The 1,153,433-nt window shown below is 44.6% G+C and overlaps 7 protein-coding genes across 13 annotated transcripts; 4 read left to right on the top strand and 3 right to left on the bottom strand.

Annotated features, from left to right (window-relative positions):
- Positions 1 to 666: 666 nt before the first annotated feature.
- On the top strand, positions 667 to 37,355 carry PSAP (prosaposin). Of its 2 annotated transcripts, none has more exons than XM_077821894.1 (14): positions 667 to 780; positions 16,328 to 16,461; positions 17,771 to 17,845; positions 18,134 to 18,259; positions 18,834 to 19,028; positions 20,341 to 20,484; positions 21,091 to 21,147; positions 25,346 to 25,462; positions 27,892 to 27,993; positions 28,286 to 28,469; positions 28,680 to 28,843; positions 32,521 to 32,601; positions 33,268 to 33,375; positions 34,078 to 37,355. In XM_077821894.1, the coding sequence occupies exons 1-14, from the start codon at positions 744 to 746 to the stop codon at positions 34,111 to 34,113; spliced, it is 1,560 nt and encodes a 519-aa protein (XP_077678020.1). In that variant the 5' UTR covers positions 667 to 743; the 3' UTR covers positions 34,114 to 37,355. The 2 variants fall into 2 exon arrangements, with proteins under 2 accessions (XP_077678020.1, XP_077678019.1); XM_077821893.1 differs by having other exon boundaries at positions 677 to 780; positions 16,325 to 16,461.
- Positions 37,356 to 40,519: 3,164 nt separating this feature from the next.
- Positions 40,520 to 86,828, top strand: LOC144268099 (prosaposin-like). 2 transcript variants are annotated; one of them, XM_077822692.1, is made up of 14 exons: positions 40,520 to 40,658; positions 62,178 to 62,311; positions 65,526 to 65,600; positions 67,182 to 67,307; positions 70,186 to 70,380; positions 71,736 to 71,879; positions 73,027 to 73,083; positions 76,684 to 76,800; positions 78,478 to 78,576; positions 79,007 to 79,190; positions 79,424 to 79,593; positions 81,371 to 81,451; positions 82,036 to 82,143; positions 83,926 to 86,828. In XM_077822692.1, exons 1-14 carry the CDS (start codon positions 40,598 to 40,600, stop codon positions 83,959 to 83,961), a joined length of 1,587 nt encoding a protein of 528 aa, XP_077678818.1. In that variant the 5' UTR covers positions 40,520 to 40,597; the 3' UTR covers positions 83,962 to 86,828. The 2 variants fall into 2 exon arrangements, with proteins under 2 accessions (XP_077678818.1, XP_077678819.1); XM_077822693.1 differs by having other exon boundaries at positions 78,481 to 78,576.
- A 5,714-nt stretch (positions 86,829 to 92,542) lies between these two features.
- Positions 92,543 to 590,732, bottom strand: CDH23 (cadherin related 23). Of its 2 annotated transcripts, XM_077821918.1 has the most exons (69): positions 590,645 to 590,732; positions 572,212 to 572,283; positions 558,367 to 558,444; positions 474,221 to 474,363; positions 467,053 to 467,100; positions 466,387 to 466,479; positions 391,341 to 391,535; positions 385,353 to 385,481; positions 376,544 to 376,622; positions 349,902 to 350,014; positions 346,787 to 346,975; positions 326,466 to 326,615; positions 324,023 to 324,181; positions 279,924 to 279,988; positions 278,091 to 278,328; positions 275,210 to 275,315; positions 274,194 to 274,321; positions 264,609 to 264,681; positions 262,149 to 262,265; positions 259,876 to 259,988; positions 255,989 to 256,096; positions 252,093 to 252,282; positions 248,282 to 248,427; positions 247,162 to 247,381; positions 241,424 to 241,576; positions 238,669 to 238,782; positions 236,997 to 237,145; positions 217,941 to 218,001; positions 216,778 to 216,926; positions 215,049 to 215,184; positions 214,003 to 214,391; positions 213,800 to 213,901; positions 211,839 to 211,841; positions 207,526 to 207,675; positions 205,948 to 206,076; positions 205,111 to 205,239; positions 202,893 to 203,120; positions 136,190 to 136,411; positions 135,974 to 136,093; positions 132,192 to 132,372; positions 130,048 to 130,181; positions 128,666 to 128,875; positions 125,887 to 125,994; positions 124,336 to 124,438; positions 122,911 to 123,036; positions 122,493 to 122,696; positions 120,975 to 121,433; positions 119,656 to 119,772; positions 117,050 to 117,274; positions 116,284 to 116,453; positions 115,381 to 115,518; positions 114,928 to 115,047; positions 113,226 to 113,403; positions 111,971 to 112,182; positions 110,256 to 110,450; positions 108,152 to 108,262; positions 107,406 to 107,535; positions 104,934 to 105,197; positions 104,062 to 104,223; positions 103,231 to 103,487; positions 101,882 to 101,979; positions 101,059 to 101,179; positions 100,537 to 100,616; positions 99,881 to 99,921; positions 99,367 to 99,427; positions 97,256 to 97,385; positions 96,511 to 96,633; positions 95,871 to 95,984; positions 92,543 to 93,668 (listed from the first exon to the last, which is right to left on the bottom strand). In XM_077821918.1, the coding sequence occupies exons 1-69, from the start codon at positions 590,730 to 590,732 to the stop codon at positions 93,345 to 93,347; spliced, it is 10,170 nt and encodes a 3,389-aa protein (XP_077678044.1). In that variant the 3' UTR covers positions 92,543 to 93,344. The 2 variants fall into 2 exon arrangements, with proteins under 2 accessions (XP_077678044.1, XP_077678045.1); XM_077821919.1 differs by lacking the exons at positions 95,871 to 95,984; positions 122,493 to 122,696; positions 122,911 to 123,036; ... (42 more) ...; positions 572,212 to 572,283; positions 590,645 to 590,732 and having other exon boundaries at positions 120,975 to 121,973.
- VSIR (V-set immunoregulatory receptor) lies at positions 146,490 to 197,374 on the top strand. 4 transcript variants are annotated; one of them, XM_077821921.1, is made up of 7 exons: positions 146,490 to 146,658; positions 160,849 to 161,304; positions 162,780 to 162,836; positions 167,770 to 167,877; positions 182,853 to 182,880; positions 190,280 to 190,467; positions 191,644 to 197,374. In XM_077821921.1, exons 1-7 carry the CDS (start codon positions 146,574 to 146,576, stop codon positions 191,679 to 191,681), a joined length of 960 nt encoding a protein of 319 aa, XP_077678047.1. In that variant the 5' UTR covers positions 146,490 to 146,573; the 3' UTR covers positions 191,682 to 197,374. The 4 variants fall into 4 exon arrangements, with proteins under 4 accessions (XP_077678047.1, XP_077678048.1, XP_077678046.1 ...); XM_077821922.1 differs by having other exon boundaries at positions 196,121 to 197,374; XM_077821920.1 differs by lacking the exon at positions 191,644 to 197,374 and adding an exon at positions 191,039 to 191,634.
- C7H10orf105 (chromosome 7 C10orf105 homolog) lies at positions 230,632 to 231,051 on the top strand. Its single transcript, XM_077821365.1, has one exon. The coding sequence runs from the start codon at positions 230,632 to 230,634 to the stop codon at positions 231,049 to 231,051; it is 420 nt and encodes a 139-aa protein (XP_077677491.1).
- A 41,889-nt stretch (positions 590,733 to 632,621) lies between the features above and the next one.
- On the bottom strand, positions 632,622 to 663,513 carry SLC29A3 (solute carrier family 29 member 3). Its single transcript, XM_077822558.1, has 6 exons — positions 663,395 to 663,513; positions 661,415 to 661,716; positions 645,663 to 645,745; positions 641,736 to 641,962; positions 639,811 to 639,973; positions 632,622 to 637,782 (listed from the first exon to the last, which is right to left on the bottom strand). Coding segments are annotated over exons 1-6 (1,455 nt in total). The 5' UTR covers positions 663,396 to 663,513; the 3' UTR covers positions 632,622 to 637,103.
- Positions 663,514 to 682,998: 19,485 nt separating this feature from the next.
- On the bottom strand, positions 682,999 to 830,206 carry UNC5B (unc-5 netrin receptor B). The gene is made up of 17 exons (XM_077821578.1): positions 830,116 to 830,206; positions 721,876 to 722,097; positions 711,899 to 712,042; positions 708,087 to 708,190; positions 704,582 to 704,762; positions 703,366 to 703,533; positions 702,489 to 702,653; positions 698,184 to 698,216; positions 695,894 to 696,094; positions 694,463 to 694,852; positions 693,552 to 693,639; positions 692,231 to 692,399; positions 691,614 to 691,847; positions 688,617 to 688,766; positions 687,199 to 687,363; positions 685,123 to 685,301; positions 682,999 to 683,164 (listed from the first exon to the last, which is right to left on the bottom strand). The coding sequence occupies exons 1-17, from the start codon at positions 830,204 to 830,206 to the stop codon at positions 682,999 to 683,001; spliced, it is 2,850 nt and encodes a 949-aa protein (XP_077677704.1).
- Positions 830,207 to 1,153,433: the final 323,227 nt, after the last annotated feature.

Raw genomic sequence — 1,153,433 nt, forward strand, 5'->3', positions numbered from 1 at the left:
TCTTGAGGTCTCCTTCCCCGCGGCAGGACCAAAGCGCCTGGTGGGGCAAAAGGGCCGCCGGGTGACGGCTCCGGGCTGCCCCCCCCTCAGAGGCGGGAGGGAGGCCGGGCTCCGCAGCCCTTAGGGGCTGATGCGGGAGGATGACAGGCCGGCACCCCCTCTCCCTTCGCGTGGGACTCGGCCCTGGCTAGCCCCGCCCGAGCTAGCCCCGCCGCACGCGTCACGCGGCCGTTGAACGCTCCCGCGCGGCTCCCTCCCGCCGCGCCGGCGGCCGCTGCTGGCTGCGGGGCCAGGCGCCACCGAGCAGGAGCCGTCCGGGGGTGGGTGCTCCCAGCCGGCCTCCTGCAGCCCCAGGGCACGTCCCTGCACAGAGATAACGGGCCAGCGCGGCCTGAGCCAACCGTCCCTGCCTATGCCCCTCGGCTTGCCCGTCACGTGGTGTCTGACCACCCCCCGCCAACAATCCCCGCACACTGCTCCCTCCCGCGCGCGCGCCTTCTCCCCGCCCCAGGCGAGATGATTCAGTGTCAGACGACCCGGACAAAAGGAGCATGCGCAATGGTGAAGACGCTGGGGGGGGGGGGTCCGCTGTGGAGTCATGAGCGCATGCGTAATGGTGGGAGGGGGGGGTCTCCCGAGCAGGGTGGGCAGAGCATGCGCAGTGGCCTCGGGCTGGCCTTATATAGGCTGCGATCAGCTGATCGGCTCCGCATTGCAGAAGGTGGAGTTCCGGTGGCGCAGTTATGCAGCTACTGCTTCTCCCGTGTTTGCTGGCCGCCGGTAAGCGGGGCCGGGCCGGGCCACTGTTGGGAGCCGCTCACGGGGCGGCGGTAGCTGCGGGTGGACTCTGGGTTGGGGTGTCCCCAGTTTCCTCGGTGCCCGGGCTGGCTGGGGCTCGCCCCTGCGGGTGGAGGGAGTGGGGCAGCCTTGCGGTTGGAGGAAGGGCGGGGAACGGCTCCAGCCCCGGGAGCTGCCCAGGGGCAGCGGGGCCGGTGTGTGTGTTTGTAGAGGGGGCTGAGCAGAGACACCCTGGCCTGGCGCCCGGGAGCGCTGGGCCAGGTCCCCTTCCCGCCGCGGTGCGAGTGGGTCGGGGGCGGGCTCAGAGGTGTGTGATCCAGGCCAAAGCCTGCGCTGTCCCTTGCACTCTCTGTGCAGTCGGTGCTACACAAAGAGATTAGGTAAATACCGTCCTCGGAGCTTCGTCAGATTCAGCAAATACGGCCTGGGTCGTGACCCCGTAAGTGCCAGAGACTGGAGCTAACTAATCAGACCTGCCGTGGAGTGAGAGCCGCGAGTAGGCACAGTCAGTGTCCCCCATCTAACACTAGACTCTTTAGCTCTATATCTTAAATGTTCAAAGGTTCTTTTGTTTACACAAATTTTTGGTATCAAATTTATGGGCACGTTCTTCAAAAGATAATGCCGACTCATTGCTATAAATGACACAGCATTGTAAAACTATGTTGACTGCCAAAACCCTGAAGAAAAGAAAAAAGCATAGAAGAGAATGTTGTAGGTGGAGGGTTGGGAGAAAATAAATCTTGCCTGGAGCCTTACTATTGTACTAATGACACTGCATTACTCACCATGGTGTAATTTAGTTTGATACTCAGTGCTATGGGTTTAGTATTTTACCAAGCAAGCAAGTGTTCTGTGCCCCAAATAGTCTGTATTTTTAATACAACAGAATATTGGGGGAGTTGACAGATAAGGTGATAGATGAAGAAAGGAATAAACACAGACTTTTGGGGGTGGTTTCTTGAGGCGTAGTGTTCATCACAGGTCCTTCATAAAGTCATATCTTAAATCTACCAAAAAAACTAATAGATCTTGAAAAATTAACCTGGTACCTAATTCAAAAACACATACTCTAAATAGGAGAGCACTGTCTAGGGACAAAGTGCAGATGAGGAGAGGCCAACCTCCACACCAATCTGAAGCAAATATTCACCAGCAACTACACACCACACCACAGAAACACTAACTCAGGAACCAATCCCTGTGGCAAACCTCGTTGCCTGCTCTGTCCCCCTATCTATTCAAGCGATACCATCACAGGACTCAACCACATCAGCCACACCATCAGAGGCTAATTCGCCTGCACGTCTACTAATATTATGTATGCCATCATGTGCCAGCAATGCCCCTCTGCCATGTACATTGGCCAAATAGGACAGTCCCTATGTAAAAGAATAAATGGACACAAATCGGACATCAGGAATGGTAACATAAATTGTAAGGAGAGTGATCACTTTAGATAAGCTATTACCAACAGGAGAGTGGGGTGGGGGGAGAGAATCTTTTGTAGTGACAAACACACACTTTTTCATGGTCTGTGTGTGTAAAAACATCTTCTGTATTTTCCACAGTATGCATCCGATGCAGTGAGCTGTAGCGTACGAAAGCTTATGCTCAAATAAATTGGTTAGTCCCTAAGGTGCCACAAGTACTCCTTTTCTTTTTGCGAATACAGACTAACATGGCTGTTCCTCTGAAACCATACAAAAGCCAGTAGGAGAACACTTCCATCTTCCTGGATATTCTAAACAGATTTAAAAGTAGCTATACTTGAACAAAACAAACTTCAGAAACAGACTTCAAAGAGAAACCACAGAACTAAAATTCATTTGCAAATTTCACACCATTAATTTGGGCTTGAATAGGGACTGGGAGTGGCTGACGCATTACAAAAGCAGCTTTGCCTCTCCTGGAATTGACACCTCCTCATCAATTATTGGGTGTGGACTAAATCCACCCTGATTGAATCGGCCCTGTCAGCACTGGTTTTCCACTTGTGAGGTAACTCCCTTCTCTTCATGTGTTAGTATAATAATGCCTGCATCTGTAACTTCTACCCCATGCATCCAGTGAAGTGAGTTCTAGCCCCCGAAAGCTTATGCCCAAATAAATCTGTTAGTCTTTAAAGTGACAGCGGACTCCTTGTTAGTCTAGCTAAAAAAACAGCACGGCTACCTCTGATACTTTACCTCCACACCAGTAACTGAAAAATAGGATTGTGCTAAGACTTCTAGCAGGATACTGTATCTCATCAGGGATTCTGTGCTACTGGCTGGAAGCAGATATACTTGAAGTTTGGAAATCCTACCAACTTTTTTCCCTTAACTGTAAAGGCAAAGAACCCTTCTTTATTCTTCCACTTGCCAGCCCAGACTTCTGCTAATGGCTGTGTCCATTACTCTGTTCCTCTGTCAGCCTCTTTACTGCAGATGATGAGGTGTTTCTAGTCTACCCTTCAATGGGTCTCTGTAGCTTAGGTTTTTTTGTTGTTTGTTTTTTTCCCCCCTCAGTGAGGAGCTCTGATGCCTTTGTCTGCTACTGTTCATAGCCTTGCTAAGTGTTGGGAAAGTGAAAATGACATTATTTTGTCAGTTTCATAGCTACTCACAGGGTTATGAATGGTCAAGTGAAAATTGACAATACTCAGCAAATCCTCACTCTGTAGCTCTGAACAGCAGCAGAAATATTGCAGTTGTCTGTAGACTAACTAGGGAGACACAGCATCACTCTGACTGGAAAAGTATTTTTGCAGTCAATAGCTAAAAACTCTTGTAAAGGTTCCTTCCCCACTCTGAACTCTAGGGTACAGATGTGGGGACCTGCGTGCAAGACCTCCTAAGCTTATTCTTACCAGCTTAGGTTAAAACTTTCCCAAAGTACAAACTTTGCCTTGTCGTCGAACCGTATGCTGCCACCACCAAGCGTTTTAAACAAAACAGGGAAAGAGCCCATGTGGAGACGTCTTCCCCCAAGCCCTACACCCCCTTTCCTAGGGAAGGCTTGATAAGAATCCTCACCAATTTGTACAGGTGAGCACAGACCCAAACCCTTGGATCTTAAGAACAATGAAAAATAAATCAGGTTCTTAGAAGAATTTTAATTAAAGAAAAGATAAAAGAATCACTTCTGTAAAATCAGGATGGTAAATACCTTACAGGGTAATCAGATTCAAAACATAGAGAATCCCTCTAGGCAAAACCTTAAGTTACAAAAAGACACACAAACAGGAATATACATTCCAGCACAGCTTATTTTACCAGCCATTAAACAAAAGGAAATCTAATGCATTTCTAGCTGGATTACTTACTAACTTAACAGTTTCTGAGACTGCATTCCTGATCTGTTCCCAGCAAAAGCATCGCACAGACAGACAACCCTTTGCCCCCCCCACTCCAGATTTGAAAGTATCTTGTCCCCTCATTGGTGGTTTTTTGTGTCAGGTGCCAGCGAGGTTATCTTAGCTTCTTAACCCTTTACAGGTGAACGGGTTTTGCCTCTGGCCAGGAGGGATTTTATAGCACTGTATAAACAAAGGTGGTTACCCTTCCCTTCATATTTATGACAACTCTCCTAAACTATAGTCTGCAGAAACTGATGGCATTGGTCCCCCCCCACATAGCCAAAAGCTTCTCCCTTGTAATTGAGCAAATGGATTTTTAACCCTTGAGTACAAAGGAGGTTAAGCCATAACTCAGTCACAAATTGTTCTTTAGGTGACTTTCTGGCTGTTTAGAAAGCCATAGAAATAACTGATTAGGAGACCGCAGCAAGTCATGCTGAAAAGATAGTGCACAGTTGGCCAGTGGTATGAGACAGCTTTTTTGTTTTAATATGTAACTATGTTCTGAGAAATGCTTTCAGAAAAGTTTCAGACTTTATGTACAGTATTTAGGTAAACTATGATAGTGAGGGTGAATTAGTCTGATTATAAAAGGGTGTGTGTGGCAGGTGAGGGGGCTGCTATAGGCTGGGAAGGGGCAGCTTGTTAGTTCCTGTTGCCATTTCTTGATACCTTGATGTCCTATGCCCAGGTTCTGGGTGTCCTTTCCCCCACCTCCATGTATGCTCCTGCCCTTCCCCTGGGTTGGGTGTCTGACTACAGTGGCTGGAACGTGGGGAGAGGAGAGCTATTTCAGCCTGCTCCCCAGTAGCCAGCCTGATGTCAAGCTCTGCTGGCCACTCCAGCTGTGTGTGTGTTACATAAAAACATTGCTGTGTCCTGTTCTCCTCTGAGCTATTGTGGGGCTGGAAAACGTTTTTTTTTCAGGGGGAGGAATGTAGATCAGCCTCCCATACTTCAATTGGGGTGGTGGGGGAGGTGTGCTGCAGTGGGCCCTGCCTGGTACTGCTGCCTCTGTGTGAAACAATTGAGGACAACAGAGGACTTTTGTTAGACCTGTTTGTTGTTCTGACACCATTCAGTGCACCGTGCTTGCTCGCATGAGTCTTGCTATGGTCACTAATTGACTTCTCCATGACAGAATCATGCAGATTCAAACGTTGCAGCATAGTTTGACTTCATGAGCTAGTTTTATTAAAGTCTAGCTTTGGTTGTCATGTCTCAAAGGAATTGTTTGGAAGCTCATTTTAGTGTGGCTGATGGCCTCAAATTTTTACGTTCCGTTATTCGTACCCATGCATTCATCACCTTTAATTTTAAAGAAGACACTATAGAAATCCAACAGGAATTTTAAGGCCTGCTTATATTACAAAGCAAGTACTCTTCTCAGGTACAGATGCCTTTTAAAATATACTTGCTAAATTGGGTGCCCCACTAATCATCTTGGTCTTTCATTGTGTAGCTCTGACAACTGCCGCTTTTCTTCCTCAATCCTTGAGCTATCCCTTTCTGCTGTGTTTTTTTGGATGCAGTTGGTAGGTATCAGTTGGTATGGAGTATATGAGATGGACTTATAACTGAAGAGTCAGAAGACTGAGACCAAGTCTACTCTATAGACCTATATTGGTATAATTATGTCGCATGGGGGTGTGAAAAATGCACCCTCCTGAGCAGTGTAGTTATACTGACCTAAACCCTCCTGTAGACAGCACTGTCGAGGGAGGGCTTCTCCAGTTGACAGAGGCACCATAGGAAGGTGGATTAACTTCGTCTGCATAGTAGTATCTTTATTAAAGTGCCATAGCAGTGTAGCTGCACCAGTGGAGCTGAAGAGCTATATGTGAAGACAAGCCCTGAAGAACTGGGCATGTGGGTGAGGCATAACAAATGCACGTTGCTTTGCCTATAAGACTTTTACTCAACAAGATAAAATGGCAGGTAATGTAGAGTGAAGAAGCTTTAAAACTGTTTAGACCAGGGTTGGGCAAACCTTTTGGCCTGAGGGCCATATCTGCACAGGCCATTGTATGGTGGGCCATGAATGCTCACAAAATTGGGGTTGCGGTGCAGCAGGGGGTGAGGGCGTCAGCTGGGGGAGCAGGCTATGGGATGGGGCCAGAAATGAGGAGTTCAGGGTGCGGGAGGGGGCTCTGAGCAAGGGGTTGGGGTGCCAGGGAGGGAGGAGGAGGCTCTGGGGGGGTGGGTATGGGATGCAGGAGGATGCTCTGGGCTGGGATCTAGGGGTTTGGAGCGGGAGGGGATCAGGGCTGGAGCAGGAAGGGGCTCATGGGTTCAGGCTCCAGGCAACGCTTGCCTCAAGCAGCTCTCAGAAACAGTAGCATGTCTTGCCTCCAGCTCCTATGCAGAGGCATGTCCGGGTGGCTTTGCATGCTGCCTGTCTGCAGGCACTGCCCCTGCAGCTCCTCTTGACTGCAGTTCCCAGGAGCAGTGCTTGGGGTGGTGTGGCATGTATACATAGGAGCCAGAGCGGAGACACGCTGCTGGTTCTGGGAGCCGCAGCACACACGTGTGGAGTGGCCTCCAACCCCGTTTCCTGGCTGTAGCATGGAAGCAGGGCAAGCCCCAGATCCCACTCCCCAGCAGGAGCTCAGGGGCCAGATTAAATTGGCTGATGGGCTGGATGTGGCCCACGGGCTGTGGTTTGCCCATCCCTGGTCTACACACTGTATTTCCTCTAGATTCTCACGTGATACACGGATTATCAAACAGCACAAGTGAATTCATTTGTGGGAGGAAGGAAAGGGCCAATAGTTGAAGACAACATAATGGGTCCTGAGCATTCTTTCCAATGTAATAATTAGGACCCTACCAAATGCATGGTCTATTTTGGTCAATTTCATGGTCCTAGGATTTTAAAAATTGTAAATTTTATGATTTCAGCTACTTAAATCTGAAATTTCGCATGTTGTGATTGTAGGGGTCCAACCCAAAAAGGACACGTGTGTGGGGGGGGTGTCACAAGGTTATTGTAGGGGGGATTGGGGTACAGCTACCCTTACTTCTGTTCTGCTGCTGGTGGCGGCCCAGCCTTCAGAGCTGGAGAGCGGTGGCTGCTGCCCAGGAGTCCAGCTCTGAAGGCAGAGCTGCCATCAGGAGCAGCGCAGCAATAAGGATGGTATGATATTGCCACCCTTACTTCTCCATTGCTGCCTGCAGAGCTGGGCCCTCAGTTAGCAGCTGCCACTCTCTAGCTGCCCGGTTCTGAAGGCAGCAGCAGAGAAGTAAGGGTGGCATGGGATGGTATGGGATGGTATTGCCACCCTTACTTCGCTGCTGCTGCTGGCAGGGCACTGCCTTCGGAGCTGAGTGCCTGGCCAATAGCCACCACTCTCAGCTGCCCAGCTCTGAAGGCAGCACAGAAGTAAGGGTGGGAATACTGCGATGCCCCCCCATAACCTTGTGACTCCCTGCAACCTTTTTGGGTAAGGATCCCCAATTTGAGAAACACTGATCTCTCCCCCCATGAGATCTGTATAGTATAGGGTAAATGCACATAAGACCAGATTTCATGGTCCATGACCTGTTTTTCATGGTTGTGAATTTGTTAGGGCCCTAGTAATAATCTGTTGGAGGATGTTGCTCTTAAGTCACACTTCAGGTACTTAGGCCTGGTATAAACAGGCTTTTGTACAGATTCCTCTATTTTGGTCAGGGTGTGACCTCTTTTACCAAAATAGTTGTACTGATACAATCCCGCCCCTTAGGCTAGATGCAGTTATCTTATTAAAAAGATACTCCCATAAGGGAAGGGGGAGTAAACTGTACTGGTACAAGCACCTTATACCAGGATAAGAGCATCTGTGCAGGGGGGGATGTACTCCATTCATACTGGCATAATTAACAATGGTACAACTTGTGTGTAGACAGGCCTTCAAAATGTCTTTTAAAATGGTAGGTCTAGGGCTAAAGAACTGTTCTTTCTGAGGGTAGCTCAGAAACATGAAATTAAACAATACGTGTTGAGTTCCTGGAGAGCAAAGTTGCCCTGCAACTTGTTGGCTGCTTATGTATAGTGAACAGTTGCCATTTGTACAGAACTACTTGACTCTCTAGGCTCTAATGCTTGGTTTATACAAAAGCCAGCTGAAGTTGTGTACATTAAATTAAAATAAGTTTTATAAACTTGTGCTGAGTACTCCTAAAGCACAAGGGGCGGGAGCATTAAGCAAACAACTGATTAGAAGCTTAACGAAAAGCTTGTCTTCCTCCATCAGGTAGCGTTGACCTCTTTGATATTATAGTTAGTAAGAACTCTCTAGGAACAGTGGAGTCTGGTCTGTGGTGGCTCAGATAATGAGGGTTTTTAGCATGTGTATGTTGAAAGTTCTTGCTTTACCCATTGGGATAGATGAACTGTTGCTACAGCCTGTCTTTGGTCCCATGGGCTGTTCCTGCTTCAGCAAATTTTATACTAGCTGTCTCACACCCACACACACATATCACCTGCAATAGAATCAGAGGGTATGATGGACAGGAATTCTGAAAAGGTCAATTTACAATTAGTTTCTCAGTCCATTCTGCTCCTTCCTGGTTAGGGAACAGTTAACACATTACTGTACAACTATCTTGCTTTTCTTCTAGAGACAAGGTGGGTGAGGTGATGTTTCTTTTAGTAACAAAAGTTGGGCCAATAAAAGATAAGTTTTCAGACTTACAGAGTTCTTCAGGTCTGGGAAACGTACCCAGGGCATGTCTACATGACAGTTAAGTCAACGTAAGTTAGTTCAACCTACAGCCATCACAAGTTAAATGTGTGGGAGGAATATTGTAGTGTAGATGCTCACACCGTTAGGTCAATGTAAGCTGCCTTATGTCAGCCTAGTTCTGTGGTGTAAACCAGGTCTATGAATGTCACTGCTCAGTACAAGGTGGAACAGATAAGGAGTTAACACACATTGCAGGAGACCATTCAGGGTGAAGCAGCAGTTAACACCTCTACTGTCTGAGGACCGATAGTTCTAATGATTCATAAATCTAGTGTCTTTATTAAGGCCCTGATATTTGGTGTCTGACTGACAGAGCTCTGAATTGAAGGTCCCAAGCTCATGTTTTGAAGGTGGTGTTTCCTTTGAGGCGGACTGAGGTGAGACATGGAGTGGTCACCTTGTGGAAAGCGTTTGCCCGTGGGTGATGGGGTGTGGTTTGCCTCATCATTTTACTGTGAGGGTTGATTCTTCCAGAACATTTTTGTAGTTTTTACTACACTGGTTTCTAAACAGATAGAAAGAGTTTCTAAACATTGCTAAATTGAAGCAGTTCTTATGTGTAGGTAAGGCCAAAGAGCAAAGCTTAACTTTCTGCATCAGATAGCAGCTTAAAGGTAACATCCTTTCAGTCCAGTATGAAGGGACACTTGAGTGTTTGTACTTTTTGCTCCTTTAACTTTTTTTAAATCTCTTTCTGATTTTGTTTTGCATTAGGAATTCTGGTCTCTGATACCCACATTTCTCTAGAAGATCATGCATAACTGGAGAACTAGCAGGCTTGGAGAACTACCAGCCTCAGATTTTGGGAGTCCATTTCTTCTCCTTTTTTTAAAAAAAAAAGTTTATCATTGTAAGTCTCTTGACGCTTTCAGAGTTAGGATGAAAACTCTCTTAAATGTGCACACAAATTTCCTTCCTCCTGTTATGGGCTACTTCACCCACCCTCTCCCCACCCCCATGGCATAACATTCTCTCATTCTCACTCCTTAGTCCACATTACTTGGTAGTCTCCAGCAATTTGCCCTAGTCTCATTCCTCTTCCTATAGGTATTTTCTCCCCCACCCCACTACTCCCCTCTCCAGTCTTTTCCTCTTCCCTTGGCATGCTGTACTCCTGACCCTGCTCCCAGGCCTCATGCTATTCTTCCCCTATGGCAGGTTTGAGTGGGTCTGCCTACCCTGTAGGGGGAAGCTGCTCTTGTGGTGGCAGTGTGAAAAGGGGAGCTGCACTACTGGGGTTCCATCTGCTCTCCCTTCTTTCTGTGCTCATAGCTGGAGTACATGCCTTGCTCTGTGGTTCTGGGAACACAGAGGTGGTGGATCCCTAGTGCTCAACTTGCCACACTAGGACTCTTAGTCTGCCGTTACTGGCCTAAAATCTCAGCTCTCCTGTGAATTGGTGACTAGTCTTGATGCAAGGGAAATACAAATGCTTTGTGTTCAAATATCTTTCTCCTGCAGCCTCTGCTTTTTGGGGAGGTGGAGTGGGGGAAGAAGGAGGCATGGCCAAAGTGCAGCATATTCTAGTTAGACATTTCAGCAGTCACTCCTGCTTGCTCTGTGTCCTGTAACCTTTCAAAACCGAATGGAGGACACTGACCCCTGAGATGCAGTCTGGTATGTTTTGAAGGATGGAAATATGAGTGCTAGGACATGGTGATCAGGTAATACAAAACAGTGCTCCTGGGCAACAAGGTGGAAGATGGTGGTTGGGTGGCAGAAGTTGGAGTGGTAATATTTCACTAACTCTCCTCTGTCTGGACCCAGGGGTGACGAATTATATGGGCCCGTGGTGCCCGGGCTCCAGGAATATTCAGGGCTGGGGCCCGGCTCCACCAGTGTTTTGGAGCCAGGTCTGCCGGCTGCTGCTGAAGGCTAGGCTACAGCACAAGAGCAGGCTGAGGCAGCTGGTTACTGCTGCACCAGAGGAGGGGAGGAGGTGCACACATGATTAGCAGCCCTCCCCTCTTCTTCTCCCCCCCCCCACTGCCCCCCAGCACCCACTGGGAGGTGATGCCAACGGGGCTTCCGGCAGGATACCTCTGGGTCTCACTCACCTAAGCAGCTGCTGGGGCTTCAATGAGTGTCTGACCCTGTGATCCAGGCCCGCAGTCACCGCTCCTGCCCCACGCTGGGCAAGGGGCAGCCCCATTCCCCATGAGGCTACGGTGAGGGGCAGCAGGGGAGGAAGCCACATGTGGTGGCAGCCCCCCCTTCTCTTGGCACCCACCACAGGAGAGGCTAGGGGGCTTTCTGGACCTGAGGGGGGCCTGAGGAGGAGCACATGCAGTGACAATAGTGCAGGGTGAGTGTGCTGCTGGAAGGAGGGGGGGCCCCTTCCCTGGAGCTTGCTGCAGCTGGTAGGGAGAGGGTTGGGGGGGAGGGGAAGAGTTCTCTCTGGCCCTAAACCCAAGGCAGCCTGTCTGTACCCCAAGCTCATCATCCCTGGCCCCCAGCCCAGAGCCTACACCCAAACACCCTCCCAAAGCCTACCCCCTGCACCTCTTCCAGAGTTCTAGATTCTTCCAGTCAGGCTGCAGTGTGTGGTACTAAAACTGAACTTGTTCTGGTAGATGACCTTTTGTCCATCAACAAAGGAAGTTCTTCCATACTTCTCCTGGCTGACCTCTAACACTTCGATAGTAGTTTTAGGAACCTGCAGGTGTAAATAGAAATACCCTGAAATGGCTCTGGACCTTAACCTTTGGGGTTTGATCCAAGATGATGTGTAGCTGTTCCTCAACTTCCAAAGACCTCAGTTGTGGAATCTCATAAGGCTTGAACTCCTTCCTGTCCACACCTACGGCTCCCTCTGTTCCATATCCTTCTATCTGAAGCAATTGAGAGAGCAGGGAACTGCCTTCTAAAAGCAGAGCTGAAATATGGCACCTAGGCCTCCTGTGCAGACAGAGGGGAGAAGAGCCAGTCCACACAAAATTAAATATAATACCTACTTATTGACCCAGTTCATAATCCCTCACAGCTTTGCTGTAAACCACTGGTTGTAAAAAGTAGCAGGTTGTAAAAAGTAGCAGATTGTAAAAGTTTCAGGTTGGGAAGGGGAACTGTTGTAGGAGCTCTTGTAAAGAGAAGAATGAAAGCTGTAAAAAAATAAAAAATAAATAAAATTAAAATCTAAAAGTGGATGACAGCAAAAATAATACACTGGATAACTAAAAGGTTAATTTCATTTGGTTTATCCAGCAAGTACTAAAAGCTGTGTGATTGTAACAGACAGCACTTGGTCCTCACTTCTCCACAGTCCTGTCCAGTGCTGGTAACAAACCTAGTGCTGTCACTGTGAGGATTCACTCCTCCTTTCATGTGAAAGATGATATTATGAGAGAATAGGGATTTGAGAGGAGCAGCTCTTTTCAGGACTATAAACTACAAACTTTAAATTTCTCCTGGTTATCATCCCCAATTAAATAAGTCTTAAAAGGAGCAGAGATCTTGCTGTTGGGGGTTTCCTTCTTGCATTTTATATAATAGTCAATTACAACACGAGACTTGCATAGAGGGAGAAAAATCCTGAAACTGGTAGCTGTAGAAACAGAAGTACAGTGGGGGAACTTGTAGCTCATCGAGCTAGCTGTAGCATTTACTTGATATACCCCCTCTTGTATTGCATTGCATTGCTCTGCTGCTGAATTCAGGAGTGAAGAGCAGATACTAAACCAAGCTCACCAGTAGCTTTAAAAGAAGTGAAAAGCTATGTGGGGATGCTTTGTTGTGACCTAGAGGCTCAATCTGAGTGTCCATACAGACTATTGTTAAAAGCACTGCAGCAAACTCATAATCTACACAACTTCCGAAAATGAGCTAAATATATTTTTGGGTACTTTACCAACCAGTTTCTGTGGTTTTTACAATCATATTCCCAAATTTTGGGCCTTTCCAAGCAAACAGGGAAACTTGCTAAAAAGGAAGTAGTGCTGTCAAATGCATAGGGATACAATAATAGAAAATATGGCTTTCAGTGTAAGTCTTCTGTTTTTACTTGCACCATAAAATTATTGGATGGTGTTCCTTAAATCTTATTACAGCTGGATCTTGCTTACTGTAAGAAGTACAAGAGACTGCATCACTGTTAGTGTTCTTTATATCAGCCTGGTAACCTGAAAAAAGCTGCTTATTCCCACTTTTTCTAATCAAAGGATGCTCATTACTTGCATGCCTTGCTGGCAAATAGAGCAATCCATGGCTGCTCCTGTTTTATGAATTCCCGTCCAATATAGAGCCAAGGAGCAGAAATTTATATTAATGGCATGCAGCTGAAAGCTGATGATTCATGTGTGGTTAACAAATGTTTGTTCTGTCAAAAGGTTGTAGTGGCTACATAAACAACTAGGCACAAAAAGAATAGGACTGACTCTTAACCATCCTGAAGAAAGAAGTTTGTGGAAAAGATTTGATGGACTTGTTTCTGAGTTATGCCTAAGTTCTTATCTAAACACAATTATCCTGGTTTAACAAAAGGTGGTTTTAAAAAAACAAACCTGTTAAACTAGTGCAAACCCCTCTGACTTATCTTTGGTTTAAAGCAGGCCTATTGCACTTTAGTTTAAAAATAAAAAAATAAAAATCAAAAGCCTGGTTTTAAATATAAAAATCTGCACAGAAGATTGCACTGACATAACACAATAGGTTTAATAGCCCCCTTAATCTAGCGCTCTTATTCACTGTATTGCCATCATCCCTATCTAGTTAAACTGATCCACTGCTACACTTGTGCTTTTTCAAAAAACTTCTGAATTCATTACTTCAAATGTTTCAGTAGTATGGGCCAGTAGACAGCCTTGTTTGTCACCCAGCTTCTGCCTGAACTGGGTTTTTCTTGCTATGAAAGGATCCTCAAATACAAGTTGTACTTCAGTTCCATAGGATTAGAGGAGGCTTTTCGCAACGTCTGTGGCTGAGACTTGGTAAATGCAATAAGGGTTAGGGCCAACTAAAGTTTAGGGAATCAGGATTGTGAGAAAAGAATAAGAACAGCCGTACTGGGTCAGACCAAAGGTCCATCAAGCCCAGTGTCTTGTCTTCCAACAGTGGCCAATGGCAGGTGTCCCAGAGGGAATGAACAGAACAGGTAATCGTCAAGTGATCCATCCCCTGTTGCCTATTCCCAGCTTCTGGCAAACAGAGGCTAATGACGCTGTCCCTACCCATCCTGGCTAATAGCCATTGATGGACCTATCGTCCATTAATGTATCTAGTAATAACTTTATAATATCTCAAAAGGTGATTCTGCCATTAAAATAACATGCCATCTAATAGTTCCTGAAGCTACTCTGAAGGGTGCTGGTCTCCTACCCATCTTCATACTACCCTCCTCATATTTTCCTCACAAAACCTACATCCATCAAAATGAAGAATTAATAAAATGCCTGTAACAGATATCACTTGTCTTGTCATGCTCCATAGCAGCAGTTGCTATGCTTTACCTTGTACTAAGACTGACTGACTTCCTCAAAAAACAAACAGCACAAGCAAGGAAGAGGGATGTCATAATTAACCATTCCCTTGCAATATATTCACATTCAGGAGCTGATGCCTCTACCAAAGCAGCTGCCAAATCAAAGGTATTACTAAACAAATGGGAGGGGGAAAAAAATGCCTCTGTAGATTATTATCCTATAAACTGCCTGAGGTGGTCTCCCAAGGAAACTTGTGCCTAGTAGGAGTATACTGCAGTTGAATGATTTTCTTTTTGTCAGTCAGTAAAGTTCAATTAAAATTTCATTAGACACATAAATTTGACACCATATGCTAAACCTCACTCATAATAAATGAATGCGGGAACATCTGACTGTTCATAAAATCATTACAAGAAAAACTAGTCAGGTCTGTGTCAAAGAAAAGGCTGGAGCTTTAGCAGAAGGTTGTATCTATTTGAGAGTATAGTTTGACTAGATGGGAGCAGTCTGGGGCCTGAGTTTTAATAGCCCATTATGCCAATTTGACTAAACGCAAATAGAAATTTGACAGGTAGCATTCTGCAAACAAATATACATGGGGGCTTTAGAAACAATGACTCCAGAGCAAAATGAGGACCACTTCCCTTACTAATCAGTGGGCAGAAAAGAACATTCAGCTTCTGATATCTCATCTTTAGACATCAGTAACTATCCACTAGCGAATCAAAAAGTAAATTCCAACCAAAAACATAATCCACTCTTATTATTCCAAATCTCAACAATATGAATCTCCTGACATGTGGAGCAAGCAGCTCCACAAGACTTTCTTACTGGTCTTAAAGATGCTCTGATCCAAATACTTTGCCTATAAGCAAGGGCCTGTGGATGGATTACATAGTGCTATGAAATTCTGCAGAATCATACTCTGAATATAAGCTTTTGTTTTTCCAAAAACTTGTATTTTAGATTTTATGGTTGTAAATGTAATCTTCCAGACAGTCATTGGTGTAATGTTATTTAAAATTGTTTTTCTGAGTCTGTAGACAGCCTCAAACTATAGCTGATAGTGTGAACTGTTCCCCATTCTACTCAAGGGAATGTCCATTCTGAAATTTAATGCAAACATTGCGTTAAAAAAAATCAGTTGCAATATCACAGCCCAAAAGGCTGTGGCTGCAAGAAAAGTCCACAAATTCTAGTCCCTGATGGCACTGTGGCAAGATTTGAGAAACGCTGACTTAGGCTATGTCTACACTAGAGACCTTACAGCAGCACTGTGGTACAGATGCAGCTGTGATTCTGGAACATCTCTCATGTAGCCACCATTTTATGAGGGTGGCAGAAGCTCTCCTACCGACCCAGCACTGTGCACTATATCCCTTATGCCGGCAAAACTGTTGTTTGGGCAGGAAATGGTATTTTCACGCTGCTGAGTGACCTAAGTTTTGCCATCTAAGTGGTAATGTAGCCATTGCCTTAGTACGAAACTAGCTTGTTTGCATTGGTGTCATGGTCTCCTGATGGGAAGACTATAATCTCACTGGTTAAGTATTGGGGCAGCTACCCAAATGTTAATACTGCCCCTAACTAGTTCAATGTTCAAAAGGATCATCGCTTTTCCATACCAGTTTTCCAAGTTTAATTCACTTTGAGGAAAAGTAGGGGAAATAAAGCAGCCCAGTCGGAGCATTGTAGTTCTTCAGAAATCCACACTTTAGAAAGCTGGTTCAAGAAGGGTTTAATTGATCTGATGGCATATTAAATATACAAAAATATGTATGCATTAGAACTTGGCATTTATTTTGTGTTGAAGGTATGGGTAGGGATTGGTAGTAGGTGGGAAGTGGGGGGTGATATCTGTGTATAAACCTGACTATAATCTGCATAAGTTCCTACCCTTACATTTTAGGGTAGGAATCGGTGTCTTGAATCTATTTTAAAAAGCAAATTGAACTTCTCTAGAAGTTCATGTGGAGTAACTATTTACTTAGGGTATGAGAGATCTTCAGATGTGCAATTTTGAAAAATTTACTTCTCTTCAGCAGCTGTGGCAAGCCCCCTCTTGTGGGAGAAAAACTGCGTGAAGGGTCCTGAGATATGGTGTCAGAATTTGCGGACTGCGTCACAATGTGGAGCTGTGAAACACTGTCAGCAAACTGTCTGGAACAAGCCTTCTGTGGTGAGTGTAATTGAGACTTGTTCCACTCTACTGTTCAGTTCATCGGTATTTTCATATGCTGCTTAACTGTTTCTAAAATTTGTCTGACTTGGAGGAGGAAGGTGCCATTTGAATCTCACTTTTTTCCAGATGTTCAGGCCATCCAAAATTCTTGCATCAAAGACTTGGTTACAGTGCATTAACTCAGATCTTAAAAAGAAATAGGATTGTCTTATGCAAGCTATGGAGGGAAAGGAAGACCACTCTAACTTCTGCCTATGTCAGTCCAATCACTGTTTTGTAAGGTAGCAGGATGGGGAAGAATAACCTAGAGACCATTCTGGGACAGAGACCAAATGAGCTATGTAAACTTAATTCCTTTTATGCTTCCAGGAGTGAATCTTATAAACTTAACGCCTGTTGTCTAACATCCAGTATGGCTACAGAGATCACCTTGAGCCACACTAAATTTAATGCTGTCACAATGGAAAAATAAGTAAAATTGTAATTGTATATATGTATAAAACTTACCAGGTACTGCATTTTCTGTGAAATCTTATATTGTGGCCATGGCCTTCATCTCCATAATGGCACAATCAGTATGCTTCCAAATCTGTATGCTTGAGAGAGTATGTCTTAATTGGTTAACACTTGTGTATAAATGCATCAGGAAATGTGTTGGGTACAAGACTGGCTAGTTTTTATTAGACCATCTGTTCCCTCCTCCTACCCACTTGTTTTACTCATTGCTACAGACAGGACCAAAAATTGATTGACTACCATGCCCCCAGAGGCAGCATATTAGGTTGATTAAAAAAAAAAATTTGTCCGTCTGATCCCCACTCTCACTAGTTTTGGCCTACAGTTTTTGTGTCCCCCTGATCTTATTTCTATTCTCCTTCCTCAACACAAAACATTAAAATCAAATGATGATGTTATGCTTTCCACCTGATTCCTAAACAGAGCAGTCAAAAACAATCTCACGAGACCGAATGTCTTGAAGGAGAAGGTGGAACAGGAAAGTCCCTCTAAGATGGGCATATCAAAAGCAAATTTTCACACAATCTTCTGTGAAAGAGAACATGTTGTATTAGTGATATTTCTTACTGCAGTAGATGTGCTATTCTGCTTTCTTCCACCCATGTATGTTTTTGTATCTGACATCAGTCTATCCTAGAAATTGGAACTTGACACATTTTGAAATGGCCTTAACTTTGGGATCAAACAGGAAGAGAATTGGACTGTTTTTGGAAGAGGAAATAAAGCACAAAAGGCTTGAAAAATGCAATGTGCAAGGAAAGCTTAGTATATTTTGTTTACTCTTCCTCAGAAAAGCATCCCATGTGACTTATGTAAAGACGTTGTAACAGTGGCTGGCAATCTCTTGAAGGACAATAGCACAGAGGTAAGCTTAAGGGCACTATGTGACTTCCTTTTAGTAGTGGTGATGCTCCAGGGAGGGGGAGTGATCTCCAAATGGGGCTTAATGCTTTTAAAAACTAATGTTGAAAGAAGTTAGTGCACTGAGTGTCAACGCTGGCATCTCTAAGACCTCTACCATCACACCCTACCCCACTTTGGAGTTCAAGTGTTTCCAGATAGTGTATAGTCATTCTCAGAGAATGAAGAACTGGCTCATCTCTCTGCTGCCACATGCATGAACATAGCCAATAACCCTCCTCTTATCTCATAGGGTGAGATCCGTTCTTATATCGAGAAGATATGTGAGTTCCTTCCTGACCAAGGCCTGGTATCTGAGTGCAAGGAGACCGTGGATGCCTACCTACCAACTGTCATGGACCTGATCAAAGAAGAGTTAGTAAGTTGCCTGTAAACAATTTTTGAAAACCTTAAATTGAAAAATTATGCCATGTCCCTGAGTGTTTTGTCCCTTGTAGGGTGAGTGGGTTTAATCCTTTAAGCAAATATGAATGAGATTTAGGGATTCCCTGAATGTGCAGACAGTTAAGTCATTACAATAAAAGAAAATAAATCTAAGTAGTGGTGTAGGTTCAGATCTTGTCTTTGAACCCCTGTTATCCAAAACTCCCTGTTAAATTTTGTTCTCAATATCTCAGAATTTCGCTGCTGCTGATGATATAAATGTTCTAAAATGTCTTTGATATAAATTGGGTTAATACAATAATAGAAATTAGAACTTTTCCGGCTGTATTCACTTGCCTAGACAATGTCGCATTATAATCCAATGGAAGAGTTTCCATTTCACAAAGGTGCAGATTAGGGATTACAAGGAAACAATTAACAGGTTTAAATCCTAAAACCACTTTCTTGCAGTGAATCTTAGCTCACTTTTGAGGTGCATGCAACCTGTGAGATTGAATATGGCATCAGACTGGTGCTTTGTCTTTCTAATTTTTTTCTCTCATATTCAGGATAATCCTGAAGTAGTGTGCAGTGCCCTCTGCTTGTGCCAATCCCTTCAGAAGCACCTTGCTGCAGTGAAACTTCAGAAATCACTCCAGTCCAACAAGATACCTGAACTGGACTTCTCAGAACTGGCATCTCCCTTCATGGCTAATGTGCCTCTTCTCCTTTACCCTCAAGACAAGCCCAAGCAAGAATCTCAGGTAAGGATGCAGAGTATCTCTAGGCACAGGAAAAGTGAATATGTTCCATTCAAGTATCAGTGGTCTTTAACAGTTTATTGATTTGGGTTAACGGCAACTTTAGGAGTTTGGAAACCAACATGCATTTAACTAAGTGGATGCCACACTACAAATAAATTCTGTTATACATATGAGGGTGAAATAGCCCTTTTGCTAGCTATGCAATATTTGTTATTATGTCTTCTGCATTGTTATAGTCCGAGGTAATGATACTGCCTATAATTAGGATTGCCTGACGCTTTCCATTATAGGATCCTGCTTTTTAGTTGCTTATAACTTTGCCGAACTTTAACTCTTTGGGATGAAACTCTTCTAGGCCAGGTGTCCGCCTCCAGCAGAATTGTTCTCTTTGAAAATTTCAACAAAAAAGGCCCAGCTGTTTCAGAAAATGGGATGAGGGGAAAAATGTTTTGCCCACTAAAAAAAAAACTACCAAACAAACCACTAAAAACTGAAAGTTTGGGGTTTGGGGTTTTTTTTTGAAGTTTTAGTACCTCTTCAGGTTTTCAAACAAAAGCTTGAAATTTGGCAGGGAAGTGCTTTTTTGCTATTAGTGAAAAAACACCTATACCTGGCCAAGTTATAAGCCCCTGAAAAATCTTAAGTTTGCAATGCTCAGTAGAAACTCATTAGAGTTTAGCAACCAAATTTGCTGAAGGTTCTGTCTGTACTGAGCATGCTGCAGCCTAGGGCTGGAGGGGCTGAGCAGGACTTTCCCTGCAACTGCTTCTCCAAGTGGCACTAGACCTGAAAGCAAGGAGATTACTTAGACCCCAGGAAAGAATCTCTCCCTGCTGATCTCTTGTGGAAGAGGAAGCAACCTCAGTCCAGTGCTGAGGCAACAAGAACTGGCTTGCAGGGAAGGAATGAGGTATGTTGTATAGGGAGTAGACCGAGACAAGTTGCTGCAGAGGACAGACTGGAAGGACCTGAGGCAGAATGGCCTGTGACTATCCAAACATTTCCCTCCAGAGCCAAGAGTGTCAGTATTCCTGTGCTGTCAGCAAATAGCTATAACACCTGCTGACAATGTGTATACCTCATCTCCCCTCAAATGGCTGGCACACACAGTGATGACTTACTATTCCTATTCCTGTCAGTTACTCCATTAGCTGAAGTGTATTAGTAGAATTTATGATTTTATAAAGTACTTTCTAGAAGAAGTGTTAAAGTTCTTATCATAGAAGTGGTAATTGATACCAGCAACACAAGTCTGGCAGATATTCCTGCATAACCAGCTTTAAGGTAGCATTTTCCTTTTCTCCCTTTTCAGGGGGCTGGGGATGTGTGCAAAGACTGTGTTCAGCTAGTCACTGATGTTCAGGAAGCTGTGAGGACCAACTCATCCTTTGTGAATTCCTTAATTGCTCATGCCAAGCAGGAGTGTGACCGCTTGGGACCTGCCGCAGCTGACCTGGTAACAAAATAATCTTGTTGGTTGATTAAGGAAATTGTCCATAGTGGAGACATGAAATGGCCTCTGTAAATGTCAGTTTTCAATGGGATTTATATTCGGTAGAAACAAGGTAGATAATGTTAGGTGCAGCTCTTGGATTTAATTTGCTGGCCCAGCACTTACAAACCATAAGCTTTCTGATGCAAAAAAGCTTTACTTCCTTCCTCCTCCCAAAATTAAATCCTCACTAAGGTAAGCATCTTAATGTTTTGAAAAGCCTGGAGGACTGTGGCAAGTAATCTCGGAGCTAATAGCAATTACCAGGTGAGGTAATGCTGCAATAGTAAATATATTTTTCTTTCTTTTAAATAACAAAATGGGGTGATGTACACAAGTCAAGAAATTTTGTTTGACTATGTCCAAAAGTGCCACATTGTGTGCTTACAGTTTCTTGAAAGACAACTGCTTACTTAACATGTGGCAAAATATGCTGGGGACAAATTAATTTTTGTGGGAAACATTGCTTTGGATTTTCCAAGATGTATGTAATCTCACCCTAATGTGGCATTACAGTTGCATGTATGGGTAAAGTGGTTTTGTTTACTAGCCTGTATTTCTCTCCCACAGTGCAAGGACTACATCTCCCAGTATTCAGACTTGGCTATTCAAATGATGATGCACATGGTAAGAGCATATGACCTCAAACCTCCTCTTGGTATAACTTCTGTTTTGTGTAGCTTCCTCTTACATTATTCTGGAGAATGTTAATACCCTAAGCCTGCTAAAGGTCATCAGGACTCCTCCAGATTCATTTTGAAGTGCATAAACCTCATAGCTGATGTCTTGAGATCCTTAATCAAGTCATATTCGTATACTTGGTGACTAAAGTCTGAATTCATTCTTTAGCTGTTTCCCCTATGTATCTGTCTCAGCCATTCTCAGGATACACAGACATCTTTGTTCTTGCAGACCTCAGAGTGCATGTAATAAGTGGCTTTTAAATCTTCCATTGTGTATACTCTTTTTTTCTTCTCTATGCCAAAAATGCTTCTTACAGATACCAGAGCTGGTCCTTCCCAGGGGCCTGACTCGATAACAAAACCTGGTGGTTGGAATGGATGTGGCACATCTACACAGTAGTAAGCATTGTGAGAAGAGTGGGGCTTCAGATAGCTGAAGTTCTAATGCATCTGAGATTGGGGTGTATGCAGTGGAGAAGAAATTTGTTGTTCCATTGATATGGGTATTGTGTACAAAAACACATTTTTGTTTGCAACAGCTTACATAGATAGCACTTTACAAAGAGTGGTAAGCCTTATTATCTCTGTTTTAAAAATAGAGGAACCGAGATACTGGGATGTGTCCAAAGTGATACGTTCACTGGCAAAGTAGATCTCTAAATGGAGCCCATGACTGACTTGAACACTTGGTCTAAGCAATAGACATGCTATCTCGCTTTAAAAAACCTTACTTAAATTGTGTTCAGCGTGTCTCAACAGTATATATCGTGGGCCTCTTATTTTGGAGTTTGTCAGTTAGAAGTGACTTTCAGGAGTTAAGGACACACACACTCTATGCAAGAAAGAAAATTAAAATGCTCATTCCAATTAGAGTTGGCTTCAAATTTTCAATTCAAAATTGGAACATGAATGCATTTAACATTCTGGTTTGCTCAGAGCAGTGTTTACATTTTGTCTAGATGTAGTGTTTCCCAGGGTGCTTTATAAATGTGATAGCTTGAAAAACTCTAATGTGCTACAAGCTATTCTGGAGTGAGCAATTAACTAAATGAAGGGTCGTCCTTGCACCGCCTACCTCATGCGTAGAGGTAGGGGTACTAGCAAGATTTTGTAAACCATATACGCTGCTCAACTGCTTTAATCAAACTGTTATGTCTTTCATTTCTTTTTTTTCTCTGTCTCCAATCTCTATCAACAGCAGGACCAGGTATGTGAGAAACTTGCCTATGGTGTTGCCTTGCTTTTCAGCTATAGGGCTGTAGTTCACCTCTTGCTAATTAGTTGTATATGTGGTGTGACTGCAGTCAGCTTTGACAGATACAAGGGATGTTTGGGGGTGGAGTGAAAAAGAGAAGGGGGAGAGATCGCCAATGAATGGGTCATGGTTCCTGCTTCTGATATCAGCTCTCCATTAAGATTCCAACCTAATGGTGGAACCACCAGTGGAGTGGATTGCTTTTCCTGGGGTAGAGGTGAAGATGCAGGAAAATCTTGATGCTGCCTCTAATCAGTTTCTGGTTTCACTCTTGAGTCTTTGAGCTCTAAGATGAAGTCAGCGCTGTGACTGGTTTTCTTCTACGATAACCTTTATAGGTCAGGGCAGTAGTTGAAGAGAGCCCCAGTATGTGCATTGGGAAGAAGATACGGGGGGCTTTCATATTTCCACTCCAGTGCCTTAGTTTCCTATTTAGAAAAGCCCTGGGGGAGACCTTGTGTCTGTCATGTTTCAACAAGAACATGTTGCATGTATGTGGTGATGCTGTAGCATTAATACCTTGAAACGCTGCTTATAGTGCATGAACCAGGGAACTCGACTAAAAGCAGTGCTGGGCTGACCTGAATCTGTGTAATCTGAAGTGGTGCTCTCTGTCTGAGGTATTGCTTCTACCTGTGCATGGAGGTCTTGTGGGCGAGGGGCACGATAAATAAAACTGTATGGCATTGAAGCAGTAAACCTCCCTTGTCTGAGGTTGTTTGACTTGTTAGAGGATAGAGATGGCAAAACACTTTATCTCCCTTTCTATGACTACTTGATAGTCAGACTGCCCATGTAGTGGGGAGAAGAGGGGCAGTCTGTGAGTGTGACCACATCTGCTTTTTCTGCTAGCCTATAGTGCTGACGAGAGTTTGCCAAAAACCTATTTGGAAACACAACCCTCTCACTTAGTATCCTATGCTGTTGTAAGTACTCTGTTTTCACTGTGTTGGCATGAGGCATCCTATTTGAACAATTGTTCCCTGTTTCACATGTCTGGCCTTAGTAGTACCACCAGTTTCAAAGGACTTCTAGTGACATCTGTGGGTGTCAAACAGGAAATTAGCTTATAAAAACGTCCCGTTCTAAAGGGGGAAAATATTTTGGGCATGTTTCTAAACGCTTTTATGGCATCATAAAGTGAGCTTACGGCTATGAGTGTTCGAGTGCTGCAGGTTGTAGGGTCCTGGGTTCTACTAAAGTTTAGATAGCACTTCCTCCGACCCTTCTCTAGTCCTCTCTTCTCCATACACAGAATGGAGCAAACAGTAGTAAACCTAACTTGGGAGAAGAGTGGAGCAGGAAGTGTCTTAGTTCAGAGAATAAACTAGTCTTGAATTTCAGCCCAGATCATTATGGACATCGGCCTAAGAGGCCCCTCCATCCTTCTTCCCCTCTCATCTCACTGCTCCCTCCCCCAACCCTTCACAAACTCTTCTTTCTGGATTCCAGGTATGTGGGAAATGCCCATGAAGGGTGTGGGTGGGAGAGAATGCAGTCCCTTTTACACAGTAAGCTCTCCAGTTCTGGTGTATATTGGTTCATTGCCTGTGGTGGGTAGAACTCCAGTCTTGCTGACTTGTTCTCCACCAGTGGTGGTCTGAGCACAAAGATCACAGAATCAGCTAAACTATGTTCATTCACTTGGTTACTGTCATGTAGGCGCAAGTTCTTAAGCAGGCAGCATCACTTTGAAATTTAATCAGTGTAAAGAAAAAATGTTGTCCTTTATTGCTTTGTGAAGAATCAACACAAATGGGATGTTGGTAAGAGTGTAAAATGCACAAAATAAACAGAAGAAATTCCCCCCTCTAATCTTTGGTGTAGGAATATTAAGTGTCCACTATAATACCTAATTAACGTTTAGGTAGGGGAGTTGTTGGTGTACCCATTTGAATACCTTTGCTGCCCTGTGCTGCAGCCAGATTGGAGCAGATTGCTGTAATCCATTCACCATCATAGGGATTGCTGAGCTGGAATAGTTGCACTGTTGCAAAGAGCTGTAGCAGAATGCCTCTTGTACCACAGGGAGGGGCTCAATACCAGAACCTACATTTGCAGAGCCATGTTTGCCAAGGATCAAGAGCTTTTGCTTCTATTTGGTTTGCTCCTTCCTCTTTATGATTTGATTAGTAACTTGGGTTTTAGAGTATAAATCTTGCAGATACTCAAAGCATTATGTACAAATAACTGGTTTCTGCCTCACTTTTTTGTGTTTTGCATTTCTTGATAAATTAGAGAAGCATGGGCTACGTTCCCTGCTACTGTAGGGATAGTATGTTATAACTGCATAAAAGTGATCTTGTTGGAAGCATCTCTTCATGCCAACACTTTATTTACAGAATTAATCACATAACACGGCATCTAGTGAAAGTAACAGATACTTTTTACAGAAAATAGTTGATTTTCCTGGATGTCAATCAATATTGAACTTCCCAGCATTTCTTGGATCTTGCACAAACTCTAGAGTCCAGATAAAATATGTTCTTCGCTCAAACCTTCATAAGATTAATGGGAAAATAACAGAATATCCTCTCTACTGTGGTCACATTGGCAACTGAAGATGATGCATGTCTTCTTAAGGGGTTGGTCATTTGAAAATGCCTAAGAACGAGCCCTAAATCACCAGTAGTTTCAGATTAAAAATTACTAAGCCTGATCAGTTTGTCCTGACTATAACAGTAATGGCCAAAACTTTCATTTCCTTCCACAGTACTTGAATTTTGAGAACAATCTTCTTGCACTTTTAAAGCTCCTTTTGTTGTATTACTGCTTTTTCAATTCTGGCCTATCTTTTTTCCCCCTTTTATGGAGTCTGAGGTTAAATAGAATCTGTGTGGAATCTCTTAAATTCTCTCTTTAGCTGATGTGTCTATCTCTCTCCCAGCAACCAAAGGATATCTGTGTCTTGGTTGGATTCTGTCCTTCCCTGAAATCTGTGCCCCTCCTGACTCTGGTGCCAGCAAAAGTGATGCATGAAGTGAAGATGGAGTCTGTGGAGGAGGTAAGATATGGCTTTCAACACCACCTGCTGCTTTTTTTGTAAAAGGACCAAGGCTACTTGAGCTAGATGATGAAGTAAAGCTATATAGATGAATGCAGACTTTCAGATTTCCATTTCAGTGCACAGAATAACGCACTAGCATATTAAAAACTATTCACCGTCACTGGTTAGTGTGTTTAGTTTAAGAAACTGCTTCCTTCTGGAGAGTTGCATTTTGGGGCAGGCACAAAACAAAGCTATGAGGAACCATTTTAATCTTCAGTCAAGTATGAATTGTAGTCCAGTACTAGACGATGGCCAGGACGTCTTTCAGTTGCTCATAGCTCAAATTTTTGAACAACCTTTTTTCAAGCATTATTAGAGGCACTAGGCCTTACTGAGGGCTAAAACTTTGATAAAATTGAAGTTTAGCCTATGTTTGGTGTTGGATGCTTTTGATGTTTTTACCTTTTTAAAAAGACCGTATTCATACATGTAACTCAATCAGCTCAGTTTATCTTTATTTTGTTCAAACTTTCTGAAAATCAGTTCCCCATCACCTTTTGTCTGAGGTGAAGGATGAGAAACTTTAGCCCAAAAGAGAAGTCTTTTCAGATAGTTACAATGCACTGGAAATAGGCAGTTTAAGAAGAATGTCTTTCACAGTAGACTCTCTGGTACAGGAAACTGGAGGATGCTTGTAGCTCAAATTGATTTGGTCCTGAAGATCCTAGTGAGCTTTGTAGCTTTTTAAAAATCAGTGCAGATAATAGAATCCAAGTAATTGGAATGGGGAAAAATCGCCTCAATCAATGGTTCGCAAACTGTGGGTCAGGACCGCATTTTAATGGGGTTGCCTGGACTGGCTTAGACTGCCTGAAGCCCCAGCCCCAGGCTGAAGCCTGAGGTCCTCAGCCCTGGTTGGCAGGGCTCAGGTTATAGCCCTCCTGCCCATGCCTGCGTCACCCCCCCCACACTGGAGCAGTGGGGCTCTGGCTTTGCCTCCCTCCCTGAAGGGCAGCAGGGCTTGGATCGGCTCAGGCTTTTCTCCCTCCCCCGGTAATGTAGTAATATTTTTGTTGTCAGAAGGGGGATCACAGTGCAACTAAGTTTGAGAACCCCTGCACTAGATAGACGTATATTCCCCTGCCTTTGCAAGTTTGTCCACTAACACTGGATGAAAAGTTTGTGAAAACTGGGCAAGAAGTGACCTTTCCAAGAGCCATTCCTTTCTTTTGAAGACCTTTTTGGGACTTACAAATAGACTTTACATTTCAGTTCACCCATGGCTCTTTGTCCATACTAGCTCCATCATATGCAACTCACTTTCCAGCAATTTACAGTGATAATTAGTGTTAACTTCCATTTGTAGTGATTTACTTTGTCAGCTCATGAGTCAACAGTACGCCCTTGTTGCCAAGAAGGCTAACAGCATTTTGGGCTGTATAAGTAGGGGCATTGCCAGCAGATCGAGGGACGTGATCCTTCCTCTCTATTCAACACTGGTGAGGCCTCATCTGGAGTACTGTGTCCAGTTTTGGGCCCCATGCTACAAGAAGGATGTGGAAAAATTGGAAAGCCTCCAGTGGAGGGCAGCAAAAACAATTAGGGGCTGAAACACATGACTTGTGAGGAGAGTCTGAGGGAACTGGGATTGTTTAGTCTGCAGAAGAGAATGAGGGGGGTTTGATAACCTCTTTCAGCTACCTGAAAGGGGGTTCCAAAGAGGATGGATCTAGACCAGGGGTAGGCAACCTATGGCACACATGCCAAAGGCAGCACACGAGCTGACTTTCAGTGGCACTCTCACTGCCTGGGTCCTTGCCATCAGTCCAGGGGGCTCTGCATTTTAACTTTAAATGAAGCTTGTTTAGTTTACATACAATAGTTTAGTTATATATTAGACTTCTAGAAAGAGACCTTCTAAAAATGTTACAATGTATTACTGGCACACGAAACCTTAAATTAGAGTGAATAAATGAAAACTCAGCACACCACTTCTGAAAGGTTGCTGACCCCGATCTAGACAGTTCTCAGTGGTAGCAGATGACAGAACAAGGAGCAATGGTCTCAAGTTGCAGTGGGGGAGGTTTAGGTTGGATATTAGGAAAAACTTTCACTAGGAGGGTGGTGAAGCACTGGAATATGTTACCTAGGGAGGTGGTGGAATCTCCTTCCTTTGAGGTTAAGGTCAGGCTTGACAAAGCCCTGGCTGGGATGATTTAGTTGGGGATTGGTCCTGCTTTGAGCAGGGCGTTGGACTAGATGACCTCCCGAGGTCCCTTCCAACCCTCATATTCTATGATTCTAAGTCTAATGTGGGAAGCAAGCTGTCATGCTGCACCTGAACAAATTTCGTATTTGGTGGGTGGTGATAGTCTTTTCTGGATCCATTTAACTTTAAAATATTGATACCATAATCATCTTTTATAAATATTGCCTTAACTCAGATGCAGAGAAACCTGGTGCAAGCGGAAACCATCTCTGTCTGCGATATATGTGAGACAATAGTGAAAGAGGTGACCAACCTGCTGGAGAACAACAGGACAGAGGTGTGGTTTTGGTCCAAAGGACAACTCTTGTACTGTGACGTTTTGAAATAGAACTTGCTGGAATGATGCAGCTCCTTGCTTGGAGCATGTACCACTGCTGTGTTAGGGGTGGAGGGAGAGCTGATATGTGGTAACTTTGTATTGCCCTAATAGTACTGTCTGGGTTCCTCATGCTCCTGGAACAGTGAGATCTGTCCCCCTCCTAAGTGGGATCAAGGGCATAAATGGGTACTAATGGGATTGATTCCATGCATTCTTCCTTCTCCCCATGTCTCCCACTCCCTCATTCCAGGAGGAAATAGTGTATGAAATGGAGAAGATCTGCTCTGTGTTCCCTCAAAGTATCAAAGACCAGTGTAAGGACTTTGTGGAAACCTATGGCAAAGCTGTCATTGATATGTTGTTGGAGGCAACTAGTCCCGAAACTGTATGCATCATGCTCAAATGCTGCACAAGCCGCAAGCCTTCTCATGAAGGTAAGCACTGGGTAACCAGTATTGAGTATAAAACACACACTTGTTTAATGTGTGATCAGATTCCCCTGTAGGGACTATTTACCTGGACTTTAATTGTTAGCCTCTTGGCTACTCTTCAGTCTAAGAACTGGACCAGCTGCAAGATAGAGGTTTTCAACATAATCACGCTAACAAAAAATGCTAATTGTCAGTCTCTCTATTTTTGATCAGTGAGAATTGCTCCGGAGCCGTTACAGGCTGGTGGCTTCTGTGACGCATGCAAGCTGGTTGTAGATTACTTAGAGAAGCATCTGGAGACGAATGCTACAGGAGCTGAAATTGAGGCTGTACTTGAAAAAGTCTGTCACTTCCTACCAAAATCTATCCAGGAGGAGGTAAAGTACCTCATGCGAGTAGGGTAAATAGACATAAGTGGTGATTTAGCCATTATGAGGCTAGAAGATCTGAGGGCTAAAATCTATACCCTGTCACCTATCAGAGTGCTTTTTCTCTACCCTGATCCTTTACCCTTCAATAGATTATCCTTTCTGAAACCTAGCTGGGACCAAATACTTGTGCCCTGAGCCTGGATATTAACATCCAAGTCTTCTTAGTGACTTCTTCTGTGCTTGAGATGCCTCCATCTGTGGCAGGTGATATTTGAAGTATTATGGAAGGGCTCATGGGCACTGAGTTTTGGCTTCAGTGGCAGGTCTTTTGAAACTAGCCACAGTACAACTGAGACTCTGGAGTGAGTGTGTGTGGTTCTAAATTGCCCCAAATTGGCAGCCTGATCCTTGTTGGGATTTCTCTGATGCTTGGTTCAAAGGATATAAGCTTCCTTTTTGTTCATAGTAAACTGCATGAGTGAGGAGGAAACTTGATCTCTGGCAGATCAGATGGCAGCACCTGCCTCTGCATGTGTGGCAGCCTGCCTTACAATCAGAGAGAGCAATACAAATTGGATAAATATATAAAACCAACTTGCCTAGCAAAACAGTAGAAAGACAGAATTCACACATTGACTAGTATGAAAATACTGTCCATTGTCATGCTAAAGCAATTATTGATCAGTCAATTGCAGTAAGTATAATGGTCACAGTGAAGGAATTTGTCCCTTTTTCTGGACCGTAAAGGAGCTGGGCGGTTGTCTGCTGTCCCATCCTGAACTGAGCGCAGTTTAAAAAGCCACCTTTTATATTGAGGCACAAGTTGCTGGATTGTTTCTCTATTAGGTTTCTTGGAAACTTGTAATGACTACAGTTTGTGATGCCCCATGTCTGAGGTGGAGGGGTTGGAACAGATCACATGTTAGACTGCTGCAGCCCTTTGGTACAGTTTAGGGGATTAACAAAGTTGTCTTGCTAACTCACAAGCCAGTATACTACAAAGGCAATGTGGTGGTACACAGCTGAAGATATTCTGGTAAACCTTGATTGGGTGGCTGAAGAGTGGTAATGGGCTATAAAAACAAGGAGTCCGATGGCACCTTAGACTAACAGATTTATTTGGCCATAAGCTTTTGTGGGTGTAAAAAACCCCACTTGCAATGCATAGACCCTGTATTGGATTTGGACTGGTAACCCAACTAAAAGCAGCTATAAGTTGGAGTCACTGGACAGCCTGTAAAGTGAGCTGGTAATCAGCCCATGTCACAATTGGCAATCTTGTTGGAATTCCTCAGCAGAAATCCTAGACTTAATGGTCATGGAGACTGACCGTCTTCTCGGTTTTAAAGATAAAACCCCCTTAGAAGGCTGAGGGGTATTGGTGCAGTGGAGTTTGCCCTGCTGCTGCCTGTGTTCAACCTGTTGAGTTTCCATTTCAGATACTGGCATAATCTCATCAATTTCACTAAACTTCGCTTTTAAAAATGTTGAGTGGACTTCTTTCCTCTCCATAGTGCTGTGATTGTCCTTTGTCTCCTCCACCCCTCTCAGTTCTTTCATGCTTGTGATTGTATTCTAAGCTACTGCTCTTGAGTTTTGGCTTCAGTGGCAGGTCTGATTTGGTGCTCCTTCGAAATAACAGACAGATATCTAATGGCAAACACTATGGATGGTAAAACTTATTGCCTCAGTGAATGCTGTTTGGAGGAGGGGAAGGAGTGTCTTGTAAATTTTTTTTCAATAAATCCCTTCACATATCACAATCTAAGATGACAAATGTTAGTGTAAAAAAAAAAAAAGAGAGAGGGTGGGGGAAGATTTTAAATTAAACCAAAAATAAAGGCCTGTTAATATAACACAAGGACTGTGTTAAAATCACAATTAATAAACAAAAATCAAGCAGAAATTAACACAGTAACATTGGTGTGTCAAATGAGGCCTGATTGGTAGGTAGAATGCCAAAAGGATGGGCTAATCTGCACATCACTCCACATCTGGGTCCTAAAGAAAAAGATTTTGGGAGGAAAACTTGGCTACAGGTGCAAGCATCACCATCCTGGTTGCCTCCGCCACTGTCTCCTGGACCCCCAGCATTTGTTGCTCCAATCCCAAGAGGTGTCCTGCCCAGACCAGGTCAAAGTGAGGGACCAGATCACGTTGCTGCCTCCACCAACTGTGGCTGACTCATGAATTCCACCTGGGATGTGACACTTTTGGCTTTGTCTCAGCTACGCTGTTTTTTATCGACAGGGCAGCTTTCGTTGGCAAAACAGTGGAGGTGTACATGCTGAAATGCCGATGTAACTCCCCTGTTATGCCAACATCCTAAAACGACCTCAGTGATAGGCATAGGGCTTATGTCTGTATAGTTAGGGCAACACAGTGCCTGTGTAGACACAATGTTCCCTACATTGGCTGTTAGCAGTGGAACTGACAAGAATGACAGCCCACTGTGAAACTGACAAAGCGGGGCAGCTAGAGTCCAGCAGCCCTCTGTTCCCAATGGGGAGCCCCAGGGTTGCTGGATCCCGCCCCTAGAGGGGGATGTTGGTTGTCTTGTCAATTTTGTGGCTCTGGAGGAGCAGCCAAGCTCCTGGTAAGGAGCTGCCAGCAGAGCTGAGACCAGGCTCCCACACTGCCCCTCTTGGGTCAGTTGAAGCACTCCTGGTGAGGATGCACACCACTGACCCATGGAGGGTAGAGTGCACATCAGCTACTGCAGTAATTAATGCGGTGGCTGTAAATAGGTCAACTTATCTTTGTAATGTAAATGTAACCTTTTGTGTCTTCCCATTGTCCCCATGTATCCTTTTCCTTCCCTGCCTTGTTTCTTCTGTTTCCTATCTCTCTCCTTTTTCCTTCTGTCTAATAAGTCTGGCTTTAGGCCTCTAAACAAAAAAGAAAATGCAATGCCCCAAACAGCCTGATGCTGGTATGAGTTTGTCAGGTCTCAGGGTGACTGATAAGACTGCTGTACGTGTGTCTTTCAGCAGTGAGGCTGAAGGTTAACATCAGAGATACAAGCTGCATTTTCTTTGTTCTTTTCTCTCCCCTTTTGGCTTCGTCTTAAAGGGAGTGGATTGGACTTTAGTCAAGATGGGCTGGAGCTGTTGCTAATTTCTTCCCCTTTCCTCAAAAGGACAGTTATTGCCATCTTGTTCGACTATCGTTTAGAGTACTAAGTGGAGACTTCCTTCTGTAAACTCTCTTCAGCTGAAGGGGAAAGGGAGCAACCAGCAATGTTAAATAAAAGCCTTACTTAATACTTTGCATTTCAAATGGTTTAACCATTTTTCCTTTTCTGTAACTTAAGTTATTTACCATGGTACTAAACAGGCTAAAGCAAGAGTTCTCAAACTGGGGGTTGAGGTTCTTACATTGCTGGGCGGGGGTTGTGAGCTGTCAGCCTCCACCCCAAACCCTGCTTTGCCCCAGCAGTTATAATGGTATTCTATGTAAAAAGTGCTTTTAATTGATAAGGGGTGGTCCTACTTAGAGGCTTGCTATGTGAAAGGGGTCACCAGTACAAAAGTTTGAGAACCATTGGGCTAAAGTCTCTATATCAAACCCCAAATCTTGTTTAACACAACTGAAGGTTACAGTGACAGGGTCTTAACACCTTTAGCCCACATATTCCATCTAAACTAATACAAAATGTCTCAATCACCTGTGTCTTGTTACAGTGTGTTCAGTTTGTGGACCAATATGAGCCGATGCTTCTGACAATCTTGACAGAGATAATGGACCCAACTTTTGTATGCACTGTAAGTAATGCATGCAGCAAACAAAATTTCTGTGTGGAATAAGCTCTTCAAGGCAGGGACTGGGCTGGAGCTTCGTGTGTATGTACACAGTGCCGAGCGTGCACAGGCTCCGCTCTAATACACATAATAAGGATACAATCAGCAGAGTGCACTGGGCCTTGCAAGACTAGTAGTCTGGTCTTTGGCAAGGCTGAAGAAGAGCAGGGGGTTTACAGTATCTCTTTCCTTTGCATAAGTGAAATGATCAGATCTGTATTTCCAAATCTTAAGTACAAGAATTTTGCCTTTAGTGACTGACTCAGACTCTCTCATGTGAGGTCTCCTGCTTCTGGTAGGATCTTGTATATTAAGTCAAGAGACCAGAAAAGGGCATAGAAGCTGAAATTGTCTGTCTGAGACCTGGTGTCCTCTCAAGGGGTGTCTCAAGTCCGTTCATTCAGCTACAGACTGAATTGTCAGTAGCAGTCTGGCACTGCAGGTGTGGAAGCTCCTAGCACTGCCTCTGCTTTGGCTACATCTTTCAACCCTTGTTGGCAACAGTCAGAGCTGTACAGGAGGGACTGAACCATGAGGGAGGAAGTGAGATCACTGAATGTAAATGGATGGAAGGAAGGAGATCACTGAATGTAAATCACTCACCTTTCTCTCCCCTCTTTCACTGCTCAGAAACTAGGAGTCTGTGTGTCGACTAAACAGCATCTCTTAGGGTCAGAAGAATGTGTGTGGGGCCCAGGCTACTGGTGTAAGAACATGGAGACTGCAGCTCAGTGCAATGTAAGTCATTAGGGATTTCCTCTTCAATAACCACTCTGAGGAGGTGCTGCAAAACTAATGCTCAAAGTTGAAGAGAAATACAACAGCTTTTGTTAGAACTCCTACAAATACTACATGCTGGCTTCTGTAATGTCCTTCAAATCTTAAATTCCAGTTTCAGAAAGCAAACAAGTGGGTCCCATTAGACAGGGGTGTCCTGGGATTAATTATAGGCTCTTTCTTACCTGTTGTTGACTTACAGCAGGAATGTTTCCATCACCTTAATTTCCCACCCCCAACCCTTCATATGGTACAAAACAAGCCTTGTATTTAGCCATGTATTCTTTTAGCCAAGGAGGATTTAACATGGCTCCTTAATGGATGGATTCAACTGGCAATAAAAACAGGCGGGAGGAATTGCAGTTAATTGGTGGGGAGTGTTTCCTCTGGCAGGGTGCAATCTCTAGGCCCTGATGAGAAAATGACAATTTCAGCTGCTGATTCAGACGCTTCTGATGTTTGAGTTCCTGTCCTCTCGTCTTTCCTTGTGAAGCCCCTCACAATGAATTTGATTCAATAAAAAGCCATCTTTGCCCACGGAGTCCTGGGTGTTGTGAAGAGGCCACAAGCTGTTCATGCAAGTGCACGTTGGTGGTGGTTTCACTTAAAGCTAGCAAGCTGTCTTTTGCCCTTCTACTATTCCTTTCTCTCTCTCTCTCCTAGGCTGTCGAGCACTGCAAACGTCACGTGTGGAACTAGAAGAAATCTTTAATTCTGAAAATGTGCAGGGTGTTTGTGTGTTTTAAATTGTGGGGTACGGTTGGCGGGAGAGCTGAATCTCCCTGCTCTCCTTGCCTTCTTAACTTCCCAATCCTGAAGTTCCTTTGTTGTCATTCTTTTATAGTAGTGCTGCAGAAGGTTCTGATCTGTAACATTGACATAACAGGCTATTTCTGATCATACAGTTTAGTTGATTTTACGCTAAAAATATGCATTATACTGTGGATTTTGACCAGTAGGGTGGAGTATTACAGTCCTGGAAGGAGTGGCATACAGTGAAAGTGAAATGAAGACACAACCTTCTTGTGTCAATTCTAAAAAGGATCGGGATCGTGTCTAAACTCAATGTTTTTGTAGTCACTGGTTGGGAAGACCTCCATATGCTCTCGAGTGCTCTGCATAAACATCTGGCAAGAATATTAAATTGTACAGTAATTGTAAAGAGTTAAATTTTTTCCTTGTGTAGTCTGCAGATGGAACAGTGTTAGGGTAAATAAGTCCACAAATCCCTTGGGCTGGAATTTTCAAAGCTTTATAGTATGTAAAGAATATGTGCCTAAGATATTTAGAGGGGTGTGTGTGTAAGGTCTTTGTGTGGGATGGGGCAGCTTTTGTGTTGAGCTCATGGCCAAGGTTTAAAGATGTGATCCAGTGTAAATAGATCGTTGATTTCAGTAGACTTGGGGCCTGATCCAAACAAGTTGTGGGAGTGGGATGGGTCACATAAAAGGCTTTATGAAGTGAAAAGTTAGAAATCCCAGAGCATGCCTGGGCAGTGGGTTCTCCTTGGACCTGGCCAGTGCTAAAGAGACTACCTGTGGGGAATTTCAAATATATCTTATGATCTGTTGGGGGAGGGTTAATGTGAGACAACAAAAGCAAAGCTGTGTGCTATAAAAGTGAGCTCTAGCTAAAAATGTGTGAGGGAAGAAAAAGAGGAGGGATTGAGGTTAGGTCTCCACACACAAATGCCCTATGGATGAGCAGTGCTCATGTTTGCTTCCTTGGATCCATGATGTGGGCCTTGGTGACCTAAGAAGCTCTCCTCATCTGCTGGGCAACCAGAGGTGTCTGCTCACCTCCATGAAGTCTGGAAATGGTAATGATCTGGGGCATTGTGGTGCCATCACTACCAAGAGGAGGACTTGCTGCCCTACTCAGCACATACGTGTCTGCCTCCTTTGTATCGCCTCCAAGCTGCCTGATGGTGAGGTGCTGGCCCCTGTGTGGGTGGAAAATCCAGACTCTTGGAGCATCCTGGCCAGTTCCTCTGGACCTCATTCTAGAGGATCCAGTCCAGAGGTGTCCCACACCACAGGCAATAGGCAAACATTTAAGGCACGGGTCATCCCACTCCCATTGAAAGACCCTAAACTAGTTTGCTGCTGCTGCTTTTCACCAGCCTCATAGCACCCATATCGAGGTACAAAATGGTCCCAGTAAGCTAAATCAGTGGATCTAGCACATTTTGGTCAAGGGAGTGTATGAAAGAGGACAGTGATTAATCTAAAGGGTGGGAACAGAGTGGCGCAAGGTGTCTTATTTCAGAAGGGCACTGATCTTGTTTTGAGGTTCACCCAGACAGCTGGTGTTAAGATGGTATGTTCTTCAGTGATCCAGGACTCCAGAACAGCCACCAGGCTCCCTCCTTTGCCCAGAGCTGCCACCCACTTTCATCCACCCCTCAATCTGTCAGCATCACCAGTGCTCCAGGAGAAACCCTGCAGGACACCCGTTAATATACAGAAGTGCTCTGCATGTGGAAGGCACACTGAAAATAATAGCTGCTTGTATTAGAGATCTGTTTCTGGCAGCTGTGGTAGCCTGCAAAGGGCGGGGGGAGGCGGGCACAGAAATCCTGTGTTGATGCTGAGCCTATGCAGCAGACCACATCCCTGTCTAGATTCATGCAACACCAAGCCTGGATAATCTCTTAGTACCATATTAGAGCAGTGGTTCTTTGTGGACCAAAGAAATGGGGTCCTTTCTATAGCTTGAGCATTAGAATAATGGAAAAGACATTTCAAGAATGTCAGGGTACATTAAACCCTAGCAAAATGTGGTAATACATTCCTTTATTTGTAACCTTTCATGAGCATTTTTTCGTATTCATTTCTTCAGAGCACATAAACCCAATGGCATACGCTCCCTTAGCACACAGTGAGGAACAAATAGTCACAGAACACCTCAGCCTTCTGTCTTTCTAGAGACTAGAAAACTGTCAAACCATTGGCAAAATCCCACTTACATGGACATCGACTGGCTCCCCAAACTGGCTTTGTACCACACAACTAATTACCAGCTTTGAGTGCATAGTTCCGAACAGAATTTGTTTAAAAAAAGGAGGAAAAAAGAAAGCACCTAAAATAAACGTTAAAAATCTCTGGAGAAGAGAATATGTACGGCTGAGCACATAACTCTCAAAGTAGGCATAGCTAGAACTTTGAAAATTCCAGTTTCCGCTTATTCAGAGAGTTGCCCGTGATTGTCTGCTTGTCTATCTGGGCACTCTTGGGGTGGGAGTGTGGAGTGGAGGGCAGTTCGAGCAGCACACTTCAGGAACAAGCAAACTAATGCTTTTGAGTTAACTTAAAACCACTCAGTTGCAGCTTTACTTTCTCTAGCTGTACGTCCTAGTTGACTGAGATCAGTGATTTTATGTATTTTTTGTTTGTATACAACTCTGGAAGTTCTTATTAAAAAAAAAAAGTTGTACAAATACTAAGCATTTGCAGTTTTTCTCCATGATTGCAGGTTTGTGCAGTGGCTTCTGTCTCATCGGGGGGGTTCCCTACCCAGAACTGGGGGAGAGATGTTTTCAGGAAATAGTGAGCTCTCCTTTAACGGTAGTATCTCTGCCCTAGAATTATAGGATGTGTGATACTGCAACCTTAACTCTTTTAAACTACATGGCATCCTTTTTATTGTGACGGGGGGATAACATGTTTTCTATAGGTGACAAGGTTTTAATTGTCTTGCTTTTTTTGGGAAGCAAATGATTAACATAGTTGCATTTGGTGCAAGGTGAATTGGGAGCTGTTCTGTGCAGTGTTTCAATACTGGTGTTAAGAACTTTTTACTTTTTCTTTCTCCTGTAGAACAATAGCATTGTCTTACTCTAGACTGGAGGAGAAAAACATGCAGTTGCTTTCTGTAGAACATTGTCTTGATTTTGCACTAAAGCTTCTGTAATTAACAATAAAGACTTCCTGAAAACCTAACATCTTTGTGCTTTTTTGCTTTCCTAGTACATAGTAGTTCCTGAAATCTTTTACTGGCTTTGGTCTGTTGATGATCCAAACATTGTGCATGTTCTTCTGCTGGAAGTTCCCAGGAGGGCCTGAATTTAGAGATCAGATCTTCACATATGCCCCTAAGGGTTAGATGTCTTGCTAGAGCTCCCTTAGCATGTACTCCCCTTCATGCAATAGCTTCTCACAAAACTGTTGGAACATAGAACAGCATTGACTTTTTGATGGGGTTTCCATGCTTGTCAGAAGAAGGATACATATCGACCTATTTGAGTGATCTCATGGTTTAGAGATCAAAGTTTTCTTGTGACCTTATGTGGAACACAAGGCCTGTGGAATGGGAATTTATGCACTGTGAGTGGAGGAATTCAGTGTGGCTGGACTCTGTTTCAAGTGATTACCTAATACCTTAGACCTTAAAGCCACTGAGGCTGGTTCTTTGGTAACTAAGCATCGTATACTTAGACAACAAAGGATTGAGAGCCATGCAAATTCCACATCTTCCCTGCTGGAGTACCATGTGGCAATACAAAGAAAGGTCACATGGCCATGGTAGCTTAACTATTCCAAGCATATCTACCATGCCAGTGAGCAATCAGACCTGGGGGCATGATGCTTCCTGTTGTGACCTGTGTAGCTGTGCTCTACATCACATCTCCCAGTAATAGAAGTATTTTCTAAGAGGGAGACCTGGCACAGTAACTGATGCGCACCAGTACAATTGCCAACTATCCAGTCACTGTCTTAATTCAGCTTGAGAGAGACAGGGCACTGAGGTAGGGAGAGGAAGGACAGAAACTGAGCCCAAATCTTGGGTGGGAGGTATTCAAAACTCATACCTGAATTGAAAGTGTTTACAGGGGTCAGCAGTGTTTCAGAAGTGGTGTGCCAAGTCTTCATTTATTCACTCTAATTTAAGGTTTCACATGCCAGTAATACATTTTAACATTTTTAGAAGGTCTCTCTCTACAAGTCTATATTTTGTTACTTTACATACAAACAAAATATAGACTTGTAGAGAGAGACCTTCTAAAAATGTTAAAATGTATTACTGGCATGTGAAACCTTAAATTAGAGTGAATAAATGAAGACTTGGCACACCACTTCTGAAACACTGCTGACCCCTGTAAACAAGGTTTTTAAATGGTTTAAGAAGCTGCATTTTAAAATTAAAATGCGATCTTATCAGTTTAGTGCAGTGGTTCTTAACCTGGGGTGCACGCACCCCCTGGGGGTCTGAGATGCCCTTTCTGGGGGGGTGAGACATGCAAGTTTTTTTTAGAAGGTAAATCATCAAAAATGCAAATTGAGCATGGGCACATAGGTTTGATGAAACCAAAAAAAACCCCACAAGTACAACTACTTTAACGATTACTGTAATATACAAAGCTTTAAGCTAATTGTAGTGTGATTTTTTGATAAGGGGTGAGAGAACCTATTTTGAGAACTCCAGATAGTCAGTGGGCAGAGCGGGGTTGGGTGTAGTGTATAAAATTGCTCCCCATAGGAATGTGCTGCTGCCAGTCCTGATGCCCTGAGTGGCATGGTCAGGGAACAGGGGTGATTGGATAGGCGTGGGAGTCCCAGGGGGCGGGTTGGGGGTGTGGATAGGGGTTAGGGCAGTTGGGACAGGGAGCAGGGGGGCTTGGATGGCGGAGGTGGGGTTCTGGGGGAGCAAATAGCGGTGGGGGATCCCAGGAGGGGGCAGTCAGGAGACAAGGAGCAGGGGGGGTTGGATGAGTGGAGGGTTCTGAGAGGGGGCAGGTAGGGGGTGGTCAGGGGATGAGGTGGGGGGAGGGGGTTGGATGGGTCAGGGGTTATGAGGGGGGTAGGAAGTGGACCAGCTGTTTGGGGAAGCACAGCCTTCCCTACCCTGGTGTACTGTGTTAAATTTCTCCCCGTAGACATGTGCTACTTAGTGCTGCCAGTCCTGGTGCGCTGCAAGTAGCTCATTCCTACGGGGGGGGGGGGCGGGGAGGATTTAATACACTACACCAGCAGACAGAACCCCAGACTGGGGCAGGCTGAGCAGCTGAGCCTGCTGCTGGTCTGGGGTTCTGTCCACCGGCTCCTGCCAGCCAGGGTCCCAGCCACCAGTCCCGTTCAACCCGCTGCTAGCCTGGGGTTCTGTTCATTTAGGCTAGTAGCAGGTTGAGCGGGGGCAGCAGCCGGTCCCCCGGCTGGCAGCAGTGTGCCAGTAAAAATCAGCAGCACACATGCTGCAGGTTGCCAACCCCCTGGTATAAATCATGTTCATGATCTCAAACTTTGAACCTATTCTCCAGGGACAAAAGTAGTGAGGAGTCCATATATGCTCCAGGATTCCAGGCACTGCAGTCGGCTGGCAGGAGTCCACTGTGTCACGTGGGCCAGTCAGCTCTTCCATACTGAGCAGGAGAAGCCTGTAGATTAGCAGGCTCAACCATTATTGCCAACACAGGTCCCCTCTCTGGGCTAGTGCACATTGTGTCACAGGACCCCAAAGCAACATTAAGGTGGTGCAATGCCATTGCTGTGGAGTGGGGGAGTCTGCTGGAGATACAAGGCAATATCCATCTACAAGCTTGACTTGCATTTCAAATGACTTCCCTCTCTGTTCTCCACCCTTGCTGTCTCTTACCTGGATGTGTCCTGGTCAGAGGGATGCTCTTAGTCTCAAACATTTGAACTGGGTTTTCATAGGTGGTGGGGGAGGGGAAATGTCTTTAGTCATCTGGGAAGTAGCAAGTTGGCTGCCTCTAAGCATAACATTTCACCACCAAGAATCTGCTTGCTCTATACCCAACAACAAAAATAGTATGGAAAGTGACATATCAATATGAGGGGAGGCTTGTGTGCTGCTGTGTTCAGTATGAAATAGCCAGTTGGTTTTAGCCACCACTCCTCCACACCCCCTTGCAGGAACCAAGACAGGAGTAGGACCGTCTCCTTCCACCTGCTGTGGAACAGGCCATTGTGCTGAGCAGCATCAGGTTGTTCTTCGGGTCTCCTGGGGACGTGCTCAGTGCTTGCTCCTTCCTCAGCATAATTTTGGTAATTATTACAATGATGTACAGGGCATTGGGTGTGGCGATGATCTTGTGGGTGTCAGCTCACTCCTCGCTGCCTGTCTCAGAGTTGCTCAGTGTTGGAGAGGCACAGCAGAGGGTAAAGCCCTGGAGAAGAGTTAGCTCTGATTCCAGCCACTGAAGGATTCTTAACCAAGAAACAGCATGGACCACATGTGGAAGGGCTGGGTGCTGCTAATCGCTCTCTACTTGGCTTCCTACCAAGGTAAGGTCAGGCTGGTTTTTCCTCTCCTTAAAAGAGAGCACCAAAACAACCTCCCCTCTTTTTGTATCTGCTGTTGTCAGCTCTTAGAAAAAGAGTGTTTTTCTCTCCCCCCCTCTCCCCCCCGCCAATAATGTGCTGAGATATTGAGGATGTGCAGTATTCTATAGCTTTTATTTGTGGGTTAACCCTTGCCCAGCTAGGAAGTGAGCACAGCACATTTGCCCTGCATTCTAGGGGAAGGATGTACTTGATTTGTTCCCATGCAGCAGAGCAGGGACAATTGCATCTGAGTTCATAGCAGACTTTCCCAGCCGTCTAGAGAGATGCTCGATTTGTACCTCATTCCTGCAGAGGTGGTGTGTACATAGTGTTTAGATGTCACTTCTGATAGATTCTGTGAGTGGGTAGAACACCATTCAGAGCTGCCTGTGCCTTGATCCATGAACGGTCTGCTCCCTAGTTTTTATTTAAAAAAACAAACTATGCTGAATGATCAGCTCTGAAGCTTTTCTGATCAGGTTCTGAATACTTGCATATAAGCTAATGCTGGTCATGGCGCCAAACTTCAGCGGGTCTTTGGGTGAGTTCTTGTTAGGGTTACTATCTCATGTAGCATCTCCAGAACTTCACTAGCTATAAAGAAATCTCACAACTGCAGCTTTGGATATTTGCTAGTCAAGTCATGCACTGAAAATTAAAGCTGTGATTACCAGTAAATAGATTTGGACTATGAGAACCCCAAGTCCAGCATACCCCTTGTAATACTAGAAAACTGATTGTGAGATGTTCAGATCAGATAAGTGTGATCCCTGTTGCAGCATTAGGGAGAGGCAAAGAAACACCAAATTCCCCAAGGGAAAATTGCATGCAGTTCCAAAGCTGGCAATCGGTTTTACTCTGTGTAGGTAGAAATACTTGTTTAAAATGGAGATGAAAATCCTTTCCCAGCCCACCTCCAACTACCTTGTTTCTGCCTGTCAGTTTGCCTGGTATCTGGGGTGTGCTGTTTGGGCGTGGTGATCTGCCAAAACACTGACCTTTAGAGCAGGACAAGTGCCAAGAGCACCTCCCCCTGGTTTGAGGAACCAGGACTAAAAATATCCAAAGCAGAGTGAGAAGCAGCTCGCTGGGAAATTCAGGAAAGTTTGTCAGCAGCTAGCGTGTCAGCACCTGCAAAGCCAACAGCCAGAGCTAGAGTGCTTTTCAACCTCCTGTGCTAGTCTGGCCAGTGAGGTGATGCAAGGCGGCAGGATGTGTAACGCACAACTATGCAGGATATGCCGAATCAGGAAGTGAGTTAAGCTAAACCAAATGAAGGCCATTCTAATTCTGAATGAGAGGATCTACACAGGTGTTTAATTCAGTTTAACTAATCCACTTTAAAATCACTCATTTTAGTTAGTTTTTGATTTTTTTGGTTGTCCATGTGTAGACGAGTTCCATAAGTTCACACAGGAAGATATTGCACAATAGCTATTGCACTTTGAATTTACACCCTATCTTACTCAAGAATTGTGTGTGTGGACAAGACTTAGTTGGCACCTTTACAAACTCATAGGTAGACTAAGTTATCTGCATGTGCAGCTCTTTCTGAGTGCCGACATAAAGAAGACTGGGGAGCTAGGCACTTGGTGCAGTGCAAATGCCAGACATGGAATTAAGGAAAGGGGGAGGTGTTTGATTCCCCTGGAACTCCTTGTGGATTTATCTGTGCTCTTGAGATCCCACCTTCGTATACTGGGTGAATGCCAGACTATGAGATAGTGGTAGGTCAAACAAGGTATTGGGTATACCTTATGTTTGGGATCTGGTGTCTCTGTTAAATCCTAAGCATCAGGTCCGTAACCCAAAGAAATCTGAGCTCACAGGTTTATTCGGTACTGTAGGGATTTGCACTTATCTGCCATTTAAGGTAAGATAGATAAAACCTTGAGTTCTCTGTAGTTTGAGGTCTGATAGCCTGATCAGCTGCGCCCTCCCACCTAGCTCTTGTAGCAGGGAGTCAGGCTTATTCCTGTTAAGTGGGAGAACCTAAACCTCCCATCTTTGCCCCCAACATCACCCCCATATGGGGCTATTTTGGGATCATTTTTACAACATGTAGTTGGGATGATGGGAAGCATGGCTCAAGGTGCACGGATTGATTTGGGATGGGTGTCTGTGGAGGGAGTTTATACAGAGCTATCTGTGGGGTGTGATCTGATTATCCATATGCATAGATTCTAAGGCCAGAGGGAACCACTGTGATCATCTAGTCTGACCTCCTGTGTGACACAGCCCATAGGACTCTTCCCCCCCATTGGCTGGGGGAGAGGGACAGAGATACCATCACTAGTTGCTGGGCAGAGTCAGCCACGGAGACAGCATCACTTTTTTCCACAATGAATATAAACAAGTCAAAATACCGAACACAACTATCTGATGCCCACCTTGCTGCAATCCTGAAGGTTTCAACTGCTCAGTCACTGAGGCAAAACATCAACAAACTGACAGAACCGAAGCATTGCCAGGTGCCGGGCAAACACTGAAAACTCTCTGGCAGGTGAAAAATGTGTATAAAGTTGTATGACAGTTTTATTTCTTAGACTTTATAAACATTTTCTTTTCTGAACACCATCTTCAGTGACATTATTGGCCCACTGGGAGGATTTGAGGACTGGTACTGGCCCTAACATAAACTGAGTTTGAGACCCCCGGTTTAGACTGTAAGCCACCCCTGGAACATCTCTTGGAAAAGCTAAATAGATTGAGCTCCTTGAGTCTATAAGGCTGAAGGTTCGTTTTGAGATTAGCTGAAGATTCCGAACTGCATAAACCACACCACCACTTACACGAGATTGCATCATACATGCCCACGATTTTGCAAGCTGAACAGACGCGTCCTTGCCTCAGGAACCTAGTATTATTTAGTCAAATACAACACCAAACACAAGATCAAAAGAGCAGCGTTAAGAGCAGTGTTGAGACCTCACTAATCAAAACTGCTCTCAAAGCACAATTGTATGGGTTGATGTAACTGCAGTGTTGTTCCAGGCACCCATGGTGCGTGGCGGAAGCGTAGACTCAGGTCAGGTCTGCACTACAGACTTCTGCCAGCATAGGTATGTGGGTCAGGGGTACGAAGAGGTATGATCCCCAACCGTCATAGCTGTGCGGGCAGACGTCCCTAGTGTAGATGCAGGTATACTAGCAAAACTGCACCTTTCCCAATGTAGCTTACTCTGCTCGTGAGCTGAGGTTTTGCTAGACCAGTACAAAGCATAGCTTTGCTGGCCTTGCCATGCCCACACTAGGAACGCTTTGCTGGTATGGACTACTGGCATTCCTACCCTGGTAAAGCAGTCCTGGTGCGGACACAGCCTTAGTCATGTCTGAATGCGGCTCTGAGCACCTGTCTTATTCAGGGAGCTGAATTTTGCCCTCACTGCTTTGACTGAAGAAAAAAGCTTTGGCTTTTGTCATCCCTCTGAAATGCTTTATTTCGGATCCCTTAGTTTGAGGGTGGTTGTGGATTGTATTAGTCACCTTCTCAAATCTTTCATAGCAAATACCTTTTTTTTTTTGGAAGGGCCAGATCCTTGGCTGATGTAAATTGACACAGCTCCATTGATTTACTGACAACAAAATGCAGACTCACTGCTAGGACTGATGCAGGATTGTAAAACTACTTTGGCTACCAAATGCTAAGGGCTTGTCTAAGTGACTCTAGAAAGCTACACTGCTTTAACTATTAATGTGGATGCAATTTATGCCTGCAGCAGGAGTGGCCGGAAGCTCCCTAAAAGTGGGGGTGTCAATGGTGCCTGAATTGTGGCCCTGCCCTTGTTGTGCTGCCTCTTTCCCCCCTCCTTCCCTCCCAGCCCAAGACCCCACCCTCCACTTGCTCCTCTCCGCCCCCTCCCTCCTGTCACTCATCTTTATGGCCTGTAAAAAGTTAGGGCCATGCTGCCCTTCGCCCCTCCCCACCCTCCTGATCCCATTCCGGTGCCCCTGGCCAGCATAAAGGTTCTAATACTGGTATAGCTGGTCCCATGTGAGAATAAGCTACACTAGTATGTCGTCTTCATACTGATCTAACTGCGTCCACACTAGGACTTGTACCAATATAACTATTTTTGGTTTTAAAAAAATTTTACTGGTGTGATTTTTTTTTTTTTATTACAGGGTAAGTCTTTCAAGTGCAGACCAGGCCTAAGTGTCATAGGTGTGGTGGAAGGGGAGGAAAAAAGTACTGATGAACCCACAGACTGGCGGGAGGACGATGTGTTTAGGGGGGGGAGGGGGACAATACAAATTCCTGGTGGCAGAGCATGTTCTCCCCAATAACGTTGCTGATGGATCATGTAGCCTGACAAACTGGGCTGTGCTCTGTTGTTGGTGTAAGACCAATTTGTCCATGTTGGCTAATACTGAGGAAGCAGGGTGTTGCTTAAGGCATCCCACTCAAATGCACAGTAATATCAGAGTAGGGGTATGCTCAATTTATTTGAAGTAGGGTAGGGAGGCTTGGTTTGCTCACCAATCACATGATTAAATCTGTAATAGCACACACCCAGTTGCTATTAACTACAGTTTCCACTGGATAAAATAAATTACCAGGTTGTTCATGGTGTTTGTCTCCATTGAAGAGACAGTGGTTAAGGCTACAGTGATTGCCTATCTCCAACAGGCAAGGAGGTGCCATGGGCCTGACTTTCAGAATTACTGAGTACCTACGACTCCACTGGACGTGAATGGCAGCTATGAATAGCTGGCAAATCTGAAAGTCAGTGCCCAGAAATCTGGGAATGACTAAGGAGGTTGGCTGTCTTCCTAAATCCTCCTTGGCATGTAGTGTTAAATACCAGGGGGATATGTTGTGAGGACAGTTAAACAAAGGAACAAACTGCCAGTGGAGACTAGAATCTCCACTATTAGAGGAAAGTTAGGCTTATGCTAGGCACCATGTATTAGGCCTGGTTAGGATAGGAACAGTGTATTAGATCTCCCCACAGTACATGGGGAGGAATACAATGATATGCTTGAAGTTTCTTCCAACCCAAACGATTCTGAGTGGGGGCAAGGGGAAGGAATGACTTCAAATTTTCTTCAGAGGAGTTTGGACAAATGGCCTAGTTAGTACTTGCTACTTCCTCATTTTGACTACAGACCATTGGCTTTATAACAAATCTATAGACAAGGCTTGGAAAATCCATTCACGAGTGGGAACTTTCCCTGGTGAGTGCAGGCCCTGAACTGAGGAATTGAAATTTCATTTAAAAAAAAAAAAGGCTTCTCGGCTTTATGGCTGCAAAGAGAACCTTCCCAATGGGAACTTCAGCATTATTTGTACTGGGGCCGCTAGGCAGCAGGGCCTCCTTGTGCTAGGTGCTATGCACCTAAATAATGGAAAAAATGGTTCCTGACCACAAGAGCCGTATCTCTTGTTTGTGTGTAATAAAGTTACATGGAGAGACAACAGGTGGATATGATAAAACAGGGAGCACACAGGAACAGGGAGAGGGTTATGAGTAGCGTTCTAAGCAGTGGACTCAGCACGCTTAGCTGCGTAACTGAGGCTATACTCTCTTCCGGTGCTAGACCTAGTCATAGGCAAGGGAGTCCCAACAAATAGAGGCGAGGGATAGAGCACTGGAGATTCCCCTCTGATAGCAGAAGGGGTAGAGTAGCAGAGACCTGTGAACTGCCAGGGGGCTCTAGGTAAGGAAGTAAGAGTAAAGGGTGTGCGAGAGAGAGATCAGTCCTTCCTTCCTGGCAGCTTGGAAGAGAAGGGAAATCAAATGTGTCACTCCCCAACAAGAGGGTGATGTGCTAGATGTTAGCTCTTTAGCAGGTGTCAGGATCATTACCCAGGCAGGAGGGTGGATTAATTAAATCAAAGCAATTTAAATCAGCAAGCAGGAAACATTGATTAAAATCAGCAGTTGTAATGGTGTTTTGAATTCATACATTCTCCTTATTTTCCTAAAGAAAGGTTGTTGATTCTTATTGTTGATTTGCAACTAAATATAATCTTTACACTAAATGTGGTGCTGCTTTTTAACCATGAGGATACACCATAGCTATATGCATTTACTTAAGCAATTATATAGTTTAACCTAATTTTTTGTTTTCTTATGTGAGAAAATGGTGAATGAGATTTCTTTTTTACTTGCAATTTCTGTCAAGCTCTATTTGGGTAGAAATTTAAATTGCTAAAATGCACAAAACCAGCGTTTTAATTTTTTATTAAAACTATCTTAAATGTGCTGGATACATAAGAAAAAAGTTTATCAAATAGTTCCCCAAAACCGGTTCAGCATTTAAAATGAACATTTACTAGACAAAAGGAATATTATCTGTAGTTAGTGAATTGAACTGATTATTTCTGGTCACTGTCCTTCAAGATTTTAGAACGAGCAGATCTCATCCTCCTTACCTAGTTTTTATTCCTAGACTGGAAGAGGAAAACAAGCTTTGCAGCTTTTTCAGCTCCCAGTTGGGGTCTTATCATTGAACCAAGTAGTCACTGAACTACTTAAAAAACTCAAACGAAGGAAGTATTCTCTCTGCACCTACAGAAGAGGCTACTGCTGTCCAAAGCTTGGTTAGCACTTCAACAAACTCTGATTCCAGGAGCTTAGCCAGTGACTTCCGCCAGTTCAGTGGTCTGACTAGCTTTAAAACTTGATGCCAAACGTTCTTCTCAGTATTAGTTTTTGCGTTTAAGTGATTTTAATGGATTGTAGTAAGTTTAGGCTTTAACACAGGTTGTCATTTTGAATTTAATTTTAAATATTTTTATTTTTTAAAAGTTTGTTTAATTTAAATAAAACCCATTTAAATAAAACATCCAATTTTGTTTTTTTAAATCATAGATTTTTATCCACCCTGCCTGGCAGGAATCCCAGCACCCTCATCCTTCCAGCAGCTGGAAGTGGGTTGAGGGGCAGGTTTCTCATCAAGGAAATGGCCCTGAATTTCTATGGCCTCGCCATAGGCTAGTATGTGATAGCTTGTTGCCAGGACAAGGCTTTGAAACTAGAACAAAAGCATCCATTTTAGAATGAGACTTGTATAGCTTCCCTACGTGTAAGAGGCAATACGTCCTTCCCTGTAATGTAGCAACACGGACAATTGCTTTATTGAGAGAGTGGGTGTACAGCATGAAATTCAAAGCCAAGGCTTCAAAAAAGGTATGACACCTACAAAACTGAGGGGTAACCCTGCTGAGGCCAAGGTAAAAGATGAGGAAAAGGCCCCATTAGTAATGCTGTGGTGAGAATCCCATCTCCACTATCTTCTCCATCTGCTGGAAGGTGAGGATACTGGCATTCCAGCAATGGTGCTGTCCTTATCCCCAGATCAGATTCAATCTTTCATATCCATCTCTGGCTACTAGATATCTGATCGAAGTAAGACTTCACCCTGCCTACTGTAAGGGACAAGGGGCTTTTAGTTCAGCAGCTACTCAGATCAACCTTGCTTTAGAGTCCATATGAGGTTGTATTTTTTGTGTGGATTCTGTATTGCAAGGCCATATACTTTAAAAATCAGCCTGATCACATGTTACCACTGTTGAGCATGTTGAAATTTCATTGCACCTTCACCACTCCCACCCATAATCAGTAAGAGTTTGCATGATTCGGGGCAACCAAGATCAAGGCAGAAGAGTTCTAATACATGAAATGCATATATTAAAGGTTTGCAAAATCAATCAAAATGATACATATTTGAATAGGGGTATATGGGGAGGGGGGGCTGGGGTACAGCATGGACCTCAATTTTCATTTGATAGTGACCACTATTTTTAATGTGAAATAATTCAACAAATCATAAGTATATGTATTCAACAAAGATATAATTTTGAACAAAATGCTTCATTCTGGAATCATTATAAATGATTACTAGTGTTTTTTTTTCCCATTCAAACTCAGTTGAGTGTCTTACTATATGAGTAGTACAGGTTACTGCTTGTCATTGCTGTTTTCATCTGCAAAGGCTACAGCTGATTTTTGTCACGTCATTGCAACACAACACACCTTAGCATGCACACAATATGGTACATGGCAGTTTGGCACTCTTACATTCACAGCTCACAGATTTACAAGGTGCATTGCAAGAGCACTTGATTAACTTCCAAATATCTGGAGGAGCAAGTATGACATTGTCTGGTAAAGTTTTTGGAAAGGGAGACTTGGAACTGTCATTGTATATCCATTCATACTGCAGTTGATCGACTGGGGGTGTGTCTGGATCCAAAGCACTTTTTCCACACATGCATCTGAAGATGTGCTCATTTTACATCTGCTAGAAGTGCTTCAGCTGGTGGTGGTAAGAACTGACCTTTGGTGTTGATGTGGCCCCTTTGCCATTTTTTGCTGGCTATGATTTCTGCTGTGCTTCTGACTTGGTGGAACAATTTTTAGTTGTTCGTCAATGCAGCCATGAATTTGGTTGCCTTTTCAGTGACATCAGGCATTGCTGCGTTGATGTCACCTGGCAGAGAGAGGCAGTTTCCAGCTAACAGAATCTTCAACACTGTGTCTTTGCGGAGGCCAAAATAGGCTACTGTATCCCAGCCTGAGAGTCCAGGGGCAGCTAACGGTCCTGGTACATGGTTCCTGTGCTGCTCTGCAGCAGCATGATGTCTATTACAATTCTCTCTCTCTCACTGAGGGTTCTATAATCGCTAAAGATGTTAAGCCGTGTTCAAGGTAATGGTGCAAGAGTAAGACGAATGTCAGTGCTGTCTGATAATACTGATACTCCGACTGGTTTCTATTTTGCAACCATCACCATTTACTGTACAAGGATGTTGGCTTGCTCATGCGAGGTGGCCATATCTTTTGATCACCACATCTCTAAGGTTTATTTCAGCTGGGGTGTTGTCTGTGTGTGGTCAGTGCATTAGTGTCTGTTGATAGGGAAACTTCCAGCCTTGAATGAGTGCTGGACAAATGACATCAATCGACTTTCTTTTCAGTAACTGTCAAGACAATTTTATACAGAGGCAGCTGTGTACATATCTTCAACTGATGCACTCTGCTTGCCATTGTAGCTCTGCTAGATATTGTGGCAGTCTTTGTGCTAAAGTCTTTGTACCTGTCTGACAAGGAATACATCACGTGCTGCTAACTTGTGTTCCGTGTAGACTCTGAAATTGGTCACAAAGTCCTTGATATCATTTGTTGGCTAGCGTACTACCCAAAGAACTGTGGAACCATCAATGACTGGGCAGATGACTTTCTGTGAAGTATCTCGAGTTGATACCTCTGTCTGTAGCTGTTGCCTTGGCAATCCGCATGTCACCAGAGTCAGTGAACACTGTGGCTGGTACAAGAGCCAACGTGTGGCAAAATATTTTTGATGTCAACTTATCAGACTACCAGTATTCTTGATGTCAACCAAAATATTCTTGATGTCAAGAGGCAGTGCTGTAGGAAGATGAAGTCAGAAATGACAGAACGCCATTGCTTGTTTGGTGGAATGGGACTCTTCTTGTCCCTGTCTTTTGAGGTGTCTCTCTACTTTTAAGGGAGATGTCAGTAGACCCGTTTTCTGTGACCTCGTATTGTGAGAGTGCTCTCTTTCTGCATCAAGTCATGCTTGGAGTTGCTCACATATACCATCACCAAAGTCCTTACATTTGATGATTGTCTTTCTTCTCACCGTACCGGTGTCAGTCATGTTTTGTGGATCAGGCTGGCAGTTGAAAATCCATTTGGAAAACCACTCTTCTATGTTTCGGAAAAAAAATCAATCACAAGATTTGAAAGCGCATCTCAGTACACACTAGATCATATTTTTGTAAAAATATATCACAAACAGATTCAACATGCCCGTATTATGCTAATCAAATTCTTGTCAAAGATAAACCAAACACACATACCAAGTGAGGCGTAAACAAGCTGCAAACTGCAAGCAGGTAGTGATAGCTGGCATGGAAAGTAAGCAATGAGAAGCATAAAAAGAAAATAAAAGGTAAAAACACTGTTGTCCATGTATGTGGTTTATAATCTGTTACTGTCTATAATTGTCCAATATTTGAAAATTAATTCTCATGAGTGAATATGTAAGAATTTGTCATAAGCATGCTCTGAGAGTATAAGAAAAATATACCGTGTGTCTTGGTTTGGGAGAGGTGGGAGGGGAAGATGAGAGGGGGTACTAGCAGGGTATACTGCTAATACAAACCTAACATATATACTTCCTAGCTAGGTATGTTCCCTAACAAAATATTAGCATAAAGCTTTCATTAAAATATAATTGAAATGCAATGAAATTGCTTTCACTGTCACTTCACTTAAAAATCTGAATGGGGTTGGTAATTGGCACATATTTCAAAATGTTCAGCAGTAACAAGGTGTCGTCGGGCAGTTTCTCTGAATTTATGGTCTTGACATTAAGAATCTACAAAGAAAATTCTGTGAACGCTAAAACAAGATATTGTTGAAAACTTGCATTTGGCCATTGGACTATTTCTCTCTCTGTTCTCATTGCCTCCCCCACCCTGAGGTTTCAGTTACTCCCCAGCCTCCATATTTTGGATCCTGCTCCACAGCGAAGTTTCCACAGTGTGTCTGCTATGTAGCTCAGAGCCTTCCCCTGGGCACTAGATTGACAAGGATCATGTCCGTATCCGTCGTGAGCCATCTTTCAGCCTCTTGCAGAATATTAACGAGAGCTGGTCAAACTTTTTTTTGCACAGGATTTTCGTAGAAACCTGCCTTTTCCAATACAACTCTTTGTGGGGAAAATTGCCAAGACTAGTGAAATGTGTTTTGGGAATTCTTCTATCATTTTTACTGCATTCATGCTCAATTTTTTGTTTACCAACAGCTGCATTTTCTCACAAAAATTGAGTTTCCAAGTAAAAGAGAAATTTTAAACAAATCAATCTCGGAAAATTTCATGGAAAATGGGTCCATTCCATAGCCTGTGAAATTGGAGCTTGTTGTTTCTAAAACTTTCGCGGAAAGGTTGTTCTGTATTTTGACTAGCTCTAACATTAACCTGTGTCTTTAACAAATGGAATAGAAGTAACCGCCCCTTCCTGCAGACACTTCCTACTAAGTTTACTCAGGGTTGCCCCCATGAGTAAGGCATTTCCAGGTCTAGGACCTCTGACAGGTAGGAAGCATAACAATCAGAGCAGCGTTTGAAGCATGAAGCCCTAAACCATTAGAAGCCATAGAACATACATAGTATGGGTGAAATAATAGCCCCTTTAAAGTCCATTGGAGTTTAATCACTGACCTCAGTGGAATCAGAATACCACCCTACAGTTCTTAAAAATGACTCACTCCCACAAAGGCAGACATGGATGCTCCATAGAAGTGTAACAAAAGCATGATCTAAGGCCAGATTCTGGCTGCTACTTTGCTAATGCAAAGATGGCTGGAAAAGTGCCCTAGCAGGGCAGGTTGAGGATTCCCCTGGTGTGCGGGAATCCCAGCTGCTATAAAGCCACCCCTCAGCTTCCTCCTGACCCCAACCGAAAGCAAAGGGGATGTGTCTGGAGAGTGCAGTGCTCTGGTGATACTCAGCTGGCTTAAGGGCCTGTAGAGTTGCTCTAAGTAACTCGGAGGCCAAACTGGCCCTGGTGACCAAGAGAGCACAAAGGTGGCTTAAACTGGCCTTTGCTCAACCCTCTTCCCCCAACTGTGGCTCTGACACGGCTAAGGGTCTGGCCCTCCATTTGTAAAAGTAACAGACCATTGGTACTAATACAGAGCTTGATGTATTATCTGTTGTGGAACTGTCAAATGGCACAGGTACTTCCAAACAAAATACAAGATGAGAGCCAGAGGCTAGGGGTCTATGACCAGAGTGAGTGGGTGAGGTTCTGTGGCCTGTGATGTGCAGGAAGTCAGACTAGATGATCATGGTGGTCCATTCTGGCCTTAAAGTCTGAGCCTATGACCATAGGACTAGACCTGGATTACTGTCTCCATCCCAGCTAGAAACCTTGGCTGTTCTAGGCAAAATGAGCCCCACTAAGAATACACAATGAGTAGGTGACTGAGTGCATTTTGAAAACATGGACTGCTTAGGTAACCCAGGGCAGACTTGTGATTAGGCTTTAAGGAGGACAACTTGATCATGGGACAGATTGCAGCACCCGGCTTGTAGGACTGGCTGGGCTGAAAACAAATGGACAACAATGATTAGCTGCTTTGCCCTTCGCTTGTATAACTCATGGAGAAAGAGATGAATAAGGGTGTCAACCTTGCAGATGAATTTTTGTAACCAGACTGAACAGTGGTATAGTTCACTGATCAGTCTGAGACCTCAATTAAAAAATAAATGGTGTCTTTCCCCTCTTCTCCCTCCTGCTGTTTACTTTTTCTTTTCGTCCAGGTGTTCTAAAATAGTTAACCTTTTTACTGTTACTGCCGATTTTCCACCCCAGCACTGGGACCCTGGCAGAAGGCTCAGTTGATTAGTCTTAAATACACCACTCTTAGGAAAAGTGTGTGGGAGGTTTTCTGTGGGAAACCTGAATTACTAATTCCAGCCTGGAGCCTTAATCCTACCATTGATGCTTCAGTATGAGCTATGGTGCAATTCATTTTGATTTAAAATCTACCAGAGGTTAGAGAATAAAAGTAGTGAAGAAACAATTTACAACATGGGTGCTAAAGTTAGGTGCTTACAGGCCTGGTAAATGGCTTGGTTTTTCAAAGGTGCTCACTGACTACAAATCTGACTGACTTCTATAGGGCTTGTGGGTGTTCAGCACCTCTTAAAGATCAAGTCACAAATGTAGATTCCTAAATCTGGATTCAGGGCACCTCACTTTTGGCATCCAAAGCCTGAACATTTTGGCTAGAATTTGTAGCTTGTGGTTTATTGTTAATATTATCAAACTATTTTAATTGTATTTACAGTAGTATCTTGAGGCTTCATCCCAGAACCCAGGTCTCATTGTGCTAGGCACTGTTAAAACTAATCCAAAGCCAATTTCCACAATGCAGCATTTTGAACATAAACACTGGGAAGTTTTTAAATTGCTATTGGGAGCTTTTTCTCCCTCCTGCTCCACTCTTGACTTTTTTTTTCTGTTTTTGGATTTGTCTTCTGATTTGTTTTTGAGAAGCTAAATAATACATTAAGAGCAGAAGAGAGCTATTTCTAAGGAAACTTTTATATCTTCTGTGTGTGTAAAAAATTATAGGCGGCATGAATATTTGAACTGTCCAGAGAGATTGAGGTGTTCTACTGGTTTTTGAATGTTATAATTCCTGATGTCAGATGTGTGCATTTAGTCTTTTATATAGAGACTGTCTGGTTTGGCCAATGTACATGGCAGAGGGGCATCGCTGGCACATAATGGCATACATCACATTGGTAGATGTGTACACGATAACAGACCGAAAAGTGGCAATTCTTCAACAAAAAACTTCAAAAACAGACTCCAACGTGAAACTGCAGAACTGAAATTAATTTGCAAACCGGACACCATCAAATTAGGCCTGAATAAAGACTGGGAGTGATTGGGTCGTTACAAAACCTAATTTCCCCCATACTAATTTCCCCCTACTGTTACTCACACCTTCTTGTCAACTGTTTGAAATGGGCCACTCTCATTACCACTACAGAAGTGATTCTTTTCCTCCCTTGGTATCCTGCTGTTAATTGAATTGTCTCGTTAGACTGACCTAACGCTTGTCAAGGCAACTAGCATCTTTTCATGTGCTGTGTATTTCTACCTGCTACTGTATTTTCCACTCCATGCATCGGATGAAGTGGGGCCACAAAAGCTTATGCCCTAATAAATTCGTTAGTCTCTAATGTGCCACAAGGACTCCTCATTTTTGCTGATACAGACTAACACAGCTACCCCTCTGAAACTCATTTTTGAGGGTTTCTGTCACTTTGCAGCCCTCAGACAACTACAGATAAATCCATGTTTGTATGGTGCCCCTTTGTAACTAGACCAGTGACTGCCTCTAAAAGCTCAGGGCGTATGCTCCCATCTAGGACAGCAAGGGAGTCTTGTTGCTAAACCTGTTTTTCTCCAGGTTGTAGCATGTCAGTATCAGTCAGAGCTCTAGGCTAACACATGAGTGTTGCTGAAGCCATTAATTGCAGTCTGCACCGTCCTGTCCTGGATAGATCCCTCTGGGCTTAGTTCATTGTTGCAACATCTGATAGGCAGTCCCTGACAGTCTGCCTACTCCTATGGGTGGTGTTGGGTGATGGCTTTTAAAAAATGTTGCATCTGCTGTTTACTTGGAAGATTATTTAATGGCCCTGGTGGTGGACTGTAAAGTAATCGGGCAGACTGTTTGAACTACACATACTGCAATCCTTGGGTGCACGCCAGCCATTTTAAAGAGAACCAAATAAAATTAGAGCAAGGCTTGAAATTCCTATTGCATGTCCCAGGGCAGGTCTGCAATGCAAATATCGATGCTCTTAAAATATTATCAGTAGGGTACCTAACGCAGTACATTTGTCCTCTACCTCATATACAGAATTACTCTTGCAGCTCTGCTGAGATTTTCTTCTGCTCTCTCTCCTGCCCCTGTTCTGCTTTATGAATGTCACTGGTAGGTTTCTCTTTGAAGTATCCAAAAAGCAGAACAGATTGAGAGGTGACAGAGCAGAGAGACCAGTGGAGGACACAGATGAAAATCACAGGAATGGAAGGGGAGCTATGGGGGATCATGGAAAAGAAGAGGGGCATTCAGGAGAGAAACGAACAGGAGGGGTTGCTGCTCCCTCAGTAAGAGACTGAGGGAGACTTACAGGAGTGAGCAAGAGATGAATGAAACTTAAACCAAGGCAGTGTCTGTAAATGAAAATCAGGTCCTAAAATGAATCACAGGTATTTCTGGCAAATTCTTGGCAACCCTGTGGGGGAGAGAGAGGAGGTGATGGCAAGGTATTAATGGCACTTTACTGTGGTTTTACTATGAGAAGTGGCCACATAAAAACACCACCATCTGACTCAACATATCTGCTATCAGCCCACCTAATGCAGAGTGATCTGGACTTTTCTCATCTTTGTGTGTCATCAACAGAATTATTTACTAAGTACCAGTTACAGGGCCAACCTGTGCAAACCAAATGCAGGCAATAGGTTTGCATAAGTGTAACTGAGGGTATTGCTTGGCCGGCAGATTCTTTTAGTAATGGTAATAGATAAAATGTGAGCGATGAGAAGAACACAGCTTGATTTTCAGAGCCCAGCATGAGTTGGCAAGACCAACAGAAACAATATATATTTACTATACATTGCACATATTTTATAAGGAAGCTACTGGGGGAGACATGGAGGCCTATGGAAGCATTCTTACAGCATTACTTTTAGCATGCTTTAATTTCAAGACCTATGGAAGGACATTGTCTTTATTTCACAGCATTTTTGTTTCCAATTATTGGTTGATCTGAGCCTCATCTTTCAGAGAGGTTTATGGGGATGGCATCAATAATAGGCAATTGACCACTTGATGCTGAAGTCTCAGGAGAGTAAACGTTTCCCAGGAACAGGCTGGTTGCTCTACACAGAGGCATGTGTTGTGTACACAGCACAGTTGATTCCCTGAGATCTTTGTGAGCAGGCTCACTGACTTGTGTAGCTTTTGATCTAGTTAGACAGTTAACTGTGTATGGTACACAACAGGGGATCTCCATAATGTCTTGGTGGAGAAATGACAGCTGTGAATTGTATGCTGAGAGCCCCTGAAAGCAAAAGGTGGAGGTCACTGAGTAAATAAGTAAACAAATAAGTAAATTTGTCACCCTATGCACTGGCTTGGCCGTCTGTCCCTGCTGTCACAATTACTAGGAACTCTGCTGGAGCCATGGTAATGGCCCACAGAGGCTCCAGGGAAAAGGTTCATTTCACAGGAGTTTTTGTTTTAAGATTTTTTTTTTTTCATATTTCACTCATGGGAACAACATAATTAAATCTCTTTTTCAAACTACACTGTAAACTAAAAACCACCTCTGGCCCCTTTGGTCAACTATTGCTGCATTAGACTTCACAGTAGCCTGGCATCACAAAAATGCCTATGGGCTATCACAACAGAGCCGGCTGGTGAGATTTGGTTGGGAATGTGACATGACCTTCTTAAAGGTTGGTTTACAATCATATGCTCAGTGCGTTCTGCCCCTTGCTGTCAGACGGAATTTAGCACACAGCTATACTTACTATTTATTTACTTGTAATGCGGTAGCACCTAGGGACCCAGCCAGAGACAGGGGCATCGTTGTGTTAGACGATGCACAAACACAGAGCAAAAAGTTAGTCCCTGTCCCAACGAGCTTACCAACTAACTAAAAGATACGAGGCACTGAGTGCATACAGCCAGGCAGATGTGGGGAGCCAAGGAAAACAATGAGACATTACTGAACAGCACGATGGGCAGTGGTCTCAGCACACCGGCTGCCTTAACCATTGTCAAGTCTTTTGTAGAGATCGCAGCAAAGGAAACAGCCTGGGACTAGCTCTGACCTGAATTCCCGAATCTCTCTTTCCCTGGCAACGTGGAGAGCTGGGTTCTGCAAAGAGTACTGGAGCTACTTTCCAAATGCTCTGTTACGTCTCTACTCTGAGTCTTCTTCTCAGTCAGTTGGTGCTGCTGTTTCAGGTGCTTGTGTTGCTGGTGCCAGTGGAATAACTAAGGAGGCAGGTTAAATGTTGCAGGCCAAATTTATCCTTCGTGGAAGCCCATTGGAGTCAGCAGAGTGAAACCAGGGATGAATTTGGCCTTATGAGGGTTACTTCCATGACCCTCTCTCTTCAAAATGGCATATGCAGTCCCTACATCAGATCAGCACAAGCAGCAATTAGAGGAAGCGTCATCAGGCCGTAAAGAGTAAGGCCCCGCTATGTCCGTTTCTGAAGATGGGAAGCAGTACCAATTTCACTGAGTCTTTGGGTTCAGATGCAGGGGCTGGCTGTGTGCCCAGCCTTCACTCCAGTTGCTACACAGGAGATTGGAAAACCCAGGTGGGGCAAATGACATAAACAGGCACAGGCCTGTAATCTCTTTGCCAGCATTGCCATTGTGAAAGGAAATGATTTACTACGGAGAATGAGTCACCAAAAAAATGCCTTCCGCTGAGCAAAACACAAGGGTATGGAAAAGAGCCGGGAGGCCGTTAAAGTTCCATGCAGTAGCACGTTGCAAGGGTCCTAACTAGGCTTGTGAGGTGACACCTTATTGAGGCAAAGGACCTGCTGAGTGTAGGGAGTAGAACTGATGCTTTTCCTGCTGCTGTGCAGATCAATATGGTTTTATTGTAGGCTATGTTAGCATGGTAATGGCTTAAACTGGGAAGGTGATCGCTGGAGATCAGAGATTTTAATAAATTAGAATAGATTCTGTGGAAAGAAGCAAAAATTGCTGCAGACATTAAAATTGTGGGATTGCCCGCCCCCCTCCCCACTACTTGCCTCCTGACTTTCCACTGCCTGGGATAGTAATGCACATTGGGTGGATTTAATTAAAGCTAGATGCGGGAAGTATGTTTTCTTCACACACAACCTTTTACGTGCTCACTGGATTGTAAACTCTGAGGGCAGGGTCTTTGTCTCCTTCCCATTCTGTACAGCACTGACCACCCCTGTCAGAGCAAATACAGTACAAGGGGTGAAATTCTGGCCCCAATGAAATCAATTCTTGGCCACTACGAAGTCAATGACAAAATTCGCATTGTCTTCAATGGGGCCGGGACTTCACGCCATGTTTTCAATTTCTGTCTTGTTTATGTGAATGTGGGTAGGACACAGAGGAATCCCTAGGGATGGTGCTAAACTGGCAGCAATTCCAATGGGGTGAACCAGTGACTGATGCCCATTATCGACATTAAACACGACTTGCTTCTTATAGTTCTCTGAACCCTGGACCTGGTTGTGTTGGCTTGTGATATCAATTTGTTTCCTCTCAGTTTCATTCTCTAAATCTTCCTTTTGTACCTAATTTTTTGTCTTTGTCCTAACTCGCATTTAACTTTCTCACTAGGCCCAAATGAATCGGGCTATTTCTAGGCAGAAGTTAACACTTACTTTGGCTTTTAAAGTAGATTCAGCATCCAGTCTCTGAGATAGGAAGCTAACCACCAAACATCACTGGTACTTGGGCAGACAAACTAGAGAGGGTGGAGTTGGTATAAGTATGAGACTGAAACCAGAAGTAACCAGCAGCACATTTGGTGTGACAGTCTAGGCCAATTGAAGTCACTGGGAGTTTTGCCCTTGATTTCAGTGGGGCCAGGATTTTTAACTTGGTTCTCCACAGTCCACTTAATCTCGCTTTAGACAGCGATGCCCTCTGAACAGATTATTCAGTGATGTGCAATGGGGTATCTTGTATGTCTACCATACCTGGACTGATCTGGGGAACGGGGACTCGTGCTACAGCCCCTGTCACAGTAGATCAAGAAGACTCTCCATTAGATACCTACAAAATCTGGTACCTAAGGATTTAAGTCATTGTCCTGCACTCCTAAAATAAAGGAATAAAACAATAACTAGACTGTCATTCACTCTAGCCTGGAAGATTTATAGCTTATCGTACCCTCCATTTTGGAAAAAACTCACAATTCTGTTCCTCCCATTATATCTAATAAAAACAGGAGTACTAGTTATAATAATACCTAGCTCATCTAGAACTCACCTGTATGAATTACTGCTCTGGTCAGGGCTCAGTAATGTGTCAATAGCTCTGACCCTCTTCGCTTTCCGCAAGGAAGGTGCGGTGTGGACCAAACCCTGGTAATTGAACTCTAGCGTATATTTGGGTCAAGTGGAATTTTCTTCTTGACTTGTTGTCACTGTTGTGTTTAACATGAAATTTGCTATGTGCCGGTCCCACTCTGGCTTTAGCAAACCTCACTTTGTATATTCTGGACTTCCTGTTCTTCGCCAACAGCATAGGTTGAGTTGTAATATTAAAACATGTCATGAATGTTGAGAGGGCCAAGGAAAACAAGATGTGACTAAGAGGAGGAACAAGCTAGTTGAGTAGTTTATTTGACAATTATTTATTATACCACCACAGAAGAGCCAAGAGGCAGGATGGGAGGTGTCTTCTGTCCTCCATCGCCTCCTCTCCTTGGAGTATGGGAGAGTCTGGGAAGCACAGTAGCAAATGTGCTTAAATTCTCCAATTTCCTGTCACTTCTGATTTTCCAGTTCCTGTTCTTTGCCTGTGGCAAAGCCTAGATCAAAGCCTATGCTACCGACTTAGTACAGCTCATCTACCGAGCACTTCCATTGTTCTATGCACATGTTCCATACAAATAAAGTATATTACAAGAACATTTTTAAGGTTGGAAAGGCAATCACTCAAGTTAGGAATTGCCAGATTTGTGGTTGCCTACACAACCTTAGTTCTGCCCCCTTGCGTATATGCATTATAAGAGAGTCTTCATGATCATATAGTGTTTTTATCTACAGGAACCCTGCCTAATTCAGTGCACAGGATGGACAGTGCTCAGAGAATGAGGTAGTTTAAATATTTTCTTTTATCCTCATTCAATGAATGGCCCCATGTGTTACTTACTAAACACCATCCACAGTATACACTGAATATGTAATTATTAATTTCTTCATGGGCTTTTCTGTGGTGTTTGATCACCGTTGTCCAGGAATACTTCACAAACATTAATGGATTTATCTTCACAACACTCCTGCGAGCTAGGAGTTGTTGTTCTCAATTTACAGATTGGGATCTGAGGCACAGTGAGATTAAGGTAAAAATTTGCAAAACTGGATGCAGTGATGTCTTCCTGTGTCTGCAGAAAGTCTGAACCAAGAGCTCCAAGAAGGCGATCACCCTGAAGCTTCAAGATGACTATTTAAATGAAAAATTATTTACGGTTTCACTGCTGATCACTTATCCAAAACTTCCAGCTCACAGACTTATTCCACTGTCCTGAACTGCTTCTCACTGCATCTTGGCTGCAAAAAGCTCCAACTGTTCCATCCTCTACCTAGCTGTAAAAATCTTCTGTCTCTCCCCAACAACTTCTGTAATGCAGTTATAAATTGCCAATACAAAAGTGTCTGGAGAGCATAAAGTATGCTGGATGCAATCAAATGAATAACTCAGGGACCGTGGCCTGGATCTCATTATTCATTTAATTAATTAAAAAACTCCTTTTTAAAATGAAACTTTAATAGATTTGCCATTGTGCTGCAGCAGAATGCGTAGGACCTAGAGATCCCACCACAGCATTTGGTACACACTTTTGGTATTTGTGTTAAAACTGGTTTGGTAATTCCTCAGCAGACTTAATGAGAGACACCCTAAAGGGGCCAATTGTTAATAAACATTCCTCACTAGCTTTTTGTGAATAACACATTAAGGTGCTAATTGTGAGTGAGAGGAGGTGGGTTTTTTTAACTAGAAGGGAAGGTAAGAAGTAAGTTTGACGCATCAAAGTGTGGGTTTTCCTTAGCCAGCAGGACTCCGAGGTTAAGATTCTGTGTACAGGGGAAACATCTTACTGCAGTAAATGAGGCCTTTGTTCTGGTTATGTCTTCCCGAGTCTGCAGAAAGTCTGAACCAAGAGCTCCGAGAGGGTGATCGCCCTGAAGCTTAAAGATGCCTATTTAAATGAAATTTTGTCACAGTTTCATTGCTGATCGCGTATGTGAAACTTCCTGCTAACATGCTTATCCAGAGTCTTGAACTGCTTCCCACAGCAAAACTTGATTTCAAGTCACCCTGAGGGAGTGGAAGTCGTGTCTGGTAGGGTTTGGTTGCTAATGGGCTTTGGCTAAACCCTAAAGAGGTTAAAGAGCAGTTTCTGAAGGCAAGTGCTCAAGTTTGTATCTTATACAATGGCTGAGTTTCACACACTGCTGTTCAGATGCTATCCACATGCAATGTGCACTCTTTGTCCTGTAATGAACTAGCCTGCATTGATTTAATTCTCCCCTTATGAGAATATTCTACATTGCACAGGAAAATATCAGGGAAACTTCCCTGAAGTTACTCTAGTACTCTAGTTAGCTAGTTCAGTGCTGAAATGCATACCAGCCAGGAATGTTAGCCCTTCAATAATAGTGAAAACACTTCAATATTCTTCCTTTTCAAGGCATACTTTGTGTGAAGGAAGGCAGTGGCAGGGAATTCTGGGAGACTGAGATCTAATGGAGGAATGTTGGGACTTAAGTTTCTGGAATCCTCTTCCTAAAGTTCATCTAATTTATCTCTTTGATGCTTCCAAATTCTTTTGGGTAGACTCTTACATGGTTTTTAGCATATTAGAACCAGGGGTTTCTTGTATGCTGGAGGTATAATTTAACATAGTAATTGGAGAAGGAAACAAATCAGTGTTTGGGGTGGGGGGTTAATAGGACTTACAGAGTTATGTGGGACAGCCTATGTAATACATGCTGAATTGGCCTATACTGCCGTCTAACACCTCCAGGGTAAAATGTAATACAGATGTCTTAGAATGGAGACTATGGGCAAGGCCTCCACATGGAACAATGTGTGGTAACTCCTCTTCAAAGGTTGAATATCCTCTTAATTATGCAGTTTGAAAATGGACACTCTCTCTCATTGGCAGCTGTGGCGAGCCCCGTCTCCTGGCAGAAAGAATGCACAGAGGGTCCTGAGAACTGGTGTCAGGATTTGCAGACGGCTTTGCGGTGTGGGGCTGTGGAGCACTGCCAGCAGACTGTTTGGAACAAGCTTCCCGCGGTGAGTGTGTAGTCTGAATAGGCTTGTTATCTTCTGCCATAGCCCTTGTATTCCCACGTGCAGCTCTCTGGAAAGTTCAGGCCCTACTTACAGGAATGAGCTGAAATCTGAATTGCACTTTTCTGTAACTGTTTGTGTCCTCCAAAAATTTTGTATCATGTCTTTCTTTGATACCAATAGGACTGCACGAAGTGAATGAACTAAAAGGAGAGAGTGACTGGCTGACTTCTCTCTCTTTCAGTCCCTTTGCCTTGCATGGTTCATACCCTTTCTACAACAGGCTGCCACCAATCTAACAGACAGCCCTATTTCTTTGACGTTTACAGGAATGAACATGTAACTCTCACACCTATCAGAAACAATGCATAATTCCAGAGGTCACATTAGGCCACTGTAAAACTTATGCTGGAGAATTTGTAGGCCTTTCAATAAAAATAAAAAGCTTGTGAGTATGTATAGATGCCTATGTATTTTCCCAAGAGTTCCCATGTATGGAACATTTCTGTAGAAACTGAAGATAATTGTTGGACTAGCCTAGATCTCTCTAACTACACAATTATCACTGTGTGTACTGGAAAAACTGCAACTTGCTATGGCCAATAAAACTTATTGGCTTCTGTGCACATAATGAGTGAGGGTCTGATTTTCTGTTGCTCCATCCTTGCGCTTGGGACAGGAACAGGGTGGATGGTTAAGGTGTCTTTTAAGCTACTTGTATGTCCTCCATATTGTGGGATGTTCAGGGCACTGCTCAGTCTCTGGTGTAAGCTAGAGTTAGCCTTGGGGCTGCTCTAAGTTACACTCTGCTTCCCATGGCCCCTTTTCTCTGCCTCCCAAAGATTATCTGAAAAGCAGTACACTCCAGTCATTCTCCCGGCCTGCACTGACATGCCCCCAAAGTTCCCCTACACTGGGGGCTGGGAACAGGGCTGGCAAAGAGTCGTTAGACCAGTTCTGTCAGTGGGGAGCCCCTGTCTGTCAGTCTCCTGACTCTTTTAAAGTCTCTTTCTGCTGCTAGAGTACTGTCGAGGCCTTGGTGTAAGTGGGAATTGGGCCCTGTGTACGTCAGCCGGTTAAAGAGGAAGGGGGACACCAGCTGGCTAAGCGTGGGGAAACAGGCAACAAGTGTAAAGGTCACTTTGAACTATAAAAACTGGTTTGCAAAGAGTGATGACCCTCCCACACCAGGTGTTCTCTTCCCTCAGCCTGGTGTGGGGAAAATCTGCTTTTCTATGACCTCATGACTCATCCCGACCTTGTGTTTAATTCCCTCCTTCCTCTTTTCATGCCTTATGTCACGTTGCACACCAATCACTCAGGCCAAGAGACAATTTCTTTTTCACTTCCTTCCTACCCCCCTCCCCCCACCAAATTCTCCCATAGACGCAGTTAGCACTGGCTGGAGCCCTTACCTGGTCATTGCTAGACTTGTTAACGTATTGGGCTGTATTTTGTGAAGGTGCAGGACTTTAGTAAAGGAAGTCTGATACCATTTTGGAGGGTTAGCATGCTTCTTTTGAGGTGCGCTTTCGTCCTTGGCTCTTTTTAAATAATGAGCCTTTTTGATTCAGAGTTTCTCTGTGTGTTGGGGTTTTTTGTTTAGTGCCAGAAGTGCAAGTAAGGTTGGTGTTTAAAGTCTGCCGGCAGGATCCCTGTTCTGACAGATTTCACAAGGCCCATCAGCGAGAGGCTCCCCCTTGCAGGTGTTAGCTGGTCCCGGGAAGTTATGTGGAGAGGGGTGGTGGTGGTGTGACACCTGGGTGGGGTCTGGGAGTGGTAGAAAGCTGGGAGCATTGGGATGGCAGATGAGATGAGATCCATTCTATAAAACTTAAGTTTTCTACATCTAAAATGTCTAGTTTCAGAGTAGCTGTATCTGCAAAAAGAAAAGGAGGACTTGTGGCACCTTAGAGATTAACCAATTTATTTGAGCATAAGCTTTCATGAGCTACAGCTCACTTCATCGGATGCAAGCAAGACATTACACAAAGTAAAACTATTTCCCCATGTTTATTTCCCCCCCGCCCCCCTACTGTTCCTCACATGTTCTTGTCAACTGCTGGAAATGGCCCACCTTGATTATCACTACAAAAGGTTTCCTGCCCCCCGCTCTCCTGCTGGTAATAGCTCACCTTACCTGATCACTCTTGTTACAGTGTGTATGGTAACACCCATTGTTTCATGTTCTCTGTGTATATAAAATCTCCCCACTGCGTTTTCCACTGCTTGCAACCGATGAAGTGAGCTGTAGCTCATGAAAGCTTATGCTCAAATAAATTTGTTAGTCTCTAAGGTGCCACAAGTACTCCTTTTCTTTTTGCTAAAATGTCTAGGAATTCAAAGTGTTTAACGGGATAAGACTCCATCATTCTGTCTCCTGCAGTCACCTAGGACCACTCCATGCCACTTGTTTTCTGCCTTTGTTTCATGCTCCCTCTCCTAGCCCCAACACCAGGTACCTTATACCCCCTTATATTTCCCCCCTTTCAGTCTTCTGTCCCATCTCCATGAAGCTCCTCTTCCCCGCCCATACCCCATTCTGAGATCGAGAAACATGGCTCCACATGCCACCCCTCTATCTCCAGTCCCCAATCTCCCTACTCTGTGCTTCCATCTCTTTACCCCACCCAATCTCCTGCCCCTTCTTATTTACCCTTTCTCCTCTCCCCATGCCCACCTCTGCCAGCAGCAGGTGAGTGTACTATAAAGGGTTTTATATTTATAAATTTTCATGTTATATAACATTCATCTCTGTTCAAAAACCAGTTCTTGTCATTTCTTCCCCCCTGCCCCCCACTGGACCCCTACTCCAAAGACCCCACTAACAGGCAAAGTAAACATGAGTTTGGAGATTGGAGGACAAAAAAGTGTTAAGAAAACTTTCTTGGAATAAATGATAACAGGAATTTTTGGAAGCACAGTAGCTTTAAAACTCCTTTTCTGTCCGTCCCCCTGTCCCATCCCCCCCACATACCCACAAAACAAACCTTCCCAGAAAAATTCTATCCTGGGATGAGATGGGGCATGTGAGATTTCAGGGGAATGGGGTTTTTTAGAAGTTTGGAGGAACAGAGGTTGAAACTTGGGCTTATAGGAAGCTAGTTTCCTCCTTCACTATATGATACAGAGACAAGAAAGGGAAAGGAAATTTTTCATTTATATACCAACATTTAGGTCCCTCTCAAGTAACTTTTTTCTCTTTTCTATCCCCTAGAAAAGCATCCCTTGCTCTATGTGTAAAATGGTGGTATCGATGGTTGGGAAGATCTTGCAGGACAATCGCACAGCTGTAAGTAGCTTGAAGAACCCAGCAACCTTTTGGGCTTTGGGCACCAGATGCCTTTACAACTATAGCGGTGACCCAGGGAGGGGCAAGGAAGGGGAGAATATCATGAGTGGCTTTTGTTATGAAAGACTGCGGAATTGGAATTAATTTGCAAACTGGACACCATTAAATATGGCTTGAATAAAGACTGGGAATGGATGTGTCATTACACAAAGTAAAACTATTTCCCCTTGTTTATTTCCACCCCCTACTGTTCCTCACATGTTCTCGTCAACTGCTGGAAATGGCCCATCTTGATTATCACTAGAAAAGGTTTTTTTTCTCTCCTGCTGGTAATAACTCACCTTAACTGACCACTCTCATTATAGTGTGTATGGTAATATCCATCGTTTCATGTTCTCTGTGTATATAAAATTGTCCTACTGTATTTTCCACTGCATGCATCCGATGAAGTGAGCTGTAGCCCATGAAAGCTTATGCTCAAATAAATTTATTAGTCTCTAAGGTGCCACAGGTACTCCTGTTCTTTCTGTTACCTGAGTTTCACAAAGGGAGGAAAAGGAAAGCAACTGTAAGATCTTCTGTCCGATGTAAGATCAGGATGTTCACAAAACCTGAGACTGACTTGGGGGTTGGAAGTAGATTAACACTACTATTACCTACCTGCTAGTCAGGAATTTCCCTGCAGACGTTGGTCGAGAGTGTCCTGTACTTTAAGGCCCCTTTACACTGTGCTGTCTCTGGCAGTGCAAATGGTTACACTGCAGTGCAAAGGTGCCTAAAAAGGGAATTGGTGTAAGTGAGAATCATGGGATACAGGGAGGGGTTGGGCTTCAGCATCTCTAGCAAAGGGGGTCTCTTTCCCTGTATCTCCCATGGAGAGATTCAGAGCTCCTACTTACTTCTGATATGCCACTGACTTGCTGTAAAACACTGGCATTTGAATGTTTTTGTGCTTTCCTCCCTTATCCTTTTGGGTAGGAAAGTGGGTTACCATGCAGTCTCTGAAGAAGCTGCAAAGATCTGGTGTGTGATATGGCAAGGGGATTCTGGAGCAGCTATGCATCTCTCTCCCCTCTTTCCCTTTGATGCAAGTGCCATTCCATCTGGTCAGCAGTCCATCCATGTAGTCAGGTTTTTTTAGCCTCCTTTCTTATCTCTATTTGGAATTTGGGTGTCTATGAAACAGAGAGAACAGATAGTGGATCTCCTGGATTGTATTTTATAAGCTAGAGAGCTTACTTCTTATGAAGCCTTTAAATCTATAGGAATTCTTTCTCACAATGACAGGTCTTGCAAGAAATCTTTCTCTTACCACAATGTAGTAGGTGCCAGCACTGGCATTCTTTCATCCTCCAGAAGATCTGGGACTGTCTATTTCTCCAGTCCCAAATTTAAAAACAAACATATTTCATCCATCCATACTCCAGTTCTGCTGAAAGTCTGTCTTCCCCCAGTGTGGAGCTTAAGAATTTGCCCAGATTTTCCATAGTCTCTCCTAAGAATGTGAAGAACTTACACATCTTTTTGTCATGGTGTATGTGAACACAACCCATAACACTCCCCTCTTCTCTTGTCTCCTAGGAAAGGATCCGTGCTTTCTTGGATAAGTCATGCCAGCACCTTCCTTTCCAAGACTGGTCAGTCAAATGCAAGAAGATGGTGGACACTGGCATGATAATGATCGTAGAGCTGAGCAAACAAGTATTGGTAATTGTTTGGGGGAAAAACAATGATACAGATTTATGATGTAAAACTACTAGTTAAGTTACAGCAAGATAAAGAAGTATGGGCTGGATGAATGGACTATAAGGTGGTTAGATAGTTGGCTAGATTGTCGGGCTCAACGGGTAGTGATCAATGGCTCCATGTCTAGCTGGCAGCCGGTATCAAGTGGATTGCCCCAAGGGTTGGTCCTTGGGCCGGTTTTGTTCAATATCTTCATAAATGATCTGGAGGATGGTGTGGATTGCACCCTCAGCAAGTTTGCAGATGACACTAAACTGGGAGGAGAGGTAGATACGCTGGAGGGTAGGGATAGGATACAGAGGGACCTAGACAAATTGGAGGATTGGGCCAAAAGAAATCTGATGAGGTTCAACAAGGACAAGTGCAGAGTCCTGCACTTAGGAAGGAAGAATCCCATGCACCGCTACAGACTAGGGACCGAATGGCTCGGCAGCAGTTCTGCAGAAAAGGACCTAGGGGTTACAGTGGACAAGAAGCTGGATATGAGTCAACAGTGTGCCCTTGTTGCCATAAAGGTCAATGGCATTTTGGGATGTATATGTAGGGGCATTGCCAGCAGATTGAGGGATGTGATCGTTCCCCTCTATTAGACATTGGTGAGGCCTCATCTGGAGTGCTGTGTCCAGTTTTGGGCCCCACGCTACAAGAAGGATGTGGAAAAATTGGAAAGAGTCCAGCGGAGGGCAACAAAAATGATTAGGGGACTGGAACACATGACTTATGAGGAGAGGCTGAGGGAACTGGGATTGTTTAGTCTGCGGAAGAGAAGAATGAGGTGGGATTTGATAGCTGCTTTCAACTACCTGAAAGGGGGTTCCAAAGAGGATGGATCTAGACTGTTGTCAGTGGTAGCTGATGACAGAACAAGGAGTAATGGTCTCAAGTTGCAGTGGGGGTGGTTTAGGGTGGATATTAGGAAAAACTTTTTCACTAGGAGAGTGGTGAGACACTGGAATGCGTTACCTAGGGAGGTGGTGGAATCTCCTTCCTTAGATATTTTTAAGGTCAGGCTTGACAAAGCCCTGGCTGGGATGATTTAGTTGGGGATTGGTCCTGCTTTGAGCAGGGGTTGGACTAGATGACCGCCTGAGGTCCCTTCCAACCCTGATATTCTATTCTAAGTTGACTTTCTGCATTTTTTGTCCCTTTTCAGACAATAATAATGTATAATACGGTAATAGGGTTCTGAAAGAGCATATAAGCAGATTCCAGACCAATACATTAATTTCTGTAATAAAAAACCAAAATCTTTAGATAGCTGATAAAACAAATTCTTCATTTACCTGCCAAGATTTGAATTCAGGGCCCTATTTGACCTGCAGCAATTGATGACACCATTAAAACCAAAATTAAGGAATGGAGCCTTAAAACAAAATAATTTCTGCTTTTTTTTAACACTAGAAATATGAGGAGTGTCAAGGCCTTCTCTGATTTTGCAGGAAGACATGTTGGAGGTCTCAGAAATGTAGATGCAGGACCAGCTCTAGGCACCAGCAAAGCAAGCACATGTTTGGGGTGCACAATTCCAGGGGCGGCATTCCGGCCACCTTTTTTTATTTTATTTTATTTTATTGCTTGGGCAGTTGCACTCTCAGAGCTTGGGGCGGCAAAAATCCTAGAGCCGGCCCTGTGTAGATGTAGAACTCTCTTGGACCTTAGCTGGGGGGTAGGGGGGTTTTGAGTTTTCCAAACTTCCTTCTCAAAGGGCTTCTCAGTCATTTAAGTTTTTTTAACACTCTGAAGAAACTCCCCCTCTCAGTTAGTCAGGTTTCATGTCCTCGTTACTTCTGATATCACGATGTTCTCCAGCTACCATGGAGACTTCCAGGGTAGACAACACCAGCATTTCTAATATTAAAAAACAAACTTCCTAGGCCTCTTCATACGTCATAATGAAGCAAAAAGGGGCACAAATGCCTCCTTTCCCTCCTTGCAGGTTCCCTTTATGTGTTAGTGAGGTCACTTACCATTAGAGCTGGTCAAAAAGTTTTGTGATGAAAAATTACCTTTCGTAGGAAATAGATATTTCTGATTCCTTCAAAATCCTTCATTTTTTTCTCCAGTGAAACAAAAATGTTTTAGTTTAATTTCAATTTGAAAATTTTCTTTTTTTATTTCCCAGCCTGCCCCGCCCCAAAAAACCCAAAACAAAAACCCCAGAAACAAAAAAATTCAATATGAAACATAACTAACATTTTCATTTTGTTTAGTTAAACAAAAAGCCACTAGAACGTTTAGTAAAGTTTCAGTTGAAATCAATTTTTTGGTTCAAAAATTTCCATAGAAAATACTTGCCAATTTTCTACCAGCCCACTGCAAGAGCAACACAGAGACCAGATATCCTGACTCAGGGTCTAGTGATAAGTCTTTAACTTAATTTTCCCTCTGTCTCCAATGTTTATTTTTGCACAACAATTTGATGCCTGCACCAGCCTTCTCTGTATGGTGTTTAAAATTTCATTTCCGTTCATCTTTAAAGCACTTAGCTTGGCTGGCTGCATATCTTCTAGTTGTTACTTTTTATACAGAAGAAAGCTAGAGGGTTGTATGGGACTGCATCAGCACTACAATGGAATAATGAAACAGGTTCCAGTGTACAAAAGTGGGGCGGGGGGAGGAGGATTGCCAGGGGAAAATAAACCTTTCCATTCTGTCAACAATTTCCTTGCTGGGTATCTTAGCAACTGTTGCTTTGTTCACTTCGCTGCTCTGAGGGCACTAAGTAGCTGGGACGGGTGCTGCTTTTTATTTGTATCTATCTCCTCCCCCAAGGTGTAACTTTGATTAGGACTGTGGATGTCAACAGAGCGATGACTTGGCCTGCCTTTGTTCTTTTTAGTCCAACCCTGATGTGGTATGCCGTGCCATCACCTTGTGCAAATCCATGGAGAATCATGAGGATGCTCTGAAGATTCAGAAGCCAGTGCAGTCCAATGAGATACCTGTGATGGACTTCCCTGAAATGATGTCTCCCTTCCTTGCTAATGTCCCTCTTCTCCTTTACCCCCAGGACAAACCCCAGCAAGAGAGCTTGGTGAGGATGCAATATGGGCAGATTACCTTCCTCAGTTAATCAGCTGCACACAAAGGAAGCATGCTGTGTTCTGTTCTGTTTCAGTGTCACAATGCTTCTCAGTAACACATACCAAACTGATTACACTTGGGAGCACAAACACATGGCTTTAGAATGCAAGACAGCAGGAAGCCCACTCAGGTTTCAAGTTGCCAATTGGACTTCAGAAATTTATTGGGCCAGTTCCTGAGCTGCTGTACATTGGCATAGTCTCACTGAAGGCAATGGAACCACACTGATTTACGTTGGCTGAAATACTGTTCCAGTTTCAGTTTAGAATGAACGGCAGCCCTTTGAATTAATGGGGTCTCTTCCCTTCCCTTTGTGGTGATCAGCGGTAGAGTATGGTAAACACATTTTAAAATGCATGTTAGTGGGTATTTAAAAATAAATAAAATCAACGACTAAGGTGTTGTCAATAATAGAGAAAATTAACATTGTTGGTCATACAATAATTTGGATTGTTTCTGAATTTTTCATCACATGTAAACAACAAGAATTATCTAAGAGTTTAGTGGAGCTAAGTGAGCAGCAGTGGCAAACAACCAATATTAAGACCTTGGCAATAAAATTCAAAGTGTCGTGTGTATGAGCGGATTACATCATTAAGTGAAACAGCTTTATATTTGGAAGAGTAATGTTCATTGGAGCGGGGATTGTCATTTACTATATGTTTATGCAGGGCCTAGCACAATAGTTGGTCTCTACGTGCTGCCATGATATCAATGTTAAACAGTAACCATGTACAGATTAGCAAGTAACAAGGGACAGCTTGATTAGATATGGGACCGTTCCTGGCTTATGCTAATGTGTTTTTATTCTTTCTCTTCCACGGCTAGAACTTGTACCCTGCTTTCTGTCTCTGACTTTTATTCCCTCCCAGTGTACAATTACACAGTACCTTTTACTAGCTCTTTTGTGTTGCACATACCCCTATTTTTTTATCGACGGGAGCGCGGCTCCCAGCAATAAAGCGCTGTCTATGCTGGCGCTTTTCATTTGTCACTCGGGGGTGTTTTTTTCACACCCCTGAACCACTAAAATTTTAGCGCTGAGCGTGGCAGTGTAGACACAGCCTTAATGCTCTGACAGGGTCTCTCTCTGTTTCCTGGACAAATGACTTAACCTCTCTGCCTGGCTTTCTTCACTTGTCAAATGGGATAATACCTGCCTCCTTGTAGTGCTGTGAAGATTAGCTACGTTAGAAAGAGTGTTGATGACGGAACTGCTGTGAATGCTTCCTCTGAGGACATAGCAGCACCACTAGTGTATGGCCATGTATTTTAATGTTTGGCTCTCCCCTTATCTTTCATCAGGAGGGAGGACACTTGTGTGGAGACTGTGTTCAACTGGTCGCTGACATTCAGGAAAAAGTGAGAACCGGGCCTTTCTTCACTGAGTCCTTAGTTGCTACCGCCAAGCAGCTGTGTGAACACCTGGGACCTAACATGGCTGATGGGGTAACAGAATTTTGATTTAACTAAGATAATTGAACTGCCTCCAGTGGTGGCCAGGGTGGTTCAGGGTACTGAACAGTTGTTTGCTTGGTAGAGGCTATAAGTGCTCTGCTGTGGAGTCTTTCTTCACAGTCTGCATCCATTCGCTTCCTGCTCTTCCATGTGGACAGAATGTTTGTGGCTGGATTTGTCCTTAATGAAAATGCTGAACAGTGTTCCTGATGAAACGTCTGTAAGACCTCTATCCTCTCCTCCTCCAAATTCTTCCTCCACCCACTTCTGCCAAGATCCTGACAAGAAGTTTACTAATTAACATTACCTAGGCTGAAGACGAACTGGGGAGAGACAAACATGATTGGTTTTAAAGAAATTGTGGATACGCTAACTGTGTGTTATCCTTCTCCACTGTCCTGCCTACTTGCTTATGTTCATAGATTGGGGCTCTCTGGGGTAGAGGCTGTGTCTTCGTGGGTGAGGTGCTTGCACAAGGTGCTACTGAAATACAAATAAATAATAATGCTGTTGAGAGTGTAGGTAACATGACACCATTTTATTTACTGAGCCAACTTATCAAACACAAGGCTTTGGGTTCTAAATGGTTAAGACTGGGCTCTTCAAAGGCATCTGGGGGAGCTAGTGCCCAACTCATTTGGTCCTTGGTAGGAGGTCAACACTGTCAGTTTTGGTCACCTGACTCCCGTAGGCTCTTAAAGGTCTTAATTTCCTCTTCCTTCTCTCTCCCCACTCCTAAAATATCATAATTTCTGTACATGGAAAGCATCCAAAATGCTGGATACCTTTTAGAGGGGAGTGGCAATTAATTCCAGAGCCAGGTGAGGTAACGTTAGGGATTTTTTAAAAAGCTAGGCCCAAAAATGCAAAATTATATGCAGAAGTCCAGCACTTCATTTCTGATTCCTCCCCCCCCGCTGACTGTGTGTCTTCCACACTGCACACTTCTGATAAGGTTTGAAAGGTAACACATAGAATAATTCAAAAAAATGTGCATTGAGGTCATGCTAACATCTGTGGGAACCATTGCTTTGAATTTTCCGACACTGGTGTAATCACCTTCCTAATGTGGCATTAACAGTGATGTGTGGCAAAAATGGTTTGTTGGTATTTACTGGGATGTTTGTCTCTCCCACAGTGCAAGAGCTATGTTTTTGAATATTCAGAGTTTGCCATCCAGTTTATGAAGCACATGGTAAGCTGAATATGATGTTAAATACATCTTCTTTCGATCTTTTCTATTCTTGGTGCTGGTTCTTCATCAGAGCTCGTTCGGGAAAAAGTTACCTTATTACCTTTAAGCCTTCAGAATGAACCTTGAGGAATCCTAAGGCAGTGTGAAAACTACATGGTTAATGTCCTACGGATCCTTTTAGGCCATGCAGGAATGATAGTGAATTTTGGAAAGAATAACAGCTGAAAGTTTTTTATTTAGGCTTTTTTAAAAAAAAGTCTAGTTTTGCCATGGTCTCAATTCTAGGTAGCTCTGTCACTCTGGGTGCAGAAGGCCCTGTCAGAGTTCCACCTAGTGGGGCTTTTAAATTTTCCCACTCTGTAGATTTCTTCTCCTTATTTTACACACTTTCGGCTCTCTAGGCAAACAGAGAGTTTCACACATATACCTGAGTAAGTCCCTCCCAATGGAACAAATGAAAAATGGAGCTGCTGTGGCACATCCCCAAAAATACTTCACAGCTGTGGAGGCTTTGAGGCAGCTGAAATTTGTGTGTGGGTTGGATTGAAAGCTATGGAGAAAAGAAGAGAAACGTGTCCATGGCAGTGATGGTGAGGCCCTGCCGTCTGCTGCGAGATGAAAATCATTGTTCAAAGTAGCACTTTGCACTTACACAGCACTTTTCATCCAAGGTCTCAAAGCGCTCCGGAAAGGTGGCTAAGCATTATTATACCCATGGTAGACTTGGGGAAACTGAGGCACAGTGGTTGACTTGCCCGGTGTCACTTTGAATCAGTGGGGAACAAAATCCCACTTTGACTTTCATTCCAGCTCTAACTGCTAGACAGCAATGCTGCCTTTAAAGTAAAGAATCTTATTTTTTTAAAGAATAATCCAGATTTTAAATTTACTTGAACATAACCTTTTCAAATTCGAAGGGATGTTATGAGGTCCTGTTTGGGATTTGTTCTTTCAGTGCCATTTGGGGATGTGGAAACATTATTTTATATAGTAACAAGAACATTCAAATATTTATATATTTGGTCTAATTAAATGTGGATTGTAGCTAGTACTTGGCGGTAATATTTTAAGGTGAGGAAAAGAACACACGGAAAATTTTGGGTTTGCCCTTGGCAGTACTCAACTTCTGACCTGAGTTAGTCTGACTGAGGGATGTCCCTGTTTTAATCGCAGGAAAATTGGCTGTTAGCGTGTTGGGCACTAATCTGGAATGGACAATGCCAATGAAACCATTGCTTTATGTTTCTAATAAAGATGACTGGGATCCAGGTGGACTGGTGGTGAGGGGGTGTCTTCCTTAGCAGGTTCCCATTTTATTTGTGGAATTTCTATAGATATTGTGACTGTTTGATTGGTTTCTTTTGAATTCTAATTGTTGTTTCATCATTTCTTTCAACAACCCTGCTTCTTCACCAGCAGAACAATAAGTTATTTATTAAACTTGCCGGCGGTGGTGCATTTCTTTTGCTTTTCATCTAAAAGATTCATAGAAATGTAGGATTGGAAGGGACCTGGAGAGGTCGTGAAGTGCATCCCCCTGTGCTGAGGCAGGACCAAATAAACCTATACCATCCCTGACAGGGTTTTGTCCAACCTATTCTAAAAACCTCCAATGAGGGGGATTCCACAACCCCCCTATTCCAGAGCTTAACTACCCCTTATAGTTAGAAAACTTTTCCTAATATCTAACCTAAATTGCTCTTGCTGCAAAATAAGCCCATTACTTCTTGTCCTACCTTCAGCGGACATGGAGAACAATTGGTCCCCATTCTGTTTATAACGCCTCTCAACATGTTTGAAGACTTATCAGGTCCCCCACAATCTTCTTTTCTCAACACTAAACATACCCAGTTTTTTAACCTTTCCTCACAGGTCAGGTTTTCTACACCTTTTATCATTTTTATTGCTGTCCTCTGGACTCTCACCAACTTGTCCACATCTTTCCGAAAGTGTGCCGCCAAGAATAGGACACAGTACTCCAAATGAGGCCTCAGCAGTGCTGAATAGAGGAGGACAGTTACCTCCTGTGACTTACATAGAACATTCCTGTTAATACACCCCAGAATGATATTACCTTTTTTCGCAACTGCATCACATTGTTGACTCAGACTCAATTTATGACCCACTATTAAACCCTAGATCCTCTCCAGCAGTACGACCACCTAGCCAGTTATTCCCCATTTTGTAGTTGTGCATTTGATTTTTCCTTCCTAAGTGTAGTTCAACTCTTGCTAATTAGTTGTAGGTGTGGTGTGGCTTGCAGTCAGCTTTGACAGATACAAGGGATGTTTGGAGGGTTAGGGAGAGATCTCCTATGAGTAGATCTTAGTTCCTGCTCCCAGCGTCTGCTCCCACTCCCAGCTCAGATGTCAGTTAAGATTTCAACCTAATGGTGAGGAGGTGAGCTGGGAAGCAGGTATGAAGGCCTTCCTATGATAAAGGTGAGGACATTGGAGCCAGCAGGGAGATTACTCTATCAGTTCCTTGCTTTAACTCTGAAGTTAAGAAGGGCCTAAACTATATCTGATTGAAATTTTCCAACTCACTCTCTCTCTTTTTTTTTTTTTTGGATGAAAAGTGCTGTTTTCCTGAAACTGAAATGTTTTGCAAATACGGTTCTACTTTGACTTTTCAGTGAAAAATATTTGAAATGAAATATGATTTTTTGTTTGGTTTGGAGTTGACATTTTTGTTTTATTTTCATGTTTGAAAGCTCTGACCAGCTCTCCTCTAGGGTAATCTTTATGGGTCAGAGCACTAAAATGGGTAGCATGAGAATCTGAACTGGGAATTAAAAATGGGGCCTTCAGGTTCCAGCTTTCCCAGTGCCTTTCTGTTTTATAACTAGTCATTTCCTGGGAGACCTTGGGCTTGTTCTGCTCTCACTTACAATGACTAAATGAGGAATAACTCCATGGAAATTAATGGGGTTACACTAGGGTAAAACCAGGGTGAGATTAGCATTATGCATCCTGTGTCTGTCATGGTGCAGTGTGAGATCATGTTGCAGGGACATGGTGCGGCTGTTGCAGAATTAGTTCTTGAAATGCTTATCCCAGTGTGACACCCAGGGAAAGACAGCGTCTGGCCATGTAGTCAGAAATTTGGCTACATCTTGGAGGCATTGCTTCTCTCTATGCACAGTCTTTGGAGTCTGGGTAATTTGTCTATTATTTATCTGAGGTTGCACAAGCTTCTCTATGTCAAGCATGTCTTATACTTTGAGAAATAAGGTATTAATTGGGAGGATGCAGCAGGGATTACACAGCTCTGCTGGCGCACTCGTGTGGGGTACTGAAAACAAGACATTTTACAAAGCTGCACGTAGTACCTAAGAGCTAGCCTTAAATCCAGACTATCTACAGATCCAGTGTCATCTTGACAATATATTACGAAGGAAATCTGATCAGACCGCTGGCCTGGTAACCTACCTTCAACCACCCAATTCCTCCAAGAATGTATAGAAACTACAGTTGCCAGGTGTATTGAAACCTTTATAACACTGGTTTGGGTTGTCTCCTCCCTCTTTAGGGAATTCTTCATAGAGAGGATATAACTGCATAGAGCTTGTCCTTACTTGATTTGTGTATCTCTCTCCAGCACCCAAAGGATATTTGTGGCAGAGTTGGATTCTGTCCTTCCCTGAAATCTGTGCCCCTCCAGTCTCTGGGTCCAGCTAAAGTGATGCATATGTCCAATATGAAGCAGCCTGTGGAGGTAAAATGAGTCTTTCAGCACCCTCTGTTGTTTTGCTGAAGAAAGAGCAAGGCTTGCATATTACCCACATGAGCTGGAGCAGGGGTTCTCAAGCTGGGGGGGGGGTCGTGACCCCTCAGGAGGTCGTGAGGTTATTATGTGGGGGCTCGCAATCTGTCAGCCTCCACCCCGAAATCCTGCTTTAACTTCAGCATTTGTAATAGTGTTAAATATAAAAAACGTTTGCGGTGTGAAAGGGGTCACCAATACAAAAAATTGAGAACCACTGAGCTGGAGGAAGGGTCAAAGTCAGGCAATAAATACAGACCTCCTTGTGTACTGAACAGCCTGAATCTCTGGTATAAAGTACCGATCTCACTATTCTGGGGTTAGATTGTGAAACGGCTTCCCTTCGTAGAGGTGGTATGAAATGCAGTACAGAACTAGGGCCTGGTCAGGATTAGCACTGATCAAAACTTTCAAATTTTACAAATTTTGATCTTTGATTTGTTTTGCCAAAATGTTTTCACTTAACCCCTCCCACACCCCTCCTTCCCCAGCTCTAGTCAGGACATCGCTTTCAGTTGCTTCAAACGTTATCTGTGATATACAATTCTATCTCCTCATCAGAGGAACTAGCCCTTAGTGAGGGCTAATCTCTTGTATGGTTGAAGTTTAGTCTGAGTTTTCAGTTGTTAGAATCCCAAAAGCGCCTTTTTTGAAATGTACAGTGTTCACATGCACATAACTCAGTCAGATCAGCTTATATTTTAGAATAATAGAAAAATAGGGCTGGAAGGAACCTTGAGAAGTCCTCTGGCCCAGCCCCCTGCAATGAGGCATGGCCAAGTAACCTAAACCATCCCTGACATCCCAATGACGGGGATTCCATAACCTCCCTTGGAAGACTCTTCCAGTACTTAACTATCCTTATAGCTAGAAAGTTTTCCCTAATATCTAAACTAAATCTCCCTTGAAGATTAAGCCCATTACTTCTTGTTCTACCCTCAGTCAACATGGAGAACAATTGATCACAGTTCTCTTTGTAACAGCCCTTAACATAATTGAAGATTGTTATCACGTCTCCTGAGCCTTCTCTTTTCTAGATTAAAAGTTCCCAGTTTTTTTAACCTTTCCTCATTGACCAGGTTTTCTAAAGCTTTTATCATTTTTGTTGCTGTCCTCTGGACTCTCGCCTATTTGTCCACATCTTTCCTGAACTGTGGGGCCCAAAACTGGACACAGTACTCCCCCTGAGACCTCACTAGAGCTGAGTAGAGTAGGACAATTACCTCCCATGTCTTAGAGATGACACTCCTGTTAACACACCCCAGTATGCTATTAGCCTTTTTCACAGCTGCATCACGTTGTTGAATCATTCAGTTTGTGATCAACTGTCATCCCCGGTCTGTTTCAGCTGTACCGCCTGCCCAGTTGTTTCCCACTTTGTAGTTGTACATTTGTACATGTAGTACTTTGCACTTATCTGTATTGAATTTCATCCCACTGATGCAAGACCAGTTCTCCAATTTATCTTTTGAGAGATTTCAGTGCAAAAGCAGTGTCTTTCAGATCACTGGGGAAAACACCACATGGACTTTAATAGGGATGAAAGCAATAGGGTTCTCTAGAAAAGACTGTATCCCCTACCCCATATGATTATTGTTTTACATGAACTTTCTGTTGTGCTGTAATAAGCAGGAAAACCTGGGACCGGAAAATAAAACTCCCCTGTGCGGTATATGTGAGATTGCAGTAAAGGCAGCAGAGAGCCTGCTGAGCAACAACATGACCGAGGTATGTGGCCTTTTGTTCAGTGATGCAGAACTTGCAGAGGCTAATTATGGGTGCAGCTCCCAGCTTAGAGTATGTCCTGCTGCTGCTGCTATGGGGGTGTAAGAAAGCTGGTATGTAGCCCTGGCAATAGCCCTAGCTGTGTCCTGTATTCTCATTTCCGTCGCTTAGGGGTTTTTAGGGGGAGAGGGAATTCTGTGAAAGGCTAAATGCTGCTTGCAAGCTCCTCCCAAGGCTTGGTGCAGGAGAGGCCTTGGCTTAGACACTTTTTAGGCTTAGTGGGTGAATCAACACAGTAAAACTTTTGTCTGCAGCAGAGGGAAGAATTGCACAGAAGATTGAGATCTATCTGCCCCCTACAGAGGTACTATAGAGGATAGATTGCATAGATTTATTCTCTCTTCTCCTGACACCTGCTGCTTTTGTTTTGCAGAAGCAAATAGTCCAAGAAATGGAGAAGGTCTGCTACATGCTACCTCATGGTGTCTTAGGGCAGTGTAAGGACTTTGTGGACTCCTATGGCAAGGCTGTCGTCGTCATGTTGTTGGAAGCGACTAATCCCGAAGTTGTATGCATCATGCTGAAATGCTGCCCCAAGAGTAGCCCTTCATACATTGGTAAGCACTGGGTGACCAGTATCCTGTCCAAAGCATGCTTGTTTACTTGTGAAGAGTCCAATCTCCGGATATATATGGCACTAGTGCAGTATTCATCTGAGGCCCCTTGCTGGGGTTGGAGGAAAGGAGCCTTTGACTGGTTCCTAGATCTGGGACTAGAGCACACTAAGCTGCTGAGAACTCTCACTAGAAAGGTGGATATCTAACATTCTGATGTTCTGTGTGTCTGCTAGAGAGAAGTGCTCTGGAGCCGTTACCGGTAAATGCTGGCGAGTTCTGCAATGTGTGTCAGATTGTTGTAACTTATATTGACAATGAGCTGGAGGAGAATGAGACACAGGCTGAAATTGGGACTCTGCTTGTGAAGGGCTGTCATTTACTGCCAAAACCCTTGACAGACAAGGTAACTGCAAGTAGCTATTGTGGGGATGGAAGATCTGATGTCCCCTACCCATCTGGCTAAAACATATGTCTTGTACCCCAGTGGCTCTTAACCTTTCCAGACTATTGTACCCCTTTCAGGAGTCTGATGTGTCTTGTGTATCCCTAAGGTTCACCTCACTTAAACCTGTTTGCAAAAAACTATGGGCATAAAAATACAGAAGTGTCACAGCACGCTGTGACTGTCTGAAAAATTGCTTCCTTTCTCATTTTTTGCCATATAATTATAAAATAAATCAATTGGAATATAAATTTTGTATTTACATTTCAGTGTATGGTATATAGAGCAGTATAAACTGGTCATTGTCTGCATGAAATTTTAGTGTGTACTGACTTGGCTCGTGCTTTTTATGTAGCCTGTTGTAAAACTAGGCAAATATCTCGATGAGTTGATGTACCCCCTGGAAGACCTTTGCATACCCTCAGGAGTACTTGTACCGCTGGCTGAGAACCACTGTTGTACCCCATCCACAGTGCCTGTCACCTATCTGCTGCTTCCCCCGTCTCTTAATGCTTTACACCTATATATTTTAGATTATCCTTTCTAAAATCCAACTGAGAACAAATTCACGTGCACTGAGGCTGGGCATTAATATCCGAGTCTTCGCAGTGGCTTCTGTGCTTGAAATGGCTGACTGCCTCCATCTCCAGCAGATGATAATTTGGAGAATCATGAAAAGGTTCATGGGCTGGTGACTCTGCTTTGAAACTGGCCACAGTGCAGCTGAGACTCTGGAATGTGTATTAGTTCTAAATCCCTGCTGGGATCTCTCTCCTCTTACTCAGCACCAAATAATATAGACTTTCTTTTTGTTCAAAATAAACTGCGTGGGTACAGAGCAAGTTGATCTCTGGCAGATCAGATGACAGCACCTGTCCCTAGATATGTGGCAGCCTGCCTCCCAATCAGAATCTGAGCACAATACAAAATGGACAAATGTATAAAGCCACCTAGTCCAGCATCACTGCAGAACTGTTCTAGAGATAGATGCCTCATGTGGTAACTCGGGTGTACCTCGTCATGCCCAGGAAATGCATCCTATACTGTCCTTTATTGTCATTGCACCGTATCTGAGCTGTTCAGTCATTGCAATAACAGTCAGAGGGACGTGTGGAGGAGGGTAAAAGGAGTTGGCACCAATCCTGAACTGTCAGTCTAAAAATCCAGCTTTATGTAGCAATATGAGTTTGTGGATCCTTTTGCTGTCTGGGTAAAAGCTGTCATGGCTGCCGTCTTGGTGCCGCACTTTTACATCTTGGGGGGAAAAGGTCATAACAGAACTACAGACTAGCTGCCGAAGAGCATTTGGTTGTCTCAGTACTTTGGCACTGGGCTGCTGAAAATAACTGACACATTTATAGCATGTGAGTGCAGGGCAGGGCCACCTTCTGGCCAGCTCCTGCACAGGAGTGCAAGTTTTGTGTTTCAACATAGGGTCATAAGAGCTCCCTCTCTTCCTCCCTTTCTCCTACCTGCCTCACTGCATACAGAGTGTGGGGTGAGGAAGGAAGGAAAGCAATAGCCTGTACAATCTTCCTGATCTGTAGTGATGCACTGCACACTTCTAAAGGGCTGAACGACTCTCCCTAAGCACTTCCTCCCCAATCGCAATGGAAACGTGTTCATCTATAAATCACAAGACAATCTGGGGTTCCTCTGTTTGAATCAGGGTACTTTGTCTTCATCTCGTCATGGTCTAGCAGAGCATTCAGTCTCATGCCATCTCTTCTTGTTACAGTGTGATGAGATTGTGCTGCAGTATGAACCAGAAGCCCTACGACTCCTGGTACAGATAATGGATCCTTCTTTTGTGTGCACTGTAAGTAGTTCCGCTAGCATATGCTATGGGGGAAGTATACTATAAGTTTAGCTGTCCAATTGCATGGACTCATGAAAGGGCAGCTGTTCATAGACTATTGTTTTTTTGCCAGGAAAGAAGAAATAGATTTACAGTATTTACCTTTTGCAAAGATTAAACATGCAAATCGTTATTCTCCTCCCTGCCCTGAGAGTCAATTGCAGGAAACGTAACGGCCATGTAATGCAGTGTGAAGTGCATGTCCCTGCTGCAAATGCAATCTTCAATATTAGATCAACAAATCTGCAGCCAGCATAGAAGCTGAAATTATCTAAAGTCTGAAATTTGGTGTCCTCTCAAGGGGCTTCTCACAAGTCTGTTCATTCAGCTACAGACCCAACTGGCTATAGCAGTCTAGCGCTATGGTGTTGGAAACTCCTGGCACTGCATCTGCTTTGTCTACACACTCGAACCCCCACTGGAAATAGTCATTACTGTGCAGGCGGCATTGAATCATGGCAGGGAAGAAGTGAGATCACTGATGCCCATGGTAAACAGGAAGACATAACTGCACCTTTCATTCTCTCTCTCCTTTCACTGCACAGAAAATAGGAGCTTGTGTATCATCCAAAGAGGATCTCATGGGTGAAGATCCATGTGTGTGGGGCCCAAGCTACTGGTGTAAGAACATGGAGACTGCAACTAAATGCAATGTAAGTCACCAGAGGTTCCCCCAGAGGGGAGAGTCTGAGATGCCGTTAAATTAATGGGCAACAAACTAAAGTACCAGTATTTTAAAAATATTGAACCTGATTCTCCTTTCACGTACACTGGCCTAAATGAGGAGTAACTCCATTGAATTAAATGGGTTATCATCATTGTAATGTTGGTGTAAATGAGAGGAGAATCAGGCCACATTTGTGAGAGAGAGCTACAAATGCCTGGTCTCTGGTTGTCGGGAAAGGGAGGTTTACCTGGTGGGAATAGACTAGAGGCTTGTCAGCTCTTGCTTACCGCTCAGGCCCTTTCAGTAATGTGCCACTACTGGAACACTTACTATTATGCTGGCCAAAGGATTAGTGACCATCCTGTGCTGGCAGTGGGATTGACCTAATGGGACTCTTCTGCTTCGAAAACCTGAGGCTTCACTGTCAATAATTCACTGGTGCAATTTTGAACAGTTGACTCAGAGCTGAGAGGCTCAGAAGGTGTAACCAGCTCACTTGAATGCTTTTTAACCCCTTGGGAATCTGAGATTATTTCGGAGAAATCCACAAATGCTAATACAGAGGAGTTAGGTTAAAGTTTTGACTATGGCACTAAAAATACATCCTAAAGGAATGAGATCATCTGGGAAGAAGGTTGGTCACATCCATAGATGAAATAGAAGGAGCTAGCTTAGCCCACATCTGGCTTGGCCATTTCCTCTGGAACTTGCACTCTTACCTGTCCAAAGTTACCATAGTACAAAGCATCTTCATGACCTGTGACAATTGTCTGGCTCTGCCCAGGAAAAAGCAAGGCTGGAGGTTTTATGGAGAACAAATATTTGCCCTGCCCCAACCAGGGTCAGGAGTACTGGGTGAGATAACATGGCAAGTTAATGCTGCAGATCCATGAGCCTCTCTTCTTCACTAGCTAGGTAGAAAATCTTTCAGTTGCTGAATACTTGTATGATCAAGTCTCTTTACTCTTTTCCCATGCTCCATCCTCATATTGGATGACTGTTTCAGTCACAGAATGGTTGCTGGTGCATATACAGATGCGTATACAGGCTGCTAATTTCAACACAGCTTCCTGTAGAAAACTCCACTGACTCACTAATACCAGCACAAAGGGTTAGCACAGCAACATAAGCACTTAGTGGCTGTTACCCAATAGTACAGAGGGGTGAGTTGCGTAAAGCAGAAGTTCAGCTTGGGAATAAACAATATCCAATTTTAGCTCGGTTAACATTTAACTGTGTTCGTATGGGAGAGGCCTTAATTTCCCACTCCCTGATCCCTTCGTCAGTAGTTCAGACTCCCTATTTAAGGTATAAATGGAGCCTTAGCTTGTTTGGCTATCTGTCCTTCCAGTTGATGGAGCCAGTTGATGAGCTGAAGGGATTGTTGTTAACTGATAAGAGATGCTCAGGTACCATGGTGACAAGAGCAGTGCAAGAACCAGAGCAGGTCAATGAGCTGTGAGTTGTTTCCTGTGGTGGGATGCACTCCTCCTTAGCCCGTGGCAATGGAGCGGTCAGAATCATACATCAAACCAGGGCTTTCCTGTATTTATGGCTTCCTTTGCCCCAGTCTTTCCTGGTGAAGCATCTCATACAGTGCTAATTAGGACCACTAAAGAAAACCAGGAGAGTTTGATTTAATATCAGTTTGCTCTGAAATCCTGAATGGTGCTGGTGCTCCAAGCTATTCATGCAAATTGACACTGGCTATGTTATTAATATGTCAATGCAGGCCTCTCTTTCACACCTCTCTTCCTCTTTCTCCTAGGCCGTTGAGCACTGCAAACGTCATATATGGTACTAGAAGAAACCTTTCCAGCTGAAAATATTTGCCATGGTTTTGATTAAACATCCTGAGATTTGTTTGGGTGGGGATGGGGGAGATGTCCAGGTCTGTTCAAGAACTGTCTCTCTCCTCTCCCTTCTGAAGGTCCTGTGCCTTCACGTTTGTTCACAGTGCTGCTGCCATTTAAGGAACTCCTCTGCAATGGTGACTCAACAAAAGCCTTAAAACTGTACCGTTCTTTGTGCATTTGGAGCAGAGGGGTTGTTGGGTGAGGAGTGGTGTAGCGTGGGGTTTGTTCCATTGTGAATTAACAGCCTTGTGTCTACTTGTAAAATAAATAAACCAGAATAGGCTGACTAAATTGAAATTCCATGGTTGGTTGGTTTTGACTTTACTGCAGTGTTCTTGAGCACTCTGCCCTTACTTGGGATAAGACAATAAAGGCTCAGATTCTTAAAGCCGTCTGAGAGATTTAGGGATTGCAAGTGAATGTGACCTGGGCCTCTCAATCCTTTGGGTTTATTTAAACATCCCATCCTAAATTTTACTGACTTGAAAGTGAAGAGTAAAACTACCTTTTTTTGAAATGTTTCTTGTATAATCCAAAGAAGGAAGGTTTGGGGTTTGACTCCACTTACAACTGGAAGTAAGTTTTTTAAGAGCCAGATCCCCATCTGGTGTAAATCAGTATCGCTCAACTGAAGTTAGTGGAGTGATGTTGATTTATACCAGCTGAGGATCTGGTCCTAAGTGCCTCATCATTGTAGCAAAGAAAAGAGCAATCTAAAAGCACAGCTTGTGTGGCAAGAGCTGCGGGAGCTGTCTCAATGTGGACATGTTTGTGTTTTGTTGGGGATGCTTTTGGGTAGACATCTTAGGAAACTAACTTGATTAAATTTAACTGTAATTCTTACCTTTCCATTACTTTCTCCAGTAGTACAGCCTCAATACTGGGGGGTTTTTAAGTTGAATGAGATACAAAACCATGACGTATAGCTTTTCTGTTGGAATTAGTACAGGATCTGAAAATACTTCATGTTCAAAAGCATAGAAAGATACAAAGCAGCTGCAGTTTTTCACTCCATGTGATGAAAGTTTGTGTAGTGGCTATCAAAGCATCTGCCTTATATGAGGTTTTTCCCTGTGCATCAGTGAGGAGAACATCCAGCTCTCCTTAGCTGTAGCATCTTTCCCTTAGCCTTACTGGCTGCATGACATTTATCCTGATAGCGCAGCCCCATGTCTATTAAACTAGATCCAAGCCCCAATCCTAGTGAGTTTTTAAAAGGTTCCTCCTTGTCAGGAATGATTGGCATAAAAAACTTGGGCAAGGATGCTCCTTAAAGTAATTCAGATTCTATTATGCAAGCTCAGTATAAATACCTATGTAGAGCTTATTTGTGAGAGGAGCCATTTTAATTCAGCAGGCAGAACTCTTGATCATCCCTTCTGCCCTGCTATAGATGTGAGGGGGAAACGGGCAGCTGCTTTCAATAGAACATGGTCTTAATGGTGCACAAAATCTTCTGTAATTAAAAATAAAGACTTCCTGTAAACCTGACATCTTTGTGCTCTTTCCCTTTGTACACAATAGTTCTTGAAGCCTCTCACTGGCTTTCATGTGTGGGTGATCCATCCATTATACACTTTCTGCTGCAAGTCCTCATTATTGCCTGAATTTAGATAAACTCTGAAGAGCTGAACATGTTATACAGGTGGCTTGAACATGAAGGGTGTGTTTTCTACTGCTTGGCAGCAAATCTGCATGAACATAGAGTAGCACTGACCCCACGGTGTTGCTCAGAAAAGGGTAGACTGTTGAATACATACAATTGGCCAGCAATTCAGTAAAGAAACTTTTCTAACTTATTTAGAGATCAAAACTAACTTTAACTGGCCCACTCAGCTATGGTACCAGTATGTTCAAGTCTGGCATTATGTTTCTCAACTTTCTAGAAAAACTGGTTTCATACCGAAAGCTAACTTGAATAGAAGTGATGGCGTCTTGGCAATTAGGAAACAAAAACTTATAACTAATTGCTATCAATCTTTGCAGACAACTTTCTTAACCAAGGCATGTCCATACATGGCATGCTGGGAAAATGTCCTGGATAGACAAATTATCCCAGAGGAATGGGGTTTGATCTGGAAAAGAGGACCAGCAACTGTTTCACTGGTGTCTCATAGCAGTCAGATTAAACATACAGTATATAAAGAGATACTGAATGGGAATAAATGTTGGAGAAACTGTGGTGAAAGAAGAAAAGGAGGACTTGTGGCACCTTAGAGACTAACACATTTATTGGAGCGTAAGCTTTCGTGAGCTACAGCTCACTTCATCGGATGAAAGAGGAGATTTTGTGCATATATGGTAGACATGTCCAGTCATTAGAAAGCATTGGGATGCAATTTGTAACCAAATACCATAAATTGTTGGATAGTTATTACAAAATGACCCTTTGGTAATCCTCCTAGGGGTTCCTTGAGGAAACTGTCACACAAAGTGAAATAAAGAATTAGTTCCTCACCTGATAGTATTCTTGGTTATTGGTACCCTCTTGCTGGAAAAAGGAAAAATAATCCAGCTGTAGAGGAATGTTTAAAAATATTGGAGGTTATTGCTATGGAAAAATTAATAGCAAAATGGACAAAGGACAAACAAATACATAGATACTTGGTTACCTTTTAGTCAATACTCAAAATACATTCACCTGGTCATTTTTTTTTTTTTGAATATTAACATTTGATTGACATGTCTGGTCTGTTAAATGTGTAATCTGAGATTTCACTCAATTTAATAAGATCACTAGAAGTGACACGCAACAGGTGTTGTGATGATGCTTACTCTGTTAAATGGTTACACCCTGTTACATAGAGAGATCTAATGATTATATTCCTGTATAATGGCTCTTTAAACAGAAGCCAAGTGTTGTAATGACTCTTGTTTCAGTTTTGATATTTACATGGCAAGGATTTGTAACCCTGTTAATACTTCATATATAAATAAATAAACAAACCAAAGAGTAGACCTAGCCTGTTTGGGTGGAATTGCACTGTTCAGCTCTAATAAGGAAGCTTGGGATTGCCCTGAAGAAATCCAAATAGTCTGGGTTTTCCCATTGCACTGCCTGTATGCTTGAACCATATTTGCTTGGAACTTCTAGTCATACCTGTCTAGGCTCTGGTGCAGGGGTCGGCACCCTTTCAGAAGTGGTGTGCCGAGTCTTCATTTATTGGCTTTAATTTAAGGCTTTGCGTGCCAGTAATACATTTTAACCTTTTTAGAAGGTCTCTCTCTATAAGTCTATATATTATATAACTAAACTATTGTCGTATGTAAAGTAAACAAGGTTTTCAAAATGTTTAAGAAGCTTCATTTAAAATTAAATTAAAATGCTGATCTTATGCCACCAGCCCGCTCAGCCCGCTGCTGGCCTGGGGTTCTGTTCACCGGCAGCGGGCTGAGCGGGGCCGGCAGCTGGGACCCCAGACCAACAGCGGGCTGAGCGGCTCAGCCTGCTGCCACTCAACCCGCTGCCAGTCTGGGGTTCTGTCCTCCAGCTCCTGCCAGCCAGGGTCCTGGCTGCCGGCCCTGCTCAGCCGGCTGCCGGTCTGGAATCCCAACCCTGCCCACATAGAGTGGGTACCTACCTTCTCCCTGGCTCTAGCCATTCTCTTCCTCTCTCGCTGCACTGAGATGAGGGCGGGAGTGTGCTGAGCACAGGGCTGGGGGTAAAGGAGCAGGCTGGGGGTTGGGGTGTAGGGTCTGGCCAGGAGCTAGAATGAGGGAGGGGGCTTAGGGTTGGGGCAGGAGGTTTGGGTGTGGAGCATTTTCCTGGGCAGCTCCCATTTGGTGCGAGGGGTGCAGGAGCTCCCGTTTGGTGCTCAGGCTGGGAGTGGGGATGTGGGGGGTGCAAGAGTCAGGGCATAGGGTGTGCAGGGGCTGGGATGTGAGGGAGGGTGCAGGGGTGAGGGCAGAGAGCTGGGTGTGTGTGAGGAGGAGTCAGGGAAGAGGGCTGGGGGTGTGGGTTGGGGTTGTAGGGGTGCTCCTAGCTCTGAGAGGCTCACAGCAGGGGGCTGGAGGGGATGTGCCCTGATTCCGCCCCCCTCCCCAAGGTCCCCAGAGCAGAGAGAGGTGCTGCGGTTCTGCTTTTCCCTCTCCCACCCCCATAGCAAGGGCTGTCAGCTGATCGGCTGCAGGGAGGGGCAGGAACCCAGCATGCTGGGGGAAGAGGTGGAGGGAGGGTGAATCTTGTCTACCCTGCAAGGAGTGGGCGGGGGGCGGAAAAGAGCAGTCCGGGCTGGGCAGGAATTTTAATGGCATGCTGCTGTCTGCCCGGGTCCGGCAGGCAGCAGCGTGCCATTAAAAATTGGCTCGTGTGCCGTGTTTGGCACAGGTGCCATAGATTGCCAACGCCTGCTCTAGTAGACTCTCCCTCACCCTGGCCTCCTATGGCAGGCAGAGATGAGGTTGGCAGATGAAATTCAGTGTTGATAAATGCAAAGTAATGCACATTGGAAAACATAATCCCCACTATACATACCAAACAATGGGATCTAAATTAGCTGTTACCACTGAAGAAAAAAGATCTTGGCGTCATCGTGAAAAGTTCTCTGAACAGTCAACAATCAGCCAGGGGGTGTTGTGAAGGCCATACTGGTTTCAAAAAAGAATTAAATACATTCATGGAGGACAGGTCCACCAATGGCTATTAGCCAAGATGGTCAAAGATGCAACCTCATTCTCTGGGGGTGGGGTGTGTGTCCCTAAACTGCTGACTGCCAGAAGCTGGGAGTGGATGACAGGGGATGGATGACTTGATAATTGTCCTGTTCTGCTCATTCCCTATGAGGCATCTAGCATTGGCCACTGTTAGAAGACAGAATATTGGGCTAGATGGACCACTGATCTGCCCCAGTATGACTATTCTGGTGAGGAGCATCTTGCCAATGTCCCTAATGCTAGTGTTCCAGGCCCTGACACAGCAAGACCTAGATATAGGTTTGCAACTTGAAAAAATCATTTTTCTTTTGTTTTGTTCCATTTCAAGGAGCTTCTGTGGGCCTGTCAGTGGTAGGGAAGGGGCTGTCACGCCTGCCTCATTACAGTGAAAACCTGCTGTTGGCCATTTTCTCTTGCAGCCTTTATTCTGCTGAAGCAGGTTATTCCCACTGAGTGGTAGACTCGCTCCCACATGAGGTCTGAGGTGCTGGGGTCCCAAGAGGTTTATATTCTGGGATGTTTTTTGGTGGAGAACTGGGGTTTTGGATTCATTTAAACTTTTTACAAAAATATCTGCTTCCCGCAGAACAATTCAATTTTTTGGTCAAAATATTTTGGCCAAAACCATGGCTGCTGCAGTTCCTTGAGAAGTATCGTTCAGTTGTCTTGTAGCCTCATTTTCCTCTATGGGGGGGGGCCCTGGATGGACTAATGCACCGGGGCGAGGGTCTCTCCTGATGAACTGCATCCCCTCACAAACAGAGGAAATCATGTTTGGTCATAGGGGATGTAGTCCAACAAGGGAGTCCTGCCTCCAGAAGAGACTAGGAGCACGGGGCACCACACCAGCCTTTCCAAATCAAATGTGGTTGCTTTTCAGCCTTAATATTTTTGAATTTTTGCTGAAAATTGACCTTGTCTGGGGGAGAGGGCCACCCCATTTTTTTGACACGTTCTATTTAAAATATGAATGACTTCAGCATCTTGGAGTTTGTAAAGGGCTTGGCTGTGGTTCACACACCCACCCCCATGGCCGAATCCTTCACCTTGGCACCCACGCCAGAAGTGTTGCTTAAACTGGCTAATAACAGGACATACCATATGCACCAATCACACATGTCACAAAGAAGACTCATCCATGTGCTTAGATTTAACCATAACAGTGGCTATGCCTCCCAGAGCTCACCTTAAACCTCTCCTATCTGGCTTTAGATAGGACTGACCACTCAAATCATGCTCTAGGACACAATTTTATTCCAGTACTTAACACAGTATTTTCAGCTTCCCACGTCTCACATTCAGCCCTCTGAACTTCTTTTCCTCTCTGACGTCCCGTGCCATCTCTTTTACTCTCTGATGCCCTGCTCTGTTTTACCCATGAGGTGTCTGCAGTGTTCACACCCAGCCTGCTGGAGAACATAACCTCATGTTTCAATATTACAGTGTCCATTTTTAAAAGGTCTCAAAGAACAATAAATGTGTCTCAGCCAGCCAGTGAACACTGAGGCTGGAGGCATGTGCATGCAGGAGGTTGCCAGTGCACCCCTGGATGGGTGAATCACATTTGAGGATGGGAGCCCTGGGGCCTTTAAATCATCCCTAGAGCTACCAGCTGCAGAGGCAGCTGGGAGCCCTGGGGCTCAGGGGCGATTTATAGGGCTCTGGCCGCTGCTACTGCAATGGAGCTCCAGGCCCTTTAAATCACCGCTGGAGCCCTGCTGCCGATACCCCGGGGCTCTGGCTGCTGTGGGGAGCCCCAGGGGTTTGGAGGGGTGCTCTAAGGGGCACGGGGCTCCCTGCAGCGGCTGGAGCCCCTGACCCTTTAAATCAGCGCTGGAGCCCTGCTGCCGCTACCCCAGGGCTCCAGCAGTAAGGCTCGGGGGGACGCTTTAAAGGGCCCGGAGGCTCCCTGCAGTGGCCGGAGCCCTGCCCCGCTACCTCGGGGCTCGGGGGGCCTGGGTCGCTCATCTTAGATGCAGTGTTTGTAAGCCAGTGAGATTGTTGCTCTCTTGCCCAAGTCATTTGATACAGATGTTACATGACTTACCCAATGTTCTTCAAAAGAAACCAAGCAGCACCTTCTAAACGGGGAGGGATAGCTCAGTGGTTTGAGCATTGGCCTGCTAAACCCAGGATTGTGCGTTCAATCCCTTAGGGATCTGAGGCAAAAATTGGGGATTGGTCCTGCTTTGAGCAGTGGGTTGGACTAGATGACCTCCTGAGGTCCCTTCCAACCCTGATATTCTATGAAAGACAAGGTCCACGCAGGACACAAAAAGCACAGTAGATGCGTGTTCTCCTGAGGGAAAACGCAGTCTCTGAGTGGTCAAAAGGATGGCTGGAAAATAGGACAATACCCTGGGGGGGGGGTGTCTAGGAGGAAGGCCTCTCGGCATGAACATAGAAGAGGCCCCACTGTGAGGCAAGGAGGAACCTATGAGGCCAGACAGACAGTGCTAGTGACAGCTCCTTAGCCTATGTGGACAGGAAAGCAAGGCTGATGGAGCGTCACTTAGCCCTGCGATGAAGCAGCTAATTGTCCCCAGGCTTGCAAACTCCCCTGGCCTTTTCTAAGGGTTTTGCTGTGTTCCTGTCCTCATGTCTCTTTCGTTCTTTATGCAGAGAAACAGAAAGAAAAAGCGCATGCTGCAGCCATGCTACCCAGGGTGAAAGATAGTGAACTCAGCCTCAATCTCTTTAGGGCTAACAACTCATCGCCTGCTTCCTGGGAGGAGGTGCTGTATTAGCAGAGAGGTTGGGGAAGAGGAGCGCCATATGACAATGCAGAATCCGTGTAACAGAGAGAGGGTGGGCAGCTGTGACCAATCCATGCCAATGGTCAGTCATATCAAATAGCCATTTTGTAAGGGACCCTACATCCTGAGGGGAGGTTTCAAGTTTCCTGCCTTCTTGTAACGAATGAATGTGACATTTGCTTTGTGCCAGGGATACCACACCCGTGGCGCTCAGATACTACAGTGAGGTGCACCTAAGGTGGATTCAGAACTTATCTGTGAGCTGATGCACTTTAACTCAAAAGTCAGGACCTTCAAGATCAGCCATTTCCAGTTGCTGCTGCCCAGCTGTAGATATGGGGGCCTGGAAGTAGAGAAGGAGATGCAGTTGCTTTCTACAGTGTTTTGATTTTGCACTAAAACTTCTCTAACAATAAAAACTTCCTGCAAGTGGGACAAGCTTTTTGTTCCCCTCCCCCCCAAGGCACACGCAGTAGCAGTTGAAGTTCTTTCTGGCTTGCATCTACTGTGATCACCATATTCTTCTGCTAGATGTCCCCATTATGGCCTGACTTCAGCTAAAGCTGAATCTTACCATGTGTCCTACACATTAATAATGTGTTCAGAGATTTTGAAGGTCAGAAAGGACCATTATGATAATCAAGTCTGACCTCCTGCATACCATGGGCCATAGAACTTCACCAGGTGATTTCCACATCAAACCCAATGTCATGCGACACAGCTGGCTCCAGTGTGTACCATGTGCATGCTATTGCTCAGCAGCATGCCTGCAGGACTGTGGAATAACACTGACTTCTTCAAAGGGATTACATTCCTTTGCTAGAAGTCGGTTAGAAAGGAGTCTCTTTTGGGTAGTATTGTTAGGGTTCTGTGGGGGTAGAGATTAAAGTATTCTTGCCACTTCCTGTAGGGTTGCAGATTGGGAAATGTGAGCAGAGGAACGGAGCGAGGCCACACACTATTCTGTGTTTAATCCACAACAAGAAATTCAGTCATAATAGTTCTTTGCTGATATACAGCAGTGTATACACAGATGAGTGAGCACTCAGAGGTATGTAAACTCAACACCTTCCCCAGTGAAGTGCCCCTTGGTAGTGAGAAAGAAATAACAATGGACAGGTTAACCAAATCCATATTGTATTTCTGGTTCATTTAACAGACCATTCCCAAAACTCTCAACAAGTTACTATTAGAAACGGAACAAACAAACAAACAAAAAAAATTACACACGAACACTCTACATTCAAAACCCAAGTTAATGTCAGTCTGTTTCCGGTTGACGTCATATACGATTTGGTAAGCCAGCAAAATGGAGAAATGTCTTCGGTTTGTTTTCTCTTCCTGTAAAGGTGATGACACGGATTAATGCCAAACAGATTCAGACTCCCTTTATAGGCTTCCTGGAATGCCACACCAGCCCCAGACCCTTCTTCTCCCACCCTGGTGTGATGTGCTCCTGTCCCATGCATAGTAGGAGGATGCAGCCATGGGCGAGTTGAGGAGCTAGAAAACATGCATGTCTTGAGTCTTTGTACCCACTGGGTGCAGGTCTTTTTGCAACCCTAAACATTTGTAGTTTGTGTCTTGATTCCACAGGGCTTCCCTTCTTCTGTTTTGAAACTTTTAATCTTTCATATTTTTAAAAAAAATAAAAAAATATGAATTTAATGATCAAATGATGTGCGTGTCTAGTAAAGCACAGTCCCGAGAGCCCTCCACCACGGTAAGGCTCCCCAAGGCTGCTGTATCAAAACAAAACAGTTGGCGATCTCTGTGGGATTAGTTTTGGGAACTACGGGGGCAGTGATTAGGCCACCAGGTTCTCTTTTACCCTCTTGCCCCGAGTCTGTGTTTTCTTTTTGCAGTGACGGTCTGCTTGGCCACACTTTCTTGGAATGCTAGACGAGAGACGACACTTCTAGTCATAACTCTGTGATCTCCAGTGGGCTCTCCATAATCACCTCCCTCATCTTGTGCATGGGGGTGGATTTGGCAGACTCGGTGCGAGCATTGCGGTCGTTATAGCTTCCACAGTCCGTGTTCAGTGTCTCCAGGGACCGAACCAGCACTTTCTGGTCATCCTCTGGCAGGCTGTTGAGATCAGAAGTTAGCAGAGTGCCCGTGCTGCCATGCACCACATGGATACCATCTGGGCCTTTGAGCTCAACAGGTTGCTTGTGCCGGAACCGAAGGCTCCCCTGGCTCGGGCTCTGCTCCTCCTCTTCATCCAGGTCATTCTGGATCAGCTGTAAGAAGCCCAAGCACAAATCAACAACATGGGTTCCAATACTTGTGTCCCTTTCCCTCCCCTGCCTCCCTTAGCATCATTGCCGGTTACCAGTTGTCTCCCCGAAGGCCCTAGACCACTTTTCCTGAAGCATGGGTCCGCAGGAGGAGCAGGTTCCACTAGCTATATTTGTAGGCAGTGTTTTCTTTGCTACGTCTTAAAGCTAAACTGGAATCTGAGGTAGATCTTACATGGTCTATGAGCATTAACACAAAATCTGTAGCTATGAACTCCTCCACTCCTCCTCAGTGGCACCCAGAGGCCTCAGCTGGGACCAGGGCTAAGTTGTGCTAGAGGCTGTACAGAAATATAGACTGAGACAGACCCTGCCCCCAAGGAGCTTGCAATCTAAATGATGAAGTATTTATTATTTGTATTACAGTAGGCTCATGGAATTGGTTTCTGAGCTGTGTTGGTCTTGGAGCAAAATACTGTGCAGTGGAGAGTGCAAATGGGGTGAGTTCAAGTGGGAGATTTCAACAGTAGATTTTCAGACACTTTTCCTTCTGACAGGCCTGAAAGAGACTCCACTGGTTTTTGAGTGCCAGGGCTGGGGGTTCTGGGGCAGACGGTGGGAGCGAAGGCCAACATAGGCAGGAGAGGCCAGGAGGAAGGAGGTTTTTGCACAATCTGGGGTTGGGTTGAAGGGAGCTGAGGAGACTTTGGGAATGGAGGAGGCTTAAGTGGGAGGGGTGGGTTTGCCAGCATGACTGAGGACAAGCGAGTGGGATTCTGAGGGAAGGTGAGTGGAGGGAATGGGGCTGTGTGTGAATGTGGGTTCAGAGTTGTGGGGAAAGAGATTAAAGGGAGCTAGGAAAGTAAGAACTGGCTCTGAGCTGGGGGTTTGTGGGGAGGGAGAGCAGGAGGCTAACTCCTGTTGTCTCCCACCCCGCCCTGTATAGTAAGGTCTCTCAGATTTTCATTCTGAAAGGGGGAAGGTGGTAGAAGAGGCGCCTCTTTTCCTCTCACCTCTCCATCAACCCCCATCTGCCAAACCCTTCCCCATAACCTCCACAGCCAGGTCTCAGCTTCTCCACTTTGAAAACCTGCTTAACCTACAATGGTGGGGGGCTGGTGAGGGGATAGAAAAAAGCAGGGGAGTGGGCTCTGCTCCCTGCAGCCCCACCATTAACAGAAGGCACTAGCTGCCACTGGCCGCGGTTTAGCTGTGAGCATACAGAAGGAAGGATGGATATTTGACAATATTCTACAGAACAAACACCAGGGAGGAGTAGAAATCTGGCCTGAGGGCAGAAGAAGAGGAGCTGAATGAGAGAGGTGGCAAGCCTGGAAGACAGGAGCATAGGGGGCACAGGAAATGAAATGGCCATGAATGGGGAGGAAAAACAAAAACCTGTGCTTTGGAGAGAGAGTTTGAGATTTTGGTTGGAAGTGCAGGAGGAGATGTGAGCCTGGACCCAGAGAGACACAGGCCTGGGAATCCCTCACAGAGACAGAGCTTGAAGCTGAGAAAGTAGAAGATGCTGCCACGAGAGAAGAGGACAAGATTCTGATTCACACCAACATGTGTGGGGCCAAGAGGAGGAGAGCCGCCAAATGAGATGCTGAATGAGCAGGCAGCAATGTCAGAGAACCAGGAGAACAGAGCGCTGTAGAAACGGAGAGGCTGATCAGCTAACTATTATTATTGGAATGATATATTCTAAAGGCTTGTTCCAAAGAGCAAATAGTCCAAGCAAACAGGATAAAGGGGAACCGGTTAATGGTGGGATGTCACATTAACCGGTGGATGAAAAGAAGGGTCAGTGTGGACATTTAGAGAGGAAAGAAAGACACTGTCTTGCTGTCAGACCCATCCTGGGGGAAACATACTCTGGTGAGTGGCATGCCATCAACTCCACTGTATTCCAGCACCATTCCATTCTGCACCTTGGTGATGACATGGGCAGGAATGTGGCTACGGCTGGAATCTCTCTTTGTGCCAAGTCAGAGTGTTTTTGTGAATATGGTCTCCAGTAAAAGGAGGAGGGAGCCCCCTCCCCTGCATCTGGTTAAACTGGCAGCCATGAGCTCACACAACTTTAGGGGGCAAAAGGGTCACCCAGCAGAGTTTAGAGCAGGTCAAAGGCATGGAAACAGACACTCCATTCCAGAGGGCACAGCAAGCATTTCCTCTCATGTCCATGCACACGCTTTCTACCTCGGTAACCGAGGACTGGTCCCCCTGACTGGTGGTGGCTTTATGCACCATCCTCTGGGCAAGCAGTTTTTTCAGCCGCATGTAGTCGTCCAAGACCACCTTCAAGAGAGAGCCCTGGATGGAGGGGGCAACAGGAGAGATTATACAGGGGCTCCTCCCCGCCAGCCCCAAACTCTGAAACAACCTCAGTGAGGAAGTCCAGGTGTGAACCTAACTCCATCCAAGAGGAACCAGGCAGGCACTTTCCCCTAAACAAAAAATGATCTCAAAAGAAACTATGTGCTTTATGTCAATCCAGTGCTATCACGTTTTAAACATGGGATTTGCCATAGTGCATTTGCTATGGCTGTCACAACAGTTAGATGCCAAGGCTGGTTTTCTGCTCAAAGACTGTGCTGTGTCTAGATGGGTGAATTTCAGAGCTGCGTTCCTGTTAGTTTCCCAATCGGTACATGCAGCAAAGACTAGTCTGCACTGGATTATGTCAGGGCAACGTTCCTCTCAGCTGCGGCGAATCTGGAGCTATTTGGAAACCTCACTGTCTCCTGCTCCTTTCACAAAGAAGGACAATGACTAAGATGGCATAGGACTGAAATGTGAAGGCTATTGGACAAAAATGGAGGAAGACAACACCACTCACCTTGATGGGTCCTTCCCGCATGATCTGACCTAGTTTGGCAATGTTGTCATATTCCTGGATGGCTGCTCGCAGGTAACGGTCATCATCAGGTTTGGCAGCAGAGGGCTCTCTTCCAAATGTTCCCTACAACGGACAGGAGTTTCTGAAAACAAAACCTCAGCAAAAATGGGCCAGAACCATAGGCGGTGGGTATCAAAGGCTGGGGAGTCTGTGCCTTCCCAAACAGCCCTGTGTGATCCTGCCCACGCTCCACCCTCAGGCCCCCTCCTGCTTCCCACTTGGTGCTCTGCAGGGCTGTGGGCCGGCTCTTTCCCCCAGAGCCGTGGGCTGGGGCCGGCCTATGGTCAGGGACTCCAGGTGGCTGGAGCCGTGCTCGCACCGCCCACCCGCCCTCCCTGCGCTCCGGGGCTGGGGGCCACGCTGCCCATTCTCCCTGTGCTCCGGGGCTGGGGGCCACGCTGCCCACTCTCCCTGCGCTCCGGGGCTGGGGGGCCACACCGCACACTCAGGGCCAGGGATGCTCGGGCGGCCTAGGGGTGTGTGTGCCCTCTGGGCTGTGGTGGGGGAAGAGGGGCAGGAAGGGCAGGGCCTCGGGCAGAAGGGGCGGGCTGGGGTAGCTCTATTAACTACAATGGAATTACTCCTGATTTGCACTGGTATTAGTGAGATGCGAACTCAGGCCATCTGAATCTGACTGAGCTGTCACTCCCCCGCCGAAAGTAAGAATAAGCTGGCAGTATCTCACATGAGTCCTGGCTGGGCTGTTCCATAGGTCTGTGATTTCACTCAGGTTCTCAGGCAGGTCATCTTCATGCTCTGCCTGCGCGGCTAGCTCCATATTCCTGCAGAAAGGATCTAGCCACACAGGGTTAGCCCTACACAGACACACAAAGGGCTGAGGTGAATGAAGGGAGACAGTGAGATGGGCCCCGCTATTGCTGCTTCTCTGAAAATAACACATTGCTTAACTCTAGGAGTTTTATGCACTGTAATCACTCCTCCCAAAAAACAGATTCTGACAAGGTCATACCTCCTCCTTCCATCATACACAAAATATGAATTCGCTTCAAGCCTCCATTTGCCTTCAAGCTGTAGTTAAATTAGGAGGCATTTCTGTACAATTAATTCTAAAAGCCTGGATTAGGCATTTAAACAACAACTTCAAGCAAAAACCACCTGGCCCAGACCCCTTCCTGTAAGAATCTATAGGTGATAAACTGTAGAATTGTAACATCTGCCTGCAAGTGATTTTCAAAGTTCCGTTGTGTCTGCCGTTCATCAGTAGGTGCCACAAGTCTGCACTGCTTTGGTGCTGAGGGTGCTGGATTAATACGAAGGATGACTTGCAAGAGAGGTCCAGGTCTAAGTAATGTTACGGTGTTTCCTGATACTACCAGGCTGTGGAATCCTAGCTTTCAGTGGCAAGTGAGATGATTTGTGTTGAAAGTGGTAGCACAGGGGTCGGCACCCTTTCAGAAGTGGTGTGCCGAGTCTTCATTTATTCACTCTAATTTAAGGTTTCGCGTGCCAGAAATACATTTGAACGTTTGCAGAAGGGCTCTCTCTATAAGTCTATATTATGTAACTAAACTATTGTCGTATGTAAAGTAAACAAGGTTTTAAAAATGTTTATGAAGCTTCATTTAAAATTAAATTAAAATGCAGATCTTATCAGTTTAGTGCAGTCGTTCTGAACCTGGGGTGCACGCACCCCTTTGAGATGCCATTTCTGGGGGTGCGAAACATGCGAGATTTTTTTAGAAGGTAAATCATCGAAAACACAAACTAAGCACAGGCACATAAGTACAACTACTTTGTTGCATCAGACCTATGTTTTTATTAACATTATACATTTTTTAACAATTTCTGTAATATACAATGTTTTTAAGTTTTCAAGTTTTTAAGCTAATTGTAGTGTAATTTTTGATACGGGGTGAGAGAACATATTTTGAGAATTCCAGACCATCAGCGGGCTGAGTGGGGCCAGGTGTAGTGTGTTAAATTGCTCCCCATAGGAGTATGCTACTTCCAGTGTACTACTTATGGCTGCCAGTCCCGGTGCTCTGAGCGGTATGGTCAGGGGACGGGGAACAGAGGTGGTTGGATAGGCGTGGGAGTCCCAGGGGGCCTGTCAGGGGTCGGGGGTGTGGACAGGGGTCAGGACAGTCAGGGGACTTGGATGGAGGGTGGGGTCCCGGGAGGGGGTGGTCGGGAGACAAGGAGCAGGGGGGGTTGGATGGGTGGAGGGTTCTGAGAGGGGCAGTCAGAGGGCAGGGGGTCCCAGGAAGGGGTGGTCAGGGGACAAGGTGTGTGTGTGCGTGGGGGGGGTTTGGATGAATCAGGGGTTATGAGGGGGGGCAGTCAGGGGGCAGAAACTGGGCCAGCTGTTTGTGGAGGCACAGCCTTCCCTACCATGGTGTAGTGCATTAAATTTCTCCCCGTAGGAATGTGCTACTTACAGTGTACTACTTACAGCTGCCAGTCCTGGTGCTCTGCAAGTAGCACATTCCTACAGGGGGGAAATTTAATACACTACACCTGCGGACAGAGCCCCAGACCAGCGGCAGGCTGAGCGGCTCAGCCCGTTGCCGGTCTGGGGTTCCGTCCGCCAGCTCCTCCCAGCCTGGGTCCCGGCCGCCAGCCTCGCTCAGCCTGCTGCCAGTCTGGGATTCCGTGCCAGTAAAAATCGGCTCGCGTGCTGCCTTTGGCATGCGTGCTGCAGGTTGCCGACCCCTGTGCTAGCAGAAGCCAGTGGTGGTACTAAAACACTTGTTCTGCCCATGGAATTCCAGAGATTCCTCCTGCTGTGTCATGTAGAGTGAACTGTGAAAAGCAAGAAAAGTATTGTGAACTCACCCATCAAAGGAATATTTATTTGTGTTTGGCATGTCCATGATGTCCATGAAGCCTCGGTTCCCTGTGGAAGGCAGCAGGTATAGATTAGACTGACATTTATATAGGCTAAGTAAAAGACAACAGCATGGCTGTGGGCACAAATCCACACTTCTCTTTTGACGGAGAGAAGGGAAAGCACCCTAGATCGTGAAGAAAACAACACCCAGCACCCTAGATCTTGAAGGAAACAACAATGCCAATGGGCGAGATATTATGGGGCTGATAACTCAAAGCTCTGGCAACTAAAAAAATTCTCCCAATGTCATATCTATCCATCTACTACCAATGAAGAGGCAAACTCATTTCTAATTTATTGCCCACTAGCAGCCCAAAGTCTCTTTCAATAGATTCCTGGGTTTCTCCCCACTGCCCAATATCTATGTTTCACACTATTTCCCGCATATTTATTAGCCTGCATGTCTTCAGGAAGAATCTCATATTGTTATATCAACAAAAAAAACCCAAAGTCTCTCACCTGTTGAGCCGGCCACGATAGCTTTCAATTTCCTTTTATGTCTGGGGAAAAAAAGGAAAAAAATTAAGTCAATTGAAAGAAAGAAAGAAAGAAAGAAAGAAAGAAAGAAATACTTAATGGAGAGAAGTGTGAGGAACAATCACGTGAAATGGGACAGTGCTTGCAAATCTCTTCCCATGTACAGTCATAGGTCGCTAGACAGCAAGGACATGGCCTATGGTTTCAGGACATTCTCAAAAGCAATCTATTAGCTCAGATGGTGCCTTCTTCTCTTGGCTGGAGCTCTAACATTTGTAGTCTCTCGCTTTAGGTATATTATTCCAGTCACTGCAGAAAGATCCTTTACATCAGGATTACTCAAAGGATTGTGCTTCTTGGGCTCCTAGGTAATATTTTCAGCAATATGTGAGCTACGAGCCTGAATTCCATTGAAAAACTAGGTGCATTTAAAATTGGTGCCCATCATTTCACCCTGCAGTACCCAGGATCTTAAATTAGCCATTCTGGCCTATCATTCCCAGGTTGCATGGGTTACTCATGATGTTCTGTCATTTCAGGTTATTGTTGTCATTTATTCTGCTCTATAATATCCAAACATTTAGGTTTATTCATATACTTGCATTGTCCTGCAGTCCCAGGTGCTTAGGGTTACTCACACTGTTCTGTAGTACCAGTTCATGAGGATGAAGAGCATGGCAGCCAGGAAGAGGAGAATAGCCAGGATGATAATTGCCATCTAGAAAAGATAAATTATTTATAACAGATGTGAGCAATTTTAAACCTGCAGATGGAGAGCAAACAAGCAGGATATTAATACAAGAAGAAATATTTCCAAGTTTTAGGCCCACTAGCAGCCCAAAGGAAGAAAGTACATACTGTAGAGAAGGGACAGTCCATCACCTGCTAGTGGATGCAGTAAAGCAACAACTCATCCCACTCCACTGGGTGACATAATTCCTGGAGAAATAATTCCTTCTGCCACATGTCAGCAGCTGTAAATACCACTTTCCTCTTTTTTTAAAAAAAGGCAATTTGGAGGCAATTTGCAAGTGCAAGAGGCACTTTCCTTCAGTGTCACCCAGTGGGTGGGCTGGACAGCCATACCAAGTGATTTGCAGGGACGTGAAATGGTGGATGGCACAGGCAGGCAAGGAATCAAGGATGCTCCTCTCCTTTACCTGCAGCGCTGAGAGGTCATCTGGGGCCCTGGCAGTGATGGCAGGCTGCACGTCCAACACGTTGTAATTCCTGAAGAGATTCCGCAGCTGCTCCTTATTATCATCAATCATCTGGATCACTCTAGGAAGAAAGAAAAGAGAGCGGAAGTTTGAATAGGGGCTCCTCTCATTTCCTGACCACCAGAAATACCCTTTAAGAGTTTATCCCAGGAGATCCTGAACCCTCCTCCATATAGTCCAGGGCACAATGGCATTGGGAGGCAGAAGTGCATGTTGCTTTGGGCAGCTTGGATGGTACCAGAAGAGTCTTTAAAAATGAGGTGATCAGCAAGTGCCTGGCTGTGTAGCAAGCTAACCAGATTTCAGGGCTAGCAGATGTTTCTTAAAAAGTCAATATTGGAGTCTGATGGCCACTTGTTCTGGTGCTGGCAACAAGCTTTGTTGGTGGAGCTGAAGCAGTTGGGGCAAAGTGGGGTATGTGCAGGTGTTATTTCACTGCCTTCACTGCTCTAGAGATGGGGACAGGATGCCTAAGTTGGAAACAATGCCAAATACGACTTCACCTTGTTTACACTGACCAGTCAGTCATGATCAGCCTTGTGTCACTAATGCATGTTTAAACACAGTAAGATTTCCTTGGGAGGACAAGCCCATCCATACAGAAAGATGCATTAGACCCAGTGTTACTGGCATCAACCTTCTGATGCATTGAAATGAAGCACACTGAGGTATAAAACTTCCTTATTGATTCCAAAAGCATGAATTCCCCTCCTCCTGCTTCCTTCCCTCTCCCATCTATGCATACAGAGAGGCAGTAGCTTACCGCTCCACATCCAGAATCCTATTGGTTTCTCTATTCACCACGTGAATCAGCAACTCTGTCTGGGCAGAGTTCACACGGCCCTTTTTGTCCACATGGAACTAAGAGAGAGAAACCAGATGCTCATGATATAGCCACAGGGAACATGTCACCTTCTAGGGCAACCACCCCAGGTTCTAGCACACCAAAGGACTTTGTGCATGCTATCTGTTCTTTCATGGCACAGTTAGTCAGGAATTCAGAGATGGGGCAAAACCCCAGTTCAGAACACATTCCAGAAAGGTTCTCACTAATAGGAGATTGTAAGCCAGGGCTTCTTGCAATGCCCCATTAGTCTTTTTAAAATTTTCATTTTGGGCCCACCTCTGCAGTTTGCTCGCCTACTGCTTTGACCATTCACCTCAGTCAGGAGGTCCTACACCATTAGCCAGCAAATTAAGGCCATTCTGGGTTTGAAATAAATGGCTGACACCCTCTTCCTTGATTCAGCTGTTATGCCTCCTTTCCTGCTCCACACAGAGACAAACTGCTGTCCCAGAAAGGGCCGCTGTCATTGCCCATGCATGCAGGGGCAGCACAGACATTTGGGTTGAGGAGGAAGCCAGGAGCTGTTGAGTTCTAATCCCAGATCTTCCACTGACTTCTTGTGTGAGCTTGGACTAATCACAACCCCTCTGCGTATCAGTTTCTCCATGTGTAAAATGGGGACAATATTACTTACGTCCCATACAGCTGTGCTAGGAGACTGAATTAGTCTGTAAGGCACTTTGAAGATGCCCATACTTTATGTAACTGCGAAGAATTATTCATATAATAGACCAGCAGAGAAGTGTGTGTGTGGGGGAGGGGAAACATGTAACCTCTCACATAAGCACTCCCCTCTTTCCAGAACAATGATAAGATGATATTTTTGTTGGCTCTATCCTACAGTGTTCCCACTGAGCTGATACATTCTAAAAAATCACAGTGATCAAATGTCCCCAGTCTGGCTATATCCCAACATGCTAACTTGTCTATACAGAGACATTAGATGCACATATTTTGTTCCTGTTTCAGGGGAGACCAGTTAAAAATAAAATAAGTAGGGGGGGTCTTGAACCATCCGTGGTAGATCAATCATTTTGTGGCTGGATTTCTGTTGTAAGTCATAAGAACAGCCACACTGGGTCAGACCAGTGGTCCATCTAGCCCAGTATCCTGTCTTTCGACACTGGCCAGATTCCTCAGAGGGAATGAACAGAACAGGGCAATTTCAAGTGACCCATCCCCTATCATCTAGTCCCAGATTCTGAGCCGTGTGAGCCATGTTATGGCACATCAGGGTGTGTGCATGGCCCAGGAGCTGTTATTACCTGCACATCATCTGAGTTGACAATGGCTCCTGTGATGTTGGACAACAGACTGATGAACTCTTCCTCAAACTGCCGCACCTTGTCTGGGATCTCGTTGATGATGATTTTCACCCGCTGGTCATCCCGCAAGATGTAGATTCCGACAACGGCAGTGTCATTATGCCCTGCTAGGTCTGAAGCCATGATGTCCACCACAAAATAGCCAGGGTTGTAGGCTGTGAAAAGGTCAAAGGTTCGCAGGATCCCATCCAAGTTACCTTTGGGGAGAGCCAGTTACAAGTCAAAAATTAGCCCAATAATTTTAGATGACCATCAGTAAATAAACAGACTCCCAGCTTCCTTTGTGCTGTTCAGGCTGGGTGGGGATTTATCCATAGCAGACAACCTGGCCCCTATCGTCATCTCTGGTGTGATCGTTATTCCTCTCCTCGTGCCTTGAAGGCTGTTGCCTCCTCACGCAAACCCACTCCTACTTCAAATGGCTCCCCAGCAAGGGACTGTTGAAGCCATAGCAGAAGAAATGAGAATAAAGGAAAAGGTGTTCCCTATCTGTGTGGTGGACAGCACTGCATACCCACTCTGAGCCACAGAAACAGTGCATCAATTTCAGCCACTGCTATGGGAGGATCACACATGGGACCAAAGAAATCTGAGAATGGAAGTCTGGCTGTAAACATATGGCACCCTTAAACTTTCCCACTCGGACTAGCTAACTGTAATTTCGGTCCCTGCCTATGGGTGGGAAGGAGGGGAATGAGAACCTTTGGATCTCTGTGCTGTCTAATGAGACATCTCTGCTAGAGACTCGTGTGGTGACACATGGGTACTTACCAATACTGAAGACACTGGCCACCTCCTCTGAGTCGTTGGAGTGCTGCTTGATGTAACGGATCCCCAGGATGTTGTACAAGACCAGGCTATTGTTCCCCACATCGGAGTCCAGTGCCACTACCTTGATCAGCTCTGAACCCACCTTGGCATCCGTCGCAACCCCTTTTGGGGGTGGCAAGAAAGGAAGAGAAGGAAATGGAGTAGGGTATGTACATTAATCTCGGGCCACACACCCCAGAGTGAGGAGGTACTGTAAGGAAGAGTTTCCCCTGAAAATGCCAATTGCCATTGTGACAAAGAGGGATCCTCCACCCCTGCCACCACCCAAAATAACCCCTCACCAAGAAGTTTCCTTAGCAGTCCTGTATGTCCCATATGGAAGAACGGACAATATGCCCATTTGACCCCGAGCCAATTCAGTTTGCCTAGCTTTGCCAGTAATCCTTCCCAAAGAGGGAGAGAAGCCAGGGCTATTATGGAGCTGTACAGCCTGACTCCTGTGTCAAATAGTCTTCATCAGCAAGTGAACCTCCCTGGGAAGCTTGCAGCTGACTGTGTAACTGCCTGCGGCTGTCTAGGGCGTTGCTGGTAGATTGTGATTGGCTGTGCAATATGGCAGTTCTTGGGAACGGAGCCTAGTTTGGTGGGTTAATCCAAGTCCCCTCCACTATCTCCTTGGAGAAGTTTGGTTTTCTCCTCTCGTATAGTTTTCCTTTCAATAGTCCCCATCCCAGGCCACGGTGATCTCAGCCCTCGTCAGCCCAGGATGCTCAGGACCTGGACTTGTATCCCTGAATGGCAGCCTCTGTATTTACCCCAGGAAAAACAGTCACCCAACCAGCTGGCCATCTTCTAGTAACACCACCCCTTACCTGCCGTGTAGTCTGACTTAGAGAAACGGGGAGGCTGATCATTAATATCATCCAGAAAGATCCGGACTTCCTGCAGAGTGGTGTCTGTCCTGGGGTCCAAGGCCTGGATTCTGGCTGCCCTGTGACCCCTAGGAGGTGTCCAGTTCCTGTTACTGGAGGCTTTGACAATGATGGAATAATAGGTCTCTGTCTCTCGATCCAGATCTCGTAGCACCTGCAGCTTCCCATCCTGGCTTAACTTGAAATTGTTCTCCCTGTTACCAGCTAGGAAGGGTAAATGAAATGCAAGTCAGTCTTACCTGTGCCCTAAAATTTCCCTTCTGGATCTGGAACATGGATGAGGAGAACAGATGGGCACAGAACTCCAGTTCAGACCCTAAACCTGGCCTTTCTCCTGATTGTCCTCCCTTCCCACAGGATTACCTTGGGTCTACTCCAGACAGGCCCAGAAATGGTGTCCAGGTCTCCTTGTCCTCACAGAAAAACATTTCAAAATAATATATCTAGTTCCATACATTTACAGATCTTTTACAAACACCAAGTAAGATACATTCCCTGCCCTGAACAGCTCACTGAGTCTGCTCATGAATCCTGATTCTGGTTCTGCTAACACCAGGGAATCATGGGCTCTATAACATCACCAGTTCTTGAGAAATCATGTGATATTTTAAACACATGACAGGCTATAAATAGAACACTCTGGATCCATTTCGGTATCTCCTTGAATTAGCCCCACTGATGCCATGACAATGGCTCCTCACAGTCCCCTTACCATGCGACCTCACATCCACTGGTAACTCCCCTCTTTGGATAGCCTTTTATGTATGAATAGTCCTCTGCATAAATACCTCTAAACCTGCTAGGAAAAAGCAGATGGGTGGGGTGAACAAGTCCCCCACGGGATGCACACATGAAGACCACACAACTGATATCACAGCTCTCACCTGGGATGTTCCTGAGTGGCATGGAGGGTACTGGGTAAGGGCTCACAAGCTGTGCAAGTATGTGTGTGTGTCTGTGTCTATTCCATGAATGCCAAGCCTACAAAGTGGATGTCTGTGTCTCTTTCTCCCACCTGACTTTCCCTGTCCCTTTCTTCTCCTTCCTCCCAGCTGAACTGGCCTTTCAGTTTAATTGTTTCATTTTCTTTAATTCAACTCATGAGCTGAGTTTCTCATCTTATGAAAGAGGTTTCAAAATTATCCACCAAGAAGTGTGCTCACCAGAATAGGCTGTCATTGTGTGAAACATCACTGAGTTCATGTAAGGACTGACATCTCCCTACCAAAGGTTTAAACAGCTGTCAATGCACACACACACGCCGGTTGCCTTATTATGGCACCCTGCTACAAGCAACTTTCCTGACATCCCTTTTTTTCAGCTCCTAATTAACCTGTGTAACAGCTGGATGGTGTTTCTCTGGCTTAGCGATGTAGCTTCATACTTCATGCCTGGTAAGATGTGTTGGGGTCCTTGATACGGAGTGTCACATTGCCAGATGGAATGTGATACTGCCGCTAGCAACCTGCTCTGTGTGACAGCTGCATTTTTCACAGGGTGAGGAGAGCAGGGACTGCCGCTACTGCATTTACAGAAGCAATATTGTGTTCATGCCAGGGTAAAGCAATACCTTATGGATTTTATTTTAGGACAATGGATGCCCTCTGCCTCTGCAATAGCTAAAATAACAGTACAGCCCCCTCAGGCAGGAGATGGGCTTGGAGGGGAGTCTGTGGGGGACATCTGAAGAGTTCTAGGTAGAAAAATGGACACATATGCTGTAAGTTTCTAAAGGCAGTGAGTTGACATGATTGCCCATTCACCTGGATTTTAAGCCATTTTAAGTCACCCCTGGAATAGCAGCAGAGTTGCAAGTTAAGATCAAGGAGTATCTTCAGGGCTGTATGATGGTCCAAGGGCTAGAAGAGCAGCTTTGCTCCCAGCCAAGATTGAGATGCAATAGCAGAGTTTAGGGGGCGCAAGGCTGGAATAGCCAGGGACTGATGAAGGTCAGGATTTAGGTGCTGGGACAGAGATGTGTTGAGGAAGCTTGTACAGCAGCTGTCATTATACCTGGCTCTAGGCATTGCTTTCTGTCCTGCACCTTCACCAACACTGAGGCCTGGTCTACACTAGAAAATTTGGTCGGTTTAACTATGTCGGTCGGGGTGTAAAAAATCCACACCCCTGAGCAGCCTTGTTAAACTGACCTAAGTCCCCGTGTAGGCAGTGCTAGGTCAACAGAACAATTTTTCCATTGACCTAGCTATCGCTTCTTGGGGAGATGAATTACCCACGCCGATGGGAGAACCCCTCCTATCGGTACAAGTAACATCTACGCTGAACTGCTGCAGTGGTGCAGCTATGCCACGATAGCATTTTATGTGTAGACACCCTTAATTCATCCAAAATTAAAGCAGCAGCACAAAACAAACAACCCCGCAGAGAAACTGAGAAGGGAAGCAACCCTACCTGCTATGAAGTAATAGACGACAGCATTGGATCCCTCATCTGCATCCATAGCACCAGTGACATTCCCCACAATGGTACCAGGGCGGGAATGTTCAGGAACAGACAGAGCTTGATACTGAGGGCTACCTCTCTGCCAGTGTGGGCCCAGGGAGAAGAGAAGGAGGGTTACAGGGAAAAGCAGTAGAGTAGTAAGAATAAACAACGATCACAAGGTTAAAGAGCTCACTCTGACCTCACGGATGGGAGACTTTTTCTCTCTTTGCTTTAAAATGCTAAAGGCACCACAGGGAAGGCTCAGGATTGGCAGCTGGATTGAGATGAGAATTTTTGTTTTTGTGGCTAATGTTCATTTTCACTTAGCACATTAACTGTCTGCTGTCTCACTAACTCCAGTGTGTCCTATGTCTACACAGGGATTAAAAACCCACGGCTGGCCTGAGTCAGCTGACTTGGGCTTGCGGGACTTGGGCTCCGGGGGTGAAAAACCGCTGTGTAGATGCTCAGGCTTGGGGTGGAGCCTGAGCTCTGGGACCGTTTGAAGTGGAGAGTCTTAGAGGTTGGGCTCCAGCCTGATCCTGAATGTCTACACAGCAATTTTTAGCTCTGCAGCCCGAGCCCAAGTCAGCTGACCCAGGCCAGCCGAGGCTGTGCTGCCTGTCTTTTATCCCTGGGTAGACGTACTCTGATAGTCCATATCCCTTCACCTAGAACTGTCCACTGCAAGGGGACAAGATAGCTCTGCTTACAGGTGGTCTCAGGAAGATGGGTTCGTTGTCATCAATGTCATCCAGTGCCACCTGGAGAGGCTGCATGGTCTCATATGCGGGCTGGCCCTGGTCACATGCCACGATGATCAGCTGCAGGAGAAACACACACGCAACTTTGGTCACACAACTTACCTTTTAAGACTCTGCAAAACACTAGCAAATGGGGGGGCCCTACTGCAAGCCAAGAGGTTAGTTGTTATGCTGTATGATTGAATATGAACATTTATATCATTGATATTGTCACTGTTAGACAATTGCAACAAATCTTGTACAAAGTATGTCATGTAAGGTGTCAATGGAAAAGTTATGGTTTGTGAAGTATGATTATCCTGTTTATATGTATCATTTTTGTATCTGAAGTTATGAATATTGGCTATGTAGTGGCATCATATATATGTGTTGTATTCCTGGGTAACACCCACCAGGTAAAATTTACATTAAGGCCAGAGAGTAATGTATTGATAGCCCATCAAAGACACTTGACCCTCACAATGGGCCATAGAAGAAACTCATTCTGCCCAGACAGATCTTCCTGTGGACGCCTCAGCAAGAGTACGGGCAATGGCTACACCCTGTGAGTCATCAAGCCCTGTAAGGACATGTGATATGGTCAGGTGACCCTGGACTCCATCTTGAGACAATAAATTTCCAGGCACATGGTAGAGGATATAAAAGATCTCTGAGACATCTCCATTTTGCCTCTTTCCTTCCCTGATTCTGTGGACTTGGGAAATTACCAGACAGACTTTACAAGCCAGCAATTTATTCCATCACTGCTACAAACCTGATGTAAGGACTTTGCAACTATTTGTATGTAGATGATCTGTGAGCCATTATTAACTCTCCTTCTTTTCTCTTTTATTATTAAACCTTTAGTTTTAGTTACTAAAAGGATTGACATCAGCGTGATTACTGAGTAAGATCTGAGTTATATATTGACCTGGTTAAGTGGCTGATCTCTTGGGATTAGAAGGACCCTATATTTGATGAAATTCATTTTCAGTAACTACTACTCATAGTCCAGTGTCTGCGTGGTGAAACAAGGGCTGGAATGCCTAAGGAGACTGCATCTTTGGCTTCTTGCTAACCAGTGTGGTGAGACAGAAGTTCACTTTTATTACTGGCTTTGTGTAACCCCATGATAGAATAGCCACCACTTTGGGATGCATCTGCCCTATTTCTCAGCACTTTGTCCTGAATTTGGCTTTCCCAGCTGTCACCCACTGAGGCATGGTGACAGTTAGGGATTGAGAAAAGGGTGAAGGCTGATAGAAGCGGTTTTTTTCTGGGTTAGGTATGAAAGATAACTGTGACCCTATGTCTTAGAGCAAACGGAGTGGAATCGGAGAATGTATTAATATCATGTTCCCCTCAGCCGTCAGGCTGGTAAATCTTTTGATACGTTTGATAAACTAGGGAGGTTTGTGCTCAGCAGCCTGGGGTGAGCTGAAGGCCTAAAATTACTACAAGTTGAAAAACATACAGCCCCAACATTTACACCCCATCCCCCAAGGACTGAGTTCAGCGTGAGTATCACCCTAAAGGTAGCTGGATTGCTCTGGGACAGATGATTTCTTTGGGAAAGTTGCAATGGCAAACAGCAGCTCATGACCACAGTTGGACAAGGATTGGGAGGAATACACCAAAGTGTAAGAGAAACAGTTAATCATCAGGACTTGCAGTTTCTAAGTTACTGCTTCCTGCTATTTTTATTATTTGAGAGGTGAGGTTTTAATCATGAAAGTGGGAAATGCAGGGACAGAGCCTAACACAGTGAGATCAGTCACTGTGCAGGACTCAGCCATACCACTCTGGGGCAAGGTTTCAGTCCTGACCTGCTAACAACCCCAGCTATTGTAGTCCTGTCTCCACCCACAGATCTGCCAGTGTACCCCGTCCTTTTCTGCTGCATGACCAGTCCTGAGCCTCCATACAACTCTCCCTCAATCATAATATGTTTCATTCCCTGTGATGCCAGGTCTGAGACAGAGAAGGACAAACTTGGTAACAGTTTTGTGATATGGACAAACAAGCATGTGGACTAAATCCAAGTCCCAGCCACCACTCCTTTTCCCAGACTTACACTGTACACTGCTTGTTTCTCTCGATCGAGCCTCCTTGCTGTCTGGATGAGTCCACTGGTGGAGTCGATGCTGAAGTACTCCCAGTCTTTATTCCCTGCTCCGGTTTTCAATAAGTTGTACTGTACAGCTCCATTGAGACCATCATCCTTGTCTGTGGCGTAGACTTCATACACATTGGACCGGAGAGGTATTTCCTATTCACACACACAAGCAGAATATCAATCCACATACAGGGGGAACACACACCAATTAATCTCCCAACTCCCCTCTCTACAGACTATGACAAGAAAAGTGACCTGCAAAGTACTTAATGGGAGCCCTGTCCGTTTCTGTAAGCACCCACAAACATTTCAAGAGTGTCCCTGCTATGTCCTGTAAGGTGATCCAGGACAAAATACTGACTTAAATCACACCAGTAAAATTCATGCACATCTCCACTGTACAGCTGCACTGCTGACAATGTCCCTAGGTCTCTTGTCTGTTTGCAATGCTGCTATCTGGTGGCCATGGCTGCTGTTACAGCTTCAGACATGCAGGAGTACATGGGACAGCTTCCAAAGGAACACAAACAAAGGCATCATTTTCTACACCTGAAAAACAGCCTCATTGCCTATCTGGGCTCTGTATGAGCTAAGCAGAGCTTCACATAGACAAGAAACTGTTTAAAATATCAGTGTTTCAGTCCCCAGATTGAAGACCTCATTTATAAATACACTTGGCACCGACTGATCAGTGGTTTCCTTATTTTGCTTGTCTCCTGAAGTTTCTGTTCCCTAAAGCTACCCTGAGAGTCCCCATTAATTTGCTCTCCTTGAACTCCTCGTGAGATACTGTGATAGGGACAGGTTCTAGCAGGCTACAGTGATGTATTTTCCCAATATTTCAAGTATAGGTCTTTAGAGAAAGGAGGACCCCATTCTTAGGGGAGGTATAGGCCAAAGGCACGTGTGGGTCATTAACAGTGGAGCCTCTCAAGATGGCTGAGTGTAGACTTCTTCTGACTAAAGGAAGAAGCCCCTTTGCTTAAGGGGAGTGCCAGCAGTTCATCAGGGGCAAGAATGAAGGTTTGGCAGTGCTCCGGTGCTTCTGGGTGCTCTTGCATGAGGCCACCCCCACAGCAGTGACTAACAGCCTGAGGTAGAGAAGGGCATCCTGGTGTTGACAAACAGGACTTTTCAGTCTCCTCTTTTCCTTAGGCTGGCAGCCATCATCTCCCTCTCTCACTCCTTTGTCTATTGTGCAAAACTGCAACTTTCAAAAGTACAATCCAGGAGTGCCACAGACACAGACATAGCCACCAATTCCAGGCTAAGAAGGACGGGGCAGGGCTTCCTTGAAAGCCTGTTTATGCTGTGCACTGATTAGCCTTTGGGGGTGTTGCTGAGTGAGGTGAGGGGATTCTCTCCAATTTTTTTTTCCAGTGCCTCATCTGGGCTAGAGAGCTACCTTGGCATTATGCCCAGTGCTAGCCAGACCAGGGAGTGAGATATCTGATCAAAGAGTCAGTCAAAACTAGGACCACAATAGCTAATGGATTGCTCCTTTGGAAATCTGGTTTGTCACATGACATTGCTGTCCAAGTTAGTGGGGACACAGTTGGCTTCTCCTGGTTTAGCATCTCCAGTACAAGCCCTTCTGTTGACACCTTAATGACACAGGGCAGTAATCACCAGTTCAGGCATCTACACCACTGCACCATATTAGCAGAGTTTACCTCTTTAATATGCAGGATGGTGCCATTGGGTGGCCGGACAAACACTGGTCGGTTATCATTGATGTCAATGACCTCCACCTGGAGCATGGTGGTTCCCCACAGAGGTGGCCTGCCTTTGTCTGTTGCTACCACTGTCAGGTTGAACCTTTCGTAAGACTGCAGGTGTCTTCGGGATGTGATGAGCCCGGAGTCTTTATCAATCTTGAAGGCCTCTGGGGACAGAAGAGACAAATCTATCACTCTGGGCCCTCTGCAGGAAAGAGAATATTATAAATTATTGTATGGTATAAATTAGAAACCAGGCTGGGAGAATGGAGCAGTCTAGCCAGCTAAGGGATTCTGGCAGACAGCTGAATACACCATAATTCACTGGTTGAAAATCATTGGATGAAGCACCCTCGGTCATATCAACACACTAAATCTGAATCACTGTAGGATTCAGGACCCTACAACCATGAGTATATTGTTTATGCGGCACAACACACTTCCCACTGTTATCCCTGTTCCAGGTACATATGCTCTGAAGTGCTGACATCCCAGTGGCATGCTGGAGTTTCAGAGAATCCCTTAAAGCCACAGAGAGGCTGTGGCTGATCTCACTGAATGATTTAAAGCTCACAGGTGTTCTCATGTTATTTTCAGTTCTTCCTCTATTCCACCTGCAGCCCTCTTGATATTGTGGCAAATTGGAGGTGAACTCACAGGTATCAGAAAAGTGGGGTTTTCCCTCCCTTTTCTATATACATATGTGGGCTCTGACCTTGTACCTACCACCCCTCAGTGTGACTTAATACTCTGTAATTCATGCACAGTCAGTATCCACCTCAAAAAACAACCTGCCCTCCACCCTTTCCTGGTTTTTATTTATGTAAGAGGATGTGTAGCGGGCCCATTCCAGGAGCAGGAACTCAGGAAACAGTTTACATTTGTGTAACTAGGAAGTCTGGGAAGTGGCAGCCTTGGGTGTGGTAGTCAAGAGAGAATCGGAGACTGAGCAGAAGTGGAAAGGTCTGCAGGGCTGCAATGCATGACCTAGAAGGCAACAGAATATTCTGTGGTGCAGCCATTGTGTGTGCATATGGCCCCACTGTTAACTTATTAGCATGTGAAATGGGAAAAATGATTTGGACTTTGTGTCCTCTTAGATCTCTCCAGTTTTAACTCTGTGTTTCTGTGTTTTCCATATCTCTCTGGAAACACCTTGTGTGTCTCTCCCATCCCCTAAATGCCTAGCTTTGCTAGTGGGGACGCATACCCACTCCAGGACCCTCAATGCTGTAGGTCACCACTCCGTTGTCACCCTCATCGAGGTCCATGGCTGTCATGGTGATCACAGACGTCCCTGCTGGCTCATTTTCATACATACTGGTGCTGAACTGTCGCTTGGCAAACTGGGGCCTGAAGTCATTGATGTCCAGAACTGTAATCAACACCTTAAGCAAAAGCAAACTGGTCATGTGGATAAAGGCAGAGGCGATCCTACAGGGGCCACAGAACCAGACGGCTGCAGTGATCCTATCAGACAATTGGCTCCACTTCCATAATACTTTTATCCCCCTTCTTGCTCTCTATTTAATTTTGGTAAACAAAATGCTGACTGACTCCAGCAATAACAATGGCCATTGCCATGTCTCCAAGCACCTCTAGGAACAATGACTACAGCAGCCCGCACCTAGCAGGAAGGGAAATAGCTGTTTCAACAGAAGCTCCCTGCTAGTTACCAGACAGCCCAGCCCCACATCAGGGACTTCTCCCCAAGCTGAGCAGCAGCCTCTCTACTCGCATTATGGAAACCCGGGCTTTGGCAATGGTGTAGGAGGCATGACAGACTTCTCCAGTGGTGGGGGTCAGGTGGTTATTGCTCAGGGACAACCAGGCGAGATAATTTTACTAGTTCATAGAAAAGCAGGGGGCCTTGTTAGGCGTCCCTGCCCAGAAAACTCAAAATCCATTGCTCCTTACAGGTTCTTCAGAAACTGCCTTGTCCCTATAACCAGCTGAAACTGCTGCACATAACACTGATTCGCAGGCAGACGTGAGCAGGAGAGGGTAAAGAAGCTAGATCCACATATTGTGGCAAGTGCTGTGGCACTGGCGTGAAAGGACAGAACGGAGAGCTCAGAGCCACTGAGTTTCTTTTCTACCAAGCCTGACTTCCACGAAGCTGTAGCATGTTCAGCCGTCCCTTCCATGATCCAGGTCAGGACTTAGAGATAGTCTGTGCAATGACTCTAGGCAGCTCTGGCTGTGTTCAGTTCTGGGAGCTAGAGATCCAGAAAGAACTACAGGGTCTGTCAGTGTCCAGTAGCCTCAAAAAAATAAATAAATCCTCTTTATATTCATTACAGCCGAGACCTGTATCTTACTACACTCACTACATAGCTCAGTGGGATCTGCACTCTGCATTCTCCTATCTCTTGGCCACACTGTATTTTCTGGGGTTGTTTAAAATAAAGAGTGCAGTAAACTTGCAAAGTCATATTGCTAGAGAATAGATGTGATATGATCACAGCTGCATCCATTAATCCCACAGTTGCACCGTTGGATTGTCTGGACACTGGCATGTAACCACTTCAAATACTACATTGTCCCCTTACAGCATAACATACCAATGACTCTGCCCCAAGGTAACACTAAGAGATCCCATCTTGAACTGCTGGCACGTTCTTGTGGGCGCTCCCTTTTTTATACTGGTTTTTTTCTCGGGCTTCTCTGCTATTTCCCTCATTCACTTGCTATCTGAATTTTCTTTTGCCACTTCCTTCTTGGACTCAGATGCTCTCTCTCTCTCTCTCTCTCTCTCTCTCTCTCACATACACATTACTGCTCTCTTTTCCTATACTCTGTACTCTGCAAAGGCCTTTCTACAGTCCGAAGAATGCTCACAAACCCATGGAGCTTTACACCTATGGCATAAAGATGCGTCTTAAACCCATCCCAGTGTTGTGGCGTGGTACCTGCACAGAGTTCTCTCGACGGTTACTAGAAATGTCCCCAGGGTTGTCCCTTGCTACAGCAGTCAGCGTGTAGTGATCCTTCTTCTCTCGGTCCAGGTCCGACAGGACATAGATATCACCCTGCAACACACAGACCTTCAGAAAGCGAGTGGCTGTTTGCATGCCATTTCTGTGGTAAACTGACTGCTGGCTAGTATCAGGTGATTAGTGTAACAGAAATAGGAGAAGGTCAGAAGGGAGGGGGAGAATCCCCTTCTTCAGGCTTGACTCCTCTTTCCCAAAAGGGGAGGGGGACTTTAAGAGTTCCTTCTCCTCCCCCACAATTTCCTACAACATATAATGAGATTTTGACCCCAGAGGGCATTCTGTCAGCAGCAGTCCCCTCCCATTTAAAGTGCTCCTGTCCCATATCCCTGTTGTTAGTGCAGTACAGCTCCATTCTTCACCTCTTACCGTGTTGGGGTTTATCCCAAACTTGCCCTCTCCATCTCCCAGGCTGTACTGGATGAGAGCAAAGCGCCCCGAGTCCGCATCAGTGGCCCTGACCCTCAGGATGACCATACCCAGTGGGACATCCTCAAAGACTGGCTTCTGCAAATGCAGAAAGAAAAGGAAGAGAGAGAGGGCAGGTGGTTGAGGGTTTGACCCACCCACCCACCACTAGAACCAACAAAGCATTCAGAAAAAACTGTGTCTGGAGGATGAGTGAGTGTTCTCTACTCTTTTTATGCAGGGGAGGTTTTGCTCTGGGGCATGAGGGTGGGGACTAAAACGCTTTCCAAATTTTAACCACCAGATTCTGCAAATGTAAAGCTTTCATTTAAAATTTTAAGCTTTCATTTAAATTCTATGAACATTTAACCCTTCTGGATGGGAACAATACCCCCAGAACTGAACTCAGTGCAGCACCTATTAATCCTGAGTCTGCAGAGAGAGAGCCTGAAATAATGGCTCTGAGATAGGTGGGAAATGGAATACACACCACACTGGGTGCTCACTCTGGAACCTAATGATGACAAGGTAAATACCAACATTATTATCACCTCACTACTTACCATTTTAGCAGAAGCATACAGTTAACATTCTTGCAATCGAATCTTAGCTAAACATTCAGGGCCTGGTTGTCATTTGCACCAAGACCCCTTAAGAAGTGTCAAATCAGCAGCTTTGCCCTTGGTTTTATTAGTGTTTTGATCTCCCGTGTATGGTTCTCATGGGATTTTAACTAGTAAGCACTGTGTAGTACACAATATTTTGGCCTGCACACATCAGCCTGCCACAATGGCCAGGTATGTGTCCCTCCCATCACGTCAGCCCCCAGCAACACACACATTCTGACTGTTAAATCCCATTCACCTGGTAAGACGTCTGGCTGAAGATGGGATTGTTGTCATTAATATCCACAATCTGGAGATACACTGGGATCTCAGCTGATCTCCGGGGAGAGCCGTTGTCTGAGGCCCGGACAGTGAAGTTCAGCCATTGCACCTCTTCATAGTCCACAGTGCTATTTGCAATGATCTTCCCTAGAGAGAGCAGACTCTGAAATGAGAACCCCTCTGAGCCCTTTCACCGCTGGCCTTGCAATACAAGACACAGGCCGATAACGGTCATCTCATTTCTATAATGTCCATTATGGAGGGAGGGAGAGGATGTTCTTATAGTTCTACATATGCATGGATCATGAAAACTTCCATAGGATGGGTTCCACTGCTTGAGACAATCACTTCCTCAACACCACTGGGATCAGGATCAACAAAGTTGATCAAGACTCTCTGAGCAGTGCTGGTGTGGGGGCCAGGGGTGGGGGAGAACAGGGAGAGTTGGTCTAAGAATGTGCTAGCTGTTCAATGCTGGTGCTGACAGCTGTAAGGAGACAGCCTTGGTGATCAGCATCATGCCTTCAGTGATCTCTTGGCATGTAAAATAAGGAACCGTTCAATGTGAGTAAGGATGGCTGTGATCTGGTCCTCTGTGAATCGGGCTGTGTAAGGATTGTACAAAGGTCACCAATAGATTAGTCCTCACCTCAGCGTCTGCATTCATGCCCTCCCCACTGTCCCTTTGATAGGATTTAGAGGTTCACAGGTGAGAACAGGAACTCCTAAATTCCCCCACCTACCTGCTTGGAGGTCTTCAAGTCGGGCATACCCTTCAGGTGAAAGGTTCAGCAACTCATAGGTGATGTGTCCATTGGCACCTTTGTCTGGGTCCACTGCAGACACAGAAATCAGGGTGGTCCCTGGCGTGGCCCCTTCCACAATCCTCTCAGTGAAATAGGTGGCCCCAAATGGACGGAATTGGGGAGTGTTGTCATTGACGTCCAGCACGTTCACTGTCAGCTTAGCTGTCAGGGCAGGGGAGGCGGAGATGGAGGGTGAGAGTAGATGGATGGGGACCACATGAAAAAGAGACAGGATGAAAGAGATGCAAGTGGAGAATGGGAGAGAGAGAAAGAAAGGAGGGAAGGTAAGTAAGAGGTGTGTCAGATCCTCAGCTGATGGAATTATGCAGCTCCACTAAAGTCAACAGAGCTCAGTTGATTTGAGGATCTGGCCGGAAAGTTTAAGTTTATTTTCATTCCTTCAAGGAGAGCTCTGGGCTTGTGCAGAAGCTGCTCTACCCACAGCCTGAAGCCCCTGCTTTGTCTAGTTTTGATGCCTAGCTCATTGCTGGGAGAAGGGAAGTGAAGTTCCACCAGCTGCTTCCAGAACTAAGATAGGCCTGACTTATTCAATGACCCTCCAGCAGACTTGAAAAATTCTAGTCATTCACATGTCCACAGGGCAAGTCATTTTCTCTGAAGGGAAAATAAAAGATGAGTAGTTTTTCCATCACCTTGATCCTGGTAAAGGCGCCTGGGCCTGGGCTGGTGAACTCTTGCAGGAGTTTTGCAAGGCTGCCACCACTTATAGCTTTTTCAAAGAGCTGTAGTCAGTTAGACAGAACACTGGAGTCTTTCCAGGCCCTCTCACCGCAATTCCAGGCCCCAGGTCAGAACAGCCAATGGGCCAGTCAACGTGGGCCGCCTGATATTTGGGCGGTGCTGCACCTGCGTTGGCTGGTGCCCAGCGAGCTGCCAGCTGCGCTGCTGGTGGCCAGTGAGCTGCTGGTACGGCCAGGTTTTCCACATGCCTGCCCGGTATGGTTGCCAACTGTCTAATTGTGCAAATCCAAAGACCCTTGCCCCGCCCCTGCCCAGCCCCTTCCCTGAGGCCATGCCCTGTTCTGCCCCTTCTCCGATACCCCACTCCTACTCACTCCAACCCCCCTCCCTCTCTTGCTCGCTCTCCCCCACCCTCACTCACTTTCACCAGGCTGGGGCAGGGGGTTGGGAGGGGGTGCAGGCTCTAGGAGGGAGTTTGGGTGTGGGAGGGGGGTGAGGGGTTGGGCTCTGGGAGGGAGTTTGGGTGAGGGGTACGGGCTCTGGGCTGGGATGCGATAGGGGGTGCAGGGTGCAGACTCTAGGCTGGGGTGCAGAAGGGAGTCAGGGGGTTGGCGCTTACCTCGGGTGGTTCCCGAAAGTGACTGGCACACCCCGCTGGCAGCAGCTCCTAGGTGGGGGGACAGGGGGGCTCCATGTGCTGCTGCCCACAGGCACTGCCCCTGCAGCTCCCATTGGCAACAGTTCCTGGCCAATGGGAGCTGCAGAGTCGGTACTTGGGGTGGGGGCAGTGCGTGGAGACCCCCCCCCCACCAGGGGCTGCAGGGACATGCCGTGCCGGCTGCTTCTGTGAGCAGCGCAGAGCCAGGGTGGGCAGGAAGCCTGCCTTAGCCCTGCTGTGCTGCCTGCAGTGGCCAGGGAACCCCGGACCCTTTAAAATCGCCTGGTCCACTGGGCAATTGCCCCCCTTCCCCCCCACCCCCCGTTGGTGAGCCTGACTCTTCCTACCTGACAGGTAGTAGGTTATCAAGGCATCCAAGAACTCAGGACCAGTGACCTCAGTAATGGGCATTACTAGCTGGGGTACATTATTTATACAAAATTAAATACCAGTTCAGTCCTACGCAAAATCTAAGAATGCCATGGTTAAGGCGGTGCTAGAATGGGGTAGGATACCCGGCTTGGTCAGTTATAAGCACATATCTTTCCAGTTGCAGACCTACCAGCAGCCTGTAGAAATAGAGACGCAGTGAAGCATACCCTCGGGTCACAATATACCCTCCTGCCTAACAGCACTTTTCTCTTAGTCACAAAACACCTACTGCTGTTACAGCACATATGAGCTTTCTTTCGGCCTGGGGCCTGCAATATAGCAGGGGGCTGTTTTGTTAGGGAAAAAAATAGATTTTAAAAATAAACCCACGGGGATCAGCAGGAGGAATAATGCAGCTATAAAGTGGAGGAAGCATCCCTGCTATTCCAGGTTTTGGTCCCCATCCTGCTCTCCATCAGATCATCTCCTTCATGCAGCATTCATTGCTTTTCTAGTTCTGGGTCCCTGCTTTGTCCTGACCTCCACACCCACTTTTACTCTATTCCTGGCATCCCCCTTAGCAGAGGCTGCAATCATGCCAAACTGCAGCATGGTTTGATAATGTGGAAATACAGCCATTGGGGGCCTTGCCTGAGAATTTATCACTTCCTGCAGGTGTAACCACCAACAGGGTTTGAAGCCAGATCCTTAGCCAAAAAATGCCACAGCCCCAACTGATCTGCGGCCCAAGCCTGACTCTCACACTGGAATGTGAGCTGTCTGGTCTTGTCTGCAGCAGGAGCTCTCTTACCATTTGGCACGCTGACGGAATGGTCAACAACGTCGCTGGCATTATCATGGACAGAGATGGTGACTTCATACGTTGCCACTTGCTCCCTGTTTAGGGAGGACTTAACCTTCACAGCTCCTGCAATGCAGAAAAGGAAAGAAAACCACCACTTACATGGATTGTAAACTCCACAGCTGCCCTGCCTGATTCCTCTAGGCAGAGGGGCACAGAGCACCAACCCCAGGAACACCTCTATTACCCCATAAGCCTCTCTGCCCCTGTGTGGTGGCCTCCTGCCTTTCCCTATGTCATTTATAGATTAAAAGGAAAAAAGTCAACAGGCAAAAATTCAGCTCTCAGCTAAAAGCACCCCCACACCACCCTGCCTCACGATGGAGCTAAGTAGACATCAATCTGCTTTAGCAACTGTCTGTGTTTGTGCTGGGGACAGGAAGTGAATTCTGAACTTTGGGGCCAGATCTTCAGCTGGTGTTAATTGTGTAGCTCCGCTGAAGCCATCAGAGCGACTGCTTCACACTGATGGGGATCTAGTCCTTTATTTCACTCAAAGTCCTCGTCATAGCCATGGGGGTGAGACGTGCAGGTCTCTTCAGCCTTTTTTCATGAGTCAGCTTTCCACACCTGAGCTTGCACTAAATCAGTCCTGTTGTTCCACAGCACAAGGCCCTGCATCACAAAGAGACCGGAGGCATGCGATCTGGGACTGCGGTCTCACTGGCAAGTGATATGTTCCTTATGCCCACCTCTCCATACACCAAAACATGGAGAGCAAGAGATCACTTACCCGAAAGATTCCCCCCACCCACCAGTGAGACGCTGCTGAGGGGGTGTCTGCATTCAGTCTGCGAAGGCTAAACAACAGCCAGCTGCATGTGTCAGGGCTGCTCCCTCATAGCGTGAGGCAGCCAAGCACCCAGCCAGTGATGAGAGTGAGCATGGTTATGACTGAGATGGAAGGGAGTCAATGGACGAAGTGGACAGAGGACTGATTGAGATTGACACAAAAACAGAGAGATCAAACCTGCCAGGCTGAGAGCCATAAGGAAAAGAAAAGGATTAGTTAGTTAGTTAGTTGGCAGTGTAGTGCTGTCAAAGTGCAGCTGAGAGAGCGGACAAGGAGAGTGAGGAAGACTTAAGAGAAAGGAAGAAACAGACAAAGAAGGGTGGCAAGAGCAAGAAAGGGCTAAAGAAAGACAAAGAGAGAGAAAGTATGACAAAGGGAGGGGAGGGAGAGAGACAGAGAGCAGACAGGGATGGGAAGAAGTAGAAGGGGGAAGAGAGAGGCCCAGCCATACAAAGAGTTTCTCTTGTTCTTGTACCTGTTTTAAAATCCACGGCAAATGCTCCTTGCTGGCCCAGCACTAGAGCATTGGTGTCATCCTTGGCCAGAATCTCAATGATGTAATATTCTAGACGGGGGTTGAGATCTCTGTCTATTGCTGTGACCTCAGCGATGATGGTGCCAGGCACTGCTGACTCGAGCACGCTGACCGTCTGGATCGGGTTGATGAACTCTGGCCGACAATCATTGACATCATCAACAAGGATGTTGACGGTGGAAGTGCCAGAGAGAGGGGGCATGCCTCGATCCACAGCCACCACTGTCAGCCTGTAGGTGTCCCTTTCTTCCCTATCTATGGTGATGTTGGCCACACGGATTACTCCGGAGTTGGCACTGATCAGGAACTTATCCTGAGCTCCACCCTCGATCCGGTAGCTCAACTGCTGGTTGAGGCCGCTGTCTGCATCTGTAGCCATTACCTGAAGGACAGAAAAACCTGGGGGGGAGGAAACCCATACTCTGACATTTGAGGCTTTTTCATTCCCCTAGGTCACTTTCAGCAAGTGAACCGCCAGGCTGGAACAGTCCAGGGGTTCATCTAATCCACCATCCTCTCGCTGTGAGTGGCCAATGTTGGAGGCTGCAAATGAAGCTCTAGTACCTCTATAACTAAACTAACTTTGTAACACTTTACAACACATGGAAATTTCCGCCTCCCCAAGCTATGCCCTAAGCATGGGGAGTGACAGCCCTTGCAAGCTCACAGATGAAAACCAACAGACAGCTGCAAGCAAAGCAAATAAAGGCATAGATAAAATCAAACTGGTGTCTGGCTTATTCATCAGGTGTCAGAGGAAAGTGCAGAGGGAAAATCACAGTTTTCTGGTGTAATACAAACAAGAGAAAAACCTGGACAACTTTGTAAAGATGATTGGCAAATTCTCTTTACTGAGTCCGACCCATGAAATTGAGAGAAAACTGAGCAACATACATGTACGTACACATTTGACATGCAGTACCAGAACTATCTGTACAAATCCACATTAGCCAGATGGCAACAGGAACATCATGTTCTCGGTGTCACTGGAAGTATGGAGAAGTGCCCTACTGTGCACAACCGCACTATGCCAATGGCGACATCGGTGGTCTGGACTGTGAAATCAGACTGTGCACAATGCAGACACATCACTCCTACATTATGAAAAGAGGAAACATGCAACCCTGTGAAAAAAATGAAATTGAGCTTCACTCCGGTAGGTTAGCTCCTTGATGGAGTTGTAGCCCATGATTATTCCTATGGACAGAAGAGACTTCTTCAGCCATCTGCTCCCTCACCTATAAGCTGTCATGCTACTGGCAGGGCACTGCAAACATAGCCCCCAAGTCCCCAAACTCCCTTTATGCAAAATCCCTTCTTCCTCACTAACTGAAACCCTGGATCCTCCCAGCCCTGATATCTTCTGTCCTTTTGTTTTCCCCATGGGTGGTTTCTCTATCCCAGTCCCCGTCTCCATCTCTGTCCCATTTCCTTCCCATACAGTGGTATCAGCCTGACCTGGGGGGCTGTTTTCCTGCAGTTGCACTGTCACCACCGCCGGGTTAAATGATGGCCTGTTGTCATTATCGTCCAGGATGGTCACAGTGAGCCTAGCAGTGCTGTTCAGCTTGCCAATATCCTCTGCCACCAGTGTGAGCTCAAGGCGTGGGTTCAGGAAGGCTTCCCTGTCAATCACTCTGCCAGGTTTTACCAAAATGACACCTGGAGGATAGTAAAAGTCAGCCAGTAAAAAAACAACCACCAAGAGGCAACTTCAAGAGAGGGTGCAGACTGGATTCAGGTGCAATCCAACAGCTTTCAAGCGCTAGAAACATCGGTGCCTTGGAAGGGACAATGCTACCCCATAGCTCTATATTTCAGGAAGAGCCTGTTTTGACAGGGCGCCTTATAACCAGGGTGAGCGTGGCTAGCTTACCTGTTCTGTTGTTGACAATGAAGAGGTTCATTGGCATCCCCAGCAGCTGGTACCTCACCAGTGCATTGATGCCCTGATCATTGTCCAAAGCTAGAACTGGACCATTGAGCACTGTGATGGGAGTTCCTGAATCAAACAAGAAGTGTTAGCAACTGGTGGCAAGACCTTCATGGACACCTCCTCTATTCCTCCCCCGCCCAGTGACCTGTGACTGATAGCAACAAATGAATGAGGCAAACAGAGTGAGGTGACATGAGACAGTGAAATAATGGCTGTTGCAGCCTTGGCAGACTGACTCAGGAAGCCCGTAGGGAGAATTCTAACGCCCTGCTAAAAACAAGCAAACAGAGCCATCAGACCCTTTGAACCGACCATGGTGACGTGAAAGGTACTTCCCAGCATGCTTTGCAGCAGAGTCTTGCTTTCCTGATTTGTCCCTGAACTCACCCTAATATGTATGTCTGTGTGTGAGCATGTGTGGCAGGGACATGGATCAGGGTGTGTGGGAGTTTGCTAGCTATTTTGGATGCACATTAGTCTCAAAGAGTATTTTTGCAAATGCACTGATCAGCCAAGTTGTTACCAGTGTCCGAGAGCCTTTAAGGAGTTTATGTTCCAAGCCAAACAAAGACACTTGTGATCTCAGAGTGGGAGTTATTTTAAGGGGAAAAAGGGGGAATATTACTCGTGACGGGGGGAGCTGAACAAAGTAGTTATCTGGTATAGAGTGCAGAAGCCAGACATTTTACTATACTACCTCTAAAAGCAAACAGTTCCAGCAGCGAGAGTTACCGAAGGCTATTCCCTACACTAACGAAACATATAGCTGCTCGACTTGTCCTGCTTTATGGCAGACAGAACTCACTTAGTCTGAAATAACAACAATAAAATGCTGCCATATTTCAGCAAAACATGACAATAGACAGTTGGGCAGTTCGGTTGTCCTAGAGCAATTAGCTTCAATTCAGAACACATGGCAGGCTTTGCACCACAGTCTATGACTTCAGGACATGGAGATCATCGGCTAGATAACAGAACAGCGCATTTGCGTAATGCCACCCAGATGTTTTATTTCTAAAGGGATTGTCTTGTTGTGGGACAAGCAGCTGGCTAGAGTGTTACTTTGGTCGAAAAAACATCCACTTGCATAAATTGAGCCAGCGTTCTCTCCATGTTTATCTTTATCACCCTGTACCAACATCCTAGCCCACATCAATACCCCCTCTGAATGATCTAAAACGTTTCATTGCTCAGTGACATTGTCAGGATTCAGTTAACGCTGTTCTATAGGACAGCCCATGGAGGAGGGACTTTCTTCTCCAGTGGCCATCCCCTTCATCTGGCTGGAGGTAACTGGGATGGGTTGGGAATCAAAGAAAATTCCTGCAAGTTTAGAATCATATATTAAAGGGAGGACAGACGCACCTGCTGGGGAGTTCTCCATCACCTCTGCCTGATAAGAGCTCTGAGTGAAAAGTGGCCGGTTATCATTTTCATCTGCTATTGAAATCACCAGCAGGTCAAAATCCTAAGGTGTATGAATAAAACAAAGAAAAGGGGATAGTGACTACGATACCTGCTCCTCAACTCACTTCCTGAATCAGTGTCTGACATGTACCACCTCATTCAGTTCAGCACCATGGAGAACTTAGGCCATGTGCAACCATGGAACTGCATTATCAGAACATAACATAGGATCTGTAATGCCTCTACCCGGATGCCTGGGCTTCATTCCCAATATCATATAGCAATATGAGGTCTGGGACAGCAGAGTAGGGGAATTACACATCCTTGGGTATCATTCTGTAAATGCAGTTCCAGGGCTGAACATGGCCAGGCTAGATGCTGCATTACTATTATACCATGCCATTTGGAATATAGGTTTTGCACCAGGGAATTTAGGCTTTCACCATGAAAGGGTTTAAACCATACACACAGAGTCTGTGGAATTAAAGAAAATATTGTCTCCCATGTCCTGTTTTATTTCAGGCAGTTAAAGAGTTAATAAAGGGGAAAGTGTGACTTCCCAGCAACCTCCTACCCACACTCAGCTCTGCAGGCAGCAAATGGATGCCATCTGCAATCCTATTAGACCACTCCATTTGGTCTAACTGCATTACTGCTGCCATACTGCAGTACTGCATAACATAGTCTACATACAATGCAAAGACACAGCCTTGCTACCTTCAGACAGATACTCTTATGTAACAATATATTCCTCCACTTAAACAATCAGAGCAGAATTATACATTGTGCCTCTTTAAGGGAGGCTGGGAGATTGTGAAGTCAATCAGGTGGAAGAAGTGCTGCTTCCAGAGATGGCAGCAGGCCACTTGCAGTTTCTACTCCTTCTATCTCTAGAAAGGAGAGGGGGCTGGCCCCCAGAAGCCTCCAGGTTCTCTACAGGAGAACCTGGACACACAGGCCATAGCATGTCTGTTCTGTTATAACACAATAGTGGGTCCAGTAAACCATGTTACTCAGCCACAATTGCAATACCCCCAGTATGTTACAACACAGAATCCTAGAACTACAGAGCCACACGCTAGTATATCATCTGCACCATGTTCCAGAATGATGCCCAGGAATTCATAGCACAGAAATGCTGCATTATCTCTTCTAGCAACATACCACCTTGTTCTCTCTTGTACTGCTGTATCTCACTGTATTTCAGAAAGGCCAGGTGAAGCGAGTTGTCGCTGGGAGACCATTACTAAAGTAAAGGCTGGGTAAAGATCTATTAAGAAAATTCTAACCTGCATGAAAACAACGTGGGAATGGTTTTCTGACCCGGGTGGGAACTGACAGAGAAATGCTTGGGCTTGGGTCATCCGCCTCTGGAATTCAGAAGTTAATTTGGGGGAGAAGGTTGCCCTAGAAGTGTTTTCAGTGAACAGTCCACCCCATCCCCTGATAACACAAGAAGCCGCCACCCCTGCTGCTTCAATGGAGAACCCCAGCATTGTCCATAATTACCCGCCTGGCATTGCGCGTGTTCTCAGGATTGTCCTTCACTGTGACAGTCAGCCTGTACTCAGCCACCTGCTCCCTGTCCAAGGGACGGCTTACATAGACGATGCCAGTCTGGTGAGAAAAAAGGAAGGAGAAAGTTCAAATAGAAATGGGCCTCCCCATGCCAAATGATGATAAGAACCAGCTACGGGTGAGGAGCAGAGAACCTGGAGCTCCACAGGCTCAGTACGTGGGCCACACTGAGTCTCTAAGTGACTTGCCGCATGGTCAGGCCACAGAGCAGTTAGTGGGACTCCCCAGAGGAATTCTGGCTGACTCAGCTGAAATTCCACAAGAGGAGTGCTGGAGCGGTGTCACCTTTTGAAAAGACACAATGCACCCTCCCCTCCATACCAGTCCAGCTGTGCTGACCAGTGTGCACAGAGGTTTGATGTATCATGACCTCAGCACTGCCCCTGTCAGGAGCAGGAATCTACTGCCAGCAGTGGTGCTAGACAGTCACACTGTCCTGCACCCTCTAGTGTGACTAGAGCTGGCCTATGCAGCAGCCAGAGATGGGGAAAACTGCTCTATGCTCTGTCTACCCCCTGTCGTGCACCCACACAAGCTGGAATCTGGCCCTTTGTAAATAACGCAGGTGCAAAAGTGGAACTGTTTGTGTGTGAATGGTAACAAGGCCAACATTTTCATGAAACACTCTACTTTTGGGTCCCAATAGAGCCTTATTTTCAGAGGTACTGAACACTGTCACTTGCACTGACTGAAGCTAGAATTGTGGATGCTCGTTGCCTTGGGAAAACCATGCCTTAAGACCAATAATTGAGGCACCCTGAATGATGAGCGGCTTGGAAAATTTGGCCCTTAATAGGGTTGCCAACATTGTATTTCAAAAATAAGGGACTTTCTTCTTAGCACCCCCGACCCACCCCTTCTCTCGAAATTATTAATTATTATTATTAATAATAATAAGTACTCACCTGCATTCATCAGGGGTATTTCTTGCTGCTTTTTGCAGCACTCAGCAACTCCTGATCTTGTTGTACAGAGATGAAGAAATAAGGGACTGTTGGCAACCCTAGCCGTAAATGACCATGCAAGGTTTGAATTTTCATGCAGTAAGTTTCTCTGTGGTCAGGCCTTGCCCTGATTGTGTGTGTTGCTACTGTTACCAGGGTGGGTACATGCTTTCTCTCCCCCCTTTGGGCATTTTCATACTGACAGTCTTTTGAGGAATTTTTCTGCAGGGAGGGTAGGGTATGGTCTCGACTCTAGAGTAGTGGTCCTCAACCAGGGGGACATGTACCTCTGAGGGTACACAGAAGTCTTCCAGGGGGTACATCCACTCATCCAGATATTTGCCTAGTTTTACAATAGGCACATAAAAAGCACTAGCTAAGTCAGTACAAACGAAGGCCACGTCTACACTTACAAGCTTTCAGCGGCACAGCTATACTGATACGGGAGAGACCGCTCCTATCAATATAATAAAAGCAGCTCAGTGAACGGCGGTTGCTATGTCAGCTGGAGAGTGTCTCCCGCTGACACGGCACGGCACACATGAGTGCTTATGCCGCTCAGGGGGGTGTTTTTTCACACCGGAGTGACAAAAGTTTTGCCGACATAAGTGCTAGTGTAGACATGGCCTGTTTATACTGTTCTATATACTATATCAGTGGTTCTCAAACCGTGATTTCATTTTAATGGGGTCGCCAGAGCCAGCTTTGGACTCGCTGGGGCCCAGGGCAGAAATCCAAAGCCCGAGCCTTGCTGCATAGGGCTGAAGCTGAAGTCTGAGTTTTTAGGTGAGGTGAAAATTGGGGTATGCAAGGCAAATCAGACTCCCGAGAGGGGTACAGTAATCTGGAAAGGTTGAGAATCACTGGTCTAGAGAAATAGTTTGTTTCCTATTTGGCAGGGCATTATTATGTGGTGTGCCCCTTAAATATTCTTGTTATAAATAATTAAGAGATGGAGGCCTGTGTCAGAGAGTTGTGTCTCTCTCCAGCCACAGCATGTGATGACTGGCATGCAGTGCACACTATGCGTGTAATCTGTAGCTTGTTAATGTTTAAAACATGCCACTTCTTGTGCAGTGCAAAGCAGGAAGCACAAGTTTGTTGTGCTCCAGTGCAAATTGGTGCAAATAATGTGCACAGTCCCCTGCACAGAGTGGAAGTCAGTCTCAAGCCCTTGCTCACTAACTCCCTTACTTAGAAGAGGTCAAGGTAAAAAAGAAACAGGTGTGAGCATTTCTGGGGAGAAACTAGAGGAAGTGCCATCATTGGCATGCAGATGAGTTCTTTAGCTATTCTCTCCCCTCCTAGGCCTCTCAGCTGCTACTGGGAAGGAGTATCTTCCTTGGTGTATGGGTAGTGTCACTCTCAGGAACATAGAACCTGGGTCTCTCACACACCCTGTCTTGCTAATCACTTTTTGCCTTGCACTCATACAGGCAACACTCAAACCCTGTGCTATGCAGAATCAAGCTCTGAATGAACTGCTGGTGTGTCATGCAGTTAACATGTAGGTCTGCATGATTTGGGTTGGTACATGTTTCTTTAGCCAATGCGTGGCAGTATCTGCATCTGTATTCTGTATGCAGTTATGTTTGTACCGCTGCCCGTAGGGCATATGTCACAGCATGTGGGAACACCTGTTACTGTATGTAGTGAATAAAGCCCTTTGCATAGTTCATGTTTGTACCCGTACACGTAGTGTGGGAAGGCCTATACACAGTCATGTGTGTTGCTATGTGTAGATTGAATGAGACCAGGAGACTTACAGTGCCATTGATGTAAAAGGTGTTTTCTGCATTGCCGGCTGTTATGTTAAAGGTCAGGAGAGCGTTCCGCCCACTGTCGGCATCGTGGGCAAGAATGCGGGTCACAAAACTGGAGATGGGGGTGTTCTCGCTGAGTGTGAGATTCATCGGCAGGTTGACAAGCACAGGATCATTATCGTTAATGTCCAAAACACACACTCCCACCATGACCTGAAATATGGAGAAGAGGATTCTGGGTAGCAAGGCAAACACCATCTGCATTTCAAAGTCTCCTCACTCTTTGAATTCCTGAATGGACTCTCATTCTTCTTCCATATCACATTCAAGCTTTGTGCTTCCTTCCACGTAGTCTCATATGCCAGAAATTTGCTACATGACCTGCCATGATCTCCTCCCTCACCAGCTTCAGGTCACTCCTTAACACACAAGGACAGTGAGAGAAAATGGAATACACAAATAAATAAAACAGAAATCAATCTCTAAATAAAAATCACAGAATTTACAAGGAATGTGCTAACCCTACCACTTAGTCATAGCGGTAGCACATCCCCTTAACCCTTTCGCTAGTTGGATTGCAAGCTCTTCGGATCAGCGACCTTGCCTCCATATTTATCTATTTTTGCCTAGTACATGGAGGGCATTCAATAAATAATGACAAATCTGCTTCTCCTCCATTTGAAAGCATCCATAACTCTGCCCCACCAACATCTCTGCTCTAATCTCCTTCAAAACTCTTCCATCTCAGACTCTGTCTGAGGTTCTCTCCTGATAGCTTCCTTCACCTCCTTCGCAGACTCCTGGACTGTAGCTGAGGACCCTGGGATTTGGCCTAATGACATATAACAGAAACAGCAGAGGACCAAAGGCTAAACCTAAATAGGAAGAGAGTAATCAAGTGGTGAACCCAGCTCTACAAATGTGGCCTCCTGAGTCCTGCTTGGGACAGGACATGTCTCTTGTGATGTGGGAGGAGCGGTCTCCTGCAATGCAATGACAAGACTGATGCCATAATTATGAAGCTACTGGCATGCCCCGAAACACAATCCTCAACAACCTCTAGTTCACTGACTAGTGGGCTTCCTGTGCCTGACTTCAGTACATGTCAGCACTTCATTAGGTGACGTAGGTTCAAGGAGGAAGAACCTCTTCAAGCTCCAATTTGAGGCCTAGTGGAGGAAAAGAAAGGGGTGGTGGTTCTTACATAACAGGAAAAGAATGGAAAAGGTGGGAGGGGGGAAAGGAGGGAGAGGAGAGAGGATCAGGGATTCCTTTTTGTTCTCTGGCCCCTCACTTTTCCTACTTGGTGTACAAAGCATGCTGGGAGTGAGATATGTCAGGGATGCCCAACTATTCCAGCCTCATGACCTGCCAACGAGACTCACTGTGGAGCTGAGAGGAGGTGTCCCTCTATCCTTGGCAGCAATGGTGAGATTATAGAATACAATGTTCTCTCGATCTAGCTCGGCGTCCTTCCGAACTCGCAGCTCCCCCTCCACCGGAGAGATCACAAATTCTCCTATAAGAGAGAGGGGGGGGGAGAAAAAGGGCGTTCAGGATATTTTCCAAAGGAGGTTTGCTAGCACCAAGCAGTGAGGAATGAGGCACTCACATCAAGACAAAAAGGCAAGGCCTTGCATTGGCTTCTCTAGTGGGAGTGGGTAGGGCTCTGGGGCATGTAGCTCCCTTGATTATCACCAGTCAGTTTAGGCTCTGGCCATGAAAGGATTTCAACCACACACAGTTGGGTTGGGTCTGTGAAATTAAAGAAAATATTGCCTCCCTTGTCCTATTTTATTTCAGCCAACTAAAGCGTCAATAAAGGGGAGAGGGTCACTTCCCAGCAACCTCCAATCCACACTGATCTCTGCAGGCAGCCAGCAGACACCATACTCTTTCCCCAAATGGTCACTTTGGGCAGTGGCTACTGCTGTGACTCTCCCCAGACAGTGAACCTGATTGTGGGAGTGGCTGGGCTGATGTGCTAGGTTCCCCCATCCAGGACTTGTGTAGATACTGGGGTGAGCAAGAGGTGTCAATACCAGTCTCCTGAGCCTTTCATGAATCAAAGCCATTTCTGTGACAATGACTTAGTTATTGTGTTCTGATCTATAGGACATTTCCCAAGAGATTAGCAAGTGGCACAATCACCTCTCAGGGCAAGCGTACTGTGCCCAGGCTATTTAGGGGACTCTGAAATGTGGGCCAGCTGGCACTCGGGCTGTCCTGCCTTCCAGAAACCTGACTTAAGTAACCATGAAAATGGTGGTGTAAATCTATTCCCTGATGTTTGTTAGTACATATTGCTGCACACACAGTCTGGCTTGATTAGGAGTCTGTGCTGAGCAACGGCCCAGGACTGGGATACCAGGGGTCCTGCAGTTCTGGTTTGAGGTGTATCGGCAGAACTGTGTATATCTGTGGGAAGCCTGCACAAAGGCAGCTTGCAGCAGGCCTGGCTGGAGCCAGGGCCACAGACTCTCATTTTCCCTCTTTTTGTTCCCTGGATTAAACCCAAACCCAAGTCCCCTATGAATAAGCAATAACAGGTTGAAATGGTTCCTTGCAGAGCGGATGCTTCTCGTAACAGGATTTCCTGATGTAGAAACTCCAATTTCTCAGAGAAACAAGTTGAGAAGACAGTTTTTGAAATGCTTCCTGAGCTTTCCTAAACCATTGCAGCCTTTTCCACTCTCTCCCCTGCTCTCTGAAAGGTCTGTGTTTGAAAAAAAAAAGTATATTTTGAATGAAAGTGCTAGTGTGGGGCTCTCTCTTTCCAGGGTAACGGGGTCATCTGAATGAGGAAGGGGAAGAAATCATGGATGCTTTCACCTATTGCACTTGGTCTGGTCTGGATCTCTAGGAAAAGTCATTCTCCTTTACACCCTCCCTTTGCCTGCATCTGTCCACTCAAAGCTGTGATCTGGACTTTTAGCCTGACCCCCTTTATTCAATGATCAGATTGTGCAGCTGGACTTTCTACTGGTCTTATACATGGAGTTGGGCCTGTATCCAAACATATAGGTGCAGGTTCAGTGGACAAGAGAGAGTGTATGTGCAGAGAGGTATTTGTCAGCAAACAGCTGTGTATACACAGGGAGCTGTGTGAGTGGACCCAGGGATATACACAAATGGGCGTGTGCAACAAGAAGTGTGTATATGCATTTAATTTACTTACAGGCATGTCTACAGCACTTATCAGTAGCTGAGCACTTCACACATAATAATGACGTCCCCCTCATAACACCCCTGGGAAGTAGGGAAATTCATTTATATACTGAGGCAAGGACACTTGAAGTGACCTGCCTAAGGAAGTCTGAGGCAGAGCCACGAATAAAATCCAGACAGTTTCTGAGTACCCGTCCTGCCCCTTACCCGCAAGAGCATCCTTCTTCCTCAACCTGTACTTACCTGCTTGTGCATATGTGGGCAAGAGCTAATGCAAAGGCATGTGTGTTCGATGGGTGTGGGAGTAATCCAAAGGAATCCCGGATATTAGCTTCTGCTTCTCCCCTCCATCCCAACTCACCAAGAGGGTCCCCTCCTATGATGCTGTACTCCACTTGTCCACTGGGCCCTGAGTCCCCATCATGGGCCAGGAAAGTCCACACCCTTGGGCCAGGCTGACCTTCTGTGATGTCAAAGGGTCCCTCGTAGGCTCTTGGAAAAGTTGGCTGGTTGTCATTGATATCATTCAGGTTCACCAACACCTGCAGTTAAGACAAGAATGTATACAGTGAAGGAGAAACCAGGGAGAACAGTGGAAGCAGAGCCCACCTTTTTTCCTCAGTCCCAGCCTGTGGTATCTAATATCCTGGGCAGAGGGTGTGAAGCAGGCACCGTGACAGAGGAGTCAGGGAACATTCTTCCACAGATTGTTTTCTTGGACTAAAGTGGTGGCACCTCCTTTGTCTTCTCACTTTATTAAAGGTCTCTGTATGTTTGTTTAAAACATTCCAGGTTGTCTAGGTCATATTCAGTCTGAAGCATAAGCAAAACACTTCTGGATTTGCTGTTTTCAGAACATACTGACCAAGGAGACAGCAAATTATCTTCCTCTCTTTCTGGTTTACTGAGCCATCCAAAATTCAGCAGAGTCACTAAGTTTAAAATTAACATGGTGGTTTGACCCTGAGCATGCTGGTCATATTATGGCTGTGTTCTTGGCCAAACTAAATATAGTACGAAGAAAACAAAGTTTGTATGCGTAGGCAAAGAATCTGCGGATCCCACAGATTTGTGATGTCCCTGAAGCTTTTGCTGTTTAGCAAAGTCCAAGTAAATCACTGCCCTGCTGTCTGATTGGCTCTGCAGCTTGACAGGCTGAGAGAAAAACAGCACCAGCCTCCTTCTGATCACTGACATGTTATTCTGGTACTTTAAAAACAGACACCACTACTCCACTGTAAATGTTGAAGCAAATTAAAGCAAAAATCAGATGATTTACATGTTTTCTGCAGCATATACAGATATAAAGATGGACAAACTGACTACCTGAGTTATGCTGAGAAATGGATGGGTAATGAGGAATCCTAGGCCTTACAGACAGACAGTAACAATCTCAAAAACTCCTCTGACCACAACAATCATCAGCTTGATGTGGAAGACCAGGTCCCCATATGAGTTTGCATACAGATGTCTTTTTAGTAACCCGTTGCTTTACTTCTCCTTTATGTATCATACACTCAAGAGTTGTTTCTAGCAGTGTGCAAACCTTAAAACCTCTGGAGTTTGGGTGCTTATCCAAAACAAACCGAAAGGCATGGATACTTTGCTGAAGCGTATCTCACTACATGAATCTCTTGGTGCTGTGCGTTTCTTTTTCCTGACTAGATGAATTATTTTTATTATTCTTATTTACTAATATTACAGCAGAGTCTATGGGCCTCAGCCAAGATCAGCCCCCATTGTGCTAAGTGGTATAGCAAGAGGGAGTTTCTGTCATGAAGAACTTACAGACAAGACTTGCAAAGGATTACAGAAAGGAAATATTATTATCCCTGTTGGATTTTTTTTTTTTTTAAACAGATGACCAACGCACAGAGAGATTAAGTGACTTGTCTATGCTCACTCAGGGAGCTTGTAGGCAGGGCTGGTAGAGGAGCCCAGATTTCCCTAGTCTCAGTCCAGTGCCTTCACCACAAGCCCACCCTTCTTCTTACAATCAGGTTTCTCGTGCGAAAGTTCAAGGTAACAAATTTGAGATTCACTTTCTACAAATATTTGGCAAAGAATACACTTAAAATTCACAGTTTGCACAAACCTTCTTGCCAGTAAATTATTCACCAGAATATTCACAGAAAGTGAACCCTATGGGCGAGGGAACATAGCTGAAGACAAGAGATTTACAAACTGCAGGCGAATATTTATACAAAGTCGTTCACAGTAGATACTCAGCCCTTATTAGATTGAAAGCCTAACAATGTTCTAGCACATTAACATAGTATTAGGGAAATGGAAGTCTGAGACTGGATGGCTGGGTTTTCCCATTGCTATTACTTATTATTGTGATTTATTACTTCCATTGTGGTAGCACTTAGGAGCCATAGACATGGATCAGGACTGTGCTAGGCACTGTACAAAGGCAAAGCAAAAAGATGGCCTCTGCCCCAAACAGCTTATAATTTAAGTACATACTGAAATATACATAAACAGATATTCCAATTGCACATGGTAAAAACAGCGATGAAGCCAGTTTAAGAATTATGGTTGAAGTTCGGAGGAGATGTGATACCATTCTGGACATGGAGAGATGTTGCCATTTGACTCCTTGAGTTTTGTTTTAAGTTGCAAAAGAAAGTTGGATGGACTATTCCAGTGGTTCTCAAACTATGGAGCAGGCATCCCAAGGGAGGAGTGGGAATGTGTTAAGGGAGGCATGAGCTTTGTGTTTTAATTTTTTTAATTAAAGAACTCTGGCTGTCAGCCCCGGGTGGCTGGGGATCATGCAGAAGGGCTGTGCATATCCGAGAGGCGAGGTTCAAGGGGACAGCTGGAGCCCCACCCCCAAGCTTGGGCTTTCCTCTCCCCTCCCAACAATCCTTCACCTGGAGGTGGTGGGGCTCCAGCTGTCAGCCCTCTGGTAGAAGTAAGGGTGGCAATGAGGCACTAAGTCTCCTGTGAAAAGCAATATTGACGAATATCACTTTTCACATCACCATCATTACTTCTGTGCTGCTGCTGGTGTGGTGCTGCCTTTAGAGCTGGGTGCCCAGCCAGCAGCCGCTGCTCTCTACTCTGCCTTCAGACCTGGGGACAGCATATGTACTTGTGGAGGCAGGGTACAAACGACTACAGACACAAAGAAGGGGGGTACAAACAAATAAGTTTGAGAACCACTGGTCTATTCAATTCCAGTAAAGAAACATTCTCACCATAAGTTGCCCCTTTATACCCTCACCTTGACAACCGTGTCCAGTGCCGGTCAATAAGGATATAGCACAAATGGAAATGATCCAGACAAAGGCAACAAATGATTGGAGGCCTGGACAGACTTTCCCATGGGGAGATTAGAAGAAATGGGAATGGTAGGTTTAGAAAGGAGATGAATAAAAAGGTGACTTGATAGAGGTATGTAAAGTAACAGATGATGTAGAAAAGCTCAGCCAGGCTCTGCTATTTCTCCTTCCCAAATACAAGAATAAGGGGACACCCAAAGAAAAGAAAAGGGGCAATTTAAAAAGGATCAAAGGAAATAGTTTTTTTTCTAAACACAACAACACACAAATAATCAGGTTAATTAGACATGTAAAAACATTCTTCCTTTCATTAAGGAAACACAGCAGCTGTTTAACAGGACACAACAATCCTGCACAACAGCTTAGACCAGGAAGTGATGGAGAATGAAGGTGTTAGTTGAAAAGTCTGGGGAAATTTTGACGGCTATAACCAGGGGCTACAAAGTAATATGGGTGGCGGATAATATTAGAAAATGTGGGGTGATCTGATGATGGAACAGAAATGGCTTATGTCTCAGCCCATTTATTCAGTGTGAATCTGCTGCTCCCTTTGGGGGGGGGATCATCGCAACGAACTCACCCCCTTCCTGTTCTCTTCCATATTTTGCAACAACATTTAGGATAATAGCGTGCAGCTGCCACACATTGTTGAGCAAGGATTACTCGACAAAATGACCTAATCACCCCAGATGTGTAGAACTATTTGCACTCCATAGAAGGGGGATATGAAACTTCTTAAAGGGGCACTACTGCACAGAATGTTGCAAGCCCCACCCCTCCAGCTTCCCACAACATCCCTCTCTCTAATGGTCTCGAGTAATTGTGGAACACTGCTCCCATAGCAGCTACATACAGTTGTAGTGGTTGTGAGACGGCGTGATGGGATTGGACACTGGTCTGTGGCAGTGACAACCAGGGTGTAGCGTCCATGGCTGATCTCATAGTCCAGCTCCTTCACAGTGCAGATCTGCCCCTGAAAAGACGCACAAGAGTGGTGGGTTGTCTAGTGTGAGTGAAACTAACCAAACAAATGGGAGAAATAAGGTAACGGCATGAAGTTGTTACTAACTGTGGTGCTGTTTATGTGAAAGGTGCCCACGATATTCCCCTCTGTGATGGCGTATGCAACTGTGCCATTGGGCCCTTCATCCCGATCCAATGCCTTGATGGTAATGAGGGTGGCGTTGAGGGTGGCGGGGCCCTCATCCAGCGTGACTTCATACTGCTGTTGCTGGAACACTGGAGCGTTATCATTCTCATCCAGGATAGTGACGCACACTGTGGTAGTGGCCTGCAGGCAAAGAACTAACACAATTAGTGTCATGTGCTAAAAGAAATGTACAAGTTCTGGCTGCAGCTCAATGATCTGGCTAGGGGTTGGTGGTGCAATGATCACAGGATGGAGACTTCTTCTAGAGATAATAATGGTACATGTGAATTATTGCCAACAAAAAACTATGCTTTTCATATCTGTTGCACTTTTCATCTGAGGATCTCAAAGCACTTTAGAAACAGTAGCTAAGTAAGTCTCACAATAGATAAGCATTTAACAAATCGGTAAACTGAGGCCAAAGAGGCTAAGTGACATGCCTGTTGTCGCACAGACCTTGCCTAGTTTGGTTTCTTCCCCTGTTTTACTATTGCTGGTAGCAACACTGGGAGTTGTACTGGAAACTGGATCCTGCCTAACCCTGCTCAGAACAGGCCTACAGGACACTGTGGTTAAAAAGGAGGCCCTGACTCTGCACCAGAGCTTCTATTGTTGTTACCAGGGATGGCAGCAACAATAGATAGAAAAAAAAAGTCTAATGTTGGCACTGCCAGAGCAAATCAGGGGAAGAGCTAGAAATAGGATGATGGATTTCCAGTCACATGTTCTAACCACTAAGCCATAGTCGTCCACTGTTTAAACAGAGTGTTTTTAGAACCCTTCCAACTTCTAATAACAGTGACCAAGTGTCTGGAAATTTTTATTGCATAGTCTTTGTGGTCAGTGAATCACTGCAAGTTCTTCCAGTCACATCTCAATGGTAGATGATAACTGAAGTGCACAAGGACTGTCAGGATAAGAACTGTAAATCCATCAGTCTTCTTAATTATGCCCTTTCTTCTTTTAACAGGAGAAACATTCGACAAATGACAAATGCACCGTAAGTCATGCAGAGATGAGTTTCTCTTATTCCATTGGCTGGTGATGGACAAAAACATTTCTCAGGTGGGACACTTGGCAGGGGGGCTGACTTTTCTCCTATGTCTCAATGGAATGCTCCTGTCCTCACCGGTCCCAGTTCTCTGAGCGAGAGGAGAAGGCTGGAGAGACATTTTTACTCTGTCTTGTCACCTGCCACAGGAAATCTCACTCTGTAAGAAAGGCATGAAAGCGGAACATGCCAATCTCACTCTGGCACAGGTCGATGAGAGGGTGGGCGCAGTGACATTAGCACCCCAGCTGTGCATGTGACACAGGAAGGAGTTAGGGTAAATTAAAATGGGATAGTTGTGGGTCCCTCTGACCAGATTTTAGTTGCAAAAAACACTTGACTTTGTACTAAATCTCTCTCTACTCAGAAGCCTCTTGTCCCTTAGGGAATAGTTTTCACAAGAGCTCTGCAAAAATTTTGCAATAAAACCTCAAACCACACAATAGTCAGGTGGTTTCCTCTTTCCATTACAGACTCAAAATTCGGGGCAAGTGAGTTGGAGAGTTTCTCTACTGGGTCACACACGTACTCCTTTTCTTTTTACACTTTGTTGGTTATGCACACCAAGCTGGCAGGCAGCGGGAGGGGCAGGAACACAGTCTCTACCCAATAGCCTGTTGCAGTTTTACAGGACACTGCCACTAAACCTACATTTTATTGTTAAGATATCTCAACCACTCCTCCTCTTCTCTTTGTTCTTTCAGCAGGTTCATAAACAACTTCCCCTTGACAGTGCCTGTCTGGTGCTGCAGGCAGAGGAGCTCTGTGACCAAGGGCTTGTCTACACTTACCAGAGGATCGATGCTGTGGCGATGGATGCATCGGTGATTGATTTAGTGGGTCTCGTGAAGACCCGCTAAATGGACCGCCAATCGCTCTTTCGTCGACTCCTGTACTCCACCTGATCGAGAAGAGTAAGGGGAGTCGATGGGAGACCATCTCCCATCGACGTCGCGTAGTGTGGACCCCGCGGTAAGTAGATCTAAGCTATATCGATTTGAGTTACGTTATTCACGTAACTCAAATTGCGTAGCTTAGATCAACTTTTCCCTTTAGTGTAGACAAGGCCCCAGCGAGTCATTACTCTCTTCCTCCAGTGACCCTAATGCTGCACAAACACTAACCTTAAGCCCCAACCCTACTGCCTGCCTTGGTCACCTCTCCTCTTGACAGTGCTCATTCGGTGCTGTAGCCAGGTAGGCACTGTTTAGATGAACCTAACCCGTTTTGACCAGGCATAGGTAAATGATCTTGCCTGAGGAAGCCATTGTGTGGAGGGAGCCACAGTGCAAATCTCCAGCCAATATTGCTTCTGATCAGAAGCAGCCCCTACTATTCCAGTCCTGACCCGCTACATATCCCCAACTTTCTCAAAGCACCTCGGCCCTGACCTGAACTGTCATTTGCTGACTCATTTCAACCAAATGGGGTTGAAGTATGCAAAGTAACTGGAAGGAGTGAGAGACAAGTAGCTCTGATGCCATAGTGTTCCTCTGCCTGGAGCCCCAAATAACAGTGTGTGGAAAGCAGGCTTTTCTGCTCTTCCGGTTTTCTGACTTGCCACCAAAATCAAAGGGATTCTTCCCACTGATGCCTAGACTGCATTCCCTGGCATTTTAGAGTTAAGTCATCCCTGATCTTCTAAAGTTATTGCATTACAGGCAGACAGACTAAGGGAGAAATGCCAAGGAATTAAGTGTTAGGCTCCACTTTGCTTGGCCAATTAGCTTCGCTAACCTTGTTTGATCCTTGGGCCCAGTTTATAGGTAACTACAGCTGATTACTTTAGTCATAATTTTGATATGAAACAAGTGGAACTCATCAATTTTGGCTATATTTTACTTTGAGATTTTGAGCTTGTTTGAACCTGTAATTCAAAATGAAACTCAGACAATAGATGAGGAAATTGCAAATTTAAGTGGATCAAAATCAAATGTTTTCTTGACACGCCGTGAAGCAAAAGCAGCGAGTGCAAAACTTTTGCTCAGACTGGGAACAAGGTGCAAGCCCTTTTTACTCTACAAAAATGGAATGGTGAGGGGTGAGGGGAAAAACAGCAGGGCCCCTTAGAGAGATCATTTTATCTTACTCCAAATACTTAAACAGAAAGAGGACATTAGGTTAAAAAAAAAGTGAAAATGTGACTTGCGTATGCAATGATGTGCAAAGAAGGCAGTTTCCCCAATCTCCACCTTGTAGGAACTGAAGCCATGGCCTGTAATAATATAGCTTTTATCTGATGGATAAGTCAACATGTGGAATACAAAAATTCTAATAAAAGAGAAGGATTTAGGATGCTCTGTCCTTTGAAGCAGAGATTTGCTCTGCCTGTGTAAGGCTCTTCACAAGGCTACCTCATGAACAGTCAAAAAAACAAACAAACAAACATTCCAAACATACCAACCAACCCAGCAGATCAGGATCCCAGGCAGAGCTGGGAGGATGGTGCTTCCTGTTATGAGTACTTTGCTACCACTGGGGGATGTGATATAGAAGTAGTTCTTTGAGGGGAGAATTAGGTTATAAAGTGCTGCGCACCAGCACACAGTGACTGTGCAGCTACTGTTTTCAGACAGCTAAAAAGAAACCTTACAGAACTCTTGGAGTGGGAAGGGGGAGAAAAGAAACTGACCCTCTCTGACCCTCACAACATCGACAAAACTCAAGTTATCTACACTGAAGGGGGGATTCTGTAAGTGGTTGGACAACAGAGATTTTTAAATGCAAATACTACACGTAATAGGACATGTGTTCTTGACACTACTGTTAAAAGTAGTGAAGGTTGGAGGAGGAGGAAGGGGAGGTTGATTAGTCAGGATTCATTTGCTGTTGTGTATATTTTCCCATTCCTGCTCGCCATCTCAAACCATGCATGAGTTAGGCTTGTTCTCAGTAGGGTACAAGATTTCTCTCCAGGCAAAAAACAAGGGACAGGATTCATTATATTCCCCCCCGCCCCCCCCGCCAGCATCTTGGCACAGTTTCATTCCAAATGCATTTAGAAGCTTGCCTGGCATGGGGGATGGTCTCTCCTTTACCACTCACCAGTTCACTGTGTCACACAGCCCAGTCATATCTCCTAAACTGAGCAGGGTGACACCTGCATTGCAACATCACCCACAATCGGCACTATGGGCCTGCTTTTGGAATAGTGCCATATGATGCATTACAGTGTGATGAGACAACATCAGTATTGCAATGCCGCACTCATAGAGTCTTTGCCCAATGTCTCCTGCCAGAGCCTCCATTGACTTTCACTGTCCAGCTCTCCTTGGGGCTGAATGAGCACTAACCCCTAGACCCTAAGGCCTGACCCATTGACTGCTGTTTGGGAGGCCTGGGTCATTGACTGCTTATTTGTGTAGGCCTCAGTTCCCCTCCCAGTCTGATGGAAATGGAGAAGTTGATAAAGTGGCTCTCCAAGAGCTAGCAACAGCAACAGGCAGTCCAACTCCAGCAGCAACAGCAGCTCCTCCAACAGCTGGGCAACCAACAGCAACAGCTGATTCGGGAATTGGGGGCCCAGCAATGAGATCAACAGCAGCAATGCCTGCAACAGATGGCTGCCATGCTCCTAGCTGTGAGACCAGGCCCCGTGGGACGGGCAATCCAGACAGCCCTCCCCGTTCTTGTGTGCCTGACCAAAATGGGGCCTGATGATGACCCGGATGCCTTTCTGGTCACATTTGAGTGGGTTGCCTCAGTGGCTCCCTGAACAGTGAGCCAGCCTCCTAGCACCGTATTTGACAAGCAACTGAAAAGCACAATCCTCGCCACCCTTGACATTACATCTGATACATTCTGGCAACAGTTCTGCAGAGAGACATACTCACTGGGGGCCAGACTGCAGATGGTCACGCAGCAGCTGAAGGACACCTGTTGGTGGTGGGTCTAGCCCGAGCAGCACACCAGGGTCAAGGTCACCAAACGGGTGGTCCTGGAGCAATCAATCACATCCTACTGCCACAAGGAAGGGCACTGGTCCTCTGCCTCCAGCTAGAGACCCTGAGCAAAGCAGTCATCTTAATGGAAAACTATGTGGCCACCGAAAGCCCAGTCTGCCCTTACTCTGAGAGCCCAACCCACAGACTTTGCAGCCAAAAGAGGAACAACCCCCAAATCAAGGAACCTCCAAAGCTGTTGGCTAAGACTGAGTGAGAGTCATACCAACAGACAGGATCCCAGGTATTAGCGGCGGTCACCTGGAGTGTCAAGGAGGGCCACAGGGTCCACTGACCTAGTAAGGGAAACCTGGATACCTGGAAGCCCCACCTTCTCGACTAGTTCCAGAGACTGGCCCAAGCGGTCAGAAATCAGCCCATATTTCACCTGCAGCTGCCTCGACCATCTCTGCTGAGGGTGCCCCGTGATGGACTGTGACTTCGGGCAAGTCTGGACCAGCGAGGCTTGTGCTTGGAAACAGCCCTCCAGCAAACTGATGATCCTTGTGGAAATCGAAGGGGGATGGGTCCCCATGCTCGTGGACTTGGGGTGCCAAGACTCATCCAACGAGACCTCCTCACCACCCCAAATCTGCAATGGGAAGTCATCTGCTTACAATATATCCATCAGGATGTGAAGCTGTACCCCAGTGCCTGGGCCATCATGACAGTGAACGGTGAGACCAGAACCATGACAGTAGGCCTGGCCTCGAGACTGGCCTACCTGGTCATCCTCGTCTGGAGCTGGACGGGATTTATGAAGGTTCTGTGCACTGTGAACCTCAAACCAGGCACACTGGAGCCCACATTCAAGGGGGACCTCCTCAAGGAAACATGGGAGACATCCAGTAATCCAGACACTGACATCGAGGGAGCCTGGGATGGTAAACTTGACATCCCTGACAAGAAGACAGGCCCTGTTCACCAGCATGGGGAGGATCCACCAAACCCGGGAGCTGACTTTGGCTGAGATCAGTGAGAAGACCCTAAGCTCAGTTGGGAGTATGAGCAACTGGCCAGCATAAATGGGAGGGTCATGGAGCCCCAATGAGAAATGCAGTACCCCTAGGTTGAGCTAAAAGGGACCTGCCTATACCGAGTGGACCACGACCCGCAGATGCAAGAGGCCCAGACCCAGCTGGTACTATCCTGATGCCACAGGCAAACTGTCTTGAAGCTCGCCCATGACATCCCCACTGCTGGGCATTTGGGCCACAAAAGGATGTCGGTCCAAATTTTGGCCTGTTTTTTTTGGCCAGGAATCCATTGGGAAGTCAAAGACTTTTGCAGCTCCTGCCCAGAGTGCCAGCTTGTCACTCCACAGGGAGCACTGAAGGCTCTGCTTCTCCCACTATCCATAGTGGGAGTTCCCTTTGAGAGGCTTGCCATGGAGGTGGTGGGAATCCGCGAGAGAAGCATGGTCGGTTTTAGGTTCATTCTGATGATCCTGGAGTATGCTACCTGCTTCCCTGAAGCAATCCCACTCTAACACCACAGCCCGGACCATTGCTGTGAAGATACTCAAGGTCTTTGCTTGAGTGGGCCTTCCTTGAGAAATCTTGACAGACCAGGGGATGAACTTCACATGAAAGCTGCTTAAATAAGTCTGCAACCTGTTGGGCATTGAGATGATTTGGATATCTGTTTATCACTCTCAGATGGATGGCTTATTCAAACACTCACTCAAACCCTCAAGGGCATGCTTTGGAGATTCTCCCCAAGGGAGCTCCACTACTGGGACCAGTTCATCCCCCCTCTGCTACTCGCAGTCCAGGGAGTTCCCCAATTGTTAACCAAGCGCTCTTCATTTGAGCTGCTTTATGGGAGGCAGCCATGGGGAATCCTGAACCTGGTTTGTGAGAAGTGGGAGAAGGCACCTTCCCTGTCGCAAGGTCTCCTGCAGTATGTCCTCTGACTGTGGGATCAACTTGAGAAGGTGTGAACCTTAGCACGCGAGAATCTCCACAATGCACAAAAGTCACAGGAGCAGGCTTATAACCAGGAAGCCTGGGGAAAGGGCCTTTGAACCCAGAGATAGGATTCTCCTGTTGCTTCCCTCTGAAGCATCAAAACTGCTTGCCTGAGAACAGGGGCCCTACAATGTTATCGCCCAAGTGGGGCCCGTTAACTACAAAATCTGGCAGCCAGACAAGAGAAAGAAACTAAAGATGTATCATTTGAAGCCCTGATGGGATCGAGAGGGGTCACTGATTGCTCAGTATAGCCCTGAGCCAGAGTTGGGCCCACAGGCCCCAGTCCTGACAGACTCTGAGGAACCTCAAATTGGTGACACCCTGATTCCCAAACAAAGGAAGCAAGTCAGGAGTCTATTCAAAGCATTCCCCAAGACCTTTATGGCTTGGCCAGGACAAACCACCCTTGTGCAGCACGTGATCCTGAGAACCCCGGGGGAGATCGTCCAAGAGAACACTTGGCCCCTGATGTGGTGAATGTGAGAGACGGTGGAGAAAGAGGTCTGAGCAATGATAGAACTGGGGGGTGATTACGGAGTCCCAGACTGAGTGGCATAGCTCCAGTGTTCTGGTCCCTCAGGTTCTTTAGAGACTTTAGGAGGGTGAATGCCATATCAAAGTTCGATACATACCCAATGCCCCAAGTCAATGAATTGCTTGACTAGCTCAGCAAATCTTGCTAGACCCTCACAAAAGGGTACTGGCACATTCCGCTGGCTCCAGCTTCCAAGGAGAAGAGAGCCTTTGCCAACCCAGTGAGACTATACTAATTTATCAGGATGCTCTTCTGGCTCCATGGGGCTCCCTCCACCTTCCAGCAGTTGATGGACCACATCTTATGGCTCCATGGCACCTCTGCCACCATCTACTTGGACAACATGGTCATGTATAGCAGTAACTTGGAGGACCATCTCAACAAGTGGAGGCCATCTTTCGAGCCTTACACATGCCGGACTCATGGTGAATCCCAGCAAATGCAAACTAGGCTGGGAGGAGGCCACCTATCTAGGATACATTCTGGAGCATGGTCAAGTCCACCCCTTGTGGGTAAAGTCCAGGCCCTTCAGACCTATCCACTGCTGCAACCAAGAAAGTTTCCTGGGGTTAGCAGGCTATTACTGCTACTTTGTCCCCAACTTCTCATTGATCCTGGCTCCTTTGACAGAACTTCTGAAGGACAACCCTGATGAGTTCGCTGGACAGCAGACTGCGCTCGAGCCTTCCAGACACTTATGGACCTCCTGTGCCAACAACCCATGCTGTTCAGCACTGACTTCTCTCAGGAGTTCATCCTTCAAACTAATGCCTCAGAAGTGTCTCTGGGAGCAGTCCTCCCCTAAGAAGTCAAGGGAGAATAGCACCCCGTGATTTACATCAGTTGGAAGCTGTTTCCACACAAGTGCAACTACTCCATTATTGAAAAGGAGGCCCTCACTATCAAGTGAGCCGCAGAAACCCTGCAATAGAGCCCCCTTTCCTCTAGTGACTGATCACTGCATACTGCAAAGAAGACCAAACCGTGGTTAATGAGGTGGCATCTGATCCTCTTACCATATGTCTTCTGAGTTCAACACTGAGCCAGTAAGGCACACAAACATGGATTTCCTTTCCCGGGTGGGAGAAGGTGAATCTCAGTTCCTCGGAGATGGACTTATGGGGGTGTGTGTGTGTATAATGAGGCAGAATGGCCTCATTCTCACACAGAGGGGGCTAACTCACCCTGTTGGGCTTAGCTAAACCCTCGCAGGAAGCATGGGGATGGGGACAGAAGTATAAGAGCAGGGCCCTGCAGTTCTGCTGGAGCCAGACGTCCTTCTCAGGGAGCCGAACCGCCAGCACAGCCCATGACCGGCTGTGACGCATGATGACTCCTTTGAGCCAGCTGCTGCCCCAAGAGATGGAGAGACCCAGAGAGGAAGTGGAGAGTGAGCTGCTTGGTGCAGAGACAAGGAACAAGGCCCCTGATGCGGCGGAACAGGCCCACCAGACGACGGTAAGAAGTAACACAGGGAAACGAGACATTGACTCAGCTGTGGTGCTTGGAAGCAAGGCAGGGACCCCACACTTCCGTGCCAACCCTGTGATGGGATAACCTGTCACTTCCAGGGCACTGGGGTGGGTTGCAGTGGAGCAGGGTGGCCTGGGTCTCCCTACCTCTGGCCCCCCACTCGGAGCTGGATGAGCACTAACCCTAGGCCCAAAGGCCTGAGCCATTGACTGCTCGAATACTCAATCCTTAAGCCTGAAGGACTGATCCACTGACTGTCTGCTCTGCGTGTCCCCCTCTCCCCTATCCATGTAAACTGAGCTACCACTTGCTCAGTGACTTGACTGCAAGCCCGGGTGCCTGATAGACCAACCTGGCACGATTCTCCACGGCTGCCAAAGGGGGCCGTCCCTAACCCTGAGACACAGGACCCTTACAGGATCATATAGTATCTCCTGAGGGGAAAAAAACATGATTATGCTAGGAAAGGGTCACGTACCAGGAAAAATGGTGGACTCTGGATTCTGATCCTGAATAAGCCCCTCACACAACTTGTGCTGCGATCAACCCAACTAGAAATTGCGTTTTTTAAAAAAGCACAAACGTCACTGAAACCTGGATAGTGCATCTGAGTTGTACTTTCTTGTGAGGAAAAGCATAATTTGAAGTGTCTAACTGGCTACCTCCAAATGTAACAAATCAGCCTCCTGCCACCCTAATCCACTTATTTTAAAACTAGTAACCTATAAATGGAAAACAGAATGAACTGCTGCATTTCACAATTGTGTGCGTGCGCATGTGGCCACCTAATCTCAGTGCATGTGTTTTGTGTGCCATGGAAGTAGACAGCTGAATTTAGCAGTCCCACCCAGTCACAGTCCTCTGTTGATTTCAGGAAACCTGCAGGGATTGGACCATTGTGTTGAGCAGCACAAAGTTTCTTTTCTTTCTCTCAGGTTTCAGAGTAGCAGCCGTGTTAGTCTGTATTCGCAAAAAGAAAAGGAGTACTTGTGGCACCTTAGAGACCAACCATTTTATTTGAGCATAAGCTTTTGTGAGCTACAGCTCACTTCATCAGATGCATCCGATGAAGTGAGCTGTAGCTCACGAAAGCTTATGCTCAAATAAACTGGTTAGTCTCTAAGGTGCTCCTTTTCTTTTTTCTTTCTCTAACCTCATGGGGGTGCTCTCAGCTCCTCTCTCTCAAATTACAGTAGGCATTATCTCAGTGAAATTTCCTGTGTATGCAACTCTCTTGCTCCTTCTGTCTCAGGGTTGCTCTGAGTACGCATGTAAGACACAGGAGAGAAAAATCCTGGAGAAGGGCTAGCTCCAATTTCAGTGAGTGAAGATGGATGTTTACCACAGTCATTCAACGGACAGTGTGTGGAAGGGCTGGGTGCTGCCAATCGCTCTCTACTTGGCTTTCTACCAAGGTAAAGTCAGGTTGGTTTTTCTCTCCCCAAAAAGGAGAGGAAAGGAAAACCTAATTTGCTATCCACTTTTTGTATTCACCCTCTTTTTGTTTGATCAGAAGTCAAAAGAATTTCAGCTTAGGTAGATATGTGTTATTTACTTTCTCACCTTCCTCCCTGTGTTAAGGTTCAAGGGAGATTTCTCAAAGACTCTTAAGGAAGGGGCTCTCTTCTGGGGATGGCTAAAGAGTGCTGTTTGTGTGGGAGTAAGAAGAGGACCTGCTGTGTTTTTTAAATTCTGCTTTCCTGCAATTATTGTCCTCCCTTTTCCTTCACTTTGAACTAATTTGTGCGTCAGAACAAAGCCAAGTCATAAACGAAACAGCAGCACTGGTCCCATAAAGGGATATTGAGAATGTGCAGAGATGCAGGGCTAGATTATTTTCTATTTGCTGCTTAACCCCAGCTCTTTTGGAGGTGTAAGCACAGCACATTTGTCCTGGGTTCTAGGTGAATAGAGTCTTTCATTATTAACAGAGTGGCAGATAGAGGCAGTTTGTTTGAGTTCAAAGAAGACCATCTTTGTAGTCTATAGAGATGCTCATCTTTGCTGTCAAGACTGTGCATGTGTTTGTGTGCACACACTCCGAAGCTGTCACTTCTGCCTGCTTCTCTGGGCATATAGGATACCAACCAGGATAGACTTTGCATTGATCTATTAACTGGGTGCTCCCCAGTTTTCAGAAACTGAGCTGTCGAGAGATCACTCTCGGGCTCTGAAGTTTTCCCTACTCCAATAGTCTTGAGTATTTCCAGATAAGTTGGTTACCAGCCAAGCTGCCAGCCTTCAGCTGGTGCTTTGGTGCCCTCAGCTGGCCTCGAATCAGGGTCACTTATCTCATGCGTGATGTCTCACGGCCTTTGCTGAATACAGAGAAGAGTTTTGTAATTGGGGCTTCTGATGTTGGCAAGTAAATGTTGCTCAGTGAAAATTAAAGACAGAACAGGTTAACAAATAAAGGGCTAGAAGCTGAAAGTGGGAAGGAGTGGGCTTCTATAAGGATGCCTGAAACTGCGGGGAAATGATTATGTGGGACATGATGCTCTGATCCTAACACACGCTCCCTGCTCTGTTGCTGCCAATGTAACCTAAGGAAAAATCCATCCTGACTCCAAATCTGGCAATCAGCTTAACACTGGGCAGCCACAAATATTTGTTTAATATAAAGAAGAAAAAAACCTCGTGTTCCCCCCGCAACACACACCTCATCTCCCATTTCCTGGTTACTGGCTAGCAGATTTACTGATGGCTGTGGTGTGTGAAGGGAGAAATCTGCCACAAAATAGGTCTTTTTAGTCAGACAATAATTGCTAAGAAAAACTCCTATGGTTTAGGATGATAAATAACTGTTGTTATTGTTGTTTCTGCATGCCACACACCAGAGCCCCCTTGCATCCCTCTCGTTCCCCGCTGTAAACTCTCTGTGCCACCCTCCCATCCCCCTCTATTTCAAGGGATCTCTGCACTGCCACCCCTTCTCTTATGCTAGGGACTCTGTGTGTCCCCCAATTCTCCTCTCCCTGCCATACCAGGGTCCCCAATTTTCCTTCCAGGAACTCTGTGTGTATTCTCTTCCCCCCACCCCCTTATTTCTTTTCTTTCTGTCTGGGAGATAAGTCATTCAGAGAGTAAACATTTTAAAACTGTATTGGAAAGAAGGGCAGAGCTGAGATGGGGTACTTTTATGCTGGGAGGTGTTAAAATCTGCCATCAGCTGGTTCTTTGATCTACAGACAAACTGAGAAATGACACTGAGTTGAGTGCAAGACTTTGCTTTGATCAGCCAAAAAAGTCAAAATCCAGAAACTTCATGCAGCTGGCTGGAAATTGATCAGATACTGGCACACATCAGTAAATGCAAGATCAGGCCACAGAGTTGCCATGCTTTTTAGCTCCGAACTATGCCAGTCAGACCAGTGGAGTGCTGGGATGTGGATGGGAGTGTAACACAGAACATGCAGGAGACTCGGATTCAGGAGTAGAGCTGGCAGATGTCAGAAAGGTGAGGAACACGATCTCTAGCCAACTTTCTAATTGCACAAAACTGAACACCCTTGCCCCTCCCCCCTGCCCCACCCTTTCCCTGATGCCCTGGCCTGACTCACTCCAGCCCCACTCCCTCCATCGCTTGCTCCCCCCAACCCTCACTCACTTTCATTGGGCTGGGGCAGGGGGTTGTGGTATGGGAGAGGGTGAGGGCTCCAGCAGTGGGTGCGGGCTCTGGGGTAGGGCCAGAAATTAGGGATTCAGGAGGGGGCTCCACATTGGGGCAGGGGGTTGTGGTGTGGGACGGGGTGCAGGCTCTGGCTGGGAGTGTGTGCTCTGGGATGGGCTGGGAATGATGGGTTTGGGGTACAGAGGGGGCTCTGGGATGTGGCCAAGGGGTTTAGAGTATGGGAGGGGACTCCGGGCTGGGGCAGGGGGTTGGGGAGCAGGAGAGGGTGCAGGGTGTGGGAGAAAATTTGAGTGCGAGGGGGATTCCGACCTGGGGCACAGGGTTGGGATGTGAGTGCGAGGTCTGGGAGGGAGTTTGGGTGTGGGAGGGGGTTCTGATCTGGGGCAGGGGGTTCAAGGTGCAGGGTTTGGGAGGGAGTTAGGGTGCGGGAGGGGGTTCTGACCTGGGGCAGGGGGTTCAGGGTGCGGGCTCCAGCTGGGCGGCACTTACCTCAGCCAACTCCCGGTTGGTGGCACAGCAGGGTTAAGGCAGGCTCCCTGCCTGCCCTGGCTCTCAGAAGCAGCCGGCATGTCCGGCCCCTTGGCTGGAGGCACGGCCAGGTGGCTCTGCACGGTACGCACTGCCCATGACCCACCCCCGCAGCTCCCATTGGCTGCAGTTCCTGGGGCTGCGGGTGAGGGCAGCATGCGGCACTTCCCTGATTTTCCCTGTGCCTAGGGCCTGGGCATGCTGGCTGCTTCCAGGGAGCTATGCAGGGCCAGGGCAGGCAGGGAGCCTGCCTTAGCCCTGCTGTGGCGACGACCGGACTTTAAATGGCCCGGTCAGTGGTGCTGACCGAAGCAGCCGGGGTCTCTTTTCAACCAGGTGTTCCGGTTGAAAACTGGATGCCTGGCAACCCCTAGTGCTGCAGGCAGAGGAATCTCTATAGATGAAATAAAACATTTTTGACTGGGCAAAGATAAAAGAATTTGCTGGAGCCAGCCAAGAATGGTGTGGAAATCTCCATCCTCACTCCAACTCAGCCAATATTGCTCCTGATTTGAAGCAGCCAAAAGCTAGTTCAGTCTTCAGGACCTGCGCTCTCCAACAGTCATGTCAAAGCACTTCAGTCCTGGCCTGCAGTTTCATTTGCTGACTCATTTCAACTAATGGGACTGAAACATGTAAATAACCTGGAAGGAGTGCTTAATGACAGACTGAGTTACCATTGAGGTCACAACGCAGCACCAAATGGGCACTGTGTGGAAATCAGACTTTTTCCGTGTTCCGGTTTCCTCATTGTTACCAAAAATCAATGGGCTTCTCCCCCAATGACACCTAGAATGTTCCCTGACATTTTGGAATTAATTGGACTTTTCCTTTAAAACTTTTCTCATTACAGACAGACAAGTGACACTGAGTTGAGTGTTAGACCTCACTTTGCTCAGCCAATAAGCTGAGCAGTCTGTACAGTGCCCAGCACGCTTGGGACCTGTTTCTGATTGGGGATTCTGGGTGTTAATACAGTACCAGTAATAATGTTACCCTGGTGAAAGAGGGATGGTTGCCCTTGTGCAAATTGCCAATTGCACCTTCCTCTGAACACATTTACATGGATAGTTAAGCAATCAAACAAAGATTTTCAAAGCTCAACAAAAATTAAAACTAGCCCTTGATTCCAACATAACATTTCTTACCTGTACCCCTAAGGCAGTGGTTCTCAACCTAATTACCATTGTGGGCTGCATATGTAGCTCTCTCCGTGTTATGTGGGCCACATCCATACAATATCTATATACTATCTGTATGGCCCTGAGGATGTCACATGGGCCACAGCTGTGTGCTGATTGGGCCACAGGTTGAAAACCACGGCTCTAAGGTGACCTTTCTGCTGTTCACACTCTGGGCATGGCCCTTCAGAGCACAGACATCCTATCTTGGGCTCAGGTGCTTGGGAGGCCCCTGCGAACACTGTTCTTTCAAAGGTGTGTCATGCCAACAGTCAGGCCTCCTGCAGTCCAGTATTAGTAGCGCCCTGCCAGGCATTCAGGCATTCTGCACAGAACAGATTAGTGGAAGGGCAGGTTGCAGAGCATTGGTTGGGACAGGAATGGACCTGGAGTGTCCACCGCTCTGTGGGTGAGAATAGGGGGAACCGAGAGAGATCACCCAACTGATGGTACCCTGTACTACTAAAGGGGGTGAAGATAGCACTACACAAGGGGCAGAGAGTGGGAGGGTCTCCAGGGTAGTGAAGCTCTGCTTATAGTGTCTTGTGTAGATTAAAATGCACTTTACTGTGGGCCTGGTCCAAAGCTCACTGAAATCAAGGAGAATATTTCAAATGTCTTCAGTGGGTTTTGGATTAAGCTCTAAGTGAGGAATTCACTTCTGTTAGCCATCTAGGATATTGGAGCTAAACATCAGGTCGCGTTTAAGGTAATATGCTAATTCAAGTTTATTATTATTTGTCTTTGGTAGTGCTCATGATGGGCTGGATGCTTTTCAGACAGATGAGAAGAGATAGTCCCTGTCCTGAGGGGATGCCAGTCTAAGGGCTTGTTTATAGAGCCCTGCAAATCTGCAGATATCTGTGGACCATATTTGCAGGTCGCATGTGGATACAAATTTTGTATCTGTGCAGGGCTTTACTTGTTTATACAAACAGGGCACAGCAAGCAGCAATCTACCCTGACCCAGCCTGCCACACAGTAAGTGAGTGCCCTTGTGGACTCTGCTGCCATGCACTAAAACTTCCATAGTGCACTTTATTTGACTCGTGTTTCAAAGTGGGATAGATTAAAGCACACGACAGAACTTTTAGTGCGTGGCAGCAGAATTCCCAAAGGCAGTCAGTGCACGGTATGCTAGAACAAGGCAGATTTACACCCTAGCTTGCTGTGCCTTAATTTCATACAGACAATCCATAAGAACAGACAGAGCTTAGAGGAAGATGGCCAGCGATGCAACCCTATGCTCTGGGTGTCCCTAAACCTCCAACTGCCAGAAGCTGGGACTGGACGACAAGGGATGGATCACTCAAAATTGGCCTGTTCTGTTCCTTCTCTCTGAAGCATCTAGCACTGGCCACTGTCAGAGACAGGATACTGGGCTCAGTGAACCACTGGTCTGACCCAGCCTGGCCATTCTTATATTCTAATGGAAAAGGAATCTCTGTCTAGAGCCAAGCAAAGAACATTTTTTTTTGGTTTGCTGGCAATTTAAAAATGTCCAAAAAATTTAAGGGTGGACAGAAAATGAAATTAATTGAAAAGTTTTAAACATGTAATTCAGATGAAATGGAACATTTTGTCTGCCTGAAATGAAATATTTTGTTTCATTTTAGAGCATTTTTAAATGTTTGACATTTAAAAAAATAAAATTACTGGAAATTTTGAAAGAAAAGCTAGTGTCAAACCAAAAAATTACAGGTTTGTTTCAAAAATTTCAAAATGAGACATTTAGATTTTGGGGGATCTTTTATAGGGTTTTTTACTTGAATAATTTGGTAAAGCCAACATGAAATTCACAAAACATTTTCATGTAACTGAATCTGCACTTTTTGCTGAAAAAATAGGGTTGGTCACAAAATTTTGCCCATCTCTTTTTCTGTCACACAAAGTCAATTAGATTCCATCTAGAGCTCACGTGATTTTCTTTGTGAAACCCCAAAAGGAGCAACACATGATTTCCAAATATGTCTTCACAGACTTGAACATCAGGTCACGTTTGCTAGGGCTCATTAACCTTTCAGCAGGCCAAGCCTGGGCAGCATTGTGAGTGCAGGCAACACTTCAGATAGAAACAAATGAGAAAGTGAGTGGTTTCGCATGCAGTTTCAGCAGAGTTTCACTCTGAATTTTTTCTTGGAACTTGAAACAAAGCAAAACTAAAAGACGAGGCCACCAGAGAGACAGCCCCTGGAAAATTCTATGCTAGGTCACAGAGAGCAGCTTTGTGGATTTGGTGTATTTCCACTGAAGAATTTAAACAGGATTCTAAGTTTTGGTTGCAGGGTTTCTTCTGAAATTGGATTGATGCAGTGAAGGAATATATGGGTAAGATTCTACAGGAGTGGTGAGTGAGGTTCTGTGGCCTGCAATGTGCAGGAGGTCAGACTAGGTGATCATGTTGGCCTCTTCTGGTCTTAAAGCCTATGAATCAATAGACAGATTGAAAGAATAGATCTAAAGTGACCATCTGCATTGTGAAAATGACTAATAGTTGACAATGGTGTCAACAATGGTTCCTCCCTGGCCCTTCCAACCAATTTTGAAAACCGTTTGGCTGCTAGTGTAAGTGGGTTAAGCCTATCAACACAATCTCACTTGCTGTAATGATTTGATCCAATCTACACGGGCAGCTGATCTGTATTCAACACAACTGAGAGGAGGCCAGGAGAGGCACTGTCAATACAAGATGCTTTTCCCAATGTAGATGTGTCCTAACAGAAGTATGAACTCCACACATTTATCTAACCGGGGTGAAAACTCTGAAGCCCAGTGATAACAAATTAAGACAGTCTTGCAACATTCATGAAAATGTACAGCCTGGGTACAAAATCTACCTGCCTACCCTTACTGTCATGATCAGGAGGCCCATAATAGTTTCCCCTCCCCCACTAACAGCAGAGAGAGAGCACCTCTCCTCTCCCTGGTGAGGCGAAGCACTGCTTCCTCACGGTTCCCCCTCCTCCTTGGCTGGTGGGCTAAGGGATCTCGATCCTCTTGTTAACATCTACTTCAACCACTGGTCATGGAGAAGATGATAATGAAAAAACTGATGTTTTACTCAATTGTTACAAAAATAAATAAATAAAATATTGTATTTAGCCGCCCTGGGAAAGTGAGTGAGCAGAATGTTGCTATGCCGATACTGGGAGAGAAGGGAATAACAAAAAACAAGGGGGACTGAAAAGGGAAGAGCTTTGAAAGATCTCTCAGAGGGCACAGAAATTCTCAGATAAATGAGGGGAGGAGCTTTCATTTGTTTAAACAAAATTCTAGATGAAATTTTATTTTAAGAAATTCAATGGTGATACAAAGTTAATTAAGTGACCTTAGTGTTTTCCTCTGCATTTTGCTTATTGTCTTAAAAGCATCCTGAAAATTTAGACCTCAATGGTGATGAGAAATCATGCCTTCCTTGATGTCTCCAGGATGCTTGCATCCAGGACCGGCTCTAGGCACCAGTAAAGCAAGCACATGCTTGGGGTGGCACAATTCCAGGTGCGGCATTCCAGCCATTTTTTTGCTTGGGCAGTTGTGCTCTGGGAACGGCCAATTTTTTGCTTGGGGAGGCAAAAAACCTAGAGCCGGCCCTGCCTGCATCATTCTCTGTTGCACGGGCTTACCACAGATTGCAGGATCATAGAACTAGATTTCACAACCAATGCCACAAAGCTGTGTGTTGGTTGGGCTGAGGCAAAACTGTTCGGACCGAAATGCTAGAGGTGAGGTGGGATGCACTGAGACACTCGTCTCTTCCAACTGTAGGCCAGATGCTCCTGAATACCCCCAACCAGCTACCAGAGACTCCAGCAGCCTCACTGTATTCCCAGGGCTAAACAGGCTCAATGTATTACCTGCACCCCTCCCTCTGAGAACAAGGGCTACTGTGAATTCTAGGCAGCAGCTCTGTCAGCTGTGCAGAAGGACCCCCACATTACTGTCTAAGCTAGCAGGATATTTCTCTCAGCTAGACACTACTCGCATACTACTCTACAAGCTGTTTTTTCCAGATTTGCATTGGGCTAGTTATCTGCTCAGAGAAGGGCTCCCTGAGGGCATACAAAAGCAAAGGTCATTTTGTGCCCTTACTTCTAAAACTAGGTCTGAGTAGGGGTTAGTGAAAGCCACAGATCCGCCTCGCTATGTTTGTGTCAGATCTACCACCTGCACTGATTCCGGTGGGAAAGTCCTGATTAGGATGGGGCAGCACAACACTCTGTCAGTCAGGCCCTCTGCGCCATGAAAACCTCCTGAAATCGCTGAGAAGCCAATGCCATGTCAAGATGTCACAACATGATTTGGTACCACATGACACTTTGATTAGGAAAAACTAGAACAATATAAAATTAACATGGCACACATTAGATGGATTAAAAACTGGCTAACTGATAGGTCTCAAAATGTAATTGCAAATGGAGAATTCTCATCAAGCAGGTGTGTTTCCAGAGGGGTTTGCAGGATTGATTCTTGACCCTACACTATTCAATATTTTTATCGATGACCTGGAAGAAAACATAAAACCATCACTGATAAGGTTTGCAGATGACACAAAAATTGGGAGAGCGGTAAATAATGAAAAAGATAGGTCACTGACTCAGAGCAATCTGGATCGCTTGGTAAACTGGGCGCAAGCCAACAATGTGTGTTTTAGTATGACTAAATGTAAATGTATACATCTAGTAACAAAGAATGCAGGCCATACTTACAGGATAGGGGATTCTATCTTGGGAAGCAGTGACTCTGAAAATGATTTGTGTGTGGGATAATCAGATGAACAAGAGATCCCAGTTTTATTTTGTGCCCCAAAGAACTAATGCAATCCTTGGATTCACAAACAGGGGAATCTCGAGTAGGGATAGATAGGTTATTTTAGCTCTAAACTTGCCACTGGTGCAACTGCTGTGGGAATATTATGTTCAGTTCTGGTGCCCACAGTTAAAGGAGAATGTTGACAAACTGGAGAGGGTTCAAAGAAGAGCCACAAGAATGATTAAATGATTAGAAGATTAGTGATGGACTCAAAGAGCTCAATATATTTAATTTAACAAAAAGAAGGTTAAGGGGTAACTTGATTAAAGACTATAAGAATCTACATGAGGAAACCTATTTAACTATGGGCTGTTCAGTCGAGCAGAAAAAGGTACAACAAGATCCAATGGCTGGAAGTTGAAGCTAGACAAATTCAGACTGGAAATAAGGCATACATTTTTAATGGTGAGAGTAATTAACTTTTGAAACAATTTACCAAGGGTTGTGGTGGATTCTACATCACTGACAATTTTTAAATCAAGATTGGATGTTTTTCTAAAATATATGTTCTAGGAATTATTTTGGAGAAGTTAAATGGCCTGTGTTATACAGGAGGTCAGACTAGATAATTACAATAGTCTTTTCTGGCCTTGGAATCTATGAAATCTATGTCAAGACAATTTAGTTCAGAAAGATGATGTCTGATAAGTGGCAGGCCACCAAGGTGGGACTAGTTTCTATTTGTAGATTTTTCTATTCACTCAGTCAACAAGAACAGTTGAAAAACAGTAAAATGATTTATCAAAAAAAGTTGAAATTTCCAAGTTATTTCCATGTTATAAAGTTAAAAATGGACCAATTTTCCATTTTGTGAAAATTGTGCATGATTTTATTTTACTGGCATTTTAATCAAGATCTTTATAGATTTGTTTACCAAAACCCCAGTTTTCAGTGAGAAAACACGGTTTTTAGTAAACAAAATAATAATAATAATTTTAAAATTATTTTAATTTAAAAAATTGATTTTAAACATTGACAAAATGGAACATTTTATAAAATTGATAAACTTTTTTGTGAAAAATTAATTTTAGAAAAGACAATTTTAAATAAAAACCCTTTTTGTACGAAAAAATTTGAGCAGTGGCTCCCTTGGTGTCTTTTCACTGTCTAATCTGTTCAGTGTGATGGATATGACTGTGGATGTATATATACTTTCAGGTGCTAGGCTGCGTCCTTTCTGTTTGCATGGGGCCTTTAACTCCAAATGAGGGGGAAAAGGCAGGAGAAGAGTCAGGGCAATGAGAAGCGCTTGCCTTGGATGGAGGCAAACAGGAATTGTTCCACCAGTCACTTAGGATTGTCTGAAATATTAAGGTACCAAATATACACTTATAGGGGGCTATAATAGAGACAAGGTAAGAGCTTGAAGGGGAGAGTGATTGGATGTTTGAATATACATGAACATTTGATGCCACATGGAAAAGAGAAGCGTGATAAAAGACTGTTTATCTGTACAGTGGGGATGACATTTGTTAATCAGTTGAATTGTAAAGGGAATTCACCTCATTAGCAAGGCCAGGCATCATTTTGGGGAGAGAACACCAATTCACAATAGAGTTTCCCAAAGACTACGCCTTGTGCTACTGGTACAAGGAGAATGCAAAGAATATCAGTGCTACCAGCTGCCATTTTCCCCTCCCCCAGTCTTATCTACAGAAGGCACACAACTATTAGATAGCTTTAAAGAACTCCCCTTTGAGCTTAGAAAACAGAAGGAAAACACATAAAGCCAAACACCGTGGGCGGAAAGTGAACCCCCCCTTAGAAGAGACTAGCTCCGCAGCCCCACCCTTTTTGCATGAGCCACACCCTCTGTGGCAGGAGCCCTGAGCCCCCACGCCACCCCACCCCACCCCGCCACCAGAGGACCCCTGGGCCAGCCAGCCAATCCCAGTCATGCTGGCAGGTTGGCCCAAGCAGCCCCAGCCCCAGCCCCAGCCCTAGGCTGGCAAGCCAGAGCAGCAGCCCTAGCCCCTGGTCGGCCTGACCAGCTTCAGCCCAGCGTCCTGTGGCAGCTCCTGCAGCCAGGGAAGGCCTATTATACCCACCACCCATGCCAAACACTTCACATATATGGTAACCTCTGCCCCGCATGACTGCTGGCATAGGATCGCTTACCAAATATGTGGGTTGTGTTTATTTTCCACTGTAGATGGGTTCCATGAAATCCTGTGGGTGAAGCAAGAGCTGTTTTAAGATGCAGAGTAGGCAAAAGTATGTACTTTCTTTTCCGTATTTAAAAATAAACAAACCAACCTCCCCCCCACACACACTACGTGGACTTCCCTACAAGTGTCAAAGTGGTTAGGCAGATCCTAGCAGTGCAGTGACTGTATAAGTAAAAACATCAACTTAAACATACTCAACAATAGCTCAGAACTAGCCTTGGACATTATAACTTTTCTTATTCGGTAAGGGAGCCTTGGGCAGGGCACTGGGGCAAACATCCACTCCTTAAAATAAAATGCCACAAGATCTGTAATGCCCACCTAGATTAACAGATAGGCAGACGAGATGTTGCCTCATCTACAGGATGGAACCTCAAACAGTGCAGCACCCCAGTAGTGCTGTAATGCAATGTCCATATGAGATATAAGCCCAGCTGCTGGACTCAACTTCCCAGTCCAGAGGTGAGAGCTACTCACACCAAAGATTGCAATTGTGATCACAGATTCATAGGGAGAAGGACGGAAAATCCTTGCTAGGCCGTCATCCAGCCCATTCCACATTCTGGCAATGCAGAGTGCTCTGTCACAGGGCTGACCCTTCTAGGTGGAGTGGCCATCTATTTCTCAGCCTCTAGGAACTGCTGTTCAGTGCAAACCCAATCATGATATTATGGCTGTATCCACTGTGTGCAAAGAGAGAAAGCCATGGCATGAGTCCCTCTGATGTGGGGCTTCAGTTTGATGGTCCAGCTTTAAAGGGGGAAAATTGGTGGGGATGTGCGAGACTCCTCTGATTTTCAGGGGACCTCATTAGGGAGGTAAGAAACACAAAGAATCCCACGGACACTTGTCAAAGGTGTTGCAAGTGCAGTTTCCTCCAAAAGATTCCTACCTTACCTTCCCCTCACTCCCTGGAGGCCCCTTTTGTACTCAGACCTCATGGAATCAGGATTAAGAACCACTCTTTGATGTTTGCACAAAAATATCCAAGGTGCCCAAGGTACTGAGATCGGCATGCAGAGACCAACCCAGGAATTTCACTGTATCAGAGCCCTTCTAACTTTATTTCCCCCATTCCCTGCATTGTCTGCTGAAATTTAGAAAAAATAGTATGAAAATAAAAGTAAATAATACACTTAAATGATTCAGATGCACCAGGAGGTTCCCAGTCCAACAATGTTCTAAATACAACAAGTAAAGGACAGAAACTGAAAGACTTTAAGGACATTTTTCACTTCCATTTGTCCAAAATCAACTCTGCTATTTGAGCTGGAGGTCTGTTATTGGCTAAGAAAGTCACATGACCCTGCATAGGTTAACATTAGTTCTGCATTAGAAATTAAATTCTTGTCAATGTAAGGACCTAGTCTAGAACATAATTCTCAAACTATTTGAACAAGGTTTGTCTGTCTTCTGGGGGACTAGGTAGTATGTAAACCAAGTGAACTTGAGCCTGTTTCAAACCTGAAATACTTTTGTGGTAGTTTGGAGCAATGTGTTTCGTTGGCTCCTGCGAAGTACATCAAATGAAAAACCTCAAATCAAATAAAGGTGGAACCAACAGAACAACAGGATGTAACTGCAGTGAGAGAACATCTTGTCCACACAACACCATCATAGTTGTAACAAATTAAACCCCAGAGACATCTCACCAAGTGGTCCCCCTTTATCTATAGTTTCAAAAATACAATAAAGAAATCCTCTCTTTTTCCTCTCTCCAGTTTTTGAAGGAGCTCCTGGGGATATTAGTGCTTCTGGGACAGTAGGCTGGCTAGAGGCTCAGTTAGGCAGAACCTAGGTGGGCACTGTTCCAGTCTTCCTCCAAACATTTGCACACGCACTGCAGTATTGACCTGCAGTACCCAGCCTCGCCATGTCAGTCCTGGTACCTCACAGATTTGCCAGTTTACCGCTACCTGACCGGTAGCACCCCAGATATTCCAGTCCTGGGTCCCCACCCAACTTTGCTCATATACCTTAATCCTGATTTGTATCACCTTGCAAGCCCCAGAAAGAAGCTCTGCTAATACACCTCAGTTTGGAGCTACAAACATTTCCTGCTGTTCCTTTGCTGGGCCTCTTCTGAGCACAATTTTCAGTAAACAATGATGAGGGATTTCCAAACTCTGCAGAGAACAACTTCTCCCATTACGGAATTTGAGTGTCAGCCAGTGCCACCTCTGCCTTTAGAGAAAATGGAAAACACAAGCAGTCTTGTGTAAACAGGGTGGGGTTAAAAACCAGGCTGATCTTTGGGTGGGGGTGGGGACATAAATTGTTGCTATTTCTTTTTTTTAACAGGCATTAACAGAGCCTTGGTTGAGGGGTAGAAGAAACTGAATATAATGCCAATGATGAGGATTTGTAACTGAATCATAGGCATTGTGAAATTTCCTCATTTGAGAACCATGTACTCCCCCTCTCATCATCCTTCCCTCACAAACACAGAGGCTGCTGATCCACTTTGATCTCTCGCAGCAAATTTTACAGTGCTAAGACATCACACAACTGCATCCCACAGCCCTAGTTTCAGTAAATGAGTGACCTGCATAACACTCTCTCTCTACCTCCCTCCCCCAAATGTATAAAGGATACATACACACACACAGAGAAATGTATAAAGCATATTAACTTGCCAGCATTAATATGGAGAAAAAATATCCTAAACAATCAGGCGGGGAACGGAGTAGAGTTAGCCAGCATTGAAGATACCTTAAAGTTTCAGCTCCTCTTGGTGAGATTTGTCCTGTGAGTTTTTTTTTTTAAAAGAACTTCTTTAATAGTTTGAACCAAAGAGCAGTAGTAGCTGCATGGAATGAAGGAGGCTATAATGTGGAATAGTTTGGTCACTCATATAAAGGGATTACAGCACAGTGGAACGACAAGATACACAGTGAGACCTCAGGACTAATTCTTAGGGGAAAGATGATTTTCAAACATTGGTGATGTCCTGTATAGCGTGTTTGCCTGACCAAAGGCAATGTTTTCCCAATCTAATGCACTTAAAACTAGTGGTTAGAGCACAGGACTGGGAATCAGGACTCCTAGATTCTAATCTCAGATCAACTGTAATGACACCCTGTGTAACCTTGTGTGAATTGCTTAACTAACCTCTGTGTGTTTCAGTTTACTCATCTGTAAAATGGTTATAATGCTTATCTACCACACAAGGCTGTGGCAGGTGTTTGTTTAATTCTATCTTCAAAGCAGCACAAAGAGTTGTTATTCTTAAACACCTTGCCATTTATCTTACATTTTAATTGCCTAGTGTTTCTTTTCTCCATGTAGAACAGACAACAGCTTTCATGATCACCACTCCTTACTCACTCTACGTCTGCCCAGAAGGACAGAATGTTACCTTGACATGCAAGCTCTCTGGGCCACTCTCTGCTCAGCATGACTTACTTTACAAAATTTGGTACTTCAGCAGCAACGGAGACCAAAGCTGCTCTGAGAAGCAGCATATCCGCAATGTAACCGAAAGGGACCTGCATCATGAGCCAGGGAAGCATCATGGGACACATAGCAATGTCACAGAAAGGTACTTCCATGGAGAACAAGCAAACCACCATGGGCTGGAGATGACCTCGGACCACCACGGGACATTTCATATCATCATGATGAATCTGACTCTGCAGGACAGTGGCAATTACTGCTGTTACGTGGTAGAGACTAAAAAGGAACATGGCAAACAGTATACCAAGCAAGTGGCTCATGGCTTCATGGAACTCCGCATACAGAAAGGTAGATGTAACTGGGAAACATGCGCAGAATGTGTGTGGGAGAGGCCTTTACAAAATAAAATAGCAGCTAAATTCCTGTGCAACTTCAACTCACACTGAAATCAGTAGAAAGACTCCCACTGACTTTAGTGGGAACTGGACTGGGCTCAAAGCCAATAGATAAAGATGGTGCTGTAGGTCAGAACTGAAGAGCACAGGCTCAGTTTATTTAGCATTCAGGGCTGGCAGGCCAGGGGGTGCTGTAATCAGAATCCAGGTGCATTTGCAAAACTATTTGGGGCCCAAGCCTGGAAGAGCAACAGATGTTAAAGGAAAAAAAGATCATAACTTTTAAAAAAAATAAGCAGCTGGAAAACACTTTCCCCCCATGCTTAGATAATAAAAACAAAATTACATAGTTACAATGATTTTCTTCAACCTCTTTCTGGAAAAAAAAGTTTACTTTCAGGCCAAAAATAACAGAAATACCAGACAGTTTCTGGATGCAAAATTTATTTTTAGTCCTGGACCAGTGACAGTTTGATTGTCCAATATCTTGCAAACATCAAGACCTAGAAATTAAAGCTGTATCTTATTGGACAGCTAGAAGGCCTAACATTCCAACGGTAGAAAGCATCGCCATCTTTAGAATTGCAATAATGGATTTATCATTTCTTTTTGGATTTAAGAAAAAAATAGTTAACTGTTTGCTTTAATTACTGTGATTCCTGGCAACTGAAATAATTTGGGTTTATAAGCACAATAGAAGTGAGAGTGGTGGAGCATAAAAAAAGCAAGTCTCAAACAGTGGTCCGTGGAATACTATGCTATAGGTATGCAGAGAACTGGCTGGGCCCATGGTGCGCATTCTCTTTATCACTTATGTAACTGCTTTCAGAGAAAACTAAATATCAGTATTACTTTTCCATGCAAACAATTACTGTCATTGCCGCAGGGATGTTACGCAAGTGCAAATGGGCGGTTAAGAGGTCTGGGTGGTCAAGAATGGGTGCAATGATCCATGTGATCACAACTGAGAGGGAAGCTGGCTGTCACTAGACAATCCCTCCATTAAGATGTGGGCCTCATGGCAAAATCATTTGAGAATCCCTGGTACAATTATTTTAACTGGCACTTGTACACATTGCTAGTGGCAAATGTGTAGTGCTAATGGCAAATGACACATTGGTACCTTTGCCACTAGCAATTTGTAATGTCATATGCCAAATGTGTGTCAATAAATCCTTTAGACCACATCTTCTCTTTGCACTGTAGGTGGATTAGATGGAGGGCAGGTCAGAAATAGCAGCCATAACTAATTGTCATTGCCATTTTTAAACCCTAGCTGATTTTCTTTATGTCAAAAAGAAAGACAATTGAAGCAAAGTTAAATGAAATTCCTTGTTTAAATTTTAAGTAGGATTTTCTATCTGACTAATTACTGGATGAGAACTGAATCCCAGGAGATTTAACCAATTCTTCTCTTTAATTCCACAGCCAGAGAAGCATTTCCAAACTGCACAGTTCATCCTGGTATCAGCAAACAGAAAGAAAGTAAGTGTTCTCTATGATGCCCTGCTTATTATTCTGTTCTATGTATTTTCCTAGGCACAGGTGTTCGTTTTACACATTTGCATTTCAGTCAAAACCTGGACAAAATAATTCGCCTGCAAGAAACAAACTCCAGTTATATTCCTGGGAGGTTTATTCCCTAGCTTCTACACAGTAATAGCTATTGGGACATTGTGTAATCTACAGGACAGTTGTGTCATAGGTTCCTGGAATCTCGTTAGGCCCAGACTCTCCATGCAGACTACAAATAATTCCCACTGAACTCAATGGAAATTACTCATAGCACATACCGAGAGAATTAGGGTTAAGAAACAAACCATGCTGTGCCAAATTCTCTGCTGGTGTAACTAAGTATAATTCCATTGACTACACCAATCTACACTAACTGAGCATTTTGCCCTGAGGCTTTATTGTGGCAGTATGCAATTGCTGGCTTTCACTTTATGATTTTACACACAGTGCTAACTAATCTCTCAAAGCTGTGTCCCAGCACACACATAAAACCTGGGATAAATTATTTGGGGGTGGTCTTGCCTGTTGTTGCAAAGTCCTGGTGAAGAATGTGGAGAGGGGTCTTCCCAGAACAACAGATAGGACAGCTGCGCTTTCCCCCTTCGCTGTGTTCCTGTCAGTATCCCATCATGTCTATTCTAACCCCTGGTCGGCATTCCCTAACCCCACACATGAAGCCATATCCAGCCATTTATTTTCACACAGAACTCCCTCATTTATTTCATGAAGATTTCTGTCTGTGGATCAATGGCAGGGTAAGGCCCCACATGGCTAGTTGAGTCGAATGTGAAAATGCTGTAGCTATTCTACTTGGTGGCCCTCCAGCTATTTTCTGTTTTGCCCCTTCCACCATATCAGTGTATTATGGAGTGTTTTTTAGATGCTCACTTATTCATGCGTAGTGGTTAGTATTTCTGCAGCACCAGAGATGTACATGGTGCTTTACAGAGAAATAAAATACAAAGGCCCTTTACTGAGGAGCTTATGATACAAAAGAGCTGGAACCATCTTGGGAGTAACTCATTGTGGTGACTTGTTAGACTGGTTTACCATAACCCAGTGATCTGTGATTGCTGGTCCAGATCCCAAACTGTGCAAGCCGTGAAAATAGGAAGTGAGCCATTAGAAAGAGGAATTCTGCAGCGTGCTACCCTGTGAACCATCCTATGCAGCGCAAACACACAAAAGGCCTGGATAGAGTAAATACGAGAGTCCAGTTCAGGGAAACACAGAACACCAGTCTGAGATTTAACTGCTACTGACACAAGCAGAGAATTGAGCAGTGAATTAATTTAGAGAGTCAAAGAGAAACCTTTTCCTGTGTGACACCATGAAAACTCTGTTACTATTCTGAGACTGAGTCATCTCCTTTTTGACACAGAAACTATTTTAATTTGAAAACATAAGTATCTAAAGAGGAAATCCAAATCTCACATGAGTGATCAGACCAATACCTCACATTAGTAAATAACTTATTTATGCACCTTAATGCCAATTTGAACCCTCAAATGTGGTGTCCTAAAAAGGATGTCCACATTCAAAAATGAAGCCTCTGTGTTAATACAGATGGCTTCCCCTTCTGGTACAAGTTACTTCTCCTTCCTGTTTTAGCCTCGTGCCCTAGAACATTGCGGAACTGGCTCTTATGCTAAAGGACACCATCAGACTTTGCAGCAGTATTTAACACTGGGCAAATTCCAATATCAAGCATCAAAAGGCTAATGGCAGCCAAGGGACTACCTGTTTGAATTTGACTTTAAAACCCCACTATCAGGCAGAATGTATTCAAGCACAGTCCAGCATCCTGCAGAGGGAAAAAGCATCAAGTTGGATGCACAGAGCAGTTCCAAGGAAAGCTTCACTTACTCCTTGTGCTTTTCAGACCTTTTTTTTCACGCTATCATGTCATTCTGAGGGTTGATCCACCAAGTGCCTTGCAATTACTTCAGTCACAGGCCTGATGCCTTCACCTGTCATCCTTTAGATTGAGAGATTGCAAATCAAAGTCTCTGCTACTTGTCCCTAGTGGCTGTGGAAATGGATATGAAATATCTCATGGCACTTTCCAGAAGAGATGGGGAATAAGCACCAATGTACCCTAGCCAACATTCTCTCTCTCAACAGGGATCTAATGTCCTGTGGGTTTGAGCTGTTGCTGGGCCCAAAATAGTTCATCTGTTTGTCCATGCAGTCACGGAACTCCAGGTATCTAACTTTTTTTTTTTTTTTTTGAAGATACCTTGAGACTGGAAGATGCTATGTAAAACTAAACTGTATTCTGCAGCACCACCCCCGCCCCCACCCAGAATTCTTAAATCTGCAAGATGATGCTAATTCTGAACCAGATGCTATAGAAAGAAATTGGGGAAATCACTGTCCTACTGAAAATCTGTTTATACTGAATTCAACGAATCATGCACCAGTAATACATTTGGCCGCATATTGATAATATCGCCTATCAAAATCCTGCTCTGACCCATTTTAAAATAAACCTGACTTCTCAGGAAGAGGAGTCAGGGAAGGGTCCCCAGTGACAATATGAGATCCTTTTTTCATTTTTTTGAAATTAATTAATTTCTAGTCCTCATGATTGTGGAGAAAGGTTTTCAAACCTGACCCGTAAAGGCTCAAGAACCAGAATGCTAATAAAAATAACTTCATTTTTTATTTTTAAGCCACACTCATGATCTTTGGGCCTGACTCATGGTTTTTGAATGCCGGGAGTCAGCAGTACTGTAAATTCATAGAATATATTATATAATATTCTATGAATTTGGAGTACTGCCAACTCCAGGCATTCAAAAACCATGAGTCAGGCTCAAAGATCATGAGCCAAATTCAGACCTAGAGAAAATGGAAGGAAATCTACTGATTTCAGTAGAACTTTTACCCTTGCACAAGAGCTGAATATGGTACATTTAGAATTAAATATATTCTGTATTATAAATAAGGATAACAATCAAGAAAGCTCAAAAATATACACCAACTTCATCAAAAATTTCCTGTCTGTCACACTGCACGAAATCGGTTCTAAATTTGCCAGAGCATTCATACCACTATATCACTCAGGTATATTTAGCCCAGATGCTGATGTTCACTTGCTCAATATGTTCCTCTTTGTTATAAGAGATGTTCTTAGCAAGAATGGTCTGCACAGCTTGAAAATGCATTGCTTTCTACATCTTGCAATACATTGTTTTCTGCAGCTAGCCTCCCACACTGTAGATCACTTGGAATATCTCCATCAGCATGATCCTCCTCCCTTCTTCTGAATCTCTGGGCATTCCAGAGATGCATCAAATCTGCTCTCACTTTTCTGCAGGTCCAATCAGACACTGACTGATTCTGAATCATATGCAACTTGCTGGGTCACTAGCCAGTCCTGAAAGGAATCTTTTGCTGAATTAACTCCAAACCCACATCCCAATCTAATTACTTAATATTTTTGCACAATCTCTGCCTATCAATTCTGCAGCTCACATATCTGTCCTGACTTACTCCCATTACATTTGCTGAACTTACAGTAAATTTCATTAAAAAATTACAAAGGCCAGAGATCAAATCTTTAACTTTCCACAGATAATCAAGAAAATTCCTTAGCTGGATCTGAGTTATAAAGTTCTTTCCAGTACATAGTCAGTTTACTTATTACTGCCCATAATTGTAACTATTGCTCGTGGTCCTGAACCTCTTCTCCATATTAAAAACAGCAGCAAGCTATATGACTGAAGAAATTTTTCCACCACAATATGTTGACATACTGTACATACAATTTCCTTCCTAATCCAGTTGAATGATAAAATTTTCCCTTTTTGTTCAGAGAGTTAAGTTATCCAAGAAGTTTTCTTCTCTAGGTACACAGGAAGACACCCATTTGTAGGCAAGTCTGAACCTGGCCTTTGACTTTGCAGGCACAGTTATTTGTCTGTAAGTAATTATACCACAATTGTGATCCCACATGCAAATACTAATATTTGTATGTCTACCTATCTGATTTGCAACTACAACTTTGTAAGTAGGTGTCTAATTAGTAATATCTGTGCTCAGAATTCATTGCTGGTGCAGTTATTTGTGGGCTCAGAATTCTGTCTGAAAAATGAAGTCCTCACTGAAAATGATAGCCCTAGGATGATCTGGCTAGTGAAGACAAAGAGTGACTAATTTTTATTAGCTGACTGGGGTATGATCCCATGCTCATTGAAGTCAATGGGAGTCTTTCCACAGGCGTCAGTGGACTTTGGATCAGGTGTCTTATCACTTGTTAAATAATTTTCTACTTGTATCTGTAGCACAGCTGGGACTGAACAAAACCCATGTATCTAAGCACTCCCAGGACTTGAAGAAGCTTGGTTGGGGAACCAAACTTCATGGCTTAGACCCAGCTCAATTCTATAGGCAGAAGAAATAATGCCACTCTCTACTCCTCCAAAGCAATGTCAAGCCTTCTGTTATGAGAAGCTTGATGGGTTACCCAGGTTTCAAGGGAGTAATGGTAGCATGCTTGCATAAGACTTCTGGGAGCATCAGTATTACAGAATGTTTCTGGGGTATCTAGAGAAAACCAGTAAATTCTGGAGGATTTCACAGACAGGAAACGGTAAGTTAAATCTTATTTCAGTGCTGAATTCCCTCATTGGCCTGTTTAATGGGTATTCAGTACAATGTTTTGCACATTGCTTGCTTTTCACTCTTGCTTTGCACTTCATGTATGAAGGGAGGCCTGAACCCACAGAACCTTTTCCTTTTTACTTCTGAATGCCTCAGCAGATGAGAGATTCCTGAGAATTAGAACTAGGAGTTTTTAATTGTTCATTGAGAAGAGGGCCTGACTTTAGGCTATGCAGTTTGAAACAGCTCTCACTGGCTCATGTATTTCACCTCTGGCTTCTTTGTTCTGTTTCAGACATCACAGCAGCTGCGCTGGCAACAGGGGCATGCATTGTGGGCATTCTCTGCTTGCCCCTCATCCTGATTCTCATTTACAAGCAGAGACAAGCAGTCAACAGCAGGCGTATGTATCAAAATGTTCCCATTCTCTCACTCCTTCCCTTTGTCACTTTTATTTCAATATCTCACTGACAGGATTAGCATTAACTGATGTTGGGATTATGTCTTCCTCGGTTCTCTCTCTTAGTTGGTTATTGCTAGATGAAGAGGACACTACACTCTGAAAGCCCTAATATCTGCACCAATGCAGAAATAAGTCTGCTCTGTCACTGAGCCTGTCAGGGGTTGAACTGAAGTTAGCCGAATGATCCCTGTCAATATTAAAGTGTGCTGTGTGGCTAAACACCCCCCTTCTCCCCCCAGTGAAAATGTATCCATTAGCCACCTGTGTGCATACACAACCAGGCCCTCTGAAGCCATTTTTGTATTGCCCATAGGAGGCATGCAGGGCTAGAACTGGCAAAGGCTCATTACCAACTCCACAGTGATGTACTGAGATGCTGACTGTGACACACTGAATCACTTGGGCATCAGGAAGATAATTCTGGTCACTCATCCTAGACCCCTATTTATCTCTGTTCCACACAGGCTTGTGTATTCTTACTGCTTCTTACTGTAATTTTACATCAGACTGTAAGCGGAAGCAAATTAAAAATGATGGGAAACCAATAAAACCTAGGGGAGGGGAACACATCCTCACATCTCCCAGTGGTTACATTTGTGCAAAAGAAATGCTAATTTGAAACTGTGGTTATGGAAAGCTGCACATACTATATATTAAAGAACTACAGCTCATCAGTTTCAGCTTCCTCCTTTACAGCTCTATGCTGTGGCCTTCATTATGTAACTTTGTTAAGCATCCTAAAGGCCAGCATTTCACATCTGGGTCTTAGCAAGCTAACAGATATGAGGTGGCGGCTGTCTAGCATGGAGAAAACAACTAGTTTATGTAAATCTCTTGGGGATTAGTGATGGGGTGGGGAACACAGATTGAGGGCAGGGCAGTTTAATAAAACTAAATATGCAACAGCATGTTTTAAAGTGTGCCTGGGTGTGGCGGGGTATTTTGATTACATGACACCAATTCTTGATCACATCAGATCTCTTACACTTTTGCATCAACATTTGCTGAAATATAGTGTTCATTTTCTTACCACCTAATTTGAGTTTCATTATGTGACAAAAATAGCTTTTCTATTCTGCTTTTCTTCTACTCAAGTGATTGAAAAAATTAGTTGCTACTATAACTTCCTTTTTAAAAAAACACTCCCTATATTCCACATTTCTATGGCAACAGAATCCTAGAGGAATGCTTCCTCCCTCCCGCCCCCTCCAGCCCTAGGAAAGCATGTAGCTCCAGGGAGGAGTTGGGACCAGGCAGGGCCTGGCTCAGACTCTTCCAGGGCTGTCACTCATTTTAATGAGCGAACAGAAAGAGACATCACCTTTTGTAGTGGTCCAGGCTTAAATTCAACCTGAAGGGCTGAAGCCCTGAGCCCCAAAAGGTGTGATAGGGGGATGGGGACTTTGAGAAATAGTTTATGAGAATTTAAACCCTGGTTGTGGTGACATTTCATCAGTCCTTGGCAAGCTGCGAAGCTGTATAGTTTCTCTGACTGAGCCAGTGGGTAACTATGTAGCTCTGACTACAATAAATTAGAGAAGTGATTTATGTTGCACAATCTGGTGAACTGTACTTAGTGAAATATAGCAGCGAGTTTCAACATCGATCTCCAGCTGAAAGGAAGGGCCTGTCTTGGTGCTTCTGTGCCACTACGTCAATAACCCTGGGTACAGGAGTTACTGCCTGCCACACGGAATACTGCCCTGTGCACAACTTGGGGTTGTTTTAAAGTGAATGGCAAAGCAAAAATGAACATTGAGTTAACAGAGACTGACTTGCTGAATGTCCCAGCTAACCAGGCTGTAGGGAGTGTTCGGTATAGAAGTAAGTTTTATCTATTTCAGTATCTTTTCTCCTGTTTCTGAAAGATCCTGAGTCACTGGACATATGCCCCAAAATGTGACATCAACAAATACCAGAAGTCTGACTGAAATCGATGCCAGCCATGGTTGTTATGATGTCACAGAACAATGCATTCGGGGATATAGTCATTGAATCAAGAAATATTATTAGGATTTGATAGGGGTGGGATGGGGAAGAAATGAATTTGAAAAGATTAGCTTAAATTCAGGGCTTTGGAGCGGAGCCCAGAGCTGGAGCACGGAGCAGTGGAGCTGCAGGTTTTTGCCTGGAATGGAGCGGAGCCGGAGCACAGAAAATCTTGACTGTTCCACTGCTCCAGTTGTTTTTTTAAATTTTCAATCCAAAATGAATGATATTTAGCAAGAAAGTCCTAAAGGTGCCAAAAAGCTTCAGATTGTATAACAATTGATATTAACGTCTACTTTACCACTTTACACAATATGTCACAGTTATTCTCACTTCGGCTGAAATCAAAATTTAATGTACAGATACAAAATTACAAAGTTTTTTGGAGATATGTTTTATTAAAGAATCAGATAATTCTCAGACATCCGGCAACACTGCAGACTGCTCCCACCCTTGTGCCAAGGTTAGGTGAGTACGTACTCGCGTAGATTAGTTAGATAGTTAGATTAGTATGTGTTGATACTTCTTTTGTAAGGGTTGATCAACGAGACGCACTGAGTGCTGCGATTACGGAAAAGTGTAACGCAAGATGGAACATTTAAGATATCACAAACAGGTATATTGCAAAAAAATAATGTTCTTGTTTATTGATATATTAAGATTTCACAAGAGATATTAACCACTTAAGCTCATTCCTCACATGGGCTCCTGTTACCGGTACATTTGTTCATTTGTACATGCTCCCGTATCACTCTGGCAGACTTATTTTATATGTCATCTGTTCAACGGTCTTTTGATAGTGTTGTTTGTAATTTTAAATTTACTGAAAAAGTTGCGTGCAGCAGGCATATAAATATACAGTAAACATTTTTGCATAAATTAGGCGTGATTTTTGTGATATATCCAGAGTGACTGGAAAATGTCCAACACAACTTTGGGGGTGAATCCTTAGGTCATTTTAAGAAAGAACGTTTCTGTGAACACGTGTCCTAAAATTCTTCCTAAGGGAGCTACAGTCCCTTCAAGGAGGTGATGAAAAGTTAATTTCTGATTAATATCTCAAAAACGCTTTAATATAAAGTAATGAAATTAGGTCTGTGTCTTAGTGTTAGTATGTGCTACCATATTACATTATCCAAAATTATTTAAACCATAGGCGTCCCAACCTGGCGGTTGGTCATTTTTATTTCATATTTCAAGAAAGGCTTGTCGTCGACTGCCCCTGGCTACGAGCAGCAATATTATGTTCCATAATAAGTTGATAATTTTGGCTTATTATGTTTAAAATTTATAGTTCCAAAGTTGAAAAATAAGTAATAAGTAAAATTGTTTGTATCGTTCTAAGCATCTAAGCAGATTAAAATTTTTAAACAGTTTTCTCGGAAACAGTTAATTATACAAATAAATTAAGAGTACCATTTTAATGTATATTTTAGCATTAAATCATATTCCAGGGTCGTATCTGTTAAATAGTCAAAGATTTAAAAAATATTAAATAAAATTGGCCCAGGCGCCCCAGTTCATGATGCCTGTAGTTTAAATAATTTTATTTGAATGATGTTGTATGATAAAACGTTGCAAATAAACTTTAACGGGAAAGCGGATTCAAATTGCAATCACAGTCCTTTTAGTAAAGAGAGCAAATTTTCGGAAATATGTTTTTCCTTCATCAGGCTGGAAACATTATACAAGACAGAACCTGTTATTTGCTCTATCTTGTATAATCTATTCAGGCTGATGAAGCAAAAACATATTTCCGAAAATTTGTTCTCTTTACTAAAAGGACTGTGCTTGCAATTTGAATCCCCTTTCCCGTTAAAGTTTATTTTCAACCTTGTAACGTGTAGCCTCATTACTTCCCAACAATTAATGTTGTAGAACAGCGATAGCACATACTAACACTACGGCACATACCAAATTTCATTGATATATCTATAGTAAAGTGTTTTTGAGATATTAATTAAAAACTTGGAAAATATTTCAAATATTTTTACCGCAAAATTTCAAAAGAAAAACTAATTTGTAATTTATAAATAAAAATTTATATTATGTATATTAAAATACTTCTTACTTCATTAAAACAGCAAGAAACATGTTAAAATATTAAAATATACTTTAATAATAATTTTGTGTAAAAAGAAAATGCGATCATTTTTGTCCAGAAAATCCAAAATAAATTCGAAGTACCTTAAGTGGTTAAGATATCACAAGCAGGTACATTATAAAAAAAATGTAATGCTTTTGTTCATTGCTGTTCGAAGATCATAACAAGAAACATTTGGACGCGGTAGCAGCACAAGAAGATTTGGCCATGGTTTCAACAAAAAAATCAAATCTGCTCCCCATGATTGATAGCCGATTTACGGAAAAGGATCTCAATGAATTTTGAATTTGAAAAGCCCAAATTTGGGCTTTTGGGAAAAGCAAAGAAGAAATTGGCAACGTGCAAGGTGGAAAAGGAAGTGAATGGCGAGCTCAAACCATGTAGCTTCAAGACAAGTGAAACAAGTGCCATGAAAAGTTTCAACCTTTGGCGGCATGTAAAAGATAACCATCCTGAAAACTATGCGGCTCTGGTTACAAAAAAGGACCAGGAAGATGAGGCGAAACAGAAATCTGACACGGCTAAACAACATTCATCTGGCTCTTTGAAAACTCCTGGAGAAAAGATTTTTTGCGGAGCTTCGTCTGAAAAGAAACCCAAAATTGAGCAAACAAAACTTGACTTATATTTGAAGTCCTCAAAGATTACAGTCACCATGGATGCCAATACTTTCTGTGAAGGGCTGATGGAAATGGTTTGCTTAAGTTCAACACCGCTCACTACCTTCAGGCTAAAGAACAAAGGATTCCAAAAATTGCAGGTGAAATGGGTCGGCAGCTTGGCATTTCAACAGGGCACGATGTGGTTCGTCATTTAGTTGTCAGCACAGCTGAGTCTGGTCGCGAAGAGCTCAAAGAAAGCTTTGGAGCAAAAACTGTGCTACCTGAAAATGGATGCGGCAACCCGTGGAAACAGAAATTTCCTTGCAATCAATGCTCAGTACTGCGAAGAAGGAAAAGATAAAGCTGTGGTAAAAACCTTGGACATAATTGACACTGAAGCGTCACAATTCTTCGTGCATGAAAAGTCAAGTAAAAGCTATTTTAGAAAAAATTGGGATCAGTGAAATGCTAGTGCTGAGCATCTGCGTTGACAATGCAGCAAACACGACGTGTGCCGTCAAAAATTTAAGCAAGGACAATGAAACCATTTCTACCTCTGAGAACAGGGATGTGGACAGAACTGAAGCTATTTTGCCTGATGAAGGAACTAAGGGAATGGATGAAATCGAACTCAACATGGATACTGCTGCGCAATGGGTTAATGATCCTAGCCTCATACTTCCAACATGGCTTCGTGAGGACGACTCAAAAGTCCAACTGATGAGGTGTGGTATTCCCACTCTTCAGTTGGCAATCTGGGATGGACTGAACAAAGAATATGCGAAGAAATTTCGAGCAAAAATTCGACAAGTCGTTGTCAAACTACGAACCCCAAGTATTTGAAGTGTTCCGCTTGATCTACATGGGATAACTCAATCATTGGATACTGTGACTTGCTGGGGTTCAACATTTGCAATGATTGATCGGCTTCTCGTTTTTCAATCTGACTGTGAACAAGTGGCTGCTGCTGGAACAAGAGAACTCAAGTTAACAAAAGCTGAATGGGACGAAGTGAAGAACCTGCGAGACCTCTTGGCAAAGCCAGATCAAACAACTGTGAATCTTCAAGCTGTCAATGTAACCCCGGGAGTTTTAATGAAGGAATGGCAAAAACTGTCAAAATTCTTGCAAGAAAATGGTGGACAAATTGCAGAAGGAATTCTATCCTCCATGCAGAAACACGAAGAGAAGCTTTTTGACAATATTAATTTCCTTGCTGGAATTTATGTTGACCCATGATATCAGATTCTTCTTACCTCAAAGGAAATACCAAAGGCAAAGGAAGGGCTCCTTGATATTGCTCAACGACTCGAAAAACAAAATCTATTGCTACATTTGAACTAGGTGAAAGAGGTTGAAGAAAATGAAACACAACAAAAGGAGTCATCAACAATCGAATATGCGGTTTCAGAAAGTTCACATCCTTCAGAAATAGCAGGCTGTTCTCAAACTTTCGTCTCCACTCTGAACTTGTTCGAGCGTCCATCCCTGAGACGTCTTCAACCATCACAGGTAAATGGAGATAATTCAAGCACCAATTCTTCAGGAGATGATGCCTTCGAAAAGGAATTGGATAAACAAGAAAGACACCGGCGAGTTTCTACGATTCATAATTGTAATGAAGCATTATTCGGGAGAAACTTTTGGGAAGATTGTGAGGCGATGGAGTCTATTGGTAGGCTAAAAGTTAAGTCTGTTTTTGAGGCCATTCACAGCTACCTACCCCACATTCAGGCTGCCTGTAGAATTGCTTTAAGCATGCCAACAACTCAAGCTAGTATAGAGCGACTATTTTCGGCTTTAAAGTTAATTTTAAATGATTTGCAGCAGGCTATGAAAGATTACTTGATTCCTGCAATAATTTTTTACAGAATGAATTATGAATGATTCTAGTTTGTATAATTGTTGCTGACATTTAAATTGTTTTAAAAGTCTGAATAAAAATAATGTTTTTTCAAAATTACAGTATGCACTTTTTTATTTAGTTAAAAATTAATTTGAGTCAGAGCGCGGAGTGGAGTTGGAGTGGGGAGCTGGAGCAGTCACTATTCATGCCGGAGCGGAGCTGGAGCGGAGCAATTCAAAAATTTGATTGCTCCAAATCCCTGCTTAAATTTATTTCTTTGCTGAATGCTCCCCCACAACTATGCTCCATTTGGGACTGAAATCTGAATTTAATTTGGGTCAACTTTTGCTTTGCAAGCCACCTTTAAGCAGAGGTCCAGGAGAAAGGGTATGAAGCAATGACAGAACAAACTGACTGGGGAAGGGGTCTTGTGATGGGTACAGCATAAACACCCCTCACAAAACAAGGTAGTATGAATGCTCATCCACAAATGTAGCATACAAAGGCAGAATGTAATGGACATGCATGTAGGCTAAAGAGGGGAAAACGTTTCATAACTGGTCACTAGACAAATGTTGCCCCCTTTCCTGTATGTGTATTGTCCACAAAACGCAGTGCAATCTCCCAATTACTCAACATTAGTGAACAGAATTCTCAGGGCCCGATAGCCCATTGCCCTTGTGTGGGTGCATGACAGGGGGAGGGCACCTGGATCCTTCCCACTCCCACACAATTACAGTCCCTGCCTTTGGCAGGAATCAGAAGGACTGCGTCTTCTGTGTGCTCCCAGGGAGATGCAGCATCCCAAAGGGAGCACGGGAAGGCAGAAAGGAGGCAGGGCCAGGAACGTGCACTCTCACTGAACTGCGAAAACTAGCTACTACCATCTTGAGGAAATTTGGGGCTGAAAGAATCTTAGCAATTAGAGGTTGTACAAAACAAATTAATAAGGAGAATGCTCTGCCTCCCAAATAACATATCAGCGTCTTACTCAGGGCAGGGGTAGGGGAATGTGAATCCACAACAGCAGCTTCCAAAGTCATGTCTGGAGGAACAGTTCAACAAGATAAATTCTCTAAAGTTCCCTTGGGTTTTGCAAATTCACTGTTCCTTCCATTCTTTGGACTTTCCTGAACCTGACTTGGAGTTAGGACTGTAAGCAAAAGCATGAACACCTTAATTAAGCTCAGAACAGAAGATATCTGCCAACAACCGGACACGGCAGTTGTTCATACAGCAAATATGTTTTCTTGGCATTCTCACTTAATGAATCATAGAATATCAGGGTTGGAAGGGACCTCAGGAGGTCATCTAGTCCAACCCCCTGCTCAAAACAGAACTAATCACCAATTTTTGGCCCAGATCCCTAAATGGACCCATCAAGGATTGAACTCACAATGCTGGGTTTAGCAGGCCAGTGCTCAAACCACTGAGCTATCCCTCCCCCGTAGCTATAGTTTTGAGGAATATTTGGAACTACAGTAAGTTAAGGAGGGCCTTACAGTTTTCTGTTTCCAAACTATGCAGATAGCCTATTTGGAAGGGAGGTATGTTGACACTGAGAGACATAATTGTCTTTGTCCATGTGGGTCTGTCCACGTCGAAGACTTACCACACTATTTATTGACTTGTAACCTATACTGCTACCTGAGAAACAAATGGTTATCTCTATTCCTGGCCCAGATGCCTTCTACAACATCACCTCAGATATGAGGATTCTTCCTATGTAGTGCAAGTGTTTCAATCATACATGCTGTTACTCTATTTGCCTGGTTGGCCATAAAAATAAGAAGGTATATCGATGAAAGGCTACTTTTGACCTCAATGAAGTAATGTACTCCAGTCCTAATATTAATTTAAATCTTACTTTTGTATATCGTTTTAGGGCTGGTGATTTTAAAGGTGTAATTGATTTTAAGGAAGTGTTAATCTTGTGTTTTTAAAATTTGTATCTTTTTTGGAGCTGCGCCAATTTAAAATTTTTATTATTCATTGTATTATAGCCAATGGCCTACAGCTAAGATGCTATATTAAAAAACTTCAGACTAGCACCATGCTAAAGGGAGATAGTTGCCTACAAGGTCCCTCTGTGCACCTATGAGTCTAGAACAGAAACATGCCTCCGCAACTGTCCTTTGAGAGAGTGTGGCTCTGCACAGTCCCCCATGCATGGCAGTTTTCCCCGAAATGGTAGAACTTAGCTCTTGTTCTCAAGTATGTTCTGTGAGAATTTGTTGTTCAAAATCCTTTTTGTTTTGAATTAATACATAGGGGCACCGATACCCGGGTGACAGGCCCTATGGGATTATATCAGGGTGGTAGCACCACTCTAGATAAGGGTGAGACTATTTACTGTCTGACAGATAATTTTTTTCAGTGGCCTAAAATCCACAGGCACACCCAGATTTCTTTGAAATTTGCTATGCTTCTTCAGGGTTTTGGGTAGAGTTAGTGTTCAAAGTTTGGGGTCATTTGGGCAAGGGGCTCCAGAGATACAGCTCTTCTTTAAAAAGAAAAAAAAAAGGCATCAAATATTTACAGTTATTACAGCTTGCACACACCTGGAGCTCAAACTATGGCTCTGATCCTCCCAAAATGATACCTCCTGTTCAGGTTTGATCTCAATTAGTGCCTGGGGCCCACTGCCCCACAAAATTATAAAAGTTATTCAAGGTAAAAGTTGGCTCAACAGTGTGGCTCGAGTCAAGCTGAAGAGCCAGAGAAAGTCATTTGTGCATATGCAGCAGGTCTGGTGCTCTGTTGGTGGCTGAAGGTGATGTGCTGTGGCCACTGAACCTGAACTGCATTCATGTACTGTAAGGATGAATCATGCCTTTGGCAGCATTCTGAGAATATTTTGTTTGACCCAAAACAATATTTGTCCCCCAACTTTTCAGTTTGCTAAAAATGTCAAAAAAAATCATTTTGGGTCAGCCTGAAACTATTTTTCAGTATGGTTGACAAATTGAAAAAAAATCTCATAGCTCTATACACAGGTGACCCACAATCACACCCCTTCACTAGCATCAATTTCTTAAAAAACCCAGAACAAAAATAACAGAAATTCACTGCCCAAAAGCTTCATTAATACAGACTTAAGTTTGACTGGCAATATCTTGTACCCTTCCAGAACATCAAATGTACCTATACTGAAACTCCAGAAATAAAAGAAAATATTTCATCCAACAAAGTTAAGGTGCATGCCATGGCTACCACACAACCTCAGTGCTGCTCTCCTGTAGCTAGCAATGCTGCCACAACAAACAGATAGAAAGAATGACTCAGGCAGCTCCTGCCAGTGAGTTTCATTGCGGGAACACTCGTGAGAAGAGAGCACAGAGGGGTGTGTACACAGAGCCAAAGCCAAATGTTCTAAAATCCAAATGAATCATTTGGAATTGTTATCACAGTATTTGCCCAGCTTTTTCCACCTCCACCACACTCTTACACAAAACACACTGAACATACATGATCGCATGCCTACAGGCATGAAAACATTTGCACACAGGCCTTCACACGTGCATGTGCAGCATATACATCTGTACTCATACATAGCCAGTTCACACATGCAGTAATTATGTACATACTTGTATGCACAATATCTACTGGAGTTGTATGAACTTGTGCATATATACAAGTGTCTGAACAAAGAGTTTTACTGGATGAGGCTCTCTGGAAACCTTTGTTAAAATCCTCCCCCTGCCCATTTAAAGGGAGGAGTGAGATGATTTCGCTGTCTGTGAATGAGTTCACTATCCCTGCCAGAGGTCACTAATTCCTGGGGGTTATAAAAGTACTTCTGAAGAGCAAGTATTTTGAAACTGGAATACACCAGACTGCACCAAGTCTCAAGTATTTTTTTTATTTTTTTTTTAATCTCAGAGATGATATCCCCCTGATATCTCATTAGGCCTTTAGTCCCACCTTTATTACCAATACATTGCTCAGGAGCAGAGTATGAATATTTATAGTATGTGCATTTAATATAAAGTGTGCTTGTCAAGAGGTATTGCATTTTCAGTGTGGTCATGAGAAAGTGTTTTGTGTTTTTTTTAAAATGGGAAAACAAATAGATTTCCCTGTCTGGCACCACTATTTTTTGCATGGCCATGCAACTAGGGGACATGAAGTTTACCGCAGGCTAAGGGCATAAATATTTTAGGGCCCCCCTTATTAAAATATTACCTGCATATGCACAGATAAATGCATGGCTGGCCTTAGGGAAAATGGCACTCTGGAAGAATTTATATTTTGGTGCCATTTCTTTGAGTTTGAGAACAGCAGTGTGGAGCACAGGGAGCAAGGATCAGCTCCTGGCCCCGGAGCTCGGCTGCACAGGGAGGAATTTCTGAGCCTGGGGGCTCCCCTGGTCATACACCCCCGGTCACCTAACAGGAGGAGAGCAGGTGCGCGGGCAAGGGCAGGGGGACCAGTGTCTGGCCCGCTGTCTCCCAGGAGCAAGCCCTGCTGCCTGCCCCTTCCCACCAGGCTGGCAACTGCAGGTAGCATCACCTGCCCCTTGCCCAGCTGGCCCTTGGCTCCAGCTCCTGGCCCGCCCGCACTCACCCCTGCCCCAGCAGCCCAGGCCTGCCAGCTTGTGGCACTTGGAAGGCAGTCCCTGGCCCTATCGCCCACCTGTAAAGTTGGCCGTGGATAAATACATTATATAGAGCATTATTTCTCAAACTGGGGTCTGCGAGAGTACTCCAGGGGGTCTGCAGGCCCTGCTGACCAACTCTTCCCCCTTCCTCCCAGCGCCTCCTGCATGCTGGGGAACAGTTGTTCAGTGGTGTGCAGGAGGCGCTGTGAGGGAGGGGGGGGAGCGGGAACGGGGCGTGCTTGGGGGAGAGGGTGGAAAGAGGTAGGAAAGAGGAGGAGCAGGGGTGGAGCAGTGGCAGGAAGAGGTGGGGTAGGGCTTTGGGGAAGGGGTGGAGTGTGGGTGGGGCCTGGGGCTGAGCAGAGGACTTGAGGGTCTGTGAAAAATTGTATATAAAAATGGGGGTCCTCGGGTTGCTACAGTTTGAAAACTGCTGGTATAGAGCATGCACCCAGGTACAAACAAGACTGCAGTAGCCCAGCTGCAACCTTGTTTCACACTGTGCTAACTTCAGAAACAGAAGGCCCCACTCTTCAGAACTAACAACACAGTAAACCACAAACATCAGGGCCTCTCATTTCCTTTGAGTTCAAGAGGTGGCAGTTGAACACTGGAGACTTTAAGATCTGAAGATATCAATGAACAAAACAAAAAAAAACAAAACAAAAAAACCCACGAATACTATAATGCAGAATATCCCTCCTCTTCTCCCCCTCCTAAGCTGGTTTTATGTCCTGTGGAGCTCCAAGCAATTTGAGACTCCAGATTACTGAGTGAGGGGAGGAAGATCAGGACATGAGTTGCCTTCCTCGGAGGGGCAGAATCTGCAAGGCTGGGCAGTGCTCCAAGCAGTTTGTTTATTTGTGCGTAAAGTATGTGCAAGCCCCATTCCACACACCTCCAACCCATTCTGTATGCAAAGATTTCCCCCCTCACCTCAGTGCAGAAAATCAGGATATTAAATTGGATCCTAGCAAATGTAATCTACTCCTTCATTCTTGGATCTGCATTTCAACTTGTCCCTTCCCATCACTCTCTTTATTCCAGGCTTTCATTGAGCAGAGTTTCCTTCTAGCCAGATTGATACTTAGCACAGCATCCTGTCTTTCTCAACAAGTGTGGCTCAAATTCTCTTACAAAGCTGCCACTAATCCCAGAGCCAGAAGAGGTCACACGACAGCAATGAGTACACTCCTCTATGCTAGGGCAAGGTGAGGGGGAGTGGTAGATGTTTCAGGTCACTCCTGAACATAGATCTTCCCATCAATGGCACTGCTGCAGAGTCATGCTATTGTTATAGCAGGTGGAAATACGGCGACAGCTGCACTTTAAATTAAGCCGCTGGAGTTGGGATTCTTGAGAGCTGGTGAAAACAATAGTTAATGTGATGAATCTTGCATCATGGAATTAGAGCACAAAACTTTCAGGGTTAATACTAGGAAATATGCCTGCCACAATCCAATCCTACAAGCCTGCAGAACGCTCACTGAATGGAAGATCAGGGACTGAAATGGAATGGGCAGGATGGGGCCCAGGAGTCAGCCCACTTAAACTGAGAGAGGGAAGAATGGATCGACAGATGGGAGAAAGGGAAGGATAAGAGCAATGAGAAATGAACAGGGAAGAGGCACAGAAAGCTAGACAAAAGGAGACATAGTAAGAGAGAGAAACTAAGAGGAGAAACTGAGAGAAATACTGATTGCTCTTATGACAAAGTGCTACAGCTGTGACACTGGATGTATAATGATATCCACTCCATTTTCATTGCACTAAGGAATTCCAGTCATGAAATCATCTGCAGCAGAGCCAAACATCACTCCTGCTCTATATTTATTGCGGACAATTAACCAGGTGTAAAGGTCATGCTAGTTTAAAACAGAGGAGCTCCTCTACTCACGTCTTTATGGAAAAGAGACCTTTTGTTGGGGCTTTGTCACAGGGATTGAAAGCAATGTCCAAAAGCAGCAGTACATTTGTGAGAAAAACCTTCTGAGGGAGTGAATGCTGCTTCAGAAGGCAGCTGTGTGTCAGCGAAGTGAACGTTCCCCTCAGTCCCAGGGGAGCTCTCTGCAGAGTCTGTACAGCTTGCCTTGCACACCTACATGGCCACACTGCACAGAGCCTATACAGATGTGACACGCAAGGGGCACAGAGTGTGAATTCTCCCATAAAACTGGCAGCGTAGGCCAAGCCTCTGCTCTGTTGATGTTACTATGATCTGGAGACTAAACAGTAGTAATAGTGATGTCACTAGTCCTAATATTCCTCCTATTAATAGGGATGGTGCTGAAATAATTGATGTTGAAGTCAACTTTATTAACACTAATACTGACATTACTAAAATCGGGTCAATCCTGTAGTCCAAGCTCAGACAAAATTCCTGTTGATGCCATGAGCCTGTTGAGAGCATGGCCAAATTGTGAGACTCTCTCACCAATAAGCCCTAATGGAAGAATACTGTAAGATGCAAGTGCCTTGAAAAGATGGCTCTAATTGGTACAGTTGAATGCCAGTGCCGCTGAATCAGAATTTGCTTTGACTTAGTTTTCCTAAGGAAATCAGCAGCTGTGTTGTGTTTGCACGGAGCATGAACTGCGTACCCCCACCCTAAGAAATATGAGCCTACTACAGAAATCAAATCCAAAACAAAACGCCAGAAAGCCCCCCCACTACCTAGAACGTCCACACAAGAATCATCAAGGGGGTCACTCTCCTTATCTGGATGCTTTCCATTACGACAACCTTGTTACACTGCCCACAGAAAGTGCTGTGTTCAAAGGTTAACACCAAAGAAACTCAGCTGTTTATACCTGTCTGTGCCTGGATAGCAGAGAGTTCATGCCTTCTGAAAAGGGCACCAGCAAGCTTTGGAGAAAGGGTTCATGCATTATGAGCCCCTCTTCTCCTCTGGAGTCCGCATGTTCAAAACACGAATGAGATCAGAAGCAGAATGAGAGCTTGGCGAGCTCAGGCTGCTCCATAGCAACTATGTGTTGCTTTTACAAGTTGACAGGGTTCCTCCACCTCATGACAATGCAGGGTTGAAATCCAAGAGAGCTCTGCAAGTCAGAGTCAAGGTCCATTAGTAAAGCTGTAGAAGGATGCAGGAGGAGCTGCAGGTCAGTGTTGTGTCAGTGGGATAAAAAGGCTGGTGCTATGACTGCTTCCACTTTTATTCATCTTTAAAACATTTTAATGAAGAAGGAAATGAAAGAGGAAACAGGAAACAGCTCCTGGCAAGCTCCAGAGCACTCGATTTGGTATCCATTTTCCAGATGAATTGGCAGTTTCCGTTCCCCTAGTCCAAACCACCAAATCACAGATTTATGAGAACAGTAAAAGTTGCGCAGGAAAACAAAAAACAAGCTAATTAGTGAAGAGGAAAGGAAAGGAACTTGAGGACTTAACCACTCATGTGCTGCACTTGGGAGCACCTCATTTCTATTGTATTGCATTGCCTAGTGCTTCAGTTTCAGCAATGCATTCTGGTCACCGTGGCTAGGGCTGGAATACGTCCCCACACATAATCCTTTCACTGCTGATGGAACATGCCCATGTCCTAGCCTTTTGTGTGTAACATAGAACTGTATATCTGACACCTTACATGAGAGCCCTGGGCAACTGTCTCAGCTACAAAGCAGCAAGAGTGCTCACCTTTAGAAGGAAACTATGCAGACAGATTTCTGAATTTGCAGCGTTAACATTTTTGCCGTGAAATCTGATAGCAACAGTTGTTTTTTATTACTATAATAAAAGCATTTTTTTGTCTTTTTGCAGGTGCTCATGAACTTGTAAGAATGGAGAGGTGAGGAAATCTTAAGTCTTTCCATTTTTCACTAGCCTGTTCATGCTCCCTTCCCTCCTTGTGACCCTGGAAATGGCCTGCTTTTCCTCTCCTTCCTCTGATAATGACCTAAACTCTAGGTTGGCAGATTGCTGGTGACACTGGGCTGTACTGACATCCTTAGCATAGTGGTAGGGATGATGGAGAATCCACATTTAGATAACTGCCCCACTACCACAAACTTCTCCTCCTTCTTCCCAAATGGAAACTACCTACTTCTTTTGTAACCCTGTCATGTGAGAGTCAGAATCTCCCTGCACCATGGAAGCTCCCAAATCCCCACTGCTAAGGCTTCAAGGTATGAGAATGAGATGTCAAGGACATGTGAGGCCTCCAGGCTCCAGTATGGTACAATGGCTTGGCTCCTGGACCAAACAAAAGGGAGAAAAGGAAGAGGACAGAGGGGGAGACACAGAATGTGAACAGCATTAGAAGTAGTGCTGACTCTCTCAATTTCATCGAGTCTCTGATGATTTTGGGGTGTTGTTTTTTCTTTTTAAACAAGTCTGCCAACTGACTTATTTTCCCTTGCTCAAAATGGCCACCATTTCCTATTGCTGAAGCCAGCAAGATGGCCACCATTTCCCTCCTGTCTATCTGCATGTGGCAGCTAGGCTGCCCTTCATAATATTGGCTTCCACCTCCCATTTAGGCTGACAAGACAGCAAGTGTCACAAATCGGGACAGGAGGTGGTGGTGGTCGTGGTGGGGGGTAATAGGTGCCTATGTGAGAAAAAGACCCCAAAATTGGGACTGTCCCTATAAAAATCGGGACATCTTGTCACCCTACTCCCATTGTTTCTTCCAGTGAGACTGAACTTAAGCCCTGCCCACAGGCAAAATGGCTACCACTCCCTAGTTCAGGGAGCTGGCCAGGACACAGGGAATATAAGGAGCAGAAAAGACCCTGTGAAAGGTGAATGGGGAAAGTGAGGAGGAGCAAGGTGCTGGGGGAGCAGTAAGCGGATTTAGGGGATGCAGGAGGATGCAAGGGGAAGGAGGGAAGCCTTGGAGGTGCAGAGGATAGTGATGGGCATGGGAATGGAGGGGATAGACTCGCAGCTCCCCAGCCTGGGGGCAGTGGTGGGGAAGAGGAGTCCCATCAAGCAGCCAGGGGAAGGCAGTGTTGCCAAGTCTTGTGGACTGATCTGGAGTCATAGGATTTTGGCACCTGCAGGAGGAGCTCTTGCAGTGACCCGAGAAGCCCACCCCCCTCCCCAATCCTTCAATTTTCAGGGCTGGGCATGTGGGCAGAGCTCTGTGCAAGAGCCTCAGGACTGGGGATACAGATCTGCTCCACCACTGGGACCTGCCTTCAGGTATGGCCTTATAGCAGAGTGAGGGACCTGGGGCAGTGGGAGGCAGGGAAGTAGTGCTGCTGGAAACCAGGCAGAGGAGAAACCTAGGGGCAGGGGAGGAGAGTAGTCAGGTACTGCTGAGTCCCAGCTGGAGAAGTCTGGGGCAGCAGGAGTCAGGGAAGCATTGCTGCTGGATCAGCAATAGGAATTTGATAGCAGTTCCCCTGTCTTAGGGGTGAGGAGCGAGTGAGGGGAGTACATCTGAGCAATGGGGATAGGAGTCCATTTGTGTGTTCATCAAAGGTTGACTTTTCAACCTGAAATAACAACACACACACACACACTGGCAGAGGAATTAAAAAGACAGACTATAAAATATTATTTGATTTTAAAAAAAATCATGGTTTTGGGTGCTCCGACTCGAGATTTTTTATTTCTTGTGTTTGGCAATACTGCATTAGGCTGTGGGAAGAAAGAAGGACAAGGACCTGGGGTCACAGTGACTAATCAGAGGCGTTGTTGACAACAGATATCAGTTGTGTCTTTCTCTTGATCTGTTAGTACAGACTAAGCCAAACTATATTCATCACCTATTATAGAAAGTGTGGTTGACGTCTTGATCTACAAGAGGAGTAAATACAGTATCCACCCCCACTACCTTTTATTTTAATGCTTGCTTCCTGGCTTTTCATTTTGAACTCTGGTAGCGTGCGGACGGCATTCTTCATCCCCACTCTCCTACATGCATAACTCTCCCACTACCCCTCATCTGGCCCTGTGACAGATTTCCTACTTTTTCATTTTAAAAGTCTCATCAACTTGGGCCAGACAAGCCTTGACTAAAAGGCTAAACCTGTTGCCTGCCCTATTGAGCTGTTTCAAGCAGTAGCTGAAACTGGCAGAATAAATCAGAAACTGAAATGAAAATGCAAATTAACCTTGGTTTTGTTTATTGACATTGATGGAACCTCAAAGGACATCTGGCCACTTTGGCCTTAAAATAAACAACACCTCTCATAGTGGAGGAAACATAAGGAAGAAACAGTTAAACAAAAATTAAACACATATGTAACCCACACACCTCCTGGGTGTGGTGTTCTGTCCTATCTAGTGGCACCAAGACAAGAGACAGAGAAAGAAAGAAAAAAGTCTGCTCTACAGCCCTGGCTAACAGCCAGTTGACTTTTAGCTCACGTGGTAGGGGCTCATGCACTAAGCTCCAGAATTCCCAGGTTCGATCCTGCCTGCTGACAATCGGGATCTGTTGGCGTTATACGTAGTTGGCCTGTAATCCTCTGCAGCTGTCTTGATTGTTAATAAGTGCTGAAATCCAGTCAGCTGATCACAGCACAAGACACTCAAGGGAGCTACATGCTTTCTTTCTTCCAAAGGGATAGCATCTCATGAGGAAGGAACTGAAAAGCAGCTTAGGGTTGAGGTTGATATTGGGGGTACTTTTAGCAATCATAAGTGTGATGAAAAGAGATGCAAATTGGAACTGATAAAATGTGACATTCCATTTGGTCAGTAACTGCAAGGGAGGGTTAAAATTACTATTTTCCTTCTCTACTGGTCTGCAAAAGAAAATTAATTTATTTACAAAATTTCTCCCCGTGTTTCAGTGCTTTATTACTCTGTATTTGTAGGGGCCCCCCTGCCTCTCTCTTTCAGGTATTATAAACTCCCCTCATTTATAATACCAGTAATTGCAAGAACTGCTCAGTTGCATTTCCTGGTTGTGGATGGTGTTCAGGTAGCTTGTGTTAGCACTTTATATTGCTAGAAAGAGGCACCTGAGCACTTATAAATATATTATACCTAATCTAGGGCCAACTAGAGCTTCGTGATTGTGATTAGGCTGCATGCTATGGTCATTTGGAACTTTTCATTATCAGTGGAATTAGAATTCATATCCTGGTGCTCCAAAGACTCCGGGTCCCACAACTTGAGCTAAAGAAAAATCTCCTTTACCTGTCAGCAGTGTGGGGTCCATGACACACACAAAATAGTGTTTAAATTCCAGCCAGCCGGGGTAGGCTATCTCAAGATGTACCTACACCGTAGCACTGCCTGCTAACTAGTGTGGCGCTACAGGCACTCCCTGCCTCAGTTTCCCTTCTCTAAAGGTCACAATTCCACACAGTCCAAAAAAGGGTAAGACAACATTCTCCTGCTGGGGTTCTACTTTATGAAATACAAATAAACTTGAAATAAAGTCTTTCCCATTGGTCTCAGGGGCATGCTCAGCCTGTATCTCTGGAAGGTCCTCTCCCTTAGGAGAGTTTCTTTCTCCATAGGCACCAGCAAACAGGGGGTCAGCAACCCTGTGACATACCTTCCCCCCAGCAAAGCCAACCTATACCGAAATGTGGGCTCAACAGTGGCTAATGTTTTGTCATGTTCTCAAGCCAGGGGAAACTTCCTGTTTAGGAGCAACTAGGAAACCTATTAAATCCTTGACAATATTTTTGTCCCCCTCTGTGAAATATGACATGATCAGGACTTGGGTCCCACTATGTTGTAAGCACCTCATGCGGTGATCATATTCCTTCATAGTTCTCGGCATGTCATAGTTCACCACATGCTGTACCCCCTGAAAACCTAGTTCCCCAGCTACTTCTGGTATGGTCAACACCACGAAGCTTTCACCACAGTTGAACTGACTTAAGGCTACTACTTGGTCTCTGGTCTACTACTAAGGAGCCTCCCTGGATACAAACACAAGCATAGCCATTGGGATTAAAAATAGCCCTATCCAAGCCCGTCTTCCTTTCAGGGCTTCCAGCCTCTAAGGACTGGACCCTTTTTCCTACCATTCTTAACAATCCACTCAGCAGCACGCATTTCTGATATTCCTGGACTTACAGTACCTTTTGAATGATGTTCTGAACCCTAGCACTATCTGGGTCTCCCTTTTTTCTTGGGGCGGACTCTTTTTTTTTAAGCAGGGGTTTGGCTGGGAGTTGGCCTTGCAGCTTCGTCATGCCATGACAGGGCAGTTCTTAGCTTCAGAAGGCTGCTGTACCTTCTTGCTCAATACATTTTCCTGTAGTAGTGGCCTCACGCCACAGGATTCCAGCTCTTTATCCTTAGTCAAGTTGGAGCTCAACCCCAGCTGGATCTTAAGCAGGTTCTGGAGCTTAGTCAACTGCCTCTGCAGCAGCAAACACTGCTGCTCGGTAGTCTTGTTTTCAACTTTGAGGCAGATCAGCTGCTGCTGCTCCCGCTTCACAGCTTGCACTATGATCCTTCCCCCCGAGGAGCACATCTGTTCCAGTGCCTCGCATTATTCAGCCATCTGCGCCTGCAGTTCGAGGATTCCTATCAGCAATAGCAACCTTCTCCTCCAGCTCACTCCAGTCCTTTACTAGAGAGGTCTGCTGTGTAGCTGAGAGGGCAACTGGCATTACTGAAGCTTCTATTGTGTTTTGGATCTCAGGGTTTGTGCCACAGAACACCCAATCCATTGTCAAACAGTTGACTGCTCCTCTTGGAAGGTCTTTCTGGAGGCCCTGCTTCTCAGTCAGGCCCTTTGTATCAACACAAGTCTCCCTAGAATTGATTTCTGAGCTCTGCGTCCTATTGCATGTCTCTATATGGGCTTCAGCACCCTGGTCCTGCACTCCTACACAATCCCCAGCCAGTTTTCCTTGCAAACCAGCTGCCAGGGTGTGTAAGGCTACTTCCTCAATGGCCAGTTCCTGGAGCTCACTAGGCAGTCTCCAGCTCATTTTCCATCTTAGTAACCTGCTGCTCCAAGGTATGCTTGCCGTTCTCTAGCTCCAGCTTCTGTTTCAAGTGTTCGCCCATTGCTCTGCTCAAAGAGAGGGTCGGTCTCACCTGTTTCTGTATTTCTATTTCAATATGTTTTCCACTTGTCTCTGTAGTACATAGAGCATTCCTTCTCCAAAACAAGCAGATCTTCCAACTCCTGTTGGTCTGTCTTTTAGGTTGAAGACCTCTTTTTCAAGGTTTTGATTTAGCTCGGCACCTTCACATATCTTCTCATCCTCCATCTGTTCCACCTGGGTATGGAGACTCAGTTTCTGGTGTTTGGCTTCCTGCAGTAACTCCTGCATTATACATAGTTGAGCTCCCAGGTCTGCCAGTTTATCCTCTGGCTTAAATTACTTGCTCTCCAATGGGTTTGGCTGTCCAGAGTCACTTTTCAAGATGACTTAGAACTCTGTCACTTCCTTCCGCGAGTGCCAAGTGTTTCCTTTGCCAGGGAGAGGAATATTCTCTCACTGGTCAGCCGTACCCATTTGCTCTGCTACGGTTGCTTTGCCCTTTCAAGCTCTGCTTCTATTGGCCTGGTTTGTTTCTACTGTATGATCAACCCCATCTGTAGCTTGAGAGTATTTCCCACCTCATTTCTTGAATTTGGGCTTCCTAACTCTTTGTACAGCCATCCAATTCCTGGTAGAAATCTACCAGCTGGACCTGTAGTTTATTGAATTGTTTAACGGTCACATCATGGCTCTTGTGCCTCCATTTCCCTGGCCTTCCTGATCATTTGAGTCAAATTCCATATTTTTTCCAGCCTGCTCAACCCCAGAATCCTGTCATCCTTTAGGGCAGCTGGTGGACCCCCCCTTGATTGGATCTCCTTCTGCTTCCTGAGTCTGCCCTGGTTCTTTTATTCAAGTTCCTCAAGCTCTAATACTCTGGGGCTAAGAGTCATGTAAGGGTATCTCCCCTAACTAATGGGTAACGGTGAAACCCACAGCCTCCCACCTTTAATTTTACATCCATTTGCCTATTTTTATAGGGTCTTGCTTCCTCAGAATTATAGTCCATCTACCCAAAGTAGACATTTTTAGCAGGGCAACACCATTCTATGTGCCTGTTCTCCTCACAGCCAAAACAGACTGACCCTGAGGCATTACTCTTCCTTGCCCCAACTGGGTCCCCACAGTCCTTTGTTCAGATGCCACAATAGTCCTGGTCCCAGCAGTTCCTGTCAGGGTATCTTTGATAGCCTGGCTCTCCCTGGTTCCTCTGGTGCTCAGAGCAACCACGCCAGCCTTATAATCATTGTTCATATAGGAGAAAACTCATCCTGCATGCCCCACTTCTTCACAGTCAAAACATATAGCTGGTCGAGCCTGTGCCTCCATCCCTTTTGGTGTTTAGGATGATTGACTCTTTCCCATCACAGAACCTCCTTGACAGGCCTCTGCAGCTGCTTGAGCACTCCCAAAAACTGGATCTGGAACTCCCACAGCTGTGGCAGCCCCTCTATATGCTGACATGGGAGGATCAAAATCTCACAGCCAAGGCAGGTGTTTACACCGTGCTGCTCCGTCATCCCTCATTGATGTGGGGGGGGGGGGGAAGGAAGGATGTCTCGGAATCCCACTCTGGTGCCTATTGTTGTAGGGCCTGCCCTGTAGCACCCCCTGCTGACCTAGTGCTGCAAGTACTCATTGCATCAGTCCTGGCCCCTTGTCTCTCTCTTTGGGCTCAGGGGTGTGTACACAGCCCTCCTCTTGGGACTTGTGGTCTCTGGAAGCTCCTGTCCATTCGGAGAATTTCTCTGAAAGCACCTCACTGGAACTGAGCCCTGATAGCCTTTTATCAGGCCCAGGTGCTCATTATTCAATTAAATTCCTATATGGACTTGTTTCCTTTAAATTTGATTATCATGGTAACCTGGACCCGGATTCCCCTTAAAGGGGCCAGTGATCCCATGACAAGGGTTACACCACTTCTCATTACAATGTTTTTATTGAGATCCTGCCTCCTTCAGAATCCATGTTTTCCACCAGCAAGATCCCATGCCTGTGCTTGTATCACATCAGAGTTGTTTGCTGTACAAAACAATGGCGGTATTACAGGGGAAAGACCAGGTGCTAGGAAGCAAGCCCTAGAAAAAAACGATAAAGGACAAACACAGGAGAGACCCACCAGCTTATGTTTAAGTCAGATACATAGGAACTTCCACACTAAGAACAATAAGTGCTACTGTTAGAATGGAAGAAAGTCTATAATTCTGGAGTTCTCCATGGGTGAGAGAGAAAGAGGGAGAGCGAGGACTGACACTGTATTTTCTCCTGCAGTAATGCTCAAGGCATTGAAAACCCTGTCTTTGAGGCTGTTTCATCCACAAATACAGAGTCCAGGCCCACGCCACAGATGACATACATTGCCAGCCGCCAGCAGTCAGAATCAGGCCGGCACCTTCTCTCAGAACCAAACACTCCGCTGTCTCCTCCAGGCACAGGGGATTGTTTCTTCCCAACACTGGGTAAGTGTCCATTTTACAAAATGATTTCCTTGGTTAACCCGGGCTAAAGCTGTCGTGACAGAGGCACCAAGCAGCCAGCCCTTGAAGAGGGACATTAGAAAGGAAAAAGAGGCAGAAAGGGAGGGGAGTGATCCCCTGTTAAATATTCAGTTTGAATCTAACCGCTCTCTTAACATGAAATGTACACTCTTGTGACTTTGGGGAGGGGAAAAAACACTGCATCTCTGCCGTAGTGTCTCATTTTATACCTACTGCGCCTAATTTTGGTCTCAGTTACACAAGCATAGACCTGGAGTGATTCCACTTAATCCAATGAAGTTATTCCAGGTTTACGCTGCTGTCAATGAAACCAATGAATTTGGCCCACTGACCTTTACTCATAGTTATTTGGTGTCTCAAGAGAAATTCTGATACAAAGCAAAAAATAATAAATCTTTGGCTTGGAGGTAGACAGGGGAACTTGACAAGATCTCAGGTTTTTGGGGAAAGAAACACAGCTGTGGCACAATTGGCTCTTTTTGTTTGTCCTGCAGCATGGGGTAATGATGAGGTTTGCTCTTCTTTCATACAGGGGGTTCTCACCAGCCAGTGAGTCTCTGCAGTGCTCGAGTTCCAGGTGTGGACTAGCAATGTCAAACTGGTGGACATACTCATCAGTCCATTATCCCTGCCCCCAGAGTATCCCCATATTAATCTCCCAGAGCCGGCCTGACATTTCACACCCTGTTACTACTAACATAGTAGATGCTGTTACACATAGGGAAAGCTAACTCAACTCAATACCTGCTAGAGAAAAAAAAATCCTGCTAGTTTCCCTAAGAAATGTTGCCTCTAGGAGATTTTAAATTGTGAGCCATGGAACATTAGGGACTGACCCAAAGCCCAGTGAAGTCAATGGAAGTCTTTCCATTAACTCCAACAATGTGCTTTGGGTCAGGTCCTTAGTTCCCTTTCCCTGCCACCTTTGCACCTGGTGACATTTGGCTGAATCATTCTGCTAAAGGTGCCTGCAAACGGCAATGTATACCCCCAGCAACTTGGATCTTGTAGAGAATTGTCTATAATGGGGGAAGAATTTTCTGTTAAGCACATAAAACCACACCTACAGAAGTGCCCAGTGAGCTCCACATCCATAAATAACCTCCAAAAATTAACAGACTTGTCTCTCCTTTTCAGAGCCTGTTCCTGATTCTCCAAATTCCATGAAAGTATAAAATTACTGAAGAACAACAACTTTCACTGAATTTGTTGTCAGCAATATGGAAGAAGCTTTGGCTATTGCTGAAGCAAAGGCTTTAAAGGCAAGGCCACTTTTGAGGGGGAAAAATGACAGACACTTTCTCTAGCATTCAGTGCTTCCCCTGGCACCTCAAATTCATCGCTGCGCTCATCTTCCTTAGAAAGGTTTCAGAGTAGCAGCCGTGTTAGTCTGTATTCGCAAAAAGAATAGGAGTACTTGTGGCACCTTAGAGACTAACAAATGTATTTGAGCATAAGTCTCTCGTTGGAGTCTGTTTTTGAAGTTTTTTTTGTTGAAGAATTGCAACTTTTACGTCTGTAAACGAGTGACCAAAGAGATTGAAGTGTTCTCCAACTGGTTTTTGAATGTTATAATTCTTGATGTCTGATTTGTGTCCATTTATTCTTTTATGTAGAGACTGTCCAGTTTGACCAATGTACATGGTAGAGGGGCACTGCTGGCACATGATGGTATATATCACATTGGTAGATGTGCAGGTGAACGAGCCTCTGATAGTGTGGCTGATGTGATTAGGCCCTATGATGGTGTCCCCTGAATAGATATGTGGACACCGTTGGCAATGGGCTTTGTTGCAAGGATAGGTTCCTGGGTTAGTGGTTCTGTTGTGTGGTTTCTGGTGAGTATTTGCTTCAGGTTGGGGGGCTGTCTGTAAGCAAGGACTGGCCTGTCTCCCAAGATCTGTGAGAGTGATGGGTCGTCCTTCAGGATAGGTTGTAGAACCTTGATGATGCGTTGGTTTTAGTTGGGGGCTGAAGGTTATGGCTGGTGGCGTTCTGTTATTTTCTTTGTTGGGCCTTTCCTGTAGTAGGTGACTTCTGGGTACTCCTCTGGCCCTGTCAATCTGTTTCTTCACTTCAGCAGGTGGGTATTGTAGTTGTAAGAATGCTTGATAGAGATCTTGTAGGTGTTTGTCTCTGTCTGAGGGGTTGGAGCAAATGCGGTTGTATCGTAGAGCTTGGCTGTACACAATGGATCGTGTGGTGTGGTCTGGATGAAAGCTGGAGGCATGTAGGTAGGAATAGCAGTCAGTAGGTTTCCGGTATAGGGTGGTGTTTATGTGACCATCGCTTATTAGCACCATAGCGTCCAGGAGGTGGATCTTTTGTGTGGACTGGTCCAGGCTGAGGTTGATGGTGGGATGGAAACTTCAAAAACAGAATTCAACAAGAGACTGCTGAATTAGAATTAATTTGCAAACTGGATATAATTAACTTAGGCTTGAATGGAAACTGGGAGTGGATGGGTCATTACACAAAGTAAAACTATTTCCCCATGTTTATTTCCCGCCCCCCCCATCCACCACTGTTCCTCAGACGTTCTTGTCAACTGCTGGAAATGGCCCACCTTGATTATCACTACAAAAGGTTTTTTTCCTCCTGCTCTCCTGCTGGTAATAGCTCACCTTAAGTGATCACTCTCTTATTACAGTGTGTATGATAACACCCATTGTTTCATGTTCTCTATGTATATAAATCTCCCTACTGTATTTTCCACTGAATGCATCCGATGAAGTGAGCTGTAGCTCATGAAAGCTTATGCTCAAATAAATTTGTTAGTCTCTAAGGTGCCACAAGTACTCCTTTTCTTCTTCCTTAGAAAGTTCCTTAAGAAAAAAAACAAGAAAGAAAGAAAAAAAGATCACCACAACTATTGAAACTCTTGCTATTTTTTCTTCACTGCACAAAGAAGCTTACAATTTAATGACCAATACATTGCTAAACTCACTGTTGGTGTGCAGTTCCCCACACCATGCTTACTTACAACACTGGCACCTAGAGCAGAAATAAGAAGATGACTTATTAAACTGGAGGGAGAGGCTGAACAAAAAAAGAAGCCTTACAAACTGAACTGGAGTGTGAGAACCACTCTCCACATTCTAGATGCCCCACCCCAATGGAAATTTCTGAAGAGGAAAACAAGTCCTTCTTCAATGGGTTTAGATTTTTGCTACCTACTTCCTTAGAGATGTATGTGTGTGTGTGTGATGCCATTGCATAGAAACTGTATGGTGTGTTTATAACTTGTGTCCCTGTCTGAAATGATGTATGACAGGAAGATTTGTAAGAAAAATGATATCAGCTGCCAGCTACAATATCTAAAGGATAAGAAGTCATTCAGAAATAAAAGACTGGTTTAAGTCATGGAGTTTGGATCTGGATTCAAATCGAGATCCAAACTGTTCCAAAGTTCAGGAGTGCGTGGGGAATCACTGCTCTGATTCAATCCTATTGTAGAGATGGACCTGAGCTGTGGAGTTTGGACCTAGATTCAGATTCCAACTTGCCTGAAGTACAAGTGGGTAGGAATCTGGTTTTCCAGTCTGAGCCCATCTCTATTAGAAATGTGGCAAACATCTCACAGACAGCCTGAGTCAGAGAGAGACCAACCACAGCAGTAAACATTTCAAGTGGTTTAACTTATTAGCATGGTTTAATCTGTGTTATGTTCCTCTGTTTTCATCTGGGACTATGTGAGGGACCACACCAAATACCCATAGGCAGAGTACCTCAGAAACTCTGCAAGCATTAAGTGTTTCGGAATTGTCTCCTGTGGGATTGCTAGGAGAACTAATTCACACTGTTCGATAATAGACTCCAGTTAGAGGCGCACACATGAGAACCAGCTTGAATTAAAGTAATGTGTGTTCAGCAGAGGTCTCATGGAGGGGGTCAGATGACTATTGGCAGGTCATAAAATCATTTTAAAAGCTGCAGTCATGATCGTGGTGATAACCATTTTCAGATTTGTTACTCTGAGTTCCTTAACATGGCTGAAAAAGGTGCAATGTGGAAAGGGCTAAGGAGATTTGAGAAACAGAGAGAACACTACGGAGAAAACGTTTTTTGTCCAAGGGTCACCTGCCCTGTTTGGCGTAGATGTACAATAGGAATGCATGAGTCTCAACGAAACCATAACATAACCTTTCTGTAAATGACCCAGCTTTGTGAGAGTTTCAGGTGTGGTATAGACTGGTCATGGAAAAAAATATACACTGCCAAGCATGAATGAAGACCTGAGTTTGAGTGCTGAGCCATGATGGCTCACAGATAAGGGACAGATCCTGATCCAATTCTCTCCCATCGTCCCTCTAATATTCCCTCAGATGGGACGGCATGTGAGTTATTCTATCACATGTTAATGATGCCAGCTTGGAACTATGCAACCAAAGAGTCACACCATCAGTAGATTGAGGCAGCAGGGGAGGTGGGGGCAGAAGGGAACGGAAAAGGGTCTCGTCCTACTGTGGGAATCACACCAACACTTTTTCAGTGTAGCCAAGAACTTTTGATGCTTTCATTCTGAGGCCAGTTTTTAAGCTGGATTAGAACCCATCCATCTCTATTAGAGAGTCATTCCAGCTGGCAGCTTCAGTCTCAGCCTGGGAGCAGAATATTTCATTTTCCTACTTTTTAAAAAAAATCATAGGCATTGATGAAAAATAATCAAGATTTTGATGCTTTAAAAAACAACCCCCAGCTGTAACATAAAAACATTAAAAAAAAAAAAAAAAAAAAAAAAAGAACCCTTTCCAGGTGATAGGTCTCATGGCAAAGGCTGATGGGAGGCGAAAAGGGGCCCATTTGGTACTTTGTAAAGTTTAGAAACTTCTTTCAACTGTGGAGAAAGACATGCAGCTTGGATCTGAGCTGCTCCCTATACCTTTCATACTATGAGGAAGGTGGAAAAGTAGAGTGGGAACCATCTCTAAAAAGCATATTTTACATTTTGTTGCCAAGAGATTCCCCTCAGCAGATTTCCTCAGTGTTCCCCAGTCCAGAGGAATGCCAGTGAGTCTCCATCTCCCACCTAGACGCTATCCTCCCTGCCACCTAGCACAGAGAAGCACGTCACAGGAGGGAAACTTTCTAGGAGTCTCTGCTCCCTGACACCCTCAGGTGCCATCTATAGGCTGGGCTGAAGATGACCAGAGGGAAAACTGAGTTCCAGTAAGATCATAACATGTAACTTACACAAACCACCACCAAAATACAGAACACAAATAGTGTTCCTGAAATGATTCCAAAATCAGCAACATGACTCCCACAGTGTCTGATGTCATGCCCAGCTGACTGCCATGTCAGAGTCGCACAGCTACGGCTTACCAGCAGATGTTAAAAATAAAAAAAATCTAAAAAGTCAGAGAGGAGAATATGCTCCTGGGTAGATTTCCAGCCTACTGACAAGTCTGGAAAAGTTTAGGCCTGAAAGCTACTTGTTGTGATGATTGTGTCATTATTGTGACTCATTGGTTGTCATCGTGTGTGGGCTGGCTTCAGGCCATTAGGAATCCAGCTACTGTGCCAGCTGTGTTTTATCTCACCTTATGTTAGATAACCATCCTGAGATGATCCCGACTAGCACCCCGTGTAACTGACTATCTTATCTATGCAGCCATCACAGCCCGGCAGTCATCATAACAACCTGGGATGAGCAAAACGACTCTTCAACACTCCAAACAGATGACAGGATAAAATCTTGCGGCAGAAACTGCTATCTAAGGGTTTGATTAATTTCAGGAAAAAAAATCTCAGATTATTTAAATAGACTGAAACTATAAGGCCTGTTACTAGTACATCATGGTACACCACAGCAGAAAGATGCTCCTGAACCACATTGTCTGTCTGTGTCCATCTGAGAAGCTGCAGCCTTTCAGAACTTCCACAGTCCTTCTCTTTGTTAACAGGGTGATACTTGATGGTACATGGCTAGGGGCAAAATCTGCTAATTCCTTTAGTGGGCTCGTTTTAGAGGTACCTCATGTAAAGATGCCCATTGAGAAAACCTGAAAATCTGTGTGAAAGCTGAAATCTTCTATTGATTAGCAAAATTCTCTGCATGATCATCACCAGTCTTGTGGATCCCACAGCATGGGGACATCAGCATGACAAGTGTTTAAATATCTGATTCGGGGATCTATTTGTTTAATGGGTCCATTTCTGTGTCAGCTGTTAACTGCTTCCCTGCTGAGCAGTGCACTGGATAATTCTGAGAAACAAGCCCTTGCATGGCTAGAGATTTAAAAAAAAAGCAAATGAGAAGCCTTGGGAGCATGGAGGCCTTGCACAAACCAGCTGCCACTGGTCCCAAAAGTTACAAAATAACCTCCTGGTTGCAGAAGGTATCCAGCTGTGTGCTTCCACCCACTGACTTGCTCCCACTCAAGTTTCTGTTCAAAGGCTTCACTAGCTATCTAAATTCCCAACTCTCCTCCCTGAGCACGTGGGAAGCATGCAAAGGCATGATAATGTCTCTGCCTTCAAAAGGAAGACATGAACCTGATGGAACAATGCACGACTAAAGAACTATGTATCAGATCTGGAAAAGTGGCTCTCGATACTGCTTTTTAGTTTTAATGTTGATATTCTATTTTAAAAAAACAAACAAAAAACCCCCCAACCATCTTCTCTCCATGGCCAGCATAAAATGCTCACATTGTGTGTCTCCTGAGACCACTGACAGCAGGGTGGCATGTTTAGAGATTGAAGGGGGGTGAAGCGAGTAAAACTAAGGGAATGGTATAGGAGATAATCAACTGCTTTGGACTATTTGTACATTTTGATTGCTGTGACATTTTCTCCAGATTTGTATGCATTTGTTTATAAAAATACTGATTGATGATACAATAAAGATTTATTGGAAATATTATTCTCTTATGTAACAGAAAGGAATCCACAAACAATAGCTCAAAATCTAGCCAGCTACAGGGAAGAAGGGGCTAATGACATCAAATATCAGTGGCTATGAAGATAATGGCAAGGTTATTAACAGCACTAGGATGATGCTATGTAAGCTGGGCAAGCAGAAGGAAGAATGGAGTGGGGAACCGCGAAGAGACAAGCTCCAAGTTGCCAGGGCACAGTGGCCTGCATGGCAAAACCAAAATTCTTTTGCTGGAATAGTTTTTCTTTATCATCTTAGATCATTTCCAGAAATGACAAATCTTTAGCCAGAACTGTTTTAGACTGTCCCCCACTTTCTGAATCTGTATGGGGTTCTGTTGCAGACTTGTGCTGGGGTGCTACAAACCATGTTATAACCAGGACAGCAGAGTAAGTGGAATAATCTCCTCTAATGGAACCACCCCTTTCCAAACCACACCTCAACTGACATCTGTTTTAACTTAAACATCCACTGCCCTGATTCTGCAACTACCGTGCTAAGAGTGTAGGGAGGAGAGCGGAAGAGAAGTGCTGCCATACTTCCTTTATTCTGTTTCCTCTTTTGTCTTTGAACATGTTTTTGCATTGTGGTTTTCCTGTTTTCAGCCTGCTAAGTCTTCTTTGTAGCCCTGACTAGTCTCCAGCCATTTTCCTTTCTGCGATCACTCAGACGAGGAGTGGAGACTTCAGAAAGGTGGCACCGACAGTATCCCCTTCTCTCTGTTGCACAGGGACATGGCCTCAGGACTGGCCTTATGGGTGGGCAACCATCCAGGGGGGCGCCATCCGAGTGCCACAAAATGGTGGGCTTGGGCTGCTGGAGCAGGGGTGAGTGCGGGTGAGCCCGGGGCTGGAGCTCCTGGCCAGTGGGAAGAGGGCAAGTGATGCTGCCTGGAGCTGCCAGCCTGTCAGGGAGTCTCAGGCAGCAGGGTTCACCCCTGCAGAGCCAGTGAGCGAGCCCCTAGGTCCCCCCTTCCCATGGGCATGGGTGGTGGCTGCATGCCCACTCTCCTCCTGCGAGGTGATCAGGGGTTGTATGATTGGGGGAGCCCGCAGGCTCAGAAACTCCTCCCTGTGCAGCCTCACCAGGCTCCGGAGCCAGGAGCTGGTCCTTGCACCCTGTGCCCCACACTGCTGTTATCAAACTCAAAGAAAGGACACCAAGTTTGTCCAGGGCACCATTTTCCCCTAAGGCCAGCCCTGCATGGCCGGCAATATCTCAATGCTCCACTAAGGAAGACTTCAGCACAATGGCAACAGCAATGTGCTCTTCCTGTGACTGGCAAAGGGCACAGCCCATTTTTGTAGTAAGGGAGACTAATGAAAGCGGCAACAGCCCTTTGAGCCCTTCCCGCGACTGTTGCTGGGGCACAGAGATCCTGTACTTCTAGCAAGGGGCATTGCATTAAGATGGCACCAGCACTGTGCCCCTCCATCTGAGTGGCAATGGAGCATAGTTACGAACACCTCACTTTCCCAATGTGGAAAATGACATCAGAGAAAGAGCTTCCCATTTGTCTCCCATGTCTCCCTAACCCTCCCATGGCAGGGGCTCTGTGTTACCCCTACTCCCTTCTATGGCACGGTATCAGTTCTCCCTCCCCCTCTGTAATTCCCTCTTTCCCAGCACCACTTTCCCCTGCTATGGGTCCCTGATCTCCCCCTCCCCCTGGTCCCTGTTTTCCCCTGCCCCCACTCCAGGTCCCTGCTTCCATGTCCACCAACCCACCCACTCCCCGCCCCTTGGTTCCTGCCTCCCTCATCACCACCACTGCCCTATACCTCCATTACATTACAGGTTTCTGCTTCGTCCCCCATCCACCTACTTGCCCCTCTGAGTCCCTGCTTTCCCCACACCAGGTTCCTGCTTCCACCAGCACCAACTACACTTTAACCATTGCTTGCACACATTCTACTTTCAGCACATTAGCAGCATAAGCAATGACCTGGGAAAACTGTGCAAACAAATACAGGCTGCTTCTCCACACAAATAAAAGGAGCAAGCAGATTATAGAGAACATGAACGAGGCATTAAGTTATTAATACCAGCGCTAAAGCACTAGATGTGATTTGATATCAAAGGTTGCTTTCAAGGCATTTTTAAAAAATGAAGCTGTTACTCGGCAATTTAAGAAAGTGGAAGCATGGGATAGGATAGAAGTTTGACTCACTGAGTTCTGCACTCCATGATTGTAAGGAAAATCCACTCAGAAAGGGGAGCAGGAAGTTGCTTACACAGTCCACCATCCCCATGGGAACAAACAATGCACTTGCAAATAGAAAGGGGGCAAATGAGAAATAAAGAAGGGGAAAAATTGGTCACATGCAACAGCTCTTACTGTCCAGTATGCCTTGCAGCGATGTTTGCTGTCACAGTCCTTGGCCTCTACAGGTATGTCTACATTGCATTGTAAACCTGGATGGTCAGTTTCAGTCCAACCCCCCGACCATCCACATACAAATCATCTGACTCGGATCCATCAGGTTTCTTTACTTTGTTGCTGAACACGTTTACTAGGTTCCAAGCCAAGATTCTAAACCAGATTCACTGGAGACTTGCTGCAAGTTGGTTTCTGAAACTGAAGCTACTGAAATGAAAAGTGAAAGAAGTACAGCTCCACTCATTATTTTATCTCCGACTTGACCAGGAAAGGGTGTAGGTTGGGCAGAGAATGAAAACTTGAGCAGGCAGATTCTTGGCCTCACAAGATCTTTTTATTTCTATTTTTTTACGCATTCAGAAGGTTAAATTAAGGCCACTGCTGTCCCATGCCCTAGGGTCATCAGTCAAAATCATCATCCAGTGCTATACAAAGAGACGGATGGCTGCTGTGATTATTCTCCTTGGGTATGTCCTGGGAAGCCCTTACTGTGTGAAATAATTTGTTGTCTCACTTGTCCTTAGCACATCCCCATAGCAACACTGTTTCTGCCAGAACTGTTTTGGTACCTCCATGCACAGCATTCCTCATTATAAATGCTTGTACCAGTGCATTCTGGGACTCCTGAAGCATCTATCCCACAGGGCTCAACATAGTCACTGTGCTTTGGCATGCAGTGCTTTAGGCATCCTGTCCCTTCTTCACAAAGTACAAATTCAGCTGAACTTAAGCTAACGACCTTCTTCCAGACATTGCAACCATTTGATACAGCCCTCATTAGCAGCTCAGATATTTTGATAATGGGTTTGATAGATAGACTGACTTGTCAAATGCCTGGGATCGATAGCTGGTATAAATGCAAGTCACTGTGCAAGTGTTGCAAATTCACAATGTTCATGCTTGTTACAACATTTCCTCCAAAAGTAGAACAGGCTTCTGCACCTCCAAGAGCTTCACAAATACCTGAGAGAGATGGTATGAGATAGCAGGAGATGGGGCCACAGAAAGAAAAAAGCTTGTCAGTTTTTCCTCTGTGGGTTTGAAGGTGTGATCCTGAGGAATAATTGTTTACTAAAAGTGTCTGAGTGAATGATTTCAGTATAAACAGCTAAAAACCAGCGTGATCAGCCAGAGGAAGAGATACCATGTGACAGAGCCCACTCTTAATGATCAGGTCCAGGGAAGGAGGGAAACAGAAAATATTTATAGTAAAATCATGTTTTTATTTCCGATTGACAAATATTAGTTTATCAATGTGTTTTAGTATGTCCATTTGATATTGTGGTCTAACAATCTGGGCTCATCTCATGTTTCTTCCACAAGGGGGAAGTATCAGATACATGTGCGTGCACACACGCATACAAACACACAACTGGGCACGCACCAATCAAAACTTCAGGAGCTGCAACTGGTAAAAGTGGCTTTGGGATTTAAAATTGGTCACCGGTAGTATATTTTCTTGATTCCCACAACCTGGCAGCCTCCCTTTTGCTAGAAACAAATGGAATTAGATTTTCTTACAAGCCACCAATGAGTACTCTTATATATGTGCTCTGGGAATGGACAGGTATGAGAAAGACATGCAAACATTCTGCAACAATCTGGACACTGGAATGTAAAAATATGACTTGGCATGTAGAATAACCACAGCTAGTGTGTGTTAATCCTTTAGAGAGTGCCTCCTGGGTAGGGGTTATGATAGCTTGGGAAACTTAATGTATATTCATTTGCATCAGGATGATTATTATTCCGCGTGCATTTTAACCACCATACAAGCACCTGGAGGTAGGGAAATACCCTGTACATCTAAACTGAAATAAATAAAATAACAGTTCTTAACTCTCTCCTGCTCTTGATTCTCACGTTGCTATAAAAATGGGACAGCAGCTGCAAACGGCTGTTGTTCCACTCCCACTGCCTATGGTGGTCTCCAGACTTGGTAACTTGCTTCCTACTACCAGGCAAAAATGAGACTTATGAACAAAATGGCATCAGGATAGCTCTGCTAATAGACCATGGCTGTCAGCTGCTGGGTTACTGATTCTGAATTATGTGTTGCAGTCTGTGAGGCAGACAAACTATATGTTTTTTAAGAGTCTCCAATGCCCACGCCTGTCCCTAGTGGTTCTGCACAGTGGAGACAAGCAAGACAAAAAGCTGTAGGTAGATAGAGCCCTGCATGTCTGACAGAACACAAACAGTGCTTGTGGAGCAGGATGACCCCTGTAGCGGCTGGCAAGTCAGGGACTTTGCTTGTGTTTTTAGTACTTACAAGGATGAGGTAAACTATTCAAGGCTTATTCTGGAACCATGCCAGAACAGATTTATAAAAGGTAAAAAGCAGCGACACCAGGGCATGCTGGGAGACTGAATAATGATGTTGCAGCTGTGTGCTGACAGTAGTCTTAGATTGGGTTTTGAAAGCTCCAAATGAGGAGTAACTTGCATGAGGACCCTGAACACACACACAGAACTGCTGCTCTCCCCGAGATGAGATGAGCTGAAACTCCCCACTGCAAATACAGTGCAGAAAGCATTTACCTTTGTCAAGAGGTTCATCATTGTGCTTCTCCAGAAAGGACACCCAGAGGGCTTTTGGGGTCTCTGAGTCAGACGGCTCACTTGGCAGATCCTGAGCTTGAATAGTAACGTCAACTCACACCCCCCCACACTCCACCCCTTCTCTAATAGTCATACATACAGGAAACAAAAGGTTGTTGTGACTCAGGCCTGCGTAGGAGGGAGACCTCATTTTGCTCCTGGCCTGAGTTCTAATATGCATATCATTACTGGTGAAGTGAATCTTTACTGAACGCTTTAACTCCCTGTATATTGACTGGGTAAATCACGGAAATGAAAATAACCACCATGAAGTGGGTGCGCTGTGGGCTATTAGGGATAGCCAGCTATTAGGTATGGAGGGACTATTTACACTTAAACTTGGATTTACCCACACTGATCAATATCCACAAAATAAGCTCCTGTTTTCAGACCTGAATACAGATATGCACTCTCTTACCCATACAGCTTCTCAGGGGTAACCTTGTGAACAAACAGCACTTCCCAATCAGTTCCAAGCGCATTTCCATACACAACTGTAAGAGCCCCTCCACCAGCACTTACGGAAAGGGATGGGTTTCCCTCATCCTCCACAGTGACAACCAGCCGGTAGAAATTCTGCTGCTCACGGTCTGGAGGAGACGGGCGGGTGGCGATTTCCCCAGTGACTCGGTCCATACGGAAGATGAGATCGTCATTCCCCTGGGTGATGTAGTAGGAAAGAACGCTGTTGAGCCCAACGTCCCTGTCAGTTGCCCGCACCTGAGCCACAGCACTGCCTCCACCAACATTCTGGAGATCCATGGGGGGAAAGAGAACGGAAAGAAAGAAAAGTCAGCTTCTGGCACAGACTCATCTGAACAAAAAGGTTCACAGCGAAACAGCTCTCAGCAGTGCCCTCCAACACAGTGAATGGGGGAAGGCTCCTCCAGCATTTTCATTATAAATCTCCAGGTACCTCAGCTGCACAGCTCTATGCTAGGTGAAAACTTGACCAACAGAGAGTCAGCTTGGGGGAAATTGGACAATGCTCTTAGAATTTTTCCATGGCACCTACCAGGCCTGGAGATCAAAGCTCTCTGGGGAAGATAGAGCATGAGCAGGTGAAGTACAGTCCTCCCAACACCACTCTGCCTATGTGCTTCAACCTCAACTTGCAAGGATTATCTCTAGGGCTGAAAGATTAGTTCAGTTACCAGATCAATCCAGGCCTGCTGCTGAGACATGCCAGCAAAGGTGATAATTACTTTACCGCCACTCATGATTGTGGTTTTCCCAGTGTAGACACCGTTATTTTAGGAAGTGAGACCAAGACTACCAGCTCATTTCTCACAGGCCTGAAGAGCTGTCAGATGGAAATAACATTTTGCCACTATCTGTTCAGGTGAGAGTTAAACCGCTGAGCTGGCAGGGAAAGCTTCGTACCTTGTTACAAATCCTCACCTTTGTACGATTCTAACTAAAAAGTAACTTTTAAAATGAAATTTCACACGGTGTCTTTTCATAACTTGTGCCACTTACAAAACAAACCAGCCTGTAAGGACAGTGCATAGAGGACTGCCTAGGCGCGTCCCACCAATCACACAGAATGGCTTCAGCTGGCTGGAATAGTGCTGAATGCATTTTGTTCTGGCCCACACTTGCACTGAAGCCATATGCAGCTGAACAGATGTTGAGCCTATGGTAAGCAATGGGTAACTCTTCTAGTGTAGCTCAAGCCAAACAAAAGGCAAAGCCAAGCAGCTGATTTCCCAGGGCCAGTGGTACAAATGATTCAGATACAAATTAAATAGAGAAGAGTGTTTGGATAAGCTATTATGTTTAATTCAAAGCTATCTATCATATACACCATGCAGATATAACAAGGTGTCACAGGCTACACACACATTATTTGTATTTTATTTTTCATAATCACATTGAGAGATCCCAGTTCAGGAAATAAAAGTTTCCTTTTTCCTGCTTGGTTGTGTTTTACTGCTTAATTACCAAACTTTCAGAGACTGTTTCCCAATAGCAATTCATATTCTGAGGAGGCAATTCTCTTTAATTACATGTGATTTTCTGGAAGTTTCATCAGCCCGTCATGTCATTCACTTTTTCCTGGCAGTTGTATGATGCTATTTAATGAGCAGAACAATGGGTTCAAAACATCCTCCAAACAATTTTGTTCCAAATGAAGTTATCCACGTCTCTTGTTCAGAGGAATCAGGAATTGGCATGCTGTTTTCTGGAGGAAATTGTTTGAAAACATGGTCCCTCTTGGCAGATCAGCACGGATCTCAGCATACACCAGGACGAGAGTCTGAGAGTCCGATTCCAGGCTATGGCCAAGCTCAGAGTTACATCTGAGAAGAGTGAAGAAGGCTGTGGGCCACCTTTTTGCCTCCTGGATTTGGCTAGGGACTGGACAAGTCCCTGTGGTAAGTTAGAGCCACCCCAAAGACTGCTCTGTAATTTATGCTGCCCCCAATGGCTCCCTGTGGAGCTGTCCATTAGCCCAGAACAAGAAGAATGCATTGTGCTGGGACCATGTCTCCTCTGATAAGTACCTATGCTGAGGATTGCAAGAGAGGTAGCAGAGCCATATAGCTGGCCCTATACTACTGAGGAATCCTACTGATATGGACAATATTCCCCAGTGAGAAGATCCACTGGCTTTACAGCCCCTAGGCTGGATTCCCAGGAAATCAGCATACAGCGCTGCAGCGGGTCCTATGTGCACGCATGTTTCATTTTGGGGGAAAATTGAGACTCTGTTATATAAGGCAGCAGAACTACTTACCTCATTAACACTAACATTGTATCCAAAGGGATTCCCAATGATTGGTGGGTTATCGTTGACATCCAGGATATTAACTCTTAGAGCGTGTTCTTTTCTCCGAGGCGGGACTCCGCTGTCAGATGCCTGGATCTGCAGTGAAGCATAATGGTTACATCTGGGCAGAAGCTTTTTTTTTTTTGGTCAAATCTCGTTGAAAAAAAAAAAGACACCTATAGTGCCACAAAGCCAAAAAAATATTCCATAAATAGAAAAGGAGTACTTGTGGCACCTTAGAGACTAACCAATTTATTTGAGCATAAGCTTTCGTGAGCTACAGCTCACTTCATCAGATGCATACTGTGGAAAGTATAGAAGATCTTTTTATACACACAAAGTATGAAGTGAGCTGTAGCTCACGAAAGCTCATGCTCAAATAAATTGGTTAGTCTCTAAGTTACCACAAGTACTCCTTTTCTTTTTGCGAATACAGACTAACACGGCTGTTATTCCATAAATAGGCACTGCCCAATAGGTCAGATCCAAAATTTAAGTTTTGCATTAAAAGAAAAAGCTTTAACAAAATCTAAGAGCAATAAAAACAGTGTAACCAATGAAAAAGAAACTGAATTTTTAAAATTATACGATTTTTAAGAACTCTTCTTCCATTCCACCAACAAACAAACCAACAAACCTTTACGGCTGTCTCTGTTCAGCATAAAAAACTTCACCCACTAAAGGCAACATTTGGAGTATCATCTAGATGGGTAATGAGTTTCTGCATCTTGACTGTTTGCCTTGCCCAGTGAATGGCACATATTGCAGAAAATGCAGCTAGGATGGTGGAAAACTCCAGGTTACCTTTAAGGTGTAGTGGTCCAGCAGTTCTCTATCCAATGGCCTTCCCACAAACAACTCTCCATAGGTATTGTTGGTGGTGCGGATCTCAAACACGGTGCCTATATTTCCTGATGTCAGAGAAAAGGTCACCTGCAAGAAGGAAATAAATAATGGGAAGTGTGGGGAAGTGAGGAGCAGTGAGGTTAGGGAAGGGAGAAGAAAAGGGAGAGAGAAACAGTCATTACAAAGTGACCAGTTCTTATTAAACCTGGCTCCTTCTTGCCCTTGTGCTGAAAATCCAACACAACAGTCTCTCTCAGAGTATTTCGTACATGCGCTGCTGGTTTCGGATGGAACCAGAAAAAGTTCAGAAAAATAGCTCTTAAAAACATTAACCAAACTTCTAACTCCAATCCAGGTTCCAGTTCAGATGCTGTGAGAGTTCTCAATTTGGGAAAGTTTTTATTCTATGTGAATTGATTTGCTCATCTCTATTCTGTTTGACCAGATGTTCCAGGTTTCTGCATAATTGAGGCTGTCACTGAGGCATACAGACACAGGACCAAATTGATATTATTAGGTAATGATAATAATAAATAAATTTATTTAGTTATTAGCAGTAGCATCCAGTGTGTGCTACATGCTTTCCAAACACTAAAGAAAGATGGTCACTCCTTGGAAGACCTCAGTCTCAAGAAAGGAACTCTCTGACTTCAATAGGCTTAGAATGTGGTAAATGTGAAGTAACATCTGAATTCAGCAGAGTTATTCTGGAAATATACTGTGAAGGATTAGGGCTGATTAATTTTGAGTAAGAAACTCACTGGAATCTCACAGCATCTAATTAATTCTTCCAGCAGATTAAAGGGGAAGAGGACAGAACTTCCTGTTTTAATCTGGCTAGAAATCCCCTGCTGTCCATTGTGAAGGTAGAAAAAACAACATCTTCCCCCCCACCCCCATTTTTAGGCCCACTGTTGCACATGGCAGCTGTCACAGCGTCTTGGCTCTGAAGGGAATGTTTAATATGTCCTTCCTCTGACACCATTCAGTCACCAAACCAGTCCCTACCGCTAGTATTTTTGGCACTATCCATCCCAAACAAAAGAGCAGCCCTATTGCCAAAGATTACGGTGTTCGTGTTCATAAGGATCAGAGTTCAAGACCCTGATCTTAGAGACCCAGAGCAGGGAGTAGCTGGAAAGGAGCTTGCTGAGGTTCTAGATAAATCTGGCTTGAGAAACACTAGTGGGGCCTTGTAGGATTGCCATAAGAAGGTTTTGCTCTTTGGGAATATGGGCAAGGTGTGCAGGAAGCAGACATGCTGAGGTATAAATTAGGAATTCCATCCTCCCCCTCTCTTCATGAAGCTTGTTCCACGGTTGGGCCTGAGTCAGTGTCAAAGCACATATCTGAATTCAGGAGTTCCTGTCTGTCAGTCATGTGCTCAGACCAACAGCTCACAGTGCCTCATAGCTTGAATGGACATATTCCCTCATAAATTGGAATGAGCAAAATCTGCCTCCTCCGTCCCACCCGCTCACCCATCTTCCTTTTTGTAGGTCCCAGTATAGTTTGTAGCTGCAAAAGCATTGGTACCTGCCCATTGCTTCCTGCATCTGGGTCTCTGGCCAAGACTACAGCAATTTGCCTCCCAATGGCACTGTCCTCTGCTACGTTCACCACGGAATCGGAGGTGATGTCAAACTGTGGGCTGTTGTCATTCTCATCCAGAACGGTGATGGTTACCTGTTGAAAGTGAGTGCAGAGATTAACAAGAGGCTTTATCAGGAGCATGGCTCTTGCTAATTTTCCTGAAGGCAACCGTGCTGGATGGGATAGTCTTTCAGGGGAAACTAAGATACATGTAGAGTATCTTAAAGATCATTTCAGTGTTGCCTTCCCATCCTGTTGTATTAAATCTCACCACTCAGGCCCAGGTGTGCTGACAATGTCAGAAGAACCAAAGATTTCAATGAAAGGCTTGGAAACCCAGGTCCTGCTGAGTGGCTGGGGACTCCCTTTTCACAATCTTTGGCATGCGGTTAGTGTTAAGTGCATTTGAGAGCTCCTGGAAGGGAGGGACAGGCGCACTGGTGACAGCAGGCCATATGCACGCCTTCCTCACTTGGTGCTGCTGATGGATCTCAGGCTTGACTCACTGAGGGGGCTGCTGCAGTTCAGGGACTCGCCTGAGAAGGGATGAACAACCGTGATCACGTCACTGTTATTGAGGAGTCTGGACACATGTCCACATCGCGAGGGATAAGGATGGGACCCAGGACGCTCACTTTATTTTTTGAGGCCAAGGTCTCAAGAGTTGAATGGCTGCTGCACTATCTCCTCCAAACTTAGTGAAGATGTCTAATTCAAACAGGAATTAATTGAGGGAAGTCCTATGGCCTGTGTTATACTGGAGGTCAAATTAGAGGATTACGCCGGTCCCTTCTGGCCTTATAACCTATAATGTAGGACTCTTCTGCACATGCACGTAAGGTAGACAAGGGAGGGGTGAAGGCTGGCGTGGGAGGGGAAGACAGTGTGGCACTTGAGGGGGTCCCCTCCACTCAGAGTTCTCAGTTTTAACTGGCTAATTAGAAATTGTATAGACCAGAGGTGGGCAAACTGCGGCCTGCGGGACCATCCTGAGCTCCCGGCCCGGGAGGCTAGCCCCCGGCCCTTCCCCCGCTGTCCCCCCTCCCCTGCAGCCTCACCTTGCTGTGCCGTCAGCGCTCTGGCCCGCTGCTCCTGCCAGGCAGCGCGGCGGCGTGTCTGGCTCCGGCATGGTAAGGGGGCAGGGAGTGGGGGGGTAGGGGGGTTAGATAAGGGGCAGGGGGTCCAGGGAGCAGTCAGGGGACCGGGAGCAGGAGGCGGTTGGATGGGGTGGAGGTTCTGGGTGGGGGGTGATCAGGGGATGGGGACCAGGTGGGGTTGGATAGACGTGGGAGTCCCAGGGGGCCTGTCAGGGGGCGGGGGTGTGGATAGGAGGTCTGAGTAGTTAGGGGACAGGGAACATGGGGTGTCGGTTAGGGGTGGGGGGTCCCAGGAGGGGGCGGTCAGGGGACAAGGAGCAGGGGGGGTTGGATGGGTCAGGGATTCTGAGGGGGGCAGTCAGGGGGTGGGACGTGGGAGGGGGCGGATAGGGGCAGTGGTGAGCTGGAGCCGGTTGTTAAATTTAAAAGCCCTTTTAGAACTGGTTGTCTTGCGAGGGGAGGAGGCAGAGCAAAGGTGAGGTGAGCTGGGGCTGGGCGCGGGGCTGGGAGCTGCCAGTGGGTGCTCTGCACCCACCAAATTTTCCCCGTGGGTGCTCCAGGCCCGGAGCACCCACGGAGTCAGTACCTAAGGCACCACTTTTGATGTGATTTGTGTGGGAAGCGGCTGCTACTCCTGCTTCCCCCCAGCTACGCTCCCCCGCCCCTAGGAGCCAGAGGGACCTGCCGGACGCTTCCTGTGAGCTGCCCCAGGTAAGCACCGCCAGGACTCCCCATCTCGACCCCCGGCAGGTCCCTCTGGCTCTTAGGAGCGGGGTGGGCACCCACTACGGTGGCCCACAAGACCCTCCTGCCCAGTCAGGGGACAGGGGAGGGGGGTGGATGGGGCAGGGGTCGGGACGTCAAGGAACGTGGGGGGTTGGATGGGGCAGGAGTCCCCGGGGGGGTGGGGTGGGCCACGACCCCCTCGTGGGGTGAGGAGGGAACCGCTTGTTAAGATTTTGGCAGCTCATCACTGGATAGGGGGCGGATAGGGGGCAGGGGCCAGGCGGTTTAGGGAGGCACAGCCTGCCCTACCCGGCCCTCCATACAATTTTGCAACCCCGATGTGGTCCTTGGGCCAAAAAGTTTGCCCACCCCTGGTACAGACCCATCCTGGCAGGGGATGCTCTGCTAGTATTGTGCAGGCCCAGGCCTTTGCTGTTAAACTCATGAGAATTCATAGGCCTTGTCTACACACAAGCTTGCACTGGCTTATTTTGATTTCATTTACATTGGGAAGGATTTGCTATAGATTAAATCGACATAAGCCATTTATAAACTGGCTTGAGTTTTCACACAGAAGTCTGCATACATTTAACTAAACTGCTGCAACCTGGGCAAGTTTTGGGTGTGAACAAGCCCAGAGTTTCTTCCTGGGATGATGGATACATTTCTTCCCAGTTAGAGGGGATGATACTCTGGTCCACACAGGATGGATCCAAAATTCTATGGACAGATGGGTTCCATGCCTAAGCTGCAATCTGTGTACCATTCAGCTGTGCCAGGTAAATGGCAATGCAGAGAGGCAGGAGGGATGGATACAGAGAAACCAAATACACAGAGCTCCAAAAATAAAATCAGTTTGATTCACCATTCATAATTATAGATACAGCACTAAGATGCAATAGTAGTAGCAACACCAGCAAGAAAGAAGTGTTAGATACAGATGTTGCTCAGCTGTGGTCAACGACTCAAAGAGGAGACAAGCGTCTGCCTCTTCTGTGACGAGCCAAAGGAAATGCTGTCATCATGTTCAAAATTAAAAACATATTCACTATATATAATGGGAGAGAAAGAGAGGAAGAACATTTTTGTTCTCGAGGCTCTATTTATGGGTGCTAACAGTCCCCAGGTGCAGAGCTCGTCAATGTGATCACGTCCTGGAGGAAACCTGTAGGGTTTTTTTTTGAGTTTGGGTGACTGCTATTGTTGTAGCTAAAAAAGAAGGCAGGAGAGGGGAAAACGCAGTCAGCTCAAGAAGAAAATCTGCAGCTGCTGAGACAAGCTGCCACTCACAGCAGCCAAACCTTTCGTTCTGGAATGAGTGCCACGACACAAGGGAGGATATGTTTCTTGGAAGCGGGCTTACCTTCTTTCCAGACCCTGTAGTAAACTTAGTCTACCTTCCTGGTACACCTACTTGGATGGCCACAGAGGGGCCAGATGCTCAGCTGGTAGAAATCAGGAGAGTTCCTGGACTTCAATGCAGCAATGCTGATTTATGCCAGCTGAGAATCCGGCCCCAGATGTCTTTTTTTAAAATACTCCATCAAAAAACCCAGATGAAGTGAACACGAAGGCTGTGTTGCTGAGTAGTCATGAGTCAGGAGACAGCAAAGTTGAGGCTGCAAGGGTGGGGGAAGAGTAAAGAGGGCTCAAAGAGCCTCCCCCACCTCTGCACAGAGGCCAGGATTGATTATAGTCCTTGAATTCCCAAAGCACAAGGACTGGGAAACCTTACTACCAGCAGCAGCACTAGAAACCTCACAGGAGTGGAGAAAAAAGGGCCAAAGCTCTAGCTCTCCTTCACCCCAGCCTTGGCTGGTGGAGCTGGGCAAGGGCACTGGGGAGTGCATGCTGTGCCCTGCTAAAGGATAGAGTAGATGCTACCACTCTGTGTGGTGCTCAGTTCTCCTGGAGCTGCCCTCTATTCAGGACCAGACACAAGTTTTGCACAGCTACCTATGCAGTGACTATCAGAGGGGAAGGCAGGCAGGAGGAAGGAAGGGAGGTATACAGAACTAGGAACAAACACTCTTACCTTCTGTTGGAGAGAAGCAGAATGGGAAAGAAAAAGAAAAAAATACAGTTAACAGATCTTTCCCTTCTCTTTTAAAAACATGGCATAAGTTAAGTGCTTTAGAAAGGGAAGGGAAGGGGAGGTTGGTGGAACCAGGACAGTGCAGGCAGGTGCTGTGCAAACTTCCCCTCCATAGCTTTGCAAGTGCACCTTAATCCACGTCCAGAGCACCCCATTGCTATTCCAGCTTGGAGCCTCTCCTGAGCAGGGACTGCCAGGCAGATTGCGCTGTGCGAGGTTCCTTTTTCTTGAGCAGCTTTGTGATGTGGAGGCAGGACCCCCGAGGGGAAAGGCAAACACTTCTATCAAAATTCAGATGATTTTATCGGTGTGAACCTCCCCTCCCCCGCCGCCAACACTTTCTGCAAGCTAATGCACATTCCATGGGTAATTCGCTTCACCCCACCCCGGCCACCTGCTCTAAAACCTCAATCTTTGGACTACAGAATTAACCCAGAAATTACCATGAGAGTGTCAAGAGAGAAAAGAAGCTGGCACCCTGACTGCTGGAGGCCAGTATCAATTGCCTGAGCACACATAATTTTTAAAGGCAACAGATGTACCAAAATTCAAGCTATTGGAGTCCTTTAAACCACAGCATACTATCCTCAAATGACATTCAGTGTCTGATTTAAATCAAAAAGAAGAAAATTAGGAGTTAAAATCTCTAGATCAGATCCTTAGCTGGTATAAATCAGTATAACTCCACTACCTTTACACTAAGGATCTGACCTGTAGTTCCAATCCTTAGTAGACCTTTTGTGTCAGGTGTTGTAGCATATATGACCTACAAGTTGCTCGAAGATCATAAATCTTTGTAACCCCAAGGACAATGGTGGTATTCAGGAAGGAGTGCCAACTACATAGTTATACTATCAAATATTTTAGACCCCAAATTTTACCTACCTGAAAACTGTTTTAATCTGGTGAGGAATCTCCTCCAAACTCTAAATATTTCCCTTTTGAAAAGCCCAGCACTCTGTTATGTAGAAATTAAAACACCACATCCCATGTTTATGTACAAGGCCCTATAAAACAGGGCTCTTGCACTCGCTAATTTTCTGGAGGGCTTGGCAAGAGTGCATTGCTTGGTTTGGGAGTGAGATCAAAATCATATGCCTAGGTCCCAACCAAGAGACCTCACGGAGGTTATTCAAGGAAACTTCAGGTTGACAATCACCTCACCATACACCACATGAGTTAGGAGTCCAGGAGATAGCACTGCAGAGAGTTGCCAGGAAGAGAGAGAGAGGAAGGTGTGTGCAAAGAGAAAAGGGAAAAAAAGAAGGTTGTGTGACCATCCTTATAGTTTGTGGGCATTCTGTTGATATGGGGGAAAGCTCTTGGAAGCGTGGTGAGCACTGTGCTGGCATGGTGGAGACCCCATTTATGGTGGTGTGGTGGGCATGATGCTGCCACGGCAGAGCCCCCAGTCTTAGTACTGTTAGAAGAGGGGCACGACCACAAAAATGATTCGTGTTTAGTAGAAAATGCACATCTGAAAGTACCTGGCTGGATGCAGACCAGGCACATTACAGTGGAGATTCACCTGGCCCTTGGGGAAGTGGAGAGGAAGAGAGGTGAGATTGTGAGTTGCAAAGCTACTAGAGTGCTAACTCCTCAGGGATCTGTAGTTGCAAGCCTCCAAGGAAGCCACTGCAGCCTGTCCTCCCAGCAGTGCCGCCCAGAGGATTCAGGGGGCCTGAGGCAAAGCAAATTCAGGGGCCCCTGCCATAAAAAAAGTTCGTTTTGCCACCCCAAGCGGTGAAGAGAAAAAGAAAAACCCAAGTCGTGCGGCCACAGAAAGGAGAGGACAGGAGGACCCGCCGCTGAATTGCTGCAGAAGACTGAAGCGGAGCGATTGAGTTGCTGCCGAAGTGCTGCCGACGAGGAAGAGAGGGACTTGGGATGATTTAACTGGGAATTGGTCCTGCTTCGAGCAGGGGGTTGGACTAGATGACCTTCAGGGGTCCCTTCCAACCCTGATATTCTATGATTCTATGACTGAAAGACCTACCACCAAATTGTTGCCAAAATTGCCCCCGCTCTGTCTGCGGGGCCTGGGGCAAATTGCCCCCACCCCCTCTGGGTGGCCTTGCCGAGCAGGGCAGCTGCACTCTGGGGAGATGGATAAAGATTAAGCGGGTCAGAAGTAAGAAACAAAAGGAAACCCTTCAAAAGGAGAGGTGGTGATGGCTGGCTGGGGTATTCCCTCCCAAACAAGAGAAATAAGATGATGTTCTCGTGTAGTCAGCTCTTGTTTGGCTTGTAGCAGGTCTAGGATAAAGGACTACTGAGAAAACAGCTAAAATCCACTCACCACAGTAGAGTCAACCTTTGGTCCCCCATCATCTGCCACTACTGTTAAAGTGTAGAAATCCCCCTTCTCTCGATCCACCTGGCCTTTGACTGTGATGACACCCTACCAGGGACAAACAACGACAAAGATCATGAATACCCATGTCGTGCTTACTGCTCAAGCACCTAAAGCCTTGGCCGGATCGGCCACTGTTAGCTACGTACAGTGATTCCATTGATCTTGAACAGGGACAGTGCCTGAGTATTGGTGTTAGGGTCAAACTTGTAGGTGATCTGGTTCAGGTTGTCAATGGAGCGTGCGAGGACGCGCAGCACCTCCGAGCCTGGGGGAATGTTCTCTGTGATCACTGCCTCATAGGTGAGGTTCGAGAACTGCACAGCCTCATCCATTTCATTCAACAGGCTGACATAGATGCTGCAGAAACCTTGGTTGTTGGGGGGTGCCTGATCTGTGGCAGACACATTCATCAGGTAACTGGTTTTTGTCTCATAGTCCAGGTAGTCGATGGTGGTGATGAGGCCAGTGCTCTCATCAATTTCAAACTTCCCCTCAGAGCCAGACAGGATTTTATAATTCACCAGACCTCCATTCCCTGGGGGAGGAACAAATGATCAGAGTTAGACTGGACTTCACAGAGAAGCAGACAAGGCCACAGGACCCCTAACTTTGCCCAGCAGGTCAACTTGCTGAAAGCCTGAGGGGTGCCCCTAATCTATTTAAAATGAAAGAGGTTACAGATATTCTTATATCTAATATGGAAGTGCAGCCTGAGTCCCAGAATGTAATGTTCCATCTTAATCTGAGTTAGCCGAAGCACTTTAAGCCAAGACAGGTTAACCCCACACACAGCACAGCTGGTTTTATCATTTCTTTCACTGTTTCAGTGACTTTCCCCTCTAAGCTGCCCAAAGGTACTAATGAGATGGTATGACAGACCTCCTCCCTTTCCTGAGAAGGCTTGGGACAAAGCAATGGCTAAATGTCCATCTATCAATGGACTGGCCTCTCTGCTGTCTGGAGTAAAAGAATCCCAAATCAGAGGAACTGGACTGGTCAGAAGCTGCAGGCTTTAGTCTCCCTAACCTCTCTCTTATTTCAGGCACTAATCTGCATCCTTCGCACTCCCACATCAAGAGTGGGGAAAGAGAGGCAAGAATCCACTCACACAACCAGAGACAGATGGTGTGATCCCACAAGAGGCTGGGGAGCCGTGGTGGCAGATTTTTGCAGCTCACCACAACCTCCTTACCTGTGTCTCGATCTGTTGCCCGGACAACTGCGACAGAAGTTCCAATCCCTGCCGTCTCTCGCAGCCCCAGACGGTTGTACTGCCGTTGGGTAAACACAGGCACCTCATCGTTTACATCTTCCACATACACTATCACCTGGGGGAATCCCCAAAACAAACCATTAGTGTACTGCACACTGCCTGGAATTTGTCCTGAAGAAAACAATGAGGAAGAGGCTTCCCTGGCAGAAGGAGCTGCTCTCTTGCATTTCAAGGACTGTGAGCCTCTCCACAGACCAGTACTATTAGAACATAGATACACAAGCACTCCCCGCTTCAGTGGGCACCACTCGGAGAAGTTACAAGTACAAATCGTGACATTCCCCCATGAGTCCATCTCACGTAATTCCAATAAAAAGAAATAAAATATAACTGGCAAGTTAATAATAGCAATAAAGTGGTTGCCCAATTTTGTGGGTTTTTTCGCCAACTCGTTGCCACATTTGTGAATTACGTGAGTTTACTTTATTTGCTGGGGAGATGGCAACCACTAGTTCAAACCCTGGTAGAATTGACTCGGCCCTGCCTCCTTCTGAGGTAGACACAATTTCAATTCTAGGCACTTTACTGTGTGAGAGTCAGCGGGACGAGATGTTAAAAAGTGAGATCCTGTTTGTGCCACATAGGCATTAATGATCCTGTGTTAAATTTTGTATGTGTTGCGGTCCACTCCAGTGTGTAGACCAAAATATACTTTCTCCACGAAAGGTGTGCTGCAGACTCGCTATCTGATAGCTTGTTCCTGGCCTCCTCTTCCACAGCTGAATGGTGGTGTTTGTATATAGGCCTCAATCCTATAATTGCATCCACATAGGCAGATTCCTGCATCCATGCAGAAGTCTGCTGAAGTCAGTGGGTCTGCATGCTACAGAGGTTCACCTACATGGATCCGACTGCAGGATTGGGGCTTGGATCATGAAGTTCTTTGGGATTCTTCAAGAAGAATGGAGTTGTACCAATAACGAATATTACTACTACTGAGGTCTGTTTTATTTAAATATGTCACTGGCCACACACCTGTATTTTCAGACAGATCAAGAGTACAGCTACCTTACAAAGCTACAATGTGAAAATAGAAAAAGGAAGCTAAGTAAGCAAGACTGTACATTCAAAAAGGAGGAGGGAAATTTCCATACCTGGACAAATATTGGGCAAATGTAACCATACAAGTAAACAGTTTTTCAATATCATTTTGTCTGTGTATGCATATTGTGTTCTGAAGTGATTATGCATCTTCTTTTTTCTAACTTGTAACTAAATAAATTCAGCATAACACGTTTCTAATCGCTTGAAAAAAATTCCCTTTGCTGAGGATTCTCTTGCCAATTTTCAGCCTAATTACGTTATAAAATGGCACAGAAAAATATCCTCCACCCAAAAGCAGTACCCATAGAATTTCCATCAGTCATTTCTGCAGCACTTTGCTGACATTTCCACCTCTGCTGACACTGCACCGCAATGAGTGGAAATTACCAACATTTGATGAAACCACTGTAATATTTTGCACTAAAAAACGTTTCACAAAGTTTTGTCTGGTTTTACCTTTACCCTCTTGTTACTCTAGGCCCAGGCATGAGCTCTTCATCAATTCTGCTGATCCCCCACACTCACCCAGTGCCAACCTTACTCTGATGTAGCTCCTCACTGGTTCTGCAGCACCCCTCCACCTTAACCTCAGTGATGTCCTTACCCTAACGGAGCTCTTCATTGATCCTTGTTCACTGTTGTAGGCTTCCACCTCAAGGACATGGGAGGAATTGTTCTCTCTGTCCAGGTGCCGTAAGCCCCGCATGACCAGCCCACTGCTGGGGTTGATCCGAAAGTGGTTGTAATTGTTTCCTATCAGTAAACAAACAAAACATAACAAAGTACATATCAATCAGTTCTCCAAGTGGAACAAACATCATGGGATCCCCACACACAGCAAAGTAGAATTGTGGAAAAATGACTCAGTGGTGATACTTGTGTAGTTAATTACTGGAATGTGCATACATCCCCACAGCATTTGTTCATTGCCCTTGATAACCAAGCTTCATCCATACTAAGCACAACTCAGAACAACTTTTAAAGCTGGTTTAACGAGAAGAATTTAATCCCCATCCACACTACAGAGAAACTGTACTAATGAAACCATTTTCAACAAAATGTGCTCAGGAGACTTCCTTTCCCTTTGCAGGACCCAATCAAGGCTCTAAAATGTGGTTGTGACAAGTTAAAAAAAATATGTTGTGTGGCTGCATAACACAGTTATTCCCTAAAACGGCTTGAGAGGTAGTAATGTGGAGCAGACTGTAATGGGTCAGTGTAAATGCAGGGTAATTATACTGGAGTAGTGCTTTTTGAGAGCTAACTACCACTAATTCATATATCAGGAAGTTTTACATCAACATGCAATTACTTATCCTTACTCCTTTGGATTCATATTTAAAACATATGTTGTTAGAATTTAGGTGCATTAATTTCATTATTATGCGGTCACCCATCTCAGTGATATAGGTAATAATGTCTATCTTATAGCTATTGCAGGTATCAAAAACCTAAACGACAATGCAATCAGAGTGTAATTGCAGTCTAACTACAGTTACCATAGCATAGTCCAAATTGTCAAGGACTTATCTCTTCCAACCATAAGTATTAAAATGGACGAGGAAGAGAATGATGAAGTTTAATACATAGGGAAAGAGGTGTTTCTGTAGCTGTAGGGCAGGCCAAAGAAGGCCAAAATGTGATGAAATAGTTACATCATGCAAGTTTGCCAGTGTGCTTATCTGGCCAAAAGGTGATAGCAAAACTTCAGTTAACCAAATCACACGGACACACAATTCCCTGTTGCAAACAGGCACCTAGACTTACCCCTGACAATCCTGTACCACACTCTCCCATTAACACCTTCATCCGCATCTGTGGCTTTCACCTTCAAAAAGAAAAAGGAAGCCAGTAAAGGCCAGTGATTTTCAGATTGTACCAGAAGCTCTCTCCTTCTCCTGCTCTTATGCAAGGCCAAAAGCAAAAGTCCTCAGATACACAGGATTGTCTTGTTTCCCCAAATCCTCTGGGTCACAGGGGCACATCTTTAAATGTCCCTGTTTCCCAATGGGTTCAGAATCAGAGGCGCCCGTCCCATCTGGAAATCTCAGCTCAACTATGGTTTAAGTTTTAAGTGTATGGATAGACTTTTCTGTTGCTCTGTACTGGCAGTGAGGAAGCATTGCTGGTCTGCTCTGCCTGTGGCAGAAAGTAAATATATGAAATTCAATAAGGACAAATGCAAAGTACTGCACTTAGGAAGGAACATTCAGCTGCACACATACAAAATGGGAAATGACTGCCTAAGAAGGAATACTGCAGAAAGGGATCTGGGCGTCCTAGTGGATCACAAGGTAAATGACTCAACAGTGTAACACTGTTGCAAAAAAAGCAATCATTCTGGGATGTATCCAGCAGGAGTGTGATAAGCAAGACACGAGAAGTAATTCTTCCTCTTTACTCCACGCTGATTAGGCCTCAACTGGAGTATTGTGTCCAGTTCTGGGCGCCACATTTTAGGAAAGATGTGGACAAATTGGAGAAAGTCCAGAGAAGAGCAACAGAAATGATTAAAGGTCTAGAAAACATGAGCTATAAGGGAAGATTGAAAAAATTGGGTTTGTTTAGTCTGGAAAAGAGAAAACAGAGGGGACATGATAAGTTTTCAAGTACGTAAAAGGTTGTTACAAGGAGGAGGGAGAAAAATTGTTCTTAACCTCTGAGGACAGGACAAGAAGCAGTGGGCTAAACTGCAGGTTTAGTTGAACCTTAGGAAAATCTTCCCAACTGTCAGGGTGGTTAAGTACTGGAATAAATTGAGAAGGGAGGTTGTGGAATCTCCATCATTGGAGATTTTTATGAGCAGGTTAGACAAACACCTGTCAGGGATGATCTAATACTTAGTCCTGCCATGAGTGCAGAAGACTGGACTAGATGACCCCTCGAGGTCCCTTCCAGCCCTAGGATATATATAATTAGCCTAAGCTAATTGGATACCCCAAGGTTCCACATGACTGATGTTCATTAACACATTTGTTAATTATCTGGAAAAGGGGGAAACATCTGTAGATAACACAAAGTAATTTAGGTTAGCTAAGACTAGGGAAGATACCAAAGAACTTCAGAGGGACCTAATAAAGCTTGCGGAACTGGCAGCATGACGACAGATGAAATTTATTCTTGACACATGCAAGGAAATGCACACTGGAAGAAATACTTTGAATTTCTCCAACACCTTGCTCTAATGATTTGGGAAAAAGACCTGCGTCTCACTACAGACAGCGCAATGAAAACCTCTGCTCGATGTGCAGCAGCTGCTGTCAAGGAACAGACAGAATGTTAGGATATACATAAACAATGGGATAGAAGAGAACACTGAAAATGTTATAATGACATAATATATGGCTATGGTATGCCATCACCTGCAGCACTGAGTTCAGTTCTGGTCAACCTATCTCTAAACAGATACAGCAGAAACAGAGAAGGCGCTCAGGTGGGTGACAAAAATGACAATCAGCATAGAATGACTTCCAGATGGAGAGAGACCGGGGCTGCTTAGTTTAGACTGGGGATGAATAAGAGGGGGAATGAATGAAGTATACAGCAGTGAATGGTATAGAAAAGGGAAAAATAGGAGCACTCACCTGACCTTTCCCATAATGCAAAATAAAGGTGACATTAAATTAACTTAAATGGCAGAAAATTTAAAACTGATAGAAAGAAATATTATTTATGCAATAGAGCCAGTAACCTTTGGACTCAAATCATAGAGCTATCATTAAAGCTTCATGTAGATGATGAGACCATCCACAGTTACATTAGGTAGGATATATTATATATATTATGCTATATGTTAAATAGTTTGCCCTAAACATTTATGGTTTAGGGCAAAAACACCCTAGTTGAGGGGATTGTGAAGAAATGTCCTTTCTTGGCAGGTTATTCCATAATTGTCCATTATGGGGTTTTTTTGCATCATGCTCTGAAGCATCTGGCTCTTGCCAGTATCGGAGACAAGTTACTGGACTGGATGTATCACGGGAGGATAATTCCTATGTCCTAGATGTATAGTATTGAATGAAATGTTGCCAAGCACTTAGGGAGACTTTACATAATGGGTCCACCTGGTGTTTCTATGGAACACTGCAGGGTTTCCCCTCCTCATGAGCACTTTCCAGGAACCCACCCCCAATCATCCTTCTTGCCCCGCCTCTGCCTGACCTGCAGAGCTGCTACAGCAAATCTGCCCACACCACAGCTATTAGCAGCCTTCAAGCAGGATACTGAGGGGGTGGAGTGCATGATTGTCTAATGCCCCAGATGAATCAAAATTTTCTAATTTCCTTTCAAGAAGAGAAACAAATGCCCCTCTTCTCCCAATATGCAGAGGAAAAACAAGTGTAAATTGTGGCTATTGCTTTGCAAAATGACTGAAGTGAAAAATATGCATGAATGCACAGGAATTTGGGGAACTTCTCAAACATTTTTCATGGGCTGTTTTGCCATGTAGGTATAAAGGTTTTATTCTGCCAAGACTGTATGTTTTGGCTGAAAATGTTACTGAATATTCTGGTTTAACAAAGCAGAAAGGGGATTTGCAACAAAAACTCCCACAACCTCAAATCATCCAGCATCCTTCCTGTGTCACACTCAGACCCATGTCTCCGCTTCAGCGCCTGTCCAGTCCATATCCCACAGACACGCACCTTATAGCACAACTCAAAGTGCCCCCATTCCCTCTCCTCCATGCTGAGAAAAATACGATTATTAGACATTTCTAGCTGCAAGCACAAAGCTAGTTTTTCTGCTGGCAAAGGGCTGGCCAATGCACTCTGCTGCCTTTTCAGCTCCCCTTGCATGGTCTAATTTTCAAAGCACAACTTAGCTTGGTCTGGGTCCATTTTTACTTACCCCTGAGCTCATTTGGTCTGAAAAGGGGACCTATTTCCTAGTGAAAAGTGTGTAAAATATAGCATATTTTGGGATGATCTGAAACTATTTTCAAATTAGTAAGGACATGGGGGAAAAGCTCACATTTCAAGCAGCTTTGACGTTCCTGCCAAGCAAACTATTTAACATGCCTGTGCCATCAGGCTTTGAGTCTGTGAGCTCATTTCTGGGACAGGATTGCATTGGCTCTCTGTTACCATGCCTGGATATTACAAACCAGATAAAATAGAGGGCACTATGGATCAGAGATCTATGTCCGCTGGCTGATAATTCTTAAGCATATCCAGAATGTCTATGTGGTGATATCAACTTGCCTTCTAAGATGCTGGAGCTCCCTTCTCAGAAAAGCTGACCAAAGGAGAGGAGTCAGAAGAGGCAGTGATGAGGAAAACCAGAGGAAAGGGAAGAAGAGAAAGATTCTTAGCAGAGTTTAATGCAGTTCCTTGGGCTGCCATGCAGTGGGTGTGTTTAACGAGAAAAAGATTTCAGTTTTACAGTGAAGACAAAAAGGAGGGATTTTCAGAGCCCATAGAAATTAAAGGGAATTGGGCATCCAGTTCTCCTAGGCCAAGGTGAAAATCCCACCCAGAAAGATTTCCTCATCCACCTTCTGCACAGGATGTTTTTTCACAGCTCATCCCAGGTTATTTGATAAAGCCACAAGGGCAGGTATGCCCTGCGGGGAGATGTGCAAAATGGGTCAGCAGGTGAAAAGAGAGAGCTTTGGCTCTACAGCGATTGGCTTCCATCTGCATTTGTTAAGCTATTTGTTTTCTTATAAACTTGTTCGGCTGCACTGCCCAGCTTCGCCCTCTGCTGGAACTTCTGGTGAAATTGCAATCAGGTGCTTGCAATGCCACTAAAATGACGGTGAAGCAACAAATCCAGCATTATGGACTTTAAGCAGAGGATTAAGGAGAATGGAAGGTGGGCACGGAGAAATATTTGGTTAAACAAAGAGTCAGATTCAAATATCCTTAGTCATGGTGAGTAGTAACTTACTCTTCAAATAGTCCCGTTGATTTCAACAAAAGCTACTTGTGCAGTAAGCTACTACTCCTGGGGAGTGAAGGTGGAACAATCTGGCCCAAATAAATTTGATACTTCTCAAAATGTAGGAAAGGCACAAACCAAAATCCACTTTTCTAATAGGATAGATTTTTAAAGTTTTCTACAGTATGAAAATCCTGCTTTAAAGCTGCTAAAGGCAACTTGCCAACAACTATTTGTGACTTTTTCTGCTTGTTTTCTACATGAGAAATTTAGATCTAGTCTTCCCTGTTCTCTCCTGAAAGATTCTCCTTCCTTGGAAGTTTTTAAGGTCAGGCTTGACAAAGCCCTGGCTGGGATGATTTAACTGGGAATTGGTCCTGCTTCGAGCAGGGGGTTGGACTAGATGACCTTCAGGGGTCCCTTCCAACCCTGATATTCTATGATTCTATGATTCTATGTTGCTGACTGGAGAAGCAGCAGGATTAGGACATCACAAGTAACAACAGACAAAGTTGACAGGTTTCAGAGTAACAGCCGTGTTAGTCTGTATTTGCAAAAAGAAAAGGAGTACTTGTGGCACCTTAGAGACAGGAAATGGCCCAACTTGATTATCATGCACATTGTGTAAAGAGTTGTCACTTTGGATGGGCTATCACCAGCAGGAGAGTGAATTTGTGTGGGGGGGTGGAGGGTGAGAAAACCTGGATTTGTGCTGGAAATGGCCCAACCTGATGATCACTTTAGATAAGCTATTACCAGCAGGACAGTGGGGTGGGAGGAGGTATTGTTTCATATTCTCTGTGTATATATAAAGTCTGCTACAGTTTCCACGGTATGCATCCGATTAAGTGAGACAAAGTTGAGCAGCTGAGAGGGGCAGGGCTATTTAGTTGGACGGCTTAAATGTTAAAACCCATTTAATTCAAAAGGGTGGAAACACTTGGGAGAAACGATCTCTTTTGAAAGATACAACATTCCTTCTTTTGCAGCCAGTTCTGTGGTGAGTGCTCCAGAACAAACTGACAAGACAAGATGAGATACTCCCGGTATTTCTAAAGTAGATAGCAGGGAAAAAAAAAACCTTTAAAAAAAATGCCTTTAAAAAAAACTGTCAGGGCTTCTTTGCATATCAAAAAGCAGAAAGAATACACAAAGAATTTCCCTTTTGCAGGTTACCTTTAAAAGAGGGACCAATAGATACAGGACAGAAGAGAAAGGCCAAAAACAGGTAGTAAAAGGAGAGAGAGTTAAGCAGGAGAAAGAAAAAGCAAAGAAAGATTAGGGAATTATTTTGAGGAAAGGAAAATAGAAGAATGAAAAGAGTAGAAGAGAAAGTGTGTTTGAGAGAGAAGAAGAGAGTGCAAAGGAAAGAGGCCTGCTTCCATTCCTCCCCCTCCCCCAGCTGCTGATCCCAAATTGGCTCCCAGAGTAACCTAACTGACATTCAGTGAATAGCATCTAGCCACCAGACTGTACCATTCAAACTTTCCACAGGGGAAGGTGAGAGCTGCTTGAAGAATTACAATTTAGTCTGATATCCCTTCCCTAAAGGGACTACATCCAAACCTCCAAAAACAATACAATCCTAAGGAATGACCAAACGAGTTTGTTGATTCTAAAGTGCGGAGCTCTGTAGGTTTGGCTGGTTCATTTAAGTTGTTTTGGCTTTGTCTGTTCCTGCTATTCCCATCCTAGCTGCCATCTCTCCCCGCATCCTACCTTACCCCCCTCTTCCCTCCCCCAAGAAGTAAGGGACTGGAAGACAACAGAGAGCTATGGAAGGGCAAGCAGTAAGAGGGAAAAGACAGGAGAAGGTAGACAGCCCTGTGCAGCTTGAGTATTAGTGAGAGTATTAGTACAAAGCCAGGGGACCAGCTGCAGCCTCATGGGATTGTCCTGAAAAGATAACAGCAGCTGTAGGAGCACACAAGGGGGAAAATGATCAATCAATGATCTGCGCTAACTCTGAAGAGCTATCCTGCAGCCTGCGTTTTGCAGCATTTCTTGACAGCTTCTAAGGGAAAGGTCAGTGCTCTCAGGTCCTTCTAATCCGGGCAGCCTATTCCCTCTTCCCATCTTTCAAGTTTGATTTCACAAAGATCTGGAGAAAAGCAAAAGGCTTTAAAGCAGCCAGGGCATGAGGATGTGAGATGGTCTCAGATGCTGCTAAAATAAGGTGATCACAGTCAAACCTGATCATTCATGATCACGGTCCCCGTCCAGGAGGGAAACAGCTCTGTGAATGTATCGCTTACTGGTCTGCAGGTAGGGTTTTGGGGCAGTGGGCTGAGGAGATTAGTCAAAGGGAAACATATTTTAAGTGATTGTTCTGCATTGATTAGGTACTAAAATACTGAGTTTTCTGAAACTTTGTATTTGGTAGTATAAAACTGAGCCACTGAATTTTACATCCTTCTCCAGATAGGTAAAAGGTGGCTTTTTGTTTGGGTTTTTTGCAGTTTCTTTTCCATATTAAGGAGAGCTGGGGACACTTTCCTAGCGTTCACCAATTTCAAGATACAATGAGAAGGGAAGAGGAAAGCCCTTTTCCATCCACACTGTGTCACAAGTGCACAAGCCACTGAAAACGACTTTCTTCTAGCAAAAGATCAGAAAAGGTGATGAGAACTTGTGAAAACGACTGCAAAAATGCACAAACCCACCCCAGACCTGCTATTTGGTGAGACCGAGGAGAGGAACTTTTTGTTCCATATTTTATGATGTTCCAAAACTATGACTTTTTCACTTTTGTTGCGAACATTTTACAAAATGAAACCCTTCACAACCTTCATCTGCGTGCTATAAAGATGTGATCTGAATCTGAATCATGGGCATATGCCAGTCACTTCATACTATATTTAATCAGATGGGGCAATGTTTTGTATGGTGACTGGCAGATTGTTTGCTCTTCAACAGGCCTTTTATTAATACTGCTGGATTTCACTAGCTAATTGTGCCTGCTGTGGGAGCAATCACAGGATGGCAACTCTGGTGTGCAGGCAGGGCTGGGAGGAAATGGAGTGGCTAGTATTTTTAAAAATACTGCTGGGCAAATACGTTGTTAACATATTTACAGAATAATTTATCCAATTAATTTCCATGAGATTTTACAAAAAAGAAATTAAATTCTAAATTATTTGCCACCTCTAGTTGTATATGTGGCTGGATTGAATTCCACTTTCAATTCCAATGAATACATGCCAATTTTATATATACCAGGCACAAGTTGCTCAGCAGTAGTACAAAACTAATTTCAAATTGCTAGCTGCAGCGCTGGCCTGAATCTATCTGTTACCCAGAGCAGCCATTTCCTCCTGCACAGAACAGTGAACTGATGAAGGCCGTTGACTTTGTGTGGTAGCAAAGTGTCCCGCTTAGTATGTGGTATATGGGGGAAGTTCTCCTTCCTGCTCTGAAAGCCATTAATATGGAAAGTCCTTCACTCTAGTGAGTACCACACAACAGTTCCCAGCACTAGCTTGCTTTGGGGTCCAGGCTCTGGAAACACCATCTCAGAGACAGAGAGAGAGAGAGAAGGGCATGCAGCTGGGGAAGGGATGAGAGAGGTACAAGCAACTAAGGCAGGAAGCGATGAGATATAGGAAGGATCTGCAGAAAGAGAGCAGGAATATTTCTTCCCATACCTGCGAGTCTGTTTTAGTTTACCTGTGGATTAGGATGAGCACTCAGCAGGCTTTGATGGGAGAAGGGAAATCAATACACCGTCTCAGGAAAATAACAGTGGACATTAAATTGAGAGTGGACATTAGAGTGGAGGAAACAGACATAATGGCAATACAGACTGTGCACAAAGTTGTCTGATTTATCAGAGAGATTCCATTCTTCAGTTCAGAGCTCAGGGGCCAAATGCACTCAATTACAGCAGTGTAAATTTGGAGCATCTCCATTCAAGTCAGTGGAGTTGCAAGAACACTAGTTGTAACCACGAGCAGATATGGCCTACAGCTGCTAGCACAAGTGACTTATGTTTGCAAATCCCTTCGGGTATTCTCAGCCTGAGGTACTGGATATTGGCTGTGCAGCACTCTATACTGTCAAGCACAAGAATTCAAAGCTCTTGAGACAGATCTCCACAAATGAAATTCGCTTAAAATCTAACACATTTTGGTTTTTTTTTCTTTGCCTTCTGGTTTTTGAACCTCTGTGCTGTACATGGGTTCATGTTTTCAAGCTTGGCTCTGCAACCGTGAAGGCTAGGAATTTTCTTTTTCTTCCTTCCTTCCTTTTGAAAGCTGAGATTCTCATGTAATGACTTGAATCCAGGGACTGGGTCCTTAAGAAAAAATACCAAATATTGCAAGATTTGAAACAGAATCACAAGAGCTGGCAAGACTAATCTCTGGTAGTGTTCACGTGAGCCAGAACCCTGTGAATCATGCTGAGAATACCACTCTGGAAATCAAAAGGATTCCCAACTGACTCAGTCAGTGGAAGGAGGACATGACTCAAAACCTCCCTCACCCCCGTGGATGGCTGGGAATGGAACTGCCACTGAGGCCATGTGAAAGGAGTGCTTTGGGTCACTCTCCGGTGAACACTGACAATAATGCTGGTGGTATCCCTGGGGGGCACTCAGCTACTTCTCCAGTGGAGTTGTGGTAGCACGGCAGGGATGCCAGGGTGAGGGGGTGTGACATCTGGAAAGTTTGCATTTTTTTAACATGAAAAATCTTTCCACTGAAGGTAGGCAGCTGGAAACCTCCAGAAGCACATCTGAACTTTGTGAAGAGGACTTCTGACCTTTCAACTTTGCCACGTGCTAAAGGAAATAATCTGATATTGTGTAGGTAATTCGGTTCATGTGGTTTTCTTGGAGCTCTCCAAGTGAAGTCTGAGCTGTTTTGGCCGCAGCAGGGCAGCTTTGGAAACTACAGGTAATGTGGTGGCTTTTCCCTACTTGTATTGAGGGCAGTTTCTCCATCTGAAATAATTGTGAATAAACGCCTTTCATGAGAACCACCAGAAGGTGCGGGAAGGGCAGAGGCTGAAACAAAAGCAAACACATATCTTACCAACCTGAAAAAAGAATTCCATTGATGGGGGAAGGGACCGCCTCAGATCTGACATGACATTTAGTAAGATAAATGGGCCTAAGAAGCGATCCAGGGGAATGAGATTCTGACAGTGTCACAGGGGGACTGCATTATAGCTGTGTACATTGAATCTTAAGTCTGGTCACTCTCCATATGTTCTTCATCATACTAAATAGACACCGTCAGCCACAAGTATTGTTAGGGAGGGACTGGTTGGTTAAGTCATTATTAACGCTGGAATATGATGTGATTGCTTAATGATTGAGAGAGAGAGAGTGTATGTATGTAAAATGCTGTTGTCTTTTTTATTATAATTAATAGATATGCCTTAAAACTTTATAGACATTTAAAAAATTGTGGATTTTTATATTTTCACGTGTTTAAAAATGTTAGGACTGCATATTGTGGCATTCTAGAGTATTTGTATAGCAAACATTTTGCAATCGTGATTTAATCTTTGTAGAAATATGCAGCAGAATATTTTTCCAACTCTCAGTGTCACTGGTGTCAGGATATAGTGTCGTTCACACGCAGAATGGATTTGCTATATTGGATGTAGGGATTAAGCTAAAAGCTGCAAGTAAGCATGACTTAGCATAGTTACTTTTCCTGCTTCTCTCATAGAAATGGGGAGTTAGACTGTGAGTTGGATAGCTCCTCCCCCGCCACCTTGATAACTGTCCACCATGTCTGTTTCAACAGTACAAGCCTCAAGCTTCTATAAAAACAGCCATTTAAATGTTAGCTTCATAGATAAACCATCAAGGATATATGTGGGAAATATCCTATATCGTTCTGTGCATGTTGCTTGATTCAGCTTTCATTTGGATAAATTCATTATATAGTTAAGTCTCTCCACTGACTTTTACACCTGGGAGTTGCCTCTTTATCAATGGCTACCAGCACTTCCACTGAAAACCACCAACTGCAGCCTAACTCTTAGCTGTGGGTCAGACATTGGCCCAGTTTTGCCTGCTTTGCACTGCTCTGGCAATGCAAAGCAACAATAATGCTGGCTTAGATGGCTGGTGAAGGATCCCACTAGCATGGGGGATTTCCTGAGTGATACCGAGCTGCTGTAGCTGCCCCTAGGCTAACTTCTTTACTGGTCCTCAGTGTAGGGGGCATGACTGGGGAAAATTTTTTTTTTTTATAAGCTGGCTAAGGTGTAAAAATTTTGAAGGAAACTAACTCATTAGCCTGATATGAAAAACAGGGTTCTAAAGATAAAGAGAGAAAAAGATAGTCTTGTGGCTAAGGCATTGAACGGGATCAAGAGATCTAGGTACAATTCCTTACTCTGCCACAGATTTCCTGTGTGACCTTGGACAACCACAGAATCTCTCTGTCCCTCAGTTCCCCATCTGTAAAATGGGGATAACAGTACTTCCTTTGTATGTCTTGCTTATTATAGGCAGGGGGGCAGCATTGCCTATTATTAAGTGTACCAGGCATTTTGCATTATAAGTTGCTGTTTTCACTTACTTATAACTTTGTCAAACTTCAACCATCTGGGCTGACATTTTCCATACTGGATGTCTGCCTCAGACTGAATTTGTTTGGAAAATTTCAGCCAAAATGGGTCAGCCATTTCTGGGAATGAGGCTATGGAAAAGTACATTGTTTTGCTCCTGTTAAATTCTTGAGACCTTTTCTTTGAAAAGCTCTAGCTCCCGTTTGGAGCAGGAACTTGAAATTTGGCAGGAGATGGCCTTTCTGTCAGGGATTGTGCCTTTGCCCTCCCTATGGAAATCTGTCTTGATTTGGCCATGTTATAAGCCTTTCAAAAAATCGCAGCAATAGCGATGAAACCCCCTGGCAAAGAGTTCCATCTCCCTCTTCTGCTCGTCCACACATTGAATGACAACCTACTATTGCTATCAGTTACTTCAGGTCCACATGGTTGATCCACCCCCACTGACAATGCATGTGGGTGTCATTTTGATGCCACATGATGGAATTTCTGTTTTTTCAGTTTGCGTTTTTTTTTTAAAAAAAACAAGGACATTATCTATAAAACTACATTAAAATAACATTACTAAGTTTGCAAAGTCTAGCACTCAAAATCAAGAAAATGCCAGAATTAAGGTTGCCTGTGTATATGCATTATTGAGAGTCTTAAATGACATGATCACAAACTATTTTTTTCCACAGCAACCCTGCCCCATTCAGTGCACAGGATAGACAGTCCTCACTTGATGAACTGCTTATTCAAGATTTTGTTTTCTCCTCCTTGTTCACCATGTGGCCTCATGTATTATTGACTGTGTTGGGGCTTCTCAGGGCTACTGTAATATAATTATAATAAACCAATTAATAATAATTTTAAAAATATTTACCCAGCCCTTATATTTCTTGAAAATCCAAGCAACTCAGTGATGAAAAGAAATACATCTGAATTTTAAAATGAGTGTTTGAGAATGAGTTCACATAGCTGCATGGTTGTACTAAATGCCTTTAGAATGGCCTTGGTAGCAACATTTTCTGGAGTTTCACTGAAAAAATCCCAAAATTATCCGAACCTCCCCCCAATTATATTTGGTGAAAAATTCTGGTGAATCAAAAAGACATTCTCTGTTTAAAAATGTTTTGATGGAAATGTTTCGACCAGCTCTAGTATTCCCTTACTTACACTTCGCTGCTGAGCTTTATACAATGGAGTTCCACTGGAATAGCCGCACTAGAGATGTGACACGCTAATTACCCAGGGCAATGCGGGAGGGGTGTGTTTTGCTCCACGTACCAATATGTGGCTATATATTCCCTTTAACAGATATTCCTGTCAGGGGGCTCTGTTGTTTTATATATCTGTATTTTAGTTCAGTGCACAGAAACTGTATTTAATAGATCTAAATTCCACCTTTTGTTGCACTGTCCCTACTGGTGTCTTGGAACAAACAGTTCCATAACCTTATGACACAGGCTTGCAGCCCTGTACTTCATTTCTAGAGAGTCCAAACTCTGGACTATCAGCCAGGGTCATTTAATTGACTAAAAATAAAAAGCCAGCTGCTTCTTAGAAGGTGTCTGAGTTACGAGTGAAATGAGAAGACGTGCACTTTGCCCACGTGATGATGGGCCTCATGGAAACTTCACCTACCCTCACTTTTACTGGGGCCAGTGGAAGCTTCCTGCATCGTGTTTTTAGGTGCATTTTAGTACTGATGAAAGGTGCTGGGCTGGCAGCCTGGCAAACTGAAGTCTTCTCTTTATCCAAGGAACACATATATGACATGAATCTCACACACTGGCGTACTGATGTGCCTCAGCCCAGTTCTGGAGGAACCATCCTCTAAGGATAAGAAGGTCATTCCACTTCTAATCCCAAGTCGTCGTAGTCCTCCTTGCTGACGTTACCCACGTCAGTGCCAACTGGCACCAGTCATGAGGGTGGTGTTGGTGATGTGCACACCTCTATGGCCTGAGGCCATCAGTCAATTTTACAACAGCTATGGAACCGCTTCTAGATGGTAATAGTTTAAATCACCTTATTTCTGTTCATGTTCTGCATTGCAGGAAAGATGAACACAGAGGATGTTGGGAATGAGACCTCTCCAACACCTAGTATCCTTGGATTCCTTGTAACCACCACCAAGTTGGTCCCACTAAGTCCCGTGCCCCCAGGGGAGAAGCCAGACCCTTTGCCTATTATCATCGCACTCATCTGCATCTTTCTCCTCCTGGCTACCTGTCTTATCTTTGTCACTCTCTGCAAACCAGCAGCACTCGACCAGGCCCGCTATGGGCCACATGAATGCATGCCCTACCACCCAGAGGATGCCAGTGAACCACAGCTAAGGTTCTGGAAGCGACTGGGCTCCCTAAGGCGTTCCATAAACAGCTTCAGGCGGACCCAGCCTGTCTCTCAGCACCATCGGACCTGCTCAAGAATGCCACCAGCCACCCAGGACTGGGACTTCATGGAGTCCACTAAAATGTGACAACTGTTTCTCCACCATTCTGCTGCAAACACCAACTCATCTCATTGCACAAACACCCCATTCACTGCTATCAATGAGATCTCAAATCATCCAATACCACTTTGCAGAGCACAGAGTCAGGGCAGAGACCTTGGGAGAGCAGAGTGGCAGCAATTCCCGTACCTATGGAAATCTCTCAAGGAGTCCCACAGCCCACAATGTGGGAGCATGAAGTTTGTAAAGACCAGCTGATGGAACCAGATTACACCAATGTGGTACTGTTTCTTGGGACCCTACAATCTGGAACTAACCAGCAGTGAGTGACATAAGACCAGCAACATCTGCTGGGGAAAGCATTTGACAGAAGGCATCACTAATTCTAAGGCTCCTTGCAAAGTGTCTCCCTGGGGTTAAGGTGTCTATTTCTCCAAGTTTTGGTAGTTTGAAGTTTTTCCTCCATCTCCTTTACTGTAAAGACCCAGGGGTGCACATGCTGATGTTAAAATATCTGCCCTCTGTTCATTAACAGAAGCATTAGGGTATGTCTACATGTAAACCACAACAGTGGCACAGCTGCACCTCTGCAGTTGCATTCCTATAAGGCTTCAGTGAAGACACTACATACAACAACAGGAGGGGTTCTCCCATTGGCATAGGTACTATGCCTCCCAGAGTGGCAGTAGCTAGGTCGATGGGAGAATTCTCCCATTGACCCAGTGCTGTCTAGAGTCAGGGTGGGTATATCGGCTTATATATCGGCTTAACTGTGTCACTCAGGGGTATGGATTTTTCACACCCCTGAGCAACATAGTTATAATGACCTAATTTCCTAGTGCAGACCAGGCCTTAGCCATTACAGCTCTTAGTTCATGGAGAATAGAAGCTCTCAAAGGTTTTGCCAAAGTCAGATAAAGACCCCAAACACAACTGTTTTACTTATGAAGAAGCACATGGTCCCTGTAAGTCAGGTGTGGGACTGTGGCTAAGTGGCCCTGTTCAGTTCACTGTATATACCTGAGCCAGTACAGGTGGAGGGAAGCAGACCCAGTGCAAGGCACTGTGTTGAATTTGCAAGGAGGTGATGGGAGGAAGTGCCTTGCAGGTGTTGCATTCAGACCAGATCTCCCTTCAAATATTCAGCAATAGCTGATTCAGCACTTGGGCTGCCACCATTTTAAAGTTTGTTCTCTGGGACAAACAGGTCATGGCCTGATGCTGAGCCACCGTGTCACATCCCCCCACCCATGCCACCCCACAATGCTGTGATACATCACTGCCACCTTGCGTAAAAACATAACATGCTGACATTGTGTCAGTCTGGATGTTTTCTAGGAACCAATAATGTCCTTCAATCCTCACTTGCAACACATGTGCCATTTTAAAACAAGGACATACAAGCTGGGCTCCAAATGGTGCTGTTTGAGCACACTTTGTGGTGGAGGGCCCCTGCGCCTTGTGAGGGAGAAGACAAAGAAGGGAAAAAAGTAGTGAGGATACTGGATCCCTCTCTAGGTCACAGAGAATAGGGAGTTCATTAACCCCTCTCCTCCCCCCATATTCACCAAATTCAAACATTTTCTTGAGGGCTCACTTATTTGCATCATCTGCATTAAGCACTAGCCTTTAATACTAGTAAGGAAAGTGAAATAAATGCTATTCTAAGCATTTCTGCTGGAAGCCTTGAGAATTTCTAACACGGGTGTCCCTGGGATCTTTTGTCTTTTAACCACTAACAATGCCCCTTTCTGGGACACACTGTGAAATGGAGCTTGAGGATGGGTGGAAGAGGATGTGAAATGGTGTTACTTCAGTTTTAATATGTGTCTTGAATATTGCAATTAAAATATTCAGGGTTGCTGTTTTCTGGTCTGAAAGGGGTAGGTCCAAATGACACCCATGGGAAGATTTCACAGATAGCTTAGAATATCAGGGTTAGAAGGGAACTCAGGAGGTCATGTAGTCCAACCCGCTGCTCAAAGCAGGACCAATCCCCAATTTTTGCCTCAGATCCCTAAATGGCCCCCTCAAGGATTGAACTCACAACCGTGAGTTTAGCGGGCCAATGGTCAAACCACTGAGCTATCCCTCCCCAGTTAGAAGGTGCTGCTTGGTTTCTTTTGAAGAATGTTGGGTAAGTCATGTAACATCTGTATCAAATGACTTGGGCAAGAGAGCAACAATCTCACTGGCTAACAAACACTGCGTCTAAGATGAGTGACCCAGGGTAAATCTATTACAGAAGTGTATTTCCTGAATTGACGTGTAGTCCTTTTAAGCAGATGTATTCCTTTATGTTTTCTATTGTATTTTACATTTTTGTGTCCTTACAAGCTTATTCTTTTAGCTGGTTTATTCTGGAACTGGGGCCTCATTATAATTCTGTAATGGTTTGGAGTTTGTGCATGGAAAATGTCTTCTCTCAGCTGGCCTATTCCTAAGCAGGTGTGTGCTAAATAAGCTCCACTGTACTCACTCTCTGTTCACCATGTAAAGTCTATGTACTCATCCTTGTGACACAATCTGTAGGTTGTTATACGTTTATATGTAATCATGGACTCCACAAATGTCTACTGAAAAACCACTTCAATAAATAAGCAGCAGGTTCAGGTAAACATGCTTGTGAATGCATTAAAAGGGCCTCTGGAGGGTTTCAACCACTGGCAAGTTGGCTGTGCAAGGATGAGCCCCTCATTTCTGCTGTAAAGGACATATGACTAGCACGGTAATCTACCTTCCCTTTCCCAAAGAAGTTCTCTAAAAAGGGCAGTATAAATAAACATAGCACGTTTGTATCTTAGGGACAGGTTTTCCAAAAAGCTCCACACCCGGCAGCTCCCATTTAGCTACTTAAATGAAGTGGCCATATTTTCAAAAGTGCTCAGTGCCTAGCAATGGAGAAGCGCTCTTTCCACCGAGCATCTTGAGAACAATGAGAACTGCTAGGTTCTCATTTAGCCCGAAGGGTTCATGACACACAATTTAAAACACGGGGAAACATTAAGAGAAAGGAGAATGCATCTTCTTTAACTTACTCAGCTGTGAACATTTATTTTAAACGAAACCCACAAAATTATTTGTTTCCTGGGTTTGTTTATATCATCACTCTGACATCATTTAAACCCAGTTTAATGTATTTCATTTCCTTTTGGTTTTGTTTCAGGGAAAACAAGCTTTCCTGGAAGGTCATTAAAGCCTGTTTTACAGGCAAATTCTCTGGGATTACCACCTTCTTTCCTTTCCAGACTTTCATGTGCATTTCATTTCAGGGAGTATTTTAGAAAACATTGTATTGTCTTCTGTAGGAAAGCCGTGACTACCAGGTTCAGTTTTGTTTCCTAGTTATTATTGCGTTGCTCCACAATATGTTATTATCAAAAGACAGGCAATCAGAACAGTTTCTGCATAAACACAGGGCAATTGTCAAACATGTATGTTCCTTCTGTTTAAAAACATCTTTTGATTTGCAAACATATTTTTGTTTCAAACTCATCAAAAGGGGCTAATCCACGTGATGAGACAGGGGCCTGGCAAGTTTGATAAGGAAAAACAAAGTAAAACACATTTTGAAGGTAAAGTATGGCCAGTCTATGCTCATCCAGATCAAATCCATCAAATGAATGAAAATAGGGTTAAGTTATGGGATTGCGCAGACTACATGAATTCCCGTAGGGGGTCTGAACAGCATCACTACATTACCCCGAAGCAGAAAGTTAATGCTGTGGCTGCTCCTCCAGAAGGGAGAGGGCTGGTTACAAAGATGGGGGAAAGTCCTTGGCACCCACCAAGATTCCTTTGTGCTTCCAGAGTGGCACAAAAGAAGCCTGTAGTCAGGTCTATGTGGGAAACTGAGGATTCCCCTTGTATGGGAGAATGCTCAGTGCTGAAAAACTTGCACAGGGAGCTTTATACCACTTGCTCCTCACTTCCTGGTGCAGAGGGTGTGGCCAGTGCAGCAGGGCAGAGATGGAGTACAATGTACTTCAGCAATCCTGGGCCAGCAGAACAGTCCCCAGTACCTGGAAGTTAGAGGCTGCTCTAACTTCACCGGGGCTGGTTTGCCTCCTAGCCAACCCTAAGATCAGGACAGGTGGAAAGAAAATGCATTACGAGAGAGCTTCATGGGGCTTGAGTGCAGCATCATAATTCTTGGCCTTTGCCTGGAAATGGGAGGTCGAAGAGGAGTCTGCAGGTGTATGTGAATACACACTTGAGAGAGGGACGTTTCCACCCTTACCCATAAGAACCTGGGTGTTACAGGTGTCCAAGTACAGACTGGTTACCAGCCCCATAACTAAGGGTGTCTTCATTATTCCCTCAAGGCAATCAGACATGCTTTGCAATCTCTTCCCTTTTGTCCACGGGGGGTAAAGGCTGGAGTCATCCATTTTTTACTGATTATATCTTTTAAAATAGTTTGCTTCTGGACGTGGAGCTGAATTGACAGCCTGGAGAGCAGGGTCCCATATGAATTCAGAGATCAGGCACAACATGGGCAGCAACAGAGCCCAGTACTTCTTCCACGCTGCCCTGGTAACATGACTTGGCACTGATCTAGAGGGATCAGCTCTCGGGTAAAAGAGCAACTTAGTCTCCAGGCCTATTCAACCCTCGGATTCTCTACCTATGTATTTAGATGTATATGCACAGAATAAAAAGGGAACCAACTGTTATGCTCTGAGCACACTGGCATAATTTAAAAACTACCCACACATCAGAAATAATACTGCAGCATAGCTGAGGCACAGCAAAGCCATTCAGCATAACCCAGACATAAAAAGCTAAAATTCAGACAAACAAGAGCACCATTTGTGGTGATTTTTTTTCTGTAGGGTTACATGTTCACTAGGAACTACTCAGACGGAACTCCTTTCACAGATGGCACCTTTAATAAGGGCCATTAGATGATAGTGACTTTCAGTTACTACCAACCTGGGTGGGATTCAACTAGTGACCAACAGGTGAAAGGCTCCACTATTTTTTTCCCCAGTGAATCAATTTGCCATCTCCTTCTCCTCCACGTGACAGGGACAAAGCCCTGTCACCTCACTGCCCCTTTTCCAGCACTAAGAGATGCATTAAAGGCATAAGAAGGCCTCACAGTGCATACTGCAAAGACTCCTTGGTGCCCGCTCCAGAAAACATTTGGTTTTGAAGTGAGGTTGGAAACCCTCAAAGGCTGAGTGAATACATGCATTCATTCCCCAGCTCATTCAGCCATTCAGCTCTACTGATGGCTAGTTCCAAAGGGGAAACAAAAATAAAAATGAGACTCCAAACCCTTCTCTCTCTCTCTCTCTTTGAAAATTTTATATCCTCTCAGCCTGTTAGCTCACTGGGAGGAGAGAAAAGACACTGCAGCCTCAGCCAGTGTTGCAATGAAAGCGGCTCTGTACTGTGGCACTAGTTGCCTGCTATTGAGGCCTGTCTCCTTTCCTATCTCACCATGGAAAATGTTACTTTACCCAAGCAGAATGGAAAATTTCAGAGTGCAGCTCTACTGCTGCTATGTCCATAGCCACATATACCAGCTGGGCGGGAAAGAGAAGAAAGGCCAAAGAAAGAGAAAAGAAGAGGCTTTCACAAGCAGAGTTTTTTTTCCCCCTCAAGAAGTGGGGTAAAGCAGTTTCCTGTTTTTCCTCTTCCAGGGTACCCTCCCATTCCCTGCCTTGCTCAGCATCCAAAAAATGAATGACTTCACTTGCCCAGCTTACTTTCTCCCAGCCTCTCTCTGGTGTTTTTAGTTCATCAAAGGAGAGGAAGGTCTGGCTAGTGAGTGTATAGTATGGAATAATCCTAGACTAGCAGGGAGATGGATCATAGCCAGAGGTGGAAAGACCTGTTAAGTTCTGTACATCTTTGTCTTTCCAGCTAACAGTCAGAACGTGGCAAGAGTGAAGGGAGGTGAGATTCTCTTTCACACAGTAACACTCTTCCTTTGGAGCCTGAGGGACAGGAGGGATACATGCCTGCACTATGCTGCTGGAGTCTGGGATGTTCTCAGGTACACTGGCCTCGTAACTGCTCTGAAGAAAGATAGGCCGATTGTCATTGACATCTAGTACAGTGATGTGCACAGTGGCTGTCCCAGTCCGCCTGTTCCCTGTGGGGCCATTGTCTGTGAAGAATAGAAAACACAAGGTGGTCCATCTCACCTCTTTCCTTCTCCCAGACAGGAAGCACGTACTTCTCTTGTTGGGTGTTCACTATTCGTTGAGGATTACATTTCTACAAGATGAAAAGGCCTTTCCTCTTCTTACACCAAGAGGTGGGCCACAAATGAGGGAGCTCCAGTTCTGCCACACCTTCCACAGGGAAACAGACTATGGCATCATAAAAAATGCATGCACACCTACATTCTACACGGAATGGCCAATTAATCATCCATTAAACTGAAACTGTGAAAAGAAGGAGGCCCACATTTTCTCTCTCTGCCCCCAAACTCTCTTTTCTTCTTCATCTTCTGTGCAATTTCAAAATCCATGCAATTATTTTTCCTTTTAAAGCAAATGTTCTTTTTCAATTAACCAAAAGAAAAACAGAAAAACAGCATCAGAGCCCAGCTCTGATGCAGCAGCATAAATCAATACGCATGACAATGCAGGAAACAAAATGATGGCATGAAAATGCAGTTTGGTTTCAAGACTCCAAGGTGTTACCATGAGCAATGAGAAATAAGAATTTAACATATTTTTAAAAACATACCTTAACACTTATCAGTTTTAAATACAGCAAACTGGGGGCCAGGAGACCTGGCAACTTAGAAAGACAGACACTCTGATAACTGCCTGAGGATCAGCGCTTATCCTTTGTTATTTCAGAAACGGTCACCAAATATCCAGCTGACTTGTATTACCAAATGCCAGCGTAACCCTGCATGGGGTTCTTTGGAGATGGAAGGAGACAGAGGAGTTCCCTCTGCTTCTATAGCTAAAAGAGGGCCAAAATCCATAAGAGGGAGATAATATTATCCACAGCTGCAAACACTGGGAACTGCTGGTCTCCCAATATTGTTCCACCCCCTATATCATCTGGTTTTCACATGCATTCCAACAGTTTTCTAGTCTATAGAAAATTCCTACCTTGCCATTTATCTCCCCTTCCAAAGGCCAAGGCTCCTATAACCTAACACAGCACTGTAAGCCCTTGGTGATAATGGCCAGAAAATAGTTGGCACTGAGTTCCTTTGATCATGCCAGCTGGCTCCACAGTGTTAATCTGGCAGTAAGTGAATCAGGTTTTGGCATGGCACTTTCAGACTGATCTTGTTTCACCATAATTCCATAGTGAATATTTTCATTACGGCGGGATATACAGTAACAAGAGACTGAACTGCTTCCTTACTAGAAGGAGGGCTTCCCCCCCCCGATCACAGTAGACCAGTGCAGGGAAAGCCCTGGACTGAATGAACACAAATAAAGAATCCCCCTGCCACCCAGTAAAGGCAGGTCCCTCCACACTGGGGCTGAGATATATTAACAGAAGTGGGACAGGAATCATTATTAGTAAAACACATCTACTGACATTGACTTACATGGTGCTTACAGACAGTTCTCTCTCTCTCTCCAATGCACCCCAAGGAAGGCTTGTATATAACCTAAATTGATTGTTTGAATAACAAAAACTGAGGGAAATCCTTACCTATAGCCTCCAGGACTAGGGTATATGATGCCATAGTTTCTCTGTCGAGATTCACTACTGTTCTGACCACACCATCTCTGAAGCCAACACTGAACTTACCATCCTGATTTCCACCTGCAGAAAAGCAAATGAAAATGTTTCAGAGACAGAGTGAGAAAACAGACACAAATTAAACAGTGACTGGAAACCTAACCAATATATTCTATTGGGAAAACACCACAGTAAAACCAAGGAGGGCTTTCTAGTTATGGCTCCATCTAATGGATGACAACACAATTATTACGCTGTTTGGCTCTTGAGAGCTGTTGGGAAGACATGTTTTTAAAATCATTATTGCACAACATTGTCTTGTATCTACTCTGACAGATCACATGAAGAAAGCAATCTCCAGGATACTGGATAAGGTAACGCAACTAAATTATGTCAACTGAAAGAAACATAGCACGTTTCCCACGACCCTCACGGCTGCCCAATGTAATGCAATTAGCTCAATCCCTCACACTACTCAGCGCAACACATTGCTACCCAAGTAACAAACCAAATGTCACAATGCTATGAGTTAATCAGTGCAAACCAACATAGCATGTCCTGATCTGCAACTCAGTCAGATACACCAGAACAACTCCATATCTGCCATATCTTTCAAAGAGGATGGGAATGTTTTATATGGTAAAGAATGAACAGGCCAATGACTGCAGAAGTAAATGGCTCCCTTTTCCCCATCCCTCCAACTACTGACCCAGGGCCTTTATTAGACAGGTTACAGCCCCAACACAGGTTTTGGGAAATGCTGTGCTAAGTAAAGAAAGCCCAAATGGACACTTTCTGCCTCTGAAGAAAAGTGGGTTATTTCATACAATTTTCATAGTGTCCTTTTGGAAATACATATGTATTTTTTTTTCTCGCTGGACCATAGGGACTGTGGGACAAAACACAGTGCAGCTATAGTAAGAAGAGTGATCATAATGTGATGTTACTGGTTTCTCTGTGTTTCCCTCTTCATGTCCAAGTCACATGTGCTCACTTTGCAAGTCAAAGTACTGGAAGGGATTTTTTTTTAACTGCAGGTGCAGAAAACTCAGCTTGGGATGTGAAGACCAAGTTGTGGAGTTTATTTTTGGCCTTTTTCTTCACTTTCAGTATTAGAGATTCTGCAACTAGAACTCAACTGACTATTTTGGTGATGAATCCAGTTTGCTCTCCCATCACACTGTTGGCTCTGCAGTATTAACAGAAACAAAAGCATGTTTGTTTCAGTAATGGGAGTGGATACAACCTCAGAGGGGGAGGGATATGGTATTTTATATAAGAAAGTGCTATTTTTACAGACATGCTTCCAACCATAAATGCACTTTAAATGAATTGTGCCTTATGACTTAGTCGCATATCTCACAGCTGCACTCAGCCAATCCTCTTGCTTTCATGATGTTGAGAGGCAAGATGTGGCAGGGGGAGACCTGGAAAGAGTTCTGGTTCTGATTTAAACCAAAAACATATGAGTGAGAATCAGAATGTATAAGAAGAATGCAGAGAAGTCATGCAGGTACAGCATTCTATCCCGGCTAAAGGATGGGACTACTTAACAGCTAAAGCGAATACAAATTTGGGGCATCATCCTCACTTTTGTACAGAAGAGGGCGATAATGCACAACATTTGGAACCTCTGGAGAGAGCAGAGCTTATGCGTGGAACATCATTCCAAAGCTTTTCAGAAGCATGAACAACAAACTTACTGTCTTGTATATCAAAACCACACAGCAAACTCCTCAGAGAGCACCATCTCCAATAACACCTACAAACACCACAAAAACATCGCCATCAAATAGACACGTGCCACCTCTGCAAACCAAAACATCCTTCTCCACCTCTCCCATACAGAACACATCAGCACATTCACATTCCCTCTAGCTCCTCTGTCCCCATGCCATTGCCAGCATTCCCACTACTCCATGGGGGTGGAGCCATCTTAATAAGGAGTTTCAAATGTCTATTTCCCCATCCCTGGGTGTCACTGGAAGTTGTGACCAGCTGCAGCTTGTGCCTCCCCTCCAGAGGGTTGGGTCTACTCAGTGCTAGGTATAGTTGGAGTTATGACCGGAGTATTCCAGAAAAATGGAAGTGGAAAGGGACCTGAATCTAACAGCTATATCAACCGTGCCCTACGAGATAGGAGGCGGCACATTTTCATGTCAAAAAGAACAGGAGGACTTGTGGCACCTTAGAGACTAACAAATTTATTAGAGGATAAGCTTTCATGGGCTACAGCTCACTTCATCGGATGCATAGAATGGAACATATAGTAAGAAGAAATATATATACACATACAGAGAACGTGAAAAGGTGGAGTAAGAGATGTCATCTTCCATGCCTGCCTGAATACAGCTCCCTTGGCAATGCTTCACCTGACCTTGCAAAGGAGACCAACAATTCCTGCTTCAAGCCCTCATGCTCATGTTGTGCAGACACACACAGCTGATTACGCTTTCAGGTTGATGAAGCATAGATAATTCTCAGCCTCAAACAGTTTTTCAGTCATTTGCAAAGCATCATAGGAAAATGTAAGCAAATCAGCCTTGCAAAGCAACAGCAGATGAAAAGCCCTTTTGGCTGTCTGATTTGCATATGTTTTACCCACAGTGCTTTGCATCGTGACTCTGGAACAGGTCTAAGGATGGATTGGTGTTCTCCACTGCACAAAGATTAATGGCACAGCCAAGATATATCAAAGATAAGAAAGCGTAGAAATATTTGGTACCAGTGATGAAGTAACTGAGCTCAGCATTCAGACCCACATCAGCATCAGTGCAGTTCAGACGGACCACTTTGAAGTCCCGGCGTATGTTCTCAGGTAGGGAGACATTGTAGACAGTTGGGAAGAAGGTGGGGTTCTCGTCATTCACATCCAGAACTGTAACAGACAGCGGAGGGTCAAGTATGCCCCTTGCCTATGCACCCAGTTAAATCTGCTGTTCTTAAAAGGCCACTGCCAACTACCAACCTCTCAAACTCATCCCTTCACTGGTGATTGTTCTGAACTTTCCATTTTTACAATTCCTTTATTGTTATTTATTATTTGTATTGAGGGGTTGCCTAGAGGTGCCACTCAGGATCAGGGCCCCATTGTGTTAGGTGCTGTACAAACACAGAATGAAAATACCATTCCTGCCCTGAAAGGCATACAAGAGTTTATAGTACAAGTAGTTTCTCAATCAGCACAGGACAGGAGATATTCTGAGGGACAGACATACAGAGACAGTCCCCATTGCTTCTCAGGGCAGGAGGGAAGAGAATCTGGGGCCTAGAGGTAGATGGCCTAGCCAGCTCCTGGTGCATGGCAGAGAGGATGCTGGGGCTATAGGTGCAGACAAAGATCCTGCCACACATTGGACTTAAGGAACTGTGGGGTTATTTCTTAATCATGTTTATCGTAGGCTCTAAGCACCACAACGTAATTAAATGTAACATCCATGTAGGGAGAAAAATGCCAAATAGACTCACCACCATAGAATTTAACTTCAAAAAGGGGAGCCACACAAAAATGAGGAGGCTAGTTAAATGGAAATGAGAAGGAAGAGTCACAAGGGTGAAATGTTTGCAGATTACATGGAGACTATTTAAAAACACCATAATAGAGGTTCACACTAAACCTATGCACCAGATTAAAATAAACAAGCAAAAATACATCAAACTGTAAGAGGACCAAAAAACTAAAAAAACTAAAAATGCCACCATGGCGAAACAGCAGAGTGAACCAGGCAGTTAGAGGTAAAAGGGCATCCTTTAAAAATTGGAAGTCAAATACTAATAAGGAAAATAGAAAGGAGCATAAACTCTGGCAAGTCAGAAGTATAATGAGGCAGGCCAAGAAAGAATTTGAAAAGCAACTATCTAAGGACACAACAACTAACAGCAATTTTGTTTTTAAGGTACATCCGCAGCAGAAAGGCTGCTGAACCGTCAGTGGGGCCACTGAATGCTCGAGGCGCCAAGCGAGCACTCAAAGAAGACAAGGTAATTGAAGAGAAGCTAAACTAATTCTTTGCATCGGTTTTCCCTGCAGAGGATATGGGGGAGATTCCCACAGGCAAGCCATTCTTTTCAGGTGACAAATCTGAGGAACTGTTCCATACTGAGGTGGCAACAGAAGTGGTTTTGGAACAAACTGATACATTAAACAGTAATAAGTCACTAGGACCAGATGGTATTCACCCAACAGTTTTCAAGGACCTCAGATATGAAACTGCAGAACTACTAAGTGTTGTATGTAACCTATCACTTAAATCAGCCTCTGTGCCAGATGGTTGGAGGGTAGCTAATGTAACACTTGTTTTTAAAAAAGGCTCCGTAGGTGATCTTGGCAATTTCAGCCTGTTAAGCCTAACTTTTGTCAACCAGACAAATTGGTTGAAACTATAGTAAAGATCAGAATTATCAGACATAGAGACAAACACAATATGCTGGGGAAGAGTCAACACTGCTTTTGTAAAGGGAAATCATGCCCCACGAATCTATTAGAATTCTTTGAAGGAGACCACAAATATGTGGACAAGAGTTATCCAGTGGATATAGCGTACTTGGACTTTTAGAAAGCCTTTAACAGGGTCTTGCACCAAAGGCTTCTAAGCCCTGGTCTACACTAGGACTTTAGGTCGAATTTAGCAGCGTTAAATCGATGTAAACCTGCACCCATCCACACGATGAAGCCCTTTATTTCGACTTAAAGGGCTCTTAAAATCGATTTCCTTACTCCACCACTGACAAGTGGATTAGTGCTTAAATAGGCTTTGCTGGGTCGAATTTGGGGTACTGTGGACACAATTCGACGGTATTGGCCTCCGGGAGCTATCCCAGAGTGCTCCATTGTGACTGCTCTGGACAGCACTCTCAACTCAGATGCACGATTGTTTGCCGTTGCTCTGACGCAGGGAGGGGCGACTGACGACACGGCTTACAGGGTTGGCTTACAGGGAGTTAAAATCAACAAAGGGGGTAGCTTTACATCAAGGAGCATTTCAGGCAGGACTTCGCGGAGGGTTCCAATAAGAAATGGTGGTGCACCTAAGTTATTGTTCTTATTGGAACAAGGAGGTTAGTCTGGCCTCTGATTGATACATGGCTAGATTTACCTCGCTGCACCTTCTCTGTGAGTGACTGCAGTGTGACCTAGAGGAATGAGTCCCCTAGACGGGGGGCTGGGGGGGTTTGCAAATGAGTACAAAACAAATCTGGTCTATTTCTTGTTTTGATACACTCCATCTATCTTTTACATCTTTGGCTGGCAGCAGACGGTGCAGAAGGACTGCATGCCATCCACATCTCATGGCTGCTCGGCAGAAGTTGGTACAATAGGATGGCTAGCCATCCTCATCTCTTGTCTGCCCGGCAGAAGATGATGCAATAGGACTGCTAGCAATCCGTATCGCCTGCCTGCTCACCATAAGATGGTTCAATAGGACTGACTGCAGGACTAAAGAGAATGACCTGATCAAGTCACTCCAAATTTAGTCCCTGCGCCCATGTCTGCCCAGGCACTCCTGATCGACTTCACAGAGGCGACCAGGACACCTCGGATATGACGATGACGGCTACCAGTCCTATCGCACCGTCTGCTGCCACAAGGCAATGGGTTGCTGCTACTGTGTAGCAATGCAGTACCGCTTCTGCCAGCACCCAGGAGACATACGGTGACAGTGAGCTGAGCGGGCTCCATGCTTGCCGTGGTATGGCGTCTGCACAGGTAACTCAGGAAAAAAGGCGCGAAACGATTGTCTGCCCTTGCTTTCACGGAGGGAGGGGAGAACGGGGGCCTGACGATATGTACCCAGAACCACCCGCAACAATGTTTTAGCCCCATCAGGCATTGGGATCTCAACCCAGAATTCCAATGGACAGCGGAGACTGCGGGAACTGTGGGATAGCTACTCAGAGTGCAACACTCCGGAAGTCGACTCTAGCCTCGGTACTGTGGAAGCACTCCGCCGAGTTAATGCACTTAATGCACTTAGAGCATTTTCTGTGGGGACACACACACTCGAATATATAAAACCGATTTCTAAAAAAACGACTTCTATAAATTCGACCTAATTTCATAGTGTAGACATACCCTAAGGAAACCAAGCAGTCATGGTGTAAGAGGGAAGGTCCTCTCATGGATCAGTAACTGGTTAAAAGGTAGGAAATAAAGGATATGAATAAATGGACAATTTTCACAGTGAAGAGAAGTAAAGAGCAGGGTTCCCAAGGATCTGTACTGGGATCAGTGCTGTTCAACATATTCATAAATGATCCGAAAAAAGCGGTGGAACAGTGAGGTGGCGGAATTTGTAGATGATACAAAATAACTCAAGATTGTTAAGTCCAGAGCAGATTGTGAAGAGCTAGAAAGGGATCTCACAAAACTGGGTCACTTGGTGACAAAATGGAAGATGAAATTCAATGGTGGTAAGTGGAAAATAGTGCACATTGGAAAACATAATCCTAATTATACATACTGTGACAGGGTCGGGCCAGATGGCTATAGGAGAGTAATAGAAGGCAGATATATTAGCCCCAGGCTAAGTAGGTCCCTTTTCCCTGGGTAAGGTAACAGGGAAGGTTCCAGAACAATCAGGAACCTTCTGGAGACAATTAAGACAGGCTGATTAGAACACCTGCAGCCAATCAAGAAGCTGCTAGAATCAATTAAGGAAGGCTAATCAGGGCACCTGGGTTTTAAAAAGGAGCTCACTTCAGTTTGTGGTGTGCGAGTGAGGAGCTGGGAGCAAGAGGCACTAGGAGCTGAGAGTGAGAATGCAGACTGTTGGAGGTCTGAGGCGTACAAGCATTATCAGACACCAGGAGGAAGGTCCTATGGTGAGGATAAAAAAGGTGTTGGGAGGAGGCCATGGGGAAGTAGCCCAGGGAGTTGTAGCTGTCGCACAGCTGTTCCAGGAGGCACTCTAGACAGCTGCATTCCACAGGGCCCTGGGCTGGAACCCAGAGTAGAGGGCGGGCCCAGGTTCCCCCCAGATCCTCTCAACTCCTGGTCAGACACAGGAGGCGTAGACCTGGACTGTGGGTTCAGAAAAACGGCCAAGCCGAGGGCTGCCGTGAAGCTCCAAGGCGAGCAAATCCTCCAATAAGCGCAAGACCTATCAAGGTAGAGCAGGAACTTTGTCACAATACAAAATAATGGGATCTAAATTAGCTGTTACCACTCAAGAAAGAGATCTTGGTGTCACTGTGGATGCTCCCTGCGAACATCCACTCAATGTGCAGCAGTCAAAAAAGCTAACAGAATGTTAGGAACTAGTAGGAAAGGGATAGATAATAAACATCATAATGCCACTATACAAATCCATGGTACAACCACACCTTAAATACTGCATGCAATTCTCAAAAAATATTAGAACTGACAAAGGTACAAAGATGGGCAATGAAAATGATTAGGAGTAGGAACAACTTCCATGTGAGAAGAGATTAAAAAGGTTGGGACAGTTCATTTCAGAGAAGAGAGGACTAAGGGGGGATATGATAGATGTCTATAAAATCATAAATGGTGTGAAGAAAGTGAATTGGGAAGTGTTATTTTCCCCCCTCATATAACATAAGAGCTAGGGGTCACCCAATGAAATTAATAGGCAGAAGGTTTAAAACATACACACAAAAGGAAGTAGTTCTTCACATAATGCACAGTCCACCTGTGGAACTCATTGCCATAGGATGTTGTGCAGGCCAAAAACATAACTGGGTTAAAAAAAGAATTAGATAAGTTCATGGAGGATATGTCCAGCAATGGCAATTAGTCAGGACGATCAGGGTTGCAATCTCATGCTCAGGGTATGTCTAAACCTCCAACTGCCAGAAGCTGGGACTGAATGACAGAGGATGGATCAGTCGATAATTGCCCTGTTCTGCTCATTCCTGCTGAAGCACCTGGCACTGGCCACTGTCAGAGACAGGATATGGGGCTAGATGGACTATTGGTCTGATCCAATATGGCTATTCTTAGGCTTATGTATGGCTATTAAGTAAACTTACATGAATTAAAACACTAGGTCAGCTCTGAGAACAAAAGGTCAGCTCTGAGAACCCAACCCCCAAGCAACACAGAAACTCAGTCCCCTTCAGGCAAAGATCCAGGTAAACAGACTGTCCTTGCAACACACCCTGAAAGGAACAGAAATGCCAGGGCAGTCAGAGCAATGGAGGAAACAAATCCACAAATCTAGGTTCTCCCCACCTCCACTGACAGTGCCATGCCTTCATTTTCTCAGTGCTCATGTCTGGGCACTGCTAGCATGAGCACCCCAGCTGATCTCACTTATGAGGAAGACATACTCCTAAACCGTGTAGGGACAGCAGTACGAGGATAGCCCCCTCCCGATGCATGGCAGTGGGGATTCTGGGACTAGGGGTATGAAAACAAGTCCTGCCCTGCCAGTCAGGTCTAGGAAAGAACGCCAAGTGTTGGCGTGAGTGTAACGGCCTTGGGATGCCCAGCCCTGCAGTCACCTCTGACAGTCAGGGTGCTGGTGGAACTCTTGGACGGCACTCCCGCATCACTTGCTACCACCCTGAGGTAATACTCGGAGATCCTCTCCCTGTCCAGCACTGCCGTGGAGTTGATGAGCCCACTGCTGCTGTTGATGAGGAAGTCCATTCGGGGCATGCCCACCTGCATGCGGTAGGTCACCTGCCCATTCAGACCCTCATCCAGGTCTATGGCCACCACCTAGTGAGGATGGAGGGGAAAAGCGAGCATGAGAAAGAAACCGACATCACACTTCTCATATTAGAGCCCTGAATGTGTTGCCTTGGTCAAAATAAAATAAAAATACATAAACTTTAGACCCAGAGAGCGAGAGAGTCCATTTCCCACAGTCTCCGAGTTAAACACAAAGGGTACTTTGACTGTCACATCTGCTAGTGGTTACAGTACATAGAACCCATGGTGTGTCACATCTGTGGGGAGAGGTTTCAGGAGTGGGAGTTCTGCTACTTAGTACTTACAGAGAGAGCTTAGCAAACATTACTTAACCCCTGCACAGCTCTTAGATGGCCAGTACTGACATTTCATTTCTGCAGGTGGAGAAATGAAGGTACAGAGACGGCAAGTGACCTGCCCCAAGCCACAGCAAGAGTCAATGACAGAGCCAGGACCTGAGCTCAGGAGTTCCCCATTTTTAGCCCTGTGCTTAAACAACTGTACACACACCTCTCTCACAGAGAAAGGGGCTAGTGAGAGACAGAGGTTGGGTGAGGAGAAAACAACCCCTTTATCACCATCACAATCGCAGGTAAATTAACCTGAGCCAGGTTCCTGGCATTTGGTTAGGTCCCTAATATTGCCTGTCTTATGGAGTCTGGGGCTCAGAAATGAACTATCATTTACTGTATCCCCATTTTATACAATGCTGGCTGCTGACTGTGGCCATATTTATCTGCGGGAGGGTACTGACTTCACAGAAGGCTCTCACCAAAATGTAGCGACGATAATCATACTAAACAGTTCCATAGGACTGGCACTTCCATAGCACTTTTACAAACGGTGGTGGTTAATACAGGTTAACATGGCTACACCACCACTGCAAAATACAGGTTGAAACAGAAATGATGAAAGCAGCAGATTCACCTGGAAGACGGAGGAACCTGCTGGAAGGCCTTCAGGGATCTCAGCAACGAAAGGCAGGTTCTGGAAGGTGGGATCATTGTCATTGAGGTCCAGCAAATTCACAAAAACCATGGCACTACCAGTAGCCCGTAAAGGCGGTCTCCCACCTGCAGGAAAGGCACAACTTCAATCGACAAGCAAGGTTAACGGCAGAAATCCTCCAGAACAAATGTCACTGACAGTTCTACAGGGTCACCTTTCTTTCTAGAAGGAGAGTGATGTAGGATGATTCTCCCCTGGCTGGATCTAGTAGAGATACCACTAGAACTAGAATTGGCAGGCCACGCATAAGACCGGCCATACTGCGTCAGACCAAAGGTCCATCAAGCCCAGTATCCTGTCCTCTGACAGTGGCCAATGGCAGGTGCCCGAAAGGGAATGAACAGACAGGTTATCATCAAATGATCCATGCCCTGTCACCCAATCCCAGCTTCTGGCAAACAGAGGCTAGGGACACCATTCCTGCCCATCCTGGCTAATAGCCATTGATGGACCTATCTTCCATGAATCTATCTAGCTCCCTTTTGAACCCCATTATAGTACTGGCCTTCACAACACCCTCTGGCAAGGAGCTCCAGAAGTTGACAGTACGCTGTGTGAAAAAATACTTTCTTGTGTTTGTTTTAAACCTGCTACCTATTAATTTCCTTAGGTGGCCCCTTGTTCTTGTATTATGAGAAGGAGTAAATAAAACTTCCTTATTTACTTTCTCTATACCACTCATGATTTTATAGACCTCTATCATATCCCCCCTTAGTTGCCTCTTTTCCAAGCTGAAAAGTCCCAGTCTTATTAATCTCTCCTCATATGGAAGCCGTTCTATACCCCTAATCATTTTTGTTGCCCTTTTCTGAACCTTTTCCAATTCCAATATATCTTTTTTGAGATGGGTGACCACATCTGCACGCAGTATTCAAGGTGTGGGAGTACCATGGATTTATATAGAGGCAATATGATATTTTCTGTCTTATTATTTATCCCTTTCTTAATGATTCCCAACATTCTGTTCACTTTTTTGGACTGCCGCTGCACATTGAGTGCATGATTTCAGAGAACTATCCACAATGACTCCAAGATCTCTTTCTTGAGTGGTAACAGCTAATTTAGACCCCATCATTGTATATGTATAGTTAGGATTATGTTTTCCAATGTGCATTACTTTGCATTTATCAACATTAAATTTCATCTGCCATTTTGTTGCCCAGTCACCCATTTTTGTGAGATCCTTTTGTAGCTCTTCACAGTCTGCCTGGGATTTAACTATCTTGAGTAGTTTTGTATCATCTACAAATTTTGCCACCTCACTGTTTACCCCTTTTTCCAGATCGTTTATGAATATGTTAAATAGGACTGGGCCTAGTACAAATCCCTGGGGGACACCACTATTTACCTCTCCCCATTCTGAAAACTGACCATTTACTCCTATCCTTTGTTTCCTATCTTTTAACCAGTTACCAATCCATGTGAGAACGTTCCCTCTAAAGCAAAATAAGCAGTCATGGGATAAGAGACTTTGGTGAGGGACTTTGTCAAAGGCTTTCTGAAAATCTAAATACACTATATCCACTGGATCTCCTTTGTCCACATGCTTGTTGACCCCCTCAAAGAATTCTAGTAGATTGGTGAGGCATGATTTTCCTTTACAAAAACCATGTTGACTCTTCCCCAACAAATTATGTTCATCTATGTGTCTGACAATTTTGTTCCTACCTATAGTTTCAACCAATTTGCCCGGTACTGAAGTGAGGCTTACTGGCCTGTAGTTGCCAGGGTCACCTCTGGAGCCATTTTTAAAAATTGACATCACATTAGCTATCCTCCATTCACTTGGTACAGAAGCTGATTTAAATGATAGGTTACAGATGACAGTTAGTAGTCCTCCAATTTCACATTTGAGTTCCTTCAGAACTCTTGGGTGAATACCATCAGGTCCTGGAGACTTATTACTGTTTAGTTTATCAATTTGTTCAAAAACCTCCTCTAATGACACTTCAATTTGGGACAGTTCCTCAGATCTGTTACCCAAAAAGAATGGTTCAAGTTTGGGAATCTCCCTCACTTCCTCAACAGTGAAGACTGATGCAAAGAATTTATTTAGTTTCTCCACAATGTCCTTATCTTTGAGAGCTCCTTTAGCATCTTGATCATCCAGACTTCAGATACTGGGTCTCCATGCTGGAAACTAATGTCAGAGCTAGTTGACAGTTTAAAATAATCCCCTGGGAACAGCAGACAACATGATGACAATATGTGTATGTGGTTGCAGAACAAAAAATGTCTATGTTCACATGCATCCGATGAAATGGGTATTCACCCATGAAAGCTTATGCTCCAATACCACTGTTAGTCTATAAGGTGCCACAGGACTCTTTGCCACTTTTATGTTCTTAAATGATCCCCATCATACAGCGCACCTGAAAAATGTGTGCTGGTGAAATTAACACTGTGCAGTAGTAATGCAAACATGGAAGGGACAGGATTAAGGCTTACATACAACCTTACTTTGTCATTTCCTGACTTTTGAGTACTTAGCTGTGCAACTAAAAAAACAACGGTCCTCATAGGATCTTCTTTTCAGAGAAAAAGATTTATTTATTTTTAATCACTCAGCAGCTCTTTTCCCCTAAATGATTATTTAGCTAGATATCACTGGAATGTCATGCCCCAAGTATCCTGCAAATCCTGCAGGAGGGAGCCTCCTCTCCTGCAGACCTTATGTGCTGTGGCATGCTTGACTTCAGAGCAGTCCCCTCTGCCCCAGGGATCTCACAAGCCTCACAGAAGAGACACCAGCCTGGGGCTGCAGCCCTCGTGATATAGAACACAGAAGCAGGGTTTCCCTCTTGCACATGACAGCAGCTCCACTTGAATGGCGTGCAGTAGCAGAGGTCCCCTCCTGCTGACCTCCTTCAGTCTGCAGAAGAGGAGCTCCTCTCATATCCTTCTTATGGGTGGGAGGAGGTTTGTAAAAGCCCTGCCGCAAACCCTTACAGAGAATGCCTGGGTTGGGGCAAAGGCTCTTAAAGTTTCCCTAACTTTTACTTTGTAGGACCCAGTTAAATTAACCACGTGTGCAAACATCACAGCCTTTGCCAGCTGCACACTCTACACGCTGAGTGAGCAAATCCTTCCGAAACACACTGTACATGCACAAAGTGCAATCTGGTCATAACTCAATGAAAGCAAACTCAGTTTTCACCATAACACTCAAAAGCACTTCTCCACAGGAAGGGTTAATTTTAGGCCAATTTCACCTCTCTCATCTAATTTGTCTGCACTATTAAACGAAATCACAAAAATTGCATTTTTTTTATATAATTGGGCAAGTATTTCCTCTCCCTCCCCATTCTTCTCCTCAGAAATGGCTCATCTATTTTGCTCAAAATAAAAAAAAACAAAAACAAAAAACCCTAAATTGCCTTTAAGCAGAGACCAGACTTGGAAAAAAATTTTAGCCTGCTATGAGAAAGTTTCAGAAAAGTACATGCAAGTGAAAACAGAAAGTTAGAATGGAAATGCTTATGTAACCTTAGCCACAGTGGTTGCTACCAGTCCTGCTATGTCAAAAACAATTATGCAACATGATAATTTAAGGGAATTCTATCATGCCACTCCAATAACTTACACTCTGCTTGATAACGGTACAAAGAGAAAAAACAGAATGCAAAAATAGACAGATCCTATATTTGGAGCAACAGGAGACACAAATGGCAAAGGCATACAGTAAGCAAAGAGAAGCAGCATGGCGCAGAATAACTGAGCTGGAGCTTACGGTCAGTGACGGAGACCACGATCTTCCTCATCAGTTCAGCTTCTTGGGGGTTTGGGTTCTCTCTATCCAACACGACCCCCGTGGTCCGGATCTTCCCCGTGGTGCTGTTGAGACTGTAGAATTTATTCGGTGGCCTGATGCTGTACACAAGGGAGCCATTCTCAGCCAGGTCAGGGTCAATAGCAACCACCTGAAGAGACCAAAGTGCAGATGTCAGTCTGCTAAATCGGGGAACCCTGTTCAGTGCAGCGCATCCACGCAGCCAACTCTTGGATCTGAGATGAAAAACTGAAAAGGAAATTAAAGGAAACCAAAAAGGAATAAAAAATTAAGTGCACTAAAGAGCTTGTGTTGCCCCATGATTTGAAAAATCACCCTCTTTAAGCATCATTCTCTTCTGTGTCATACATTTTCTGTTTTATTTTTCTCCCTTGGAGCTTTTAATTCTCAGGGATACTTACATAAAAATAAGAACTTTGTTACTTAGGACTTTACTGCTCCTGTGGCTTGTCCCTCACCTGAATTAGTATTATGTTGGTGATATAATTATAATTTTTCCAGCAACTAATTGTGATGTCAAATGCAAGATGACTTTCAGTGGGGAATAAGCAGCAGGAGCAGTGGCATGCTGAAGAAATACACATTGTGTTTCATACAAGACATCCCTACAGCTCAAAAATAATGGAAGAGAAATATGGAACCCTTATATGGCACCTTCCATCACAGCATTTTACTGAGACTAATCAACCTGCACAGTTTCCCTGTGAAGTAGACGAGGATTATTTGCCCAGCACTTAAGTGCAGCCTCTTTCTTGGGTGGAAGGTGGGTGCTGTAACAACAACCTCATACAACAATTTAGGAGAGTAAATAGAGAAGAATACAGCATCCAACTCAAACTGCAAGGGGAATTCAGACAGACAAATTACCCCCACAGAATTTGATATGGACACTAGGGTTAATTTACAAAAAGTTCCATCAGAGTTTTAATTGCCACAAGGGAGCAGGGCCTTGGTCTTACAGCTCATCTGTGTTGGGATATAGAAGCTGGAGCATTTGCCAACTGGCAACAGTTGATTTTTAGGAGCCAGTGGCCCAGCCCTGAAACCTCTAAACCCTGAATCTTTCTGCTCAACTCACCCCATTTTACACAGAAATCATCGCACAAATGGCAGATAACATTGCCTGGATACCACAGCAATAGCAATGGCAGAGATTTATTATTTGTATTGTGCCCCAAAACATGTTAGGTGCTTTACAATGGTGCACCTAGCACAATAAGGCCCTGATTGGGGCTCCTGAGTACCACTGTAATGCACCAAAATATGTATGCAAATAGTAATGAAGTGTACCTTAGTACTGTACTATACTATACAATGTAGGTAAAATGGGTGGGATTATTGGCAGAGTGGAAATTGCAACTCTGAACATCATAGCTTTTACCAGGCCTCAAGCTCCGCACAAACTGCTGCACCCAAATAGACCAATGGTCAACAAGTCCAGTACCCTGTCTCTGAGGATCACCATTGATGGAAGCTTCATAGTAACAAAGAGCACAAGAATATTTAGAGATGGAAGGAAGCCCATCCAGCCCCTGCCCAGTTAATGTCTGTCCACGTGATCTAAGTGTCTGTTCTAACTCCTTCAGGCGTGTACTTACAAGTGCAGAGATCCAGTGGCAGAGCAAAGGGTTACAAAGCAATATGCCATAGGAATCACCACCTCCGTTTGCCTTTATCAGCCACAATGCTTCATTTTAATTACACAGGAATAAATTATATTTGCTCAGCATAAATAATAATAATTTAACACATTATTAATCCCCTCTGCTTTCCCTTATCCTGCTGCCGACAGATTCTTCCCAATAGGAACAGATGCAGAAGGAGCCACAGCCATGTGTCCAAGTGAATCGTGCACTCAGAAAGCATAGCTTGCTCCCCCATGGGGAAGGGGAAGCAGATAGGCCAGCTAAGGTGATGCAGAGTTAATTTCTGCAAGGTGGGCTTGGAATGGAATCTATTCTCCCTCCCGCTCCAAGATTAATGTTTCACTACAGGATTTTTTCCCCAGTCTTTCCTGTTTGATGATTTTGTGGATTCTCTTCACTTTTCCCTCATTTATTTTCTGTTTCACGCTCATCATTTTTCTCCCAGTGTGATGGAAAATAATTCTCTCTCCTCCTTTCTTTTATTTTGCTGAAGAGATTTGAAAGACTTTAAATCAATGCCTTTCAGAGAGGTCCTTGAGGGAGATCACAGGCGAGGCTAGGAAAGCAGAAGTGAGCCAAAAACATTGTTTTAAAGACACACACACACACACACACAGAGGAAAGATTGCAACATGCGTGGGGTGGGAAGCATGGCTGCAGTTCAAGGACTGTGTTCTCCAAATGGACTTTCATGCCTTTATAATCATATCAGGGCCCAGATGCACAGTGGAGGACACAAAGTTCAAGTCCCATATTGCACATGGATCAGATTCCAGCCTCATGCTGTAGAGAGCCTGCACTATCTCTAAGGAAACTGCAGTGATTGGTGTAGTCTCAACATGTTAAACTCTGATCCTTCAAAGACTTAACTTTCTGCACTGTAACAACAGTCCTATTAGCTTTAATGAGATTACCTACTGAACATAAAGCTAAGCATGTGTATAAGTCTTGGCAAAATCAGGGCTTTAGATTGCTAAATTAATATTTACTAGAGGAAGCAGGTACATGGGATAACTCCAGGCTATATCCTCAGCTAGTGCAAATGGACAAATCCACCTAGGGCAGTGGAGTTACACTGATTTACACCAGCTAAGGACCCACTTTTCAATTTTCATTTTTTTAAAATGAGAAGTATCTGCCATGGTGCTGAGATCTTCATAATTTTAAACCGCGCTGGGGTCCCTGAATGGGAGCTGCCATTTCACTGGCACTTTCCAGCAAGAAAGCCAATCAGCTGATAGAGTCCCCTCTTCTGCAGTGGAATCTACTCACGCAGACCCTCTCGCCCACATGGAGTCCCACTGACGTCAAGTAGCTTGAGACAAAGCAACTGCTATTTAGTAGATAAATGAGTGAAATGGCTGGGGACTTCTGTTTTAAGGTCAATAATGATATTTATTAGAAAATGCTACAAAACATTGTGGAGACATTTAAACCATTGTTAAAACAAAACATTGTGGAGACATTTAAACCATTGTTAAATTAAACAAGAAAATCCCTTAATAGGCAGCAGAATTTGGCTTTAATCAGCCAGGAAAGCCTCTAGCCTTGTTCCTGTATTCATCTGCTAAACAGCAGTACAAACTTTCTCAGCAGACGTGCAAGATGGTGGCTGTTTCATTTATTATGGTTAATAACAATTTAACCTTATTGGTGATTTATCCAACCAGATGATGTGGTTATTGCATTTTTACAATCAATGTGCAGTTTTCCTTTCAACAAAGGCCTGTTAACTCCATGACTTTAAGCACCAGGATTTCCTTCCTGTATCCCACTTTCTGGCCATGTGAACACCACTGGATTAAAGGAACAGACTTCTTACAATACCTATTCTCTGCATTGTGCCAAACACAGTGAATGTGGCGAAAATGAATTTGGCACAGTGTGCCAAATCCTGCCTGGGAGAGTGCCAGGGCTGGCATGATGGAGGGGACCGGAGATGGCAAGTCAGGATGGAGAGATATATATACACAATGGTGCTGCAGGGCTCAGGGTTGGTATAGCAGGACTGAGGTACCCTGGCAGCTCTGTGAGGCAGAAGCATGCACAGATCTTTGTCTCCAGTTAAAGGCATCAGCCCTTCAATAGTACATATGCTAAAAGTCAGTCCAGACAGCACAAAGATTAAAACTAGTTTCTTTGTGCTTCTGGATTCAGAGGGTGCATTCTGTTGGCTGTCATGGCACATACCGTTGTGACATCGGAGTCTGGGGGGGTCATTTCCACCAGGTTAATGAAGTACGGATCATCCTTCCACATGGGATAGTTATCGTTAATGTCCAGCAAAGTGATGTTCACCTGCAAAATGATAAGTGTGAATATGGACTCTCCTATCCAGTAAGCAGCACGGTATGACTCTAGAGTAGCTGCAAATCTACCTCAGTGCTTCTGCATATTCATGTCAGATAGGGTTGGGCTTACAATGTCTGACCCTGGTCCCTTCACCTTTCCCTCTGAGCCAGTGTCACAAATGAGGTCATTTTAGCAAGACGGCTGTCCCTGTGGGTAGCTCCGAAATGATGAGTGTAATTAAAAGGATTTCTTCTTAAAGCCAATTCATTGTCTCTACCAGACGAGAAGGTGCTTCTCACCATGCACCGTTTCAGGAGCACTGTGCTGAGTGCCATGAGAGCTTCTCCATAAACACTGCTGTCTAGAGCCAAGTGAAACAGTCACAACAAGTACAGAAATTTGACCAATTCGGCCAATCTCTGATGTTTTCATTATTTGAACTTATTTGCTGAATAGTCTCAGTCTGTATGTTGGGTGGCATGTTCCATATCTGAAATCCGAAGAAAGTTGGTTTGTTTTGTATGGATATATAGGTCGAATGGCGTGGTTTCCTTTCCTTGACTGGACAAGCATAACACTTTGATTCAGGTTTAGAGTGAATCCTTGCACTGATGAATTCAGAGTGAGTTTTACATGAATATTCTTCTACATTCCCTTAAAAGTTGCTGTTTCCACAAACATTCCTATCTGTGAACTCGCTGAGTAGGACAGTGGTTTGGGCATTTTCCATACTGGGACCCCATGTTACAACAGAAGAAAACTGCAGAATTCCTAATGCCTAGTCATAAAGGGAGGGTTCTTGTGATCGTTGGGCTAAGAACCACACACAAGCAGACTCATGGAAAATGGACACTGAAGGCACAGAGAAAGGGAATTTGTTTGAACATGCAAACAAATATTTGCAGGACATTTTTTACACTCTTCCCCAAACTCTCACCTTTCCTGGGCTCTGGTCCACATACTCCCTGCTATGGCCCAGAACCAAACAAATCCTGGTCACCTTACATGAACGGCCCCAGTAAGTCAATGGCACTAATTCCACAAGTAAGGCCAACAGGATGTAAACCGAAACTGGACCTCCAGATGTTGCAGTTTGAGGGAGGCCAAGGGGAGCTGCCTGATTTCCCATGGCAGGCAGTGCAATGCAAGATAGCCAATGCTGGTAAGGGCTGTAGTTGGGGTGCCATTGTTCATTACAACTGCCCTATTGTAGCAAAGTTAGCCATTCTCCATTTGAAAAGTTTTGGCAGGGCTGAGAGCAGCTGCTTCCCTCATAAACTCTAATCAGAGACACTACAAGATGCAGTCTGAGCAATTTCCTTGATCTCTCACTACCCTGATAAATTATTTACAGAGTTTGAAATTCCCATTAATTTAGCAGCCTGGGGCTGCTGTTTATTGAACAGGGCATTTTACTGTATTTCTGAAAGTTCTCTTCCCAGTAAGGCACCTAACTCAGTCATTGTGGCAGGATGTAGGGATCACAGGGGAAGAATGTTAGGAAAGGGAGGAAAAAGCAAAGAACAAGACCATTAAGTGAAAGAAGCAAGAAGGGAATGAGCGAGGGATAGGCAACGGGTAAGAGAACATGGATGGTGGGTGCAGAGCAGGGAGCAACAGAGAAGCAGAAAAGGGTACAGAATACAAAGCAGGAAGAGAATGGCACTCTGAAGTGTTAACTTTTTTTTCCAATGTAAGAAAAGGAGGTGGCTGGGGGTGGGTCCACAGGGTCCAGATGGCTCATGGGATTGGCGGTGGGATGCAGAGCCTTTCACACGCTAGCTCTCCGGTTTAAATCCAGGCCAAGTCAAGAGCGATCAAAATAAAAAGTCTCAGAGGGGAAGAATAAATAAAAGGGGAGGAGGGACAACAAGAAAAGGCCTGCCCAGCGCTTGGGTTAGTGAAAGTACATCTATACGTTTATGTGCACGTTCTGCTTCCAGCTTCACCTTGGGGCTGTGTGGAAAGGCCCCATGTTTCTGCTAATCTGTGAGGGATGGAGGTGATGGCAGAAGGTTGCTGCTGAGGAAACCTGAATCAAAGTGCAGTTTAGCTTTGGGAGGGTGACTAGGCTAACTGGGCAGGCACAGAGCAAAACACTGTCAGGTAACCACTTCTATTGAATTTCAAGCCCTGGTTCATGGGGCACCTTTCTTTTTAAACACAAACCCTCCTAACATTTCCAGTACATTTTTCCTTAGTGCCAAATCCCACTCTTTTAGTCCTCACGCACACCAGAAAGCAAGCATACATACATATACACTGACTGTAAACCAGCTGTTGACTGTAACAGCTTTAAGAGTTTTAACCAGCTCTTACAAGCTCTCTCTATTATCATTCATGTGCAAGAGAATACACAGTGGGGATGCAGGAACCCTATCATGCCTGTCCCAGCATTCGGGGCTCAGACAGCTGTCCCCAGCTGCTGGTTGCTTCTACAATATCACTCCAAAGCTCAAAGAGATGCTAAGTCAAGATCAGGATTTTAAGATTAGCAAATAGTCTCCTAAAACAAACCAAAGCAAACCGTGCATGTGTCTATTTAGCTCAAAAGGAGACTGAGGGTCAGATCACGCAATTCAGAGAGATGCACATTTGTTCAGCCACACGCAGGTGGAACACGGGTGCCATCCAGTGGTAGGTCAGGAGAATCTCAAGTTTGTGGTCTCCAGGGCTATCCCAGGCACTGTTTTCTATTTAAGGCACAGAAGAGGTTTGTTAGGTGAAGCTCAGATGTGTATTCCCAATGGATATCCCGGAGGATTTGCACATGGGGCCTGCTGAGGGTATGCTGAATCACAAGCATAGGCTCTTTAGGGCTGTTTCATAACATCTGAGAAAGAAAAGACCTAGCAGATCAATTGCTCCATTACCTAGAGGCAGATGCAGGATTGTTCTCTACAGCACATTCTCTCTCTTTCATGTGCTTTCCAGTCCCATTTTAAGGCCCCAAGCTTACACTGCTTCCCTTGGGATATTAACCCACAGCTAAACTGTTCCCTTTCTCCCAGGTGCTGTTCTATTTCAAGACACTGGAGTGGCATGTCAACTTATTCCGGGGTGTGCATACATTCACTGTGTGGATTTCTGGGGGCGTGTAAAGGTGGGGCAGTAGCTGCTGGTCAGCTGGTGTGAATCCCAACACGTTCATTCTCTAGGGTTATCACAGGCAATGTTTGCTATTTAAAGGGCACTAGCATGGTTTGTTAGGGAACCCCAGGCATGTATGTCCTATGAAGATCCCAGGAGCACTGGGTTTTGGGCTCTTCTTTCCTATTCAAAAGGTGGTGCAGTGGCTGGTGAATCCTGGGTGCATATTCCAGCTAAATGCAATAGTCAAACTTTAATCAGACACCAACTTCCCACCAAGTTTTCAGGTTCTCTAATTACAGATACTTTTAGGAAATAGGTTAAGGTATTCCATTCCAGAAACTGTCTTTGCCTTTTAATGAATTTATTAGGAGACTGGTCCTCTCCCATGTAGCCTCAAAGAGGACACAGCAGCAGACACGCCAGCCACTCAGACTCAGCAGGACTGTAACCTGCCTGCCCTAGATTCAACAGGAAACATCAAGCTATCAAGGGGGTACTGTACCCAGCACCAGCAAGAACTACCTCAGAGAGCTCTCCCCTTTAGCACTGCAAAGACACTTCCAGCGACTCGCAAGTGGAAGAACAGATTCAAGAAGGACTGTCATCCTTATATTAGTACCGGCTGCTCATTACATCTCTTGTACTATCAGAGCAAGGAGCAGTTTTGCTGAGACAAAAGCATTTGAACTCACAGTGGCAATGCCTGTTTTCTGGTTGTGACCCACGCCACCATCCACGGCCCGGACAATGAGTATGTACTCTGATTTGGCCTCCCGGTCCAGCAAAGAGGTTGTGGTGATTTCACCTGCAGAAAGGGGAAATGGGAGAGACATAGGATAAAAGTGATTCCTGGGCACTTGCCCAGATGGGATAAAGAGAGTGGCATGAGCATTTGGAAATACTAAAGAACAAAAGTGTACATAAGCCTGAATATATGAGTAAAAAAGAGAGAGAGATCATTGTGAAGGGGTGAAAAGTTCCCATTTGGAAACGTGATCAGTTTCTTCCACAAATGAGCATACGCAGAGAGCTGAGAGACATGGACAGTGAAAGAGAAGCAATGTCAATTCCATGATTCTGTTTAAAACAGACACCTATAATTTTCTAGGGCAATCTTTGTAAATCCTCAGAGGGGTCCACTCCATCCCTTCCCCCGGTAAGGTAAGGGTACTTAAGAGGACTGGTATCCTCCCACTCTCGATACGTTTAAGTATTCCTAGTAAGGGCCATGTTTTAAGTTTTGTGTGAGGGCATTAGAGTACTCGGTCACTTCAGTGACACTAGATGAGTGACCTGTCTATATTTGTAATTAGCTATTGGAACTTGAGATTCCAGCCATGACCTAGGGACAATGAGTCATGGTGACACTAACGATCCCCTTGAAACAGCCATGGTGAGGACCAGATCAGTGATGTGGTTGTGTAGTAGCGTGTTCTGTGATGGAACACTCGTACAAACAGATCCACTCTGCAATGCACTTGTCCGTCTTTTTGCTGCGATTGCAGACTCAGGCTGTGCAAAGCTTGTGAAACAAAGTCTAGAAATAATCTGGACGAATTCAGGCTCTGCTTTGTTGCTCTCAAAGTTCAGATATATTAACCTAGATGACAGGTAATCTGTGACATCACTGTAATGTTACCTGGCTTGAGCTCAGTGACTTCACAGCCTTGTGAGGACATCACTGTCTCTTAACGAACATGTAGAAAAAATAACACAGGAATCTGACAGCTGATATTACCAAGGTAATAGCAGCTCACGGAAAGGAGCCAAGCCTTAGTTTGATTTGGACAGCATTTTCCACGCTGTGTCAGATCACAATGACATTATTTCTGTTATCTCTTCAACCATCTGTAATCGCCTTTCAATGCCAAGTTACCTTCCTGCCATTCACCTCTTCTTCTCCCTCTACTCCGCATTCCAGTTGTTGAAAGGAGCTCAGCACGGAGGACTGTGCTCCACTATGGAGGAGATTTTATGTGAGGGGCTGTCCAGAGCAGCAATAGAAGGAAGCAGGAGGAGAGGGAATATTAATCTAGATGAGAGAAATTTAAAAGGTTAAAAGGTCTTCTTAAAATATATTTGCTTCCAAAGTTTTGTGGCATCAATTAATTCACGGGCTGAAAAAATTAATCAGTAAAAAAGTTTTAAATATGAATGTGTCGCAATGATGGATCATTCTGCCTGTCCACAAAATTGCATCTAATTAAGTGCACCTTTACAGAGCAGGTTCAGCTCATTTGAAGCAGGAACATCTCTAGAAAGTGCATACATCTTGAAGGCACTGAGCAGTCAGACACAGTTCTGCAGTATCTTTCTGTTCCACCGTTTCTTAAATGCCCTTATGTACCAATATATGCTACAATGTACCTTGATTTGCAGTGAGGCTGTGAGTGAAAGGAGTTCTTGGGTTGCACTGGATACTCAGATTTTTCCAGAGAGCTTCCTCCCAGCATTGCTAGGTCAGCAACAGCTTAGAACAATGTGATGTGAGCTTCTTCATAATCATGGCCAGTTGTGCCATCTAAAACTAATCCCAAAGCAGCCCTGGGAAATAACCCCCTTTCCCTTCTCCTAGACTGGATAACAGAGTAGAATGTTGATTAGAGATCCCCTTGGACCAGGGCCCTTTGTTTGCTAGTCACTCTCCCACTTCCTTCTTGAAAATGGCTGTGGATTTGGGAACCCTGTACTATAGTGGCAGGATGGGTAATTGTGCCTGAAGTCCTGGGACCAGGGGCACTTTATACTCCCTTAGGCCGAGTTCCTCCTACAATAAACACAGTGGGGAACATGAGAAAGATCGTGGAGAGGGGGAGGAATGGAGGGAGGAAAATGACAAGAATAAAAGGATGGATGGAAGGAAGAAAGAAAGATGCGAGAGAGGTAGAAAAGGAGAGAATATGAAAGATGCTGGAAGGAGGAAGAGAGGTGAGGGGAAAGAGAAAGATCACATGGGCAAGCTCACCTGAGCGAGCGTTGATCCGGAAGTGAGAGGAACCTTCCAGGGAGTAGATAATTGACTCTTGACCATATTCTCTGGACCGGTCCAAATCAGTGGCATTTAAAAATAGCACTGTGGCTCCTTGGAAAACACCAGAAATGAGGAATCAAAGATGCATATTTGTTAGCAAACTGATGGACAAGGGCTGGGTCAGAAAGCACAGCACCCCCAAACCAGGAAGCACTTTCATATCTATTCCCAGCTGTTCTTTCAATAGGTCTATGGTTTTCTATCCTGCTAACTGGTCCATCCCTCCAAACTGACTGCTGTATTATCAGCAGCTCTAACACCCAATTCAAACTTGTCACTATGTCCAGGAATCCCAAAGTGAGAGACAATCACTTGGCAACTCTTAAAGAAAGTACACAGGCCCTCAGGGATTTTAAGTGCCATGTTAGTGGCATTTTAATGTTAATCCAGGGGAACGAGGCTGCATGAGCCAGCTCTGGTCGGATGTGTAATCACTACCACCACCAGCTCGGTCATGACCAGCGAGCAGTTCACGATGGATTTGCTACTTACATGCCCCAGGAAAGCTGACAAGGATAAACTCTTTAACAAAAAGGTATTTAATGTTGAAGGAATTTAAGTGCCACGGTGAGGACCTTTGGTTGCATAGCTAGGAGGAAGCTGGGAGGCTGTTTCTTTCACAAGTTTCTTTCTCAGTAAGACAAGGGTGTGAACTGTATGGGAAGGTGGAGAGTGGGGGAGCTTGAGCTCTAATTGGATAGAAAGTCATTTTTGCCTTTTACAGGTTTACTCTAGCTCTTCCGGTTTTCACCATATAAGCACAAATCACGTACATGTTTTACTTGATATTTACCAGCAGAGCTACGAACAGGGAGATGCTGCTTCCTAATGCAACTGCCTGGTGAGAGCAGAAGCCCTGTTACCCCCTGGGTACAGTACGCACGGACACACAGTGTGGAAAATTAGGATTGTACCAAGCACAGGTGCTTTGGGAGTTTGTCAGGCCTCATGCTACCATGCAGGCGGGAGCAATAATTCTGCATTCAATATTCACCAGTTATAAGGATGGAGGCCCACTAGCATGGCTGAGCATCCAAGAGGAAACATGTGTGGATAGACTGCCCCTACCCATGCATTGGCCAGCCTGGGAAGGCATTGGGAGAAATACAAGCAATGCTTTTTTCCAACAATGCAGCAATGTAGGTCAGTAAACATGTGCCCCCCTACCAGTGTTCCTGGAGGTATGATCACAGATTCTGCCCTAGGCAGGCAGAATGCCACCAGTTAGCACTGCTTGGATAGCACAGCTCCTCTCCCAACCCTTATGCCACTCTACCTATAGGCACCTTCATTGAACCCTGTATGGATGTAAGTACATAATCTATTTGCGAGTGGGATTTCAAAAGCACTCAGAGTTGCCTATATCTGCTTCCAGTGAACTCTATGGGAGTTTTACCATTGACTCCAGTGGGAGCAGAGTTAGGCCAACAGGGACTGTCTTTGAACAGTGCTAGCACAATGGGGAGCCTTGGTCCATGACTCCTAATCTAGGGCTCCTAGACACTACAGCAAAACAAATAATAAATACCACCACCACCACAGAGCGCTTTAGACACGCACAGGGTGGGATTTGCAATAGTTTTGTCTGAGTTATATGCAAGAGATGTATTTTAATTTTCAACTTAAAAAAGGGACCATCACACAAACTCTGGATGGCGAACAACGTTAACAAATATATGTAACCCACTGGTCAGCATGTGTTGTGTCTCCCCCTTTGTGCCTGGTCCAGAGGATGTGAGCATTACAGTTCCAGCTGCAGAGGCCGGCTCTTTAGCTCAAGCTGTTGAGATGCAAGCTTTCAGCTCTAGAGCTCACTGGTTCAATCCCCAGTGCTGGCTGAGATGGAGGCTGTCACATATACACTTGGTAATGTGCTCATAAGTGTCATCCATCATTGAGCTATACGCCATCCCAAATCTCACCCACTAGGCAAATGCCAGAGCAAAAAGATACTCTTCATGGCTCAGTGGAAGGCCTAACAGTTTGAATCTGTTGAATCAGCAGGGGAAACAAGACCCAGAACCAATGGCTTTTCCTCAGAATGCCCTTCCTTCAACTCCCCCCATCCCTGTCTGATGCTAAAACACCCAAGCGGGTTAAGCTGCTACAATGGTATGTGTGGAGAGAGGCAATGTGCATGACTGTGCACATCTCGTGTGTACAATGCATTATGTATGTATTGAAATCAGGAGGTCTGGGCATTAGGCAGTTAATTCTCTCTCTGTGCAGACTTGCTTCTCTTCGGATGCTGACACCCTCTGCCAGGTAGTTGGGCTCTTTTGGAATCTAATGCCACATCCCTATTGGCTGAGTAGGCGGCCATATAAAATATTACAAGACAGACACCACAAATGGGAAGCTACATAAAGAGAGTGGGAGCACACTTTTCCATACCTGCCATGATGTCCTCCATGACAGTAATGACATAGGATGGCCGGCTGAACGTGGGTGGATTATCATTTTCATCCTAAAGAAAAAATAAGAGATGTTGGAAGACACTGACTTGGAAAAAGACAACAGAATAATGACAAAACTCTGGTATGAGAAGACATGGAAATGTCTACCTCCTATTGACTTGCTGCCCCATTTGGACGAGAACAGTACAAAAAGGGGAGGATTGTCTTGTGGTTAAGGCACAAGTCTACAACCGGGAAGATCTGTTCGCAGACTTCCACTGCAACTCTGGTCAAGTTATGATACTTTGTCTTTCAGTGCCTTAGTTTTTTTAATCCATAGGATGGGGACAATAACATCTCTCTCCCTGGGGGTGTTGTGAAGGTTAATTAGCTACAATAGGAAAGTTGTTTGGAGATGAGAGTGCTATGTAAAGGGTAGGCATTATTACCTGCTAACACTGTCTAGGGGTCATGCAAACACTGGGAAAGGAAAGGCACCTTATTTTGTACATTTCTTTTCTACTCCATTTTCTGTACTACTCTCTTGAAAGCTTGAAAACAAAGGGCTCACCTCCTCTCTGTTTCCAAATTGTGGTCAGCACAAAAGGAGCGGGCAGGTATAAGGGAGCCACTTACAGCGCCCTGATTCTGTTTTGTTTGGGACTGTATGCCAGTCAAACAGAAAGCATCGACATGGCAAAACATAGCTCCATCAATGCTCCTTCCCTCTCCAGGTTCTTCGCATTATGAGTAGGGAGTGCACAGCTGGCAAAGGAGCCAGCTTTCCCAGCTTTATGCCTGCAGACAGCTTACCTCCCCCGAAGGGAATTTCTGCTTGCCACTTTGGCCTGATCTGGCCACTCTGACTCAATGGTTCAAAGTGGCTAGAGTGGAAATGAGACTCTGGCCAAAAGTGTCTTTCCCTACTAATTTTTTAAAATAAACACATCTGATAAACACCAATTCCCTCCACCCATAGGGACTGACTCCATGGGTGTTTGGGGACTGGAACATCCATGGGAACAAAATAGTGGTTGCTCAGCACCCATTGGTGGGCCCCGTGATCAGCTCCTCCTCTCCCTCCCAGTGCCTCAGCTGTTCAGCAGTGTGCAGGAGGCACGGGGGGAGGGGACGAGTGAGGGCAGGGCATGCTTGGGGAGGGGGCAGAACAGGGTGGGAAGACATGGGGCGAGGGCAGGAAGAGACGGGACCTTGCGGGGAGGTTGAGTGGAGGTGGGGCCTGGGGCAGAGCAGGGATCGAGCACTCCCAGGGAAATGAGAAAGCCAGCTCCTGTGCCTCCATCACTCACATCCTTCATCTATAGACATTTCAAATGGAGCAGAAGCCATAGTGGCTTCCTTTCGTTAGCTTCTCTGCATGTGCACAAGTACCAGTAAAGATGTTAACAGGAATGTCTATTAATTATCTGCCTCTGCAGAGCCACTATAATTCTAGAAAAGTGGTGGATTCTCTCTTTTGTTTTGCAACTGATCGAGCTTACAGTTTCTGGGAGGGATGGAGTGGGAAACTGATGTACAGAATCCCAAGGAGATTCCTTCTCTGATTTAAACATTTTCAGTTAATTAAGTCTGGTACTATAAACTGCTTTCTTTCTGGTATTCATCAGAGAATGTCTTGTGAGCATCTCCTCCTCCTCCAGCACACAGTTTTAGAAGGAAGCAAAACATTACAAGAGCCAAAACCAAATACAAGCAACATCTCCTCCTCCCTCTTCTTCCTCAGAGCTGCACACAGAGATTTTATCATTCAGGATCACACTGGCCAATGACACATGATCCCGGAAGTCACGGTATCTAAGGTGCCCATCCTGCTGATGTCTTTTTGAAATAAAATGGATGTGAGCAATATACATTTAATAACTACCAATATTTCTTGCAATGTATAGTTGTGTCATTCAATCCTGTATACATTTTGCAATGTATTTAAATTAAATTACCTTTCCCTCCACCTGAAATATGCACGCCGCTGAGTGACACAGTTAAGCTGACCTAACCCCCATTGTGGACTGTGCCCTGTTGACAGAAGAATTCTGCTGTGAGGCTGCAGCTGTGCGGATGTAGGGCTTCCAGCGTAGACAAGATTCGATACTGATGCGCATGAGCTCTGCTCAGTGCAGGGCCTACAGCAGAGGGGATGAGGGGAGGTGACTTTATACAGCTTTGGGAGGCAAGCCAGTCCTCGCTTACAGACAGACCCCCAACCTGAAGCAAATACTCACCAGCAACCACACACCACAGAACAAAAACACTAACCCAGGAACCTATTCTTGCAACAAAGCCAGATGCCAACTCTGTCCACATATCTATTCAAGGGACACCATCATAGGGCCTAATCACATCAGCCACACCATCAGGAGCTCATTCACCTGCACATCTACCAATGTGATATATGGCATCATGTGCCAGCAATGCCTCTCTGCCCTGTACATTGGCCAGACCAGACAGTCTCTAACCAAAAAAATAAATGGACACAAATCTGACATCAGGAATCATAACATTAAAAAACCGGTAGGAGAACACTTCAACCTCTCTGGCCACTCAGTAACAGACTTAAAGGTGGCAATTTTGCAACAGAAAAGCTTCAAAAACAGACTCCAACAAGAAATTGCTGAACTGGAATTAATCTGCAAACTAGATACCATTAACTTGGGCTTGAATAGAGACTGGGAGTGGCTGGGTCATTACAAAAATTGAATCTATTTCCCCATGTTAAGTATCCTCACACCTTCTTGTCAACTGTCTGAAATGGACCACCTTGATTATCACTACAAAAGTTTGTTTTATTTCTCCTGCTGATAATAGCTCATCTTAATTAACTAGCCTCTTAGAGTTGGTATGGCAATTTCCACCTTTTCATGTTCTCTGTATGTATATATGTAGCTTCTTACTATATGTTCCATTCTATGCATCTGATGAAGGGGGCTGTAGCCCACGAAAGCTTATGCTCAAATAAAGTTGTTAATCTTTAAGGTGCCACAAGTCCTGTTCTTTTACAGCCTTTGTGATTCCCTTATTCTGGGTCCAACCAGGGAGTGGTTCGATGGCAGTTGCAAGTTAGAGCCATCTCAGCCACCATAAAGGGGCCACTGGACAACAGTGAATTGGGTTCATGATTCACAAGCGATGACTTTGCCAGATGCAGTAAGAGGCAGCCAGCACAGTCTACTGACAGCTTTAAACTGACTAATTTTAAAAGATTTCCATTTCTCAGTGAGCCCCCTATACATAATGGAACCAAATTAAACACAAAATCCCTATAAACATTTTCATAAAGGAATTTCTGCTCATTTCTTGGTGGTTATGAGATGGGGGGGGGGGGCATTAAGCAAGAGAGAACCCAACTAGCTGACTCTGCAGGAGAAGCAGTGAAGCTTACTTCACACAAAGTGCTAGCAAATATACCTAATAAATAAACTCAAAAAAACAGGTTTTTTGCTCACTTTCTTCAACTGATTCTCACATCTGAAAAGCAGCTACTGCATTTGGCCAACTGGCCAAGAATGTGTGGAATAACAGGAAACTAACACTGAACACCAAGATACTGGGCTACCAGATGTATGTTTTCAGCATGTTGCTATATGGTGGCAAGATCTGGACCCCGTACAGCAGGCATGATGGAAGGCTAAACACCTTCAACACCTGCTGTTTTTGTTGTACTCTAAACTTCAAGTGGGAAACCAGAGTTCCCGACACTGAAGCATTTGAGAAAGCAAAATTGTCCAATTTAATCTATGCTCAAACACAGATGTCTCCATTGGCTCAGTCATCTGCATCAGATGTATGAAGGATCTTCTGTACAGAGAACCTGCAGATGCTCCATGGCCACCGGTACGACCTTGGTTCAGGTTCAAGGATGTTTGCAAAAGGGACTTGAAAACTGTCAACATCAACACCACAAGCTGGGAAGAAGCAACTAGTAACAGGCTACATTGACTCCCTGGTGCAGTGCAGCCCTCCAAAAGAGGCTGAAGAGAGGTGGCTGAGAGAAAGAAAAGCAGAGAGAGAGAAGAGGGAAGAACAGCAGGCCCCAAGTGCTAATAGTACACTAGTTTCATCCCTGACCCTGCACCATATGCCTACACTACTAGTGGCAAGGACTGTCACATGAGAACTGGACCTTTTAGCCACTTGTGATGCTGCAGCATGACATACAGTAAGTGAACAGCTTTTGCGCTTACACCATAGTCTTTCAAGACAGACGATTGCCACCACCATGTTCACCTATGATAATGTTAAGCGAGCCTATCTCTACTAGTAGATACAAAAAATATGATTTTCTTGTTGATGGTGTCCTTTTAAGCTTGTCTCTGCTGGGAGACAGAGACTACTGCTGTCCTGGTGAACTAAATTAACACTTGGTTTAAAATATTCCTAAAAATGGAAGGATCAGCTTAAAGGTGTTTTAAATGCCATTCAAATAATGTTAAACTGACCAAACCCAACAACAGAAAGGAGTTAAAGATGGAAACTGCCAGAAAATAAAATACCCCATTTGCTTGAGTCCCTATGTCAAGGATGAGCTTCCAGAGGCCTCTGATAGCCCTGTAGCCTTGACTGATGCTTTTGCCATTGAACTTGATATTTGAGGCCATTTCACATGCCAGTGATGCTCATCACACTCTAATTAAATTGCCATGCTCTGCTTTGCTGGCAACAGGTGATCTTTAATCAGCCTTTGCATCACTTCTGTGATGCTCAGTTTTGCACATTATCCTCCACACAGTGTATGAACCTAAATGTGGAAATCCCCTCCACTTTGTATCTCTGATCTATACTCTCATTCTTGGAGGGCATGGCTATTGGGAAACCGTATCAAACTTATTAGTGTTGTATTTAGTGTTTAATTATGGGAACTCAGGAACAAACTTGCATATTGTGAGGTGGCGGGAGGATGTCTGAGGATGGTGAAAACAAGTGAATAAATGAGAGATTATGGAATGAATTCCCACCAATTCTGGGAAAACTTATTCTGTCATTTTTCACTACTAGGTTTTTTTTCACTTTTCCCCAAATCGTCTAGTGCTGGCCACTGTTGGAGACAGGATACTGGCCTAGATAGCCACTGGTTTGAGCAGTATGGCAACACCTAAGCTCCTTCAAGAGAACTGATTCACCCAAACGGAGGAGTAAGAGCCTCACTTTCTGCCCACCACCAACCCTGCTCCCAGGCTCATTATATTTGACTCATTGGCTTCAGAGAAACTGATTTAAAGTGTTTCCCCACCACTCCACCTCCCTCGCCAAAGGCTCTAAAGCAAACTGTTTGTTTCAAAGCAAACAGCCAGTGCTAGTATCCTCTCTTAAGGGGAGACTTTGTCAATCACCAGCACCTCTTTTATTATATACTTCTATATAGTTACAGTTACTGGCTCACTGCGCAAAATAGCGTCTAGAATGTCAGTGACGGAAAGCTAGGCAGAAACTTATTAGTGGTGATATTTCCTGGGATCCTGGCATCATACTTGCTATTAGTTCTAATTCAGCGGCTCCCTCTACAAAAGCTTATTGTCCCCTAATGGGAAATCTACAAAGCGAGTTTGACTTCTTTATTAAAAACCAACAAGCAAAGGATGAAAAAAAATCACCTCCCTCCACACTCTCAGTCACTCTCTTGTTCTGTCTTTTTTAGCTTTAAGTGCCATTGTGAGCCACTTCATCATCATCATCTTTTTTTTTTTCTTTTTTTTTCTTTTTTTCAGTTGAGAGAAAATCCCTTTGGTTGCAAGTGGAGAAAATGACAGCTACTTAAAAATCACCAATGTACAAAATCAGCCAGAAGGAGATGACCTTTTCAAGTGTGGTCTTTAGACAGATGTGATTACACTGTCCATAGAACAGCCAGGGGAGGAAATGTTCAGCCACTACTAAATTCCCTTATTTCTCCCTCTTATTCCCCCCATAATATTATAAAAAGAGATGGGGGGAGGGGGAAGAGGGAAGAAGAAATCACTCAATTCTTATAGCAATGAGTTCTTCCATCTTCTGGTCCGTGCACTGATGCCACTTACAAGCAAGATCAGATCAGATCATAAGACTGAAGGGTTATCAAGTAAACAGACTCCATTGCTGATACCTTCCTTGAGCCTTTGTCAAATCACAATATGTTGCAAATGGACAATCTGATCCAATCCTGCGAAGCAACATTTATAAGCTAATTTCCCCATCAGCACACACATACCATCTCTGATAAGAACACCTGTATCAGGGTGCAGAAGGCAAAGGAAAGCATCTGGTACAATGCAGCAACCCAAACCTTATCCAGCCAGGACAGCTAGCATTTGAAAAAATAAACAACTGACTGTGACTGATTCAGTGACTGATAATTTCAGACACTGGAAGTGCTAATGTGCATTTGATATTCATGTCAGACTCTGTGCTGTTTGGTTTCAGGAACCTTTAGCTCTTTAAAAATGAGGAAAATGGGGGGAAGAAAAAGGAAAAGAGCCTCTATTAATCCTCTTGAACTTTGCAAAGATGGAAATGAATGAAGTCATTCTCCTGTCAGGCATCTGCTCTCTTCACCTCATTCTGATCCCCGTGTTCCACTGCTTTGCAAGCAACTCAGTGGAGGAATCTCCCAAGGCTTCCTGTCAGGTTACTTGGCATAAGAAGGAGAAAAGGATGACATCACTCTTACCAGTCAGCTCCTGGGGTATTACCAATATCAATTCCATATCAGGTGAATCCATCTATACTACACTCTGCTGAACTTACATCTTCTGTTCCTGTGTAACACCAAGTGCCCACAGCATGAGTTAAGAGAGTTACAGTAAGATCCAGGATGATGAGCTGATAACACCTTGGGGAGACCTAGCAGTTTCCATGAAGAAAAGTCAGATTCCCAAAGCAATCGTTATCAGGTTCTGAATACACATGACCTATAGAGACTATGCCAGGAATCTAGTGGGCGGAGAACAGACTCCGAGCAGGAACTATGGTCTAACCCTGAGTGATCACAGACTCTTTCTGTAGACTTGGGCTAGTTTACGTAAATGTTTAGTTTCTCTTTTTGTAAAATATACATAGTAATTCTTATTGTTCAGCTATTTGAAGACAGAAAGCACTTTATAACTGCTAAGTATTATCCTTACACCCCTAACTACCCCCGCCTATTGTGCTCCTCACCCTGCTATAAGCTCAAGCCCTTTACAATTAGATTTGCATGCCTAGTTTCCAATGGCTTTCATACAGTGAAAGGAGAGGAGAACAGGGGAATGGGGTCCTGATGATTGACTTCTGTTTGACTGTTTCCATGAGACCTCAGAGAGCAGCTATGTCTCTCGACTGAATCACCCTCTGTCGCTCAGACATAAAAAATGTTAGAGACAGCCTGAGTTTATCTAGCCACCAGATTTCAACTCTCTCCTCAAAACTACTACAATGTATTGGACCGTACCTTGTAGGCCCCTAAGGCTTGGGTTTGCAAAGCATCTAAGGGAGTTAGGTGCTCTACCTTTCAATGAACAGGATTCCTAACTCCTTTAGACCATTTGTAAATCCAGCCCTAAATTACTAATTTTATTTTTGTAAAGGAACTCTCTGCAAGAATTTTTTTCACTCTGCTTGCGGCTCACACCAAAATCAGTTTATGAGCTGCTTCAGCTAGCTCTGCAGAGAAGATTATGAACAAAAATTATTCCTGAGATGTGCATGTACATGTTAACATCACCGATGATGCCCGTACTCATACAAAGCTAATTCTCAATTAGAAACACACAGAGTGGGGTAAGGTGGGTTTTATTTTAAAAACACCCCTCATTTGAGAGGGAAAGGAATGCTATTTCTTTAGGTTGCTATTAAGAGGGAATTTCAAAATAATGGAGAGAAGAGTGTTTGTGCGTGCATATATATTTACGTTTGTACATATAAATACAACACATGTACCATATCGTTGCACACGATATATTACGTATATACCCACAGGTGCTGGGTGATCTCCCTCTATGATGCAAAGGCAACATCTGATGTTTACAACCGGAAACTGCAAAACAGGACTCCTGAGCGTTACTCTGGTTCTGCCACTTATATAGTCCATTGGCTTTGGCAGGTCACTTAACTTCTCTGTGTATTATTTCACATATCTAAAGCATGAGCAGAATGGTCCCTCTCTACCTCACAGGGCTTGTAAAGCCCTTTAAGATCCTTGGATGAAAGGTGCTATGTAAATGCAAAGCAGTATTTACTCCTGGAGGAATTCTGTGCCACTGCACACGTGCAGAATATATGTCCCCTGCAGATTTCTTTGCTTCCCCACAGAAAAATGACTTTCTGATGGGGAAGCAAAGGGAAGCCACATGTGACCCTTCCAGCAGTATTTTTTGTGTGCCCAGGGCAGCCGGCAGAGGTAAATCACTTTGGGGCAGGGGATGGGACTGGGGAAGACCCAGCTGGTAGCTCCTACTCTGCGCCAGGCTCAGCTGCTAGTCCCAGCTGGCCTGGGGAGGACAGGACTTCCTCTTCCCCTGCACGGCATCCGGGGCCATTTCAGACCCACCCCCAGATTTCTCCCCCAGATGTAAGAAGCTCTGCAAACTCTCCCACCCCTCACGCTTCCTGCACCCATCGCTCCTCAGCTGCAAGGGGAGGGATCACTGTACAGGGAGCTGCTCCCCTATCTGCCCAACCCCCATGCATCCAGACACCCTCATGCTCAGACATTCCTGCCGAGCCTCACCTCCCTTGCATCCAGAACCCGCCCGACAAGCCCCACTCACCCTGCACCTGGACCACCCCAATGAGCCAGCTGCACCTGGATCCCCATCCTACTGAGCTCCAAGCAGCTACACCTGATTCCCACTCCCCCAGCATCTGGACCCCACACTGAGTCCCTCACACCAAGACCTCCCTGCCAAACTCTATCCCCCCACCCCCGCTGAGCCCCACCACCTTCACCTGGACCCCCCCCTGCAGAGTCCCATTACTGTTGCACCCAGAACCTCCCAACAAGGCCCTGTGCATCCAGATCCACCCTGCATCCAGATCCCCCTCTGAGCCACCTGCACTCAGATTGCCCCACACAGAACCCTCTCAACCACACTTGGATCTCCCCACATTAAGCCCTTCCACACTTGGATCCTGCCTTGCTAAGCCTGCCTGCCCACACCTGATGCACCTGGCATGGAGGGCAGGGCCCTGGGGTGTTTCTGGGGCAGGTCATGTCCTTGCTCTGTGACAGGGTTGGATGCAGCCTCATCGCTGAGTCTGTGTCGCAGGGGGAAGCTGCACAGTGATCTCCCACCTCCGTGCAGCCAGTGGCCTGTGCTCCCCAATGCCATGCTGGAGCCTCCACATTTATTCGACAAATAAAATTTGAAGAATTTTTTCAGAATTTTAAAATATTGTGTACAGAATTTTTATTTTTTTGGTGCAGAATGCCCTCAGGAGTACATATTTTTTACTAAAGTAGAAAACCGGCTGGGGCACTGACATCAAGCATGCGGACATACTCATCTGGCAGTGCCTGTGCTACTAGCCATTAGTACGCCATGATGAGAACTTCCTGCTTGGGGTAGGACTTTGTGGGGAGGGGAAGAGTGCAATGGCAGGCACGGCTGGTACTTACAAACACCTCGATGGTGATGGGAACAGTGCTGTTAAGTGATGGGACACCGGCATCCTTGGCCATCACAGTCAGATAAATAACTCCATTGGAGACTTGCTCATAATCCAGAGGACGAGTCACACTTATCACTGAAATGGCATAAAGCATTGGAGCAAATGCAGCTGGCACAAGCCCGCTTAACAGCTAACACACGTACCCGAACGCACACATACGCATGCACGCACTGAACAGCAGCAGAACAAATCTGTCTGGTACACGCCTGGAACAACCCATTGAGATCTTATCTAGACTAGGAAAATCTGTGAGTTTTCATTCCTCACGGATATAACTCCACTTGTGCTACCACTGGCAGCAGGGGGTCACAGTGCTTACAATGAGAGAACCCACCATGGCTAGCGCTGGGGCAGTTGCTCCAGTGCAGATAACCACAAACGTTGCCATGGTCGATGCACCCTTAGTAATCCACAGAAGCATTTACTCTGAGTCAGCCTCAGTCACTCAATGGAGTTATAGCCAGCCACTCTTCAGAGCGAGCACCAGTTCCCACCCCTCCCAGTAAAGCAATTGCATTTCTTAGCAGAATTGCCTTGATTAAGGCCAAGATTTTCAAAAGTAACAAACGTTGGGGGGAGGTCTCAATTTTGAACACCCAAACTCAGACACCTTAAAGGGTCCTGATTTGCACCTTTTGGGGGAGGCAGGGACCCAAACTTTTCGGAAAATCAGCTCCCAGTAAAGTGGCCCGAGTTGGGAACCCAACACCTGAAGCACTCAAAATCACTAGTCACTTTTGAAAATGTTGGTTGATTCTTCTCCTGATCCCAGGAGTCAGGAGACCAGCGCCGAATGGCATTTCCACACACCATCTTCCGAATGCAGCCACTGCTGCAGGCTTTAGCCCACGCCCAAGCAGAAGTGTAATGTGGATAACCAAGCCACCACTCCCCCATGAGTGCCACTCGGCCCCTTGCCCCTCCACTCACGGAGCACCCTACCAGTGCCCCAACAGCGCTTACCTCCATACCCTTCAGAGACACTAATGTCAAACGAACGGCGGAAGGCTGACGCTTGCACGATGCTGTAAGTGATCTGGTTATTTGGAGAGGAATCTTCATCAGCTGCCTAGGTTGAAGCGGAAAAAAGCCCCAGTGTTACCATATAAACACAGACGCCATCTCTGAGAAATGCTGCAGCCTAATAAGCAGAGAAAAGAAGGCAAACAATTTTGGGGAAAAGATGGGAGGGAAAGAGGCTAGGGGGAAAATGAACAGTCGCGGGATGGGGGGAGGCAGTAGTGGTAAGGGAATGGATATCTGTAAATGGACGTTCCTACAGTTTATACCAGCCTTTGCCCTAGCCTAAATATGGTCATAACTAACTATCGACAGGGATCGGCAACGTTTGGCCTGCGGCGCGCCAGGGTAAGCCCCCTAGCGGGCCAGGCCTGTTTGTTTACCTGCCGTGTTCACAGGTTCCGCCAATCGCGGCTTCCACTGGCTGCAGTTCGCCGATGCAGGCCAATGGGGGCTGCAGGAAGCAGCAGACAGCACATCCCTCAGCCCACGCCGCTTCCCGCAGCCCCCATTGGCCTGCATTGGCGAACCGCGGCCAATGGGAGCCGCGATCGGCCGAACCTGCGGACGCAGCAGGTAAACAAACCGGCCCGGTCTGCCGGAGGGCTTACCCTGGCGGGCAGCGTGCCAAACATTGCCGATCTCTGCTCTAAGTGGTGAGTGTGGTGGTCTGTGGCAGGGTACCCCCTTTAGGCTACGTGGAAAGTGCATGCACGTGTCCAATTATTCCATCTTCACTCCAGCGGGTGCTGCAGGATGTCTTTCAGCAGGCTGGTGCTCACCTTCAGGCTGGGGTCTCTCATTCCTTCTCTGTGTCTGCAGTGATGCCATCAAACAGCCCCTAGTCAGCAAATGGGGTTAAACAAAAGAAAGGCAAAGAAAAACCTGCAGGCAGCTCCCTCCAGGAGTGGGACCTCTCTTACGTCAGAGGGGCCTGGGAATATCAATGTCCACTTCAGAGTTCTCTGGGCGTACAAGCCTCAGTTCTTTTCCCCTTCAGCTCAGGGGTTCTGCACCCTCCTTCTGCAAGGGCAGGGCTCCGCAGCTGTCAGTGCTCTCTCCAGGCCTGCCCAGTCTAAGTGGAGTTCCCTCTTTTTAACTCTTCCTTCAGTCCTGGCATGATTTGCAAGTGTGGCAAGACAGGGCCCCTCCAGCCCAAAGCAGCTTCTTAACCCCTTCCATGCTAGGGAGGAGTTTATATACTGCATCAGAGGATCCCTTACATTGTAAGGAACAGAAAGGCTTGATTTCCACTTGCTGGTTTCTTCTGGACTACCCTTTCATCCTCATGCTTATGCCAAATATCTTTTCCTCCTCTTACTTATGTGTGCCTTGGATATGGTGTTTTCCTTCCTTCTGGATTGCTTGCCAGAGTTTGTGAGGGCAAGACAGAAATATTCACTAATGATAGACACCACCTTACTCTGTGAATTGGTGAGCAGCAATAGCTGACAGGGTTTTGGAATCATCATCTCTCTTCACATCCCACCTCAGAGAGAAGAGTCACTGTGTCTTAAACGCCTGCTCTCCAGTCCCTCACACCTATAAAGAATAGAAACTTAGATCTAAAATATCTAAGAGATGACCACATTTCTCTTACAGTACTTACACAGCCTGAGTTTACTGAAGACAGATACCAGCTTGAAGAAAACTGCAAAAGGCCTAGTTTATTATTGTCATGCTCAAGGAGACAAGTGGGTTCCATCATCTCTTTTTTCAAACAGAAAAAGCTTACAATTTGATCAGCAACAAACTGCTCAACTCCCACAGGTAAACACTGATTTCATCAGGAAGGGATCTGATGATAATGAAGATGAGTTTGCATTCTGGAGAAAGCTTTGCTAGTGGGTATGGTACACTCCAGAGGTAGCTCTGGCAATGATACAGCTGGGATGGGAAATTCTTGTGACTCTCCTCCTCTTTGCTAAGCATGGCTTGTCTACAGTGGTGGAGCTTGTCCACCTGTGTACAGCTTGTCATGCCAATGATGAATTTTGAAATTGAATAAGCTTGTCTCGAATTTCAAACCTATCAAAATGGAAATTCCACTGCCTTCAGTAATTCTATATTTCCCTTTAACAGTACATTCTTGTCCTTCTATAGCCCTGCATTTCACAGGAACTCCTGAGCAATGATTATACAGACACTCATAATGGAAATTCATCTCTCCCAACCTCACACACTTTCTTCACTTTACTTAGCTGAATTCATTAGCATCTTTCCAATCCTGTCACAAAATCCAGAGCGCCTTCAGGGAAGTCCCAATCACTCAGTGTAATAAAGTCTGATACAGTAAATCCTGAACACATCCAAGGAAGCTGGGGGGGGGGGGAGGGGAGGAAAGGGACATGGTGAAAGTCTAGGCAGCTAGAGAAGCAGAGTCAGTTGCATTTCACAATAAGCAGTAATTAAAGCATTCAAAGGAGCAGATGGTCTGCAATTCCTTCTCCTTCTTCCCCCCACCCATATTCCTGACCAGTAATACTCCTGTTTAATTGCATCCATAAAGGGTTTAATTACAGTGGCTAGCTCTCTCCATGGGGCTTCACTGAGGTACAGTAGCATCACCCTGGCTTCAGACTGCTTTCAAACAGGAGGGGATGACAGAGCAGTGACAAGTAAAAGAGAAATTAAAAGAGTGAAGAGGAAAAAAAAAAAAGACTTAAAATGCACTTTATGCTGGTTCTCTCCTCTTCCCAGCCCATCTGAGACTAACCCTAGCTGGAGAAATCCTGCATCACGGGTCCCCCTAATAACACTGACCATTGTGGATCCGGAGAAAGGGAAGTATAGTAGAAAGTGAATTGGGGCTCCCATTTCTTACCCTGAGACGGACCACTTGAGTGACTGAAGGCTCATTTTCCCGGAGAGCCCCCAAATAGGATTCTTTCTGGAAGGTGGGGACATTATCGTTGACATCCAGAACGTTAATCCTCACTCGCCCTGTAGTCTCTTCCCCACCCCCGTCCCTGGCAATCACAGTCAGCGTGTAGCGCTGCATCGTTTCAAAGTCTAACCGGGCGATCAGCGTGATCATGCCTGTGTCTTTATCCAGGGAGAACCTGCAGAGCAAAAAAAGAGGGGAGCAGAGGAGTTACCAAGTCAAACCCTCATTTCAGCCAGACAGGAAACAGCAGCCTGAAACAACACCATAAGAAAGAGGCATAGAGGGAAACTGGAAAAGGTTTGATGCTGTGTGAATCATCTCATAGGTTCCTCCTGACTGTAACATTTCACAGTTCTATAGCCTCTTCCAACTGAGGATCTCATTGTACTTTTCAGACACTGATGCACCCTCAACCTCTGGGTGGTAGGTGTTATTTACCCCATTTTAAAGACAGAGCAAATGAGGCACCAGGAAAGTTAAAGCCAAACTCCTGAAGAAACTGAGGCACGAAGAGGTCAAAGACAAAATTTTCTAATTTTCTAGCCACCCAATATTTTCTAATTTCTAGCCACCCAAAATTTTCTAGCCACCCAAATCCACATTTAAACACTTAAATAAACAACCTGATTTTCAAAGGGGCTGAGCAGCTGCAGCTCCCATTTAAGTCAATGGAATCACACCCAGGATAAATTTTGCCCCTTTTAAGCCTTATTGTCAATACCCTATTCCTTCCATTGTAGCAAAGGACTCCTGGTCACTCACCCACAGCAGAAGCGAGTCCATGTGTAGCTCTAATACTATCATAGAAGTGTAGGTATTGGCCTCAAGTTACATATTTGTGCAGCTAGGTCCTGATTAAGCAAAGCAATTAAGCATGTTTCTGTTTAAGCACAGGTTTAAGTCCTGTTGCTTTAGCAAGCCATAAAAACCTTCATCTAGTAATTCCTGTACTGAACCCAATAACTTGTGGCTGAACAAGAGCCTACCTTTTAAAAAACACCCAACCCAGATTTAAAGACTCCAAGTGATGGGACGATCCCGCATATCCCTTGGTAAACTGTTCCAAAAGTTAACTATCCTCACTGTTAAAATTTGCACTTTATTTCCAGTTTGAATATGTCAAGCCATAGATGATATTACACCTTTCTCTGATATATTAAAGCTCAGTCTAGTATCAGAAAATTTCTCTCTGTGCAGGTACTTATAGACTGCTTGAGTCTTCCCTTTGATAAATTAAGTAGATTGAGTTCTGTAAATCTCTCACCTTAAGCTGTGCCTGCCAAACCTGAAACCATTCTTGTAGTTTTTTTCTGAACCCTCTCCAATTTTTCACTATCCTTTTTCCAAGTATGGACACCAAAACCAGATACAGATCTGGACTGTTATGAACTGGCAGAGATGGCTGGGCGTGGCTTGAACAGTATCTGCACTTAGTATAGGGCTGATCCCATTGAAGTCAATGGAAGTTTTGCTATTCAGCTCAATAGGAGTAGGATTCAGCCTTCTGGTATGATCCAGCCCAGTCTGTCCCTCAATTTATGAGCACCCAAATCACACAAGAAATTTAAATAGAAAACAAGCCATGTAAAAACTGGACTCGGCCTTCTATTAGGGTCAATTTGCCCTCCCTGAGACAGTTTATGGTAGCCTTTCTCTCAAGAGAGACTTCACAGATTAAAGTTACCAACATTCCAATTTTGTAAATTCATGGCAAGACTGAAAGGGGATTTTAAGGAAATGAAACTATCTGAGAAGGTTTGTCACACTTACCTGTCAGGATCATCACTGAAAAAATAGCTGACTTTCCCATAAGTGCCCACATCATTGTCAGTTGCCTAAAAAAGTTTAAGTACAAAGGGAATATTAATAAGAAAGATGTTTATGAGAATTTCAACTTAAAAAGTAAATTCTTGATTAGGAAAACATTAAAAAAATCTATAGGAATCTTAATTCAACCTCTCCTTCCTATGGCTGCTGCATTGGTCAGATGGTTCCTTTGACATCCTTCTAGGTTACCTATGTGCTCCCTGTTGTCTAGGATTTCTTGCAGAAAGGGTGGGGGTACAGGGTTGTTACACTTCCCTCAGGACTTCCTCTGAGGGGATAACTATTTAACTCTGTTTTTCTGATCCTCCAACCTGCCATGACTACGTACAGCATGAGCTGCACCCAAAATCCATTCAAAGTGAGTATACAAATCCAGTGCTGCTTTCTGCCCCTTCTCCTTACCAGTGAATTAATAGGCTAACACCAGTGCAGGTTTTGTTAGCTGACATTTTTCATCTGATAAATCTGGGACTCAGATGTTTTTGCTTTCCTGAAACGTATTCTGTGCATGTCCCTGATTCATAGTCTGCCCTAGACAACAACATTCCATCAAATCCTCTTTACACCACTTCCACAAAACTTTAGCAGTAGGAAACTTTTCATATACTCTAACTTACATACCAAGAGCAGCTGGCAGAGTAAACAGTACTCACAAAAATATACCTGAGAACAATGGGGCATAATAAAAGACACAGAAAATTGAAAAGAACATTAATACAATAATTATGAAAGACAAGCTGCTTGAATGGTCCATGATAAAATCCTGCAGAAAGAAAGCATTACAAAAATCCACACAATAATGAAAGGCAGTTACACTAACATGCGGTGGGGGTGGGTGATGATTCCAGAGAAAATTGCAAGGTCTGATTTGCCAAGGAAAGGAAATAAGACATAAAAGTGTGGCGTTTACAGAGGGGAGTCATAGTCCATGTAACTGGGGTCAAGCAATCCTCAATTAAAAGTAGGTAAAAGGGCATTCCCATAGATTGGGCCATTTACTGTTCTCATTTCTCATGTTCAATGGCAACACCCATTGATGCCAGTCTCAATTATGTGAAGATGCAGAAGTACTGAAACTGAGAGTGAGGCACATTTTTACTATTTACTCAGCGTTGACAATGTACTTGGGGCCTTACAAAACACAGACATGGAGCCAGATCCTGCCCCAAAGCTCTTACAGTCCAAAATACAGATACTCTAGGCAAGCCAGAGAAGGGAACAATTTAAAGCTTTGATTTTTATGCCAACTCACTTTACGTGGCCTTATAAGGACAAAAGTAGAGGGAAAATACCAACAGGCATGTTCCACAGCAGATCGCATCATTTTGTGTAATCTCATTTACATTTTCTATTCCCTGTTCAAATGTGACCTGGGAGATAGGTCAAACACATGAAAACTGGTTTTCACTCATCCTGGATCTTCACAACAGATCTGGCACTCAATGGCTTTTGGGACTAGTCCATTGTCACATTGTTTTATTTTTCCTTGATAGCAAGTGGAGTCACTGCGGTTTATCATTCAATACAAATATCTAGTAGAACATGCTGCAGTATGAAGGAAAGAAACAAAACCTATTCATTCATCTGAAATATGAAATCATATCCTGCTTTCCCACTCAGGCGCTCTTCTGATTCCTGCTGGAGGCCAGAGAAAGCTCCCATAGTTGTAACTTCCATGCTTACCCTCCACACTCCCTTAACAACCAATCTCTCTCTCCATGACTGAGGAGGATTAGACAGTCAATTTTCTCCCTTAAAGTTCTTGACAAGTCACCAGTGGTCAATGCTAGATACTCACCCCAGCCGACAGTTTTCATGGTGTTGGTTTTTTTAAATTAGAGGATCCAAAGTACCAGTTCTCAGATAAGTAAGAACCCAATTCTGAAAAGTATTTTCCTGGAAAAAAAGGATGGCTCCAATGGTTAGGGCCTGGGACTCTGGACATTCTACACGCAGGAATTCTGTGGCAGAGCAAGGAACCATGAGATGTTGGGCAAACCACTTAGTCTCTCACTGCCTCAGTTCCCCTTCTCTGAAAAGACACTATTAGCACTCACCTACCTCACTGGAGTGTTGTGAGGATAAATACATCAAAAGCACTGAGATACCATGATAATGGGAGCCAAGTAAGTATCAAAGGTGCACAGATAGAATCCTAACTGGATACTTAAGGTTCTCTTTTTGTAGTAGCAACAGACACGTAATAAGAAAACCTTTGCAAAAACTGTCCTACTTCAATACCCCCATGATCACTTTTTCTGCACTCTTATGTTCCTGAATTATCCAAACAACAGTAGACACCATTCACTGTCAATATTTCACCATAACAATAAAATGCAGACTCTGAAAGGGACAGCTTCATGGTCTATAGGTCAGGTTGGAAAACTCAATCTCGTTACAACAAAAGATTCGAATCATAGTAGGGTCAACTCAGCTCTTTCCCCTTCCAAGGTAGCTAACATGAGTGACATGCAATTCTTTGTGTGTGGGGCCCGTCAAGTGAAACCTTAACAATAAAAAACCCTCACCCTGGATATTAAAGATCCCAAAGTACTTTTAGTAAGAGGAGGGATATGCCCTGTTGCCCTTATTCCAAAGTCTCCCCTTTTCCACTGATGTGCCGAGTGCCCCCAGAGGGATCTGCACTGCAATCATGCTCATGCATATGGTAGCTCATAAATACATAAGAAGATATATGGGGACAAAATGTAAATTGTCACTGTGAAGTGCATGCACCAACTACCCAAAAAACATAGTTTTTAATTATCCTGGAATTCTGACTCATTCCTTGAGAGAGAGGGATACTGGCTGTATGAGAGACACACATGAACACAACCTCTTTTAGAGCCACACAGTGTTCTGAAAGGAAAATTATGCAATGTTGCAAATGCCTCTTTGTTTAGAAAGGTAAATTTTCTTTATGTAAGAAGCAGTTTGGTTAGGACACAAGGGGGAAAGAGGGGCTGAGCCGCTGTTACTGTACTTTTAGCTCCTAGCAGAATCTGAGGCCTTTCACCATCAGCAGCCCATCCATGTAAATCGTTTGGAGCTGTGACAGGTTTTGCAGGCTGACCATGGCAAAATAATAACAACCTTCCCAGCAAAATGTGTAAAACTCAAAGTGTCACTCTGGGTGAGCAAGGCAAGATTTGTGGATGTTTTAAAGTCTTTTCTCTAATGAATATATAAAATATGTATGAATGGCAGCAAAGGAAAAGGACCAGAAAATTTTATTTTAAAATGAGAAAAGTGGAATAAAAATCCCAAACTATCTTTTTTTTTAATGTCTTTTCTAAATTGAGCCCTTGTCTGGGTTTCTTTGGTTCCAGTGGAACAGGGAAAGGCAGGGGCAGAAACACATTTCATTTCATAATGCCATCAAAGGGCTGTATTTTAGGGCTGGCATGGAATAGAACCCTCTCCTGCAACCTTCATGATTTATATACCTTGATTATCCCTTGATAGAACAGATGTCCAAGAGTATCACAGAGGAGGAAACCCCTTTAACGGTGCTTAGCTTGCCTAACAGTTATGGGAGTGGGGAGGAAGAAAGGGGTATGAACAGAGAGAGAGAGAAGGAAGAGGAGGAGAAAGTGTGAAAACTATCTGGAGAGAAATCATATATTTCTCAAATGCCTTCCCAACTCAGGCAGTAAGTTCTTAATGCCTAATGCTAGTTGAGTGACACTCCAGCAGTGCACACCTTTAATACCTGCTAGTACATTTAGCTGAACAGCCTTCTGCCTACTAAATGCTGTAATGTTTGATTTATTTATTCTGTACATTATAATTTCATTAAGCAAACCACCCCCTGCCTTTAATTACCACGCAGTTGCCAGGGAGAATCCCACCAGGAGACTGATGATTCTGAAAGGGTCTCTCTCTCTCTCTCTCTCTCAATTCAGGCTGAAATCACTGAGGAGGCCTCTTACTACACACAGAGCCTGCCTCTAGAAAGAAGCGGGAAGCTTTCAATTGCACTCAGCAAATACTGCATGGGGAACTGGATGTCCTGGGGAACTGTGCGGTCCTGGCTGCTTTGTTTGCAGTTGGTGCTGCAGAATGTAGCATTTACACTGAAGCTGTGATGGAAAATGCCTCTGAAGTGCGTTCTTTGTTGCATTAAGTTCCACTTAGTTGAGGCAAGGGAACCAGACCCCTAAATGTAACAGGGGACGGTGTTGCAATCATTCTCCCCTTCCTTAGTCCAAGCACATGTCTCACTTCATCTTCCCCTCACAGTGGGGAGTAGCTGACACAAAACATTTATTTCTCTTACAAGGACAGCTCCCGCCACAATAAGCAAGGAGAGGTTCCTTACCAGACTACCTACATATTTTTCCCTCCTATGAATGAAAGTCCTAGAGGAGGAGTATGAAGGAACAAAAGGGAAACCTTTGCAGGAAATGTCTCTGGTTTTGTTCTAATTCACAGCACCCTTCTTGAAGAGCACATCACAGTGCTGCATCCATGTCCCTAATCATTCTGCATTAAAGAGGCACCCTCAATGCAGAGGATCAGAGCTTTGTCAGACAGGAAGGAGGACAAACGAAAGTAATTACTGCTTGACTCCCTGTTCCTTCTTTCCCTTTTCTTCATTCAACCTCCCATCCCTCTACAGTAACTCCTCACTTAACGTAGTTATGTTCCTGAAAAATGCTACTTTAAGCAAAACAATGTTAAGCGAATCCAATTTCCCCATAAGAATTAATGTAAACCGGGGGGTGGGGGGGTTAGGTTCCAAGAATTTTTTTTTGCCAGACAAAAGACATTATATACATATACAGTATACATTTTAAATAATTTTAAACAAACAATTTAATACTGTACTCACCAATGATGATTATGAAACTTGGTTGAGGCAGGGGCGTAGCAGGGTGGGGGCGTGGGAGCTTGCCCCGCTTCGCCCGCCCGGCGTTCCAGCCAGGGAGCGGGGTTGGGGGCCTGCTGGGCGGAGCAGGGCAAGCCAAACAACCTTATAACAGAACATTGCGGGACTTTACACGAGTATGTTCTCTAAGAGATCAGCAACCTAATAACTAAACAATGTTAACCAGGACGACTAAGTGAGGAGTTACTGCATTCAGTAGAACTGCTGTTTGGTCTGGCCAGGATTGCCCCGTAGGAAACCCACATACCTATCAATTTGTGACAGCTCAGCTCCCCCCAGCAAGCCTTCCAGGTGTTTATCCTCCTCTGCCAGCTGGAAGCTGAGAGGTTGCAATTTCCTGCTGGGGTAATCGTCCCGCATGGTCTTTCAGCCTCAGGCTTCAGTTTTTCTTGGCTCAGAACTTGGCTTTGAGAAAGGGTTCCCTAAAGTCTTAGACCAAATGCATTCCACCCCATTAGGGAGAAGGCTAATGAGCAGTCACACAAACAGCAGATTCCTCATTTTTGATCCAACCTCATCTTTGCACAGAGAGCTTTCAGGCTGCCCTGAGTTAATGTGGCCAATACATCTATCCACAGGTGTCCAGATGGCCCTTCAGCCAAATGGTTCTCAGAGCCCCAACTGTTCACTGAGAGGGAATGGATTTTTGGCTACACCTTTATACAGCACATTAGTACCCACTTTAGCAGACTGTTCACAAATGAAATAGCACAAGGTGACAAATTCTGTGCATTCCAGGTTCCCTTTATATACTATTAGTATTACTGTTTTAATCAAAGATCCCTTCTTCAGTTCTTGTTGCTCCTGTCTCTTGCTCTGTTCAGATTCATCTCCCGTCAGTCTCTCTAACAAATCCACCATGATTGCTAGCTATATTACACAAATGTGGCATGGGAAATGAACAGAACCTGGACCTTCTGCTCCAAAAACACAGGCTTCTGTAACTCCAGGGACGAGAAATTCTCCATGAATTATTATGTTGCTTTCAGTTTCAGAGTTTATTTAGGCCAAGCTTGTAAATGCCAGGCACACTTTGGTCGTTGCTGTTACAAAGTGTCTAATAAATAAATATTTTCAAAACTTAAAATAAGTTAAAAATAAAAGCTAAATTCATGCCTATGGTATCAATTCATGCCACTGAAAACAATGGAGTTTCACCAGCATACCATGTGCCTCAGTGGATCTATTTTTGCTAAATTGGATTAAATGGGAAGGTGATCCAGCCATATTTGTTGTGGGCCCACGGATGGTGAATTCAGGATGACTCAATGCAGACCTCAGAAATCTGCATGTTGTACAGTTACTGAAAACATCCTGTGTTATGGTGACTCTGTAACCACACAGCAGCCATCCGACTCAGAGAGAGATCATCTTTTATGTTAGGCCCTCAAGATCCCCGTTATCGCAGACACAGTTCCCTGTTTTGATAAACACTGCAATTCAGTTTGAGGCACCAGCTCTAGTTCCTGGGTCAGGAAAAATATCACTCTGCTGGTGTTAAGAAAAGGAAAAGAATAAATCTGAAATTGCACATGTTCAGCAGAAATCTTCATTATTTCTCCTCTCTTTCTGGGGTTAGGTTGGAGGATTTTTACTGCTGTTGAGCGTGAAGAAGTAATAGCACTAAGCTTACAGAGCAGGCAAATGTTGTGCAAGCTTCACACACATTGCTCGGATATTACACCTCAATTTTGACATGCATTACCCCCTATTATTTCAGTCCTGGGCTCCCACACAGCTCTGCCAGTGCACATCAATCTTTAGCACTCTAATAGTCCCGCCCTAGGCCTCTCCTGAGCAGAGACCGCCAATCATACTACACTTGTAGAGTGGATTCATGGGGCGCAGTTCTTATCTTACACTGATGTAAATCAGGAGTAACTTAATTGAAGTAAATGGAGTTACACTGGTGAAACTGAGATCAGAATCAGATCCCTTCTGGGGAAAACTGCACTTTATAATGCATGCGCACATCTATACATTTTTACCATGCATGTTCAAGTCTTCATTTTAAGTGGTAGAGACTGCTACAGTTAAGTTGCATGTTCTTTTCCATTTTAATTGCACCATCTTCCATTTGCTTATTACTTTCCCAAACTTCCACATATACACTGACCTAACCACATCAACCACACCATCCAGGGCTCGTTCACTTGCACATAGACCAATGTGATATATGCCATCATGTGTAAGCAGTGCCCCTCTGCCATGTACATTAGCCAAACCGGACAGCTCTTTGCAAAAAAATAAATGGACATAAATCTGACATCAGCAATCATAACATTCAAAAACCGCTAGGAGAACACTTCAATCTCTCTGGTCACTCAATAAACAGATCTCAAAGTGGCAATTCTTCAACAAAAAAAACTTCAAAAACAGACTCCAATGTGAAGCTGCAGAACTGGAATTAATTTGCAAACTAGATACCATCAGATTAGGGCTGAATAAAGACTGGGAGTGGTTGGGTCATTACAAAACATAAATTTAATTTCCCCAATACTAATTTCTGCCTACTGTTACTCACACTTTCTTGTCAACTGTCTGTAATGGGCCACTCTCATTACCACTACAAAAGTGATTTTTTCCTCCCTTGGTATCCTGCTGTTAATTGAATCGTCTTGTTAGACTGACCTAACACTTGCTAAAGCAACCCACAACCTTTCATGTATTTATACCTGCTCCTGTATCTTTTACTTCATACATCTGATGAAGTGGGTTCTACCCACAAAAGCTTATGCCCAATAAATTTGTTAGTCTCTAAGGTGCCAAAAGGACTCCTCGTTTTTTTTCTGCCCCCGCCCCCCAGCAAATTCAAATCTTGCTGTTAAATTTTTTGCTTTGTTTTGTTTTTAAGAGCTCTACAGCTGAAATGATGGGGTAGAAAGATTAAATTTGGGAAATAAAAGTCAGTGCTAAGCATGAATGCCTTGGGAGTGTTTCTTGTGACAACAGGGTTTAAATTCACCACATTAGGATACAGTGACAACTCACACTTTGCACATGTGAAGCACAATTAGAATGGGATTTTGTCACTCAACTTGTCAGGTGAACCAACCTAGACAGCAGTTTGTGTATGTATTGGGGGGGGGGGGGCGCTAATTTAGCTGCATAATGAAAAGGGTCCTTTTAAACACAGTTATATTAGGTACCAAAACGCTTTTAAGGATGGAATTTTCAAAAGCACCTAATAGGACCTGTGTTCCTGTTAGTTTCAGGTGCTTTAGAAAAATCACACTCTTAAAAACATTTTGGTATCAAACATTTTTTTGTTAATAATAAAACAGCTTGATGCAACTGAATCTTTGCACTCTGACATCTATAGGACAGATATTATCATTGCTATAACAACATCTATATTTTACTGTGAAAAGATCAGACCATTATTATTAAAAAGTCACCATATACACATAGGTACTGCTTGTCATTTTCAACAGACATGAGATTACACCAAAGCCTAGGATCTGAACACTCTTTGACCTTACAGGGTCTGAAAACCTGATCCACTCTAGTTTTCCATGTGCACGTCAATAGTATCATGCCCAGAGGTGAAAGTAAGCCGGTGCACCCCGGTACGGTGTACTGATAAGAGCCGGTGCGCCGTACTGGGACTGGCTTTCCCAGACAGCAATTTAAAGACCTGGGGTAATGGCAGCAGGGTTCTGGCAGGGATTTAAAGGGCCCAGGAGCTCCAGCTGCTGCTATCGCCCAGGCTCTTTAAATCCCCACCAGACCCCTGCTGCTGAAGCCCTGGGGTAGCGGTGGCAGCCCCAGGCCCTTTAAAACTCTGCCAGAGCCCCAAGGTAGCGGTGGCAGCCAGGAGCCCCCAGAGCTCCTCAGTGATTTAAATGGCCTGGGGCTCCAGCTGCGGTAGCAGCAGCTGGAGCCCTGGGCCCTTTAAATTGCCCCAAGCTGGTAGCTTGGGCGTGATTTAAAGGGCCCCAGGTTCCCAGCCACCACTACCGCAGCTGGAGCCCCAGGCCCTTTAAATCTTGGGGCCCGGGGATTTAAGGTCCTGCCTCGTCTGGTTAAGGCCACGCCTCTTCCAGTTGAGGCCACGCCCCCTGCTCAGGACTCCAGTGTACCGGTAAGTCCTCTAACTTACTTTCACCCCTGATCATGCCTATCCAGGAAAAGGATTTTCCCTATGTATGCCATGCCAAGGATTTTCAAAGGATATTCACTGTGGGTGCCCATCTTTTTCAAATACTTTTGCTCTCCAGTTGCAATGCTTGGTGTGTTCCCCTCATCCTGCCATGATCTTTAGATGTATTATATTCGTTAATGACTTGCTTTGTGGGGGACTCATCAGATGTGTGAGAGTCATCTTGGCAGCTGTTTAGGTGAGAAAATTACAGAACCAAGCTGAACAGCCCCGACATCCAGCCTGCCAATCAAGTGACACTGAAGTCTGATATGAGGGGGCATGAACTTTTAGATATTAATTTACAAGGTGTTCTTTATTTACAACTTGCTATGATAAAATCTTTCAAAAAATAAAGTATAGACCATTTCTTTTTCCCCAGAGCTTCCCCTCAGGAATTAGGAAATGGAACATTCCATAAACTCTTAAAAACAATGAAAGAGGAGGGTTTTTTTTTGCCTGTCGGAGCCCAGTGTTTAACCAACCATCACTTTGTTTCCTAAACCCCAAGTGCAGCGTAAAAGGACAGTAACAGTCAGATAAGAAGGCTTTTCAGAATGCTTGGATTGGCCGGTGATGAGGTAATGATTTATAACAGGCTTGACAATGCTACTGAGGGCTGGCATTACCAGCAAAACTAATTCCCTCATTTGGCCCTTTATAATTGCATTTGTAAGTGCTTATTTCAGTGATGGACAATGCTGGGGAAGTGTAATTTTCTTTTGCTGACAAAAAACCAACCAGGGGAAAAAAGAAGGTTAAAAGAAGGTTAGTGTAGTACAAGGTGAGAAGAGCTGCTCCACGGGGCCACGGCATGTTGAATGTGAACTTTGGCAGCCCCTAGAGATATCAAAACCATGCTCTGTGCAGAGCTTAATTCTGTGATTTCCCAGCATGTAAAACAAAACTACTAACAAATTGCACAGAAAGAGTCGTTGGCAATTTTCATGGCTGATTTCCTTCCTTCTGAAAAAAACCCTTCTCCTTCTCCAGCATTTTCCACACACTTGAGTGGCAGAAATGCAAGGCCAGGTAGTAGCTCTGATGCACCCAGCCTGCTGGCTCAGAAACAGCTTATGCTACATGTGCTAGCTACTCCAGGACAGTGCTAGCATGTTATTGCCATGCTAAAATACCAGCAAGCTGCTGAGGTAAACAACACTTGGCACTTTCAGTTGTAATTGTTTCTAATGGATACAATGAGCCCAATTCTCTTTTCCCTTAAACGAGTTTTCCAGAGTAACGTCAGTGGCATTACTTCTGATTTACACCAGTGTAAATGAGAGGAGAATCAGGCTCAGTGGATGTTCTGGTGATGACAGGCCCATGTCATGCGGTGTGCACACTCCTATCTCACACAGAGGCAACCAGGGAAATAATACAGGTTCCTGCACAAAATATTCAAATACAGGCGAGTTGCATCATACGCACATTTAACGTACGTGAATTCAACTACACGTGCTTGACAAAAAAAAAAAAAAAAACAACAAGATACCTGTAAATAGTGCAGGCGGTTCCACCCACCATTCCACTCAGTGAGAGGATGCTCCAGAGTGAGCGTGAGATGGGAGACGTGAATCTGCTGTTTCCTCAGTTGGTCTCAGTTCCCACGTGCCTCTCATAGTGTGAGCATCTTGCCGCGCTGAATATGATTCTAGTGTTTAAAGATACGTATTTTTTGTACAACATGGCCCCTAAACGCAAGCCAACTACTTCATCTGGTGCTCAACTGAAGAAATAGCGATCTGTTCCAATGCTGGAGGAAAAACTGGCTGTGTTAGGATTATTGAGAGACAGTATGTCAGTCTTCAACATGGTGCGTAAATATGGCCGCAAAGAATCTAGCATCCATGCCATCAAGATTTGAGAGAGAGAGAAATTCGTCAAGCCATGGCATCAAGTGCTCCAATAACTGCTAAGGTGACGAGCCAGGTGTGTGATAAGACTTTAGTGAAGACTGAAAAGGGATTCAATTTATGGCTGGAAGACATGAATTGTAAATGTGTGCCTATCGATGGCAACACGTTGCGAGAAAAGGCTCTTATCCTCTATGCGCTGTTCAAACCTCCCGCCAAAGAGGGACAGCCTTCTGTTGAGAAGGAATTCAAAGCCAGCCAAGGTTGGCTTCACAGTTTTAGGAACTGCTTCAACCTCAAAAACGTGCAGACTACTGATGAAGCTGCATCTGCCAATGAAGAGGCAGCAAAAGCCTACCCCAAACAATTAAACAAAATCATAGAAGAAAAGCGCTAACTTCTGGAACAAGTTTTTAATGCTGACGAGACTGGGCTCTTCTGGAAAAAAATGCCCAACCACACTTACACTTCGAAATCAGAAAGACAAGCCCCTGGCTTCAAAGCAGCTAAAGACCGTGGGACTGTGTTATTTTGTGGCAATGTGGCTGGGCATTTAATAAAGATGGGCTTGCTCTACAGGGCTGCAAATCCCTGTGCCCTAAAAGGCAAGAACAAAAATCTCCTGCCTGTGTTCTGGCAATCAAATAAAAAGGCTTGGGTGACAGCAGCATTATTTCTGGATTGGTTCCACAAGTGTTTCATTCCGGAGGTCAATCAGTACCTCGAAGAGAAAGGGCTTGACTTTAAAGTGTTGCTGATCATAGACAATGCTCCTGGCCACCCTGCGGCACTCCAGTTTGCGCATACCAATGTTGAAGTCGTCTTTCTCCCCTCAAATACCACCTCCATCCTCCAACCTCTCGACCAAGGCATGATTCGCTGTTTCAAGGCCACATACATGAGGCTTACGTTCTCATGGATACGTAGCGCTATGGATGCTGATCCCCAATCTTAATATGATGGAGTGTTGGAAGTCCTTCAACATTGCTGATGACATCACTTATATTAAACAGGCAATGGATGCAATCAAGCCGGAAACAGTCAATGCATGTTGGCGAACCTTATGGAAAGAATGTGTGAATGATTTAAAGGGTTTCCCAACCATTGACAAAGAAGTGAAATGCAAGTGAAACGCATTGTTCAGGTGGCCAGGCAAGTGGGTGGTGATGGCTTCGTCAACATCCTTGAGGAAGAAATTGAAGAATTAATTGAGAGCCATAGAGAAACACTGACTAACGAAGAGTTAAAGGAACTGATAAAATTGTCTATAGAAGATGAAAATGACGACGACGAACGGGAAGAGCCAGCAAATTGGAATTTTCATAAATTTGCTGAAGTGTTCCAAGCAGCAAAACACTTGAATGATTTAATTTCTGAATACGATCCCTCTATGGAATGAAGCCTCAAAATCACACGTAGTCTTATGGACGATTTGAGACCGTATCACGAAATGCTTGAGCGGCTCAAGAGACAACAGTGACAGTTGCTGATCACCATGTTTTTCAAGGAAAAACAACCAGCAGCAGATGAGCGTATGCAATCAACTTCTCGAGCTGAACCAGAGTCAACCACTTTGTCTATGACTCACTCTCCGTCACCCAAGCTCTCTGTCACCTCCATCTCCTGGATCGACATCAAGCCCTGATGACCCCCTGTAAATACCCCCCTGTAATTAAAAATACAGTACTGTAAAATTATAGTTTGCATATGTACTCTTTATTATATACTGTACATTGCTGTATACATTATACATATTACTGTACAGGGTTGTATACACAAAACAATGTACAGTATACTGTACTTTATGGGCGATTTAAGGGATTTTCAAGGGTAATTTTGACTATACGAGATTTTCACCTTACACGCTGACTTTAGAACCTAACCCCTGCATAAGATGCGACTCCACTGTAGGGTCTGCCCAGTGTCGCCTGCAAAGGTCAAACTGAAAACATGGGTCTATATCTGTACTTTTATGAGCTGTCACCGCTGCAGTCCATTTCTAGAGACCATTTATGTACAGTCAAACTCCAGAAGAGTGCCAGAAAGACAAGATCTAAAGAAGACAAAGGAGTAATTCCCTGAACCACACTGCAGTGAATTAATATGCTCATGAGACACTGTGCAGCTACACTGTGTTACATGTGTGTACTGTGAGTTATATTTGTGGATAGAGACTAGCATATTGTGGGTGCTACCATAACACAAACACATTTTACATGTATATGTGTATAAAGCATACATCTATACAAATATACACACAGAGGCACATCCCATTCTCTTCTGGGTAGTTTTATTTTAATATATAAATATCTCTTGCACTCTCCCACAGGCCACACACACAGTGATACATATATTCAAAAATACCTCCTCACACATTCACACCCCCCAGCCAATGTACAAACGTTCCCTTCTCAAACATACCTATCTTGCACACATGTGCGTTCTCGCAACACCTTACACCTATCACACATGCATATACTTTCCCCCCTCCATTCCTAGGCACCTATCACCCATACACACCAGCAGGAAGCTTGTGACGGGAATCAGCATGAGAGCAGCTGCTACTCTAGACCTGCTACAAGACAAAAGTGGAAGCCAAAGCTGTAGAGCAGTTCTGCTCTTGTGCACAAATCTGCAGAAAAAGGCATGTCGTACAATTTGTTCAGGAAACAATAGCAATGTTTGACATGTCATAAGGATTGATGGAGCAGAAATTTACATGGGAGAATGCATTTTTAAACAGCTCCACGGAGCCCTGGTGTTTTGCCGGTAATGGTTTCAACATTCATCATTCACTGAGCCCCACTGAGTAACTCCTTAAAGGACATAAGATTAACTCTACTCACAGCAGCTTCAGGGAGGCACAAAGAGAAGAGGAAGGAAGGAATTTAAAGATACAGAAGCATTTTCTACAAACAATGGGAGCAGAAGAATGTCTAGACTGTGAGAGCCCTTTAAAATACACCCTCTAAGCTCTGACAGTGCTTCTTGAATGCTTCCTCCACTGCCATGTTCACCCATCATCAATATGGGGGGACCCTCCCAATTAAAAGGTTAGACTAGCAGTCTTCTAATGAACACTTAACCCTTATGTGGTCACAATGTGCAGCACTGGATGTTTTCGAAGTACTGCCCAGATATCAATTCATCTTCGCTGCATCCCTGTGAGAGAGGGAATATTACCCCACACCCATTTTATAGCTCAGGAAAAAAGCTCAAGTAACGTACCCAAGGCCACAGAGTGGGGATTAAAACCCAGGAGTGCCCTATGTAGAATCCGCTAGACTACGCGGCCTTCTATTCGCTGCCCCTGACTGAATCTCCTGTGACCAACTCTCTAAAGACATATGCAGGATCTCTTATGGAACATCTATATCCTGAGGTTCCCCAATGCTCAGAAACATGCCTGTATGGGGAAGGGGAGGGGTGGAACACTGAACGTACCTCAGTATAAGAAACAAAAATGCAGACAGACACACGTATGCACAATCCTCTGCTGCAACCAGTGTAGTGTGCATCACTATGTCTACACCAGGGGTCGGCAACCTTTGAGAAGTGGCATGCCACGTCTTCGTTAATTAAAGGTTTCGGATGCCAGAAATAAATTTTACATTTACAGGGGCCCCCCAACGGAACCCCAGACTGGTAGCGGGCTAAGTGCTGCTGGTCTGAGGTTCCGTCTGCCGCCCATGCTGCCAGTCTGGGCTTCCGTCTGCTGGCCCCTGCCAGCCGGGGTCCCTGCCACCAGCCCCTCTCAGCCTGCTGCCGGCCCGGGGTTCTGTCCATCCAGGCCGGCAGCGGGATGAGCGGGGCCGGCGGCCAGGACCCCGGCTGGCAGCAGAGTGCCACTAAAAATCAGCTCACCTGCTGCCTTTGGCATGCGTGCCACAGGTTGCCGACCCCTGGTCTACACTGATTAAATACCTGCGGCTGGCCGTTGTCAGCTGACTGGGGCTCAGGTTTTGGGGCTCACACTGTAAAATTGCAATGTCGTCATTTGGGCTCACGTTGGAGCCTGGGTTCTGGGACCCTACCCCCTCGTAGGGGTTCAAGTCCCAGAGGGCACACTGTGCTTGTGAGTACCACTATGTTTGAGGCATACTGGGCAGATACTTCCTTGCAGCTTTGCTGAACCTCCTGTGATAACTTCATTGATCTAACAGATGATCTACCTGAACCAACCTGCCCCAAAGTGAGAGAATTCAGCCTCACTGCTCATTTGGTCTGGGCTCCCCATTTCTGCTGATAGATTTCACCTGTAACCTAGAGGGAAACCTTCCCCAGCTCACTTTTTCTGGAATGAGATGGAAACTCTTCCCTCCCCCAACCCAAGTTAAACATGGTTTGCCATGGAAATGGATCTTTGAGGTGATTGGCTAGCAAAAACACAGTGGAAGAATAATTAATTCCCTTTGACTTGGAGGAACATGCTATGGAGTGGATGTGAACCTGTAGGGTCCTGCTACAAGATGTTCTCATAATTAGAAATGAAAAAAGCCCTGAAGAGGTGGAAGGAGAAAATGTTATCTAGGAAAATAATGTTCCCATTCCTATTGAATCCCCATTACTGGGACTGGGGAGAAGGATAGCCACAAGCTGGAAGTGTGTGGGGTAGGGTAAGGAGTAGGAGAGGGCAAAGGTTGGACTAATGGGAGGAAATGGAAGAGGTGAGAGGAGAGGAAGGAAAGGAAGACAGAGAGGATGGGGAGAGTGAGAGAAGAAATGCCAGGGGATAGAAGTGGGAGGGAGTTGCTGCGGGTTTGCAATTTAATCCTAAAAACCATCTCACCAAATCTGGAACACAGCACATACTGTATAATGAAGCCATAAATAAAATCATCCCTTGGGGAGATTTAATTCAGCAAATCAAACGAAATTTAACCCCTCACATGCAGTTCCTTGACCAGGTCATTTAAAAAAAGAATGCATGTTTTTCTGAGAGGGAAGATGACCAGCCCACCCTTTCCCTTTGTGGCACAGACACTCTTGAGGGAAAGGGTCCAGTTTCAGATATTATTGTTATTAATAATTGCTGTCAAAGTGCTCAGTGCTGTACAAGAGACAGATATCACGTCAGTCTGCACCCTGGAGAGCTTGCAATCTAACAGAGAGACACGGAAGACAGGATGGACTGGGAGACCCAGAGGAATGAATTACCTTCATTCATTGCAGCTCTGTCCAATGGGAAAACCCCCTTCCCACCAACTGAATCTCTCATGTTTGAAAGTATGAGGAGTTTGGTGTCTCTCTTCTCTGTCACCGCATGGGGCATGATCATAGCTGACTCTAGCTTAAGGAAATGGGGAACTCTGAATGACAAAAGTCAAACCCCAATCCCTCCCTCGCACTTCTCCTCCACTGCCTGCTACCTGAGCATAACCCACACAGGCTTCACCCACTAGATGTAACAGTAGCCACCAGTCAATGGATATGGATCATGTAACCTAGTAGGGTATAGCCTTTTGTAGCCTACCACGTCGCCTGACACAGGCTGTTGTTATAGAAGAGCACAGTCCTTTGACATTGTGACTTGGCATCCTTAAACCAGCCCTCTCTTCATTTGCCTTTCAGAAACTGCTGGAAGAAAGATGACAGAAAAATACTGAGACTGGAGGAAAAGGTTTTGGGCATCTTTTTTGGTGGGTGAGGACCTCCCAACCCTTCCACTTCTGAAATCATCTTGGAGTCTCCCTTCACATTGACATTATCGGGTTATACACATCAGAAAATGTTGCACAGGAAAAACCACGTCTGAGAAATCACGTGAGGACTCTCACTTCTAATTGCAAAACACAGAGATTTGCCTGTCAGCATCGCTAGTGCCTGCTGGTTGACTCCAGATCAGTGTTCTGTCCAGCATGATGGGGACTCAGTCTGGGACTCTGAGTGCTACTGGAATACTCAAACAAACAAGCCAACTAATAATAAACGATACATCAAGAATGTCATAATAAGAAGGTTGAAATGATGATCACAGCTGCTAGGCAGATGTGAAGGAGGGGCTGGATTATCTGGGAAAAAGATGTCCCAAGAGGAATGAGGTGCATAAAGCCTTAGGTATATCACCGAGAAATGTTAAGGGTAAAATTTTCAAAAGGGCATGAGTTACTCAGGAGCCTATGTCCCATTGACAGTCAAAGAAAATCTACTCTTTTGTCACTGCCTTTGGGGAGGCTTGGTTCAAGCTTTGTCCAGGGAGCAAGAGAAAGAGAGAGAGTCTGCATGGAGGAGGAAAAGCCGGCACTGTCATACCTGGTGAACCCCTGCTGGACACAGACAACAAATTAATGACACTTGTGGCTTCTCCCATGCAGCCTTCATTGCAGGCATGACAAATGACCCTGGCAGGGGTGATCTTTACTCTGTGTGTGTGTGTGTCTTTATTCTCCTTCCTGCCTCTCCTCCTCATCATCGGTTGCATCCGATGAAGTGAGCTGTAGCTCATGAAAGCTTATGCTCAAATAAATTTGTTAGTCTCTAAGGTGCCACAAGTCCTCCTTTTCTTTTTGCAAATACAGACTAACACGACTGCTACTCTGAAACCTCCTAATCAATAGCAATTCTAAGCAATACATATTAACTAAAAATAACCCTTCCCCTGAAAGTCCACAGCTGCTGAGAGTATGGCCATGATATTTGTTTAAAAAAAGGGGGATTCTGTTCATGCCACAACTGGAGGCTACAAGGAGTAGGGCTAGGGAGAGAAAGGAATGAGACAGCAGCCACAACAACCCCAGCTGATGAGAGAATTCCATTCCATTTAGGTTTCAGAGTAACAGCCGTGTTAGTCTGTATTCACAAAAAGAAAAGGAGTACTTGTGGCACCTTAGAGACAAACCAATTTATTTGAGCATAAGCTTTCGTGAGCTACAGCTCCGATGAAGTGAGCTGTAGCTCACGAAAGCTTATGCTCAAATAAATTGGTTAGTCTCTAAGGTGCCACAAGTACTCCTTTCCATTTAAGATGTCACTCTGCAGGCCTGCCCAGGCAAAAGGAATGAAGCCTGACACTAGGGCTGTTAGATAAAGGAGTTCCCAGGTTTGTTTGTTATTGTTGGGGGGGGTTTAGTCTCTTTTTTATTTAAAAACCAGGAAATAAAAATTGATGGGGAGCAAATTGCTTTGGCCAGAAGCTCTCTGCTTAAAAGAGTTGTAGCAAGAAAGCAATTACCTAACGTCAAAAACCTGTCAAAGCATCAGTGTGACCTGCCAGCCGCCTGGTGATACTCTGTGGGGTGAGCAGCAGCGAAATGGGACCATGAAAAAGGAACGAGGTCTGTCTACGGTATGCCAAATTGCCTGCCTGGCTGAAAATACTCCAGTCCACCTCTCACAGAGTCTTAATCTTTAACATAGAATGTTGGGCCTTAGCCATGAAAAGGAGGCAGCAAAAGGAAGATTCCCCCTCGCCCCTTTTGTAGGCCTTTTTTAGGAAGTAATTTGAGCAAAGGCATTGTCTTATATTCACTCAGTTGTAGAACACACAGCTCTGTACCACAGCCACTTTGCTCTGTGCCTCAATACTGATCTGAGGAACCATTTCCAGAGATGAAAGAGTAGTTAACTCTCTTCAGACTGCAATCAGTACCAGTTCCAACAGGAGTTTCGTGGACATTTTTCCACTAGGAACTAGATTTGAGAGTCACACTGACTAATGAATGACCCATCATCAGGTAGTAATACCTTGCATTACTGATCAAAGCCAAATTCATGAAAGTGACTTAGAAATGAAAAGCTCTGAATTCCCATATGAGCTTGCCAAGCCATCCAATCCCACACCACTGGGAAACTTCAAAGCAATATTCGAGAGGTGAAACATTTTACGTGGCAACTTATGATCATTACTGACCAGACTCAGACCAACATCCTAGAGTTAAAAAGGTTACAGATGTCACCGTTTGTTCCCCAGACATCCATTTCCCTCATCTTGGCCACAGCTGAACCAGGATCTAGTGATGGTTAGTTCTTCTATGTACTGCTACCAGGCTCCAGCATCACCCAAACTTCATCACTGTTTCTAGAATGTTAGCGAACAAATAGCTCTTCCGTAAAATATCTGTCGGAAGTTGGTGTACTAGCAAATAGCTCTAGTGATATTCACTGAATATTGTACTCCCTGAAAAGCAGCATACATGCTGATTGTAACACAACTGGATATTTGGAAAGAGAGAGACTGAACAGTTAACCGGGAGAATAATCATTTGGATACAAAAACAGATCAATATCTGGTAGAAATTCCACTTAAACTATTATAAATTCCGCAAATGAAAACGACATCTTCCCCAGTATCACTTTCAGGAACCCCTCTCTTTCGGTGTCATCTAAAGAGTGGAACCTGGGCAGGAGATTATAATCAGGAGCTACCAGAGATGACCTGCTGATCAGAATTAGTGAGCTGGAGAAGTGTAAAGGTGATTGGTTGGGGGAGAGGGAGGAGGAGAGGAAAGAAGCAGGGAATCGAGGAGATGGAGGGCTGCTAAGAGCAGGACACTGTGAAAATTTAAAGTGGTGCTTGAGCAGCTTGAGAGTGCAGAGTCTGAAAGGATGTGGGGGGTTAAAAGTAAACTAACAACCCCAGAGACCTCTTGCTGAGACTGGCATGGGGAAAAAGGCCAATCAACCACCCTGGGAATTACAAAGCTTCTCTCACCTCCTCTCCCAGCTGTTAGAAAAAACAACAGCTTCTCTTGATTGTGTTTTATAACAGCAGTCCCCTCAACATCAGCCAGCCACTAGATCAGTTAGTACTGTTATCCATGCAGCAGCCGTCTCGATTTAGCATGGAGTAATTTACTGCAGTCAGGCTGTTAGCAGTTGGAGATTATGGTCTAAAATTTATTCAATAGTCGTGCTATATGAAGGCAGCCGTTTCGTAGAGAAGTAGACATTTACTATGGGGTTCCAGATACACTCATTCTCCCCCCCCTTTTATTTTATTCCCCAAGGTGACACCAATACAATTTAGACATTCGCCTCACCAGGTTTTATTGGAGCTCTGTGATTGGGCCAGGCACAAGTTCTCTGCTAATGAACCGTATTGATTTCATATTCTCTTGTTGTCCACCTAAATGGCAAGCAGCACATCTGATAGATTAAATAACCACACAATTGCCTGGCTGACATCTCAATCACTCTGCTGTTAGGTCGCTAATGAATTTTACAGCCCAGCAAAACGAAAGAAATTAAGGTCAAAGTCTGATGCAGGAAATATAAATCACCAACAATCTTTGAGATATTCACAAACGCTCATACATATAATTCTTCACTTGCCTCTCTCCCCTTTGCCGCCATTAGCAACTCCACCTTATCCAAAGAACAGAGCTGATAAAGCACTAAGAATCAGGAGTTTTGTCTTGGCCTGAGGAGTGGGAGGGGCAACCCATTTTGGAGCAGGAGTGAAATTACAACAAGATCCCACCTAGAGGAGCAGAGACCTAGAACCAGTCCTAATCTGAAGGTGGGTGTGAACAGGTCAGATCCCAGTGGGGAGGAATGGGACAGCATGGCCCAGTCTTTGTCCAAAAGGAATGAAGGTAATTCAGCCTGGTATCATCTACAACTAATAACCCCTCTTAATGTTAAGCAGCACGTAGGTATAATTTGTGACAGGAATTTTATCATTTAATGTTCTGCTGTCAGAGAAGCAGAAAAAGTGATATTATGGCCAGGGCTGCTTCACGCAAAGCTAGGGGTTCTTACAAAGCAATTCAATTTCCCTGCACAGACATAGATGAGGAAGCCCAAAAGTCAATGAGAAGCCACCCGCCAAGCCAACTGCATAGGGAGTGGAGAGAGGGGCAACAGGAAGTATGTTCAGAACTGGAGTGTGCATTTCTGGAGTTAGGGAGACAATGGATGGAAGTTTAATGATAAATAGGAAGGGGTGAGGAGGAACTTGTGATTTCATCCAGCTAAGGCACTGAGGTGACATCCCCCGATTCCCCAAGGGCCTGAAATTACTACCCACACAGAGGTATCAGTTGTACATGAGCAGCCTGAACTGCACACCAAGCAGCACTGGAGTATGCACAGTAAGGATCAACTTCACCATAGACATTTCAACCTCTCAGTGGTGGGGTGGGGGCATCAGCAGTTGTAGATTTGCCAGCACTGTCTGAGCTGGCCCCGACAGTGGGTCGGGTGTATGGAGCAGGCAAGGCCAGGCACAGCTCATTGCACTCGTGGAGATGGAGAAACGGCAGAAGCAGCAGAGGAGGCAGTATCAAACTCTCTGAGAGGAAGAGAAGGGAGGGAAGGAAACTGATTTCCTGTTGCCCCTCTCTCCCCCCAACACTTTTCAGCGTCACTCAGGTGTGGGGTCAGTTTCAGATTTGTTCCCATGATTGAGCACCTCCCCAAAAAGCAGCCTGAGCCTAGTTATTGGACATACCAACCTGGAACTGATAGGTGGATAATGTCCTTGAATCAATCTCAGAAGTATAATGTAGTTTAAGTAGGTGTAACTTCTACATCGAGGAGCTGGAAGAAGGTGCAAATTATAGTGCGTCTCCCCACCCCACCCCTTCTGCTTCTTCTGAGTTCCTCAGTGTGCACTAATTTAGATTCCCTTACACAACCACAAATTGTGTGTAAGCAGGTCTCAGAGAGTAGGTGAGCAAGCATGTGGGGGTTGGGGGTGGTGTCTAAGGCCTTGTCTACAGTACAGAGTTTTGTCAACAGAATTTATGTCGAAACTCAAAAAGTGCTATAATAAAAAATCAGTATTGCATGTTCACACTCACTCCCTCTGTCAGCAGAGCACGTCCACACTTGGGGCACTAGCATCGACAATGTGAGCAGTGCACTGTGGGTACCTATCCCACAGTCGAATTCGACACCTTCTGCCACTAGGTCTTGTGGGAAGGCAGAGCAAATCGCGGCACATCTTGGGACTGGGCTCAATGTCCCAATCTTTGTGCGAAGGGATGGATCCCGCACTGCTCTCCTATGCTCTGATAACTGTCATGAAGACATCACGGACGACAGTGCAGTTAATTGCAAAGTTCCTAACTGAAGAAGTCTCCCAGTTGCCTGACATGCTGCGTGATATGGATATAAGCAACTCTAGATGGCTTTTGGCATTCACTGAACAGCTGCATAGGGTAGATCGTTGTTTTTGGGCTTGGGAAACAAGCACTGAATGGTGGGAGCGTACGTCATGCAGGTGTGGGATGACGAGCAGTGGCTACAGAACCTTTTGTATGTGGAAAGCGACCTCCCTGGAACTGCGTGCGGAGCTTGCCCCAGCACTGTGGTGCAAGGACACCAGAACAAGAGCTGCCCTATTAGTAGAGAAGCATGTGGCAATCACTCTGTGGAAACTGGAGGCAATCACTCTGTGGAAGCTGGCAACTCCAGACTGCTATTGGTCAGTCGCAAATCAATTTAGAGTCGGGAATTCGACCATTGGGGCTGTGTTAATGCAAGTGTGCAGAGCAATAAATCGCATCCTGCTACGAAGGACCATGACTCTGGGAAATGTGCATGAAATAGTGGACAGCTTTGCAGAAATGGGTTTCTCTAACTGTGGAGGGGCAATATATGGCACACACATTCCAATTTTGGCACCAGACCACCTTTCAATGGAGTACATCAATAGGAAGGGGTGCTTCTCCATGGTGTTGCAGGCGCTTGTGGATCACCATGGGCATTTCACTGATATCAACGTGGGGTGGTCCAGGAAGGTGCATGACGCCTGCATCTTCAGGAACGCTGGCCTGTATAGAAAGCTATAAGTGGGGACTTTGTTTCCAAACCAGAAGATTACAGTGGGGGATGTTGAAATGCCCATAGTTATCCTGGGAGATCCGGCGTACCCCTTACAGCTGTGGCTCATGAAACCTTACAAGGGAAACCTGGACAGCAGTAAGGAGCAGTTCAACAACAGGCTGAGTAGGTGCCAGATGACAGTTGAATGTGTGTTTGGCAGATTAAAGGCACGCTGGCGATGCTTTTATGGCAGGTGAGACCTCAATGAGGATAATATTCCAATGGCCATAGCCGTGTGCTGTATGTTGCATAATCTTTGTGAAGCTAAGGGTGAAAGGTTTGTTTAGGGGTGGAGTGTTGAGGCAGACTGCTTGGTTGCTGATTTTGAACAGCCAGATACCAGGGCTATCAGAGGGGGGCAATTCAAATCAGGGAGGCTTTGAGGCAGCACTCTGAAAATGAGAGCCAGTAATGTCTATCTCTGTGATTGGTGCTGCAATGTTACATTACATGTAGTTTTCCTAGGAAGCAAGGGTGACATTTGGGGCCTTACATTCCAGTAAGCAAATGATTAAACTGCCTGCATAGGTATTGGTAGTGCCCGCTATCTCAATTTGTAGGAAACAAATAAAGATGAGTTACCATTCAAAACCTTTGCTTTTATTGCACAAGAAACAACACACACAAAGATGCTTGGTGGGAAAGGAGGTATCAGGGAAGGGCAGACTTTCACTGCTGTATGAGGGTCCAGCTATCATTCTGAAAGTTGTCCAAGGGGGTGGAGTGAAGGGGAAACTGAGAAGTCCCAGAGAGTGGAAAGGAATGTGCGGGTGGAATTTTTTTTTTTTGGGGGAGGGCATGGAAAAGAGTTCTGAATGTGCTGCAGGAGAGGACAGGCACAAATCTGCTCATACTGCAGCATTATTAAGGACTTCAGCATCTGCATTTGCTCCTCCATGACTTTAATCATCCGCTCAGTATTGTCCTTAATAAACTCTTGATTTTCTTTTCTGGCCTGCCTTTTGGCTTCCCTCCACTCCTTACATTCCCTTTTCTCTGATTGGAGAAGTGCAGTACCTCCCGGAACGTGTCTTCTTTGCTCTGTTTTGGGCGCTTTCTTATCTGGCAGAGATGCTTAGCCGGGGTACGTGTGGTGTTCCTGAAGGCCACATCTGCCGAAGCAGAAGGAACAATGCACTGATGCTAAATTCACACACAGCATTGAAACATTTCAGTAAAATACACCTTTTGTAACATAATCTCTTTCTCACTGACCCTTGGCAAGTGCACATCTCTGCGAACACCCAAAGCATGACGAGTGTTGGCTTGGGGGTGTGTGTGTGCTCTACATGGGGAAAAGAGCATTTTATAAGGGTTGCGGTGTAGCAGACTAGGGAAAAAATTTTAAAATTCTCCTGCACTTCTCCACAGGAGGGGGTCATTGTAGCAGATATCTCACTGCTGAGGATATACAGGGAACTGAGGGTACATCTACTACACGCTTGTGGCTTCTGCCCTGGTGCCTATGCTACTTGCCTGTGTGCCACTTTTGTCCCCACACAAGTGACTGCCGAATGACATGGGAAGTTTCATACAATGGCAGAAGGAACAAAGCAGCTCTGCCAAGGAACCTTTGGCAGAAGATTACCGAGTACCTCCAGGAAACTTTCCTAGAGATCTCACTGTGCATCAGCACCCTGTTCCACTGTACTGATTAGCTACACAGGGAAATGTCCAGCACACAGAAACACAGCCACTCTTGTACATTTCTATACCTTGAACCCACCTCCGCACTACACAAACCACAGCCACTTACCAGGCATCTCCTCTCCTGCTTCTTGCTCGCCGGACAGCAACTGCTGAGAATGGCTAGACGCCTCTGGAGTGGTGAAGAGATCCTGGCTGCCTGCCCCACCAGGCGACCCCACTGGGAGCTCCACATCATCTAACTCCACCTCTTCATCAATAACTTTGTCCTCCGGGTTAGATACCTCTTTCTGCCACCTCTAGGCCCACCAAAGTATCCACGAGGCTCTTGGTGGTGGTGGTGTGGTCACCACAGAGGATAGTGTCCAGCTCTTTATAGAACTGGCAGGTCTTAGGTGCAACACCAGAGTGATGGTTTGCCTCCCTCGCCTTATGGTATACCTGCCTTGCGTCCTTTATCTTCGCTCTGCACTGCAGCATGTCCTGATCATAGCCCTTTTTGCACAAGCCTTGAGAAATCTGCCCGTAAGCATCCCAATTCCTATGGCTCAAGTGCAGCTGGGACTGCACAGCCTCCTCTCCCCATATACTGAGCAGATCCAACAGCTCCACAGTGGTCCAAGTAGGAGAACGTTGCTGCGATAACCTGCCATGGTCACCTGGGAAGATGCAATGAGATCTCTCCACGCCAAGCAAACAGGAAATGGGATTTTAAAAATGTCTGTGGCTTCTAAGGGGGAGGGACAGATGGTGGTTTACCTGGCTGCAGGGCTGTGGAGTTCAAACAGCTGAACAGAGTGGTCACGATGGGCATTGTGGGATACCTCCTGGAGGCCAATTAAAGCGATGACATCAAGTGCGGTGTCTATACTGGCACTTTGTGGACAAAAATGTTGTGCAAAAAGCCTTAAGTCTCTTGTCAGGGTGGTATTATTTTGTTGCCAAAACAGGGCATTTTTGCTGCCAAAAGTCGCATTACAGTGTGTATGCATTCACTGTTTTGTCGACAAAAGCTGCCTTTTGTCAACAAGACTTTGTAGTGTAGACAAGGCCTAAGTTACAGCACCTTTGGCATCACTTCTGCATTTGTATGTGATCTATTCCTGGAGATCAGTTTCACAGGCAACTTTTTCACTTGAGGCCAATTAAGTCAGTCTTGCCCTACAACACACTTAAATCGGGCGCTGTGGAGGAATTCCAGATGGGATTTTTGGGCAGGGAAGGGTCTAAATCCCAGGGAAAGAGAGATAGGGTCCCTGAGTACTTTTAATCTTTGGAGGGAAAAACCTCCTTTCCCAAGTCCAGTGGGGCAGGTGGTTATTTGTGCTGGTACTTGACGCATCTCAATGTTGTTAACTGAACACAACATGCAGTAGCCTCAGGACTTCTCAGTGTGTTTATCTGAAGGAACTCATTTAAAACAAAGATACGATTTGCTTTTATACTAGTGGACAAGAGCAGCAGAATCCAGAAACAAAAAAATTGCGTCTGGTGGCAGCATGGATTACTGAATAAATCTGTTTCTCTCAAGGATATTAAATGTACTAACTGAACCCATAGAGATTTGGATGCAAGTTATGATTAGGCCTCCAATGTCAGGGCCGGCTCCAGGCACCAGTGTTCCAAGCAGGTGCTCGGGGAGGCAGTTAGCAAGGGGTGGCAGTGTTTCCGCGGTGGCAGCAATTCGGCAGCAGCCCCTCAATCCCGCCAGCCGCGGCGGCAAATCGGCGGCAGCTTCTCCCCTTTGCCGGCCGCGGCGGCAACTTTCTTCACTGCTTGCGGCGGCAAAAACTGTAGAGCCGGCCCTGTCCAATGTAAATGAGTTTTGTGGGATCAGCCTTCTCAGTAGTGAGCACCTGTCCACATCACAAATACACAGCACACCTGGCAGACTGCCTATGGGAGGTCTCATAGCAAAGAGTTGTTGCAGGTCAGAACTAAGATGCACTGGCAGAGTGAAGGGGAAATCCTGCAAAACACATGCCCTGCATTGTGCCTGCCTCTAAGGAGAGCTGCTGCCTGCCCTTTGAACCAATACAAACACAACATGAGTAATGACTGTACTGGTATTTTGGGGGCCATGTGTGTGTGTGTTGGGGATCATACAGTAGGCCTGGTGCAGGGCAAAGGGACAGATAAGTCTGGATGAGGAAAATCTATTGAAAGATTATTACTGCCATATAGGACTGTTACTTGTATTTGTGAAGCCTGGCTTTTGGAAACTTTTAGCCCACCAACAGCCTAAAACAGAGCAACACCTCTCCTTGAACAAGAGCTCCTTTCAACTCTCAGTCACTCCCAAACTACCAGCACAGCAAAAAATAATAATGGGGAGCAAACTCTAAATCACAATACTCAATGAGTGACTCCTGTTCACTTGTTTGTTTTTTAAAGGATATAATTTGGACAGGTACAAATGTGTGTTTGTTGGTTTGTTTCATTCCTTTTCCCTTCTCATTTTTTTTCTGCCTATGCACTGTGAAAATGTGTATTTATCCTGACAGCTCCATCAGGACACACGGCGGCTGCAAAGGCTGCAATAAGTGTCTCTCTCTTTAGCGCTTGGGCTGTCATGATTCCTATTCCATCCCATTTCGGTTTTACGGATTGATATTTAGATTAAAGAGATAAACACAACCAAAGAGCACTGGGCCCTGACAGACAGACGAGAACTTCAGATCCGTCAATCATCTTGCTACCTAGTAATTCCTCTTTTTCCCTCTCTCTGTCTCCCCCCTTTTGCTTTATTTACCAAGACGAATTGATAAGAATATTTTAAAAGAACAAGGGGTTTGACCAAATAACAATTAAAAGAAATTGCATTTAACTTTCCAGACAATTTGGAATCTCTTCTTTGATTATTTAACTATTTACTGTTTCACGTGTTTGCAGTTTCTCTCTCCTATCGCAGATAAAGAATTCAATTTTCTTTTAAATGGTGGGGAAATTGGAAGAGATTTTGTTCTGTTTAAGCACAGCTGGAGTCTCAGGACTCAGGGGGATTGAGAACAATGAGATCAATTAAGATGCCAGTGGAGAAGAGAGCTGGGGAGAAAGGATAGAAGAGGTGGTGGGAGGGGGAAGAACAGGGCTCAGAGGACATCTGAACAGAACAGCTCCTCCCGACCATTCCCACACCTCCATTTTTCCTGTTTGCAGCACAGGAGTCACGCTGCCCTATCCAAGAGGTTTCCAGGGGTTCACTCTGACAGGAGAAAAACATTTACAACCAGTTTACATACCTGAGCCTTCAGATGCTACCTGAAAGCTAGTCTAATATACCCATTCCACCCTATCTCTAGTCTGCAATCACACATCCTCATCCTTCTCCTCTCTATCCTATTACAGGTAATCCAGCCACCTTCCATAACATATCAGGATTTCTTTATCATCCCCCATTGGGCTCTAAATTATATGCTACGGTCCCTAATCACACACCCCCTCACCCCAGTCCTGGCTACCCCAGGCTTCGCACCTAAAACATCCACCCTCACCACTGATGGTTAGTCTCCTATCCCCTTACCAATCATGTTCTTCACATCCACACCCTCTACCAATTCCCACTGAATATGAATAAATTCCTTGTTTGCCTACAATAAAAAAAAAGGAACAAGACAAATTCCGTCTTCCAACTCTTAGGCATGATGTTTGGGTCACTATACAGCTGAAGGTGCCATCCCTTATACCTGATCTTTCATCACCATCACCATCTTACATGCCATCATGGTGTCAGGGAATGCTACGCAAATAGATACCATTACCTTTGTGGATAGGAGGGGTTGTACTACACTTCAGTCCTAAATATTAAGAAAGCCTCCTTGGCATGGCCGTTCCCAGAAATTCTGGGGCCCTATGCAGCCCCCCGGGGGGGAGGGGCAGGCCTCTGCAGGGTGGGAGCAGGGGGCTGGCCCCAGACCTCTGCGGGGAAGGAACGGGGGGGGGGGGTGGCGGGGCTGGCCCCAGGCCTCCACAGGAAGGGGGGCTGGCTTGGGGGGCAGAGGAAAATCACCCCCCAGCACTCACTGGCGGCACGGCTGGGGCTGGGTCGCTGCACTTCCCACCACCGGTGAGTGCAGGCCCAGCCCTGCTGCACCCCTCAGGGGAGTGGGAGTGGAGGTGGGGCTGGGGCAGAGAAGGGGCGGGGCAGGGCAGGGGCTGGAGCAGCACACAGCTGTGCAGGGCATCAGGAAATTGCCCCAAATTTCCTGATGCTCTGCGCAGCTGTGTACTTTGCGTATGGGTAAGGATGGCTCTGCTCCTAACTGGTAGGGAAGTCAGACAATAGGTTCTCTCCCATCCCAATTTCCATTCTTCCACACAAATGCCAAAAGAGTACTCATTTCCCTAAAGCAGAGACTCACGATTACAAAGCCTTTCTGCACTTTCCTTTGTTTTTCACCCACCCATTTACTGAGTGAGGTTTTTTTCCATCATACTACTGATTCTCTCTACTTTTTGTAACTTCTAGAGTTGAATATTCACCTGCAAACTCTAGGAAAGGCGAGCTAGCTATCCTCCCAGAGAATGACCCAGTCACTTCAGTAATCCTAGTGCTCAGGTACCCAGAGATTAAGAGTTTTGAAGCCGTGATGTACCCAAGAGGCAGAAATAACCTGGTTTTTAGGCAAAAAAAAAAATTGGTGAACACAAAAAAGGAGTGGAAGTTCCATAGCCTGGAAACAGAGTATGCCAAGCAACTTCCCAAAATGTACTCAATGCAGTGATCTTATCAACAGCACTGGATATGGGGGAGCCTCACTCCCTGATGGCTATGAGCAAGAGAGCCAAGTTTCATCTCAAGCTCAGTGCTGAGTCAACAGCAGCAGAGAGTAGCACACAAGCAGAAGTAGCAAGGAACAGCATCCGGCCCCCTGGTGACAAGATGCTGTGGAGGCACAAGCTGCGGTGAAAAAGGCTGAGGCTGTTCCTTGCTGGAGAGTCAAGCAGGCCCAAGCAAACAAAGAGACCATATCCCCAGGGTTGTCTCCCAAAGATAAAACAGAACTTCCCTGTCAAGGTTTTTCTATTCTAGCCCTTCTGAGTTGGCAGGTCTTGCCCTAAAGGGTTTGCTGAACAGTTCCTTTCTCCCCAAACAAGAATAATAATACATCAAACAAGAAAACCAAACGAGTTACATTCCCTTCTTTTGGGAGAAACCTCTAAGCTCTCTGCAAGTCTCTCCCTACTCTGAGCAGAGGGAGCTTCTTAAATACTCCGCCCTTTCCCAGCATGCTTTGCCAAACACTTAATTACAGTCCCAGCAGCCCTAGGAACTACAGCTCCCAGAAGGCCCTCAGCAGTGAAAAGAACTCCAGCCTACCACTCTGTGCATGAGAACTGTGGTCTCAGGCCCTGAAGAGAAACAGCTGTGTGGGATTTCTTCCCAAATTCCCACTGCCCTCCTGAAAACACTTCTCCCTCAGTGACATATTCTTCATTCCACAGTAATCTTCCACAAAATCATGGAATGGGGTAGTGCTGGCCCCTGAAGCTTTTCTTAAGGTCTCAAAGGACCAATACGCCACATTATTGTCCTGTGAGACAGGAGCAAACCTTGATGAGGGGAAAAAAAACCTAGGGAAGAACAGCACAGTGGAAAGGATCCAATGAAACCCTGTCTGTATGGTAACACCCATTGTTTCATGTTCTCTGTGTATATAAAACCTCCCCACTATATTTTCCACTGTATGCATCCGATGAAGTGAGCTGTAGCTCACAAAAGCTTATGCTCTAATAAATTTGTTAGTCTCTAAGGTGCCACAAGTACTCCTTTTCTTTCAATGAAACCCTAGCGACACCCCAGACCACAGGCTCAACTCAGAAGCAGCCAGACTACACCTAGCCCACCTGCTAAGACTTTTACCTGCAGAATGGTATTGTTATGTTTAGTACTTAGCATCCTATACTATTTCTACCTGCTATAACTCACAACTTCTTAAGATATAATCGCCAGCTCATACCAACCAGGGATTGTCCTTACATGCGTTTTTGGGAGTCACGTTGAACAAAGACAGTGGAGATGGATGTGATATCAGAAAGGGAGGTGTGATTCCCCATCCCTGAATGAAAGGAAGCTGGAGAGAACCAGTGTAGGCAAAGGGAGATTAAGGGTGGTGAACCTGATTAGCAAAGGCCTCAGGTTTGGAGTGCAGAGTGGGACTGGCAGTAGCCCTGGAAGTCTATGTTCCTGTGTTTGCTTGAGAACAGATGAAACCCTGGATCAGAATCTGGGATGACAGGAGATGGAGTAGCAGCAAAAACATAACAAGAAAAGTCCATTGTAACAAGCCCACTTGCAGGAATAGCTGACATCCAGTAGACATGTTCCCATTTGCTAAACTATGCCTTATTTACTTTTCAGTCACCAAGCTGAGATTGCTGGACAGAACAAATCCCTGGGGAAGGTATTTACAGGGGTTTAAGACTGTGCCTGCCCCCTGCAGACCCCAGCACCAAGCCACAGAAGCCCCTTATGCAGCTGTCAGGAAGTAAGAGCCGATAGCAGACTGACAGCTGATTGAGAAAGTGATTTGCATTTTAAATATGAGTTTATTGATGTCTGGTGCTCTCTTTCCCAGTGTGGGACAACTACATTATTACTTTTTTGTTGACTGGCTTTTATGGCTGGCTGGAAAGAACAGAAAAAAATTGGACTGGGATCAATTTCCTTGTCCCTGGTGGGAGGCCAACGGGAGATCGAAGAGGCAGAAGAAAAGTGATGGCCGAAATGGTAAAAGGGAGAGAGACTTTGTCAACTGAATTAAAGATGCCATAATGAGAGAAGCAATGAAAGGTTAATTAGCACATTTACTGCACTAGGATCTTTCTAACAAGGTGTCTCCCAACTATACGCAGATATTGGGAGAGGGTTATGTGTGTGTGTGGGGGGGGGGGGGGGGAATGAGAGATATGGGCAGCTGAGCAGTTGTGTTTTTCAAGTATGGGGGAACATACACGTATGAGAGAGCGAATAGGAGTGTGAACATGGAGAAAGTTGTATATGTAAACATGAGTCCAGGTACTGTGTAATCGCGTGTACATTCAGACACTGGTATGAGGGAGGGTGTAGCAGATTACATGCCTGTGTGCTGGAAGGATCTGGAGCACATTAAGGGAGGTGGGTCTAAGCAAGGAGTAAAATAACGAGATTGAGGTACCGCAAAGCTCTGCACTAGGACCAGAGCTGTTTAATGCAGTTATTAATTTGAGCAGTGAGGTAGCAAAAGTTTCAGGTAGCACAAAATTATTTAGGTTTCTCTGAATCAGAAGGACGGTGAGGAACTTTCAGAGGAAGATGGTGTGAATAAGCAGCATAATGGCCAAGGAAGTTCAATGTTGGCAAATTCAAGGCAATGTGAATTGAAGAGAATACCTTGAACTGTTCATACGCTTCACTGGCTTCTATTAACTGCAACGACTCAAGAAAGGATCTGGGCATCACTGGGGACAGCTCAATGAAAACCTCTGCTGGACGTGCAGTAGCTGTCAAAAACCAGTGAAATATTGGGACGCAGGAGGAATGGGTCAGAAAAGAATACTGAAAATATTAGAATGCCATTCTATGAATCAATAGATGCCCTCCCATGGAGCACTAAAGTTCCATTCTGGCCCCTGTGCTTCAAATGAGATAGAACTGAAATAGAATGGTTCCGGTGATAAGTGGAAGAATAATTGGATACATGGAAAACTTTTTCATGAAGAGAGATTTAAAAACTTGGCACTATTTGGAGAAGGATTGAATCTGAAGGGCTATGATGAAAGTATACAAAATAATGACTGGCGTAAAGAAGGTTTATCTGGCATTTCTGTTTATCCATTGTCGTAATACAAGAGCAAGGCAACAGTTAATTATACTGAAAGACAGTACATTTAAAACTGAAAAAAGGAATGACTTTTTTTGGTTAAACATAAAACATTATTCTAGATTCATAGGTTTTAAGACCAGAAGGGACCATTATGATCATTAAGTCTGACTTCCTGTTTAACACAGGCTACAGAATGTCTTTTATACATCAAGTCCAATAACTAAAACATCTCTGAGAATTAGCCTTTGGAATTCATTGCCACAAGATATCCTTGAGGCCAAGACATTAGCAGAATTCAAAAAATTACTGGTTATTTATATGGATAATAAGAACGCCCAGAGTTACATTACTGGAGCCTCATTGTAAAAAAATCCCTAAAAGTTTGGAAGGGTGAGCCCTCATGCTTCGGGACATAAACCAACCTCTAACTGAAAGGACTAAAACTAAACTTTCCCCAAGGACAGATCATTCCATAATTATTCTCTGTGAAGTGACTTGTATCTTCCTCTGAAGCATCTGGTTCTGGCCAGTGTCAGAGACAACTTAAATGATTGGATGAATTACTGGTCTGAATGCTGGTTTGATCTGGTATGGCAATTCCTATGTTTCTATACATTAGTTTTCTCTATAGGAATAGTCCAAAACACCGTAGTGTCTATTGTAAAATGTACGGTTTTGGGCCATGACTGTAAGACTCTTGTGTATTGTTTCAACAAGAGCAGTACCGAACTGAAGTGAAGGAGGAGGGGCACTGAAGCTCCTTATCTGTAACTGAAACATATCTTCTCACTTTTTTCCAGAGTAATTTCTCTCTACTTGTCATTATTTTTTGACTAAGAAGAAAATATGGGCTCAGTGGGGAATACACAGCAGAGTTCCTGGAGGCTTAAAGAGCAAGTCAGCTGACTTATTCTGGTATCAGCTGATTCAGGCATCCTAAAGCAACTGATCTGAGCCTAAACAGCCTAAAAATCGTAGCGAGAGATCCTGGAGTCAATGCTACCATATAAAATAATGCTTTCCTGTGGAATCATTTCTCTGCAGACTCTTTAAGGCTAGGCAAACTGAATGCATCTTGAGTTAAAAACAAAACTTCATTGGTTCATCTCAGTTTTAAATATTTCAGTTATCAGCATTTTTCAGATAGATTCAACTGTGCAGACCTTAAGGAGAGTCTTAAGACCACCTCCCTACCCATTAATTCTCATCTCCTATAGGCTTTCTTACATCCATTCCCCATCCCTGTAGGCTTTGCCAATGCCATTGCCAAACCCTAACAAGATGCTAATTAGGCCATTCTGTACATCCCTAATCTTAGCCCTGGTCTACACTGGCGGTGGGGGGGAGGGGGTCGATCTAAGTTATGCGACTTCAGCTACATAAATAATGTAGCTGACGTCAACGTACTTAGATCGACTTACTGTGGTGTCTTCACCGCGGTGAGTTGACTGCTAACACTCCCCCGTCGACTCCACCTGCGTCTCTTGCAGCGGTGGAGTACAGGAGTCGACAGGAGAGCGCTTGGGCATCAATTTATTACGTCTAGTCTAGATGCGATAAATCGACCCCCGCTGGATCGATCGCTGCCTGCCAATCTGGTGTGTAGTGTAGAGATACCCTTAGAGAGGAAATGCCTGATTGGCCCCAGCTCCTGACAACCCTGACTGACTGAATAATGACGTCCTACATGAGTGCACCAAAGACAGGTTTGTTGCGTGATTATTTTCTGCCCAAAGCTCTTCTCATTCATGAAACAAGAGGGACAGGATGGATGTAGTGAAACTGCACTTACCAGGACTGGAATTTTATCTGTGTTTCCACTTTCTCTGTTCCATGTATAAGAGCTACGGACCAGAGAGGAATGGCCTAGAGTTCTTGATCATACAAAAGGGACAACTGTGGCCTCAATGAGAGGGAAGAATAGGAAATCCATTAAAGTAGAAAAATAATCATCCAGAGGAAGGTTCGTACTCCTATTCACACCAGGGTACTAGTGCTGGGACAGGGCTCGTATACACAAACTCCTTACACCCCACTGTTCCTACCAGTGCAGCTCCAACAGGGGTAGCAACAGGGGTAGCACTAATACAGATTGGTGACTGGAACTCTAGCTACTGTCTCCTCTAGACGTGCTCTGTGACCAAATGGTGGTTAAAATGCTAGTGGGTGTGCTACACTAGCACTCCCATCATTGCTCCCATGTGCAGAGCTGAACCAGTGGGAGCAACAGAGGGAAATTGTCAGGACAAAGGCTACTGCAAACAACCTCAGTGACTGAAAGCAGTGGTACAGCAAGGCAAAGGTCTAAGCAGATGGATAGAAACTTGGAAGCATTCACATACCAGGAATCAGGCTCTCAGCGCAGCACTATCCATACAGCAGGGCACTAGTGGTACGATCCACAGTTTCTGAGCAGAATGGATTAAAACTGCCTAGTTTTTCTTCACACTAAAATTTGGTTCTGCAGCTTCAAGCTCAAAAAGATCAGCAATAGGAGTGAAAAAAACAAAAAGAAAAAGAAACTCTGAGGGGCACTGTACTCCTGCTATGCTGGAATAGTGATCTGGGCTGGTCTACGTGGAAAACTTACATCAGCATAGCTACATCGCTCCAGGGTGTAAAAAATCCACACCTCTCAGAGACGTAGCTATGCTGACGTAAATCCCAGTGTAGACAGTGGCACAGTTGCAATGCTGCAGGTGTGCCACGGTCATGTTTTAAGTGTGGACATACACTCGGACCCTCACACAATGGCAGGAGCAATTTATCAGTGTCCTTCGCTGAGACCTAGACAGCTCTGCCACTTAGCACAACATGACAGCACTGCAGTCTGATCAGATTGGCAATGGCTTGCTGGCTGTTGTTTGAACTCCTGGACTTTGCATCCGGCAGGACCAGTCTGACAGTCCCGCACTGTTACCACCCTCCTCTCCTCTTTCACATATTTTATTTTTGCTTACATGCAAGAGAATTGTCTGTAGGAATTGTCTAGACAGTGTGGGTTAACTGAAACAGAGATATGTCATTTTCTTCTATGACTTCCCCTCACCATATCCTCATCTTTGCCAGAAGCTCTAGTTCCCCCTTTCCCCACTGAAAAGGGCCTCCTTCAGATAATGCCATCTGGTGGCAAAACACTTCTCCTCCCCGCTTCCCCAAATCCTGGATGGATCAGAAAGGGATCTGTGCTTTACCATTAGATACCTCCAGACACTTTACTCCATAGCTTATCCTAAGCAGCCCTTTCACTGCACCTTCTGGAGGTAGCTTCTACAAAAGGCAGAGGGAGGAGCATTAAGGGGCAAGAGCTCAATTCTCATCTAATGCCCATGTTCACATGTCACTTCTCTTCCCATAGGGAGCCCATCAAGGGCTCTGGGATCTTACATTCCACACCACCAAGACTTGTCATTCTTCTCCTCTAAGGGCTGCTGTGCTCCATCATCTGCCGATTCTGATTCTCTCCCTTCTTCCATACACTGGGTGCCCTCTACTACATACAGTATATGATGGGGGAAATTTGCCATTTGTGCTATAACTTGTTTTCTGTAGGACTTGGACTGATATTTGATGGAGTTTTGGATTTTTGGACATTCAGTTTTACCTACCCCTCTTTCCTCTGTCTGTTGAGCTGTTCCTCTCTTCAGTGGATTTATTCTCCTGTCTGGTCTAAGGTCTATCTATGTGCCTCTCTTTGATGTTACAGCTGCTCATGTCTTGGGAATTTTTTCTAGCCTATCAATTCATCTCCTCCCACCCCCTCTAGTCTATCCATTCACAGACTCATAGCTGGGAAAGGCAGGGCTTGGAAGAGACTCCCCTGCCCTGCTTCTTGCTATACACACGCACAGCGGTAAAGACAACAGAAGACTGGGAATTGCTTTGAGGGTGGTCACAATAGCAGTACAGTACTCACACATGCCCTCTTCTGTATTGCTGGCTATGGGTCTTGTAGTTGTTCTGGGGATATTTCAATGATTTGGTCCCGGGACTATAGATAATACCCTGTTTGCAGCCTGAGGGACATAGACGCACATGCAACTTCTGGTCATTGTACAAGTCTATCTTATGATATTCACACAGCCTATACAGCTGGTTCTCACATGACATAGAGCAAGCAGAAACCAGTAGCTCAGTAGCTCAGTCTGTTTCCCCTTGTCCTTACCTCAGAGGAGGACTACAACTAGAGAGCTTTCTTCACTGCTTCTGCAGAACCCCCTATATGGAGCAAAACTGTTCCCAAGCTGGTGCTGTCTAGTGCCTGTAACCTGGTGCTCTCACTCATACACAGCAGAGTCACCAGGGTCACTCTCAGCCACTATTTTGCTACTCTGAAACCTATTTTAAAGTGCATGCTTCCATTCATCCCACCGGGATGGTTTCTCCCACTGCACGTTCCAGGAAGTCTCTCTACCCAGCATACAGACTTCTTTGTCTGTCTGCCCCTAAACTGTGCCCCTTTGTGAAAGGTGGTCCATGGGGACAACGAGTTAGACTGAAATGCAATGCTACATCCAGCGATGAAGGAGCAAAGCAAAGGGTGTGAGCAGAGTCGGCTGTCTAGCCCTAGGCTGGAGGGATTGGTAGGTTCTGCCCCAGCTACCAGCAGATATTGAAGTGTTTTTTTTCTGAAACAACTAGCCGTGAAACCTTTTAATAACATAACAGAAAAGGTCAGAGCAGGAATTTCACACTTCTTGAGCAAGCTGGTCTGGTATAACTTCATGCCCTCAAGAAGCAAGAGGTGCGGAGAACACATACAGTTCCCTAAATCAGTAGGGGTCCTTTCACACCCGGGACCAAGTGCTAGGAATTGTTTGGCCAATCTCCCACTTTGTTTTATGGCTGGTGTTTGTAAAGTATTTCAGGTGCTATGAAGGTGGTAAGGAGGGAAGATATACACCCAGAAATCATGTGCAAATGAGACAGGGCACATTGCTATTTCTGCACTGTTGACATTTTCACCTGTAAACTTATCCTCAGAGATAGGGCTGTTTGAGCAGAGCCTGGCAGGGGAGTTACCAAAACAAACAAACAAAAAAGCTAAATTTACTGTAACAAAGGAAATTAATTTTCTTTTCAAGCATGGAGACCTTTAAAAATAGATTTTTAAAAAGAATATATAGAGTTTAAAATGGAAAAACGATGGAGTGGGAAATGGATTTTGCTTTCTCTCTCTCATACACATGAACACGTTCATCATGCAGGCATCCTGAGTAACCATGCCAGGGCAGTCTCTGTTGTCACACTAACCTCTGAAACCTTGAGAGTCTTATTTTCAGAAGGGCTGAGCAGTTTAGTTGAAGTCAATAAGAGCTCTGGGTGCTCAGAACCTCTGAAGAAAACTGGTCTCCAAACTTTTAAGTTAGTGAGAAGGATGGACAGGAATAATTGCAGCCCTCAGTGGGGAGAGCAGAACACTTTGGCTTCCAATCTCATCTCTTACAACATAGCTCATCACAGCAAATTGTGCCCTTTGTTAAATATTTTAATGCAAAAGGGCTAAGGAGATTTTGAGTTTCTCTTTCAAGCAAAGCCTCCATTTTTGCAAGTGCAATCTGTTACTTGCAATAAATTTACACATGTATTGAATGGCCAAGAAGATGCAAGAACAAATGTGCAGATGAAAAATTACATGCTCAAAGTAGGTCTAGTTCAAAAATACATTATTATTGTAAATGGCTGAGGCTCAGTCTCCCAAGTTTGTAAGAGGCAGCATGGTCCAGGGGATAATTCCCTGATAATTCACTGGGCTCTCTTCCTCGCTCTGCCACTTTCTAGCCTTGGCCAACACACCTCACTTTTTTGTGCCTCAGTTTCCCCATTTGTATAATGAATATTGTGACGTTATCTGATTAAAATATAACCATGTTGATCTTTGTTGCAACCACTGTTATATATTTGCAACAAATCTTGTACAAAGGTTGTCAAGTGAGGTGTCTATGAAAAGATTATGATTTGCTGGTTATGATTATGCTATGTATATGCACGTAACATTTTTGTATTTGAAGTTATGAATATTGGCTCCATACCTGGATTTCAAATGTTTGCTCCTGGGCTAACATCCATGAGATAGTTAGCCAGCACATCTTGGAGGAACTATTCAAATTGAGTGGCCCATCAAAAGGGCACAACTCATAATGGACGATGCCCATCTACACTGAGTGGGCTGTCCTGTGCTGTCTGGAATATAGGTAATGGCTTCCTGCAATGACTGAGCGAAATTGGGCATGAACATGTGACTTCCCATGTGATGCCAAACTCCATCTTCTTGCTGTAATTTTCCATAGTAAGAACAAGGGGATGCTCTCCACATGGCAAATGCTATAAAAGGCCCTGGAAACTCCTCCATTTGGTATTCAATCCTGCTTCTTACCTCTGGAGGAACTTTGCTACAAACTGAAGCTCTGAACAAAGGACTGAAGGACCCATCCAAGCTGTGGATGTACTCCAGAGACTTTACTTAAGCCAGCAGTTTATTCCATCACTGCTACAAGCCTGAACCAAGAACTTTGCCATTACTGTGTGTAATTAATTCCTTTAACCAATTTTAACTCTCACCTTCCTTTCTTTTTATGAATAAACTTTTAGATTTTAGATACTAAAGGATTAGCATCAGTGAGATTTTTGGGTAAGATCTAAGTTATATATTGACCTGGGTGTGTGGCTGGCCCTTTGGTATCAGAAGAACATATTATTTCATGAGAGCGGTTGTAAAGAACCACTCATCTCTGAATCCAGTGTTTTTGGTGGTGGTGATATAAGAACTGCAATGCCTGAGAAAACTGCCTTTATGTCTTCTTGTTAGCCAGTGTGGTGAAACAGAAGTTTACTTTTGTTGCTGGTTTGGTATATCCCAGAGGGGATTAGCCACCAGTCTTGGGATGTATCTGCCCTCTTTCTCAGCAGTTTATCCTGAATTTGGCATTCTCAGTTGTGATCCCCACTGAAGCACAGTTACAAATATAAACAATACTTTGGTGTTCTATTAAAATAGCATCTAAACCCTCAACTAAAATCAGGGCCCCTTCATAGTGGGAACTGTACAAATACATAGTGAGAGATAATCCCTCACCCAATAGGTTTACAGTCTAAACAGACAAGACAAAGGGCAACAGGGGAAACTGGCACAGAGATGGAATGGCTTGGCCAAGGTTGCACAGCAAGCCAGTGGCAGAGTGTGGAATAGAATCCCTGGTTCCCAGTCCAGTGCCTTCTCCTTGGACCATACTTCTTCTCCAACTTTTTAAAAGCACTTTTAAACCTTTGGATGAAAATCACTATATATAATTATTATTATTGCCCTTCAAGCCAGGCACTGTTCATAAGATGGGCTGAATTCAGCCCTACTGTAAGAGGAAACAACTCTCTTGACTTAAGTGGGTTGCAACATGCTCCATCAGGGCTGAATTTGGCCCAATCTCTCTCCATGCTTAAATATAGCTCCATAAATGAATGGGTCTCTTGAAAGGAAATCTTTTTCATGCCCCGAGGGACATGCCTTCCAGCATGTTTCAGGTTCGTGTGCACACTGTGCTTCCAGGAAGCCTGTATTTTCCAGCTGTTCACATGCAGGCAAATCATTCCCTGAATTTATATGCTACGTGTATCATATGGACAGAATTAAACAGATGGATGGGAGAAGGAAGGGAAGTCTGAGAACGTGAAATAGAAAGAGTGCAGCACACGTGAACAAAATATTAGAAGACCGTACAACATTACATGGTGATTGGGGAGGAGATTGGGGGCTCTGCAAAAGCAGCTAGACTTTCACCAAGAGCCTTATGTGGAGACGTGTATTTGAACCTGCACATACTCTGTGCAGGGAAGGGATGGAGGAAAGCAGGGAGCGGGAATAAAAGGAGGCTCTGACTCTGCTGCTTGCACCTACTGGTGATTTATAAGGGTAACAGACAGTGTTACCCCGCTGTCAGGGACAGTAAGAGGTCAAACGCTGCAGCACCGAATGGCCATCTGTCATCACAAGTGAAGTCTCTTTCTTTTCTATTTTCAGATGTTCAAGCCTAGGGAGGAGTTACAGGGAAAGGGGGAATTGCGGTAGGGAACTTGTACATGTGTACATTTTGATTGGAAGGCTCAATTTTCTTACTGGCTCACTAGGGACTCCTCTTTTCCCTCCCCTACTCCCAAATAGCTAAATAACAGTGATGGGAGGTGTGTCAGGCTGGGGACTTGGGAAAGTGGGCTGAAAGCCCAGAATTTCAGGGCAGTTGGGAGTAAACACTTCCCCTCCTCAGGAAGTAGAGAAAAGTGGCTTTTAATCACTATTATATCATGCAGAAGATCAGAGATTTCCTGTTCCCCAGACCTCCCCTATTTTTGAGCCATCCATGTCTCTGCCTGGAACAAGCTTTAGGCACTGCAGTGCCAGCTGCCGTTCTGCCATCTCCAGAAAAAGGCTGACACACGTACGCTGGGGTCCTGGAGACTGCCCTCCATTATTCAAGGCAGGGAATATGCACTCACCAAACACAATGGATGCCGCAGTGAACAGAGGAACTGTTACTATGTTCACTCTTAGAAGCCCATACGTAGAGGACACACAGAGCTATTTGAATCAGGTGATCACCTCAGAATTTGGGAGGATAGGAGGAGAGACAAAGAATTCTTGTTCACATTGATTCTTTAACATGTGGCTTGCGTTCTGTATTAGGTTTGTATCCGTCTAGACGTCTGTTATTCCTCTGAAATGTATGAATGTTCTGCTCTCTGATGGGATGAGGGCTAATTTTGAAATCATCCCTTTCTGCTCCCTCGACACCCTGAACCAAATCTCCACTGAGCAGGGGGTTAGATGGCTCGGTGGTTTAAATTCCGGTGGCTGATCTACACTAGTGTTCCCGCTCTTGCTACCAGCTGCAGTAGTGGTAGTGCAAAGGTGGAGAACGTGAGGGGAAAATGCTAGTGTAGACAAGGCCTCTGTGACAAACGGCCAAGCCCTCTGAAACCACTGTCCTGGTGCTGGACTGTCTGTGACAGTGGGATAATGCCAATGGGACTATTACCCTCTGTGCAAGACCATCTATGATTGAAGATTAATCCTCCAGAAACCACTGCTCAGAGCTGCTGTATCTGGGATGGAAGGTAATCCCTTTGGAAACTCAGTCCCAGCATCTGACTATCTCTGCTATAGGGCTAATCCCCTGGAGACCAGTTTTTTCTACTCTCCAGAACATTTTTATAAGTGTTTTCCCTCTAGCTTTCCAAGTACAGGGGAGTTTAAGTTTAGAGAAATTACATCTTCAACGTAGCTGTCTAAAATGCACCCACAAAATCTGTGCACACATCCACTGCAAATACAGATGTGGTAAACCCAGGACAAACAGCTACAAAGGTGGGGTTAGTAATTAGTTCCAAGGTTAAAAGGCCCCTCCCTATCCACTGAGGAGAGATAACCACAGGGCAATAAGGTTCAGCTGGAAAAGGGGTTGCTAGGGAACCAATTAGGTTCAGCTGACTCCAACTACTTGAGACCTTTTTAACACTCCCCTCCCCTCACCCCAGCCTGGAAGGATGTGGGGAGAGTGTGGGGCAGGGAAGCTGCCAGTAGGCTGTTTGCAGCAAGACACCAAACCTTCCCAGTAGGGAGGCTGCACTCCCTCACCATAAGGGAAGGCAAACAAGCACAAGGGACTGACTGAGGAGAGGAGTAGCAGGACCCTGTGCCACCTATAAGGATTTGCCTTGCCCCAAATCTGAGTCTCCAGGGCTAAAAAGGACTGAGCCTGCTGAGGTGAACAAGGTATTTTACCGCATAGAATAGTGTCTCATTTGTGCAAAAGAGCATTTTTCAACACAGAATGGGGAATAATAGACATAAGTGGCCTTTTGCACATTTAATCCACTTTCTGCACTTTTGGGGGAGGTGTAAAGAATGTGCACTAAATTTAGATGGCTAGTTTTAAAAATTTGTCCTTAATAATCACCCACTTCAGGTACCCAGGAAACTCTTTGAAAAAACTTAGTTTATCATTACCAAAGGCAGCCCTCCTTGCGTGTTTCATTTTGTTTGTGGAGCGTGGGACAGTTGGTGGAACAATCATGTTAGGCGAAGAGTATTTCTGACACATACAGAGCGCTGCATCTCATATACAAGAAGTAGTAGTATTTTATGAGGGTTGTTAGAAGTTTGGGGATCAGCTGGGAGGACAATCTGGATTTCAACGTTAATTGCATACATTCTATGATTTATCATAGAAGATTCAACTCCTGGCATTTTGTGTTTGCTCCAAAATGCTGGCATAGCTGGAAGTTGGAAAAAAGATGCTGTAACAATCTCATTGTTTAGTGTCTGATGGCCTGACTAGCTAAACATCTGTTTGAAATATTAATAACTGTCAGATGGGAACTGCTCAGGGGCTCTGTACAGTTTCACACCATCTGTTTGTAGAGTAAACACACTTACACACCCCAAATCATTTTGTTGAAGCCTTCATTCTCCTATCTCTGTGCGTGTGTGTGTTGGGGGAGTATGTCTGTTCAGGGGCTGATGGGAGAGAACATGTATTGTGGAATGAGGGAGAACTCAACACATGTGAGAGAATGAATTCACATATATTTAACTAAAGCAGCACAGAAGCACTCACCAACCAGAAATACTTTAAGTTTCCAGTGAAGTTATTCTTCCTAAATGGCAATTAACATCTGTTTCAAATAATTTTTAAGATGGGGTTTGGTTTCTGGTTTGCCGATTTACTCTGTGCCATCAATAATTCCTTCCTAGAAGCTAGAAAATGCACTTTCTTGCTTTTCTAATTTTCTCATTGCCCATTTGGTGAAATGAAGCATAGAACCCAGTTTCCTGTCTTTCAGTTACTTTTCTGCTTGGGTACATCTGTCCTTTTGGCTGGGAGTCTGATTTCCAGCTTGAGGAGACATACTCGCACTAGCTCACATCAATCTAGTGCCCTAAAAATAGAAGGGAGCTGCGACAGTGCAAGGAGTGGGAAGGGCTAGCCAACCCAAGGATGTGCCCACCGCACATCCTAGGCATATATGTGGGTTGGCTAGCCCCACCCACTCCCCACACTGCTGTGGCTACACTCTTGTTTAGCACACTACATTGGTGGGAGCTAGTCCAAAAAGTCTCCTCAAGCTGGGAATCTCACCCCCGGCTCAAAACGTAGACATATCCTTTGTGCACCAGCACCAGCCAAGAGGTCATTCGGAACATGCCTTGCTCTGGCAATGATATTTGTTAGCTAATTCTGAAACCCAACAGGAGGGGCATACACATACCTTTTCTCTCAGTCTCTAGCTCCACCTGTTTTGTCTAGGTATCGCACCACAAACTGAGGAGCAGGAGCCAGACTCACCTCTACAACGACGCAGGTGTCCGGGTAGGGATGACGGAAGACATCTTGCACCTCTCCTGATTTAGCACAGGCTAGAATAGCTTGTTCTGCCACAAAGGCCCCTACAGGGTTTTGTAGGGCCATATAATTTCAGGTCTATCTCAGCCCTCCCTGCTCCCCCTCCAGGCTTTGATATGCCCACCCCTCATCTGGCCCACCTATCCCCACCCTTGCTCTACCAATAGCATGCCCCCAAACAACTCTTGTGCCTGGGGCTTCCGCAGAGCTGACAGGGCTGTTCCCTAGGGGCCCTTGTGCCTGCCCTGTGGCTCCTTTGTGACAGCCAGGCCTACTATGTTTAGGCAGTTTTTCAAACTGCCTTGTTGTGAATGTGGCACCCACATGGGGATAATCAATCCTCAGGAATAGTTAGATAAAAAGCATCCTGCACCCAGGATGTGACTAGTCCATGACCCATTTGTTCTGATGGTACAATGCACAGAGCTTTCATTTTCATTGGCGATGCATTCGGTGGGGTCAACGTATCACAGCTTTGAGGACAAGGTGTAATAAAATGCATATTGTAACTTCAGAAAATTCAAGGTTGTTTCTACTTACATGGACCCTCAAGACTGTGGTTCCCACTGTGACGTTCTCAAACAGGCTGACGTTGTACAGGACTTGGCTGAAAATGGGGCGGTTGTCATTCTCATTGATGAGGTTAATCTTCACACGAGCAAAGCCAACGTGGTCTGGCACGCTCTCGTTTGCGAACAGCTGAGCAGAGACAGGAGGCAAGCAACACAGTCGGCGGCTTCATTTGTGTCTTTTTTTTAAAAGCAAAAAAAGCATCAGTGATCTCCTCTGATGCTCTGTTACTACAGCAGCATGTCTCTGGTGGTAGGCCACGCAGCTAACTCAACACTGAACATGATGCTGGAGGGGGTTCAAGGCAAATTGCTCCCAACCATTCCAGGCAACCATGCCCGTTTACCAGACTGGAAGATCTTTGTTATACTAGTCAGTCAAATACGCTCCCCACGTTCTTTTGTGCACTTTAACTAGCAATTAGAGTGCACAACCCAACCCTCAGTCTTGCAATCCTGAGAATACACCAAGCTCCACTGCAGGTGAGACCAATGGTAAGGAGCTTAGGCTAACCAGTCACGTACCACAGAATACAGTAGTGGTATGCACACAAGTTGTGGCAAACATCTGTTCTATGAGCATGATAGCACCGCTACTGTCTCCTCCTCATCCTCTCCCTTTAAAGACACCCTGAGTGTGATATATCTAAGCTTCAAGCCCCAGGGTCATGGCATTAGGAGCTGCCACTATTTCACCATCTAACCAGTGAGCTGAATGGGATTGGAGCATTGGAGTTTCTGGTTTACACTTTGCACTGCTCAGTGAAGGCAGGTTTTTATTTATGCTTCTTTACTGGTGTATAAAAGCCCCTCTGCTAGGACTAATAGCAACAGGAGCTGCTGACATGATCAGGAAGCTGCTTTTCCTGCCAGAATTTATAACTGAACCAGACAGTGGGACGCAGCTCAAGCAGGCTGTTGGAAAGAATTTTGCTGGCTGATAGGTGCATTTAAAACAAAGTTTTATGCTCTATAAAGCTTTTATGGTCCCACAGTGCGAGGGTGGGGGGGGGGGGGGAAACACATGTTTTGTTTAAGCTCTAGTAGCTAAGGCTCTAAATTTTCAAAAGAGAGGGAAGACGCAGAGCAAATATATTTTTCTTCTTCCCTTTTTGGGGGGTGGCCGGGTAAATTTTAATGCTTTTGAATCCGACAGCTCTGACTAGAGGCAGGAGCAGATTGGGCAGGTATTATAAAAGCTTGCATACGCAACTCTACTAGGGCACTCCATCCCTGACTTTTGGCAGGTCTGACAGTCTAATCCTGGGCTGCCTCCACAGCCCGGCCACTCCATCTCTATGCTGCCAAACAGTATGGTAGGTTTGTGAGATCAACCAATGTCCACTACCAGCCAGAAAGACTGACACAATCAAAATCATATCACTTAAGTCAGGTGTCAGACTTGGCTCGCCAGAGGTGACAGGCAAGGCAGGGATGTCAAATATACAGCCTGTAGGCAGGATCTCATTCTCAGGACCTGTTTGTCTGGCCCACAGATTCCTCTACAAGATACAGAGTTGGCAGCCGCTGGATAATGCTGCTCAAAGAAGGCAGGAAGGCCCTGGAGACAGAGTGAGAGGTGGGAAATTATGCTTGCTTGGGGACACGCAATGGAGGCCCTCATCCCCCCCCTTCCTCCTCCTCACCCCACAGCAGCCCTTTGTAGAGCCCCCAGTGATCCATGCCGTGTGCTCAGAAGAGCTCCCTTCCCCACTCTGCTGTTAACCTCACAGGACCAGGTTCAGGGAAGCAGCTCCTTCTCCACTTCCCCTCCTCTTCCAGAGAACAAGACCCGTAGAAAGAATCCCCACAATGGAGGGTGGGAATCGCCAAGGGGGAAGAGAAAACAGAGATGGGGGAAGAAAAAGAGAAGGGAAAAGGGATAGCTCTCAAAGGGTGGAAGGGAAAAAAAGGAGAGCATGGACAGTCCCCAAGGGGAGAGAATTCCCCAAAGCAGGGGGCAGTAGGAGAAGTGAGAGGAAGGGGCTATCCAAAGGGAGGGATGCAATGAAAGGGGGTAAAGTTTGTGTGTGTGTGTGTGTGTGTGTGTGTGTGTGTGTGAGAGAGAGAGAGAGTGTGTGTGTGTGTGAGCGGGTGACAGACACACAAAAGAGTGATGGGGTGTGTGACTGGTCATGGGAGGATGCTCAGAGGGAGAAATAAGATGTCTTAAATGGTCTTTAAATGCAGTATTTAACTTTGCTGGATGAAGAAGCCTATTCTGCAATTGGACACAACTGCAAATTACACTCTTGCCAGTGAGCTTTGTACTCTAGGCTGATGGTTTCTCACTGAGTGAGTATGCCATTTTTGGGCTAATGCATTATCTTACTGCATAATGTAGCCCTGGGGTCCTCCCATCTCCAGCCTCTCTTCCCACTGCCCATTCACCTCATATTTGGGAGAGTTCTTACAGAAAATTCATAGCGAGGAATTGTCTCAAAGTCCAGCGGCACTGCAACTCGAATGCGGATGTCTGCCTTTCCCTGGATCGAGGTTGGAGAGATGATGAAGTGACTGGAGTTGTTTCCCACCAGGTAGACCTCAAAAACACTGTTGAGTCCCTAAGAACAACATTTCAAAATAACAAAGAGAGAAACATTAACAATGATAAATGCAAAATGTACCTAGGTCACCAGTTCAATGCAGGGATAAACAGCCCAGGCTAAATGCATGATAGGCTGAAAAATAATCCAGTGTTGGCAAATCCAACAATACATATGAATAAAAGATGAAGGGAAATGAAATCAAGAGACAGGTAGAGAGAAGAGACAGACAGACAAATAGGAAGAGTGGCATGGAGGAGCCTGCGAGACACAAGAGAGGAGAATGGAAAGACAGGCACATAGTTAATGGGAAGAATGGGAAGAAGTCACACAGCCAGAGACAGGTATGTCTACCTGGAAGAAACATACCATTTCCTCTCTATTTTCCTGTCTTTTTGTTTTGCATTTGTACAGCAATTAGCACAATGGGGTCCTGATCCATGGGGTCCTGATCCTGTCCCTTTGCTAATACACATTAAAATAATAAATAATAATAATAATTAATATTTCATCAGTCCCATTGTACATATGCAGGATGCAAAATGTATGTGGTTGGTATAATCCTGACCTTATTGCACAGTATATACACATGTAAGAAATGAAACTTGCCATATTTAAAGATACAGGATGATTCTGTACACACCACACATATTTTGCCTACATACACCATGTTATGGTAAGTATAGCAGATGTGCTTCTCCACATGTTTTATCTGTAGTTGGAGACTTGTGCTCCCTTCCAAGGAACACTACTGTTCTCCACGACTCAGCCTCTGCATGACCCGACCAGCCTTCATCATTTCAGCCTGGATCTGCATTACCAGTCCTACCCTTTACTGCCATGGTGGCAGGATGCCAGGGAAAATACAAGCCTGATGGCAAATAGACAGCACACATTAAAGTGTGCCACACGTATGCCGAGCCACGGACAGTGCATGTACAGTATGCCGTGCTCAGGATAAACCCATAGATGGCACACATCTAGAATACCACTCGTCTGCCAGGCCCACAGACACCACATGTCCAACATACTACACGCATGCAGAGATCATAAATGTCACATGTCCAGACTGCTGCCTACACATATCCAGTGCAGAGCCTGCATGCTGCACCTCAAAACACCACCAGCTACATCACTGAGGGGATCCTTTAACCTCCAGAAACGCAAATATTGATTCTAAACAGTTATTTCTATAGACAAAGCTTCACTTTCCTCAGGCACAGCTGAAACTGGGGACTCAAGGGCTCCCCTCTCCCCAAGCCTTCTTGGGAGGCAAGCAGGAGCCTTTTCCCAAATACTGACAGTGACACTTCAGGACCTTCCAACCAAGCAACAAGCTCCTTCCCTCGGTGCAACCCAGCAGAGCACATTACAATAAAGTTCAGAAACTGCCAGAGCCGAATTTCCAATTTTCCCCCGAATGGTCTTCGGGATGTTAGAAGGAGGGACCAATTAAATGCACGAAGGGGCACTAATAGCAAAAGCTGGCTGAGCGTGACTGCTGAAAGCAGGTGACATGCCAGAAAGTCCCCACTCTATTTTCCCCTCCCGCTACCAAAAAAATAAAAGATATTCCCATGAAGAAGGGGGGAGAGAGCTGAGTATTCCTAATACTTCTATTGTACCAGAGGCATGCATGCCACGCATGGCGCTTCATGGACAAATTAAGAAGACAAGCTCTCTGCCCCAAGGAGCCAACAAGCTAAATGAGACCAAAAACTATGACAGTTGATGGGGACTATACACAACAATAAAGAAAACATGAGGCAGTCTGCTCTTAGCAAAGCTCTGGTTAGAGGTTGTAGTACTGCACTTTCGAGTGCTCCTACTTTCACGTACACTAGAGATGCCCCATTGGAATTTTTTTAGAATACATTCTCAGGGAGAGGAGATGTGATTGTGCTGGAGTACAGATTAGTGAAGGATGGTGAGCTGGAAGATGTGAGGATGAGAGAGCCTTTTTCACTGGCTGGAACAACTGAATGCCACTGGACTTCCTTAGAATGAGGACGACGAGGTAAAGGCCCCCAAAACTGGGTTTGGCAGAACTGGATTATATGGAGGAAGTGGGGAGAAGTAGGAAAGTTCATGTATAACCCAAATGGAGGCCAGGCTTTTAGCAAGAACAAAGAAAAGTTATTAACAGATTCCTTGCTCCGAGGTCTTCTCACTTGAGTTGGAAGCTGCATCCAGAAAAGAGATAAAAGGGTTTAATGATGACTTGCAGACCTCGTATCAGAGTCAATTCTACTAATGCGGCTACGCCTACAGCATCTCTGCCCCTACATAAGGTGAAGACAACTGTGCAATTACGTTGGAGGGGAACGGATACTTCAGAATGAGAAAGGCTGCAGTGTAACCCAACAGGTGACCGACCCCTCCTTTTCTGTTGACCTAGGAATTTGAAAATGTTTTGAAAGCACATGGAGTTGGATCGTCGGGAGCTGCCCACTTCTGTGGCAGCTATGGTATGTATGGTGTCCGCTGTCAGTTCTCAGTAAAACACAAGCATCACTAGTCTCATTCGATGGGCTTATTGATTCTATTGAGTCCTAAGGAGGAATCTGCAATGTGCCTCCATATGATGAGCTTTATATTTCCTACTCTGGGGAGTTGAGGGGGAGGCAGGAAGGGAGATGAAGACAAGGAAGGGAGACCAAATCAGACACTAACTCTTGCAGCAAGAGTGACTAGCGTAAAACAAGATTTGCTTGGCTTCTGCGGTTACCTTTGCGCAGGCAGCTTACAAAGAATGTATGGGTATGTTGATACCTTTCTTTCAGCCTTCTAGATACATCATAAAGCAGCAAAAAGGGCACAAACTGAAAAAAACCAAACAATTCCTTTGCAGGTTACATTTAAATAAGAGTACTTTTCCTATTTCTATAGCTTCCTGACAAATGCCAAGGGGCTTTTTTTCTGCCCCTCCATGCAATTTTCAATCCTATCTTAATATAGGAATTTAGTGCTTAATACCCTTTGCTTGTTTGCCTTTAACCCCTTCAGCATCCCTGGCACAGAGGGCACATGCCCAGCAAACTCATACATCACATATGCCTCCTTGCATACCATTTGTCACATTCTAGCATCTCAACGAATAGACTGTGCAGCCTGCCAGGGGCAGACAAGGGATTAATTTCCATACTTACTGTGAAACAAACACATTAACAACCACCACCAACTTCTAAATTGTGCCAGTGTAGGTAAGTGAATGTCTGGAGGTGCTCCTGCAGACACTCATCCCCACATAGTGAACGCTGAGTATACACCTACCAACACAGCTAGGACATTCTAGACACACTGGTTCTGAACCCTGCCTTTCAGGACAGCTTTTTAGAGGAGGTGGTCGAGACAGGTGGAAGGTTAGTAACGAAGCAGTAAAAGTGGGCACCTGTTTAAGAAGATATATATATGTTATGTCAGTTTATATTCTCTGCATTAGAGCACATTCAGTCTTAAAACATGTGAGCCAAGGTCCTTTTTTCAGGTCAGAAAGGGATTACTAACCCAGAGCAACAGCCATGATTTGCCTACCCCAGCATGACGCAGAGAGCTAGATTTTGATATCCTGTCTTACACCTAGTGGCATCTTATTCCACAAGTGGTTCCCTTACCTTCAGTAGAGCTACATGTGGAGCTATGTACCATCCAGCACGGGCTAGGGTATCCGAATCGGGCTCTCAGATGTTTTTCGCAGTAACTCCTCATTTGCCCTGAGCACTTACATAAAGAGTTTATTTATTGGCAATTCTATAGTGCTTAGCAGCATAGCAACTGAGTACCTACAAACAAGCCATACCCGAGTCTGCAGTGTCCCAAGCTGGAGACTTGGAGAAATCAAGAGGATCCAGATCTGCATCCTCCAATTTTTCCTCTAAACTCTGCAGCTGTCCTTTAATGTGGAGGCCATGGCAGCCAGGACAGTGTCAAAGAAAGCCCTCTCCCCACACCTAGCTGGAGCCTCTCTCTGGTATCTTGTACCAGCATCCTTGTGTGCCAAGATGCCTTTCATCACTGTAAAATGCTGTGGATTTTCTTGGAACTGAAGAAGAGTGATTTTGTTGGGATGCGAGATAAAGTTGAACATCAAAAGGAATCCCAGCATGTGTGAAAAGGAGCTGGGTGGATTAGTTCCCCTCCAGCTGGGAAAGCAGATCAGTCTGTTGATATTTGCCATCCCTAATTACCAACCACTCCAATGCCTGAGCCTCCCCACATGAAGTCTTGAGGACTGAAATTCATTTGCCTTTTGGGAAAGTTGCTATAATTTTCAATTATTTATTTATTTAGTTATTTATTTTTTGTTTCTGCCCCCATGCTGCTTTCCTTGCTCCTAGTTACTGGAGCCTTTGAACCCCCTGCAGATGGCTGATAGTAAATCCAAAATATTCAAATTGTTATCAGCTGCCCACCAGAAGGGGAGGGCTTAGACTGGCACATAGCTGTCTCCTCCCAGTATACACATTACCCTACAGAAAAAGAGGGAGATTTGGGAGAAAGATTTTTCTCTGTTTTTTTAAAAAAAGACCTCTTCCTCCTTCCCTACCCCATCCTACATATGAAGCAAAGAAAGGACCTGCGAAACGTGGGGAGACGAGCAGAAATAAACACGGTCTCTTTGGACTGTGTAAAGATTCTCTCTCATAAAGGCAGGTTCACAAATGAATCAGCTCTGGCAGACAAACTTACTTATGCTTGATAAGATCAGTAAAGGATACATGGGTATTAGAAGCATCAATTGCTTGTGACCTGCGTACACTTGGGTTTAGCCCATGCCTCTGGCTGTAAAGGAATGCTGTTTACATTGGAGGCCCAACCTCTTTCTGCCATTTTCCCTTCTTTGTACTTGATCTGTTTTCAAAGACCAATGCTTTAGATTTTTTTTTCCACTCCTGCAAAGTAAATGCTTAAAGAAAAAAAGAAGTCGAGGTCAGCTCATAAACGACTGTAAAATAATGAACCAGCTTGCATAGCCCAGCACTTGTGTGTAACCCTATAATAATAAACCAGCCTGTGTACATTCTATGGAGGAAACAAATCATTCCAGAAAGAAACAGAGCTCAGAAATGAGCTTATTATTAACAATAAAAATCTAGAAAATGCAATTAGTATTTATTTTAATAATGCACTCAACCACTTTAGTATCTGTGGTAGGTTCTAATGCAAAATTAAGAATTACAATTAGTTTAAACTGTGAAGCACTCCACTCACTATACAGAGCACAGGGTTCTTGGGCTTTCTTGTCCTGCTCTAGGAAGACCATGACTTTCACATGCCGTGAACAAACAAGGAGGCAGGGCATCTGTCCCTGGACCACCTAATTCAAGATACCAACCATTCATAGAAGACAGAGGTCATTCTCAGTACTCCCTTCCCCCCACTAAAGAATGTTAAAAATTAAAAAAGGCAATAGGATAGGTACAAGCCAGGGAAGCAGCTACAAACAACTGCCTCATAGACTTTCCTCTTGCATAGACTTTTTCTGTCACAACCTGGTACCTGAACTCGCCACCTCCGATTGAAATCCATTGGGGTCAAGGAGCACAATGGGCATCCAAGGGCTGTTGCAGCAATTAGCATCCCCTTTACATAAATCCAGCTGTAGTAAGATCTTCCTATTTATTTAAGTAAAACGTACATAGCTTTAGTAGTGCATATTTATTAGTACAGTGGCTACCAAACTTTCTTGATTCACATACCACCCTCTTCAAAATTGTTGTGAAGGGAATGGAAGATTGTCAAGCTTAAGAACTACAGGTTGGGGACCCTGCATTAGTTCATTCTTTTGGTGAGGATTCATCTGAACATTATATTGTAGCCACCTTGTACTCTAGGGGCCTTTGCAATAGTTACAGTTATCAGTCTTGTATCTGTATCCAATAATAAACCACTCATTCCATCAAAAGAGTGAACTAGCTATCCTATGCCAATAACCAATGAAAAATCCCCCTCAGAAAGTCCGCTCCTCAAATTCCGGGGGGGGGGGGGGGCGGGGGGAGAAGAAGATGAGTTTTGCCATGTGGGCAGACAGTAAGAGAACAAGACTCTGGTGGACCAATGGGGCAAATGAGTTCCAGCGTCAGATACACCTTCATAGAGAACATCCACCAGCAGCCCCCTCCCTCTTACAGCAAGAGCGTCCAACTTGACTGCCTCTCTTGCAGTACGGCATGAAGGGAGACAACTCAAACCACTTAGGGCTCCACTAGGCCAGGGAACAATGAATGGGCCTTGTCACTCTGGAGGCCTTGCACTAAATCCAGAGGTGAGTCTAGCTGGCATACCGGGGGCTTACTCTTTCTTGTGCTCCCCTCAGTGTGTAAATTATGCCAACACAGCCTCCCTTAGACATGTATAGCGTGGGCACAAGTAAATCTAGAAGTCTAATTGAACACAAGGAGGTCTAAGCTACATGCTGTCTCTGAACGTGAGCCTTGGGTTCAAAATTCTGGGCCTAGATCACAAATGACCAGGAATGCAGTGGCCACCTCTAAGGGCTTGTCTACACTGCCATGGCAGCACTTTAACATGGCTTGTGGCACAGCGAGGGGAGAGAGCTCTCCCAGCGCTCTAAAAATCCACCTCCATGAGGGCCGTAGCTACCAGAATGGCTCCCAGCACTAGTGCACTGTCTATACAGGTGTTTTACAGTGCTGAAACTTGCAGCACTCAGGGGTGTGGTTTTTCACACCCCTGAATGAGAAAGCTGCAGCACTATAAAGTGCCAGTGTAGACAAGCCCTGAGTGTCTAAAATGTGAATGTGCTGGAGGGGAGTGAGGGTGTCTACATGTATCTGATGAAGTGAGCTGTAGCTCACGAAAGCTTATGCTCAAATAAATTTGTTAGTCTCTAAGGTGCCACAAGTACTCCTTTTCTTTTTATGTATCTGTATGGTGCTCATTACTTGCTTAACAACTTTCTACCTTCCAAATCTATTGTGCAGAGTGACAGAAAAATCAAACTATACAGTATTTCTGCTCTTCATCACTCCATTCTCTGCTTCATTTAATTAAAGCCCAATCAAACACCCAGAGTGACCACACACAGAGTTGAAAAATAAGAAGCCATCTTGCCTTGGAAGAGGAGGTGAGAGGGATCTTAGGCAAAAAAAGAATGGATTAGATGACCATTTTAGAGCACTTCATTGCATAAGCAGCATTTTATTCTCCAAAAACTACTGACTAGCTATTTTTTCCTTTTGTTCAATAACAAAGCAGAGGTGATTAGCTTATAGAAAGTCCCTGTTGTTCCTAAGAAAAAGAGAGGAAGGGATTCAGATCAGGCACTCCGGCTGTGACACATTGACATGTGCATGTGTGTATACAAGTGTACACAAGTGCTCTGTAGCAGAATAAGAGACTAGTTAATATAACTGTTACAACTATGAGTCATGGACAAATTTCTGCTCTAGACGGATCCTGGCTCTAGTATTCCACTCTCTCAGTGCATGGAACTTCCCCTGACAACAGGGCCTGTGCTCAAGAAGGCAGCACAGAAAGTCACTCGTGTTCCACCATTCCATTTTGATCTGAGAAGGGAATATTGCTCTGACCGTTTTTGTACAGATTGCCCTTGAACATTGAATGTGTTCAAAATTTGCTTGCTAACTTAATTCGGTCTTTAAAGCATGAGTAGGAGATAACCCTTGCGCTCCAATTGTTACCCATACCCTGCTTCAGTATCCCAGTGCATGTTGAACAAAGCCTATATGATATCTGATACTTCTCCAAAGGATTGGGAAATGATTTACAAACTGATTATTTGCTAGCAAAATGCAGCCACTTCTGGGTAAAATGCAGCAGACTAACAGCACATAGCAATTGCTACACAAGAATTTAATGTAAATAAAAAAATAATACAACCACCCTGTATCCAACTGAAATTACTGGGAAATTTAGGGAGGCAGACTAATCAACCACACCAAAATATGGCCAGGACACAGGAGCAGCACCCCGCTCTTGGGGAAAACAGCATGGGATCTTTAATTACCATAATCAGGACTCAGGTTTACATTTCCTTCAAAAGACGTACAAACACATACTGATTCAGTGTAACTCAAGTTCTTTCTACACTAACTAAGCTGTCACTTCAGCTCACAGGGTCGGAGCCCCAAGTCTTCGGAGCCCAAGGTCAGTTCATACTCCTCATCCTATCACAGCCTTATGATGGTGATGTGCATATCATAGGCACAAGACAATTGCAAGGAGGGCAGTCTCCAGCAAGAGGCAGAGGAGATGCCAAGGCTCGCAAACAAATTGTCTAGCTGTCTTTACGAGTTTGCTAAGGATATTTTGGTAAGGGAGAAAGAGGATTAGACCTCTGAACAAAATGTTTAAGAAAACAGCTGCCCCTCTGCGTGAGAATATCCCTCCCCCTCCTAATATTCAAATCCTTTGGCACTCCTTCAAGGTATATTTAGACCACAAAGGGTTAACACCGGAAATGTGACTGAATAGCTTACAGGAAGGGTTGCTGGCAACAATTTGGCCTATTCACTCAGTGTTCATCCAGTAGCAGATGGCAGTACAGCTACACCCGACCTGAGTGTCTTCTTGAACTAGCCTTCCCAACCAACGATGGTAGTGCATCCGCACTGAACTACAGACAGGGCATAGGTGAAGGCACTAAGAGTCAGGATTGAGAGGGAGAGATGGCGATGAGGAAGGGAGATGGTCTATTAACCTCTGTATAGCTGTGTGCCAGAGAGAGAGGGGGGCACAAGCTGGGAAAAGCTGTTAATCTATTTGTCTAATGTCTCTGACTTGGTAGGATGGGGGGTAAAGGGTAGGGTTGGTGGTGATGCAGTTCCAGAGGTGGTGAATTTTTCAGGGGACTGTATCATTTAGGTTCCTCTCTTCTTGCCATCACTACCACTCTCTTGTGCTTATGTGGCTTTTTGCATACACCTACATTTCTCTTGCTCTGCTGCCTTCATCTCTTTTTGCCCTGCATGTGTGTCTTTGCAAAACCCCTTCTCAGTCAGCATCACAGGAGGCAGAGAAGGGGCTCTGGAATATCATCACAACCCTTTCCTTTGACAGGACAGGACATTCCCTCTTCCCCCACAGAAAATGCCCATCCTCCAGCGTAGCACTTCACGGTTTGCTTTTTTAGTTTCCATAGGCATTCCTGTGGCACCCAGCATTGTATCACAGTGCCAGAGTGGGTGGCCAAAGCACATTTTGGTGCCTTTTCAATTCCCTGTCATACTGTAGTCTCCCACTTTCCCTCCACTCTCCCCCACTCCGTTCTTCTACCACCATATCCTATTCAATCAAGTATTTCCACACTCTCCTTCATTTCTCCTCAGCCTCGCTCTCCTATTTAGAGCTCCTCCCCGCCACTGCCCTCGTCTTCTCTTCCAGTTTTCCAACAAACATTACAAATGAAGTTCATTGCTTTCCCCTCAGCACCAGAAAGGCACTTTCACGTTTCTCCCTCCCAGTCACTGTCCTGACCACAGAGGCCAATGAGAAGGGATTGGAGACTCTCTCTCCAAAGGCTGGTCAGCCTGAGGTTTGGAAGAAAAACAGTCTGCACTGGCTGGTGCCTGTAGTCATCTGGCTGTTGTCAGAGACCAAAAGAATCTGCATTTATTCCCAGAGCCCAAAGTTCCCAAAAGGGAACATTCCCCACATCCGGCGTGCATTGGGCTTCACTCAGCCTTTCACTTCCTCTCCCCTCACTCTGAGTCCCTGTTAATCCTTCCAGCTGCTCAACACTCCCACACACCTTTTTCTGTAGCCTTTTGCCTGCTTCAAGTGCCTCTTTCCACACTCCTTGCCTTTCTTCCCTCCCTCCTTTCCTGCTTTCCCCCAGTTATCTGCTGAATTCCACACACGCTTGCACAGACGGGATCAATCTGAGACTGACTCGCCTTCAGTTTATCTCTGCTCCAAATGATTGATTCTCCCTCTTTAAGGGTAATTTGCTGGTGAATTCCATGTATTGCAAAAAACCCTATGAAATCTAATTCAATCCAATTGGCAGCTGGCACTTTTGGGAAGGAATACTGGAGAGCTGTCAATTTTCCTTTATAATTATGCACTATGTATATCATATTTATAGTGTGTGTCTGCCTATATGCATACATACAGTATATATAAGATTCATACATTACATGCATATATTCATATCCACATACACATAACACAACGGTGTCTGAAGCTACTTTATGCATTGTATATTTTTAGATTCCGATAGGTTTTTTTCAATCTTTTTAATAAGGAATATTTAAACATATCAAATCAACATACTTGCAGTGGTTCATGTGCTAGATACATTCTCTCTCTCCCCCTCTCTCTGCAGTCAACCATGATCAGTAAATAAAATCAAAGCCAGAATAGAAAAGTTTGTTTCTCTTCATACCTGATTCCACCTTCTGTTTAGGACATCCTCTGTTTTACTTAACGTACTTCTGCAGATACAAGGGTGATGAAGGCAGTTTAAGAATCTGGACAGAATAAAATTTGCTGGGAAGAAGGGTTTACAGCTACATGAGGGATGCTGCAAGTGTCAAACAGATTATTACGGGAGTTGGTAATGCAACTGGAACACTTTGATGGAGCAAAGTTAAGCCAATTTTTGAAAATCCCACCCTATCTGTTTAATAAGAATTTCAGTTACTTCAGTCAGCAAAATCTCCTCAGAAGTCCCCTGAGTTACCACTTCATAAGAAAAACAATAAGAAAAATGTGTAGTTCAAATAAATGTTGTACAAAATACATGGGGGAAATGGCTAGATATAAAGATTGGGTTATACCTGACAATTATTATACCCTCAAAGATTACATGCCTTTCTCCTTCTTTCCCTTCTCTCCTCACACTGGGTTCTGGCCAAATCTTGTTGTTTACATCCTCACTGCCAAAGCCATAATTCAGTTCCTCTCATCCAGACCACTGAGACTCCCTCATCTCTAGCTTCCCTAGTTGTGCATACTCCTTTCTTCAACCAAGCCAGCATTCAGCAGCTAAATAATCCCCTTTGCCCCCTTGGTCTGCTTGGGTCCCTTCCCCATCTCAAGCATTTTTACTTGCCTCCCTCTTTCTCCCCACATAAAAGTTTGAGCCCTTTGTCCACACTGTCTCATAGCTCAGCCCTGCCAATCTCTTTGCTCACCCTCTGCCCTTCTGTTTCCTCTGCCCACTCTTTCACACTGCTCCCTACACCTGGAACATCATCCCTCTTCCAATGTGCCAAACATCCTCACTCTTCTTCTTTCAGAGGGGTAGCCGTGTTCATCTGTATCAGCAAAAACAATGAGAATTCCTGGGGGCACCTTCCTCAAAACCAACTTCATCTTTCTTTCCAAAATTGACTCCCACCCCTTTGCTCTGTACTCGTCCCCCTTCTGTCTTACCTCAGTTTTAAAATATCAGAACTTTACATGCTACAAGCCTCTCTTTATTCCATGTATTGTAACCCTCATCTCTCTTTCCCTAACCCCCTCTTTTTTCTGTTATTGTCACATTTTAGGTTTGCCTAGTTTAGACAAAATTCTTTGAGGCAGTGATTTTACCTTTTTAATCTCTGTAAAGTTGTGGTGTCACACAAAATGATACTCTTTAATACTAACGATACAGTATTAAAAAGGTGCCTTCTTCCTTCTCATCTTCACCAGGGACTAGTGGCTGGCTGAATGACTCTATAAACTAACTGGAATCTGATCCACCCAGAATGATTCCTGGACTCAGAACTGAAACAAACCTTTCTGTAATAATAAATAATATTAGGCCTGAATCCCCTCTCATTCCCACAGGTTTTACTCTTTCGGTGAATCAATCCTGATCTACAGCAGTATGTGACAGGAGAAGCCAGCCGAAGGCGTATATTTGATGTATATATGATTACTCTTCTGTAAAGTGCATAGTACAGTGCTGGTGGGAATGACTTCCATTGTCCTTCAGAAGAGGCTCTCAATCAGCTTTAGAAAACATATTCAACTAGATCATTCCCCATTTTGCAGATGGAGAAACTGAGTCACAGACAGGTTAACTCATTTTCCCAAGTTCACATAGGTTTGACCCAAAGAAAACTGAAGTCAGTGAAAAGACTGCAATTAAATTTAATGTGCTTTGGATCTGGCCCTTAGTGAGCAAGTGGCAAAGTCAAGAACAAAATACAGGTCTCCTGATGCTTAGGCCTTTATTCTAACTGCTAGACCACACTGGAGGCTGCATAAATGATTTGATGGCTGAACTTGCACTATCAGTGGAAAAGCAAAAAGGGCCAATTGAATTAAGATAGCACAGAGGAGTGTTAACACACATGGAAACCCTTAGCTAATTACTCCTCCAGAAGAACAAGCAATCGTATGGGCAGAGGTTGAGCCATGCTCCTACAGGAATCTCACCAGATGCCAATCTCCTTCCCGCCTTTGCTTTGTGCAGTGAAAACAGGCCAACTCAATTAACACCACATGGCTGTACCCGGAATCCATGTCTGAGGTCATTCTCAATTCTCTAACAGATTTTCCTCTCTGACAGGTCTGAGAGTAGCAGCCGTGTTAGTCTGTATCTGCAAAAGGAAAAGGAGTACTTGTGGCACCTTAGAGACTAACAAATTTATTTGAGCATAATCTTTTGTGAGCTACAGCTCACTTCATCGGTTGAATGCAGTGGAAAATACAGTGGGGAGATTTTATATACACAGAGAACATGAAACAATGGGTGTTACCATACACACTGTAACAAGAATGATCAGGTAAGGTGAGCTATTACCAGCAGGAGAGCGGGGAACTTTTTGTAGTGATAATCAAGGTGGGCCACTTCCAGCAGTTGAACAGAACGTGTGAGGAACAGTGGGGGAGGGGGAGAATAAACATGGGGAAATAGTTTTACTTTGTGTAATGACACATCCAGTCTTTATTCAAGCCTAAGTTAATTGTATCCACTTTGCAAATTAATTCCAATTCAGCAGTCTTTCGTTGGAGTCTGTTTCTGAAGTATTTTTTGTTGAAGAATTGCCACTTTTAGGTCTGTAATCGAGTGACCAAAGAGATTGAAGTATTCTCTGACTGGTTTTTGAATGTTATAATTCTTGACGTCTGATTTGTGTCCATTTATTCTTTTACGTAGAGACAGATTGACAGAGCCAGAAGAGTACCCAGAAGTTACCTACTACAGGACAGGCCCAACAAAGAAAATAACAGAACGCCACTAGCCATCACCTTCAGCCTCCAACTAGATGATGCATTGGAGAGGTTTTAGTCACTATGACCCCCCAGATCTCTTTCTTCATACTGTTTCATAGGCAGCCATTTCCCATTTTGTATGTGTGCAACTGATTGTTCCTTCCTAAACAGAATACTTTGCATTTGTCCTTCTTGAGTTTCATCCTATTACTTCAGACCATTTTTCCAGTTTATCCAGATCATTTTAATCCTATCCTCCATGTGGAGTTGTGCACATGCAAAGAGGCCACTTGTGAAAATTTTGCTAAGGAACAAACTTTTTTCAAGCTAAACTGTGCCCGTTTTTTTGAGTGATAGTAGATGGATTTTCAATATGGCAAGGCGCTGATGTTTTAATGGAGGTGGTTTTGGATTCAAAACATCCAGATTTTCTCTTTGTTTGTGTTTTTGGTGCTAATGGAAACCTCAATTCAGCAAAGCACTTAAGCACGTGCTTAACTTTTATGCACATGCTTAAGTCCCTAACTTCAGCAGAACTTAGGCACACACTTAAGTGTTTTGTTGAATTAGAATCATAATCATTTTATCAACATTATGTGTGCAAAATCAGATGGAAGGAGTGGAACAAGCAAAATTCCATCAATTTTTTTAAAATGTCACACAGTTCTAGTTATGAAACACGACAACATATTAAAATCTTTCTTACTTATAATAGCACCTAAAACATTTTAAAAGGGGCAACCCCCACCCATAACCACCCCTTCTACAAGTGCTCAAAGGCCGCACACAAAGCAAGGGAGCCTACAAGCGGGAGTGTGGGACTGTGATTTGAATCAAGGGCTAATTGTGTTTGCAGACAGCAATGACCCAATTTGGTTTCAGTGACAGGGTTGGGGTTTGTTTTTAAAATGGAAGAAGGAAGGGGCTGACTAGGAGATAGGGAGCTCTTTCTTTCATCAGTCCTTTATATCCTTACTTCCATGTAGGGGGAGAAATAGCACTGGTTGTCCCTGTCTTTCTGTAGGATAGGGGAAGAGAGATGTAGAATAATAGACAATTCTCTCACCACTGGTCCAATATTAGTATAGTTGCACTGACATTAGCAATGGTGGGATGGATTCCTGGAGTTTTTATTATGATTCTGCCTAGCCTTGCTCAGAGTAAGTACCAGCGTGGCACCAAAAAAAAAATAAAAATGAGCCAATGTGATTTAGAGCTGCGTACACGGCCACGTCACAGATCAGAAGGTAATTCTCCCTCCCCTCTACATACTCTAGTGAGACTGCAACTTGATGACACATCTCTGGGCACCTCAGTGACAGAAAGATGCCAACAAACTGCAGGGAATTCCAAGACCCGGAACAAAAATCACAAAGGGGCTGGAGATGTGAGAAAAGAATGAAAAAATCCACCTATCTATAGTTTATTTAAACAACAATTAAGAGACTGGAATTATAACATGGGGTGGGTGATGGGGCATAATATAAGGGGTAGAATTGGTCTTTCTAAATCTGTTAAAAAATCTTGCCTTGATTTTGTCTGTCTCTGTCTATACTTATTTATTTAGACACTTTCCCCAGTGAGTTGAAGAATTCTCTTTTCATTTCCTTTGCTTCTCATACAAATGAAGCGTGTCATCTCCTGCATGAAGGTCACGATGCTACAATAGCTTCTGTCAGATGCACTCATTCACCTCTGTGCCTAAAGATCTCTTCCCCTCCTGCTCCCCCCATTCCCATTTGAAATCCCCATTGCTAATGATAACATCGGAGACAAGGGACAGTGGGGCTCTCTTAGGGCTTGCTGACACAATGAGTTGCTGGCAAGCTGGGGTGTGAATCTACCCCACATTAAATCGCTTAGCACTAATTGTCTGTGTGGACCCTGCTGACACACATTAACAGTTTGTTACTATGCTTTGATCTAGTCCTCCTTGAAATGGCTCTGGATGAAAGCACATTAACAAACTGTTAATGCACATCAGCAGGGTCCATCTGGACAGTTAGTGCGCAGCATGCTAGTGTGGAGTAGATTCATGGCCCTGCTTGCTATGAAGTAAACGTTTGTGTTGACAAGCCCTTAGTGGAAACTACTGTCCCTACCCTTGGTTATGGGGCATGTAGTTCAGTCATGTCTAGGAGCCATCTGACCAGCTAAAAGAAGGGTACTCCATTTCTCCATCAGACGCTCCCAAAGAGAACACATGTGGACATATTCAGGCAGTAAGGAGGCAAATACAGGAGAAGAAAAAAGGGAAATGGAAAGAAAGAAAGAAAGAAAGAAAGAAAGAAAGAAAGAAAGAAAGAAAGAAAGAAAGAAAGAAAGAAAGAAAGAAAGAAAGAAAGAAAGAAAGAAAGAAAGAAAGAAAGAAAGAAAGAAAGAAAGAAAGAAAAGACAGGAGAAAGTCATGATTTGGACCTTAATATTTTGCAAACAATTACATTTAGCTATCGTTATAGCTGTGACAGAATTGTCACAGGCCAAGAGACTGGGGGTAAAATCCTGACCCTTGAAAGCAATGGGAAATTTTCCATTGACTTCAACAGGGCCAGAATTTCACTCTGTAAGACAAAGCTAAGGCTCTGAATTCACAGACTTATGTGGGGGGAAATACTCAAAGTCAGCAGGTTTATTGGTACAGTACCTTGAAAATACTCATAGAATGTCAGGGTTGGAAGGGATTTCAGGCGGCCATCTAGTCCAATCCCATGCTTAAAGCAGGATCAATCCCTAACTAAATCATCCCAGCCAGGGCTTTGTCAAGCCTGACCTTAAAAACCTCTAAGGAAGGAGATTCCACCCCCCACACCACTCAGGTAACACATTCCTGTGTTTCACCACCCTCCTAGTGAAAAAGTTTTTCCTAAGATCCAACCTAAACCTCCCCCACTGCAACTTGAGACCATTACTCCTTGTTCTGTCATCAGCTACCACTGACAACAGTATAGATCCATCCTCTTTGGAACCCCCTTGCAGGTAGTTGAAAGCAGCTATCAAATCCCCCCTCATTCTTCTCCTCTGCAGACTAAACAATCCCAGTTCCCTCAGCCTCTCCTCATAAGTCATGTGTTCCAGGCCCCTAATCATTTTTGTTGCCCTCCGCTGGATGCTTTCCAATTTGTCCACATCCTTCTTGTAGTGTGGGGCCCAAAACTGGACACAGTACTCCAGATGAGGCCTCACCAATGTTGAATAGAAGGGAATGATCATGTTCCTCGATCTGCTGGCAATGCTCCTACTTATACATCCCAAAATGCCGTTAGCCTTCTTGGCAACAAGGGCACACTGTTGACCCATATCCAGCTTCTCGTCCACTGTAACCCCTAGGTCCTTTTCTGCAGAACTGCTGCCTAGCCATTCAGTCCCTAGTCTGTAGCAGTGCATGGGATTCTTCCATCCTAAGTGCAGGACTCTGCACTTGTCCTTGTTGAACCTCATCAGATTTCTTTTGGCTCAATCCTCTAATTTGTCTAGGTCCCTCTGTATCCTATCCCTACCCTCCAAGTATCTACCATTCCTCCCAGTTTAGTGTCATCTGCAAACTTGCTGAGGGTGCAATCCACACCATCCTCCAAATAATTAATGAAGATATTGAATAAAACCGGCCCCAGGACCGACCCTTGGGGCACTCCGCTTGATACCGGCTGCCAACTAGACATGGAGCCATTGATCACTACCCGTTGAGCCCGACAATCTAGCCAGCTTTCTATCCATTTTATAATCCATTCATCCAGCCCATACTTCTTTAACCTGCTGGCAAGAATACTGTGTTCATATAAATCAAAACTTTAAATATTCTACTTTTAATGCAAAAAAAAGGTTTGGGGGTTTGGGGGCTTTTTAGCAGAGTAAACGAACTGTTCATGAAAGAGTCTAAAATGAGTCTCATTCCCCAAGAAGGCTGTTCAGATGAGTAATCTTGCCATTTCAAATGCATGCCCATCATAGAAGCATAGAATCATAGATGAAAGCCTGTGTAATTTACCCTTTACAACACTGCAGTACTGCAGGTCACTTTATTGGATGTAAGGTGTTATAAACACAAAGAAACAAAGGTGTGATTTTTTGGTACAGAATGACATTATCCAACAGTAGATGCATGCACTGCTGGGCAGCAAGCGAGGAGACCTACTGAAACGCATGGGTGGCCTGTGCTGAGGCTTTAGGTCTCACTGTCACTGTCCCCCAGGGTGTGCTTGTCAAAGAGGTATTCTGCCATCCCATATTTGGGTGCCCCCATCTTGCGCAGGTTGGTCACATGCTCACCCAGTTCAAGCACCTATTTGCGGCTATGTTAGAAAGCATGACCTGACCTGAGTGTTCCACACAGTCTCCACACCGTTTAAAGCCATCTCACTTCCCAGACTGTTGTCCCAATAGATTTTTAGAGCACCAACTTCCTGGTTAATCTATCTAGTTGCTGCATATGTGCAGGTAAGCATGTGAGTGACTACTTTTGGAAAACGTGATGAGTGCAGAGACATATCATGCCATTTCTACACACAGAAACTCCACTGGTTTTATTAAAATCAGTGGTAAGAATCCCACCAGCTTCAATGGAAGAAGAGTTAGGCCTGGGCCAAATGATTTTGACAACTGCAACCAATCTGTTTGGGAGTTACAGAAGCTTAAAGAAAGTTCATTGCAAACCGCAAAATTAGTTTATTTTCTGCTCTCATTACTTAAATGGATGCATGAATCTCCCCCCCCCCCCTCCTTTTTTTTAAAATTAGTGAGGTTGAAAGACTGGAGTGAATTTTGGGACTCCTATAAACAGAGCTTTGAAGCAGAAACAATGACAGAGCCTTCACTCTATTGACACAAACAGCCTTACCATAATGTCCTTCAATTAAAGAGCTGCTGACACTTCATGGAACACCATGACAAATATTCAATTTGGAAACAATCCTGACTACCTGTCATCTTATTTGTAATTCTGTTCTTTGTTTGCTAAGGACATTTGCAAGAAAACATGCTCTTGTTAGCTGTTTAAGTTCTCACCTGCATGTCTCCCAGCTGAAGTCATAACTCTCTGTTTGCGATTTACGTCACATGTAGACTATTCTGATTAGTGCTTTGTCATAATTGTTTCACACATGAAAACAAATATTTTGGCAAGGTCTTGAAAGAACCTGTGAATTTCATGAAGGCTGGGGGGGAGGAGGGGGCAGGAGAGAATCTGCCATTTCTACCAGCAAACACAGTTTTTGAGATAAACAATGCTGGAGTTACATCCTCAGAACAAAAAAGTTTAAATCTCCATCCTTTTGCCACAAGTGACAATTTTCTATTTTTAGAGAGAGATTGTACATTTTAATCAGTCATCTAACTTCCCCCCTCCAATACTCTAATATAGTAAATGGATAAATGCTAGGAACAGAATAATTTCAAAGAAATAAAGATCCTATTTTCCTGAAAATCTTCTTACTGTGACCAAACAAAAAATGAGAAGAAAAATATAGATACCCTATGCTACAGCAGCAGGATTGTTTTTAGATATTTTAGAAATTTCTCCGTGTGGTGCCAGCAGTTTTTTTTTTTTTTTTAAAGGAGGCATTGTAGACTGTGGCATGGTTGTAGGGTAGGATAGTAAAGAAAAAAAAAATGAATTGCATGAGTCAAATATGAGGAGTAATTGAAGAGTGTAACCCTAGGGCTGGAAAACCTAATGGAATTCCTAAGTGAAATGGTTCAGTGCTATAATAAATAGAAGGTCCATTAACAGCAGCAAAGAACAAGCCACTGATGCTGCAGGCAAATGTTACGAGGGGTAACTGCAGCCACTGAAGAGTAGTAAGAAAATAAGTATCCCAATCCCCCTTGTTTTCAAACCATCAAGTAATCGTCATTTAGGATTAAAGGTTTAATAGGGTGGAGGATGGGGTACACAGATACCTGCTTGTAGCTGCTTCTGGAATCTCTGTTGTTAAAGTCTGTGGTCTCTCTCCTGGATAAAGCTGCTTACACAGGGCAGGTGGGATGCACGAAACGAAACAAGAGTCAGAGGGTCTGCACTGATTTCCTTCTATAACTATTCATTTGTTGAAGTTCTCTGGTTACTGATGAACTTTCTTTGCTCCATATTTATTTTAACTTCACCTCTTCTTTACAATGGGAACTGAAAGAGGTTTGATAAAGGGGTTGGAAGCTTGTCTGTTCATTATCATTTCTAGAAGAGCCCGTGTATTTTGGCTGAAATTCTAACTCTAAATTTTTAAGTAATATTCTGAGAATCACTACCTCTATCCATACACCTCCTACAACAGCACCTAGTGGGACTTCTCCCTTTTTCTTCCAACAGAGACTGTACTACTGTCAGAAGACTTGTTCCATATTACAGGGGTTAGACTCTTCCCTGCACCGATACAAAATAGGCCCTTTACTTGTCTATTTATTTAAAAAATAAAAAAAAAAGAGACCAGACTGACACATGGAGATGAGTACATATTGCCATAGGAAGCATATCTTCAACTTCCACAATTCTTGTTCATTTAAATGTTCATTGATCATACTGTATTAGTAGATCTTTTATGCACAGATAACTGTTCGGTAGGGTTCTGATGACTGAGTTGTGTCTCTCTCCCCCCATCGCAGTTTATGTCACCACCAGAATCCCTCCCTGGAATCTTCTCCATTTATAAGACAGGCTGGAGAAAGGAAGCTATCCGATTACCTGACAGGTGCTCTGAAGTACACAAGAACTGGTACGTGGCACAGCCATATTTGTTGGAACTCATCAGTCACATTATCCTTATTTTACAAAAGCAACAAGAGACCTCATGAAAGTGTCTGCACTTCAGGGATTGACGGGCTAGAGTGATGGCTGTAGAAGGTTCTGAACAATACCCAAGGCATACAGGTATCATGGGTATAACCATGCACATATTAGTGCCCACTTCTCTCTCCATGGTCCATGTATTATTCTAAGTAGAATGTGCAATATACAGAAACAGAAGGCATCAGAGGTACAAGACAGAGGATTCATGAAATCACCTGGAGTGCCCGGAGGGTGTATCTGCAGCAAGTGGCCATTGATATTTATTCTGATGTCTTACCTCGTCTTTATCCTGCACCTGGATGAAAAGGGGAAGGGCAAAGCCCACCTGGGCCAGCTCTGGGATTCCAACACTGTACTCAGAACTATTGAACTCGGGGGCATTGTCATTTAGGTCTATGACAAGGATGTTGAAAGTGGTGATCACTGTAGCGTTGGAGGGGGTGCGGTCATCATTCAACTCCGTACCCTGCAAGGGAAAATATCAGTGTGGCCTTTATTTCAAAGAACAAGCATAAGAGAAATGCAGAAGATTGCGGCCCATCATACAGAAATTGCATACAGGCAGTGCAGTTGACTGCTGTCATTGAGACAAAGTCAATGGCACAGTAATAGCCTTCCCTTGTCGTTTACATCATGGATGCAGCATGATTTGACCGAGGCTTTAAATGTGCATTTGTGGTGCAAGTTTAGTGTTCAAGGTGAAAGACTGATAACTGTGGCTTTAGTCCAGCACAACATAGTTAGGAGCTATGCAAGCTCCCTCACCTCTTAGGTCTGCCAAGGATGGGCACACTGAATTTTTACCCACACCACCTCTACTACTCCAGTACCTATCGCTCTGATTATACTCGTTACTACTGACCTACAAATCTGCCTGTCATCTGGACTGCCACCTTTAGAGATTTGCCTTGTGGGACCAAAACTGTTGTCTCTCATTATGATACCATGCACTGTAATGACACAAACTCATAATAGTATGATGCATACAGGGTTATAGCATTCTCCACTAGCATTAATGTCAAGACTGTTAACATCTTGCAAAATAGCCTGGCAGGACATGGGAGACACTCCTCAAAACCAGGGTTTTCCCAGGACATCTGAGGGAGGTGGTGACATCAGGTTTACTCCTGGGCCTTGCCTGAACTGAGATTAGCAGCAGTGAAAATCATGCTGTGATGTGATGGAGACAAACATCCACTAGAAAAATAGGACAAGACCAGCAAACTCATTTTACTTGGGACTTAAAATAGGTTTGGCTGCAAATTACTAGACATGAAGGGCCAATGCACTGGCACTCTATGAGATAAGTTCCCACCACACATCTTAACTTATACAGGGTTTTTTGGTGGGGGGGAAGAGGAGAGAAGGGAGGTGGGTGGCTGGAGGATGAACCTTATTGTCACAGAAACGAGGGTGGTGAAGGACATTTGAAAATAGAGTTCTTCCTCTTGTATTTTGTATAATCTAAAAAAACGGAAAGAAGACCACAAGGGGAGGAAAGAGCCCCCTGCAGCTCCATGGAACACTGGAGGGCAGGCAGATGGGGCTGCTAAAGATCACCCTGAGGCTGATTGTGGAGTTGGTAAAATTCAGCATTTCCACAGATTGGCATTTGGGCCTAATCTATTTTACTTACACACACACACACACACACACACTTTTGACCCGAAAAACAACCCTGCTCCCTCCCCACCGAGGATCAAGGGAAAGAAGCTGGATTCCAAGGGATGATAATAGTATATTGACCGTGTAGAACTTCACAGAAAGACCCTCACCACAGGTCAAGCCGAGTAATTACATGTCATTTTCTCTCCCTGACAAAGCGCTGCCCCTACCACAGCAAGGGGTATTGCCAGCAGATCGAGGGACATGATCGTTCCCCTCTATTCGACACTGGTGAGGCCTCATCTGGAGTACTGTGTCCAGTTTTGGGCCCCACACTACAAGAAGGATGTGGACAAATTGGAAAGAGTCCAGCGGAGGGCAACAAAAATGATTTGGGGACTGGAACACATGATTTATGAGGAGAGGCTGAGGGAACTGGGATTGTTTAGTCTGCAGAAGAGAAGAGTGAGGGGGGATTTGATAGCTGCTTTCAACTACCTGCAAGGGGGTTCCAAAGAGGATGGCTCTAGACTGTTCTCAGTGGTAGCAGATGACAGAACAAGGAGTAATGGTCTCAAGTTGCAGTGGGGGAGATTTAGGTTGGATCTTAGGAAAAACTTTTTCACTAGGAGAGTGGTGAAACACTGGAATGCGTTGCCTAGGGAGGTGGTGGAATCTCCTTCCTTAGAAGTTTCTAAGGTCAGGCTTGACAAAGCCCTGGCTGGGATGATTTAATTGGGGATCGTTCCTGCTTTGAGCAGGGGGTTGGACTAGATGACCTCCTGAGGTCCCTTCCAACCCTGATATTCTATAATGCTACTCTTCCAGTGCTGGCTGCCATCCTCCCAGTCAATGACTTCTCTAACATGCTGAATCTTTCCTCCAGCCCAGTGGAATCCACACTTCTAAATGTGTTTCCAACCCACCGGCTGGCTTGGTATTGATTTTGATTAAAGAGCGGAAATTGGAGTTGGGAGAGCGGTTCTCCGGTGGGGCCTCATGGTGTCGGAACATTATGCTTCGATGCATTTTCATGATGAAGCGACTTTTAGCCTTTTCTTTGTAATCCTTGTACCATGCAACACAGACAGAGATGCAGCTGAAGGATCTGCTGGACACCAAAAATACAGGTGCCCAGTGAGATTGGGGGCGGGGTGGAGGGGTGGGGGAAGACCCATTTTTTCATGTCAGCATCTGTTTCTGCCCTTCTAATTCTGTTGCATCTCACAGTCCCTACTAGCCCCACCAGTACGTTCCCCCTTCATTAATCCACAGGACACTGTTCATCCTGCTGCTCAAAGGGGTTCTGGCATGCAGCGTGTGTGTCTAGCCTCCTCCCACCCCGAGGAGTACCCCTGAGCCAGAACAGAGCAACACATACACTACAGAAGACAGAAACCACCAAAAGAGGAGTACCCCAGAGCAGAAGTTCAGAGAGCTTTGGAAGAGCTAACTGAGCTAGCAGCAGTCAGGGTGAATCACAAGAAATAGAACAGGTTAATTCTACAGCCCACTCCCCAATCTAGGGATAATGGGGTCTGTCCCTGATGCCAGACAGGGAGAGAGAGAGGGGTCCTGCCCTGGGAATAGCAGAGGTCTGCCCTGGTGTCAGATAGGGAAAGAATACTGCCAGTGTGCTTCTTCATTTGAAGTAAGTCAGTATTAAGCAGCACAGAGCAGCAACACATTCACAGATGATCCTCTGACTGAAGTGCCTTTCCTCTCCCTTCAGCTATGCTGATCCTTCCCCTTGTCTTCCCAAAGAGGTATTGCTCTCAGTGTCTCACCTTCACTGTGAGAATGAATCCAGTGCTGTAGAAAGGGTTTTCACGGTCCAGTGGCCCATTCAGGGTTAAAGCTCCACTGATGTAGTCCAGTGCAAAGATGCTGTTGGTGTTACCTGGCAATGAAAACAAACAGGATGAGCACAAGCAGCCCATATTGCTGAAGACACAGAAACTATGGACTTAACACAGAGGAAAGCCTGATGAGACCTTCCATGCATGACCAGATCATGCAAAAAGCGATTTTAGAATTCAGAACTGTAGTCTGGTTTAAGACCCCCAGCCGGGTAACAGATTATACTAGTATGTGCAGACTTAAAGCATTATAAATGCATTTTAAAATTAAATGGCTGTAAATCAGTTCCTCCTTCACTTACCTACCCAATACTGGGCTCAGAACTGTGCTTTCTTTGCAAGAGCTGATAGCATCACAAACACTTCAGGCAGTGTAGGAATTTCAAAGAGTTTCTACTAAAATGTAAACGCATTCATCGTTCTTATCTCCACATCTACTCTGTTACTGACTTGGGATCTCAGACAGCGTATACAGACCGCCACTTTGCAGTTTACCTCTTAGCAAGTGTTGAAGTCTGAGCACAAAGAGAGAGCAGCCGTAGTGGGGCAGCTACTCCCATCACATGAAGGTGGGAGGGAAATGGTTGGACAGGGCTGGGAGTAAGCAGAGCCTCTGCTCCATCCCCACCCTCATGCACCAGCTGCAGAGCTAAGGTGGTGCAGAATGGGAAGTATGCTGAGCTGGTGCAGGTTGGGTCCCTGCTTCCCCTTCGCTTCAGGGGAGAAACAACTGGGACCTGGCCTGCTCCTAGAACAGGAACACATTTCATGCTGCCTTTGACTTAAGGCTTGTGATATAGTATCTTCATGGTCTAGCCCCATGTGGTTTTAGGACAGAGCTAAAGCAGCACAACAAAAAGGCAAAATCCAGTTACTGAACTGAACAGGCTTTGGTTTAGACGGCTGCCTTCAGCATTCTCATTTCCTCCACACCCCCTCGACTGATCTCTGCCATTGCTGCTATGTCCCCTGGATGGCAGACTGCCCCTTCTAAGAGTCCCCACTGCCCTTTGGGAGTGGGCTGGACCCTCTCATTTGCTTCCATCTAGTTTGTAGATGCTCTTTATTCCATGCCTTTGGGTGCCTTTCTATGAGCTTGTAAATTTGATATCCCCGAAGGTTACATGTGTGACCAGCCACACGCGATGCCGTCCTCAATGCCTCACTATTTTGTTAGGTTTCAGAGTAACAGCCGTGTTAGTCTGTATTCGCAAAAAGAAAAGGAGTACTTGTGGCACCTTAGAGACTAACCAATTTATTTGAGCATGAGCTTTCGTGAGCTATAGCTCACTTCATCGGATGCATTTTGTGCTTCATCCAGAAGAGCCGGTCCTGCTCTCATGGCAACCTGGGTCAGTTTTCTCCTTCTTTAGAAACAGACACTGGCAGAAGGTTAACTCGGTATTGCTGAGTCGTACAGCCTATTTGCCAGCAGATATTAATAAGCTGAATCTCACGGGACTGGGGCTACCCTCATAATAATCTCATCTCCTTTACCTTTGTCAACTGAGACAAAGAAATCAGTTGTCACTTGGAGCCTTGGCAATCTGATGCTTGCCTTGTGTGATATCCAAGAAGGAGGCTATTGAATTAATGATCAGGGGCTTGCACATACATACACTCCTGCAAACACACACACACACACACACACACCCTTACACTCTACACCCTACACTCTCACAGTGTGTAAGAATTCCTGATCCCAAACACCAAGACAAAGGAGGAGGTGGGGGATTGTTACATTCCATCCAGCTGATGGGGGGCAGGGGAGAGAAGAGAGAAAGATACTGAGAAGTTGGGTGTCTTATGTTAAAAACTATTTGCCAATTTTCTGGAAATGCATTTCAAGAAAATTTGCCATTACAAAAGTATCCTTTCCTTAGCTCTTGACCAATTTGCTCTATTCTGATCCTGTACCTCTGCCTGCCTGACCTAGCCACTTTCATCATATTGATATTCCCTTACATTGGGTGATTAATGACCCATTTCTTGCTTCTAGTTACAGCTGTCTTCTCATGTGACTTGGTTGCCGTGTAGCTTTCAATCCTCTCAGACATTTTACCCTCCAGGAGCAAAGAGAAACCATGGTCTCCCCTCCTTGTCCTGGACAGAGTCCTAACTCTGTAATTGTACATTTCTCCTTTATAGCGGAGGGCTTATATTTTCCCCTCAGGCCTCCAATTACAGAGTGCCTCATGATTTTGTCCTTGGGTCCTCTTCTCTGTTCCATCTAAAATGGCCCATTGATTGCTTCAGTGACAGAGTTCACAGCTTAATGAACTGTTAAGGATCTACTTACCAATATTAAGTGATGTTCAGTAGCAAATCATAAAAGGTACCAATAGTTTCCACTTTGGACTTTACCTCGATGTGGTGGTCACCCAACTCTATAATCTTTCTTTTGGAGATTATTCTCAGACCTTTCTAACTAACACCTACTTGTCTGTCTTGATTGTCAGTTCCTGGCTACTGCATGGTTGATTAAATCCTCTTTCAGAATTGACAGAGAGAGAAAACACCCTTGCCCCACATCACTGATCCTATTTAAACTATGACCTACTTAACCCACTGACCTCCTATGTCAAGCCAGAACTTTGTTACCTAGGCTAGAAATGTTATAATTTTAGCCAAGAAAGATGTGGGAGGAGAAAAAGTTCAGGATCATGAAATATTACAGCACACGTTTCAAAACATTTCTAAATTTGTCCTTAGCACTGTTGAAATCCTTCTTCATGCCTTAAATCACTTCCTATCTAGAACTATTGAAGTAATGCACCACCTACCTTCCTCGATTTCTCTCTCTCTAATGTTTTGGGAGCCTTGGAAATCTTCAAATTTCTCCCTGCTCACCAGGATCAACCAATCATAATTATATAGATAGAAAAGACCTACATTATTAAGTCATCTTGTCCATGCCAGTGGCCCCCCTTATCATGGATTCCTATTCATCTCCAAATCTAGTCCAAAACTTTCCTCCTGATTTTCAAAAAGTCTTCACATACTTCATGCTACCTCTCCAATTTCATATCCACTAACTCCCTGCACTCACTATGCTTCTCCAGTCTGGGCTTCCTCCCCCATTCCCTCTTTAACAGCAGGGTAAGGAGGTCGAGTCAGGAGCGCTCATGTTTTCACTTTGTACTGCCCCCCAAGGAACATTTTGACCTTCTTCCCCAGACAGAGTCATTTCCTCTCTTTGAAATTATATTGTCAAGTTTTTTCTCTTCGAGTCAGACATAACTAAAGTCATTTTGTGATTCCACATTTGAAGAACAATGTATAAAAATATATTGTATTGTACTGCAACAAGTTTAACTGTCCTAAGATGCCAACCATTTCCTTCGCTGCATATTGCCCTGGTAAATTATATTTTGGGGCAGCCTTTGTACAGTCCTCCAACATTACATGCCATAAATATATATTTTAATAAAAAAAACACATTGTCCTGCCACTAACAAATCTGCCAACCGGTGCTATTGCCAACTTCAGCCTCAGACCAATATGTTCTAGTGGAAGTGGGTCGATGGGGCTTATTCTGAATTTGGCCAGAGCATGAAGGACCTAACAAAGCCCTACAGTTTGAGCACTGGACCCCTCATTCCAAGAGTCACCATGAATTCGGCTCACAACCAGAATCTGAGCAAATGTAAGGTAATTTTTAAGAAGAAAGGGAACAACTTAAGGACCCAAATGCTCTTCAGCTGTGCACATCAGAGGTTTTCCTTTAGCTCAGCCTCCCAAATATTGTTCACACTAAAGACATGCATCTGATGTATTTTTGGGAGCCTTTTTGCTTACACAGAGTTGGTTGGCTCGAAAAACAGCCTTTGAGTAGGAAAGACATGTTTCCAAATCTGTCATTCAAAGTCTTTTCATAATTTTCCCTACAAAGCCTCTTCAACCACCAATTCATTTGTCCTCTGACCAATGGTCCTCCATGAAGTACTGCACTATAGAACAATGCAAATTCCTGCTCAGTGCTTCTCTTTGGAAACTCTCTTGTTATCTTTATATTTTCAATTTCTTCATCTTTTTCATAGGGGGAAAATAGCCATCTTTGCTTTTCACTCCCCATTTGCTGTCACTCAGCCTTCCACTCTCTCCACCCCTTCTCGGTATAAAATCTCTCCTTCATCCTTTGTCCTCTTGTTATCTGTCAGTCTTTTGACCCAGTAAAAAGTCCCAGCCTGGGTTAACTGCAGTTTAGTGTGTGGCTGACTGTGCGTACTGCAACACAGGCTGATGGCTTTCAATTGGTTTGTCTGCTCCACTGCTCTAACAGCAATTACTTTCACTCCTCTTTCTCCTTTCCCTCTGTGTCTGGAAAGACAAAGAAACCATTCCAAACCACTAGGTCTCTGCATCAACCCACTCAGAGGCAGAGGGATTCCATGGATGCAACAGAGCCACACAATGTGGAGATGCTGAGGAGCATGGATGACAGTCTGGCATGTTGCTGCTCAGACTCCGATCACTAGCTGCTGGACATTCACCCGCAGATAAGTCTGTTACTCCAATGGCCTCTGAAGCAGATAACTACTATCCAATGTATTTGAGCATGAGCTTTCTTTTTGCGAATACAGACTAACACGGCTGTTACTCTGAAACCTGAATACTATCCAATGAAATCTTATGAGTTAGTAAGGGTTTTCTCTCTGTTACATAAAGCTGGCAAGTGACTCATATCTATAGTGCCATATTCAGACACAGTTGTAGATCTGGTGCCAGTGTTCTTTGCGTTGCTCTGTCCCACTATCTCAATCTAACAATGCCTGACAGAGACATCCGGAGCCTGTTTCTGAACTCTGATCCTGTCTGCTGCTCTCAGTGCTGCCTGCCTGTCCAAAGATCCCTGGTTCTTTTGGCCCTGCCTTGCTGCTCAGACCCGTGTTAGCTACCCATATTATGCTACCTGTACTGTCACGCCCTTCTGACCCTGGTATTGTCTGACTGATGCTGCTAGGGCTACTCATCCTATCCTGCCTCCCTGACCCTGTCTAATGGGTGTGCCAACACAATGAATTGCTGTTCCTCTGATGACTATATTGTTGAAGCAGCACTGTAATACCCAGACATGAGAGAGAACACAGTGGATACACAGAATCCCCTCTGGTGTATTTTAAACGGAGCAGATCTACCAAGTTTATTCTCAAAAAGAAAAGGAGGACTTGTGGCACCTTAGAGACTAACAAATGTATTTGAGCATAAGCTTTCATGAGCTACAGCTCACTTGTTAGTCTCTAAGGTGCCACAAGTACTCCTGTTCTTTTTGCGGATACAGACTAACACAGCTGCTACTCTGAAACCAGAGATTAGATAGCAGCTCTTTTTCCAAAAGTTCCTCATAGCTTTGGAACAGACTCTCTCGTAGCTTGTGGAAATGTGTTAATAGTGAACCTGCTGCCTGATAGTGATTCCTGAACCTATTTGCGAGGACTTAATTACCTGGTCGGAGTAGGGAAAAGCTAGCTCTGGCTGGTACATTAAATGGTACTGGAATTTTTGTTTAGAAGTGAGTGTGTTGTGTGACGGTTGTAGCACAAAATGTTAAGAGAAATATAGCAGAGAGGGCTGTGAAGAGAGGTTTTGAATGGTACAATTTCCCCCTGAAGGGAAGTCCACTTTGAACACTTTGCTGTCAAATATTCATATGATCATTCTGTATCAGGTTTCAGTTTTAGGTGCTGATATTCTCTGTCTGGGTCACAAAGGGTTTGTGTACTGCACTTTAAGATAGCAATAACACAGAGTGAAAAGCCTGCTCCATCTTACAGTCTCCAAGCAATAAACTTGGTTTCAGAGTAGCAGCTGTGTTAGTCTGTATCTGCAAAAAGAACAGGAGTGCTTGTGGCACCTTAGAGACCAACAAATTTATTAGAGCATAAGCTTTTGTGGGCTACAGCCCACTTCATCGGATGCATAGAATGGAACATATAGTAAGAAGAAATATATATACATACAGATAAGTTGGAAGTTGCCATACAATCTGAGACGCTAATTAGTTAAGATGAGCTATTATCAACAGGAGAAAAAAACTTTTGTAGTGATAATCAAGATGGTCCATTGAGACAGTTGACAAGAAGGTGTGAGGATACTTAACATGGGGAAATAGATTCAATATGTGTAATGACCCAGCCACTCCCAGTCTCTCTTCAAACCCAAGTTAATGGTATCTAGTTTGCATAGATTTCAGAGTAGCTGCCGTGTTAGTCTGTATCCGCAAAAAGAAAAGGAGTACTTGTGGCACCTTAGAGATGAACAAATTTATTTGAGCATAAGCTTTCATGAGCTACAGCTTATACTCAAATAAATTGGTTAGTCTCTAAGGTGCCACAAGTACTCCTTTTCTAATTTGCATATTAATTCAAGCTCAGCAGTTTCTCGTTGGAGTCTGTTTTTGAAGCTTTTCTGTTGCAAAATTGCCACCCTTAAATCTTTTACTGAGTGGCCAGAGAGGCTGAAGTGTTCTCCTACTGATTTTTGAATGTTATGATTTCTGTCCATTTATTCTTTTGCGTAGAGACTGTCCGGTTTGGCCAATGTACATGGCAGAGGGGCATTGCTGGCACATATCACATTTGTAGATGTGCAGGTGAATGAGCCCCTGATGGCGTGGCTAATGTGATTAGGTCCTATGATGGTGTCACTTGAATAAATATGTGGACAGAGTTGGCATCGGGCTTTGTTGCAAGGATAGGTTCCTGGGTTAGTGTTTTTGTTGTGTGGTGTGTGGTTGCTGGAGAGCATTTGCTTCAGGTTGGGGGGCTGTCTGTAAGCAAGGACTGGCCTGTCTCCCAAAATCTGAGAGAGTGAGGGATCATTTTTCAGGATAGGTTGTAAATCTTTGATGATGCGCTGGAGAAGTTTTAGTTGGGGGCTGAAGGTGACAGCTAGTGGCATTCTGTTATTTTCTTTGTTGGGCCTGTCCTGTAGTAGGTGACTTCTGAGTACTCTTCTGGCTCTGTCAATCTGTTTCTTCACTTCACCAGTGGGTACTGTAGGTTTAAGAATGCTTGATAGAGATCTTGTAGGTGTTTGTCTCTGTCTGAGGGATTGGAGCAAATGCGGTTGTATCTTAGAGCTTGGCTGTAGACAATGCATCTTGTGGTGTGTCCTGGATGGAAGCTGGATGCATGTAGGTAAGTATAGCGGTTAGTAGGTTTCCAGTAGAGGGTGGTGTTTATGTGACCATCGCTTATTAGTACAGTAGTGTCCAGGAAATGGACCACTTGTGTAGATTGGTCTCGGCTGAGGTTGATGGTGGGATGGAAATTGTTAAAATCATGGTGGAATTCCTCAAGGGCTTCTTTTCCATGGGTCCAGATGATGAAAATATCATCAATGTAGCGCAAGTAGAGTAGGGGTGTTAGGGTAAGAGAGCTAAGGGAGCGTTGTTCTAAGTCAGCTGGGTCTTTACACATACTGAATCTATTTCCCTAAAGTTAAGTATCCTCACACCTTCTTGTCAACTGTCTAAATGGGCCATCTTGATTATCACTACAAAAGTTTTCTCCTGCTAATAGCAGCTCATCTTAACTAATTACAGGTTTCAGAGTAGCAGCCCTGTTAGTCTGTATCCGTAAAAAGAAAAGGAGGACTTGTGGCACCTTTGAGACTAACAAATTTATTTGAGCATAAGCTTTCGTGAGCTACAGCTCACTTCATCAGATGCATTCAGTGGAAAATACCTGAATGCATCTGATGAAGTGAGCTGTAGCTTATGCTCAAATAAATTTGTTAGTCTCGAAGGTGCCACAAGTCTTCCTTTTCTCTTAACTAATTAGCCTCTCACTGTTTGTATGGCAACTTCCAACTTATCTGTATGTATATATTTCTTCTTACTATATGTTCCATTCTATGCATCCGATGAAGTGGGCTGTAGCCCATGAAAGCTTATGCTCTAATAAATTCGTTAGTCTCTAAGGTGCCACAAGTACTCCTGTTCTTTTTATCTAATCTCTGACACACCAGTTCTGCAAGAGGTCTTCAAACCCACACTCTGACTTGTGCTATGCCAGGGCCTTGTGCTCTCCCATGGCTCCACCTAGGAATGAATCAGGAGTGCTGGCCTCGGTCTAACTCTGGACTAAACAGAAACAGGAGGAAATGAAACCTGAGAAGGACCAAAAATCCCAGTACCATTAGCACTTTGAAACGAGCCAGGCAGCCACCCAGCTGCTTTCCCTGCAAAGTGCCTGGAGAGCTCATGACTGTAATAAGAAACCGCTCATTCTGCCTGTGAGCAGAGCATCTATCATAGGCAGGATCTCTTCCGGCTCAGTCAGACTGAGCAGGTAAATTTCAGGAACTGAAACGACTGAAAGGGATTCTTATACTCCTGGTGGGCAACAGAGATCCCCTCCTGGGAAGGGCGTCTCCCTTTCTTCCTCCCCTACACTGAAACACAAATGAAAACCCGCTGACCTGGAAGAGGTCCGGGGTGGAGCAGAGTACAGCCCTGGAGGGCAGACTGAATGGCTCTGAGGGGAGAGCAGAGCAGTGAGAGGAAACCTAGGAGATCCAGTTGAGGTAAGAGGCAAAGAGGAATCATAGCAGGAAAAGACAGGGTGGTCAAAGAGCTTGGAGCAAGAATTAAAATGGAGTGCAAGATTTAAAATATATATATACTTTAAAAAACAGAGGAAAAAGTGATGGTAAAATAGCTCAGGGTGGAAGGAAGAATCTGAAAAATAAAATGGTTACAGAAAATAATATATTGAAATTTGAAAAGGGTAAAATAGGCAAATAGAGACACTGAAAGACAGGGAAGAAAAGATGCACTAAGTTATAGAAGAAAAAGGGAAGTGTGTGAATACAAGAGACAGACATCCACCGTAAATAAAACCGTACTAAATCTCTCCATGGATTTCGTGGCAGTCTGAGGCATGACAACATTTAACAAGAGGGCCTTCAAAACCTAGGGTGATCCCTGCCCACTTTTCCAACGCCCAGACCACATGCTGACTTTGTAACATACACATTTTAGTTCGAGTGATCTTCACAAGAACCAGTTCAGCTCCCTGCTCTGGCACCGACTTCCTGTGTGATCTGGAGCAAGTCATTTATTCTCTCTCTGCATCGGTTCCCCATCTGTACAATGGGGAGGATAGTACTTCCCTATCTCACCAGGCAGATGTGAGGATAAATACATTAGAAGACTAAAAGGCACACAAATACAATGGTAATGGGAGCCATATAGTACCTTAGAGAGGCAAGGTGGGTGAGGTAATATCTTTTATTGGACCAACTTCTGTATAGCTTAAAAGCTTGTCTCTTTCACCAACAGAACTCTTCTTCAGGACTGTGTAGCTCAAAAGCTTGTCTCCCTCACCAATAGAAGTTGGTCCAATAAAAGATGTTACCTCACCCACCTTGTCTCTCTGATATCCTGGGACCAAACACAGCTACAACACATAATACCTTAGACAGATATACGTAATCAGCACCATTTCTGCTAAATCCTTCATGTACCATTTTGTTTTTCTTGGTCTATAAGGATATTTTCAGTAGGGTATTGAGATTTAAAAAGTCAGCAACAAGAACAAGGATTAGGTCAAACTGGCTAAAATACAAGTCACCTTTGGGAACTGTCAGTTATAAATCCTGTCCAACTCATGAGTTCCTTTCATCAGCTGGGGTGAAGAAAAGTGAGATGAAGGGAAAAGAGCAGAAAGGAAGCCAGATCAGGAGTAGCAGGGCTATATCACAATAGCAAAATTTCAGTTCTCTTCTAGTCTCATTGTGAAGAATGGGTCTTGGTGGAGATGCCATTTTGGAGAAACAAAGATATAAAGTGGGATTTTGTAGGACCATGATTCTTAATACCTTCTGCTGACTCTCTCAGTTTAAAGATGCTATTTAAAAGTACTGGACTGACTCCAGAAAAGGAAGAAAGATATTGAAATCTCCTCCCTGCCTCCTTTGCTATTGGTAACTCATTACTTTTCAAATTATGCACAAAGAGAAAGATTTGGCTACTCTCCATCTTTAATTAAGGACTGTCTCTCAGCCAGCATTGTCCAACCCTCTATGCCTAGGTGAACGCTCCAATAGTCCCCCTGTGAAGGGACGTTTGTGGCTGAGAGATGCATTGTCAGAATGGTGGGGACTTGCCGAGCCACTGAACTTGGCTGTGAATGACTTTCATGAGATGTGAAAGGGGAACCCATCACACTCCTTGTGCTGGATAATTTATTAATCAAAATGTGCTCCGTCAGGGCTCCTCTGCACTGAAATAGATGCTGTTGGACGTGGTTCATAGAGTCGGCAACAGATACAGTTATTATATAAATAGTCCATCAGCTGCTTTGACCACCTCGCTGGTTTTCACCTTGAGTTTTTGCCCCCATGCAATATGGAGACAAGTGTTTCAGGGCAGCTTCTCTTCTGTATTCATCAACACATCCATAACTGATCAGTAAGAGCATTCCTTGGTCTCTACCCCTACTCAGTTTTGAAGGGAACAAGACATTTCTGAAGGGTAGAGGATTACATCATGTTCTTTATTTCATAAACTACACCCTCAGGAACAGAGATTACAAGTTCATAATCTCCAGTTCTAGAAAAAAGGCATGTGTTCTCCCTGATCTAGAATCAGATTACTGCTTGTTTCTAGAAACACTGATTCCTGCCATGGCACTCAAATATAGATTGGGAATTCTGTAGAAACCCCACCCCCCCACACACACGTTTCTAGAACCAGGAATTTTGGTACCTTGTCTGAGAAAGAGTTAACTCACCTGTTTAGCACAACAGATCCATAATTTCTAATCTTGTGGTTTCTAAAAAGAATAACCCTTCCTTGCAACAAGCACATGTAAAATTTACCTTGTGCAGAGTCACGGGTACACACAAGGACCAATTCTACCATCTGATATACTGACACAATTCCCATTAAAGTTAATAGGAGATGCAATCATGTATTGGAGAGAAGGATAAAGTCCACACATTCTAAAGATATTGGATTTCTGAGCTAATCATAGTTGAGGCTATGGACATTTTAAACAAATTTCACAGCAGAGGTATGGAGGAAAAAACCTATAAGTCACAGAAAAATCACCAAATAATGTAGTTTTCACTACCTCAACATACACAAAAGACAAGTGGGGGTGCTGAAAGGTGAGTTCAGGGATGTGGAGGGAGAGTGAGCCCACCCCCACACTCACCCAGCAGCAGCAGCAGCTCCCCACTCTGGGCATTGCAACCTGGCACACAAGGTCACAGTGCCACTCAGATTGGGCCTGCCATCACTCCATAGATGGAGACAAAGGGCCAAGCCTGAGTGGCACTGTGACCCCATTCACAAGGTTGCAATTCCACTCAGTTTGGAATCCTAATCAAACACATTTTCCCAGCCATTTCCAAGGCAGTGGGAGCCCAATTTCATGGACTTTATTCAAATTTACAAATTTCCATGACCACTATAACCTCTGTGACAAAACTGTAGTCCCAACCCTTGTTTATCACTGTAAGGTGCTGGGTGTTCCATAACTCTCAAAAGGGCCTAGGGAGGGAGGGATAGTTCAGTGGTTTGAGTCTTGGCCTGCTTAACCCAGGGTTGTGAGTTCAATCCTTGAGGGGGCCATTTAGGGATCGGGGCAAAAATTGGGGATTGGTCCTGCTTTGAGCAGGGGGTTGGACTAGATGACCTCCTGAGGTCTCTTCCAACCCTGATATTCTATGATTCTATGACTCACCCAGGGTCTCTTTCCAGGCAGAGTTTTATTTTCCAAAATGCAGGAAAAAAACAACCCTCCTTAAGCTACAGCTCTCAGGGGATTTTCCCCTTTGCCTCTCTCAGTCCTTCCTGCTTCAGGGCCTGGTGCAGGTTCTTCCTTGCCTTTTTCACTAAACATCACATCCCAGGGTTTTATCCCTGGAGGCCCTTTTTCCTCAGTGGGTTCTCACTGTCTTGCCTCCCTGGGAACTCTCACGGCCTCTCCTAGGAAGCTCCTGTTGCCCTCTCCCCCCCTTTATTGACAGCCTGGCTCTTTATAGTCCCATGTGTTTCCCCGCTCTCTTAATTGGCAAAACTGAGAGCACCTGTTCTTGCACAGGAGCTACTTCATTTAAACAGGCCAGCCATCCTGTGGCAATCATATTCAAGGATTCTGAATCCCAAACCACAATATTCTTTTACAAGCACAGTTTAGAATTCAGCAGATGTCTAAAATTGAAAGTAAATAACCAGCACAGCTTTGGACCCTGGACCTGCTTTTTTGCCTTTTCCTGTAGTCACTTTTGCTTTATCTGGAGATAGGTTTGTGACATTTGTGGACAACTCTATAAAGAGGTATCCACTCTTCCTCCCCAACATGGGTACACATAACAGCATGATAAGTATGGTACAACCCCTCAAAGTGATACTTCTGGGAGAGACAACGACATAGCAGTCATGGATTGACTATGGTTGTGACATCATTGTTTTGAAACACCTTAATGGGTAGCATTTCATTAGATGCATAGTTCAATGTGGTAGGCTTATATGCACCTAAAAGATTTTAAGAATCAAGACCAATAGGTCTTTCTTCTCCATGATTCCATGAACTGAATGCAATGAAAACCTATTGCCGGAAAACTGTACTCATTTGCTCAACCCAGAAGCCTGAAAGTTCCCTGAGAAATCATCATCATGAATAAGCTTGCAGAATTCATGTACAAATAAAATATTACCTTTTACAATGGGCAGTTTGTGTCTTCTGCTGGTGGCAGTCACCATGATATGTGTGACACTAATATAAGGGATTATGAATGAGTACACCAGTGTGGTACAAGAAAGTATTAACCAGACTGAACCTGTTTCAACCACATTTTAACAGGAAGAAAAAAATTTAATGAGAAATATTCACACATTCATTGTGATACAACACAAGATTCCATTCAGTTCTGTTTCCCTCTCAGTACAACACTATTTTCTCTCATTCCCAAAGGATGACATAACTCATAAATGTTCATTTCACCCTTTTATTTAGCCTCCTGTTTAACTTGCAGAGGGCTTCATCCAAGTAAACAGGGAGCAGAAGGCAAATATAGTCCCAAAGAGAGTATGTTCCTTGTACATTTGGATTTTCATGCTTATTGCTCGACTGGAGTTTATAGAATGAATTTTCACAACCCCGCATACAAAAGAAACACACACATTAAACTGCTAAGGGGATTTTTATGCAGATTGTTTCTAAACTGGACTTCTGAGGTTCACAAAATATCCCTCATTCCCCTCCTCTGGCAGCAAACATACTCATACAGGGACTTATGGATGGGTTGCGCTTCCACATATCCAACAGCTGTTTCCTGCTGACATCAGAAGCCATACAGGGGGCCATCTGACTCAACATAACCCCCAAATGGCATTTCTACCTTTGTCATTGCTTCTTTGATACATTTTTAACATAAATAAATCCTCTTCCTTCCTACCTTTCTGGAAACTCTTCCAGTCAAGGCCTGAGTAAAAACATAAGAACTCTTCTATTTTTCCTAGTCCACTGAAACACAGACAGACATTGCAATTCCACTATGATGCAGTCTTCAATATTTTAAATTTTTTTCCTGCATGTGTATTGTTTTTAAAGAAAAACAATCTACTGAGGGATCTGACTTTTAAAATGTCAGATGGAATGATGATTATTTCTATTTGGGTCACTGTATAATTATTTGCATCTTGCCCACCCAGTACAATATAACTTCACACAATTTAGACTCAAAATTCTTTAGGGAAGGGGAAAAAACAAACACACACTTTAATGTAGCTCTCTGCCTTGGTTACTGAAAAAGTGCAGTCTCTCTCCAATCCAGATTGGTATTATTTCCCATTAAACTTGCAATCAACTGGCCCCATACGAACACCAAACCCCTGTCTAGATGCAGGCTTCAGCCCCACTTCTCCCTCCAAAAAAGCCTGCCAGCCTCTTTCACACACTTTTCAGTCATTTTCCAAACTGATGCTGACTTATAGTTTTAATTACTGAAGCCCATTTGCTGGAGAAGCACTTTGAAATGAAAGCAGCTATTATCGAAGCTGTATTTATTATGATTGTTCCTGGATTGACAGCAGGCCAAAGCAAGATGCCAAAGTAACAACACAGCCTGCTGGTTCACAGCACCAGAGAAACACCCAAGCTGCCTAGTAAACTAGAGCCAGAGCATCAGCCGCCACCTCACCATCACTCGCATTCCCTTGCTTTGGCAGTGTGGAAAAAAGGCCTTCAATCAATAATTTGGTCTGAGGTGTATTTCTAACCATCAGCAGGTCTTGCTACAAAAAGGTTCTGCTCTGATCACACAAATCACATAGAAAGTCCTCCCCCAGCGGGTAGAATTTGAGAAGACTTTAAACACACTGGTAGTTTGAAGTAATTTGTATATGGGGAAAAAGCCAGCACAATTTAGGCCAACCAGCAATGGATATATTAAACTAATCAGTCTTATTTCCAGGACATGCTGTCCCTTCTAAAGTCCAGTTTAGGGATGTGGGGGCAGATTTTTAAAGGTATTGAGACACCGAAAGATGCAGATGGGTGCCTCGTGGGATTTACCAAGGGAAGGCTAAACAACCTCCTAATTTGGGGATGTGAGATCTCATTTGGCCAAATGACTGACTTAAACAACTGGAAAATAAGGGGGCATGAGTTCCATTTGCCTTTGGAGACAGGTGCTCCAGGAGCTACTGCAGGATTTTAAAACTATTATTCTCCCATAGTACAAGCAGCAGGGGAAGCACTACTTTCAAGCAATATTCACACTGCTTCTGTATCAAAGGCTCCTATTTAGTTGGACAAACACAACATCACATTTTTTAATTCACATTTCCCTTGGAGTACAACAGCTTTAATTAAGAGGGGGTGGGGGGGAGGTATTTTTCCCCTCCCTCTTCAAAATTTAGCAAGTTTCACAAAAAATCATTTTAAAAAAAAAAGTGTTCTAGAGGTTTCACAAAACCTCTGAGCCCCTCCAGCTCCCTGCAGCCCCGGGCCTCGTTCTTCTACTGTCTTTTACAAAGGCTCTTCAAGTACAGGGAAAGGCATATTGATTGTCCTTGTGTAATCTCCCTGCTGTCCATCCATCACTGAACCTGAAATTTGTCAATCACATGGAGATTGACACTTTGACATCAGTGGTAGTCGCTGCTTTTCCAGAGCCTATGAATCCTTCTGTCTGATTTAACTCTTTGGTGTCCATGCTTATGGTACAAGTTAGTCCTATGTATGTGAATCAAGAATCCTGCATCTCTATACAATATTAAGGGGAAAGTTTTGTGCAGGTTTTTTTTATTTTAAGATCAACTTGAAAACAAAGTGAAAGGGTTTTTTTCCTAGGGAGGAGCAAAAGGGATAGATTAATTAGGAACAGACAGGGTTGGACTTACTTTCACCTGTGGAGACCTGGGTCAAAACTCAAGCCTTGAGTAACCTGTGAAAAGGGGTTTGATTTGGGTAATTGGAATCAGGCCCAACTGTAAGACTTTGACTCTGTTTAAAACCAAGTCTCAACTGGGCAGGTTCAATTTTTTTGGTTCCCAACATATCCTTCCTTTGCCCCTAAGGCCACCTCCCTCTGCCATCACACCACAGACCTGGATTTCCTCCACGCCACATAACAATCATCAGTGAGATGGGGTATAGAAGTCTTTATGCCTCTGCCCCTCCTTCTACTCTCTGATGTGGGGAGACAATTGGCTACTCCTTTGAGACTACCACACAGGGGGAGACTACTAGACAGGGGCACCATTCCAAGCTGTTTTCTGAGTGTGTGGTAGGTGTCCTCCCAATAGTCCAGCAGAGATTGGCACAGTCCCAATTCCTATTACAGCTCCCCCCCCTCCCCCATCTCTTCTATAATTTCTTAGCAATCACAGCTGGGTATCGCATCCAGCCAATCTGAGGAGGAGGGGTCAGGAGCACCTTACAACCCCCACTCCCAAAGACCTCATGAAGTTCTGGAGCAGTTATGTGATATCCCAGAAGATCTCAGGAGAAGAGGGAATGTATAAGGAGCTGGTAAATGGGATGATGTGAGGGAGGAACCCAAGCATGTAGAGAAGAGAGGGAAATATTCTTGTGAGATTTCTACCAGTTTGGATCTGATGCTCCAATCCAGATCCTGAATAGGGCTATGTCTCAGAGGGAGACCCAAATCCTGAATATTAACCTTTTGCAGGGAGTGTCTAGAGCCAAAACATTGTCACCTGGACCCATCCCTGATTTTAGCAAGCTGGGAGGCTGGCTAGCTGAAAGGCAGATGTTGGAGGGATGAGAGCTGGTTTACTGCATTCTTCTATGCACTATGAACATTAGTAGTCTGTGTTCTAAAATGGAGGGGCATGAAATAAATATGCAGAACACAAGCAAATTTAAAGGGAAAAAGGAGGTTATTATTTTAGCTTAATAATGTTACAAAGGAGGATGAAGAACAAAACATACCATATCACTACAGACCATAGACTGGATCCTCCCCTCAACTGTTCTACCAGCACAAAGCTGCCCTAAAGCCCACTTCACCAGCCAGCGGAGGATCTGCCCTGTATAAAAGGATTCTCAGGTAGCACGGAGCTGCCATACTGGCTTCTATGCTACCCTTCCCCCTACAGCCAATACAGGGGATGTGGCCGGGGGAAAGAGCGACTTGGCCGACTCATCCCTGCACCCCACGTCATCCCTGCACCCCAGATTGCTGTAACAACTATTTGGGGTCCCTGGTAACCAGTGTAAGCTAGAGCGGTCCACAGGCTGCTCTCACCTGTGATGGGGGACTGGCCCAGCACAGAACAGCCCCAGCGGAGCACCCACATCCTCCTCAGTTGCTCCAAGTCAGAACTCAGGATGCAGGCCCATGAATGAAACATCGAAACCAGAATGATTTGTTTATGCCCCTTGAAAAAGGGGAACATGATTGAGTTTTGCATACACCAAACCACAACTGTCCAAGTCTTTCTCCACTGGATATGGATTAGTCCCCAATTCTGTACGTTTTTCACTTTACCTGATTTCACAAAAAACTAGTGGCACTTTTATCAAATACACCATTTAGATATTACCCCCACAATTGCTGGAAGTTATTCTATACAGATGAAGGAACATGCTTTCCTAGTTCTGATTTACGGTGTTCAAGCATACACATGCTTGTGCCTCTGCACTTTTGCATTTACCATCCCACAGGCTTTTAGGGTAGCAGAATGGAACCATTTTGTAGTTCTCACCCCTTGTAAATACACATGGCAGGCCAGGGGACGTGGGGAAAAACCCCCATTTGAAACAGACACCCACTGACGGGTAAGTCATTGGATTTGGGTTTTACATATAGGGGGACTATTAAGTTTGCCCTATCATGGCTTGACTACCATCAAAGTTCCTTTGGTGTCTACTTAATTATGAAAATCCTGCTGTTAAAATGCCATTAAAATCACTGCATCTTAGGTAGATTCAGTAGCTGCTAGTATGAAAACATGTTGCTCTCCAATGACCTGTTCCTGCAAAGTAGTAAGCAACCTCAATTCCCACAGACTTCAAGAGGAGTTAAAGGTACTCCATATCTAACAAGGGGTGCTCAGCACCATACAATTGGTTCCCAGTTAAGGAACTGGTAGGTGAGGTTCTGTTCCGAAATGCAGCTCCTCTTTCCCTCAGCTTCAGTTCTCAGTGTTCTGTACAAGTACGTAAAGTCAGAGTTCCGTGAAACCACTTTTTTCAGAGAAATTTCACTATTTCCATAGCAAAAACCATTTTCTGAGGCAAGATGATAGTTCTCCACCTGCAAAATCTGCCTTTCCTTTTCCAGAAGGACACTGGGTGAAAATGAAAGTGTTTGGCTTTTTGTTAAAGTCCCAAACCCCAGGATTATTCTCCAGCTGTGTCAGTGCTGAGCGTTTCCTTATACAGCTCTGCTAACAGCCCCAGTTTCTCATTAGCAAACCCATAGACATTTTTCATCTCAACGTGTCACCTGAGTTACTGTGTCCTTCCAGGAGCTGCAGGTTAAGGGACTCCCCCCATTGGCGGAACAGCAAATGAGGAAGCTCAGAATTGAATGAGCAGAAACTCTAAACCAATCCCCAGGGTGCGGGAGGGGTAAGAGGGGTAAGTTCTATGGGTGAAAGCTGAGTCCAGTTACCGGGGCAGTGGGAGAGAGAAGCCAATGTGAAACATTAGGGAAAAAGTAGTCAGCTCATGGTAGGTACCGGGTAAAGATGTAGAACAGCCTGGAGTCAAACACCAAGAATATACGGCCAGATCCTCAGCTGGCATATCCTGAATCTCTCACCTTGCCCACTGCCTGCCTCAGGTTACCCAAACAATGAAAGCTCTGGTTCTCACACACTAGCAGCATTTCCCCTAATACATCGGTGGTCACTCTGTGCCTGAGCCATGGGGGGCAAGTAAAAAGCTTTCCCCAACTTGTATGGCCCTTGCACAGCCATGGACAGCAGCAGTCACTGCGTGCCTTGCAGTCTGGAACACTGGAGCTGCTTGCTCACACTTCCCCCAAGGGGGCAGGATGCTGTAAACAGCGTGAGGAGGGGAGGAACAATAGTTAAAATGGCACAAAGGGGTTCTGAGAGTTGTAAATGTAACAGCTAACGTCCAGCCAGCTTTAGTTTCTCTCTTTCTTGAGGCTAATGAGGCCCTGAACACCCAACACTAGTTTTGCTGTCTTCCCATCACCTGGTGCACGCTGGATGGTTCCAGGAAATCAATCTCCCTTAGCCCAGAGAGCTCCCCTAAATGAAAAGTCTTATCTAGAACATGTCATGTTATATAACAAGTCACTTGCTTTGCCTGGAAAATGAAAGATGATGAGGCAGAGTCCTCGGGACAGAGGCTATCTCCATAAATCTGCCACAAAAGGAGTCGTGGATTACTTTGCTGAATTAATGATCTGTCCTTCAAATGGAGCCCTGACCTCAACTGCTGAGCATCACCAACCTGCCAAGGCAGCTAGTGAACTTTGATGATTCTGTACAGCAGTGTGAGAGAAGGCTGCTTGTAGTCTGATTTTTGGATGGTGTTCAGTATTAACTAGCATGTACCCCCACAACCATCATTATTTTCACTACTGCTCCCTATTAGGGCCTCGCTCTTGTTCTTTCAGGCTCAGATGTTATTTATTTTCTCTTTCTTTTAGTATTGCTGTCCCGCTTTGTGAGGAATCAAGGAAGGTTTTGACTGAGTTGGAGTATGTTAATTGCTTGTTAGGTGAGAAATGAGTGGACTTAGATCAAGGACAGTCTTTTCCTAATTGAATTTCACTTACAGTATGCACAGGGATCCCTATTACCTTGAACAACGTTGGCTATAACCAAAATCATCAGTGAAGCTTACACTGCACAGGTGTAGCCCCACATGCAGAATTCAGAAATTCAAGGAAAAGAGCCTGCCTCCTTACCCCTCTCCAACATTTTTTTTCCCCATTATATTGCTTCTACAGACACAACCTCTCTAGGGAAACTTGTAGAAAAATTTCCCATCATTGCTATCAATAGTTCTGCTGCACTAATGGAAGCCCTAGTGTAGACAAGCCTCGAGTGGCTTCTGATATTACTATCTCCATACCGGTTTAGAGAAAGTTTTAAAATGTGGATTTTTCAATGAAATTACTCATTAAAATTCAAATTTCAAAAAAATTGTCAGAATAGTTAAATGTTTACATGGAGAGAAGCATATTAACTAACTCAGGAAAAACAAATTTAAAAAAGGATTTCTTCATTGAGGGAAGAAATCTTTAAGTTAGTATGTAGACAAGCCAGCCAGCTAGCTGAAAACAGTGGACTCCTCAGCTATGCCAACCAAAAAAAAAAAAAAAAAAAAAGCATACAGATGAGACCATTGGATTCTGTATGATTTCAGACTGCAATATCTTTGTAACCAAAACAGTATGTGATTATACCTTAAGACTTATTTTATATGGTTAATCGTGTAGTGTTATTGTTTTTCTGTCATGAGAACCTTGTGCTTGTAGATAGCTGCATAAATAAGACCGTCTGCAGTATATCCTGAAGACACAATCTAATGCACATCTAAGAGAGGTGGGGGGGCTGAAATGGACAATGTCAACATATGATTCAGAATTTTTTTTTAAATGTCCTTCCCAGTGATATTAACACCATAACTTATTAAAATGGAAAGAATGATAAACATCCAATTTACTTGTTGCTGTACTTTCACAGTGGACAATACAAAATAGACTAAATTAGTAGATAAGAGATAGTGTTGCCTAGACACTAGCACTGGCAAACTCTGGAGACCTGGGTTCTATTCCCAGCTCTGCCAGTGGTCTTCTGGTTGACCTGGGACAGGTCACTTCCCATCCCTTTGCCTTGGTTTCCCCATCTGTCAAGTAGAGATGGGGAGGTTTATCTTCCTTTGTAAAGCACCTTGAGATCTACTGATGAGATGTGCTGTATAAGAGCTAGCTAGCTAGCTCTTATTCTTATTCTTCATTTTCACTTTTGCTTACAGTCACTTGCTAATTCAATTAACTTCCTGATACCCATATGTTATACAGCTTTGCAAAATGGTCATGAAAATTTACCTGCCTAGGCACAAAATCTACTCATTGACTTTTACTATAATGATTAAGGATAATGACAAATTAATGATGTTTTATTTGACTGCCAGAAAACTATTCGCCTTGTGTGAGTAGAATTTTGCAAGGCTGCATTAACAGAACGTTTCAATGTTTGGAATATAACACATGAGAAGGTAATGTATTCCTTCAAAACAAACACACACACACGCGGCATGGAAATTTTAAAAGAGACTTGATTCAAAGAAGTCAGTCATTTCTGTTCATGCTTATTTTTATAACATTTAAATTTTGAGCCTAAATTGACCTGCCAGCATGAGTTTAATGAATCATGAATTTAAAGCACCTTTCTCTTAAGCAGAACAGACAGAGGGCTAGTCATCTGCAACAGGGATTTTGTAACTGACTCAAGGAAGCATCCTCTTAACAAGTTACAAGTAACTGTTCAGACTGGCCACGTCATCACTTTTCTGCCATTAAAAGTAAACGTGTGCACCCCCACATGCCATACTTCCTGACTAGATTTATATTAGTGCATCCTGCAGACATAATGGGGAACTACCCCTTAAACGTTTCAGCAGTGCCTCAAAGACATGACTGTAGAGCAGTACCAGCAACACAGCAGGCAATGCACTCTGGGGTGTCATAATCTGGCCAATCCCATTCCATAGGCACTGTTAGGATGTCCACAACTAGAGCATGCTGTGCTGGTAATATAGATTCCCGTGAGCTTAACCTTGGTCTCTGGCATGACTGAAACACTGTTAGCAGATGAGGTTACTAACCAAGCTTCAGTCATGATGTTGTTTGTGGACACAAAACCATGTCAATAATGGGTTACAATTCTGTTAAAAGCAGAAGCTGGGAACCTGGAGGTTTTATCCCAGAATACAGTTTACAGGAAACTTTTGGTGTAAGCCAAAGGCAGAGCGATGGACTCCGTGAGGGAGCAACATTCCTTTATCCCATCTCAGGACACAGATTACTGTGAGTCTTCACTGCTTTGTGTTTCAACCTGGTACACCTGATTCTGCTCTTGTGCTGGGGTAAATGAGGAGCAAAAATTAAAGTTATGCTATTTGAAACTGGCATAAATGAGATTAGAATTAGGCCCAATATGCTTCAGCTTACTCTCTCGCATACATTAGGCAGTCCATTCACTCAGTGCTCCATACCTACCTTTAAATTCAAATCCTTCTCTTTTTCTGGACACTGAAATCTGTCCATGAATGTGCTACTCCTCAGACCTCAGCAACACTACCATACTGGAAAGTAGTTAGGTTATCAGGAGGGATGACAGATGGACAGTTTCAAAATATTTTTAACTTCCTGTGTTTTTGGCTTTCCCAAAAAAATGCAAAACAGTTTAATCGCTTGTGGCTTTGAGGTGTTCTTAAGGATTGACTGTTTCCTATAATAGCCGCCCACCCCCTCACCCTACAAGGCTAGATTCAGGGGTAGCGATTAAGTTATTGGCATAGTCAAGCAAATCCAAGTGTCTTTGTGTATGTCTGACTGTGACTGTCAATTCACAACACTCTCCCCCTCCCCAGCAAAACACACATTTTTGGTTTATTCCCACTATATCTTGACTGGGTAAGGGTTGGACCAGCACAGACAAGACTGATGCTAGCCAGGTCATGGGACACATTCACAAAACAGGTTAATGGCTACTTTGTAAGAAAGGAACAAAAACAAAAAAAAGTATAAACATAGCATACGTTAAGCTGAAATTTGGGGGTTGTTTGCTTTTAAAAATCAGCCATGGGGTTTTAATAGAGTAGAGAGCCTGATATGAACATAAGCAAACTTAGCTGACCTGACCTGTAAAATGCATGCACGCTCATTTGTTTTGCAGATTTGGGCCAGCAGACAGAAAAATATTTAAAGTCTAGCCACAGTCTGTTTTGTATAGCAGTTGACAAGCTAAAAGAAAATACCTAAAAGTGAAGTGAAAAGAAAAATCACATTTCTTCGAAGCTAAAACTTAGACTTCCCATATAGATCTGCAATACTGTTCTTAGTTCCCTTTCGCACCAACTAGAGCAGTGATACTGAGACCTCAGTGGTTGAGGAGCCAAATTAGTGATTACCCAAAAGAGCCACAGTAGTGTGAATTCATTTTTCCATTTACTGTAGATTCATATTTAAACAGTATAACAGGGGAAATATTTAGTTTTTATATATTATATATAATATTATTCTTACAGCAAAATAACTAAGTATTATTTTATCAACAGCAATTGGCCAACAACATAGTAAAAGCATCCTAACTGGTTCATAACTTAGATTGGTTAACAATTAAATCAGTGTTTTAATATCATGTGGTATTGTTTTAAAAGGATCGTCCACTTGAGGGGGTGGGGGAATAAGCTATTAAGAATTCTTCTGTGACAAAAAAAATCAAAATTCAAAGTAAAGAATGGAGGTGAGAAAATCAGGCCACAACAAAGAACTTGAGATCACTTGGGAATCTGTAGGAGCAGAGGGAACAGGCCAAGTGGGGTTCATGGCTAAAATGTTCCAGTGTACAGCCTTTTGGCAAGAAGGGGACCTCTAGGCTGACAGCAATTACAGAATACTCCCCAACAGTCAGAGGGATTGAGAAAGGCCATGTTCACACCACAAATTTCCCTCAACCCTAAACATTTTTCAAGGCCAATCCAGGGCTGTGCTTCAGAGAACTTGATTTTAGAAGCACAAGGCAACCTGTGTTGCGAGAGAAATGTTGTTGGAAATTCTGCTCATGCATGAGGTAGCTGAGCTTAACAGGTTGCCGAAAGCAATGAAAACATGCAGTATCACATAAGGGCTGAATCTACACTCCATTTATCGGGAAATCTCCTACTGTTCCATTATTACCATTGAGACTCCTAATGTAGGCAGTAGCACTAATGTAGGCAGGGCATCAGGGATATTACTACTGCATAGTCTAATTCTCCTTAGATTAGGCCTACAGATCAAATGGGTAAAAATGCTTGTGATCATTGGCGCTTTGTTTTCACTTGTGTTCCCAGCATTGCCAACACTAGGGGGAAATTTTCCCTGAAAGTCTAGTGCATAGAAGGCCGAGGAGGAACCTGCCCCTTTCCCCGACATCTCCGGGCCTCATGCCGGCCACATAGGAACGGATGAAAGGGATAGGAGCAGCAAAGCCATCATTTAGGAACACAGGCAAAAGCTACAGTTTTGCAAGTGAGAAAACTAAGTGTCATTAATAATGACAATACACATTTATCCCAAGACAAATTCAACAGCCATGCCAACGCAGAAATGTAAAGGTGATAGCTATATACTGAGCAGCACTCAGAAAAGGACATTCCAGAGGATTAGCCTACAGAATGGATCTTGGGAGAGGAGTAATTGGATAAGAGCCTTTCACTTCTAGGTCATGGGTTTGAATGCAGCACAGGTCAGCAGTTGCAGAAAGTCTTTACCATCTGAAGGTTGCTTGATGGCCTCTGTGAAACGATTGTGGTCCATGTCTAGTTCCCAGTGAATCAGTGTCTACATCACAAAAAACCCACCACTGCAATTTGCTCTGATTGATATCCCTGTGTGACAGGTCAGCAATCGGTCACTTAATATATACTGTATGTATATCAGAAAAAAAAACGTTAAAGGGAATTATACAAATGTATAATCTCAGTATTTTTAAAGACAGATTGAGCTGGATTCAGACTAAAACTTCCAGCCAGGGACAATGGACGTGAAAGCCAGGATCAAGCCGCTCTGACACTTCAGGCTTATTGAGGTGCAGGCAATATCAAAGACATATCTGAAACACTAGGCTTTGAAAAAGAAAGCTCTGAAGTAACTGCAGAGTGAGATGTGGAGGAGAGGGTGGGAATAGTGAGCAGACACAGGGTACAATAGTCATTGCATGGAGGACACAGATTGTTACACTTCAAAGAGGAGACACCTGCTCAAATACTCCATTGCTGAAATGCCACTGTAATCTAGCGCTGCATACTTGATATGCCACTGGATTCTGTCCAAACCACCATTAGTAAAAAGGCATCACAAACTTTGAATGGCTGGGATCCCAGAGAACAAGAGAAAGGAAGGGCAACATGGGACACCTGAGATGCAAGGCCATGTCCCTAAAATAGAGGCCTGCAAAAGGGGTCAGTGTCAAGCTGAAGAGAAAGGATGTATGTATAGGAAATAGAAGATTATGCTTATTTCCTTGTAACTACCAGCATGGTATCTATCTTATCTCTATGTATCTTAGCCTTGAGCTAGTGGAATCCATGCAAAAAGGAGGAGAATTGCATTCAGGTTTTTTCTGAAGTCAGATTCTATCTTAATCAAGTTTTACTATAACTCAGGTGGTTTTAGATTGCTTGGGAATTTCACACAGATCACTCCAAAGAAGCAATTAAAGGGCATAGACTAAGCAAACCTCTCCCATAAGGGGTTGTTTTCTGACCCATTGTCCCAGTGGAGCATGGGAAATGCCTACTGACCAAGAAGAAGAACTGAGGGCATAATGTGATGGCAGCCCCAGGAGAAGAAAATACATACGAGGGAGTGAATTACTCCCTCACTCTTTGAGGTGGTACATGCAGGTAGGGTTAAGAGACTGGTGGTGGGAGGTGAAAGCCAGCTCTTACACAATTAATTCAGCTTTTCACCAGAATTAAATTCATTCAAAAAAGTACCATGTAGCCATACCAACTTGTGCTGTAATCCTACTAAATCTCACAAGTTAAGCAGAGTCAGACCAGGCCAATACCTTAATGGGAGATAAGTAGGGAACACTTAGGAGCTACAGAAAAGGGTCTCAGTAATTCAGCAGGTAATAAATCACACTATTTCCATAACTATATCAATAACATGACAATTGTATCAACAAAATGCTTATGCCTAGCCATCTGCAGACATCCTCTTTGGTGCAGTATGAAATGGAACTATTCTTTAGTGATGACCATACTTAAACTTTTGTTTTACTTCATCACTTGTAAGTTATGCCGTGATCCTTAACTCATTAAAATTACCGTGTACTATACTGTCCACCATTACATATATTCTTTTTCTAAAAGCAACGCTATCATGGCCAAATGCCTAAGGGCTCTCCTAATCCCCTTGAAGACCTGCTACTTTATATAAGGTGAACTGCATACAGCCTTAAGCCAGTGGAATACATCCAAAACAGTAAACTGCATTCCGATATGAGCTAGACCAGAGGTGGGCAAACTATGGCCCGTGGGCCACATCCGGCCCACAGGACTGTCCTGCCCCTGAGCTCCTGGCCTGGGAGGCTGCCCCCCATCCCCTGCAGCCATGCTGCCGTGCAGCGCAACACACTGAGCAGCAGGGCTGCAGAGCCCAGCCTGACCCAGTGCTCTGTGCTGCGGGGCGAGGCTGCCTATCCTGGTGCAGCCGCGCTGCCAGCCACTGGTGCTCCAGGCAGCATGGGAAGGGGGAAGGGATATAGAGAGCAGGAGTCCCGGGGGGCCAGTCAGGAAGGGGAAGGGTGTTGAATGGGATGGTGTGGGGCAGTTAGGGGTGAGGGGGTTAGATAGGGGTCAGGTTATGCCTGGCTGTTTGGGGAGGCAGCGCCTCCCCTAACCGGCCCTTCATACAATTTCAGAAAGCTGATGCGGCCCACCCCTGAGCTAGATGCATCCAAATGTGCACAAAGCAAGCAATGCACAGCTGGTGCTGAGGACATGCATATAGCAGTCATGCTGCATGTACCTTGCATGTTACTAAACTCTGAAAGATCACAATATAGAACAGTGGCAAAAAGTAGGTAAAATAACCATTTCCACTCAAGAGGATTGAGACGTCACTAACAATGGATTGTGACGTCACTGAAGGCAAAAGAGGCTCATCAGAAAACAGATTTCAGTTATTCCAGTAGACTTTGGTAATCAGCATGTTTGGTATTAAAGAACTGACTACAGACCAATAAAATCACAAGTAGTTAAATAAAAATAGTTTTTCAAGTTTGGACAGAGTAGGTGAGAGCGCTTTAAAAAGGCCAATTCTTCCCTCACCTCCAACATATGCCAACCATGGGCTCATGATGTGGTCTCCATATGACTTACCTGAGACAATGGTGTACCCAATACCCCTGGGCCGTCCTTTGTCCTGGTCAATTGCCGTTATCATACGCACAGTTGTACCCTAGGAAGAAAAGGAAGATGTCAACATTCCAGGCCCTGTAGACTTTCCATTGCATCGTTTTCCTGTTTTATTAGGCTGCAGGATGTGCAAGACTTCTCATATGCACTTGAGGGGATGAGAAGAACTGAGTGAATCAGAACTTCATGACACAGCAAGTATAACAGTTGAAGTACATTGCTAATGTAATTTTTTTTTAAATTAGTGTTCTAAGTATTTGTGAGAATCAGGAGCTGCCCATGAACAGGACGAGGCACGGTGCAGAAAGGCCCTATAAAAGTTTCCTGCACACAGCTCCACCAAAGCAGCTTATTTCTGTCCTGCAACACCCTTTGCTATTCAAGTCCTGTGCCCCCAACAAAACCGTGTCAACATACCTTGGTCTTGACCTGTAATACCCAAGGCAGAACTAGATCTGTAACACACAAGGTCATCTGAGCAGATTGAGACAAATCATGTGGTAGTTTTGTGAAGTGAGCAAATGTCCACCAGGAACTATGACGACACCAACAAACTCATTTCACTGTCACTTGCCACCTACCTATAGTAGACAAATTTGAAGCTAGGTCACCAAGGTGAATGTTGCAATTAAATGCTTGAGCTGAGAGGGTCACTTAACATTGGGAGCCAAAACAGAGAAATCTCAGCAGAGGGTAAAAGAAGCTGTAGCACATTCAAGGCAAAAAGATTACGACTATAACAGATACACAAACTGGAGTTTTTAGTTTATAATGAAACAGACTTTAAATTTTAGAAAAATAGCTTCCATTGAGCAATAACTTCCTCAGCTTGGGGCTTCAGGCCTCATATCCCAGAAGAGAATTGTTCTTCCACCCTACATCTCAACAATGGTTGATACACGGATTCTACCTATCCTGAGATTTTCAGTTTGGATTTCTTTTGGTTTTTTACTTCAGTGTTCTTTGAATGAGGCTTTCTTGGCAAACAGAGATACTAATCAGGGCTGGCCAGCTATCTGATTGTAGTTCTTCCAGTCAAAGATTTGTTACATTTTATTCGAAAGCTATAGACAGAACGAGGGTCAGAACAAAGCTCAGAACAGGGGTCAGTCTATGGATGGTTGCCTGCCTCTGTCAGACAGCCACTTACACAAGCTCCTTCAGGAATGTCACATGACAGGCAGTCCCGTGAAAAGCCAAAAGCATGGACAAGCCTAAGAGCCCCAAGTAAACAGTAAATGGACAAAGACTGACCAAGGATTAGTTTTAGGACCAGAAATGTTATTCATGTATGTGAATTCGCTATCTGGCTTCTCTAGCTTTGGCTTCACTTATGAGGCTGCAGTGAGTCCATGCATGGGCACATCACATATGCGCAAAACAGTAATTAATGTAGTGTGAACACATTTATGACTTTAAGCTGCTCCATTTTCATTGGTTTATTGAGAGCGGGAAAAGAGGCATTTATTTCACCCTGAGAGAAAATGTCAGTGGCATTTGCATGTCTAATGAGGAAGCGCAACACTGGCATTGGCTGCATTCCTCCAATGCCACAATTCATCAGCTGAAGGCCGAAGGTTGGAGCATTTATTTAACTAACCTTACTGGTTCAGTTTTTCTTTACAACTACAGCTTTTTTTTTTATGAACTGCGCTGAATATAAAAAAAAAATCTTGCCCCTGTGCATGCATGACAGTGTGTGCGCGCAGTACATATGTGTGCATATTTGGGTCCCTATTGGTATAATGAGGTCCCCAGGTGTGGGGTGTCTAGGTGTATGCATACTTGGTCCTGTGTATGTGCTTACATATATGTGAGTTTCCGTGCATGCCTGCCTAAGCTTGTGAAAATATTTAAGCATGCAAAAATGCAATACCTGTCAGTGTCTGTGCGCACAAATCAAAGTACACAAGCCAAACAGAGGGGAACCTCATTGACAGTGCAGGAGATGGAAGTGGTCCCATGACATCAAAATAATCTCATTTAGAAATTAAAAACAGCCTTGAGCTACCTTGGAGAAACCACTTAGAGCGCGTCTCCCACAGAAATTCAGACTTTCAGTCCCCCCCTTTCAGGGCAGCAGTCTCACTCAATGAAGCACAGAGGGACTCAGTGGAGAACATATGGAACTGGCTGTAATAAAAGTGAAGTTCTTTGGGCCATGTATATTTCTCTCCTCAACCTCCCATGGCATTTCAACAAACTCCACATAAATCTGCAATTTGATAGCATTAAGCATAACTCCCAGGTCACTGACCTTTGAGCAGCACTCAGCTGCCGGGATCCAGCAGCCATTAGAGCACCTTTAAATCACCAGGATTAATTGTGATTTCCAAATCAACAAGTACACCAACCAACAACAACAAGGGTATTTAGCAGCTGGGGGGAAGGGAAACTGAGGCAGGTGGGAGCTAAGAGCTGGGATTTAGAGAGGAGAGGGAAGAAAGTAGAAAAAGGAAGGGAGAGAGAAAGAGAGAGACTTCAATGCACACAATTCAGTGCTCACTTCCCAAATGTGGTACACTTCAATTTACTATTCCCATGGGAGAAGAGCCTCCAGTTGCTCAACGGCAAACTAAAAGTGCTTCTCCATTCCAAAGACACTGGATTCGGCACTGGCCTATCTGACAGTTCACTCATCACCTGTCAAAAGAGAAGGAGCAGCTCAGGATGATAAGTACGGCATAGCTTGTGACACATTTCAAAGGGAAAGCAACTACTGGGGAAGAGGGGCTAGTGATGGTACAGGAATAGTAATGGCCATTTATGTTGGTGCAGGTTTATCCTATGAAAAGCCATCTTCTGTGGGTGCCAAGTGGGATGATTGTGGCCAGAGGCAGAAGCTAAGAGTACTGATGCTGCTATCAGGGTTTAGGGATTTTTTAAGAAAACCCACCTGCAAGAGACAGGGGGTAACCCACAAGATAGATGGTATTTCACCATCTGGTCATGAGGATTAAAGGACTGGCAGCACTGGAAACTAGGGCTTTGGCTGGCTCTGGAGAGTTGGACATAAGTTTTCATGGAGTTGTTTTTGCAACTGCAGGTCAATCCTCTCTACATCTCCCCACTCTCGTTTACAAGCCCTTCCTCGTGCCCTGCTGAAAATGATTCACACTTTATCCATGGCAGTGAAACACACAGTATAGTGGATATGATTGCCTCACCTCCACTGCTCAGACATCCATTGCCTGAAAGCACAGAACAGACAGCAATTGCTACCCGCTACACTTCCCTTTATGGCCTACCAGGCTGTGACTATCATTCGTGCAGTCCTGTTTATAGGATGCTCCAACATTAATGTGATTAGTGGAATGAAACTCCCAGTAGTTTGTAGGTCTCCCACTAACAGCCTGATCCAAAACCCGAAGTCATGAAAGTCTTTCCACTGAATTCAAAGTATCAGGTCCTAAATGTCCATCTTCAATTAATTGCTTCGTGTGAAATGAAATATGACAATATAGTCATGACCTACCCTCATAGCTGAGAGCCTGGATAACAGCCTCAAACACAGAGCACTTATCCACTATCTCAGATCAAATTGTGATCTGCAGAAAAGCACTTACAGAGCCAACCAGCAGAGGGTTGGAAGAGAGCTGGATCTATGTGGACCTAAGAAAGGCCTCTTTGCACCCTATATTTTCTTTAGGCATCCTCATGTACCAGGCTTATTACATATTGTGATGTCCTGAAAAAGCCAAGAAATCCATCTTCCCAAAATGTGCCCTAATCTGTCCCATGTTTAGTGGGCAAGTTTCAGGAATGACAAACATCTGAAATCACGATAGCTAATTTCTGATGCTCCAATAGAAACTTGGCACCAACTTGAAGCAGGTTCTGTTTACGCCAGTCTATGTTCTGCTGTGTCTCAGACTGCATGTAGTGGGAGTAGAAATGCAAATTGATGCACTTTCTCCACTTACTGCAAAGATCAAATGGGAAATCAAAAAATACTTTTGGGGCCCCCATGCAGAAACATCCTCAGTATGTTAAATACAAAGGCAATCCAGGGTAGCTGTACAGAGTGAAAGTGAAAGTCCTGACAGCTCCATCCTTGTTAAGTGCTCCCTCATATGAAGAAACTAAGTAATTGGTAAGCTTCCTCCTCACTTACTCTGTCTCTCTTAACTCCTCTTGGATTGGCAGCTGGTTTCTTCCCTGGCTTTTCTTACAAGACACCCTAACTTGGTCTGTTGGATCACCACAAGATGAAAGCCTATTGTCCAGGAAACTCCAATAGCAGGCAGGCAGTTACCTCCATCTCTAAATCAGAGGTAACTCTGCCACTGTCACCTGGGAGAAGTCCTTGTTGTTATATACTAGTGAGGTTCCTAAGGTGAATCATGAAGTTCATGTCTACAGGTGGTAATCATCCATGTATCTGTCAGGTAAACTGGTGGCTGCAGCTACTCCTGAAAGCTCCCAATATTCTTATAGGGATTAACAACTCATCTGACTGTCAAGGAGGGGTGAGGCCATAACGTAAGGCCTCAACATAGAGGGAAGCAGAGTGCTGGAATACAGAATAACCCACTCCCACATGTATGGGAGGAGAAGATTTAAAAAGCAATAATCTGAAACAGCCCCTTGCTTAAAAACCAGAAAAAAAGATTTTACATTAGCCAAATAAAGTTTGAGGGTTTGGGGGAGGGTAAATAAATCCTTTTTTAATAAAACCTTGAGCTTTTAATCAAGTGTTCCCACTGATGGGCCGGAGGTATTCTAAGAAGGAATTAACTGAGCGCTATTGATACTCTGGAGTCAAGGTGTTACTGCTTCTGCATTATTTCTTCCACTTACTGATTTGGGGGTGGGAGGGAGTTTGGAGGTGACAAAGAAAGAATTAAAAGTATTTTAATTCTATTTTAAGGGAGGGGATAAATGCCACGCTGCAATAAGGAACACATTATTCACTCACTTTGGAAAACCCAGTCAGGGACTGAAAATTACTGGGCCTCAGCATCTCTCACTGTTGCAGTTTCCTGTCTGGGATGCCAGCATGGAATGCATTCAGGTGTGCCTCTGCTTACCTTTTGCTGGGTGGATCGTTCCCATGTCCCCTCTGGAAAAGAAGCTGATGGTTTCTTGATTTAAAGTTCTTGGACAAAAGTGAGTTATGGTCTGAACACAAAACTAGGAGCCTGGAAGTCCTGGGTTATCAGACAGTGAGTCAGTCCTCTTTATGACTGGGGGTAAATGCCTCTATGCCACCATTTACCTGTCTGTAAAATGGCCACAATACTTACCAACTGATACAGGCTGTGAGGATTAACATCTACAAAGCATTTGGAAGAACAAAAGAACTCTATACCACAAGTGCTGAGCATTACTGTAACTGCAAGTATTCCGTTTTGGTTTGTCCAGGAACCAGGGGAAATTTGTACTGTCCCCTTTGAGAATACACACTGCATCAAGAAAGATTATGCAATGCTTAACGAGAAGACAAATGCTCTCCCCCTCTTTGCCCGCTAATGAATTCTAAGTGGAGGTGGAGGCAGGGGGAAGACGGGATTTCTTTCTTCCCTGAGTCTGAATAAGTATTTGTAAAATGATTTTGAATTCTGGTACAGCATCCTGAGCTCAGAAAAATAAGAACCACAGCAGAACTCTTCTCCTCTCTTCCTTCTTCTGTCACAGGATTAAGGACTTGAAAGGTGAACCTTAACCCCATGTCAAGGTAGGAGGAACCAGGGGGAGCACTTCAGAAAGCTGCCGTGGCAGAATCTGAGGGAGGGGAGGGGAGGGGAGGAAAAAACCACCACAAAAAACCCCCACAACCCTATTTCTCCTTATTTCCAGTCAATTCTAGTCAAACGGCTGATAGCGATCTGTTTTCAGTAATTTGCTGCAGTTTATCCACTCTTTTCACCTTCTATCAGCTCTTCACCAACAGGCTGGCTGACATGCTGTTACTTGAATGAGGAAATTAAAATTTGTTGTGTTACCTAATAAAATCTTATTTGGTATTACTGCATACACTTTAGATTAGTTACTCTTGCCTGATATGTAGATACAGAAACACAGTCATGCTGTGCACCACAGATAAAAAGAAAGCAAGAGAGACAGACAGAGGCAGAGAGGCTGAGGAAACTGTCAGGAACCTTGTCCAAACCTCATATGCACCCGTATGTCTACAAACGGCAGAAACAGCTTGTGTATATATTAGCCCAATGTGCCTGAGGAGGGATGGCTATATCAGGTCAGCTTGCATGGTACAGAGACCACAGTGTCCAGGTCAAATTGAAGCCTATTTTGTGGCAGAAATGAAATAAGCCCAGATGTCTCATCAAAATCCCTAGTGAACTTCTTTTTTCACATAACAAAACCACCACACAGTTTGACGGTATTCAGTTATGGATGTGCTGAACAAAAACAAAGGGTGTTATAGGTCAGGACAGAGGTGTGTTTGGGAGGCTGTCACAGTCCATGTACACACCGTAATAGGTTGAGAACCACCTCTCTAGAACCTATTTACCACTGTGGGCTACATCCAGTACCACCGGTATCACACTGAGGATGTCATGTGGGCCACAGCTGTGTGCTGATTGGGCCGCAGGTTGAGAACCATTGTTCGACACTATATTGGTGCTGCATTTCATGAGGTTCAAAAGTGACTAAATAGAAGTAAGTAGCAAGCTATTGTACTAGTACTTTCTTTTTTTAAAAATCACTTCACTGTTAACCATAATCACCATTCTTGCAAGAGAAAATTCTAGTGGAACCTCTAGAGTTTTTCCATGATTACATCAGAATTCACTTCACACTAATCTCCTGATCACATATACAGGGAGACTACTAGGTCACAAAATCTCCAAACCAGACCTACAGGGAGACAGCTTGGAGATCTGAAAGGAAAAGAAAAATAGTCAGAGGTGGTGTTAACAACAGCAGCGCCTGGCTGGTGCTTTGAGGAGCCATTTTCTTGTCTTGCAAAAGTGGCACAGCCAAACTTCAGCATGTGCAGAGATTTGTGTTCTTATGCTCTTTACAGGCTTCGGAAGTTCTTCCCTGAAGCGAAACTACACCTGTCTTTACACTCCGTCATTCAATCAAATACGGATCCTCTCCAAACTCCCATCTATTGCACAAACCCCAGTGATGGAGAAAGCAAAGGGGGGAAAAAATCACACAATACACTCACATTTTCTATGGAGCATGAGGACAGTTTGATGGATCAGAATTTTGTTTCCCCCACTTTTACTCTTTAATTCTATTATATGCTTTTTTCAGATGCAATAGAAGAGAAATTAAGTCTATAAACAAACTGGAAATCTGTTAGATTATGGCTTAGTAGTTTGGGGGTGATTTCATCTTAGACATGGATTTTTTGGTTATTTTATCCAGGCTGAGTACTATACTTTCTGAAAGTAATTGTTATGTACTTTAGAGTAAGGAACAACATGAAGGGACCATTTAGCTCCAGTCTTACTATATTGTCATTTAATTTAAGAGACAGTCTCCTTTCATGGATACAAGGTCACTTGGAGGATGATTCGGTCTATAATCTTTGAGAATAGTGGGAATTTTCATTTCATTCTTTTTTGCCAACACTCTAAGTAGGAATTATTCTTCTTCACTGTGTTCACTGTCAAGTGCTGGGGAAATGCTTAATATAAACAGGACTGGATTTCATGGGAGTGTAATTCATGTAGCCATTTGTATCTATCAACTGCATCTTCCCTCTTGATGCATTTCTCAGCCTTTCCTCTGTGCTTTTTCTGATGGCATTAGACAACCCTACCATCCACTCAGAGAATGCAAAAAAATGTGTCCACTCTGCATTTCCTGCCCAGTGTGCAGGACTACAAGGCTCATCCATACAGACTTGAAATGTTCTAGATAGTATGTAGTATTTTGGAAATTTCTCAGTATGAGCATACAATGAATGCAGACGAAATTACTTGGGAGTGGGGAGGATTGAGAACATATGTAGATGAATGTAGAATTATGAAAGTGAGGCACATGTGACCCAAGCCTCAGTTAAGGAGAGTGGAGCCTGGCATTGGATGAACCTCCTCCAATATCACCAATCCACTTTAACTTTGATTTGCAGCCACTGCTCCTATTCCAGTAATGAGCCCTTATACAGCTTGGACATTGCACTCCAATCCTGCACTACATTTATTCTAGTCCCTGGTCGTTCTTGAGCAGGTTTATGTTAACTTGTGTAGCTGGATGAGATGAATGAATCAAACTGTGATCTAATCAGGTATTTGAATGCAGGATTCCAGAAGTGATGTGTGAGTGCATGGAACTCTAGCACATGATGATTTTAGGACAGAATGTAGTTTTCCAAGTGTAGAGAACACATGCTCTATGGGTAAAATCTTCAGAAGTTACTTTGGAATGTAAGTACCATTGACTCTCAGTGGTATTTATAGTACAGAGGTTTTTGAAAATGTTACCATATGTCAAGCTACCCTTCCCCAGAGTGAGCAACTACCTTGCTACTGTCATAACTCACACCTTTACCAAACCTCAGACCAAGGACTGTCTGCCATTTCCCCTATTTTTTTCCTGCAGAACAAACACTATGCTATGGTGTTTGCATTTGGATATCATGAAGCTGCAAAGAAGATAGTGTTCCTTCCCAGCTTGGATTCAACACCTGAAAACTGGGACAGAGGAACCAAAGAAGCCATCCTGAGAGGAGGAAGCCACAGTACTTGACAGGAGAGGATTCTCCATCCCTAGCATTAAGATGTGTAGTGTTCTTTATTCCCCTTAGCTATATCTCCCTTCCCTTCTCGCTGCAAGGGAAAGAGGCCCTTACCGGAGGTGAGTTTTCATAGATGTTTGTGCTGTAAGGCAGGTTGATGAAGACTGGATCCATGTCTTGCACATCTGTGATGGTGATTGCCAGGTTAGCCAAAGTGGACAGGGGCTTGCTTTTATCTTGGTCCTTGAAACCCAGAGAGGAAAAAATCATTTATGACAGGAAGAGAAATACCCAGAATAGTTCATCCCACACAATGGTCAAGTGTCTCAGATTTGCACTTACAGAATTCCTGCTGCTATCTCACCCACCATTGGGTCAGGATCTATAAATACTCCAGACAATTTCACAAGACAGTTTTAAGAAAAAGCGATTTCCTGAACTACATATCTCTGAGCTGGAAAATATGTTTTTTTCCAAGATTCGCCCTTTTACAATTTAGTAGGCATCATGTATTTTTCACTGTGTTTTGAGTCTGCTTTTTGTTTAACAAATATTTCAATTCATAGTTTGTTTTCTTATATTGAAATGTCTTAGTTAACAAAATATATAGCCTTAGTTAAAACTGCTGCTGCAGCGCCAGCCAGTGGCTAACAAGGGCTCATAACACTCTTTATGTGGGCTCCACAAATAGCAACCCTTGATTTTAAATTTCTACAATTGGAATAATGGGTTAAAAATAAATACAAAACATTTAACCATGGAAGAACATACCCTCATGATATTAAAATCATTTGCAAGTAGGTTACACTTTTAGCTTAAATAAGTCTCAAGTCACCCACCTTTATTATGTATTTAAAAAAAAGAGTTGGGCAAGATTAGTACAACTGCAGCTCTCTAAGTAAGGCAAAATTGCTTCCTGTGTTGTCGTGAGGTGAGTGCTTGGAACAAGTATGCAGGAGGTCTTATTATGAAAGCCTTTTAAAGCAAAAACCTTGGAATATTTCAAGCCAGGGGGCTGGAGGGTGATTGGGCTATTGTATGCTTTTCTCTACTGGAAGTCTGGGTTCAAACATGGCTTAGCTTGCAAGAGAAATAACCTCAATGGTCTCAAGATAGTGAAGTAGGCACCTTTACTACCAAGTCCTCTTACTGCCAACCAGGACTGCCACCGTATGTGCTCTATTACAGCTGCAGTGCCTGAAATGCCACAAATGTGAACTTCCTAACTACAGTGTCTTGTGAGCAATAGTTGGGACTACATCCATCTGAGCTTCCTCACAGCACTGCTCTGCATCAGGTGAAGTCTGCCGTACTGGGAGCTCTCTTGCACTAGTCCCTCCACAACGGGAGCCCCAAGGCCGTGCTAGCTCACGTAGCCCTTTGCCAGATAAAGTACTAATGCCGTGTTACATATTCTACCAAAAAAGAGAAGGAGCATGGTGACATATGAAGGGAGATAAACAAGTCTCTTGATACCCTACCATCAGGCACAGTGGTGAAAGGCAAACAGAGGTTACTGCACACTTCTGCAAATGGTTTTGAACAGCAGCAAGGGATGATTGCCAGGAGATTCGTGTTAATTTAAACTTCATTCAACAACACAGCTTGCACATTACCCTCAACACACAGGCCTCAGTGTTTACGGCTTTGCTAGATGCTTGTTTCTGACTCACACTCTCTTGCTACTCTGGCATTATCACTACTGGGCTTGAGGATTTTATTTTCTTCAGATAAAAAAACTTCTACTTTTTTGGTTTTGGTTTTAAGCCTGGTGAAGTTGGACTGATAATACTAAGGCCTGGTGGCCTGCACAGTGCAGGCCGGCATGGCCCAGGCGTCTGCATCTGAACGGGCTCTGCCTGTGCAACCTCAGTTCTGTCAAACAGAAGCCCAGACCCCGACCTCAATGCTCCTGTCTATCCCAAACCTTGACTTACACACAGCTCTGCCTGTACAGTTCAGAGTGAATCTACAGCATTGTTGAACTGCAGTTCTGGGCCTCTCCTGAGCACACACAGACAATTCTGCTGTAGCACATGTGGTTTTGTAATATGGCAAATAGGCACTCAAACTGAGGATGAGATCACTGAACTCACTTCACTTGTATCTAGATATGGGATGTGTGGGTAGTGGCACCTGTCCTTAAGGAGTTGGAAAGCCAAGTCATTAATGAACGGAGTTGTAGGAAGTCACAATGGAATCAAAGCAGGACTTTGACATTAAATTGAAATGTTTACTTCATGGCATTGTATCCTCATGACTTGCAGCATCATTGATTGACACATCCCAAGGCAGAGATCGAGACAGAATCAGGATGCCAAACTAATTATTTATTGTCTCCGCAACTCTTCCCTTCTCTGCCTTCCCTCCAGCCATGGGTACATGCTGGGAGGACCCAAGCAGCTCAACTCTTCCATACCCGCTAACAGTCCCAGTTTAGCTGAAATGGTCCCAGGTATTCAACACTTGTCTTGGGGAACTGGTCAATGTCTCTTCAGTCCCTTCCCCTCCAGGAAAACAACTAGCTCCTGCACATAACTCTCCAGCAGCTTGTGGTGGGTGGGGGTGTGCAGGGAGAGGGGGAAGGGGAGGCGGATGGCTCCCAGACATCCAGCTTAGATGAACTGCTCTTGGCAAAAAAACCTCTGCCCCACATAGCTGCAAACTACCCTGCTTCTCCTTCTGGGCCTCTTCCGCTGCTTGCTGCCTTCACTCCGGGGTTCAAACATCTTCTCCCTTGGGACAGGGTACCCACAGCCCTGCTTTCTCGGATTGTGCTATAATCCTCACTAACATCCCTAGCTCTCCCTCATCAGAGTTCATATTCTGCTTCAGCAAGTCTTCCCCCTCCACTCCTCTCCAGACTATAGGTTCCCCTCACTAAGCTCCACAGTCTCTTTACCTGTGGAGTATTATAGTCCCCTGACTAAGACACCTGGTCCCCATTCCCAGCTGGACCACTGATCCTCTCATGGAACATCTTTCTTTAAAGGATCATGCCTTGGACCAAGGATTGGCTGGTCTGGGCCCCACTGCCCTTAAAGAGTATGTCTTTACTACAATTAAAAAAAAAACCAAAACACACACCACACATGGCTGGCCCATGCCAGCTGACTCAGGCAAATGGGCTGTTTAATTGCAGCATAGACATTCAGGCTCAGGCTGGAGCCCAGGCTCTGTGACCCTCCCTCCTTGCAGGTATCCCAGAGCCCGGGCTCCATAGAATATCAGGCTTGGAAGGGACCTCAGGAGGTCATGTAGTCCAACCCCCTGCTCAAAGCAGGACCAATCCCTAGCTAAATCATTCCAGCCAGCGTTTTGTCAAGCCTGACCTTAAAAGCCTCTAGGTAATCCGTTCCATTGCTTCACCACCCTCCTAGTGAAAGTTTTTCTTAATATCCAACCTAAACCGCCTCCACTGCAACTTGAGACCATTATTCCTTGTTCTGTCATCTGCTACCACTGAGAACAGTCTAGATCCATCCTCCTTGGAACCCCCTTTCAGGTAGTTGAAAGCAGCTAGCAAATCCCCCCTCATTCTTCTCTTCTGCAGATTAATGAATCTCAGTTCCCTCAGCCTCTCCTCATAAATCATGTGTTCCATTCCCCTAATAATTTATTGCCCTCCGCTAGATGCTTTCCAATTTTTCCACATCCTTCTTGTAGTGTGGGGCCCAAAACTGGACACAGTACTCCAGAGGAGGCCTCACCAATGTTGAATAGAGGGGAATAATCATGTTCCTCAATCTGCTGGCAATGTCCCTACTTATACAGCCCAAAATGCTGTTAGCCTTCTTGGCAACAAGGGCACACTGTTGACTCACATCCAGCTTCTTGTCCACTGTAATCCCTAGGTCCTTCTCTGCAGGACTGCTGCCTAGCCATTCGGTCCCTCGTCTGTAGCGGTGCATGGGATTCTTCTGTCCTAAGAGCAGGACTCTGCCCTTGTCCGTCCTTGCTGAACCTCAGATTTCTTTTGGCCCAATCCTCCAATTTGTCTAGGTCCCTCTGTATCCTATCCCTACCCTCCAGTGTATCTACCACTCCTCCCAGTTTAGTGTCATCTGCAAACTTGCTGAGGGTGCAGTCCACGCCCTCCTCCAGATCATTAATGAAGATATTGAACAAAACTGGCCCCAGGACTTGGGCCACTCTGCTTGATACCGGCTGCCAACTGGACATGGAGCCATTGATCACTACCCGTTGTGCCCGACGATCTAGCCAGCTTTCTATCCACCTTATAGTCCATTCATCCAGCCCATACTTCTTTAACTTGCTGACAAGAATACTGTGGGAGACCGTGTCAAAAGCTTTGCTAAAGTCAAGGAACATGTCCACTGCTTTCCCCTCATCCACAGAGCCAGTTATCATAGAAGGCAATTAGATTAGTCAGGCATGACTTGCCCTTGGTGAATCCATGCTGACTGTTCCTCAAGGAATCAATTCTGAAGCACTTAGAGGAGAGGAAAGTGATCAGGATCTGCTCCATGATTTTTCCAGGGACTGAGGTGAGGCTGACTGGCCTGTAGTTCCCTGGATCCTCCTCCTTCCCTTTTTTAAAGATGGGCACTACATTAGCCTTTTTCCAGTTGTCCAGGACCTCCCCCGATCGCCACGAGTTTTCAAAGATAATGGCCAATGGCTCTGCAATCACATCCGCCAACTCCTTTAGCACTCCCAGATGCAGCGCATCCGGCCCCATGGACTTGTGCTTGTCCATCTTTTCTAAATCGTCCCAAACCACTTTTCTCCACAGAGGGCTGGTCGCCTCCTCCCCATGCTGTGCTGCCCAGTGCAGTAGTCTGGGAGCTGACCTTGTTCGTGAGGACAGAGGAAAAAAAAAAAAAAAGCACTGAGTATATTAGCTTTTTCCACATCCTCAGTCACTAGGTTGCCTCCTTCATTCAGTAAGGGGCCCACACTTCCCTTGACTTCCTTCTTGTTGCTAAGATACCTGAAGAAACCTTTCTTGTTACTCTTAACATCTCTTGCTAGCTGCAACTCCAGGTATTATTTGGCCTTCCTGATTTCACTCCTGCATGCCTGAACAATATTTTTTACTCCTCCCTGGTCATGTGTTTAAGATCAGCAAGGATTTCACTGTTAAGCCAAGCTGGTCGCCTGCCATATTTACTATTCTTTCTATATAGTGGGATAGTTTGTTCCTGTAAAAACAGTAAGGATTCTTTAAAATACAGCCAGCTCTCCTGGACTCCTTTCCCCCTCATGTTATTCTCCCAGGGGATCCTGCCCATCAGTTTCCCTGAGGGAGTCAAAGTCTGCTTTTCTGAAGTCCAGGGTCCATATTCTGCTGCTCTCCTTTCTTCCTTGTGTCAGGATCCTGACCTCTACCATCTCATGGTCACTGCCTCCCAGGTTCCCCTCCATTTTTGCTTCCCCTACTAGTTCTTCACAGTTTGTGAGCAACAGCTCAAGAGGAGCTCTGCTCCTATTTGGTTCCTCCAGCACTTGCACCAGGAAATTGTCCCCTACACTTTCCAAAAACTGCTTGGATTGTCTGTGCATCACTGTATTGCTCTCCCAGCAGATATCAGGGTGATTGAAGTCGCCCATGAAAACCAGGGCCTCACCTGAAAGTTCGCACCACAATTAAACAGCCACTTGGCCAAAGTCCCATGGCATAGGCCATCCATGGGCATCTAACTGCACTGTAGACATACCCAAAAGGTGACAAACCACCTTGATACAGGGTTTCCTGGATTAAGGGAGTTATTTAAGTGCAAGCAAAAGATTCCGAAAGACACAATTTGGAGACTGAAGTCCAACATGAGTTGGAAGCCACCAGTCAATTTGTAAAATAATGAATTTATAAACATAAAATATTTGAAAGAAATGTATGCTTTTAGTGTTATGTACACACTTAAAATACTGCAGGCACTTGGCAGTCAAGCCCATGCCTATGGGACCACCAAAAATATTCTAAAATAGAATTTGACTGTTGCAATCCACAGGAAACTAGGATTCCAAAGGGAAAGTAGAAGGAGGAGAGATAAAACAAGGCAATAATAGATTTTTTCCCCTGCAGCTGACGAGTCTTAAATGCCAAGCAAAGAATTAAATGAAGCAGATGGCCTGACTCACCGTTGCATTGACCTGGAGCTGGTAGGCCTGAGTGATTTCATAATCCAGCCCTCGTATTACCGACACAATGCCGCGGCCACTGTCAATGGCAAAGAAGCTGGATGGAGGCTGAAAGGAGTAAAGCACACTGCCTCCTGCCCCCTGGTCTGGGTCTGTGGCATTCACTATGAAAATTGGAGTTCCCACTGGCGTGTTCTGGAAAGAAAGAAGAAGTGAATACAATAAACAAGCTCTATTTTCAATAAACATATAGACTGTTTATATGGTATACAGTTGCTTACTTTTATTACAGCATTGCCGTAGCTGTAATAGTTCAAATATAGTTATAATAATTATACAGTTGTGGTCAAAAAGACACTTTCATAAAAGTGTCTGAAAACAGGCATTTAGAATGACTTTCCAAAAAAGTCACTCTTTTAGCTGAAACTTCTTTTGTTTCTTCTCAGCCCAAAAGGCACATTTATTTCAACCTTAAACCACTCTATTTTTCACCTCCGGCATTTTAAAAAAAGCAAAAAGAATTGTATAAAATGTAACACTATGGTTGGACTTTTACATGAAATTCAGAGTTATAGTTCCCACAGCAACTGAAACCTGGCCAGATTACATATGTATTAAAGTCTACATTTTTATAAATGAATAACTAATCTGCATATATACAGCTGAGCATACAAAATCAGCAAACACAGTTTGGCATTTCCTTTTGTTAATTAGCGGTAGGAGCACAATTATCCATTTTGGGCAGAACTACTGCCTTTTGTACACATGCAACTTAGATGCACATTCTTGAAAGTGGATCTTTAAATGCAGAAAAGTTATACAATATGCAGCAATCAAAAATGCTATATACGTGCAAGAGGGCTAATTTAAAGCTACTTTGAGACCACAGACTCCAAGTGAGGTAGGCACATATTTATACAGCATTCTTAACTGTGTTAGGAAAGGAACAATGGGCAGGATTAACATTGATCTAACACTTGAAAGGGGACAGCGAAGGTCATAACAAACAGGCTTATTAGTGGCCGATTATGACCAGCTTGGATAATACAAATTACTTCTTCAAAAACCTTCTAACGGCTCCCTATTTTACTGTTACCTCACTTCCATTTGGGTGGAGGAATGATTTAATGTAGGTACTGCAAAGTACAAATGACTGCAGAGTCTGGGGTTTAATTCTGAACCCGAGTTGATACTGGTCCTTTGTTCACGTGCAGATTTGCAAGAGCTTTGTAACAAAACTTGCCCATGGTCACATTCCATGTCAAATCTCCTCCTCAGGCCAGGATTTATGTTCACAAGCCACCCAATGAATCAGAGCCAAAAGTTTCCAGGAACCTGGTTAGAGTCATATGTTTTGACTGACAACATGAGACATTCACATACCAGATGGCACATAACAGTAATTCTGATTTGTCCTAAATCAGGCAAAACTGAGAGGTTCAGTTGAGCTTTACTTTAGTTCTTGGGTGGGTTCAAAAACAACAACAACTCAGGAAAAAAGAAGAATTCAGGCATGTGAATTCATACCCATCAAAACCCACAAAGTTTCATATAGACCTGGTCAGTTGAGAGTGGTACTTTAGGACACTACCTGTCATTTACATTTGGGAGCGTGGGCTCTTGTTACATGAGCAAGAAACACAATGTCAGTTAGCAAGGTGCTAACACAAATACACCATATCTGTTTTCGGAGGGTCGGGAGGATAAGCATAAAAAAGGTAATACATTAAGTGTCTTGACACATTAATTTGCCTCAGGTTCAAACAAAACGCTAGAGTTTTCTGCTACAGTCTCACTTCTCTGAGGTGAGAGGAGTTGCAGATAGATTTTTATTTTTTTGTTTTGCTTTTATTTTCTTTAATATCAAAATACCAAAGAAGGTGGTCTTATAAGTCATGGCCTGGTTTTCTGGGACCATCCAGGATTTGTGAAGGCAATCCTGGCTGACTGAATGGTGTTTCATCATAACTGCAGTATGAATCAGCCAGATCAACTAGTTTCCTTTGGCCAGAGACCCATCCATCAACATGAATTTTGGGCCCAGATATGTCTGGAAAGTGTTGTGCCTCTGGAACATATGCTCTGTATCATGGTCCCATGCACTCTTGGATTTGCAGCTTTCCCAACTCCTTTCTGTACCATACTGTGTAGCTATCTTTCTAATGGCTGGTAAGGAGACCCCCCAAGACTCCCCCCCGATCTGCTTCTTCTCCACAAGGCCCTGCCTCTGTCGCTCGCAGGGTCTTCACCAGCACAGTTGAGGCCACTAGGAGCTGCATGAGCAGTCTGGCCCCAGAGGTGGCAGCTGCTGCTGTTCTGCCTCCTTCCTTCCGCTTAAGGTTGCCACCTTCTCCATAGATTAAAAACCCACACCCCAGACATCAAGGCTTGTCAAATGGCACTCAATACACAAAAGCTGAAACCCAGACTGTCTGGGTGAAAACTGGATGGGTGGCAACCCTAGTACCAGAGGAGAGAAAACCTTTTGTAGTGATAAAAACATCTTCTATATTTTCCACAGTATGCATCCGATGAAGTGAGCTGTAGCTCACGAAAGCTCATGCTCAAATAAATTGGTTAGTCTCTAAGGTGCCACAAGTCCTCCTTTTCTTTTTGCTAGTACCAGAGAGTGTGCAGCAATTCAGGGAGGAGATCCCATGTTACCCCCAACACTAATATACCGAGGCCCCAGATTTATCCCTGAAGGCAGGAATGAGAGTTGCAGTGTAATAGAAGAAGAAATTGCTGGATGCACAGACTGGGAAGAGGGTGGGGAGCAATGATTATTAAGCAGGAACTGCTCATTCACCATCATAAAAAGAGCCTCCATTCCAACCCCACCCTCCCACCTACCAAAACCCTGCTGCACCACCCCCTTTGACAGGGGGAGTCAGAGTGCCCCCACTTTCTATTTTGGGAATCTAGTCCCCTTAAATTAGTACCAGGTGGGACTCCAGCAGCGTAAGCTGCCTGCTAGCAATGCCTAACCGCCGCCACCTAGGATTCCATTGGTTCAATAGAGTCATAGCCGCATCAGCTGCGACTCCAATATTATACACTTCCCAAGAACAGTGTCCTTAATAATTCTCATATTATGAGCCTCCAAACAGCAGCACTCCAATACACTATCCCACCACCTACTCCTCCCCTTAACAGCATCCTTTCAAAGCCAGTTACCCTTCCGATGCAGTATGCTACTGTCAGAGCGCGCCTTACAGGTCCTTCTTTAATTCCTTCTGGTGAGCTGCACAGTATCAGGGTTAAGACTCAAACCATTACAAATTAATCATTAATGGGAAAAAATATGAGTCTAAATGCAGGCCTGCTCTGATGAGGTCTGGGGGTATTGTCGCTGGGAATAATAATATTCATAAGGATTAAGCTAGCCTTGATGAATAGGTTTCCTCTTTGAGTGTCTCCAGTCACTCCTTTTAACATGCAAATCTGCTCTGGTCACCAACAATTATCAGGCTGCATGGCTGGCTGTGAAAAAGGAGAGTTTGATTTAGCCAGTATTGTATTTTATACAATAGCCAAAAACAGGCTTTGAAGAGAATTCATTCTCTAGCCCCCAAGGCAGCACAGTTGCTCCAAAAGAGGAGCCGCACTGAGGATTCGGGGTTACGGGAGTGACAAGTTTTGGTCTTGTCAACTAAGGCACCAGCAGACATGAAAAGGAGTTTGGAATCAAGATAGCTATGAAGCCTGGATTCTGGTTGGGGATAAAAATCAGTTACTCCCTTATCTCAGAAATTCACTGGCCAGCTCTCCCTCTTGTACTTGGTCCGTATAGAAAGTTACGGATGAACAGGGCTTCAGAGTTTGTATTTTTATTTTATGTTACCCACAAGGAAGGGGGCCCTGTGCATCTGTGCTAAAGCTATAAATACCTCAAGGAGACATGCAGCTACAGGTAGGAGAGAGATAAACAGTGCTGGTGAAGTTTTAGAAAGTGAGATATATAGGACTAAAAGACAAGCGGAATAGCAGAGCTGCAGACTGAAACAGACCAACAATGCTGCTTATTCAGTTTCTGCAATTTGCTTCAAGGTGCATTGACATTTATCATCACCACCATGTTGCACTGCAATGGTAATGTCAAAATATCACATTGCACAAAACCACCACCACCACATGATGACTAGAGCTGTGAAAATATTTTTGTTTGCTGGCCACTCCATATCTGGAGGAAATTGTTTCGGGTCAATCAGAAATAAAAAAGTTTTTCAAATTTTTTTGTGAACCAAAAAAAAAAAAAAAGTGACCCAAAATTTAAAAAAAAAAAAAAAATTCAAGTAAATTGACACAAAAAGTTGTTTTGATTTGAAATGTTTTGTTTAAAAAAAAAAAAAAAGCTGAAACCAAACATCTTGGGCTTGTTTTGTTTTTTTTTTGATGAATGCGTGTACCACTGAGACAATTCTCTGAATCCAACATGAATTGCCCAGTTCTAATCGTGACCTCGCATCACAATGTCATTCATTACTTAGGCATATGAAATAACTTGAGGAGCCTTATTGTTCAAGCTAGGCAGCAGGAAGGATGTGGGATTGTGAAGCCAAAAAGTTGATAATGCTGTAGAAAGTGTGATGGGCATCAAACCTCTACAAATCTAACTGTCCTGTTGCTAAAGTACAGCCACTCTCGTTGGTATGACCTCTGTTAGCTTTCCTATTCTGCATCTGCTCCCTTCATGGGCAGAAACGACAGCTACAGTTCAAGTGTAGAACTACTGACTGGAGACCCAATGCAAATCAATGAATTTTATGAAAGAATAAGAACACATCCTTAAAATGTCAAGGATGCGGCATTAGAAAATAATGCTGTGTTTGACATTTTTAATGCCATTTTAACCATTGATTACATAGCATAGTTCAGGCTAATAAAAACAGGCTTGCTGCAGAATATTTGGTTAAGCAACAAAATGTTAGTAGCACGAAACCCGAGTACTAAGGTGCTGGCTGTGCTATTAAATCTTTGCTAAGATGTAAAAAGAAAAGGAGTACTTGTGGCACCTTAGAGACTAACCAATTTATTTGAGCATAAGCTTTTGTGAGCTACAGCTCACTTCATCGGATGCATATACTGTGGAAAGTGTAGGAGATCTTTTTATACACACGAAGCATGGGAAAAAAAATGGGTGTTTACCACTACAAAAGGCTTTCTCTCCCCCCACCCCACTCTCCTGCTGGTAATAGCTTATCTAAAAGTGATCACTCTCCTTACAATGTGTATGATAATCAAGGTGGGCCATTTCCAGCACAAATCCAGGGTTTAACAAGAACGTCTGAGAGGGGGAGGGGAAGGTAGGAAAAAACAAGGGGAAATGCGTTGTTTTTTCCTACCTTCCCCTCCCCCTCTCAGACGTTCTTGTTAAACCCTGGATTTGTGCTGGAAATGGCCCACCTTGATTATCATACACATTGTAAGGAGAGTGATCACTTTTAGATAAGCTATTACCAGCAGGAGAGTGGGGTGGGGGGAGAGAAAGCCTTTTGTAGTGGTAAACACCCATTTTTTTTCCCATGCTTCGTGTGTATAAAAAGATCTCCTACACTTTCCACAGTATATGCATCCGATGAAGTGAGCTGTAGCTCACAAAAGCTTATGCTCAAATAAATTGGTTAGTCTCTAAGGTGCCACAAGTACTCCTTTTCTTTTTGCGAATACAGACTAACACGGCTGTTACTCTGAAACCTGCTAAGATGTAGGCAGACACAGCCACATATTTGATGCAAGTGGTAGAGGTATGGATAGGATTATGTAAAATCCTGCTTCCCCCTCTGAACATGTTGATTTGGCCCAGAGTTCAGCAGAAGCATTAAAGTTCTGCTGCAGAGGGCAGATTTTGAAAAGTTTCCCTCCGGGCACTCTGTGCCCCTGCCAACTGTAAAACAGTATGCCACACTAACGGAGATGTTTATTGGGGGCAATAGAATGGCCAATAGTCCACAACTACATGGACCAACTGACCCAAAAACCTCATGGAAAGGGGAGCATATGAGCCACTGCTACTACTTCTGTTGAGATTGTAGAGAAATTATGGAGCATCTCTATTAAGACTCCATGGCCATGAGTCTTGAGGATGATTCCAATCACCCCATGCTTTGCTGAGAATGCCTGCCCTAAGCCTATTTACTCAGGCTTGCATGCAGGTCAAGGATTTGGACCTATACCAATAAATGTTCCTGGAAAAGTCTCTTTTCATATTAGAGTGTGTTGAAGCGAGCAGTTCTGGTGACACCAAAACAGTTAGGAGGCATAGACTGAGAACATGACAACACTCCACTAAGAAAGGAGATGTCTGCAGATCGAGGCATTTCCATTAGTATTTCTTAAAATAAACAGAACGTTAAAAATCTTCTTCCATTCCCTCCCAAGAGCGACAAAGGAACAGGTCACTGGAATATTCCACAGCAAGAGATGGCATCTTATGTCTTCAAAAAGGCATCCCAATGTTTAAACAATGGTGTGATGCATTTGGGTAAACATTCTGGAGTATTTTTCTGGATTTAGTATTTTTTTCATAGCCAGTGGCTAAAGGCACAAGAGTATCTGTAATCAGTAAATCATACGAGATGAGTCCTGTTTCTACATTTGAGTGCCTGCCCCATTACAAAACACTTACATGGTTTCCCTTGTAACTTTTGGCCTCCTCAGCACTGATTTAAGAGTTGTTTATCTCAATTCAAAGTAAATGCAAAAACGTCAAATGCATTCCAAAAAGAATCGAATCACTGACCAAGTCTAGACCCTACAGATGCTCACTGAAAACAGGTACAATATTTGCCTGCTTCACAAAATTTAAAAAAAAAAAAAAAATTTCCACTCAGTCCATCACTGATAACTGAACCTTAAAATTACCACTAAATGGAATTAATCATCATCAAAACCCCACACTATTCCCCCAGATGCAGGATAGAAACAAACATGCAAACCAGTTCCTCTGGGCAATTAAGAGGTGTAAACGGGAATGTATCCTATACTTGACCCTCCTCAACATATACATCATCAATACCCTAATCCAGGACTTCCACTAAACAACCTGGAGATAAAATGCCTCTATGCTGGTGACCTGGTCATTGCTGAACTGAGCCATTGCAAGGGGGTCGCTGAGTGCTGTGGTGTACCAGTCCCTAGATGTCTGGTAGAGGTGTGTGTACTGAACACCTAGAAGCAAGTGCACTAGGCACATCTAGCATTGGCTTTAGCCCTCCCATAAACACTTAGTCTGAGGAATAACAAAGGGTTGTTTTATTAGGGCTGTCAGAAAAACACTGCAACAACCCTGAGCACAATGACTGTAAGTTACAAGCAGAAGATGAACGAACAGCTTCGAACTGAGCCCCTCAGGGCAGTCTCTCTGGCCTAATGCCAGGGATGCTCCATCCTGGAGGCAATCAGACACCGGCTTGTCGATCCCTGGCCAGAGTTCAGTTATTTTGTCCATATTGTTTGGAACAGACTGCACAACCCTCGTTTGTCAGCTATTTCTGAGGATCCACCTGCTATGGCTACAGCTCCCTTCCTTGCCAGTAAAAGCTGCTTCCCAGGGCAGCTGTCAGCCTTTCAATCCCAGATCCCAAGCTGCCTGACCTTCTCTCCACTGCCAGCTCCCAGACCCTTGCCTCAAGTAACAACAACTCTTGTTCCCACTCAGCTTCCAGCAACCTCCTGAGCCAGGTCTCCCCTGGCCTCTAGTAGTACTTCCCTCTTCTGTGCTCTGGAGGTCATGGAGGCCTTTACAGGCTAGATGTTGCACTGGGGTTAATACTGTGCCTAGTAATGAGCCACCATGTTATTTGCAATATTCTCACCTACATAAGATAGTCACCAAAGAAACATACACCTGCTAGGACCATATTGCAGTACATAGGGCAACAGGACAGCCCAGAAAGAACAACAACAAAAAAAACAAAAAACAAACACCACACACCACAGTATTGCAGAAAAAGCCCCCAAACCACCACAAACTCAAAATTTAGTACAAAGCCCAAAGTGGAACACACCTATATTGAACATGCCTGAGCCTTAGAACAAATACATCAAGAGTTTCAGAATGGCTAGAACACACTACGAGAGCGAGCTATGTGGGCCACTAGAAGATAGTCTTCCACTGAACCTATACAGCAGAGAATAGTTCTAGCCATATTTCAAATACTTTTTACTACACAGGAGTAAAATCTGGCAGTCCAACTGTAATAGACAATTACACCGGTTAGGACAAAATCCCAGGAGAAAGCCTATACCTGCAGTATTTACACAACTGTGTTTATACAGGAACTGCAGCAACAATGGCTGCAGAGCCAAACTGGGTTCATTCCCCCGTCTTCATCAACACAAAGAAAAGATTACTGACCTTCCGGTGTCATCTCCACCAAAGCAGCAAAACACTCCACAGCAGAGCACTAAAGGATCAAAAACTAAATACAGATGAAAGCATGCTCCATTTGTCTGTCATCAACAACACTAATCTCCTGGGCAGCAGAGCACACAATCCACTCCGCATTGAAAAATGATCAAGAGACTAGAACCACACTGAAACACATGAATATACAAGTCACTGGGAAGGCCTATCAAAACCAACAAGCTACACTACTACAGATCTCTGAACAGAACTATTACACTAGCAGTCTACCTCATTGCAGTGAAATATGCAAAGCAAGGATAGACTCTCATTAAGCACAGAATCCATGACCACAAACTAAAGCTGGAACTGGGGAGACATACATAAACAGTCCAAACCCAGAGAAGAGTGATGGAACAAACAATTTGACTCAGGAGAGATTGGGATTTTCCATTCCAACACAACAGGGGTACATTGCAAATACAAGGAAAATATTTTCCTTCAAATGATCAGAAATAAGACTTTTCATCAAGAAGCTATAAGGAAGAGCTGTGTCTAGCTTTGAGGGAAAGGGGAGGCCCAGCAGAGATGACATTACGCTATGTAGCAGCCTCCACCTGTACCAGAAATGGACTACAAAGACAAATGGACACAGGAGATCAAATCCCAAACACAGTGTGAAGCCCCATCCCAAGCAGACTGTACCTTCCTTTGGCAGAGCACAGGGTTTGGGCTTTGTCTCTTACACTTCAGCAATACAGATTATAGCTTGTACTGCCAATAAAGTTTTAACAAACTAAATTGACATAATAAAGCCTCATTTTACAATTGAGGAAACAGACAGAGCTTAGGTGACAGGCTCAGATATATAAAACGAAGTCCTGCTGGACCCACTCCCATTGACTTCAATTGGGGCAGGATTTCACCCCTTATGTACATCTATATCTTGAATAAGCAAATTGAATTTTGTAAGGCATACAGACACACAGGTATGTTAATATCTGGGATATGAAAGCCCTATACAATATCCTAAACAAAAGGCACCTGCAAACTGACATTCAATGAAGGTACTACATATAAAGACCTTTTTAAAATATTTATGATACATTCAGGAGATACAGCTACAGTGTTTAATATCTTATTATAAAGCCTCCTATAAAATGCATTAGTAATTAACATTTGACAGAAGCTATTCTGACAAGGTGTAACAATATATAGCAGGTTACTTACATGTACACAAGGTATCCTTTCAACATGCATGTGCCATAATACCAGATAGATTAGACAGAAATATTGTAAAGATTGCCCTGAAAGTTTTATCCATCATTTCTTACTCTAAAACATACCTTGATGGTCTCTGAGCTGCCCAGAGCAAATTCATTCAGGAGTAATAAGTAGTTTGCATTCTGAAATACCAGCTATATTGAGTCTGCAGATGACCTGGCGGGGATGGGTATGTAGATAGATCATAAGGGTTTTCTTGAAGTTCCTGTGCCTATGCAGTGTAACGTGACACGCCATGACTGGAGTGGCCCAAGAATATTATGAAATGATGCACACCGAACCACTCAGAAGCACAGGTAAGTTGAAAGTTGACTCATCTCTCAAAGGCTAATCATAGATTCTGTTACAATGCAACAAAAGCTGAGATAGCAAATATTAAGTTACAATATTGAGTTACAATATTCACAGCCTCTGACTGAATAGATACCAGGATATGGCTTTGCACAATATGCATAGCCTTCAAAATAAGCTAGAGGAAGAGCTGGACTTCCTGGAATTGATTCTTGTTCTACATGCACCATCCTATCACCCGTCAGAGCTTTCTTCAGTACACACCTCTGATCCATGTTGTGCTTTATTGTATCTGTAGATCATTCCAAGTGGACATCTTTGGTGACAGCTAAACTGCACAGTGATCTGGCAAATCTGGAGAAGCCAGTAATGGGACATTTTGATCTATCTCGGACAGCCCTAGCATCATGTGTCACAAATTCACTTTTCAGAAAAAGGTGAAAGCGAAAAGGGGGAGGGGGAAATCCACCTTCCAAAAACAGCCCAGAATACTCTAAAATGGACACCAAAATATGCCAATAATTCTTCAAAGAAGAAACTGCAAATACAAGGAAAATTCAGAGGTCAATTCTCCCAAGGCATTAGTAAGTCTGTTGAGCTAACCTCTCACTCGGTCTAAACGCAACTAATTTGGGTCTTTTTTGAGAAAGAGTTCCATTTACATTTCTCTATGGACTTGTTTTTCTGCTCCACAACAGACTGTGTGTGAGACCTTGAGCAAGTCACATAGCCTCTCTGTGCCTTAGTTTTTCCCATCTGTAAAATAAGGATAAAAGGGAGGATCTACATAATAAGATTCCAGGATTGTCACTCTGAAGCCTGAATATCTGTAGAGTCAGCGCAAAGTGATGGAAACATGTACAAGCATGATTGAGAACTTTTGTTGTTCAGCATTTCACCAGGTTCAGTCATCACTGGGATTCACAGTCTGTCACTTTCTGATTTTTAAGTTCTCAGCCATTTTGACGTTACAAATTATACACATGCAACAGCAAATGCCATGAAAAGAATCCTAGACATTGTGATATCAGAGGTAACTCAACCAGACACCACCATTATTCTGCAACTAATTTACATGCAATCATTTCACTGGTTGCATAAGGGAGTGTAAAAGAGCCAGACTCACCCCTGCAGCGCCTCCTGCTGGTTGTTAGGAATTAGCTCTTTTCCAGCCTGGAGCACCCTCTGCAGGCCTGTGATCCGCACAGCTCTGGCCCCCATGTCCCTCACAGACCCCAGTGCCCCTTTCTGTGGGGTTCTGCTCCCTGGAAGTACCCCCACACTCTGCCTCTGGGTCTCCCCTTCCTGGGGAACCCCCAACCACTATCCCCACCTTGCCTCAGTCTGAGCTACTGCCAGTCATCACCAAGCCCCCACTCCCTGGGGCAAACTGCAGCGTAAAGGCCACTCAGCATAGGCAAGGGGGTTCGGACCTGTTGCCTTCCTCTGCCTCCCAGTATCTCTATGGGCCTTGGACCAAGCCCTACAGCCTGGGGAGTTGCCAGCCTGGAGCACCCCCACTCAGCCTGCTCCTTCCTCAGTACCCTGGCAAGCAGGCAGGTCCTGCTCTTTCCCAGCCTGGAGAGAGACTCACTGGGCCTCTGACTCACAGCCTTTTTATACAGACCAGCTGGGGCCTGATTGGGGCATGGCCCAGCTATGGCTGCTTCCCCAGTCAGCCATCCCCAGCCACAGCCCTCTCCAGGGCTGCTTTTAACCGCTTCTATTTTAGGAGCCGGGTAGCCACCCTGCTACAGGGAGACTACACAGATCATGGATTACTTGGCCTAACTGCCACAGTTCTTCAAAACCACCCACACAACAACACAGTCACCACATACAATAACCCCAAACACACACTGCCCCCCTCATGGCAGCACACACCTCTCATTCATCACCAATACGTATCAACACAAATCTCCCAGCACAACAACCCACATGCAAATCAACACAACCACTCCCAACAAGAAAACCAGTGCATGCAATAACCCCAAACATCACTCTGAAGACTGTAATGTCAGAGTCAGTGTGAAGCAGTGGAAACATGATTGAGGGCTCTTTTTTGTTGAGAATATCACCAGGTTCAATCATCGCTAGGATTTGCAGTCTGTTACTGTCCAATTTTTAAGTTCTCAGCCGTTTTCAGTCTTTTTTCTTTTTATACACACATGACTTTAAAAATGATACGCATGTAACAACACAGGTTTTCAGACTGTGAGGTGCTCAGATGTTCTGGTAATGGGGGTACCATACTTAAGATACCTTGTCACCTTTAGTGCTGAAGCTGAATTCTTCTGTTATGAAAGCCTGAAACAAACTAAATGAATGAGGAGTCAGAATTTCCGTCCTGAGAGTCCGCCACCCCCACTTCTGAACATTCCATATGCTGTGTATTGACAACAGGCAGGTACTGGGTTAAATCAAGAGACCTTTTCACAATATAAACCTGGCATCAAGAGCCCTTCACAAGGCCCAAGACATTCTCAGGGGCAAAGCTCCAACTCTCTATTAAAAACCTAAGGCAGATAGAGAGGAACAAGGGAAGCCCAGCTAAATGAATAAACATGTTAAAGGAATAGATTCACACTATGCTTTTAAGATCTTTCCAGCGTATCAAAACCATTTCACGGGCCACAAGTCACAAACACCTAGAACGTGACTTGATCCAACCAGGTCTCATCCAACTGGCCTATTGCCCATCTATGTGAAGAGGAGAGAAAGAGAGAGTTGATTCTTTTATAACAGGATCAGTATTTGATACAAATAAAGGTGGGAGAAGAGAAGGTAGACTTTGAAAAGTATATTTCCCAGTTGCCCCCTTGATTATATGAATCAGATTTTGCTTTAAATTAATTCTTGCAAATTTTGGCCAGCCATTTGAAAACCCTTTAGGGCATTCTAGCTCTGGGTAGAGAAAGAGCTTTGGAACTAACAAACCCACAACCCTGTGAAACATGCACATGCGCACACACAAAATAATTTTTCTATTCAAATACAGCGTTCATGAAGATGAGGAACAGGCAGTTCCGATTTGAAGTAAGTAGAATGCCAGGAAACTATTCTGCAAATTCTTCCACACAGCTCTGCTAATGCCCCAGAATCCTGATCTCAAAAACCTCATTGCTGTTGGAGTCATGTGCCTCACACAGCTCTGCCATTGTACCATAATCCTGCACTTCAGCACTCTGTATTGCGCAGGGCTTAAATTCTAATATAGTATTTCCCAGAGCTCCCCTCCTCACCCCATTCGGTGCTCTGGACTTCAGCTGTGGGGTGGGGAGTTTCAGGGCTCCAGTCCTGCAGGAGGCGCCAGGGCTCAGGGCTTCTGCCCCACGGGCTTAAAAATATTTATTGGAGCTCTGGTATTGCGCTATTCCAATCCTGGATATTTCCTGGACAATAACACCCTATTGTGCCTCACAGTGGTGGGGTTTTGACATACTGGCAGGTACCTACTTGTGCCTTGTTGACTAAGAAAACCAAATTTGTTTCCACCAGGTCTGCAAAGACATAAGGCTAGGCATCAACCCTGCCTCACTGAGCCCGAAAGGCAGACCCATATTCTGAAGAGGCATAATTGTACCTCACCTAATTCCTAAGCAGTATGAGATACAGGTTCATGTAGCAGCTGAAAGGGAGAAGATACTTAATGTCATGTATACACTGTGGGGAGGAGAGAGAGTTCTGCTCAAGATCAGTCTCCTGTTCAGACATGCTATTCCCTTGTTCTGCCTCCCAAATGGAGATGTCTGCAGCCCTGGTTTGGGGTTTCACTGCTAGCACAACTCTGGGTCATGTCCGTGACTCCTCTGGAGCCTGATGAATGGAGCGAGGACCTGCATGTGTACCAGGTTGAAGAGTGAACGACAAGGTCAATGGCCAGCTGCCTGACTGGGTAAGAGAATGGCCATCTTCCTGTGGTAGAGTCACTGGAGGTGTTTTATTCGGCCTACCGCGCCAGCAGGAATCGGAGCCAGTACAACGTGGCTTGCCTCACCCACCAGCAACCAGAGGAATGCAGAGGGCCACCATATGACCACCCAGAGCAAAGTCACCCAACCATGGAGGAAACAGAAGCTGGCCAAATTTATTAGGATGCGAATGCATACCCGCTGTTCCAATGCAAATAATGTGTAAAAACGGCAGGCAATCTGGCCAAACAGCTGCCTGAAGGTCAATGAAATTAGAGAAAGTAATAGAAACGGACTGATGGGTGCATGCTGACGGGCATTGGGGTTAGCACAACAGGCAGCTTACGAAGCAGGCCTTGCTCTGCTCTTTCTAAAAGCAGGCTTCTGCCCAGCTGAGGCTTTCAGCCAGACAGGTTCCACCATATACTGGATTCCTCTCCCCTCCCAGACCAATCCCACATATCAGGTGGATAGCTGATCGTTCCTCTGATTCAAAACACTCGCCAGGGTCTGTCTCTCCTATAAAAGATTATAAATTTCACACTTATTAATACTGTATTTCTAAAATTAAAGGGGATTAGCTTCCCTTTCTTACGTCTCTTGGTCCTACTATCCCTTTTCACTCCTTCCCTTTTCTTACCACACTCCTATGGAGCAGAGAAGATGGAGGAGGCATAGAACATTTTTAAAGACTCTTTGGGCCTCCCAGTGCTCAACTGGGGGGCTTTCTTGTTGAGTCTGTCTCATCTCAGATCACAAGGCAGGAGGGAGACTTTTAACCACAGGCCATGTTCCTAGAAGGCACAGTATGAGGTGCAACAGATAACCAAATTCAAGTGCTCTGCTGTGACCTGGTACTCCACTCCTGCGGCATCATCAACAGAATCCTACCTACCCACCCCCAGTCATGCCAAACAGAAATTTAAGAAGACTAGCTGGAGTGGAGAGAGAGAGAGAGAGAGAGAGAGAGAGAGAGAGAAAGAGGGGGCAAGGAAAAAAAGCAAAGGAAGCAAAGGTGGGGGAAGCAAAGAGAAAATGAGAGAGGGAGGAAGAGGGATTATTAGTTTATTTCTTAAGAGCTTCACGATGCAAGGCATATGCCCCCAGCTGACTGGTGAGATGTTAGAATCCACCCCAGCTCCCAGATTGCAGATTTTGTTCATTCTGTATCTCCATTTCCCCTGGTCCTGGTGGGCTTAGCAAACAAAAGCAGAGGGAGAGCCTTACTGTGAATCTGAATCACCTCTACCTTGAGATCCATCTCTCTAAACTCCACAGACAGGAAAAATGAGTCCAGATCTGAAGATGCATCTCCCTTCCTTGGTTCTGTCTGGGAGGTCACCTGCCTGCCACACTGAATCAGCCTCTTGCCTCACGCATTATACAGGTACAGTACATTAAAAGTACGCACACACACACACACACACTCCCCTACCTTCTCCGAGATTTCCAATCTACTTGTTAAGGATTTTTTGTATTATTATTATTATTCCACATGCATTAATAGTAGACCTGGTCAAAGAAATTCAAAATTTCAAAAACAAAATTGATTTAGAAAATGGACAAATATTTTGGTGACAATTTTGCCCCTTTTTTCACACCAGCTCTATTTAATATGTATCTCCTGTTATCTCTGCTAAGTGACCTCTCTCTTTATAGGGTGACATTGGCAAACAGCCATTACAGAGCAATAATTCAATTGAGGAGCTTCTGAAAACATAATAAACACAGCTGGAGTATACACGTTAGCAAAACTCGAGGTTGAATTACAGCCCGGTTAACTACTCTCATCTCAGTGTGCTGTTATTCAAAACATAAACAGTCCAATTCAATGCAAAATATTAAAGAAACAGACATGATAATGAGCAGGCCTTAGCAGGAATTTGACACACTGGAAGCCAGTTTGTTCTGCATCTGGTGTCAGGGAATGCTGCTTATGGTGCACTGGTCAGAGCAATTACTGGAACGTCTGACTGCATGCTGGCAATTAGTCATGGATTACAAGGATATAATGGTCCCCTAGCAGTGAAATATTGTAACACGCACATAACTTCTCACAGGCATCCCATTGTGGAAGGGGTGGCAAAGGAAAAATTGCTGTAGTATGATAAATGGTCTCCCAACACTCTCAAAGCACTTCTCAATACATTAACTGCACACTGCTCTGCCACACACTTCATAGATACCAACAGCAGCAGAACCTAGCAGGTAGGCTAGGCGACTAAAGGCAAGCAGGGGGAAAGCTAGTTTGGGTCATTGCTCCATTATTGTGTGGGCAGAACATCCCTCTTCTTCAACCCTATGCAGCCCCTTCACATCCTCTCCTGGAGGAAAAGGAAGTTATCTTTGTCCCTGATGGCACAACTTCCAGTGCTTAGCCTGCTGTGCAATCCTTCATAAACCAAGTCCAATATAGCAACAGTAATCTCTGTCAAGCCACACTATTGTACACAAGGCACATGACACCAAGTAGCTGGTGGGTCTCCTTTGCTGGCACCTCACTGGTTTATTTGTGGGGAAGGCAGTTAAATACTACTCCAAACACCATACCCATCTTCTATTTGTTTGTCTGGCATATTATAGGTGCAGGAGAGGGAGAAGAAAGAGGGCAGATGGAAGAGAAAGAAATAAAAATGTCTCTCTTATTTATAACTCCCACTGCCTTCCCTCCCAGGAAGTGACATGATAAGTGGAACCTGTCACTTGCCCACTCTCCACCCTTGGGAGCAACAAAGCTGCATGGAGGCTCACCCACGCCTCTGGAATCTATTTACATTTTTAAAAGATATCCAGGGGAGGGAGGAGCAAAGTAAATCTCTGACAAACAATGCAACTTCAAAGAGGGGCTCTGTTTGACCAAGATTGCAGCAAGTTTGCCAGCCAGGCACAAAGCGTGGCACCTGCCAGTTCCAGCTTTAAGTCTTCTGAGGTCTGGGAAAGTAACAGGATCAGTTACAATTCTAAAAGTGAAAAGGAGAGAGTGGGGGAGAAGATGAAGTGAGTTGATGCATCAGCTTTGCAACATCATAGGCTTGGGTTCAAGTCTGGCCTGGGTTCAAGTCTAGCCTGAGTCACAAAAGAAATGCATCTTATGGTAGTCGCAGTCTCACCCACAATTCACCCACATCACACAAACCTCGCACTAGTAAGAACAATTCAGCATCACTGGCAGACTCTGCTCAAGCCAGGCTAGAGAACAGAATAGCTGGTTTTCCTTTTGCATCCCAGCTCTGCTAATGCACCTTATCCCTTCAGTCATGACCTGCAGCATTCTAGCTACCCCAGTCCTGGGCTCCCACATGTATCTGTCAATGCATCTCTGCAGAGTTTTGCAGCATTTCCCATTATCTTCCTATATGGGTTCTAGTCACTGCTACAAACATAAGTTTTCCAAACCACCAGATTTATCCCTAAAGATTCTTTGCATTAAAAACCAAAGCAAAGAGAAAAGGAGCACTTATTTTGTTTGTGTGTGCCTCTCTCTCACTGAAATCTTGTTGCTCCTTGGTGTTTGGATCTCTCTCTGCACCCAAGCCAAATGGCTCTATAACATGAACAACACATTGTTTAACAACTGCTGCAAAGACAAAAGGCAGCTGTGTTAGCACCATAAGAAACAAAAGGGAAAATGATTGGTTGTGATCAAATGGAAAAGGTCAAAAGTGATGTATCAGCTTTTTAAAATATCCTCCCTCTGCACTGTACCTGGGCATTTAAGCAGACCAGTAAGTTTAGTCTGTCAAAGTTCATTTTCCCCCGCCATTTTGCAGAAACTAAATGTGTTGCTCAGAGCTCTTTGACTATTTACACGAGCCTATAAACCTGTGCACAGAAACAGACATGAGCACATACAAACACACCCACAGTTAGAGCTGCGTCAAAAAACTTTCAATGGAAGAGTGTTCCATCAGAAAACGCAGTTCCATCAAAATCTAAAATCATGCTGATTTTGCTGAAATTTAGTTTTGGAGAAAAAAAGGGGGACGTTCCGACAATGTCAAAAGAGGACTTGAAATGTCCCATTTTGACAATGTCAGATTGAAAAGTTTCAGTTTTTCCTTTAAAAACAACTTTTCATTTCAAAATATTTAAACTTTGTATAACAATATAAACTTTAAAAAGTCAAAATCGCAACGAAACGTTTTCATTTTGTCCAAAAGAAATATTTTGATCTACCTCAAAATAATTTTTCCCCAGAATTTTCTCTCATGGAGAATTTTAAAATTTTCAGGCTTTGTTTCAAATTAGAATACAAATTTCAAAATCTCAAAATCCCCCATGAAATTGAATTTTTGTTCTCTCCTGCAGTCTACCCACAGCCCCCCCGCAACACACTCTTCCCCTGTAGCTGTCTCTGTATAAGTCTACAGCATATCAGCAGAGTTCACATCAGCAGGTGAGGCGAAGAGCTCTTCATTCTAAGACAGTTGTGAAGATAGCACATTAGCTTTTTCCCCACACAAACAGACCAGGGGATCCCACTCCTTTCTGACAGCAGGACAGCCTTCCACTGGTAGCATTTCTCACCTGTAATAGTCACAGGAAAATTCTGGACTGGCAGCCTCATCTGAAATTAACCCTCACAAAGCCCCCCACATACTGTACATCGGGATGGCCTGGGCACTTGTCTGGAGTGTCAGGATAGTTCTGGTTATCTGCAGATATAGCATCAGACACATTTGTGAATGAACAAAGCCCAGGTGGGATTCCTTGGAAAGTAAGTAATCAGGCACCCTTGACAAGAAATTAGCACATTACAGATATACTACAAAGGAGCTATCCAGAATGCTTGATCAAACTACTAAATCAAATCTTCATGCCCTTTCCTCCATCCCCACCGGTATAATTTTAAGCATTTTTCTGTAATTAAAGATGCATTCTCAGGATAGTAAAAGTGACAGACTGAAGCAGGCCTAGGAGGATAGGCCGCAACCTCCAATACAGTTCTCTGCTGCATGCCCCTCTGTGCCAGTCTCTATATTGCCTCACCAACTCCAGCCTTCGCCAGCCTTAATACTGACAAGAAGCAACCCCTGCTATTCTATCTCTGAGTTCTTTCCGGAAGATGGATTGAATAATGAGTAGAGATGTACATGATGCAAGAAATTCTGGTGCAGCCAGCCTGCACTCTGGACTAGGTGGAAGTCTCCAGATTCATTTCAGTTGAACCAAAGTCTCCACAGATTAAAGGAAAGTTCATTAATTCACTGTCTCTCCCGGTGCCCTCATCTTTAGCATATTTGAGGAAGCATATCCTTTCTGAGGTGAAGTCCATAAACAGGTTCCAGCCCTTGAGAAGCTGGAAGCGGGGCTGGGGAAGGATATGAGGGTAGCCTGTTCTAATGTTCTGAGTTGCTATAATGTCAGCCCTGATTTAGGACAGGACAGATGGGAACCCAGGCTGGCCTAATGAGACATTTGAAAGTCAGAAGCAAATGCTGAGAATGTGAAAACCTGTCAGTCACAAAGCTTAGGGCCTCACAATGGCAATTCATTTGCTCTTTCTTGTCCCCTACTATAAGCGAGGCAGTGGATTTTCAGTTTCAGGGAGCTCTGCTTGAGAGCTCATGCTGACTGTCCCAGCAAGCCCTCCGCTCAGATGGGGGAAGGGAGCCCTCCTCCCTCCTTCAGCTTCTGCCTCCAGATTTAGGTTTCCAGTCATGTCACAACAGCTTTATCTCATTCATGCAATCATGCACAAACCAAACCCCTTTCCTAGGTAGAATGCTGTTCTGAGAGAAAGAAAGATTTGAGAGAGCCTGTCTCTGGTTTAGCTTCTAACCTCATAGACAACCTACCTCAGAGTCAGACGGTGTGTGGCCATAAAATGTCTGACAAAGAACCTCTGAGTAATACCACCAGGTCCCAGAGTCATCTCTGTGGTAAAGTCAGTGGCAAGACAGGCTGGTCTAGCAGCATCACATTCTCCCCCTACCCCACCCCTGTTCACTTGGGGTGACGAACACCTGCAGCTCCCACTGAAATCAAATCATGCCCAGGTACTGTTAACCTGCGTTTCTGGATGCAGAAGACTGACACAGAGAGATAGGAATGTGATTTCCCCAATGAATCAGTGGCAGGGCTGGGAATAGAACCCAGGTCTCTTGACTCCTGGTACAGTGCTCTAACCACTGGATGATACTGCTATCTTCCTGTACCAACGGATGAAATTTCACTACGATCCTTCCTCTAATATCATAATTCAATAAGCAAAGGCAAGAAGTCTTCGATAAGATTTTCCCCTACAGACCAAAGCGCTTTTAGGACAAACTTCTTCACTGATCCCTGCACTAGGCTTTGTGTCATGATCAGCTAGATCCTATTCGTTAGGTAATATTTTATATACAGTGGCTGCTTATATTCATGAATACATGCACCTTATGAAAATGGGTCAGGGAAAAGGGCTACTGGCTGTAAAGTGGGTAACGTCAATGTATCTGACCAGAATGTAAATGTTGATTTAGGACACCAGTGAAACTACTGCTTATCACTTTACAGTTAGCTCAACTTCCTACAGTCCCATCCCCCACTCTTTTGTCTTTTCCATTCCCTCTGTTGCATGTTGTCAGATACCTAGATTGTGAGTTCTCCGTGGCAGGGACTGTCTTTATTACTCATTTGTACAGCGCCTAGCACAAGCAGGGCCATGTTTCTTGATTGGGGCCCCGGATGCTACTGCAACACAAATAAAAAATAAAGAATAGACCCATCCCTAGCCACTAGTGGATATGTAAACAAATCCCAATATTGCTGCACAATTCAGCAAGAATGGGTGAAGTTCAGGGACTCAAAAAGCAGAGATGCTACAGGTCAGGAATGAAGGACAATTAAAAAACAAACCTAGGACCATCTTTCGCTAATCACCTGAAATGGACACTCGGCACAGCTCTTGAGCTGGAAGAAGGACAGAATTGGAATTCTGAGCAGTCTGACATAGACTAGAGGTGAGGCAATAATGATCACTTTTAACCGTGTTCTGTCATTATCAATTCATCTGGGTAACCCTTTCTGGATAGGTCCATTAGCTCATGTTTAATGTTGGCACTCCCATGGAAGCCTATGCAGTGATACTCTGGATTGCAAATGTCCTTCATTAAGCAAAGTGTTAATTCAATAACTTACATATGAATCGCTAATGATAGGACACTAGAAGTATTACCTCTACTTGATATTAATTGGGTGACACTTTATTTTAATGGTACATTAATTAATGCAGAATTTCAGCGGAAGTCCACATGACACCTAACATTAATACAAATGAATTCATTATCATCTGTGTTATTACAAGAAATGACAAATAAATCTGAAACAGTGGGACCCTTCAAATAACAATCACGAATCATTAGGTACCGCATTCATTTATGCAACATTTTGCAAATACATACATAAAATCTAAGGATGTTTGTCTGTGAACACATTTTCCTTTGCACAGTAGTTTGGTGTCTCATTTGCTTTCCCTGAAAAAGTGCCTCTGTATGCCTCTGACAGCAAAGGATATTCCCTCTTTTCCCCCCTCCCACTCCTAAGGATCCAACCACCGTCCATCCTGGCTGAGGAGCATTTCCCTTCGGAGTTCATCCTCAATAAACCTGAAGGTACTTCTCCCTTTTCACCAAGGATTGCACACTGAAAGCTTTGCAGCACTCCTGGCACATTTCCACCTGTGTTGAGAGAGACTGGGACAAGAAATTGAACCCTGGTCTCCTGCAGAGCATGACTCTTGAAATAGTAACTAAAAAATAGGACCAGACAATACATTTTATCCACAATGCAAATCCACAAGAAAAAGAAAAAAAATCTCCTTCCAGGGGAAGTGCCTATGAGGATTCCCTACCCACAATTCCTATTTCATAGCCCTCTAACGGCCTTTATTAGCCCTCAACACCTGCACTTCTTTTTTTCCAGACCTTAAACTGCAAAGGCCCCACCTTGCTGCCCCTCTGACAGGACCCCAGGTCCTCCTCCCCAAACCCCAGCAGCCGCCCTAACTTTGCTGATACGTTCCTGTGTCTAAAGGGACAAGAAGAATTGTCAGATCTGAATGGCTGCTATACTCCAAGGATCAGGTGACAAAGCAGTACCTTGATTAATGAAGCCAGAGGGCTCCTAAAAGAGCTTTCTAAACAGGAGAAGTGACTAAGGAGCGTAACAAGCAACACTGCAGGAGATAAGTTATGATTTCCATCTCTCTTTCACCAAAGTTTCTGCCAGACCCACAAAAAGTGAAAAACTATACCCCCGCCAATAAATTTTTTGCTCTGGTAGCACAGGCTAAAACTTCCTTTCACCTTAGCAAAGAGCTGTGCAAAAATGTTCCACCTTCATGGGCACAAAATATCTGTTCCACCTCTGATCAGAGATGGAAAATCTTTTTGAAGTTTAGGACCTGTACATTCTGATAAACCAGTCTGAAGAAAACCTCTTAAATTGAGAAATCTTTGGAAAACTGTGAAGAGGTACAATTCCAAAATGCTCTAACTAAAACAAAAGCTATACATTGGGTAGAGCCAAAAAACTCAGATTCCTGAGGATGGCTTTATTAACAAAGAAGTTATCAATAAAGTTCAACTCAGGCCTTCTCACCAGGCTTGGCTGCTCTAAGATGCCTGTCTCAGAAAGGGTCAACCCTAGGCTATTCATTCTCTCTACTCCAATAGACACATTCCTACCTACTCCTTATATCTAAAGGGAGTAATGAGCCACCTGCCTCAATAGCTCAGCCACATACACACACACACACACACACACACACACACGTAACCCTGTCCCAGCAGGATCAAAATTCAAAACCTACTGACAGGAGGGGGTATTTCAGGTAAACACTTTCACAAACTTTCACACCCACTCCTTGTCAGATTTGTAAATTCTGGATATTCTGACAGACTAGCAGGTGGGTTCTATAAGTTCCTTCTCGCCAGTGGTCCGCATGAGACAGACTTGGCACCCAATGCACTCCAATTCACAACATCCACCAGTTTTGCCAAGAGCCTTAGCAAGCTTTGTTTAAATAAGTGTTATAAAACACATGTTTAATTAATGGCACTGTCTTTAGGTGATCTGGGGAAAGGAAGATAGGACACTGATGACAGGGGAATAAAAATGAGCATATAGTCAGTGCAAAGGAGGAGGACTTTAATATTCAGAATAACGCAAACAGCAGTACAAAGCAAAGAAATTGTTCATATAAAGGAGAATTATGGCACTATGAATAGCAATACACACAGTCTAAAAAGGCGTAACTAAAGCATGGCTCAGGAAGTTCTGCCATGCAGCCCATGGACTTCAGCCTCTTTACTACAACATTACCATGTGTATATGAGCGCCTCAGTGCCCAATATCCAGATTTATCGGAGTAGCAAATATTTGGATCAAAAGAGAGGACTTGAAGATTGGTGGGGGCTGCATGTCAGTGCTGAAGATGAGCCAGCATGGGAGCAAGGTTTCTTCACAGAGATCCCCAGTGTCCAGCCAGGGTATTTGAGTACAAAATTCCCCCCTTAACATATAGCTCCATAGATGATATGCACTGCATACATCTGTGAAGGCCAGAGTCAAAGACATCAGATAACACCACTGCCAGGCAAGACTGGGCATAGGCTTGTGACATCAGGGACAACAACAATGAGCTATCAGTCAAAGAGGAGGGTGGTCGGAGGGACTGTGTGGAAGTGGAGCAAAGGGAACTGAGCTGTCTCAGAAGTAGTGAGAGAGAAAAAGTGACTGAAGAGAGCAACACAGCTGAGCAGCTAGTCAGAGGGGAGGGGAAATTCATCATCCTAATTGATGTCAGCCACATAAATTATGCCTTGGGAAAAGTGACCAGCTGAGCCTCAAACTAGGCCAGATTCTGGCCTAACAGAACAAGTAAAATGCAGAGAAATGCCTCAGGCAACCACAGCAGGAACATCGTTTCCTTTTCATTTGAGTGTGTAATACAACAGCCTGAAAATAGGTGTGGGTAGGTTTCCTTGTCAGACAACCTAATCTTAACTGCCTCTGGGCAAGTAATCCATCTGGGACTTTTCCCCTCAGCCTGGTCAATGCCAAACCCTTCAGGCTGAGACTGACAGTTCTTTGGAAAGTTCCTTCATGGTCACAAAGCTCTTTGAATGATTCAAACCTCTGGCTTTTAACTAGTCTAGGGTCTTACCACAAAACCAATTATATACCTCAGATACATCAATGATATTTTCATCCTCTGGACAGACAACCTAAACTCCCGCATAGATTTCCACCACAACTTCAACAACCATCACCCATTCATTATATTCTCTCTAGAACACTTAAACACAAGCATCAGCTTCCTGGTCACCATGATCAGCTTCAATAATGAAACCTTACCAACTACTACATATGACAGATCACCACACCTACTTCAGAGATCCAGTGACCACCCCAAACACACCAAGAGATCTGTTCTCTACAGCCAGACACTCAAATACCACAGAATATGTTCCAAAGAGAAAGTCCAGGATATACACCGTAATATACTTAAAACTGCCTTCACCAAGCGAGGACACTGGACCAAAGAAGTAGATCACGGCATGGAACAGGCTACCCAAATATTCCAGGAGAACCTGCTTCAACACAAAAATAAAACCCTTTACAACCACACACCCATAGTTCATAGAGTCATAGATATTAAGGTCAGAAGGGACCATTATGATCATCTAGTCTGACCTCCTGCACAATGCAGGCCACAGAATCTCACCCACCCACTCCTGCGAAAAACCTCTCACCTATGTTGAGCTATTGAAATCCTCAAATCATGGTTTAAAGACTTCAAGGTGCAGAGAATCCTCCAGCAAGTGACCTGTGCCCCATGCTACAGAGGAAGGCAAAAAAAACCCCAGGGCATCTTCCAATCTGCCCTGGAGGAAAATTCCTTTCCAACCCCAAATATGGCGATCAGCTGACCCCTGAGCATATGGGCAAGATTCACCAGCCAGATACCCAGGAAAGAATTCTCTGCAGTAACTCAGATCCCACCCCAGTTGTTACCTATCACCCCACACTGGAACCAATATGGGGTATCATTAAACAATTACAATCCATACTCAGTGGGGACCACATTCTGAAAAAAATCTTTCCTGAATCCCCTCTTCTGGCATTCAAACAACCCCCAACCTCTCCAAGTTCATCATCAGAAGCAAGCTCCCCACAGACCAGGATACTAAATGCCCCAACAACTATGGATGAAATGAGACAATCACTACTCTCTCAAATGAACTCACACAGAAAAAAATGATTAAAAACAAACACCACGTCACTGTGTGTGAACACTTTTCACAAAACAATCACTGATCTCTCAGTCCTCCTCAACGAAAATCTGCACAACACCTTCAAAAGATGAGCCTAGAAGCTTAAGATCACAATTTGGCTGGACACTAAAAATCATGGACTGAATAGAGACACTGGATTTATGGCTTATTACATCAATCTATAACCCAGCCACGAACCAGCACCCCCAGTTTTTTTTCTCCTTTCCCTACTCTGACTTGAGATGTGTTAATTAACCACCACACCTTAACTACTTATGCTAAAAAAATCCATTCCACCTTGTATTTTGCTGTGACACTCAGTACATTTCCCAGACCTAAAGAAGAGCTCTGTGTAAGCTCAAAATTTGTCTCTCTCACCAACAGAAGTTGGTCCAATAAAAGATATTACCCACCCTGTCTCTCCAATAACTTGGGACCAACACAGGTACAACAACAGTACATAAATAGGATCTTACATACCACCTTAGATATTTGTGTTCACTTGACCTTATTTCTCTAACATAATTCCTGTTTAAAAGGATTTCCCAGAGGATCCAACATATTGATTTATGCCTAAACATTACTGAGAAGGATACGATTCTGTCACAGAGATGATAGATTCCGTGACTTTCAGGGACCTCTGTGACTTCTTCTGGAGCAGATCTGGAGCAGCTGCCAGCCCTGGGGCTGCCAGAACAGCTGACTGGCAGCTAGCCCCAGGCCCACCAGAACAGCTGACCAGCAGCCAGCCCTGGGCCCGGCAGAGCAGCAGTCCCGAGCTTAACGGAGCAGTGGCTGGGGTTGGATCAGCCGCCCCAGGGATGGAGCAGCAGCAGTCAGCCCATTACATGAGCAGCAGCGGTGACACCAGCTGAAAGTCCTGGAAGTGCTCTGTTTGCCTCCCCCCCCCCCCCCCGGTGGTATTTTTACTAAAAGGGACAGGTCACAGGCTTCCGTGAATTTTTGTTTATTGCCTGCGGCCTATCCCTGACTTTTACAAAAATAACTGTGACAGAATTCTAACCTTAACCATTGATTTCTGCCTATTTGTGAATTAAAGCAGCAATGTTTTGGAATTCCTATATTTCATTTTAAAAAATAAAATCCAGACTCAGGAGGGTGTCTCTGGGTCGAAATAGGTATGTTTTAAGTGTCATCCCTTCTGGCACCCATTTAGGAAATAGGGTGAACACTACTCTTTTTGGATAGGTAATTTAGGTTCTCCTCTTTACCCAGATGTGCTCCTGCTGACACCTGTATGTCAAATGTACATGGGATTCCTCCAGAGAATAATTCATCATTAGAGATAGTGAAAAAGGCAAAAAACTAGGGCTGTCGATTAATCATGGTTAGCTCACGTGATTAACACAAAAAGATTAACTGAGATTAAAAAAAATTGCGATTAATTGCACTGTTAAACAATAGAATAACAATTGAAATTTATTAAATATTTGTGGATGTTTTTCTACATTTTCAAATATATTTATTTCTATTACAACACAGAATACAAAGTGTACAGTGCTCACTTTATATTATTATTTTTATTACAAATATTTGCACCATAAAAATGATAAACAAAATAAATATTTTTCAATTCACCTCATACAAGTACTGTAGTGCAATCTCTTTATCGTATAAGTGTAACTTACAAATATAGATTTTTTTTGTTACATAACTGCACTCAAAAACAAAACAATGCAAAACTTTAGCGCCTACAAGTCCACTCAGTCCTACTTCTTGTTCAGCGAATTGCTAAGACAAACAAGTTTGTTTACATTTACGGGAGATAAAGCTGACTGCTTCTTATTTACAACGTTACCTGAAAGTGAGAACAGGCGTTCACATGGCACTTTTGGAGCCGGCGGTGCAAGGTATTTATGTGCCAGATATGCTAAACATTCATATGCCCCTTCATGCTTCGGCCACCATTCCAGAGGACATGCTTCCATGCTGATGATGCTTGTTAAATAAATAATGTGTTAATTAAATTTCTGACTGAATTCCTTGTAGGAGAATTGTATGTCTCCTGCTCTGTTTTACCCACATTCTGCCATATATTTCATGTTATAGCAGTCTCGGATGAATACCCAGCACATGTTCGTTTTAAGAACACTTTCATAGCAGATTTGACAAAACGCAAAGATACCAATGTGAGATTTCTAACGATAGATACAGCACTCGACCCAAGGTTTAAGAATCTGAAGTGCCTTCCAAAATCTGAGAACGCTTTCAGAAGTCTTAAAGGAGCAACATTCCGATGCGAAAACTACAGAACCCGAACCACCAAAAAAGAAAATCAATGTTCTGCTGGTGGCATCTGACTCAGATGATGAAAATGAACATGCGTCAGTCTGCTCTGCTTTGGATCGTTATCAAGCAGAACCCATCATCAGCATGGACACATGTCTTCTGGAATGGTGGTTGAAGCATGAAGGGACATATGAATCTTTAGCACATCTGACACGTAAATATCTTGTGACGCCAGCTACAACAATGCCATGCAAATGCCATTGTAAACAAGACGTGGGCAGCATTATCTCCTGCAAATTGTAACCAAACTTGTTTGTCCGAGCGATTGGCTGAAGTAGGACTGAGTGGACTTGTAGGTTCTAAAGTTTTACATTGTTTTATTTTTGAATGCAGTTATTTTTTGTACATAATTCTACATTTGTAAGTTCAACTTTCATGATAAAGAGATTGCACTACAGTGTTTGTATTAGGTAAATTGAAATATACTATTTCTTTTGTTTTTTACAGTGCAAATATTTGTAATGAAAAATAAATACAAAGTGAGCACTGTACACTGTATTCTGTGTTGTAATTGAAATCAATATATTTGAAAATGTAGAAAATATCCAAAAATATTTAAATAAATGGTATTCTATTATTATTTAACAGTGCAATTAATGACAATTAATTTTTTAACCACTTGACAGCCCTACAAAAAACCCTTTGTAGGTTATAAACGGAACAAAACCTAGAGGCACAACAATTATAAATAAATCACAGCTTCCCCCTCTGCCTTCTCTTCCCCCTCCCACCCTCTCCCTTTCTTTCCCATCACTGTCAAAAATTGTTCTTGATATCTGATGGGAAAGTTGTGTGTGTGTATGCAACAGTAAAGCCAGCCAAAGTTTGTAAAAGCTTGTCTTCACCCACTCCTCTCAGTCTTCAACAGAATACTGCCAAGAGGAGCAAGACAGGATTCCAGCAACCCCCTGCAGTCTGTCCTGTGGTTGGCAGCAGGTACAATTAATGAACATTGACCAAATTAAGCATATTTCTGGGCATTTACTCTCAAAACAATGTTGAACTGAGCATGCGGGGCTGCTAATTCCCACCACAGGCTATTACTGAATGAAATAATTTCTTAAAAATGGGAGACAAACGTTAGGTGCTTAAGTCCATACTCAGGGATTTGTATAAGTGGCTTTATTTTTAAAAAGCCCTGAGGCTCACTCACTTCAATGTGAGCTGCTGGGTGCTCAGCCCATTTGATCCTGAATGTAGGAGGTTCTTGTGCCAACCTGATTTCTGGAGGAACTAAGTTTCACAGCCATGTGCTTGCCTCATATACCTGCCCCAACTCATAGAAATGTAGTGCTGTGCATTGTCACCTTCACAGACTCTGACTGTCCCTCTCACCGTTACACTGAGAAACAAGTAACCCACTGATGACTGGTGTTGGATCTACTGGTGAACATGGACATAGAGAACTGATCTTTACAAATATTAAATTTTCCTCAGTACTTCCCCACAGTTCAAGTAAGTGAGCTTTGCCGTAGGCCCTTCACTGCGCATTGGAGCGGGTGCCGGCTGTGAAGGAAATGTTGTGGGGTGGGATGAGGTATGAAAGAGAAAATAAGGAACGTCAGCTGTACTTGGTTTTATAGAGCTGAGAAATGACGTTAAAAGGAAAAGGTCTAGCTCTGGGTGGTTACAACAGGACGCCTGAATCCACCCTCCCGGCCTCTCAGAGCCGCAGAGGAAAGCGACACTGCTTCATCTTCTACAGCAACAGCAGCAGCGATTTTTTATTATTGATCCCAAGTCCCGGGAGCAGAAACAATCCAGAAGCTTGGGAGAATTTTTAAGCCTTAGGGAAGTTTAAAGCTAAAATAAAGCAGCTGTAGCCACACCAGGAGTGTGGAGAGAGTGTCCAAAAACATCAGAATCACAATGGTTGGATACTGGGGACTTTCCAAGGCTTGAATTTTGGTTTGTTAAGTAACTATCACCAAAACCTGCAACAGTATTTAAAATCTTAGTTTATCAGAGGGAAACCTGAAATATAATGTGTAGGGCTTGGCTTGCACACACACAGCAGAAAAACTTTTCTTCTTGATTTCATTTCTCAACACCCAGCTAAAATACCTTAGTTTCCTCCTTCCAATCCCACCATTTCTCTTTCCCCCCACGGTCTTCACCTCAAGAGAGAATGAAGCGGCATGAAATACAAGGACTGGGTGAGGTGACTGTGCAGGCTTTCAGTAGTAATGATTCAGGTAAACATGTATTTATTCAGGCTAGCTGGAAGCCAAGACATTGACTAAAATGAGGAAATAAAGATTCTCCTCAGCTCTACCCGCATTTATCTCGCCTGCTGTTGCCCACTGCTCTGTTCTGAATGCCAGGCACAAGACACTTAGCACCTACTGTTAAGAAAAAATCTATTACATGTGAGAGAGACACTTCTTCATAAGCCAATGACAAGCATCAAGAAGTAGCCACTTTCTCTTTCATATTATCCTTTTCCAGGCCACGGCCATGAGCACGAGCTCCTAACCAAACAAACAGCTTGAATTATTCATTTCTCTTTCAGTCCCACCTACAGTAAGAGGACTTTCTGTACAGGCTCATCCCTGACTGAAGATGGTAGAGTCTTGTAGCTAAGGGCTTCAAACACTCACCCTCCCCTATACATTACTCTTGGCCTGACCAGTTGGACCAGAGTACAGTAATTGTGAACTCTCTCACAGCCAGCAACCCTACACCACTCCCTATTCCAATCCATTGACTCCTGCTGGGAGAGGATGGTACTGGAGCAGTCTGTCCCCACTACACCTATCGCCTTTCATTCATTATCAAGATGTTGACTCCTGCCTCTGATCAGTCCATGATGCCAGCTTCCATTGCCCATTCATTAAACTTTCAAGCAAGTACCTCTGTTCTTTCTCCCATGCTACCTCTCATGCTTGGGAGGAGCTTCCCCCAAAAATCTGCAAAGCTACCTCATTATCCTTCTTCAAAACCCTCCTTAGACTCTCCTTTGCTGTGATGCCTCCAGAAACTTGACCACAGTTAGGCTTTTGAAGTGCTGAGACTGCTGCCTATCACACTGACCAATACTGTCTCATTGTTTCTTTGCATTCCCCCATCTGTCTGTACCCATCAACTGTCTCTTGTCTGATACTTAAATTGTAAGCTCTTTGGGGGCAGGGACCATTTGTTTGTTCTGTGTTTGTACAGTGCCCCTAGCACTATGATGACCTGGTCCTTGACTAGGGCTTGTAGGTGCTGCAGCAATACTAATAATAAATCATGAATTCTTGAACCAGGCAGCATTCTTATAAATGTACGCTACTGCGAGAGGCTGAGGCAGTGATAGCTACGATCACTTTTGCAGCCAGAGTTCCTACAGCAACAAGTTGCTGCAATGGTGGACTGCACACCAAATATGGACTGTCACGTAGGTACAGACTGCCATATTCTCTCATTGTTCTTTGATGTCAGCTGATATAGACCCTCCAAAGCCCTGGCAGCAGCATTAGCTGCCACAGAATTTAATGAGTTCCACATCTCTTGGGCAACTCCATGGTCTTTCTATAGACCTGCACTTACCATTTGGTACACACAGGTTGGAGTGAAAGGCCATGAGATGGGGAGAAGGGAACCTCAGAAACCACATAGCTCCATGCTCCCAGAAACCCACCTTCACATTTCTTCCCCCAGGAAGCACATTTTCCAATAGTCACGACATAATGTCCCCTCTATGCTCCCCCTTGGAATCACCCATTCCTTTTTTCCTCTTTCCACCTCTCCGTGTCGCTATTGTAGCATACAGTAACTCCTCACTTAAAGTCGTCCCAGTTAACATCGTTTCATTATTAGGTTGCTGATCTATTAGAGAACATACTCATTTAAAGTTGCACAATGTTCCCTTTTAAGGTTGTTTGGCTTGCTCCGCTCTGACCTGACGGGCAAGCCCCCGTCCCCCAACTCCGCTATGCCCCTGCCTCAACCAAGCTTCACAATCATCATTGGTGAGTACAGTATCACATTGTTTGTTTACAATTATTTAAAACTTATACTGTATATGTATATAATGTCTTTTGTCTGGAGAAAAAAAATTCCCTGAAACCTAACCCCCACTATTTACATTAATTCTTATGGGGAAATTGGATTCACTTAACATCGTTCCGCTTAAAGTCGCATTTTTCAGGAATATAACTACAATGTTAAGCGAGGAGTTACTGTATTATCCCACCCTTCCTGAGCTGCTGCCTAGTGAGCAGTTAGCTCTGGGAGTGAAGGCTGGAGACTGACTGAGGCCTTGGCAAATGTACGTTGCTACCTATTACAAAATAGTTGGCTTAAAATGGGAGCAGCGGTCTTTTTAAAAAAAATGGGGGCAGAAGCATTTAGCAAGTTATTAAAAGGATTGTTCTTTAAAAGACCAAAAAGCTAATTTTGAATGGATTTTGAAGGTGGACATCAAGCAGTCAGTTGACGACACAGTGAGGCTGGGGCTCTTTTTAAACAGTGCTCAATTTGCAACAGTGGCCCCCCTCCCTGTAAAATATACCTGGACACCAGAACTTCCCAAGAAATCAGTCTGGACCCTGGGCAAGTAAAATTCTCTAGCACTGCTATAGCCCCTCCTGCTAGGAGCGTCTGGGCTGTAACTGATGTCATTGAAGCACTGACTTGGGAAGTATAAGTGCTCCAGGAAGAGCTCTCTGGGTTTAAGGGATGCCACATTCTGATCCTCTATTAAAATATAGAGGGGTTTCCAGTTCCCACTCCCAGCCCAAGGATTCCTTCATTTTCCAAAGATGGTGCAGCTCTTAGCCCAGTTAGTACCCTACTGAAGTCAAAGGAAGTTGTACAGCTGAAACCCTATGCATCGCTTTGAAAATATACCCCATCATATTTTATTTGCTAAAAATGCCCGGCACGAAGCAGTTAACTGCAGCCAACATCTCAGTCTCCTGAGTTCTGATGTACGGCCAATATCAGGCGGAAACCTTATCATTTCAACCAGGTGCGTAGCTGAGGACCATAATAGAGTTCTGATTCATTTTTCAGCCCATGAAAAGCAACCTGCCTGCAGAATAGCACTGAAAACCCCTCTCCTCTCCTCCCCTTCACCACTCCCATTATAGTCCCTGTTTCCCACACCGCAGTGATTGCAGCCCCTCTTAGTTCTGCTGATTAGAACTGATGTCACTAGTTTGTTCCTGCCACTTCAGTCCCTACCCTCTATTATTAAAGGGTTTTTTAAAGTTTGTTTTTAACAGCTCTTTCAGTTCAGTTGGTGAATTTATTTTCCCACTTTGGCTCTTTCCTCCACTGTCTTGATTTGCTGATGGATTTCAGTGGCTGCCAGAGTTCAGTAAAACCAGGGTTGTAGAATAGTCTTAACTTCTAACCCCTGTGTAAAAATAGCTGTAATAAAGCAGAGTGACTAATATAAGGCTTCACCTAATGTAACTTTGATTAAAAAGCGCTGCCTGCTTCATTGCTTCTCTGTGGTAACCCCAGAGAAGCAACAGGAGTTCGTCCTTTCAGAGCTCTGAAAAGGCTTAAAGGTTTTGGAAATGAAGTCTGATAAAATGCGTGCACATCTTTGGGCTTGTTTTAGGAGAGTTTGGGACCTTGTTTCCAAAGCTTCGTGTACCCTGCACCTCTGTCTGTAGAAACACACCTGTTAACTAAGTGCAGAGCTCAAATAGGTGCTTACCTGCTTTAAGAGCACTCTCTACCCTGTGTTGAGAGGCAAAACAGATCCTGTCACAGGCTAGTGCCTGAATTAAAGATACTATGTAGAGGGGCAGTAACACAGGGATATGCTGCAAAATTAGCAGCAGGTGTCCAAAGCAGAGACCAAGAAGGAGGAACACTTCCCTGGAAGACCTTCCTTCAGAAACAAAATCTCCAATTATTTAAATATTCTCCTCTTTGCTCTCAGTATCGCCAGACTGTGGAAGGAACTGTTTTATTACAGGGAGAAGGGGGAGGGAGAAAAGGTTTTAATTTCACGCTTTGCACCAGGTGTCACAACTCTGGACACTGTTTGTTATCTGACTTCTGGCCCTATCTCTGCTCCCTGCATTCCTGAGGCAGACTCGGCCAGTTGGCGTTTTAATTTATTCTCTGCTAGGATGGGGATTCTGTTCAAGTGAGAACTCTCACTGGTCAGGCGTACCGTTTTAATAACAAAATGCCTTCAAGTTTGGAAGTGGAACTTTGTGCCATGTTAGGGAAAATTCTTCTCACTTCTGGAAGGCTGCAAGTTATACAGTACAGAGTACAGGAATGGAAATCCAAAGAATAAAGGAAAACCCATTGCCTTATTTCTCCATTTACTTCACTATCCTCCATTACATTTATCTTGAATAGATGCATCTCAATAGGAGCTGTATAGTAGTTATTCCAAATTAATTCTCTCTCAGGCTTTCAAGTCTCTCCCCCGGACGCTAATCCTGGCTCAAAAGGGACCATCCTCTCCTGGGAAACAAAAGGAAGGACACCCCATGAACTCCTTTCTTCTTTTGATACCAGTTACCAATAAGGGTTAAGAGTTCAAATCTGCTGTGCAAGGGCCTGACGCTGAACTCTTCCTGGTCACAACCATGTACATCTTTTGACTTGGACTAGAAGTGCATTCATCTCCCTGGGCAAATGATTTCCCTCAGAAAAGGCCTCTGAAGCCCATGAAACCTGGACTGTGCCACCCCACTCTCAAGCAGGATTTTAGGGACCTAGAAGAGTCAGTATTAATCTCAGTTTTCTTTTATTTTTGAAGTTAAGTTTCTAGCCCTTTTTCCTTGTAATTGAAGTAACAACGTGAACAGATCACAAGGCTTGAAAGTGTATCAGTATATTTTCCTCATTATCAGAGATTATTCAAATTCCTAACCTCTCTCCCACCCACACAACCACACACCCACGGCTGGCCTTCCTGCCTGAAAAAGCCATATTCAGAGGTCCTTTTGACTTTGGAACTCATTTCAGTTTGCAGCTGTTGGGGGCAGTGTTGCCCAGGCGGCTGCAAGCTCCCTCAGACCGCTTGCAGCTAAGTTGGCACCTTTGAGAGCAGCCAGTATGACCACAAACCACAAAGTACGGTAGCTTAATAGCATGTTTAGAGGCTCAAGCAAGAGACTAATCCCAGCTTTGATACAGACACCCTCTGTGGAGATAGTCGGGTCACATAATCTTTCTGCCTTTATTTCCCCATCTGTGAAGCACATAAACACCACCCTATACCAGAAACCTACCGCTATTCCTACCTACATGCCAGCAAAACCCAGAAGTCCAACCAATGTGATCTCTGGACTTGCTCTGAGCAAAGTGAGACGATATGATGGTGAAAACACCAGTGGCAGCTTGAAGTCCTGTCCGCACTAGCCTCGTGTTTCTACTCTTGTGGAGCTGACCCAGCATGAGCAAGGATGGGAAAATGTTGGCCAAAAAGCCTAGTGTAGACCATCACTGAAGGGGTGTTTTGATTGATTGTTTGCAATGTGCTAGAATTCTGGGGCGTATCTTCCAAGTGCTCTTCTAGCAACCCACAAAACCACAGCTTGGATAACTGTCCCTTGAGTAACATTTCAAGATGGTGGCAGCAATGCACAGACCACAAGCAGGCAGGATCCATTCCTTCTGCAGCTGGAGGCTGCTGTTGATCAGTCTCCCCCCATATTTTAATATAAAATAAGTCAATTAAGTTTGGGAGTACCCCCAAAGAATCCCAGTCTCAAAGTCTCCAGGCAGATCCTGTGCAGAATGGTGTGATCATGGAGGTTAAGAATCTCTTATGTTTGCAGTATGAACAGGGGGGAAACAGGAAAGTTTCAATAATCTGATTCACAGGCCTCTCCAGGGCTCTGTTCCCCATGCAATTTTCTGTTCCTCTTTCACTGGTCATGTAGGTTCCACACAGTGGTGAAAGGAGAAAGTGACATGACTGAACTGCACTGTGACTCCGATCCACGGAATATATATTTTTAAATTTTTATGTACTTCTTTTACATGGGAGGAAACTCTTCTCAAAGTTTGTTCTTTAAACTTCTTCCCACCTTCCACCTCCTTCTTTTGCTACTGTGATTTGTCAATACAGAGTTTAGATTTCTGGCAAAGGACTCAGGATGAAAGAAATCAAAGCAGGTAATTGCTTCATGAAAATAATAGCACAGCAATTTATACAGACAAAAATGGGCCATGGAATACCAAGAGACAGCCAACAGTGGGGAATCAATACCTCCCAAGGGGTGGGATTATTATCGAGAGAAAGGGGCTTGAGAGATCCATAAGTGTCTGATGACCGACTATTTCCAAAAAGCCATCAGCTGAATGATAAGTGCCTTCAGAGCTGTGCCAGAGCCCTTCCTGGGTAAAGGAGGCAGGACAAGACAGCTGAACTGTGTCACACATCTCTAGAGAAAAGAACAGGAGCCACCGTCCCCCTCCCCAGCATGCCCTTTCCTGAGGTTTTAGATCTAATGACTGCCACCATCACATTTCCGTGCCGTACTGGAAAAGCTGGGTGGAAAAGCAGCTGGGCCACCGCCACTATTGAACTCTTACTCTCTCACCCTCTGAAAGGATGCCAAGTAATGTCCCACAATGCCAAGTAATGTCCCACTGTGGGCCTGTAGTAGGTTAGACCTTTCTGGCACCCCCTTGGGGACAAGGTGAGCAGTCCTGCCATCTTGGAGATCCCTCGCCTCACCACAGCATAGGTGTCCAATTGTCTTGGAGTCTGGGGCACAGCCCTCAAGCTGCGCTGCTCAGGGCACCTGCCCCTGTACAAGAGGGTAAAGCAGTCCAAACAAAAAAAGTCAGGATGCCTCTATGGCCCACAAAAGGCAGAGTCCAGGGCTTTTAGAAAAGTAAAAAGAACAGGCTCCTCTCCTTTCTGACAGGCTGCCAAGTGGTTTCGCCAGTCAGCAACCCCTGCTTCCAGGGGCTAGGGAGCTCTGGAGCCCTCCTCCTCCAGAGTGCCACCCCAAGCTGTGCAGGGATCCTCCCTTTTAAGGACTCCAGGCTTGACAAGCCTCACTGGGGTGCTGGATTGGGGCTGATTCCCAGAGGAGCTCTTTAACGCCTTCTGTACTGGTGTAGGCCTCTGCCTTGCCACAGGACCTCAGTGCACTGGAGAACATTAACCCTCCATAGAACAAACTATTTTCCCCAACTTAAAACACCCCCCTGTGAGTTCTATTTGTCTTATCCAACTAGGCTCTCTTTCTGGCATGCATGTTAGGAATCATCCCAGATGTGCCCAAAGGAGCCCTTTTGTTGATGGTGGTGTTGACATTTTATATTTTTTATTTTGTCATTATTAACATACTTGAATTTTTCATACAAATCTTATTCATAGTCTGTGTTCGTTATCTTTGAAAGGACCCATTTATGTTTGGTCAACCTCTTAGAATTATCTGGAGACATAATTTTGTTTATATTACAAAAGTGGTAACTGTACATGAGGCACTTTGTTCAGGGAGCAGGGACTTTCTATATCCCTACAGAAGAATGAGTATCTCCCCATATCCCCCTCAGTCCTTAAACCCCATACTGCAGCCACCATAATCCTGGTTCAGGAAGACAGCATAGGACTCCTTTCCATCTATAAAAAGATGTCCCCCGCCCCTTTCTTTTTTTTTTTTTTGGCCAAAAACTGGTCATTGGTGCCCACACAAGGCACTTCCCCCTGTTCTCCAGGGACTGTAGTGCCTCCAGCCTTTCAGTCTGGCACAGAGATGTTACAATACACTTTAAAGACAACTAATTACAAAGTCATGCTTTTCCCACTTATCCTTGAGTGAAGTACTAGGGTTCTGGTGCCACCAGAAATCTAGTATCAAAGAAATAAATGTCCCAGAAGGAGGAAAAAAAGCACCATGAGGAAAAATGTCTTCTTCCAAGACAGTCCTTCAGGACTGCAGCAGGTGGCTTTAAAATATATCTTTAAAAATAAATAGAAAATGTATTGATAATATATCCTGACTGCTACACTTCTACAGTGTCTCTAATGATCAGAACAGTTGCCTTGTCTCTCCAGACGTGTCAGGTGCACAGACCTCAAAGTGGGGGCTGAGGTTCAGAGCCTCAGCTGATGAAGTCTGCATAGTTCCACTGAGGATCAGGCCCACAAAGTGTTTGAGACCATGCTCCCAAAGAGCTGGGAAGACTTAGCAAGGTACATCCCTTTTGCATGGATTTAAGCATCTTGCAGTCATCTGTCTCACAAAAGGTATTTTGGAAAATTTGACCTAAAGAGCTTTTCCTTTGCATTGAAGAAAATCTTTGTTCAACTTAGCATTAAGTATTTTCATCACAATTTCTCCAGGGAAAGAAAGTGGCGGGGAGGGTGTGGGTGTAGAGAACAACATTTTCTCACAGGATGTTCTCTCCACTCAGCGGATTAAACCTGAGAATCTCATATGCTCAGGGCACATCTGGGAGGCAGAAGGGTTAAAAATAAAAATCCCAGATGGTGAGGTAAACTCTCTGCAGCCAGGCCAGCAGCTGTGCTGCATGCACACCTGCTTGTTCACCATTCAGCGGAAGTGCAAAACAGATAAAATGTCCCCCCTGTTAGGGAAGGGGGGGAAAATAGAGCAATACTTGAAATGCCACAAAAGGGCGGGGGGGGGCAGGAGTTTACAGTGGCTTGCCCCAGAGATGGCAGGGACAAATTGCATTTTTCAGAGGGAGATATAAGGAGCTTTTATATCTCTGGTTTTGCAACATTTCGTTCATCGGGCCTGTTAAGTGTCTAACAAACAGAGCCACGAGCGGCAAGAGTGTGTGCGCAAGAGAGAAAACCTTTTGGAGGTTTGGAGACACAGCTTCCCCTTCAAGGGGTTTTCCTGTATTTCTGTTGTATTATTTATTTTCCCCCCCTTAAATATCTACAGAGAAAAAAAATCAAACTCTTATAGGAAGAGTCATTTTACAGTTATATGGGTCAAACAAAGGAAAGAGGAGTGAGCCTTAAATAAGGATTTATTAACACAATCAGACTGAGAGATAATGAGAGAAGCATGTGCATGTACACACCCCCGGGCATTCCTGCAGGGGTGGTTCTTAAAGCACTGGTTGTTGGCACAACTGGGAAAAAAAACTAGTCAACAAAATAATGCTGAGAAGGAAAGCTTTCTGGGGAGCGACAGATGATAGCTTGTTATCTATTGTACCAGTACACATATAGGGGGAAAGAAGGGATGTTGAAACTGCCGTGATAATACAGTATTAAATAAAAATAAAAACCTAGTTGCAAGAGGGAAAGTTAGTATTGGCCCCACTGTCTCCATCTGAGGAGGCACCAAAAATCCCTTAAAATTTTTTTTTTTTTCTAGAAGCATCATTTTACATTTGCTTAAAAAACAGCAGTAGCCAGCCAACATTGTACTGGCTAACTAAGATTCAAGTGCTCTTCTCCTTCTCCCCATCAGTCAGGCTCAGTGAAGGATTAATGCTGTGTGGGTTTTGTTTCGTTTATTACTTCTAATGACTTTCTCATTATCATTTTGCTCTGAAACAAACGATGGTTAGGGGAGAAATCATATTATTTGGATGACTTTATTAAATTAGAGAGCAAATCTGTGTATATTTCTGGCTCAGGACAAATGTCTGAACTTCTGGGTGCCAAAATTCATTTTCAGACACAGCAGCTTCAAGAAGCACTAGAATCAGAGGTTAAATTGACCTTCAGTCTCTGGGGAGATGAATAGAATGGGTCCCATTTTACCCCACTGGTCATTTAGCCAAATCACCAAGACAAAACCTAGGTCCATCTATTCCCATGCACAGGTAGCCCAAGACTAAAGAACATAATGGGGGGGAACCAGGGAAACACAGCCCAGAAAAGGAACTGCTGTCTCCACTGCCCCGTAACTCTAGATGGGAGACTCCACTGAGTTCATGGCAGAGCTGGAAACAGACGTTCTTGTGCAGGCATCCTCCTCCTCCTCACTTAACCTTATCACATCTAAATCCCCAACAGCATTAAGTAACCTGGGTTTCCTCTATCTCGGCACAGCTCTACTGCCGCACATCTCCCCCTGTGTGGACCCCCCCTCCAAGTAGTTCCAGAGACATCAGGCAACAGATTACTCTGTGGCAGCGCAGCTCCTAGTTCAGCATCCCTATTGCAGCATGTCGCCAGAAAGGCTCTGGTGGCACCCTAGAAGGAAACAAGAGCTGCCTTCCCATGGCACAGCTTCTGAGGGAGAGTGGAAGTGTAAATACTGCTTGTTCTATTGCACGGGCAAATCCCCTCTTAATGCAGGAAGCTTCATTGGCAATGATGTTTTAAACAGTCTGTTTCTGATCCAAGGGTAAGTAACCTAACAAAAGGAAAGCATCAAATGGGAAATCCATATGCACCATGGTGCATAATTCATGCCCTGCCTAGCTAGATGGATTCTATCTGCTCTTGTCTACATTAGCAAAATTGGGACCCAAAATTCACTATTAGTTATTATTATTTATTACAGCAGCACCTACATGCTCCAATCAATAGCGGGAACCCATCAAGCTGGGCACTGGAAAAAATACCTAATAATCACTGCTTGGTGTCCTAGACCCCTGTAAAAAGCCATCCACATCCAAGCACAAAGATGTTCCCAACAGCGCACGGAGTCAATTATGTCATCACTTGCACAAGACTTGCTTCAAGAAAGGTTAACCCTAGTGTTGTCTACCACCATGCCAATTCACATTGCACAAAGCCATCCTGGACAGGAATCACTGATCTAATAGCCCCAACAATACAAACAGTCTTCCCACCACCAACCCACAGTGCACCAGTCACTACTCAAGTGGCCTGTCTGCTCTGGTTTCTGTGCTCTGCTGCACTCCATTGCCAGAAGCCACTTACCTGTAACAAAAGCACAGTTTAAGCCATGGAGCTCATTTGCATAATTTTGAGATGCTTTGAAACAGCAACAATTACCTCACAGGATCCATCACCCATTTCCCCACCATAATTCTGAGAGTATGAGCACAAAGCACAACACCTTCAGACTGCTAATAATCAGACCAACCTCAGGTGCAACAGGTTGTCTGTTTGGCTAGGTTTTAAGTTGCTTCACATCCTGCTGCTTTCTCCCTCCACTATGTAAGGAACACCACTAATCCAGAACCCACTGAGTGGCAGATGAATAGATGTTTCTTCATGTCTGTGTAATTCTGATTCATTAGTTATGGCAAAAGCACGTATGAGAGGTCTCTGGGAATCACAGTGGGAGCTGAGATGCCATTAATGTCAATGTCAGGCAGTGGGAAGAGAGTCTTCCTTCTACTGCTCTTGAAAAGTCAAGAGCTTTATTTAAATTCTAGTATCAAGTAGTTTACCTGGCCACCCTTCATGAACCTGTCAGAAAGCTCCACTAGGGCCTTTGTCACTGTTGGCTAATATCTCTTCCTGTTAATGTCCTCCTGAACTTGTTGAGGAGGAGTAAGGGCACAGAGCTGGACACAGTTTCCATCAATAGCTCCTAGACAAATTAAGAGATCCCAATTGTATGAATCCTTCAATTATCTCTTGCCCACCTTGACTGCATGTCCCTGCAAGATACTGCATATTGTCATTCACACCTCCCCGGCAACCCCCATCCACTGTGGACTTCCCAACCAATAAGTAACTCAGGCTAGCCCGCTTCCACAGAGCAACTGACACATTACAAAAAAAAAAAAGGGGGCGGGGGCAGTAAGCAGACCTCTCATCCTGGTTATCTAGAGCTGCAAAGTCAGGGTTAGCTGACTGGAAAAGAGACTCTCCTCATTCTGAAGTTCTGCATTCGTTGCTGCTCGTCCTCAGTCTTCAGAGGAACTCAATGCAACACGTTTGTCATTGTTATCCAGACCCCAAAGTGGCACTCCAGCTAGTGAACTTCACCCTCAGGTACTGCAGAAAGCAGGCTACTTTTCAGGGGGAGGATGTGTGTGGCCATTGCAGCACCCACTCAGTGCGCTGAGTAGCAGAACTGAGGTGCCTCGCAGAACCACCTCTGCCACTTGGTGACTGCTTTTCAAAAGGTCAAACAACAAACTTCTTCCTCTTCAAGGAGTAGGTTGGTGTTCACCCTGGCCTTCAATTTGAGAAGACAACCTGGAAGTAACACCGGTTTACAGGCATTTAGGGGAGTGTCTGAGAGAACTGTGGGAATTTGATTTTTTATCCTACAGTCCTCTTGGGCTCCTAGAAAGCTGTTTAAAATCTTCCACAAGCCACTGCATTAGGGAGCTTATCACGAACTGTGGAATACATACTCAGAGAGTAATGCAATTGCAGTGGTGTAATACAGTTTGAATGTGGGACAAAATCACACCCCAAACAAGATGGCTAATGTGAAGACACTGCACCTCTGCTACTTACATTTTCCTTGATAACGAACTTACAATGTAAACACCATTTTTAGGTGAAAAGGGCAAGTTCTCTTGATGATATTCTGTTTTCGGTCTGCAGATTCAGAAAACATCTGCAAAGCCTTGTCCACTCTAAGTTTATCTCTACACCAATGCTTGTTGTCGATAACACCAGTTCAGCTCCATCCTGGTGGTAACAATGTGAGTTATAAGCCAGTACCAGCAGCTCCTGATACTCTGAAACCACCTGGTCATATAGATCTGCTCTGCACAGAGATGGAGAACACAGTGCTTAAAGTACAAAGCAGCCATCAGATGCCCTGTCTACACTAGAGTTCCCAGCATTAGTGCCACCAGCAGAGCTGAACTGTAGAGACAATGGAGGGAAATTTGGGACATAAAAGCTCAGTAGACATAAAAGCTCACTCACCCCCAAAAGCTTCTTCCACGCAACCAGAAGGGATAAAAACTTGTTTTGTAAAAAAAAAAAAAAAAAAGTGTAGATCCTGGGGAACACAGAAGATTCCTAATTCCACACATGAGGTGTTGCTTCTCTATGCCCAAATAAAGGAAATGTATCAAACGTATTAGCCATTTACTCTGTGCAAAACACAAGGAGGAAAAAAAATCAGAAAAACAATTAAATGGCATTTCCCAGCTTCTCCAGTGATTTTATAACAGTTACAAAGCTGTCTAAAAGGTACTTAGCAGTGTCCCTTTAAACTCTTTCTCCCATATATGGTATCACTGCAGCTATCCAAACTGAACAAACCCCACCGGTGATTAGGGAGAGAATACTGAGGCTGTAAAGCCCTAATGTAAGGTCATCATTGTCTTCCATTTCCGATGTCAGCCAGTTTGTAAAATACTCACCAAGCTGCCTAGTAGCACAATGGAACCCACTTAGATGTACCCTTGTCACAGAAGCAAGCCAGTAACAGAATAAATTTTCCACACACAAAATCAAACTGTCCACAGAAATACAGAGAAGCCCTTTAAAATAAAATACCTGACACCGGAATAAACCTGTTAAACAAATACATTCCCCCAAGTGTGCCCAAAGGAAAAAAGCAACAGGAAATCGACCCAATAAAAGATCTGTTAAATGAAAGCACTTTCCAAGCGCCAAACTAAAATATATGACATGAAACAACGAAGCCCTCTGAGAGACACCCCTGCTGAAAAAATAGTTAAGAAAGTATTTTGGGAAAGCAAGGTTATCTGTTTAGTGTGGTTCTTGATGGTACTTGCAACATTGCCATTTGTGACCTCACAAAGCATACACAAATGGTGTAATTTACACAGTGTCTCCATCCTGTTGAGAGGTCAATAAAGCATGCCTGCCCTTCCCTCACTACCATGGCTGTCTTTCTTTTGACTCATAAACCCAGATATTCATGCTGTAAAATATATAACAAGCAGTAAAAAGGTGGTGGGGAGCAGAGAGATGCTTTCAAAAGACGACCTGTTGTTCTGTTGCACAAAGACTTCTATTCACAGACTGGCCAACTACAACCCCTCGAGGATCCAACAGACCTGCTCTCATCAGGGATTTTCCATCACATCTTTACGAGTCTCTTGGTAATGCTTGGATAAAAAAATGTGCAAACTCCAATCATTTTACCATAAGGAAACCATTACAAGTGGTGTGCAATTCCCCATACCTGTTCATAAAGAGCATTGATGGGTAACTCTCTCTTTTCTCATCAGCTGTCTCCTCCTGCCTTGGTCAGTTAATGAGATCTCAGATCATTCTTTGGGACATCTCAATTTATCACTATAGCAGAGAACGTGATATTACAAACAGTGGACCTTGACATCACTGAAGGAACTGGGACAGAGTAATCAGAAAGAAGAAATCAATGTAAACACATCAGTAGCTTAGTAATCAATTATGGAGATTCTTCAATAGTTCAAGAAGTTGGTATTAGAACATGGAGACAGCAAGAAATTCACCTCTGAAGGGGAAATAAACGGCAATGGGATAAGAAATGCAGCGAGTGTGTGCCAGTACAGGCCATCAGATGGGAATTAGGTAAAAGCTATTCTTTTATATTTGTTGGGGGTGGCAGGGGTTTTTAAAAAGGGAAGGAGTGGCGTTGGAATCTTTAAGGGTATGGAGGGGTGCATCAGTCTTTCCAGCAAACAACTTGGTGCCTTCAAAGGGAAGGTCTTCTGCACCTCTTTAGGGAAGCCAGATAGGTGAAACCACAATGCATAACCACCACCAAGGAGATAGATTGGGCTGCTGGGTTGGCTGCATTGAGGGCTGACTGGAGCACTGTTTTGGCTACTAGTTGTCCCTTTTGAATAATAGATCAGAACTGGCCATGGTGTGACGCTGGGAGCTGCTCAATAAAGGTGTTGAGCTTTGACTAATTGACAGTCATATTTTGCCATTAATACATGATAATTTGCAATTCTAAATTGCAATGTGGCAGAGGAGTAGGCCTTTCTCCCAAAGGGCTCCAGTTGTTTCCAATCCCTATCATACGGGATGGATTTCATTTGGTACTGGCAGCCCCGGGAGCTTACTGCATCCACAATGATAGAGTTATGGGGAGGGTGATAAAAAAGGAATTCTGTCTCCCTAGCCAAGACACAAAATTTTTAATCGGCCTGTTTGCAAATAGGCGTCACCGATACTGGGGTTTGCCACATAATATTGCCCAGGTCCAGAAGGACTTTATTGATGGGGAGGGCTATTCTGGAGGACGAGAAAGAATGTAATTTGTCAAGGAGCTTGTGATGGATATCTTTTACCTCCTCCAAGGGTATCTGTGGGGTGTCTTCTTCCCTCTTAGCCAAGTCTTGGAAAAATTGTCGGCCAAGGATGGTGGCGGGGACATCCCTGCCTCGTTTGGAGATGAAGAGATGTTGGTTCTCGGTTTCACTTCCTTCTCTAATCCACCCTCCTGTTCCTACATGATCTCCTCTAGAGGTTCTGAGGTTCTGGATGCTGTAGCTGAGGGAGAATGTCTCGTGGCTCACTGTGAATCAGGCTGGAAGCCCGAGAAGTGTGGGGGTGATATGCCGCCCAGGGATCCAAGTGGTGTTGCCCCTGGTTGGCTGTACCATGGTGATGGAGAAGCAGGTTGAGGGTATGGCTGATGAGCCTCTTGATAACAGGCACCATAGGAAGCATAGAAGGAGTGGTGTGAGATGACTTCTCCTCTTGCTCACTGTCTAGTCACCACAAGAAAGGGGGGTGTATGGGGGACTTCAACTACCCAGACATCTCTTGGGAAAATAACACAGCAGGGCACAGATTATCCAATAAGTTCTTGGAATGTACTGGAGATAATTTTTTATTTCAGAAGGTGGAGAAAACTACTAGGGGAGAGGGTGTTCTAGATTTGATTTTGACAAATAGGGAGGAAAACTGTTTGAGAATTTGAAAGTGGAAGTGATCATGAAATGATAGAGTTCATGATTCTAAGGAATGGTGGGAGGAAGAACAGGAAAATAAAGACAATGGATTTCAAGAAGGCAGACTTTAGCAAACTCAGGAAGTTGGTAGGTAAGATCCCATGGGAAGCAAGTCTAAGGGGAAAAACAATTGAAGACAGTTGGCAGTTTTTCAAAGAGACATTATTAAGGGCACAAGAGGAAACTATCCCACTGTGTAGGAAAGTACAAAGTATGGCAAGAGACCATGCTGGCTTAACCAGGAGATCTTCAATAATCCAGGACTGAAACTGCAGGAGCTGAATGTAAAGCAGAAATGGATGATTATCTGAGCACTTTAACACCACTATATACATGTGCAGATAGGTGAGCTGGGCCTGCCAAAATAGAGAGGACCTCGATGAAATAATGGTAGTTTCGTCTCTGAGATGTGTGTCCCTATGGGTGCTCCGCTGTAAGTGCGCTTGCATCCCTGTGCTGCTGATCTGAGAACTTCAGTAGAAGTGTCCGTTTGGCCCACACATAGAATTATAGAACTGGAAGGGAGCTCGAGAGGTCATCTAGTCCAGTTCCCTGCACTCGTCGCAGGACTAAGTATTATCTAGACCATTCCTGACAGGTGTTTGTCTAACCTGCTCTGAAAAATCTCCAAAGATCTCACAACCTCCCTAGGCAATTTATTCCAGTGACTAACCACCCTGACAGTTAGGAAGTTTTTCCTAATGTTCAACCTAAACCTCCCTTGCTCCAATTTAAGCCCATTGCTTCTTGTCCTATCCTCAGAGGTTAAGAAAAACGATTTTTCTTCCTTCTCCTTGTAACAACCTTTTACATACTTGAAAACTGTTATCATGTCCCCTCTGTCTTCTCTTTTCCAGACTAAACGAACCCATTTTTTTAAATCTTCTGTCATAGGACATGTTTTCTAGACCTTTAATCATTTTTGTTGCTCTTCTCTGGACTTTCTCCAATTTGTCCACATCTTTCCTGAAATGTGGTGCCCAGACACAATACTCCAGTTGAGACCTAATCAGAGTGGAGTAGAGCAGAAGAATTACTTCTCATGTCTTGCTTACAACACTCCTGCTAATACATCCCAGAATGATGTTTGCTTTTTTTGCAACAGCATTACACTGTTGACTCATATTTAGTTTGTGGACCCCCAGATCGCTTTCCGCAATACTCCTTCCTAGGCACTGAAGATTGAGAGGTTGAATTTCCCTCAGATAAGTAGTGATGGAAAGTTGTTATTACCTGCTGGCTATTTGGCTGGTGTCAGTCCGATTCTCAGTGGACAAGGGCTCACATAACTAATATCACCATCCTAATTGGTGCTCTTGTAGGCAGTCCCCACATGGAGAACACTAATCAGATGTGGCACTGAGCTTGAACTAGATGCGGTCCCTCCAGATCAAGATTGGGACCCTTTGCCATGGCACCTTCTGTACCTACTGTGTGAATAGGCAAAGGAGTATAGTCAGCGTCCAGGTCTCTCAGTCTGGCACCTTTTACAATTTGACACAATTTCTTACTTTTAATTTTTCCTAAACGCTTTGAGAACAAAATACCTGATCTGGAATTTGATGAGTTATTGGAGAAAAGGAACAAACAATCCCACCAATTCTGACAAAGTAGCCACATTCAACTTTCTGTCGTTTGTGACAGGCTGTGCCATGCATCAGAGCTCACAGGTGGCCAGATAGTAACGTTTCAACTGCACAAGACATAGAAACAAACACATTTCAGAGGCATGCATGTGGAGGAAAGGGTATACACCACAGCTTCCTAACCTGTGGTGGATTCCTATGGTTAATCAAGGCACAGGTTTAGCTAACCACTGAGGCTGTCACCATATTTCTCACATCGTTTTCATAACACTCCTAGGAATAAAGCAGTGGCATCAGAAATGCTGATTAGGCAAACGACTCTGTCCAGGAATGATGTCCTATTATTTCTGACAGAGAGGTGCATCTCTCTCTGAGATGGAGTGTGAGTTTGTACACACATACACCCTAAGAAAAAATTCCAGATACCAATTGGCTAACCAAATCTTTTCCTAAAGGAAGCTGTGGATCAGGATGACAAAATGGATGCTCAAATTGCTAATGTCTGAGTGGTTCAGATTTCCTTCCTATCCACATTCCTCTCCTTCGCCACTTTCATGTGCTTTTGGAGGAATGTACACTCAGGATGAAACATAGTGAATATCAACCTTGCCCACAAAATAAATTCCAAATAAGGAAAAGATCCTAGTGGACAGGAAGACATAGAAGCTGAGAATGGGGATAACTACCTAGGCCAGATCATAGCCTTCCAAACCAGGAAGAACTGAAGTAAAGCTGGGGTGTGTGAGGGGGAGTAGGGTGAAGAGAGGAACTGAGACTTGATGGGAAGCCTTTGAAAGGTTCAATGTATCATGAAAAGTAAGTTCTGACTCTGCTTAAAAGGGTTTTTGACAGGTATTCAAATGTAAACTATGGGGCAAAAAAGCAGTTTTCATGCTCCACAGCCTATACATCACTTCACAGCAAATTTGAACCCAAAATACCATTCAAATACCAGAAAAGTTACCGTGTTACAACAGCTTTTTTCATTGCTGTTGGACATCTTTCATTTCAGAAACCATTTCCAAGCCTGGGAGTGGATGCAGCAAACTTATTGGATAACACTTAGAGGGAAATAAGATCCTATTGATATACCACCAATGATTCTGACCTAGCTAGAGAATATCTGAAAATACTTCACACTCATGACATCAACAACTGTTCTGCACAGCAAATTGTTTACGCAGCCCTCTGCTGACTGCTTGGTTACTATAGGCATCTCCAGCCCAACAACAAAGCATGGTTACACAAGACATATAAAGAGGTGGACTAGTACCTTGCTTGTTAAAACTGCAGTCAAGGTTGAAAGGTTTATGGGTTTGGTTTACACAGAAAAGGTGTGGTAAAGCAAATTTTTAGCATACAACACTATACTTGCTCCCTCATCAAATGGGAAGAGGGAGACATGGGATTACCATGTGACAATGTCTATAACAGCAGCTTAGTTTTGCATTTCTCCTATAGACACCATGGCAGAGCCACCTTCAAGCAGTACAGCAAAGGTGTCTGCACTGAAGATCAGATGTAGGCATGGAAGGGAAAAATGTAGACCTATTGTTTATGTGATAAACCAGCTTCCATAGAAATAGAATGTGATACAGCGGGTAGAACCATTTCTTTTACTTCTTATTTAGCATCTAAAAGATGCAAACTAAACAAATGGGGTGAAAGTCTTTGAACAAAGATTTCCAACAGTTTAATATATCATGGTGCATTACAATAAGAAACAATTGACACAAGTGATTTCTGACACATCTATATCCTTGACATGCATCCAACTAGCCATGCCAAGAAATTGAAACATGAGCCTGTGGAGAGAACTGGGAAACTTCGGATTTATTTTTATGTGTAAGCAGTCAGGATGAGCTCCACGCTGACATCTGGTGGTGAAGTGTGACAAGTTGGGGTAAAGAACTTCAGGGGCTGATCTCATTTGCATAGGCACACCCACCCCGGTCACTTTGGCTGCTGTGGGATCCCCAGTGTCTCTGTTATTGGGGCAGGAAGAATAACTTGTTATTACCCTGATTATGGGAATCAAGGACAGTGGAACTGCACTTGGCCTTTTGTTATGATGGAGGGACTCACCATCAACTAAGTAGCACTCGCTAGGCAAGGGACATGGGCTCCAAAACTCTGTGAATTGAGAGAGGCTGGGAATAGGTATTAATACTTGGTGGCATGGGCCCCACATGCTAATTGCACTTTCTCCACTGTAGAACGTCAGAGCTAATTTTCCTAGTAATCCATTAGGAGTCTAGTTACAGGCTGCTGAGCTGAATTCACTTTGGACTAATGGTGCACCAGCACTGAGGCTCCCCTACCACAAGCTGAAATCACAAAAGAGCTAAACTTACTAAGAGCTGAAATCACTGAGTGTTGTGTTAAGTAGTGGAGGAGCCTGAAAATATATGGTGGAGCAGTTTGCGGGACGGCGAGCGGAGCCGTTCGTGAGGGAGCAGAGTAGAGCCATGCGGTGTGGAGCGAAGCTGTTCGTGAGACAGTGGAGCGGAGCAGAGCGGAGGCATTCATGAGATGGCGAGCGGAGCCCTGTGGAGCAGTGGGGTAGTCAGCTTCAGGTCACATAAGGTGCCCCTTACCTCTTTTCCCCCTCCACAGGCACATTTTTACCCAGACTGGGGTGTAAAACTCTGCAGATAAACTTTTGGACTCTGGGGCTGCCCTGACCAGGGACAGAGACTTTTGGGTCGTTGGGTGATTTTGGGTTGCTGGACTCAAGAACTAAAGGGAAAGGACATGCCCCAATTTGTTTGGGGTGGGATTTTTGCTCATGGGTTGTGCTATGAATCCTGTTCATAGTGTTTCCCCAACATAATGCCACATTGTTTCTCTCTGTTATTAAAAGGCTTTTTGTTACACTCAGACTATGTGCTTGCGAGAGGGGAAGTATTGCCTCTTGGAGGCGCCCAGCGGGTGTGGTATATATTTGTCCCAGGTCACTGGGTGGGGGCTCGAGCCGGTTTTGCGTCGTGTTATTGGAATGGAACCCCTAGATACTGAACCCGGCCCTTGTTGCTGCCAACTCTGACAGGCAGAAGGGTTACATATGTAAAAAGTGTGACTTAGTTTCCCTTCTCACCTTGTATTGTTATCTGCCAGGCATGAAGAGATTAAAACAAGACAAGCAACGCAGTGCCTGGGGGAAATCAGGTAAACCATGAATGAAATAGAGAATCACATTATACCCAAAGATCATTGTATCAACTTATATCCAAAGATCATTGTATCAACTTGATAAAAGTGTTGTGTGTGTCTGTATGGACTAGGGGGATAATTAATGCAAATCCCTAGGCAGGTAAACAAGTCTGGAGAAGCATCACTCAGCTGGGGGAAATTGCACAAACTAGTTTTACCTGGCGAGAGAAACTTGGCAAAGGACTGAAAAGCTGTAAAAAGTGACTAGCCTGATACAGGAGATGGGGTTGCTCTCACCTGATGCAAGAGCTGACATGAGACTGTGACTACAGCGTAAGACTCTGGAGAAAGGGCCTGAGGTATTTTGAAAGCTGGCTAGATCATCGGGCTCAACGGGTAGTGATCAATGGCTCCATGTCTAGCTGGCAGCTGGTATCAAGCGGTGTGCCCCAAGGGTCGGTCCTGGGGCCGGTTTTGTTCAATAGCTTCATTAATGATCTGGAGGAGGGTGTGGATTGAACCCTCAGCAAGTTTGCAGATGACTCTAAACTGGGAGGAGTGGTAGATACGCTGGAGGGTAGGGATAGGATACAGAGGGACCTAGACAAATTAGAGGATTGGGCCAAAAGAAATCTGATGAGGTTCAACAAGGACAAATGCAGAGTCCTGCACTTAGGAAAGAAGAATCCCATGCACCGCTACAGACTAGGAACCGAGTGGCTAGGCAGCAGTTCTGCAGAAAAGGACCTAGGGGTTACAATGAACAAAAAGCTGGATATGAGTCAACAGTGTGCCCTTGTTGCCAAGAAGGCTAACGGCATTTTGAGCAGTATAACTAGGAACATTTCCAGCAGATCGAAGGACGTGATCATTCCCCTCTATTCGGCATTGGTGAGGCCTCATCTGGAGTACTGTGTCCAGTTTTGGGCCCCACACTACAAGGAGGATGTGGAAAAATTGGAAAGCATCCAGCAGAGGGCAACAACAATGATTAGGGGGCTGGAGCACATGATTTATGAGGAGAGGCTGAGGGAACTGGGATTATTTAGTCTGCAGAAGAGAAGAATGAGGGGGGATGAAAGGGGGTTCCAGAGAGGATGGAGCTAGACTGTTCTCAGTGGTAGCAGATGGCAGAACAAGGAGTAATGGTCTCAAGTTACAGTGGGGGAGGTTTAGGTTGGATGTTAGGAAAAACTTTTTCACTAGGAGGGTGGTGAAGCACTGGAATGGATTACCTAGAGAAGTGGTGGAATCGCCTTCCTTAGAGGTTTTTAAGGTCAGGCTTGACAAAGCCCTGGCTGGGATGATTTAATCAGGGATTGGTCCTGCTTTGAGCAGGGGGTTGGACTAGATGACCTCCTGGGGTCCCTTCCAACCCTGATATTCTATGATTCTATGAACCCCATGAGGTTCCTATGTGGTAGACAAGTACTACCTGGTGAACATGTGTATCAACTGTTTCTTGTTTTATGATACGTTTTCTCTGCAATGATTTTGTTCTGAATAAATAGTCCTCCGCTTTGTGAAGCCTGGCTGGTCACTGGTTAACCCTGTCATTGCCCAGGAGAAAACAGGACTACGGGGGCTGAACTCAAGTCAGGCTCGCCAAGATGAGCACAGTGAATTAATGGCAGGCTGGATCCCCCTCTAGTCTAGAGGGAGAGGAACACAGGTTTCTGCCCCAAGAAAGTGAGGGCCAGACTTGAGACTTGGGCAGGCGCCCTAAAGGAGACCACAAAGGGGTCAGAGGTGCAGTTACCTCAGTAACTATGACAAGGACCTCACTAGAAAGTCAGAATGGGAGCTAGGCAGTGGCCATCGAAGTACGTAAAAAGGTCAGCTGAGCCTCCTGCAGATAGATACAATAGGAGAACAAAAATGAATGAGAGCAAACTGGAAGTGACAGTGGCCTGGCCATGGCACAAGATAGAAAATGGATGACCATAGGGTTTCAAAACCCTTAACACTGTCCCTTAATGCTGTCTGCATGTCTAAAAAGTCAGACCGAAAGAGAGTGACTGAGTAATCAGATATCCCACTATCCAGCTCATGTACATACATTCAAAAGCTGGGGGGGCATGGATCAGCATTCATGTCACACTCCCCATCAGTACCTGGCCTGGACAAGCTAATAATCCAACCAGCGGACCAAACTGGGTGATGGATCCTGGTCACGTGTACATATGTTAAGATGATGATGATTCAAAAGTTTACCCCAAGTTAACTGCACATGCAAATTGTCCATTCTGATAGATTTATTAATCTAGCTGAGCAAGGCAGTCAATATTTCAGCTGCACATTATTGAACGTTGCTTTAAAAAAATAGCCTTAATGGCCTTTCAACTGAATTTCTGTGATTTTGTGTCAGCTTCTCAAGCTCACTCTTCCTTCTGAAATCAGGGAAAGCGCCCCAACTGTTACAAAGCCCGGGTTTGTCACCAGCAAGTGGAATCCTCTAGAAAGAAAACCTGCAAGAGGGAGATAAGAAGCATCTTCTCCACACATCAGAGTTTAGGGAAGGGACCAAAACAAATATTAATGAGATACATTTAATGCTGCCTGTTTTGCAATCAATAACACCTAGCAAGGTGCACAGTCATATCAAGCATTTGCACATCAGTGGGTGGGCTTGAAGGAGAGGAGTTTTCTGATGTAGTGCAAGTAGCTGCGTAACCTCATTTGCTGCAGCATGTTACTCACCTGCATTAAAGGCAGGGAACGTGACTCCCACATTCATTCTCAACGAGTTACACCCGATAACAGCACCCATCCTGGCCAGTCAGATTCCATCTTTTTTTCCACCCTTTCAAATCATTTAAAATACAATGTACCTGGCTGATCTAGTCAATATTATGCAGCCTTTTACAGAATGTACGTGGCCAAAGGGATGTGTGACCAGCACTAGGATGTCAAGGGGAGGCTCTGGAAATGGTGAGAGGGTACAACAGGAGGGTTTAATCATGAATCAATGACACCATTACCGAAAAGAGAACAAAGGAAGATGCAGTGAGAGGAGAAGGGACTAATTCAGAGAATGCTGTGAAGCTTGTGGCTGCAGAAATGGAGATTACGGTCCCGGGAGTCTATTTACCTTTGTGTGCTTATTACACACAAAACTTTCATCTGTCACTAACCCAGCTTCTCCCGAATTCTGTTCCCTTAAAGGTCATCTCTTGTGCAACTAAAAGCTTGGGGTCCAGGGACTCAGCATGACCTTGGGGGATAGGATAGACTGTAAAATAAAACCCTGGGTGGCATTCTGCAGTGATGAACCAGAGACAGTCACTATACAGAAAGAACTGTGCTTCCCTCTCCCTAGTTCCTACTCCTCCCTTCCCCTCTTCTCCAGCTGCCACGCGCTCTTCCATCAGGATTCCCAGGCTGGTGTTTGAGGGAGCTTCAATCACTCCTATCACGCCGACTGCAGGAAGAGAATGACTTTCAGCTCAATTACCCTTCACATTCCAATTCCATAACGCTCCGATGAGGCTTTTTAACCAAAAACAAAAAAAGCATGTCTGTCGCAGCCCAGACTGAAGCGCAAACGTGCAGAATGGACGTGACTAATAGACCTCCCGGCTCGCCAAGCCTGCTCCCTGGCCCTGAGATTTTAGCTTGCCCTCTCGCCGACCCAACTTGCCTCCGTTTCCCCCTTCTCTTCCCCTCCACCCGCTAGCTGTCCTTCCCCAGGGGGAGTCCAGAATGGAATCATTTCACTTACACTCCAGCCTTTGCTCCTCCACCTGATCCCAACCCCACCTAGGGAAAACCAGGTTCTAGAAACACGTGTTAAAGTCATGTGATTAGGGCCAGGAAGAAGCACTATCCTCACTGTATTGGTAACACGTCTGACACTGAACAGGCCGTATAACCCAGAGAGATTTATATCCCCAACTAAGATGTTTCAAGGATGCTCCCTCCAGCAGGACACGGCCACTCATGCTCTACTGTGGAGACCTTGGCAGAAGGGGTTGGCCAGGAAACCCAGCACACCATGGTTTCTTCACTCCTTGGCAAAGCTTCAGAAAAGTACAGCACGACTAGGAAATGGATCTGCCATCTTCTAAATGAGTGCTAACCCCCTACTGGCAGCTTCGAGTGTCCTTATTAAAAACCTACACTAGGTCAAATACAAGCCAGCGTACGGAACAGTACATGACAAGGATTCATGCCCAGTGTGACAAGCCTTGGGGTGCAAGCTAGTTGAAAAATGTAGAATTTTCAGGGCAGTTAGAGATAGATTGTGCTTTTAGGGCCTGATCCAGAGCCTACTGAAGTCAAGCCAGTAAGGCACAGCCCAAGGAGATCCTAGAGGCATTGTACTGAAGGAAGGCACTGCATCTCCAGAAGGGCTGAGGGAGCTCCTGCTACACCCTGCTAAAGACTGCAGTATCTACTCCCCAGAGATGGGGCCAGCTCCAATCCCTGGAACTGAGAGCTGGGACTCTCTCTGAGGAGGCTTGCATTTCTATCAGCACTAATCCCCAACAGTCAAGGACTGAGATTGTGTCTGCACAGGGGCACAAAGGAAGAGGGTAGGTTCCTTCTGCTTCCTCTCTCTCACCTTCCCTCCCCCCTCCTCCCACCCATGCAGACATAATCTGGCCCTGAGCCATTATAATACATTTCTAAATGGTTAGGGGCCACTAAGACCCCGCATAAATTGCAGCGTTTCTGATGTTCTGAGATGCAGCTGCACCAATTTCCTTGATCTCCTATTGCCTTGGGAATTCATTAATTGTGGTAGCAGCCTTTTTACAAAATCTCCCTCATCAAAAGCATAAAATACACATAGCAAAAGAATAACCACCTGTCCTCCCAGCCTACCAGCAAACTGCAAACTGGGGGAGGCACTTCACGGACTATAAACTAGCCACTGCACTGGAACAGCTTCATGCTTTAACATTCTCGTTCTCCCTTCACCAATCGTCGGAAATAAGGACTGGCATGCAGTTCTCAGGGTGGGTAACATTCACTCCAGGGAGACATAAGAGCAAATGAGACTCTGTAACCGCACATCTGGCCATGTGTCTTTAGCATATATAATAGTTATTTTTATGTGTTGGTTCAGTAGTTCCTGCCCCATGTTGGGCTTAGATCCCACAATTACACAGATCAGAATTTTTGTTAGCCACTCAGTTTGTTCACTTATTCCAAGCCATCGTATGAAGCAGAGATAGGCCCAAGCTGCAAAATTCTGCTCTGGAGCCACACTTTTCCAAAGTTCAGAGCAGCTTGCATCCTGGGGTTTCATCCTGGACCCGTTCCTAACAGAAAGACGCGAGTGTTTTCTACTAGCACACGGTCTACTCTGGCAGAGAAACAGGAACTGGAGTCACTAATCTTATAGGTTTATCAGCACATTCATTACCAACTCTTATTCCCTTCCTAAAACTGAAAGTCAATTTAGTGCTCATGGTAACACTGGCTTAAGCTAGACGTAGTATGTCTAGGCTCGAGCACTAGCAATATGGAGTATGCATGCAAGTATGTACAGCTGGCAAAAGCCACTCATACACTGACGGAACAGAAGGTGGCCAACTTAATTACACCTCTGCTTCTCTTCCCTAGCTCCCATGCTTCCCTCAGTTTGATTTACAAGAGCATTTTATACTGTCCTTGCAGTAGGTCCTACAGAGTTCCCACGGACTACAATCCCTCTGCTCTGGTCTACCTCCAGAAGCAGAGCCTCCAATCTACAGACCATGAAGTGCTGCTCAATGCCATCTAGAGGAAGGAACAGAAGCACCTGGCACAGAAAGGACCAAATACCATCCTGTGATCTGATTTTGCAAGTTAGAGTCAAAAACTCATTATCATCTCAACATGGCATAATGGATTTGTTTCAGTGGCAATAAACTAGGGGCACAGCTCCTCATCTCTCTTCTTCTGCCCATGTCACCAGGACACATTAATCCTGGCTGCAGTTACTTGGATTGTATTAAAACACAAAGCTTGTGTGCAGGTGCACTTTTTTGGTGTCTTGAGTCTCTCTCACTTATAGCCATTTGGCCAGATTTGTGTGTGTGTGTGTGTGTGTGTGTGTGTGGAAGGCTACCTTTAAAGCCCATTGTGTATTATTAAACTAAGAGCAAAAAGCCAAAAGGGGGAGAGAGCTGGTGCTGGCGACTGAGCCAATAGAATGGGAACTACTGGAGCTGAAAAATAAGAAGAGAGTCTGACATTTGGAGAGCAAGGCAGAGTGGAGGAGACACAGCAGGAACAAAGAGACAGGGAAAAAAGAAAACTGAAAAAGCATATTTACAAAGCTCATTTGCCCAGTTCTGTTGCTCAGAAGGGAATGGGTCTGAGATCAGCACCACAGCACTGGAGGTGATCAAAGAGGTGTGTGCACTGCTGCTCAGCGTCAAATTTTCTTGAAGCCATGGATGGGGTGATATGAAGACAGGCCTTCTTGTAGGAAACAAAATACCTGAACTTAGATGCAACCCAGTTTAGGTAAAGCTTGAACAGTCACTTTGGTTTGATCTGGGCACTGACTGACATTGTCATTTTTATTTAGTTAGTTATAAATAGGAAGGACAGATGAGTTAGATGAGGCACAGGGAATCACAAATTAGAGGAGGCTGCATGAACTGGGCTGGGGGTCTAGGGCGGATAAGATAAGAATAGGCAGATCAAATCTAAAGAATGCAGTCCAAAAAATGTTTTCTGCTCCTAAGTCCAGGTTCTGTTTGAGATTTTGTCCAGTATTCACGTGACACTGAATATTATTACAGGACTACTCATCCTTAAGTGCAGGCAGCAAATTATTCAGCCAAATGAGACCCAAACAGGCCAGGATTGAACTGGGCAGTAAATGATTCTTCACATGCAGCAATAGGTAACAACCAACCAAGTTCCCTGGTGACTGTGCGATTTGTGAGAGGGCATTTGGGAACACGAGTGCTGAGGACAGTTTCACATGTGTGAGAAATGGACATACAAGACTGGCCTCTCCAAGACTAAAGGTCAAACATTTTCAGATGTGACTTGTAATTTTAGGTGCTCAACCAGAAAGATCCACAGCCTGATTTTGACCACAACTCTGGTTAAAGTCAATTTAAGTTGTGAGTGCTTAAGCCCCACTGAAAGTGAGGAAAGTGTCTCAAGTCAGGCACCTAAGAATTATGGCACCCTGAAATTATAGGTCCTTTAGAAGTTTTTGGCCTTTACCTCACTGTGCCTCAACTTCACTATCTATATAATGGGGATAATATGTACTCACCTCAAAAGACTGTTGTGAGGCTCAATTCATTAATATTTGTAATGAACTTTGATATCCTAAGATGGAAAGCACTGTACATATGTTCACAAAATTCATAATTAAAGGGGTAGAACTCTATATAGTGGGAATATTGAAGGGACAAGTAGCAGAAAGTGGAGTGTTTAAAAATAAAATCAACAGTTTAAGTAAAAATGTGTTAAAGAGGGGCAGGCCCAAGCAAATCTAGTTCAAGATTTGGTTTTCAGGTCAGATCTCCATCTTTTTAGACAGCCAGATGGGAGCGCCACACAATCAATCATACTTCACCCTGGAAATGATGGGGATCACTTGCTGCTGTGCTGCAATAAATCTCCTTCCCCTTGTAGGTGTGATGTTGACGAAAAGGAGTCACCTTGCTCCTCTTGTCTAAGGAAGATCACCACAATGTAAAGCTTTAAAAGGAGATGGATGCATATTTAAGAGGTGGTGGTGGATCTTCTGTAAAGCATGCTGAATGGGCACTCAAAGCAATATGGTCCCAAATTTGATCTACCTAATAATAATGATTTCAAGTGTTCTTTACATTCAAAGGTTAAATGTTCAAAACTTGATACCTAAGTTATGCCTGCAAAATACAGACCCAAGACAACCATATATCTGCATGTACATAGACCAGGTACTGATCACCATATCCAAGTGTCTGTTTAATTCACAGAGTTCTGTGTCAGAGTGTATGAACATGCATATTGTGTGCAACCAGTCTAGGCCCCAAGCCTGAAAAGATATCCCCAAGTATCTGTTTCTGTCAGAATAAATCATATAACTGGCAAAAGATTTTTTTTTGGTAATGTTCTTTGGTGTTCCACGCCGTGTACTTACTCCATGCGAGCTCCCCCGCTGCCTGATTTGCAAACAAACCGTTAACAAGCAAACCTATTTCCAGAGGGAGCCACACACCTATGGACATAAATGCTGATGCCAGTACACAAAAAGAGAAGTAACCAAAAAGGAACCATGGCATTTCTAGTCCATTAGAAACTGCAGTGCAAGGAATTAATGATTACTGACTAGAAAAAAAGGACAACTGGTTGCAAAAGATATTTCATTTTTCAAGCTACAAGGTGCATGCTATAAACAGTGCAGAGCAAAAATGTAAAACCAAAACTAACAGCCAACCGCACTTCTCCGTTACTTAGTCACTCCATCTCCATCCTTTTCTAGACTAGAGACGTCCTCCTTGGTGCTGTATGGTCTGCAACATCTTGAACTAGCCTGTATTCACTCATGGGCTTGAACTAGCCTGTATTCACTCATGGAAAGTGTCAATACCACAGGCTATCACCAGGCTCCACAACCAAGGTCTTAACAAGAATGCTTTGTTTCCAGTTGGGCTGAGGGCTGCTGAGAAGCCATCATTGCTAGAAATAAGTGGTGATGTCAAGCTCACAGGTTTCCCATGAATTCAGGTGGGTCTTGAAAAGACAGGCATTGTTTTTCCCAGGAACCGAAAGGAGTTATACTTTAGGTGACTTTTAGTGTTTAACTTTCTAATACTTTTTTCCCCTCTCTCTTGCTTACTGCAACCCCCCAAAAACAAAAAAGTGTTTAGAGTCGTGAGCAATGACTCAAGAAGATTAAGTGGAGAAGAAGAATGGTCACAACTTTGGAAGCCAATAAGAGGGAAGAATTGGGGCTAGCTTTATGTGCAATGATTAATATGGACTATATATGTACTGGGGATGAGGGGCTTGGAAAGTGTGTTTATCTTCACTGTGCTAATGCTAGATGGATGACTGCCTGTTTATCCAGGTTCAGCTCTCACCTTTCCCCTCTCTCTTTCAGGTGTGCATTGTTTGAAGAATTCTTCTGGGTACAGGTTTTCTTATTCTGCCCTGAAATGATTCCTTTGGCTCTAGGAATCTTATTTTCCTAAGGTGACAGCTTCAATGCAGATGCATAGAATTATCTGCTGCCCCACATACTCCTCTCCTTGACATCCAAATCTGCCGTTTTCTCCCCTTTCTTTCTCTGTCCCCCTTAATCCACCCCAGAGGAACTACGTTGGTTGGAATGGAATGATTATTTTTAATTTTTAGCTTCTTTTTCCCTTCTCTTTTGCTGCAGTATCCCTCCCCACCCAAAGCGTTGTCTCATGGAAATGATTGTAATCTCCAGCGCACTTTAGACATTACTTCCACGCCATTTGGAGTTTTCCGCCCTAGTAGTTTCTGTTGCATTTCTCATTTCACTTCTTGGGCACATGTTTTAAAGACTCAGGATCTTGTATATGCCAGTGAACTGGGACAAATGGCAGGACTCCCAGAGGTGGAGAATTTTTATCCTCTGATTTTGAGGAAATAGTTCATTCGGGGAGGGGTAAGTTTCCAGAAAGGTTTTGAAGTTTCTGCTATGATTTATTAGAGCATGCACCACCAAGAGAGACCAGAAAACCTATATGGCAACAATATTCAGGGGCCAGAAATTCTCAGGCTTGCCAGGCACTCTGCCTTGCCAGAGCTTCTTATACAGACAACAGGACTCAAGCGATGGAGCAGGGATATTTGATAACCTCTGAATCTTGTGAAAGGTCTTTCTGCCCTCCAGTATCTGTCACCATCACTAAAATTCCCCCATTTATTCTTTTCTCTGTGTGGCACAACTCACTACATTTTTAATAAACTGCTTACCCAGTTCAGAGGTTTTGACATTTGGATCCTACTGCAAACTGAGCGTGTGCACATGTGTCTGACAAGAACAGTGCAGAATCCTTTGGGCCAAATTCTGCATTTGTTTACACCTGTGTAACCCCTTTTACTTATGTTCATCTGCCAGGGGAGAAGAAATTGAAGGCCAAAGCTAGGATTTGGTCTTAGAACAATAGCCTTTCATCTCGGAGAACCTCCATCAACCTGAGGTCAGCAAACCCAAAGCACCTCACGAACTTCTCTTTGCTTATGCTAACAGTAAAATTTGTTTGTTGTGAAAATGGATATTTGTGAATATTTAAAGTTCAACTCCACAGCCAAGTGTCACCCTTTCTACCAGCACACTCAGCATAACACCTTTCCCAAATCGGGAGGTACATCAGAGTAAACTCAGCCTGCTGATTTCTGCAGTATTCAGGTTCCGTGCTCCCTATTTATACTTGCTGGATTCTGTTTGCTCTTTTTTTCAGTGTGTGTGCGTGTGCACATGTGAGACCTGGAAGAAGTGGGGCTAGGATATCGTCAGTAGCACAATCTCTCAATAACCTATGAAAGGGACCTTGCCTTGCCTCGACTGGTAGAACTCTGACTTCTACAATTTTTCAAATGTAAAGACACATTTTAGTGTTCAAACAATCAGGGCAGTACAGAAATTGACCAGTCTCCATGAATCGTACGCAATCTGGTGGGGTGAGGGGAGCTGTGAATGTTGCTTCTTTCTGGGATATTATATTCTACCTAGTGATTACAGATCAAATGAAACCCTCTCAAAGACAAAAGGAGGACTTGTGGCACCTTAGAGACTAACCAATTTATTTGAGCATAAGCTTTCGTGAGCTACAGCTCACTTCAAAAGACATTATCTAGCTAAGAGATGGCTTTTTTACAGATGGACATGATGCTTCCATTTCAAATTATTAAAGGAAAGTGCATCCTTCTCATGGCATGCCTCACACTTCCACTAGTTTGCTGTACAAAGTTGGGAAGTAATTAAAGGTTGCTAAGAAATCAAATAAATTATTACCATTCCACCAGCTAGGAAGGAGGAGAGCTTGGTGCCCAAAAAACACATCAAAGTGAGCCCATTGTGACCAGCTCTTCCAGTGCCTGAGAGAAAAGATGTAAATCTAGCCTGTTGTTTTGCCCCCAAATTAACCTGTCAGAGCTAATAGGAGCTGAAATTTAAACCCAGCAAAAATAAATACAAATTAAAAACAACACAGCAGCAGTATATAGAATAAAAAAAGCCCCAAGGCCTGGTGTAAACAAAATACTCAAATGAATCTAAACCCATGAAATGTCTAAAATTCACACGCATTCTGAATGGATGGCACATGGCACTGGCAATGTCTAACATCCACTTGCTGCAGGGGATTGTTACACTTCTGTGAAATGGGGACATGGCACAATGTGGAGCTCCTGTGAGGACGAGTGGAATCCATCACTGTCCTGTCTTCCTACATGCATCCCAGGCAACCAAGAGTGGGATACTTCCATTGGTTTCCAGAACTGGCCAGACTGAAGCAGCACTGCTCGATGAGGGTTTCCAAGCCGTGAAGCACAAAAGCCTACATGGGTCAGGGAGCTTTAGGCAAGATGTGGAAATATTTTATCAAAACAATAATGCTGAACCAGGGCATGTAATTACATTGTCTGTCTGTCTCACACACACGCATGTCTATCAAGTGTACTCAACAGTCAACCTCTTGCCTCCCAGCACACCCCAAGTATGTCAATACAGTGCGATATACTTTTAGCCATACTTTGTGCTCTCCACCTCCTTTCACAAAATATAAGCAGAGATTCTTTCCATGGGCTGTAGCCCAAGTGCAGCAATCACAAAACTAAGACTAACAGACACTTTCCAAACCAATAGCATTTTCTAGAGGGTTTGAGGGCACTAAACTCTAAATAAACTCCTTGTCCTGACACTGTGTGCACACAGCTCCCAGTTTGCTCTCTCACATACAGTCCACACACCTCAGACATAGTAAATTATTCCCCTAACACTATAGGTGTGCACTGTAAATCATCTAAAGACAATGCCTCGTTTAGGCTCACTCTGTCTGACAGAGCTTTAAGGCCAGTCTATGGATGGCACGGGCAATCGCCTAGAGTGTCAAAAACCAGCTGTGTCAGGGGAATCAGACAATATCAAAAATGGAGTCAACCATGAATCTGAACTACACAGCAGACTGCAGAACTACAAACTGCCTACCAGAGTGTCAGGACATTTTTGGAAACTAAATCTGTGAGTTGGAAGGGAGCAGTACTTAGGTTGAAGGACTCTCCCACTGACAGCAGTTTGAATCCAATTTAGAGAGTCTTACTCTTCACTTCACTATGTGAGCTTTATTCCAGAGTAAGCACACTGGAATTGTTCACATTTCACCAGCATAAAACTAGCATAAGAGTTCAGCACTCAAGCCCGGTGACTCTAGGTGTGGTTGTATGGGGCAGCACAAACTGTTACCCTTAAGGTCCCTGCAAGACACTCATATCTAGAGTGTGCACTGGGGATGGGGAGGTTTAGTGGGATCCAGCATCTTCCTAGAGGATGCTCTGTTACCTTCATTTCTGGCACAACAGGGAAATTCTGCTGACTGCACTCTTAAAGCTCCCACACAGCAGTACAAGTGGATTCAATGAGCAAGTGCCACAGCACTGGCAGCTCACAAATATTTCTGCCCTCATCTGGTCTAGTACCTCCTTCCAATGCTTGCTTGCCCCACGGCCCTCTCACTCTCTAGAATTCAGGGTGCTTTCTGTTTGACTCAGCCCTCCAGCCTAGTCAATATATAGTTTTCCCTTCTGGGGTATCAAAGTCTCTCCGGACCAACTGTCTGTATGCCATTCCAGGCAGTCCTCCTTGGCATTTCCTGGTCTGTGCCACTTTCTCAGTGGCTGGTAAAGGATCCCAGGCACACCCGCTACTTCTAGTCCTGGGACCTGATCAGCAGCAACCAAGGTCTAAACAGTCTCAAACCTTTCTGCTTTTTTCCTGGGCTTTTTCCGACTCTGCCTTCCATAGGCTTTCTTCCCCAAACTCCTCTGAGTAAACCCTTCCCACAGAGCTAGGATTCCAGGAATTTTGCTCCCCCTTGGGTTTATTCCTATCCATCTGTCTGTATCAAGACAGTGACTGCAGACTCTCTCCCGACAGCCCCTTTCTGCTGCAAACTTCCTGGTTTTATACAAGCTCAGCCAGCTGTTGCCCATCTGGGCTTCATCATCAATTAACTTCATCAATCAAGCCTGACTCCTCCCCACCCCGCACAGGTGCAGCCTGTAAGGTTAATTGGCCCCTTGTGAACCACCTTAACCCCTTCAGGGTTGGTGTGGGGTGAATACCCCATCACAAGGAACAAGAACTAGTGGCTGATCTCCCTAGATTTCTGCATGCAATCCGATTTCTTCCAGCCCTCTCTGGGACTTTCAGTGTGTCAGACTACATGCTGTATAAATGATTCCGTAACAACCTGTGCCAACATCTCTCTGTGTAAAGTTTATAAAATTCCAAACTGCCCCGCTTTCTAGTATTTATTATATATTATAATAAATTATAATTCAAATTATAACTTTTCCCATGTTTGCATCCCAAAAACATTTCACAGTGACAAAATCTGGCAGGGCTGGCAGTCTCGGCTAAAGAGAGATTTATGACTGAAGTAACCGTGGTGAGGTGTTACCGGTCAGAACTGAACTATTTTTGTAGAGCTCTGAGAGTTCCTAGAACTAAAATAGTGTGAAGAATTGCAGGTCAGGATTAAAAAGTGCTGTCAAAATTAAAGCCTGCATAGAGCATGTCCAGCTAATGCAGTTCCTCATTTCAATGGCCACTAAAAATTCAAACAACATTTTAAAGGCAACAGTGAGGACACATTTTTGGTCAATAATGTTAGCAAGTCACAGAACCTTTGAACCTGGAATTTCTAGTGATACAGGGACTCAGTACGTTATATGACACAACAGAGCTAATGATACAAAAACTCGTCAAGTCTCTAGACCACCAAGGATTTGTGCATGGTACAGGGGCTCGTAAAGGGATACAAGCTCTGCCAGTGGGATGGCACTAGTTCTGAAGTCCAAAAATTGTCACCTTCCAGCCCTTGTTCAGTAGCCTTTGTGTAAAATGAACCAAAGGGCTCAGTTTAGTTCCTAGGGGAGAGGTATCCATACCCAACAAGACAACACTGCAACCGCAATCTCAGCAGTAAACCAACAGGCCTCCTCTCTCAGCAGTAGGTCAGGGTTGAAGAACATGCTGTCATGGAGGAAATCAATTTTTAAGGCTTTCACTCTGGCACTTATTACCAGAACTAAATTCACTCTCCCATAAAGAAAGTGACATGAAAACAGAGAGATTCACGTGCCTGACCAGTGAACAAATGTCTTTCCCTCATCTTTGGGCTTTTAAATCCCTGTGTGATTGAGCAGTGATTATTATTATATTTTAAATAATATGCTAGAGTTGGGTGGATTCTACAAAAAATATTTTCCAATGACAATTTTTTTGAATGTTTAAACTCATTCTCTCAGGCTGTGCTTGCATCCTTCTTTGGTGTTCACTTCCCATGGACATTTGTGCCATTGACTGTTACTGGGATTGGTGTTTGCAGAAAGTGAATTACAAAGTTACAAGATGAGTAACTGAATAAACCAAAGTCTACATTCACATAAGGGAGTATTTGAGCTGGAAGTGCTTGCATACTAATCTGAGAAACAGAGCTATATGATTTCTGACCAATCGTAATTAACCCTCACAGTCTGAATAGTGAATATTCCACAGCACTGTTTGTGATCAATCCAGAAAGTTTTAAAAACCTCCATCAGATAATTTTGCATACTAAGTACATCTAAGGAAATCTTGATCTGCTTACAGGTATCCTGTGAGCGAAGCAGGGCCAGGGGGAGGAGGATAGATTTGCCAGATAAATTGTTCGCTGCCAGTTATTTGTGCAGCTCTAAAACACACACAGAAGCAAAAGAATGGATAGAGAAGAAGGCGGCAAGCAGGGATAAAAACGGAAAAGAGAGAGGAAAACGACCAGCACTGATTACTGACAGCTCTGGAAGAGTAGCAGGAATATCTGTCCTATCACAGCTTTATCATCTCCTTCAATTTAAAGGTTTTTTATTTAAAGAAAAAAATAATCAAAGGTGGCCTGGAGTGTGTAAGAGAATTACTAATGTGTCTGAACTAGAAGTTCACACTCAGTCCAACTGCTTCATATTCACAGCATCAGGCCTTGTAGCCATTGCAATAGAATTGTATGGGTCTCCAAAGACTCCTGGGCAGGATTGGCTGGGAAACTGATGTAATTACTAACATTATTACCATTAAAACAAAATAATCATTTTAATTACATCTGGGGCTTTGGTTTTTTTGCTCCCCACCCGCTCCTACCACTATCGCATTCCAGGTAAGGCAGTGTGATGACGACCCTTTCCTGCAGCCCCCACTCTGGGCAGCAGCACACCTTTCCACCCAATTTTAAAAGAGAGAGAGAGAGAGAGAGAGCTGCTTCAGCAGCATCAGTACATGAAAAATGAAAATGGTAACCCCAGGCTTGTGACGTTTCATTCCCAGAGGCTTTTGCTTGAACAGAAAAAACTGCTGTAAATGGCAAGTGATTGTATCCTCACCACATTCCCAACTAAAATAAGTGGCAATCAAAACCACGGTCAGGGGACACAACACTGACAAGATGGACCGTGGCTGCAGAGGCAGGGCTCTGCTTTGCAGAAACTTCCTTCGGCTATGTTTCTATCTGTAAAAGCAGGCTAGAGTTTTCCTTTTCTTCCAGCCCTGTCTCATACTGGAGTTTGTTCTTATTTATTTGCTTTGAATGAGACAGATACAGTAGATGGTTCAAGTCTGCAAAGATGTCTGTACAGTTAAGGCTAGAATACAGACTCGCGAGTTGATAGTGGAAGGACTTGCTGCTTACAATGCAGATACTGGGCTGTTGGGTTTTTTTACTGGAAACCACATATGCATGCAGGATCACACCACATACACACATCCCTTCTTATGCCTGATGCTTTTTAATATGCTAAACTGCTGCAGACAAAAGTCACGGGGCTACAAAGCCAAAGGTGGCAGATTTCTAAATGATGCCACCTCTCTGATGTTTAGAGGAGTTTTCTCATTACCTCCTCACCATACTAACAGGAAGGAAAGGTCAAAGAACCTTAGCCCACAAAATGCCCTTTGGAGTGGATGAGAGATATTTGGATTCTGTAGCCCAGAGGCACTGGCAACTGAATGGCTCAATCCAGCAGTGGAGAAGTTTGGAGATGATTTTATTGGCCTCTGCTCCTCTCTCTCACAGATCAATAGGCAGATGGTTATAGATGCAGTGGAAGCCTCAGTCTTGGCCTGTAAACAAAGCCCTAGTATAAATTAATATGCCCTGTCAAGTTACAGGTACTTCTTTTGGTGTGCCATCTCATGGGTGGTTGAGGTACTAAGTGGCAGTCTGGCACCGAAAGCATGACCGAGAAGACGGTCTTATGCCAGAAGATGTAACCCAATAATACACATTACTCTAAAAATTATCCATTGTGTTAAATATAACAGAATACAGCAGACTCATAGTAGTCTGCAAAAAGATAAAATAATCTACATCTGCCTCCAAGGAACTTAAAATCCTGAAGCAGAAGAAGAACTGAAAGATGCCCGCAGTCAAATCAAAATGGAACGTTGAGAACTGACTGTTGCAATGCTAGTCCCCACCAGTCTCTAGAACAAGGAGGCACCAACCTATAACGTGTAATCTAATGAGCAAGAAATGAATCTGCGGATTTCCTTTTATAAAAACCCATCCTCTTTTCTAAAACCTGTGGAAATAGCTGATTCAAGAAGTTGTTGACAGATGGTTAGTATGCGTCTATCAGTAGCTCCTTGGTTCATCAGCTGTTGTCAATCAAGCAAGTTGGCAGACAGAAGGTAAGGCAAGAATGTTGCAGCAGAACATTCTTTGCTGTTGTCACACATGACATCACAATAAACTTATGCATACACACACACGCTCACACACACATACAGAGAGAGAGAGAGAGAGAGGCTGGTACCATTAGCAACGTTGAGAGACTCGGCCAAAATCTCTAGGAATTTTGATTTGTGGGAGGGGATGGACAAAGGACTGACACCTGCTAAACAACCAGTGGGGCCACTGGACAATCGAGATGCTAACAGAGCACTCAAGGAAGATAAGGCCATTGCGGAGAAACTAAATGAATTCTTTGCATCTGTCTTTCCAGTTGAGGATGTGAGAGAGATTCCCAAACCTGAGCCATTCTTTTTAGGTGAGAAATCTGAGGAAATGTCCCAGATTGAGGTGTCATTATAGGAGGTTTTGTAACAAATTGATAAACTAAACAGTAATAAGTCACCAAGAACAGATAGATGGTATTCACCTAAGAGTTCTGAAGGAACTCAAATGTGAAATTGCAGGGCTACTAACTGTGGTCTGTAACCTATCACTTAAATCAGCCTTGTACCAAAATGACTGGAGGATAGCTAATGTGGCACCAATGTTTAAAAAGGGCTTCAGAGGTGACTCCGGCAATTACAGGCTGGTAAGCCTGATTTCAGTACTGGGCAAACTGGTTGAAACTATAGTAAAGAACAAAATTGTCAGACACATAGATGAACATAATTTGTTGGGGAAGAGTCAATGTAGTTTTTGTAAAGGGAAATCATGCCTCACCAATCTACTAGAATTCTTTGAGGGGGTCAACAGGCACGTGGACAAGGGGGATCCAGTGGATATAGTATATTTAGATTTTCAGAAAGCCTCTGACAAAGTCCCTCACCAAAGGCTCTTAAGCAAAGTAAGCAGTCATGGGATAAGAGGGAAAGTCCTCTCATGGATTGGTAACTGGTTAAAAGATAAGAAACAAAGGGTAGGAATAAATGGTCAGTTTTCAGAATGGAGAGAGGTAACTAGTGGTGTCCCCCAGGGGTCTGTACTGGGCCCAGTCCTAGTCAACATATCATAAATAATCTGGAAAAAGGGGTAAACAGTGAGGTGGCAAAATTTGAAGATGATACAAAACTACTCAAGATAGTTAAGTCCCAGACAGACTGTGAAGAGCTACAAGAGGATTTCTCAAAACTGGGTGACTGGGCAACAAAATGGCAGATGAAATTCAGTGTTAATAAATGCAAAGAAATGCACATTGGAAAACATAATCCCAACTATACATATAAAATGATGGGGTCTAAATTAGCAGTTACCACTCAAGAAAGAGATCTTGGAGTCATTGTGGATAAGTTCTCTGAAAACATCCACTCAATGTGCAGCAGCAGTCAAAAAAGCAAACAGAATGTTGGGAATCATTAAGAAAGGGATAGGTAATAAGACAGAAAATATTATATTGCCTCTATATAAATCCATGATACACCCACATCTTGACTACTGCATGCAGATGTGGTTGCCCCCATCTCAAAAAGATATAGAATTGGAAAAGAATTGGAATTGGAAAAGGTTCAGAAAAGGGCAACAAAAATGATTATGGGTATGGAACGGCTGCCATATGAGGAGAGATTAATAAGACTGGGACTTTTCATCTTGGAAAAAAGACGACTAAGTGGGGATATGAAAGAGGTCTATAAAATCATGACTGGTGTGGAGAAAGTAAATAAGGAAGTGTTATTTGCTCCTTCTCATAACACAAGAACTAGGGGTCACCAAATGAAATTAATAGGCAGCAGGTTTAAAACAAACAGAAGAAAGTATTTTTTTCACACAACGCACAGTCAACCTGTGGAACTCTCTGCTAGAGGATGTTGTGAAGGCCAAGACTATAACAGAGTTCAAAAAAGAACTAGATAAATTCATGGAGGATAGGTTCATCAAAGGCTATTAGCTAGGATGGGCAGTGATGTTGTCCCTAGCCTCTGTTTGCCAGAAGCAGGGAATGGGCAACAAGGAATGGCTGCTCTGTTCATTTCATCTGGGGCACCTGACACTGGCCACTGTCAGAAGACAGGATACTGGGCTAGATGGGCCTTTGGTCTGACCCAGTATGGCCATTCTTATGTTTTTATGTTAAAGAAGAAGATGGGGAAACTGCTGCTACAGAAGAGAAAATCCCTGTTGGAAAAGTCCTCATGGAAGGTTCAGCCAGAAAGGAAACAGTCAACTGATATTTCTGTCATCCAATCAGGACTCTCAGTTCCCCAGTGATTATAGAGAGCCATGGCACGCTTAGCAAGGTAAGAGTAGTTCAGGACAGTGGGAAATTAAGAGCACTGATTGGCTCTATAGGAAATCAGAATATAGGCCAATGTCTTCTGCTAAGGGCTACCAGACCTACTGTGGTTTAACCATGCTCCCCACTGAACCAGTTAGCTCACCAGCTACAGATGTTATGCATGGAACCTGCAGGACCGAAGACTTAATCCTGTTGATTATGAATACATATGGAGTTAATAGCCACAAAATCTGAGTGTGCAGAACCACACTATTTTATAAAGTCAGAGGCTCCCATCATGAATGTGATAAATAACCCAGTAAATGAGGAGGCACCTGCCCCTGAAAGTTACGTATATGCAGACTGAACTGGAGAGGCTTTGATGTACCTACAGGAAATATTCTGTGTCTAGCCTTGTACCATACCTAGACCAGACTCTAGAAATAAGTGTTGGTTCTGTTCTGTCTTTGTTAGCTTGTTTTACATAGAATCATTATACCATGTCAGGCTGGCTGACCAGACTTATTTTCCTACATGTTATGTACAATGAAGAGATAGATGGCTAGCTTACATTTAAAGATACACAAGAGTTTTCAGATCCAGGAACTTCCACTATTCCCCACCAGAGTCTGGACAATCCCAAAGCTTGGCTAGATCTCACGCATGAAACTGGGTTTCTGGCATTTACTGATGCTCCACGTCTATTTCCAGACAACACAGAATAGGCAGAGGAAGATCTCAGCATTATACATTTTTTATTTAAAATCCAAATTCTGGGAAAAGTGGAAACAGAAATACAGAGAGGGGGGAAGGAAGAGATTATGAAACTTCTCTAAAGTGAGTGCACAATTGGTTGAAAGACCATACTCAAAGAGTAGTTATCAATGGTTCACTGGGATGACGCATCTAATGGGATCCCACAGGGGTCAGTCCTGGGGCAGGTGGTACTATTCAATATTTTCATTAATGACTTGGATAATGGAGTGGAGAGGATGCTTATAAAATTTGCCCATGACACCAAGTGGGAGGGGTTGCAAGCACTTTGGAGGACAAGGTTAGAATTTGAAATGATCTTGATAAATTGGATACTTGGTCTGAATTCAACAAGATGAAATTCAATAAAAACAAGTAAAAAGTACTACACTTAGGAAGGAAAACTAATGCACAACTACAAAAAGGGAATAACTGATTGGTAGTAGTATTGCTGAAAAGGATCTGGGGGTTTTACAGGATCACAAACTTAATATGAATCAATAATGTGACACAGCTGCGAAAAAGGCTCATATCATTCTGGGGTGTATTAACAAGAGTGTTGTATGTAAAATACAGACGGTAACTGTCCTGCTCTACTTAGCACTAGTGAGATCTCATCTGGAGTACTGTGTCCGACTCTAGGAGCCACAATTATTGGACAAATTGGAGAGAGACCAGAGGAGAGCAGCAAACATGATAAAAAGTTTAGAAAACCTGAGCTATGAGGAAAGGTTAAAAAACTGCACATGTTTAGTCTTGAAAAAAGACGATGGAAGAGGGACCTGATAACAGTCTTCAAATATGGTCAGAGCTGTTAAAAAACTACAATGATCAGTTGTTCTCCATGACCACTGAAGGTTGGACAAGAAGTAAGGGGCTTAATCTGCAGCAAGGAAGATTTAGGTTAGATATTAGGACAGACTTTCCAACTATAAGGGTAGCTAAGCTCTGAAATAGGCTTCATGGGGAGGTTGCGGAACCCCTGTCACTGGAGATTTTTATGAACAAGCTGGACAAGCACCTAACAGGGATAGTCTAGGTTTATTTGGTCCTGCCTCAATACAATGGGCTGGCCTTGATGACTTCTCAAGGTCCCTTCCAGCCCTATGATTCTCTGTAGTAGGGGCAAGGAGAACACAGTGAAAAAATGCATCTTAGAGAACAAACCCTGAAGGTCAGTGTGGCATGCACGTGGGTGCCTAACTAATGTACTACCAAAGCACTGCGGGGCACAGACATGGGCAAACACGTTTTAGCAAATTGGAAAACCATAAAAGTCTATTATAGCAAATCAAACAGCAGTCAGCATGACAGCCATTAGCCTGAAATGAATACATGGGAACTTAATGAGGTCTGTCAAGGCCAGCTTGGTGAATTAAGTTGCCAATTCTAGCTGGATTCCCCTTTCTTTACAGACTTGAAAGCATCCGTGCTGCCTCATTAGAGTTTGACAAGTGAATTGCAGGCCCTTTTGCCCAGATAAAATGGATAATTGCACTGGAACAGCATAGTTAGGGGTTGGGGGAGAGACCCCCCTCCTTCCACAAACACACACACCTGCTCTTCTATTACAAACAGGTGACTGTGTTGTAATTAAGACATGACAGGCACTGAAGACCACCAGGTCACAGGCACTGTACCGAAGCATAAGGCAAAGAGGCGTGATTGCCGGTCCAATAAACAGAGCAACACACGGAGCTTAATGTTAAGGGGTGCATTTGCTTCCCCACTAATTCCACTCACACATTCCCTCACTCACATGCACTCACAAACTGCACTACATGGCTCATGCCCAAATAATTTACATTCTTGAAACAAATGGGCTTTCTAAGGCACTGGTATATCTATTCAGAAGCAGTACTTTTAAAGGGTGTTTTTTTCATATTCCATTTATTTATGTACATTATTTTTGAATTCTCTATTGCCATACAATGGTAGTAGGCTTAAATAGCCCTTCCCCTGCTGCTCCATCTCTTAGCTAGGACTACTGCTACCAAGATGTTCATTTATCTCAAAATAAATACAGGAATAGAACCAGGGAAAACCCTCAATATCTATGAAGTGTGCCAATAGCTAATCTAGGGGAAATCGCATTCGCATTTGTTAGCCCAGTCTTCCTCCCCAACTTCCCAGTCCCATTTGTACATTGTGTCTGTTTACGTCTGGTCTTAAACTTGGATCATAAGCTCTTTAGGGCAGGGCTCGTCTCTGACTAGTAGTAACCTCACTGTTTATCAAAAGCATTATTACAGAGAGGAGTTTGCTAATACCCTCCACAGCTGTGTCCCATAGCAACTATGTGTCCACATTCCTTGGAACTACCATTGTTTCAGTGGAACATTGGGCACTTCAAAGCAATGTACCTTGCATGAAGCAAAGCCACCTTTTTGTGCCAGGGGCCTGATTTTCCAAGGTGATCAGAACTTACACCTCCCTGTGAAGTCAATGGAAGCTCTAGGTACTAAGCACCCGGTGATTGTAGCAGCACACAGCTAATCAACACACTCAACTGTCTGCTTTAAAAAGGAGAAGGCATCATCTCTCTTGCTTGCTCTATTCTGGCCAGTAGGTGGGCATGCGACTCCTCCCCCCAGGATTCCCACATGAACAGGGATGAACTGACAGGTTCAGAAAATGTAAAGTGATACTGTGGTGGGAAGAAGGACATGTTCTTGCCAACCCAAAGTTACTACAAAATGAAAACACCCTCAACAAAAAAGTGTAAGCTTGAAGCCAGACTGTGACTTCCCAGGGCCACCAGAACCTGTAGTATAATAAGCTAGAAATGACTCCACCAGCAGTGTTACGGAGGAAAAGAGAAAAACAATAGCGATGACTTTTCTAGCGTACTGATAACTTTAGAAGGCCCTATTGGATCCAAAGAAGCACACCCTCCTTTTTCTCAGTACTTTACCACACATTAAAAAGGCACCATGGAAATATTATCTCCTGATAGAAGAATAGAAGTGCTTTCAGGACACTGGCTGGATGATGAGTATGTGGCTCATTACCTTTGATCCATGTCCTTGCTTAAAGATCATGGACAGAGATTACAAATTGGCACATGAACACACTTAATTACATTAGGTCAATTTCCAAAAAAGCATGAGCTCTGAAAACTAAGTTTCAGTGTTGGTCTGTTGTGAGTAACATGATGCTAACTACAACCAAAACCAGCAAGATGGGCTGAAAGACACCTCACTACAGAGCAGGTGACTCATATCCAGAAGAGGACAGCAAAGAAAGAGTGTGACAGATTATTTTTTTGTCTCTTCCAGCACTGCTGCCACAATGCCTTTTTCCCAACCAAGTTTAACGTTCACATCCATTCCTGAACGTTGGCCCTCCTTCCTCCCCATACTTGATACCACTAAGTTAAATCTCCAGCCTTCCATATATCTGAATTTATGATCTGAGTTCTCAAGATGGAGGTGACAAGGGAGAGGAGAAATGGCATGGTTGCTCCAATTATATAAATATAGAAGCTTAATCTAGCATCAATTCCAGATGGGTACAGAAATGTAGTTTCCATTCATTTCTCCATGACCAGGAGGGAGCCCTCTTTCTAATACACATCATAAAATATTTTAACAGGTTTTATGGGGTGACGTTGGGATGGAGAAGGAGGAGGGAACCTTCTCTTCTAGTCTTACCTGTGTTCCAGGGAGAAGTACATTGCTTCTGTAGATCGGGAAATAGTTTGAAAAGAGAAGGAGAGCAATAGAAAACAAAGGTCTGTGTGTTCAAGGATTTAGGTGAAGTCACCTAAAAGCCAATTTCCTCCTTTCCCATATCCTAGAGTGGCTTTGTGGAGACAGGACATGAAGTTCTCACACGGATTGCCAGTACACTTCGCAGACCTACGAAAATACCCACCCCTTCAGACATATCACCGTACAGAGGATCTGCAGGACGGAGATCCAGTCACTCCTCATTCATTTCAAGAGGTCTGGGCATAAAAAGGGAGCAGCGAATGGGTTATACAACTATTGCTGACTTTTTTTTTTAAGTTTACACTTAAAAAGGAAAAGAAATGCCTCTGACACACTGTCATTCTCAAAGAGGTGTTTCAGATTATTTGCTTCACATAGAAGCAGACAAAGCAAATGGGAGACAAACTCCAGGCCAATTTATCACGAACAGCCTACTGAAGGAAACTCACCCACACAGGAGAGGGACAGTGAAAGATCCAAACTCCAGCACAGCATGGAGCCTGCAGCCAGCATATTAACCAACCATTTGTAATCCAATAATTTGTACTTCTCAATTATCAAAGACTGCTCAGTTTCACATACACTGATGAACTCCCTTATCTGCACACAGAAGCATGCTTCAGGAATAACAAGAGCCTGCCCGGGGTCAGACAGGGAGAGGGCTCCCCTAGTCTGGGAATAGCAGGGCCCAGAATCAGACAGGGAGAAGGCTCCATCAGTCATTTCTCCATTTCAAAACTGTTAATCATTTGATTAAGACTAGTACCAGCCATGGTGCAGCTTGTTGGTCTCCATCCTCTCCCTCACTAAAGACTGGCTGCTCGGCTGTACCCAACAACCCTGAAATCAACCCAAAATCTCCAGAGTGAGAAGTTCCTTGACCATGCTACTTGACTGAGTTGACACAACTTTACACAAGTTTAGCGACACATATAGGAGCTATCGTCTTCCCAGCAGTCAGCATGGCCAAGCCACCCCGGAAGGAGCACGACAATCTTCTCCCAGGGAAAAGAATCTCATCACTACAGAGAGGTCTACAAGGAGACCAAATAGCTGAGAGGGCAGAGCCATTCAGGCAGAGCATTCCCAGAGTTTGCCACTAATCTAAAAAGGCTTGAGGGAACATTTACTTCTACACAAAATAGCCTCCATGGAGACGCCGCTTCCTTTGTCCCCAAAAGAAAGCAGAAGCAAAAAACAGATTCCTATTTTGGGCTGCTTTCAATCTTCACTCTCTCCCAAAGCTTGCTCCTGAGTTAAAGCCCCATATGGAGTGTGTGTTACATTTCTTTGAGCTCACAGCCCACTCCTCCACCTGCCTTTTTCCAACAGATATACTCTGCCTATGGAGCGTTATCACTCCGCTACTACCCATTGGAACAAATGGCCTAGACTTTCAGGGATTTCATCCTTCACTGAACCCCAACGACAGGACAGGTGGACAAGACCAAACACCCCAGAGGGCCACTACCATCACTATAGAGCTGGACAGACAGCTCTGCTCTTTTTACAATTAACTGAAACAAATGGGCAAGCTCTGCCCAGAAGAAGAAAAAGTATCCAGGAAAAAGGTCTCTCCAGAGGAAATCCAGGCTCCTACCTCTGCAATGCGAACACTGTAGGGCTGATTGTGAAACCTTGGAGCATTGTCATTCACATCTCCCACTTGGATATTCACCGTCCCCTTGATCACCTGTGGCCAGAAGAATAAAAACATACAGCTGGCATTAGGCCACTGGGTACATTCTTCATTTTCAAAGGATTTCAGAGAAGGGACAGATGCAGAATTGAAGATCCAGGCAGGAAGAGACTAAAATTTCAGCAGCTGTCACTCCCCAAGAGCCACAGCTACTGTACATCATTCTCTTTAGAGCCCCAACAGCCAGAGGTCCGATGGGATTTACAATGCCCCCTGCTGGTAGATGCTGGGACTAAAGTACTTCTCCATTCCCCAGTAACCAGTGCAGCCACTCCACTCTTTACAGCTCCCCTTCTAAGAGATGGTAGCATTGTAGCTGCAAGATCTCCTGAGCCAGTGCTTCTCCACTACTCCCTGCAGCTCCACAGCTTTTATATAATGGTAAAAAGACTTGCATCTGCATTTCTACATCATGACCTACAGTGCTCTCCTGTTCACTCTCTAATGCCCCTTTCAGGGAGAGGCTGGGATTGCAGTGGCTGTGAACTCCTCAACAGCCGGTGCTCTCCCAGTCCCACTCCATGCTTCTCCGGTCTCAGATCATGAAATGAAAAAAGTCATACTTACCCCCTGGCTGTCACTGACAGAAAATTCAACTGTGAATTCTGACTTAGTCTGAAATGAAAAGAGAAGAAAAACATATAATTAGAGGTACTGTAGCGTTTATCTGTGGATGGCAGGCTTTGAACTTTAGCCGAGTATTATTACATGCAAAATACTGCCGTGGCCTTGAAGAGAACAGGGAGGGGTCCCAAGCCCACTTACATACACTGTATATGAGTACAATTGCTCAGAAATATTAACCACATAGGACTCCTGTACATTATCTGCACACACGAGGCAGCTCTTCCCGTGTCAATAGGTGGCAGGTACTGAAGCAGCCAGCTTGCCAACTGGCAGCCGAGTACTCTAACCAGAGGCGGGTACTTCACAAAAGCCATACAGATCAAAGGAATCTGCTGTTTGACCTCCTTCGTTGTGCCCACCCCCTCCAGCATATGATATGACCCTGGCAACAAAGGCTGTTTGCAATGGCAGTGAGGATGAGTAAGTGAGGGGGACACAGACCTCCTCTTCCCAGGCTGTAGCACATGGACCACTAGTGGTCTGCAGAGAGCTGCCTGTCCTCTTTGGTTCCAGCTGAGAGATACAGCACAGATGTGAGGGGGACAATCTAGTGCCCTGCCTCCAAACAATGGCTGGCATTGGATGCTTAAGAAGAAGGTGGGGAAGAACTTTCCTTCCAGACCACCTCTTTTCCACCAGGGACTGTCCCATTTGAGGGCCATAAAATCTTGACAAAGAAATCATGTGGGGCTGGGGAGTGTGACATAAAATATTACAACAGAACTGTCTGTTACCTGGGTACCATCTGGTTTAATTTAAATCAAGTCCCATCCAGCCATCAAACAATTCCTTTCCTTCTCTGATTCCTCCTTTTACAACTTCACTGCCCCCTAACCACTACTGCTGCACAAGTGGAGCGACACGTGTTCTGGAAGCATTGCATAGGAACGATCTGAAAGCAAGTTTGGAATGATTCTATGTGCTACAGACTTGGTTGATTTATTCTTAGTTAGGAAGCTCAGGGATAGCCAGCAGGCTCTGGTTCCCCAAACTGCAACTTAACCTCTCTTATGCCAGGATAGTTGTTTACCTTGGAGGCGGTTTCAGGGATGGTTTACCAAAGCATACATTCCCCTCCATGAAGGCTCAGGTAATGCAATCTGAGAAGGCCTCAGGGCAATGCCTGTACCAGTCTGAGCAGCCCAAATGCCAAGGACACAGGAGAGAGATCCATTTTCCTTGCTGCAAGACTCTCGCATATCAGCTTTTTCATCACCACTTCTCCCACCCTCTCCACCCACAAGCGCAACCACAGGAAAAAAAAGTTGGGGAATGGGGACCAAGTCCAGATTTCATTGAACATAAAAAAAGATAAGCCAGGGAAGAGACAGGACAGACAGACAGGGCTTCCCCCAGCCTACTTTCTGTCCCCACAGCTCACTTCAATCACATCCCTTTTTAGACTGGGTTATTCAGTCCATCATTTTGCATCTAATTCTTTCTATTCAGTAAATCTTTTAAAGCTTACTTTGTCTCCCTTTCATTTGTTCTTTTCCCTTTCACTGTTCGTTCCCTTTCTACTGCTATTTATTGTACGAGTTTGCCCTCTGTCTTTTTGCCCCTCCATCTCATTTTCCTACATTGTGCAAGAATTTATATATTTCCTTTGCGCCCCTCCACTTTGCTTTTCTTGTGTGATTTTCTCTTCTTCCTACTTAGTAATCTCTCTTCCCTTCTCCCTCTAACACTCTTTTCATTTTTCATGCTTCCTCGTTCTGTATACTCTTCCCACCTTCATCTTCTTACACACTCTTACCCCACCTGCTTACGTACTCCTGCTTACCCCACCAGAAACACTCACACACACTTTTTCCCTGCCTACAGAAATCAAACACACTCCTGCCTGCGCCCCCCAAAATCTCTCTCTCGCTCTCTCTCACACATACACACACACACACTAGATTTGCCCTCACAATCAAGCCAATACATAAACACTTGTTGACACCCCCACCCCCCCAGGATCAGTTCATATATGCAGACTCCTCTGCCCCCAAATCCAGTCACACAGTCATACAGGCTCTCCCCAACCACAACCCACGTGGGATTTGTTACAAGGCTAATTCAAAAAATTCACAAACACTCCGACTCCTTGACACAAGTAGCCTCCCCTCCTCCCAGTCTCCACCTGCATTTTACATTCCTCTGCAAGCCCTCAGTTTCCCTCCTTGCACATGGATTTCCCTTGTCTCTTCAAAACCTTCATGTACCCCACATCTCCCTGAACTTTCTAGACTCTCCCCTGCACCTTCTCAGTCCCCTCCTGCTTCTCACATTCCCCCATCTCCTCATAACTCCTGGTCAACGGCTCACTCACAGAATGTCAGACATCTTCCTGAGGGCACCTTGACTTCAGTTCCATTGAAGACAATGGCAGAGGATAGTCATCTTCACTGAGGGCAGCCTTGCTTTCCCTGCAGTTTTGCATATAGATTCATAGATATTAAGGTCAGAAGGGACCATTATGATCATCTAGTCTGACCTCCTGCACAATGCAGGGCACAGAATCTCACCCACCCACTCCTGCAATAAACCTCTCACCTATGTCTGAGCTATTGAAGTCCTTAAATGATGGTTTAAAGACTTCAAGGTGCAGAGAATCCTTCAGAAAGTGACCCATGCCCCATGCTACAGAGGAAGGCGAAAAACCTCCAGGGCCTCTTCCAATCTGCCCTGAAGGAAAATTCCTTCCCGACCCCAAATATGGCGATCAGCTGAACCCTGAGCATGTGGGCAAGGTTCACCAGCCAGATACCCAGGAAAGAATTCTTGGTAGTAACTCAGATCCCACCCCATCTAACATCCCATCACAGGCCATTGGGCCTATTTACCATATGGAATAGTGGCCACCTTGACTAAAGACTGTTTGGTTTCAGGCCTATTGAAAGTAATGGAAGATGGTGACTACTTTGAATATGGGAAGATTTGGGAGTTTGATGCCAACAGTTGTGAGGTCATGGTATCTGAGCAGCTCACCAGCATGAGTGGATTTTAGCCTCACATGCCTCTGTGAGGTAGGGAAGTACTTTCTCTGTTTTATAGATAGGGAAATGAGGCACAGGGAAGATTAAGTTCTTCACCCCAGGTCACACAGGAAATGTGTGGCAGAGCGGGAAGAGATCCAAAATCCCCAGAGTTCTACCAGTGACTTCATCATATGAAACCATCCTCCCTCTCATCAGAAACAGGTAAGATGCAACAGCCAAGGAACCAGCAAAGCTCAACTTTCAAAGATGGGCACATAAATTGGGCACCTAAATAAGACGTCTATCCCTTGCATTTAGACACTGAAATAGGCATTGCCTGCGGGTTTGTAAAATGGTCATTTATGTATGAGATCATGCCAATTTTAGTATCCAAGTGCCTGATCTTGAGAGAAGAAGCCGTGTACACACAGCAGAAGTCAATATGAGCAGTGACACCCGATCTTTAAATAAGATCCTAAATGCAGGTTCAGATTTTCTTTAGAAGTGAAAATTGAACTTGAAGTGTAGGCTTAAAAGGGGACAGGCTGAGCACATAATCTTCCCTGAGCCTCTGAGTGCTGTGCTCTCTGGCAGTTAGTGTTAATTTAATTTTTTGTTAACATTACAGTAGATCACGATTGTGAAATCCAGGGTAGGTAATGAGGCAGAACTAACCAGTGACTTCTGCTCCAGACCTTGCCTTGCTGAGGATTCTATAGTCCAGCTTCTGGCCATAGTTTGGCCCCGACACTGCTATCTGCCTGCTGTCTGCAACTTGGTCCCTGACCCTAACTTCCTGGTATCCTGACTTGACTCAATCCCAACCCCTCTACTATTCTCCTGCCTGCAACTTGGTAACTGACACGTAGGCCACTCACTGCCTTGTCCTAAAAGTTTGCTCAGATCAGCTTTGCCCACTCCCAACCCCATCCAGCCCCTCCACAGATGACAGAAGTGAAACCCTGGACAACAGGGGCTAACCAGAAGGGAGCAGCTCTAAACCAGAACCTCAGGCTCCCCAAGTATCAAAACTATCTGGATGTGTTTGGAAAGAAAAATGTGGATTTGTTATTTCCTCACAGGGACTATGACTGTCCAATAGACCTATAACCCAGGGGAAAGGTGCCCTATGGATAGATATACACCGTGTCTAAACCAGAGCTAGAGACACCATGTGCGTATAACCAGGAAAGTCTCTTCAGGGGCTTTATTCAGAGACCCACCACTCCAGCGGGGACACCAGTCCTCTTTGTGCAAAAAAAAGGATAGGTCACCATACCTCTGTGTAGACTGTCATCCACTGACACAGGTGACTATTTGAAACCGGTACTCCCTGCCCCTCATCCCAGAATTGTTGGACCACCTGAAGACTACCAGGATCGTCACTAAACTAGATATTTGAGGGATATATAATCTACTGTGAATAAGACCTAGGGATGAATGGAAAACCGCTTTTCATATCCAATATGGGCACTTTGAATACTTAGGAATGCCGTTTGGATTAACCAATACCCCGCCCTGCAACATTTCAACATGTGTTCTGATGTTGTGACTGTTGAACACCCAGCAAGACAGTCTGCCAAAGGCTAGGCTGGCATAGTGAATTCTGTGCTGAATCTCGACGTCTATGTCTGCCCTCTGTGAGAGATGGCTGCCCAGATAGACAAAGTATTCTACATTTTCCAGTTCTTCTTTGTCAATGTAGATCTTCCTTGCTGGATCTGATGATTGACCGGGGACCAGCTGGTGGAGAACTTTTGTTTTGCTTATGTTCAGAGTTAGCCTAGGCTGTTGTAAGCTTCAGAGAAGCAATTAAGGGCTGTTTGAAGATCCTCCTTTGAATGTGCAACTACAGCACAGTCATTTGTGTACTGGAGTTCAGTTATTGTTGCCGATATTACTTTCGTTCTGGAACGGAGACGAGAAAGGTTGAAGAGGTTGCCATCAATTGCTGTATGCCCAACTTAGCAAAGGAGAAAGGAAAAGGGGAGGCACTTTAAAGACACCCTCAGGATAAACATCAAGAGATGTGACATCAACACAACGCACTGGAAGACAGCAGACCAGGATAGGGATACCTGGTGAAGACTTGTCAGAAAGGCAACGTCCACTTTTGAGGAAAATCGTCTTCCCCTGGTTGCAGAAAAATGCCAGAAAAGAAAGGAAAGACAACTGTCGTGCAGCAATCATGGCCCAACCCTGTTTTCCAACACCATTTGCAATGTCTGCCAATGAGTCTGTGGCTCAAGAACTGGACGCCTCAGTCACCAAAGGACCCATGAAAAATAAAACCTGTAAAAGAGATCATCCTCAACCTTGAGGGATCGCTGACGCTGACTACTTGGAAAACAGGGAACCTCCATTTCAACCTCCCTACCTCCTCAAACAGAGTAATTTTGTCAAAGTCACAATTCAGCAAGACGTACTCTCCCTCATCCGGTCTACTCAAAAGAAGACCCTGCTTGCCCAAAGAACACAGTCTATGCCATTAGGGGCTAAGATGGATTGTTCCATGCGGGACAGGAGAACATACTTCAACAAGTACATATATGTCCCCCAGGGACATCCCCAACTGAAGGTGCTACGCCTTTCCCTTTTGCTTCATTGGCAGGTCACTTTGGCTACCTTAAGATTTCCCTCATGGTTGCCTCTTTTTAATGATGGCCCCACATGCAGGCCAAAGTCCAAGCTTATAATACACTCCTGTGCACATACCAAGATGCCCTGGACCAAGCCCCTCAGCACCTGGAGACTCCTGCCATATGCAGAGTTTTCATATAACACTGACCATGCCTCTACAGGTCGGAGCTCCTTCTTGGCTAATTAGAGGTTCCACCCCCTTTTTCACCAGACACTACCAGCAGCCTCCCTGAATCCAGCTGCCACCAATGGGTCCAACAGATCCACGTCATTCAGGAGGAGCTCAGGAACCATCTAGAAGAGGCGCAGAAGGCTTGCAAGAGGCATGCAGACCATCAGCGACAAGAAGCTACAACATTTGCTTTAGGCCAGAAGGTGTGGCACACCACCAAACATCTCCACACCAGTTGACCCTTCTGGAAATTGGTCTACCAGTTCCTGGAACCTTTCCTGATATGCCAGCAGATTAACTCAGTTACCTTTAAACTATAGCTTCCCCAGTCTCTCAAAATACACCCAATTTTTTATGTTTCCTTTTTGAAGCCCTTCCTTAATCAAAGCACACACTGCCTCCACCAGCTGAAATCCAGAGTAATAAAGAGTACAAAGTGCATGCTGTCCTCGATTTCCAATGGATGCATGGCCACCTGCACTACCTGGTCGCTATGGCCCCAAGGAGCACACTTGGGAGCCTGCTTCCTATGTCCATGCCCTTGACCTGCTGGAGAAATTCCACAGGATTCACCCAGACAAGCCTGGACCAGCACAACCCCAAAGGGGGACTTGAAGTGGTAGATGTAAGAACCTGCGGGACTAAAACCTGGGACCATGTGGATTCTGAGCCACTGACACGTCTGCATTACCATTGAAAGCGTAGGCTGGGTTTCTGCTGGAGAACCCTGTGAAGTTAGGCACTGCAGAAAGTACCAGAATGCAGGGCCTGAGTGGTGGCTCCCCACTGCCCACTGATTGGCTCATGCTGGTATATAAACCACAGCCCAGTCCACACACACATTTGCAGAACTGGGTATCAACATAGCTCCTTACACTACCATGAAGTCTGGATCAAGGGTTCAGAGTACCAGAAGGGGATGTGTGCCCACCTTGCTAAGGAAAGGCTCATTTAGGGCTGGACAAAAATTGTGCACTGAAACTTTTTCCAACAGAAAATTGGATTTTCAATTCAATGAATTTTCATCACACACAACATTGGCTTTCTGTGGAAAATTTCAATTGATCATTTAAAAAAAAATGAATGCCTAAACTTCAAAAGTTACCACACAGGGAGAGCTCACTCTTCACAGGTACGGCTTTGAGAAGGCTCCTGATCACCCCATACAAGAGGCAGACAGAAAAATGAGCAATAATTTCCATTCTGATATTTGGTCAAGGTCCTCTCCATTTGCCCTTTCCCTCCGGTTACCAGGTGCCTTCGAAAGGGAATATTTCTGACAAAAAACACATCAAGGTGTAGCAGCTTGTCTTCTAGCAGCAAATGACATTACCTCTCTGTCCAAGGGCTGCCTGAGCCATACAACTCCAGTCACGCTTTCCACTGCAAAGAACCTGCTGGCCTCCTCCCCGACCACACCAAACACAAGATGGTCATTGTCTAGGTCCCGGGCAAGCAACTGGGTCACTGATGAGCCTAGAACAACATAAGCAAGAAAAAAAGGATGAGTGGATGAGAGGAAGAAAAGGAGGAAATGTCAGACTCATGGAACTAATCCACTTCTTATTGCCAAATGGCATTATTCGTCTTTAGAAAGTCTGTGTCATGGCCCCATCTCTGCTCACTTTAAAAATTTACCCTCAAAAGATATTTAAGTATGTTGCAATTTTTCAAACAAACAATCCATGCTCTAAGTAGCAGGGGTGGAATTGAGGATGGCTTTACTGCTCTCTTCAGCAAAGCTACTACTGCCATGCTGAGTGTACATTTCCTAAAGCTGCACCCCTTGTAGGGAAGGAATTGTTGCATATGGGAAAGTCGAATTAGTTCAGTAAAAGTGGCAGCATCCAACTGTGCCAATCACTAGAAACAGAGATAATCCATGCATCTTTTTTGGTAAAAATCTGCCAACAACATCCATCCTCAGAGCTGTCAGGCACTTTACTTTCATGTTGTTTAAGTTGTTGCTACTGAGTTTTAGTGCTTATGGAAGTGAGAGGAATAATAATAATATCTAGACTCTGACAACTGAACAGCTACTATGCATACTTCCTTCACACAGTTCTACCAGTGCATCCACTCTCATTTCAATCTTAGAGCCCCATTTCACCCATCTGCCAATGTCTCTCTCGGTCTTCACTGGCAACATGCTCTCACGGCATTTCTGGGCCTTGAGCAGAGACTGCCAATAACACTAAATTGTACTTGTGCTACAACTAAATTGTAGTTGCAGGGTGCTTTTTGTGGACAGACACCCACTAGGGATTATGGGGATACCAGACTAACTTTCACTATGCTTGAGACAGAATTAGTACTCAAGAAACTGAATGTGGAGCCCAGGAGGTTAGGCAGCAAAGGTGTTTTTAAACCACTTTTGTGCCACTCAGATTCTGGGCTGGCTGAGCACATAGAGTGGTCCCCACAAAAAACTACAGCAGCCTTGGGGGCTATTCTAATTTACAGTAGCCTTACATAGGCTGCCTCACAGCTCAGACCAGCCCAGCATCTCTAACATTCAGTGGTAGGGAGACAATTCCTCCCACACCTGACACACCTCCTCCTTCCATCCCTCCTTCCCTCCCTCCCTCCCTCCCTGCCATGGGCTGCAAGGAAAGCAGCACAAGAACAGATAACATGTTAACAATTCCACACTAAGAGCACCACCACAAAACAAGGGGTGCACACACAACCACTTCTCAGGTGCTTCGCTAGTCACTGAGGCATGAGCATACAGCGCGTTGTTTTTATACAGGAGGCTAGAGAGGGATAAATGCAAACATCTGTTGGAATGATCAGAATGTGAGCAGATCTTCCTTGAGAATTTAGACCCCAGGTACCTCAGTAGTGTGAAGGGAGGTAGGACAGAGCCATCATCTGTTGTCACCAAACCTGTAATTTTTATTACTTTTATCCATTTTCCAGCAATTATCCACTTACAGAAGCCATCCTTTTCAGCATCTTGAATAGCTTAGCATAGTATTCAGAGCCTCCGCTCACACCTCTCTTTGTGCATGTAATTGCAAGTGACCTTTCCTGAGTACATTAATTGAAGGTGGACGTTTAGTATTATATTTAAGATTTTAAATGGTCTAACTGCCTGGAGTTGCTGCTGACTTCCTGCTGATGTTAGATACATAGGATGTTGGGAACACAGGCTCTTCCTGCATGTCTCCTCATCCATCAAGTATATAATATCCTACTGTGACACCCTGTACCCCATGTTCACTACTTTTATAAGGTTATGATATATTTTGTACAGAGTATGCCTTGTGAGATATCATTTGAAAACTCATAATCTGCTGAACATCACTGACCTGTTAAGATGTGTATAACAACACTGTGTGTAAAGCTATGAGATTTTACTGTATGATTGTTAGTGAAATATGTTATAGTTCTGTGTAATACCCACAAACCAATTTCTCAATGACAAAGACACCCTAGCACACCAGCAAGATGCTAAAGGGACATTACCTGTTTAATCGGCCATTTTCCAGCCGGGATGGCGGATAAACAAAATCTTTACATTTCCTCCCAGAAAGGATTCAACCCTTACATACACCGGAGACTGTTTGTCTGTACCCTAGTGGAGAGTAATCCTCAAAGAAGGGAGTGGGATATAGGAATGAAAGACAGTGACTTCCACCTCACCTCTTCCCCTCCATCTGTACTCATGGCAGATGGATCACTTAAAAGACAGAAGCAGCATCATTGAACTGGGGGAATGGTCCTGGCCTGAAGATTTTCCAGCTAGTAAAGAAAGCTATAAGCTTTTGGTGAGGAAAAACTCCTTTTTTGTTTTTAAACCTATTAGGCTCGGTAAAGTTAGGGATTAGCTCATGTGTTTATCTTTTTACTTCTTTTATAACCAATTCTGACTTTTATGCCTTATCACTTGTAATCACTTAAAATCTATCTTTCCATAGTTAATAAATTTATCTTATTGTTTTATCTTAACCAATGTGTGTTTTGATTAAAGTGTGTTGGGAACCTCTACTTGATAAACACGGCTGATGCATAATCATTACCAGTGTTGGAATGACAAACTATCTATGAGTTTGTACTGTCCAGGGGGCGAGTAAGCAGTATAAGCCACACATTTCTGGGGAGTAAGGCTAGGACTGGGGATATGCAGGTATTACCCTGTATGTAACTCAGGGATGGCTGTGCATAGCATTCATGTATTCAGCTGGGATTGATTTTACATGCTAGTGGATGTGAATGAGCAGAGCCCGGACGGGTTGCTGTTCACCAGCAAATCAGTATAAAAGGCATCACAGGCTGGAGAGCTGAGGGGGCATGTTAGTATACAGGCTTGTTTGTTAGTCTGAGATAGCATTTTGGGTTTGATTTTTGATACTCTTATGTCCTTACTAATACATGTGAACAAAGAACAAAGACATTGTGTGTTGCATTTCCCACAACCAGATGAGGGGTTTAGTACAATGAAAGGAGAGAAGGAAGAGAGTTAAAGTGTTGCTGGGTAGCATGGGAATATAATATATGGACGTACACTTGAAGACTGTCTCAACTCTTATTTCAAGACAAGGTCAAGCAACCAGTTGGGAAGGGCAAGGAGGATGGGGGGGAAGGTATAAGAAACACTACAAGTCAAAGAAAAGCCTGGCTTTGGCCAGTACACAACCTCACTCCCTACCCCTCCCATAAGGTATAAAAGAGGTGGTACTGAAGCCCCCCAGACCCAAGACCCTCCAAAATGGAATATGACTATAATTTGTAAGGGGTAGGATCAAGGGCATGCACGACAGTTATAATTATGCCTGCTAAGGAAAGGGAAACTGGGACACTGGGAAAAAGGCTCTACTGGCATGCAGAGTTATGAATATGCTTGCTTGATTAACCCCAATAAACATTGCATTGCCTGCATTTTGGACTTCTGGTCTTCTGCTTTCTGTCTGCATGACAAGAACCAGGGGAGGGGCGAAGGCAAAGCCCCTAACAGGACACAGCAGTCCACCTTGTATCCTGGGGAATGTCACAGCTACTCAACAGTGCCACGCACAGGAAGTGCTAGAGTCAGGAACCAGTGCAGACAAACAGGATCAGAAATGTTAGCACTGGAGCGTTCAGGCCCTTTTCTCCTCCTCAGGTACATTGGTAATAACATAATTGTGTTTGTTAGCGAGTAGCAGAGCAACAGAGGTGTTTTTGTTGAATAAAGGGGAGATCTGGGCAGTGTGAGGGAATTCTAGTGCCCGGCATGAGAGACAATTAGTCCTGGTTAGAGCGAGACCTTAGCTATATCTGAGCTTCTGCATTGCATCTCCATCCCAAACTTCAGTACGGTCTGCTGTTACAGACTTGGTCACCTTCTGAACTGGAAGTCAGACCAAATCATGCAGCGGTTTTGTGATGTGGACAAGTTAAGAATTAGACCCAGGACTTTATTTTTTCCCCTACAACACATAACCCAGATCTTGTGCAGTGAAAGGCTCAGCATGTTCCTTTGGTGAGGCATTATCCAAAAGTGCTAACAAGCACTCCACATAATTTACAGTTTCATTCACTAGATTCCCTTTATGTCAGTCTCTGTAACCATCAAACAACTCACTTTCTAGGAACGCTGCAGTTGCTAGCGCAGAACTTTGCCTATCGATATTGTTGATATTGTACAATACAAACAGCATGGCCTAAATCCTGCCTTGAGTTATAGTTGTGCAACCCCATGCCCTACATTTAAAAACCAATTAAAGAGAATAGGCCTGATTCGCCCCTTATTTGCACTAAATGTACACAAAAGTAATTCCACAGAATGCAACAGAGTTTATTTCTCATTTACGCTATTAAAAAAAAACATACCCTACCTTCTGGCCCCCTGCCAAAACCCTACCTCACCTTAAAAACAAAAATGTCCAGCATTTGCTCTATGGTCAAATGTTATTGATATTTGTGTGTGTGCAAGCAACATGGCTGAGAGAGTCATAAATGTTATACATGCACCAGGCACATATGAGTTTACGCTTGCCCCATGAATGTGTCATGTATGACAGTCTGTACGTATCTGCTTTTGAGGGCAGAGGTGTGTAATAGAAGGTTGTGTGTGCAATGCACATATGAGTATAAGTGTGCATGGTTTTACCTTCCATATGAGTTGTGTGCATGTGTGTGGCTGGAGGGTTGCAAACCTTTTTCCTCATGCATTTGAGGCAAGACGCTGAACTAGGAATAAAAAAGAAGTTTGGTATGCTTTGTATAAAGCAGTCTTACCAAAAAAAGAGTGGAAGCAAGAGAAAGAGAGCTATGACTTTGATTTCATCACTGCAAGAGAGAAAACCTCCGCAGATGCTTGGTGAAGAGAAAGCAAAAACATCAGGAGCAGGAATGAAATGGATCAAAATGCACAGTATGTTTCTGTATCAAAGTCAGGGAAGCCCCGAGGAATTCCAGCCCTCAGTCAGACCATGTGACATACATAAAGCCCCCTATATTGCCAGAGGCCATTTCTCAGCCAAAGGAAAGCAGAGTGGGGGTTGTGTGTGCAAATGGGAGCTTAGATTCCCCCTCACAGTCATGGGAAGAAAGGTCAGGAAGGTCACATCTCAGTGGAGGCTGACGCTCCAAGCACCGCCTGTGCCCAACGTGCTGAGTTTGCTAATTCTTGCCTGCATGGAAAACTCCCTCCCTTGCATAAGACATTGCAGAAAGATCTCTGCTTCCTAGTGAGGTTTTAGATGTTGCTTCTCCCCTAAACTGTACATCTATTCACAACACTGTATAAAGCAAGTACCTGATCCTATATGAGGCTGGTACTCTTTGGCTCACCTCCATTGGCACTCTGTATTGGCACTCAGGAGAGCTGGATTTTGAGGCAATGGAGGGGTGAAACTTGGTTTCTAGAGTGGAAGTCATATGCATAGAGTGACATTAAGGCAAGTAAACACAAGGAAGGCAGAAAAGGAGAGAACACAGTAGTAATATTCTTATGGCTCAAGACAACCTCAGAGTATAGTTAATGGGCCTGACTGCCCCCTCAGAAGCTTGTTTGCAACTGCCAGTGAAGCCAATGGCATTAGTGGGTGTGTATCTAAGGGATAATCAGAGCTGATAGTAGCACCTACAAGAGTTGGACCTTGTTAGGATATAGATATTCAGGCCTGTCTGTAAAGGCCTATACTCTAAGAATTTAGGTGTATTCTTATCTCTTAGCTAGTTATAGAGGTATAAAAGAAAAAATCAAAATCACTGTATGCCGGTGTAAGAGCCTTCTCTTACTGTGACAGTCTGAGGCCTTGTTCTTAGGCTAAGGCCTTTGGCTAAGCAGCAGAGGCAGCCATAAGCTGGGAAGCGAATGGTCACATCCTCACCTTCCAAACTAGTCACACTGAAATAAGGTGCTATTGGGCTGTTAGGAATACAATCCTGTCCTGATAATGCCTGTCGCCTCCAAAGAGAAAGGGAAGTGCCTAGAAGATGTAAAAGGAAACTTAGTTTGATAGCATCCTGTCTGGCAAGAACTCACTTATCAATAGCGGGGATGTGAAATCCTCATTTCTTTGGTGTTCTATCACTGTAGTCCCCATTTCCCTATTGTTTGTCTGTATAATCTCTGTCTGGTTCTGTGATTGTTTCTGTCTGCTGTATAATTAATTTTGCTGGGTGTAAACTAATTAAGGTGGTGGCATATAATTGGTTAAATAATCATGTTACAATATGTTAGGACTGGTTAGTTAAATTTCAGTAAAATGATCGGTTAAGGTATAGCTAAGCAGAACTCAAGTTTTACTATATAGTCTGCAGTCAATCAGGAAGTGCGGGGGGGTGGGGGAATTGGAATCATGTCCTGCTAAGGGCAGGAGTGGGAACAGGGCCACAGGTAAGGCTCTGTGGTGTCAGAGCTGGGAAGGGGGACACTAAGGAAGGAAACTGGAATCATGCTTGCTGGAAGTTCACCCCAATAAACATTGAATTGTTTGCACCTTTGGACTTCGGGTATTGTTGCTTTCTCTTCATGCAAGAAGGACCAGGGAAGTAAGTGGGTGAAGGAATAAGCCCCCTAACAGACCTATCTTTTAAATATGAAAGAAAGGTAGCACAAGTGACAGCCAGTTTTTAATCATTCTGATAACAGTGCGCAGCTGGCCAGCAGTACAGTGTGAGGGACAAAAATTCCTTGGTATTACAGCAAGGCCATTCCTACCTATTCCTGGTACAAATCTAAACACATTGGTAAGTCTTAGGGCGTGTCTACATTACAAAGTTGGTGTAAGGCAGCTTACGCTGGCCTAACTATGGAGGTGTACACACTGCAATGCTCCTTCCGCCGCATAACTCACCTGCTACACCGACTTAATAAAACCACCTGGACGAGATGCATAGAGCTTTTTGTGACGTAGTTAGAGCAGTGCAGTGTCAGTGTAGACACTGCATTGCTTAGATCGCCCTAAGTGGCTTCCAGAAGGTGTCCCACAATGACCATCAGGACCACTCTGGTCACCGCTTTGAACTCTGCTGCCCTGCAGCCGGTACACAGGTGAACGCCCCTCCCTCTTTAAAGCCCCAGGAAGTTTTAAAATTGCTTTTCCTGTTTGCGCAGTGTGGAGAGCAACTGCCCAGTTGACCATGCCAGTTCCATACAGCAAAAACGCGCCTGCCCGGAGCACAGGGGAGCTGGTGGATCTCCTGGGTCTGTGAGGAGAGAAGGCTGTGTAGTCACAGCTCCACTCCAACAACAGGAACTTTGAGATCTACGGCCAGATCACTTGAGACATGGTGGAGAAGGGCTGTGACAGGGACATCCAGCAGTGCCATGTGGATATCAAGGGGCTGAGGCAGGCATACCAGAAGGCAAGAGAGGCAAACAGATGCTCTGGTGCGGAGCGCAGACGTGCTGCTTCTACAAGGAGCTACACAACATCCATACAGGCAACCCCACTTCTACTGCCAAGAGCCCCCTGGATACTGTGGGGTGGGGCTGGAGTCGCTGGCTACTGGAGTGAACCCAAGGGATGCTGTGCTAGATGAGGAAGTGCAGGCAGAGGAGGATGGTAGATAGGCAACAGGGAGATCCAGTGGAATGGCAAGCCAGGACTTCTTTATGAGTCTTGAGCAGCAGCCCAGCTCTGCAAAGCCTGGTGCAAGGGAGGGAACCTGGTAATTACTCTGCTTCAGTACTGCAGGGACACATCTGGTCATGTACTGCTTTTTTTAATTGGGCTACAAGAGGTAGTGAAATAACCAACACAGGAACAGTTTCTATCTGCTTCTCATTTCCTTGTATAGCTAGGCAGAGGGGGCCCTGCAGAAAAGTTTGTTTATGCAGAATGGGATGTCCCATGAATCCTCCATAGAGATCTCTAGGAAAATTAACCTGCAATCCTCTGCCAAAGGTTTCTTGGGAGGGCTGCTTTGTTTCTTCCCCTCGGTAAGAAACTTTGTCACGTAACTCAGCAATTACTTCAGCCGGGACCATAGCAGAACCCAGGGCAGCAGCATACAGTCTCTGTCTGCAGCCACATGCATGCAGGGGCTGGACCCTTGCAGCCTTGGTTAACCTCAGGATTGAGATATCAGCTGCAAGCAAACATCCCTGCTCCACAAGGAGGAGACTGGATGCAATTCTTTCCATAGCTTGTGATTCTGCTTAGTCCTGAAATCCACCAGAGATTCCCTGGAGACCAACAGGAGGCACTCCTTGCCCTGCAGGGGCTGAACATGCTGCTTCCTCAGCATTCCTAGCCCCTGCCACTGGAAGACAAGCTCAGATCCCTGCAAAGCATCATGTTGTGCTAGATTGCCCTCCTGCCTGCGTAACTCAGGCTGCCCTTGGGCCTGCGTATCTTCAGTAACAGGGAGAGATTTTTCAGGGGAAATAAAATAGAGAAACACATGCAGAGAATTCAATATTCACACCCTCTTCATCTTTCTAAATGCACTAGAAAACATTTCCCCAGTGTAGGGTGACCAGATAGCAAGTGTGAAAAATCGGGACGGAGTGTAGGGTGTAATAGGAGCCTATATAAGAAAAAAGCCCCAAATACCGGGGCTGTCCCTATAAAAATTGGGACATCTGGTCACCCTACTCCACTGCCAAAGTCTTTCATCAGTGGGCACCACCACACCACCCACCCAAATTTCACATAGTCTCCCAATTATATATACTGTGATACAGCAGGCCAGAGGGCAGCAGGAGAGTGTTTTGTTTTGTTTTGTTTTATAATTTAATACATTTTATTTGGGACTGGAGTCATGGGTTCTTGGAATTATGTTAATAAACAAGTATGACTGTTTGGATTTTCTTGTGAAGAAGATAAGATAGGGAAAAAGAAAGAACTCAATAATACAGCTCTGTGCTCACCTAGCACTATGTTCTGTAAGTGAACTAATCTCAGAGGTGACTATATATGAATTGCTTCTTTTTTAAAATAAAAAAAAATTAAGCTGCATTTATCACTTAGTAATAAAATAAACAGTTAAGTGCAAAGCTTATTTTTATCGTGAACAATCTTAATTAACCAAACATCAAATATAAGTTACCTTTGACTTGGGCCTTATGCAGAAATAGCTACTTTAAAAAAAATTCAAAGAGAATAAATTGTTATTGTCACTGTAGTCATTTGGGGGCCAGATTTTTAAAGTATTTAGGTGCTGTGACAGTGTCGGGCCAGATGGCTACAGGAGAGTAATTTTTTTTTTAAAGCAGAAAAGAATTTTATTTGTATAACACCTACAAAGAGTCACCAAAAAGGAAAAAACAAAAACAAAACAAAAACAAACGCAAGGTATAACACAGCAGCCTTCAGAAGGGAGAAGTGTTCAGGCTAGCCTGGGCCCAGAGCGAGGGGGCTTCCTCAACACTCATGGTCTTCCACCCTCCTGAGTTACCTGGTGGTCTAGAGCGGCGGGGCTTCCTTCACACTCGTGGTCTTCCACCCTCTCGAGTTACCTAGTGCCACGCCCAGTGTCACCGATTATTCCTCTCCTGAGAGTGCCCAACAAGATGGGCACACCTGCAGGGTGGGCAGTTTGGGGGCAGGGGGGACGTAAATGGGGAAGTACAAGGAGAGTGGTTTTTTTTTAAACAGAAAAGAGTTTTATTTGTATAACACTTACAAAGAATCACCAAAAAGAATAAAACAAAACTATGCAACAAAACAAAAGCAAACGCAAGGTATAACACAGAGGCCTTCAGGAGGGAGAAGTGTTCAGGTTAGCCTGGGCCCAGAGCGGGGGGGTCTTCCTCGACACTCATGGTCTTCCACCCTCCTGAGTTACCTGGTGGCCTAGAGCGGGGGGGCTTCCTCGACACTCATGGTCTTCCACCCCCTCGAGTTACCTAGTGCCACGCCCAGTGTCACCGATTATCCCTCTCCTGAGAGTGCCCGACAAGATGGGCACGGCTGCGGGGTGGGCAGTTTGGGGGGGACGGGGACGTAAATGGGGAAGTACAAGGAGAGTGGTTTTTTTTTTTTTTTTTAAGCAGAAAAGAATTTTTTTTGTGTAACACTTACAAAGAATCACCAAAGAGAATAAAGCAAAACTATGCAACAAAACAAAGCAAACGCAAGGTATAACACAGCGGCCTTCAGGAGGGAGAAGTGTTCAGGTTAGCCTGGGCCCAGAGCGGGGGGGGCTTCCTCGACACTCATGGTCTTCCACCCTCCTGAGTTACCTGGTGGCCTAGAGTGGGGGGGCTTCCTCGACACTCGTGGTCTTCCACCCCCTCAAGTTACCTAGTGCCACGCCCAGTGTCACCGATTATTCCTCTCCTGAGAGTGCCCGACAAGATGGGCACGGCTGGGGGTGGGCAGTTTCGGGGGGGGCGGGGGGGGGCTGGGCGGGGCGGACGTAAATGGGGAAGTACAAGGAAAGTGTTAGAAGGGAACCTTATTCCCTGTAGAGGGAAGAAAGTTTGCTATAGATTAATTAAAGCACCTGAAGCCAATAAGAGCACCTGAAGCTAGTCACCTGATAAAAAAACCCCTGCTTCAATCAGGCAAGAGGAGGAGTTGAAGCAGAGTGGTTTGGTGTTGGAGCAGAGAGCAGTTTGGAGGAGTTGAAGCAGAGTGGATTGATATTGGAGTAGAGAGCAGTTTGGAGGGAAGCAGAGGAGAATTTGGAGAAGTGCTGCAGTGGGCTAACAAGACCAAGACCCTAGGTAAAGGGACACCTGGTTTGTGCAGAGAGAGGGCAGGAAGCCCCACAAGCTGAAGGGCAGGAGAGGGAAGTAGCCCAGGGAAAGGAACTGCTAGTTCAAGTGGTTTACCGCTATCCCTAGGGCCCCTGGGCTGGGACCCAGAGTAGAGGGTGTGCCTTGGTCCCTCCCTCTCCACTCCCCTTGTCTAGGACACTATTGAGGCAGTTAATACCCCAGTTCAGGGGCAAGAAATGGTGCCCTGAAAACCGCCCTCTCCACCCCCAGCAAGAAGAGAAAGCGCGAGACCCATCATAGTAGTGCCAGCAATTTGCCATAATACATACATACAAATATACATACACACACACACACACAACTGCACAAAAGTCAAAACAACAAATGACTAGGAGATTATTAGAAATAGATCCTTTGAATAAAAACATGGGATTTTATAAATTCTTAGTCATTTGTTATTTTGACCTCTGCATATATTTTTGCAAATATTACTAGGAATCTGTGTTAAGTTTGGGTATGCAGTGTCAATCAGGCGTCGCAAGAATGAGTGAAGACCGATTAGAGAGTGGTGGGGAACTTCACTGCTTACTGTCAGACCTTCTCACATTTTGCTCTTTTAAAAGTTATGGAACTTTTTCTAAAGAAAGTGTTATATTAGGCCCTAGGTTTGAGCTAGACTCCAATGAGACTAACTTAACCTTAATTCTTTTTTAATCCAACTTTTTGTTAATTCCCCTTTTCCCTTTTTGAGTGCATGCAAAAAATTTAAATTATTTTGATGTATAAATGCCCCTTGCCAGCCCCAAGCATAGAAAAATCTTGAGCCAGAACCCACCAAAAGGTCATGTGTGTTTAAAAATTTTTAGGGTTCTTTTTATTTGACTTTTTCATTTTGAGCCTCTAGAGGTCATGTTTCCAACTCTTCTCTGCAACCAGGAGGGCTAGAAATTTACTTTCAAAGCTGAGCTTCTCATGTAATCCCAAGACTCCAGAAGGTTGGGCTTTAAGAAAAAACACCAAATGTAGCGAGAGTCTGATAAAATTGTGAGAGTTAGCAGCAGTGGTTCTACAAGAGGGGTGCCTGGTTCAGATGGAACTAATGAGGCCTACCAAGTTAGGTTTCCCCTCCTCCCAACGTTAGTAACTCTACAGCTGTTTGTAATGGTAGAACTGTGTCATTTGCTTGGCCACCTCCTGCATGCCCCAACATGTTCTGAGGTCACACTACAGGCTGCCTGCATTGGTTTCCCCATTCAAGGGGCTCCTTAAATAAAATTCACACAGTTGTTTTTTGTCCAATAACGTCCCTTCGTCCCAGGTCTAATTTATTGACCACAAACAAAACTCAGTCTGGGGGCTTCTCTTCTCCCCGAATTGGCTCGTTGCAGCACTTCCCTGCCTTGACACTCCATCCTGTCCTGTGGGAGTGTTTTTCTACTCTCACGGAGTCTTCTCTCCCTGGCCCTCCGCCTTCTTCAGCCTTCTGGCTCTGGCTCCCAGGTCCAAACCCTTCTTCTTGGTCAAGGGTCTCCTGCAAGAGCCTCCTGCTCACTGCAGCTGTTCTGCAATCTCTGCCACAGTTTCCTCTGGTTCTCTCTCCCTGGGTCCCTGTGATGCTAAGCACTCCTATATTCACACCCTGCACACTATTGTAGTAATCTTAGTATAAAACATGCCTTGTGAGGTACCATTTGTAACCTAATAACTCACTGGTCAACAATATCATGGTGAAATGTATGTAGCAACAATGTGTGTAAAGTTACAATATCCCCCCTGTATAACATTAAAGGCACATGTTCAAACTCCCATAGCACCAATTAAGGCAAAATGGGCCAAGCAGGTCTTAAAGGGATGTGTTCACCTCAAATTTGCATATCAACTGTAAACAGAGTCCTCAGGCAAGGAAAGGGGGAAGGCAGGAGATAAAGAAAATCTGCATATCAGCAAACAGGGGAGGAAAAACAGCATGTGATTTCTTTCACTGGGAGACTTCATGCTGTCTTGCTCTCAGCCGGAAAGAATTTTTACATAGGAGTCACTCTCAAGAGGAAGAACACCAAGATGGGGCAGGGCGGCACCCTCGGGGCGGATGAGTAAGAAGAGGATTAAAGGCCCTGGTGGTGGCTCCACCTGCTGGGCAGCCTCCACTGCTGTATCTCTCAATAAACCAGTTTGGAGTGGAGGAAGAAAAAAAAGAAAAAGAGAAAGAGCTTGCATTTCAAAGGGGGCATGAACTATAAGAGTGAGGGGAAACATCCCAAGTCTCTCTCCCTGTTTCTCACTCTCTCTCTGCATCTAAGATGACAAAAGAAACAGCCTTTGGACTTTGTGGAAGAGATCCTGACCTAAAGAGTTTGGTCAGTAATGGTGTTGGAAGCATGTGGTAAGAATCTTACCTTCATCCAAGTCTAGTTTGTCAAGTTTTAGTATCAGAAAGCATTTTCTTTTTATTTCCCTTGTAACCATTTCTGACCTTATTGCCTATGCTTATACTCACTTACAACCCCATCTTTTTTGTTAATAAACTTGTTTTATTGTTTAATCCAATCCAGTGTGTTTAAGTTAAATTAAGTGGGTAGCTCCATTTAAGGTGGCAAGTTGTTGTGTATTGTTCGCTTAGAAGGATAATAGACCTAATATCTCTGGACTGTCCAGGAAAGGGATGGACAGTACAGAACGCACATTTTGCTGGGGATGGGGAGAGGGGGAATCCAGGACTGGGGGAGTGCTGGGGTCACCTTGTAGTAGTAACCCAGGCAGGTGAGAGCCAGAGTGTAACCAGAGCATGACTGACAGGCTGCAGTTATACACAGACACTCAGGGGCGCCCGCATGCTGGTGGCAGTTTGTCAGCGCTCCAGGTTGGGAGCTACAGCAGCAAGGTGTTATAGGGCAGGTGATAATACAGTCCCTCACTGGTCTGGATAATATCCTGGATATCACAGCCCCCTTTCTCCAGCTTGCTGCTGTTCTCATAGGGGAAATCGTTTGATCACCTGTGACTCCATAGTAACCAAGGTTGGTTAGCCCAAGGCCTCTAGGCCTTCAAGGTGGCAAGGAGCCTGTTACACAGTTATGCATGTGTGAAATACAGAGGTGGTATACAGCAAAGGAGGAAAAAACTTTATCCATATAAAAGCTTTAAACTAACTCCCCTGCCCACCCCCACCAATGCTCCAGAAGATTTCTGTTTCCTGAAGAAGCTCAGACTCTGTCATTCTGAGCTACCCCTGGACAGTTCTTACAGAGCAAGGTCTACCCCAGAGCATTTATTGGTTTTATATGAGAGTCCGTGGAGATAGCGATTTCAAATTTTGGTTTCACCAAATGAAAATCGGTCTCAGTGTTGCCTCAGTCACTGCCTCTGACAGCTGCAGAGAGATAGTGCTGCACTTATCCTCACTGCAACTGAGACTAGAGAATGACTTCAGCTAATCAAAGGTCACCCGTGGACAAGGACATTGCCTGCTCCATTCCTTTGCATAGGGCCAGATAAAGGATGCTACAAGGGGAAGCTATGCTGAGAGGGGAAGGAGGTATTGCCTCTGGGGTCATCATGCCTGTGAGAGCAAAGTGCAGGCATAACACCTCCAGGGGCACTCACCAGCTGCCTCTGTGACAACTGTTCTACAGGTGTAGTCCATGCTTCCACTAGCACGGCTACCAGTTTGTGCACAAGGAGGCAAAACTAAGGCTATGGCCTTGCCACAATTCACACCGTCCCTAGCAGCATGAATCAGCCACCCCAGTACCATCCTGGAACACATGCAGCCAAATTATCACTGCCTCCTGCATGAGAGGTCTGAGGTGGAGGGGATGCTAGCAATGGGCTCCCTGTGCCCTCTCCCCTCAGCACACTTGTACTACAGTAGTTGTAACTTGAGATTTTCCCCCCATTTTTTGCCTTTGTAGACCACAGGAAACAAGAATGCAAAGCAATAGTCTTTTGCACTCCTTTGCCCCTGCTGCTAGATACTGTGGTGACAGGGTCCAGATCAAATTAAGCTAATGTAGATATAATCTTTCTGAACCCTTATTGCTCCTCTTCCCCAGTACAGCTTCTCATGGCCCGCACTTTTCTGCTCACAAATGCACGTCACATGGCAAACTTCCCCATGGAAAGCTGTGCTCCTCTGGGCTCTCTATTAGCCACACAGCACTCCTGTCCTCACCAGGTACCACTCCTCTCTTTTCCCCTCCAATGGTCCCCAAGCCTGCAGAGCGCAACTCTCCTTTTTAGGAACAACATAGGAATTGCCAAATGGGATCAGACCAGTGGACAATCTAATCCAGTATTCTGTCTCCAACAGTGGCCACCACTGGATACTTCAGGTGAATGTGCAAGAAACCCTGCAATCGACAGTAATAGGATAACCAGCCCCCTGGAACATTTCCTCCTGATCCCCAACCCCAGAGACTGATTTATGCCCTGAAGCGTGAGAATTCATTTCCTTTCCAAAGCTAACTTCCTGCTATTGTGGAGATTCCAGGGAGAAGACAGACCTCCAGGACCCCAAAAATGTGCCTACCCAGGTTCCCAAGTTATAAACAGCCAGCCTGGGGGGTGAGACAAAGAGCTTGATTGACATACCATACCAGCCAACTACAGGCTCTGGATTATCTGCATGAGAATAGGATCACCTAGTACTCATGAACTGAGCCCGGACCAACGTAGTGTTTGGGAGACAGGAGTTGGTTTCAAGGAGGCAACTTTCAAAAACTGGGGGGAGAGACAGCCCTTCACTTGCTCTTGGAAGGAAGGCACAGAGAACCCAGGGCCCATTGGTCGCAAGGTGGGCCACAGAGCCAAGATCAGGGATACTAACCCTCCTGCTAACCAATGGTGTTCCAGAAGGGGGCTGCATTTTAAAACAATTACTATATCAACCCTGGGTAGTCTTCTTACTCATCCCAACGTCTAATCTTGCTCAGCTCTAGACCTTCTGAGCTGCTGCTGAACCTGGGATTTTTCTAGCTGAATTATGGAATTATTGTAACTCATCCCTTGCTATACCTGGTAGGGACTTCTCTAGCCTGCTGGTATGTTCACTCTCAGGCTGCCCAGTACAAGAACGTTACCAGCAATGCAAAGGTTGGCACTTTGTAAGTGAGCTCAAATGCCAAATAATACACACTGTCCAGTCTGAAAAAGTCCTCGTTAACCCCCAAACCCCCAAACCAAACTAGTTTGGTTACTAGTCATCAGTGCTACATACGAGGAGGAATGGGAGGCAAGGCAAAGGACTGCCATTCAGGAAACCTAGCTGTTACTGCTGACTGTGCCACAGACTTCCAGTCTGGCTATGGGCAAGATGCGCACTGCCTCTGAGCCCTCATCTGTAATACAGGGATATTAATATTTCCTTGCTGGACAGAGGCATTGTGAGGCATAATTCATGAATATTTAAGAAAGGGTTCAAGATCATCAGATAAAGGTTCCTGTATCACTGGAAAATTTTAACATGGATTCATTACAAGGAGCCGTATTTCCTCTTAGATGGGCTACGCAGGGACTGAACACAGCTCCATGTGTGCACAGGTGAATACTGTGCAGAGCCCACTTTTCAGGGGCTAGAGAGGAAAAGAACATGACATCTCACCAGTAATGTGCTGGACATTGAGAAGAACGGAGTAGTCTACATGTGTCAGCTGCTTTAGCAGAAGGACAAAGGAAACCAGGACAAATGATCTTTTTGTAGTGCAAAAGTTATAGGCTCCATTTGTTTCCCCTCAGGAATCAGACAGAGCAGTTAAGTGTCTTGATTTCTCCAGATAATCACAATTTATCTTGTCGTCTTTTGCTTTCCCTCTTTCAATCATGGCTGCTTCTCTCTCACTTTCTTCTTCTCGGATTCTTGAACTTACACTGACCTCAGGGGATTTTTTTTTCTGGGGATTTTTAATTTTTCAAGTAGAAAACTCCTACCTCAATGTCTTGTTTTCATCTCTAAATCTAGGGTTTTCTAGCACAGCAAATACCGATTATCATGGACCACAGAGCGCTGGGATTGACAGAATGACCTTTCAAAGGTTGCCAAGTTTGCCTCACCCTTCCCCCTGGAAACTAAGAATGTCTTCAGAGAGGGTTGCTTGGTAACTCAATGCTTTTATAACTTCCCCTCCCTCCACCTGCATCAGAGCTGCAGAAGTTTGAGGAAAAGGTGCTGCTTTGTGTCCAATTGCCTGGAGTGCACTGTTCCCTCTAAGCTGTGCGCGTCTGCGTGTGCACACCAATCCTAAACCCCACGCACACGGCGAAACACTGCGCGCACAAAAATTTGCACAGAACACATTTTTTGCGCACACGGCCTGTCAAAAATCAGAGGGAACATTGCTGGAGTGGACTTTCTAGCATCACTGTTAACAACTTATTTTTTTAAAAAAGGAAAGTGATTTGAAAGAAGAGACAGTGAATTCTCTGAGAAGAATAAAGATCCTCAAAATGCAGCAGAGTTTTCAAAAACATTGGACCTCAGAAGCAGGAAAGAACCAGAGGTTACAACATGGAGAATTACACCAGAGAGAGGACCAAGATGCTGGGGACTGGTACAAGAGGTGGGACAGGGCACTGGTATGGAGACGGGGGAGAATGCTGGGAACCAATACCAAAGATTGGATTTTTAGTTATTTGGTTTAAAAAACACTCTCAACGAGCCTGTTCCAAAGCTCATTGGAGTCAGTGTAAGACTCTCTACTGACTTCAGTGGGTTTTGGGTCAGGTCTTCTCACCCCAAGTACATTTAATATTTATGTTTTAAAATCTCATTTTAAAAAGGCACTTTGTTTCCCTAGCCTTGGCTTCTTCATTGGTCTCACTCCACCTGGCCTTATGACTGAATGTTTTAGCACAGTCTCTGTATAGTTTCTTTACACCGCTGCTTCTTGTCATTTATACCATGGGCACGCCAGAATCTGGAGATAACTCAGCAAAGCTTCAGCTTACGGAGAAGATGATTTACTAAATAAAACCCCAAATGGAGGGGTGGGAAAGAAGGAACCAGCACTTCATTCCCAAACTGCATAAAGCACACTGAGGGGGGGACAGAAGGCAGAAGAAGCTCTTTGTACCAAGGCCTTTGCCCATATTTGCTTTCCAAGGGGGCTGTCTGAGAGCTCTTTAAGACAACAGCTATTAGAGTACTCTGGATAAGCATAAGTGTAAGTTCAAGATTCTTCAGATCTTTTTGCAGAATGTTACACATGACATATATAATATCACTATGTGGCCCTCCCCAGCAAAGGGCAATCCTGAGGAGCACTCAATACATACAGCACCAGGTCTCAGGGCTTCATTTTATTATAAAATATCTTGCTCCAGTAAAAGCTTCCTGTCAAAACAAAGCTAAAAGGGGGTGGCACAGTCAGCGAAATTCTCTGCTGGAGGTTATCAGCAAGTCAAACACTGGTGCTGGCTTTTCTACATTTCTTTTTTTAGACGAGATAATGAATAACATCATTTAGGGCCTGTGTACTGATGCAGAGCCCCATTGACTTCAGTGGCAATCCAGGCCTGGCATTAGAGCCCTCACTTGAGTGACTCTGATTGCAGGACTGAGATATGAGTTATGCATGCTGTGGTCAGGACAAACACACCTCAGGTGTTAGGACATAAGATGATCATTGCAGGGGCGAAGAAGCAATCCCCATTCCACAAGCAGCCCAGTTCATTATAGCAGGGAGGCTCCTAATACACCTGGAGACTGAGTTTGCAGGATCTAATCATGAAAGGCAAATCCTATGTTCCTAATTCTTCACCTGTTCCGTTTTCTTTCTATATTTGCAAAATCCATGTAATTGTTCCCCCTCCCCACAGCACACCTTTTAAAAAAAAGGCTTCCTCCCCTCACATTTAAGAAAAATGTTTCTTTGATGTTTTCCCTAAAGATAATTTAATGCCAACATTTCTGCATCACTGGGCAATCCTACGACAGCCAACCTGTGTGCCCATGAGGGATGGAGGGGACAACAATTCTCTTAGGGGAAAAAAATCTGGTTTCCAGCTAAACGACACAGCAAGCAAGAAATGCTCCCACAATTTGTACATTGATTTATTCTGCTCTTTGTGAGGCTCACAGAGATGAATGGCATGGTGCTAGAAGATACAGATACATGGAGAATGGGAGTTGCCCTTCTAGATGAAAAAAATATATCAGGAATATGGGATCAGCACAGCAGGCTCACAGAAAACTAGCACCCCAATATATACACTCAATAGGCAAATGCAACTGAATAAACTGGGTGGTAAAATCTAGGTAAAGGATATTGATATATTTAATAACAAAACCTGATAGTCCCCCATGACATTGTCATAATGAAAACTTATGTTAAACATTTTCAGACTGGATTCCTTATTTACACTGACTATCTCAGTTTAAAAGATATATCACTGAGGAATTATGTAGTTTCTTATTTTCATTGCATTTCCTGTTCTGGGTCCAGACATCTGAGCAAATGGAAAAATCTCTCCCCCGTTCCTAAAAAATCTTACTAAAGTTGCCATTTTTTTTAACTGCATGGATTCGTCCTCTCTCCGAGTCAGCTCCCCCTTTCATAGAATCATAGAAGTATTGTGTTGGAAGGGACCTTGAGAAGTCAGCAAGTCCAGCCCCCTGCTCCGAGGCAGGACCGAGCACACCTAAACCATCCCTGACAGGTGTTTGTCTAACCTGTTTTTAAAAACCTCCAATGATGGGGATTCCACAACCTCCCTCAGAAACCTATTCCAGAGTTTTGCTACCATTATAGTTAGAAAGTATTTCCTAATATCAAACCTAAATCTCCTTTGCTGCAGATTAAGCCCAGGTCCAGTGGACATGAAGAACAATGGATCACAGTCCTTTTTATAATCAATCCTTAACATTTTCCTGGTTGTGCAGTACCAGTTTGTTAACAAACCCTTTTCCCGATGCCAGCCATGCCCCTCTGCCATGTACATTGGCCAAACCAGACAGTCTCTACACAAAAGAATAAATGGACACAAATCAGACATCAAGAACTGTAACATTCAAAAACCAGTCGGAGAACACTTCAATCTCCCTAGACACTCAATAACAGACTTAAAAGTGGCAGTTCTTCAACAACAAAAAAATTCAAAAACAGACTTCAATGAGAAACTGAAGAACTGGAATTAATTTGCAAACTCTACACCATCAGATCAGGCCTGAATAAAGACTGGGAGTGGCTGGATCACTACAAAAAGTAATTTTCCCTTTGTTGATATTCACCCCTTCTTGTCAACTTTAGGGAATAGGCTACACCCACCCTGTTTGAATTCGCCTCGTTAGCACTGACCCCTGACTTGTTAAGGCAACTCCCATCTTTTCATGGGCTGTAATATATATACCTGCCTACTGTATTTTTTACTCCATGCATCTGATGAAGTGGGTTTTAACCCACAAAAGCTTATGCCCAATAAATTTGTTAGTCTCTAAGGTGCCACAAGGACTCCTCATTGTTTTTGCTGATACAGACTAACGCAGCTACCCCTCTGAAACCTTTTTCCAAACTGGCACATTCCTGCTGAGATTACCAATGACATGGATGCACAAATAAGGAAGTAAGTAAGAGGTAGCATTATTGATTCCAGTTCCACTAGAAACACCCTGGCGTGCTGGAGTGGGATGCGGGAGAATATAAACGCTTTGCTAAATTGAAAAAAGTTTAAAAAAATTGGAAGACTTATTAGCTTTAAAGAAGGCACTGTGAAACTACACCCATATTCATCACAGAAATATTACATGATATAATTATGGCATAATTATGATGCATTTTGTACAAGATGGATCATGTAAGGGGTCATTGGAAAGTTACGATTTGCTCAATAGGATTATCCTATTTGTATTCACGTATCATTTTTGTATCTGAAGTTATGAATATTGACTGTATCTGTATTTCAAATTTGGGTACACCTGGGTAACACCTACTAGGCAAAGTGCTTCCAGCTTAGGCAGCTAGTGGTGAAGGGCCTATTCAGGTAATGGGCCATTAGAAAAAACAATAGGCCTTAGGAGAAGCTTATCCCCCACCTGGTGAGTCTCCCTGAGAATGCTCCAGACAGCCTGTAAGTCATGGCTGCTATGACTCTGCAAGGGCATTTGACCAGACCACATGACTCTGGACTCCATTTTGGGTACCTGTATTTTTCCATAAACTGGGCTAGGAACTGTTTTTTAAACAAAGGGTTCCCGCCATATGGAAAAGCTTTAAAAGGCAGGGAGTGACATCATCTGTTGTTCTTCACTCCCCCACAACTCAACACCTGAGAGAAGCTCCAAAAGAAAAGGACTTGGAATGGGGATGGGGATCCCAAGTTGCAAAACCAGTGCAGCTTGTGCCTTGAGAATCTGCAAGCCTGCTTGTATCATCAGTCAGGATGAGAGATTGCTAATTCATATCCAATCTTTCTAGTATTTTAGGCTTAGTTTGAGGTTTTGTTTATTTACCAAGTAATCTGTTTGATCAGTTTGCTATCACTTATAATCACTTAAAATCTATTTTTGTAGTTAGTAAACTTGTTTTATGTTTTAATCTAAACCAGTATGCCTTTAAGTGAAGTGTCTAGGGAAAAATCTCAGCTCTGTGAGCAAAGGCTGTTTCATACCCTTCCCACATTGAGGGGAGGGCGAACTGTATATTAATTATCTTACTTTGTACAGATCCCTGTGCAATGTACAGCAGCATAATTCTGGGTTATACTCCCGTGGGGAGGGTGTGCCTGGGGAGCTGGGGATTATTTTAGCTATAGCTTCCACAGGTGCCGACTTTCCAATGTGCCGAGGAATGCTTGACCCGGCTCTGCCCCAGGCCCCACCCCCACTCTCACTCCAATTCCAATCCTTCCCCCAAGACCCCACGCATGCCCCACCTCTTCTTGCCCCCGCTCCACCCCCACCCCACTTCTTCCCACCCAGTTTTGCCCCCTCCCCCGAGCGCGCCGCGGCCTCCCTCCTCCCCTCTCCCTCCCAGCCTCCTGCACGCCACAAAACAGCAGATTGTGGCGGGCGGAAGGTGCAGGGAGTGAGGGGGAGGCACTGTTTGGCGGGAACCGCCAGTGAGTGGGAGGCACTGGGGGGACAGGGAGGAGCTGATTGGGGGGCTGCTGGTGGCTGCTCAGCACTCACCATTTTTTCCCCATGGGTGCTCTAGCCCCGGAGCACCCACGAAGTTGGCACCTATGATAGCCTCTCTATTGTTGGTCCATGCAGTGGCTGGCCAAAACCTGCATGTAACTGCAGCTGGGTGTGTTCCTGCCTGTGTGAATGTTGGTGGGAGGGTAGGACTGGGAGCGGTCTACTGCTTGTCACAGCAACACAGTGTGAGAGGGAGCCCAGGCTGGTGAGTCAGAGGGCTCAGTTGTACCCCAGTTCCAAGTAGCACCCTGGGGGGAACCTGTCACAGCATGACAAACAATAAGATCAAATTACAGAACAATAGGGAGTAGAAAAAATGAAACACTGTAAAAGGATGGTCTCAGTGTCTATTTGGCCATCCCCAGATTGACAGGAGTTCCTATGCTAAAAAGCCCCTTTAAAAAAAAAAATCATTTCCTCTCCATACTGCCTGGAAGCCTAATTACCAACAATGATCACAGAACCATATATTTTACCTTAAAATTAATACATCGCATTTGGAATGATATCACACTAATTTATCACAAGATTTATGAAACTTGCACATTTTCTAATGAGATTTATGCAAATATTGCTCCATCCATTGTTTGTGCCATAAAAAGTTCCGTCTCAGAAGCTGCACCATCAAACAATCTCATTCACTTTTATGGATATCCATCCTTGCCCCTTTAGTCTCTTGCAAAGATGATGGATCAAAGGGTGGCTATAGTTTAGACCTCCGTATGCACCACAGAGTGATCATATAGTTCCCAAATTAGCCATCAAAACAAGCATAAAAAATTCTATCCCCATATAAGTGGATGATGGCTCATCTAGGATAAGGTTGGGATCCCTTAATAAAAACAACATTTCAAGGGACTTCAAGAGAACATTTTAAACTAATCTGAAGGAAATTAGCTAGCAAACCACTTTTGAGAAGGGCTGGAGAACTATAGAGGTACCAGAGAATTGGAAAAAACAAATATTTACCCTCTGGAAAGTCTAAAGTCAGTCCCCGGTAAAGTAATAGAATAAATATTATGAGAAAAAGATGTAAACATATCAAGAAACATGAGCAATGAGCATCATGGAGTTATAAAGGAAGAAATCACACCAGATAAATTTGATTTTTATGACAGAACTATAAAATGAGTGGAGGAAAGGAATGTACAAGATGTACCATCAGTTGTACTGTCTTACAAAGTCTTACAAAATTAATTCAAAGTGGCTCAGTTATGAAAATTCACTGAAGGACATTGTGAGCGGGTGATATTCCCACTCTGTTCCGGGTAAAATCTGGTCACGCTGTATAAAGTCAAATGTACTCCCCAGCTTGGGTTACCTTAACTGGTAACTCAAACAATGACAGGACACAAGCTTCTTCTCCCCACCTCTAGCAGTTCCTAAGGTTTCTTAAAGGCAAATGTGATTTTGAAGGGCATAGACAAGGTGCCATGCCACGAAGCGGGGGTGTGATAATCTCTAATTCAACTGTAGTTGGCGACTGCATTTGTTTCTGGGCATCTCAAATTGGACAGTGCTTAATTTGCCATGAAAGAAGTGCCAAGGCTCAAGCAATTGTTTTACTTTCATAGCTGATGTGGCAAGCCCAGAGCTGCTGGCCTCAGCCCTGGCAAGCCCCCGCACAAATTAAGCACTGAGAGTGTGCAGAGAAGAGTATCAAAAGTGATTAGAGGGCTGGGCGGGAGAGTCTTCTTTTTTTAAAAAAAAAAAATCAGTCAAGTACATATAGCTTGGCTTCAGTGGGGCCATCCTATTGATATACCATGTCCATATACAACTATTTGCAAGGTGTTTCCACCAAGCATGAAGAGGAATTATTTAGGTTGGGGGGAGAAGAGTGACTAGAGGTAAAGGGAAGAATGTGGATGGGATATTAGCAGAAAGTCCCTCACAGCGAGATCTATTCGGGTGCTGAAGGGTCTCCAGGAAGCAGTGGGAAAAGCCCTATTCACTTGGAACTTTTAAAACTAAATGGGGCAGGGGGACGTAAACAAAAAAGACAAAATCTCGAGTATACACCACTGGGAACAATCCTGATCTGGCCCCACATGCATGGATTAGACGCATCGTCTTTTCCATCTCTAATTTCTATTATGCTATGAACATTGCAGTGAAGAGGGGATGACAGAGAGAGAAATGACAATCCAGGAATGAAATCAACATGGAGATTGAAATCCCTTTCTCATAGTAAGAAAGTAGAGGTCCCCTCCCCTCCAGCTCAAGGTGGGAGGGCGGGGGGGGGGGGTGCCCAGAGAAGAAACAGTGGGAAAGAAGGGTTTGCCTGGGGACTGAATGAGTATGGAGAGTGAAATCCCTCTGGTTTCAACCCTGAAGTAGATTGTGTGTTTTTCAAGATGTGGCAGCACACTCTTTATGGAATAGGTGTTAGGGTGGCGTTGGTAATCCTAGGACTGACTTAACATGGAAGTGGAAATCCCTATTTACTGTTGGAAATGTCAAATCAGAAAACTTGCCTGGCATGGAGTGGCCACTTTGCACTGTTTTTTGGTGAACCCTCCAGACCAGAGACTCAAACCAAGTGATCTATGGCTGTTTGCAGCATGGGTGGGGAGAATTCTGTGACTCTGGATGCTCTTTCGGAGGAAAAGAAATTTATTGAATTTTAGGGCTAATTTGCGTTACTTGAGATGGCTTTGGCCAGCTGGCCAAGAAAAGCGGTTCAGAGATCAAATCCTACTCCTCTGAATACACAACCCTCCCCTCCCCCCAGCTCTGTACATGCGTACATACATATATGTACATATATTCCTGCACCTACATCAACTGAACCTTATAAACAGCCTACTTAAGTGCACGATATACACATCCACTCACTCCTCTTGGCAAAGCTACTTGAAGTCTTGACTAACATTTCTGACACAAAGTTTGAACCCTAAATCCACAGAATATCCTTTTTTTAAATTTAATTTTGCAGATTAGAAAATAGGCTAGAAAGGATGAGGAATATTTCCCCCTGCCCCCAAAAAAGGTTTCAATTTCTAACTAATCAAGCAATCCAATTCGCTAAGTATATAGTTGCTTTATAACATATAATGAGGGAATCTTACTGTAAGTGCTATTGTGGAGAGGAAAAACCACACACCCCTCTCCTCACTTAAATGTCACAGACCATGTGGAAATATATAGGAAAACAAATGTTAGGGGTTATAAATTGTTACTGTCAGTGTGTGCACTCAGTTGCCAAACATTATGGAAGCCTGACTGTAATCTCTAAACCAGAGAAGAATGCTTTGTGAATTGAGAAATCAGAACACAAGATGGCTGGTGAAAAATTATCTGAACCCAGAGGTATAACCATTGAAAGGGACAGAGGGGGTACATGTCCTCAACTTTTTCAATCCTGTTGATGTTCTCTCAGAATTACTGCAAGGCTCATGCATTTTCACTTCTGGTCCCCATTCTGTGCCTCAGTTTCCCCAGCTGTAAAATGAGGTTAATGATATTGACTTCCTTTGTAAGCACTTTGAGATCTGCTGATGAAAAGTGTAACAGAAGAGCAAGGCATTATTAATAATTATTATTATAAGACTTTGTGTGTTTGCACCTCTGAATTGCACCTGCCATTTTTCCTCTCCAAACCTCTCAAGTTCTGTGACATCTCTCTGAAGTTCCAACACTACACTTCATGGTCACCTCTTAAAACATGCACTTGTGTGCACAAGCATGCACATGTGTCCAGCTAATTCTCGGATAAATTGATCCATGTGTCAGAGGGTGTGCAGATCCAAAAGGTCTCTCTAAAACATACAGAAAACTTTGGGTGCCATGAAAGCAGCTGATTCCTGGCCAACAGAAAAGGATATAGAAAAGTGGACACCTGGAATGGCAACACCAGGAACAGTCACCTACTTTTGTAGGGAGCTTTTTGGCCTGACATCAGTACTCAGATTTTATAGTATTCGGAGTTTTGACCAAGTGTAGTCTGAACCAATACCTTAGGAGATGGTCCCATTTTACTTTACCGCTGAAATGTAACCACTTATGGGATGGGGAGCATTAGCCAGGCAGACAACAGATGCACAAGTCCTTTCAGAGTCTCTACAGTCTTATTCTGTCCTTTTTCCATTAGTCAATCCATGTGAAGTGCATGTCATATGCATTTTTCTCATGTCCAAAGCCTGTTGGAACAGGGAACTTGGGAGAGTGGATGGGAGCCAGCAAGGGAAGATCCATCCACAGTACCTTGGAAGAACATTTGAAATAGAGCTTAGACGAAAAGGGAGCATTTTTGCTGCAGTAGGTAGGGACAACATGGACTTCTTGCTGTTCAGAGTGAGCAGAGATAGAGATAAGTAAACTGCCTTTAAAAGACTTATTGGGCTGGAGCTAACCAGGATTATAGATGGGTGAGGGGTAACCCCCTGCATGAAACTGTCAGATAGGAGCATATAAATAAGGGCAGGAGGGAAGCGTCTAAAGAATGATTTATTAGAGAGAGTCAGAGTTCAAGGCCAGAAAGGACCACCAGATCATCTCGCCTGACCTCCTGTATAGCACCCACACACTAAACCCAAATTAGACCAAAATATTATAGCCCACAGGAGACTAGACTATTATGTGCCCCCAGTAGCTAACAGAGAGACCAAGGTGCACCAATTCCTGAGGCCCCTGCAATGGCAGGGAATTAATTAAGTGAGAAATACCCGGATAATCCTAGCAACTGACCTGCACTGATACGCTACAGAGGAAGGCAAAAACCTGGTCACTGCCAATCTGACCCTGGGGGGAAATTACTTCGCAACCAAACATAACACATGAGTAAGAACCAGCCAGCCAAGCACCTAAGAGACAGAATGCTCACTGCCACCTCAGAGCCCTGGCCCTCGCCATCCAATGTCCCATCTCCAGCCATGGCCATCTCTAAAACTTCAGAGGAGGGAGATTTAAAACATTCCTCCCAGAATAATATATATTGTTTTGGAGTGCTGGTAACCAGTGGCGTAGCCAGGTGGAGAAAACAGGGGGAGCAGAGATAAAAAAGGCGCCAACCACTTGTACTCACCTGGCAGCGCTCCGGGTCTTCAGCGGCACTTGGGTGTCGGGTCCTTCACTCCGGTCTTCGGTGGCAGTGAAGGACCCCCCCCTCGCCACTGAAATGCCACTGAAGACAGGAGCGAGTGAAGGACCCGATGCTGAAGACCCGGAGCACCGCCTGACCCGCCACCGAAGACCGCCAAGTAAGTAAAAATTAAAAAGGCGCCACTTGTGCTCGGTGAGGAAGCAGCTGCTGCCCCACTCCCCCCAAGCTACGCTACTGCTGGTAACCATAACAACCACATCACAACCCCAGAGGGCAAGCACTATGGTTGCTTCTGTTAGAGCTATAGAATCACAGAATATCAGGGTTGGAAGGGACCTCAGGAGGTCATCTAGTCCAACCCCCTGCTCAAAGCAGGACCAACACCAACTAAATTATCCCAGCCAGGGCTTTGTCAAGCCAGGCCTTAAAAACCTCCAAGGATGGAGATTCCACCACCTGCCTAGGTAACCCATTCCACTGCTTCACCACCTTCCCAGTGAAATAGTGTTTCCTAATATCCAACCTAGACCTCCCCCGCTGGAACTTGAGACCATTGCTGCTCTTCTGTCATCTGCCACCACTGAGAACAGCCAAGCTCCACCCTCTTTGAAAGCCCCCTTCAGGTAGTTGAAAGCTGCTATCAAATCCCCCCTCACTCTTCTCTTCTGCAGACTAAATAAGCCCAGTTCCCTCAGCCTCTCCTCATAAGTCATCTGCCCCAGCCCCCTAATAATTTTCATTGCCCTCCACTGGACTCTCTCCAATTTGTCCACATCCCTTCTGTAGTGGGGAGAGGGGGGCAAAACTGGACGCAATACTCCAGTGTGGCCTCACCAGTGCCGAATAGAGGGGAATAATCACTTCCCGCAATCTGCTGGCAATGCTCCTACTAATGCAGCCCAATATGCCGTTAGCCTTCTTGGCAACAAGGGCACACTGCTGACTTATATCCAGCTTCTCATCCACTGTAATCCCCCGGTCCTATTCTGCAGAACATCTGCTTAGCCAGTCGGTCCCCCGCCTGTAGTGATGAATGGGATTCTTCCGTCCTAAGTGCAGGACTCTGCACTTGTCCTTGTTGAACCGCATCAGATTTCTTTTGGCCCAATCCTCCAATTTGTCTAGGTCACTCTGAACCCTATCCCTACCCTCCAGCATATCTACCACTTCCCCCAGCGTAGGGTCATCTGCGAACGTGCTGAGGGTGAAATCCATCCCATTATCCAGATCATTAATAAAGATGTTGAACAAAACCAGCCCTAGAACCGACCCCTGGGGCACTCCGCTTGATACCGGCGGCCAACTAGACATCGAGCTGTTGATCACTATGTGGACAGCTAATCACTGGAGGGGATCTCTCTCTCTCTTTCTTCCATGTCATGTAATTTAATTAACCTGTACTCTCAGACCAACAGAGACTCAGTAAAGTCATAAGTAACAGGGTGGTCTTCCCCTTTAAGAGCAAGGAAAGGAATCCAGCAGCCAAGTACTGGGCATCAGCCAACCCAGCTGTAGAGCATCTAGTGATTGGGACAGATGAGTCCCAGGTGTGGGATATAAAGGAGGCTCCCAGGTCCATGCGAAAGTCTAGGACCCAAAGAAAGGTATGAGCACACTCTTGTAGCTACAGTAGAGGACTGTAAAGAGACAATAATAAACTGGTTTCAGAGTAACAGCCGTGTTAGTCTGTATTCGCAAAAAGAAAAGGAGTACTTGTGGCACCTTAGAGACTAACCAATTTATTTGAGCATAAGCTTTCGTGAGCTACAGCTCACTTCATTGGATGCAGTGAATAATAAATAAATAATAATAAACTGAGCTTTGAGGCAAGGGCTATAAACTGAACTGGGTATGGCCGATTGTTTGTCCCAGGCTGGTGATTGGTGCCTCCAGCATGGTTAGAGAGAATGCAGGGTAGTTCAAGGGGTTACACTCAACATATTTAAAACACAATTCTAACAACAAAAGGCTCACAGTGACCATTTGTGGACCAGATCGGTTCTAATCCCCAGTGTCCATTCAATGTTGATTGTTAACACATGCTCCTCCGGGGAAAAAACAAAAACAAAAAAAAACATGGCTGTTGGTTATAAGCATGAAATCAAGCTTATCTGAAATCAAGGCTTATCTGTAACAGGCAGATGTCATTCTACCCTTGTCTTTCTTATTCTCTGGGCTGGGTCTTCCAATGCTTCCTGCAGGCTGGAACTTTGAAACAACACTTGCTGACATCCCTGGGCTAAAACTTCCTTCCTCTAGTCCTGAGCCTTAACCCAGCTCTCTAGCTGCCTCTGAATTCTAACTCTAAGATGCTCCAGAGACTTCCAGGAAAAACTACCTCATACAGGAGTTCTGTAAGCATCCTTTCTGTGCTTGCCCTACTTTTCAAGAAAGGAAGCTCCTTAAACAGGTTTAACTCAGGTCTTTCCTTGTAAATGCTGGATACATACTGGTTCCACCCTCTGAAATAATCTGACTGGGAGCTGCAAGGGAGGGCATAACAGGATAGCCTGCCCCTTTGAGGACCAGGTGGTCCAGAGCTAGCCAGTCCTGTTTAATTGGCTGTGTCCAACATACCTATGTTGGGCATAGGGCTTAAAGAAGGAGGAAGCCCACCAGTTAGGGGCTGGTTGTGGAGGAGAGGAGTTGACCTAGATTGTGGCTGGAGAGCTGAGCTACAGGAGTGGAGCTAACTTGAGAATGTCCCCTTGGACATGGGGTGGGATCCACAGAAGCAATCCTCAGGCCAGTATGCGACAGACTAACAACATCCTGCAGTGACCTGAATGAGCTTTATTGAATTAAGTTAAAGCTTGTTGAATTAGTTTTAATACCTTTGGGGTGCATTGTATTAAAAATGTAATTGTGTAGGTGTTATTGTGGAATTGTATATACTTGCTCTTGGAGACTGACTAATGCAATCTCTGCAGGGTATTAGGAACTTCAGAGGGGTTTTTGGAACAACACCCATGAAGGGAATTTCCTAGGAAGTACATGGGGGTAAGGGGAATGCAAATAACCCACTTGTATCTTCAGAAGGGTAGATTCAAAGGGTTTTTCTCCTCAGGGTATCTGTGAGTTACCTACTGCTGGAAAACTCCAGATCAGCCCCCTACCCCACCCCATATAAGTGTGTTCTAAATGTGTTGTGAGGGCACTTATTCTGAGCTGAAGCAGTAACCACAAGGAATCCTCTTGGGTGGAGGTCTGAGGGACTTCTCTGACAGAATCCATGATAGGGTTGGGGTGATCTCTGGCAAGCTTATTAGAATGCATGTAGGTTCTTGGTTTTAATACATTTTCTCTGTAGTGCTTTTTACCTTCAGAATAAAATGGGCGTACATAGGAAGTGCTGTGCGGTACTTCTAACTGTTGACAATTACCAGGTCAGCAGTCTCAGAAGAGAAAGCAAGCAGGTGTGCTTGGGCAGCCTGTCTCTGCTGGGAACAACACAGTGAAGGCAAGGAACGGTCCAGCCTGGAAATATCCTGGTCACAAGGGAGCGAGATGCAGGTCTTTACCCAAGCAAGACAACGGCTGGGGAGCTGGAGGTCTGAAAGTGGGTACCCTTGCTGGACCACTGAGGGGAAATGCAGGTGTGGTTGCCCTGAACTGTGACACAGTGTTCCGCAAGAGGAACAGGGAACTGAAGAGAAGCCCAGGAGGGGCAGAAGACCATTGTGGTTTATGTTGTACTTGGACTCCCAGTGGGCAAAAGCCCACAGAGCCTGTGCTCTGATAAGAGTGAGAAGAACTGCAAGTTGAGCACAGGAGGGGTGCAAGACCTATGTTAACTTGGGATTATTGTGGAAGGTGGTGTTTATTTTGGGAATACGAGTATCCCAGAGGTCGACTGAACTTTTAAGTGACTTGGCCGGAGTATTAGGCTATGGTAGACCCAGATGACTGACCAACAAGAGGAGGAAACCAAGGGGAAGACAGAACAACCCCACACCCAGCTACAAGAGGGCAATGACTGGTGAATCATCTCTGTGTAGGTGGGACCTTACTCTGGGATGGGACTCCGATAATGGAGGGATTTAGTGGTCTATCAAAACATCCTGACCAATCCAAGGATAACAGCTAGATCCCCTGCTGGAAAGACACTAATGTCCCCTTCAGAGTCCATTACAGTATCGCTGACAGTGCTGTGGAGAAACGCTGGGCTTTCCTGAACAGTAAGTACAAGCTTTGCTTGAAAGAAAAGTGTCTGTCAGACTGACAAGTGGCATCAGATGTTGCTGCCATAACAGAACTGGGCAGCAGCTATGAGCTGCACAGTCCCCAGAATGCAGTACCTGCACCTCTGAGCAGTGATACATCTTCAAGCACCACCCAAGACATCATTCCTAGGAGCTTTATTTTGCATAATATCAAACACAGCAGCAACAGAACCACAGATACAGGCAGAGTTATCAAAGCCCCAACCCTACTATTGACATACAGGTACGGCAGCAGGAGAGCAAGCCCTACCAATCCTTTGGAACACAAATTTCAACCATCACACTCTTCCTCCATCATTCTGTCTAGTCAGTTCTTTAATGAGCAGGAGACAGAGAGCTCCTGTTACCAACAGTTCTTCAAAGGGCAACATAATCAATTATAGATATTTCTCAATAAGCTATTTAGTAGGTGGTGGGTAAGGGAATTGAACAGCTGTCCTCTTTGTTGTCCCACTTCAATTAGGAATCCAGGCCAATTTATGTTTTTTTTGCCTAATCACCAGTTTTCTTGGCTGGTTCCACAACTAACTTGTCTTTCTACTTACTCAGTGAAGTTTCATGGGGATGAGTGGAGACCTGAAAGAAGAGGAAGAAACTGGATGGCAGCGGTGACCAACTGCTGATAGTTCCAGGGACAGAGTAGAAGACCAAGAGAAGAGTCTCAAACATGCTATTATACTTTCCTTCACACAGATCCTCATTCAAGTTTTCTTCTGTTCCACATGGGGTGTGTGGGGTGTGGGAGAAAGGGGGGCAGGACTTCTAAGTCGAAGTTACAAACAATGGAGGGCAAAACACTGGGAAGAGAAAACACTTGTATAAAATCTTCATTTTCACACAGTCTCCCTCTGGCAGTTACACAGAGCACCAAGATCCAATTTTATCATTTGCATAAAGCCGTGCCTAGGGTGATTTTAATCTCATTGGGTGAATTATCAGTGAAAAGTGCTTGTGAAGAGTACTGAAAGGCTTTGGAAACTGACAAAGTCCCATTTGCTTACAGGACAGGTAGAATGATCTTTCCAACCAACGTGCCTCAACCCTGATCTGAAGTGGGACATTAAAAGGCAGCGTGTGGAACAGCATACCAACACTTATTGACGGCTCTCCATATTGGCAAGGATTAGATCTTGTGGTTTACTCCTGCTTATACACAACGGAGGGCAGCTCACAACATGCAACAAGTGCACTTCTCACTGTTTCATATCCCCTCCCACTGCAGAAGCCCTCATATTTCCTTATTTCCTTCCTTGGGGATCTCTGTCCCGGGTCCTAGCATAATCATGTATTCATGGCCAGCCATTTCTTCCTCTCTAAATTAGGTCATGTTACCCATTAAGGATATGCACATCCCATAGTTTCCATATGGTAAACTAATTCTAGAGCTGATGGTGGCTGGCAGAGATGGGGGTGGCACATATGGACACAGCACAGGAATATAAGTACCAGCACCAACAGAAGGAAGGGAAGGAGGAGCAGCAGCAGGAAGAGAGGTGTGGGAAGGTCAGCAGCGCCAGCTGGGCCCAGACCCAAAAGTTTGGAGCGGGAGGAAGAGAGGAAAGGAAGGAAGGCAGAAGGCTGGAGAGTTGAGGAATGGGTAGGAGGAGGAGGTCTATTGAGTTTGTTGTCCTTTGGAGGGTAGGTAGGAGGAGAAGGAAACTAAGAAGGAGGGAAAATGTGGGGTGGCCAGACAAAGGCAGAAGAAGCACACCAATCCATTGAGAACTGGATTGAGTCCACAGACTAACTTTGCACTCCCAAGCACCAGACAGCAAATGACTTTCATTCCTAACCCACCTGTGTCAGGCCTCAACAGAGTTTCCATATTGAACTAGAGGTTCTCTGAGCTATCCAGTCCCCCAAGTGTTTAAATGGCATGGCTTTGCCAACTATGTCAGAAAGTCATCTTGCAGTCACCAAGTTTTGCATTTGGAAAAACTCATATCAAATAGCAACTGCAAAATGATTATTTTCTCAGTAGAATTTCCAAACTGGCTTGGGTTTTGTAGTGGCTGATGTTATTTTGGATTCATTATGCACCAACTTCCAGAAACAAGAATGATTTGTATAAGTTATTCAGATTGCCACAAGGCTAGTTGTACAAGGAATCACAGAGATTATTAATAGGCAGAACTGCAGTACTTATGAAGGGTTCCAGCTTGAAAGTACAGGGAGGAAACTGGAGAGGTGAGACACAGGTTTTCTAGATTCAGATTGGGAAGATTGTCCTAATTATTGTAATTGCCAACTAGCAAGCGCTCAGGGGCAAATTGAGGACCTTGGACCCAAAGGCTCCTGATTACAAGATCTGCAAACAAGACTCAAAGTCAGGATCCTCACAGACTGGAGGTAGCAGCTTTACCAGGTGAACCAATGGAGAATATTAATCATTTGCAGGTTTACAGCATCTTCTACCTGAGCATTTCAAAGTGCATTACAAACAATAATTTATCTTCAATGTTCCTGCAAAGTAAGTATGTGATTATCCCTCCTAGACACTGAGCACAGAACTTTTCAGGGCCGGGACTCTGTCTTTCTATTATATACACAACACGGGGCAGCACACTGTGTGCTGCTGTAATACAAACAAGTGAGGGACAGCATTGGGAGTAGAATCCAGGAGACCTAATTCCCAATCCCCCACTCTATCCATTGGCATACTGAACCAGCAGGCATGGCACACCGGTTCTCCTCACTGGAGGTCACCTCTCTCATATCACAATGCTTTGGGTACTGTGCATAAGGAGAAAAAAAGGGGAGGGGGATGTCACAGTCACTGAAATCTTCCATTCAATGTGAAATGGACTCTGGAAAGAACAGACTGATCTGGCACCCTCAGGTTCACCTAATATTGACCAAGATTTGGCTCTGGTGACCTGAGCTGAAGAAGAGGAAGCGAGCTGATCCCTTCTGGAGATGCTTTGGCTGGAGGCAGTGTACAGCTCTTATTACACATGCTCCAAAGCAAGGGCTCTCCCAGAAATCTTATTTTTTGCCTGGCAAGAAGATGAAATGGCCTTAAGGTTCCTACTTCTGCCAGAAGGAAGAAAAGCCACAGTGCTGCAAAGCTTACCTGTAGCCCTGCCTCTCCACTATGCTACTTCGAACGGCTCAAGAGAAGGGGCTTTGGTTTATACACATACACACAAGGATAGTGCACACCTAGCTGGTGGCATTTTCACCCTGCTTGTGTATTCTGTCTAGATTGTGATATTCTGCTCCAATACAGGCATGCCCTGGCATTTGTCAGAGTGCCTCAACAGGGGCTCCACTGGCCAGAAAGCTGTGTGGTGTGTTCCCAATCAGGATGTTGGTTCCTATCCAGTGTGGATGGTATAGTCTACTATTAGGCATATGGCATAGTGTTAGAAATACTATCCTTTGGACAAGGTCCCTTCTGCCCACAACCGGTGGCTGCTGTTCAACTGGCAGCTTCAAATCCATATTTTAGAGCAAAATCAGCATCATCATCATTAGGCTTGCCAATATGGTGGTTTGGTGGCCAGAGTGTACTCTGGTGCAATAGTGAAGTGCACTGAGGGGAAGGAAAAGCTCTCTAGAGAAATCAAAGTCATGCTGGTTGTCTGATGTCAAAAGAGCATGGGGTCAATGGCCAAAGCTGTCCTATATGAGTCCTTAACCAAAGTGGGCTTTTACAAGTAGTGACCATTACTGAACTGGTTTCAGGGCCTGAACTTACACTAGATGATTCAATCCACTTATAATGAAGTATATGTATTTAAGATATAACAAAAACCTTACTGCTTTGCATCCTTCCTCTACCCACTGCACAGATGAGAGTTTACAACCCATGATCCTCAAGCTACAGCTGTTGTATGAGTGGGACCCATGGGAACAGACCAGGAGCTGGCAGGACTCACTTTTAAAGAGTTACTTCTTGGTTAATCAGCTATATACTCTCCATATCCCCTTCTCCTCCCCTACCACAAAAACAAAACCACCAAAAAAACAACAGAAATAACCAGCCACTCGACAGTTAATTTAACAAATTGGAGTGTAGATGAATAGCTAACAAAGACAGTGGCAAGAGGGGCTGAGGACATTACAGGACTAGGGAGATGCACATACACTATCTTTAACAAAAAACACACCTTGCATGTGGATGCTTCTATACTACTATTGCGTGTGGCATATGGAACTCAGGAACACCTAAGCTATCAAGTCTAGCTCTGAAATGGGCTCGCGCAGAGCAGAAGTTAGTTCCAAGGCTGCTGGGAGCAGATGGCTGCTCACAACAATGGAAGTCACGTTTTGGGTTTTTTCCAGTGTTTCTCTCTTTCTTCCCCTCTCCAGCACAGAGGTGCAAAAAAGAGAAGGTGGGGAGAGAGACTTTGCAGGTGGCGCATGGTATCTCAGCCACGACTGCTTATCTGTGTCCCTGCCACCACTCCACGGTAAATTGCTTGTTGATAAATGAGGCTATTTAGGAGCGAGTGATGCCAACATTACGGTTATTAATGACACCGATGTGGAGAGACATTTAAGAGCGGCCTGGTGTTCTATTGTCCTCTCACATGTGAGTAATGGGGCAGTTCAGTTACAGGACTTTAAAAACCAGCTTGGGGTGCTTAACAACAGAAACAAAATAAAACTGGGGGAAATGAATGGATTACAGTGTACTGATGATTCACTAATGAACTGATAAATCCTTCCTCATTTAGAGGGGGCTGGTCAGAGTTCTGGTCTCCAGCTGACCTCAAGTCTGGACATTCCACCTTTCTAACAACTTCATATTCAAGCCCTCTTCCCACATCCTATAAGAAACCACAATTCCACTCATAAATTCAACGCATAAGAGCAGGACAAACACAAGCCCTCTCAAAGCCGAGAGACTGGGGAGTTCATCATCCCTCTCTCCTACAGTTATATCGAGAAAACCCAACCACATAACACAAAAGTCAAGACCCAACAGTTGGCCTGCACTTGGGGAGCAAGCCTTCCTGATGTACTAATAATGTGAGGTGTGCCATGGAGGGCTGAATTAGCTGAAGCATTGAAGGCTTACATCAGTTTGCATGTGTCAGATGCCAAAGGTGGCCAGAAGAACGATGAGTAGGAAATAAAGAGTTTTTGCTGGAACAGGCTCTCTTACAATAGAACTTCTCAGGTGCAGGTGAGGGTGTGGGAACATACAAGTATGCACCAGAAGTCTGCTTCTGAGTTAATGTACCCAGAAGTATTTTATTCATGAAAGAGTATACTACTGCAGACAAACATCTGGAGGTCCTTGTTACAGCTGGGCCACTATCCCTAGTGAATGATTTACTCAGTGAATTTAACTCACAAACAGTCAGAAGGGCTATCTGCAAATAGACTTGGATTCTTACGAATGTATTCGTTATTTGAGTGTATTCAATGAGTGGTTTATTAAAAACATATTTCACTCTATGGATTTCTTGCTAACTGCTCATTATTACTATTGTTCTGAGTATTGGCAATTTGCAATTCACATTGCACAATTGGTCAGCTAAAGCACATGGGATTGTTTCTGCCTCTGGATTGAACGATGTCTAAATCCAGAAACAGCTTTCAAGATGGCCACGTGAACACCTATGCAAACATGGGGAGTATTAACAACACTGTCTTTCTGTGAATTTCCTTGAAAACAAAATGTCATTTACATGAATGTGAATACAAAGTGAGTAAGAGGAGCTGTGAAATACCAAAATGAAGTCTCCTCGTTGTATTCAGAAGAGCATTCATGAACTTCTCACTAAAGCATTCACCCAACTCTGGTTCCATCTGTGGTTCCTTACCCACCACCCCAGCTACACATTTCTGATTTCCCTATCTTGTTCTCTCAGCTCTTTGTCTCAACAACCTAACATACATTTACCGCATAACAATGGGATAGGAAAGGAAATCAGGAATGCAAACAATAAAGACTCATAAGAGAAACCTCAAAACACCAAGAGATTCTCCATGGAAGAACCCCATCAACTCTACAGTAATCAAAACTCCATGTAAAGTAATCTATGTGCCAACTATCCCTGGAGAGAGTTACACTAGTCCCAGCCTCCCCCAGCTAGATTGCTGCTAGGTATTATGGTTACGTGGTACAAACATCAGGTTTGAAACACCTAATTCCATTGAAACCACAGGTTTTAACCCCTGCAGGACTGACTCAACCCTGCAACTCTCCGAAGCAGATAAACTATAGTAATGTGCATAGGACTACGTGTCAGCTCTACCTGGATATTAACTAAACCCATGGCACCTTTTGTACGTTGTTGCTCTGTGGCAGCTGCCCAACTGATTACCAGGCTTCACCCCAGATGCAGTTGCATTTCAGTAGGAGGTGAAGTTATTCCTGTATGGCTTGTAAAGCATTCTAAGTAGATTTGGAAAAACATTATTATTCTGGAGCAAGTAAGTTTTATTTTTAGGACACACAAGTGAAATCATTTGCTTTTTCATTATCTTCATCACTGTGGTAAAAGGTGGAGAAAGATTTGTGCAAGGACTGGTAAATGTGCATAATATTGCAAGCTTGAGGTAGAGATACCTCAGAAAGAAAGGGGTTACGAAAGTGAAAGATAGTGGGCAAAATCCTGCCCCATTGACTTCAGTAGGTCCAGAATTTTTCCTAATATTTTTAGGGAGTGTCCTCCATCTGCAGGGAAAGTTAACTACTTCTTCAGGCACTGCAGAAGCAGCTGTAGGGAATACAGGAGAAGCTCTGACAATACTGGAGCTCACAGCTTTCTAGTCCAGCACTTAGAAGTAGCAAATCTGTGCTGCACATCAACAGTTCATTAAAAATAACTGTTAGGGGGCGGACAGATGGCTTGAAAAGTAGGACAGTGCTCAGTCCCTAGAGACATTAGTGCAGGAGCTACTATACTTTGCATTTCCATTCCTTTTTCCTCCTGGAGGATACAGGTATTACACAATCAGGTTCTTCTTCTCACAAAACAGCATGTCTAGGGACATACTCAACATCTCATAGTTCACATAAACCTCCAAGACCATGTAGGAATGTGACTATTATAGAATGAAGAAAAGTAGCCATTTAAATGTAAGGGAAATAGGGGCTTAGGAGCAATGGGTTTAGTTAGACCTTCCTCTGCCTGGTTTTCTCTCAGCCCTGTTGAGACAGAGAGGATGGAGTAAAGGAGTCACTACACTCTGGTGCCGTTTGACTGTAATGATACTGAGGCTTGGTCTACACTACAAACTCCTGCTGATATAACTATGTCACTCAGGGGGGTGGATTTTCCAAACCTCTGAACAGCATAGTTAGACTAACCGGTGCAGACAGCATTACGTCAATGGGAGAGCTTCTCCTGTCAACACAGCCACCGCCTCACGTGGAGGTGTTGTACCTATGCTGATGGGAGAAGCTCTCTTGTCAGCGTAAGTAGCATCTTCACTAAGCGCTGCAGCTACGGCATTGTAAGTGTAGACGAGCCCGAAATGTGAAATAAACTAATGATGTGTCATGCAGTGGAATCCCGAGCCTGGGAAAAGGTGAGATACTTCAGACCAACGAATGGCCAAGGTGACCTAGAAAAGCCAGACGATAAGAAGCCAGTCATGCAGCTTCTACTGCACTCAGGTTTGCAGCTCCAATGGGTGGCTTTGATTCTATGCATGTGTCTCTCCCCTGTGCCCAACCCAGCCACAGCATAAAAACTGCCTCAGCCAAAAATTTTAAAAACCCAAAGTAAAAAAACAAAACCCACATGAAATTCCAGCTGTCTAGATGTTTGAAGGAGGCGGCGGGGGAGAGGGAGGGGAGTAATCACACTGGTTTCATGGACTGTTCTAAAAGTAGAAATCTATGGAGGGGGAAATGATCCAATAAGTCACCGTTTTAGACTTTTTTTCTTCCGTTTCTCAGAGTAAAGCTTTTTTCCCCCCTTGAAGCCCTAATTGCTTGTCGTTAAGAGAGAGAGATGGGTGTTGACCACTAAATTCAGCATATGCTTGCCAACAACTACTTGTAAACATCAGAGAGGAGAAAAGTGCAAGACACAGCAGCCTGCATGCTGATAGCTATTGTGTTCAGTATTTTTCCATCTCATTCAATACTATCAGCTTCCATAACACCGCTGACTCATGTGTCAAACCAGCTCACTCCCAGCACCTCCTAAGTCTACTGTATCTTGAAGTGCCCCTCAGCTAAGCCAGTCTTGTTTCATGAACTCCTAAAGGCCAATTCCTTAACACACTACGAACACTGCACAACACGTTCATTGCCAACAGAGGTGAGAATCCTGGACTAGGGTCCATATGAACTCCCTGTACTGGCTATGTTCCAGCCCCATTCCCGACCATAAGAGGTTTAAGATGGGACTTGAATTAATGAGTTCTCCTATATGACACATGAGCAGAAAGGAAGGGAAAAGTTATTGAGTACAGATTTTAATTCTGAAAACTCATGTGTTTGCTGGAAACTGAACCCTTCCTATGCTATTTAGCCATTCCTGAAGCACAGAGAAAAATCTAACAACTAGGTTTGCAGAGTGCAAATCCGTATTTAGTATTTTGTCCTTTCCTACTCAGTGCCCACATTCCTTATGGAGAAGCTCACTGACTCTATCCAGCCCTAGCTTCTTTCATAATTGCCTATGATGATTTCCAGTGCAGGACTACTGGCTGTAGTAGTTCGTAGAAGTGGTCACTGAAGGGAATATCAATCCAATAGGCATTCTGGGATTTTGCTTACGTAGTTATCAGAGGTGTTAAAAAGCCCCAATAACTGGAAGATAGAGTTGAGCTCAGAAGCTGAAGTCTGGTATAAAACCCTGACCTGGGTCTGGCTTGACTGTCTGTCCCTAGATAAAAATCAGTCAGTGATAAGATGAAGGAACCTAGTAGACATTTTAAGGCTAAAGGTGGAGCCCTAAGACTGTGTAGTATGGGGCCATGGCATTGTCCTGAGACAAGCACTGTCATACAGGAAACATCACATCTGGTACAGCTCAGAACGTGGCTCAATTCCATCTTTACATTTTCTGCATCATTCAACAGTTAGTTTCCAACTAGAAGCACAGCTATCTAGTACCATGGCAAGGAACAACCACACAACTTCTCTCAAATGGACACAGTTCTTGGGGAAGGAGGGAAGGTTGGTTGATTTTCATGTTTTTGCCTGTTCATGTCACAGTACTCCACTGGACTGAGTCTTTGTTTGCATGAGGTTCATAGAAACACAGGGCTGGAAGAGATCTAGAAAAATCATCAAGTCTAGTTCCCTGTGCTGGGGAAGGACCAAGTAAACCTAGACCATTCTTAACAGGTGTTTTTCCAACATGTGCTTACAAGCCTCCAGTAATGAGAACTCCACAGACTACTTTGGAAGTCTATTCCAGAACTTAACTACCTCTTGTGACACCTGCATGCCATACTCTGCATCAAATGGCAGGATAAAAGTACCAATAATGAGGTTCTGGAATGTAGTCATGCCACAGAGATTGAAACCATTCTTCTCGCATCACAGTTACGCTAGGCTGGTCATGTGTTGAGGATGGATGATGTAAGAACCTGCAGGGCTAGAACCTCGGACCATGGGAATTCTGTGCTGCTGATGCCACCACATCGCTATTAGAGGCTTAGACTGGATTCCCATGAGAGGACCCTATGAGGCTCAGCTTGGAAGGAAGTACAGCCCAGCAAGACCTGAGTGGTGGGCCCTTGTAGGGCTGGTACCAGTACTTAGACTAGGAAGCCTTGACGGGAAGCTGTCTGAGCAACACAGACTGCTTGCCTGTGTCCACTCTAGACCCTACTCACAACAGACCCTAGACTCCAACTTCTGACCCTGGGGTTTGTCCTTGGCTTTGCTCTTCAATTTCTGTCTGCAACCTAGTGCCTGACCCTGATCTCCTGGTAAACTGACCTTGCCTGTCTCCTGTTGCCTGATTCTCTGTTTGCCCTCTGGACTGTCTTGGACTCTGACCTCCCAGTACCTGACTCGGCCTGACTCCCAACTCTTGCTCTGGCCACTAGGTCTATCTGACTTCATTCCAGGCATGAGAGACAACACCAGATCACCATGGCAGTTGCTGTATGGCAATCTGAAAGTGGTCAACTGCATACGAGGCAGTCAGAAGAAATGTTTCAAGGACACACTGAAACAGAATGTGAAAGAGTGCAACATTGACGTTGACAGCTGGGGGGGAGTCAGCCACAGATAGATCAGGCTGGTGAGCAGTAGTCAACATTGGGATTACCCAGTTCAAGATTAACTGCCATATGGATCTTGAGGCACAGTGTCAGACTCAGCAGGCATAGACCGTACTCCCTTCCTCGGCATCGAGCTACCTACACACTTCATGTGGGAGGGACCGCCACTCGTGCATCATTCTTTTTAGCCACAACAACCACACTATTCTCTAGATGGAATACCATCATCAGCACCATCTTCAGTCACAAAGGACAACAACCACCACCCTTATAGTTAGAAAGTTTTTCCTAATATCAAATTTAAATATCCCTTGCTGCAGACCAAGCCCACTATTTCTTGTCCTACCTCCAGTGGACATAGAAAACAATTGATCACAGTCCTCAACATATTTGAAGACTGCTATCAGGTCCCCTTCAGGATTTTTATTGCTGGAGGGCAGGAAGCACTGGCTGGAGACTAAATGGTGCAGTAAATTAATGCACTAACCTTTCATCTCTGGAGACCTGGGCTTACGATTGTGACAGGATCACAAGTGAAATAAACATGGCAGGCTCAGCCTGTCCATCGCCCCTGCTGGTATTCTGTTTATGTTACTGCTTCATGGGAGTGTGGCGGGGTGGTCCCCCCACCATGCCTTGAAGGGTTTAAAACAGCCCTGGGAGAGGGCTGAGAGGGAAAAAGCTGGGCTGTTTGGGAAACCTGTAGCCTGTGTAATTAGGGCCCAGCTGGCCCTTATAAGAGGGTAGTGGGCCAGAAGGAGAGACACTCTCTCTAGCTGCATGGAGAGAGGAGGACCTGGCTGCCTGGGAAGCTGAGGAGGGTATCTAGGACAGAGTGGTGCTGGGGAAGGGCAGAGGGAGCTGGGGAGCTCCAGCCTAGCAGAGTCCCAGGCTGCAGGCCAAGGTAAAGGCCCACAAAAGGGTACTAAGGCTGCAGAGGAGCAGCCCAGACTTAGACAGAGGCAGCTGGTCCGACCCCCCTTGCCGATGATGAGTGGTACAGACTACAGTCTGCGCCAGAGAGTGGGGGCTAGACGATGACTGACAGTAGCCACTGAGGCAAGGGAAGGATAGGGGGTTGGGGGTTCCCCTGGGAAGGGGGGACCCAGACTGAGGTGGTACTGCCGGGGGCAGAGTCCTAAGCTGGAAGGGCACCGGGGCCCGGGACGGACACAGGGCCAGCAGCAGGCGAGACACCGACCAATGGAGAGCGCTCCTGGCTGAAAAGAGCTAATTCCCTGGACAACCAGCAGGAGGCACCGCAGCAGTGAGTCGTCGCCCCGCAACAGGGAGGATTGAGGCATATTGGTCTCACCCAATGTAAAAGAAGCTTACCCATTGCCTGCCTGTACAGTGCCTCATTCTAGCCAATCATCGCTCCCTTTTCATCAACATGAAACACACCCCTTTTCCTTCCTCCCTGCCATTAAAGGACAGTCATTTTAGTATGAGGTAGCTAAGGTATGGAGCACTGCAAAAAGGTGAATGGTTGAAACCTCTTGATTCTGGCCCTTGTCCTTGTGAGAAGGAAGAGAGCACTATTGCCTCGGCACCTCCGAAATTTTCTCAGATTTGGTGTGAAGCCTGAGATTATCATTATCATTATTAAAAACTAGTAATAAGCCCTATTAACCAGCAGTGAATGAGAAGGGAATAAAGAAAGGATTTTCTTAGCAGAAAGAACTGCAAGAGATTCATAACTTTCTTAATGCCTATACAAATAAAACAGATACCCTCACTGCATCTGTTTTGCAATCAACCTTATTCTTTCCATCTTCAACAGGAAAATGCTTCCATTCCTCTCTTTCTTTTTAGAGAAATTCTTCACAAAGGCATTTTTGAAAGGAAAAAAAAAAAAGCTTTCTGGTTCAAATACAATTGAGTCTTAACTGAAGGAGCCTGGCAGGCTACTCAGCCCATGACTGCCTCTAATGCAACATGGTGACCCTCGCAAGAGGAAACCCATGTAGCATCCTATTGACCACACAACAAAGAAAAAGACATATGTATGGAAGCAGCAGCATCCCTGTGGCTTGGAAGTTCTGAGGACAAATCAAAAGGGAGAGATTGACACTAGCACTGATTAGAGCCGGGTATAGCGTGAAGTGGTGTACAAACTTCCTTCAGGCAGTTATGCATGTGTACTTCAGAATTGCTGTGCCTCAGTCCTGCCACTTCAATCCTGAAAGACACACAAAGCTCTCCTCCAATGTTTCAAACCTTAGCCTCTTATTATGACGATCTAGGACTCCAAAGGTGAAAGATGAGTGCATCAAAACCTTGTACAAATTGGATTTTCTTATATTAAGGCAGATTTTCTTGCTTTACAGTTATAATTTTCCCAGTGCACAGGTACACCCTGTTATTTCTTCTCTCTGGGGTTGCAACCCCAAGGCAGCCTTCTATCTCACCTGCACACACAGATAAACACAGCTTGCAGTCTTCCTTCAACCTCCTGGTAGCAGCAACAGGATCCGACATGTCTCAGAAATGACTGATGAATCAGTATGTTGTTTTCAAGCAACTTGCGTGCCTAGCTGGCATGCAGGATGACAGACCTTGGGAACCGGGGCATTAATACTAGAGATTTATAGTCAAATCTGTCACGGATGGGGAAGTTTTTCCAAAGAACTACTCTGCCTGAAGGTCACTTTTCCTGGGTACTAAGTGCAAAGAAACTTTCTCATCCGCCACTCCCCCAAGCAAAGAGAGTGTCAGCAGGCTGGAGGAAAGGCAGGGGCATGCTGCCAGCTACTGTGCTCTGCCTTCTGTTGGTGTAAGTTCTTACAAACTCTGTATTTCCAGGGATGAGACACTGATTTCCACAGGGCATTTGATGCATCAGGCAAGATGCTCACACATGCTACTATTTACAGGAGACTGGCACCTTAGAGACTAACAAATTTATTAGAGCATAAGCTTTATGGCATAACCATTGGGTGCTTGTAGTTAGTTATTTGCCACCTCTGTAATCTCAGAATTTTTGCATTTGTGACTGACACTGAGATTCCCAAAACCAAGAGATGCAATAGAAGCTTAGGTGAATTTTGGAAAGACATCATCCTAAGGAATTCACCATGAAAGGAAACCAAAGGCAGGTCTGCATTGCCCCACAGGTCAGACTATGGGGGCACCCATAGCAGTACACACTAACATGCTGTGCTGTGACTCCCCCATGTGGACACTGTGGGCACGAGCTGTAGCTCACGAAAGCTTATGCTCTAATAAATTTGTTAGTCTCTAAGGTGCCACAAGTCCTGTTCTTTTTATAAGGTTCCTAGTTCGCATTAGTGTGGTCCCCTTCAAACGGGACTACATTAATGCAAAGTCAGTGCCTTTTAGATTGTGCTCAGTGTCCACACATGGGAGTTACAGTACCTGCTCTGCACACACCCCATAGTCCGAACCGTGCCCCAAATCACACACTGTGGCCTGACCTGCACTAGGCCTTTTTTTCCTACATTTTCCCATCAGTGGGAGCTCTAGATTAGACAAGGTGGCAGGGTTTTAATTACTAAGTTGTCTAGACCTGCTCTAAGTAAGGTGTATCAACATGGTAGTTAAAACACATGCAGTGACCTGGAGCCCAGTCTACATTAGTAGCCTCACTATTGCTATCACTACTGACTGTGACTGTAGCAGTGTGACATTTTAGGGAACAAATCTTGGCGTTGATGCAGCCTGTGGCTGGATTTCTTTTTGCCTTTTTTTTTAAAAAAAAAGCTGCATAATCACACGGTCAACAACTGATCTAGATAAGAGCGTTCAGATTTCATACTTGAGAGCTTGAAGCTGATCACCTGCAGAGATCAGCACAATCCGCTAAGTGCATTTTAGTGGGTTTTCTTCTTTTAAAAGAAGCAGTGTTGGACTCTGCCAGAGCAGACCCCAGACTTGATGGACCCGTGATTTGTTCTGGTAAGGCAAACCCTCTGCTCCTAGACTATGCACACGTCTAACTCAAGTTTGACTCACACTAGTCTCCAGGAAACATGGTTACACACTTGCACTCAGGACTAAGACCATAGTATGGCACCCCTGCAGATTTTATTCTGGAAAGGAACAGGCTTGTGAAACATGAGCTTATACCAACAAGCCCAGCAGTCAGGGACATGCCTCCATAATTCTAGGCTGCTCTCTGAGCTTCCTAATCACCTCCATAGACCGTATCTAGACAAGGAAAAACAGTGTTTTAAAAGTGTTAGTCAACATATTTTAACTAACATTTCACAGGCAGGCGTAGACAGGACTGAACACATTTAAAAACATGTTCGCTGGCCATGGCCAACCCTCGAGGGAAACCTTAATTTTCATGTGGGTTTAGTGTGTTGCTTTCAACCTATAAAAGCCTAAATGGTTTGGAACCTGCCCAGGTGAGAACCTGCCTCTCTCCCTAGACAATATCACATCATTTGTGTTGAACAGTAGAGCAATTAGCCTCATGTTTTCAGAAGCTGTCTTAGGGCAGCAGAGCATAATGTGATAGAGCTGCTAAGGGTCAGCCTGCTGCTGCTCTTTTCTCCCTGCTGAGGAGAGTTTTAGGTCACTGGGAGCATGATGGCTGATGAGGAGTAGGTCAAGAAGGCCAGGTGTCTGGGGGCCTTACAAGGAGTGTGATGGTTGGAGGCAACTGGCATACTGCTTCTTGGGACCTAGCAACCTACTGCACATTCCAAGGTTAAGTACATGTGACATGATACCAAGGACCAAGATGCACTCCAGCAAAACCACCAGAGCCCAAGGGCTAGGATTGCAAAAAGAAAGCCACTTTTGGCGGGCCATTTTCCATGAGGGGCTCTTGCGTTTAGAACTCATTCCCCATTTTGGTTCAAAACGGCCTGAATGTGGTGATATTCAGGGCATAGGCACACTGAAAAATCTATCTATTTTCCGGCTTTTGAGGAGGCACAAGGACAAGGACGTCAGTTACGGAAATTCGTCAGACAACTCAATGTACAGCTCTGCTAACCTTCTCAAAGTAAATTTCAAACTGTAATGGCAATGCAAGAATTGCTCACCCTTCTGCTCCAGGACAGCCTCCTTCAGACACAGGAGAGGACTAAGCAGCAGTACAGTGGTTAGAACAAGGTAAATAAACTGTAACGAATAATTTACTCGATTCATTTTGACTCTGTCTCTCTGTTGGCAAACTGTCTGCAAACAGACTACAACTGTCTCAACCATATTGTCCGAATTATTTGTCAAATACTCTCTGAATAATTCTTGACCCCTGTATCTCTTTGGGGAGCAGTTGGTTTCAAAATTTGGTACCATTCATTCATATGGTATGGTCCTGTTCCCTGAGTGGATGAACCAGAGACTCTGATTTCCAGTGCAAAAAGTTATGACTATCAATTTGAAATGTGCTTTCCATGAATATTCTGCAATATTCATGGACTGGCCCTGCCAGCATACTCAGCAGAAAGGAAACACAAACGGGGTGCAGACACTGGTTGAGCTCGTTCATTACAAATTCTAAAGACTATTTGTGGATGTGTGTTTGGATCTACAGAATCTGTGCTATTTAACAGCCTGTGCTTCAGTGTGCTAGATCTCACGGCTTCAGCACCTCCAAGACAGAGCCTCTGAGATCCAGCACTCTTGTTTCTCCCCAGGAGTTCTGCCAGCAAGTCCAACTGAGATAGGCTCCTGTACAGTCTTTTACCCTCTTTAGGGATCAATGAACCTCGGAAAGTATTTGCAGCAACTCCATGCAGTCTTTTCAAAACAGAGTAGGGTTTAACACAGTCAATTGGAGTACATTATCGGGAAGTCCTTAGGTTATCATAGAGAAGCAAAGGTTAAGATGTAGCCCCGGCATAGGCCTGTATGGATTCCCTTGAGTCATGATGCTGTAGGGACCATCTTGGATTTCTTTCTCTGTCTCCGTCCCCTTGTCTTAGGGCTCATCTACACGGGGAACTTACCTCAACATAGCTGCATCTCTCAGGGGTGTGAAAAATCCACATCCTTGAAAGATATAGTTATATCAACCCTAATCCCCAGCTGTGCCACTGTAAACTCTGTAGCGTAGACATAGCCAGTGTTCATGTGTGCTCCACCCAGGTAAGCTGGGAGCCTCACATTGATAGGTATCAATTATTCAGTCTTTGGGGTGTCCATTGACTCTGTAGGGTCCCAGTTGGCCCTTAATAATCTAGTCAGATCACCCCACGCAATTATATGACAAAGCAGGAAACATGAGGTGCTCTTTACACTCCATGTGCACAGCAACACCAAGCACTGAGGGAAACTTGAGGTGCCTACTGGAATCATAAAAATATATGCAAAATTCCCACATCATGGCTTGCCAATGGTTGCCCTGCTCTTGTCAGAACATAAAAGCCCAGCCATATAATTTCATGATAGAGATGCCATTGTAAGGAGTTAGAAGGAGAAAAGGAGTCCCGGTAAAAGCCACCATCACCTAATGTGCCCAGGTACAGGCAGGCTGTTTTGTCATCTCCTGCTTTGAACATTTTCCAAACCAGTTTCTCTGCCTTTTCATCAGACACTAGTTTGAGCACAGGGTAGGGAGGGCAACACAGAATATATAGTGCAGGACTTCAAAATATTCCTCAGGAGCTCCCAGTGAGGAGAAGAATAAATTACTTTGCCAAAACTCCCCTTCAGAGCCATTTCCACCTGTCCCCCCATGCTTTTTGCTGAGAACTCCCAATTCTTTCCCCATCCCATATGGTTCTTATTGAAGTCGCAGTTTTGGGGAGAAGCTTCCCTGAACCACTTGCAGGGAGCTAACTTTTTAGCTCTATAGTTACAGTGACATCCAGCAGGCTTGCCTGTCCTCATCTCCTTTGCATTAATTTTGTTTTGTCAAGCACTGTTGATTCACAGCTGGCCAGCTCTCTCTTAAATGCAGCAACATATGAAGTCCTTTTTACAGCTTCCCCTGCTCCTCCCGCCCTCCAGCCATTCTTGCTTCACCTGATCAACTGCAAAATCACTAATTCTTTTCAGATTGAACCAGGCAACATCTGCAGTCTGCAGCATGCAGCGGTTCAATGAAGTTCCTCCCCACCCTTCCCAAACCTGCCACTGAAGCAACGTAGAAATGCACGCACACATACACAGAGCAGAGAGTTCACACGTGGGCACAGAATTGTCTTCATAGAATGAATGGATGCAGAGAGCAGGCAAGTGATAAATGAAAGCATGGCAGAGATGAAGGAAACGCAGATAAGAGCCAGATTCTCATTCTCAGATGCTGGGCATGTGATCTGCTCCTTGCCTGAGTTACAGAGGAGTTAATTAGTTGTGACATTCATTAGCAGCAGCTCCTAATTACTGAAAATTAATGTTGGTTTTGATAGAGATATTGGCTAAAGCTCACAGAGGCAAAGGCATTATTGACCTTGTCATTCTATTAAACAGCTAGTTAAGTAGCAACACTGGTTTGAGTAGGATGCACACACGCCAACAGCCCTTGCCTGGCCACCCATTGCAAGCCACAGCACAATCCTCTTTCCCTCTATCCAGTCCCTTCTCGGACATTCGCTATTGTGCTGATGTTGCAGTCTCCGCTGTTCTATCCACATTGCTGCCAAAGTACCATGTATGATAGCCGTGATGATTCAGCCAGCATTGTCTGTACCACTGGTGACTGTGGAGATCTGCAGCCAGTATCCCATTCAAGTCACCACCACAGTGGTGCCCTGAATCCGCTGTCCCACCAGCGTCGCTGTTCTAAAACTATCAGCCAGCTCTAATGGCAGGGAGCGTGAACACCTCTCTCTGATGTTTCAGCCAACCAGGAGCACATTTACCATGACTTCCTTTTCTTAGGCTCAGAAATTCTAGCATTGATATGCTACAACCACTGGGGCTCTCAACGCCAGCACCTCCACCTCTCTGAGGAACAACGGCAGGAGCAATAGGAGCCATGAGATTAAAAAAAGGAAAGAAAAAGAGAAGTGTTAGCTAAGCCCAGTTCTATTCTCTGAGGCAGGCTTAGAATCCAGCTTGGGACAACTAAGGAAGTAACTGATACATTGAAACAAAGAGAAAATATTTGCCAGCGCAGAGTTTATCAAAATACCAACATGTTATTCACACATTAATAATAATAATAAAGATGTCAAACTGCCAGATAAGAAGTTAATCTCATTCAGAGCACAATTAAAGATGCTATTATCCTGCCACCTGGGGCCACTTCTGCCTTTATAACACAGCGGGTTTAATAGATAAAGGGACGAGAACACGACTGGAGAAGCGGATTGCACAGCCGAGCCCCTTGTAACCATCACTTGTAATCATAACTGCCGCTCTCCAGTCAATTCAGCAAAATATTTATTTTGTTATTTCTCAAAACAATTCCCACAAAGAGTCACACTACTAAAACATTTAATTACACAGCTAAGAGGATGCTCAGAGAGTGACTTAAGGAAAGTGTCTCTAAGCAGATGCCTGCTTTAGACAGCAAGGAACACAATCTGACCCTCTGTTTACATGTGGAATTCCAGCTGATGTCGGGAGGAGGGGCTCTGGTTGGGCTGAAGGCCATTTATGGCTCTCCGTTTGGTTTGGATGACTCAGAGATTATCAGCGACAAGAGGCATTGTGGATAACTATGAAAATCAACAAACCACTTGTGCCATTATTAAATCACTGCCTGTAACTAGAGTCATCATAAGTTTCTGAGAACCAAAAAACATCCATTTTTAGAGATTCTCTCAGGTCAGCTTTACATCCAGGTGCCCACTGAGAATAGTGGTTTTAGTGCTTGGATACCAAAATAATAGGCATTTTGTAGAGAAGACCTGGACAGCAAGCTCTCTCCTCTGGATTGCTAATTAAACCAACAGAAGCACTGAGCTGGCAGAGTTTGGTGTTCTCAGCTCAGTCTCAATAAGAGAGTACATGAAAATGCAAACCACAAGGACTAAATTCTGGATGATTTGATTATCTTGGTATTCCCTGTGAAAAGGGTGCTGCAAAGTACAGAAGGAATCAGATAAATCTTGGGAAGGAAGGGTCTCTTCTAGATCAGAGTGACTGGAACAGTGCCATTGTTCACAAATCAGTCAAACAATGGAGAGGAGGAGGGTTAAAGTTCTGAGCAAATGGCAACCCTTAGTGTTTTACTGTGCAGTGTCGAAGAGTCCCTAGAAAATTAAATTGGTGACCTATCAAGATAGCAATACCGCTGCTGTTCTATCCAACACATATACAATTTGTGGAGAATTCTTGAGGAGTTGTGCCTGATTATATCACCCCAGTGGCTCTGGACAACTGCTCCTGTGCTGCCAGGGGAAGTGGAACCCAGGAGGAAGGGCTGGAAGATGTGTTCCTGTTCAAGAAACTGTCCCCTCACTTGGCACTGTCCCAGCTAATCTAGGGCTCCAGGGAAACGTGATCTGCTTAAATTCCCTGGAAGCGGGAGGGGGGGCAACATTATGCTGGGAGTTTATGGGAAGCATCCCCATATTAATATTTAATTACCATTTATACAGCAAACAAAGACAGTGCATCCTATCTCCACAAGGAGGATAGGGTGTACTCAGTCTAGTACTCCCACACTCGACAGCAAGACAAGATGCAGCAGTAAGTATTGTGACAGGGTTGGGCCAGATGGCTACAGGATATATTAGCCCCAACCTAAGTAGGTCCCTTTTCCCTGGGTAAGGTAACAGGGAAGTTCCAGAACAATCAGGAACCTTCTGGAGACAATTAAGACAGACAGGCGGATAAGAACACCTGCAGCCAATCAAGCAGCTCCGAGAATCAATTAAGGCAGGCTAATCAGGGCACCTGAGTTTTAAAAGGAGCTCACTTCAGTTTGTGGTGTGCATGTGAGAAGCTGGGAGCCAGAGGCGCTAGGAGCTGAGAGTGAGAAAGCATACTGTTGGAGGACTGAGGAGTACAAGCATTATCAGACACCAGGAGGAAGGTCCTATGGTGAGGATAAAGAAGGGGTTGGGAGGAGGCCATGGGGAAGTAACTCAGGGAGTTGTAGCTGTCGCACAGCTGTTCCAGGAGGCACTCTAGACAGCTGCATACCACACGGCCCTGGGCTGGAACCCGGAGTAGAGGGCGGGCCCGGGTTCCCCCCAAACCTCCCAACTCCTGGTCAGACACAGGAGGAGTTGACCTGGACTGTGGGTTCATGAAAACGGCTAAACTAAGGGCTGCCGTGAAGCTCCAAGGCGAGCAAATCCAGCAATAAGTGCAAGATCCACCAAGGTAGAGGAACTTTGTCACAACTGGTGTAAGAAGTGGGATTTGGTGTCCACAGCGTGGCGGAAGAAGGAGGATGTTGGGGGGGGAAAGGGAGGAGAGGGTCTATTTTATTTTTTTTTCACCACAATGGAGGAAGTAGTGCGGGCACTGATACAAGCCACGGCTGCCCAACAGGAGGCTACCCGTGTCCAGGCAGCCACCCAACAGGAGGCAGTGCGGCTGCAGCAAGAGACTAATCGCCTGCTGATGGACCAGGCTGCTCAAGACCGGACTATATTGCAGGAACTAGTAAACCAGGTAAAGGCCCTTACAGAGCTGAACCGCAGCCATGATGGGACGCAGATCATGCGGACCAGCAACTGGCTGCAGAAAATGACGCGGGAGCATGATGTAGAGGCATACTTCCTGGCCTTTGAGAGGACAGCCCTGCGGGAGGCTTGGCCCCAAGAACAGTGGTCTGGCATCCTTGCTCCATTCCTGTGTGGGGAGGCCCAGAAGGCCTACGATGATTTGCCTGAGCTGCGACAGACAACCCCCAGCTGAAAGCAGAGATCCTGGCCAGATCTGGGGTAACAACCGCAGTGCGGGCCCAGTGATATCATGAGTGGAGGTACCAGGAAAACAAAACCCCGCGGTCCCAATTATATGACCTCATCCATCTCGCACGAAAATGGTTACGAACTGAGTCCCGGAGTCCGGAGGAGGTACTAGAGGTTCTGGTCATCAACCGGTACATGAGAGGACTACCGCCAGACCTTTGCGCCTGGGTAAGCCAGAACGAACCCTCCACCTACGACGAGGTTATCGTGCTGGTAGAAAGGCGAAGGACAGCGAGGGAGCTGACCCAACCAGTTAAGGAAGAAGCACCCTGGGTTAAACTAGCAGCACCAAGCCCTAGAGCTCAGGTGACTGGGCCACCAGGAGAGCCCAGGTGGAAAGAGAGGGGCTGAAGGCCCACCAGAAGCCACAAAGAGTAGGAGCACTGACGGGAAAGAGGATCGTGATGTTAGACTGCCCAAACCAAGAGACCGGGGAATGCCTAGGGCTCCATACAGATGTTACACCTGCGGGGAGTGGGGACACACAGCTGCACAGTGACCCAATGCCAAGGAGCCTATGCAGTGTAACCTGGGGAACTGGGCAGACCCATGCTCCCTAATCCACCTTGTGGGGGTCTCACTAACCCCACATATGTACACCAGACCAGTGAAGCTAAATGGGGTAGAGACCACAGCACTGGTTGATTCGGGGAGTGCTATCACGCTTGTCTCGGGGAAGCTCGTGAAGCGTAGTCAGCTGCTGTAGGCTAAGCATACAGGGATAACATGCGTCCATGGGACAGTTGGTTATTACCCCACCACCCCAGTAAAAATCGAGATTCAGGGGAACACTACTGAGGTAGCAGCAGGTGTAATCCCTTAACGTCCATACCCGGTTCTCATAGGGAGGGACTTCCCAGGGTTTGGAGACTTACTCCCAGTAGGGGAATTGGAGAAAGGGGGAAGCCCTGAAAGTAGTGAGGCATCCACAGTAGACTGTCAACCCCCAGCCTTCTCTGAAATATCCCCAGATTTGTTCTCCACTCCCAGACAGCGTAGAAAGACAAAAAGGGAAAGAAGGGCCGCTAAGGCCTTGGGAACCCGAATACTGGCCCAAAGCCAGAGGGTCGCTCTCATAGGTAGGCGGACCCAAGCAGCTGAAAAGGAGGCCACCCAGGAGGGAGAAGCACCCGAGTCTGACCTACACCCTAATGTCTCTGAACCAGTAGAGGCAACAGAGACTGGCCCCCTAGATCTCGGGCAGATTAGCTCCGGGAGAGGAAATTTTGGACGGGACCAGGCTGAAGACCCAAGGTATGACAACATTAGGAAGGAGGTGACCAAAATAGATGGGGTCCCCGTGGAAGCGAAAGCCCAGGGACCAGGACCCTACTTCATAATGAAGAAGAATCTCTTATACTGGGTTGCACCAGCACAGGGACAGAAGGTACAGCAGATCCTAGTACCTCAAAAACACCAGAATGCTGTGTTAAGTCTGGCCCATAGTCATATTTTTGGGGGGCATTTGGGGGTAGAGAAGGCCCTGGCACGGGTCCTGTGACAATTCTTCTGACCCGGAGTACATGAAGAAGTGCGGAGGTACTGTGCGCCCTGCCCGGAGTGTCAGCTGCACAGTCCCCGTCCCCACTTGAGGGCACCGTTAGTAACCCTTCCATCACAGAGGTCCCCTTCGAGCGAATAGCCATGGTCCTAGTGGGACCCCTGGAGAAGACAGCCCGGGACCACCAATATATACTTGTCATTCTGGATTATGCTACTCGCTACCCAGAAGCCATCCCCCTGCGGAACACGGCCTCTAAAACGATAGCTAAAGAGTTGGTGGGGATCTTTGCCCGAGTGGGGCTACCAAAGGAGATATTAACAGACCAAGGTACCCCATTTACGTCGAAGCTAAGGAAGGACATCTGTATGCTGCTCCATATACATACCCTGAGAATTTCAGTCTATCATCCGCAAACCGATGGGCTGGTAGAAAGGTTTAACCGAACCCTCAAGGCAATGATAAGGAAAGTGGTAAGTCGGGACGGGAAGAATTGGGACACCCCACTACCCTACCTTATGTTTGCAATCCGGGAGGTACCTCAGGCCTCAACTGGGTTTTCCCCCTTTGAATTATTATACAGACGCCACCCCCGTGGCATACTAGATATTGCAAAAGAAATCTGGGAAGAGGAACCCAATGAGGGGAGAAATATAATTGACCATGTGTTGCAGATGCGAGAACGGAGAGCCTGGGTCACCCCTATTGTACGGGAACATTTGGAAAAGGCGCAGGAGGCCCAGCGAACCCATTACAATCGCCAGGCAAAAGTCCGACAGTTCCAACCAGGAGATCGGGTGATGGTGTTGATACCCACGGCAGAAAGCAAGCTTTTGGCCCAATGGCAGGGGCCCTATGAGGTGGTTGAACCCATGGGGGAAGTAACCTACAAGGTGCAGCAGCCAGGACACTGGAAAAAAGAACAAACTTATCACATTAACCTCTTAAAGCCTTGGCACCAACGAGAAGCGTGTATAGTGGCCCAAGAGACCTCAATCCAGGGAAATAACATGCAGGAGGAGATCAGGATATCCACTGATCTGACACCAAACCAGAAGAAGGAGGTAAGTGAGATGATCAACCAATACCAGGATGTGTTTTCAGTCAAACCAGGTCGGACCACCGAAGCATATCACCACATTATCACAGATCCTGGGGCAAAGGTAACTTTAAGGCCCTATTGGGTCCCAGTGGCAAAAAGGGAGGAGATCAAGGCAGAGGTAAAAAGGATGTTGGAGCTGGGAGTCATCAAAGAGTCCCACAATCAATGGTCAAGCCCACTTGTGTTGGTGCCCAAACCCGATGGCACCACTAAGTTTTGTAATGACTTTCACCGGCTGAATGAGATATCCAAATTCGATGCGTACCCCATACCCCGTATCGATGAGTTAGTTGACCGCCTGGGCAATGCCCGATTTTTGACCACCCTTGATTTAACAAAGTGATATTGGCAGATTCCCCTTGCCAAAGATGCGAAAGAAAAGACAGCATTCTCTACACCAGGGGGTCTGTTTCAATATACTGTTCTTCCTTTTGGACTGCATGGGGCACCTGCCACCTTCCAGCATCTTATGGACAAGCTCCTAAGGCACCATACCAGTTATGCAGCGGCATACCTGGATGATGTGATTATTCACACCCCCGACTTGGAAACCCACTTAGAAAAGGTGGAAGCGGTTCTGGACACGCTAAGACGGGCTGGCCTCACAGCCAACCCAGCCAAGTGTGCTATAGGGCTTGCCGAGGCTAAATACCTTGGCTATATTGTAGGAAGGGGCATGGTCAAGCCCCAACTAAACAAACTAGAGGCTGTCCAAAATTGGTCCCAGCCGAATCGGAAAAAGCAAGTCCAGGCGTTCCTGGGTGTGGTGGGGTACTACCAACGATTTATTCCCCATTTTGCTACCAGAGCAAGTCCCCTGACAGACCTGATAAAAGCCCTGGGTCCAGACATGGTGAAGTGGACAGATGCTGCAGAGAAAGCATTCATGGATCTACGGACAGCCCTCTGCATTAACCCCATGCTTATAGCCCCAGACTTCAACAAAGAATTCATTTTACAAACAGATGCATCTGAAGTAGGATTGGGAGCTGTCCTATCGCAGATGGTCGGAGATGAAGAACACCCAATCCTCTACCTCAGCAGGAAACTCCTCCCAAGAGAGCAGAAGTATGCCGTGGTTGAAAGAGAGTGCCTCGCTGTGAAATGGGCCATGGAAACACTAAGTTATTACCTTCTGGGACGACAGTTTACCCTTGTGACCGACCATGCACCCCTCCAGTGGATGCTGCGAAATAAAGAGAAGAACGCAAGGATGACCAGATGGTTCCTGTCCCTACAACCTTTCCAATTCACCATACAACACCAGGCTGGAAGCCACCATGGCAATGCAGATGGCTTGTCACTAGTACACTGCCTGATGTCCCAAGTTGCCCAACCCCGTAGTGTTGAGAAGAGGGGGGGGATATGTGACAGGGTCGAGCCGGATGGCTACAGGAGAGTAATAGAAGGCAGATATATTAGCCCCAGCCTAAGTAGGTCCCTTTTCCCTGGGTAAGGTAACAGGGAAGATTCCAGAACAATCAGGAACCTTCTGGAGACAATTAAGACAGACAGGCTGATTAGAACACCTGCAGCCAATCAAGAAGCTGCGAGAATCAATTAAGGCAGGCTAATCAGGGCACCTGGGTTTTAAAAAGGAGCTCACTTCACTTTGTGGTGTGCGTGTGAGAAGCTGGGAGCAAGAGGCGCTAGGAGCTGAGAGTAAGAAAGCATACTGTTGGAGGACTGAGGAGTACAAGCATTATCAGACACCAGGAGGAAGGTCCTATGGTGAGGATAAAGAAAGTGTTGGGAGGAGGCCATGGGGAAGTAGCCCAGGGAGTTGTAGCTGTCGCACAGCTGTTCCAGGAGGCACTCTAGACAGCTGCATTCCACAGGGCCCTGGGCTGGAACCCGGAGTAGGTTCCCCCCAAATCCTCCCAACTCCTGGTCAGACACAGGAGGAGTTGACCTGGACTGTGGGTTCACGAAAACGGCCAAACTAAGGGCTGCCGTGAAGCTCCAAGGCGAGCAAATCCGGCAATAAGCGCAAGACCCACCAAGGTAGAGGAGGAACTTTGTCACAGTATCTTGGTTATCTGAAGTAGTTGTTCCAGTTCAGGGCAACTGCACCTGTATTTCTCTCTTGTGGTCCAGCAAAGGCACCCACGCTAGGGTCCCAGATTCTCAGTAGTCACATCTCTTGGGCAGAGACCTGCACCTCTCCCCCTCCAGACCAGGGTTTTTTCCAGGCTGCACAGTTCCCTGCCTATATTGTGAGTTCCCCTAGCAAGTCTGACTGCAAAAGAAGGCCTGCTTTGCTTGCTTTTCAGGGGCTATAAAAAGCTTAATTTGCCACAGTTATATGGAACCACACAGCCCTCTCTAAGCAAGCACATTTTTTCTTAAAGGTGAAAGCATTACAGAGAAAACACGTTAAAAATAATAAAAGAACATACACACATTCTAATAAGCTTACCAGTGATCATCCAACTTCAACAAGGGCTCTGGTAGGAGTCAGTTCTCTCCCACCAAGGATTTTTTCTGTGGTTTACAAGTTCATAACAGTGTTTAGCTCAGAACAAGCACCTCTATGCATATGTTAGCCTTTCCTTTATACAGTCTGGGTCTTTGATCTTCAGAGACCATGAACAGGTAACCAGCCAGACAATGGTTCTCTCCTCAAGCTGTAGCTTCAAAAAGCTGGGATTTTGTACAACTTTGGGTGGTACATTTCCATTCACCTTCCCCTACAGATTTCCTGGGAAACCCACTTAACTTTGTCCCAGAAGTCCATTCTTGTCTGGCACCTTATTTCAAATAGTCCCTTGAAGCTCATAACACTTACCTGGGTTTATAGTGGTCAAGTCTCCCCCCTAGAGACCTTACACACAATTCCACAATAATATATAAAAACTTTACATTTTTAATACAATGGACTTCCAAGTTACTTAACCTTAATTAAAAAGGGGTTTTCATGGATTTTTCAAGAAATTGCCATATCTCTCACAATAGTTCCCATGCAGTTTCCCCAAAGTTTTCTCTCATATGATGGTATTCTTCTAAAATGCAGCCTGTGCAGATCCCTGTTATTTCAGGCTCATAATGACATTGTTTTATATTGAGCTACCAGTAAAGAGTGAGAAAGAGAGGATAGTAGCCAGTTATTTGTATTACAGTAGTTTCATGGCTTCAGGGAGGACTGTGCCTTAGACCCCTTTTAGTGCCCCTTAAGTGCATCACTCATGTGATAAACCTGTCTGCCTGCACTTCGCTCTGGGTGGAACGCAGACTAGATCTCTGGGCGGCAGTGTCATGGTTCCCAACCATGTGAACAACACAGGTCTAACTTGGTTGTAAGAGTTTCCCTTTGGCAGCCTGTGACAGCATATGTTTGTTACGAAGATGCTGTTTCTGTGCCCGTGCAAAGCATTATTTATTGTTTCCTCAAAAGGTACAAGCATATCGAGCAAAGGGTAAAAACAATAGACAGTCTACTTGTGTTGATATTATTTACACCTTTGTAAGTTCCACTCAGCCCAGCCAACTCCATCTCTAACAGGGAGAAATAGACTGCCCCTGCTCACAACATCTGTATCTCTAGGTCCACGTGAGTTTTGCCAGCCTATCCGTGTTTTAACAACACACACTGGGCAGCCTCTCCTTGCTCACTCAAAGCCCCTCCCTTTTTCACTGTGGCATGACCCTGCAGATCTTGAAACTGGGTCTGCAGGGTTCCCAGCTGACTTTTGCCTCCCTGCTCTCACCCAGCAGCTTGTTACTAACCAACTGAGCAGGAGAGACCATGAAAGTTGAAGTTACATCAAGTAGAGTTTCCCTGGCTCTGACTGGAGGAACACTGTGAACTCTGATTGGTCAGGACTTCCTATTTAAAGCTAAAAAGAGAGGCACAGGAAGTTGTCCACACAACTGGACTCTGCCGGGCTGCTACACTGGTACCTGCCTTCTTGCCTTGCCCCCAGTTCCTGCTCCTGGCCCCTAGTCCTCAAATCTGTTTCTGACTCTTGGCTTGACTCTTTGACTCAGACTGTTACTCCAGCCACTAAACACAGACACCTATGTCTCGTCCCCGATACATGGTCTATGAGGTGTAGGTCTCCTTTGATCCCAGGCTTAGGTATGTCTATATTACAAGCACTACAGCAGCACAGCTACACCACTGTAGTGTAGACACTCACTACAGCAATGGAAGAGTTTTCCATCACATTAGTAAATTCACCACCTCAGGAGGACCATCCTCCCTGGTTGAACTAACCTCATTATCCCTAGGTCCATGGAATAACCATTCTTCTGTCAGCTTAGCAGTGTCGACACCAGGTCTTAGGTCAGCTTAACGACATCACTCACACCCCTGCATGATGTACCTAGGTCAACCTATGTTTTAGGTGTATATCAGGCCTAAGCCCTGGGAAGAGCAAACTATTCTAGCCTGGTTGGAGTCTGTCAGGTAGCTTCTTCCCCATTGGTGGCTCAGCCATTGTTATACAAGGGTATGTCTATGCTGCAATTAAAAACCCACAGCTAGCCCCATGCCATCGGGCTCGGGTTCGGGCTCATGGGCTCAGGCTAATGGGCTGTTTAATTGTAGTGTACACGATCAGGCTCAGGCTGCAGCCTGAGTTCTGGGACCCTCCCATCTCACAGGGTCCTAGCATCCAGGCTACAGCCCAAGCCCAAATGTCTACACTGCACTTAAACAGCCCTTTTAGCCCATGCCCCACAAGCCTGAGTCAACTGGCATGGACAAGCTACAGGTTTTTAATTGCAGTGTAGACATACCCTTAGTTGTTTTGAAGGACGATACCGGAGGCTGTCTTATCATGGCCATTGTTCCATTTCCTGTGATTTCCCCATCTACAACCTCCTTTGATTTAACTCCATTTCAAATAACCCATCATAACCAGACACATAAAGGCCTGCACAGTCATAAAAACAACTTCCCCGGTTGTTACAAAGTAGCACATAGACTCCAGGCAAGATCAGGGCTCATTGTACTAGACACCATACAACAGACACATGTAACAAAAGACAGTCCCTGTCATGAAGAGTTTTCCAGTCTATGCAGATGGGATAGACAAAGGGTGAGAAGGGAAACAGAAGCATAGAGAGATGACGTCACACAGCAGGTTAATGGCAAAGCTGTAGGACTCACCACCTTCCTCATACACAGTGTATATCTGCACAAATTAAGATTTTCCTAACAGAAAAAGTGCCAGATTTTTTGAGGCCTGATTGTCACAAAAAGTACCATAAATTCTGGCACCATTTGATTAGACCAGGCCTAGAACACCTGCCCACAGTCCAAAGCTTTTAAGATTCATACACTCCACCTGACAGAACTGTGATACCATCTCTTATTCATCAGATCAAGAAACACAAACCAGCAAAAAGTATTTAAGATAAGTCAAATGCTTGCTCTGCAACAGTCTAAAATACATTCTCTCTTCTTCCGTTAGGTGTAAAGCAAGCAATGTGAAGGGTGGTATAAGGGGGAGAAAAAAATCTTAAATACAAAGCACCTATTAAAAAAATTGAGATATCAACAACACCCTTGCCATCTGCCAGGAGAAACCTCTTCTCACTATTGCTGTCTGCCAGACTGTTGTGAAGTGGCCCATGCTCTGTAGATACCTACCCCACCCTTTTCTGCCTCCCATGGAGAGGACTGTATGTAAATTTGGAAGAGGCATCAGAAGTTTAAAGCTATTATCAGAACATCCTATTCCTCTCCCAAAGAAAACTATGACTTTACTAGGGGCAAAGAGTCCTGTGGCACCTTATAGGCTAACAGACGTATTGGAGCATAGGCTTTCGTGGCTGAATACCCACTTCGTCGGATGCATGTAATGGAAATTTCCAGAGGCAGGTATAAATATGCAAGCAAGAATCAGGCTAGGGATAACGAGGTTAGTTCAACCAGGGAGGATGAGGCCCTCTTCTAGCAGTTGAGGTGTGAACACCAAGGGAGGAGAAACTGCTTTTGTTTTGGCTAGCCATTCACAGTCTTTGTTGAATCCTGAGCTGATGGTGTCAACTTTGCAAATGAACTGAAGCTCAGCAGTTTCTCTTTGAAGTCTGGTCCTGGAAGTTTTTTTGCTGCAGGCTGGTTACCTTTAAATCTGCTATTGTGTGTCCAGGGAGGTTGAAGTGTTCTCCTACAGGTTTTTGTATATTGCCGTTCCTAATATCTGATTTGTGTCCATTTATCCTTTTACGTAGGGACTGTCCAGTTTGGCTGATGGGGGCATTGCTGGCACGTGATGGCATATATTACATTGGTGGACATGCAAATGAATGAACCGGTGATGGTGTGGCTGATCTGGTTAGGTCCTGTGATGGTGTCGCTGGTGTAGATATGTGGGCAGAGTTGGCATCAAGGTTTGTTGCATGGATTGGTTCCTGAGTTAGAATTACTATGGTGCGGTGTGTAGTTGCTGGTGAGAATATGCCTCAGGTTGTCAGGTTGTCTGTGGGCGAGGACCTGCCTGCCTCCCAAGGCCTGTGAAAGTGAGGGATCGTTGTCCAGGATGGGTTGTAGATCACTGATGATGCATTGGAGAGGTTTTAGCTGAGGACTGTATGTGATGGCCAGTGGAGTTCTGTTGGTTTCTTTCTTGGGCTTGTCTTGCAGCAGGAGGCTTCTGGGTACATGCCTGGCTCTGTTGATCTGATCAACAGACATGTACCCAGAAGCCTCCCAGGATGGCAACCTTTAAATCTGCTATCTACACCAGTGACACCATCACAGGACCTAACCAGATCAGCCACACCACCACCAGTTCACAATAGCAGATTTACTCTGGAAATTTCCATTACATGCATCTGACGAAGTGGGTATTCACCCACGAAAGCTCATGCTCTAATAAAATAGTCTATTTGTCTATAAGGTGCCACAGGACTCTTTGCCGCTTTTACAGATCCAGACTAACATGGCTACCCTCTGAAGCTATGACTTTACCAGTTTGGGAGTTTTATTTTTCTTCTCCTCTTTGGAATGGAAGATTAATTTATGACTATTTTTCCAATTCCACAGAAGTAAAAAGGTAATAGCTTTTAGCCAATTTGCTTTCTATAACCTGCCTTTCTCAGCTATGTGCCTGACAGGACTGCAGACAATGTCCCAATCACAGGGACAATTTCTCCAGGAAAGTGAAGAATTCATATCTGCCATGGAGATTTTCCCCCTCTTTTCATGCCAGCAAAACTGCAAGTAAACAGCTGTAAAAATTGATAACCAGAAGGACTGTGCTGTCTGCATGGGGAATCTCTTGCATAGTTGCATCCTTAAGCAATTCAGCAGAGTCAAGCTGAGATATTATGAAGATCATCAGACCTCAAGTCTGACATGCTCTACTGCATGCACCATTTGGACAAGCAGAAAATCCAGATGGGTTTCACTGGTGAGTTGAGTCCCCCCAGCTCCTAGATGAACTTGCTCTGTATGTTTGTGCAACAGCATGTCCAAGACTCTGACTTTCATGGTCCTACCAATTGCAGCTCTGTATGGGGAATTTAAGAGAGCACCCCTTCTAGTCTAGGCCTATGGGAGCTGTGCTCAGTCATCTGCCAAGAGAAGTGTCTCTTGCAGACAACACAGGCTGCTTTAATGGGACATTGCGGTGGGAAGACGATTCTAAGCTGATCTTTGTCTTTCACTGGTTAGATCCACACATGCTAGCAGTGGCATAAAAGGGGGAAGATCTTGGACCCCAAGATAGAAGTGATAGACCACCTTCTCCTTTGTGTGTTGCCAGCTTACTGTCAGCGACACCGAGTGATTAAAGTCTTGCAAAGTCCATGGACTTTTCTAGTTGTCTGGATGGGTGATTTCAATGGAATTAGGCCTACGTACACCAGCTGAGGAGCTAGGTCTCAGGGATCTTAGCTACACGGAACTGCCCAAGACTTCAGCCAGTGTCAGGAACTTCGAAAGAAGGTCTAAATCCCATAATGCATCTCACTGTACAATAGGAAATTTTGTCCTGGTCTCCTATTTCTTCCTAAATAGTTTATTCTCTGAAGGATATGCACTAACAACCATTAAAGTGTAACTAAATGCATGGTGTTATTATACTGTTATGCCCAGACCTCAGCAAGATTCACAAGCACATGATTGCTTTGAAGTCAATCTGACTACCCCCATGCTTCAAGTTAAGCATATGATATGCCCATACACCCTGCTGAAATCAGGGTCAGGAACATTTGATACTTTTTAAAGCTCATTGCTTACTTTTTTCAGCTATTTGCCTTAATATCCTGCTGCATTGAATTCCACATGTTAAAACTCTGCAAACAGAAGTGCTTATTTTTAACTGTTTAAAATTTAATTAAATGTCATTGCTCTTGTATTACGGTAAAAGGTAAATTCCAGAAAGCAGATTGATTTTCTGTATACCCCTGGTCATTTTATATTTCTCTGCTATACCTATCCCTTCTCCTCTCCTTTCCAAACTCATTAGTCTTTACCTGCATGAAAGCCCCACCCTTCCAGGGCCTGGATCATTTGTTATCCTCCTCTGCCCCTTTTATATTTCTGCTAGGTCTGGGGTTTTTGTTTTTGTTTTGTTTTGTTTTAAATTACCTGACCAAAATTTATCAACAGTATTCAAGATGAGCCTGTAGCAGATTTATATAATGGCATTATGGCATAATCCATAATATTCTATATCTCCTTGTTCACCCACTACAGGGTGCCACCTTGTGGCTTCATCTGGGGTTGGGGATTAGCTCTCTCCCATCTGGTGCTCCCTCCTTCAGTTTTGCACCCCATGGTCTCTCTCGCTCTCTGAACTCAGGGTGCTCCCTCTTTGTGACTCGGTCCTTTGGCCAGGTCACTGTATGGTCCTCTCCTTCTGGGGAATCAAACTTCTTCCAGAGCAGCTGTCCGGTTGACATCTTCAACAATACTGTGCCACTTCCCAGTGGGTGGCAGAGGAACCCAGGTCTGCTCTCTACACTGGATTCCAGACCAGGGACCCTATAACAAGCAGCCGCGGTCTATGCAGTCCCCTTTCTTTGCTGCTGTTTCCTTTGGCTTCTTCCTACCTTGCTTTCTTAGGCTCTCTTTCCCCAAACTCCTCTGGGGTTAACCCTTCTTCCAGGGTTAGGATTCCAGGGCTTCTTTTCCCTGTTGGGTTTTCATCTCCCTTCCCCCTCCCAGAGAGTGACTTCAGCTTCTCCCCTGGGCCCCTGCAGCCTCCTTCTGCTGTCAACTTCCTGGCTTTATACTAACCAGCCTGCTCCTGCCCAGCTTGGCTTCATGTTCAGTTAAGCCTGGCTCCTCCTCCAGGTGCAGCCAGGCAGCATAATTGGCCTTTCAGGCCCATATTAACCCCTTCAGGGTCTGTGTGGGGAGCACATCCCATCATATTCCTTTAGCTGAATATTCTTTTTTTTTAAATAGATCATATTCAAGTAGTAAACAAACAAGAGAAAAATAAGACTGAATTACCTTCCTAATTGCACACACATGGAAAGACAACCTACACAGTATAATACATGAGACTCAAAAGAGCAATAATTTGACAAAGCAATACAGATGAATGGAATAAAATTGAGTTACTAACCACTAAAGGTCAAGTATTTGAAATCTTTTCCCCTTGTGTAAAATGCAATATTAATACATCTTTAAGAAATGGATACACTGATTATTCACTCCCCCACACACCTTTTTTTTTTTTTTTTTACAGCTGCTGCAAACTGAGGAGATGTTTTTACTGCATTGTTCACAATTCTGTCTCAATCTTTCCCCCCAAATGGTTACAGCTAATGCAAAAGCCATCAGTGTGTATGAGTAGTCTGACATAAGGAACCAATTTTTTAACTTATACGACCAATCAAACGTATTCATCTGTTAAATGCAAGAGTATGTTAGTTTTGTGTTAAGGTTGCACAGTTAAAACGTTAGGAAGTGCTGACTCATATAGCAATATTAGCTTGGGCACATTGCACTTACTGTATTTCCAGGTCGTACAATAACATTGTGAAATTTTTATATATTAAAAAGTTTACATTTCCCTATTTATTTAAAACAAGGAAAGGATTAAACTTTATCATTAGGCTACTTTAAGCACTGAAGGTAGCATAAACCCTTTAACAGCTATAAGGAATTAAGAATATAATGTCCACATCTACAGATATGCACTAATCATGTCTGTGGTTTACTTTATGAGTATAATGAAAAGGAGGACTTGTGGCTCCTTAGAGACTAAAAATGTATTTGAGCATAAGCTTTCATGAGCTACAGCTCACTTCATCAGCTGTAGCTCACGAAAGCTTATGCTCAAATAAATTTGTTAGTCTCTAAGGTGCCACAAGTCCTCCTTTTCTTTTTGTGGATACAGACTAACACAGCTGCTACTCTGAAACCTGTCATTATGAATATAAACTCCCAGACATGAAATTTTGTGGACAGGCTCAGTACAAAACAATTTCAAGTGTTCATAACTGTTCATTTTCACCCAATTATTTTCCTACCTGATTAAGCCCATTCTCCTCAACAAGGACTAGTAACATTCCAGTTTTCAAGCTCAGCCATCTTTGAGTTGTGTTAAAAGAAGTGTGATCTTTATATATTAAAACAGCAGGAAACAGCTTAAAAGGCAACTGAAAGGATTTTGCTTAAGCTATTGAAGAAAAAAACCCACATTTCAATTGAGCACAAGCATAAAAAAGTTTCATTAAAAGACTAATTTTTAGAAGGTTAAGAGCGTGAAAATTGTGTAAAAATGAGTGCAATTAAAACTAGTTTGCAGCCTTAATGGTAGTTTTCACTACCGCTCCTGCACTGTAACAAAAAAAGCTCGATGCACATTTTTGCATTATTTCATTGATAAATTTATAATCTTGTGAATTACTATTTGTCAGCACAACTCTGAACCTTCTATTCCTAGCACTTTTCATTTTCCATACCTGTCATTTCAACTGCAATTTCAGTGAAGAGCAGTGGGGGGAAGGAGGAGTACACAGGGATGGGGGAAGGAAGAGTACACAAATGAGAGGTTTCATCTCTAAGGTGCCACAAGTACTCCTTTTCTTTTTACACAAATGAGGTTATACGTAGGGCTCTGTGTCTGTCACAGAGATTGCAGAAGTCATGGATTCCATGACTTTCCGCAACCTCCGTGATTTCTGCAGCGGTTGGGGTGGCTGGCGCCAGGGCCACCCAAGCAGCTGGCTCCAGGTTTTAACTGGTGAAGTCAGCAGAGTTTGTAAGGCATAAAAGCCAGTTACTATCAATCAACTGTTTCAATTTTTATTTAAAAGACAAAATAAATATAAAAATTTCACAGTGTAACATGAGAAGTTGTAAGATCTAACACTCAAAGATCAGGAATTACAAATATAAAGGTTACTCCAGTCTGATATTTGGTCCAGGTTGCATATATAGTATTTTTTATTCCACTTTTCCTTGTTACATGTAAACACGAATGTATTACTCTGTTAGTAGACTATAAAATAGACCGCACACGCATAATTGCTGATTTCAAAAATTTAAAGATTAATTTTTAATTGCCTGACTTTTTGAATATTTGATCATAGCCTTAATATTGTATACACTATAGGGATTTTTTTTTAAATATAGAAGAACAAGAATGCAATGCCATTAAGGAACCCACTAATGATATCAGAAACCACGAGAAAAGAGCTTGTGTCACAAGAACAGAAATGGAATATCCTTGTATTACGCTATTACATAGTACTGTATTCACATACATTATCATTATAGCACTCACAAGTGTGCCTGACACTTCACAGAACAAATAAGAGGGTACTGTCCCTGCCCCAAAGAGTTTGCAGTGTAGTTTTAGACAGAACATAATGGTTGAGGGCAATACTGTGACCTAACAACAAATACTAAGGGGGGGATTAAGTTCCTTCTGATTCCCTGCTAAACACTAGCTTATTTTTAACTTTTTTCAGACATACCTAAAAAGCATTTTGTGAAACTATCCAAGCAGATTTCATATTCAGTAATACCTCAATCTCTCTCACAGTCAGAGACCAGCCGATTCATCCTGAATTACCCTTTGTAAATGCCAAATCAATTCTGCTAAATGCGTACACACACACTCAGAGTAATGGCACACATGTGTGGGGGGTGATGAACATATATACATGCTCTGGCATAACTGGTATCACTTCTCAGGAATAGGAAAGCCATATCCTTTGACTGGAGCACAGACTGCTCATTTCTGCCCTATGGTTCAGCCCCAAGGAGAACCTCAGAACTTGAGGCAGCCAAACGACTTTGCACAAAGGACTGATCTACATTAGATACTTTATATTCTATAGCTCTATGTAACCCTTCTCCTAGATGCCAATGGCAGCAGCCAAGGACCAGGTTCCATCTCTCTGTGGTCCTTTTCTACAGTAAATAAAAGCATGGCTCAAGGTTTCACCCAGAGCTGCACTCCTATTTCTGTCTATGGCAATTAAACTGTAACTTCCCTGGTCACTCTTCTAGGTGGTTCATTCCTCCTTGCAAGCATTCAGGAGTCTAGGAATATTAGGGCTAAGAGAGGAAAAAAACAAAAGAAACTTAGTAACCACCTATATTTTTACATACAACCAAATGAACAAATCCGGGGTTTGGGCGGGGAACACTGACCCCACAGTCCAGCTTCACCATTCAGCTTGTTGAGCTTCAGCTTTCTCAGTCGCACAACAATCCCCACTCACCTAAATCCCTACTCACGAGTCTAGTTACACTCCATAGTAGTCAGAGGGGAGCATTGGGGCTGGCCACAGCTGGCTTTTCTTTCCCCTTTTCTTGTGTAGAGGGAGCAGAGAGTTCCATCCCCCTACACCTAACATCTAGAGCCGCTTGCTTTCCTCATGGCTGAAAGTGGCGTAAACTGCACCAGTGCCAATCACAGCTTTCCTGATCTACAGTTGGAGCTTGCTCTGGTGCAGCTATACCAGTGGCTGGCCACCAATTGCTGCAGCTGGGACAAAATTGTCAGTGCAGCCAAGGCGCTGGCAGCTGACAACGTTTTAGCCACCTTGTCATCTAGGCTGGCCGTGGGCAAGGGTAGAGCAAACAGCGGAGATGGTCTACATTAGGGCTCTCACAATTGTTAGCACTGGTGGAACTGCCCCAGTTACATTGTAAACAAGTTACAACTCATTTCGGACCTGTCCACACAACACATTTTAACAATATAATGACTGGATCCTCTGATCTGCTTGTTTTGTAGTGCAATTGGGTCCCTTAATGGAGAATATTTAAATGCAATATGCAGGTATTTAGGCTCATGGAGGAAGTGCCCTTTGATGTACATGGAAGTTGTGTGGTAATTATCGTCTATATATTTCCTCTTACAAACAAGCATATTTTCTAAAGCTTCTCAATTTTTCTTCCAGTTTCATCAAATTTTGCAAATTCAAAATTATTTTGTGAAATTTTGCTAAACATTTCTTTTTAACAAAGCAAACCCTCCGCCCCTCCTAGCAAGTACCAAAGAAACAGTGCGGAGAACATAACTTGGCTGGCCCACAAATGGGTGGTCTTGGTGTGCACCATGCCCACAAATACACACAGTAACAAGAACTGCAGCCAACATAAAAGTTCAGCTTGTCTCAACAATGAGTTTACAACAGCTTTGCAACCATCCTCTGTGCTTCATTTAATTCACACCTGGTTAGTACCCAATTAGTATCTCATTAACAGTATGTCTGAAGCACTTTCTTTACACTGCGGCTTTTAGCCCTTTTCACACATTTATTAGGCACCATTAGCAACAGCCACATATACATACCTTATTCTAAGACTGTGCAGTCTGGTCCTGTTGCTGGGACTGGCAGAGCACTGTCAACTCCCCACCACACCAATGCGATCTGAAGGCATCCCATGGCAGGATTAGGCCCAATCATGCAGTTACTACTTATCAGCACTGTACAATTATAAAACAATTTCAGGTCCAACAAGTACCTTCCTTTACTAAACACCCCAGCTGTTCCAGGGAAATCTACCCAGTTCAGCAAGTACCTTGTGGGATACTTTGCCCAGGCCCCTATGTGCATCCGTTGTTATTATTCAAATCCTCTCACTGGCACAGTTCCCATAGCTCTTACAGCCTCATACCCTGCAAGAAGGCCATGATTTATAGGTAAGAACAGCTAGGTCTTGGAGTACAAGCTACATCTTTGTCACTGAAGAGTTAAACAAATAATGATTTCCCCTGTTATGTCACTAGTATTTCACCTAAAGCATCTATTACATTGGGTGACTGGGGATATTATGAACTAGACCTACGCAGCAGGGAACCCATTTCACAAAATTTCACTTTTATTTCCATCATCTTGTTTTGGGTGGTGTTAGGAACAGGTAGCTTTGCTTTTCTTCTCTCAGAGCACTGGCTTTTTTCAATACGATACCTGCTAAAACAAAGTAACATGAGAAAATTCAGATAAAACACCTTTGACTTACAACTTTGTGCTCGTGAAATATCAGGTGGCAGTGGCCACATGCCATGTTACTTTTGCATTCGAAGATGAGAAGGGAGGCAGGGAGAGACAGAAGAAAGAAGAAGTATGCTGCTAATGATCCCCTTTCTCCTCTCCAAGTTTCATCCCACAAAGCTCCGCCCCCCTGCCATTGGGCATTCACACACCTACAGTAGCTAAGGGTCCAACAACTGGTTCATAAGTGTCTATTGTGAGGAGAGTTGTTTTAGCACAGAGATTCCAAAAGTCAACAAATGGGAGTAGCACCTGAATATGGAATACCACCGTTTTGTCCCCTGCTCTGCATTAAGCAGAGCATCATGGTGGGACCAGACACCAAGATCAGTATTACCCAGCAAAAAGTGCCAGCAGAACAGGGGGAGGGAAGGAAACAAAATAGGCTGACTGTAGATGAGAAAGTATATGCACAACTGCATGGAGATATCACCAGAAGCAGCAGATAAAGTGGCCTGTTGCTCCCCTGGATCCCACATGGCTCCCGGAGCATCAATGATTCTTGTGACCCGAACACTGCACAAAAAGCATCACAGCAGTGATGATCCATTAACGAACATGGACAGGAAGGTTGATACTAAATTCAGGAAAATGCAGTGGCAACTGCCCCTGTACCGCATAGACCTTTGGGTCTGCTCCATATCCAGGATCTCTCCTCGTTGTCATAGGTGTGTAGCCAACGCATTGCTAAATCTGAGCGCCACATGCTTCATTGAACACACATTGAGAGTACAAACTGAGAGTCAGGTCCATTACTCCACACAGCCACTAGTTGTGGTTTTCCCATCCTCCTTTGTGAATCCTAAACTGATCTCTTTTCCCACATTAAATAATTCTTGCCTTGATTCTTGTACTATAAGAGGGGAATACAGTAAAAATCCTACAAAACCAAGCAGCAACTAGGGTTGCCAACCCCCAAGGATTGTCCTGGAGTCTCCAGGAATTAAAGGTTATGTCATGTGATAAAATCTCCAACAATACATCTAACCAAAACTGGCAATTCTCATAGTAACCTAGCCAAAATAAACATAAGCACACACAGCAAAGTAGCCTCATCATAGCACAACTAAGTTGTGGAGCCACAGTTGCAGCTCCGTAGATAAGGCTGAGTGAAGTTTTGCAAACTTCAAAGACTGAGAGTTCAGTTCACATAGCTAGGCCTCCAAAGTTCTGGATACCTCCTTTATCCAAAACTATGAAAGACTCCATCAGGCCAGATAGTTCCCATCCTTCCTGTTTGGCATTGTTCTTTTCTACTCACCCCCTTAAGAATAAAGAGGCCTACTCCCTTGCTCTGGAGTCTTGGGCAGGCAGTAGGCCCATTCTCCCTCTGGTGTTCACGGAGGAGTGACTGACCGACGAGTCAGTGAAGGTCAGTGCCTACCCCATCCCACTGCATCAAGGTCTCCATTTTCTACAGTTCTTCTCAGAGCTTACATATAACAGAACCTCTTAAGGTAAATTTGAAAACTCAACAAAATGGTTCAAATGATGTTTCCTACTCCATTTGTTCTACCTGACGCAGTGGAGATAGGTGTTGGAATCCAGAAGAAATAGTGTCTTAGGCCAGGAATCCTGGTGATACAGGCAGCAACAAAGTAAAATAATGTGACCTTTGGGTCCTTTGCATGTCCTGAACAGGACATGGAGTTGGATACACACAGACCCCAGTTCTTTGCTTTGCAGCATGCTATTGGCTTGAATGGGGCTCTGTGGGTGCAGGAGTGTGTCCCTGTTATTCTTAAAGTGGGATTGGAACCTTAAATCCTAATTCCCTTCCTTATGGGAACACTCAGGGTTCCCATAAAGTTCTAACGTTACGCTGAAATGCAATGCCACCCAAGGGCTATTCTGGCAGCCAAGGCTCACCAGAGTCCACCAGCATTCTGTTCATGCTGTCACATCTGGTCACCAACAAGCACTATATGTCAGGCTGTGCCAGCTTTACAGCGTAAGCAGGAAGATTCCTCTATGCGAGGGGAATCCCCAAATGTCCATTTAGGTATGTTTTAAAGTCTCCTTTGTGCAGCCCAAGCAGTGCAAAGCAGACATCATGGAGACCAGGATCTGGCCCACAGAATTTAGTAGAGAATTATCTCTGCACTATTGAGTTCAATAGGTTGGTTTAAAATTTTTGTAGAAAAGTTAAAATTCTCTCAAATTCCATGGGATGTTTCCATAAGATCAGTAGCTGGTCCTTGTGTCACAGTGTCCGATGGAAGGTTTCTAGGTTATCTGGAAAAACATCTAAACTTGTAAATATCAAAATGTATGAGCTCATCCTCGAGTTTTGATCTACTTTAACCACAGTTACTGAGCCAATAACCTCACAAAGGCGGACACCTTGACATCAGAACATCATGCTAAAGTTGATGATGTAGTAACCCCACAGGCCTGTGGCTTCACATAAGCCCTGCAAGCTGTGTGCTGATCCAATGATCTCACAGAGGCCTATACCTTGACAAGCTCAAAAAATTAGAGATGATGAGCCAATAACCTTACAAAGCCCTGTACCTCAACATCAGCTAAGTGAAGTAGAGGTTCTGAGCTAGTGGCCTCACAGTTGCCTATCCCTGAACTTCAGGCCAGCCAGCTGGAGTTGCCGAGTCAGTGAGCTCACAAGGGCTTTGCCCAGATGTCAGACATCCAGCATGCTACATGCAAGGACTCCGTGACACGAACCCAGATCTGTAGAGCCTGGGACAGCTGGTAGTCCTACCATGCCACTGGGAGGCCATACAGAGGCACAGCCAAGGAATACTATGGAGAGTAGGCACTGCAGGAAGTGCTGCCCAAAAGCCTTAGATTGACAGTACCCTGCAGCCTGCTGATTAGCCAGGTGCACTATTTAATCCCAGGGGTTGCCACAGGAAGTTGTTTGTAACACCAGACCCTGCTTGAGCTCCTGATCTCCAGCGTCCGACCCCAGCCTGACTCTGACCCGGATTCCTGCCTCTCAGTTCTAACCTGGTGTGACGGTGCCCCCCATAAGGCTTTATGGAAACATGCTTATAGGTGTATATATGACATACCTGGAATATGTTTTATGCTACATACCATGTAACATATCTCTGTAAAGGTTATGATCTACTGGATCTATTCCTCCTATTTGTATGCATGTGTCATTATTGTATTTAGAGTTATGAATATTGACTGTATACTTGTTTGATTTTAAATAACCTTAGAAAGCCATTTGGTCAGCTTCTTTAGAAAGGAACTTGCAAGTTAAGTGCCCAATCAAGAAGCACTTAACAGACAATGGATCTTGGAAGGCTCTAATCCACATAAGAAGTCCACATGAGGACGTTCAAGGTAGCATGTGAACAATGGCTGCTACCTGTGAAAACTGAGTCATGCATGGACATGTGACTTGCCCATGTGACTCCAAAACTCCATCTTGGAGCCGGACTTTGCATAGGAGAGAGGAGGTGGTATCCACCCGCAAGAGAAAGTCTATTTAAACCCCTGGGAGACCCCTCCATTTTGTCTTCAGCTGCCTCAAGAGATAGCCTCTCCACCAACAAGGATACCTGAAAGAAACTGGAACAAAGGACAGTAACTATAGGGGGTGTGAGTGATTACTGGACCCAGACTAGAAGGAGACTAGTCTGTAAAAGGAAGCTTACTGGAATTCTTCTGAAGGTGAGGTTTTTATCTGCATTCAGTTTTCTTACTGTATTAGACATAGACTTGCGTGTTCTATTTTATTTTGCTTGGTAATTCACTTTGTTCTGTCTGTTACTACTTGGAACCACTTAAATCCTACTTTCTGTATTTAATAAAATCACTTTTTACTTATTAATTAACCCAGAGTATGTATTAATACCTGTCGGGGGAGGAGGGGGCAAACAGCTTTGCATATCTCTCTATCAATCAGTGTTATAGAAGGCGAACAATTTATGAGTTTAACCTGTATAAGCTTTATATAGGGTAAAACAGATTTATTTCGAGTTTGGACCCCACAGGGAGTTGGACATCTGAGTGTTAAAGACAGGAACACCTTTTAAGCTGCTTTCAGTTTAAGCCTACAGCTGTTAGGGGACGTGGTTCAGACCTGGGTCTGGGTTTGCAGCAGGCTAGTGGGTCTGGCTCAAACCAGGCAGGGCACTGAAGGCCCAAGCTGCCAGGGCAGGAAAGCAGGGGCAGAAGTAGCCTTGGCACATCAGTTGGCAACCCCAGGGGGGTTTCTGTGATCCAACCCTTCATACCTGGTACTGCCTCTGATCTCCAGTCTTTGACCACGACATGCCCCTGACTCTTGCTTACAGAACCTGTCTCTTGCTATTCCTACAGCTCCTGCCCAGCTACTACTGTCCACTGGCGGACAGACCTCAGCCCAGACGTGACTACTGGGCCAGACCACCTCTGCACTGGTCCATTACTCTACAGATGCTGAGCTACTAATGTTCAAGAACTGCGACTTGAATGCCCAAGTTCCTCTAGAGACTTGGGCCTTCACATCAGACCAGTAAGCTAGACGTGCTGAACCAGTGAACTCAGAGAGGCCTGTAACTTGCCATCAGTTCACATGCAGAGAGATGCTGAACCATATACCAGCAAGCTATCATGGCTTCAGGTCATTCCAGTAAGCCAGCAGTGCTGAACAAGTCCTCACAGAAAGTCTAGTGCCTTGGCATTTTCCCAGCAAGAGGTGCTGAGCCAGAGAGTTCATAGAGGTCCGGGCCATCACATAATTCCAACAACCTAGTGTGTCTGTTCCAGTGATCTCACAGAGACTCTTACTTGGATACAAGCCCAGCACTGAAAAACTGTTGAACCAATAACTTTGTGGAGACTTATGCTTTCCCATCAGATCAGAAAGCTAGAGAGGCCGAGTCAGTGAGCTCAGAGAGACTTGTGCCCTGACATCAGCCCAGCAAGCTATAGATGTTAAAGCAGATGACTCTTAGATATCTGTTCCCCTAAATCTGCCCAGAAAGCTAGAAGTGCTGAGCCATTGTCCTCACAGCTGTCTCTCCCTTGAGATCAGCAGACCACACTCAAGCAGCTTAGCTAGTTTGCTCCTGAACAGTCCACAGGGGCCTGAGCCTTGATGTGTAAAGCTAGAGGTATTGAGCCAATGTCTCGTCATGAATGCAGCAAGCTAGGACTGGGGAACATCAGCTGTGTTCATTTTCCCTGCCCAGAAATATATGATGAACTCAGATATCTAGGTAGGAGCTGCCTTTTGCTGATGCCCCAGTGGCAAGCTCGGTCTCTCCACCTGTATGAAATGCCAGCAAGTGTGCTATATTCTCCTGGGCAAATCTCCCAGCAACAGACAGGTTTCTCATCCAGAGCCAAACACAACTGAAGAGAGAGTTCCAGCAAGAACAACAAAAATACTTTTTTGTTACCTGGCCTCTTTTCATGTTGAAGTTACCCATAGATAGTCAGACTGCACAGTGAAACTCTGGAGTATTCATCTATATTTGCCATTCTATTGTAGCAGCGTCAACCTCAGTTTTTATAGCTGTGTTTGGAATAGGCCCTCCCAACCTGTGAAAGGAGTGTGTAAAACTAGAGTACCCAACAGGTAGCATTGCTTGGCCAACCCTCCCATCCTCTGCTCCTATACCAAACGTTGTAGTTACCCATACACAATATACATTCATCATTTTCACCCTGAAAATGGAACAATCCTAAAGTATGTTGTTGGAGTCCATCCTGACAGCATAAGCAAACAGTTACAACTACTTGAAGATGGCACTATCCCCAATAACATTTAAATGCAGAAGCCAAGATGAAGGGAACTCAGAACCAGAGTCATTTAAAGTATTACCACCATATTCCTCTCCTGAGTTACCTCTTCCATTGGGTATTTGCAAGGCTCCAAAGCATGCAACTTTCCCAGAAACGTGTGCAAAGGCAATACAGCTAATTACAAGGTTGCTCCCTGTCCTGAAATTTGCTAGGCAATCTCAGTTTTCTCAGGTCTGTCTCACATCCTGTAAATCCATCCTGCAGGGCAATTAGACAGTCATGTCTTGATTCTCAGTGATGACATTGTAACCAGGTGAACACATCATGCATAACAGTCTGTGATGATATTCCAGGATGATGTGAAAACACAGATGTCATATAATCAGGCTGCAGCATCATGTGATTATTTGGTCCCTCAAATGTCATACCAGGAGGTGATGTTCCCCATTTCTTACAGCAAAGGAAGGTTCAGGGGTTGTGCATTTTGTTTTTCATTGTATCAAATGGGAGAAATAGGAGTCAAGAACTGCCAGATCCTAATCCCATCATAACATTGATTCCCTCTGGAGTTCTGAGCAGGACACTTAAGGGCCAGTATTTTGTGGTGGGGGATTAAAAGCACCTAAAGTTGCAGACAGTTACTGAGAGGGTTTTCAAAAAGGTCTATCTGGGGTTTTGGGCACCTAAGTACCTTTAATAATCTGGCCTTAACCTCTTGCCCTCATTCCCCCATGTTCCCTTCTATAAAATGGGGATGATGACACCACTTACCTATTTCTTATGAGGATTAATTAGCAAAATGTTTTGGAAGCGATTTTAAGAGTAAAAGCAACTGCTAACTATTGTCACTATATTTGTGGATACTCATAGTATGACAAACTCCATTCCACTTTGAGGCAGATGCAAACACAGCAGCCCCTCCTACCCAATCCTCCCTAATCTCATGCTGAACCATACATTTAATCACAGACAGCTGCACAAATATTTGTCCTGCATTATCATCGAACCGGATCTCAGTTATACATGCAAAGTCAGGGGCCTTGTCCTTCATCAATTCATAGATGGTGATAACCTCATTAGCTACTGACTTTGCATTAAAGGGTATAAGAACAGTGAACAGGAAATTCTGGTCCTCTACAACTTGCCTTCCACAAGGTAAAACCAATGAGACCAGGATTAAACATCTGAGTCCAGGTTTATGCCCCACAGTTTTGTCTTCTACTTTGTCTTCCCTGCTTTCCATCACAGGGATTGAGGGGCCCAAACATCTGCAACCAGTCCCTCCAGCTAGTTCATAGCTCCTGCAACTTCACCCATTTCAAAACAGACCTTCCTTGTCCCCTGTGCTGCCACTACCCACTTCTTGTTTGCCAGTAAGAAGTCTCTGCCATGGCTTTAGGCCGGCAGCCCTGTGGCTGGGTGATCCCCCCTCCTTTCCTCTCTTTAAACCAGCCTCTTGTCATGCACATCATAGAGTACCTAATATTCCTGCACTTCACTCATTTCTCTATTGTCCTTCAATTTCTTCTCCGCTGCCTAGCAAATGCAATTGCTTTTGTATTCTTCATATTTGTGTTTTATATTCCCCCTCCAATTCTCCCCCTCCCTAGTTCTGCAGTGCGTGTGTGTGTGTTTCATTACTTCTGGGTGAAATAACTGACGAGGGGGATCAGTCCACCTGAAAATTGCTCTCCCTGGACTTAAATGAAACAGATGGGCATTGATGGTGTTTTCAGAGAAATTAATCAGCCTGGACTGGCGGCAGTGCCAGGAGCTCCATAGGCCCAATCTAGCCTAATGAATTCCAAGCTCTCTGTCTTAATAGCTCCTGACAAGACTAATTTACTCATGTAAGTGATTAGAGAGGGAATGATCTCTTTAATTGTTGCTTAAGACTCTTTTAGGCATCACATGAGGGAAGAGGAGGCTGTTAATTTCTAGTCAAGTAAGCGAGAATACAGGGGGCTTTTTTGGGAGGGAAGAGGTTAACAAAGAGAAGGGAATGATGCAGATATTTAGGCACTTCCTCCCCACTCCCTCCCCCATATAGGGTATTCCAAGTTGGGTGCAGTTTGGAGGACATTTGTCCTGCCTATGGATGACTGAATTCACTGTCCTGATGACAGAGGGTTACCTTTGGAATCAACTGAACATCTGAAAAAGTATCCATTCAAAGATTCAGCCTACAGTTTGGTTTCTGTTGCACGAGTGCAGCTATTGGAATGATTACTGTATTCTTTAGTAAGTCTCCATCAGTAGCATTCTTGCCTGAGAGTGTCACAACGTCACAGGTTCAAATCCCCCACACCGTAATTTCATGTCTAGTAGTAACACCTCAATGTGGGAGAAGAGGATATTGCAGCACTGCTATGCTGTCCTTTGCATGCAACATTAAAGCAAGGTCCCTCATGCCCACTGCTGGTAGAATTTAAAGATACCATGACAGTGCTGAGTAAGTAGCTGGGGTAACCATGATCAAAATTCCCACAGGAAATACAGGTTCCAATATCCAAGATGGTGTGTCAACTCTTGCCAAGTATATAATGACAGCTGTGTTTGTCTATAGTCACTGCAGGCCCTATTTATGTAGCTCCTTGTATAGCATTTGGGAGTCCATGAGTATAATGTGCACTTTATCATTCACTACTGGGGGGCTGTGTTTCTGACACTGTGGTGAAATATCTGCTTCCAGCTAGTTGTGCCCCAGTCCAGGACATTTATGGTTTCCAGACAACGTTTTTTAATTTGAGAAATGAATGCTGGGGGTGGGGGGGCAGGAGAGGGGAGAGAGAAAAAAGAAAACAACTGCTAGACCAGGGAGGACAATCAAAATTCTGTTTTGTGAAGGATTGAGATATTTGTCTTCATTCCAGTCAGGAACAAAACTTGAAATTTTCAAAAAATTCTCCATAAAAGAATTTAAAAAAAAAATGTTGTTTTGGACTGATTAAAAAATTTCATTTTGATTTTGCTTTGCAAAACCATGCAAAATAAAAATTTAGATGTGAAAAATCATTTCAAAATGAAGAAAAAAGTAAAAATGTTTCATTTCGATGTTGTCAAGACATCTTGTTTTGATATTAGAAGAAAAAATGTGAAAAAAGTTCTGACAAATTTGGAGCAAAATCTACACAATTTCGTAAACTGTTTCAACTTCAGTAGAACCATATTCTCCATCAGAAAACATTCCATCATCGTTTTTCCAGTCAGCTCCACCTACCAGCTCCATTTACTCCATGTAGCTGCTTTCTTCATCAGAAGTTTCTCTGGGGCAAATTCCATAGTGATTGTATTTGAAGGGGATAAAAATTAGAGGGGTAGCAAATACACAGGAAGATAGAAATAATCTGTAAAATGATCTACAGATATTAGTGCTTCAGTAGAAGCTGAAGATAAAGTACATGCAAATAAACCAAGTCCTACACAAGCAGAGCAAGTAGAACTGCACAGATACAAAACAGCAGGACATCATCATATTTAAATGATTTTTTTCTTGTTTCCTTTATGCCATCTTCATCTAGCTTTTTCACAGGTTGTGAAAGGAGGTGCCCATTAATATCCATTTTAAGAGGTCATCCACCATATGAAGAAGTTTGAGATTCATGGCAGACCAAGAATCACAAAGACCAAATTCTGTTCTGTTGCACTGCATTACAAACCACTGATAGGCACGGCTACTGACAATGCTAACCGTCACACCTAGGGCTCACATTCCTCCACGGTATTGACTCTTTCAGTGGTCCTGTTGGGATCCTGGAAGTGGGCGGGCAGAAGCCCACCCACTGTGAAAGGACCTCCCCCAACATAAGGGGAGGATCCACAAGGTCCGGAATCTCAAGTAATTACAGGGGACAACTAAAGATATAACAGGGATGGGTGTGAGGTCACAGAACCTAACAGGGACACCGAGCAGAGAACCCCAGACAGCGCCCACTGCTCCTTGAAGGTGTCAAGGGAGCCAGCGAACACTGCCCAGAGGAATTCCACCCGAATATATGAGCGGACGGAGGATTGGAAATAGGCCTCATTCAGTGGGAGCAGGCAGCTATTCTGTTTCATGAGGTGCTATGTTTCAGACAGACTACAACACCCACTGCATGCTTTTGTCTGGACCATCACCAAATTAAAACTGGTCCTAAAATACATAGCTCTGATTTGCTAAAAGTCAAGTGACCATCTTTACTTGGATCCGGCCAGTCCTCTGTGAATTTGGGGAAGGATCATCTTAGAGCAGTGATCTCCAAACTGTGAGGGGCATAAAGGAACTTTGGGGGGAGGTGTGTGAAAGGCCTGGGCCAGCCCCCACTGGGGGCAAGGAAGACGCACCATGCTTCTAGCCCTGGTCTGCCCCCAAGCCCATTCAATCCCCTTCAGTGCCAAGTCACACACTGCCCCCAGGTCCAGCTCTGCCTTCAGCCCAAGCTCGGCTGCTGAGGAAACCTTGGCTATGCAGTATTGGGGAGGGTTCGGGGGTGCACGGCAGACAGATTCTGTTAATGGTAATGGGGAGGTGCAACTGGAAAAGTTTGTGCACCACTGTCTTAGAGCTTCTCAAGCAAGGTTGTCCCAGGTCCATAGGCTCTCTAGGCATATTCCAGAAGGGCTTTGCCACTGTCCCAGAAAATTTATAAATGAAGTGCAACACCATAGGCTGTGGGCAAGACTCAATTTGAGGGGCCTGAGGTCATGGACCCACAGGATCTGTGCTAATACCCATCTTTTAAACAGTCTCTTGGAGCAACCCCTTTAGTGTGGAAGACCTCCAAGGGGTCCCACTCCTTTCCTCAGCATAGGCCAGGCAGCCTCACCGCCTTGCAAGTGAGCATCTGGGCTCCAGCACTTCTGTTTCACGCTGTGATTTCTGCTCAGCGAGTCCAGATGAAATAGACTCTTGATAGAGACTTGTACACTCTTCCGTGACTAATGCACCTCAGCAGGTATTTACAGTGACACTCAAGCAGTGTTTTCAAAACAGAGTAGGATTTATTAGACAGCTGGCACACAGCACTGGAAGTCCCTAGGTTAGCACAGAGAAATAAAGGTTAAAGTATAGTCCATTCTGGCCGAACCAGCACAAACTACCAGCCAGGTTACAGTGGATCACGTCTTTGGCTCTGTCAGGGAAGGGTAACCACCTTTCTGTATACAGTGCTATAAAATCCCTGCTGGCTAGAAGCAACATCCAGTTTACCTGTAAAGGGTTAAGAAGCTCAGCTAACCTGGCTGGCACCTGACCCAAAGGACCAATAAGGGGACAAGATACTTACAAATCTTGGAGGGGGGGGAGGAGGTTTTTGTTTGTGCTCTTTGTTTACATGTTTCAGAGTAACAGCCATTACAGCAGGAGAGTGAATTTGTGTGGGGGGGTGGAGGGTGAGAAAACCTGGATTTGTGCTGGAAATGGCCTAACCTGACGATTACTTTAGATAAGCTATTACCAGCAGGACAGTGGGGTGGGAGGAGGTATTGTTTCATATTCTCTGTGTATATATAAAGTCTGCTGCAGTTTCCACGGTATGCATCTGATGAAGTGAGCTGTAGCTCACGAAAGCTCATGCTCAAATAAATCGGTTAGTCTCTAAGGTGCCACAAGTACTCCTTTTCTTTTTGTTTACATGGTTGTTCTCTCTTGGGGCTGAGAGAGGTCAGACAGAAATCCATCTTCTCCAACCCATCCTAATCCAAGTCTCCAATATTGCAACCAGTATAGGTAAGCCAGGCAAGGGGGATTAGTTTATCTTTTGTTTTATGTGAATTTTTTCTGTGTTAAGAGGGAGGTTTATTCCTGTTTTCTGTAACTTTAAGGTTTTGCCCACAGGGAAATCCTCTGTGTTTTGAATCTGAATACCCTGTAAAGTATTTTCCATCCTGATTTTACAGAGATGATTTTTACCTTTCTTTTTTTTTTAATAAAATCCTTCTTTTAAGAACTGGACTGATTTTTCCATTGTTCCAAGATCCAGGGGTTTCGGTCTTTGATGATTTTGGAACCAATTGGTTAGGATATTATTCTCAAGCCTCCCCAGGAAAGGCGGTGTCTAGGGCTTGGGGGGATATTTTGCGGGAAGACATCTCCAAGTGGGCTCTTTCCCTGTTCTTTGTTTGAAACGCTTGGTGGTGGCAACATACGGTTCAAGGACAAGGCAAAGTTTGTGCCGTGGGGAAGTTTTTAACCTAAGCTGGTAAGAATAAGCTTAGGGGGTCTTTCATGCGGGTCCCCACATCTTTACCCTAGAGTTCAAAGTGGGGAAGGAACCTTGACAGCTCTGCCTCTCTCTCTCTGATTCCTTTGCAGCCAGCTTCCTCCAGGAGACAACTTCTTATTCCCTGCCTGTGTCTCAGTCTTTTGTTCTCAAGCTGGAGTCTCTGCTCAGTTTCCCTGCTGAGAGGTGGGGGGCAAACCTCCTTCCTCTTGCTCTGTGGGTTTTAGATGTCACTCTTTCGTCATTGGGACTTTTCCATTGTCTTTTGGGGATTCTGCATCGATATGAGTCACTTTCAGCATGTTCCAGCCAGTCCCTGAACAGCCCTATTCGCTGCGGCCCAGACAGCAGGGTGACATCCTCGCTCACCTCATGTCCTGCTCTGCCCTGAAGAGCAGACCTCACACTCTTAACTGTGCAAAGCGCAGAGGGAAACTGAGGCACACAGGATTCATAAAAATATTACAGAAAATTCCCACTTCACGACAGGTCCTCAGAACAACTGAATACAAAATTGACGTCTCTCCCTGAGGTGGTTGGAAAGACCTAATTCTGGTGATCTGTGCTGTTTTAATCTCTTCACACAAGCACCCTTGACTGGGGTCCCCCATAAATTTTGAAAGCCCAGCTGATGTTTCAGTAGCTGCTAGATTCCTGCTGCATGAATCTGCAGTGTATAAGTGAGAGGAAGGATGGAACAGGCAGGGGAAGGAGGCAGTGTAAATGGGCCCCCGATAAGATCACAGCTATTAGCCTGCAGATGGAGGCCCAGACCCACAGTCATGCACACACTGGGCTTACAATCAATTTCTTCAGCATTAAAAGCCAGCCACCAGCCCTGATTGAAGAGCACAAGTTTAATGGACTGAGAGTCTGGAAAGAGGCCAAGAAAGCCCCGATCAATTTCTACATTTACTAAAACTGATCACTAGCAAAACAAATAAATAAAATAAAAAGCTATATCTGTCAATCAAAAAATTGCCAGTTTTTTCCAAGGGCACTATACAAAAAAAATCTCTTCTCTACCCAAACTCTCACCTCTTTCGTGACTGACTCTGGCAGCCAGATTGAGTGACTGGGTGTGCACGTGCACATTTGGGGAGTGGGGGAAGGGAGTTACTACTGTCCAAAAAAAGCCTCTCACGGACTTTACACTTCTTCTAGCCTCCCTGACCTAACTAATGTCTCTCTCTCTCATTCCCCCACCTCAATTTCTTGTAACTGCTTCTGTGAAAGCTTCTAGGATTTGTTTACTTGCTGCAATGGGAAGCAGGAAAGGAGAGGGAAGTAGGCAACAAGTGACAAGAAGCCCAGGGGAAGTATTGGCTTATTAGTACCGACAGCCAGCTGCGACCTGACATCGTCGTCACTGACAAGGCTCAGAAAAAGATCATCCTCGTCGACATCACAATCTCCTTTGAGAACAGGACCCCGGCCTTTTGCAAAGCCCGAGCTCATAAGCTGGAAAAGTACGCGCCCCTGGCCAACACCCTGAGAGCGAAGGGCTACGAGGTGCAGATGGATGTCCTGATCGTCAGAGCCCTGGGCGCTTGGGACCCCTGCAACGAGCGTGTGCTGCGGACCTGCAGGATCGGTCGACGCTACGCACAGCTCATGAGGCGCCTCATGGTCTCAGACACCATCCAGTGGTCCAGGGACATCTACATCGAACACATCACCGGCCACCAACAGTACCAGGAGGCATGAGCCAGAGCGACATCGTGCATCCACTATGAGAAAGGGACCAAGAGACTTTTTCCTTTGGACCATATGAACTGGAACCATAAACTCACTGAACGTTAAATCTCACCAAATGAGGGTCAATCCATCCTCATCATCGTATCAACTCACTATACTCCACACCTGAACATAGTCATTATATGAACAACATACCCTCATATCTCAATGTCTGTACTTTCACCTGATAACTTTTTACCCCCAATTGGGGATATTGCAGACTATGTATTCCTTATGCCATCCGATCTTAAACTGAACTTCGCACCCCTTGATAATCTGTATGTTATTCCCCGATTACCAGAAACTTCTACGCTTAAACTCTGTACCGTTCACTTTTTTTAAACATCATCTTAAAAATTTTAAATTGATTGTATTACAACAGCACCTAGAATCCTTACTCATGAACCAGGACCCCATTGTGCTAGGCACTCACATTTATTTTACTGTACTATCTATGGAAAGCCAGCCAAAATAAGAGAGAGAGACTGAGGCAATCTGAGACCACACATGCAGTTTGTATAGTACACAACATTATTTTAGTATAAAGTGCAACTAGGCTACAACCCATTTCCATGGGTAATTTTTCCTCCTCTGGCCCCTCTCACAGTGGTTCTAGTTATGAGCTACAATTTTATTTAAGAGTCTATTTCCATCCCCTAATGCCTTTAGATAACTCTCACTAGCACCCAGGACTCCGATCCTCTGTTGCCCTCCACCTAAGCTGGTGCAAAGTGGGTGTCAGACACTATCCTTCTGGTCTGGTAACAGTTTACACTGTGCACCGGTGCAAGTGAATAAACATGTTGCTGGGCAACGAAGAACTGGGCCCCCAAGTGTCCCGAGCTCGCTGCTGCGGCTTGGCCTGTCAGAGTACTGTACTGAGCTCTCCCTGGGCGATGCCACTTTGAGAGTGGAGGGCATTCAGCACTTTTTCCAAGATCAGATCCTTGCTCTGGAAGATTTCAGGGCAGAAAGGCATCCCCCTCCTCCCTTGTTTGCATATAAAGCCAATCCAGCTTCCCTACAGGAGAGAAGGCACACAGGATCTGGTGGAGGATGAGCCACACAGTTTGGTATCCTGAATCAATAGCTTAATCAAACAGACATCACACACTTCCCAAGGGAATGCTGCATATTTTCCCCCACTTCTTTTCTTTTGAAAAAAGTTCCATTGTCCCAGGTGGTCTGGATTTTTTCCCCAGTTGGGCAACTTCAAACATACTTCATAGCCCATGTGATGGGTGCCTGTTAGCCATTCTGTGTTCTTCCTCCTCCTCCCTCCCCCGTCGCTTTCACACACCCCAAACAGGCCTGGAAACACAATGCAATCTGCTCATTAACGTAAGTGAGGCACACTCACCCACGGGAGTATCCTCATTGATCAGCAGGTACGTGTCAAAGAAATAGTTGATGAAGTATGGCAGCCGATTGCTCAGACCTGAAAGGATGAAGAAGAAAAATAAGGTTTTCAATTTATTTTATCCTATTTCATTTGATTGGAAGGAGGTTGTGGTAGAGGAGTGCTTGGAACAAACAGCTGGCAGTGCCCTGGGGTCAGCCCTAACTCTCCTCGAGGCTGGCAGCAAGTCATTCAGTCTTCCTGTGCCTTAAATCAGCACAGCTTGAGGGACTCACCTGGTCCCATTCCTCACCCAACTGCCTGTATAGCAGACAGGGTCACACTGTATGCAGTAAAAAGAATGAGGAGTACTTGTGGTACCTTAGAGACTAAAAGAAAAGGAGTACTTGTGGCACCTTAGAGACTAACCAATTTATTTGAGCATGAGCTTTCGTGAGCTACAGCTCACTTCATCTGATGAAGTGAGCTGTAGCTCACGAAAGCTCATGCTCAAATAAATTGGTTAGTCTCTAAGGTGCCACAAGTACTCCTTTTCTTTTTGCGAATACAGACTAACACGGCTGCTACTCTGAAACCTTAGAGACTAACAAATTTGCAGTGTAGCTGTAGCCATGGTGGCCCCAGGATATTAGAAAGGAAAGGTGGGTGAGGTAATATCTTTTATTGCACCAACTTCTGCTGGTGAGAGAGACAAGCTTTCGAGCTTACACAGAGCTCTCTGGTCAGGTCTGGGAAAGGTACCCCCAGAGTCACAACTAAATGCAAATTTATTTGAGCATAAGCTTTTGTGAGCTACAGCTCACTTCATCGGATGCTAAATGCAAGGGGAAGCAGATTGTTTAGCATAAGTACAGGTTTCAGAGTAGCAGCTGTGTTAGTCTGTATTCGCAAAAAGAACAGGAGTACTTGTGGCACCTTAGAGACTAACAAATTTATTTGAGCATAAGCTGTAGCTCACGAAAGCTTATGCTCAAATAAATTTGTTAGTCTCTAAGGTGCCACAAGTACTCCTGTTCTTTTAGCATAAGTAGTTAGCACATACTGTAAGGGACCATTCACGGTAGAGTGCCCCGTTAACACCTCTGCAGTCATAGGACACAGATCACTCTATATCTGACCTCTCAGTCCCCATCCTCAAAGGAAACCAACACAATACTTTCAACAGATGAGCCTGGGAGCTTACATTTATTATTCTGCTAGGCACAAAAAATCATGGGCTGAACAGAGGCACTGGATTTATGGGTTTTGTCCTATGACTGCAGAGGTGTTAACAGGGTACTCTACCTGTGTAAGCTCAACCAACAGAAATTGGTCCAATAAAAGAGACTACCTCACCCACCATGTCTCTCTAGGGTTACGCTGTCTCATTCCTGAGAAACAAATAGGGCCCATTATTGAATTGGTTTTCATGGTTCCATGTCTGAACCAGAAGCTGCTCAACAAAGTGGGAAGCTTCATTTTACACATAGGGTGTTCAGCTATCCCAACAGGGGGAATTGCAGAGATACTTAAGCCTAGTCTACACCTAAAACTTACCTTGACCTAGCTACATTGCTCAGGGCTGTGAAAAATGTCAATGCCCTGTGCGATGTAATTAGGTCAACCTAACTCCTACTGTAGAAGCAGCTTCCTTAGACCTAGTTGCCACCTCTCGGAGAGGTGGATTTACTACAGCCGCAGAGAAAACCCTTCCGTCGCTGTAGTGTCTACACTGTAGCCATGTAGCTGCAGGTGTAGTATCTGGAGTGTAGATAGACCCTGAGACACCGTGCAGAGGAAATTAATGACAGGAGAGGAAGGGATGGTAAGGACATGAAGTGGGCCAGGAGTCTTTTGATTCAGTTGCGTCTCTCCCCTGCCCCGGGGGCTCGGATGAGGATGCAGAGTAGATAAAGCACTAAAGCAGCCCGGAACAAAACAGAGGGAAGAACACCCTCGCAGCCCAAACCTGTCACTGCGCTGCTGCTGACTCAGACCAGATTGATTTAAGAGGGGCGCAGAGGCCGAGACTCAGAATGCAGCCAGTGACCAGGGCCTTTCTGCAGGGTGAAGGCGGCACGAGCAGAAGCACAGGGGTGGGAGACAGCAATTATTGTTTTCGCGCATGATTAACCTCTCGCATTGTTCCCATGGCTGAGAGCCTTTTGCCTCATCAGCCTTAATGCTGCCAAAGCACCACTTTCCCCCCTTCGCGCCGTTATAATTGCCTCCTTTCGCCTTTAATAATGAAGCTCAGTTATTTCAACTCCCTGTTTACTTTGTGAGAGCGAGGCTGAGAGCACGTGTGCCCGTCCCCAGAACCATAGTGGTTGCCACCCCATGGGCTGAGGCTCATTAGCTCTGAGAAAGTTCAGGTCAAACCATGTGGACCAACAACTGCTGCCCGAGCAGTGGGAAAGATTAACTATTGCGGATTTATCATGGGAGCAAGGGCAGAGGTGGGATGCAAGGTGGCAGGAGAGAAGTGCAGCAGGTTTCCAAGAGGGCCTAGTGCATTTGACAGATGGGTTTCCCTTGATTTCCAGCCAGGGCTGAAATAGCCAGTACACTCACTTATTAAAAGATGCAGTTTAACTGCCAGACAGCAAACACTATTGAACAAGGGAAGTGGAGATTTTAATTGGCCTGTCAGAAGTGTTTTGCATCTGATTTCTGTGGGTTCCAGTTTCTGGCTCACCTGGAAAGCAGGGGTGAGTGACTGCAGGAGTCAGGTTCTGTATACAATGTCCGGCTGCCTCTTGGAGCACAGTGCAGTCTGACCCGGAGGCAATTACCAAACCAGCAGGGGCCAACTCAGCCAGTCCAGATCATTGCCTCAAATGTTAGCCCAGCCCTATTAGAAAAGCCAAGGAAATGCCACAGATGCCATCCAGGGGGAAGGATGAGCATGGCCCAGGATTGAGACAGAACAGGTCTGGGTTCAATTTCCTGGCTGTGCACAGACTGCCTGTATAACCTCCTATCCATCACTCTCTCTGTGCCTCAGCTCCCCATCTTTAAAAACAGGAACAATTATACTTTCGTTCTACTACTTTGCCTGTTTATTCTGAAAGCTCTTCAGGGCCACCTAGCACACCAGGGCCTGTATCTTGGTTAGGGTCTTCAGGCACTATTGGAAAACAAAGTAATAGAGATTTCCCTCAAAGTCACTTTACACACTGAAACTAGGTCTTATCGAACAGCAGCTAAAGACTGGTGAGGAAGTGCTGGAGGATGGGTCATAGTGCCTTTGAATAGTTCTCCTGCCTTTGAATTTCCTGCACTGTCCTCTGCCCCATGGCCCATTAGTTTTGCATGGTCCCAGTCAATTCCATGCTGAAATATGAATTTGTGAATGTGTGAAGTAGCCACATTGCGTAAGCAGTATTGCTAATGCCAGGTATTCAAAAATCATGAGTCAGACACCCCAAAATCATGAGATCTTTGTAAATAATATATTTAAGGATGTTTTATTTGCCTTCTGGTGTTTGAACCTTTAGGGGTCCACATTTTCAAACTCTCCTCCTTGACCGGGAGGGCTAGAAAGATTCTTTTGTTGTTGTTTTGCAGGAAGAGGGGGCTTAAAAAAGGAAAGCTGAAATTCTCACTAGTGCCATGACTCCAGGAGCTGAGGCTTTAAGGAAGGTAAGTCTTGTGACAAAACCACAAGAGTTGGCAACCCTGTAAGGAGCTGCAAGGCAGGGAACTGGAATGCAGGGTGCTGCAGTAAACACCAGGCCCTGGTGGCTGCTGTGTTAAACTTATATCAGGTTTAAATAAAAATAATTTTGTAGTGTTAAATACAAGCTCTCCATGCCTTCCTAGGGAGGACCCCACAGGCAGGAGCTTGCATTCAGAAGAACATAGGGCCAGATGGCTAAAGAGAAACCAACAGGGAGGTTGCCTTGACAGCCATGCTGAGCCCATCAAATCCTGGCTGTGTATATCTGAGACAGGTGGATAGACAGAAGCATACGTCTCAGGAGCACGTTGGAGCCTGCAGACTAGAGCCTACCCATCAGGCACCCAAAAAAGCCAGGCCTGGAGAGTTCACCTTTGGGGATTGATATTTCTTTGCTGGAAAACTCAAGAGAGAATACCATGAAATTCTGGGCATTTCATTGTCAGACGATAGTGACAACGAAATTGAGAAGAGGAACAGAACTTCCACTCTCCAACAAGCCAACTGCTAATTCAGCAGAGAATGGCTGTGAAGAACCGTCTTCCTGCAAAGCTTATCAACAGCTTACACTTTCTTTCCTAGCTCTTGCCTGCTTCCTCAACACTCTGTTCACTAGCATCCCAGCATCCTGGCAGCGGGGGACGTTTCAACACACTCAGTTGCCACCCAAGGATCATTAATGCCCTCTAGTTGCATGGACTAGCAAGGCCACACTCATTTTGAGACAAGAGCGTCCTGCTTGTGCACCAAATTCACCTTTCTGCACTTTTCTTGGCTTCACCTTCCTCCTGGATGTCCCTTAGGGAAAAGTAGAAGGTAATAAAACAATTATACCTTTTCTATAGGGTTTTTGAACAACTCTGTAGAGAAGTGACTCTGCTATAAAATTCTACAGGACAGTTACAAAAACCCTATGTAAGTAACAGAGAAGAATATCCTTACTGTAAGTATTTTCCATGGAACCCGAATAAGTTTCTATAGAAATGTATTCATTTCATCTCAAATTTGATGGGACTCATTCTTAAGGGAGAAACCTCCAGGCTCTATGCTAGCTGCACACACAAGATGAAAGGAGAGCTGTGTGCTTAGATCCCTTATACATTTGCATGACTCTGAACTTGGAGGCTCATGGCCTCCATTTCCCCCAACCACCCCAGCTCCTTATCTCCACGGGCCCACTTCTCGATGGCTGATCTGTACTAGAGACATTCTACAGCTGAAGTATCTGTTGTTCCCTGGTGCTCTCGCAACAAACAATGCCTGCTACACTGACAGCCACCTCAGTCAGTGGGGACTGAACCTAGGATCGTCAGCACTGCAGTCTCACTCCAAAAAACAAACAAAATAAACCACCACCTCACAGGACTCTACTACTGAGAACTCCGTTAGCTATGAATAGCAGCTATAGAGTCACTAGGGCCAGCCACCAGAGGGAGACAGGATCCTCATTACACTGCTCCTACATGCTCCCAAAATACCTGTGAAACCAGTTACAAGAAAACATTTATCTCTCCCCAACTAGTATCTTGGTTCTCACCTCAGGTGGCTACCCTAGATCAAGTCTTTCCATTGGCTGATCAGTAGTGATGTCATAGTTTGTGAGCTTACAACAACATCCATGAAGTGTTGATAGGAGTAGGAGGTATAAACACTGGGTACTCTGTCCTGCCAGTAGAAGAGGTTGGCAAACTGACACAGATGCTGGCCTTAGCCTGGTGGAGAAGATAGGAAGGAGCAGGGAAGGGTTGCCACTTAACCAGAGAGAAGTACTGGTTTCATAGAATCATAGAATATCAGGGTTGGAAGGGACCTCAGGAGGTCATCTAGTCCAAACCCCTGCTCAAAGCAGGACCAATCTCCAACTAAATCATCCCAGCCAAGGCTTTGTCAACCTGACCTTAAAAACCTCTAAGGAAGGAGATTCCATCACCTCCCTAGGTAACCCATTCCAGTGCTTCACCACCCTCCTAGTGAAAAAGTTTTTCCTAATATCCAACCTAAACCTCCCCCGCTGTAACTTGAGACCATTGCTCCTTGTTCTGTCATCTGCTACCACTGAGAACAGTCTAGATCCATCCTCTTTGGAACCCCCTTTCAGGTAGTTGAAAGCAGCTATCAAATCCCCCCTCACTCTTCTCTTCTGCAGACTAAATAATCCCAGTTCCCTCAGCCTCTCCTCATAAATCATGTGCTCCAGCCCCCTAATCATTTTTGTTGCCCTCTGCTGTTGGTTCATTACACAGCAAAAACTAAAAGGAAAAGAAAGCCAGAAATAATGATTCTGGGAAGGACCAAGTAGCTTGAACAAGGTGCACTGATTTAGTTTCTGAGTTTGGGGATGTTTATAGCAGTTAATGGTGAATTGCTAGCATTGGAAGTAAAGGGCAAAGGGGCAACTGGAGTGAGAAAAGCTCACAATCATGTGTCTGCAGGAAAGTGATGTATTGCCAAGCTGCCAAAACCTGTAGTGAGAGAGAACTGGCAGGAAAACAAAAAGCCTTAGCAGCCTTAAGGTCACAAACTTATAACAGGGAAGAAAAATGGGCAAAGAGGAGGATTTAGCACTCACAGCTTAAAGATATAGAGTGGAGAAGGGATTGGGGGCAATAGCTAACATCAGTGTTTTACCTCTTTGAAGACTGGATTCAAATTCAGGTTGTCACACCAGCCAAAACAAGTTTGGTGCTTTCAGTCTATTCCCAAGTGTCTGACATCCCCACACAAGTGAGCATGACAGACAGACAGCTTGGGAGAGGCTCCCAGCCAAGGGCTGCAATGAAGTGAAGGGGCAGAGATCTTATAGGTGCTTACAGGTGCTTGAAGTAGTTTGCATTATATACAGGGTTTACAGTTTAGTTCAAAGGCTCTCAGCACCTCTGGTACAAAAATTGTTCCAGCAGCTCAGAGATCTGTGTTGGAAGCTTTGATGTGCCTGGTCCTAGCTGGTGCTTTTGGATGCACACTTTCCAAAGTGCCAAAATTCACCCTCTAGAAATACGGAAACAAAAGTAACCTAAGGGGCATCAAGCATTTAGCATACAGGAATGGAGTTGGGAAACCTACGTACTCACTCATCTGGGCTCCCACAGATACCTCCTGTGTCACTTACTCTCTCCCTAAAATAGGGATAATGCTTTTCCCATGGCTACCTCACAGGAGCATAGGGAGGGTTACAGGATCAGTACTTGTGAAGTGCCTTGAGGACTCCAGTACTAAGCACCTGGAAAAATAACAACACACACAGACAAAATGGTTCATTCAATGCTAATTACTCTTCCGGAGGGTTGGAAGTCAGCGCGCACTGATTGGTGTTCCAGGGTGGGAGGTTACGAGGTGGAAGATAAAATTCACAAGACCAAAAAGACCTTCTCTGTGGCCAGGCAATTTTTTAAAATAGTAGTTGAAAGTACTTGCTGATAATCGACCACTAAAGTCTCTGCACGCCCTGCTGGGCAGCTGCTTTCTGAGATCACCTGCCACATACAAAGCAGACCTCTGAATAACAGGCATTTCATTTCAAGCCCCTAGTGGGCAGTTTTTTCTAAAGACTGAGCGGCCTTGGCTTTGTAGAGCAGACTCGTCTTGATTCTCATGATGCCTTATTTATATTATACAGTACATTAGAAATCATGGTTACAGCTTCTAAACCAGCTGTATCAGGATGTTTGATGTATTTGATCTGTCAGATCACAGACCATCCGTGATCCAGTTATGGTGCTTAGATACCCCAGGGATAGGCACCTGGGATAGACAGAACAGGGGCAAGGAGGTGGGGTCCTGAAACATGACTTCTCTCTTCTTCTGTGCATCCCAGTGTAAAGAGCGAGTTGTGTCTCTGACATGATGGCTGTCCCCAAGAAGATGGGCTGTCAAAATTCAGATGAGAAGGAAAAAGAAGTGCTGGGAGGGGCGGGGGCGGATTTGGAATACAAATAAATGTAGGTCAGAGATACAGAGCCTGAGGAACAGGAGTCATCCGGAAACCATTTGGAATCAATTTAAATATATACATATAGGCTCGATTCTCAGCTGCTCATGGTAGGCACAGCGCTCAGGAGAAGGCAGCAAAGGTGGCTGTAAAGCACCTTTCCATTCCCCTAAATACTGGGGCCAGCCAGAAGATAAACAGGCCCCCAGGGCATGTTAGAGCCATCTAGGGCAGCAGTTCTCAACCAGGGTTCCCGGGCCTCTGGAGGCTGTGAGCACGTTTCAGGGGGTCTGCCAAGCAGGGCCAGCATTAGACATGCTGGGGCCCAGGGTGGAAAGTCGAAGCCCTGCTTGTGGGGCAGAAGCCCAGGGCCCCAAGCCCCACCACCAGGGGCTGAAGCCAAAGCCTGACGAATTTAACTTCGTGGGGCCCTCTGTGGCATGGGGCCACTGATAATTGCCCTGCTTGCTACCCCGTAACGTCGGCCCTGGTTTTTATAGGCAGAAAAACAATTGTTGTGCCATGGGTGGGCTGTGGAGTTTTTCTAGCATGTTGGAGACCTCAGAAAGAAAAAGATTGAGAACCCCTGATCTAGGGAGCATTCTACTTAGCAGGAACGGCTGGCAGGGACTGCACTCCTGACCATCCCTTCTCCCCTCCCAGGCCATGCCCTTGCCTGTCCCCAGTGTGAAAGGAAGCAGGTGTCAGGCAACTATGCAGGCTTTATGCTCCTGAGGGAAACCTGGTCTTTCCCTTTAGGTCAGCTTTAAATCCTCACTGGAGTGGCACAAAGGGGATTTAATCTGGGCCAAGTATGTAGCTCATATTTTTGCTACTATGTCTTAGTGGGGAAACAACAGTTACTTTAAGTGTGTAGTGTTATCAAAGGGAGACATGCTTGCTGTTGTTTCTCAGAGTCACATACAGGCAAACAAACCCCCATACAAAGAGTTTCCACCCCACCAATTATTCCTGCACCAATCCAATTTTTCTGGGGTGGCACGATACGCTTTTACAACAGATAAGCAGCCATTTGAAACTTCTCTGAGTCTGACATGACCCTGTTTGCAGCAGGCTCATGACATCAGAGGTGCTGGGACAATTTGTATTGTGGGGGTGCTGAGAGCCATTGAACCAAACTGTAAACCCTGTATATAATGGAAACCACTACAAGCCAGGGGGTGCAGTAGCACCTTCGGCACCCCTAATTCCAGCACCCATACCTGACATGACGATACAGAGATCACAACAAGCTTATTCTAGGCAGCAACATTAGAGCCACTGAGCCTCCAGACACAACAATACACTAGGGAGGAAAGGGAGCTGCTTCTCCTATATCCCCAGCATTGACGACACATCAGCATTCCCAAAAAGTTGGACACTACCACTCTGCTTTTCTGGCTACCACATGGGCCCTGTTTAAGTACAGACAAAAATAACTTGCTTGAAAAGCTAAGCCTTGTTGTGACGCTTGGGAGCCTTCTCATGTTGCCTGGGATCTGCATTGTGTTACATTGTTACCTTGCCACGTGGGAGTTTTGCCAGGTGGGTATTTTAGAGGGCGGCTGCTGATCTTGTCGACACTTTATCACTAACCGTTCTTGTGCATGTGAGAAATGAGCCAAACTGCTGCTAACGTCATTAGCTTAGCAGGAGAGAGGAGGATTTCAGGGGGGTCCACAGCAGAGCAGTCTCCTTTACTTGCTGTTAGGTTTACAGGAACCTGTAAATGTCCCGTTGAGATTATAAAGCTGTTTCACAGTTAAGGAATGGATGTTACTGCATGGAATATATTAAACAATTTGTTTAATAATCTTCTTGCTGAAGTCTACTTAAACAGTGAGAAGAAAGTGCTGCCACGCGCACTGGTAATGTTCCCACTCTTGTGTAGCTACTGTTGACGTCCACTTTACATATTAGCCTTTTGTCTGCTTGTTTTAATTTCCTTTAAGTTTTATTTACTCACCGTTTAATCCTGCTGTACAGACAAAGAAACATCATAAGGAAGAAACAGTATTTTCCCTTCCACCCACACTCCCTCAGCACAGTGTTTACCTACCGCAAGATCATCAGGGACAGATGAGAACTAATGGCTAACTTGGAGGCCCTGTGCCCCTCCTACTGTAAAAGGCTTTTGACTCTATCTACCCAAGGAAAACGCTCCTCTGTTGCTAACAAGTGTTGTTACTGGAGAGTGATTTCCTCCAGCCCCTCCTCCACTGGGGTTGAAGATGAATTATTTCCTAGTTTAGACGGGACAACACCATTTGTAACACCATTAAAGAAAGGCTTCCTGGCTAAAAACTCTCAGTCTGGACCAGAAGTGAGAAAGCCAATGCTACCCCCAAACCTCTCCCATTTCTGCCCTGCTAAGGGACAGTCTGGAATTTCTAGAAGTTAGCAGGCATGCTAATGTTCACTGGGCACCACACATTCCCCTCTGGGCCTGATCCACAGAGGACAGGAGTCTGTTACAGTCCCAGCTCTGGGGCTTAGTGCGTTACTTCAGGCTGTAGAGGCTTCTGCTGGTTTCTCTGGAGGTTCCCAGTTACGATTAAGGTGACGGTTGTCACAGTAGGAAATTGGGAAAGGGGGCTGAGAATTTTGCTGGACGGATACCTGTTTATTGGTCCTTTTAGGAGCGTCTTTTTGTGATGTGAACGCTTGTCTGCTAGGACAATTTGTGGGGGCTGGGCACCTTTAGTAATCATGCCACATATTTAAGTCTTTACGTATAGGGGTAAGTGCCTATATTTAGGTATCCACATTTGAAACGTTTGAGCTAACCTTCCTACTTGAGTATGTTAGAGATTTCCACCACTGCTGGCTTCAGCTAGACGTCCCTTCCCTCACTTAAATCATCCTCCACTCCCAGCAGCCCCCTTCCGAAAAAGCAGGGTGGGGGAGCATTAATGGTCTTGAATTTAATTTGCGGGGGGGAGGTGATGGGGGAATCTCCCATATTGTGCGTGCTCCCTTTTGAGATGTGTTTCTTACAGTATTGTTAACAAACCCTGCGGTGCAGGAGCATGCAGGTAGATCATGTGGCTATTCAGGAAGGTAGGAGATGTGATGTTCAGAGACTATACACTGAAATGAAAGGCAATTTAGTGATCAGTGCCAATGGTATTGCCTCCATCCTGATAATATTGCTTTAGTATTAGATATGTACTACACAGTCAGTGATATTAACTTTCGAGAGACACAAGGCTAAAGGGATACTTATCATACTGATAACCGTTCTAGCACAACTGGCTGCATTGGGATTAAAGAGAGGACCAGAGAAAGCCCAGTCCCTCTAGGTCTAGGTGTGTGTACCACTGCCCTCTACTGGACAGAACGAGAGGCTCCCAGAGGTGCACCTCCAGATTCCTCAAATTGGTTGAGGTAGGGGAGCAGTTCCTGTATTTCTTGAGCCTCCTCCTCCACATTCCTTGTCTCACTGCTCCTTCAGGTCTCAGAAGCTTTTAGTGGGCACTCTTTTGAGAATGGGGAGCTAGAACTCATGCTGTGCACAATCCGAAAGTTTGTAATCCCTTTAATCCCAACTCTAGGAAATCGTGAGGCGAGGAGCTACTAAAATCATGCTGGAGATGAAGTGCAGGAGAAAAACAAGACAGCAGTCAGAGGGACATGATCTTATAGTCTGGGTCCTTAAGGAGGGCAGCCCTGTGGGGGGCACCCTATAGAGGCTGGCTGCAAAATGACTTGTGCACCCAGCCTCACTTTCCCTTTTTGTCTGTCCACAGAAGGAACATAGTCTCTCTGTGTTTGACACAAAGCCTGCTTCTGGGCATAATTTATTCGTATACACAAGTGCAGTAATTCCCTTGTAGTAAAACCACTCTCCAACTCCCACAGTAAGCAGATACAAACATGGCAGATTTTCCATTCCTCGCCCCAGTCATGGCCTCCAAATCACCCATCCAAGAGTCAATAGCAGTATTTTGTTCCCGGGCCCCACGCTCCAGGCTTCCTGCTGAGAGGGACCAATCGCCAGACTCTTCTACCACTACCTCCCTGCAATGAGCTCTCCCTAGTGCTCCACTCCCCAGGCCTCCCGGCCTGACTCTCCAACCCTGGCTCAGGGAACATCCCTAGTAGACCAAGCTCTTGTTCCCAGGCTCTTCCTGCAGGTCCCCACTTAGGTCTTTGCCCAGAGGGCTCCCCCTCCTGCAGTATTGCACTACCCTGGCCTCCCTGCTTGTCATTTCTGTGCCTGCACTGGGGATCCATCCTCCAGCAACAACCCTCTTGCTTCTGGGCTCAGCTTCCCCTGGCCAAGCTGAATCTTCCCTTTTCCCAGAGGGCCACTGCCCAAGCCTGCTGCTTGTCAGGTTCCAAATTTGGTCAGTTGCAAACAGCAGCTCTTTTCCAGTTCTCACCAGAAATCCTCTCTCTTGGGTCCCCTGGAGCTTTCTCCCAAGCACCTCTTGACAGCTCTCTGCTGCTCTTCTGTCCTTTCCTACTCCAGCAGCTCTCACCTACCACTTCCTGATTCTCTAGGTCTGCACTCAGACAGGTCTCTCCTACCTCGGACTCCTCTCGGACTCGGACTCTCCTAGTCTCCTCCAACGGAACCTAGGTGCACTCTCGTCAGCCTAGTTGGGGGACAGTCAGGATGAACCACAAGGGCAGTAGGCCCTGCTCCCTCTTAAAAGGGCCAATCACCCTGTGGCAGGGTGTCACCTTGCTTATTTGTCTCAGCACTTTGGTTTGTTGAATGTTAGAGATGTAAAACCGCTTGCAAGGTTGTTTCACAAAAGATGAAGTCAGCGGGCCAGATCCTCAGGTGCTCTGCATCCAGCCTGAGTTCTGCTGCCAGCACACTCTGGCTACCAAACGTGTGTGGCGTGTCCAAGGAGAACCACTCCGGAGTGAGGGTGTGCCCGCTGAAGCATGACAGCCCCTGGGTAAAACAGACTGAAATCTATGGGGGAGCTCTCACCACCCTAGCCAAAGTTCCCTCCTTAAGCATGAATGGCCATGTTCAACAGCTCAGCTGATTGTCTTGCATCATGCCTCACGCTGGCAGGCAATGGGTATTAACTTAACACCCTCCCACATGCCAGATGATGAAGGATTTAACCTACAGTTCTTTCTAGTGCCATTTAGGGGTTAAAGCCCCACAGTAAACTCGGGCTCACAGGGCCTAAAAATTGCTGGAGCTGAGCTCTGGGCCCCTCTACCCTGGCAGGATCTCTGAGCTCAGACTCCAGCCTGAGCCCAAACAGCCACATGGCAATTTTTCAGCCCCACGAGCCAGAGTCAGCAGACAGGCCGGCCGCAGGTTGTTTATCCCTGTGCAGACATATCCTTAGTGCTGCCCTCTAAATCTGAAAACTGGTCAGCACGAGGCTGTGACAGAATAGCATACAGTATTTGGGATGTAGTTGGTCCACAGTGCATGAACAGACAGAAAACACCCACTACCAACACTGGTACAAAAAACTGCCCCCAGGAGCTGCCAGCTGGTTTGGCACGTACCTGTAGAGCCCTGCAAATCCTTGGGTAGCCACTTTATAGCCATGGACCATTTTTGCGGATCGGATGTGGATACAAATTTTGCATCTGCTCAGGGCTCCATGCATCTGTAATGCGTGAAAGTCTGCAAGGATTTTGACCCCTCATCCAAAACCTTCCAGCAGAACAATAAGCAACAAACAAGGTACACACTGCATGTAGTTTCTAAGTAGGTCTTATTTTCATAAGGGAACATATTTCCTTCTCTCAATCTAACATATCACAGTGTGAAACTGAGAAAACTGAAGGTCCTGATTCTCTTTTAGGACTACTGTGACAGCAGACCCTGTTGGCAGATAAGCATCAACTATCAACAACTGACAGACTCAATCAGAACTGATCTCTACCAATATAACAATTATATTCCTATGGTAGTGCCTACGGACCCCAATCACAGAGCCGGGCCCCATCATACTATGCATATAAACACATAAGACAGTCCCTGCCCCACAGCGCTTAGCATCTACGTACTGCCCAGCCCCCATTTTCTGGAGTGGTGGCTGGTTTATTCTGTGACTTTTCTCAAAGGCATCTATCTAACAATAGTTTCAATCACAGTATAGCTGGCTAGATTGAGCACATACTCAGTAGAAAGATGAAGCCTTTGTACCCCCAGAGATAAACCCCCAGACATGCAACTGTTAAGCTGTTTCAGTGCTACCACAAAGCTTGAAATAGAAATATGGGTCAGGGAAAAGGAAAGGATAACTGAACAGAGAGAAACTTTACTTACCCAAACAGATGAGCTCCAAGACCAAGAGGGAGTGCAGAAAGTTGCTGGCAGCAAAGCGACACTTCATGGTTGCTGACAAAGAAGAGGAGAGGCAAATTTAATATTTCAAGTTCGTCAATTCTGTGGGTGACATCTTTCCCCCAAAGCACACTTGTGCAGCTAAGGTGGGGGGGAAAATCCCTTCCCAACATGGGTTACAGCAATGACATGGCAAACACAATTATCACACACCTAGGCAGCAAGTCCAAAACATATTGGCTGAAGGAGATAAACCAGGGTCATTCTATTAGGAGATGGGAAACCCCTGAAAGTCTCAGCCTTCACCCCATGCAACAAGTATGGGGAGACAGAGAGAGAAATACAGTCAGTCCATGAAAAATACCATGTGACAGTTCCTGCTGCCCAGCCTGCAGCCACCACCAACCTCACCCAAGAAACTGGTTAAAGCTGGCAATGAGTGGTGACATGTTGTTTGGGCACAGGAAGCAGAAGGATGCCTCTTGGTGGGCATTCAGATGATGTGAACAGAGATATCTATAAGCCACAGTAAGTACTGATCAGGTCCATAATGCTAAATTACACAGCTTCATGGAAATTAGAGATACAAGAGACCTATATCAGATTATCTAGTCCATAACTCTGGCTATGCAGGATTGGACCCTACAGTTTAATATTTCATTAAAAGCAACTGTACATGTCCCAAGAGATGGGACTTTAGCTATTTCCTTCGGGAGATTCCCTCCCTCCAACCCCCCGCCCCCAATCTGATATCTTGCTGTTAGGAAAATCTTTCCTGATGCCCAGACAATTTTCGTTTGCCCATTTTAAATTTCATTACTCCTATTTATAGCCCTTTGGATTATTCTAAACCACTCCTCTCCCTCTTTGGTTTTAAATTCTTCACATACAGTCATCATGTCTCCCTTCAGTATCCCAAACTATATTTAGCTCTTTTAACCTTGCTTCATTAGATATTCATAATAATTATTGGAATCTCTCTAGCGTTTACTGAGGTGACCTGAACAAAACCCTATATTCCAGGGACAGGCTCGCTAGAGCCAAAGAGAGCGATTAGCACCTTCCTGCTCCAGGTAGTCCAAAACCTGCATTCTTTACAAAATTCCACTGTGATTGACAAGCCATTACTTTTCAAATTCCAAATTTCAGTTGACAATCTGCATCTGAATAGCATTAGGACAAAAAGAATGTCTTTACTACTCTTAATTGTCTTGATCCAATCAGGGTACGTCTAGAAGTATTACAGGTATGTAGTCTTAGGACTGTATGCCATACAACTGTGTCTATGGCAGACCTCATTCCTCCCCCGCCTTGCACATCGACATACAAACCAGGTGTGGGAATCAAAGGGTTAAAATAATTGGGTCAGAGTCATCCCTAATTTAATTCCATGAAGTCAATGGAATTACACCAGGGAAGAATTTGTTCCATTGTAGCTGGAAACCAGGGTCAAATGACTGCTCATGTCACAAATCAAAACAAGAGCAATGTTTTATTCTTAGTCTCCAGTGGATGTTTACTCAGATCATAAGAATCATGACACAGTTCAGCATGATCAGCAGTGTCTACTCAGAAGACAGCTCTCCAGACTCCGGACTGGCGCAGCAGGGGTGCTGCATGTCTGGGCTGAGATGCACAGGACACGTTGTTAGGAGGGAGATGATTGGGACAGCAGTGAAATGCTGGAGGTCAGGATTAAAGTTGTGTTGGCAGTGCGGTATGGGAACCCAGGTTGGTATAGCAGTGAATTATCAAGTTGTACTGGCAGAATGGCATGGGAGATCAGGACTAGAATCGCTAAAAATTCACTAGGAATTTAGAAGTACAATGTAGAAAATAACTGAAAACACATGAGCACATCCAAAGCTCTCAAACACCAGCACTGCTGTGAAATAGTTATGAGCTGGAAGAACACTGAATATATTAGTATGCAAATAAGCACTCTAGCACCCCACTTAGCTTCTAGAATTTCCCAGGCTAGTATTAACAGAGCACATGGCTTCTTACAATGAAGCCACAGAATTAAAAATGCAAACAGAAATGGTTAGAACAGTCAGATGCTTACATTGTTTTTGGATGATTAAATAAAAAAGAGACAAGGAGAAAAAAACCTCAAAAATCTCCAAACCACAGAAAATTTATATTTTAAAATGAAATCAAAATAAAATCAAATTATATGATTGATGGTAAAATATATACTGTCCTGGAGGCAAGTATACATTATGCAGGTATTATGCACACACAGAGAGTATGTGTGTACGTATAGACATTTAAACAGAAAAAAAACAAAATGTACATGTAACAATCAAGTGATCTTATTTGTAACCATTCTCATCTCTATCCCACGTGACCACTCCTTCCTTTGTTATGATCTCTTGTTGTGTCTTGTCTTGTGTCTTACATCCTGCAAACGATCTGATCAGGCAGACTCAAGCCTCCATGGAGTCTCGCTGATTCAGCATGGGTAGGATTCTCCTCAGAGGGACTGGGGACCTTAGTCTAAGTGGTTGGGGATAGATCAGTCATATATGGGGACTATCTGTAAATCACTGACCACATTTCTGATGCTGTAAAATTAAGGCCAAGATCCTCAGCTGTTGTAAATCAGCATTCCCCACTGTCTTCAACAGAGCTACACTGGCTTATGCTAGCAGAGGATCCGGTCCAATAATTGGAGCTTGACACAAAAGCATGTATACAGCTACTAAAATGTGCTAAACTTCATTTCATGTAACACCTGTTGTGCTCAGGGGGCAGATTAATAAAGCAGTGGATCCTGGATGAAGTGCTTTGATATGAGGAACTCCCACTTGGACTGCAACCACCACAAACAGGCAGACAGAACCTTACTTTAATGACTTATCTGTAAGATGGCACCTCTTATCATATAGAGGCGCTCTCTCTCCCCCCCACCTCGCTCCAGGACTGTATATCAGCATTTGGTTTGTGCCACCTCATCTCATAACAACAGCTCAGTGTATGTGCAAATGAATCTATATTATCATCATCAAGTTACTTGCTATGGGGGGGTGGGGGGGGGGGGTTCCACCATCTTGCCAAAATTGACATAACTTGTGCCTCAAGCTGTGAAGGCCCTAAAAGTCTCCGTCCTACTTGAATTCTGGGAAGATTTCCTACACAACAAGTCATTGAAGTCAATCCTGCATGGTACAAGAACTCACTTAAGCACATGCTTCACTTCCCAAGGGCTGCTCGTGTGCATAAAGTTAAGCGTGTGCTTATGTGCTCCTTTCTCAATTGCCACCAAAGTGCTCAGCGTCTTGCAGGATTAAATCCACTGAGCAACTTCCACTGCCATTGCCCATCTATTTAGCCCATCACAGAACAAAGAACTTCCTCTTCTCATCATGCATGGCCTTTAGGAATGGAAGAGCCAGGGAATGCAAGGTGCAAATTCCCCCACTCTCACTAATCCTGTACATCTGAATCCTTTCCCCCAGTATTGCTGCTTTTCCAAACCTGCTGCTGTGACCAAGGAGGAGGTGAACTCACGTGGAATCCAGCAAGGCTTCTAACTCAGGGGCGGTGAGGGGGAAGGGGAGGGCAGAGTGTGATCACAATGCAATAAGAGGGCCTTCTGTTGTGGTCCTGCTAAAGGTCAGCCAGGAACAGCTCCATGGTCAGCACCTTCAACCCAGGTTGTAAGCAGTCAGAGTTATGAACATACTCGGGGCTCTCTCTTGATTGTGGAGCAACCTTTATGCTCTTTTCCCTCATCTGTGATGAAACTTTCCAGGATAATATTCACACACCCTCAGCCAAAGAGCATCCTCCCTTCTCCTTCTCTAAAGTTGCATCACAACAGAGACCAAAGGAGACTAGAAATAACACAATGAAAATGAGCAAGAGATGGTTTGCGCCCAGTAGTAAGGAAGGTTTGGGCACCAACATTAATTTAAAAATGGAAAGGTATGTAAGCGTTCATTTATTGATTTTCCCATTTTTCATTCACCTGCCCAGCTGGGAATGGAAGCTGAGAAACCATTGGGAGGCTATTGTTTGGAAATTTCCAGCCCACTGGAACAGAACTAAAAGGGTCCAGATAGTTTGCTAAAGGATCCAACCTAATCTGAAAAGCCAAAACTTGTGAGGCCAACTCACCACTATTAGAACTGGAAGTGCTCCCTATCAAACAAATGAGTAGAATAGGTCCCCTCCAAGGGAAGTGATGGATACACCATTATCTGATTCATAAAACTAGATCACTCAAGGATATTCTATAGGCAGCAACACTGCACTGGCTCCTGAGCACCAGACCAGATGACCCAAGAGAATTAGGGCCTGATCCAAATCCCATCAAAGTCAATGGAAAGACCTCTGTTAACTTCACTGCACTGACTGGGATCAAGCCCTTAGACATTCTCCAGGGTGGCCCACTCAGTCTATGGCGACGCGACAGAGCTTACAGCAGCGCAGCTGTGGTGCTGTAGAGCTGCTAATGTAGACGCTGTAAACTGACAGGAGAGAGCTCTCCTGTCGACTTAATGACTCCAGCCCCTGCACGCAGCAGTTGCTAGGACAGTGATAGAAGCTCTCTCACCACCATAGCGCTGTCCACGCCGGTGCTTAGGTCAGCGTAACTTACACTGCTCAGACTTATTCACCCCCCTGAGTGACGCAAGTTATACAGACATAATGGTAGTGTGCTCATAGCCTTGTTCTTTCCTTGTGAGGATAAATCTCCATTCTAAACTTACCTCTGCAGTAAGGGGGCAGATGCCGGGTGTTGGGAGATCATTTTATGTTGATGGTAACAAGGCAAATATTTCTTCACAGTAATCACTAACTAGATGTTATTTATTTATTTTATGTAAGGGAGGTGTCAGAATGAACTTAAAATTAATGTTGTTATACTCTTGGTGGAGAGGCCCTCTAGATCTCCGAACTCATTCATCATTAAGAAATATTTAAAGGTGATTTGCAAAGAAAAAGAAACTGATATATCCATGTGTGTTTGGGGGTGAGGGGGAATTGGTGCTTAGTTATGATATTTAAAGTAAATCTGAAAGGTTTCTTCAGGAAAAAACTGTGATAAATTCTGCCTTTTTTATTTTCTAAAATGTAACCTTTTGAAATCATGAACCTCAGTGGAGGTCTCAGATGTGAATTGAGAGTTCTCAGCCTTTAACTGAAGGAGTAGGGATGTTGAATCTTAAAGAAACTAGTATTTTCCCCAAATGTTTCAGTCATCTGAGTTATAGATATTAACAAAAGCCTGACGTGTTCGAATATAAATAAATTCCTTCTCTCAATTCATCAGGTTTCACTTACATGGTATTTCTTACCAGTTCAGCCCCCATGGAGTCAACCAGGAAAAACAAGCTAGACAAGACCTACAACAAACCACCCCATGACACACAAGTCTTAAACCATGTGGCAGGGCCTGCTCACTCCTGCCTCTGCTCAAGTCCACACACACAGCTCAGAGACCTTTTTGCTGGTAAAACACCCCATGCAGTTTGTTTACCGTGTGGATTCCCATGACCCTGGTACGCTATAGAGCTTTATACCTACAGCCCCCGGGAGTCCTCAGCTCCTGAGACAAGCAGGGGAAAGCAATCTGCTTCTTCCCATTCCACTTCCTTCCTGTGCCTTTTGTACCATCTGCCTGATGGCTTAATTAGCCACTTAGTTCTCCTCACCCATCAGTTAGGCAAGCTCTTCTTAAGTGAGATCTGCTCTGCAGTGATTAATTAGCGCTGCAGTGATCAGAGTGCTGGTTCAGCTGCTGTTGCCCAGCACTCTGTCACAAGCCCCTCTTATTGCCGTCTTACTCCCTCCTTCCCCCCACAACCTATCAGGCTGTACGTTATGGGGCTGAGGAAAATCCAAAAAGCCCACAAACCCATTTTCTTCCATTGCAGGTCCCCTTTAAAGCATTGCCATTGTGGGTGACACATCATAACCGAAGTATGAGTGTCCCATTCCAGCACACAATCAAGTAGCCCGAATTCCAGAGTGGCGCACGTTTTGCTGGCACCAGAGAGGATGCTGCTGTGGCCCAAACGGAGACATCAACAAAACATCCTGTTCTGCTGCTGTCTGCTGCATGAGACTCACGAGAGGAGAAAACTGCATTTGTGGTTTTGACCTGGGGCCACCACAAGCCAGAGAGGGTGAAATGTTATTTTCCAGCTTCTCAGACTGTGTTTCTAAAACAACTGACAGTGGAAAAACCATTCAAATTATTTAGAAATAAAGACAGTTGACAGCCTCCCTTTTAAATTGAATGATAATCTGAATGTTGTATATTCTAAGTCACTTTTTCATTACATAAGTAATTGCTTGAAATGCCATTTTGATTGTCTGTCTTCATTAATATTGCATTTCTCCACACTGGTTTCCAGAGATGGTTTTGTTTTGATATTGTGGATTTCGGAATGTCAAGGGAGAACTTTAAAATTCTGCATTGGAGAAAATATTTAATTGTGCCTTGTCCCTGAAAGAGATTATTTGCTAAAAGGATTCACTGTAGAAATATAGTTTATTTTATATATAAATCTAATAAGGGCTCAGGATGGGTCACCTGAGGGAACTGAACCTGGGACCTCTGGATCTAAAGCATGAGGTGCTACTGTTTAAGTTAAATGACAAGCTCCATTAGCTTAGGGGCAGTAGCAGCCTCGAGCTGCTAAGCTATCCAGCCACTAAAGGGTGACACAGACACACCTGCTCAGCATATTACTTGAAACTTCTGCTCAAACTTTGGTGCTCTGACCACCCAACTATGGTGTGCTTCGAAGATGTACAACTTGCTCCCCAGTGACACTCATTTCGCTACACATGTTCGTCTGTGCTCCCACAGGGACTTTTAGTGAGACAATACTGGCCCCTTACACATAGCCTTTTTTCCTTTTAGTCTTTCCTAGGTCTACAGTGGTGACTCTGTGCTGCACATTTTCATAGAGAAATGTGAGTGTTTTACTGTGACATATGCAACACCCTGATGACCTTGGCTAGAAGTGGGGGTAGCACTTTAGATAACGGGCCCCAATCCTGTAATCAGATCTGCATTCACACAGTGTAGAGCCGCACTGACTTTCTGCCCACATGGACCAGACTGCAGGAGTGGGGCTGCAATTAGTAGGAGTACATCTTCTGCATTTATGGTCTTGGCTCAGTTCCTCCCTAGAAATCACTATAGGTCACCTCTGCCTTTGGTTCAGAAGCCTGTTGTTATGGGGCAGAGACTGCAATGATAAAAATGCTCTTTCAAGGGACTCAGTCTTCACTTTGTTATGTTAAGTTGCAGTCACCCCAGGAGGCACATGCTCCAGTTCCTCATTCCATGCCCTCACTGTAAATTAATCAAGGTGAAATTGGCAACAAGTGGTGGAGAAACTGCCAGCGTTTCATCTAGAAGAATTATGGACTTGATGCGCCCGCTTACGCCACGTCTGGATTTGATGTTCTGTGTATTGTTATCAGGCTGGGAAGTGGCAGTTTATAGGGCTGTGCACCTGTATTGGTTATTTTAAATGCACTGTTGGGACACTTCTGTGCGAAAGGAGTTGTTATACATACAAAGTACCCTTAATTGCCTCCGTCAGAACAGCAGCAGCTTCTGCATCGCCTGTGCCCTGTTGGCAGCCATGCAGAAACATTTGGGCTGCTGCTGGCATTTTTATAATCCCAAACCTACAATCCCCTCCTCCCTTTCCCCCACCTGGTCTTCTCTTTCCCAAACACCACCACAATATTTGTGTCTTTAATTTACAGTGTCAGTCTTTCTATTTGCTGCATGCTGTTCCAAGAGCATAAAGAAGAAATGAAAGTATAAATTAAAAGTGTCTCCCCAACGGCTTTTGTGTGAGGAACTGCTCACTACACAGCCCATCTCAGCCCCCTTCCCCAAACCACCTCTCTAGACGCACATCAAGCAATTAACGAGCCTCCGCCCCATGCCCTTTCCCCCTCCCCACATTCACAGAATAATTGCAGCTGGAAAACAACAGCTGGGGCTACCCACTAATGGTATTTGCTTCCTTTAGAAAAGATAAAAAAGATCACTGGCAACCCAATAGGGATCTCTGTGTGTGTGTGTGTGTGAGTGTGTGTGCACGTGGCATTCATCCACCTGTCAAGGAGGCTTCTTCTGCGGTGGCATTCTGACTGCCACCATTGCAATGATTTCCCCATCACACCTGGCTCTCTCTCTTCCTTCTGCTCCCAATTATTCAGGAACAAAGGGAGTGGAAAACACACCTCTCTCTTCCTAACCCATGGAGACTTCAACATGACTATGGTCTTTAAAATGTAGACAGAAAGACCCCTAAATGGGGAAACACATAAGCAATGACAACAACAGGGGAATCATGGTATGAAGCAGGGATTTAAAAAAAAAAACAAATGAATCAAAAAAAACCCCACACACATACAGAGACATCAGTAGGCTATGAGAGGAGAACTTCTTTTGTAAAACTCTGTTATTAGATAGCCACATACAGAACCACGGCATGGGTCTCATGGACAGACAAAAGACAACTTTAAATTGGGCTTCTCAACACTTTCTAACCCATATTTAAACACTTAAGGCCAAATTCTGATCTTCAGTACACATGTACTATACTCCTGTCTTCTCTTAGAGAGGACAAGCCGCTCACTCTGGTCCCCAAACTTTGAATCTACCTTGCTACTCAAGCTTCTCTATAATGGGTTTGAGCCAAACAATTAACCTCAACATCTTCAAACTTGGGAGAAGTTTGGATTCAAATCAGATTCCAGTTCTGAACTTCAAGCACCTCTTTCAGACATAAATGAAGGATGTCCCTTGATCTCTATCAATTCTATGGACATTTGTCTTAGTTAATGTTTGTCCAGAGCTCGATGATCATTGGGAAATCATCAAGTGCATTAAGACAAATACTTAAGATACTGCCAGGTTTAATCAGGGCAGAGCTAAATTTGGATCCCAAGTGATCCCACGGCACCTCAGGCCATGTCTACACTACAAACTTATGCCAGCATAGCTTTGTTGGCTAGCACACCCAGACCCAGCTGAATTGCTATGCTAGCAAAACCCCAGCATAGGCACACCTATGCCAACAGAAGAGTGCTTTTGTTGGCATAGCTAACATTGCCTAGGGAACTAGTGTAGCTACATCGGCAGAACTCCTCTTTATGTTGGCACAGGCTGCATCAAAGGCCTAGTCTACACCTAAACCTTAGGTGACCTCACTACATTGCTGAAGGCTGTGAACAATTTCATGCTGTGTGCACAACTTAGTTAGGTCAACCTAACCCCCACTATAAATGCAGCGAGGTTGACAGAAGAATTCTTCTATCAACCTAGCTACCAGCCCTCAGAGAGGTGGATTACCTACACTGACGGAGAGAACCCTTCCATTGACGTAGGATGCTACATACATACATGCCACGACTCTGCTGCTGCCGCCGCTGCAGTGTAGACATACTCTATGCCAGCATAGTTATGCAGTGTAGACATGGCCTCATAATTAATCTCAATTCAGAGATTTGTGCATACTAAAACCATGCAACCATGACCAAGTCCAGCTGGGAATTGTGAGCTGTAGCTCATGAAAGCTTATGCTCAAATAAATTGGTTAGTCTCTAAGGTGCCACAAGTTCTCCTTTTTTTAAAAAACTGTTAGTCTTTGAATTAACCTCATGGTGAGAACATGTGGGACAGAACCTGTCAGCTTTGACAGAGCCAAGAAGTGGTCCAACTGAAAGACACCAGTTTCCCCATGTGACCTCTAATTGTGAATGCAAGCTGTGTTCCAAAAAGCACCAGCAAATTGCAGCTTGCAAACATTCGCTAGTATCTACAGACTGCAAACACATTTGGATTCAACTTGACAAGAAACTTGTGCAAAGTTTGTACAAACCACTGCTGCTGCATAAATGCAGGTCCAGCTCCAAGCAAGATCAATTCTATGAATGGAATGTTTCTCACACCTCTACTATGTATCTGTCACAGCTCCCTGATCAAATCCTTGCCCCATTATACTACTGTTGCATCAGAGCCCTAGCTCTTACTCACACTCACACTTTCCTCCCCCCTTTCCTCCAATAACTTGTGGCTCTTTTGCAACACAAATGGTTCACTTTTTGTCACAATTTACCAGTAGCTCCTCCTGCTCAGGAATCTACCACTAGTTTCTAGCTAGGTGTTTAAAATAAATACATTTTACAGAAAAGTAAACCAAAGTTTAAAAAAAATTACATTGGCATGAGCAATGCACAAATCATAATTCCTGAAAATAACAGATTGCAGAGCGGGGTAATCAGAAGTAAATTGATATTGATAAATAAGCTTTTCTTCCTCGCAGTAGGTGGTTTATTTTAATCTAATGAGTTTTAGATTTTGTGAGCTTTCAGATTCCATGATGAAGAGCCATCTGCACTGGAATTACAGAGCGCTTTGAAATATTGTAATTTTATGGCTCATTTTGTCAGGACTCTTGAAAATGAGAATTGTTCCCAGTGAAGAATTTTGCCCTCTTTCTCCACCCCCCACCTCCAACCCCATGGTGGTGGTGGGGGGGAAACAAAAAAACAAAAACAAAACTTTCCTTGTTAAATAAATACGGGCCAACATATCTGTAGACATTTGGTGGAGGTGCAAGGCACAGGGATGCGAGAGAAGGGAGCATGAATATGGCCAGTGTGTTTTGGGAGGCAAGAATACAACAATTTTTTTGTGAACGCCACGGCGGGGCGGGGGGATGCTTAATATACAGAGTCTCGTCTCCCATCTATGTACCCTTCACCACAACATCTCTCTCCCTTGGATAGCAAGACAAGGCAAGCAATTTCACAGAAGAATTGGGATCCCCTGGTTACGCCATGGGCTGAATGGCCAAGATACACCCGCTTCTAAAATTATCCCAACATGGCTGAGGACTAGGGAAGAAAGGAGGGAAAGAATAGCTGATCCAGGAGGTGATACTGCAATAAGTCCCCTCCTGAACTGTATCTGGCAAAACAGAGCCACAGCAATCTACCCTTAAATCTTACAACAAAGCACACCCCCAAGATCTATATCCCAAACAGAGTCAGAGCAAGTAGCTATGACAGATAGTCCAAGGAATCATAGGAGAAAAAGCACATTTGAAAACCTTCCATGAAATCAACTCCCTCTCCTTCCCTCCTGACTAAGGTGACCAGATGGCCCATTTTTAAAGGGACAGTCCCATATTAAAGCCCTCCTGCAGGTGTCCCAACTTTTCTTAAAAATGGCTAAATTGTCCCGTATTTTCTGTCTTCTCCCTCCCCCTCCCCCCACACAAACACACACACATCAGTACTGGTGGGCTCTGCTGCCAGCCAGATCCCTGCTCACCAGCCGCTCACCCACCAGCAGTTGGGCGGGGGGGGGGGGGGGGGGGGAATCCAGTGGCTGACGATGGGGGAGGGTGTGCAAAGCTGGTGGCAGGGAAAATCTTCAACATGCAGGGCAGGCTGCTCCCCTTGGTGAGTGCGGGCAGGAGCCAGCAGGTTGCGTGTCACCTCTGCTGCCCACCAATTGGCCCTTTGCGTGCTTCCCCTCTCACTGTCCTCTCCCTGCTTTGCCTCTTCACCCCCGACCCCTCTACTTCACCATATCCCGCCCCAGCAGGGCGCGTCCCGCTCCCAGCGCTGAGCAGAGAACCAGACCCTGGTCAGAGCGCTCAGCTCACGGACAGCCTGGCCAGCAGGCTCCTTCCTTCTCCCACTGCCTCTGGCTGAGCCAGTGTCCCAGGAAAGCCCAAAACCCTCCAGCCCAGGGCACTGGCCAGCAGGAGCCCAGCACTGTGTGGGGCTTTGGCGCATTCAGGGCTGGCCCGGGGAAGCCTCGTTGCCCCTCAGCTAAGCTCTGGAGTGTGTGTGGGGGGGGGGGGGGGGGAGCAATTTCTAGCCTGTTCACGCCCCAACTCTGCAGGCTCCACAGCAGCCCCCGGGCAGGGGCATAACACCCTCTTCACCACCACTCCCTGGCTCCTGCCCCAGGGAGCACAGGGCTGCTCTGTTCTCCAGGCACCCTCCTCTGCTGACCCACCTCTCTGGCCCAGTTTGCTGAAGCCCCTACAGTCAGGTTCCCTGGGCCCTGGTACACAATGCATCCTTAGGGTTTAGGGCTTAACCCCTTCCTGCCCACTCTGTAGCCGGGCGACAAGAGAAGGCTGGGTTATGTTGGTGGCCAGCAGCAGCCTGGAGGTGTTAGCTGCCTTTCTACACTGTGCAGGCAGGAAAGGACAAGCTGCTTCAAGCTACAGGAGAGGGTCGGGGGGGCGGGGCGGGAGGAGATGAGTTCTGCAAAGACACAGGCGAGGTCGTCCCTCCTCCTGCTGCTGCTGTGGCTCAAAGCTCCTCCCTTCCCTTCCGCCAAAAGGCTGTTGCTGGCCACATTCTGGTGTGAACCCTGGCAGAAATCTCGGGAGGGGTCATGTGACCTGGCATGCCGCCCCTGCCAAGCGTGTTGACTTGGGAAGGCACGGTGGCAGGTACCAGGAGAGGCAGGTTTGTCCCAGGGGCCCAGCCAGTCATGGAGGGTGGAGAGGGCTGGGTAGGGAGGGTCGGGTCAGTTGGTCACCCCCTGCCTCCCCATATAAGAGAGGTGTATGGTAACGTGTGTTTGTCACCCCTCCCGGTGTGATCCCTAAAGCCTTAAAGATAAGGTGGCAAATAAAAAGAATCCAGCTACACAGTATTTCTTTTTAATAGGGGCTCGGTCAACTTGGTGTTAATTTGAACATCTGTACTGCATAGTTCTGATTCATTGCCACTGAACTCACTCGAATATGAGTAATTTTACCAGGTCTCCCATATTCAGCATAAGGAAACGTGGTCACCCTACTTCTGACCAGTGCACTAAAGTGGGCAGGGGGAAAACATACATTTGCACTTTTCCCCTGCCCATCTTGGCAGAAGAGAAAGGGGAAAAGAGGGTGTGCTCAGTATAATCTGCAGTGTATGACCTCCTGCTTCAATGATGGGCATGCAATCGACTGCAACACTGTACTAACACTGAGAAGCACAGTGTCTGTTCAGAAAGCCATTTTTCCTGTAACACTCAGTTGCCAAATGTAAGATTCATCTCCTTCCCCCCACCCCACCCCACCCCACCTCACCTCCCATTTACAATGCGAGACTGAGGGAGGTAAGAAAGATCCACCTCCTTGCTGGGCTAGGGGCTGCTAATAGGCATCCATTCAGCCATATTGGATATTATTACTGCTATTTATTATTTGTACCATGGTAGTGGCTAGAGACCCCACTCAGGGGTCTGAGCTGCACTGTGTCAGGCACTGTACATACACACACACACAAAACATGAAAAAAGAGCAACCCTGCCCCAGTATGTGGTGTATTGAGGACTGTTGGAACCATAAACTATCACTGTGAGAGCAGAGGTCGGGGGCGGGGGCGTCGGGGGGGCAGACAAGGGGAGGGGGACGGTCCTGGTCGTGCTTGCAGGCTATAGGGCCCCTGAAGAGTCAGTCTGTAAAGAACCATCTTCATGCCAGGTGGGGTGAGTTGTGCCTCACAGCCTAGGGAGCAGCCAGTTTTCCCTCTGCTTGTGGGTTCTTGTGCGATTTGAATTCTAAGAAGTAAGTGTGTCATGTTACAACCTTCCAGCAAGAGTATTCCTGTTTTTCATCTCTGTCTTTGTGTGTATGCTGTGAACACAAACACATTACACAGAGGGAAAGGAGATCAATTCCTTGGGTAAAGTCCAAAGTTGCCTGCACAGTGTCTCTGCAGTTGATTTGCTAATTACCATCTAATTCCACTGTCATTAGCAATCACCCTCCACTTGGGAGACCACACTCTCTCCGGAAGGCAAACATTTCCTTCAGGCGACACAGAAGATGAACACACACATGAAGTCAGTGTGTGCGGTTTGAGTCGGTTTGTGTTTTGAATGGCGGGCGGACTCTACTCAGCAGAGGGGGCTGTATTTAAAACACACAAATATGGCAGCAGCACAGTGCCCATGAGGTGCAAACCGCTTCAGGAAAGGCTAGGCATCAGAGGCCTGATCCAGATCCAAAGGCTGCTGAAGTCAATGGGAGACTCTCCAGGCTCTTAGAACTTAAATCTGCTCTGATAAAAGTCAATGGGAGTTTCATTATTTACCTCACAGACAGCAGGATCCAACCTGACCTGAACAGCAGTTTGTAAGGACATGGATTCCCCCTCCTGCTCTGAACTGGATACTTACACACACTGCATGTAGTCCAAACTCACCTCTTCCTGGGCTTTGGCTTCACTACAGTGTCACACACTTGGTTGCATGTGTAAAGCAAGCTCATTGCACACACCATTGGCTTTTTGCATCCCTCCATTCTCTCCACCCCACTCCATAAGCTCCCTGTGGGTCACTCTCCTATCCCTCAGGGACTTTCTGCAGCCCCTCCCCAGCATCTGTGCCTTCCCATTCACTCCTCTGCCACTCTGTCTGCACCATGTGCCTCCATGCCACTGTCCCTCACTCCCCCCACCACCCATGCCTGGGCTCTGCGTGCACCCACAATTCCCCATAGCGCTCAAATTGTTTTACAAATGAGGTCAGTATCATCATCCCCTTTCACAGCTGGGGAAATGGAGGCACAACCGTGACTCCGATTTCAAGTCCCAGTCCAGTGTCCTATCCACTAGGACACACAGACTTCAGCCTAATTTCTTCCCTATACTTAGCTGTTCCTAGCATTTTCCCTGCAGGACTTCTCTGTTCCAGACCCTACAGCCTTTCCTCTTATACCCTGGTGGGACCTAACAAGATCCACCTGCTAGTGTGACTCATCAGTAATTACGCTGAACTTTCATGCTGCTCTCCAGCAGCGATCATCAGAATGATTCAAAGAGGAGCCCTGAATGCTCATATATTGGCCGAGAATCTGCCACCCTGTGGCAGTGTATTTGTACATACACATATCCTGCACGGAAGCTTTCCAGGATGGGAAATTCTGGCTACTCACAACAATTTATTTTGCAACTTTCAAAGGCATCCCCAGAGGAGACTTGATTCAGAGGCAGCAGCTTCACTTTTTATGTACTGAATAAGAATGTCATCTTAGTTTCAAATGCACATGAGTCAGATCACTAATCGCTCAGGATTGTAGTCTGTAGGTTACTGGCCTGAGGTGCAGCACTGGAAGAGCAGCAGGGAGCTGCAGGCCAGGATTGCTGTGCATTGACAGCACTGTGTGGGGTGAATTTGCTCTGCGCTTGCCTAGAGCAGTGTTCCTCAACCTTTTCGATACCAGGGGCCAGCTTGCTGCCGTCCTAAACTGTGTCAGGGAGATCTCAGGGACTGGCACCAGACATCGAGAAACACTAGCCTGGAGTACATCTTTCTGTTGTTTCGGCCCAAACACTTAACATTTCCCCTCTCCCAGCAAAAAGAAAAGCCTCTTCTATTTTCCTTAAGTTGTGCTTTCCCCTGTGAAGAATTCTGGATGCAAAAGCTAAACACAGCAAGTTTAGTAAAAAAGCTTACTGATTTAAAAGCTGGACATTCACAAATATCAGAAATCAAGCTATATTTTAAAGCCCTTCCAAATTTCTGTTCCTCCCTGCCCACCCCAAATACCCAGACTCCATCTAAAATCCATTTCAGTATCTGTATATGAACCAGACACATGCAGATGATGCAGTGGGATGAACTCCACGGATTTCATCATTCTTTTCCATCTCTAACTACTCCAGTTCCAGTTTTGGTGTTTGCAGTAAACAACCGGTGTGGCTATTGTCCATTCCCGCAACTGTGGAGCAGGGGGCTGAAAGGGCAAATCTCAAAAAACCCCAAAGGGTGCTCCAGAAGCACAGGTCGCTCTAAGCAGTCTCAGCTGCAAAGGCTTTCGACCCATTTTTCTCTTCATCCAAATCAAGAGAGTGTCCTTGCTGATTTTGCACAAAGCTCACTTAACTCTCAGGGAGAGGCACTTTTCTGCTACAGACCTTTCCAAGGCCCACTAGCTGTTCAAGCTAATGAAACTGACACTTTGCCTGAGATAGTAGCACTGTGGGCACGCTGCGGCTAATCACCTGCTTGTTGAAACCTTTTAGAAATGGGGGTAGTAAGAGGAAGGGAAGAAGGGGCTACTTAGAACAGTCAGACCAAAACTTACACCTCATTTGCTCAAAGGAGGATAGATACAAAATGAAAAACAAAATACCTACTATGAAACAAACTATTTTGCAACTTATTAGATGTTCAGTAGTTAACAGCCACAACAAACACACTCATGTAAATATTCCTGATCAGTTGCTGAGGTCCCATTAAGCTGTCCAGTCATTTTTTCCCCATGTTTCCTTTCCCGTCATTACAATTTACCAAGATTTATGTATAAAATATTATTTTTCCTTCCTTCTCAGCCTCATTCCTTCCTCAATTCTTTCATTTATGATACTCTCAGGTGAGACTACAATTCACTTCTCAGAAGCGGTGGTGATGTCATACCCTCAGACTGTGATGAGGAATGGGGCAAATCAATGTGGATTAAAAACAGAACACCTGAAACTTCAGCCTTTGTTGAGATTTGAAGGCCATTGGGTAGCTTTTCACTACATTCCTGGCTCTGTCCTTCCAATCAAAAGAAAAGCTATTCTTGTTTCTGTTCAATTCTTCAGGTTCAAGAGGAGATTTTGATAGTCTGCATGAACGTCGGAGTTTTCGGGTGCTTGCCCAAGATGAGTCTCAGACGCTGCGTTATTTCCATTGCCTTGTCTGATCAGCTTTGGACATCCAATAAGCAATGCAAAGGACTACCCAAGTCCTAACCCCATATACAATGGGTCCAGTATGAAACTTGGGATCATTTGTGTTTTTTAAAAAGAGGGACAGCCTTCTTCTTCACTTGTTCCAGACCCCTGGTCAGGAATTGGGAGAGGATCTGCACAAGATCATGTTACAACACCAGCCTCTGGATAATCAGAAAGGAAGGGGGGAGGGGAGAAGAATAGAGAAAAACAAACACAAACACTAAGAGAGAAGTGGTGGTGTGGGGAGAGAGGAGAATTACCACTTCCTCAATCCTTTGCTTTAGCTGAGTCCCATCTCTTGTCTGCCCATTATATCTGGACTGTAGGTCCTTAGAGCAGGAATCTTGACCCTGTGTTTGAGAAGCCCCTAGCACATGTTGGATGCTAAATAAACAAAAATGGGGAAATAAATACAGGTCATGGACCAGGATCCCATTGTGCTAGGTGCTGTACAAACATGTTTGAAGTTAAGCATAGGTCTGCATGCTTGCAAGGCCAGGGCCTAAACACACAAAGTAGCATTATTACAGTAGTTGCCACTAGTTCAGTGAAGGGAATTTTACAGGAGAAAAATTCCAGTGGCTGTTGTGAACAATTGGGGTCAGTTTGCCCAACGAGCATAAAAGGACATGTAATCAGAGAGCAGTGATGATGTCAAGACATATGTTGTCCCTGAACATATATGCTCATGACAATAGCAGCAGCAACAGCTGGGACTCTTTATGTTCTAAAGAAAGAGAAAGGCACAGCCACGGATCAAGCAAATCTTGTATCCTAAACTATTTAAATTTAAAAGGGATCTGTGTTTAAAGTCATCTGCCCAGAGGGCAGCCAATACATTTAAAAAACTTGACATATTAAATCAATTTTAAGATATACAGTTCTCAGGACTCCTTTGAGGCCATGGCTGGCCGGGGGGGGGGGGGGGGGAGGGCAATACACAAAACATCTCATTGCTTTTATTTTTTTAAAAAAGCAATATACATGAAGTGTAGTGTTGTGGAGCAATCTTACCCTTTAATGGGATTCCCATGAGCAGAAAGGTGGCCGAATACAAGCGGTGCCTTGGGTCCCTTGTTAACCAATTGAACACAGCTCTCCCCCAAATCATTCAGGGCTAGTGACATGTAGGGCAAATCCAACAAGCCCCACAGTTACTCTCAGAGCTGTGTGAGAACCAGAATTTCCATTTCATGGGAAATTCCATGTTTTTGAAATTTGTTTTAATTCCAAATAGGAATGAAACATCAAATTTTGACATTTCCCACAAAATGATTTTTTGGGGGGGGGAAAAAATCATTGAAAACAAACCATTTCATTACAATAAAAACATTTCATTTCAATGTTATCTTTATTTTATATTATAATGGGTAACAACATTTAAAAATGAAAAAGTCATTTCAACTTTTTTTTTCCTTTTAATGGTTCCAGAATGGAATGTTCTGATACTTTTTTCTAAACAAAATTTCTTCTAAACCAACACATTCCCACAGGCTGCCTCCCACATGCCCCCTTCTGTCCAGAGGTGACACTGCAGCATCTTGCCTCAGTTTCCCTCTCTCACAAGACTCCACCTCACAGTCCAATGGTAATTAAAACTCTCCCCTTCTGAGGTTTAATTTACTTAGTCCTTACACTCTTTCCCTCCAGGTCCCAGCCCCAGTTTAGTGCATCTCCCCCATACTTGAGTCAGGAGATCTCCAGTCCTCCTTCTCAGAGCTGGTTTCAGTTCCTTTCCTCCATGCAGGAGCTAGTCCTGCTCCCCACAGCATGCACCGACAGCTGTTTCCTCAGCCTAGCTGCAGCTTGTCAGGCTTCTGTCCTGTGTTGAACAGCTGGTCCCACCTAGCTAGAGTCTCCTTGGTTTCTACTCTGGCCCCTTTTAAATCCCACACCCAACACAGGTGTAGTGGGGCAGGGATAATTAGATAGCGCTGCCTGACCCAAGGCCTCCTTAAAGGAGCAGGACACACTGTTACTTAGCAGAACATTTTGATTAGATGAATCAGCATTTTGTGACGGAAAAACGTTCCACTGGAAAATTTTCAGCCAGCTGTAGTTACTCATTACACTATTGCTGCCTTCATAGCCTCCTTGTTACTGGGCAACATGTCAGGTGGGATCTGTTGGGAAGGAACAGAGCAAGTGACATCCTCTGCCAGAATAACTGAGGAACAGAGCAGATGACAGGGAGCTACGGGCCCTGACATTTCAGCCCATTTTACACTAGGAGTGAAATCTAGGCCGCTCTCTGACACACATGATCTCTCAAGCTCTACTTGCAGCACTACTAGAGAGCAGGTCCTCCAAACCTCCCCATATCCTAATTTTGAGGACCCCAGATCCGAAGTGCCTTCTTCCCCTCAAATACAGTTATGGTTCCAGATTAGAAACAACTGATTTACATGGGCCTGAAAACTCATGAAATCTGCAGCATCGCTAAGGCGTGGTGAGGAGCACCAGCACCAGACAAATTGGAAGCCGATGGGGATAAGGGGAGAGATAAGAGGGATGTGAGAGAAAGAGAAAGGGATTCTCCTCTCCAATTAACTTGGGACTTCTCTGAAGAGTCTGAATCTGTCATTTTGCATTGAGAAATCTGTGTCTAACTACGTAACTGGAGAGTTTACATGGGATGCTGCGTTGTGCCAGAGAACCCAAGAGTTAGACGGGGAAGTCCCCAGGCACTGCACACAGTTTGGAGTTCAGCTACATTGTCCCTTCTTTATTGTTCAGCACCAGACTCCCAAGGAGTCTTGGTAGAGCTAATTAATGCAATGGCCTTTACCCATCTCTGGGCTCTCGTCCCTCAGTATCCACAGAGCTAACTCTAAGTTGCTGTTTTTAACTCTGATAGCTCAGTTGTTAATCTAACACAGGCCTTAAATTATTTCACGTCTCTTAGTTCGTCTCATCAACCAGGCTGCCTCAGCCCACTACCTTCTTGCTTCATATTTAGGAAGAATAAAAAACTTACACTGTCAAGAATTCTGGTTATTTTTTAATTGAATGTTAATAACTAAACTGTTTTTCCTCAGCCATGTTTAAAATGGCAATTAAGCATGCTTTACTAATTATTTGTATTACGGTAGCACCTAGGACCCCTTGACATGGACCAGGACCCCATTGTGCTGGGTGCTGTACAAACACAGAGCAAAGAGACAAAGAGCCCCCATGAGTTTACCATCTAAATTAGGCCTGAACTCCACTGTACCCAAATGGGAGGGTAACACATTTTGACTGGCCAGCATGAACAGGGACCAAATTGTGTTACAAGAGTTTGTCAAAACAATGCTCTTGAGACTAGAGGACACTCTAACGAAAGCTCCTACCCGGGTCCCCATCCGACTAAGAACAAACTAACCAAATAGTGAGAGCCACTGTTCTTATATAATTTGGGGCCATCCACACTGGCCAGACATATCGCACTGGTCAGAAAAGGATTTGTTTTCCACTGAAGGACTTCAGTGAAAGATTATTTTTGTTTGTTTTGGTCCATTTGTTTGTTTGTTTCTAATTTAAAAAAAAACAACCTGAAAACCCAATAATTTTTGATAAACTCATCTGTAAAAAATTGCTTTGTTAAAAAAGCCATTTTCCATTTCAATGTTGTATTTTATTCATTTTAAGATACCCCCAACTCTTGTTAGCTATAAAGCAGTTCTGCCTGGTTATAATTTTTCTAAACTGTTCTTAGGAACCACTGCAGATGAGGTCTAATTCAAACCCTTGGTCCTGTGGTACATTCACATTCCTGTACCTTACTCTTTTTTGGACATTCAGCCTTCTTCCTTTTTTTACTAGCAGCCTTTCCCTGCTTCCTGCCTGGCATCCAAAATCAAAACCAGGAGTCATTTGGCCTTTGATTTGCAAAGTCGTGGATGCAAGAAAATTTACATGACAACAACATTTGTCAAAATCAAAACCACTGTGCCATTTCTTCTGTAATCACTATGCATCCTCCCCTTCAACTTGGTCTCTGTCATCTACTCAAGTGGCAGCCTTGCTCACCTCAATTCTCACTCCAGAAGAAACGTGCACTCCCAATAGCAAATATATGGCAGCAAATATATATGTAAAAAACACAATGTTAAGTAATAAGAAATGCAAACACATACTCCAGCAATCAGAGCAGCTGATTTCTTGGCATGCAGAGCAGTTCTCACACTGACATTTCCACTAAATTATTGCTCTTGTACTTCCTAAACATCCCTTCCACTCACCAATATGACAGGTTTCAGAGTAACAGCCATGTTAGTCTGTATTCGCAAAAAGAAAAGGAGTACTTGTGGCACCTTAGAGACTAACCAATTTATTTGAGCATGAGCTTTCGTGAGCTACAGCTCACTTCATCAGATGCATACCGTGGAAACTGCAGCAGACTTTATATATACACAGAGAATATGAAACAATACCTCCTCCCACCCCACTGTCCTGCTGGTAATAGCTTATCTAAAGTAATCATCAGGTTAGGCCATTTCCAGCACAAATCCAGGTTTTCTCACCCTCCACCCCCCCACACAAATTCACTCTCCTGCTGGTGATAGCCCATCCAAAGTGACAACTCTTTACACAATGTGCATAATAATCAAGTTGGGCCATTTCCTGCACAAATCCAGGTTCTCTCACTCCCTCACCCCCCTCCAAAAACCCACCCCCATACACACACAAACTCACTCTCCTGCTGGTAATAGCTCATCCAAACTGACCATTCTCCAAGTTTAAATCCAAGTTAAACCGGAACATCTGGGGGGGGGGGGGGTAGGAAAAAACAAGAGGAAATAGGCTACCTTGCATAATGACTTAGCCACTCCCAGTCTCTATTTAAGCCTAAATTAATAGTATCCAATTTGCAAATGAATTCCAATTCAGCAGTTTCTCGCTGGAGTCTGGATTTGAAGTTTTTTTGTTTTAAGATAGCGACCTTCATGTCTGTGATTGCGTGACCAGAGAGATTGAAGTGTTCTCCGACTGGTTTATGAATGTTATAATTCTTGACATCCGATTTGTGTCCATTTATTCTTTTACGTAGAGACTGTCCAGTTTGACCAATGTACATGGCAGAGGGGCATTGCTGGCACATGATGGCATAAATCACATTGGTGGATGTGCAGGTGAACGAGCCTCTGATAGTGTGGCTGATGTTATTAGGCCCTGTGATGGTGTCCCCTGAATAGATATGTGGGCACAATTGGCAACGGGCTTTGTTGCAAGGATAAGTTCCTGGGTTAGTGGTTCTGTTGTGTGGTATGTGGTTGTTGGTGAGTATTTGCTTCAGGTTGCGGGGCTGTCTGTAGGCAAGGACTGGCCTGTCTCCCAAGATTTGTGAGAGTGTTGGGTCATCCTTTAGGATAGGTTGTAGATCCTTAATAATGCGTTGGAGGGGTTTTAGTTGGGGGCTGAAGGTGACGGCTAGTGGCGTTCTGTTATTTTCTTTGTTAGGCCTGTCCTGTAGTAGGTAACTTCTGGGAACTCTTCTGGCTCTATCAATCTGTTTCTTTACTTCCACAGGTGGGTATTGTAGTTGTAAGAAAGCTTGACAGAGATCTTGTAGGTGTTTGTCTCTGTCTGAGGGGTTGGAGCAGGAAATGGCCTAACTTGATTATCATGCACATTGTGTAAAGAGTTGTCACTTTGGATGGGCTATCACCAGCAGGAGAGTGAATTTGTGTGGGGGGGTGGAGGGTGAGAAAACCTGGATTTGTGCTGGAAATGGCCTAACCTGATGATTACTTTAGATAAGCTATTACCAGCAGGACAGTGGGGTGGGAGGAGGTATTGTTTCATATTCTCTGTGTATATATAAAGTCTGCTGCAGTTTCCACGGTATGCATCTGATGAAGTGAGCTGTAGCTCACGAAAGCTCATGCTCAAATAAATTGGTTAGTCTCTAAGGTGCCACAAGTACTCCTTTTCTTTTTACTCACCAATATGTCACTGTTGCTCAGTGGTGGCCCAGGCAGCTTGCTGCAGCCTTGAGACAGGTGTGTTCTTCCTAGTCTCTGTCCCTTTCCTGAAGACTTTCACTAATCAGGTATTACTGGAACTGGGTATATCAATCACTAGACATGCCAGATTCTAGACTGTCCTCTTCCTCATGCACATCCCAGATACTTCAGTTTGCCTTCTCGTATTCCACAGCTGACTATTATGGGCCTGATTCGCCAGTCTCTCTGCACCTAGTATAGCCATTTACAACTGTGCAAAGTGGGTGTAAGACTCTCCCAAATCAGAATTTGGTTCTCATACCGGCAGTAGTGTTTTACACCCGCATGGCACAGGAAGGATTGAGGGTGGCACTTACCCTGTCTCACTAGGACAGACTTCTTTACTTAGCCTTTATCATTATAATGAAAATCCCCAGGAAAAGCTCACAGTTAAAAATAAAAATCTATAGCTATGTCTTTTGGCACCCAACCAGGGATCCTGAGTCCTGGGAAAACACTGGCCTCTATAGGACCTCCGTTTCAGTGAATCAACTATCTGATGTCTTTCTAAAGGAGAAAAGAAGTTGTCTCATGCAACAGTAACAATAGATTGATGTTTCCATTACTACCACTGCCTGAGGGCAGTACTCCTTTCCTTTTCCTTTTCTACACTGCAATTTAAAACTTCTCCAGGTGCTTTAATGGCTTCATCTTTGTCATGGTGATCTCAAGGCAAGAAGAAATACTCTTCTTTGTCTTGTGATCATTTTGGTCTTCCTGAATTTTTCATGTGATGGTACAGCTATGCTGGGTGCGTCTACAAATAATGATAGCTCCACTTCAGTAAGACCCTGTGGCATGAAGCAGCTCTTCGTGGAAACTCCGCTCCTGGCAGAGAAGCTGTAGCTCACGAAAGCTCATGCTCAAATAAATTGGTTAGTCTCTAAGGTGCCACAAGTATTCCTTTTCTTTTTGCGAATACAGACTAACACGGCTGTTACTCTGAAACCTCACATTGAAGAGGTGATTATGAGCCCTCAGAACTGGAATACCCTCCAAGAGTCGACATACCACACAGCTTTCAAACAGGTCTCCATTCAGATATCCTTTCATGGCTGACCTCTTGCCAGACCCTGCTTCTCTCTCAAATATTAATTATTATTAGTAAGTACTTATGTTATGGTAGTGCCCAAAGATTCAGAGGAGGAGCAAGACCCCATTGTGCTGCACAAACAAAGAAGAGATAATCCCCGTCCTGGAGAATTTACAGTCTAAAGATACAAACAAGCAAAGGATGGAGGATGTGGATACAACATATAAGCAAAAATAGAATCATAGACATTTTGAACTGAAAGGGATTTTGAGAGGTCAGCTAGTCCAGCCCCCTTCCCTGAGGCAGGACTAAGTACATTTGGATCATCCCTGACAGTTGTTTGTCTAACCTGTTCTTTAAAAACTCCAAATGATGGGGATTCCACAGCCTCGCTTGGAAGTCTATTCCAGAACTTAATTATCCTTATAGTTAGAAAGTTTTTTCCAACTATCTAACCACAATCTACCTCACTGTAGATTAAACCCATTACTTCTTGTCCTATCTTCAGTGGACGCAGAGAACAATCAATCACTGTCTTCTTTATAAACAGCCGTTAACATATTTGAAGACTGCTATCAGGTTCCCCCTCCACTCCCCCCACCCATAGCCTTCTTTTCTCAAGACTAAACATGCCCAGTTCTTTTTAAATCTTTCCTCATGGGTCAGGTTTTCTAAATCTTTTATCGTTTTTGTCGCTCTCCTCTGGACTCTCTCCACTTTGTCGATATCTTTCTTAAAGTGTGGCTTCCAGAACTGGACACAGTACTCCAGCCATGGCTTCACCAGTGCCAAATAGAGCAGGAAAGTTCCTGCCTGTCTTATAGATGACACACTTGTTAATACACCCCAGAATGATATTAGCCTTTTTCGCAACTGCATCACATTGTTGGCTGATATTCAGTGTGTGAACCGCTATACTGCAGTACTGCTACCTAGCCACTTATTCCCTATTTCGTAGTTGTGCATTTTTCTCCCCTTCTTAATTGTAGTACTTTGCAATTTTCTTTATTGAATTTCATCTTGTTGGTTTCAGACCATTTCTCCAGTCTGTCAAGATCATTTTGAATTCTAATCCTGTCCTCCACAGAGCTTGCAACCCTCCCATTTGGGACTTATCTGCAAATTTTAAGGACACTTTATATTCCATTATCCAAGTCATTAATGAAAATATTGACTAGTAGTGGACACCGGACAGACCCATGGGGACCCCATTAGATACAGCCTCCCAGTCTGAAAGTGAATCATTGATAAATATTTTTTGAGTATGCTCTTTCAACCAGTTATGCACCCAGCTTTGGGTAATTTCACTAGTTTGCATACTTATGAGAATGTTAAGAGAATGTCATATGGGATGGTGTCAAAAGCCTTACTAAAATAAAGATATACCACGACTATGGCTTCCCTACTATGCTGTAGGCTGTCAACCCTGTCAAATAAAGAAAGTAGGTTGGTTTGGCATGACTTATTCTTAATAAATCCATGTTGGCTATTACTTATTACCCTACTGTGCTCACAAATTGATCGTTTCTATTTTGATTTGTTAGTATGTTAACCTATTAATTCAAATTCACTCCCCCCACTCAAAAAAAAAATACTCCAAACAAACAGGAACCATCCAAGGTCCTGATCCTGTCATGAGTTCCATGCAGGCAGAAGGCCACTTCGTGGTTCTCATTGCAGAATCAGGGCCCAAATGTATACACAATGAGAGCCTCTCTCCTGGTCCTCATCCATCTTCGTTTTAATCTTTGCCCTCCACTGTCTAGTTTAGATTGTCCTCAGGACAGAGTCTGTCTGTAAATCATCATGCACCCCTCAGGCACTATAGAAATAATAAATATTAACCTTTTTGTACAGGAGAAATTGACACGGGAACTAGTGGTAGGTTAAGCAATAAAATCCAGTTACCAAACTAGCCTTGCAAAGAGCCTTCCCTCCGTATGGCTTATTCTTTTTTTAAAGAGACCCGCTCGCGCGATCTGGCGGGGTCACCCACTGGTTTGCGCTAGGGGAAGAGTGGTGCCAGTTTGATGCCGCTCCTCCACGCAGCGCCCCATTAGCACCCCCGAGCTGAAGAAAGGGACCCGAACCACCCCCTGCGTCCAACACACGCACGCCAGGACACAGACGAGCCTGCAACAGGTAGCCACCCCTACAGCTAGTTCAAGCGCAGGACAGGCAGCAAGGCGCTACGGGATCCCTGGTCTGTAAGTCGAGGCTTCCCCGTGTGGTGTTTGGAGGCCGAGCCGCCGGGACTGAACGTGCCCCCAAGCTGCCCGCGGTGCGAGCGAACCCCGCCCGCCCGGCGAGCGGCTGTGCAGCGCCGGGCCCCGGGGACGCTCCGCTCGGCCAGCTGACAGCGCATGGCTCGCCCCTTCCCCTGCCCTGCGGCTCGCCGGTTCAGCTCGTCAGAGCCGGGAGCCCAGCGGAGCGGGCAAAGATTTCCCCTGCTCTGGCACGGCGGGAAACCGAGGCGCTGGCCAGAGACACCCCGTGTGTGGACAGACAGGCGGTGTCTGTGCTGTGATCCCTCGCCAGAGCGGGGGTTTACTACGCACAGCCTCTGCATTGCCAACGTTGTGAATGAACCCGGCACCTGAAGAGCGATGCGCATCCATGGCACCATATACACAAGATTCAGCTTGTCCTTGGGGGGAAGCGGGTTTCTTCTGCCCATTACCTAGAAGGACCGCATGCATAAGCGGGGGAGGGAGGAGGAATGCCAGGCCCTCTAATCCCTATCCAAACTCATGCAGCTCTCCGGCGTGGCACCAGACTGGCACACCCCGCACGCCGCGATATCGATCGTGCCCATAGCGATAGCTGCATTTGGAAGGTAGCTACAAGTTGTCAGAAACTTACAACCATTGAGGGATGCCCCATCTCAGCATACTGCCGGGGCACCAGGGCACCGGAAGGGCTGGGGGGGGGGGCGGTTAACAGATATTTTTAAATGATCACAGGCACAGAAATTAAATAGGGGCAACCCCTCCGGAAAAAAACCCCTCCCGAAATTGCCCCGGGGCAATTTGACAGGGAGAATTAAAAAAAAAAAAAAGTTTCCTCGCAAAACAGAAGAGAAACGAGATGGGGGCGGGGGAGACAGTGGGGAATTAGTTTAGATTGTTGCTTTCACTGTGTATTTAAAATATTGATCTTCCAAGCTAGGCTGGCTGCCTCCCTCCCACCCCGCACCAAAACACAGCGCAACACAAAGACACGAAATGAGGGGGTTTGTCTCTTCACAGAACGGCTGAGGGATGCGATCCAGAGAAACTGGCTGCGCGGTAACAAGTGTTTCTCCGGCTGCTCCGGATTAGACATGATCGCACCGACAGCCACCGAGTGGAGGATGAGACAGAGGCTGTAAAACTTTGCCTTACCTGACGCCTGGGAGCGCACCGCGTCTAGGGACCGCTTGCTCTGTAGCGACGCGGAAGGAGGCTCACTCTGCCCCTTCGGGGGCTACAAGGGTGGAAATTCTTCCCTCCTCCGGGCTAACGAGTCCCTTGCAAAGGATGGAAAGTTCAGGGCCGGCAGGGAGAGAACCGTCATCAACTCCAGCTCGGAGCCCTTCCCCGCCACTTCCAGCCCGTTTCCATTGCCCACCAATGACAGCGTCTCCGCTGCGCGTACGGAACGTTCACACGGCTTGATTCGGAGCAAGCCAAGCCGCGGCAGAGCGATGCCCTCACAGCCCAGCGCACCCTGGAGGAGTCCTGCTGTAGCCCAGCCCCTCGCTGACTGCTCCGTCCGAGGCCATGGCGTCCGTGGGCAACTTTAGCTTCTTTCTCTCCCACTTAGGTCCGTTTACACTGCTTCCCTCTGCGAAAGCCGCGGAGCAGAGGGCGGGGGTGCTGCGGGGGCAGCGCCATCAGGGACTCCCGGGGATTCGACCGCACCCCGGCTCTGGAAACAATAGGAGTAAACTGAGCCCCTCGGATGCAAACGAGAGAGGGGGTGGGGGGCGAATGAGTGCAGGCAGCGCAGCTGCTGCTGATCCCTTTGCAAGGAGGCAGCGCCTCAGTGCCAGGCAATGAATATTTCAGCGCGCGTTAAACTGCCCTCCGCTGATGTCATGGTAGTTGCTGCTTTGGTGACTCTACAAATCCCCCAGAGAGGAAGCCGAGCGGAGCGCAGAAACCAGACTCAGGTGCAGCGGCGGCGGCGGCTGCTGTTTGCCAGTGAGTTCCCCGCCTCTCCGAGCCTCCCCTCGCAAGGAGAAGGACGCAGCGCGGGCTGTCTCCCCTCTCACTCACTCACTGGGCGCCGGCGGCTTTTTACCTGCCCAGGGAGCAGGAATGGAGCTATTTAAATAAGGCTGCTCGCTGTAAAGCGACCGTCCCTTCCTCGAGCCCCTGGCCGCTCTGGGAGTTTGCAGGACGACGGAGGCAGCTGGCAGAGCAAAGCCCTGAGACTAACCCAGGTACCCAAGGGGCAGGTGCGGATCCCTCCAGAGGCCGGGGTAAAGCCAGAGCAACGCCATCAGTGCCACGCGGGCTACTCCGGCTTTACACGGCTGTAAGGGAGAGCAGGCTCTGGCCCAAAGCACCTGGCCATACGTGCAGTTGGTAAACGGGGCTGAAGAATCCCCCTAACATGCTTGGGGAGAAGTAAAGAGACGAGCTGCCGCTGCCTTTCTGGTGGGGTTCAAAGTTCACATTTTAGCGGGGAGGGGAGCTACATGTATGAAATTCAACCTTGCCTCGCATCCACCTCTATTCTCAGCCGTACTCCGCTTCTCTTCAGTGTGACCCCCCTTCCCGCTAGAACACTTTAGTCACTCTGGTATCTGAAGAGTACAAGCAAAATTTCCCCAGGTCTTGGATATTTTTTTTTTAAGCCCTATACACTGATTTTAAAAAAAAAATCAGCTTCTAGAGTCATTTCCTATTTCCTTGGCTCCTTCTCCCTCAATCAGCTCTGTCTCCATTAAACTACCATGTTTGAATAGAAATTTGGTTTTTCAATTATGGAGGCTGGAAAATGTAAAGCATCCAACATTTTTTTAAAAAAAATAATTAGGGTTGGCCTCTGGCTGAGAGCTCAGCATTTAAAACAAAAACCGCCTAGGAAAGGGCTAGGTTTTGTTAGCAGCATAAACTGCATTGGAAAACAATTATCTCTAACGCTCCACCACCCTTCTTTCTATAATTCTAAACTAGTCATTGCACATGTAGGTAAAGTTGGTCTTGGCCTTTATACTATTATCTATTTATAAGCCCTGCTCCAACCATAATATTAAAAGCAAATGAAAGTGGGCATAGAATGACTTGGATTATTGGAACTGACATGAATCAGAGATGAACATGAAATAGAAGATCCTGGCATGGATTGGCATCACTTAGCATACAGTGGCATGCAGTTGGAATGTTGCAAGAGTACAGTTCACCTCCTCCTTGCTCTCTGGTGCCTGAGATTCTGGCTTCTATAGGCAATGCCTCCCCCCTTTGTGACACGCTGTTATTTCTATCTGGCCTGTTACTGGCACTTTGAGTTTGGCATCTGACTTCCACTAAGGAAGAGGGCAATTAAATCTTCTCTGCACCTGTTTTGCTCCATGAATGCCACAAAGACAGTTATTTCCAGTAACTCTCAATACAAGTAATGGAGAGAGATTTAGTTTTACATTTAATGACAAGTTACTCCCTTAATGATGCTAAATTGCATCCACTAAACATGGCTTGTCTGAGGACTAGCCAAATATACAGTAAAACCATCTCAATCAATGTGTTTTCTTGCATGTTGGCAGAGCGAGGATACAATGTGACAACAGGATTTTCAGTCTGCTTGCACATAGGACCAAATTTAAATCACACAAGCAAAAGCAACAGGTGACTAAAGGGACTCAAGCTGGAAGGAGCATTTCCGGATGCAATTAATGCAGCCGTGGACTCATTTGTTTCCCATGGTAAGGTCTCTAATCACTTAAGTGCAACCTTCCCCACTCCATGCTGACAATACACTTCCATCCTAATGCACAACAGCTAGGCCTGCTATTAACTCTTTGTTGCCTCTTTTATTCCAGTACTGAATTCTCACACCTTGAAGCTCTACTAACACACTTCAGTCTGAACCTTTAATGTCCTCACTGCACTAGCCCTGAGTTTCTTTTCAGTAGAGACTGTCGACTCAATCCCTTTGACCCCACACTTGGGCTCATGAGAGGCTCAAGAATCATGGAAGCAAACCTGGAATAGCATAGCCTTTTAGTTAAATTCAGAAGAATTCTAACTTTCCTTTCTTAAAAAGGATGTCCTAATTTTTCAAAAGTGAATAGTGATTTTGGGGGGCCCAGCTTGAAGACAACTGATTTTCACAAAGCAATAAGCACCAACCCACCTTTCAGGTGTCTCAAGTGGAGCACCCAATAACCCTAGTAATTTTTGTAAATCTACATCTGTATTCAGCTTTATACTGTTACAGAATTCTTCCTGGATGCTTTGTTACTCAAACACACCCTCACCCTTTAAGAACATCTTTGGATGAGTGACTCATACAGATGATTGAAGTTGGTCTGGTAGCATTGATTAATCCTAGGACTCTCCTGAACATCTGTGGACAATTATATCATTACCAAACTCTGTGGTGTTTATTGATTTGGAGTGGACAAATAGCTACTGTGGTCTAAACAGATGTGAGTAAATAATTTTGCCTGTGAGCAATTTGAACTGAAGGTGAAAGGTTAGACTAGAGCCTTCATTTGCTACAACATGGAGATCTTTTTAATTAAGCATTTTGAATAATCATGCTTTTCAAAAGCACAAAATAATGGTGCATCTGACTAGAAGTAATCAACTATTTACTCTCTGACATCCACAAGCCAGTTTGATTTTGGCAATCTGCATATCACAAAGCCCCCCCACCGAGAACTGTAAATGAAGTAAGAGTTTGCTTGACACCAACAACCATTCAAACAGGTCTGGTATAAAATATCAAAGGCGATTCACTTAGATAATCTCTAACTGTGCAGTCTAGCCTTCACAGTGCATGTGTGAAATACCTGCTCCAGTAGGGAAACCACACAAGCCATTGTTTACAATGGCCTCAGGTTAACCTGCTTCTCTGCTGTGATGCAGCTTTTGGCTCCGCAGGTTCTTGAAGGCTCAGACTCTGTGGCCAGTGTTATTAGTTCAAGTGAAGGAGAAGTGAACAGGGGAGCCTATATGTAACCTTCCATTCTCAGACTCCTTCTGAGTCCAGTGTTGTACCTTAGAGCAAGCCACACTGTAAATCTAAGCTTCTCTCTGTTGCCAGACCTGTTAGACCTTGAATTACGAAACCAGCATTATAAAACACCCTCACAAGAGCAGTTGTCTGCAGTAAGAAAGTTCCTCTTTGCACCAATGGTAAGGAGTGGTGACAGGGTTGGACAAGACTTCCTGGCTCATCCCATCCAGTTTCCTTCCTCCCTCGTGATCCTCCCCTACAGTGATAACTGTACAATCATCTAATCCATTTTAATGGGCAAAACAAACACCATTGATCTAGCCCCAATCAGTGGTTTCAGGGTTTAAATACTTACAGTATCACACTGGGGAAACTCTATACCTTGGGGAGATGGATTACCTCTGCTGATGGGACAGCCCCTCCCATTGCTCTAGCAAGTAGCTACACTGAAGCACCACCGTAGTGTTTCAAGTGTAGACTAGGCCTAAAAGCGGCTATAGGAGCACTGGGCAAGCTGAATGGGATGGAGATTGTCCCCTCTTCTCTTAGATATGGGGAAAGTAAAGGGTGTTTGTATTATTCACCCCTCCCCCCGCCCCCATCAACCTTCTTTGTGCTTGGCTTGGAGCACAAATGTAGCGTTGGAGGCAGTAGTAGTCGTCACTCCCTTGGTAGAAGGAGATGTACTGCAACAGCAGATTATAACCATGCACTGCAGGGAGGAGCAGGAGATTTGTCATAGGGAGAACTGCCCATCTTGGATTGGAGTAATGTTATGATGTTCATGTGTCATTTAGTGTTCAGCAGGTGGAAGAGTCCCTTACTCCAGAAGTGATGCTGCTGACAAGTGGTCACTCAAAGCCTGCACTAGGATTGGACCAAGAGAGAAGCATCTGCTTGCCCTTAATGTTGGAAGGTGGAGACTCTGCTTGTGAAAGGGGCCAGGGAGGAGTTTAATTCACTTGGAATAAACAGAAATGCCCACTAATTATGAATATAGTGAGGTTCTTTTAGGCCTCGCTGATACTTACTTTAATATACATAAACTGCATGCTGGATTGTGTCTCTCTCCTGCACCCTTCACATGTTGCTTGTTCTCTTAGGTTAGGAGCTCTTTGGGGCAGGAGTGGTCCAGCCCTTAACACGAGGTAAGTGCTGCTGGAATATACAAATAAACAGTAGAGATAGATTTCAGTCACATCCATAGAACACAGACAAATAATTAAAGTAGAGAACAGCAAGAGACAAAATAATCAAGAAAAAAAATGCACACAAAGCTATTTGCAGACCAGGCTCAGGATTGGCCATTTGCAGTCATTCTGACTTCACACAGATGATGGCTCACTTAATGACTCGCCATGATAAATTCAGGCCAGTGTTTCTATTTAAAGTGCAGCTCTCTCACACTTAAGAATCATTGTCCTATTCCTCTCGTTCGTATTCTACAGCACCACAGAGCACCATTCACCATATAACCTTGACTGGCTTGTTTCAGGTCATATACACACCAGTTTGCAGAGCTGTGGTCTGTTTAAGCCAGCCAGCAGGTCTTTCTTTTTTTTTTTTTTAAACTATCCTCCAAAGTCAGTGGTTCCCAAACTTTCTCCTAAGGTGACCCGCCAACTGCATTTTGTTGTGACCCATGCAGGGTACAATTTGAGGGAGGGTGCATCTCCGAGGCAGTGTCGTCCTTCTCCACCAGTGGCCTCTTCCTTGCCCCATCAAAAGGCCATCAACCACCTGCAGCAGCACCCTCCACCCCGGCATCGCAACCCGAATCCCAGCCAGGTGTGGTGGGGAGGCCCGAGGAGAAGGGGTATTGGATAGCAAGCCCACCCATACTCACAGTGCAGTGACAGAGGGACTGAGCCCAGATCCCTGCTCTGCGCATTCCGACCAGGCGTACAGAGTCACGGTGCCAATTAAGTTTGGCACCAGATCACAGCACCACTCATTCAAAATTGGCCAGGCTGCCCCTCCATGACGATGTGGTAATGTGACCCCATGCACAGGTTGCAGTGGCTGGGTTAGGGACTCTGGCCCAGGCCTGTGAGATGGGTGCTGCTGCTGTGGGGTGAGTGCAGGGCAGGTTTGCTCTCCAACTTCCCCCAAGGCTTCTCCTCCACACTGGCCAACAATCCATCTAGAAACTTCCCACAACCCAGTGGTGGACTGCGACCCACCGTTTGGGAAACACTATCCTAAGGAACTCCACAATACGGTGGTATGACTAAATATTGCATCATATGCACAGCTCCTTTACCTTGTTTTTCTGCAACTCTTCTTTTGCTAAACAGCCTAACATTGGGATTTTGTTAAAAACGCATTGCTATGTATAAAAGCATATTCAGACCAACTATATCTCCAGACTCCATCACTGTAACCAAGGTGATTGTATGGGCCCAAGTTGAAATAGTTATCCATGGTTCAGATCCCACCATGAACCCTAAATTAATTCTTCATACTGTCTGAGGAAAATGGGGGAGAGGAATTTTGGCATTATTCTTGCAAATCAGACTGATTTGCTTTGTTGATGTTCATGAGCTCTGGTTTGAAGAAAACAAAGGTGTTGTGAATGTTATAATGAAAAAATGTCCACCAGAATATTTGTGGAGGATGTGCCATCATGGCCATTTTGAAAAATTCTTTATTATTGGCATGAGAAAGACACTGAAATTATGGAATATTTGTAAAAAAATTTGCAAATAAAAAAAGAAGAGATGCCATCTGGTCGTGTCATTCAAACAGGGAACAGAAACTATACCATGAGACTTAGGTGACCAGACTTACAGTGCAAATAAGCAAAGCAGCGAGCACAAGCTACAGCCAAAGGTACAGGGGGATATACCGGAACCTTCCAGATGTCCCACCTCATTCTGGACTCTGGTAGCAATGGTCCCAGTAGCTTCCCCTCAGTATGGAGAAGAGCAGCAGCTAATAAAAACTTCACAGCCTCCTGAAATCACTCAGTCAACCCTGAAATTTGAACTCTAATTTTTTTCTCATTTGCTGTCTAGGCATTGAAGTTGGTTCTCGCCCATTTCATATCGCCTCTCTCCTACCATTGCAACGCTTCAGCTGTCCAAACTCATTATCCCTGCTTCTCATCCTTCTTCCTGCCATAAAATGTGGTATCATAGTCTGTATTTACCAGGAGGAATATATTAAAGAAAACAGCTACAAATACAAACATGCTCCCACACAGCTGGAGTTCCAACTTTATCTTCCTTGTTTCCGGACATCCTGTCTGGAATCCTGTGCAGCACACAGAGACATATAATTGCTGAAAAACACTGCAACTACACTTTTCCTTTATTCTTGTTACCTCGCTTCTGCCCACCCGTTTCTCTTACTCCAACAATCCCTTACTCACCCACTCTCCAACCCAGAGCACTCACCTCCCCATCCCCCCCAAAATGTTTTTGTTTAATCAATAAAACCTATGAAACTAAAGCCGTGAAACTAAGGACACCTGTCATGCCTTGCCATTTCCCTGATCCTTTTGCTTGTATGGTATAGCCCTTTCCCCTACCTTTCATCTGTATTTGTCTTTTTAAACTGTAAACATTTCAGGGACTGTCTCTTCCTATGTGTTTTACTGCACCCAGCACAAAGGGGGTCTTGGTCCTGATTCAGGCTTTTAGGCACTACTGAAATGCAAACAACACTTCATAAGCAACCAGTTAGTAAAGAAAAGCCATAGGTGAAAATGTATATGAATGAACTATTTGAAAAGGAGCAGAGAAAAGAGCTAAACTGATCAGTTAATTATTTGCTATTAATAATTCCACCATCTGTAATCATCATAATCCCTCATTTTGGTGACAAAGGGAGGGCATTGCCCTCAGCAACATGGAATTAAGCATCATTTCATGCTTCTACACAAATGGTCATTAACCCATTCAGGTTCATCAGAACTATCATTTGAAGACCACACAGGGCACCAGAAAGCTACTTCCAACTTGTCAAGCAAAGCACAGAACTGGCATTACCCAGTAGAAAAGCCGATAGATCAAAATCCACAGAAATTCCCAGCATTAATGCTATTCTTCATTCAACAGCACTTTAAAATGGGGATAGCATGTGCGAGATGGCATCTTTCCCAACCCAGCTCCAGCCCCTCATGTCTGGGACAACCCATTTAATACAATCAAGTCAGGTTCACTAAATGCTGTGAACGACTTTACATTGAACTTGTTTGATTTGGTAGTCCATGCAACATATCTGAATGTTATGGTTGACAGTGACCCATTCTTCCTGCGTGAAATGAATTTCTAGGTTAATTTTATGCAGCATTTTAAGACCAGTATTAGAATCATGCTATTTATTTGGGAAATTATAAATGAATGAGGCAAAGAAGAAGCCTGTGCAAAGTTAAGGGATAGTCCACTCTGGTGATTAAAGAGATGGAGTATATATTCCTTATATATAAGCTGATCTTTCTGCACTGAAAAAGATCATATTTTTATTCTTTAGGAAAATAACTATCTTTAAAATTTTATAAAGTATCCATTGTGAAAATTACACATATTTAAACATAATGGAAAGACTAAAGGCTGGGTACACAAAAGACCTTTGTGCTGGGATATCTATCTATTCTCATGGACCCCATAATTCTTGGGCAGCAATTGGATGGCTTGCATTCTACAGATGGTACAATCTGCATTGCACTGCTTTAGGGATCCCTCAGAGTCTCTTGATAACAGGAGTTAGATGTTTTGGAATGTGCCTCATTATCAGTAATAGAACATGATGTCATGCAACCAGAGGCATAGAGACGTTAACTGCCTGGGAATAAACATTAGGACAGGAGTTCTAGGCCCCCATGGGATGTGCTTGCAGGTACAGCTCAGAACATTCTGCCACTGCAGACCCAAAAGCATAACTTTACTCCAAGACTGAAGGGTGTTTGTCCAAGTAAACAGTGGAGAACATTTGGCTAACTGCAGTTTATCTAAATTGAAGAGAAGCTGAAGGAATAATCTTTGTTTACACTCTAATTTAGATTATAATATCTCCATTTTAGCAATTTATCACATTTTTTCTGGTTTGTACAGCGTTCTTTACATTAGATACATTCATTTCCATAGAGCTAAAGAAATTTCCTAGGTTTAAAAGCATCTATTTCTCATACACTAACACATGAGGGGTTAAAGAACATTATGTCCAGCATAATTTTACTCTAATCCAAGTAGCTAGAGACTTTTTTCTCTAGCCTCTGAAATAGCAGTTGTAGTAATTTCATATAAAGGGGAGTGTTAGGAGATTGACAGAAAGGCAACTATTCAATGATTCAAAGTCTCAAGTGAGGAAGGAGTTATGGGCAGGGAAAGGCAGAGTTGGAGTCCAAGTCCCTTTATTTGGATCTGGATGGCAGCAATCTGGAGCCATTGCTCCAGTTTAGATTAGATGCCACGTTAGGACAGTCCTAACATTTCCCTTCTCCCTCTCAGTTTTGAGCCTTACATTGTGAGAGCACAATATTCTTTTCACCATTTATTTCCAGCATCACCACAGACACAGTAAAAGGCACCATCTACAGGCTGACTGTAGACACTACAGCCTTTTAGCTCTTTAGCTTCCCAAAAGGAGCTGGCTTCCCCCCCTATAGTAGGTCCTTGTCCTGTGAGCTGCCCTGTTATCTAAGGATGCTCACAACTGGGATACCAGAGCATGGGAATATCCTCCACTGCACAGATTGTTCGTAAGCCATGACTCCATGCGTTTGTACAGTGCCTATCACAATGGAGCCCTAACCCTGACTGGGCTCTCTACGCACAACAATAATGTAAATATTAACTAATAATAAATGCATGTGATGGAAGTGACTGGGAGAAGCATTTCCTGGGGGAGGTTAGTTAGGTCTGCTCATAAATTACTTATTATTATGAATAATTATTATTATTTGTGTTGTGGTAGCTCCCAGCCGCCCCAACCCCATTGTGCTAGGCACTGTACAAACATAGCAAAGAGATGTCCTTGTCCCGAAGAGCTCACAGTCGAAGTACTTGTCAGTGCAGTCAGGTGCTAAGAGACTAGAGTAAGCAGCTGAGGAGTAGATGCAGGGGTGGCCCTAGACCAGCTGCCAGCAACTGGCACCTTGGCAAACCATGCAATCGGCGCCCTCCACCCCGAAACTGCAAGGGCAGATCTAGGCTGAGGTTTTTGGTAAACTAGGAAACATTTTGCCCCTTTTTTCCTTTTAATGTTTAAGAGTTTTTTTAAAAACAGAGGCTTAATTATTCGGTTTGTCCGTCCATCTGTCCCACCAATGTTTCTGAGATCTGAACATTTCATGTCTCTATTTTATCTGAATAGATTTGTACACGACAACTAGATGATATTTCAGTCCGATTTCAAATAAAAATGCATTAAAATGTGAATTATAATTTTAATTATTACAAATCCAAAATCATCCATTACACTATCCTGCTTTAACTGCCATTACCACCACATCCAATATAGAAAGAAATAAGAAAACTCTTCAATGAACTTTAACCTGTATTTACAAAACACTCAGAAAACATTCTGCTCTTAAAACATGACTTTTTTTGCTTTTAGTTTTGAAAATTCAGTCACTAGTTCTTTTAGTTTTCCAGCTATTTCATGCTCTATTGACATTGTGGCAAGTCCAACAAGTCTCTCTTGCACCATTGTTGAACGCAGATACGTTTTTATCAACTTTAACTTTGAGAAGCTATGTTCCCCATTAGCTACAGAAACTGGCAAAGTTAAAAGAATGCACAGAGCTATAAAAATGTTTGGAAAACTGTCTGTGAGTTTATTTTCACAAACAAACTTCAGTACTTCTTCAGGAGTGGAACGTTTCAAGCTCTTGTAGAATAGTTTCAGTGATAAATGCTCCAGTCGTCTCCTTCAGTGGTACGAAACCCAAAAAATGTTCCTTTACGAGCACTTCAACATTATCTTCATCTGCAGACTTTTCCATATCCACAAAACAAATGATCATCGTCATTTGTTCAACATGACTCGCATCTGGTGTACAGTCCAGTATTATTGAAAAGTATTCTGCAGAACGGGCAGTTTCTACAATTTTCTTTTTAATGGCATTTGCTAGGATTTGAATCAGGTCATTCTGCATATTTTTTCCTAAGTAATGAATGTGTGTTTCATGATCAGTTATTTTACGTAAATGCTCCTTCATGACTGGATCAAACAAAGCTAGGTATTCAACAAATTTTAAAATGTTTCCATTACCTGGAGTGTATAATTTTTCATTTCTGCCGCAGAATGCTAAATTTTGCCCACCGAGAACTCTCACTAAAGCAATCATATGCTCTAATATTTGTTGATAATATTCTTCTTTTTCCTTGATCACAAGTAAATTTTCTTCATCAATAGTTTTTCCTTTTTTCAATCATAATTCAAGTTCTTTCCAATTTTGAAAAAACATTCCAAATGTTCTGTACTTCTTTCATGTGAAGAGAGAATTGAAGACATATTTTTCCAGTCCTTCGAGCCATTTTCAGTAAGTGATATACCAATTGCTTGATTTCTAAACAACTTGCAGCAAAAGCAAAACAAAAAGAGTCCTTCGACCATGAATAATGTAACCAGTTTCGATTAATTTCTTCCCCATTAATGAGTTTCCTCTTGTAATGCTGAGCAGAGAATTTTCTTTTATTTCCATCCTTAGGGAAGGGAAATTCATGAACTTGTTCGGGTCCATGTTCCACAAGAATTTGCCGCACACTGTCATCACATCTGGGCCATGAATCTGGGTCCCCATATTGTAACTTGTTTGTAACTTCCTCATCCTATCTTCCTTCTACTTCATTTACTTCAATTTCTGCATGTGTCTCTGAAGGTGAATACATTTTCTCCACTTCCATATCAGTCTGATGCTGTGAGCTGCCTTCATCTAGATGTAAGTTTCCATCATCTTGAGTTTCCAAACTGCTTTTTTGTGGATGTGAGCTACCCTCCTCTCCAAGTAAAATTCCTTCATCTGGATGCTGTGAACTGTTTCCATCTTTATTTGGATTAAAGAGAAGATATTTCAGGAAGGATCCCTGCTGTTTTGCTTGGTTCTTTTCCTTCTCAGCCTTTCGTTTACGATACTCAGCTCCTGAGGGTTTTATTCTTCGCTTTCTGCCATGGGGCATTTGAATATTGTTATGTACTGTGCTCCCGACTGCAAGCATTATAGCATTAAGGATGGCTGACACACCCACCACATGGTTGGCAATTTAAACCACATTGCAGCCATCCCAATGCGTCTTTTCGCTGCTTAAAGGTTCAATGATTAGTAACATACGCTCACTTCCCTATTAAAACAGTTACAGCATTTACACAGAAACAAAATGACCTTTTTCGATGTTATAACCCAACACCAGTTGTTTGGAAAGTAATCCCCTTCCTCACGGTTACCCACTTGGAGTGTGACGTCATCACTTTCATAGTCTATTAAGCGTTAACGCTGTTACTTTTCTTTTATGGACCTTATTTATTACATGTGAACCAGTTATAACAAAGAAAAGTTCATAATTATATAGCCCGATAATAACATTAAGGTTTAATAATGTTTGAGGATACTCACATTTTGGATTTATAATGCTGAAAGATGTTATTCTTTATTCTTTGGCACCAAGAAACACAATTTTCCACAGTATTTGCTCGATTCTTAACCATATACCTGCAACTGTGTTAAAATGACTGTTTGACACATATCAACTCATAATATCTCTGCTCTACATGAATTTCCGCCTATGCGACCTTGATATATATTTGAGTTAGGTGTCACTAGCATTGCAGTTCTTGCCACTGGTGGATGTGTTTCATTGTGGCCAAGTTATTGCTTATCAAAATTGTGGAGTGGGTCATCTTGACCCTACGCTGCAAACTGAAATTTTTTTTTGCTAAAATATTATTTATTTTTGCAGTAAGTAAAAGATCTGACATATTGATAAATTCTCAGAAATGTAGAGAAATTAATTATAATTCATATTCCCGCCATACATGCACAGCAATTGAAATAATGACATCTTTGTTATTTTTTTCATCTTTTTCATTTTTTTCCATTTTATTTTTTTTTAATTTTCTATTTCCTCAAATTTGGTGCCCCATTTAACTTGGCACCCTAGACGACTGCCTAGTTTGCCTATATGGACGGGTCACCCCTGGGTAGATGAGTTCCAGGGCAGGGCAAAGGACAGCCTAGAATGGAGGGGTGGGTTAGAACACTTGGTTACATACCTTAGGGAACCATCCTGCACTGGCAGGGGCTGCCTGCATAGGACTTCTCTGACTCATTTCTGAAGTTGTCCATGAAGCATTCCCTGCCAGGGAGAGATTAGATTCCACTTAGTATGTGCCTAACATGCACAACAGAACTGCCCCTATTGTATATAGTATGCTGGGCTTTCTGTCATAAACACCAGGAATGTGTTTCTTTTAGTCCCTAGTTCAGTTTCTCTTTCTGAACGGGAGTGTGGAATCCAAAAGGAGCATCAGATTATAAAGTCATGATCATTTGCTCATCTGATGCCATTTCTCTGTCCTGGATGCGTCAGGCAGAGACGGGGGCGCAGGGAGATCTGCAGTTGGGGCATGCTTCCAGAAATCGGTGAGGAACTGTGGCTGAGATGATGGCTGTGGGCTAGATTGGAATTTGACAACCTGCCCTCCAGTTTTTGTGATCATCTAGTCTGACCACCTGTGTAACATGGGCCAAAGAACTTTCCCAAAATAATTCCTAGAGCAGATCTTTTAGAAAAAACATTCAGTCCAATTCAAAAATCGCCAGTGACAGAGGATCTACCCACAACCCTTGGTAGATTGTTCGAATGGTTAATTACATTCATGGTTAATTCTGGTCTGAATCTGAATTCCGGTCTGGCTTCATCTTTCAGTCATTGGATCATGTCATACCTTTCTCTCCTAGATTGAAGAGCCCATTAATAAATATTTGTTCCCCATGAAGCTAAGGAGCCTTGCAGAGAATGAACTGTCTCAATTTCCTCCCCTGTTCCCCCCTTTCTGGGGCTGGGTAGGGAAGTAAATTACTCCCCTCCTGTATGGGAGTGGCTGCACCACTCCTGGAGAAGAGGGGTTAAAAGCAGCCCTGGAGAGGGCTGCAGGTGGGAAAAGGAATGAAAGCACCTGTGTGAGTAGCTGACCATAGGTGTGGCCAGCTCAATTAGGGCCCAGCTGGCCCTGATAAGAGGGTTGGGGGCCAGGAGCTGGGGGAGTCTCTCTCCAGCCCTAGAGGGAGAAGGGCTAGCTGCCTGAGAAGAGGTCCCTGAACTGGAGCAGTGCTGGGAAAGGGCAAAGGGAGCTGGGGAGCTCCAGCCTGGTAAACCCTCAGACTGCAGGCCTTGGTGAAGCTCTATGAAAAGTACTGGAGCTGCAGAGGGGCAGCTCAGAGATAGGCAAAGGCAGCAGGTCCTAACCCCTTGCCAGTGATGAGTGGCCATTACACTACAGTCTGCCCCAGTGAGCGGGGGCTAGATGATGACTGGCAGTAGCCACTGGGGCAAGGTGGGTTTAGAGGATTGAGGGCTCCCCTGGGAGTGGGGGTACTGCAGAGGGCAGAACCCCAGGGTAAGGGGCACTGGGGTCTGGGAGGGACATGGGGCAAGTGGCAGGCAAGACACTGGCCTGCAGAGGGTGCTCTGGGCTGGAATCGAGCTAATTCCCAAGATGACTAGCAGGTGGTGCCCTGACAGTGAGTCATCTCTTCGCTACACCTCCCTTTGTGTGCCCAGCCAGCTATTGTGGCTGGTAAGTAAGAGGATGGGGCCAGGGCTCCCCTCATTCTCCTCTGCTCTCCTCTCCACCCCCTTCCTCCTTCCTTGCCCATAGTGGGGAGAACTGGACTAGTAGCCCCTGCTCTCCCATCCAGGTGAGCATGGTGCAGGAGGGAGCCTGGATCTCTGTTGCTTGCCTCTCACAGTCCCTATGTGGCTGTGCAATCTAGGCCTATAAGGGCCACAGGAGCTCCAAGACCCAGGGCAGAATTCTCAGAGTTCCTTTGCGACTCACCAGAGCACGGCTGCCATTTGGAAGCTATAACTGCCACTTTCCCATCCCAACTTCTGCTCTCTAGCAGGCAGAAAGCCACCAAGATAAAGCCCAGCTTCCTGCACAAAAGAATGGCAGACCAGTGGTTCACCGCCAGCAAGTCCTTTCGGTAACGGAACACCTGCCCTGGCACCATTAGCCTCTTAAGCTGAAGGTAAGGGAGAGAAACACAGAGAGGAGTAACTGGCACCACCGGAGAACAAAAACACCTGGCTTAAAATGGCACCAGCAACATCTGACCCAGAGGTGTGCTTTAAATGCTAAAATGTTTGACTAGTAAGTGCCTCTGCCACAGCAAGGAGCTGAAATGTTCACAAGTTCAGAGCATCCTGCATTTTTGCTTCTAGCTATTCTCTCGTCCTCCCTTGCTGTGATGGCTCAGCCTGCTTGGCTGCCCCACAAACTGAAAGTGGAACCTCCAAGGAGCTGGCTGTGGAGCGAAGGACAAGGGGAATGAGCAGCACAGACCTAAGCAAAAGCTGGGCCCCTCTCATGTTCCACAGACTCAGGGCACATTGAGCACTTTAAGATTTCCCGCTACTGCCAGTGGTAGCAACAGTGTAAGCTTGAGCGTAGATAGCTTGCTGGTGGCCAATGGCATTTCTGTCACTGTCATTTAGACATGCTCCGAGCAGCGTGAGATGACATGGTGGTAAAACGGCCAGCACTCTGTCTCCACTAGAGCTCCCACTGCGCTAGAGGGCCCAACCAAGCACAGGGCACCACGGAGATAGACTGGGTGCATACACATAATCAGCAACAACTCCTGCCCCAAAGAGTTTGCAATCCAAATATACAAGCCAGGCCAAGGGTGGGAGAAAGGAAGTATCATTATTGCCATTTTACATGTGGGGAAGTGACAGGCAGCAAAATTAAAAAACTCGTCCAAGGTCACACAGGGACTTTGGGGTAGAACTGGGAATGGAACCCAGAATCCCAGTCCAGTGCCTTACCTATAAAGCCATTCATGTCTATTTTAGTGGTTCAGCCTTGACGCATGCTCTTGCTATAGGCTGGTTCTATTTTGTTCTTGCTTCCTTGCATTTCCACTTGTCTGTTTTCACCCTGTCCTAGCTATGTGTACACCTAATTCCCCTTCCTTCTCTTCCCCACAAAAAATAAACCAGGCCAGATGCAGCAGAAGTATAGAGCTGTATATATTAATAATACAAGGAAATGCATCTTAAGAATGCCTGCTTTACACAACAGCTGGGCCATCGAGGTCACCTGGCAGCAACAGCATCTATGAAAATGAGGCAAATCATAAGGTGCGGAATGATCTGGTTGGTACCCATGCTTACTTAGCCCATAAAGAGCAGTTGCTGCTCCATAAAGGCAAATATCTACAGATCCAGCTAGTTTATCTCTAAGAGTATGTCTACACAGGGACAAAAGCCCTGCAACAGGGCCGTGGCTGGCCCAGGTCCGCTGAACCGGGCTCACAGGCTTGGGCTTCAGGACTAAACATTGCTGTGTAGATATTCAGGCTTGGGCTGGAACCCAAGCTCTAGGACCTGCACCATCACAGGGCCCCAGAACTTAGACTCCAACCTGAGCTCGGATGTCTACACAGCAGTTTTTCAGCTCCAGAGCTTGACCCTCACGAGCCTGAGTCAGCTGACCCAGGCCAGCTGTGGGGTTTTTATCCCTGTGTAGACATACCCTTTGTGATTAACTTAGTGCAGGAGTACAGTTCTGGGAGCAAGGTTAAAATGGATCATACTTACTGTAGTGGGGCTCAGAAGGGGTTAAAAGCCAGCCCTTGGAGAGGGCAAAGGCTGAGAGAAAAGGCTAGGCTGACTGGGGAAACAGCCACAGCTGAGGCCATGCCCCATCAGGCCACAGCTGGCCCTATAAAAGGGCTGAGAGCCAGGAGATCAGACAGACTTTCTCTAGCTGTGGAGAGAGAAGGACCTGGCTGCCTGGGAGAAAAGGGTACCTGGAGTGGAGCAGGGCTGGGGAAAGGCCTGGGGAGCTCCAGCCTGAGGCCATGCTAAAGGCCTATGAAGGTATTGGGGCTGGGAGGCACAGCCCAGAAATGGGCAGCGGCAGCTGGTCCAACCCCCTTGCCGGTGATGAGTGGTTTACAGACTGCAGAATGCCTCAGTGAGCAGGGACTAGAGGGTGACTGGAAATAGCCCCGAGACAAGGTGGGGATGGTGGGTTCCTTTGGGAGGTGAGACCCAGAGTGTGTGGGGCACTGCCAGGGGGCAGCACCCCCAAGGTAAAAGGGCATGGGGGTCTGGGAGGGACACGGGGGGCCAGCAGGAGGTGAGACACCGGTCTGCAGAGGGTGCTCTGGGCTGGAAGAGCTAATTCCCGAGACAACCAGCAGGAGGCGCTGTGCCGGTGAGTCTCGCCTCGCTACACTTACACACACAACCCTTTAACTCCGAGGTGGGCAAACTGCAGGCCACATCTGGCCTGCGGGACCCTTCTGCTGAGCTCCCTGCCCCTCCCCTGCTGGCTGCCGGCGCAATGCTCTGGGTGGTGGGGCTGTGAGCTCCTGGGGTAGGGCAGCTGCAGAGCCTGGCCTGACTCGGTGCTCTGTGCTGCACAGTGCGTGGCTGGCTCCAGCTGGGCGGCGCCAGCCACCGGCACTCCAGGCAGCGCGGTAAGGGGGCAAGGGGTTTGGATAGAGGACAGGGGAGTTTGGGGGTGGTGGTCAGGGGGTGGGGGTGTGGATAGGGGTTGGGGGTGGTCAGAGGGTGGGGAACAGGGGGGTTGAATGGGAGCAGGGGTCCTGGGGGGAGCAGTCAGGAAGAAGGGGGGTGGTTGGATGGGGTGGTGGGGGCCAGTCAGGGGACAGGGAGAAGGGTGGTTTGATGAGATAGGAGTCCTCAGGGGGTTGGATAGGGTTTGGGGGCCGGGCCATGCCTGGCTGTTTGGGGATGCACAGCCTCCCCTAACTGGCCCTCCATAAAATTTTGTAAACCCGATGTGACCCTCAGGCCAAAAAGTTTGCCCGCCCCTGGTTTAACTGCTCATATGATGTGTTTTTTCAGAATCATCTTTCTCAGCCCTTAGTGAGAGATGTTTAAAGCAGGGTTTTCTCCCTTACCACTCAGTGTATTCTTTCTTCTTAATCCTGCAATGAAAGCCATAGACTGAGTTTGTGATATTGCTGCAGCTTACAAGGCTGTCCTCGGAAGAGGATTAAAAGAACTTTACACCGTATCTTCAAACAGAATGGGAAGTCGGGCTTGAAGGGGAAAAGGTAGTGTTGAAAAGCAAATTGAAAACCATAAACAGGACAGTTGGCCTTTGTATGTGATCTCATGTTTCAAGTTTGTGCTAATTCTAAAGTCTCTCTTCAAATCAAAACCTTCTGCTTTATATTAAAAACATTTGTCAAAGCAGATATTGGGTCTTATGCTGCTGCATAATAACTATGCTGTGCAGAACAAATCATGCAGTAGCTACTGGGTATCACTCATATTTATGAAATCTGGAATCTATGCTAAATCTGGGGGTGAAGACTGTTTGTATTCATAGAAATGCACTGATTACATTATAGGTGGACTAGTTCAATTGTGTCCAGATAGATATACTCACGCTGGAATTCATACTTAGCCAACCCGTTACATAGTTATATTCTCCCTCCCAATATGGTGTAATAAATTAGAAAACTTTCCTAGCTCAGTTAGTTATTCCAATGCAATCCAACAGAGCACAAGCCTATCTTACTGGGAGCTATAGTCCTTCACCATCTGTTTAGAACCTAATTACAAATGCAAAAAAACCCATGTGCTTTACAATTGCACCAGTAAAAAGCTGTAAATGATTTAAATGCATGCATATGTTCCCTGCAGAATTCAACATGCATCTGTGGCTTCTTCTCGTCACATTAGAGACACAAATCAACGGAAAAGTACCCAAATCTGACTGACAGAATGTCCCTATAATGGTGATCTTTATACTTTTTCTTTTTTAAATGGTAAACAGGGCTTTTTTTGTAGCAATTCATTCAACTGCATTTTCTTCAGTTCCATTTTAAAAACTGTTTCTCACCACTGTGTAAATAGAGTACAAATCACTCCATAAAACTTGCAAAATGCGAGGAGCAGAGAATCAGAGGGTAAGCCTGCAGCTGGCAGTCTATATTTCAAAGCACGATTTTTTTCTCCAGAGTGAAATGCCACAAGATACAACGATCCTGTCTGGGTGGGTATGGGATCAGACCAGCTGCCCTGGAAAGCTGTATCGCTGGGGGCTGATGCAAAGCCTATTCAAGACACTGGGAGTCTTCGGTGGGCTTTGGATTAGGCCTTGACAGAGTCTAATTTCACAGTTGAAGCTCCACTTCCAGGTCTTGGTGCTCCCTCAGCCCATGTAAGAGACCAGCAGCATTTTAGAACATTTAGCTTAGGTGCATGTTTATATATGGATGGGGGAAGCAGGTAGTTAATTTGAGGCGTGGCAGTGGGGGAGTGCAACTACCAAGCAACTATAGCTTTAAAAAAGTGGGACAAAAAACCATAGGGCCAATGTTTTAAATAGTCCAAAACAAGTAGGACTGTCCCAGGAGCATGCATTGCCCTTGACTGTAGAGGTCAAGGTAGCAAAGTCTCTAAATGCAGCTACTGATGAGCTGCTGAAGGAAGGTCAGAGAGCACTGACTTGAGAGACCCACCTGCAATAGGGAAATCTCTTAACATTCTGCTAGAATCAGTGTGGTGATGAAAAACACTGATGCTTCCCCCTTGGGGCTCCTTCCCATACAAATCAAACTGACAGGACACTGGTAATTAGGAGTGAAGTCAGACTGGCTGGCCTGTGGACCTAGATGGAGAGAAATATACATACAGCTCATTAGGCAGCATGTGAACTTTGCAGATAGGGTTAGGCTGCACAGACAGAACAGGAATTGCCACAACATGCACAACCCTGCATGTTTGCCTTATTCTAAAGTCACAGGACTAACTCTGACAAATTGCCCCTCTACTCCATTCCAACAGGCTGGCCCAGTCTCATGGATGTGGAGCCCCAGCTCCTGGAGTCATGTAGTTACCAGACATCTTTCATGTAAAAGTTTTAGCTCTCATGGTTGCAGAGAAATACTTGAACACATGAGCAGAGTGGGACCTAAGCTACTTCAAAAAACAGATGGCATATAAAAAAAAAAAAAATTATTTTTTACCATCTTACTTTTCGGAGGGGTGGAGAGAAATGATTCGTGACTTGTGAACATTTGGGAGTGGCAGTATAGTGGTAGGGAAATTGTCAGGGAGCGGAACAGGGGCACATTGTTTGGGGCATATGCCTGCATATTATGCTGTAAGTGGGTCTGTCTCCTCCAGTCCCCACCAGCACCTCAGCCAAGTTCCTTCCCAGTGCAGGTACCCCACTAGCCTCTTCACTTTTCTGGTAAAAGCCTTTATTTTTGCCTGGCTGGGCACAACTGAAAATACAGGCCATTTCTATTTCAGCATCCTTACCATTCCAGGCTTGTCCTCATCAGAGAGGAGTGGAGAAGCTTCAGTTTTATCTTTTTGTCTTGTATCCTCTGGCCACACCGTATATAAGTGCTGTGCAAAATTGGCCTATATCAACTGGAAGTTTGGAAAGGTTCACGTGAATCTTTTATTTGGTTTCATTTCACATGGGTTCGCACTCTTGAATTTTGTAAGAATCCTTCACCAGTCTTACATCCGTTAGTGAAACAAATCAAAACACTGTAGCACTTCAGCTGGTTTTGCCTCAAAACTATGTGAAATGACCATCTTTTCCCAGTAGCACTGTGAAATCATAAATTGACACAGGGTCATGATTCTGAACCCTCACAAAGAACCTAAGCTGAGCTCACGTATGGCAAAGAAACACAATCATCTGAATAGCATCATATGATTTAGGATAGAGCTGGTCCAAAACAAAAAATGAGGGGGTGTTTCATTAAAAAAAATTCAAAGGAATTTTAGAAATTTGAAAATCTGATTTTGTGACAAAAGTTTGCGCAAATCTGTTATAAGCCTGCCCTCAGAGGAGGGCAGTGGACAAAAGATTAACAGATACATGATAAATTCCCCTGCTGGTCCTTATTAAATGACTAAAGGATAAGGTGTTATTTAGAAAGAGACAGGTCTACAACTGCTTTGTGGTAGACTTAGATTTACTGGGAATAGCTATGTTAAATGTACTGTTGGCCGCTACTTGCAGGGAAAGACAGGTAATGGTGGAAAAGTTACCTTTTTCCATAACTGGTATTCTTCAAGATGTGTTGCTCATGTCCATTCAACTTAGGTGTGTGTGCTTGCCCTCTGGTGCTGGAAGTTTTTCCCTCAGCAGTTTCCATAGAGAATTGGCTCTGGTGCCCCCTGGAGTGGTGCGCATATGCCATGGTATAAGGGGCGCTCTTGGCCCCCTCCACTCTCAGTTCCTTCTTGCCAGAAACTCCAGTGGGGGAGGAGGGCGGGTCATGGAATGGAGATGAGTAATGCATCTCAAAGAACACCAGTTATGGAAAAAGGTAACTGTCTTTTCTTCTTTGAGTGATTGCTCATGTCCATTAAACTTAGGTGACTCCCAGCAGTACCCCTGGAGGCAGGTAAGGAGTTCAGACATGTAGATTGCAATATAGCTCTGCCAAACCCAGCATCCTCCCTGGCCTGCTGAGTGATGGCGTAGTGGGCCATGAACGTGTGTACCGAGGACCGCATCATGGCTTTACACGTCCTGGATCGGAACGTATACCAGGAAGGCCATAGAGGATGCCTGTGCTCTAGTTGAGTGGGCTCTGATGACCGGTGGCAGAGGGACTCCCGCTAACTCATAGCGGGTCCAAATGCAAGAGGTGATCCAACTAGAAATCCTTTGTGTGGACACTGGGAGGCCCTTCATTCCATCAGCTGTAGAGATGAAAAGCTAAGTCGACTTACAGAAAGGGTTTTGTCCAATCTAGGTAGAAAGCCAGAGCCTTTCTTATGTCCAAAGCGTGAAAGCTCCTCTCTTCATGAATCTCATGGGGCTTAGGGCAGAAGACTGGAAGAAAGATGTCCTGGTTCATGTGGAAAGTGGACACCACCTTGGGGAGGAAGGCTGGGTGGGGCCGGAGCTGGACCTTGTCCTTATAGAAGACCATGTATGGTGGTTCTGAGGTCAGGGGTCGCAGCTCGGAGACTCGCCTCGCTGACATCACCAGGAAAGTACCTTTCATGGTAGGTGAGATAGGGAGCAAGATGCCAAAGGCTCAAAGGGTAGGCCCGTGAGCCTGGACAGAACCAAGTTGAGATCCCACTAAGGGGCCGGGGACTGCACTTGAAGAAAGAGCCTCTCGAGGCCTCTAAGGAACCTGACAGTCATGTCATGGGAGAACACAGACTGCCCTGGATTGGCAGATGAAAGGCTGAAATAGCCAGATGTATCCTGATAGGAGTGCACGTGGCCCTAGTTCCTTAAATGAAGCAGGTAGTCCAAGATTGACTGCACCGAAGAATGCGAAGGGGAAGATACCCCGTTCGGCTGCCCAGCGGGAGAACCTAGTCCAATTTGCCAGGAAGGTCTGCATAGTCGAGGGCTTTCTACTCTCAAGGAGGACCTTCTAGAGCCTGTCCAAACAGGCCTGTTCATCTGGGTTCAGCCACGCAACATCCACACCGTGAGGTGGAAGGATGCGAGGTTGGGGTGCAAGAGTCGGCCGTGATCCTGTCGGACCAGCAGGTCCGGTCAGTTCGGCAGGGGCCAGGGAGGGATCGCTGACAAGCTTGATAGCGTCCCAAACCAGTGCTGGCGAGGCCACACCAGGGAAATTATCATAACCTGCATTTTGTCCCTCTTGATTTTCACTAGGACCTTGCTGATGAGTGGAATCGGAGAGAATGCATACATCAGGCTTCCTGCCCATGGCAGGAGGAAGGTGTTGGAGAGGGAGCCCATGCCCAGAGCCCATGCCCAGACCCCCTCTGGAGCAAAACCTGTGGCACCACCTGTTTTGCCTGGTGGCAAACAAATCCACTTGGGGAGGATTCTCTGGTTGCTCCAGAAGTCCCAGAGAGAGAGTGCCCCTTGGCAAAGGGCTGAGGATCATGCTCCACCTTGCCTGTTGATATAGAATATCGAGGCTGTGTTGTCAGTGAGGACTCTGATCACTCTACCCAACAGGCGAGGTAGGAAGACCGTGCATGCTCTGCACACCGCCCTGAGCTCTTTGACATTTATGTATAATGTCGATTCCTCTGGGGACCACATACCTTGGGTCTGGAGGGTGCCGAGGTGCACCCTGCAGTCCGAAACTAACTCGGCTGAATGAGGAATGCTGACAAAGAGAACTTCCAGAACTTTCCCAGGGTCGGTCCACCATCTCAGCAAGGTAAGTACCATCACAGGGATGGTGACTACCTTCTCCAGGTGGTCCCTGGACTGGAAGTAGACTGTCGCCAGCCGTTGCTGCAGGGGTCGCATCTGGCATGGAGCACCTAGTAGGCATAGGCAAACCCTGGCTGTTGTCAGGGGCAATGTGGAGACTTCCGCGATGAGATCCGTCAGTGCCCTGAATCTCTCCACCAGCAGGAACGCCTTGGTGCGGTCGAGTCGAGCACCGCGCCAATGAACTCTATCCTCTGTATTAGTGGATTTTATTGTCATTCACCAACAGGCCAAGGTGACAGCACATGGCTAGCAGCATGATGATGTCCCCTTGAACCTGGAGTTGTCCTTGACAAGCCAGTCATTGCAGTACGGGAAGATCTGGATACCTCACGTCTGAGGTAAGCCGCCACCGCCGACATGCACTTGGGAAATACCCGTGGTGCTGTCACTAGGCCAAACGGAAGGACCGCAAACTGATAGTGGTCAGGACCTACCGTGAACCGGAGGAAGCGTCTGTGTCCCTAGAAGATGGCAATGTGGAAATACGCATCTTTCAGATTGAGGGCAGCATACCAGTCTCCCAGATCCAGGGAGGGGGTGATGGAAGCCAGGGAGACCATGCAGAACTTCAGTTTCAATAAGTAGCTGTTCAAGCCCTGCAGGTCTAGTATGGGCCGCAGACCGCCCTTGGATTTGGGGATTAAAAAAGTATCAGGAATAGAACCTTTTTTTCCTGTACTCCACAGGAACTACCTCCACTGCATCCAACTGTAGTAGACCCTATACCTCCTGTATGAGAAGATTCTTGTGAGAGGAGTCCCTGAAGAGGGATGGGGGGTTGGAAGTAACTGAAGAGTGTAATCCTGTACCCCCATATTGAGGATCCATTGGTCTGATATTATAGACACCCATACAGGGAGGAAGGAAGAAAGGTGATTGGCAAACAGAGGGGAGGAAGGATCCGGGGAACAGTCTGGTATGTTGCCATTGGTCGTACCCTCAAAAAGGGCGCTTGCCCGTCAGCTTACTGCAGGTTGAGCCTGCCTGAGATGTAGATGGGGGTGCGTGGCCAGGACACCTTTTGTAGCCCCTGGATCTTTTGAGGGGAGGCTCCTGGAGAGGGTGGCACCCCTGGCTGTGAGGCTGCTGTGGCTTAAACCACTTGCAGGCAGGGCCGGGGATGTATAGGCCCGGTATTTTTAGGGTTGTGCGGGAATCTTTCAGGCCATGGAGTTTAATGTCTGTCTGTCTGTCCTATGAACAGGGCATGCCCATCAAAAGGGAAGTCTTGCATTGAGCCTTGGAGGAAAGACCAGAAAGGAGCAGCCATGAAGCTCTGCGCAATGAGATGGCTGATGCCATGGTATGGGTGATGGAGTCCGTAGTGTCCAGTGCCGCCTGGAGAGCTGCTCTGGCTGCAGTCGTGCCCTAATCCAGGATCACCCGCAACTCCTTCCTAGAAGCCTCAGGGAGGGCGCCCTCGAACTTGGTCATGGCCTGCCACATATTAGAAACAAAGCGGCCTAGTAAGGCCTGATGATTGGCAACCTACAACTGTAGACTAGAAGACAAATAAACTTTACGCACAACCAAGTCTAGTCTCCTTGAGTCTTTATTCTTAGGTATAGTCCCCCGTTGACCCTCTCTCTCCCTGTGGTTGACTGCCTCTACCACTAGGGATTTGGGAGCAGGGTGGGTATAAAGGCACTCATGGCCCTTGGATGGCACAAAGTACTTGTGCTCTCCCCTCTTGGAGATCAGAGACAAGGAGGAGGGGGTTTGCCAGAGGGCATTTGTAATTTTAGCAACCACCTCATGTAGGGGCAAAGCTGCCACGGGGCAGAGAACATCAAAGAAGGAGTCTGTGGGTTCCTCTAACTCCTCCACCTGCAGGCCGAGGTTGATGGCAATCCTCTTTAACAGCTCCTGATGCACCTTAGTGTCATCCTGGGGCACTGGTGGAGGGGGCCCCAATGCGGCCTTGTCTGGTGACGAGGAGGAGGAAGCTGGTACCACGGCGTCCTCCGCAACCATAGGTGGTCCAGTGGCTTGCTTGCCCACCCACTTCCTCCTGTGCCTGCAGGGTCCCGGTAGCCAAGGCCTCTTGGGCTGGACAGGGGCGGGACAGGGCAGTAGCTTGTCTCTCCGAAGCTCCGGATACCGAGCAGGCAGCCTGAGAGGGCTGAGTGAACCCTCATGGGTACCACTGTGCTGACCACAAAGTCTGAGGCCACGGGCCTGCCAATGTAGTCTGCACCATAGGTGCCAGAGGCTGTCCAGCAGCGAGAGAACCTTGCTCTGAACCTGAGTCAGAGCCCGAACGGTCGTGCCCCTGTGACCGAGATGGGGTTGATTGGTGGCTCGGTCCCGATCGGTACGGGTCCCCCTCCTCCCAGAATTTGATCTGGCTGACTTCAACCAGCACCTGGCTCAGGGCCTCGGTGTCCAGTGGCGCTCAGCAGATCCGTGATGGCACTGAATGAGCAGTACTGGGATGTGGAGCAGGATCAGGAACTAGAGTGGGCCTGGCGTCATGAAGATGTAGCCACACAGGGTGATGCTGCCCTGGGGGATCGGTGATGATCCGGGGAATGGTACTGTCGGTCCCTCGACCTGTCCCTAGAGCGGTCCCTCAGTGCCACAGAGATTCTGGGTGCAGACTCCGAAACTCCTGCTGGGGGGTGCATGTCTCCAGAGGTCTGTGCCTGGTTACCAGTGAGCGGCGCCTTGAGCCTTTCTACCCTTGTCTGCGGTCCAGAGACCAGATGGGGCTGCGAAGCTTCTGCTTATCGTATTTCGAAGCGTGTCAGTTGTGAGAGGGTGACCGTTGGTGGGACGTTCTCTGCGATGGGAAGTACTGCCAAAGAGGTGGAGACTGTGGTGATCCCAACGTGGGTTTACCCTGGGCCCGGGACCCCGCAGAGGATGGAGTGAGAGGCACTGGGAGGGACATAATGTCTTGTGCTGCTTGCAAGGCCTCTGGTGTGGACAGCACCTGGAGCTGAGGAGGACCTCTGCCACTATCTGGGGTAGCCGGTGGGGAGTGGGCTGGGCTACACTGCTCAACCTGAGCTGGGACCCCGAATCCTGAAGGGAGTGAAAAGGTGACCGAAACAGGGCCTTGGTCCACCCCAGACTTGTCTTTTTCCTTACGGGAAGCTGGAGACCTTCCTTGTCCCGTTTTCCTGGGCTTCTTGGCTGGAGACCAGTGCCGGCTCATAGATGGGACTGGCGGGGCGCCGTGCACTGAGAACACAGTGCTCAGTGCTGAATCAGAGCGCTGCTCCAGCATCAGGGTAAGGGTAGACTCCAGCAGGAGCACCTTCAAACGAAGGTCACGCTCCTTCTTTGTCCTGGGCTTGAAAGACTTGCAGATTTTCCACTTCTCACTAATGTGACCTTCGACCAAGCACCGTAATAAACAACTATTATGGGGCTCGCTAAAGGGCATGGGCCTTTTACAGCGATCGCAGGGTTTAAAGCCTGGGGACTGGGGCATGCCCCATCCTGAGGCAAAGTCCCTTTAGGGACCTACTAGGTCTCTAACTTAACAAATAGGCTGAACTAAACTAGACGGAAACTATATACAATAATATTTGCAAGAGGCAAATGAGTTCGAATGAACGAGAAGTAACACATCTAGCTGAAGCAGCACCAGTTCCATACACTGTCACTGGGGGCAAGAAGGAACTGAGGGTGGAGGGAGCTGGCGGTGCCCTATATGCGGCAGCATACGTGTGCCACTCCAGGGGGTGCCAGAGCCAGTCCCCTACAGATACTGCTGAGGGAAAAACTTCTGGCACGGGTGCATGTGGCAAGCACACACACACCTAAGTTGAAGGGACATGAGCAATCACTTGAAGGTGGTAAATTTTCCTCAGTATTCCTGGAGTACTGATCAATGCTAAATTGAAGCAGGATAGTTCATTTGCTCGCTTGTCTTTATTCTGGTAGATTGCAGTGAGAATATAATTCTTGAATTTTAAACCAGGCTTAACAATTTAATTCCCCATTAAACACTTATATATTTTTATAAGTGCCAAAAAATTGTTTAAACAAAATCAAGAACGTAATTGTTGTTACTACTATTTCCACCAAGGCATCTGTAAGAATGACTTTGGCATTACAGAACATAATTATTCTATATTTGTAATTTATATGCCCCACCTCTACTCGTATCACCATGGTATTTGAATACCTCCTAATTTTTAAGATACAACACCCCTGGAAGGTAAGAAACTGCTATTGTCCCCATTTTACAGGTGAAGAACTGAAGAACAGAGCAATTAACTGCCTTGGCTCAAAATCACACTGGAAGTCTGTGGCAGAACTTGGGTTTCCCAAGTCCCAGGCTGGTGCCCTAACCACTACCCTGTCCTTCCTCTCAATACATATAACTTTGGGTTTTGCTTGGATTCTTCATCAGAGCTTTTCTATCTTTCTGTTAAAAGGACAATCTTCTTTATGTAATGATTTCCATGCTCAGTTATTTGCAGTTTAGAAGCTTGAAAATAATCTCTCTACCCCGCTTGACAAGCATGAATTCCTTTTTCCCATCTCAGAGCGTCTAAAGGAACTGAAGTAAACTGCAGCCTTTTGGTTTGTGCTACCAACACTGGATTCATTTGCGTTGGAAGGAACCTCTAGCCCCCTCACTAATTATCCTTCTGAGAGCTGGGTGTCAGGCCTAGCCTGGAATATCTTTAACAACAGTGGCTGTATAAATATGTTTGCCAGGTCATTGCATTGCTCTGCAAAGCCACCTTTCTTCAAAGGCACTTTTTGCTTAATATTTCTGTTGCCATTCTTCTATACTCCTCAGTTTGATCTCTCTTGCACAGCACAGCAATGCGCACAATGCATCACATGGCTTTGCCCATGTTGTATACAGAAAGAATTACTTCCCAGCTGTTATTTGCAATACCCTATAAATTATGTGTCTCTCTTTGCAGCAGCATCACAGCACATGCTCAAATTGTCATTGCCTTAGATCTTCTAGGGTGTTGTATTCTGACCAGGATTCTTCCATTTTATATTTATGTCTGATTCAGTCTCCTACGCTGAACCTTTATTGATTTCCCCTCTCCCCTCATTTATCTAGCTCTCTTAGATTAATAACACTGTAAAAGGTAAGAGAGAAATCCCTCCTTGTTTGCATCACCTGTAAGTTCAGTAAGCAGTCTCTCTGCATCTTCCTCCAGCTCATGTGAAGGTATTGCATTATAACTGGCTCCAAAACTCTTTGAGCCTACCTCACTACCCTTCCTATAATTACTCTGAGCCTCCAACAATGTGTTTATCTGAGATGCAGTCTGGTCTAATAATCAGAAGAGGATTAGCATAGTCAGAAGCTGTGGATTCCATTACTACTTACTGTTCTTTTACTCCATCAGACATTGTCTTCAAATTTTGTGAGCACAGTTTTGATTGCAACAGCCAGGCAAATGATGTCAGTTGCACTGCTCATTAATTGCTGGCATAAAAGCAGAGGCCAGGTTTAAGCTTCTTATTTTTTCCCTCCATCTCTCTGATATCATGGAATCATAGAATATCAGGGTTAGAAGGGACCTCAGGAGGTCATCTAGTCCAACCCCCTGCTCAAAGCAGGACCAATCCCCGACTAAATCATCCCAGCCAGGGCTTTGTCAAGCCTGACCTTAAAAACTTCTAAGGAAGGGGATTCCACCACCTCCCTAGGTAACGCATTCCAGTGTTTCACCACCCTCACAGTGAAAAAGTTTTTCCTAATATCCAACCTAAATCTCCCCCACTGCAACTTGAGACCATTACTCCTTGTTCTGTCATCTGCTACCACTGAGAACAGTCTAGAGCCATCCTCTTTGGAACCCCCTTTCAGGTAGTTGAAAGCAGCTATCAAATCCCCCCTGATTCTTCTCTTCTGAAGACTAAACATCCCCAGTTCCCTCAGCCTCTCCTCATAAGTCATGTGTTCCAGTCCCCTAATAATTTTTGTTGCCCTACGCTGGACTCTTTCCAATTTTTCCACATCCTTCTTGTAGTGTGGGGCCCAAAACTGGACACAGTACTCCAGATGAGGCCTCACCAATGTCGAACAGAGGGGAACAATCACGTCCCTCGATCTGCTGGCAATGCCCCTACTTATACATCCCAAAATGCCATTGGCATTCTTGGCAACAAGGGCACAGTGTTGACTTATATCCAACTTCTCGTCCACTGTAACCCCTAGGTCCTTTTCTGCAGAACTGCTGCCGAGCCATTCGGTCCCTAGTCTGTAGCGGTGCATGGGATTCTTCCATCCTAAGTGCAGGACTCTGCACTTGTCCTTGTTGAACCTCATCAGATTTCTTTTGGCCCAATCCTCCAATTTGTCTAGGTCCCTCTGTATCCTATCCCTACCCTCCAGCGTATCTACCACTCCTCCCAGTTTGGTGTCATCTGCAAACTTGCTGAGGGTGCAATCCACACCATCCTCCAGATCATTTATGGTGATATTGAACAAAACTGGACCCAGGACCGACCCCTGGGGTACTCCACTTGATACCGGCTGCCAACTAGACATGGAGCCATTGATCACTACCCGTTGAGCCCGACAATCTAGCCAGTTTTCTATCCACCTTATAGTCCATTCATCCAGCCCATACTTCTTTAACTTGCTGGCAAGAATACTGTGGGAGACCATGTCAAAAGCTTTGCTAAAGTCAAGGAACAACACATCCACTGCTTTCCCTTCATCCGCAGAGCCAGTTATCTCGTCATAGAAGGCAATTAGATTAGTCTGGCATGACTTGCCCTTGGTGAATCCATGCTGACTGTTCCTGATCACTTTCCTCTCCTCTAAGTGCTTCAGAATTGATTCCTTGAGGACCTGCTCCATGATTTTTCCAGGGACTGAGGTGAGGCTGACTGGCCTCTAGTTCCCAGGATCCTCCTTCTTCTCTTTTTTAAAGATGGGCACTACATTAGCCTTTTTCCAGTCATCTGGGACCTCCCCTGATCGCCATGAGTTTTCAAAGATAATGGCCAATGGCTCTGCAATCACATCCGCCAACTCCTTTAGCACTCTCGGGTGCAACGCATCCGGCCCCATGGACTTGTGCTCGTCCAGCTTTTCTAAATAGTCCCGAACCACTTCTTTCTCCATAGAGGGCTGGTCACCTTCTCCCCATGCTGTGCTGCCCAGTGCAGTAGTCTGGGAGCTGACCTTGTTTGTGAAGACAGAAGCAAAAAAAGCATTGGGTACATTAGCTTTTTCCCACATCTTCTGTCCCTAGGTTGCCTCCCTCATTCAGTAAGGGGCCCACACTTCCCTTGACTTTCTTCTTGTTGCTAACATACCTGAAGAAACCCTTCTTGTTACTCTTCACACCTGGAGTTGCAGCTAGCAAGAGATGTTATTTGGCCTTCCTGATTTCACTCCTGCAAGCCTGAGCAATATTTTTATACTCATCCCTGGTCATTTGTCCAATCTTCCACTTCTTGTAAGCTTCTTTTTTGTATTTAAGAGCAGCAAGGATTTCACTGTTAAGCCAAGCTGGTCGCCTGCCATATTTACTATTCTTTCTAAACATCGGGATGGTTTGTCCCTGTAACCTCAATAAGGATTCTTTAAAATACAGCCAGCTCTCCTGGACTCCTTTCCCCCTCATGTTATTCTCCCAGGGGATCTTGCCCATCAATTCCCTAAGGGAGTCAAAGTCTGCTTTTCTGAAGTCCAGGGTCTGTATTCTGCTGCTCTCCTTTCTTCCTTGTGTTAGGATCCTGAACTCGACCATTTCATGGTCACTGCCTCCCAGGTTCCCATCCACTTTTGCTTCCCCTACTAATTCTTCCCGGTTTGTGAGCAGCAGGTCAAGAAGAGCTCTGCCCCTAGTTGGTTTCTCCAGCACTTGCACCAGGAAATTGTCCCCTACATTTTCCAAAAACTTCCTGGATTGCCTGTGCACCGCTGTATTGCTCTCCCAGCAGATATCAGGGTGATTGAAGTCTCCCATGAGAACCAGGGCCTGCGATCTAGTAACTTCTGCGAGTTGCCGGAAGAAAGCCTCATCCACCTCATCCCCCTGGTCTGGTGGTCTGTAGTAGACTCCCATCACGACATCACCCTTGTTGCTCACACTTCTAAACTTAATCCAGAGACTCTCAGGTTTTTCTGCAGTTTCATACTTGAGCTCTGAGCAGTCATACTGCTCTCTTACATATAGTGCAACTCCCCCACCTTTTCTGCCCTTCCTGAACAGCTTATATCCATTCATGACAGTACTCCAGTCATGTGAGTTATCCCACCAAGTCTCTGTTATTCCAATCACATCATAATTCCTTGACTGTGCCAGGACTTCCAGTTCTCCCTGCTTGTTTCCCAGGCTTCGTGCATTTGTATATAGGCACTTGAGGTAACCTGCTGATCGCCCCTCTTTCTCAGTACGAGGCAGGAGGCCTCCCCTCTCACGCGCTCCTGCTCGTGCCTCCTCCCAGTATCCCACTTCCCCACTTATCTCAGGGCTTTGGTCACTTTCCCCCGGTGAACCTAGTTTAAAGCCCTCCTCACTAGGTTAGCCAGCCTGCTTGCGAAGATGCTCTTCCCTCTCTTCATTAGGTGGAGCCCGTCTCTGCCTAGCACTCCTTCTTGGAACACCAAAGCCTTCTCTCCGACACCACCTGCATAGCCATTCGTTGACTTCCACGATTAGACGGTCTCTACCCAGGCCTTTTCCTTCCACGGGGAGGATGGACGAGAACACCTCTTGCACCTCAAACTCCTTTATCTTTCTTCCCAGAGCCACGTAGTCTGCAGTGATCTGCTCAAGGTCATTCTTGGCAGTATCATTGGTGCCCACGTGAAGAAGCAGGAAGGGGTAGCGATCTGAGGGCTTGATGAGTCTCGGCAGTCTCTCCATCACATTGTGAATCTTAGCTCCTGGCAAGCAGCAGACTTCTCAGTTTTCCCGGTCGGGGCGGCAGATAGATGACTCAGTCCCCCTGAGGAGAGAGTCCTCGACCACCACCACCCGCCTCCTTTTCTTGGGAGTGGTGGTCATGGAACCCCCAACCCTAGGACAGTGCATCCCATGCCTTCCAATTGGAGGTGTCTCCTTCTGCTCCCTTCCCTCAGATGTATCATCTGGTCCACTCTCAGCATTAGTACCTGTGGAGAGAACATGAAAATGGTTACTTACCTGTATCTGCCCTGCAGGTACATGGACATTCCCCTTTTTTCTTCTGGAGGTCACGTGATGCCAAATTTCTTCACCATCCTTCTGTCCCTGATGTGCAGCCTGCTCTGAATCTTCAGAACCTTGTGCCCGTAGAAGCCTACCCTGACATCCATCCAGGAAATCTTCAGTTTCTCTTATGCAACGCAGGGTCGATACCTGTTGCTCCAGACCTTGAACCTTCTCTTCCAGAATGGAGACCAGCTTGCACTTTGTACAGACAAAGTCGCACCTGTCCTGTGGAAGAAACACAAACATAGCACATCCAGTGCAGGTCACAACAGCTGAACACCCCCCATCCATATTATCTTCCTTCTACGAGCTTCCTAAGGAGTTGTAGTAATTATATATTATAATTACAATATAATTATACAATATTATTGTAATAATTACAATATTATAATGACAATATAATTATACAATAAATACAATATAATATAACAATTATATATTGTTGGTGTAATACTTAACATGCTTGTAAGGCTAACAGTGCTTGTAGAACCTCTCTAGCTTAGAGATCCTTCTATAAAAAGTTGCTATAGAAGTATAAAGGCATTAAAATAAACATATAGTAAGGAGGATAAATTGAGAGTGGATACAGGAGAATCACGGTAAGAGAGTGCCAAGACTTTACAGAGGTCAGCAATCGCATTTCAAAAGCTCTCTCAGGACAAAACAATGACAATACTCGGGTTCAAATCAGAGTTCAGTATACATTTGGGCTGTGTGTGTATATAAATCCTTGTTCTTGGCTTCTCATCCTCTGGTTCAGTAAAGATATCACCAAATGCATAAGTAGTAATGGGGGAAACCAATCACAAGATGTGGCTGAAAATGCATTCCGTTGATCAGTCTTGGAAGTGGAAAGCTTGCTTAGACTCTGACTATGTCAAAGTAAAATTCATGTACTTCAGACTCCAGCATTTAGCCAGTACCAAATTAATTTTATTAGTAATGCTATGAGACAATTAGGGTTCTGTTTCAAGAGGTAATAACTCATTTCCCTTTTTAACTGTGGACAGAATCAGAGTAAGTGCAAAATAGTCAGTTAATGAGCAATCCCTCTCAAGGATCATGTTCTCTCTTAATACTATATATCCTACTCACAATTAGGAAGATTTAAAAGAAGGAACATGGAGCAGATGGCTTCATATTTTAAAAACCCATTGAGAACACTTTTAGACACCAATAGCAAGTATATCAGAGAACTGCAAAGCAACCCTTGAGCTGAAGTCCTTTCAGTCGTAAGCATCTGAAATAAATTTTAGCATTAGGAAGAGCGCCTTGTTACTGTCACAGAGTCACCGCGCCGATGCTCTGGAACTGCTCTGTAAGAGCCAGTCAGGACTCTGGCAAAGCATGCCACTGTTGCCAGGGCAAGAAGCCTACATGGCTTCGGCCTTCCTGTGTCTGAAATTCAGAACATTCAACATCCATGTGCTCCCCGCAGCAAGTCCACCTGAACGGGGATCCTGGAGAAACCAAAGGGCCCTGCACCCCAACTCTGCAGTCAGCCATGACTCTCAGCCAGCGTTGTAAAACAGAAGGTTTATTAGTTGACAGGTACACAGCATAGAACAGAACTTGTTAGCACAGAAATCAGTGAGTTTTAGCCAAGTCTATCTTGGGGGAACCCCAGACCAGACGGCTTGGACTCCCCCTCTTCCAGTCCCCCACAGCAGACTGCCCTGGACCCTGCCTTTCGACACGCCTGTTGCTCCTCCTCCGTTCTTTGTCCTGCTTCCTGGGCAAAATGTCACCTGGTTGCATCCCCCTCTTGGTTCTCAGGTTACGAAAGGTATCGGCCATCTGCCCCGAGGGCCTCCACAAAAGCCACACCCCCAATTCCAATCACCTAGGCACTGGGGTACACACAGTATTAGTACAGGACAGTAAGACTCACATGCAACATAACAACGTAAAAAACCCCACTTTGTCACAGTTACATTCAGCCCCGCCCAGAGCTGTCAACAGGCAATATTTTACTTATGGCTCTAAATTTGCAGACACAAGAGATTGTATTTAGGCATCTACATGATTTGCAGTTGCAATCAGCTGATTAGAAATTCTAATGCCGTTGTTCATGTCTGTACAATTGACTGCAGGTATAAAACTGGATGCCGGGTTTAAGCCTCTTTTTAAAAATATCTAACCCCGAATGGAAGTTATATACATATATATTCCAACACAGTTTTATTCCAGGCTCCGGTTTTTCCTGCAAAGAGAATGAAAATTATCCGAAATTGCATGGGGCTTATGTGAAATAGGCAAAAATTTTTGGTGGGAAATAGTTAAGACCACAAATGTCACCTTTATGCCTTTATCTGTTAAAGGGAATTTTAGTTCAGCTCTCCCGAGATGAGAGACTAGTACAGTACTCTGCTACACCACACAAAGGCTCCTAAAACTTCACAACATTGCAGAGGTGACGGGCACCAGTACCAATCAAGTCCTATTTTGGTTTAAAACAATATTACACACACACCCCCACGCCTTGGGCTTCTGCAGAATGGTTGTCAGTGGTAGAGGTGCATTTAAACTGTACCAACAAGTCATTTAGCTACCCTTTAGAATCTAAACAAAAATGGAATTTAACATGTAGCAGCCTTGGCCAGGCTGTACTATATTTCCACGCAATGAAGGCCAAAGGATTAGTTCCTCGTGAAATGACAGTATTCATTTCAATTTTTTAAAGCCTATGCCATGCAAAGTCACATGCTGTAAAGCTTCTCCTTCTGCATCACATGCCCTGTGAATTTTCCACTCATGTCTGGATTTTATGTTTTAAAATTACCTGTAAAGCTGAACTGTATGTGTGTTACCAATGATCCCAGACTAAATACTGAAAAAACACTTAGTTCAGTCTCAATAACTGCTGTCAGTCATGGTAGGTTATATGCTAGCCATGTATTATTCTCTATATAAAGTAATGAAAGCCAGCAGTAGGTAGACACTTTGTGAAACTCTCAGCTACCAAAACTGAACTTCAATTTTTAAAACCTTATCTACTATTATTGCCCACACAGACCACAAAAAAGGAAGAGACTCCAGAACACAGGGCACTGGCTTCAGCAACTAGGCCAGATTACTTTCCAATGAATATTCTGTCCAGTGTTAAATAGTAAAAAACTAAAATATATTTTTCAAGTTTTAATTCCTAACTATTCATACCAAATCCTGAAAGCCTTTAAATAATCATCACAGAAGGCACTGCACTGGCAGCAGCATGGCATCGGCCACACCATCCTGACGAAACCTTTTGACTTACTGGCACTAACTCTAGGCAAGTTCTAACTCCCAAGGCTATTCATCCCATAGCGTCTCCGCCATGAGTACTAGATGTGGTGTCACTTTTTTGGCACACGAACGCCGGCACACCAGGAACTCAAAGGACAGACTGAAATCAAAAGACGTTACCAGCTAAGGGTGAGTTACCAGCAAAAGGTTCGATATTCCTCTTTCAATTCTTTGGGACAACAAATCCCGACGGAAACATTTTCCCATAGTTATTTTCCCCAGAGGCATTCAATTGTAATGACAAATTATAAAATTAGGCTGCCAGTTAATCTCCTTTTACAGCATTTATCCATCCAATTTTAGAGTAAAACTATAATCAGAACCATATTTAGTTTAGTTTGTGCTTCATCTAAATTTCATATATACATTTAAAAAGCCATCCCCTTTGGAGACAATCTTTTTGCTTTATAACATCTCCTCATTCTGATAACAGTATAGGCCAAATTTATCTAATGCCAGATCACCAGTGTAATCTTTCCCTTTCCTCACAGCCAGTCCACTTGAATTAACCGGGGTCTCAATGTTTTTCATACAGTGAATTTAGTAAACATCATAAAGTGCTCCCTCTAATAAATCTTTTTTTAATAAAATTTCCTCCTCTCAACACACACTGTAGAACTTTTAAAATAGCAGCAAAATTTATCATCACTAGATCCTTTTCAGTTTAAGATTTAATTGGGCCACCTATTGGTAGGTTTGAGAAAAGACATTAGTGCCCATTCACTTTAATTTGTGAAAGTTGCCACAACATGACCCAGTTCAAAGATTTAGATAAAAACAGCAGCACAGGAAGTTTAAAACAACAACAACAAAGCCGCTAATCATTCTACTATGCTAGTCAGAGTAAAGGGATGTTGTCAAGTCTAGTACAGCACGAAGTATTACCCCACTCTCTAATAGTATCAGCCGATAAGAGCGAGGAGATCTAGAGGACATCCCCCTGCCAGTGTTTTGCCCGGTCTAATTTGGAATGACGCAGGCAGCGGTGCTTCCACTCCATCCCTAAGGAAACTATTCCAGTCTGATAGATCTCATTGTTAGGAACTTATGCCCAATATTCAGGGTTTTTCCTGGTCTTAGAAGAAAGTGGATAAAATCTAACTGTTGTACTTTTCTGTGGTTTTTCCCCCAAGAATAACCCGTCAGTGCTCCGTTCCATATCATAGACATACAAACAACATTACAAGGGATACACTTACCCAAGGTCAGCTCTAATAAGCAATCCTAAATAACAAAGCAGTGTTTAAGTACATCATACGAGGGAAGTATTCCACAGGGAAACAGATTTCAGTTTCAAGGTCCCACAGCATTAATTCAGTAATAAAACAATTATAAATCCTTCAAGAGTGTCCTTTTAAATTGTCCAGCAGAAAATAGTGGGGCTTACTGAAGCATCTGAAAATGTTAGGTTCAGCAATGTTAGGTTCAACAGATCTAAGAAAGAAAACCTAATTGTGGGTGGAAGGAAAAGAGCAACATTTGGTGCACATCCACCTGACCTAATGAGTTGTTCCTGGAGATGAAGCTTTCACAGCATCAAAACTGTCATTCTGTACGAACCCCCTTTGGCACGGCCTGTGGGAACTTCCTCACAAACCACATGGGGGGGAGGGGCATTTGTTTATTTGTTCTTATTTTAACAAAACTCATTATTAGTTCACCTCTGGGGTTAGCAGTAACTTGAATCAGTTTAGTCAGCCTTCATGCTTGGGAAGCCAGCAAATAGTTAATATAAGACCAAAATGATAACAGACCTGGTGACAGCAATGAACAGGGAAAATATCAAGCTCCTTTTTGAGCCTAGAGAATCTCTGCAGATGCTTTGTTTCTCCCCATACTAGCTAGGCACCCCTTTTATGAGCTTCTTACTGAGGGATGCATTTCACCTGACTTTCAGGTTCAGCAAGTAACTCCGCTGCTTTCCCTCAACTTTCCTGCCCACCTGCTTTTCAGGAGCTCAATTTCCAAGCCCCACTAGACCTGATCAGGATCAGAGGTTCAGGAATGTAACTTCATAGATTTCCTAGCGAAAGGAGCTGGTTCTTCAACCAACTGCTGGTGGCCTCAACCTAGTGCTGCCCAAGCTGATGGTAACACCCACACCCTTCCACCTCTCTTCTATATTAGATGGACCAAAAGAATTGAGCAGGCAGATCCCAGCGCCAACCCTAATGTCAGGTAAAATGTCATCACCACCCCTGTTGCCTCTGCCAACTCTTTTGGCAAGATCTTGGGGCCATAGATGATAGCTAAGGTACCCAGGTAACCATTGCTGAGTCCTAAGAGTGCAATGAAGACAGCTGGGTAGACATCTTTGTTGAAGATTACCATTTTGATATGACTCCGAGGCTGATAGTTACATAACATGAATAGAGGTAGTGACAAAGTTCTCAGGACGACCAGAGCAGGGAGCAGTTTGCTCTTTGGGCCAGGGGCCTGGATCCAGGCAGTGATTTGCCGTCCACACCAGTCAGCAAAATTGTACAAAAGGAAACTGGTGAGGGGGATGAAGTACTTATTGCTCCATAAACTCCCCGAGTCCTTGTTGACAGACTCTATGCTGGAGGAGATGGAAGGAAATATGATGATAGAGATGAAAAAGACATAGAAGACACAGAAGCCTAGGACAGCGGTCTTCTTCAGGATAGGACGTAAGGGTGGGATGTTTTGGTCACTGGTCCCTTTGGCTGGAAACGAGCTGTTGGTGATGCCTTGTGACTCATCCACTTCCTCTAAATAAGTGCTAGGCAACACACCAGCTGGGTGCGTGCTACCCTTGTGGCTTCTCATATAGTACCTGAAAGAAGAGAAGAAGGAAAACTATCAACAACCCAATGAAATCAACATGAACAGCTGCAATGAGAACAGAAGTCGGCTGCGCAGGAAAATTCGCTGGCACCCAACAAATAAAGAATTCAGTATTTAGATTATATAGCTTGTACTGCCCACCTCATCAGAAACGGATCCCCTCCCCAGCCCAGAATCCAGAGAGAATATTGATGTCCGCAAACTCCCTGAAACCTTGTCAACAGGGAAACAGAGGACAGAAATTCAGCACAAGCTGTGGCAATCCCCACAGTTTCTGTTATTGGATTCTACTGTAATAAAGGGCTACACACAGAGACTACTTCAATGCCCTCAGGATTTAATAGACACATAAGATCACATTCCTCTTCCTTGCCAAGATCCCACTCCCTACAAAATATGGGCCCATGTCAATCATATTATGGGGGCGTGTACAAAACACTTCAGTTTCCTGTGCTCTTCATTGCAAAATAAAAGAGGGCTGTGAACAAAACAAAAACATTATCTCCTGCTCCCACATGAACCTACCTACATCACCACAAATGCACTCTAACTACTGCTTCCTGTAGGATTTACTCAAATCCCATGGACTTTCCAACTCCCTTCTCCCAACCTGAATGTGTTCTAATTAAACAAGAAATGCCTCTGATGCACAGAGATGCCCAGCTATTCACAGGAGGGCTCGACAGACATCTCCAAACCGATCAGGCTTGGAGAATCCAGATGTTTAGGAGTCCAAAATACTGGTATGAACCACTGGGACCTGTTTTTTCCTACAACCCCCCCACCCCCCGTCCCGTTCCTCAGACGTTCTTGTTAAACCCTGGATTTGTGCTGGAAATGGCCCACCTTGATTATCATACACATTGTAAGGAGAGTGATCACTTTAGATAAGCTATTACCAGCAGGAGAGTGGGGTGGGGGGAGAGAAAACCTTTTGAAGTGATAAACACCCATTTTTTCATGATCTGTGTGTATAAAAACATCCTCACTGCATCTTCCACTTTTATGCATCCGATGAAGTGAGCTGTAGCTCACGAAAGCTCATGCTCAAATAAATTGGCTAGTCTCTAAGGTGCCACAAGTACTCCTTTTCTTTTTGCGAATACAGACTAACACGGCTGCTACTCTGAAACCTGGGACCTGTTTGGTTGTTATCTGTATGTTTCAGGGGTTAATCTGAATAACAGTTAGTTTAACTTCTGATTAAGCAATTCTAGAGCTGCTTATGTGGTTTCAGTCATCCCCCCACTCTTCCCCACAGAGGTAGCTTTTCAGAAACTCAAGACAAGCTGCAAATCCCACAGTTTCTGTCTGTGGTTTCTGTCAAATCAGGAAGGTCAGATGAAAGAGACCTAGCAAAGGAACTGAACACAAGCAGCAGGACAGCAAAGCACAGGGTGTGTTGCATGGCCCTCCAAGCAGGGTAGGAGAGAATGGGGATTCTTGCAACAATCAGACAAGCATGGGAGCAAACAACATAAAAGGCAAGACTGCCAAATGGCAGGAGACAGGAGAAATGGGCATCACATAAGACTATGATTTTCCTGACCCTTTATGCTTCACAATGAAAGAGAAAGTAGGTCCCCAGCTACCCCTTTTCACTGCTGTTCTTACTGCTGGCTTTTCACATCTCAACATACTACAGTCATGTACTTTGTAGCTCTTATTAGGCAGAAAAATACCTCTCTACCTGCACCTGAGGCATATTTACCACATCCAAAGTCTAGATCAGGTGAACCCTGCTTAGGGTATTTGCACAGTCCAGTGATTCTCAAACTTTTGTACTGGTGACCCCTTTCACACAGCAAGCCTCTGAGTGTGACCCCTCCTTATAAATTAAAAACACTTTTAAATATATTTAACACCATTATAAATGCTGGAGGCAAAGCAAGGTTGGGTGGAGGTTGACAGCTCACAACCCCGACATGTAATAACCTTGTGACCCCCTGACGGGTCCCGACCTCCAGTTTGAGAACCCCTGGCATAGTCAATGGCCTGCTGGCTTGACAGGCTTTACCTGGAGTATTCCAACTTGGGAAGAATCAGGTATACCACAATGCAGACAATGATGAAGACATCTGCTGTCAGGAAGTAGGCCAGGGCGCTGTCTGTAACATCAGCTGCTGCTGCCAGGTCCACCACCGATGCCACAGCACTGACTGTGCCCCCCATGGCCTGACCTACATGGAGGGGGAGAAAGCAAGAATTCAGTGTCAAAGAAGCATGTAATAATGCCCAGTTTATACTGGATCAGCCAGGCCCAGACACTTGGGTAGACAGCAGCTTCAAAGCCGAAATAGAGGGCAGGAATTAAAGAGGTGAGGGTAAGAGGTTTGCATCTAGGAATTTCAGAAACCATTTTTAACTGAATGTATAGGCAAACTTCAGTGCTCTTGGAACAGAACCACTGATAGCACTGGCCAGAGCCAGACACAGAGCTGGAAAGTGCTGTGCAAGTGCTCACACACAGCTTAGTCAATGCACTTCAATCCTAACCTATGAACATGGCTTGAATTCCAGCTCCAGGTCTCTCAACACAAGGCAGCCAATCGCTGCAAGTTGTGTGGTAGTTTTGGGATGTGGAAAAAACCAAATATTTGACCAGCTGGAAACCTCTAAACTCATCTCATCTGACCCAAGCCTCACGTAGTCTAGGGCTCCAGAGGTGAAAAGCCAGTGCATTAACACTTTGGATCATCTAGTTACCCCAGATACAAGGCTTCAAAGCCAGCAGCCTTGAAAGGGAAAGCCCATCTGCATGTTTGGTATTGCCTATACTTCTATGTTGGTCTACAAATCAGTTATTTATTGGATCACAACCCCTGCTGTGTACTAGTTGTGTAGTGCAATGGGAGCCGCACTTTCCATCCATCCTTCTCTGCCCTCCAGCAAGGATATACAAATACATCACACTGTGGGGGCCAGGTGGCTCTGGCGTGCTGGGCTTTAATGAGGATTTCCTATGCCTAGTTTCAGAGGACAGTGTTAGTTACCAGATCAGAAACCCAAACTTGGTTTTCTAAAATTGGGAGTTTGATAGTCTCTCTCTTTTACCTTCCAAAATGCAAATCAAGTTGCCAATACCACATACACATTTTTTACAACAGGAACAGCCACATCTGAGAGAAGCTGATTTCCCTCAATGAGAAAAAAAAATCATTAAAACATTCTTGCATTGGCCCAAGGAAGTATTTCTGAAGTCACTATCTTGATTTCTTCCCCTCATCTCTCTCTTAACATGCTAAATGCACTGCAGGGTAGGTATCAACAACATCCAAACCTCCAGGGACCTCATCACTCATAACTCTCAGCATGTCCCTAGTCAGTTATGGAAATGAGCATAAACGTGGAATATAAAAAGAGACAATGCAAAGTTTAATATTTCCTGAGATATAAACAAATGTGGAACGAAGGAATGTTCTTCCCCCTATAGAAAAATTAAGTCTGTGGTCCTTTGTCTCACATTGCTTTAGGGGAAATTCACCCACAGGATATGGATACAAAGATCTGGTATTCTCCTGGTCTCTTGAGAGAACAAATGCTGTTTTATACAGTGAAGTATGGCAGTCTACAAAACATTTACAGAAGCTAGAGAGTCAGCTCACATGACTGGCTGTTTTTCTTCCTTGGCAACTTCCCTTTATCTCAGTCTACAGATTTTTTTTTTTTTTTTTTAAATAAAGGAAAGGTCACGTTACTTCAGCCAACATGCAGACCTCATTATCACATGTCTAAATGCAAGATGCAGCAAAACCTCCACCAAGATGGAGCATGTGCTACAGAACCAAAAGCATGGGTCACAAAACTAAAATTCATGAGTCTAAGGAGTTTCTAAGTTCTCTCGTCAGTCTGTTTCTCAGCGAGTGGGTAGTTTTCCATTGAAAAAGTTAATCATTTACTTACTGCCACTGATTCCATTTTGAATATCAGAGAGAGATTAACCTGAAATCAAAGCCTGCGAATTCTTCATGGGGAAACAGCCTGTCAGGCCAAAGATGCTGCTGGAGAGGATGGTTGAGGCGCTGCTGACTATGACTACGCAAACTATGGTTACGACAAAAAAACACTGTGTCCATGTGGATGTGTCCATTTTCACCAGCACAGTGATCACCACGAAGACAGCCAGCATGACAGCCAAGGAGGACAGAATGCGAATGCTGGCAGATACCCTAGAGAAGAAATGCAATGGTTTGGGGTTTTTTTTAAATGAGACCCTCCCACACACATCTATTTTAGTCACAAAATCTATTATTATTCATTACTTCTATTACAGTAGTGCCTAGATGCTCCAGCTGAGATCAGGGTCCCATTGTACTATGTGCTGTATACACACATAGTAAGAGACAGTCCCTGAGGAGCTCACAATCTAAACAGACAGACTATGGGGAAGGGGAGGGGAAACAGAGCTGGGGGAGGTGAAGTGATTTGCCCCAAGTTAACAAACTGGCAGAAGAACCCAGGTCTCTTGGCTCCCAGTATAGTGCCCTATGCACTAGACCAGTGGTTCTTAACCTTTACTGCAGCCTGCACCCGTTTGGTTCTCAAAATATGTTCTCGCATCCCTTACCAAAAATCGTTGAAGTAGGTCAGTTCTTTAAACCTAGATATATTTTTTGTTTATATATTACAGTAATCGTTAATAAATACATAGGTCTGATGAAACAAAGTAGGTGTACTTATGTGCCTGTGCTGAATTTGTGTTTTCGATGATTTACCTTCTAAAAAAAATCGGGCATGTCTCGCACCCCCAAAAAGGGCATCTCGCACCCCCAGGGGATGCATGCACCCCAGGTTAAGAACCACTGGACTAGAGCATACTGCCTCTGCCTCTCCTTACATGTGACTCATCTTTAAATGCCTACAGGCTGGCACGATCTACTCTATTCTACATATTTCATTTTTAAAAACCCTAGTCACAAAAAGTTTCCAGACAAATACAATAATGGCTATCATTTTGTAACTTTGTATTTCTGTACCCTTTTCCACCCAAGAGTTTCAAAGTACTTTACAAACTAAGTAATTTGCACAACCCAACCTCAGGACCTTTGCTTTAAAGGTAGCTAAGAAGTGCCATGTGCTAGTAATATCGACTGCTGTCAAAATCCAGTGTGCAAGTGTGTAGCTGCCATCCTGTCCCACTTTTTAGAGCACACACTCAAGATGCCACACCACAACATGGGAACTTGGGGACTGACAATGGAGTTGCTTTGGAAGCAAAAACGGCAGCCTAGAAATGCATATTCTGGCTAATGCAGGCTGCTGATGTGTCAGCCAGCCGGGAGATAAGACAAGAGCACAAAGGAAACCAGGTGGCTAGAGAAATGAAGCCAGTGTAGAAGTTGCTGTGAACTAATTCCTCTGGGGCAGGAAGGACCAAGGGGGGAAATAAAAAGTAATTATTTTAAAGCGTTTTGATATCAAATTGATGACTTCCACATCTTCCATCAGTGCTTATTCAACTCAATAAGTCTATAAACCCGACCAACCTGTAAATATCTATTTCTAGCAGAAACAGGAGATATTCCCCTCGGAAGAGCAACTGGCGGCTGCAACAAAGTCTGCTTGGGGAATACTGCAGGCTGGGTGAAAGCAATCACATGCTTGTCACTACAAGATAGTTAGTTGCTTGAACAGGAAGGTTACTTATTATAGACACACAAGACTATCAGCTCACCTTCAGGGCAGAGAAGGGATAAAAGAAAAAGGAAGAAAAAGGAAAGCTAAGCTAGCAATCAAGATCTAGAGATGAAGTGTTGAAATATATTCCCTTCATCCTCAGATCCAAGGTCTCCTGTACTAAACCTTATTCTCCTAGGCAGGTCTCCCAGGGATCACAATATGGTGCATCATGCCACATAGTTACCCAAACTACAAATACTGTAGTCTGACTAGCCCATTTTTAGGAGGAGGAAGGACTCCTGACAAATATGCCTTGTGTGCATGGAACACCTTTTTGAAAAGCAATTAAAAACCCCCAAAATGATACCTGGTCAAACAGGAGCACTGCTATGAATACAAGTGTATTCGCACACCCACAAGGAGTCAGCACTACCTGGTTTTGTTGTTCTCTCCCAAATGATGTACAAAAAAAACTTCCATGATCTCATGTGTGTTGGTATCCACAGACAGTGCCACTACTTTAAAACAACGATAATGGTTAGCTCTCAAAGATGCTGTTCTCGCCAGACATGCTGCATAATATTTGAACCACAGGGAACCGATTTGCTCAGAATTCTTCATAATGTTAATCTGCCTCATGAGTATTTATGATGTTGAAAATTTAACATAATAAAACACTTATTGATTATAGATGCACCAGTCAGAAGAATCTGTGATATGCAGGAGATAGATGCTACATTTAAATGTAATGCATTAAATACATAATAGTTTAGTGAAATGGATACATTAGCAGTCTGGAGGATATGCAAGAAAAACAAGAGCTATTTTATGAAGTTCTCCTTTGCTTTCTTTCCCTTTCCCCCTGTTTGCATACAACGTGCAAAAATAGATAACAACTGAGCACTTATTTTAGGAATTTATCACTTGGCTAATAATTACTATGGTATTAATGGTGAACATTAAAGTACCTGCTCAATATGAAGTATATATTATACACACACACACACCTCCTGCCATTGTGCACTGAAATGGCTCATCTTCAGACTAATTTCCATTCTTTCTTCAGTGATTAGAACTTGCAGAACAAGGCAGATAAAAGGGACTGGCACACAGGCAAATACCGCAGGTACAGAAAATAGAGCTATCGTTGCCAGTCAACAGGGAGTCAAGGCAAGTACAGTGCTATAGTTCCCGCTAAAAGATTTTCTCCTTGTGGGTGGGAAAACCTTCCCCCTGTGTCTCAGATTCTCTTGGCAGGGGGTAACCTGGTCAATGCAGCAGGGAGAGGTACCCAGAGGCAGGTCTGAATGCAGCACAGAAGTGAGGGTGGCAATCCCACAACCCCCCTACAACTGTTTTGCAACCTTCCCATAACTCCTTTTTTGGTCAGGACCCCCATGGTTACAACACTGTGACATTTTGGCTGTAAACATCTGCAAATGTGAAATTGACTAATTTTCAAATCCTATGGCCATGAAATTGACCAGAATGGACCATGAATTTGGTAGGGCCCTAGTTATAAACTATGGTAGCATTCAGAACACAGATTTAGTAAAAACTAAGAGCATGAAAGAACAAGGGTTCTGACTCAGGCCATGTGGCGGTAAGAAGGACTGGAGAGGCATCGACCCACACAGCCTATTATACCCTCGGGTGCGAGCACAAGGGGATGCACGACACACGTGCGGGCCAATGGGCACTGCTAAGAAAAACACCTGACTCCCGTGCATGGTCCGTGTGCACACCCCACATTTGGTATATATATGGGGACCATCATTGGAAGAAGAATCACTGATTCCAGGGACCTGTACTACGTTATAAACTACAGGAGCATTCAGAACACAGATTTCACAGGGAAATGTAACAAGAAACTTAATACTGTATTTGACCTTTTTCTACAGTGGGCTGTTACTTCTCTGAAAAACTATCATCACACAAGAGAACAAATACATGAGTTTGTGCACAGAAATGTATTTGTGCCTGGTCTAATACCTAAGAGGTGTCTCGAGTGGGCTTTGCTGTGGGGACAGAATAGCAAAGTGAGTCTCTTTCATAAGCAGTTTTAGCTAACATTTTTTTCTGGTTAAATGTAGTTCCCCATTAGATGTTTCAGCTTGACTTCAAATCCACTGCTGTGCTAGCACTAAAGAGTAGAGAAAAGGGTGGAGTGATTAGACTGCAGAAGGAGCAGGCAAGCCTGGAAATGGTGGTGCTTAATGCAACCTAGACTAGAGATGTAACTGCACTTACCTGTTGACTAGCACAAAGTTTCCAATCAGGCAGAGCAACGAAGGCACAGTTGAGGCAATGGAAATGTAACTTTCAAAATAGTCCTGCAAAAAGCAACAAAGGCATTTAAAACCAAAATCAGAAACAAATCTAGCTACGCACTACCTCAGAAACCTCCTATACAAGCAGCAGTGAGCAAATCAAGAACACCAAGATAAAGCTCTCAGCTGCCATACCATCATAATGTGGGCCTACAGACTGAGCGGCAATTTACCAAACTTACTTCTAATGCACTTGTCTTAATCTTCCAGCTAGTTACTGTGTTGGGTACCATAAATAGCATGAGCTACTAAAATAATTACTGCATTAGTATCTGTCCAGGCTGATTCCCCACTCTGGCACTTCGAGTGCAGAAAGTGGAGGCCCGCAAGGATTCAAAAAAGTAGTTATGGCCAATCCAGGCTTGTATTAAACTCCCAAGGTTACAGCTTCTTTCTGACCTTGGATGGATTGATGATGCCACCACCCAAATGCAAACTCCCTGGAACCCATGAAGGAGCACTTGGGAATTCCTTCCTCTGGGGTACCCTCAAGCCCTTTCACCCCGCCTCAGGGAAGAGCTGAGAAAGAAAACAAAGGAAACTGGCTGTTGCCCCCAGCTAATTAAACAGCATATGCACAGACCTCTTAGGACACCAAAAATCCAATCCTTTTCTTAAGAAAGGTACATTTTATTAAAAGCAAAAAGAAAGAAAATACATCTGGAACTTAGGCTTTTGCTAGATTTTAAAAGAGCAATTCCAAAAATTAAGGACCCCAAATAGGTTTCTTGGGGGTTCAGCTTAAAGATTACAAGCAAAAAAGCATCTGGGGTTAACACAGAAGAGTCCACTAGCCATAAGAAATAAACAGAAATAAACCTAATTGTGTCTTTCTAAACATTCCTGATCTACTTAAATATTTGGGTTGTTAAAAGCAGTTCTAGATATGATCGGATGATTTTCATATCTGGCTTAAAGCTTCTCACAGCATAACTGCTCCCTGTTCCCCTCTTTCCTTGAGAGAAGACAGACAGACAAAGGGAAGTTTTTTCCCAATTTTAAAAAGTTCTAGCCCTCCCATTGGCTCTTTTGGTCAGGTGCCCACTCCTTTCCTTTTACCTGTGGGCTTATTAATCCTTTACAGATAAGACAAGTAGAGAAAAACCACCAAGAGGGATTCCATAGCCAACTGGCTGGCTGGGTGTCCACAAAAGGGAGCTATCCCCCCCTCTCATTTATCACAGTATCCCTCTGGAATGTGTGTTGTATGATTTGTTCAACCCTGGCTGGGTAGAGTACGTGGATCTGGGGAAGTGAAACAACAGGTCAGGTCCCCCTAATTTAACAAGGGTTTAATCAAAGGCTGAAACAGAGCACAAGTGACTACATAGATTCATATTCTTTAAGACAGAGTGGCAGATTCCAGAATGGCTCAATTGATCACTGACCTCTAGTATATTAACCAGGCTAGACTCTGCATTCCAAGCTCTGATGGGCCAAGCAATGGCTGTTGTATTCCTCCATCCCAACTTTGTCACTATATACTGCCCAAGAAAGTTCACTCAGAACATAGATGTCCTCTCTATTACTTACAATATGGCATGACATTTAACCACCAAATACACTTCTCTCTCCATCATAGCACGTGCTCCAAAGCATTTTATAAATTAGATGGTGAATGCAGACTGGAAACTCTCATTTCCCTGGTCTCATAACTCAAGAGCAAGGGGACATTTAATGAAACTGAAAGATGGCAAATTCAAAACTGAAAAAATAAAATACTTGTTTATATAACATACATACACAGTGAAGCTGTGGAACTCATTGCCACCCAATGCTACTGAGGCCAAGAGTTTTGTAGGAGTCAGAAAAAGATTAGATGTTTATGTGACTAACAATAATATCCAGCATAAAAACAAACAAAAGTTGTGGAAGAGCTATAACACCCCAAGCTTCAGGGCGTAAGCCAACCTCTAACTAGAGGGGGTTAGGAGGAAACTAAAGGTTTTCCTGGGCAATTAATCCCATATCTGCCTAGAATACAGTTTCCTATACTCTCTCCCCTGCAGCAGGAACAGGACACTGGATTAGATGGACCACTGGTCTGATCCAGGATGGGAATTCCCAAATGTTCCTGCACTGCAAATGGAATGACTAATTGACTGAGCAGCCAGCAAGGGCATCTCATTAAGAGGTCTTAGTGATTTAGAGAACCTTTGTATTTGTGTGGAAAGCCTGTGTGTATGCAGACAATCAGGCAGTGATTTGTCAGATCCTCCAATCCCATGGCCAGGAACATAAATGGGACTGACGAGGACAGGGTGGATTGCTTTAAACGGAAGTGCTTTAAATCACTAATTTTAATAATATTTAAAACCACCAAGCAAGAAACCTTGATTTAAAAAAATTGATTTTAATCATACTTTGCACTGGTACTTTTAGTTATTTTCCTATAGCTTACTTCTCATTAGTTGGGAACCATTAAAATGTGTTGATTTGCAAATAAATATAGGCTTTACACTACACGTGGTGGTTCTTTTTGCTAAACAGGACCATATACTACAGCTATATAAATATTTACTTTAAAAATATAGAGCTTAACACACATTTATTCAGATTCTTCATTTTTATCATGTTAGAAAATGGTGAATGATGCACTTCTTAGTGACTAGATGACAACTTTTTTACTATGATTTGTCACAATCTCTATTTGGATAGAAATTTAAATTCAATTAAACTGCACAAAAACAGTATTTTAATCTTTTTACTAGTTCAATAAAACCACCTTAAATGTGGTAGATACAGCAGAAAAAAAGTTTATCAAAACATTTTCTAAAACATGTTGTGTATTTAAAACTAACTGATTTATTAAACAAAGAAAATATTATCTGTAGTTAGCAAAGTGAAGTGATTGTTTCTGGTTACCATGTCCTCCAAGATTTTAAAATGAGCAGATCTCATCCTTTCACACCTAGTTTTTATTCATAGACTGGAAGAGAAAAACAAGCTTTCCTGCTTTTTCAACATCCAATTGGTTTCTTAACTTAAAAAGAATTGTTAGTCACTGAACTGATCTAGCTGAATATATTGAAATGAAGAAATTATTCTCTCTGCACTTATAGAAGAGGTTATTGCTGTCCAAAGCTGGTTTAGCACTTCAACAAACTCTGGTTCCAGGTGCTTAGCCAGTGACTTCCACTGTACAGGGAGATGTCAGCAAACCAGTAAAGTGCCTGAAACCACTATGGCTTATTGCTAAAAGCAGCCGTGTCAGCAGGCCGTAAAGTGCCATGTAGCAAACTCAGCTTGACCAAGGAAGGAGGGGAAGGGGTTGCCACAGAAAGGGCCACTTGACCTTCCTGATAAGAATTGTGTTGAAGTTGCTGATACATGCATTTTAGAAGAGCAGGAGGTGCCCCTGGAATGTCTATTGGGGCCTCAAGGCTGCAAACTTTGGAAAAACCCACACCTGGTTAATCAATAATCAGAAGGAACCTCTTACTTGACCATTGAAACTGCTTGCTTAACAAGTTTTCTTTAAGGGACATGTCATTCTATTACTAATGTATAAATAAGGGGGAAATGTTAGAGGTAGTGGGACTCTTCGGGACTGGACTCTCCCTCTGGATGCATCTTGTGTTCCCCACCGGCAAACACGCTGCTGCTGTGTCACTTGAGAACCACACTCAGCTTCGGTAATTATCGAGGGTTGGGGGTGTTTTACTAACCTGTTGCGGATGTGTATAAGTGCTTGAGACTAAGTAAAGTTTAGCTTTAAGTGAAAGCACTCTTGTGTTGTCCGGTTTGTGCCAGCCATCTGTTGGTTGGATGGCCGTGTCTCCCCTGATTTATTTCCTGACACCACCTCGCACAGAGTAAAAGTTACCAGGAGCTTTGGGTTGAAAGAACCCCGGGTAACACCACCACTTCAGTGCTGTGATTTTCTTTAAAACTTGGTAGCAAATATAATACCGCTTAATATTATTTTTTGTTTTTAATATAAATTATTTTAATAGATCGTAGGCTTAACTTAGGTTGTTATCACTTCAAATTTAATTTTAAATAATTTTAAAAAAATCTGTATTTAATTTAAATTAAAAATGTGTATTTTTAATTTTTCTTTTAAATCATTGATTTTATCCAACCCTGGACAATAAGTACTTTCCTCCCACCCCAATTCCCCTGCTAATACTACAAAGCTATGGTATGGAGCAATTTATAGAGCTGTTATTATACGCTGGGCTGCCAGAGGTCACTTTGTGTTTCAGGCCAGCCTTGTCTATAGTCTAGTATATTTTCACATCCATGAGAATTAGCAGCTATTAATCTGGGATTGTATTATCTGCCGGCGGGGGGGACGGGGGCAAGGACAAGGTGGACAGGAAAGAAAATGAATCTTTTAATTGGAGACCTTTGAACTTCCACTGCAAGAATTCTCAAGGCAGAATGAAGAGTATGTGGAAACAGACACAAGACCCCAATTAATTTCAACTTTCCATTCCTTCTCCCCCTTCTCCTAAGAGCAGTGGACGCCTTTTCTTGGGATTCCTTCATTTTTTAAAACCTTGAATGTTTAAGTATCATCTTCACCCAAAAACTAAAGTGTGTCATAGATGTACCCCTTTGGTTCTATCCCCAAAAGAATGCTGGTTGCCATCTATCAAAAGATTGTCTCTTTCAACAGCACTGCACCTATTCACACTGGCCTCCATGGAGAGCACACATGCCCAGCTCAGAACTAATCTGACATTTATCTCAGCTACATATGTGGCCCCCATTACCATAGCACCTTACCATCTTTAATATATTTATCCCCACAACATCCCTGTGAGTAGGGAAGTGCTGTTAGCCCTATTTTATAGATGGAGAACTGAGACACAGAGAGACTAAGTGGGTATCCTTAGTCCTAGACTAACCACTGGACCTACCTTCCTTCCTGTCACAAACACTGACGCAAATGAGGGAATAAATAAGGAACACTGATGCGAATGAGGCCTGTTGTCTGGAGCACATGACTGGTAGCCACAATCTGTAGAGTTTCTAATCCTCTGATGTCTTTGGCCTTGGGCAAATCCTTTATCCACTTTGCCTCAGTTTTCCCACCTATCAAATGGGAATAATGACGCTTACTTGATTCACAGGTGTGTTGGAGGATTCGTTTATATGGAAGTACTATAGAAAAGCATTATTGTTAAATAACTAAACTGAAAGTTTGTAATGATCAAACCAACCTGTTTCTTCCCTCTCTATCCACAGTTATTTAGGCCCTGCAGAAGACATACCCTGTAACACAAAGCGTCTGCAGCTAGAAAGAAGGCATGTAGAACACCACACACACATGTATTCTATGTGAAAGGGCCAAAGACTCAGACTCAAATGTACCTTTACTGTATTTGCTCACGCCCTAACACCTCATCTACATTACACAGAGGCAGCCTGGGCTCTCGGCTCCCCACATTCCCCCTCTGAGGCCAGTGGAAGCGCTCTTGGTGAGGACACTCACCAACAACCAAAGGAGGGTAGTGTGAACATGAACCACTGCAGTAATTACTGTGGTGGCTGTAAGTCGACCTAATACAGGTTGACTTAAGTTTTTGGTGCAGATATGCCCTGAGTAACTTGGCTGACATTTAGGTCAATATTTTCAAGTCTGACATACAGAGGTCATACCAGGCAACAATATCAATGAGAAGAGACACAGAAAGCAATGACAACAATGAAGGCAATGATTTTTGTGCCAACATGACACATCAGTATTTATATTTTGAATTCATTTTATATGTTATTATGCTGTTAAAATATTCATTACTTTCCCCTTTTTTAGGGTGCAGAATTGTTTTATTTTGACAGCTTTGCCATCTCTGCTAATAGACAGTCTTATGTGTAGGTCATCATACGGAGAAGTATATACAGGAAGTGGAAATGGTTATATAATTCTTTGTCACCTATGTACAGAGATGGTGTCATATGGTGGCCAAGAATTAGAAGGTACTTGGCATATTTTCCTTTTACCTGAAATGCTCCTTATTTCTGTGAGTTTGAACCATCGTCTTTTACTCAATTTATGTGCATGTTCATTTACTTTTTCCCATAAAGAGTTTTACTGTAAGCAGCAAAGAACCTAATAATCACTGCTTACGATTTCACACAGAGAGCAAGACACAAATACATGGATCTACTATAGCTGTAGTATGAATGAACAGACTCCAAACACAAAGCTGTGGGAAATGGGATGTGGTACAAGAGAGTACAATTACAAGAAAAATGTAAACTTAATTGTTAAAATTTAGCCTTATTTGTGGATTTTTTTAAAGGGATGCTATCATCATAACGATCACTCTCATATTCAGTTTTGTGAAAACAAGCCTTTATTAAACTTTTGACCAGTAGAAGTGTTTCCACATTTTAGAAAATCCAATTAAAGTAGCTGGATTTCAACACTGTAGGGAAGCGCTCATCTGTTTTACACACACGGTAACATTTTCAAAGTGCCTAAGTGACTTAGGATCTTAAGTGCCATTGACTTAGTGCTGTGGAGTAAAATTTTCAAAAGCATCTAAGGGCCAGATCGTGCTGTTCAAGGCCCTAAAAACCTGATAAAAAGAAATTTGATTGCTAGCTTCCATGCCAAAAAAGTGCATGAAGCAGAGTACAAACACTACCAAGTACTGTGCATTGAATTCTTCAAATTCTTTCACTTTGAATAATCTAAGGGGTTATTAACCTAATTGTTGACTGTGTTAATTTAAAACATAATATACCATAATAAACTATAGGTTTCAGAGTAGCAGCCATGTTAGTCTGTATTTGCAAAAAGGAGAACTTGTGGCACCTTAGAGACTAACAAATTTATTTGAGCAAAAGCTTTTGTGAGCTACAGCTCACTTCATCGGATGCATCCGATTAAGTGAGCTGTAGCTCACAAAAGCTTATGCTCAAATAAATTTGTTAGTCTCTAAGGTGCCACAAGTCCTCCTTATAATAAACTATAGCATCACAGAAGTTAGAGAAGAAAAGATCTACAGCATTACATGCGCCAAGGACAAGGATGGTACCTCACAGAACATTTGCTAGTACCCTGACCAGCCTCGTGTTAAATGTCTTCAGGGATGGATCTTCCATGACTTTCCATAGAAGACTATTTCCCAGACAATTTCCCAACAACAAAATTTAATAACCATCTTCTATGCCCCAGAATTCAGCCTAATATTTTCCTTTTCTAAATGTCATGATTGCTTCTACTCTTAAATAAGCCTTCCCCCAGCATTGGTGTTTATATTCTTCACATATCTGTAGACTTCTATTCTGTCCCTCCACCCCTGCCCAGCTTTCTAGTTTAGCTACACTGTATAAAATTAGTTCTTACTGTTTCCTGGTTAGCTCCATATATATGTTTCTCTTCTCTGAGCTTCCCTCAGTTTGTCTACATCAGAGCCCAATACAATATTCTAGGCATGGTGTCACCAGAACGGGGAAGGAGGGGAGGGCTGTCACCTCTCCATTCTATGACGCAATGACTACGTATGCAGCACAAAACAAGCTTTTTCCTCTTCAAAGCAAAATGTGAATGCCAAGCAGCCAGCTGGGCTGATTTCAATCACATTTATAAAAGGGGGAGTGGGGTGGGGGAACTTTTCTTCAATCTCCTATATAGTACACATCAACCCAGAAGGAATTCAATTGCCAGCGCATTCTAAAATCTATGAGAACTGAGGTTTATAATGGAGAGGATGACCAATATTAATTACAGCAAACACAATACTGTGATCTCTGCATATGCGTGATGTTATTCAAACAGCATACTGGCTACTTTAAAACAAAACAAAGTGGCAAATTAGTCACTAGCTTCAGCAGACTCTGCTCTGTGCTGCCAAAACGCTTCTGCAAAGTAGTTTTTATTCAGCTACAGCCTAAACTCGGCAGCAGAGGCAGCTGGCTCCTGCTGAGCTAGAAAAGCAATTCAGGCCCAGGGTGGCAGCTCAAGGCACTAGAGCGTTACCTGGATCACAGGGCATGAAATTAGCAGCAGCAAGCAGGTTGGAGCCAAGAATAGTCTGCAGTTGTAAACTCATCTTTCTATAGCAGAGTTGTGCTTCTGATGACTCTGCAGGAGTAGCACACTACTCCTACCCCAAAAGCCTGGGTAGTATCAGCTCCAAAGCAGGCAACACTGGAAAACCCTGCAGCAAGGGAGTCAACACCATGCCACTTGCCTGACAGGAGGATTCATGCCCCTAGTGACCAGAACCAGACTCCTTTCAAATATGACATACAGAAATGAGCATCCTAATAAAAAGCAATGATGGTCCTCAGACTAAAGCACAAGACTGGGAGTCAACAAAACTTGGGTTCTCCTCCCTTCTTTTCCACGGACTTCCTGAGCAAATTAGGTAACCTCTTTGTGCCATAGTCCCTCCACCTATAAAACAATACTCCCTTCTCTCTCAGGCATGTTGTAAGGCTTAATTTAGGTTTCCATAGTACTTTGAAATCCTCAGATGGAAGTCAGTGTAATTAATCATATTTCACACTAAATTCCAAACAGAGCCTTTTATCTCTGGGTTACCGGCTTGACTCCAGCCCATAATCTTGGTGCCTTAAAATTCAATGGCCAAGATTTTCTTACTGATGCCCAAATGACAACTATAGGAATTGTTGGATTCTCAGTGCTTTTGAAAATCAGCCCATTTGTTTAGGTGCCTGCATACAAATTTAGCAGCCTAACGTTAGGCACCCAAGTTTTGAAAACGTTAGCCCAAATGTCCAGAAGGGGGATTCCTCCCTGACAGTTGTAAAAAGGCACATCCTTCCTGCAAGAGAGGTGGGATATTAAGGTTCCAGGGCTGTAGATTGGTAGTAGCCAAAGGCTACTACTATCTGAGGATGGTTGGTGGCTTGGTAGGGCAGATTTTATGGTCTCAATCTAGTTCCATAGTCAACAAGGACTGGCAACCATATTTTGCACCATTTACAGTCTCAGCAGACACACAAGAATAGAATGGGCACGGAGACTGGACTACCCCTTCCACACCTAGAGATATCTCCTCCGAGTCATGAGGACAGCACAAGGTGGGATACTGGAAGCCTGCATTGTTGCCGACTATGCTGTATTTATTCTGTAGATAGAGGATTTCATCCTTCAGGTCTAGCAAGCCACCTCCTTTTCACAGTTAACAAAATTCACTCAGAGTGGGATTTTCAAAAGTGACTAAGGAGCACAAATCCAGTTGCTTATCAAGGGGGCAAATGATTTAGGTGTATGAATAAAGGGAATCTGTGCTCCAAATTCACTTAGGAGGTTCTGAAAATCTCACTCGTGTTCAAAAAGAAAATCCATTTCCTTGTTTGAATTCGATGCTCCTGCAGTCTGGTGTGGTTGAATGCAGCAGAGAGGAAGGTTTTCCAGGCAAATATCAAGCCATCAGCAACTGTATTGCAACCATCAGACCCTAGTTATTTCTGTTTGCTTAAATATCCACACCCACATGAATGAGTTAGTCACCCATGAGCTTCTAATAAACCATGACATAGCACTTCACTCTGATCCCCAAGGTTTGTTATTTAAGGAGCTTTAGGAACCGAAACAATTACCACACAGGGACTTAAAACCAATATTAAATTAGTCAAACTGGCAAGAGCTAGATTTCCATGAGAACTGGTTGGAGTCTTTTCTGCTATTTTCAAAGCTCAGCTCCACTTCTCAGCACATAGGTTGTAACACCTAAGAGGTTGCTAGCCATCACTGGTGAGTGGCAAACTTGCTCCCATTCCTTAAGCACAGGCATCTGCTGAGATGGATTTGCTCAGCCTCTTTGCAACTGGTCCTCCTCAGACACCATAAGAACTCCCCATAATTGCTGCACTATTTCCTGAAGTGCTGCAAGGACTAGTGCAAAGTATTCTGGGGTGAATCAGAGGAAAGCCAGCTGCAAATGACTGAACATTAATTTACTTACTTATAGGCATATCTATAGCACTAATCCCACAGTGTCCAAGCACCCATGGGTTCACAGAATGAAAGGGAGAAAAATGTTGCTATTCTGGTGTGAACATGTTAAGTCATTTCAGTACAATGGCTTTACAAAACGAAGAAAGGCATTTGTTTTTCTGGAAATTAAATTTAGATTATAGACTTAAATACTGAAATTAATTTGGAGGATGAAGACCTAAGAGCTGACTGTCCTCACAATTCTCAACGTCTGTGTCATGTTCCACAAATGCAGAATGTGGAGTGAGTCTGAAATTCATTTTTGAATGGACTCAATTTCCAACACATGGTGATGAAGCAGCACAACTTTGTGATATGAAGGCTTGGGAACCCATCTCTCCACTGCAAAGAAATTATACAAATTGACTTTCTTTTTTTCCATGTTCTTGTGAATCCCAATGGCATTAAGCATCCCATTGCTTCTGCAGCAAGTTAACTAAAACCTCTGACCCCCACAATGTAGGATATAAATTCTGATATTGGTGCATCATCAAGGAAGTAAACAAAACAAAACCAGGTTCATTTCTGCACCAGGGAATACACAGGAGTGAGGAAGGAACCCAGTATTTCCTATATGAAGAACAAAGTAAGTACGAAACAAAAAACATGATCTTCAAGCTAAATAGTGGGCTTTGCCCTTCAATTAGGAATGCTCTGGTCCTTAAAAGTGCTGGGTAACAGTTTTCAGGAAGAAGAAAACATAAGGTCATTTCCTCATTCTGATGAATTACTTTCTTTACATTTCCAATTAATCGATACCTATAAAGAAGCCAAAGGTGATTTTATTTCCTCTCTCAGCTTCTCCTTCCATCCCTGCTCTCCATGAGAATGCCTTACCACGAGAATTCATAGCATCAGCATCTTCTGGGGGCAAGAAGGCATCAGCAGAGGACTCTATTGGAGAAGCTGTGAATGCCACTGGCTGACTACTGCATAAGCACTGATACAATTTCCCCTTCCCAAAGCCACGTAAGGAAAAATGACCAGACTCCACTTCAGGATATTTAGAGGCCTAGGTAATAAGTTGGTGATTTCAGTCATTTCCTAGTGGACGTAGGTCCACTTCAGAAAAAATGCAACTACTCTTTAATTGGCAGGGAGATCAAGGGTCAGATGGATATGGTGACTGCCTTACCCTCTCATCCCTTCCCTCCAAATCAGGGGTAAAGATTTGATCTTATGGGTGGGGAACAGACTAGGGAAAGCTTCTACTGCTCCTGCCTTCACTATAGCTGGTGTCTGAGTAAGTAGAGGCTTCAAGCTTGGCAAGATAACACTTTTCATGAGTACTAAATGTATAAAAGAGAGAAAGATAATTCCAGTTAAGACTAAAAGACACTAGTTAATCAATAGCGCTCTAGGGATGAGCCTTCCCTTAAAAGTAGGGAAGAAGACCAAACAGTTTGAGAGAAATCCTAACCCAGTGGTTCTCAGCCTTTCCAGACTACTGTACCCCTTTCAGGAGTCTGAAGTCCGAGCCTTGTCACCTGGGGCTGAACCACATAACTTAGCTTTGTGGGGGCCCCATAGCAATTGCCCTGTTTGCCACCCCCTAACACTGGCCATGCACTTGTGACTCCACCCCCACCCCCCGCCCTCAGGTTTGTGACCCCCAGGTTGAGAACAGATGAGCTGACATATCCCCTGGAAGACCTCTGCATACCTCCCAGAAGTATACGTATCCCTGGTTGAAAACCACTGTCCTAACCCACCCAAAATGAGAAGACAGGCAGTAAGGAAGGGTGTGTATCCCAAAATGAACTCACAAATGTTCAGCTGAAAAGTTCTGAGCCATGCCACAAATACAGAATGCATTTTTTCTCCTTTGGGGAAGTCCTAGCATCGACTTTCTGAAATGCCCCATCTACTCAATCCATTTCTTCTCTTGCCAAGTGATAGGAGTGTGCGAGGGCCTCATGCGGCAGCACAATACTAAACTCCAGCGCAAAGGAGGGAAGGTAGACACAACATATAGCTATATTTTTTTACTTGAAAAATTAATTAAAATTGGCTTGGATAGGAACTCTCATGTGGAATGAAAACTGGCTAAGTGACCATAATCAAAGATTAATAATAATTGGCAATGTGATAAGCTGGGGGGAGGTATATAGAGTGCCACTGTAGTGATCATATTACATCAGATCTTTTTTTAACATCTTGATTAATGCACTGCAAGACAAGAGTAAACAGCATGTTAATGAAATTCACAGATAACACCAAGTTGGGAGATGTTGTGAATACTACTGAGGAGAGAGATTAGAAAGGAGGCTTTAGATTAGAAACATGGGCAGAAGATAACAAAATGGGATTTCATTTGGGCAAATGCAGGCTAATATATCTGCCAGTTGGTGCTAGGCGCTGTGCAACTGCATAGGAAGTCTCAGCCCCTGTCTCAGAGTTTACAGTCCAAGGCCCTGATCCTGCAATCTGATTTACATAGACATCCCCCCGATCTTCCTAAGTATCTGGATACTTCTATGGCCCTCACAACCACTGTAACCAAATGCCTCTCATTATTTAAAAATGACAGTGTTCTCTCTTTCCCAACACTTCCCTGCCACTAAGAAGCAGGCTTAGGGTGTTTTAAAATGACCAAATGAATGAATAAGGGTACTATTGTGGGAAAATAAAGCATGACACAGATAGGTCTTTTTTGTTTCTGAATACAGTAAGCTTATTCCTGCATTGAATCCCAATGAAGTCAATGGGGCTGTGGCCACAAAGATCAGATTGCAGAATCAGGACCTAATTTAAAATGAAGTGCAACAAACAATAAGAGGAAGGAGCTTGGGCAGGCTCAGTCTTCCTCCTGGGCTCATGTAGTAATTTTTGTTGTCAGAAGGTGCAATGAAGTTTGAGCACCACTGGACTAGAGTTAAAAGCCATGGGAATGTTAACCCTCAGTGCCCTGGTCAAATTTCAGGCTCAAGTTATATTCTACCTAACTAAATTCCTTAGAAAGGTAATATACACTTCCTGCTCTGAACTGTCACATAGAGTTCCTGTGCACTGTTAAATAATTATGGTTCAAACTAGAGGTTGCTACCTTTGAGCAGTTAGTGAGGTGATCCATGTATAATTTTTTACATGAGTTTGCTAAATTTAGGCAGTGGTTTTTGACCCTTTGGGATGGAAGTCATGTAAATCATTATGATTAAAGGACATTTAGCGATTGATGGAAATACTAACGGGAGTAGACAGAAATGTGTTTTCTACCTGAAGAAACCAAGGAGCAGCAGAATACATCCAGGCTAAGAGTTCCCAAGCCATTACAAGCTGAACTGCTTAAGTGGGTTACGAAGACTTTCAGATTGTCAGGATTGTTATGTCTCAGGGAAGCTTCTCTTGCCAACATTGACTTTGGAAAGCAACACTCAAAAACAGAATTGGCATGAATTATTTTTAGTGTAAAGAAATGATCTGACTGCAGATGCTTGTGATACCAGGTGTATTTGTGTTCACCCACAGGAGCTTTCAGATAGAGGCACCAGAGTAGCACCTCTTGCAGGGAACTCAAGAATCCAGCAGCAATGAAAAGAGAAGAAAAATGCAATGTAAAACACAAAACCACTTCTTCCAATGGCAAGTTTGCTTTTGAAGGTTTGGACCATGAATCGAGAGGTGACAAGTTTCTCATCTTACATGCCAAAAGCCAGAGGCTTAATGCCGTAGCAGGTACTACATGGGAGCAGGTACACAACTGCCAGCACTTGGAAAAAAGCTGTACTGCATCATAAGTTGGCCTGCAGAATTGTAAACAACGGGACCTGGAATAGGCTTAGTGTCATAGAAATTCAGCTATAATTGTCATTTGCAAAGTCCTGCTGTCATGATTCCCTTTGCCTCTAAGGTACGTGCTTCATCACTAGGTGCACAGGGGGAAGATGCTGAAAACAGCACAACGCCTCTTTAGAGGGCCATGTTAGTACTTATCTGGTCTCTGGAAAAGCAGACAGACACCATGTGCCTCCCGTCTTCCCTGTGCATGGTGAAGCATTTGATATAGCCAAACTGACTATAAAGTATCTATTCTGAACACGGCCAGAAGCTACATAGTGCAGCAGCAATCCTGCTCCAAACTGCAGCCCAAACAGATGGTAATTTTATCTGATGAAGTTGATCTGAGGAAGGCCAGCTGGCCTTGGATTTCTGAATACAACATACAAAATGATTTTGCTACATTGAAAAGAAACTGTCCAGTACAAAGGAATCCCCCCCCCCCCCGGTCAGTGAATCGGAGAGATATACTCCCAACTTTTATGTGCCATTATTTTGTGGTGACATCCTAATCAGGAAAGAGACTGTCACCAGCATTCCTGATTCTGGAATTTAAAAAGAGCAGGAAGTTAACTCTATAATCCACCATGTCTCCTCGCACAACTAAGAATTATTTTTACTTTTTTTGTTACAGTCCACCAGCTGCAAGAGTTCTTTTTCCACACATACCTTTTGGTAGTATTTTGTAACCTAACAGACTGGCCAGAAAGCTTCTATTTTACACTTTGAAACCATTTATGAAAATTGGTTTCTGGACAGGAGTGGTGTGTGTGCATGTGCCCGCATGTTTCCATAAGGCAACTGTCCACAGATGCAGCAACCATTCAGTAGGACCCATGTACAGCAACAAATAATGGTAGCTGAACACTGCATTATTAGGTCCTGTCTGACCTATGCACCTAACTTTGAACATGACTATTGCTAAAGTGGTGTCCTCCAGTTCTATATTTAATTGTTTCTATGCTGAACTGTCTTTTGGAAAGCAACACACAGTGAAATTACAGGAGAAGGGAAATGAAAGTTCACTTTTAGGAGGAAATGGAGCAATGTAGCGAATAACTCCAGATCCAACAACAATCACTGCCTATCAGAATTTATGATGTGAGCTTTTGCACTGAAGCTGAAGCACACAATCAACTCTGTTTAAATTAAAACAAATTTGTGAATGAAAGGCATAGCTAAAAAAGAGTAAAGGCTAAAAGTGTATTTTATTTGAATCCAGCTAAAACCCCAAAATAGTATTAGACTCACTTTACAAAAATTCTAACCTTAATAAATTTTTTTTTTAAAAAGGGTGATCTGAAAAGGAATAGTTATGAAATCCAGAGTTTTCCAATGTCATATAGCTCTGTCTCTCATTAACTTTTTTCTCATCAGAATTACACCACATTCCCAACCTTAACTTCACCTTAAAATTTACAAAAATATATGAAAAAGTCAAAACATATTAAATTCGTAGGCCAAAATTGGAGATAGATTCCTTGAATAAGAAACAAAAAATTACTTTTAAAGTAGGAGGAAAAAATCATAAGTGAACTTCAGGTAAAAGTTCTAAAATAAAAAGAGGTTTTGAAAGTTATGTTTATAGCAAATTAAAAAACAAACAAACAACAACCCCTCTATCCCAAGAGGTACAGCATGTAAAACTTCAGAGGGATTTGTTTCTTTTTTTCAGAAGTGCCAAGGGGATGGAGGGGAAGAAATCAAGTTTATAATGATAGGTAGTTCCAACCTTTAGTTACGGAACAGTTATTGTCACTCTCTCATTCTGAGTGACTAACACGCCCATTTTAGAGAACACCACTGCTGTTTAAACAATATGAAATCAGAATTCAGCTGCCTTGACCCCGGTGCCTAGTATTCCCGTTAACCATTGCTAAGATGAACAGAGAACCCAGACGCATTGGGCTTAGTGGCTGACACAAGAGCTAACACACTGACATTAAGTGGGAACCCATCATACTCACACGGAGATCAGAGACTCCATGTCCATTTGGATCCTGCTGATTGGAGCAGTTCTGAAGTTTATATATCCAGTATTGTTTTGCTGTGATAAAAAAGTTCCAAGGCAACAGAGAGCCAATACCCAGGATGAAGAAAATAACATAGGCACCATTTAAGTGATCCTTAGGCTTTTGCAGACTGTATCTGTTCCCCACCGGCTCCTCAATCAGAGGCTCTTCTTCTTGGAAAGAGGTATTCACTGGTTTGTATGCGGAGTTAGCACTGGGCTGAAATCTGTCATCTCCATCTTCCAAATCAACAGCCACTTCCAGGGTAAAGCAAAAAAAGAGAGAGATTATTGTGTATGATCAAAGTAATCATAAATTATATGCCAGCTGGATGAAATATCTCAGGAAGCCAAGAAACACAAGGCACACATTTCCTGTCAGCTTGTAGAGGAAGATATCCCAGTGTTCTCTTTCAGCCCATAGAGAAAGAGGTCCAAAGAGTGTGGTCCAAAGAGAAAGCAGGATGAGACTAGGAATTGGGAACACCTGAGTACTAATCCCAGTTTAGTTTAGCCAACAATAAATTCACTGAGTGGCGTTGGGCAAAACACTTGATTTCTGTGTTCATTTCCCCACCCATACAGTGGGGAAACGTACCTCACAGGGATGTTGAGGTTTAATGGGTTAGTTTGTACACTGCTTGCAAAGAACAGAGATGTTATTCCAGAGTCAGGTAGTATGAAACAGAGGAGACATAGTCACTGACCACACACAATGAACAGAAGCTGCAACGAAAGATGGAGACACCATGACCGAGAAGAGTTTAACGTAGGGTGAGATGATGATGGAAACAAGGGGGCAAAGAATGAGATGAGACACTGAGCGATATGATGCCGTGCACGACGGGCTACAGGCACGATGCTCTGCTCCCTGGCACAATAGCAGATGGATCCCTCCTAGAGCTAAAAGAAGTCACAAAAAGCACTGGGCCAATGACACTAACTGCAAACAGAAGTATCTAACGAACTGTCATGCAGTCCGACAGGTCTACCCGCTGCAGTATGTGGGGCATGTCTGATTGTACAACTCTGTACTTATTCTAATGGGGTGGGGCCCCAATAAATAATTAATGTCAATGCTTTAACGCCCATTGCTTTAACGTCAGTGTTTCCATCATAAACCCTCATCACACAGAACAGTAACTCAAACATCTGTCATGCCCTACACAAGGAAAGTATCAGCCTGTGCCTATCTATTCTTACACCAAGTTCAAAATGAAATCTGATGGGCCATTTTAAGTGAAAGATAAAGAAAGTAGCTTAGGGCAATCCTACACTTAAAACGCTGCATCCGCACTGATGCACCTGTAGCGCTTTAATGAAGGCGCTCCTACACTGACCGGAGAGAACTCTCCCATCAGCGCAGTTAATCCACCTCCCCCAGAGGCTGTAGCTATGGAGGTGGGAGACGCTCTCCCACCGACACAGCGCTGTCTACACAGGAGGTTAGGTCGGTATAACTACGATGCTCAGGAGGGTGGATTTTTCACACCCCTGAGCGATGTCATCACACCAATGTACAGCAGTAATGTAGACCAGACCTTAGCATTGCAGTCGCCTTTGTGCGGCATAGCTCTTCAGTCCCAAGCCCTTCAACAGACCCAGGCCCCGTTTGGCACCGCTCCTCGCCGGTCGCCACAAGGCAAACGGCCCCTAGGGCTGCCCCCCCGCCCCGGCCCCGCGCCAGCTCCAGCAGCCGCCTTGCGTGGGGCCGAGGCCTGCTCAGCTCGACGAACGTTGCTTTCAGCCCTGAGCCTGTCCGCCAAACTTGCGCCCCCCCGCGCGTTCAGCCCGGCTCCTGCCCGCGGCGCCCGGCAGCCAGGGACAACCGCACCGGCCGGCAGCGAGAACCGGGCGCCGCAGCGGGGAGGGAGAGCGGGGAGGCGGGGCAGGGTCCCCGGCGGCCCCAGGGAAGCTACCGGCAGCAGCCACTCACTGTTGCCGCTGTGAGGCTCCGGCCCCGCTCGGGGCAGCAATGACTCCGAGACCGGGGTTTGCAGCGGGGCCTGGCCCGGCTCGGCTCGGCTCGGCTCCACCGCGCCGGGTCTACGCCTCCCAGCCCGCCCCCTGCCCGGCCGTGCTTCCCAGGCCCGGCCTCCAGCACCGCCCCGACCGGGGGATGCGGCGCTGGGCCCTGCCCCGGGGCGGGCTCGCAGGCAGGCTGGCTGGCTGGCTCTGGGCCGGCCTTCCTTCCTCTTGGCGTGCAGGCCCCGCTCACCCCCGGCCCCGCGGGCAGACAGGCCGCAGCGGCGAAGTGGGGGCCACCGGCGCCGAAACCGGGGGAGGAGGGAGCCAGCACTGGGCCATGCCCCCCACTTTTAACATGGGCGTAGTTGGGGGAGGGGGCCAGCGGACAACGCTATTTAAAAACTTGGGGGGGGGCTCATTGCCCCGTGGGGTCTACCCTTGAAAGGCAATTCGGATTAAGGTAGATTGTGAATCTAGATTCAACACAGTGCTTGTTCCTGAATAACTCCCTGGGTGGACGTGGCAGACTGAGTTTTGTCCAGTTTAGTTCAATCTACTGGATTAAAGCCAATGGGAACATGGTGCAACCAGCCTGCAATAAGAGCATCCACCTGGAGTTATGCAGGAATAGTTATTTCAGAAAAGTGATTCCTGAATAACACCGTGTGTAACAAGCCTCAGGTGACACACATCCCTCAGAGTCAGCCCCAGATAAGGTATCTACCCATCCTGTATTTTAATGCTTGTATCTGGTGCCTGACACCGACTATCCCCTGAAGAGCCATTCATAAACGTGGGATCATAATATTTGTTTGCAGGGTTTCTACCCTGGGGGAACACATGCTTTTGTGCCACAAATAAAACATGCTGTGGTGCTGGCCTTTAAAATTAGGCATTGTCCTATGCTAGTCATAGTGGTCCTTTATAACCACAAAAAGTAGGTAGATACCTTGGTACTGAACCAATGTTAGAGAACGCCCAAAGCACCCTCTTACAGGTGAAATGGGAAACCAGAGTTCTGGTTGCTTGTGGTCATCAAAATGCGTGGGATACTTTGTGCAAAAATAGTGGTGTTCACCTTAATGTCCTGACCAAATTCTAGTGTGTGTAATTGCATTCTGCCTCTCTGAATACCCTGAAATTTCAGTTAGATAGGGTATTAGTCACTTTCTGGCCTAACCAACTGTGCAGTGTTGTTTATTCACAACCGTTGAAATTCTACATTCCACCACAGGGTTGTGGACAAAGTGATCCCTTGGTGGTTTGTACATCATACAGTGCTCTTTGGACTCATTCAAGAGGAAAGGCACTGTAGAAGTATAAAAACGTTATTTGTAAAAACAAAATTCCCATTTTCTTCTATTACTTTCTTCCCTATTTCCAGTTATTGTTTCCTGCTGCTACTTCAGTTTTCTACTTCTTCCTCTTTCAGGGTAAGCATCTTATTTCTTTCAAATTTCACTTGCTGTCCACACAGCTGGGAACTACAGAAAGATAATTGTCCACTGCAGAACTCTCCCCTTGCTTGTGGAAGAGCGCATTATTATTTATTTAACACCCAGAGGCCTCATGTGTGCTAAGCACTATACAGACAGAGCATGAGAAAGTCCCCTGCCCCAAAGATCTTACACTCTATGGAGATGAGCTTGCAAAAATTTATATACATGCTTGCCTTTACTTATTGTTACTACTCACACACAAAGCCAACAAAGGAAACACTTGAAGAAGAATCTTTAAGCTTACTCAATGTGAAACTCCCCCATCTTGCTCCCCATTTCCTGAAATTTCTGTCTTTGAACTCAGCAATTTCAGCTAGTCTTTACTCACTCCCGTTAAGTGAGAGCTGGACAAAATGAAGATTTGTTAACAAGGATACTTGTGCTTATGCAAGAGTAGTCTCTAGTTATTATCCACTTTTTGCCATTTATTGTTGGTCTTCTGTTTAAAGTTTCAGCCATCTAACTAGCAATCAGTACAGAAACAATATCGTGACATAAGTGACCCTGCACTATGAAGAATCAAAGTGAAGTCTGCAAAGACTGATTTTTTTTGGTCCAGCTTTTTGGTGTATATTTATGGATACATTTGCAGAAAGGAACATTGGCTCACAAACAAATCAAGAACAGAAAAAACCCAACTAAATGTGTCAGCTGTTTTATTTGCAATTAATAAGCTCTAGCAGAATAGCTACAAAAATCTGTGTTGTAGTTTCCAAAAAAGCCATGTTCAGTCTCATTGTCAGACTGACATATCAAACACTGGTGAGCTGAAAAGGTATTCTGTTCTGGTTTAGGAGTCTGCTCGTTATTCACTTCCTGGAACACATAAGAGAGTTATATTTCTTGGTAAAGTTACTGATTTACCTCTAAATTAAATTTAAGCCAGACACTTAAGGCAATTCTTTGATTTTTGTCAAGCAAATGGGCCGTGTTCCCCAATTATAGATGTGAATGAAGGCTTTACAGTGCCCCTTGAGAGTCCAATGAGAAGTGGTGCCAGTATGTGGGGGAGGGAGGGGCTACCTTAACACTGACTTAAGACCAGTTCAAATAAAAGTGCACACAATAAAAAAAATTTAAAAAGAGAAATAGTTATAAAAGCACAATTTATCTTTTTTATTCCTTCTCTCTCTCTCCTCTTTTTATAGGGAGCTTTTCGCCTTCATCTCTGGAATGCATATTTACCTGAAAATCAATAAATACATCTAAAAATCATAAAGCTATAACATTGTAACTTGGTAGCTATGACATACTGGGGGCACAATCCAGACTAATGGGGAGCTGTGTCATCCCTACCGTCTAACCTGGGGTGCCTTTTACAATGCCTTGCTGCTGTAGCCTCCAACCTGGACAGCTCACAAACAGCCTCCAGCATGCAAGTCATTCCCAGCTATGTATCTCTGTGTGCTGCAGCCAGCCACACCTTGGCTCTTATCAGCCTTAGTTATGCTGCAGGGTGACCCCAATACACCCCCATCACAGAACTTCTCACAGAAATGTATGTCCTGTACTGCCCAGCCTACTTCTGAACAATACAAATATATTACATCCATCGTTCCTTAGTTTAAAATAATAAACTGGCATATTATTCCCTTAAATAGCTATCCAGCCACTTCAATTTAAACACACTGGATTAGATAAAATAGTAAAACAAGTTGATTAACTACAAAGAGATAGATTTTAAGTGAGTATAAGTAATGAGGCATAAAAGTCATAAATGGTTACAAGAAAAATAAAGATAAAATGCTTACTGGTGCCTACTTTAACAAACTATATTCGATTCAAAGCAAGGTTTTCTCACTACACCAGAGGTGGGCAAATTACGGCCCTCGGGCCACATCCGGCCCCCGGACCATCCTGCCCAGCCCTTGAGCTCCCGGCTGGGGAGGCTAGACCCTGGCCCCTCCCTTGCTGTCCCCCACCCCTGCAGCCTCAGATCGCCGTGCCACCAGTGCTCTGGGAAGTGGGATTGCAAGTTCCTGCTGGGCATACCTTGTCTAAACATTATTACAGTAGCGTGTAGGGTGTAAACACAGGGGTATAGTCTGTCACAGTAGCATTATCACATTTGTTTTTCACGCTTCACCAGAAAAATGGATTGTGAGTTTTATGAGATCACCCACTGCTGTAAAAAAAAAAAAAAAAAAGCTTGAAGACATTATTTATTATTATTATTATTAGCTTTTCTTGTGGTAATGCTCAAAAGCCAAACCAGTCAAGATTGGAGTCCCATTGTGCAAGGTAGTGAAAAAATACCGAAGAAAAGGTTCCTGCCTCAAAAAGTTTATCATCTAGGGGAGTAGTTCCCGAACTTGTTCCGCCGCTTGTGCAGGGAAAGCCCATGGCGGGCCGGTTTGTTTACCTGCTGCGTCCGCAGTTTCGGCGGATCGCAGCTCCCACTGGCCGCGGTTCACCTGGCTGCAGCTTCCAGCGGCTCCCATTGGTCTGGAACAGCGAACTGCGTCCAATGGAAGCCGCGATCGGCTGAACCTGCTTACGCGGCAGGTAAACAAACCAGCCCGCCAGGGGCTTTCCCCGCACAAGCGGCGGAACAAGTTTGGGAACCACTGGTCTAGGGGGACAATTTTGCAAAGACTTAAGCAGATGAATGACTTTGCCCACATGAAGTCAGTGGGACTACTCAGAGCCCTGATTCTTTAAAGCTCTTACACATATACTTAATTGTATGCATGAGTAGTCCTCCTGAAGTTAATGGGACTACACAGGTGAGTACTTTTACTAATGTTTGTAAATGTTTGCAATGTCGGGCCCAAAGTGATCAGGCACACATCTCATTTTTTCCCTTTTTTCTGTTTATGTATTAATTTGATCATTTCCTATATTTTAATCTCTAAAATAATTTTAACTGTTGATTTTACTGAATATTTTTGTGTTAATTTTAGTCCTATTTTTGCTTATAGTAAACACAACCCTTTTCAGGTTTGGCTTAACCTTTGCCTCATATATACGTGCATAGTTTAAAATATGTGTTTTAACACTGGCCTCTTTCTATTTTTTATATCATAGCCTTTTAAAAATATATGAGATTAAAGGCTTGCCCACCTTTTAAAAAACAAAACAAGATCTATGCCCAAATGCTTCTCTACCTCGTTGTTAGCTTCATTTTTTAAAAAATTGAATTAATTTAAATACAGACTACTCCCAACTACCATTCCAGCTGTTCATGCTAACCAACCTATGTTAATTCACTGTCCTTTCGTCCCGTGCATTCCTACTCCCCTGCTGCTCCCCTTCCTACCAGAGTCCTAGACTGAAAGTAAAAATTGCAGCCCATCACATGTAACCTTTACAGTTTGTGACAAAGTTCCTCCTCTACCTTGGTGGGTCTTGCGCTTATTGGCGGATTTGATCTCCTTGGAGCTTCACGGCAGCCCTCAGTTTGGCCGTTTTTGTGAACCCACAGTCCAGGTCAACTCCTACTTTGTCTGACCAGGAGTTGGGAGGTTTGGGGGGAACCTGGGCCCACCCTCTACTCCGGGTTCCAGCCCAGGGCCGTGTGGACTGCAGCTGTCTAGAGTGCCTCCTGGAACAGCTGTGCGACAGCTACAACTCCCTGGGCTACTTCCCCATGGCCTCCTCCCAACACCTACCTTATCCTCACCATAGGACCTTCCTCCTGGTGTCTGATAATGCTTGTACTCCTCGGTCCTCCAACAGTCTGCGTTCTCACTCTCAGCTCCTAGCGCCTCTTGCTCCCAGCTCCTTACATGCGCATCACAAACTGAAGTGAGCTCCTTTTTTAAACCCAGGTGCCCTGATTAGCCTGCCTTAATTGATTCTAGCAGCTTCTTGATTGGCTGCAGGTGTTCTAATCAGCCTGTCTGTCTTAACTGTCTCCAGAAGGTTCCTGATTGTTCTGGAATCTTCCCTGTTACCTTACCCAGGGAAAAGGGACCTACTTAATCTGGGGCTAATATATCTGCCTTCTATTACTCTCCTGTAGCCATCCGGCTCGACCCTGTCACAAGTCCTAAAGTGTCTGGTTTTCAGAGGTGCTAGGAACCTACAGCTCTCATTGACTTCACTGTGGGACTTGCAGGTGCTTAGCAGCACTTCTGAAAATCAGACCCATATCCTCCTTGACTTCAATAGAGCTACATCAGTTTACACCAGCTGAGAATCTGTCTCTATGTCCTCTGGTTCAGGCTTGGCCGGGAAGAAGAGGGAGCAGGGAGAGACTTTGCTTCCTTTCCCTAGTGGCAGGGAGTGTCTCTGTATGGAAACAGGTAAGGATGGAGAGGAACACAGGAATTATCATATTGGATCAGGCCTATTGTCCATCTTGTTCAGTATCCTGTCTCTGCAGGAGCACAGGAGCCTGCACATGATTGCCTTGTCTCTAGGTCCAAATGGCTCCTGCCACTTCCTACCTGTCTACAGAGTTTGAAGGTCACCATCCACATCAAAACTGGCAAAGAAACAGCAGAGCCCTCCACTGGGACTGCATACATACAGAAAGATTTGAGAAATTCTAGTATTTTTTGTTTTTTGGCAGAAATAAAACAATTACTGCAAAATAGATATGATGCAGACACCTCAGCTACCCACAGCAGCACTGCATGCATATATTAAACAACCCACAGCCGTCTGGAAACAAGTGTGTTGTCCTTAACACAACTGCACCACCTTCTTCATAGCCTTTTAGGGAAATAAATCAGACTGGCTTGGTCATCCAGATGTAGAATTAAGCCTGGGCTCTATTTTTTTCCCCAGAAAACGAAAAAGAAATGTGGCCACCCCTGAGGTGCCATACCAAATGGAATGTACCTAAGACTGAATGACTCTCTGTGGGTGTTGTTCTTTCTCTCCCTAGTTTTCCTTGGGATTTTCATCTGCATTGACATATCAGACCATGAAAGCACCCAAAAAGCTCTTACAGCCTATCTGGGTCTGTAATCCATCAACTCAGAAGGATTTGCCTGATATTTCCAAGCTGCTATGGTCTATCATGTCAAACAATCCACTGTTTAAAAAGTGCCTCTGATCAGATTAGCGCAAGAGACCATGACAGTCTACCAGGGTAAACAGTACAATTAGTATTGGTAACAAAATCTGTATTTAACTGAAGCTGTCATGGTCTATCAAGTAAATAGTACCCATTAAAGTGTTTAAAAAGCCAAAAGATTGGACACATCCATCAGTAATACAGTTACATGTTGGACCAGGACAGATTTTGCAGACTCTCCTACTCTTGTGACATGTTTTTTCTACAGCTATTCCTCCAGCCCCATCACTTGCCTTCCCCAGGAGCTGTGGCCACATTCCAAAGCCCAGTGGAGTAGGGAGTCTTTCTATTGGCTTCAGTGGACTTTGGGTCAGAACTTATATGAGGAGGTCCTGTTGGATTTTCTTGCCCAAGTCTATTGGAGATGGCAAAAGAAATGAAAAGATACTGAAGGCAATGGGAGAATAAACTTTGTTCAGCTCTAAGCAAAGAAGAAAAGGGGAGGGCAGTTAAAGGATTCTTGGGGCATAACTACATTTTTTTTGTTCTGTTTGTACATTACCTGGTACAATAGGGTCCTGGGAATCCCAGGTGCTACCTCAATGCCAATAAAAAGTAAAATAATATTAATAATGAATAGAAACTACGTTTTGCCAGAAGCAGGGAATGGGCAACAGAGGATGGATCACATGATGATTACATGTTCTGTTCATTCCCTCTGGAGCACCTGGCATTGGCCACCATCGGAAGACAGAACACTGGGCTAGATGGACGATTGGTCTGACCCAGTATGGCCATTCTTATGTATATTGCTCTGTGATGTGGTACAAAGGTTTTACTGGTATTTTTGTAGGATAACCTCCATAGCTGTCATGCCATTTGTAATGCAGCCAGCCCAAACTCATGCTTGTAAAACCTTTGTATCACACGTTTGGCTATTCTGTATGTGCTATACATTTCACAGAAAAATACGTATAATTTTTAAGAGATTGAAATAAGTTTACTGGGACTTTTTAAAAAGCCCTGCTCTTACACAGGCAGGCGCCTGAACACCCTGCATCTAATTGTCCAGGCTTCTGAGGGAGAGGAAAACAATAATTCATACATTTAAAAACCACTAGATGTGACCTAAAACACATTTTCTAAATGTAAGTGTGCCTTGCTCAAAGGTCTACTGGCCTGGGGGGTCTTCCAGGGCTAGTACAGTTAGTCCATTGGAAGTCTGGGAATCTCCTCTTTCTAGTGGTGTAAAGCTCTTAAGACTTAAGACTCATAAAATGTCCAACTTAAACCTGACCATGTTTGAGTTCTGTGTATTGCCTGTGTAGGGCCCAAGAAGGAAACATTTATTTTTGGTACCAAATAAAATGAAATTAATAGCCAACCATTTGAAGCTGCTCAGAAGTTTGGGATTTTACACTAAACCCCGAGGAAGATGGATTAGTGGGCAGAAGCTCAGTTGCCAACTTTCACGCGGTAAACAAACACTCCGACTTTCACAATAAGCCAAAAATCAAGGCCAAAACAAGCCAATCCCTAAGAACCCCAACACTCTATGTGCCTAGATCCCTCTGGCGAGCAGTCTGTGACTGTGGTGGGCCCACTGTGCACCCCGACTCTCTCCCCCCCTTGCCCCTGCTTGCTGGGAGCCCATCAAAAAAAGGAAGCAACAAGCAACAAGCAACAAGTCAAAAACTAGCCAACAAGCAACTCATAAGGCAATTAAGCCAAAAACAAGCCCAATTTCTGCGTTTTTTTTTTCTGCGGGTTTTGCATGTCTGGGCAGAAGGCAGGTGAAATGGTCAAAGGTGCGTGATAAAAGAGTTTAGCATATGGATATCACCACCATATGTATGGTATTATGGGATTTCATGCTCAGCTCTGGTGATAATTGCTCTAGCACCGGGTTAAAGTGATTTGGGAACTGGGACGGAATATTGCAAGGGCAATCTTAACTATTGGGCCTGTGCATACAGCCCCCAGTTTTGGGTCTCATCTTGTGGTCCAGAAGCTGAGCTTTCTTTTCCAAAGGTAAGCCCCTGTCCTGTATTGTTGTGAAGAAAAAAAGCTGAACTACGTATAAGCTGATGGAGTGATGTCTACGTGAGTTTGCAAACATCTTGAAATAATAGCTCTGAGAAGAATGAACAGCCATTTTCATCCCAATGGGGTGTAAACTCGGATGTCCAATTATGATATCAACATGAAATATTTCACTGCTGAACAAAGCTTGTAAGGGAGAAAGAGGAGGATCATATTATGGAGATCTGCATGAATTATTGAATGATTCATTTTGGTGCCAAGAGTGGGTGGCATTTGGGAGAATACCACCTATTTTCCCTCCTCTCCTCATGCCCCAAACTGATCCATAGAACCAAGAAATCAGGAGGAGAAGAAAGGAGTCCAGAGAAGCTTCCAGATTCCACCAAGGGAGAGCCAAACCCAAATTGCCCACAAGTGTGTTTGACCCCATTGAAAGGGAGCCTAGTCTGAGAAGGCCAGTGGAGCAGATGGAACCAAATTTGTACACCTGCATATCTTCTATGAGCGGTGTCTCCCCAGTCATCCCCAGTGGGTGGAGCTTGGTTTGTGGGTTGTGCTCAGAAGACTATCACTCCTTTTGTTTATCATTTCAAGCCCTGGCATTGGACTTGGAAATGTCATTTGTGCAGCTGAGGAGCACATGTTGTGCAGACTGGCTGCATCACGGGCAGTTTGTTCTGTGGAGGGAAGCCCCAGCTGCGCAGGTGCTCAGTTAAGCACTTGGGGCTGAGGGGAACTTGCTGGTTGCCACTGTCATTCTCCACCTGTGATCGGGGAGGAGGGGGCCCAGCAGCTACCACCTATCATCTGGCAGCTGGAGAGGGGGTCATCAGCCCAACTCCAGGAACAACAATTCCCAGGAGAGGGCACCCTGATTTCCTGGAGCAGGGGTCCACACAGGACTCTCTATGGGGATGTCAAGGTGGAAGCCAGAAGAACCCTCAGCTGGTTTGCTGGGAGGCACCCAATACACAATCGTGCTCAGAAGTGTGAGGGCTGACATATTCGTGTCCCCCCCGCCAAAAAGGCCCGCAGCCCATCTGAAGGCAGGGAATGGTGGGTGGAGGAGAAGGGAGGCACGAGGTGTGTGTCTGTTGATCCTTCAACACAGTTAACATGACTTTAGGTCATGTACATGGGTGACACTGTCACCTCTCCCAGGTCAGGTGTCCATCTAAAATCACACTGTCCCAAAGCCTTACACAGGCAATGAACAGAACTCAAACAGCATCAGGTTTAAGCTGGACATTTTATGAGCATTAAGTGCTAAAAGCAAGAGCTGTACATTGCTGGAAAGAGATTCCCAGACTTCCAATGGGCAAACTGCACTAGTCCGGGAAGACCCCCGGGGCATTAGACCTTTAAAGCAAGGCACTCTTATATTTAGAAAAACTGGTTTAGGTCACATCTGGACGTTTTAAAAAGTATGAGTTATTGTTTTCCTCTTCCCCAGAAGCCTGGATAATTAGATGCATGGTACTAAAGCACCTGCCTGTATGTGAGCAGCTCTCCCGCTCAGCCCCAGGCCACCTGGGGTTGTTTGAGTTGATTTAAAAGAAGAAAAAGGGAGCACCGTTCTCAGCGATTGCCTTTGAGACGACAGTGTGCGGCACCTGCCTGATCAGGTAGTAACGGTGATCAATTCATCCCTTATTAGGCCGTTTTGTCATATTTACTATATTTTTCATAACCATGTTTTAGTTATTACATTGGCCTTTCATCAAGCATATGAGAGTGATGGAAAAATAGATGCATCTCCCATCCCTCTAACTAAACATCAGACTTGCTGTTTCAGACGCTGGCTCCAGGGTGGAGGAGCAATGTTGCCATCTAAGGGAACATTTATGTCATTGCAAGCAGGGCACCTGTGCCTTTCCAGATAATGGATGCCCATTAGGACATTTTGTTTATTCTCATACCGTCCTTTCTATGAAGCATCATAAGATACTGAGAAGAAAAAAAAATAGAGGAAGTTTACAAGAAGCAAGTATGCACTTAAATATTCTTGAAGGCTAGTGACAGTGAGGGGATAGGAGAAGGAGGAAGATCTGGAGAGAGGGAAGGGGGAGTGGGATTTTAAATGAATCACAGGCTAAAGTGAACAGAAAGACTTTGAGGCAAGGAGCAGAACAGATCTCATTACCATAGCGTGGAAAGAATAAAATGATGCAAATTGAAAAGTTTTTAAAAACGCATTGCATTTGGTTGCTCTGAAAGGCTTTGGGATCCAGCATTTTTTCTTTTAAATACTAATCAAAACGTTAGCATAAGGGCTCCAGGCGGAAGCAGCAGCCACCAGATGAACCTTCCACAGCTCTATTCACAAAATGGATCCTTGCAAGATAGACACGGTAAAGGTAATGGGGGCGGGGCGGGGGGTGTCACCTTTCCCCAATTCTCTCTCTCTTTGGTGGTTGGGATCTTTCAAACTGAAAACTGCACTTTATTTGAGAAAAACACACCACCACTTGCTTGTGGCCAGTGCGCCCAGAACAATCAATGTGCCCCCTACACACTACCACCCAGACAGTTTTAGTCAGAGCACAGATGACACATACACTATTCTCAGCTCAGGTGGAGAGGAAAGCAAAAAGATCCAGCCTCTGATGTACCTGCCTAAAGAAAGCCTAGGATGCAGCATGCATCTTTAACCAATTGAGGAATCCTCCTCTTACCAGCAGCATCCTGGAGAAACAGAGTATAAGCAATTTGAAATGATGCCCACTGGACTGGGCACACGTTTCAAAGGGCAAGCAGTTCTGTGAGGATATTATGTGGGATGCGTTCCTTGGAGTTTCTGCAGCTCACTGTGTTCTCTCCCCTGACAAAAATATGCAGAAGAATCTCATTCTTCCCCTTCAGAAATGTGAAAAGTTTATAGGAAAAGCACTAACTCTGTGTGGAGAGCCAGCCACCAGGGATGTTGGCCTTTATGTCCTGGTTACGTTTTAGTTCCATTAAATAACTTCTACCTATCTGCACCTTCTCTTTTACCTTCAATCAGATACAGTATTAATCCACATAATCATAGAAGTGTAGGGCTGGAACATACCTTAAACGGTCACCTAATCCAGCCCCCATGCTAAGGCAGGCTTAAGTATACTTACACCATTCCTGACAGCTATTTGTCTAACCTGTTCTTAATAATCTCCAGTGTTGCACAACTTCCCTCTGTAATCCTTTCTTCACTTCCTGCCCAAAATTATTCATAGTGTTGCTGCTCTGCGCTGTTGAACAGCTGCCACTGTCCACCTTGAGATGGCTGCATTAAAATGGTTAGTGAAATAATGAACCAGCATATTGGCCCAGGAGCTGTGTCTACACTAGACTTTTTGCAAAGATTCCCTCTAGTTCACCTCCATGTGTGACAGCAAAATCAGGAGCACTAATGTAGAAAATGTTCCTGCATCTGCCCACATTTTTAAATACCGTGTCATCTAATCCTTCTAAGTGGGGGTCTAAATGACCCAGTGGGAAAAGCACTGATGAGCACCAGTGTCTTGTCTACACAAGCACTTCCTATGGTACTACCACTGGTTGAGTTGAACCTGTGCAAAAATCCAGAGCATTGAAGCCATGGAGGCTAATTCTTCCTGAACACAGCCAGCCAAGCGCAAGGTTCAGTGTTCTATACAAATAGATTAGGAATAGCTCCCTCTTTTTAGGTCAGAACTTAGTGGCAAATGAAGAGACTTCTACTCCAAAGTACAGTTTAACACACTCCCCACAGTCACCTACTTACTCCTCCATGACAGAAAGGCTATGGATAGCAAGGACAGAGCAACAGGGAATAACCACTAAAACCTCCCCTTGGATACACAGGTCCCTTATATACCTTGGGCTAGAGGAGAAGTTGAAAAGGCTAAATGTTGCCAAGAGACTATATTCCTACAGAAAAAGCTTAGTTCGAGTGCTGTGTCTGGGAGTTGGTACGGCATCTTACCTGCTGGTTTAGGATGCAATCTTCTCAGGGAGGCACTATCTCCATCTCAGCTGAAGGCATGTTGTTCAAGAGCAAAATATTATTTTGCTTTGGGCTGAAATGAAGGTAGACGATGGGTTTTCTCTTTAACAGTGAGAATTGTGGGTAAGATGACCCGCTTATCAAAGATCAGCCATTCACTCAGTCAAGGCCTCAAGTGGAGAGAAGCTGCTCAGTTCACAGCTTGTGATAACTAGAAATGGTTTTCCTGGTACCGGTTTTCCCTCTTGCGAATATTTGGGAGTTTGAAATATTTTTCCATCCTGATTCAGGACAAAAAGTCAAAAGCACTCACAAAACCAAACCCTCCCCCCCCCCCTTTCTGGACAATCAAAATGTTTCACAATAATTTTGAAATGGCTTGTTTTGATTTCAAACTTTTTAACATTTCCAGTCTAATTAGCAGCTTACATTTCAAGACAAAAATATTTTCAAACTAGAAAATGAATTTTTCCCCCATTTTTAAAATGTCAAAAGAAAATGCTTCAACAATTTAAAAACTTTTCTGACATTTTTTCTGAGTTGGGAAATTTGTCAAATCCGACGCTGTTTCATGTACAGTTTCGGTTTCAATAAACTGGCATTTTTTGATGAAAAATAAACAGAATCCTGACCAGTTCCAGTGCTAACCCCTGCTTTCTAGGTCTTCATGGGCAATTTCCCTTTTCAAAGGCACTGTTGTGTCCAGCTAGGTCTGGGCTGGGAACCAGATGCCTTCAATGTCAAATCTGGTGTGCAATACAGCCTGGGCAAGGTGGAGAGTTCAAGGAAACAAAGTGGAAGTGGCTCCAGTGAAGCACTGGACCTTGTAAAAGGTATGGGGAGCAGGGATGCACCTGGGTGTTGAATGATTGGTAAGGTGGCCAGGGTCTGGTTATGGTGTGTGATGGCAAGGGGAACGCTAGAACCAGAATTGAAAGAAGTCAGTTTGCCCATCTGAGACAATGAGGAGATTGATAAAGCCGGCTTCTCAGAGCTTCAACCACAAAGGGAAGGTGAGTGAGGGAGTTGGACTGATATTGAGTAGCAGGCTCTCACCAGCCCACACTGGCCACCCACAGTTAAGTTCCAGTCCAACTCTCCCTTCCATCTAATAGCTGGAACAGCACCGAGGAGGTCTTCTCCCAGCAGTGACTGACAACTGCAGATGGGGATGGATAGAAGGAGTGTTGGAAAGGCCATTGCCAAGTAGCGGGCTGGAAAGGGGCTGTAGAGATGGCAGGAAGAGAGTGCTGGGCAGTGAAACCAAGATTAAATTTTCCTAGAAATAAGACCTGCTGGAGCCAAACCCACCTGGAATTGAAACAGGAATAAAGAAGCAAACCACATTTCATTTTTTATTAGACTAGGAAATATAATTTATTGCATAAAAATTACTTTGTTACAATAGGAATGCTAAACTTTATTTACAGTTCTTAGTTTACAGAATAAACAGATGTGTGTTTCGAGGATGCTGTCAAACTCATCCCCTGGACATATAAATATGCAAATAGAATGCAGAGCAAGAGAATGGACGCTCTCAACAAGAGAAACAACAGCTGATTTTTTTCAATGAAACTATGAAATGCCTGCCCAGTATCACAAAGCTTCTACCCTGCTTTGTGTGATCATAGTGTAGTCACCTCCAAGGGACAGAGATACACACACAGATGACCAAAGGAGAAGGCAGCATGTACAGTAGTTGGACACTCTGACCCAGTGATCTGAGCGCCACATACACTATAATCCCATGATCCAAGAGAGACGGAGTCAGAGAGGAGGCCACAACACACACTGATCAGAGAGAAGCAAATACCTTCCCTTCCCCTCCCTCACATACACACACACAGCGCTCCCTTGATCAGAAAGGCTACGAAACACACGCACGCACGCACACACACACACACACACACACACAGTGATCTGAGAGAGAGAGAGAAGCACATACACAGACATTCTGGTTCTGTGCTCAGAGAAAAGGGGACACAAACACACATTGATCTCCTGATCTCACCCACATGCTGAGCTCAGAGTGAGACAGACACACTGTGATCCTTTAATCAGAGAGAGAGAGAGAGAGAGAGAGAGAGAGAGGGTCAGACACACTGACAATCTACAACTGTCTTCCAAGAGCAGAGCATTTAGGATAAATTTCATGGATATCACTCAATTTCTAAGAAAATAAACAATGGCAGGTTATTTACGTTAGCTCTGAAAATGTTAAAATGTCCGTGTGTTAGCGGAGTGCTTTATCACCTCCTACATTACTTCCCATATTTGCTTATTTTGTTCAGATTACAAGCAAGATTTCAACAAATCAGATTATGAAATGGAGTCACATAGACTGGTAGAACTCTCTCTATATTACAACCATATTGAACTCCCACCAAAATCAACGGGAGTCTATTCACTGACTTTAAGGGGAACTGGATCAGGCCCTCAGTTTCTAGCCAAGTCAACACAACACATTGAAAACCCTGTTGACGTAATAACACAATGAAATGTCAGATAAGCTTGGAGCTCTCCTCCCAACACAGACCCCAGCATTGTGAAATGGGATTGTGATAGAGAAAGGTCATGTTTGTCAAACTTCCTGAGTACCGTGTAGTCACACTGTTTGCTTTAAGAAATTTTTTTGGTTTGTAAGTTTTTTAAAACAGCCACACAAAAATATTTTCAGCTACACTGGAGCATTTGATCTATCCAAGTAGTCAGTTTTGAGACTCAGACGATTTAAAAATTTCATTAAGATACACATCCAAAACTTTGGATACATATCCAGATCTGTATATTACCTACAGATATACACAGATTTCCAGGTTTTAAAGGCTTTTTGCAATTAAAAAAGGGGAAAGTGAAATTTAATATACATAATATTTAATGCACATTTTGGGTGTGAAACAAAGATTTTTCTGTTTGTGAACGACATGAATGACACTGAAATTCACAACACAAGTGTATACCTAGGAGAAAATGGCTGAAGTGCTGGCAAAAAAACTCTTTATACAAGGACTTCTGAAGAAAACAGATTGTGTTTTCACCATAAAAACGGTCCCAGTATTTTAAAAGAAAAAACCCAGAATTGCTTTCATCTGACAAATCAGGCAAGAAGGTACAGCCTCTCCTACATGTAGGCCAGCATCCAAGCTCTGAGACTGTCCTTTTCAAGCAAGTTTCAAGACTGGGGTTAATTTATTCTGCCACTGTATGGTACCTTTGTACAATAAATCCATCCACTCCCAATGTGGTTGTTTAAGTAGATGAACAAGCATTGCCAGTGTTCTCCCCTCTGGGTCCCTTTTCCTACTGTCTGCTGTCAATTTGGAAGCATTAGAGATGGAAACAGGCTTCCAAGTACTTGTGTGCCAAAGAATTAGGCAACTGGAGGTTTAGATCCTGAGGAAATACCAAATTACTTTGTAAGGGCAATGTCTTCTTTTATTATGCGCTGGCTCCCTGAGTTTGTGTTTACTTTTTCTTTAGCTACATAGCCATACCACAGATGGTGGACTGGAGGGAGGAGAATGGGGTAATGCATGATGGGAAGCTCACTGTATTCTGTACAGTTTTAAATTACTGGCCACAAAGATCTTGTGGTAAGTGCATTGGGGATTTCAGAGCAGATGCAGTAGCATCACCAATATGATGCTGTGTTGTTGTTTGTGTCACAACATGTTTATCCTGGAGGAGAAACTTTTAAGAGGCAGCAACCAGAGTAAAATATTTCCACTTGTGGCTATTCAAAGTACCCTTCAGAATATTTTCCCTTCATTAAAATACCACATCCTGGAGATGAAACTTATGTTGTGTTCATGGATACCCCTTAATTAAAATCAGCTTTGTTATGTAACCAACCTTCACTTCAACAGAGCCCTTTTAATGTAGAAAAGAAGGAAAGAAAGGAAGGAACTGCCAAGTTTGAAGAGGGAGAACCACTGAGCTCCATGCCATCCTTCCAAGACAAATTAGGTCACCCAGACAGATCAGTGAGGGACTGTTTTCTACTATACATATTCTAATATTTGTCCAGTGTAATTTTAAATGATCCACAAATCCCCCAGCCTAAATAGATATTAGTTAGGAATTTTCCTCACCTTTTCTCAGTTTCTCCATTACTCCTACTTATATCTGCTTGTGCCACCCTCAATACTTCATCTTCCCCGCCTTGGTGATTACACCCCTCGAACACGTGTAGACTTATACACCCTTTAGTCAAGTTTGACATATTATGGGCCAGATCCTCCATCGATGTAGCTCCACTGCAGTCAATGGAGTTATGGTAATTTACACCAGCTTGTCTACACATGGAGTTATTCAGGAATCGTTACTGCACTTTAAATTCACACCCTGGTTTACTCCAAATTCATTTTATTAAGTGTAGAGAAGCCCTGAGGAGTCGGTTCTTAGTTCTCAATCTTTTCTCAGTTTCTCCACCAAACGCCTAATCATTTTTATTGCCCTTCTCCTATCTCCTTACAGTTGCGTCAATGTATTTCTGGTACTGTTGCACTGAGGACTGCATGCAATATGCCACAGCAGTAGCTGTAAAAAGCACTCTGACCTCATGACTCAATACTGACTGCATATGCCATTGTGTTGCATTGATAATTTTTGCTGCCACATAGTGCTGCAAATGTCGAATTTGCAGTGTTCTCCTATCTCCCCCATCCCACAATTTCATTTACCATTAGTGCCTGCCAGGTTTCTCTTTCCCAATGAGTTTGTGTTTCAGATTATCTTTTTCTGCAGATAAAACAGCTACATTTTCCAATTTTAATCTCATATTGATATCTTCAGACAGTGTTTCTAATCTCACTGGGTTCTCTTTGTATTAGTTCTCTTTCTTCACTGGTATTTGCAACACATTCTAGTTTGGCATCATCTGTGAATTTCATTAATGTGCTGTTTACTCTCTCTTACAGATCATTGACCACTGCATGACCATGCCAAACTCCCCTCCCACTTGCTGCACTACTGTGATGGTCTCTCGGCCGGGGTTCAGCCCAAGAATATTTCAATCCATTTATCAAAGTAAGATTGAGTCAAAAGATGGATTTGGTTATAAGGACTTTAAAATGATGTGGTCCTCAAACTAACCTCTATATCCCAGGCCACTGGACCTTGCTTTGTAAAAATAACCCCTTCTTACTCAACACTCCTCCCACTTGTTTAAAGTGCCAAAATATAGATTTAGAAGCCTAATTTTACAGTCTTTACATTTTTTACAGTCTTGGCTTATGAATAGTGGCATGTTGCTGAATGTTAGTGCACGACAGTATCAGTGAGTGTGTGTATTTACATTGTTGATATGAAGGTCTATTTATCCTACCAAGTTTCATTCTTTCCCAAATGTCCTAAAAGAATTTCCCCCTAAAAATACAGATCTTAAATACTTTGGGCTCCAAAATGTGACCCACCCCGTAATTGTAATAATCTGATGGAGGCTGTCCCATAGATCTTAACTAGCTTTCAGTTAATTCACCACTGTGTCAAAGCATTAACCTTTCCTCCTAAACAACCCATATAAACCATAGGTTGGTTTAATTCAGGAGAAGAAAAACCAAACAAACAAACCGCTACTGTAGCCTCTTGTCCTCCCCTTACTGGCTGTGTGTTTAGTGAATTTTCTAACAAAGGAAACTCCCAGAGCTGTACTGCTTGCATAGGAACTAGGAAAAGGCCCATTACCACTATTACCAGTAGTGCTCATCTTGTCCAGTTTCCTGGCAGTGCAGGAGTATTCCTTTCAGTCTAGTTTTAAACATCTCACATATGAGGGTGTCTACTGCTTTTTCTGGGAGAGACTTCCACACTCTAACAATGAATACATTTTCCCCTGATATGCAGCTGAATGTTTCCTTTGTTCATTATCATTCCATTGAAACGATGATACTGGTGCACCCAAAAAGAAGCTAACGCTCTGAAGCCACGTTCTTCTCTCTGATTCAAACAGAGATGAGACGGGGTTGGGAGGGAACCATCCCTGAAAAGAGGGGGGGAGACGGCTGTGTGAGGTTTCAGCTTCTGTAACAATGCTGAGGACTTCAGTTGCCATTTGAAGAAAACCATGAAAACAGCGACAATGTCCCTTTAACCTTGTTCCCAGAAATGGGCTTGTTCTTCTGTGAGCTGGTTGCTTAAGTGGCCTCCTTGCATTATGCTGCAGCCGTAAGGGAGAATTTGCAAACAAGATGTTACGAAGAGGGCTCAGCTTGCCCTTTCTGTGCCACATGAGTCTATAGGCACTGAACCAACCTGACTTCAGCAAGGGTCCAGAGACATGGAAACAAGTTGTTTTTGACTTTTTGTGTGTGTGTTTTCATTACTAATTTTCGCAAGTGTTTTAGTTTAAAGCTCTCTCTCTCTCTCTCTCTCTCATTCTCACGCAAAGCGGACTGATGCTGTTGCTCACACACAAAAGACTTAATGTTTTTGTTTTTTTAAAAAGGACTCATCCAAAGATCTGGATAATAAATTATTTGCGTTTCCTAAGAAACTGTGGTTTTTTTTCCCTTTTTTCCCCTTAATAAGCTGTCTGAAGCATTTGAGAGAAGTAAGCAGTTTGGCTAGATTGTACTTGAGTCTTCTAAGCATAAATGCCATAAAAGTAGAAGAACCGGGGGGATGGGGAAGGAGAGAAGAAAACCCAAATAAATGAAACAAAAATAAACCTCAACCCAGACTCTAGAAGCCCTATATTCCTGCATGCTGTGGCAGAAGCAGCTGCCCACTTCCACCAATGGCTGTCATCATGGTCAACAAAGATGCACTGCTCTTGTGACGCACTCCAGAGGATGGCTAGGAGGAGGAGGAGAGAGCCTGCTTAACACTTGGATTGCTTGTAAACGGTGTGGTTGGATCTCTAAGGCGGATAGTGACTTGGTGAGGGAGAAGTGGGAGAAGGAGTTTACCTTTACCCCTCCTTGCTAGCTACAGATCAGCAACCCACCAGACACAAAGTAGAAATTGGCCCCGTCCCCACAACCCTTCCCCACCAGTTCAGGAAAGGCTGTTCACTAGTTTTCTTCCTCCTCCTTCTCTCCCCCCTCCACTCTGTCCTTCTCATCCGTTGCCTGAAGACTACCAGCTACTTGAAAGTAACATCAGCAGTCCCCCTCTGTTGCCATGACAACCAGCATCTCGCTCTTGCCCATCTCTTCCAAGGCACTAGCCAGGGTATTGAGATCACCATCATCTTGGTGCTGGGCTTCCCACAAGTCCAGGATCACCCCTGTTGGGCTGGCTTTGGTGGCAAAGTAGTTCAGATACCTGTGAACGAAGAGAGAGAGAGAGTGAGTTGATGTCTAACTTTACACATTTAACATAAGAACATCATAAGAAAGGCCATACTGGGTCAGACCAAAGGTCCATCCAGCCCAGTATGCTGTCTACCGACAGTGGCCCATGCCATGTGCCCCAGAGGGAGTGAAGCTAACAGGTAATGATCAAGTGATCTCTCTCCTGACATCCATCTCCACCCTCTGACAAACAGGCTAGGGACCCATTCCGGCTAATAGCCATTAATGGACTTAACCTCCATGCATTTATCCATTTCTCTTTTAAACCCTGTTATAGTCCTAGCCTTCACAACCTCCTCAGGCAAGGAGTTCCACAGGTTGACTGTGCGCTGAGTGAAGAACTTCCTTTTATTTGTTTTAAACCTGCTGCCCATTAATTTCATTTGGTTGCCCCTAGTTCTTATATTATGGGAACAAGGAAATAACTTTTCCTTATTCACTTTCTCCACACCACTCATGATTTCATATACCTCTATCATATCCTCCTTAGCCTCCTCTTTTCCAAGCTGAAAAGTCCTAGCCTCTCTAATCTCTCCTCATAGGGGACCCGTTCCAAACCCCTAATCATTTTAGTTGACCTTTTCTGAACCTTTTCTAATGCCAGTATATCTTTTTTTGAGATGAGGGGACCACATCTGTAAGCAGTATTCAAGATGTTGGCGTACCATGGATTTATATAAGGGCAATAAGATATTTACCCTATTGGTATGGTCTGATGGCAGCAGAAGGGAGTGTTGGGAAAGGAGGCAAGGGTATTAGACTCTGGAGCAAATCTGGGTAATTCTCAATGATGTGCACTGGGATGGAAATGCCATAATTGAAATGCAGGGCCCCTCAGGGCATCATCTACATTTATTATACAGCACTGATGCAGAAAACATTCATGGAAAAGCAAGGCACATTTTATTTTATTAAAATTACAAATGCTGTCTTTACACCCCTGCCCCCAAAGTGAGATCCTAAAACAGAACAGCTCAAGAGCCATCAAGGTCCCTGGCCTGAGGCACTTGCTTTGCACAATCATGACAGAATTTTAGGAATGTTCTGCCAGTCCAGGATCTAACTGGATGCACGTCACGCAGGGCTCTATAATACAAATCAAAGGGGGGAAGCACCATTCAAACCCATCAGAGAATATCAACTTCCCCACCCTCCAGGTCTCAAGGCATCGTGGCTGAGCAGAAGGAGCACAGGGTTGGGAATCAGAAACTCATGAGCTCTAATTCTCTCTCAAGTACTGAATCACTGTGTGCCCTTATAGAAATCATTTCACAGTCTCTGTGCCTCAGCTCCCCGTCTGTAAAGCAGGGATAATAGCACAGCCCTACCTCACAAAGGGGTTGCGAAGATAAAGTAGTTCCTGACCGTACATCTAGTGCTACATAGTGTTATTTCTGAGTCACCAGTGCTTCATTTTTGTGTCTTCTTTCACACACTATTCCTTCCCTCTCCCTTCCCTTATAAGCCCACTATCATTCTCGATGCTTGCCGGCTTCGTGTCATCAGAGACACAGTGCTGGATTCCCGAAGTGCTGTACTTGTGGGCTGCAAAGCCCTGATATGTTTCTGTATTGTTAGTCAGACACTCTCCTCAAGGCTTGTGCAAACTGATCACTTTCCAAGGCTGGCCCCATGAGTCAGTAACTGCCCCTTGAGACTTAGCAATGCTGCAAGAGCGCCTTCTGGGGGCTGGGGCAAATCCGCTCTTTCAGACTGTTTCTGATAAATGTAAAACAATGGACACTAAACGCCCAGCACATAATGATGCTATACCTGGATCACACAAGCCCCCCCACTCTGCCTCAGAGAAGAATGTGGGGAGAGTACAGAGTAACAAGGAAATATAGAACTCTGTTTTCCCAAAAGACAGGTTTGAGGCAGGAAGGTGAGAGCAGAGAATCTAGTGCCATACAGTGAACTGAAACCCACCGATCCATGGAAAGTTTCTGAGCAAGAAGTCTCCAGTCATTTCCTCTTGAATTGGGGGCATCAAGGCTGTTGCAGATTTTCTGCCGGATGGACAGCGGAATCTTGAAGGCATAGGGTCCCAGCTGGGTAGTCACAGCACTGCCATGGTGCAAGGAGAAGGCATCAAAGGAGCTGGCATTCTGGGAGAAAAAACATTTCAGAATGCTTTCAGAAAAAAATATTTCAATGGAGAACTCCTCCTTTATCAGCCTGCACTGTGTGTTCCCTTGTCGCCATACCCTGCCCACAATTCAGGGTCTGTGCATTCCTGCCCAAGAGCAGGGATGATTGTGTTTCTTTATGTGGAATTTCAGCAGTGCTTTCAAAAACTATCCAGCAGCAAAGATAACTTGGGATCACAGAGAGACCAAATTAAAAAAAAAAAGAGAGAGAGAGAGAGAGAGAGATCAGGACACGGAGAGAGAGATATAAGATGGTAATATTCACTAAAATGCATTAGGCACGGTTGCCTAAGAACAGAAACAAAAAAAGAGAGAGGTGGATAACATGCCACAAAGAATAACAGTGAAGCAGCTAGTTCTTAGTGACACCAAGCTCTTCCCCTGAGGGTCCCTTCAGTGAACCCAGTCGGAAGCAACCTCCAAATATCAGTGCATGTGGCTAAACAATTTGAAGCAGAGCCAGAAGCATCAGAGCACATTTTCAGGGCTGCACAAATATCAAAGCCCTGAAATTCTCAGTGACTCTTCCAAGTGCACTGGCTACCAAAGCCCAGCCCTCGACCTCTTCATTCACTCCCATCTCATTGGTTAGCGCACACTTTCACCTGGCTGTGAGAGGGGAAAGTGCCGACTGGCATTTTAGTATCATCCCCAAAACAGACTCTGGGAAACAGAACTCGTACACAGTACAGGTTATGTGCTATTATTTCGTGATCCACAGGTGAATATTCTAGAGGTTGCTCATGTACCAAAAATCAAGGTCTCATCAATATTTTCAAAAGCAGGGTAACAAATTCTTATCACAACTTAGTCCCTTTGCTGTTACTGCCACAGTCTACTGGTATCTCACCAATAGCTGTAACTGGATGGTCATTCAGTTCAATGGGCTTTTCTCTGTACCTCTCTCTCTTTCTCTCTCTCTAAGTGAATGCAGTGCTGAAAGGTGGCAGGTTGACAGACCTAGATACTGAAAGTTCACTATTTATCTAGTCCTGGCAGGGAGAGCAAAAGTGCCAGTTTCCCCACACTGCCTTGCCATTCCACAAACTGACTCTCCAGGGGCCACCGCTGAGCAGAAATGGGTAGTTCAATTTACAGGCCTTGGTCATTGTCCTGAGAATCACAAAGGGAGCTAGTTACCACCAACTGTGAGACAAATCTCTGATTGAACCACCAACTTAAGAAACAGGAGGCCATGGCCAACACAGATGTTAATGTAGCATGGCATCCATAGTGGTAAAACACTAAGGGGTATTGAGCAGGGCTCAGATACCCTGGTGATGGGCAACCTCTACATTAGATAAAATAGATATATTAATTAGATACGTTAGATAGAGAAAATCTCCCTTCTCTAAATACAGGGATTCATGGAGGACATCTGAGGACCATTTCTAGTCTTCTCTGTTATTAGAGAGGATGGAGGACTTCCTCCTTGGTAACGAGCCTAGTGGACACATCCACAGATGGCTGAAGCTGAGCCTCAGTGATCCCGGGTTATTATCTATGGCAACAGCAGCAGCACGGCAAGGGACATTTAAAGAAATAGGATGCTGTTATTGTTTTATTTAACAAGAGTGGCAAAAAGGGAAGTGTACCCCTGAGGCAACAGCACCAGCTTTCTTTGAGCTAGTTGAGAGCCTGATGCCAGTCTCACTTACACCACACATATAAGGAGTAACTCCACTGACGTCAACAGAATTACACTGGTGTAAAACTCAGCTCAGAATCAGGCCCTGGGAGTTCAGGTCAATACCCTCAGAAGAGCTATCATCAGACCCTGCTCCTTCCTCTGTCCTCCCAGCTATAACTATGAGTGGCACAGCCTCCCTGCTCTCTTCCCCTTCTCTTTGCTCACCTCTCCGAGTGTAGTGTGCAGCTGGAATATCTGCCCTTCCCCTTCCACCTGCCGGACGCAGATCTTGCAGGTGAGCTCTGTGGAAGCCAGGCTGTATCTCTCAAGGGTGAAGGTGCAGTGCAGAGCCCTCTGGCTGCCACTCCAGATGTGATAAAAGGGGATTTCCTGTCACAGCAGATTAGTTCAGTAGAATGTTACACAAACCGCAAGAACCCTTCATAAATACAGGAAGGGCTTCCTGACTAAAATCCATTGGTTTTTTTCATATTTGAAATTATTTATTTTATTATTTCTTTAAGAGGTAAATTTTTAAAATGCCTCCCCAAAAGGTTCTAAGTGCCTGACAATTAATTGTACAACAACCATAACAATGACCATGCAGCCCAGTAAATACCATATAGATTTGCTTTTAAGTCATATTCTAGGTTTCCCAGCTTCTACTTCGACTGGCAGGAGATGGGAATCATTCTGTGCAGGGTGGGACAGGGAAAGCTGACAGACAGTGACCCAGCTGTCATTCTGGGACCCTGAGTCAAATATGGTGAGTGAAAATTCCCCTGCTGCCTTCTCCTTCCCTTAGAAGAGTGGTTCTCAACCTGGGGTACGTATACCCCTGGGGGGTACATGGAGGTCTTCTAGGGGGTACATCAACTCATCTAGATATTTGTCTAGTTTTACAACAGACTACATAAAAACCACGAGCGAAGTCAGTACAAACTGTATTGTTATGTCTGGTTTTGTAAGCAAGTAGTTTCTAAGTGAGGTGAAACTTGGGGTACACATGACAAATCAGACTCCTGAAAGGGGTACATTAGTCTGGAAAGGTTGAGAGCCACTGCCTTAGAAGACAGCCGGAGAGAGCAGAGAGATATATCACTCTCTTAGCAGATAATGGCGGGTAGATGGGTGAGCCCTAAATCTTGACTAGATAAGAGAGTGAGTAGGCAAGGTGCTGGATTACTGGATCACAACAGTGTGAACATTGCTTACTTATCACCATCAAAGGCATCATCACAGATCTATATCAGATCACTTAAAGTATAATCCAAACATAAACGTACTTTAGCGCCTGGATTGCTGCTGGCATTCAAATATTTTTTTAAACATATATATATTTCACACACAATATACATACACTGTCATTCATGTGTTATTGCTTAATTATGCATGAGTGACCATGACACATGGGTCCCTGTGTGAATGAGTGTTCTTTTCTACAAACAGATGGATGAATAATTGCTTCATAGCTGTTGTTTCTATAGGGACCATTTTAGTAAAGTTTCCCTTTTGGGGGCACCTTTGGATCACTCCGCCCTGTCCGTCCTCTCCTCCCCAACCTCTGCACTAGTAGCTAAACTTCCAGTGGACTGCTACACATGAAAATTCCATATGACTCGTATTACCACTTGGCCACCCACCTGGTATTTAGCCAGCAGCTTGCTCTTCCACAGCGAGTGGGGGATATCATGGATGGAGAGGCGTAGGTTGTGATAACTGTCCTTAAAGAGTAGTGGCTTGGGTTCCTCTATCAGGTAGCCACCCAGTGTCTTTTCCAGTTCGAACACTTCCTATGGGGCAGACAGAGGATGGGAAGCCATGACATCAAAGGTCACTGCTATCAAGTGGAGCACATGAGTTTTTAAGGCAGAGCTAGGTCAACGCAGGGTCCACACTGTTCAATGAACTCTGCCAAAAAACTACAAAATACAAAAACAACAACAACTACATTCAAGTTTAGTATGTTCTGAAGATATTGACATAATGGATAGTGGTTGGTGCCACAATGCAAGCCAACCAACCAGAGCTGAAATGACAAGAAGAATGACACCAAGTTTAGCCCCCGCAATCAGCAAAAAACAGGGAAATTCAAATTCACGGTGTGACATGTCTCTTAAGAATTACAACAGTTGCACAATGACAAAATAAGAGTACAGCATCCTGCACTAAAGTGATATTTTAACACACAACAGACTAGGCAATGCTTACAGCCCTTGCTGTGCTTCCACAGGGCCTTCTTCAGGGTCAGTTACTTACCTGATGAAGGGCTGATCATTTGAAAGTTACTCTGATTCTACAGAACACATGCTCTCTAAGCTAGACCCCAATAAATTAACATTTTTAAAAAATGAATTTTTTTGCTGGTGAAACGTGCCATATTGACAGCCCTGGAGAATAAATTCTTCCACTTATCCAAAGAAGAAAAAAAACAGTGCAAGCTTCCAGATACTGCCTGGGCAATATAACTAAACCCTGACTCAAAGGATCACCTCTAAGGGGGAGATGGGAATGCAGTTTTCTCCCTCATTCCATTCTTAGCCTGTCTGCTAAGAGCTATGATAGTACATTGTGTGATGCTGACACCTGTTCACCAGAAACTGGACTGAGTCCACCAACTCATTTCACAGAGGCCATCAAATAGTCATCAGATGGGAACGACTTTCAGTCACTATCATCCTGATTTGGATTTGAGTAACCTAGATGTGAAAGTCTGTGCAACCCCATAAATCATCCCGTGGATATTTTAGAAACTGAAAACAGAATGACAGGTTTCAGAGCAGCAGCCGTGTTAGTCTGTATTCGCAAAAAGAAAAGGAGGACTTGTGGCACCTTAGAGACTAACCAATTTATTTGAGCATAAGCTTTCGTGAGCTACAGCTCATGCTCAAATCCCCACTGTATTTTCCACTGAATGCATCCGATGAAGTGAGCTGTAGCTCACGAAAGCTTATGCTCAAATAAATTGGTAAGTCTCTAAGGTGCCACAAGTCCTCCTTTTCTTTTTTGAAAACAGAATGATGCTGATTGCAATGTAAGAGTTAACGAGACAGCACACAACACAATGAGGCCAGAAACTCCGTTTTGGCTTTGGACATTAGAACCTACTGTGTTTTTCAGGTAATCTGAAGGTCTTTTTTCATTAATATGTACAGGCGGGCCACTTTAACAAGTATGCGTGTGCCTGTCAATGTTAATACCACTGCTCTGCTTCAACAACAACCCAAATCACAAGAGTTATTTTCAGTTCAAGAGAAACCTGCTGGTTTCTACCATGTTCTTTTTTCATCACCACTTTAAACTTTATTTTACCAGCGTAAGACAATGTTGTTTTTATAATAAAAATAAGATCCAATAAGATTGTCAAGCGTGGAACTCCATCTAGAGAGATCACAACAAGAGCAAGAAAATAACACAGGAAATAATTGGAACAAGCACAAAGGTCCCAAGGCACCCACAATGAGAGATGATTTACAAGAACTAAGTTTAATATTATTAATTATTATTATATACCACACAGACAGTTAGACAGACAAGGAATCCTCAGGTAGGAATAGGGAAATGTGTCTAAGCCAGGGACAGTGGAGCTGTGGTGAACTGAGTATTATCATGGTATATCAACTTAGGGTTGATTAGCACAGGAAGGAGAGAAAAATCTTCCAGCAGTGACAACGACATAAGCCCTTGGGTAATCTCTGCAGAAAGGCAGCACACAATATAGGTTATGAAACATCCTCCCTTCCCCTTGCTATTTCCTCCAAGGACCATGGAAAATGTTATGGCTGATCTCTGGGGAACACAGTAAACATGCTTATTATTTAACTTTGGTCATTTTTCACAGGGTTGCATCAGGTTGTTTGCTCCCTGGAGCCAGATCTTTCCGAGAGACACCACACAGCATCTTGCGTGCCAGCATGACCACATTTGGAAGCAATGGCGGGAGCAGGCTGAAGCAATTTGTAGCCCAAATACAGAGACTGAGGCAGCTGGAAGAGCAGTATTCATAAGTAAACTTACATGCACAGCAAGGTTGATATTAACCAGCTACTGTGAAACAGAGTCACAACTGGTATAAACCACCACAGTCAATGGAGCCATGCTGATTTATACCAGCTGGTGGTCTGGCCCTACATAATTAGAAATTTGTGCAAGGACTAACAAACCTGTGGGCTGGTGACCTACTCAAAGCATAGTTCAGGCTACAGATCACTTCATGGAAAGATTCCAAAGCCCTCAGGATTATACCAGCTCTGGATCAAGTGCAGTAGATAAACCTACCTGAAAATCTCTGATGAATATATTGGCTAACGTTAGAGCCAAGCTAGCGAAAATGGATTTATGTCTGTTGCCCATTGAGACTGCCAGGCTCTAAACTAGTTTGCTTTCCCCTGTCATGGAGCAGAACATGCTCACAGTTAATCAGTGTTTTTTCCCTGCAGTCTTAGGATGAGAAAGAGCTGGAGAGTGACAAGATGGTCAGCGTTCAAGAAAGAAACATTTTTATAGCTTAGTGATTATTCATTATTTGCTCTATGGTGATACAATCTTATGAATCCACAGGTACTAAAAAGGGGCCAGAGAAGAAAAATGTGACAGTGGGGGTTGCTTACTCGTGACCCCAAGCTCTCAGGCAGCATTACCTTCAGTGCATCTGGTGTGTCCTCCAAGCAGTACACTTTGAGGCTGTATTCTAATGACGTGCAGGCGGTAGGGGCAAAGATAGCCAGCTGGAGTCTCTTGATGGCTGACCTGGAGTAGGACTCTCCCACAAAAACATAGGTGCCAAGCTGGTCTAATAAAACATGGCAAGACTTCGGCTCAAGCTGGCAGTAGCAGGGAGTGTTCAAGGTCTCCTCATCCAGGGTCACAACTTCCTAAAGGGAGGGATTAAAAACGAAGGTTCCTGGTCAGCCCTTTTGCTCCAAAGTAATTTGTTCGGCATAGGCACTGAAAAGCTTCTGCTCATCGTTCACTGTGGCACTTTTTGTAGTGCTGCAGCAAGCTAGCATGAGAACAGCTGTGAGATTTCCACGCAGACAGCACTCCATCCCTGCAGTAAACCTGACAACCAACCCCCTCACCCAATCTGAACTCCTATCCTTTCCCTGACAGTGAAGATTCCCCAAAAGGCTATGATTGGAATTGCTGTGACCTGCTCTGCAGCCTGCATTCCCACATATCCTCCAGGGTCTTCTGCTGACTGAGGAGGAGCTGTGACGACATTTTGTTTCCATTGTATTATTAAAGTGCACATTACCTCCCAGTTTCCTTGGTGGGATTGTGTTTTCAGCTGGAAAATCCAGTCTGAGGAGTTGATGTCCGCACAATGGGGGATGCTGAGAATGACTGGACGACACAAGAGCAACCCAGTGGGTCCGCAGGTCACCATGGGACTCAATACTGTCTGTGTGCCTTCTGAAGGTAAGCTGGAGGGGATGAATAAACACATACAGGAAATATTTAGCCTATGCCAGCCAAGTCATGCACCTGAAGAAAGAAGGCCAGCCTGCACAGTGCTGACATGTGCTGCTCATAACTGAGAAGAGGGGCAACCTGGCATGCCCTAAACTTAACGGGCCTGATTCCCACACTGTGAAACCAGCAAAGTTAAAACCACATGTCAAGGAGTGGAGAATCAGCTCTACTGTGGTTAAAGACACTGGGGTCCCTCTGTAGATGACAATGAGCAATTACTGGCAATCGAACTACTGTGTTTATTACCAGGAGTTCGGCTGGCCTATGGAAATACTGTAGAAGAGCTAGCCAGGGAGTTGTCTGACAGAGGACACACACTGAACAGTGGACAGACAAGTGTCTAAAAGATTCCAAGTTTGTAGTGTAGCCACTGCTTTTGGAATCTTCACCGCCTTCATGAGAGGCCCAGGTGGTGCACAGAAATCCCCTGACAATGGGTCACAAAACAAATACAAGTGGCAAAAGAACTCATTCTGCACAGCATCAGCAAACTGCACAGCAAGACACACTGCTTTCTCTCCTCTTCCCTATGTCGCCAGCAATAGTCTCTGCATTTTTGGGTGCCGGAGTAAAAACCCCTTATTTGTTATTTACTGAGCACCGGAGAAAATGCTCAATGATCTATAAAGCACAGAGGAAGATATAGTAGCTGACTCCAAGTGCTCACAATCACATATACGCAGCAATCCAGTTCAGACACAGAATGCACCAGGTGAAATTTACCACAAGGAAGCACTGCTTTTTTATTGTTAATGATGGGAAACATAAATTCTTCTTTCTTTGGCAGCTAGAATTGAGAAGCTTAGTGGAAGAAATGCTTTAAGGACGGATTTGAATGAAGCAAAGGTAGATGCTTGTCCCAGAAAGAAAGGAAGGAAGGGAGGCTGTCCTAGGTGTAAAAGGCATAGTTGAAGAAGCTGTGAAGAGGAGAATAGGAAAAGAGACAGATGGAGTGTGGTTAGGCATGAGGCCTGGGAGAGAGTAGCAGGAAATGAGAGCTGAGATGCAGGACGGTGCAGAGGGAATTCAGATATGCTTTCTCCTTCAGGTGGTAGTTACAGTGATGGCAGACTGCAGCACACTGTACAGTACATTCTACTTACAGTGTGTTTTCTGCCTTGTTGATGATCAGGTACATTTCGTAGAACTTCCCCTGTGGGATTGCTCCATGAGGCACCAGCAGACTCACTCCTGGGGGGGAAAAAAAAGGGGGGGATTCTTCACAGTGAGGAAATAATGAGTGAAACCCCACTGAGAACAGCCAGTTTCCTCAGGGGTTAATTTCAAATGGTGGGAACACTGTGCAAACTGAATTGGGGGCCTCCCTTGGGTGCAGACAGTGGTGTGAGAACTTGAGGCCTCCTGGTGTTCTAATCCAAAGCTTCCCAGGATCTGGGACTGCTGCTGCTGGAAATCAGATATCATTGTGCTGAACTGTCTGTGTCAGAAGTGGGTACCTTCATAGGCAGCTGGGTAAGGCCTATGAGCTGTAATTTGGCAAGTGCAGTGAAATGATCATGTGTTGGGTTTATTTCAGCTACTGGCACAGATGCTTTCAACAATATGATTTGAAAGCAGCTACCCTTGAATTTGTGGTAGGGCCTAAGAGACTTTCTAGCCTGCCAAGATGGAAATCACGCCAGACTCTGTGCAGTCAGGCAGCATTCAGAGACAGGATAACCCTTAGCACAAGAAGTGCGGTGCTTATTTTCCTCCAGTGCTCTCCAACAGGTTACAACTGGAGTAACAAAAATACAAAATGATGGTCACCTCATGATGGTGACTGATTCCCATCAACTCTATCTTACGGAGATACACAGGCCGGCAGCTTAATGGGGACGTCATTATAGAAAGGGATATTCAGATCCATTTTTCATTTCTAATCAGCACCACACTGTCTTCAAAACCAGAGGCCATCACCACAAGGCCTCACTACTCAACTGTAAGTTAGCTGACATTAGAGAGCAACTGGGACAGCAGCAACCACAGCTGCACCTCTCACTCTGGCGCTTACCTGTGTCCGGGACAGTGAGCCTTCCTCCCAAGCAGCCAAATGTGCCAGTGGCACTGTTCCCATGCTCCCGGGGCAGGGTGAGGAGATGCTGAGAGCCCATGGCCTTGTTCCTTATGTTCATAAAGTGATTGTCCCTGGCCATGTCCCCTGGGTAGGTGCCCGTGGGCACTGCCCCAAGCAGGTCTGCCCCGTCATTCAGCCTGGGGGAGGAGGATGCTGTGGAAGAGTTGTACACTTTGATCTTTAGGTTTGGGAGTGGGTCAAGCAGTGGGGAGTTGGTCATTGGGATCTTGTCAGAGGAGTCCTGCAGGGCATACATCGGGCCACGATATACACCGGCATTGGCTGTTAGGTCAGGCTGCATTGAAGGGTGCAACAACTGGGGATTGTCTGCAAGATGAACAAAGATGAAAAAGGCAAAAACTTCAGTAACGTGTGAATTTAAACATAAATCAAAAAAGAGACCTACATGGAAACCTAGCCTTAGTGAAACAATGGGCTCAGAATGTGTAAGACATGTCCCTGGGAGAAGCAGGTTATAAAGCAAGAGACTGGAGCATGGACTTTGAACACACCTGTCTCCCTTTTATCAATTACTTGAAAGGAGACTGCCTGGACTGAGAATCAGGATCAAAACTACCTCAAGAATGAAGGAGAAGCTGCATCATAGTGTACGTACAGAAAGTTTAACAAGAATCTGAAAGTAGTTTGACTCTCCTGTTACTCTCACAAAGGAGTTGGTACCTCATTCTGTGCTGAATAGCTGAAATGCTTTGTGTTCTTTATACTGTCTACCAGTTCCCTTTCCTTATTATTTATTATTTGTTTTCCTGTTGTGCCTAGAGGCCCCAGTCAAGATCAAGGCCTTCCTGTGCTAGGCACTGTATAAACATGAGTTCGTTATCTTGCTTGATTTGCGGATGGGGCAGCGTGCCGAGCCACCCGGCTGTACCTCCACATAGGAGCTGGAGGGGGGACAGTTGCTGAGGTAAGCACCTAGGGGCAGCCAGGGGGCTCTGCACGCTGCCTCCACCCCAAGAGCTGCCCCCGCAGCTCCCCCTGGAACCACGGCCAATGGGAGCTGCAGTGGCAGCACCTGCGGATGGGGCAGCGTGCCGAGCCACCCGGCTGTGCCCCCACATAGGAGCTGGACAGGGGACATGCTGCTGCTTCTGGGAGCTGCTTGAGGTAAGCACCGCCTGGAGCCTGCACCCCTGACCTCCTCCCACGCCCCAAACCCCTGCCCCAACCCTGATCCCCCTCCCGCCCTCCGAACTCCTTGGTCCCAGCCCAGGGTACCTTCCTGCATCTCCATCCCCTCATCTCCAGCCCTACCTCAGAGCCCGTACCCCCAGCCGGAGCCCTCACCCCCTCCCGCACCCCAACCCCCAATTTTGTGAGCATTCATGGCCTCCCATACAATTTCCATACCCAGATGTGGCCTGGAGGTCTTGAAGTTGACTGGGTGAAAGCCTCCAGTCAGGGCAGCTGAGGAGTCTGTGATGTCAGTGTCGAAATCCCGGCAGCTGCGCCGGTACACAACCACTCCGATGGCCATCAGGATGACGATGAAAACAAAGATGGCTACAACCAGACCGGCGTATAGGGCCACATCCCCCGTGGTTTCCAACACTAGAAGAAAGAAATGAGAAAAGGGAAACTGAGGAAAGGGGGGCTTTGCACGAATCTGCAGTCAGAATTGTGTCACCCACAGCTGGATCCCTGCATGATCAACCCACTATCTTTGCACAAAAGACACCACTAATTCTAGGATTAACCCAAGCTTTTGGCAAATGCTGGGCAGGGGAGGCTGGGCTGGCACAACTAGGTAACAGATGGGCTCAAAGTGTTGTCCAAAAGTGAGAGCAACATGTTGGATGTACATATCTGTATCCCCAAAATCAAGAGTCACAGTGTGTGTGTGTGTAGACATACCCACACCCAGCGTGCCTCTTGATCTTTGGGATCCCCTGTCCAGGGAGAAGGAAGAAATCTGCTTTGAAAGAAGATACGCATGCACATGGAAGAGATGACAATGAGCTAATAGGATAGTGCACAGAGAGATGCCATAAAGCGATCACTGGGCATCCTTCCATCTGCTCCCATCTCAAACCAGTAGATGTGTCAGCTCAGAGAAGGAAAGTACCAACTGCTCTGGAATGGCTGCTCTGGTGATTTGGTCAGCTGGTGCTGCCTACAAGGACACCTAAGACAACGTGTGTCACGTTAGCCTGGGAATGTCAAATGTTAGGACTGAGGAAGCTTGAACCAGGCCCTTGAATCTCTGCCTCTGTCACTGACTGCTGTTAAAATCCCTCACTCCCTTCCTTTCATTCTTCAATAGCAAATTAAACCCTATTTTATCCAGGGTAATTGCTCCCTTGATTTCACATGAGCTCAGATTACACCCCTCTGCCAAGGGAAGGAATTCCAACTCCTCAAGGATCCCGCAGCATCAGTGTCTTGCCTCCAGCATATTTTAGTGTCAAAGATAGAATCTCCACCCACCATTGACTGGTGTCAAGTGCTTGGAGTCAGGCCATATTAGAGAATTAGATGCTGCTGTTTCTGAGACATACACATGTGACTTATTTTAACATTGCCTCCAGGAAAATTATTCCAGATACATCAAACAGCTTGGCCTGAACACTCATGCTCTCTACCTTACCCCCTCTTTTTTTTCCCCTTTCCTTTCCTGATTTCCAGGTGCTCTAAGATTATGTTTAATTTAGCTTCATAGTTTCTAACCTGTACAGGGCCTGTGCCAGGTATATGGATCAGAACCAAGGCCAGTTTTTATTTCTGGGGTATATTTGTGGGGGGGAGCATGGGAGCAGGAGTTGCCCTCAGGGGAATTCCTTCTGCAGGGGGATTGCAGAAACATTCCACTTTGATGATAGGGGAATAGCTGGGAACTTACAGTCACAAAAAACCTGAAAGATCCAAAGTGTTTGCAATTCCAACTTTTGTAGAAGGGGAATGATTTCACAGAGATTGCCAAGGGAGATAGGACACCACCCAGGACTAGCTACAGTTGAAATGATTCGTATCTGTCTCCCAGCTGAAAAATGTTCACAGAACACAAGTATTTCAGAGCAATAGTGTACTCCAAAATTCTTAAAAAGAAAAAGGAGGACTTGTGGCACCTTAGAGACTAACCAATTTATTTGAGCATAAGCTTTCGTGAGCTACAGCTCACTTCATCGGATGCACTTTATATTATTTCCTAAGTTGCTCTGGGTGCATTAACAACAGGGCTAGGAAACGAACAAACTGGTGGCACCGGTTTTAATTCAGGGTGGGGGAATCTAAGCACTTGTTCTTAGAAGCAAAAAAACAAACCAAAAATTCCAACTTTTTTTATATGTATACATACAAATTCTGTTCTCATTCATTTTGGAATAACTTCATGGACTTCGGTGACTTTGGATATATTCTGTTGTAACTGAGAATAAAGTTTAGCCCATTTAAATAGAGAAACTGATGTGCAGAATAAAAGTTAAATTTAGGTCTCTCAAGCTGGATGGAGTAACTGTCCCTTTAACATCTGCTAACCCTTTGTGGTGTATTTCAGCTCTCTCCTCCCTTGCTCACTGGAGCAACTCCATAGAGAAGCCTTGGAGATGGAGCTTTCTAGTTCCAGCCTGACACCAGTGGTGCCAATGACCAAACAAAATAATGTATCACAATGAAATAAAGTGGCCATGAAATGAGGACTTACAGTGACTTTTGGGTTCGCTTAGAACTCTTTTATCTGTTAGGAAAAACAAAGTTAAAAACAAAAGGTGAAAATGATGATGGTGATGATGCTAATGGAAGGAAAGAAACATAGTCATCCGCCCCAGCACACCAAGGGGAAGGATTTCATGAGACATAAAAAACAGCAAATGGTTTAGAGAGAACAAGGAGCTCCTTGAAGCCATGCAGAAGCCTTGCCCTTGTGGTAGTTTTAGGGAAGCAGGCTTGTGACCACTCTCCCATCCTGGCTGGCCTTGCTGCCCATCCAAAGGGACCTAAGCTGCACAACCAGAATGGCAAATTTTGATCCACATTTCCAATAGGCTGCCGGAGACTGAGAGCACAGTGACCCCTTCCCACTAAATCGTTTACTTCAAAGGGATGAGTGGGGAAGACAGCTTCCCAAGCCCCTCCACCCACTGCTCACCTGAGGTTTTAGGGGAGCAAAATCGGCTTCTCTTCTGCCCAGCTTCCTGGTCTGACAATGAAATTCACTCACCTCTCAAGGGGTTCAACAGACAAAGCCCCAGGCACTTCCGGCCCCAGTGACAAAGCGGTGCCCAGTTCTCAGGGCCAGCCTCTGCCTCTTTTAGGTGTGGTGGAGAGTGGGAAGGATCCCCCTAGGCTCAGCCCAGCCTTGAGAAAGCCCCACTGAATTTCAGTGCTATTTGAATGAGTCCAGTGCAGCAGGGAGAACCATTCATTCTGTTAAAACCAGTGGTTCCCACCCACTGTTGTTCTTTTAGTTGGCACTCCCTTGTGATGGGCTGAGAGATGAGTGCCCCCATTCTCTGCCCATCTCCCCACTTACCATGCCCCTAGCACAGTGATGCCACCTCTCCTTCTCTCCCATCTCTGTTCTCTCTCTCTCATCCCACTTTCTCCCTCTTTGTTTGGTTTCTACTCTAATTCTTCTGCTTGTTCCCTTGGGGTTTTTTTTTTTTTTTTACTCCCAGCATACCCCTTTCTCTCACTCATCAGATGGCTACACGTTCCTAGCAGCGCAGAGGAGCCACCATGTGAACTTTCAGGGGTTCGCTGAGTACTGTGTGTGCAGAAGAGAGAAGCTTGGTTGCCAGGCTACTGTCTGAGCCTGTACATGTGAGCTTGTCTCATGGAATCTGCATTAGGGACCACCAAAGGAGCATGTGGGAGGGGGGAGCAACCTGCAGGACATTCACAATGGGGAGGATTTGGGTTCTTGAAACCTCTCCCCCCCACACTCCCCTCTTGCTTCACTTCTCTCCTCTCCCACACTAGGCTTGTGCCCCTCCCCCCCGGAAATCAGTGGTTGAAACATAAGCATTGTCTGGTTACGTTAGGCTTTGTCAACATTATCCTGTGTCTGGTTTGCTGATTATCAAAGCTATTAGCCTTATGTAATAACAGCCTTCTTCCTCCTGGCCCATCCTCCCATTTAACTCCAGCTTGGACTGAAGCCTTGAGACACAAGATGGAACAGCACAACAGTTTCAGCGACTGTGGACGGTGATGGCCACTGTCAAGCTGGCCTGTATCAGGAAGAAGGGCTCTTGTTCAGAACCAAGGTTGGCAAATAATCAGACAGATTCATATGGGAACCCACCAGATACTTTTCCTTCATGTCTGGACTGTCCAAGTCTGATCCAGGATGGAAGTCCCTCTGTAAGGCCACTCCTTTGTTTTTGGTCTAAAGCATGGAAGTCCCGAGCATGGGAACAGTTATTTGTAGCCGTTGATATAAAACAACCCTCCCCACTCCTTTCCACACCCTGCAGGTTCGCTGCTGCAGGAAGCCGGTCTCAATACTCCACTATTTCCTTTTTCTCTGTGAGGCGCTTTCCGCCTGCTAAGCGTTAACAGCCAGCACCAGGCTGGCACCACACGTAGCTTGACTCTGCCTGTGAGCTGGACCCGACCTCTGCTGTCACGATGCCTTAATTTTCCCAACCATGAGCTTCTACCAGGCCCAGAAGGCACTGGCTTGCAAGATGTTCCTTTGAAACCACTTCTGTGGTTCAACCCCCCCACTCGCTGCCAACATGGATCGACATGGTGAGTTTATTTAACATGACATGAAGGCAGTTATACAGCGAGGTAGGGGTTATGGTGCACTCTAACTCATTCTTTTAAGCAGATTACAGCACAGGGAGCATTCAGGGTTACGCTAAGCAAACGAGCTGCAAGGCACCCGGGCAGATATTGCTATAGGACAAGCACTGACACTATTCCTGGCTGTTAAGCAGAGAAAGGAGGACACTTTAATACTCTCTAAAGAGGGTTTTTCTTGTAGCACAGCCCCATGTTTGTAATTGGGACCATTCCATGGCTGCTGGTCAGGAGTGACACCAAGGAATGAGGTGAGTCCAGGGAATTCCAAATTAAGGTCAAGCAATTCCACCTGGATTGTCCCATGAAATGTATCACACTCATTTCCACTCAGACCTAGACTAGGCTTGGTATTTCAGAATATTTTCTAGATCTTTTTAGATCCCAAATGGGGAATGCGAAACATCCAAGCCCTTCTCCACTCCATCTGAATTCGAGAGGAGAAGGTTTAAAGCAGAGGTGTTTTAAAGACTTCAGGTGTTTTGGCTTCACGCCAGACCCGGAGACAGATTTTTTTAATAACAATTGATTTAAAGAAAAAAATAAAACAATAATTAAACTTTTCTCACTGGGGATTTAGGTGATAAATGAAATGAGTTTGCTGGGTCTCGTTCACCATTATGACACAAACATTGCACAGAGCCTGATCTGGTACTGTGCACCTGCAACCTTAATGAAGTCCGAAGAGAGATGCAGGTGCTCAGCACTCCGTACTTTGTGGGACTGGATCAGTGTTTGGAGTGGGTGACAATTTCTGCTAGACCAAGAGGCAGGTTCCGGATGGGAACACCCAGGAGCTCTGCCACGACCTGTCACGTCAGTGAATTACAGTGATCAGAGGTGAAATAACCTCTCACAGCTGCCGAATGGTCCCCTTTTCTGTGGCACTAAATGGAACTTTCCTCCCGTGGGAAGTCAAGCTGCATATTCAACCCTTCCCAGGCCTGGGGGTGACAGGCAGCACTCAGTCTGCTCAGGAGAGGCCTGTGTTTAAACACTTGTACCTCAAGAGGTGGTGTGTGGGCGTACATAGTGGAAAAATATACAGAGGAGTCACTAGGGAAATTTAGGACTATAAGTATCCCTGAAGAGGCATATTTAAAAGAAGTGGTTGGCCCTCTGTTCCCCTTCCTTCATCCCTCCTACCACAGTTTCCTTTTCTCTGGCAACATACACGGAGCATGCATGCTTTTTTAAGGTTAATGGACTTGGTAGTGATGTGATGGAAGTTGATCATGCATGGGCCAGGAACCCGCTGTGCACATTCACCCTCTTTGATGCAGCCAGTGACCTCCACTCTGCCCTGACAAGGTCACCTGTGTCAGGGATGACAAACATTTTGCTTTCTTTTAAAAACTCATTCCTAGGTCCTTCCATAGCAGGGAGCAGACTGCCAACCGTTCTGAATGATAATGCTACCATGAGGTTTAGGGTATCAACTAGATTTGAAGCCAGGTGCCACAGATAAGAGGCTGGTGCTTCACCCAGTGACCCATGCAGTCAACTTCCATCAACCTTTCAGAGCTGTAATCAATTGCCCACCCTAACAACGTCTAACTTTCAGGTTTGCAAGTAGTCTAGCAAGGCTCCAACTGGCCTAGAAGGGGCTGTGTCAGAATTCTATGCTAGCATCGCCAACAGGTGGGGAGTCCAGTAATGGTGCTTAAGAACATATCTCACATCCACCTAAATGAGCATGAATAACCTTCATTTCCTATAGTTAAAGGGCTTTGTGCATCTTGCTGTCACTGCCCCTCCAAGTTAGCTGTGTGCTGTACATCACTGCAATCAGAATCCATTCCAGATCGGCTTGGATATCCAGCCTGGAATTTCCCAGCGGTTGTCCAATGTAAAAAGTTTATGAAGTTGGCAATATTGTCAGAGAGGCAGATAGCAACCCTGGTCTATAATGTCACTTGCAGTAAGAGGAACTCTAAAGTGGGTTTGGGTTTCTGGGGTTAACTGGAATGAGCTGTGGGGGCAACCCCTGGGAAGAAATGATCTTGAGCTGGAGTTCTGTGCCCACCTGGAATGGGAGACCATGTATAGTGCCTGCTGCCTAGACAAAGGCAGAATAAACCCTTCAGCTTGCAATGCCTTCCCTTCTAATAAACCCTTTTAGCCATGTTTTTTTCCCCCTGTTTGTCCTTTTCCTCCCTCTCCCTCCCTTCCACGCTGTCCCCCACACTGGCTCACTCACTTTGCATGCACAGCCCATCAGTGCAGTTTTTGGAATCCAGCAACACTCCGCTGCAGTCCTTGCCTCCGTTTTTTGGGGATGGGGAAGTGCATTCCCGGCTCCTCCAGTGGGTGCACTCCGTACTGCACGCTGACCACTTGCTCCACTCTGTCCAGGCTCCATCTACTGCACTCCAGGAAAAACACAGACACACACAGACGCACACACAGAGAAAAAAATTCATTGAAGGCTTGGAGGAAGGAGCAGAGAGATTTGAATCAGTACTGTATACACAGCAGTCATTTGGCTTCTCTAATCTAACAGATAACAATCAAAAGAAGCCTTAGGATGAGGCAGCTGCTGCACAACCTCTGAATTGGGAGGTTAAGCCATTACAGAAATGCAGATGTGAACTGGCTTTAGAAGCCCAAACAGCTGAGAACTGGAAGGTCTCACTGGTGGCTTGTTCTCTAGATGACAGGGCAGGCAAAGAAGGGTTTTGGCAGATCATTTGGGAGAAGGGTGATCTGGAAAAAGAGACAGCTCCACCAGCCTAGGTACTCGAGGGAGTCCTTATGGAGGTCCATTGTATGTCAAGCCCAGTCCTGCAGTGGTTTGGGGAATGTAAGGTGCATGGCTGCTCTCAGGTCTAGGACATTCAGTTTTCATAGCCCACAACGAGAGTTTTCAACAGGGAAAAGTCACTTCATACGAATTGGAAGGAGGCTACTCTGAGACACATGCCCCCTGACCTCCTGCAGATCCCCCTCCACAACACACACCATCTCCACAAGCCCCTGGGCAGCGCTAGAGATAGTGCTGAACTGGACAATCCAAAGAGGGGAGCACACACCCATGATTACAGCTGGCCTCAGGCTCTTGCATGAATTGCCTTTACCTGGGCACATTGTGGTACAGGCCATTTTCTGGAAGGGTTGCCCCTCACAGAAGGAGCCGCCATTGAGAGGTGCTGGGTTGGTGCAGGTCCGGGTGCGCTTCTGCCAGCCACGGCCACAGCGGTTGTTGCATTGAGACCATTCTGACCAGGTGGACCAGCCACCATTCACTGTGTACAGAGAAGGAAACAGGAAAAAACATGCTGCTTAAAAACTCAGAGCCCAGGAATAACATCATATTCGTGTCCCGGCACCAGTCCAGCCACTTTCGTCCTCTCCCTCCCTGGCAGTCACTACAGCCAACAGGGAAAGCTGCTGGTGGAGTGAACACTACAGTTTCATGGACCCACCAGGAGGGGTCACTAAACAAGGTCAGGGTTGTACCTACTTTTTTCCAGCTCCCTAGACTGATCCACACCAGCCAATCACCAGGCTCCTTTAATCTGACACCACCCCCATTCACAACGCTCTCCAACAAATAAACATGCGCCTTCTAAGTGAGCACCTCCCAACTCCAGCTGGTTGAAAAACCCTGAACGTTTTTGAAATGTTCCTGGTTTCTCACCTCACTGGAGCTGCACTGATTTATCCCAGCTCTGCTGGCCTAGGAGTTTTAACTTCACAAATATTTTTGACATGGAGAGCTTTTTAGTGGGACAGAGCAGAAAACGGCCACTATTTTGCTTCAGAAATCGAACAGAGACAGATTTGTGGGTTTTGCTTGGACTTTTATCCTTTCATGTTGGTTCACTGTGGTTTGCAGCCTCCGAATTTTGCTTTTTGTTTCTCATACGTGAAACTCAAAGGAAAACTCAGCCAAATCCAGCATTTCATCTGGTTTCCCTGCAAAACTTGTCTAGGTTTGCTCAAACGATGCAGCCCAGCTTCACTTGAGGCACCATGTATATATTTCAGTAAAGCAGCCAGGTTTGTATCAAAACTAGCAACCAGGCAAGGCTTTTTTCCCCCTAGTTTCAGGTTTGCTTTCAAAAGCCTAAGAATAAACTTTAGTACTGATATAAGCCGATGGAGAGTCTCTTTCAGCTCAAGAGGTCCGTTTCTGGTGTGGTATGGCATGAGTTCTATGCCTCAGGTCAGGCATGTGCGTTAGCTGATATTTCTACAGATAAAGCCACAGATAACCACATTAGGTTCCCCTGAGCTTGTGGACACACACTTTGGCTAATCCCTGTGTTCCTAAGAACAAAGGGTCAGTACCATAGACGATGACAGTGGCTGTGGTGCTCCGGCGCTTAGCCACAATGTTCTTGGCCACGCAGGTATAGTTGGCGGTGTCCGAAAGCCTGGCCTGCTTGATTATGAGGTTATGATCTATGGTTATCAGGAAGTTGGTGTCTCGGGTGGTGTCAATAACATCCTCGTTCCTCAGCCACTCCACCTAGAAAGGCAGAAAAAAAGGGGAGAAAGAAAGGGAGGAAAGGAAAGACAGAAGAATGAAAGAGATGACAGGGTTGGGAAAGTTAGTAAAAGAAAACAGAGAAAGGAGGAAAAAAGAGAAAAAGAACCAGAGGCAATTAGGTATCATCACGAGAAAGCAAGATTACAGAGTTAAAAATCCAGCGCACATTGTCACTACCAGAAATCACCTGGCTAAATCTCTGAGAGCACCACTCAAAATCCATCATTGCACTCCCAGGAAAAGAAGCGATAAATAGCTGAGAGTGAGTGAGTGAGAAGGTGGCCTTAACCATCCCGCTCATTGCATAGGATGAGAGAAGGGGAAGCTATACTAACAGATGGCCAAAGAGGTGTGACACATGCTGGCTCTTTCCTGAGCTACTGTGCTCCCCTAGCACACAAGGAATACTGGTCAGTGGGTGCAGGGATGAAGAGACAATTAACATGGGATGTGGCTAATGGGAGTGCGGGCCAGGGCTAGGAAAGAAATCCGAACGCCATATGGTCCCCACCACAATGCTGGCTTACAAATGGTGTAAGCAGGGTGTAAACCAAATCAGGGCCCAGTTGCTTTAATTATACTGGAAGAACCTTGCACTGGGGTGGTAAGAAAAACTACAGAGTAGAAGGCAATTTGATTGACACACAGAAGGAGACGAGCAGGAATAGGACTCAAAGAAGAGGGGAAAATGGGCTCTGAAGTTGAAGCTAGACAAATTCAGACTGGAAATAAGATCTACATTGTTAACAGTGAGGGTAATTAATCACTGGACCCATTTACCAAGGGTCACGGTGGATTCTCCATCGCTGACCATCTTTACATCATCAAGATTAGATGTTTGCCTGAAAGATCTGCTCTAGGAGTTATTTTGAGGAAGATCTATGGCCTGTGCTACACAGTAAGTCACACCAGATGATCACAATGGTCCCTTCTGGCATTGGAATCTGTGAATCAGAACTAGGAGTGAGCAAGATATAGCCCTATGAGGCATGATGTCATCATGCAGCTCCTTGGTGTGTCCATTGCTGGGACTGTGCATCCATGGTGGTCACACTCCAAGCATGAGTTGGCACATCTCCTGTACTCGGATGTCCTGCCAATTTAAGTTGACAAAACACCGCTGGAGGGAAAAGGTAGGCACAGAGTGGTAAAGTGACATGCCCATAGCCATACATCAGGTCACTGGCACAGTGATGGAGCCAGGAACCAGGAATAGAACCCATCTCCCCCGAGTCCCAGTCCAGTGCTCTGCCCACTGGAGAACACTGCCTCTCTAATGTGTGTACATATTTCTGTGTCAGTCGGTGTGCAGGGGCTTGTCAAAGTACACGCAGGTGTGAAAGAGAAAAGAAAAAAATTAAAGATTTAAAATAACCTTTCCTGCGGCTTTTATGTGTAGCTTATTTACACATTATCAAAAAAGTTGCAACGGTCAACAAATTCCATACAAGAATGAGGCTTGCGTTGCTTGGAGAGATGCTGACAACATGAGGCATGTGAGTTTTGTTTACCACTCAAGAACTGGGACAGAAGCCCACCCCTCCCCAACTGTTCTCACCTCCCCTACAAGCTTGGCTGGCACTAACCTGGTTTGTCCATCTAATTGCTTTTTCTGTGAGAGATGACAAGTCAGAAGCTTATCACACACAGAGCACACTCACAGTGATGCTAATGGTACTGCACTGAGTTACTGGAGCAAGGAGGAAAGGCGACTGGCCTTGGGAAAAGGCCCTGCCTTGCTAGGAGAGTCCATGAACTTCGCTCTTTCCAGGTCTCACTCACTCATTTTTACCCATAGCATTTAAACAAATCATTCTGTGCTTTCTTTTCTTCCAGATCATTCCTACAAGGGGTTAATGGCAGATGAGCATGTACAGGAGGGAGGCGTGGGCTGAACAGGTGTTGAGGTTAAGTGTGTTATTAGATGTCAGAATAACAGTTCCACTGCCCAAAATAAACAGTTTTGCTGAATAATGGAAGCTGACGGCCTGCAAGAGGCCATCCATCATGGCCCCAATCCATCTGCAAAGATGTGCCCAATCTATCTCATATGTTCTCTCCCTTGCTCCTCGCTGGAACTTAACTGGCACATTGCTGAGGTGTTAGCAATCCCAGCTGGAACGGTAAAAGTGTTGCAAGGGACAATGGATAAGATGCGAGCGCTGGGGGCTGACCGGAGTTTGGGGGAGGCCGCATCCCCAAAGGTGGCTTGGAAATAGCTTGTGCTGTTTTATTAATGGATCATGACGGTGAATGTAGAAGGCTGGCTAGCAATTATTCACCTTCATGATCAGGCCTCATTGAAGCCACAGCTGCGTCCAGCTGAGGGAGGCAGGGAGGGCAGGTGGGAGGGGCTGGTTACCAGTAAATTCCCATGGCCTCTGATTAAAGAGAAACAAAAACCACAGCAGGAAAAGGGGCAGGGCAGTAAAATCCATAACAGAAAGCTGCATGTCTGCTAAAACTGGCAAAATACAAGCTATGCCAGGAGCCTTGTAAAAGCTATTCTAGCATCCACCTCCGGCAGGTGGAAAATAATTTCCAACAGTTACAGGTGCCCTCAGAAACAAACCAGCAACTCCCGCAAATCTAAGAGGGTGGAGTCTCTCCAGACTAACACCCACCAGGACAGCCATAAACAGAGACTGCGGGTGGGAGAGGAAATGTGCTTCACATTCCTTCCTTCCCACTGGACTGCAGGAGTGTTTTCATGCATCAGCCTGTATAGTGAGGGGGCTGGCAGCTGGGCACTGAAATGGTGTTGCTCCCGATGGGGCGGGGAAGTCGGCTTTATTGGGCTAGTCTAGCCCATTACATCCCTGGGGAGATACAGCCAACCGAGGGCAAGCAGCGTTCCCTAGGGTTTTCTGCCAAGGGAGAGCAGCTCTAGTCATCTGTGGAGGGATGCCTAAGAGCCAGACTGCCACAGGCTGTGGTAAATCAGCACATCCCTCTGCTGATCTGACCATGTCCCATCCCCTGCCAGTTTTGTCCATTTTGGGGATGCTGCTGCTCGACTGAAGGCCCCCAGGGGACTGGAGATGGTGCAGTCTTCCCTGTAGTAATCCCTCACTATGAAGAGGGCTTTATGATGCTGAGGGTCATCTGCCAGGGTCAGTGTCAATAGAAAATCTGATTTATTTGGGCAAAGACGCAGGGGGAAAATAGCTGTGCTAAAATGTATGAGCAGAGTTTTTCTTGTGGGAGTAAAATACGTCCCCAGCATGCTGGCACCTTCTACCTGGTGTGGCCCCTCAGGCCAGCTCTGCTGTTGGGAGGTGTGAGAGAGATAGCATGGCTTACCTCTGCCGTTGGCACCCCCTCTGGGGGGCGGCACTGCAGTAACACCTCATGTTCCAGTGGAACCTCTTTCCCTAGAGGCTCCTGGTCAAAGTTCTTCCTCAGGTCTGGGAAAGAAAAATGAACCCCAAGTGTTATCAGCCAGTGACATGAATGGAGCAACCCAAAAAACCTTGGGGGTACCATATATGGACAGAGGAGCCTGCAGCAAGATAAAATCTGTCAGGAGTTTAGTGTAACATGGCCTGCTGACCAGCCCAATCAGAATCCCCAGAGATTTCCTGTCTACCACCTCCACCCGTCTTTCCTGCCCCACCCACCTAGCTGGCTCTTTGTACCCCAGTTTATCCTTGCCAATGTAAGAACTATTGTTCCCAGGTGCTTACTTGTCTTCTGGATGGAATCATATTCCAGCAGAAAAAGGTCAAGTCTGCCAAAAGATGTCTCAGAACAAGGGCTGACATCCACTTGCCCATGGATAAAACATGATTTTGAGTGCTCTCCCATTCCTGAAATGGGATTCACTCGCCTTCCCTTAAAGGAACTGTTCAGAGCAGGCAGAAGGGGGGACGTGCTAGTCTGCTGTTGCCAGAGTTTCATGTTCCTGCCTAGAAACTTCATATTCTTTCATCAAAATCCATCCAAAATTAAGAAGTCTTGTGTTTCTGAAAGGGGACCACTGAAGTATGGGCTTGCTGTTTTGCCGCACTAGTGAAAAGAGGGACAGAGCATCTGGCAGAGCATGCTGGAGCAGCTTAGGTCAGGGTGGGGATGTACCATTATGAGCTGGAATTCATGCTGTCTATTAAGTAGCACTATGCATTTCAAGGAAATCCATGGGCCAGATTCTCAAAAGAGCTCAGCCCCCAAAAGCTCCATCTGAGGCACCTGGGGGAGGGATAGCTCAGTGGTTTGAGCATTGGCCTGCTAAACCCAGGGTTATGAGCTCAATCCTTGAGGGGGCCATTTAGGGATCTGGGGCAAAAACTGGGGATTGGTCCTGCTTTGAGCAGGGGGTTGGACTAAATTACCTCCTGAGGTCCCTTCCAACCCTGATATTCTACGATTCTAAATGAGACAACATTTTCAGAAGGGCTCTGCTTCCAGTTAGGCCCCTACATGAAGTGGTCAGATTTTCAAAAGGCCCATTGCCCAGTAACTCCCAGGAGCTGGGCACTTTTGAAAATCTGGCACTGTGCCTTCATCACACGTAAATTGCATTTATCTTATTCTAAGTGAATTATACATAAATATTGTGTGTTAACATTTGGAATTACAGAATATGCAAATGACATAGTAGGTCATATAGGATCTAATATGAAAGTGGCCATATATTACAGTGCTCATACTACGTACTATAAGTAGCATGCTATTCATGGGCCAAATTCTGCCGTCATTACATTAAGCAGTACCTTACTTCAGGAATAATCCCACTGAAGTCATTGGCACCAGCTGCATAGTAAGGAACCACTCATTGTGAATAAGGATGGCAGAACTGGGCCTTATGTACATGGAACACACATGTCTTTACTCATGATCACATGGGTTGTTAAAAGAAAGAGGACAAGCAGTCCAATACACCACCACATGAAGGCCTACTGTACATTCGTGGGCCACACTTAGCAGGGAAAAAGGAGCAACTGATACTAGTCCTTCCCTTCGTCACTAGATGGCGCTGCAATCCATAGGAATTGCTTCCAATAAGCATTGCTCCAACTTGAGCGAAGTGCAATTGGGCACCAATCTTTTTTGTGCTATTCTTCTCTCTCTCTCCCCCCTCCCCCCTTGCTTTTATGGGGTGTGTGACAAGCCACAGGGCGACTTCGTGAAACTCAGAGGTCCAGTAGCAAATGTCACTGAGCTGGGAACCATTTTGGAAAGGAGAAAAGAAAAAGCTTTTTATGTAGTCTCAAAGCAGGCAAATTAAAGAAAAAGTGCTGTGTGTTCCTAAGAAAACAGACAGCTTTATTCCTAGCTGTGGCCTTACTGTCAACTGAGAGCAGGAAGCATCACTTCGTATCAAAACAGCCTTGAAGGCTGAGAACATTTCAGCTGCTGTAGCAGGGGAAAAGCAACTGCTACAGATAAAACAACATAACAGTTTCCACCCTAAATAACCCTGCTCTCAGTCCCTCTGAGTCTTCTGGAGGGAAGGCAGCTCTGCAGGTGCACACACAGCTAACGCAGCTGCCTCGTGGAAAGGTACAAAGGGGCTACTGCGCCCTTTGTAAGGTGTGCAAGAGGGAGGCCCACTAAGATTGGTCTAAACTTAAAACTTAGGTCGACATATCTATGGCACTCAGCGGGTGAGATATCCACACCCCCGAGCGGTTCAGCTATGCCGACCTAACCCGGAGCATAGATGTGGCTAGGTCAGTGGAAGAATTCTTCCACCAACCTAGCTACCAGCGCGCAAGGAGGTGGTGTGCCTATAACGACGGAAAACCCCCTCCATTGGTGTAGGCTGTGTCTACATTATGGGGCTATGCTGGCAGATCTACGGCGCTATAGCTAGGACGTTATAGCTCTCATATAGTGTAGATATGGTCTAAGATGCACCTCGTAGCTCTGTAGAAAGGGAAGGTGCATATTGCCTTGCTCAGCTGTGTAGCTAGTGCCTACAGGGAAGGGGGCTCCCTCATGCAAGCTGTACAGAGTGCAACTGTAACGTATTCTTAAAGTAGGTTTCCATATGGACTTTCCATATTCAGCATGATGCTTCTATAGGGAAGCATCTTTAATCACAGAACAACTTCCCTATTGGCAGAACTGCAATGCACTGTTTCCCCAGCTCTCTCCTTGTCAAGAGAATCACCTCTTACATCCTTTGGGTGGCAGAATAGCCCAGTTGTTGACTTCTCCCACCCTAAGAACACATGAGCTATTCACTTGCTAAAGGAAACAACACAGGAGGTCAATCCAGGATGTAGGATTTAAAGTTGCTGAATCAGGCAAATCACCTCTGTGGCTGAGGTGCTAACTTGTCAGGCTGCTAAAAATAATGACAAGTTTCAGAGTAGCAGCCGTGTTAGTCTGTATTCGCAAAAAGAAAAGAAGTACTTGTGGCACCTTACTTGTTAGTCTCTAAGGTGCCACAAGTACTCCTTTTCTTTTTTTAAAAAATAATGAAGCACCATGTAAGTGCTGAGCATGTTGAAAGCACTGTACAAACATTAACTAGCTAATTACCACAACACCCTAGTGAGACAGGTAAGTTTATCCCCATTTACAGGTGTGAACACTCAGGTACAGAGAGGGTATATGACCTACCCAAGGTCACACCGTGAGTCAGTGCTAGAGCTGAGAACAGTTCTCAGGAGTTCCCGGCCCTAATCTTGTAACCACGAGACAGCACTGATCCTAACCACTAAATCCAGCAGGCATGGCTAGGGTGGTGTAATGGAGGAATGTGGCTCTGCCACACTGCGTGAACCCCACTGGCTCATTAAATTGGAGTGGGGTTAGCATCTACCTCAGTGGTTATCCTGGGTAAGCTTGGCAGGCAGTGGGAAAGGAGGAGTCATGGAACTATACTGGGAGGAAACCATCCGGTTCTAGAATAAGGGAGGAGAGATTCTGTCCCTGCTCTGATGCCTGGAATGGGAGTAGGAGCTTCTGCCAACTTAAGTTATTATAAAACCCTACACAGATTGTCAAATGCATAAACCTGTTAAGAACCCCTCTCCACAAAATTCCCCGTGAGGGCAGATGAAAAGGATTTCCCACGCAGGGTGTGGGGACAGGCTGGCAAGAAGGAGCAAGTGACAAGATAGGGACAGGGGCTGTGATGAATGATAAGTGTGTATTACACCTACACGCTATGCGGACGTAGGCCCTTCGGCTTTTCGTGGTCCCAGCAGAACTCCATGCCACACACTGACACCAGTAATCTTCTAAACCAAATAGCTCCTCCACCTGCAGCCGGGAGACCTCGATCTGGACCTCCCGCACCAGGATCCCTGGGAGGAGAGACAACAAAACAGAGGGTTAAGGAGGCTAGAATGCTGAACCTTTATGAAATAAGCTGCATTGGAAGTATACTCTGTGTGCGCATGTGTGTACTCACACACATATGCACTGACTGAAGGGGAGGAAAATGATGGTCCTGCAGCTCAAAAAAGGAACTTGACAGAGGGATGCATTTGATGAGAGAAACAACCCTTCTTCATGAGATAGTCATCTCTTCTCTTCCTCTGCAACCACTTCTTCTCTTGTCCCATCCACCTTCTTTTTAAGGGCTTGATCCAAATTCTGATCCATGCCAGGATCCCCTCCACCCACACACAGTGTTTTAAAGATGACACCATGTTTCTGGATATGCAGGTGGTACTGCTGCATTGCCATTTAAGAGGGTTTAAAAAAAATCTCATCTCAACAACAAATAAGCTGAATATCCTGAGTTCTTAATACCACCATACCCTATTAAAACTGAAGGATTTAAAAACATCACATTTGCTTTTTACCACTCTCTTGATTGTTTACTTTTTACATTTCGCCCAGGCGGGGCAATGAAAGTAAAGTAGTCAATTTCACTTTTCTTTCTAGCCAGGTTCATGTCAGGTATCCTTCCAGGGTTTTATTCACTACCACAATGCTGAAAAGTTTGGGTTCCAAAACAAGGCAGGGGAATGTTTAAATCCAAACAAAAAATCTTTTTCCACTGGAATTTTTTTTTTTTAAATCTATACACATTTCTATTGATCTCACTTTAGGCCCCATTAAATCTTGTTTCTACATAGACTAAATGTTGTGTCAAAATCAGCCTGACAACAACCCTTTAAAGTGCCTATCTGCAGCTGACAAGGACCCTTGGACATATTAAAGCTCCGATGATGCACATGGTGCCACTGCACCCAGCAGAGAGGCCCTGAAGGCACAAAATGGTTTGGAAATAAATCACGTGACTGCTCACATTTGGCAGTGAAGTGACGTGGCAAGAACAGTATGCCAGCCCCTCACAGTCTGCGAAAGAGAAGTGGCCGCTGAGAGGAGATGAAAGAGGAAGGTGAGGACTCTGTCTCTTAAACTGAGAAACACAATCTAGCTGAATTGAACAGGGTCACGGCAAGTGGTCAAGTGGGTCAACTTCTGAGACTATTTCTGGTCTCCTGAACATGCCTTAGCCAGCTGGACTGTGTTTAGCCATCCCAGGGTGTGATAACTTATATGAGGAGCCGCTATCAGGACTCTGTCTTGTTTAAAATAAAGCCCCAGTTACTATCTGTATACACTAAGGAATCTGTTTTATTGCCCCAACAATACAGGGCACTGATAACTTAGCCTTTCTGTGTTTTTGTACAAACCTAGTCACATCTACATCACATTAAAAAAATAAAGGAAAAGTGTTATTTTAGTAGGTGCCCCACCCATGGAGAAAAATATAGAACATTCTCGTCCTCATATTTACTGTTGAAGAAACAAAACAGGGAACGAGTTCCTATTTTCACGACATATTCCAGACATGTATCCCTCGCTAAGGCCATGTCTACATTAGCAAGCTTACAGCGGCACAACTGTACCAGTACAGCTCACTCGTGTAGCCACTCTGTGCCAATGTGAGAGCGCTCTCCTGTCAACATAATAAAACCACCTAAATGAGCGACGGTAACTATATCGGCAGGAGAGTGTCTCCTGCATCACTCAGGGATTGCTGTTGTTTTTTTCCATATACCTGAGCGCCATAAGTTTTGGCAACGTAAGTAGTAGTGTAGACATGGCTTTAGTATGAACTGAAGAACACGCTTTGTTCAAAATGTACAGTGCCCTTCTTTTTATAACTCTTTCCCTGTTTTTTAATACATTACTATTGCATTGACAGAACACAATGGAAACCTGAAGGGTTGCTTAGTGATCTATCAAAGTCTGTGTAACTTAATAGATCATGTGCTAGCCTTGCATTTTAAAGGCACAGACTTCAAAACCATGTGCAGCTGTATATTTTGTTAATTCAAATTTTGGTTAATTTATTTCCATCAATGCAATTAGAAATGACTTTATTTTTAATCACCTTTCTATAGAAAAAAATGAGATACCTGAAACAAACAAAAAAGATTTCCCATGGAAAAAAAGAAAGTTTAGGGAAGAAAAAAAACAAAAAACAAAAAACACCCAAGATTTCCAGCAATGATTCATGTTTTGGATGTCAAGAGTCTTTACACATTTTAAAGGGATCTGATTTTCAGAGGGAGGTGCTCAGCGCTTTCTGAAAAATCAGCCCTTTAAAGTATCTCAGTTGGGCACCCAAGAAGTCAGATAGCCCCAAATCACTAGTCATTTGTGAAAATCTTGCCTGAATTGTTTAACCACATAAAGACGGGTTATAGCTTTAAACTGCCATGTTAAAACATTATGCATCTTAGCAGTGTAAAGTTAACACTCATATGTCTTGCTCTCCATGGCCACTTAAATGGAGAGCTACTTTCTAGCATGTCTGCTAGTACAGATGTTAGCTGTTTTTATGTCTGAATTATTATTCTCTGATTTGGCTTATTTTCATTTTTTCCACATAAAATATACTAAGATACGCTACAAAACATTATAAAGTATGTTTACTTTAACAAAATTCACCATAAAAGTTATTATTCAAAGCTCATATTTCTGATCTGTAGCTAAGGATATTGTGTTAAGAGAATCAAACTTTACTATGTTAAGTTGAAATGGGCAATTTTGTCACCCCTCTCCCCTTTGCAGTTGTTCTATCAATGCATAGTGGACCTGATACGAATACTGTTAGCATAGTAGGCCATCTTGATTCTAGCTTCTTTTCTCAGTATGGCTGCTGGTCAGGTAAGCCAGCTGCCTATAGTTTTATTACAGAGGTGCAGTATTGCCTCTATATGAAAGTTGGATTCAGTTTTTCACCTACAGTTGCAATTCAACCTCAGTGAAGAACAAAACGTTTCCTCTCCAAGTTTACAGCACAATCTGTGAGTGAAGACTGAATTTTCTGAGGACGGTCAACTAAATCTGTTACTGCGTTTAGGAGTTAAAATTAATTACAAGTGGGGCCTTTAAGAAATTTTTCCCCAAAAAGTGAGAACATTTTCCAGACCCCTTTTGCTCATACATGAAAGATTTTTATCCTTCAGACTTTTCATATAGTGAAAACTCATTGCCAAACGCCTTCAAATATGCCTTTGAAGAAATTAGGTTCTAATTAAGCAAAGTTATTAGCAATGTTTCCCTATGTTTTCCATTATATCAACAGCACTCCCTTACTCAAAATGGCCACTATTTCCCATGTTATGAACATTGAGATATAATAATTTTATGAACACTATAGGTAACCAGTCAGCAGGGGGAAGTTATTGTATATTGGCCATTGTTTGAATTTCCTATGTAACAGATCAATCTAATTTACATTGGGGGAAGTGGACTGTTTACTATATATCCATAATGCTCAAATTCAATAGGGTCCAATGCATGAAGGCCATGTAATGGCTTCCCAGATAAGAATGCCTAAGCACATACTTGCAAGACAATGGGGAAAAGTGTTAACTTCAAGATCCTGTCTCAACCAGCTGCAAACCTTGTTTTGCCATAGCACAGAATTACCAGATCAAAGGGCTATAAAGAGTTAAAGTGACTTGATTCCTGCCAAGTGGGGGCAGGAGGGTAAGTTATCAGGAGCTATCCAGGGAGTTGTCAGTGAGCTCTGACAGGGCATAGGGCTGAAACTGAGAGGCTCTAGGGAGAAGTCTGCATGGAGTGAGTCCAACCAAGGTCCCCCTGTGGAAGATGGTTATACACCTGGTAAGCTTAGGACATATGTATAGTCCACTATATCATTTTTAAGATAGTTTTTCTCCAAAACGCTTTTGTTCTAAATAAATATGGATTTAAGGAGGTTGTTTGGTCACCGGTTACCACTGTCATTGTCCTGGAGGGAACAGAGCTGCAGGGTCTGGATGCGTGTCAGACTTGCTGAGGCAACTCACGGTTGATGCACAGGGAATGCAATCCAGGGCCCAGTCAGAGTGGGAGAATGACAGAAATACAGGGTTCAGAGTAACAGCCGTATTAGTCTGTATTCGCAAAAAGAAAAGGAGTACTTGTGGCACCTTAGAGACTAACCAATTAGGATCTTCTGTACTTTCCACAGTATGCATCCGATGAAGTGAGCTGTAGCTCACAAAAGCTTATGCTCAAATAAATTGGTTAGTCTCTAAGGTGCTACAAGTACTCCTTTTCTTTTTGAGAAATACAGGGGTCGACAGGACCTCAAGAGCTCTAGTCCAGCTCCCCACGTTGATTCCATTCCCAGGGACAGGTGACTGCTACAGACCTGACATTTAGAGGGAGTGCACTCAGAGAGACCAGGAGCAGTCAAAGGTGCCGTCTGGCAGTAACTGTGGAAAGCTGCTCATGTCCTCAGTAAAGGTGGCCACTACACTTCAGCAACATGTGGGGAGTACCCATTAAATGCAGCCACCACGTGTCGTTACTTCCAGCAGGTACAAGAAGCCACAATAAGTCACCACCTTACTACAATGAAATCACTCTCGGCAGGCCTTTTAGCTGCATTTTTCTCTCCAAGGTAACCACCCACGTTCTAAACTAAAGACTCTGCACTTTTCCACTTGAGAAAACGAAGCCCTTTTTGAACTGTAGAGCACAGAAGAATCACTGGAGACAACCAGCTTCTCTATTTTCTGTAGTATGTAGAGTTCCAACTCTGAGCAAAGATCCATGATGGAATTATAAACCCCAGAAAGCACTGCCAGCTAGTTACAGATATAAAACACATATTTCAGAGTAACAGCCGTGTTAGTCTGTATTCGCAAAAAGAAAAGGAGTACTTGTGGCACCTTAGAGACTAACCAATTTATTTGAGCTGTAGCTCACGAAAGCTCATGCTCAAATAAATTGGTTAGTCTCTAAGGTGCCACAAGTACTCCTTTTCTTTTTGATAAAACACATAGTTACTACAGCATTCACTGCTCTATAATGTTGCATATAGCCCCATGCACTGCTACCTTTATTAGAAGGCTTATTTTATTATCGCACCCTGGCTCACATAAGGTGCCCATCTCCCTAGCTTCACTAAACTCCTTTGCATTGCACCTTGGCTCCACCACCTTTGAATCACATCTGACCTGACATTTGGTTCCTTTAGCTGGTATGATGATCACACAGCTGGGATTACAGCAGTACGCAGCAACTAGCCTCCTGGGACTGTAAAGCCTCCTGCCATCCTGAATTCATTTGATATTCATACTGGTAATTTAGATAGTAATTAAATAAATTTACCCATTTCATATGGACTTTTGCAGAAGTTCAACAGTGCAGTACACATTTCTTTAATGGACATTTTAATTATAGTTATACATTCATTCTACATAGAAAACTGAACCCCGCAAACAAGAACAAAAACTAACTGCTCAGGAACGAACATTTTTCCTTCCTACAATCACTCATCACCTATAGATAGAATAACAACTCTACTTCATCCCCACACACCCTTCTCCTGGTAATCCCCAGCAGGGGGAGATAGCTGCCCTACATGAGTCCAGAAGGAGAGGGGTTGAACGAGATGTCTGACTTGTGATGTACCTCCCTTCAGAGCAGCCACCCATCCCAAAATTTGCACAACTATCCTCATTTTTATGGATCTGACCTGCAATTTGTAAACTCAGCATGCAAGGTAATTAAGGAATCTTGAGTGCATTTATTAGGAAATCTAGGCCCAGATTTTTAAAGGTATTTGCATATTCTTGCATGCAGCGTTGTAATGCCTAACTGATTTAGGATCTTAAATCCCATTTTTAGAAGTGATTTACACCCTTAGGTATCCTAATCCCATTGCCTATCAATGGAATTTTGGCTCCTAAGTGCCTAAAATCACTTTTGAAAATGAGATTTAGGCTCCTAAATCAGTTAGGCATTACAGCACTGACTGCAGCAATGCCTCAATACCTTTTAAAATCTGGGACACAGCAAATAAGGTGTGACTGGAAGGAGTATTCAAATTCACTAGAATGAAAAGTGACTTGGGAATCCTGAAGGAAGAGTGTAAATAGGAAATAGTAGACTGCAAATCCTCTGGAAGAGAAAAATGCAAAGAACAGGAAAAGTGGTTTCATGCGGGACTGCTCAAATATCTCAGGTTTAAATAAATAGTTTTCCCTTTACAGAGTTTTGGAAAAGCAACCAAGCAAGAACTCACAGAGCGGAGTGAACTCCCAGTTAAAACTCGATGGTGATGCTATGAGGATGACGGAACGGGAAAACATTGAGACAATTAGGAAGCTCTTCATAACAGGCAGGTGAATGAATACTTATAAATGTGAACATGCACAAATCAGCTGACCCAGATGTCATGTACCACTGACATTTGATTTTGAAAACTGATGGAAACCTTGGGAGGTACTGATTACCTGGAGATGAGAAACTATAATGCTGATATTTTAAAAAGCAAAGAAGAGTGAGCATGGTAATTGCTGTGCTGTTAGTAAAGTACTGGTAAAAACATTGTGGGGAAAATCATTATCTAGGGGCTAACGGGATCATGAACAATAGACATTATTAATAGATTTTAAGGCCAGAAGGGACCATTATGGTCATCTAGTCTGACCCTCTGCACAACACAGGCCAAAGAACCCCAACCTATAACTTCTGCATCAACCCCATAACCTCTGTTTGAGATAGAGCATATCTTTCAAAGATATTCCATCTTGATTTAAAGACTTCAAGTGATGAGCAATTCACCACATCCATGGGCTTATACAGAACCATAACTTATAAGATAAACTTGATTGGTCTTTTTTGTTTAGGACACAGTTACAAAATTAGTGATAGAGAGGGGTAGATGTAAAATATTTACATTTTAGCAAACCATTTAATTACATCAGACCAATGATTCAACCAGTCCATTATCTTATCTCTGACAGTGACCAGAACCATGAGGGTTTCAGAGAAAAGTGCAAGAAATCCTGTAATGGACAATTATAGAATAATATGTCCATAAAATACATTTTTCCTAGCCCAGGCAGCTACTGGTTGATTTATGCTCTGAGCATGAGAGAGATGATATCGCTTATATATATTTTAAATTCTACCTGTCAACATTCACACTATCCATTAAATATCTAATTGTTTTTTGAATCTGACTACGCTCTTGGCCTCTGGTGTCCTTTACCAATGAGTCCTGTGGATTGATTATGTGTTGTGTATTTTCTTTTTATCAGTTTTAAATGCTTTTCAATTTCATTAAATGTCCCCTCATTCCTGGATTATGAGAAAGATAAATGCCAGTGCCTGACCTACCTTCTTTAGACGAGCCATCATTTTGTATAATCTCCCTTTCTCGTTCATTTTCTCTCTAAACAAAAATCTTGATCTTTCCAATCTCTCCTCATCCAATTTTTTTCCCTGCCTGTAGTCATTTTCATTGACAGCCTCTGAACCCCTTTGTACTTCTGCTTTACCCTTTTTGATATAGGGTTAGCAAAACTGAATAGAGTATTCCAGGTGAGGGTGATACCAAGGATTTATATAATGGCATTATAAAAGTCTCAATATTCTTTTCTGTCCTATTCTCTAAGCATCCTGTTTGCTTTTTTGGTTGCCACTGTACATGGAACAAAGCTTTTCAATGAACTGACTCCTAGCTCTTTTCCGTGTATGATTCCTCTTAATTTAGAGCTCAGCAAAGTGTGTGAGTAATTCACATTGTTGCTTCCAATGTGCATTACCCTGTCTCTGTCAACAGTGAATTTCATCGGACATTATGCCATCCATTCACTCAGCTTTGTTAGGTCCTTCTGAAGTTCCTCAGAGCTCTCTAGATTGACTATCGCAAATAAAGTTGTGTCATCTGCAAAGTTTGCCACCTACTTGTTCAGCCTGTTCCAGACCATTAGTGAATATATTCAATTAGAGAGGAAGGAATGTCTGGTGGCTAGAGCATTAGACCGGGACTTGGGAGACCAGGAGTCTCCCTGCTCTGCCACAGACTTTCTCGGACTTTAAACAAGTCCCTTAGTACCTCACTTCCCCATCTATCAAATGGGGTTAATAGCACTTCCCTACTTTAGAGGATATTGTGAGGATAAACATATGAAAGATTATATGGCACTCAGATACCACAGAAATGGGGTGATACAAGTACCTAGGACAGACTTTAAATAGAGCTGGATAAAGAAAGACGAACCATTTGTGAAACATTTTTGCTGAGAATTTTGCACCACTTTTCTATCAGAAAAGCATTTTGCCAAAGGCTGAAATTTTCAAAAGAGACGAAGGGAGTTAAGCACCCAAATCCCATTGAAACTGAATGGGCATTGCAGACCTCTCTGAGGCTCCTTGAAAAATCCCAACCAAAAATCTTCCATCCTGCTCTGATCAAACAGAATAGGTCCGCGCATGGATCCTGTTAACCTTTTGCCGTGCTAAAAACTGACCATTTATTCCTGCTCTTGGTTTTCTGTCTCAGCCACTTTCTAATCCATGTCAGTATTTTACACCTTAGCCTGACTACTTAATTTTCTCAACCACCTCCTGTGAAGTGCTTTCTGAAAGTCCAACTAAATTATATCTAAGAGTTCTCCTTTATCAACACTGTTTTGTAGCTTGGAGAGGAACAATTTTCATCTAAAAAAGCCATGCTGGTATGATTCCTCCCACAAGGGTACTGAACTTAATTACATTGTGGTCACTATTATTAAGTGGCTCAACTATAGCTACTTCTTGACTGAAACTCCTGTGGGTTACTTATGACTAAGTTAGGAACACGGTCTCCTTTTGTGTTCTCTAGAAATAGCTGTTCCAAGAAGCAACTGTTTTAACATGTTGATAAATTGCTTCTCAGTGGGGTACAGCAAGGGAGTTTGATAGGTAAAGTCTTATTTAATATCTTCATCTACTGAAGTTGGAGGGGCAGCTCGTCTACTGAAAGTCACAAATAATACAAAATTGAGAGGAGCTGTGAATAGCAGTGAAGATAGAGAAATCAAACAAAGTGACCTAGACCGTTTGGACACATGGACAGGAAATAATCATATGAATTGGAAAAATACAAGCTAATATATCTGGGGGGAAATAATCTCAAATTACAGATATACAATGGGAGGAGGAAAACTAGAAAGTGGTAAATTCTGAGACAGACTTCTGGGCAATAGTATACAACAAATTAGCCATGAGCTTGCAGAAGGATCTGGCAGCAGAAAAGATCAATCTGATTTTGTGTGGCACATGCAGACACTTCACAGCACAGAGAAGGGTGATCACACTCCTGTTCTCTTTGGCTCTGGTGCGAATGCTCCTCCAATATTGCATTCACACATGGACACTTCAGTCTCAGACTTCACTAAAGACCAACAAAAATCATCAACAGCCTGAAGGAAAATTAGACAAAAGTAAAATGCTCATAGGGTGTACTGGGGAGGCATTATATCAGTTTACCAATATATGGATGGGGTAGGCAACAAGAAGAGAGAGGAAATTCATTCTTAAGTGGTGGGAAGGTCTTCCTTGAACTTGCAAAATCTGACTGTGGAACCAGAGAAGGGGCTTACAAAACACTTTTAAAGGGGATCCATCCTGTCAGGCGATGCTGAAAGGAGGCGGTAATACTGTTCCTCATCCAGAGCAGAAAGGGGTCCAGTTATTCCTCCATTTCAGGCATGCCTGCACAGTAATGTGCTTTAAATACCACTCTGTTGCACACTACAGAGCCTTAAAAAGAGAGAGGGATTAGACAGATGAAGTAGCAGAGGAGAGAGAAAGCCAGCAAAGAGAATTGGTGGGGGAGGAATGGGGTAAAATGAGAATCAGGTCTGCAGTGGTTTCTTACCAGTCACCTCATCCAGGCTCTCCTTAGTGAGATGGTCATTCTGATTCACCCACTCGCCATTGCACTTGAAGTAAATCTGAGTGGCTGGGTTGGCTCTGCAGATCAGCTCCACAGGTTTGTTCTTTACAATGTATGCATCTTGTGGCTCCAGTAGGAAATGGGGAAGGGTCTCTGCAGGGGCTGACGGGAAGGAATCTGGAAGCACATCGCCATACTCAATTCCTGCAAGGAAAGGGAGAGAGTCAGGAAACCAGTTACTCCTACTGAGCATGCTCCACAAATGCTTCCATAAGTGTAACCAGAGTTTAAACCAATTAGTTTTTTATTGAAGAATTATCAGACACATATATACACACAATATGTTGGGGAAGAGTCAATATGCCTTTTGTAAAGGGAAATCGTGTCTCAACAATCTATGAGAATTCTTTAAGGGTGTCAAGAAGCATGTGGATAAGGGTAATCCAGTGGATATAGTGTACTTGGACTTTCAGAAAGCCTTTGACAAGGTCCCACACCAAAGGCTCTTAAGCAAAGTAAGCAGCTATGGGATCAGAGGGAAGGTCCTCTCACAGCTCTGTAACAAGTTAAAAGATAGGAAACAAAGCGTAGGAATATATCGTCAGTTTTCACACTGAGAGAGGCAAATAGTGGGATCCCCCAAGGATCTGTAGTAGGACCAGTGCTGTTCGATGTATTCATAAATGATCTGGAAAAAGGGGAAAACAGCAAGGTGGCACAGTTTGCAGATGATACAAAATTACTTAAGGTAGTTAAGCCCAAAGCAGACTGGAAAGGTTACAAAAGGATCTCTCAAAACTGGGTGATTGGGCAAGAAAATGGCAGATAAAATTCAACGTTGATAAATGCAAAGTAACGCACATTGGAAAACATAATCTCAACAATACACACAAAATGATGAGGTCTAAATTAGCTGTTTCCACTCATGGAAGATCTTGGAGTCATTGTGGATAGTTCTCTGAAAACATCTGCTCATTGTGCAGCAGCAGTAAAAACAAACGAACAAACAAACAAAAACCACTGACAGAAGGATGGGAACCATTAGGAAGGGGATAGATAATAAGACAGAAAATATCATAATAACAGAAGGATAGGAACCATTAGGAAGGGGATAGATAATAAGACAGAAAATATCATAATGCCACTATATAAATCTATGGTGTGCCCACATCTTAAATACCACATGCAGTTCTCGTTGCCCCATCTCAAAAAAGGTTTATTAGAACTGGAAAAAGTACAGAGAAGGGCAACAAAAATGATTAGGGGTTTGGATCAGCTTCCATATGAGAAGAGATTAAAAAGACTGGGATAGTTTGGCTTTGAAAAGAGATGACTAAGAGGGGATATGGTAGAGGCCTATAAAATCATGAATGGTTTGGAACAAGTGAATAAGGAAGTGTTATTTGCCCCTTCACATAACAAAAGAACCCAGGGTCACCCAAGGAAATTAATAGGCAACAGGTATAAAACAAACATAAGGAAGTACTTTTTCACATAATGCATAGTCAACCTGTGGAATTCATTGTCAGAGGATGCTGTGAAGCCAAAAGTATAAGTGGGTTTAAAAAAGAATTAGATAAGTTCATAGTGGCTATTAGCCAAGATGGTCAGGGATGCAACCCCATGATCTGGGTGTCTCTAAGCCTCTGACTGCCAGAAGCGAAAACAGGGGATGGACCACTCGATAATTCCCCTGTTCTATTCATTCCCTCTGAAGTATCTGGCACCAACCACTGTCGGAACACAGGATACTGGGCTAGACGGACCATTAGTCTGATCCAGTGTGGCCGTTCTTACGTAAAAAAAAAAAATCACTGCCAGCTACTTCACATGCATCTGACGAAGTGGGTATTCACCCACGAAAGCTTATGCTCCAATACGTCTGTTAGTCTATAAGGTGCCACATTTACTGCTTTTACTCTTTACCGCTTTTACTTCACTGCCTTTACTTCCACTCCACCCAGTTTGCCATACCCTCTTAGAAGCCTGAAAATGATTATTTTCTTCCAGATTTTGTCCTTCCCCTGCTTATCCCTCATGCTTCTCTGCTCTGTGGCAGCCTTTCCCTTTCTTCTCTCTCAGACACCTTCACCTGCAATGATGTGAGTGGGGAAGTACTCATTTTCACTGCTGACAACAGGGGCAGCTCTCAGTAATGTTCAGTGTCACATACAAATGGTGGAAACAGAATCCAACAGCCTACTAGCTGTGAGACAACAAAGGAGACCCAAGCTTGGGTGCCTCGCTCCTGGACCAGTTCAAGATTGTGAGCCTTACAGAGGGCGAGTGCCTATATGGGAAGGGAGCCCTTTTAATCACTCTACAGTGAGGTCCTCTGGCTAATACACAGAGGGACATTTATGGGCTCAGGAGCAGTTGTATATATTCACCTCATCCCCCAGGAGCAAGGCTGCTACAATGTGGGATGAGGAAGGGGAAGGGGATGAGGAATATTTCTCGGGTTATGAAAGAGATTGGAGGCCCTCAGAGAAGAAAAACAAATATTAAGAATCCAGAGAACATTCGTCACTAGATTATAAAGTACTTCTGCCATGTTCTGTGCTCCAACAGAAGCCTGCTCTTTCACCCTTCACTGGAGCCATGAGCAACCTATGAATGACTCCACCAAGTGCCTCTGACCCACAGCTGTGCTGCTGCTAACCAGACCCAGGGCATCCATAGCGTGTCACTGGCACCCTAGCACTCCAAAATCACACTAATCCTGCGGTTCTTGCTGGGTGGAGGCACTTGCAATAGGGAAAACACACAATAAATCCAGGACTTGGGGCACGCACTTCATGTCAGAGCTGCCTCATCACTTCCCCAAACAGCAATGTGAATGCATTATCAGGACACATGAGGCACTTGAGGTTGCTCTGAAGGGTGATGCTTGGAGGATGTACCTACAAAGCATGGATCAGAACCAGAGGGGTTAAAGAAAATCAAGCCGTAGAAACGGAAAGGAGGCTGTTCACAGCATCTTTCTCCCAGTCTCCTGCTCCATGTCAGCTCTTTTCACAGGTTCCCTTCTGTGAGAATGAGCAGAGGGTCTGGCACTGCCCCAGGGCCTCCGATCCCACAGCCTAAAGGAATGTATTGGTATGATCCAAACAAAACCCCAGCAGGGCTTGCATTGGGAAAGCTGACCATGACCACAACATAAATCACACAGACCTGTCTTTTCAGATTTTAGGCACAGCTCTTTTTTGGATTCCAGTGGTCCCCATACCAGCCAACTCTCCCGCTTCTTTCACATTATACTCACATTCCACTACCCCTGCCCATGCCCTGCTCATCCCTCTCAGAAGATTATACACCCCAACACAGAGATCACAATATTTCATGAGTGATCAACAATAGAGGTTTTGCAGCAGCTGCAAATATAATCTAAAGTACCAGTGACTTTTTTTCCATGACTAAAACCACTGAATTGGTAATGGACTTGGACACCACACACTCACAATCTCCCTGGCACATAAACATGACTACTTCTATTCCAGCCAGGCCATTTGCTTTAGGAATCAAAAGCTATAAAGAAAGCAAGATCCTAGATCACTTGACAGCGGAGCAAGGATCTAATACACTAGTCTCCTCTCTAGAAACCTGAGTTCAGTATGCCATTCTGGTTACAAGTGCAGTGAGTTTCTCAGGTTTGATCTTAGTGAATATTTATACACATACCAAAAGCTGACACAAAGGAACAATTGGTAGCTCGTGTTCAGGCAAGGCCAAGGGGTGACACAGAACAGAGGTGATGTAGGGCAGTACTGAGTTACCACAGCAGAGCTGTATGTACCCAGGAAACAGCACAAGACGTAGCAGATTGGGATTGAGATGCTTGAGCAGAGTTGTCTGCGTGCCCTATGTCCAGCTCTAACCAATGCTGTCTACTCCATCACCTTCATGAGCCCTAACATTTAAACTAAGAGTCACTAAACCCCTAGCATTCACGAATCATGAAATCCGGCCCTGCAAAAATCATGAAATTTTAAAATGCGAAGGTTCTTTTATTTGACTTTTGGGTTTCAGAGCCTTTAGGTAACTCTCAGGTCAAGTTTTCAGGCTTTTCTCTGCAACCCTGAGGGCTATAAGCTTATCCTTTTTTAACTGGGGAGTGGAATTTGAGATTCTCAGCTCCAGGCACTAGGACTTTCACAGTAAATGTTGCCAGATTGGTGATAAAATCTTGAGAGCTGGCAATGCTGAAGTGAGCCCACTCCTCAGTCACCCGTAGCAAAAAGCTATGGTATAAAATAGGACCACAGAACACTGAAAGTGATATAGGAAGTAAAAAGAAAACAAAAGCCAAGCAGACCAAGAAAGCAAAATGACCAAGTTGCCTCCTGAGTGAAAAGCAGTGAGTGAAAAAACACAGGAGGTCAGTCATTTAAAATCCATTTAGGAAAATTGACCTTCCATTTCCATTTTAACACAACACTAAGGGAGAACAGTAAGACATTTGTCATAATCCATTAACTGCTCTTTTGGAAACAATGAATTAAACTCCAGGCTAGCTTCTCTGTCTCTATTTCAGGCTCTTCCCCTCTCTGCGGCTGCCACCAGCCATTCCCTCCGTAATTTCATTTGCAGGTCTGTAATTTTCTCAGCACCCTACCAATTGCACTGGGACACAGAATAATTAGGCTGTACAATGCCCTCCTGGAGAGCTATTGCGAGCTGTGGCCCAACTCAAACACCAGGCTGCTGACTGGCACTCTAAGCCATCACAGAGTAGGAGGGGAAGAAACAGGCAGGAGAGCATTATGTTTTTGTGAAGAACTGAACACAGTGCAATGAACATTCAAATACTTGAGGATTGAAGGATTTAATGAATAAGTGTCCTTTAGTGAAGATCCCACAGATAAACACCAGGGAGTGATGACTAAAGAACATGCATTTTCACAGCTTTCTGTTTTGGCCTTTAAAAAGAAGACATTAGTACAAAGCTCAGCAGGATCTCTGAGAGGACAACCAGCACTGAGGGGTGACATAAGCACCCCACCAGTTACAAAGATAAGGAGCAAGGGAGTGGAGAGAGCCTATCAGAACTGGGGGAAATAGGTACGGGAAGAATCACAGTAAAAACTGCTGACCATGATAATGTTGCAGGTGACATTGTCAATGGAGTGCATTAGACCATTGTCTTTTGCGAACAACACCAAACACAATTGATAGACATAGCAAGGTTCTGGCCAACTATGGAGCATGATGGACAGGAGCAAGACCAAAATGGCTTCTGCCCTGCAGTGAGTAGAGACCAGCTGATACAGATGGACAGAAAGGAGCAGTACAGGAGAAGTCTTCACCTTTCATCAGACAGACATCATCTTATACCTCACATCACTGAAATGCTGCTACCTCTGGGGTGAAACAAAACAACTATTACACAGCAACACAACACAACTGCAGACCCTATATTAGAGTTGAAATTTTAACCAAGACACCAAGGCTAAAAACTGTTCATATAGCAAAAAGCGTCACTCGAATTTTTGAAGTGCGTTAGATCAACAGAAACCAGGTGAAATGGAACATACACTGTACCTAAGATACATGTTCAAGGTATGAAATAAACGACCATGTTACAAACCATTTACTTGACTATAATCACCCTCCCTAGTCACCATATTCAGTGCTCTCCAGACCAGGTGCCGCTGGGAACACACTCTTACTGGTTTACAGAGAACAGCAGGTCTGTGAGCCTGGCTTTGAGTATAAAATCCATAGGGCACTGTACTTCCTCACAATCTAAGCATGAGACTTTGTGGGGTGGAATCCTTAACAGCTCAAGTGGAGGTCAAGACCTCTAGTTTACCTCACATCTGAAAACCGCAGCACACCTAGTGCCATGTTGTGGTATTGATTCAATACCGTCCCAGGGGGAAGAGCATTACTTTCTCGCTGAATCGCCAACACTACCTATTGCAGAACCTGCATGTTTCTTGGAGATCTCCCCATCTAGGCACTAGCCTGACCACATTCTGCATCTCTAACCTGGCCTGATGAGAAACAAGGAAAAAAGTAATACGGCTACAAGCAACAGGGTGGGTGGATGGATTAGTCTGTGCTGGAGAGGCTTCTACCCTGCATTTGGCTGAGCATGGCTGATTCAGAGGGATGGTCAGGTGCAGCACTGCAGAGACCTTTGCAAAGCAGCAGGTAAGAGCAGCTGATACAAACAGATGGGAAGTGCCAGGTTATTCATGACTGAATTCCCACTGACTCCTGGGTGCTTCCAGTATGTCCCATAAATTAATATGTTCTTAACCACATGCACATGCGTAAAAAGCCAATGCATGCTGCAAAAATGCCATTATGTCTCACCGTGCCACCACATCCTTATTTAGGTGCCACTGTCACTAATGAGTTCACATGAGGCTCTCCCAGGCCTAAGTGCTCAGCCTCCATTGCCTCTAGTTATTTCTTCCTCCTGTACCTCTGGGGTGGCAATACAGCCGTAGCACTACATCACCTCTCCTTAAACGGACACCTTTCATACACACCACGAGCTCCTGGATCACAGGGAATCTCACCTGTTTTACCCACTGTTCAATCACCAGGCTTTTTTGCAAAATAATGTAACCTCTTTGATTCCACAAATCTAGATTTTCTGGCAAAAGAGGCTGAGAAGTAAGAGCATCTTTTTCCAGCATCAGCCAATGAAGTGTGAAAACCTCCCAAAATAATATTTTGCATTCCGACAGCACTTTCCTACCAGGATTCAAAACTGTCTTACTAAAAAATTAACGAAGTGTCTATCTCTGCAATGATAATTATCAGCAATTGCTGTTATCTACCCCACCCCCCCATACAGATGGGGAAATTGAGGCACCCAGTGGGAGAGTGACTTTGTCATGGTGCCAGAGCAGCTGGCTTGTGGACAGGGAGGAATAGAAAACCCAGATTTCCAGACTCCCAGTCTCCTCTGCTAACTCATCTATGCTTAAAGAAGTGGTTGATCCCAGGATGGATGCATTGACTATTCACTCAAAGACCTAACAAAAAGTCTTGATCACAGGTGTAATGAATTTGGTGTCCTCAATCAAGTCTCTACAGTACAGCTGCTGGTATCTCAGTTCACCCCCACTAACAGCCACTGCCCAGCAGAAGCAAGAAACTGGAGTGACTGGGTATGTTACAGGTCAGGAACGAGGCACACTGGTGGATCTGGACCAACTCTGGAACAGCTGGGGGCAGGAAAAGGAGATTGAGGGTCAGCGTTGTGGGAGAAGCTTGCACAGCACCTGACTGATTCTATCAACAGCATTTCCTGTCCCTCATTTTCCTGAGACCCAGCATTCACCCAGGAAAAAACAGTAATCCCAGTGCCCCACCATAATGGCTCGCGACGTATAGCATGCATATGCTCCACCTCCTTCCTGTACTGCAGAAACGCAGAGACACACATAAATATTGATTGGGACGTGCTCTGCTTCCCCCTCATCTGCCTGCGGAAAGAGCCATTTATGCTCTTTGCCTGAGCTGCAGGCCATTTTTATGACTTTGTTTTACAACTCTAATGCCAAGATCATTTATAAAGTAGGTTTGTATATACCGAATGTAAACATTAGAAACCCATTAGTCTCTTAAAGTGCATCTGGCAGACTTCTCCCCCACCCTAGCCCTCCCGGTAATCTCCAGTCCTCTCCCAGGCATGGCTGAAGGGAATTTCAAAGGATTACAAGTACTTAAAGATATATTATCCCTGGCCAGAGTTATAATGCAGGCCTGAAGCTACCGATTAAGTTTCTCTCCGCTGCATATGTGCCAGTTAGTTTTTTATTTCACTTTTTTTTTTAAGTCAGATTTAAAACCCTATGCCATGGGCTAAAAACACTGCGATTTACAAGCTGTACAAGCACAAACTTCCTCCAAGCAGGGCACTGACTTGCAGAAGGAAATGGACCTTTGCCTTCTAGTTTATAACATTCTTTCCTCGTGACCTTACATATAGCATCACGTCCCACCCAAAATTCATGGGAGTATTCTGATGCTCACCAGCCCGCCCCATGTCATATAAACCCAGCTCATACGGTGACCAGAGAGGCATGAATTGACTTCAAGTGCTGTGGGGCTGAGACACATCACAGCTTGGAGACCTTTCATCTTCACACGGAGACATTGTGTCATAACAGGAGGCTGCTACATCACATCACCATATGCCAAGGCAATACCCCAAATGCAAACATCTCTATGCTCTGTTGTGGCACTGCCATGTGATTGCTTTGTCCCAGAACCCAGGCTAGGTACAACGGCAGGCCCTCTTCCATACTACAGAATAACATGCAAATCCTTCTCGTGTGCGTGAGAAGCATTAACCAAAACAAAATCCAGACATTTTCCCTATCACAGTAGACACTTTGCTTCTCTGTTGATTATAATTGGGGCTTTGGGTCATCAGAGAGGATTTTGGAGGAGGGGGGGAAGTTACAGATGAGTCACGGCAAAAGTGGATAAAAAAAAAAAATCACAGATTTGACTCATCCTTGATTATCTGCAAAATGATCTGTACTATCCCTGCCCACGAGCAGAGCACAGATAGCCCATCAGCCCCCGGCACGGGGCTCAGCAGCAAGAAGAGCCCTCAAAACCAGAGAGTCAGAGTCTGTGTCTCCCAGGACCTCCTGTGACAAAACCACAGTCCTACTTACAGTCCAAAACACATATTCTCCTTTCTAATGTACTTACAGAATTCCAATAGTGCCTAAGGCACAAGTCCACAATATTGGGATGTAAGAAATATGTCCTTCAGGAAGCTCCACCTAGAGGCAGCATTTTCCGGAAGGCCCCTCACCCCAGTTATACAGCACAGGGAGGGAATCTGAGTGACATGCCCAGTGGGGTCACGTAGAGAGCTGGCAGTTCAACTGGGATTAGAACACAGGACCATCTCTATCCTTGTCTTTTGTTCTAATCACTTGATCACATGATTCCCTAAATCCCCTTTCATTTCTGTGAACCAGCCCGTAGCGATATTACTGAGGTGGCCGGCCTTCCTTTGTTTCTGTGGGGGGAAAAGGAGAGGCTCCTGATGTTGGGGATGTGGACAGCAGCATATTATCTCACAACCCTCTTTCTTATCCGCACTAGTCTTATATGGAATAACCTGCCCCATGGAAATACCAGTGAGTTCCAAGCAGCTATTGTCACCAGGTGGCATGGGAAAAGGGGCAAAAGATTCCTGCATGTCCAGCCCCCATCCAGATCCAACCCCAGTATCTGCTGAGGATGGGACAATGGGAAAGCAGCCAGTTCTCCACTCCTTATACAAAGCATGTGTACGTCACTCATGTGAAGAGGCAAAGAGCCGTTTCCCCACCAAAGTATCACCAGCACCCAGAGTCTGGCAGTGCTCACCCTTCAGCTACATTTCCTCACCCCTCCCAGCCTGTTCTCCCATACATTTGGTTCATTTACATAAATACCTGCACAGCACTAAACCCAGCAAACTAACTCTTCACCAGAGAGACCACCCAAGCGTGAGGGACACCAGCAGCCATGGCGTCAGCAAAGCAGAGCTCCACTGACGTGTCTGTACCTACTTCCACCAGGACTGAACTTTGCCCTAAGAGACTGCTCCTCTCTTTCCTCTGAAAATGGAGTAGGGAAGAGAAAATAAACCATCAGTTCAGCTCCCAGGTAGACAGCTCCCTTTCTCTCTCTCCATTTCAGCTGTTGCTTGCAGCCAGTAGTGAAGAGACAGAATACACAAAGTAGCAGCTCAAGCCAGGCATCCTGGCCGTGTAATGTGCCTCTTATTTCTCCACGACTTGAAGTAGCGAGGGAGGGGGCCGGGGAAGAGAAGAAAGAAATAACTGCTAGCAATCTTTATTACCATCAAGCAGCAGAGTGCTCCAGCCCCCAGTCAGCCCACAATTCAGAGGAAGGGAGAGCATGTGTTATTAACCTCCACCTTCCCTCTTTCACTGCCACAAATCTAAGAGGCTGTCCCTGCCTGGGCACGGACGTGAAGCTTTCAGTCATTTCACTGCAGCACCAAAAGATGTGAAACAAGTCTCAGCTGGGTGTGGATTCTTTCGGCCTTACTTTCCCATAGGTAACAGCTGGGCTGTTACTATCAACTGTATGGTCCCTGTTAAAAGTTTAGTGGCTCTTTGCTCAGGATGGGGTGGCTGTGGTCCTCAGGGCCCCTTCTGGAGCACTGACTCCTCATTTTTCCCTACTTGAACCCCTTTCATTGCCACTTCTCATGTGGATATTCCCCATGGCCACACCAAGAATCAGTCTAGGCTTTAATGGCTTTCAAATCCTGTTTGGTTTTACATTTGAACTGAAAGATCTAAAAACCTTTAAAAAGGTGAATATCAAAATGGATAACATCTGCCACTGGCTCAGATGGGCAGGTTTCAAACCTCAGAATTTGCCCCTGTAGTGGGGATGGCTGGAAGAATCCTATGTAGGCCAGGGAGAGCCATGGGGACTGGGCTCAGAAACGAAGCCTTAATGAGCAGCACAGGATCTGGGTGGCATATTCGCATAGGACTGGTCTGTTGAAACCAGTCCCCACAGTGCTCCCTGGCTCCTGCCCCTTTGCCCCACTCTAGCAGCGCACACAGGCCATAAAGCTGCCCTAAGGCCACCTCCTTCCACCAGCACCATGGCATGGCTGATGCCCAGTGATGCACAGCCTGTGTTACAGCCCCTTGGAAGCCATTGCAGCTGGTGGAATTTAGCAGCCCTGATTTACACCAGAGGTCAAACTGGTTCCGGTGAGCCCCAGCTATTGGAGAAGTGCTTTAGGCTACCTTTCCCATCCTTGCCTGCCCAGCTGTGCCAAGCACAACTCTGCTGTGTCTGTGGATGTGGCCCAAACAGAGTGGATGAAAGAGAAGGAAGCAATAAGTAAAGAAAGGACCCCATAGCTGGACAGAGCACATTTGCTTCTTCGGCAGGTTGCAAAAGTTGGTGTTTCAGCCAGCTATGGTGAGGGGGAGAATGGGAGCTTGGGATGGCAGCAGCGAATGCGGTGAGAGGGTGAGGTATTTTGTTGGGAAAAAGGAAGAGTACCATGCTGGGCGCATTTATCATACGCAATCAAAACAGCCTTTCATACCCCCTCCTGACACTTTCTAATTCCAGCCAGCCCTGGCCACCCACAGCATGGGAAATCTCTTACATTCTCTCCATGGGGAAAAAAATCCATTGCGGGGGGAGAGCACACACACAGAACAACCCCTTTCCTTTTACACCAGCTTCATTGTGGATAAATAAATTGATGATCCTGGTTCTTCTTAATATAAAAAGGGAAACACTAAGAGCATTAATTTAAAAAAAAAACACACCTGTTAAATAGAAGCTGACTGGTATGGGAAAAGCAGGGTTATTTGCAATGGAGAAGCACCCTCTTCCTGGTACAGGCAAATTCCCCTAGGAAAAGTTTTCTATCACTCCTTTACCTGATCTGTCACTTCCACCTGGCATAGCACGAAGTAGTCACTTCCCTAGCCTTTCAAGAAAGGTCAAATAAAAAGGAGGTGTTAGTAAGAAAAGGGAGGGTAAAAGGGCAGGGAGGACTACAGAGGGAACAGACTGCTTGGAAGGGGAACAAGGACCCAGCCACAGATGCAGGCAGAGAAACCACAGAATTATAGAAATCTAGGGCTGGAAGGGACCATCAAGAGGCCACCAAGTCCAGACCCCTGTGCTGAAGCAGGGCATAGAAAACAGAGACCATCCGTGACTGGTGTTTATACAATTTGTTTTTAAAAACCTCCAATGGTGGGGATTCCACAACCTGCCTTGGAAGCCATGATTACCGGGAGTTGGGGGAAAGTGCAGCTGGAGAACAAGAGTGTCCATTGTTCTCTTTGCCTTTACTTCCCCTGCTGGAATCCTGAGCAAAGCTCAGTTTGCTGCTGGGCAGCCAGGGGTCCCAAGAAAAGCTACTTAGCAGAATATGGAAGCAGAGTTGAGGAGAGAGCCTCTCCCTCTGCTTGGAGGCAGAAAGGTTGGGTGGGGGAGAGGGGTAGAGGGAACATTCTCCTGAATGATGGCTGAAGAAGCTGGTGAAGAATGACAGGGGGTGATGCCTGGGAAAGACCCCCTCTCTCCATATCTGAACTGCTGTGGGTTCCTGATTCCCTCTTTTCCATCTCTAGAGAAGAAATATTTGCTCTGAACACAGTGTAATTACACCAGGGATGAATTTGGACCTGAAGTCAAAGGTATTACACCAGGGATAGATCTAGTCCCCAAAGTCCAGAGATACAAGGCAATGAATGTGGCGATTAGAGAGCCAGGCCAGTCAGCACCATGCCCCACTCACCAGGTGAGTTTACTGAACTAATTCAAAGACACAGCTTAAAAGTCATTCTCAAAGCATGGCAGACAACACAGAGGGGACAGCTTCCTTCTTAACGATCCCCCTGCGAGCCGTAATGCGAGCCGTAATTTCTCCTCGGGCACATCAGGCAAATGTGTTGCTCTGCCTTGTCAAAAACAAAACTGGATGCAATTTTGGTTAAGATTTAAACCTTTTGCCATTTAATCAGCTTCATATTGCTCCTAGTATTGAGGCAGTAATTGCAGTGGCAAGATGCAAGCAGAAAAGCCAGCACTGTGCACTCCTCCTCCTTCCCAGTGATGCCAACACACCTCCGTCTGGACCTGTAATATCCCTGCTATTCCAACCTTCCGGCCTCCCAAGGCCACGCTGCCAGTCACATCAAACTACATGCTGGTCTTTTAAATAAACATCTGCCACACAGAGGCCAGCAAATTCACACATACCTTTTAGCTACACTGAAACCCAGGCCTTTGGAACAGAGCGGACTGAAAGTTAACACAGGGTGTCTCCTGCCCCTTATCAAACTATGGTCCCCACAGAGGTACTGGGAGTTTTAAAGATCCTGTCTATACGGTTTCAAATCTATGGGGGGACCTGGTTACAGCACAGTAGCTCCAACCATGGTCAAACTGAATGTTGGTCTTGCACTACAGAGGGAAAGAACTGTAGTTTAACAGTGTCCCTTAACCCTGCGAAAACTCCACTACAATCCCAGGTCATTTTACAATCCATTCAGGTCCTAAAAGTTTGTGGAAGTAAAGAGAGATGGAAAACATGGCAGCACAGGGTTGGCTTGGTTACCCACAAGAAATGTGATATTTTCTGAACCCAGGCACTTACGTTGTTTTCAGGGTGAAACATACAAGCACCCCTCTCTCTTGCTTTCTCAAAAGTTTTTTAATGCTATTAGCAGGTAAAAAGTAATTATAATAAACCTGACAAAGGGAGGGACTTTCAAATGTGCCTAAGTGACATAGAAACACAAGTCCCATTGATTTTCAATGAGAGTTTTGTTACCAAATCATTTAGATACTTAAAAAACATAGATACCCCAAATTCTACTCTCAGTTACAACTTGTGTATACCTCACTAATTTCCACTGTTACGGAACTGAAAACAGATTATGGCTCTTAGAATAGAAGGCGAGAGAGACATTCTCTTATGGCAGAAACATACACACACACGGGAGAGATACACACACGTATGTAAGAATGGGAAAGATTCTCCTACAAATACATGCAGTGGATTTACTATACCGTACACACAGGCAACAAAACTTGAACAAACAAAACCAATAATATTTGGGAGTGTAGTGCACTGACTGTGATCACACTACTTCCTGCACACATTTATAGTGGGGGGTCCATTTCTCTGTCTCAGGCTGAGATCTTTAAAGAGGATGTCATTCTTCTGATGTCAGTGACTTTCAATGGGAACCAGGTGCCTAACTCCCTCAATTCCTTTTAAAATATCCCAGCTCTAAGAAACAACTGAGATACTCTATACTATAGTCTTCCACCTATGTAGGCAGTTACATTTGTTCAGAATAGGTGCACACCTCTAAGTGATTATTACAGAGGGTGCAAGTGTTACGCATTCTCCTCTGTTCCCGATCCACAGAGGATGAGAGTCAGTTACAGTGCAAGATGCAGAGCCTGGCTCTTCAGCTCAAACTGTGGAGACTCCTCCTTTCAGGTCTGGAGGCCCATGGTTCAATCCCCAGTGTGTCAGTGGCCATCACACAAGGCAGCACAGGATCAGGTCCAAGCCCTTTGTTGCAAGCTACCATTGGGACATAGGCATAATGTGAAAGGGTTACGTTTGCAGTGCTTTCAAAAAGGAAAGAGCCACAGGATTGTAAATGATCCCTCTGATCCTCCCTGCCAAATAATGTTTTGTCAGGCTGAATTTAGCACTGAGTGTGAAGAACCATGTGTACAAAGTTCTTCATGTGTACAAAGTGCTTTGGGATCTTGATGAAAGGTACTATTTAAACGTCAGTCATCATAAACCAAAGTAATCCAGCATGTAGGAAAAAGGGTGCATTTCAAAGCACATACATTTGGTGCTACAGCACCTACATTTCTATTTGGCGGGGCAGGAGCCGGGGCAGGAGTACTTTGAAGGCTGGTTTTTTCAAGCTACAAGTACATGATGTTTCCAAGCAGGACATTTGACTTGAAGTAGTTACAGAAAGTGCAGCTAGAAAAAAGAAAATGCCCTTCTCTTCCTTGTTTGGACAAAGATTTCCAACTAAATCCTGACTTTAATTACAACAAATCTTTTACCAGCAAAAATCAGTATAAGGAATCAATCAAACAGCTGCATTCAACACCTTATGCTGCAAAGGAGTTTCTTCCTGTGTCTGTCCTGAAATAAGGCACCACAGCTAATCATCGTAGCTGACAAGACAACAAAGTGTTAACTAAATCAAAGGGAGAGAGTGTTCTCCCCTCATGTCCTCCTTCAAGAGAAAAACAATTATAGTCTCCCTGACCAGGACTTAACAACATATAGAACTTAATGATGCTCTGCTTTCCAAACACCCCCCACAACTCCAAATGATTTCCTTTCTCCAAGTTTGCAAACAGTGCAATAATTTAACCTCCCCACCCCCATTTCAGGTTTATTTATTTTGTGAAGGGGTAGTGGGTTTAAAAAAAAAAGGAAGAGTCTCTTCATCCCCTTTTCTGAAAGGAAAACAGAACACACACACACACACACACACACACACACACACACACACACAAGCTATTGAGCTGGGACTAAAGATTACAAAGGTCCTCTGTATTGGCGGAGTTCTGATTGTTTTGCCCTACACTGTGTTTTTGCTTTGCTAGTACCAGCAGGTCAAGGCCTCCTTCCCCCTTCGCCTGCGTCAGCCTATTCAACCCCACAGGACAATTCCCTCAGCAAGGGGCACTGAGAAAAGGAGAGGGGCTGGGTTTTGTCCTGTCATGGGACATTTTTGAGGAGAGGGGAGGAGAAAAACCAAAATAAAGGAAAGAAAAGAAGGGGATGGCAGGGAGTGAGGGAAGAAGAAAAGGCTTCAGAACGTGACACGTATCAATAGACACCGCTCAGCACTTTCTGCTACATTTGGCAATTTGCGGGCTTTTTCTGAGTGGCAACAAAAGGCCGGCTGGCTTCTGTAAACAAAGTCCCTTTTACCTCGCTGACCTCACTCGAGCAAGCAACCCTCAAGAGCTCTAGATGGGCAGCATGGAAGAGGGTGAGAGCCACAAAACCCCACATACCCCAACAATTTCTCCTGTACTTCTGTCCCACCGAATGAGCATTATGTCGACTCCGTGATTCAATTCAGAGCCACGCAACCTCCAGAGCAGAAGGGAACATTTACTGCAAGACTGCAGTAGCCTGTGCAAGGAGCTCCAGCTGATGGCTTGATAAGCAGCAAGTGGTGATTGAGGCTTTGTCTACACTGGACTTTCATCGGTAAAACTTTTGTCGTTCAGGGGTGTGAAAAAACCCCCTCCCCCTCCAAACGACAAAAGTTTTACCGATGAAAAGCGCTGGTGTGAACAGTTTTACTGACGAAAAGTGTGGGTGGGGAGAGCTTTCCTGCCGACAAAGCTATTGCTGCTCACCGGGGGTGGAAGTTTTTTGTCAGCGGGAGAGCTCTCTCCTCCTGACAAACAGCAGCTATGCTGCGTGCCCCTTTTAGCAGCATGGCTGTAGAGGCTCAGCTGTTTTGCTGAAAGGTGCGTCGTGTAGACACAGCCTGAGAAACGTTTCACTGCACCGGTTTATACAGTTCATTAACCTTCCTATTTGGTGGTAACCAAAATGAGAAACTGATTTCAGACAGAGCCTGGCATTGTGTTAGCAGGCTTCTCTGTACTGCTCTGTCCAGGAACGTTAATGCTGACCACTGGCCCCCAGTGCTACACCAGCCCTGGTCCTCCACACAACTCTGCTAATGCTGCTCAATCTATGACAGACAGGCAGTATATGGACAGACATATTTTGGAATACATATCTATAACTACAGCCAGGCCCCTTTCCACCTGGAGGCTAACGAGGAAACAGATCAGGGTAAACGCAAATGCATACCAGCCAACACAGAGCTAATATAGTCGTTCAACATGGGACTTACCTATGGAAGAGCACTATGTCATAGATGGACGGGGACAGCCATTACGAACATACCAGACGCAAGATGGCTTGTTCACAAGCCACCTCACCCTGTCCATCCCTGCAACGTCAGAGAGCTGCACAGCAGTCATGGTTAGCACATGGCAGCCACAAACAGGCCAACTCAGAACCATTCTGGACAGTGGCAGATTAGTCACTGGGCCAAAGGGGTCCATGCCCAGGGGACCCAGCCAATTGGGGGGGCCCTGAAAAAATGGGCGCCCCGGTGCCTGACCCGCTTCGCCTACCTGGTGCTCCTGCTGGGGAGCAGGTCGGGGCTTGGGGGCTTGCCCCACTCTGCCTGCCCAGCGCTCCTGCCAGGGAGTGGGGTCAAGGCGGGGGCTTGGCCTGCTCTGCCCGGGAGCGGGGGAAGCCCCCGCACTCTGACCCCACTCCCCAGTAGAGCGCTGGGAGGAAGGGGGGGAACTGCAGGCGGAAGGGGTGTGGAGGGGCCCCCACCTGCTCTGGCCCAGGGCCTCACAAAACCTTAATCCGCCTCTGATTCTGCTTTTCCTGCACCATTGCTTGTTTACTGTTATCCAATCACCATGTGAACAGGAGGTGTCATTTTCACTCACCTGAGTATCAGCACCCTTGACCATATTCGTATGGGAGCTTGCTTATCTACTGACACTGGAGCCTTAGTGTGCGCCAACACCATACCATGCTCTGACTGCTCCTTGGGTAAAACACTGCATTCTTAGCCACATGGTCTCTCTCACTCTTTGCCCAGTTTGCCATGGACATTCTTCCAGTCAGTTTCACACCCACTGCCGTTTTTCCCATGGCCACTGCATCCATCAAATTGCTATTACCTGTCAGGGGCATGGTGTGCAATGAGACACTCCACCCTCTACTTGATGTGTACTGCTTTGCTATACGTGGATCAATCGGAGGCAATCCCAGGCAGGGGACACTACCTCTTTCTCAAGCATTTTGCTGCTGTCTTGTTGACAGAAATTATTGCATGCAAAAGGATGATCTGGGAGTGGAATTTTGAGACTTTGTGGCTGTGTGCTGACTGTATGAGACAGAAAACCACAGCCCAGAGAATGAGTAAACTGAATCTGAGAGATTGAGAGAGGGAGGAGCACAGACTTCTCCTTTAGCCAGGAAGACTATTCCTCTCTCTCTCTCTGACAGTAGGTGAACTGTTGTCACACAGCATATTTGATGGGATGCATGTCACACATTTTAATCTGACAGACTTGATCCGGATTACCCGCAACATCTGTTCCTCAGTGACTTATGTGGAGATGTTTGCAGCCAGCTCTCTCAACTTGTAAAAGATTGACAACCTCCAACAAGGAGAGATACCACAATGAGTCTTTCGTGGGGGGTGGCATTTTGGCGGAGGGTCTGAAGGGAAAGCAGTTTAAACAAACAAAACAAGAGAGATTCAGAAAACAACTTCCCCACACCTGTCTGCTTGTTGTCCCACAGTTTACTGGATCCTCCTCACATGCAAACATCAGCAGGAAAGTGTTAAAATCCTCTCTCCTGCAATTGTTATCCATCAAAACATTTGGGAGATTATGGGAGCATTACTGGCTGAGAAACCCAGTGCCCATCCCCAGCTTCCTCTCTTCCCCTCCCCAACTGCACCACATGCAGACATACAGGGAGAAAAGGAACATCCTCTAAGGATCAAGTACATGGCCAAGAGTCAGGAAATCTATGGCCAGCTCCGCTAAATCTCCTATGTGGCCTTGGACATGTAACCGCTGTGCCTCAGTTTCCCCATATGTACCATAACAATATTCCTCACAGTACCCAGTGAGGCAGCGGCTAAATTCACTCATTGCTGTAAAGCACTTTGAGATTCTCACACAGATTTGTCATAGAAATTTACAGTATTACTATAGCTTATGTCTCTTGAGTGTGACCACAGAGACCAGAGGCACCTTGCTCTCAAAACCTTCCGTACCAGTTGACAGGGCCACTATCTCTTTAAGGCCAGACTTCTAGCGCTGTTTCAGCTATTGGTTTTATTTTAGAAGGCACCTAGGGTGACCAGACAGCAAGTGTGAAAAATTGGGGTGGAGGTTGCGGGGGGGTGGGTAATAGGACCCAATATAAGAAAAAGACCCAAAAATTGGGACTATCCCAATAAAATCAGGACATCTGGTCACCCTAAAGGCACCTCCAGGCACCTGTGGAAAGTCCAGAGCAGGACTCTGACTCTCTGGCTCTCTAGCCCTAATTTTTTTCTCTCCACTATCCTCCCTCTTGCCTCCAGGGAAACAAACACACATTTAAGGATTAGTACTGTTGCCATTTCAGCTCAAGCAAATTGCACTGCAAAAACAACACATCTCACATTCCCTCTCCCCATCCAAGCTAGACCACTGTTACCAGAGGACAGAAGAGAGAGATTCCTCCTCCTAGCTAATGTATCAACTGGTGATGCTGTCCCCATTCTGTGCATGAGATGAATGAACTGTTGGGGGAGAGGAAACAGCAAAACCCATCAGTTATACCAGGCCAGAATTAACCTTGCAGGACAGAGACCGGTCTCTGGATCAGAGGAACGAGAGACAATGTCCCTTCTTCCTCCCATGACCCCCAGGTACAGTTTAATAGTTGAGGTGAGTGATTAAAATAAATTATTTGACCTCAGTTCACTGCTGGATTACATCAAGGTCTGCAAGAGGCCCACAAACTCCCCTCTGCAAGAGGTCCCTGATTTAGCTGTCACACCCATGACAGTGGGTGGTGCCAGGCCCGGGGTTTATTAGGGCAGCTGGGTATATGCTGAGCAAGCATACCTTCTGTGCAGCCTCTTGTGGCCCAATGACTGTAATCTGAAGTGGTGCTCCAGCACAACCCCTGAATGAGAGAAACAATTTGCACCTTCCAATGCAAATTAGGATGAATCAAGCCTGTTACCTTTTAAAAAAAGATGGTGGACAGCAGTGTTCCCTCTATTTTTTCCCATGTGCAGAATGAATTTTATTATGTGCACCAATATGAAGCTGATGTGTCACACATCACTTCCATATTGGTGCACATAACAAAATTCATGTGGTGGAATGGGGCTCAGGGCTGGGACAGAGGGTTGGGATGCAGGGATGTGAAGGCTCTGGTTGGGAGTACAGGTTCTGGGGTGAGAGCTGGGGATGAAGGGCTCAGGGCTGTGGCTGGGGATGAGGGGTTCAGGGCTAGGGTAGAGGGTTGGGTTGCAGTGGTGTGAGGGCTCTGGCTAGGGGTGCAGGCTGTGGCTGAGGGGTTTGGGATGCAGGAGGGTGCTCCGGGGCTACAGGTGCGTGAGAGGACTCCCCACAGCAGCACCTGGGCTGGGGGGTAGGGGGAGAGGTGCCTCTCCCTGCCGGGGCAGCTCCGGGGCTGGGACTGCAGGATAGGTGCCCCTCCCCCGGCCCCAGCAGATCCAGGCTGGGGCAGGGTTCAGGCCGGGTCTGGGGTGCCCTGGCCACTGCTGGGTTCTGGCATCCCAGCCGTGGCAGGTCCAGGCCACAGCAGAGTTGGGGCCAGGGGTGGGGCGCCCCAGCCGCAGCAGGTTGGTGGCCGGGCTAGGTTGGGAGAGGGGTGTCCCTCCCCTGGCCGTGGCAAGTCCCCGGGCGGGTTCCCTGAGTGTCTGCATGACCACGCAGCTTAGAGGGAACTTAGGTGGATAGTGGATACAGAGGAGTGCTAGCAGGGGGAATGCATGAGGGACATACACAGCATGGAAACAAAACAGTCACTGACAGCAAGCTCTGCATCACACCAGGCTTTGTTACATGACACGTGCGCAGCCATTGGATGCTCTGATTGACAAATCTATACCGCAACCTCCATGGAAGCTTTAGATTGTCCCTGATTGTAGGTGTTTGAAGGCTGATGCTCTGACACATTTCAGATCCAGTGCATCAGTGCACAATCTTTGTTCAAATCATTTCGCCCGAGCAACCGATATTGTATTAAACTCTGTGGCCCTTTCTGGAAAGCCCCATTCTACTCTTCCATTCAGGTGACTCTCAGCCTGCTGTCACACTGCCATCTGCCACGAACCTATCAGCTCTCACAGACTAAGCAAACTCTGGCCAGGTCAGCACTCCTGACACATTTGGTGCCGTCCCCTCCACCCCCCCACCCCAAGGGCCATCTAGCTGCTATGGGAAGAGGTGCTGAGGCACTGTTCTTTGGGATTCAGTACTCAATCAATGATCCACTTTATTTTAGACATACCGTCTTCTGTATATGAGGTCTGGATCCCTTGTGCCTATTTTGAAATCTCATGGTACTCTTTACAAGAGCAGAGATCTAATTCTTGGTGTACTGGCCAAATTCTAACTCTAATAAATCACCCACACACCGCTGGCAATCTAAATTTTACCTGAAATTTTAATGGAGACAGTATCCTTCCTTCGTGCCCAGTGTTGTATTATTATAGTATTACCAGGCACTATTATGAGCAAATGCCATGTCCCACCTGAAGGATAGCTGAATTTCAGTAAAGAGTGAAAAAAACAATACTCCTGTTTAATACTGTAAGAAGGCCCTGCAACACAAATTTTGATTTCAGAGTTCCCTAAAGCCTGGATTGTTGTTGGGCTCTTAGGTTTTGATTTGGTCCATTTAAGAGCTAGGGCCCAGATCCTAAAAAGTAGTTAGGCGCCAAACTCATATTGAGATAGACACCCAAGTGTCTTTGAGGATCGGAGCCTTAGGAGTTAGCTGTTAAGATCAGATCCAGATGTGAACTTCCCCATAGTGGGATGAGGTTTACATCTGAAGCTCTGGTTCTGGCCCATCTCTACTCAGCACTCATGTTTTCATCTTTACAGTGCTTTACAAACAGTAACTAATTAATGAAGCTTCCCCCCTTATCTCTTACCTAGCTCACAGGGATGTTGTGAGGCGTAATTAGTAAGAACGTGCTTTGAAATCCTCAGATGAAAGGCCTTATAGAATTGCAGTGTTCTTATTAGATGATGCCACTCAGAATGCTCCCTGCCCTGTGATGCCACAGCAGTCTAGTTGCTGGGGGACTGGTTGTTTCAGAATCCCCACTACTGAAATTTCCAGGTTTTAGATGGAGAGGTAAAGAGGAGGGAATAGGGAAAGGGTAGCAGCTTTTGGGAGTGCCTCAGCTGTTCTCCCTCTCCAGTGCTGGGCTCCAGGATATCCTTGCCCTCCCTTTGCTTGTCTGTATTATATCACATGATGCAACTGATCTAGTTTACCTGCAAAGCTTTGAAAATGAAGTAAACACATAGAACACCCCCATATCATGCCTCTGTCACCAATATGAGAGGACAACGGAAGGAAACTCTCTTGGACCTTGTGACTCACAGCATCCCCAAGGCATGAGGTTCTAGCAGACAACAAAGCATGCACAGTTAGTGGCATAAAGTATGGACAGCAAGTCCCCTGAGTCTGCTCCATGAGATCTGATAGAGTCATAGATTCCAAGGCCAGAAAGGATCATTGTGATCATCTAGTCTGACCTCCTGCATAGCACAGGCCTGAGAACTTCTCTCCCGCTCCATCTCAGCTTCAAGATCGGGACATGTTAATTTCTTCTGTGGCCAAGTGCAATTGCTGGGATTTGAACTACACTCTTGCCCAGTCTTCAGGATTTTGTGGGGTGAAGGTACATGTGTGGACAGGAAAGAGTCCTTTCACTCCATGGACCAGGGCACTACCAACACTGTGAGGCACTGAAGGTTGCAGGGCAAGCGGTGACACAGCCCATCACTGGTCTGGATTGCACCCCGGAATGTAACAACAGGTACATGCAAACAGGAGATTTGAAACTGGCATGGCGCTCAAATATTTCAAGCCATACTTCTCTCTGTGTCAGCTTTCACTGTTACAGGATCATCAATTACTGAGTTTGGTTTTATGGAACTATTATATTTGTAATTATTCCATTAGTTTCCATTCTTTTAGATCTGGTTGCCCTCAGCTCTCCTCTCCTTCTTGAGCTGATTATAAGTGGCAAGGGAAATCTTGCCCCTAACAGGGGTAGCATTTTATAACCCACAAGCAGACAGAGCAGTATATATTCCAGCACTGATTACTTTTTTTTCTGAGGAATCACAAGTCTCTGCTGGCAAATGAGGCAGATGTCCAGGAACTATCACTTGCAGACACAGAGAAGGAGAAAGGGGAGGGAAAGAGGATGCAAGAGAATGGAATTGCAGGTCAGCATTAAAGTAATCAGTATGGGAAATTGAGCTCGTTAACATCTTGTATTGCATTGATCCAGTGGGACAAACAGAAAAATTCTGTGCTGTAAGTCCTTAGCCATACATACCTACAATATCAGCCTGGTAAAGTTCTACTCATCCACTCACCAGAACCTTCCCCTTTCCCCCCCCCGCCCCAATCAATTCCACATTGTATGGGGAAATAGGTGGATTTTGTCCCTAGGCTGGTAAATTCTCATGACAATTTTGTAAGGCTGATCTTATACATACAGAGAGAGAGAGAGAAAATTCATGATGATGTGGCATGGTAAAAAGGTCTTACCAGCATGAGTTTGGGATGGTCACATTTCTCGTATGTGGCAAAGTTACAGATGAGTTCTGCAGGTCTCCCAAGTATGTGTAATTAAAACTTTCATACCATATTGCACTACCATGAACAATGTATGTCACATGTGCTCTAGTAAAACCTCTTACCAATGAGTTAGAGTTATTACACATTACTTGGACTATTTTTGTATCCCTCTGCCCATGAATCCAACTGCCTTGGTTACCAGGAGTCCAACTGTGCATCTCAGAGAGGAATTAAAATTAAAACTAATGCCTGTAAAATGTTTCCAAAAGGTAGACTAAAAATAGCTTTTCCATGTATGCCATGACTTGAATAACTGATGCCTCTAGACCTCCCAGGACTTGGGAGTGAATTCTGGATCCCATCTGGATATTGGGACTCTCCCCTTTCCAACGGTATGAAGTACCTTTTTCTAGCTGTGCAGGACTGTAAGGTATTGGTCCATAAATAAATCATGGTGCAGGAATGAATCCTGATGGTCCTTGGCCTTGATGGTCATTCTAAGGAGAAAGTGGCACATTTGGTGGGGTGGGGCGAAGGACAGGGAGCGGGTCAGATTTTGGGATGTCAGAGAAGTTCTGGGGGAAGATGGATTAATGGGCAGAAGGCAGGAGAGGTGCTCAAAGAGTGCATGATAAAATCTATTTATTACATGGCTCTCCAATTTATCACCTGGCTATCATCTCCACATTGGTGGTGTATATATTTATATGTAATAATCAGAGACATATATGCAAGATGCTGCTCTGACAATCTCCACATTATACCACGCTGCCTTAACTAAACAAGCAGGCAGTCGGCAGCAGCATAAGTCTCTTTCCTTCCGGTTTCTCTGTCTGTGTATGTCTGTAGAAGGCATGTCGTTATTTTGGATACCTGCAGTGTCAGCACCTGAATCAGCTAAACTAATTCCTCCTTCAGTGCCCATTTCCAATGCTACTTCAATGCTCAATTGATTCCTTAAAATCTCTATAAGGCAAGAATCTCCTATTTGTCCATAGCAGAATTCTGTGGGGATCTCCCCACCTTATAAAGTCTGTGCATCACAGCCCCAGCTTAGAGATCGCTTGTCTAGCCTGTTACCCCTTTGTACAGCAAGCTGCAGGCTCTTCTTCAAGGCTGGCTTTGCAATTTGCAGGGATCCAAGCAAGACCAGAGCTCTAAGATGCCAGGGGAAATAATGGCCTGGAAATTGTCTCCCTCTGCGGTCCCACTACCCTGAGGTTCAGGGAGAGTGTGTGGGGAGTTGCCTCACTCTGGTCTAGTGGCCAGAGTAGTCTGTGAGCTGAGCTGGGCAGGACCATGGTGCCACCTGACAGGGGAGCCTCAATCGATTGCTAGGGTTGCTTATGGGTAAGGCCATGCCTGCATACTAAGAAATCCTGCTTGGCAAAGTTAAGGGTCTGTGACTGCGTCAAACTTCCAGGACATGGCTACATGGCTGTTTGTGAGCAATGTGCTTTCCCCTACCCACTGACGACAAGAAGCTGCAAAAGGCTGATGCAAGTTGGAAACAGTCGATGAAATAGAGAGACAGAGGATATAATGGGGCCTTGTCACCACCCTCCCGGGAGAGCTGCTGTTACCTTCTCGCCGTTGTTTGCAGTTTGCTGATGTAATCCCTAGTCCTCATTAACTCAGTGCTGAGTACATTAACCTCTCCTTCTAAGTGAGGAGTGGGAGGGCATGGAGGACTGACAGTGCAACAGGGTAAACAAATGTGTCTGTGTGACAGGGGAAAAAAAGGAATGTGATTACAAGTGGAGGATGTGAGACTGCATCTGAAGGAAAGAGCTGTGAGGGAGAGAATCTGAGGAGGAGAAGCAGATCCCCAGGGATGAGAAGTTAGAGAAGGAAGGACAGTTGGGAAATATTTATACCTTACATATCAGCTACAGACTGAAATTATGAGTAAGAAACCTGGAAGCATGGTGCATGTCTACCCATCTATGTATTTATACAAGGCTCCTATCCCCTTGGCATCCGACATCTCATGCTGGTACACGCTATGTAAGTGCCAATTAAATTCCCAATGCTCACGAGACCGCCATAGTGACAGCTAGGTCACAGAGAGGCAGTTCAGTGGAGACTGGACCAGGAATGCATTCCCCAGGACAGTTCTCTCTCTCTCAAGGGCATGTAGGCTTTGTAATGGGGTTCAGTAGAGAAGGAGAGGAGGAAATAAGTACTGAGAGGAAGGAAATCAGAGACATTATGATCTGGGTGTATTAGGGAGGTAATAAGATGATTTACTTATTTCAATTGCAACAAAGAAATGGTACACTATACATTAAAGGCCAGATTCTGATCTCAGTTACACTGGTGCAAATGCAGAGTAGTGCTCCCGATTGCAGTACAGTTACTAGGCCTATACACCTATAACTGAAATCATAATCTGTTCCTAAAATTGAAAAGGTCAGTCATACAATGTGCTGCTCTACATATTGACAGGTTTCAGAGTAACAGCCGTGTTAGTCTGTATTCGCAAAAAGAAAAGGAATACTTGTGGCACCTTAGAGACTAACCAATTTATTTGAGCATAAGCTTTCGTGAGCTACAGCTCACTTCATCGGATGCATACTGTGGAAAGTGTAGAAGATCTTTTATACACACAAAGCATGCAAAAATACCTCCCCCCACCCCACTCTCCTGCTGGCAATAGCTTATCTAAAGTGATCACTCTCCTTACAATGTGTATGATAATCAAGGTGGGCCATTTCCAGCACAAATCCAGGTTTTCTCACCCCTCCCCCGCCACACACAAACCCACTCTAGATAAGCTATTACCAGCAGGAGAGTGGGTTTGTGGGGGGGAGAAAACCTGGATTTGTCCTGGAAATGGCCCACCTTGATTATCATACACAGATGCAAGAAGTGTTTTTTTACCCACAAAAGCTTATGCCCAAATAAATCTATTAGACTTTAATGTATTTGGTGTTTTCCCTGATGCACCAACTTCCGAGGTCATGTTATCACATGGGAATCCCCACTGTCACTTAACACCCTGCCCTCCCAAAAAACACACCTCAAGTTTCTAGCCCTTCTGGCTGAAAGCACCCTAAAGACTCAAAAATCAGCAGGGAAATAAAGAGAACCTCTACATTTATTATGTTTAAAATTCCCATGGATTTCTGAGGACTGACTTATGATTTTTGGCTGTCTGGATATGGCTATACTGCATTTCTTTCTACAAAAAGGATCAGTCTATATGGAGCCACAGTTTCTGCTGTTTTATTGTTAGCATGTATGAACGGGCACCAAGGGAGTACAGTGTGTCTCAAGACACTGAGCTAGGAGCCAATGACCCACTGATTTGGCAAAGGGAGAGGGGGATTCATTTCTCTAGTTCAGCTCACAGCCATACCTGAATTTTCTAAGGGATTCGCACAGAGCCCTGTGCAGGGTGTGGTGCAGAGCTACCCTGCCTAGGGGGAGCACCAGCAAGATCTTGGGTAATCTGTGTCATCCACACCTGGCTCTGGGAGCAATGACTGGGCAGTATCTGCTCAGGGGTTGCTAGTGTGGTCAGATCTTGCTTAGCCATGGAAGCCAGGAAGCCAGGAAGCTTTCGTCTGCAGCCCCCTTTCCTCCTGGGCACTCGTGCAAGGGCAGATCACAGCCTGGTCCTAAAACACAAGGAAGAAGGAACCCACTCTATCAGGGGTGGGCAAACTTTTTGGCCTGAGGGCCACATCGGGGAATAGAAATTGTATGATGGGCCATGAATGCTCACAAAATTGAGATTGTGGCACGGGAGGGTGTGAGGGCTCTGGCTGGGGGTGCAGGCTCTGGGGTGGGGCTGAGGAATTTGGGGTGTAGGAGGGTGCTCCGTGCTGGGATCGAGGGGTTTGGAGAACAGGAGGATCAGGGCTGGGGCAGGGGTGTGAAGGGGTGCACGTTCTGACTGGGGGCGCGGGCACTGGCGTGGGGCTGGGGATGAGAGGTTTGGGATGCAGGAGGGTACTCCATGCTGGGATCAAGGGGTTTGGGGAGCAGGAGGGGGAGCAGGGCTGGGGCAGGTCGCGGGGAGAGGCTCAGGGGTGCAGGCTCCAAGCTGCGCTTACCTCAAGTGGCTCCCGGAAGCAGTGGCATGTCCCTTCTCCGGCTCCTATGCATGGAGTGACCCCCGACCCTCAGAGCAGGGCCATGCTGAGGCTTCCGGGAGCCGCATGGTGCGGCCCCTGACCCAGCTCCCCAGTGGGAGCTTGTGGGCCGGCTTAAAACAGCTCGCGAGCCGGGCCGTAGTTTGCCCGCCCCTGCCCTATATCTACTGTACCTTTGCTCTCAGACTGCCAGAGACCCAGGGAACATCACTGGAGTGAGGTCTCATGCCTTGAAGCAGGGCATGACCCTCTTGTGTATCCCTCCAATCCCCCAAAGTGATAGATATTTCAAACGCAACTAGGCAGACAGCTAGGAACCCCCAAGGCCGTGTGACACACCAATTGTACCAGGAAGCCAAACAGATTTAAATCCCTTTATCTGTCTAGATTGATTTGGGGCAGTGGGGGGTAAAATTCAGTGCTTAAGAAATAAAAGATTAGTGACACTAGGCAGAGACAGTCCTAGTGCAGAAGGTTTACTGCACACAGCGCTGCCAACATACCTCAACCCTGTCCTGCAGCACTCCTTACCCTGGCAGCTCTTAGCCTGCAGAGACCAAAGCATATCTGCAAGGACAAACTGTGTGTAAAGCCTTGAGAGCCACAGACGAATGGTGCTATACAAATGCAAGACTGCTACAATTATTATTCGTTTCATTTTCACCCGCAGCTCCCCTCTCCCTACAGCACTCTGCCAGCACATCTCCCTCTTTGCCAGCCACAGTCCTGGCTAGTCAAGTCTTAGGCCTCCAAGCCAGCTCTGGCAGTGCTGGCCTACGGCACACTCTGTTACAATAGCACTTGGACCCCCTCAGCATCACCAATGCCCCTCCAGCCTGCCCCAAAATATAATGCAGTTTGCACTGCTACTCCTTTGATTGTGTGCATACTAAATATGACAAAAAGCAGCTAGTATTGCAGAAGGTGATGCTAACCATAAGCATGAGTAGTTCTGTATAACACACTTGACATTGTGGTCTCACACCCGCTGTTACACTAAGTGCACTTTCCAAAAATATCACTTTTCCCTCCTCCCGAAGGTTAGCTCATGCAAAACAATGGACAACATTTTCTATTCTACATAATCTTTTATTTAATAACTAATTTTAGGAAAAACACTTAACCTTTTCCCAGAAGGATTTCTGTCTGAGTAACAGACTCATTTTCCTCCACCAATTGCACTTTTCCTGGAGTTTCATAGTCCCTTTTGTGTCCCTTCCTGTCAAACTTGGAATCACTTGCTAGGGTGAAATCCCTCTGCATCCGACCTAGTCTTCTCTTTTCTTTAAGCAAGGAGGCACACAGTCTCCCTCATGACTAGGGGGCACCTGGGAGATTCTGTTTCCCAAGGTGTATCACCTCGCAACTTGTTTTACCTAAACATTTTGCAAAAAGAAAAGGAGTACTTGTGGCACCTTAGAGACTAACCAATTTATTTGAGCATGAGCTTTGGTGATCCTCCTTTCTCTTCCTTGGGCCAGAGCCCATTTAAACGCCCGCATTAAACAGGTGATACCAGCCACCCAGAGGGTTCGTCAGCTGGTTCCCAAAGAACCTCACTTAACGTGGGCCTCCTCTTGAGGATGATTGCAGTCACATCTCTCCATTTCCTCATGGTGTCTTGACACAGCCACCGCTGCACTATGAGGAAGCTCCAACCTGAGGATCTCTCTTAAGAAACACCTCCCCTCCCAATTCCTTCAATTTCACAACATTGTAGGTTCCTCCACCTGCCAGGTGGGGGAGTTGTGTCACCAGCCCCTTACTGTCAAAAGACCTGGTTTCTATTCCCAGCTCTGACACTGACTCACTTTCCATGAATGCAAGACGCTCCACTCCTCCGTGCTCCAGTAACACGGTTATTATAATGCTTGCTCTCCTTGGTAAGATGCTTTGAGATCATCAGATGAAAGCATTATACAAGTGCTAAGTAACAACTGTTGTGGTACTACTTGATTCCAAGGGTTTTCTACATTTTCAAGGGTGAAATCCTGTCCCCACGGAGTCAATGACAAAACTTCCATTGGACTTCAATGGGGCCAGGATTTCACACCAGATTCATGGGCAACAAGGGCCTCCAGCTAGCCTGAACCTGTGAACAATTAGAAGTAATGGAGGAGGAGAAGGACCTTGGAGTATTGGTTGATCATAGGATGACTATGAGCTGCCAATGTGATATGGCCGTGAAAAAAGCTAATGCGGTCTTGGGATGCATCAGGCGAGGTATTTCCAGTAGAGATAAGGAGGTTTTAGTACCGTTATACAAGGCACTGGTGAGACCTCACCTGGAATATTGTGTGCAATTCTGGTCTCCCATGTTTAAGAAGGATAAATTCAAACTGGAACAGGTACAGAGAAGGGCTACTAGGATGATCTGAGGAATGGAAAACCTGTCTTATGAAAGGAGATTCAAGGAGCTTGGACTGTTTAGCCTGACTAAAAGAAGGTTGAGGGGAGATATGATTGCTCTCTATAAATATATCAGAGGGATAAATACCGGAGAGGGAGAGGAATTATTTAAGCTCAGTACCAATGTGGACACTTCATGGGTGGATATAAACTTCATTGGGAAGTTTAGACTTGTAATTAGACAAAAGTTTCTAACCATCCGAGGAGTGAAGTTTTGGAATAGCCTTCCAAGGGAAGCAGTGGGGGCAAAAAACCTCTCTGGCTTTAAGATTAAACTTGATAAGTTTATGGAGGGGATGATATGATGGGATAACATGATTTTGGTAATTAATTGATCTTTAAATATTCATGGTAAATAGGCCCAATGGCCTGTGATGGGATGTTAGATGGGGTGGGATCTGAGTTACTACAGAAAATTCTTTCCTGGGTATCTGGCTGGTGAATCTTGCCCATATGCTTAGGGTTTAGCTGATCACCATATTTGGAGTCGGGAAGGAATTTTCCTCCAGGGCAGATTGGAAGAGGCCCTGGAGGTTTTTCACCTTCCTCTGTAGCATGGGGCACGGGTCACGTGCTGGAGGATTCTCTGCTCCTCAAAGTCTTTAAACCACGATTTGAGGACTTCAATAGCTCAGACATAGGTGAGAGGTTTTTCGCAGGAGTGGGTGGGTGAGATTCTGTGGCCTGCGTTGTGCAGGAGGTCGGACTAGATGATCATAATGGTCCCTTCTGACCTTGGTATCTATAAATCTATATGAACACTTCCCTAGTATTAGGCATGGGCTGACTGAGCCTCACCCTTTGACTGATTGGCTGAGACCAGAGTGCGCTCTCACACACTTTCCACACATGAATTGTCTCCAGCTTCTGAGACCTGTTAGCAGATCCCTTCCTCTCCCGCTCCCTCCTTCTCTCCCTGCAGTAGATGAATGCTGTAATTACAGAGCATTCCTTCCAGACTCCGGTAATGAGGGGGTGCTTTAAGCCAGCAGTAATTATACAGTTTTAAAATAAGCAGATTCTTCTCCAAGCAAAATTAAAAGTCTGCAGATGAACTCCCTTGCTGTGCACCTTTATTAAATGGGGATTGGACACCAAGAGAAAAGGAGAGGGATGTCTATACAAAGAAAGAGAAAAAAAATTCTGGCAACCAAATAGGGAGGTGCTGGCGCTCAGGAGTGCTGGCTGAATAGCCTCTTGTTTTATTGGGTTGAGTTCTTTCCCCCACTGGTCCCTTTCACTTTAAGAGTTCAACGCTGAGCTAAGGAGAGGTCTAGCTGACAGTTTGCTGCAATCCCTGTCTCCCCCACTGTCACACTTTACCAATCCATGTCCTTCCCCGACCCAGCTTCAGCTGCCTGATGCCCTTTTGCAAAAATAGCCCCTACAGTGATTCACCCACTCCTTCTTGCCTCTCTGTCTCCTCTTCTCAATCTTCCACATTCAGTGTGACAGCTTGATTGGCAGAGCACAGGATTTCTTCCTAAGTAACTGCCTCCAGCATATGTCACTTTCGCCCGGTTAATGAGAAGAACCAGTAACACTGCTGTGACCCCAACATCCTGCTCCTTTGCCTTAGGCCTGCATTTCCCCCTTTATGCTCTCCATCCCCTTCCTCCTGGACTCCTCACCACATTGCTGGCTGAACCTCTGCCATGTACCTCTGGGCAAAGTAAGTACAATGCTTTACACTTTGGGAGGAATTCTGCTTCCTCCTGTACTTTCTCCCAAGGTGCTGCACATCTGGCTGTAGAGGATGGAAGGAAGGATAACAGAGGCATTTGATGGGGCAGGGAAAAGTATCTTACTACAGGAAATAGTCATAGAGTTTAAGACCAGAAAAGACCACAGGATCATCTTGTCTGACCTCCTATGTCTTTCAGGCCACCAACGACACCCATCAAGTTCACACTAAACCCACAAGCGAACTTCGACCAAAATATTACAACCCACAGGAGAGCAGATGTACTGTGTGTTAGTAAGTATTTCTATAGCACTGTAAATGTCCATGATGTTCATGTCCATGATGCTTCAAAAAAAAAAAAAAAAAAAAAAAAATTAAGAAGACAGCCTCTGCCCTGAACAACTTAAAATCTAACGCTGTCAAGATAAAGCACAAAACAAAAACCACTGCATCAGGTACTAGGTTAAGTGGAGGTTCCACGCAAAGCCCCTCGCTTCTCTGACTGGCTGAATCAGAGCTTTGTTACTGCTTCTGGAAGGAGAGTTACAGCAATGGCCATTCACCTTTGGATGCAAATCCTGCCTCAGGAAACAAATAAAACTGTTTTGATGGTCTTCCAGAACAGTTAACATACATCAGTTCTTAATGAATAAGGAGGGTTTTGTGGTTAAGGCTACTGGAAAGGGACTCAGGAGATCTGGGTTCAATTAATAGCTCTGGTATGGACTTCCTGTGTGACTTTGGGCCTTGTTCCATCTGTGAAAGAGGGTTCACTCTTCCTCTTCCCACCTTTCTCCTGTCATCTATAGCGTGTAAACACTTTGGGAAGGGACTACCTCTTGCTATGTTTATACAGCACAATGAGAGCCTGCTTTCAGCTGCGGCGAAGGTGCCACTGTTATACGAATATCATAAACCATTGCAAAATTCGGCATCAACGCCATTCTGTGTGGAAGAAACCTGGCCCAAGAACAGCCCAGCATGACTGGCAATGGTAAAGTGTACAAGCAAAGGTAGGAGTGGGTCCCAGGACTGGACGAACTGAAGATGTTGTGGGTTGGGGCGTGGGGGCTAGGGGGAGGGGAGAGTTGTGTGCATGGGAATCCAGCAAGAAGTATGTCAGCACTAGCCAATGTTGCTATTCTCTCACTTTTATGAGTTCTACATTCACTCTAAAACTAAAATAAAATAGGTGAACAGCGTCTGCTGAAACTGACCTTGCGTTGCAGGAAGAATGGGGACAAACTGCCTGAAAGCCTCTGTGTTAATGAATGGTGTATATTGATTGGTATCATCATGCCCTTTCCTCTCACCTTCCCCCTCCCACCTCAAGTCATTAGCTATTAGCCTCTCTAGCAAGGGATCTAACAACTCATCCTGACACCAATGGGGATGTGCCACCCCCACCTACCTGGCAATTTCCGTTCGGGCTCCAGTCTGGTCACACCATCCTCTTTAAACAACACTCCATCTCTTTGGGGAGCACTATAGGACTGGGGCAGCCCAGATTCATTTTATTTTATATTTTAAAGGTTCGAGCTGGCACCATCCGTCATGCTGGAGCTGTGTGTTCAATATACATCACTGGCAGACTTACAACATGGTATGCTTTGGCTCATTAACCTTTGGTGAGGTCCATAAACTTTCAGCTGCAGCAGGAATCACAAGTTGGCTACCATGAGAAGGGAGCTCACCATTCACCATGTGCACTATATATGCCATGCACTGATCACATGGGTCAGGTATAGCAAGGGGCCTCGGCTGGACAGTTCAGAGGAATCTGCTCCAAAACTAAAGGAGTACTTGTGGCACCTTAGAGACTAACCAATTTATTTGAGCATGAGCTTCCGTGAGCTACAGCTCACTTCATCAGAGTACAGAATACAGACTAACACGGCTGTTACTCTGAAACCTGCTCCAAAACTAAGTTTAGTGCATGCACACACACACACACACACACACACACACAGAGGACCAAACCCTGCGAGGTGCTGAGCTCCTGCAATTCTCCTGGAAATCAACTGGAGTTGCAAGTGCCCAGCTCCTCTCAAGGATTAGCCCAATGGGGATGCTCTAGGGCAGTGTTTCCCAAACTTGGGATGCCACTTGTGCAGGGAAAGCCCCTGGCGGGCCTGACCGGTTTGTTTACCAGCCGAGTCCGCAGGTTCGGCCGATCGCAGCTCCCACTGGCCACGATTCGCTGTGCCCGGCCAATGGGGGCTGCAGGAAGCAGCGGCCAGTATGTCCCTCGGCCCACGCCACTTCCCGCAGCCCCCATTGGCCAGACACAGCGAACTGCGGCCAGTGGGAGCCGCGATCGGCTGAAACTGTGGAAGCGGCAGGTAAACAAACAGGCCGGGCCCGCCAGGGGCTTTCCCTGCACAAGCGGCATCCCAAGTTTGGAAAACACTGCTCTAGGGCGTTTTCAGCTGCTCAGAGATTCCTCTGGCACACATAACAACAGATATGGGACTTGCTAATAGGTTTGTCCAAGAAATTCCCTTACTCTCATTGCAAAAAAATGGCATCCAAACACCTCGACATATTCTGGGGCCCCGTTCTAACATGACACTCTGGGTTCTGAGGGGACATGAGCTTTAGCTCCCCAACGGCATCCATGGACAGGTCCTTAGGCGGGATTGTGACAAGAATTTGAACAGTAACTCAGGAGTCAGACATTTTGAGGGTTCTGATGTATCTAACACTAACTCCTCCTAAGGCTGAACAGAACCACCTGGAATTTACTTCTGCTGGGAAATCTCTGTGATTGGCTTTATGGCCTATCGGCATGGCCTAAGTGAGAAGTCACATTACCTAAGAAAAAAATTGCTTCTTTAGTAACCCTTTACCAACACTGGGTCTTCAGCTTCTTGTTCTGGGGCTGCCAAACTACAATGAAGGACAATACCAAGAGTATGACTAAAATGATTAATCATGTGCTCTCCACATGGAGGAGGGGGAGAAAGATTCTCAGTGACAACCTTTCAGTTCCATCTTCTACATATAATCCAAAAGCTCCAAAAGCACAAGTCAAAACCTCAACCATGAAAAAGGGAACAACTCTAAATAGCCACAAATACAAGTTGTCCCCCAAAAGGATAGAGATCAGGAAAACCAACCCCCGCACTGAGGACAAAAACAAGATATTGCCAGAGCATACCCTATTCCGAGTTAGGAGAAGACTGCCTGTTTATTATGTATTAGGTCTTAGTATTTATAGAGCTATTAGTGCTATTCTTTGGTTTATCTTTATGATTATGATAATCAAAGGGGAAAACTGACAGAGAAGTGTAAACAGATGAGATTTGTCATGGCATGAACCTGCTCATTTTTCATTACACAGATTTATAATACATCACAGGCAGATTGGAGCAAATCATTCCTTATTTCTGGTTTTAACGGGGCATATCTATGAGCCTTGTGAATCTCCATAAATACCAAGTGAAGGCAGACTAAAAACAATATGTAGCAAATCCATATTATACTTTGCTATTGTGCTAGATTCTTTTGTACTATTTTACACACTTCCTTTAGGGAGGCAGTTATGTTTGAAAACTATCTCAAAATTTAATCTAGCGCTGGTTCTTATTATGGACAAAGAAACTTCTCTTTGTGCTGTTTTAATTCCATTGTCATTTTACTTGTGTATATTTTGTTCTGTTTATTGCTCCCCAACATTATTTTAATGTATATAATAATTATATGGGCTTTACGCCATATAAAAAAATCCAGCAGTAACTAATGCAGTTATATTCTGTTTTCTTCACATGCATCACTGGTATTGCACTTCTGTTGTGAAATGAATGACAGTTTTAAAACAAAAAAGAGGAGAAGAAAGGGAAGTGACTGCTCCAGTTAATGTCAGAAAGTCCAAAGCATTATTATTAATTATCGTCCAACATACAGTAAATTAAGCACAATATGAAATCTCAATGAAGTAAATGATTCAGACAAAAGGAATGGGTTTCTTTTTAAAAGAGCAACACCTTTTAAAAGTACTATGTGGGAAATAAAGGAACCATTTTATACACATAAAGTGGTCTCACATGAATGGAAATTACACATATATTAAAAAACTGAAATTCCCAAACATTCAGTTGAGTTTATAATTTAAAGCAATTATTTTGCAATGCATTGTCTCAACATGGAAATCAGGCAGCAGTCATGTATTGTTTAAGGTACGGAAAGTGTCTTAAAAAGCTGTAACCAATGCTTTTAAACCACCTGAAACAAAAATGTTTCATGTGTAAAGGGGATGGATACTGAATTGTAGATCTCGCTACAAGCTGAGGCTTGTAGATCTCAGCTGAAAAACTAGGGAGACCAAAGTTAGCAACACTTCTCCAGGAACCTCAGTGCAGCACCCTGCCTTGCCCACAGCTTCAAGACTTGTCAGGGTTCTGCACCCCACTGAAAGTGGCTCAAGATCCAAATGGCGAAGGATCAGATTGCATTACTGTGACACAAAGAGAGCAAAAGGTGGGCTGTACCCTATCCAATATCAAATAAAGCCGATTACACACAGAAATGAGGGGCAACCTGGAACTCATAATTCAAAGCTCTTTGGGCTCTAGAATTCCATTTAGGAAGGGAGGGGTGTTACTTTTGAGATCTCTAGAACTATTCTAAAAGCTCTGGAGAACCAAAACCAACCTGGAGCCATTTTGAATGTTGTGCAACCGCTAGAACTTTCTAGAAACTCAACCAGGTTCTTCCTGTCTGTCTAGAAACGTAGATGGCTATCATTGCCATAGTATCTGACCACCCCTTAGTAATAAGCCTGGTTCAACTGCTACCTTTACCATTAGCCTGCTCCCTTTTAAATGCCCTTTCTGCCCCACTTGTGTAGCTGACTAGTGCTGTGCTAGAGAAGTTTTACGTTTCCCCTTAGAAGAGATGCCATCATGGAGATCCTCTCTCTTCATTTGTAGCACACAAACATATAGATTGTACTGTTAACACACACTGATATTCAGTGGCTATGACCAAGCCTGAAGATCTACCATGTCCCTATCCTACAAAGTGATCTAATCAAGCAAACTCTTCCCCCACTCCCTGTGCAGAGCCCTACTGACTACAAGTGTGATTTGGCGCAGGTGCAAGGCTCTGCCTAAACAGATCCCTTTTTCAGTAATGGGGCTCAATCTCTACCTCTCTTCCTGACTCTGCTCATTTGCATGACATTTGGCATGTACCAATAGCCAGAGAGGATGCTGCTGCTGTATAGTACAATACACAGACACTGAGTAATTGCTCTCATTACCACACAAGTCTTGCAGTTCTATCATCCCCTACTTGCTCTACCTCAGCTTCCAATCACGAGTCAGCCCCATTCAGATCACCATTTTTTATAAAACTCTTGAAGAGCTTGTCTGTTAGGTCCCCAGGGACAATGTTATGCTGAAGAGGAGGAGGAAGATCATTCATATTTAGAAAGTGAGGCCCAGAGACAATCTACATTTGAGTCTTCAGAAATCAATTCCCCTCTGAAATGATTTTGAGAGAGACAGGAGGCAGAACAACTGTGTGCTTCATACCATATACAGCATGGATAACTTTAAATGTGTGCATTTTATCTAGCCCAAGGGTGGGAACAGTCATTTTATAACCTTCACTAAAGAAAGGTAATCATTGCTTTTTGCCATCTGATCAACATCTTACTTACCTCCCTCCCCATTCTCTGCTCACACACCGCTTTGTTTCCAGGATCATCCTTGATCATCCTCAGTGAGCCTTGTGATCACCCTCCCCCTGGGTGATTAATGAGGGGGTAGGGCTGACCTAGGAGAGAAGGCCTTAAAAGCCAGAGGCTAAGCGACCAAGGGACTGCAAATGGGGCAGTTTGAAAGGGGGAGAAGGAGATCCCCCTGCTGAATGAACAAGGTACTAACTTTGGGGTGAGTGAGTTTGTTTGGCTGTTTGTGTGTTTCTTTCAGGTTATTTCAGTTATTGGGTCAGTTGGGATTGTGTGTCTGGGGACTGTTTGAGCTTTTTTTTCCCAGGATCATCTTTGATCATCCTCAATCAGTCTTGTGATCACCCTACCCCTGTGTGATTAATGAGGGGGTAGGGCTGACCTAGGAGAGAAGGCTTAAAAGCCAGATGCTAAGCGACCAAGGGGAGCTAGCAAACAAGGGGAGTTTGTAAGAGGGAGTTGTAATATAATCACTATGGTTAGGCAGGGCTGCATCGCCTGTGCCAACCCTGCTCCTGTTCCCTCCACTTGCGCCTGTATCCAGACAGACAATCTAACTATGTATGCCTCTACCTAGATCCTAGCGTGGATTTGCAGAGACTGTGACCTGCATTTCCCACTCTCAGAAAGCCAGGCTAGGGGGTGTTAAAGGTACCTACTGGTGGAATCTCTCTGGAACCAGGTGGCTAGGCTGAGGAGCATCTGTGCCCACGAGGAATTCCTTGAGAGTATTCACATGGAGACATCCAAGGCTGAGGAAGCTATCCAACTACAGAGGATTGCGGTCAGACCACCGGAGGAGGAGGATACAGCTCTGTCACAGGGAGGACACTGGCAGCTGGTTACTTCTGGCAGCAGGCAGTGCTCCATTGCTACTCCCAACCCACCCACTATGGAGATGGAAAACAGATATGCTGCCCTGGCAACGAACAATGAGGAATCACCCCCAGAGGAGGAGAAGCCATGTACCCCCAAGGCTGGGAGGATTGCAGCCACCACTCCCAGGAGGAAACGTGGTTGATGACTCTCTTCTGAGGGGGACAGAGGCACCCATCTGTCGCCCTGACATGGTATCTCGGGAGGTATGCTGCCTGCCAGGGGCCCGTATCCAAGACATTACGGAGGGATTGTCGAGGATCGTCGAGGATCATCTGACCCTGTGACTACTACCCCATGCTACTCATCCATGTGGGCACTAATGATACTGTGAGGTATGACCATCAGCAGATCAGAAGTGACTACAGGGCTCTGGGAGTGTGTGTGAAGGAGGTCGGAGCGCAGATGGTGTTCTCTTCCATCCTTCCGGTCAATGGTAGGGGCCCAGGCAGAGACAAATGCATCCTGGAGGTGAATGCCAGGTTGCGAGGATGGTGACGCCAGGAGGGCTTCGGCTTCCTTGACCACGGGATGATGTTCCAGGAGGAAGGACGGCTAAGCAGAGATGGGGTCCACCTATCGAAGAAGGGGAAGAGCATATTTGGATACAGACTGGCTAACATAGTGAGGAGGGCTTTAAACTTGATTCGAAGGGAGCAGGAGACAAAAGCCCACAGGTAAGTCAAGAACATGGAGACCTGGGAGAAGGTTCGGAATTTGCAGGGAGCATGGGCTGTTATAGCAGGGATAAAGGAGTGACAAGACAGAACTGGGGGTTGGAAATCAAATCAGTATCTTAGATGTCTGTATACTAATGCAAGAAGTATGGGGAATAAAGCAGGAAGAATTCAAAATATTAGTAAATTAGAATGGTAGGAGGGAGAACAGCAAAACAACTATGACACAGCTGGCATCACAGAGACCTGGTGGGATAATACGCATGACTGGAATATTGGTATAGAAAGGTACAGCTTGCTCAGGAAGGACCGGCAGGGAAAAAAGGGAGGAGGTGTTGCCTTCTATATTAAAAATGTGTACACTTAGACTGAGATTGAGATGGAAATAGGAGACAGACTTGTTGAAAGTCTCTCGATAAGGATAAAAGGGGTCAAAAACCAGGGTGATGTCATGGTAGGGGTCTACTGCCAACCACCTAACCAGGAAGAAGGTGGATGAGGCTTTTTTTAAACAGCTAACAAAATCATCCAAAGCACAGGACTTGGTGGTGATGGGGGACTTCAATTACCCAGACATGTGTTGGGGAAAAAACATAGCAGGGCACAGATTATCCAATAAATCAGGGGTGGGCAAACTTTTTGGCCTGATGGCCACATCTGAGTATAAAAATTATATGGTGGGCCATGAATGCTCATGAAATTGGGGGTTTGGGTGCAGGAGGGGGTGAGGGCTCCAGCTGGGCATCCTCTGGGGTGGGGCCAGAAATGAGGAGTTCAGGGTGTAGGAGGAGGCCCCAGGCTGGGGAGGAGGGTGGAGCAAGTGCAGTATGTGTGCGCACAAGGGCTACGGCTGGGGGTGTGGGCTCTGGGGTGTGGATGAGGGGTTTGGGGTGCAGGAGGGTGCTCTGGGCTGGGACTAAGGGATTGGGGCGCAGGGGGGTGGCTCAGGGGTGCAGGCTCTGGGTGGCGCTTACCTCAAGCAGCTCACGGAAGCAGCGGCATGTCCCTCCTATGCAGAGGTGCAGCCAGGCGGCTCTGCGTGCTACCCCATCCGCAGGCACCGCCCCTGCAGCTCCCATTGGCCGCAGTTTCCGACCAATGGGAGCTGTGGGGGGTGGCACTTGGGGCAGGGGCAGCATGTGGAGAACCCTCTGGCTGCCTCTACATGTAGGAGCTGAAGGGGGGACATGCCATTGCTTCCGGGAGCTGCGCGGCAAACCCCTGACCCTGCTCCCTGGCTGGAGTGAGGCAAGCCCCGACCCTGCTCCCTAGCAGGAGCTTGAGGGCTGGATTAAAAGGCCTGATGGGCTAGACGCGGCTCGTGGGCCGTAGTTTGTTCACACCTGCAATAAGTCATTGGAATGTATTGGAGACCATTTTTTATTTCAGAAGGTAGAGACAGCTACCAGGGAAGAGGCTGTTCTAGATTTGATTTTGACAAATAGGGAAGAACTGGTTGATAATTTGAAAGTGGAAGTCAGCTTGGGTGAAAGTGATCATGAAATGACAGAGTTTATGATTCGAAGGAATGGTAGGAGGGAGAACAGCAAAATAAAGACAATGGATTTCAAGAAGGCAGACTTTAGCAAACTCAGGGAGTTGGTAGGTAACATCCCATGGGAAGCAAGTCTGAGGGGAAAAACAATTGAAGACAGTTGGCAGTTTTTCAAAGAGACATTATTAAGGGCAAAAGAGGAAACTATCCCACTGTGTAGGAAAGATATGAAGTATGGCAAGAGACCACCCTGGCTTAACCAGGAGATCTTCAATGATCTAAAAATCAAATAAAGAGTCCTACAAATAGTGGAAATTAGGTCAAATTACAAAGGATGAATATAAACACAAATATGCATGGACAAAATTAGAAAGGTCAAGGCACAAAACAAGTTCAAATTAGCTAGAGACATAAAGGGTAACAAGAAAACATTCTACAAATACTTTAGAAGCAAGAGGAAGACCAAGGACAAGGTAGGCCAGTTACTCAATGACGGGGGGGGGGGGGGGGGGAATAAGAAAGAAAATGTGGAAATGGCAGAGGTGCTTAATGACTTATTTGTTTCGGTTTTTACCAAGAAGGTTGGTGGTGATTGGATGTCTAACATAGTGAATACCAGTGAAAATGAGGTAGGATCAGAAGAGGCTAAAATAGGGAAAGAACAAGTTAAAATTTATTTGGACAAATTAAATGTCTTCAAGTCACCAGGGCCCAATGAAATGCATCCAAGAATACTCAAGGAGCTGACTGAGAAGGTATTTGAGCCATTAGTGATTATCTTTGAAAAGTCATGGAAGACAGGAGAGATTCCAGAAGACTGGAAAAGGGTAATATAGTGCCCATCTATAAAAAGGGAAATAAGGACAATCCGGGGAATTACAGACCAGTCATCTTAACTTCTATACCCGGAAAGATAATGGAGCAAATAATTAAGCAATCAATTTGCAAACATCTAGAAGGCAATAAGGTGATAAATAACAGTCAGCATGGATTTGTCAAGAACAAATCATGTCAAACCAACCTGATAGCTTTCTTTGACAAGGTAACAAGCCTTGTGGATAGGGGGGAAGTGGTAGACGAGGCATATCTTGACTTTTGTAGAGCTTTTGATACTGTCTATCATGACCTTCTCATAAACAAACTAGGGAAATGCAACCTAGATGGAGCTACTATAAGGTGGGAGCAAAACTGGTTGGAAAACCATTCCAAGAGAGTAGTTATCAGTGGTTCACAGTCATGCTGGAAGGGCATAATGAGTGGGGTCCTGCAGGGATCAGTTCTGAGTCAACAGTGTAACACTGTTGCAAAAAAAGTGAACATCATTCTGGGATGTATTAGCAGGAGCATTGTAAGCAAGACAAGAGAAGCAATTCTTCCACTCTACTCTGCTCTGATTAGGCCTGAACTGGAGTATTGTGTCCAGTTCTGAGTCCATATTTCAGGAAGGATGTGGACAAATTGGAGAGTCTAGAGAAGAGCAAGAAAACATGATTAAAGGTCTAGAAAACATGACCTATGAGGGAAGACTGAAAAAATTGGGTTTGTTTAGTCTGGAAAAGGGAAGACTGAGTGGGGACATGATAAGTTTTTAAGTACGTAAAAGGTTGTTACAAGAAGGAAGGAGAAAAATTGTTTTTCTTAAGCTCTGAGGATAGGACAAGAAGCAATGGCCTTAAATAGCAGCAAGGGAGGTTTAGGTTGGAGATTAGGAAAAACTTCCTCACTGTCAGGGTGGTTAGTCACTGAAATAAATTGTCTAGGGAGGTTGTGGAATCTCCATCACTGGAGATTTTTAAGAGCAGCTTAGACTAACACCTGTCAGGAATGGTCTAGATCAGGGGTGGCCAACCTGAGCCTGAGAAGGAGCCAGAATTTACTAATGTACATTGCCAAAGAGCCAGAGTAATATGTCAGCAACCTCCCATCAGCTCCCTGCCCCCCCGCTCACCAGCAGCCCCACTGATCAGTGCCTCTCCCTCCCTCCCCGCACCTCCTGATCAGCTATTTTGTGGCATGCAGGAGGTTGGGGGGAGGGGGCAGGAGCAAAAGCATGGCAGGCAGGGGAGGGACTGGGAAGGGGTGGAGTGGGGGCAGGGCCTGTGGCAGAGCCAGGGTTTGAGCAGTGAGCACTCCCCGGCACACTGGAAAGTTGGCACCTGTAGCTCCAGCCCTGGAGTCTGTGCCCATACAAGGAGCTGAATATTAACTTCTGAAGAGCCGCATGTGGCTCCGGAGCCACAGGTTGGCCACCCCTGGTCTAGATAATACTTAGTCCTTGCCACGAGGCAGGGGACTGGACTGGATGACCTCTCAAGGTCCCTTCCAGTCCTATGATTCTAGAATATGTTATAAGCGACCTGGTCCATAAAATCCCTGCATGGCTTCTGATGCCTGCTCCCAGCTCCGATAGTTTCTTATCCATGGAGAGTATTCCAGAAATGTAACAGCAACCATTTTAATTTGGTATGCGCTGGTGATGAAACTCTCCCTCCCAATACACTCAGACCTTCTCAGTCTCCTTTTTCTACCTCTTGTGATTTTTGCTGTCACCAGAACTCCTTGATAGAATTATCTTCTTGTAGCTCAGTGCAGCCTGTCCATTATAGCATAAATATACATCTCAATAGCACCAGCGGAGAATAAAAACTATCAGTAAATCACAGCAATTCTACATGTCTACTAGCAACTATATTGATAACATGAACAACTGTACTGATAGCAAAAGCCTTATCCTTGGTGCTGCTCTGCAGCCCATCTCTCTGGTGTGGTATAAACAGGACCTGTGGCAATAGGCAGTGTGATACACTTCACTCCACTCCACCATTGCTTGACATTTATACAGCCACTCCTAAAATGTGGAAATAAAACACACATGCGCAAACCAGGGTCATTACTTTGCCCGCTATGGAAAACATTACAGCTAGAGATTGGCAAACAACTAGTTTTAATCTTGTCCTATAAACAAAACTAGATCTGGTGCCCAAAATTAATCTACTAGCAGATAAGACATCAGCAGAGATAAGGGAACAAGTCCCTTAATCTCTCAAAGAGAAACATCATAGCTAGAGCAGGTTGGAAAAATGCCAATTGTTTTTTGCAGGAAATTTGAAATTTTTTTTTTTAACTGCAATTTTTGTTTATTTTTTGTTAAGAAACTAAAAATGAAAGCTGAAAATATTTAGATTTCCATTGTCCGCTTTCTGTTGTCTGTTTTCTCCCCTGTCTCTTTCTCCCCTTTTTCCAATGGCAAAATGGAAAGGCAAAAAAAAAGAGCAAAAATGGGGCGGGGGAGGGGAGGAAAGGGGAGAAGAAAGAGAAAACTGTTTAAAAAACTCATAAAACCCCCAAATACTTCAAAATGTTGGTTTCTGAAAACCAAAAGACTTTTCAGTTTGTTTTTCCTCCTACTTCAGTTTTTCATTTAAAAAAAAAAACTTTTAAAAAGAAACAAATATATAGACATATCTACAAATATTTTTGAACAGCTATTTGCAGAGTATGACAACTCTAATGTTGCAGTGTATTGAAGGGTAAATTCTCTTGTATTTGAGAAACAAACTTATTCCACCCTAAGGGCCCAATCCCAAAACTCCCAGCCAATGGGAGTGCAAAGCCAGTGCTCGGGGTGGGGGTAGCATACTGAGCCCGGTGGGCCCGCCTGCCTAGGAGCCAGATCTGCTGCTGGGCACTTCCAGGGTGCAGTGCAGTGTCGGACAAGATAGGGAGTAGCCTGCCTTAGCCGGGCAGTACCACTGATGGGACTTTTAATGGCCCGGTCGGCAGTGCTGCCCAGAGCTGCTGCGACTCAGCGCTTTACATTCCGCGATCCAGTACTGAGTCGCAACCCACAGTTTGAAAACCCCTGTTCTAGACTATATGGAACACTATTGATTTTTGGGTTGAAAACACAGCTGCACAATGACATCCTTGGCTTTTGGATATTTTGTATATGCAAGTATTATTATTACTTATATTGCAATAGCCCGTAGGAGCCCCAGTCATAGACCAGGACTCCATTGTGCTGGGTGCTGTACAAACACACAGCACAAACATGGTTCCTGCCCCAAACCGTTTACAATCTAAGTAACGTATGGATACATAGTCACCATGCAGCTCTGGGCACTTTGTCCCACTGTCAGGCACTTATTCCACCTGTGCGGCGAACAGTTTTCCAAATGTAAACCTCCCCTCCAGTCAATATTATATCCACCTTGATTGGGTACAAAAAAAGCAATTTTAGTGCATTTTCAGAAGTATTTAATTATTAGTTTGATTCTTTCCTTCCCCTTTAAGCCCTGTACATTTGGTACATGGGAACCTCACCTGGCTTTACTGGATATACAAGATACACAGAGTAGTTTAAGACTTTTGTTCTCAAGGAGTTTTAAGCAATTTGGGTGTCTAATACCCTTATGTGCCTTTGAAAATTCCAGCCTAAAAACTCTTGAACACCTTTGTAAAATAGCTCTTCTGTCACATCTGAGGGCTACATGGCATACGAGGTGCTATACAGGTGGGAAACAGGGGCTACCAGTACTGCTTTGGGAGGAACTGCAGAGTGCACTTGTGGCATTTTCAGCTACAAGTAACGAAACCATCTCAAAGTCAGACTTTCTGCCACCCCACCATTCCATACATGCTCGTGTGTCTGTTCTAAATGACTCAACATCTCTGTTGCTCTATAACTCTATCTGGTGATATAAAGCACAAGAGTGATGTGTCCTTTAGTTACACTTCCCATTGCTCTCTCTGCTGATGGGCTCGGTGACTTCTCCTCTCAATGCAGATACTTCATTACAGCAGACCCCCTAACTGCACCTGCTACTGAAAGCTCATTCCTTGAGGTTACTGATGTTATTGTTTGTTGGCCAGACAGGGAATGGGGGGAGGGGCGCTGAGAAAAAACAAAAAGAATATTGAAAGAAAGGAAATCTATATTGAAAACAAAGTTCTTTCCCTCCACTTCCATTCCCACTGATTGCAAGCCAGTCTTAAAGTGAGCTGTTTATTCTCACCATTGGTGGGAAGCCTCTCCATTCACAGTTGGCTTCTCGTACTCTGTGGCTGCAGCCTGTTGGTTTCCTTTGGGAGTTTCCTGGAATTGTTCAGGTTTGTGTCTTGCAGTCAGGCACAGCTGGCTCCCTTCCCTCCCTCCCAGCCCCGCAGTTGCACTAAGAGCAGCTGGGCGATATGTGGCATCTATGCTTTCACCATGTATTATTAACATTTACAAACAGGAACTGGCTCCAGGCACTTCTTGTGCCACTGGATTACTTCCTAATCAGAGCTATAAAGAGACTCTCTCCCTGCATGCATGCCTGGCCTTTATTGTTTTGGAAACAGGGAGCTGGTAAGTTTTAACTGGTGATTTTCCAAATGATTAGTCCTCTGTTCCCAGTTCTGGAGCACAGATCAAAACCTGCTACCAAAGAAACACTGTTTTAAAAAAAAATATTCAAAACACAGACCCAGCAGCCAGACTTAATGCCGTTTCTTTCCTATTTTTCACTATTGTGTTACTTTTGGGGGGCTTTCACAGAAAAAAAAATTCCCTCCCATAGTCTCTTTCTCAGTATTCCCTCGGCTCTCACAACGTCACTGCAGAAACCTGCTTCTCCTCCCTCCACTCAGTTGTCTCAAACACACATTCCATCATTTTTCAAAATGCACTGTCACTTTTGCAAAATGCTGTTGTTGATTTTGCCAAAAGGTGAAATGGCAAAGAGCACCTCCCTGGGGTGGAATGTGGCCGCAGCACTCCAAGATTCCTGGGGGAAATTTAACTGAGTGCTAACAAGGCAGTTAGCATCCCCCCTGGAAAGAGAGACATTGAATCAAAAGAAACATGCCAGTGAGATATGTTAAGAGCCCTAGGGGCACCCTCAGAGCCCAACACCAAGTGAGCAGCATCTCCACGCCCTGTAATTCTGAGATTGGGCCAATGGCTGCTCAGAGGTATGGGAGGAGAACGTAATTCAGTGTGACTGACACTCTGTGCACAGCCTAGGCCCAAGCCCAGGACAGCAGGAGGGCTATAAATGAGGACTGCGGTGCTTTGGCAGAGATGGGCATCAGAAGTTTGCACAGCACCTGCCTGTCTCTAACTAAAGCCACCAGTCCCTCCCTGTCCATGAGTGCTAAATTCAAGTCCCACAAAACAGAATTGATATGGAGAAGAAAGAAAACAGGTGGCTGATTTGCTGATGAAGATCCAGACCATGTGGGTACCTGATGTAGCCACAGGGACTTGGACTCCTTAGGCAATGATTGCAATTGCATGTGCTATTCCCCAGCATTCAAACTACGACCGAAAATGCTTGGATTTTGGCCTCCGCTCAAAACACAGTCAAAGCATGTGAGCCCCTGTTCTAATTGCAGGTCTTTGCCATGAGTTAGTATTGACATTGTTAGCACCACAAGACCCACGCAGGCCTTTGAAGACCAGATGGGCAAGAGCAGCAAGCTACCTGCACCTCATCTTTAAAAAGTCACTCAAGCTTGGTACTGCTCACACCCAATGCCCCTCCCCCTCCATGTGCCACTCAGGAATAAAGGCCTTTATCTGATGGAACACACGGTACATGAAACTGCAGCAACTGTAGGTAATGAAGCTTTTAGTACATAATGCCTGCTGGGCCCAAGCCACTTTGCAGGCAGTCATTACGGAGGATGGCACTCCTGAGAATGAGCGAGAGCCAGAAATACATTCTCTGTCTCTTACCCATCTCAATACAAAGAGTAAATCTTGTCATACAATAGCTCCCATTTGTGCACCAAAGCTACCCAGCACCCTCCATTTCCCTGAGAACATCTTTCATTTTCATGACGTTTGGTGGCATTCAGGGCGCTAAAGACATGAAAGACTATGACTTATCTGAGCAGCACTATGCCACCACACAACCGTGGCAGGGAATCCCAATAATGTTAGGGGAGAGCCCATTGAGGCAAATTACCTGTACAATTATTGCTGGTCCCTATGATACTATGCAGCAGCATGCAAATTCACATCCATCTCCAGGAACTTGTGACATGTACACATGCGTGCATAAATTGACTAAGGACCATTCTATCACTCCCTTTGAATAGTTCTAGGAACGCTGGAGCCCTTCCTTCTCTTCTCTGTGTGTTAATGAGGAATCTTACCTGCTAAGCGAAAAGAGGAGAAAGTGAAATAAAAGTCTGATACAAAGAATCCAGAAACTTTAATCACTTTATTATTAGAAATATACAGCATTCACTTAGCACCGTTCAGTTTGTCACGGACAGAGATCATCTCAAATGAGAACTCTGGATCTAATCACCCTTGATCTCCACTAAAATATGGATCCACATCTAAGCTTTGCGCCAGGTCTGCGACAGCAGCTGAGGGGCATTCAGCACAGCTGGGCAGGAGGATGCAAAGGTCGTTTTAAGATCCCTCTCATGCTCCCCCACTCTTGGGGCCATTTGGACGCTGGTACAGTCCTCAGTGTTAATTACAGCAACCCCCAGGCTGTGAAGTTGTCATCCATAGGCCCTGCTTCTCGGCCTCCCACCCACCAGTCACAAGCTCATTTTAGACTGATAATACTTTTGAGTGTAAGACTTGTCAGGGAACCCTCATCATGCACACCTATCCCGCTAAACACACTGCTTCTGAACGCACCATCTCAACACTACAGTTGAATGTTCACCAGCCCCAGAGTCTGAGTCCAAAGGTGACACAATAACCCTTGCACCTTCCGGGTAGCCTGGGATTAGTAATATTATTATTTTGCTAGAACTGCTGCCAGCTGAAACAGAGCCAAGCATTTGGCAACAGACTAAAGATAAAGAGGCTAGGGGAAAACATGCATGTCTTATAAGCAACAGAGACTGAACCTACTGTAACCAAAACAAAAAGAAAGCAAGGTGCCAGTTACATCAGGTTCCAGCTCCTGACAACGTCATCAAAAAGCTTACATTACTGGCACAGGTATCCCCATGCAAAGGAAAGAAATAAAGTTTCCAGACTGCTTTCTCCCACAGTTACTGCACGTTGCATCAGTATCAGCATCTCCCAAAAGGGACCTTCCTGCGCTGCCAAAGCCTTGAGGTCTGATCCAGGGGATTTTCCGAGGGTGCTATGTCTACTTTCAAAAACCAAAGCTAAAGCACAGGCAGGAGAAGGATGGAGGCGTTGCAGGTCACGACCATTGTGAACCAGCTGAGATTTGCTAAAACCCTAGGCTGGAATGACAGGGAACAGCTTTATTCAAAAGAGAGAGGCATTAGCATACCTCTGCTGCCCCCGTCATCACCCCCACACAACTGGAAGAGCAGAGTGTGCTACAAGCCAGTGCTGAGAGATGCAGTTTCCATGACATCTATGTGGCAGCAGCTTGTGTAGTGCCTAATCTACATATTCCAGCCTCTCCTTGTGCCCTCAACCCCTAACTTCCAAGTACATTAGAATGCACCCAAAGTATTTCAGGAAAGAGAAAGGACAGAGGACGCACAATTCTAAACCGCAAGAGCTGTCAGGACAGGAGAAGAAGCAGGAGGCAATAGTGAACAGCCTTAAATAAGCCCATGCTGCAGGTAACTGGGGTCATGAAATGACCTCTGATCTGGACGGGCACTGAGGCCTGCCAGAGAGTGTCCTTCATGCAGTGCTGTGAGGGAGCAGAGGCTGCTCATAGGTTCTCCCCCAGAGAGGGATCCTGCAGAGGAAGGATGTGCTGCGTAAATGCGAAGGAACAGAGAGGGGCAAGGGGCTTCAGTGACTGTGTCACTGGACTGGTTCATTTTTATTTAACTGGGATTTTAAGTAATAATTAGCATGTTTATGTTGCTTTAGAACTTCAAAGCACGGTGGGAATGCTAACTAATTTACAGTCAAGGCTGAAAAAAGGCAAGAAATCCACCTCCAGCCAGGCCCAGCCTAGCACTTGCAGTCCCGATGCTCAGCAAGGACCAGTATGACTCTGGTTTCTATTCCCCGCCACCCATCAATTTCAGTGTGTCACCATAGTAACAACTGTGAGGTCACAGATACTAGACTATGACATCAGTGAAGCAGTCAGGGAGAAAACTAATTAGCAAGGACAGCACATGTTTCTTTGCTTCTAGTCAGACCTGCTGGGAAAGGAAGTACAGAACACAGGGCACTTAATATTCCATGTTTGGGTAAAATAGTTTTGCCATTTGAAGTTTTCCAGGGAATGGCTCTCCACCACTTTAATCCCTGCATCTGCCCATTTAGAAAATTATGTCCCTCATCCGTCCTCTTTGGTATTTCCTCTCCTCATCTGTCTGTTCAGCTTGCTTAAGAGAGTCAAAATGAAAACTGGTAAGCATCCCAGAATGAGGAGGAAGAAGGAATCTAATGACAAACTCATGTTGACACATAAGCCATGATTACTGCTCTTACCCCTGACAGTTCATTCTATGTCCTTCCCGTCAGCGCTTAATAGTAATTTACAAATCAGGATGGGAGGAGGTGCGTTGGCATGACGGGGAGTAGAAGGAGATGCTTCGTTTTCCCATAATGCATCATGACAGGTACTTGGCAAAACTCTCCACTGAATGTACAGAAAGAAAGACACACACACACACACACGCATATAACCACAGCTGAACAACCTTATTGGTATTGTTGACTTTCCACCAACTTCTAGGGCAGGGGTAGTCAATAGGCGGACTGCAGGCCAAATCTGGACTGCTGGATGCTTTTGAATGAACCCTGAAATCTTTTTATTTACTTATTATCTTTATTATTATTTTGACCAAGAAATTTGGACCTTGACAAAAAATAATTGACTACCCCTGTTCTAGGATATCTCTACACTGCAGTCAGAGGTGTGGCTGCAGCACCTGTAGACATACCTGAGCTTGCTGTGATCTAGCTAGCTTGAACAACAACAGTGAAGCTGCAGCAGCATGGGTTACGGAGCAGCAGCGTGATTACACAACAGTGTCCCCAGTAGGGTTGTACTGCCCTGCTGCCCCCCATGCTCCCATGGTTTCACTACTATTGTTATTCAAAGCTAGCTCAGGTGACTGTAGCACCCTTAGCTATGCAACTCTAATTGCAGTGTAATCCTCCCCTAGTTACTCTCCTGCCTCTTCTGGTGATTTGTCCTGTTGGGTATCTTGGATAAAAGAGTTGGAACTGGTGAACTTCCAGCAATGCCCAACTCTAGCTTCCCATGCCCTGAACACACCCAATCATTTTACCTTTCAGAGCGCAAGTCCCCTGGCATGGGAAGATTCAGGAATCAGCTACTAACATTGTTTATGTCCCAGGCAGCATTGTGATTTTTTGTGGTTATGGTGTATGGCTGTCCTCAGTCAAGGCTCCTGGAGTTTATACCCTAATAAAATAGATTATCGTGTCCACTTCTTTGGATAGCCTAAGAGATGGTATGAGGCCCAAAGGCATGAATAAGCCACTAATTAGTAATCAGCAGATGTAGTCTAAGACCTTTGGTCTGGTGCCTTTTGGACCGGGAGAAAAGACACTACCATAATGACTGGGTTAGTGGCAGCAAGACTGTACAGATGGAAATAATTACAACAAACCAACAAGAGTGCTAACGACCGCCTTCTGAGATTTGTTGAGGTTCGGTTTGCATATGTCCAAGTTCAGCTGGATGTCCAGGAAACCAGAACAGAACTATAGGTACTATTCACTCCTACCTAAGGATTGATTCTTCCACATTAGCCCATCTCCCTTGACACTAGGTCTGCTAATTTAAGGGATTTTGCTCCATCATTGTCTGTCATGTCCACCTGCTGATCGCAGTCTTGCTCATCTGGCCGACAAAGGTACTTCCCCCATTCCTCATCCTCCCTAGTTCCAGAAGCAGATCCAAAATCCATTCCAGGAAGTCATCAAAATTCAGTCCACAATTTCACTTAGGGGTCCCCATTTGAAAAGCAAAAATATAGTTACTGATAGACCATGAAGCCCTCCTTGTCTGATGCAGTTTCTCAGGGAATGGCAAGACCCTGAACTGGATTTCACTAGCCACTACGAGATCTGGATTTCTGTGCCCATCTGGAATGGAACCTGTGTTCCACCTCAAGGAGAAAACCTGTCCTCTCATAGCAGAGTCTGGATATTGTGCTTGGGACATGCTGAGCTGGATTTCTATGACAGCAGACTAGAGTAATGGCTGTCATTTTCCAGTGGACATCAGCCATTACGATTTAAATGCAAGGCGATTTGCCAACCTGAATCTGCCTCATCAGAAACAAGCATCTCTGTGACAATGAAATAATGGGTGACTGGCAGTTCATGTAATCTAGTGTTAGTCTGTGACAGGAAGGGGGCCTGACATCTCTGAATTTCATCTCAGAGATTCTGCAGTGGAGAAGCCATCTGAGAAGGTAAGAAACCCAGCAATGCTAAACTGATCCTGGAAAGTTAACTAATTGCCTGCTGCAGCAGAGGGAGTAAATACACTGGCCTTTCATTTCTGGGGACCAGAGTTGAAATCTGGTTTAGTTCAGAAAAACTTTGGTCAACACACAGATCCCCGTACTTATTTGTCTATGTTATACCACCACCTTACAGAATTTGCACACAACACTGCTAATGAAATCTGTGTCAAAGCTGTGTGCTCCCACTAATTGGGACAGGATAGCCAGAAACTAGTGAGATGATTGCTCAGGGTATGTCTACACTGCAATAAAACACCCGTGGCTAGTCTAGGTCAGCTGACTCAGGCTGATGGGGCTCAGGCTGCTTGGCTATAACATTGCAAGATGTTCAGACTCAGGCTGGAGCCCGGGCTCTGGGACCCCATTGGCTCTGGGACACCGAATGTCTTCACTGCAATTTTATAGCCCCAACCATAGCCCGAGCCCAGGCCAGCTGAGAGTGTTTTACTGCAGCATATCCTCAGAGATCCTCCAACAGACACAGAGTAACCTCAATTATCTGACTGGAACTGGGGACATGAAGTTTATCTAGATAATTAAAGATTTGTCTAAATGGGTTTAGTGGAGCCAAGTGCCTACTGAGTTTAGAAAAACCCTGCAGAAGAAAGGCAGCTGAATTTACATATTCCTCAGGGAAAAGCCTAAGGAGTTCACAAACTGCAGGTTTAAATGCTTAAGGACTTCAGTGAACAAAGTTTTCCATAGAATGATATCAAATCTTGGGGGTCAAGTGTGACCTTCAGAGAACAGACAGTCTAATGGAGGTTCAGACTATTGAGGTTCCATTGTTCAGAAAGCTTTGAGCTTTCTGTGCTTCATATCACTTTAATTCTCCTGTTTTTCCCTATCCACACAGCACCAGATAGAACAGTGATTAATGTTTAACGTAAATATTTTCTTATTAGTTGGTTTCTTCCTACCTGGTACATGAGAGATATTTAGCATTGGCAGGTGCTAGAGCTGGCTGCATGGACATTGTTAGTTTTAGTGTGGTTCAATGGGGCAGCAGGCTAGCTTCTGGGCTGGAAGTCTCGGCAGTGCCTTTTCCCAGGCTAACCCATGCCGATGGTGGAGTGAAGTTCTGAGGAAAAGGGGGTGCTGCAGCAAAGGGGTGTTAGTATCTGGACAGAAGAGCAAACAAGCTCCTTCTGCCTGTCTCTGGGACAAGCGAACAACCCAATAGCACCTTTCTATAACAGAGGGAATAAAAAATGCTGTTGACAACACCTGGGTTCTCTTTCCATTTGAAACAGATTTCTACGGCTGTGTGTGAGCTGTCACTGAACTCATGATGGCTGTCTTATTTGTATATCCAGCCACTGTGCTGTCTAGAACTCATAGGAGTCTGTAAAGCAGGTTCTAGATCCCTCATATAAAAGGCAGTGAAGGAATCTATTGTGTGAGAGTACTATACTTTCTGTTCTAGTACTCTCACAAGTCTATGCAGGCCCCATTTCCTAAGCTAGTGCTAACTAACGCAGCTATGTCTACACTGCACAGAAAGGGATGTTCTTAACTCAGGTTAGCTAACCCACCTTAGCTAACAGACTAAAATAGCTGTGAAGACACTGAAACTCTGCTTTTAACCTGGGTTAGAAGAGTGAGTTCAATCCCAGGCTGCCTTTTAAACTTGAGCTGCTAACCCAAGTTCAGAGCAGAGTTGCTGTGTCTTTACTGCCGTTTTAAGCTGAATTAAGCTAACCATCTTTTTTTTTTTTCTTTTTTGAGGCATAGACATACCCATGTAACAGTATTCATAGCTCCTGTCCTAATCCAAAATACTGGGTTTCATTGAAAGTATAACTCCTTAATGGCTAGAGCGGAGTTTTATAGTGGAGAACAATTGCTACGAAGAAGGTTGAACACACGGTCAACTGTATGATGGAATAGTCAAAGCTGCAGGTTACACATGCGTTACAGACCAGGCACACAAGCACACAAAGATCCTATCAAAGGCCTCAAGTGCCAATCCGATCAGTGTCATCAAAAGTGCTGCCATAACAGAGGCAGAGTTTGTTTCTTCACTCCACTGTTGCAGTGTGCTCGTGAAGTTCCTTCTCCTTAATATCAAAGGGCGGAAGATAAACAGGAACAAAGCATAAAGAAAGATGACATTTATGTGTATGAAAAGTAAATGCATAAGCGAACGTGTAAGTAGTTCCTTGTTGGTAAACTGGAAGACTGGAGCCTCGGAGAGCCAAAGGCCTCAGGCACTTGCCCGAGCCAATGGAGATGTCACGGCGCTTGGCTTTTGTCTATGAGAGGGGCTTGTCAGAGTAATCTCTCTGTCCACAAGTCTCAGACACTGAATGGCTGCCACTGTTCCAGAGCTACAAAGCCTGCCATAAAAGTGGAGACAGAGTCCAAGCTCTCTGCCAACATTAGATAATACTCACAAGGCCTTTGCTTTTTATCACATTGTTTTTCCTGAAGCTCACTAGGAAAGGCCATTGGTGTTTATCCAACAAAGAAGATCTGAGTCCTGCGTTGGGGAGAGTCAGCTGAGATGATTTCTGCTTAGCCCCAGCTACCCTGCTACAGTACCAGTGTTGTTCTTTTCACCAGATCACAATCAAGACTTTGGCTACCAAGGAGCCCTGAGTCTTCATTGCTGAGTTAACTCTGGCCCTTACTCAGGTGTTGCCCCCAGCGTCATCTCCACACACACAAAACCGTCTGACCCGAGTGCAGTGGTGTTTTAAACTCAGGCTAGCTAAGTCACGCAAAATTGCTAGCCACTTCTGACAATGTTGAGCTTTGGCTTTAAAGCTCTTATCAGATGCTGTCTTCACTGCTGCCCGAGGCTATAGGTTAAGTGAGGCTTTTGGGCTAGTAAGCCACCACTCTGCAGTCGCAAAAAGAAAAGGAGTACTTGTGGCACCTTAGAGACTAACCAATTTATTTGAGCATGAGCTTTCGTGAGCTACAGCTCACTTCATCGGATGCATACCGTGGAAACTGCAGCAGACTTTATATATACATAGAGAATATGAAACAATACCTCCTCCCACCCCACTGTCCTGCTGGTAATAGCTTATCTAAAGTGATCATCAGGTTAGGCCACTTCCAGCACAAATCCAGGTTTTCTCACCCTCCACCCCCCCCCCCCACAGATTCACTCTCCTGCTGGTGATAGCCCATCCAAAGTGACAACTCTTTACACAATGTGCATGATAATCAAGTTGGGCCATTTCCTGCACAAATCCAGGTTCTCTGGATTTCATTGAAAGTATAACTCCTTAATGGCTAGAGCGGAGTTTTATAGTGGAGAACAATTGCTACGAAGAAGGTTGAACACACGGTCAACTGTGTGCAGGAAATGGCCCAACTTGATTATCATGCACATTGTGTAAAGAGTTGTCACTTTGGATGGGCTATCACCAGCAGGAGAGTGAATTTGTGTGGGGGGGTGGAGGGTGAGAAAACCTGGATTTGTGCTGGAAATGGCCTAACCTGATGATCACTTTAGATAAGCTATTACCAGCAGGACAGTGGGGTGGGAGGAGGTATTGGTTCATATTCTCTATGTATATATAAAGTCTGCTGCAGTTTCCACAGTATGCATCTGATGAAGTGAGCTGTAGCTCACGAAAGCTCATGCTCAAATAAATTGGTTAGTCTCTAAGGTGCCAAAAGTACTCCTTTTCTTTTTGCGAATACAGACTAACACGGCTGTTACTCTGAAACCTGTCACTCTGTAGTGAGAACGACTGGAACACTGAGAGTCCTCCAATGCCTTCCCACAGTTCCCCTCTCCCATGTGCCCAGAAGAGCAGACAAGTTTTTGCACAATTCACTGGGAAGGAGTCAAGTAGCTACTATACTTACCGAGACTTATAAGCTCTTTGGGGCAAGGACCATCTTTTGGTTCTATGTCTAGCACAACGGGGTTCTGCTCGAGGGCTCCTAGGTGCTACCACAATACAGATAACAACAGTGCAGCACAAAGACTCATGGGATATGCCCCCAAAGTCCTAGGGACACACATGGGGGAGTATAGCACCATTGAGGTCACAAAAACTTGAGTGTGACTTTGCAATGTGGCTGTTGCACATTGGCAAGGTTAACCCGGGCACTCAGACCCAGCTGCTGATCACCTGAGTTAACTGTGCAGTGAAGACATAACCTATATGATAAAGAGTCATTGGGGATGGGGGATAAATCTCTGACAGAGCATGTGATAGATTGAATAAGCTATGCAAATCATGTAGGAGATTTCATTCCTAGTACCCTAGAGGGGAAGGAAAACTGAACAATTAAGATACAAGATTAGAAGGATTCTTTATCACTATATTATCCCCCCCACCCCTCTCCACAGCTGTAATGAGGAACTCCATATAACAATGCAGATTCAGATCTTCAACAGCTAATTTGATTGGCTTTAAAGCCTGGCTTTGCTATCGGAACCAATGCTAAGACCAAGCTTCTGCATTCAAAACTGGACTGTTCTTTGCTGTGGAGATGGGCAGGGAGTCTCTGGCAACTGCCCTCCTCCATTCAGTATCACAGGTGCACCAGACGATGCTGGTGTGGCCCTACAGCTGTGAATTGTAAGAACTCAGAGAAAGGTGTGTCAGGGCAGACAAACTGCAACCAAGTTACAACCGTACAGTCAATTGGGTGGGGACAGGCAGGTGTCACCAAGAACAGCGGGGAGAGCTGAGCGAATGGCAGGAAAGGTGTTGCTTAGTGAGAATTCAGGGAAGAACTGAACAGAACGCATGGGTGCCCTTGAAGGCAACAGTGAAGACAGCATCTGAAAACGGCTGTAAATCCTAAGGCCTACATTTTCAGACGTGCCTAGTGATTCTGGGCATCTCAGGTTTTGGGGGACTAACTTGACATGTCTTGAGCCTGATTCCCAGAGAGGTTAAGAACCCACAGCTCTCACTAACTTCAGCTGGAGATGGGCATGCTCAGCACCTCTGAGAACTGAAGTATCTCAAGCCAGGCACTCAAATGAGCAGTCTCTTCTTGAAGTTTTGGCCAAAAATTTCAGAGGCAGGAAGTGTCCTGGTGACAGCATGCTCAGCCTTCATGCGGGTGGAGGACCAAATCCCTTACACTGCATGACTGCAACCCCCCGGGGTTAAAAAGGGAATGGCATAAATGGGCTTATGTGCTGGCCAGTGTAACCCTCCTTAGTCAAAAGGAGGGTATTCATGATGTGTGTACTCCCAGGTTGGAACTGTAAGAAGTGCTGAAAGGAGGGGAGGGAAAGAGGGAGTGTGTGGAATCCTCAGGGCCCTGTCAGAAGCACAGTGGGCCACTGAAGGATGAAAAATACCCTCCCTCGCTATGATTTAGGTCCCCTTTAATATTAAATAGACAATAAATAGTCTCTTCTTTGCTATCCTACTGCCAAGAGAGTGATCTCAGGCCTGTGAGATGCTGATTAACAGGACACTGAGGCAAATCAGCACAAATTACACAGGTCAGGAAAGCACCAGCTCTCAGGAAAAGACGGGCTGGAATTGCTCAAGAGACGTTGGGAAGGAGATTCTGTATTCTAAAACAACTGGATATGTGTGCATGTTTAAAGTGAATAGGTGCAAGTGAGCTACCTGTACCTGTGTGTGTGTGCAAATGCAAACTTCTGTATGGGGGGGAGAGGCGGGGGAGCAAACAAAGAGCGGGTGTTCACACGTCCGTGTGCGTACATACATACCTCTCTGTATGCAGACGCACACAGTTGTGTGTGTGTGTGTGTGTGTGCACGCGCGCGTGTGCATGCAGTCAAATACATATGCCCACATGTGTTTAAAATAAAGGCCTGGAGGTGTAAAGAAACAGATCATATTCCAGGAAAATGCACTGCAGTGTGGATTCTGTCAGTCCACTGGGGCCCATTATACTAACAGTGTGTCCATTCAGCCTGATATATAAATTACTAATGTAAATTAATGGATAATTGAAGCCCTTTAGTCCTAAATATTTAAATTATTTAACAGGCAATTAAGGGAGGGAGAGGGAGGGGACAGAAGAGAGAGAGAGAGAGAGACTAACTCCATAAAGTAGAAAAGGCTAACTTGGGCACAAAAACCAGCTGACAATCATTTATTAAAGGGATACTGTCAACTTAATTTTGTTTTCCCCAGTTTCAGCCAGAGCATCTTTTAAGCAACATGTCCTGAAATGTTTTGGTTTTTTTAATTGTTAAAAGGCTTTTTCCCTTTTTTGCTGATCTTTATAAGGATGTTTTCAGCATGGAAAAAAAATGATTAATTAGCTGGATATACAGAGGAGCAGTTAAACTGACTAAAAATTATTACAAGTAGTCCCTAAGATTACTATAACTGAAAGCAATTAGCCAATATTTATCGTAACCTTAGGGACTACTTGTAATGATTGTAGATACAATATTTTCAGACAGAAATATGATTTTTTTTTACGTTGATGGTGCCCCCTTTAATCTTTCCATTTCTCTCTTCCTTAGCTATTTGGTATCTCATTAAGCTGCCTATTTATTCACATAAATGAATAAATCAAAATACTTGGGCCACAGATCCTATTTAACATGGTCTAAAGTGCTATTATTTCTCTGTCTCTCAGTGCTCTCTCTAAATGTATGGCATATGGTAAGGGTTGCAAGCACAATTAATTATCCTATTTACCTACCTGTCTTTGATGTCACTGAAACATTTCAGGTAAAAGGGGTTGTGCTCAATACTGTATATACTCATTCATAATTGCACACGCAGAAAATACGCTGTATATCAAGAACACCAAAATATACTCCTAATGCATTTTGATAGAGCTTTCCTTACTCACAGGGAAGGCGAATCCTATCCAGATGTATTATACATGTATGTTTAATAGCCCACAGTTCCTACATGACAGCTAGAATCAGGTTATCTAAGTGTTCAACCTATATAGGAAACGTGCTTCATTCCCAACCACCTCAAGACATTCCCACCTGATGGCTGGAAGAGATAACAGAAAATGCCCAGTGGCTGACTGAGAAAAGATGTCATATGGGAAAAAACCTTTAACAAAAGAAGTGTGTAGGGTGTTCAGGGGTGGCGGAGAGGTGAAATGCCCCAAGACAATAGTGAATAGATTTCAAATTATATCCTGAACTTGTCCCTTGCATGGGAACAGGGCTATAAAAGCCTTTTTTGATTTTGTTTGTTGTCCAAAACAAATACATACACAAAAAACGCTAAATGCGGAGGAGCCAGACAGGAAGTGAAAAACATCTGGGAAACATCTGGCCGTTGTTACGTTGCAAGCCTACAGTGGTGTGGATTCTAGGGGTACCTGGTGCCATTTCTCAAAAATAATCAAAGACTAAATAGGTCTGTTACCTCATGTCCCTTCTTCCCTAAACTCCCACCACTACATGTATGGGGCTCTCACTGTTGACAGGGTCTGGTTCAATCCATTTCATCAGATACATAATGCAGCACCTAAACATCCCAGGATTAGATTAGGTCTCACCTCTCCGCAGTCCCTGCACCCACCCTTAAATCCCTCTCTTTGCCTAGTTAAAAGGGCAAGTCCAGTGTACTATAAATACACACACACCTGGCATAAACATTTACATACACATACCAGGACAGAGAGAGCTGTGTAGCAGTGGCATCTGTATTGCCAAGCTAGTCAGTGACAATAGATCTGAGTCTAAAATAACTTATCACGATTATAGCCCACAGGAGAGTGAGATGAAGGGTTTGTGGTATATCTCTGGCAGCCAGACTGACCCCATGGAATAACGGAAGGTGCACAGTGTATTTCAGACAATTGCAACAGCTTTGCTATGGCCCAGCAGAGACAGCAAGGGGACTAATGACACACTGCACTGGCAGCTGCTGTGACAGCCCTGCTATAGCATGGTACTGAGATGGAGCGAGCATATGATGTGTTCCTGATAACCAGGAAAGCTCTGCTACAGCCTCTGGAGACAGAAGGGGGGGGGGGGGGGGGAGAACAGTCCACTCTGGTTTAGCAAACCTCACCCCTATGGGCTAATCCTTGATGAGCAACACAGCAGAACCTGCACACTCAGCTTTTTCCACTCTCCCAGCTACTCCTGAGATGAGGCACATAAGGTTCAGAGCTCAAAAGCAAGCAGAGGATGGTGGGGGAAAAATCAGTCTCCCCCAGAAGTACTGCACCTCTGAGGCTCTGAGCTTCCTGGATCTCTCTCCTGCTCCAAGCATGTGTCATCCCCAGCAAAGCTGACATTTGGGAGTGCCACAAATCACCTTTCACTGCCCCCGCTTCCTTCTATGGAGGATTGAAAGGATCCTGCCCAGAAGGTATAGGGGCTGTGGGTATTTTCTTTTTTAATCTCACTGCCCATTTAACATAACTTTAGACACATGATCAGAAATCTCTGGATGCTGCAGCGATTATGGGCCTGATTCCCGAGTCCACTCCACTGGAGCAAAGCAGTCAGAAAGCAGGCTTAATTGGCTCCATGTGGAGTCCCTTTGAGTGAGAGAGAAGCCACAGTGCTAGAGAGCCAGTGTAGCAATTCTGCATCTTCCCACCTCCCAGCCCCAGGAAAAAAGGGTGATCTTGGGAGAAGGGGTATGTGGACAGGTACTTTCACACCCCAGCAAACCCCTGATACTGAGCAGGCCCCCAGGAAACTGCCAGCAGCTATGTGAAATGTAGAGCAGCCCCAAGGCTGCTTCAGATTATGCTAAGAACCCCAAGATCACTTCTTGCCCTCCAACCCAACTGTGCTGAACATATTTCAGCCACAGTCGATGTTCTAACCCTTTTTCTCTGTTAAGGATACTTATCCCACAGGGAAATCTCATTTGACACTCATTTTACACTAGTGTATCTCCACTGACTTCAGAAAAGCTATGCCTGATTTACAGAGGTGTAACCGAGAGGAAAACTAAGCCTGCCCTGTGTGGAGCTGCTGTATAAAACAGCACCAGTTTGGCCAAAGGTGTAGGAGAAAGAGGTAGAACTTTCAGTGAACTCTGCTTCATTTAGTTACAAGGTGAGATCAGAAGCAAGTCGGCAGCTAACATAAGGGTAGGATTTTTTTGCAGCTCATCAGGGAGTGAAGCTGCTTTAGAAGGTGTTTAGAGCAAGACATGGTTCTCATGTTTGCTGTTAGCATCTGTGCTTTCTAAGCAGGAAGAGGAGGTTCCCACTCATTCTGTGAAAAGTGTCAGGATTAGTGGTTTGCATTTTCTAACGGTGAGGATTAAAGACAGCTCCCTGATCTTACAGCCAAAGCTTTGCTGGACCAAACAGGTGTCACACTGATAGACACGCTCCTGGGTTGCAGAACATCTGGTGTTTTGTTGTTCATTTGTTAATGCCGTAAATATGTATGCCGGCAGTGGCTAGTTTGAGTTTCTGTGTACAATGCTCAGCGTGTCACTATCACATGCAAACTCTCGGGAGCTACAATACAAGTGAGGTCAATCCTATACCATTCGGGACTGAGGCCCCTCAGAGCACTACAGCTCAGGTGACTGAGTTGCACATCATCCTCTGGATGATAGATTAAACCGAGGTCCCTTCAGCTGAACTCTCAGATGGTTGCTGTGAGGTGCAGAGCGATAACCACAGTGTCCCACTCAACATTCCTTCTCTTAATGAACCAGCTTCTAGAGTTCAAGGCTGTACACAAAAACTATTGTCAAGTGCCTAATGGCTGCAGCACTGGCCCGCAGTCACTGTACTAACTCCCCGGATCTAACTCATTGCTCTGTAAAGCACTTTGGCATCCCACAGGTACAGCAGGTGCTACAAAGAAGGAAATGACATTGTCTTCGCTTGAGTCACTACAAGCAGGGCCGAGAGCTTGCCTGTACTAGAGTGGCTCTCTTCCATCCTCCCCCTGAAACGCTCTAGTTTGGAGGGCAAGTAGGACCCAGGCTCTGCCTCCAGAGGACCAGGAGAGAGAGAAAGTGAAGGGAAGGGAAGAGATTAGAGCTGAGAGGAGAAGTAGGGAGGAGAGAAAAAACCCTGAAGGTAAAAACAGGGAGAGAGGAGAGATGTTTTGGGAGGAAACAGAACGGAAAGACTTAAAGGTAAGAATTATGGATTAGTCTTGGGGGTGGGAGGGGAGGCAGGGAGGGGGACAGAGACAGGAGAGAATATAGGGACACAGTTATAGAAGGAGGAGCAGAGATTAGGAAGGGAGGGAACACACCCAGGGGCAATGGAAGTTATTTAATTTTATTATTAATTATTATTATTATAATTATTTTAAACATAGAAAGTTTGCTTTCCACCAGATTTTGAACCCAGGATTTAACGGTGGTTGGGCTGTGGCTGGGAACCCTCCCCACCAAAAAAAGTTCCTCAAAACAGCCTTTAGATGTACAGAGGTACAACTCCCTCTCTGCTAGTAATATTAAAAGTAACACCTAGAGGTCCCTTCCCAGATTAGAGCTCCATTGTGCCAGGCACTGTCACAGGCCTCTTCCCCCAAAACATTTCAGTCTAAACAGACAAGACAGACCAAGGGTGGGAAGGAAAAGTGTGGCCCAGGGAGGTGAAGTGATTTGCCCAAGGTCACACAGAAGGTCAAGGGCAGAGCAGGAAACACAAGGACATAGCTATTGCTGTACTGGATCAGCATCCAATTCCTTTCTGAATCTTTTTGAACCATGCAACGTTAGTAGATCCAGGCCTTATGATATCCAGTATAATGTCCATTCCACTGGATTATGTGCTATCTTCTCCCCCTCCCCCCCCCCCCGACCCAATAACTCTTTCATGCTGTTAACTCACATTTTCTTTTTCAGAGAAATCTGACAAGCCAAATTCAGCCGTGGCACCAGGAGGTAAAACAGCACTGAAGAAGTTACACGTGCTTGACACCACAGCTATATTTGGCTAGACAAGCAGGCAGACTGTCTCTTGAAGACACTTGAACACATACAGCAGGAGGGCAAATAGACTATTTCAATTAAGAAAAAGAGCAGAAGGTGTTGGATTCTGGCAGACTGTTTGGAACGGCTCTATTTCAGCAGTAAACAGTGAAGAGTGACGAAGGATTCTTAACACGTATGCCACTCATGCATCCCCTGACCGATGCAAAATCCCAGACCCCACCCCTCTCCAAAATCCACACTGAGGCAAGTACAACATGTAGAAGGCCAGGATCCAGACGGGGATGAATTCAAACGGGGATGAATTCACAGAGCCCCCAACAATATTTGTCACCGGGACCAGACGGCGAAATAAACTGACTACCAAGAAACAGCTTATGGTGGGATTTCTTCACACAGCCACTCTTTAGTCAGCAGAGCTGTCCTCGGGAGTCTCTTAAGGACTACCCTGGAGTGCCATGCTAGAGCACCACCTGGGGGCACAGAAAGAGGGAACAGGAACCCACCCTCCCACACACACACACACACACACTTTGTATCTTCTTTGAAAAACTGCAAGGTCACAGAAGAACAGACAGCATGATGGGAAGCACCTTTCCCACACTGCTCAGCTTAATTCAGAGGCTTGTTTAATGACAGCTGGAAGTCAGAATATAGTTTGCCAGCATGTGCTCCAGGCCTGTAGCCCAATAGTGGGAACGCAGACTGGCTGCTGTCTTTGGGTTCCACAGCCTGGAGATAATTCTGTACGACCTCACCCAGAAACTTGCCACCTTTGCAAAGGCTGGTTTCATTTTCACTTCTAATATGAGCCCCTGGGTGACCAGCCAGGACCCAACAATAGTGGCCACCAGCCTTCCTGATAACTTAGCCATCAATATTGCACTTCAATTAAAAGCCCAGTTCAGTGAATTAAAGATAGAGGCCTTCCCACAACTAAGCTCCTAGTTAAATAAAATCACCACCCTATCTATGGGAAGCCTCATGAAGTTTGGGGTTCAGTGGACTCAGCAGAGAGCATGACTTCAGGCAAGTAACAGCATCTTTTATCTGCTGTTCGTGCCTGTCCTTTAGTATAATTTGCAATGCCAGACAAGGCAGTTTTCCTTTTCCTCACTACCTCATGGACTCAGAGTCTTACATGACAACATGGAAGCTATTAATGAAGTGTCAGTCACAGCTTAAGAGAGAGTGTCTGATGTAATGGAGTCATGTTGATGATAAAGATTAAGGCTGGGGGTTTCAAAGGAGCCTATGGGAGTTGGGTGCCCAGTTCCCACTGAATTTCAATGGGAACAGGATGTCTAACTTCCTCAGCCTCCATTGAAAATTCCACCTAAATAGGTTTGAAAAAAGTGAAAAGCAAAGATGACTACAAAAAACAATGCAATAGTAGTGACACATGCTGTTTCTTTTGACTCTATTGTACAAAGCTTTTAAATTTATCAGGGCTCACGTCTCTTTCAATACACAATGAAATATAGTCTCCAAGGGAAGTGGTGGAAGCCCATGGGACATTTAAAACAAAAACTGGACAAAGTAATAGAAATAATCCTAGAGCAGGGCCTAGATGATCTAATTGGTTTTTTCCATCTCTAATTCCTCACTCCTTTCCTTCTCCTATTTTAAACATGGCTTTGTAGTTGCTAATAAGTACAGTCACTGATGTGAGAGGAGTTTTGTTTTTCAGTATGTGGCATGTAACCAATCACTGAGGAGTTTGCAACCATGGAAGAAAATCAGGGGCAAAAGTGACAAAAAAACATTGCATGCATGGAGTTCTTATTTGAAGTCTAACGTACCCATCTTAATGGACAGATTGGCTGCCAGACACCTTTGCTCCTACTCCCAACCGTGTGGACTGTCTCCCCTCTCAGTCACAATTGCATTTCATCCCTGAGCCAAGAGCAACTGCTTACATCGGAAAGTAACATGAGGAAAATATTTACGTATTTTTAGAGATCAGTAAGTGTTTTTGGGAAAAAGAATGAAGAAATGACTGTGTTTATATGCTTATATGCTATTTACTCTCTCCCTCCCCTCTGTTTGTTCTGTTCCTCTTTGCCCCAGCATATACTTTTCGGCTGCCTGGCCCTCATCTCAACTGCTCCTCTCTCCTCCATCATCATGGCACATCCTTCAAGGTTCAAGGATAATAATCTGCAGCAGATCCATGTCTGTCTATTAATAAAAACAAACTTTTCTGCCTAAAGCAGCACGTTGAGATAGCAACAGATGAACGTGTTAACTAGCTAGGACTCAGTTGAGCGTGAAAACCGCGAGCTTGAGACCAGAGTTAGGGTTGAGAGTCTGGTGGGAATAGTGGCTGGAAGCAGCCTCATAAGCAAAGGCAGAGAAAGTAAAGCCTACTGATTTGTTTTGACTGAGTTAAGGGATGCAACCATACAAGCTTGAGATGCCTAGCTGAGAGAGGAGGGAGGACAGGTGTCAGTGCTGTATTCGCAGAACCCCCGGAGAGACAGAATTAAGAAAAGAAAATGACTGTCCCTTTGTGGGAGGGGGAGTTTGCTGAGGCAGCACACTTGAACAAGAGCTACCAAGAAACTGCCGCTTGCATAATCGAGTCCTCTGCACTGTCCCTCCTTCATTTTCCATGCTGCAGGTTTATTGTTTAGACTTAGCCAGCCAAGAGAGAGAGGGGGAGAGAGGGAAAGGAAGAGGAAAAAGAAATGAGGGGGCAAGTCCTTGAGCCCAGCTCCATAGCCCGAGCCCTGCGAGCCCAAGTTAGCGGACACAGGCCAGCCAGAGATGTTCAATGGCAGCGTAGACACACCCTAACACTGTGAGGCAGCAGGAGGCTTCCAGCACAAGTAGTGCTGTTGCACAGACTAACTCGCACACGCACAAGCTGCAGCTCTGGCGGGGTCAATGGAATACCTGTGCCTGGGGGTCATCTGACCCCGGCCCTGCCCACTTTGGTTCAGTTTGGCACAGCTGGTGGAAATCTTGCAAGAACAGCTGACTTCATGAGATTTTCTCCATTCAGAATGGAAACAACTTGTGAGACCAACTGATCTCAAGGAGAGTTCTACCATTTGGGATCAAAAAATCTCATGAGCACAATTCAATCTTGAAGTTTGGTCCAAACCTAGGGCCAGATTCTGCCACTCTTACTAACGCTGGGTAGCTTCTTACTCCATTAGTGGTCTCAGTGGAGGTACACGTAGAGCAAGGTGTCACTCACTATGGGTAAGAGGGGCAGAATCTGGTCCATAATCTGAGTCCATCCATCATATCACTCCTGTTAATTTCTGATGCTTTTCACCTGTTAGCTCAGATTCACCTGCAAGACTAAAGTTAGTCACCCATGGGTGAGGTATGGGGGCTTTATGGCCCCAAACTGAAAGCCTCAGGAAGGCATGGAATTTGTCTCCTCTTCCTCCCCCTCCCCCCACCTCCATAGAATCATAGAATATCAGGGTTGGAAGGGACCTCAGGAGGTCATCTAGTCCAACCCCCTGCTCAAAAGCAGGACCCATCCCCAATTAAATCATCCCAGCCAGGGCTTTGTCAAGCCTGACCTTAAAAAATTCTAAGGAAGGAGATCCCACCACCTCCCTAGGCAACGCATTCCAGTGTTTCACCACCCTCCTAGTGAAAAAGTTTTTCCTAATATCCAACCTAAACCTCCCCCACTGCAACTTGAGACCATTACTCCTTGTTCTGTCCTCTTCCACCACTGAGAATAGTCTAGAACCATCCTCTCTGGAACTACCTCTCTGGTAGTTGAAAGCAGCTATCAAATCCCCCCTCATTCTTCTCTTCCACAGACTAAACAATCCCAGTTCCCTCAGCCTCTCCTCATAACTCGTGTTCCAGACCCCTAATCATTTTTGTTGCCCTTCGCTGGACTCTCTCCAATTTTTCCACATCCTTCTTGTAGTGTGGGGCCAAAATTGGACACAGTACTCCAGATGAGGCCTCACCACTGTCGAACAGAGGGGGACGATCACATCCCTCGATCTGCTCGCTATGCCCCTACTTATACATCCCAAAATGCCATTGGCCTTCTTGGCAACAAGGGCACACTGCTGACTCATATCCAGCTTCTCGTCCACTGTCACCCCTAGGTCCTTTTCCGCAGAACTGCTGCCTAGCCATTCGGTCCCTAGTCTGTAGCTGTGCATTGGGTTCTTCCGTCCTAAGTGCAGGACCCTGCACTTATCCTTATTGAACCTCATCAGATTTCTTTTGGCCCAATCCTCCAATTTGTCTAGGTCCCTCTGTATCCTATCCCTGCCCTCCAGCGTATCTACCACTCCTCCCAGTTTAGTATCGTCCGCAAATTTGCTGAAAGTGCAATCCACACCATCCTCCAGATCATTTATGAAGATATTGAACAAAACCGGCCCCAGGACCGACCCCTGGGGCACTCCACTTGACACCAGCTGCCAACTAGACATGCATGGCCCAGTTGGCCTGGCTGGAGCTGCCCCCCCAAATACAGAAGTCAAACTATGCCTATGCGGTCGTCTCTCCCCAGTGGCGCTGGAACAGTTTTAATAGTGGTGGTGCAGGAAGCCAGCCCCTTCACCCCGTCCATGCCCTCCCACCCCGAGCTGAGGCCAGGAGCAGGGCCGTGTCTCCAGGAGGGGGGATCCACACAGAGGTAAGGGGGCTGAGGATGAGATGGGCACGGGGTCTGCAGCGGAGCCCTGGACACAGGCCCGGGAGAACGTGTGAGGGGCCAGACATGGGGCCGGCAGCCAGGACCCCACATGTGGGGCGAGGAGCAGAGTCTCGCGTAAAACCTGAGGGTGCTGCAACCCTCCTCCCCCCCCTCCCCAGTTCCCACGCCTATGACTCTCCCTTAAGACATGGATTCCACCCGACAGCCCTGGTCTTTTGCTTCACAACTTCCTTGATGCTAGCAACTTTCACCAGTGGGGTGGGGGCTCTGCGAGCTCCTGAGGCCATACCATATCTTGGCTTTCCCACACATTAGTAGGTGGGACTTTGTTATTAGCCACACACACTCTCTCTCACAGTGCCCTTTGTCACAAGCTCTTCCTTCTCTTTGGTTTTATCATGTCATTTATTTATTTGAATGGTCCCTAATTCCCACCTCAGCAAGTAATAAGCAGCAGAGTTAAGTTATTTGTAATTAACTTAATGAGGTGGTACAGTGGCAGGATTCTGTGCCCTTGCTTTGCCCCCCTCCCTCCTACACACACAGGAAAGCAAATGAAGGCTGCCTGTCATAATTACCTGCAAGGCCGAAATGCAAACAGGTTCAGAAATCAGGTTCCTATTAACATTCCATCTTCCTCACCTCCCCCTTTCCTACCTCTACTCCCTATCTCCCCCCAACACACACACACACACACACACTCTTCCCAACTCACTATAATTAGGAAAAGCTAATCTAATTTCAGATTTTATTATCCTTAACCTAACACAGGCATAAAAAACTTTATTATGTGCAGGCCGAGGAGACGGCAGCCACAGAAAATTCTGAAGCAGCCCTGAAAAGAGCAGCTGTGGACGGAAGACACTTTAAAGATGCATGCTCTATGGATGCATAAGGTACACGTGCAGCCCTTACGCGCAGGGCCCACGATGTGTGTTTCTTTAGCATAAACAAACAGGAGTGAGTACTGTGCCGTCCTGAGAGAACGTTTATCCGAAAATGAGACAACTCAGTAGAGCTCAGTGCCCTGCCTGGTTCTGGCTTGGCACGAGCATAGGGAGTGCCTTGCATTGCTCAGCAGCAATTCCTCAGGGCAATAAGGATGCAGCGCTGAGGAGAGACCCATCCAGCCACTGAAACCCAGCTTGTAGGCAGATGAGAGAGTTTCACTTCCATTTCAAGTCTCACCCTGCGAGGATGGCAAGTCTTCACTTCATGGTGGTGTCTGCATTTGGAGGGTGTTGTCTCAGTGCCTGAAGATGTTGTGTACAGAGTGAAGGCGCAAGCCCCAGAGGCCAAGCACAAAGAAGGGACAGTCATACTTGTGGTCAGGGGAAATAAGCTGGGGGAAATGACATAAGCACTCCTTAGAATTCATACCTGGAGATGGGGGCAAAAAGGGGGAGATAACAGTCCTCTGTCTCCTCAGAGAATTGGGGGCTGGGAGGTGTGAACTCAGGAACCATGTGAATGGGATTTGAGTCCTCCTCCCTCACTTACTACAGGCTTAACCAAGCACCTCGCCATCCTACAGCTTCTTCAGGAGACAGAGGGTACCTAAGCCTCAGCTGAGACAGAAGTGAGAGGCACTGCTAAAAGAAGCATTTACAGCCTTCTAAGAAGGAGCCCGCTGACAGCTTAATGACCTTTTTGTTTTCCAAACAGTGGTTTTATATTTACGACCTGACAGGGAAAGATGCGAGGAGACAGACAATCACAGGGCTATCAGGCCTTCTGTTCCTGACCTACTGCCATCCCACCCTCTTCCAAGCAGCTCCGGGAAGCCATTAAAAATGATTTTATTTCAGCTATTTCTTTTTCCAAAACTTTTTTTTTTGGGTGGCCATTTCTTTTTAATGTTTGCCCCAAGGAAATGCATCAAACATTAATGCTGGGAAGTTTCAAAGAAACCACACCGGAAACGAGAGCATGTGTGCATTCCAGACCCTCCCCAATGCATAGTGGAGGAGCTCTCCCTTTCGTTGCAACTCAGAGTCGTTATTTTATGGTTGATTAGCTGAAAAAAGTGGGTTGGGAGGAGGGTTACTGATGGACTGAGGCTAGTCTGGGATAAGAGTTAACATGAAGGCTATGATACTGGGTTTGGTGCTGCAAAGGAAGATAACCTCTTTTAAAAACGACAAACAAAATCAATAGAGTTATTTTTGGTCTCAAGCGAGCAACAAAATTGCATGTGGGTTCTCACAATAGCCACCCGCCTCTTTACACTGCCAGACAGGAGACCTTGGAGAAAGTGCTCTGACCCTCACTCCAGTCCTCTCACATTTTCAAAAGAGCTCAACTCCCAATTAGGTACCAAATTACTTGATCAGATTTTCCTAAGTGTTCTGCTCTCAACAGGTTACAATGGGAGCTGAGTATCTGGAAATCTGGCCTTTAGCATGGAAGCCTAGGTATGTGGGAGAGAGAGGGAGAGAGAGGGTGTTTACCTCAACATGACCCGTACACCACTACAGGGATACAGTACTACCCTCAAAAAGAAAAGGAGTACTTGTGGCACCTTAGAGACTAACCAATTTATTTGAGCATGAGCTTTCGTGAGCTACAGTGGCTGTAGCTCACGAAAGCTCATGCTCAAATAAATTGGTTAGTCTCTAAGGTGCCACAAGTCCTCCTTTTCTTTTTGCGAATACAGACTAACACGGCTGTTACTCTGAGTACTACCCTCAGACGGTCTTCCCCCAGGGAATAGGTATTGTCACAGTGGGATGCTCCCTCTTATCTTCCCGGAGGCACTGTGTTCCCAGTACCACATGAACGTGGCAAGCAATGTGTGTGGGAAGCACTGCTTTGCCATAATAGTGTAACTTCAGTGATTTATGTAAAAAATACATCTAGAGCACATTGGTATTTTGTGAAGTACCCGAAGATGTTGTTGAACAAAGCAGTGCAGCAGGGTAAGAGACGTCTTCAGATTTTTTCTTATTAAGTGTTGTGGAGATAAATATTTATTGACATAAAATATACAATATTAACCAGTATTAAAGGAATGCCCATGGAAGATTCAGCGTTGCTCTGTGGCAGAGGAGGGCACAGAACTTGTTTCATGGAAGCTGCCAACTCCCATGGGATCAGATTAACTAGGATGAGAGAACCTTAGTTTATGCCATAGACAGATGGGTCCAGGAGCTGGAGAGAGATAGTCTGTCTGTCTGATACCTATTACCTCCTCAGAGAACCAGTATTTCTATAAAGAGCTTCCGTCCTTATCTGTGGACATACACACTACTGCCAAACCCAAGCACTCAAAAATAAGACTGGCTTAACTGTAATGAATAGGACCCAACCAAATTCACTGCCATGAGAAATGTGTTGCGGACCATAAAATCTGGTCTCCCCCCGTGAAATCTGGTCTTTTGTGTGCTTTTATTCTGAATACAGGTTTCACGGGGGGAGACCACCGTTTCTCAAATTGGGGGTCTTGACCCAAAAGGGAATTGCAGGAGGGTCACGTATTGTCACCCTTGCTTCTGTGTTACCTTCAGAGCTGGGTGGCCAGAGAGCAGCGGCCGTTGGCCGGGTGCCCAGCTCTGAAGGCAGCAGCCCTCCAGCAGCAACACAGAAGTAAGGGTAGCTGTACCGCAACCCCCCACCCCCATCAATAACCTTGCAACATCACCACCACCACCACCCACACACGACTCCTTTTTGGGTCAGGATCCCTACAATTATAACAACATGAAATTTCAGATTTAAATAGCTGAAATCATGAAATTTATGATTTTTTAAAGCCTATGACGGTGAAATTGACCAAATTGGACTGTGAATTTAGTAGAGCCTTAGTAATGAGGGGTTTTTTTGGGCAAATAATACATTGTTGGTTCCCTTTATTTGCCTTTTGGCATTTAAGCCACTAAGGGTCACATTTTCAAGCTTTTCTTCACAACAATGAGGGCTTGAAACTTGCTTTTCTTAAATGAAAGCAGAGATCACCTGACTTCTGGAGCTAGGGCTTTAAGGAAAAACATCACATATTGCAAGACTCATGATGAAATAATGAGAGTTGTAGACAAGATACAGACACACATACACAAAGTGGCGGATCCAAGCTGAATTTTTTCCTCCTCCCACAGCAGGAATGGGGAGCACTGTTCACTCCCTGAATGGGGGAGTACCTCACCACACTCCAGCAACCTCATGAGGCTGATGTCAGAAACAGAGTTCAGTCTCCAGATGGAGTAGCACCCCGCTTGCAGAGAAAGTATATAAAAAAGGGTGAGAGACTTGGAGGTGAGGGGAATTTCTGGGAGTTCAGAAAGGGATGTAGAGAATACTACTGCGAGGGGAAATAATAAATATAAACACTGGAATGTTATACTAACTATTTACAAATTTTATTAGAGTGGAAGAAAATAACTCTTTGGTTTGTTCCCAAAGCTCAGATCTTACCATAATTGTGAAATAACTGTGAGCTGAAAAAGTGTTCCAGTTATCAGCATGCAAATGAGCAGAGCAAGCTTCTTCTTTGCTGCTGAATTCCCTAGCAGAGCAGAGAGAGAGGACACCTGGGTTTTAAACAGAGTAGTAGAAATACCATGTCATCTAAGGGCTCATCCACCTGATACAGTAATTTGTCCTAGAGCTGATGAAACCCAGACTCTAAGGTCTGGAGCAGGAAACATACAGAACGCTGACAGTCCATAAGACTAAACAGCCGTGTGGCAATGCCAGGGAGCTGCATTACAGTATACCCATAACTCAGACCAATGTGTGAGGGTCTTGTGGCTTCATACTGTTCGCATGCAATGGCATTCCATGCTGACCCTAAGATGCAACCTTGTACCACTGCACTTCAGTGTCACCAGGCCCAGAATAAAAACAGGGCACTTTAAACTGTCCTTCAAGGTAGGTGACAGAAATTTATGATCAGGATAAAGAGGACAGGAAGCAGGCAAAACAAAACAAAAAAACTCTAAGAAACTACACCACTAGACAGTTTGCTGTTTTCTTCCTGGAGAGGGATGAGAGAAACACTAAGGCTCCAAAAGGCTTGCATCTCCCTTGGTTTGGCTTCAAGAAAACATAATTTTGCAAGATGCCAACCGTCAGACTGTAGGTTTCACTGCATCTGCTCTGTTCTTTCTAGATCCAAGTTGTGATGATTAACTAATGCAATGACCACAGACAGACTCTCTCCTCTCTGCCTCCCACTGCTATGTATGGGCCATCCCATTCCTCCCTCTTTCTTTCCCAAGTTGCATGCCAGGAGGAATACACTCACCCTCCAGCTCTGGGTTTGCCTGCTCTCAACCTGGCAGGTAGGGATAAACCCCTTTGCCAAATGGAGCGAATTCTAACAGCTGCCTTTCATTAAGGCTTTGGTTTCCTCACTTCCATCTGCGGAAGGAGTTGCTCAGCAGGGGGAGCTGGACAGCATAGTTTTCCTTCACTTTGATTTCATCTCATTATTTATTTGGCTCGATGGGGATGGCTTTCAGCCTTTTCACTCCCAAAGTCACATTTGGCCACCTGGTATCTCATGGCCATCCCTGTCCTTTCGCTAGCAGGAAATAGCTCCAGTCAAGCTCTTCCTCCTGGATTCATTTTATTTTTTGGTTTTCCTCCCATTGCCTCTAACAAAGCCAGTCAGCAAAAATACCCTTCCAGGGCTAACAATTTCCTCAGTACAATGGTGGCATTAAGCAATAGCCCAGTGGGGTTTTTGTTTAGCTGGAGTGAACAGAGCAGACAGGCTGGGGGACGAGACTGCTGCTATGGTCTGAAGAATGCCTTCCCTTCTCTCTATCGGTTGCCTGGGGCTCTCATACCAGGGTGTCTGCAGATAATCAGGGAGCCGATTTGAAACCCAGGCGCCAGACAGGATCCTTATCTCCTTGTAAAGAGGAATGTTGGATCAGGGAAACTAGTACAACATTTTCAGAGAGGGGAAATAAAACCACACACATAGAAAGGAGGGGAGAGGAAGAGAGCAGCCTTTCAGTAGGAGAAGCAGGCAAGAGGCTCAGGGCTTTTATACATGGGAAAGTTTACTCGCATAACTATAGCTGTGTAATTATAACACCTCTCCTCCCACCTGGTTTCTAATTTAGCTATTTACTGCTTCTAAAGCTGCATAAACTAGAAGAAGGCACTCTGATTCTGGAATAAGAGTGTCCACAGAAGGAGTTTTACCAGTATAACAACTATAGCAGTATAATTATACTGGTATAATTATTTTCCTATGTAGTCAAGCCCTCAGTCGCTAGAGTTGGCCAGGACACAAGAGGAAGGAAACGTGGGGATACCAGCTTAGGTGCCTAGTGTACCAGCATGAAGGAAAAGTTTAATTCTTCTGGAAAAGCAGGGGCAACATCTGGCTCCTTTTTTTGTTGGTAGCATTTAGCAAGAGAGCATGGGGTAACAGTGTAGGGAGCACAGATTTCCAACTCAGACTTCAGAACAGAGTATTCTTTAGCTCCTCCCACGGAAAATGTGTACTGAGGAAGCATGAGGGCGTGGCACTTAGACCTAGCAGCATGCCCTGTTCCTTGCTTGCTTTATAAAGGATTGTTTTAACACCCAGGGAATAAAAAGAGTTCAAAGCGGTTAGGGTTATTGAAGTCATCATGGCAGCAGCCACCACTGAATAGAGGTTAACTCCTTCACCACTGGACGGAGGGTGTACTGGCCCCATAGCAAGTTTTTAGTAGAAGAACAGCCATTAGCATATATTGGATGCATTTGGCAGTGCTGAGGGGCTTGTGCTGCACTTGGATCCCAAGCTGGACAATCTATATTGCTCCAGTGGCTCAAAAGGGCCATAATATCTGACCACCAAGTTTACCCCTTGGGTAGGGAAAATGTAAGGATCCAGACCTGGGGAGACGGGGCATGGGCAAAGTGCCACTGTGCTCCAACTGGTCCTGGCTGACAGAAGAGCCCTTGGAGCTATTGACATCTGGTACAAGCTCGAGCTGCCTCAAAGCTGATCTAATGTATGCTAGGGACTGGACGGACATAAAGCTTGCCCGTACAACGCAGTCCATACAGTGCAACAGTGAATAAAGTCAATTTTGCTCCTGCACCCCTTTGTTCCTTTAATGAGCATAGTTCAGCCACAAGGTCTTGAATAGTGAAAGAGTCCATCCCTGACTACACAAATGCCTGTGTGTGCACACACGGGTTCTCTCTAGGACAGTAACTCTCCTCCTGAAATCCTGTGTGAAACCATTTTATCCCTCTTTCTCCCCACACACCCTAAAAGTGAAGAGAGTCCGAAGGTGTTCCTGATGGGGGCTGGCTGCCTCTCAGCCACCTCTGAGCCTCAGCTGAGCTCAGCCTGTAACACACTAAATAAACAGAATGAATATCATTTTGAAACAGCATCACTAATATAGACTGCTACAAAATGTCTGACAGGGCCCAATAGTGATTTAAAGAGAGAAAGCAACAGAGTGGGTTGGGTGAGAGTTCCCAGGACATGGGACAGACCCCCAGTAGTGGCAGAAGTCAGAAAATAGACTCAGAAGTGGAGTGAGCTGGCAGAGGAGTAGGTGGATATGAGGTCAGACGTAGAGCTGAACAAGTCCATGGAGATTTTTACAAGCCAGTGCAAGTCCAATGAGTGTGAAGCAGGAGACAGAGTGCTTTGGACGCACACACAAGACACAGAGACTTGAAACCAGCATGAGGAACTCCCAAATATCTGACTGACGATGTGGTTAAAGACTCTGGGGGGAGTGAAGATACAAACAATTTCTTGGAGCCTGGCCTCGACTTAACCTCCATTCTGTCCAGTCCTGGTGCAAATACTCACAGCCACTTTAAACAAACCTAAAAACTCTAAGCAATTACTCTTGCCATTAGAAACTTAGACCAATTACCCCTGCTTGCCAGAACGCATCAGTCCAGCACAGACAGTAAATTCATGCCAGTGATGAATTCATTTTCAGCACTGTGCATGGCCGTTTAGATACGCTGCTCCCATTAACAACAGTATCTGCCGCTGTGTCCCAATCTGTGGTAACAACCGGGTGCTTAATCTTTGCAAGAGATTGAGTAGAAATGCTGGATGGTTTCATGTGCATCTATCTACAAAGGGCTCTGTTTATGCTAGCAGGCCTCAAGGAATTTGCATCCAATTAAAAGGGGCATTTAAAAAAATAATAGGGGGCTGGTGAAGTTTGGAAGTGATAGGCATCAACCATATGCCTCAAATATGCACAGTACAGTTGGTGCCTAGGTAATGCATCTGCAGGTAGGAGCTCGTCTAATTAACCAACAGAAGAAAGAGTCTAATTTAAAACAAAGCTCTTATTTTATTTATGTGCTGACAGTAGCAGTGCAGTTCCCTCCAGCATGATGCGAAAGCAAACGCCAATCGAAGTTCTCAAAACAAACTGCCATGGGCTTCCTTTAATTTTATACTTCAACAAGGGTTCCCCAGTTCACCTTCAAAGAAAGTAAGTTAAGAGCAGACCGGCATTCCCACTCGGCATTACAAAGAGGGGCAAAGACAGCTTCTGCTTCTCTGCTTTTGCAGCTCAGCCCGCTTGAAAGGTCACCCCAATGTCACAAAGATTTGATCACTTTATTTAAAAAAACAAAAACAAAAAAAACCCAGCAAGTAAACTACTTTTAACCTTCTCCCTCACACTGGGGAGGGAGGGGAAAATGCCTTTTATAAACTGTCCTTAAGAAAATCCCTCCCGGTCATTACTGGGGCTGATTAAAGAAACTCTGCTCTGTCCAGCCCTCTTACCCGACCAGTCACCTGCAAGAAGGGAAGGGGCTGGTTCTCACTAGAGGCCCCAGTGGTGGCAGAAGTTGGGGCTGGCTCGGCAGTTTTAAACCATCAGGTATCTTGGAGTATCTCACCCAAACACAAATTAGTTTCCATTTCTTCCCATTCTTTGTGTTAAGGGGCATCTAAAAGCGAATAAAAACCAAGAGCTTGGGGGAGATAACAGGGATACAGTGGTTTTATTTTTGTACCTTTATTTATTAAAGTGCTTTGGATACAGATTGACTTTCTTTGCTCTGTATTTATTATTGTTTCACCCATCTTGAAATGGGAGCTATAAGCACTTTAATTATGGAAATGAAGTTTGTTTTGTTTCACTGTAGCTGCTTTGGCATCCAATGCTGTTTTGTACCTTCTCTTAAGAATACGCAGTAAATCACAACAGATATCCCCTACACCTCCTACAGCAACAGGGCACGCGGTCATGTGGCAGTCCGACCTATGCCATGACTCCCATGAGATACTCTTAATTCTCCTGGGGAACTGTTTCTTATTGTCACAGGCAGTGACTGTGTTCAGGCCTTTTATTAAACACACAGCTAGATATCTTAGGAAGTATTTTTATCATCTTCTCCCAAACTTGGTCTGCCTTGCCCACTTAGGACCCAATCCAAAGCCCACTCAAGTCTATGGTAAGACTCCATTTAACAGCAGTGGGCTCTGACCAGCCCCTTAAGCTGTAAGCTCTTTGTGGCTCTCATAATTTGTGTTTTGTTTATGTGGTGCCTAACATAAAGGGGTCCCTACCTGGGTTGGGGCCTTTAGGTGCTACCTTAATACTACTAATAGTTTACATTTTCTATGGTGCCTTCATCTCAAAGAATCCCCAAAAGTTGGGTGCTATGGGCAGTGTACACAGAAGTCACTTCAGCTACCACCGGGGTGAAGCGTGCCAGCAGTTTAACAGTGCAACACACTTCAACAATTTTAGGCAAGAATGGAAGTATAACTTCTCCAGATGAAACTGCAGTGGTGGTGGTGGTGGTGGTGGGAAGCAGGTGACATAGCCTGTCAAAATTCTAGCTATCAGAGCTAGCCACCCCTTGCCTGTGAAAAGTGACTTGGGATCTTTAAAATGGCCACTATCGATCAGAACTTCAGTTTTACATCTTTGAAAGGAGGACACCTCCAGCAGTACTGAGTGCTCCCTAGCACCAAACCGAGGCAGTGGTTCAACATTAACATGCAAGAATCCCACCTGCTGATTCATCACCTCCAGTTCTTGCAGCTCCTAGGTACTCAACCGCTGCTACCATGCCCAGCTTGAGAGAGCTGATGGGATCACACCAAGATCCTTCTGTCTAACTGCAACCACAGCACAGATGGGCATATTATGTGTAATTCCATGCTTGCCTTGGGAGATTGTAGGAGTACTGCAGCCAGGGCTAGAGTGTGTACAAGTTAGAAACTGCTAATGATATCCCAGAATTAAGAAGGGCTATTTTCCGACTCCCTCTAAGCAGCAGAAATATAGCAATGAAGCAAATGGCTGTGCAGTCAGAATTTTCTCCCTCTCTACATCAGTACAAGGAAATCAAATAACTGGAAGTACAGCTCAAGAGGAGGAGGGAGGCATGCCAGCCCTACTGTTCCATCACCACAATGTACTGCCACATGAAAAGCCACAGCTTGGAGGAACTTCAGAACCCTCCTTATCTGAGCCAGAGGCTCAAAGTGTGTCAGGGACAATGCTACGATGGAGAGAATGGGAAGCCTAAGGAGGCATGGCGTAGCTGGGATCGGGAGAGCTGGAACAAGTTAGCACAGAGGAATTCTCCCTCTTCTCTTGCTGTACTCTCTCTTTTGTAGTGATATGGTTTCCTTTGAGGTACTGCTATTAGAGTCCTGCATGCAAACCCGTAAGGGGACAGAGTTCCCAGGTCGACAGCAGCACAAAGCCATTGAAATTTGAGGTTTTATAGACCTAGACTTGATGGGGGGGGGGGGAGGGGAAGAGAGAAATCAAGCTGTTAAAAATCACTGTTTCCTATCCACAAACCTTCAGGGCCCTTACTACAGGTCAACACCCAGTGCTCCTACCCAAGAAACTCCCTGCACCCTTTCTAGGCCAAGATATTTCAGCTTTGCCAGCTCCAAAACTAAACAATGGAAGAAACATCTACAAAATGTCCATCCGTAACACTGGTTTCCCAACACCACGAGCTTCCGCTTTGCTCACACAACGCACAAAGAATTCTCCATGACCCATTCAGGCTTCACCAGCTGCCTGCAAAACCCTTTCCACCTGGCCCAACGTGCTTACTCCTGGTCTCTACTTTCCCAGCTGGAATTTAATGCACATGTATGTAAAACCACAATGCCTCCCTCCCCGCACTGCCCTTTTCAATGATCTTCACTATCAGGTACAGTGATGCCCCCGGATGAAGGCAAATCTCCCATCGTTACGCTGTGGGTGTTTAATTGTCACAGGCTAATGCTGATACACGATTAGAGGCGTTTACTGTAATAACAGCATGCAAGCACACACACATATCCTTGCTCCCCTCTGCCCAAAAGAACGCCACAACTATGCAATCAATTTATGAACGTTTAAAACAGCGTAAAACACCATAAACCTTTAAGCACAGTGTCATCTCAAATGTATATTTACAGTTGTGAGGCTCCCTATCTGAGGAGCAAGAGTATAGTGTGTTCAGATAGTTGTAGAGAGAAAACCCTACTAAACTAACCCCATGCAAGGGCTGGATATAGACTCTGTGGCAGAGGACCTATCAGATACTACACTGACAGCACGCTTCAGCTGAGCCAAAATGTTCAACCTGTGTATAAGATGCATTTGTAACTTCTACTGATTGAATTTAAAAAAACAAATCTGAGAAACGTCAACTGAGGGGGGCTGGAGACTAGAGACCCCTCCAGGCTAGTAGTTGGGCTTAACGGGGGGGCAGCTTTCACTGTTACTGTCCATGCAGCACCTATTTTTAGTGGTAAGATAGAGGATTCAAGGCTCCAGGGCTGTCAACCTCCCATCTTCCACCAATGCAAAGTTCAAACAGTCATTTAAAAAAAAAAAAAAAAAGTAAATAGGTTTCTTTCCTGTTGTTCAGAGAGTGGAGGAGAGGAAGATGGCAGGCTTGTGCTCCCATTTCACTCATTTCTTCAGCTCTGGCTGTCTGGCCCTCTCCCCACTTCTGGACCTCATTAGGCAGCTGACTGACCTCACTGGCCTCTCTTCCCCTTTGGCCAAGTCAGCCAGTCAGGCTACCTCATCCCCACCACAGCAAGGATCTTCTAAGGCCTTGTCTACACAGGGAAGATTTTCTGGCATAACTTAATGTGTGAATTTAAGCAGATATAATATGAACACACATGCACACACCACCCACCCCATGCAGATACACTTATTCTGGTGTAAAAATGTCTTTTCCAGGTTAATGTCGTTTGAGAAGGAGTTTAAGTTAAGCCACAAAAACCCACTCTTATACAGGAAAAATGTCTACACCCGGTGAGGATAATGCTTGTGTACAGTATCTGTATAAACGGAAAAAATTTCCCTTGTGGACAAGGCTTAAAAGATGTCTGGCTTGCTCACACCTTTATTGCAGTGACAGTCTGATCCTGGCTTTTCTCGCTGCTGTTCCACTGGGCTGTTAAGTCTCCCAAAAAACGGACAGCAAGCTTTTTCATTAATTAAACTACGAGGCCTTTGGTTTATTTTCTTGCTCTGATTCATTCAGTTAGCCCACTGAGAGGGCCCTTGCTTGCAAGCTACATCCCTCCTTGCTGCATTCTTGGGTTTGGTTTCCAACCAACTCTCGCTGCAATTGCTTCCAAATGACGAGACTCTTGTTTTGAACTCTGCATCCAGAACGTTCCAGGTCTTAAAGGTGCAGTAACCACAGTTCTTAGCGCTTCACATACCACTCTCCTCCCTTGTCATTTTTAAATTATATGTTTAGACCTTTGGGAGGCTTACAATTCTGTTTTGGTTGGACAGGCATGTCAGGAAAAGCAGTTGTCACTTGCTTCTCCCATTCAGATTCATTTTCAACAGTAACATTTGCATCTTGAGATTCATTTTCTGCATTTATATTGACATTGATACCATCATCAGGCCAATGAAAAGGAGAACAATTTTCTTTCATAGTAATTACATGGTAAGCATCCATTTAAATTCCTCTTCTATTTCTGAGACTTCAGTAACAATACACTTCTTCATTATGGCTCCATTTACCTCAACCACGCATGTCACTGATCTCAATACCTTTCTTACAACACCTTTCTTACCTCTTCCCCCCACACTTTTCTCCTCCTTTGTAATTAAAAATCAATACCCTTTGTTCTAGATAAAAATCTCTGAGGCTTATGTTGTGGGTTCCTTGCTCTCTGCTGTTTTTCATCTAGTTTTTTTTTTTTTTTTTTTTTTTGCTATGTCTGGTCCAAGCAAATTGAATCTGGCTCGTAACTGATGTTTAAAAAATAACTCTGCTGGAGTTTTCTGTGTAGTGGTCTGTAGTGCTGACCTATACAATAAAACACGGGCCGCAGTATAGCTTTGGAGGGTTCTACCCTTGTTTTCTCTAATGACGCAAGCATCTACACAAAGCATTCTGTTAACCCATACGATGCTGAATAAGAAGTAGGTGATCTAGTGTGTTTTACTACATTCTTCTTGAGGAAAATCTGAAATTCCTCTGAAACAATCTGAACTGTTATTCCAAACTATTTCTTCAGGCAAATCATGTGCAGCAGACACAGTTGATAATGCTTCCATAGTCTTGGTAGCCGAAGTGCGTGCGATATGAAAATTGCTATACTGGATCAGAGTAGTGGTCCATCTCGCCCTTGTTCTGTTTCCAGTGGTGGCCAGAAGCAGATGCAAGAAACTCAGCAGTAAACAGTTATGAAATAACCTGCTCCCAAGAAAAGTTTCCTCTAATCCCCAACAGAGGTTGACATATGTACCACTTCTGGCCACCTTGTTGTAACTACCACTAAATACATTTGGTTATTCTTCTCTACGAAAATCAGCAAGTATTCTTAGCCAAGGCTTAGTGGCCCACTTACGTAGATTACATGGAATGGTTTGTGACACATTTCAGTGATGACTAGAGAGTTCACATTGCTTAATTTCTCCTTCAATATCTTGATCTAAGTTTCACCACCAAAAATAACTTCTAGCTAACCTTTTTCTTTCCAGTATGCCTTAGGAATAATCATACAATTCAAACAGCATCTTGTTGTTAAAGCTTTCGGGTATCACCACTCTTGTACTGCACTGTAAACAATTGTTCTCTGAACACTCAATTTTTTCTAGAAGAGCAAAGATAAAATTTCTCATTCATTGTACGATTTCACCAGCCACAAAGAGTATACTGAACTCTCTAAACAGGAAATTCCTTAGTTTCTATTATTTACTCGTTTGCAGTAATGGGAAGATCCTCTAAGAAAGAGATGCTGCTATACAATTATTCTGTTTCTAGCTGGGTCTCTACTTTTAGAGACAACTGGGTTAATGAATCATTGTTTTCAAGTTGCACTGAACACTTATACTCCACACTGTACTGATATGCCACTGAAATTAAAGCCCTCCTCTGAATCCTGGCTACTACCAAAGACAGAATACTGGCTTTGGGCTTACTATCTTTTCCAAAAGCTTATGATCAATTAACAGGGTAAAATTCTTTCTAAATAAATGTTCATTAAATGTAATTACTTCAGAAATAACATCTAGTGCCACTCTCCATTTGAGTGAATTCTTTCCAGCTTTTGTTAATGTTCTTTTAGCAAATGCTATGGGTTTCTTGTTCCATTTTTGCATGCGTTAGACATTATAGTTCCTGTTCTACTGGAAAAGTAGTGCATGCTAACAGGTAGGGAAGCTCTGCCCCAAAAACATCACAAGTACTCCGTTTTGCTGTTGCTTCCTCAAAAGTCTTATTTTACTTGTTGGTTCAAACCCATTTTGCATTTTTCTATAAAAATTAAGACTTTGAGTTTGCTAATGCAGACAATTTCAGTATAAACTCCCCATAATAGTGTAACATAGCCAAAAATGACCTCAACTCTGACACTTTATGAACTACAGTCACATTCTCAGAAGCTTCTGTTTTTTGTTTTTCTTTTAAGGGATATAGCCCCTCTATAGCATGTATGCTATGCCCTAAATAATCAACTTGCTTCTGGAAGAAAGCACACTTTATTTCCTTACTTCTAAATGCATATTTTTGTGGCCTTTTTAGAATCTCTTCAAGGTTTCTCAAGTGTTCTTAATGTCATATCAATAAACAACATGGTTCAAAGATTGAGGAACTTGATCCACAATTCTTTGAAACATGGCTAGACCTTACCTACGCTGCCTGAGAGACTTTCATAGCTGACTAAACCTTTTGTGTGTGTTCACTATATGATTTTTTAAGACTCTGGCTCCACTGCCACCTGTCAATATGCTTGAGATAGGTCAAGTTTTATGAACTTGATCTCTTCTGCCAGTTTATCATCATTAATTGTTTTGTATGGTAGCACCTAGGGACCAACCAAGATCAAGGACCCACTGCAATAGACACTGTACAAACAGAATAGTAGACAATCCTGCCCTCAAGAGTTTACCATCTAAACCACCCATTGTTTCATGTTCTCTGTGTATATAAATCTCCCCACTGTATTTTCCACTGAATGCATCCAATGAAATGAGCTGTAGCTCACAAAAGCTTATGCTCAAATAAATTGGTTAGTCTCAAAGGTGCCACAAGTACTTCTTTTCTTTTTGCGAATACAGACTAACACGGCTGCTACTCTGAAACAAATAAATTATGTGGTTTTGGAACTGGATACTGATCTGCCCCGATCCAGGGATTTAGAATGCCTTTCTAGTACCCACACCTACTTGCACTTTCATCAGTAGTAGAAACACACAATCAGTATAACCTATTCACTGAATTATAGGTGACATTTTTCCATGGTTCTCCCATTCTAATTGCCTTTTTACATGTTCTCACAAACCATAAGGCACAGGATGAGCCTTCCGTAGTTTTGGAATGGCAATGTAATGTGCAGTTTCTTTGTTATGTCTTTTCCTAACCCCATGTCCACATTAAGAAAAAAAAAAGAGAGAGAGATTCACATTTTTCTCCTAATTCCTTTACTAGATCTAAAAGATGTGCATTGGGCTCCAATTCAGATTCACCTTGTGAAGTCAATTTCTGCTAACTAGTGAAGGACCATTTGCCTGTCTAACAATTAATGGTATCAAACAAAAAACAAGTATTGTGTTTTCAGTGACCTGGAAGGCATTCTACATGTTCATCTCACCTGGACTATAGTTTTTCAATATAACTTCAGTTCTTAGTTTAATATTAGCAAATTTTGGCTTGTGCATTTCTTTAGAAATTACAGCTATTCCAGCAGCTGTATCAATATCCATCCTCCTATTCACATTATTTATATTTACATTGACTCAGTATGGAACATTAGCATCTCATTGATCCTGTACCACAAACAATTCTCAAGAGGTGGTATAAATCACAACTCATCTCATTATGCATAGGTGTAGTTTTTGCCTTCAGATTCCCATAGCTGGTGTGATATAGTCACATAGGCAAAAATACACAGGGATTGGTTTCATTCCTGTTCCTATATAAGTTGGATGTCCTCTTATCATAGAACTTGCACTTTAGCTTACTGAAAAATCATTGTGCTGGATGATACCCAAACAACAGAAAAATAGATCCCTCCAGCTTGCTGATGTCTTCCTGGGGGTAGTAACTCTGGTCACCTTCCTTGCCCATGGGTTTCCTTCCTTTATGTCAGTGGTTCTCAAACAGGGGTACACATAGGTCTTCCCAGGGGTACATTAACTTATTTAGACATTTGCCTAGTGTTACAACAGGCCACAAAAAACGCACTAGCGAAGTCAGTACAAACTAAAATTTTATACAGACAATGACTTGTTTATCTTGCTCTATTCTATACACTGAAATGAAAGTACAATATTTATATTCCACTTGATTTATTTTAGAATTATGTGGTAAAAATGAGAAAGTAAGTGATTTTTCGGTTACAGTGTGGTGCTGTGACACTTCTGTATTTTTATGTCTGATTTTGTAAGCAAGTAGCTTTTAAGTGAGGTGAAACTTGGGAGTATGCAAGACAAATCAGACTCCTAAAAGGGTACAGTAGTCTGGAAAGGCTGAGAGACACCGCTTTGTGTGATGTATAAGGGCTCGCTTGAACTGCAGTACATTTCTCTGAGGTACTTAACCACCAAGGCAATATCTACCACGGCTTCTAGGATCAGTTTATCTCTGTGAACAATACTCAACAGCCTCTCTCTTAGTTCTGGACTCTGATCCCAGATACAGAACCATTCCTGAGGGCTTCTAGTAGAATTAGATGGTTACCAAGATGACAGGTGTGAACAGCCTTTTAGGACTAGCCAGGAAAATCAGATATTTTCCCTATCCCTTTGTTGTTGTTTTTTAATGAAAGATCTCTCTTGCAGTTAGGAAGTTTGCTTGGAGAACTTACTGTTGGGGTGGGCAGGGGGTTTAAGCACTTTACTCTCAACAAGTTCTCAACATTCACAACACTCACTTAGGGAAACTTCTACATCTTTCAGGGCTGTAAATACCTCTTTTTCAACCAGAGTTAGGATAATGGATGTTTTTACGGGACTATCTCCTCCTATGTTATTGGCATAAAAATCCTATGACAGCTTGTGGGGAAAAACAAACTCGCTTTTTCATAAAAGTATTTCCCTCCATATGTAGTCACTTTTACCATTATTTTACTTTTTCTTCTTCTTCAATGCTGCATCTCAGAGCAGCTTGCTGCTTCCAAAAAGGACTCTGTCTTTGCCATCTATTTTTCTTATGTCTCTCAAAAACCAACCCACCCACCCTCCCCCTTAAATGAACTGCAAGGATTTTAACGGGATCAGAACAAGAAAATAAATAAATAAAATAAAGGAACAGCAAAATACTCAAGAAAGGAGCGGCAGCGTCCTTGTTCATAAACTACTTCCAGCCCCACTACTAGAGTTCAGTCCCCAAACAATTCCAACTGGAACTGCTTTTGACTGACTGCTCTCTTTGAGCTCTGCCAGCTCAGGAAGGACCAGCGCTTAAAGGGACAGTGCCCACACACTGTTAGCACAGGTCTTAGAGCTCCACCCAATGTAGGGCCTGAACACATGCTGAGGCTGAGGGACACCACCACACAGTGCATCATCCCAATAAGGGTCCTCCAGTTTAATTTATATGAAAAACTCTCTCTCCTTTAAGAAAAAAGCATTTTCCAGCTTGGTCCTCAGCTTCCTCTTTGGAAGTGGGCTCCCACTTAGAAATGAGTTTTCAGTTCCCCATTCAGCTGAGGCACCAGTCACCAGGACTCTTTAAAGGAGATTCTGCAGCCATGCAAAGAATCCTGTGACACATTCCAGTCTCCGGACAAGTGACTTAGCAGTTCAATGAAAACCCACTTGAAAAGGGCAGATAAGCAATGGATCAGGAAAGAAAAGACAAATATAACTTTTAAAAAATCTGGCAGGAGGCCTTGGAGAAGGGGTAGCAGACAGGTAACTCAGCATGGAGAGAAGCAAGCAGTCGAAGTAGGCAGGCACAAAGGGAACAGGAGAAACTAGATTACTTTGCTCTTCATCATTTAAAGGAGTGAGGGGGCATGGATCAGCATTCACATCGCACTCCCCTTCAGTATCCAGCCCAGGCCAGGGAAACGAATGATCCAACTAGCGGACCAAATGGAGTGATGAATCCTAGTCAGGTGCCTCTGAGGCATGCTGCGCATACGCTAAGAAGATTTAAAAGAGTGCAACAACACACAGACAATGGAGATCTTAATATATAGCAAAAAGTCTGGCCAATGGAGTTTAAAAAGTAATCACCCAGGGACAATAACGCTTGGATCACTTTGCAACCTGCAGGGCAACCGTGTCTCTCTCTCTTACTGAGCTTCAGTCAATTATCACATCACTCAACGGAGTGTACTAAAAGCAGGACAGCAGCCAACATATTATACACATATTTTTGTAAAGCCAGAAAACAGCTGTCCTTGCATTTCTGTGAAACGGCCTACTGCTGGCTACCTCTAAGTGGATGACAAGGGAACCCCCAAAAAACTGTGCCCCTCAATAATGCTGTGAGCTAATGTAAACTCCATTAACAGAATTTAGAGTGTAATAAGGACCATCTTTCATGGTATAAAAAGTGTTAATATTACCAGCGATATAACAAGAAGATATGATATATATGAACATACATCCACACACTGGAACACACATTCAGTTCAAACTTCCCTGACCCATGAGCACTGTGCCTCAGAATGCCTACAGCCCCCAGACATTCTCCAGGGAAATATGAGATGAACAGCTGGAGACCTGGAGTGAAATTCTGGCCTTTCGGAATATTGCCATTGACTTCAACAGTGCCAGGATTTCATCCTCGGTTTCCATGGCTGCTTCCTAGCATCTCTTGGCCCCTCCAGTCCCTGATTAGCAAGGGATCCACACAGACCTTTGCTGCAGTCTATTTTTGTGTGAATCCACAAAGACTTGTAAATGCTGCTTTCATAGCTGCATTCAGCACACACTCATTAAACGTAGAGCAGCTTGAAACTTTGTTGTCAGAATACTGTTTTGAGGAAAAATGGCTTTTTGACCAAAACAATTTTTTTTTTTTTGGGTGTGCAGAAAGTGTTCATTGTGGTTGAAGTTTTAATCTTTTTAAAAAGATCTTAAAGTTTGCAGTTTTGGTTTTCAATTGGAAAAACTGAAAAACATTCACAGGAAATTTTGAAAAACAAAAGACATACAACCCAAAGTGTTTTAAAAACAATACCCCCAAAATAACCACACAAAGCAGGTGTACAAATGGTGAGGTTAAAGGAGTGTATATTTCAAAGACATATTAGTAGAGTCCATAGAAGGAATGTACCTGTGGCTCCAGGAAGTCCACATTAGGATAGTTTATGCATGGTTCCCCACCACCTCCCTTTACTTCCCTTTTTTTTTCTTAAGCCTAGGAAGTTAAATACGAGCAATAATGTGCCCGTGATATTAAAGCTACACAGTTAACATTGTAAAGAATCAGGATAATGCAGAGTTGTTTTTATTCCTGTTTTCCTTAAGGGTCCAATTTTGCAACCCTCACTCACTCTCAGTACCTCTTATTCACACAAGTAGTGCCATTTACATTCAGTGGGACCTTTGCATGGGAAAATGCTACTCAACAAATTAAGTTGCATAATTAGGGCCCAATTCTGCAACCCATATTTCATTGGGGCTAAAGGCATAATTCAATGCACACAAAACATACAGTGTAGCTAAACTGTAGGAACCATAACTATTTCCATTTCCTGCATTTTTTGTTTTAACTATACAACTTAAGCCTTGTAGGTGCATATTTTGCATTCTCTCTTTAAATACACACACACACACACTTGCTCTCAGTGAAAAATCACAGACATTTCCTCAAAAGGAATAAGACAGACATAGGCAGAATGAGATGGACAAGCTGGCAGTAAAACTCTTCAACTGAGTCAGCTAAGTGGTCTTAGCTATTGCATGAAAGGGTCATTAACAGTCAGGCTGGAGCTGCTGCATTCCCTTACAGCTAGTACATAAATACTAATGAAAACCCATCCAATAAGTCATGTGTGTATGGAGACAGAAAGAGAGAGGCAATAAGTGAGTGCTGAATAGAAAATCTCCTCTGTAAGTAGAACTCCAACATGCTTTGTTTTTCCAAGTGAATCAAAGGCCACTGAAAATAAGTGCCTGATCCAATACCAACTGAAGTGAAGGGCAGCCTGTCCACTGACTTCAGTGGGCTTTAGACTGGGCTCTAAATCACTCCCCTTTAGGGTTGCCAACTTTCTGATTGCAGAAAATTGAACACCCTTGCCCCGCCCCTTTTCTGAGTCCCACCCTGCTCACTCTATCCCCACTCCCTCTGTCACTCTCTCCCCCACCCTCACTCGTTTTCACTGGGCTGGGGCAAGGGGGTCGGGGTGTGAGAGGGGGCTCAGGGGTGGGGTTGAGGGATTTGGAGTGTGGGAAGGGGCTCTGGGCAGGGTGTTGGGGTGGGGATGAGGACTCCAGCTGCAGGTACAGGCTCTGGGGTAGGGCCAGGGATGAGGGGCTTGGGGTGCAGGATGGGGCTCCAGGCTAGGGCCAAAGGGTCAGGAGTGTGGGAGGGGGTTCTGGACTGGGGCAGGATGTTGGGGTGTGGGCGGGGGTGAGGGCTTCAGCTGGGGGTGCAGGCTCCGGGGTGGGGCCAAGGATAAGAAGCTTGGGGTGCAGGAAGGCGCTATGGTGTGGGGCTGAGGGATTTGGAGTGTGGGAAGGGGCTCTGGGCAGGGTGTTGGTTTGGGATGAGGGTGAGGGCTCTGGCTGGGGATACAGGCTCTGGGGAGGGCCAGGAATGAGGGGTTTGGGGTTCAGGAGGGGGCTCCAGGCTGGGGAATGGGGCTGAGGGGCTTGGAGTGTGGGAGGGGACTCAGGGCTGGGGCAAGGGGGTTGAGGTGCGGGAGGGGGCGTGGGCTCCGGGAGGAAGTTTGGGTGCAGGAGGGGGTTTATAGATTCATAGATATTAAGGTCAGAAGGGACCATCGTGATCTAGTCCAACCTCCTGCACAACGCAGGCCACAGAATCTCACCCACCCACTCCCCTGATAAACCTCTCACCTATGTCTGAGCTACTGAAGTCCTCAAATCGTGGTTTAAAGACTTCAAGGTGCAGAGAATCCTCCAGCAAGTGACCCATGCCCAATGCTACAGAGGAAGGCGAAAAACCCCCAGGGCCTCTTCCAATCTGCCTTGGAGGAAAATTCCTTCCCAACTCCAAATATGGTGATCAGCTGAACCCTGAGCATGTGGGCAAGACTCACCAGCCAGAAACCCAGGAAAGAATTCTTGATAGTAACTCAGATCCCACCCCATCTAACATCCCATCACAGGCCATTGGGCCTATTTACCATGAATATTTAAAGATCAATTAATTGCCAAAATCATATTATCCCATCATACCATCTCCTCCATAAATGTATCGAGTTTAATCTTAAAGCCAGATAGGTCTTTTGCCCCCAATGCTTCCCTTGGAAGGCTATTCCAGAACTTCACTCCTCTGATGGTTAGAAACCTTCGTCTAAGGCTGGGGCAGGGGGTTGGCACGTGGGAGGGAGTTTGGGGTGCAGGTTCTGGGCAGTGCTTACCTCAGGTGACTCCTGAAAGTGGCCGGCATGTCTCTCTGATTGCTCGGCGCAGGGGCGGCCAAGGGGCTCCGCGCGCTACCCCATCCGCAGGTGCCGCCCCGCAGCTCCCATTGTCCGCGGTTCCCAGCCAATGGGAGCTGCGGAGCCAGTGCTCAGAGTGGCGCGGCAGGGGCAGCGGTGGAGCCCCCGCTGGCCACCCCTGCGCCTAGGAGCCGGAGGGATATGCTAGCCGCTTCCAGGAGCTGCGCTGAGCCAGCTGCTGCAGCCAACTGGAGTTTTAGCAGCCTGAGCCACCAGGGTTCCTTTTCGACTGGACGTTCCGGTTGAAAACTGTACACCTGGCAACCCTATTCCCCTTTAAGTTAGCAAACAGTCTGAGGAAAATTCAGCCAAGTGAGCCTCAGAGTATTCCTTTTGGCTATGGAAGGGGGGTGAGTCCACTCTTCATGTCTGCCAGAGAAGGTGCAGGACACCACTTAAAAATCATGAGTTGCTGCCGGGAAGATTTTATCTAGGCTGAAAATGAAAACTGGGCCACCTGCCTTGCTTTTCGTGCAAACCCAGTGAACAGCAAAAGAAACGGATGATTTGCTTACTAGGCCTGCACTTTTGCTCAATCTCCCCTCTAGCTTGCACAGTTGCAATTGAAGAAGCATGCACATGGCTAAATCCAGGATTCAAAAAAAAATTGTGACAATCATAATTTTTTGATGGACGACCAAGTCTGAGATCAGCCTTGTCCTTGGATAAATCACCTCAAAATACTTCTCCCAGCCTGCTTCACTAGGCATTTGCCACCTGGTCTAACCCAGCTCTGAGTTAGGTACTATTTCTATGTCTGCTCTGCAGTGTCCACCAGAGGAGCAAAAATGTCCAATGCCAGTATTCTTACTAGGCTCTAACACTACATTAGATATTCCCTCTCCTAATCAGAGACAGTTGATTGAATTGTCCCAAAGGGGCAACGGGGGAGCTAAATATTGTGACATCCATTCAGTAAAATCCCACAGTCTGAAACAAATCATTCTGTTCTTATTAAAATCTGGTGCATGAAGGGAGGAATCTGACTGGCTAATAAAGGTTCTGACCATGCAGGTATCCAGGATAACTACCCAGGTTTGCTATGATAGTGTAATAAGAACACACACAGATTCACACACACACACAAAAGAAGAGGGGAAAAGGTCTTGAGGGTCAGGTCATGTGACCATCACTTGCTAAGCTGCAATTAAAGGCATCAGTTAAGACAGACAAACAAAGCTGGTGCTTATCAAAGTTACACTGTGCGTGGCCTAATGCCACCAGCTGGTGGCAGTCTCAGCCTAGACTTTAAACACATGGATTTTCACCCTCAACCTCTTAGAGGTGACCGCTGGCTCCATGAGGTCTTACGATGGGCTTGTCTACCCTTGCAGCTGTGCCACTGTAGCGCTTAGTGAAGGTGCTACCAATGCCGACGGGAAAGCTTTTCCCATCGGTGTAGGTACTCCACCTCCCCGAGAAGCGGTAGCTATATGGATGGGAGAAGACACTCCTGTCGACCTAGTGCTGTCTATGCTGGGAGTTCACTCGTTGTAACTGCATCGCTCAAGGGTGTGGATTTTCTGACAACCTAGCTATACCGACATAAGTTTGAGGTGCAGACCAGTGTCAAGACCCAAATTCAGCATCAGCCATTTCCAAACTCTTACTGACTGCCATTTTCATTTTACTCAGAGACACTTCAGAGATGGACTTTTAAGAAGATGGAAACCATTCACACAGGATTTCTCAGCAACAAAAGGAAACATCCAAAATGGTGGAATTTGAGGAGAGGCTTACTGGGCAGTCACTTATATGCCACACACTGACAGACACTATATAAAAACCTAAGATAGATAGTGAACTAGGAATTTCCTTCTAGAGCCCAGGGTTCAGACCTGACTTGTGTTAAAAGGTCAGAGGAATCCGATAATGCCTACTGCCCATTTGTTCCATCAGGATACACTACACAATTCAGCACAGCCTGCGCGCCGACGAAAACCAACACTGAAATTGCAAGGCTCTAGGACTGGAATGCCATGGGTATTACAGGCCAGCACTGAGGTGCACTGACAGAGAGCGTGAAGCTCAAGTGGTTCTAGATAGTACAAACGGTTCCTTGTTTTCATAAGCACTGAAACAAAAGTTGGAACACATGAACATACGGAATAGCAAAACATTTACTATGTGATCAGTTAATGCTTATCTCTGAACTTAAACTGCAGTAAAAGCCAAAAGGCCAAAGGGAAGGAGTTCAGTGGGGGCTGTAAACCATGTAACAGTGTGATCACCCAGAGGCACATTGGGAAGAATCTGCCAGCAGAACACCCCCCACTCCTGTCCCCCAAAACCATCAGAACACTCAATCTACTGTAAGATTATGCAACTTCTGCAGGGAACAGCAGATGGTGGGTTTGTTCTAATGGCACTAAGCCCATCACTTACATTAACTGTTCTTGACATAATGCTTGAAGTCGGACTATTCAGACCTTTGGTTCAGAATGGGGAGGCAGGAGGAGGAGCTGTCAGGGATTTTTTGGAAAATAAAAATAAAAAACAAAACAAAAAGCAAGAGAAATGACAGTTAACTCTAGCTTTGCTTAAATCCCTCCCCATCTCACTCATCTTCCCCTCCCCCTGCTACCACCATGAACAGTAATTCTGGCAGTACTGGAGCTGAGAAGCTATTTCAATTCAAAACTATTGAAAAGCTATTTCAATTCCAGTGAAGCAGGGACCAAGAATAGACTCCTTCCCCCAGAACGTGTAAAATCCCAGGAAAGAGCTCCATAAAATAATGGCAGGCACAGGCCTTCAGCCCAGAATCTACCTCACCAGACCTCCGATAAAAGGACAAAGTTCTAACAGAAAACAGCTACAAACACACACACTGTCCAGTCATCTCCTAGGTTTTAATGGGATTTCAGCAGCCCTGAAAGGCAAACATTAGGCACAGAACTAAAGGAGTCCCCTACCTCATGTTCTCTCATATAGTTAGAGACCTTAAAGTCCTCTCTCTCCGGCTGAAGGCAGGGAAGAAGTGACAATATGCAGCAGGGTGAGAGGCTTAAAGAGAGTCCTTAGTCTCTTCCTAACTAACCTCTCACTGCCCCAGCTTGCTATCTATTTACTCTGAAACCTATCTATTTAGTGGCCATTTCAAGTTGTTGTTACTTTGTACTATCTGGTTTCAAGATGTTTTCCCAAGAGAGCCCCTGAAGCAAGATAAAATGTGCAGATTCCTGATGCAAGCATCCCAGACTCAGAGGACTCTGGTTAAAGGACATCGCACAGCAGTAACAAGGCAGCTTGTTTGCAGCGGATTTAGATTTTGTATTATTCAGGCCAACATTATCGGACACTGCTCCCTGGCTTAATTTTAAGGTTAAAAAGAGAAGTCCTCTAGGTGAGCCCTGCTGAGAATGGGGTGAGAGGACCAAACTCATGAGAGGAAATACTGAAGACAGGGCCTACGCAGAATGATTAGGCAGCCACATAATTGCTGCATAATTGTGCTGGGAGAGTCTAAACGTTCGTTTAAAGAGAAGTCACTAGCCCTCATATTTGCAGGGAAAAAAACCCTTCAAAATATGACCCAAAATGCAAAACGCTGCAGCACTGTCTGAAGGGAGTTAAAAATAAATCAGCCAAATTAGAAACTATGTTTTGTGTTGTATTCACAGTTCTTACTGTTTATTTAGGGTAAACGGAGGGTGGAGGAAATGACTGAAAGTGGCTTGTATCTGGGCTGGGTAGTGGCCTATGTGAAATGAGCTGGTGGCCTCAGGCCAGGTCCCAGTGGACAGAATGTCCACATTACAGGAACCACCACCATAATTGGCACTAATTAGCAGTTTAATTGCCAGTCTCTGCAGAGGACGGCCTACCTCCTTGCCACTAGAGGTTGTCCCTTCAGGTCAGAGTGGGGAAGTTTGCCCTAACATTTGCCTCTGCTGTACCCACTCTGTGGATAAACATAGGACTTTGCTCTGCAATTTTATGGATAAACCACTCTCTAGTTGGCTGAAGGACAGTCTGTTCTCTAAGCCAATAAAAATATAGCAAATCAATGATACAGCAAAACACAGCACTTCCAAATACAGCAGAGTTCACTGTTTTGCTAGCAGTCGTCCCATACAATGGGTAAGTCTCCATGGGGTATAGCCTGGGACAGAACAATACCAGAGGTTGAGTGTCTCCTGTGGAGACAATAGAAGTCTCTTGGGACCATCTCAATGTTTGTTTTTGATTACCTGTACTTAAAAACTAGTACAATGTATTAAACAATCAAACCATGAGAAAAATGACATCCCTTTAACAAGTCTGGGAATTTGGCTCATTTGCTGCTGGGCCAGGACAATAAGTTAAATGAAAAGGATTGGTATCACAATAGAAATTGACCCAGTGGCAGAAAAAGCAGGAGCAGATTTCTACCCTCTTGGCTCCCACACCTCCCGAGTGCCTAATGGAGGGCCTCCAGAAGATAGGAGACATGAATCCAGCTGGACCAAGAGAAGCTGGTACTGAGAGAAAAGCATGTGTCAGAAAGAAGAAGAGAGAATTCAAGGTGGTCAAGTCGGATGTGAAAGAGATGTTTCCTTCTTCTCCCTTTCCCCAGCATCTTCCAAATTCCACGTAGTGTCCGAAGGTCCCCTTCCCAACCTTCTGCTTGCTTTAACTCTCCTCCTTATTGAAGTCACCATCATTTCACCAAAGGATTAGGTAGGACTCCACAAATGCATCTCTGTCTCAGTCAAAGTAACTGTTCAGTAAAGCAAGGATTCTGACCCCAAGGACAGAATGTGCTGCCTTCACAATGTTCCCACCCAATGCCAATGCTAACATTTGACTGAGTGGGATATAGCACATACAGTCATATATATTAGCTAGGTTAAAAAGTTGTAAGGCTGACCAACTCTCATGGTTTCAGGCATCAGCTGACAGCATCTTGAGTTACAAATGAATTTACCCATCCCACTCCCCATTGACTACACTATTTGCCCAACGCTTTATATGGGGTTTTTAAGCTGTACTAAGTAGTATCCAGTCTAACGTATTGCCAGAGGAAAATATACCAAACCAAATGAATCTGTTCCTATGTGGCAAGGCTATTTTAGTGCCTTGGTTGTCAGCCAACAGGATGAGAAGCAAAGCCCAGCTCTGGGTTTTGTGGGGCTCTGTGAAAGTTTTCATGGACAGCCCTATCTAGCAGCCTCCCCATTTATATCCAGGTCCTCTTGCCTTCATGGACTCATGGCACCCTCACTGGCCACCTCCTGCCAACCCAAACTATCACCTGTTTGTGAGATGAATGTCGTCTGAGGAACTGTTAGATGGGCTGGGAAACCAGGAGGTGGAAGTGCAGTGCAGCTTTTGAAGCAGGATTTGGAGAAGGACAGTTAGGGAGGTCAGTTTCTGCTACTGCCCATTGGTAATGGAATCAGGTGGGACCACAACCAAGTTATTCAGGACGGCACTCTGGCTGAAACGTCCAGGTAAGCGCAGTGCCCCTGGAAGAGCTGAAAACTCCGAGGCTAGCCGCTTGGGATGTACAGGCCAGTGGACAATAAAATGCTACGTGTCATACAAAGTCAGTTGTGTAGGGGAGCCCAGGCAGCTGCTGATGGGTTCCTTCCTCTAGCAGGGATCTGAAACCATGGCTGCAGCTGCACCTTAAGCAAAGTCACATACCTTTAATGGGAAAAGATACAGCTTTAAGAGCAATCCAGTGCCTACAACACACACAAGGAAATTCTAGTCAATGGGCCAAATCCTGCAAGCCTCACTTCGGAAGATCTCCCAGAAAACTCCATGGAAGTTTTGCCTATGTAACAGCTGCACAGTTTGGCCCATTAATGTAACCAATATAAAGTAGCCAAGTCGACCCGGAAACCATTGGGTGGTGTTTGTGTGCGTTTCTTTGGCTAAATCATGTACATGTGTTTAGTAAATGGAGTAATTCTGTACATTTCCAAATGCACACATACCTGTGCAGAAGACAGAGCTCTCTCCTTTTGATATCTGCATGCTAACTCTCTAGCTACCAACATGAATGTCCATTAACTGCTAACAGGTTTTGCCCACATTATTGCTTCCTAAAAAAGAGAAAGCCTCCCCGACTCAGCACACTGCATCTGTCTGTGCATTATGCTAAAGGGTCTCTGGCTCTTCTCTTTTGGTGGCCTCCCAGTGAGAGAAAGGGAGCTCACCCCAGAGGCAGATGGATGTAATAAGCATTAAACTTCTCAAAATGAGATTTTCCACGCTCTTTCAAAGGAAAACAATCCCTTCGCTTTGGAGCTCAGTGCATGTGTGTGACGAAGGGAATTAGGGAAAAGAAAGGTCACTCAAAGGACCCTTAAAGAAATCACACTAGTGAGACCCCCTGGGAGCGTCGGCAATGCTGGAATCTGGTTTTTGTTTCTGGATCGATTAAGATTTTGTAACGATTAGGAAGGCAATCCATCCCTTCTGTGGACTGCAGTTACACCCCCCACCTCCAGCTGGAGGACAGCTCACTCCACTGCAAACATGTCTCTGTTTTAGAAAATAAATGGGAAACAAAAACACAGGCAGGGGAATCTCCCTGTGAGTTCTTGCACTGGAGAGTGGAGCCCGCTGGCTGCAGGGAACTGGGGTAATTTCCTTTATATTACATTTTAGCTGAAGATGCCATGACTCTAAAACAGCACCCCTCCCCAACTCTCATTCTACTTCATTGAAAAGAAAATGGAAACACGTCTGGGTGGTTAGGGTTCATTAATTATATGTCTCTCTTTTTTGTGAATAACTCATGGGCTGCATCAGACCAGACTTGGAGGGAGAGCAACTGAGAAAGAAGCTTTACAATCTGTGGCATTGTTATTCACTAACAAAAGGAACCCTACTTGTCCAAAGAGGGGGAGAGTGTAGATGCTCAGTCAAACAGTCTTTCAGTGCTTACAGATTCAGATGCATTGGAGCCCTTCCAAGTCTACCTACTGTATAACCGGATACACGTTCTTTAGATGGGCTTCCATTCACTCTGTTCTTCACTTTCCATGTCCCACCGCCTCATCAGATTTTGCACTTTTCTTTCTGTACTTCTAACATGCAGTAATAACTAAGCTGAGGGGGAAAGAGGCCGGAAGGGAAGGAAGAAGTGGATCCAAAATGTTTGCCTTTGCAGTCTCATGGCTATGTGAACTAAGCCCCACATTTCAATGACAGTAAATGCTTCCCCACCAGCTCACTGGAAATATTTCATCTGCAGAAACGAAGCTCCAGGAAGAAACATGGCCTTGTGGTTAAGGCACAGAACTAGGACTCCAGAGACTTGGGTTCTATTTCTGGCTCCTTCCCAGGTTTCCTACATGACTCTAAAGAAGCTATTTGACCTCTGTTTCCCCAGCTGTGAAATGGGAATGATCATATTTACTGCAGAGGGGTGTTTATGAGGTTGATAAAGTGTTTGGAGAGCCTCAGGTGGAAAGTGCCATATAAGAACAAAGTATAATCCAGGCCTTCAGGTGTAGCCACAGACATTCTCTCTCTCTCTCTCTCTCTCTCTCACACACACACACACACACACACACACAGAGGGATGGGACATGAATCTCACACACACTTCAGGCAGTTTCAAGGATTTCTCACAGGGCCTTTGAGAACAGATATTCCCTCTCTTTTCTCCCACAAAACCATATTAATATTCAAATGATGGCACTGAGCAAGGTCAGCAATTTATTATCTCCTATCCTGTTATTTTCCAGGGTCTAAAAAGATGATTATGGGCCTACTGAAGAGTCCTCAGCAAGGGAGCTGTGGAATAAACATGGAAGCCTTGCAAAGGAAGCTACAGTGACCTACTAGTAGCGAAGAGGGTGGGAGTCTTGCAGGGTGGGCTGGTATGAGGAATAGAGCACACAGGCCATTTAAGTGACCTAATGAGAGGGTGTGGGTCCTACAGGGCACGATGGGAGGGAAAACAAAATACATAGCAAACAAAATCTGCCCTTTCCTCCAACATGCTGCTCATCTCTTGCCTTGATCACTGCAGCTGTCTCCTCAGAGTCTGTCTAAAACCCCACTGTTAAAGTCACCTTTTTCTTCCAGTTTGAAATTCTCTGTTGAATCTGATGCTGTAACAGACAGGAAAGCAAACTCCTCATCTTCACCTTCACCTTCTATGTCCTCACCTATAGCTCTGCCCCATCCCCTCTCCCTTCACCTACACCTCTTCCCAATCCTCTAGCCATACTCCTCCATTTGTCTCCTCCTCTTACTCTTCTTGGCTGCTTTCCTTCTTAGATGTTGCCCTCTAAACTCCCTATGTCCTTACCTGCCAAACACCCCCTTAAAACACAGCTCGCTCCTCATTCAATCTCCCCTCCCTTCTTACCACTGGCAATTCCATCCCCTAAAGTGCTGTCCTCCTTATCTTATTTATATTCTAAGCCCTCCAGAGTAGGGAGCATATCTTTATACATGTTTGTAAAGTGTCCTGTATATTTACAGCCTTAACTGTTTTCTCATAAACAACAATAGGGCGCAAACGAGACCTAATGAAAGGGGTGCAGAGCCTGAAGGACTTTCTGGAACAAACAAAGAAACACCGGGGGCGGGGGGGGGGGGGGATGGGACGTTTGAGTGACCTCGTAGGAGGGGATGTAGGTCCTGAAGGACAGAATGGAATCCATTGCACGAGCACGTTACAGGGAGCACCTAGTATTAGGTCTGTGAGCAGTGCATGATAGGCTGGAATGGGGAAGGAAGCACACACAGATTAAGTGACCTACTGAAGGGTGTGAGCCATGTGGGACATCTTGGAGCAGATCCTGCATTAAATACTGAGTTCATATTCCTTCTCCTTTTTAAGTTGGGCCCTACCAAATTCACAGCCATGAAAATGCATCAGACTGTGAAATCTGGTCTCCTGCCATGAAATCTGCTCTTTTGTGTGCTTTTACCCTATACTATATAGATTTCACAGGGAGACCAGTGTTTGTCAAATGGGGGGTCCTGACCCAAAGGGGAGTTTCAGGGTGGATTCAAGGTTATTTTATGGGGGGGTTGCAGTGTTGCCACTCTTACTTCTGCGCTGCCTTCAGAGCAGGGCGGCCGGAGAGCGGCGGCTGCTGACTGAGGGCCCGGCTCTGCAGGCAGCAGCACAGAAGAGTGGCAATATCATACCATGCCATCCTTATTGCTGCGCTGCTCCTGATGGCAGCTCTGCCTTCAGAGCTGGGCTCCCGGCCAGCAGCCGCCGCTCTCCAGCTGCCCAGCTCTGAAGGCAGTACCACCGGAGCAGTGGTGCAGAAGGAAGAGTAGCAGCACCGCAACCCCCCCACAATAACCTTGTGACTACCCCCCACACACACACGACTCCTTTTTGGGTCAGAACCCCTACAATCACAACACCCTGAAACTTCAGATTTAAATAGCTGAAATCATGAAATTTACGATTTTTAAAATCCCAGGACCGTGAAATCGACCAAAATGAACCCTGAAGCGCTTTGCATAGTCTTTCCCAGTTGAATTCTCGTTTGAACTTTGGGTTTTGTGCTGGGTCTTTCCTTTTCTAAATCAGCAGACTCACCAGAGCAGGCAAGTCCTCAGTGTCTAAGAGTTCATGCCCGATTTCCCCAACTCCCCCATTCATACTGACACAGAGGTGTACAGCATATGGCCGGGGAGAGAGAATGTCCACGTGCAGCCTGCCATGGCCTATTTCACGGCCAGCCAAGCTTCCCCATGAGCCAAGTTAACTGTAGCCTGCCATGACCAGCGGCAGTATAGAAGACTCCATCAAGAGGGCCCCAACTTAGCAGATACACAAAGAAGTGGCTTCTGGCAACTGCCACTGTGTGACACACAGAACACAATAGCTGTGGTGCTTGCACCAGTCTGGCACTTTAGAGGGGGAACTGGTTTCAGAGCAAGAGAAGGCTGCTTTCCCCTGCAGCTATGTAGAGTGGGCGCAGTACTGCCAACCACAGGCATTCTAAAGCCATGAGTCAGGTTGCCTCAAAGTCATGAGAGTTGAAAAATAATATATTTTAGGTTCTTCTTATTTGCTTTCCATTTTCCGAACCTTTGGAGGTCATGTTTTCTAGGTTTTCTCCACAGCTATGAGGGTTAGAAACTTACTTCACAAAAAAAAAAAAAAAAAAAAAAAACAAACAAACAAACAGATGAGATTCTCATGCAATAACAGCCGGAGCTAGGGCTTTAAGACCGATAGCAAATACCTTCATCTTCATGATAAATCATTTCTTCAGCCAGGCATGTACTGACTCTTTGCTAGGTACAACTGCACCTGCCATGTTAGGGATCATTTTATGTCTACACTGCAAAAATAGATAACAGTTGTTCTTTGCTGTGTAGTGTTAGGTGGACTGCAAATAAATTTTGGTGCAAGGGCATGCAGATCATGTGGTGCATATACCAATCCATCTATCTTTATAGCAGCAGTGCTATTAGGGCCTGATCCAAAGCCCACTGAATCAATGGAAAGACTCTCATTGACTTTTATGGGCTTTGGATAAGGTCCTCATAGAGAAGAGCTCTAGTTCAGGGAGAAGACAGCACACTTTGGCTTTCCTTCTTTCTGGAGTGCTCATGCAGGAATGATGCTTGGTGGGAAGGGGGATCTAGAGTTCTACTGAGAAATATGCCCCACTGGCGAACAATAAAATCACAATCCACTTCAGTCACAGGCTTACACACATCAGGGGCATAGCCAACCCATGCAAAGGAAATGCAAAAGAGCCACCTTCATTCAGGAAGAAACCCTGTACGTGTCCTAGGTTCTCATTCCTCAAGCTCAAAGGACTAGAAATGCTGTGGAAACAGCAAATAAAATCCTGGACCCACTGAAGTCAGTGGAAAAACTCCCACTGACTTCATCAAAGCCAGCATTTCACCCAGCATCAGCAGCCTCTCTGTGATGTGGAAGGGAGTCCCATAGTTCAGTCAATAGCACCATCTCCTCTGGTCAAGTAAACAGCATCATGTGAAGAAGTCCCAGCCAATCCTTCTTAGCTGGAAAGATAGTTGGGCTATGCCATGGGACAAAGACTTACTGCAGTTTATTTGTTTTTTTTAAAAAAAAAGTACTTAAATTTCATGTAGATCAATTTCTAGAGTAGATGAAATTTTCCAAATTTTGATTTTGCAAAGAAGGTTTGATTAAAATATGGGATGAATTTTACACAAAGAAGAGTCATTCTAGTTTCTGGTAAGCTTAGACCTTGGGCAACATTTTCTGAATTTCAAAATTGGGATGAAGTTTGAGATTCTGACCAAAAAAGGATGAATTCCACACAAAATTTTTCCCCATTTTTCAACCTGCTCAACTAATTTCTAGTTGTACTTTCCCCAAGTTCCTTCCCTTTTCTCACACAAACAAAAAGAACATTTCTAAACCTAGCTACAATTGGAAAGTAAGGTTTTAATTTCACTCAAAGGCAGTTGTCATATTTAAAGAAATAGACATGTTCTTTCCTTATACCCCTAAGCATTACCTTTGATTATTAGAACAGAAGGGATTTTAGAAGTGCAATGCGTGCTGTTTACTTTCTGCACGCCACTCAGCATAGGCGACCACAATGCACTCAGCCAGCTTCACTTATTTGCACTGAGCCCCTTTCTAGTTCTCAAGCACTAGCCCAACAGAGCTATTGTGTCTGGCTTCCCAACACTGCAGCAAAGTGACAAAACTCCACCTTACTCCAGATTGAAAGGAACAAGGCTTAAAAAACAGAACAAAGCCAAACCAATGTAAGCGTACCTGAAAGTTTTCTCATTTACATTAGGGGTTATGAAACCCTTTGATACAAATCCTAAATTTTAGACATAAATGGCATCCCTAGAATCCATCCCCTTGTTCACAGCAGATTCCAGGTTTGGAGCCTAAACCCCTTGCAGATCCACCCCCCCCCACCCAAAAAAAAAAAAAAAAAAAAGACAGGCATCCCCAGGAATAACCACATGAAGGGTTTAAAGTGTGCTGTGGGTGAAAATATAACAGAGACTGGGGAAGGCAGGGGAACAGTTCCACCACAGCCCAGACTTCTTGAGGATCAGTAATCCCAGCTGCCATCATTCACTTCCGCAGTCTCCCTTTTTCACCTTTGTTTAAATAGGAATACATTTAACATCCAGTTGGGAAAGAAGGAAGTTACCCCTGCTGTTTCCTCTCTAACAGGTACTATGTGTGCCTGTGTACATCTGCCTCTCTTCCCAAGCTGCCAGCAAATGGGAGTCAGTTCAATCACAATGGAGCCTAGAAGGGCCCTCAAGGGAAAACAACATTTTTTGGGACACATAAAGCAGGTTTTCATTAACAATCAGATCGAGGCAACAGCTCAGCCTCAAATTGGGAAAACAAACTGAGATCAAGGTCACCAAGCAGGTCCAGAGCAGTCGCTCTCCAGCTTTCTCTGCAGCAATCCTAAAACCTGAGCACCTGGAGGAACACCCAAGGGACTCTGAGGCGTTGTTATCCTCTGATGGAATGTCCACTCCCGACTCCTCTTTACTTCAACCCTCCCCATCCACCGGGGAAAGCTTTACCAGGGTCAAACTCAACTGCTTATTCTTTAATGCACACACACGCGCATATGCACACCCCTCTCTTCATCAACGGAGAAACAAGTATTTCTGTCATGGAAGAGATAAAGAGTTACAGTGAGAGTATTGCAGCTAAATCGCACAAGGTGAGAATTATTTCCAGGCCATGCATCATTATCAACATCACAGCTTCTTGGGTAAATCATTTATATAAGACTGGGAGAAGGCAAGTGAGGGAGAGGGGGTCAAGGTCCTTGCATGTGGGCTGGTGGTCAGGAGTGTGCTATTGTGTGCAGGATGCATGTGAATGAGTGCCCGCAGACTTGGGGAGGGAAGGAGGGAGCATGTAGACAGTAACAAAGTAGTGTTTGGTGAACAGCACTGAATTAAACCCACATTGCTAAAGAGATGCTAATACGCAGGGGAGGAATGTGCAAGTTTCCACTGACTCTGCTGCTGTCATATAGAAGGGAAGGAAAGAGGCAAACAAAAGAGCGAGAAAGATGAAGAGAAGAGGAAAGACAAGACCTGGGGGGCTGGGGTGAGAAATGAGAATAGATTTGTAATTTATGCCTCCACTTCAGCAAATGCTCAGTTCAGCTAACATTGGCATTGCTGAAGCTGAAAGGACATAAGCGACTCAGAAACAGCAGGAACCTGTGGCTTTACGGCACTAACATCTGCTGTAATGAACTCCTCGCAGACTCAGTTACAGCCCCTTCCATCATCACCTCAGTGCTCGCCACTTCCTGCCTGCTCTCCAGACACACTGCCAGCAAAGCCAGGAACCCAAATATTAGCCATGTGGGCGCCCTTTTGGTGACAGCATCAAGCCACTCAGCCAGGCCCATGTGTCTTTTTAAGAAAGAACGAAAGAAAGGAGTCACTCAGGATTGTGGAGCTCACACTTACCTACAGGGATCACACTGCATGCTGTGTTATGCCTGACCAGCTCATGTCAAAATACACCACAAAGGGGGAAGTCATGGAACTAGTGACTTTAAAGCGTCATTACAATCAGAAAAGAAACTAAGCAAAGAGACCCTCTTACTCAATAAAGATCTGTTCTCTGGAGTCGTCGAGTCATACGAGCTCTCTTTCCTGACAAACTTTTATTCCTGTTAGCATCACACAGCTAGTGCAGCAAAGGGAAAGGGACCTGGATTCCAGTCTGGTTTGTACAGCATCAGCTGCACTGCCCTTCAGGGTCTAACTGTAGAATCTGTCTCCTATGTTACCACCAGTCATACAGGACACAACTTGACTTTTCAGGCTGCGTTTGCAGGGTTGCTGGTTAGAAAGGTCTTTAGATTTGCAAGCAGAGAAAATGGCACCTGGAGTCCCAAACACAGAACCCCACAGTGTCATTTTCACAGAGTCTCTGTTCTTAATAGAAAGATTTAGTATAATGAGACAGCAAGAAGGGACCTGCTTTTTATTTTAGGAAAGTGACCCATTCCAAGAATCAGGAAAAAAAAACATAACACAGGAGCACTTCCAACACCTCTGATTTCAGCCAAGCAGGTCTCTTTCCGATGCAATTTCTGGCTTCACTGACTGGTCAATCTAATGTCTCTCCCTTTGCCATACAGTTGCAATGACATCACTTGGAAGGAATTCCACTAGGATTCACATAAACAGCATAGGCATCCACTTTCCAATTAGTTTGGGATAATGGTGCGAGCTTATTTTGTTACTGTGCTGTCATCCCAATAGTTTGCCTGGGGCCCACTATGAAAGGGCCAAACTGAAAACCACAGATCCTCAATTAAGGCTCTCTAGCTCACAGAATCCAGAGGTGCCCCTGGCTGTGTATTTGGGGCTACAATGCCTGAAGAAGCCTGCACCTTAGTGTACCCATATCAACTAGGCAAGGGCCGACAATCCTGGCTGGGGACAAGAAGTTTCCTTCTCTTTCCGGTTACCTTTTCTGTATATTAATGGGCGAGAGACCCAGGGTAAGATCCTTTCAAAAAGTGATGAAAGCACAAAACTGACAGCACTGGAGAAAATCTAGCCTGGTGCAAGCAGTGCTATGAAACTTTCATCATGCAGGTCTGCTCATACGTCTCAATCCTGAGCTGCGACACCTCCTACTACGGCTATTTTAATCCTAGGCTCCCAGAGATTCCATCTCTGTCAAGCAGGATAAACACCAGTGTATCTATTTTTTTACAGCCATCTGCGTGTTGGCCCATATCTTAGTCAAACAGAAGCGATGAGGTTACCTTGCAATAAACAATCAGAGGTTCACGCTGTTTCTGGTACTGCATGGTAGTCAGTGTCACATCATCACACTCCATTTTTTCACAGCCACTACACACCCACATAGAGTTGGCACTGAGGTGTGGGGGAAGAAAGAGGGAGAGGGAAATGTACCCTAGAGAGCTTGTGATCCTTGTTCCAAGTTGTACATGCCAATTCTAATAAAAACCAAATGCACAACAAAACCAGCTCCATGTCAGAGAATAGCAATGAATTCCCATCAAGCAAACCTTATGATAGGGGTGGTAGTACATTTTCTGGGGCACCAAAGAAAACTCAAAGGAACAAATACTCCTACTGTTTCTATACTGGAAGCTCTCGAAAGATAAATAAAACCCTAAACATCACTTCCCCCTCTTTAACAGAAAATACAGCGCAATAAAAAATATTAAAGTTCTCTGCCATTAAAAAGAAGAGAATGAATCTCTCCTGTCAGGCCTCACATTCAGCTTTCCCCCACCCTGTTTTTAATTCCTTTTCTTCCTTTAATTATACTTTAATTCTGAGTTTCGTGCTCACAAAATGGGAGGACAGATAGCATCAGACAGACAGAGCAGGACAGGAGCTGTACGACTTTCCCACACATATAGATCTAATCCACTGCACTTCTTTCTAAACCTGCACTCAGCCTGCTATTCCAGTCTTGGGCACCCACACAGTTCTGCCACCATGCTTCAATCCTGACCTGCAGCACCCCATTCTAATCCTCATCCTGAGCCCTGCAACTCCGCCAGTGCGCCTAAATCCTGACCTGCAGCACCCTTGCTAATCCAGTTCCCCTGGCCTCTGTTCAACTTTGCCAACGCACTGAAATCCTGACTTGCACCTCCCCTAGTATATTCCGATAGATTGAGGATTGAGTTTCCCTGAAGCACATAGTGTGCCAGAATATTTGTGTGGTTTTTTCCTTGCCTTTGTATCCCCTAAATGGACAAACATTCCCTATTATAGGTCAGCTTGTAAACAATCAACTCATTTTCACTTACGCTGACCCAGGACAGAAATCTAATGTCAGTCTCTAGAAGCAAAGGTCCAGTGCATTAAGACTAGTCTCCCCTCACCCTCATCCCCCCCCCCGTTTTAAACAGTTCCTTTGTAAAAGATAAATCTTCCTCAGTGAAGTATGCTGGGGGGGAGGGGGTTAAATCTTCTAGTTGAGAAACACTCTCAAAATTCCTACTCATCTTTAATTACCCTTTAAAAACGAAGGCTTGGTTCATTTTCCTGAAAGATCACATTGTCAAAAAATACTTTTAACAAGACGAGGACAAATCTGCACAACATCCAATTCTGGTGACACACACCTACCATCTTCCGCAGCCATCCTCTTTCTTCACAATATGGGAGGAAAATGACCAGCTAGTTAGTTAGGCTTTAAAGTTTCAACAAAGATTACAAGCTGTCTGCTTGTCACAGGCTGTCAGGCCACGCCAAAGGTCTGACATTTATAGTTATGGTCTCTTCCAAACTCCACAGCCATCAAACTTTATAGATCCTCACTTTTGAGATCTACAGCTGAAGAGATCTTTTTATATCTGCACTTAAAGGGAAAACACTCGCACCTTTATTTTCCTATTGCTGGCGGGTGACAAAGGATAAACGGTGCAGAATCAAGAGATAAAGAGAGGCCAGACATTAAAAGTAAAGTCATTCTGGGCAGCATGCAGCAGAATTTTATCATAGGAATCAGGATACATACTCCTTAGTTATTTAGGTAGGGAGGGGGGGGCTCACAAACAACTTGAAGGGCTGACTTTAAATGACTCATGATCACCAGATTTGTTTGCCTCTAGTAAATTTTGGGAGCTGTTGGGAAAGGCTTAGGTCACTTAGTCTGACCATGGCAGCCTGATTTACAAAATGAAGATCAAGTGTGAGAAGAACATGATTCAATTCCATGTTTGAATCAATAAGAAATCAGAGTCCATAATTAAAAGGTAATTCTAGAGTTCAGTGGTTGCAATGATTACTACCCTTGGCCTTTTTTTACTCCCACAGTAAGAAACCCCTATGTCCATAACTCGAACTGCATCTCTAGTTCTCTGGATTATTGAATAGAATGAAATTGTAAGCAGGGATGTAATTTTCCCTGCCAACAAAACAAAACATCAGTAAGAATCAAATGAATCACAGTTGGAGATAATAGCAGGGGTAGCTTGCTGGGCTTCCTTGTCTCCCTTCCTCTCCCTCATCCCTGGCCTCCAAATCATCATTTTCAAAGGAATGCACCTTTGTTATTAATATTAATTCAAAACAGGCCCACTCTCTACATTCAGTGTCTCCATATTGTGCAGGGGCCCAATCCCATGCTCCTTGCACACCCAAGTTTCCCATTGATTTCAGTGGGTGTTTTGGGTGCATAAAGAATGCAGAATTGGGCCTTTGATTTGGAATATCTGCTCCATTGCTTTACTTCTCTTTAATTTGTAGCATTGCACATTCATAAACATACTCTGAACGTTATTAAGCCAGTGCTCCTATTTCACATTCCTGAATCCCTTTAAACAATGTTCTCCATTCAGTAGTGAACCTTCCCCCTATCATTAACTGCAACTTCAAAATACATCTTTAAATACCAGACTCTGGACAAATTATAATTAGCCAAGATCAAATTATAAGTGTTGCAACTTTTTAGACTTGTATCAAACACTGCACTAGAAAAGAAAGGCACTTAGCCTGTGAGACTAGCAAACCATTAGTTGCTGCACAGTGTAGCAACCATTGCCAATTATAAATATTTAACCAGACATAAATTGTCACCAATATAGTCTTTGCATATCTGTCCTTTGATTTAGCCTTACATTTCAAAATTGTCTAACATACAAACAATTCCATCTGTTGTTCTAAAGCTCTGCGGAAAAGCAGGTCTCAGATGCACAGAACAGCTTAAAGGTAGACCAGCGCTCTCACAGGAGATCATGCATGGGCCTGAGAGAGAACCCCTTTTCCTTTGGACCAGTAACTTAAGAGTCTGTTAATCCTTTTGTATCATGTGCTGTAGAAAAGTGTAAGAAGCACAAAACCATGTGGCGTACCTACCTAATTAGATAGTTTACTGTCTCTTTCCCTTCCACCACAGAAAGGTCTCCTTAATATACACAGAGAACAGAACATACACAGCCATCAGCAATCAGACAGACAAAAATGTCAACGATCCACAGGAGGAGGACTTTGACTCACCCTCCTGAAACCAGACGGTCAAAACTCCTATACTATTTCTTACTGCAAAAGTGTAATCTGACAGTCTGCAAGGTCCATACTCTAGTCCCCTCTTTCCCCTGGAATTTGAGGCCTTCAGCAGTAAATACTGCACCTAAAAAGGCCAAACTAACACTGCTCATTCATTGTCCAACTCCTTTCTAGGTTCATCTGAAGATATTTATTTTCTCCCTTGCCTAGACCTCTTAATTCTTCCCACTGTAATTGGCTATTTACCTTAGAGGAAAGCATCTGAGGTTGTGTGGTTCATCTGAAAGATATTATACGAACAAGGGCCTCTGAGTAGCATCTTACTCCATGGTTAGACATGAACCTGAAGAAAGATGCTACTCAGCAAAACTAAGGGGTGATGGAGTCAGCTACTAAAGTTGCACTGGTTTTAGAGTAACAGCCGTGTTAGTCTGTATTCTCAAAAAGAAAAGGAGTACTTGTGGCACCTTAGAGACTAACCAATTTATTTGAGCATAAGCTTTCCTGAGCTACAGCTCTGTATTTCTGCAAAAGTGAGCATGCTCCTATTTCCCTTGCATGAGACCCGTTTTACTACCTGTGCTCACAGTGAATCGCCTCCAGGGTTTCAATGAGACTATTGTCAACCTAGGCAAAGGTGGAAGAACGAGGCCCACAGTTTGAGGGGTTGGAAATGCACCGGCGGGCCCCTATTCCCACGTCTCCACTCACGGTCTTACAAGTAACTGAGGGGCTGAACAGACATTTTTTTAACCCCCCTTTTAGAGGTATTTAATGCTGTCATTCTTTCTCTCCGCCAGCCTTTAACATTTGTGTCCAATTTGCCTTCCTCTTCTACCAACAGTTTCCAACTTCATAAAAACAACGATCCAAGGGGAAAACCCACCTCTCAAATGCTACAGCCCGAATCCTGCCTGGGCTACCCCCGATCCCTTGTGTGAAGTATTTTCACTCGTGCAAAATTAATCAACGAGGCAACCAAAAAGTACGGGAAGAGTTAGTGAGTAACCGTCTTCCCCCCGCTCTGAACGGACTGAAATACCTGGGTTTCTTCCAGCTCCCCCTCAATCACTAGTTAGGGAGCAGCGGGAAACCAGCCCGGTGCAGATGTGGAATAATTTGCTCCAGTTTCCTCTCCAAATATAATGGGAACGTTTCTCTGGTTTTTCAGTGACTTAAAGACGGCTCAGCCTCGGCAGCCGCCCCAGGGCCAGCAAGGCAGCAGTTTTCCTGCCGGCTAGCCGGTTATTAAAGCCCCGCTCGCGTTCCTGCCGCCGCGGGACAGCTCGGACTCAGCCCCAGGCAGAAGGGACCAACCGTGCGCTCCGAGGGCAAACTTAGGAGGGGCTCCGGGGGGCTGCCTCCCCTCCGGGCACCCAGCCCGACTCCCGCGGAGACAGAAGGCCGGCGGTGGCCGGGCGGAGAGGCGCCGCGGCTCGTCCATACCAACATCGCGTTGATTCGGTTCCTTACCTGCTACGCAGCGCCCGAAGTTGCCGTGCACCACCAGAGCCAGGAGCAGCACCCCGGGCGCGGAGGCGGCCCGGCCGCGAGCTGAAGGCATCGCTCCCCGGCTGAGCGTCTGTGTCCGTCCCCTCGGGGCTGGCTCCCAGGCTCCTTCTCCTCGGCTGCCGGCTTCGCACCCCACCCCCCGAGCCCCCCCAGCTCCCCGGCCCCGGATCGCCTCCTCCCGACGCGCTTGGGGGACGCGGGTCTCGGCAAGCCGAGGGAGCCGAGCCCGGGGAAGGGTCCCGCCCCTGCCGCTGGATCCCGCCGGTGCCAGGCTGGGCAGCTCCCCTCCCAAGTTGGGTGCCAAGGAGAGCGTGTCAGAGGAGCGGCCGCTGGGTGCGCATCACTGCAGGCTCCTCCTGCCGCCGCCTCCCTGCCCGGGCGCTGCGCCGAGCGCGGCACTTGCAGCCTGCCCCCAGCCCGGCTCCTGCCACACTGCCAAGGTGTCCCGCACGCCGGAGCCCGGGCGCAAGGGGGGCGGCGGGGGGCCACGAGGGGGAGCCGACAGCCGCAGGGCCGGCGTGGGCAGGGCGCGGGGGGGGCGGCAGGGAGTTCGGAACGGCCCACTCCGCTCCGGCAGCAACGCGCAGCGGAAAACCCGGCTGGCCGGATCCGCCGTGAAAGCTGGAGCTGGAGCTGGAGCCGCTCGGCACTTCCCTCCAGTCCGCTTGGAACCTCTTCGCCCGTCAGTTTCTTTTCGGCCTCCCCCTTTCCTCAATGGCCCCCATCTTTCCCCCTCCGCTCGCTCTCGGCTTTATACATTATTACACGCAGTGAGCTTCCAGCAGCCTGAGGTCTAGCGCCCCTCCCCGCGATACACTGTGGGTCTAGCTAGGCACATCACCTCCCTTGTGCTTGGATTTGGTGGTGGTTACTGGGCTGGGAGGGGGTAGGTACAAACATACCTAATACTCCTCCAGAGCTGCCCTTTCCTCGGATATTCCGGGAGGAGCCGGCCTCACCTGAAAAACCCCGCAACATAAGCACACTTTTCTTTCTTTATCCTCTCTGAATGTGTCCCTGGCGCATTCTGTGATGTTCTCCAGTGCTTCCTGCCCCCTTCCTTTTCTCTGGTCAATACTTCATTTCTCATTTGATTTTTTTCCCCCCTACTTACAAAAGCAGTCCAGCTGTTTCCAAAACAATCCTGCGTTCCCACTGGCCTTTGCCTCCCTCTGCTTTCACAAACACTGTCTCTGTGGAGTATGGGGGAGAAATGGGTTGTAGTTGGTGAGGGGAGAAAGAGGGTGAGATCAGCACCTGTAGGTGACATAAATTCTGTGTCTGGAGGAGGAGACTTCTAGCCGAGAGCAGGAGAAACCAGGGACGAAACGTTAGGGGAAGGCGAGGGAGCTAACGTGGTCTGTCAATTTCAGGTGCCCTTCCTATGTCCCGAACAAATTTCCCTTGAAATGAAATTTAGGAGCAGAAGGGAGGAGATCCTAAAAGGGATTGGCCTTCATGGTCTCCCTCCCTTTTCTTGTAGGTCTGATGAGCCCCGAAACAAGCTGCACCGTGTTTTAGATTTAAAACTTAAAAAAAAAAGTCACTGGATTTTCAAAGTATTAGGGTGCACTCTTAGCTTGCCTGACTTTTATTGTATTTTATTTGGTCTGCAACAGATGAAAGTAAAATAGATTATCAGTGTTATGGGGGAGAAATCCATAGCAGAGAAATTCTAACCCCCTCCCTCCCCCAAAAAACCTGAAAAGGATAAGAAAAGGACAATTAGGGTGAGTTGATGGGCTGCTTGCGCTCTGCTGACCGCTTTATGTGATCTTATTCGTGCCCAGAGTAGAATTATTGCCTTTTGTGAAGGGGATTTGGGGGGGAGGTAGCAGAATTGGTCGGCATAAGCAGCCACGCCGTGCTGTTCTGAACCTTCTTTAGAAGCTGCCGAGTTATCGGTTACGTTTAATTCTTCCAGTTCCCTAGGCAGAGAGAGTGTAGAAGGGATGGTGCTTCTCCTACCGTTTATTGCTTACGGGGAAAGGGATCTGGGTCTCTGTCCAAGCAAAGCCTCTTTTGTTTGATTAATAGGGGGCGGTGGAGGGGAGGCTTCTTTCGTTTGTCTCCCCTTGGCATCTATTTCTCTTTCCTAACTTTCCTGAACTGGATCATCATGGAACCACAAGGAGACTCGTGACCAGGTTCCCTTTCGTCTCCTCCCTTATACCTACCCCCATCTCTCTGATCGATCCCCACACGGGGGGACAGCAAAAGGGCAGGAGCGGGCCTGAGTCTTCAATTTCCGGCATTGGAGTAAGTGGCAGGAGAATCAGGCCCACTCTCTGTACGTTCCCCAGACACCCCGGCCCGCCTCCCGCTCAGCCAGATTAGATAGCCACGTTTCCCTTTGGCCTCCTACAGGGCGGGGCAGGTGCCGGAGTTATCAGCGATCCGATGCCCGCCCTTGATGTCGCGCTAGGGCCGAATGAAGTGATTGCGCTGGCGCCATGCAGGGCGGGTTAGGACCGAGGAAGCTCGACAGTTGCTTGCAACTTGTACAGTTTGAGTCACCTCCACCTCCCCAGACCAAGGGGCTCGCTAGAGCTCGTGCCTGCGCCAGACCGGGCCCGTGAGCCTGCGGGTTGCTTGGGGGCGAATCTCTTTAGCTGCGTGTTGGTTCCGGGGGAGTTTAGCTGAAACGGGGAGCGTAAATATACAGCCCAGAAGCGCAAGCAATCATGGGGGGGGGGAGGGGGAGAGAGAAAGAAACCCTAATACCAGACTCCCCTGCCCCTGCCCTCAATGCAATCCCACGCTTGCTCGGAGCACGTTTCCTCCCAAAACTTTCCGAAGAGTTACAACGGAGGGGCACTCGTACAGCGGGCAGCAATTACACCCAGCGGTGCTGGGGGATCCCAGGGTCAGGTTTCGCCCTTGCGTCTGGCTGGTTATTGGGACTGAGGACGCCACGAGCGCTGCACCTGGCTCTTTCCCCTTATTTACTTTTGAAGGGGCTCCGCGGACCCGCGCAGGCTGGGCTTGCCAGCCGGAAACTAAGGGGGAAGAAAGAAAGCTCTGACCGGTCAAACTAGCTCGGGAGAAGCGGAGCGCTCAGCGGCATGTTGTGGGCGTGCCGGCTTCTCAAAGGAGAAACCCTCGCCGCGGTTTAACGCAGCCCACGCATGTCTGTCCTGATTTCGAAATAAATAATAATAATTAATAATAATCTGGGCGTATTTATTGCAGAGCCACGTCCCTTCCCCCCAGTTATTTTGACCTTCTCCTCCCCTCCAAATTGTTAAAGCAACTAACTTGGTTCCGTACATTTCTGGCGGTATCCTTACAGCATCGCCACGGGGACTGTGAAGTGTATTGGGCTTTTAAATGCCGAGTAAGAAGAGGCAGCTGTTGCCCCCCTCCCCCGCCCCCCTCCCAGCACGCAGACAAGCCGGGTGGATCCCCTTCATAACTGGATGCGGAGTGAGAAGCTTAATGAGATATTACTGCAGACCTTATTGGACCCATCAGTTAGCGGCCGCTAACGCTAATGACAAGTTTTGGCTTGTAATTTTAAAGCTTTGCCCTGTTGCAAAGTCAAACGAAGAGGAAACAGCTCTTAGTTTCCACTGGGTTTTTTCCTGCCACAGTTATTAATGAATCACAGAAAACAATGATGGACCTGAATGATCAATGGGGCGTCTGGTGCCAGCAGTTCTGTTGTTTCTCTGAGCCGCACCATTTCAGTTTGGGCTGGTCTCAGCTAAAAGGCATGGCAGTTGTTTGTTTAAGTAAGAACCTCAAAAGCAGTAAGACCAGCTTGATTAAAAACTCCCTTTCTATTTGCTGTTCTGCAATAGTAAAAAATCAGCACCAGGGGGAGCTCTGCAACTTTAACCACTGCAGTGTACACTCCAGCTAGAGGGGAAGTCACTGCTGTGAGGCCCCCATCCAGCCCTGAGATCTCTTGTTACAATGTGTAGGGTTTCTCCCAAACTCTGGGAAGAGACAGTAGGTGTCTTTTTGTGTTGTGGCCCTTGGGCATCATTCTACCAAAGAAGATCAAAACAGCCCAAGCAACTTTCCCATAGGCACTTCCGAAAATGTCAGCCGTCAGTTTCTCAGGAGATGCATAAAGAAGTCCCGCCAAACCTCAGTCTGAATGCACTCATTTGACTTTAACAATGGTGAATTGTTAACGCAGCACCTTCCCACCTGTCAGTTTGAGACAGGTAAAACTCAAAGATTATCCTTCCACCCACAAGGTGTTTTCACAGTTACTTCAGCTGGGCCAGAGAGCACCCTGGGGATGGGAGATGCTTTTCCTGTTGAAGATTTATTTATTGTGCCTACAAAAGTGCTTACCAAGGGGCAAATCACATAGAGAATACTATTTTAACACATTAAGACAATGTGTGACTCTTGGAGTAAGTTTGTTGCCTGTTTGTTGTTGTGTGCTTGCCCTCAGCCTGCTTGACTGAACTTTGTAGTGCGGTCTGTGTGCTGAGCCTAGCCAAACTCTGCTCCCTAATCCCTTTAGGATCCCTTGACAAGGGGACAGGATTATCTCAGGGAGAACAGGGGTTTAAAAAGCCAGCTCCTCAGCTACCACAGAGAGCAAGCGGGGAGCAGCAACAGAGGAGTTCTGTGAGGGAGCTTGAGAGCCAGATACATCTAATAAAGATTCTTTAAACTTAGGCAAATACCCCCCCCCCCAAAAAAAAACCCAACAACAAAAAACCCTTCAAAAGTAAAAATAATGCGGGCAGAAGTCTAGCAGTGGGAAGGAACTGGGGCTATCTAGTTTATTGAACTGACTGCAGCGTATGATTGCCTACCTTGTGGGGAGATGGTATACATGTGCATTGGGTGCAAGCAACTCATGGCCATCAGAGACCAACTATGGATTTTTCAGACCAGAGTAGCTGAACTGGTGGAGCTAAGGGAGATGGACAGGTATGTGGATGAGACTTTCTGGGACACAGTAGAGTGGTCCAACCCCCCACCTGCCAGCCACTTTGCTATTGAGGAGTATGAAAGTCTTGGGGAAGGACAACATCAAGCTGCAGTGGAGGAAATGATCCCATGGTTCCTCCCAGATGATGTCATGGTATCCTCTCACACTAAGGATACCTCTCTGTGGGAGGGGAACCCAATTATTAGGAATATAGTTTGTGATTATATAGATTATTAGGCATATAATTTGTGATGACAGGCAGAACCACATGGTGAATTGTTTTCTGGGTCTGAAGGTTGTGGCCCTTTCAAGGCATCTAGATAGACTTACGTGCAGTGCTGGGGAGAAGCCAGAGGTGGTGGTACATGGAGGTACCAATAACTTAAGGAAAGGTAGGAGAGAGGTCCTACCAGAGGCCAAATATAGGCTGCTAGATAAGAGATTAAAGTCCAAGCCCTCCATGTCTCTGAAATGCTTCCACTTCCACATGCAGGGACAGTTAGACTGGCAGAACTGCACGATCTCAATATGTGGATGAGACAATGCTGTTTGGAGGAGGGATTTAGGTTTATTAGGAACTGAAGCACCTTTCGGGAAAGGAGGATCCTGTATAGGAAGCACAGGCTCCACCTAAACCAAAACAGAGCCAGATTGCTGGCATGTAAAATTAAAAAGATCACAGAGTAGTTTTTAAACTAAGAACTGTAGGGAAACCAACAGATGTGAAGGAGCACATGGTTTGGACAGAGACATCCCTTAGGGGAGGATTTATGAAAGGGGATTCTTTATATCCTAGTAAAAAAGAGAGGATAGAAGTTGATAAAGTATGGGTAGGAACTGAGGAGAAACATATCCACATATTTATTTGAGGGACACCATCATAGGACCTAACCATGTCAGCCACACCATAAGGGGCTCATTCACTTGCAAATCTACCAATGTGATATATGGCATCATGTGCCAGCAATGCCCCTCTGCCATGTACATTGGAAAAACCGGACAGTCTCTACACAAATGAATAAATGGACACAAATCAGACATCAAGAACTGTAACATTCAAAAACCAGTAGGAGAACACTTTAATCTCCCTGGACACTCAATAACAGACTTAAAAGTGGCAATTCTTCAACAAAAACACTTCAAAAACAGACTTCAGCAGGAAACTGCAGAACCAGCATTAATTTGCAAACTTGACCCCATCAAATTAGGCCTGAATAAAGACTGGGAGTGGCTGGGTCACTGCAAAAAATAATTTCCCCTCGGTTGATACTCACACCTTCTTATCAGCTGTTGAGAATGGGCCACATCTACCATGACTGAATTGGCCTCTTTAGCACTACAAAAAGTAATTTTCCCTCTGTTGATGTTCACCCCTTCTTGTCAACTATTGGAAATGGGCCACATCCACCCGAATTGATTAGCACTGACTCCCCACTTGGTAAGGCAACTCCCATCTTTTCATGTGCTGTGTATTTATACCTGCCTACTGTATTTTCCACTCCATGCATCTGATGAAGTGGGTTCTAGCCCTTGAAAGCTTATGCCCAAATAAATGTGTTAGTCTCTAAGGTGCCACAGGACTCCTCGCTGTTTTTGAAGAGAAACAGTAAAACAAAAAAGAATTCAATTACATCTCATAAAGGCAGACAACTAAATATTAACAAATTTTGTGAATACTTGTATACAAATGCTAGAAGTCTAAACACTAAGATGGGTGAACTGAAGTGCCTGGTATTAAATGAGGATATTGATGTAACAGGCATCGCAAAAACTTGGTTGAACGTTGCGAATTAATGGGACATGGGTACAAAATATATAGGAATGACAGAGTAGGTTGTGCTGGTGGGGGAGTAGCACTTATATGTGAAAGAAAGCATAGAGTTAAATATAGTAAAAATGTGAAATGAGTCAAACTGTACCATAGAATCTCTATTGGTAGAAATTCCATGCTTGAATAACAAGAGTAGACCAGCAGAAATATACTACCATCCACCTGACCAGGATGGTGACAGTGATTGGGAAATGCTCAGGGAGATTAGAGAGGCTACACAAACAGAAAACTCAATTATAATGGGGCATTTCAACTATCCACATATTGACTGGATACATGTCACCTCCAGATGGGATGCTGAGATAAAATTTCTAGACACCATTAATAACTGATTCTTGGAGCAGCTAGTCCTGGAACCCACAGGGGGAGAGACAATTCTTGATTTAGTCCTAAGTGGAACATAGGATCTGCTCCAAGAGGTGAATATAGCTGAACCACTCAGTAATAGCAACCAGGATGTAATTAAATTTAACATTCTTGTAGGGGAGATAAATACCTCAAAGAATTGCAACACAGTAGCATTTAACTTCAAAAAGGAGATCTACACAAAAATGAGGAAGCTAGTTAAACAGAAATTAAAAGGAACAATCATGAGAATGAAATGCTTACAAGCTGCATGGAAATGAAACATGATAATAGAGACTCAATCTATATGTATATCCCAATTTAAAAAAAAAAATGTAAGAGGACCAAAAAATACGACCATGGCTAAACAGCAGAATAAAAGAGGCACTTAGAGGCAAAAAGTCATCCTTTAAATACTGGAAGTCGTATCCTACAGAGAAAACTAGAAAGGAGCATAAACTCTGACAAGTCGGGGGTAAAAGTGTAATTAGGCAGGCCAAAAAAGAATGTGAAGAGCAACTAGCAAAAGACACAAAAACTAACTGTGATGCTGTATAAAAAGGAAGATAACTAGGTACACTAATAGAGTCACCACAACATTGCAATAAGTCTTGTACAAAGTATGTCATGTGAGGTATCAATGGAAAAGTTATAATCTGTTAAGTATGGATTATGCCGTTTGAATCCATGTATCATCATTGTATCAGAAGTAATGAATATTGGCTACTTGCTTGTATGTCAAACATGTTATTTTCTTGGGTGATGCCCCAGGACAGATATGCATCTAAACTAGCCAGCCTGCTTGATATCAGCTCACTCAGTGAGCCCCTCCTGGAGACATTTCAGAGACCAGTGAGGCAATGGCTGCCCCATGATTCAGCAAGGCATGTAAGGACATGTGATAAGGACATGTGATTTAAGACTTCATCTTTTGCCAGTAACTTTCCATGCACTTGGGCTGAAAGGGACTGTGTTTTTAGCTTCTTGCTAACCAGTGTGATGATACAGGAGGTCACTTTTGTTATTGGCTTGGTGAACTCCAAAGTTAGTATAACCACCAGTACTGGGGAGTGATTGCCTGTTTTTTATCAGTCTGTCCTGAATTTGGCATTCTCAGCTGTGACCCACACTAGGCAAGGTCAAACTGGTGTAGTCAGAACAAGATCCACAGAACCACGTCAATTGGGCTTTGGATCAGAACCCCACAGATTTCAGAATCTAAATTTGATATTGAGAGTTTTAAAGGTAAAAGATCAATGACCATGGTCTGACATGAGAACTTAAGGCAACAACAGAAGCTGTCCATCTGCAGATGCAAGCCAATGAAAAGAGGCTTGAAAATGAAGCAAAGCTGGCTGATATCCAAGTAACGGAGAAGCAAGCTTTGCCCAAACGGAAAAAAGCAGCCGAGGAAAGGGAGAAAGCTCCTCACCAAAGACAAATGCAGCAGCTGGAGGCTGAAAAGGAAGCATACCTGTAACAGTAATAAGTCACCAGACCCAGAAGTATTCATCCAAGAATTCTGAAGGAACTCAAATATAAAATTGCCGGAACTACTAATTGTGGCATGTAACCTATTGCTTAAATTATCCTCTGTACCAAATGTCTGGAGGATAGCTTATATAATGCTGATTTTTTAAAAAATGCTCCAGAGCTGATTCTGGCAATTACAGGCCAGTAAGCCTAACTTCAGTACCAGGCAAATTGGTTGAAACTATAGTAAAGTATAGAATTATCAGACACATAGATGGACACAATATATTGGGAAAGACTCAACATGGCTTTTGTAAAGGGAAATCATGCCTCACCAATCTATTAGAATGCTTTGAGAGGGATCAACAAACATCTGGGCGGGGGGGATCCAGTGAATATAGTGTAGGTGGCCTTTCAGAAAGCCTTTGACAAGGTCCCTCGCCAAAGGCTCTTAGGCCATGTCTATACATACTGCGCTGGAGTGGGGCAGCTGCCCCACTGCAGTGCATCTGGTGAAGACGCTCTATGCTGAAGGGAGGCAGCTCTCCCGTTGGCATAAAAAACCCATTTCTGTGAGCAGCAGAAGCTATGTCAGTGGGAGAAGCTCTCCCACCGCCATAGCGCTGTCCACACGAATGCTTATGTCAGCAAAATTTATGTTGCTTAGGGGGGTGGAATATTCACACCCCTGAGTGACATATTTTGATGACATAAGCTATAGTGTAGATATAGCCTTAGGCATACAGGTGCTAACTTTTCAAAGTGCCGGGGGGGCTCGATCCCTGGCTCCACCTCAGGCCCTGCCCCCACTCCACGCCTTCCCCCCAAGGACCCACCCATGCCCCACCTCTTCCCACCCTGCTCCATCCCCATGTCCTTGCTCCCTCCCCCTCCCTCCTAGCCTTCTGTAGGCTGTGAAACAGCTGATTGCTGTGGGCAGGAAGTGCAGAGAGGGTGGAGGAGGCGCTGTTCTGCAGGACCCGCCAGTAGGCGGAAGGTGCTGCGGTGGTGGAGGCGAGTTAATGGGGGGCTGCTGGTGGGTGCTCTGCATCCACCATTTTTTCCCTATGGGTGCTCCAGCCCTGGAGCACCCACTGGGAAAAATTAGTGGGTGCTCTGCATCCACTGGCAGCCAAGCTCCCCTTTCCCCTGCCCCACCGCCTCATCCACCTCCCCCCTGAGCACACCACGTCCCTGCTCCTCCACCTACCTCCCAGCACTTCCCGCCAGGCTGCCACCAAACAGCTGTTTGGTGGCGTTAACAAGCTCCAGGATGGGGGAGGAGCAGGAACATGGCACGCTCAGGGGAGGAGATGGGGAAGAGGCGAGGCCGGGGCAGGGATTTGGGGAAGGGGTTGGAATAGGAGCAGGGAGGGGGTGGAGTTGGGGCGGGGACTTTGGGGAAGGGGTTGGAATGGGAGCGAGGTAGGGGTGTGGCCTCATGGAAGGGGTGGAGTGGGGGCAGAGCCGGAGGGTGAGGGAGGGTGTCTAGCACCCAGGAGAAAGCAGGGAAGTCGGCGCCTATCAACCATGGAGTTGGTACCTATGCTTATGCACAGTAAGCAGTCATGGGATAAGAGGAAAGGTCTTCTCATGAGTCAGTAACTGGTGAAAAGACAGGAAACAAAGGGTAGGAATAAATGGTCAGTTTTTACAGTAGAAAGAGATGAATAGCAGGGTTCCTAAGGATCTGTACTGGGAGCAGCGCTGTTCAACATATTCATAAATGATCTGATAAAAGGGGTAATAATGAGGTAGCAAAGTTTGCAGCTGATGCAAAATTATTCAAGATACTTAAGTACGAATTTGATTGCAAAGAGTTACGAAGGGATCTTACAAAACTGGGTGACTGGGCAACAAAATGGCAGATGAAATTCAATGTTGATAAGTGCAAAGCAATGCACATTGGAAAACATAATCCCAAATGATATATACAAAATGATGGGGTCTAAATTAGCTGCTCCCACTAAAAAAAGAGATCTTGGAGTCATTGTGGATAGTTCACTGAAAACATCTGCTCAAGGTGCAGCAGCAGTCAAAAAAGCTGACAGAATGTAGCTCAGGAAAGCTTATGCTCAAATAAACTGGTTAGTCTCTAAGGTGCCACAAGTACTCCTTTTCTTTTTGCGAATACAGACTAACACAGCTGTTACTCAGGAACCATTAGGACTGGGATAGATAATAAGACAGACAATATCATAATGCCACTATATAAACCCATGGTATGTCCAAACTTTGAATACTGCACACAGTTCTGGTCATCCCATCTGAAAAAAGATATATTAGAATTGGAAAAGATACAGCAAAGGGTGAGAAAATTATTAGGGGTATGGAACAGCTTCCATATGAGGAGAGATTAGAAAGGACTGTTCAATTTAGAAAGCGATGACTAAGGGGGGGTATGATAGAGGTCTGTAAAATCATGAATGGTACGGTGTCATTGAATAAAGAAATGTTTATCCATTCACATAACACATGAACCAGGGGTCACTGAATTAATAGGCAGCAGGTTTAAAACAAACATAAGGAAATACTTTTTCAAACAGTACACAGTCAACCTGTGGAACTCATTGCCAGGTCATGTTGTGAATGCTAAAAGTATAACTGGGTTCAAACAAGAATGAGATAAGCTAATGGAGGATAGGTCTACCAATAGCTATTAGCCAAGATGGTCAGGGATGCAACCCCATGCCCTGGGGGTGCTAAAGCTTCTGACTGCCAGAAGCTGGAGCTGGATGACAGGGGATGGAGCATTTGATAATTGCCCTGTTCAGTTCATTCCCTCTGAAGCATCTGACACCAGCCACCATCAGAAGATAGAATAATGAACAAGGTGGACCATTGGTCTGACTCAATATGGCCGTTCCTATGTGTTCTCTCTCTATATACCGTTTTATCACGAATGATGCAGTACTAGTGGATTAGAAACAATGGTCTATTAATTTTACGTCAAGAATCCAAGTTTGAACATCCAAGCTGCAAAACATTCAAATAAGCAAAAACAGATAAACAAGCACACACACACACAACATGTAAGTGTCACCATGTAAATTCCCAGGTCTAGTATTACCAGTGGGGCTGGAAGCACCTCCTATTATTAAGGTTGCCTGACACTACCCATTCTAAGACCTTGTTTTCAGTTGTTTATAACTTAACCAAACTTCAACTGTTTGGACTTAATTTTTTTTATTCTGGGTGTCTGCTAATTTTTTTTTCCAGCTGAAAATGATTCATCCATTTCTAAGCGAAGGACTAGGAACAAATAAGTTGTTTGCCTATGTAAAAAAAATTCTTGTCCCCTTTTCTCTGAAATACTCTCATGCTTTGGAGGAGCAACCTAAAATTTGGGAGGGGGTGACTTTTGTGTGAGGGATGTGCCTTTTGCTCTCCCCATGATAATCCACACAAATTTAGCTAAATTTATAAGATTTTGAAAAGAAAAAACCAACACAGTTTGCACATGCTCAGTAGAGACTTACTAGAGCTTGACAACTGACATCTCCAGAGATTCTGTCCTCAATGAGCATGCTAGAGCGGGGGTGGGCAAACGTTTTGGCCCGAAGGCCGCATTGGGGTTGCGAAACGGTATGGAGGGCCGGGTTGGGAAGGCCGTGCCACCGCAAACAGTGTAAAAGTATAACTGGGTTCAAACACTCCTTGTCCCCTGACCTCCCGGGACCTCCATCACTAACTGCCCCCCCAGGACCCCACCCCCTGACCAACCCCTCCTGCTCCCTGTCCCCCCCAAGTCCCCAGGACCCCACCCCCATCCAACCCCCCGTTCCCTGTCCCCTGACTGCCCCCCGGGACCTCCTGCCCCTTATCCAACCCCCCCGTCCCCTTACCAGGCCATTCAGAGCAGCAGGACAGGCTTATTGGAAAGCCTGGGAGGTGGGCGGGCGCTGCGGGGCAGGAGGGACAGCGGAGGAGGGACCGGGGACCAGGAGCTCAGGAGCCGGGTAGGACGGTCCTGCTGGCCAGATGTGGCCCATGGGCCATAGTTTGCCCACCTCTGTGCTAGAGCCTCTCACAGCTCCTAGTGCTGACCAAACTGTGCATGCAGCATCCTCACAGAGAGATTGAGCTTGCTCCAGACCAGGACTATATAGGGGCTTAGAAGGACTTTCACTGTGACGGCTGCTCAGGCTGAGGTGGGGCTAGGTAGTGGAACTATGTACGTACCCCAACCTCTGAGTCCCTTCAAAGTGTCCTCTGTGATATCCAGTCAGAATATGCACTGGATTGCATAGGGCTTTGTCTCCCAAGAGCGGCAGGACAGGAGGAACTAGTTTAGCAACTTTAGGCATGAGCATATTCTGCCGGTTCTGTCAAGGGCAACGGTGGATGAAGAGTATACTCAACCCCGTGGGCAGTATGTCTATCCACAGAAATAGGATGTGGGGTTCCTGCACAATTGTACTCAGGGCCTCTCTTCCTACAGTGCATTCCTGAACTCTTGCCAGTACTATGCTGCTAGAGGCCATACTGGTTGTGGTTCCTGGCCCCTGTCTAGGGGCTAGCTCTATCAATCTGGGGACTAGCCTGGCTCACACAACACATCACACAAGACTCTTGCCACTAGCGGTAGTTTGTGCAGGAGTCAACTATCAGCAGAAACAAGGAAAATCCACGTGATTGATTGTTTCTGCATAGCACACCGTGAGAGGTGGCCACTCCCACTTGAAGTAACTCTCCCCACTGCAACTTTCAGCCCCACCCTCACCAACCCCATGTGGGTAGCTTTCCAGGACTGTGCTTCTCAGTGCAGAAGAGGACTTTGACTTCCATTCCTTGCCGAAGCACTGCACAGCTGAGCTGCTATGGTGACTGAGGTCCAAATCCTCACTGTCCTCACTCAGAGAGTGTTCAAACAGTGAGCATTTTGTGTAAAAAGAAATGAAGCCCACCTAGTTCAAAGCCCATTCCAGGGGAGATGGAAAAGGAGGAAATTATTGGTTACACATAACATCTATTTCTGCAAGCATTTTGCATAAAGGTCCAGATCCTGGTCCCTTTGAAATCACTGCCAACACTCCCATTGCCTTCCATGGGACTAGGACTTGGCCAAGAGGATGGTATTAAATGCAATGAGAGCCAATTTCAGGTAGCAGAAATAGCATTGTAGCACAGGAGGAGATACAGCACTGCTTAAAGGAAGAGGCTTAATGAGCAAAGCAATTCCCTGACCAACAATTTCTTATGGCCTTTACATTTTCAGAAATGGTGTGCTGCATTTCTCTCCTTGGCTGGAAGCAGAGTTGGCCTCAGGCCTCGTGGCAGCAGGTCAGAAGCCAGAATTATATCCTGCTGGTTAGTCCATAACCCACTGATAACACAAATATTATCTAAACTGAGGAGCCTTATTCTGCCCTTACTGCATCTGTGACTTCTACACATGTTACTGGGGACTATCAGCTCAAACAGTGAGAGAACACAAATCCTCCACTTCACCGCCACCACTTGTATCTGAGGCAATGAGGCTCAGTCAGGTGGACTATCATGAAACATTTCAGTATAACAGGAAAGCTGAGCGTGGATTTAATGCTCACCCCCCACTAGGGACTGAATGACGGAAGGTGTTGTGACACAGAGGCCCATTGGTGTCAACTGGCAAAGGTTTCACTGCTCTTTATAAGCAATTCCTGCCTCTGACCTGACAAACTCACTACACCTAATACGGTGCTTTCATGGTATTTATCCACAAAGGGTAGCACGCAAGGTCTCTACTGAAAGCTTGTAACTTGTTGATACTCATCATAATCATTGTGAGATGTGAGTACAGGTGATATTTAAGGCAAGTATAACTATATTGAAAATTACGTCCCTATGGTCTTGGAATGAGATTGACTCACCAGGGAATCCTAAATCTCCATGCTAGCCCATTCAAGCAGGAGGGAGTTGTCAACCTTCTCTGGCTAGCCAATTACATAATGTATTGCTCAATTGTCTACCTTTGCACCAACCCAGAAAAATCAAAGGAAAACCATCAAAGACAAACTACAATAATCAACACCCCTTGGAAGTGAAAAGGAGCATTATAGCAGACAGGGGTTGGCCCTGTCTGTGAATAAAGACAAAAGACTATTCAGTATGGAAAAAGACCATATGCATTGATTCAGCATTCACTGAGGAGGTACCTTGATGAGCGGGGGTGCTTCATGAAAGACTGGGTCCTAGGTCCTTGGGACTAGCAAGTGGTGCAAAAGACTGAACTTTGGGGTGAGAATCTACTCTATTCAGTAGAAAAGGTAGCTATTAATAAGTGTAGGCCCTAGTTCACATTTTATTATTTTGTTTCATATATAGCCATTTGTTTCCACCACTCGTGTTTCTCATTGAACCTCTAGTCTTTCTTAAATCAATCTCCTTTTGTTTTACTATAATTGAACTCAAGTGCTTTGTGTGATACAGAAGCAGTGGGCTAAGGGAAAACTGGGGTATGCTGTTCCTTTGGGAATGAAGGATATGGGATTTCTGTGGCTGTCCAGTTATCAGGGGCTGGATACTACAGGAGGACATTTTGAAGGGATTCAGGGGTTGGGGTATATCTATTGCCAACCTGCGGGGCAAAGGCTGGGCTGGCTGGAGCCCAGAAGAGAGTGGTTGAATGGCTGAAAGGCTGGTTATGCTAGGGAGCTAACACTCAGCTGGCACAGGCAAGACCCCGTCACACTAGAGCCAGGTGGCAACAAACAAGGTGTCTCACAGCCCTAGGTGCCCCAAAAAGTATCACTGGTGTCTTCCAGGTACTGGCGTTTGCCAACTGGATTTTACCAGCATTCATCAGTCAGATTTCTTTACTGAGCATACCCCTCCAATGAGGAAAACATATAACCTCCTTTAAAATATTGTCTCGGCCACCATGGGGCTTCGCTCACTGCCACCTGAGACCTGCTATTCACTCCACATCTTATACTGGGTCTTCCTCTTATGGGCTAGTATCAGCTGATGTAACCTCCTTCTCTGCCTCCTCCCTGATCTCTCTTTGTCTCCCCACCATTCTATCCAAAACACCACTGCCAAGATTATTTTCTTCCACTGATATTTGAACCTGTCTTTTTGACTCTCTTCACTCACTCCATATCTGATTCCACACAGGGCTCCCTAACTTAATCCCTGCCTACAACTCCAACCTCATCTTCCCTTGTACTCCTCCTCTCTCCCTATGGTCCAGCCAACCTTCTCTTCTGACTGCTTCCTTTCCCCACTTCTGAGTTTGTTCCTTCTTTCATACAAACAAATACACTAGGAACAGTCCTATTTAATGCATCTTGTCTTTCCTCCTTCCAAAAATATCCGAAATCCCTTCTCTCCTGTGATGTACGCACATTATAAAGACCACATGACACTTTGTGGTGCTCCATTATATTGCACTGTGCCTTTAGACTGTAAGTTATTGGAGTCAGCCATTTTGTTCCTTATTCCACATATGTTAGCTATTGTAAAGAGCTATGTGCACTTACAGTATTATTTTAAAAATCAAAATAATAATATAAATTATATAAGAAAAAGAAAACTCCGAGGCATAACCTGTAGGAGAAGCAAAGCTTTATTCAGTCTTCCATGAGGGTCATTTTTACCATGAGGGTTCTTTCCCAACCCCAGTTAGGTGATTACACCACTGCATCCCTAAAGAAGAAATTAGTTTATCTTCTCCCATCCTAACTGCAAGAGTGATTTGCCATATGTACTTAAGTGCAGAGGGACATACACACACACATCACATCCTGCCTGCCAGGAGAGTAGGATCAGCAATCACTTGGAAATACTTATCAGCTACGAGACTGCTACCTTACCACATCTAACCTTCCCTCCTGGAAATTAAGTCTGAGCAGCAACAAGTGCCCTGAGACACCAGGAAAGGTCTGGTAAGTATGTTTAGGATACAGATAAAATTATAATGGAGAGAGAATTAAAAAAAAAGATACTTTTCCATTTCTCTTTTAAACCATTGCTTCTTTATGACAGTCTCCTTGCCTTAACCTAATTTATCAATTCAAGATGCAGCTGGCTCACAGCCAGATAACAGTATGCTTGTTCTTTTCAGCCTTGGTCAGCTGAAAAGACCCTTTAACAGGTGTGTATTGGGTTAGCTGGAGGCCTTTGTCCATTCTATTTCAGGGCTTCTCAGGACTTCAAAAAGAACAGGAGGACTTGTGGCACCTTAGAGACTAACAAATTTATTTGAGTATAAGCTTTCGTGAGCTACAGCCTATGCTCAAATAAATTTGTTAGTCTCTAAGGTGCCACAAGTCCTCCTTTTCTTTTTGTGGATACAGACTAACACGGCTGCTACTCTGAAAACTGTCAGGACTTCAAGACAATTTGCATATATTATCTGTAACTACACTCTGAAGTCTGAGAGTCACTCCAACCTAATTAGGCATTTGTAAGGTGAAGGAATATAAAGAAATTAAGTTAAAAGTTAAAAGAAATATGAGAAATTAACTCAGAGAAAAAGGGACTGTGAGGCAGAGATATCGATAATGCTGGATACAGTATATAGAAAAAGGACAAACCAAGAACTCCTGTACACAAGCTATGCTGGAGATTGCCTGGATAATGGAAATAATTCCACAGCAATTCATTCCCCAGGTTGTGGCTTCCCTTACAAAAATAACAGGCTTGTTTTTCTCCCTTTTTTCTGAGGATGAATTGTAGTGCTGGGGAAAAGCCGACAAGAGGAAAGCCCTGGATTCCAAAGTCCCCTATTCATTACAGAACAAATACACCATGAGCAACACTAGGTCAATCCATTGCCCTGCCAATGTGACTGATGCCTCACTTCGGGGAGCCACCTTCTCAGGTGAGAAGATAGCACAGGTTTTCATGCCATTCTTTCTTTGGCCTCTGCTGAGGCTGCCAGCTAGGGTGCTGGTTGCGATTTGTGACAGTTGTGATATGGAGAGGTATCCCTTTGTGGACTGAATCCCACAATTCATTTCACCTAAGCAATTGATCTGCCTAATATCCTGGGACCAACACAGCTACAAGGACACTGCATACATTAAATGGCAATGACTTTAGCTCACCACCAACCAGAGCCAGGCTCATACCAGTCAACTAGAACATGAAAAGCTCCATTGTCCTGCTACCATGTCCCCAAATCATCCACTCCCCCAATAGGTGCAGTGTGAAAGGAGCAACTGTACTTGTGTCGGCTGTGGTGGAGTAAACTCAAGCCAGTGGTTTGAAACGTTAAGGTAGTTGAAAAGGTGTTTGCGTCTCTCACAGCTCTGCCTGGAAATGGCTCTCCGGTGTGTGTGTTTCACAGCTATGCTTGGAAGGTTAATGAGGAAATGTGTTAAAACTCTGCATGATGAATGGTAGGGTTGGGGGACAGTGTGAAGCATTCATTGAACTTTCCAGGGCCAAGCCTGACAACAAGTAATTTCCCCCCTTTTTGGTAATGTATTATTTTAGCAAGGGGGAATGGTGATTCATGAAAATGGGAATGGGTTCAACCCAGATCTGTAGTGACCAGGCAGTGTTACTAGCTGGTGGTTGTTTGGTGGCCAGTGCAAAATGTTTTTGTGGTCTCATTCCAGTTCTTAATTCCTAGTTGTCCACATTGCAAAATCATTTGCACCCTTATCTGCAGTTTTACCAGAAAAGCCAAGGACTGAATGGGCCTGGGAACTTTGTACCTTTCACACCTAAAAGTGGCCCCTCCAGGATAGGTTGAAGGCTCATTGATTGACCCACGTGAGGAGGCTTACCCTGTCACTGCCTTTGCTATCTCTGCTCAGGAGATAGGGGATTTCAGTCTCCGGGGTTTGATAAGTGCTGAAGTGGCTTTTGTCTTTTGTAGAGATAAGAAGTAGTTATAGTTATAAGAAGGTTGTAGTTGTAGTTATAAGAAGGATGGTACTGACAAATCCAAACACAAAATAAATGCAAAAATAAATACAATGAGGTTCAAGTATTAGTGATTTTTTCCCCTCAAATAAATTGGTTAGTCTCGAAGGTGCCACAAGTCCTCCTTTTCTTTTTCCCCTCTGTGTTGCAGTTGGCAGGCACCTGGTGGTAGCAACATCTCCTCCTCCTCTTCTTTCCCATAGCTGTGCTGCTGTCAGGGAACTGGCTATAGGAGTGGAATTATACCCCTGGCTGATTGATGGGACAGGAGCTGGAGGCACATGGTGGTCTTCTGCTTTCCAACCAGACTGAAAAGGGAGCTGATGGAAAGGCAGGACAGCCAGTTTCAGCCAATTTTCTATCCTCACATCCCCTCTTTAGCCATGTCAGCCATTGCCAGACCTGATGAAATGATGCTGTTTATTGTTGTTGAGAAGCCACAGAGCTTGCGTGTGGGATGGACACTTGCTGGGATGACTGGTTTTCTTAAGTTTATTACCCTGCCCTTCCTTGAACAGAGAAGATGAGAATGAAGAAATGACCTGAAGACGAGAGGAAGGAGGAAATCAGTGAGACCCATTTTCCTAAGTACAGCGCTAAGGCCTGTGTGACATGAGTTAGCAGGTGTATCGTCCAGTCCTGGTAGACAGGTGTCTGTGTCACATAAACCCATGCAATTGGTATCCTTATTAGCAGCCTCAGCAGAGAGGCTGAGCAGTGATGGAGTCTGGAGACTTAACTACTCTCTCATCCCAAGTACCTGGGTGTTGCTGTCTCCAGAACATGGCTGATCCATCTACCTCCCCAATTCCCTCATGGAGGCTTCTCTACATGGCACCCTTACATGACAGCTGAACCTCACGCCAGCCGTGGTGGCAGGCAGAGCACTCTCATTACAAGATGCAGTCAGCTGACCCATCTAAATCAGCAAGGAGACTTTGGCCCAGATTCCCCGCACTAATTGAGAGGCTCTCAGAACAAGTCCATGGGAAAGAGGCCAGGGGGACAAAAGTGGCTTATAGCTGACTCCAGGGATGTGCTGCACCCACCTAACCATAGTCCCCAGGGCTCAGGATAGGGATGCCCCATCCATACCCTCCCAGCTTTACCTGGAAACATCCTCTGAACTGGGGCCTTGGAAGGAGAGTGCCATAGGAACTACTTCAGCAGTTCTTCATCGCTTCAGGATTCCACAGTGTTGAAGGAATCCTTTTGGGACCATTTAAACTGGGGTTATGATTGCTCTGCCTTCCCCAAATAAAGCAAAGGGGCCAGAGGGCATTAGAGAATCAGGCCTTCAGCCATGCAGTATAGAAACCCCATTCTGGGTCCTGTTTGGGGACCCATGATCGGTCCATGGCTGGTGCAGGTGATGTACCACTCCTAGATCTCATTCTATCTGCTTCTTACCTCCAAACTGACTGTTAACAAACCATCTTCACTTGTGGACATGTGGCAGGAGCAAGCTCATTCTGTGCAATGGTTGGAGATGCCTGGAAATGACTGGGTGAGTGACAGGAGAAGATGAGAGGAAATATAGAAGACTGAGCTGGAAAAGGCCCTTTAGGACAGTGAGTCCATCTCCTTGATCAGAACCTGATCCTGAGAGACACTCAGCACTGCACAGGATTGGGCCGAAGTCGCCGATGGAGCGAGGCACCATCATGTATTAAACTAGGGGCAGCAGAGCATGATGGATTAGCAAAAACACCATTTATATTTCCTGAAAGCTGCAACCCTGTTCACTCCCCAGCACCCCTGGGGCCCAATTTCTCTTACGCTTTACACTGGTGCGTGATCAAAGTCAGGCCCATTGCTTCACAGGATGTGCCTAAAAACAGAAGGTAAAGGAGGTGCCCTGTCCCAGAAGGAGCAATAGTAAGGGACTGCAATCCAGCCAGTGTGGATTTTCAGCCTCTCCCTTTCCCTCAGCTACCGGTGAGTGAGTGGTGGTCGGGGCGGGCAAGGAGTGAAAGCACAGAAGAGGGAAGGACATGGAGCATGAGGAAGGTCTCTAACATGGCATTCCTATGCCCTCCCCCACAAAAAAATCTTGCTCATGGCCAAAAAGGAGAGCGAGAGAGGCACGGAAAATAAAGGAACAATCTGATAAAGGGGAGGGGGCGGTGTTTGCGGTTCAGTGGCTCTAGAGTTCTTTCTGCTTTGCAGAGCTTCACAAGTGACACCAGCGTGTGATTCGATTAGGGAAAGCGCTTCACTTTCTACTGATTCCAGAGTCTACTTGGCTTTAGTTTGAGATTATGATGTAAATCCACTTCAACAGCTAGCAGCAGTGGAGGAGGAGGAAGGCCCCAGCACTTGTTTTCACTCTCTCGCTATATCATTTCCTCCCTCCCCAGCCCCATTCATTTACTGCAATCACTCCCCCAATGCAGCTTGTCCCTAGGTAGGGGGACACATGCACTTTGAGAGGCATGTGTCAGGGAACAGATAGTTAAGAGCAATTGCATGTGATGTAATGCATCACTGCCCAGGGGAGCAATGAGTTAGCAGCCTGTAGGGGAAGAATGGTTTGTGTTGTTTAATTTGAATTTTGGTGCTAATGAATGTCAGTCTGGTACTGCTGGTTAGAGCCAAAGAGGCACAGCTCCTGTGCCCTAGATCTGCGCATGGAAAGGGCCTGCCACATGAAGGCTTCCCCTGCCCTGTGTGGAAGGGGGAGGGTCAGTCAGCCAGCCCCATGGCACTCACCCCATTTCTGCCATGCCAGGCTGTACTGTCCTTTTTGCAGAGACCTCCACACTGAGCAATCCCCTTTTAAAAAGGAGCTTAGGGCATCTGAATCCCGAGGAAGTCCTGATAGCCACTGGAACCACAGAAGCAGGGGGTGCTGGGAGTCCTACAGCCAACGTAGAGTGAGAGGACCTTCACAAGGATGGTCCTGCACCCCAAGCAGACCTCTGGGCTTGGGCGAAGAACCACATCTCATTGCACTGTAGTGGAGCAAATCCCATCTCCTCCCACAGAATGACTTGAGTGAAACCCTGCCAGGAGATCCTCACAGACATTTTCTTTCCCTGGGACCCTTCTGTGGGTATTTCCAGAGGGAGATGTAATCCAGTCCATAGGATGGAACACATACCTTTGCAAGCTTCCCCCATGTAATGCTGCCAATGCATCTCAAAACCTGATCTGCAATATTCCTGCTGCTTCAGTGCTGGCCCCACACCGCAGCTCCACAGATGCACTTTAATCCTTTTGCAGTTCTGGCCTCTACACCGTTCTGCCAATGCAATACAATCCTCACTGGCTCAGGTAACACAGCCATGTTATTCTTGTGACATCTGAGTGCTACAAGTGATTCCTATTATCAATTGAATAGGTTACGCAGGTTCTCGTTGCTTAAGAATTCTCTACTCTTCCCCAGTCCCTCATCTCACCCCTTTACATCTCTGTCAGCTTGGGGAGTTAAGAGATACCCAGTGGTGCGGGTAGTTTAGAGATTCCCCAGGATAAAGCATGAGAACTACACAGCTGAAACCATGGTGACTGGAAACATTACTGAGTTATCATCATAACACTTCTTCGTAAATAACTCCTCGGGTGGCGACAGGGCTTGAGCAGACACTTAGGGTAGCTGTGCCAGCTTTGGGTTGATGGGATGACAAACATCAAACACCCAGAGAGGATGAAGCTGAGCGCACTAAATGAATTTCACTTGTTACCTAAGAGAAGCCCAAGGGATTAGTATATGTGCATGCGTGCCTGGGTACACACTGGTGTGTAGGACTGTGGGTGCCGATGTGAGAAGATCTATAGGTCCAGCAATAAGAGGAGAGGAGGATCAGGTTTTCTGACACTGATCAGTGATCCTTCCTAACTGATCAAGGCCTTGATGGGCTCCAGAGGGAGCACTTGAACCATCCACCGTTAGCAGTGGTTGTAGAGTTTCTATCCCCTTACTTATAAACAATGAAGAAGTAGTGAGGAGAATGGAGATAAAGGGAATAATGGAACAAGTCAAAGAACCTTATAACTCATGCATCCAGTTGATACAGGTCAGGCTTGTAGGAGGAGAGTGGGAAATTGCAAATATGGATAAAGACAGAAGAAAAGAAAGGCAAAGGTAGAGAAGATCTTACAGTGATGAGTTATTTACAGTTATTTACAGGGCTGCATTAATACAGGTGTAACTGGGTAGTGTAACCATTTATCGTGTAGTTACCACTGTTTCCCATGGCTTAACTATATAGTTCTTGAGGATTATTCCATGTGACATCAGTATATCTCTTAGCAATCTATGGAAAAAACATGTTTTGTTACTAGACTTTGCTTAGTGTATGAGATGAGTCCTATTTTGCTCACAGATGGTTATGGTCAAGTGGTTTACTCATGTGTAAAGCTCAGCTTAATATCTGACACATCCCCATATAAATGAACTGTATTTCACTATGGCAGGGAAATAGACTCTGTGATTGAATAGGTGTTTTTCATTTCTCACTATAATGATCCTATGATTCTATTCCTAGTCCCTTGTTTAGAAGAAGAAGAGACCACCTCTTTCATGTGAATAAACTGCTCCCCAAATCCTCCAAGGAAAGGGGATGGAGATTCTCCAAGCACAGACAGGTCCAGGATGAAACTGCAGGCTCAGTAAAGTTGGATGCATGCTCCCAGAGGCAGTACTTCAGCTGCAGAGAGGGCAAAGTGTGTAATGTGGGCTTGGCTCTCCACTGGCTTGCACCTTGAACTGTTAACAGCACCTGGGTGACGTTGAGTGACAATGCTACCAAATCAGAATGGAATCATTTTACACTCATTTTGCACAGCTGTTAATAACTTCATATGGAGAAAGGCAGGAGAGCGTCAGAGAGAGTAAATTTATACCAATGGCATCCCATGCCTCATTCTCCACCTCCTGTAACTGTCCTACAGCTCCTGAATACTGTGAATGGAGTTAGATTCAGAAAAGAAAGTGATGGTGCGCCTAAGCCTGGCTATTCCTAAAACTGGCGAGGCCAATCTGTAAATGGACGTCAGAGATGATTAATTATCATCTCCGTGGTGTGTCAGATCTCTACCTCAGCCAAGCGTCTCAGCAAGCTGCTGTGGAAAGATAGGGCATAAATGTAGAAACAAGCTCCAGACAAAGCGTTGGGTGAGGAGACAGAATGGATGCTCACCATAGCTCTCTATCCTTCATGGCTATATGGAGAGAATACAGAAATCAGGGGCATTTTGTGCTGCAATGATTGCAGTAGACCAGAAAGCAGAAAAGTCATTTATCGGTAGGCTATAGACTGAGAAGGAATGGAACCAGCTTTATCAATCCCATATCACAAACACCACTTTGCAGTCGATGAGTGAGGTTGATGATAAGTTTTGCTGGCATAGCCATGTTGGAGTGTGGAAAAAATCAACCCCCTAAGCAATGTAGCTATGCTGGCAAAAAACCCAGTCTAGAAGCAGGCTTATAACTGCAAAAAAGTCCTTGTGTTGACAATAGCTTGTTGTTTGGGAAGGGGAAGTTAACTGTACTGGCAAAAGAGCTCATTTTGCTGGCATATACTGTGTCTCCAGTAGGGGGCTTTGCTGGTACAGCTACAGCGGCAAAGCCTTTGTAGTGCAGACTAGCCCAAAGAGGCAAGAGGTCTAACAGAAAGCCTCCAAGAAATGCTGCAGAGGCTAAATCCCCGTGGTTAGTTTAAGGTCAGTGTGGAGAACATCACTTCTTTGTCAATCCCAACCTGACCAAGCACAACGAGCTCCCCAAACAAATCCTTCTCCTTGATGAAACTAAAAGAATATTTATGTATACACACATACAAGAATATTTAAAATACACCTTCACGTTAGCAGAATTGGTCAGTTTTTGTCATTAATATACAGCACAAAGTATTAAAGAATTCTGTACAAGTCTGACTACATATAAGACTATGTAAAGGGTGAGATCCTTTCCAGGAAGTGAGAACAGCTTCTCATGGAAGAGACAAACGAGTCAGGACACCAGGGTTCTACTGCCATCTTTGGAACAGGTTCACTGCATGACTTTAGGAAAGTCACATGAAATTTGGGGGTCTCAGATGACAGTATTAGCCCATGCTTTCATCAGAACCTGGCATGATGAGGATCCTTGCTGCACATAGCAATGTGACACTGACATGAAAACCTCTCTCTCTCTCTCTCTCTCTCTGCAACATCATCCCCAACACTTGTGCAGTCTCCAAACAGTCATCGTTCCCTAAGCAATGAGGGCTGGGTGGAAGGGGTGAGGGTTTAAAACACAACCCAGGCAGGAAGTGTTTCTTGTTACCCAGTCAATAAAGTCAAAAACCAATTAAATGAACCTGCAGTGAACACGAAAGTTACCACAAACAAACAAACTCAGCCATTGTTAACCCTTTCACTAAAAATGTACATATTTCTGTCTGGGCAACAGTTCTCCTAAGGAACGTCAAGTGCTTTGAGATCCTCAGAAGAAAGATGCTATTTAAGTGCAAAATATCATGTGACTGCGACATCCTCTGGTACATGCACATCCACCCAAAGATGAGTGTTACCAGGTCATGTCGTTCAGCACAGACAAAGGGAAGAAGCAGTTATTAATAGGAGCGTCTCAAATCTATTACATTTCTAACCTTCCCCAAACATAGCATTCTAGACTTTCCTCTACGGACTTTAGTTGCTGTGAGCCAAGCGTGCAGCAACTACTGTGAAGATGAGCTGCTGAGCTGGGGTGTGGTATCTGACACTGCACCTCCATCTCTCAACCACTTGCTCAAACCTGCATGCGCTCTGTATTACAGGAGGCCATTTATCAGCTATAGGCCACAAGATTCAGGGATCCCCCCAAACCGGGATTCCTCTGGAGACTCCTACATATGAGGAACTGTCTGGCCCAGTGACTCTGTCATTCACTGTGGTCAGAGACTTGGCATTTATCTAACTTCAGCTGGGACTCTCTTACTGAGAAGGAAAGGCAAGGAGGAAAAAACAACCCAGCCCTGCTGTGCTGTGCTGTAAACAGAACACAGGCTTCTCATTCTCCATTCAGTGTGTAACCTCAATCATTTATTGTCCAGAGGGTACAATAACTATCAATAATTAATGGGCAATAATGTTCTACAAGTTCAAACTGACAATTGTGTTATTGTGAACGTATGCAGCCTTCGTGGGTGCCTCTGGAGTAGGGCTTACAGCTCACTACTGCACTCCAGGCATCAAAAGGCAGATTGACAGCTTGGTCTGGTGGGGGAATCAAGAATACCGGAATGCTAATCCCAGCTCTGCCACTGACTTGCCAAGTGATCTGGGGCAAGTCACTTAACCTCCCTCTGCCTCCATTTTGCCAGCTGTCAAATAATGATAATACTTCACCACTGGGTGCTGTGAGTCTGAATTCCTGGATGCTTGCAAAGCTCATTGAAATCCTTGGGGGGAAGATGTTCTCACACTGGCAGCTTTAATCTCCCACAAGCAGGTGTTTTTATTAAGGAGTGGCTCTAATAAAGCATCATAGGCAGCCCATTACAGGCAAACATTACAGGAGTCAATTTCCGGGCAATTATAGCATGCCTCATGTGGGGTGTTCCAAGACACAAAGCCAAATAGGTTTAAACCCTCTGTGAAATATCATAATCACTCTGCAGTGCATGTTCCTGGAGTATCTTATTGTTGCTCTGAAATGGAATCTATGTGTAAAGTTAAGCAAGGCAATCAAAACTGTACATTTACTGGCCATTACACAATACTGAAGCCCCTTCAACCAATCACAGGGCAGCACATACCAACAGTCTCAGCACCTTCCCCCTCCCACCCCCCAAAAGAGACACTACCTTGCACTGTAGATTCTTCAGATACCAGTTGGACAGTGTAACACAACCACAGACACAGCACTGAAAAGAGGCACACAGAGAAAAAGAGAGCACCTATGCCATTCTCTCACAGCAGCATCTGTGTTTCTGTGCGTAACCAATTTACAAGGACACTCCTGCCTGCCTATTTCAGAAATGACCAAGAGTTCTTGCTTCTTGTTTGAGCAGTTTGAAGGTATTTGCTATCGCTCAATCAATGAGCAAGGGCACTTGATCATTTCAGAAAGAGACAAGTAGAGAAGCTTATTTGATATAGGTGTGACATCACTGACAGTCGATCAGAGGGTTTCAGTTGCGTCTGGTGTTCTAAAGCCATCTCATAACAGTTAGTTGTCATATGTCAGTGTAGTGTGACTGCAGTTATAGAGTTATTGCACAGTGGGGCGTATGCCACTATAGGGTGTATGCATTTATGAGATTTATGTTGTAAACCAGGGTGTAGAGTAATACCTCTACATCAGAGACTGAACAACCCGTCTAATGAGGAACCTTATAACGAGGGCAGATGATATCTGATAAAACAGTTTAGGTGGGAGAAGGTAAGTTCTGGGAGGTGTATAGAGGAGGGGAAGGAAAGGGTCTAGGTCTAGGAATTGGTAGAATGGAATTCCTGTGTCCACGCCTCTTAATACCATCACCTGGAAATATGTGGTAACATTTGAGAAAAGTCCAAAATGTGAGACATCAATTTTTCAATGCTTGTAAAATGCTATTTTGCTCCACAAACGATATTAGTCAGACACAAAACATGGAAAAGTCTCTGAGGGCTGTAGCTACAGAACTCCCAAGGAGGCCACTCATTAGCTCATCATAACACAGTGGATTTTGTTGTCAGTAACGTAGCAAGAAGCAATAACAGCAAAAAGGATCATTTGCTTCCCCACGCTTTGCTGCAGGCTGGAAATCCTTCATCTCAGGAGTATATTTGATCCTGGAACTGTGTCATGCAACTCTACAAACCAGTAGGCGACTATGACAATCTCTTCCAGCCAGCGATGTGAAGGGTTTCCTGGGAAGGGGCTGATGCTCACCCAGCAATATTTGCATGCTGTTTGCAGTAAGTGCTCCTTGATCTTTGCATAACTGGGACATTTGGAGTACCTGGCCTGACATAAATTAGAAGATCTAGAATTAATAAGGTGTTGGCTGGAAATAAGATATTGAATTAACGTTGAAACTATAAAGGGGCAGGCTGCTTTAGTCATTGCATTTCAGTGACACTGTTACAAGAGATGGGGGAGAGACAACAGGTCTGCAGTGATTATTTTAAACATATTAATGTAAGTGCTTTGGACCACAGATTAACTTTCTTTGCTCAGTATTTTTTATTGTTTCACTAACCTTGAAATGGACACTACAAATGCGCTGGGGAGTGGACTGGAAAGTCATCTAGTTTCACCGTGTTTCCCTAAGTGTGTCTCTGCTGTCTTTTCCTGAAATGACACTGTAACTTCTTAAAGCAATACCCTTCTGCAAATCACACATGTCACAGCTGATATGCCTAGCTCTCCTTCAGCACAGGACACCAGAGGTACTAAATTTCCTCTTTTCCCAGCAATGGTACCACTTTACTATCACAAAAGATTTTGCCTTATCACAGCCCAGAGCAAGTCTAAAATGATACCTATAGGCAGTGTGATTATGGCCCTGGATCAGCAAACCACTTAAGCATGTGCTTAAATTAATCTCTATTAAAAAGTTACTTTAGTATGTGCTTAACTTTAAGCATACACTCAAGTCCTATTTTGGATTGAAACACAAGCTTGAAGTTAAGCAGGCACTTATGTACTTTGCTGAATCAGGGTCTATATGCTCACACTCACATGTAACCTGAACAAGAAGCTCAGGAGAGTTAATATGGCCCCATAATGGATCACTTGTCTTTTGCTAAACATTTGACAGCCAGGTGAAAAATAAAACATCTGTACTCTACTGGAGAACATCATTGCCACAAATTAAGAAGCCTGCTTCAGCGCACAGATATGTGATGTCTTCTGAAACCAATGTAGGATCTTCTCAACCACTGTGATTCATTTCTGAATCCAATGCAATCATTAAAAATAATTTTAAAGAGCTGTTGTACCCACGTTTCAAAAATATTTCCTGGTATATTGCCCCTTTCTATGAAACTGATTCTGTGCAAAACAGCCTCTGACATGTGAATGATGCATGCAAAATTCTACTTTTCTAAAAAGAGACATCAGTGAGTTATTGTGGAAATGTGCAAATTCCCCACTCTTCTGTTCCCAATTTTTATTTGTGGGGAGGAAGCATCCATAGAAGTGTTTTTTGGAATTGCCTGCGGCTCTTCTTACACTGGAATTCCTATTGCATTATCTGGGAGTCTAGCAGTGCGATGGGAAATTCCAAAGGCTGCTGCCATAGAAATCTGCATATTATCTCTGGGGAGAACCATATACAGAAGAGTATAAATGAGACATGAAAAGAACTATTAGATAATCTAGATGACCAGCGAAGTATAGTTCCCTATAGGGACTCAGAAATCACAGTGGTGGGCACAGTATAGATACACAGACAAACAGACAGCATACATTTGCTAATGTGTTACCTAGTTTTATTAAAAAAAGAGAAAAAAATATCAAACGATGGGGCTTTCCTTAGGAAAGAACCTAACCGCTCAGGAGCTGTGCTCTTTTCTACAGATAGTGATCCCAGAAAATTCAATAAAACCTCACGGTGAATGAGAGCAGAGGCTGCTGATAGATTTAAAAGAATCAGGATGGATGGACACCCGACTTTTGTCCATCATTAGATCAACAGCCAGTGAGTCTAGCACATTCTCGGGAACTATACTCTGGCCAAGAGCTAGACTGAAAGGGACTGAGGAAATGTGAAGATTCCAGACATCTCCTAAATTGCTGCCTGACCACCTTCTGAACTGTCTTCTCAAAAAAGGGAAAGCTGGTGACAGGGTGATAATTGGCGAGATTGCTGGAATCAAGAGATGATTTCTTGTGTGTGTCTTTTGTTTACAGGGCATTATTTTTCCTTATGTCTTCTTCTCTTTCTACAGAGCTCATCCTGTTCTTTTATTGCTATAAACTGAGTAATTATATTTGTTGGGGAAAAATGAAATTTAAGTTAATGGCCTATAATGCCATCTTGGGGTTCTGGGGTCATCATAAATCATGAGAGGAAAGATGTCACTATCCTCCTTTGATGAAACTATGGCCCTTTAATTCACAATTCCATATGTATGGGATAGAGGGCCTCGCGCAATAGGGTCCTTCTCCAGGATTGAGTCTCCTAGGCACTACTACTGTACAAATAACTAATAATTATAATAATGTGTGTTCATGGAACATCCAAACAAACTAGAGAATCTCCTACATTCCAAAAAAACACACCTCATCTGAGGGAAAAACTTTCTTAAAGGTTTTATTAAAACAAAAAAAGTTCAGGCACTGCAAATTTCCAAATAAACAAGCAGACCTATGGAGCAGCAAATACAGAGGGCCCCTTAGGCTCCTTCTAAATGTCACTGAAGAGAATTAGGTCTAATGCCTGCATGGGCACATTGTACGGTATGTTAGAGCTTAACTTGGGTTCCATGCAAACGCTGGTGCATTGTACATTAGGGTGACTATTTCTAAAATTAACAAATTCAGCCCAAATGCACCCTGAATAAATAGTACAAACATAGGACCGGCTTCTGCTCTGATTGACGTCAATGGAAATTCTGAATTCAGTGGCATAAGGATCAGGTCCGTGATTATTATCCAACCCTGATATTCTATGATTCTATGATTATTTACTTTCACCCCTAGCAATAACATTTCAACTGCTTCAGTTTCTGGGACAGATTTATTGTTTTCCCTGTTATCCTAAATTAATTCTTTACCTCAAAATAGCTACAAACCAGCAAGAATTTCCCACTCAGCAGGGTCTAGGAAGCCAGAGTTGTATCCATTGCCCCAAACTTCCCGTATTACTCTTAATTTCTTCACTCATACTCTCTGTCTGTTTTGAGGGTTGCTGGCAAGTCCTTTCCTAAATCCTTCAGTAACACTCCCCTCAATTCTAACTAAGGCAAACTGAAAACCCAGGCCTCCTTCTTGCAGCCTCATGCCTTCCTTTCCTTTTCTTTGGTTGGCCCATCCTTCTGTGATCTAACATCCTCTTCCAGTCTCCAAGCTGAGTTTAAAAGAATTTTAATTCAGTATTAATTCCACATATTAGAAGTGGGAGGTTTAAAAGCACTCAGCATGGGCCTAACTCTGTTCCCATTGATGTCCATGGGCATTTTACCATTGGGTTCAATGGGAGCAGAAGGATTTTGACAATAATCCCACCCTAGCCCTATTACAGGTTTCTAGCTGCTAGTACCATTTATTTCCCCGAGGGGGTACATTTATACATGTATTTTGAGATAAGTCCAACAGAAGAACTATTAGCACTGCCTCTGAGATTTTCAAACCTGCCAAAGGGATTTGAATTGCCCAATTTCCATTAAAACAAATGGGAAATGGGCATCCAAACCACTACGCCATTTTGCACATCTCAGTTTATATCCCCCCTCCCCTTTTTAATGTTACATTTTCTACTAGTAAACAGAAAAATAAGCAACTAGAACCCCCCACCAAACAATACCCTGAACAGACCCCAAATACCAGCTATCCTCAGATTACCCCCTCCTCGAAACCTAGGCTACAGAGATGGACTTTGTAGAATACCCTGGAAGTCACCAAGGGGGAAGAGGGTGGATTCTACAGCTGAAGCTCCCTCATGGAGAATGCTTTGCTCCTAGCTCACACTCTTTTATAGCAGGGGGCTGTGGTTTGAGTGCTCCTACTGACCACAGCTGCATTAGTTATGGGACTTGGAGACAGGCGATTACTTAGATAGGCAGGTCCCAGGCTATTTAGAGCTTTACAGGTCAAAATCAACACCAAAAACAACCTGGACACCAGTAAGTACATCGTTAGTGTCAGGCCCACAAGACAAGGGATGAATGGAAAGGAGGTAAGACATGGGAGAACCCTGTACAACTCCACATTAGAGAAGCCACAGAGCAGAGTAGCAATTGCCCAAAACATCCTTCTGGGATCTTTTCAATAATTTTAAACAAACACAAAAGATTAGTTACTGGACAGTAGCTTGTCACCATACAGTCTGTCCCTCACAGTCACTCTAACATACTGATGGGCTTGGTCTGTCACGGTAATCTCACAAAGTTCTCGGGGGGTTCTGGCCCATTTCCACATTAGGGCCAAATTATGACACACCCTGACCATGGCTAACAGAGGAGGAGCAGGCAAGGAGCAATCTTTCAGGCGAATAGTTCAAGGGCCTGTCACAGCTGCAATCCCTGCACTTGCATGAGCACAGATACCACTCCTGTGGTGTGCTCCAAGGAGTTCATGGCACCTCAAATCGATATGGAGGAAGGGAGACGGAGACAGGCCCTGACCCCAGCTTCCTGCACCTGCCTGTGGAATAGGCCAGCTGCGCTAAAGATTTTTGTTGCAATGCTAACTAATCAGTAGCTCTTTCTGCAAACTGCTACTCTGATCCTAATGGATAATTTCAGATCTCTTCTTCATCAATGAGACTTCCCCAGTGGGATAACAAGAGTGCCTAAATCCCCCCTGGTTAGTATTTCCTAAACACTCACTCCTGCCTTGCCACAAAATAAATAAGAACTGAAAAATGCATCTCTCAAGGTTATCCAACGTTGGCTAAAGATTTACCAAGGGTGCCACACAATGCATATGACCCCTCCTGAAATATTAATTCTCTGTCATCAATGTTTTATCAATTTTCTGTCATGTATCTTCTTTGTCACTGACTTCAATCATTTTGGTGCAGACGATGAAAAATAGATATATTTACCAACTTACCCGTCTACAATTTCTTCTTTCCCATGTAATTTAATATCAATTATCCTGTTCAAATATAACCTTCCCCACACTCCCTAACCCGATTGCACCACTGCTCCAGAAGGACACCACGGATTCCTGACGCAGGCTTGGATTTCGCATGTGATGGAACCAGTACCAATTCCATTTTCCCTTGGAGACTGTACAAGCAGATCAGGCAGGAGCTGCTGGGATGGAGGTCAGTCCAGACCACTTCCTAAGGGCAATGTGCCCAGAGCAGACTAAAGTGAACTAGAATCTCCCTCCCCTTGTATATGAGTACAGGCTGCTTTCAAATGAGAACAGCTCAATGCATAGCTGCAACTTGCTCAGCTGGAGCAGAGCTTCTAGCAGATGAGCTATGCAGAAGAAGCCCTCCTTTAGTTTATCTAGCTACTACCTGCTAGATCAAAATTGTGCCAGGTCAGGTCTTGCCTGCACACTCAGGCCTTGGCTACACTTGCAGATGTATAGTGCTGTGAGTTAAACCTGCCTTTGTACAGCTGAGTAGGGAAAGCGCTGCAGTCTGTCCACATTGGGAGCTGCCAGCACACTGTTGTGGCCACATTTGCAGCACGTGCAGCGGCATTGGGAGTGGTGCATTCTGGGCAGGTATCCCACAGAGCACCTCTTCCCATTCTGGTGTCGTGGGTTATGGGAAGGGGGCGTGGGGTGTGGGGCATTCTGGGTCCTGTCCCAACACCCCGTGATGCATTGCTTCGCATCTCAGCAATCCCTGTGTTTCCGTCCACATTTGGCACCATCTTTCAATGGTTTCTGTGCAGCGCGATCTGTATTCCGTTTCAGTCTGCGGGAAATGGAGCCCAAACTGTTGAGGAGTATGCTGACGAATCTCGCCAGCATGTCACGTATGGCAGTTGAGCTATTCCTTAAGATCCAAAGTGACAGTGAGGAGTCTGACAATGATATCGAGTCGCGTAATGCGTACGACACGAGATTGCTTGTGGCATTCACGGACATGCTCAGCACTGTGGAACGCCACTTTTGGGCTCAGGAAACAAGCACGGCGTGGTGGGATCACATCGTCATGAAAGGCTGGGATGACGAGCAGTGGCTGCAGAACTTTCGGATGAGAAAAGTCACTTTCATGGGACTGCGTGAGGAGCTTGCCCCCACCCTGGGGCGCAAGGACATGAGATTGAGAGTTGCCCTGACGGTGGCGAAGTGGATGGCTATTGCAATCTGGAAGCTGGCAACTCCAGACAGCTACCGGCCGGTCGCGAACCAGTTTGGGTGGGAAAGTCAACCATTGGACTCGTGTTGATGCAAGTTTGCAGGGCCATTTAACCGCATTCTGCTCAGAAGAACCGTGACTCGGGGTAATGTGCAGGACATTGTGGATGGCTTTGCACAAATGGGTTTCGCTAACTGTGGGGGGGCGATAGATGGGACGCATATTCCTATTCTGTCACCACCCCACCTAGCCTCCAAGTACGTTAATCTGAAGGGGAATTTCTATATGGTTCGCCAGGCGCTTGTGGATCACCATGGGCGTTTCATTGACATTAACGCAGACTGGCCCGGAAAGGTGCATGACGCACGCATCTTTCAGAACACTGCCTGGTTCAGGAAGCTGCAGGCTGGGACTTTTTTCCCAGAGCGGAAGATCACAGTAGGGGAAGTCGAAATGCCCATTGTGATCCTTGGAGACCCCACTTACCCATTAATGCTGTGGCTCATGAAACCCTACACAAGGAGCCTTGACAGCAGCAAGGAACGGTTCAACTACAGGCTGAACCAGTGCTGAATGACTGTGGAGTGTGCTTTTGGCCGTTTAAAGGGCCACTGGCAATCTCTGTCTGGGAAGCTGGACTTGGCTGAACACAGCATCCCTGCGGTTATATCTGCGTGCTGTACCCTCCATAATATTTGTGAAGGGAAGGGTGAAATCTTCACTCAGGCATGGATCTCCAAGGTTCAACACCTGGAGGCTGAATTTGCACAGCCAGAGAGCAGGGCTATTAGAGGGGCCCAGAGAGGGGCTGCAAGGGTTAGGGATGCCTTGAGGGAGCAATTTGAGGCTGAAAACCATCAGTAATGTCTGGTGCCCTGCACGGGAGTGAAGTCAGTGGTTCCAATGTTAGTAGGAATCTGTGTTTGCTAAGCTGACTTGCAGTGCCTGTTTCTTTCCTGGGCTCAGGTATCTTTTACTTTATGCAATAATAAAGAATGTTTTCAAAGCCAAAAAATCCATTTATTGAAAAGAAAATTCATTTATTGAAAAGAAACACAACTGCTTGGGAAACAGAAAGGGCAAGGGGGTGGGGTGGGGTGGGGAACGGTTCAATCATAGATTTGCGTATGTCCTGTTCTCATACTCAGCCTTCCTGTCTGGAGTGCTGTGCAATGAGTGCTGCACTTCAGCATGGCTATAATTCAGGGTGGGGGTTGAGTGCAGTGGGTAAGGGTCATAGTTTTCAGGGCTGGGTGGTGAAGCTACAGGTGTTGGAGGCAGCTGCTGGCGATAAGAACCTGGATGTTGGGGAAAGTGGGTTGGAGGTGACATGGGGGCACAAGGGAAAGAGTTTTGGGACAATGGCTGTGGGGGGGATGGGGGGCGGTAGTGCTCCGCCTGCATGGCTACCAGTGCCTGGATAGAGTCCGCTTGGCGCTCCATGATGCTTATCAGCCGATTAGTGCTTTGCTGCCGGAGCTCCGTGCTTTGCCGCCGGTGTACTGCGTTTTCCTGGTGGATCCTGCTTTCGCTTTCCCTTTCCCTCCACTTTTTGATTCTCTTTAAGAGATTGCTGCATCACTTCTTGCAGCATGTCTTCTTTGCTTTTTCGTGGCCTCTTTCTGAGTCTTTCCAGTCTCTCGGCCAGTGATAACACGGACTGCTGAGATCTCAAGGTTGCATCTGTAAAGGCAAAATGCAACACTTAACAGAGGCAGCATTGTTCACACCAGACAGAGTAATGATTCCCCTGAACTTATGGAGGACACACTCAGTCTACACAATAGCATAATTTTCCAATCCCAAAGAGAGCTCACATAACCCACAGGTGCCCCAAAATGGTGAGTAGGCACAAGGTCAAGGGGGACTGATTGTTTCATGGCCACACTGTCCTCTGGGGTTCTGTGCTTTGGGGAGAGCCAATAGCTGCAGGGGGCACCTACACTGAACACTGTCCCCACATTTTCCACAGGAGTCCATCCTGGAGATATCTCGCTGCTGAGAGTGACCTGGGAAGCAAGAGAGGGTCTTCTACTGCAATGCGGCTTCTGCCCTGGCCCATATGCAGCTTGCCTGTGTGCAGCAATGGTCCCCCCTCCCCTCGTGGCAGAGTGGCATGGACATGTTAGCCTAACTAGGGCAACGACCACAGTGGCTCTCCCAATAAACCTGTGCAAGCGCATTGCCCACGTTCTGGATGAGACTTTCGAAGAGATTACCGAGACCGATTACCGCGATGTGATAGACCACATCAATGCGCTATTCCGCATCTAGGCATGCATGCAGTCCTAACCCTCCTTGCCCAAAGAGCCCGCACCAAAAAAATTCCTTCCCGAAAAAAAAGCCGCTTACCAGGAACCTGCTCTTCTGTTTGTCCTCCACCAAGTACTGGCCGCTGCGACTGGCTACCTTCCTCCTGACTTGAGAAGAGCTCCTGGCTGCATGCGTCTAGGGATTCCAGGTGTCTCCCCCCGCCTCAGCACCCTCACTCCCACTTTCCTCCTCCTCCTTCTCCCGCTCTGAAGTATCTGTGGCGGTGCTCGGAGTGGAGGAGGGGTCGCCCCCAAGTATCGCGTCCAGCTCTTTGTAGAATCGGCAGGTCGTGGCGGGAGCACCCGAGCGGCCGTTTGCCTCTGCAGCTCCTTCACTTTAACCCTGCACTGCAGTGCGTCCCGGTCATGGCCCCTTTCCCTCATGCCCCTTGATATCTGCCTGAAGGTATCGTAATTCCTACGGCTGGAGCACGGCTGGGACTGGACAGCTTCCTCCCCCCAAACACTGATGAGGTCCAGCAATTCTCCGTTGCTCCATACTGGGGCTCGCCTGGCGCCTGGAGGCATGGTCACCTGGAAAGATTTGCTGAGAGTACTCCACGCCTGGCTAAGCAAACAGGAAGGGGATTTTCCAAATTCCCAGAGAATTTAAAGGGCAGGTCTAATGGTTGGTCACCTGAGGCCAGGGCAGTAGAGTTTGAACTGATGACCAGAGTGGCTAGAACAGGCATTGTGGGATACTTACGAATACTTCTGGAGGCCAATCAGAGCGCATTGGGCGGCCACAGTGGTGCCGCAGCGCACCAGGGGTGGCGCAGCAAACAGTATTCCTCTGGGGGAGGTGGAGTACCAGCAGCACAGTCGCCGCGGAGACCCAGTGCTGTACGTGCCTTGCCAGCGTGGACGGGGAGTGAGGTGCAGCGCTCTGGGCGGCTTTATTGCGCTGTACCTCGCAAGTGTAGCCAAGGCCTCACTGTATCATAGAATCATAGAATATCCGGGTTGGAAGGGACCTCAGGAGGTCATCTAGTCCAATCCCCTGCTCAAAGCAGGACCAATCCCCAACTAAATCATCCCAGCCAGGGCTTTGTCAAGCCTGACCTTAAAAACTTCTAAGGAAGGAGAGTAATAAGGGTTATTCACACTGCAGTGCTAGCAAACACAAGGAAGAAACTGAAGGCCTGAAACTTGGCCCTGCTATGAGCTTTAAAGGCCGCTTAACTGGCTTCCTGAGGATTCTCTGGGTGGCAGAGACCCAGCACAGTCGTTCTATATGCCAATCCTTCCATGGCACCCAGATTAGGGAGTGTGGATGGAAAAGGTGTCTGGCCAGAGCACCCCTATACTGTGTCCATCCTTGTCTTCTGCCACAGCTCCTCTCTAGTCTTTCAGGAGTCGATTTTATAACCTATAATTAGGATCAATGGGTTCTGCCAGGAAGACCGTAGTAGCCCAGGCTGTTCCCAGAGGCTAATGCACATGAAGAAGTTCAAGAGAAAGAAATCCATATGCCATTCTCCTCCTCCTCATTCTAACTGAGTTAACAAGCCTGTACATGCCCAGGATACTGGTGGAGGGTCCATTCGGTGGCACCTGTCACCTATGGGCATCCACACAGAAATGCCAGGTTGGCTCTTTCAGCCCATTTGGGAATGGATTTCAGATATGACCCAATCGCTGAAATGTACACAAAGGGTTTCTGGATCATTTATATCTACACCTGCTGTTAACATCCATCAGTTTAACCCATGTAAATTGCCTGATTTTATCTTGCCCGGGGCCACTGAAGGAAGAACAGATTTCCTGAGCCCACAGTTTAAATTCATCTACCTATTTACAAGGACAATTGGGAAAGAAGAACTCTCTAACCCCAGATGTCTCCAAACTGTAAAGTCTCAACAAGCCTTATCACTAATAAGGTTTGGGAGACATTTTCCCCCTTCAACACAGAAGAATCCATGACATTTAATAACCACATCAGATCTTAGCCTTCACACAATCTGATTTTATATTGGGGGGGGGAGAGGGGGAGGGGAAGAGACCCACAACACTATAGGCTTCTTTTCATATTTAATTGAAGCACGTAAATGCAAATCTTGTTTCCCCTTTCTCTAAAATTCCCTCTGTTGGTGCAGAGTTCCCTCTTGTTCAGGACAAAAAAATCAACTTCATGTCATAAATGAGGTAATTATTTCCTTCTATAAATGAATACAGAAATTATTTTCTTTTTTGAGCAACAAGAGCTGGCTAAAAGCAGTCAGAGTGTTGGCCTGGTTTTATTTTAAACTGTTGCTAATCAGCAAAACTGATCCTCACAAGCAGATCTGCTTTTAAAACCTTGCTGCTGGGCCAGCAGAAGCTGGAAGCACCGGAGAGGTATAATGCTCATAAAGGAGAAGCTGTTACCACATCTGCCTCTCTAGCCACTATCAAGGCATCGCACTTACCCTTAAAAAACTCACCCTGTGTGTAGAAACTAATTCCTTAGTGGCTGCTGCATGAAGCACAATGCGTTCACCTAGCCTTTGTCTGCTGGACACTGACACAGTTGGGGCTCAGGAGCCTTGGACTGAATAGATGGCAAAGTCAAATAGAAAAATATAGGGTATATTCGTGATTACTGACACGCTTCCCCCTCAGGAAATAATTGCTTTTAAAATTGACTGAGCTGCAGTCCTCCATGCTGTTCCAGTCCTGGCTCCTGTCCAGTCCTACCAATGCAACGGTGCCACAATTGTAAAGTTATAGCTCCATTCCCTTCGACTCCTCCAAGCCTGGGCCTCCACCGAACCTAGCCAGTACATCACAGCCCTGATCTGATATATTCCTGATATTCCAGTCCTGAGTTTCTCCTGAGCAGACTCTAATAATGGTGCCCCGTCAGTGGTGTTTTACCCTGGGAGCCAACATCCACTAGCAAATAGGCTGAGAATCTGAACTCAATTTTGTCAGTAACCTTACAGGATTGAACGCTGCATCTGGAGAGGTGAGAGGCAAACATGTTAACCCCTTATGTTTCTGTACCTCCTAATTACTGCTCCTTAACAAAACTGTCTCTCATCATTCCAAACACTAGTTTTCCAGGCTTGTTCCTCTCCATCTTTTTTCCCCCTTCAAGCTTTCCTTTATGCAACGTTGAGAGTCCCCTGCAAGGCAGAACCCGGGCTCTTTGCTGAATAAAGAAAGGCATGCAAGACTAGGCTTATGAGGGCTTTTGGTCTTGCTCTCAGTTCTGATGTTAGCCTAAGACAATCACCTTAAGCCAAAAGCAACTTTCCCCTCACTGCTATTTTTACTGGGATCAAGACCAAAAGACATTTTATAATGTGCCTGTTTATTGATGATAATGGGGAAGGGAGGATGGTATAACTCTCTGAAATACAGATGTGCACGTGTTTTGAGGGCTAGGGTTGGGTATTTTCTCTGTTCCCGGATGAAAAGATGTAGAAATGGACAATCTGTCAGAATGTGGGAAATGACACAGGTATTCACTACTACCCCAATCTCTGCACGGAGCAATGTGTGACAACTCCAGAAGAGGGAGCCAGCAAATGACTGGAAAATCAATGTGGAAAATGTTACCTAAGGTGTGTGAAAAGCCCTCCCTATGCACAGGCTGAAAGAGTTTCATACCCAGTGAGGATGGAGTCTGCCACCTGAAAACTTGAAAAGTCGGCTCTCCAGAGGTGGGTTGGTCTTGGGCTGCTAATGCAACAATACAGTAAAGCCTTGTAACCCCACCCAAACCTGATGGGACCTGATTACAAGGGTCAGGTTTGGGGAGGTTGGCATTGTGCTGGGTCTCCATGTCAGAGCATGACCCCCTTCAATGTCAATAGGAGTAGTGCAGTTAAATCACCTATGAACCACTTCAGACATGGATCCCTTGGTGCTATTGACCGGCTGGGTTTCAGATAAAGCACTTCTGTGAGAGTACCTCATTAGTGAGCTAGAGCACTCCCAGCTGTTCCGGTTCTAGAAACGATCAGTCCTGACACATCACTGGCTTTGTGATGTCCTCTGGAGACTGGATTGAGATCACAGTTGTGACATAAGACATGACCTGAATGAAGTCTTCGATGTGGCAGGCCAGGGCACTGACTCATTGAGCCATCTAACCACATGACCGTTCTCTTTTCCAAGCTCAGGCAGTTTGGAGCAGAATTCCCTCTGAAGCACCATTTCTCCAATGGACAAGTGGACAAATGCGGACACCAGTGTGTTTGCTATGTGTCGGGTGTGAATTTCACACCAGGGCAGAGTGGAGGTGGCATTCAGGTGATGGGTAGGTTGGGAGAGATGAGCTGTCAGGGCTGCAGCGCCCTGTCTCTCTGCTCTGCAAAGGAACAATTGTGGGACACAAGCAACACTTTCTGGATAGGCTGAAATTTCACTGCAGGGCTGTGACTGACCTTGAAGGGAGCCGGACAGCACCCTGTAAGCCATTGAGATAGAAATGTGGAAATAGATTGCAGCCCTTTGGCAGCCTTCAGTTTTCATTTAAACTGTTAATCAGAGAGGGGAAAGAGTAAAGCTGCTTTCCCCTCAAGCCTGCCTGTGAAAACCCAAATGGTACTGAAAGGAGCCTTCAGGACATAGGTTCTCCTTGGTGCAGAAGGAAAAATATTGATCCAGTAGAGAACTGCTCCGGGGAACAAAAAGTATCTAGGTCACTTATTGTGATTATGTACTTCACAGACTGAGTGATATTTGTAGTTGACTTTCCCAAGGGATGTTTAATTGCTTAGGAGTTTATAGTTGTGTCAGGTTGAGTTTACCGGTGGTACTGCCTAGTGGTTAGATACCCAGATCACAACTGTTGCCCTTCTCTGAAGTCCCCTGCTGGTAGTCATTCTGGCACCATAGCTGTCACCTTTCCAGTAAAGGGTGATTCCAGCCAGGTCACCAGTTGAGTCTGCCCCTTTCCAGTGATTTTCCAACAACAAAAAATCTTTGTAAGTGCAACATTCCCCACGAAAGAGAGAGTCTTCAGCCCACATCCAGACCTCAGCTCCTGGGGGAAGAGGAGGCGAGGCTTGTGCCCCCTTAATGGGAAGGAGGCAGGAGGGGAGCCTTGGTTCTCCTTCTCCACCAGGCTCTGACCCAGGCCCTGTGAGAGGCAGCAAAATGCCCAGGAGTGCTTCAGGGCTGCCTTCCTGGGCCACTTCCTACCCATATACCCACTCACTCAAGGGCATGGTCAGAAAGCCTCACAAATGATCTAGAAGACAATGGAGTGAAGTATTTCGTCAGGCTAGGGAAAGTCTGGTCCCTCCTCTAGGAACTGAGGTGGCTGCTGCTTACAGACTTCTCTACTTCTTCCAGTGCTCTAACTGGGCCCTTACTCAGGACAGGTCTGTCTCCTATCCTGTCTGCCTCCTTCTGAGCTGTCTGGCTCTCTTTTAAGCTCCTCCAGCTGAAGTAGGTTCTACATATGCAGCAGCGCAGAGCCACCTGGGCCCAGAACTGCTCCTTAACCTCTTCTGTCCCAGTGTGGGGTTTATACACCTCCATCACAATAGTGATTCTGCCAGTGTTTCTTCCTCCATGTGTCCCAGAGACTCTACCATGCAATATGTGACCCCCACCCAAACAATGTGTTGCCTCCCCAGAGTGCCTGTCCCAAGCTATTGCTGCCCTAGAGCATCTCCCCATTAATGTGTTGCTGCTGACAAGAGCCTCGCTATACCATCGCCTCCAAGCATCTAGCCAGGACACCCACAGCATCTCTCTGAACGTGTCACCGTGCCAGAGCATTTGCCAAAGAATGTGTCAGCTCCCTCAGTGCGTCACCCGACTGCCTGTCCCTTTCCAGGCTGCCTGCCCAATGTGTCACTGACTCCGAGCAGCCTCTTAGCACATCACCGTCCGAGAGCAACTCCTGCAGTTCACCTTTCTCCACCTTTAATAGTGGAGACACCCATATTAGTGCACAAGACATCAGAATCTTGGGTAGCCCCTAAGGCTCACATTTTCAAAAATGACTGTTGGTTTTGGGTTCCTCAGATTCCATGTGCCCAGCTTGGGACACTGTGGGTTTGATTTCCAGACATGTAGAGCCACCCTAGTTCCATTGGACCCAGCAGGAGCTATATCAAGTCTTTGGTTTTGAAGTGCCCTGCTTGAGACACCTAAGAACACAAAACTTAGGCTCACTTTTGAAAATCTAGGTCTAAATGGGTAGATGCCCCTATTCTGGCCTAGCGCATTATCTCGTCACAAACGTCTCTATAACTGAAATGAGTCTTTGCTCTCTCTCAGGTATCCATTCGCTTGGTTAATCTGTCAATGGGCAGATGTATTTTAACCAGCTGAACGAATAACAGATACTAACAGTCCTAAGGCGCCTTCTTTAAGGTTCTGAGAATTTGAACTTTGTCTGGTCAGAAAATTAATGTGCAGGACCTAATCATGTCACTGGTTTTACAAGGAGGGGAACTTTCTTAATTCTTGGTATATTATGAGGCTTTTCCACAACTCCCAGAAGACCTTGAAAAGGAGATGCTAACAGGCATCAGAACTGAGCAAGATAACAGATGATTAGATGCCCCACTTACATGGCTCCCAGAGAGAGGAGTCGGACTATCTGCATGGGATCCCCCAGGAATGGAAAAATAGATGCTAGGTATAGGCTTGGTAGGCTTATGTCACAGGTCCACTCGAATGCCCCCTTTCGGCTATTCACCAGACTGCTGTAGGCAGATCCAGCCACTGGATCACATATGTTTTAAGGCCCTGGAGCCTGAACAGAACCCAGGCACTGTCCCTATCTTACAGCCTCTGAGCACACGATTGGGGTACAGATCTTCCAGCTATCACCCCCTTTTGAAAGTTGCAACCATGTGGTCCACTGCCCAGTCCCCGGAACAGTGCTTAGCCCTTGGACCCTCCCTCTAGCATAAACACGTCCTCCCCTAGAACTCCACCTAAAGGTTTACCTCTTCAAAGGGCCCATGTGCTGAAGTGTAGCACATAACACATGCAGCCTTTCCACAGGACTCAAACACAGCATTTTTCTTTCTTATGTAGCATGACAAATACACTGATCTATAAATAAAATAATAACCCCTATATGCAGTTCCCTATCTTGGTCTCCTCACCACTCCTGAACATTGTTTGGGCTGGGGTTCGAGTCCTTTGGGGACATCCAATGTCATTCTGTTGCAGTGCCTCTCTTGTGTTCTTCCCCTGGCCCACCTCTGCTGGACTTGGCCATTCCATTTCCTTCCTTCCTCCGGCTGCCCAAAACTTTCTGTCTGACTCTGAGTCTTTTTATAAACTCCTGCTTTAACACCTCTGTCTCACTTCAAGAAAAGCCATTATCTCAAGATGCATCACTCGGAATATACAGTAGTTGACGTCTAATGACCCACCATTGTCTCTGGTTTTGGAGATACATGCTTAAAAGCAAAGGAGGACTTGTGGCACCTTTGAGACTAACCAATTTATTGGAGCATAAGCTTTCGTAAGCTACAGCTCACTTCATCGGATGCATACTGTGGAAAATACAGAAGATGTTTTTATACACACAAACCATGAAAAAATGGGTGTTTATCACTACAACAGGTTTTCTCTCCTCCCACCCTACTCTCCTGCTGGTAATAGCTTATCTAAAGTGATCACGCTCCTTACAATGTGTATGATAATCAAGGTGGGCCATTTCCAGCAGAAATCCAGGTTTTCTCCCCGCCCCCGCCCCCATAAACCCACTCTTCTGTTGGTAATAGCCTATCTAAAGTGATCACTCTCCTTACAAAGTATATGATAATCAAGGTGGGCCATTTCCAGCACAAATCCAGGTGGGGAGAAAACCTGGATTTGTGCTGGAAATGGCCCACCTTGATTATCATACACATTGTAAAGAGAGTGATCACTTTAGATAAGCTATTACCAGCAGGAGAGTAGGGTGGGGGGAGAGAAAACCTTTTGTAGTGATAAACACCCATTTTTTCATGGTTTGTGTGTACAAAAACATCTTCTGTATTTTCCACAGTATGCATCCGATGAAGTGAGCTGTAGCTCACGAAAGCTTATGCTCAAATAAATTGGTTAGTCTCTAAGGTGCCACAAGTACTCCTTTTCTTTTTGCGAATACAGACTAACATGGCTGTTACTCTGAAACCATGCTTAAAAGCTTGTCAGCAATGGAGGATACATATAGAGAGAGGGGCATTCATGCATCCGATGAAGTGAGCTGTAGCTCACGAAAGCTTATGCTCACATAAATTTGTTAGTCTCTATGGTGCCAGAAGTACTCCTTTTCTTTTTTCAGATATAGACTAACACGGCTGCTACTCTGAAACCATTCAGGATACAGTAGTTTTCACAGTAACAACTTCATAACAATCAGAATTCATAAGTCATACATAAATAATTACAGCTCAATCTTAGAATTGATTTCACATCACATGTACAAGCCATATACCATTGTGGGGATGGGGAAGGACCATGAGCTTGCCACCCAGCTCAGAAATCAGAGTCCCAGCTTTTGGATTTGGGTTCAGTGCCTTGATCTCTAGATTTGCAGACCACGAGAGAGAAAGAGAAAGAGCTGAAAAGCCTGAATTTGTTTTTGTGCATTGGTTAGTTTGTAATCAGTGAAGTATGATATACATGCCAGTTTGCAGAGTCTCCACAGGGCTGCAAGACAGAATTCTGTGATAAGTATATTTTATGGGGATATATGGGTACAAAGGACGGGTACAACAAAAGTTATTTCCTCCAATAACTTATTTTCCTGGACAGGCAAGATATGGATGGCTCTTACTGCATCTAACGTAATGTTAAAGCCTGTAGTTTATGACTTGATGACTTCCAAACTTTTTTTCTCTAAATTTTTTGTGTAAGCTAGTTGTCCTAATTTCTTTCACAGTATCAAGTGTCACAAGATAAAAGAGATATAATTTATTCCTGGAAGGAATTACTCTCCTTCCTTCTCCTTAATGGAGATGGGGCAGGGACAGGAAGTGCAAGAGATGCCTATGTTCCTAGAGGTATGAAAACAGTTTTTTGCCTGAGCTTTTTCAGTTTAAAGTGATGCTGACCAAAAAGTATGGGCCAAAAAGCATCTGAGAGAAACACAAAAAGGAATGCAAGAGAAGTGCCAGCCCTATTTCTCATGAAGCTTTTCCAGCACTGCAAAGGTTAAAATGAGTCTATTACTGTTTTCTTGTCACTTTGTCACTGATCTAACGACCGTCGATAATAGTTGAATAAGAATTGATGGAGAGATAGATTTAATTAACCCTGGTGTCAGCAGCTAGCATTGCTGCCTGTTTGTGTGTTAATGGAGCGGCTCAGAAAAAAAACTCTCCTGAGCTTTGCGTGGTTCAGCCGGAGGCAAATAAAACAATTCTATTAATCAGATACACCTTCCAGGTACACCCAGATAGTGCTGCATACAAACTGTCAAACCCCTTCTCCCAAGGTACGAAGCAATCACCTAAGCAGTGCAATCACACTCCATTTTCTGTACTTTCCACAACCCAGCCGCAAGAGAAATCCATGCAGCGTTCTTCACATACACCTCCAACTCCTAGGAGGAAAGCATTAGCAAAACAACTTAGGAGACAGAGGGAACTGCCCGACACAGAGAGAGAATTTGGGAAAAGGAAATGTGAGGCTTTGTAAAGGCCAGAGTCTTGGAGACTAAAACTTTTTATTTATCTGCAGAATGGGAGAGAAACATGGAGAACTTTTCTGGATAGTTCATTGTCCATGCCCATTCAGTCCAAGGCCTTTCTGCATTGTTTACAACAAGGATGCCAAAATGGTGATTTGGTGACTTGGCCCCCTGGGGAACTTGACTGACTCATTTCAGACAGAGGGACAAGCTTGGTGAGGTAATATCTTTTATTGGACCAACTTCTGTTAAAAGAGAGACACTTTTGAGCTTAGGTAGAGCTTTTCTTCAGGCCGGAGTAAGCTGGATAGCTTGTCTCTCTCACCAACAGAAAAGTTGGTCCAATAAAAGATATGACCACATCCATCTTGTCTCTCTAATATCATGGGACCCACAGGGCTACAACATCATTTCACATAGGCTACCAAAACATCAATGACTTTTTACTCACCACAGAACTTCTCTGCATTCTTTCTATAACTAGGTACTTCTATGGCCCTCATCACCACAGTATCTGGGCATCTCACATTAATGGATTTTATTCTCACAACACCTCTGTGAAGTAGGGAAGTATTATCCCATTGTACAGATGGAAACTGAGGCACAAGATAGACTAAGTGACTTGCCCAAGGTCACACAGGAATGCTGTGTCTAAGATGAGAATTAAACCGAGGTCTTCTGAGCCCCAAGTCAGTGCCCTATTCACTAAACCACCCTTCCATCTCCTTCAAGACTTGTGAACTTGAGGTAAAAAGCTGCATGGACAACTCTCAGAGACATCTTGCCCCCTTTGTTTTGTTTTCTACTTTTAATTAATCCAGAGGCGTATCACATGACAGAACATATTAGTCCTAATAGCTGCTGTGCCCGCGGTCTCCCTCCTGCTCCTTTTATAAATCAGCCTTAAAGGGAATGCATCAGAATAGCTTGTATCGCCTTACATTTGCACACAGTTTGCAATGGTATGTGCTGTAAGTTAAGCAGTGTAGGTGTACATAGAATTTCAGAAACCTCAGTCTTTCTAGAAGAATGAATGATACCTGCTACAACATGAAGCCCTTCACCAAACCATGGTGTATAGGAGGAAACACCGCACTCAAACCAGCACAGGCAGCTGAGCAGCCAAAGTCGCATTACAGCCCAGAGGTGGCTGTTGTTTAACAGAATGCCATATTCAGGGCATATCACACAATAGAATTCAGTTCTCCTGGGAGAGAATGTCTTGCCAGGGTGCTTTTACAGACCCTACATTAATTTAACAGGACAGGTGGCAACAGGCTACATGAGAATGGAAATGCAGAATGCATAATAGATCAGCCTCTCAATATGCTTGGTTCTAAGTCATTATGGTGCAGCACCTCCTGATCAAGAAACGAGATATAGATACTGAAAGACGCGAATAAGAACTTATTGTAGTCAGAATCAGTGGGACTAGTCTGACACCTCTGAATCCTTCTTCACACTTTCTCTTCCTTTCATTTGCAGCTGTGATTGGTTTTCTTGTTTTAACACATGCCTCATTCATCTGTCCTTGACCTGCATGATGACTTCTCTGCCACTCAAGGTAGCTCTGGCTGACAAGCAAGGTCAGATCTGTTCGCAGCATCTGCAGCAGAAGGAACAATGGATATTCTCTATGCATTTCTAGCCCTTGCAAGGATGGGCAGTTTTCCCACTCGTTATGGACGGATTTGGCTGGAGTATGAGAGAGTGAAAGAGAGCAAAAGCTCTCTAAAGGGCTGAGCCAGTTGCATCTGGGACAATAAGCGCTGAATTCTACAGTCCCAGTCCAGAATCTTTTCATACTATGCAGTGCTGGCAGCCGGTACTAGTATATCACCACTCAATCTGTCTGCAGTTGAAAGACACCATAATAGCTTTTCAGTGGGAATCCTGGGGCTTCGAGTTAAATGGGAAATCAATATATCATGGTAATGAGATCAATGGACCTAACATGCCCAGTGCAGAGAAAAGACAAGGGGTCTGGGAGGTACTTCTTGAAGCTAACGGACTCAGAACCATCAGGTTAGCTCCAGTCTTGGGTACCTTGTTTAGTCTTTTCAGGGTACTTCCCTAGAAAATCTTGGGGTGGGATCACCATGCAATGAAAGCAGAGGAACTCTTAGGAAATAAAGCTCCTGTTATTAATCCAAATGCATCTATGTTTAAAAAAACAATGTAGGGACTGTTGTACTGGAAGCAGAAGCCTGGTCTTGTCTGCAAAGCACAAATTCAGGAAATCTGGATTCTATTCCTGCCACAGCCATGCTCCATGGCCTTACAGATCACTGGCCTAGCTGCTCTGGGCCTTAGTTTCTGCATCTGTAAAATGAGGATACCATCCCCATCTCAGAAAAGAGTTGTGAGTTTTATTAATTGATGTTTGTAAAGTGCTTTGGAATTCTTGTAGGTGCTCTGAAAGTGCAAAACATTAAAAACGGGACTGGAAATACAGAAAGTATGTAAGTCGTAAACTGTCCCTGAATTACTGAACCCCCAAAGATTCAGAGGTTCAATTCTGATGAGCAAAATTTCAGATGCTTATACAAGTCTCTTGAAGCTACTCTCCTCTGACATCACCCAAATGTCACCCTGACACCCTGAAAGACTGTCCAGTAGGCCCCAGCGTTCCTTGCTATCTTTGGAGATCCTACAGTGACGTCTGGCAAGTCTGACAGCCTTTACGCTAAGCCTCATGACATTGCATTCATACACTTTTTCCCCAAGAAAAAAGACATCTCAAAGAGCAGACGTGAGAGCTGAATACAGTAGTATCTAAGACCAAGCATAAAAGCTGCCGACAGGCTTCTCAAAGGCAAGAGAGCCTATATGCATGTTGGAGAGTTACAGCTATGGCGTGGCTTAACTCTTTTGTTCCCAATGAAGTCAATGGGATTTTTATCATTAACTTCAATCAGAGCCCAGTTAGGCCAATAATATGTGCTTCTGAAAATCCGACCCAGAGATGTCTATATGAAGTTGTACAGGTTGGGCAACAGGCCTTGTGGGGTAAAGGGTTTCCTCAGATGAGCAGGTCTGAGAATTAGGAAAGATTCTAGCTTGGAGTTGGGTTTGGGAGAAGGATGGTTCCAGCTCATTCATTCCTACTCTAAACAGAATGTTTCTCACCATTTGCCAGGAGGGTCTTTAAATTCCTGTTTATAACCTGCAGCCACCAAATATGCGAGGCTGGGAAACAAAATAGAATTTTACTTTGAAGAACCAGCTACACTCTCAGCTTTTCAACTTCAGGAGCAGGTGAGCCAATAATAAGATAAACCACCCAGAGAGGAAATGAATATTGGGTTTTGTTCCAAATGGATGAGTTCAGCCAGAGTCTGTAACAGAAAAAAAAAAAGCTAGGAATTGTTCTGTGACAAACATATTTTGACAATCCTGCTGACAGGGTTGACAGAGTTATGAGCGAGGAGGAGAAACGACTGATCATTGATTGTCATTTCACTTGTTTTCCTTGATTCAGACCAGTTCTGTTAACAATGTGTGTCACTGCCCAGTGCTGGGAAACATCCTTTGTTCAATGTCACAGGGTGTTCTCCAAGGTAATGTCAAGCTTCCTGCTGCAATATACCTGCCAACAGCAGAGACCAAAAGCAGCTGAGTGTACAGATGAGGCGAGGGGTATCTGCCAGAGATACAATCCCATAAAGAGAGGGAGGGGAAAGAGTAAGCGCTCAGATAGTATGATTGGCCATAATGATCCCTCTTGACTGAGGTGACATGACGCACTTCTTCCCTCCAGGGGCTGAACATACTGTCTCCAATGCACTCCCAGCCTTTGCAGGATGAGGAAGTATGACAGCAGAACTGGGAACTTCAGCCTGGCTGTGTAGCTTAGCGTATTTTTTAATCTCATTAGGGGCATGATTCAAAGCCTACTTAGGTCAAAGGAAGTCTTGTTTTCAGTTGACTTCAATGAGCTTTGGCTCAGGCCCTTGGTGACTGGGTTTTATGGAGTCAAGGTTGCACTTTAGCTATTATTATTGCTTTTTATTATTCATTTGTGCTACAATAGTGCCAAAGGTCCCAATCAAGACTGGGGCCCTATTGTGTGATACAAATATACAGGAAGACATGGTCTCTGCCCTGAAAAGCTTTCAATCTAATTTGAAACAAGACACAATGAACAATAGGAGGGAAGGGCAGGGAGGATGGAGGATGGTAGTAATATACTCATGCAGTTATAAGTAAATAATAGAAGGCCTCCCTAACCTAACCACCATGAATTGACTTACAGAATGTAGGCATCACAGCAAGGCTGAAGGACTGATTTGATGGAGGAGAGGGTAGAGGCCATCTGGATCAGTTCAGAGAGTGTGCAGTGTGTGTAACGGGCAGCGTGAAGCTATTTTGTGGGTGAAGAGAGGCATTTTAGCCTGGTATGAGTGGAGGGGGAGAGGGAGGAAGTGATAAGAGACAATAATGGTTAAGTAGGGAAGTGTAGAGTTGTGAAAGGCCTGGAAGGTGAGTGTGCTGGTGGTGTGGACAAATATCTGTGTGGTTGATTCATAGATACTAAGGTCAGAAGGGACCATTATGATCATCTAGTCTGACCTCCTGCACAACGCAGGCCACAGAATCTCATCCACCCACTCCAAATATCTATCATACCTGAAACTGCAAGGGGAGTTCTCTCATGTCCCTTGATGTGCTGCGTCTAGGGTTGCTGAAGCAGGACATCAAGGACACATGTTGTGAGTCTATTGAAAGTGTCTACTGCTGTAGAATTGGTGGCTTGGCGCTTTCTAGGAGACAGAGTGTCAGGTCTCATTTTTAACTTCTTCCTGAATTGCTGTTTGTTCAAATGAGTGAGTGAGATGCTGCATATTTGCATGTTCTTGCAGAACCATGTCTGTCTTTCCCCCTCCTTGAAAATCAGAATGGAATATATTTAACAAGGAGTGCTCAGCAAGGAGAAGTGTGCATGAGGGACTGGGGATGGCATTGGTAGGGATGGGGAAATTGCTATTATTGGGGTCTTCATTGCCAATTTCCTACTTGCACTGACTTAATAGCATCTTAGAGTTCGGCTCAGTCCTAAATTCCAATTTGAAACTCCTTGAACTTTGGAGATTGGCAGAATCCAAACCCATGTGTGGATCACTGACTTTGGGGAATCTGAAATCTATTTCCAGATCCAAATTTGGTGAATAAAAAGCAATTTCTAGGATGCATCTGCTGGACTAACCTGTCACCTCCATGGCATAACTGACATCAGAAAACCTAACTGCCAATCTGTGCTGTATACAGGAGATAACAAATTAACTCCTGGCCTCCTGCCTGGAGTCAGAACCTGATGGTATTGCAGTGCAACAGGACATGACTTCAGAGTTGAAAATATTTGAGGCTGGGAATGGCTGGGACACCTGCATGGGGTCGAAAGGAAGGAGGCAGGATGTGTGGAGATATAAGATGAGGAAATGAAAGTGGAATGGATTATTCAGCAGGTCACACTGGCTCTGAATTTAAACAGAACTTCTCAAAGGGATACTGAGAAAGTGGTGAGAATTAGCCAGACTTGAAACAGAGAGAGCAAGGGAGGGCAAGTCAAATGCACTTCAGAAGTGTTTATATTTTAAAAACTGATCTTCTGTTATTTACCAGTATCAGGGCATATGTCTGAGACTGGCATGTATAGCTTTGTCAGGGCATAATCCTCCCTTTCCCCATTGCAGGGCACATTGGTGAGATCTGATTTATTTACATTGGCGGAGTGGGCATGAAGTAGCTTGATTATTCCTCTCAGGGCATATAGACAGGCACTCTTTTGCTTACATTAGGAACAGTTTTCAGAGTAACAGCCGTGTTAGTCTGTATTCGCAAAAAGAAAAGGAGTACTTGTGGCACCTTAGAGACTAACCAATTTATTTGAGCATGAGCTTTCGTGAGCTACAGCTCACTTCATCAGATGCATACCGTGGAAACTGCAGCAGACTTTATATATACACAGAGAATATGAAACAATACCTCCTCCCACCCCACTGTCCTGCTGGTAATAGCTTATCTAAAGTAATCGTCAGGTTAGGCCATTTCCAGCACAAATCCAGGTTTTCTCACCCTCCACCCCCCCACACAAATTCACTCTCCTGCTGGTGATAGCCCATCCAAAGTGACAACTCTTTACACAATGTGCATGATAATGAAGTTAGGCCATTTCCTGCACAAATCCAGGTTCTCTCACTCCCTCACCCCACTCCAAAAACCACCCCCATACACACACAGACTCACTCTCCTGCTGGTAATAGCTCGTCCAAACTGACCACTCTCCAAGTTTAAATCCAAGTTAAACCAGAACATCTGGGGGGGGGGGGTAGGAAAAAACAAGAGGAAATAGGCTACCTTGCATAATGACTTAGCCACTCCCAGTCTCTATTTAAGCCTAAATTAATAGTATCCAATTTGCAAATGAATTCCAATTCAGCAGTTTCTCGCTGGAGTCTGGATTTGAAGTTTTTTTGTTTTAAGATAGCGACCTTCATGTCTGTGATTGCGTGACCAGAGAGATTGAAGTGTTCTCCGACTGGTTTATGAATGTTATAATTCTTGACATCTGATTTGTGTCCATTTATTCTTTTACGTAGAGACTGTCCAGTTTGACCAATGTACATGGCAGAGGGGCACTGCTGGCACATGATGGCATAAATCACATTGGTGGATGTGCAGGTGAACGAGCCTCTGATAGTGTGGCTGATGTTATTAGGCCCTGTGATGGTGTCCCCTGAATAGATATGTGGGCACAATTGGCAACGGGCTTTGTTGCAAGGATAAGTTCCTGGGTTAGTGGTTCTGTTGTGTGGTATGTGGTTGTTGGTGAGTATTTGCTTCAGGTTGCGGGGCTGTCTGTAGGCAAGGACTGGCCTGTCTCCCAAGGGACAATGTATACCTTCAGATCAGTGGCACTGCTATGGGTACCCGCATGGCCCCACAATATGCCAACATTTTTATGGCTGATTTAGAACAACGCTTCCTCAGCTCTCATCCCCTAAAGCCCCTACTCTACTTGCGCTATATTGATGACATCTTCATCATCTGGACCCATGGAAAAGAAGCCCTTGAGGAATTCCACCATGATTTCAACAATTTCCATCCCACCATCAACCTCAGCCTGGTCCAGTCCACACAAGAGATCCACTTCCTGGACACTACAGTGCTAATAAACAATGGTCACATAAACACCACCCTATACCGGAAACCTACTGACCGCTATTCCTACCTGCATGCCTCCAGCTTTCACCCTGACCACACCACACGATCCATCGTCTACAGCCAAGCTTTGCGATACAACCGCATTTGCTCCAACCCCTCAGACAGAGACAAACACCTACAAGATCTCTGTCAAGCTTTCTTACAACTACAATACCCACCTGCGGAAGTAAAGAAACAGATTGATAGGGCCAGAAGAGTTCCCAGAAGTTACCTACTACAGGACAGGCCTAACAAAGAAAATAACAGAACGCCACTAGCCGTCACCTTCAGCCCCCAACTAAAACCCCTCCAACGCATTATTAAGGATCTACAACCTATCCTAAAGGATGACCCAACACTCTCACAAATCTTGGGAGACAGGCCAGTCCTTGCCTACAGACAGCCCCGCAACCTGAAGCAAATACTCACCAACAACCACATACCACACAACAGAACCACTAACCCAGGAACTTATCCTTGCAACAAAGCCCGTTGCCAATTGTGCCCACATATCTATTCAGGGGACACCATCACAGGGCCTAATAACATCAGCCACACTATCAGAGGCTCGTTCACCTGCACATCCACCAATGTGATTTATGCCATCATGTGCCAGCAGTGCCCCTCTGCCATGTACATTGGTCAAACTGGACAGTCTCTACGTAAAAGAATAAATGGACACAAATCAGATGTCAAGAATTATAACATTCATAAACCAGTTGGAGAACACTTCAATCTCTCTGGTCACGCAATCACAGACATGAAGGTCGCTATCTTAAAACAAAAAAACTTCAAATCCAGACTCCAGCGAGAAACTGCTGAATTGGAATTCATTTGCAAATTGGATACTATTAATTTAGGCTTAAATAGAGACTGGGAGTGGCTAAGTCATTATGCAAGGTAGCCTATTTCCTCTTGTTTTTTCCTACCCCCCCCCCAGATGTTCTGGTTTAACTTGGATTTAAACTTGGAGAGTGGTCAGTTTGGACGAGCTATTACCAGCAGGAGAGTGAGTCTGTGTGTGTATGGGGGTGGTTTTTGGAGTGGGGTGAGGGAGTGAGAGAACCTGGATTTGTGCAGGAAATGGCCTAACTTCATTATCATGCACATTGTGTAAAGAGTTGTCACTTTGGATGGGCTATCACCAGCAGGAGAGTGAATTTGTGTGGGGGGGTGGAGGGTGAGAAAACCTGGATTTGTGCTGGAAATGGCCTAACCTGACGATTACTTTAGATAAGCTATTACCAGCAGGACAGTGGGGTGGGAGGAGGTATTGTTTCATATTCTCTGTGTATATATAAAGTCTGCTGCAGTTTCCACGGTATACATCTGATGAAGTGAGCTGTAGCTCACGAAAGCTCATGCTCAAATAAATTGGTTAGTCTCTAAGGTGCCACAAGTACTCCTTTTCTTATTAGGAACAGTGAAATTTGTTTTTTGAGTGGAGGAGTAGTTGGTCATTTTAGCTCTGAAGCAAAAGGTGTGTGGTAAAAGTAACACACACCTTTCACTGAGACCTACAAATTGGGGGTAATCTCCTGGGACAGTCATTTTAATTTCTAACAAAAGCAGAAATCCACATAGTGGGCCAATGCCATCTCCTGTGTAATTCCATGAGTTTCAGAGGAGTTCCCTGGGGATGAAGTTGTCTCTCAGGTTAAAGTGCACCCTTGGAAAGACTTGGCAGATCAAACTCTCACCAAAACCCTTTTGACAGAATGATTCTCCTTATGTGTCTTATTAGATAGCTTTGTAATCCACTGACAAAGGTGCTTTATGTAGCATATCATACAGAATAGGGCCACCAGGTTAATCATCTGGCCACTAAAATTGTTGCTATCCTAGAAGAGTGACTGTTCACATTTGTACTGATGGTGATTATGGTCAGGGCTGGTTGTAGGGCTTTAGGTGTGTTTGGAGCCCCAAAATGTAGGTTAGCAGGTCTTTATGGGTGCCAGAGATTGGAGAGTTTGAGTCGTCCTTCCACCTTTCCCTCAGATTGGTTTTTCCATTATCAATATAAAGCATTTAGCTTCCCTTGGATTGACATCATGGAGGCCATGTTGTCTAGTGGTCAGAGCAAAAGGCAGCCTGCTGGAAACCTCCCTGAAAGCCAAATGCTGCTTCCCTGAGGTAAATAAAATCCACTCAGAACAAAACCCACCATTTGAGACAATGTAAATCTAATATGGATTTTGCTAGAGTCTGGAGTGAGAACCTCTGTGCTTCCAGTCTGCCTCTAACTGGAAACCAGCTTGGGGCTGGCCCATTTGAATCATGAGATATGTCACCAAAAATAAAGGACACATTGACTACAATAGGAAAAACTCCAGATGCTGATGGTGACTTTTCTTAGCATCTGCCCATTGCTGCCACCTGGAAATTTTCACCCATCCAGCTGAAGGTTTATGCTGCTTCCGAGCCCACAGAGAAGGGAATGCCATGCATCACATTTATTTTGGCTGACTTAATTAGAAAAATAAACAAAATCAGACATTTTAAGGTGTCCAGGTGTCCTAGTTGCACTCACTCAGTTTCCAAGTGTTTCAGCATTTTCTACTCCATTGTTCCTCTTCCTAGTTTTAGAAATCCTGAGCATCTCGGTTCCTTTTTCCTTCAGAGAGGGGTGGTGTTTTTTGTTTTGTTTTACGTTGAGAAAATAAAATATCTCCCTTCCCATTCTTGGAAAGGTCAGTGCAGGGCACAATGCAGAATAAAGTAGTGCCATCTGCTTTTTCACTCCCGTGCAGGGACAGATAAGGGTCGTTGAATCCCCTCATTCACATGCTTTCCCTCTCCCATGCTGGAGCAGGGGCAGAGAAGTGGAAGATGCCCCACCTTGGAGACACTAATGTCCTACCCAAGCTGGAAGTGAAAGCGTGCTACTACCAATGCTTCTAATCATGGCTCGTTGCTAGTCAGGTCCTAGCACAGGTTCCCCGATCAATGTAGGCAGGATTTTGTTTCTGCAAATCATGCTACCAAATTATGCCACAGACGATCCACTCGGGCAATCTATAGCATTCTTTTAAAACATGGGCATGGTACAGTTGTGAGTATCACTGCTAAGGGTAACTGTGCTCAAATCTTGCTAGTAAGATGTGTGTTTAAAGTTGAGGCAGCATGACTGCAGTAAGGGAGATTTAAGTTGGATAAGAGGAAAAACTTTCTAACTACAAGTTTCAGAGTAACAGCCGTGTTAGTCTGTATTCGCAAAAAGAAAAGGAGTACTTGTGGCACCTTAGAGGCTAACCAATTTATTTGAGCATGAGCTTTCGTGAGCTCATGAAGTGAGCTGTAGCTCACGAAAGCTCATGCTCAAATAAATTGGTTAGTCTCTAAGGTGCCACAAGTACTCCTTTTCTTCTAACTACAAGGATAGTTAAATCCTGGAATAAGTGACTTAGAGAGGTTGTAGAATCCCAATCATTGGAGGCTTTTAAGAACAGGTTAGACAAACTCCTGCTAGGGCTGGTCTAGGTATACTTGGTCCTGCCTCAGCACAGGATGTGGGTGGACTAGATAACCTCTTGAGGTGCCTTCCAGTGCTACATTTCTGGGAGTCCAACTATAGTGTAGACAGGACTTTAGACTGAGACATGAAGACACCTGCCAATTATGAGATGGAGGAGAGCCTGGACTGGGGACTGGAATGAGGAACATTAGTATTTTTGTGGCTCATAGATTGCAGCTATGGAAAGGAGGATACCCCCAGCAGGTCAAAACAACCGTTTGAGCCAGCTCTCTCTATATGTGACACTAAGAAAGTCATAATACAATAAAGTGTATTTGGGTCTCAATGAGTGCTGACTGAATGGAGAGGAGCAAACATATGCACTTACAGATGTGTGCAGCTGTGGTGATTCAAACTGCCCTAGTCTCGGGTTCAGATAATGCTTTAATTACCCTGGAGGATAAATAGAAGATGTGTCACCAGTTCTAATAACCCCTCACTCCACACCAGCCGCTCTGTAGGATACAGACCCTGTTAACATGCAAAGTAATGCAAAGATGCAGGTGGGGTTCTGGCTGGTTAAACAGGGGATGCTTCAGCGAGAATTATCCAATTAAATTCCCATCTCTTCCTCGCTCTCGCGTTTTTCCCATTGCACCAGGAGTTATCAACAAAGCCAATAAAAGCCCGCTTTAATCAAATGACTACCAAATTAGGCAATCACCAAGAGCATCACGCTTCCCTTCCTGTGCATAGAGTGCTGTGCAGTGGTCTCTTGGGTACCATCTCCAGACTGACAGGAGACGGAAAAAGAGAACTAAATATATATGCTGGCACACAGAGTATATTTGAGGAAGGCTACATAGAGAATTTAAGGTTTTTGCCTTTCTTATAACTTTGTTCCCAATTTTTGCAATTCTTCTTTCATTCATTCTGTTGCCAGGAACAACAGCTGAAGCTGAAAGAAGAGACCAGCTAAACAAACACACATATAGGTAGGCCAAAAGCAGCTGTGTATGGAATTTCCCCTCTGTGATACATACAGGTTATAACAGAACTACGACCCTCTAGGGACTCCACATTGGTCACTATATGGTCACCTGGAACTTTCCACTGACGCAGATCCTCCTGGTCTGAAAGAACAGGCTCTTACCATGAGAATCACCCTTAGCTGTTAACAATATAGGTCCTATGGCAAACAGTTGCACACTGCAGATTCCAGTTAGCAGATGGAAGTGATAGGTGTACATGCCACCCTGTTCATTGTCGTATTTTAGTTTGAGAATGTGGTGAAAGAGCTGGCTTGGAAGTGGCTTGATTTAGTACTTCGCAATCTTTTCAAGCAACTGCCCTCTTTGTGCAGTGCCCTCTGCATGCTCCAACAGCTGGCAAAGCTCCATTACCAATTAGAGTACTTGCGAATGACTGGGAAGCAAACAGGAACAGTGTGTTTGGGCCCAGCCACAGAGGCTCATTTCTGAGGAAGAAAAGGAGGAGCTTTGAGTGCCAATCACTAAGCCTGAAGTACTTGCTGGGAACCGCTATTGATGGCCCTAATGTATTCTTTTGCTGAATGTTGGCATAGTGGTACCTTTGGATAGTCCTGGTGTCATGAGGATTGACAAGCTGAACATTCATGCAGTGGCTGCCTCAGCTGCCACTTTGCCCTTCTAGCAGCTGCATTTTACTGAACTTCATGCTGCGGCGAGTGGTACTGCACGGGAAGCTGCAGACTACCATCTCAAAGACAGCATTGTTCCTTCTGTACGTGGGGCAGGAACCCATAAGCAGGCATAAGCATTACAGCTACCAATAGACCCAAGTGATGAAGTTAGATCCACACCAAGATCCAAACTTTCTCAATGGATTGGGGTTGTTTGTTAGTCTCTAAGGTGCCACAAGTACTCCTTTTCTTTAGACTGAGCTGTGAAACTCTGATCTGCACCTAGATTCAAACTTGGGAAAGCTCATGAGGAGTCTGCTTGGGGCCCTTCTCTAATTGCAGGCATTTCAGAATAAAATAGAAGTGACAGGTAAGGGGGGAGAGAGGAAGAAAGTTGCAAAAGAAAGTCAGTAAATTTGCTGCAAGTAACGGTAGGTGTGTGACTATACCCCTGCAAGTGGAGGAGAGTCCAAGAATTTCCCTGAAAAATTGATATAAACTTTCTACATCAGTTCCAATGCTTGAATCAGCTTTCATGGCCTCTGGTATATGAATGACAAGAAGTGATTCATAGATTCTAAGGTTTCAGAGTAGCAGTCGTGTTAGTCTGTATCAGCAAAAAGAAAAGGAGTACTTGTAGCACCTTAGAGACTAACCAATTTATTTGAGCATAAGCTTTCGTGAGTTCAGCTGTAGCTCACGAAAGCTTATGCTCAAATAAATTTGTTAGTCTCTAAGGTGCCACAAGTACTCCTTTTCTTTTTATAGATTCTAAGGCGAGTGATGTTTCTGGCAGCATTAATTTCTTCCCTCTTACTCTATTTCACTGATGTTTGCTTCTTTTTTTTTCTCTTTCCCTCATCCCCTTGTCTCTCCTTCATAAGGCAAGATTCTGATCTCAATCAGTGGAATTATTCCAGATTTTCACTGCTGTTACTGACAGGAGAATTTGACCCACTTATGCCAGTTTATTACCTTATAACTTTTATGTCATTTCTTTAAATTTGGCCCCAAATATTTGTGATAATAAAATGCCAGTGCAACTACTTTCCTACAAGTATTTTCCACTGTATTTTTACTGTGGGTTTCTGTTGAAATAAAAGCAAAAGAAATGAGCAGAGCTGCAGTTACTGGAACCCCTGCAGCTAAAAACATATAGCCTTGGAGTACAGTTTGGGTTTATTTTATTAGACATAATATGTGTCTACCAACAAAAATACAGACATCAAATGAAAAGTGTTTAAATTTTATTGAACAATTTAGCTAAAATTCTTTTGTCTCAGATAAAGTAATAAATCTGGGGACTTATCTGGATTTACACTGGAATTACATTTAAATAATGGAGCTCAGTGAGACATCATGTCTTGTAATGGTTGTAAGATATGACTTCAAAAGATAGAATGGTGTGTAACAATATACTGCATTGTTTACAGGATATATCCACACAAAATGCACACATATAGCTGCTCGTATTTTATCATGCTTTGAGTGTATTTCTCTTTGTTTCCAGATAAGTGCTCGTAGTTTCTTTCTCTCTTTCTTTCTTTTTGGCTTTTGTTGTTGTTCTCATGAATGCAATCTAATGCCTTACAATGGCATGGTAAGACCTAAGCCAACAGATGCAGGACAGCTATGTATGTATGTATATACAAGGTCAGGGTACAGTATTTACTGGATATGAAAGGTATCTCATGGAAGTCTGTATGTTTATGTATGTTATATATGCACTCTAGTGTGTGGGTGTGTGAAGGCAAATGCATATGCGTATATTTGTGAACATGTGACTGAATACATTCATTTCTAGGCTCTTAGGTACCATAGGTACTAGGTACTTTACCAATGCCATAAAGACTGTTTGTGAAGGCATAAATGAAATGTGTAGGGTACGTATATGCACATTTCTCTGTGCGGATGAAATGAAACTACAAGGTCCAGCCTGCTTTTCCTTTTGCCCTGTTAAATACTTGGTGCCGAGAGGTGGCGTTTGCTGGTTTTTCACCCCTTAGTGCCAGCCTGATAGTCCAAGAGTCACTCAAATCCAATAGCATTTAAAAGCAAATTGGAGTGGCATTGAATAATAAGTCCAATGGCTTCTCTTCTGGGGCTCCCAACTAGGAAGCTGTCTCCCTCTGGCCTCTCACAGAAACCCTACCAGTCTGATTACAGTATTCTCCATTGGAAAGGTGAGCCCGCGCCTACGGCTTTCTTACTTCCTTCTTTTTTGTGTGTTATTAAGGCAAATCCCTCTTCACAGAAGCCAGGCTGTCTGAGGGAGTAAAATTAAGCTCTCTGCGAGGGCTTCCCTCTATCATCTTGGTTTGCTGTCCCCCAGCATCAACTCTGCATCACTGCCTGGCTCCTTCTGTGCACAGAGCACACTGTTAAAAGACGCAACACATGAAATCACATTAACCTCACAAGCCAAGGTGATAATTTGTTTCCACAAGGCCATCTGACACCCACAACAGTCCATTCAGATCCCCCCTGAGTGACAGGCAGGACCTGTGGGGAAGGAGATTCTCCTTGTTCAGAAGGTTTTTCTCTTTCTTCTTTCCTTTATCCTCCGAGTCTGACTTTCTAAAACAGATTTCCAGCTACTTCCAACTTTGGGATCGCAGGCTGGGGAAAGGCAAGTGATACCTCATGTCAGCCCATGGGCAGGATTAATCTAAAGTAGTGAGACGACATGAAGCGATGGTTTGTTTACAACTGGTATGGTAGAAAAGAATATGGATGGATGGAGAGAGATGCTGGTTTTGTGAAGTAAATACACGAAGCTGACCTTCTGAAGGTCAGGATTTCATAGGCTGCCTGTGCCAGGCTTCTTTCTCTAAAATTTCCCATCTTTGCTACCACTGATCCAGCTCCACCCACAGTAGCAATAATGAGAATATTAGTGTAGACTGGGCACCACCAGCAATCAGTGCTTTAAGCACTGTGTGATATAGATCTGATTTGAACAAGTTAGACAATGATTCAAATCCTGTTGTTTAGAGTTTAGTCCTTATTGAGGCAGGGAGAAAGGATGATCTTGTGGTTAAGGAATGGACTTAAAGGCACTGGATCAATTCCTCACTCTGCTAGACTTCCTGTGTGACCCTAGGCAAGTAACATGTTGTGCATTCATTGCTCTGTGTAGATCCATCTGGTGCACGCTAAAGGCTCCCTAATGTGCTCTAATATAGTACTGTTTCAAACAGCACAATGTTAAAGCACACCAGTAGAGTCTAAATGAACCAATTAATGCACAACATGTTCGTATGCTTTAGAAAGCACCCCTCCCTGTAGAGCACGTTACCCAATTGTGTAGAAAAGCCCGTAGTTTCCCTGTGCCCCCTCTGTAACAGAGAAAATAATACTGCCCTACCTCATAGGATATTGCGAGGATAAAGTCTTTAATACATGTGAGGAGCTGGGATAGCTCCCTGATGGGGGCCAGAGAAGCACCTAAGTAGAATGATAAAGGCCTATCTTCACTTGCTGCTCAGTCATGTTTTGGATCGGTTTTTAACTACCATTCACAAATGTGGTACTTTCGGGATGGGCAAACTCATGGTCAGCTCATTCAACCACAATGGGTTCTAAAGTTCATCTAGAGCTCCCTCCTCAGGCAGGATGGGGTTTGCATTCTGATGAAGAACCTGAGCAGAGCCCTAATACAGACCACAGGCTAAAATAAGAAATTTGTTTTTAAAACTGAATCAACTTGAAAACAGAACCATGGGTTTAAATTACAGGGAAAGATTTGCAAACAGTTTAGTTCTGTGAACTCAAAAGTTCAGAGTGGATGAGACTGACCACATCTCAAACTCCACATGGTTCATCCATAATATTTTTATAGTGTTGAAAATGTGCCAAGCGCTATCCAGACAAGGAACCAAATCCTCCAGAATATTGGGGCAGTTCTGTGCTGCTCTGTCGGGGCAAAGCTACCATAAAGCCAGCGTGCCTTGGTGTAGTGGCCTTCCCCCTCACCCTGCTGCTGGTGCAGGAGGTATGACTAGGGGAAAGTGGCATGGCCTCTGTGCCCCAAACAGTCTCTAGTGACCATAACAACCTTTTGTGGCCATTGGCAGTCAGAGAACTTGAATCTGGTAAGGGCTGCTCTAACTTTTGCCTCATTAGCAGGGCAGCAGAGTGTGGTTCCAGGACTGGGAGACCACAGACATGGCTTATGGCCACCACAGCACTCACCCTCAGCGACTCGGCTACCCAGTGCACTCCTCAACGCCAGCTGAAAATCTGGGTCACTAAGGGCAGGTCTACACCTAAACCGCTGCAGCGGTGCTGCTGTAGCGCTTCAGTGAAGGCGCTACTATGCTGATGGAAGAGCTTCTCCCTTCAATGCAGTTAATTCACCTCCATGAAAGACAGTAGCCACGTCAATGGGAGAAACCCTCCTGCCGACATAGAGCTGTCTACACTGGGGGTTAGGTTGGTAGAATTCCATTGCTCAGGAGTGTGGATTTTTCACATCCCTGAGTGATATAGTTATACTGCTGTATGTTTAGTATGTATAGTGTAGTCCTGGTCAAAGATGACAAGACCCTTGCCCCAAAGACCTAACAAGTAAGCAGACAATGTACAGAAGATGAATGGAATGCAACATAAATTGCTATGAATTTGAGGTAAAAATGTAGCATCATTTTTGTGAGTTCTCCTCTATCTGTTAGATTTACAAACACAGTATGTATAACACAGAATGAACAAGCTTTTTGACTCTCACAGAACTGGCTGCCTCCCTGTTTCCTCACCCTAGGCAGGTGAGCACAGAAAATGTCACCTTCCCACTCCCTCTATTAAACGCTGTGACTTTTGTTCCTGTGTGCATATGAGGAGTTGGTGTTTTTTTCTAAACTTCAATTTCGTTCCAAATTGTTGATGTGATTTTGCTTCTTGCAGCTGCATGGTTGGTATGGCAACAGAGTTGGTCCCTCTCAAAACAAAACCAAGAAGAAAAAAAATATTAAAAATAAACAATTTTAATAATGTCACGAAAAGCAGAGAGGGAATCTAAAAATCCATTAAGAGCTGGAGTGATCTTCACCATGGGAAGTGCTTCAACTCTCTTTCCCTTTCTGTCGCTTGCTCTGTCTTCAGCCCCCTGAAAGGTAACCTTTAAAACACACTCTGCAGTGTGGTACTTAAACCTCTGGCATTTACCTTCATTTCATTCTGGCTTTTATTTCCTGAAGAGGGAGGAGGGCTTTTATGTTGGAAGAGGACATTGGTATGCTTTTTTCCCCTTTGCTTGATTATTTTCCCCTCTTGTGTTCTAGTTTCACACTGCTGCTACCCTGGGTAATGCTCCACAAACATATTAGCCATTAGAAAAGGAGGACTTGTAGCACCTTAGAGGCTAACAAAATTATTTGAGCATAAGCTTGCGTGAGCTACAGCTCACTTTATCGGATGCATTCCTATGAAGTGAGCTGTAGCCCACGAAAGCTTAGGCTCAAATAAATTTGTTAGTCTCTAAGGTGCCACAAGTACTCCTTTTCTTTTTGTGAATACAGACCAACGTGGTTGCTACTCTGAAACCTGTCATATTAGCCATTGGCACCCTAGATGAATTTCAAAATGTATTCCTCCACCCCATTGAGCATGTGCATCTCCAGCCAGACTCAGAGAAGGCAGCAGGACAATATCTGATAATATTTTGACCTTCAATAGTTCAGGGCCGCCCAGAGGGGGGGCAAGTGGGGCAATCTGCCCCAGGTCCTGGCTCCCTCGGGGCCCCCACGAGAGTTTTCAGGGGCCCCCACAAGAGTTTTTGGCAGCAGGTCCTTCAGTGCTGCTGAACACACCCGGAGTGAAGGACCTGCTGCCCCTTGTTCTGCGCTGGGTCTTCGGCAGCAATTCGGTGAAGTGCCCCAAAGACCCGGAGCGGAAGGACCCCCGCCGCTGAAGACCCCAAACTCCTGAATCCTCTGGGCAGCCCTGCAATAGTTCCTTGTAGCTGAGGTTCCTCGAGTGCTTTAGGTTTAATGAATTACACCTCACTGTACTACTGTGCTTGGGTGTATGTACGGTTGGTGGGGTGGGGGTGTATTATGAGGCAGAGGGAGGCTAAGTGTCTTGCCATAGGTCACAAAAGAAATCTGAGGCAGAGCCAGGCAGTGTAGCCAAGGTTTGCTGACTCTCAGCTGTGGGCTTGAATAACAGACCTAGAGGCTACCTCCTGCCAATATTTCCTTCCTTTAGTACCCTTTTAACAGCCTTTTAGGGTATGTCTACACTACGAAATTAGGTCGAATTTATAGAAGTCGGTTTTATAGAAAGTGTTTTTATACAGTCGATTGTGTGTGTCCCCACACAAATGCCCTAACTGCATGTAGTCGGCGGAGTGTGTCCACAGTACCGAGGCAACCATCGACTTCTGGAGCGTTGCACTGTGGGTGGCTATCGCACAGTTCCCGCAGTCTCCGCCACCTATTTGAATTCTGGGTAGAAATCCCAGTGCCTGATAGGGCTAAAACATTGTCACGGGTGGTTCTGGGTACATATCGTCAGGCCCCCGTTCCCTCCCTCCCTCAAAGCAAGAGCAGACAATCGTTTTGCGCCTTTTTTCTTGAGTTACCTGTGCAGACGCCATACCACGGCAAGCATGGAGCCCGCTCAGCTAACCGTCACCGTATGCCTGCTGGGTGCTGGCAGACGTGGTACTGCATTGCTACACAGCAGCAGTTTGTTGCCTTTTGGCAGCAGACAGTGCAGTATGACTGGTAGCCGTCGTCGACGTAGTCCTGGGTGCTCTTTTAACCGGGCGCCTGGGCAAACATGGGAGTGACTCAGCCAGGTCATTTCCCTTGTTTCGTCTCATGGCGATTGAGTCCTACCGGCAGTGCACTGTCTTTTAATCTGCAGCAAGCAGAAGACGATGGCCAGTAGTCGTACTGCACCGTCTTCTGCCGAGCACCCAGGAGATGAAGATGGCTAGTGGTCGTACTGCACAGTCTGCTGCCAGCAAGATGTATAAAGATAGATGAAGTGGCTCAAAACAAGAAATAGACCAGATTTGTTTTGTATTCATTTTCTCCTCCCTCCCTCCCTCCCTCCCTCTGTGAAATCAACGGCCTGCTAAACCCAGTTTTGAGTTCTATCCTTGTGGTTTTGAGCTCTATCCTTGAGGGGGCCATTCAGTTTCTCGCAAAGCCACCCCCTTTGTTGATTTTAATTCCCTGTAAGCCAACCCTGTAAGCCATGTCATCAGTCGCCCCTCCCTCCATCAGGGCAACGGCAGACAATCGTTCCGCACCTTTTTTCTGTGCAGATGCCATACCACGGCAAGCATGGAGCCCGCTCGGATCACTTTGGCAATTAGGAGCACATTAAACACCACACGCATTATCCAGCAGTATATGCAGCACCAGAACCTGGCAAAGCGATACCAGGCGATTAGGCGATGTCAGCACGGTGACGAGAGTGATGAGGACATGGACACAGACTTCTCTCAAAGCACGGGCCCTGGCAATGTGGGCATCACGGTGCTAATGGGGCAGGCTCATGCGGTGGAACGCCGATTCTGGGCCCAGGAAACAAGCACAGACTGGTGGGATCACATAGTGTTGCAGGTCTGGGACGATTCCCAGTGGTTGCGAAACTTTCGCATGCATAGGGGCACTTTCATGGAACTTTGTGACTTGCTTTCCCCTGCCCTGAGGTGCAAGAATACCAAGATGAGAGCAGCCCTCACAGTTGAGAAGCAAGTGGCAATAGCCCTGTGGAAGCTTGCAATGCCAGACAGCTACCGGTCAGCCGGGAATCAATTTGGAGTGGGCAAATCTACTGGGGGGGCTGCTGTGATGCAAGTAGTCAACGCAATCAAAGATTTGCTCATATCAAGGGTAGTGACCCTGGGAAATGTGCAGGTCATAGTGGATGGCTTTGCTGCAGTGGGATTCCCTAACTGTGGTGGGGCCATAGACGGAACCCATATCCCTATCTTGGCACCGGAGCACCAAGCCGGAGAGTACATAAACCGCAAGGGGTACTTTTCAATAGTGCTGCAAGCACTGGTGGATCACAAGGGACGTTTCACCAACATCAACGTGGGATGGCCGGGAAAGGTACATGACGCTCGCATCTTCAGGAATTCTGGTCTGTTTCAAAAGCTGTAGGAAGGGACTTTATTCCCAGACCAGAAAATAACCATTGGGGATGTTGAAATGCCTATAGTTATCCTTGGGGACCCCGCCTACCCCTTAATGCCATGGCTCATGAAGCCATACACAGGCAGCCTGGACAGTAGTCAGGAGCTGTTCAACTACAGGCTGAACAAGAGCAGAATGGTGGTAAAATGTGCATTTGGACATTTAAAAGTGCGCTGGCGCAGTTTACTGACTCGGTTAGACCTCAGCGAAACCAATATTCCCACTGTTATTGCTGCTTGCTGTGCGCTCCACAATATCTGTGAGAGTAAGGGGGAGACGTTTATGGTGGGGTGGGAAGTTGAGGCAAATCGCCTGGCTGCTGGTTATGCACAGCCAGACACCAGGGCGGTTAGAAGAGCACAGGAGGGCGCGGTGCGCATCAGAGAAGCTTTGAAAACCAGTTTCATGACTGGCCAGGCTACGGTGTGAAAGTTCTGTTTGTTTCTCCTTGATGAACCCCCCCGTCCCTTGGTTCACTCTACTTAGCTGTAAGCTAACCACCCTCCCCTCCTCCCTTCGATCACCGCTTGCAGAAGCAATAAAGTCATTGTTGCTTCACATTCATGCATTCTTTATTAATTCATCACACAAATAGGGGGATAACTACCAAGGTAGCCCAGGAGGGGTGGCGGAGGAGAGACGCACCAGGAGGGGTGGTGGAGGAGGGAAGGACAAGGCCACACAGCACTTTAAAAGTTTAAAACTTTAAAACTTATTGAATGCCAGCCTTCTGTTGCTTGGGCAATCCTCTGGGGTGGAGTGGCTGGGTGGCCGGAGGCTCCCCCACCGCGTTCTTGGGCATCTGGGTGAGGAGGCTATGGAACTTGGGGAGGAGGGCGGTTAGTTACACAGGGGCTGTAGCGGCAGTCTGTGCTCCTGCTGCCTTTTCTGCAGCTCAACCATATGCTGGAGCATATGAGTTTGATCCTCCAGCAGCCTCAGCTTTGAATCCTGCCTCCTCTCATCACGCTGCCACCACCTTTCAGCTTCAGCCCTCTCTTCAGCCCGCCACTTACTCTCTTCAGCCCACCACCTCTCCTGCCGGTCACTTTGTGCTTTCCTGCACTCTGACATTGTCTGCCTCCATGCATTCATCTGTGCTCTGTCAGTGTGGCAGGACAGCATGAGTTCAGAGAACATTTCATCGCGAGTGCATTTTTTTTGCCTTCTAATCTTCGCTAGCCTCTGGGAAGGAGAAGATCCTGTGATCATTGAAACACATGCAGCTGGTGGAGAAAAAAAAAAGGGACAGTGGTATTTAAAAAGACACATTTTATAGAACAATGGGTACACTCTTTCACGGTAAACCTTTCTGTTAACATTACATACACAGCACATGTGCTTCCGTTCCAAGGTCGCATTCTGCCTCCTCCCAGGGCGTGGCTAGCCCCTCCCCCCTTCCCGTGGCTAACAGCGGGGAACATTTCTGTTCAGCCACAGGCAAACAGCCCAGCAGGAACGGGCACCTCTGAGTGTCCCCTGAAGAAAAGCACCCTATTTCAACCAGGTGACCATGAATGATATCTCACTCTCCTGAGGATAACACAGAGAGATAAATAACGGATGTTGTTTGAAAGCCAGCAAACATACACTGCAATGCTTTGTTGTACAATGATTCCCGAGTACGTGTTACTGGCCTGGAGTGATAAAGTGTCCTACCATGGAGGACGCAATAAGGCTGCCCTTCCCAGAAACCTTTTGCAAAGGGTTTGGGAGTACATCCAGGAGAGCCGCAAATGCCAGGGCAAATTAATCCTTTCACATGCTTGCTTTTAAACCATGTATAGTATTTTAAAAGGTACACTCACCGGAGGTCCCCTCTCCGCCTGCCGGGTCCAGGAGGCAGCCTTGGGTGGGTTTGGGGGTATTGGCTCCAGGTCCAGGGTGAGAAACAGTTCCTGGCTGTCGGGAAAATCGGTTTCTCCGCTTGCTTGCTGTGAGCTATCTACAACCTCATCATCATCATCTTTCTCGTCCCCAAAACCTGCTTCCGTGTTGCCTCCATCTCCATTGAAGGAGTCAAACAACCCCGCTGGGGTAGTGGTGGCTGAACCCCCTAAAATGGCATACAGCTCATCATAGAAACGGCATGTTTTCATCTGTGATCCGGAGCAGCCGTTTGCCTCTCTGGTTTTCTGGTAGGCTTGCCTCAGCTCCTTAAGTTTCATGCGGCACTGTTTCGGGTCCCTGTTATGGCCTCTGTCCTTCAGGCCTTGGGAGATTTTGACAAATGGTTTGGCATTTCGAAAACTGGAACGTAGTTCTGATAGCACGGATTCCTCTCCCCATACAGCGATCAGATCCCGTACCTCCCGTTCGGTCCATGCTGGAGCTCTTTTGCAACTCTGGGACTCCATCATGGTCACCTCTGCTGATGAGCTCTGCATGGTCACCTGCAGCTTGCCACACTGGCCAAACAGGAAATTGAAATTCAAAAGTTTGCGGGCCTTTTCCTGTCTACCTGGTCAGTCATCTGAGTTGAGAGTGCTGTCCAGAGCAGTCATAATGGAGCACTCTGGGATAGCTCCCGGAGGCCAATACCGTCTAATTGCATCCACAGTACCCCAAATTCGACCCGGCAAGGCCGATTTCAGCGCTAATCCAGTTGTCGGGGGTGGAGTAAGGAAATCGATTTTAAGAGCCCTTTAAGTCGAAAAAAAGGGCTTCATCGTGTGGACGGGTGCAGGGTTAAATCAATTTAACGCTGCTAAATTCGACCTCAACTCCTAGTGTAGACCAGGGCTTAGATAGCATCCCTCTCCCCTTGCAATATAAGTAGCATATAGTCTATCTAAATGTCTTAGGTACTTATCTGCCCCCCCATTCCCATAGCATCCAAAGTCTCACTATCTAATGTATTTATCCTCACAACCCCCCTGTGAGGTAGGACAGTGCTATTATCCCCACTATACAGTTGGGACCTGAGGCACAGAAAGACTAAGTGACTTTTGCAAGGCCACGCAGGGAGTCTTTAGCGGAGCAGGGAACTCACTTTCCTGTGTCCCAGGCAAGCGCCCTAATCACTGAGCCATCTGCTGTGCTATGCTAATTTGTGTGTCATTCCAGCAGATGGCGATTTCTGGGGTATATAGATACCCTGGCCATGGTCCTATTTTCCTGGACATACCACCTACACAGGGAGGCTGCAGATGGCATAAGAGATATTCCCACAGCTCTGCAGCACCTCAGGGCAAAATCCCCACAGGCTGGTTAGGCCAGCACTACCACTGCCTTGCAAAGCAACTGTAGTTGGGCCAAGGATCAGGTCCACTATTTCTGAGCTCCATCTTCAGTTGCTGTTGGATGGATTGCCCTCTGCCCCACAGCAGACCGTCTGGGTGCCTGAAAAAGATGACTCTTCTGAAGGCTGCAGCACTAATTCCGGAGAAGTCTTCAGCCTGGTGAATCCCTTCCTATTTATTAAACCCTATTAATCATCTCAGTCCTCATTAAGTCTTGACATTGGCTTAAATATTTAAATGAGATGAAATGAAAAGATTTCAGAATAGACAGGAACCTCTGGCAGAAACTGAAGAAAAATTGCCAAAGATTAAAAGAATGTCACTCTCTCTCACTGGGTAATCACTAGAGAAGCTTCTTTAGCATTCCTTCCCCCCTCCCTCCCCCCCCCCACATTCACTTGTATAAACTGGGGAAATCTACGGCTCATGAAAGTGCAGAACCTATAACACTGGGCTTGTTTTCCAACTGCCCAGCACTTGTGTAACCACTCATGACGGTCCAAAGTGTAACATGCTACCAGTCAAACATGGCAATGTTTTGCACCCACTTTGCAGAAATGTAAAGGACAGCACAAGGTGCAAGACAGTGGAGAATCAGACCCTCATTCTCAAGCGGAGCATCCAGAAAGCACTGGACAAGACTCTCTCTACACTTCTACCAATGCAACTTATTCTTGTCCTGTCACGTCATCTGCTACGTCAGTCCTGAGCTCCCACTCACCGCGTTGCCAATGCACCCTCATCTGGAACTCACAACCCTCTGCTATCCCAAGGCCGATAGGGTAACCTATCCCACTGTCCTGCAAAGTCCCCCAAAGGAGAAAGTTTGCAGAGCTCCACTACTCCAGCAGCACTCACCATAAATAATCTTTCCTGACAAAGTACCTGCCAAACTTAGTCTCAAAGAAACATTGCCTCTCTTGTTCCTCTCAGCCATTTGTAACAAAATCTTAATAAGTGTTCAGCCAGGGTGTTTAAGTATTTTTATGGTACCTCCTTGCAATCAATTAATCAGACTCACCTTAGAAGCTCCAACACTCCTCAGAGACTGTCATCTCTTTTGGCCCATTCTGGGACCTCTTAAGAACTGGACTCAGGAAGCCTTTTGCAGTGCATAACATGAAAAACTTTACTGCATCTGCTAACTTGGGAACAGTACTACATATTCCAATGTGCCAGCGTGGTGCTTTTTCTATTAAATATTGACACATACCAGTGCTGCCAACTCTCAGAATTTTATCACAAGTCTTGCTATATGTGATGTTTTTTTCTTAAACACTCAGGTCCTGGAATCAAGTGATTAACTGAGAATCATTTAAGAAAAAAAGTTTCTCGCTCTCCTGGCTGCAGAGATAAAATTGGAAACACTACTTGAGTGGGCCCCAAAGCCTCAGAAATCTAAAATAAAAAAGAGCCTGAAATATATTATTAAAAAATTCATGATTTTGAGGCCTGACTGATGCACATGGAATGGTTCCAGATTAACTGCTCCTGACTAACATCATGTGTAGACACTCATTCCAGAATCAGAGTGTCCACACAGTGCTAATCAAGAACAATTAATCAGGAACCACTCCATCTGAAGATAAGTCCTAAGACATTCAAGAACTCCCGATGAAAGCCCTATCAAACTGTAAACCTTGGATTTGGAGAGCGGCTGTCAACATTTTGTTACTCTGATTCGCCCTCCTGCTGTTTCAAAAGCCTGTTACAGAGGTTCAGTCAAAGAAGAGCCCTTTGGTGCTAAGGAGTTTTATTCCCTCCTACAGCTCTCTCTCTCACTTGGAGCTCTAAAACATGAAAAAATATTTCTGAAGCAATCAAAGAGCTGAGCGTCTCCATCTGCAGCTCAGAAAAGCTTTACACACTCAGCTTGCTGAGAAATATAAATCGGGTGTGACACTTGAGGAGACAAAAGAAAAGTCTAGAAGAAGCAGATATGAAAAGACCTGAGATGTATATAAATAACATTGTCAACATTTATGTTTTGTCCATCTTATCCGGTCTCTTAGAGTTTTTTATCCTATCCCAGATGGCTCTTGACCACCCTTAGAGTCAATGGCAGATACAAGTTTCTCATGTGAGAAAGGAAAAGCTACTCAGACGACCTGGTTCTCCATTCCACCTGAGCTACTCTCAGAGTAGGAATAGAAGAGTGAAACAAAGGTAGCTTTATGCCATCTTTGTGCCTCCCCATGCTCTGCACCTGCCCGCTTTGCTATGTACGTTAGCACAGCCCAGCGATCATGACTGAAGCTAGACTAGAGAGAGAACAGTGTCTGGCCACACCTACTTCCTTGACCACGCCTCCAGCATGATCCCTATCCTAGGGACATACCTATGTGGGCAGATCAGCCTGTGGACTAGATTCTGAGGGACTGCCTGGGGAACCAGGATTGGGGACTGTCTGAGGAACTGAGGTATGTATTTAGCTAAACAATCATAGAAGCCCCAGGAAAAACTCTGCATGACTAAAGTATACATGGATTTTCTCCAGATAGTGTAGGGAGCTTCCCATGTGAAGTATCAGGATCCTGGCATGGTATTAAATCAGAGATTTACAAGAAAAATTCAAAACAGAACAATTTTGTGAAATGACATTTCAGGCTAGTAAGCACAGTTCAAGACAGCACAAAGCTCTAAATATATCTTTAAAACATTGGCTATCACAAGCTAACATTACAATTCTTCATACCAGCTCATGTGCACAGACTATTAAACAGAAATTCTCACCGGCCAACCATTTGTTAAAGTCAATAAAGCACACCCAGAAGGACCTTCGTTCTAGGACCTCTCAAAACACAAACCATGTTTTAAAGTTGGGATCCCAGGAGAGAGAGGGCTGGAGGAAAAGAAGAGATGGGAGACAGAACAGGAGGTTTCTCATTCTCACTTTGCCAAATTGGCTCCAAGTAATCAGATGTCAGTGGCAGCTTAATGACTCTTTCAAATGGGATTCCTGCCTGACAGTTGTGTTGGTGCAAATCGAACAGAGGGAAGTGAAAGGAAAAAAGAGGCCCTTAGGTCAGCATGAGAGGAAGGTGGGAAAAACCATCTCTCCACCAGTCCTTTAAATGACAGAATCCCTGGAAGCTTTATTATTATGCTTCATGTCACTTTTTCCAAGTTAGAAGGATCCAGAGAGACAGTGCTCACATGAGACAAAGAAGAATGGGAAGTACAAAAAGGGAGAAAGGAGCTAATGTGCACAGAGAAAAAATCAAGCCGAAACACACTAGTCAGAAACGGAATGTTTTTGGATGGACAGAACCAAAGGAGCCACCTAATCCAACCCTTTCTACTTGGAGTCTATACTTTACATCACAATAGGTGTGGCCAGTTATAGAATTGCTATACTTCATCATCATAGCCCTGAAGAAGAGTTTTGCTCTGCAAAATGGCATGGTGGGGCACTAACCAGTCTATTGCAGCTCCCACACTTGCATGTCAAATTTGCTCAGAAAAAAATTGTTTTTTCAGCTGCCAGCCCCACAGTCTGGGGCCTTATCTACACTACAAAAAGACCCACATTTCAGCACAATTGGGGCCAAATCATGTTACAAGTATATTTCATCCGTGCCTGTTTGGACAGAAAATCCATGTTTTGAATCTGATAGAAACCTAGGCTGAACCATAGTTTGTTAATGCATTTTCTTTCCACAAAGGCAAGAGTAACACAACTGAGTTTCACAATAGTTTAAATAAACTATTTAAACAGTTCTTGTTGTAAGGCTTTAACCTGGATTCTGTAGGCCAAAGAAGACTTGCAGGGACACCAGTACTACCCTATAGTCATTGAATTATGCCGTCCGTGATACTTGTGAAAACCCATCGACTTTAAATGATGCCCTGGCTTATACCTGTGCCACTCCACTGAAGGTTAATGGGGTGGCACAGGTAACTATGGCCTTCAGACCGTAACGTCCAGTAGCATTTTGTGAACACTGAACTACATTCCAATTCACCCATATTCACACCCTTTTTGGTTTGTTTTTCCACTAATATTTTTGTGAGCAATTTTTGATCTCGCAGGAACTGGCAGGGTTTAGGGGCTAAACTGCTGCCTGTTCTCCTGAATGCAATCTGTGCTCTGGCCCACAGCCACACTCCTCTAGATGGTACCATTTGCGGAGTTTCCCAGCAGGACAGTGGGGTGGGAGGAGGTATTGTTTCATATTCTCTGTGTATATATAAAGTCTGCTGCAGTTTCCACGGTATGCATCTGATGAAGTGAGCTGTAGCTCACGAAAGCTCATGCTCAAATAAATTGGTTAGTCTCTAAGGTGCCACAAGTACTCCTTTTCTTTTTCCCCCCATACAGGATCCCCTCCCTCTGGATTTTGCATTGGAGAAGGTGGCCCCCCTGAACCCCTGCCAATTATGGTTGGCTCTTTGCAGGGGTGCAGGGGAGGAGAAGGGTGCAAAGAGTCTCCCCTGCCCCTCCAACAACAGCCAGTCACAACTGCAGTCCCTGACTAGTGAGAGTAGAGAGTCTGCTCCCTCTGTGCATGCCAGGGGGCAGGAAGGAGCAGGCATAAGGCAGGGCCATGGCATTCTACAGAGAGCAGGCTGTAGACTGATGTAGCCTGCACAGTCTCTCTGTACACAAGGGATTGAGGGGAGAGACTGTTCTCTGAAGTACAAACACCCCTCTTCTCTGGGCTGTGTCTAAATGGCACAATTTAGCTCTTAATAGTCACATGCTCAGTAAAGAGCAGACCCAGAGGCCTAACTTGATAGAGTGTCTCTTTGTCCCTCTCCATCAATACCTTTTTCTAACCTGGCCAGCACACCAGCTCTAGTTCTGAAGTGTTATAGATTTTTGGAGCTTATATTAGAAATTGCTGATTATTTTGTAAACACTGAAGTACCCAGGTGGCTAATGTTCCTGTAGCTTAAGTGTCTGGCTCTCCAGCTCTTGTAGGCTGGGATTTACCTGTGTCTGTGACAGGTGGAAAGAAATAGCTGAGATTCTGTATGAGTATTAACTGTCAAATAAGTAAAGGATATGCCATAGGTAAGTGCATTGGGAACAAGAAGAACTGGGACTGGATTCATGCCTATCTGGAATGGACTCTTGATACAGTTCCCAAGGGTTCAGAGTAACAGCCGTGTTAGTCTGTATTCGCAAAAAGAAAAGGAGTACTTGTGGCACCTTAGAGACTAACCAATTTATTTGAGCATAAGCTTTCGTGAGCTACATCCGATGAAGTGAGCTGTAGCTCACGAAAGCTTATGCTCAAATAAATTGGTTAGTCTCTAAGGTGCCACAAGTACTCCTTTTCTAGTTCCCAAGGGAAGACTGTGAAATGGATTTCTGCATTCACCCGGATGTACAAGCCTTGGAGAAGGAATATATGAAGTTACAAGTAAATCATTCATTTAGATCCCACTTCGACCTTCTTAATACAAGCTTCCCAACACAGCCATCCTATCCAGAGGTAGAGCTGGGCAAATAACAGAACAAGTAATTCAAACAAAATTTGCCTCTTTTTCTGTTCCTAGATCTTCTGTGAACAAATTCTCAGATCCACTGGTCTGCAGATTGTTCACCAAGTATGAAGATTTAAAGTGTGGGCTTTGATGGTTAGTTACCATAAGTGACATGGTATTGTTCTTGTTTCCAGATCTGGATAATATACATAACTAAAACTAACCAACAACACACTGTATTTTGTAGTGAATTTTCCAGTGTAAAAACGGCCATTCTGAATTCATAATCCACAGTTATTGGTTAATTCTGCAATTCAAAATTGGCTTAAGCATTTGAGCTAGAGTCACTTTTTGTGCATTTTCATGCTAATGAGTATCAAGCACCTACCTGTTCAAGGCTAGAGAGCATGAGAGCAGTACCAGGTTTACAAAGGCACCATGGTGCTGGGCCCACACTCAGAAGGGGCCCTGGTGCCTGGACTATGGCCCCACCCTCTGCTCCACCCCAAAGCCCTGTCCCACTCAGCCTCTTCTCCCCGAGGCCCTGCAATGCCCGTCACTCGGTCCTCTCCGCCCCCTTCCTCTCTCGCTCCCTGCTTGCTCCTCTCCTTCCCCTTCCACCCATGCAAGCGGCAGGCGAGGCCTGGGGGGGAGGGGAGGGGGAAGGGAAAGAGGCCAAGCAGGGGCAGGCCCTTGGGGCGAAGTAGGGGTGGGGCCATGATCCAAGTGCCAGGGCCCACAAAAGATTAATCTGGCCCTGCATGAGAGTGTCATGAATATGGTTGAATCAAAAGTCACTTCTGAATCTGAATTAATATTCACAAATAGCCTTTGCACCAGTGCAGCATTCCACCCAGCTTTGTACTCCAGCTGGTTTGCAGAGTGCCATTTTCACCTGCTCAGCACCTAATTTATGTGGCAAACAATCAGAAATACAAATACAATAGAATAAAAAAGGAAACATGACTTGCTATTTAATTACAACATAGTTTTAAAAATACAAACAAATAAAGGACGAATTATCTAGGACTGCATGCTCACAACAGACTCAGAGTTAGTTTTTAACCAGCTCCTCACATATGAGCCCATGCCAAAGGTAGAGAAGAGAAGACATGGCTGCAGGTGAACCAGAAAGCATAGGGAGGCATTATGCTAAGGTTTTACAGATAGCTGACTCAGAGTGGAGAGGAATGTATTATGTCTAGGGTTTGAGGTGGATTGGAAACCAGTGCAGATCCTAGAGCACAGATGTGCTGTGTTCCTTCTATGCACATCGGCAATGACATTATGCACTAGCTGAAGTTTCCAAATGGTCTCCAAGTGCAGCCTAAATTGTATACATTGCAGAAATCTGGACATGAGGTGACAAAGGGATGGATAACTCTAGAGAGGTCCATCTCCAAAGAAAAAGGCCAGGACCTTCTAGCCAAATCGTTCTTGGTCATTGCTGCTACCTTACCAGCCAGGAGCAGCTTGGAAGCCCACAAAAATAGGGCTTAAGTGGAACTTAAATGGTGCAGAAGCCTTGTGCTGGCTCTGTGCATGGGAGTGAATTTCACTCCCAGTGACAAAACCTACTAAGAAAGAACAAATGTAGAAAATTATCCACGGTTTCTATCTCAGGGAGAAGGAATAAGGTTCTAGTGACAACTGTACAGATCACAGCTGAAAATCTTGAGTCGCCAAAGTCCCTAGAGATAAAAATCCAGCATTATGCCACATTCAATTTGACTGTATATCATTTATAATCTTTACCAAAACTTCACCAAAATAACTAAGTCATTGAGTGACCAAACACAGACGTCACTGAAATAAACAACATGAGCGAAAATCAACGTAGTTATTTTGGTGCAAAACAGTCCTTAGATGCTGGAGCCTGTAGTTTCTTTAAGTTGCATCTCTGTATGAAAGATAAAGGTGGCTGAAATCTGCATTTAATGCAAACTAGATGGGCCCTGGCATACTCGACAAGCTGCAAATAAAGATCTCACCTACTTCTATCATTCACCCCCAAAATCACATCCTTTACCTTGGCAAAGTCTCCCAGTGGGGACGGTTTTCCCTTCACTAGAAAAGATACAAATCTCCCAGTGATATATGGTTTAGATTCATTTTATGCCTACCAGCCATTCCATATCGTCAGTTGCTTTACTGGAATTTCTTAGTGGTACACTGTATTTAGGAGTTCCTTTCTGAAGCTTCCATCTGGTTTTGCAGAGAAACTACTGAGTTAAAGCCAGCAGCTGTTTTTCCTCCTCCAGGACTGCAGTATCAGAGATGTAAAGAAGAAACCTAAATAAACAGGAACTCCTTTTTAACTTGAAACAACTGTTATGAGAGTAGGCTATTCACTTCTGTTTATGCCCTAGACACCAGCAGATAATGCCAGCTGCTAGAGTGAAACCATGTACTCAGCCATCTAACATTTGGGTCTACATGCAGTTACATAAGCCAGGACATGAGGTTCGTGGCACGGGATGGATGGCTCCACCAGAATTTAGGCACATGTACACTCCCAAGCTCTGGTGGGACACTGTAACATGCCAGGCAGAAGCAGCTTCACTTAAAGATTAGCCAATACAGCCACTAGTTTTGGAAACTAAAGCCTTATTAGTTGATTTGAGGTCTATACCCCTGGTAGTGACTCTCGCTCATCTCTGTCTCAACAGAATGGGGCTCACACATTGTCCATCTAATGTATGTTGGATTTTTCTTTCTTTCTTTCTTTCTTTCTTTTAATTTTCACAAACTCCTAGCACAGTCATGGGCAAGTGGACTCAGCCGCATCAATTTGTGCCTGCTTCATTCCCAAAGATGCCCCCGGAGGAAATCCCCTCTGATAAACAGCATCCGACAGCCAGATTAGCCACTTTCATCTTCTTTCTGAAGCAGACTGGCACTGAGGAGGCAGGTCAGAGGGAGACTAAGCATTGGGTGGGGCTCGGTCAACACCAATTGTTTGTGCTCCTTGGAATGGTTTAAACGGATTACAGGCTGGAGGCCTTGGGGGCAATCTTCAGGGAGTCGGGGCTCAGGAGAAGAGGAGATTCCTTTTTCTTTTCATTCCGTCAAGCTTGTTCAGAAGGGCTGGGGAGTGCAAGATAGATAGAAAGGATAAGGGGGCATCCAATTAATTCCAATTTAAACCAAATTTCATTTGCTTTATAATTAGAACAGCGGGTATGTTTTAACAACTGATTATCTCTCCTGGACAGTCGTTCATACTCTGCTCGGCTACTTTTTCAGGCTTTCCAAGTGAGGTTAGCTTTAATTTTAACACTTTTTTTGTTGTTTTGTTTTTAAATAGAGCTGCGGAGAGCTTTGCGCCAGGGATCTGTACTGAAAAAATAAAATAAGGCTGAGCCGTGGAGGTGTCCAGCTGTGCCACTGGCAGGCTCTGGTGTGGGAAAGTGACCACCTTCAGCATTCAGAATAGAGAACATGCCCTTCGGAGTCAGGCGGGAGCACGGAGATTTGTTTGTGTGCATTCGCTTCCATTTTAGCAAAACTTGATAATCAACTTTCTTTTACTGGGTTGATATAAGAAAATAAATTCGTGTGGGTCTTTAGCCAATGGCAGGACAAGCAGAAATTAATTCTCAGTTCTTTTGAAACTTGGTCTCAGTTCCTTCACTGTTCCCTACTTAGCCCCTATGACAGGTGGCCCGCCCTCGCTAAATAACCTTCCAATGGCTCCCCTTTTAACTTCTCACTCTTGCCTTCAAGGCCTGAAGCAACTTCGCCCTTAGACTGTGTCTCTTATCACAGCTCCCCACACCCCAATGCTCTGCCAAAGAGGCCGTTCTTGCACCTGGGGCTAGATCTTGATCTGGTTTATATCTGTGTAGCTCCATTGACTCATCTGAGGAGCGGGGCCCCTGTTAATTTCCTTTCCCCACTCCTGTCTCCATGCTGAGCCCCATAATTTCCCAAAACCAATTAGCCAAAACAGGCCCCTCACCTTCTCTAAAAAAAACCCCTCTTCTTCTCTGACAACAAACTGCAAGTTCATGATAATATTATAAAATAAAATAAAGCTTCCCAGGGCAAGGACTGTCTTTAAGTACAGCTCTAAGCACATTGTCACCCTTAAACAAAAAATAAACACTAAACATACGTAAAACCCTGTGACAGGTGTTTGCACTCCTAAACCCCTGGAGTCACACCAGACTAGGTCCTCCTGAAACCGGACCCTCTTTCTCCAATTCCACAAGGTCTGATTCTCCTCTGCCTTGCTCTGTGTATAGTCTACACCTGTTCTAAGTGGATGTAAAACACTATCATTCTGATACGATAGCAATTCTCTCCCATTTATCGAGGTATCAGCAGTTACATGAAGTGCATGCCAGTGGAGAATCAGATCCAAAATCTCTGAGTGTTGAGGGCTGGGACACACATGAAGATATCATAAAGGGGTTACACTTTATAATTTTTTCATATTTAAATCTGGCTCTCAGTAGTGGTTTTTGCTGTTGCTTTTCTGGGATCTGTCGTGCTTTTATTTAGCTCTCCCTTTGAATGTTAATTCTTAACATGCTACTTCTGATGCATTGTAAAGACTTCCTGTTTTCGTATAAGGAGCAATGCTTCGGTGGGCTTACTTTTAAAGGGACACTTGATAAACACAGACCTATCAGCTTTAATAAACACAGACCTTCAGTTCTTGCTTCAGCGTGCACATGTGTGTGGGTGGATGTGGGTGTGTACATCATGACACAGGCCCCAGGCCTGCTCCGTTTTTGTGAGCAGAGAGGATGTTTGAATGAGAAACTTGGTCTCTGAGTGCTTCCTGGCACAGGATTCTTGTATGTTTCAACACTCTGCCAACACAGAAGAACAAAGCTGTTGGGTAGAATGGAGGGATGGTGCAAGTTGCACTCATATGTGCAAAATAGTTACAGATGCCCAGAACTTTAGATTTTTTGTTCATAGGTCTGCAAGCCAAAATCAGGATTTTATAGAGAGAGAAGACCAGGAGCTGCAAAACGAGTTGACACATTTTTCTTTAAACCTTTTAATTCTCTCTGTTTTGTTTTGTTTTGATTGGCAGTGCTAGATTGACTGTTCAGGACCCTTCATTCACAGACCACAAGCGGCACAGATAACAGCAGTACAAGCTTCCCTACGTGGCCCTGCCAATAGGCTGTCAACTCTGCCTTGAAGAGAAAACTTCTACAGGTATGAGGGTAGTGCATTTTCTGTGCTCATTCAATCCTTGGTCTGTCCCCTGAGGCTGCCAACAAGTGTGGCATTTCGTACCCATTGTGACGGTGCCTTTTGTAACGGGGATACATTCCCATTAGGAGCTGGAAGGAGTCCAATGACTCTTTTCACAGAGATCCATACTGTGGTAATGACATTCTATTATTAGGAGCCATAATGTAGTAGTGGCGTACCATGGTAACAACCACAATGTGGTAATGATATTTGGTTACTAAAAACCTGGGATGGATTTGATTCAGGTGAAAGACTTTTTTAAGGGAAAAGACATGGTATTAATTATTTACCCTTTGAGGCTTCCTATACCAGCTTTTCTTTATGGTTTTTGAAAGTACCACAGCGTTCTGTCGTGATATAGCATGACGACACAACGCCCCAGGTTTTATCAAAGTTGTAAACAAATAACTGACAGACCAGGTGACTTTGCTACTGCAGAAGCAGTGAAGTCTCCCTTTACCAGCATTGAATTCCCAGACAGAAGACAGCTTTTTTTTCCTTCCCCGTTACTTCCCTTTACATCACATTGTTTCTCTTTGCAAACCTGTCCAGTAATTCTCCCTAGAAGCACCCTTAAATGCAAGTGTGAGCCACAGACTTGCTCTGCCTTTCGCCAGCATAGGCCACATGTACCCAGCAGTACAAGTTTTTCGGGTAAGGTGAGCTGAATGGGTATTAGGACCCACCTCTCCAAAAAAGTCAACAGGTCAATAGTTCATCTGTGGCACTGTGACTTTGTTCAATACAAGATAAAAGAAAACTTCTGGGCTGGAAGATGCTCACCCAACTCTTTCCCAGAGGCAGGCTAGGCCTGTGAGTAACTTTCTCATGTGAAAGTGGCTGGACACTCTCTCTCTCTGCATTGCAGAAAAGGTTTCTGCAACTAGGTCTACAAGCAAATTCCGGATTATGAATATTTTTAAATGAAAGACTGAAATAATTAGCATTCCAAGACAAGGATTTACTTTTAACATGTTTATTTCCCAGGATCACCGGTGGGACCTCCATATTTATGGGGCCACATGGCCTCCATCTTTTTTCTATCCCTCAAATGGTCCTAAGTGCAGGCAGCCATTTTACATCACCATGGAACCAAACTACAAAAGCATCTGAGCTGTCCTCAGCTGCAGTGCAATCGCTGAATTTTGCCCTGAAAGCTAAGTAACCTTTTCAGGAGAGAGCTTTTGGTGCAAGGCCTCTGAAATGGGTATGTGTCCAGGGTCACGTCTATTGTACAGAACAGCGTAAAAACACCATTCAGGGGCGCATGACAAAACATCCCATCAGTTGATGATGTGTCCTCACCTGTGACCAATGACTTCCACCATTGCCAACTACAGTTCTCACTGTGTGCCTGTTAGACTTGAGCCTACAGTTAACAGGCCAGATCCTGCCTCTGAGAGCTGCTGTTCTTGGCATGCTAGGTACTTGGTAACTAAGATTTCAGGAGAGCTATTTCAGAAAGGACTGCAGTGCTTTGATGTTATCATAACTGATCAGCTTGGCTCAACCCTCAAGAGACAATATACTAACAGGCACCTCACACACATGCACACTCATGCAAACAAGACAAGCAGGATGCACACAAACAAGCAGGCAAATATACACAAGCACCTGGCAGCACACAAACCTGCAAATACATGATTATGCAAATAACCAAAGGGCCAGATCTCAGTTGGGGTAAATCATCATTGCTCCATTGAAGTCAATGAAACTACACTAACACCGACTGCGGAGCTGGGCTGTAATATTTAATAAGCCTGCAGGAATCACATTTCCCAGAAGAGAAGGCCGAGCACTTTTTTATTAACTCCATGACCAGACATTTAAAACTAAGTTTGCTCAGGCTTCTGGAAAAAGCACCAATTTTCAAAAGAGCTCAATATGTTGGCTGCGTAGCTCTTTTGAAAAATCTGTTGAGAGGTTTCACAATGGGAGCTGTTGGGTGCTGAAGTCTTTTGAAAATCTGACTCTGGGTGCACAATAACAGCAGTTCTCAAACTGTGGGTTGGGGCCTCAAAGTGAGTCGCGACCCTGTTTTAATGGGGTCACCAAGGGCTGGCATTAGCCTTGCTGGGGCCCAGGGCCAAAGCCTGAGTCCCACTACCTGGGGCCAAAGACCAAGGGCTTCAGCACTGAGGAGAGGGGCTCAGGTTACAGGACCCCCACCTGGAGCTGAAGCCCTTGGAATTCAAACTTGGACCTCCCCCCACGAGAGCGGTGTTCAATGTCTGTGATGTGAAGGTTTGGGTTGTTTTTTTTTTAACATCCTGAAATGCCCAGGAAGCCTGCTGCGAAGATACACCTTTAAATATTACTGTCCTCATGGACACACATAGAGTACACATAGGCACTCACACATGCTGTATAGTACATGCACTCATTCATATGTGATCACACTTACTTAATCCGATTCTCCCAGATACACGCAGGCAACCCATTCAGATTGCCCCACAAATCCCATGGAAAGACATCTTGGTAATTAGGAGATTCTTCATTTGTTTTTGACACTTTTCATTACCACTCGCCTGTTCCTTCCATGCAGCAAAGGACTGGGCCGTTCGTTACATCTGCCTGAATTTATGATATCAGCAGGCCAGTGACTAATACTTGCTATACACCCCCAAATCACAAGCACAGTAAGGACCTGAGTCTGTTCATATGGAGATTCCAACCACAATAAACACAAATCAAGGCAGAGGGGAAAAAAAAAGAAAAGACTAGAACAACTACAACCAGTGTAAATACCGCAGCTTCTAACAAATACATTTTCCTGAGGGCTTCAGGTTCCTGCTTGGTTCTTAAATTTCCTGCGCCCAGTAAAAATTTGTAAAATGGTTACAGTGTGACAAGAGTGGCCATTTTCATGACATTTACAATAAATGGGATGAGACAGTTTATAGTTAACAAGTCCAGAAGGAATATATTTAAAATATATGGTGTCACACTGTATCGTTTAAATATCTGGAGAGCAGGCCAATTCTGAGAGTTTAATGGTCCTAAGTTTTAAAAATATCTACACTACATTTCATGCCACAGATAACCAATCTATGGAAGCTATGGATTTTCTGGTATGGTCACTGCGCTGAACTCGGATTCTGTCTATGCACCCAAGGGAGATTTCACAGGCAGTGCGGAAATGTTTTGGTTCCTCTGCGTGTGGCCTTTAGTGCTGCATTTTATAGGAAGTCTGTTTGTGAGAGATGAGAGCTCTGGGTTACAGCAGAGGGGATTGTGTGCCTTTATAAAGGGTTATACGGATTCCAGTGAAAATGGCTGCTAAGGCTGTCCCTTGAACAGTGGCAGATTTAGAGTTAGTGTGGCCCTGTGCGCAGCTTCATTTTTGGGTGTCCCCCCTAGAGACCCAGCCAAAAAAAAAGAACATTCTCTCTTATCTCCATCCCCGCCCTGCTGCATTTTTCATTCTTTTTTTCTTCATCCTCCTCCTATATTATAAGTAATGGGGAGTAAATGAAAATAAAGTGAGGTACCTTGATTGGAGCAGGGGGTTGGGGTGCAGGAGGGGGTATGGGGGGGTGGGCTCTGGGAGGAAGTTTGGGTGCGGGCTCTGGGCTGGGGCAAGGGGGCTGTGCTTACTTTGGGCAGCACAGCTTCCAAAATGACTGGCACACATACCCCTCCGGCAGCAGCTCCTAGGTGGGAGGGGCAGGGGGTCTCCGCGCGCCGCTCCCTGCAGGTGCCGCCTCCGCAGCTCCCATTGGCTGCAGTTCCCAGCCAATGGGAACTGTGGAGTCAGCGCTGGGGACACCCTCCCCCCCCAGGGGCTGCAAGGATATGTCTGATGCTTCCGGCACAGAGGGAGGAAGGCAGAGCAGGCAGGGAACAGCCTTAGCCCTGCTGCTGGCTTGTCTCTGCATGCCCCTTGGGTGAAGAGGGGCAGCAGGTATCCATGCACTGCCCAGGGCGGGGGCAGCATGCAGAGATGCCTCCCCACTGCCAGGGGCCTGCAGAGACATGCCAGCAGCTGGCTGCTTCTGGGAGTGACATGGGGCCACTGGCCAAGGCATGCAGGCAGCCTGCCTGCCTGAGCCCTGCTGCACCGCCGGCCAGGACTCGGGGGAAGGTTGTCAGATATTTGTTCTGCATTTTGGGAGGCCCCAGTAACTGGGGAACCTGTGCCACCGCAGGGTTTGTTTCATGGTAAATCTGCTCCTACCCTTGAAGATCCCCAAGTGAGCCATCAGGCCTTGAAAATATTGTCTGTGGTGTCAAGGGGAAGGTGATATTTTGTCAGGCATGTCAGCTGAGAAACTGACTAAAACCATGGGAACCCTGAGAGCCTCAGATCCTCCTGATCCATTTGTAATGTGCCGCTCTCCCCGGCTTGTCTGTGCTTTTAGCTCTCCAAAAGTCTCTCTTGAGCTCTTGTGTTTGTGTTTTTCCAGGTGGTTAATTTTCTATTTTGACCACTTCTCCTGCTCCCCAACTCCATTTTGAAAAGCCACAAGAGTTGAAGCACTGGCAAGACCATTGGTATGGCCTGAGCTAGAAGGCAAATAGTGATGGTGCTTCAAATCCTAGATCCTACAGACTCAAGCACCAGGAGGATTCCCAGCCACTCTGAGGAATGTCCAAAGGAAAAGGGATCTTACTGAGGGCTGACAGAGATAAAAGGATGCAAGTGTTCTTCTAAGAATGGTGTCTGTACAAAGAATTTCTATTGCAGTGACCCCAAAAGCAGCCCGGTAGAAGGACTGTGCTTTGTGGGAAGGGAGACAAAGGACTGAAAGACAAGAGATGTAGAAGTTGTTAGAAGTTATTTTCATGGTTTTACCGTTAGGTGAAGGGATTATAAAATCACAGTCTGAAGTTAAGGGTAGGAAAGTCCGTGGGTTAAATTTTCAGAAGCGCCTAAGGCACAGATTTTAAAAGGTATTTAGGTGTTGCTCTGCTCAGTATTGAAAAACCTAAGTGACTTAGGAGCCTAAGTCTAATTTAAAAAATTAACATAGGCACTTAGAAGCCTAAGTCCCATTGACTGTCATTGAGACTTCAGCTTCTGATCCTCAAAGGTATGGAGGCATTACTTTGCTCAGTGTTGCAACACCTAACCCCCAAGCTGTGTAGGGGGCTGCCTAAGCTAGCCAGAAGGGAAATGCCCAGAAGAGGGGAGAAGAGGGGCTTAGGTGCTTCAGGGTATGTCTACACTGCAAAGAAAAACCTGCAGCACCGAGTCTCAGAGCCCAGGTCAGTTGACTTGGGCTGTGGGGCTAAAAATAGCAGTGTAGATGTTCCCACTCGGGCTGGAGCCTGGGCTTTGAGATCATCCCTGCTTGCTGGGTTTCAGAGCCTGGACCCTCAAGCCTGGATATCTACACTGCTATTTTTCACCCTGCAGCCCCAAACCTGTGAGCCTGAGTCAATTGACCCAGGCCCTGAGCCTCTGTACCAGGGGCTTTTTTTGCAATGTAGACATACCCTACAAGGCTGACCTGGTGCACCTGGCTGATGGGCCAGAGATAGATGCTTCCCTCAGCTGGAAACCCTCTCCTGGAATTAAGCAACTAAGCCTGGTCAGCCATGTAGGTAGCCCATACCCTAGCAGCTGAACCTCTCTCTCTCTCTGTCTCCTGCCCACAGTCAGTACCTCTCTCATGGTCGCCCTACGTTTCCCTGTGCCTCAGCTGCCTTTTGTGTGAGTGCTGTGCCCCCGTTTGTGGGTGGCCTGCGTCCGTCCCTCCTGTTGCAGGATTTGACAGTTATCCATCCATAGTAATGCACAGAATACACCTACAGGATAGGGGCAGATCAGCAAGATACTTGCCTTGTGGGCTTTGAGACTTTGACTTCAAGGCTCTGAGCTGCTCGTTGGCTGTGAGCCAGCATCAGGGCTAAGCAGCTTTGTAAATGCTGACCAGTAGACGCTTAGACATCTGGGTGACAGAGGTGCCTGCAGGTTTAAGCAGCAGCTAGGCAGTTTTGAAAATGTCAGTGGTGCCTAGGTAGTGGAGAGGTTTCCGCTTGGGCTGGAGTCTGGGCTTTGAGATCCTTGCTGTTCGCTGGGTTTCAGGCACCTGGAGAGGCAGCTCAGCACAGGACCTTTGAGGATCTGGGCCTAAGTCACATTGGCTTTTGATGAGGCTTAGGCTCCTAAGTGCCTCTGTGGGCCCATAAATCATGCTCCATAATCTCCTGATGGGGCAGTATTTAGGGCTTAGTTCAGCATAGCTCTTAAGCACAAGGCTCACATTATGCACATGAGTAGTCCCTCCAGGGTGATCTTACTTCAACCCATCCTGATTGCTTCCTCTGTGCCAATGTCAGCTGCAGCTGCTATCTGGACCCCAATTCTTCTCCTGGACCAAACCTTTGGTGAGCTGGTGGCAGGGGAGGCTTATCTCCTCCTGCCTTGGTCTGCAGGAAGAGAGACAAGCAGATGTCTCCTGGCTCTAGGTAACTACCCATCCTGCATTTGAAGGGAAGCTTCTTATCTGATGCCTCAATGTCCAGCAATCCAGATCCAAGGAAATACGAAGAACAAGTTGACAGATAATAATTATGCTTTCAAACAATGTTCAGACACTGTGATCTGAATGTATGGTTTTATGCCATGAAAACCAACATTGTAGGGCAATGCCCCTTTAAATACCTTTTGCCCCTTTGCTCCCTCTTCTGCCAGTTCTCCTATATCTCCTTGAAATTTTTAAAGGCATGAGCACAGCTCTACTCCCACTTGGCAGGTGGATGGTCTTGCTTCCTTCTCTGATGAGATGTCCAATCACAAAGTATTCCCTGCTTATTTCTTCTCTCACTCTAATGCAGGAACGGGCCTCCCGATGCTCCAGTGAAGGGTTAGGGGGTCTACCTTCTGCTCACTCCAATGCAGGGCCCTACAGGTGTTAGGGAGCAGTTCCCATGGCAACATGGTTGTGTTTCTGGAGGTGAGCAAATCAGGTTTTGGTGGGGGAGAAAATTATGTTCCTATTGGGAATTGAAAAACGAAGCCCTTTGGCCCTCTGGGACAATCTGATAACAAAGGCCTTTCAGCCACAGGGAATTGCATAATGGGTTTTGTTGTTGGTTTTTTTTCTTTTTTTTCTTTGTGATATTTGCAAGAACTTAACACATGGCATGAAATCTTAAAGCTGACAAGTGAAATTTAGTTAGCAGAGCTTTTATTATTCCCAATTTATTACTTTGCTCGAGAGTTCTGCCGGATTAAGGGCTGGAGGAAAGGAAAGGAAAAAAAATAATCTAGGCTCTTGCTGAATTATGACTCACAATTTATAAACCATTACGTGCAATGGATTTCAATGATATTTATTGCAATATGACTGCTCGCAGTTCAAAAATCAATTTAGTAAATATGGAGGGAAAGGGTGAAATTATTAATGTGTTTTATATAAACGCCTTAGCTTATCCTTTCCCTGTAAATAACTCAGAACCCTCTGTTTGCTCAAGTCTAAGTGTCTATACAAGGGGTTTGCCACTCAACTTCTGTAACAAAGGCAGTCCTAAATTTTCCCCAAGATAGTTTTCTTCCAAACAAAACCTGCTGCTCAGCAGAGTAGGATCCTCTGTTCTTTTTTACATCAGCACAAAGCACTGTGTAGCCAATGCCCTCAGAGGCAGTAAAATAACAAGTAAATCAGAGACAAAAAAATGCATGAAGCGAAAGCTGTGCTTTAAGCAGGGTGTCTGCTGGTCATGATTGAACTCTCCTCCTCTGGGATTTATCACTAAAAACAAATACATGGCAAGGTAACAGAAAGGAAGGTACCACATGGAGACAGCTGAGGGCTGCTGTGACTTGGAGAGATGCTGTGTTGAGAAAGACAGGGCCAAGTTTACTGTAGCAGGGGAAGGTTATTAACTAATATGAAGAGAACAGACATGGAAAATCTCAGCATGACAGGGCATACAATACATGTGGAGAGAGAATCCAAGAGGCATGTCATATAGGAGGAGGATGATTATGGAACATGGAATACAGAGGGAAGGGGAATAGGAATACATGCAATAGAGGAGGAGGATTATTTGGGGTGCATCAGAGGGGAATAATAAGTATGGCTGGGAAAGCATTACTGGGCACTTGGGATATATGGGAGGATGGTGGGAAGGGTTATCTGGTACATGGAATGAAGTGGGAGAGGAAGGGTCTCTGGGCAGTGGGGTATGGTGAGGGAAGGATTACCGGGGACATGAGAAGGGAGCAAGGATTGCTTAGCACACATGTAAAATGTTTACAGAGCAAATGTTGCTGACGAAGGGGTTAGAATCAGAGAGGTGGAAGAAACACCGCAGAAATTACTGCTGCCATGACAAAGTAACATGACCCTCAGATAATGGTGACACCCATCACACCAAGGGAGGTAATTTTTTACAACAATTGATTAGAGCTAAATACACCTCACACAGCTCACCTTCCAGGTGTTCAACGATCTCCCTGAGGTTCTGCCACATGGCCTTCATGTGAAGACACTCAGGCAAGGAGGAACCTGGTGTGAACACGACCTGGCACATTAGCAAGGCAGTGGCCATGCATCCATCCAGACACTGTGTTCCAGAACACACTTGACCTGCTGTATTGAATGTGTGAGCAGCTTGCGCCATGCTAATGCTTGTTCAGGGATGGTTCAGACCAAGTTCATTTTTGTTCTGCCTGACCAAGATTTGCACTAGCACCATGAGCACAGATAGAAACAGCATGTAGTGCTAGGAATGAGTGTGCTGTGATAAGCTAATCCTCTGAATAGGACCACAGAACAGGAGAGTGTGAGAGAGAGAGACACGCTGGGCGAAGAGAGGAGAATGTTTAAGCCACCTGTATTGTGCGGGGGGCCTCAGTGAAAACAAGCAATGTCTGGAGGTGCATCTGCAGGAAAATGACCTGTAAATCTGCAGAAGGGGCTTGACTGGCATTGCAGGGGTGAGGCAATTGTGTTTGGCATATTACATAAAATTATAACCACTGAGTTACAGGAGAGACAAGGCTGTGACTGGAAAGCTGCAACCAGTGAAACGCATGGATTCAATTTATTTATGGGGGAATGACTGATTAATGGGAACTTCAGATGTCATCTGCATATTTAGTCCACCAGGTGGAGAAAAACATGGCACTTTCCATTAAAGGCACTTTTCATTAGAGGCCTGAATCAAGAGACCATTTTGGATACAGGGTGGAAGTTGGAGCCTTTGGATTGGCTCATGTGCCATACACATGATAGAAGACAGTAAATCAACTGTTTGGGTCTTTGTTACTGAATGGTGCAACCTCAGGACACAGCACTGGGACATTTGTAATAAAGGTTTGGTGGCACTGGTCTTTCATTTCTGGAGACCTGAATCAGTATTAGAATCATAGAATCATAGAATATCAGGGTTGGAAGGGACCCCAGAAGGTCATCTAGTCCAACCCCCTGCTTGAAGCAGGACCAATTCCCAGTTAAATCCCAGTTAAAGTTATTGCCACCCCAAACTTTCAACAGTCATGAGTAAGGCCCCCTCCAATCCTGAAATTGGCTTTAAAATTATGAGATTTAAAAAATAATAATAAATTTTGAATTCTTTTTATTTTTCTTCTGGATTTTGAGTCTTTAGGTCACATTTTCTCCTGTAACTACAATGGCTAGAAACTTACATTTAAAAAAGAAATGAAAATAGAGATTCCCATATATTCACATGACTCCAGGAACTGGGGCTTTAAGTAAAATATTACATATTGCGAGACTACCAATAACTGCAACAATTGGCAACACCATAAATCCAATTCCTGATTTCAGAAATGAAGAGAACGGTAGTCTGCTGGTAGTCACGCAAATTGAAACATTAATTTGTATAGCTATATTTGCCCCTCCCTTTTGTGTTCACATTATAACAACAGTTGAATGACAAAGCAGGGGGACAGGGTTCCCAAAATGCCTTTTCAGGGCCCTGTCACTAACACAGACATGAGCATTCCCCTCACAGCTAGGACTACAAATGTACAAGTACTTACCATGTGTGAATGCAATGCAATGTTATTAAGTCTAAATTATATTTATGACCTCAGCCCGTTTTTCTTAGGAATGAGGCTTTGTGAAAGACCTGGTGGGCCCAGTAAGTAAAGGTTTAAAAATGTTCTAAGATTCTCTAATCCTGTTTATCTTCTACCTCTCCCTGAGAGATTCAAAGCCCCAGAAGCTTCTTCAAGCTGTTCTCTGGATTATAAATATTTGGGAACAGAAACAATGCCATTTGACTTATGTGACTAATCACAGCTAAGTAATACAGTTTAAATTTTGAATACTATACTGTATTACTAATATTAATACAAATGATTTAGTAACAAATTTTAAAATGTGACTAATTTCCAATAACAAGTAAATATGAGGACATCACAGGTCACACACAATCTGGTTACAGAAAATCTATGAGCAGAAAGCGACTTTAAATTTACTTAGTAAATTATCATACTGATATATTTGCTCAGCTCTCGTCACAAATCAAAGAGGTTTGGTAACCTTACTACTAGTTCTTAATAGATTTTTGTCTACAATCCAAAGTCGCTCCACAGTTTGTCATGACTCTCCTTCCCTGCGTAGGAGAGGGCCAAGACAGGAAAAGCAAGACAGGTTGCTGTAGATCCAGACTGAGGTGCTTGGGCAGAGCTGAGAGTGCCTGCAACTGGAACAGAAAGGGTGCTGCAGGTAAAGATTGGAGTCTACTGGCAGATGTTTGCTGAGGCTCAGGATTGAAAAAGAAACAGATGCTACCGGTCAAGAATCTAGTGCATTGGCAGTTCATCACTGGCACAGGCAGGGTACAATCCTTGAATGCTGCCACCGGCGTCTGGCTTTCAGCAGAGCCAAAATTACCCCAACAACCTTATAAAGGGAAGAAAGCTTGTGAAATAATAGTCATTCCCCAGGTGGCATTTTGCTTGGCCCGTATGTGTAATGAGATCTCACCTAACAGCAGCACACCCCTACTGTGGTAGAACCACAGTGAAAAAGGAGGGGTGGTGGAATACGAAGTCACAGAAACAAAAGCGGTCAGTCTTACAGTTAAAAGCTCTGCTCCTGAGAGACCGCCTCTCTTCCCGTGCCATTCCACCATGCTGAGATGAAACCTTGGGAGGGGACAGTGGCTGGACGGGTGTCCTCTGAGGGGACTCACAGCTTCAGAATTCATTCCACCATCCATCTGAAATAACTCATGTCTGATTGCCTTCAGGAATGCTACGAGCTCATGTTTTTATCCTGGAATTTGAAAACAGAGAGAAATCATAAGAGGTGGGGAATTATTGGAGTGGTGGGGAATTTGAGATTCTGGTTTGTAGGTGGTTTGCAGAGATACTGAATTATTCTGCAACACTGGGTATTAATTTGATTGTACCAGTTACATCATGGATTCCTAGGAGCGTATGTGTAGGTATGCTTTTTAAGCTTGTGTCTAAGTCTGAATAAATAAATAAGGGGCAAAATGGGGACAAGTGAGTACATACCCTGTTGTGTGGCAGGCTGTCCCTTACAATATCGATTTGTCATGCCCCATCCTCATTTTGTTGCACAGAAGACAAAAATAAATAAATAAAAATGAAAACTATAAACACCTCCTCTTCTTCCTCCTGGCAAGACCTTATGCAAAAGAATGGTCAAATCAAATCAGTGACCATAACTGATCTGTCACTTTAAACCTCATAACTCAGGATGACGAGGCAGAGTCCTCTGGCAAATTGGTCTCGTAAATTACAGTTATGTCCAGGGTGATGAGGAAGGGAAAGCTGCAGTAAAGGAGAAAGCAATATCTCCTCCTCTGACCTTAATTTGTTCATTCGGTGCCTGGGCCAGCTTGGCAGCCACCCCACCAGTAGGAAGTTGGGACTCAGGAGGGAAGAGGACAGAGTTATATCTAGAACTATGAAATGAGGGTAGGGGAGTTTGGATTATCAGTCAGCCAAAAACGTGTGTGTGTTTAGTAGTACCCGCATGGCCCCACAGTATGCCAACATTTTTATGGCTGACTTAGAACAACGCTTCCTCAGCTCTCGTCCCCTAATGCCCCTACTCTACTTGCGCTACATTGATGACATCTTCATCATCTGGACCCATGGAAAAGAAGCCCTTGAGGAATTCCACCATGATTTCAACAATTTCCATCCCACCATCAACCTCAGCCTGGACCAGTCCACACAAAAGATCCACTTCCTGGACACTACGGTGCTAATAAGCGATGGTCACATAAACACCACCCTATACTGGAAACCTACTGACCGCTATTCCTACCTACATGCCTCCAGCTTTCATCCAGACCACACCACACGATCCATCGTCTACAGCCAAGCTCTACGATACAACCGCATTTGCTCCAATCCCTCAGACAGAGACAAACACGTACAAGATCTCTATCAAGCATTCTTACAACTACAATACCCACCTGCTGAAGTGAAGAAACAGATTGACAGGGCCAGAAGAGTACCCAGAAGTCACCTACTACAGGACAGGCCCGACAAAGAAAATAACAGAACGCCACTAGCCGTCACCTTCAGCCCCCAACTAAAACCTCTCTAACGCATCATCAAGGATCTACAACCTATCCTGAAGGACGACCCATCACTCTCACAGATCTTGGGAGACAGGCCAGTCCTTGCTTACAGACAGCCCCCCAACCTGAAGCAAATACTCACCAGCAACCACACACCACACAACAAAAACACTAACCCAGGAACCTATCCTTGCAACAAGCCCGTTGCCAACTGTGTCCACATATCTTTATAGGGGACACCATCAGAGGGCCTAATCACATCAGCCATATTATCAGAGTCTTGTTCACCTGTGCATCTACCAATGTGATATATGCCATCATGTGCCAGCAATGCCCCTCTGCCATGTACATTGGCCAGACTGGACAGACTCTACGTAAAAGAATCAATGGACACAAATCAGACGTCAAGAACTATAACGTTCAAAAACCAGTCGGAGAACACTTCAATCTCTTTGGTCACTCGATTACAGACCTAAAAGTGGCAATTCTTCAACAAAAAAACTTCAGACTCCAACGAGAGACTGCTGAATTGGAATTAATTTGCAAACTGTATACAATTAACTTCGGCTTGAATAAAGACTGGGAGTGGATGTGTCATTACACAAAGTAAAACTATTTCCCCATGTTTATTCCCCCCCCCCCACTGTTCCTCACATGTTCTTGTCAACCGCTGGAAATGATTATTTGATTATCATTACAAAAGGTCCCCCTCCCCTCCCACTCTTCTGCTGGTAATAGCTCACCTTACCTGATCACTCTTGTTACAGTGTGTATGGTAACACCCATTGTTTCATGTTCTCTGTGTATATAAATCTCCCCACTGTATTTTCCACTGCATGCATCCAATGAAGTGAGCTGTAGCTCACGAAAGCTTATGCTCAAATAAATTGGTTAGTCTCTAAGGTGCCACAAGTACTCCTTTTCTTTTTATGTAATTTAGAGGTGAATTTAACACCGTGCTAATTAGACAAGCTTCTACATCTGTGTACAGACACCCCTGTTGTTTGTGAGCCCTGACAGTTCTTCCCTGCAGAACTAGGGGAGATCACATGTAAGAATAGTCTCAGTGACTAACAGTGACTCCAGAAGGAGATGTTCTTGTAAGGACAGTCCCATAAGCCATAGTGACTCCAGATCAAAAACTGACCCTTCCCCCCAGTGCTGCCTTTGATTTAAGTGGATTATTCTGAGCTTCCCTGTAAGATTTCCTGCATGTGGGGGAAACAGAGAAACTTCACATTCTAAAATCTGGTAGTGGAGAGTCTACGCAAGGTTCCCAGGGTCCCAGGTCTCCAGCTTGAGGCCTCACTGTTGCCTAGAATATGATACCTTTAGCCACTGATTGAAGCCTGGGAAGGGTGCATATGCAACTAATACTCATCTTGGATACGTTAATCTCGCTCTGTGGCTTTCAAGCACTAGCCCAATGCTACTCTTTCTCATATATAAAAGAAACCCAGGAAAATATTTCTATACTATTTGGTTTTGTAAAACTCTTTGATTTTCCAAGAAATAAATGTTGATCTTAATGACCTGACAGTTTCTCTTTGACTATAACTTTATAATAAACCTCTTACCTACCTTTTTGACCTTGAAGGTCAAAGTCTGCTCTCAGTTACATAGACTGGGCAGAACTTCATCTATAACAGTGTCCCTTTGATACTGTAATCAAAACATTAAAGGTGCAAAGCCACTGGCATGACTCAGCAGAAAAGGTGCTGTAATTTCAATGTGCTCTTGGTATTTATCACATATTGGGAATGAACAGAGCTGCAAAAAGTGTTGGTTTGAAAACTCTCACACATTCACTTTGCTGGTATTTGCAACTGTTTTCATTCATTCGCTGCAAACATCTTTTTGACTTTTTGTTCACAAGAATGGCAGCAGAGAGTCCTGTAAGTCTGTACTCCCACAAAAGAAATATTTGCAGAGCCAGCTGGGAGGATTTTTGATTTCCTTTTCCCCCATTTATAAATGTTTCAGCCAAGCCCAGATCTTCAAATATCATGAACAAAAGTTGGTCCAATAAAAATATTACCTCACCCACCTTGTCTCTAATATTCTGGGAGCGCCATCACTCTAACACTGCATACAAAAAGCATGAGTCAGGTTCCAAGAATCATGAGATTGGCTTAAAGATCTTGAGATTTTAAAATACGACTACTACTAATTTTGGGGTCCTTTGTCGTTTGCCATATGGTTTTTGCACTTTTAGGGTACACTATGAGCATATTTTCAAGATTTCCTTCACAACCACGAGGACTAAAAACTTGTTTTTTTATTTTAAATGAAAGCCAAGATTCTCATGTAATCAGATGACTCCAGGATCTGAGGCTTTAGGAAGAACACGAAGTAATGTGACAGCTGGTAACATTGCCACCAGGTATCAGAAATAATATCATGTGTGACTTAGGTGACCAATCACTCTCCATAAATAATGAACAATGATTCTTCAAAGCATCATCAAAGCAAGCTGTCTGAAAACAACCCATAAGGCTGAAGTATGTTCATATAAAGTGCTGCAATATTTTGAACTACAAAGGAATTCATAAAAGTCAAAATCTGGTTGATTTGGCACTGTGAGTAATGACACCATCCCAGTTGCTAATGAAACCTAGTCCCTCGAGTGGTACAATTTAGAATATAAAAATCACTTCTCCTAACCCTGGTGAACAAGACACAGCAACAATAAACAGCAGTTTGAGAGAAGAGGTAAAGAAGACTGTCCTATCATATCTAGTTGAAACTACAGGGGAATCACTCCAACTAGAATTCGGCGTGTAGGTAACACCCCTGCCTGTTGGGGTTAACATCCCTCCCCACAACCTCCCGGCCCCTGGCACTCCTTGTAGCAGAACTCTGACTGGCACATTGACATAAATAAGGGCAAATATTTTCTTGACCTATGCAGTGTAAAACGCAAGTGACATGAAATTAACATGCTTTACAATAATTGTTTCTTCATCATTAAGCTGTTAAAACCTGCAAGCTGGGAGGGAAAGTTGATGCCATACTACTTTCCCTCTTCCACTTCTAACCTCCTTCCTCCCTACAGCACATTGGCTTGTTGCTGCAGGATTGTCCATTAGTTGCTGGTTTTATTTATTTTAGAAAATAGATCACAGATGCATTTGTTCTGAGAATAAGAAATACATGGAAGTGTTCTATGGACTTTGCAAACAAATCATAAGGAAAGAAGGTAGGGCCTTTCATCAGCGACAGTGTGCCTTCAGTACATCTGCATGCATTCACACGTGTGTGCACTGCAGAGAATTACAAAACTGGACCAGGTCTGGCTTTGCAAAAATATTCATATGCTGGCTTTTGGTTTTGCAGAGCCAAGAGATAAATCCTGAGTGGGTTGATTCTTAAGTAACGTTGATTACAACCAAACTTCAGTGGGGAAAAATAAGTTAAGATTAATGCTTCCAGTGCTGGCCCATCTCTGTTTCCAAAATAAATGGTAGAATCCATAGATGCTTTAGAGTTTGCAATATCTTATTTTACAGGGTTTTGTTCAGCAAAGTCAACAGGGGTCAGGAGTTCAGATTTGTGTCCTGTTTTCTCCAGCCTTTCAAACTCAGGATAGAAGAATCTCGTTTGGGCTCATTTTGATTGTAAAGATATTTTGTGCTTTGTTTTCTCTCGTGTTATACACACATTTTTATATCATTGACAGACCAACTCAAAAGACATTAAAAGTTTAACAGGATTCAGAACCTTTTCTTTCACCTCTCATATTCCCAGTACTTTTCATTCTCCATCACTTCATCTAAAATGGTTTCAGTTCAGCACCAGAGAGAGAGAAATGTGCATTGTATAAGCCACGATGGCTGATCTCCTATGACATTTATCTTCACCCATGAGGAGAAATGGATACACCACTTGTGACTGGTTTCAACTGGACTGTCAAGTTTTTCAATGTTATGTTTAGTCTCTGGGTGACAATTGCATTTTTGCAGGCCAAGGCAGTTCTGTGCTGCCAATATTTTAAAACAAGGGGCTCCCTAAGATCCCACCTCACCCTTTTTTGCCTGCATATCAAGATCACCTTTGTCTGCAGAGAGAATGGATGAGGGTCAAGCGAATCTACTCCTTTTATTTTCCCACTGAAACAGAAATGCTTTTTCAAAACTTTAAGGAAGGAGGGAAACCCTTAGCAAACTTACTAAGCTGTGCTTTGCTGGAAATCTATTGAGAGCATAGCATAGTATCTGACTCATAATTTAAAGTGAGGGAATCTTCAGGGGATAGGAGAGGAGGGGTAGCTCCTCCCCTAGGAAGTTTCTTTAAGTCTATGTGATTTGGTGCAATCTGATCCATTCAAAAATTTAAAGACTTGCGTTTCCAGAGAACTTTGAATGTGCCGAAGTATCCAGAGTGGACGGGGTGAAAGTAACTTAAAGGACTTACTGGTACACCAAAGTCCTGAGCAGGGGGCGTGGCCTCAACCGGAAGAGGTAGGGCCTTTAAATACCCGGGCCCCTTAAATCACCCCTGGAGGTACCAGCTGCAGAGGCAGTTGGGAGCCCCGGGGCTCGGGCGGCACTTTAAAGGGCCCAGGGCTCCCCACAGCGGCTGGAGCCCTGGGCCCTTTAAATCACCGCCGGAGCCCTGCCGCCGCTACCCTGGGGCTCCAGCAGATGGGCTCGGGTGGCGATTTCAAGGGCCTGGGGCTCCACCTGCTGCAGGGAGCCCCAGGACTTTAAATTGCCAGCCTGGGGAAGCCAGGCCAGTCCAGTCCGGCACAGTGTACTGGCTCTTGCCGGTAAGCCGTACCGGACTGTACCGGCTTACTTTCACCTCTGAGAGTGGATCTACCTGGCTTCTAACAGGTCAGCCAGACCTCCGAAGTCTGCTTTCCCCTTTCAAATTCCAACTCCTCTCCTGCTGTTCCCTGCAGGAATGACATTTCTGGTAGGTGGTGTGAGCTGGAGCTGACTGTGGTCCCCAGACCATCCCCTTCCTATCCTGGCCCAACTGCTACACCCCAGTGGAGGGAGACTTCAAGACAAGCAGGGAAATCACCCCAAACAATTTCAGCATGGTGGTGCCAGAGTTTTAGCAAAGGGCTCTTCAGAGCTCTGTACTATGAGCTGGGGGGTGCTAGTATGGGGAACAGGAAGAATAAACGAGACTAACAATTTGGAAGAAAAGACATTAGAACCCAGTTTTCTTGACTCCCAGTCCTAGGCTCCATCTACTATACCATACTGCCTTTAATTCCTGTGGAATTTGGTGGGTTTCAAGAGTGCAAATTCCTGCAATTTGTCCTGTGAGATGACTTCAGCTTTCCTCTTGAAGACATTACAGACCCAAGGAAATGAAAATGCCCTAGCTGAGTCTATAACATGGGATGAGTGCGCAGTGTGTGAAACAATGTGTTTAATTTCTGAAAACAACAGAGATTTAAAACAAACCAACCAACCCTACTGTGACTGATTTCTTTCTTGAAGCTTTCACTTGAATAATTCCCTCCTGTTTTTCCATCAGTGACTGTACAGTACCGACAACTATCAGAAGTATTGATCGGGTGCTGAGTCACTTCTGCGCTAGTACAGGCATGTGGAAAGAAAGAAAAAGTCTCAGAAGAAAAATCTAAGTACAAGAAAAAGAGGCAGGAAAGGACTACAAGCATCCATGTTAGATACAGTACAAACAGGCTTTATATAGCCTCCTTCACAGAGAGTCCCAACGTGCTTTACACAAATGTATACACTATTAAAGAGCAAACAAAGCCCCACAGAAAACATGAAGAGGAATTGTTCCTAAATTGAATGACTCTTCCTTTTTCTTATTTCTTATTTATATTACAGTAACTCCTCGCTTAACGTTGTAGTTATGCTCCTGAAAAATGCTACTTTAAGCGAAACGATGTTAAGCGAATCCAATTTCCCCATAAGAATTAATATAAATGGGGCGGGGGGGAGTTAGGTTCCAGGGAAATTTTTTTCACCAGACAAAAGACTATATTTTATATATATACACACACATATACACAGTATAAGTTTTAAAAAAACAATTTAATACTGTACACAGCAATGACGATTGTGAAGTTTGGTTGAGGTGGTGGAGTCGGAGGGTGGGGTATTTCCCAGGGACTGCCTTACTGCTAAATAATGAACTAGCACTTGGCTGAGCCCTTAAGGGTTAACACATTGTTGTTAATGTAGCCTCACACTCTACAAGGCAGCACGAATGGAGGGAGCGGAGGCAGCATGGCAGAGAGAGACAGAGACATACACCCTGTGTGAGAGAGAGAGACGCGCATTGCCCCTTTAAGTACACTGACCCCACTGTAAGTACATTGCCTTTTTAAGTAGATTAGCAAATTGAGACACCAGTTGCTGCTAGCAAGCTCCCTCCCCTCCTGAGCCCTGTAGTGTCCCTCCCCCACTCCATGGAGATAAGGTAAAGGAGGTGGGGGTAAAGGGGGACACCCTGACATTAGCACCCAGGCTTGGTTGGGGGAGCTGAGGAGAGCTCCAGCCCAATACCTGCCAGGCTGCAGGCCCTGATACAAGGGCCCACAAGGTGCAAGCAGGTCAAAGGGGAAGCGGCCCAGGTAGGAGAGGCGAACAAGGAGAGTGAAGGAGGGCAGGGAGGCTGCTGCCAGAGGGTCCCTGGGCCAGGACCCAGAGTAGAGGGCGGGCCTGGGTCCCCCCCCTTGTACTACACCTGGCCGTTAGGAGTGGCCATAGCAGACTGCCCCTGATAGAAGGGGTTAGACTTTGGGGATGTAGTTGGACACAGTGGCTGGGGTGAAGAGAAAAGACTGCTGTTAACCCCCCTGCCCCCGGTTATGTGTGGACTTGGGGGCACTGCCGGAGGGCAGGGCCCTGAAGAGGATGCCGCTGAGTGAGGAGCAATGCGGGTCCAGATGTCAGCAGGGCGAGAGACGGATGGGACACCACTGGCAGAGGGTCCTCTGCATGAACGGAGTTAATTCGCAGAGTGAACAGCAGAAGGCGCCGCCATGGTGAGTCCCAACCCCGTCACAGATAGCTTTGCGGCTGTGTGCGGAGAGTTCTTCCCAAGCAGGAGGGGCAGTATGGGAGAAAAAACATGAAAGTGCTTGTTTTAAAATGTAACAAGTGGACACTGGAGGCTGGGATCATTGTCTGATTGGAAGTGGGAGTTGACATCTCAATAGTGCATTTGATGATAAGTTGGGTGGGGATAGTCCATGAAGGGCCTCAAAAGTTAATATAAGCAGCTTGTGCTTGAAGGGACAGAGAAGGGGGAGCCAGGGGAGGTATGCAAAGAGATGGGTTATGTGGCCATGAATCATTCCATTTAGGAACAATTCTGCTTCTGACATGTATTTTCTGTATTTCTTTTTCCTTGCTGCTTCTACATTTAAATGAAAACAGGACTGTACTTTTCTAAGAATTTGCCTTTTTCTTGTTGCCCACTGCTGTGTTCCCTCGTTCTTTGTTAGTTAGGAACATGGCTGAATCCTCCAATACTTGTGCACATTCAACCCTGATTGACGTCAGTGAGATTTTGGGGCATGCAAGGAATGCAGGATCACATTCTCTTAATCTTCTCTTTGTAACAGCAGAGTAAAGTCTGCACCAAGCAGAGGGTTATGGATTCAGGTGGGGAATAAGCAGTCGGAGCAGGTGAACACTTAAACTGAAAGATCATTTGCATATCAGTATCCCTAAGTAACCAGGAAAGAGCAATACACAAATTACTGCAAATATTAGAGGGAGCATTGTTTCAAAACTGAATGTTTCAGCACAGATTTTTGTCATAAGATGGCAATGGGGCACTAAAAGCAGGATTGGACTGAAAAACAGAGGTGCTTTCCCTGTTATTTCTGGCTTTCCTAACTCCTGTGCTTCCCCTTCCTGGGTCTCAACAAAGGTGCCTATAACAATGGGCCAGATTCACAGAACTTGACACAAGGAGATGTAATTGGCATCTCCCTTTGCCCACTGAATCCCCGTGTTCCAGGCACAATTCACCCTGTGTGTGAATAGGTAGCGTCCTGTGTAGGGGAGACACCGTAAGTTATGGCCAGTCTCCATAGGTATCCTGTCAGCAGAGACTCTGGAGATGTGTTGAATCAGTGCGACATTTCCTTGATATACTGGCAATGACTCCTTTCTGCCCAGTGCCACCGCTTTTTTGAACAGTGCTGGCTGCCAACACTCCCCTTTTGCTTTACAACCTTCTCATGCATCCTTGTCAATGTTCACATTTCATTCTTCTCTGGGTGCTGTAGGCACTGCTACCCTGAGCTGTTCCGAGTATCACTGGCCGACGCTCAGCTGGAGGGGCTGCTGTTCCTTCTACAGCCACCAGGCCCATTTACTGCCTTTGGATGATGTCGCTCCTAGTCAAAGGGCCTGATTCTCACTTACTCCATTTCTGTGCTTGGGACAAGAGTGCACGGGTACCAAATACGGAGAGGTAGAAGTATAGTACTCTTATCTTGTACCATATGCAGAAAACACCACATGTCAGCAACATCTGAAATCCTTAGGGCAGGTTAGGAGCGGGATCCACTAGGCAGAAGAATTGGAGACACTGTGGAGTAAATGGTCAACAGTTCCTAGTGATTTTGGGCATTGAACATGAGACACCTTAAAGGTGCCTGGTTTTCAGGAAGTGCACAGCACCTTCCCTCCAACAATCAGAGCCCTGCAGGATGTCTCCAGGGGGATACTCACAATCCAAGGGACCCCAAATCACTGGTCACTTTTGACAATTTTGGCCTGTGGGTAAAGTTTTCAAAAGTGCCTAAGGCCTGGTCTACGCTAAAAATATGTTGGCATAGGTATGATGCCCAGCGGTGTGAAAAATCTGCACAGCAGGGTTATGCCAGCAGAACTGCTATGCTGCTGTAGTCATTGTAGGGTAGACATTGCCTTAGACTTGGGAACCAACGTCCGTTGACTTTCACTGAGACTTATGCTCCTCAGTGTCACACACGTGCTTTTGATAATTTTACCCTGAATTTTTACCTTCTCATGTTTCTCCTCCTCACACTTGGGTATTGTATTCTCTCCTCCCTGCCACTATCCTGGGTCCATCCTCTGTGAGGACATGCAGGTATTCAAAAGCTCATTTGAGCAATGAATGTTTGACACAGAAATGTGGAGTGAACCACCTCACTTCAGAGCTTGGTTCTCCATTTCCTTGTACCTTGTGGAGTCGTTTACACCTGGGTGGAGTGAGTGCAAAATAGGTAGAAAACAATATTGGACCAGCAGTGTTGATCAAAACTGTTTAAAGTGAGCAAGTTGATGCAGAAGGGAGAAGTGGAAGCATTTTCCTAACTGAAGGGCTACAGCCCAATATTGTGCTTTAAAAAAAAAAGTAAGCAAAAGCTATATTTAGTTCAATGCTAGGGGGCAATGTACCTGGGAAATGAGAACACGATTAGTGAACCATTAAATATTGCAGCTTCCTAACAACGTGTGTGTTTATCTCAGATGCCTGCAGTTTTTGTCCTCTCTTAGTGAGAGCTTAATAGTAGGTTTCATATTTTATTACATGATGCATCTGTTGACACTTTCACTCAAGTCTTCCATACAAATTATTTCCTTAAACTTGAAAGGATGCATCTTTTGAGGCCTTTATTCCTGTTTGTTGCCTTTATTTTATGTATTTATTTTATTTATTTATTGTGGGTAAATTTTGTTTCTAACGAAGGAAAGGGAATAATAAAATGGGCTAGAGCCAGACATCATATGGGTAGGCTTGGCACGCCAAGTTGAGCCAATGCACCTTTAATTCTGCCCTGTTACTGCACACTGCAATTCTAGTGCTGGGTCCCACACACATCACAGTTAATGTCCTTCAGTCTGGATTTACAGTAACACGTTCTGTTATGTCATGTCTGCGTCTTTCTGCAGTACAGCCTTCCTGCAAAAAACCCTGAGTGGTAGTTTTGCAAGGGGAACAAAAATTTATTAGGGGCTACAGACTTCATTCAACTCCCAATTAAGTTAATAGGAGTCTTTCTATTGGCTTCAGGGGAGATTGGATCAGGCCCTAACCCGAGACCAACATACTAATTTCACCTAGACCTAAACAGGATTTGGATTCAGACTTCCACGCCAGATATCTCTCCATAGGTGCATTACTGAGAGCTATACACTGCTAACAGACTTTTCTGAAACTGAGCAACATAAGTGTTTGTTAATGGACTAATCACTGGAGATGAGAAACTGACCACCTCTCAGCCTTTCCCTCTCCTTGCAGTCTACATGGTGTCCCTCTCTGTCTTGACCTTTGTAGGTTTTTGGAAATCATGCTGATTAGAGGATAGGCTGCTGCTGACCAGAGATGTGTGTTTAATAGCTGCAACCCCTCCCTTGTGAAAGTCACTGTCATAAATATAAAGGGAAGAGTAAACCCCTTTGAAATCCCTCCTGGCCAGGGGAAAGCTCCTCTCACCTGTAAAGGGTTAAGAAGCTAAAGGTAACCTCGCTGGCACCTGACCAAAATGACCAATGAGGAGACAAGATACTTTCAAAAGCTGGGAGGAGGGAGAGAAACAAAGGGTCTGTGTGTCTGTCTATAGTCTGTCTTTGTTGGGGATAGACCAGGAATGGAGTCTTAGAACTTTTAGTAAGTAATCTAGCTAGGTATGTCTTAGATTATGATTTCTTTAAATGGCTGAGAAAAGGATTGTGCTGAGTAGAATAACTATTTCTGTCTGTGTATCTTTTTTCTAACTTAAGGTTTTGCCTAGAGGGGTTCTCTATGTTTTTGAATCTAATTACCCTGTAAGATATCTACCATCCTGATTTTACAGGGGGGATTTCTTCATTTCTATTTACTTCTATTTTTATTAAAAGTCTTCTTGTAAGAAACTGAATGCTTTTTCATTGTTCTCAGATCCAAGGGTTTGGGTCTGTGGTCATCTATGCAAATTGGTGAGGCTTTTTATCCAACATTTCCCAGGAAAGGGGGGGGTGCAAGTGTTGGGAGGATTGTTCATTGTTCTTAAGATCCAAGGGTCTGGGTCTGTAGTCACCTAGGCAAATTGGTGAGGCTTTTTACCAAACCTTGTCTAGGAAGTGGGGTGCAAGGTTTTGGGAAGTATTTTGGGGGGAAGGACGCATCCAAACAGCTCTTCCCCAGTAACCAGTATTAGTTTGGTGCTGGTAGCGGCCAGTCCAAGGACAACGGGTGGAATATTTTGTACCTTGGGGAAGTTTTGACCTGAGCTGGTAAAGATAAGCTTAGGAGGTTTTTCATGCAGGTCCCCACATCTGTACCCTAGAGTTCAGAGTGGGGGAGGAACCTTGACAGTCACTCTGTCCTCTCCCCTCAGATGCTTCCTTTACCTGAACCCACTCAGATCCTTGGTGGGGTATCTGCCTAGGAGCATAGCCAGCTTTTTGGAAGAGATTTTCCACTTTCTGTAACAGGAATATTATTCCAAAAGCCCTTAATCCTCCCCCTCCCCCCCAAACAAAGCCCCTGTAGTGCTCCCTGATGGCAGTAAGCAGCAATAGACGGAACTGCATTGCATTATAAATACCCATATGGATTGTGCTGGAAGTCAGTGTGACTCACCAGTCTTGGAGGAAACTTCTGTGTGTCCCTGCACTGTCTCCAAGGCTGTGGCATGTGCCCGTCCATTCAGCCTACAAATTAAGATGTTCTTTTGCCACTAAGCATCTGTTATGAGTGCAGATGCTGAGGTAGCTAGTCAGCTCTTTTTAGTAGAGCACGTGTCATCATGATGAACAGGATCATGAGAAAATATTGGTGTGCCAGAGAAATCTCCCACATTTGTTTTATCTGCATTCTCTTTAATACCCTTTTGAAATCAACAAGATTTTTATATCTGGCAGCAGGACAAAACCTCTTTGCTGTAGAAGAATCTAATTTTCCCTTACACTTTTCACATTGCAGCACTTTCACCTCCAGGGATGTGGGTTCAGACCCTGACTTAGTTCCAAGGTGAAAATAGTTTGATGGCATTAACTTCTGTGCATCTTTAATCCTGTCCTGCTGCACTCCTTGATCTCCTAGTCCTGGGCCTTGTACAGCTCAGTCAGTGTACCTCTGCCCTGATCTGTAGCAGCCTCTGCAGTTACTGTTCTAATGTCCAGCAGATGTTTATCCATATCACAAAAGATATCAGAGTTCAGAACAAGCTGCACTTACAATCAGCTCAAGATGGCAGGGCCACCAGCAGGATGTTCCCCATGAGGGGTCATAAACTGTGGAATTCACTCCCCTTGGTCCATCAGAGCCTAGATTTGTTAACCTTTCAGCCATTTGGGGAAGAGAAGAGATAAGGAATAGAAAGTGCGCATGAGACCTGGGTACTCTGCAGAATATTTTATGATGGAAAAACGTCGTCTTGACTAAATGGAAACATTCACCACACCCCCCACCCCGCCCCTGCTTTTTTTTTTTTTTTTTGGTGTGTTTTGTCGTCATTAGGTTGCAAGACAGTTAGGCTTCATAGGTTAAATCCAGCCCCGTTCAGAGACTGATGGGCAGCACTGGTGTTACGTGCGCCAGTTGGCACTGTTGTTCGCAGTCTCAGCAGAAAGACTATGGCTACAGAGACTTGACTACCCTCTTAGATCTAGTCTGTCTAGTTTTAGGGGTGAGGCCTATGGGAGCAGAGGATAGTAGCTTTCTTGCTACATCCCTTGCTGTACTTTGACTGCACCTAAAACTGAAACCCTCAGTTTGTCCACAGAACATCTGGCATCTCTCATCAGCTCTGAAATGGGGCTAACATACAAAAAAGGAGAGAGCGTAGGATCTTTCCCTTTCAAAATTTGTATGTGTGCATTTAGTGCTCATGAGAACGTCAAATACAAAGCAGAGGGACCTAGACAAAGCCCTGGCTGGGATGATTTATTTGAGGTTGGTCCTGCTTTGAGCGGGGGGTTGGACTAGATGACCTCTTTAGGGTTGGAAGACATCTCATCTTCTATGATTCTATGAAATCATGTGTCCAAACTACAGAAGGCTTTTAGCAGTTCAGCATAACATTAGAACAGAACAATCTAGAAAAATAACATCCCTCCTCCCCAACCCCCAGGACAGCATGAAAATGACTAAAAGTGGTCATTAAGATCACATCAGTGTTCATTAGGCATAAAGACTGACACTAAATAATAAAATACTTTCTATTTTTATAGAAAATGTGAGAAAACCTGGATTTGTGCTGGAAATGGCCCACCTTGATTATCATGCACATTGTAGGGAGAGTGGTCACTTTGGATAAGCTATTATCAGCAGGAGAGTGAGTTTGTGTGTGTGGTTTTTGGAGGGGGGTGAGGGAGTGAGAGAACCTGGATTTATGCAGGAAATGGCCCACCTTGATTATCATACACATTGTGAAGAGAGTGGTCACTTTGGATGGGCTATTACCAGCAGGAGAGTGAGTTTGGTGGGGGGGGGGGGGGGGGCGGAGGGTGAGAAAACCTGGATTTGTGCTGGAAATGGCCCAACTTGATGATCACTTTAGATAAGCTATTACCAGCAGGACAGTGGGGTGGGAGGAGGTATTGTTTCATGGTCTCTGTGTGTATATAATGTCTTCTGCAGTTTCCACGGTATGCATCCGATGAAGTGAGCTGTAGCTCACGAAAGCTCATGCTCAAATAAATTGGTTAGTCTCTAAGGTGCCACAAGTACTCCTTTTCTTTTTGCGAATACAGACTAACACGGCTGTTACTCTGAAAATTGTCTCAAAGGATATTTTTGTTATATATATCATCTCTAGGCATAACTGCGCATTCTCTCCCTCCCTGCCCAGCTCCTGTGAATCCTCCCTTCTCATCCTTTCCTTTGTCTCCTTCTAAATAATAATAATTTATCCCAACATAGTGCTTTCCATTCAGAGACCTCAAAGTGCTTCACCAAAGTGGTTAAGCATCATTATCCCCATCTTACAGGGATGGAAACCCAGCACAGAGAAGGTGAACAATTTGTCCAGGGTCAAAAAGCAATTCCATAGCAGAGCTCAGAATAAAACTCAGGTCTCCTGAGTCCCATGCCTTATCACTGGACCATGCTGCTTCTTCAGCTCTCAGCTACAAACCTTTTCCAGGCTCACTGCTTGGCTGCTGAGCCTATTCTCCTTTCTTGCTCCAGATCTCTCCTCAGAATTCTTTCTGCTCTGATCTCTCCACCCGCCATTGTCTCCACTCTCCAAATCCTGCCACAACCAAACTGCTCTGAAGATGTTCATGTTTGTAAGCTCTCTGGAGCCTTGTATTCTTACTGTTTGCATGGCAAAGTGCTATGCACATTCCCAGTGACATATTATCAATAGTTACCATTACTAAAAGATCCCTAAGCTGTAGTGAAAGCTAGCAACGTAATGAATTAAACACTCACTGTCAAGCTTGAGTCATACCAGTCACTTTTATTTAGCATTTTAACAGGCCAGTACATGCTAGACAGACAATATTTTTAATTGTCTGTCACTATTTATTCTCAGCACTCCCAAACCATTCATACAGTCTCACAGGCAGCAAGGGCCTTGTCCACATGGCGAGAATGGTTGATATGCAGGGACGATGCTAAGGACTAAGGTGTGCTTGGATCACTTTACCCAACAAGGAGCTGAGGTTTCCTGGAGGGACAGGAGCAGTAATGAGGAAGCCTTCTGCCCAAAGTGGGCTGAAAATGGCTGATATGGCTGGCTAGACAAGTGTAGTCCTAATGTGTCATTTGCTCTGTAGAGGTGGATGATATGGATCAATGGACAGAGGCAGTGCTGAAGGGGCCTTTGCCCCAGCAGTACAGTGAAACAGCTGATGTGGATGGGGAGATAGTGACTACATATTGTTTAAACAACTTACATCTTAAATGGAAGAATCTGATGTAATTATATGTTTATGTCCACAAGGCTATCTTCGCTGCAGCTCTTCAGCAAACAGGTAAGCAGTAAGCGAGCATTAGCATGGATCTCTGCTCTGCTGAAGGAGAGGTCACTCCAGCTGGCTCTTTATCGCCTTTTCACTGTTATGTTTCCTTTTTGAAAGTCCTTTGTTTGAGTTCTGTTCCTGGAATGGAATGAAAAGCCCAGAGCAAGCACAGGGAATGAGAAATATGTACCACCCCTGTTTCCTGGGGTTTTGTTTTGTGGCGTGAGGATGAATGGGTCCTGATGCCTGCTTGGCTCTGTCATGCAGAATGAATAAAGTAATATAATAATATCTTTTGAAGCAGGTGATGTTGCTGGATTGTGAATGTGGGAGGGGAAATTAACAGCAAAGACAGAGCTGTTTAATGGACCCATTAGAGGGCATTAGCTCATGATGACAGGACATGGCTGGCATTCTAAAAAAAGAACACACAAATGTCACCTGCACTGTATAGTATGGGTATGTATGTGTATCTCCATCTGTCATTGTCTCTGTCCAGCTGTATGACCAGTCTCCAAAGGAACAATGAGTTCTCCAAGGGAATCTGAATTTTATGTGGTCTTTACAATCTGTCCTCATGCTGCGGAGACTGGATGGCTAGGGAGTGGGTAAAGAAATACAGGTCTTTCCAATCTAATTCCAATCCAAGCCAGCCCCAGCCCAGGGGGCTAGCTGGTTCAGGAAACTGGGATATCAGATATGAGACACAGGGCCTTTCACTTCTAGGACACTGGTTCTAATGTGTAGGTGGATTGACTGACTCGATTTGGCACTTCTAGAAGTAAAGTTGTGGGACAATAGGTTCATGGGTATTTTTGTGGAGTTCTTCAAATACCAGTGGTTAAATGCTCTCTCCACTACAATGTCATGCAGTGGGTATATATGCTGTGTGAGTATCTGCACTTGGGCAGTAAGGGCTCCTGGCATTAACAATGAGCGAGCAGTAGCAGCAAGATGGTAAGAGAGCAGGGATAGAATGGGGGATTTTCAGCACGAAAGAACAGGTTGAGCTAAAAGAGCCCTTAACTCAAGCAGTGGAGGTCATAATCTCTCTCTCCTTCTATCCCACTGTGGGGATTGCTGCACACACTAGAATGCTGACCTGGTAAGAAATGGAGGCCGAGACTGACAGGGTGAAATCCAACAACGTTTAGAGAGCTAGCAGTCATGCAGTTCCAGAAGTTCCAGTTCCTGGCCCCAACCATGACACACACCCACACACTTACACTTCCTGGTTCCTGTTAGTTTTTCTAAACTTCGACTACAACTCCCAGCATGGAATACTGGAACTAGCAACACCCCATTGCCCCTCCTCACAAACATCATCCTCGGAGGCACACACAAGTGAATTTATGCACACACGCTCACACCCATTCACAAACACATATGGATGGATGCATTCACTCAAGGACCAATGGACACACACACGGATGTTATCTTTTTAAAGATGACTTCAAACTCTGAGTAATAGTGAGCATTATTCCAACAGCTGCTACTGTTCATACCAGTGAAACCAGCTTTGTAACTTCTCTAGTGTGTTTTAAGGCATCAAATACTTAGCTTCAAAGCTGTTCAGGACATTAGTCTCTTCAGTGGAAAGTATCCCATGCAGTGGATGCTTGTTACAAAGTGGCGGCCTAGATGGCGATTTTGAATTCCTGTGAATTCCTGGAGCCTGTGAGGAGCTTCCCCTGCCAGGACTAAGTTTGTTGTGTCTCTATAAATAAATGCTGACAAGGAGAATATGGCCTTCTCTTCTCTAAGTGTGCATACAGCTGAGCATGTGCGTGCCTTTTTGTGTTTGCACATGAATCTGTATGTATCTGCCTTTATCCTTTAATCCCCTTGTTGTTTTACACCATCTCTGTGCATACCGACACATCGTTACTGAAAATGGGCTCACACAAACTCCATGACTTTACCTCTAGACTGGTGTGAACTTTCCCTAAATCTAGACAGAGGCTCCACTGCCTTTGACTAATTAATCAATCTGCTCCATCTTTCCAGAGACCCAACTTGAAGGCTGAGATGTGGGGTTGAGGGTAAGGTTTGCCTTGCACACAGCAGCTGACGACCAGTATTGCCTCTGACACACGGCAGACATTTCTGCAGTGCTGAGAAATGTCAGTGACTCTGGGAATGTCACCCTAATCACACTCTGCTTTCCCAGCTAATTTATCACACACTGTTTCTGACACCTAGGATTCATCATCAGATACCAGTGGTGGGGAGGAAAGGGGGTGGGGGTCAGAACGGAAGGGGATAATGGAGCCACTAGGAACTAGGCTCTGCGTTTTCCCTGCTCTGAATATGCCTTGCTCAATCCAGTTAAGGAATATAAACTTTTCAAGTCAGCGAGACAGGGAAAATGATACTAAAGACTTCAGAGTGGGAGATGGGGACATAAACATATCTGCCTGGGTGGGGCTGGAAGGAGTCATGACAATTTCTGATGAAAGCTACAGCCAGTCATGGTTGGTTGGTTTTATTTCTGATGAGGAAGTGGTAGCTCTGTGCTTTCTCCTGTGAGCGCTCGTCTGGGGAGGAACTGAGGGCCTGAGTCATCTTTCACATGTGTTTTAAAGCCAAGGAATGCCAGTGTGCTCAATGGAGTGACTCAGGTGCAGCATGAGTGAGATTAGAATCAGGCCTGGTAACTTTATCTTGATTAGAGTCAGAGAAAACACTGTCATGGGATTATGCAGAGGACAAAGACAGAGAGACAAGCAAGAGAGGGAGACTGCAAGAGCAAATTGGTGAGCCAGACAGGGACAATGCATGGGAATGGGATGTAGGATGGGGGGTACATTTTAATCTTCCTTCTTGCTCTGTGTAAGGGGCAGCAGCGCATTGGCACGTCCCCCCGGGAGCAGTGTAAGGACAGAAGAATGCCTCAGAGGAATGGATCCCTGCTCCCCCCATTACTCCAGAACAACAATAATTTGCTACTGGTCCTTGTCAGTAACAATTTCCCACCCTCTGTACCAGCTCAGCAGCACAGGCTGATGTGTTGGAGGGTGAAGTCAAAGCTCCATCCATGGGCACAGTTCAAGCCCAAACGTCTCAGTGGTGCTGGTTGAGAAGGGGCATAATTTAGTTCATCCCCGCAGAATCTTCCATTTCTAGAACTTCTATGAAGCTCTAGCCACACACTGAAGCTGTTCTCCTAGCAGAAAACCCAGAGGCCCAGCAATAGGCGTGTCACTACCTGCCCTCTCTCTAGGGTGAATTTCTCCTGGGATGCAGTGGGACAGGCTGGCTTAGGGAGATGTATTCCATGTGTTGGCTTTGGGGATCGTTACTGGTTTCTTCCACATCCCTTAAGTCTTTAGGCGCCCTGGTGTTTCAGAGAGGGGAGAAGATGCTGCTGTGACAGCTGCACAAGTCTGTGCTGGACTTTAATTTTGTTGCAGTTGAGAGGGGTGGTAGAAGGTAAGGAGGAGGCTCTGAAGAGGGAGAAAGAGGCCATCCTGTGGTTTTTAACTCCTTGTCTGAGACACGCACTCATACCCTTATGGGCAGCAGACAGGGACCTTACACAGCAAGCTTCTTTGCTGATTGATGTCCTGTTCAGAGGTTTGTTTGTTTCTTTTATCCCTTCTTCTCCCCACTGGGTCTTTTCAGTTGGTAATTACAGTTGAAGTGGACAATCTTTTTATTTTTAGGTTTGATGCTCTGCCAGTGGCCTCTGGATAGCAGGCTGCTAAAAAGCTGTGGCAGAGATGGAGTGAAGACCTGCCTGTCTGTGTTCACATGTGTCTATGTATCAGCGCCTTTGTGTAGCGGATATGTATGTGTAAATCTGCACACATGCCAGAGTGGGGTTTCGTGTGTTTGTAGGAATGCTTTATGTGCATTTAATTATGTGCAAGCATTTCTTGTGGGTGCATTATGGTTTGAGAGCCCAGATTGTAATAGCATTGGGTGTAAGTACAGCTTTTACTACTATTCTTGCTACAGATAAGGAGAATGAGTAACATTTTCAGACTTTATTTAACTGAGAGGGCACTGAGGCCAAAATCTTAATGTTGCAGTCTATTCTGTCAGCTGCCTATGCAAAGACACAAAGGCAGAATGATTTCAAGCACTGCATAGACAGACTAGGCATGGACTCTCAGCTGGTAAACAATATTACCCAGCTCTTGGTAAGTCTACACCTGCAGTTACAAACACAAGCTTTTCAGGAAAATACTCCTTCCTTTCCCTCATTTGCTTCCTTCCTTTCATTTTGTGTTAGTTGCTTTCTGTTTCTCCTCCTTGTCCTTTCCTCATACATACCTCAGGAGTCAATGTAATGACATCTACTGCAATTGCTGGCACTGAGAGATACAGACTCAAGGTCAGACCCTTTTCGGCTTCTCACACATCAGGTGTGCTGCACCATTGACAAGCAGAGACCTGTCTTCACCTGAGAAGATCTCACTGGAATACTCCTTCACAACTCCTCCAGATCAGAATCCCATTTTCATGGATTCTGGACAAAATAACACAAATTAATACTACTACTAATAATAAATATGAAGCACTTATATGGTGCTCTTCATTTCCAAATTACTTTGCACACTTTCCCTGATCAAGGGCTGGGTAATTAAAACTTTGGCCACTTTTGAACTTGAAGAATGAATTTGATCTCATCCATGGGACATTGAGAGCCAAAGGTTTTTCAGCAGAAAAGTTTAGTGTATCCATCCATTTTCCATTGTTCCCATCCATTCTGTTTTCCCCTTTCTCTCTCACCCTCATTTTTAAAAAGCAAGGAACACGCAACTCCCCCATCTCGACTTTTGCCATCCCAACAGTAAAGCAGGGAAGAGAATAGAGTTGATTTCCTTCACCTCCCTCATGTAAGGATTTTGATTATAAGCAGCTGATCACTGTTCAAATTCAGGGCTAAATTAAGGTCACCATGTGGTGACCTGCTTAAAAACTGGATTTAACAGATGCGAAAAAGTGGGATTCTGACCCAGTAGTGCTTGGGATCTCCATGGCCTGTGTAGACATAGGATCATGAGATGTTGGAGTCCCTGCCCAGCTATAATCCAAATTTCAACTTCCTTTGTGCCAGGGTCAAAAATAAAATATTTTTCACAAGACCAAAGAACCCCAAAGCACAGTAATGTCAAGTTTTAGGAGAGTTAGAAGTGGAAGTGGATCCAGAGCAATCACACTTATGGAAGAAAGTAGGAGTGGCCAAACACACAGAAATGGAGCAGGGGCAGACTGAATTCAGGGAAACCAATAAGAAGCAGCTGGGCTCCTGGGAGCGAGACAGGAGATGAACACACAGAAATGAACTAGGAGGGATTCTCAGCTCTGTAGAGGGTGGTTACATCAGGACCCACACACTTGCATCCCATCACACATTGCTAGAAGAGGCTGTTTGCTGGGGTCCTGGGTGGCTGTGTGACCAAAGATAAAGCAGAATTATCTCAATAAGTAATGAGCAAAAGCAGAAAAAGAAAGGAAAAGATAAAATTAAGGTAGGTCTTGCTTGGTTGCAAGAAATTCAAAGTGTCTCTCTTTCCCTCCTGGGCAGTTTTAATGTTTTTTTTTTTCTCTTCCAGGTCAACATGAAAACCAACACCAAAAAGCAGGGTTATCCATAGGCACTGCTGAGAGGAAAATGCAAAAGGGAGCTTCGTGACCAACCCTGCCCCCAGCGCCTCTGTCTGCAGAGTGGTGCTGCCTGATAGATGTGAGGCAGATGTCATCTCTTACCCCACTCTCAGGCACTTGATTTTATTATTCAGGTTTTTAATCTCACATTGCGCCCCCCCTGCCCCAGGCTGGAATTAAACAATAGTTCTGGTGTAGCTGGGATCAAACATCCCGGCACTGCAGTCTATTGCTGTGTGATGCCTCCCCAAGCCACACCAGAGAGGAGCCAAAACTCCCGTGACAAAGGGCGATGCGAAGGAGGAGTTTGGAGGAGAACTCTCACCCCGGGGAAGGTACTTCTGCTGGTTTATTTGAAACACTCCTATTTTGCTTAAGGAAGAAACAAAAGACAAGAGTGAGTTGTTAAAGATGAGCTCAATGAGGCTGTGTTGGATGCAGCCTCCTGTGCTCACCAACTCCGCCTGCCCTCTAAACCACACAGACGCTCACTATGAGACCCTTACAGCAAAGTGAATGAGTGTTTCCCTCACTGCCATGCCAGTGTCTGTGGTACCAGTCCCCAAACAGTATCGTTGACAGGAGGCCAGGACCACCCTGCAGCACTCCCCAGAGGAATCATTGCACTCACCTTCCCTTCTGGGTGAGTAGGGCTCTGTGCACCAACTAGAGTACACTGCTTTCAACTGACTGCAACCGAGAGACACCAGTTTTATGCTGGTGTAACTTAACAGCAAATCAGACCCTTTCTATGCTCTCCTGTGAGTATCCCTTCATCCTTTTCTTCCCTGCACATTAGCTTGTGGTGGCCTGCGGATAACTGGCCTTTCAGGAAGCAGGGAGAGCAAAAAGGATTTTTGAAACAAGTTTTTCATTCACTTATTTGCATCAGGATCAACTTTAACTGTTCTTCTACCTGCCCTGTTTGGGGGAAGAACTCAGACTGGATTTGTGAGTTCCCATGTGAATGGATTCTGAGATGAGACACAACTGAACTCTTGGCGTGCTTCACACCTGAACTAACCTGACATCTTTGTCTTTGTAAATTCTTTAATTGCTTTTTGTAATATGTCCAACAGGAATGGATACACAATGAGCAATAATGATGTAAGCTGGTGTGGCTACAGAGCAGAAAGCTTGACAGCTAGAGTTTGGGTTACAACACAGAGCTGTGAAAGGGGCATATTGCCACTGGTGAGACAGCTGGTTGGAGCATTTTCAACAGAATGTTTTTCCACTGAAATAAGCTGTATCACGGAAGTTGAATTCTTTCGGGGAGATGTATCTATTTTGACTGCATTTTCAATGGGAAGGTTTCTGAGCTCCAGTGACCAGAGAGAGGAATCAAAAACACAACCTTTAGGATCCCAAAATGGACATTTTGGCACAATTCCATGTTATGAAAACATTTGCAAGGTTTTGGTTTTGTTCCAATGCAGACAGAAAATAGTGAACTCTCAGAAGTGGTCGTGAAATGGAATTGTTCTTCTCCAGCCACTCTAGTCAAAGCCACTGACCTATCAGAGTGAGAGAGGCCAACATCTTGCTCTGCTATAATGCCCCTCCAAGGGGAATTTCCACCTTGAGAGACCCTTGAGCAAATCATACCTGAAAGCTCCCATGACCAATACATACCACATCTCTGTGGGTAACCTGCATCCACCTAGCAGGGAGGACTGCAATATTTTAATTATTAAAAATTGCATTAGTTCTCATTAGAATGAGCTTTCAACAAATGGAGAGATTTCAGGGTGCAGAAAACTTGTCACATCTTAGGAAACCATCAATATTCTCTGAAGCACTCTAAGCAGCCTCTTTTTCCATAGCAGATGGTATGCATTCATAGGAGTGTTTTATTGCCCTTATTTCCTGGGCTGACAAGTGTGTTTTGCCTTCTGCATATCTCATGTTTTTGTGTGCTTCTGCATGTGGTATTAGGCCATTAGCGTATGTTCAAGTGTGTGTCTGTTTCTGTGTTTCACTGCTGGCTATCTGGGCGATTTGCCAGTTTTTAGGTGTGTGTTTGCTGCTTTCATTTTGCTTGCAGGTTGTGCCAAGATGATTAATTCTGAAGAAATCAGGACAGTGCAGATTCTTCTGGGGCACTTTTTCCTGACATCTCAGATACTGACTACCTGGTGCACTGTGAACATATGCCTTTTACAACCTGCTCTACAAATACTGTCAATACATTTAAATACATTCCAAACTCACCCCCTTCCTGTCTCTACAAAGAAAGCAACAATGAGATTATCACAATTACAGGACAAGCTGTCCTTCTGTCCCCTCTTTGATTTCTCAGTGCCTTCATTTTAGGGCCTCTTGTTCAGTGCTTGTTGCAGGATGGAATCTTACATTTCTTCCACTCTTAAGGTGGGATTGAGGTATGCTACCCTGTGTGTATCAATTGCTTATTACTCGCTGGTCTGACTGGTTTCAGGTACCTGCATTTCTTTCCTTTGGGAATTTGTGACCAGCAATTTTGACCAACCAACCTTGTTCAACAAAGTATTTTTATTTAGTTGTTGGATCAAAGCATTTAAAAAAAATAAAGAATTTAAAACAACAAATAGGCTACATGCATATTTAGTCTCATCTACTCTTACGCTTCACTATAAGTTAAGTTAGACAAGTTACTGGAAGGAAACAGAACCAATTTATGTTCTCCTAATAAGCCTACACCCTCCTGTGTCTCTATGGGTATGTCTGTACTGCCTGGCCAGCCCAGCTCAGCTGAGTCAGGTTAATAGGGCTCAGGCTTCAGGGCTATAAAACTGCAGTGTAGATGTTTGGAGTCAGGGTGGAGCTTAGGGTGGGTTTCAGGGCCCAGACTCCAGCGCAATCCCTGAAACCTGAGCTAAGCCCCAGGAGACCAAGTCAGCTGACCTGGCCTCTGAGTCTCAGTGCTCTGGGCTTTTTATTGCAGCATTACGTGTGACCCAGTTGGTTCTCCTGAGTGTGACCCATCCTGTTCAAACTGTTTTTGCTGTTCCCCAAACCAGGGAGAGCAGGCAAGAGCTATTAAGGGACCATTCTTGAGTGAGTAGCCTTAAGTGTAAGCTGGTAGGCAACTGTGAGAGAAGACCTCATCCCTCTTTCCCTAGCTGGTAGGTTCTGCTACCCAGTCAGACCCCTAGGGAAAATATTCATTCCACTGAATATAATAATTATTGAAGAGCACCCCCACATTTTGTCATGTGGGTAATACAAATGTTAGCTTAAATCTACTCTCCTAGGGTTTCCTCTATCAGGACTCCTCAGCCCACACTCTGATCCTCTCTCCAGAGAGAAAGAGACTCCCACACACCTCCTATATATGCAGGTGGGCATAATGTCTGTTTCAGGAAGCTGACCTTTTCCCAGCAGGATCAACTCCTGCGATGCATGTTTCAGGCAAACACTCCTCTTGTTACGTACCGTACCCATTAAAACCATGCCTAGGAGACACTTTCCCCTGGGTTGTGGTTGCCAGAAGACCTTTCATTTGCGGTGTGTCCTTTTCCATCAGCATGAATCTGTCTCACGACCCCAGCATACCTCTAGGACTCCAGCAGAGAATGGAAAGTGTAACCAGTCTCATCTCACATTAACACAAGAGCAATGAGCCATCCAGCCTGACTTGGAGCTGGCCCCTCTGATTACCCATTTGCAAGGGAATTGCCACCAAAGGGTAGATCTCTGAGTCTCCTCAGCCACAGGTGACCTGAATGGGCTCTGTGGCCTGAAGGTACTTAGTTTATACCAAGCCCTTTTGCACCAATATATGCCACAACCTGCATTTACTAGGCCAGGCACCATTCCTCTTCCATGAATAGGGCATGATACACCCCTTGGGAACCCTATTCCCTGGGCCTGGTCTAGATTACATCTCCTCATTACTATGCTTGGGCAAGGGGTAAAGGCTTTGACTATGGTTGTATTCCCCCCACACACACACACTACACAGCATCTGGGTGGTCCATTTTTTGTAGTCATGGCCTCAGCCAGCCCACAACTTTCCTCAAAATCACATTTCATCATAGGACAGAATTTCTGTATATGCTCCTATGTCCTATAAGCAACACACAATGAGGGGAAGTGGTGGCTTAGCCTAGTGCCTTGGCCAGCATCATTTTAGCTCCCCCCTTGGAACCTGAAAGTACTTTGGGTATTCTCTCTTTCATGGGTCTCGGCTTTATTAACAAGAAAAGCAATAAGATAACAAAGATCAGTTCAAATTTTCTCCCCAGGCTTCACTGGTCCTATGGTTTCTCTACTTCTAGGCAGAATTCCCACTGATTCAACAGGGTGAGAATTTCCTGCACCATGTCTCTCACCTTAAGGTCAGTGGGCTGACTCAACCCCATATAGTGATCAGCTGTGTTAGTTTAGTACTAACTGAGAGGAAACAATACCAGTTAGTGATTCATTTAAACAGCTGCACCTAGGTGTTCCTTGGAGGTCTCTCATCCAAGCACTGACCCTAATCAACTGTCCTGTGTGACAGGATCACTGACCAAAGTGAGATGTGTTGGTGATCTCAGCTGACTGTCATGGGCTTTGGGTCAAGTCCATGGTCTGTTGTGAGGCTTCATGTCTCATTTCTCACTCTCTAAAGCTGTGTTTTAAAACAATAATTTTACCACTTTCTAGAGACTTTTCATAGATGAAACCATGGACCTTTTCATATGGAATTATCATAATTCTTGAGGGTCAGTATCATGAACTTTGTCAATTAAGATCTTCAGCCTTCCGAGTGCATTATTCCACTTTATTACTTTCGAATAAAACTGAAAAAACCCCAATGATTTCTATTTTACAAAATAATAATTCAGATCAGGTTTAATTGCTAAGAAAAGGGACTAGGCATCTTCAATCATCATTATGGGTGATCCAAAATGCTAGTACCCCTGTTTTAATTAAAAGTAGATGTGCTATGGACAATGCTTTCTTCTTAGTGTGTGATGGCAACAATAGCAGGTTATTAGGAAAAGTAATATCAAACTAATCTGATTTGATCTGTGTTATTAGGCCTAGATAATTATTGGTATTGATTTTATTACTAATATCCCTGCTATAATAAAAGATCAAATGCAGCATATGTGACTGTCATTTATTGCTCTGTCCATGTATTTGGCTTTGGATTAGCTGCATATTTCCAGTTATTTGAAATTCATGTAAATGCTAAAATTAGGCAATCATTAAACCTGTTTTCCATCTCTTCTCTTGTTTCCATTCTAAACTCTCCATTTTTCTCTCATCTGCCATCCACTCTATTCTGTTCTACAACACCCATCATCATGGTATCTATCATCCTTTGCCTTCTTGCCCCTCTCTGCTTCTTCCCGCTTTTGGAACTCCCACAGCCTTATATGAAACTACATCAGGTGAGATGAAAGGTGAAGCAAATACTTGCATGTTTTTCCCTTCCTGAACTCAGCCAAAGGAACTGGCAGCAACTGTGTAGCCAGTGAAGCAAGGCCAGGATGCAGGGAACACAGAGAAGAGGCCAGAGTGGCTCTCGCCCACAAACACGAAGCCAAACAAAAGGAATAAAGCCCAGATCTATACCTATTCCCCTCTTCACCATGCAGGTGTTTTCATTTCAGACTTGAGGAGCATGGCATAAGGGAATTACTCCTCATCTCTGGCATTTCCCCAAATGAGCCACTGCCAGGCATATTGGAACAGAATATGATCTCATTGGGTAAGATCTCTCCAAGAAGGCAGCACACAAAGGGTTATGGAGTACTGATTGTAGCAGTGCACTGCACAGTGATTGCCTTTGGTTCCTGATATTCCCAGAGGCTGGGCCTATCACAGGACAGAGTTAAATTATACTCTGGGTGAGGTCAAGTTTACCAGTGAATATTTTTTCTTCTACCGTCCCTCTATTCTCATCCCTGTGCGCTCAGGGATGTAACGACTGGGCTGCAGTGTTGCCCACACCACTCACACGGCTCTATAAAAAACACACCATTGGTAATCGCTGACAGAGATACATCTAACCTGACATGCCGCATACTTTGAGTGCAAGAGGCGGTCTTATCCCTGCAGCAGGGTCCCTGGTTCACAATGTTTTTACTAATCGTTGTTTTTCTAAGGAAAATGTCTGTGTTCATAAAAGTCAGGGTCTGGTAGCACCAGCTTAGCACAGGGTATGAGCTTTCCTCACTAAATGTTGCTACCGAGCCACCTCACTCCTGACCTGTGGTGTCCCCAGTACAAGAGCTTTGCACAGCTCTGCCTAGGCTCCTCTGTTACAACCCACAGCATTCCCCTCCGGGCCTTTCCTGACCTGAGACTGGCACTCATACCAGCTTTTTGTGATAATGACAAGGTGAGGCTTCTAGGCTCCCTTTACTTGTGATCATAAATCAGGTCTTCCATACATGAAAGGCCAGTGCCTTAACCTACTGAGACCAGACTAAATCATATTTATTTTTTTAAAATCCTATGTAATGTTTGATCCGTTAAGAAGCCCCCCTCTCTTCAGTCCATACTAACTCCACCTCCTCCCCACATGTACTGGTCTCGCCTCTCCTCTAGATCTCAGGATGCCCTCATGTCCAATAACTCCCCTCCTCACAGTACCTATGGCTCTTCCTAGTCATTTAGAAAGTTGAATAGGGGATCATGCAATTGGAAGGGAGAGGAAGGTCTGATAGGGCTGTGTGGGAAAGAGGAGAAGCTTTGTGGTCCAGATGCATGTGGGAAGGGGAGAAGGTGAAACTGACCTGCAAAGAGAAGAGTGTGTGTGGTCAGGGTCATTCATGACAGAAGGAGAAGGGTTGCCTAGACTTGTAAGAGCAGGAGATTTGCAAAGATCTGTCTGGGAAATCAGAGGAAGGACTCCCACAGGTTGGAGGTTTGGATAAACACTGGGATTTTTGGCTTATTAACAAACCTCTGGAACTTCTTAGGATGTCCATCACTACCCCAACCAAGTTCTGTCCCTTCTGTTACAACCCTGGTGAGCTCCCGCTGCTGGATGCTCACAAGGCTGCTGTACTGGACCCAAACCCTGGGCCCACATGCCCTTGTTTTGTTGGGGCTGGATAAAGTTTAGGCATAGTGTCTCCGGCTCTGGCCCTGTAAGCACACACTTCAAGTGCAGACGCAGTATCTGGCACGTGGTGACCCCACATTCCAGTTGCTTAGGCTCTGAAGCTAGCACTGGCTCTCCTAAGCCTCTCCAATAGCTGCTGCATGCACCCAGAGTCCCACAGAAGCCAGGGACCGTCTGGTTTATTTACTGTTTCCCTCTTTGGAGACTCTCTGACAGCATAAGGATGACCACTCAGACTCTGCGAAGGAGTTCTAAAGACACACATACTTTACTCATTGAGAAACTGTACGAGCACAGACAACAAACAACTGCCTGGCATCGGTGCTGGAACTAAGAGTGCTGCCGCACCCCCTGGCTGGAAGTGGTTTCCATTATATAAAGAATTTACAGTTTCGTTCAATAGCTCTCAGCACTCCCACTATACAATTTTTTTCCAGCACCTCATACTGCATATAAAACACCCATAGAATCATAGAATATCAGGGTTGGAAGGGACCCCTGAAGGTCATCTAGTCCAACCCCCTGCTCGAAGCAGGACCAATTCCCAGTTAAATCATCCCAGCCAGGGCTTTGTCAAGCCTGACCTTAAAAACTTCCAAGGAAGGAGATTCCACCACCTCCCTAGGCAACGCATTCCAGTGTTTCACCACCCTCTTAGTGAAAAAGTTTTTCCTAATATCCAATCTAAACCTCCCCCACTGCAACTTGAGACCATTACTCCTCGTTCTGTCATCTGCTACCACTGAGAACAGTCTAGAGCCATCCTCTTTGGAACCCCCTTTCAGGTAGTTGAAAGCAGCTATCAAATCCCCCCTCACTCTTCTCTTCTGCAGGCTAAACAATCCCAGTTCCCTCAGCCTCTCCTCATAAGTCATGTGTTCTAGACCCCTAATCATTTTTGTTGCCCTTCGCTGGACTCTCTCCAATTTATCCACATCCTTCTTGTAGTGTGGGGCCCAAAACTGGACACAGTACTCCAGATGAGGCCTCACCAATGTCGAATAGAGGGGGACGATCACGTCCCTTGATCTGCTCGCTATGCCCCTACTTATACATCCCAAAATGCCATTGGCCTTCTTGGCAACAAGGGCACACTGCTGACTCATATCCAGCTTCTCGTCCACTGTCACCCCTAGGTCCTTTTCCGCAGAACTGCTGCCTAGCCATTCGGTCCCTAGTCTGTAGCGGTGCATTGGATTCTTCCGTCCTAAGTGCAGGACCCTGCACTTATCCTTATTGAACCTCATCAGATTTCTTTTGGCCCAATCCTCCAATTTGTCTAGGTCCTTCTGTATCCTATCCCTCCCCTCCAGCGTATCTACCACACCTCCCAGTTTAGTATCATCCGCAAATTTGCTGAGAGTGCAATCCACACCATCCTCCAGATCATTTATGAAGATATTGAACAAAACCGGCCCCAGGACCGACCCCTGGGGCACTCCACTTGACACCGGCTGCCAACTAGACATGGAGCCATTGATCACTACCCGTTGAGCCCGACAATCTAGCCAGCTTTCTACCCACCTTATAGTGCATTCATCCAGCCCATACTTCCTTAACTTGCTGACAAGAATACTGTGGGAGACCGTGTCAAAAGCTTTGCTAAAGTCAAGAAACAATACATCCACTGCTTTCCCTTCATCCACAGAACCAGTAATCTCATGATAAAAGGTGATTAGATTAGTCAGGCATGACCTTCCCTTGGTGAATCCATGCTGACTGTTCCTGATCACTTTCCTCTCATGCAAGTACTTCAGGATTGATTCTTTGAGGACCTGCTCCATGATTTTTCCAGGGACTGAGGTGAGGCTGACTGGCCTGTAGTTCCCAGGATCCTCCTTCTTCCCTTTTTTAAAGATTGGCACTACATTAGCCTTTTTCCAGTCATCCGGGACTTCCCCGGTTCGCCACGAGTTTTCAAAGATAATGGCCAATGGCTCTGCAATCACAGCCGCCAATTCCTTCAGTACTCTCGGATGCAACTCGTCCGGCCCCATGGACTTGTGCACGTCCAGCTTTTCTAAATAGTCCCTAACCACCTCTATCTCCACAGAGGGCTGGCCATCTCTTCCCCATTTTGTGATGCCCAGCGCAGCAGTCTGGGAGCTGACCTTGTTAGTGAAAACAGAGGCAAAAAAAGCATTGAGTACATTAGCTTTTTCCACATCCTCTGTCACTAGGTTGCCTCCCTCATTCAGTAAGGGGCCCACACTTTCCTTGGCTTTCTTCTTGTTGCCAACATACCTGAAGAAACCCTTCTTGTTACTCTTGACATCTCTCGCTAGCTGCAGCTCCAGGTGCGATTTGGCCCTCCTGATTTCATTCCTACATGCCCGAGCTATATTTTTATACTCTTCCCTGGTCATATGTCCAACCTTCCACTTCTTGTAAGCTTCTTTTTTATGTTTAAGATCCGCTAGGATTTCACCGTTAAGCCAAGCTGGTCGCCTGCCATATTTACTATTCTTTCGACTCATCGGGATGGTTTGTCCCTGTAACCTCAACAGGGATTCCTTGAAATACAGCCAGCTCTCCTGGACTCCTTTCCCCTTCAAGTTAGTCCCCCAGGGGATCCTGGCCATCCGTTCCCTGAGGGAGTCGAAGTCTGCTTTCCTGAAGTCCAGGGTCCGTATCCTGCTGCTTACCTTTCTTCCCTGCGTCAGGATCCTGAACTCAGCCAACTCATGGTCACTGCCTCCCAGATTCCCATCCACTTTTGCTTCCCCCACTAATTCTACCCGGTTTGTGAGCAGCAGGTCAAGAAAAGCGCCCCCCCTAGTTGGCTCCTCTAGCACTTGCGCCAGGAAATTGTCCCCTACGCTTTCCAAAAACTTCCTGGATTGTCTATGCACCGCAGTATTGCTCTCCCAGCAGATATCAGGAAAATTAAAGTCACCCATGAGAATCAGGGCATGCGATCTAGTAGCTTCCGCGAGCTGCCGGAAGAAAGCCTCATCTACCTCATCCCCCTGGTCCGGTGGTCTATAGCAGACTCCCACCACTACATCACTCTTGTTGCACACACTTCTAAACTTAATCCAGAGACACTCAGGTTTTTCTACAGTTTCGTACCGGAGCTCTGAGCAGTCATACTGCTCCCTTACATACAGTACTACTCCCCCACCTTTTCTGCCCGGCCTGTCCTTCCTGAACAGTTTATAACCATCCATGACAGTACTCCAGTCATGTGAGTTATCCCACCAAGTCTCTGTGATTCCAATCACATCATAGTTCCTTGACATCACCAGGACCTCCAGTTCTCCCTGCTTGTTTCCAAGGCTTTGTGCATTCGTATATAAGCACTTGAGATAACCTGTTGATCGCCCCTCATTCCCAGTATGAGGCAGGAGCCCTCCCCTCACAGACATTTCTGCCTGTGCTTCCTCCCGGTATCCCGCTTTCCCACTTACCTCAGGGCTTTGGTCTCCTTCCCCCGGTGAACCTAGTTTAAAGCCCTCCTCACTAGGTTAGCCAGCCTGCTGGCAAAGATGCTCTTCCCTCTCTTCGTAAGATGAAGCCCGTCTCTGCCCAGCACTCCTCCTTCATGGAACACCATCCCATGGTCAAAGAATCCAAAGCCTTCTCTCCGACACCACCTGCGTAGCCAATCGTTGACTTCCACGATTCGACGGTCCCTACCCAGGCCTTTTCCTTCCACGGGGAGGATGGACGAGAACACCACTTGCGCCTCAAACTCCTTTATCCTTCTTCCCAGAGCCACGTAGTCCGCAGTGATCCGCTCAAGGTCATTCTTGGCAGTATCATTGGTGCCCACGTGGAGAAGCAGGAAGGGGTAGCGATCCGAGGGCTTGATGAGTCTCGGCAGTCTCTCCGTCACATCGCGAATCTTAGCCCCCGGCAAGCAGCAGACTTCTCGGTTTTCCCGGTCAGGGCGGCAGATAGATGACTCAGTCCCCCGGAGGAGAGAGTCCCCGACCACCACCACCCGCCTTCTCCTCTTGGGAGTGGTGGTCGTGGAACCCCCAACCTCAGGACATCGCATCTCATGCCTTCCAACCAGCGGAGTCTCCTTCTGCTTTCTCGCCCCAGACATATCATCTGGTCCACTCTCTGTAACGGTACCTGCGGAGAGAACATGAAAGCGGTTAGTTACCTGTGTCTGTGTTACTGGAACCCGGACATTCCGCTTACCTCTTCTGGAGGTCACATGTTGCCAAGCTTCTTCACTGGCCTCTTGGCTCCTCTGTGCAACCTGCTCTATATCTTTAGAGCTTTGTGCCCCTAGAAGCCTATCCTGAGTTTTGTCCAGAAAATCCTCAGTTTCTCGTATGCAACGCAGGGTCGTTATCTGTTGCTCCAGACCTTCAATCTTCTCTTCCAATATGGAGACCAGCTTGCACTTTGTACAGACAAAGTTGCTTCTGTCCTGTGGAAGAAAGACAAACATGGCACATCCAGTGCAGGTCACAACAGCTGAACCCCCCCCTTCCATATCACCTTCCTACTACGAGCTTCCTCAGAGCAGTTTGCAAGACGTAAGCCTCACTGGGCTCACTCCAGGCGAACTCCCAGGCAAACTCCACTCATTCCAGTGTCCTTACCACTTTGAGAGACCTTTGAGTTTCAGAGTCCCAAGGACCTCCTCTCCTGCTGCTCAGACTTCAGCTTCTGGTTAGTTGGAGAGCTCCCAAGAGCAACCATTGTCTTTTTATAACTTTCCTATCCTTTCTGTCATGTGATCATCCTGGTCAGCCTTAAAACCCCTCTCAGGTGCTATGTTACTGCTCACATGAAGTCGAGATTGGAAAACTGGTTTCCTGCAGCTTGGCTACTCTCTTTAGCAAACCCACTGTATTGCTGAAGCAATTCAGTGTTAATGACCCTGATCAGCCTGCTTTCTTTGCCCTCTGCCAAAACCTCTTGGAATTTCAATCCAAGATGGAGGCAAAAGACAACAGGGAAAGTACCAGATAACCTCACAACCAAAACAGTGCTCACAAAACAAAATGGAGTTTAAATACATACAAACACAGTATTGCTACCCCCAAACATTCATAAATTATGAGTCACACTGCCAAAAATCATGAGTTTTTTAAAAATAATAGATTTTCAGTTCTTATTTGCTCTCTGGTTTGTGAACCATTAGTGTACACTTGGTTCACATTTTCAAGCTTTTATCTGCAGTCATGAGGGTTGGGAAACTTCCTTTTTTTTAAAAAAAAGAAAGGTGAGATTCTTATGCAATCGCTTGATTCCAGTAGTAGAGGCTTTTAAGAAAAGCACTAAAAGTCACAGGGCTCACAATGAACTCACGAGAGTTGACAACAATGCAGACACACACTACATCTTCACATCTTCACTTCCATGAATGAATGAAAACAGAAGTTGGCAGCACCAGATCTCTGAACTCCTGACCTTGGCTGCTTTCTATGAACTATGGGGAAAGTGCACTGTCATCTACCAAGAAAGGATTACCCCTCTTAGAAAATGTGGAAATGAGTAGCCTTTAAAATAAACCTCTGTGATACGGAGCACATTAAAACAAACTATTTCACAGAAATTTCATTTAAACTTCATGGGCTCCTTCTATATGCCTGAGCAGACCCTTGTTGATTACCCAAGGGATGGGGTCCATTTTGCTCACTTTGCCCCATTTCCTCAGGAATTATATCTGTCGTGGTATTGACACTGGACTGTAGAGACATAAGAGAAGGGAAGGAAGAGGAGACTGATCAGATGCTATTGAGATTGCCTAGCAGTATCTCTGTTCATATTAGAGCAGACAAATGCCAGATCATCAATTTAGTATCTGATGAACTGGAGATTTATCCCAAAGATCAAAAAATTGTGGAATAATTGTGTCTATTTTGCTGTTTTGCCTCCTGACTTTGCAGTCTTGTTTAGGGTCTGCCACGGGCTATCATTAGCATTTCTCTCTTCCAAAAGAGCTATAAATAGCAACAATGCGAGTCATACATACATATAAATAAATATAAAAGGGTGTAATTTCAGCCATGAATATGAAGATTAAGGATACCGTGTCTCATTCCTGTTTGATGCCTGAGGCACTAGGAGCTGACTATTAAAACTACCCAAGCACCAAAGATATTAGTTTAATATTTGTATGTGCTCAGCTTCTTCTTTTGCCAGGATGACAAACAGCCTGATGAAGGTATTGCCAGAGGCACTCAGACTTTCATTCTCTTTCTCACGGATTCTGGTCAAATGGAAGGATCTTCTGGTGGGGCGGTGTTATGTTGAAGGAAAGATTTAAGAGCGGAGAAATGGCTGTGATTAAGGATTTCCATTATTTCCCGAAATATTCAGAAGTTCAAGGATTCCTTTTAAGTCAATGGCAAGATGAATTTGGCTCCAGACATTTATCTGAATCTCTCTGTACTTATGTGGAACCTTTTTGGTGTAGGAATCAGGCAACAAGCCTCACAAGAGCATGTTTTCTTGCAAGATTTCTGTTCATTTCTGGTTTCAGCCAGGCCTGAAGTACCTAGAACAGTCATTGTGGTATTTTAGGCGACATCCTGGTGTGATCCTGACCAACACTAGAATATACAAAGTTACATGTAAAGTAAAAAGATAACTAACCCTTTCTTAATCTCCAATTAGGTTCAGTTAAGGTTGCGTAAAGTTTCAGAGCAGGTCTAATGTTATCTGAACTGGTTCCTCATCCTTAACTGCAATGCCACAAATTCTGTATAATTGTTGGCATTATCAAAGACTCATCCAGGGTGCCGAGAACAATTATGTGAGAAGATATCTATTTACATTTCTGTCTCCACCTCATAGCCCTCTGATTGATAAAAGCCAGTGATGTTCTTATCTAAGATGAAGATAGCCATTTGAGAGTGCATGCATATTAAACCTGGTCTCATTCCCTCCAAACTCCTAGCTCTGCTTGGTTGGGACAACATCAACCAAGGCAAATTCACCAGTGTATTCAAGCTACTGTAGGCAAAAATTCCTATCTGTTGCAATTATGTGGCTGTAATAGCTGCCAGTCACTTCCACTCTGGATTCCAGTGATAAACACCCAGCGAGTGAGGGCAGAGGCAGCGTAAAGTCTTGGATGCACATATCCTGCTACTGGCAGTACGCGTATGTGCAGTGCCTGTGCCCATTTTTGCACTGGAGTGAAGAATTTTAGATGTGCTGCTGTTTCAGCAGCTGGCGGGACAATCCCTTTTTCCTCTTGAATGGCTGGACTTTATGAGGTATGGGCCTGATTCCTTTCCACCAATGCACTGAATGGAAATACTGAATTCTGATGCTTTGTATTTGCCTGGAGATTTCTCGGTTGGATTGTACTTCTATATATGTGATTGAAGATGGGTATTGCAGGATGTCTTTTGTTGGATGGGCACCTTGTGCAAGTTTTTATTATTGCTTTCATAAAATCAATAAAGGCTTGTGAAGAACAACCACAAATAGTAATAATACATCTCTCTTTGTGTTGAAACTTGTAGAACAACTAAGAAAAGAAGCAAACACTCTATGAAGAGAAAATCAAAATAGCCCCCTCCAATTCAGATCCAATGAGCAATTCTGTTTGATCCAAAATGGTACCACATAGCATCGGGGAAGAGGGGAGGAGGAGAGTAGGGAGAGATATACTGCTTTTGATTATATTACTGGTGTTTTTTATTTTATAAGAAATGTTTCTAGATTCAAAGGAAGAAGTAGATATGTAGAAAAACCTTTCTAAGTCATTGAGACTTTGAAAATAATGTTTTTGAACTTTGAAAAAATTGTTCCTTTTTTGTCCAACTCACAGATAGTTTTATGTCAGGTGTTACCAGGTGATGCCATTACAGTTATAGTGTTCCAAGTTATTTTTCTTAGTGTGCAAGCAAATGTTTAGACTTGGAAAGACATCCTGAGTTTTTGTTAGTTTTGTTATGAAGGCTCTGTGTTGAGGGAGCTGTGTGAGCAGAGGGTTTTCTCTCTGCCTTGTTGTCAAGTTAGAGTCTGTTCTGGAGGCAGAGCTGCTCTCTGGGAAACAAGCATTTGTGATGGCTGATATTCCTGGAACAAGGGATTGCCCTGCATACTCTTTAACCATCCCAGTTCTAGGACTGTGAAATATAAATGTGTAAATAAAACAAATTACACTTAGAATATAACCAGACTCCATGTCACTATTCAACTACCATCTCTATGCTAACGACTCACATATCTACCTGTTCTCCAGACCTGCCTCTTTCTGCAAACTAAAATCTCAGCCTTTCTCTGATATTTACTTCTTGTTGTCTAGCTGTCAGCTGAAGCTAACCATGGCTAAAACAGAGTTGCTAATCTTTTCCCCCAAGCTCTCCCCTCACTTTCTCAGTTATTGTGGACAGACAACACTGTTATCCTGCCAGTCATTCAGGCTGTAACCTGGATGTAATCTTTGACTCAGACTTCTCTCTAGGTTCTCACATCCAGGCTAGGTCTAAACCTTGCCTATTATTTCTACTTAACATCCCTAAGACATGGACTTTCTTATCCATCCACACAGCTAAAATCCTCACCCACACTCTCCATCTCACATCTTGATTGCTGCAACAACCTTTTCTCTGGCCTTGACAAATGCAGTCTCGCCCCACTCGTATTCATTCAGAATGCCGCTGCAAAAATCATTTTCCTAGCCCATCACTTTGACCATCTCACCCCTGTTTGAATGTACTTCCCTGGCTCCCCATTCTCCATCGCATCAAATGTAAATGGCTTCTCTTCATTTTCAAGGCCCTTCACAGTCAACTCCCGCCATACCTATATTTTTTCCTTTGCTATACAGCTGTCAATGCTTATGCCTGATAGGCCCATAATGCCAGCCTCCACTGCCCCCTTGTTACAGTTTCAAACAAATACCTTTGTGCTTTTTCCCTGGCTGCCCCCCACACATGGGAGGGTAAAACACCCACAAAGCTACCATTATCCTCCTTTGAATCCGTCCTCAAAACGCTCTTTTGCCATGACACCTGTGAAAAACTTGACAGCGGTTAGGCTGCTGTTGGTGTGCCAAGACCACTGTCCATCATGCTGACCAACATTGTCTAGTTGTTTCTTTGTACTTCTCCGTCTCTCTGTCTCCATCTGTCATCCCTTGTCTGATACTTAGATTGTAAGCTCCTTGGGGCAGACACCATCTTTTTGTTGTGTTTGTATACAGCACAGTGGGGTCCTGGTCCATGACTACAGCTCCTAGCCATTACAGTAATACAAATAAATAGTAATTCTCCACTGGAAAGCCAATCTGCAAGGCCCCAGGCAGCTGCTGCCACTTGACAGAGGGTTGACACTGGTGTCAGAACAGGATACTGGTGTCAGATATAGAGGCATCAATAGGTTATGATAAAACTTGAGACTTATCTGACATACTAATAGACAATGAGAATTAGTGCATGGGATTTTTTTTTTTAACCAAATGCAAAAGTTTTCCGTTACTAGAGATGATGACTGTACAGTTAACTTCCACAAGCATCGGGCTGAATGTCACAAGCTCTGCTTTACCTCATCTAAAATGTCTTTTAAAAGAAGCTCTCTTTACATACATACCCCCTACATGGAGTGGCAGACAATGAGGGAATCGTCACTCCTGTCCCAACCGCTTCTCTCAGGTCCCTACTTTTAACTTCAACCGATCTCCCAATAGCAGCTCAAGTTAAAACTGAAGTTCTCACTGCTTTTTCCAAGATGCTACTTCTTCTTAGCACTCCTACCAGGGGAGACTGAATCCTCATGAGTAAGGTAGCATGTGTGCATGTGGCGGGGCAGGAAGCCTGTTATAGAGGGTTGGGAAAAGTAGTATAAATACAGAACTATTGGATAGGGCACCCGAATGGGAGTTGGGGGATTCTGTTCTATTCTGTCATGCACTGAGATACCTGGGGCGAAGCACCAGCCTCTCTCTGCCTCAGTTTCCCTACCTATAAAAAGAAGATGGAAATGCTGACTGATATTTTAAAAGCACTTTGTGATCCATAGGTGAAGTGCTGTTATCGATGTGCTAAAATGTTATTATTTTATGTTTAATATTAATCTTCTGCAGGCACTTTTGGCCACTAATAAGCAGTCCCAGAAACACATGACCTCCTCCACTCTCCATGCCATTTTGTGGAGAGAGCTGGAGAAGCAGATCTCGCTGTTCTCCATGGACACTGTTTCAGGTTGCCAACAAGAGACAAGTGAAGTCAGGGGGAGCTGCAGGTGCTAAGGACCTCTGAAATTCATGTCCATGGTACCTACATTTAGCCACCCAGTATCAGAGGCCTCTTTTGAAATATGGCTGCCTGCCTCTGAGGCCCCGTTTCTCCCATCCTGATAGATCACCCTCAAAGGCAGCAGGAAGTACTTTCCACTCTGCGGCTGCTCTATGGCAGTGGAATCTTCAACATCACACTGCAGAGCATGAGCCGGACTCTGCAGCTGGTGGTAAAATATTTATATCTTCATGAGCTCCTACCAGAGGGATAACTGCGCCTCCCCCTCCTAGCCCCATATGGTGGCAGCATTCAACTGAACCCAGTGGGGCTAAAAATAAACAGTCAGAGGTCTCAGTGAAAGAGATGGAAACTCAGAGTTGCTTTTGTGAGGACCACAACAAGACTTACTTTGCCACCTCCGTGTATCTAACTGAAGGTGGGTGGGAAGCAGCAACACATTACTAGAGAGAAAAGTTTCTTTCCAGTGGGGTGTGAGGCAGAGTTTTCAGACTCCTTGGCCCTCGGGCAAGGCCTGACCTATCATGTGTAGTGTTGTATAAAACAAGGCCAGATATGCTTAAATGTAGAACATGGCTGAAATGAACCACAAACTATTTTTAATTAAAGAAAAATCACAAACGTTTCCTGGGGGAGCATTCACCCAGATGCAATCTGGGCTGCACATTTCCTGAGTTTGTAATGTCGAGATTTAAAAAAATCCAACGTTCTAATACTAGTGTTTTAAAGGTTAATGTATTCTCAGCCATAACTCAAGCTGAACAAAGATTTTAGTCTAGGAACAATCATGCTATGGCATTAGGGAATTTACTAGATGACCTAGTAGGTCTTTTCCATCTCTAATTTTTATGCCTCTACGATTCCTTTTCCACTTCTTTCCTGGTTCACCCACCCAAGTTAACATTAAACTAAGGCTAAGTCCATCTGGTGTTTTATTTCAATCATAGTTATTACACTGAGGCTACACATACAGAACATGCTAGTGTAGTGACCCCCATCTGGATTAATATATTTGTTTTCCATGCACAGCATTACAGCTCTTGGAGTACCAGTGGCTGAGTTGCATCACCTGGCATATGATACTGAAAATGACAGGCAATTCTAACCACTCAGTTTCCCACACATCTAGTTCAGGGAGAATGGGTGTACTCCAGATGCTAGAAGACAGAAAAATTCAAGAATCAAAGATAGGAAAACATTTTGTCATGAAATACATTGATCACAGAGTGGGCTCTCCCTCCCCAGCTGAGGGAGCAGCTAACACACAAACTAATCAGGGGTTTGATTCTCCATTCCACTGCATGCTTTGTAGTGACTAACACCTGCACAGGGTGGGTGTAAATTGCTACCAAAATAGAAGAGTAGTAGGTTCAAAGTCTCTTTCTGTGAAAGGGAATAGGAGAAATTGATCCTCTCTTTCTAAGGGGTAGTAAATATCATCCCTCTACAGAGCTCTCCCTTTCAGGAAGGGTCACTAAGCCAAAACACCACACCCTTAACCCTGATCTCTCCCCTACCAGATGATGACTACCGCTGCTATTAGAGCACTTCTCTTTTTGTACCCCAGCAGCTGAGCTTGATTGGTTAATGAGCCCAGCTGTATGTGCTCCATACCCTTTAAGCCTTTCCTGTCTGCTCTCACACCTTTACAGAGCAGACTAGAAAACAGAGGGTAGAGAAATGGTGGATCCAATACTCAATTACACAGCGCCTGCATAGGACTCAGATGGGTAGCAAACCCAGTCACATGGTTATATGTTTATAACAGAGAAGAATTTATTGGAGAGAGAGCTGTGTAACTATATTACTTTTCTTCTGTATTAGAGAAAATGGTTTAATTAGAGCAAGAACAGCACTCTAGGGTGTATGTAAATATGTAGTGCTTGTTTATCCCAGCAGTTTTTTAATGGCATATATAAGAATGTTATTAGTTTCCATTTTTAACTTATAGTCAGGGTTCCTATTTTCCCCTCACTCTGCTGATGCTGGGAAATAGCAAAACTGCTCCAAAATCCTACATGCAGAAGGAAACAGGGCAAAAATCCATTGATTTAGAGTGAGCCCTCTGTTCCCTGTATCTAGCCAAAATGATGGCTGTTCTCCAAGGTCACAGGACTCTAAGCACCACCAAACACCAACCAATTGCTGCTTTGGCACCACAGGGAGACTAGGGGTGTAAAACAAGAAGAAACCCAGCTAGCTCCATGTGGATGGAGGGTTGGCTTTTAAACATCATTGATCTGAAAAGCAGTGACCACTCCTTCCATAAATTTAACCAAAACCAGTCCTCAAGACAGGGAGGGGAGGCTGATTAGAGGCTGTTTTAAAATATATCAGCATTATTTTAACCCTCTCTTAATAAGTAGTTGCATAGTACTTGCCTGGCCCTCTCCTCTATGTACAAGAGTAGTAGACAAGCCTCATTCACTATAGTTCCAGTACTGAGTTCCCCCCATAACTGGGCCAATGTACCTGAGTTGTGCACATAACACACCCTGCAGTCCACCCTTGGATATCCACACAATTCTACCAGTGCACCCCTATGTACTACTTAGCCTCACCAGGGAAATCTTTAGTTAGGGGTGTCCTAAGAATAACCAGACAATCCTTTCTCATTACCCCCTAGTGGTTCAGCCCTGATTTCCCCACCCCCAGCTCCACCAATGGGTAAAAATCAACTCCTCATATTATTCCAGTCCAGAATCTCTACTGAGCAGAGACTGACAGTTATAATGTGCCCAATTCTGTGGTAGTTTTAAATTGAGGGGAAATATTCACTAGGGACTAGAATTAGCTCATTGCAGTTGTGTCCTAGACAGGAATGAAACCCAAATGTAAAATGCTCGTGTCCAGTAAGCCCCTCTCTCCACTGCATCTCAGATTCTCCTCCACTTTACCAGAAAGTTCCCACTGGTATCATAATTATATAATTGCTTTAGAGGCAGGCCCACATTAAAGATGACTAGAAGTAAAGCAAATTCTCCAATTATGAGTCATATAGACAGTGGAATAGTGTCTCAAAAGAATTGATGGCAACCTGATTGCCCGCATCATGTAACACCAGACTGGATAAAACATTTGGTAACAGACTGTAGAGGAGGATCCTGCACTGAGTCCTGAGGGATGAAGGAGATGTGATTTAGCAAGCCATCTAATCATTTCTATTATTCTGTATCTGTCCTTCCTGGAACATCTCAGTGGATAATCTGTGTTCACCACTATCCGAACTGCAAGTCAGTTGCTTTTAACTCAAAAATGACACCTTATCTCTCACTTCATCAGATGAAGTGAGCTGTAGCTCATGAAAGCTTATGCTCAAATAAATTTGTTCGTCTCTAAGGTGCCACAAGTACTCCTTTTTCTTTTGTAAACACGGACTAACACGGCTGCTACTCTGAAACCTTATCTCTGTGATTGGGTCTTGTTGACCTCAAATTAGAAAACCAAAGGCTTGGAAGGAGATTCCTAGTAGCTTAGAGAGGGAAATTGCCATGATTCAAAGGCAGACTTTTTGCAGGTCCAGAGAACAGTGAATCTGAGGGGGGATTCTGAATCAAGCATCACTGGGAAGTTGTGAACACTTCAAAGGCTCTTCAGTGAGTTCTGTGAAACTGGGGGGAAACACATCAGCAAAGTTTGGCACCATTCTGTCTTCCTTTACACTCTCCAGTTCGCTACATTCTGGAATTTGCCATTTGTTACCTGTCCATATAAGGTACGCCAGAAAAGAAGCTATCTGATCAGTTGATTAGAATGGCAAAACATACAAGCAGCCAGCATGGGCAGAACTTCATACAACAGTTGAGAACATTCCTTTATCATTTACAGCTCTAAGTGGAAATTGTCTGAGGGTAAAACACAATGTCTATGCACCATTTAATCTCTGTTTAGAGAGTTTAGATGGTATTTCTGTGGTGCATGTGTAATGCTGACAGACCCCAGTTGTCGATGAGCAGGATTGAACCGGGGACCTCTGGAGCTTGGTGCATGAGCCTCTGCTGCATGAGCTAAAAGCCAACTGGCTGTTAAGCAGACTCATTTAACTCTCTCTCTTTAAGTGGTCTCAGTGCCACTAAATGGGACAGAACACTGCACCCAGATGGCATGTGGGTTACACATGGGCCTGATGCTGGGCCCTCTACACAGGGCTGGGTTTCTTTATGAGTGAGAGAAAAGCAGGATAAAACAAAAACAAATCTGCAGGATGGTAACTTTGTAACACAGCTCTAATGTAGACTCAGCACCACTGTAAGACACTGGATAACCTGATCTTCAGAAGGAGTGCTGAAGTCCTGGACCTACAGTCTCTGTGCATATCAGAAAATTCAATGAACCCCAAGTAAACAGAGCTGGTCAGATTGTTTTGTTTGAAATGGCTTTTTCAAAAAAACAAAAATGGCTTTTTAATCAAAATGGACATTTCTGGGAGATACAGGTTTTCAACAAAAAAATTCAGGTTTTTTGCTGAAAAAACAAAACATCATTTTCTGAACATTTTTTTAAAAAATTTTTGGCAACAGAAAACTAAAAAACGTGACCAGCTGGGTCAAATTTTTTAATAAAATCCCAATTTTTTAAAAGTTGATTTTTAGTTGCCAACTATTTTTTTTCTTTCAGGTTTTTGATTTTCAATGAAAATCCAAAAGAATTTTGTAAAAAAACGTTTACCTGTGAGGGGAACAACATTTCCCAACCAGAGTTAACTCCACTTAAAATCCTCATGAAGTGGTGACGCTCACTAATTTTTCTTGCATTAATTACATCTGTAAAAAATGTTCTAAAGACAGTCTAACAGCAAACAGAATTTTAAAAAAAATATGGACCTGAAGGAAAAAAGAAGAGAATATGACAAATAAAAAGCCATTACTCGTATACAGGCAGTGTCAGAAGAAGCTCATTCTGTATTAAACAGGCAGTTGTGTTGTTTTGGGCCTTTCGTCTCTCTTCACTCAGGATCAAAGAAATGGGCAGAGGGATCTGTAGTACAAGTCTAAGATTAAAGGATTATCATTGATTAAAGCTCTGGCTCTGGGAGGGCCCTGCCTGTCCTGCTAGTGATATACTATCTTTTCATCTGCAGTAAGGAAAAGAGAGATTTGACTTTCCAAAATTTCTGACCCAAGAAAGAGAGAGCAGAATAGAAGATTGAATTTGAAATAGATGGGAAAGTGAGAGACAGAGAAGAGAGAAAAAGAGAGATGGGGATGGGAGGCAAGAAAGAGAAAGAAACTAAAATATCTTCTGCCTTTAATTACAGCCCCTGTTAATAAAGAAAAATGAATGACATTGTGCAAAAATACTCACTACTGGGTGTCCAAGCTAAACCAGAGAGAGCACTGAGAAAACCAAGACTGCCACAGTGAAAAGAAACTTATAATTGCATGTAACAGTCTCAAAGCCCCAAGAAATGCCTTAAAGGAAGCAGTTTGTGTGGGGAACTGTACCTTTAAAAGGCTCCAGCAAGAGCTAGTGGAACTGATTGGTATATGTCAATCAGTTAGAACTCAGACACTGAATGAAGCAGTCATGTGGCAGAGTCTCATGTTCAGCATGATTATTGAACACCCTGGTTTGATGAAGAGAATTTTTTTATTGAAAGGTGAAATGAGTTAGCTGCTCTGTTTGTAGCACATGGGAGGTGATTGTTTCCTTCATTTAGTGCAGAGGAAAAGTTTAATTCTTTATGTGTGGAGAATTATAGGTAATCACTTCCTATGTAGGGAGGGAGAGGTTTTTTTCACTAGTTCTTAGGTAGTGCTGAGGGCTCCTAAGCCACTTTGGCTATTTTTGGGCTATTTTTTGACAGCCAGAAGCTGGGACTGGCTGACAGAAGATGGATTACTCAATAATTGCCCTGTTCAGTTCATTCCCACAGAACCATCTCGCACTGGCTACTGTCGGAAGACAGGATGCTGGGTTAGGTGGACCATTGGTCTGAGCCAATATAGCCATTCCTATAGTCTTATGGAAAATCACACCACAAATCCATTGTGTTTTTTATGTTGTGTTTGCCTCCATGTATTATAAATGCTAAACATAGGGGCTCTACTGTTATCTAACCAATATGTTTAATATATTCAGCCAGTTATGTTATGTGCCTGCTATCATATTTGTGTACTCATGCATAGATGCCATATTTCTCGTTTGTACAGCAGCTAACTGCTAGAGACTGTACTATGTTCACTTATTCTACATGTCTCTTCAGTTCTACAGTATTGCCGACTTCAGATATTGAAAAATTATGAGTTGGGCCTCAAAAATCATGGTATTTGCTTAAAATCAAGACATAAAAAGAGTATTTGGGTTCTTTTTATTTGTCTTTTGATTTCTGAGCCTTGGTAGGTACATTTGATTCACATTTTCAAAAGTTTTTCCTCCACAAACGTAAGAGCTAAAAAACTTATTTTTGTTTTAAAATGAAAGTGAGAGTCTCTCATAACTCCAAAAACATGGGTTTATGAACACATCAAATATCATGAGACTTGCAACAAAATCATGAGAGTTGGCAACACTGGCTGTAGGTATCAAGACAGCCAGCAGAAGCCTTGGCTAGCAGCAAGTGGTCTATCTTGTAAGATAACTATTTGAAGTGGATAGTTACTGGTAGTTTGTTTTGTGTTTGCCATTTTTACTATTGAGACCATTTAAATATATACCTCACTGAAGAAGCACACCCATAATCACTAGCCAACTTTGAACATCCTGGCCTAGAAAGTTATACTGAACAGTTGTATCTGAAGAAGTGGTGTTTTACCCACGAAAGCTTATGCCCAAATAAATCTGTTAGTCTTTAAGGTACCACCAGTCTCCTTGTTATTTTTGTGGATACAGACTAACACAATTGCCCCCTGATATTTGATACTGAACATTGTTTCACCAAAGGAAACAAACCACTTCTCTTAAAATGAGACTTATTTAGGGACAAATCTATTCTTGAACAATTACTGTTAGCCATCGGCTACATAATGACATGCTATAACACCCTGTCCTTTTCCCTGCAGAAACTGCACAGACTCCACGGGGTGTGCTCTCAGTAAAACTTTATTTCAGCTCCTTTTCACCAATATCACCACAGTCCCCTGGGGGCCTGCCTATTTACAATGTTTGCCAAGCTTTATGCCCCCTCAGCAGGACCCGAGAGAAACAGAGATCTCCCTACTCTGAGGCCTTTGTATGACTAGACTAGCTTAGCCCTGGATGATGATGATGGTGTTTTGTGATTCCCCTACAGAGCCTTCCTGTGCCTCTTTTATCAGCCCTGGGCTGATAGAGCCAATTGAATATTTACCCCCACCCAGCCCACGAGCCTGATTAGATCATTACCCCAATCAACTTCTCCTGGGGCACTAATTAGCATCAATGTGATCAAAGTGTTGGCTCACCTACTCATTCCCTGCACTGTCACACATGCCCAGCTGAGAACAGAACAGCATTCCAGTCTTGGAATAGCTGTCAATATTTAGTATCACTCTTCTCTTAGAACTGATATAATATTAATTATCCTATCACATTTATAGAATAAAAAATACACTTGCTAGGCAGACTGGCTGACCAAGATAAGAATGGCAATGTATACATGTCAAACTTAACAAAATGTTACACTTTGGTGTTTCAGACAGAACTTATATTACACCAAGCAAATTAGCTAGTATAACCCTAACTTGTCACCATATTATCAGCACTGTAAAATTAATATGGGCACCCCTCAGAATTTAATACTCGTGTCCAGATCTAAATAACTATTGTACATTGTATCAGAAGGCTTGTCTACTGAATTTTCATTTGGTCCAAGCTTTTGTACGTTATGACAGTTCTAACCAAGTAACAATAAAGAGAAAAAAAGAGATGAAGGACCAGATCCTCAGCTGGTGTAAATCAGTATCTCTGCTGAAGCTGCATTGATTTATACCAGCTGAAGATCCAGCCCTGAATTCTCTATATACAAGGTTGTGAATTGCTAAACAGTAGATGACAATATTATGGTAATATAACATAGCACCTATAAAAGTATGGTTACATGATTTATCTAATGTTACCATTTTATAAAGGGCAAAGTACAGAGCAAACAATCAGATTAAGGATAATGGGGGTATTTAGCATCCAATCATAGAATATATAAAATCTTTGTCTCCTGCTGAACATAATTCTTTGGATCTTGAATTGGTGATATATATATTATAATAACAACAGTGTATCCTTTTTCCCACCTTCATCTGTCTTATCTATGGGCAGGGACCATTTGTTAACTAGCACAATGGAGCCCTAATCTCAGATGCATCCCCTAGGCACTAATACAATACAAATGGTAAATAAAAATAATAAACATATATCTTTGTGTACATTCTCTAATCTGGGCAAACTCTGCAACCTTACCTTTGCCCATCGGCAGAGTTCCCGCTTTTAAAGCTGCACATACCATGTGGAATGGCACAGCAATACAGCCTGGAGTTTTACAAATCATTTATTTATATTTATTTTAAAAGATGACAATCAGAGAGCCCTGGGTACACAAACACAACCATTTCCTCAGTAGGTGTAAGCTGGTGTGGAGCTATGTAGATTGACACCAGCTGAGGAGTTGGCCTACAAAACTCAGATACAAAATGTGCAAAATGGAACCAGTGTACAAAATATTAACTCCCCTGAAGCCACCCAACTGGGACACTCACCTACCACTTAATGGTGCCCACTCAGCTCCCCTCTCCTTATAAAAACAAAGGGGGGAGAAGTGAGGGAGACAGGATGAGTGTTCTGTATGATCTGAAGGTCAACAAAGTTTGGCACTAATGGGAAATGCCATTTCCACAGTGGAGGGTCCATTATGAAAATGCCCTGCTCTCCAGCCACCATGCCCTGATTAAACCAGGGGACTGGTAGCTTGAGTGTCAGGGACAGAGGAGGTCAGTGAGACACTCATGGCCTAAACAATTTAGGGCTTTATAAGGTAGAACCAACAACTTAAATTGCACCCACAAATGAACTGGAAGTCAATGCAGAGCAGGGACCATTGCACGAATCGCCACTAAACCAGTGAACAAACAGAGTCTGCTCTAGTCACAGTCTCTGGGCCATCTTAGAGTATAGCACAATGTAGAATGTGTGGAGGTGACAAAGTCATGGATTACTGTACTGAGCTGTAACGATTTGCAAGTTCCTAGCCAGATGTCGCTAATAAAAAGCATTCCTGCCTGCTGCTGCTGTCTAGCTCTCCAAAAGCAGCAAAAGATGAATAAAATCCTTAGGCTGCAAACAAAAGGTGGGCACACCCCCTCAGTTGCAGTAGCTAACCTGACCTCTACCAATTCTCCTGCTTATCCAGGTTGAGTCTCCAGCCTGTGTGCCCTCATCTCAGCCCTGATCCCAGCCAGACCCTGGGTAAGCTGGTCAGTTATAGGTCTGATGTAACACAGATGTAGAGCGGGATTCCCTTTACATATTGAAAACAATGCAGCTCAGATTACATCAGCCTTCCCTCTAAGAACCTCACATTCATATTGAAAAGGGGTGGGGGGCCGACAGAATAGAGCATGATTCTTATGCACAGTCACCCAATACTGCTCTCTGCTTCCTCAGTCAGGCACATTGGTTCCTTATAACACAACTCAGTCAATCCCTGCCAGGGTCCACAGCTGGGTCAATGCTGCAGCAGTATTAAAGACCATAGGCAGATCTAACGGAATCTGAAAAGATGCTTGATTTTCTTCCACAATAAGGTAATCACCATTAAATAATGAGAGTGGTGCCATCACCATGCTGTCCATACCCAAGTCCAGCCACCCAAGAATGCAAGGTGATAAAAATGTATATTCATTCAGCTGGGAAAGGAAAGACAAAACCAGACAAAACGAAAAAACACAGGGAGCTAGACAAAAAAACCCACAGATAAACAGTGGCAATATCACAAGGGCACAGTAATTATGCAATTGATGTGGAGGAAAATTTACGGTGCTGGAATTTTCCCTGAAAAAAGCCATCACTGTCATAGAATCATAGGGTTGGAAGAGACCTCAGGAGGTCATCTAATCCAATACTCTGCTCAAAGCAGGATCAACACCCACTAAATCATCCCAGCCAGGGCTTTGTCAAGCCAAGCCTTAAAAACCTCTGAGGATGGAGATTCCACCACTCCCTAGGTAACCCATTCCAGTGCTTCACCATCCTCCTAGTGAAATAGTGTTTCCTAATATCCAATCTAGACCTCCCTCACTGCAACTTGAGACCATTGCTCCTTGTTCAGTCATCTGCCACCACTGAGAACAGCCAAGCTCCATCCTCTTTGGAACCCCCCTTCAGGTAGTTGAAGGCTGCTATCAAATTGCCCCTCACTCTTCTCTTCTGCAGACTAAACAAGTCCAGTTCCCCCAGCCTCTCCTCATAAGTCATGTGCCCCCAGTACCAGATTTACCATGCTGCTGGGCCCAAGCTCAGAAGCCCAAGCCCATAATACTCGTTTCCTCCCCTCTCACAGCACTGCACAAGCGGAGCCTCCGAGCAGCGGGGATCCAGCTTGGGAGCTGAGAACCCAAAGGACCCTGGGAGCTGTAGTTCCTTGGCCAGCTCCCTGCCTAGAGAGCCGGCCCTGGAGCAGGGAAGGAACTACATTTCCAGCATTCCCTTGTCTGCTATCAACAGGAAAGGGAGGGGGAGGGAGAGGGAGTGGGGAAGCTGTGAATGGACAGCTGGCTGCTAGAAGGGGGTGGCACTGTGAGTGGGGAACAAGTATGCCCAAGGAGTTAGAAGGCTTTGGCCCAGATAGCACCCTCAGAAGACTTCCTCAGACTGGATTAGGGATGCTGGTGTGACCTCACCTGGCAGCTCCCAAAGAAGGAACTGGGTGGAATGAATGGACAGTGCACCTCTCTATCTGAAACCTAGCAGGGGAGGTATGTGGACCGCACTAGGAGAAGTTAAAATGAAAAGTAAGGGAGGGGAGGCTCTACTAGAGGACTTGGGCAGCTTTAGGTACAGTACCAGGCACTCAGGAGGATTTGCACTTCTGAGCCATGGAAGCAGAAATTGACTTTACCTTTCCAGATTTACCCAATATTCAGAAAGGGAATCTAGCACCTGCCTTCCAGATTTGAATACTCTCAAAATTCAGGAGTGCTCAGGCTCAATTTGGGCAGCTGTTATTTCATTTCTCCCAAATCAAATATACTGATCCACTGTAATTTGCTGTAGAAAAAGTAGGATAAAATTGAGTAACAAATGCTGGGGTCTTCCCAGTGCTAACTAGGACTGAAATTGCTATTTTCAACAGCTATTACCATTTTTTTTAGTTTTGTTTGTTTAAAAGGAAGACAGTAATATTGCATTGGCAAATTCCCCATAGAAACGAAGAGTGGAACAAAAGAATAATAAAGGCACCTCAACTTTTCTTCTTTTATGTAGGACAGTCTTGTAATATGGATCCAGATATCCTCCAATCACACAAGCTGAAAATTGTTCCACTTGACTGCAGTTCTGTAACCATGCAGGAACGAATTCCGTCTGTGTTTTGCGCATGTCCAAAATTCCTGCTGAATTCAGAAGTGCCTTGCTTTTGTGACCACACAACCTGATATTTTCAGCCCTGGTAAGTGAAGCAGGTTTACATTTAGTAATTGGGTGGGAAGTCTCTCAGAAAAGGTTAGGTGTTGTAGGAGGTGTTGCTTGTTCACTAGGTAACGCAAGACCTTCCTGTTACAATAGTAAACCAGTGCAGCATAGACTGCACATTGCTCCTGGAGCCTAGAATGGGGTACTTTGCTTCTATAGGCAGCCCATTAAAGACCATGAAAAGACTCCCACTCACTTCAAGAGGCTTTGGACAGATCTGGTTATATTACAGGGTAACTCCACTGTCTTCACAGGGTCCTGGTCCCACAGTGGAGAGGGGTATGTGAGCTTTTTGCAGAGCTGCTGCTCAGAGATGGGAACTTCCTGGCACCCCAGACCCCAAAATCATTCAGGCTGCACTTTCTGCACAACTGTGTGCTAGCTGAGGGGTATGTGGGAATTGGTGGCCTCTGCTGCAGGTGATGGGCATCTCAGGTACTTAAAGCTATGGCCTAGAGGAGGGAAGTGCCTAACTGCAGAGTCTGCAGCTGCCTAGGGCCAGCGGTGAGGATTTAGAGTCCCTAGTGCTGCCGTTGCAAGGTTCAAGTATGCTCAGCCTTGGAATTGCCACCCCTTCCTTGACTAGTAGCTGCAGCTATCTAAGGCTGGCCTCTGGCAATTGGGCCCATGGCTATAGCCAGAGAAGCTGCAGGTGGCTCTGTGACTACTGGGGGCCATTAAGCTAGAGCAGATAAAGAAACTGGAGTTAACCTCAAGGAACAGAGGTCACCAGTAGGAAAGGAATGTCAAGGGGAGCAGGGAAAGAGGAAGCAGGTCAGGCTTGCAGCGGGAGAACAGCCCAGGCTGGTTGGGGAGCATGTCCAAAGTAGAAAGGAAACAAGAGGAGAGGTAGTGGTGATCAGGTAGTAGACTAGCATGTAGAAGGGAGCAGAGGAAGAAAGGCTGGCGTCTTCAGATTCCTAAGGGCTAAGTCCTCACTTTGGGGAAATGGTGTTTGCAAGTGGCTTGCTCAAATGGCAGGATGGGTGCTGAGGGAGGGATTTGTCAGAACTGATCAGGTATCTGCTGGCTTTGGAACTTTGAGCTGAGACCAGGACCGCATACGGTGACTGGTGACATAGGGTGGTACTGGAGACATGGCTATAGAAGGTCTGAATGAGGAAGGAGATAAATCTGTGGGGAGTTTCCCTGATCACTGTGAAATTCTGCTCACTGTGAACACTGATAAACCCACATGGGTGTACAGCTCAATGAGAAAAACTGGGGGCTGAGGGAGCGGCGTATGGCAACGCATGTGGTCATGTCGAGGTGTGTGATCAAAATGAAGAATGCCTCTGAGATTCAGCACCGGGTATACTATGGCACCCATGGCACTGCCGTACCAGGCCCACACTCGGAGCCCACAATGACCACATGGGGCCCACAAATACATTTGGCGCTGGGGCCCGCAAAAGGTTAATCTGGCCCTGTGTGCCCCAGCCCCCTAATAATTTTCATTGCCCTCCTCTGGACTCGCTCCAATTTGTCCACATCCCTTCTGTAGCGGGGGGACCAAAACTGGACAGAATTTACTCCAGCTGTGGCCTCACCAGTGCCGAGTCGAGGGGAATAATCCCTCCCCTCGATCTGCTGGCAATGCTTCTACTAATGCAGCCCAATATGCTGTTGGCCTTCTTGGCAACAAGAGCACGCTGCTGACTCATATCCAGCTTTTCGTCCACTGTAATCCCCCACTGTCATCACTATGCAAAATGTAGGAAATGCAGTCACTTTGCAAAGGCAGTTCATATTAATGTAGGAGGCAATGTTTCTGACCACTATGAGTTTTCATTGATACAGTCAGTGGTAACCATGCTCAAGAAACCAAGAGATCATTCCCAAGCCAAGTATTTCATAGATTTATTTTTACTGATGTCTCTCGGACCCAGATTCTCATTTTGTTAGATTAAAATTTGACACTGGTGCCCAGGTTGGCATTGCCAAGAGAAAAATACACCAAAATTTTTAACCTCAAGTGCCTTGTAGCACACTAACAACTAAAGTAACTATTTGGCTATAAAGGTGAGTTTAAATTATTATGGTGCATACAACAAGCTAGAAGCAGATACAAAAATGCAACACTTGAGTTCGAATTTTATGTTACGGACATGCAGGCACTATTTATATTGGGCCTGAAAGCATGTTTAAATCTTGAATTCATCAATTATCTCTAAACCAATGTGAGATTACAAAACTTGATATTTTTGCAGAATATGTAGACATTTTCAAGTCCCAGGAGAACGTTCCTATTATCTTGATCTAACAGTAATCTGTTTTGTAAATACACTGAGAAAAAAGTACCTTTTGCGCTCCATGTCTGACTCAGGAAGCAAATGGATTGAATTAAAAAGCAGTGATCTTCATTAGAAGCTACAGAACTGCGTATCTCTATACTTCTTTTAGACAAGCCCCACAAACATAATTTCAGAGGATCTGATTCTGCACTTCTTTACACCTGTATAGTCATTTATTCTTCTGCAAGATAAATGCAAAGTGGGTTTAAAACATTATCACTGGTGTAAATGAGTGGATAATTCTGCTTTGGCAGCATTTTTCACCCACTTTTCATAGGTTACATTACTACACAAGGTGCAAGGCAGTGGAGAATGAGGCCCAATGTCTTTCAGGACTTTTGAAACCTTAAACAAGTGATAAAACATTCCACATTTCCCTTGGAAGGCACTATAATGAAACTCAAAAAGAAAAGGAGTACTAGTGGCACCTGAGAGACTAACCAATTTATTTGAGCATAAGCTTTTGTGAGCTACAGCTCACTTTGGTTAGTCTCTAAGGTGCCACTCGTACTCCTTTTCTTTTTGCGAATACAGACTAACACGGCTGTTACTCTGAAACCTGTCATAATGAAACTCAGTCACGCTCAGTATGCTGGGCACAAAATAGTGAAAAAGTACTGGACAGGTAAGTTGAACCATTCCTTCCTTTAAGCTCATTCCTGTGTCTGCTGATTGTTGGAAGGGCAGTAACTTTCCTTATATTTCCTGCCTAAAAATATTTGGGAGCTTTGTAATGTGTTCTATAGGCAGGCCATAGATGCTAACTCAAAACCAGGTGAAATTTTGCTTGTACTACAAAAACATGACTGAGTTATGAGAATCGAAAACAACTAGGTTTGTCCCAGCTCTCATTTTAACTTCTTTACAAGAAACAGTTTTCAAACTGCCCTTTAATGACAGGGAATGCTTATCAGGTCTCCAGACTGCACTGCAGCTTTTCTTGGGTATTGGCTCATGGTAAGTCTTGTTCACTGGACTTTCTGCATTTCTGCTCTCCCATCTAAAGAGTTCTAAAGAAGCATTCATGGAAAGACATGGCTGTTGTGGAGACGCTAAATGAATTCTTTGCCTCAGTCTTCATGGCCAAGGATGGGAGGGAGATTCCCACACCTAAGCAATTCTTTTTAGGTGATAAATCTGTGGAACTGTCCCAGATTGAGGTGTCAGTAGAGGAGGTTTTGGAACAAATTGATAAATTAAATAGTAATAAGTCACCAGGACCACATGGCATTCACCCAGGAGTTCTGGAGGAACTCAAATATGAAATTGCAGAACTACTATCTGTGGTAGGTAGAATCAGCCTCCATACCATGACAGGATGATAGTTAATGTAACACCAATATTTAAAAAGACTCCAGAGGTAATTGTGGGAATTACAGACCCATAAGCGTAACTTCAGTTCCAGGCAAATTGGTTGAAACTATAATATTTCATATAATATATTAAGAACAGAATTATCAGACACATAGATGGACACAATATTTTGAGAAAGCGTCAACATGGCTTTTGTAAAGGGAAATCATGCCTCATCAATCTATTACAATGCTTTGAGGGGGCCAACAAACATGTGGACAAGAGTGATCCAGGAGACTTGGATGTACTTGGATTTTCAGAAAGCCTTTGACAAGTAAGCACTATGAGATAACAGGGAAGATCCTCTCATGGATCAGTAACTGGTTAAAAGACAGGAAACAAAAGGTAAGAATGAATGGTCAGTTTTTACAGTGGAGAGAGATGAATAGTGGTGTCCCTCAAGGATCTATACTAAGATGAGTGCTGTTCAACATATTCGTAAATGATCAGGAAAAAGGGGTAAACAATGAGGTGGCAAAGTTTGCAGATGGTATAAAATTTCTCAAGATAGTTATGTCCAAAGCTGACTGTGAAGAGTTACAAAGGGATCTCACAAAACTGTGTGGCTGGGCAAGAAAATGACAGATGAAATTCAATGTTGATAAGTGCAAAGCAATGCACATTAGAAACATAATCCTAACTGTACATACAAAATGATGGGTCTAAATTAGCTATTACCACTCAGGAAAGAGATCTTGGAATCATTATGGATAGTTCTCTGAAAACAGCTGTTCAGTGTGCAGCAGTAGTCAAAAAAGCTAATAGAGTGCTAGGAACCACTAGGAAAGGGATAGATAATAAACCATAAAATATCATAATGCCACTATGTACATTCATGGTACACTCACACCTTGAATACTGTGTGCAGTTTTGGTCACTCCATCTCAAAAAAGAGATATTAGAACTGGAAAAACTACAGAGGAAGGCAACAAAAATGCTTAGGGCTATGGAACACCTTCTATATAAGGAGAGATTATAAAGACTGGGACTGTTCATCTGAGAAAAGAGATGGCTAAGAGAGCACATGATAGAGATCTATAAAATCATGAATGATGTGGAGCAAGTGAATAAGGAAGTAGTATTTACTCCTATTCATAACACATGAACTAGGGGTCACCCAATGAAATTAATATGCAGCAGGTTTAAAAAAAAACAAAAGGAAGTACTTCTTCACATAATGCACCATCAACCTGTGGAACTCATTGCCTGGGGATGTTGTGTAGTCCAAAAGTATAACTGGTTTCAAAAAATAATTCGATAAGTTCATGGAGAATAGGTCCATTAATGGCAATTAGCAAAGATGGTGAGGGACACAACCTAACGTTCTGGGTGTCCCTAACTCTCCAACTGCCAGAAGCTGGGACTGGAAGACCGAGGATGGATCATGTGATAATTGTCCTTTTCTGTTCATTCCCTCTGAAGCATCTGGCTGTGGCCACTGTCAGAAGACAGGATATTGAGCTAGCTGGACCATTGTTTTGACCCTGAATCTTTGTTCCATAGTTTTTTACAAGAGATCCAGGGTTATGAAAAGATGTCTTAGCAAGAACAGTCATGTATACAAAGCCCAGGCTTAGTCTTGTTGCCTATGAGAGTATATTCAGTCCTTTCCACTCACTCTCTCTCTCTCCTCAAAAAGAGCTTCAACAACCCAGAACTAAAACGGCTTCTAAGAATTAAAAATTACCCAGCTAGCGTTTGTGGGAAAGTATAATCTCCTAATCAGGCTGTCCCTGTTTTCTGAACCTGGGTTATTACAGGTCAGGAAAACATAGATGTAAAGTGATCATCGCATGGCTTTTACAGAAGCACCTTGTAAGGTGAATGCTTTATAACAAAGGAAATACAGTATGCATATTCCTTTAATACAATTTGGCTGAATAAATGCTTCTATTTCAAGCCAGGTGAAGCAATAATAAATATTGGGAATTTGTATGCATAGTGTATTCCATTAAATAAGAATTCACTCCCAGAAAGGTAATACAGAGCTGTTGGATCAGGTCAGCTCTTGTTAAAATGATTATTAATGGTAGTGTAGTTCTTCATAATGGGAATGAATGGCCCTCCCTCTTTAAGTTACACACACATTACTGACTTATTCTTTCAACCTCATTTCAATCGCAGTGTTCTATGCCAGACCTTTCTACAGATCCTTGAGGACCTGCTTGCAGGTTATTCATCACATAACTTTTAATGCTTATTTTTGTAAAGAAATAAAAGAAAAGCCCTTCAATTTGAATGAAAAATAAGGAATTTAATGCAAAATCCAATGGTGGATCTGAAAAAAAGAAGATTTTTTTATGCATGTTGTATTTAAAGTAGACACTCACAATCCATCTACTTTAACAATCCCTCCCCTTCCAAATAAATAATATTCTTACCATGCTACAGAAGCAAGATGACAAGGCAGAGGCAGCTCATAACTCATGAGAAGGAGACAAACCCAAAAGAGGCAAAAAAAAGGACATAATCTATGGAGCTGAGGAAGTTTTATTGCAGGTGAGGACGATGCAGAATATCTTTTGCTACTTTTTTTTTTTTGCCTTTCCTAGACGTCACACTAGCTGTCTTTCCCCTGGGTCTCTTTACTGTGAAGTAGGGCATAGTCTATCAGTCTAAGAACACACAGAGCCAGGAACTCCTGTTTTCTAATCTTGATTCTCGCACTCACTTCCCTCTTTGGCCTTTGGCAAGTCACTTCACCTTCTCTCTGTGCCTCAGCTTTCCTATGTGTGAATAAGGGATAATGGTACTTCACTGGGGATGCTGTAAGGATTAGTTAATGTAAATAAAGTGTTACATAACTTCTAAGCTTGATTATTAATAAAACATGGCAGGACAGTCATTTCCCTCACAACTATACCACATTAGACCAGCCTGACCAGTCTGAGGTGTTTTCAAAGCACAGTACAAGCCATGTGAAGATCGCATTTGTGGTACTGAAGTAGAGGGGTTTGACACCAATAGCTAAATTCGCAGTGCTGGTGCAGTTCCACTGCGTTCAAAGGAACTGTGCCAATTTATGCCAGCAGACAGTTTGGCCTCTTTTTTTCTTCATGGAGACCAGGGAATAGCGGGGAGGGAGGAAGAAGTGTGTGGGCACGTGGTACAAAGGGAGAGTAGTTCAGTCTTCCTGCCTGTCCTCTCTTAAGAGACTGCCAGAAAGCAACAAGGGGGCAAACTGGTGCCATTGCTAATGGTGGATTTTGGGATGTGGACGTTATTAGAAAATCTACTTACTAACCCCGTGCAAATAGGGCAGAAATCTTTAAAAGTTGAAGGGGGTTTGGAGGGACTCTGACCACAATATGGGTCTTTCGGCAGCTCTTGGAGGCCATGTCTTGGTTAGGAAAATAGGTTGTGTTTTAAAACGTGTTGGCTAGCCCATTTTAACTGACGCAATTTTAAGCAAGACTTTACAATGTTTAGACAAGGGCAAGTGGTGTTTCAAAACATGTTAGTCGGGCATGGTCAAGGACTAACAACCTGCTTAATGGTTTTAAATGTGGCCTATTTTTCCATTGTAGATGTGGCCAGAGTGATCACGGAAAGAAGAAAAATAGGAAATGAAGGAGAGAGCGAGGAAAAAGAGGAGAGGCAAGAAACAATGATGAGGAATGGGAGAGGCAAACAGTGGAAGTTGCTTTGGGCGTCGGCTGCAGCATTTTCTGTGAGTACCACTGCTGTCAGTGCAGAGGACCTTGGTGTGCATTTCAGAGAACCAAAGAGGCAGGGAATCCCAACTCCACCTGTTGTCAATACATCTAGAGCAAGCCTCTGGTAATTCCATCAAGGAGATTCTGGTGGCATCGTAAATGACTGAGGAGAAGTTCAAGTCTCTAGAACAACTTGATGGAATTACAGCATCACAATTCAGTCACTGTTTTTAAAATGGGTAGCTATATGAAACGTCCAGATAATAATGTGCCTATGTGCATTTCAGAGGTATATTATTTAGAATAAACCAGTTATAAAAAAATTGATGCCCCTAATTTCTGCTAATTGTCTTTGCTTCTTTCTTTTTCCCTCACACCTTCCTGACCCCAGTCCATCTGATTCTAGTCCTTCCCCCCTGCCACCATCCCTTGAATGAGGCACTTTAAATGAAAAATGATTTACATCTCATAAGGCTCATACTTTTTTGAAAGTGCACTGTTCTTATATCACTTTCCATTTGCTATATCAGGTACTGAACAATATTAAGGGTCTGGCCCTAAATCCACTGAAGTCCATGGGAGCCTTCTACTGACTTCCATGGGATTTTGATCAGGTCTTATGTGCTGCCCAACTGTGTGTCCCTTTGCCACACCTCTCCCAATGGGAGAGCAAAATGGAGTGGAATGAACATGTTTTCACTGTCTGACAGAGAGAGGACAGGCTGTAAGGGACCAGTTTAGGCAGTCTGGACTAGCAGTCATAGCTGGTCTGGGGTACACACATAAGGGATGGTAGTCAGTGAGCAGCAGTCAGAGCCTGGGTTCAACAAGCAAGAATCAGAGTCAGGCTGGGGTTGGAGATCAGGGATAGTACCAGGCTGGAGTCAGGAGGCAAGAGTTAGGATCAGTCAGACTGGGGTCAGAAGATGAGGTGATGTCTGAAGTTACCCAGACAACTTGCCCAGGCAACTTCTTGGGGCACCAGACAGAGTTCAGTAGTGCACTTGCCCAATCAGAGGGCTGCAGGATACTGTCATTCTCAGTTCTTTGGGCAGTACTTCCTGCAGTACCTATTCTTACCAGTGCTCCCTGGAGGTGGCTCTGTGGGCATGTCAGCCGTGCCAAGCTCTACAGACCTCGGTTCTAGTCCATGGGTCTGTACAGAGGCTGAGAAGAAGCCACACAGGCATTGTGCAACCTTGCATGCTGCAAAACAACATCATCTATGAGGCTGCAGTGAACGAACAGCATGTGCTGGGGCTCTGGCCATTGTGACAAACCCTGAGATACAGTAGTGGTAATGGTTATATGGGGCCTGAAATTAAAGGGGAGTTAAGGCTGCTCAACACTGTGCAGAATCAGGTCTGTGTGGCTGGGCAGTTGGAGAGTTTTCCATTCCCACTATGTATTCCCTGCTCAAGCCCATTTACTTGAGCTTTGCCTGCGGGATTGGTATTCAATACTAAGAGCATAAGCACCGTTTCCACAACCCTATGGAAAGTTTCACTGTACAACAAACAGCATAGCACAGCTTTCTGTGTATCCACATATAATACACATGTGTGTAACTAATAGGGGTGTGTGAATATTTAGATATATAGATATTTATATTTATATAATAATTTAAATCTATCTATCTATATATATAGAGATTTAAATTTTATATAAATGATTGGAGGGTGTTTGTTATATATACATAAGCTTAAAAGGATTTGTTTTTGAACAATGTAGTAAAAGGCCTGAGGATAATCTGCTTCTCAGAGACATGTTTTTTTCCTGGAGGGGTCGCAGTTACAAATTGGATAGTCACAACACATTACTTCCACTGAGCTAACTCCCAACGCCTCACCTCTGTCCTCTAGAGGAAAGGGGACAGCAGACATGGTTACACATGGTGAAAATTGGAGTGTCCCCAGCAGATGTGTCTTCAATCTCCCAAATCAAAGCTGCTTGAGGGGAAGGGATAGGGGGAGACTGGGAAGGGGGAGAATTTTAATGGCCCTGGGAGCTGTCATATTGAGCTTCAGCCATGGAGGTTCCCTAGAGAAATTTCACCATGTTCAAGCTAATCTTCTTATAAACGTTATTTATTTATTTTTTATTTTATCCGACATGTGTCAAGCAGGGCTGCTAAGCCTATTACATCTCCAGGGAGGCTGGGTTTTTTTCTTTTAAGACTGCATGTCTCCTTGTTGGCTGCTCTGGACGTTTCTCCATCACGGAGGACAGACTGATGCTCTTATAATTATAGTAATGGGCAAACCTCAGTGGATTTGGTGACTCAGGTCAGATAAACACCCAGAATTCTATATGCTAGTCCAAACTGTCTGGAGTTCTTGGGTCCCAGAAATGGGCTGTAAATCTTACCAGAGCACCTTTTCTTGTTTTATTTTGTCACTTCTGTTCTGGCCTCAGCCAGAACATAGAAATGCAGAAACTACAAAATACTGGAAAAGAAAAAGATAATTAAACTTTTTGTGAATCTCAGCTGTGGAGTCAGTTTGAACTCTGGGTAAAGGGTCACCTTAGTTCTTATTTTATCCATATTAGTTCATTCAGGGCTTTACTTATAACTAGAAATGGGCCAGTAGCAGAGCCTGGAACCTTTGAATCTGAGGAGTGGCCTTCAGGGGGTCAAAGCTGTGAATATGATTCTAGGTCATCTTCACAACTGGAGTAGGCTTATTTTCTGACTCTCCTTATTTGTGTCAGGAATCTAACACAAATAGCATATCTTGTGAGTTCTCTGTCCATGGCAGTTGGGGCGGGGGGGATGTTTCATAATAGTTTCCCTTAGTAGAACCTTAATGCAAATGCTATGCGTTATTGACCTTGGACATGAACCGTAGCCTAAAAATAATCAGGATATGAATACAGACCTTGTTGCTTGCCCATCTCTGTTTATCATTGCATCTTTTTCTGTGTCACTGATCTCTCCTGTCTGCCTAAATGCATTCACCCATCTGAATTAATTTCTTGGCATTCTTAAGAGTCAAAGTCTATTAAAGCCCTAAGCTGTTTGGGCCCTGCTCTATAAAAGTATCATTTTTGTCTTGTTTCTACTAGGCAACAGATGGGATTGGTAGAGGTTGAGTTATGGTGGGGTGTGACAGGGTGTCTGCCCCATACTGGTGGAGAAAGGGTTAAAAGCAGCCCTGGGGAAGCTGTGCAGCAGACAGCCAATCATAGAGAGGGCTGCAATGAGCAGCCAATCAGGGAAGAGCAGGCCCATATATAAAGAGAGTTGCAGGGCAGAGTGGGGTAGTTCTCTCTTGGGAGCCCAGGGAAAAGAGACTGGGTCCTTGAAGGGCTGATGGAACTGCCAGCACCCTGGACAGAGCAGTACTGCGCTGAGTCAGGGGAGCAAGAGGGAGCTCCGCCTGACTGGCTGAAAGACTGAAGCCGTGATACAGGGGCAGAGAAGGTGCTAGGGCTATGGGGAAGTGGATGGTGGGAATTGAAGGAGTCACAGTGCATGGCTGCTGCCTAGAAGGTCCCTGGGTCAGGACATGGAGTAGTGGGTGGGCCTAGGTCTCCCTCCTCCCCTTTGCCCCCACTTGCCATGGAGGGGAATGACAAGTGAAGGGCTGCAGTTTGCCACTAAGGCAAGTGACTAGAAGCTTGGGTTGCAGTTGGCCATGGAGTTTACTGGCTGCACAAAGGACTGCCATTCCCCCGGAAGGGGGGAGAACGGAATGGGGCATGGCCAGAGGGCCGTGTCCTGAAGAGGATGCTGCAATCCCTGAGGCAAATGTGAGTCTGGAGCAGAAGTGACGGTGGCAACACACCACCTGAGGAGAGTGCCCTGTGAAACGACTGAGCTAATTCCCAGAACAACCAGCAGGAGGCACCATGGTGGTGAGTCCCACCCCGTTACATGGGGCTTCACTAAATTATGGAAATTTCTGTTGGCTGGGAACAGTTAATAAAGAGCTGTGCCTTGTCTGTCCTATGAGCCTCATTACTCAAGCCTGCAGCACAAATGTGTTAGGCCCAGGCCACCCTGACATCTTGTTTAGTGTAATTTTTGTACCTGGTACCTGTACTGCGCATTATCCGGGATTGTATTTTTGCAAATTTGGAAGCACTGAAAGATTTGGAGTTGCTACTGTGAGAGCCCAATGTGCTTCTGTGCCTTATGATGGTGATAAAAGTTTGAATTCAGAGCTCAGCCACCCACTGACCCATACTTTTACAGATTGATCCTTTGTCAAGGCTGTCCTGATCAGATGTGGAAAGATGGATGGATGGATGTGTGAATGGCCAACACTATGATTCAGTGTCAAGGACCTTTGTTTTCTTATGGGAGTGAAAAGGGTGAGTGTAGGGTGTGAGGAAAGAGTTTGGATTAAGAGATAAATTGCTCATTCTGAATGGAATCATTTTGGACAGGATGAAATCTATCTCTTACCAGAGAAAGGGACAAGAGGGAGAAAAAATTCCTCTTTAACTGGCCATTTTGCAGAGGAAATGTCAGGCTCTCACAATGCAATGGGAGATTAGAAATAGAGTAAGTTTAAGACACGCACACATATACATGCTCATACTCAGGAGACTTTGCTACAAAAAATCAATACGAGCTTATCCGACTTCTGCAGTGTCAGGACAATTAAACATTTCCCTCACTACCTTTTGATATTGGATTTAATTTTTGAAGCTCTTCTCGTCTGTGGATGGACGGAGAGGAAAAGAATCTAGGCAAGCATCCTCTCAGAGGGAAGATAATGAGCTATAGCCATAGAAATAATGTTGGCTACTTTACCCCACTGACCACTGCACTCGCTACCCTCCAATTTATTTTTTTTACGTTTCCTGGTTATAGATACAGAAGTGATAGGTAGAGTAGAAACAGAAATGATGTCCAAATTGTCAGTTTCTAGTGCCTTTGTTCTCAAAGAATTATTCAACCAATTATATTCAAGGGCTGTGTGAGTCTTCCGTGAGATCTGTCTGGAAGGCTGTCCACACAGCATGAGCCCAACAACTTTATTTTTAACTTTACATTGTCCTAGCATCTTTCATCCTGCAGGATCTCAAAATCCCCTACGGACTGTTGGCCAGATTTTTGAAAAGCAGCCTCTTTATACCTATAGACCAAGTGCACGGTTTTAATACTACCGAGGCCAATCCAAAGTCCCCTGAAAGTCAACAAAAAGACTCCTATTGACTTCAGTGGCCATCAGAGTGGACCCTTAAGCCTCCTAGTACCTTATTTGCTGGTACTGAGGGAATTATACATCTAAAGCTCTTAATTTCCATTCTCAAATAATTGTGCACCCAGTATTGAGTTGTTTGAGTTTGTAAAATTGTAGGTTTTGAAAGGGAGGTGCAATTAAGACCATGTCAAAATCCTGGTGTGAAATCCTGGGCCCCATTGAAGTCCATATCAAAACTTCCATTGATTTCAGTAGGGCTAGGATTTGCATTCCAGGTAATATATGTTAAAGGACCTCTCTTCGATCACTGAGTACAGCTGTCTTTGGGGCTGAATATAACAGCCAACACTGAAAAGGAGAAGTAAGGTTAAAAAAAAAAATAACTTCTCCAATACAGACTACCAGGAAATTTTGGAAAGGCAAGAATGGGCAGTAAATTATCTACCTAATCTACTTTACCATTGCTGCTGGACTTCTGTGGGTTTAGTCACTATCGCTGGATGTTTGATGTGCTTTCAAAATGGTGTTGATGTTGGATTTTTGCTGTTACATAGTAGAATGAGATTGTTTCATTCAGAGCAGAAAATGGTTTTATCACCAAGTACTGGGTTTTGCCTTTCTGATGTTTTAAAAGGAATTGCAAACAAACTTCTATTTAGAGTTGGGCAAATACTGCAAAGCCTGTTTGCTAACATTCACTCATAGTACAAACTGCTGTTTGTGCCAACCATGTTTGTGCTTCTTTTTATTCACTAGTAGAAAATACACAAATATGCTTTTATTAGTATAAACATTTGGGGAAAGGTGACTTCATACAAATACCCATTTTCATATACAAACAAAGGGCTTTTATCCACAAACTTTTATTCTCTGCTCCTGTGTCATCATTTATTATTTCCCTGCTTCAAAAGTTTGAGAACTCTAATCAGGGAGCAGAAACAGCACACTGTAATTTAGGTGATCAGTCAACCGCCATGAATAACAAATAGTTAGAGTGACCAGTTCACAAACAATCCTTAGGCTGAAATTTATTTGTATGAGCTGTTCATTTGATAATTTAGAATAATGAATATGCCCCCTATTGAGCAAGGCACTTGTGGACTTGCTTAACTTTTAGCACATGGGTAATCCCATTGACTTCATTGGGACTACTCATGTGCTAAATGTTAAGTACATGCTTCTGGATCAGGGCCTAAATTAGTACTTACTACATTCCAAAGATGAATTTGAAAATGATTTGAAAAGTGTTTCTTTGTGTAAATAAGAAGTCATACACTCAGTTATGAGAGGAAGATATTTAATTTCTTTTATTTCTTTGCCTTTGTTCACTGTATAAAACAACTTCAGCTTAGCTCAGTTTATGACTCAGTGAGTTAAGTGAAAAGTGTAAGTGTGGGGGGAACCCTCCACAAATGCTAAACCCGACTCACGTATCTATTTAGCAGCCCTAACTGGAACAGCTAGAGGAAATCTGACCAATGCTGTTCAAAAATGTGTTTAAAATTAGAAAAGCTGCTTTCCCCTATGGAGAACAGACACTGTCAGCCCATCATCCTCCAGTAATAATATATACATCTATAAATAAGTGGCACTTAGTTGCACAGTAACAGAAGGGCAAATGGGCCATCCAGGCCTATCCATTTACTTTGCTAAGGTTTGTATCTTCTGTAACATCTCTTTTCTATAAGTGCTGGTCTGACTCTGTTCTTTTGTGAATATATTCATGGCTGCAATTTATAATCCCAGCTTTGGTAGAATTCATGGCAGCAGTGATGCTTAGTTCTGACAGAGTATGTTGGTTTATATGTCAAAACACTGCACAGACATTCAGTCCTCACAACAGTCTTGTGAATCATGTGGGTAGGTAGTATTAGCCTCACCTCCACATGGGAAAACTGAAACAGTGAGGTGAATGGCTAGCCCAAAGCCACACAATGAGGCAGTGGCAGTCAGGAGTAGAGTTAAGGATCTCTAGTCCCCAGTGCTGTGGATGTTCCATACCAGCCATCTAGGTCCCTCTGTCTTGTTCTGGGGTGTAATCCAGACCAGTGATGACTTGTGTCACTGACTGCCCTGTAACACTGGGTGGCATAAAATGCTCTGCTGCAGTAGTCCCCTTGTCTGGGTGCTCCTAGCCAGAGTACACACATGCACTGAGTCTGTGTGATAAGCCACCCTGGACCAGCTACTCTGATGCCAGCAGCCTGCTTGTTACACTCTGGCCACACTCTGGTATCTATCATCGTTTTGGTTACATCTGGCAAGATGACCCAACACCCCAAAGTCCTGGATTTTCCCAAAACTGTGTGCTCAGCAATGTCCAACTCTTGCCTGGCTCATTCAGAGGAATAATAAGATTTGTTATTAAGATTTGTCTAAAGAGACAAAATGCAACAGCTTATCACGCTGACTGCAGTTAACAATCACTTCAGTTCAAACACAGCATTGGGTTGGTTTAGATTAAAAGTAAAACAAGCTTATTAACAAAAATAGATGGGATTTTAAGTGAGCTCAAATACAAAGGATATTGATTTGGTTACAAGCAAATAAAAGAGACAATTGCTTTCTAGAGACTAAGACTTAATAAAACTACAAGTCTTAGTTCAAATTAGTGTGGTAAGAATTCTACCTTTCAGCAAGATGTCTAATCACCCTATAGGTCAGGATCTCCCACAAAGACCAGAATGCTCGGTTCCTTTGTCTTCTTAGGTAAAGATAACTTTGGGTTCTTTGCCCTCTCTTTTATAGCCCAAATGAACCTTTGAAATGGATTATTTTGAAGGTTACCTCCCAAAGTAAAGTTCATTCAAGCTGTGAGGAAGCAGACATGGAATCTGGTGGTGAAGGAAGTTCCATGCTGGTCTCTTCCCCTGCTGGTGTGTGTTAAAAAGCAAAATCTATCTGCTCCTGCAATCCCCTCCCCCTGACGTGATGTTGAGTGGTTACCTCCTCCCCTTGTTGGTTTGGTGGCTTTGTTTACCTTTTATGTAAATGATTCCCATTGTCTCTTAATGTACCTTGGAAGAACCTTCAAGGTGGTGGAACCACATTCTTATGTTTACAGTGGGGCAACTTCAGGCCTGCTTGGAAGACTCACTATGGTAACATAATTCCCAAGATGTTCATAATTTTGCATTTGTCCTCCATAAGTATACCATGCAATAATATTAATGATTGTTGTTATTAACTTTCTATTGGTATCTTACATGTTATGACATTAGTGAGTTGGGGTACAGTGAACTGGTCAGGCCAGCTGACCCTTACTATATCAGCAAGTCCCCTGCTCTCTTGCACTGGGATGCTTTAAGGCCACGCTCACACCTTAATTTCCTCCTGCATGATGACATTTCTCCTCCTTTAATTTGGTGACAGAAGAGACAAACATGTTGGTATAACTGGTTGGAAATTATTTTTCCATGAGAAATTTTCAGGTTTTTTTTTGGCAGAAATTTGAAAACCAAAAAATTTCATTTTGACCAAAAACTGAAATATTTTGATTTGGAAATGCTGTCACAGTGCATCTTTGGAAGTGTATTCCTCATGTTCCCACTCTCTGGTCAGACTATATCTCCCCTGGCGCACTATGGTCTCCCCTGTTAGAGAATGGAGATGGTTTATCATAGATGGCCTTCCCCATGGTGCTTCATGGGAAATGTAGTTCAGCTGGGAAGCCCAGCCCACAGAGAAGAATAAGGACATTAAGCAAGCAACTGAACTGCAACTCCCATGGGGCCCTACTGCAGTACTTCCAAATCAAAATATTTTAGTGTTTAGTCAAACTCTCAGTTTTCTGTTGAAACAGTTTTGTTTTTTTATGTAAAACTTTTCACCAGCCTTCTATGTTGACCCCAATGAACATCTGTAGCACTGTGTACACAGTTGTGTGGCATTCAGCATTAATTACAATAAGAAATAATGTATTACTGTTGAACTCCTTCTGTGACAAATTGTGAAACATCTATAGGAATGGCAATATGTTAACATCACACCTTTATATTCTAGGGCACCCTCCAGTAGCACCCCGGGGCTATCTCAGGCATCCTCAGAGACCTCTCTGGCGCTATTCTCAGGCAACCACAGTGACACTCCCAGAAGAGTCTTGGGTGTCCCAGTGATGCCATCAGTCTGGTCTCAGGTACCACCAGTGCCATCTCGAGGCACCTGGCTGTGTTCTGGCACCTTCTGGTGAAAATCCTGTTGCTGTCTCTGGCACCTGCAGTGATGCCCCAGCACCAGCTTAGCACCCAACATGGTGCCCACTTTACGTGTATGACATATGCAGGTGCTGGTTTATTGGCATACGGCGGCTTATTCTGCTCTCACACCAGTGAAAAAACATTGGCTTCATGGAGTTACTCCTGATTAGCACCAGTGTAAGTGAGAGGCCTGAAATCAGGCTCAGAGGCATTTGTCCACAGGGCACAATCTAGAGTTAGAATTCACAATATAAGCCTTTGTAGGCAAAAAAATTATACACCACCATGACCTTTCCAAGGCTTTCTCCCAACCACTCACAGCCTGGAAGATGTTTCATGTCTGATACAGTCCTCCAGAAAAGAGTGGTTAGGTCAGCTTGCATCTGATAATGACATGAGTTCAGAGGTGGCATCGGAATTAATGGAACATATTACAATATTAATAACCCATGACTAAGGAACTTGCCAATTTGTACCTACTGATTTATGCATCCATCCCATCCCAGGCTGGGAACAAAGGGGAACAAGTCAGTGCCTATCAGCTAATTCTGTGGTAGACCTACGGAAGCACTTGTGACATTCACACAAAGATCAAATGAGCTCTTAATGATTCCCTCTGCACTGTGCATGAAGGGGCCTCAGTGTTACAAATTCATTTAATAGTAATCTGCTGTATGTATGCATGCACGCAGCTCTGCTCTTTGGGAATCGCACAGTGCCCAACAAAAGGGAGTCTGGGATTACTATTAAAAATGTGGTTATGTGGGTGAAATCAAACATCCCCAACAAACCAGCAACAATGTGCCTTGTGGCCTGTATTTCTTTTTGTGCTCAGGACACTGGATAAAGCTCCGGATAATATAATGTGGGGAATATTTAAGTGCAAGCGCATGATGGGAGTACTAGATGATTTAAAAGGTCTTTTTTTTCCCTCCAATTTATATGGGGTCTGGTAAAGAGATGGACTTTTAGGCCCTAACTGGCCAAAGCATGCCAGAAACTATTTTAATATAGCTGGAACTGTGCATTATCTGAATTTAAATGTGATTTCGTACCTCATTTTAAGGACTGTGTGGCAGGGGGGTTAAGTCTTTCCTATGGCCTGATCTGAATATCAATTTATAAGGGGAGCAGTCCAGGCATGGTACTGTGATCCAGGGAAAAGATGCATGATGAAATGTCTGGGCTTATGGGGAATCCCCTGGGATGGACCCGCATAGTTATCTCTGTCACCTTGAAGATCCAAGCCAGCTAGTTCAGTCTGCCCTGTCTTCCCCTTCATCCCTGGGTGACTTTATCAGGAGGGGCAGGAATGCCAGCAGATAAAAGTGTGTGCTTAGAGGCCTGATTCCTTTAACTCATTAAAGCCTTGGGCCTCAGAGAACAGCTGGGGGAAGAGTGAAGATGGGAGGCCAACAGGGTGGGGGAAGAGATAACAGAATAGAGGCTTTTTCTTAGATAAACAAAGCCCAGTTATCAACGAGGTAAATGAGGGGGTGGGGGGGAGCTGGGAGACGTTCAGGCAGAGGTATTAAAGGAGGCAGATGTAGCATTATCATCAAGAAGCAGTGTAAAAGGAATTATTAGAAAATCATTGGCTGGGTTAATTATGCTTTCTTCACAAGCAATCTCTCAGGATGTGCTGCTGTTTGTTGAGGACTGACCTACAACTGGCAACAGAGTCCCTGTCAGGATTTGATAACTGGGGTCTTTCTGGTCAACAAGAACACTTCAGTGCTCTTAAGCTTATTGCCTTTATGGAGAAGAGTGACGTCTTTCCTGAAATGAGGTGGGAGGTCACTGCAATTTAGCACTGATTCAGCTCAGGATGAAAGGACCTTGATTCAGGCATCTATGCTGGCCAGGTCAAAGACAAAGTGACAGCTCCATGTGGCAGAAAACTTGATCAGAGTTGACAGCTTATGAGTTCTGTGCTCATGAGCCCTATGCTCCATCTCCCAGAAGAGACTCAGGGCTGACCACATAGAGGCTCTTCAGTGTGGTTCTGAGCAGAGATCCTAAAGGGTGCAGGTTATGATCCAGATGCTCAAACATCAAGAGTTACAGGATACTGGAGCCCTTTCACCTTCAAACATTTAAAATAATGGGGCAGATCCTCAGCTGGTGTAAAACAGCTTAGTTCCATCAACTTCAATAAAAATCTGCTGATTAGACTCTATCTTCACCCAGTGTTAATGTGTCTATTCAATTAGACAACAGAAAGATCCTATGCCAGTCACAAATACCATCCACTTCTTGGAGCTACAATTTTGCAAACAAGTATTTGGTTAGTTAAAAAAACCCCTTCTGAAATACTTTCTTCCTATCACTAACTCAACATTAGTGCAAGAGTGATCAGAGACAAAAACAGAGCTCTTTGTTCTTTTCTAACATAGCTATTTCATGCATGGAAGCTCAGGGTAAGATGCAGTGGGCCCTGTGCAGTGAGGTTCCTATTGCTTTTTACCCAGTTTTCAAGCTGATGTGGTTGAAATATAAAGAGGCTGAGTGATTTTTCTCCACTCACAGTGAGTGGCTTAAATTAGTGCTCACTACTAGGCCACAAGGCCTGCTGCCACCATCATTTGCCTGCTCAATCTTTCCCAGCTGCCACTGATTCAGCACTAGTGTCTCTCTGCCAATATATCTAAAGGTGATCACAATCATTGGCCTGTTTCACCGACTACATTCAGAAGATGCCGCACGTCTGCATACTTTCCAGCACTGACCTCTCTGCTACAAATGCCTTTCTTCTCTCTTCCATGGGATGGATGGCAAAGGGCCTTTCTTCCAAGGATAGCGCCAGCTGTCAGTCTTGTCTGTCCCAGAGATTCAGGTCAGAGATGGGAAAGCCACTGAAATCTTATGCAGACTCATACCTAGTTCTGATACGGTGCATCTTCTCATTTCTGCCTTGTTGGGCTTTGCTTCGTTTCTTCCTCTTCCAACCCACTACCTTACATTTCTTGCAATTCTGGTCATTGCTGCAGTAGATTGGCTTGACAGGTGTGGAAATTTGCAAGATGTAATGTTTCATACAAAGCCTGTCAGCAGTGCTGCATTTTTAGCATGGGGAGGGAAGGGAACAAAATGAGCTCACAGGTGCCATACAACATCCCCTCCCCCACCCGCCAACATGGCGGTACTAACACATGTTCCTTCTGATCCTCAGAGAGCAATTATGGCACTTTCAATTTGCATTGGGCCAGGGGCCAGGAGTCTCTCCCTGCTGGTTACTTCCCTGACTCAGGGATTTCCCCAAACATTAGTTTGCTGCCCTGCCAGCCTGTCAGTTAGTCAGCTGTGCAAGAATGTGGGTGCCTGTGTGTTTGTTTTTAACAAGTGTCATTAGCTGGACCTGATGCGATTCAGAGGGAGTGTTTCCTTCATGTGACTTAACCCATATGTGGCTGTAGGAACAGGGATGAGAAATACGTGTCTTTGCTGTGCATTAAGAGACTAGATTACTTGTAGAAACTAAAAGCGATGTAGAAAGATGAAGGGGGGGAAAGGAAGAGGAAGGTGATTTGATATGTAAGCAGAGTCAGAATGAGCTCTACCCTGACATCTGGTGGTGAGCTGTGGAAAAGGACTTCAGGGGATGATCTTGTTTGCATGGGCACACCCACCCTGCCTAGCTTGGTGGACTGCTTGCCCAAATGGTCACTTTGGCTGCTGTGGGATCCCCAGTCTCTTTGTTATTGGGGCAGGAGTAATAAAGGGTTGTTATCCTGGTTATGTGAATCAAGGACAGTAGAACTGTACTTGGCATTTTATGACGGAAGGACTCACCCTCAACTAAGTAGCACTCACTAGGCAAGGGTTCCAAAACCCAGTCAACTGTGAGAGGTTGAGGATAAGTATGTGTACGTGGTAGCATGGGCTGCTTCTGAGGACCTGAAACATGACTTTGACGTCTCCTCTCTCTACTGTGTAATAATAGAGCTAACTCTGGCTCCATTAGGAGTCTTGTTACATGCTGCAGAGCTGAAATCACTAATACCTAGGTCTAAGTATTAGACCTACTTTGGGCTAGTAGTGCACCAGCATTGAGGCTCCCCTACTACCAGCTAAAAATCACTGAGAGCTGAAGTTACTAAGAGCTGAGAGCTGTGTTAAGTTAGGGGGGGTCTGAAGACAAGTTGGTGAGTGGACAGCAGGATGGCTAGCATGGAGAGCAGAGCAGACAGCTGGGTGGCTGGTGGAGAGGAGCGGACAGCAGGACGGCTGGTGCAGAGGCGCGGCTGGTGGTGAAGACTGCAGCAGAATCCCATGGAGAGGTGTGGCACTCGGCTGTCTACCCGAGCAGCGGAGCATGTAAGATGCCCCCCCATACCTCCCTCCACTTCCTCTCAGGCTGGGAGGTAAACTCTGCAGATGAACTTCTGAACGCTGGGGGGCTGCACTGACCAAGGACAGAAACGGTGGGTGGGTGACTATTGGGTTGCTGGACTTAAGACCCTGAGGGGAAAAGGACACTGCCAAACTTACTTGGGGGTGGGTCTTTTGCTCATGGTTGGTGTTATGAATCCTGTTTGTGGTGTTTCCCCAACATAATGCCACACTGTTTCCCTCCTTTATTAAAAGGCTTTTGCTACACTCACTCTGTGCTTGCGAGAGGCGAAGTATTGCCTCTTAGAGGAGCACAGGGGTGTGGTATGTAATTGTCCCAGGTCACTGGGTGGGGGCTTGAGCCGCTTTTGCATTACATTATTGAAACGGAACCACTAAATACTGTACCTGGACCTTGTTGCTGCCAACTGTGATGGGCAGAAGGGTTACAGATAAATAACCCTAACTTACTGACCCATTGCATGCTAGGACAGAAAGAGCTATTGATTGGCTGTTATCGTTTGGTCCCCACCCCCGTTTAGTCAAGTTCTTTTAACTGAAAAATATAAAAGTGGTAACTAATTTCATGTAACTAATAAGATACCAGCTCATGTTATTTTAGTCAGCATCAGGGGCATTTGATGAAGGCAGGATATGGGGAATGGGAGGAGACATGGGAGTTGTGTAATTACCAAGCCCATGGAGCCTTCCCTGAAATGATAAAATTGAGCTTTATCACCACCTCTGTCAATTTCACTCTTGGGACTAGAAGCCCTTAGAGCAGCCTCTTGAGCGCAAGGACAAGGCACAATTCAGGAAAACAAGTGCTCTCTAGATAGAAAACAAGAGGAAACTGCTGTTGCATGTAGCAAATGCCTTTTGAACCCTATGAATCTGGGGTCAATTTGTGTGATTTTTAGAACCCAGTCAAGTGATGTAACCCACTAGAGTCAGCAATAATGAGTGGGGACAAATGTGATCCAGGCATTTCCCACAGAGCTCTGCCAAAGACCCTTAGCCTTAACCTGAAACAATCCCTATCAGTCCACTCCAGGGTGTCTCTTAGGCAGACACTAACAGTGGCAATGATATCTAATTGTCATCTTTGCTATTCTGCCTTGCAGGAACAGTATGGACAACCCCGGAAGGGGGTAGGAAAGAATTGTTTCACAAGCTTTAAAATAATTGTTTTGAGCTATTTAAATCCTACCACTTTATCTTTAAACGTTTTCTAGGAAAGAGATACAGTAGGTATTGTCATTCAGAATATTGATTGCAGTTTCAATTTATATTTAACATTCCTAGGAAAATGATAGCCGTGAACTCAGACTTGCCTGCATGGCCATGAGGTGGACTGTTGGATAGACTCTCTCTCTTTTGGACTCTGTCTGAAGAGTCACTATACACACCAGAGGAATGTTATATCTGCAAACACATAACCAAGTAATAACGCCTGTGGCCTTTGCCAGGCTAGGGATATCACGCTATGTGTCTGAATGAACTAGGCATCAAGGCTAGAGCAGACAGTGCACGTGTGGCCTTACAGGCCCCATGGAAGGTTCTGGCTGGGCACAGCACCAGCCACACACTATCAATTGCAGGATAGGATTCTAATTTCTCTCTTCCTCAAGGGAGGGACTGCGTTTTCCGTATGTATGGAAAGCAGTGTATGTACTTGCAGTGCACTCTTGGTGGAAGCCTAGCCAAGCCTTTCTAGCACATGTAGATTATTGCTTTAAGAAAGCAATTTAAAGTAATAGCAGAACATAGGTTGTGTCATACAGGATCAGACTACCAGTCCCTCCAGTCCTGCATTTGATGTAGACCAAAACCTGGTGATTTAGAGAAAGAGGTGTGGAAACCCCTAATGCACCTATGCAGTTCTGTAATGCTTTCTATGGAAGGGAACAATTCCCTTCCCCCCGCCCAGGCTTGTAGCAATTCACTTATTCCATGAAGTGTGATGTTTGATTGTTGCCCTATTCATGCAAAACTAGAAATGTTACTTTTTTCTATGCCTTTAAGCAGATCCTTTGAAGTCCATCCACAGCACTGAACCCAATTTTAAATCATCAGGACTGAGTAGATGGGAAGGAGTAGTGACCAACAAACGTTTGTTGACCATGTGGGTATGACATAGCTGGGTAATCTCTTGTTTTAGCCAGTGTTTTGTCCCCAGAGAGAACCTGATTTAATGTGCTGTCGGCACTGAAGTGGTAAAAAGTTTCAAGATATGGAAGAGATGTTTTAGCATCAGCCGGAATGAAGGACCATGCTTATGCCAAAGTCTTGCATATGAGGACTGAATGACTGACACTTAGGTGAAACATTGTGGCTTACCCATGAGCTCTGAGTACGGGGCAATGCATAGCTGTGCTGCCCCAGGAGCAGGGGTCATATCATCACTCAGGATATGTTTACACTGCAATTAAACACCCATAGCTGGGTGTGTCAGCAGGCTCCAGCTACAGGGCTGTATAACTGTAGTGTAGATGTTTGGGCACAGGCTGGAGCCTGGGCTCTGGGACCCACCGCCCTCCTGGGATCCCAGGACTTGGGCTCCAGCCTGAGCCTGAACATTTACACTGCAATTAAACAGCCCCATAGTCCAGGCCAGCCCCTGGTGTCTAATTGCAGTGTAGACATACCTCCTCCTTGCACCAAGGGGGAAATAATCTGTGCTAGTGCTGTATCGGCTGTAGAATAGATGCTTCTCCTTGCTGGCTCAGTTGAACTGGCCAATGAGTTGGGGCTGGAGTCAAGGATCCACCCAATCCCCATGCCCACCTCTGCTCAGGTGGGAGAGTCGCTCTAAGAAGGCTGTTCTCCCCTCTATGCTGCATCCCATGATGTGGGAGCCCACATAGGAGAGTAAGGGGGCACCTTATGCCCCCTTACGCCCCTTCACAGGTGTGTAATACAGGTCACAACTGTGCCCTTGATGACAAATGTGTCCAGTCACGCAGTAGTTGGCATTCCATCTCGGAGAATAGTGTTTCTGCAACAAGGTGTTAAAGAGGAAAGTTTTTTTTCCCTAGCTAAATTGGGTGAGAGCTTTACGTGCTTTTTGTATTCGTGATTAAAGTGGGTGCAAACCTGGTGTAATGCACCTGACAGGCTTGTCACTTACAGATCATTGTCAAGGAAATCCTATAGGGTCCAGTTAAGATCCCGGTGAAGTAGTGGATGAGAATGAGCACAGAATCCTCAAGTAATCTTCATCATAAGAGAAGCTGTCTGAGCCTTTGTGAGGTGACCCAGAGGCTAACTAGATATTCCAAATGGCTTTGAATGTCCACAAATGTGTTTTTGCAGGAAATGTTCAATATGGAGCTCAGCTATTTATTTTCATTCTTTTTTGTAGCATGAACTCCTGGCATAGCTCTGCTGAGCGTTGGCAGTGCCAGATATACGATGCCAGGCCCAGAGGCAGAATGAACAATAAGCTCCCCACTTTCTTTAGATTCAAAGCTAACCCATTATAGTTTTATAGCAATGAAATTCTTTGGCTGCTTTTCCACATATCACTGACTGAATGATTTTGCCCTCTGCTTGTCTGACAGGGTGCCTTACTTTGATGGCTAAGCTACTGTAAATATATAACATGACCAGGGGTGGGGAGGAATAGTATTTGCTTTGAGGCAATATCGTGGTTCAATATTCTCTAAGTTTAAGACCCTCTTAAAGCCAATATCCTCTACAATGGAGTATGGCTGCAGAACAAGGGCAATCATTTCTACTGCTGTATGCGCTGCTTTATAGATAATATGGTTGGATGAATTTTAGCATAGCTGGCCTTTTCTGAAAGACCCTGTCTAAACTAAGTTGTCTTTTCCAGTCCTTGGTAAGCTCTTACCTGGAGGTGGCACACCTGTTGGGTTAGCAACATTAGTGAGATGACTTGATGTTAGTTACGTAATGGAAGCAAAAGCTGTTGAACTCTGACAGCAGAAGGAGGAGGAATTTTTCCTTCCCAGAACTCATGTTCTTTTCTTTCAGTATAAGCTGTGCTCTGCTGCCATCCAGCAGTAGGAGCATGAGATATATCAGGCCACCCAACTCTGTGAAAACTGTAGTCTCTGCCTTTAGCCCCTGGGGATCCCTTAATTCCTCACATTTCAAAGGGTGAGCAAGGAGGAGACTCAGGGGCCCCTTGGACACTAGTAAGACTGCAGAGAGAAGTAGGGCTGAAGCACCATCTGAATAAGGAGAAGAGTTTGTTTGTTTTTTACTTGGAGTTAGGAAATACGGATTTTTTCTTGGCCCTTTGTCATCCTGTGCCAAGGAATGGACACTCTTTGAAGTCAAAGCGTAAGTGAGCCGACGGTCTTGATTCAACGGAGCAATCAGCATTTTCCACTCATCTATAATATTTTTTGAAGTGAAATGAATGGTCGAAGCTAGATTGGCAGCCTGAGCAGGGACACTGCAGTCTCCCTTCTGCCCCCCGCCTGCCAATGTACCTCATCCCTTACCTGGATTCCAGTTGAAGCTTTGGCCTCATTGCTGAGCCTGCCAACAGGGGTGCCAGCTAGCCCCAGGGATCTTGGTGGTGGGGTCACCTTTATGCACCAGGAACACACAGAACCCACTAGTGCATTTCACATGAAGTATTTTTAGCAATTACTGTACCTAGGGACCAATTTGAACCAGGGACCTAGAGGAGAGAGGCTCTATATCCCATTGCTATACTCCTGAGAGCTCCAGTTTCCCCAAACAACTGTTTTATAAACTTGATGCCTTTTTATTCCATGGGACCTCTGCCTTGGACAGGTGCACACTGAGCCACAGATACTCCACTATCTGTTCCTCAAAGCTAGGTGGTAGCTTTAAAATAGTTTATTAACTGCTAAAGAAAGGGTTTCCTTTATAATGAACCCTTCCGCAGTATCGAACAACAGCTATATCTGTCTTTCCTTTTCTAATAAATGGCTTCTTTAGGGTTTAATTAACTTCTCTGCACTCTCCCTTTGTGGCAAAGTGTCACCCTGACCACAAGACAAATTCTGTTTGTTCCTTTTCTCAAGAGACTGCTGGTCTGTCAGATAAACTGCTCTGCCTAATGTGCTGTGGCTTTTCTATTTAAACTTTACATATTATTCCAGGGAAGGAAATGGTAATAACAGAAATTAGTGTACTAGGGAGTCTGGATAGCTCAAGTGATGGGCTTGGTAATGAGAGAAAATTCTAGGTCATTGGTTTGAAATTGAATATTGTTATGCAGGCCAAGTAAATAGTGAATGCATGTCCTCTCCCTCCCACTCCTCTGGATATTGTAATGCTGTGCTGGATGTCAGGGTGACAGAGATGTTCACCAGGATCTTACAGCAACCTAGAAAATGGAAATCAAACCTTTAAGAGTCCCCATGACCTGACCTCTCCTCTCCTAATCCTCCTTGTGTCCCAGTGCTCTGTCTTCAAATGTAATATGAAGGAAGCACACAGGCAGTAAGGTCCAAACAACCATGTTTACTAACCACACAGCATGTAAAGCCTAGCTACATAGATACATTGCTGCTCTGGCAGGCTTCTGAAACACAGAAAACAGTTTTCAGAGTAACAGCCGTGTTAGTCTGTATTCGCAAAAAGAAAAGGAGTACTTGTGGCACTTTAGAGACTAACCAATTTATTTGAGCATAAGCTTTCGTGAGCTACAGCTCACTTCATCGGATGCATATAAAAGTTCTGACTCCAAGACTCTAAGACTCCATTCTTGGTCTGTCCCCGGTCTGTCTTTATGCTGTCTTTGCCGGGGATAGACCAGGAATGGAGTCTTAGAATTTCTATATGCATCCGATGAAGTGAGCTGTAGCTCACGAAAGCTCATGCTCAAATAAATTGGTTAGTCTCTAAGGTGCCACAAGTACTCCTTTTCTTTTTACAGAAAACAGTGAAAGCCATTAAGGGCTTGTGACCTATTTACTGGAATATTATCCAGTTTGTACACATTGCACCCACTCTTGTTCCTTTAATGTTTGTTAGGCCCTTTGTCCATCAGCCTCACTCAAATGGGGAATCTTTCCATGGACATCAGTGGGCTTTGGATCAGGCCCTGTCTGGGCTTCTAACTTTTTCAAGGCTTAAAATCTATCTGGAGCACATATTTTTGTTCTTTCAGGAGCTCAGTTTTTGTTTTTTATGCTATTAAAAAAATCAATAAAACTAAAATTCAGTCATCGTATTATTGAGAGGTACACTCCAGGCAGCAGAAGAAAATAACATACTCCATCTCTGCTATTGTGAGAACACCCCTTTGCTGCCTGATCATACCCTGTGTCCTAGTCAGTTCCCTGTGCTTTTCCATTGGAAGACCTGGCAGGTTGCAGGCACTGAGTCCTACTGCAGCTACATGGAGTTTGGGGAAAGATCCTTTCTGAAGATAAGGCTGGGTTCCCTGGAAAGGGCCATTAGGTTCTGTAGCAAGGAAAAGTTAGCTGACTCCTATAATGGGTTCAGAGCTTGTATTCTAAATTTTACGATTGGTTTCTGAACCTGTAACACTAAGAGCATAGTAAGTGCTGGCATAGTTGGCCCCTAACTACAGTAACCTCTGTTGTGTGCAGATATAGCTAAGTTAGCTATGCAGTGTTATGTTACTACTTATGTGACCGTGAACTTGCAAGAAGAGGGTGGCAAAAAGATACTTATCGACTTCCAGCTGAGAGAAGCTCAGCATAACACTCACTGGCTCGGTCAAGGAAGGATCCCTTTTGTTCTCTTGCAAGAGCTGCTGTCTTTAGGACACTGGCTTTGGGTAATATGATAAAACAGAGCTGGAGGGTTGCACACTTCGTTGCTTCTGTCAGCCGAGTGCACTGCACATACCAGGGACTCCTTGCATTCTCCCACTCCCCACAAGTTCCCTCTGTGCCACTCTCCTATTGCCCTCCATCGCAGAGACTCTTTCCAATCCTTCACCCCCGCCTCGGGCACTCTGTGCCTTCTAAGCCCCCATGGCAGGGTCAGTTTACACCCCCATTTCTCCCTTCCCTCATAACAGGGGGTCCCCAGTCACTGCCTCTCGTGATGCTGTGTGCCCTCCCTCCCCCATACCATGGTCCCCTATTCTCTTCCCCATGCCAGGGGTTGTATGTTACCCCCTTTCCCGCCCAACCTCTACCCCATGCTACTGCCAGGCCTCTGTGTGCCCCTCCTTCCCCCTGTTCCCCCCTTCCCTTTTCTCTCTCAGACAGAAAGAGAAAGGTCAGGCAGGGTGTCGACATGTTAAACCCTAAGGGGAGGATGAGCATTCTTACAACTACAATACCCACCTGCTGAAGTGAAGAAACAGATTGACAGAGCCAGAAGAGTACCCAGAAGTCACCTACTACAAGACAGGCCCAACAAAGAAAATAACAGAACGCCACTAGCCATCACCTTCAGCCCCCAACTAAAACCTCTCCAATGCATCATCAAGGATCTACAACCTATCCTGAAGGACGACCCATCACTCTCACAGATCTTGGGAGACAGGCCAGTCCTTGCTTACAGACAGCCCCCCAACCTGAAGCAAAACTCACCAGCAACCACACATCACACCACAGAACCACTAACCCAGGAACCTATCCTTGCAACAAAGCCCGTTGCCAACTGTGTCCATATATCTATTCAGGGGACACCATCATAGGGCCTAATCACATCAGCCACACTATCAGAGGCTCATTCACCTGCACATCTACCAATGTGATATAGGCCATCATGTGCCAGCAATGCCCCTCTGCCATGTACATTGGCCAGACTGGACAGACTCTACGTAAAAGAATAAATGGACACACATCAGACGTCAAGAATTATAACATTCAAAAACCAGTTGGAGAACACTTCACTCTCTTTGGTCACTCAATTACAGACCTAAAAGTTGCAATTCTTCAACAAAAAAACTTCAAAAACAGACTCCAACGAGAGACTGCTGAATTGGAATTAATTTGCAAACTGGATACAATTAACTTTGGCTTGAATAGAGACTGGGAGAGGATGGGTCATTACACAAAGTAAAACTATTTCCCCATGTTTATTCCCCCCCTCCACCCCCCAGTGTTCCTCAGACGTTCTTGTCAACTGCTGGAAATGGCCCACCTTGATTATCACTACAAAAGGTTTTCCCCCCCGTCCCCCCCGCTCTCCTGCTGGTAACAGCTCACCTTAAGTGCTCACTCTCTTGTTACAGTGTGTATGGTAACACCCGTTGTTTCATGTTCTCTGTGTGTATAAATCTCCCCACTGTATTTTCCACTGAATGCATCCGATGAAGTGAGCTGTAGCTCACGAAAGCTTATGCTCAAATAAATTGGTAAGTCTCTAAGGTGCCACAAGTCCTCCTTTTCTTTTTGCGAATACTGACTAACACGGCTGCTCCTCTGAAACCAGAGATGAGATAGGATCTTGTCATACTGGAAGGTGTTAATGGCTGTCATCAACCACTTCTTTGGTCTTTAGACAACTGCAGACCTGCTCAAAGCGGTGGCTGTACAAACCCAGAGGGCAGGGTCTCCACGTGTCCTCCATTTTCCCCCAAATTAAGAGGTTGTGGCCATTGAAGCCTAGAACATTCCCTGACATTTTAGTATAGATTAAATGTGGCATTCAAAAGTTATCACATTGCTGACAAATAGAGAAATGCCATCAAATCTGACTGTAAGACCTCACAGTAATAGGTAAGAGACAAAGGAACACTAGGTCTAGACCTCAGCTGGGAGGACTTCACTTGCTATTGACATCGTCCATTGTGTCTAGGCGCTTGTTTGGCAGAGACAACAGTGCCTATCACTGAGCTCTTCCTTGGTCATCTAGCTAAAGTGATGGCTTCAATCTGATGGGTTGTATATGATGGGGCCTAATCTCACAATGGCTGGGCATGGACTAAAAGATCCCAAGTACCTGGTTTTCAAAGGTTTCCAGTATGACACTTGTAACTTTGTCATATGCTTGTTGTGAACCTTATCACTGTATGTGTGTGAGTAGCTGACAGATTCCATCAGGCATGAACCCAGATGATGGATGCTGAGCGCATTAGCTCTGTAGGGAAAGGAATTTCACTTTATGGGTTCTTAGAGAAAGTTACCACCAGTGAGGAACAAGTGGCCGTGATCCTGTGCTGCACATCAGCCTGCCAACCTTTATCTCAGAGTCACACTACACTTGATGTGGGTCAAGTGAAGCAGCGCACTGGGAAGAAACTCTATCTGCATTACACAGTATGCTCTCTCTGGCCTGCAGCTTCACTAATGGGGCTGGCTAATTAATTGTGCCAGGCTGAGCAGTGAGGGGCTTTGCTTGCCTTAGCTTCCAGACAAGATGGAATAATGGTCTCTAATGCACAGACATTCTCAGGGGACTTGTCCTTCCTACCAAACAAAACTAATTAACGATGGCAATAAATAAAAGCAATCCAGGCAAATGAGAACATTGAAACCTTTCAGAGGAGCCTGTTGCTGACACATTCAGTTACACAGTCACCCTGGCTGCTTTGCATGGGAGTCAGACTCAACTTCTAAGCTCAGAGGGAACATCAATCACACACATTCCTGTAGTTTAACTTGGCTAGGCGTGGGGTGAGAACTGACCAACAAGCTACTCTGGGGAAATAACACAGTGCTAGATAGTCCCCGTCCTGCAGACCCTCTGATGTGGGCCTTCCCTTCTCTAGGCTTAAGTGGGAGTTCAGTCTCCTCCACAGCACCATCTCCACCCCCGTACGTCACAGGCCCCTTTCCACATGGTCTGGGATCCACATAGGGGAGGGGAACTAGACTGGGTGGACCAGGGATGCATATTAGCCCTACTGTGCCCCCAGAGAGCTTACCTGGAAAAGTAACAAAGCCGCAGGCTATTCTCTTTTCTGCAGAGCCTCTCCGGGGTTTCTGTGGGACCAAGGTGCCTGGGAATTAGGGGAATCCCACCCTCAGATCTACCAGGTTTGGGGGCAGGCCCCTTTTTCAGGGGTGGAAATCCCCAGCCCCTGATGTGTGATATCAGGGGAGGGGAACAGTCACCACAAGGGGATCCTCAGGATTTCCTCCCACAGAGCCCTTCCCATGATGTTTAATGCAGGAAGGTATGATCTGGCACAGACTTAGAGACACTGTTGTAGTGGGCACCATAGTAGTACCGCAGACAGGTAATCTGCTGATTGATCGTGTGTCATACGCAGTGGGTCATGTATGCCAAATCCGCAGGTTTCCTAAGACTTTGGGCAGCTTCTTAAAGTGCCATCAGGAAGCTGTATTTTGTGCCCACACCAGCAATCCTAAAAACACACACTCTGGTGAGGCTCACTCCTTGGGCTTGGCCAGAAGTTTTAGTCACCAACAAGAGTAAGCCTGAGGCAGACTGCAACCCTCAGCAGTTAGTAAGTATGCTTGTTTACTCTGCTGCCTGTTGGAGTTATTGATCGCACAGTGTCCAATCGATGCTTCCTACGAGTGGGTGGGATTTTTTTCAGCCCCGATAGGTGGTTCTTGTTCCAGTTATGTGCAGTGGAGCCCACCGTAAATTAGAGCTAGAAGAACAGGCCCACTAACGTAATCAGTTTCTTCTGCACCAGACAGAGAATGTAGGAAAGGGAGGCCTTTTTAAATGAATGTCTGACAAAGGAATAAACCTGTTAAATGAATAGAAGGAAGAATGCAATAAATCATTGACAGGGTAGATCAGGTTCTATGGGACTGACATGTTATAGCTTAGAATACGGAAGTTTCTGCAGTAAAAACGGGCCCCTCTTTGCAGTATACAGCAGCAGTGCTTTGAGATCTATGAATGAAAGAGGATATAAAATATAAGGTATTGTTATGATTACTTTATATGGGCCTAATGTAGCAGACCCATCTCACAGGAGAATTCCCATGGACTTCAGTGGAACTACTCATGTGAGCAGGGGCTGTAGGATGAGAGCTCCAGTTACCTCCCTTTGTAAAGCACTTTGAGATCTGCTGCTGGAAGGCACTATTATAAGAGCTAGCTAGTGTTGTCATTATTATTATTATTTTATTATATAATGAGCTGTCATTGTTTCTCCTTTGTCTTATTTTTACAGAGGGTCAAATGTGCCTCCAAATATTTTCTGCATTACAGATGTTTTGATAAAAGAGCCTGGGTTTGACAGTCCTTCTGTTCAGTGCAGGAGGGAGGGTGGCCATCAGGGAGCCACTTACTGCTTCCTGATTCTGCATAAGGCCCAACACCAGTGAGTTAAGGCAGCTTCGGATCTTCTCTAATTTACCCGACTGGTGTAATGTCAGTGAAGGATTGGTGGAGTGAAGCATCACCATGCTGCTGGCATGCTTCTCCTTCCCTCGGCATACATCTTTCACCAGTGGTAGGTGGGTGTGGTTGGGGCTGGATCTGGCTATATGCCAGTGGGGGTCCTGCACTTTGTCAGATGAAGTCTCTGCTGGCCATTTACAGCCAGAATCTTTCCCCTTTGTCCCACTTGAATGACACACAGATCTCAGAGTTCAATGAAGATTCTGGCCTTCATTCTATTGCACAAGAACATCTTCAGCATCTCAGGGCAAGCTGTACTTTCTGAAAGAATGGATTGCCGCATAGTGTTGCTGCGGGCAGTTAAACAGCTGCCAAGTCCCCTCTCCTCTCTAAAGGCGGCTGCATTGCAGTGGGGGGTGCTGTAGCACATGCTCCACATTCAGCTTGGAGACAAGAGGTGTATGGATCATCACCCTCCCTACTCATTTGGGAAGGGATGAGAGCCTGTTGTCACCAGAGCACAGCAATGATCTGCCCTGCAACAAACACACTGCCAATGGCTTGTTCTGAAGGAGATAGGAAGAGGGTGGTGGTAGAAAGAAAGGATTTTAGAAGTAACTTTGTCCCTAAATAAAGGTCAGAGTTACAAGACATTTTATACCGAAGGAAAATATTTATATTCCTCACATTATCTTTCCAAACCTTCCCAGGGTCAACCCGCCCTCAGCTTTCTTCCTCTTCAGAGCTCCAGGGAACCCACAGAAAGTGCCATAATGACACATGTGCAGATGTAACATGAGATTCTTCATCTGCCATGGCTCTCTCGCTCTCATGCACTCAGCCCCCAAAGTCTGCTGTCCTCTCCCCCAAACTGCACATGTACTGTAAACAACAATGGTACAAAAGAAATTGTAGGAAACTCCCTGCATGCTTATGGGATTGATAAATGAGCCTCGCGCACTAAGCCATTGTGCTTTAAAAATAATGAGAGGCTAAAATTAGCCATCTGGTTTTTTAAAATCACACTTTAAATAGACACTTATTTACTTATTTGAATTTTTATAATACTCCATGAGAGTAACCCTATTTATTGCCTTCGACTTTGTTCTTTAAGGGCTAAAACCTGCACAACCTTACTCAGGCAAAACTCCAGTATGCTGCTCTAACAGTCAGCTCTGTCTCCTTTTCCAGAGACCTAGATAGAGAAATCTCCTAGTTTTCTCAGGGTGTAGTTCTTCTCTGCCTTGCACCTGCATGGTAACTTGCACCAGTGCAAAGTGGATCTAAGAGGCTGTCATTCTGACCTAGCAGCCTTTTACATCCACTTTGCACAGTGCAAATGATGAATACCCTAGGTGCAAGGCAATGGAGAATCAGCTTCCGTGCCTGCTAGAGACATGGAGCTGGATGAAAGCCAGCTGGCTTAAGTTCAGTCCCAATAAGACAGAGGTTATGCTGCTTGGCAGACAAAAGCATTCTTGAGGAATTGATTAATTTTATGACTGCTCCTTCACCCAAGGGGCACCTGCCCCACCCATTGTCAGAGCAGTTTGCAATCTGAGGGTCTCAGTTCAGGGATACCTTCTTTCATCTTCAGATGGCTGAAAGACTGTGCACACTTTCCTATCCTATGTAGATCTCACATATAAACCTCACTGTGGTCATTTGTGCTGGTTTTTTTTCTCTAACAAGACCAGGAACTGTCCAATCTTTTCATTCTGCAACCACTTTATAAGACCGAGATCCTCTAATGGGCTCACCTCCTTTCCCAACTCTCCAACCCTTGCACTGCCTGGTTAGAAAAATATTTCATACTGTGGACTCGCAGAAAGGGCTCTGCTCTGCATATCACTAGTGATCAATTGACCACAGTTTAAAAACCTCTGGGCTAGATTACTGCAGTGCCCGCGGTTAATTGTGAAGACCACCCAGAAATACTAGAGCAGAATACAACTGCCCTTCTTAGAGGAAGTACCAGTAAGACTATATTACACTCCTTTTGCACACCCTACATTGCTGCCAATTCCAGATGGTATTCAAGATACAGGTTATCATCTACAAAGCTCTAAGTGATTTAGGCCCAGCAACCTCCAAGACCATGTCCCCCTTTCTGATCTACCACGCAACATTCACTTGTCAGGAATGCTTAAATTACTGTAAATGTTCCATGGTCGTGGGATATTCTCTGCAGATCCATGCCTCTGTATTTGCTTCTAATGGAAATACATCAAATCCTGACCCCAGCCACATTCTGGAAATGCTGCTAGATGAACCTTTTTGTCCAGATGTTTTGCTAACAGTCTTGGTGTTCAGACTAGCTTTATGGTTTTCTAGTCTGTTCTAGATCCAGAAGCAGTGCTCCACCCACTGAACGTCCTAGTGCATGGAGTTGGTTACTCCAGGGATAGAGAGTGGTGGGGGCGGGGACAGGGAAGGGAGAGTAAAACTTGCAGCACAAATCCCGTTAATTGCAGGTGTCAGTTCCTGATTCTGCACAAGTGCAGCTGGTATACTTACTCTCCACTGCTTCATGATTATTTTTCATGAATTTCAGCAGAAAATTGTCTGGCTAAGTAAATGGCACAAGCTCTGACCATTCACACTGGAAATGGCTACTCCCAAGGTGTTTGACCATTTCCCCCACAATCCCCTTGGGCCCCCAGAAAGCTTTCCAAAAATGTCCCGCAAGCTATCATGTCAGGAAACGGAGAACCTGTGTGATGATAGGTGTTACAGTGCAGTGGAACAACAACAGACTAGGATGGGCATGTAGCAGCGCTTCAGAGAGACAGGATGGCTAATGTGGATAGACCACACATTTGCTACTTAAAATAGGGTGGTACCATTGATTCACTGACCAACTATTCAGTTCTGTGGCCTCAGTGTCAGCCTCCTTTTCCCCTTTCCCTCTGATCCTTCCTCTGGTCATTTAGATTGGTAATTGCTGTTACAAGGGGTAATGGTGTTTTGTGCAGCAGCCATGCCTGTTTAGTGTCAGGCAGTGTGCCCTGTGCCTTTACCATCTCTCTCTACTGAGGCTTCCTTTCCTGTTACCTATCTACTGTTGGCAAGGAAGGACGTGAGTTTGTCTTCACTGGCTAACTGAGTTATTTCTATCCCAAGGTATGTTTACCAAATCTCAGTCATTTCAGAATAATCTGGACAAAGTGAGCTACTGTAAGACAGTTTCCCATTATCATTTATTCCAAATTCATGCAATTAGAAACCCATTCCAACAAGCCAGAACAGAAATGTATCCATGGTAATTTGCCTGAGAGCTGAGAAAGGCATCAAAGCACAATTCATTATTTAAGGGGACAATCTCATGTTAAAAATCTGATTTTAAAATATTCCCTTACTCGTCTTACTAAGAACACCTTTGATTATTAAAACGGAAAGAATTGTTGTTGTTGTTTTTTAATGTACTTTGAACTACATATGCTGCTTGTTTACCTATCTCTGTGTTCCAGATGAACAAAATGGAAACAACTTACTCAGCTTCACCTTTGTTTCTAGTCAATTTCACTTCCAGGTTCTCATATGGACAACCAAAGCAGCAATATCTGAATTGCGAAGGCTATGGAAAATGTTTGCTGCTTTAAAAAAACCCAGACTTTTAATTGGGATTTAAAAAAAAAAAGTCATGGACACATTTCCATTGCTCTTAGGCTTTTTATTTTTACAAAAACTAAATTTTGGGGAAAATGTGACCTGCTCGTTTCCCTCTAACCAGCAAACTTCAAAAACCAACCAAAATGACACAGCCGAAATCTTAACAAAGGTTGAAAGCGTTTTTCATTCTATTGCTTAATGGCCCGTTTTTTTATTGTCTGAATTTCCTGCTGTTTTTTTATACAACATTTTTAATTTGCAGAATTGTAACATCAAAACAAGACCCATCATACACCACCAGGACACAGCCCACACCAAGGAGCAGCATGTGCTGTACTGCCCCAGGAGCATCCCAGGGAAAGGACTGTGGCTCAGGGATTCTCTCCCTGCTTCACCCTGGCTCTAGGAAGGTAGCGATTTGCTGCTGGCCTATATAAGCCGCAAATTATTACCATCCGGCACCAACTCAGTTCTGGTGGCTAGTGCATTGGGGATAGCCAAGGCAAAGTGGGTCCTTGTCCCATCCACCTGCACCTGCTCTGTGGGGAACAACAGACTTGCACTTCTGATCTCCTCCCCTGTATCTGGCCCCAAAGTCCAGGCAGGCTGTACAGGGAGATGGCTGTGGAAGACTATTATTCCCTCTTTCACCCCTGCCTGGTTGTGTTAGGACCAGCCATGAGTTGGCCCAATGAGTGCTTGCAGGGTAAGGTATGGGCAGCAGGAGTAGGCCCCTGGTGAAAATGATTACACCTTCCAGAAGCCAAAGAGTCTGTCTTTATTTTCAGTGTATCAGCTACAGCCTTCCTGCTAAGAGGCAATCTTCTATTTCAATTCTAAGCCTTGAAGGCTGTCAGCACTCTCTAAACAACTGTCGTAACACTCTCATTATTTCAAATGTTAGGTGCTAGTCTCCCCTGTAGAAGCTTTTTCCTTTGTTCAATGCCCACTGAAGCTTCAGGTAAGAAAGAGCCTGATAAGAGGACCTATTGTGAACTGGAAAGAACTGGCAGAATCATCAGTAGTTTCTGATTGCTTTTTTTGCAGCAGGAAATTCCTGCCTTCAGAATTTCAACTCAAAGTAGAAAGAACGAGGAGTACTTGTGGCACCTTAGAGACACTAAAATTTATTTGGGCATTAGCTTTCGTGGGCTAAATGAAAGCTTATGCCCAAATAAATTTGTTAGTCTCTAAGGTGCCATAAGCACTCCTCGTTCTTTTTGCTGATACAGACTAACATGGCTGCCACTCTGCAACTCAAAGTAGAAAATTGATTCTGATGGAAATCAAAGGTTCCTACCCAACCAAGCCATATCTGAGACCGCTGAACTATACTGCAAATTTGCACTCCATTGTGAAATAACGTATAGCACTTTTACAGTTTCAAAGTGCTGCGCAAGCATTAATGAGTTACTCTCTTAAAAAAAACCCCTTCGTTGCACAGTTATTCCTATTTTACAGATGGGTAAACTAAGGCACAGAGGTTAAGAGTCTGACTTTCAGAAGTGCAATTGAAGTTGATGGGAGCTGTGGGTGTAACACAAATCTGAAAAGTCAGGCCCTGAGTGACTTGTCTAAGGACCTACTGTGAGGAAGAGGTGGAGTCCGGATTAGACGTGGATCAATGTCCCAGGCTCAAACCATTAGACAGCGCTGCTTTTATATGATGCTCGGTTGCAACCCAAACAGAACAAGATGTAGCTAGCCCAGAAGAGACTTTATTTAGACAGTTGCATGAAGAAAGTGCAGCCCCACATCCTGAGGATGTCATGTCACAGTGATACTCCTGACTTCCCATTCGGGGAAAAGAAATGGAAATTGCATATAGAAGCACTTCTGCAGCCTAGAAGATTCCCAAGCACCAACCCTTAGCCTGTAGGAGGGAATGATTGTATAGAGTAGCAGAAGATGCTAGTTCAGAAGACTCCATTCTCCAGAACTTGCCATACAGGGATGGTGTTAGACTTTCTTGGGCCAAGGGCAGACACTAAGGAGTGGGCCCCCACCCTGCTGCCTTACCATCTGACACATTGAATTTCCACAATATTTCTGAAGCCGAAGCCCGAGCCCTGCCACGCGAAGCTGGAGCTAAAGCCCAAGCCCAAACCCTGCTGTGCAGGACCTCCTGTGGCACAGGGCCCCAGGCAATTGCCCTGCTTGCTATCCTCTAATGCTGGCCCTGATGTAGGGTCACCTAATCCACAGCATAGGTGGAAGGTCAGGTTTGAGTTTACTCAGCTTTATGGGAAACAGGCAAACCTAAAACCAAACTTTGCTGCATTTGCTCACCTTCATTTTTAACCCTGAAAACCCTCCACTGATGTAACCTCCCTCTACAATGAGTGATGGATGGCGTGTTCTGTTTGACAAATAACCTTCAAGAAATTTAGATTGGTACAAAACAATTTGGTCCTGGTCCATTTCTGCTAGATCTCCTTTGTGAGCCTCCTGCCACCCAGCATTGCCACGCTAACTTCAATTGTGCATGGAGCTTCTGCAAATTTCACATTTGCTGAGCCACCGTAGGAAAGATTCCGTAGCTTCGGCAGCATTCAAGAGTGAAATCTAATCCCCAGGCATTAAGACAAACCTTTGTAAATTGTCATACGTGTAATAATTCCATCTTCACTGCGTGACATTTGGGGAAATAGGTTAGGATGACCTGATTCTCAGTTGTGCCCACTTGGTGTGGCTCAGGGTAGAGAGCACAAGGAGCTGGTTCCATCTCTCTGATTCTGGAGTGAGTTTACATAGCCTGGGAGCCACTCTATAATATGCTGCCTGGCTTAGGAGTCCCGTCTGCTTGCAAAGGATAGCTACGTTCAGGCCCTCCCCCTCCTGTCCCTGACATGCCCCCTATGTCAGAGGCTGCAGGAAGGGTAGCACAGGAGCTGCCTATGTGGTCTCTAGGCTAGCTGGGAACTGTCACCCCAAAGGAATCCCCAGCTGTGGTCCAGCTCAGGGCTGGATCACAGAAGAGAATCTGCCCCCCTCCTTTTAAAAGCGTTTACTATTTTCCTGCTCTGTCTCAGAGTTCTAAACACTTTAAGAAGAGTTTATAGGCATGGCCCTACTTTCTCTTTACAGCTCTGTATTTATAATATTCACATATTGAGTATGGATTTAGAAAAACCCAGTCATTGACTCCCCATCACTGTGCTTGCCCCAGCGACTTCCAACTTAAAGGTAGCACCCAGTTTCCAGGGCAACTCCTGCTCTTTCTGGTTTGACAGAGGCTTAAGGAGCTTTAGTGACTTGAGGTCAAACAGTGAGGTAAGGACTTGGGTTGGATTAGCAGCCAATATCTCTTGGATCCCAACTCTTAGGTCTAATCCAACCACAAAAAACACTTGGCTTCCCATTTTTCAAGTTGATGTTAGGCATCTAATTGTCACTGACAAAGTACCTGTGGTAAATTAGTCAATATCAATTAACATGCTTATTAAATGCAAGTATTTGTTAGCAGTGGTTATCTAATTATCTCATAAGTACAACAGAATGCCTTGCAAATGGTGTCATGTTCTTAGCATTACTTCCAGTGTTCTATATTGAACCGTGGTAGACATTAGGGGTTCAGAAGGAAAGTGATGGAATTGTGGAGCAAGATGCATTTAATCCAAGACCTATTTCTGTTTTATTACATGAGACAGAAGTAAGTCTGTCTTACTGAACCTTAGCTGAACCTTAGCTCACTGGCCCATGTTCTGAGCAGAGTGTAGGTGCACGACTCAGGGAGCAGCCTAGGGAAGACTATGACTAAGACACAGATTGTTCCCTGGTTTCCTCCTTACTCTAAGGTGAAGTTAATTTGTGACAGTGCTTTGCATTGGCCAAGCTCTGTTCGTTGGCTGGTTGTGGGGCATAGAGCGAAGCCTTCACCAATTATTCACCTTTTCCTGGACATTGGCGGTGGGAGTTCCAGGCATGCAACCCCTACTCTCTCCCACCCATGTCCAAGGCCTAGTAAGGAAGTGTATAGGTGTTTGGACATCACATAGGGGCTTGTGGGGGAGGGGTTACTCCCTCTTATGCCCCCTTGTAGCCATGTAAATATGAGCCACAATCTGGCCCTAACTGAGCAAGCAGGATTCTTGCTGTCTGTCTGCTTATGAGGAATACTTCCTATGAATTAAATCAAGTGAGCTATTCACAGTGCAGGGATCATCATAAAATACAGGTCATCTAGTCAACTATACTGTCATAGCCGCTCTGTGCTCACACTGCCTGAGATTGCCAGAGAAATAGAATTTGATTATACATTTTTAGGATATGTTATTCAGAGTTAATTACATACCAACTGCAGAGTAAAGGGTAACTGGAGGGGCTGGGAGACTTGGAATTAGATTTACCAGTTTATGAGGGATTTTTTGCATCTTATACTTTCTGCTCTGCTCAGCATGTGGGTTCAGTTCTTATCGGCCAACAGACAGAGCTGATGGATGATGCGATGTTCATGCCCAGGAACCAAAACAAACCCAGCACCCTGTATTAATTTAATGCTCTTGAAAGGTGGCAACCTTGTATCCTGAAACCTTTTATCCTCCAAACAGGTGCAGCCCATCATGGGCAGCAGCTGGGGAAGATTTCCCTACCTCACTCTGCCAGTGTACCTCAGACCTGACCCAGAGGCCTATGCCTAATGGGGAGAAGGGAGCTCATTCTAAGTCCTCCATCAGTCCATTGCTTCTCTGCTGAAGCTATCTTCTCACAGTGCTTTTGGATGCTGGGTGGTGGGTTACTCCACCTCAGCCCTTGGAGTGTTGGAATCCTTGTTTAGAAGCAGTATCAGGAGGAGCTTTATGGAGACAGGCGTTTTGGGATCTGTGGCCCTTTTAAGGCCATAAAATATTTTTAAAGCAAAACTTATTGTGGGCTGGATTTTGACTCAGGTTGTGTGCCACATCCCCACAGAAGTATGCGGAGGGGCAAACACCCTATCTTTGCATTCCCACTTGGGCTATCCAAACCTTACTTCAGATATGCAAGGGTCGGGGTGCCACACACCTGTTTATCTCCCATCCAGGTCTTGTGAATGAGGACCGGGCGAGAGGAATGAATAGAGCAGAACTGAGTCTGCATGAGGAGTGGAAGGGTAGTAATTAGGTACAGTACAGCAGCAAATTACTATCCCTTGAAGCAAGGTGTTGTGCAATTGTAGTGCTCCCATGGGTATTTTTTGACTACTGTGCAATCGAACCCTGGTCAGAGGAGGACTGGACAATAAGGGGTTAAAATGCTAGTGCTCCTACCACCAGAGGGACCCAAGTGATAGCAATGGTGAGATAGCTACTGTAGACAAGACTCCCGTGAACAGGGAGTGAAAGCAGTTCTGGTCATGGTGTGGTGATAAGGACCAAAGGCCCAATCCCTCTCCCACTTAAGTCAACAGAAATATGCCCACTGAATCCACAAGGAGTTGGACTGGGCCCCAGATGTGTGTGTTTTGGAGTGAGGGTGTTGTGCAGAGAGAGGGGGCATCTGTAAAGCACTACCAGGGTCAGAATGCGGAATCTGCCAATTCATACACGTTAGTTGCAAATGAGAGTTAATCAACAGCACACTTTGATTAAGAGTGTCTGAAAGTGTGCCAGTAGAAGGTGGTCAGTGTTTCTTTAAAGAAACACTCAGTGTGAAGCTGGGATGCTGCAGACGTACCGACCATTGTGTGGGTAATTAGGTGCCTCTGTGTATTGTGTTGACAAATCCCACAAAAGACAGCACTGTGACAGACATGGAGAGAACCAGGAGATGGAAATCTTCTGCTTGCTCTAGAGAGCCATGGGAGCCTAAATATTAGAAGTGAAGGGCTGTACTTAATTATTTTATCATGTGTCTTCTGATTACCTGTCCCCCTTCCCCTTCCTTTATTGTGATGGCACAGTCCCTGTCATCTGAATGGCTCATATCATTATTAATAGTATTATAAAATGTGTATGGTGTTTCACAGACAAATACAAGATAAAGCCTGTTGCAAAGAGTCTCACTTGTAATGTTCATGTATCAGCCAGCTGCTCTCTGCTGATTTAGGGAACAGGTTGCTCAGGATCACCATGTGGCAGGACATCTGGGCTATGGGCAAATATAATTATTCAGCATTTGTATTATGGTAGCACCAATAACCCCCAGGAGGTAGGGTTGGGGCCCCCTTGTTTTAGATGTTGTACAAACACACAGTAAAAGACTTTGAAGAGCTAATAATATACTGTCTAGGGCTTTTGGAAACTCAAGCTTCTGGCTTTCATTAGCACAGATTAAATAAAGTTTGCCACTTTCAGCTTCTGTTGTCAGCTTTGGCAGTTAGTGTTCATGGATTCATAGATTCCAAGGTCAGAAGAGACCTTTTGTCAGGAGTAAGGCCCTGCAGCTTTGCCTGCTCAGTACTTGTGACACCCCAGTGATCATCTAGTCTTACCTCCGACATAACAGACCATAGACTTCTCCAAAATAGTTTTTAGATCATATCTCTTAGAAAAACATCCAATCTCGATTTAGAAATTGTCAGTGATGGAGAATCCACCATGACCCTTGTTAAGTTGTTCCAAAGTTTAATGACTCTCACTATTAAAAATTTATGACTTATTTCCAATCTGAATTTGTCTTGCTTCAACTTCCAGCTATTGGATCATGTTATAGCTTTCTCTGCTAGATTGAAGAGTCCATTATTAAATATTTGTTCCCCCAGGTAGGTATTTATTGACTCTAATGAAATCATTTCTGAACCTCCTCTTTGTTAAGATAAATAGAGTGAGCTCCTTCAGTGTATCACTATAAAGCATGTTTTCTAATCCTTTAACAATTCTCATGGCTCTTCTCTGAACCCTCTCCAATTTATCAACATCCTTCATGAATTGTGAACAGCAAAATTGAACACAGTATTCCACAGTAGTTGCACCAATGCCAAATACAGATGTAAAATAACGTCTCTTCTTTTATTCAAGATTCCCCTATTTATGCAGCCAAGGATTAGATTAGCCCTTTTGGCCACAGCATCAGATTGGGAACTCATTTTCAGCCAATTATCCACCACGACCCCCAAATCTTTTTCAGAATCACTCTTGCCCAGGATAGAATCCCTCATCCTACAAGTCTGGCCTACATTCTTTGTTCTTACATGTATACATTTACATTTAGCCATATTAAAACACACATTGTTTGCTTGCACCCATCTTACCAAGTGATCCAGATCAAACTGTATTAGTGACCTGTTTCCTTCATTATTTACCACTCCTCTGATTTTTGTGTCATCCACAAACTTTGTCAGTGATTTTGTTTTCTTCCAAGTCATTAATAAAAATGTTAAATAGTGTAGGGCCAAGAACCACTAGAAACACCTATTAGATTATGCTTCCCTGATTACAAATACATTTTGAGACCTAACAGTTATCCAGTTTTTAATCCATTTAATGTGTGCTATGTTAATTTGATATCTTTTCTCCAATATTATTAATTCTACCAATACTATTGTTTGGATTCTTTTTGTTCCTAATATACTTGAACTCACTTATTGTCTTAATGCTGCTGGCCATAGAGTTCTCCTTGTGTCCTCTTGCTTCCCTTATCAGTTTTCTACAATTTGTAGCTCCTGATTTATATTCATTACTTACAACTTCCCCTTTCTTCCATTTGTTATTTGGCATTTTTTATAGCTACCTTCACTTTTTAAACCAATACAGCCGTTTTCCTTGACTGTGGGATTATGGCTTTTTGGGCATCTAGTAAAATGTTCTTAAACAATTCCCAAATATCATTCAGATTTTTCCGTTTACATTCTTCCTCCCAGCAGATCTGGGTCATAATTATTTTCAGCTTTGTGAGACTGGCCCTTTTCAAGAAGTGTAAGTGTGTATGTGTATATGTGTGTGTATATATATATATATATATATATATATATATATATATATATATATATATAATGGGTCTGGACTTCATTCTGTTTACACATTATAAATGTGATCAAATCATGATCACTTGCACTTAAATTACCATTAATTTTTAGTTCTGTAATAAATTCTTCTTTCTGTCAAGATGAGGTCTAATGTAGAATTTCCTCAAAAATATGGTGGATCCATCATGGGGTAGGAAATTACCATCTATAATATTTAGAAATTCCCTGGACGTTTTAGACCTCACAGCATCCGACCTCCAGCATGTGTCACTCAAATTGAAATCCCTCATGATCATGCAGATTTCCTCCCCAACATTACACATCATAGATAGGTGCATAAAGAATCGGTCATCCTGTTCCCGATTGTTAATTGGTGGTCTGTAGCATACACCAACTAATACTCCATCATGTGCTTTATCTGTTATGATGCTGATCCATAAACATTCAAGATCATTTTCTTCTGAGTAATCAGTGATTCGGAAACAAGTAATGCCATTTTTGACATAGCGTGCTACTCCCATTCCCTTTTTGCCCACTCAATCCTTCCTAAATAGGTTATAATCACTGATTTTAACATTCCTATTATGGGAACCACCGCACCAGTTTTCACCTAGATTAAATTTACACTTATAAATGAGCAATTTCAATTCCTCTGGTTTGTTACCAGGCTGCTAGCAATTAAAGAATATCTTCTCTTCACGTCCTTTGATTCCTTGATTAATTTTCTTCTCAACATCTCCATTTTGTGCTGAGTGCTCAAATCATCCCTATTTTTACCCTCTTTATTAAACACCCTCCTGATTAGTCTACATTTCCTGTCCCTGAGAAGATTGGTCCTCCTTCTACTGAAGTGGAGGCCACCAAAACACTACAGCCCCCTCTCTCCATAAGAGTTGGACCAGTGTTCCACAGAACCAAATACTATATTAGTACCCACAAAGTCAGAAAAGTGTAGTTACCAGCTGAAGATGGAAGGTAGGGCACAGGCTGGGTGGTACAATTAAACAATACATTGGCTTCTGCCTGATCCATTCCCAGGCAAACCCAGTTTGAATGTCTGTTCCCAATGAATCCTTAGTATTTTATGTCCCTTCTCATCTTACAACCAAATCATAGAGATGTTAAGTGACTTGTTTAAGGCCACAGAGGGAATCAGTGACCGATCCTGGCTGATATCCAGCCCTGAGTTCAACCATATTGGTACCTTAACTCCATTCTTATCCATGGTTATTTGGCATTTCCAATACATCCATAGGATCGCACAGCCCTGCATGCAACACACCTGATAGGAGAGGCAATGTCTACAATGGCGCTTATGTTGGTGTAACTTACGTCACTCAGGGAGGTGATTTATTCACACACCGGAGTGACATTAATGCCGACATTGCCTTTTCTCAATTCCATTCGCACATTGTAGTAATGGTTGCAGTTCTAGTTCAACCATTCTCACCTCCAGTAAACATTCACAGCCCCCAAAGAGCTGCGTGCTGTTTGTGATTGTCTTAATGACCTATGCTTTGGCATGTTAATTCTCATGGATGGTGGTCGTCTTCCATAGCGCAGTTTGATTTTAAATGGGAAGAACATGTATAATTCTTTATACCATTAATTCAACCCCATGTCTAATATGTTTCATGGGCAGATTAAATAACTTTTCACGTATGCTTATTAAGACCATATTAAAATTAAATCAGGTGGTGAAGTCCAGAGTTAATAAGGGATAAATAAGCAGTAATGATCTGGTTATTAATTGATCCAAAGTTCTATTCTGATGCTCCCTCATTCCATATTGATGTTTTCTCTATTAGCTTTGGATGAGAATTGGGATTATTTTATTTTGGATTCTTTACAAGCATCCAGAGAGATGACTTTCACTTTTACTCCCATAGAAAATCTTTGTTTTTATGCACTAATGAATAAAGGAAGGGCTAGCTTCAGCATACTTTCACCTGTCTTCTTTGTACAAAACAAGAAGTGGTCAATATGATCAATAAGTGGTGATAACCAGTGATGATCCCAAGGCCTGTTCAGTCCTTACCAAGCATTTGATACAAAATTATTCACAAGAGGGTCAGGTGTTTCTGTACTTGAGCTATATCCCTGCTGCACAGTGATGGGACATACTGCCTGTCAGGATCTCTAAAGGAGTCTATGCACTGGGGCCCACTCAAGAAAAATCCTGCTTAAAAACGACTCCCTCTCCTGTTCTTGTTGGCAGGGGCCAGGCAGGAGAGGGCAAGGCATCTGGAAGTCATCAGGCAAGCAGGGCCCACTGCTTGATGTACCAGCCAGTAAGAAGCAGCAGCTAAGGTGAGAGTGAGAAAGACAGTGATTTTATTTATCTCATGGATCTGAAGCGCAGAGGAAGAAGAGCATTCTTTATTTGGAAGCTATGCTTACACCCCAGAAGGGGAGGGCTTTATTTTGGAATGGAAATATTGTGAATCTCTAAGCATAAAAATAAACAAACCATGAGTCAGCCCTCAAAAAATCATGAAATTTTAAACAAAACAGTACATGTTATGTTCTCTTTTGGTGCCTTCTGGTCTCTGAGCCTTTAGGATACACTGAGTCATGTTTTCAAGTTTTTTCTCTGCCAATCTGAAAGCGGAGATGCTCACGTAATCACCTGACTCCAGGAGCTAGGGCCTTAAAATATTGTGAAACTACAGGGTTGGCACACCAAGTTAAGGAGGAAAAAGCCCTCCCTGTGACACACCCCTGTGCAGATGAGCAATTCTTAAACCAGAGGATTAAGTTCTGCATACTAGTCACTTAGCAGACTGAAAACCATGTTTGGCTGAGTGCAAGCCTAGGTCCCCCATATATTTATTTAACTTTTCATTGTCCCTGAGAAGTATTCATGCCAAACCAACCTAATTTCTTTCCTTAGAGAGAGCCCAGAAGAGGGTTACAAAAATGAAAACCTAACCTATGAGGAAAGTTTAAAAAAACTGGACATGTTTAGGCTTGAGAAAAGAAGACTAAGGGGGAACCTGATAATAGTCTTCAAATATGTTAAGGACTGTTATAAAGAAGATTGTGATAAACTGTTCTCCATAACCACTGATGGTAGGAGAACAAGTAATGGGCTTAATCTGCAGCAGTGGAGATTTAAGTTAGATATTATGAAAAACTTTCTCACTATAAGGGTTGTGAAGGTCTGGAATAAGCTTCCAAAGAAGGCTGTGGAATCCCCATCATTGGAGGGGGATGATGTGTATTTACCTGGTCCTGCCTCAGCACAGGGGGCTGGACTTGATGAGCTCTCGAGGTCCTTTCCAACCCTACATTTCTATGATACTCTAGATAAGGGAAAACCTCTACAATCCTGGGAGGGTGGAATGCTAAGGAGCCTCACCTACCTGGCTAAGGTTATCTCACAGAATGCCCTTTTCTGCCACTTGAAATCTCTTTACACTTGTTTGGGCTGACTTATTAACCTGCTTGTGACTCTATTTCACTTAATAGCCACTGAATCGGGTCAGTGCTAATGTGTAAATCGGCTATTTTAGGGAAGGGCATGCTTTGTTCTGGTTTCGGAGCTTGGAGACAGTGTACTGCCATGTGGTTTAGAGTGATTTGCAGCAGCACGGTGCAGTAGCCTTCAGGGAGACGATGTACTCTAATGCCATTTTCAAGGATTGCTGCTTCCCTCAAAAAGAAACTTAAAACTTTTCCAAGGGGAAAAAAAATGATGCCCTTGGTTGATCTCTTTCATGTCTGAGCCTCTGGTAGCAACATGCATAATCTGCTAGGTGTCATGCCATCTGTGATTATTGCGACAGGCTGGTCTTGTGCATAGGAAAAGCAAGGATGGCCTATCGTATGCTGATTTCTTCAGTTTCCACCTTCCCTCTGCCTATCAAGAGGCTTCAGCTGCTCATCTCTGTCACTGTTTCCAGCTCCAGTGCTTTGACTGCAGGAAAGGCTCCAAAGACCATTGGGACATCATTTTCAAGCACACTGCATTTCCCTAGGACTGATTCAGCAGTGCATTGTACTATACATTATGATATATGGAATTACAGAGAAACAGAAGGAAGAAAACAAATACAGATGGATGGGGTGGGAAGGGTTGAAGACTTCCACACAGCTCAAGTTCCAACACAATCTGATTTGTTGACCAAAGACCATACCCTGCCAAGTACTCTATACAGCACACAGGGACATGTAGTTGCTGAATGATATACTGCAAGTAAACATATCAGAGTGTGTAAGATTTATAGCAGGACCCAAAGTTTCCATGGTAACAGAATGGATGGCGTTTGTTTGGCAAATCCAAAGAATTGAGAGGCTCCACACTAGGCAGTTAGAGAGCTCTACAAATCAGGCCTGCATAGTCCAGACTGTGGAGCTGTAGAGACAAGCTCAGGTAGTCTATCATTAGTATCTCTCTCCACCTCTTTGCATCTCGTCTCCCTGTCGTACCCTCTCTACCCCCTCCAATGCTTTCTTTTCCTCAGCTCCTACTGAGAGAAGCAGCATAGCATGTACCTGCCCCAGCTGCTTAGACTGTACAAATTCCTTGGAATTTGTAGCTTCATTGTTCCCCTGAAGGCAGAAGGTATTTCTTGCCTTTTTTCAATGCTGAATTTTGAACTCTGCTGCAGTCAGGCAGTTTAATTTTGTTCCATTCTGGGTAGTTTGTTTCCAAAACCACTTACAGAAGGCTTGGAGAAAGGAGCAACTATGCATTATTAGAATCTAATGGTCTAACAAAAAACACCTGATGGTGTCATGCAGGAAATCTCCATATCTCCCATCGAACTGTGTGTCTGACAGAGGGACATTTTCTAGCATGGTAATTTTGGGGGCATAGCATACTATTTTTAGTAGGGGTTGAATTAAACTGATACTGTTTGGTGGTGCCAAAGTTTCAACTTAAATAAAGATTTAAGGAACAAAATAAAATGGAGCCCTTAAGCTTATCTTCACAAACATATCTTCTGGGTTTTGAAAGATAATATGAGATCTTATTAAGTTTGAGACAGATATTGAAAAAATAGCAGTCAGGGAGAGGTGTGTTACCCTCATCACAATCAGCTTAATATGATGTTAATTCTGAACCCTATTAAGGATAATTTACACATCAATATTTTTGGATAGTGAATCATTCTTTAGTACAGTGTCTCCCACAGTCCTGACCGACTAGTGGGTTGTGGGAAGGTTCTAGATGACTTACAGGGCCAGTGTGGAGGGGAAGCCCCTGACAGTACATTTGCACAGCAACTAGATACCCACAGCTGGCCCATGCTAGCAAGATCCTAGGCCCCAGGCTCCAGCCCAACTCAGGAAGTCTATACAGCAATAAAACATCCCTGAAGCCCAAGCCCTGTGAGGCTAAGTAGGCTGGCACAGGATTTTCTTTGCTGTGTAGACATACCCTGAGAGGGGGCTGGAGAGCAAGCATGCTCTGCATTCTCCCCACAGCGACAGCTCCTGTCCTGAAGGACTGGGCCCAGCTCCCTGCTCTGGGCATAGTGACCTACACAGTGGTACTGCAGGTTTGGCTTGGCTGCTCATCAGGACGTACCCTGTGGGCCTTTAGAGTTGTTGTGGTGGGGTGGAGGGTGCTGCTGTAGGTGGTCATTGTCCCCTCAGTGGGGCAAGGAGGAGACAGTGGAGGCGGAGGACAGTAGCTTATGAAATTGTTCCCCCACAAATTTGGCCCCTGGATGGGTAACAGAAAAAGACAAAATGCAGCTAATGGGTTGCTTTATTAAAACCATTTAAGGGAACCATTGCTTTAGTAGAAGGCCACCACTTTTTGCCTCTATCCTGATCCCTGAATTTTTTGTCACCATCGATGACATCACATACTCAGGCAGCTGTCTTCATTTTATTAGATTTTTGTGATTTTTCTCATTTTTGAATTTGATTCTTGTGAAAATTGACCAACTGACAGTCCAGAAGAACAAAAACCTCAATTTAGTCTCATATGATGGTGCTCATGAAATGGGGTTTTTCCTATGAAAAACCGATGAAAACAAAATCGTTTGGGGGCAAAAATTGGGGGGGTTTTTTTGGAAATTTTCATCCGACCAGTTACAATTTACAAGAATTTTTCAAAAAAATTTCAGTTTTCATGTTTGATTTCTTTTGGGATATTTCCTATGAAAACTTCCATTTTGACAAAAGTGATGTTTTTTGTTGAGAAAATATTTGGAGCAAAAATTTTAAATTCGCTCTATTCACAGCACAGGTGCAGGCTAGCTAACAATAGAGCAATCTTCTACATATTACCCCTCCCATGTGCCTGAACCATGGGCTGAAGGGCCCACCTCTACAAATGAGAGGATACTGTGTCTTCTGTGCCCACATAATCCTCGGTTTCTTGGCTGACAATTAAGGTGCTGGCTATGATCTGGATACCTGGGACTCATTTCCTAGATAATAAGCCACTGAAGAGGAAGCAGGTTGCACTACTGACTCCCATCATTTGCAGCGGGGTTAGACGGAAGGAGGGAAATGAGAGGTGGGGATAAAGACATTGTGGAAACTGTGATTTATTTTTATTTTTTCCCCAGGGGTACCCAGCGATACCTTTCTTGTGCTAAGGTCATACTGTAACTCTCACCATCAGCTTCTTTCAAACTGCAAGTCTCCTTTAACAGCACAACAACGCACTCCTTTCCCCCTGGATGCCACCTACTCTGTATTTGTCAAAGACTTATTCTGTTATTGAATCTCTTATCTCCTATAAGGCCAGGCTGATCTAGATGAACAGTTTCCCACAACACAAAGACTGCCTGCAGCAATAGCTGTATACAGGGACCGCAAGCTGTTTGCTTTAGCGTTCAAGATCTGCTTACTTGCTTCTGGATTCTGGTAGGGATGGCCTCCGACTTAGTGAGGGCAATGCCTCAGCATTCCTCATCTCAGTGAAACTGCAAGGAATCAGAAAAATGCCTTCTGTTAATTTGCAGTTAACCTGTAATCTTTGTGAATACTGGTGTACCATTCAATTTGCAGAACTTCCACCCATATCACAAGGCGGGTGGATAACTGCTCCTTTAAGGCTTTCCTATGGGGTAATTAAAGCTCCTTTTTCTAAGCTGCTTGGTATTTTAATTGATTTTTCTCTACTGGCTACATATAGTCCAATCACTCACTCAAACGTTTATCTCCTAAATGTAGAATGAGCTACTGTGTAAAGCAATTGGCCTACCACTCTCCAGTGGGTCTCATAGTGGTGGGATTGCTTTCCACTTGTGAGTTTGTTGTTAGGGTTTAGAAGCACTCCATTTTTAACTCCCCCAGAATTAAAGAATTAAAATCTAAAAAAATAGCAGGTACTTCAGGATGCACCACAGTGTCCAGATTTTGACAAGGTAAATGTTCTCAGCTACCCAGATTTCAGATGAGTGGGATCTTTATTTTATTCTTGTCATACAAGTTCTCTGGACGGGGTGGAAGCTGTTTGATAAGAGGGAGGTTTAAAACTAACAAGTTTTTGTCTTTTTTAGCTTCTTAGAGTTGTCTGCAGGTTCAAAGGTGCCAAAATGGTAATTCAAAAAGTATCTTCATATGAAATTAACTGTTTTGTCTGAGACTTAATTTAGGAATTGATCCAATACCAGTGAAGTGTTTTTGTAGTGTGTCAGGATTTCCTGCATACATTCACAGAGAAGGGGTCCTTTCTGTTCAACTTCTTACTCTCTTTCAATGCATGATTTTTTAAAAATAATGTACAAGTAATCTCCATAATTCCCAGTTCACAGTTCTCTACTGACTGTTCCTGTGAGATCCATCAATTGATCAGTTAGGAACCACATCAGGTCTGGTCATTGTGCCCAGTCAATTTTCAAATAACAATGTTTCCCCATCCATTTATTCTATCATCTGAAAATCTACTGCTTTCAGCAGGAGGCTTGATCAAAATGATCAATGACTGTGTGATACTTCCCTCTCCTGCTGTGCATGGAGAGAATCATAGTAACACAAAAACCATGAAATTCCAGAGTACGTTGTATGGATACTATAGAAGGATACTCTGTATGAGCATGCTAGAGTTGGGCCTGACACAAAACTAGGATCTGAACATGTGTTCCAAATCACAGTACAGATCCAGGTCTGAATTTTGCAAATTTTTGGTTTGGCCCATTATAAAGACAGGGACAATCTGGATCAAGGCTGGGATTAAAAAAAAAACCAAAACACCAAAAACCTAAGGGGTTTAGGAGCTCAGCTCCTATTGAAATTCATCAGGATTTGGAGTCTAACTCCCTTCAGCTTTAAATTTCCCACCACCAAACAATATTGAATTCTGGGGAGCTGGAAATCTGGATTCCAGTTTTGGAATCTCATCTCTAGTGTGGGTGGATCGATAGTCTATATAAATGACTAAGTTTTAAAGTGGACAATTATTCTTTTGCAGGTTGATAAAATGACTGACAACAGGATATAGTGCCAGAAGCCACAGACCAACTACATGAGGTCATTTCTGAAACACAAAGATAAACCGTTTACCTAATACACTTTTTTTTTAAAAAAAGTCTAGCCACGGGTTTAGTCTACCTTTTAAAAGGGTCTTTTTTGCCTTGAATTTGCTGCAACCTGTATCACCACATGCAATATCTGGGACACACCCAAGTCAGTAGCTGATTACCTTCAATAGACATGTTGTGTTGCATATTGTGTATGGGAGCACAGCCGTCAGACCTCAAAATGCCATGGAGTAGAAGTGCCACAGAACAATAGGATCCTTCTTAGAATTCTACATCAGTTCTTTTTTTATCTTCCACGCTATCACAGAGGCAAGTCTCTACCTCTTCCAGGCCTTTTGGGAGAAACACACATGCATGCACACATTATATGTGCATATTCATTACAAAATGAAGTGCATTTGGGGGAAGTGCCAAAATAGAAAGAACAGCAGACCACAAGCCACATTCTGTGGGATGTCTCCCACATGCATGGGAGCTGAAGGCATCACCACTTTTCAGGTTGCTGCTCGCTGCTCAGCACATTGAAGGATCAAACCCCATCTCCCTCCTGGGGTTAGATTCTGCACATTACATTTCACCCCAAAGGGAATGATGTAGAAAGTGTAACACTGATGACCAGAATGGTGGTCTGCAGAGCCAGCTATCTGAACTGTCCTTTAAAATCACAACAGTGGGAAAATGGGTTGTCAGAAACCACATTGCTTTAAATAAACACATTGTTGTTCCATACCATCTAACACCTAGTGTAGGCAATGCCAATCATGCTTAAAAATATGGCATGGTTAGCTGGCCTAGGGTTAACCACAGACAGTAACATGTTTTTACACACAACTCTCTTTGTACAGTTTAACATTTTCTAGCCCAACTCATTTCTCAGGGCAGACAAAGATTCTCTCTCTTTGGCAAGTGGGAATTGAAAAGCCAATGTTCATTCTTTCAGTAAATGTTACTCTGGCAAATAATTTCTCTATTTCAAGCTAATTAGAACCTTTATTCCTTGATTTCAGAGACTTTCCTGGATCTGTATAAATGTTACTAAGTAGTCCCTGATTTTTCAGACAGAGAAACTGGGACAATTGCTGGGCTGATATTTCCTTCTAGTGCCATAGTCTTTTGGTGACACTTTGAATTAATACTCTCTTTGTATTGACTTGATTAATATTAACAATTAATACAATATTACTGGTAAGCCCCTGGTTCATCTATGTGTAGGTCTTCAGTGGCAGATTAAAGACAGATCAGCTGATCTGTCCCCACCCATGGCTCCCACTGCCTGGTTTTAGTGAATTGCAGGGTTTGCTCTGTACACTGAAGAATGTTTCCTTAGCTCTACCTGGTCTTTGGGGCTTAGCAGAAAGACCTGGCAGCACTGAACTCATCAAGCTCTCTCCATCACTTAACCATAAGGTGAGAGAAGGGCAAGAAGTCCTAGAACCTCCCTGACTACCTAAGGGTTGGGGCAGAGGAGGGAAAGCATGCATTCCTCACAGCAGCCAGGAAGGAAGGAAATAGGATGACCAGCTTTTCCTCCTTTTCCTCTTGTTCCTTTTTCCCCACCAGCCGGGAAAGGAGAGGCACGCTTCCTTCCCAGAAGTCAGTAGTGGTGAGAGAGGTTTGAGTCTCTGGGGCCAGTCCTCAGCTGAAGTAAAATGTCATAACTCCACTGAGGATCCACCCTGCTGTTTGGATTGATCCAGGAGCCACTTAGCCTCCATCTATTCTTGTGGTTTCCATGTCCCTGAAATTCATGTAAAGTGTGTCAAAAGTCACAGGAGAATTCAAGTCTCCAGTCTTGCGGGTCCCAAAAGAATGTGATATATAAAGGATGATTAATAATCTTTGAGGTGTCCCAGTGCATCAATTAATTTATAATCAGTGGAATATTCTTTATGCAATAGCTTTTCAGTAGCAATGTATTTTAAGAGTAAAAAGTTTTTGTTGTGGTTGTTTATTTTTAATAACTGGGCAAACTGGTTTGAATACAATCAAACTGTGCAGAACATTTGCACCAATGTGTAAACCAGACTGAAGACTGTTTCTGCAGTTTATAATGTTCACTGCTAACTTCCTCATCACTATTTCCCCAAATATTTTCAGCATGGACCTGCAACTTTTGTTTCCATTGGGTGAGGAATAGAGGTGCATTAAATATTGGCAACAAAATTAGAAATGCTCAGAATATGCCTTTAGTTATGTAATGGACTAAAATGGGCCCCATTTTTCCAGCAAAACTTTTTCTCACTGGAAATTTTTCCATTTTTCATATTTTCACAACAGATCTACGGTTTCTAAAATTCCACAAAAACTGGAGTTGCAGGATGGCATGAGGAAATGGGAAATGAAATATCATGGAACATTTCCTGCAGTTTTGCATAGCTTGAGTCAGGAAATAAAAACACAAAAAGAAACATTCTTTTGGTATTGCCAACCAATCCCAAACCATGAAGTACTGGAAATCTCAGAAGAGAGGCAATTTCCAGACCACTGAAATTTGGATAGTGACTTGAATGTTTGACTGCTAAAATGAAATGCCACATCTTTAGAGATTCTCTTATCACTAGTTTTTAGGGAATTTAGTCAAAAAGGCCACTGAGAATGCAAAGAAATTGCTGCAATTGCATTTTAGAATAGCTAAAATGTTAAGGGACTGATCTAAATCCCACTGAAGTTAACAGAAGACTTGCACTGTGCTCTGGCCCAATGTGAATGTGGGCTATTGACCCAGCCCCTTGACTCTTCTGGGTTGTAAACCCAACTCTCCCACCGCATTGCTGGGTAACCTTGGCCAAGTGACTTCATCTCCCTCTGCTCCAGTGTTCCCACCCATAAAATAGGTATAAATAATACCTAACTCCCTTATAAAGTGCTTTGAGATGTGTGTGTGAGAGATGTGCGGTGTAGTAGCTAGGTATTATTATTCATTTACATATTTTGGCAGCAGCCAATTATTGTTTACAACAGTTTAAAAGCAACCAAAAAGGCTCAGAAATATGTATATGGGGAGGGGGTGTCAGAGTATTGTGGTGACTAGAGCTGGGTGGAGAATGGTAATTCTGTTTCATGGAGGATTTTAACCCTTTTGAAAATTAATTTTGCTTGATTTAGGAACCCCTCTCCCCCGCCCCACCAGATATTTAAATTCTTCACCCAGAAAATGCAAGCCCCCTCTCTGATGCAGTCCACCTGGCAGGCTGCCCCAGATCCTGGGACCCTGGCAGCCCGGGTTGCTGAGGAATCATGAACCTGGGTTCTCAGTGTTTCCAGACTCTTGGCTCGCTGTCAGAATGCCGTGTGAACTGCTGAGAAGCTGGGTGTGCGAGCTGGCTATCAGAAACCCTGCCTGGCTTCTGGGGGAACTTCATTAACACTGAGCCGGCTCCACAAAATGTTGAAATTTTGATGAATTGGCAAATTTTGATGAAAAATGTCTTGTCAAAATTTTTCCAATCAGATCTAGTGGTGAGTCTCTGCAATGGCAAAAGATAGGCAAGGGATACGGGTGTCACACTTCATTTTTGGAGAATGCTGAATTCCAATTTTTATTATGGTTCATGAACCAGGCCATTAATGTAAGGCACAGCAGAGCTTCCAGTGGTGTCAGTGAGAAATTTGCATAGAAATCCAGGTTAGAATGGGCCCTGCTTGTAGTAACTACCCCTTTTGTTGTCATTATTGCTTGTGAAGTCACATTCAACATCACATAGAAGGAAAATCTCCTCTGCTTTTGAACCACTGTTATTTCTGCTGCGTGTTTACTTTCTCCCCAGCCACTTTTTGTTCAGTACTTAGTTCACTGGGGCCTTGATCCTGATTGGGATTCTGGGCACTGTCCTAACACAAATAATAAAACATTATATCCCCATTTCCAAAGCAGGATTTTTATCTCTAGACTTGGAACCTACTCCACAAAGCTTGGGTCCAGCCATACCTACATTTGAGGATGCGCAGAGTATATTGAAAGACCATTTCCCCAGGCTTTACCTGATGAACAGACTTGAAGCAAGCTATTTACTTTCTATGAAATAGATAAGTGATGACATGTAAAGTGTCATCACCAGTTACAATAAGATTAGAGGTGGTGGGCGGGGGAGTGGGAGTTTATAGCTCCTAAAGGCATTATTTCTGTTTGTCTGTTCTTACACCACACCCATCGCCATGCTATCTGAGTGCTTTCCCAAGGTGCTTAAGTAACCTGACAAGCGTCTGACCCAGAAAGACATTGCTGCTTTGACAACGAGTCCTTGTGGCACATTAGAGACTAACAAATTTATTTGGGCATAAGCTTTTGTGGGCTAACACCCACTTCATCAGATGCATGGAGTGGAAAATAAAGTAGAGAGATGTAAATACACAGCATATGAAGAGATGGGAGTTGCCTTACCAAGTGGCGGGGGGTCAGTGCTAACGAGCCAATTCAATTAAGGTGGAAGTGAGCTATTCTCAACAGTGACAAGAAGCGGTGGAAATCACTTTTCTAGTGCTAATGAAGCCAATGTAATCAAGGTAGCCCATTTCAAACAGTTAACAAGGAGGTGTGAGTATCAGCAGGGAGAAATTAGTTTTTATAGTGACCCATCCACGCCCAGTCTTTATTCAGGCCTAATTTGATGGTGTTCAGTTTGCAAATTAATTCCAGTTCTGCAGTTTCTCGTTGGAATCTGTTTTTGAAGTTTTTTTGTTGAAGAATTGCCAATTTTAAGTCTGTTATTGAGTGTCCAGGGAGACTGAAGTGTTCTCCTACCGGTTTTTTGAATGTCAGATTTGTGTCCATTTATTCTTTTGCATAGAGACTGTCCGGTTTGGCCAATGTATATGGCAGAGGGGCATTGCTAGCACATGATGGCATATATCACATTGGTAGATGTGCCGGTGAATGAGCCCCTGATGGTGTGGCTGATGTGGTTAGGTCCTATGATGGTGTCCCTTGAATAGATATGCAGACAGAGTTGGCCCCAGGGTTTGTTGCAGGGTTTGGTTCCTGGGTTAGTGATTTTGTTGTGTGGTGTGTAGTCGCTGGTGAGTATTTGCTTCAGGTTGGGGGGCTGTCTGTAAGCGAGGACTTACCTGTCTCCCAAGGTCTGTGAGAGTGAGGGATCATCCTTCAGGATAGGTTGTAGATCCTTGATGATGCACTGGAGAGGTTTTAGTTGGGAGCTGTAGGTGATGGCTATTGGAGTTCTCTTACTTTCTTTGTTGGGCCTGTCCTGTAGTAGGTGACTTCTGGGTAGTGTTCTGGCTCTGTCAATCTGTTTCTTCACTTCAGCAGGTGGGTATTGTAGTTTTAAGAATGCTTGATAGAGATTCCGTAGGTGTTTGTCTCTGTCTGAGGGATTGGAGCAAATGCGGTTGTATCTTAGAGCTTGGCTGTAGACAATGGATCTTGTGGTGTGTCCTGGATGGAAGCTGGAGGCATGGAGGTAAGTAAAGCCATCAGTAGGTTTCCAGTATAGGGTGATGTTTATGTGACCATCGCTTATTTGCACTGTGGTGTCTAGCAAGTGAATCTCTTGTGTGGACTGGTCCAGGCTGAGGTTGATAGTGGGGTGGAAATTGTTGAAATCCTGGTGGAATTCCTCAAGGGCCTCCTTCCCATGGGTCCAGATGATGAAGATGTCATCAATGTAGTGCAAGTTGAGTAGGGGTATTAGGGGATGAGAGCTGAGGAAGAGTTGTTCTAAGTCGGCCATAAAAATGTTGACATACTGTGGGTGCATGCGGGTACCCATAGCAGTCCCGCTGGCTTGAAGGTATAAATTGTTTTAAATAGGCCACCTTGATTACATTTGGCCTCATTAGCACTAGAAAAGTGATTTCCACCCCTTCTTGTCAACTGTTGAGAATAGCCCACTTCCACCTTAATTGATTTGGCTCGTTAGCACTGACCCCCCACTTGGTAAGGTGACTCCCATCTTTTCATATGCTGTGTATTTATACCTCTCTACTGTATTTTCTACTCCATGCATCTGATGAATTGGGTTCTAGCCCACGAAAGCTTATGCCCAAATAGATGTGTTAGTCTCTAAGGTGCCACAAGGACTCCTTGTCGTTTCTGCTGATACAGACTAACATGGCTACCACTCTGAAACCTGATTGCTGCATTGGTTATACTTAGCTCACATTTGGAAGGTTTTCTTCGCAGCCATGAGGAATGGGCCACATAAATACGTCAAGAGAGCTGGATCCAGCCAATGGGCTGGGTGTTTGTCACCTCGGTTGTAGAGCTTTTAACTGAATTCATCCCTAGATGATTAAAAGGCCACTGGAGGTAGCTGGATTCTTTCTTTACTTATTATGAAGTCTGGTATAAAAATGCATTTGTAGTAAATTCCTGACAGGTGCTGCTATGTACAGAGGATCAGGTAGCAAGCAGTTGTGAATTATGGGGCTATTAATTCCATTGAGGGGTTCTAGTTACATCATATGTGAAGCTTGAGCCACTAGAATCCCTCAGGTTGGAACTATAGCTCCCTCATTCAAAATATACCTAGTTTTAAAAGTGGATTATTTAGTGGATGGGATTGAATCTTTGCAGAACTCTGAACCCTTGTTATCCCACCATTCTTTCTTTAAAATGTCACTAGAATGGTTGGGCCAGAGTGTCTGAGCCCTCTATTCTGGGGACCAAAATGGTGGAGCATTGTGCTAGGTGCCCACCTGTTTGTATTTGTCTTGAGGCAAAATAATCTCATAGTGATATTGTGATCTCTACATCATAGATGGTGACACTGCATTGCCATGCCATGACTCAACACACCATCATATATCGAGGCAACATTGCACCATGAAGAGCCAACGTAATTAAATCACAGCATAGGGACTAGATTTGGGACTCTTTAATTGCCCAGCAAGACACAAAACAGACCTAGTAAAATAGTGTCTGTCCCACAAAGTGCAGGAAGGGCATCAGCTATCGTCTGAGCAGCTTTTCTTGATGTAATTTGATTACTTGTGTTGATAATGTCTCTCTTTCCTCATGCTCACTGGCTGATTCTGATAATAATGGATGAATTTTCAGGTTTCAGAGTAGCAGCCGTGTTAGTCTTTATCTGCAAAAAGAACAGGAGTACTTGTGGCACCTTAGAGACTAACCAATTTATTTGAGCATAAGCTTTTGTGGGCTACAGCCTACTTCATTGGATGCATAGAATGGAACATATAGTAAGAAGATGTATATACATATACAGATCATGAAAAGGTGGAGTAAGAGGCTACTTAATTAATGGATGAATTATCACTGTTTGGGGATTGTTGTTTTTTGTTTGTTTGATAATGATTAACAGTATATTTGAGCTGCCATCCTTGTATTAAAAAGCACATTATAGCATTTTGAATCAATGCATGTGCCTGTTCAATGTATGACCAAGACATTGTCAGACATTATTTGTAAAGAAATGTTCTTCAGTTTTTACCTTTTTTATGAAATCTGATTGGTTTTTAGAGGACAGATTTGAGGCTCCTCCCAAACCTCCACTGGGGATTGCCATTTCCTTCTGGATGAATGTCTGGAGATGGGTCTGATGGATCATGTTGCATTATGTCACATCACATTACCATGCATCCCATCACATTGCCTCGTTACGTGACATAACCTAACATCATGGGATGCTTAGTAATCAGCATAACATGCCGCTGCGCATTAGAAATGTAAAACAAAATAAAAGAGGACTTGATTGGATCCCCCGGATGAAGTACAGCTAGAAAGGATAGCTGTTGAGCAGATAACAAAGAGGGGCTAGGCACATTTCCACATCAGAAAGTAGGGATTGTTTTCCAAAGCCTGTCTTACTTTTCGGTTCTAATATATTTCCCTCAATTTTCACCCTCTCTTTCAATAAAAATGCCAGTATGTTCTGAGTTAGCTTTTCTCCTCTGTCGTGCATATCGTAATTCAACAATAGGCTATGGTTTATGCATGCATCCGATGAAGTGAGCTGTAGCTCACGAAAGCTTATGCTCAAATAAATTTGTTACTCTCTAAGGTGCCACAAGTACTCCTTTTCTTTCTGTGGTTTATGGTAGCACCTGGGTGGATATACACAGGATACCAAGTTTGATTCTCAAATTCAGCAGATGCTTCAAAATATGAACTGGCATGAACCTCAACATATTGTGGTTTACTCCTTTCTGGGGAAGTCCCAGACCATGTGCTGTTTGCTTATAAACAGTGTGTTAGGCTCAGCAGAGAGGCTGCCAGGCCTCACAGTGGAATCAACAAGGCTCCAGGGCCTGAGGAGACAGGGGCAGCAGACGATTACCGAGAGAGAGGATGGGTTATAGACAGGGCTGGCTCCATTGTTTTTGCCGCCCCAAGCGGCAAAAAAACAACAAAAAAACTTGCTGCCAAACGGGGAGGTGGAATCCTGCCCACCAAACATGGAGGCGGACTGATGGTTCGGCCGCTGAATTCCCACCACCACTGAGGGTAGACTGCTGCCCCAGAGCCCGACATCCTGCCACCCCGTTACATTTGCCACCCCACGCACCTGCTTGGTTCACTGGTGCCTGGAGCCGGCCCTGGTTATAGAGCTTACTTGTATTTGAGAGGGAAAGAAATCATGATATGTCTTGAGGAAGTGGGACAAAGACTTAGGATTAGACAGAAGGGAAGGAGCTGTTTGGGAGAACGAAGGTGGGGGTTGGTGCAGGAGGAAACTTTCAAAGGGCTGGATTGTTTATAGATGCTTCTGATACTCAACTTTGCAAGATTTATCCGAAGCACACTGAAGACCTTGTACTTTTGAGGTTCACGCATCACTATTTACAACTCAAAGAGGGATTTATGCCGAGAGCTACATGAGATGCTGAGAGAGGGAATCTCCCCTACATCTCAATGTATTGTTTAGAAAGGAGCTCTCTCCTTCGAATTAAGTGGAATGCTTGGTAGGCAATGGCTTTCAGGGAATCTGGAGGCCAAATCTGTGGTTCAGATGGACAGAGGAAAGCCATGACAGGCCTTCTTGGGGTGAGAATTTCCCTTTGTATAACCCTTCAGTCAGTATGGCAAGCTAAAGAGAGGTTACTTTCCATTTCTGGGACGACCAAACACTAAATTTAGAAACAAAATCAAGATCTGAGGGGCTGCTCAGTTTTTTGTTTTTAATTAAAAGCTATTGAACAACATGTTCTTGACACAGCTTAACTTAAACTTTGCTCCCTATTATTTCGCTTTCCTAGGAGGGGAAACAGCAAGAGTTTTGATAAACGTAGGTTTTTTCCGGACTCCTCTTTGGTAAGTTTCCACATGAATCACTAGGAATACCCCTACGCCTCTTATAACACCAAATCGCTAGTGGCACTATTCGCCCCCCCGGCCCCCCTTGCTGTGGAAACAGAGCAATATTGCAAAAAGACTGTTCTATTTCTGGACTATAACCCTTTCTAAATTGAGACCAATTGTTTCTGCACTTAAATGATAATAAAAAGGAAAGTAAGAAGGAAAATGACTGCATTGGAAAACCCTGTAAGGCCTCTCAAGTACTGGCAGAGTAATCCTGCACTACCATTACTTTTAGACTCTAGAAATATTAGAGAAGAGTTTGACCTCTGTACAGAAGCTATAAAAGAAAATCAAAATGTTCTTTCTCCCCTCTCCAGCCCCCACAGGAACTGTAGTCATGGAACCAACTTACAGGAGTCTCAAGTGGAGAGATGATTATTTTATAGAAATGCCCGTGTTGTAGCTGGCTGATTAGACCAACTGCTGAAATGTCACAATGGACCCACATTAAGGGTGCAGAACCCCTACCAAGAAACCCAGGATTTCCTCCTCCTGGTGAGGGGACTGGTAGAGGGTGGGAGGATTCACAGTATATCAGATTAATCAGAGGCACGTCTCATTGAGTTGGACTGTTATTGAGCCACGTGCACACTAGAACAGTGCATATTCCCTACACAAAGTCACACGGAGGGCTTGATTTTCAGGAAGTTTAAGCCTCAGGTCCAATGGGATCAAGTTCAAGGCTGATAGCAGTAGGCTGCCCTCACCTCGAGTGCCTCCTTGATAGTCGGGTGCCACACTGCCATTCTCTTCAGCACCCAGCACCTCCTTCAGCCTCCGCAGGTCTTTTGTGGCTTGGCCTTGTGGCCAGGTTGCAGAGTCCAAACCACCTTCTGGAGTATAACAAACTCAAATTAGAAGCAGTTCCTTGGCTTTCAGAGCCAATTATAAGCAAAATAGTTTCTCACCTTTCCCAGTTAAATTTGCTCTCTGGAATTAAATCTGCAGGGTTCCATCTGGACTCCTGTGTGTGGCCAACAACGGGCCCTGGCCCAGCTTGGTTTCTCTGGCTGTAGCCTAGGGAGTATCCCTCCTCATTCCTCTGGCTCCAGCCAGGAACTGACTCACTGACATCAGGCAGCTCTTTTTGTTTCAGCCTGCTGAGCCTTGACTGGCTGTTGCTAATCCCCAGCCCTTCTGGCCACTGGAGGATCAGATCTCACTGATTCCTAAAATGGCTGCTCGTTTCATCACAGAGAACTGTTTCCTGGGATGGGGTGCAGGGGCAACAGAGCAATGGAGCCTCCAGCAGGGGGTCGCAAAGGCCTGGTACACCCCATCACACTGTTGTTTCAGAGATGTAGTAGATTTTAAGCTCAGAAGGAACAATTTTGATGATCTAGTCTGACTTTCTCCATAACACAGGCCCTGGAATGTTCATTTGAAGCACATGAAGTTGCCCATACAAACTGGATATTGTGCTTGAAAATGAGTCCGAACGCCCCTCTGTGCATACAAACACCTGGTCTGCATGTGCAGCTGCAGAGCTTGCATGGGCAAAATAGGCAGGCAATTGCACATGCCCAAACGCACATGGACCTTGGAAAAATGGGCCTCAAATAACAAAACATAGTGTAAACATAATAGCAACCTTCAGTAACCTAACTCTGTCATCTCCAAAGATCTCAGAACACTTTACACTCTATATACAAGTGCATACAGCATCAACAATCTATAGTTTCTTCAGGGGCAAAAGTGGGCAGCTAACCATTGCACGACACAAAAGTTGAGGGAAATTCTGGCCAAAGGGAATCCCAGATCAAATAGATTTTTTTGTTCATTTTTTTCTTATCATGCAAGAGCTTGCTCACGTTCTCTGCCAAAGACTTGGGGTGAGAACAGAATAAACGACTCACAGTACATTTTTGTAGTCATAGTGGTCCAAAGGTGAGAGTTGACAAAGTAGAAAGTGATACTTTTTTTTCTAGTGGTGTGCTCTGCCCTGAAATTAAGACATCCCAATTTATGGTAGGTCTGCTCTCTGTTTTGCCGTCCTAGCATGGAGAGTAGTTGGAGAGCCCCACAATAATTCTGAGCACTTTCACATGGCGATGTTGGGGCATGGTGTTGCGACACAGCATCACAAAGCGATGCTGCTGCATCGTGACACTGCAAATGCGACATTCATACCCTGATGCAATGCCATGAAGGCCAGATGCTGAGGCTCCATGGGTAGTAGCTTGAGTCTATTATTTTGTCCTGTGTTACAAAGAGGTGGGAACCTAGCAGCCTTTTGATTGAAGCAGTAGATAATGTTATTGTACAGTTGTGGGCTATTCAGCCTTTTAGGTATTATCTTTTATAGCAAAAGATGGAACCTATTTGAACACAAATTCTGTGAATTATATTGTATCTTGGTCATTATCTACCTTGCTCACCATTCAAAATACATGCCCAAAGCCTTTCTCTGTTTCAAATCTGGTTACATTTTCTCCATCTCCATCTCTCTTTTTATTCCGAGGGACCTGCTTGACCATAACTCATAATAGTTCCTTTTAATTCTCCCTTCCTCTCTTCCCCTCCCCTCCGTCCCCTGGCTTAGCCTGTCAATAATTCTCAGTGGGACATACCCTTTTTCTTAATTCCCAAGAGCAAGAAGAGCGAGAGAGGATGATCCATCAATTGATCCAGAGAGTTGTTAGCCTCACGTTGGGGTTCGGACAACCGCCACTCTCACTGAGCCTGATATGCTTGGAGCAACTGGATGGCAAGTTAGGTGAGGAAATGAAATAACATTATCAGACAAGCGTGTGGGCCCACAGCCAAGGGAAACTGACACATCAGGGAGAAATCCACATTGTATTCTCCTCCCCACCCTTCCTTTTCTGCTGGTTTAGTCATTGCTGCATTTTCAAGGGTTCAGGTTGTTTCTGGAATGGAAAGGCAGACTGCCAGCTGCAATGACTTTTTATCCTACTCATCATTGGGAATATCATGGCAGCTGCTGAATGAAAATGGGAACCTTTTAAAAAATGTGATGGAGTGAACAAGCCCTTGTAGCTATTTTAACCCTTCCCTCCTCAGGAAAAACGTTCCTCCCACAGTCCTCTTCCCCATACCCCTTCATACACTCTAGTCTGTGTTTATTGGAAATCTAGCCCTTGTTGTTAGTGACAAAGCAATGCAAAGGGGGAAGACAGGACTTTTGTCTTTGGAATTAGAAATGGGTTGCCCTGCAAGACTTATCATCTATCTGCCTATGGGGAAAGGAGCCTTTTGTTTCTTCCGGTGGGGTGTTCTGCATCATGACACTCCCGATCCATTTAATTTGGGAGTTACAGGGCACCAAAACAGATTAGAGTATAGCTCCAGCCCATTTATAAGAGTCATCAGGTACTGCCTCTACCTGTCTGAGCTTTGCAAAGGCCGTTGTGGTGTGCTTTGTTTGATACATTGCAACACAAATGTTATGATGCCGTAATATAAATATCACGTAAAAACACACCCACATCTGTGTGGCTCTGCTTCCCCTTTGAAGGGATTTTAACCCCTGATTTAAAATATTTTAAAACAAGTTGGGCCCACAGGAATGTATTTGTAAGTAACCTGTGTGTGGTAAATAACACATTCTCCTCACAAATGATCCACTACTCTGAACTCAGCTGAATGCACCTTGCTAATTTTAAAACAGTTTGGTTAAAAATATTATTAAAAAAAACAACTCTGGCAGAGATCCCAGTGTCCTCAGTGAGAGATGCGCATTTCCCAAACACTGGCAGTTTGCCAAAATATTGCATATTTATATCCTGGGTAGAAAAACTCAGGGCCTGCAGTGCTGCTAATACTATGAATGACTAAATAAGAAACTAACTCAGATTCCTGGCTTTGTGGGTACCTTGTTATGGTGTAAAGATTTCACCTTGATAGTGGGATGGGCACCCATAAAAACCATATCCCACACCCCCGCTCTGCTGGCAGATGTGTATTTATGATACATCATCCCACTTGTAGAAGTAGCATGCTTTGCAGGTTTCATCATAAGATTTTTGTTGTTAAAGGTGAAAACATCCTTCTCATAAAAGAACATTCCAGCAAGAGGAAAACTTGCATACCAGTAGAAGCCAGTCACAATATATTCGTATTTTCTGAGAACTGCATCAGAATACACTCAGAGCAAAATAAGAGGATGTCATGATTTATAAGAATAGTAACTTACATTCCTAATGGACCTATTATCCCAAAGGATCCCTAAGCACCTCACCAGATCCCAAACAAAAAACTTCATTAGATGCTTGATCTAATGCCCATTAAAGTCAATGGAATTCTTTTCATTGATTTGCCTGGGGTTGGATAAGGCCCTAAGAGAGAGTTAAGGGTTTAAATACAGTACATGTGCCTTGTACCAAAAGGACCTCATTAGGCCATGGCAGTTTGAAAAACCTAAATGTTTGAAAGTCAAGAAACTCAGAATTAAGGTTCCACAGATGCTATTAACATAAATATAACATTAACATCATTTGGAAGTTAGAAGGGGAGCCGGAATTGAGTTACTATACAATAGAAGCTAGTTGCGACACTAATTACAATGCCGCTGGTACCACAACTGCATAATTCACCCAACACTGAAATGCAGCCAGCTCTTCATGGAATGAAAGAGTTATTTCATAGCACACAGCATCCTTATATATATATACAATGTGAAGGGGAGAACAGTTTTATATCTGGTTGAAAGCATGGGGTGAACTTAGGTTGGCAGAATGTAATTGCCAAAATTGGAATTTGACCACAATAATCAGATTAATACCCCTATTCTTAGGAGAAGTACCAGGAGAGCTGTAGTGATTACAAATGATCAGAAGCAATAAAAATAAATAATGAAAAGTGGGCAGATCTATTTTATTTCTCAAAGCCACTCAGTATCATGATGGAAGTCATGGGTTTGACAAGAGTCAGCTATGATTTTAGCAATTACAACCGATTAAGATCATCATGATTAATATAGCAGGATAACATTCAGTGATGATGGAGTTGCCCCCAGCCTCAGATGGTTACTCTTTTTAAGACTATATGATTGAAGAACTGGTTTTAAAATAAAAACGAACCCTTAGTTGTGTACAACACAAGGAAAGTGTAAATTTGCAGAATCCAGAAAACGAGGCAATGTGCCTTTAATTGTCAGACAGCACAAACTGATGGCTTCCAGATTTGTCATTTCCTTTCACCTTCTTGAAATCTAACTGGGCAGTAAAACCACAGCAGGCGGCTTGGTTATTTCCGCTTTACTTCACAGCAGCTTTGCACTCAGCCCGGCCTGACCCTTTCCTCAGAGTAGATAGCACAGCAAGGACATGTCAGTTTAGGGCTAGGCTTTCTTTCTAGAATATATAAACCAATAATAATAGCTGTGTATTTTTTCCTCTCCTCGCCACCCCTTTGCAAGATAATAAGGGAGGCATGTGAGTGCTCTGCCTGAGGACACATTATTCTGGCTGGTAGCGTAGTTCCGCTGGTTTTAATATGAGGGGGGGATCACGGGACAGTGAGGCGTTCCCAGTGGGCAAGGCATTGCTGACTGAAGTGTGTATGTTGGGCTCTGTTTGTGAAATGAAACGGGGAATGCCAGAGTCCGAAGGCTTTCAGCACTACCACCTAGCAAGTGACATGGGTGACAGTGATTTCTCAGAAAGTTCTGCTGTGTGACCATGACCCAGAACAACAGCTCCATGTCACTGGAGTTTATTCAAAAAGGGTCACGGCCTCACCTTGAAAAGTGAGGCTTGGAAAACATGGCAGCAGGAAACCGAGAAGACAGACAACCTGCCAGACTTGTTTTCATCTCCTTCCTACTGCTGATTGTTTTGCAAGAGACTTTGATAACCCTCCGAGTTCTGAAACAGTTCATTGAACTGTCCTGATACCCACACCTGTCCTATAACTCACCAGTGGTGACAGTCTTAGTTCTATGTGACACATGCAGTCATAGGACCTTGTTCTTCCAGTGTCCCTGCAGCACATGTCCATACCCATCCTACTGATGAGAGCACCATCCCTGCTTTCCAGGCCATCTGACTGGGCACAGTGACTATAGCATAGACTGAATTCCCAAACTACTCTCCCCATGTAAGAACATGTTCTTTGGCTCCCTTATTCTAGCTTCCCAGGCCATGCAGAGGCTTTGGAGCCTCACGAACAGGTGAGAAATGGATTCATGTAATCAAAGCCAAGGGGAGTTTGCAAACAGGCAGAACATGACTCTGCATCCAAGTGTGTGTGAAGGAGGAGGAACCTGGTCAGCAAGAGAACCTCTAGGAGCCCTTCAGGATGCACGCATAGATGGACCAGGTAAAGTCTATGACTAGGACTTCTATTGCACGGAAGCTGGTGTTTCTCCTATGCTATACCTCCTCCAGAAAGCAATACCAGGAACTGTGGCCTAGATACACCGGAGTCCCATGATACCCTGGTACAGAATTGCTTATGGAATTGTATATTTGGACGGGTGCAGTCATTGGACAATAACCAGGTTTGCAATGGAGGGATTTGTTGTGAAGTAGGAAAAGTGGGTGCATTTAGGTCAGATTTAGCTAACATATGGAAGCATGTAGCATAGGCTACAATTTGACCAACTAAAACAAGCCACATCTACACTAGGAAAGAGGTCAAGTTTAGGTCAGGCTTATCTAGTTAAGAAGACCCTGGATGTGCTGAATCTTTGCATGGAGTTTGCTAGCACGATCTGAGCACCACTATGAGAAGCTGAAGGATAGTCTTGCCCAGTGCCATTGGACCAAAAGTGAGCAATTTGATCTAGGTGTGCCACACTTTCCCTTCAGATCTCTCTTGTTGTACCTCAGTCCTGACCTCCAGCACCCTGGTATTCTTTGCTATTCAAATCATTTGCTTCTCCTGAGTAGTGACTGCCAACCATGTTTCAGGTAAGAGTGAGAGACACTAGGGAACTGAGGCCTGGTTCAGAAGGAGGTTGTGCAGGTCAAAACTGAAACCATTGACAGAGCTGTTTGTAATAATGCTCAGAACCTGCCTCTCCTATGGGTGTATCTAGACAGTGATATCAGATTCTCACCTTCATGAGCACCAAATTTTCTTAGGGAATTGAAAAAAATGTCAACAAGACATTTTTTCCAAAAGAAAGCAGGAAGGCAGAGAGATATTTTTGCCACTGTCCACATCAGAGGACTCCTGCAGAGAACGAGCCATGCTAGGAATTACCTCATGCATTAACTATTAGCCTAGTGTAGCTTTGATATCAAGCCCAGTCTGCTGAGAGATGCATAAATCTTATTCTGGGTAGTAATGACCAGGCCTTTAATCATCTTCTTGTGTCATGTTGCAGGAGAATTCACAGCAGTCAGTCAGTGTGCATGCCGGAGGGTGTAAAGTGATGCCTTATCCAATGGAGCCAGCTGCAGTTACAGACAATTTGGAAGTGTCTTGCAGGATGATTAGCTTCTACAAAAAGTTTTGAAAGAGCTGGGAACTCTTACAGTCCCCTGTAACCATATTTTTGTGATTTTCTGAAATACCATTGGAGCTGTTCCCTTGCTTCTTTACAGCCCTGCTATATCATTTATTGGAGTAACTGCCTTTTACAAAATCTCCCATAAAATCCTGCACTCCCAGCAATGCATTGAGAATTGGTCCGTAGGCTGCACGTCAGTATTTATAACTGATGTTCTGGCAACCACTTGTTTTCAACTGCTCTCTGTAGTGCTCGCTTTGGTTTCTAATTCTTATGTCCTGCAAAACCAGAAGTTGGAATGTAGAGCTTTGTTCAAAAATGGGCATAATCTGCAGTTTAGGAGGTATTGGAGGCATTGGCAGCCCTAGCTGCCGTGCTGTTAAACATGAGATAGTAGGGGAGTGATTCTCCTCATTGTTATGCTGGTGTGAATAAGGAGTATCTCCAGTATACATAAGAGGAAAATCAAACCCAAGATGTCTCCCAAAGGATCAATTGTCCAAATTCTTGGGTCCAGCTAAGCTGTGTTAGAGACAGGACTCCAGAGAGAGAGGCACACATAGCTGTAAGCCACATTTTTAGCTACCCAAATCTGGGGGCAGTTGGGAGCCAGTTTGGGGTCTTAGGGTAAGTTAAAGCAGCTTCAGAGCTGCCAATGGCTGCAAGGGTCCTTCTGGTAGCCTGAAGTAGCTGGAATTCAGAGGCACTCCAGCCACATACAGTTTCCCCTGGCCACAACCCTTATACCAGGGTGGGTGATGTCAGAGGGGTTGCACAGAGCTCAATGCCACTCAGTAAGACCACTATAATAGGAGAATCCCAGGTAGCTGGACAGGCCAGCTTGCCTGCCTATTTACATGCCCAGAGCTGCACAATGCACCTTAGCACAGGGGAGAATCAGGCCTGACAACTCCATTGCATTTTAAAAAGCATTGTATGAAGCAATAATGAGAATTTCTCTCTCTAATAACTGTAGTAGGATTCATCCACTCTGATCCTAGTGCCATAGTCTGGACAACCTTTCGTATGGTTTCTAACATTTGTTCCCCCCGCCCCCCTAATTGCAGCTGAGGGATGCTGCCACTCTATTGTTCTGTATATTCCTCCTTGATCTTTGTGTGAGCCAGTAGAACTGCTCCAAGAGTGATATGTTCAGCTTCAGCATCCCTTTCCTCTCCTGGAAATAAAATTATGTACAGTCCCAGTAAATGCCTCTGCAAGAGATACTTCCCAGAGCTCCCACTCGATGCATACGGAGAATGCAGCTAGAAAAGTTATATTTATGGTCTCCTTGCATCCTTGCACTCCCTTGTCTGTCTGTATCCACCTGTTGTTTCTTGTCTTATAGTGAGATTGTAAATTCTTTAGCGGCAGGGACTGTCGTTTGCAATAGTGCCTTGCACAATGAGGTCCTCGTCTGTGACTAGGACTTCTAGGTGCTACAGTAATACAAATAAATAATAAATAAATTATAGTAATAATACTGGGGAGAACCTGAGCAGGTTTTCTAGAATTAGCAGATAAAATGTGTCAATGGATGTTTTTGTTGCTGCTGTAACCAGGCCTGATGTGTTTCCTTCCTGGAAGGCCCAATACTTTGTACTTCTTAACTTCTGGACTGTCTGTGCTTCTCTCCCTGTAGATACCTTTCTGTGGAATCACTACTGAAAGTGATTGGAAGGTCAGCAATAGAGCAAAGGTTTGTTTGTAATATTCTTTACAGAGTTTGAGAGCAGGTGGAGACTGGAAGCTCTCTGGGGCCAGAGACTGACTGTTCATTCTATGAGCACACAGTGCCTAGTTCAATGGGGCTCTGATCCCTGGTTGGGGCAATAGTCCTGCTAGGGCTTTAGACCATTTGAGAATGGGAAGCGATGACATGCATCACACTGACAACATGAATCCATTTACTTTTCATTCTATTTCCATCTTTCTCCCATGCCACATTTGCTAGGTACTTGAGATACATTTAGAAAAACCCTTGTTTTAAACAACCTTCACAATTCATCTTCTCAGACCTAGTGGGTCCTGCGGTAAAGTCATTATGGAGACTTTATGAAATCACAGTTATTTCCATGATAACAATGACATCATAATTCTAGGATTATGACATTACTGAAAGATCGAGCTGAAGTACAGGATGGGTTTGTTTCCCCAGCTGTAAAATAGGGATATTAATACTTATCCACCCCACCATAGTGTTGCAGGGCCTCATTCATTAATTGTTCTAAAATGTTTTGACATCTTCTAATGGAAGGCCCTTTATATATGCAATTTAATATTAAGGAACAAAGCCATAATTCAAGTATAATAAACAATGATAATGTCAAGAGAACAGAAATGATATTGGCAGAGTTCAGCGATCTGTGCAAACTGTGTGACGATTCCGACAGGTCACAAAATCCTGATGCATCCTGCAAGATAGCACAGTGCACGGTAACAGACTTTTCCTTGGGGACCTGCTGGAATGGGCTCTACACTTTTCAAGGGTGGATGGTCTAAGATGCTTTCTCTTCAAAATGTTTTAATAGTGAAATTGTCTGCCATTGGATACCAGCAAGAATTGGCTGCCCATGAAATTAGGTTTGAAAATGACATTAAACCCCATCACTCTCTCCTTAAAGGAAATCTAACCAGCCTTTGTATCCAACAAACCTCAAGCCAAGATCAGTTGGCTCCCAAACCTAGATACACTGGAAGAGTCATATTACAGTATTTTTCACGTCTCCCTGGTCTCACATTAAGGGGAAGGAAGCACTCATGGAACATACCTAGGTGGACATGACACAGTAATCCTTGAAGGTCCAGAATATGACAGCTTTATAAACTAGCTGGGGTTTGTGTTGTTTTTCACTGGAAGGAGATATGAATATTTCATGCAGTACATGGTTCAAAAGTTGATTAATGTTTCAGTGCATAGTAAAATCAGACACTGGGAGACTAAGTTTCCTAATGTAAAATTCTTTAAACTGGCAGCCGGACCTGTTTGCACTTCTTTTCAGAGATTATACTTCCTTGAGCCACCTTATTCAAAACAGTGCACCCCTGGTAGTGGGAGGGCAGGTGTGCCAATTCAGTTCTCGACATACACCTGAAGCAGAGCTGGCACCTTCAGATTTGGATCACAAGAGGTAGCACCAGACGCTGAATAAAACAGTCGCCCATGTACCCCAGTTTGGAAGCATACTGAGAGCAGCACCAAGCCATGACATGCTCTTTAATGTAATCACTTATATTACCATGGAAATTCCAAACCAGGCACCATGAATTCTGGCTCCCTTGCTCTGCTGAGGTTGAACTGGTAAAAAGCTAGGAAGTTCAGAAACTTCCCCTACTCAGAAAGCTCTCTGATTTACATCCAGTTTGATTGTTTTGAAAAGCTGTTTACACTTGTCCTGTCCCACCTCCCATCCCTTTAAGCCTTCTCCCATCTCTTCATCGATAGAAAAGAAACACGGGAAGGCCATCCGCTAATGAAATGTGAATTATTAACTGCAGCATGCTGGGGGAGATATGCAAAAATAGAGGGGGCTGTCATTTTATCATTAATATGTAAAATAGGACAAGCTATCCCTCCCTTCTCTTCAGGGAAAGAACAGATTCAAAGTATGTTTCCCATTCTGGGGCCAGGATCTGTAATGAGATAACTCAACTGCAGTGTCTCTTGCCCTCTTTCTTCCTTTCTTTAGTGATAAAGGGACAGAGGGGAGTGCAGACAATTAAAAGGAGGATTCCAATCGGCCCGGGACAGATTCAATGAATAATAATGGACCTCCAGCTGTTAATGTGGTTAAGGACTTCAAGTCTCAAGGGTCTGGCTTAAGCGCCTGTGCCATAGACTTCATTTCCATGAACAAATGTGAAAGGAAGGAAGGAGGAGGGGAATTCCTCCTTCTGACCACAGATGGGCCAGTTTCCCACTAATTTGCTGGGCTCTTCACAAGGGTGTTTGTCTGCAAAGTAGTAGTGGCATAAGTTGACTTTCATTGCCAACATAAGGCCTTACGTTAGGTTGTTGGCACAGTAACCAATTAACTTGTTTCAGAGTAGCAGCCGTGTTAACTTGTGTCATCAATAGCTGGGACCACCACTAACGAACCTCCTACATTTCAGAGGTGGTCAAATACCATGTTGTGGGCACGGTATAAGAACTAGCACCTTGTCTTCACTGGCACAATGGTGGGGTTTTTACAGTGAGATAAGTAACGTATGATAGTTATCTTGCTGTAAACCCCACGGTGAAACAAGGCACTTGTAGTGATTATCATGAGGTAGCTAAGTGAGGTCAGTTCTATAACCCCTGCCTGGGGTTACCCTTACCTAGTTTACCTCAAAGTAAAGTCTTGTTTTCATGGGGAATTATCCTGAATAGCTATTTGGAATAGCTCCCTCTGTGAACATGCTATTCTGGAATAAAAGTTACTCTATTTCAGAAAAATTAGTGCATTTCCAAAGCAGAGTAATTTCCTCAGCACCCAACAGGCCTCCTGCTCCGCCAGTCCCATTTCTGTAAGTCCAACAGGCCTTGTGTCTTTGATGATAATCGAGGGGGTCACAAGGAGGAGACAATTGCAAGAACCCTTTGCTGGGTTCTTGCTGGTGTCTTACCATCTCACTAGTTTCAGGATTCAGCTGGACCATAGGTGCCCACCCACACTCTGGATTCAGGGGGAATACTTGAAACTCACAGGATTTGTAGACAACCACTATTAGTCTTCTGAAACACTGAGGATGGATTTTAGCTTAATGGGTGGAGACAGCAGCCGCAACTGTGGAGTGGGGAAGGTTACATAAGTTTTCACTGGAGACTCACATTTCCCTGCCATAGCAGGTAAAATACATAAAGAATCTAAGAGAGAAGTTCTGTAAGGTTGGCTGCATGTCATCTCTACATGGATGAGTCGTGTAAGTTTAAAGTGATCAAAACAGGATAAGATCTCAGATCAGCCACGTGTGTCTTACTCATTCTTTAAACCCAAGGTTCAGAGAAATGCAAAAAAGAAGCAAGTGAAAGATGGCATTAGAAAGTGGAAATGAGTACGGGGAGTTGAATAATCAGCTAATTTACAGCTGTCTTATTTACTGAAAGAGGATTTTAGGTGACTTTTGTTTGGAATGTGATGTAACCAACCCAGCAGGCGGAGGTAATGCGAATTTTGCTCAAAGCTGAGCATGTTCAAGAATATAGAAGCAGGTTCTGAGCACAACCTCTCCTCATGTGATCCAATTTGGTGCAGCTGGAGGGCCAGGCATGCTCCATTTGCATGCCTCCAAAAATGTCAGGTGCTCCTGTGGTGTACGATTCCCTTCTCTTAGAGTGAGCAGTCAGAGGGGGTGACAGGAGTAGAGACAGGTTTCAGAGTAGCAGCCGTGTTAGTCTGTATTTGCAAAAAGAAGAGGAGGACTTGTGGCACCTTAGAGACTAACAAATTTATCTGAGCATAAGCTTTTGTGAGCTACAGCTCACTTCATCGGTTGCATATGCAACTTCTTCTTAGGAGTAGAGATGTTTGTCTGGCAAAATCCTAAACTGGCAAACAGATTTATTTCCTTAGGACTCAACAGTTATATTCAACCTTCTCCTAAACTCTACCCAGGCAGCTCAGACAACTCGTCTGGTGAAATGGTATCTGGTGATGAATGCCCAGCATGGAACAAAGCTTCTGTTTTCCTCCTCTTTTAAAGATCATTCAGTGCAGTGAGGAAAATGTCAATAAAGAGACATTTAACATGAAAAGGGCGGAAGTGTAGAACATGGAATGCCACCTCTGCAGGTAGAACACAGCTCCCACAAACCTCTCACATTCTCTCCTTTTTTATATTCTCTTCTCCTCCGATGCCCTTGCATATCTCCAGCAGCAATATCATGTTGCCGTTATTATGAACAGAATAGATACACGAGCAGCCTTAGATCAATATTTGTGCAAAAAGGAGAGACTGTGCATCACAGAGCTGCAAATTAACCTCTCATCCCATATTCATGCTAGCACACAGGACCTCCAGGAACATTGCACTCCCAAGAGGAAAGTGGGGGCATTCACTTATTAAAAGGGGGAAAAAATAACTCCAGCCCAACCCGTGCACCTTTTCGTTTTCTCCCTCAGGTTAGGGGAAAAAATAGCTTTTCTTAATTAGCATCCTAACCTTTTCTAAACAGGTTCAAGGGTGTCTTGGCAGTTTTAGGAAGTGGTGTGAAAGCCGCTCTGAATAACAGCAGCAAAATTAGTCAGGTGTAAAAGGATCTGCTTTCTTCCAGGGAGATGATTAGGGTACCAGTAATGAGAAATACGAAGAACTTCCAAGGTTACAGATGTCTGCTTATTAAAGGGAAACGTTACCTAGAAATTACATACTCAGGATTGGAAAATATCTTTTACAGCAGGTCCCTTGGTAGGTCCTAGTACAAAGAGGGCATAGGAGGAATCTTTGCTCTATATTTCATGCTAGCTGAGCTAGCCCAGAGGGCAACTCTGACTTCAAGTACAACACAGGCTAAGAGCACTACTCCCACACATTGGGGTGCAGGGTTTCTGTTACCAATAGGATACTTAAGCTGATACCCTAAAGTAAGGAATTGATAGGAGAATCTTGAGCAACGCACCCTCTCCTGCCTGTCTGCATTTCTCTCTTTTTACTCCTTACCTTGCTCCCTTTACTTGACCCAAGACAACTAACCAACCCCTTCATCTCTTCCTTCCACTCTGATCTCTGGGTCTATATTTGGAACCTCCTCCCTGACCTTTTGTCCACCTTGTCTATTTAGATTGTAAATTCCTCAGGGCAGGGACTAGTCCTTATGCCATTTGTACAGTGCCCAGCCCAATGGGGATCAGTTAAGACCCAAGGCACTACTGTAATAAACATGATAAATGCTAACAATTATCTTTGTCTAGTGCATCCCAATGCAGCCAATGTGCACCCAACTCCAGCCTTTCCATTCATTTGAGCAGTGTTCCTTTTGAATGATTTTGAAGGTCTCTCCACAGCCTAGCAGCAATGAATAGGTTAATAGTGTACCTGTTCCCTGCCAGAGCTCACTCCTTTTCACAGGGGCACCATGGGGCAGCATGGAGCACTGATTGAGGTGCACCCAAAAGCTGTAACAGGATGCTAATCTCTACTTCCTTGTTTCTTTAGGCTGCTGTTCCAGCTCTAGGTGAGAGGGCTACCATGAACTCATTTATTTAGTGTTACTCCAATGGCTCTGTGAAATGAGTTGGAGGTCTCCGGCCTGTCTTTCCATATCTCCCAAACGAGCCCTACTTGACAGTCTCAGCACAGAGGCCAAAGCTGAATACACTCAATTACCTTTCTCAAGTTGCCTGACCAGGGTTATGGCACAAGAGCAAGATGGTAAGGAGAAGCTTGCGTTACTGCAGTTGTGCTGAGTAAATAGAGGACAGGCTAAATTCCCTACTGATGGAAAACAGAGCAAACTCCCCTCAAGGAAAAGGAGTCGAAGCTGCTTCCACAAATAGTGAATTTGGCCCTTGCAATCTGTATCTCTGGAAAATCGGTGCTAAGCTGTTGTCTTTTCCTAAATGTTACTTCATTTGTTTGCTCACTGTTTCCTTCTTGCATCTCTACCCTTCCATCAGGTGAAAAACAAACCAGGCCCATCTGGGGCAAAAAATGAACGGTGAGGGTTTAACAAGGGGGATGGATCTCCTTGCATATATTAAACGTTCACTTATGTAATATGGGGAATTGTTTTTCCTTCATTTCCCCTATACACCCTCCATTTGACCCTTGTTTCTGGGCCCCAAGAGATATTCGCTCCCTTACAGGGGAAACCATCCAGGGTTTGGCGGAAAATTGAAATTATTTGAAGAAAACTATCCAAGAGATTTCAGGCAGGAAGGTGCCGATTAATCTACATTAAAGCGAAATTAGCCTAGTATTAAAACAATAGAAGGGGACAAGGGGGAGATCAGCCCATAATGTCCTCATTAGCCAGCACTGTTCCTGCTAAGTATTCCGTCATGTGACAGTAGCTGTCTGGTTTCACTTCATTAGGATAGGAGTTAATTACAGCCAAGGAGGCAGGTAGGTTTGCTGTTTTCACAATCCTTGTTAGCTTCCCCCTTCTTTTCTCCCCCCACCACTCATAGATGGGCATTTAAAGCTCCCCTTACAAACTAATGGTTCTTAATGCTCCTCTATTTGTAATGGCAAGACAGGTAGAACGGGACAATTTTTCAAAGTGAGGTGGCCAGAGTGTGTCTTACTTTGAGCTGGGAGGATGCAACACGGGTAGCATTTGGTGGGGTCAGCTGTTGAAGACACTGTGCCAGACATGCTGCTAGTGCATATTGGCCTGTCTCCATTGAAGTCAAACCGAGGATCTGTCTCACTCGTCTTCCTCCCTCAGACATCTTTTTTATAGTTAGTTCCTGCTGAGCCCCTCTGATGCTTTCTCCCAGCTTCCCCAGGGGTCTCTCCAGGCTCAGCTCTCTCGCTCTCCCAGCTTCCCCACGGATCCATTTTAAACTCTTGCCCCAAGCCCATCTGATGTCCCCTCCTTTTCCTTCAGCCTGCTGCCCCGCTCACTTTGAGCTAGCTGTCTCTGAGCTCTGTCCTGTGCCCGTCTCGCGCTGTGTCTCACTTGCTCTCCCTCCTGCCCCTCCAATGTTCTCTTTCCTTTCTCTTGCCAACTCTTGTTTGTTATTTTTATCCTTATGCTTTTTTTGACCTGTTGGTTGTCAGGTCAGATTGCTTTTAACACAAATCCAGTGGAGCCTCAAGATCCTCCCAAACCAGAGACAGGCACATAATTGACACACAGTGAAGCATGCCAAGGAGCCTACCAAGATGGTGCCTCTCAGACAGCCTGCAGCCTCACTCAGGGATCTCTCACCATTGTTCACAAAAAAAGTGCCTCTGGGCTGAATGGTAGAAAGAATACAGAAACTAGAGTGCTTGCAGATATGCTGCGATGCCCCGGGACAGCTTCAGAGATCTAGAGCAAGTAATTAAAGAAATAGCTGCACACATGCAGTGTGCATGAATTCAGGCACCCAGGTACCAACATGTAAGATGTAAATAACTTTGAGTTGTACTGTTATAAGGGCCTTAAGGATCCAGGAATATATTTCCTGACCCATTAGAGGAAGTAGTACTAGGAGGGCTAGTTGTCCATAAAGGATGTGTCTACACTGCAATTAAACACCAATAGCTGGCCTGTCCCCTGACTCAGGCTCATGGGGCTTAGGCTAGGTGGCTGTAAAAATGCAGTGGAGACATGCAGTTCAGGCTGACTCTTCCCCCTCTGCCCCCCCACCCCCGCCATGGGGTGCCAGAGCTCAGGCTCCAGCCCAAGCCCAAATGTCTACACTGCAATTTTACAGCCATGCAGCCCAAGCCCCACAAGCCTGAGTCAGGAGACACGGGCCAGACACAGGTGTTTAAATGCATTGTAAACATACCCAAAGGCTCTTCCAAGGGACTGTGTGGAGTTATGGCATAGCTAGCAATTTTAATTGTATGCACGCACCATCTGATTTATTTAGTCCTTGCTGTCACAGACTGGGGTTTGGGCAGTCTGGCCTAGTTGCCAGAGTGTTCTGACCTAGTGGCTGGAGATGTGGTGGTCCAGCCTAGTTGCTGGAGATACAGACAAGATCCAGGAGTCAGAGCAGAGGGTCAGGACCAAGGAGTCAGAAACCAAGCAGGGCTGGAGCAAGTCTGGGAACGAGGCAGGCACAGGAGCAATAATAGCTACAGGCATAAGCAGCTGCTTGCCAAGTGCTACTGCTGAGCTTAAGAACTATCCTGGCAATGCCACTCAGCCAATCAAGTAATCTGTCCAATTAGGGATTTCAGCTGCAGTTAGCTAGCTGATCCCAGGGACAGCTCATTCCTGATACTTGTCCACAGCATCCCTATAGCCTCCTAAGACAGACCTGCCATTAAAATGCTGTATAGTTTCCAAACTCCAGGTACAGGACTGAGATCGAGCTGTATGTTAGTGAAGGGAAAGACCAAGTATTTAAAACAAACAAGCCAACCAATAAAATAACACTCCTTTTCTTTCCCCTAAGAAATGTTGCCCTCCAGGAAATTAAAAATGCTACATGGTGAGGCATATGTAGTGTATGTGCCCACCTGCACCAGCAATGGGAAGAGGGAATCTGGCTGGAGGCAGTTGGCTCAGCAAGAACTTGACAAACAGAGTGAGCATGTGAACTTGAGTCTGTTAGAGTGGATATTAGTCACATTATTGAAAGGCACTGTACTGTGAAGCTGCAGGATGGCTCACAAGTGAAAGCTGCACGGTTAAGTTGCAAATAAAATCCATTTTTATTGAACCTTTAAAAGTCCTTATGGATCATTTAGGTTAGAGGATGAGTTCCAGCATGAGCAGTGAGCAGAGGCAATGCTTGCACAGCAAAAGGAGCAGCCAACTTTCCCAGGCCACATATTCATGTGTATACACGAATAAGCATGTACATATACTGCCAGTCCTTTTCAGCCTTTGACATGTATCCTTAGTATCCGAGGTATAAAAACTCTGGGTTATAAAATGAGGATAATGGGCATAACTGCGTCACAACTCATTTTGGCTGCATCATATATGAGCACCATTTAAAATCTCTGCTAGCCAGTATGATTCCTCCTTTTACCCAGTGTGCTTTGCAAATGCACATATAGGAAGCTGAATAAATATGTCATCTCATGTCCCCTCCTAGTCGTTGCTCCACAAATAAGTTAAAAACCTGCTATTTGTACCAGTTAGAAGTTAATAATTTGGCTCAAGTGGCAGAAGCCTGGGCTTCTGGAGCTGAAAGTTATATTTTTTGCTGTTCATGAGTATTTGGCCAGCCACTAGGTATTGGCGAGAATGTCCACAATTCCAACCACTTCATGAATATTGAGATAAACCGCTTGCCTGAAAATTTACACTGAAATATGTGTCATTGGCTATTTGTCCTTCGTTATCCACTCTTCCCTATCACACATCACAACCACTAATAGTTATGAACACTTGAGCCATTTGCGGAAACCAGGGCCAAACAATTCACAGCCAGAAGAAAGGGCTAAATTCACAATGAGCATTCACAACCAATCACTTCACAGTCTCTACTATGGATACCATGGAGGGAAAGAATGATCTTAAATGAACTGAAAACAGAAGATAAGGGGGAGATAGGCAGCTCTAACCAGAAAGCTTCGTCAGAATTGTTCTGTAAGGGAAATGGCCTTGTCTGATAAAAGCTTCATAGCTGACATGTAGTTAGTGACATCATGTCTATAGAAGATAAAGATCTGGTTTCATTTGCTACTCCCCGTGCCTCCTCACCCCCGTGATGCAGCATCCATCTCTCCTGCATTGACACAGCGTCCATCCCCTGGTGCTTTCTTGGTGTCAATCCCATACGTCCACTGACACACAATCAATCCATCAGCAGTGCAGATATACCATCCATCCCTCACTGTCCGGGCTGATGGGGCGTCGAGCCCTCCTGGGCTTATGCAGTGTTCATCCTCCCCTCTCTGATGTGGCATTCTACCTCTTGTGCTGTGTAGCATCAAGCCCTCCTACATTATGTCGTGTCCATCCTTCCTTGCCCTGACACATTAGTCACCTGACTCAAGAGGCGCCCATAACGCTCCTTCCATGCTGAGATGCTGCCATCACCCCACACTAGTGCAACATAAACAGCCCTGCACTGATGCAGTAGCCTGGGCCAGGCTGTTGCAGTTTCCCTCCCATTTCCCTAGGAGAAGTGTTTCCTCTATGTTGATGCAAAGGGATTTTTCTGCCACCAATGCAGCATGCTTGCCATTTCAGTTTTACTCCTTGCCCCCTGCACAACCAGTGTACCTCTACTTGTGCTGATATAATATCCCCTCTTGCTCTAATCTAACAATACACCCCATTCCCCTTAGCTGGTACAAAAGCCCTCCTGCACTGTTGTAGCCTCCCTGCCATTGGTGACCTGCTCTCAGACATGCCATGCACTGACAGAGCACTCCACCGGGGCTGCTGCCGTGTTCCTCCTCTGTGACATAAAAAGAAAAGGAGTACTTGTGGCACCTTAGAGACTGACCAATTTATTTGAGCATAAGCTTTCGTGAGCTACAGCTCACTTCATCGGATGCATACTGTGGAAAATACAGAAGATGTTCTTATACTTACAAACCATGAAAAAATGGGTCTTTACCACTACAAAAGGTTTTCTCACCCCCACCCCACTCTCCTGCTGGTAATAGCTTATCTAAAGTGACCACTCTCCTTACAATGTGTATGATAATCAAGGTGGGCCATTTCCAGCACAAATCCAGGTTTTCTCCCCCCCGGCCTTTTCCACACACACAAACCCACTCTCCTGTTGGTAATAGCTTATCTAAAGTGATCACTCTCCTTACAATGTGGGGGGGGGGGAAGGGGATGTAGGAAAAAACAAGGGGAAATAGCTTACCTTGCATAAAAACTTAGCCACTCCCAGTCTCTATTCAAGCCTAAGTTAATTGTATCCAATTTGCAAATTAATGCCAATTCAACAGTCTCTCACTGGAGTCTGGTTTTGAAGTTTTTCTGTTGTAATATCGCAACTTTCATGTCTGTAATCACGTGACCAGAGAGATTGAAATGTTCTCCGAGTGGTTTATGAATGTTATAATTCTTGACATCTGATTTGTGTCCATTTATTCTTTTACATAGAGACTGTCCAGTTTGCCCAAAGTACATGGCAGAGGGGCATTGCTGGCACATGATGGCATATATCACATTGGTAGATGTGCAGGTGAACGAGCCTCTGATCGTGTGGCTGATGTTATTAGGCCCTGTGATGGTGTCCCCTGAATACCATCCTGGCCACTATGGATGTAGAAGCCCTCTACACCAACATTCCACACAAAGATGGACTACAAGCCGTCAAGAACACTATCCCCGATAACGTCACGGCTAACCTGGTGGCTGAACTTTGTGACTTTGTCCTTACCCATAACTATTTTACATTTGGGGACAATGTATACCTTCAAATGAGTGGCACTGCTATGGGTACCTGCATGGCCCCACAGTATGCCAACATTTTTATGGCTGAATTAGAAAAACGCTTCCTCAGCTCTCGTCCCCTAACGCCCCTACTCTACTTGCGCTATATTGATGACATCTTCATCATCTGGACCCATGGAAAAGAAGTCCTTGAGGAATTCCACCATGATTTCAACAATTTCCATCCCACCATCAACCTCAGCCTGGTCCAGTCCACACAAGAGATCCACTTCCTGGACACTACAGTGCTAGTAAACGATGGTCACATAAACACCACCCTATACTGGAAACCTACTGACCGCTATTCCTAGCTACATGCCTCCTGCTTTCACCCAGACCACACCACACAATCCATTGTCTACAGCCAAGCTCTGCGATACAACCGCATTTGCTCCAACCCCTCAGACAGAGACAAACACCTACAAGATCTCTATCAAGCATTCTTACAACTACAATACCCACCTGCGGAAGTGAAGAAACAGATTGGTAGAGCCAGAAGAGTACCCAGAAGTTACCTACTACAGGACAGGCCTAACAAAGAAAATAACAGAACGCCACTAGCCACCACCTTCAGCGCCCAACTAAAACCCCTCCAACGCATTATCAAGGATCTACAACCTCTCCTGAAGGATGACCCAACACTCTCACAAATCTTGGGAGATAGGCCAGTCCTTGCCTACAAACAGCCCCACAACCTGAAGCGAATACTCACCAGCAACCACATACCACACAACAGAACCACTAACGCAGGAACCTATCCTTGCAACAAAGCCCATTGCCAACTGTGCCCACATATCTATTCAGGGGACACCATCACAGGGCCTAATAACATCAGCCACACTATCAAAGGCTCGTTCACCTGCACATCTACCAATGTGATATATGCCATCATGTGCCAGCAATGCCCCTCTGCCATGTACATAGGTCAAACTGGACAGTCTCTACTTAAAAGAATAAATGGACACAAATCAGATGTCAAGAATTATAACATTCATAAACCACTCGGAGGACACTTCAATCTCTCTGGTCACTCAATTTCTGATCTCAAAGTGACTATCCTTCAACAAAAAAACTTCAAAAACAGACTCCAACGAGAGACTGCTGAATTGGAATTAATTTGCAAATTGGATACAATTAACTTAGGCTTCAATAGAGACTGGGAATGGTTGATTGGGAATGGTGTGGGGAGAGAAAACCTTTTGTAATGGTAAAGACCCATTTTTTCATGGTTTGTATGTATAAGAACATCATCTGTATTTTCCACAGTATGCATCCGATGAAGTGAGCTGTAGCTCACGAAAGCTTATGCTCAAATAAATTGGTTAGTCTCTAAGGTGCCACAAGTACTCCTTTTCTTTTTACGAATACAGACTAACACGGCTGTTACTCTGAACTCTGTGACATAGCATTCCTTCAGAGATGCAGTCTCCCTCTTACAGTGACACAATATATTCATTGCTCACATGATCTTCCACTCGCTCCCCATCATCGCAGTATCTCTCCTTCGTGCTGACACAGCATGCCCCCGGCCAGATAAAACACCCCTACCCTGTGCTGCAGCGACCTTCACGCCCACATACTTTTCCTTTGTTCCCTTTAATTAGAAACTTTTTCTTTGTTCCCTTTAATTAGTGGGTTTTTTTCCCCTGTCAACCCACATGAGTTATTACTGCTGCACAGAAGATCAAAGGGCAATAACATTCATACCATATTTAACTTTTGTACTGTCTTTGCGATGGAACATGTCGTTAGTGGTTTTTAAACACATGTTGGTTCTGGTGCCAAGGAGTATCCTATTTGAAAGAGTATTGTGGATCACAGGAGTCAGGTCTGAAGCAGCACTTTTGTTACTTTCATTGCAAGACAACTTGATGATGAACCTTGGTGTCATGTGGACACTCCCCTGAACTAGAATTTGGTGTGCATGTGTGTCTATAGGATGTCTGATGCCTCATATTATTCGTAATGGCTGAGATTTTTCAAAGCCATCTACTGTATTTGGATTACCAATTTCTATTAATTTTAATGGGAACTGAGAATTCAGATCTCAGCTATGAAAATCTCAGCCACAATATTTCCATGATAGGTGCAGTACTTCTAGGAAAATCTACAGGCAAACATGTACTAATTCCTTATTGCTTGTATTATTTGTCTGAAAGAAGAAACACACAGTAATTTAAGAGAAATGTTTATAAGCAAGTGACATGAACTAAGGAACACACTATCACTTTCTGTTAACAATACTCTGTATATTTTTAGAACGTCCATGGCACAATAGGGGCCCCCCAAGTGGCAAAAGTAACAGTTGCACATTCTGCCATTTACTAACCAAAGGCAGGATCTGATAACGCTTATTATCATAGTTCTCAACAAGTGTAGTCCCAGAAATAAGCACTATGCCTCGTAAGAAGAGTTTGGGGATCATGCCCCAAGTCTTCATAGCTTAGTGGTAAAAATGTCAGGTCTTTTATAGTCTGAAACTATTAAGTTCTAATCTTACTAAGGCTTGTATTTTTATTAAAAAAATTTTGTAGCCTTTTGCTTTCTGTCTCAGATGTCTTATTACATTTTCTACTCTTATCAGTTTCATTTATCTTTATCATCCGCCCAATATTCTGCATATAACTTTTTAAAAATAATAATTCTATGTGAGAAGAGAAAGCACAATGAGCTAAACCATATAGTGCTACATCGAAATAAAGAAAGTTGCAATATTACCAATATCAGAACTATCTGGCATGATCTCTGTGGAAAAAAAACTTGAGTCAATTCATATGGGATAGATAATAGTAACAAAACATTAAAGAAAATAGCAAAGCCATAATCTAAGATGAAGGGTCTGTGCGGTGCTAAAAGTGCTGTTGTACAAATGCCTATCTGAAGGAAGAGGGCTGTTAATTAACTTTCTGTTGAAGAAACAAAGCATACAGTAGAACCTTGCTAATCTGCATTTCGCTAATCAGCACACATGATTAATTTGCCATAAAAAAAAAAAAAGGCCACCTCTTCTCACTTCTCTGCAATGGTTTACTAGGGCTACCGTGTGGTCTCACACGACTGAGACTTCAGGATTTTGATGAAATACACTCTAGTGAATTAGGAACTATCAGCACAGATAATTTAAACTAAACTACTCTTGTTAAAATAAATGAACAAAATACATTTTATGAATAATTGCCCTGGCTTGTTTAAAAAAAATTGTTGTCACTTAATCCCCAATTTGGAAAGCACTTCAGCACATGCTTAATTTTAGGCCTGGGCATAAGTCCCATTGAAGTCAGTGGGATTTGAGCATATGCCTAAAGTTAAGATTGTGCTAAAATGCTTTGCTGAATTGGGGCTTTAGGAGCCAATCCTGAGCTCAGTGGGCGTTTTGCTAATGACTTTATTGGGATCAGAGTCAGGCCCTGACTTGTCAGATAGAAAAATCCAATAATTCATGCAATAGATTGTTCAACCGTTATGCTGAGGAGCACTTACTCAAAGAACAGTCTCATTGGCTTAAATGGGAGGGCTCTTGTGAGTAAGTGCTCCTCAGCATAACAGTTGAACAATCTATTGCATGAATTATTGGATTTTTCTAAGTGCTCCCCAATGTGAGCTAGGATTGCCTAATGAGGTCCATTGATACTCCCAATCATTCATGGTCGTAGCAAGGTTCTAAGCACAGCACAAGGCACTCCACCTGCAGCCCTGCCTGTGTGGAAGTCCTGTTGCCAACTGATGGAGTTCCTTACACTGCACAATCAGCCCTGAAGTCTCTTTACCCTTAACATCTGCATGATGGCAGTTTGTGCCCAGAAGTATACTGCCAAAGGGTTGTGTGCACATACAGCTCACATACAACAAGGTTGTTTGGGTTTTTCATTTTTCTTTCCCTTTGTTTTTATAGGTGGCGCATCTGAATTCAGGGAAATGAATAAGCTCTTGTCTTGTGTCTGATTTTAGCCTTAACATTTCTCAACAATTTTGTCAACGACATATTTTCTTTAAAAATATCCATCTGGCCAGCTAAAGATTAAGTGTTACCATTCTCCTAGAATGACACAGTACTACCCCAGTTATCTTTAAAGTTCTGAAGAGATCAAAATCATTCAGTTAACTCTGGAGCTTCACCTAACAGTGGATTTATACTGCAAGTGATTCATGCTGGGGAACACTGCCAGGTTTCAGAGGAGGACATTTCAGATTGACAAGGTTCAGAAAAATGAAAATCTGCTCTGTATGGGTATGTGTTATACCTATACATGTGTATATATATCTTATGTATTTATATATGTGCTAATATCTATCAAAACTTGCAGAGCCATGTGATAAATTGTGGAACAGTACATACCTATTATACATGCATATTCACATGCATATGGTCCAGTGGATAGGCCACTGGACTGGGACACTGGAAACCTGGATTCCCAGCTCTCCCATTAACCTGCTTGGTGACCTTGGGCAAATCACTTCACTTCATGGTGTCTCTGTTTCCTTCCCCACCTTTTGTCTGTCTGGGCTGCGAGGTCTTTGAAACAGGGACATTAGCTTTTGTTTGTACGATGCCTGGCACAATGGAACTCTGATCCTAGTTGGGACCTCTCGGCTCCACTGTAATACACATGAGAACAAAAATAATTAAAACACCATCACAGACACCCTGGAGTACCTAGATAGAGACAAACATATAAGGGCTCAATCCTGCAAAGAGCTAAGCAGCCTCACTTCCCACTGAAACCAGTGGGAGATGCAGATGCTGAGCACCCTTCAGGATTGAGCCCAAGGAATATGTCTACCTTGCATTGTAAACTTGGGTCTGTGGGACCCGAGCTTGAGGACTGGGTGCTTTCAAGCCCATGCTTGAGCCTCCACACTGCATTGTCAAACCTGAGCTTCCAGTCGCTGGACCCGGGTTGTACATCCATGCTAACACGTCCATACTGCACTGTGCAAACCTTTGGACTCAGGTCTGCTGCTTGAGCTGCATCTGCACTGCAAAATGACAGGACGTGGACCCAGGTTACAGAAGGACTCAGGCTTTGACCCACACCCCTAGCAGGATCCTAGGCCCAGGTCCTGAGTGCTTGCTGACCCAAGTCAGACTGATTTGTGTGTGGATGGAACGGGAGCCCAGGCTCAAACTTGAGTCAGAGCTGGGTTTATTGTGCAGTATAGACATGCCCTATGTGAGTACAAAGGCTAGGTTCTATAAAGATAGGAGGTTTAATCTAGCCCTGAGTAACACCTCTGGGCACAGGGCCATCGAAGATGATGGAAGATTCATCTAGAGTGGAGATGTGGCAGTGCATGATTCCTACAAACCGTCAATGCAGCCCCAAATGTGGACAATGCTGGTTATGGAGAGACTGCTGCCAGGACACCTGATTCAGCACATCACTCACTGGGTGACCCAACAGGGTTGAAGTCACAGCACTGGTACAGGTGTCTGTGGAGCCCAAGAGCAATTTAAATCTGGTCTTTGCTGGGCAGAACCACTGCAGGAGGGTGGCAGTGAAAGAACTGCCTTCATTCCCCTGCGAGTGAATCTCCTTGGACTACAGCTGCTTCTACTGATACAGGAGAGTGGAATCCACGAGAGTCCACGAGCAGGGGTTAATGGTGTATGTGTGAGCTATCACATCTTAAAAGAGCTGGATGGATAAAAACCTGGCATTAAAAAGCTGCAGATGCTTTGTGGTCAACTGTAGAAAGCATTTCATTTAGCAGCTCTTCATTATATACTATTTAAAGCTGATATAGTCTCTGTATTTCTCTTCCCTTTTTTTAATTTATCTTTTAATCACTGGAGAGATTTGTGTGCAACACAGATTTCTGATCTTAAGAATTTACTTGGTCCTAGTGCCTATTCCCCACATGAACTCAGAATCCTGTTTGTCACATCACAATTGGTTGCTATGGAAATTATCATGATGCCACAAACAGAGGATGACAACTTCCAGTGGGGAAGGAGCAGTCAGGATAGACAAACTCTTAAAAACAAGGATCCAGCAGATATGAAAATAAGAGAAATAAAAAATATATGTGAGACTCTAGGCAGGAGAATTATTTCTATAGAATGTTGTATAGAGTTTTCTTGTGGAATCATTAGCCCTTTAATAGGAAAAAATGCAAAGGTTTTCAATTGCCTGCTCGATCTCTCTCTGTCTCTGGATCCCCACCTTCATAATGGCAGCCCTGTGGTGTAGCTGTTGGTCCATGCTGAAGCAATAGAAGATGGACTGTTGACCCGGGAAGATAGGACAGGACACAGGGGAAATGAATACCAGGATTGTCACAGTACATGCACACATGCTGAAGAGAGAGTGGAAATTCCCATCAGACAAGAAAGAGGTTGATGGATGGCACTCCCGCCACCTATCAGTGGCTTTCACCTCTATCTGTCTCTGCTAACTTGTTTTTTCCTCGTTTTTGTCTGCAAGCCTCCTTCAGCTATTACTTTGGTGTTTAAAACCGTTCTTCCTTCCTTCACAATGCTCTCATTCATTCTGGAAGATGGGCCTTTGACGTGGAGCTGGACACAAGAATCCACTCAAAAGAGAGTCTTGCTTAAAGTCTCCCACCTCCACCCAGAGGCTTCCCCCCAAACTGTCCTCCTTCCATTATGATGGAGGTTCAAAAATCTGTCTGGGAGGTGTTCGTTAAGCATTCTTCCTTCCATTTCAGGGGCTCAGGTGGGGTCCCTCTTAAATCAGTAAACTGCCACTCGGTGGCAGGGATTCGTAATTATTTTATACACCATTATCTACATAACACAAACCCTTCAATGCTATTCAATGTCATCAGTTTTGTTACGCCACAAGGGAGCTCAGACTGGGAATGTTGGAAGGACTGGCAGCAGGGGTCAAATGGGAAACAACTCAAGTGGTGGTATTTTATCAAAGCTGTGTCTCCAATCCCATGTGCTTCGCACAATTGTAGAGCAGCTGGCTGTTTGTGCTAAAGTTAAATTGTTCTCTCTCTACTGAGGTGAATCAGGGCATTTCACACAATTCACTCTTGGAATTAGAGTTTCCATTCTCCGGTCTGCAGACTCAGGATAACAGTGCTTTAGCTGGTCTGATGATTTTCTAAAAATTAGACATTTTTAAAAATGAAAGCTTAAATTCTGCAGAAAATAATGTGGGTCTTTAGAAAAATACCAGAACAATGTGCTACCGAGCAACAGCTCGCTCTGCCCCCATTCCCTCCCCCCCGGCCAAAGTGGTTATGCAATAAGGGAGTAGAATTTTAGGGGATTAGGATATTACAATAGAGCATCAGGACAGTTCAATATAGTTACTTTCTAGAGAAGTAGAAGGAGCTTTAGACATTGTGAAGGGTACTTACCTGGTTACTAATACAGGTGTGCCTATGCAAATAAGAATATGAATGGGAATGACTATGCTAAGACTTGTGTTAAGCCTCTGAGCATGCCCAGAGTGTAAAAGAAATGTTTCTAAAGCCTAAACAGACTCATACTAAGACAAGTGCCTCATATCTTGACAATCTAATTCCTGAATGCTATTAAACATTACAGTGGGCAAACGTCTAAAGAGCCTGATGTTTAGTTTGAACAGGTACCCAGAAATCTGTATGCTTATCCAATCTATTTGCACCTGATGGATTCTGCAAAGTTGGACTGAAAATGTACTGAGAACAAGCTTCCTCAGTTGGAGGATTTCTGGTATTTCCTGCTTATGATCGCATTGCTGATATTCTGGGAGCCACCTTTCTTACAGTATTTGGCATGTTTGCTGTCAGACCTACCAGGACTCCCCTCGTGTGTCCCCCATTAAGACCACTCATGAAAAAGCAGTCAGTCCTAAAAGGTACTCCTGCCTGACGCAGCTCACTTAGGGCCTGATCTGGTAACCTCTTATCTCCAAGCTGAATAGTAGTATGTTGAGTGGCACATTGATTTCAGTGGGACTACATGTAAAGTAAACTGCTATTCCACAAGAATAGGAGTGGCAGAAATGCAGAAATGATCTGAAGTTAATAGGATGTGACAAATGCAAAGTACTCCACTTAGGAAGGAACAATCAGTTGCACACATACAAAATGGGAAATGACTGCCTAGGAAGGAATACTGTGGAATGGGGATCTGCAGGTATAGTGGATTGTAAGCTAAATATGAGTCAACAGTGCAACACTGTTGGCAAAAAACCCAAACATCATTCTGGGATGTATTAGGAAGAGTGTTTTAAGCAATACATAAGAAGTCATTTTTCTGCTCTACTCTGCGCTAATAAGGCTTCCAATAGACTTCTGTGTCCAGTTCTGGCTGCCACATTTCAGGAAAAATGTGGACAAATTGGAGAAAATCCAGAGGAGAGCAACAAAAAGGATTAAAGGCCTAGAAAACATGACCTATGAGGAAAGATTGGAAAAATTTGGTTTGTTTAATCTGGAGAAGAGAAGACTGAAAGGGGGCACGATAACAGTTTTCAAATACATGAAAGGTTGTTACAAAGAGGAGGGAGAAAATTTGTTCTCATTAACCTCTGAGGATAGGACAGGAAGCAATGGGCTTAAATTGCAGCAAGAGAAGTATAAGTTGGACATTAGGAAAAACTTCCTAACTGTCAGGATAGTTAAGCACTGGAATAAATTGCCTAGGGAGGTTGTAGAAGCTCTGTCATTGGAGGTTTTTAAGAGCAGGTCCGACAAATACCTGTCAGGGATGGTCCAGATAATACTTAGTTCTGCCATGAGTGCAGGGGACTGGACTGAAGATCTCTTGAAGTCCCTTCCAGTCCTACACATCTATGAATTCGTGACTCTGGCCCTTAGCCACAGGGACTGAAGAAGCAACACTAGGTGTAGGTGGACTGGATTACTGGTACTGCCCTGCTACATTTGGCACTGCAGAAGCTGCTCCAAGCATCTAACTGACGTGCCACTCAAAGTCCTGAAGAACTGATTCATCCTCTTCCTTCCTATCTTGTGTCTTTTTTTTTTCTTCGTGTGGGAAGAATTTTGTCATCCAACAGCTGCTGCTGCTAGGTTAAGAAAGGAGCCAGTTGAACTGAAGGGACCAGAGACTAAGGCAGAGTAAGGCCCAGAGGGTTTTGTTTTTGTTATGCTGAAAGCACAGTTTCCAGTTCTTGACCTGTGGCACCTATGCACCTTACAGAAACAGCCACACTCTGGGGACTGGTAAATGGCAGAGTGTGTTTATGTGTATGCAAGTTCATGTCAAAAGAGGGGAGGGAGGAAGAGTCTTGTGTGTTTCAAAAAGGAGATCTCTCCTAAACACTAAGTACAGTGTTTCTCTATTCTCCAGGCAAGGGTATCCCCCTAATAGTTTCCTTTAATACATGGCTTGAGGAAAGAGAGCCTTCTGGATATGGCCCCCTCTTGCTCGGGCAGCACAGAGCTGGCAGCAGATTGAAAGTGTTGGATCTTTGTACCATGGTTGGCAGAAGGCTGATAGATCCTGTGGTGTTATTTCTGGGAAAGGCTTCCTGTGAAACAACAAAGACTCTTTGCTAAGCACTTTGTGGATCTTCCAATGTAAATTCTCCAGTTGGCACGACTTTACTATGGACTTTTCAACTGATGACCTGGTATATCGAGGCTCTCACAATTTGTCTCAGCTCCACTGAAGGTGTCCACACTCAACAGTGGACTGTGTATGCAACAGGTGGGCATGCCAGCTCACAAAAGCAGTGGTGACTGGCCCAAATGGGACCTCTACAGTTGGAATTTCAATCGGGCGTTCAGGAAAAGGGGTTTATTTATGTGAGCATTCAAAATCTGCAGACAAAACTTCCCACAGCTAAACTCTCAAACTGCAAAGATAAGGCTTCCTGCAGTCAGAATCCATGCAGATGAATGTCTCACAAGTGTTCTTGCCTTTTGTCCCAGAATGGCTCTGGTCTCCAGCTCAGCCCAAAGACCAGTTCCCCAAAACTATCCTTTTTTCTATAATAGAAGAGGGACCGCTGTGACTGGGGTCTTTGACAGTCCCACGCAGCTTTGCCAATGCACCTCAGAATTGACCTTCAACAGTCATTGAGCCACATTCAGCAAGGGCTGCATAGAGAAGTATGAGCTACATCACTTCTCACCAGCATTTCCCTGTTCACCAGATGAAGGATCTACTCCTGCAGAGAGCAGGCAGCATTACCACCACTACCCTCTGCAGAAGTTCTGCTGGAGTGAGGAAGAGGTATGGACAGCCTGCTTGCTGGAGCTCTATAACTGCCCTCCAAGTGGGAGCTGCCTCAGGGAGCCACTGAATCAGTTGAGGATCTGACCACAATGAGCATAGATCTTGTTTGTCCAACACTGAAAATCTTTTTGACAGTTGTGGCCCTATATGCTTTCCACTGTCCCCCAGTGGATGACTTCTGCCAGAGTTTGCACTGGCACTGCCCAGAAATGAATATGGCCCAGTACTTGTAGTTGAAAAGAACACAATTTCAAACTTTAAGAAAAAAATCATCTATTCACATATTACAGGAAAAGGATAAGACGGCTTGCGAGCCTCCCCTTCTGTACGATCTTTTACTGAATGCTCACGGGCATCCTGGCAAACGAATGCAGACTCTTCTGCATCCAAGATACATGTCATCATTCCAATGCCTACATATGGCTTGACAATTGTCTAGGTGTTTAGAGGTGAGGGAAGGTGCTTTGATACTAGTTCAGTGCTCATTAGAAATTAACTGTTTTATGTTTCAGTGAAATATCTGCAGTTTAAACTGATATTTTTCTTCTGATGATTGAACCAGGATGGAAATAGGTTTACACGCTGACACCGCTGCATTCCTACAGAGCTGGTGTCATGATTAGGGCCCTACTAAATTCACAGTCCATTTTAGTCAATTTTTAAAATGGTAAATTGCATGATTTCAGCTATTTAAATCTGAAATTTCAGAGTGTTGTAATTGTAGGGGTCCTGACCCAAAAAGGAGTTGGGGGGGGGGAGGTTGCAAGGTTATTGTAGGGGGGTTGCAGTAAGGTTGTTACCCTTACTTCTGTGCTTCTGCTGGTGGTGGCGGCGTTGCCTTCAGAGCTGAGTAGCTGGACAGCAGCAGCTGCTGACCAGAATCCCAGCTCTGAAGGCAGAGCCTCTGCCAGCAGCACCACAGAAGTAAGGTTAGCATGGCATGGTATGCCACTCAGCTCTGAAGTCAGCACAGAAGTAAGGGTGGCAATATCTGACCTTGTGACTGCCCTGCAACTCCTTTTTGGATCAGGACCCCCATTTTGAGAAACACTGGTCTCCCACAGTGAAATCTATATAGTACAGGGTAAAAGCACACAAAAGACCAGATTTTACTGGGGGAGACCAGATTTCACGGTCCGTTACGCATTTTTCATGGCCATTAATTTGGTAGGGACCTAGCTATGATGTTGTCACTTTAGCAGGAGGTTCAGTGAGGCCTGTTTTAAAAATCCATAACATTGAATACAGCCTGAAGTTTGCATTCAGAGATGGGCACATCTCCCCCGTCACTTTTCAAGGTCCAGCACTGAGCAAAAGGGGATCTTTGCTTCCCAGACAGACCTATACTGAAGAAAGAAAGAGCTAGAGCGTTCCCAGGCCACAGAGCAGAATATTTCTAAATCAAAAATGATAGGTTTGATGTAGGAATCACTGGGTGAAATTCCATGGTCTCTGTTATGCAGATTAGATGATCATCGAGGCCTCTTCTGGCCTTAAAAATCTATGAATCTTTGACAAAAGAGCTCTTTCCTTCACACAGTGGGATTGATATGATTCCAACCCTCACAATCCCCCCTGGAATCAGAGTTGTAAAGCAACATCTTTGGGACTCCCCCTCTCTCCCCTTCCACTGTCTGAGTCAGCTGTCTTTTCTGAACTCCACATCAATACCATGGTTAATTTACAGGGCAATAAAAGTTAATTAATGCCATAGTTACAAAGCCATTACAATGTAATTATTGTTTAATTGCATTATAACTTATGTAATTTCCGACAAAGTGCTTATTGCTTATGTAATAAAACAGAAGATATTTACAAAGTGATTAATTGTCACATCGCCAAGCAGACGGCAGTGCTTAGTGGCATAGATGGGAGATGCCTGTCTCTTCCCAGAGAGGAGCCACAAACATTACTTGTATCCTCTGTATCACCCCATGAAAGACTCACTGCTCCCAGCTCCACTCAGGGAGGTTGGCAGAGATGCTGGCCTTCTCCAGTCAGCACAACAGTGTTTGAACATGTGCCTAAATTAACCCCCTTTGGGTGATCTGTAGGTTTTTACATTGCCTACAAACAACTCAGGGGTGCAAAGCCTAGAGTGGATGTGTTTTCTTGGTTTTTAAATGGTGCTTGTGAAAGTGAAGGGCTGAGAACATTGTCTAAAGCCTGGGATGGGGCAGATAAAGGGGCAGATTCACTTTCATTTTGCAACGTTGTGCAACCATGGGGGCAGCTGTGCCAGAGGCTTCAACTTCCTCCTCTGAAATTCTTCCCATGGCTCCATAGGAGCCCCTCTGTGACGTTCCCCTCTGGTGTTATCTGGACCTTTGATCTGCTAGGTCACTCTAATCCTTGACTCTGGGACCCAGCCTTACTCTGCTCTGCTATGAGAACCCCTACTCTTGGGCTGTTCACACACAGCCACTGGCATGTAAGCTGCTCCTTGGATTGTGCAACCGAATGACACTAGCCAATATCTCCAGTCCCAGACACAACCCTAGGAACCTCCATCTTGCAGTGTCCAGTTATGCCCGCTAGACACTGCAAGCTTATATGAGTTCATCAATTTAACAAAGAAATTGATATGTACCAGGCTTGTTATCCCAAGAGGAATCTCTGACACGCTTTAAACCGAACACACTGCTTCAGGTAGAACAAACAGATTTATTAACTACAAAGATAGATTTTAAGTGATTATAAGTCAGAGTATAACAAGTCAGATTTGGTCAAATGAAATAAAAGCAAAATGCATTCTCAGCTGATCTTAACACTTTCAATGCCCTTACAAACTTAGTTGCTTCTCACCACAGACTGGCTTGTTGCCCTTCAGCCAGGCTCTCCCCTTTGATCAGCGCTTCAGTCGCTTGGTGGTGGTGGTGTCTGTAGATGTAGGTGGAAGAGAGAGAGCATGGCAAATGTCTCTCCCTTTTATCATGTTTTTTCTTCCCTCTTGGCTTTGCCCCCCACCTTCAGAGTCATGTGAGCATTACCTCATCACAGTTCCAAACTGACCAAAGGAAGAGGGGTGACTCACTCGAGAGTCTAACAGATCCTCTGTTGTTGCCTGGACCAGTGTCCTTTGTTCCTATAAGGCTGGGCTGGGTCTGTCATATACATGCCTTGATGAGGTGTGAACTGCCCCTTTGCTTCTGGAGAGTTTTTGACTTGGCTTGCTTTAAGCCATGAGGACACATTTTCAGCCTCATAACTGTATACATGAAATTACAACTTATAACATTACTATAACAACAATTACTATAACATTACCATAACAACAATGCTCAGTACATCATGAGCCTTCCGAAGACACTCGACATGACAAACTTTGCATTAGATACCATACAATCATTTTACAAGAATGAACATGGGGGTGTAGGGTGTTCCCACAAGGTACAGAACGTCACACCCTCCAATCGGAGTTTCTTGGAAAAGGCACTGCATTAGCACTTCTCCCAGTTAGCCTGCCCTGTCCTGCCCAGGTCAGTCCTACCCACTTTTGGAGCTGCGCCTGCACTGATGGAGCAGGATCATGAGAAGCTGGTGTCACAGTGCCCCTGCTTGTACCATCAGGGGCCTTAGGAATGGTTTCATGGGCACAATTCAGTGTGAATCTGAGCCAAGGGCTGCGAACTTCCAACAAAGCTCTGCCACTGCACCTCGGTCCCAACTTGCAATACCACCTGCTAGTGCAGTGCTGGGAACCCACAATGCTCTGCTAATGCAGCTCAATTCTGACTTGCCTCACTTCCTTCTGCACTCCACAGATCTGCCAGTGCAGCTCAGTAATCAGTGGCAGCACTTCCTGCTGCTCTGCTCTTCAGACTATACAACTCTGCCTCTGCATCTCAGGGCCAGCCTGAAGTGCCCTTATCGGTTTGAGTCCTGGGTTTCCAGAGGAGAAAATGTGGCCGTACATAAAACTTTCATTGAGTTCAGAGTGGGCAGAATTTCACCCCAAACGTGTGTCTATGTGAACGCTGTAGAGAACCTGCTTCCACGATCCCTAGCTGGTGCCATCAACCCCTCGCCTTCATGAGCATCCAATACGCTTCACCTTTAAAAATGCCACAGCCAGTTGCCTATGCTAAGGTGCCAGGCCTTCACTCAGCATTCCCTGTTGTGACAACGTGGAAGGATCCTTAGCTTTTTAGTGCAGTCAATGATACAATTACCTTATTTGACTTGGATGGATAAATAGCAGCAGGGATGCAGCCCCCAAAATAAACTGCTGCCATATTCCTCATAGGGGGTCTGTTTTGCTTTCACTAGTATCAGTTTCTAGCAGCTGAACCATGAAGGCTAACAGTGCTAACCTGGGGAAAAAGCAAAGAAGAAAGGAGAGAGAGGCTTTGATTCTCTGCATCTGCCATTCAACTTCTTCCCATGCCCTCACCGCCTTCCATATGAAAATGGAATAAAAGGGAAAAAATCCTTCTGAAGCAAGTAGAATATCAAACCAGCAGGCTGTTCGCCCAGTTGCCCTTTCATGTTGAATGAGGCTCATCAGCCATTACATGAGTGTCTTGTCTCATCTGCCTCGCAGTGAGGGAAAGGGAAACTTTGGGAATGAAAAGGGCAGCAGCCACAGATTAGCACCTGGGGCTATGGATGACTTTAGTGCTGAGCCAGAGCCAGAACCAGTGTGGCACACAGAGAGGAATTTATTCACTCCTGATAGAGCTGCTGGGTCTCAGCATCGCCTTATCTCTGCTATGGACAGACAGGCTGCATGGACAAACAGCATCAAGAGAGGCCTTTAATGACCACACAAATGGCCTAATGGCCTAACCTGATGATCACTTTAGATAAGCTATTACCAGCAGGACAGTGGGGTGGGAGGAGGTATTGTTTCATATTCTCTGTGTATATATAAAGTCTGCTGCAGTTTCCACGGTATGCATCTGATGAAGTGAGCTGTAGCTCACGAAAGCTCATGCTCAAATAAATTGGTTAGTCTCTAAGGTGCCACAAGTACTCCTTTTCTTTTTGCGAATACAGACTAACACGGCTGTTACTCTGAAACCACACAAAGACAGGGTGCACAGAGAGATTTCAAGTGGAGCCAGAAGTCCTCAGGCTTCAATGTCATAAATAGACAGAATGCAAGAACAGATAGAAGCTGTTGGAGCCAGACTGTGAGACTTGGACAGGCCAAAGCCTTCAAGGCCAGACAAACAGATTGCACAGACTGACAGGAGCTTTCAGAGCCAGACAACATTATGGACTGGACAGGTAGAGATCTTCAGGGTGAGCCAGAGTGTTTGGCTAGCTAGAAGCTGTCAGGCCAGACAAATACACTACACCAATAGAGAGTGGGTCAAATTCTGCTCCCAGACGCATGTGCACAAATCACATGATCAGGCACCTTGCTGGGCTTTACATGGCTGTATCTCCAGGGCAGTAGAGCTAATGGCCAGAGACACAACCTGACAAAGAAAAGGAGTACTTGTGGCACCTTAGAGACTAACCAATTTATTTGAGCATGAGCTTTCGTGAGCTACAGCTCACTTCATCGGATGCATACCGTGGAAACTGCAGAAGACATTATATACACACAGAGACCATGAAACAATACCTCCTCCCACCCCACTGTCCTGCTGGTAATAGCTTATCTAAAGTGATCATCAAGTTGATGTAGCTCACGAAAGCTCATGCTCAAATAAATTGGTCCCAACTTGATGATCACTTTAGATAAGCTATTACCAGCAGGACAGTGGGGTGGGAGGAGGTATTGTTTCATGGTCTCTGTGTGTATATAATGTCTTCTGTAGTTTCCACGGTATGCATCCGATGAAGTGAGCTGTAGCTCACGAAAGCTCATGCTCAAATAAATTGGTTAGTCTCTAAGGTGCCACAAGTACTCCTTTTCTTTTTGCGAATACAGACTAACACGGCTGTTACTCTGAATCCTTGCACGCACACACAGGTCTTGTGCTGGCCGCTCCATCAAGATGGCAGCCATAGCATAGAATTCTTGAGTCAGTAGCATTATTGGTACTTTTACTATTTGGGCTAGTCATGATTCATTCTGTGAGGAGAAAGTCATGGTCTGCATATGGGAAAAAAGACACAAAATGCTAAAAGCCACTGGTTACCATTGTTCAATCCACATATGCTTTATTCTCAATCAAACAACATAAATCCATTTACTAGCATCCCACTAGTCATTAAAATCAACTTCAGGCTGCTGTCCCCCGCCCCCCCCCCCCCACACACCCAGCAGCAGCAGCAATGTAGGGGGGCAGCAGGAGAAAGCTTTTGGTTCAGGACTGCATTCCTGCCTCAGCCCTTGCAAGGAGCAGATGTGCCGCACAGAGCCCTACAGTAGCAGCCTTGAGAATGCTGTGACTTTCTCCCCTCAAAGTCACCCTCATGTGACAGGGACCAGGGGGAATAGCTGGTCCCGCGGGGAAAGGGTTCAGCATCAGCTCAGCTTCTCCCTCCCACTGAACAGATGCTCTGGATAAGGGCTATTAGAGTGGTTGCTTGGAGGAGAGAGCAGGAGTGTGTGTTTGGGAAGGTCAAGTCCAACACCCAGGGCCACAGGACTGAGCTGAAACCCACGCTGGGGAGTTTTCAGTTTCCTTTATTACTTAACTTATTTTATTGTGAGAAATGTTATTCACCGTGGAAAAGACCTTGCTGGCTGCAACAGTGGGCTTGGGATTTTTCTGCTGAGTCATTCCATCAGTTTACACTAGGGCAAGGGCATCCCTGGACCCCACCAACACATCGCTAGCCCGTACCTCTGAGAGTCTTTGCATTTTGCTAGCTTCCCATGCAGGCTAGGTTTTAATGTGGCAGCTGCCAAGGTTCTCGGTGAAATGAGCTCATCTCTTCCCGTCACATCCACGCACTCAGACACAGATCTCTTGATGTCAAAAGTCATGGATGATGTCTTTCGTCTGTGTGCTGTACAAAGCACAATAAGGCTCTCAAGGATCTTATAATAAAATAAAAGCTGGTCCAAAGATGTGACGGAAGAGCTTTCCATCAGAAATGCAGTGTCATTGAAATTGAAACATTTCATGAGCGTGTGTTGAATTTTTTTTGATAGGAAAAAGTCAGAATGAATCACTTTTACTTTCTTGTGTCATTTTGCTAAAGTCAAAACATTCCAATTTGATAAAATAAAAACATTTTGTTCTGACTTTGCAATTCATTTTGTTTTGACTTTTATATTTTATATTACATTAATGTATTTAATATATAATCTATATTATACATAGTATTTTATGCTATATTATAACCTTTGGACATTATCAAAATAAAATATTTTGCTGGTTGTGCATCCAAACGTTCCAAAATTTTCCTTTCACAGGAAATTGCAAAACGTTGGCTTTTCATCTTCATTCAGGACAAAAACAAATTTAGAAACTGTCCCCACAGAACAGAAATTTCAGTTTCCAACCAGCTCTACAATGAAACTTGATGAAAAAGATCTTGAAAACAGAGACCTTAGCAGTGCTACTTGCCCTTCTACTGCTTTTCATTGGCTTGAATTATCTTCCTGTGACAGTTCCAGAACTTAAATAGTATTCTGGGGATTGGTTATGTTGCTTTTGTGAATGGTATTGAAAGCTTCTTTTCCTAACCCTGACCTGGTTTACCCTTTACCATACAAATCAATCTTCCTTTAAATTGTTTAGCTGCCAGTCAAACACAGAAGGTCTTACTGATGTAAATATTATGTTTGCACACCTTATAATCCTGCACATACTGTGACTGCCTTTGCTCCTCTGTAATAGTAACATCTAAATGATGGGGATGCAGAAAACAGAAGAAATCAAGATGAACATGTACACCACCAATAGGCTGCTCTGTGCCAATGAATGGCAGGGCTCCAATTAAAATATTGCTGAAACACTGGGTGTTGATCAGATGAAAAACTGATTATGTGATCAATTTATATTTGACTGTGTTTTGTTTAACCTCGGCCAGCTGATGTGTCAACGTTGGGCTCATGATATATCATATTTTAATATCTTCATCTGGCGGAGTTCTGCTGGTGTAAAACCAGTGCAAGGGAGAGGAAAATAAAGTGCTTTGTGTATGCATGTTGCCCATCAAGAGTCTGACCAAATACCACCCCAAATGCACATTTAAAAAATACTCAAGAGCAGTGGTTACAGAACTGAAAAGGAGCTGTGCTGTCTGGAAGACAATTCTCCCTTCCTCACTAGACAGGTGGGACAAAAATATTCCAGGCATTTCACAGGGCGTAGGCTCATCTGAGAGGTATGCAGCCCTCTCTGGTAATACCCAGTGCTCCTGACGCCCTGGAGAATTGCCTTCAGCTTGTGGATATCCATGAGGTTATTGGCCACCTGGGCTGAATCAACAGCTGTTGTGTGCAGTAAATTAATTTTGCTTCAAAGACAAATTGAGTTTATTGTTCCAAGCCACTTCAATTCTGTTTGTTTTAATAAGATAATGAAAATTGTTTTTTCCAGAGAAAATGACCATATTTACTGCCCCCAAACCCATAATCTATCTGACGTTACTGTGTGTGTCCTAACAACACGGCTTTGCACTCAATGCCTTTGTCTATACCGGTGGCCAAATCCTGAGGTCCTTACTGAGGCAAATACCCACTGACACAGTATTACTGAGTGCTAGCCCAAGCAGCCACATAAATGGGAATTTGACGTAAGGTTTTTGCTCTTTGCCTTGGAATAATCAGCATGTTGATTTCTATGCTATGTTACACATGTACAAACAACAGTTCCCAGTCACCAATACAAAACAAGAGAAACAGAAACTGCATTCTACCCCCAGAATTTCTCACCATGTCACTTTGGTATATCTTTTCTTCATTGCAGGCATGTCAGCGGAAGCAAGGAAGGGTCAGAAAGAAAAGAGGTCCAAGGAAATAAAAATTTTATTAAGATGATGTTTAAAAAAAAGTGAATGGTACAGAGTGTAAGCATAGAAGTTTCTGGTTATCAGGGAATAATGTACGGATTATCAAGGGGTGCGAAGTTCGGTTTAAAATCGGATGGCATAAGGAATACATAGTCTGCAATATCCCCAATTGGGGGTAAAAGGTTAATGGGTCAAAGTACAGACATTGAGATTTGGGGGTATGTTGTTCATATAATGGCAATGTTCAGGTGTGGAGTATAATGAGTGGATATGATGATGAGGATGGATTGACCCTCATTTGGTGAGATTTAACGTTCAGGAAGTTTATGGATCCAGTTCATATGGTCCAATGGACAAAGTCTCTTGGTCCCACCCTGCCTTTTCCCACCCCAGCCCTACTCCCTTCCTGCCACCATTCCACCCCCTTCCCCCAAGTCCCCACCTCCGCCCTGCCTCTTCTCCACCTCCTCCCCTGAGCATGCCACATCCCTGCTCCTCCCACTCCCTCCCGGAAAGTCCTAAGCATTGGCAAATAACTGTTAGGGGTGGGGGGCGGGAAGCACTGGGAGGGAGTGGAAGGAACGGGAATGCCCTGCACTCGGGGAGGGGGGAGAAGAAGGTGAGGAGCGGGAGCTTAGCTTAGCTTCCGGTGGGTGTGGAGCACCTGCTAATTTTTCCCCATGGGCGCTCCAGCCCCGGAGCACCCACGGAGACAGCGCCTATGGTCTACTACCTTAAATGAAGTTACCCAAGCAATTCACAACACTGGATTAGTTTTAATTAAAGAATAAAACACGTTTATTTAAGTACAAGGAGATAGGTTTAAGTGAGCACAAGTGTAAGGCATTAAAGGTAAAAATGGTAACAAGAGAAATAAAGATAAATGCTTCTTAGTACGAACCTTAGCAAATTAGACCTGGTCCAAGGTGAAGTTCTTACAACAGGCTCCCATTAACATTGCTGACCAAATTCTGAGGCCAGGATCTGCTCAAAGATTGTTTCTTTTGTTTTCTTAGGTGAAAAGGCAAAAGATGGGTAGGGAAAGATAATTAGGGTGGTTTTGCCCCTCACTTTTATAGTTCAGTCACCCTTTGAAAAGCATTTTCTTGAGGGTTACCCCTAGTTAAAGTTCATTCCTGGTGTGAAGACAGAGACAAAGAATCTGGTGGTGAAAGAAGTGTCATGCTCTTGATTACTAAAATGCAGATTTGCCTTGTCTCTCTCTCTCTCTTTCTGTCTCCAGGACCTAGTTTAGTACTTGAGGTAACTTGAGGTAAACACACATTCCTTTGTTTAAAATAGGCCTGCTTGACCAGCTTTGCCTGATTAGGGTTACATGGGTTTGAACATGTGCCACCAACGTCATTCAGGGGCAATTCATAACTTTACATATCATGTTGCTACATACATTTCACCATGATATCATTGACCAGCAAGTTATTAATTTTCAAATGATTCCTCACAATGCATATTTTGTACAAAGATTATTACAATGGTGTGCAGGGTGTGAAAAAAGGGGTGCATTTGGTGACAAGCTGGTCTTCAGACAAGGACTGAAGTACTCAGATAGAGCTGCGCATTAATCCAGGCATTGAACAATGCATTGAAATGCATTAACAGAGCTCTGTAAAGACCATATAATGTAATTGCCAGGGACACTGCACTTTGAGGTGCTTTTGCAGTTCTGCATTGGGAACCAGGGGTGGGACAGTTGGGGTGTTACAAATCAGGAAAGACATAGGACATATAGGTAAGACCCTAGGGTTATTATTTCTATTACAGTAGCACCTAAAAATTCCAACTATTGTGTTAGACACTGTACAAACATATGGTATGTGACAGTCCCTGCTTCAAAGAGCTTACAATCTAAATAAACCGGACAGAAGGTGGGAGAAAGGAAATATTATTCACATTTTGCAGATGTCTTGCCCAAGGCCACACAGGAAGTCATTAGCAGAGCTGGGAACTGAACTTAAATGTCCAAGTCCCAGTCTAGTGACTTAACCACAAGACCATCCTTCCTCTTTGGAGCCATGATCCTGCACCACTGAAGGCAATGGGAGTTATACCATCAATGGGGGCAGAAGCAGGCCATAGAAGATGCTGCAAATCAGGTCTGAGGTGTACTGACAAAGTTGTGTGGGAGCCTCTGACTGCAAAAGCAGAGCTGTCGAAGGTCAGAATTCTGGTACATTGGCAATGCTGTGTGTGGGAAACTTGAGTAACACCTGTCCACACAGTTCTTGTCTAATGCTATCATAAGCTCCAGTTTCCTCCAGAGACTTTATTTTTTTTTTAAAAGGTAGAAAAACCAGAAACATCTCTTTAAAATATTGGGTACTTTTGGGGAAAAGTAGATTAGAAATACTGCAGTGTTTCTCTTCATTAAGTTAGAGAGACTGCCAAGATGTAATAGCATTAAAGTTGAAGGCATTATGGGTAATAGCATGCAAATTGCCACACAGACACTGGAAAGTAAGGCCATTGCCTGAGCAATGTGAAAAGGACACTGTCAAGTATTTTTTTCAAAGTAATTTTTGAACTCTGTTCTCGGTGATATTAGTGTAGAAATTGGAAGATAAAATGTCTCACTTTACTGATTCATACTAAAATCTTGTTCCCCATTTTTTCTCTTTCAAATGGAGCTGAAGTAGAGAGGCCTACTTTTTGGTCTTTTCCTTTATCGTGTACCAGCATCTGCCCTGATTTCAGCACTGCTCTGGGAACAGGCTACACAGAGGGGGCACACTACATTCCCTCATTCTGTGGCATCATAAATATAGTATGAGAGGAAGGAAGCACAGTCTTGTACATAAGGGATTGGGGCAGGGACTCTGGAGATCAAAGCTGACTTCTCTGTTCACTTCTCCTGTGACTTTAATCAGGTTATTAACGGCCTGATCTAAAGTCCACTGTGTACTTCCCTGGGCTTTGGATCAGGTCCTCAATCTCTCTGTGGCTCAGGTCTCCATTTGTAAAATAAGGGTGAAAATGACACTTCTGATTTCCCTTCCTTTGTCTGTCTCACCTATGAGGAGCTGAATTCTGATATCCTTACTCACGTGGAGCAACACCTTGCTCCATAAAAAGTCCCATTGACTTCAGTAGGACTATGCAGAGTAAGGTGTTCAACATGAGTAAGGATGTCAGCTTCTGACCTTCGACTGGGAGATCTTTGGGACAGGGACTGTCACTCTTTTACTTTATACTTGACCCGCTTTTAACATAGTGGGGCCCCAATCTCTCTCATCATTGAAGAACAGGCATTACCTTCATCCAGAGAAAATTGGTTTGCTTTGACCAATTTATGAGTGTTTGAAATAAACTGAGCATGCACAGCAGAACTTTTTACTAAGTTCATTAATGATGAATGAAACTAAGGAATGATACTCCAGGCATGTGTGCATGGCAACTCAGTTCCCATCATATAATTAAAAGTTGCTATAAATAACTCATTAATCTCTAATTATGAAGCATCATAATGGTTATTTATTATATGCCTTACAGTAGCACTTAACGGTTTCAACTGAGAGCAATATGCTAGGCATAGTACAAACACACAGTAAGAGACACCCCCTGCCCCAAAGAGCTTACAATCTATTTAGAAAAAGAAAGACAAAGGGCAGGAGAAAGGAAGTATTATCCCTTTTCTACAGATGAGGAACAGAAAGAGTAAGTGAATTGCCCAAGGTCACATAGGATGTCTGTGGCAAAACTAGGAAATTAACACAGCTCTCCAGAGCCCCAGCTTTGTACCGTAGCCACATGACCAGCCTTCCACTCTAAGCATTTATTCAATTCATTTAGTCATTTCTGTTTTGAATTATCCACAAACAGGATTAGATTTTTTACAAATATTTTATTTATTTATTCATTCACTGTTTGATGAACACTTAATACAAATCTATTTCAGCATATGGGTTTCATTAACTACAGTCTTCAGCTATATCAATTTGATATTTGTTGTACGGCTGACCAGGTTGCCTAAGTCACAGGGTATTACTTTTGCTCCCTGATTGGACAGCTGAAACTTGGATATACAGGAAGGGGAAACTCAAAGATATATCAGGATGCCCAGCTGAGCACTTCAAGCATATTTGCACAACAATTCATAATACTCCCTTTTCTGTGCACATTTTTGTGAAGGAAATCATTTATTCAAATGTTTGCAGAAACCTATAATACTGAAGTGACTGTTCAAACAAATGTCAGTGCCATCTTTTTGGCAGTATTTGCTGGGCTCTAAGTTACATATACTCTTAAAGAGGGCAGAGTTAATGTTGGGCATTCAACCTTATTTTTGGTCATTTCCTGATTTTTTTTAAAATCCTTAACTGTGCAGCCTTAATGCAGTTTAATCAGAGATCATGCAGTGAATTTGTTTCATAAATAAAAGTAGTTAGGCTCTCGAGGAGACGCCTCATCAAATTAAAATACTTTTAAAGAGAGGAGGCAGTTTCGATCTAATGTACTTGACGGTGCCATTTTAAATCGGCTCTTGGACTTTAGAATCTCTGGAGCTCACTTGTAGGCAGCGGCGTATTAACGCCTAGGCCGACAAGGCCTAGGCCTAGGGCTGCAAATTTGCAAGGGCGGCAAATGTATAATAGCAGCCAGAGGCTGCTTCCCCCGGTGCTGGTTCGCGCCCTCCGCACCTGGCCTGGCCCGGCCCTGCCCCAACTCCACCCCTTCCCCGCCCCCATTCCCCACCCCCTCCCTACCCCTATTGGTCCCCTTCCCCAAATCCCCGCCCCGGCCCCACCTCCTCTTCTGAGTACACTGCGTTCCCCTCTTTTCCCCCTCCTTCGTGAAGCTGTTTCACATACAAGCACTGGCAGGGAGTGGGGAGAAGCAGGACCCGGCGGCGCGCTCAGGGGAGGAGGTGGAGGCGAAGCAGAGGTGAGCTGGGGCAGGTGAGCTGCTGGGGGGGGGTGGGGGGCGGGGGCGTCAATTATTTCTGGGCCTAGGGGCGGCAAAATCATTAATCCGCCACTGCTTGTAGGCTAGGACTGAAAACATAAACGGAGAGTGAAGTGTCTTGTACATGTGTTGCAGACTAAGTCCATTGTATAGTAACTTTTACCAGGGAATTAGAGGGATTTGTGAGTACAAAGAGTTCTCAAATATCTACCACATCAGGAGGAAAAGAATGTGGGTGCTGGGTGCTCCCAAACCCCAAAATGCAAAGTTATTTATTTTTATTACAGCAGCACGCCAGTCAAGGACCAGGGCCCTCCCATGCTAGGTGCTGTACAAACATGTAACAGAGAGAGAGAGAGAGAGAGAGAGAATATGCTAGGAAGATCTCTGATATGTATGTTTATGTCCAGACAGATCTCTGTGTGCTACACATCTCCCGCTTTCCATTTATTGCAGGAGGGACCCAATGCGGGGAGCTGATTAACAGCCGCATGATAAATCCCTGCAGTCTGCAAATCATGAGCCACTACATGGGGAGTTCTGGGTATGTTTGTATTCTCTCAGGTATCAAACAGAGCCAGCTCCAGAATATTCATATAGGTATCAAGTTCTGCCATCAATACTTGTCACAGGGGAAAAAGGAACAGCCTCTGCTTCACGCAGAATAACACATATCTCTTTTTTGATAATACATAGGCCCTTCCTCTCCTCCCTTCTGTTGTTTTGATCGACAGGGAGCCCTGGTCACTCCTCTCTCATGCTCTTTGATTCTGAAGCCATACGAGATGTGGGGCTTGTGTGATGGGATGGAATCAGGATTACTGTGTTCTACTATTGCTCTGTGCCTCAATATAGACACTGTGCCTTGAGCTTCAAAGACATCTCTTTAAACTTCATGTAGACTAGAGACTTGTATTTCATTCTGAATGAGATAAAATCCCCACTGTTACCTAATTTACATCCCAGTACTGCTAGGTTACAGATGCTTATTGTTTATATATATATATGTAAAACATCAGTTTTTCATTCTGTGGAATACAGTAAGGGAAAAAAAATACCCTGCTTCCTAGAGTCACCTTTCTGGTGTTTGTTTATTTTTTAATCTTAGATTTGACAATATCTGAGAATTTGCAAATAAATAAGTGAAAGAACAGCCTCATAAAAGCTGGCTTTTCCCCCCTGCAAAGATTCCCTTTAAAAAGAAGATTAAAAAATCTTTCTGTATGGTGGCAGAGAAAGATATCTCTGTGAGAGAACAGGCAATAAAGGAGGTTACTACAAACCTCTTCTGGCTGTGTGGACTGCTAATTCACACACGCTTGTTATCCTTACTGTCCATCTTTCCCTCACTTTCTGTCCATTAGCATTAAAGGGAGAACTGCCTCTCTAATAACTGTTGATAATGTTGTTGGAAGTGACTGTTCAGCCATTTGTTACAATATGTGTCTCCTCAGCCAACAGGAGGTGCCAAATTCAGCTGATTTCATGAGGGTGTAATGAAATAAAAGGTGTATACTTAAATCTATGACGTAACATGTGTGGTTGGGGGGGGGGGTTGGACAGCTGGATTTTCAAAGCTTATGGCTTTCTATTTCCCTTCGCTGTACAAAACCCCAATTGTTGGCACAGTAACCTAGGCTATAACTATAGAAAGCATTGAATTCTAAGCACACTCACATCGAGAGGGAATGACTTTCATTTCCTATGTACTGGCAACCAAGAGCAGTAAGTATGACAATGTACTGGGTATTGATTGGATCAGATTCTGACACCATGAGCACTCTAATCTATGGTTATGGGCAACAACACTATGAGGGCACGTAGGTGTAGTACTGGATGTGAACTACATGCATCCGTCTAGAGCCATGTGGGCACTTAGGTATAGTTACAATATGCACCTTTACTGATATGATTCTATCGGCTCTCATAAGCTGAGAAGGGCTGTACAGAATCACAATTCAGACTGGAGACCTCTAAGGAATGCCTCGATCCTGAAGCAAGTAATAGTGGTGGTTCAGTGAGTGGCACTCTTCCCTCTGAGTCCATATTGCAGCAATCCCCCCGCTTGGTGGTAGGGAGGCACGGTGCTGCTGGAGGTACCACTTATTGAATGAGATATAAAAGCAAGGTCCTGATCACTTCCAATCATTAATGATACTGTTTGCAAGAGCAGCAGTGTTAACTCCACTCTTCTGGCCAGATTCTGTCTTGGGCAATTGCAGCTTGTTCTGCTTGTGGGTAAGACAACGGATTCAGCTGGATTTGCTCGTAACATGCAAAGCCCTTAATAAGCCAAGCCTCCCTCTGTGCACAGCAGTAACCATGTTTTTTTCCTGAGGCTGTCCAGATCAGCTGAGCTGTGCTGGTTGATTCCAGCATTTCATCTGAATCTGCCCAGTGGCAGCAGAAGCTCCATCCAGATACTGTGAATTGAATTCTGCCTCTGTAAATTCCTCTTGCGGTTTGAAATGGATATAGTGCTTTGAATTTGAGATCCTAAACTGTCACGCAGCATTGTCGTGTACTATTGAAACAGTAGTTGTGTTCCATCCTATAGATGGCTGTGTTTCAGTGGTGGCTCAAATGACCTCTGGATATCTCTACCTTCCTCAAAATGGTGTTCTGGGGGTTAATTAGTTAAATGTAGATTTGGAAGGATTAGATTTTTATCAGTAAATGTTGATTTCATCATACACACAAATATTTCCATCAATAATCATCAAAACTGACTGATAGGCAAAGTAAGAAAAACGCTACTTGAGAACTTAGTGTCTAATTTAAGGATACTTACTTTGTATATTTTGACATGTGATATTTACAGTTTTTGTTTTAATGGTTATAAATCTTTAACTTTTGGAACCTTAATGCTACCGTCATTAAAAAACTATTGTCTGTCCCCCCTCATTTACCACAATTGTGAACACTCAAATTGATATCAATGAAAATGCTTAAAATAAACATTGATCCTAACGACTGAAATTATAAACAAAATAAAAATCAAATTTTTCCAAGCTTAGTTAAAAGGGACTGATTCTGATCGCAGTTGCACTGGTGTGAATCCAAGTAAATCAATAAGCTCCTCTGAAGTTACTCCAGCTTTGTTCCACCAGTGTAAGAGAAGTCAGAACGAGGCTCCATAGTTGTAAGGCATTTTGAGATCCTTGGATGAACAGTGCTATGGAAGAGCAGAGCAACACAGTACCCATGCTGAAGCCACAGAAAAAGTGTGTGTGCTGGAGGTGGGCAAACTCTTGAGGTTCAAGTGTATCTCTAGCTAAGTTCTGTGTTCATAAAGGAGGTCGAGATGAACAAAGCCAAAGGCATTATTCTGATATTATTCAGAGAAAGTTGCAATTACTGTAAAGATCCCTCAGTCTGTTTTGGTTGTCAGTGAACATTAACTTCAATGACCCACTTTCTTGTGTTGACTTTGCTCTTTCTTCAGACTTACTCAGATCAATTGCAGCAGATACAGACAGGCTATGAATATACATAGACACCTGCAGTCTTGTTCTACTGCCTTTGTTCTCCACTACTCTGAAAATCTGTAAATCATTAGATGGACTCTTTTCTTCTCTAAACTCTCCTTTATGCTTCCTCTCAGTCAACTAGCTCAATAAATGTCCTTTTCATTCACTGCAATGTCCTGGGGACATCCTAGTCCGATTCCTGACCAGGACATTGGACTGAACAAAGAAATTCCTCTCACAGAATTCATCCATGGTTTTACACTGAGCTGCTGTGTGATGGGAAAGGTAGCTGATGAGTATGGGCTGTGCAAAAACGTGTACAGTGCAGTCATGGCCAGTAAAGCTCATAGATGTGCATTATTAAAATCTCAGTGATTATATTTAAGTAGCCCCTCAAACAACAACAACCTGGGACATAACAGCCATGCCCCGAATCATCTAGTTTCATCTGCTTTGGCCTTTGTCTGAACTGCTACAGAAGTTTCTCACAACTGTTGGCTTCTCTCAGGTAGGGTAACAGTACAAGCCAAACTAGATATTTAATAGCAATGCTGCTAATGGCATTGTTAAGTGGAGCAGAGGTGAGGGGGCTTGAATGATTTAATTGGTTTGAGAATGACAGTTTTGACCAACAGACAGGCTATGGCTCTTGTCTCTAGCTCTACTCCTGGGACATGTGTGCCTGGGACTCCAGCAAGGTTACAGACTCACATGTGTCAGTGAAGGCAGAAGGTGCCAGGCATGCATTACAAATTGGATCATGGTTGAACAAAAGCTTTGGAAGAAAATCAGAAGAGATTAAAAAAGATGATTGTGTTCTTTGGGGAAGGGTTGGTGGTGGTTGATTGTGGAGTTGGTGTTTGCATAGGCTGGAACAAAAAAGTTTGGTGAAGTGTCCCTGTTATCAAACATTCCTGAGAAATAAGACAGCTCAACCTTCAGTAACAATGCCCTGCAGTACACAGGGTCTTGGGATCTGATCAGAGATTTTAGCGGAGCGGCACCAAACAATCCATTTCCACTTTGCTGAGATGTCCCTGACAACTTGCAAATTCTGTTGATGGGAGATAACAACCAGCTTTTCAGAGCCAGATGGTAGTTTATGCTTGTGAAAGCTGCAATTTGTTTTCATGGAAACTAGTGAAAGGATTGCAGACAAACCTGCAAAATGTTTTACCCTTTGGGCAGGGCCGGCTCCAGGCACCAGCTTTCCAAGCAGGTGCTTGGGGCGGCATTCAGAATGGGGAGGCAGTCCGTGTCCCGCGCCGGCAATTCAGCAGCAGCTCCGCCGCTCTTCCTGCCGTGGCAGCTTTTGGGCTCTTCCGGGCATGGCGGCAATTCGGTGGCGACTGCTTGGGGACACAAAATTGGTAGAGCCGCCCCTGCCTTTGGCGAAGAGTGTGTTTGATGAGCTGCTTTTGTTGGCTCTGCAGATCTGCTGATGGTGAAACCCCATTAGGATGTTTCATTAAGAAACATGCACAGGACAACTCCACACGGTCAGGGGACAGCATGATACAGGTGAGTCATAATGGGATGCAGAGGCCATCCGTTTAAATCCAGGTTAACAGCAAAAGGAAGATATAAGCACTTCTAATAGCTATCTAGTGGCTAGATTCCAGTGGAGAGCTGTATTCATTATAAAGCCACCATTACAATGACACCTTTTCTGCCAGATACAGAAGAGGCCAACAAATGAATGGGTCTGGAGATGGAAATACCCTTTTCACCCCTAACCGTGGCCCCTCCGGTGAGGGTTGAGGTATGTTGCAAGAATGGTGTAGAGAAACTTGCACTGCTGTTGTCTAGCCTATGGATAAATGCAGGGCTTCTTTTTCAGGACTGTCAGTCAAGTCCCTTTCACCAGCATTACATTGTATAAAAAGGGAGTGTGTGGAAGAGGCTCATATACAGCAGTGGATTATAGCAGAGTAAAATAGATCAGCCAATCAAAACCCTTCCTCATGAATGGGCCCTGCCAAGTAACGTTTTTGTTGACTAAACTTTCTCCTCCCAATCCCACTCATGGATGATTTTTTTTCAGCAAACCCAATGCAAGGATCTGCTTTGGTGTCCTACAGTATTAGTCAGTTCAGGCCATTTTATTCTTTATCTGTGCAAACGCACCCCTAGTGTAACTCTGTTGACTTCAGCGGGCCTACACCAGGGATGAGCCCACAATGGTTACTGATACATTTTATTTACATTTTCTTCTGCAGTGTTCTCAGGCCTTTGCCTTCAGTGAAACCATAATGCTCAGCCTCTGATGATATTTGCCACAGCAGTATATCATGATATCATAAATTTGGGTTTACTGTGGTTTTACTGCTAGATCAAGCCGTAGCAGGAGGAATTAGGTTATTAAGGAGAAAGCCCATATTCAAACAAGTAGCAGTGGATGCTGATTGGAGATGGGCCTACATCCTGTTCCAACCCTGTTCCAAAATACCCCCAAGAAACTTTGAGTCCATTCAGAAGCAGATCTGGAATCACACTTTCCAGCTTAAGTCCATCTCTGGTGTTTCTTGTTCAGACAAAACCTGGCTGGTGAAGTTTTTGTTGTGGAAACCTGGACACACATTGGCCAGCTCTTTGCTCCTGCAAATGGTGTTTATGGCTTTTAATCTCTGAAGTTTTTGTTTTCTACATTAGGATAATGTGGCTAGCCACTAGCTGATGCAGCTCCATGTTCCCTAAGACTCTCCAACGGTCTTAAGGGAAAATGGAAATTCTTAAGGGAAAACTGAGTTATTTCACACCGTGCCTTGTCCATCTAATTGGTTTGGACATCGTTTCTTTAATATTTGTCCAATTATAGTGTCTATCCCTTAACCAAGTGTTAACTTTATGCTAGCAATCATTTCTAGCAGTGGTGTGAGCACTTCAAACACACACACACAAGCAACTGCTTGACACACACTGCTTTTCAGGTCCCTGCAGTAACCTCAGCAGCAACCATGAAACAAATCCTACTCTTCTGACAGAGCCAATTACCACCATTGGCAGAGGGATTGGAGGGGATGGCCCTGTGGTTTTGAAAGCCTTATGGCAGCATCATTAATCCATCAACCATAAGAACATCCTTATGTGAAAGTAGATTCTTTCCATCGTACATAGCTTTAACATCAAACTTGAATAGTGTCTATTACTATCCCCCGGGCACAATAAGCAGGGCTCCTCTTTGACCTAGCTAAACATGTGCTGGTGTTTGTAGAGTGTGATGATCTAGAGAGACACAGAATGGTGTGAGGGAAACCTCAGTATCAGTCCAAAAATACTTAATCTTGTCATGCATTCACTGCCCTTGAGATGCCCCTTTCCCTCATCTAGTTGGTATAATGGTCCTTCCAGCAGCATAGCCTCTACAGCCTTGTGGAGATCCTAAAGCCAGACACTCAGTGGTGCCATAATGTCACACAATGAGTCAGCATCCAAACTGGAGACAGTACTAGACAATTCTAACGCTTCCCAGGAGTACTCAGGGTTATGAGGCACCTCGCTACCACCTGCCCTTAGCGTAAGGAAGCCTCGTCTGTGCCTGCCGGGGTCAGCTTCTCACTTCTAGGCAACACAAGCACTCCCCTCCAGGCCTTGCAGGCCCCGCTGTCACTCTACAGGTTAGCGATAGGCACACTCCAACCCCTGAGACTTCAGAGCATCTTCCTGGAGTGTCCAGCCCCTGTTCTACTGGACAGTCACAATATTCACAGATTCACTGCTTCCAAAGAAGCATTCTGCCCCAGCTTACCAGGGCCACCTCACATCACCACTTTGCTTACCGGACAGCACTTAGCTATGTTTATAGTGAGATCAAATATAACTTTATTTAACAAAGGCTAGAGAGTCAAGTGTTAGCAAGTAGTAGTAACGGAAACAAATGTTTACATGTACAATAAAATCATGGCACGCACTCTAGAACCTAAACTCACTTAACTAGATATATTATAGAGCAGTTCTCCCGCAAAGTCCCTCCAGCCTCTTACAGCCAGGCTTGGCACTGATCATCCATTCATGAGACAAGTCACGACATCAGATTGCCACCTTGGTGAAAAATCCAAGGTGTCTATTTGCACCCCCAGATATATCAGGTCAATTTATTGTCCTTATTCATAAACAGAAAACCTGCCTTATGGTTGCCTTTTTTCCTATATACTTCTTTCCTGAAGATTTTGCTATCTTTTCGTCAGTGTCTGTATGCAAACTGGCATACGTTGCAAAGCCCACAATATACAATGATCAGACAGAGAGAGAAGCATCTGTTACCTCTTGCCTGAAAGGAACCTGTCTGACATATCAGCTCCTGGTTACCTTCCCTGAGAACATAATTTTCAGCATAGACACATAACTCCTTAAATATTATCCATCTACACATTTCTTGATGATCAGTGGGCTACTGGCTCTTGGTAGAGACCTCACATGCCACCTGCTAGTGAATCATTATGCATATATCCACCCAGAGGATCCCTGTAAAATCCTATGCACCCATGTGCCCAATGCCAGTTGGGGTCAGGTCCCTGGGTCACAGAAATGCTGCAAGAACCTAGGTCCAAAAACAGGGAAAGCCAAAGGACTATATGATTCAGCCCATAAACACAGAGAGTGCTGTCATAAAACTGCTCTAACTTTTTGTGTTGTCAGATTTCATTTAAAAAAAATTCTTGTGTCCCATGTTTGTAATTTTTTTTCTTATAGGAAGCAAATTTATTAAAGGGATCCTTCAGACTGTTTAAATTAAATAATGTGGCATTAACAAATAAACTTTTATATCTCAGCACGCCACAAAAAAGAAATTGCTGTAATACAAATAGCTATTTAATGCTATAACAGAGGGGAAAAAATTCCATTTTTCATCACCTCTCGACAGCCATTTGTTATCTTCTCCTGGCCCCGCCATCACAAATCATCCTGGAGCCTTGAAGCGAAAAGAGCACAAATGCAAAGCAATATAATGTCATCTGTTTCCCACGATATGTAATAATACATTTCGCACACAAACAAACCCTAGTGAAGAACTGGCCAGCCCTTCCTCACTGAACTGCTCTTAACTTCTCATACTTATTTGAGGGCTATTTTTGGGTCAGAGGTGGTTTTGAAAATGAGACAGTGATTTTATGACTTACTGTTATTTTGATTTCTGTTAGGCAGGAAGACAGGGCAGGCACGTGAACTGTGAAATTCAGGACTTGCTGTACCTCTTCATTACAGGTGCACTTTGGCTGTGTTGTTTCTTTCCCGTTTTTCCCAGCTCTTTCTTTGCTACTTTCTTTCTCATTGGGCCTGCTACAGGGATCAGCTAATTCTAGAGCTGTGAATACACTAATATTTTAAGCCACGTTTGACAGTGTCAAACATAGCTCCCTTCTCCACTATTCCCCCCTTCAACTAGTTTTGAACTTGGGTCTCCTAAGAGGATGGACAGGATCAACCAGGGATTAGAACAAGGTGGAGCGTGGAGGCAGAGGGGGAAAGAGGAGTTTCTCCTCCTCTACAGAAAACAGAATTTTCCCCGCCTCTCATTTTCCTGGCCAACAGGCAGCTCAACGCTCTGAAATGTTTCCTTTTCCTTCAGGGTGCCTGGGTCAAGGAGTGGGTGGGGCTCCATGCCTTTCCCACCAGTAGGGGGCGCACTATTGCCACCTGAGGAGAGACCAGTTCTCCAAGCTGGGAGCCCTCCGTCTGCCTCAGAAATTCTTTCCCCCTGCTGGCTCTCTCTCCCCGCTTGGGAGCTGAAGGCAGGGCAGAGAGGAAGAATGTGTGGCCTCCAGCTCTCCCTCCCCTCCAAAAAAACAAAAAGGAAGACCCTACTACAGCTGTCATCACCCCCAACCAGAATCCAGGGGGAGTGGAACTGCCCACTCAGTTCCATCATCTCCTCCTGGCTATGGAGATGGTTCAGAGAAAAAGGGCTGTTTCCCTTCACAGCTCCACTTTGTGTGTGCACAGTGCATATGCGCACACACACACACGTGCGCACACACACACACACACACACACACTTTTTTTGGCTGGCTAGTGCCTGCTTGGGGACATGGAATCCTTCAGATATATTTAACCAATTGTCTTCATTATTTTTCTGGTGCCACATACCTTCACACAAGATGCAAAGTCAATTCACTACATGGTATCTATAACCATGAGATATCACAGCCCCTCGATGGGTGGGCCCTTTCCTCTAATTTAATCACTGGTACTGACCAAGTAAGTTCAGAGAGTCCAGTGGCATCAGGTCAGCTTTGCAAAAGGGGTGCAGAGCTCAGCAAGGCCTGTATCTTAACATCAGCTCAACTATCGGTAGATGTGGTATATCTTGACTTTAGTAAGGCTTTTGATACTGTCTCGCATGACCTTCTCATAAACAAACTAAGGAAATACAACCTAGATGGAGCTACTATAAGGTGAGTGCAAAACTGGTTGGAAAACCATTCCTAGACAGTAGTTATCAGTGGTTCACGGTCATGCTGGAAGCGCACAATGAGTGGGGTCCCGCAGGGATTGGTTCTGGGTCCAGCTCTGTTCAGTATCTTCATCAGTGATTTAGATAATGGCATAGAGAGTACACTTATAAAGTTTGTGGATGATACCAAGCTGGGAGGGGTTGCAAGTGCTTTGGAGGATAGGATTAAAATTCAAAATGATCTGGACAAACTGGAGAAATGATCTGAAGTAAATAGGATTAAATTCAATAAGGACAAATGCAAAGTACTCCACTTAGGAAGGAACAATCAGTTGCACACATACAAAATGGGAAATGATTGCCTAGGTAGGAGTACTGCAAAAAGGGATCTGGGGGTCATAGTGGATCACAAGAAGAATAGGAGTCAACAGTGCAACGCTGTTGCAAAAAAAGCAAGCATCATTCTGGGATGTATTAGCAGGAGTAGTGTAAGCAAGACACGAGAAGTAATTTTTTTGCTCTGTGCTGATTAGGCCTCAACTGTAGTATTGTGTCCAGTTCTGGGGGCCACATTTCAGGAAAGATGTGGACAAACTGGGGACAGTCCAGAGAAGAGCAACAAAAATGATTAAAGGTCTAGAAAACATGACCTATGAGGGAAGATTGAAAAAATTGAGTTTGTTTAGTCTGGAGAAGAGAAGACTGAGAGGGGACATGATAACAGTTTTCAAGTACATAAAAGGTTGTTACAAGGAGAAGAATTGTTCTTCTTAACCTCTGAGGATAGGACAAGAAGCAATAGGCTTAAATTGCAGCAAGGGCGGTGTAGGTTGGACATTAGGAAAAACTTCCTAACTGTCAGAGTGGTTAAGCACTGGAATAAATTGCCTAAGGAGGTTGTGGAATCTTCATCATTGGGGATTTTTAAGAGCAGGTTGGACAAACACCTGTCAGGGATAGTCTAGACAATACTTAGTCCTGCCTTGAGTGCAGGGGACTGGACTAGATGACTTCTCAAGGCCCCTTCCAGTTCTATGATTCTATCTGCTGGTCCTGAATCATTAGAGTCTTCTGCCTGGACATCAATCTAGCCAACTGGAGGAGTTGATCCAGTGCTCTTACAAAGGCTGACTACTGGACATCATCCTGCCTGGCAAGAAGGGCTGATCCAGTGACATCAGAGCAGCAAGCTAGAGGCCAGAGAGGCCTCCCGTCATCACCAGCCCAGCAAGGTAAGGTTGCTGATCTAACGATCTCACAGAGAGAGAGAGAGAGAGAGAGAGAGAGCGAGCGCACCTTGGCATAAGCCCAGAGAAGCGAGGAATAGCTTCACAAAGGCATGTGTCTTGGTTTTAGCCAAGCAAGTAGAAGTGCTGATTAAGATACTCCACAGAGGCCTGGCTTGATATCTCAGTAAGATGGCGTGTGTTGGCCTTGGCTTTGACAACAATCTGGGACGCTAAAGCTGATGACCTAGTGACCTCAAAGAAGTCTGAGCCTTGACATCACTCCAGCACACTAAAGTATCTGGGCCAGCGAGCTTACGAGGACTCATGCCTCAAAATCAGCCCAGCAAACTAGAGTGAAAATGAGCTAGCGATTTGACAGCTGCCTGTGCCGTAACATCAGACCAGTCAGCTAAAAGTCCTGAGTCTGCAACCTCAATGTGTGCTCTGCCTTAAGATCAACCCCATACATTAAAGCTGCTGGGCCAGTGAATTGCACCAAAGCTTACTCTTCACATGAGGAATGGGGCATGCCACAGAGTTGTTTATGGTGCCCTGATAGTGAAACTGCCCCAGCTCTGGCATATGTTACAGCAGCCTAGGGTCTGCTCTAATTTAGCTGATTATGATCCCTAAGGCACGATACACCAGCTGGAATTGTCAGAGCAGAGCAGCTCTCTGCCCCAACCCCTCCTCATCCCTTCCATACACCCTTCCCCAGACATGCCCTCTGCACTAGGACAGGGGCATGGCTGGCAAAGGAGCCAATTCTGCTAACTTAATGTCACCTGAGAGTTCCCCTCAACTGTGGGAATTTACAACCAGGTAGCTGCAGTCAACTTCCATCCCCTTTCCACTGTTCAGGCAATATATATGGGGCTGGAGTTAGGGGAGAGAATTTGGCCCATGTCATATGACTTTTTTAGTGCTTACAGTAAAATAGTCAAACTAACTACAGAAATATTATTTAGCTCAATCCAACAAGTTAGTCCTCAACGTTACCTCTGAAATATAACCCGAATCTTAAAAATTCTAGCTCTTCCTAATCCCCCAAATCTTCCTTCAAGATCTGAACACAATTCTACAACCAGCATGTACATAATTAAACTTACCTTTAAAAGTTCAAATGCAACTCTAATCCTTACACTTTGAACCTAACACTAAAAGTTGAACCTACAGCTGAACAGTACAAACAGTCACTGGTCTGTCATTTGGAGAATTTAAAAAGTAGAGTTTGTCTATTTTTGGCCAGAAGTATGGCACTTGAGGAAGATTTGGCATAATTTTAAATCATCCCTAGTTCTACATTATCTTTAAAAAATAGCCCTCTTCTTTCCTCCTTCTCTTTCCTAATTTAAAAAAATTGTTTAATACTGAAGAGAAGCAGCAGGAAACTGTGCCCATGTCATTTGTCACCATGATGCAACAACACTGTATGCAATGTTTCAGAGTAGCAGCCGTGTTAGTCTGTATTCGCAAAAAGAAAAGGAGTACTTGTGGCACCTTAGAGACTAACTGTAGCTCACGAAAGCTTATGCTCAAATAAATTGGTTAGTCTCTAAGGTGCCACAACTACTGTATGCAATGTTATTTTATCAGTAATGATGCAGTATACGCAGAAACACAAATTAAATTGCAACACCTGCAAAACTTCATGTGAAGTCAATGATGGAAGAGCCTCAGAAGGTTTGGTGTATGGGATCAATTCAGAGAAGCCCCAAATACTCAGTGCTTGGTTGAAACTTGTCTGAACTTTGGGAGGTCTTGCACCAAGGCTCATGACCCCTCCTCCTCACAACTATCCCTCATCACAATAAGTCATAGCACCCTCTACTTGCCACTATCTTTTTGGGAGATGCTCCCATCTCTGACATCTTTGGGTCATTTCCTTCCCTTCTTTTAGCCCTCCCCCTACCTTTTTCTTCTCCCCTAGAGGTTCTAACTCCTTTTGTCTTTCTCTGTGATATTGTCCATCTCTCCGATAGCCCAAGGAGCAAAACAAACCAAAGTGCCTTCCTACTCTGAAATCTCCATTGCGGTGACACATACTTTGGCTTTCCTCACTTCAACTAGCAGGTCTGTCTTTTGTTACGGATTTCAAATATCTTAGGCTGTTAGCAAAAAGAAAAGGAGTACTAGCGGCACCTTAGAGACTAACCAATTTGAGCATAAGCTTTCGTGAGCTACAGCTCACTTCATCGGATGCATTCAGTGGAAAATACAGTGAGGAGATTTATATATACACAGAACATGAAAAAATGGGTGTTATCATACACACGATAAGGAGACTCTCCTTACCGTGTGTATGATAACACCCATTTTTTCATGTTCTGTGTATATATAAATCTCCTCACTGTATTTTCCACTGAATGCATCCGATGAAGTGAGCTGTAGCTCACGAAAGCTTATGCTCAAATAAATTGGTTAGTCTCTAAGGTGCCACAAGTACTCCTTTTCTTTTTGCGGATACAGACTAACACGGCTGCTACTCTGAAACCTGTCATTAGGCTGTTAGGTTAGCTCATGGTGTTTTGCAGTTTTGAACCTATATGATGCGACATGGCCCATGCAAAGTACCAGTGAAATGATGCTCCATCTGATAAGAAGTGTTGCCTCCATTTAATGAATATCTTTTGTTGTCTGGTCACGTGAAGGACCCCTTGCATCACATGACCTGGGGCATTTAAACGCCACATGGGCCTCCCATCTCAGTTGATAGCTGACAATGACAGTGGACAAGTTACCTGTAGAAAAAGTAGGTTATTTCTATTACTCAACTCTTCCTCATTTCCCTTCTCCCCTCCCCTCCCTATCCTCTACAATCACTGCTGCGGGGACAGAACAGACCCAGGGCCAATGATCTGATTTATTTATGATTAATATCATGGATGGCCCAAGCAGCTGCTTTTTACAGAAATTAAATACTTTATCTACCATTAACCAGGCTTGCTGAAAAGCCTCCAGCAGGAGTGTCAGGCATCTGTCTCATTCCTCCTTCTCGCCTCCTTCCTTTCTCCCACGTTAAAGGCTCTATACAGATTCTCTCCTTCTGGCTCATGGGAGCCACTATCCCCAGCTGCTAGTGAGGGGCGGAGGACAGCAGGGTGACTGTTTCTCTCCCCTGCCAACAGCTAGTGAGTGCAGACCAAATTCTATGCCTGGCTCCTCTCCAGTGCATTTCCTGCCCTACAGATCCACACGGCTGCAGTGACTGGGAGGAAGCAAAGCTGGGATGAGAAGGCCTTGCATGTCTGCAAGCTAGGGGAAAGTGCACAATCAGTTGGCCAGCATCAGCAGAGGCAAAAACCACTTACTACACCTCCTCATGAGGAGTCAAACCTTGGGTGGAACCTCGAGCAATGAGTGAGCCCTCGATGTGGGAGAAAAACAGAGCGTGAGGGCTTTAGAGATGGGGAAGAAGAGGAGGAACACCATTGGATGGACCTTAGCGAGGAGAATGGAAGGAGATGGAAACTCCAGGGTAGGAGAGGCCCTTTGGTCTTTTTTGTGCTCTGCATTTGTGGAGAGTATCAGAGTTAATACCAGGGTGCAAGTTATAAGGCCGTGTCAATAGGAAGTGTGGATGGAGTTCACGGCCTACTGAAAGGTATTGGTGGTGGCATTTGGGGAGACCTCACTCACTGTCCCCCAGTCGAAGATGGAGTGTACTTCCTGTGTGAAAACAGACAGGGTTTAAGAATCTAATTTAAAAGCAGATTTGCTCAAATTATGTAAAACTATTTTCATTCAAAATTCTGAAATTTTGAAGTTTTTTTTTGTTTCAAAGTGTTCAAAAGTGACCCATTTTTCATCAATTAATTTTTCAAAATTGTTATCTAAAACTTGCGTTTTGTTAACAAAAATATTCAATAAGCATTTATCAAAATAAAATGTTTTTTGGGAAAAAATTAAAAAGGCAGAAACATCACAAAAATTTCAACAACGTTGATGATTTTTCATGAAAAACACGGGTTTCAAAAAAGGCTGTTTGTCATTAACAACAACAACAACAACAACCAAACCCTGAAAATTTCAATCTTCTCTGTTTAAAAGTGGTGATGTTCCCCTAGAGCTTTCTGTTAGCACTCCACCTAGAAGTGACAAATATACTCCTAAGTGACACTGGGATGCCACTGTAACAAGATGTGGAGAAGGAGATGGGCCAATTGTTAAGGGTCTAGCTTTGGACTTGGGAGCACCGGGCTCGATTTTCTGCTCTGCCACAGAATTTCCATGTGCTCTTGGGCAAGCCACTTAGTCTCCCTGTGCTTTGGTTCTCCATCTGTAAAATGGGATTAATAGTAATGTCCTGCCTCACAGAAGTGTTATGAGAATAAATACATTAAAGATTGTAAGGTGCCCACATACTATGGCAGTGGGGGCCAGATAAAACTTACCAGGCTGATAGACTATCACTGAAGTAAGCATACAACTGCAAGGATTGCATATACAAAATCTGACTGTCTTACACAGTATTTAGCGTTAGCCTACAACTGGACATATTATGAGCTTCAAGTTTAACAGCTGGGAACTATGAACATTCAAATACAAACATTTTTTCTTTCTTCTAACACCTCTCCGTCCATATCTGACTCAAAATTAGGGCTTACAGATAATACAATAATGAATTGTACAATTTCCAGAATGTCAGGAGTGTGTTCTTAACTTCACTGCACATGTGAATATATATTGTATTGTATCTGAATGTCCCTACATCTTAACTATAGCAATTTCTAACAGGCAGCCACAATTATACTCTATCTCATAACACAGCACTTTAGCTATAGTGACCTCCTAAACAATGACAGCAAAATTTGAGTTTTATCAGAATCCCTTGAGATACAAATAAAACCCTTACAATAAGCACAATTTGGGTATATTTTATTGTTTTAATACTCAGATGCTAACAACTTACAGCCATCTGTAGTGATTTCAGCTCAGAGGGCTAGATTCTCAGCTGGCATAAATCAGCATAGTTGCATAAAAGTTAGTGGAGCTAGGCTGGTTTGCACCAGATGAGGATCTGGTCTAACATGTTTATGCACTATTTTACATCTCTTAGGGCCATGAATTACATTTGGAAGTTTTGTTGACTGCATGCAGGGATAAAAAGCTGTACTGTTCTCTCCTCTCAGTTCTTGGTCTTAGTGCTCACTGGGTTTGTCATGCTGGGCTTGTTTTGTTTTTTATCCCACCAGCATTGTGGATCAGAACCATCTGTCCAGCCTTTAATTAGATTTGGCCTCTGCAGTGAGTGACAGCCCTTGCTGAATTTCTGTGCACCAGTGGCAGCCACAGCAGCAGCCAACACCAGTCCCGGAGTCCTAATGAAGAAGCGAGCGGACGCTCTCTTGCTGGGGGGCCCTCACATCACTCCAGGTCATGCCAGGCCCCTGTCAAAACATGTGACCTGTTGGTATTAGTCATGCTTGGACTCAGGCACCAGAAAAGCGTGATCACAAAACAAAAGGATTTTTCTCTCCCCCTTTGCCCAGCACCCCTTTCTATCAGCAGATGTGACCACAGAATGTCACAGAGGGCACACAGTCAGCACACTCTGTAGTAGGGAGAGAGGGGCAGACACGTCTCAGCTCTATGACTCGGAAAACAAGGACCATTAAAATGAAATGAAATGCTTAAAACCCAAACTAAGCACCCCTCTCCCAGATGCACAAAGCCCCTGGGTCACAAGTGCGGAGTAAACAGTTTATTATTATTTATTAATACAGTTTATTAAGTTTATTGGACTAGAAAGCCTGAGCTGCAGTTGTAGCTCTCCAACGTATTTTCTGCTTTGTTTACTCCTCCATCAGAACCATTTCTTTGTCTGGTGGTACAAAACTTGCTAAACTGAGAGGTGGGAACCCTGGTAACAGTGGAAGGGGAAAGCAGAAAGAGTTCTTGGAAAAATCTGATGCTCTCAAGATTAGTGACTAGGAACAAATAATTGTGACAGTGTAATAATCCATCACTCAAAGAAACAGCCACAACAGGCAAAAGGAAATGGGAAGGAGACAATCAGTTTGGATGTTGAACTTAATGCAGCCAATTGTTAAGTACAGCCATTATGGCCAGAATTTTCAAAAGAGCTCAGCAACCTTGGGAGCCACTGGGTGCTGAGCGCTTATGAAAATTTTGCCCCCATTTAGGTGCCTAAATGAGCATAGAGCTCTTTTGAAAATCTAGCCCCAGCTGGGGGTGCTGAGCATTTATGAAAATCTGGTCCTATGTGTCTGCCCTACTGTAAGGGAAGAAATGTTTGTGCCCTTTTGGGGTTCCTTTAAGGTACATAAATCTAACCTCCTAGCATTTGTTTGTTTTGATTGGGTTTTTTTCCCCCATTACTAACAGCAGGTCTTGATTTGCCTCTTTTTATTGGAGGACTGGAAGTGATGACACACAGCTTGAGGTTGAATCCTGAGGGCTCAATACATGCTCTTCCTTATGTCCCTAACATTTCATATGTAAAAACAGCCAGAAAAATATACCTTGAAAAAAGCCTTGAGGGCATCTGTATACACTCTAAGGGAGAGGGGTGCATGAGGGGAAAAATGATTTCAGCTTCAAGTAGAGTCCACTGGTCTAAGCATGTGATTAACGTACAGTCAGAACAGACACTGTAAAATGCCCCTTTTTATTGCCCATCTCTAATCCCAATGAGTCATATCTGCTTAGTTTAATGACAAAACCAACTTTTTACTACTATTAGCCAAGCAGAGCCAATATTGCTGCAGCAGAACAAAAGTATATTCTGTTCTGCTTCACGCATCAGCAACAAAATTGCCAGTTAAATTCTAATTCCAGAATATTTACTGCTGGAGGTGGTGGAAGCAGAAGGAACAAAGCTGATTATGTAGCAGGGGCACTTGATCATGAAGATCTGAGATGCCTGTGCTATGGAAAATTCCAGAAGGGAGAGGTTTGCTGAATACTTGACTTGGTAATCCTTCATTACTCACTAAGGAAGAAAATAACTAACAGCAAACCTAATCACTGTTAACTGTGCCCCCCCACACACACTAATTGTGGCCTTCCCCTACCTTGTATATTTCTGTATGTAATTTTCTTGGAACACAGTCTAGTTTACTCACCTTGTGCCCCAGCAAGTCATTTCTTCTATTTCATTTCATTAGGTGTTCACCTGTAGTGTTTTATTTGCCATGTGTATGTGGTATGTGCATTTGGCATATCTGAGGGAAGGCAGATTGGTTTAGTGGATAGAGCACGGGTGTGAGAACCAGGAGACTTGTGTTCTACTCCTGCCTCTTCAACAGACCTGCTGGGTGACTACTGGCAAATTACTGCCCCTCTCTGTGGCTCTATTTCCCCTCCAACCCTTTGTCTGTCTTGTCTCTTTAGACTGTAACCTCTTCAAGGTAGGGGCTGTTTCTCCTGTGACCTGATCAGTTGGGGCCTCTAGGCATTACTGTAATCTAAATAAATAATAAATCACAATAATAATGCTTGTCTCTGCATGAGGAACTGCATTAAAATATTTATAGATCAAAATATATATATTTGATGTAAAAAACTTGCTTTGACTTGTAACCCGAGAACATCTGATATGGCAGCAAATAAAGAATAATAAATGTGGGACATCAATATGCCGTGTTTACAGTCACTTTTCTGATCATAATCCTGTTTTAATGCATGACCACCAGACGTTACCCATATCACACTTAGTACAGCCAGCTGGTTTTACCCCTCATGTAGCATCAGCTTCCTATAATCTCTCTTCTGCCACTGATTTATAATAGCCTCTGTAAAGTGGAACAAGGGACCTACTGTAATGACTGCATATGCTGTACACCTGTGTATGAATATTCACATTCAGCTACAACATAGTGCTAAATCCCTTCCAGTGCTAAATCCAGAACATCCATCCACTCAAAGAGGACTCCCCTCTCCGATGGCCAAGAGACTGTCTGCGATGCCAGACACTCTGTTAAACCCCTTATAATGAATATGTTATATAATCAACATGTGTCAGTATCAGTCAACTATTAGCACTCACACCTTTTTGCTAACAGGTCATGAGTTCAGCTTTACAGCACTGAGGCTTTAGTGAGAATCTTAAGACATGGTTAGATCCCATCAACGGGATGAAAAGGAACTGTGCTTTAACTAGCGGACAACTGTGTTGCAGCCATGCCTCCAAATATGCTGCATTTATAGTATAAATGAGAACAGTGTCTAATGAGTGTGAGCTATGGAGTGCATGTTTATTTACCCAGAGTCTGTGAGGTCCTGCTCTCAAACTCATTGCTTTGTGAAACATTTTGAGGTACCCTGAGTGTGAAAATCACATGAAACCAAATTCTAATCTGTCCTACTCTTATAATGAGAGAGTCATAAATATTAAAGTTAGGTGATAAGTGTGACACTGGCAGGCCTGATGCTAGCTCTTGCCCCGGCTGCAGGCATTACCTAAGAACTGAGAACCTCGTAGCTGAGATCAGTCCAGACCAGGTCACCTGTATGTTAGTTTTGCTCACAATAGGTATTAGACATATAATAATGTATTTACGGTTTAGCATCTATGAAATGCTGCATGTATTAATCTCACTTATAAATCTATATCCCATATTATACGGTAATATTTAAGTGTTTGCACTGAAACTGTAAACCCCCAGTCAGGAGAGAAACATTACCAAGTATGAAATAGTAGTTTGCCACAGAAAGTATTGCTATCTCCCACTCAACAAAAGAAGGCCCATAGATACCAGACAAACCATGGTGGAACATCAGAGGACAAAAGACTTTGTTGATTGCTTCCCCCACCAATGAAGCGGAGAAGTGCAAGTGAACTCATCCCATCATCCTGAACTCTGGGGGAAGGGAATAAAAATCCCTGACAAGAAGAAACTGCATCTTTTTGGCTATTTGAATTTGAAGGGCCAAACACTCTAAACAGAAGCCAAGGGCTACCTTCTATGTCTGCCCTGAAAGACACTCTGAATAGACAGATAACAACTCTGTCACTCTTATGATTTAGATGGTAACTCATTGGTGTGTATATGTTTGCTTGCTTTAACCTGCAATAACTCTCTCATTCCTTTTTGCTAGTTAATAAACCTTTAGATAGTTTATTACAGGATTGGCTACAGACATTGTCTTTGGTGTAGGATCTCGAGTACCAACTGTCTCAGAGTAAGTGACTGGGCTCTTGGGACTGGAATGTGGTGTGATTTATTGGTGTAAGTGATCATTTATTCCCAAGTTCAGTTTGTCTGGGTGACAAGGTAGACTGGAGAGCTAAGTTCCCTGTAAGCTGAGCAGCCTATTTAGCAACATGCAGACACTCCGGGAACCTGCCTGGGGACCTGCCATGGCTGGGGGAGGGGATCCCCTCCCCTCGCCCCCACCTAACCCAGCCCCCAACCTGCCATGGGAGGGGCGCCCCTCCCCTAGCCCCAACTCAACCTTCAGCCCAGACCCAGCTGCTGCAGCATTGGGCCCAGCTGCCGGACCCAGCCACAGCCGTATTGGGCCCAGGCACGGCCGGGGCGGGGCACCTATCCTGCAGCCCCAGCCCCAGAGCTCCTGTGGCAGGGAGAGGCACTTCTCCCCGCAGCCCAGGTGCTGCTGCGCAGAGAGAGCGCTGCGTGGAGTCCTCTCCTCGCTGTAGCCCCTGAGCACCCTCCTGCACCCCATACCACTCATCTCCAGCCCCACCCCAGAGCCCGCACCCCCAGACAGAGCCTTCACCCCCTGCCCCCAACCCTCTGCCCCAGCCCCGAGCCCCTCATCCCCAGCCCCTCATCCCCAGCCCCACCCCAGAGCCTGTATCCCCAGCTGGTGCCCGCACACCCCTGCACTCCAACTCTCTGCCCCAGCCCTGAGCCCCCTCCCACACTCCAAACCCCTCGGCCCCACCCCCACCACATGAATTTTATTATGTGCATCAATACGAAGGTGAGGTGTCACACCTCACCTCCATATTGGTGCATGTAACAAAATTCATTCTGCACATGGGTAGGAAAAATTAGAGGGAACACTGCTGGAGAGTTTAAGGGGACTGTCTGTGACTCCATGGTAAGACTGTTACCAGTAATCCAGGAGTTCACATTTGTTACTGGCTTGGTGAAATCGAATTCTAGAACACACCATCAGTTTGGGGAGTCTGCCCTGCTTTTTACAGCCTGCTCTGGGGTAGGCACTAACAGTCGTGAGCCACTCCAGACAGCGTGACAATAAGAAACTCAAATCTAGGCAATATTTAATCAATATCATACAAGGAAGAGTGTATTTTGGGAGGCTATTTCACACCTTGCATGGGTTGAGACACAGTGCCAAGTACAAGGGGACTTCAAGCTTTACTGGAGATTCAGTACTGCCTTGCGACACTGCTGCTCAAATGGGGAGATAGAAAGCCATTTTAGAAAGGGTAGATAATGAGAAAAAACAGAGCAGACCTAGGCATTTCTAAAGGATTCACCCTGATATGAGAGGGACCATATTAACAGTCAGAAAGTTTCATTTGTGCCCAAACTTCTAAAACCATCTCATAATAGCGGTGATGACCAGATTAGCATCAAGAGACACACAGACACACACACACAGAAATTAATTCTTCAAAACTTTTAACTCTGATTTCCCTCCCCTATATCAGATTGAAGAAAAACAAGTCTGAACCTTCAAATGTACCAATCTAAGGCTCTTTTCTATATGATTCAGTTATTTTTCAAGCAGTCAGTGACTGGTCAGGCCTGGGAACGCTGTGAACTTTGGTTCATACAGAGGTCAAGGAGAGTCAGCCACAGCCTCAGCAGGGAGACACTAGCCATGGCTGCTGTATGGATCCATATTCAATAAGCGATAGGTCCTACTAGTAGCTGCCAGTCTGTGAAGGAATTGGGGGTGTTGAAGGTGGGGTGGGAGGGAGAGCTAAACCACAGATAGTGCAAGGCACTGGGGTCGGGAATGCAGGAGGGTGGTTGAAGGGCGGAAGAGGGGAAAGCAAGCGAGGGTGGGGGCGGGGGGTTGGTGAAGGCTGTCCACTGATATAATTGACTGGTTTACTAATTAAAATTCCTGTCCTTTTGAAAAGGCGGCTAATTGGGGCTTGTTTCTGTTTGCTGGATGTTAGCTTGGCAGCTTTGCCTACAGAGGCAAGGGGAAGAGGGGCGGGAGCTTGAATGGAACAGAAGGATAAAAGTTTGAAAGGAACCAGGGGGCCCCCCACAGAGGGTGGGGGGGTCGAGAGCCATTTTGTCTTAATAATAAGTCTCCAAATTACTTTTGACAAGTGAAGGAGATTGGAAATAATGGGGGCCTTTGAAAAGCACAGAGTGCAAACGAGGAAATCCATGAGATAATGAGGAGGAAAAAAACTCCACATGGTCGAAGGCTAACCCCCTCCTCACCCGCTTCCTACCTCCCTGCTGCAGGTGGCTTCCAGGCAAAAGGGCTGAGATAAGGGGACAAGGGATGAGTGAAAACCCACAGAGGAGGTGTTGATTAAAAAGCAAAGGGTGTGTGTGCATGTGTATGATTATCAAGTCAAAATTCAGCATGGACACATTGCTAGAGCAGAAAGAACCCATCCAGAGACCCAACAGAATCACCTAACAGCTTCCACACGCTCCTTGTGTCTAGTTCGAAGTTTTAAGGTCCCTTTTAAAAATTCATAGAATCATAGAATATCAGAATTGGAAGGGACCTCTGGAGGTCATCTAGTCCAACCCCCTGCCCAGAGCAGGACCAATCCCAACTAAATCATCCCAGCCAGGGCTTTGTCAAGCCTGACCTTAAAAACTTCTAAGGAAGGGGATTCCACCACCTCCCTAGGTAACGCATTCCAGTGTTTCACCACCCTCATAGTGAAAAAGTTTTTCCTAATATCCAACCTAAATCTCCCCCACTGCAACTTGAGACCATTACTCCTTGTCCTGTCATCTGCTATCACTGAGAATAGTCTAGATCCATCCTCTTTGGATCCACCTTTCAGGTAGTTAAAAGCAGCTATCAAATCCCCCCTCATTCTTCTCTTCCGTAGACTAAACAATCCCAGTTCCCTCAGCCTCTCCTCATAAGTCATGTGTTCTAGACCCCTAATCATTTTTGTTGCCCTTCGCTGGACTCTCTCCAATTTTTCCACATCCTTCTTGTAGTGTGGGGCCCAAAACTGGACACAGTACTCCAGATGAGGCCCCACCAGTGTCGAATAGAGGGGAACGATCATGTCCCTCGATCTGCCGGCAATGCCCCTACTTATACACCCCAAAATGCCATTGGCCTTCTTAGCAACAAGGACACACTGTTGACTCATATCCAGCTTCTCGTCCACTGTAACCCCTAGGTCCTTCTCTGCAGAACTGCTGCCTAGCCTTTCGGTCCCTAGTCTCTAGCAATGCATTGGATTCTTCCGTCCTAAGTGCAGGACTCTGCACTTGTCCTTGTTGAACCTCATCAGATTTCTTTTGGCCCAATCCTCCAATTTGTCTAGGTCCCTCTGTATCCTATCCCTACCCTCCAGCGTATCTACCACTCCTCCCAGTTTAGTGTCATCCGCAAACTTGCTGAGGGTGCAAGCCACACCATCCTCCAGATCATTTATGAAGATATTGAACAAAACCGACCCTAGGACCGACCCTTGGGGCACTCCGCTAGATACCAGCTGCCAACTAGACATGGAGCCATTGATCGCTACCCGTTGAGCCCAACAATCTAGCCAACTTTCTACACACCTTGTAGTGCATCCATCCAGCCCATACTTCTTTAACTTGCTGACAAGAATACTGTGGGAGACAGTGTCAAAAGCTTTGCTAAAGTCAAGGAATAACACATCCACTGCTTTCCCTTCATCCACAGAACCAGTTATCTCATCATAGAAGGCAATTAGATTAGTCAGGCATGACTTTCCCTTGGTGAATCCATGATGACTGTTCCTGATCACTTTCCTTTTGTCTAAGTGCTTCAGAATTGATTCCTTGAGGATCTGCTCCATGATTTTTTCAGGGACTGAGGTGAGGCTGACTGGCCTGTAGTTCCCAGGATCCTCCTTTTTCCCTTTTTTAAAGATTGGCACTACATTAGCCTTTTTTCCAGTCTTCCAGGACCTCCCCCGATCGCCATGGGTTTTCAAAGATAATGGCCAATGGCTCTGCAATCACATCCGCCAATTCCTTTAGCACTCTCAGATGCAACGCATCCGGCCCCATGGACTGTGCACGGTCCAGCTTTTCTAAATAGTCCCGAACCACTTCTTTCTTCACAGAGGGCTGGCCACCTCCTCCCCATGCTGTGCTGCCCTGTGCAGTAGTCTGGGAGCTGACCTTGTTCGTGAAGACAGAAGCAAAAAAAGCATTGAGTACATTAGCTTTTTCCACATCCTCTGTCACTAGGTTGCCTCCCTCATTCAGTAAGGGGCCCACACTTTCCTTGGCTTTCTTCTTGTTGCCAACATACCTGAAGAAACCCTTCTTGTTACTCTTAACATCTCTTGCTAGCTGCAACTCAAGGTGTGATTTAGCCTTCCTGCTTTCACTCCTACATGCCCGAGCAATATTTTTATACTCATCCCTGGTCATTTGTCCAATCTTCCACTTCTTGTAAGCCTCTTCTTTGTGTTTAAGATCAGCAAGGATTTCACTGTTAAGCTGGTCGCCTGCCATATTTACTATTCTTTCTACACATCAGGATGGTTTGTCCCTGTAACCACAATAAGGATTCTTTAAAATACAGCCAGCTCTCCTGGACTCCTTTCCCCCTCATGTTATTCTCCCAGGGGATCCTGCCCATCGGTTCCCGGAGGGAGTCAAAGTCTACTTTTCTGAAGTCCAGGGTCCGTATTCTGCTGCTTTTCTTTCTTCCTTGTGTCAGGATCCTGAACTCGACCATCTCATGGTCACTGCCTCCCAGGTTCCCATCCACGTTTGCTTCCCCTACTAATTCTTCTCAGTTTGTGAGCAGCAGGTCAAGAAGAGCTCCGCCCCTAGTTGGTTCCTCTAGCACTTGCACCAGGAAATTGTCCCCTACAGTTTCCAAAAACTTCCTGGATTGTCTGTGCACCGCTGTATTGCTCTTCCAGCAGATATCAGGATGATTGAAGTCGCCCATGAGAACCAGGGCGTGCGATCTAGTAGCTTCTGCGAGTTGCCGGAAGAAAGCCTCATCCACCTCATCCCCCTGGTCTGGTGGTCTATAGCAGACTCCCACCATGACATCATCCTTGTTGCTCACGCTTCTAAACTTAATCCAGAGACTCTCAGGTTTTTCTGCAGTTTCATACTGGAGCGCTGAGCAGTCATACTGCTCCCTTACATACAGTGCAACTCCTCCACCTTTTCTGGCCTCCCTGTCCTTCCTGAACAGTTTATACCCATCCATGACAGTACTCCAGTTATGCGAGTTATCCCACCAAGTCTCTGTTATTCCAATCACATCAAATTACTCCGCTGCTTGTTATTTCACTTAAGTGCTTTTTCACCCCTGATTATTTTTTCTATTTACAAGTCATATAAGAGTTACCAGAGCAAACTAGAACAGACCTACTCATCTGACCTAACTAAATCCTGCTTCACTTTAAAATCCAGGTGTTCTGGCAGCATTGGACATGGGAATTCTGAAGCCAAGGAGACGTAATTAGTGTGCTTATATACATCCCAATGCCCAAAATGCCCAGCTCATAGCTCTTGCATAACTAGGCCTGTATCTAAACTCTTGGAATATTTGCACATTGCACGCCAATTTTCTTTCACAATCTCATCTGGGTTCTCTGTGTAACCTGTTGCGGGGTAATTCTTGTATCAAACAGGTCCTATACAGCTTGTAAAGACGCCATGTCTCTTGTGATTTCAACCGAGGAACCTTTACTGATTGATGTAAAGAAAAATCCCTCTGACACTGTCACAGGGAGACAACATTGTAAGGTGACAGTATCTGACTGACTCAGCACATGCAAATGATGAGTGGTGAGGCAGATTTTGGATGGAAACCTGGGGAAAATATCAGGAGGTATTTATTACCATATTCCAGAAGAACATTTAGCAGGGAACCCCGTAAGTAAAAGAGGAAAGAATTTGCAAGTACATCAGAACATGAAGAAGCGTAGCCTGCCAGTTGCTCAAAACTAGTATTATGCATTCAAATCATGTTGAAATTATGTTCCTCAGAATTCTGCAGCTATTTGCTGCAACTTCACGTCTAGTCCCCAAGAGAGTGGATTCATTGCCACCAAAATGACATATGATCTTCAGTTGAATGTGGCTATATAATGATATATAAATGTTAGCTTCATAGCTACACTGACACTGGCTTATGGTGGGTTTTTGTTTGTTGTGCTTTGCTCCAGTACAGTTTTCTGTCCAGAGGATATTAGATTTGGCCTCCCCTGCAAAGAGCTACACACGGGGAAGGAAAATGTTGTCTGCAATTGCCTATCTGGGGATTGAGGTGGGGATAATTATCTTGGTCTGTGACAGACCCAAAGTTCTGCCTACCATTCTGCAACAAGAGTTGTGTTCTCTGCAATCATTATATTGTCCAGCATTCAATAAGGAACATCAGAGAGGACAGAGAAAACTGCATTGGGTAGGTTGTGTGGCAGATCAGTGGACATTCATTCGGTTAGGTCTCTAGGGATTTGTTCAGTTGCAGTGAGAAGCCAAGGCTCTCTCCTTGTTCTTGGGAACTCTTCCAGTCCTCTCTCGTCTTCTATCAGCTACCCCTTCCCCTGTTTAAATTTATTTTAATGGGGAAGCTTTGCAACCAGCAGATGCATCTTCTCTGACCTAACTTGGCACCAAGCCCTGCGAGCTCAGAGGTGACTGGCCTGTTCAGAAACACTCCACTGCCTGGAGAAAGTGCTCTTTCAGTTCTGGGGAACACAGGGTGGTCTGGGCTGAGACAGCAGCCAGAATATGGTAGCCGGGATTACGTTATAGGGACATTGCCATAAAATCTGAGAGTTGGAAGCCCTACAACATTTCAGTGGAACAAGGAAAAAATAAGAACATTGTATTTTTAACTCCTTCATTGCCTTAAGAAATAGATTGTACATCCTGCAGACATCACTGAAATGATTGGTATTCAGGTATACCATACATGCATTTCCTGCTGCTCCATTCAAAAATGGTTTGTAATCTGATATTGGCCTCCTCTGCCACTATTGTCAGAAGAGATGTAACTTTTCAGCAAAACAGTGACCAGCATCAGAAGTTGCTAACACAGAGTATCATGACAAAGCTGTTAAATACATTTCACAGTTGTGCCTGGATAACTTATGGGGATGGGAGGAAATATACAGCCTTCTATCCCTGAGTCTACTATGAGGCCATCTTAGTCGCTCATCCTGTCAGACTTCACTGTCTATCCAGGAATGGGCTGGATCATGATTTGGATGGGGGGCTTATAAGGAACATATATGTGTGTTGGTGAATCTATAATGGTACTTTCCTTTCTTTGTCTGTATTGAACCAGTGCCTCGCATGTTAATAGGGGATACTCTGCTGCCTTTTGGCTGAGGTGTAAAAGTGAGGAGGTCCTCTTGACCACTTGTGTTCATGAAAGACTCTGTCACATTCTTTGCAAGAGTAGAAAGTGTTAGCTTTGGTCGCCTCAGCAGATTCCAATTCAGGTAGTTACTCTCTGCCTACCTAAAATTCTCCTTGCGGTTTTGATTGAATGCATTTACCATTGATTGGATGTGGTTTTGATTGGATGTTTTACCATTGACTTCAGTGGAGCCAGGATTTCACCCCATATTCTTCACTTGCTGTTCTCAAATGCCTTACAGGGATGCAGTGTTTTGTTAAACAGCTGTTGCATTCCATCCTAGCTGTATCTGCATGGTAGATGCAGTGGTCCCTCTATAGTTTATTAAGGGCCTTCAGAGAAAAGTGCTCTATAGATATAAGATATTATGTCATATACTCAGATTTGACCAAAGTTACTCTGATGATTGTTCTCTAATAGCTGTCCTCATCAAAATGACCAAGGCACCAGTCAATACCCTTGTTGATTGTCACATCAGAGTGACAAGTATATGAAGACTGAACTAACTCTCTTACTCCTAACAGAAGTTTTTTCAAATCAGAGTTAAGAAATGTTGGCAGAGTATATAGATGAGGAATCTTACAATGCAAATACTAATACTAATACTAATCTGTGGACAAAGAGGACTTCAGTCTGACAATTTGCCATTTTTCACAAGCACTATATTCACTTTAAGAAATATAGGGGAACAAAAATCACAATTTTTATACTTTTATAAGATGATACATTCCTCTTCCTCCCTGAACTTCCATATTGCTGAACTAAGCAAAATGGGGTCACTGTTCATGACTGCTACAGCAAGCCTGAGAAGTAACTGATTTGCCAGCAATGATCTTTTAGGCTGAGATTTCCAAAGCCGCCTAAGAAAACAAAAGCCTAATTCCTAACAATTGTCAACACTGGTGTCCCCTGATGAGCTTTTGACCATGAGAAGTTTAACAAAAAACCCAACCAACCACTTGTGAAGTATGTACATAAAAACGTTGCACAGTTCTCTATGGCTCAGATTCGGATCTCAGTTACTCCGGTGTAAAACCATAGTAACTACAATGGATTTACACCAGTGTCACTGAGACACGTACAAGATGCAAAAGAAGGAATATCTGAGGTTCATTTTATGTGCTTTACATTTCTCACAGCTACAGGCATCAGTGTGAGGGGGAGGAAAAGGCAGAGAGGGACTCTGGAACTTACAATGTACAATAACGAGCGGCTTTGAAAGTAAGAGATTTGTAAGGCTTAAGTACATTGATGGTGCCCTTTAACTATTAATATTTTAAAATCCCTGCCCTTTGTGTTAGTCACTCTCTGTCCAGCATAACTAATTGTACAGTAAATCTTAATACCCACTGTACTGACATGGTGCCTGGTTGAAAGCAAGGCTGATTGCTGCAGGAGATCAGAGGTAACATTCTCCAATCTTGTGAAGGAGGGAGGAGGGGAATGCAGGACTGTCTGCATTTTTCCTTAACACTTTGGGGTCAAGTCTGATCTTAGCTGGGTCAGCTCTTTTACACTCTAACACGCCAAAGTCAAAGGAGAGAGTCTTCTCACTGCTGGTTCCCAGCTGGAGGGAGACTCTGGAGGGCTTTGAGGAGGTAAAACCTAAAGCTGAATCACTGCAAAAGTGGGGAAAGTAGGGGATGTCTGAGGTGAGGAGAGAAAAGGAGTCAAATGTATGGATACAAGTAAGGGGAGCACAGAGCTGGACTGAAGGGAAACAACTCCAGGCTTCCTGCTGAAATGAGCAGGAAATGAGTGAAATGAGTCTAATCTGTAATAAATCAACTTTCCTGTCCTAGCAGCCACTATGACTGCACCTGTGCTGGAGAACACAGCCATTGGGGATAGCGCTGGTGCGTACTGTTTCAGTTGCAGCATTGCCCGGTGTCCATGCTGTCACAGCTGTTGTGCTGCCCTCTGGGTACGTATCCCACAGTTTCTGCCACAAGTCCTTGCAGCAGTGAATGTAGGGAGATTCTGAAAGATATCATGGGAACCCAGTGGAACTGTGGGAGTCCCATAAGCTGCTGGGAAATTCCAGTAAGTCTGCAGCGGCTGGCACCATTCCTAGTCCCTCCATCAAGGAGGTCAGGATGAATGCTCAGCTTTTGCTCTGATGTCATAACAAAGTTTCTACTGGGGCTTTTGAGAGGCACCTCAGCTGGGGTGAGGCCACGGAGGTGTTCCAGCAGTACCTGCTGAGAGATGGTGAGCAAGACTGGCATTTGATGACGTTATTGCTGTAATGGCTATGCACCCATCTCCCTTGGAACAGCCATCTCCAGGCCATGCTTGAGGACAATGGTCATTTGGTTGAACATCAAAAATACATTGTCTATCAGGTCATAACCCCTGCCCTAGGGTAGGGGTTATGACCTGATCCTCAGCTGGTGTTTATTGGCATCAGCTGAGCTGCACTGCCTGACACCTGCTGAGGATCAGCCCCTATGTCTTTTTAGGTCTCCAAAGTGAGTGGTACATTACGTGTACTAATAAATAATAATAATAACAATAATAAAGAGCCCTCTTCAGAATGCCCAACTAAAGTAAAAACAAACAGAAGCTGGATTTTTGTGCCACAGGCGGTACAGAGGATGCCTTCTCACGTGCATGGTACAGGCTTTCCACAGCTGCACTCCCCACAAGGAGTTTTAGCAGCACTGCATTCTAAAACAGACCATTTGCCAAGCACCAAGGCATCTTGTGCGGCCAAGGTAAATAAGGAGCAGTGGCTTGGTGGACTTGGGAAGCAAACCAACACAGAAGCTGCATGGACTGAACACTCAAAAAATAAAGACTTCAAAACCTTTAGTAAACACTGCGTGGCAATGGAAAAAGACCTATACCTTTGAAGAAACCTCCAGCACTAAGACAACAGGAAGATCCTGGTCACCTCAGCCAGGAAAGAGGGAAAGCACATAATAAAATCTACAGAACTGCTTAATACCTAAGTGTATCAGATATTGATGCTGAGAAGGACCCTATATGCAAGGTGTTGAACATTTGTACTGTATCTTCATGAAAGGAAGAGGCAGAGAAAGAAAATACTATGGACCGTTATTATGACTCATGACTGTACATGGATAGCACATGCAGGTAAAGAGAAGAAATAAGAAATAAAATGGGAAGACGCCAAAAATGTTTATTTTTCTAATGTTTAAGCCCTATTACACAGGGCAAACGGCATGTCCTGACTGTAATAAAAGAAGAAATGTATGTAGAGATGAACGTATCTCCCTAAACTGAGGATTACATATTGTGACAAATCACTAGCGGAGGCATCACACAAGTTCTTGAAAAATGTGAACCAAGCAACAGATCGGAAGTTCTCAGAACAGACACCTAGCAGATTAATTTGCATTGTGTTGTTTCTTTTCTTGTTAGAGCTGGTGCACCCTTATTACCTTTGTGCAATACATATAAAACACCATAACTAAATCTTTATTGTGTCCCTTCTTTCCCAAAAGCAATGGACAGCATGGACTGGTTTGGAACAGACGTGGATTTAAACTCTATTGTTTACTCTGGTTATAATTATTAGAACTGTGCAAATAATGAAAGAGAAACATTTTTGCTAATGTACATTCACATTTTTTCATGAATTTACTCTGGTCTTGTGAACATTCAAACATTCAAGTTTTACTGCTAAAAATGTTCCAGGAAAGCAATTTCTGAGTTGCATGCTTGAATGTTCTCAGAGCCTGAACTTTTGAATTAACTCTTGCAAATTTTTGCAACAAAACTGCAATGCATGCCAGTCAGGGAACAGAAACAACATCTTAGAACATGACCTATCTCAGCTCAAATTTCAGACCTTCCTTATCAATCTCATACAGTTTGAAACTATATTTTTCCTAATAATTAATGCATTTAAGGAAATCATGATGCACTGTGGCACCTTAGAGATTAACACATTTATTTGGGCATAAGCTTTCGTGGGCTAGAACCCACTTCATCAGATGCATGGAGTGGAAAATGCATCTGATGAAGTGGGTTCTAGCCCACAAAAGCTTATGCCCAAATAAATGTGTTAGTCTCTAAGGTGCCACAAGGACTTCTTGTTTTTGCTGATACAAACTAACACAGCTACCACTCTGAAACATGAGGCACTGTGTGAGTGGATTTTTCCTCTCGGTCTTCCAACAGTTTTTCAGAGTGAAGAGCTTCCAGAGATGAGCTAGTTAAGTTGGATGGATCTGCTTCATCTCTGTTCTAAGGAAGATGCAGTCTTGTCCAGGAGGGTCATGTGCTGGCCACAATACCAAGGTACCTCAAATCCAAGGTGAATTCTGGTGTACTTCCCACAACATGGACAGAGCCAGGGACAAGCTAAGAAAAGCTTATAGTTATAATGAGGCTAAGAAGTCTTGGGCTGTTTTGTTGGATACATTGCCTACATAATGTGTTGGAAATCTCTCAGAACAATGGAAATCTCAAAGAACAATTAATCTTAGAGTCTCAATTCCGTGGTTTGGAAGTAGTAATATTAATTCTTCTAGGAAGTCAGCTGGGCCCTTAGTGTCTGTCTTCTCTATCGGTTTATATCTCAGAAGTATTCCCATACTTTCCCCAACCCTAGGTTCTCATATCAGATGGACACAATCAGTTATCTTCCTTTTCGGTAGGGTTCATTTGACATTAGATGGGCATTAGTTGTGATAATTCTTTTGGATAGGGGTCAAAAATCCAGGTCTTCCTACCTATTATGAGTGTAGGTGCATGTTCTTTATTCCATTCTGTGACTAATGGAATGTTTGGGTCTTTCAACTGGATTCTGTCATGTAGCATAATGGCTGTTGGAACTGTGAGGGTGTAACATTGCTCATATCAATCATCCATCAATCATCCATATTTCCATTGCTACCTTTCATGGTACAGCTACAGTTTATAGCTTTATTGCCAAAGATATTCAGCTGCCCATCTGTCGAGAAGTGGGCATGGTTAAAGGCAAGGAACTCATATTGAGATGCAATCTGAAAAGTTAAATATACTTAATTAAAAAAAACACACACACACACACACTTGCAGCAAGACAAAAAATTATCCATCAGACCAAGGCTGAGGACTGCTAATAAACAAATGGATAATAAAATGTGTGAACAGCGATAAAGAATTAGTTTGTAATCACTACAAGAGTTGGGAGGTGTGAAAAGTAACCCTTTTGCTTCACAGGGATTCATGCAAACAATTTCTATGGTATCACATGCATATATTTACATTCTGGGTTTATCCTGGAGCATGATAATTCCAAAGTGAAATGCTGATAGGACTGCCGCATTTGAACATGCCTTTTTCGTACTCTCCTTCGCAAAGCGCTTTGAGACCTATGATTGAAAAGCGCTATGTAAGGTATTATTTATTAGTAAAATGTGCTTGTTTCATAGTGAAACAAGAAATCAGGCCAGGTTGCCTCAAAACTGCAGCTAAGGTTCAGCTTGAAAGGAACCCAGACCTGAAAAACCATTTCAGTTAACCTGATGCGAGTTTCAAAGGTTTGTAATGAAATGCAAAACCAGGCTTGTTTCAAGGTGCTTGGGGGTTCATTGCAAATAGTGTTTTAAAGCACTAATCATAGAATATTAGGGTTGGAAGGGACCTCAGGAGGTCATCTAGTCCAACCTCCTGCTCAAAGCAAAGCCAATCCCCAATTTTTGCCCCAGATCCCTAAATGGCCCCCTCAAGGATTGAACTCACAACCCTGGGTTTAGCAGGACAATGCTCAAATCACTGAGCTATCCCTCCCCCCGATAAATCAAAACTAGCATTGTTGTTGCTGTTGTTTAAAGGGGGCTTTTAAAAAACTAGCAGTTTATTGGGTCATACCCAGATAGCTAACACATACTGAGGGCAGATTAGCTGTGAGGAGGTAGCAGATAATCGAATGCGAACTGTACAAAATCTATCTGTATGAAAACAAGGGTTTGCCCTGGCTCATCTTATCTTATTTTCCTCTCTGGTCTTAGACAAACAGTGAAGTCATAATGCTGAGATTGTGACATTCCACTCATTGCCATGGTAATAGACAATGATATCAAAGAAACACCATTATAGCATCACTGCAGGAGGAGGGCAAAGGTGAGCTATGAAGGAGGCAGAAAAGCTCTTATACAAAAATTTATATCAGCAATAGCATCAATGGGAATACATAAAATATGGGAAAAGAAAATGCCTTCCTGTCTAAAATGTTACAAACTACCTGCCTTAAGATAAAGGATAAATATTATTCTATTTATTATTTAATTCTAGTAGTGCCTATAGGCACTACCCACAATCAGGGTCCCATTGTGTTATTCACTGTACTAACATATAGTAAGAGATAGTTCCTTCCCTTAAGCGTTTATAATTTATACAGACAAGACAGACAAAGATGTGGGGTGGGGGTGGGGTGGGGGAGAGGAATGAAGGTCCAGGAAGGTGAAGTGATTTGCCCAAGATCACCTCAGCAGGTCAGTTCAACAGCTGGAGTAGGATAGGGGTCCTGGCCACTAGACCATGCTGGCTTTAAATACATGTGCTCTAGAAAGTGAAGGACTCACCATGCCTATGGGAAGGTGGGTAGTCTCCATTTGCTCAGAGGTGGCCAAACTGGTCCATCCAATTTTTTGCCTGAAATTCATAGCCATACAGTGACATTTCTGGTGTTTACTTTGGACTAGTGAAAACAAAGGGCCACCAAGGATGGAGCTGTGCACAGTGTTACTTCGACTCTGTGTTGCAAGACCTCCTCCAGTGCCAATACCCCCTCCTTCCAAGCCAGCATTGATTACAGTGCGGAATTGTTTTCTAATTGGCCTACAGCTGCTTATCTAGCTCAGATAATTAAACAAAAGAAGAAGAGGAGGAGGATGAATAAGAACATAAAAAGCAACTTTATTCTTAAGTAGTGGTCTATTGACTGCTTCAATCAATAGGGAGGTCACTTTGGGCAGATACACAAGGGAGAGGTGTCCTTGACTGAAATACACACACTGACAGAGTACAGAGACACACTTACCCCCTTCCACCTCACACCTACTTCCCATGCCCCCCCCCTTTTTTTTTTTAATACACACACACACACACACACACTTCTTTAAAGCGTGGGGTTTTTTTGTTTGGTATTATTCTTCGGAGCGCCTCCACAATAGCATCGTCCTGGGGGAATGATGGAACGCTCTGACCCCATCAGCTCCCCAGAAGGTAGAGGGAGCAGGGTAAACATCTCACTCCTTTATGTTTTAGCATTGGGAAAGGTTGTTCCCTTCTCACCAGCCTATTGTTCATCACTTTCATTTTTCCCCAAAAGCTGATAAGAAACTTCTGAAGGATTCTCTAAGTAAGCAGGCCACCTGCACTTCATGGAGCATGGAAAATAACTTTCTAGATAGCAAGTTACAACCACTTGCCTACCAGAGAGAGGGTATTAATCTGACAACAAACTATATGAACCTGACCTTTCACCTTTCAAGAGTGGGGAACAGCAACTTATGAGGAGAAAAACAAACAATTTTTGAAATACTCTGCCTAGATTTCCACCCCTTCCAGCCCTGTTACCCATCTCCTCTTAATTGTGGACAAAACCTGTTAGGTTGGAAACTAGTGTAAATGGGGGGGTGGGTAGGGAACAAAATGAGCAAGAGCAGAAGTCATTCACCTTTGGAGCCTTGTATTCCAAACTTAATGAGTTCACATAGGAAAAGAGTTTGTTGGTCTCAGGGCTAACTGCCTATATGACACTTGTCCTCATCACAAACCTATCACGTAAATGACAGTCTTTGCTGATCAGAGACAAGGAGCTGCAATAGCATACTGAAGACTAAGCAGGGGTATAAGCATGGGCATTGTTAGCTTCTGACCTGAACAGAAGGAGCTAAGCAGTCTCTGACCTCCCATTCATGTTAATAAAATAATGATAAAATGTTAATTTCCACTTACGTCTCACCTTTCATAAGCAGATACCAAACACATTACAAAGATGGGTATTTTGCAAAAGGGTAACTTAGGTATAGTAAGATTAACACTTAGTTAACCAAAATCACATTTCAAGCGCTTGATAGATCAGGTTTCTACTCCCAGCTCTAACTCCCTGTCACCTGCTTTAAACAATAGGTAAGGGTGGAGGTCCTGCACTTACAAAGTGATCCCTACACCACTGCTTAGATCACAAGATTTGTCTTGCTTGATCCCGCATGAAAGACAAAGCCAATTCTCCTTTTGCCCATAGGTCTGCCCTTTCAGAATTCAAGGGCGGCAGCACCACCAGCTCTCCTGGCTTGTGCCGCGAGGGGAAAAGGCTCCTGTCATAAATATAAAGGGAAGGGTAACCACCTTTCTGTATACAGAACTATAAAATCCCTCCTGGCCAGAGGCAAAACCCTTTCACCTGTAAAGGATTAAGAAGCTAAGATAACCTCGCTGGCGCCTGACCAAAATGACCAATGAGGAGATAAGATACTTTCAAAGCTGGAGGCAGGTAGGGACAAAGGGTCTGTCTGTCTGTCGGTCGGTCGGTTTTGCCAGGACCAGGTCAGGAATGCTCTTCAGGACTTCTGTTAAGTTAGTAAGTAATCTAGCTAGAAATGTGTTAAATTTCCTTTTGTTTAAATGGCTGGTAAAGAAGCTCTGCTGAATGGAATGTATATTCCTGGTTTTGTCTTTTTGTAACTTAAGGTTTTGCCTAGAGGGATTCCCTATGTTTTGAATCTGATTACCCTGTAAGGTATTTACCATCCTGATTTTACAGAGGTGATTCTTTTACTTTTTCTTTAATTAAAGTCTTCTTTTATGATCCTGATTGCCTTTTTATTGTTCTTAAGATCCAAGGGTTTGGGTCTGTGTTCACCTATGCAAATTGGTGAGGATTTTTTCAAGCCTTCCCCAGGAAAGAGAGTGTAGGGCTTGGGGGGATATTTGGGGGCGGAGGGGGAGAAGACATCTCCAAGTGGGCTCTTTCCCTGTTCTTTGTTTAACACGCTTGGTGGTGGCAGCATAGGGTTCAAGGACAAGGCAAAGTTTGTTCCTTGAGGAAGTTTTTAACCTAAGCTGGTAAGAATAAGCTTCGGGGGTCTTTCATGCAGGTCCCCACATCTGTACCCTAGAGTTCAGAGTGGGGAAGGAACCTTGACACTCCAATTTCAGAACAGCCACTGGAGTGTGGTGACGCTGGACTCATACAAGTTGAGCTCTCTGTTCAGGGCTCGGATTAATGCTTCTTGTCTTTCTTTATATTGCATGCTCTCTCTCTGATCCCATAATGGAATCCCCAGTTTGAGTCAGAGCGGGACTCAGGGCCCCAAATCTCCTGAACCATGGAGATAATAGTCCTGTGCTGAGTCGATTCATTTCGATAGTCACACATACCCATACAGAGGACATGCATCTAGCTGTCACCTCGTACTAGGCTGTTACCAGCACGCTCCCTGCATGCCTGAATTCCCCAATAAAATAAACCCCACCTGGCTGACAGGGAGCATCCATCTACCTCCTTGTCAAGGCAGCAATTAATTTCTACTGTTTCTAGTGTCTGTAAAGCACAAACAGAAAGCCATACATGGGAATGACCGAGTTCCACCAACCTTGAAAGTCAAAGGAAAAATGAAACATTCTTGCAAAGGAAAGGACAAAAAATTCTGTCTATGGTACAGGGATAAGGATAATTCTGTCTTATATGATCTCAGGCAGCCATATTTAGGTGGTACTGAAGGAGCTAATTATAGGAGCCACCCAGACAGACACTCCAGTAGCATTCCTTCCAGCCAGCTACTGAGCAAGAATGGCAGACTACAGAGGAGAGTCTGCTAGTCCTTAATCATGGAGTGCGGTTCAAGTAGAAAAAATAGGAGAATTCCCAAGGCTCCATCAGGGTCATGTTGGATTTTGCCTCCTAATAATCACACCCACTTGCATTGTACTATACTGCCCTTTGGGTGCCTAGCCCATTACTTCCTGGCAGAACTCCTTGAAGCACTGACTTCTGGGAGACTCTCAAAAGCTCTCTGAGAGTATGTCTATGCTGCAGTAAAACACCCGCAGCTGCCCATGCAAACTGACTATTGGTCTCAGAATATGGGGCTATAAAATGTTAGTGTAGATGTTCGGCGTCAGGCTAGAGCCTGAGCTATGGGACCCTTCCCTCTCCTGGCCAGCCTAAGCCCAAACAACTACATTGCAAATTTTATAGCTGTGCAGCCTGAGAACCCAAGTCACCTGACAAGGGCCAGCTAAGGGAACATCATTGCAGTGTAGGCATACCCGGAGAGCCCAGGGAAATCCCGGAAGCAGAGGTCAAACTCTCGTGATCTCCAGGGAAGGTGTGTCCTGAGTAGCTGGCATCATTTCCTAATGGATGGAGGTCAGGATGAAAACCCAGTTTTCACTCCTGGCCTGGCAAGAAAGGTTCCGCTGGAGCTTTTGAAAGGCAGTTGCAAGGTAAGGTAAGGCAATGGAAGGTGTTACACAGGAATTGCCACACGGAGTCACACCATGATCCATCTAACCCAAAATCCTGTCTCTTACAGTGGCCAATACTAGATGCTTCAGAGAGAGGTGAAAGAAACACTGCATTAGGTAGTTTCCCCTCACTTTAGATCATCTTCTAATCCCAAATAGCTGGCCATTGGCGTAAACCCTGAAGCATGATGTTCAATATCTCTCCTAAAATCTGTTAACATTAACTATTTTAATCCTGGATATTTTTGTTATCCAGATAAAAATCCAGTTCCTTTCTGAATCTTGCTAAGTTTTTTTTACCTCAACTTCATTTTGTGTCAATGAGTTCCACAGCATAATTACACAATTATGCATTGTGTGAAAAACTATTTCCTTTTATCAGTTTTGAATTTGCCACCTTTGAATTTCAACGAATGTTTCCATCTTCTCATATTATGAGACAAGGAGAAAAGAAGCTCCTGATCTACTTTCTCTGTATCTTTCATAATTTTATATACATTTATCATGTCCCCTCTTATTTGCCTCCTTTCTAAGGTAAACAATCTCAATCTTTTCAATCTCTCCTTGAGAGAGAGTTTTTCCAGGCCCTTTTCTGAACCTTGCTAATTCTGCAGCATCTTTTCTGAGACAGACTTGGAGAATAAGACCAGGATCTGATAGAATTATTGTTTCAATGGATACTTGCATTCTCCCTGCAGAGTTGATCCTTCAGTGACTACTGAATTTATGACATCATGGCCATTTCCAACTGAGTGTGATATCATCAACATGGCTTTCCAACTGGCCTCAGGTGGGAGAAACTGAGGGAGACAAGCTCTTATTCAGATATATCCACTGATAGTATTTAGCAGAGTTCCCTGTCTGAGGCATAGATATATTCATTGTAAACAAACTGCATTTTAGAGATTAACAGATTCTACTGAGTGACGCTGTCAGTGTAAATTAACACAATTCTAACAAAACTACACAAAACCAACTACATTGCCTATGTGTCCATTACCTGAACAGAAAGCTCAAGGGATCAAGGTCAAAAAGACCCACAGGCAAATCTAGGGGAAATGACTTTTGGTGTGACATTTGCAATGACCTTCTACTCCTAGTTGGACTCTTTGTCCAACTGTTCATTCAGAAACCCCAAATTAAATTGTATATATACACTGTGTGATTAAAAACGCAGAACACATCCTAGGCAAAGTACTTTGTGTTGTTTAAATGTTCTCTTCTTTTCAAAACTGTAGTTTTTAAAAATAAGTTAACACATTAAACCCTTTTTCTACAAATTATACTGGAAATGTTCCAAGCAGGAACCGTCTTTTTTTGTGTGCTAGAATTACTGGTACATGCTAATTCAGTTTAATTATGGATTTACTTCATTGGCTGCATTGCTAATGCCAGAGACGGACAATATTTGCAGCCAAGGAGATGGGAAGTGGGGAGAGAGAGATGAGGGAAAAGTAAACCATGGGTTTCACTATTTTGGCCCATCTCAGCTCTTGTCTCTGTGGCCCTGTCAGTTCAGAACTGTGTGTGCAGGAACACTGCAAAGATAACCCTCTCTCTATTTGTACAATTTATTAGATAATCTGTCTCTAATCGAGAACTAATTAAAGGAAGTGAATGCTTGGTTGGAAATGGGGATTAAATGTGGATAATTATCATAAATGCTACATTTGTTGTTCCAGTCTGGTTTTATTCCCCACCCCCTTCCTCTCAGACTGTTCCTGATAAATGTTCAGACTGTCTCATAAGGGGGTTGCTTTTACAATCAATTATGTTCATTTTGTTTCGCTGAATGTTTCAGTTGTCTGAGAACATGAGTGAGAACTATTTTCCTTTTCTTGTACATTCATTTGGGCGACAGTGACGGAAAGTGGGGAGGTGGCAGCTGTCGGAAAAAGGGAACAGTTAACCAAATCTTATGAATTATTTCATCTTCTCCAGACCATCCAGATTATCACTGCCTTGCATAAGAGAGGGCCTTTTTTGGCCAAGACTCCTTTACAGGCAGAAGATACTGATGTATAGGAGAGTAAACTCCAGCAAAGACAGTCTTAGCATAACTCTTCTTGTCTGAGCTCCTTCTAGCCCACCTGCTAGAGCTACTTCCTATGGAACAGGAGGGCTGAGGCTCTTAGTCCCCTTTGAGACATTGTGTCTGTCACACAGCAAGCTGAAACCCTGGATACAGAGGGATACATTGGTCTAAGTTCCCTTGGAGTGCACAGTCACCAGTTGGCAGAAAACAGAAGTCTAAATATTCTTTGGAGTTCTGATGTCTAAGCTGTACAGGGAATTTCCCTTTTCAAAGAGGAACAAGTGGACAGAGTCAAAAGATTAATGTATTAACCTATTCTAAATCTATCTGCAGTTTTTACAGTTCCTTAGAGTCTGTCAATTCGATTCATTACAAAGAACATTTGTTAGGAGTTTTGGCACAGATTCAGCAAAGCACTTAAGCACATTCTTAACTTAAGTGCATCCTATCCAGGCTAAATCAGGCCTGGGTCCTCCTGCTGGGTTAGCAAATTGTTCACAAACTAACCCTGTTGTTCTTTGAATGTATTCCTTATACACAAGCTTTCACAAAGTAGGTTGGACAAATAGTTTTCAGACTCTGGGTTGTTTGTGTATGATATTTCTCAATGGTTTGCCATTTGTGTTGTGTATGTGGTCATCTAAGATCCATAGTGTTGTGTCTGCTTCCTGATTTGACAAAGATTTCAAACAAGAGAACAGCAGATCTCAGCTGGCACGCTTGTATAATAAGTGTTCAGGCCAACAATCATTTGTGTCAAATTTAATGGGAGTTCAAACTCCCAAGTGACATCTTGCAAACACAATCTTGAAGACAAACTGTCTTAAAGGGAAAATGACAGTGTAATAGGAAATAGTTTCCAATCACCTGATCAAATATTAACATAACTAGATTGCTGATTTAAAATTGAAATTTTAAAATGTGTAAAAATGAAATAAAATGTTAAATAAAATGAAATAATGATGCAAGAAGTAGTCTCATTACCAACCTAATGATGCATCAAGGCAGGATTATTAGAATCACAGCCAGAGAGACAGGGGATGAGAATGGATTTTCAGAGAGATTTTTTTTTAGGTAAATTCTGTATTTTTCTCTAGGATTCATGACTGAAAGCAATAAATAAAAATCCCTCTCTTCTTCTCACCTCAAAGCATCTTTCCAGCACAGGGAGCAGTACAGTATCACCATTCATTCCTGTCCCTGGCTTCTTCTTCCATTAAGCCCAGCCTGGTCATGTCCCTGCTAGTCAGTGGCTAGCCTCCAGGTCTGACTGACCTTGGACAAATTTGTATTATTTTCTTTGGCATCCAATCATTTGTTTTGCTTCTACAGTGTCCTCACCATCATAATATTTTTTTTATTGCAGAAAATCCCATACCCTGATTTCACATCCTACTCTCCTTTTAGCTTCTCCATTTGTCTTACAACCATTCCACTTTACACCTGCCATCTTCCAAAGAATTCTCAACTCTACTGCCTCCAGTCATCTGGAGTCTGTTTCATTTCATGCAACTGCTTTCAGACCATAGAATAATACTGTTAGTACACTGGTTTGATACATTTTCACTTTGGTACAAAATGTAAAGTTTTTATCAGTCCATATTTTAACTTCTGTGCACCACTTGTTGCTAAAGCACATCTTGTAACCTCATCCTTGATGGAACCTGTAAGATTCCCAGCAGTGCACAAGAGCATGAGTGCCAACCTCAAGGCAGACTCTTAAAAACCAGGGCACAAGCTCCTAATTGGTTGTGAGTTCTAAACTTAGATTCCAGCAGCCTACTATACCAAGTGCAAACTCCTCAGGCACTTTAACCCAGAGTCACGGTCAATCCACTTGGGTACCCAAGTCTGTCTTGTATCTCTGTGATACATGGCCCCTTATACCAATAATCACAGAAATATTCAGGCTACTCCTGATCCCAAAGGACCAATCACTTACCCCAGGTCAATTGAGCTTTAGGTCTCCCACCAAAGATAACGCTCATAACCAATTCCATCCTAAACTATATGAAGATTTATTAAATAGGAAAAGGAAATTAGAGAATTATTTACAAGATTAAAGCAAGAAAACACACACACAAACGAGTTACAGTCTTCAGTTTCAAAAAATAATAGAAGCTTCTATAATCAGCAAGCTCTACTTGACCTTTAGGGCTAACTCAGGCTAAGCAGCTGGGGATCTTTTGTTTATGCCTAGAAACACCTTGCCCCCCAGAGTCCAAGAAGCATAGAAATATTTAGTTCCTTTTGTTTGGGGTTTTTATTCCCTCCTGTCATGTGCTCTGAGCTGCATACTCAGGTGACTGGAGGAGTCTATTTGCATGACTCATCTTCACAGGGAGGAGAGGAGAATTAAAAAAAAAACAAAAACCTTTAGTCCTTTTGTTGATGATTGCTCAATCCAGATGTGGTAAACTTCCAGTTGTAAGATCCTCCCATAGCTTGTCCGATATCAATGGGTCTCTAGTGTGAAGAGCTGCTCTTCTACAGAAACTGTTATGCCCCTTCAAAAGAATGTCCTTCTCCTGCATGGCAATTCATACAGTCACAGAGGCTCACAATACAATCACTCACACATTACATTACAATATGGGACACAGATATTATAAGTAAGGTTAATGCATGTAGCAAGTCATAAGTATTCAATAGAATCTAAACAAGAAGCAGTTTATCATTCAAATACCTATTTTATCAGTATTAACTCACAAGTGAGCCAGACAGATTTCAGCTATGTGTCTGTTAGTGTCCAGTTGAGCCATAGTTGGCCTTGGCATGAGCTAGCACCTGGCCTGCCAGTGTCACAGAACCACTGGCACAGATCAAGCTTCCTAGTTACACATAAGATTTTACTTGTTCTATGACTTCGCTGCTGCATTTCAACACTTCAGTCTCTCTTTTCCAAGGTGCAACCACTTCATCTTCTTGGTATTTATTATAAGTCCTAGACAACAAAGTCAATTTTCTAAGGTAGCAAAGAGTATTATCATTAATTTAAACATGTCTGCCAGTGGTACGATGTCATCTGCATAAACTAAAGTGCTTAACTCTAGATTACCCAATGTCGCACCTGCCAATTCATCTACCATTCTTAGAATCCAATTTAAGAACATGATGAAAAGTGATGGTGATTCCATGGCCCCTTATCTTACACCAGACTTCTACTTGACCCAGATGCTTAATTTTCCACCAATTCTTACAGCACGACAGGAGCCTTTCTACAGAACCTGTATATACTGCAGTTATCCTATCTGGAATTTCATATGATTTTACTACTTTCCATAAATGGTTACCTCCAAACCAAATCAAATTTCTGAAGTCAATGAAAAACAGCAGTCCGCATGCTTGCTCCCTTCCCCCATCAACTGTCAAATCATGAATATCTGATTAATCAAACTTTGGCCTGGTCTGAAGCTGCATTATTCCTCACCTACTATTTCCTCTAAAACTGACAATTACTTTCATCATGACTTTTCCTAGTACTGATAATAAGCATAAACATCTATACTTATTCAGATTGGCAGGGTTTCCTTTCTTCAAGATTGGTGCAACTATTCCCTTTAGCCAGCCATGTGGTACCTCCTCTTGCTCCTATATTTTTTTCCTGATGCTTTGATAACATTTGTCCTGCACACTTTTAAGCAGTTCAACAGTTACACGGTCTATTCCTACAGTTTTCCCATTTTTAACTGTTTCACTGATCTCTCTATTTCTTCCTCCGACAATGGTTCAGTGCTGATATCCACTCCACCTTACAAGCTTCCCTGTTCACCGAGCAGGTCTAGAATGCTTGCATCTGATGAACTACAGGGCTCAGCACTTGGTCAAAATGTTCCTTCCACACTTCCAGAACGTCTTTCGGCTACTGGTGAACTGACAACAAATGCTGTTCTTACCACTTGCATCATTGGGTTTCCATACAGCTTAACCATTTTCATACCTTGTTTTCTTGATGCTTCCTCCAATTATTGAGCCTCTTCTTTCCAGAACTTTTGCTCGTGCAGTCTTTGTGATTTCTTCACCACTTTGTACAACACTTTTACTCTTTCCACATTTCCAGCAGTCTTGGCTTGTTTATATTTTTCCTGTAATGTTCTTGTTTCATTGCTTATCTAGCTTTTCCTTGTTTGTTTATGCCTTCCAATAATTTTCACCTCTGTATTTTGTATGACTTCCCTGAATATTTCCCATTCAGTCTGTAGTGAGATTTCTTCATCATTGCAAATTAATGGCCTTGAAACGCCCTGCAGACATCACCTTGGATGCCATCCTCACACAGCTATCCTTTCACTTATCAAGATCAAATCTGGCTTCAGTTGCACCCATCTTTTTCTTGGACTTTTAATTAATCTCATTCTTTCTCATTAGTAGTTCACAATCACTGGCATATTCACCACTTCTACAGAGAAACATCCAATAGTCACTGTCTATGTTTTTTACTGATAACGTGATCAACCCGATTTTTGGTTGGACCATCTAATGAGCTCCATGTAACCTTGTGCATATCTTTGTGAGGAACAGAAGTACTCACAATCAAACTGTGCATCTCACAGCAAGTTCTTAACCTTTCCCCATTATCATTTGTTGTCCCAATGTTTGTGGTCCAACATGCTTATATCATGTCTGCTATCGACCCTTACATTCCTCTCTCTCACTATCAATATCGTATCATGGTGAGGAATCTCATCTACAATGCTATCCAACTGTGGATAAAATCATTCTCTCTGATCGTTCCCCTCTATTCGACATTGGTGAGGCCTCATCTGGAGTACTGTGTCCAGTTTTGGGCCCCACACTACAAGAAGGATGTGGAAAAATTGGAAAGCGTCCAGTGGAGGGCAACAAAAATGATTAGGGGACTGGAACACATGACTTATGAGGAGAGGCTGAGGGAACTGGGATTGTTTAGTCTGCGGAAGAGAAGAATGAGGGGGGATTTGATAGCTGCTTTCAACTACCTGAAAGGGGGTTCCAAAGAGGATGGATCTAGACTGTTGTCAGTGGTAGCTGATGACAGAACAAGGAGTAATGGTCTCAAGTTGCGGTGGGGGAGGTTTAGGTTGGATATTAGGAAAAATTTTCACTAGGAGCGTGGTGAAACACTGGAATGCGTTACCTAGGGAGGTGGTGGAATCTCCTTCCTTTGAAGTTTTTAAGGTCAGGCTTGACAAAGCCCTGGCTGGGATGATTTAGTTGGGGATTGGTCCTGCTTTGAGCAGAGGTTGGATTAGATGGCCTCCCGAGGTCCCTTCCAACCCTGATACTCTATGATTCTATGATTCCTCTTCTGCTGCTTCTGTTGGTGCATAAGTGCAGATCACAGCTATGCATAGTGTATTGTAGGCAGTAGTAAACTGCTCAGACACCAATTTCCATCTGCTCATTGAAGTAACTGTCCCCTTGTCTAGTGCTATAGCAACCCTATCCCTGTGTGTTGCCTGTCCACTTGAACGTCTGGAATAAAGGCAAATATAATTTCCAACTGGGGTCTCTCCTCTTCCCTGCCCAGTGTGTCTCCTGAATGGCAGCAAAGGAAACTTGTAACTTCCTTAACTCCTCCACTATTAGTTCAGTTTGGCCTGAGCAAAGAGATTTCTAACATTCCAGCTCGCAATATGTGCAAGATGTTTAGCTGGTATCCAAAATGCATGACCACTTCAATTTGTTAGGCTTGATAGGCCTGGGTCAAAATCCATAGAAGTCAGTCTGGCCTGCTGTACTGTTTCTATAACAAGTACATTTGGGATGTAATAGCTTGTTAGATCAACCCGCCCTATCCAGCTCATGAGAATGCCATGTCATAACCTGCAGGCCTGCTAGGAACAGGCATCAGCAGTTCCACCCTAGCCTGCTTGCCTTTTAAGGCCAACAAGCTTGGACTGCTTAGATTTGAAATCACAGGTTTCCTTCTCCTAGGCAGACTTGCCTAAAAAGGCTAAGTGAGCCTTGTCTACCCCAATTTGAAATTAAAGTTTTCCTTCTCCTAAATACACCTGGTTCATGGCACCTTATTCTATTTAATATTCAATGAGACTCATCTGGGTTTCCCCAAAATGGGAATACCACTCGCCAGGAAATGCACCTGTATGCCACTGCATCATAGTGTGAAGCAAATCAAAATAAGTGAATAAATATACTGAAAAAAATTACATTTCTTCTAAAATAGAGCTGTGAAACCCCCCTGCTGTGACATGCGCCTCTGGCTGCAGCTTTGATTTTTCTGCCTTTATACATGTCATCAGCCTGCATCTTCTGTTGGAGCGATCATCAAAGTGAGAGCCCCCTGGGGTCGCACAGCTGCCCAGTTCATGTCAATGGAGATTTTGGAAAATGTTCAATTATTTTAAATACTGTTTTTCTATTTTCTTATAAACTTAGTTATTCTGACTAAATGGTTTTCTTTCTGCAGTCATCGAAGGTAGCAGTAAAAATCAGTCCCTTTTTCTTGCTTGTCAGTTGGCTCCAACTTGTTATTGAGTTGGATCTATCACTGTAATGTATAAACCATTTTATACCAAGTCACTGGTCAGTTTTTGCTATCATATATCTATTTACAGTGAGTGAGTATACCTTGTAAATGAAAACGACAGGGTTACCCAATAACTGGAGCACAATCCAGATTCTGACACTGAATCACTGTGCGGCATTGAGCAAGTTACTGGAGTTACCAGGCCAAATTCATCTTCAGTTATTTCAGTGGAATTATACCAAAAATGAACTTGGTTGTCTCCCCTCAGTGCCCCCAGTTGTAAAATGGGACTAATACTTGCCTGCCTCATAGGAGTCTTGCAGAAATTAGTTTATGTTTGTGCACTGCTTTGGAGACGGGAAGTGCTCTACAAAGAAGCACACAGCATGAATATATTACTAATTCAAACTGGGCCACATTTCAAAAGGATGTATAACACATGAATGGCTGTGCTCATGCATCTTTCTCTTCACTCATTCTCTGCCTTGAAGTACCTTCTTGTTCTCTAGGAACCTAGACAACAATAACCCTTAAAGAATATGAGAGATTCTGCAGCAAACCTGTAATTGTGCTCCATACTTACAATTAAGTGTGCACACTGCATAGTAGCAAAAGGATTAACATACAGATGCCAAGGACTTTGTATAATGCTACGCAAGCTTAACAGAAATCCGTCAAAAAGCACAGCGGCATCAGAGGGCCTGCTATGTTTGAAGGAATCAGCTTTTCCTGTAGTTATTCATCATTGTGGGTAAATGTGCACAGTGCATTTTTTCCCCTAAAACTCTCACACCCCGCCAGGATACACTCCATGGCCCTCAACCCCGGGGGGCCTGCCCAGCAGGCTGATAACTTTTGCTCTACCTCCGTGAATTATATTGGGGAGGAAGAGGCAGGATAAAGCTCACACCAGATCAGCTGAGAGGATGTCACCTATTCATTGCAGCCTCACACCCAAATCCCATAAAAGGCAAACGCGCCAAGAGCTGTACTAACTGCTGTGGATTTATAGGGTGAAGTCAAGGTGTTGTTTTTGACCTTTAAAGACTATAATGGGTTGGGATCAACCTATCAGACTTCCTCCCCCCTGAACCTTGCTACTGCAGTTGTGATTACAAGAGATATTCAAGCTAGAGATTGGTTAGTATGAACAAGAGTGAGCCGCTGGTGGAGCTTCCTCCATGATGTCCCATCAGTTCCAGAATGCACTTCTCCCCATGGCCTCCCAGAGCCCAGACATGCTACTTTTTGAATGTGCTGCAAGCCCATCATTTCTCTAGGGGGTGAAGAGAAAAGGACTGGAAAGCAGAGGATGAGCCCTTATAAACCAAAAGGAATAAAATAACTGATTGATTCTAGAAGCTCTTCCCCAGGTAATGTGGACCAACAGAGATCTGCATAGCAGGGGCTTCTCCGAGCTTTTTTTGGGGTGGGGGATGCAATAGTTAATCAGGTTATTTTAAATTAAGGGATTTAATCTTCTTTGATTTTGAAGATCACTTTCTATGGCTGGGATTACATGCGTGATCTTGTGGGCTGATCCTCCTGGCTGAAAGGGTATCCCTGCAACAGCAGGAAAAAACTCAATTTATTAGGTTATTGTTGCGAAAGCTGTACCTCGGTTTTGTTTTATTACACAGTATCATGTGTGAGATGCAGGGGTTCTAAAAATACCACACACAGATTTGGGGAGCTACCACACCCCTGACCTAGTTAGGCTGGTAAGAGAGACCTGCACACCTGTTTCCGATAGCAGCTGTGCTTTGAGCAAAATGCAGCTGAGCCTAACAGCAAATTCTAGAGCAGGAAAGGAGGTAGAAGTCAGGTTCTCTAAACTGAACAGCAGGAAGTAGCTGGCAATTAAGACCTATCATCAATGTTAATTATGGGACTCCCATTTAAGATACAGAAACCCATCTGAGATCAGAGATAAGCAGGCCTGTTCAGAAGGCCAGTACAAAGCCTCTGTACCACATGAGTTCCACTTGTACCCTATTTTGAGTGAATTCCAGTTAACACAGCGGCTAATGACTTGGTTAGAGGCAAGATCCCCCTATGCTCACCATCTAAAATAGCTTCTGAGTGACCCCCTGTGCCTCTGTTCAAGTCAGCTGCAATAATGTGCAGGGTGCATGCAGCAAATGCAGCCACTAGAGGGGAGACTCCACCAGTGGGTTCAATCCACTCCAGTGTCTTGCCACCAGGTGCCAGAGACAGCAGGAGCCATCACATAGATGTTGATAAGTTATTTTCAATGTATACGTTCACACACTCTCCCCTTAGGCGTGGGGACGGGAGGATAGAGCTGCTTATAATGGCTGTACAACCACCTGGGAATCTCCCACGCACTGGAAGAATCTGTAGCTCCCTGGCTAGTATAACCACAGCAGCGGTAAAAAGGAGATGTTACAGGCCCAGGAGTTGGCCTAGTGAATAACTGAGTACATAGGCTCATACTGTAAGTGAAATAATAGGAGGAAAGACAGTCCTTTTAGGACTTTTACTTCTTAGTCTTTCACTAAGAAAGCTTTGTGAGATTTCTGTAGCAATAAAGGCGTTTCAAATTTTCCCTCAAAGCTCCCCTTTCTGTCCCCTGCACTCCCTATCCCCATGTCAGACTGTCTGGGATTAAGGGTTACTCTCCATGAAACCCACCTTTTCTGAAATCCCCTGAAACTTCTCTTAGAGCCTAGGTGCTGGAACTAGGGATGCAGATGCACCCCCTGGATTGAAGTCATTTCCATTATATACAGGGTTTATAGTTTGGTTCAATGGCTCTCAGCACCCCCACTATAAAAAAAATTGTTCCAGCATCTCTGTCTTAGAGTTGCGCTTTTGAGTTGCACCAATCATTTCCAATACTAGTCCTTTTCTTGGGGCTCCTTAAATCCTCAGTTTGAGGAGAGAAGTGCCTTTAAAATTAGACCAACTTGTTTGTTTTCACATGTAACAAAAAAGGAAAAATGCTTACTGTTGACACTTTTGCCCTCTAGGTCACCCCTAATAGTTAATTCTCCAGGAGCAGTAAAAACACTCAGAGCCATTTACCATGTCATTAGTGTCAGGAGTGGTAGGGATTTCCATTAAAATCTCTCCATTTGCCATCAGTCTCAGCATGTGTGTTTTCTTTGTAAAATCTAGAGAAATATCCATTGTGAAATGGAATAGTGGTCAAATATTCCAGAAGCAGTAAGTGGCCAAGTAAGTCCAGAAGCAAACCAATTTCTCCCTCTAATGTCATGCTACCTTCTAAACCCATCACTGTTAATGCCAGAGACTGCACTCACTAGTTACATACTGGATTGTCAGTTAAGGGACTCAGAACTCCCTAGCTCTCCTTACCCATTCTCAAGTGGGGAGGTGGGGAGGGGCTGGCCAGCTCTAACAGAATATGAATATCAAATGTTTTGATTTATTCTAAAATTTAAAAGCTAATACAAAAAATTCAAAGGGGATTAAAGTTCCCCAGGCCAGGCTGGCTCCTTCCTGTTATAAAGTATAGACATGTGTTTACTAGATGTAGTTTGAGGCCACCATATTTGTTTGCTATTGTAAGTGGGATCCAGGCCAGATCTAAACCTATGCGTGAAAGATTAATGCTTTCACCTAGTTTATACCTAGCTCTCTAGCACTTCTCTGTTTGAGTAAAGTTTCTCTAGCTTCACTTCAGAATTGCTCTCCCTAGTTTCCTTTCCTGTACTTCAAGTGCACTGAGATGACATGACCTGAATAAATAGAATCCAACCACTTGCATATATTCATATAAATCTCTTCAGACTCATATTCTCTTTTTATAGCTGTGTATTTTCAAGATTGTTGGTACCTTTTGTCTAGGAATGTTCTAGGATGGCTTACTACTTTCAAGCAAAGTTTTCCTATTCACACTGGACTATAGTCACAGGGAAACACAGAACACACTGCCCACTCTTTAAAATAAGACTTTTAGACTCCCTGCCCAGGAGGTCTTTACAGGGCAGAACACTGCACCAAAGAATCTAGAAAGTGTTCATCATATAGACTCAGTTCAATGGAAGAGCCATGAAATATGGCCTACTGAACTGGCAAAATGGGGGTCTAATAACTTCAAAAGACACCATACTGAGCATGAGTTCTCTACCTGTTGGTCATGGTTTGAGCTGATTGGAACATTTTTGACTAAATGTATTTTTGTTGAAATATGCTGTTTCATCAAAGCCAAAATGTTTGGTAGAGATGTATCAATTTCAACAAAGTTTTAAATATGAAGGTTGCTAAGGTCTAACACTCTCTGGTCAGCAGTGTCTAGAGAGAGTGAGAGAGATCAAAACAGAAAACCTGGCTTTTTCAATTGGAAAATGGATATTTTGACACAAGTCTCCTTTGTGAAAGTGTTCGAAAGGTTTGTGTTTCATTCCAAAGAACAAAACCAAATTTTAAACCCTCAAAAATGTTGTCATGAAATGGAAATGTCATCCTTGGGCTAGCTCAATGCACAACTACCCTGCCTTTTCCATACAGCTAAACGAAAGCGTACATAGAAAGATTTCTGGTATGAAAGATCTAAGGGGAGGGGAGATTTGGGGCAAAGAAAAGTTTGATAACCACTGTTCTAGGGAAACAGCCCCTAGAGAAGAGTTTCTGATCTTAAACAGTGCTATTGCTGAACCATCTCCAGAAAACACATCGATTCTTTATGCAATTCATTAATAATGCAAAGATAAATGGGGAGGGCTCAGGAGATTTTGAACTAGCAACCGATTATCAACCAGCCATGGTAATACTGGGTTGAAGTCAGGCCTGGAAGCAGTTTTTGGATCTGGATCAAGGCTGTGTTTAGTTTAGATCCAATGGTGCAGAAATTTTGAGTGCTGTTCTTCTACAATTCTGGCCCAACATTGTAAACTCCCACAATATCAAACAGATCTCCGTTGGAAAATAGACCCTTTCTAGTTTTAGATCCAATCTAGAAGCTCTAAACTGTACAGGCAGGTTCAAATCTGGGGATTCAATTCTGGATCAATCATCCCCTAAAAAGTTTTGAAGTGATTCAGACTTGGAGTTCTAGTTGTGCCTCATCTAATGACCAAATGTTCCATGACCTCTATAAGATTACTTGGTGAAATCAGTCCAGTCCCTAAAGCATACTAGCATGATAATGTGCAAAAGCTTGCATTCCCAGCTGGACTTGTTGGGTACGTAAATGAAGGACTGCAATCACTAGGGCTGTCTAGCAATCACTGCTCGAGCCCTAAATCCACTTTCTAAAATATTCATGGAAAAGCAGAGAGTTTACATAGTTTCTCTTTAATAGAAAACATACATGAACAATTATGATTATGTGCTCCAAAGACTTCCACGTGCCATCAGAGGCCATCAGCCTGCCACCATGATCTTTGAGCCCTAAGACTTACTGGTTGGCCAACACAGGGAGCTTTCTGTGCACTGAAGAGCCCTTTAAAATTCAAGGCAGTTTTGGTATTTTAAAGGTATTATTTCTCCTGATATTTTCTCTAATACCTTTATCTAATCACTTCTAGAAACACTGCAGTGACACTGCTTTAGTCTCCTCTTGTGATATGGTTAGAGTCCTAAGACAAGGACCCATTCCAGGCAGACATTTATTTATGCAAAATCTGCAGCCCATGATAAAGAATTCAAACTACTGCACATAAACAAGTTCCTTTACTTCTAGCACCTCTACCGCATTGTACAGGTAAGAAAGGGACTCTCCAAATACAACAGCAAACCCTAGCAAATTAGCTTAAATCAGCTCTTCTATCTTTAGCTAAAGACCCTAACTTTTTTTTCTTCCTAGCCAGTCTTAAGGACAAAGGTCCTCTGCCTTTAACTTCTAAGACAAAACCTTCGGATAAAACACATCTACTGGGGAACAGAGAAAGAAACCCTGTGGAAGGAAGCTTCTAGGCAATGTCTTCTCACTGAGGCTTTTATAAGTTCAGGCAGATACCAAATGACTCACAGGTAGACTGAGCCCTCTAACGACTCCAGCCCAGTTAGGCCCAATAAGATACCTTGTATAAGTGGACCAAGCTGCTTTCACTTTTTTTTTTTTTTTTAAAGCTACTAACTGGTTATTCTGCTACCCAATTGTATTTACATTTAAGAATGTTTTGTTAATACTTGCTATGGCTATACAAGTTTCCTTTCTTAGCTTTAGGTTGCTGCTCCTTGTTCTAACATCCTTGTGAAACTGAGAATAATTCCCTTTCCTTGTTTATACTGTTATCTTAAAGTTTTTTAGAGGTAATCTGTCCCCTTGGATTTTCCCCTCACTAGACAAGCTCTGTCAGTTTTAGCTCTTTCAGATCCCCTCTTGTATTTTCTACTCTTGTATCATCTGTAATTGATATTTTAACTAGTTTTCTACATTCTTCCTAAATGGTGGAGTCCATAACTGTACATGCTAGAAGCTAAATCCATTCCTTATGTAACTCCATTGATTTATATGTGATGGCCTTTTCATGGATAAGGTTATGGCCACATTGCAGTGAGCTTATTCTAAAGCAATTGCAGGTGGGTAGTTTAATTGGCAAGCAGGTGCAGTTGAGTAGAGAGCACTGAGGATGTGAAAAGGGGGATAGCCTAGGATACAAAGCGGGAGGAACAAAGGGCATTGTGAGTCACATTTAAACTAGCTGGGCCCAATTCTCCCCTCTTACCACAGATAATGGAGTTATGCCAGGGATGAATCTGCTCTTTCACCCATGTGGCAGCTTTTGTTATACCATACACACACAAGAGAGAGCAGGAGCACGGGGTAATAAATCATTAAAGGTGTGCCAAATACACTGAACAGCAAACCCTCTCCTGAAATCCACCTTTACCCAGGATATCAAGCATGGCATTAATGCCTGCCTGGATGGTGAATTATTTCTAAAGATGAGTGAACCTGAAAGGTGGCTGTGCTCCAGTTGAGCTGCCTTATTCAAAGTTTGGGCTAACTTATTCTACCTTTTTAAAGCATTCTCAATTACTCCTAGATGGGCCTCTGAATCTTCCTCCCATCCAAATTGCAGAGAGGAGGACAGCATTTATGGATCTGTGAACCTGCAGATACACACTTGTTTGTTTCAAAATAAAGATAGTGGACCATATTCACACCAGTGTAGTTTTGCTGAAGCCAGTGGAGGTACCCTGATGTTGAATTTGGCGTAGTGGTCTTTAAAGAGCAAAGCAGTTCATGCTGCAATTGTTTAAAATGTGCTTTTATTTTGTTCAAGATAATTGTGCATTCCAAATAAGATGAATGTGGACTTAGATTTGCCCAGCACCTTATAACATGTAAAGCTGCTGTTCTGTGTATAGTCTTGTTTGAACTTTAATGGGAGCTAAGAAAAGATGAACTGGCTCAAGTTACAGGCTTCCTGCTTTTATAGATATTATGGGTAAATTAAGATTGAGCAATTGGCAATCAGCCCAGACAATCAAACTTGAGCCCGGGCAAGTAGGTGTCATGTGAACAGAAATATATTATGTGAATCAGATACTAGTGAATGGAAAGGAAGAACTAGGAAGGATCTGAGCATCCCAAAATAATTGATGGAAAGGGAAAAGGTTATGTGCATTCAGAACATGCCTATAGTTTCCTCTATTTGGCTTTTACTCCCCAAATCACTATTTAATTTAGCATATCATTAGTTACTGTCGTTATTACTATGGTACAGTGTGTAACATGGATATCCATCATGTCTGGGGAAATTTTACAAGACTTTTTGTCACCAGAGGGCTAAAGAACCCCTTTAGCTTGAGGCTGGGCACAATACGTGGGTCTTGGCCTGGTGTTTGCCAGCCACCTTTTGAGCTATGGGGGACAGAGTCATTGCCTTTTGAGTGGATACTACAAGCTGGATCTTCCCTTGCTCAGACCATTCTAATGCAAATATAGTTCTATTCTCTTACTGAGGAGTTTGTTCAGCCCTTTTTTGCTCCACAGTGTGGCTCCAATACAACCACGGGGGCCATAATTTGTTACTCCAGATGCACTCAGATACCCAGACGTTATAGGGCCCAAGAGTATATAGCCTGCAGCTAGGGAAAAACAAGCTGGCTTGAGACAGTAGAAATGTAATGCAGTGCCAGTGGATCTCACTGTGGGTTCCTTTGAAAGGGTTTTACCTTCCAGGCAATGGGCAACAGGATGCTTTGCCACCGACAGAGCTACTGCTGCTCGTTGGGGGTGGTTTAACTATGTCAATAGTAGAGCTCTCTCCTGTCTGCACAGAGCAGCTACATGTGAGATCTTACAGCAGCACAGCCGTGCCACTGTAAGGTCTCTAGCGTAGATGTAGCTTTAAGCTTGCTCATGTTCGGGGTCCATTGTATGAAATGAATGGCTTATGTATTATTGTGGGCCAGGATTGTATGGAACCTCTCTCTAGAAGGGAAATGGAAAGTGAACCCTGGGAAGTGAACTTCAAAGGACTACACTGAACAACGTCCCACACAAGAATGGACTTTTGGAACTGTGTCATGTGTTTTGCCCAGGAAATCTGTAGGGAGAGATGAATGTAAATTCCCTACCTCTGGTTATACAAAAACCCAGTCTTTTGAGGCTGCACCCTGAGGAGGGATCCATTGTCTGCTGATTACCTATTCCCGCAGTCTCAGGATCAAAGGCCCAAACTGTATAAAGGAAAGACTGAACTATTCATGGGTGGGCTAGTTCTGAGCTGAGGCTGTTATGAACTTGTAATCACAGAAAAACCTCTTTGTGGGGTTTGAAGGACTGATTCCTACTGGGAGCCTTTGCTGGAGTTGGGAGGTGATCTCTGGTAAGATTTTTAGCATGCATGTAAATTCTCTTATTGTTTTAATATGCGTTTTTTCCCAGTAATTCTTTCTGATTCATTTTAAGAATCAATGTGCTTATTAGAAAGAGGTGTGCGGTAAGTTGTAACTGGTGGCCCTTGCACTGTTTATAGCCTTTGAAGAGAAAGTAAATCACAGATGCAGGCCTATTTAGGCAGTCTGGCTTCCTAGGAATATCACAGTGCAGGCAGGGACTGCGCAGCCTAGAAAAAAAACTCAGTCAGGAGTGGGAGAGACACGGGTCTCTCTGTCCAAGAGAGGGGATGACTGAGGAGCCAGATACCTAGGTATATGCCCTCAAGGGACTACAGAGGGGGAATACAGGTGCCGTTGCCCTGAACTGTGACAGTCTCTATCCTTTAACAAGCTTTAGGAGCAAATATAGTCCTAGTATAGGTAATGAAACTCCAATGAAGTGACACCAAGGTTCAATTTGTCCCTACTCTAGAGTTTAAGTGGAGTCCCATTTATAATAGCCTCACAGGCCTGGATCCTATTCTCTGCGATATCACTGACTTATGTGTCTTTGGGCAAAATCACTTAAATGTAATGTGCCTCAGTTTCCCCAACTGTAAAATGGAGGTCATAATAATGCATGCCTTTTCAAAGCACCTCTGGGACCCTGGGATGAAAAGATCTGTTATTATAACAATGAGTATCTGAAATTAGAGTTATTCCTGATGTGTTTTGTCAAGTGAGATCATTGATATATTTGTTTAATTTGGTATATAATCTGAGGTAGTTCTACTGGAAAAAGAGATCTTCATGTTCATAATAAGTATGATTTGAATGGACTGATTGTTCAAACACCTAAATGATATGAGTTTACCTGATATGTGACACAGTGCAGCTTGACCTAACTGGACAAAAATGTGAATCTTCCCCCTTCTTTCTCATCTTTGCTGCATGGTTTCGTTCTGGAAAGAAAATCTTGAGCTCTAGAGTTAAAAGGCTGGATTCACCTTCTTGAAAAGGTAGGCATCGAGGTACAAGCTCATCTTTCAGGGTTGTTGATAATGGGATATAAAAGAACTCAAGGATCTGAATTGCAGAAATTGTTCAGTTTACAAAAATAAATTCTTAAGTGATGAGCATCAGTTTGAGCTATCTAACAAAAGCAGTTTTAGGCCTAGCAACCTTGATTGTCCATTTAAGAAAGGGGGTAATCAACTGAGGTCTCACTTAACTAGAGGGTATTACATTGGTTATTGTACAGTAATTCATAGATATTATGCATCTTTACTTAGTGACTTTGCTTTGGCTGAATTGACGAGGTATTTTCAGGTCAATGCCCTTCCAATACCATCTGAGCAGTGTTATGATGCAGTTATTTGATGCAGTAGAGTGCTAATACAGCAGTCTGAGGGTAAAGTAGACAATTTAAGTGACCAAAGCTGTTAGGAGTTTTCCTATTAACTTGATTGGGAGTAGGATAGAGCTCCGAGTTGACAAAGTTACAGTTAATGCAGAAGATGAAGATGAAGAATGTCTATCCAAGGCAAGTGTATGGTAGAGGAAAGATATTTATTTATCCAAGGGTTTTTTTTGGAGGTGTTAGAATTATTAAGAGTGTATGAAATGATACCCTGAATATCTATTTTTCATCCTTGCCCTGACAGGAGGGGATTCTGGGAAATAGTTTAAAAAATCAGCTATAAACATCTTAAAGTTGTATTTTTTTAACTTGAGTTTATCTTTCCCTCCCAGTCTCTGCAACAAAGAAATCAAAAGCCCTTTGAATGCTTCATATGCTTAGCATTTTATACTCTGTTTACACTGGCAGTGAATAAAAGCTTGGCTTCTACATCAAACCCTCCAGAGTCCAGTCAGCAGACCCATTGCCAAGGTTATTTCGTGCCCTATGTTTTAGAGAAAAAAATTATCTGAAAAGAATAGTAATCAAAACACTACATTTATAACATATGGATACCAGCTGGCTCAAGAGATGGGTGAGAGGAACCTTTCACCTCTCCATCACTGAGCTGAATAGGTTGCAGATCTGTGGTGGCTAAGACTTGTTACCATCTACAGGTAACATCCTTTAAAAACTGCAAATTGCTCCCATCTGGGATTGGTTAGACAAGTAACCATCTGGGACTTCTACTTTTTTGCTAATTGTTTATTTTATCGCTAGGTCTTCCATCTGCTTCTCCCCACCCCATCCTGAGCATTGGCCTGCTAAACCCAGGGTTGTGAGTTAAATCCTTGAGGGGGCCATTTAGGGACCTGGGGCAAAAATTGGATATTGGTTCTGCTTTGAGCAGGGGCTTGGACTAGATGACCTCCTGAGGTCCCTTCCAACCCTGATATTCTATGATTCAACTTTGATAACTATGTTAATAAGACCAACTGACAACTCTCCAACCTCACCTACTATAAAGAACTCAAAGAAGATCCCACACCACAGTTTACCCAGGAATTTAAAGATATCATCAAATTCTTCCCTAGACAACTCAAGAGAAACTCTACACGATCAGGTTTCAGAGTAGCAGCTGTGTTAGTCTGTATTCACAAAAAGAAAAGGAGTACTTGTGGCACCTTAGAGACTAACAAAGCTCGCAAAAGCTTATGCTCAAATAAATTTGTTAGTCTCTAAGGTGCCACAAGTACTCCTTTTCTTTCTACACAATCAACTTCCTCCAGAAACTCTGCATCATTAACAACCTCTCTCAGAACACTATCCTTGCCACCACTGATCTGACCTCCCGGTACACTAACAACCCTGACAATGACAGCATCGCTGTCTACCTCAAATATCTATAAGACAATGGACAACCCTCAAATATCCACCCCAAGCTCATCCATTTCATCCTCATCTGTAACAATTTTACATTCAACAATAATCATTTTTTCCAGACCATGGCTACTAGGATGGCTCCCCAGTTGCCCAGCCTCTTCATGAGCCACCTTGAGGAAGAATTTCTGCACAAATGCACCACAAAATGAATTACATACCTGAGATGCATCCATTACATTTTCATCCTGTGGACAGACAAAGTAGACTCTCTCCAAGATTTCAACCCAACTTCAACAACCACCACAGATCTATTAAAATCTCTCTAGAACTCTCCCTCACTAGCATCAACCGCCTGGATACCATGATCAGTTTCAGCAATTCAACCTACAGACAACGATATATAAGAAACCCACAGGTCACCACACCTACCTTCATAGATCCAGTGGTGAGCTGGAGCTGGTTTGCACCGGTTCGCTGGAACTGGTTGTTAAATTTAGAAGCCCTTTTAGAACCGGTTGTCCCATAAGGGACAACCGGTTCTAAAAGGACTTCTAAATTTAACAGCTGGCCAAAAGTGGTGCCTTAGGCACCGACTCTGTGGGTGCTCCAGGGTTGGAGCACCCATGGGGAAAATTTGGTGGGTGCAGAGCTCCCACCGGCAGCTCCCCGCCCGGCCCCAGCTCACCTCATCTCCATTCCGCCTCCTCCCCTTAATGCACCGCTCCACTCTGCTTCTCCGCCTCCCCCATTTCCCCCGAATCAGCTGTTTGCACGGGAAGCCTGGGAGGGCTGAGAAGCAAGCGGTGGCTTCACGCTCAGGCCCAAGGAGGTGGAGGTGGAGTGGAGGTGAGCTGGGGAGGTGGGGTGTGAGGAGGGCCACCCACGCCGCAGCAGGTAACCCGGGGTGGGGGCGTGTAGGAGAACCGCTCCCTACCCCAGCTCGCCTCCGCCTCCCTGGACCTGACCGTGAAGCCTCTGTTTGCTTCTCAGCCCTCCCAGGCTTCTCAGGCGAACAGCTGATTCGCAGGAAGCCACGGGGGGGCGGAGAAGCAGAGCGGGGCGGCACGTTCGGGGAGGAGGCGGAGCGGAGGTGAGCAGGGGACGGGCGCGGGGTGGGGAGCTGCCAGTGGGTGCTCTGCATCCACCAAATTTTCCCCGTGGGTCACTCCAGCCCCAGAGCACCCACAGAGTCGGTGCCTAAGGCACCAGTTTTGATGTGATCAGTGGGGGGAGTGACCGCTCCCCCTGCTCCCCCCCAGCTACGGTACCCCGCCCCTAGGAGCCAGAGGGACCTGCCGGATGCTTCCTGGGAGCCACCTCAGGTAAGCACTGCCGGGACTCCCCACCTCGCCCCCCTGGCAGGTCCCTCTGGCTCTTAGGGGCGGGGCAGGGTGGGCACCCACTACGGTGGCCCATGAGACTCTCCTGCCCAGTTCTGGGGGCAGTCAGCGAACAGGGGAGGGGGGGATGGATAGGGCAGGAGTCCTGGGGGGGTGGGGCATGACCCCCTCATGGGCTAAGGAGGGAACTCATCACTGCGTAGATCCAGTACTTGCCCAAAACACCCAAGAAATCTGATATCTACAGCCAGGCACTCAGATACCACAGAATATGTTCCAAAGAGAGAGGCCAGGATACACACTTTAACACATTTACAACTGCCTTCCCCAAACAAGGACACTCCAGAGAAGTAGATCACATCATAGAACAGGCCACCCAAATACCCTGAGTGAACCTGCTTCAATACAGAATTAATACCCCTCTAATCACATACCCCTAGTTGTCACCTGTCACCTCACGCTGGAACCCATATGGGGTATCACTAAACAATTACGACGACCCATACTCGATGGGGACCACATCCTGAAAGAAATCTATCTTGCATCCCCTCTTCTGGCCTTCAAACCCACTCCCTCCCCAGCCTCTCCAAACTCATTGTAAGAAGCAAGCTCCTCACAGACCAGGACACACCAACTCAAAGTGGCACCAGACCCTGCCATAACAACAGATGCAAAACCCGCAGACATATCTCCATGGCTATGATGATCAATATAGCCCACAACACACCTTTCAAGACCCGTGGGTTCTATATATGCCTATCACAAACCATGGTGTGCCTCATCCAATGCACTGAATGCCCCCAATAACTATGTAGGCAAAAACAGACAACCACTATACTCTTGATTGAACTCCTACACAAAAATAAATGACAAAAACACTATCACAGGAGGCAGAACACTTTTCACAAAGTGATCACTCCAGATCTGACCTCTCAGTCTTGATCCTCCAAGGAAACCTGCACAACACTTCAAAAGATGAGCCTGGGAGCTTAAATTCATAACTTTGCTACACACTAAAAATCATGGACTCATAGACACTGGATTTATGGTTTATTACAATCCTCTATAAGCCACTAACACACACACCTCTTTTTTTTCTCCTATAAGCACATAGGTGTTACCTGGCTACTTCACCTTGAATGGTCCCTTGAAATACATGTTAACTATGCTAAACAAATCTGCTCCACCCTGTGACACTGAGTACATTTCCCAGACCTGAAGAAGAGCTCTGTGTATACCTGAAAGCTTGTCTGTCTCACCAACAGAAGTTGGTCCAATAAAAGATATTACCTCACCCACCTTGGCTCTCTACCATTACAAGTAGCAGCCTCAGACAACAGAACAAAGAACATATTGATATGGAGACAGAACTACCACCCGGGCCCTTGAAATCATCCCTCTTTATATTATGGTTGTTCAAATTGGTCAGGATAAGGGAGTTGTGGAAAAGGAAGGGATATTAAATTTCAATGCTGCTGCCCATGATGTGGAAAATAGACTTCAGTGTCCAGTGCTGTGCTGTCAAGCCAGCATTTTGCAATCACGCAAGCAAGGAAAGAAATACAGCTATAATATATGTATTTATTTTCAGGCTTTCAATTATTTCTTGATTAATTCTCCAACCTGCTGCTTATTTGTCCCTTTTCATTTCCTGCTTAGCATTTAGAGACGAATGCATTACTCCAGCCCGATGAAAAGAACTTTCAGCATGAAATTTGCACGATGTGGGTAGTGGGACAGTAATTGGTCTGAAAACCAAAACATCCAGAAAGAATATGAAACTAATTTGAAATCTTGTTAGCCAGATAATAGCTTTAGCTTACTATTGTCACACGTTAAAATTCTTCATGCCTAATAAAGAAGCATTATAGGTCGAGCAGAATGCTAAAATACATGTATTACTTCAAAAAAACAGTATGCATACATGATATAGCCCTGCAAATTACAGACTTTCATACCCCTCTATTTTACAGTGCGATAGCATCAAAATTGACATGACAGTATATCATTATAGAAAAGGATTGGCTATCACCCTTATGCCAAAAGCCTAAATGTTCAAAAGGAATTTTATAATACAGTATCATTCGGCAAATTGTCTTCCAAAAACATTAGCATTACCATTTACTCAAAAGAACATACACAAGAGAAATATGTAGAAGATCAAACATATTCCAGCTAGTAAATAAAGTAAGTAGCGTAAACTAATAAGTCAGACTGTTTTCTGCCTGTGCCTCTTATTGGTAGCCAAGTATTAAAACTAATAACACACATCTAAGTCATAGACATTTCAAGAGGATTGAGAACTGGGACTTCTGAATTGTATGCCCAGCCTCACTTGTGATTTTGCTATGCAGCAGGGGAGTCAGCCTTCTCAGCCTGAGAGCTGAATGCACTATTATTACAAAAAAATGTAAAGGGGCCAGAATAAATGTTAGCTTTTCACTTATAAACACAATACAAAATTTTACTTAACTTTTATTGTCCACTTAATGTGACTCTTGGGGTTACTTATCTCCCCAACAGCTTGTTTACTTTTAGCTGAATCTGAGAGGTTGCCAAGTGTACCAGGCTGGCTAAATTCATATCCTTGAATTGCTCCCTGCAGCAATAGAGCTGATTCAAATTCTTCAGTTTAAACATCATAGGGCACAGCTTTCTCCCTAACGTAGTTATATGGTCCCCAGATAGTATGAGAGTCTTGGAATCTTTAACATATTTATCATCACAAAACCCCTCAACTTGGCCAAGGAAGCCCATAGCAGGGCGGGAAATTGACCTTATGACTCCCAAGTCACAGGCTAGCATCCTAATCGCTAGCCTTGCTATTCAGGCTGAGGTTCAGTTCATAATCAAATACCAATTTTCTTTTCAATATAGTCACCCTTGAGGGCAATGATCCCTGGGCTAAATGTTGGACATCCCCACTGGAAAGCAAGTTAACTCAGGCAAGCCATATCTTCTCTCTCTGTGTTTCGATTTACCCATCTTTTAAAAGAGGAACAGAATTATATACCAACCAAGAGTTTGAATAACTTATGTTTTAAAAACATGTTGAGATACTTGGAATGCTCCTGGGCATATTAATTATATATTAAAAGTAATCTTTAACATTATTGTTGTTATTATGTGTTTTATTTGAAGACTTCCTCGGGTGACACACACTTTTATACTTTTAGGTATATTCTTATCCATCCAAACACTCTCTCTCATGCACATATGTGTAGCAGGCCACACAGAGGAATGAGGAGAGAGGGAGGAACCATATCAATTTGTTTTAATTATGTGAAAGAGAATTGTGACAGCATAAAGAATCTGAGGATGCTGGGCTGTGGCCAATACCATATATTGAACTGGCCAAATTCTGCCCTAGATTATACTCCATTAACGAGAAAGTCAATGTAAAGCTTCAGTGAGGTCCCTTGGGACAGCTCAAATGGTTAAAGTTAGGCATAATTTAAATACTTTGTTAAAGCAGAGCCTTAAATTGCAAATATGCTTACAAACTTTTTTTTCTGCACTGTTATGCAATCCTCGTAAATCTGTGTACATATTTGTTACATGTGACTATGTATATTAAAATCCCAGAGACCTTTGCAGGGCTTCCTCTACCCACTGCTGTTGCTGGGGTACAGTTTATAAGATTGGGGTAAATCAAGCCCAAACACTGTACCAAGCATTAAAGTGAACAATCATATACAGAAATAGATGTTCACAAAGACTGAGGCACAGTCAGATAGTACAGGTTTGTTCATTTACACATGGGCATTGTCTTCTACCCCTCTGACAGAGGGGAACACAGAAAAAAACCATACTGGAGTTTTGGATCAGTGTTCAGATAAGGGTGGGAGATGTTTATGAAAATAATTGTCTGGTCCACACTGATGGTTCTTGTAACCACTGTTATCCATAAAACATATTATTTGTATTGCAGTAGCACCTAGAATCCCCCGTCATTGACCAGAACCCCATTGTGCTAGTGTATTGATGGGACCGGGGGAACTTTTCTCTGTGTGGTCCACTAAGAAGAAAAACAACTCAGTCCAACTTTTAGCTTGGGGAAGGGGTTGGAGGTGGGGGTGGAGTGTGTTAGGAAAATGTTGTGCAGCAAGATCCCGATCTTTCCAGTTCACCATCCACTCTACCATTGTAATGACTGGGATTTTCCATCGTCTGAAAGGAGTGTAGAATATTGTTTTTTTCTGTGTTTGACACGGGATTGCCCCTCCTTTCCTTAGTGACTGCATTGTCATTGTGTTCCTTGGAGCTGATAACCTGCAGCCTCAGCACAAATCAGGTTACGCTGCACCCAGTTTATAGGCTGCTCCGTTTACACTGATTAATAATGACATATTTAAAATGAGATTGATAACATAAATTAATTTCTGAATTGCACATTAGTAAGTAATTAATTTCTTTGGTCTGTGAAACTAAGATATCACTGATGAACACATGTTATCTAAACCTATAAAGAGAAGAAATGTTGAACTGAAGACTCCATTAAATGTAAAAACTGATTTTTCCATTTACCCTCTTGTGAATTTTTTTCCCCAGTGCATTTATTTTTCAAGGGGCTGGAGAGAGTAACCTAATTCATACTTCCAGTGGTAATCAAAAGATCATGCATGCTCATTTTAACCAAATAATGTCATTATCAAGGCTGTTAAAGCTGGTGTTGCCTTGGAAACGAAAAATACTGAAGCTCCAGGTTGGACTTTTGAGTTCTCTTGCACATTCCTCTGCAGGCACAGTAATGAGAGGGTGGATATGGCACTGTGATGATAGGAAGAGTGGGAAGGACCTCCTCAAGTTACACAGATGCTCCTTCATCCACCTGGTCCTAAATCCTCCTTCATCCTAAATCACTTAAACATTTTCTCCTTTTCCTCCCACCACCATACAGGATTGTTATCTGTTTGGAGCAAGAAATAAAGAATAACTTATTCAATTGAAATGTAGATAGAATGCAGTTATCTCAGTTGGAATTTAGCCAGGGCACCCAGGCTAAAAACCCTATTCTTATGATCATGAATGGCCTTGTTTTCATATCTCACTCAAAAGGTAACACCTCCAACTCCATGGTGTCTCCTGCCACCATACTCTACTGCCTCAGAGTGAAGAATGACACCTGAGACACCAATTCACTTCCAGTGGCATCTGGACTCTCCCTTGCTGACCAGATCCATGGCCCAACCCTGACCAGGAGGTAAAACAGGATCACAGCTCCTAGATGTCTGATACATCATTTCTGAACATCACCCTGTTCAGAACAAAAGATCCTTTATATGGACAAATTCATTACTGACATAAGCAATCACAGCCCCTATAGAATTCAATGGGAGATGTGCCTGCTAAACAAAGGGCTGAATTTGGTCCTTTCATATTGGAAGATAAAGCACCACCAAAATATTTTCTCTTTTTAAGTTTTAAGACACATTAATAAGGTCTCCAAGCAAAAGCCCCTTTTCTTATTGCTGCGTCATCATCTCCTCAGTTTGGGCAACACAGCAAATGCTTACCTTTATCCTGAAGTCCTTTCCATCTTGCCTGCACTCAAAGGAAAAGAGTTGCAGGCTAAGTGTCGGTTTATTTCCCCCAAGTCAGATTGGCAGAAACCCTTGGTTGTTTTTTCTTTTGTTTTTGCTTTCCTCTGTTGTATGGGGCATGTTTAAACTAGAGTAAATGGTGGATTCTCTGTAACTGCAAGTCTTTAAACCATGATTTGAAAACTTCAGTAACTCAGCTAGAAGTTATGGGTCTATTACAGGAGTGGGTGGGTGAGGTTCTGTGGCCTTCTGTGGGAGGTCAGACTAGCTGAGCATAATGATCCCTTCTGGCCTGAAAGTCTATGAGTCTAAGTTCATTCAGCCAGCACTTTCTAATGTGGTTGGGATGTTAATACAATTGAGAGCCAAGGTATAGCAACCTTATTTTGTTACAGAGCATGTTAGGACTGAAAGGTATCTAAAGAACCAAGTCATATGTGTGTGGTGTGCATATGTTGCACCTATATTTACAGTTATATCATGTATATGGCTGATATTTTGGCTGATATACTGCATATTTTAAACCACAGTCAGATATTTATTTAAAAACATACATGCTGTTATAGAAATGCACCTACCCTGGAGTTATCAGACAAAAAAGGGCTTTTGAAAGAAACACAGCATTCCACCCTGTCACAAACTTTTCCTTGGCCTCTACGCTGAGACTGTTCACAAAGGTGCCCAGTCAGTGCCCTTCATGTCAGCAGTTTTCAGATGGTGAAGACTTCTGTTCACTAACAAACTGACTTAGAAGTGAAACATTGTGTCCCATTACATTTCCTTTGACATCTAACTTCCAAGTGCAAGTTACTATTTGAGAAATTTGGATTCAAACTAGAGATTAGTCAAAATATCTGGAGCAAACAACCCTACCCTTCATTGAGGACAGTGGTTCAGAATCCAAACTCAAATTTGGATTGAAACTTTACAGCTGGTCTGTATTTCTATAATGGGCAAAAAACAAAAACCTGCATCACCACCACCACAACTAACATTGACATGTTCAAAATCTGGATCCAGAGCTCAGTTTTGTAGCTTCTTCCCATCATTAATTTATACATCATATTCAAAAGCAATGTGATTTTATATCACTAGTAATTTGACTGATTGAAAACAGTATAACTTTCAATGCTTTCTGGTGATCAAGGGGAAATTTTTGAAATTGTATTTTTATGATGTACTCTATGTGTTATATCCATTACATTTGCGAAATAAATGAATGGATCTGGTTGAATTATTTATTGTAAGTAATTTATCCAGTAAAGTTAGCCTTTTTCAGTTCATAAGTAAACAATGAACAGAATGCAACATTTACGATTGGTCAATGAATAGTTGGGTGAACAGATTTTAGGTTTTAGTTTGTTTGCAGTCTGGCCACTTTGCATATATTCATAGATAGTCACTGTGAACCACTTCCGCCTGCCTTCTCAGATTATTATATCTACAATATTTTGGTTAGTCCTTTATAATACACCAGCATTAGTTAATTTATCCCACCAACACACACCAAGTATTCTCCAAAAGCATCTTCGATGGAATACCTTGTTTCCTGTTGGTGATATCTAGCATCTACCCGTTTTCAGAAGCATATAACAAAAATGTGGGTATCACAGTAACACTGTAACTTTGTCTTGGTTCTTGTGCAAATCTCCTTGTTTTTTCAAATATTTGCCAGTCACAAAAAAGCACACTTGCCTTCCCAATACTTGCTTTCACCTCCTTAGGGGGGTTGACCATCAACATTAATTGTGCTTCCAAGACAAACAAACATGCTAATCATGCTATATCAGATATACATCATCACTGTGGACTCCTCTTTCAACAATCATGGCTTTCATTTTCTTTTGGCTGATTTTTAATCCTACTTTGGTGACCTCAAGTTTGACATTGATCCTTTTTTTCCATGGTATCATTTGTGTCCAACGGAACAATATTGCTCTTTACATCACGTAATTATCACAATACAGAAAAGAATGGGTGATAAGATCCAACCCCACAGCACACCAGTCTTTCTGTCCTTAGTCAGTATTTTGAACCTTCATACAGCATCTCAACCAGTGACACTATCTTTCTAGAAAATCACATCTTTTCTGAAATGTGGTGCCCAGACACAATACTCCAGTTGAGGCCTAATCAGAGTGGAGTAGAGCAGAAGAATTACTTCTCATGTCTTGCTTACAACACTCCTGCTAATACATCCCAGAATGATGTTCGCTTTTTTTTGCCTGTTTGCACAGACTTTTTGCTGCATTCCCCTGGCTACTGAAGAGAACTATCAGCTTCGGCAATGTAAAATTTTGTGTAACCTTAAAATGTAGGATACTGACTAATCCTTAGAGTTCAACAGTTTATGGAATAGATGGTTTTCAGGGTATAGAGATCGCTATGGAGATGTACACGAAAGGAGACTTTTTTGGCTTGAGAGGTTGGTGAAGCAGGTTGAGGCATGTGAGGAGTCAATCCCAATCTGTACTGCCTCCTCCAGCTAGGAACCCTACTCTTACCCAAGTTTGCATTCCATGGTGACCCATATTCCCCCTGCTGCTCATTCACAACCCCTTCCTCAGACCAAGATCCATAGAAGGGCAGTTCAGTGTGAGAGTTTAGGCCAAGAGGAGTAAAGAATCAGCATAGAGCGAACATTGCAGGGCAGCAGAGAGATGAGCTAGGGGCAGAGAAAAGATAGCCAAGGAGCATGCAGTAGGACAGAACTTTTGATCCTCGGGGGGGGGGGGGGGGGGACTAAGAGAAGGCTAGGAAAGTTGAAGGAGCCTCATTTGATAGGGGAATGAGAGGGAAGAAGGACAGAGACATCCTCCCACTGTGGAGGAAGGAGAGGAAAACCAGGACTGAAGAGTTTACTCAGTTCCAGTTCCTCAGCAAAGAGCACTAGGGCTAGTTTACTCTTAATTGGTCCTTATGAAAAAGGTAGAATTTAGCAGAAAATTCCATCCTGCCATAGAATTTTATAGGATGGCTCAAAGACATATAGAAAGGGTTCTGCTGTTCATTAACTTGTACAGCTTTTCAGAGAAGCTCTATAGAATACTGTTGGTTTTATCCCTGTTAAATTCAAATTCAATAACTTCCCTAAAAGAATGCTGTACGTGTCGAACACTTGATTCAGTTACATAAAGGGATAAGGGACTTACATTATATAGAACTAGTAGTGTACAGGGAGATGGGAGAAGTAGTTTTGTGTGGCTCCAGCCTTATTTAGGAATGGCCTGAATTTGTAGATAAGGCTGATTAGAAAGTTGGACCAACATTGCAGAGGTGTGTGATGTCAAGCCCGTAGAACGCTTTGAGGCATTTATAATGTTCTATGATTAACTGGGATAGCATGGAGAAGAGGGGATGATTTCAAAATGAGTGTTAAGCCTCATGCTTAGATATTTGTCATGTTTTCTCAAGACTGGTTCCCATGTACTTTTCTTGCTATTTTTATGTGTGTGTGTGTGTGTGTGAGAGAGAGCGCATGTAATTATATGCACTGGAGTTTATGCAAAGGGATTACTTGCAATCAGTGTATACTGCCATTAGCAATCAGTATTACTAAAGGCTTTAGTGTTTCTTTTTGTTAATACAGAATACTTTATACATACTTTACTTCTAACACATTGGTGTGCCTGGGCCTTATTTATTTATTTCAGCTTTGTAAAATACGCCTAATGCAGTGGCAACAACAAGGCAAACCAGTGTCTCCACAAAATTCTCTCTATTCTTTCTCCCCCAACCCAGCAGCTTGCCCTTCCTCACCAGAAAAAGCCTGGTAGAACAAAAGGGCCTAGCTGAATGACCTGATTGTCAATAGACTTGGACTGTGCTGAAACAAGGTGGGGAAAAGAATTCCATAGCTAAGGACCCTCACCTTGCCTCCAAGCTTCCTCATGATTAAACTGGGGGAAGGAGGGTGATAGTCTCAGCTGCTTTGGTATCACACAAGGAAAAAGATGGTTTCTAAGGGCCAGATTTTGAAAAGTATTCAGGCACTTAAAAATGCAGATGGGTGTCTACTGGGATTTTCAAAAGTGCGTAGGTGCTGAACTCCCTTTGATTTCACAGGCTCCCACAGTAATGGAGGGCCATATAAACTGATAGACCATTTCAACCTGCCTACATCTTTACATCAGAACCACACAAGGTTCTTGGCACTCACGAGCTCCCACATTAAGCAAATATGTCCACCCTCTATTTCCTTCAGCAACAAGAGAATTAGATATTGCTATAGAAGATGGTGTTAGATGGTGTCTGCATTGCACAATCTTAAATCAGCATTTAAAAAGTTAATTATCTTTTAATCTATTCTCCATGGGTTACTTAGACCACGAGCTACCTGCTGTGTTCCTATTGTCCAGACGTGCCTAAGAGCAGGCAAAGTATAATACACTGTTGCAACTAATGTTCCAGCTTGCACCTCTGGCTAAATCTAGAGATATTTCTGAGAGATTTACATGCTGGCTGCTAAGCAGTTTAAACTGCTGTTTAGAATGCTTTCTCTTTGGAGTTCTTATTTATGTTTAATAAAAATCAACTATTTTGTTAAGGATAGCCAAGTGGATGCCTTGTGAGTCTTCAATGCACAACCAAATGAACTTGCAACACAAGACATGACTACTGCCTTATCAACAAGGATTCTTACTACATGCAGCACTTCTATACATCCCCACTTCAGAAACTGGCACCATGTGGCTCCAAAGACACAGGCACAGTTTCTCACACAGCCAACACCTGTGACAGCTAAACATGAATCAGTGGAGAGGATGGAAACTGATGGAGCCAACGGCAAGAGGAGGGTACTTGGGGCATTTCCAACTCTGCTGCCAGTGATAAGAATGAGCAGCATGTGGTATGAGGATTTGCCATGCCCGAACAGGTCATGTTCTATCTTGCCATCTGGCATCCTGTCTCCAAGAAAGCCCAACGTCACATACTTCAAAACCTGTCCATCTAACTGTGATGCTAGACCACTGTGCGGGAAACATTGTCCTGATCCCAGCTGGTGATCAGTTGATACCTAGAAGCATGAGGATTGATAGTCCCTCATTTTATCCAAGTCAAGGTAATGCAGAAGCTATTCATATCCATATCTCATTCGTTTTTGAAGCTTACTTAGCTGTTTTCAGCACGGTCATGGAGATTATGGATGCAGATTCCTTTGTCCATTATTACAAATCCTTTTTACAGCTTCTTTGGATTCATCCCTGGCATGAGTGTGAGACGCTCCATTTGTTTTGGCAAGAACATTTTCAGAATTTATATATATAATTATATAGGCAACCTTTCTGACAGATATTTTAAACTATCAAAACTAAAGCAACCTACACATTAAAAATGATTAATAATACACTAAATGGCTATGCTTCCGTGCCTCCTTGCTTATTATGCATGTCGCCTGGTATGTCCTTGGCTGTTCTCGCATCCCTAAGTCACATGCATTCAGTGAACTATCTGAAATGAATCTGGGGTAGTCTCAGACGAACTCCATGGGTGCAAGTACATGTCCCTGTGACAAAAGCCTCAATCCCAATGGGTGCTATTTGTGGGTAGTCTCAACAGAAAGGTCAAGACTTGGAGAGTGAAGTAACTTTCGACCATGAAAGAGCAAAACTGAGGCACAGATTGCTAGGGTGTGAGAACTTATACGGAATTGAATAGCCACAGTGAGGCAAGTTTCTACTGCTGCTGCTTGTGCTATACTGATTTTGTGGATAAATGACACGCTTCAGACTCTGTCTATTTGGAATCTTCTCCCAATGCTAAACTTTCACATAACAGGCCCAATCTTCAGCAATGACTTCAATGGAGTTATGCCCATTTAAATTATCTGAGGATCTGCTCCAATATTTTTTTTAATGCCACAGTGAATAGGGACACTCAAGCACAGCTGGATACATGCATTACATTTGTTGGTTTTTTTCTTCTCTCTCAGGTCAGAAAGTAGTAAATGCAAGTAAATTATCTGAGTCACACTGCAAAGTTTGAGTGTTCACTTCAGAGGAAACTTTTTCTTTCCCCAATAATCTTTCCTTCTTCCTCGGTTTCTGTCTCTTTCTTTTGTTTTTCCTTGGCCAGTAGGAACTGAAATAAGCCCCATGCCAGATTACCAGCCTCAGCAGCAGCTCAGGGGATGATGAAGAGATGAAGGTGGAATCTAAAGTGACAGGAGACAGATGAGACCAAGCTTCAATGGAATTTAGGTTAAGAGAGGTGCCCGTTTTTCCGCTATGCAGTCTGTCTCCACAGAATTGTCTTGGAATCCCTAAGGGAGTCTAATGGAGCTCTTTACCTCACTCACTGAGCAGGAACTAGCTTCACCTGCTGTCAAGGCACCCACTCCGCATATTATTGGGGGGAATAACATCTGTCAGGAAATACATCAAGCCATTTGGGATAATTCCAGTCACATGGAATCCCCTCTTTTCTCCAGAGAACCACAGTGAGTGATTAGTAGCAAAAACCTCTTGTGGGTAGAGTTGCTGAGAAATTCAGCTGTACTACCTACATGTCAGTTTGCATAGTGTTATCCATTATGCCCTGCATTGAGTCTAAGCCTTACAAAGTTTGCATTTTTGCCCAAAGACAGTATAATCATTCACAGTCAAGCCTGCATTGACCTTCAGTCATAAGCTACTGTATGCTAACAGCCCAGGAGAGACACAGGTAGCCTCTTCATTATTCTGTTGACAAAGTTACTGCATATTAACTGTGTATAGATTAGATGCAGGAAATGTTACCAAACCTCTTTGGAAAAACTGAAAAATTCAACAACTAAAATACCTTATTTTGATCAGAAGAAAATGCAGGGGAGGAAAGCTGAGGGAGGAACCAGGGAAAGCTGACTAGAAGGAGCTATACCTCTTAAGAAAAAGAGGAACTGGATTTCCATGCCCATTTAGAATGGCCTCTGGGTGCAGCAAAACCTGAAGTAGATTTCTCTCTTCACCCCGCATGGATTCTCAGTGTATTTCCTAGGAGAAGGGAAAGCCTGAACCAGCTTTCTGTTGCTCCCTGGAATGGACTTTACAAACACATCAGGTGATTTAACAATTTGGTGGTACAGATTGTAACTACCATAGTTATTTCTACCTTCCAACTCAAAGTGTGGGTTACAGGGTAATTATAACTTTGGGATCTATGAAGAGTAATTACTATATACAGTAATCTCTGAGGAACACGTAATTACAGAGTATGGGCAACCTCAAGTTATCTAAATTATGTTTAGAGAAGCATCAGAAAGATTCTTGTTTACCTAAACCTCTTTGGTCTAAACACTGGGCTTCAACAGTGAGAAGTGGCTTTCTCCCATGTTGATAGTGCTTCCAGATCCCAAAATCTTTCTTGTGGTATTTTTATGCTTCTACATCCAGTCCTGGCTCAGCCCAGGAAGTACATGAAAATTAATATGAGCCTGTTCCAAAGTCTACTGCAGTCAATGGGAGTTTTTTCAAAGCAGATTCACTGATCCTTAATGTAACCAAATATGCAGATTACCAAGTAAAGACATAACATTTGCAATCAGTAAAATAAATTGTATTATTCCCGGAATGTTTGGATCAGGAGCTAGGTTAAACACCTGATTTTCCTGTCACTTACACTATGTTTACATTGGTATATCTTGATTGAGTTCAGCAGAGTTGCTCCTGATTTATACCAGCTTTAGTCAGAGGAGAATCAGGCCCTAGAGTCAGTGGGAGCAATTTGGAGCTAAATCAAAGCCCACTTGGGTCCGTCACCAGGGTGAGTGATCCAGATCATATGGAACCCAGACATTAGTGGTTCATATCAGTATACTGAAACTGGGATTTATTGAAATGAGATATTTTTGAATTTCCCAACCAGCCAGTCAAATATTACACTTTTCCTGGGTCCCAGTCTTTCCATTAGGATCCAGCCCTCCTGTCCTCTGAAATAAATGATACACATTTTTGAGCTCCCACAATTTTTGGAATGCCTGCTGAAAACTGGATGGTGTCACTGAATTCATCTTCACTTGAAATGTTGGCATTAATTTATGGAGATTCCACCCACTGGTTACTCTATAAGGTTTTTGACAGTCTCAGTGAAGTCACTCCAGTCTACATTCTGCGTCCCATCTTTGTCCTGAAGCAAATCACAACCTCAGCTCCCAGACAGGTCACCATTCAGGCTAATTACCCCAGGACCAGTCACATTTAATGGCTACACTGAGTGCAGATTTACCCTTTCATGTGGGGGGTGGTGACAACCTTACAAGTAGAGCTGGCAGCCTAAGCACAGCCAGAGAGGCAAGGAGGGTGTGGGAAACACTAGAATTCCCACATGGCTGACAATTAGTTGCTCCATAAAGCTATTAAAAGGATTGGAGGTCATCATGACCACATAAAGTTAGACAATTTCCTTGATCTTCTAATGCCATGGGAAATCATTTACTGGGCAACCTTTTTGATAAAATCTCTTTAAAATACACATAAGTATATGCATCATCAAAGTCTGTCCTACAGTCTGTTCCACAGGGAACCTGCAAACAGGGACCTAAGTACACATTGACTGTATGCACTGCAAGAGTGGCCTAATTTCTAACCACTCTCCAACTTTCATGTTTGTGTCCTTACAAAGTAGAATTGGGAGGTTCTAGGCTCCAGGTTCCATTGTCATAGATGGGAACATCACAGATGCCTCTGGTGTTTTTTGCTGTTACCTACAGGGAGTAGGTGGACTCCTGGATTCAGAACCTGGCTGATGAGAGGAGGAGGAGGAGGAGGAGGAGGAGGAGGAAAGGATTTTTGTAAATGTAAGGGCTAGATTATGCACCATGCAGGGTTAGTCACAGGTGGGGAACGGCATAATCAGTTGCCAACTTTCTGGCATGCGGTCTCTTCCACCTTGTGCTCTTGCACAGAGGTCTGGCAAAATCACAGTCCTCTGGTCCACAAGAGCTAGAAGAATCTAGTGCAGACTGCGGTGCTAAATTCCTCAGAGGGGTAGGGAAGGACTATGGCCAAACCCCTACTCTACACCCAGCCACCACAACACAGCCTGTAAATCAGTAGAGGCCACTAAGGCCCATGCTCTCCTAGAGTTCTCAGAGGCACTGGTCCGATCCCCACATGATGCAAATCAACATAGCACCATTAAATCCAATGGCACTACACTACTGTACCCCAGCCAAGGAACTGTCTGCCTGCCTCAGGCGTAATGCCGCCAAGACCAGTCACCAGTGAACAATCTTCCCTCCTTACAACTCAGGCTGTGGCTTCAAGCCAAAGTCTTGCCCTAAATATATTTTAAAGGCTGCCCATAAAGTCTGTCATTGATTGATCTTTAAACCATTTTTAAAGCATATATCTTCACAAAAGCTTTGCAATTTATCCTTACCTGAAATGAAACAAGCTTTTATTTCTTTCTGGCTCCCACTCATAATTTTGGCCAAAAATATACCTGCAATAAAAAATCCATAAGTATGTGTGATACAGTGGACAGCCCTTCATTGTGCCCTTCTGCACAGGGGAACGGGACAGTATCAATGATGTGTCTAAAAGTGGTTCGAAACTGAGTGCTCATTAAAGTGAGGGATGGGAAGCAGTGGTTAACATCAAGCACATGGTGAACAATAGTGTGGAAACTTCCCTAACTAACAAACACACCTCAGTACTCAGCTGTAGCAACCTTAATTACAGTATTTTATTACCAAGCCCTCCAACACAAGTCTTTCAACACACCTCAATTCAGAAATGCAGTGCTCTGTGTTATTTCAGTAATGAACCCACATACATCTTTACCTATATACCTCAGTACTATGTCGCACTACCCTTTTCTGTTCCAGCCCTGAGCCTTACATAAGTCTGGCAATACACAAAGTTCAACTGCACTCGGAGAGAGTCTTCTGAGAATGTCAGGCTCTATTTGTGGAAAAAACATCAGAATCATGAACCTGTTCTTGCCACTGCATTTGAATTGAATGGCTCTAGTGGGGAAGTGTGATGGGGTATCCACCCCACACAAGGCCTGAAGGGGTAAATTGGGCCAATTAACCAATAGGCTGCTTCACCTGGAGGAAAGCCAGGGCATGCTAGGGCCTAATTGTCTGATGAAGTCCAGTTGGGGTGGGGTGGGGGGAACTGGGCCAGGTTTATAAAGCCAGGAAGCTGGTAGCAGGGGGCTTCAGGGAAGTAGTCTACAGTCACTCCCTGGGAATAGGGAGGCTATTGTGTTCAGTAATCTGTAGTGACTCCCTGGGGGGGAAGGAGTCCGAGCTGATACACCCAGAGAGGAGGGGAACCAGAAGCTGTAGGAAGGAGTCCAGGGAAGGAGCAACAACAGGATATAAGGGAAGCACAGCTGCCAGGTGTAGGTCCCCTGAACTGGAACCCAGAGCAGTGGGTGGGCCCAGGTTCCCCTACCAGCCACTAGGGAAGTGGCACCATCAGAGCAGTGCTGGAGAAGACTGCCTGAGACTGTTCTTGCAGAAGGACTTTGGTACCTCCAGAAGGGGAAGCCACATAGTGACTAAAGGCTGAATCACAAAGAGGAGGCTGCAGTTCCTGGAACTAGAGAGGGGCTGCAGAGAGAGGAAGAGACAAAGTGATGGAGTGTGACCACAGGAAGGGGTATCAGCATGGCAGAGCTAATCCCCAGAACTGTGAGGAGGCGGGGCCATCCAGTAGAGACCCCCATCACAGGAAGACATACGTGAATACAACAAAATACAATACAATGTAAATGTGCATTTTGATGGTGCTCTTCCCCAACTATTCCCTGGGTTCTTTTATGGATATTGTGACAAATGTGGAAATGTTGGTGATATCTTTTATGATTCCTATGCACGTCTGAGTTTCCCTCTGTGTGTTGTACTGCTATCCACTGAGTGTAAAGGGAAGGAACAAGGTGTTTGACTCACACAGATGCCTGGTTGGAGACCAGAGTCATTTAGAAACTGAATAGAGCCTACACATGTGAATGGAGGATCAGGAGAAAGCCCAATAGCAGAATAGTCACATCTAGCGACAAACAGCCCAGAGAAGGAGATTTCTCACCCACCTCTCTGCAGGGAAGCAAAGCAAAGGCCCTGAACTGGAGGTCAAAGGGCAAAGGTGTCAGGTTGACTGTGTTAAGTGCTGAGCTCTTGGAGACACAGGACTCTGATTTGGGACTATGACAAAGCAATAGCGAAAGGAAGCGAAGATGGTTCCTACAGG

The sequence above is a fragment of the Eretmochelys imbricata genome, chromosome 7, assembly GCF_965152235.1.
Source record: "Eretmochelys imbricata isolate rEreImb1 chromosome 7, rEreImb1.hap1, whole genome shotgun sequence".
NCBI classification, from domain to species: domain Eukaryota; kingdom Metazoa; phylum Chordata; order Testudines; family Cheloniidae; genus Eretmochelys; species Eretmochelys imbricata.

Excerpts from the sequence above, each read along its gene's own strand:
- PSAP (XM_077821893.1), top strand. The coding sequence starts at position 744 with ATGCAGCTACTGCTTCTCCCGTGTTTGCTGGCCGCCG. Across the intron at positions 781-16,324 it reads CCCGTGTTTGCTGGCCGCCG|CAGCTGTGGCAAGCCCCCTC; the intron begins GTAAGCGGGGCC and ends ACTTCTCTTCAG. Across the intron at positions 28,470-28,679 it reads CCGCAAGCCTTCTCATGAAG|TGAGAATTGCTCCGGAGCCG; the intron begins GTAAGCACTGGG and ends ATTTTTGATCAG.
- LOC144268099 (XM_077822692.1), top strand. The coding sequence starts at position 40,598 with ATGGACCACATGTGGAAGGGCTGGGTGCTGCTAATCGCTCTCTACTTG. Across the intron at positions 73,084-76,683 it reads TCCAGTTTATGAAGCACATG|CACCCAAAGGATATTTGTGG; the intron begins GTAAGCTGAATA and ends ATCTCTCTCCAG. Across the intron at positions 78,577-79,006 it reads TGAGCAACAACATGACCGAG|AAGCAAATAGTCCAAGAAAT; the intron begins GTATGTGGCCTT and ends TTTGTTTTGCAG.
- VSIR (XM_077821920.1), top strand. The coding sequence starts at position 146,574 with ATGGATGTTTACCACAGTCATTCAACGGACAGTGTGTGGAAGGGCTGG. Across the intron at positions 161,305-162,779 it reads GGAACTCCGCATACAGAAAG|CCAGAGAAGCATTTCCAAAC; the intron begins GTAGATGTAACT and ends TTAATTCCACAG. Across the intron at positions 167,878-182,852 it reads ACAAGCAGTCAACAGCAGGC|GTGCTCATGAACTTGTAAGA; the intron begins GTATGTATCAAA and ends GTCTTTTTGCAG.
- C7H10orf105 (XM_077821365.1), top strand. The coding sequence starts at position 230,632 with ATGAACACAGAGGATGTTGGGAATGAGACCTCTCCAACACCTAGTATC.
- CDH23 (XM_077821918.1), bottom strand. The coding sequence starts at position 590,732 with ATGCTGTGGGGAGCAGGACTAGCTCCTGCATGGAGGAAAGGAACTGAA. Across the intron at positions 215,185-216,777 it reads CAATGAAGAGCTCCGTTAGG|GTGATAGTGTATGTGGAAGA; the intron begins GTAAGGACATCA and ends GGATTCCCCCAG. Across the intron at positions 104,224-104,933 it reads TAAGTCAGACTACACGGCAG|GGGTTGCGACGGATGCCAAG; the intron begins GTAAGGGGTGGT and ends CACCCCCAAAAG.
- SLC29A3 (XM_077822558.1), bottom strand. Across the intron at positions 645,746-661,414 it reads ATGGAGTCTCTGATCTCCGT|GACTATTTTGAAAGTTACAT; the intron begins GTGAGTATGATG and ends TGCTTTTTGCAG. Across the intron at positions 637,783-639,810 it reads CCCAAGTTGGAATACTCCAG|GTACTATATGAGAAGCCACA; the intron begins GTAAAGCCTGTC and ends CTCTTCTTTCAG.
- UNC5B (XM_077821578.1), bottom strand. The coding sequence starts at position 830,206 with ATGCCTTCAGCTCGCGGCCGGGCCGCCTCCGCGCCCGGGGTGCTGCTC. Across the intron at positions 693,640-694,462 it reads GCTCACTGTCCCGGACACAG|GAGTGAGTCTGCTGGTGCCT; the intron begins GTAAGCGCCAGA and ends TTTCCCCCCCAG. Across the intron at positions 691,848-692,230 it reads CCCACCAAGGAAACTGGGAG|GAAGTTGTGACCCTGGATGA; the intron begins GTAATGTGCACT and ends CCCTCCCTTTAG.